General features: G+C 42.4%; 6 protein-coding genes and 2 non-coding genes across 11 annotated transcripts; 7 read left to right on the top strand and 1 right to left on the bottom strand.

Moving 5' to 3' along the window:
• On the top strand, positions 25,547 to 175,718 carry C16H1orf101 (chromosome 16 C1orf101 homolog). The gene is made up of 23 exons (XM_005690605.2): positions 25,547 to 25,631; positions 25,846 to 25,972; positions 34,447 to 34,495; positions 49,343 to 49,416; positions 49,695 to 49,764; positions 52,674 to 52,744; positions 66,059 to 66,083; positions 72,176 to 72,253; positions 74,827 to 74,933; positions 97,709 to 98,201; positions 109,468 to 109,945; positions 115,401 to 115,843; positions 124,859 to 124,917; positions 129,287 to 129,362; positions 133,773 to 133,825; positions 136,353 to 136,403; positions 137,020 to 137,053; positions 137,123 to 137,202; positions 146,843 to 146,942; positions 151,582 to 151,668; positions 158,100 to 158,257; positions 166,492 to 166,545; positions 175,565 to 175,718. Exons 1-23 carry the CDS (start codon positions 25,547 to 25,549, stop codon positions 175,716 to 175,718), a joined length of 3,006 nt encoding a protein of 1,001 aa, XP_005690662.2.
• Positions 54,150 to 54,221, top strand: TRNAC-GCA. The gene has a single exon. It is a non-coding gene; the product is annotated as a tRNA-Cys (tRNA).
• Positions 149,746 to 149,817, top strand: TRNAC-GCA. The gene has a single exon. It is a non-coding gene; the product is annotated as a tRNA-Cys (tRNA).
• On the top strand, positions 183,800 to 226,684 carry DESI2 (desumoylating isopeptidase 2). Its single transcript, XM_018060253.1, has 5 exons — positions 183,800 to 184,095; positions 212,131 to 212,203; positions 214,797 to 214,890; positions 216,394 to 216,535; positions 224,933 to 226,684. Exons 1-5 carry the CDS (start codon positions 184,054 to 184,056, stop codon positions 225,164 to 225,166), a joined length of 585 nt encoding a protein of 194 aa, XP_017915742.1. The 5' UTR covers positions 183,800 to 184,053; the 3' UTR covers positions 225,167 to 226,684.
• On the top strand, positions 323,026 to 330,057 carry LOC102187069 (cytochrome c oxidase protein 20 homolog). Of its 2 annotated transcripts, none has more exons than XM_018060252.1 (4): positions 323,026 to 323,213; positions 328,353 to 328,467; positions 328,576 to 328,639; positions 329,033 to 330,057. In XM_018060252.1, exons 1-4 carry the CDS (start codon positions 323,196 to 323,198, stop codon positions 329,172 to 329,174), a joined length of 339 nt encoding a protein of 112 aa, XP_017915741.1. In that variant the 5' UTR covers positions 323,026 to 323,195; the 3' UTR covers positions 329,175 to 330,057. The 2 variants fall into 2 exon arrangements, with proteins under 2 accessions (XP_017915741.1, XP_017915740.1); XM_018060251.1 differs by lacking the exon at positions 323,026 to 323,213 and adding an exon at positions 323,337 to 323,418.
• On the bottom strand, positions 337,898 to 347,622 carry HNRNPU (heterogeneous nuclear ribonucleoprotein U). 2 transcript variants are annotated; one of them, XM_018060249.1, is made up of 14 exons: positions 346,690 to 347,622; positions 345,741 to 345,852; positions 345,586 to 345,659; positions 343,532 to 343,671; positions 342,870 to 342,969; positions 342,408 to 342,520; positions 341,829 to 342,092; positions 341,575 to 341,694; positions 341,125 to 341,253; positions 340,866 to 341,034; positions 340,358 to 340,612; positions 339,913 to 340,097; positions 339,483 to 339,554; positions 337,898 to 339,012 (listed from the first exon to the last, which is right to left on the bottom strand). In XM_018060249.1, the coding sequence occupies exons 1-14, from the start codon at positions 347,378 to 347,380 to the stop codon at positions 338,959 to 338,961; spliced, it is 2,478 nt and encodes an 825-aa protein (XP_017915738.1). In that variant the 5' UTR covers positions 347,381 to 347,622; the 3' UTR covers positions 337,898 to 338,958. The 2 variants fall into 2 exon arrangements, with proteins under 2 accessions (XP_017915738.1, XP_017915739.1); XM_018060250.1 differs by having other exon boundaries at positions 346,747 to 347,594.
• Positions 435,951 to 555,373, top strand: EFCAB2 (EF-hand calcium binding domain 2). 2 transcript variants are annotated; one of them, XM_005690554.3, is made up of 7 exons: positions 435,951 to 436,033; positions 486,428 to 486,512; positions 525,787 to 525,859; positions 549,056 to 549,135; positions 549,723 to 549,765; positions 549,870 to 549,936; positions 555,010 to 555,373. In XM_005690554.3, exons 1-7 carry the CDS (start codon positions 436,003 to 436,005, stop codon positions 555,123 to 555,125), a joined length of 495 nt encoding a protein of 164 aa, XP_005690611.2. In that variant the 5' UTR covers positions 435,951 to 436,002; the 3' UTR covers positions 555,126 to 555,373. The 2 variants fall into 2 exon arrangements, with proteins under 2 accessions (XP_005690611.2, XP_017915737.1); XM_018060248.1 differs by lacking the exons at positions 486,428 to 486,512; positions 525,787 to 525,859; positions 549,056 to 549,135; ... (1 more) ...; positions 549,870 to 549,936; positions 555,010 to 555,373 and adding an exon at positions 436,393 to 436,937 and having other exon boundaries at positions 435,957 to 436,033.
• On the top strand, positions 604,356 to 1,122,827 carry KIF26B (kinesin family member 26B). Its single transcript, XM_018060247.1, has 15 exons — positions 604,356 to 605,182; positions 605,994 to 606,395; positions 800,877 to 801,413; positions 850,436 to 850,605; positions 967,084 to 967,267; positions 1,023,521 to 1,023,727; positions 1,028,621 to 1,028,714; positions 1,029,916 to 1,030,178; positions 1,033,905 to 1,034,088; positions 1,046,317 to 1,046,476; positions 1,092,069 to 1,092,231; positions 1,093,240 to 1,096,648; positions 1,109,827 to 1,110,029; positions 1,110,483 to 1,110,633; positions 1,115,802 to 1,122,827. The coding sequence occupies exons 1-15, from the start codon at positions 605,120 to 605,122 to the stop codon at positions 1,115,948 to 1,115,950; spliced, it is 6,339 nt and encodes a 2,112-aa protein (XP_017915736.1). The 5' UTR covers positions 604,356 to 605,119; the 3' UTR covers positions 1,115,951 to 1,122,827.

The following is a 1,123,164-nucleotide window of genomic DNA, read 5'->3' as shown; positions in this document are numbered from 1 at the left end:
GTCTCCTAATTTTTGCTTTTCCACATCTAAGGAAATTTTTCTCTTAAGCATCTGTCACTTATAGTAGTTGTAAACAAAGATGAAATACTCATCTTTTCCTACCTGATCCCTTCAGAATTTGGGAACTCTTAAATATTCTTTTCCTGACAGTATTGTTAGTTATTTACATGAATTCAGTGAGAACCTGTTCTAATAGTATACAACAGGAAATATTAACTACATTGCCAAGGCTTTGACTGGAATGTCATATGTGAGAGAGAGATACATAGACTCAGATATGACCAATTTTAGGGAATTGCTTGGAAAAACTAAGCCTAGCACCTTGCTTGTAAGGTTCCAGCACAGTAATCTTAAAAAGAACTATGGTCAATCACTATTCTTGCTACATTTATGTAAGTAATCAGGCCAAATATAATACAAACAAATTAGTTTTACTATGATTTTTTTGATAAAAGGGAGAAAATTATGGGGAGAGAAATTATGTTTGCACCTTTGTAGATATTAGATCCTTGTCCTGTTTTCTTTAAAGTTTTGTTATATACCTATAAGCTGGACTAGATCCTAAAGTCTTCTTTTTTCCTCAAATATCTGATTACAAATCTCCAAATTAATATTTCCAACTTTTTCCAACCCTTCTGGTTTGGAATCAATAAGAATAAAATTTGTGAATTTCCTTGGACACAGAGGTCCTTCTCACTACCCAGATGTGCCAGAACACCAGAAACTTGAACCTTGGGTAAACATCTCACAAGGAAATGACGACTAATTTCCAGTATTTCTGCCTGGGAAATCCCATGGACAGAGGAGCCTGGCAGGCTACAGTCCTTGGGGTTGCCAGAGTCCAACACGACTTAGCAACTAAACGACAGTAACCATCTCACAGCTAAAGAAGACCCCACCTGGCATCCCATCCTATAACAAGCTCTGAAGACCACTGAATCAAACTGACCAGGAACTGAAGTAGATAACAGCTGAAGGACACATCTTTTTTCCCAAGATGACTGGACCAGACTTATGTAACTTTTTCCTCTATTATTATTGCCTTATCCTCTCCCTCTTCTTGGAAAGACAATGCTCTTGTACACATTTTCAATCTACTACAAAAGGGGGAAACTTACCTAATTGTTGGGTTTGCGCCTAGAGACATCAGTCTAGTCACAACAGTGGTGACCCTTTCGTCCATCCTGTAACACATTTTTTCACTTGTCTCAAGCACTATTGCTAATTTCACTCATCAATCACTTGACATCAGCTGCAGAGTAAAACATTTGAAGCTTCCCATTCATTCACCTCTTAAAAGAAGCCTACTTGACTCTGAGTCTGCCTCCATAGGGAGAGACTTTCTCCTCTAGGTCAGAATAAGTTCCAATGAAAGCATGATTCAAACTCCCTAACATTAGGAGAGCTAGTCAATTCCACAGCCAAAGCATAGCAGCCCAGCAACGATCACCTGACTCATTAGCTAAAGTAGTTTTGGAAAATTGCATATCCCTTCATTACCTACTTGCTGAACAAGAAGGCATTTTTTTCAGTAGCAAATACTACCTGTTACACATAGTTAAATGCCTCTGGAGAGATTAAAAACTCAATCATAAAGATCAGGAAACTAGGCCATTGGTTACAATAAATTTCACCTGATGATCCCTAGGTTTTTTTGTTTTGTTTTTGTTTGTTTTAAACCTATTTAGTGTTACCTTTACATTTGAGCTCATGGTTTAGAACCATAATACAAACTGAACTTATATTACTCTTAACTCTGCTTTGCATAATCATTTTTGTGCTTTTTAAATCTTTGTAAGAATGACATATACCCAGTGTAACTGAGCAGGACCCTATGAGGCCTTCTGGGGTAGATCTCACCCTTGCATATCCTCCACTTGCCTTCCCTAAGTTTCAAAGAATAAATTTAATCATAGAAGTGAGAAAATGCACAAAGAAAGAAAAACAATCAAGTAAGACAAAATAATAACAGTTTAGCCATAAAGTCAAGAATCTTTAGCTCCTCAAGGGCTATAGCTAATATTCTGAGCTATATCCCTTTGAGTTGTTCTGCAGCTAATGAAAGCCCCTCCAAGTGGATGAAGTTAGTTATATGTTGCTCATAAGCACATAGAAACCAAGCCAGGTGGGAACCAAAAGACTGATGATGTTGACTCCCAATTAGCTTACCACCAACCAATCAGAAGAATTTCCATGAGCTGAGCATGCACCCCACAACTCCCCTCCCTCAGCTTATCTTTGAAGACCTTTCCCTGAAAGCCATCAGGAAGTTCGGATCTTTTAAGCAGCAGCCAAATGGCAACCCACTCCAGTGTTCTTGCCTGGAGAATCCCAGGGACGGGGGAGCCTGGTGGGCTGCCGTCTATGGGGTCGCACAGAGTCGGACATGACTGAAGTGACTTAGCTGCCTGGACTCCTTGTTTGGTGCCCTGCAATAAGCATTACACTTTCCTCCACCACAATCGGGTGTCAGTAGATGAGCTTTATTGTGCATGGGTGAGTAGACCCAAGTTTGCTAGGGTGGTAATAGCCTACCAGTTCAAGATGATCTCCAGTGTTTACGGCCTTGATAAGACGTAGACTTTAGATGGGAAATGCCTGATAGTTATCCCTCCTACTTTTCTCTGTTCCTCAAATGTGGCCTCAATGATTTTCAACCTGCACTTTCCCTCCGACACGGGGCACAGCCACCAATAAAGCTCCTCCCTGGCACCAAGGACCAAAACCTCTAGATCTGGAAAACCTGACTCTTGGTCAATCATGCTCTCAAAGGAAGATGGTGACCAAAGGGGGAAATATGAAAAGAAAGGAACCGTCATCTTCAATGGAGTCAGAAAGCCCTAAAGAGGGAGCTCTCACCCACCTGCCACTTGTTGCAATCTGCATAACCAGCAGCAAAGAGGAAGAAAAGAATGTTAATTTTTTTCTGGTATAGGGGAGGACATTGTTCACAGAGCAATTTTATCTCCTGCTTTTTTTTTTTTTTAGATTTGTTTATTTTGGGGGGTGTGTCAATTCTTAATTGCAGCACGCAAGATCTTCATTGTGTCAAGTGGATTTTTTGTTGTGGTGTGTGTGCTCTTTAGTTGTGGTGATTAAGCTTAGTTGCTCCAAGACATGTGGGATCTTAGTTCCCCTACCAGGGATCAAAACCACATCCCCTGCATTGCAAGGCAGTTCTTAATCCCTATCTCCTGCTCTTAAAAAAAGGAAAGAAAATCCTTCCCTCACTCAGAAAAAATGCATTAACTCCCACTTGCATCCAATGAGAAACTGCCACAGCCTCCGACTCTGGCTCTTCTCCAATGAATGTTTGTTCAAAACAACTCTAGCAATTTCCTTCTAAAACCTAACAAAAGCAAAACCTTCTTTGTTCTCTAGACTTACCCACGATTCACCATAAACTTGCCTGTCCTGAATTGTAATTCTCTGCTATTCCCAAATAAACTCATTTTGCTGGTAAAATAACTGACTTTTATTTTTGAGGTTGACAGGTGATATAAAGAAAAGGAGAAGGAAAAGTTAGAAACAAAAGTATAGGGACTTTCCTGGTGGTCCAGTGGCTAAGATTCCATGCTGCCAATGCAGGGGGCCTGAGGTGGATCCCTGGGCAGGGAACTAGATTCATATGCCACAACTAAAGAACTTGTGTGCCACAGAGAAGATCAAAGATCCCACATGCCACAGCTAAAGACCTGGCATGGCCAAATCAATAAATTTTTTAAATTACTATGGCAAAAAAAAAAAATTACTGTAGGACTTTCCTGGTGGTCTAGTAGTTAAGAATCCACCTGCCAATTCAGGGCCCAGGGGTTTACTCCCTGGTCTGGGAAAATTCCACATGCCCTGGGGCAACTAAGCTGTGTGCCACAACAACAGAAGCCCATGCACCTAAGTCCTGTGCTCCACAACGAGAGAAGACACTACGATGAGAAGCCCACACACCACGATGAAGAGTAGCCCCTGCTCACTGCAACTAGAGGAAGCTCATGGCCGCAACAAAGACCCAGCACAGTCAAATAGAAAAAGTAATAAATAATTTTCTGAATTACTATTAGAAAATCTTATCAGGCATTAAAAAAAAAAAAATCTATGGAATTCCCTGGTGGTCTAGTGGTTGGGACTTGGTGCTTCCACTGCCAGGAGCCCTGGTTCAATCCCTAGTCAGGGCACTAAGATCCTGCAAACTGCAGGGTGCAGCCAAAATAAAGGGTTTCCCTGATAGCTCAGTTGGTAAAAAATCTGCCTACAATGCAGGAGACTCCAGCCCAATTCCTGGGTTGGGAAGATCCGCTGGAGAAGGGATAGGCTACCCACTCCAGTATTCTTGGGCTTCCCTGGTGGTTCAACTGGTAAAGAATCTGCCTGCAATGCAGGAGATCTGGGCTCAATCCCTGGGTTGGGAAGATCTCCTGGAGAAGGGAAAGACTACCCACTCCAGTGTTCTTGCCTGGAGAATTTCGTGGACTGTATATCCATGGGGTTGCAAAGAGTCACCAAAACAAACAAAAGAAAGACAAGTCTAAACTTGGAAGCAATTTAGATAAAAGAAATAAATATAAACACCTTGTAAAAGGACTAATTTTAATAGGTGTGATGTAAAGAAAAACATATTTACATCAAGAAAGGAGGTTTTGTGATGTATGACAGAAATCAAGCCAGTATTGTAAAACAATCATCAATCAATTAAAAATAGATAACTATTACATAACAAATAAATAAATCTAACAAGAAAAAACAGAAAGAAGGGTTTGTGTAATTTCCACAGAATAACCCTGAGGATGTCACTGTTTCAGATATATTTATAATCCCTTGGTTAGAGTACAGTCTCTTCAATGGAGGGGTGGAAGGACATTTGTAACTGGCTGACTCTGCTAGCAGGTGGAGTGTATGCCCAATGAGGGAAGGCAAGGAAGAGAAAATGGTCTTGAGTTCAGCTTTTTTAGTTTATGGCCAAGTAGCTTCATTTTCATCATTGGTATGCCCACCTTCAATAGGACACAACGTTTGAGTTGTTTCGTTTGGGGCAGTGACAGGCAATGAATAACATGACTTAGCTTTGTACATACAAGGGTTTTCAAAGTACTTTCTTGAATATTCACTTTCATCTTATCCCTTCACCAGAGGCATCCAGTTTAGAGCTGGCAACCTCATAAAACCCAAGGGTTGAGACCAAAGAACAGTTTTCAGAGTTCCAAAGTTAACCTTTGCACCTTGGACTTAAACCTCTTTTGCCACCTGAGCATTAAGTTTAAAAATATTTCAGGATACAGTTAGTTCCTTACATATGAACCTTAGGTTGTGAACTTTCCAAGTTATGAACACACATTCCCATGTCTGATCACGTAAGTCAGTTCACGTGTCTGGCATACATTGTCATGTACGTACAAATCCTCTGCGAGTGGTTGTGCTCTTGTGTCCTTACAGTACTGTACAGAGTACAGTAGACAGTATCAAGTCCAGGTTGTCCGGAACCAAGAGTGAAAGCAGCGGTGATTTAGCTAGAACTGCTAGTGAACAGCTGTTGCATTCCCAGGTGGCGCTAGTGGTAAAGAGCACTCCTAGCGACCCCACGGACTGCAGCCCACCAGGCTCCTCCATTCATGGGATTTGCCAGGCAAGAGTACTGGAGTGGGTTGCCATTGCCTTCTCCAGCGGTAAAGAACCTGCCTGCTAATGCAGGAGACATAAGATATGTCTGGGTCATCTTCCTGTCTTCCTGGGTCAGGAAGATCTCCTGGAGGAGGGCGTGGCAACCCACTTCAGTTGCCACTCTTGCCTGGAGAATCCCCATGGACAAAGGAGCCTGGTGGGCTACAGTCCACGGGGTCACAAAGAGTCAGACACGACTGAAGCGATTTAACATGCACTGTACTTCTCAAGGTACCTTACTGTAATATTAAAAATGCTTTCTTTATTTTTAATGTTTGCTTATTTTTTATGTATTCTTTTGTGTGAAAAGTATTATAAACCTATTACATTACAGCATGGCCTTTGTCATAGGGGAATAAGCCCCTACTCTGGACACTGGTCCTGGCCCACTGACCACGGATTTGTTAATTCAGATAACTGCTCCAAGGGTCACAAAAGCAGCAGAAAATTCACCCTACCTGTCAACTGTCCTCACTGAGGTAGCTCCTATGATGGACAGACTCCCCAGACTTCTGTTCCTCCACCCCAATCCACCCTAGACTTTCCTAGATGCAGAGGGGAGTCTTCTGGAATATTGGCAACAGTTTCACAGTTCAGTTTAGTTAGGAACAGCCCTCCAAGACAGCCCCAGAGCCTCCACAGGGGTTCAGGCCAGAGGTGGGGATCCTGAGGTTCTGGGAGGCACTGGGGCCTACGTCCACACACAGCCCTTGGTGCAGATGAGCCTGTAAAGTGTTCTAACTCCAGAATCTCTGCCTCCATGAACCCACAGACCTGAGCTCCATCTTCTGCCTCCTCAGGGTGTGGAGGACGCAGAGTCCCGGCCCTGGAGACTCGTTCTCCTAGGGCTCCAGGGCTCCAGGGTGCCCCAACTTTGCATGTGGGGCTCTGCACCTTCCCAAATCACCCCAGCCAGCAAGGCAGGGCACTGGGCAGTGGGGTTTGGCTGCTTGGTGTTGACTTTCTCTAGAAGATCTAGGCTTTAGCCACCTTTGTTCTTTTTTTAAAATATATACATATATATTTACAAATGCTTTTTCCTCTTCTTTAATAAAAACAAAACAAAAAAAACAAACCCACACCAGTATTCTAAAAGCAGAAATGGCTCTGGAGCCAAGTAGTCCTGTCTGAGCATCTCCTACACCAGCCTCCCATCACACAGGCGGGGGACACATTCTGACTTCACTCCCTTGTGATTGGCAGCCAAACAGCAGACTCTTGGAAGTTTCCACATTTGTTGAGTGCCAGCCATGCCAGAAGTGTTGCCTTGCCAGGTGCCCCAAGGAGTAGACTCTCCTCGCTCTACCGATTTTGCAACTCCTTCCCCCCAACCCACACCTGCCAACAGCCCAGCTAACCAGAAGTCAAAGAAGATGCTCCTGAATCTTTGGGGGAGTCAGTTTCTTGCACCCTTCTCCACTCTCCCCTTCCCAAAAATTCGATCAGCTTTGTGGATCCCATTCCCACGTGGAAAAGCGTCCAGTCTTCAGTGGGGGTATGCTCAGGGACCTCCAACCAACCCCCATCTCCCCCCACGTTCCAGAATGAGCCAGGAGCAACTTTCCTTGAACCCTGGAGGTGAGGACTGTGGTGTGGGGAGCCCAGAGCTGGGTCCCAAACTGGCACGGAGATTTTTACATTATGTGGATAGCAAGCGGGTTTTTATAGCATGCGAGTGGATGTGGGATCTTCCGGTCCTGCTGTGACTTGTCTCCAGTGGGCCAGAGAAGATGTCGTGTGACTCCCAAAGCCATCAGACCTGTGATGCGCCAGGTTCTGGGTACTGGAGATCCAACAGTGAGCCACTGCCCTCCTAGAGGTGATTGCATTCTGGCTGGGCAGGCCTCGTTGATGCTGTAAGATTTGGGGGAAGCGTGGTCCGGGAGGGCACAGACTAAAGGGGAGAGAAGTGGTGTGTCTGGGGTTCTTTTCACCAGGAGGCTGCCACCTTTGTTCTCAAAGCCCTGAGTAAATGAAGAGAAAATGAGGGCCTTGTGAAGTGTAAGAAGGCCTGAAAGGGCAGCCAGTAAAGGGAACTGGGTAATGCACTACTAGGTTGCAGCCTCAGGGAAGCAAAGATAAAGGGGTGTTCCCAGGAAAGGCTTTTGAAACCCCCCTCCCTTCTCAGATCATACCACTGCTCTGCTTCCCCAATAGCATGAGTGTGACTCTACCCCTGTGGGCCAGGCTGGGGTGCAGATGGGCAGTGCCCGCTGGGAACTCGACTGCCAGGAGCACAGATGGCACTATGCCCAGCAACTAGGGAGCTAGTAGTGACTCTTTTGACACCATCAGTGAGACAGGGCTGGCAAGCACTGGGGAATTCCCCACTCCCAGCCCATATTTTTCACGATCCCCAAAATCTGCTGGGGGCGCTGCTTAGGGGAAAAACCTCTTGTACTGCAGGCAGTCACCCAGCAAGAACAGCAATGAGGTCTGTTGCTTTCATCTAGACTGTCTTCCAGGAGGGGTCCTGGGGGCTTCCTGTGCTGAGGGGGAGATTAGTCAAAGAGCTCTGCCTGGGAAACTGCTAAATATTTGAGTCAGGGGTCAGACTTAGAAAGAGGATTGCAGAAGAGAGTGAATATTAAAGCAGAAACTTTAAACCACCCTTTCCCTACCCTCAGGCTCTCAGAGATAACAATTAAGTTTAACTGAAAAGTGAAAGTCGCTCAGTTGGTTCCAGCTCTTTGCAACCCCATGGTCTATTCAGTCCATGGAATTCTCCAGGCCAGAATACTGGAGTGGGTGGCCTTTCCCTTCTCCAGGGGATCTTCCCAACCCAAGCATCGAACTGAGTTCTACTCACATTACAGGCAGATTCTTTACCAGCTGAGCCACAAGGGAAGCCCGAGAATATTGGAGTGGGTAGCCTATCCCTTCTCCAGCGGATCTTCCCGACCCAGGAATTGAACCGGGGTCTCCTGCATTGCAGGCGAATTCTTTACCAACTGAGATATCAGGAAAGCCCTTAACTGAAATGGGTTCCTTAATAGGATGCGGACCTGTGTGAACTTGGCTGTTGTTGGCTCCCAGGGATTCTCTGCGTCTGGATTTCCTATTTCTTGTTCTTGACAACATTGCCCCTCCCCCGTCTTCCTAAAGACATGGTGTAGATATTAAACTGTGGAAGGGGTTTTCTTCATTAGTCTGTGTTCTTATCTGAATCAAAAGTCAAACGAGATTCCCCTAAACACACCTCTGATTCCTCACTAAGCAGAATGAAATGGCTATGATGGGACAGGACTGGAAAAGGGACCCCCTAACTTTCCCCCTCACAGTTCAGGTGTGTGCATGCTACATTGCTTCAGTCATATCCGACTCTGGGAGACCCCATGGACTGCAGCCCACCAGACTCCTCTGTCCATGGGATTCTCCAGGCAAGGATACGGGAGTGGGTAGCCATGCCTTCCTCCAGGAGATCTTTCCCACCCAGGGACTGAACCTGTGTCTTTAATCTCCTGAATTGGCAGGTGGGTTCTTTACCAATAGGGCCACCTGGGACGCCTCACAGCTCAGGTTAAGACCGGGCTTTAGAAGCGGTTCTCGGGAGTGCCGTGTGCCTCTCACGCCCTGCTCTCCAGCTCTACCGGGGGGAACTCAGCAGAAAGGGTCCTAGGGCCCGTGTCCCCATGGGAGAGGAGACCTTTCCTCCCCACGGGGTGGGGTGAAACTGGCAGGTATTGGCGGCTCTTCCTGAGCAGCTGATATCTGACAAGGAAGATGCTGTCAGCCGTGCTGCCAAAGGGCACTACACTGTGTGGAAGGAGATCCCTATCCCGCGCTGGACTGGATCCAAACGCTGGTGAGCAGACCACGTGCCCTTGGCACCTGCATTCTTGGAGTATATCCTGGATGATTCCATGGAGAGAGGAGCTTGGCAGGCTACAGTTCATGGGGTCACAAAGAGTCGGACACGACTGCGTGACTGACACACACACAACCTCTTCTCTAGGCTGGAGTATGAATTTTTGCGGAAGAAAGGGGAACCACAGGCCTGAGGCTGGTGCTGGTTTCTCTGGCCTGTCTGTCCACTTGGCTTCCCCTAGGGGGAGCTGCATGTCCTGAGTGTGGATCTAGAGTTAGAAGCCTGAGAAGCCTGCTCTGCCTTGAGTCTGTGGGCTTGGGCTTCCGCCTTGCAGGTTCCTTGCTTTGCCAAGCCTGACAGTCTGATCCAAACCTGTTTTGATCTTTTATGCATCTCTAGCCCCAGCAGATGGAAGGAAGCTTCCTCGGCAGTTCGGTTTGTTGTTCTTAGACTCCTAAGCAGGGCTTTCCTGCTGGGAGAGGCTCCTGTTTAGCTTTAGCCACTCTTTCAGCTTACTCTAATCTTTGCCTGAGGCCAAGAATGCCAGGACTGAGGACGGCTAGGAGCCAGTACATTGTCACTGGCCTTCTAGACTAGAGGGACTGTCCAGATATGCTTTCTGCTGCTCAGAGACAGAGAATTTGCTGGAGATCTGAAGAATGGGGTTCTGTGTGAAAGTAAAACAAAGTATTCACTAAGCTTAGAGCCTTCTTAAAAGGAGAATTTTTAAGTTGTCAATTTACATAAAGCCTAATTCTTTTATCTTTAGCTTTTAAATAATTTATTATATATTTGTTGTTGTTGTTCAGTTGCTCGGTCATGTCCAACTCTTTGTGACCCCATGGACTTCAGCACCACCAACCTCAGTCCTATTCTCCTGCAACTAGGTGGCAAAGCTACAAAGCTGAGAGGGCTCAGCTCTCTGACTACAAATCCTGTGTCCACCTGACCCTCATCTCCCCTCTCCATACCCCCACCACTTCATACACACAGTACTGCCCTTCTAGGTCATCTGTCTCCCCAGAACTCCAAGCCCCTTCTACGTTTTCGCTTCCCACATCTCTAGAGGTGAAGCAACAGAGCATGAGAGAACTTTCTGGAGTGATGGAAACTTCTATATTTTGATTAGTTTCATACTTCTATAGGTATATACATTTGTCAAATCATTCTTTGTATATACAATAGTATGTATATACTTAAGTATAAATTATGCTTGAAAGTTTGTGTTTTGTGAAATTATGCTTGAAAGTTTTGTGTTTAAGTACAAAAGTGAATACAGTTTTGTAGACAGGAAATCATTCTGTCAAGAGAAGAGGGCTGCAGAGAGATGATAATGCCACCCGCATCCTTAATACTGTTATTTCCTGATCTTCTGTAGCTTTGAGGGGGACACTGGCTCTGTATCCTGCTGATGGCTCTGTATCCTTTCTGTTGCTATGACAAGAAATGCATGTTGGAGTTTGCTATCTACACAGCCTCTCAAGTGTCCAAAGCAGTGGGTAACTCCATCCTTACCACCATTCCACTCTGAAGCACTTGGACGGTGTCTTCATGTGGACAATGAAGCCATCTATGGTATCTCTCACTGTAACCGGAACATCAAATACCCGACCTACAGCCGCCTCAACTGGCTCATTAGCCAGATTGTCCTTTGATTGCCTCCCTACATTTGGATAGTGCCCTCAATGTGAACTTCACAGAGTCCAAGACCAATCTGGCGCCTACCCCCACATCCACTTTCCCTTGGTGACCCACTCACACGTTGCCTCAGCCAAGAAAGACCATCATGAGCGTCTCTTGGTGTCAGGGGTTACTAATGTCTGCTCCAAAGCCCCCAGTCAGATGGTCAAGTGTGACCCTCACCGTGGCAAATGATGGCCTGTTCTACCATGGAGATGTGGTACCCAAGCACATGAATGCTGCCATTGCCACTCTGAAGACCAGGTGCATCATCTGGTTTCTGGGCTGATGTCCCATGTGTTTCAAGGCAAGCTGGGGGGAAAGGGAGGGATTAGCATGCTTTCTGTGTACCCACTCAGAGGTGTGATTCCTGTAGAACTTCAGGCACTAGGGATGGGAGAATCAGGCAAATAACAGCCTTAGACGCTGTCTTTAACTTAATAGATCTCAACTTGTCTAGAACATCTGAAATAATTTTTGAATTGCCAAAGAGCCTTTTAGACAAGAAGATCAATAAATTCTACTCTTAAAGGGGTCTCTAATAAGAAAGGAACTATTCTTCCAGGGTCTAACCATATATAGTTTTAGAGATCAGTGCATTAGTCAGCCAAAGTGCATAGCAGTAACTAAGGGCTAAACTGGATGGCCCTTTCCAGCTCAGCTCAGATTCAAGGAGACTTCTCTGCAATGTGTTTGAAAAGCCCTCAGTCAGGTAGGAGGGCATACTTGTGCTCTTGAAGAGGAGGGAATCTCATGGGGCCAGGCTCTGCCTTTGGCAAGCCTGAGCAGAACCCAGCCCAGCCCCCACCAGAGGAGGAAGGCTCATTCTCTTGACCTGGTTTTACCCACTTTGATGTTCAGATATTCAGCTCTAGCATACATAACTCAGAAATGTGCGTCTGCTTTTTTTAGGCTCCAGTGAGCCTTGGGGCTGCCTGGAAATGTTACTCATGGCCTAGCTTTGAGTTCAGGGAACGAGTTATTAGCATTAATCTAGGAGCTGATCCCCAACATCTGTGAGCCCTGCTTGATTGACCCCAAGGAGGGGTTTGCTGAGAGAATGGTGTCCTAGAGCCCACTAGTGTGGTGCCTGGACCCATGGGTTTGACCCCTACCATGGAGCTGCACGCATTTAATAGAGGCTATGGGCCTATGCGACTGTCAGTGTCCTGGTGATGGGTCTCTTTCTCTGGCTTCCCATTTTCCTCTATCATTGCAATTCCGAGTGTAGAGGTCTGACAGTCTCCTACTTGGTTTTCCCTCACTGTTACTCAGTCCTTAGAGTTCCAAGAATACGAGGCCCTCAACCTACTTTATTGGGTTGTCTTAATTCCTTCAAAGCTCTAACATTGGTGTATGTCTTTCCTATTGTACCTCCTTCCTTCCATTTCAAGCAGCACAGGTCTCCCTAGTAGTAACTGTTCCTGGCAGACTCTTAACCTCCTGGCTCCTCTAGGACTCAAAGGGCTTGGGTTAGAGATGGAGTTAAGGGAGGCATTACAAAAATCTACCTGGTGCCTCATGGATCTGGACCTGTATGTATTTGGCAAGTAAGTCTAGCTTGCTCTTTCTGTTCTTTTATTTTTTTTTATTTATTTTTTTAACTTAAAAAAAAAGCTATTTTCTTTCTTTTTTAAGTTTTTTTTTTCCCCCTTTCTTAGCCGATTTTTCTGGAATTATACACTCCTCTCCCTTTTCTTTGTGTTTTTTAAAAGATCTGAAAGAATCTTTGTTAAATCTATGCCTGGGCTCAGCTCCCTCCCTTACTCCCATCTCCAAGCCCCCACAGAGTCATCTCGAAAGCTTTCTCACTTACTTGTCTGCCTGTGGACTGGGAAGATTTTAACACAGTCTCCGCATGGTAGCCTTAGAGTAGCCAGAGTTCTTACATAGTAGCTCAGGGCTCCCAGAGAAAGTGTTTCAAGAGAAACTGCCAAGAATGGCCTGGCCTTTTCTGACTTGGCCTGTCACTCCCACCACATTGTGTTTTATCAAGGGAGTCACAGTGGCTGCCTGGGCTCAAGGGGAAAGGCATGGACTCTACCTCTTGGTGGAAGGACAGTCAAAGACTTTGTGGACATTTTAAAACCACCACAGGTACTTACGGGCAGTGGCAGGGGGGGATTATGAATAAGCTAACAGAAGTTTTCTCTCTATTGTAATAGTTTTTATTCTCATCTGTAGTATAGCATGCTTGTAAAGTTTTCTATGATTATAATGTATTTTTACAAAGAGAAAAATATTTCATTTTTAAAAGGGTACTGTTAACTGTTCTTGAAAAACCAAAGAGGTTTCCACTAAGACATCCATAGCATGTCACTGCGTTGTGGTTTTTTACACAGTTCTGAGGAGCCAGTTCAGGATTAGGTTGGGGTCCTAAAAACCAAGATAATCAGACAGTCAGTCAGTTCAGTCCCTGAGTTGTGTCTGACTCTTTGAGACCTCATGAACTGCAGCACACCAGGCTTCGCTGTCCATCACCAACTCCCAGAGCTTGCTCAAACTCTGTACATCCAACCATCTCATCCTCCGTCCTCCCCTTCTCCTCCCACCTTCAATCTTTCCCAGCATCAGGGCCTTTTCAAATGAATCAGTTCTTCACATCAGGTGGCCAAAGTATTGGAGTTTCAGCTTCAGCATCAGTCCTTCCAATGAATATTTAGGACTGATTTCCTTTAGGATTGACTGGTTGGATCTCCTTGAAGTCCAAGTGACTCTCAAGAGTCTTCTCCAACACCACAGTTCAAAAGCATCAATTCTTTGGTGCTCAGCTTTCTTTACAGTCCAACTCTCACATCCATACATGACTACTGGAAAAACCATAGCTTTGACTAGACGGACTTTTGTTGGCAAAGTAATATCTGCTTTTTAATATGCTGTCTAGATTGGTCATAGCTTTTCTTCCAAGGAGCAAGCGTCTTTTAATTTTGTGGCTGCAGTCACCATCTGCAGTGATTCTGGAGCCCAAGAAAATAAAGTCACTAGTCAGGTGAGACTGCAAAAGTGGTGTTTTGCACTGTACATGGGAACAGGGCAAGGGGAGCTGGTGTTCCTTTGTTGGATGCTTCTGGAGGGCAAATGCTTAAGTAATTTTTGAGTTTTTATCCTTATATTTTACTCTGCTTACATTTAGTTTAGATATGACTTCACACCTACCATATAGGGGATAGGCCAAAAATATTTTTAGGGAAACATGTCCACGGAAAGCTACAGTTGATACCGAAATTCAGGTTTCCTGGTTCCTGAGTTTTGATTTTTGTTTTTGCCTCTGCCTACTCCCATTTTCAATTAGGGTAAAACAAATCATTAGAGACTCATTTAACCATCAGTTGAGGCAAAAAAAAAAAAGAGTGACTGAAATGACAATATAACAGGAAGAGAGACTATCATATTTTTTTATGTCCTCAGATGACATTTCAGGGGACACAGCAAAAGATAGTGTTCAGATATATGGTTTATTAAGCCAAGTGCTGGTAGGATGGGCAGTGGATATGTTCTGGATTAGTGCTCTCTCCCTGTCAGCAATACCCACCTCTGTCAGGGACACCCTATAGACTACAGTATGCCCAAGAGTTCAGAAGCGCAAACTCCAAGGAATTTAATACATGCTAGCAGTTGGTGGTGCTAGTGGTGGCTATCTAGTGGCGCTGGGTAAACCTCCCTGCCAATGGAGAAGACATAAGAGACGCTGGTTCAATCCATGGTTTGGGAAGATCCCCTGGAGAAAAGCATAGCAACCCACTCCAGTATTCCTACCTGGAGAATCCCATGGACAGAGGAGCCTGGAGGGTTACAGTCCATGGGTCACAAAGAGTTGGACACAACTGAAGCAACATGCGTGCACAGCAGTTCTCATGGATATGCCTGCTAACATTTGGAGAGAGGCTTACTCATCCTGACTGAAGCATTTACCTTTTTTGGACCAATGTCAATCCAATTTTTTTAAATTAAAAAATAATTTCTTTTATTCTGACTGCCAATGCCAGACTAGCACATTGAGGCCATCCTATTAGAGTCTGAGGATGCATTGGCAGTGCATCAGGAAGTGGGAAATGGCAAGTATATTGGCAACAGCCCCGATGATGAAGAGTAGAGTGATACCAGAACTTGCTGCCATTGTATTTTGTAGTATTCTGGCGGCAGTTAAATGTGTATGAGCCAACCATGTGGAAGAAATTAAAGGTATCGTGTGTGTGTGTGTGATTAGTGGGTGCAAGGATCCTAGGATAACAGTCCAAATTCTAGAACAACATTTTCCTTTTTAATGCTCCTTTTATAAGACAAATCCAGCATATTCACAATAGTGATGGAATGGAGCAGAGCCAGATATCTTGTATTTATTCTTTTAACAAATACTTGAGTTCTCATTTTGTGTCAGTTGCTGTTCCAGGCACTGGGACTATAGTAATGAACAGGAAAGGTAAGTTCCAGGGCTTTACTTTTTAGTGGAGGAAATGGTAAAGAACTAAGCCAATAAACAAGATCATTTCCAAGAATATTGAGTAAAATAAGGGAGTATCATAAGGAAACTTATAGGATGAAGAATATGCTTATAATCTTGATTATAGTAATGCTTTATCGGTATACATAGATGCCAAAACAAAATGTATAAAATTGTACACTGTAAGTATATGCAGCATATGTATCCATTAGGCCTCAGTAAAGCCATTTTAAAAAATAAAAATACAACGGGCAGTGTGGGAAGCTAATTCAGATTGTTTGTTGGGGAAACCCTCCTGAGGAGGTTACATTTACACTGAATATCATGAAGGAGCTGACCTCACCAAGAACTGAGGGCCGAGCAGATTTACCTTGCTTGAAGAAGCCAAGAAGGCCAGTGTGGCTGGGGCAGAATGAGCCGGGGGGAGATTAGGAACAGTTAGGGCCTTATGGACCACATTAAGGATAACTATGAAGCCCACGTTACCAGAGCAAGCAGTCAAAGCTCCTCTTTCATCTCTTAAGAATCAGGGCATGGACCAGAGGCAACACAGGAGCCTCTCAGCATCCTTGTCTTTAATTTAATGATAGGGTTCCTTGATTTATTCTTATTCCAAGAAACTGCTAGGGAACTGTGGAAAGTATAAGTAGAATGAGGATGATCATATGACTGGGCCAGGTCAGTTTTTATATTCTTGATATTCTCTTCACCGCAGCTTTTCCTGCCTTCCATGAGAAAGAAGTCAGCTCCGGCTAATGGCAGCAGTCCTGATGGCGACCTCCCCAGGAATACTGGCTGTTTGATGACATGTTCATCTTTCAGAATATGGATTTCACTAAGGTTGTGGGCAACAGGTTTCTGGTCTGTGTAGACTGTGAAATTGGACCAATTGGCTGCCATTGCCTCGATGACAAGAACAGTTTCTATGTATCCCTGGAATGGGTTTCCCATGACTAACCAAGGAGAAGAGAATCAGCTCTACACTCATCTGTAAAAGCTGCTCCCTGCAAGAACTGGCATTTAACTGGTATAACTCTTCAGCCACTGCCTTTTCTGTGTTACTATAAATTATGAGTATCAGGATGTCCGGTTGAACACACAGAGGGCTGATTCTGCTTCTTTAAAGCCTCAAGTGCAAGCCTCTTGCTTAGTTTGCTTTGCATCACAACATTTCCCAATTTCCCTCCCACCTCCTCAGTTTTGGGACCTATTCTCCTGCCTAAGATTCTGCCTGGGCTCTCTTTTACCCAGGAGCTCCTTTGTTTCTTGCTCTAGAACAGCAGCAGTCAACCTTTTAGCCACAGTGACATATGAAAAATAATGCTCATGCTAATAGTTGAAAGTCCACCTTTTTCTCTCTCATTTAAGAAAGCATCTGAGTGTCTGAGAATGACTCTTTCATGTGGCTGACTTTATCTACAGTAATTTATTCTTTTTAAAAGTAAAGCATTAACAAACTTCAGTATGTAACTGCTAATCAGAAACATATTACCTTGGACACACCCCTAATATCATGTTCAAGCGCCTCTACTCCAGGTTGACTGTAACTTTTTATTGTGAAGATGAGCATGTGAAGATGTGAAGATTTTCTTCCCATCAAATCTTTTTTTTTAATTTTATTTTTTTAAAAGAAGTTTTGGCTGTGCTGGGTCTTTGTTGTGGCAAGCAGGCTTTCTCTTGTGGCGAGTGGGGGCTACTCTCTGTTGAAGTGTTTGGGCTGCTCACTGGGGTGGCCTCCCTTACTGTGGAGTGGGCTCTAGGGGGAATGGGCTTCAGTAGTTGCAACGCCCGGGCTCTAGAGCACAGGGTCAGTAGTTGTGGTGCATGGGCTTAGCTGCCACATGGCATGTGGGATCTTTCTGGCCCAGGGATCAAACCTGTGTCTTCTGTATTGGCAAGTGGAGTCTTTACCACCGAGCCACCAGTGAAGTCCTCAAATCTTGATATGGTTTTTTCTTTAGGTTAGCTCCTTACTACCATATCCTATAAGTTGAGAATCAAAATTTCAACCCTATCTGGCAGCAACCCCAAGGAAAATTCAGCCCTGGTCGCTTTCCCAGGATTTCTTGTAATCAGAGTAGAGGGTGTGGGATATAGAAGGGATAGGTGTTTGCCATATTATATATATAAGTTAGTCTTATCCGGACAAGTAACTCTTCATTTGCTCTTAGGAAAGACTCCTTTAATGGATAGTGTCGTCATGTACTGAGCCTACCAACAATGGTCCTCTCTGAGTTTTGGTTCAGTTGGAATCTCTGTATCAATTCAGAGTACAAACTTTCTGTCAAATGCCTCTCTTTATAGCTGTGGGGTTGCTCTAACCGTTTGATGTTAGCATCAGTTTGATGTTCAATATCATTTTCAGTTGTTCTGTCTTTTCTTTTCTGAAATGACTCACCATCTTAGAGGGAATCTACATAATCAGGTTTCAGGTATCCTTCCATCATCCCTACCTCTAAGATTCAAGAAACCTAGAGAAAGGAGGACTAACTAGTGACCTTACGATCTGTGGTCCATTCCTTGCATCTGTTTTCTGGTTGATTTCTCCTCCTCTCCACAGAACTTACACTTCAGACTCCCCAGTTAAAATATGGGCCTTTTGCAACAAAACCATTCCCCTGGAAAGGTGACTTCCTTCCCCCAATCAGGCACAAATATCTCTAGAGAAAATGAGAGAGCTGTTGTCCTTAATTATGATATTTGCAGGAAAACAAACAAACAGATTTATCCAGGTCAGAAGCAGCAAGACCAAGTAGATGCCTGTAGGGGCATATGGTTTCTCATATCACAAGCCAAAACCTAAGCAAAGCATTTTTTAAAATTAGGATTTGACTTTTCCTTCCTTTTTAAAAAACACAGAGGTAAATACACATTCATTTAAATGAGTATAAATATAAAATGGGTAAAGATATGTTTTTAATCACTCATTTCCACCATCCAGAGACTGCCAATGGCAACATGATATATATCCTCAATGTTTTTCTATATGTACTATATATAAACCTGTATGATCTTTTAAAACAAATATAAGATCACACTCTTTTATAACTTGCATTTTCCATTTAACAAAATCCTGACTTCCCATGTCTGTAGATGGATGGACTTCCCTGGTGGTTCAGATGGTAAAGAATCTGCCTGCAGTGCAGAAGACCCCGGTTTGATCCCTGGGTCAGGAAGATCCCCTGGAGAAGGGAATGGCAACCCACTCCAGTATTCTTGGCTGAAGAATTCTATGGACAGAGGAGCCCTGTAGGCTACAGTCCATAGGTGGTGAAGAATTGGACACGACTGATTGACTAACACTTTTCATGTCTGTAGATATCCATTTGTTTTCAATATTTCATTGTATTTCTGTACTATAATTTATTTAAACAATCCACTATTAGATTGTCTCCAGTTTCTAATAAACAATGTGATATCACATGCGATGTTAGAGCTAAATCAGTTTAAAGTGAAGTCACTCAGTTGCGTCCGACTCTTTGGGACCCCATGGACTGCCTATCAGGTTCCTCCATCCGTGGGATTTTCCAAGCAAAGATACTGGAGTGGGTTGTCATTTCACTCTTAATTATTTCCTAAGCTACATCATTAAAAGTGAGTTGCAGGGTATGTACATTTTCAAGGCTTTGCTGTATTGACACATATTCCTCAAAAACCACTGTGCTAATTTATTCTCCTCCAGCAGTATAAGACAGCATTTCTCTGAACCTTTCCTAACACTGTGCATTATTATTATGACTAAATGAATATTTTGTCACTTTGATTTTAAAAAATAGCATCTCACTGTTTAATTGGATTTATTTTATTTCTAATGAAAAGTTGCATACTTGTTGGTCATTATTTTTTTGAAAATTACTAAACATTATTATCCAGTAGCCAAAAATACAAAGTTGTTATTCTGCTTTTTCAGTTTTATATGAGAGAAATAAAGGCATTTAAACAGTGGAAATTAGATTCTTGCAAGTCCCTAGGAAGAGTATATAATCTGGAAAAGCAGAAGAGAGCTGAAAGCTGAAACTTAGGGTTTATCTTGAGATTTGTCAAGTAATTAATTAGTCACTTAGTTCTGCTATAAAGTGAGACTGTCATCTCTTCATTCCCCTCACATACAATAGCCTCTCAATAAAGATGTGTGAATCAGTTAACTGCTATTTGCTGTAGGTAGATAGAGGTAACCCATGCTTGCTGCTGTAAGTATAAAAGCCTGCAGTTCCTATTGAGGACAGCAACTGATTTTTCCAAGGCCTGATTGCTTCTACAAAAATTTTTTTTTAACAGGGAATCAAAGATGAACAATGGTGTACTGACGTTTTACATATTGTTACTATGCTGTGTATGAATGAGGCTATTCAGGTAAATCTAACATATAACTAATGAGGACTTCTGCTCTTGTAATAATGGATAGGAAAATTGGGCTGACCATCCCACTTAAGGCAACTAGAAAGGGTGGAAAATATTTTAAAAATCCAAAGGCATCAGCGAGCACATGAGTATTTTTTTTTAAGAATAAATAGACCAGGATCACTGAGAAGATGGAGGCCCTAGGAGGTGGACTTAATGTTTTGGGCCACTGCACTCATCAAACTTAATGAGTTTCCTGCACTCATCAAACTTGAAGGAAGCACTTCAGAGGCTGATGGGTATTTTGACAGCCTTCCAGAAGTAGGGGACAGAGCCTGTCTAAGGGGAGTAGACCTGGTGAATGCCCCTCACTTTGGTTTGAAGCCCTTTACACCCCAGGAATAGGGGTGAACAAGAAGTAGGAAAGAGAAAGACTTTCCTAGGGGATTGCAGCTCAGCTTCCAATTATCAGAATCACTGCAAATGGTGACTGCAGCCATGAAATTAAAAGACACTTGCTCCTTGGAAGAAAAGCTATGACCAACCTAGACAGCATATTAAAAAGCAGAGACATTACTTTGCCAACAAAGGTCCATCTAGTCAAACCTATGGTTTTTCCAGTAGTCATGTATGGATGACTGAGTTGGACTGTAAAGAAAGCTAACTGATGCTTTTGAACTGTGGTGCTGGAGAAGACTCTTGAGAGTCCCTTGGACTGCAAGAAGATTCAACCAGTCCATCCTAAAAGAAATCAGTCCTGAATATTCATTGGAAGGACTGATGCTGAAGCTGAAACTCCAATACTTTGGCCACCTGATGCAAAGAACTGACTCATTTGAAAAGGCCTTGATGCTGAGAAAGATTGAAGGTGGGAGGAGCAGGGGACAACAGAGGATGAGATGGTTGGATGGCATCACCAACTCAATGGACATGACTTTGAGTAAGCTCTGGGAGTTGATGATGGACAGGGAAGCCTGGCATGCTGCAGTCCACAGGGTTGCAAAGTGTTGGACACGACTGAGTGACTGAACTGAACTGATCCTAGATGGGGGGGCTTCCTCAAACCCTTGGCATAAGCAATCAAAAACCCTCTCTACGTGAAAATATCATCCTAAACTTGAAATTGTTTCTATAAACAATTTTGCTACTGTAATATCTTGACTACAATAAAATATAATCAAGCACACGAAACAACAAAAAACCAGAAAAAAGACAATGGAAACAGTCCCATAGAGGATGGTGACATTGAAGTTTTCAGACATAGACTATAAAGTAACTCCTTTCTCTGTTCAAGGAGATATACACGGTTTGGAAATTTCAGCAGATACCTGAACATATGAAAAAACAAGTGAATTCTAGAATTTTTTTAAAAATGCAATAACTAAAATTAAGAATTCAATGGAAAGGATAACTAACAGATATGTAAGACTGCAACCCCAAACCTTATACAACATTACTGATAAAAAGTAAAAGAAAATAAATTTATTAAATTTATTGGGCCATAAAACTGCAGTCCATAGACAAAATCCATTCAAAACAACTTCTGATTTATTGAGATTCAGGAGTCTGCAAGCCAAGAATGGTTCTCACCTTTTAAAATGGCTGTATAATTGTCTACATAATAGCCTCAGTTTTTCCTCTAAGAGACAAAGCCTGAAATATGTATTATCTGGTCTTTTAGGAAAAAAGTTTGCCTACTATTGGCTAATACTGTAAAGATGTCAACTTTTCTCCAAATTGAGATATAAATTTAATAAAATCTCAATAAAACCCCAACATTTAATTTTTTTTTTGCAAAGTTAAACAAACAGATTCTAAAAGTTATATGAAAATGCAAAGGACTAAGAATAGCCAAAGGAATCATGGAGACAAACAAGAGGGGAGAATTCTTCTATTAGACAGATATCACAGCTTGTCACACAGATAGATGAATGACTAACAGAACAAAATAGCTCAGAAATAGACCCACGTGTATGGATGCTTGATTCATGACAAAAGTGGGAGTCATGATTTTGGCATAAGGAGAGCTTATGCAATGCTGATAATGTTCCACTTTAAAAAAATTTGCATAGCGATTATGTAACAAATTATTAAGTATCATACACATCTTTTGTGCACTTTCCTGAATATATGTTTTTATAATAAAATGGATTTTAGAAAAATGTAACCAATGAATGATCTTATTTAAAAAAAAGCTTATCTTCCTAAACATTAGATTCTTAGATCCTTCAAAATTAGATTACATTTCTTGTCTATTATCTACTAAACCTATATACATTTAAAAACTAAACCCTTGATTCTGCTTGCTCACCTCCAAGGAAGGTAAGTTCTGTAAGTGTAGGGACCAAGAATATTCTGTATACTATTACAAGTTTTATGCCTGGCTCAATGTCTGCCGCATTTTAATAGTATGATAAATACTTGTTAAGGGAATTCAAACTTCATTGGATGTTATGCTATTTTAAGGAGACTAATTAAAAGTATTCATGAAAATTTTAAAAATGGCTAGAGATTAGAGTGAATTATATTTCTGATGCAGGAACAGTGGGTTAGAAATTAGGTATTACACTTTTTTCTAATGCTGTTTGACAAAGACATGAAAACAGACATGGTACAAGATCACAGACTGTAAATCAATGTGACCATGATTTTTGGCTAAGTCCTCTGAGGGTAAGAAAGTAAAGGTGTTAACATCAGTGGTGCCAATCTTTCAATTGTGATCAAGGATTCCCGAATGTGTCTAAATGTCAGAATTTAGGGTTAAGTGACAGAAGTGTCCACTAAATTCACTTCATGTCTGTTGAAATGTATTTTGCTTCATATGGAAACAATGTTATCCATGAGTAGTTTGTAGCCTATGACACAAACTATATGAACCCCAAACACGAGATTATGACAAACAATTCTAATTTGATATGCTAGGAATATGTCCTCTGCCACAATTAGTGCAGGGTCCTGAGAGAGTCATTTCCTAGGCAGGTTGATAAGAAGTCTAGGGGTCTCCAAGGAGAGAAGGGTCTGGAATTCTCAAGTAGGAAGAAAGGACAAACTTCTCTTCCTTCTCTACATTCCTTAGGATTATATAACAGCAATGTATTCTGCCTGAGGACAGTCTCTGGATTAAACCTGGCTAATTCTGTTATTTTAAAATGTAAATTATGGGAGTAGGTCTGGTGAGGTCTTTACAACCTCCAGACATTCTTTGGATTTACTGGAGAGTGTATAACTCCATTGCTAACACTAACAAGCGGGTACTCTTTCTGCCCCCTTCTGATGCCTATGTCAGAAGCTTTCTCTATCTCCTTTATACTTTAATAAAACTTTATTACACAAAAGCTCTGAGCGATCAAGCCTCGTCTCTGGCCCCAGATTGAATTCTTCTCCTCCGGGGGCCAAGAATCCCAGTGTCGTGATTCAACAACAACCTTTCAGTCCCTAGTGACCCCAGACAATCTATTTCAGATTAGGGGCCAGGATGGAACCGTGACCTGGGGAACTAGTGAGGATATGAAATGTGAGCTGGAGACGTATGCCTGTAAGGAGGTGAGGGGGGAGTGATCAGTTCCCACAGGTTTATACATTATCTTTTCCTCCCACTTTGTCCTGAACAAGCTCTGGTATGAGATGTGAAATAGGGGTTGGGTGGCTATGGGAGTTCCGTTTTAGGGAGAAGCTGCCCCAGTCAAAGGGGAGGTAAAGTTCAAGATAAAACAATAGGGCTTTCAACAGAAAGTGAGCTCACTCAACTTGGGCAACTATAATAAGGCAACCACCAATTGTAAGTAATCAGTCATTTGAAAGCAGGCCTTGGCACTGGCTCAAGAACGAATAGCTGAGGCATGGTCCTGGTGTCTCTCTACCTTGATTCTTTACTGCTGCAAGAATAGGATATTCTTGTTCCCACAAAGCCACTCCATCTTATTTTGTGTGCTCGCCCCCCCCCCCCACCTCACTCCTCTTGCCCAGCAATTCCATGTCATTTAATTGCTGTGTGGTGGGGAAAATCCTATATATATGGAAAGGATGCAGACTTACCAGATTCCTTAGATTGCTTCAAAATTAGAGTTAACCATGGACCTTTCATTCTGAACTTTGATGTGTCTACAACAGTGGTGGAGTTGAGATATGAAAATAAACGAGGGTGTGTATGAAAATAAATACAGGAAACGTCATCTTAAATGGAGTCAGGAAGTCTTGAAAAGGGAGCTCTCACCCACTTGCCACTTATTGCAGTCTGAATAACCAGCAGCAAGAAGGAAGATAAGATTACTTTTCTTCTGGTATAAGGGAAGATATTTTTCACAGAGAAATTTTATCTCTTGCTTTTAAGAAAAAGGAAGGAAGACCCCTCCCTGACCTACTGGCGATGCATTAGCACTTAACCCAAAGAGAAACTGCATAACATCCGACCCTGGCTCTTCTCCAGTGAACGTTTGTTCAAAACAACTCAAGCATTTCCTCCTAAAACCTAATAAAAGCAGGTCCCTTCTCCTTTGTTCTCCAAATTTGTCTATGATTCACCAAAGTTTGCCTGTCCCGAACTGCAATTCTCTGCTATTCCCAAACAAACCCATTTTGCTGATTAAATAATTGGCTGCTTTTATTTCGTGTTTCGTGATTGAGCTGCTGATCAAATGCTCTTTCAACTGCAATACATATTAACTATGACATCTAGTTCTGATATAAATTTGCTTCGCAAGAAACGGAATAAAATCGCATAAAATGTAATATCTCTCAAATCATTTGTATATAGACAATCCCATTCTCTAATAGTCCCTGGAACAAATTTTACAACTTTTATTCAGTGATTCATTAAGTCAGTAAACACTGAGAACCTACTAGAAAACAGGATTATGCTGGGCACGATAAAATAAAGACGACTAAAGATACAGCTGTCGTCCTCAAGGACATAAATTATTTGGGGTACAAGTAAACAGATAGATTATAGTACTATGTGATAGCTTTGTTGTTTATTTTGGCTTTACTGCAAGATTGCAAATCCCTTTGCAAATCAGAATGCTATCCTATTTCTCTGTACTCAAGTGCACGAGGTAGTGTTGGGCATAAAGCAGATGTTCAATAAGCACACGTTACTATTCATTTCTGTTCAATTTTAAAATCACTTATCGAGTGCCTGCTTCCTGGAACAGAGAGGGTACTGCTAGGTACGTAATAGCTATCGCAGTGATTATATGCTGTCTCAATGAAGATTTGGGCTAACTGATACACTAGCTTAAAAGTTTCACCTTCATCCAATCAATTCACATTTTCCTAAGTGGTTATGCTACTTCATTCCATAAAAACACAGTTTTGCTTTTCCTAAAATCTGATTTACATTTTCTCCTCCGGCAAACTGGGGAGCCTCGGCGTGCGCTTGCACGCATGCGCACACGCCAGCGCCTGGCGAAGCGCCCCCGCCCGCGAGCACCTCCAGCCACCCGCATCCGTTGCACGGCCGTTGGGTAGTGGCGAGCCGGCACCATGTCCGCCGCGGGAGTGGCGTTGTTGTTGTCCTGCCTGAGCTGTTGCGGCTCGGCCCTGTGGAGGTAGAGAGACGCCAGTCGCGGGAAGGGGCGTCCCTGGGGCTGGGCAGGCGGCGCCATATCCCTGCTCCTTAGCGTCGCATGGCCTGGGGCTCCGGTGGACCGCAGCCTCGTTCCCCAGTTCTGGCGCCAACAGCAGCTCCCCGCCGCCCGTTCAGTGTTTTCAGTGAATGAGGGCGGGAAATGAGGGCACGCAATTGGAGAAGGGAACGGCAACCTAACGGCAACCGCTTCAGTCTTCTTGCCTGGGAAATCCCATGGACAGAGGAGCCTGATGGGTTATAGTCCGTGGGGTCGCAAATAGTCGGACACGACTTAGCGACTAAACAACAAACAACAACAAATTAGGGTTTAGCTGTCTCCCCAAGTTCCCGCCGTAGTTTCGCGTTACTTCCACGTGTCGGTTTCCTGGAGAGCGGGTCCCACTCTGAACCCCTTTGCCAGAGAGAAGCACAGAGAGGACCAAAAAGTCTCCACCGGGAATGAGGGTGGGGGCACTTCGCTAGGGTAACTAGGTAGTTGATAGTTTATGTTAAGTAGTTGTGGTTGAATGATTTGTGAGAAGGTGCTTTTAAAATGTGCACAAAGTAAGAATATGTAATACCCGCAGAAAGTGGGTTGATAATGAGGAAGGAAAACTTTAAAGTTCTGAGGGATCCTCCATGTAAGGTTTTTGGTCAGCATTAGGTGGCTGCTGGATTGGAAGGTGTATCAAAATATTTTGCATTTTCATCACAGGTTAAAATACAGATAGTTAACTGGAAAAATCACATTTTGTGAATATTCTGTTTATTACCTTCTAACCCAGGTGGCGCTAGTAGTAAAGGACCCGCCTGCTAACACAGGAGACGTAAAAGACTCGGATTCTATCCCTGGGTTGGGAAGATTCCTGGAGGAGGACCTGGCAACCCACTCCAGTATTCTTGCCTGGAGAATCCCGTGGACAGAGGAGCCTGAAGGGCTACAGTCCACAGGGTCGCACAGAGTCAGACATGACTGAAGTGACTCAGTGCACATTAAAATGTTAGGATACCAACAATAAAACTTGTAGAGGTTTCAGAGCGAAGGGATCCATGGCATCTCAGTGAACAGATGGAGAAGTCAAACGGAGTAAAAGCAGTGGTTGGAAAGTCACTGAAGTACTGAGAAAAAAATTAAAACAGCATTCTGACAGAACTCTTAAAAATTAATATTCTTTCAGTTCAGTTCAGTTGAGTCGCTCAGTCGTGTCCGACTCTTTGAGACCCCATGAATCGCAGCACTCCAGGCCTCCCTGTCCATCACCAGCTCCTGGAGTTCACTGAGACACATCCATCGAGTCAGTGATACCATCCAGCCATCTCATCCTCTGTCGTCTTCTTTTCCTCCTGCCCCCAATCCCTCCCAGCGTCAGAGTCTTTTCCAATGAGTCAACTCTTCGCATGAGGTGGCCAAAGTACTGGAGTGTCAGCTTTAGCATCATTCTTTCCAAAGAAATCCCAGGGCTGATCTCCTTCAGAATGGACAGGTTGGATCTCCTTGCAGTCCAAGGGACTCTCAAGAGTCTTCTCCAACACCACAGTTCAAAAGCATCAATTCTGTGGTGCTCAGCTTTCTTCACAGTCCAACTCTCACATCCATACATGACCACAGGAAAAACCATAGCCTTGACTAGACGGACCTTTGTTAGCAAAGTAATGTCTCTGCTTTTCAATATGCTGTTTAGGTTGGTCATAACTTTTTTCCAAGGAGTAAGCGTCTTTTAATTTCATGGCTGCAGTCACCATCTGCAGTGATTTTGGAGCCCCCAAAAATAAAGTCTGACACTGTTTCCACTGTTTCCCCATCTATTTCCCATGAAGTGATGGGACCAGATGCCATGATCTTCGTTTTCTGAATGTTGAGCTTTAAGCCAACTTTTTCACTCTCCACTTTTACTTTCATCAAGAGGCTTTTTAGTTCCTCTTCACTTTCTGCCATCAGGGTGGTGTCATCTGCATATCTGAGGCTATTGATATTTCTCCCAGCAATCTTGATTCCAGCTTGTGCTTCTTCCAGCCCAGTGTTTCTCATGATGTATTCTGCATATAAGTTAAATAAGCAGGGTGACAATATACAGCCTTGATGTACCCGTTTTCCTATTTGAAACCAGTCTGTTGTTCCATGTCCAGTTCTAACTGTTGCTTCCTGACCTGCATACAGGTTTCTCAAGAGGCAGGTCAGATGGTCTGGTATTCCCATCTCTTTCAGAATTTTCCACCGTTTATTGTGATCACACAGTCAAAGGCTTTGGCATAGTCAATAAAGCAGAAATAGATGTTTTTCTGGAACTCTCTTGCTTTTCCCATGATCCAGCGGATGTTGGCAATTTGATCTCTGGTTCCTCTGCCTTTTCTAAAGCCAGCTTGAACATCTGAAAGTTCACGATTCACATATTGCTGAAGGCTTACTTGGAGAATTCTGAGCATTACTTTACTAGCGTGTGAAATGAGTGCAATTGTGCAGTAGTTTGAGCATTCTTTGGCATTGCTTTTCTTTGGGATTGGAATGAAAACTGACCTTTTCCAGTCCTGTGGCCACTGCTGAGTTTTCCAAATTTGCTGGCATATTGAGTGCAGCACTTTCACAGCATCGTCTTTCAGGATTTGAAATAGCTCAACTGGAATTCCATCACTTCCACTAGCTTTGTTCATAGTGATGCTTTCTAAGGCCCACTTGACTTCACATTCCAGGATGTCTGGCTCTAGGTGAATGATCACACCATCATTATTATCTGTGTCCTGAAGACTTTTTTGGACAATTCTGTGTATTCTTGCCACCTCTTCTTAATATCTTCTGCTTTTGTTAGGTCCATACCATTTCTGTCCTTTATCGAGCCCATCTTTGCAGAAAATGTTCCCTTGGTATCTCTAATCTTCTTGAAGAGATCTCTAGTCTTTCCCATTCTGTTGTTTTCCTCTATTTCTTTGCATTGATCCCTGAAGAAGGCTTTCTTATCTCTTCTTGCTATTCTTTGGAACTCTGCATTCAGATGCTTATATGTTTCCTTTTCTCCTTTGCTTTTCACTTCTTTTCACAGCTATTAGTAAGTCCTCCCCAGACAGCCATTTTGCTTTTTTGCATTTCTTTTCCATGGGGATGGTCTTGATCCCTGTCTCCTATACAATGTCACGAACCTCAGTCCGTAGTTCATCAGGCACTCTATCTATCAGATCTAGGCCCTTAAATCTATTTCTCACTTCCACTGTATAATCATAAGGGATTTGATTGAGGTCATACCTGAATGGTCTAGCGGTTTTCCCTAGTTTCTTCAATTTAAGTCTGAATTTGGCAATAAGGAGCTCATGATCTGAGCCACAGTCAGCTCCTGGTCTTGTTTTTACTGACTGTATAGAGCTTCTCCATCTTTGGCTGCAAAGAATATAATCAATCTGATTTTGATGTTGACCATCTGGTGATGTACATGTGTAGAGTCTTCTCCTGTGTTGTTGGAAGAGGGTGTTTGCTATGACCAGTGCATTTTCTTGGCAAAACTCTTTATAATATTCTTTATAAAATGAAATAATAAAACCTATCATGGTTTTGTGAGGCATGAAAACCATGATATATTTCAAACTTTTAACACATGTATCAATAAATTATGGTAGTTGATATTATTTAGGTTCACCTGTGAGCTACGGGAGTATATAATGTTTGCTATGTTGTACACCAGCGATCACCAAGCTTTAGTGTAAAGAATTAGATATTAAATATTTTAGGCTTTTTAAGCAATGCTATATGTTTTAGCTACTCTGCCATAGTAGTGGACAACAGTAATAAACAGTAGTAAGCCAACAGTGGTAAACAAATAGTGTGGCTCTGTACAAATAAAAGTCGACTTACAGAACACAAATGAAATTTGGCCCAAAGAACATAGTTTTCCAATTCCTGGTGTACATTCATAATTGAAGGAAATGCTCAGTTTAAATTAGAGGTTAGAGAAGACAAAAAAGGTGGTTTTTTTTTTGTGTGTGTGTGGTGGTCAGACTCCCTGAATTTTAGTTCTTAATAAGGTGTGCTTTTAAAGGAGGAGCTTTCTTGAACTTAATGGATTTTTATTTTATTGTTAGCCTTTTGGAAGGGGAAGTTGAGAAATCCAGGGTAAATGTTTTTATTTAAGAATCTTTTCCTGCCCCTAGGTCTAAGAGGTATTTATCTAAACTTTCTACTGCTGTTACCAAACTTGGGTCTGCTTGCTGTTGCTCAGTAAAGTCGATTTGCTGACGCTGGGTTTTTATGAAGGAAAGTTAGGGTTTATTCTAAGTGCAAGGAGTATGGGTGGCTAATGCTCAAAAGACCTGAGCTCCCCGATGGATTTCAGGGAAGAGTTTCATAAAACAGTTTGAGGGGAAGGGTCTCAGGATATAAGATTAGCTTGGACATAGTTCTCTCATTGGTTGACGGTGAAGTAACAGGGTGGTATTTTGGGAATCTCAATAATCAACCGTCTGGCTCCAACCAGTGGTCAGCATACAGCTCACTTCTGCTTCTGGTTGGGGTTTTACTATCTGCATAACAACTCGGGAATGTGCATTAGACTCTTATCTATGGTTTTCAGGGAGGAACTGAAGATTCTGTGACTGCTATGTGGCTGATCTGTTATTTAAATTGTTACTTGCTCTCAGGGCCCAGCTGCTGTTTTTTGTTACTACATGTTCACATTCTTTCATTCTTATTATTTTTTAAAATTTATTTATTTTAAATGAAACAAAGATGAATATTTTTAATGATAAAAGGTACTATTCACAAAGAAGATAGACATCATAAGCCATTAGACAACTTAACAAAGAAATAAAGATACATAAAGAAAAAACCAGAAGAAATATAAGGGAGAAGAAAAAATATATAATCATAGTAAGACATATTAACATTTCTCTGAGAATATTTTATCAAGTGCTGAAAAATAAGAATAGGAGCATCTTGAATGATGGCATTAATAACTGAAATATAATAGGTTTACATTTATATTAATCATATTATACACAAATATATTTAAAATTTTGTATCTCATGTTGTTATTAGATGTCCATAGGATATTTAGAAAAACTGGCAAAAAGATAAACATTACTAAATTTCACACACTACAATTCTTTTACGTGTGTGCATGATTCAGTTATACATATGCACATATGTTAGTTTTGAAATTATTTTCCATTATAGGTTATTATAAGATATTGATTATAGTTCCCTGTGCTATACAGTAAACCTTTGTTGCATATCTGTTTTTTTAAATTAGAAATCTAGCATTCTGTTCATACTAAGTTAAACAAGTGGAATCAATATGTCAAAAATTTTTTTGTTAGGCAAGAATTCATGAGTTTTCTACAATGTTATATTATTATATATATGTATACAAAAGCTTTTATATTACACTTGATAAAGGCTTGAGAAAGAACATCCATTAAAAAAGAATAGATGGTGAAATTGGAAAACATAAGCTAAATGAAATGGGAACACTGAATATAGAATAATAAAAGTGAAACAAATTAGATAAAAGATCTTCATATAGTCCCGTTGTTTTTAAACATGGCTGCTCGTTAGAAACTTTTTGGAGCACTGGCCAAAAAAAAAAGCAATACCTGGGCATTTATAGTTTTCAAAAATTCCAAGATAATTCTGATATGCATATGGACTTTTAAAAAGTGATTACAGGTTTTTCTATTAAATGATAGCTTTGGTGATAGAGTTCTATAACTTTTCTGTTGACCAATCATGATACAGTGTTATTGAGTAATAGTTACATAATCACAGTAGTAAAATATGTTTATCAGTTTTCACAATCAATAGCCTGACAAAAAATAAAAGATAATTACAATTGTAAGCCATGATGGGAACATGATTAACCTAACAATATGAAATAATTACACACAATTTGGGGGGGTCAAGCAGAATGATGTGGTAAGTGGAAGTACATACAGGCACATGTTTTCACCTGCCCAGCGGACTGTCTTTTTGGTTGGTGCATTTAATCCACTTACATTTAAGGTAATTATCGATATGTGTGATCCTGTTACTGTTTTCTTTATTGTTTTGGGTTTTATTTTCTGTAGGTCTTTTCCTTCTCTTGTGTTTCCTGTCTAGAGAAGTTCCTGTAGCATTTGTTGTAAAGCTGGTTTGGTGGTGCTGAATTCTTTTATCTTTTGTTTGTCTGGAAACCTTTTGATTTCTCCATCAAATCTGGATAGTCTTGCTGGGTCGAGTATTCTTGTTTGTAGTTTCTTGCTTTTCATCACTTTAAATATATCATGCCATTCCCTTCTGGCTTGTAGTTTCTGTTGAGAAATCAGCTGATAGTCTGATGGGAGTTCCCTTGTATGTTATTTGTTATTTTTTCCTTGTTGCTTTTAATATTTTATCTCTGTCTTTAATCTTTGTCAGTTTGATTACAGTGTTACTCTCTGTGCTTCTGGATTTGGTTGATTATTTCCTTTCCCGTGTTAGGGAAGTTTTTAGCTATAACCTCTTCAAATATTTTCTCAGGTCCTTTCTCTCTTTTCTCCTTCTGGGACCCCTATAATGTGAATGCTCCTGCATTTAATGTTGTTTCAGAGGTCTCTCAGGCTGTCTTCATTTCTTTTCATTCTTTTTTTCTGTATTCTGTTCTGTGGCAGTGATTTCCACCATTCTGTCCTCCAGGTCATTTATCTGTGCTTCTGTCTCAGTTATTCTGCTATGGATTCCTTCTAGAGTATTATTCATCTCTCTTTGTTTGTTCTTTAGTTCTTGTAGGTCTTTGGTAACACTTCTTAGATCTTCTTAATCTTTGCTGCCATTCTTTTTCCGAGATCCTGAATCATATTCACTATCATTATTCTGAACTCTTTTTCTGGACAGTTACCTATCTCCATCTTAGTTCTTTTTCCTGAGGTTTTTATCTTGTCCCTTCATCTGGGATGTAGCTTTCTGCTGTTTCATGCTGACTAACTCTCTGTAATGTGGTTTTAGCTCCTGTGGGATTGTGGTTCTTCTTGCCTGTTCTGTCTGCCCTCTAATGGATGAGGCTAAGAGGCTTATATAAACTTCCTGACGGGAGGGATTGATGGTGGGAACAACTGGGTCTTGCTCTGTTGGACAGGGCCTTGCTCAGTAAAGCTTTAGTACAGTTATCTGCTGATGGGTGGGGTTATACTCCCTCCCTGGTAGTTTTTTGGCCTGAGATGACCCAGCTCTGGGGTCTTGGGGCACTATGGTTGGGTTAATGGCAACCTCCAAGAGAATTTACATCAAAGGGGACCTTCCCAGGCAACTGCTTCCAGTCCCATCCCTGTGGTGAGTCCTTGCTGACCCATGACTCTGCAGGAGACCCTTCAACAGTAGCAGGTAGTTTGGGGTTAGTTTCCTGTGGAGTCAACTGCTCTTTTCCTTTGAATCTTGGTGCACACAAGGTTTTTTTTATGCCCTCCAAGCCTGGAGACTCTTGTATCCTCCAGTCCTGTGGAAGTCTTGTAATCAAATCCTGGGGCCTTCAAGGTCAGATTCCCTGCGGATTCCCAGTCCCTTTGTCAGGTTCCCAGGCTGGGAAGCCTAACGCGGGGTTCCAAACCTTCATAGCAATGGGAGAACTTCTTTGGTATTATTGTTCTCCAGTTTGTGGGTTCCCAGTGGGTATGAGATTTGATTTTATTGTGATTGTGGCCCTCCTACCATCTTGCTGTGGCTTCTTTGTCTTTGGACGTGGGATATCTTTTTTTGGTAGGTTCCAGCATCCTCCTGTTGATGGTTGTTCAACAACTAGTTGTGATTTTGGTTCTCTCGCAGAAGGAGATGAGCGCGTGTCCTTCTACTCCACCATCTTGAACTGGAAGTTCTCTTTCATTAATTATTAAGCTAGCCTTTTGAGACAGAGGGGAGACATGGGAGACTAAACCTTTACGATAAGTGAGGCAAAGCAGAGGACATAGGGGACAGAGATCTGTTCCAGGAGGGTCCTGCTTGGTTGTTGTTCAGTTGTTCAATCATGTCCAACTCTTTGTGACCCCAGGAACTGCAGCATGCCAGGCTTCCCTGTCATTCATAGTCTCCCAGAACTTGCTCAGTCTCATTCAGTACCTAGTGATGCCATCCAACAGTCCATCCTCTGTCATCCCCTTCTCCTCTTGCCTTCAATCTTTTCCAGCCTCAGGGTCTTTTCCAGTGAGTTGGCTCTGTACAAATGAGGTTGCTTTTGAATAAAATATATTATTAGAAGCAATTTTACTTGTTTTTTTATTTTTTAGTGTGGCCACCAGGAAAATTTCAATTATATAGGTGACTCACATTGTATTTTTATTGTCTATATTTCATAGAAATGAAATGAAAGTACCCTGAGTAATAGAAATGATAATCACTAGAACTCAAAAAAATTTGCTCTTTACTTCAGTGTTTCAAATAAGAAATACTGGTTTGTTTGTTTTTTTTTCAATCTGTCTTCATTTTATTTGAACTCAGTTTATAGGTGAAGGAGCTAGAGCCAATATTCTTCAACAGTTTTTATTCTAAAACAAAGACAAGATGCAAAAGTATTTACTCCTCACTATTGTGTCTTCAGATATTAAGTAACCTTGAACACACCTTGCGTTGGGGGTTGATGTCACTGATGTCCCCAGTTTTAGCTCTGACTACACTTTCTAAGAAGGAACATGAGCAGAAATGTAAAGCTCATGGCAGCCCGCAAGGGTTAGGCTTGCTCTAACCATGTATTGTTGTTTAGTCATTCGATTGTGTCTGACTCTTTACAACCCCAGGGATTGTAGCCCACCAGTCTGCCCTGTTCCTGGGATTTCCTAGGCAAGAATACTGGAGTGAGTTGCCATTTCCTTCTCCAGGGGATCTTCCCAGTCCAGGGATCAAATGCTTGTCTCCTCCACTGGCAGACAAATTCTTTACTGATGAGCCACCAGGGGCACTCTTGACCATGTATTAAAATCCCTTTTATTTGGAGGAGACGTCGTTTTAATATTCACGTTTGACATTTTCCTCTGCAGGTATTACAGTAACAGCCCAAACTACGACGTTTTTAGTACCAGAAGTACTGTAAGTGTTTAATTTTTTTTTAACTATAGTTAAGTATTAATATTTTTTGCTTCACAGCAGAGAGCAAAGTTCATCATACTCAGGTGCATGGTGCAGTGTCATTCTTTTCTTTCCTCATTCTGTTTATTTTCCTAATATATTTCCCTCCTCCAATAAATACCTTGAAATATGTATGTAGCAAAAAATAGATAGTGTTGTTTCAAGTGTTTTTGTAAGTCAACATGCACAAAATGGTGTTATGATACAGATAGGATGACCATATAATGTATTGTCTCAACTACTGAGAATGAAAGATAGTGCTATTAATAGTTATGCTGGGACAACAGGTATAAATTGGGAGTGTCTAGACAAACCAGGATGCACGATCATCCAGCTATATATTTCATTCTCTACATTACTTTTTAAACTCAATACTATGTCTAGTTCATTTCTTAAGGCTGCCCGATTACTAGTGTATGTATTTTATCTACCTATCCCCTCAAGCAATGATGGATGAATGGCTTCTTACCACCACAAACAGCATTGTGATGAATGCCCTTCTACATGTAATTTTATGAATCTGTGCAATAATTTTTTAGCTGTGATTGCTAGGACATAGGGAAACAGACACCTAATTTAACTAAATTCTGTAAGACTTTTTCCAAACTGGCAATTACAATTTATATTCTTACTCAGTGAGCATCTCCACCAATGTTTGGTACTATAGATTTTCCCTTTTTTCACCAATCTCGTTACCACATACAAGTAGTTTATGCTGTTATTATTTTCAATTCTCTGATGAGTAGTGATTTTTGAACCTTTTTTTCCATATTTATGCAGGGCTCTCCTTCTCTGAACAGCGTGCTCACTTTGCTCATTTTCCATTTAATTTTCTGCTCCTTTTTTAGCATACAGAGTGTTATCTACATTGTACTCTATATATTAGTCAAATGTTGATTTTAAATATTTTGGTTATCATTTCGTAGCCTCTTATCTACTCATCTAACAATTGACTTTGTCCACGGATACATAATTTTGTTTAAAAAGGATGACTTTTGTCAAGTCATCTGCTCCTTTGTTTAACCTTAAAATTTATACTTTTTTGGGGACTTCCCTTTCAGTCCAGTGATTGGGACTTTGCCTTCTAATGCAGAGGGGGTGTGGGGGCAGTACGGTTTCATTCCCTGGTTGGGGAGCTGTGATCCCACATGCCTTGTGATCAAAACACCAGAACAGAAACAGTACTGTAACAAGTTCAGTGAAGACTTTAAAGATGATCCACATCAAAGAACAAATCTTAAAAGAAAAAAAGTTTATACTCTTTTAGAATTTTAAGAAAAAATTTTGTCTACCTAGAGTTGCAAAGATTCTTATCCTACATTTTCTATTATATGCCTTATATTATTACCTTTCAGATAAAGATCATAAATAATATCTGGAGTCCAACTTGTATATAATATAAGATAGGTCTTTACATTACTTTCTCCATAGAATGAACCAGCAGGTATTAAAACAATTTATTGTTTCTGTATTATTTTTTGGTATCATCTTTGCTCTATATATTTTGTTGTTGTTAAGTTGCTCTGCTGCTGCTGCTGCTAAGTCGCTTCAGTTGTGTCCGACTCTGTGCGACCCCATAGACGGCAGCCCACCAGGCTCTGCCATCCCTGGAATTCTCCAGGCAAGAACACTGGAGTGGGTTGCCATTTCCTTCTCCAATGCATGTCATGTCCAATTCTTTGCAACCCCATGGACTGCAGCATACCAGGCTTCCCTGAGCTTTACTATCTCTCCTGGAGCTTGCTCAAACTCAAGTCCATCAAGTCAGTGATGCCATCCAACCATCTTGTCCTCTGTCTTCCCCTTTACCTCTTGCTCTCAATCTTCCTTGAATCAGGGTCTCTTCTAATGAGTTAGTTCTTTGCATCAGGTGGCCAAAATATTGGAGCTTCAGCTTCAGCATCAGTCTTTCCAATGAATGCTCAGGGTTGATTTCCTTAAGGATTGACTGATTTGATCTCCTTGCAGTCCAATGGACTCTCAAGAATCTTCTCTAGCACCGCAGTTCGAAAGAATTTTTCTGCGCTCAGCCTTCTTTAGGGTCCAACGCTCATGTCCCTACATGACTACTGGAAAAACCATAGCTTGGACTATATGGACCTAGCTTGGACTATATGGGCTTTTGCTGGCAAAGTGATGTCTCCACTTTTTAATACACTGTCCAGCTTTGTCACAGCTTTTCTTCGAAGGAGCAGGCATCTTTTAATTTCATGGCTACAGTCACTGTCCACAGTGATTTTGGCGCCCAAGAAAATAAAGTCTGTCACTGTTTCCAATTTTCCCCCACCTATTTGGCATGAAGTGATGGGACCATGATCTTCGTTTTTTTGAATGTTGAGTTTTAAGCCAGCTTTTCACTCTCTCCTTTCACTTTCATCAAGAGGCTCTTTAGTTCCTCTTCACTTTCTGCCATAAGGGTGGTGTCATCTGCATATCTGAGGTTATTGATATTTCTCCCTGCAATTTTGTTTCCAGCTTGTGCTTCATCCAGCCCAGGGTTTCTCATGATGTACTCTGCATATAAGTTAAATAAGCAGGGTGACAATATACAGCCTTGATGTACTCCATTCCCAATTTTGAACCAGTCTGTTGTCCCATGTCTGGTTCTAACTGTTGCTTCTTGACCTGCATACAGATTTCTCAGGAGGTAGATAAGTTGATCTGGTATTCCTCTCTCTCTTTAAGAATATTCCACAGTTTATTGTGATCCACACAAAAGCTTCAGCGTAGTCAGTGAAGCAGAAATAGATTTTTTTTTTTTAAATTCCTTTGCTTTTTCTATGATCCAGCAGATATTGGCAATTTGATCTCTGGTTCTTCTCCCTTTTCTAAATCCAACTTCTACATCTGGAAGTTCTCAGTTCATGTACTGTTGAAGCCTAGCTTGAAGGATTTTGAGCGTTACTTTGCTAGCATGTGAAATTGTATCATGGTTTGAACATTCTTTGGCATTGCCTTTCTTTGGGATTGGAATGAAAAGTGACCTTTTCCAGTCCTGTGGCCACTGCTGAGTTTTCCCAATTTGCTGGCATATTGAGTGCAACACTTTCACAGCATCATTTTTTAAGATTTGAACTAGCTCACCTTGAATTCCATCACCTCCATTAGCTTTGTTCCTAGTAGTACTTCCTAAGGCCCATTGACTTCACACTTCAGGATCTCTGGCTCTAGGTGAGTGATCATACCATCATGCTTATCCGGGTCATTAAGACCTTTTTGGTACAGTTCTTCTGTGTTTTCTTGCCACCTCTTCTTAATCCCTTATGCTTCTGTTAGGTCCCTACTGTTTCTGTCCTTTATTGTGCCCATCTTTGCATGAAATATTCCTTGGTATCTATCATTTTCTTGAAGCAATCTCTAGTCTTTGCCATTCTATTGTTTTCCTCAATGTCTTTGCATTGTTCACTTAAGAAGGCTTTCTTCTCTCTCCTTGCTGTTCTTTGGAACACTGCATTCAGATGGTTATGTCTTTCCTTTCCTCCTTTGCCTTTTGTTTCTCTTCTTTTCTCAGCTATTTGTTCTACATATGGATACGTTAATTTCTGAACTTTCTTATTTCCTATTGATATATTTGATGTATCCTGTCTGCCACATATTTCATGTAGTTGGAGTTTCAATTCTCTATAGTCTTCCCTTGAATTCACACAAGACAGTATGTGTGTATCATTCTACTCTAGATAAACAATTCAGTAGTGTCCATCTTTGGTCTGCTGTGATTAGGGCTGCTCTGAACATTCTTTTACCGATCTTCTGGTTAACATATGCATGTATTTCTGCTGGGTATATACCTAAGAGTGGAATAAATCATAGGGCAAGTGCGTATGTTCAGCTTTAGTAGATGGTGCCAAGAGATTTTACAAAGTAATTTCTCAGTTAACATTTGTATTATATTTACATATATTGTTGTATTTATATTATTCAAAATCAGGCAAAAGGAATCTATGAAAACTATATCTTCTTTTCTAAAAATACTTATTTTATATTGAAGTAGAATTGATTAACACTGTTGCATTAATTTCAGGTGTACAGCAAAGTGATTCAGTTACACATATACATGTATCTATCCTTTTTCAAATTCTTTTCCCATTTAAATTATTAAAACTTTATTTCCTTATAAAACATGCAGTTATCCTCAAATTTATCTATTTCTTTATAATCTTTACATGCCATTTGACTTATTTGTAATTATTTTATTTCTCTAATATTATTTGTTTATGTACTTCATCTTTTTTTCTTGAACAGCTTTGTTATATGATTGACCATTTTATTAGTCTTTTAAACAAAATTATCCCTTTTTCTCTCTACTGTTCCTTTATCACTTTTATGTAGGTGACAGAAATGTTTCATTTTTAATCGATGACTCGTCACCAAAACAATGCAGTTATGTCATTTCAGAAATGCAGATTAGGAGCCAGAGTTCGATTATCAGAGAAGAAGGCTGATAAAAGTCAAGAGAGTAAATGATAAAACCAGTGGTGTTATGCTTGCTTAAAATCCATATTTACAGAAAGAAAGAAAATAAAGCGTATATAAGATACTTTGGGGATTAAATATTCCATGAGTCTTCTTGATGGAAAACATTTTGAAAAGTCCATTTCTATCTGCTCTTCCTGGAGGTTCAACTTGCAGAAGTCCCTCAAGACAATATATATTTGCACATTTTAAAATCTACTGCCTGAGGATCTGGATGCTAATCAACATGAATCTCAGTGCTGATAGATTCTCCCCCTTGGGGTCACTGATAAATCTTGGCACATCCTTAACTACTAGGGACTGTTAAAGTACAATAGGTTGCTTCGACATTCACAGAGGGAGATAACCAAGGGTTCAGAGGACAGACCCAGGGAGAGGTACTGGTGTTGGCTTCCTGGAGACAGCCTGAGGGGCTGGAGTGTGCTGTAGCTGCAACTGGGCCGTTTACAGAAGAATCCAGGGCCACCACAGAAGCAAAACTCCATTGTTAGATTGTGCAGGAAGGGAGGAGCAGATCTCCGTAGCAGTTTTTTTCTCTGAGCGTCCAGCCTTCACCTCCACGCAACAGCCCCTCCTCACCCCTCCCTCCACCTCCCCTCCCTCCACCTCCCCTCCCTCCACCTCCCTGGGTTCCCGGAGTGGAGTGCATGCTCCATCCACCACCCTAAAAGCTCCTGCCTGGCAGAATCCCACTCCCTGGCCGCTGCCAGGGTGGGCTTGCAAGCGCCAGCCACCCATCTATTTGCCATGAAGTGATGGGACCAGATGCCATGATCTTAGTTTTCTGAATGTTGAGTTTTAACTTTTTCACTCTCCTAATTCCTGGAATTAATATTATTAATTCCTAGAATATATATTTGGAGAAGGCAATGGCACCTCACTCCAGTACTCTTGCCTGGAAAATCCCATGGATGGAGGAGCCTGGAAGGCTGCAGTCCATGGGGTCGCTGAGGGTCGGACAAGACTGAGCGACTTCACTTTCACTTTTCACTTTCATGCATTGGAGAAGGAAATGGCAACCCACTCCAGTGTTCTTGCCCAGAGAATCCCAGGGGTGGGGGAGCCTGGTGGGCAGCCATCTATGGGGTCGCACAGAGTTGGACATGACTGAAGTGACTTAGCAGCAGCAGAATATATATTATTAATTTCTGGAATATATTAATTCCTGGAATATAATTAATTCCTGGGAGAATTAATGTTATTCAAATGTCCAAACTGCCCAAAGCAATCTACATTTAAATGATATTCCTATCAAAATTCCACTGATATTTTTCACATAAATAAACAATTGTAAAATTTGTATGAAACCAAAAAAGATTCCAAACAGCCAAAAAAACCTTAAGAAAGAATAAAGCTAGAGGGGATCACATTTCCTGATTAATATTACAAAGCCATAGTAATAAAAACTGTGTGGTATTGGCATAAAAACAGATATAGATCAGTCGAACAGAACAGACTCCAGAAATAAACCCATGAATGTATAGCCAAATAATTTACAATAAAATATCCAAGAGTATAAAAAAGGGAAAGAACAGTCTCTTTTAAAAAATGGTGCTGGGAAAACTGGACAGCCACATGCAAAGAATGAAACCAGACTATTATGTTATACCATACACAAAAGTTAGCTTAAAATGGATTAAAGACTTGAAGGCAAGACCTGAAATAATAAAAAAAATAGGCAAGTAAACTCCTTGATATATGTCTTGGTGATGATTTTTTTTTTTGATTTGACACCAAAAGTAAAAGCAACAAAAATAAACAAATGAGACAATATCAAACCAAAAAGCTTCTGCACAAAAAGGAAACCATGAACAAAATGAGAAGGCAGCCTACTGAATGGCAAATCATATATATAATAAGGGGTTAATATAGAAAATAAGCTCATACCAATCAATACCAAAAAATAAACAATTTCATTTAAAAATGGGCAGAGTATCTGAATTTACAGTTTTCCAAAGACATACAGATGACCAATAGGTACATGAAAAGGTGCTCAACATCTCTAATACTCAGGGAAATGCAAGTCAAAACCATAATGAGATATCACGTTGCACTTGTTAGAATGGCTTTTATCAGAAAGCCAAGAAATAACAAGTGTTGCAAGGATGTGGAGAAAAGGAAAATTGTGTTCACTGTTACTGAGAATGCAAATTAGTATAGCTACTATGAAAAAACATTACAGAGGTCTCTCAAAAAATTAAAATTGAACTACTGTATGATCCAGTGATTTTATTCCTAGATATTTATCCAAATAAATGAAAACACTAACTTGGAAGAGATATATCCCCATGTCCATTGTAGTATTATTTACAATAACCAAGATATGGAAACAACCTAAGTCCCTCATCACTGGATGAACTGATAAAGAAAATGTGTATATACACAGTGAAATACTATTAAGTCATAATATAATGAAATGTTGGCATTTATGACCTTGAGGGAATTATGAAAAGTGAAATAAGTCAAAGACAAATACTATATGATTTCACTTACATGTAGAATCAGTTTTGAAACAGCTCATATACACAAAGAACAAAGTGATGGTTTCCAGGGGTGGGGCTTGGAGGAGTGTGAAATTGGTGAAGCAGGGGTCAAATGGTACAAACTTCCAGTTATAAGATAGGCCACGGGAATGTAATGTACAGAATAGTGATTATAGTTAGCGATACTATATTGCATATTTTAAGTAAAATCTGATGCTGTAAAGAGCAGTATTGCATAGGAACCTGGAAGATTAGGTCCATGAGTCAAGGCAAATTGGAAATGGTCAAACAGGAGATGGCAAGCCTGAACATCAACATTTGAGGAATAAGTGAACTAAAATGGGCTGGAATGGGTGAATTTAACTCAGATAACCATTATATCTACTACTGTGGGCAAGAATCCCTTAGAAGAAATGGAGTAGCCATCATAGTCAACAAAAGAGTCTGAAATGCAGTTCATGGATGCAATCTCAAAAATGACAGAATGATCTCTGTTCATTTCCAAGGCAAACCATTCAATATCACAGTAATCCAAGTCTACACCCCTACCAGTAATACTGAAGAAGCTGAAGTTGAACAGTTACATGAAGACCTACAAGACTTTTTAGAACTAAACCCCAAAATATGTCCTTTTCATTATAGGGGACTGGAATGCAAAAGTAGGACATCAAGAGATACCTGGAATAACAGGAAAATTTGGCCTTGGAGTACAAAACGAAGCAGGTCAAAGGCTAACAGAATTTTGCCAAGAGAACGCAATGGTCATAGCAAACACTCTCTTCCAACAGCACAAGACTACACATGGACATCACCATATGGTCAGTACTGAAATCAGATTGATTATATTCTTTGCTGCAAAGATGGAGAAGCTCATACAGTCAGCAAAACAAGACTGGGAGCTGACTGTGGCTCAGATCATGAAACAATGGAAACAGTAAGAGACTTTATTTGGGGGGGGCTCCAAAGTCACTGCAGATGGTGACTGCAGCCATGAAATTAAAAGATGCTTGCTCCTTTGAAGAAAAGCTATGACCAATATAGACGGTATATTAATAAGCAGAGACATTACCTTGCCAACAAAGATCCGTCTAGTGAAATCTGTGGTTTTTCCAGCAGTCATGTATGAATGTGAGAGGTTGCTATAAAGAAAGCAGAGGGCTGAAGAATTGATGCTTTTGAGCTATGGTGTTGGAGAAGACTCCTGAGAGTCTCTTGGACTGCAAGGAGATGCAACCAGTCCATCCTAAAGGAAATCAGTCCTGAATACTCATTGGAAGGACTGATGCTGAAGCTGAAACTCCAATACTTTGGCCACCTGATGCAAAGAACTGACCTATTGGAAAAGACCTTGATGCTGGGAAGAATTGAAGGCAGGGGAAGGCATCACTGACTCTAAGGACATGAGTTTGAGCAAGCTCCGTGAGTTGGTGATGGATAGGGAAGCCTGGAGTGCTGCAGTCCATGGGGTCACAAAAGGTTGGTCACGACTGAGTGACTGAACTGACTGATCTCTATTTGTATATGACAGGACCTTCTAAATAGAAAGCTCTAAGAAATCCATTTAAAAAACTATTAAAACTACCAACTGAGTGTTATTTTATGTGAAATATCACAGGGAAATTCAAGAGAACCAGAATAGGCAAAACAATCTTGGAAAAGAATAAGAAGTCTTATTGGAAGACTCACAATTCCTGACTTCAAAGGTTACTACAAAACTTCTGCAATTGAGACCGTGTTGGATAGATTTGTGGGATAGAAGAGTCCAAAAGTTAAAACCTCATTGATTTTTTACAACTACTTCAAGAAAATTCCATGGAAAAATAATGGAAAATTCCATTTATTTTCAACAAATAGTTCTGGGACAGTGAGGTATCTACATGAAAAGAATGAAGATGGCCTCCTACCTCAGACTCCACTGAAAGTGGAGATAAGACCTTATTATAAGAGTTAAAACTATAAAAACCATTGAAAAAATCATATGGAGAAATCCTCATGATCTTGGGTTAGATAATAGTTTAGATATGACACCAAAAGCACAAGGAACAAAAGGAAAAACTTAAATTGGACGTCATCAAAATTAAAACCTGTAGTGCTGCTAAAGACACCACGAAGAAAGTGAAGACAGGAGGAAATTTTTGCAAGTTAAATATCTGATAAGGGACCTGTACCAAGAATATTTGAATATGTGAAGAACTCTTAAAATTCGATAATAAAAAGATAAACCAAATATGACTATTCTTTTCCCATTGTTTTGCTTTTCAACTTCACAGATTCCAATTATACAAGTGTTGGATTTTTTATTTTTTTGTTTGCCTTCCATATCAATTTCCATGTCAATCATTTTCTCTCTGATTCCTTACCTCTTTCATTTATATTCTCTGGTTGCTTTTCTGTTTTCCTTCAATGCCTTTTATTCAGTTTTTGTTCAAACATAATCTCCCGTTATTTTAATTTAGTCCTCATTTCCTTTATAGTTATCTATTTCATTTCCTAGTCCAGTCAACTCATTTCTGTTTGTGGTTCATTTCTGTCCCTAGTTTGTGAATTTGTAGTTCATAATTTTTCATTCTCACCATTAAATACTTGTTTGAGAATATTTAGTTCAGAATGTTAGTTTGCAGTTTTCTTCTGCTTTATGTGTGTGTGTTTTCTTAAGGCAGTTTTATTAACCGAAATGTTTTTATTTTCATTTTCTGTCCTCATATAGACAGCTTATATCTATGAATTACATGGACAGGTTAGCAGCTTGGTTTGTTTTAAGAGACTTCTAATTAGTTTGCTTTCTTAGCTCATTGTAGCAGAGTGCAGTTTCTTTAATTGATGGCTTCTTATTGAGGGTGCTGTGTTTACTTTGAGGTTTGTTTGTTTGTTTTAGCTTTTAATATCGTACATTTCTCTTTCTTGCTTCTCTTTCCCTTCACCACTCACTTTCCACAGAGTGTCTCTCCTTTATCTTCTCTCCAAAACTGATGCCTTTCTGAGGCTCCTGCCTCAACTCTCACACACTTTTAATTGTTTTCCTCATAATCAGTACTCTGATCTTCCAGGAGTCTTTTTGCAGTGTTTTTCTTTCCTTTCTTTCTTTCTTTTTTTTTTTACAGTGTACTTTCTTTGAAAGTGAAGTCGCTCAGCCATGTCCGACTCTTTGCGACCCCATGGACTGTAGCCTACCAGGCTCCTCCCTCCATGGGATTCTCCAGGCAAGAGTACTAGAGTGGGTTGCCATTTCCTTCTCCAGGGGATCTTCCCGACCCAGGGATCGAACCCTGGTCTCCTGCATTCCAGGCAGACACTTTGACCTCTGAGCCGCCAGGGAAGTCCTTTTGTTCCTCTTTTCTGCAGTTTTTCAGAAGCTCTTTTACTGTATACAAAGGATTATGACAGGGACTTGAATGAGAGCTCTGCTAAAAGTTTTTGTTTATTTTTTTACCTAGAGGTTTCTTGAAGTATGTATTGTGCTTTGTCTTCTAGTTATACTGTAATATAGAATTTTCTTGGTTTTATTTTTTGATCTGTGTTTTTTTTCTCTTTTTAAAAAAATTTCTGTTTTGACCTGTGTATTTTGAGGGGAAATGTATGGAGAGAATTGAACTTATTGGACCACTATTACCTAAGCTAACGATAATTCAACTACCACTCATATGCTGATACATTGTCAGAGTATTGTCATTAACTGCTATATTGCTTTTTTAATAGCCACCATGTAGACATATTTCTGCAGAATAATTCCTATTTAATACCTAACACCAGTCCTTATGTCGATGTCTCTGCAGTCATTTTGGGGATCTGAATCTCTTTTTCTGGTGGTTTCCTCAGGAAGGGCTCATAAGAGCAATATTTCTTGAGTTGTTTTATGGTCATAAGACCTTATCTGTGAACTTTTATCTAAAAGTTTGTGTATCTGGATACAAAAATTATGGCGAATTTTTATGTCCTTTTATATATCTTACTTTGTTGTCTTTGACATAAAGTGTTGCTTCTGAAAAGTCTACTGGAAATCTAATTTTCTTTCCCTTGTGAATAAATTGTTCTTTTTGTCAGGATCCCCAAAAGGTTTCTTATCAACTTCAATGCTTTTATTAATATAGGTCCTAGGTTGGTGTTTTTTTAAAAAAATCTTTCTTAATTGCTTTTCATAGGTATGAGTTTTGCCCTTTCATTACATTGTTTCGAGTTATTTTTCTTCATATATTATTCTTGAGTTATTGTTAATGCTATTTTTCTGTCTCAATCGCTTAGGTGTTCTTCTTCCCAAGTATGTATATATTGGATTTTCTTTGCCTGTCTCTAATATTTGTCACTTATTCTTGAGTCACTTTTTATCTCTTTATTTTTTAAAAGGCTTCTATTTTCTCAAAACCTTGTTTATTAGGTTTATTCTGCTGCTGCTAAGTCACTTCAGTCGTGTCCGACTCTGTGTGATCCCATAGACGGCAGCCCACCAGGCTCCCCCATCCCTGGGATTCTCCAGGCAAGAATACTGGAGTGGGTTGCCATTTCCTTCTCCAATGCATGAAAGTGAAAAGTGAAAGGGAAGTCACTTAGTCGTGTCCGACTCTTAGCGACCCCATGGACCGTAGCCTACCAGGCTCCTCTGTCCATGGGATTTTCCAGGCAAGAGTACTGGAGTGGGGTGCCATCACCTTCTCTGAGGTTTATTCACAGTTGTGCTAATTTAGTTTTTTTCTGAATTGATTTTTTATTTGTACTTTTTCCTGAGTTTAGCTTATGAGTTTTAAATTCTGATTTATATTTTTCTTTCATAATTTCTATCATCTTTTATTTATTTGCCTCGTTTTGAAATGGGCATATCAGTCATAACTCTCCAGAGGAACAGAACCAATTGAATTTATACATATTTAGATTAGATTTATGTTAAGAAATTGGCTGATATGATTGTGGGAACTGACAAATCTGAAATCTTTAGGCCAGGCCAGAGAGTGGAAATTCAGGCAAGAGATTGATGTTGTAGTTTTGTAGCAGAATTTCTTCTCTAGGAAACCTTCGTTTTTGCTCTGAAGGCTTCCAACTGATCAAAAGAGACCTCACTCACATCATCAAAGTATTCTCTTTTATTTGAAGTCAACCGATTGTAGATGTAAACCACATCTATAAAATACCTTCATATAAAAACCTATAATAGCATTTGATTAAATAACTAGTTACTACAATCTAGCCAAATTGACACATAAAACTAACCCTTATATTAAGTTATGAAAGGGAAAGTGAAATTGCTCAGTCATGTCCGACTCTTTGTGACCCCGTGGACTGTAGCCTACCAGGCTCCTCTGTCCATGGGATTTTCTAGGCAAGAGTACTGGAGTGGGTTGCCATTTCCTTCTCCAGAGGATCTTCCTGACCAGGGATCAAACCCAGGTCTCCCGCATTGCAGGCAGACGCTTTACCATCTGAGCCACCAGGGACCTGTGGTAGTTTTAATTTATTTATTGAGGGGAATTTCCTGGAGATCCCAGTGGTTAGGACATCACACTTCCACTACAGGGGGTACAAGTTTGATCCCTGGTTAGGGAACTAAGATCCTGCAAGCCACATGGTGTGACCAAACCAAAAAAAAGTATTTACTGAGTGTGATCTTATAGAGGTGTTTTTATGCTTTTTACTCTCTTCTTTTTCTTATTATAATTGTGTGTGATTTGAGCATGATCCTCTTTCTGTTGCTCAGTTTTCTAAAGCATGAAATTAGTTTTCCTGCTCTTTAAGGAAGAAGTGGTGGGTCAAAATAACTTTTCTAACCTCATGGCTTTAGAGTTACCGCTTATGTTGTTCCATAGAGTGTCCAGAAATAAAACTAATACTTTCTGAGCTTCCCAGATTCTGTTTCCCCCACTCATTTATCTGTTGTTTCCCTTTCCTTTGTTCTTATTCTCCCTTTCCAGCTCAGTTGGTATTTTTTTCCTTGTATTTTGATTATGGATCTTTATTCTAGAAGAGGTCTTTGGCTCATTGATTTTGGAGTTCATGGGTCCCGCCTCCTCTTTCCCTTTCAGACATTATCAGAGACTTACGTAGAAACTGAAAAATATAAAAATCCCTCTGGTTATATCCTCAAATTGTCCCCTGCAGTGTCTACTGAATACCTATAATGATTTAGGTGTTTTCTTCTAAGGTCTACTGTAGTTGCTTTCTTATGCTAATATCACACGAATCTGCTAGTTTTAGCTGGTTTGTTCCATCCCAATTTTATTTTGGGGTTTTGAGGGATACCTTGTCACTGAATTCTATTGTTGATGCTGTCCAGTTGTTTTGTTTTGGTTTTTTTTTGCTGCTATACTAATTGTTCTTTCTGTGTTTATAAGAAATTTGAGTAGATGGAAACATTACCTCACCAGTAACCCATCCTAATTTATTTTCTTTTGTAAATTCCCATTTTTCTTCTCTCTTATATCTTTCTTTTTACTTTTGGGGGTTCTCTCATAGGTTATTGTATTAGCATCTTATACTGAAAACTGAGTTTATTCACTTTCAAACTATCTTATTTCTTTTAAGGGTATTCATTTTCATTAGGACCTATTTACACGCTTCAAGTTTTGATAACATCAATGCTTTTATTTTTTCATAAATATTGTGTAATTTTCATTGTGATTTCTACTTATTCCACGAATAATTCAGAATACAGTTATTTTTAAAGATTACAAATATCCTAAGATATTTTTCTGATTCACTTTATAAGAAATTATAATTTTATTTCACTAGTATCAAAGGTATAGTATGTAGGATAATAATACTTTGAGACTGGCTAGCACTTCCCTTGTAAATGTGGTCAGTTTTGGTAAATGATCTATGTGAGAAAAGAATGTATTTTTTATTGGTCAATTTTAGAAATACCCACACATGCACACACACACACACAGATTGACCCTTGAACAATATAGGTTTGAGCTCTACTGGCCCACTTACACAAAGATTTTTTTCAATAGTAAGTACACAATCCAAAGTTGATTAAACCTGTGGATGTAGAATCATAGGTACTGAAGAACTGCATATATACAAGCCTAACTATAAATTATAGGCAGATTTCCCTGTGTGGAGTATCAGTGCCCCTAACTCCCGAATTGTTCAAGGGTCAACTATAATTATCTTTTTTTTCAAGTTTAATCTATGGCTTTAATCTATGTGTGTTAAAAGTCCTCTATATATATGACTTAAAATATCTTCTAGTAACTCTATCTAATTTTGCTTTATATACTTCAGGGTTGTGTCCAATTTTCTGGTGAACCTCATTTTTCTTATATACTGTCATTAATCCTATAACATCAAATCTATGAGATAGCTGGTATTATAATTCCCATTTTACAAGTAAAAACAATGAAGCAGTATTTATGTATGTATATATCTACATAATGATGTATACATATGTACATAATTTTTCTGTAACAATATTAGAAGGTGAAATTGGGCTTCAGATCTGGCTGAAGAGGAGGACCAGTGTTGAGACTAAGACTGATGATGTTAGGAAGTGTGTAATATACTTCCAGGAAGAAAGAACTTATAAATGAAAGAATGTAGAAGCAGGAAAAAAAGCAGAAGTAAGGAAATAAAGAAACTGCAATTGAAGAAAATTATGATACTAAACACCTTCTAGACACTTAACAGATTATTTTTGAAGTAAAATAAAATAAAAATATTACAGTTTGGGGGAGACTATTGAAGTGGCATAAAGAAGTTACTTTTCCCTTGTCATAATACTTGTACAATTTAAAAGGAATTTAATTTTAGTTATTCTTTCTTTAAACAATAAGAGACTCAGAAAAATTGAACTCTACATCTAAAATTTGAGATACAAAATTTTGGAGCAGATTTTTTGTTTGAGCTATTTTACCTTCTTTTTCAGATTAAGTTAGAGTATGAAGGAACATTATTTTCTGAGTGGAGTGCTCCAGCAGCTTGTTCTATAAAAAATAAAAGGTAAGATTTTTTGCTGTGAAAATCAATGTATGTATAAAAAAGCATTCATATAGTATGGACATTTAGATTTAAGGCTGTGATTTAATGTAAATTTCTTTTCATTAAATAGATGTGAAAGAAAGACAAAAATCACTTTGAAAATAGAAGTAAAATGTTGCTATATTTTTTATTTTTCTTATTAGCATACAATGGAAGTTTTTAGGCTTAAGAAGTTGTAGGGGAATCTCATATGCATCTATACTTATTTCTCCTTTCTCGTTTTTTTTTTTAAATGCTAGATTACCCAAGACAGAACTACGATGTTCTTCTCCTGGTATTTATGCTATAAAACCAATTGTTTCAGGCCCGGTAAGTTGATTTAAATGATAAATTAGTAAATCTTGAATAACCATCCCTGTTACATTTTATTTTGCCTTTTTTTGAGGTTTTTGACTTAATTTAACCCATTTTAAATGGTAAAGTTGTAATTATAAATGAAGTATTTAAAAATTATTATCAGTATATCATTAATTTTTAGAAATATCTCATAGCAAATTGTTAAGTTATGCACTAATACAGTGGTCCCCTGCTTATCTGTGATTATACCTTCTGTGCTCTCAGTTAGCCATGGTCACCTATAGTCTGAAATATTTATATGAGAAATTCCAGAAATAGACAATTCACAAGCTTTAAAATGCAGTTATTCTGAGTGGCATGATGAATTATCTTGTGGTCCCACTCCATCTCTCTGAGATATGGATCATTCCTTTGTCCAGCATGTCCTACCCATTAGTTACTTAATAGCTTTCCCAGTTATCACACCTATTAATTGCAATATTGTACTCCTTGTGTTTAAGTAACCCTAATTTTACTTAATAATGACCCCAAAGTACAAGAACAGTTATGCTGGCAATTCAGATATGCCGAAGAGAAGCCATAAAGTACTTCCTTTAAGTGAAAAGGTGAAAGTTTTGGACTTAATGAGAAAAGAAGAAAGATCATATTGAAGTAGTTATTTTATTATTAATTATAATCAATATTTTGCTGGGCTTACTTTACAAATCAAACTTTATATTAGGTACATATGTACAGAAAAAGCAGTATATATAGGGTTGGATTGGTACTATCTACAATTTCAGTCATCCTCTGGGGGTCTTAGAATACATATCCCACAGATAAGAGGGGACTATCATATGTGATTTTTACATTAGCTTCTTTATTAGTAAATATATTAAAGCCCCAGTTAACCATCATAATGATAATAGTATTCCCAGCTAAGTGGGACTAATATCATATACTCCTATGACAATACTCAGAAGTAAGAGCCATTTCTAGCAGGTTTATTTGTATTCCACTACATTTTCTTCAATTCAAGAAAGCTGTGTGGATGCAAATAAATGAGTGTTGTTGAATCCTCTCTAGTTTACAATAATAATAATGATGAATTTTAAGCATTGACACTGTACTAATTAGTAACAAAAGTACTAATAGCTGAAGTTCGCACACAAGTGTATCTAAAGTCATTGCTGTGTGGAGACTTCGTGTGACAAATCTTGCCTTTACCTTGGGACTTATGCCTTCTTTTTACTTTTTTTTTTTCATAAGTTAATAATTTCCCTGAGTTCTGTTGCTTTCTTTTTACTTAATAATCTTTATTTTCAGGGAACAGGTAGACAGGGTGATGTGGGAGAGGCCAGATGAATATAGTAATTCATTTTTCAATCCCTATAGATTGAAAAATACTTGAATTTGGCTTTTTGAGTTGAGTGCTTGCCAGTTTCATGACGCAATTCCTAAAAAAGTAAAGGATTTCTTTCCCTTTTGTTATGTTTTGGAAGTCTACATAAATGTGTAATACATGTAAAAAGTATGCACACACAAATACATATATATATATAGGAATATCTTTGTCATTACTCTTTAAGGGTATACATGTGACTTAATGGGGCTTCCCTGGTGGCTCAGATGGTAAAGAATCTGCCTGCAATGCAGGAGACCAGGTTCGATTCCTGGATAGGGAAGATCTCCTGGAGAAGGGAATGGCAACCCACTCCAGTAGTCTTGGCTGGAGAATTCCATGGACAGAGCAGCCTGACAGGTTACAGTTGCAAAGAGTTGGACACAACTGAATGACTAACACACACACACACACACACACACACACACACACACACACACACACACACTGACTTAATATACTCAACAGTCCTCAGTTATAACAACCTAAAATATCTCCAGGCATTGTCAGACATCTCCTTGCAAGCAAATTCATCTCTGGTTGAGAACCATTAAACAGAAAATTAATCAAATTATATTTCATTGAGGAAGACTGCCTAGGAAAACTCACTGTTTTCCTTTGTATATTCACAGAGAACAATTCTGTGACCAGATCATAGCAGGGAGGGGTTCAACATGGACCAATTCTCCTATACCAGCTGGGTGTCTTACCATTTAAAGTTCTGGAACCATCTACCTAGAGTTAATGTCACATCCTACAAATTAACGGCCCAGTTCCACAAGACTCCCTTCACTTCAAATGCTAATTGCAAGTCACTGGTTGTCACCTACACTTCTGACTGCCTGATGATGGTGGGTGGTAAATTCAGGTTCCCATAACCTTTTCCTTAGTTTTGATAATTTGCTAAACAGCTTGCAGAATTCAGGGAAACACATTTACAGTTAAAATGAAGGATATTGTAAAAAGATCCAGATGAACAGCCAGGTCAAGAAGTATACAAGGCAAGGTTCAGAAGGATTCTGAGTGCAGGAACTTTTGTCACTGTGGAGTTGGGTACATCACCTACTGGCATCAACCTAGAAGCTCTCTGACTCTCATATTTTAGGGATTTTTGTGGAGATTTCATCAAGTAGGCATGATTGATTATTAGCTCATTTTCTACCCCTTCTTCCCTCTCCATAGAATGGGAGGCTGAACTGAAAGTTCCAAGCTGTTGATCGTGGATTGGTCTTTCTAGTGATCAGTTCGCAACCAGGAGCCCACCAAGAGTTTACATCATTAGAACAAAAGGAATTTAGGAGCTCTGTGTGAGACATTCCTATTACTCAGAATTACAAAAGTGTTAGGAGCAAGTGTCAGGAACAAGGGTTAAAGACCAAATATTAGCAGGTACTAGGGCAAATATATATATTTGCACACACACACATATATATATGTGTGTGCGTGTGTGTGTGTATACACAATATATATATAATTTCACAAAAACAAATATAATAGAACCAGTCATCTAAATTTATCATAGTTTCTTTTTTTTTTTTAGGATTTAGAGGAAGAACGCTATTTATATTTGGACAGATCTCATATTTGCTTTCTATGGTATTATAAGGCTATGTAAGTAATGCAAAAGAAAGGTAATTAATGCATTTTAAGAGTATTTAGCTTTCAGTTCAGTCGTTCAGTCATGTCCGACTCTTTGTGACCCCATGAGCTGCAGCATGTCAGGCTTCCCTGTCCATCACCAACTCCCAGAGCTTTCTCAAAGTCAGGTCCATTGAGTTGGTGATACCATCCAACCAGCTCATCCTCTGTCATCCCCTTCTCCTCCTGCCTTCAGTCTTTCTCAGCATCAGAGTCTTTTCAAATGAATCAGTTGTTTGCATCAGGTGGCTAAAGTATTGGAGCTTCAGCTTCAGCGTCAGTCCTTCCAATGAATATTTAGGACCGATTTCCTTTAGGATGGACTGGTTGGATCTCCTTGCTGTCCAAGGGACTCTCAAGAGTCTTCTCCAACACCACGGTTCAAAAACATAAATTCTTTGGTGCTCAGCTTTATAGTCCAACTCTCACATCCATAGGAAGCTTGTCACTCAGATGGTAGAGCATTTGCCTACAATGCGGGAGACCTGGGTTCAGTCCCTGGGTTGGGAAGATTCCCTGCAGAAGGAAATAGCAATCCACTCCAGTACCCTTGCCTGGAAAATCCCATGGATGGAAGAGCCTGGTAGGCTACAGTGCATGGGGTCACAAAGAGTTGGACACGACTGAACAACTTCACTCTCACATCCATACATGACTACTGGAAAAACCATAGCTTTGACTAGACAGACCTTTGTCAGTAAAGTAATGTCTCTGCTTTATAATATGCTCTCTAGGTTGGTCATAGCTTTTCTTCCAAGGAGCAAGCATCTTTAATTTCATGGAGGCAGTTACCATCTGAAGTGATTTTGGAGCCCCCCAAAATGAAGTCTCTCACTGTTTCCATTGTTTCCCCATCTATTTGCCATGAAGTGATGGGACTGGATGCCATGATCTTCGTTTTCTGAATGTTGAGCTTTAAGCCAACTTTTTCACTCTCCTCTTTCACTTTCATCAAGAGGCTCTTTAGTTATTCTTCGTTTTCTGCCATAAGGTTGGTGTCATCTGCATATCTGAGGTTATTGATATATCTCCCGGCAATATTGATTCTAGCCTTCATCCAGACCAGAGTTTCTCATGATGTACCCTGCATGTAAGTTAAATAAGCAGCCTTGACAATATACAGCCTTGACGTACTCCTTTCCCGATTTGAAACCAGTCTGTTGTTCCATGTCTGATTCTAACTATTGTTTCTTGACCTATATACAGATTTCTCAGGAGGCAGGCCAGGTGGTCTGATATGTCCATCTCTGTAAGAATTTTGCACAGTTTGTTGTGATCCACACAGTCAAAGGCTTAGCTTTAATTAACCACAAATGAATTATCTACATTATAGTTTCCATATAAGTTTTTATTTACCGATTAAGTTATCCTCTGGACTTCCCTGGTGGCTCAGATGGTAAAGCATCTGCCTGCAATGCAGGAGACCCAGGTTCGATACCTGGGTTGGGAAGATACCTTGGTGAAGGAAATGGCAACCCACTCTAGCACTCTTCCCTGGAAAATCCCATGGACAGAGGAGCCTGGTGGGCTACAGTCCGTGGGGTCGCAAAGAGTCAGACACGACTGAGTGACATCACTTTCACTTTGAGTTATCCTCAAATGTACTGCTGCTGCTGCTAAGTTGCTCCAGTCATGTCCAACTCTGTGTGACCCCATAGACGGCAGCCCATCAGGCTCCACTGTCCCTGGGATTCTCTAGGCAAGAACACTGGAGTGGGTCGCCATTTCCTTCTCCAACGCATGAAAGTGAAAAGTGAAAGTGAAGTTGCTCAGTTGTGTCCGACTCTTAGTGACCCCATGGACTGCAGCCTACTAGGCTCCTCCGTCCATGGGATTTTCCAGGCAAGAGTACTGGAGTGGGGTGCCATTGCCTTCTCCTCAAATGTACTACCCAACTAATATTGAAGAACAAACAGTAAAAATAACAATGTGTGTATGTGTAAGCTGTCATGTCTGACTCTTTGAGACCCCATGGACTGTAGCCCACCAGGCTCCTCTGTTTATGGAATTTTCTAGGCAAGAATACTGGAGTGGATTGCCACTTCCTTCTCCAAAAAATATCAATAGCAACCACTATCTGAACATATACTGCTTCTACTTGGTCATACTTCATGTAAATCAGCTTTGTCAATTTTCATAATAACCAGTTAAATGTCAGCATTACAATCTTTATTATAAATGGGGAAATGTAAGCCTGGGTAGGTTAAATAATTTGGAAAAATATGTGTAGCTACTAAAAGAAAGCATTGGAAATTGGCTCTGGTTTTTCAGATTACAGGCCTCTTTTGTTTCCACTATACATATTATATTCCAAAAGGAGTCTCTTAGTTTCTCAGATAGCTCTTCAAACCCTTTTTAACATGATGATGAAGGATATAACTAAGAAAGAAAAACTGGTACAAGAAAAAATAATTAATTGCATTATAAAATCATTCAATAACTAAAATGTATCAATGAATCAGAGGTGTTTTGTTTTTTTTTTAAGTATCATAGTTAAAGCATATCCTAAGTACTGGATAGGGTATGAGGAACTGTCTTACATGGTCCCTGCTTTCCAGATGACTGTAATGTACTAAATTCTTCTTATCTGCTTAATATCGCTTTCTTTGAGGGAAATATCCCTCCTCTATTTTGTAGTGATGGAGAAGGCAATGACAACCCACTCCAGTACTCTTGCCTGGAAAATCCCATGGGCGGAGGAGCCTGGTAGGCTGCAGTCCATGGGGTCACGAAGAGTTGGACATGACTGGGCAACTTCACTTCCACTTTTCACTTTCATGCATTGGAGAAGGAAATGGCGACCCACTCCAGTGTTCTTGCCTGGAGAATGCCAGAGACGGGGGAGCCTGGTGGGCTGCTATCGATGGGGTCGCACAGGGTCAGACACGATTGAAGTGACTTAGCAGCAGCAGCAGCATTTTGTGGTGAAATTATTAATTTCATTTTATTTATGTGATACTACCTTTACAACCAGGCTTTCCTGTAGCTCAGCTGATGAAGAATCCACCTGCAATGTAGGAGACCCTAGTTTGATTCCTGGGTCGGGAAGATCCCCTGGAGAAGGGAGAGGCTCCCACTTCATTTTCTTGGGGTTCCCTGGTGGCTTAGTCGGTAAAGAATCCACCTGCAATGTGGGAGACATGGGTTGGGAAGGTCCCCTGGAGGAGCCTGGTAGGCTGCAGTCCATGGGGTCACAAAGAGTTGGACACGACTGGGCAACTTCACTTTCACTTTTCACTTTCATGCATTGGAGAAGGAAATGGCAACCCATTCCAGTGTTCTTGCCTGGAGAATCCCCATGGACAGAAGAGCCTGGCGGACTACAGTCCATGGGGTCTCAAAGATTCAGACATGACTGAGTGACTAAGCACAGCACAGCACCTTTACAACCCCATATTTCATTGACCACAGAGAATATTGAGTATTGGCATATGACCTAAACCTAACCTATCAGAATATTTATGTCTTTGGCAAAGCATGGTTTTGGCTGATAGTTTGATTACTCTGGTTCACATGTCCCTTAATGTCAGATGGCCCTGCAGTTTATGCATAATCTTTGAACTGAACGATCTGATCACTAGATTTCAGCAAGCCCCACCAACAGGACACATTTACCCATTCTTCTCTAATGTATGGCCACTCTCCCGGAGTCTTCCAAGAAACAAGGATTAAGTCTCTGCTACTAATGAAACTGGCAGGCTTCTGTCCCTGTTGGGAATTTCAGACATGCCAATCACCAGCTTTCCCTCTGTCGGTTTTGAACCAACTTAGAAACAGAAAAGGGAAAATTCGGAAATAAAAATCCATGGTAACACTTCATTGGAGAATAGATCCTGCCTCTGTAACCAAAAGGCTACTTTCTCTTTCCCCTAGGAGGAGATCATAAGTAACTAATACCCATGTATCTATCACGCAAGTGAACAAATAGAACATTACCAGCATGTTAGAATCTGCTTAGGCTTCCCTGGTGGCTCAGAGAGTAAAGAGTTGGCCTGCAATTCAAGAGACACAGGTTCAGTCCCTGGGACTGGAAGATCCCCTGGAGAAGAGAATGGCAACCCACTCCAGTATTCTTGCCTGGAAAATTCCATGGACAGAGGAGCCTGGTGGGCTACATACAGTCCATTGGGTTGCAAAGAGTCAGACACGACTCAGTGACTTTCACTTTCTTTCTTATGATCACATCCTATCCCTCAAGAGTTAACTGCTATCCTGAAAACTGTATAATAGATTCTTCACTTTTCATAGTTTACCAACAATATATAATGGTAATAAATTGTTTAGTTTTGTTTTTGAATGTTATTTAAATTGACCATATTATAAGCATTCATCTGTGACTTGCTTCTTTCTCTAAACATCACAGATTTTGACACTCATCCATCTTTAAACAAGAATCTTTAGTTCTTACATTGTTCCTGCCTAATGGTACTTCATTACATAACTATTTTTGCTTATTCTCCTGCTGATGCATTTATTTGCAAGATAGTGCCTTGTTCCTCAAAAGGTGGTCCAAGGACTAGCAGCACTAGTGTCATCTGGGAACTTGTTAGAAATAAAGAATCTCAGCTTCGTTTCAAACCTTATGGATCATAATCTGCATTTTGACAAGATCCTGCAGTCATTTGAATGTGCATTATTTGGAAATAATAATTTGGAAAGTACCAATCTAATGTACATAAATAACGTTTTTCTAGGGAATAGACCTAAAAGTAAAATTACCTAAATGTAGGATGTACATTTGTTCCACTTTACTAGGCCATGCCTGTGTGTGTGTTCAGTTGCTCAGTCGTGTCTGAATCTTTGTGACTCCATAGACTGTAGCCTGCTAGGCTCCTCTGTCCATGGGATTTTTCAGGCAAGAATACCGGAGTGAATTGCTATTTCCCACTCTAGGGAATCTTCCTGATTCAGGGATCGAACCCACATCTCTTGTGTCTCCTGCATTAGCAGGCCGATACTTTACCACTGTGCCACCTGGGAAGCCTCTAAATGATTTTTAAACGATTGTCCAAATGTACATCTATACTGGCAGTGGATGAAGTTCCCACTGGGTTATATCTTACAACACTCAATATCTGACTTTTAAATTATTTTCAATCTAGTAGGTGTGGAATCACATCATTGTTCTTTTATCTGCATTTCCTTGATTACTATGGAGCATGTTTTCATTTATTCATGAGGAATTTTTCTTCTGTATTAAATTAGCATTTTAGCCCATTTTATTTCTTGATTTCATAATAATCTGTAAGGTTTCACTAAATTCTGTATAGTTTTGCTTTCTACAATTAAATCTTTAATCCACTTGGAATTAGGTTTTGTATATGCTTCAAGATAGAACTACAACTTTATTTTTTGTATATGAATAATTAATTTTTTAGATTCATTTATTGAATGATCTGGGGCTTCCCTTCTGACTCAGCTGGTAAAGAATCCGCCTACAATGCAGGAGACCTGGGCTCGATCCCTGGGTTAGGAAGATTCCCTGGAGAAAGGAAAGACCCACTCCAGTGTTCTGCCTGGAGAATTCCATGGACTGTATAGTCCATGGGGTCCCAAAGAGTCGGACTTTCATTTCACTTCACTCCATTGAATGATATTTCCACAAAACCAGTTCTGCCATAGATCAAGTTTCCGTGTATGCATGGGTTTCATCCTGGATTAGCCATTCTGTTTAGCTGATCTATTTGTATATACTTGAACAAATTATATTATCTGTATTATTATAAGTTTATTTTTTAAATCTTGAGAAGTGATAGCACAAATACCTGCCTCACACTGACCCCAATTCTTGTCCTCTTCTAGGAACTTCTTAGCTTTATCTTGGGCCTGTTTCTCTTTCCTATAAATTTTTGGAATTGGTTTGTCAATTCTACAAAAAATCTTAGTTGGGTTTTTTATAGTATGTCTATATATTTTAATCAATTTGAGAAGCCTTTCTACTCCGGACTAATATATAACCCTCCATTTGCTTAAGTTTTTTTTACATGTCTGCCAATAAGGTTTTATAATTTTTAATAATAAAAGTATCAGGACATTTTCATTAGGATCAAAACCACCCCCAAGAAAAAGAAATGCAAAAAGGCAAAATGGTTCTCTGAGGAGGCCTTACCAATAGCTGAGAAAAGAAGAGAAGTGAAAGATGAAGGAGAAAAGGAAAAATATGCCTATTTGAATGCAGAGCTCCAAAGAATAGCAAGGAGAGATAAGAAAGCCTTCCTCAGTGATCAATACAAAGAAAGATGAAAACAATAGGATGGGAAAGACTGGAGATCTCTTCAAGAAAATGAGAGATACCAAGGGAACATTTCATGCAAAGATGGGCATAATAAAGGACAGAAATGGTATGGACCTAACAGAAGCAGAAGATATTAAGAAGAGGTGTGAAGAATGCACAGAAGAACTATACAAAAAAGATCTTCAGGACCCAGACAATCACGATGGTATCATCACTCACCTAGAGCCAGACATCCTGGAATGCAAAGTCAAGAGGGCCTTAGGAAGCATCACTATGAACAAAGCTAGTGGAGGTGATGGAATTCCAATTGAACTACTTCAAATCCTAAAAGATGATGCTCTGAAAGTGCTGCACTCATTATGTCAGCAAATTTGGAAAACTCAGCAGTGGCCACAGGACTGGAAAGGGTCAGTTTTCATTCCAATCCCTAAGAAAGGCAATGTCAAAGAATGCTCAAACTGCTGCACAATTGCACTCATCTCACACGCTAGTAAAGTAATGCTCAGAATTCTCAAGCCAGGCTTCAGCAGTACAAGAACCATGAACTTCCAGATGTTCAAACTGGTTTTAGAAAAGGCAGAGGAACCAGAGATCAAATTGCCAACATCCACTGGATCACTGAAAAAGCAAAAGTTCCAGAAAAACATCTATTTCTGCATTATTGACTATGCCAAAGCCTTTGACTGTGTGGATCACAGCAAACTGTGATCTGTAAGAGTTGGACATACCAGACCACCTGACCTGGCTCTTGAGAAATCTGTATGCAGGTCAAGAAGGAACAGTTAGAACTGGACATGGAATAACAGACTGGTTCCAAATAGGAAAAAGAGTATGTCAAGGCTATATATTGTCACCCTGCTTGTTTAACTTATATGCAGAACACATCATGAGAAATGCTGGGCTGGATGAAGCACAAGCTGGAATCAAGTTTGCTGGGAGAAATATCAATAACCTCAGATATGCAGATGATACCACCCTTATGGCAGAAAACGAAGAAGAACTAAAGAGCCTCTTGATGAAAGTGAAAGAGGAGAGTGAAAAAATTGGCTTAAAACTCAACATTCATAAAATTAAGATCATGGTATCTGGTCCCATCACTTTATGGTAAATAGATGGGGAAACAGCTAAAAGAGAGATTTCACTTAGGGGGGCTCCAAAATCACTGCGGATGGTGACTACAGCCATGAAATTAAAAGACGCTTGCTCCTTGAAAGAAAAGTTATGACCAACCTAGACAGAATATTGAAAAGTAGAGACATTACTTTGCCAACAAAGGTCTGTCTAGTTAAAGCTATGGTTTTTCCAGTAATCATGTATGGATGTGAGAGTTGGACTATAAAGAAAGCTGAGCACCAAAGAACTGATGCTTTTGAACTGTGTTGGAGAACTCTTGAGAGTCCCTTGGACTGCAAGGAGATCCAACCAGTCCATCCTAAAGGAAATCAGTCCTGAATATTCATTGGAAGGACTGATGCTGAAGCTGAAACTCCGATACTTTGGCCACCTGATGCGAAGAACTGATTCATTTGAAAAGCCCCTGGTGCTGAGAAAGATTGAAGGCAGGAGAAGGGGACAACAGAGTATGAGATGGCTGGATGGCATGACCGACACAATGGACATGAGTTTGAGTAAACTCTGGGAGTTGGTGATGGACAAGTAGCCTGGTGTGCTGCAGCTCATGGGGTCACAAAGAGTCGGACATGGCTAAGCAACTGAACTGAACTGAACTGAATTCTTAGGTAGTTTATATTTTTGTTTCTCTTATAAATAATCAAACTTTTAAAATTATAATTTCTAACCAGCTCTTCCTGTTGTATAGAATACACTTTACTTTTGACTGTTTATTTTTGCATTCAGCAATATTGCTAAATTCTGTTGGATGGAATTTAATAAAATCAGATTACCCGCAAATAATGATGATTTTGTTTTTCTTTCTTATAAGTATGCCTTCTATTCCTTTTATTCTTACATGTCTAGAATATCAAATACAATCCTTTTTAGAAGGGTGATAGCAGGGCTTCTTATTTTATTCGTCATCTCAAAAGGAAGACTCTCATCATTTCACTATTTTGCATAATATTTGTTACAGGTTATGAGTTAAACTTTACCTGATTAAGGAAGGTCCTTTTTATTCCAAGCTGGCTGTGAATTCTTTTTATGACTTGTTAAATATTCAAAATGTTTTTCTGCTTCCACATAAATGTTTGTATAGTTTTTCTCTTTTTACTATGTAAATCTGATAGATAATAGTTATTAATATTTCCATATTAATAAACTTGTATTTCTAGAATAAGCTAACTTGGTCTTGATGAATTATCTTTCATATACATTTATAGATTACATTTGCTAATGTTGTTTAGGTTTTTATGTGTATGAATATACATGAGTGGGAGCGGCCTGTGGTTTTACTCCCTTTGTATATCCTTTAATACATTTGATACCAAGACTATGCTAGACTCATCATGTAAGTTAGGATTAGTCTTTCTTTTCTATTCTCTTCGCTTGTGGCTCAACTGGTAAAGAATCTGCCTGCAATGCGGAGACCTGGGTTTGATCCCTGGGGAAGGGAAAGGCTACTCACTCCAGTTATTCTGGCCTGGAGAATTCCACGCACAGAGTTGGACACGACTGAACAACTTTCACTTTACTTCTATTCTCTGAGAGATTTTATTTAAGATTGGAAATATATGTTCCTTGAGTATTTGATGGTAACTTGCATAGAAATCTACCTGGATCTGGACTTTTTGAGTGTGTGGGGGAAGATTTTATAACTATTATTTCAATTTCTTTAATGGTTAAAATGCTACTTTGGAGTTCTAATTCTTGTAAAATTCATTTCTGTAGTATTTTTCCAGAAATTCTTCCATGTCTTCAGTTAGCAATGTTAGTATCAATTTTTATGTCATAAAATTTCCCATAATATCCTCTTATATTTTTGTTTAATCTCTGCAGCAGTTGTAGGTATGCCACTCTTTTATCATTTCTAATATTTTTATTTGTGCCTTCCTTTTGTTTTCTTATTTTTTTTTCCTAGAGATATTTTTATTTTGTTAGTCTTTTCAAAGAACTATATTTCGGCTTTATTGAGTTTTTCTACTGTTGTCTACTTTGTCTCAATTTGTTTTTTATATTATTTCTTTTTTTGAGTTTGTTTTTCTGAAACTTACTAATCTAGTTATTTAGTCTATTACATAGATCTAAGACTTCCTTTTTATCAAGTGTATGTTTAAGGAAGTAAAATTTTTTCTAAATACCTCTATATTGGAATATATCATAGTCGTAATATTTCATTACTGCTCAGAAATAATAGTCTAAGAGCCACTATAATTTGTTTGGCAAATGTGCTGTATAGGAATGCATTTTTAATTTACAGACATGAGTCTTTTCAATTATTATTTTGTTACTGAATTCTAACCTAATTTTATTATTATCACAGAAGTATTAGAATCAAATCTTTGGCCTAGCATGTAGTCAGAGTTTATAAACGTCTCACGAGTACCTAAAGAAAATATATTTTCCTATTGTTGGATAGCATATGCTATTTATGTCCAGTAGGTCAGTTGTGTTAAGTGTACTGTTCAAATCTTTTGTACTTATTTGACTCATGAGTTGATAATTGGCTAAAATTTCCCACTGTGGTGGTAGACATGTCACTTTTGCATGTAGGTGCCTAATTTTTTGCTTTATGCTTTGAGGGCATCTTTTAGGTGCACATAACTTTGAATTATTAAGATTTTTTTGAAGAATTGAAACTTTGTAGTGACCGTGTTTATCACTTGTAATGCTTTTCTCCTTTTGTTTGGTTTTGTGTTATATTAATACACAATCTCTTGTGGTGCCATGTAAGTTCTAGGATTATTTGTTCTAGTTCTGTGAAAAAAAATCATGTGTATTTTGATAGGGATTGCACTAAATCTGTAGATTGCTTTGAGTAGTATAGCCATTTTAACAATTTAAGAATTAACAATTAAGTTAAAAATTTAAAACTAAGTTAACAATTAACTCTTCCCCTGCAAGAAGATGAGATCTTTCCATTCCTTTAAATTATCTTCAATTTACTTTATCAAGGTTTTACAGTTTTCCAGTGTACAGATCTTTCACCTCCTTGGTTAAGTTTAATTCCTTTTTTTTCTGGATGAGATTTTCAACAGGATTTTTAAAATTTTCTCTTTCTGATATTTCATTGTTAGTCTAAAAATTCAATGATTTCTGTGTATTAATCTTTTTATTCTGCTAGCTTATTGAGTTCCTTTATTCTAATAGTTTTTGTGTGGAGACTTCAGGGTTCTTTACATAGAGTATCATGTCATCTGCAAATAGTTTTACCTCTTCCCTTCCAATTTGAATAACTCTTATTTATTTCTCTTGTCTAATTGCTGTGAAGCTCTCTTATAAATTCTTCCCTTCCAAAATCTTCCTTATATTTTCAGTCTCTTTTTTGAATTTCTCATTTTGTTCTTATACTGTTTTTCTAATTTCTTTAAATTGTTTTGTTGTTGTTGTTGTTGTTGTTCTCTCATAGCTCTCTGAGCATCTTTAGAACCATATTTTGAATTCTTTGTCAGGCTATTCATGTAATCCATTTCCTTAGGATTCGTTGCTTGAGTTTCCTGTGTTCCCTAAGTGGTGTCACGTTTCCCTGATTCTTCACTGTCCTTGTAGCCTGTGTAGGTGTCTGCACATTTGAAGAAGCAGTCACCACTTCCAGACGTCATAGACTGACCTCACTAAGAGAAGACCTCCGCCTGTGGTTGTGCATGCTGGAACGTGCTGTGACCACCAGTCTAGTGGTATGGGGTGTCATGTGCAGGGCATGTGCTGGCTCTGGATCCGGTGTGGTCCAATGTCTCATCAGTTTAGCCCACTAAGATCTAGAACATTGACAGTTGCGTGGTGTTTACCAAATGCTGCAGGGTGTCCACAGTGACTGCAAGGGCTATCGTAGTCCTCAGCAGTGCCTCCAGGTACAGTAGATAGGGACCAGGGCAGGCAGTAGTGGTGGCCCAAGCCAGGACTCTCTGCATCCTCAGCTTCAAGGGTTAGTTTTAGGTGCCTGTGTGCTGACAGGGGATGTTTTTGACAAACTTCATATTTTTTGAACTTTGGACATATCGCCTATCAAGATTTTTAGTACTTAGTTTCAGTAGCTTTCTCATATATTAGATTGGACATATGAAATATTATATTCATCATATGGTCTTAGGAACTTACTGCATGTACATTTACTGATTCCCAAGACATCTTCATTTTATTTTGTACTTAATGATGTACTAAGCGCTATGAAAAATTGATGCTTTTGAACTGTGGTGTTGGAGAAGACTCTTAAGAGTCCCTTTGACTGCAAGGAGATCCATCCAGTCCATTCTAAAGGAGATCAGTCCTGGGTATTCTTTGGAAGGACTGAGGCTAAAGCTGAAACTCCAATACTTTGGCCACCTCATGCGAAGAGTTGACTCATTGGAAAAGACCCTGATGCTGGGAGGGACTGGGGGCAGGAGGAGAAGGGGACGACAGAGGATGAGATGGCTGGATGGCATCACTGACTCAATGGACATGAGTTTGAGTGAACTCCGGGAGTTGGTGATGGACAGGGAGGCCTGGCGTGCTGCAATTCATGGGGTCGCAAAAAGTCGGAGCTACTGAGCGACTGAACTGAACTGAAGTACTACGCACAAAAGAAATCACAATCCTGAGTCATTGATTTTTAGAGGTTATGTGATTTTAAAAATAACAGCTATCTTTACAGTGAAAAATTACTTTCTAAACAACATATAAATAAATATACAAGTAAATTTTCTTCTTTCAGAAAATTTACACTGAAAGGCTATAAATGAAACATTTGCAGTGCTAACTGATAAATTTTATCTTGACATAAATTAAAACATGTAAACTCTATAGGTTGTGTTTTTTTTTTTTTTGGCCTTGCCATGTGGCATGCAGAATCTTAGTTCCTGGAGCACGGATTGAACCTGTGCCCCCTGTAGTGGAAACAGGGAGTCTTAACCATTGGGCCATCAGGGAAGTCCCTAAACTATGGACTTTTTAATGTGCATTGATCATGTCAAATTAGTTTACAGTATTATTCAGGAAGAAGTATATATATTCATGCCCCTCAGCAAAAATTATATTTAATTATGGACATGAGCTTTTTTTTTTTAACATTTAGTATTTAATCATTTATATGTCCATAATGGAATATAAGGGCTTCCCAAGTGGCTTAGTGGGTAAAGAACCCACCTGTCATTGCAGGAGATGTAAGAGACACAGGTTAGATCCCTGGGTTGGGAAGAGCCCCTGGAGGAGGGCATGGCAACCCACTCCAGTATTCTTACCTGGAGAATCCCCACAGAGAGAGGAGCCTGGCAGACTACAGTCCACAGGGTCACAAAGAGTTGCAAACAACTGAAGTGACTTACACACAGCGAACTATAAACAGAATATTCTTACTCTTTGGGAGAAAAGTTATGACCAACCTAGACAACATATTAAAAAGTAGAGACGTTACTTTGCCAACAAAGGTCCATCTAGTCAAGGCTATGGTTTTTCCAGTAATCATATATGGGTGTGAGAGTTGGACTATAAAGAAAGCTGAGCACCTAAAAATTGATGCTTTTGAACTGTGGTGCTGGAGAAGACTCTTGAGAGTCTTGGACTGCAAGGAGATCCAACCAGTCCATCCTAAAGGAAATCAGTCCTGAATATTCATTGGAAGGACTGATGTTGAAGCTGAAACTCCAATACTTTGGCCACCTGTTGCGAAAAGCTGACTCATTTGAAAAGCCCCTGATGCTGGGAAAGATTGAAGGAGGGAGGAGAAGGGGATGACAGAGGATGAGATGGCTGGAGATGGCATCACCAACACAATGGACATGAGTGTGAGTAAATTCCAGGAGTTGATGATGGACAGGGAGGCCTGGCATGCCACAGTCCATAGGGTCACAAAGAGTCAGACATGACTGAGCAACTGAACTGAACTGATGTTGAAAGTAGATTATTTAACTGAATATTTAGGATTCTGTTTACTAAAATATGATTTTTCTTTTTCTCAACAGAAATTTTGTTCACAATTTAACCCAGGTAAAACTTTTTTTTAAAGTTTCTGTATACTTCTTCACATATTACCACTATATTATTTCTCTCTTCATATTTACCAGACAAGGAATTTTCAAAACTAATTCTCAACATAATTTACTTAGAGCAGAGGTTACTCAAGGTATGGACTAAGATCCCCTAGGTCTTCACAAGCCTTTTGAGGAGGTCCGCGAGATCTACACTTTTCCAACTATATATCTGTCTGAATAGATTTCCCCCCATATACTTCCACCAGAATACCATATACCAACAGCTCGAACGTAGAAGAACTGATGATAATCCAGCTGTCTCTTATTAAGCCAAATATTAAAGAGATTTCACAATGTAAAACAGCCATTCTTCTTACTATTCTTTATCTTGGAAAATAATTATTTTTTCCATAAACATGTTGCCATTTCCTACTCCAGGGGATCTTCCTGATTCAGGGATCAAACCCATATCTGCTGTGTCTTCTGCACTGGCAGGTGGGTTCTTAACCACTAAGCCACAGAGGAAGTCCCCATAAACATGTTAATTAATATTAATATATAATGGGTTTGTTGTAGATGTTAAAATAAATTAATAAATATCTTTAAATAGTCTCAATTTTTATTTGTTATATGGTAATAAATATTGATAGGGCTAACTGACATTAAACAAAAGCTCTGTGGAAGTCTCAATAATTTTCAAGCCTATGAAAGAGTCTTTGAGATCTAAAAATTTTGACATGTGGGTTAAAGGCTGATTTTAAGTATGACAGAGAGATGTATTCCAAAATTTGAAAACTGAAATAAGGTGGTAATATTTGGACATTAAATCTCCATAAATATTTTCATATTTTCAAAGCAATGATAAAATGGAAAGAAGAGGCAGAAAGAAAATAATAATAAATAAAACTTCCTATATTCGATCAAGATAGTTGAATGAGCTCATGTGTCCGTATGTATCCCTATCCAAACCCAACTGACATTATAGGATTATTTACTAAAGCTATAACAATGCAAAAAGAAGAAAGTATTATCAGTAGATAACGAATTTTAAGCTAGAAAATAGAAACTTCTAAAAGTAAAATTTTTATTATAGACCCAAATAATGCAGAATAGCCTCCATCTTACTCAAAACATGTAGAAATGCCATTACAAAATATGTGTGTGTATAATATCAGTGCAGACTTTTACATTAATATTGGTATATGTGCATGTATAGAATGTAAAAGCAATTAAAGGAATTTCCTGGTTGTCACAAGTCACTAAAGAACTAAAATCCAGAGTTAGATAAGGTTGAATTCTGAAGTAAGTTTATTATACAAAATATAAGCCCTGGTAGACAAAGGGTGATGTTTTAACATGTGTATGAGAATAGAAAATGAAGTTTCCGACATATGGGAGAAAGAGATGCTGAAATTAACCTCCCTATATGAAGCTAGGATTTATTAAAGATTTGTGAAATGAAAACTAGTAAAGCTCCACTCTCTGGCTAATTGCAAATAAATGATGATACACCCTTTTGGGGACTGTAAACAGACAAGGAGTTACCGTCACAGAGTTTCAGATGAATGTCCAAGTTAAACTGCTCTCAAGAGGTTGGAGAACCTAGAGCCAACTAGTAAACTCAAAAATGCAAGTAGTGAAACACATAGGGCCTAGGCAGAGGTGATTATAAAACTCATTTAATAACCAAGAGTGTATAAGACTCTCTTAGCAAACAAACGCTCTGAAAATAACCTCAAAATAAAAGGCATAAACCACAGGAAAAGACATACTGCCTGGAATATATACATATAAACTGCAGAAAGTTTATACTTTTCAAAACAAAAGATGAGGACCATTTGAAAGGTTATTAAATCCATATTTCGTTTGCTCAAAAGATGAAGGGAAAGAAACAAGAACAAGGGTTATTCATAATTATACAACATTGAAGAGCATCCTACATAAATGTCTTATGATGAAGAAATAGGCATCTAAAAATAAAAATTCAGATTAAATAGAAGACTAGATACAGTTGAAAAAACTGCAGAATTAGTGATGCAGAATGGGAATCAGGCAGAATGGAGAACATAAAAATTAAAAGATGGAAAAGAGTTAATAGACATAGAGGACAGACCAAGACACTTTATCATAAATATGATAGGTGTTCCAAAAGGGAAGAAAAAGAATTGGAGAATTCTTTTTCTCCAATAATTATGGAGAATTCTCCAGGGCTTCCTTGATAGCTCAGTTGGTAAAGAATCTGTCTGCAATGCAGGGGACCCCAATTCGATCCCTGGGTCAAGAAGATCTGCTGGGGAAGGGATAGGCTACCCACTCCAGTATTCTTGGGCTTCCCTTGTGGCTCAGCTGGTAAAGAATCTGCCTGCAATATGAGAGACCTGGGTTTGATCCCAGGGTTGGGAGTATCCTCTGGAGAAGGGAAAGGCTACCCATTCCAGTATTCTGGCCTGGAAAATTCCATGGACTGTATAGTCCATGGGTCGCAAAGAGTGGGACATGACTGAATGACTTTCATTTTCACTTATGGTGTTTTCTCCACAGTTCAAGACATGAGTTCTCAGACTGAAAAACTGAAGTACCAGATGCAGTAAATAATGAACAAATGAACTATTTAATATGCTGATACATCTAAATAAGTATTGACAGTCAAATATTTAAATAATGACTAATTTTTTAACAAAATGAAATTAATAGCTAACAAAAATAGAAAATGAAGGAGAATTTAGATTTGCAGCATCATATCCTTCCAGATGTTCAAGCTGGTTTTAGAAAAGGCAGAGGAACCAGAGATCAAATTGCCAACATCCACTGGATCATGGAAAAAGCAGGAGAGTTCCAGAAAAACATCTATTTCTGCTTTATTGACTATGCCAAAGACTTTGACTGTGTGGATCACAATCAACTGGGGAAAATTCTGAAAGAGATGGGAATACCAGACCACCTGACATGCCTCTTGAGAAATCTGTATGCAGGTCAGGAAGCAACACTTAGAACTGGACATGGAACAACAGACTGGTTCCAAATAGGAAAAAGAGTATGTCAAGGCTGTATATTGTCACCCTGCTTATTTAGCTTCTATGCAGAGTACATCATGAGAAATGCTGGAATGGGAGAAACAGAAGCTGGAATCAAGATTGCCGGGAGAAATATCAATAACCTCAGATATGCAGATGACACCACCCTTATGGTAGAAAGTGAAGAGGAACTAAAAAGCCTCTTGATGAAAGTGAAAGAGGAGAGTGAAAAAGTTGGCTTAAAGCTCACCATTCAGAAAACGAAGATCATGGCATCTGGTCCCATCACTTCATGGGAAATAGATGGAGAAACAGTGGAAACAGTGTCAGACTTTATTTTTCTGGGCTCCAAATTCACTGCAGATGGTGACTGCAGCCATGAAATTAAAAGATGCTTACTCCTTGGAAGAAAAGATATAACCAACCTAGATAGTATATTCAAAAGCAGAGACATTACTTTGCCGACTAAGTTCCGTCTAGTCAAGGCTATGGTTTTTCCTGTGGTCATGTATGGATGTGAGAGTTGGACTGTGAAGAAGGCTGAGCGCCAAAGAATTGATGCTTCTGAACTGTGGTGTTGGAGAAGACTCTTGAGAGTCCCTTGGACTGCAAGGAGATCCAACCAGTCCATTCTGAAGGAGATCAGCCCTGGGATTTCTTTGGAAGGAATGATGCTAAAGCTGAAACTCCAGTACTTTGGCCACCTCATGTGAAGAGTTGACTCATTGGAAAAGACTTTGATGCTGGGAGGGATTGAGGGCAGGAGGAGAAGGGGACAACAGAGGATGAGATGGCTGGATGGCATCACGGATTCGATGGTCATGAGTCTGAGTGAACTCCGGGAGTTGATGATGGACAGGGAGGCCTGGCATGCTGCGATTCATGGGGTCGCAAAGAGTCGGACGTGACTGAGTGACTGAACTGAACGGATATATATATATGTATATATACCCTTTGGGTCAATAATCCTACTCCTGGGAATCTACTGAACAGAAATATTAATAAAACCTCTAGTATATAGTGCTATATGGAAAATGATCCATATTTTGTAGCATTGTAATGTGGTAAAGCAAACCAAACCTGGAGCCACAGTAAATCTTCATTATTTTAGAAATTGATCTGTAAATTACGGTATAACTATATCATAAAATATTGTCCAGTCACTATGAGTTGACACTGGAGAAATTCAATGATGTATATTTGAGTGAATAAAAAGAATGTGGAAAGTATGTATAATGTGATCCAATTTTTTTTTAAAGAACATGTTAAGATGCTTCTTTTTAAAAATACATGTACACATGTGTGTATATATATCTCTGCAAATTCATAGCATGGAGAAGAATAGGGAAAAATAAAAACTAGTTGTTAAATTATGTAGGTTGAGAGAAGGTAAAGGGAAGATAAAAGGGAGGTGGGGAGGGAGGGAAGGAAAAGGGGAAGGAGAAAGAGAAAAGAAGGAAGGGCAGCAATATATGGGGATAATAAAGAATCTAAGGCAAACAAATGTTTTCATGTGTACACACATATGTCTATGCAACTACCACACAGATCAAGATGTAGAACACAGAATATTCCTTAGGTTAAAAACTTCTACAAATTAGTAAATAAAAGACTAATAACCCAATGGGGCTTTCCTGGTGGCTCAGCAGTTTAGGAATCCACCTGCCAATGCAGGAGATTCGGATTCAGTCCCTGGGTTATAAGATCCCCTGGAAAAGGAAATGGCAAGCTACTCCAGTATTCTTGCCTTGGAAATCCCATGGACAGAGAAGCCTGGCAGGATACAGTCATGCGGTCACGAAGAGTCAGACATGACTTAGTGTCTAAACGACCACCACCACAACAACCCAATAGAAACTGAGCAAAGGAAATGGATAGATGGTTCACCAGACAGGAAACAGAAATAGAATACAAATATATGGAAAGATACAGATTAAAACTGCATCAAAAACCATTTTTCATCCATCAGGCTGACAATATTCAAATGTATGACAATACATCACATTGGGAAAGCTGTGAAGAAAAGAAGAAATCTCATACATTGCTGGTGAGAAGGTATATTGTTAAAACTTCAATGGAGAATAATTTAGCAGAATCCTTAAAAACTACAAATGCGTATTCTCTGTGACTCATCAATTCTCCTTTTAGGAATACTCCAAGGTACAAAGTAATATACGTTCAGAGCTGCTCATTCCAACTTTGATTGTAATGGAAAATGATGTAAACAAATATTTATTAGTACATTAGTTGTTAAATTATGGTTCCTCCATAATTTGTAATAATATGTAAAATAGTATGAAATATTCATGAGAGCATTTAAAGATCGAAGATATAACTTTAAGTGAATATAATGTTCAAAAAAGCATTTAATATACTAGTATTTACATAAAATGGAGAAAAGTAACATTGGGTATGGACAAAAATTTTATGGAAATATAGAAGAAACCTTATCAATAGTAGTCACTTGCAGGGTGTGGGAAGTAAGTGACAAAGCATAAGGTGGGAGAGAAAATTTTTGCCGTACTTGTATATAATTTACTTTTATAATAGAATAAAATGTCTATTCAAGAAGAAAATAATAAAATGATTAGATCTACATCTATTGAAATGACTGTGGTATATCAAGTGACAAAAGCAAACTATGCATGTATGTGTGCTTAGTTGCTCAGTCACGTCTGACTCTTTGCGACCCCGTGGACTGTAGCCCCCCAGGCTCCTCTGTCCATGGGGATTCTCCAGGCAAGAATACTGGAGTGGGTTGCCATGCCCTCCGCCATGACCAGTGTAATTTCATTTTTGTAAAAAGTGTGTGAGTGTGTGGGGAGGCTGCTGTGTCTATTTGTGGGTGCAGAAAATGACATATAGGCATTCATATAAAGCTTTAATATTACTTACCTCAGGAGTGTAGAGGATGTTATTAATTCTTTGGATTGTTTCTCTTGTTAAAAACAACACACACTAATTTTGATTTTTTAAATTGAGGTGTTTGAAAATTTAAAAACAAATTAAAACATTTTTATAGTGATATTTTGCCACAGCTAAAAATGAAATTTGTCCAAAATGTAAAGAAATGCGAACACATTTTATTTTGTAGATTGTCATTTTGTGGATATATGATCCGGAAAACGCGGACCCCAGTGAGTTGCTATGGAATGCCAGTGAACCTTCCCTAGTAGGTGAAAACATTATTATTTTCATAGATAAAATAATATGCTACATTTCTTTTTTAAGAGCTGTGAATAATTTATTCTAAGTAGCCTAAAACTAAATACATTTTAATTATCCACTAAATTTAGTTTACTCATTATAGTGATTTTGAACTTGTGCTCAATCACTACAATTATAAATCTTTCTTTAGAATTCTTATTGAGCATTCTCCATATTTTCTGTGAACCTCATTATCCACAAAGGGGCTGACCATTAAAATGCTTTAAAGGTGTTTCTTGAGCATCTACTTTGAAGTCATCCTTCAGAAATCTGTCTAGTTCTTTATTGAATGCTTTACCACTGGAGATGAATAAAGTACAAAACAGTGCATAAATAAGTCCTTCCTTTTATCTCTTACAAATTTACCTCTTTCAAGATTCAAGTTTTTTCTTCTGTTACAATTAAAATGTACAGAAGAGAAACATAAAATGAAAAGTTTTCGTAGAGGATTCTCTATGTCTTAATTAGTCTAGATCTGAGTTTTTCATAGCATGTTGTTATGACTCATGGTAATTAAATTCATAAGAGATAGACTGACAAATCAGAATGACAACCAGTCAGTTGTTTTATTTGACAATGACTTCAGAGGGAATAAAATAAATTAATGGTAATGAAACACCTGGAGTAACAGGCAGATTTGGCCTTGGAGTATGGAATGAAGCAGGGCAAAGGCTAATAAAGTTTTGCCAAGAGAACGCACTGGTCATAGCAAACACCCTCTTCCGACAACACAAGAGAAGACTCTACACATGGACATCACCAGATGGTCAACACCGAAATCAGATTGATTATATTTTTTGCAGCCAAAGATGGAGAAGCTCTATACAGTCAGCAAAAACAAGACCGGGGGCTGCCTGTGGCCCAAATCATGAACTCCTTGTTGCCAAATTCAGACTGAAATTGAAGAAAGTAGGGAAAACCACTAGACCATTCAGTTCAGTTCAGTTCAGTTCAGTTGCTCAGTCATGTCCGACTCTTTGCCACCCCATGAATCGCAGCACGCCAGGCCTCCCTGTTCATCACCATCTCCCGGAGTTCACTCAGACTCACGTCCATTGAGTCCGTGATGCCATCCAGCCATCTCATCCTCTGTCGTCCCCTTCTCCTCCTGCCCCCAATCCCTCCCAGCATCAGAGTCTTTTCCAATGAGTCAACTCTTCTCATGAGGTGGCCAAAGTACTGGAGTTTCAGCTTTAGCATCATTCCTTCCAAAGAAATCCCAGTGTTGATCTCCTTCAGAATGGACTGGTTGGATCTCCTTTCAGTCCAAGGAACTCTCAAAAGTCTTCTCCAACACCATTCAGGTATGACCTTAATCAAATCCCTTATGATTATACAGTGGAAGTGAGAAATAGATTTAAGGGACTAGGTCTCATAGCCTGATGAACTATTGATGGAGGTTTGTGACATTGTACAGGAGACAGGGATCAAGACCATCCCCAAGAAAAAGAAATGTAAAAAAGCAAAATGGCTGTCTGGGGAGGCCTTACAAATAATGGTGAAAAGAAGAGAAGTGAAAAGCAAAGGAGAAAAGGAAAGATATAAGCATCTGAATGCAGAGTTCCAAAGAATAGCAAGGAGAGATAAGAAAGCCTTCCTCAGCGATCAATGCAAAGAAATAGAGGAAAACAATAGAATAGGAAAGACTAGAGATCTCTTTAAGAAAATTAGAGATACAAAGGGAACATTTCATGCAAAGATGGGCTCAATAAAGGACAGAAATGGTCTGGACCTAACAGAAGCAGAAGATATTAAGAAGAGGTGGCGAGAATACACAGAAGAATTATACAAAAAAGATCTTCACGACCCAGATAATCATGATGGTGTGATCACTCACCTAGAGCCAGACATCCTGGAATGTGAAGTCAAGTGGGCTTTAGGAAGCATCACTACGAACAAAGCTAGTGGAGGTGATGGAATTCTAGTTGAGCTATTTAAAATCCTAAAAGATGATGCTGTGAAAGTGCTGCACTCAATCTCTTTCTGATTTACTTCACTTAGCATGATAATCTCTAGGTCCATTCATGTTGCTGCAGATGGCCTTATTACATTTTTATGACTTAATAATATTTCACTATGTATATGTACCATACCTTCTTTATAGAATTTTTCTTAGAGCTTCCAGGTATATTTGAAATATGCTTTCTAAAGGATGTGTTGTTTTGAAGTTAGGCTTATATAGAAATAATTCTAAAGATTAGTTTTGGAAACTCCATTATATATTTCATTGATATTAAAACTAAGAGTATTTATTTAAGAGCCTCCATAATCTCAGTTTATTCAGGACTCTGTACATAGTATTTTCAACATGTTATAAATTATATTATGATATTTATAATTCATAAAGTTCTACTGGGGAGGAGACCATATACTAGGGAAAAAGTAAAGCTGAATCTTGAGAATGCGGTAAATTTATAAATGTAAGCAATGTCTTAACTAAAATAATAAATTTAATATATCACAGTGTAATTTCAGGATAACTTTGGCTATGAAAAGAGTAAAGAGAGAAACCTTTTTTTTTTTTTTTTTTTTTTGCAGTATTCCTTAGTACTTAGCAAGCAGTTTGCGGCTTTGGGACAGAAGCCTTTCATATATACAATTCTGAAGAGAAAAGTTTATTTTCCACAAGAAACAATGGAGGATGGGTATTTAATTTTTAAATTTAAGATGTGAAATTTATCTTTAAAATTAAGTAAAATTATTATCAGAACTTCAAGATATTTAAAAACCCCAGTGGAATTTCATGGAGTGTCTTCTATGTAATTTCTAAGTAGCTTCTTTTAACACATAAAAATTGTGATAATCAGAACTGGTTACCAACTCAGAAAATACCAGTCACAGTCCTGGATTAGGTTCACAATTTGTTTAAATAGCTAAAGGTCAATGAAAAAGTCTCATTCAGGATAGTAGCAAATCTTGACAATACTGCAAAATGTTTTCTGCTGGTTCTTTAAAATGAGCCACGGTGGTATGACTGATAGCACAGTTATTACCATTATTTCAGTGCAGGGGCCTACACACAAACACACATCTGAAAAGTAAAACTGGTCATTATTAAAGTTAGCAGGTGATCATGGGGTTTAAACAAACTTTTTTGAAATTTTATTTTATTGAAGTATAGTTGGTTTACAATGTTGTGTTAATTTCTACTGTATAGCAAAGTGATTCAGTTATACACACACACACACACACACACACACACATTCTTTTCATGCTCTTTTCCATTATGGTTTGTCAAAAGATACTGAATATAATTCCCTGTGCTACGCAATAGGACCTTGTTGTTTATCCATCCTATACATACTGGTTTGCATCTGTTAATCTCAGTCTCCCAATCTATCCCTCCTCATTCCTCCCTTCCTTGGCAACTACAAGTCTGTTCTTTATGTCTGTAAGTCTGCTTCTATTTTGTAGATAAGTTCATTTGTGTCATATTTTAGATTGCACATATACGTGATAGCATATGGTATTTATCTTTCTCTTTCTGACTTACTTCGCTTAGTATGATAATCTCTAGGTCCATTCATGTTGCTGCAGATGGCCTTATTGCATTCTTTTTATGACTTAATAATATTCCATTGTGTATATGTACCATACCACTTTATCCATTCATCTGTTGATGGACACTTATGTTCTTTCCATGTCTTGGCTATTATAAATAGTGCTTCAGTGAACACTGGGATGCGTGTATCTTTTCAAACTGTAGTTTTGTCCAGATATATGCCCAGGAATGGGATTGCAGGGTCATACTGTAACTCTGTTTTTCATTTCTTGAGGAACCTCCATACTGTTTTTCATAGTGGCTGCACCAATTTACATTCCTACCAACAGTGTAGGAGGGTTCCCTTTTCTCCATACCCTCTCCAGCATTTATTATTTATAAACATTTTTAATGATGGCCATTCTGATTGGTTTGAGGTGATACCTCATTGTAGTTTTGATTTGCATTTCTATAATAATTAGCAATAAGAACATCTAATCATGTGTTTATTAGCCATCTGTATGTTTTCTTTGGAGAAATGTTTGTTTAGATCTTCTGCCCATCTTTTCATTGGGTTGTTCAGGGTTTCTTGCTATTGTATGAGCTATATATAGATTTTGGAACTTAATCCCTTGTGGATCACATAATCTGAAAATATTTTCCCCCAGTCTGTAAGTTGTCTTTTCATTTTGTTTATGGTTTCCTTTGCTATACAAAAGCTTTTAAGTTTGGTTAGGTCCCATTTGTTTATTTTTGCTTTTATTTCTACTGCCTTGGAAGACTGACCTAAAATAACACTGGTACAATTTATGTCAGAGAATGTTTTGCCTATGTTCTCATCTAAGAGTTTTATGGTGTCATGTTTTAAAGTCTTTAAGCCACTTTGAGTTTGTTTTTGTAAAACTTTTGAGGATTTGTTCTGACTTCATTGATTTATATACAGATAGCCAGCCTTCCGTAATCAATCAAGCACCTAGGCTTGATTGATAATCCAAGGCTGTATATTTTCACCCTGCCTATTTAACTTATATGCAGAGTATATCATGAGAAATACCAGACTGGATAAAGCACAAGCTGGAATCAAGATTGCCAGGAGAAATAGCAATAACCTCAGATATGCAGATGATACCACCATTATGGCAGAAAGCAAAGAAGAACTAAAGAGCCTCTTGATAAAAGTGAAAGAGGAGAGTGGAAAAGTTGGCTTAAAACTCAACATTCAGAAAACTAAGATCATAGCATCTGGTCCCATCACTTCATGGCAAATAGATGGGGAAACAGTGACAGACTTTATTTTGGGGGGCTCCAAAATCACTGCAGATGGTGACTGCACCCATGAAATTAAAAGACAATTTCTTCTTGGAAGAAAAGTTATGACCAACCTAGACAGCAGATTAAAAAGCAGAGACGTTACTTTGCCAACAAAGGTCCATCTAGTCAAGGCTATGGTTTTTCCATTAGTCATGTATGGATGTGAGAGTTGGACTATAAAGAAAGGTGAGCACCAAAGAACCGATGCTTTTGAACTGTGGTGTTGGAGAAGACTCTTGAGAGTCCCTTGGACTGCAAGGAGATCCAAGCAGTCCATCCTAAAGGAAATCAGTCCTGAATATCCATTGGAAGGACTGATGCTGAAGCTGAAACTCCAATACTTTGTCCACCTGATGCCAAGAACTGACTCACTGGAAAAGACCCTGATGCTGGGAAAGATCAAAGGTAGGAGGAGAAGAGGGTGACAGTGGATGAGATGGTTGGAATGCATCACTGACTCAATGGACATGAGTTTGAGCAAGCTCCAGGAGTTGGTGATAGACAGGGAAGCCTGGTGTGCACATTCCGTGGGGTCACAAAGAGTCAGACACGACTGAGTTACTGAACTGAATTGAACTGAGGCAAAGAGCAAGGTGCTTATAACTAAAATATTTAGTACTTCCAGACAACCTTATAGTTTAGTGGGCAAGACAAGTAAACAAATAGATGCTGTGATAGAAGTGAACCCAAGGTGAAGTGGAATATATAGAAGGTGTACCAACTGAGTCTTGGAAGGTGCACTAAGGCTCAGAGAGGACTTTCCTAAAGAGGTGACATCTGCATTATTGAAAGAAAATAAAAGTCAGCCAACTGAAGGAGCCTTTCAAACAGTGGGGCAACATATAGGAGGGCCTTCAAACAGAGACCTGAGAGAGCAGATTCATTCTAGGAGATCAAAATTCAATTTATGGTTAAAGTGAAGGGTGATTTTAGAACATGCTCAAACAATTTAGAACATGCATCCACTTAAAATAAGCTGCTGTATACATAGATTGTTATATAAGAACCTCATGGTAACCGCAAACCAAAAGCCAATAGAGTCACCAAAAATAAAGAGAAAGGAATGCAGGTATTGCACTAAAGTCATCGAAATAGAAGCAGAGATAGTAAGAGAAGAAGAAGGTAACAGAGAACAACAACAGCAACATAAGTAACCAGAAGACAATTAACAAAATGTCATATATATCAATGCCATTTTGTTTGTTTTTAAGTACATATATATCAATAATTACTTCAAATGTAAATGAACTAAATGCTCCCATCAAAAGATACAGGGTGATGAATGGATTGAAAAACAAGACCCATATACATGCTGCCTATAACAGACTCACTTCAGATCCAAAGACATACACACAGACTGCAAGTGAAAGGGTGGAAAAAGATACAGGCATACCTTATTTTATTGTGCTTTACTTTATAATCGAAGGCTTTTGGCAGCTCTGCATCTGTCAATACTCTCAGTACCATTGTTATAACAGCAGTTGTTCATTTTGTGTCTCTATGCCACATTTTGTAATTCTTGCAATATTTCAAACTTTTTGTTATTGTTTATGTTATTATATTATATTTTATGTAATAATAATATTAATGACTATAGCCATGAAATGAGAAGATGCTTGCTTCTTGTATGGAAAGCTATGACAAGCCTAGACAGCAGACAGAATATTAAAAAGCAGAGACATCACTTTGCTGACAAAGGTCCATATAGTCAATGCTATGGTCTTTCCAGTAGTCAGGTATGAATGTGAGAGTTGGACCATAAGGAAGACAAAGTGCCAAAGAATTGATGCTTTCGAATTGTGGTGCTGGAGAAGACTCTTGGGAGTCCTTTGTACACTGAGGAGATCAAACCAATCAATCCTGAAGGAAATCAATTCTGAATATTCATTGGAAGGACTGATGCTGAAGCTGAAGCTCCAACAGTTTGGCCACCTGATGCAAGGTGCCTGATGCTAAGAAAGATTGAGGGCAAGAGGAGAAGGGGGCAACAGAAGATGACATGGTTGGATGGCATCACAGACTCAATGGGCATGAGTTTGAGCAAACTCTAGGAGATAGTGAGGGAGAGGGAAGGAAGCCTGGTGTGCTGCAGTCCATGGGGTCACAAAGAGTCAGACATGACTTTGTGACTGAAGAACAACAAGTATTAATGGTGGTCTATGATCAGTGATCTTTGATACTGCTATTGCAAGATGATCACAATTGGCTGAAGACTCAAATTTTGGTTAGTATTTTTTACCAATAAAGTCTTTTTGATAAAGGTATATATGTTTTTCTTTTAGACAGTTGGACACTCAATAGACTACAGCATGTACACATAATATTTCTATGCACTGGGAAACAAAAACAATCATGTGACTTGCTTTACCTCAATATGTGCTTTATGCGATGGTCTGGAACTGAACCCATAATATCGCCAAAGAATGCCTGTATTCCATGAAAATGAAAGCAAAAATACAACTGGGGTAGCAATATTTATATTGGACAAAACAGACTTTAAGATGAACTGTAATGAAGACAAATTGGAACATAAATAATGATAAAGAGATCAATCCAAGAAGAATATATAACACTTGTAAATATATAAGTACCCAACTTAGGAATAGCTAAATACATAAAGGAAATATTAACAGACTTAACAGGAGAAGTTGACAGTAATACAATAACAACAGGGTCCTTTAAACCCCACTTATATTAATGGGCAGATTATCTATACAGAAAACCAATAAGGAAACACTGGCATTAAATGACATATTAAAACAGATGACCTTATGAGATACATACAGAGCATTTCACTCCAAAACTTCAGAATACACATTCTTTTAGGTACACATGGAGTATTCTTCAGGATAGGTTACATGTAAGAACACAAATGAGTCTCAATGAATTTAAAAAGATTGAAATCATATTGAGCATTTTTTCCAGTCATGATGGTTCAGTTCAGTTCAGTCACTCAGTCGTGTCTGACTCTTTACAACCCCATGAATTGTAGCACGCCAGACCTCCCTGTCCCTCACCAACTCCCGGAGTTCACTCAAACTCACGTCCATCAAGTCAGTGATGCCATCCAGCCATCTCATCCTCTGTCGTCCCCTTCTCCTCCTGCCCTCAATCCCTCCCAGCATCAGAGTCTTTTCCAGTGAGTCAACTCTTCGCATGAGGTGGCCAAGGTACTGGAGTTTCAGCTTTAGCATCATTCCTTCCAAAGAAATCCCAGGGCTGATCTCCTTCAGAATGGACTGGTTGGATCTCCTTGCAGTCCAAGGGACTCTCAAGAGTCTTCTCCAACACCACAGTTCAAAAACATCATTTCTTCGGTGCTCAGCTTTCTTCACAGTACAACTCTCATATCCAAACATGACCACTGGAAAAACCACAGTCTTGACTAGACAGACCTTTGTTAGTAAAGTAATGTCTCTGCTTTTTAATATGCTATCTAGGTTGGTCATAACTTTCCTTCCAAGGAGTAAGCATCTTTTAATTTCATGGGTGCAGTCACCATCTGCAGTGACTTTGGAGCCACCAAAAATAAAGTCTGACACTGTTTCCTCAGCAATACATGAACCGTGAACTTCCAGTTGTTCAAGCTGGTTTTAGAAAAGGCAGAGGATCCAGAGATCAAATTGCCGACATCCGCTGGATCATGGAAAAAGCAAGAGAGTTCCAGAAAAACATCTATTTCTGCTTTATTGACTATGCCAAAGCCTTTGACTGTGTGGATCACATAAACTGGAAAATTCTGAAAGAGATGGGAATACCAGACCACCTGACATGCCTCTTGAGAAACCTATATGCAGGTCAGGAAGCAACAGTTAGAACTGGACATGGAACAACAGACTGGTTCCAAACAGGGAAAGGGGTACATCAAGGCTGTATATTGTCACCCTGCTTATTGAACTTATATGCAGAATACATCATGAGAAACGCTGGGCTGGAAGAACCACAAGCTGGAATCAAGATTGCCGGGAGAAATATCAATAACCTCAGATATGCAGAAGACACCACCCTTATGGCAGAAAGTGAAGAGGAACTAAAAAGCCTCTTGATGAAGGGGAAAGAGGAGAGTGAAAAAGTTGGCTTAAAGCTCAACATTCAGAAAATGAAGATCATGGCATCCAATCCCATCACTTCATGGCAAATAGATGGGGAAACAGTGGAATCAGTGTCGTAATGGTATGAGACTAGAAATCAGCTACAAGAAGAAACTAGGTAAAAGCACAAGCGCATGGAATCTATACAACCATTGGTGGTCACTGTAAATATCAAAAAGAAAATAAACTAACACCTGAGACAAATGAAAGTGGAAATATAACATTCTAAAGTCTATGGGATGCAAGAAAGGCAATTCTAAGAGAGAAGTTTATAGCAATACAGATTACATCAGGAAAGAAGAAAATTACAAATAATCTAAACTTATACCTAAAGGAACTAGAAAAAGAATAAACAAAGTCCAAGCTAGTAGAAGGAAAGAAATAATGAAATCATAGTGAAAACAAATGAAACAAAGAGGGAAAGAGGGAAGGAAGGGTGAATGAAGAGTTTGTTCTTTGAAAAGATAAATAAAGTTGATAAAACATTAGCCAGACACATCAAGAAAAAAGAGATTTGGCCCAGATAAATAAACTCAGAAGTGAAAGAGAAGTTAAAATGGACACCATAGAAATACAAATATAAGAAAATTACTTATGAAAAATTATACACCAACAAATAGGACAAACCAGAGAAATGGAAGGATTCCTAGAAACATACAATCTTCTAAGGCTGAATCCGGAAGAAACAGAAAATCTGCACAGACCAATTATTAGTGAGTAAATTGAATCAGTCATCAAAAAATTCTAACCAAAGTCCAGGACTAGATGCCTTTACATGTGAATTCTACTGAACATTTAATGAAGACTTAATAATTATTCTTCTTAAACTATCCCCCAAAAAACTGAACAGAAACTCATTCTATGAGGCTGGCATCACCTTGGTACTAAAACCAGACATAGACACTATGAAGAAGAAAATTACAAGCCAATATCACTAATGAACACAGAGGCAAAATTACTCAACAAAATATTAACAAACCAAATTCAATAATTCATTAAAAAAATAATATACCATAATCAAGTGAGATTTATCCCAGGGAAAGAAGGGTGAATGAATATCCACAAATCAATCACTGTGATACACCACATTAACTAAATAAAAGATAAAAATCATGGGATTATCTCAATAGATGCACAAAAAGACTTTTCACAAATTCAACATCCATTATGGTGGATGCCCTCAACAAAGTGCATACAAAGGAAATGTGTGTGCGCTCAGTCTTAGTTGTTTCGGACTCTTTATGACCCCATGGACTGTAGCCCGCCAGGCTCCTCTGTCCCTGGGATTCTCCAGCCAAGAATACTGGAGTGGGTTGCCATTTCCTCCTACAGGGGATATTCTAACCCAAGGATCAAACGTATGTTTCCTGCATTGGCAGGCAGATTCTTTACCACTGAGCCACCTAGGAAGCCCAAATGAACATATCTGAACATAAAAAGGCCACATATGATAAACCCACAGCTAATATTATACTTAATGGTGAAAGGCTGAAAGCATTTCCCTATGATCACAAACAAGACAAGGATGTCCACTCTCTCCACTTTCATTAACATAGTGCCGGAAGCCAGTGTGAGGGATCCCGCCCGTGACAAGGTCATGAGGAAGGAAGCTGACATATGCAAGGCGTGTTCAGACTTCAGGGGTCCCTCTGGAAATTCCTAAGCATGTACCCCAACAAAAAATCTGCCGGCTTTTGTGCTCTGCTTTTCCACTTTTCTGATATTCTCTGGAAAAAAGTCAATTCAGGGCTTTAGGCTTCTGCATTTGAAAGGGATATTTCAGTTAAACCCCTCTGATAGCTCTCTAGCAGACCTCTTACAGCTTGTGAATTGCTTACAGCCCCCCAACCGTGGGAAGCACAAAGCTTAAAAGCATCTTAAAGATACAGAGCCTTTTCTAAGAGTTAAAAATCATACTGGTGATTGGTTTTCACTGTTGACTCAATGATTGCCGCCAGGCCTCCATATTCTTTTATCTTTTAGGCACCTGGGAGGATGTTAATCAATGTATACGGGATATGGAAAAGGATATATAGTAGTTTTGATGTTAGCGACACTAGACTTTTGAGTTAATTGCTTTTCTCTTTGTTATATATCACTGCACTCCTCTTGTATCCTTGCTATGTAAGAATGTAACTTTATTTAGTGCTTTCTGAGAGTGGCACCAGACCTTGGTAAGATCAAATAAGTCTTCTGGTTGACAAACCCTTATCAGAAAAAAGGCTGTAAAATGTTAATTGGCCCTTTTGGCTGGAAGATGATGTAAATTACCTAAGACTTGTGTATACAATTAGGTATGCAGAGAGAAAAGCCTGGTTTTGATAAGAGTCTGGACTGCTAATGCTGCATAACTTTGTGTTACCCATTGATCTCCATGTTTTATCAAAAGTATAAAAGGCCTTCTGAACAATAAAGGATTGGACCAGTTTCTCGGACTAGTCTCTTGGCCTGGTTTCTTGGGAATCTGGCTCCCCCCGTGTCTCTCTCTCTCTTCTTCTCTCCCTTTCCCTCCCTCTGCTCTTTACTTTAATTTCAGGCTGAATTTCCATCTGGGGCGCGGCGGCTCGCCAAGTCTACTTACTTGCCCTGGCTGTTAAGTCCCGCGCAAAAGGGAGCCTAAGGCGAGGCACCCTTAGATATTCAAGCGAGCGCTGGTGGCCCAACGTAGATGGTGCAAATTCCTTGTCTGGAATTTCATTGGTCTTCCGCGTAATCCAAGCTATTCAGCCCTCTTCTTCCACTTAATTTTCCTACTACACTGATGTTTCTTAATCTAATCTTATGTCAATAAATAAATAAGTCTCTCTCACGCCAACGCCATCCATACTTTGAATTCCCTGGATCCACCAGGGCTGGACCCCGGCAACATAGTATAAAAATTTTCATCCACAGCAATCAAACATTAAAAAATAAATAAATGAATCCATATTGGAAAGGAAAAAGTAAAACTGTTTTCAGATGACATGGTATTATATATTAAAAATCCTATTGATCCTACCAAAATACTATTAGAACTTAAAAAAAAAAAAGTAAAGTTGCAGAAAATAAAATTAGCATATAGAAATCTGTTGCATTTCTATATGCTAGTAACAAAACTATGACAGAGAGAAATTAAGAAAATAATCCCACTTACAATTGCATCAAAAAGAATAAAATACATAGGAATAAATTTAACCAAGGAGGTTAAAAACCTGTATTCTGAAAAGTATAAGACACTAATAAAGGAAACTGAAGAAGACACAAATAAATGGAACATATTACTTGCTCATAAACTGGAAAAACTAATATTGTTATATGCCCATACTACCCAAATCAATCTACAGATTCAGTGCAATTCCTATCAAAATACTAATGGCATTTTTTACAGAGCTAAAATAATCCTACAACATGTATGAAAATACAAAAGATCCTGAATATTAAAGCAACCTTGAAAAAGAAGAACATAGCTGGAAGAATCACAATCTAATTGAAACTATACAACAGCATTATAGTAACTAATTTCATAGTTATAGTCATTTAAAAGTATGATACTGGTGCAAAAATAGACACATAGGTCAATGGAACAGAATAGAGAACCCAGGAATATACCCACATTTATATGGTCAATTAATCTACAGTGAAGGAGACAAGAATATACAATGGAGAAAAGAATAAAACTGGGCCAATTTCTTACACCCTATATAAAAATAAACTCAGAATGGATTAAAGACTGAAGTATAACCTCTGGAGTGATGAAACTCCTAGAAGAAAACGCAATCTCTGTGCTCTTTGATGTTGGTATTGATAGTGTTTTTCTGGTTTGGTCTCAGGCAAGGACAACAAAAGCAAATATAAACAAATGGACTGCATCAAAAGCTTTTTTTTTTTTTTTTTTTTTGGCCAGAGAGGGAAGAGGCATGCCACCCAATTTATAGGATCTTAGTTTCCCCAACCAGGGATTGAATCTGGGCCTATAACAGTGAAAGCACCAAGTCCTAACCACTTAACCACTTGACCAGTAGGTAATTGCCAAACTAAAACACTATCGCACAGAGAAGGACACCATCAGTAAAATGGAAAAGCAAACTCCTGATTGGAGAGAATATTAGCAAATGTTTTGTCTAATAAGCTAATATCTAGATGGGATAACCCTTTGCACAGAAAAGCAAATAATCAATAATATCTAGATTGTATAAAGAAGTCATACAAATCAATGTCAAGTAAAATCCAATTTAAAGATGGGAAGATGATGTGAAAAGACATTTCTCCAAAGAATGCATATAAATGACCAATAGACATATAAAAAGATGCTCAATATGACTAATACTCAGGGAAATACAAATCAAAACCACAGTGAGATACCATCTTTTTGATGATCAAAAAGATAACAAAATAACAAATGTTGGCAAGGATATGGAGAAAAGGGAACCCTGACACACTGCATATAATAAATATATGTAGTACACTCCATGTAGTACATGACCCCAGTAGTTATTTATGGGTATGAGAGTTGAAGTTTGGGCGGAGAATTGGTGCTTTGGAACTGTGGTGCTGGAGAAGACACTTGAGACTCTTGAGAGTCCCTTGGACAGGAAGGAGATCAGACCAGTCAATTCTAAGGGAAATCAACACTGAATATTCATTGGAAGGACTGATACTGAAGTTGAAGCTCCAATACTTTGGCCACCCGATGTGAAGAACCGACTCACTGGAGAACACTGTGATGCTGGGAATGATAGAGGAGAGGGGGGCAACAGAGGATGAGATGGTTGGATGGCATCATGGACTTAATGGACATGAGTCTGAGCAAACTCCAGGAAAGAGTAAAAGACAGGGAAGCCTGGTGTGCTGCAGTCCATGGCGTCACAAAGAGTCGGATACTACCGAGCAACTAAACAACACGCACTCTTGGTGGGAATGTTAATTGGCATAGCCACTATGGAAGAACTGCCTCAAGAAATTAAAAATAGAACTACCATGCTGCTGCTGCTGCTGCTAAGGCACTTCAGTCGTGTCCGACTCTGTGCGACCCCATAGACGGCAGCCCACCAGGCTCCCCCGTCCCTGGGATTCTCCAGGCAAGAACGCTGGAGTGGGTTGCCATTTCCTTCTCCAAAGAACTACCATATGATCTAGCAATTCCACTTCTGGATATTTGCCCTAAGAAAATAAAAACACTAAATTGAAAAGATAGATGTGTTCACTGCAGCATTATTTACAATAGCCAAGATACGGAAGCAACCTAAATATCCATCAGTAGATGAACCAATAAAGATGGGATACACACACAGACACAGTGAACTATTACTCAGGCATAAAAAATAATGAAATCCTGCTATTTACAACATGAATGGACCTAGAGAGTATTATGGTAAATGAAGTAGGTCAGACAAAGAAAGAAAAATACTGTATGACCTCACTTGTATGTAAAATCTAAAAGTCAAACAAAGTAAAATAGAAACAGATGTAGTTACAGAGAACAAACTGGTGGCTGAAATAAGTGAAGGGAATTAAGAGGTACAAACCTGTAATTACACAAGGATAATAATAATTCACAGGGATATAATATACAGTATAGGAATATAGCAATAATACTGTAATAATTTTGTGTGGTAACAAATGATTACTAAATTTATCATGATGATCACTGTGTTATTACTTTGATTGTCAAATCACTATGTTGTACACCTGAAATAAACATAATATTGTATGTCAACTGTACTTTAATAAAATAAAATAAGTTATATGGCAAGCTAATTAAAAAAGAAATTCAACTTTATGGTAACTAATACAGAACAAGTATAGATTTAACTTAGTTTTTTGGCGACATGTATATTGGTTGTTTTTCACAATTAATTCAGCAAATGTTTGTTGTACATCTACTAATCAAGCTACTGTTAGAGACTAGGGGTACAGTCAAGGTCCCTACCTTCTATATTCAAATTTTAATTGGGAATTCAAGAATTCAAATTATTCTAACTTAGGAAATGGATAATTAACAAGTAAATATGTAAATAACATATTGTATCAAGAACTATGAAAAACTATACTAAATTATAATACAGAGAGAAATATATTTAGATACCATCTTAGAGGTGGCATTGAGTTGAGATAAAAGGGTTTATATGAACCAGAAATGTGAAAAAATGTGGAAAGACTAATCTACATTCTTAAAAAGGAAAAAAGATTAGTGATGGAACAGATACATAAACAATTATAGACCAATACGTCTGAAAACTTAAAGAAAAAACATTCTAGAAAATAGTTTTTCAAACATGACTCTAAAGGAAATACAGGAGTTGAGCAATATTTTAACTATGAAGAAACTTAATCAGTATTTAACAATCTTTAAGGAGGGTGAGAGAGCACTAGCACAGAAAATTTCCATCCTAATTTGCAAAATGAAGTTATCAAGTTTGCATATACCAATTCGGGCAAGGTATATATGAGAAAGAAGACTTACATGCTGATGTCATTTATGAACCTAGATGCAAAATTCTGAATAAAATACTAGCAAAATAAATCCAATAATATACGAAAAGAGAAATGACATATAATCAAGTTGGTTTATACCAGAAGTGCAAGCTTGCTATGATATTTTAAATGTTTTAACATAATTTATTACATTAATAGATTAAAGGAGAAAACTGCATGTAATCTCAATAGGGACAGAATGAAGCTTTATTTTTACCTCATATCATATATTACTTACCTAATGAAAGTGAAAGTGAAAGTCACTTACCCGTGTCTGACTCTTTGAGACCCCATGGACTTAGTCCATGGAATTCTCCTGGCCAGAATACTGGAGTAGGTAGCCTTTCCCTTCTCCAGGGGATCTTCCCAACCCAGGGATTGAACCCAAGTCTCCCACATTGCAGGTGGATTCTTTACCAACTGAGCCACAAGGGAAGCCCAAGACCACTGGAGTGGGTAGCCTATCCCTTCTCCAGAGGATCTTCCTGACCCAGGACTTGAACCAGGGTCTCTTCATTGCAAGTGGATTCTTTTCCAACTGAGCTATCAGGGCAGCTTAGTACTTACCTCATATCATACATTAAAATAATCTCAGATTAATAATAATTATGATAATAATAAAACAACTTCAGAAGACATACATATGAAAGGGTAAGCTGAGAACTTTTAGAAAGAGATGGGATAATACTTTTATTGCCTCAGCATAGAAAATAATTTCTATAATTAATAAAAGTATCTCATTATAAAATCAAAGATTTGATAAACACTCATTAATAGGTACATGAAATGATGTTTGACTTTATTGATAATTAGAGAAAAATATTAATAGCCCAAAGAGGATCATTTTATACACAGAGACTGATAAATATGTTAACATTTTATAATGTTATTAATGAAAACATGTCAGTCTATTCAGGCTTCTGTAACAAAATACCACAAGCTGGGTGACTTTATAACAACAGAAGCTTATTTTTCACTGTTCTGGAGGCTGGAAATCTGAAATCAGGGTGCCAATATGGTTGATTGAAGGCCCTCTTTTGGGTGTCAGAATTCGCACTGTATCCTCACATGGCAGAACAGGCTGGGGAGCTCTCTTGGGGTTCTTTTACAAGGGCATTAATCCCACTTATGAGAGCTCTACCCTCATGAATTACCTCTCTAAGGCCTCACTGCTGCTGCTGCTGCTAAGTCACTTCAGTCATGTCCGACTCTGCGACCCCATAGACGGCAGCCCACCAGGCTTTGGGATTCTCTAGGCAAGAACACCGGAGTGGGTTGCCATTTCCTTCTCCAATGCACGAAAGTGAAAAGTGAAAGGGAAGTCGCTCAGTCGCGTCCGACGCTTTGCGACCCCATAGACTGCAGCCTACCAGGCTCCTCTGTCCATGGGATTTTCCAGGCAAGAGTACTGGAGTGGGGTGCCATCACCTTCTCCGAAGGCCTCACTATTACCATCATATTGGGCATTAAGATTTCAATATATGAATACTGAGCAAACGCAAACATTCACACCATAGCAATGTGCAACAATGGGAACACTTACATATATTGCTAGCAGAAGTATAAATTGGCACAAGCAATTTGAAAGATATTTTTACATTGTCAGACAAAGTTGAAGATGCATATATCTTGAGCAATTCAACAACCTGTGGTTACCTTAGAGAAACCCATGCACAGGTGAATCAAGAGATATGTGAAGGTATATCTGTAGCAGCATTTTTCTGAAAGGAAAAAATTTGAAACTCTAATTTCCTTTCATAGAGGAATGGATAAACATTCTCTTGCATAATTACACTATAGAAATAATACATTATACAGCTGTGAGAGAAATAAACACAGCAACACAAATCAACATGAATGTATTTCACAAGCATAATATTGAAGGAAAAAGGAATGGCAAACGACTTCTACATTCTTGCCTTAAGAACCCCATGCACAGTATAAAAATGCAGAAAGATGTGACACTGAGAGATGAACTCCCCAGGTCGGAAGCTGTCCAAAATGCTTGTGGAGAAGAGTGGAGAAATAGCTCCAGAATGAATGAAAAGTCTGAGTCAAAGTGGAAAAAATGTCCAGTTGTGGATGTGTCTGGTGGTAAAAGTAAAGTCCAATCCTGTAAAGAACAGTATTGCATAGATCCCTGGAATGTTAGGTCCATGAATCAAGGTAAATTGGAAGTGGTCAAACAGGAAATGGCAAGAATGAACATTATTTTAGAAATCGGTGAACTAAAATGGACTGGAATGGGCAACAATCCCTTAGAAGAAACGGAGTAGCCCCCATGTCAACAAAGTCTCAAAAACGACAGAATGATCTCGGTTCATTTCCAAGGCAAACCATTCAGTATCACAGTAATCCAAGTCTATGCCCCAACCACTAATGCCAAAGAAGCTGAACAGTTCTATGAAGACCTACAGGACCTTCTAGAACTAACAGCAAAAAAAGATGTATTTTTCATCACAGGGGATTGGAATGCAAAAGTAAGAAGTCAAGAGATACCTGGAGTAACAGGCTAGTTTGGCCATGGAGTACAAAATGAATCAGGGAAAAGGCTAACAGAGTTTTGCCAAGAGAACACACTAGTCAGAGCAAACACCCTCTTCCAACAACATGAGAGCTGACTCTGCACGTGAACATCACCAGATGGTCAACACTGAAATCAGATTGATTACATTCCTTGCAGCCAGAGAGGAAGAAGCTCTATACAGTCAGCAAAAACAAGACCAGGAGCTGACTGTGGCTCAGATTATGAACTCCTAATTGCCAAATTCAGACTTAAACTGAAGAAAGTAGGGAAAACCACTAGACCATTTAGATATGACCTAAATCAAATCCCTTATGATTATAGAGTGGAAATGACAAATAGATTCCAGGGATTAGATTTGATAGAGTACCTGAAGAACTATGGATGGAAGTTCATAATATTGTACCAGAGGTGGTGATCAAGACCATCCCCAAGAAAAAGGAATGCAAAAAGGCAAAATGGTAGTCTGAGGAGGCCTTACAGATAGCTGAGAAAAGAAGAGAAATGAAAAGCAAAGGAGAAAAGGAAAGATAAACCCATCTGAATACAGAGTTCACAGAATAGCAAGGAGAGACAAAAAGCCTTCCTAAGTGAACAGTGCAAAGAAACAGAGCGGGGGCGGGGGTGGGGGATAAAAAAAACAGAATGGGGAAAGACTAGAGATCTCGTCAAGAAAATCAGAGATACAAAGGGAATATTTCATGGAAAGATGGGCACAGTAAAGGATAAAAATGGTATGGACCTAACACAAGCAGAAGAGGTGGAAAGAATACACAGAACTATACAAAAAAGATCTTAATGATGCAGATAGCCATGGTGGTGTGATTGCTCACCTAGAGCCAGACATTTTGTAGTAAGAGGTCAAGGGGGCCTTAGCATCACTACAAACAAGCTAATGGAGGTGATGGAATTCCAGTTGAGCTATTTCAAATCCTAAAAGATGATGCTGTGATAGTGCTGCGCTCAATATGCCAGCAAATTTGGAAAATTCAGCAATGGCCACAGAACTGGAAAAGGTCTGTTTTCATTCCAATCCAAAGAGAGGCAACACCAAAGGATGCTCAAACTACCACACAATTGCACTCATTTCACACACTAACGAAGTGATGCTCAAAATTCTCCAAGACAGGCTTCAACAGTATGTGAACCGAGAACTTCCAGATGTTCCAGCCGGCTTTAGAAAAGGCAGAGGAACCAACATCAAGTTGCCAACATCCACAACAAGAGAATTTTAGAAAAACACCTGCTTCTGCTTTATTGACTATGCCAGAGCCTTTCACTGTGTGGATCACAATAAACTGGAAAATTCTTCAAGAGATAGGAATACCAGACCACCTGATCTGCCTCTTGAGAAACCTGTATGCAGGTCTGGAAGCAACAGTTAGAACTGGACATGGAACAACGGACTGGTTCCAAATTGAGAAAGAAGTACGTCAAGGCTATATATTGTCACCCTGTTTATTTAATATATGCAGAGCACATCATGTGAAATGCCATGCTGGATGAAGCACAAGTGGGAATCAAGATTGCCAGGAGAAATAGCAATAACCTCAGATATGCAGATGACACCACCCTTATGACAGAAAGCAAAGAAAAAGAATCTCGTGATGAAAGTAAAAGAGGAGAGTGAAAAAGTTGGCTTAAAACTCAGCATTAAAAAAACAAAGATCATGGCATCTGGTCTCATCACTTCATGGCAAACAGACGGGGAAACAATGAAACAATGACAGACTTTATTTTCTTGGATTCAAAAATCACTGCAGATTGTGACTGCAGCCATGAAATTAAAAGACGCTTTCTCCTAGGAAGAAAACCTATGATAAACTCACATAATGTCTTAAAAAGCAGAGACATTATTTTGCCAACAAAGGTCCATCTAGGCAAAGTTATGGTTTTTCCAGTAGTCATGCATGGATGTGAGAATTGGACCATAAAGAAGGCTGAGAACCAAAGAATTGATGCTTTTGAACTGTGGTGTTGGAGAAGACTCTTGAGAGTCCCTTGGACTGCAAGGAGGTCAATCCAATCCATTCTAAAGGGAATCAACCCTGAATATTTATTGGAAGCACTGATACTGAAGCTGAAGCTCCAATACTTTGGCCACCCGATATGAAGAGCTGACTCATTGGAACAGACCCTGATGCTGGGAAAGATTGAAGGCAGGAAGAGAAGGGGATGACAAAGGACGAGCTGGTTGGATGGCATCACCAACTCGATGGACATGAGTTTGAGAAAACTCCAAGAGATGGTGAAAGACAGGGAAGCCTGCCATGCTGCAGTCAACGGAGTAGCAAAAAGTTGGGCACAACTGAGACTGAATAAGAACACCTGAAATATAATATGGCATGTGAAACTGAATAGGGGGAAAAGTTAAGATTCCATTAAAGTACTGGAATAGTTTGAACTTTTTCCTGAAGATAATGTATGGGCCACCGAATTTTCTAAGTAGTTTTTAAGCAAGCACAGGAAATACAAAGCAGAGAGAGAAACTGGTAACTGAATTCATAGAGCACAGAAATTCTGCTAATTGAGAGCTTGCAGAAGGGAATTCTGAATAGAAATTCCCTAGGGGCAGGAGGAGAGGGGGACGACAGAGGATGAGATGGCTGGATGGCATCACTGACTCGATGGACTTGAGTCTGAGTGAACTCCAGGAGTTGGAGATGGACAGGGAGGCCTGGCGTGCTGTGATTCATGGGGTCGCAAAGAGTTGGACACGACTGAGCAACTGAACTGAACTGAACTGAGGGTACCTGCAATCATGCTTCCTGAATATGGAAACCTAGCATATCTCCTCCTGAAAGCATTTGAATTAACAAATTATAGCTACTTAAGAGTTTTGCTAAGAAAATGCACTGGTCATAGCAAACACCTTCTTCCAACAACACAAGAGAAGACTCTACACATGGACATCACCAGATGGTCAACACCGAAATCAGATTGATTATATTCTATGCAGCCAAAGATGGAGAAGCTCTATACAGTCAACAAAAACAAGACCAGGAGCTGACTGTGGCTCAGATCATGAACTCTTCATTACCAAATTCAGACTTAAATTGAAGAAAGGGGAAATTGCTAGACCATTCAGGTATGACCTAAATCAAATCCCTTACGATTATACAGTGGAAGTGAGAAATAGATTTAAGGGCCTAGATCTGATAGATAGAGAGCCTGATGAACTATGGACTGAGGTTCGTGACATTGTACAGGAGACAGGGATCAAGACCATCCCCATGGAAAAGAAATGCAAAAAAGCAAAATGGCTGTCTGGGGAGGCCTTACAAATAGCTGTGAAAAGAAGAGAGGCGAAAAGCCAAGGAGAAAAGGAAAGATATAAGCATCTGAATGCAGAGTTCCAAAGAATAGCAAGAAGAGATAAGAAAGCCTTCTTCAGGGATCAATGCAAAGAAATAGAGGAAAACAACAGAATGGGAAAGACTGGAGATCTCTTCAAGAAAATTAGAGATACCAAGGGAACATTTCATGCAAAGATGGGCTCGATAAAGGACAGAAATGGTCTGGACCTAACAAAAGCAGAATATATTAAGAAGAGGTGGCAAGAATACACAGAAGAACTGTACAAAAAAGATCTTCACGACCCAGATAATCATGATGATGTGATCACTAATCTAGAGCCAGACATCTTGGAAAGTGAAGTCAAGTGGGCCTTAGAAAGCATCACTACGAACAAAGCTAGTGGAGTGGAGATGATGGAATTCCAGTTGAGCTATTTCAAATCCTGAAAGACGATGCTGTGAAAGTGCTGCACTCAATATGCCAGCATATTGGAAAACTCAGCAGTGGCCACAGGACTGGAAAAGGTCAGTTTTCATTCCAATTCCAAAGAAAGGCAATGCCAAAGAATGCTCAAACTACCGCACAGTTGCACTCATCTCACATGCTAATAAAGTAATGCTCAAAATTCTCCAAGCCAGGCTTCAGCAATATGTGAATTGTGAACTCCCTGATGTTCAAGCTGGTTTTAGAAAAGGCAGAGGAACCAGAGATCAAATTGCCAACATCCGCTGGATCATGGAAAAAGCAAGAGAGTTCCAGAAAAACATCTATTTCTGCTTTATTGACTATGCCAAAGCCTTTGACTGTGTGGATCACAATAAACTGTGGAAAATTCTGAAAGATGGGAATACCAGACCACCTGACATGCCTCTTGAGAAATCTATATGCAGGTCAGGAAGCAACAGTTAGAACTGGACATGGAACAACAGACTGGTTCCAAATAGGAAAAGGAGTACGTCAAGGCTGTATATTGTCACCCTGCTTATTTAACTTCTATGCAGAGTACATCATGAGACATGCTGGACTGGGAGAAACAGAAGCTGGAATCAAGATTGCTGGGAGAAATATCAATAACCTCAGATATGCAGATGACACCACCCTTATGGCAGAAAGTGAAGAGGAGCTAAAAAGCCTCTTGATGAAAGTGAAAGAGGAGAGTGAAAAAGTTGGCTTAAAGCTCACCATTCAGAAAACGAAGATCATGGCATCCAGTCCCATCACTTCATGGGAAATAGATGGGGAAACAGTGGAAACAGGGTCAGACTTTATTTTTTGGGGCTCCAAAATCACTGCAGATGGTGATTGCAGCCATGAAATTAAAAGATGCTTACTCCTTGGAAGAAAAGATATAACCAACCTAGATAGTATATTCAAAAGCAGAGACATTACTTTGCTGACTAAGGTCCGTCTAGTCAAGGCTATGGTTTTTCCTGTGGTCATGTATGGATGTGAGAGTTGGACTGTGAAGAAGGCTGAGTGCTGAAGAATTGATGCTTTTGAACTGTGGTGTTGGAGAAGACTCTTGAGAGTCCCTTGGACTGCAAGGAGATCCAACCTGTCCATTCTGAAAGAGATCAGCCCTGGGATTTCTTTGGAAGGAATGATGCTAAAGCTGAAACTCCAGTACTTTGGCCACCTCATGCAAAGAGTTGACTCATTGGAAAAGACTCTGATGCTGGGAGGGATTGAGGGCAGGAGGAGAAGGGGACGACAGAGGATGAGATGGCTGGATGGCATCACGGACTCGATGGACGTGAGTCTGAGTGAACTCTGGGAGATGGTGATGAACAGGGAGGCCTGGCGTGCTGCAATTCATGGGACCGCAAAGAGTCGGACATGACTGAGCGACTGAACTGAACTGAACTAAACTGAACTACTTAAGATAACTTAAATTTGGAATCAGGAGGGGAGAAGCAGAGTGAGGCACAATAGGAAAAAGAGGTATACCTCAGAGGTATCTCACAACTTGTTTCTGCTTCTCCCTTAAATATTAAAGGACCACCAGTTACAGAAAGCTTTGAACAGATTCAGAGACTTAAATCAATAAACAGAACAACTCAATTCAGAGGACATAGCACACAGCAGGAAGCAAAAGAAAGTTCACAAAAAAATATACTGTGTACACAGAAATAAGAGACGATATTATACACATAAAAGGTGACTAAGATGCTATAAAATGAGAAAGAAGAAAGGAATTTGAAACGTGTATAAATGTAGTCACAATTTTTTTTAAAAAATCAAAGGTTTGAAAGCAAAATGATAGACATGGAAAACTGAAAAGCTCAGTATGCTTGGCCAAGCCTTCAGTCCTGGGTCCTTCCTAGATCTTGTAGATAACCAACTATCCAATCAAACAAAATAGTCACCAATACATAATTGTTCTGTGGCTGCTTATATGAGATTATTATATAGTCAGTGGACAATAACAAAATGATACTGATGATTTGAAAAGACCAACTGGTGCTTGAAACCAATGTTAGAGTCAGTGGTGTGGCTTGCCCAAAGCAATAATTGGATCAAGTTTGATGGTGCCATGGTTTAGGGCATAGAAGTTTGATGACATCCCTTCAATTGCCCCAGCATGGGGTTTCCTTCACCTGGCAGGATCTCATTCTGAGTGGGCAGAATGCCATCACCACCAACCAAGTGTATATTCATTGAGGAAATAGGAAACTCAAGAAGCGTTTACTGAACATCCTATAAACTGATCTCTCCTGAATTGCCCTGCTAAGAAATTCTTAGAATTTCTCCTGAGTTTTAAGATACATATCAGAGTGCTTGTTTTCACAAATACATTTGTGTGTCCACTTCAAAAGATAGACCCAGCCCTGTCAAATTTTATAATATGAAGAAAAAAGGTGATGATTTTAAAAACCTATAGAAAGGCACCTCATTTAAATAATAAGAGTCAATGTGTCATCTGACTTCCCATTAGTAAAACTGAATACACAAGGCTGGAGAAAATGCCTTCAAAATTTTGAAGTCTCTATCTAGCCAAATTATCTAGCTGGTTAATGTAAAATAAAGATATTTTGGGGTATTCAGAATCTCAAAAATGTTATGTTCACACACCCTTCAACAAAGAGGTACTAAAAAATGTGTTTTTAACAAAACAAGAAAGATCAAAGCATTGGACCCAGTAAATGGTGACTTCAACCCAGGGAATAAAGAAAGAAAATTTCAGGAAACAAGTACTAGGTTACCTCTGCATTTACCACAAGGAAAATATTATGGAGCACCATTTTAATTACCTACTGGAAAACTTAGAAAACTGAACACATTTTTAAAGTGAAATTATTAACTTTATGGGAAATATTGTAAATATACATATAGGAAAACTTGATTATAACTTTCTCAGTAGTTAACAATATGTATATATTAAATAACAATGTAAATACTATAAATTTAGCTAAACACTATGATATTAACTTGAAAAAAGAGATGTACAGGTAGGTATACTATGTGGCAGAAATAGTTTCATGTGTCATATAAGAAGCCAATAATGAACAAAATTACATATTAAGAGAGCAGTATAAGAATATTTATTTGAGATAATGGAGACATTTCAGAACAAAGAGCTGCAAAAATCAAAACTGTTTTCTTTTGGTAACTAAAGTGAGGAATGAGGAGAAATGGGGCCATGGTGGCGTTTTAATATTATTTGTTTTGTTTTACCCGACTTATGTTGATAAAAATAAAAATTTTTATAAAAGATGATAAATGATATGGACGAACCTAGAGCCTGTTATACAGAGTGAAGTAAGTCAGAAAGAAATATTAATGCATATATATGGAATCTAGAAAAATAGTACTGATGAAACTATTTACAGAGAAGAATTGGAGATGCAATTGTAGATAATGGTCTGGTGGACACAGCTGGGGACTGAGAGGGTAGGACAAATTGAGAAAGCAGCACTAACGTATATACACTATCATATATAAAATATGTAAAATGTAAAATAGAAAACTAGTGGGAAGCTCCTGTATAACACAGGGAGCTCAACCTGGTGCTCTGTGATGACCTAGAGGGGTGGAATGGGGGAGGGGGGTGGAGGGAGGCTCAAGAAGGAAGGGATAATATATATAATTATGACTGATTTGCACTGATGTATGGCAGAGGCCACCACAACATTGTAAAGCAATTATTCTCCAATAAAAGAATAAGAAATTTTTTTAAAAAGATAATGTCAGCACCATGCAAGATGGATGAGAAGAAGGAGGAGGTGCATTTTACTTTTATATTTTCTATTTTTCTCTTCTTAGGAAATGGTATATCTCGGTACCAATGACAGAAAATGACGCGCTGAAAGAGGTTAGAGGAAATCGAGCGGCTTTTCTAGACTGCTTTGTTGCAAATAGTCTTTTCCTGCTGACTTTTCCTTTGTTGACAATACCTGAGATTCCTGGGTTTTTACCAATATCTTCACCGCGGGGTAGTCAGTTAATAGCAAATTGGGCTGCTTGTGTTCCTTCATTTGTTGTGGTGGTAGCTGACATGGAGACCTTTCAGACAAATGATTCATTCCTTACTTGGACCAGAATCAGAGTGCCTCCAAATATTCTGACTGAAGATGAAAGACACAATGTGTCTGATGTGATCCTATCACAGGATGGAATATTTTTTTTAATAAATGGTATTCTCTACTTAAAAAATTATGATACATTTACAAGACTGGGAAGCAATGCAAATCTTCCTGATGGTGGAATTATTGGCATTACATCAAGAAAGTGGTGTTGGATCAACTATTTTTTAAAGGTTAGTAAAAGATTACATATATATGTATATTACACCTGCACATTTAGATGTATTTACTGAACTGTTTAATCTTCCCAGGTGGCCTAGAGGTAAAGAATTTGCCTGCCAATGCAGGAGATGCGGGTTCAATCCCTGGGTCGGGAAGATCCCCTGGAGAAGGAAATGGCAACCCACTCTAGTATTCTTGTCTGAGAAATCCCATGGACAGAGGAACCTGGTGGGCTACAGTCTGTGGGGTTGCAAAAGAGTTGGACGTGACTTAGCGACTAAATAACAGCAGCAGCTATTTTTGGTTGTAGGTTTTTTTCTTTTATCTCTTTATTTACATTGTGCCACTCCTTCTGGCCTGTAGAGTTTATCCTGAAAAGTCAGATAATTCTCTTATGGTAGTTCCCCTATATATAACTGGTTGCTTTTCTCTTGTTGCTCTTAAGATTCTCTCTTTATCTTTAAATTTTTTTTTTTGTCACTTTAATTATATTTTGTCTCTGTGTTCATCTTGTTTGGCAACCCTCTGTGCTTCCTGGACCTGGATATCTGTTTGTTTTCTCAGGTTAGTGAAGTTTTCAGCTCTTATTTCTTCAAATAAATTCTCTGTCCCTTTCTTTCTCTCTTCTCCTTTCTTTTATCTTCTCCCTAATAATGCAAATGTTAGTATAATGTTGCATTGATATGGTCCCAAAGGGAGATGGTTTTCACTACTCTGTCTTCCTGACCACTGATTAATTTCTCTGTATCATCTAATCTTATTGTCAATACCTTCTACGATGTTTTTCATTTTAGCTTTTATATTCCTTTGCTCTAGCTCTTTTTATATATTTTCTAACTCTGTTGAAATTCTTACTATATTCATTCATTCTCCCAAATTCATTGAGCATTTTGTGTTCATTATCTTGATCTTTTTATCAGATATATTGCTTATCTCCACTTTGCTAAATTCTTTTTCTGGGATTTTGTCTTGTTTCTTCATTTGGAACATAATCATCTGCCTCATTTTCCCAGTTCTTTACTGTTTACTTCTATGTGTTAGATAGGTCAGCTGTGTCTCCTGAACTTTTAAAAGTAGCTTTACATAGGAGGCAGTCTGTGAGGCCCAGCAGCACACCCCTTCAGTTATGAGAACTATATTCTTTAGTGGTACCCCTCATGTGGATGGTGGGGCTGACTAATGGGCATGCTGATCAGTGAGGCTGGCACCTGGCCTAGCTGGCTGTGAGGCTGCCCTTTGGGTGGTGGCTGTGTGCCCGCTGGAGAGCAGGGTAGGCTTTCTGCTTGGTTGGTTGTGTGGCCCAGCAGATATGGGGCTTCTGCAACCCCTTGGAGGACAGGGCTGAGTTTCTGTGTAGCTGTCTGCATGGATCAGGTGGCCTCTTGGCTGGTGTGAACCTGTTGCAGAATGGGGCCAAGTCAAACAACTCTGAATACAAAGTTAAAACAAATTTATGCAAGCTACCAGAGCTTCCCTAAGATGATGTATGTAACAGCTACACCCCCATATCAATTAAATAAATTGAATTTGTTATTTAAAAACCTTACCACAGAGAAAACTTCACGCCAAGAGTATTTCACCAGTGAATTCTATGATATATTTTTAAAATAAATGCCACAATTTCTAAAATCTTTCAGAAAACTGAACAAGGAGGATACTTCCTGATTTATTCAGCAAGGCCAGCATTATGTGATACCACAACCAAGAATAACACATGACAAGCATATAAAACTGAAAACCAATATCTCTTACTAACAAATATTTAAAACCTATGAACAAAGTGTTAGTAAACCAGATCTAAAAATATATAAAAAGGAAAATACATCATGACCAAGTGGGTTTATATTAGGAATAAAAGAGTGACTTGCAATAGAAAATCAATCAACATAATTCACCTTATTAGGAAATAATTTTTAAAACCCATATGATCATCTCAATAGGTACATATAAAAGCATTTGACAAAATGTAGTATACACAATTGATTTTAAAAAATCAGCAGATTAAGAATAAAAGAAAACTTCCTCAACCTAACACAGAACATTTATGAGAAACTTTAAGCTAACATTGTCCAATGGTAAGAGACTGTTATTTACTCTGCTCAGATTTGATGTAAAAATGCTGTTGTTGGTTAAACTTACCATTTGGAGTTCATTTTTTATTAACACCATTTGCTCCTTTGTTCCTTTCTTCCATTTCTTGCTTAAAATAAGGAAAAAGGTGAGAATGTTTGCCGACACCACATCTATTCAACATTGTATTGACAGTTCTAGCAGGTGCAATGAATTAAGAAGTGAATAAAAAGAATCTGTATTGAAAAGGAGACTGTCTTTATTCAAACACCTTTAAATATAGAAAAGATTATGAAATCTATTTTTTTTAAGTTACAGGGCTAATAAGTGTGTTTACCAGGTTGCAGTATGTTAATATCAATATAAAAAAATCAACTGCATATTTATATAGCAATTTAATTTTGTATATGAAAGATATAAACATATAAATGAGCAATCAGAAATAAAAGGAATCCAAATTGGAAAAGAAGAAGTAAAACTCTCACTGTTTGCAGATGACATGATCCTCTACATCGAAAACCCTAAAGACTCCACCAGAAAATTACTAGAGCTAATCAATGAATATAGTAAAGTTGCAGGATATAAAATCAACACACAGAAATCCCTTGCATTCCTATACACTAACAATAAGAAAGTAGAAAAAGAAATTAAGGAAACAAATCCATTCACCATTGCAACGAAAAGAATAAAGTACTTAGGAATATATCTACCTAAAGAAACTAAAGACCTATATATAGAAAACTATAAAACACTGGTGAAAGAAATCAAAGGGGACACTAGTAGATGGAGAAATATACCATGTTCATGGATCAGAAGAATCAATATAGTGAAAATGAGTATACTTCCCAAAGCAATCTACAGATTCAATGTAATCCCTATCAAGCTACCAGCGGTATTTTTCACAGAGCTAATGGAAAAAGCAAGAGAGTTCCAGAAAGACATCTATTTCTGCTTTATTGACTATGCCAAGTCCTTTGACTGTGTGGATCGCAATAAACTGTGGAAAATTCTGAAAGAGATGGGAATACCAGACCACCTGACATGCCTCTTGAGAAATCTGTATGCAGGTCAGGAAGCAACACTTAGAACTGGATATAGAACAACAGACTGCATCCAAATAGGGAAAGGAGTACGTCAAGGCTGTATATTGTCACCCTGCTTATTCAACTTATAGGCAGAGTACATCATGAGAAATGCTGGACTGGGAGAAACAGAAGCTGGAATCAAGATTGCCGGGAGAAATATCAATAACCTCAGATATGCAGATGCCACCACCCTTCTGGCAGAAAGTGAAGAGGAGCTAAAAAGCCTCTTGATGAAAGTGAAAGAGGAGAGTGAAAAAGTTGGCCTAAAGCTCAGCATTCAGAAAGCTAAGATCATGGCATCCGGTCCCATCACTTCATGGGAAATAGATGGGGAAACAGTGGAAACAGTGTGAGACTTTATTTTTTTGGGCTCCAAAATCACTGCAGATGGTGATTGCAGCCATGAAATTAAAAGATGCTTACTCCTTGGAAGAAAAGTTATGACCAACCTAGATAGTATATTCAAAAGCAGAGACATTACTTTGCCGACTAAGATCCGTCTAGTCAAGGCGATGGTTTTTCCTGTGGTCATGTATGGATGTGAGAGTTGTACTGTGAAGAAGGCTGAGCGCTGAAGAATTGATGCTTTTGAACTGTGGTGTTGGAGAAGACTCTTGAGAGTCCCTTGGACTGCAAGGAGATCCAACCAGTCCATTCTGAAGGAGATCAACCCTGGGATTTCTTTGGAAGGAATGATGCTAAAGCTGAAATTCCAGTACTTTGGCCACCTCATGCGAAGAGTTGACTCATTGGAAAAGACTCTGATGCTGGGAGGGATTGGGGGCAGGAGCATAAGGGGACGACAGAGGATGAGATGGCTGGATGGCATCACTGACTCAATGGACGTGAGTCTGAGTGAACTCTGGGAGATGGTGATGGACAGGGAGGCCTGGCGTGCTGCAATTCATGGGGTCACAGAGAGTCGGACATGACTGAGTGACTGAACTGAACTCAGAACAAATAATTTCACAATTTGTATGGAAATACAAGAAACCTCAAATAGTCAAAGCAATCTTGAGAAAGAAGAATGGAACTGGAGGAATCAACCTGCCTGACTTCAGGCTCTACTACAAAACCACAGTCATCAAAACAGTATGGTACCGGCACAAAGACAGAAATATAGATCCATGGAACAAAATAGAAAGCCCAGAGATAAATCCATGCACCTATGGACACCTTATCTTCAACAAAGTAGGCAAGAATATGCAATGGATTAAAGACAATCTCTTTAACAAGTGGTGCTGGGAAAACTGGTCAACCACTTGTAAAAGAATGAAACTAGAACACTTTCTAACACCATACACAAAAATAAACTCAAAATGGATTAAAGATCTAAACTTAAGACCAGAAACTATAAAACTCCTAGAGGAGAACATAGGCAAAACACTCTCCGACATAAATCACAGCACGATCCTCTATGATCCACCTCCCAGAATACTGGAAATAAAAGCAAAAATAAACAAATGGGACCTAATTAAAATTAAAAGCTTCTGCACAACAAAGGAAACTATAGGCAAGGTGAAAAGACAGCCTTCAGAATGGGAGAAAATAATAGCAAATGAAACAACTGACAAACAACTAATCTCAAAAATATACAAGCAACTTATGCAGCTCAATTCCAGAAAAATAAACTACCCAATCAAAAAATGGGCCAAAAAACTAACTAGACATTTCTCCAAAGAAGACATACAGATGGCTAACAAACACATGAAAAGATGCTCAGCATCACTCATTATCAGAGAAATGCAAATCAAATCCACAATGAGGTACCATTTCACACCAGTCAGAATGGTTGTGATCCAAAAGTCCTCAAGCAATAAATGCTGGAGAGGGTGTGGAGAAAAGGGAACCCTCTTACACTGTTGGTGGGAATGCAAACTAGTACAGCCACTATGGAGAACAGTGTGGCAATTCCCTAGAAAACTGGAAATAGAACTGCCATATGACCCAGCAATCCCACTGCTGGGCATACACACCGAGGAAACCAGAATTGAAAGAGACACGTGTACCCCAATGTTCATCACAGCACTGTTTATAATAGCCAGGTCATGGAAGCAACCTAGATGTCCATCAGCAGACGAATGGATAAGAAAACTGTGGTACATATACACAGTGGAGTATTACTCAGCCATTAAAAGGAATATATTTGAATCCGTTCTAATGAAGTGGATGAAACTGGAGCCGATTATACAGAGTGAAGTAAGCCAGAAAGAAAAATACCAATACAGTATACTAACACATATAATTTAGAAAAATGGTAATGATAACCCTGTATACAAGACAGCAAAAGAGACACAGATGTATAGAACAGACTTTTGGACTCTGTGGGAGAAGGAGAGGGTGGGATGATTTGGGAGAATGGCATTGAAATATGTATACTATCATGTAAGAAATCGCCAGTCTAGGTTCGATACAGGATACAGGATACAGGGTGCTTGGGGTCGGTGCACTGGGATGACCCAGAGAGATGATATGGAGAGAGAGGTGGGAGGGAGGTTCAGGATTGGGAACTCATGTACACCCGTGGCAGATTCATGTCAATGTATGGCAACACCAATATAGTATTGTAAAGTAAAATAAAAATAATGAATTAAAAAAAAAAGAAATAAAGAAATTAAAAAATACTGTTTAAATAGAATTTAAAATATTAAATACTCAGGAATAAACCTGATAAAAGACATGCAAATATATACACTTTAAAACTACAAATATCATTGAGTAAAGTAAAGACATGTAAAATGTATCATAGGTTGAAATGTATGAAAATGTAGTTTGTTCATAGGTGGAAAAAATGTAATATTGTTACAATGAGAATTCTTGAGAAAAGCAGCACTTCAATTAGAATCCTATTGGCTTTCATAGAAATTAAGAAGCTGATTCTATCAGTATTGAACAAAAAAAAATCTAGAAATAAATGCCACTAAAAATGTAGATCTTGGTTGGAATGCAGAATATTTTAAAAGTTTTGAATTCTTCCTAAACTTATCAACATGGACAGTATGAAAAGGCAAAAAGATAGGACACTGAAAGATGAACTCCCCAGTTCAGTAGATGCCTAATATGCTACTGGAGATCAGTGGAGAAATAACTCCAAAAAGAATGAAGAGATGGAGCCAAAGCGAAAACAACACCCAGTTGTTGATATGACTGGTGATGGAAGTAAAGTTCAATGCTATAAAGAGCAATATTGCAAAGGAACCCGGAATGTTAGGTCCATGAATCAAGGCAAACTGGAAGTGGTCAAACAGGAGATGGCAAGAATGAATGTTGACATTTTAGGGATCAGCGAACTAAAATGGACTGGAATGGGTGAATTTAACTCAGATGACCATTATATCTACTACTGTTGGCAAGAATACCTTAGAAGAAATGGAGTAGCCATCATAGTCAACAAAAGAGCCCAAATGCAGTACTTGAATGCAATCTCCAAAACGACAGAATGATCTCTGTTCGTTTCCAAGTCAAACCATTTGCTATCACAGTAATCCAAGTCTATGCCCTGACCAGTAATGCTGAAGAAGCTGAAGTTGAATGGTTCTATGAAGACCTACAAGACCTTCTAGAACTAACACCAAAAAAAGATATCCTTTTCCTTACGAGGGACTGGAATGCAAAAGTACGCGTCAAGAAATACCTGGAGTAACAGGCACATTTGGCCTTGGAGTACAGAATGAAGTAGGGCAAAGGCTAATAGAGTTTTGCCAAAAGAATGCACTGATCATCGCAAACAGCCTCTTCCAACAACATAAGAGAAGACTCTACACATGGACATCACCAGATGGTCAACAATGAAATCAGATTGATTATATTCTTTGCAGCCAAAGATGGAGAAGCTCTATACAGTCAGCAAAAACAAGACCAGGAGCTGACTGTGGCTCAGATCATGAACTCCTTATTGCCAAATTCAGACTTAAATTGAAGAAAGTAAGGAAAACCACTAGACCATTCAGGTATGACCTAAATCAAATCCCTTATGATCATACAGTGGAAGTGACAAATAGATTCAAAGGACTAGATCTGATAGACAGAGTGCCTGAAGAACTATGGATGGAGGTTCATGACATTCTACAGGAGCCAGCAATCAAGACCATCCTCAAGAAAAATAAATGCAAAAACGCAAAATGGCTGTCTGAGGAGGCCTTACAAACACCTGTGGAAAGAAGCAGAGTGAAAGGCAAAGGAGAAAAGGAAAGATATACCCATCTAAATTCAGAGTTCCAAAGAACAGCAAGGAGAGATAAGAAAGCCTGCCTCAGTGATAAATGCAAAGAAATGGAGGAAAATAATGGAATGGCAAAGACTAGACATCTCTTCAAGAAAGTTAGAGACATGAAGGAAATATTTCATGCAAAGATGGGCACAATAAAGGACAGAAATGGTCTGGACCTAACAGAAGCAGAAGATATTAAGAAGAGGTGGCAAGAATACACAGAAGAATTATACAAAAAAGATCTTCAGGACCCAGATAATCATGATGGTGTGATCATTCACCTAGAACCAGACATCCTAAAATGTGACATCAAGTGGGCCTTAGGAAGCATCACTACAAACAAAGCTAGTGGAGGTGATGGAATTTCAGTTGAGCTATTTCAAATCCTAAAAGATGATGCTGTGAAAGTGCTGCACTCAATATGCCAACAAATTGGGGAAACTCGGCAGTGGCCATAGGACTGTAAAAGGTCAGTTTTCATTCCAATCCCAAAGAAAGGCAATGCCAAAGAATGCTCAAACTACCTCACAATTGCACTCATCTCACACGCTAGTAAAGTAATGCTCAAAATTCTCCAAGCCAGGCTTCAACAATATGTGAACTGTGAACTTTCAGATGTTCAAGCTGGTTTTAGAAAAGGCAGAGGGACCAGAGATCAAATTGCCAATATCTGTTGGATCATCAAAAAAGAAAGAGAGTTCCAGAAAAACATCTATTTCTGCTTTGTTGACTATGCCAAAGCCTTTACAAACTGGAAAATTCTTCAAGAGATGGGAATACCAGACCACCTGACATGCCTCTTGAGAAATCTGTGTGCAGGTCAGGAAGCAACAGTTAGAACTGGACATGGAACAACAGACTGCATCCAAATAGGGAAAGCAGTATGTCAAGGCTGTATATTGTCACTCTGCTTATTTAACTTATATGCAGAGTACATCATGTGAAATGCTGGACTGGAAGAAGCACAAGCGGGAATCAAGATTGCCAGGAGAAATAGCAATAACCTCAGATATGCAGATGACACCACCCTTATGGCAGAAAGTGAAGAAGAACTAAAAAGCCTCTTGATAAAAGGGAAAGAGGAGAGTGGAAAAGTTGGCTTAAAGCTCAACATTCAGAAAATGAAGATCATGGCATCCGGTCCCATCACTTCATGGCAAACAATGGAAACAGTGAGAGACTTTATTTTCTTGGGCTCCAAAATCACTACAGATTGTGACTACAGCCATGAAATTAAAAGACGCTTACTCCTTGGAAGAAAAGTTATGACCAACCTAGACAGCATATTAAAAAGCAGAGACATTACTATGCCAACAAAGGTCTATATAATCAAGGCTATGGTTTTTCCAGTAGTTGTGTATGGATGTGAGAATTGGGCTATAAAGAAAGTTGAGCTCCAAAGAATTGATGCTTTTGAACTATGGTGTTGGAGAAGACTCTTGAGAGCCCCTCGGACTGCAAGGAGATCCAGCCAGTCCATCCTAAAGGAAATCAGTCCTGAATATTCATTGAAAGGACTGATACCGAAGCTGAAACTCCAATACTTTGGCCACCTGATGCGAAGAGCTGACTCATTGGAAAAGACCCTGATGCTGAGAAAGATTGAAATCAGGAGGAGAAGGGGACAACAGAGGATGAGATGGTTGGATGGCATTGCCGACTCAATGGACATGAATTGGAGTAAACTCCAAGAGATGGTGAAGGACAGGGAAGCCTGGCATGCTGCCGCCCAGGGGGTCACAAAGAGTCAGACACGACTTAGCGACTGAACAGAACAGAACAGAACAGAAAGTGTCTTTATTTTTTGCCTTCATTTCCACCAAATACAGAATTATATAATGATAGGTAGGTTTTGTTGTTTTTCAGTTGTTTTTAAAGCAATTTACAAAGACATTTGGTTATCTTATGGCTTTCATCATTTTTGTTAAGAAGTGAGCCATTATTCCAGTCGTTCTCAAGTACATAATGTGTCTTTTTTACTTGTTTAAATCCTTCATTTTATCTTTGGTTTTCAGCATTTTTATTATGAGCTTATGTGTAATTTCCTTTGTATTTATCCTGTTTGAGGTTCAGTTGAGCTTCTTGGATTTCTGGGATTATGTCTTTCATTAGAATTTTTGGATGTTCTTAAGCATTATTTCTTCAAACACTTCTTCTGCACCAGTCTCTTTTTCCTCTTCTAGGATTCCAGAAACATATATATGAGACTGTTTAATATGGGCAGATGTCCTGATTTTTTTTCTTTGTATTTCAGTTAGGATTTCTGTTTTTTTTTTTTTTTTTTAATCATCTACATATCTTAGCTGTAATTCCCCATCTCTGCATTCTTGCCTGTCTTTCCACTAGATTTTCGGTGTTTCATCATAGCAGTTTTCTCTTTTGCTGTGCCTGGAGTCTTAGCACCGACGAGATTCCAGAGATCTCTTCATACTTTGTAACTGAGTCACCAGCTTTCCAAATCCTAAGAGAGCTGTCTCTGCTGCCAACCTTTGTTTGTTTGTTTTTTTAATCACTGAGGATTTCTCTTTCCTTTCTCATCAGCCCCAGGATTTTCTTGCCTTAGGAGATTTCTCTCTCTTCTGCTTCCCTGCCCCCTAATCCTTGCGTGAAGACTGCTTTTTACTCTCAGTGAAGACCATGTGTATCTCAGAAGGAGAGCTTGTCTTAGCTCTCTTATCCACTTCCTGTATATGGTAACGGAGCATCCAGAATGCTGACAGATGTCTCTCAACTTTGTTGCCCTGGTGCCTGTCCCCTCCCTGTCCTTAGAAGGTTACTGCTTTATATTTGGGAGAGGCCATGAATGCATCAGAGGGATTGCTCCACTTTCCTGCCTTGCCCCAAGACCTTGGCTTACTATACCCAAGTGAAGATCTATAGGAAAGAGTTTTGGGTAGGTATAATCTCATTACATGGCTGGGGCTCACTGGAGTTCCCATCTATTATGTTTATGACCAATTCCCGTTCCCCTCCCTCTGCCAAGAATAGTGAGAATAACTGAGTCTTTTCTATAAAGGGCTCATCATTTTGCTTCTAATCTATTTCCTTCTTGAGAATTGTTTCGCACTCATTTTCAGCAACAGAAGTTCTAGGTTTTAAATTGAATCTTCATTTGGTAAAATGTCTTTTTACCCCAAATGGTCTCTCTCTCTCTTTTTTTTTTTTTAATTATCAGTTCGATTTCTTTCTACATACTGTTTGAGTATAGACTAAATATTTGTACATTAAATAAATGTACAAATTTCTTTATTTGGGGAGACAAGATATGCACAAAAGACTCTGTTGATTGTCATGGACATAGAACTTCCATTTTAAGTAAAAATCTTTAAGAATTAGAACCAGTTGGGGGAGGGGAGACAGGGGAAAGGGGGTACTTGGCTCCCTAAATGAAATTACACCCACTGAATCTCAGACATAGCAACTCTGGGTGGTTTTCCCCTCTTACAGTGTCCATCAAAGGGTAGTACTGATTTGTCTCAGGTTTTAAGTTCTCTCTTCTCTTTAGCAAAGGAAGTTGGAATTCCAAAAATAACGTTTGAAATATCCTTATTTCTTGACCTTAGTAAACATCAAAGTCTAAGGGACACTCTTGGTCAGAGTAGATAAATACATAAGAAAAGAGAAGGCTAATGCTCTTTAAGGATTTAAAAGGGAATTTAAATTAATTATTTCTATTGATAAAAAAAGTATACAAAAGAATAAAATTATTGGAATAATTTATTTTTATACCTATGTGTAATAGATTTCAGTGTAACTTCTATGTCTGAAATATTGTTCAGAAATACAGTACAAATTAAACCTTAGTAGGTAGTTACTGTGTTTTATTTTTAAATGTTGCAAAATAGAAGACAGGAATTGTTAGCACCCTCTCTAAAATCAAAGGTATTCTAATTGTTTTCTATTTTGTCACAGGATAAAGAAAGAAGAAGCTACATGGCAATCTGGACAGAAAATGAAGTTTATCTTGGATATGCTCTTCTTAAATTTGTTAAAATATTAACTACTGAAAAACTAAAAGGACGTCTAAAGACGTCACCAACTGCTACTCTGACTATACACAATGTTGAGTATACAGGACACCCTTTGGAACTTGCCTTGTTATTAAATTACTGCATTATATGTAACACCTCCAAAACAATTTACCTAGTGATATACAATGAAGATACAATACAATGGGTATTCCAAGACTTTGCATTTGATGTCACTATAGACACTTTTTTAATTCCCTATTTCTTACATTCAGCAATGCCAGAATTATTACTATGGGACAAACATAGGATCTACTATTATTATCATAATTTCAGAGATACTGGAGTTATACAAACAACTACAGAATTTGGAAATCTATCAAGGTTATCACAAAACAGCATTATTCATAATGTTCTTATGGGTAAGTTATCTTCAATCTGCAAAAATTATTCTAGAATTCATAGATATCTTCCTTATGAAGATGTACAATTTTAATGCATTAATATATGGTGTTTTTGGTAAAGATGTTTAGATGTTTTACCATCTAAAAATGGTTATCTTTAAAATTATCTTAATGCTAACTAGGATCTCATAAGGGACTTCCCTGGTGGCTCAGACGGTGAAGAATCTGCCTGCAATGCAGGCTGCCCACTGTGATATTCTTGCCTGGAGAATTCCATATACAGAAGAGTCTCGTGGGCTACAGTCCATGGGGTCGAAAAGAGTCGGACATGACTGAGAGACTAACACTTTGACTTTTTTTTCAGGATCTCATAAAGCAAAATGGCAAACTCAGGTTCTTTTTTCAGAGGTTCATTCTGATCAATCAGCAGATACACATGCAACTTATATATGTGTTTTCAGTGTAGGAGGTGATGTGTGGTTATATTCACTTCCTAGGACTTAGGGTGCCCATAACAAAAGTACCACAAACTGGTACAAACTTAAAGCCTCAGAAATTTATTTTCTCAGTTCGAGAGGCTAGAATTCCACATTTAAAGTGTTGGCAGGGCCATACTGCCTCTGAAATCTGAAGGAATCTTTCTTAGCTTCTGTGACTTGCTGGCAAACCTTGCCATTCCTTCCCTGCAGCTGCAACATTCCAGTCACTGCCTGTGGCATCACATAGCATTCTTCCTGTCTCCATACACTATCTTGTTATAAGGACACCAGGGCCAACCGTAGCCCAGAATGATCTCATCTTAACTAATTACATCTGTAATGACTCTGTTTCCAAATATAGTCATGTTCTGAAGCAGCATTTGGAGTTAGAAGTTCAACATAACTTTTTTGAGGGAACACAATTCAATGAAACTGAATTCTGTAACAGGTGTTGTAGAGTTAATCCCATCTGTTTTCAAGTCTATAAAAATGTCATTTAACGTTTCCAAACCTCACTTTTCTAATCTAAAATATATTAATAGGACTGTCACATTGACTAGATAAGGGATTGTATATAAAATGCTTAGAATAATACTTAGCAAGTGGTAAGCCTTTAACTAATAGTAGTTATTCTTGGGCTTCCCTAGTGGTTCAGGGGTAAAGAATCCACCGGCCAATGCAGGAGACACGGGTTCTATCCCTAATCAGGAAGGATCCCACATGCCTCGGAGCAACTAAGCCTGTATGCACAACTATTGCACCTGTTCTCTAGAGCCTGGGAGCCGTAATTACTGAAACCTGCATGCCTTAGAACCCGTGCTCCACAAGAGGATCCACATCATGAGAAACGCGCACACCACAACTAGAGTAGCTCCTGCGCTCCACAGCTAAAGAAAAGTCAGCACAGCCACGAGGACCCAGCACAGCCAAAAATAAATAAATTTGTTAATCCAATGGCCAATTTCCAGTCATCTTTTGTGATCTGGCAGCAGCATTTGAAACAACTCAACATGGCCTTTTTCCTGAAACACCTTTTCCCAAAGACTTTTGAGGGTATTTTTTATTTTCTTCCTACTTCACCAGCTGCAGCCTCTTCCATTCTCATCTTCTTAATACCTAAATGGAGAAGTCTGAACTCTGTTTACACTGATTCTTTGCCCTCCAGCCATGATCCCTAGCCTGAACTCCAAACTGCTATTTCTTACTACCTCTTGATACTTTCACTCAGATGACTAGTGGGCATCTCAGACTAACATATCCAAAACTGAATCCTTGAGTCCCTCACCCACACTGCAGCCTGCTTCTTCCCTTGTCATCCCTTATCAAGTAAACAGCTCTTCTTTTCTTCCAACCACAAACCTTGACCTCATCCTTGAATTCTCCCCTTTTACATCTCATAGCAAGCCATTATCAAATCCTGCTGGCTGTGTGTAAAAAGTATATCTAAAACCTAGCCTTTTTGCACCATTCCCGCTCCAGTCCAAGACCCTATCCTCTCTAGCCCATAAGTATAAGAGTTTTTTAAGTGGTCTCTCATCTTTTATCCATGTGTCCCCATCATCAACCAGGTTACGGTACACCTAGCAGCCAGAGTGAGCCTTTGAAAATATATGCAAAATCATATTCCTCTGCTTAAAACCCTCACTTGGCTTCTTATATCACTCAGAATACAATGTAAAACCTTTAGCATAACCTGAAACACAGTATGAGATCTGGCCCTAGACTCTGACGTGGTCTCCTATCACTTGACTCTTTGTTCACTGTTACCTAACCAGACTGGCCTCTTTGCTATTTCTTGGATACCTACTGCCAAGAATATTCTTCACTTTGATATCAATATAACTCTTCTACTTAATTCAGGCTAAAGTCCAAGTATTTTTTTATGTGTGACTTCTCTGATAATGTCATAATATGAAAGGACTTTCCAATTATTAGAAATATTGTCATATATTTTCTGTTAATAATTTAACTTTGGGAGTTCCCTGGTGATCCAGTGGTTAAGAATCTGCCTTACAATGCAAGGACACGGGTTCGATCCCTGGTTGGGAAACTGGGATCCCACATGCACCACAACTAGAGGGTCCATGCACTGCAAATGGAGAGTCCGTGCACTGCAACAGAAGATCCTCTGTGATTCAGTGAAAATCCCATGTGCAACTAAGACCCGAGGCAGTCAAATAAATCCTAAAATAAAATTTTTAAATATTTTAAAAACTAGTTTAACATTATAATTCTTATGTTTCAATCTTTAATTCATCTATAGTATTTGGTATAAGTTAGAAACCTAATTTTATTTATTTTTCCTCTGAAACCTGGTATTGCCTTCAGATCAGTCTTCTGTTAAGCAAACCTTGCCCCACAGATCTGAAATGCCAATTTTAGCATGTATTTATTCCTCATGTTAAGCGAGTTCAGTTTTAGGCTATTCCCTCCCACTCTTCTGTCTTCACAAGATCTATATTGTTTTGATCACTGCAGCTTTAATCACCTAACACACTAAGTGTGTGTGTTTAGTCACCAAGTGTGTGTGTCCAACTCTTTGCGACACTATGAACTGTAGCCCACCAGGCTCCTCTGTTTATGAGATTCCTCAAGCAAGAATACTGGAGTGGGTTGCCATTTCCTTCTCCAGGGGACCTTCCCTACCCAGGGGTTGAATTCACATCCTTTGCATTGGCAGATGGATTCTTTACCACTAAGTCACCAGGAATGCCCCTAACACACTATATAATTTACTTATTTTATGTTTATTGGTTGCCTTCCCTAAAGGAATGTAAGCTACAAAGGAAAAAAATCTTTTATTTTCTTACTAATGTGTCCTCCCAACTATCTAGAGTGGTGTGTAGCTATAGTTGAGCATTCAGTAAATATGTAATGAATAGACGATTGCATATTTGCCATATATTCCCAATCAGGAATGTTATATGTCTTCATTATTTTTATTTTCTTTAATTGGTCTATTAAATTCTTTCATCTCTTCTTCAGTCAGTTTTAGATGTTTGTATTTATTGGCAAAGACTTCACATTTTAATGTTCAAGTTTGTTACATATCTATATTTGTATTCTCTTGTTCATATATAATATTGTTTATATCCCTACTTGCTTGTTTGCAAGATATTTATTATTTTTAGAGGTTTTTTGGGTTTTGTTTTCCTTTCCTTTGAAAAGAACTGCTTTATTTATCAACTCTACATCCTTTTTTATTTAATTCCTTAATTTCTGCTTTTATCATTAATGATTCTTTTATATAGAGTGTTATATGAAAATTATGCATACTTTTATATACAGTGTTCTTATTCTCATTATTTTAAAAAATAATTTCTAATTTTCATCTTAACTTCATGTTTAATCCAAAATTCACTTAATAGTGTTTTAATGAGCAGTGTGATAGGAAAATAGGAATATGTTGACACTTACTATAATATTCTGATCCTAAAAAACAGCATTTCTGATTTGAGTTTGATTAGAATATAATTTATGGCATTTTGTGAAAATGTTATTTAATTATTTAGATTCCAAACATAAGGTGCAAAAGCACAAAACACTCTGAATCTCCCTAACTCTTTTATTTACCTTTCTCCTTTCAACTAGTCCTTTCTAAGTATTGTTTTTGAAAATTAAAGAAAGTATAATCCTGGGAGCTGTACACAGAGTGTCGTATCTGAAAAGAAGCTATGAAACCAACTAGTCCATCTGTTCATTTTATAGATATGGTTATAGGATCAAAGAGGTTAAGAAATGTACTCTTTATGAACGTCTATAACTTAGTTATAATACTCTATTAAGGGGAGAAAGTTGATTATTATTTATAGAGCGAACCTGAAAAGGTGCCAGTTCCTTCACTACCACCTTTTCTTCATCCCAACTGCATTAGCCTACTATTGCTGCTGGGCTTCCTAAGGTGGCTCAGTGGTAAAAAGAACCTGCCTGCCAATGCAGGAGATGCTGGAGACACAGGTTCGCTCCCTGGGCCAGGAAGATCCCCTGAAGGAGGACATGGCAACCCACTTCAGTATTCTTGCCTGGAAAACTCCGTGGACAGAGGAGCCTGGCAAGCTAAAGTCCATGGGGTCACAAGGAGGTGGACACAACTGAGCGACTGAGCATGCACACTATGGCTGCCATAAAAAAATATCACAGACCAGGTGGCTTAAAGAATAGAAACTTATTTTTTCACAATTCTGGAGGCTAGAAGTTCAAGATCAAGATGCCATCAAGGTTGGTTTCTGACCGGCTTAGAGACAGTGACCACCTTCTCACTGTGCCCTCACATAGCCTTTTTTCTTTGTGCCAGCAGAGAGAGAAAGAGATCTCTGGTGTATCTTCCTCCCCTGATAAAGACATCAGTCATATTGGATTAGGGCCCCATCCTTCTGACCCCATTTAACCTTAATTACCTCGTTAGAGCCTCTACATTCAAATACAGTCACAATGAGAGTTAGGGCTTCAACACAGGCATTTTGAGGGGACATAATTTGGTCCATATCACAGTACTTCCTAATAAATTCATTCCTGTCATACTCATCCTCATTATTATTTAATGCACTAATTCAAGCTCTTTCTTGTATGTTAATGTGATTATAAAAGTCATACAGTGAATGCAAGAAGAAAGGTATGCAGAAAAAACAAAATGCTCTGCTATGAAGTGGGAGAGCAGCTCTCAAACATCATGTAAAGTTATGCGTTTGTGTCTGCACACCTTGATTTTCTCAAAGTATATAAATATCATTATGAAAGAAATTATTTTGGTTAATAGTGCACTTAAGTAGGGGCTTCCCTGGTGGCTCAGGTGGTAAAGAATCTACCTGCAATGTGGGAGACCCAGGTTCGATCCCTGGGCTGTGAAGATCCCCTGGAGAAGGGAATGGCTACCCATTCCAACATTCTTGCCTGGAGAATCCCATGGACAGAGTAGCCTGGCCGGCTACAGTCCATGTCAGCATGGATTTATGTTAACTTAGAGTAACAAAAACCTTTCTCCTTTTTTTTTCCAGATTATTATGGAAATATTGTGGTAAAAATGGAAAACAATGTAATGTTTTATTTCAAGATTAAAATCAAAGATGCAATAAAGCTACATCTATGGACAAATAGCACAGTAAAATCATTAATTTCTTTTAAACCATCTGGTCATATATATCTCGTATATGTTTTTGAAAATGGCAAAATATATGCAGAAGAATATCCCTTAAAACTGGAAGCACAAAGTATAACTTTCAAGACAAAAGAAAAGTGCCCCTACGTGGCATTTCATAATGATATTTTTAATTTTTTTTACTTTTTGGACAAGGGACAAAACCTGTCCCTCTGGGCTCAAATAGTCTATTCAGAAAATATTGGTCTATATATTGTTGTGGAATCATATGGCCCCAAAATATTAGAAATAAAAGATCAGGTTCAGTATGAAGTTACCTCAAGATATTACAGTAAAACCACGGTAAGTTAATATTTTGAAATTCTTTGATTTTAATAAATGCAAAATTATAATATTAACATTTAAAAAAACAAATTTTAAATTTAGCTTTGAAATATTGAGAAATATGTATGTTTTTAATGAGTAATGATATGATAACTCATTAACTTCTGAGTGACAGTTTTTACTTTCAATATCCAGGGCCTCTTTGCCACGTAAAAGCACATTCCTATAGAACTCTTCTACTGTCAATTACATTGTTCACTTCCCTTTAAAAAAAAATAGTATGTGACTGTTTTGTGGAGTTCTGTCTGCTATCTATTGCACTGTAACACCACCATAAACATAACACCTTCGAACAACAAGTTCTGTGAGGCAACAATTTGGGTTATGAGTAGGTGGGCAGGACAGCTAGTTGCATCTTGGTTTTACTCATGAGGCTGTAGTCATCTGGCGGTTTGCCTGGGACAGGATAATGTAAGATGGCTTCATCTGTATGTCAAATATTTGGCGCAAGCACTGGCATGTTAGTATAGGAGGCCTCAGGTGGAGCACTTGTCTCTGTCCCATGTGTCCTCTATCCTCCAGGCTGGACCTGGCTTCTTCTCATGGCAGTCTGAGGACAGTGTTCCACAGTGGTGAAAATGGAAGCCACAAGGCCTTTCAAGTCCAACATTTGGCTACAGTTGTATTTGTCAAATCAGTTCACAAGGTCTGCTCAGATGGGTGCCCCTCCAAATGCCCATACAGGCAAGGGGCTGGTGGGTGGAAAAGGGCCTTGCAATGGGGGCTCTGCCCTTTGTGCGCCACTCAACAATGGCACTTGCTCCTATGGTGACCCAGGCTTCTTCCCTCAAACTTTCCAGTTTGTGGAGCTCCTTACTCCAGGAGATGTTGCTTCACAGCCAACAGCTGTCCCCTCCCTGGGTCTGCTCTCCAAACCCCACTTTCCAGCACCCAGCCCTGCTCTGTACCAGGAGACACACAACTCAGGCTGGGGTGTGCAGAGGGGCAGCATGGACCATGAGCACAGTTCTTACTTTGTTCTGCCTTCCACAGATCAGCTGTTGTGTTCCCCTCTGATCATGAAAGGTCCCTTTCTGTCCCAGTGGGTTTCCCTACTGGGAGGGCGCTTCTTTGAGTTGCAGGACCCTCTCCTCAGCCTCAGCTCCCCTCCAGGGGTGCTGGTCCCTTCCCATTTCCTCTTTTCTTTCTTTCTTTTCTTTCTTTTGTCCTACCCAATTGCATTGGAACCTTTCTTGTCCTTTTAGGTGTCCAGGATCTTCCACTGGTTTTCAGCAGGTGCTTTGTGAGAACTGTTCCATTGTAGATGTAGTCTTGATGCGCTTGTGAGGAGACATGAATTCTGCCTTCCCCTAGTCTGCCGTCTTGACTCCCCCTCCCTTTGGGTTAAATTTATTCCTGTGTCCTTTATTCTTTCTGGTACAACTATGAATGGAATCGTTTTCTTTTTTGAAGACTTATTTTTCAGTTTCATTTCACTTCTTTGGCTGTGGTGAGTCTTCACAGCTGCATGTGGGCATTCTCCAGCTGTGAGGAGTGGGGGTTACTCTTGTCCTCTCTGGTTGCTGTGAGTGGGCTCCTCGTTGCCGTGGCTTCTCTTGTTGCAGAGCACAGGCTCTAGCAAGTGGGCTTCAGTAGTTGCAGTGCATGGGCTCAGTAGTTGTGGCTCGTAGGCTCTAGAATGCAAGTTCAGTAGCTGTGGCTCATGGGCTTTAGTTGTTCCATAGCATGTGGGATCTTCCTGGACCAGGGATCAGACTTGTGTCCATGGCACTGCAAGTTCGATTCTTAACCACTGAACCACCAGGGAAGCCCTGGAATTATTTTCTTGATTTGTCTTTCTGACAGACCCTTATTAGTGTATAAAAATGCACCAGATTTTTATATATTGATCATGAATTCTGTACCTATATTGATTTGTCTTTTTGGTGAAGTCTTTAGGACTTCTTTACATATTGATATAATATCAAGTCATCTTCAAGTAGTGACAGTTTTATTTTTTCCTCTTTAATTTGGATGCCTTTTATTTGTTTGCTTGCCTAATTACTCTAGCTAGAACTTGAATAAAAGTGGTGAGTCTTGGTCCAATCTTAGAGGAAAAGCTTTCAGCTTTTTGCCATTGAGTATGATGTTAGCTATGGGGTTATTGTGTATCGGCTTTATAACGTTGAGGTTTGTTCCTCTATAAACACTTTGTTGAGAGTTTTTATCATAAATGGGTGGTGAATATTGTCAAATGCTTTTTCTGCATCTATTGAGATAATCATATGATTTTTATCCTTCATTTTTTAATGTGCTGTATCACATTGACTGATTTGTACATGTTGAACCATCTGTGCATTCCTGGAGTAAATTCTACTTGATCATGATGTATAATCCTTTTAGTGTATTGATGAATTTATTTTCCTAAATTTTGGTGAGAATTTTTGCATCTGTGTTCATCAGGGATATTGACCCATGATATCCTTTTCTGGTGGTGTATTTATTTGGCTTTGGTATCAGAGTAATCCTGGCATTGTAAAATTAGTTCTGAAATGGTTCCTTCTCTATATTTGTGGAAGATTTTGAAAAGGATTGGAATTGATTCTTCTATAAATATTGGTAGAATTTACTAGTGAAGCCATTTTGGTCATGGAGTTTTTTGGGAGGTTTTCGGTTACTGATTCAATCTTCTCACTAGTAATTTGTCTATTTGGATTTTCTACTTCTTAGTGATTCAGTCTTGTAGGTTACAGGTTTCTAGGAATTTATGCATTTCTTCTAGGTTTCCCAATTTGTTGACATATAATTGTTCATAGTAATCTGTTATGATCTTTTTTATGTCTATAGTATCAGTTGTAATGTCTTCTCTTTCATATCTGTTTTTATGTGTTTGAGTCCTATCTCTTTTTTCTCAGTGAGTCTAACTAAAGGTTTGTCAATATTGTTTATACTTTTAAAAAATCAACTCTTATTTTCATTGATCTTTTCTATTGTCATTTTGGTTTCCACTTATTTCTGCTCTGACCTTCATTATTTCTTTCCTTCTACTGACCTTAGGCTTCTTTAGGCTTTGTTTTTTCTTGTTTTTCTAATTCTTTGAGGTATTAAATTAGATTTTTTGCCAACAATTCTTATTTCTTGATGTAGGCCATTTATAACTATGAGCTATCCTCTTAGAACTGCTCTGGTGCATCTCATAAATTTTGATATGTTGATATATCAAACATATTCCATGATATGTTGGCTTTCCATTTTCATTTGTCTCAGAAATTTTTATTTCTCCTTTGACCCATTGTTTGTTCAGCAAAATCTGTGAATTTTCCAGTTTTCTTCTTATAATTGATTTCTAGCTTCATATCATGTGGTCAGAAAAGATTCTGATTTAAATCTTCTTACATTTAGTAGGACTTGTTTTGTGGCCTAATATATAATCTATCCTGGAGAATATTCCATGTGCTTTGGAGAAGAATTCTTTTGCTTTTGGATGGAATGTTCTTGATATGTCTGTTAAGTCATTCTGGTATAAGATGTTGTTTAAGGCCAATGTTTCCTTGTTGGTTTTCCATCTGGATGATCTATCTATTGATTCAAGTTGGGAACTGAAGTTACCTGCTATTATTGTATTGCTATTTCTCATTTTAACTCTGTTTATATTTGCTCTATATATTTAGGTGCTCCTATGTTAGGTGCATAAGTATTATATCATTTTGGATTGATTTTTTGTCATTATATAATGACTTCCTTTGTCTATATTATAGTCTTTCTTTTAAAGTATGTTTTGTCTGATAATTATGGCTATCCCATTTTTCTTTTGATTTCCATTTGCATAAAGTATCTTTTTCTATCTCTTCAATTTCAGTCTGTGTGTATTTTTACATCTGAAGTGAGTCTCTTATAAGCAGAATACAGAGTTTTTTTTTTATTCTAAGTTGCTTCGCTCATGTCCGATTCTTTGCATCCCTGTGGACCATAGTCCTCCAGGTTCCTCTGTCCATGGGATTCTTCAGGCAAGAATACTGGAGCGGGTTGCAACACCCTCCTCCAGAGGACCTTCCCCACCCCAGGGTCAAACCCATGTCTCTTATGTCTCCTGCAGTGGCAGGCGGGTACTTTACCACATGCCACCTGGGAAGCCCTCTGCATACACATGGGTTGTTTCACCCATTTAGCCATGCTATATCTTTTAATTAGTTATTGATACATATGTACTGCCATTTTGTTAACTGTTCCTAACTTTTTTGTAGTTCTTCTGTGTTCCTTTTATCTTTTCTGATCTCTTCCTTTCTGGTTTAACAACTTTTTTAGTGGTTTGCTTTAATTCATGTCTCTTTATCTTTTGTGTATCTCATTTAAGTTTTTACTTTGTGGTTACTATGTGGCTTACATACAAAAACTTATAATTATAATAGTCTATTTTAAGTTGATAACAACTTACATTTCATTGTAGTCTAAAGCTCTACATTTTTACACCCCATCCTGCGTTTTACATTTTGATGTCACAAGTTACATCTTTTTCTCTTGTGTATCTATGAACAATTATAGCTATTTTTACTAATTTTGTCTTTAACTTTCATACAGCTTTATACCTGATTAATTACCACATTCATATATTAGACTGTTCTGAATTTTACTATATATTTACCTTTGCCAGTTGGGTTTATACTTTCATATTTCCTGTTACTAATAGCACCCTTTCATTTCAACTTAAGAAGTCTCTTTAATATTTCTTTTAAGTAAAGTTTAGTGATGATAAACTCCTTTTGATTTTGCTTGTCTGAAAAACGATATCTCCTTCAGTTCTGAAAAGCAGTTTTTTACTTTAAGCATTTTGAGTATATCATACCACTATCTTCAATCCTGCAAAGTTATTACTGAAAAATCTACTGGTAGTCTTATGGGGGTTCCCTTGTACACAACAAGATGCTTTTTAAACTTTCTCCTTATCTTTAACTTTTGATATTTAATTATGATGTGTCTTGGTATGGTCTTTTGGAATTTATCTTATTTGGAATTCTCTGAACTTTTTGGATCTGGATGTCTGTTTCCTCTCCCAAGTTAAGAAAGTTTTTTTCAGTCATTATTTCTTCAAACAGTTTTTAAGCCTCTTTCTCCCTCGCTTCTCCTTCTGGGACCCCTGTAATGCAAATGTTGGTCCCCCTAATGTTCCATAAGTCCTTGAAGCTGTCTTCACTTTGCTTTTTCCTGCTCTGATTTGGTGAATTCTACTGCCATCTTTGAGTTCACTCATCCTTTCTTCCACTTCATCTGTTCTGCTGTTGAACTCTCCTATTGTATGTGTCAGTTTAGTTAATGTATTCTTCAGCTCTGTGACTTCTATTTGACACATTCTTATATTTTCAGTCTCTGTTGAAATTCTCACTTTGTTCATCCATTCTTCTTCTGAGCTCAGTGGCCACTATTATAACTGTTATTTTGAACTCTATCAGATAAATTACTTACTACTATTTTACTAAGGCTTTTTTTATATGATGTTATCTTTTTCTTTCATTTAGAAATATTTCTGCTTCTTCATTTTCCTATACTCTCTGTGTTAGTTTCTAAGCAGTAAATAAAACAGCTGCTTCTTCCAGTCTAGAAGGAGGTGAAACTTACTATTCAACTCTGCCCGAGCTCTTGGTTGCCTCTCAAGCATTTGTGATTGTCCAAGCCACTTACTTTATTCTTAGTGGCTCTCAGTATTTTAGGGTGTGCTAAGACCTGTCAGTCTTTCAAGGGGGTTGGGGAGAGTATCTCAGTACCCAAATGCAAGTTGATTCAAAGCCAAACACTCAGGGGACAGATTTTAAGCTGTGCAAATATACTGCTTTCAGGGAGTTGGCATTTCCATCTGCTACTTAAGTGCTGAGTCTCGGGCTGATACCTAGTTGACAAATGTTTGTTTGCTGCCATCCCATCAAACCTGTAAGAACAAGCTCTGCAGGCCAACGGAGCCAGACTATTGAGGGATGTGTTCTCTGTTCTCTGAGTGGCCAGCGCAAAAGCTGTGTTATTAGCTACTGCACCAGATGTGTTAATAGCTACTTTCTCTGAGATACTGACAACCTGGAGTGGGCAAAAGGAGAGTGCAATACTGTTGCACCTGTCAGTCTCACCATTCTCGGGAGAGAATTGTAGTCAGTACCTAGATGTTTAATTAGAAGCCTGCCCCATAAGCCACACTATGGAAATAAGCTAATAAGCCTCTTTCACAGAAGGACTTGGGATGCATTTTAGTCTACTGTCTCTGCGCTGTTCCCTGGAAGGAACAGTCAGTTAAGAACTGTAATGTTTCCGCATACTGTGAAATAATAGAATCCCTTTCCCATTTAGCAAAGAACTTAATACCATGTTCAAGGCCAAGGACACAATGAAATCAATCCCAGAGATTCCCATCTTTGTGGGTTGGTTTCTTGACACTACTCCTGTATCCGTAAGCCTCTAGCCAGGAAAACAGAAACAAACCAATTGGCTTAGTAAAAGTGATTTAATATAAAGAATTAGTAGAACTGGATGTATGAGAGAAATGAAAAGAAAAAAAGGAACTGAGATTTTACTGAGCTAGTAACTACAAAAAGTGAGTTGCCACACCAGGTTAGCAATACCTCTCTTTCAAGGTGTGGGTTCGAGGTCTGTGGAACCCCTAACCTAACTTACTAGTTTGTAACAAGCCAAATTTCTTCCCTCTGTTCCCTCCATTCCAGTCCTAGAGGTGAATAGCCATTTCTTGTAGTTACTAGCTTTTAAGATTTTATTCTCTGCTTTCTGCCCTTTTACCATGATGTGTCTAAATGTATGTTTCTTTATTTTTATCTAGTTGGGATTTACTGGGCCTCTTGAATCTCTCAGTCATTGTCTTCAGTAGGTATTTTGTCAAACACTATCTGTGCCTCTTTATCTTTTCTTTTTCTGATTAAAAATAGGTTAAATTTTCTCAGTCTATCCCTTATGAGTTTTTAACTGTCTTCCTTATTTTCATTCATTTCTGTCTCTGGCATACATTCTTATAATTTTTCTGATCTATCTTCCACCTCACTATTCCCGTTTTTGTCATGTCTAACCTGACGTCAAAATTATATACTATGTGTTTGATTGTTGTATTTTTAATTTCTAGAAGTTTTAGTTGTTCTTTTTTAAAGCACACTTACAAATTTTATAGTTTCTTTCATACTGTAGATATTTTCCAGCTCTGGTCACTTATTTCCATAAAACTAGTAAACATATCTTTTATAATATGCATCTATTAGTTTCATATCTGAAGTATGAGCATGTGTATTTCATCTGTTTCTTCTCTCCATCATTGTTTATTCTGGTTATTACTCACACATGCCTTATTTTGGGGCGGGGGTTAGTTATTGTTGACTGTGTGCTATTGATTATACTTGAAAAAGTATTTATAAGAATTCTCTGAAGTCTAGGAAGAATAATGCTTCAATCTTGAGATGATCTGTGTTTGCCAGTGTCAGATATCTAAGGTACCACTGCTCTGAGACTTCTTCAAGTCCCCTGGATCATCAAGAAAACAATTCTAGGATATAAAGCCATGCAAGTACCTGCTCACAGCCACAAATTGTTAGGACAATTATTTTTTCTTGCTTTTTCTGATCACTCAGTGACTGAAGTCACTGGATGGTTAAAGAGAAGGCAAATTTAATCTTAATTTACCCTTACCCAGAAAGCATAGTCTTCTGATAACACAGGTTAATACAGAGAGAGTATCCAGTTTGATTCTCTATCTCTGTTCTAAGTTGCTTCCATGTCTTGAATATTGTAAATAGTGCTGCAATGAACATTAGAATGCATGTATTCTTTCAGACGAAGGGTCATCTGGGAGCTCTATTTTTAATTTTTTAAGGAACCTTCACACTGTTCTCCATAGTGGCTATACCAATTTACATTACTACCAACAATGAGGGTTCTCTTCTCTCTACACCTTCTCCAGCATTTATTGTGGATTTTTTGATGATAGCCATTTTGACTGGTGTGAGGCAATATCTCGTTGAAGTGAAGCTAGATTTATTTTTAGTGTGATTACTTTCATAGCCTCAATGTTATCATAAAAAATGCATATTTTATGTCATTCAACTTAGTATCCAGCATACAAGTAAATAAACTTTGTTTAAGAAATAAGATTTTTCACTAAGGTTTTTTAAATATTTATTTGGCTGCACAAGGTCTTAGTTGCAGCATGTGGGATCTACTAGCTGCAGGGATCATACCCAGGCCCCCTGCATTAGGAGTGCGAAGTCTTAGCCCCTGGACCACCAGAGAAGTCCCTCACTAAGACTATATTACAGACACAAAGTCTGTTATCACAACAGATCAACCAGAACCAAACTGACCTCTCTGAGGAGATCAGTATATATATGACAAAGAACTATCAGAACGTAATTTAAGGATGTAGAAATTATAGCTTCCATACTTCAAAAATGTGAAATTTATAATTTTCTGCCTTTGTTATCATATATGTTCTGTAAATGGCTTTACCCTGAGATGATAGCAACCAGATAGGATACTGAAAACTGAGATGAAACATGGTTCAGAGAGGAGAAAATATGCAAAAGGCAAACGGACATTTTTAAAAATTACTCAAAAACAACAGAGGAAAGATCAAGCAAATAACTCCCCATAGTCTCAAAAACTATAGAGCATATGATATCTGTAATCATTTAAAAACCTCAAAGAAGAATTTAGAAGGTCCCAGAGACAGGTTATTAGAAAACAGAAGAAAATGAAAGCTTGCTATGCTGATATAAATGAAAAATAAAAATAAGAACATTCCAACAACAAAAGTTAAATGAGAGAAAAACAATGTAAATAAAGGAGCTATGATAATATAAAAAGTAAAATAAGGTAATATAACAAGGAAAGTCAAATATCTACATAATTGGAGTTTCTGAGATAGACAACAAATTAGAAAAATGCTAAATATTATTTTTCTTACCTAGAGAAAGATTTAAATGTGTCTTGAAAGTATCGATTGTGCCCATTCCCAATTTTCCTGCTTTACATAAGCTTTTTTATTTTCTTTTTCAGACATTGACATTTTCTCAGAATATAAATTATGAAACAGTAGATGATTATTTCAAGTTGCAGTAAGTATGACTTTTAAAAGAGTCTACTCAATATTAAATATGCTATTCAGGTTATTGATTTGCACATATTGTTTTATTTAAATGGCCTCATATCCTTTTAAATATCCAGATTTCAAACTCATTCGGTGATGAGTTCATCGATTCGATGATGCCATCCAACCGTCTCAACCTCTGTAGCCCCCTTCATTTCCTGCCTTCAGTCTTTCCCAACATCAGGGTCTTTTCCAGTTAGTCAGTTCTTTGCATCAGGTGGCCAAAGTATTGGAGCTTCAGCTTCAGATGATCTATTGTATAGTGTTTTAAAAATTAAAAAATGTGCTATTTGTATCTTCACTTATTTAGCATATTTTATATATATGAGAAATAGGAAAATACAATGAATACTGAAAGGAAAAGAACATTTGTTTGTGGTTAGTTTGTGTTTGTTTTATCCCAGTTTTTTCAATAAGTAAAAACCTTAGCAGGGGCAAGAAATGAATAATACTTTCAAAACTTTTCTCCTGTAATTTTTGAGACCTCCTATTTTGCCTGAGCAGAAATGATCCATGTGCTTTTCCTAATCTACAAAGGCATGATGTCTGGTCTGCCTTTTGCTTCCAGTCAGATCATATTGTGCAGCATAATGAGGTTCAGAAAACTAATTTCATAACTTAGTATCTATTTTTCCAAAGGCATTATCTGTAGAGGCTAGAGAAGGAATCTATGCCATGGCTTGTGGTAATTGTTGTTTAGCCACTCAGTTGTGTCTGATTCTTACAACCCCATGGACTGTAGCCCACCAGGCTCCTCTGTCTATGGGATTTCCCAGGCAAGAATACTGGAGATAGATCGTCATACCCAGGAAACGAACCCACGTCTCCTGAGTCTCCTGCATTGGCAGGCAGATTCTTTACCACTGAGCCACCAGGGAAGCTATGGCTGTGAAATACCATCAGGAAGCAGGCAACAATGTTAGCAGCTAAGCCCCATCCTCAGGAGACTAAGGGTGTTAATGAAACAGAAGGGCTGAAATTCTGATAGAAGTTCATTTTATTTCCCATTGTGCTGACCTATCCTGGCCAAAATATGGGATACCATTTCATGACTTTAGGATATGACCACAGTGCACCTTAGCAGAAGCAGCAAGCAGTCACCACCACCACTAGGCCTCTAGGATTCCTCAGTTCAGTTCAGTTCAGTCGCTCAGTCATGTCTGACTCTTTGCGACCCCATGAATCGCAGCACGCCAGGCCTCCCTGTCCATCACCAACTCCCGGAGTTCACTCAGACTCGCATCCATCGAGTCAGTGATGCCATCCAGCCATCTCATCCTCTGTCGTCCCCTTCTCCTCCTGCCCTCAATCCCTCCCAGCATCAGAGTCTTTTCCAATGAGTCAGCTCTTCACATGAGGTGGCCAAAGTGTTGGAGTTTCAGCTTTAGCATCCTTCCTTCCAAAGAAATCCCAGTGTTGATCTCCTTCAGAATGGACAGGTTGGATCTCCTTGCAGTCCAAGGGACTCTCAAGAGTCTTCTCCAACACCACAGTTCAAAAGCATCAATTCTTCAGCACTCAGCCTTCTTCACAGTCCAACTCTCACATCCATACATGACCACAGGAAAAACCAATAGCCTTGACTAGACGGACCTTAGTCGGCAAAGTAATGTCTCTGCTTTTGAATATACTATCTAGGTTGGTCATAACTTTTCTTCCAAGGAGTAAGCATCTTTTAATTTCATGGCTGCAGTCACCATCTGTAGTGATTTTGGAGCCCAAAAAATAAAGTCTGACACTGTTTCCACTGTTCCCATAGAGTGATAGGACCGGATGCCATGATCTTCGTTTTCTGAATGTTGAGCTTTAAGCCAACTTTTTCACTCTCCTCTTTCCCTTTCACCAAGAGGCTTTTTAGTTCCTCTTCACTTTCTGCCATAAGGGTGGTGTCATCTGCATATCTGAGGTTATTGATATTTCTCCCAGCAATCTTGATTCCAGCTTATGTTTCTTCCAGTCCAGCATGTCTCATGATGTACTCTGCCTGTAAGTTGAATAAGCAGGGTGACAATATACAGCCTTGACGTACTCCTTTTCCTATTTGGAACCAGTGTGTTGTTCCATGTCCAGTTCTAACTGTTGCTTCCTGACCTGCATACAGATTTCTCAAGAGGCAGGTCAGGTGGTCTGGTATTCCCATCTCTTTCAGAATTTTCCACAGTTTATTGTGATCCACACAGTCAAAGGCTTTGGCATAGTCAATAAAGCAGAAATAGATGTTTTTCTGGAACTCTCTTGCTTTTTCCATGATCCAGCGGATGTCAGCAATTTGATCTCTGGTTCCTCTGCCTTTTCTAAAACCAGCTTGAACATCAGGAAGTTCACAGTTCACATATTGCTGAAGCCTGGCTTGGAGAATTTTGAGCATTACTTTACTAGCGTGTGAGATGAGTGCAATTGTGTGGTAATTTGAGCATTCCTTGGCATTGCCTTTCTTTAGGATTGGAATGAAAACTGACCTTTTCCAGTCCTGTGGCCACTGCTGAGTTTTCCAAATTTGCTGGCATATTGAGTGCAAGACTTTCACAGCATCATCTTTCAGGATTTGAAATAGCTCCACTGGAATTCCATCACCTCCACTAGCTTTGTTCATAGTGATGCTTTCTAAGGCCCACTTGACTTCACATTCCAGGATGTCTGGCTCTAGATGAGTGGTCACACCGTCGTGATTATCCAGGTTGTGAAGATCCTTTTTGCACAGTTCTTCTGTGTATTCTTGCCACCTCTTCTTAATAGCTTCTGCTTCCAGACCATTCTGTCTGGTCCAGACCATTTCTGTCCTTTATTGAGCCCATCTTTGCATGAAATGTTCCCTTGATATCTCTAACTTTCTTGAAGAGATCTCTGGTCTTTCCCATTCTGTTCTTTTCCTCTATTTCTTTGCATTGATCGCTGAAGAAGGCTTTCTTATCTCTTCTTGCTATTCTTTGGAACTCTGCATTCAGATGCTTATATCTTTCCTTTTCTCCTTGGCTTTTCGCTTCTCTTCTTTTCACAGCTATTTGTAAGGCCTCCCCAGACAGCCATTTTGCTTTTTTGTATTTCTTTTCCATGGGGATGGTCTTGATCCCTGTCTCCTGTACAATGTCACGAACCTCATTCCATAGTTCATCAGGCACTCTATCTATCAGATCTAAGCCCTTAAATCTATTTCTCACTTCCACTGTATAATCATAAGGGATTTGATTGAGGTCATACCTGAATGGTCTAGCAGTTTTCCCTGTTTTCTTCAATTTCAGTCTGAATTTGGGAATAAGGAGTTCATGATCTGAGCCAAACCACTTCAGTATTCTTGCCTTGAGAACCCCATGAACAGTATGAAAAGGCAAAATGATAGGATACTGAAAGAGGTACTCCCCAGGTCAGTAGGTGCCCATTATGCTACTGGAGGTCAGTGGAGAAATAACTCCTGAAAGAATGAAGGGTTGGAGCCAAAGAAAAAACAATACCCAGCTGTGGATGTGACTGGTGATAGAAGCAAGATCCGATGCTGTAAAGAGCAATATTGCATAGGAACCTGGAATGTCAGGTCCATGAATCAAGGCAAATTGGAAGTGGTCAAACAGGAGATGGCAAGTGTGAACGTTGACATTCTAGGAATCAGTGAACTAAAATGGACTGGAATGGGTGAATTTAACTCAGATGACCATTATATCTACTACTGCGGGCAGGAATCCCTCAGAAGAAATGGAGTAGCCATCATGGTCAACAGAAGAGTCCGAAATGCAGTACTTGGATGCAGTCTCAAAAATGACAGAATGATCTCTGTTTGTTTCCAAGGCAAACCATTCAATATCACAGTAATCCAAGTCTATGCCCCAACCAGTAACACTGAAGAAGCTGAAGTTGAACGGTTCTATGAAGACCTACAGGACCTTTTAGAACTAACACCCAAAAAAGATGTCCTTTGCATTATAGGGGACTGGAATGCAAAAGTAGGAAGTCAAGAAACATCTGGAGTAACAGGCAAATTTGGCCTTGGAATGTGGAATGAAGCAGGGCAAAGACTAATAGAGTTTTGCCAAGAAAATTCACTGGTCATAGCAAACACCCTCTTCCAACAACACAAGAGAAGACTCTACACATGGACGTCACCAGATGGTCAACACCAAAATCAGATTGATTATATTCTCTGCAGCAAAAGATGGAGAAGCTCGATACAGTCAACAAAAACAAGACCAGGAGCTGACTGTGGCTCAGATCATGAACTCCTTATTACTAAGGATTCCTCAGTAGGGGGTTCAATCACATCTTGAAAATGGGACTTTCATCTGTTCTACACAAAGCAGAATCATGATTCTGATTCTACAGTCATTTGTATGTGTTGTTTCTCCTAGATATGAGAACACAGGTATTCTGCTTGTCCAAGTGAGACCCAGTGAACTTGCAAAAACATGTCTAGTATCCCACAAGGTAAGTAACAGAGTAGAAGATCAAAAATTTTTCTTCAATAAGACACAGGTGGTAAACTAAATAATACATATTAACTCCATTCAATACCACTCCCCCTAACATGTAGCAACATTCTGTAATATTTCACTGTAGAGACAGCATTATTTTACTTTGGAAAGAGAAGATTATATTACTTACTGCCTTCCATGAATTTACATCAGAATATAAACATGCGTAAAGATGTAAAATTAATTTTAAAATGTATTTATATATTTATATAAATAAAACTGTGTAGAGGAAAACTGAAATTAATGAGAACATCCAAATTTGGATACGGTTTGCCAGAGAAGATTGCTAGTCATGTCCATATCAATGCTGCATTTATTTATTTTAAAAAGTGGACCATTTCTTCGTTTAAAAAATTGTATTGCATGCCTGCCATGTTTCTGTGTTTCAGCCTGTGTGCTAAGTAATGGGAATTACCAAAATGGAAAGAGTCCTTTCTGAAGGGGAAAACAAACTAGTGTAAGAGAATGTGAAATATACAATTTTCAAATAGCCCAGAGGAAAGAGTGAGGAATTTTGTTTGGGAGGGGAAAAGTGGAAAGAAGATACATGAAATGACTGTTGAAGGGCAAGTAGAAGCTGAGCAGGAAGATGCAAAGGGAATTCAAGGAAGAGGCAGACACAAAAGCACAGCAATGTTGTGTAGCAGTGGGGTGTCAGATAACTACCCACTACCACCTCCTTTGAGTGTTTGTTCCCCACTGAGGGATGGCTCCTCTCTTTATTCTTTCTCATTCCAACTAATAATCAATAAATATATATTGAGCACCCACTACATACCAGGCAGAACACAGTGGGGCATACCCACATGAAGAATTCAAAGTTAAATGAGACATAGGCTCTGCTCGTCAGGACCTCGGCACCAAGAGCGTGTTCCTATCAGGGCAGGATTCCATGAATTTAGAGGGAGCCTTGAACTAAGGCAGACGTGATCCACCCTTGAGCACAGCTGAAACACATTGCTTTCCCAGGAAATGCATACTGACCATTCCCCCTGTTTACCCACCATGCTGCCCACCCAGCTTAATCTGCTGAAGAAGTAAAAACATGCCACCTAGCGAGATCCTGCCCCACCCTCCGTCTGCCTTCTCTATCTTTAGCTCCACTTTATTCCATATAAGTTGCCTCCCTGAAGCACCATGATTTCCTCCATCTCTTTCCCTGTCTAATTTAGAGATATGCCCCCTCTCCTGCCCAGCCCAGGCATTACAAAACATATTAATCTAGAGTGAAAGTGTTAGTCACTAAGCCATGTCTGACTCTTTGCAACCCCATGGACTGTAGCCCACCAGGCTCCTCTGTCCATGGAATTCTCCAGGCAAGAATACTGGAGTAGGTAGCTATTCCTTTCTCCAGGGGATCTTCCTGACCCAAAGATCGAACCTGGGTCTCCTGCATTGCAGGTGGATTCTTTACTGCCTGAGCCACCAGGGAAGCCCAATGTTAATGTAAGTGAAAGTGAAAGTTTAGTCGCTCAGTCATGTCCAACTCTTTACGACCCCATGGACTGTAGCCTACCAGGCTCCTCCTTCCATTGGATTTTCCAGGCAAGAGTACTGGAGTGGGTTGCCATTTCCTTCTCCAGAGGATCTTCCTGACCCATGGATCAAACCCAGGTCTGCCACATTGTAGGCAGATGCTTTACTGTCTAACCAGAGTTCAAATGCAAGCTCTGCCACCTATTGACTTCAAGAAGCTCCTAAGCACTCTGAGTCTTGGCTGCCTCGTTCATAAAAGGGGAAATATAATATCCATCTCACAGTATTTACCTACTTTGTCAAGAGTATTAAATGAGATAATTTATGTAAAATGCCCAGAATAGTACTTGTCACAGAATAATTACCTAGTATTACTGGTTTCTTCCTTGGCACACCCCAAGACATGGACTATTCAAATCTAACCACCATCTGTGCCCATTTCAGGTAGTTTGTATTAACTTACCCACTGAAATAGAATGGAGAATAGGCCATATAGTAGATGATGGAATATGCCAGAGTCCTTTGGGCAATAGGAAAATGTGGCAAGAAAACATATACCAGGCAGAGCACAATGGGGCATACCCACATGAAGAATTCAAAGTTAATTGAATTAACTAGCTAGCCAAGAAAATAAAAACTAGTACACAACTGCAAGGTATGCTCTAAACCACAGGGACCCCTTTTTGTGCTCCCATCCCCACTGGTAAGCAAGTCATCAGCCTGCCAGATAAGTATTATAGATAGAGGGCCCACAGACTTCTTCTCTGGTTGGATGAAGTTCAGTTCAGTTCAGTCGCTCAGTCGTGTCTGACTCTTTGCAACCCCATGAATCGCAGCACGCCAGGCCTCCCTGTCCATCACCAACTCCTGGAGTTCACTCAGACTCGCGTCCATCGAGTCAGTGATGCCATCCAGCCATCTCATCCTCTGTCGTCCCCTTATCCTCCTGCCCTCAATCCCTCCCAGCATCAGAGTCTTTTCCAATGAGTCCACTCTTCGCATGAGGTGGCCAAAGTACTGGAGTTTCAGCCTCAGCATCATTCCTTCCAACGTAATCCCAGGGCTGATCTCCTTCAGAATGGACTGGTTGGATATCCCTGCAGTCCAAGGGACTCCCAAGAGTCTTCTCCAACACCACAGTTCAAAAGCATCAATTCTTCTGCACTCAGCCTTCTTCACAGTCCAACTCTCACATCCATACATGACCACAGGAAAAACCATCGCCTTGACTAGACGGACCTTAGTCGGCAAAGTAAGATAAACCTACTGGGGCAAATGGCTCATGGGGTGAGCAATTTGAAAACGAGCCTGCCATCTTTGCCACTGAGTCTTCATAGCCTCCAGCAGAGCAGCAAATAGAACTGGCAGCCCCAACAAGGCTTCATCTCAGTGTTTTAACCATACACCAAGAACCAGAATGCAGTGAGGCCACCCTAGTAAGCCAGGCTGCAGAAGGACAAAATAATTCCTTCCAAAGTGAAATTTCCCAGGGAGAGATGACTACACTGACTGATATGTTGTCTTCCAACATTTCTATGTTGAAAGCCTTTAGAATTCCTGTCTCAGTTCCTGTCTCAGTTCAGTTGTTCTGTCCAGTTAGAGGGGAATATGCTGTGTCTGATCTGAGCTAAGGGAGGAGGAGTTCTGCCCTGTACTTGAGAGAATGATAAAGAAATAGTTCTTAATAAAGAAACCCAATACACTCATCATTCTCATTTGGGCTATACGTCAGAATTTCTCTATTGGATGACCAGTCCCAGGAAGGATGTGTCAGTCCTCCAGCAGTGGGTACCCTACACAACAGGCTTATTCACACTTCCCACATTCTGCACCCATGCTCTTGTTGAAGAGCCACCTCCAGGTCAACTCATATTTTTAATCTTAGTCATGATTGTTAATTCTGACGTTAGGGATGACTTTAGTGAACTAAGACCCTGAAAAGAAGAGATGTTACAAATAATATCATCAAGTGATAGTGTGTTGTAACTATGAAAAACTTGAGGACCTCTGCCAACCATGTACCTTATATGGGTAACTTAGTAAAGATAAAGGGCAGACCCATGTTTCTAAATACATTTGATGGGAAAAGATTTAGTGATGATAGATAGCAAGGACTGTGGGTAGAGTTGTTGAGAGAACAAATCAGGTCCTATGGGTGAGATCAGGTGGTTCAAGGAATAAAATCCATAAACTCCTGCTGTGAAGTATGCCTTTCTAATGAAGCTAGAAAGGGCTTAGTAGGTACAACTCTCTAAATCCATCAAGCTTGACTGGACATCATTCTCTAACCCTTCCCTCTTGATTCCTAAAGGTTTTCTTTTTTAGATTTGCCTTGTGACAATATGCAACATATAAGGCGTGTTTATAATAGATGGCAAGTGTCTAGATCCCACTTAGAAAGCCTGCGGTGGAGGATGGGAAGATGGGCAGGGTATACAGCAATGAGCAAGGTGTCCTGGAGTCAAGTAGAAATAGAAGTTGCTTATCCCAGTTGAGGAAGAACGAGGACTCTAGTTCTAAAATGAAGTCAAATTCATAGTTAAATGTATTACAGAAACCTTCCAGGTGAGTCAGGTGCAAGCTGGAACCACAGAGTTGATAGTCATGATTGTAGAGGTGCTAGTGAAAAATGACATCAAATTGGTTCTCTGATATAGAAGTAAGAAAGCAGAGACCTGACCTTTGAGCTTGTGAGCCCCAAGGGTGAAAGAAAGCAAAGAAAGAAAAAAAAACTATCAAAGAAGGAAACAGCACAGAGCAGAATAACCAAACTCTACATTTAAAGGGTTATTTCAGATCTAAAATGCAGTTGTTTTTAGCTGTAGTAATATTTTAGACTATGTGATTTAGAACCACTAAACTCATCACCTAAATTACTTTACTTTAGATGTTCCAAATATCTGTTGGCTGTGATGCTAGTAAATTCATTGCTGTTAAAGGGCAAGTATGTTTGCACTTGATTTGTCTTACTCTTTATGTTTTAAAACAAATGTTAAATTAAATGTAATTACTAGTTATATTAGCCTAATGACTGACATGTCCATATGAAATCCATAATAAATTGACAATTTGTTCAAACCAGACTTTTTTTTAACTTTTTGCCAAGTCAAATATTACATTTGGGTTCCCTGGTGGCTCAGAGGTTAAAGCGTCTGCCTGGAATGTGGGAGATCTGGGTTCGATCCCTGGGTCGGGAAGATCCCCTGGAGAAGGAAATGGCAACCCACTCCAGTACCCTTGCCTGGAAAATCCCATGGAGGGAGGAGCCTGGTAGGCTACGGTCCATGGGGTCGCAAAAAGTCGGACACGACTGAGCGACTTAACAAAACCAAAGGAGAAAAAGATTTAAACTCTTTCTTTGTTATTAGCATTTTTCTCTGTCTTCCCTTTTCTTTTTTTTTTTTTTCTGTCTTCCCTTTTCATAAGCCAGTTTCCATCTTTTGCATTACCTCTGTCAGCTCTTCAGTGTAAATTCATTTCCAGAGAAATGAGAGGGAGAAACACTTAACTTCTGTTGTCCATCCTACTCAAACCAGTTATAATTGCATTTCTGTCAGAGGACGGCTTATAACCACATGAGAGAAGCCTGTTTCCTTCTCCTTTTTCCATGGATGAGAGCAAGTCACTTCATACATAGATTCAAATATTTTTCCATGAGAAAGTTTTTTAAAGCAAACCTAACAGAACCGCCAGGGTTTCCTCCAGAGAATTCCAAGATGTGACTGTTATTGACTTTATTGCGGTTCACAGTGAAGCACTCTGGAACTTGTGTCACCCACAGTTCTTTCTTCTACATGGGAGAGAATAAAGTCGGTGTACACAAAAATTAAGCAGCTGAGTTGGAATGTGAAATGGAGACAGAAGCGTATTGGAGTTCCTTTCCTGTGGTTATGGTGAGGGTGGAGTGATATTGACACCTATCTAAATCTATTTATAAAGTGGTATGTGCTTATCCAAAACAAAAGTCTATTCATCCGTCATTCTAATAATCTTTTGAGTACTGAATTGTCATGGGTAGTTGCCATATAGATAATTAAATATTCCCATCTTATTTAGCAAGGAATTGCATCTCCCATACACCCTTTTCCAGAAAACACAAAAGCTAACTGATTATAAAGCCTAAAACACCTTGTTTCTGGAATGGTCTACATCCTTCTCCTCAGAGTATAATCTATGGAGCAGCACTGGCATCACCTGGGAACTTACTAGAAAAGCAGAACCTCAGGTTTCGCTGCTGAACCAGAATCTCTATTGTAACTAAATTTCCAGATTAGTAGGGGCATTAAAATTTGAGAATAACTGCTCTAGGCAATATATATATAAAAAGTCACTCAGCCGTGTCCAACTCTCTGCAACCCAATGGACTATGGCATACCAGGCTTCTGTGTCCATTGGATTTTCCAGGCAAGGGTACTGGAGTGGGTTGCCATTTTCTTCTCCAGGGGATTTCCTGACCCAGGGATCAAAACCCAGGTCTCCCGCGTTGTAGGCAGACGCTTTACCACCTGAGCTACCAGGGAAGCCCACTCTAAGCAACAGGTTACGAAAAATCAGTTGCCAGTATCCCTGCATGCAGTATCACTACATGCAGATTTCCTTCTTCAGTGAGATGCGAAGCAACTTGAATCCATCTATTTCTGGGAAGGTTTAGTGAGCTTTCGTCAGACTAGATTGCTCGTCAGAATCACCTGGAGAGCATGTCAGGAAACACAGATTTCAGGTCCTTTTCCAGATCTCTTAGTCAATGACCCACTGTTCTGGACCTCTAAAAATGACCTTAATTTCTTGAATTCAGGTTGTGGTGGGCCTCAGTTTTCGCAGTCCACAAAGGAGAGCTATGAGGCCCATGATTCTTCTGGCAGGAGAGATGTTAAAAAAGAGGGCATCTCTTGGGATCAAATTTGAGTTCAGGGTGGGAAGTGGTCCCAGGCTTTAATTTTCTATATAAAATAAACACAATGGTATCCAGGGTTCCTTCTGAGTTACACTGGAAGCAGTCAGCAAAAATGATCAAATGAATATAACTTACCAAAAACTCTTATCATTTCATAGACCATGATAGCCTTATGTCTGCATAAACCCTAACTAGAAATTATGTGAATCATTAAAATGGGTCCTTACCTGCACAGCTGAGGCTCTAGTAATAGTTAGAACTGTGTTTTTAAAAATTATGAAAAATAAAACAGTCCAAAGAAATTTGTCTTTACTTTGATAGATTTTCCACAAATTTTTCACATGTATCAAATATGAGAGGTAAATCAGTATATTTCTAATTCTGGCACCTTCAGAAATGTTTGTGAAAATAGAAATGCTAGGCCCATACACCAATCCCAGAAATTCTAATTCAATAAGTGATGATTTTGTGATACTTCTGAGTTTAAAAATCACTGAGTTAAACAATTAAATGTTTGTGCTAATAAATAAGGAATGATGATATTACAACTTCATTATATTTTATTTCTTATAGATTTACTAAAAAAGAATGTCTTCAGCATGATTTTTTTTACAGCATTGAACAGTAAGCAATATTTTCTAACATAAGCATTGACTTGTATATTAATGTACTATCAGTAATTTATGATTAGTTTGTATTTATTCCTATTAGCACCAGTCTTTTCTGATATGTGCATTTATTGCTATAAATTTACCTCTAGGCACTGATGTTGCTGACTTCCCCGGTGGCTCAGAGGTTAAAGCATCTACCCACAATGCGGGAGATCTGGGTTCGATCCCTGGGTTGGGAAGATCCCCTGGAGAAGGAAATAGCAACCCACTCCAGTATTCCTGCCTGGAGAATCCCATAGACAGAGGAGCCTGGTGGGCTACAACAGGGTCGCAAAGAGCCGGACATGACTGAGCGACTTCACTCACTCACTCACAAATTTTGATAAGCTGTGTTTTCATTTTCATTTAGTTGAGTGTATTTTTTAAACTTCTCTTGAGAGTTCATCTTTGATCCATGTGTTATTTAGAAATGTGTTTATTAACCTCCACATATTTTAGGAGTTTTTGTAATTATGGTCATCTGTTTGACTTTTTTGTGATACCTCTTTACCTAAGCAAAGTAATGGTTTAAATTTTTTAAGCTTTTGGAAGAGGAAAGATTCTAAGTAACAAAAAAATTATTTTTACAGGTCATATCTGAGGGATCGACCATCTAAACCATTGGTAAGAAAACTATAATTCTGTCAATCAGCCAAATATAGAAAATAACTAAAGCATTTTTTCCTCTTCTAGAGAGTAAAATATAATTGGGACAAATATGGCTGCCCATTGAAAGTTAATATCAGAGAAAAATTTCACCCTTTGGTTCAACTGTAAGTATATTCTCACTAAAAAGTTTAACTTACTTTTGACAGTCTCAAAATTATGAAAAGCCTAATTAATCAGGTATTTAATAATAAATAGTTTTGAGCACCCAACATATGCATCACTGAGTTTTCAGTGCCAGTTATACAAAACTGGATGATCTGTGGTCCATGCATGAGGGAGGTTACAGTTTAGAAGCTGAGGCATAAGTGGGTAAGAGGGTTGAAACTCTTCTCAGGGATGCAGACAGAAACTAACGCTTGCTTTATCCTCTCTAAACCTCTCCTCAACCTACAACACCCCTCCCCATTAGGAACTACCTCCCCCTTAATGTTCTCTCCCAGAGACATGCACTCTTCAGCTCAGTTCAGTTCAGTTGCTCATTTGTGTCTGACTCTTTGCGACACCATGGACTGCAGCACGCCAGGCCTCCCTGTCCATCACCAATTCCCGGAGTTTACCCAAACTCATGTCCATTGAGTTGGTGATGCCATCCAACCATCTCATCCTCTGTCATCCCCTTCTCCTCCTGGCTTCAATCTTTTCCCAGCATCAGGGCTGTTTCCAATTAGTCAGCTCTTTGTATCAGGTGGCCAAAGTATTGGAGTTTCAGCTTGAACATCAGTCCTTCCAAAGAAAACTTCAGGACTGATCTCCTTTAGAATGGACTGGTTGAACCTCCTTATAACCGGTCCCTCCAAGGGACTCTCAAGAGTCTTCTCCAACACCATAGTTCAAAAGCATCAATTCTACGGCACTCAGCTGTTTTTATAGTCCAACTCTCACATCCATACATGACTACTGGAAAAATCATAGCCTTGACTAGACTGACCTTTGTTAGCAAAGTAATGTCTCTGCTTTTTAATATGCTGTCTAGGTTGATCATAACTTTCCTTCCAAGGAGTAAGCATCTTTTAATTTTATGGCTGCAGTCACCACCTGCAGTGATTTTGGAGCCCCCAAAAATAAAGTCAGTCACTGTTTCCACTGTTTCCCCATCTATTTGCCATGAAGTGATGGGACCAGATGCCATGATCTTAGTTTTCTGAATGTTGAGCTTTAAGCCAACTTTTTCACTCTCCTCTTTCACTTTCATCAAGAGGCTTTTTAGTTCCTCCTCACTTTCTGCCGTAAGGGTGGTGTCAACTGTATATCAGAAGTTACTGATATTTCTCCCAGCAATCTTGATTCCAGCTTGTGCTTTATCCAGCCCAGCGTTTCTCATGATGTACTCTGCATATAAGTTGAATAAGCAGGGTGACAATATACAGCCTTGATGTACTCCTTTTCCTGTTTGGAACCAGTCTCAAATCATCTCAAATCATCAATATTAAACACCTGTTGTTGTTCAGTCACTTAGTCATGTCCAGTTCTTTGTGACCCCATGGACATATGTCATGGAAGCATGCCCCATGGAAGTATGCCAGGCTTCCCTCTCCCTCCCCATCTCCCAGAGTTTGCCAAAGTTCATGTCCAAAGTTCATGTTTAATCGGTGATTAGACCAATTACAATTTACACCAATTACTGTGCTAGGCACTGGGAATTCAAAGAAGAGTAAGACAGGATTTCTGCTTTCAAGAATCTGATAAATTAGATATGAACTGATATGCTAAATGGAAAAATAGAAAGGAATAGTATGGGTTGTTGGTACTGAAAAGAAAAGAATCCAATTTAGCTATGGAAAGGAGAGGGGCTCTGGGAAGTGTTCCCAGAGCATTAGAGCTGAGTCACTGAGGCTTAAAGGATAATATTTAGCTGAAGGCAAGGGAGGAAAGGAGAAGTGGGAAAGGTAACAGGGAATTCCACTGAGTAAGCCTTTCAAACAGAAGTGATAGAGGAAGAAATTTCATAGTTCAAGTGATATAATGTTATTGGAGCACAAAATGAGTCATGATATGTCAGGAGAAAAGGCTGAGAAACTAGCTAGGTAGTCCAGACCATGGAAGGCTTTCTAGCCATTCTTTTTTTTTTTTCCCCCAAAACTTATTTAACCGAAGGAAAATTGCTTCACAATATTGTATTTACCTTTGCCATTCATTAACCTGAATCAGCCATAGGTATACATGTGTGTCCCCTCCCTCTTTAACTTCCCTCCTTAACTTCCCCTTCCCATACCTCTAGGTTGTTACAGAGCCCCAGTTTGAGTTTCCTGAGTCATACAGCAAATTTTCATTGGTTGTGTGTTTTACACATGGTAGCATACATGCTTCCATGTTACTCTCTCCATTCGTCCCACCCTCTCCTTCCTCCCTCCCTGTTGCCCATGTCAATAAACACCTGTTCTCTATGTCTGCGTCTCCATTGTTGCCCTGTAAATAGGTTCATCAGTACCATCTTTCTAGATTCCATATACATGTGTTAATAAATGATACTTGTTTTTCTCTTTCTGACTTCGTTCACTCTGTATAATAGGCTCTAGGTTCATCCATCTCATTAGAACTGACTCAAATGCATTCCCTTTTATGGTTTCTAGCCATTCTTATTGTAGAGTGGCACGATTAAATATTTGCTGTCTCTGAGAGATGTGTAGAAGATTTCAGGGAACCAAGTCTAAGGAAGGAGACCAGGCAGCAAACTGTTTTAGTAGTACAGGGAGGAAAAAAAGAAAAATGAGACAGCCACAAAGACAAAGAAGAGGGATCACTTATGAGAAAATCAGTGATAATAACAGGCAGGGCTTGATAGCTGATAGATGAAAGTGATGAGGGAAAGAATAGGAAGGTGAATAAGTCGAACCTGGTATCAGTCAGAAGAGATTGTCCACAAACTTCTACGGCTATTATCTATCCGTCTTCAAGCATCTGTACCCGTTAGCTCTGGCTGTCTTCCTATCACCATAGATAAAAGCATGCTTGGAGCTGGTGCATGGGGATGACCCAGAGAGATGTTATGGGGAGGGTGGTGGGAGGGGGGTTCATGTTTGGGAACGCATGTAAGAATTAAAGATTTTAAAATTTTAAAAAAAGAAAAAGTATATGGGTATCTAAGGCCTCCATTTGTGAACTGGATCCCTGCCCCCTTTCCTAATTAAGATCACTGTTTCTGAAATTTGCCCTTTTCTCTTGCATCATCAACTTTACCCTACTAGATCATCACACAAATATGCAGTTCTTCCCCTCATTGAAACCAAAACAAAACCCGAAACCTTCTCTTTGTCTCTACCCCTCCTCTAGCTACTATACTCGTTGCCATCAACTCTTCTCCTATCCTCTCCCAAATCTTTCTCAGTCAGGCTTTTACCCGCCACCCCTCCACTGACACTGCCAGCCAGTGTGGCCAGCGGGCTCCGTGTTGCCAACTCAGTGGTCAGTTCTCAGGTCTCATCCTACTGTATCTCATTAACGAGAACTGATACGGTTGATCCTTTCCTCCTACTTAAAATATCTTCCTTATTGGGATTCAGGATGTCGTATTTTCCTACTCTTCCTGTTACCTCACTGGTAGCTCTTCCTCAATTTCTTAGTTTATTATGTCCTCCATGACTGGTTTTTTTAACTTTTTACTTTGCATTGGGGTATAGCCAATTAACAAACAACGTTGTGATAGTTTCAGGTGAACAGCAAAGGGACTCAGCCATACATATACATGTACCCATTCTCCCCCAAACTCCCCTCCCATCCAGGCTGTCACGTAACACTGAGCAGAGTTCCATGTGCTATACAGTAGGTCCTCGTTGGTTATCCATTTTAAAATATAGCAGTGTGTACATGTCCATCTCAAACTCCCTAACTACCCTTTTCCCCTATCTTTATATGGTCCCCAGCAACCGTAAGTTCATTCTCTAAGTCTGTGAGTCTCTTTGCTTTGTAAGTTCATTTGTATCACTTCTTTTTAGATTCCTGTATAAGGGATGTCATACAATATTTCTCCTTCTCTGTCTGACTTACTTCACGCAGCAGGACAATCTCTAGGTCCATCCATGTTGCTGCAAATGGCATTATTTCATTCTTTTTAACGGCTGAGTAATATCCCACTGCATATATGAACCACATCTTTTTTTGTCTATTACTCTATCGAAGGGCATTTAGGTTGCTTCTATGTCCTGGCTATTGCAAACAGTGCTGCAATGAATATTGGGTTGCAGGTGTCCTTTCAGAACATGATTTTCTCCAGATATATGCTCAGGAGTGGGATTGCAGGGTCATTTGGTAGCTCTATTTTTAGTTTTTTAGGGACTCTCCATACTGTTCTCCATAGTGACTGGACCAATTTACATTCCCACCAACAGTGTAGGAAGGTTCCCTTCTCTCCACAGTCTCTCCAGCATTTATTGTTTGCAGATATTTTGAGGACTGCCATTCTGAACTCTGTGAGGGAATACCTCATTGTAGTTTTTATTTGTATTTCTCTAATAATTAGCAATGTTGAGCATCTTTTCATGTGCCTCTTGTCCATTTGCATGTCTGTCTTCTTTGAAGAAATGTCTTAAGATCTTTGCATGTCTGTCTTCTTTGGAGAAATGTCTTAAGATCTTCCACCCATTTTTTAATTGTTTTTTTTTTTCTCATGGACTGTGCATATTTTGGAGATCAATCCCTCTTTGGTCACTTCATTTGCAAATTTCATTTTCTTCTTTTCTATGGATTATCTTTTCATTTTGTCTGTGGTTTCTTTTGCTGTGCAAAAAAGCTTTTAAGTTTCATTAGGCCCCATTTGTTTATTTTTATTTCCATTACTCTAGGAAGTGGACCAAAACAAGAGATCTTTGATGTGATTTATGGAGAAGGCAATGGCACCCCACTCCAGTACTCTTGCCTGGAAAATCCCATGGATGGAGAAGCCTGGTAGGCTGCAGTCCATGGGGTCTCGAAGAGTCAGACACGACTGAGTGACTTCTCTTTCACTTTTCACTTTCATGCACTGGAGAAGGAAATGGCAACCCACTCCAGTGTTCTTGCCTGGAGAATCCCAGGGATGGGGGAGCCTGGTGGGCTGCCATCTATGGGGTCACACAGAGTCGGACACAACTGAAGCAACTTAGCAGCAGCAGCAGCAGCTGTGATTTATGTCAGAGAATATTCTCCTTATGTTTTCCTTTAACAGTGTTCTAGTATCTGGTCTTATGTTTAGGTCTATAATATATCCTGAGTTTATTTTTGTGTAGGGTGTTAGAGAATGTTCTGATTTCATTATTTTACATGTAGCTGTCTAGTTTTCTCAGCACTACTTATTGAAGAGATGGTCTCTTCTCTCTTTTTGTCATAGATTAATTAACCATAGGGTAAATTGGTTTATTTCTGGGATTTCTATCCTGTTCCATTGATCTATATTTCTGTTTTTGTGTCAGTATCATACTGTCTTGATTACTGTAGCTTTGTAGTATAGTCTGAAGTCAGGGAGTCTGATTCCTCCAGCTGTGTTCTTCTTTCTCAAGATTGCTTTGGCTATTCAGGGGCTTTTGTATTTCCATACAAATTGTAAAAATTTTGTTCTGATTCTGTAAAAAATGCAATCAGTAACTTGATAGATATTATATTGAATCTGCAGATTGCCTTGGGTAGTATAGTCATTTTGACAACATCAATTATTCCAATATTGAGCGTGATATTGCTCTCCATCTGTTTGTGTCATCTTTGATTTCTTTCACGAGTATCTTATAGTTTTCAGAGGTCTTTTGCCTCCTTAGGTGGGTTTATTCCTTGGTACTTTATTTTTTGATGCAATGGCAATTTTTAAAAATCTGCACTAAATGACATCTTAAACAAAGTAAAAAATACAAGTGGTTTAAATGTTTGTTTTTTTATGTCTTTCAGTACAGATTTTTAAGAATTGTGGTAAAATATGGCAAACATTTGGATGAATACCTTATGTAGACAACAGAATGCCAAATAGCAGTTAAAATGAATGAGCTATGATGCTTGTAAGAGGGAATCAAATGATCGGCCATGAATTCCAGGTTGGGTAGGGAAGGAAGAGAGATCAGGAGGGACCCACTAATGAGGAAAACAGATCAAGAGACTGGAAATTTCTGTGGGTTTATCTCAAAATCTAATATCGAGTGGAAAAAAAAGTCACCAAAAGATACTTACAGTATAATATCATGTATGTACATTTTCAAAGCCATAAATCAATAATATACGTGACTTATGGACACATTCATATATAAGTAAAGTACACAACCTGGATGGAAATGATAAATAATGATTTTCACATTATTCTCCGTATATTTGAAACATCACATTAAAATAAAATAAGCGCCTAAGCTGTAGGAGCAAGGTCCATGGAGAAAGCTGGGGAAGCAGACTCAAAGGCCCAGGTGGCAAGGCTCAGAGGATAATCCATTCCTTGAGACTGGGGTGCATGTGTGCTCAGTGGGTCAGTCGTGTCCAGCTCTTTGCGACCCTATGGACTGTAGCCCACCAGTTTCCTCTGTCCATGGGATTTTCCAGGCAAGAATGCTGGAGCAAGTTGCCATTCCCTCCGCCAGTGGATCTTTCCAACCCAGGGATTGAAACTGAGTCTTGCGTCTCCTGCATTGGCAGGCACAGTCTTCACTGTTATGCCATCTGGGAAGCCCCTGAGATTCGGAGGGAAGAAGTAAAAATGACTAGTTTGGAGACCGGAATGTAGAAGTTGAGAGAGGTCATGTCTGATAGCCCCGATTTACTTACACAAAGTAGAAAGGAGGATCGTCTGTAAACTGAGAGAAGGGAGGGGTTGAGGAGGGGACTTCAGGAGAATGTCAAAGGTCACTGAGGGTAAAATGGAAAGGAGCAGGCTAAGGGCCTGTGAAAAGATTGCTGCACAACAGCAAAGGCACAACTGAGGTAAGAAACCATGAGTAGGTCCAATCCTCACACACACTGAACTTCCCAAGTATCACATACACAGCTGAAGAAGACACAGGTAACATCCAAGGCTTAGGTTACACGTTAGATGCGAGGGGAAGAGTAACTGAGTGTATCCAGGGTACTGGTGGGAGACAGCAGATCAGATGATCAACCATGAGATTGGGCTGAGTGGGAGAGGAAGAGCAGCTAGAAAGGAACTTCCATGCAGCAGAGAAGCAGAGGGGAATAAGGGGAATGGAGGTGCATAAGAGGTCAAGGGGCAGGTGAGAGGATGTGAAAGATGGAAGAGGCTGGGGTCAGAAAGTGGCCTTTTAGAGCAGCACTACTTTGGACTATTGCGGCAGTACTTTTCTCTAGGGGTAACCTTTTGTATCTCTGTGACAAGAAATCACTTGATAAAGCTTGTTGACTCCAATTCGCCTAAGATAATTAACCAAATAGTTGAGGGTAAGTACAGTGGGATGGGCTTCCCACGTGGCTCAGTGGTAAAGAATGCATCTGCCAATTCAGGAGACCTGAGTTCAATCCCTGGGTGGGGAAGATCCCCTGGAGCAGGAAATGGCAACCCACTCCAGTGTTCTTGCCTGGGAAATCCCATGGACAGAGGAGCCTGGCGGGCTACAGTCCAGGGGGCAGCAAAAGAGTCACACAACTTAGTGACTGAACAACTACAGAGGGACAGTCAGATCAATACGCCTCAGTGTCCAGTTCAACTGGATTATAGCAATACATAGTTAATAACCCAGTATTCATATGGTATTTACCAGAAGCAAATTTGGGTGCCTTGAGATAGGGGTGGTCACTAGGAAACTGGCATGTAGTCTAGGTCCCTAGATTATAATAAATGCCTTACCTTTGTAGAAAGCGGCTTAGGAACAAGGTTGGGCAGAATTTTATAGGTAAAATAACAGATTCACTATCAAATATTAACAAGAATAAAGCAAGTCTTAGAAGTATGATTCAGCTGGGATTATGTCATCCCAGCTGCTTCTTTGCTATCAATTCTCATGCCAACCCATCCCAAACTAGAATTTGGTGCTACAGAAGCAAGCCAGAAGGAGAGGGACATAATTGCTCTACTGTGATGCAGGAAGTTCAATAGCAGATATTAGGGGTGTTTTAGGGCTACTCAAGATTTATTTAATCAGATATGGTAAGACACACAGACATGGAAATGACTGTCATGAAGGAAGAAGTTTATTATAAATAACAATCCCAAGAAATAGGAGGCACAGCACATCATGTAGGACCTCATGCGGAAGCACCAGGACCTGTCAGGAGAGAGGGAGTGAGGGGAAAACAGAGGTAAGAGTCTTTACTGTGTTTTCTGTAGGATGGAATGGAAGAGACAGGGTAAGCAGGTTAGAATTGGCTATTTTGAGTAATTTCAGTGGGCTCTGGGCATAAGTGCTGCCTAGTTGTCTAGTACCTCGTCTTGGGGTGATTAAAGCAGGTGGATGGAGAGTGGGCCAGTGTGACGACTCATAAAGGAGGTGGGTTCTGGGTGGGCTACAGACTATGGGGCTGCCAGAGTTGGACATCTGTGGAAGGACCATCCGAGCTGAGATCAGTAAGCCTCAGTGTCCAGGGTTCTGGGTTGGTTGGTTTGTGTATGAAAGGCATTCCTGGTTTACCATCTCTAGGAATTAACCCTGGGAAGGGCAGTCCCTCCAAGGTAAGCAAGGCCCCAGATATTAAGCACCACTTTTCAAAAAGTAAAAGACATGATTAATATAATGAGCTATCTGGAGTAACCACACAGGATTGTAAACATATGTCTAATGGATCAATAGAGAGCTCTCTCCTTCCCAGTTCCAAAAGTGGAACTGCCATAGTGGAGAAGTTACAAATTGTAAGGAAGAGTTACAAAATGTAGTAACATTCATGAGTCTCTCGGGCTTAATTAGTATTACATCTCACATTAACAAACTTTAATGAAAATAAGCCATGCTTACATGGGCAAGTATTTTTGCCTGGTATTCTCAATGAAATGAATAGAACATCAAAGATCATTATAAACCCAGAAAGCATGGGTTATGCAATTCATTGTTATTGCCACTAGATGACACTGTAGCTTCTTGCTTTTCATGAGTGTCAACCGATGCCTGCTCAAGAGTTAAGATCTTTTTTATTTAAATCATATATATATATATAGGTAGAAATGTAACCATTTTTAATTGTACAAAGGCAAACATTAAAAAAGATAATATTTGTGATTAAAATTGAATAGCAAAAGGATGGTGGGGGTGGAGGAACAAGAAATATGATTTTATGATTTTTGATTGTTCTTGGGCTTCCCTGATAGCTCAGTAGATAAAGAATCCACCTGCAATGCAGGAGACCCCGATTCGATGCCTGGGTCGGGAATATCCACTGGAGAAGGGATAGACTACCCACTCCAGTATTCTTGGGCTTCCCTTGTGACTCAGCTGGTAAAGAATCTGCCCGCAATGTGGGAGACCTGGGTTCAGTCCCTGGGTTGGGAAGATCCCCTGGCGAAGGGAAAGGCTACCCACTTCAGTATTCTGGCCTGCAGACAAAGAGTCAGATACGACTGAGCGACTTTCACTTTCACTCACCTCATCAATACATGGTTGCAACTGTTTTAAAAAATAAAAAATTTCTGCTTCATTACTGCTAGTTTTATTTTGAGAGCTGAAGGAAGCCTACACAGTAGGTACTTTATAGATAAGAAAATTGAGGCTTCAAGAGTTTTTTTCTGCAGTAATCTGCAGTAAGTAATTTCTGCAGGATCACAAAGCCTAGTGATAAAGACAGGATTTAACCCTAAGCGCATCTATCTTGAAATCCTGAGCTCTTAACTCTTCTACACTAAACTGGTATTTTGTGTTTCAGATACAATGACAACGGTTATGTTGAAGATGTTGAAGTAAATTTCATAGTGTGGGAAATACATGGCAGGGATGACTATAGCTTTAATAATACTATGAAGAAGGTATGACATTTTTGGATTTAAATAGAATTTAGCATGCAAAATTAGATAAGTATTTCTATTTTAAATCGATGTACAAGTTAGCTAAGGCAAACAGAACCAGTCAGCTGTAGGCAGGGGGAGAAAAATACTATCGCTGTGTTAAATTCTATGACTACTATAATTCATTTATGAAAAAAGAAATCACTGTCACATAGAACAAAAGGGGTTAGAAAAGGTAATGCTTATAGTAGGATGATGCAATTATTACTATTTTATTTTCTCTCCACATTGTATTTAATGTTTGATTATTTATGGGTCTGCCTTTGGCTTTTGGCCAATCATCATATCCATGCTAAATCAAATGGATACACTGTAGGCTTCATCTCGCTTGTTTTTTTAGCAGCATTTGACCCATTGGCCTTGGCTTCTCTGTCCCCACACTCTCCTCTCCTGGCTTTCCTTCATCCTCAGTGACTGGTCAGTCTCATCCTCCACAGTGAATCCCTCTTATTCTGCCTGTTCACTTTGCAGGTCACGGCAGAAAAGCCTTACTACTAAGACCAGCACACTTCACTCCCATCCCCGCTGTGTGGGGCTTTCTGTCCCGGAGAGCCTCCCATCACGACGGAGCCTCTCTAGAAGTGAACAGCCTTGATTCCTGAGATTTGTCAGAGATGTCAAACAAAACCAGGATGACTCCTTCCAAATTAACTTTCTCATCTATCAGAGACCTTCATTCTCCAAGAAATAGAACCTGCCCAGGTGGCAACCAAAAGACGAGTTCCACCAACTACCCCCTCCACATTGCTATAATTATTTGAGCAAAGAACTCCATCCCATCATACATTCCTCCCATACTTGTTCAGGGTCCAATATGTAAGGTTTGGGGGCCTACTTCCTCCCCAGTCTCACCCCTGTACTATTCTATCCTTCTTAAACCTTGGCTAAGTTTTCCATTACTCTTCACCACCTCAAACCTTTCTAACATACCTTAAGATTAAAAACCCTAGATCCATCTTCAACAAACATTCCTCAGAGAATATAATTATCCTCATGTTTCTATCAAACCAAGGGTACTCTTTCTCTTACCCTATATACTTAAGGAATGTAGAATTTACATTCTTCCTAATTCACATTATCATTTCCAGATCATTCTCTCCTCCCCTAAGTGAAACACAATTCAATGCTTCTGTCATCCAGTTGTTATCTACCCCATCCCTACTTGCTGGCATATACTCAGTTACTTGATTATTTCTCCCTTGTCCTGAAAACAATTACAATTCTGCCAGCCACCATGTAGCATTATTGCTGGAAAGAACCTAGCTTTCTAAACAGAGACTACATTTCCCAGCCTCATTTGCCACTAAATGGGGCCATGCTTCTTATCACTGGAATATGAGCAGAAGTTATATGTGTCCAGGATGAAGTGCTCAAGAATTTCACATGAACCTCCATGCTTCCCATCTTCCTTCACATGTCAATATAGCACAGCGACAATCAAAGATGAGAACTGGATGAAAGAGACAGGGAACTTTAAGAAGCCCCTAGATTTTAAAAGTCTGAGTTTTTAATTCACTGCTTTGAGGAGAATCACCCAGGAGTCACTGCCAGGAACATCTGCATTGGACTATGTGTGATCAAGAATTAAACATTTCATGTATAAAACCCCTGAGAACTGGGGTTACTATTGAAACAAAGCAGACTAATATAGCTCCCTCTATTAAAATTACATTTCAATGCAAACATTTCAGTCTCTGACCTCGACCTCAACCCTCAACCCTGTAGCTCTCATTCCCACTACTCCTTTGCCTCTCACTTTTTCTTACACACTCTAGATATCCATTATATCGAACCTTCTGCTTTCTTCCTCTCGACTTCTCCCATTTTTCTTCTCTCTGTTTCCTATCTAACTTGAATTCCATGGTTCAGTCCTTCAGCTACTGTCTTGCCAATCTATATGTCACTTTCCTCAGTATTATTCTCGTTCAGTGTTATAGCAAATTTAAACATCTATCTTTCTGCCTTATCAATGCCTGATTCTGAGCTGCTGATCAGTTCTACAAAAAAGAAATTAAAACTGCAATAACTGAAATTAGGAACTCAACTGTTGGGAGTGATGACTGAAAATAGAATTAGTCATCTAGAGGAGAGATCAGAGGGAAATAGCCAGAATTACACACAGAGAGATAAACTGATTTCAAATATAGGAAAAAACATAAAGGAGATCTTCAATGCAAATCTCTAAGAACTGGAATCCTAAAAAAAAAAGTGTTGCTGAGAAGCAACATTTTCCAAAACTGATGAAAGACATCAAAGCATAGAAAAAGTAATCTGCGTCTAGAAACACCACAGTAAAATTTCTAAAATCAAAAGCAAAGGGAAAAATCTTTAAAGCAGAGCAAAAAAGAAAAGTTACCTTCAAAAAAGAAACTGTAAGGTTTAAAGCTATTGTTTCTCAATAGAAACAATAAAAGCCAGAAGTCTTTGAACAAAATATTTTAAGCTACTGAAAGAAAATAATTTCAAACCTAAAATTCTGAATACAATGGAAATAGCATTTAAAACATGAAACTGAACAACAGATAAGTCTTTAAAAATACATGAAATTAAAAGAGGAAAGAAATTTAAGTACGAAAGAAATGAAGAATGAAATAAAAATGATTTGAGAGAAAGTGACAAATATTGAGGATAGGCAAAGAAGATTCGATCGATGGGTAAATGGAATTCCTGAAAAAGAGAACCAAAGCAAAGGAGCAAAACCAATACTAATAATTCAACAAAACATCTCCCCACCCAAGAAAAAATATGTGAAGCTTCTTAGACTTCCCTGGTAGCTCAGTGGTAAAAGCGTCTGCCTGCAATGCAGGAGACCCAGGTTCGATCCCTGGGTTGGGAAGATCTCCTGGAGAAGGAAATGGCAACCCACTCCAGTATTCCTGCTTGGAGAATCCCAGGGACGGAGGAGCCTGGTAGGCTACAGTCCATGGGGTCACAAAGAGTCGGACACGACTGAGCCACTTCACTTGACTTCATTGAAAGATCATACCGTATAACTGAGAATAGCAAATCAGAATAGCCAACCTATGTGTGCTTTATAAACACTCGTCCAGAGTACTGAGGTGGGAGGAAGCACTTTCAATTCATTTTGTAAATCCAGAGGGACTTGATGAGGGCCTTAAAAGAAGAGAATTATGAGCTAATCTCATTCATGACCATAGATACAAATCACCTGAACAAAATACTAGCATATCAAATACAGCAACTTATTAAAAAAATAATGCCAAGCTTTCTTTATTTCATAAATTAAGACTTGAGGATATCACTTGGCAGTCAAAGTATTCCAGTATATTAACAGGATGAAGAAAAAAACACAATTATTACAACAGTTGATGGAAAGTCATTTGATTAAAAATGTATTGACTTCCATGGTGGCAAGGAGTCCACCTGCCAATGCAGGAGACATGGGTTTTTGATCCCTGATCTGGGAGAATCCCACGTACCACAGAGCAACTAAGCCCGTGAGCCACAACTATTGAGCCTGTACTCTAGAGCCCAGGAGTCGCAACTACTGAGGCCACGTGCCACCACTGCTGAAGCCCATGCCGCCTAGAGCCCACGCTCTGCAGCAAGAGAAGCCACTGCAAGAGAAGCCTGTGCACTGCAACCAGCGAGCAGTTGCCACACTTGCCACACTCGCCACACTCGCCACGACTGGAGACAAGACCATGCAGCAACAAAGACCCAGCACGGCCAAATGAATGTTTAACAAAATTTATTAAACGTGTATCATCCATATATGACACTACTTAAAAATAAATCTTATAAAATTATAAATGAATGGTACTTCTTTCACCTAATAAAATGTGGATACAAAAAAACCCATATAAAACATCATGCTGCTGTGCTTAGTTGCTCAGTCGTGTCCAACTCTTTGCAACCCCATGGACTGTAGCCCACCAGGTTCCTCCATCCATGCAGACTCTCCAGGCAAGAATACTTGAGTGGGTTGCTATGCCCTCCTCCAGGGGATCTTCCCAACCCAGTGATTGAACCCAGGTCTCCTGCATTGCAGGTGGATTCTTTACTCTGTGAGCCACCAGGGAAGTCCAAGAAACTGGAGTGGGTACCGTATCCCTTCTCTAGGGGGACTTCCTGACCCAGGAATTGAACCAGGGTCTCCTGCATTGTAGTCAGATTCTTGACCAGCTGAGCTACCTGGGAAGCCCATAAAACATCATACTTAATGGTAAAAATGTGAAAGTCTTCCTTCTGAAATCAGGAATGACACAAGGAGGCCTGTTTTAACCATTTCTATACAACATTGTTCTAGGTGTTTATCATAAGGTAAAATATAAGCAATAAAAATAAAAGGTTTGGAAAGGAAGAAATAAAACTGTCATATTTGCAGATAATATGATTGTTCATCTGAACTAATTAAAATTAACAACTGAGTTTAAGAAGTTGTCTCTGTACAAGATCAATATACAAAAGTCCATTTTTTCTACATATCAGCAAACATTTAAATAATTAAAAATTAGATGTATAATTTCCAATGGCACTAATTAAATACTTAGAAATAAATTGACATGCAAAACATATATATATATATAATCTTTCTGTATATATATAATCTTTCTGTGTATATAAAATCTTTTGACAGAGCGGTTGTTTGAATGAAGCTCAAACATGGAATTCAATGATTGAGCTTAACAAGCACCTCCCGTTAGAAGAAGTCTGGGGACCTGAGGTAAGAAAAACATTATCTTGTAAATTATTTATTTACAATAACTAACTTGGCAGTTTAGTATTAATAAGTGCTTAAAGAAAATACTTTGGGTTTAAGTTTGATTTTATAAATCAAATCCAGTTTTTCTGTTCTATTCTAAAATGTTTCATCCTAATTCTGTTTGATCTTCTGTTGCTCTGCATTACTAACAATTTTGTTTTAATTTTCTCTTCTGAAAATCTATCTGCAGACTATTAAATATCTGAAACACATGTTAAAGCCCTGAGACTGAATCTTTCCAAAGAATGCCTGACGTTTCAATTCTTATATAACTAAAAGATCTTTTCTGAATACCAATTGCCATACTGTTTTCAATTTTTTTCAATTGAATCTTCTTAAATTGCAATTATTTTATTTGGCAAATCAAATCATATCTCATGAATAACATGTGACATAGAAGATACTTCAGCCTTTAAAATGTAAACGCTACAATAAGAATATTATTTTTGCTTCTCCAGCAGAATCTACACATGTCCAGACAGAGATGAACAATGTGTATTTTCCTCTGTATTCCCAAGTCCACACCATCCATTTTCCACCCATTACTCCCTGTCTTCCCAGTAACATGATTCTAGGAGCTTTACTCCAACAATCCTTTGAACAGTTATTCCAACTCAATATAACCTTCAACTCACTGGTCCTACCACCCTCTCCGCACCCCCAGTTCTCTTTTCCTTTTTATTTTAAATTCCACAGTCAATAATCATATCACTCTATTTATATATACCCTCAATTCCTTTGCTCCTCTCACTTCTTTATATTTCTATAGCTAATCACATCCCTGGTTAAATTCAACTATCCACCTTAGCACCTGACTGTGGTCAGAGAAAAACAAACCCTCGCTGACTTGTTTCACTTTCACTTCATGATTAAAATGGTCCCACAATACTGCCCAGCAAATATTACTGTATTTCTTCAGCTTGTTCCTTCTCCCCCTCTCACAAATAGCTATCGCAGGCTTTCTCCTCTCTCTTTAAATCTCCAGCAACTCTTTCCCCATCCTCATTCTTGCATAATGAACTTGCTTCCTACTTCACCAAGAAAATTATTATAGTTATTAAATCTGGTGCAAGACCCTTTTATCTAATTTTATATAGAGAAGCACATATTTTAAAACATGAAATATGTTGCCCTATTGTTTTTAATATTTTTGTTTTTAATATTTTGACAGCTATAATTCCTTATAACTAGTTTCCTTTGTAATGCAACCTGTGTTACATTATGCTTTTAAAAACATTATTGTGAGAGGGGCCTCACACAATAGTAGTTGTAGGCTTCACTAGAAGCCAAAGGGGTCCATATAAACATAAAATAAGATACAATTTTTATTTATTTGTACTTCCCTGGTGGCTCAGATGGTAAAGCGGCTGCCTACAATGTGGGAGACCTGGGTTCAATTCCGGAGTCAGGAAGATCTGCTGGAGAAGGAAATGGCAACCCACTCCAGTATTCTTGCCTGGAAAATCCCTTGACGGAGAAGCCTGGTAGGCTACAGTCCATGGGGTCGCAAAGAGTTGGACACAACTGAGCGACTTCACTTTCACAACTTTATTTATATTTTAAAATCTATGTTTACATATTTATACACACTCACTATGAGGTTAGGCACCCCTGATATAGATAAAAAAAGAAAAGGACTAAATCTTGGATCATTTCGATATTTAGAGATGGAGTACACAAGGAGTGGTAAAGAAGGTAAAGAGCTTCCCAGGTGGCGCGAGTGGCGAAGAACCCACCCGCCGGTGCAGGAGACATACGAGACGTGGGTTCCATCTTTGGGTCGGGTTCCCAGGTGGCGCGAGTGGTGAAGAACCCACCCGCCAGTGCAGGAGACATAAGAGACATGGGTTCCATCTTTGGGTCGGGAAGATCCCCTGGAGAAGGGCATGGCAACCTACTCCAGCATTCTTGCCCGGAGAATCCCATGGACAGAGGAGCCTGGTGGGCTACAGTGCATAGGGTTGCACAGGGTCAGACACAACAGAAGCAACTTAGCACACATGCACAAAAAGGAGGTAAAAAAGGAATAATCCAAGAAGCAAGAGAAAGTCCAGGCAAATATGATGTTCTGGACTTCCTATTAATCAAGTCTCCTCAGATGGAGGGAGGGATCAACTGTGCTAAATTCACTACTAAAATAGGTCAACTCTGATGAGGACTGAAAAAAATGATTATTTACTTCAGTAACATAGAGATAACCTTGACAGGATGAGTTTTGGTAGGATAGTGAGAGATAAAACCTTACTGAAGTAGGTTTAATTAGCAAGGAAAAAAAAGTTCACAGCAGCAAGAACAGATATCTCTGCAAAGGAGTTTTGTAGTAAAGAAGAGAAACAGTGTAGTAGCTGGAGAGCAATGGGTGAAGAAAAAAAATCTTCTTTTAATAGTTGAGAGACATAACCACATATTACTGCTGGGAATATTCCAGCAAAAGAGAAAACTGATAGTGCTTCAAATTTAACATGTCAGAAACTGAGCTTCTGATATCCACCCTCCAAACGAGCCCCTCCAGTATTCTTTTCTACCTCAGTTAATAGAAATTCCATCCTCCCAGTTTGGTCAGGATAAAAGCCTCTGCGTGTCGTCCTGTGGTCCACATTTGGTCCTTCAGTAAATCTTGTTGGCTCTTTCTCCAAAATGTATTCAGATTTGGTCACCACCCTATTTCAAGCCACCATCACCAACCATCTGGGATATAATCACAGCATCCTAACTGGTCTCTGTGCTTCAGCCTTGCCCACCATGAATCTGTTCACAACATAGCACCAAGCATGATGCTGCTAAAACATAAATCAGAACATGCCACTCTTCTGCTCGAAAACCAAGCAGTGGTTCTGATATCACTTAGAGTTATGACAAAGCCAACAGGACTTCCTGCATTGCATCCCCTGCCGACCCCCATCATGACTAGCTAATACCTTTCTTCAGGTCTTTACTTAAAAGTCAACTAGTCAATGAAGATTTCCCTGGCCACTCCACTGAAAAATTTAAACATCACCCCATGACAGTTCCTATCTCCCTCCCCTATTTTCTTAAATGTCATTAGCATTTATAACTCCCTGATATATTACGTAGTCTACTTATTTATCACATACATTATCTGACTCCCCAGCTAAGATATAGGCTCCATAAGGAAGGGAATTTTGCTTGTTTTCACTAGCATCTGACCCATTACAGGTGCTCAGTATATATTTGTGAAGCCAATTAATTAATTATAAGTCATCTACTTATTATAAGGAGTATTATTCAGCTATTTAAAAATCATAAGGAATTAAACTAGTAATGGAATCAGTTAAAAACAAAACTTACCCTTCTAACTTCTTACTGAAGGGCATCCAAGAATCTGGGGTTGAGGATAGATGTAGGTAACACTCTGGCTCAAAATCTCACAAAGGGCACCCAAATGTTATAAGATATGATAAAATAACATAGTCCTAGGAAGCAATGAGCTACCTGATAACTAGCATTCAAGTAGCTCACCTCAATCAGTACGATACAGTATTGTTGTTATTTAGTTGCTAAGTTGTGTCTGACTCTTTTGCAATCCCATGGACTGTAGCCCACCAGGCTCCTCTGTCCATGGGACTTCCCAGTGGCTTGCCATTTCCTTCTCCAAGGGATCTTCCCAACCCAGGGACTGAACTGGTGTTTCCTGCATTGGCAGGCAGATTCTTTACCACTGAGCCACCAGGGAAGCCCCAGTACAGTGCGGTACTTCTCAAATTTTAGAATTATGTAGAGGTGACGTCAGAATCACCTAGAGGACTTGCTAAAACAGATCTCCAGGTCCTACCTCCAAAGTTTCTGATTCATCAGATCTGGGGCTAAGCCCCCAAATTTGTATTTCTAACAAGTTCCCAAGTGATGCTGATCTGGGGACCACATTCTAGAAACATTGAAATAGTGGCTTACATTCTATAAAGAATTCTGAAGTGCCCACACCAGGCCTTAAGTGTTCAGTTCTACCATATGAGAAATAAAAATCTCACCACTGAAAGGATGGATTCAGTCTGGAGTTTGAATATAATAGAAGGCTGCTGCTGCTGCTGCTAAGTCGCTTCAGTCGTGTCCCACTCTGTGCGACCCCACAGACGGCAGCCCACCAGGCTCCCCCATCCCTGGGATTCTCTAGGCAAGAACACGAGTGGGTTGTCATTTCCTTCTCCAATGCATGAAAGTGAAAAGTCAAAGTGAAGTCGCTTGGTCGTGTCCGACTCTTAGCGACCCCATGGACTGCAGCCTACCAGGCTCCTCCGTCCATGGGATTTTCCAGGCAAGAGTACTGGAGTGGGGTGCCATTGCCTTCTCCGTTCTCCAAGGCAGGTACCTGCAAAGACTAGTTATGTCCTAGTGAGTAAGGCTATGCTTACTAAAGAGTATCACTATGTATTTATTCAACATGGCAATCAGAGGTACTGTCTTCCTGAAACATATACCTGATATGAAATAACCTTCCAGTTCTTAGAGCTGTGCTGGTTACTGCATAGCCCTGATTCTGTAAGGATGAAAGACATTTGTATAAAGACCTGGGAAGTAGCTTACAGACTGTAATTTCTCAAGAGAAAATCTGAAGGGCTCACAGACAAAGGTGGCATTTTCACAGGTTCTTCCAAGTTAACGTTAGAGTTTGAGAAGGAAAGGGAGAATGTGGATTATGAATGGCTAGCTACATACTTAATAACTCAGGATATGAGCTGAGTTTCTGGACATGACTCTATAGTAATCCAAGCAGTCCTTGGCTACAAATGAATAGTAATTCATGAGGCCAAGGACTATATGAACTGTTACTGATTATCGTCAAAACCAAGTAGAGTTAAGAAAGTACACAATATCTGCATATTGAAAATTGTCAAAATGTAGGAATAATGTGAAGAAAAGCCCAAGAAATAATTACCACTTGAATAAATCAAATGGGAGTTACTCATTCAAAAGCTATAGAAAGAATTCAGCCACAGTGAGAATGCATGACGAAGAGATGAGCAACACTTTAAGTAGGGTGTAAAAGCATACAGGATCTACAAGTATCCAGAAGAAATGCCATGTATTATTTTAGGGTTTTATTTTCTAAGCATAGCTTTAATAAAGTGACTTAAAAAAAATATAGTGTCTGTGCTTTTAAAAAGGGGAACAAGAGATAAACAAATATCCTTTCCCGTTTGTATCTTGAGACCCACGGAGAGACAGTAGTGGTAAATGGGAATAAGTAAAACTCCTAGGGGAAGATTTTGAGAGAGCTGATTCTTAAGTAGGTCATAAGAAGTACAGGGCCCTCGAGGAAGGAGTCCAGGGCTCTCCAGGAGGAGAAAAGGGACAAACTTTTTTTTTCCTATATTCCTTAGTCTTAGTCACTTATTTTTTTAAGCCCACAGCTAATAATAACACTACAAAACTCATCTTGCTCAAGGGTATGTTTTTCCTTAAGCTCTGTATTAATGATTATATAATAACAATGTATCCTGTTCGAGGACATATTTCTCCTTCTTAGCAAGAACCTTCTGACTAATCTTGTTATATTAATATGTATGTTGGGGGAGTCAGTCTGGTAAGACCTTTCTATTGTTCTAATCTTGTTAATTTAAGATGTATTGTTATGGGAGTGGGTCTGGTTAAAGTATATAAGGCCTTCATAAGACTAGCTAGTGGGGCATTTTCTCTCCCCCTTCTAATGTTTATGTCAGCAGCTTTCTCTGTCCTTTTTTTTACTTTAGTGAAAAAAGTAAAATCCCTCAGTCGTGTCCGACTCTTTGTGACCCCATAGACTGTAGCCTACCAGGCTCCTCTGTCCATGGGATTTTCCATTTATAATACTGGGTGGATTGCCAGGCAATAATACTGGGGTGGATTGCCATTTCCTTCTCCAGGGGATCTTCCCAACCCAGGGCTCAAACCCGGGTCTCCCACATTCTAGACAGATGCTTTACCTTTTACTTTAGTAAAACTCTGCTACACAAAAGCTCTTGAGTGACCAAGCCTGGTCCCTGGTCCCAAAGCTAAATCTTCTTTGGTGATCACAAATCTGACATCATTCATGGAAAGCTATCAATTTAACTACTGTTGTATCCATACCTTATAATCAAAATTGTATCTGTCCCTACATTAAGTATCCATGAAGAACTTTGTACTTTTTAGATTTAGGGAAATAAAATACTTACAGATTCTCAACAACCTAATTTATTATTGTTTGCAAATAAAGTACTTGCTTTCACTAAGCTTCACTTTTAATCAGACTTTAACCCAAGATAGCCTCTAAAAATACTATTAATATACAGCACTAAAATGATAGAGATGGGAATAATTATATCTTTAAATAATTTTCCAAAATAAACATATGGGAATATAATTTTGTTTATGAAATTCAGATAATGACCTTAAGTTTTTTGTTTTCTATTCAGAACTATAAGCATTGTTTTTCTTATGCTATTGGAAAACCAGGAGATTTAACTCAACCATATGAGATCATCAACAAGTCTAACTATAACCATTTGGTTTGGCCCTTGGACCATTCTGGAATATATGTGTTTCGTGTGAAGATCCTGGATCCAAACTATAGGTGAATATACATGTTCCATGATAATAGTTTTAGCATTCAGTTCAGTTCAGTCCCTCAGTTGTGTCTGACCCTTTGCGACCCCATGAACCACAGTATGCCAGGCCTCCCTGTCCATCACCAGCTCCTGGAGTTCACCCAAACCCATGTCCATTGAGTTGGTGATGCCATCCAACCATCTCATCCTCTGTCGTCCCCTTCTTCTCCCTCCCTCAATCTTTCCCAGCATCAGGGTCTTTTCCAATGAGTCAGCTTTCCGCATCAGGTGGCCAAAGTATTGGAGTTTCATCTTCAACATCAATCCCTCCAATGAACACCCAGGACTGATCTCCTTCAGAATGGACTGGTTGGATCTCCTTGCAGTCCAAGGGACTCTCAAGAGTCTTCTCCAACACCACAGTTCAAAAGCATCAATTCTTCTGTGCTCAGCTTTCTTTATAGTCCAACTCTCACATCCATACATGACCACTGGAAAAACCATAGCCTTGACTAGACAGATCTTTGTCAGCAAAGTAATGTCTCTGATTTTTAATATGCTGTCTAGGTTGGTTATGACTTTCCTTCCAAGGAGCAAGCGTCTTTTAATTTCATGGCTGCAATCACCGTCCACAGTGATTTTGGAGCCCAGAAAAATAGTCAGCCACTCTTTCCATTGTTAGTTTCTAAAAATTACATTTTTATTTTCTTGATGTAATTTGATATCACCCAGCTATCCAATTACAGGCATACCTCATTTTATTACGCTTTGCTTTATTGTACTTCAAAGATACTGCATTGAAGGTTTGTAGCAACCCTTGGTCAGTGAGGTTTATCAGTGCCATTTGTCCAAGAGTATTTGCTCACTTCATGTCTCTGGGTCACATGTTAGTAATGCCTGCAATATTTTAAACCCCCACCAACAAAAAGATTATGATTTATTGAAGGCTCTGATGATGATTAGCATTTTTGAGAAATAAAGTATTTTTAATTAAGATAAGTACATTCTTTTTTTAGACATAATGCTATTGCACACTTGATAGACTACGGTATAGTGTAAACGTAACTTTTGTATGCACCGGGAAACCAAAAACTTGGTGTGACTCGCTTTATTGCAGTGTTCACTTTATTCTGGTGGTTTGAAACTGAACCCACAATATCACTGAAGTATTCATGTCATATTTGCTTTTTCACTTTGGAGCAATCATGTTAAACATTCTGTGGCAGTAAGAGATAGGATTTCATGTTCAACGTAATCTATTCACAGTTAACATTCTGAGTACTTTACCATGTTTCATTGCTATGATAGATGCAAAATAGAGCATAAGGATCATCTCAGCCTTCAAGATACTTGTAATTAAACTGGTTGGGGAAGGAAGAGAGGAGGGTGCACATAAGACCAAAGGAGGTTAAGTCAGAGCAAACACATATTTTTCAAATATAACCATTTATATTATTGATAAGCACAATAATAATTCAGAGATGGGAAAAATCAATATTGAGCATCAGGAGAAAATTTCCCAGAGGACCGGAAATATTAAGAATTTATGTTGTCAGAGAACTAAGACAGACCCTTCAAATGAAAGAAATCGCACTAATGATGGAATTGAGCTGGACATTAACATACTGTATACGGCTCATGAAAGAAGGTGGAAAATTTTGGGTTGGCCAAAAACTTCATTCATACGGCCAACGCAATACTTTGCATGAGGAAGGTAAAAAACAAAGGATGGAAATTAATCCAAGGCAATTCATAAAGTTGAAGTCAATTTCAAACCATGTCTTAGAGAGCCTCTTAAGTATCTTTACCAGAGGAGTATTGTGATTAGAGAGTAGTTCTAGGAAAATTAGCCCGAGAAGAAAGAATCCTATGAACAGAAAATAAATTATAGATAAATGAGAGAAATGGAATTAACAAGACAAGGATCAAAGGAAGCTGTGTTGCCAGTAAGAATGGAAAGGAAAAAGTCTAATAAATAGTTATCAGGGAAAGAGATATTATATTGATCTAATGTGCCAAATGAAGGAAAAGAAGGAAATTATATGGTTGCAAGTTTTCTAGTCTAGGTGATTAAAAATTATGGTATTTTCTTTGGCCACAGTAGATAATGAGGTGGCTTTGCTTTGCAGGAAATAATGAGATAAGAGTTCTGACTTTGCATGTGAGAGGACAATGAAATCTCTGAGTGAAGATGTCCTGAAATGAAGTGAAGTGAAATTGCTCAGTCGTGTCCGATTCTTTGGAACCCCATGGACAGTAGCCTGCACCAGGCTCCTCCGTCCATGGGATTTCCTAGGCAAGAGTACTGGAGTGGGTTGCCATTTCCTTCTCCAGGGAAACTTCCCGACCCAGGGATCAAACCTAGGTCTCCCACATTGATAGACAGATGCTTTAGGACTAGAGTTGGAGAGAATAGCTGATGGTAAAGAGTTTTGAAAATACAAATGTGGGAATCTTCCACAGTGAATAAGTTAACTGACATACTAGAAGAAAAGAGCTTTTAAGACATACCCACAGCAAAGGAACTGAGGGTTATGAGAAAAGGAGCTGAGTGGAAAGCTCTTCAAAAAAAAAGAAAAAATGAAGAGGAAGAAAAAGTTCCATATTACCCAACCAATCTACAGATTCAAAGCAACCTCTATCAAAATTCCAATGATGTTTTTCACAGAAATAGAACAAACTATCCTAAAATTTGTATGCAACCGCAAAAGATCCCCCAAAGCCAAAGCAGTCTTGAGAAAAAACAACAAAGCTGGAAGCATCATACTCCCTGATTTCGAACTATATTGCAAAGCAATAATCAAAACAGTATGATATACGTATAAAAAGACACATGGATCAATGGGATAAAACAGAAGTCTCCAGAAATAAACTCACACATATTCAGGCACTTAATTTATGACAAAGTAGCCAAGAATATACAGTGGGGGAAAGGACAATCTCTTCAAAAACAATGTTGGGAACATTAGACCTGTGAAAGAATGATATTAGACCACTATCTAACACCACACACAAAAATTAACTGCAAATGGAACACTGACAGCCCTAAAACCATAAAACTCCTAGAAATAAATATAGATGGTAAGCTCCTACGTGTGAGTCTTTGCAGTATTTTTTTATTTGACACCAACAAAATAAAAAATAAGTGAAACTACCTCAAACTAAAAAGCTTCTGCCCAGCAAAGGAAACCCACAATAAAATGAAAAGGCAACCTACAGTATGAGAGAAAATATTTGCAAATTATATATCTGATAAGGGGTTAATATCAAAATATATAAAGAACTCATATAACTCAATATCAAAAAGGAAAAACAATCCAATTTTAAAATGGAACTAACTATACATTTTTGCCAAGAAGATATACAGATGGCCAACAAGTACATGAAAGGGTCTACAATATGATTAATTATCAGAGAAATACAAATCAAAACCACAGTGATATATCACCTCACACCTGTTGGAATGACTGTTACAAAAAGATAAGAGGTAAATGTCGATGAGCATGTAAAGAAAAGGAAACCCTTGTGCACTGTAGGTGGGAATGTAAATTTATGTAGCCATTATGGAAAACAGTTATGGAGGTTTCTGAAAATATTAAATAGAATCTACCATATGATTCAACTATTCCATTCCTCTGTACTATCTAAAGTAAACAAAAACACCAACTTGAAAAGATATATGCACCCCCATGTTCACTGTGAACAAAGCTAGTGGAGGTGATGAAATTTCAGCTGAGCTATTTCAAATCCTAAAAACTGATGCTGTGAAAGTGCCGCACTCAATATGCCAGCAAATTTGGAAAACTCAGCAGTGGCCAGGACTGGAAAATGTCACTTTTCATTTCAATCCCAAAGAAGAGTAATGCCAAAGAATGTTCAAACTACCACACAATTTCACTCATTCACATACTATCAAGGTAACACTCAAAATTCTCCAAGCTAGGCTGCAACGGTACGTGAACCGTGAACTTCCAGATGTTCAAGCTGGACTTAGAAAAGGCAGAGGAACCAGAGATCAAATTGTTAACATCCATTGGATCACAGAAAAAGCAAGAGAGTTCCAGAAAAATATTTACTTCTGCTTCATTGACTATGCCAAAGCATTTTCCTATTTAGATCACAACAAACTGTGGAAAATTCTGAAAGAGATGGGAATACCAGACTACCTGACCTGCCTCCTGAGAAAACTGTATGCAGGTCAAGAAGCAACAGTTAGAACTGGACATGGAACAACAGACTGGTTCTAAATTGTGAAAGGAGTACCTGAAGGCTGTATATTGTCACCCTGCTTATTTAACTGATATGCAGAGTACATCATGAGAAATGCTGCGCTGGAGGAAGCACAAGCTGGAATGAGGATTGCCAGGAGAAATAGCAATATGCTTGGATATGAATATGATACCACCCTTATGGCAGAAAGCAAAGAGTAACTAAAGAGCCTCTTGATGAAAATGAAAGAGGAGAGTGAAAAAGTTGGCTTAAAACTCAACATTCAGAAAACGAAGATCATGGCATTTGGTCCCATCACTTCATGGCAAATAGATGGGGAAATAATGGAAAGAGTGAGAGACTGTTTTGGGGAGCTACCAAATCACTGCAGATGGTGACTGCAGCCATAAAATTAAAAGATGCTTGTTCCTTGGAGCAAAAGCTATGACCAAGCTAGATAGCATATTAAAAAGCAGAGACATTACTTTACTGACAAAGATCTGTCTAGTTAAAGGTATGGTTTTTTCCAGTAGTCATGTATGGATGTGAGAGTTGGATCATAAAGAACTGTGGTGTTGGAGAAGACTCTTGAAAGTCCCTTGGACTACAAGGATATCTAACCAGTCCATCCTAAAGGAAATCAGTCCTGAATATTCATCGGAAGGACTGATGCTGAAGCTGAAGCTCCAATAATTTGGCCACCTGATGTGAAAAACTGACTCATTGGAAAAGACCCTAATGCTTGGAAAGGTTGAAGGCAGGAGAAAGGGACAACAGGGGATGAAATGGTTGGATGGCATCACTGACTTGATGGACATGAGTTTGAGCAAGCTCCAGGAGTTGATGATGGCCAGGGAAGCCTGGCGTGCTGCAGTCCATGGGGTTGCAAAGAGCTGGACATGACTGAGCAACTGAACTTAACTGAACTAAATGTTCACTGCAGCATTATTTACAATTGCCAAGATATGGAACAAATATAAGTGTCCAAGGGTGGATGAATTGTTATAGAGAATGTGGTATATGGAAGGGAAAGTCGCTCAGTCGTGTCTGACTCTTTGCGACCCCATTGACTGTAGCCTACCAGGCTTCTCAGTCCATGGGATTTTCCAGGCAAGAGTACTGGAGTGGGTTGCCATTTCCTTCTCCAGGGGATCTTCCCGACCCAGGGATCGAACCCAGGTCTCCCGCAATGTAGGCAGATGCTTTACCCACTGAGCCACCAGGGAAGCCCCAGAATGGAATATTATCTAGCCATAAAAAGAAGGATATCTTGTCACTGGAAACAATATCAATGGACCTTGAGGACATTATGCTAGAGTGTCTACTTTGGTTTGAGTCCAAATTTTGCCACTAGTAACTATCTAGTCTTAAGCAAATAGCAGTCTTTTCAAGTTTATTTATCTGTAAAGTAAGTCAGTAAAACCTATCTTTATTCTGAGGATTAAATGATGTATCTGGGTAAAAATCTCTAATTTTGCTGGGCACATAGCAAGGACTCAATAAAATTAAGTTCTTTTCCTCTCTCTTCTCCCACATGAAGATAGATGAAATCATATATTATTAATGTTTAGTTAGTTATATACTATCTCATTCCAAGAAATATGCTAAATTATGAGAGATAAAATACCTAGGGATAAACCTAAGGAGACAAAAGACTTGTACTCAGAAAACTATAAGATGCTGATTAAAGAAGCTGAAGATGATACAACTAGAAAGATATACCATGTTCTTGGATTGAAGGATCAATACTGCCAAAATGATTATAGTACCCGAAGCAATCTACAGATTCAAAACAATCATTTTCAAATTACTAATTGTATTTTTCACAGAACTAGAACCAAAAAAATCTTAAAATTTCTATGAAAACACAAAAGACCTCAAGTAATCAAAGTAATCCTAAGAAAGAAAAATGGAGCTGGAGGAATCAGGATCCTTGACTTCAGACTACACTATGAAGCTTCAGTTATCAAAACAGTTTGGCATAAAAATAGAAATATAGGTCAATGGGACAGGATAGAAAGACAGAGGTAAACCCACACATCTATGGTCAGTTACTCTATGACAAAGGTGGCAAAAATATACATTGGAAAAAAGTACCACTCTTCAATAAGTGGTACTGGGAAAATTGAACTGCTCCATGTAGAAGAATAAAATTAGGACATTGTTTAACACCACATATAAAATTAAATTCAAAATGGATTAAAAGCCTAAATGTAAGACTGGATACTATAAAACTCACAGATGAAGACACAGGCAGAACACTCTGACACAAATCGCAGCAATATCTTTTTGGATCATCCCCTAGAGTAATAAAAATAAAAACAAAAATAAGCAAATGGGGCCTAGTTAAACTTAAAAGCTTTTGCACAGCAAAACGAACCATAGACAAAATGAAAAGACAACCTATGGGCTGGGAGAAAATATCTGCAAACAATTCTGCTGACAAGTGATTAATTTCACAAATTTACAAACAGCTCATATAGCTCAATATAAAAAAAGAAAACAAATAACCCAATCAAAAAAATGGGCCAAAGATCTAAACAGACATTTCTCCACACAGAGATGACCAAAAGGTACATGAAAAAAATATCCAACATTGATAATTATTATAGAAATGCAAATCAAAACTACAATGAAGTAACCTTACATCCATCAGAATGGCCATTACCAAAAAGTCTACAGATAATAAATGCTACTAGGGCTTCCCTGGTGGCTCAGCCGGTAAAGAATCCATCTGCAATGTGGGAGACCTGGGTTTGATTCCTGGGTTGGGAAGATCCCTTGGAAAAGGGAATGGCTACCCACTCCAGTATTCTGGCCTGGAGAATTTCATGGACTATATATAGTCCATGGGCTCACAGAGAGTCGGACACAGCTGAGCGACTTTCACTTTCACAGAAAGGATGTGGAGAAAAGGGAACCCTCCTACACTGTTGTAGATATGTAAATTGGTACAGCCACTATGGAGAACAGTATGGAGGTTTCTTAAAACACTAAATATAGAGCTACCATATGATCAAGGGATCCCACTCCTGGGCATATTTCTGGAGGAAACTATAATCTGAAAAGTTACATGCACTTCAGTGTTCACTGCATCACTATTTACAATAGCCAGGACATAGAAGCCACCTAAATGTCTATCAACAGGTGAATGGATAAAGAAGATGTTTTCTACACACACACACAAACACACAGAGGAATATTACTCAGCCACAAACATGAAGGAAATAATGCCATTTGCAGCAACATGGATGGACCTAGAGATTACCATACTAAGTGAAATAAGCAAGACAGAGACAAATATCATATAATATCACTTATATGTGGATATTATATGTCCCAAAAAAGGACAAAAATGAATTTATTCACAAAACAGAAATAGACTCACAGACATGAAAAGCAAATTTATGGTTTCCAAAGGAAAAAAAGATGGGAGGGATAAATTAGAAGGTTGGGTTAGCATATAGAGACTACTGTATATAATATAAACAACAAGGATCTATCATTTAGCAGAGGGAACTATACTCAATATTTTATAATAACTTATAAGGGAAAAGAATCTGAAAAAGAATAGATAAATGTATAACTGAATCACCTTGCTTTACACTTGAAATTAACACAACTTTGTAAATCAACTATACTGTACTTCAATTTTTAAAAAATGCAAAAAAAAATAAAATAAAACTAATGAAATTAGTGAAGTTGTCCACTGAAGGGAACAAAATGCTTATCAATTCTTCCACATGAGTCTACCCACTGTGATTTTGCAGTGAAATTATCAACAGAACAAAGAAAGGAGTATACATTAAAATATATTTCATTCATAATTCCCATTCATTACAGTAGAGATTTTTCTCTGTAAAATGGAAGGCAATACTCAGTTTGACTAAAATTTCTTTTAGTAGTAATAAAATTACTATCTTGAAACAAAAAATAAAATAGAAAATGACACCTTAACTAAGATTATACCTGATTTGGTTATCATAGAGATGGGCCAGAGTCTTTTATATATTGTATTTAATCTAATCTTCAATATTTTTCTTTATTGCAGTTTCTGTAACCTAACCACTATATTTGCAATAGAGACCTTTGGAGTGATTCCCAGGTAATGACAGGTGCCTAAATAGGCTTTAATTTGGGAAGTTGTAAAAGATACAGAAAAGGAAACACAGCTCTCGCCTCTTTTCCTGGGACCTTTATACTTCTGTCCTATATGTGACATCCTAAAGGTTGTATGTATCTGTTATACCAAGGATAAAGCAGGAATGAATTCCTGAGAATTGTTACTGCACCTCAGGTCTCCTTATGCTCATCCTCCTCAACAGCCATTGTCTTCCCAATCAAAAGTGACTTTCAACTCCACCTAAGGGTACACGGTAGACTGCAGCAGTAGGGACAGGAAGGAGGCAGTGGCTGTGCCCCTGCTGACTCTGGGTCAGCCCTTGACCACCAGTCATCATTCCCATGCACACAGGAAACCAGTAGGAAAAGCATTTCCCTGGACTCAGCTTTAGTCTCCTTCGAGAGCAGAATAAAATGTCTTAACACAAAAGTTGGGAGTGCAGATGATTCTGTTTCTCTGTCCTATGTTTTTGTTTTTTGTTTTGGAAAACATTAAACAAGAGTGGACCAGAAACAAACTACTTATGACCCTATTTTAAATATTACTGACTCCTTAACCTCCTTAATGGGAGGTTAATGGTATGAATAATCTGCAAATGAGATAAGTCATGCCTGTTTCTAATAATAAGTAACTTTGGGAAACATGTATAGCCTTTTGGCAGCAACTTCTCTTTCTCATTAGATCGTTTGTTTTAGATGAGTATTAAGAACATATGTCCATGCAAGTATCCACCAACAGAACGGGGAGGGATTTGATGAGTTAGGGAGGAGAGGAAAGAGTAAATGGAGATCTCACCTACTAAGGGATTTCACCTATTTGCCCAGCTCACCTCTCAGGAGCTGGATTTCAGCAACCAGAGAATATGGGCAACACAGGGATAGTCCTTTAGTTTAGTGACTGCAGTTCAGTCTGTCACGCCTGAGCCCTGAAGGGTCCAGAGGCAGAGCAGAGGTTAGCTGGTGGTAAGAGAGCCCTTTTCATGAGCAAACCAGCAACTGATGATCAGTTTGTAGGAGGCAAAGATCTTACTGTTTCTTTGCTTTCTGGCCCAATTCTCAACCACCTCAAGTTTTCCACTGTGTCCTTTGGAGTTGCCACCGTTTAACCAGCAAATTCACCTAAGTCCTGTCCTCTGAGCTCTGTCTGTGCCACAGAGCACCATCACTACTCGCAGATCATGATTCTTTTGAAAAACAGAAAACAAAAGTTTAAAACACTTATCCTTTGAGGTTCCTGGCACCTGCTGTACCCCTGTCCTTTCTCTGTTCTCACCACTGCACCCTCTCCAAACTCCCCTTCATTCAATGCCATCCTGTTTTCACCTCTGTGGCAAGCACCCCCCATTGTGGCCTTTCCTAATCCTCGATATCCCCCTCCTGCACTGTACTTTGGCCATCCTCTCCCAATGTTATGTCTTAGGCATGATCAATACTATCGTAACTTCTCTGCTTACTAAAGCATCAATTCAGACATCTTATTCTCAAACATGCCCAGTTTGCTAACTCAGCTACACCCACTACAACTCTTCTTCATCTTCATTGGGACCTTAACCTCTAAATTTTTTTTTTCTTTCAATGAAGGCATGCAGTATCTTTTTTTTTTTTTTTTTTTGGTTGCAGGATGCAAAATCTTTACTTGCAGCCTGCAAACTCTTAGTTGTGGCACATGGGATCTAGTTCCCTGACCAGAGATAGAACCCAGACCCCCTGCATTGGGAGCATGGAGTCTTAGCTACTGGACCACCAGGGAAGTCCCTTCACCTCTACTTCTAACCTCTTCCTTTTTATTTCCTATTTTCTTACATTTCAAACAAGGCCTACTATTTTAATAACTACTTTCTAGAAGGCAATGGCACCCCACTCCAGTATTCTTGCCTGGAAAATCCCATGGACGGAGGAGCCTGGTGGGCTGCAGTCCATGGGGTCTCGAAGAGTCGGACACGACTGAGCAACTTCACTTTCACTTTTCACTTTCCTGCATTGGAGAAGGAAATGGCAACCCACTCCAGTGTTCTTGCCTGGAAAATCCCAGGGACGGGGGAGCCTGGTGGGCTGTCATCTATGGGGTCGCGCAGAGTTGGACACGAGTGAAGTGACTTAGCAGCAGCAGCAGCAGCAGCAGAACTCTCTTACCTTTCTAGAATGTGGCACCCCCTCTTGACAAGCCCCAGACTACCTGCTTTCTTTGCAGTGACATCTGATGAGCCAAGTAAAGAAAGATACACAACAGGGCAAATTGATCACCAACTTTATATAAATCGCCAACACTACCTGGAAACCTTTCTTTCTCTGGTCAACCAAAGTTTACACTCTCCACTCTCTGTAACAACTACTTCGACACTGAAGTAACACTGATGTGCTCAGTCTTGTCCAGCTTGTTGCCCTCCAGGTTCCTCTGTCCATGGGATTCTCCAGGCAAGAATACTGGGTTGCCATTTCCTACTCCAGGTGATCTTCCGGACTCGGGGGTTGAACCCGAAGTCCCTTATGTCTCCTGCACTGGCGTGTGGGTTCTTTACCACTAGCACCACCTGGGAAGCCCCATTTCCCTATTTCATCCCTATTTTGCTAACCCATCCAGCCTGCTTTCTATCTTATCACTCCACCCATTACTTCTCATTAAAATAGCTTTGACCTGCACTAAATCTGTCGGGCACTTTTTTACATATTCTATCTCTATTGAAATTCTCGCTTGCTCATGCATTGTTCTCCTGACCTCAGTGAGCACCTTCATGACCATTATTTTAAACTCTTTATCAGGTAAATTACCTATCTCCATTTCATGAAGGTCTGCTTCTTAAGTTTTTATCTTGTACTTTTGTTTGGAAATTATTTCTCTGTTTCTTCATTTCCCTTGATTTTTCTGTGTTAGTTTCTATACAATAGATAAAACAGCCACTTCTCCCAGGCAAGAAGGAGTGGTCTTATGTAGATGGAACTTAGTGTTTGCCCCAGCCCTAGTTATTGTCCTTTAAACCCTTGTGATTGCCCAAGCTGCCTTCTTAGTTCTTAGCATTCCCCAGTAGTTGAGGGTGTACCAAGACCTGTCACTGTCCCAGAGAGAGGATCTCAGTCAGAACCTAGATGCAGACTGGCTGGAAGCTGGACCCACAAGCAGCAGCTTTCAAAGTATGCAAGTGGATTACTTTTAGAAAAAGATTGGGAGATGGGCCTTGCTTTCTCTTCCCTCTGTGCTGAACCCTGAGAGAATAACCAGTTAAGAATAGTTTCTCTGACACAGTCCTGTGGGACTAGTGAACTTAAGCTCTGCTGCCTACCAGAGCCAGGCGATCAAGTGGTGTGTCCCCCTGAGGAATAGCCATGGAAGCTGGGGCATCAGAAGAATGCATAGCACCATTGCAGAGATATCATCATTTCAGGTGACCTGGGGAGAGGCAGCAAGAGGGCACCTGCTAGCTTCCCCAGTCTCTGGGGAGGCCCCTAGATTAATGTTATATTAGGAGCCTAGCCCTCAGATGGCAGCTTCTAGGATAAGCAACTAGCCCATTGAAAAAGATCCTGATGCTGGGAAGGATTGAAGGCAAAAGGAGAAGAGGGCAGCAGAGGCTGAAATGATTGGATAGCATCACTAATTCAACGGCTATAAACTTGGGTGAACTCTAGGAGATGGTGAGGGACAGGGAGGCCTGGCCTGCTGCAGTCCATGGAGTCTCAAAGAGTTGGACACAACTTAGCAACTGAACAACAACTCTTTCGTGGCAAGATTGGGAAATGAGCATTTCAGTCTGCTGGTTCTGTGCTGGGGTGGAGAGGGAGTGATGGATAATGAGAAAGGGGGCTAGCTACCTAGAGTTCTCAGGAGTGCATTTGTTTGCTCTATCCTCGTGGGTTTCATGGGTGAAGCCCAGCTGGCTTTCAAAGCTAGGTGTTTGGGGTCCCGTCCCTCAGGTGGAAGTTTTAAAAGTTGAGGTACTGGATATTAGATCCAAACCTCTTAGGGAGAAGTTAAGAGTTGTGAGCTCCCTCTCCATTGTATATTGCTTTTCTAGGATGAGGTTTTGGGTGAGATGGTGCCTCCGTCTCTCCCTACCTGTTTTTATGTGCGTGGGTTTTTCTTATTCACCCAATGTGTAGGCATTGCTCGGTGAATTTCTGTTTTTCTATTGGAGAGAATTGTTCTACACATAGCTGTAGGACAGGTATATCTGTGGGAGGATATAAGTTCAGGGGCTTCCTTAGTCACCAGCTTGAACTGGAACTGGCCTACACTAAATCTGACAGACACTGCTCAGTCCACATTATATTTGAGCATTCATTAGAGTTGACTTTGCCTTTGGCTGCCATATAGCTCTATAGGTTTTCCTAGCCTCCTGTAGCCATTCTCTTTCTTTCTCGTAAAGAGCCTTAACCCACAACCTGTATCACCAGCCATTAAATGCTGACCTTCCTTAGGGAGGGCTCAGTCCTGGTTTCCTCAGCTGCTCACTCTGGCAAGCTCATCCATACCCATGATTTCTATTAGCATCTATAAATACACAACTCCCAAACCATATCTCTAACCCCACCCAGGGCCATATATCCCACTGTCTAATTAACCTCTTGGATATCTCAAAGACTGGTCAGACTGCACATGTCCAAAAATGAACTCATGATCTTATCACCCATTCCCTTACCCCAATTATTTGTCTTACTCTAAAACTAACTCATCAAGGTAATTGCATTCAGTTCTATGGGTCATCATGGCACAGTTCCCAGAGAATTCATTCACAGAGGCTATAATGTGAACACTGCACTCTGGAATTGAACAATATGGCATCCCTATTTTTCCAGTGTCCCCTCTCTCAGGAAATAGCAGAACCAACTGCACAAGCCAGACACCTAACAGTCAGAACTGAAAAACACAAAACCTAGGTTCACACTCATATCTCTCTCTCTCCTCCAGCTCATCTAGTCACTGACTCTCATTCATTTAACCTCTTAAATTGCCCTTAAATGAATCCACTTCTTACCAAACCCATCACCACTACTCCTCTCTAATTCAAGTTACTATTATCTCTGATCTGAATTATTGCAGTAGATTCCTAATGCTAATTTTAGTAGCTTAAAACTTTTTAAATATAAATTTGTTTATTTTAATTGGAGGCTAATTACTTTACAATATTCTAGTGGTTTTGCCATACATTGACATGAATCTGCTACGGGTGTACATGTGTTCCCTATCCAGAACCCTCCTCTCACCCCCCTCCCCATCCAATCCCTCTGGGTCATCCCAGTGCACCAGCCCAGAGCACCCTGTCTCATGCATCGAACCTGGACTGGCAATTCGTTTCACATATGATAATATACATGTTTCAATGCCATTCTCCCAAATCATCCCACCCTCGCCCTCTCCCACAGAGTCCAAAAGACTGTTGTATACATCTGTGTCTCTTTTGCTGTCTCACATATAGGGTTATTGTTACCATCTTTCTAAATTCCATATATATGCATTAGTATACTATATTGATGTTTTTCTTTCTGGCTTACTTCACTCTGTATAATAGGCTCCAGTTTCATCCACCTCATTAGAACTGATTCGAATGTATTCTTTTTAATGGCTGAATAATATTCCATTGTGTATATGTACCACAGCTTTCTTATCCATTCATCTGCTGATGGACATCTAGGTTGCTTCCATGTCCTGCCTATTATAAACAGTGCTGCGATGAACATTAAGGTACACGTGTCTCTTTCAATTCTGGTTTCCTCAGTGTGTATGCCCAGCAGTGGGATTGCTGGGTCATAAGGCAGTTCTATTTCCAGTTTTTTAAGGAATCTCCAAGCTGTTCTCCATAGTGGCTGTACTAGTTTGCATTCCCACCAACAGTGTAAGAGGGTTCCCTTTTCTCCACACCCTCTCCTCTCATTTATTGCTTGTAGACTTTCGGATAGCAGCCATTCTGACTGGTGTGAAATGGCACCTCATTGTGGATTTGATTTGCATTTCTCTGATAATGAGTAATGTTGAGCATCTTTTCATGTGTTTGTTAGCCATCTGTATGTCTTCTTTGGAGAAATGTCTATTTAGTTCTTTGGCCCATTTTTTGATTGGGTAGTTTATTTTTCTGCAATTGAGCTGCATAAGTTGCTTGTATATTTTTGAGATTAATTCTTTGTCAGTTGCTTCATTTGCTATTATTTTCTCCCATTCTGAAGGCTGTCTTTTCACCTTGCTTATAGTTTCCTTTGTTGTGCAAAAGCTTTTAAGTTTAATTAGGTCCCATTTGTTTATTTTTGCTTTTATTTCCAATATTCTGGGAGGTGGGTCATAGAGGATCTTGCTGTGATTTATGTCAGAGAGCGTTTTTCTCCTCTAGGAATTTTATAGTTTCTGGTCTTACATTTAGATCTTTAATCCATTTTGAATTTATTTTTGTGTATGGTGTTAGAAAGTGTTCTGCTGCTGCTGCTGCTGCTAAGTCGCTTCAGTCGTGTCCGACTCTGTGCGACCCCATAGACGGCAGCCCACCAGGCTCCCCCATCCCTGGGATTCTCCAGGCAAGAACACTGGAGTGGGTAGAAAGTGTTCTAGTTTCATTCTTTTGCAAGTGGTTGACCAGTTTTCCCAGCACCACTTGTTAAAGAGATTGTCTTTAATCCATTGCATATTCTTGCCTCCTTTGTCGAAGATAAGGTGTCCATAGGTGCATGGATTTATCTCTGGGCTTTCTATTTTGTTCCATTGATCTATATTTCTGTTTTGGGGCCAGTACCATACTGTCTTAATGACTGTGGCTTTGTAGTAGAGCCTGAAGTCAGGCAGGTTGATTCCTCTAGTTCCACTCTTCTTTCTCAAGATGGCTTTGGCTGTTCGAGGTTTTTTTTTATTTCCACACAAATTGTGAAATTATTTGTTCTAGCTCTGTGAAAAATACTGTTGGTAGCATGATAAGGATTGCACTGAATCTATAGATTGCTTTGGGCAGTATACTCATGTTCACTGATTCTTCCAACCCATGAACATGGTATATTTCTCCATCTATTTGTGTCCTCTTTGATTTCTTTCACTAGTGTTTTATAGTTTTCTATATATAGGTCATTTGTTTCTTTAGGTAGATATATGCCTAAGTATTTTATTCTTTTCGTTGTAATGGTGATAGCTTAAAACTTTCAAGTTTCTTTCCTTAAAATGGGGACTTCTTAACATGACCTACAAAACCTTTTCTGACCTAGCTGCTACCTACTGCTCCAATCTCATCTTGCATCATATTCCCTTCATTTGCTCAGCTCCAGACTTACCAACCTTCTTTCAATCCCCAGCCTTCTCCATACTCTGTTCTACAGCAGGAGCTCTGCACATGCTATTTTCTCTATCTCGGATCTCTTCCTTCCCCTCCTTACCTACTTAACTTTACCAAATCCACTTCCATTTAATTCTTCAAAGTTTAGAATAATTATCTTTTCCTCTTGGGGGCATTTCTTGACCAATTCACCAGGTTTAAATCCTACTATAGTAAGCTTTCATTGCATTACCTCTCCTACTTTGTTTTTATTAGAAATTCAATTTTATATTTATTTTCTCATTATCTGATTAAATGTTATGTCCCCACTAAAATGTAAGCTCTCTAAGGGTGAAGACTAGGTCTGTTTTTACCCATTATTGTTTTACCAGAACCCAGCACAGTACGTGGCATATATCAGATCATTTATTAAATTAGCTAATTAATTTCTAAGAAGGAAATGATTCACTGGAGCTAGATTAAGCTCGTATCCACAGAGGAGGAAGGTCAGGCTAACGAGGCTGGGGACCTGGGAAAAGTGTAAAATGGCAAACAAATAATTATGATTTAAAAGGGAACTAAAAACTAAAATCAGGCGCCAGGACACAAAGTAGAAAACAGCACAGTGTTTGGCTTAAGAAATAAATCTACTCTGATGGGAGACTCATGAGGTGAAAAGGTAAGAGGTCTGGATCCCAGCTGAAAGTAGCATCTATTAAGTGTACAACACACACACACACACACACACACACACACACACACACACACCTGGCTGACCCTCTTGTACTTCAAATTCAATATGCCCCAAAGTAAGCCAACCATATTCACAAATACCCTCTAAAGTGTTCTTACCTGTGAATTTCCTATGTCAATAAATAGTGCTACCATCCTCAGAGATACCTCATCCCCAAATTTAGGAGATATCCTTTATTCTAACACATTTCTCAAACCTCACATCTTAATCACCAAGATCACTCAGTCTAACTTCTAAATATACCTTAAATCTATCCATTTCTCCCCATTTTTACAGCTAATAATCAATTAAAACTCTCACCATAATTGGTTATTATAAAAACCTCATAAATGGTTTTCTCCCTCCGTATTCATGCATCCCACTCATCTATTCTTCACACTACAATCAGAATCATCCTTCGAAAATGAGAATGCTGTATCACATGTCTGAAACTCCCTCTTGCCTTTATACCAAAATCCACCCTCTGTAACTTGATAAAAGCTGTCTTTTGCACCTTGAACAACCTATGGTTCCTCATCCCTAATCACTGAGCATTAGCACCTAAATTCCAGTCACACTGAGCTAGCTTTAGCTGCAGAATGTCTGGGGCTGATCTTAAGGTCTTCTGATGCTTCCACGCCTTTGTAATGCATCTCGCCTAGCCTAAAATATTACGTCCACCCTTAGTCTCCTTCTCCACTCTCTAACGTTTTTATCTAACTCATATTAATACTCCTAATCCTTGTCGTATCTAGCTAACTCTCACCTATCTCAGTTCAAAAGGCACCTCCATTGGAAGGCCTTCCTGACACCTGGCTCCCATAGCCTCCTTCTCTCATCATGTCCATCAATCACATGGCCTATCTTCCTCTCTGGTCAGCCTCAAACACTAAGAGGAAAACACCGTGAGAGAGACAAGATGTCCTATAAATCTTATTCATCACTGACAGAGAACAATGGCATAGCAGCTAGCCATTCAAAGAATATTTGACTAAATTAACAACCAAAATGAGCAACAACTTCTAATGACTTTTCTTTTCTTATTTCAGGCCAAATGGTTACATGGTTGCAGCTTTCGTCTTTCTCCTGATGCTACTGTTCCTCAGTATTCTCATTTTGAGCTACTTCCATTATATGAGGATTTATAGAAAATATATTTATGAGCCCCTGCACGAATCTGAAAGAAAAAAAAAGAAAAATTGAGAGAAGTGAAAATCTATTTACTATGAATGTAGAAGAAGTATGTATATATACTTACATTGAGAGTGTATTTTGACCAAGAAATATTAAGTATAAACTCATAGTATTATCAAATTCAAAATCTGAAAATTGTTCTCAAATTATCCCAAACAGGAATATTTTAATATATAATGTTATTAAATTAATCCTTAGTGTGTTCACTTTTATCTTAAGATAGTCTATATAGTTTTGAATAGCTTAAAAAACATTTTTTTATAGCTGTGTTCTCTAGCTCTCTCTTGCCTAGCTTCCTTGATTCAGCATTGTGATTTTGAAATTAATTCATGTTTTTGCATGAATCTATAATTCTTTTTATTGCTAAGTGTTCTGTTCTACTGTTGGTTAACTTATTAACATTTGAGTTTTTTTCTAGGTTTAGACTCTTAGAAATAAAACTGCTATGAATAGTTTTTTATAGGTCGTTGTGTGAACATAGATTTTAATTTTTCTTGGGGAAACACTTAGGCAATGGTTCATTCATATGGTAGATATGTCCTTTTTGGAAACTGACAAACTGTATTCTAAATTTTGTTTTTTGTCAGAGTAAATGAGAGTTTAGTTTTTAAAAATTTTTAAACTTTAAAAACTACCTAAATTTGGCTATTACACTCCTTCCTAAGAATGAAAGTAAATTTTTGAAAGTATATAAATGTGTCAAATATTATTTTGCATAAAACTTTTCATATGAACCTTATAAAGCTGTAGTTAATTTATGCATAAAAGACTTAATAAGTATGTGAATTTAAATAGTCTGTCAAAGATATACATGAAATATAACTTATAATATTGAAAATAGGAAGCTAATGCTCTAATTCTTAATTTTAAGTTTTCAAATTTTATTCTGATGCTCAAAATAAGCTTCTTAAGTTGTCCAAACATGACCACAGCTTTCTAAGCAATTAATATTTGAAGAATGAATATCCACCTAGAGGAGAATGAGCAAGAGATTGTGTGTGTGTGTGTGTGCTTAAAAGAACTGACTTATGGAGGAAAAGCAGAAGACACATGGTGTGCTGAGCTTTAGCTGTGTAGGACCCACCCAGGGGGAGGTCCATGTTCTTCATTCCCTCCTTGGACTTTAATTTCATAAACTGGTTCCTTTCCCCTCATCAAATAGTGGGGTAAAGTATTGCTTTGTGTGATTGTGGAGGCTAGCTAGACAAGTCTGAAAGCCACAGCACAGACATCAGGAATGGAAGATGAGGAGCAAGATGGGACTTGCTATTTGATTTGATGGGACAAATCAAAGCTATTTCCACATACAGAATTCCTCATTTTACTAAGATCAGGAACAAGACAGGGATACCTGCTGTTCATCACTGTTTTGAAGGTTCTTATATTACAAGAGGAAAATAACCATTACAAATAAGAGGAAAAAGGAGATAATTAATTTAAATAATTAATTATATGCCTAGGAAAGCCAAAATTAAGAACAAGAATTCCTAGAATAAGACCATTGGATGGCTCAATATGAGATAAATATTTAAAATTCAATACCTTTTCTCTACAATATTTATATAACAGTTTGTTAGCAATAGAAATAATAAAAATTATTCATTGTAGTGACAAGTTACACAGAATTAAAGTTAACATGAAAGGTATATGCCATATATGAAAAACATCTTTAAAAGCTTTATTGAAAGGGTTTTTTTGTCAGCATAATTTTTTACCTTTTTAAAAAAAATTTTTATTTTTACTTTATTTTCTTTACAATACTGTATTGGTTTTGCCATACATTGACATGAATCCGCCATGGGTGTACATGACTTCCCAATCATGAACCTCCCTCCCACCTCCCACCCCATATCAGCTCTCTGAAAGGGGTTTTGAAATGAGATCTGATAGAAATGTTTAATGGAAAAAAGAAAGAAAATGAGCCAATTTAAAATGAGCAAAAGATATAGTCATTTCACAGAAGAGCATATTCAAATAGCCAGTAAACATATTAAAAACTAATGTATGGCAAAACCAATACAGAATTGTAAAGTAAAATAAAGTAAAAATAAAAATAAATAAATAAATAAAAACATGGGGGAAAAAACATATTAAAAACTTTTTTTTACTGTGTACTATGTGCCAGAAACTGTCCCAATGATTTATCTAATACTCTTCAACCATACTATGCAATGGGAACTATTATTATCCCATTATAGAGACAAGGAAACTGGCACAGAGAGGGTAAATAATTTTTCTAAGGTCACACAGCTGGTAAGTGAAGTCTCGGGCAGACTGGCTCCAAATCAGGTGCTTATCCACCAAGGATGTTCAATCACACCAGCAGTCAGAAAGATATAAACCAAAGTTACAATGAGGTTACTTTTCTTGCCTCATGGCAAAAACTCAGAAGGGTAACACTCTTGGGAAGGAATGAGAATCGGGGATGAGAAAAAAAAAATTCTGAATTTCTGAAGGAAAAGTGAATTTTTAAAGTTTTTTTCGAAAACAATCTAGCAAGATCAATTAAAAATATTAATCCTCTTGGACCCACTCTTAGAAGTTTATCCATGAGCTAGGAGGACCAACATATACATACAATCAAATAGTTTCATAAACACGCTGTGCTAGCTGCTCAGTCATGTCCGAGTCTTTGCGACCCCGTGGACTGTAGTCTGCCAGGCTCCTCTGTCCACGGGGATTCTCCAGGCAAGAATACTGGAGTAGGTAGCCATGCCCTCCTCAGTTTCATATACATCTATGTGTGTATATATGTATATACACACACACAGAGACACATATATATACACAGAATTATATGTATATATACATACACATATATATATACACAGATTTTTATATATCTATATACACATACACATACATATACAGAATGCTAGAAGGAGAATTAATGTCTATCAGCAGGTGAACGGTTGAATAAATGATTGTTCATTGCCCATATTGATCAGTGTGTTGATTTAGAAGATTTTCTGCAAGATTTCGTTAAATGAGAAAAGCAAGATGTAGGGAAGTCTTTACAGTATGATCCAATTATACAAATGAAACAAAAGTTCTGATATGAGAACACAGGAAAAGGTATGGAAAGATATACAGCATTTTGTGTATATCGTGTGCATGTGTATGTCTGTACACTGTGGGATGGGGAGAAGGGATGTATCAAGAGATGTAGAGAGGGAAGAGATAAAAACTCCCAAAACTGGGGAAGAAGGAAAACAATAGAAAAATAGCATGGAAATTTTTCTCTTTATGTAAAATGATGTGTCTGCATAAAGACAAATGAAAGAGTGACTGTCAACAAACTAAGACCTGGTGCAGCCAAATAAATAAATAGTAAAAAAAGAGAGAGATGGAGATTGGCGATGGGGGCGTGCTGAGAGAGTAGCTCAGCTCACAAAGGGCGAAGGGAGCGTTTCGAGTAAGAGGTGAAATGAACCAGTAGTTTGAGCCCTTAGTAGGAGGTGTTGCTGCTCCTGCTGCTGAGTCACTTCAGTCGTGTCCAACTCTGTGCGACCCTGTAGATGGCAGCCCACCAGGCTCTCCCATCCCTGGGATTCTCCAGGCAAGAACACTGGAGTCGGTTGCCATTTCCTTCTCCAATGCATGAAAGTGAAAAGTGAAAGTGAAGCCGCTCAGTCGTGTCCGACACTTAGTGACCCCATGGACTGCAGCCTACCAGGCTCCTCCGTCCATGGGATATTCCAGGCAAGAGTACTGGATTGGGGTGCCATTGCCTTCTCTGAGGAGGTGTTATGATGTCCTTAATGAAGAACGCCTGCCTCTCCCCACACCTGTAGTTTGTTCAACTGGGTTAGAGGAGAGGAAGGCCACAGGGAAGAAGAGAAAGCAGCTGGGCACACCAAAAAAGAATTTTGGAACTTTGTCCACAACCTGAGGACAGTCATGCACACAGCATTTACTGTCACTCAACACTGCCTGGCAATTCAACACTATTTCCCTAGTGTATTTGTATTCCCTATTTAATACCTTCTCTCTCTTCAAATGAAATGGCAACCCACTCCAGTATTCTTGTCTTGAGAATCCCAGGGACGGGGGAGCCTGGTGGGCTGCCATCTATGGGGTCGCACAGAGTCGGACACGACTGAAGTGACTTAGCAGCAGCAGCAGCTCTCTTCAAATTCCCTATATCCCAACCCTCCCCAACTCTCCAGTGATCATCTTGCCATGTATTCATCGAGAAAATCAAAACAAATCAGAAAAGAACTGCCCTCATTTGTCTTCTATACCTTCCATACCATCATATGCACCTTATATGCTGTTAGTACAGATAAAGCATCGCTCCGACTAAAGGCCAACCCCTCCTTTATGCATTGGATCTCTTCCCCTTCTTACCTCACCCATGGAAATCCCCCCTCTCCTACATTATCAATTTCTCTTTTTACATACAAATGTACTTTGGTACTTGACGTCATGGATGTCTAAAAGGCATCTCCAACTTAAAATGACCAAACCTTAAGTCTTAATTTTCCTCTTCCTCACCTGCTCTTCCCAATTATCATATCTTATAAATGGCACCATCATCCGCACAATTTTTGAAGTCAAAAACCTAGAAATTATCCTAGAGTAGTCTCTCTCTAACAAACTTAATATCCAATCCATTAGCAAGTCCTGTAGACTCTACTTCCAAAATATTCAAAATTAATTTCTTAGATGTTCCTCACTATGCCAATATCCAAGCCACCTTTTGGCATGCACTTGTGGAATAGCTTCCTAATCGGTTGAAACAATTAGCTTTGCTGTTCCCTTTGTCTCCTGATATTTGTAAGGTTGATTTTTTGTCATTCAGATCTGAGCTTAATCAATCTGATTTCGGTATTGACCATGGTGATGTCCAGATGGTCAATAACGAAATCAGATTGATTATATTCTTTGCAGCCAAAGATGGAGAATTTCTATACAGTCAGCAAAAACAAGACTGGGAGTTGACTGTGGCTGAGATCATGAACTCCTTATTGCCGAAATTGGAGAAGGAAATGGCAACCCACTCCAGTGTTCATGCCTGGAGAATCCCAGGGATGGCAGAACCTGGTGCTCTGCCGTCTATGGGGTCACACAGAGTCAGACACGACTGAAGCAACTTAGCAGCAGCAGCAGGGAAAACCACCAGACCATTCAGGTATGACCTAAATCAAATCTCTTATGATTACACAGTAGAAGCGACAAATAGATTCAAGGGATTAGATCTGATAGAGTGCCTAAAAAACTGTGGACGGAGGTTCATGATATTGTACAGGAGGCAGAGATCAAGACCATCCCCAAGAAAAAGAAATGCAAAAAGGCAATATGGTTGTCTGAGGAGGCCTTTCAAATAGCTGAGAAAAAAAGAGAAGTAAAAGGCAAAGGAGAAAAGGAAAAATATACCCATTTGAATGCAGAGTTCCAAAGAATAGCAAGAAGAGATATGAAAGCCTTCCTCAGTGATCAATGCAAAGAAATAGAGGAAAACAATAGAATGGGAAAGACAAGAGATCTCTTCAAGAAAATGAGAGATACCAAGGGAACATTTCATGCAAAGATGGGCATAATAAAGGACAGAAATGGTATGGACCTAACAGAAACAGAAGGCATTAAGAAGAGGTGGCAAGAATACACAGAAGAACTATACAAAAAAGATCTTCATGTCCCAGATAACCACAATGGTGTGCTCATCCACCTAGAGCCAGACATCCTGGAATGTGAAGTCAAGTGGGCTTTAGGAAGCATCACTACAAACAAAGGTAATGGATGTGATGGAATTCCAGTTGAGCTATTTCAAACCCTAAAAGATGATGCTGTTCAAGTGCTGCACTCAATATGCCAGCAAATCTGGAAAACTCAGCAGTGGCCACAGGACTGGAAAAGGTCAGTTTTCATTCCAATCCCAAAGAAAGGCAATGCCAAAGAATGTTCAAACTACCACACAATTTCATTCATCTCACACGCTTGCAAAGTAATGCTCAAAATTCTCCAAGCCAAGCTTCAACAGTATGTGAACCATGAACTTCCAGATGTTCAAGATGGATTTAGAAAAGGCAGAAGAACCAGAAATCAAATTACCAACATCTGTTGGATCATTGAGAAAGCACGAGAGTTCCAGAAAAACATCTGCTTCATTGACTATGCCAAAGCCTTTGACTGTGTGGATCACAACAAACTGTAGAAAAATTCTGAAAGAGATGGGAATACCAGACCACCTGACCTGCCTCCTGAGAAATCTGTATGCAGGTCAAGAAGCAACAATTAGAACTGGACATGGAACAACAGACTGATTCCAAATAGGGAAAGGAGTACATCAAGGCTGCATATTGTCACCCTGTTTATTCAATTTATATGCAGAGTACATCATGTGAAATGCCGGGCTGGATGAAGCACAAGCTGGAATGAACATTGCCAGGAGAAATATTAATAACCTCAGATATGGAGATGACACCACCCTTATGGCAGAAAGTGAAGAACAACTAAAGAGCCTCTTGATGAAAGTGAAAGTGGAGAGTGAAAAAGTTGGCTTAAAGCTCAACATTCAGAAAACGAAGATCATGGCATCTGGTCCCATCACTTCATGGGAAATAGATGGAGAAATAATTGAAACAGTGAGAGACTCTTTTTGCGGGGGGGGGGGGGGGGGTGGCTCCAGAATTACTGCAGGTGGTGACTGCAGCCATGAAATTTTAAAATGCTTGCTCCTTGGAAGAAAAACTATGACCAACCCAGGCAGCACATTAAAAAGGAGAGACATTACTTTGTCGATAAAGGTCAGTCCGGTCAAAGCTATGGTTTTTTCCAGTAGCCATGTATGGATGTGAGAGTTGGACTATAAAGAAAGCTGAGAGCCCAAGAATTGGTGTTTTTGAACTGTGGTGTTGGAGAAGACGCTTGAGAGTTCCTTGGACTGCAAGGAGATCCAGTCAATCCTAAAGGAAATCAGTCCTGAATATTGACTGGAAGGACTGATACTGAGCTAAAGCTCCAATACTTTGGCTAGCTGATGTGAAGAACTGACTCATTGGAAAAGCCCCTGATGCTGGGAAAGATTAAAGGTGGGAGGAAAACCGGACAGATGAAGAGCTAGTTGGATGGCATCACCGACTGGATGGACAGGAGTTTGAGTAAGCTCCAGGAGTTGGTGATGGACAGGAAGGGAAGCCTGGCTTGCTGCAGTCCACAAGGTCACAGAGTTGGACAGGACTGAGCAACTGAACTGAACTCAACTCTGAGCTTAAACCTCCGGAGCTTACGGAGACCTTCCCACTGCAGCCAGTATGAGGTTACTCTCAATCACTTCATCCTGTTTTAAGTCTCTACAAAGCATATTTTTCTCGTCCTCCCTATTGTTTACACCATAGTCCCCAGGGCCTATGTCACTGCCTGGTAAAGGGCAGGTACACAACAAATATTTTTTGAATTGAATGTAAAAGCACCTACTGTTTCCCAGGGTTGTGCTAATCTATGAGCACTGTGCTGTCTTCCCATTTCAGCAGGATAGTTTTATTAAATGTAAAATTCCACACTGAGAATTAACTGGATGCATGTTATACCCCTTCTCCTGCCAGTAACCCACCTTCATCTATTTTTCTCCCCTTGCAAAATAAAAAATAATAGTGAGGAGGGACTTGGAAAACAGGGTCATCAATGTGGTCTTTTGCCACATTCGTAAGGCTTCATCGAGCTCAACGAGACAGAAACCAATTGCAACCGTAATGGATATAAGCAGCAGCAGAACAACCTCACGGCCCACACGGACGGACGACAAGGCTAGAGCGCACACTGCAAGCACTGCATGCTGGGAGCTGTAGTCGGGCTAGGCCTGGCCAGCAGGACCCGGCCCCCGCAGCATGCTGGGAACTGTAGTCGACAGCTGGAAACGCACCGCAAGGAAGGACCGCAGTTGAGACTCCGCCTCTGCGCTTCCTCATTGCATGCTGGGAATTGTAGTCTTTCTGGGAACACGCTCCTCCCGGGCGGAAAAGCACCAAGGTTGCGCCATCTTAAGTGCGAGTGCGGCAGTGGAGGCTAGAGCTCAGGCGGGCCCAGCCCCGGCCGGCCCCGCCCCCCAGGAGCCCGGCGCCCGCCCCTTGCTCGGGCCCCGCCTTCCCCCACGTGTCTGCCGCCGGGGGAGGCGCTTGAGCCGGAGCGGGCCGCCAGCGGTCCGGCCCGGTAGGCGCAGAGGGTCCTGTCGGCGGCGCCCGGGAGCGACTAGCTTCCCGATGCTTCCGCCCTGGCTCCCGCCGGCCGGGCTGTGCGCTTAGGGCCCGGCTCCGGACCCCTGAGGCGTCCGCGTGGGTGACAACGGCTTCGGCCCCGCGGAACGGAGCGGCTGGAGCGCGAGGCGGCGGCCGCCGGGAGGAGGATGGGGGCTAACCAGTTAGTGGTGCTCAACGTGTACGACATGGTGAGTACGGCGCCGGCGCCCGACCCCGGCCCCGGCCGGCATTCTCTCGCCGGTGGGTTCGGACCCGGCCCCTCGCGTTTCCAGCCTGGCGTCGCCGCCTCCCGCTTGGTTCACCGGGGTTGGGGGAGGGGACGATTATTTTTTTTAATCCCTGCAAACGTCTACGCGCTTGTTAGCTTTTCCCGGTCTGCCCCGGGGCTTTGGCCAAGACTCGGTTCGCCTCGAACCTCCCTCGTGCCCCGACTTGGCCCGGACCCTGGGCTGGGCCCGACCTTCTGGCCGACGAGCAGTGTCCTTTCCGCGAAGCTTGGGTCGAGGGTCGGACTTCCCACTCCATCACCGGAACTCCGGGGCAACCCCGCTTCTCCCACCCCAGTTGCCCGCTCTGCCGAAGCAGCCCGTCTTCAAAAACTCCCAGGCCCCTCCAAGTCGAGAAAGTCACCGCTTGTCGACGCCAGTGCTAGAGTCTCTTTAAGGGTGAACAGGAGCCGACACAGCCTAGCCTCCAAGGCAACCGCATTAAAATGAATGAGGCTAACATTTATCCAGAAAATAGCCCAGCTGAATTATTTAGGGGTTCACGGCGGTGCTCCTTTCCTAGATTCTGGAGACCTCTTACCAGGTGATGCAACAGGTATCTGACGTGGCCGCAGGAGAGGCAGAGAAGAACGGGTTTGTTGTGTCATCTAACTTTTGGAGTACTGCGAGCACTCAGAAATGAGTCAAAACGTTGGTTTGCGTTATTATCGCCATTGGAATAACTGGTACACAGTTGCCGTTGCAGTTAGATGGATGCTTGGGTTTGTTTCCTTTCGATTGATTAGTTTTTGCTTTATAAGAGGTCACCTCCACTTGAGATGTTTAAAATTTCGTAAGTGGATTGACAAGTGAAAAAGTCCCCAGCGTTGTTTTTGTTGCCTTAAAGATGAAGAAGAGCCAGAATACGGGAGGTTAGGAGTCTTGGTTCTCACTCACCGATCTAAACTTTGTGTTCCCCTGTATTGTTTTTAAGTTTCTACATTTACACTGTAACCTCTTGGGTAGGAAGGAATTCCTATGCCTCAATCTGGGAATTAATGTGAGAAGGCCATAGAGACTGCTTGGGACCTGAGGAGGGTACTCCGCTGAGTTTGCATATAAACTTGGAGGTGAAAGGAGATAGATTAGCATGCTGAGAAAAATGGAGTATGATGGGAAAAAGTTCCAGAGAGGAATAATCAGAACCAGAGATTTTAAAAGAGCGGGGTACTTTGTAAAGTCTTTGGCCTGTGTCACTGGTTAAGAAATAATTCTCTAGATGTAAACTTTTTGTGGCTAGCTGTGGAAGCCTTGATTTTTCAAGAATTTTATTGCCCTCTTACTCTTTCTACCCAGTCCCCCTTGAGTGATCTGAATTTGGTTTTTTATTTATTCGTGCAGATTGTTACACACCATCCCTCAAGATACATTCTGTTCTTGAGAGTACAGTATACATTTTCTTCTAGGTTGTTAAACCCCTTTATAAATTAGGATTATGCAGTGGCCAGAGGGCCAGTTTCATTGCCTAAAAGAAATCTGTGAAAGTAGAGGAAGAGAACATTTTGCTTTTTTAAATAAAACTGGAGATACATTGCTTGGCTTATAATGGGCTTCTTTACACTTTGGGTAGTCTGTGAATAACAGAAATCATTGCTATGTGGTAAACGTAGGAAAAGCTAGAGATGATTCTCAAACCAGTATGTTTTGAAGGGAGGAGTGTTCTGAAAGATCTTTAAAATGTTAACTAGGTAACAGAGCTATTATTCTTCATATAGCTTTTGTGAAGTAGGTAGTTGCAAAGTAAATAGAGAAAATGGTACCTGCCCAGAAAAGTAAGTAAAAAAAGTAAAGTCGCTCAGTCGTGTCCAACTCTTTGCGACCCCATGGACACCAGGCTCCTCCGTCCATGGGATTTTCCAGGCAAGAGTACTGGAGTGGGTTGCCGTTTCCTTCTCCAGGGAACTTCCTGACCCAGGGATCGAACCCAGGTCTCCCACATTGTAGACAGACGCTTTCCATCTGAGCTACCACTTGATCTTAGCCAAAAGGCCAAGGACCTGCCCAGAGAGCTACAAATAGGATCTAGAATTTCTAGACCACAGTCTGTTTCATTATTTTTTCTACTGAATAGTTCTGTGTTTATTTCTTATATATTGCTTTTTCCTGTGAACAGGAGGAGCATGTGAATGTTTATCGGAAATGGCAAATAGCTGAGTTACTAGACTTCTAATAAACAGAGTTTGTTTGCTCTCCTGAGGGCTTTTGGTCTGTAAGTAAGTGTCTTATGTCACTAACTCAGCAACCTACAGTTATTTAGTTAGGACCCTGTAAAAGTCACAAAAATGAATGGATTATGCTTTCTTCTGTAAGGAATTTAGAGTTTCATAGGGGAGGTACACCAGTGGTAACAATTCAGAACAATGCCATGGTTTTGATAAGAGCAGAACAAGATGCCAAGGAGACAGTGCTCTTGTAGGATCATGGAATGCTGAAAAGTAAAGGGGGAAAACCCTGAAGAATGGAGGGTTTCTGCAGGCAAGGAATAGTCAGCACGAACAGACTGGCCGGAGGAGGACAGCACAGGTTGGATTTGGAAAATCCAGTGTAGCTAGAGTGTAGGAGGCATGAAAGGGGACAAAACTTCCAATTTGGCTAGAATTTTTATTAGTTTGGGGCTGAGAGGATGGTCTGTGAGCCAGGGGGATCCATTTAAAGTTTTCAAGGTGAGGAGCAGTGTGGTCGGAGTTATGTTTTAGAATCAAGACCAGTGGATTGAGGTATAAATTTGTAGCTATTATACTCATTTTTTCTCAAGTCAGTTTTGGTTTTTGAAGCATCTTTGCTTGATGTCAAGGGCAAATTCTTTTTTTCTTTGGTAGTACTTCCTAGTCATCATAAATGCCTTTGATGAGGATTGCTGTGGTCTGTCGGTACAGGCCTGGTATATCAGCTGTCTATCTAGTCTAGACTTTGTAAGCATGAAAATCAGCCTTTGGTTTGTGCTTACAGCCACTGTTCATAGGAACCTCTTGCGGTGTATCCTTGTTCCTCTTTCTCTGTGAGACTGTTGCCTGCTCTAGTTGACTGTGTTTTTCCTGTTCAGTAGATTGGGAGCTGCTGATCATTTCTTTTCTTCCGTAACTCTGTCACATGTATTTTGGGAGTGAGGTTATTCACATATTGCTAATTTACTGGTATACATAGTAAAGCAAGTGATTCAAGTTAGTTTCAATTGCTGGGCCAGTCTCTGGCATAGTCACTTGTGCACAAGGTCTTCCTTTGTTATAGATTGAGATTTTGTGCTGCTAAATGAATTTTTAGAAACCAAAAATATGCAGTAATATAATGATGTTTGTAGATTTCATTCTATAAACAATTTTCTTCCCGATTTTTAAATAGTATCTGTACATCTTCAGAGTCATAGACACTTTCTAGGAGTCTTCAGATGAAGTTTTTGTCTGGACTCCATTCTTTTGATCCTCCTCACCCCATTGTACTTCTCCAAGAGTGTGAGGCCATTCAGGTATGACAGGATCTGACTTCCTGCACATCTGTAAATCTAATTCCGTCTTCTTGAAAGAGTTTCAGACTCACCTGAATATACTTTTAACCCAAGTGATTCCATAGTATCTTTAAATCAACATATGCAGGAACAAACATTTTCCCCTTTCTCCTTTCCTGGCCTCAGGGCCCTCCCCTCTTCTCTACCCAGCCCTCCCTGCTATATGCTCTGGTGGGCGGGTGCACACACATTTCCTGTGTTGTAATTTTATCTAGATAACTAGCACCTTCTGCTCAGTTTCCCAAGCGAACACCTTGGGAGTAAAACTTAAATTCCTTTTTATTACAAACCCTTCCTGTCTCTTAATTTGGTTAATTTTATCTGGAAGTCAGAGAGAGCTTGATGATCAGTGGCTTAAACTGGAAGGATCCTTAATCCAGAGATTAAACAGTCCCTGTATTAGTTGAGCAGCTCAGCCAAGTCAGCAAGGACCAAGACTTTTTCATCTTTTCGCTCAGCTGTCCTCAGCATGTTTGCTTTTGTTCCTGCGTTACCCCCTCGTCATTGAAACATGACTGTCATGCGCCATACTGTCCTCATTCACTGAGCTGTGAAGACAGGTAGGTAGGACCTTTCTCCACATGCACCTCTGCTTTTAATAATAGAAAGGAAAGACTTTGCCAGACCCACCTTCCTTTCCTGAGAGATTGTCCAGAGTTGGCTCACAATGACTGTGATGAAGCTGAGAAGGAAGGAGGGTGTGTGGCTTTTGCAGCCTTTGTGGTGAGTTGTGAGTAGGCGGGTAGCTGGGATTCCCAATGATGTCTATCACATATTTCACTTTCTGAATATTCTTTAAATTAGTTGTCTTATATCCCCATTCCCACTGTTGCTTCTCAAGTTCTGGCCCTCATTATCTCTGCTTCTGTAATAGACTTCTTATGAGTTTCAATCTCAAATATTACTTCATTTTAATCCATCTTTCCTTCTGTGATCAAAGTAATCTTCCTGAAACATAAATGATTGGTGCCATTCCTCTGCTTAAAATTCACCTGTAAGATAAAGTCTGATAACTAAGGCCTTTATTGGTGCACCTATTTAAAAAAACCTTTCCTACCAGTCCCCTGCTACCGCCCCTCCACCTAATATTCACTCTTTATGCTCACACAATGAAATTTTTAAGTTATCCAAATAGGCTATACTGTAACTGGTATCTTTTACACATGCTGATCCTTCTGTGTGGAGTGTCCAATTCCAATGTTGCTCAGCTATTAATACAACCCCTGTTCCTTCCAGCTGTAGCTTAGCCTTTACTCATCAGACTTGCCTTAACTTCTGGGCCCTGGTTGTACTTTCTACCTGTCTCAATAACTGCATGTATTATCATTCTGCCCACCCCACTAGCCTGCAAGTTACTTGATTGTTGTTCGGTCGCCCAGTCGTGTCTGACTCTTTGCAACCCCATGGACTGTAGCATGCCAGGCCTCTCTGTCCCTCACCATATCCTGAAGTTTGCCCAAGTTCAAGTCCATTGCATCAGTGATGCCATCCAGCTATCTCATCCTCTGACGCCCTCTTCTCCTGCCCTCAAGCTTTCCCAGCACCATAGACTTTTCCAGTGTGTCAGCTTTTTGCATCAGATGACCAAAATAATGGAGTTTCAGCTTCAGCATGAGTCCTTCCAGTGAGTATTCAGGGTTGGTTTCCCTTAAGATTGACTGGTTTGATCTCCTTCTCTCAGGCGTGTTCTCCAGCACCACAGTTCAAAGGCATCAATTCTTCAGCCCTCAGCCTTCTTTACGGTCCAGTCTTACAACCTTACCTGACCACTGGGAAGGCCATTGCCTTGACGTACTGACCTTTGTCGACAGAGTAATGTCCCTGCTTTTTAACACACTGTCTAGCTTTGTCATAGCTTTCCTGCCAGGAAGAAAATGTCTTCTGATTTCAGGGTTGCAGTCACCATCCACAGTGATTTTAGAGCCCCACAAGAGGAAATCTGTGATTACTTCCACCTTTTCCCCTTCTATTTGCCATGCAGTAATGGGGCCGGATGCCATGATCTTAGTTTTCTTAATATTTAGTTTTAAGCCGACTCTTTCACTCTCCTCCTTCATCCTCATCAAGAGGCTCTTTAGTTCTCTTCGTTTTCTGCCTTTTGGGTGGTATCCTCTTCATATCGAGGTTGTTGATGTTTCTCCCGCCTGTTTTGATTCCAGCTTGTAACTCATCTAGCCTGGCATTTCTCAGCGTATAGATTAAACAAGCACGGTCTCTACCGTTTATGTCCTTTATTGTGCCCATCTTTGGGCACAGTGTTCCCTTGATATATCCAGTTTTCCTGAAGAGCTCTCTAGTCTTTCCCCTTCTGTTGTTTTCTTCTAGTTCTGTGCACTGTTCATGGAAGAAGGCCTTCTTGTCTCTGTGCTGCTCTTAGGAACTCTGCGTTTAGTTGGGTGTACCTTTCTCTTTCTCCCTTGCTTTTCACTTCTCTTATTTCTTTGGCTGTAAAGCCTTTTCAGATGACCACTGTGCCTTCTTGCTTTTCTTTTTCTTTAGGATGGTTTGGTTTGCTGCCTCCTGTACGGTATTACGGACCTCCATCCAGAGTTCTTCAGGCACTCTGTCTACAAGATCTAATCCCTTGACTCTATTCATTAACCATCACTGCATATTCATAGACGATGTGATCTAAGTCATACCTGGCTGACCTAGTGGTTTTCCCTGCTTTCTTTAGGCCTGAATTTTGCTATGAGAAGCTGATGACTGGTGATCTGAGCCACAGTCAACTCCAGGTCTTGTTTTTGCTGACTGTATACAGTTTCTCCATCTTTGTCTACAAAGAATATAATCAAATTGATGTCAGTATTGGCCGTTTGGTGATGTCCATATGTAAAGTCGTCTCCTCTGTTGTTGAAAAAGGGTATTTTCTATGACCAATACATTTTCTTGGCAAAATTCAGTTAGCCTTTGCTAAGTCGCTTCAGTCGTGTCCGACTCTGTGCGACCCCATAGACGGCAGCCCACCAGGCTCTCCCGTCCCTGGGATTCTCCAGGCAAGAACACTGGAGTGGGTTGCCATTTCCTTCTCCAATGCATGAAAGTGAAAAGTGAAGTCGCTCAGTCATGTCCAACTCTCAGCGACCCCACGGACTGCAGCCCACTAGGCTCCTCCGTCCATGGGACCTTCCAGGCAAGAGTCCTGGAGTAGGGTGCCATCGCCTTCTCCGCTGCTTCATTTTGTTCTCCAAGGCCAAATTTGCCTGTTATTTCAGATATCTTTTGACTTCCCACTTTTGCATTCCAATCCCCATTGAATAGAACATCTTTTTTGGTGTTAGTTTTAGGAGGTCTTCTGAGTCTTCACAGAACTGATCGGCTTCTTTGGCATCAGAGGCAGGGGCATAGACTTGGATTGCTGTAATGTTGAATGGCTTGTCTTGAAAATGAACCAAGATCATTCTGTCGTTTTTGAGGTGGCACCCAAGTTCTGCATTTCGGACCCTCTTGTTGATTATAAGGGCTATTCCATTTCTTCTATGGGGTTCTTGCCCCAGTAGTAGATACAATAATCATCTGAATTAAATTTGCCCATTCCCATCCATTTTAGTTCACTGATGTGAACTAAAGATGTCGATGTTTTTTCTTACCATCTCTGCTTGACCACGTCCAATTTATCTTGATTCATGAACCTAACATTCCAGGTTCCTATGCAATACCATTCTTTGCACCATAGGCCTTTATTTTCATCACCAGACACATCCATAACTGAGCGTCGTTTCCACTTTGGCCCAGCCGCTTCCTTCTCTCTGGGCTGTTAGTAGCCCAGTAGCATATTGGACACCTTCAGACCTGGGGGACTCATGCTTCGGTGTCATATCTTTCTGTCCTTTTACACAGTTCATGAGGTTCTAATGGAGTGGTTTGCCACTCCCTCCTCCAGTGGATTACGTTTTGTCTGAATTCTTCATTAGGACCCGTCCGCCTTGGGTGGCCCTGCTCGGCACGGCCCATAGCTTCATCGAGCAACGCAGGTCCCTTTGCCACAGCAAGGCAGTGATCCGTGAAGGGGAAACTACTTGGTAGCACTGTACTGTCACCAGCGTTTAGAACAGGGCCTGTCACTAGAAGCTGTTCTGTAAGTAAGACTTACTAAATGAGTGGGATTTTAACTAGGCAGTTTTATTAGGAATGGAGCCAGTACTTAAATGGTATGAAAAAGTCATCTGATCCCTCTTCTCCTGTGTCAAATGCCTGTTTCTGGGTTGGTTTTTTTTTTTTTTTTTCCTGTACTTTTACTTAGTTTATTGTAGGATTTTAGCTTTATTGTTGGAATTGGGTGACCAAGAAGGGGAATAGAATAGGAAAAAATATCAATTATTGTTCTATGGCATAGCTTTTTTCGGGGGGAGGGAGGTTGTTTTAAACACTGTGGAACTACACTGAAGAAATGTTCTTAACTGGTTTATTCTTTGAACTTGGGTGTTAGTCACTCCTTGGAAGATAATCCCTCCAAAAATGTTGTCAGTATCTGATTAATAGGAACTAATTCCTGATTAATAGGGACTGGTTAATAGAAACTAGTCTTAATTTTCTTGTACCAAGTATGCTTCTTGGACCAGTGACTTTCCTACCACTTGTTCTAAAAACAGTGACCCACAGATCTAGCTTTAAAAAAAAGGACAGTCATAAGTCTGCCCTCTTATGTTATCCCTAACAGTATCTGCTTTTTTTTTTTTCCTTCCTTTTTTTGGCGGGGGGCAGTGAGGGGGGGTTGTTTAGAATGTAAAAGAATCCAGTGCCTCTATATGTTTGTTTTATATCCCCACAATAACAAATTGCCCCAAACTTAGTGGTTTATGACAGTGCAGATTTATTCTCTCACACTTGCTTAGGTCAGATGTCCAGGTAGACTAGGCTGGTTCCTCTCTTCTGGGTCTCACAAGGTTTGAAAGCAGGTTGTCAGTTGGCCTAGGCTGCAGGGACAAATCTGCTGCCAAGCCTGTTAGAGTGTTAGGAAAATTCAGTTGCCAGCAGTTGTAGGGCTGAGGTCCCATTCCTTCCTGTTGTGTCAGCCAGGCCCCTCTCAGATGCTTAAAGCCTCTTGCATTCCTCACCTGCATCCTTCATCTTCAAATCAGCAATAACGCATTGAGTCCTTGTCACACTTTAGATAGCTCTGGCCTCCCCTTCTGCCACATCGATTCCACATCCACCCAGAGGAAGTTCTCTGCTTTTGTGGGGTTTTATAAGTAGATGAGACCCACAAGGATATTCCAGGGGAATATCTATCTTAAGGGCTTCCCTGTTGGGTCAGATGATGAAGAATCTGCCTGCAGTGCAGGAGACCCAGCTAGATGAGACCCACGAGGGTATTCCAGGGGAATATCTATCTTGAAGTCTATAACTTTACTTCTGAAAGTCCCTTTGCCATGTAGTATAGCATATTCACAGGTTCAGTAGACCAGGATCTAGACATCTTAAGAAGTCATTCTGCCTACCACACCATCTGTGAAAGATATTTTGTAAACCCCAAAATGTTCAGGGTTCCCTTTCAGCAGTCCTTTGACTTGCCATGGAATAAATGCTAACCTAGTAACTTAAAATGGAAAATCTGATGTTCAGTCATCCCCCAGTATCCTTGGGGGAATTGGTTCCAGGCCCCACCCCAGATACCAAAATCTGCAGATGCTCAGATCCCATAGTTGTCCCTCCCTGTGCACAGATGCAGAAACTGGATTCAAAGGCTGACTATATTTATTGGGAAAAATAAAGTCTACATTTCAGGTGTTCCTATGTTGTTAAAGAGTCAAACATATTCAAAAAGTAAAGTATGGAAGCTTTTTATGATTGACAAGTACTCAGATATTAAGGGTCCAAGCGTGTTAATGACTGCAGATCCTTCAAACTACAGTGGTGCAATGTATATCAATCCCAAGGTCATGTGATGAGGGATAAAGTTAACAAAATAGAATTTAGTGAAACTTAATAAATTACTTTTAAATACCAGGGAGAGCCTACTATTTTAGGTGAATTCTTTTGTTAAACAGATTTTTCTTAAGACAAGTTATACTTTGCATTTGTTGACTGTCAAGATTTTCTATAAGATATTTAAATTCCAAAGCACTATTATTCATATATCACCCAGTTGGTTATTAGAATATAAAGAGAAGACTGCCAAAATAATATTATTATTAGTGTTCAGTCACTAAGTGGTTTGACTGCCACCCCATGGACTGCAGCACACCAGGCTTCGCTGTCCTTCACTGTCTCCCAGAGTTTGCTCAAATTCATGTACGTTGGATTGAGGATGCTATCTAACCATCTCATCCTCTGCCTCCCTCTTCTCCTTTTGCCTTCAGTCTTTCCCAGCATCACCATCTTTTCCACTGAGTCTGCTCTTCACATCAGGTGGCCAAAGTATTGGAGCTTCAACTTCAGCGTCAGCCCAGTGAATATTCAGAGTATTAAACTATGAGAAAGGCAGGGCAATAATAAAGGGAAACCAGATATGTGTAAAACAGTTTCATTTCTATTTATCTGAAATGTATTTTAGTATTTGACTGTGATAGTCCCTTACCCATGAAATGAAAACTGAAAAATTAACTAATTGACCCCACATTATTTGAAATAAAAGTCTCGCCTCGCCAAATTGTGATGTCATCCTTATCATAATATTGAATTCTTGCCCGTACAGAATTGATTAGTCTCATTACTACACTATTTTAATTATTATAATTTTACAATATATTTAGTAAATGGCTGGGCCAGTTTCCGTTTATAGACATTCCAAAGTTTTTGTGGCTACTACTCATTTTCTTTTTTAGGACTACTTTATGAGGCTCTGAAAAAATTCCATACTTTTTTTGTCTCTCTCTTTTTAATTTTATTGAAGTATACATGAAATTTATTGTCGTGATCATTTTTAGCTATGTAGTTCAGTGTACATTCACACTGTTGTGCAGCCAGTCTCCAGAGCTTTTTGTCATCTTTCAAAAGTGAAATTATACCCATTAAACAGCCATTTCCCACTTCCCCTTCCCCTCAGTCCCTGGTTATCACCGTTCTACTTTCTTTGTCTGAACAGATGCCTCCTACAAGTAGAATCATGCACTATTTGTCTTTTTGTAACTGACGTGTTTCTGTCTGCATAGTGTTCTCGGGGTTCATCCCTGCTGTAGCACGTGTCAGTTTTTTTTCTTCTCGAGGCTGAATAACAGTCCACATTTTGTTTATGCGTTTATCTGTTGATTGACATTGTTTGCTTTCACTTTTTAGCTATTGTAAATAATGCTGCTGTGACCGTGGGTATATCAGTTCCAGGTCTCTGCTTTCAGTTCCTTTAGCTATATACCCCGTAGCCCATAAAATTTTTTAAAGTTTCATGATATTTCAGCCTCATGTCATCCCTAGAAAGGCTTCCACTAGCCTAAAATTACAGAAAGAGTTTATACTTCTATTCCCAAGTGAAAAGCCAGTGCTAATTAATGAATGATCCGTGAGTCCCCACATTCATCAGAGGTACATGGTACATTTATCCTGTCTTAAATTATCATTCTATATAAGTCTATTTCTTGACCTTCTATTCATTTATTTAGTTACCTCTTCCTGCACCATTACAGGTGTTTAACTGTAGTATTCTACTGTGTTTTGATGACTGGTGATGAGTTTCTCATATTCTCCTTCAGACATCTCTTTTTTCCTCCACATACCTATTTTTCAAACAGGATTTAAAATCAGTTTATCAAAAAATTCATTGAAAATTGAAGTATAATGACACTAAATTTGTGTATAATTTTTGGGGAGAATAGATTACAGTAGAGTCTTTTCCCGTAATAGTAAGAGCTAACAGTTTTGTGTATTTTCTGTGTGCCAACCATTGTAATAAGCCATTCTCTTGTATCCCTTTTGGTGAAACAGACTTAGTTGAAGAGCCTGCTCAGACTCATGCCTTAAGTGGTAGAGCAGGTTTTTTTTAATTAATTTATTTTAATTGGAGGCTAATTACAATAGTGTGGTGGGTTTTGCCATGCATTGACATGAATCAGCCATGGGGGTGCATGTGTCCCCCCATCCTGAACCCCTGTCCCATCCCTCAGGCTTGTCCCGGTGCACCGGCTTTGAGTGCCCTTTTTCATGCATTGAACTTGGACTGGTCATCTGTTTCATATATGGTAATATACATGTTTCAGTGCTGTTCTCTCAAATTGTCCCACCCTCACCTTCTCCCACAGAGTCCAAAAGTCTGTTCTTTATATACGTGTCTCTTTTGCTGTCTTGCATATAGGGTCGTTGTTATATAGGCCGTCTTGCATATATAGGCCGTCTTTCTAAATTCCATATATATGCGTTAATATACTGTGTTGGTGTTTTTCTTTCTGACTGACTTCACTCTGTATAATAGGCTCCAGTTTCATCCATCTCATTAGAACTGACTCAAATGTGTACTTTTTAATAGCTGAGTAATATTCCACTGTGTATGTATACCACAACTTTCTTACCCATTCGTCCACCAGTGGACATCTAGGTTGCTTCCATGCCGTAGCTATTGTAAACAGTGCTGCGATGAATGCTGGGGCACATGTGGGTAGAGCAGTTTTGAACTAAGAGCTCTAACACTAAAATCTGTGCCATTAACCACCATATAGCACCCCTCATCCATGAAAAGTGCTATATCTCTCTTTTTATTTGTCCTAGTCTTACACATATCAATAAACTTAGTTTCGTTGTGCTCTTCAGAACCCGTGAATGGGTAGTGATTTTTAAACATCCCCTACAGCCTCATCCTTTTCTGTAAATGATTTTGTAAATGGTTGGTTTTATGTGTCAACTGGATATAGAGAGCCCAGTTTTCAGTCAAGCAACAGTCTAGGTGTTGCTGTGAAAATATTTTCTAGATTTGGTAAACATTTAAATCCGTAGACTTGGAGTAAAACAGATTATCTTCCATACTGTGGGTGGGCCTCATCCCATCAGTTGAAGACCTTAAGAAAAAAGACCAAGATCCTTTAAAGAAAGAGGAATTCTGCATCAGACAGCTGTAACATCCCTTCTCCCCAGCCTCTCTAGCCTGCTGTCCTGTCCTGCAAGCTTCACACTTGCCGTCCCCCACAATTACATGAGTCAGTTCCTTAATAGTCACTTCCTTACTCCCACCGCCCCATCCGAGTTAGGTTCTGCAGCCTACCATTTTAATCACTCCCTCTGTCATACTTGTCTAGCAGCTGCAGTTAAATTGAACTCTACATCTACTCAACACCTCAGCAGCCAGATGCAGCTAGAGAAAAATATACAGCCATACAGACTAATCTCACTTTAAAATCATGACCGCAAACCCCAGGAGGACCCTAAATGCCATTTGGCAACATTTCCTTATTTCTCTGGTCAACTGACTTACCCACTCTCCAAGGCGATTGCAGTATTTCATGCTCTCCTTCCACCTTCTTTACTCTCAGCTGATGACGTCACTGCTTATTTCATTTAAATTAAAAAAAAATTAAAGAGAATGTTCTCATCCTTCCACTACCACTGTTCATCTCCCTCCTATTATGTGGAATGGGACTGAATTGCCCATGTGCCTGTCTGAGGTCAAGCCTTCCACTCTGTGCTGAAACCCTTACTCTTACTATGCAAGGACTTTGCTGTCAGAATTGTCTTCATCTGTTCTCTCCAGTTTTTGGTTTTGTTTTTTTTTTACCCTACTTTCATTCCAGTCAGCATACAAATATGCTGTAATATTTTCCAGCTCTTAGCCATTTGAATCAAGGAGAACTAGTGGGATACTTCAATATTACCCCTGTTAACTGTCCACCATATTGTACCGTGATGTTCCCATCATGCTCTCAGCCTGGGGGTTTATGTCATTTTAAATCAGCTTCCAAAGTTATTTATTACTTTTAAGAGGCTAACAAATAGCAAAGCAAGCAAGAGCTGTGATGTCTCAGTTCACATCCATTCTGACCTGCTCTTTTGTCTGTGGGTATCAAAACAATAATGCAGTAGGACTTCGCTGGCAGTCCAGTGGTTGGTAGCTCTCGCTTCCATTGCAGGGGGCATGGGTGCAATCCCTGGTCTGGGACCTAAGATCCTATATGCTACGTGACATGGTCAACCAAAAAAAAGCAGTTTTTTGCATTTCCTAAGTTATTCTGTCTGCAGTGAACTTGAGGGTCGAGACAGTGTGTTATTCTTCTTTTTATTCCCAGAGCTTGGTACATAGTAATTACAGTACTTTAGAAAGGTTTCTTGGACTTAACCTGAGGTTCCCCTAGGACTTGTCATTCTGAAACAGTTTCTTCCTCCACTGTGTCATCTTGTTCGTGGCGGCTGCTTGCAGGATGGAGAAGCGTGCATGCAGGGTTCTGCATTGCTCAGGTGTCTGACAGGTCTCCCTGGCCAGTCGGGTGGCGAGTGAGAGTCACAGAACATCCACACTGGCTCAGAACAAGAGTATCAATATGAGAAAGAAGGCTGAGGCGGCCTGCCTTCGCCTTGGTCATGCCTACAGTCTGTTACTGAAAGTAGTGAAATGTGTTAATAGTTCTTTGTCTTTGTGGTTTAGCCTTGGCATTAGGTTGCATGGATTTGTATTTTACCTCCTGCTTTTCAGCTGTGTGACTTTGGGAAAATTACTTAACTTCTCTGTGCTAGTGTTTCTTTCTAAAATGGGAATAGGATTTCCCTGGCCATTCAGTGGTTAAGACTCCCTGATTCCAATGCAGGGGATGCGGGTTCCATCCCTTGTAAAGGCACTAAGATTCCACATGCCAAATGGTCAAAAAATAAATAAAATGGGAGTAGTACTGTACTTGGCTCATAGGGTTTTTATAAGGATCATATGAGTCAATTTATATAAGATGCGTAGAATGATACCTGGCACATGAGCAGCACTAGAAAGTGTTAGCTATTGTTATTGCTTGTGTTGTTATTTGCAGGATTGTAAAAGCTTAAGTGAGCTTTGTTCGTATACTTTCAGTAGTTGCAACACCTAACAGCTTGATTTTGGGGATTTCTTCACTTTATCTGAAGGAGAGTTAGTACACAGAGCAAAGCACTACCCCAGTTGAGGCATTAAAAGCAGGTTGTGGTAGATGCAGAGAACAAACTAGTGGTTACCAGTTAGGAAGGGGTCGAGCAATAGAGAGGTAGGGGAGTGGGTACGAACTGTTGGGTGTAAGACAGGCTCAAGGATATAATCATATAACATGGAGAATATAGTCAATATTCTACAACTGTAAATGGAAAACCAACTTGTAAAATCGTATAAAAAATTAATAATCTAGATTTTATTCAAGTGGGCTATTGTACATTTGACACTATCTCCAAGATCTCTGTCATCCTAAATATATAAAATTGGGATTAATTGTGCACCCTTTTTTATCCCCTTAGGTGTTAGAGTTGACAGCTAGTCTTCAGCCTTTCTGCCGCATGAACTTAATGGAAGTAATTTATAAGTCTTGAAGTATTTATGGAAATTAAAACAGTTTAGCTTGAGATTGGTTTGTATACCATAGCGTGATTGTACTTTCTAACTCACTGTCCAACAGTGAGTTAAATGAGCCACCAGATAAGGTTAACATGGTCATTGTCTCCAGCAGGCCTCAGGGTAATCTGTTGTGTGTGTTGTAATCTGCTGAACAGTATTAAAAGCGTTGTCTGGCTGCAGTACCGTGGAAGTTTCTAGTTTCTGAAAGGAGCACATCTTGTAGATTTTCCCTCTCCTTCACATTTGAAGGTTAGTTATAGTTCCCAGGCTAGGAGGTCTCTACATTACTAAACTAGGTAAGGTGGGCATATCATACGGCATTTAGGCAAAGAGTAATGATGGCTGTTTTTATTTGTGATGGTACGTGATAGGTCACCAAAATTTCACACTTTAGAAAAACGATGAACTAATAGTAATGATTTCCATCTTATTCTGAAGTTGTTCAGGACACTTCAAGACTATGTAAAGAAAACCAAAGCCACGTGAGACTATCTAGGAAGTAGTCATGTGATTTAAAAAAGCAGTAGATGAAAGCAAAGAAACCTGGGCTCTATGTACGACTTAGCCACTTATTATGTGGCCTTGGGCGCAAGTTACTTGCTTGAATATCACAAAAGTGATTTACATATTTTGTGTGGACTATTATTATGAAAGACAGAGTAAGTGAAAGCACGTGTTAGAGTGACATCCAAAAAATGAGTTACTTATGATATATACATATATTTAACACTTACCGAATTGGGATTGTTTACATTCTTAATGAGTTCCTTATGGACAGGGACTGTGAGTTGATCATCCTTAGATCTCCGGTGTCTAGCAGAGTCCCCGCCCATACATTTTATTAATCAAAGTTGTCTAACTTTATTTATAGCTTTGCAGGTAAGTAAAAATTTTAAATAAGATTTAAACTGAGATGCAATTTAGGGGAACCATCTAGAACCATTTCTCAATTTTATCCTGGGCTTCCCTTCTGCCTCAGCTGGTAAACAATCCACCTGCAATGCGGGAGACCTGGGTTCAATCCCTGGGTTGGGAAGATCCCTTGGAGAAGAGAATGGCTACCCAATCCAGTAATCTAACCTGGAGAATTCCATGGACTATATAGTCCATGGTGTCACAAAGAGACACAACTGAGCAACCTTCACTTTCAACTAAGATAAACATTTTATATAATACTTATTAAACACACATGTAACTGAAACCAGATATTTAGGAAACACTTCGGTGTGTATGTGATGTCCTCTGATAAGTTCTAATCCACTATGTTCCGTGCGTTAAGTCACTTCAGTCATGTCTGACTCTCTGCAACCCTGTGGACTGTAGCTCACCAGGCTCCTCTGTCCATGGGATTCTCCAGGCAAGAATAATGAAATGGGTTGCCATGCCCTCCTCCAGGGGATCTTCCCAACCCAGGGATCGAACCCAAGTCTCTTGTGTCTCCTGAGTTGGTAGGTGGGTTCTTTACAACTGGCACCACCTGAGAAGCCCACATTGTTTCATTCAGTAAAAATAATACTGGCACAGCCCACTGAAGTGATTTCAGGATTTTTAAATGAGTTTTACACCTGCAGTTTAAAAGATAACTTTTCAAGAATGCAATCTCCAAGAGAGCAGAAACTTGGTTATGTTTGAGTCTGTATTGCTAGTTCTAGGGTGTCGTAGGTGTTCAATACATATTTCTTGAATGAGTAAAAGAGTGGACATCCTCTTTTCCCATGTTGTTGTTCAGTCGGTAAGTAGTGTCCAACTCTTTGCAATCCCACAAACTGCAGCACGCCAAGCTTCCCTGTCTTTCACTATCTCCTCAGTTTGCTCAAACCCATGTCCATTGAGTCAGTGAGGCCATCCAGCCATCTCATTCTCTGTTGTCCCCTTCTCCTCTTCCCCTCAATCTTTCCCAGCATCGGTCTTTTCTAATGAGTTGGCTCTTTGCATCAGGTGGCTGAAGTATTGGAGCTTCAGCTTCAACATCTATCCTTCCAATGAATATTCAGGACTGATTTCCTTTAGGATTGACTGGTTTGATCTCCTTGCTAAGGAACTCTCAAGAGTCTTCTCCAACACCACAATTCAAAAGCATCAGTTCTTTGGCACTAAGCATTCTTTATGGTCCACCTCTCACATCCATACATGACTACTGGAAAAATCATAGCTTTGGCTATATGGACCTTTCTCAGCAAAGTGATGCCTCTGCTTTTTAATATGCTGTCTAGGCTTGTCCTAGCTTTTCTTCCAAGGAACGTGCATCTTTTAATTTCATGACTGCAGTCACCATCTGCAGTGATTTTGGAGCCCAAGAAAATAAAGTCTGTCACTATTTCCATTTTCTCCACATCTATTTGCCATGAAGTGATAGAACTGGATGACATGATCTTCTTTTCATGAATTTTGAGTTTTGAATTTTAAGCCACTTTTTCACTCTCCTCTTTCACTTTTATCACAAGGCTGTTTAGTCCTTTGCTTTCTGCCATAAGGGTGGTGTCATCTGTGTATCTGAGGTTATTGATGTTTCTCCCGGCAATCTTGATTCCAGTTTGTGCTTCATCCAACCTGGCGTTTCACATGATGTACTCTGCATATAAAGTAAATAAGAAGGGTGACAATAAACAGTCTTGACGTCCTCCTTCCCAATTTGGAATGAGTCTCTTTCATGTCCGGTTCTAACTTGACCTGTCCAGTTGCTTCTTGACCTGCATACAGGTTTCTCAGGAGGCAGGTAAGGTGGTCTGGTATTCCTGTTTCTTTAAGAATTTTCCATAGTTTGTTGTGATCCACACAGTCAAAGGCTTTAACGTAGTCAGTGAAGCAGAAATAGATGGGGTTTTTTGGAATTCCGTTGCTTTTTCGCATGCTCTTTCCCATGAGTCACATTTAAGGATAGGACAAAGGAAAAAGGATTACATATTCCTTGCTACATTTCAGCTGATCAAGAATTTGAATGATCTCAGTGTAATACAATACACTGAGCAACATGGAGGGTACAGATTAAAGTAAGACTTGGTCTCAGATCTCATGCAGTTTTAGAACCCAGTCCAGGAGGATAGTCAGATACAAATAGGCTCCTTAGAAGGAGTTTCAATGTTTTACCAAAATATTTCACACAACTAAATTAAGTTCTTGCTAGGAGAGATTTGCCAAGAACTTGGTTTTCTGGTATAGTTGTGGTTCAGGACCAAGAACTGGTAGTACCCTCTTCCCATCTACTAGTAGAGTCAAACTGTGGATCATATAAAATTAGGTTTAGTCTTGAAAATATTCATGGCGCATTTGGTTCACTGTTGATTTGACTTTTAAAAATCTATTCTCCTTTAAATAACTTACTTCAGAGTCATCTTGTATCTAGCTGGTTGTGGGTTTTAGAAATTGGATCTTTTGGTAAACATAGTAATTTGTTTTTGAGAATTAGTTTGCCTAATCAATAAAGAGGAGGAAACTTCAGCCCTGTACAAAATACATGTCACCGCATTTTCTTTGCTTTTTAGATTATCATGTCAGTATATATATATATTATCATGCCAGTATATCATGTTAGGCATATTCACACTCATGAGATCAGGACAGTACTTAGGAGCTTTTAAGACTCAGTACAGTCCCTAAGAAGGCCAGTCTTAGGCTAACTTTGAAGATGCAGTCTAAATAGTTATGTTGAAGCAAATGTAAACTTTAGATTGTCCCAGCAAACAAGGAAGTTTGGCCATAGCTTTTGTGCATATGTTTATTTTGGCTATATTGTCAGTCTTAGGCTAACTTTAAATTTTATCATCAGAACTGAGACTTGAGAGTAAAACCCTAGTAACTAAAAGACTACTGACAAATCTTTCATAATCAGGAGATATTACATACTCCGAAAGATTAAGGCTTAATACTGTAATTACTGTTATCAACAATTTGTAAATAATTTTGAAATGAAAATGTTTTTGATATGTAGATAATTTTCTTTTCCCTAAGACAGAGAAAGTCAGCCATGTGCTTATCAGATAATATTTTCTGGTAGTGAAGAGATGGGACATTTTCTTACAAATAGTAATAAAATAGCATCTATACTATATAATTCTTATACAGACATAGATGGGTATTCATTATTTCATCTAAAAAAATACTGGAAAATCTCAGTTCATTTGGTGCAATTTTATTGTCTCTGGTTTATGACCAGCCTGTTGTTAAAGCACCATAGAAAGCATTTAATATGATTTACTGTTAAGTAGCATTTGTGGTAAGATTATCTTGGAATATATCCATTGGTACCAAAAAGACTTCATAAGGTAGCTTAACAGTGTGAACATCAAGGACAGTTTTATATGAGAAGGCACTATAATAATTACCCACAGTCTCTACTTGTCACAGTTTATTTTGGATTTTTAACTCAGTAATTGAAATATCTTGTCCTAAACACCTTTTGGGGGGAATAAAGTAAATTACTTTTAATGCCATGAACACTGATTCTAGTTTTTAGGGGAAACAGTCATACTTTATACTTATATCACTTAATATGCCTTGTAAGGAAATCAGACCCAGACTCTAAGTGATTATATTAAATGTTTTAAGTTCCAGACTAGGGAGATAGCATTTATCATAGTTGCTGCTTTCAAGCAGGAAGCATAACATTTTATTAAGTTGATAAAATAAATCACTGACTAAAATGAAGTTTAATGAAAGTTCTCTATCAGAAGAACTTAACATTTAAACATATGACTGTAATATAGTACAGTCAGTTCAGTTGTGTAAACAATGCTTTAGAAATAATAAATGGAAATATTTAGGCCAGTTTTTTGCATTGAAGCAAGATTGAGTTCAAAAGTAGCTGCAGTTATTTATGTATTTATTGCTTTCCCATATATTTCAAGATGATGATTTTTCTGTGAATTGTTTCCTCTTTTTATGTTAATACTCTGGAATATTCTGATAAGCCTTCTAACCCTCAGTGACACTGCAGGTATCAGGGGGGGTTAGACATGTTCTAGCGGTCCTCCCTTGGCCCTCTTCTCTTCGTTGACTTGCCGTCTCTGTGGATTTAAGCCGTTCAAGGCTGGAAGGTCCTAACACCAAAGTGAGATTAGTTCTCCAGTCCTCTGCTCATGTCCTTCTTGAATATATAAGAACCCCATAAAACCACTGCCTTACAGAGACCTTTTACTTAGATCTGTACTTCTCAAGAAGATAAATAATTGCTTATAGGTATCATAAAGCAGAGTCGAATTAACTCTGCCATGGTTTTCCATTCAGTTTAGTGAGTCACTGCTCTTGGTAATGTGACATAACTCCCGAATCTTGAAAGTTCTGAGAACTAACAGATCGCCAGAACCAGTCTGCTATTTACATGTGCATCCAGCCCTTTATCAGTGTGTAGAGCAGAGTATGAGGGAAAAATCCTACCAACGTGTGTTTGCTGCCACTAACACTTGATGTCTGTTGTAGGTCAAGCGCTCTTCTAAGTACTTTATACGTGCTAATGTGTTTAATTCTCATAGTAGTCCTCTGTGGAAGACTCTGTTTATTATCCCCATTTTGTAAATAAGGACAAAGAGGATAGGGATCTTTCCGCAGATCACACAAGTAGTAAGATAGTGAAGTGAGAATTTGAACCAAGGGTGTGAATTGGAATCAGTGTCTCTTTTTGAGACATTGGGAACCTTTAAAAGTTACCAGATGTCAGAGTCAGGGAGGGATAGATTGGGAGTTTGGGATTGACATATACACTCTATTTAAAATAGATAGCCAACACAGACCTACTGTATACCATAGGGAACTCAATATTGTGTAAAATAACCTAAATGGGAAAATAATTTGAAAAAGAATAGATACTTACATGGGTATAACTGAATCACTTTGCAGTATACCTGTAACTAACCCATCATTGTTAATCAACAATACTCCCAATATAAAATAAAACTTAAATTGAAAAAAAGTTACCAAATATCTGTGAAGAAACCAAGGCAAAGAACCCCCATCTCCTGACACTCAGCCTAGTGTCTTTCCACTATAGTTCAAATGCTCCAGCATTGTTCGTTGTGATGCTTGGATCAGCCTTTTTCTATCCAAGCAGTAAACTCAAGTAAATTCTAAGATGAGAGAAACAATGTTCTTGTGATCCAGACTGGAACACAGAGATGTTGTGAGCTTTCCTGTTGGATCCTAAGGGAATGATGGTGTTAGATGAAGCTGACCAAATAGCTTAATAGATGGTTGACATGGACGTGTTTATGGTATCTCTGCTGTTATTTCATGGTTTGAGAGAGACTGTTTTGTGGTAGCAGCTGGCTTATTTACTGTTTTCCTTTGGTATATTGGGAAGAGTTTGAGAAGAATCACATTGTAAACCAACTTTCAGATGAAAGCGTCTGATCTTCATATAATCCCTCAGGGATTATACGGTTGTCAGCCTTGGGTAAACTTGAACATAAAGCTTCCTTTAGTGGATCACCCCCAGTGTTCCGTGTCACTCTGCCCTCACACAGCCCTGTGTGGTAAACTTTCTCTGCAGGCTGGCCCCAGTGTCCCTATGTATATACCTCTTCACCCCAGCTTCTGCAGTTGTCTCAGAGCAGTGTATTCAACTAGTCTGTGAATACTGGTTATACTCTTAGACTTGGACCCAACTCTAGAAATAAAAGTGGTCTTTTCCCAATTCAAATAAAAAGCTAAGCCTTTAAATAAAATTGTCCTTTTTCCCCAAGTATGTAAGTTTAAAACTTTTGGCATCTGCTGCTACTTAGACAACAAAATCAATGAAGACATATCCAACAGAAATTAACAAAAATCTTGCTAACATCCAGTCATGTCTAATTCAGCAGCTTGGTTTGTTTGTTTGTTTTTCATGGATACATATTCCTGGCTGTGATTTCATGTTGCATATTTATAATACATCTTCTGTTGGAAAATATCAATGTTTTATGGTTCTACAAAAGCATAAATTTCCACATAGTGAGTTTGAGAAGCTCTGTTGAGCTTTGTGAGAAGACGTTTATTCTACAGATACCGTGTGAAATGTTTCAGCAGTGGTAGGTAAATAATTTTTTAAAGACAAAGGATGGAAATCAAATTAGAGGAGCATTGAGAAACACTGCTATAAATCTTAAACTGTGAGATGATAATATTACTCAACATGAGTAAATCCCCACAGCAAGTCATTTTAGGGGGAGTTTCACAGCTAAAATCATTCAGTAAAAGACTAAGTCCTCATATGCAGTCAGCTCTCTCCATATCCACAGATGCAGGGGGCTGCCTTTACCATGCCGTTTCAAATGAGGGTCTAGAGCATCTCTGCCTGGGAAGTCTGGGGGGCTTCTGGAACCAGTCCCTTGCAGATACCGAGAGACTGCTGTGTTTGTTTGTTTGTTTACAGTTATATCATGCATCTCCACTTAAAATAGGCATCCTCCATATTGTCTGCATAGCCTTGGCAGGACTTTGAGGCAGAAGGACTCGATAAGGCTTGCTGACCTTGAATTAAACGCTCGTCTCCCGCAGGCAGCCTGCCCAGTTTTTAAAGAGTAATAAGCCTTCCAGGCTTGTTCTCTAATAATAGCGCAAGGAAGCCCTAACAGAAACAGGAACATTTGGAGAGCATTTCTCACTCTGACGGACTTTATGTGGAAGTTTTACTCCCTTTTTCTTTGGAGTCCATTCAGAAAAAAATTTTTTAATCACACCAAGGAGAAACATTGAATTTACTTACTTAATTTCTTCAGTAATGTGCTGCTGTTATAGATGAGAGGTGACTGACCAGAATACATATATATATATTTAGAGTTTGGGGTTTTATTTTTTGTTTTCTGTCTTTGGGGGGCATGCCATGCAGCTTGTGGGATATCAGTTCCCTGACGAGGGATTGAACCTGTGCCCTCAGCAGTGAAAGCAAAAAGTCCTAACCACCAGACTGCCAGGGACTTGCCAGTTTTTTCCTGTTCTTGTTGTTATTTGTTTACAGTCTGTTTTTCACATGGTTTTGAAGGCAGCTGTCTGAAATTAGGAAGGCAATCTGTAATTTGAGGAATAACCTAGTTAAAGGTTTTTGACTAGGAGAGGGGCCTGGCAGGCTATAGTCCATGGGATTGCAAAGAGTCGGACATGACTTAATGGCCAAACAACAAGAGTTCAAGAACTGATTGGACCATCTTTTGAGTTTTTCATTAGAAATGCTTTAAGGTAGCTAATAGTCTTTTCACTTTGGGGGGGTGGGGGTGGGCATCAAGTCCCATACTCATAATATGTATATTTTATTTCTCTTTCACTAAAGTTTATATTTTGGATTATTTCGTAGAAGAAGGACAAGAAAATGGAAACTTTTTTGTTCAAGAATTTCTTGGTTCTCACTTTGCTAACAGAGAGGAAACTTTGTTATAATGCCAAATTACACTTTTTTAAAAGAACAAAGTATGTATTCTGTCTGAACGAAATTTTGTCCTTGGAGGATTCATGATATTTATAGAAGAGTTTTTGTTTAGGTTTGCCAGCTGTGGAAATTATATGCTCTTTACCATTTGGTACAAGTTAGTAGATCTTTTACTTCTGTTCCTAGCAACCCACTCCAGTGTTCTTGCCTGGAGAATCCAGGGACAGGGGAGCCTGGTGGGCTGCCGTCTATGGGGTCACACAGAGTCAGACACGACTGAAGTGACTTAGCAGTAGCAGCAGCCTTTTTTAGACAGTTTTGTTGAGACATAGTTCACTTATCACACAGTTCGCCCTTTGTGTACAATTCAGTGGATTTTAGGGCATTCACAGAATTGTACAGCTATCATCCCATTCAATATTAGTCATTTTTCATCACCTCAGAAAGAAATCCCATACCCATTAGTGATCACTCCTGATTTCTCTGCAAACCTCCCAGTCATAAGTAGCCACTAATCTATTTTCTGTCTGTATAAATTTACCTATTTTAGGCATTTCGTATAAATGGAATCATACACTGTGATTGACTTATTTCACCTGGCATAATTTTTCAAGAGTTTCAAGAGTCATTCAATTGCTGCATGCATCAGGAACTTCTTTCCTTTTTGTTGAGAAATAATGTAATAAAGGTATGCCACACTGTTTACCACTCACTAGCTGAGGAACGTTTGGGTTGTTTCTGCTTTGGGCCTGTAGTAAATAATACTGCTGTGAACGTTGATGGCAGCTTTTTATATGTGTTTTCATGTGTTTGAGCATAAACCCAGGAGTGAAACCCTTTCCATTATTCTTGCCTGGAGAATCCCCGTGGACAGCGAAGCCTGGTGGGCTAGAGTCCATGGGGTCACAGAGTTGGACACAACTGAGCAACTAAGAGGCAGCAGCATAGTAACCCTAGGCTTAATATATTTGAGGAAGCACCAGACTTTTCCAAAACTGCTGTAACATTTTACGTATGTACAGTGCAGTATTACTCAGTGATTAAAAAAGAATGAAATGCCATTTGCAGCAACATGATGGACCTGGAGATTATCATACTGAGTGAAGTCAGACAAAGACCAATATCACTTGTATTATATTACAGAGTATTATATATATGTGTGTGTGTACATGTATTATATACAGAATCTAAAAATATATATATGAAATAAACATATTTGCAAAACAGAAACAGAGAATGAACTTACGGTTACCAGGGGGCAAGGGTGGAGGAATAGGTTGGGTGTTTAGGATTGACATGTCACACTGCTATGTTTAAAACAGATAACCAACAAGCAGGTGGCTCAGTAGCAAAGAATCTGCCTGCCAGTGTAGGAGACAAAGGTTTGACCCCTGATCCTGGATCCTTACATTCCTAGTTTGTTGAGTGTTTTGATCATGAAAGCAGTGGATTCTTTGTCCTTTCTTCTAGAGATGTGGTATATTACATTGATTGATCTGGGGAGATACTAAATTCACTTTCTGTTCCTAGAATAAATGTCACTTGGTCATGATGTATGTTCCTTTTTACATGTTGCCAAATTCCGTTTGCTAGTATTTTGTTGAGGATTTTTGAATCTGTATTCATAAGAGATTGACCTGTAGTTTTCTTATGATGTCTTTGTCTGGTTTTGGTGTCCCAATTCATGCTGGCCTCATAGAGTGACTTGGGGAATGGTCCCTTTTCTTCTGTCCTTTGAGAGTTTGTGAAGAATTAGTGTTCTTGTTTAAATACTTGGTGTGTGGATGCTCAGTAGCTTCAGTTGTGTTGGATTCTTTGCAACCCTATGGGCTGTAGCCTACCAGGTTCTTCTGGCATTCTCCAGACAAGAATACTGGAGTGGGTTGCCATGCCCTCCTCCAGGGGGTCTTCCCAACCCAGGGATCAAACCCGCATCTCTTGCGTTTCCTGCATTGGCAGGCGGGCTCTTTACCACTAGCACCAAATCCCCTGGTTGTAGGATAGCTTTAAAATGACCAGTTCATTCTCTTTTCTTCATTCTCATTAATTATAGATCTATTCAAATTTTCTATCTCGATTCAGCCTCAATAGCCTGTCTTCCCAGCAATTTATTCTCTTCATTTCAGTTATCCAATTTGGTAGTGCACAATTATTCATAGTATTCTTTATAATTGGTTTTTTAAGGTCAGTAGAAATATCTAGTCATAGATCTATTAACTAGTAAATAGTTACTTTAATCCAGAAAATAATTCTTACCTTTGGGGCCCTTTCTAGGGATAGAAGATACTTAAAATGCAAAGAACTGTTGAGTCCCTCATTGTTAAACATCAGCGTTAATTCCTGCCTGGCTCAGAATATTGAGACAGAGCGTTTGGGAAACCATGTTAAGAGTGGTTAACGTCTGCTTTTTAATACTGTTCAAAGAAATATCTCTGGGTTAAGAAATCCTTTTCCTAGCAACTTGCAGGCCTCCTTAACCTTGAGCCGAAACCCTTGGCCTGAGGGCCCCGCTTTGTGTGTGGAGGTGGCGCTGCGCTTGCAGAGCTGCAGGCTCGTTTCTCGTGACAGTGTCTCAGCAGTTCTTCAGAGCCTTACGTAGGTCACATCTCTCATGGTAAACTTTAAAGGACTGACCGGATTTTTAGGTGATGGATTTCTCTCTCATTTTATTGATTTTCCAATTTATAGAATGCATCGAAACATACTCTTTTGTATTTAGAACGTAAAGTCTTGAGTGCAGGGAAATTTCAGACCAAAGCAGTATATATAGTATATATACCCAGGCAACATGCAGAAGTGCTATAGAGGAGATTATTTTCAACTGTGGAAGAGCAGAGAGTAAAAGGTTTCTGAGTCTAGGATTCCCCACCCTGGCAAGTACCTTCCCATCCTAAACCTGTATTAACTCTTCTGGCCAAAAGTCACTGTGCAGCGTTTTTGTTTTTGTTCTTTCATGGAAACCTTTCTCTCTCCTAATAAAACGTTTAGATTTCCATTATAGAAATCTATTATAAAAGCACTTTGAGGAGGCTATTTACTGGTCAACAAAAGATAAATTGTTAAAATTAATAGTGATGTTAAATGTTAAATACAAATAAATGTTCAATTTACTAAAAGTTTTAAAATCTTTTGATTATTGCAGACAACTATTATGTATCTCTCTCTTTTTCGAAAATATTCTATTTTGAAAGAGAGGTGCTCACACCATAAAAAGAGAAAACGTAACTTTACATAGGAGCTGTCTGCATCTAGAACAAAAACCTGTAGGTGCCATTGTTAAGGAAGTTAGATAGTAGATCAAATTATTCATTGTAAACAGTGTAAGCAATGAGGTTTCTCAATTGGAAAAGACAATTTAAGTCCTAGAAGTTGGCTGTCAGAAAACCACTGAACAAATAGATTTGGGTAAACATTTTTCTATGTCCGATGCAGGATACAGCATGCTTGGGGCTGGTGCACGGGGATGACCCGGAGGGTTGTTGTGGGGAGGGAGGAGGGAGGGGGATTCATGTCTTTACACCCTTGTGTTCACACCCCCATGCTATATTTCTCTGTTCCCCCAAACTGTTAACAGTTTGATCTGTAATGCTTCAAACTTTCTTTTGTTGTAATTGGTGGTAGTTTTGTTTGTTTTGTTTTATATTTAGCCTGTAAACATACACACAGGACCTATTTATTTAACTTACAAAAATGTGATCTTGTTACAGGTAATGTATTATGACCTGGTGTCTTTACTTTATGTGTCTTAGGTATATTTTTAGTGCCCTTTTATAGTAACTCATTCTTTTTAGTAGCTGTATGATAGTTCATCATATGGATTTACCATCACTTCTGTAACCATTCTCCTACTGGTATTTAGATTGTTTCCAGTTTTTAGTGCTATAGATAACTGAAGTTAATATCCTAGGACATGTCTCTGCATATGTTCAAGCATTTCTGTAGACTGCCTTCCAGGAAGTGGAATGGAAAATTAATTGTCATTGATTCACATTTGTGCAGTATCTTCTGACATCCTTACCAACACTAAGTATTAGCAATGTTTTGTATCTTTGCCAGTCTGATAGATTTAAAAAAAAAACAAAAACCTGGTAGGGAGTTCCCTAGCCTTCCACTGGTTAGACTCCATGTTCTCACTGATGAGGGCCTGGGTTCAATCCCTGGTTGGAGAACTAAGGCCCCACAGCCAAGCAGACCAAAAAAAAAAAGAATGGTAGCTTATTGTTTTAACTAGCATTTTTCTGATTGCTAATGAGATTGTTGAGCTTCCCTGGTAAAGGGAAGTAAAGAATCTTCCTACAATGCGGCAGACCCAGGTTTGATCCTGGGTCAAGAAGATCCCCTGGAGAAGAAGTATCAACCCACTCCAGTATTCTTGCCTGGGAAATCCCATGGACAGAGGAGCCTGGTAGGCAGTCCATGGGTTTGCAAAGAGTCAGACATGACTGAGCATCTGTCACTTTGAGCTCACTTTGATTTTGACGCAGGAAGGCATTCCATATGTCCTATGGAACAATCAAAGGCACAGTGATAGGACTGAATGTGCCGTTATCATGGGAATTTCAGAGCTGTAAGGAAAATACCAAGAAATAGGGTTAGAAAGGCCTGAATATTCAGTAAAAGATTCAGGAAATAGTAGCCTCCTATAACTGGATTTGAATTATAAATGAAAAATATACTGAATCTTTTCTTCCCCTCTAGTACTGGATGAACGAATACACCTCTTCCATCGGAATTGGAGTTTTTCATTCAGGAATTGAAGTATATGGCAGAGGTATGTGTGCACACAGTCTAAACATACTTCCTGAAGATTTTTCTCATTTAAAGGGGTTGTAAAATCATGACTGTAACTCTTCCCTTTTTTTTTTTTAAAGTACCATACTATATTATAGAAAGTAGGGGAAAATCTCCCCATATTTGTTTATACTGTATATGAGAAAAATGCCCAAAATTGAATGTATTTGAGGAGAAAGTACTCAAAGTACACACGTGTACATTGATTTGGTTATCTTTTATTCTAAATCCTGTGTCTTAAAAAATATTTTCCTTTTGAGATTGTTACACCATCACAGTTTTGCCTTAATCTATATTGACCTTCCTAAGAAACCTTGCACTTTAAAAAGATAGCATGATATAAATAATCATTTTGGTTGGAAAAGGATTGGTGCTGAAACGTCAATTTTGAAATACCAATTTCCTGAGGGAATTTCTGTAACTTGTTTTTGTAGACCTACAAATGTATAGTTATAAAGTTTAAAAATATTACTAAGCAAATCCTGCCTTTGAATACATGTTGCTTTTTGCTTAAGAGTGATGGCCTTTGTCATTAATTGAGCCCTTTTTATTCTTTATTACCATTCATTACGATAAACGTAGCTGGAACCACTCAAACCAAGCAGCTCTGTTTCAACAGCTTTTTCCTTTGTTCTAATTCTCTCTCTTGGTACAAGATAATCTCCTGACCATGTTGTAAGTAGAATGTTGTTCATAAGACAGATCACGCTGCTGATTTCACCAAGGCTGTCATAATGTACTAGTTCGAATCATAAGCTCACCCTGTAGCGAAATGCTCTTATTGGCTTCAGCTAGGCAGTCTCTGTGACTTCTTAGATTATGCCACTGCAGTTTCCTCCCAGCTACCCCTGAAGACTACATTTGTCGTTGTTCAGTCGCTAAGTCCTGTCTGGCTCTTTGCGACCCCATGGTACCAGCTTAGCTAATACAAGGAAAAGGCTCATTGATTACATGTGTCAGTGTGTTGTTTCACTGTCCCCTTTTTATATGCTAAATTAGCTTCTTCTAGGTTCAGCGTACCCTATTAAATATTGGCTATAAAAATCTGCCATATAAGCTCCATTTTACTTGGAAGATTGCCATCTACCAGAAAGCAGAGGGGTTTGTGTTGGAGGTTCCAGTGGTTGGTGTATTGATACAGGTGCAATTGTAGCCTGTGGGCTTGCTCCCTGTTTGATGTGGCTTTTGCCAAAGTTGCCTGAATGTTTGTTTTTAACTGAATTTGAGTGGTATGTTACAGTTTTTAAAGTGCCACAGATTTTGGAACCACATGACCACACTACTCTGAGGTAGATTGTAGCATGGGCATCCATTTTTCAGATGAAGAAACTAGAGCTCAAACCTGCAGAAAGTCATACTGCTAATTAACAAAACTAAGACTTGAACCCAAGTATTCTCATATACTAGTCCCTTCTCCTTTTATCTGCCTAATCATTGTTCCCATTCATAAAATGACTTATGAATAATTAGAAACATGATTCAAAAGAGTAAAACCTGAACCAACTACATTCCTAAAAGTGAATTATTGCTTCTTGAATAGATGAATAAGTGGGCCTGCAATTTTACTATAATTGAGAACGTTAAAAATCAAAATATTTTTCCATATCTAACCTTATCTACGTTTTATAAAGTTCTGTTATTAAAAAGTTATATGTTTCAGAATTAAATGCTTTCTTATTCTACATTATTGTTGTTTCTTATGAAAGATCTGAATCAAAAGTAAACTTAGAATTGCCTTGTTCTTTCCCATGCCTTGTTCTAAAACCTTTAAGGTTATATTTAATAAATTTAAGTGACTAGTAATTTAAGCATTTGTTTAGAATTCTTTAAGTCTACTACGATTTTCCACTTAAATACCAAAGTATCTCATACCATAATTGTCACCAGAAATTTTATTTCCTTCCTGATTTGAAACCATTGTTCATTTTTATTCTGGATGAGTTTATATCTGATCAATCTGGATGTACATTCACTATAATACAAGTTGCTGTCTCCTCACTTACAGATGTGCTGTGGAGTGTGTGTGTCTGTGTTTCAGTGGCTGTGTATGTTAATTTTTCAGCTGATTTTTTCTTGAATGAGAGGGATTGAATTCCATTTTTCTGGTTTCCTAACGTTTCATTCTTAATCAAAGATAAACCAAGAGTCTTAATCCCAAGAACCTTGAAAACTCATTGTTATTAGACAGTTTTTCCAGTAAAATAACAAGTTTGAAATTTGACCACTTTAATTTTTAAATGGCACAACACTGAACTGACCACCTACATACTTTGGCATGGTAGGGAAACACAGGAACTTTTTTCTCTTTTGAGTGTTAGGCACTCTCCTCTAGCCATTATAAAGTAAACATAGAAGTCAGAATTACCTTTGAGCATCTTTTATTAGAGTTTCAAGTCTTGGCGTCAACTGTTCTATACAAGTCATAGCTAAATGAGATGTTTGTGAAAGCATTACTAAATTGAAAACTATTTAGATGGTATCAGTATTATCTTCATTATTTATTAAATCTAATTCAGCATACTGGTTAAATTTTATGTGATAAATACTAAGAATCATGAGTTTTCTCTTTTCAGAATTTGCTTATGGTGGCCATCCTTATCCCTTTTCTGGAATATTTGAAATTTCCCCAGGAAATGCTTCTGAACTAGGAGAAACATTTAAATTTAAGTAAGTAGGGAGGATAATTTTTATTACACTGTCTTAGGTGCCAAAACTTGTATTCAGGCATACAGAATTCATTCTGTAGATTAAAAAATATAGGAAGTTAAAGTGGTTCTTCAATGTTGTTTTAGTTGCTAATGCTTTAAAATCAAATCTAAGTTGTTGTGTAAAAATAGTAATCAGCCAGATAATGTGCCTGAAAGAAGCTAGTCTGTTGCTCTTATTGAGGACCCACGGAAGTTATTTTGTCTGCTTTACAAATGTTTTTACCTTAATGTAAGATTTTGCTTTAACAGACTTTCCTATCTAATGATTGCTTCCCTCAGTCTCCTATTTGGAGGGAGATGGAGGAAAGATTGTGACCTACCTAACACTCTTTAAAATCTCTTCATTTTCCCAGTGAAAGAGACACTATTTATAAACTTGAACTAACTAAAATAATCTAGATTAGCTGAGAAAGTAGTGTTATTATATGCACTGATAGACCTAAAATGTATAGATATGAGTGTGCTCTGGAGCCTTGGGGAGTAATCAACAGCACCGAAAACCTACTTCTAATGCTGGTAATCAAATTGTCATTCCTTAATTAACTTTTATACTTAAAGTGATATTTAGAATCTTAGTTTCAAGGAGCTTTAAGAAACTTCTAGGCCTATAATAGTTTCCAAGTGAAAAATAATGAAATGAGGTCATAACACTGAAATTCAGTATAGGGCTGTACCCTTTTATCACTATTAAGTTAATGGTTCTCTTTGCCTATAACCAATTTGAAATATTTACGCACATAAGTGCAATAATGCCAGCCTGAATCCATCTGTTAGGTCTCCCTTTTGTCAAAACTCCTAGATAAAAAGATTTTCTGAGTGTTGTCAGTTTTCTTGGATTCTAACTTGAATCTGAGTAAAATTGTACTCTCTGTTGAATAATGTCTATTGCATTTCCAGAGTAGTAGTTTAGAAGTGGTGGGGGGGTTGGTTTGTTTTTTAGTTTGGTGTATTGTTTAGAATGGGTTTGTTTTTATGCCTTTTTTAAAAATTAGTCATTTGACAGTTGATCTCACTGCAGCCCAGTGGCAGATAACTTAAAAGATTATTTTTAAGTGAGACTATGACCAGCCATTTGATGGCAGCTGTAATTAAAAAAGAATATTTGCAGCATGGATCTAGTCCTCTAGTAATATAAATTCTAATGCAATAGTAATAAAAATAACGGTGATATTACATTTTTAATATAATACTGTTTAATAAGGGAAATGACTTATTTTGCATTTGTATTATTTACAAGTGGTGTACTTAAGAGTTCATTGCTTTTAAAAAGTAGAAACTAAAATAATCAGCTTATTAAAATACCTCATTTACTTTTTAGTCCTATTACATTAACCCTGCTTTGTTAAACATCCATCATAATGTTCCTGGAAATAAGCATTTCTGGAAATAAGTCTTTAAGCATGCCTATAATATAACTCACATAGCTATATTCTTTTTTTCTTTTTTCTTTTTTTCCTTTAAGAGAAGCTGTTGTTTTAGGGAGCACTGACTTCCTAGAAGATGATATAGAAAAAATTGTGGAAGAATTGGGAAAAGAATACAAAGGCAATGCCTATCATTTGATGCATAAAAATTGCAATCACTTTTCTTCGGCTTTATCAGAGGTAAATTTTATTCTAAAAGTTCTTCAAATAAATAACGTTTACTCATCTACTTACTGCCCCACTATATTTAGCAAGTTATTTTTTTCCTGTTTATTTACATTATGTAATATATGGTATTTTATTTCTTTTCTGTAACTGTTTCTTATATATAAGTGACCTTTCCAAAGTTGGTAACTTTAGAGTCAGCATAGTTTAGGGGTTTTTTTACTTTATGCATTCAATTCTTTTTAATTATATTTTTATTTTGTATTGGAGTATAGCCGATTAACAGTGTTGTGATAGTTTCAGGTGAACAGCGAAGGGATTCAGCCATCCATGTACATGTATCCGTTCTCCTCCAAACTCTCCCTCCCATGCAGGTTGCCACATAACATTGAGCAGAGTTCCCTGGGCTGTATAGGAGGACCTTGTTGATTATCCATTTTAAATACAGCAGTGTGTACATGTCTATCCCAAACTCCTTTACTATCCTCCCCGCCTCCGACTCTCAACCATAAGTTCATTTAGAGTCAGCACAGTTTTAAATTGTAATTCTAGTCATGACCTAGCAAGTGTGTAGAGTGAGTACAATAATGATTCGCTTCTTATGCTAATTTATTTTATTATAGCCTTATATTTTCACTTAAATTAATGCCAAGGGGATTGGGGAAAAAAATCATAAAAAATTAATGCCTAAGTGACTTCCGCTTCTTAGCCAATAAGATTTCTCTTTTCCTAACTTTTAGTTGCTAACTTCAACTTTTTTCTGGCTCTTGCTTATTAATAAGTGATTCATTTCTCTTATCTAGAAATTTTACTCTGCCAGTAATCACACAGGCACTTATTTGCCTTCCCAGTTCTTGGGTGCCGAGCAGAAAACCAAAAGTAGATCCAAATTAAAGGACCTTAAAAAAGAAAATGGAGGAAAGAAAGTTAAAAGATTATAAAATAAGGTCTGGAGAATTAAATCGCACTTGAAACCGCTTCCTAGCTTTCTGACACTTAGCAGATGGTCGCAGTGGCCACATCGAGTACCGCAGGAATTGTGAAATATGTAAAGGAGAAAATGAGCTGCAGTTTCACTGACCTTCTCTGCAGAGCTGCTTAGCTAGCTGGCCCTTTTCACTGCCCTCCTGGCTTCCCCAGCATAGCTTCCAAACAGGACTACAGCACACTGTTGATGTGCCTTGCCAGTCGTTTTCTGAGGACCAGTGGCATTTTTGTAAGATACACGCCATGGATGTTGACTGAACCGTGTTGCAGGGGTCCACAGAAAGGGGATTCTCCTCCATGGGGACCATCTGAAATTGAGCTGCTGAGCAGCTCTGTATTTCTCAGACAGAGACGAATTGCATTCCTGACTTGGTGATTGTTGCCAAAAGCTGCCAGTTAGGGGAGAGCACATCACCAGGCCTGTGACCCCTCCGCCCTGTGACCACTCCTAACAGAACTTACTCTCAACCCCATCTCAGGAATGTTTCAGTGCAGGCCCCTTCATGAGTACCAGAATTGAGTATCAGAATTCATTGCAGTTTGCAGCAACGGAGTGCTCACCTAACTCTGCTGTTCTCCCACCTGTCTCCTGGAGCACCCACCTGAATAAGGTAGCTTGATTATCCCATGCAGCCATCCCCAGAATCAGAGGGATCTTTTCTAGACCATTCACTAGATAAATGACCAGGAGGAAAGGAGGTGTTGGCTATATAAACCCATTTTGAAATTTTCTGGAAATTCAGGATTTAATCCTGACTGATTTCTAACATAATGCATCTAGCTGGTTAAATTATATAAAAATGTTTCCTCTGAAAACTCTTCTGTTCCTTGTATATACTTCCCTTCCAGATCCAGACAAAAGGTCTGGGGGAGAGTAGGGGATTCTTTTTTTAATACGGAGTTACCATTGCTGAATGTGGCGTACTGATTTTGTAACAATAACAACAACAAAAGAAAACCCTGGCCCCTGAGGAGACCAGGATGGGTGAAGGCATTAGTAATCTCTTCCCTCTCCCTGCAGAAGAACTTTTCATTCTGCCTGCCTCAGCTGCTGCAGGCACTTTGAATTCACACAGGCCACTGAGCTTGTAGTCACAGTGACGGCCCTGGCTCAGGGACAGCGGAAGGGGGCCCTCTCTCCTGCACTCCCCACGCCGACATGAGCAGATGTCTCCACACTCACGAGGCTGATCACCTCGCGTCATGTACAGGCAGAACTGTTTGGAACTGAGTGCCTTCAGGCAGTCCCTCTGAACCAAGATGCAGCTCATTTTTCAGACTAATTAGAAACCTGGAGCAGAGGGCCCTGTCCATTTGGGCTGCTGCAACAAAACATTGTAGCCTGCTGCTGCTGCTGAGTCGCTGCAGGCGTGTCCGACTCTGTGCGACCCCACAGACGGCAGCCCACCAGGCTCCCCAGTCCCTGGGATTCTCCAGGCAAGAATACTGGGGTGGGTTGCCATTTCCTTCTCCAATGCATGAAAGTGAAAAGTGAAAGTGAAGACGCTCAGTCTTATCTGACTCTTAGCGACCCCATGGACTGCAGCCTACCAGGCTCCTCCATCCATAGGATTTTCCAGGCAAGAGTACTGGAGTGGGTTGCCATTGCCTTCTCCGGCTGGTGGCTTGTAAACAGTAAGAATTTATTCCTCCTGGTTCTGGAGGTTTGGAAGTCCCAGGTCAAGGAGCTGGCCGACCTCAGGGCCTGGCAAGAGGCCTGCTTCCTGGTCCACAGGCCGTCTTCTCGCTGTGTCCTCACCTGGTGGAAGCAGGGCAGAAGCTCCCACATCTCTTCTATAAGGCTGCTTACACAACTCCTGACCTAATTACCTCCCAGAGGCCCCACCTCCAAATACCAGCACAGTGAGGGTTACAATTTCCACAGGACTTTTGAGGGGATACAGATATTCTGTCTGTAGCCAGCCCACAGTGCTCAGCACAGTGAGAAGGCACCCTGGGGCCTTGTTAACCCTGTGCTGCCTGACTCATGTTTGCCCTGCTAAGAGTGCCCTGACACCGTAAGCTTAGCTTCTGGTGGCACCCTGTGGTGTTTTCCTTCTTCTGTGCACACCCTGACTCTCATGACATTGCTTCGGCCCTGAAAAATCTTTCAGGTCAACTTTCGCTTACTGGCCAGCATTGTGCTGTGCCTAAATTGATACCTCAGACCAGATGAAGAAAGCTCATACTGAAACTTAAACTTTGATGGTTTAATGGAGTTTGTTTCAGCTGGCTAAGTGTGGCACCTCTCAAGAGTGCAACTGAGCTCAGTACTTCAAGTTGGTCTCCGTGCCACAGGGGGTCCTCTGATCATTTCTGCTGTGACAGCTTGGCTGAGGGGTGAACTGTGCGAAAAAAGTTAGCAAAGCGGCCCAGAGACTGCTGTCCTGAGAAACGCCTGCATACAGAGTTATCCTTGGCTGCCTCTAAGAACTTGGTTTTCAGGAGGGTCCCACCTGCCCCAGACTCCCGCAGGTTAAGGTCTCATGTACCTGAACTGTCTGTGTGACAGTGCGACTTATGCTAAAGCCCTGCTTTGGTTCTGGGGGTCTAAGTACATGCTAGGAAAGGGTGCCTATATGACCAGGCCTACATAAAAGCCTTAGACTCTAGGTCTCTCATGTCCCCTAGTGTAAACATTCCGTGTGTGCTGTCACCGCTTCTTATCCTGTGTGACCCCACTATGAAGAGGACCTTTGAAAGCTTGCGCCTGATTTCCTCTGGACTTCGCCCTGTGCCTTTTTTCTTGCTAATTTTGTATTCCTTTTACTGTAATAAATCATAGCTGTGAATACAACTATGTGCCAAGTCCTGTGAGTCCCCTCAGCAAATCATCTAACCTGGAGATGGTCTTGGGGACTCCTGATACAGTTCCCTAGCATTCTCCAAAGGTTACAGATTTTTTTCAGAATGTAGTATAACTATAGATTCCCCTCCCCCATCCCCAGATTCAAAAATAATTGATATATTTCAGTTCAGTGCAGTTACTGTCCTTGTCCTATTTTTTATCAATGGGATTCTCTTTAAGTCAGCTTCTGAGTCTTTTGATATGATGCTAATTTTTAAAAAAATTTTTATTGGAGTTTAGTTGCTTTGCAACGTATGTTAGTGTCTGCCGTACAATAAAGTGAACCAGCTATACGTATACATATCTCCCCCCTTGCGGTTTCGCTCCCGTTGGGTCACCAGAGAGCGTTGAGTAGTGTGCCCTGTGCTATACAGTAGGTCCTTGTTAGCTGTCTGCTGGATACATAGTAGTGTATAGATGTCAGTCCCAGTTCATCCCACCCTGACCTCAGTCATCTTTAACAGCCTTCTTGGGTTTTGGTATAATGAAATATTCCAGGCTCATCTATATATTTCCTACCTCAGAACTGTTTCCTTCTAGTAAATATTTAGAAATCTTAATCTGGGTATTAGGGTTGCTCCTTGCTAGTGCGTTGGTGATAGTTTCTAGGTTTTTTTTTCTTTTCTGCAGAAGACAGAGCTAGGACTCTTTTACAGATTCATAGTGATGTTTCTTGGAGAAGGCAGTGGCACCCCACTCCAGTACTCCTGCCTGGAAAATCCCATGGACGGAGGAGCCTGGTAGGCTGCAGTCCATGGGGTTACTGAGGGTTGGACATGACTGAGCAACTTCACTTTCACTTTCATGCGTTGGAGAAGGAAATGGCAACCCACTCCAGTGTTCTTGCCTGGAAAATCCCAGGGACGGGGGAGCCTGGTGGGCTGCCGTCTTTGGGGTCACACAGAGTCGGACACGACTGAAGTGACTTAGCAGCAGCAGTAGCAGTGATGTTTCTACTTAAAATTCAGGCTATAGGATTTTTACTTAACCTTATCAGTAGTATGTACATCTGTACTTTGCTATGCCAGGCATAAAATCCCATTTCTCAACAACATAATTACCCATTCATTTTAATCCCTCTATACCTAAAACAACCTTGAAAGTGAAAGTGAAGTCACTCAGTTGTATCTGACTCTTTGCAACCCCATGGACTGTAGCCTACCAGGCTCCTCTGTCCATGGGATTTTCCAGGCAAGAGTACTGGAGTGGCTTACCATTTCCTTCTCCAGGGGATCTTCCCAACCCAGGGATCGAACCTGGGTCTCCTGCATCGTAGACAGATGCTTTACCGTCTGAGCCACAACCTTAGAGTAATAGTATAGCCACTGCCACCAACAATATGACTGCTGAAAAGTAGAACTGTTTTGCAGTTCTATTTTTAGAGTATGGCTCAATAAAAGTAACAGTGTTTTATAGTTGAAATAATTTTTTTCTTGTGTGGTTATGCCACCAGTTTACTACACAGGGTCCTTGTTCCACTGATCCTCTTTTTGGTTGGGAGATGCTTTTTTGTTTAATTTTGTGTTTATAAAGTCTTTTCATGGTTCCACAGTCAAATGGGGGAGAAAGAAAAAACAAAATGTGTTCATAGCTTTCTGACTTCTCAGTATCCACTCCCCTCCACCCTTCTTCCTTGGCCTCTAGAACTGTAAGAGAAAATATTGAATTGTTTTAGCCACTGAGTTTCTGATAATTTGTTAAAGTTGCCACAGGGAACCAGTACAGATGCTGGTACCTAGAGATGGGCCGCTACTATAACAATACCTTTACCAGTGTGCAGGTGGTTTTAGAATTGGGTGATTGGTAAAGGCTGGAGCAATAATGCGGAGTTTGATAGAAAAAACCTGGACTACCTTGAACAGACTTAGCAGAAATACTGAATATATACATATTAAAGGTACTGCTGGTGAGGGCTCAGAAGGAAATAAGGAACATGTTATTGGAAATTAGAGGAAAGGAAATCTTTGTTATATAGTGACAGGAAGCTTAGCTGAATTTTGTCGAGCAGTTTTGTGGAAAGCAGAACTGTAAACATTAAACTTGAATATTTAGCTGATGAGATTTCCAAGCAAAGTGTTCAAGGTATTCTTTCTGCTTATGCACAGAAGGAAAAAAGAAATGAACAAAGAAAGATAAAAAAAGGAAAGAAAAGTTAACTGACAAAGGAGTCAGAACTTAATGATTTGGAATTGTTCAGCCTGTCCAGGTGGAAAAGATGGTAAAAGTAGGGGCTTTTCTGTTATGAAAGCATGTTGTAGAGAGAAGGCCCAAGGGTGTGACTGGGTAACTGCTGCTGAAGAGATTAAAGATTCGACTCCTGGATCCTTGGGAAATCAGGAATAGAAATGGAATCTTCCAGGAGAGATCTATAGAGGAACCTCATATCTCGTAGAGTGAATCCCATGATGTACACAGGAGACTCAACATTTTTGAGGTTGTTATGTTAGTAGAAACACTGCCAGCTTGGAATAAAAGGGATGGAGAAAGGACAAAATGAAAGATGACTCTTGGATTCTCAAATTCTATAGGCAGGAAACAGGCTGGTGAGAAAGGATGGTTTCATGGGCCCAGACAACAGAACTGAGGACCACAGAGGATTAGTCCCAAGCCTTGAAACCTAATGGAGGTTGCCCAGTCAGATTTTGAAATTGCTTAGGGCTAATAATTCCTTCCTTCCTCCCATGTTCTCCCTTTTAGAATGGGAATGTGGATAATTTACTCTGTGCTTATCCACCATTATATTTGGGGAGCATCCTATACAGACTTTTCTCTACTTTTTTTTTTTCCACTTAACATTGTAGCATGGAGTTTATTCTCTAACAGCTGAATGATACTCCTTGTTTGGATGTGCCAAAATGTCAGTTTCCTATTAATGATGTTTGGGTTATTTTTAGTCTTTGGCTATTACAAACAGTGCTGTAATTAGTAACCCTGTTCCTACCTCTTTTCAGTAAATTCCTAGAAAGAGAGATTACCAAATTGATGCTTAAATGCAAAAGTAATTTTGTTATATGAATCAAATATTTTTGATCACTTTCCACAGTAAGAAATATATTTTACATCATGATCTAGATGTGTACACATAATTAAAACAAGTATCACAGATACCCTATTATCTACAGATTATTTCATTTTAAGAATTCAAGTTACAGTGCTCAGTGACTTATGAATCTTGACTCAAAGGTTAATAAAAGACATTGGCTTGATCAAGGATCTGCACACATATTCTGAAAGAGCCATATAGTAAGTATTTTAGGCCTGTGGACTACTACTCCTGGATTCCATTCTGTCTCTGCCATGGTAGCCCAGGACGCATAGGCCATAAAAAATGAAGGGGCATGGCTGTGTTACAGTAAAATTTTTATTTATAGAAACAGGTGGCTTTAGTTTACAGAACTCTGTTTTAGGTTAATCTAGCCAGCTCTGGGTTTTGAGATGAAGTACATTCATACATGGAGAAATAAAATTAGGATTTAGGAAAGAGAATGAAGAAAACCACTTGGATAGTCAACAATTGCTTATTACATTAACCTGACTATTCCTAGTCTCCACTTCTGTGGTAACCTTCAAATATACAAATGCCCCTAATTATGTCTTGGGTGTAAAATATAATGGAATACTTGTTTGCCTGTGTTTTTTAGAATAAACAGATAGGAATGGAATAATATCAGGTCATTGCTCAGCTTTCCCCCAGATCTACTTCATGCACATTCTTCAAGTATGTTTAAGTACTGTCTGCCTCTCAGGGCTTCGAGGCAGTGTAATCAAAAATGATCAAAACTTTCTACTTTCCCCCCAGAGAGACCACCCTCTAGGGTTGTAGTTAAGACAGAGACATAGTGTTTAAATGAAGCCATTAAGGCATAGGGCTAAAATGTCACATTGCTTGATTACAGGTGCCAGCTTATTTACATTTTAGCTAACTTTTGGACATAAGATACTTTGAAACCAGCGAAGCTAAACTAGCTGATACTTCACTTCTGGATCATAATTATCATTATTACAAAGATTATAATCTTTGACGTGGTTGGAGGCAACACCACCACAGGGACAATAAAGCATGGCCTAGTTAAGCCCAGTTTCGACTGTGGAAGGAAAGGAGGGTAATAAAGTTAGTATTATAAAAGACCTAGTTGATACTTTATAAAAGACCTAGTTGATACTATTTGCAGTTGGAAAAAGATGAGGCTTACAAGTTCTAAGGATAAGGATGAGAACTGCCTGGAGCTCCTGTTACTTGAATAATATCTTCTTTCACACGTCTTTTCTTCTGTGTTCAAAATACTTCTACAGGCATCTCCAAGCAGTTGCAAAGAGCAAAGAAAGAAAGGAACCAAATGGAATTAGCTTGATTTTATAGATGTAAAAAATAAGCAGCTTAGCAAAGTTCTTCAGAAAGGAAGGGACAGAGCTGACAGTAGGGAGACCCCAGGCTTCTGAGTTAGGGAGCGGCTTGTCATCAAAGGATGTGGAACAGTGGCTTTTCTACATATCCGCCTCCTCCCTGACCCTCCACTCCTTGGCAGCGGACCAGATAACCTCAGTCTCTCACCTAATGCTATGCTTCTCCTCTGTAGATTCTCTGTGGGAAAGAGATTCCTCGCTGGATCAATCGGCTTGCCTACTTCAGCTCCTGTATACCTTTTCTACAGAGTTGCCTCCCAAAGGAGTGGCTCACGCCCGCAGCCCTGCAGTCCAGTGTCAGCCAGGAGCTCCAGGACGAACTGGAGGAAGCAGAGGACGCTGCAGCCTCGGCCTCCATGGCCAGCACCCCCGCAGGCTCCAGACCTGGGCGCCACACCAAACTATAAACGTCTCCAAAGTCACACATTCAGAACTGTCTGTGGCAGATGACTATCACTAGAGAAAAGTAAAAGAATAAACGTCCTTTGGATATTTTGTATGCAAAGATGGCTCTCCCCCAAATCCCAGTTTTTCAGCTCAGGATTATATTTGTAATCAAAAACAAAACAAAAAAAATAAATCACTTGGCGCAGGAGGGAGAACTTTGTATGAAGCTGCCCTCTGTTTTTTTTACCCACTTGTAAATTTGGATTTACTTCTTCTGTTTTATACAAGCTCTGTTAAGTTATGTTTACAGTATTTTGTATCACTGTTTACAAATCTTGCATGGACTTCTGCCACCATGAAAGAAGAAAATCATGTCTTCAGAACTTAGGCAGGCAATCTTTGTACACTTCTGACCCTTGCCCGAGCTACGGCATACGTCATAGGCACAGAGGAAGGTACCTACACAGTGAGAGTCGCCGTGACCTGCTTAAGAATTGTCTTTTAGGTTCGTCTTTGTTCTTGTTACCCTTTGGGCACCAGGATGCACAGAGGTAAGGAGCACACACAGCCCTAAGGGCTCAGGACCTTGGTCTGCGTGAGAGGTGCCCGAGCCCAGGTGCTCTTAGCGCGCCTTCCACTCCGAGTAGCACATCTCCCAAGGTTCCCGCTGAGCGGTTGCTTTCATCCCAAATATCCGTCCACCTCCACGGGGGGTGCACTCTCATGTCAGTCTGGCCTCGATGCCTCTGATTCTGTAAGTAAGATGTTTTTCGTTAAAGATATTCTTGCTGGTAACAAGTGTTTTTGCACATGCATTGGGGAAGGGGGGGGCTTCATTTTTATTTTAGTATATATCGGTATCCTCCCTGCACAGGATTTTGTACGTGGGGCAGGAGTATCCTAAGTGGTAGCCTTCTGAGTAGCAGTGTGAGTTGACATTCAACTGCTTTTAACTATTCAGGCTACCTTTTATACTACATCTTGAAAACTAGAGTCTAAACGAACACTTTCCCAAAAAGTGAATACTTGGATATTTTAAGCATTTTTGTGTTCCCTACCAGAAAGACTATGTTGAAGTTTGTTAGTTTGTTATGGGAGTAGTTTCACCTCATAATAGAAAGCCTAGTCTCACTGACCTCATGTGGGCAACACATATTTATGTGTCTTAGACTTCATCTTTTTCTGTTCTCCCAAATGTATGTGTCTTACATAACCTACTCTAAGAATGAAGTTGTCACCACAGGTATGTCCTTATTAGCAAGGAATCTGTCTGCTCACGTCTACTCCCAGTTTGACCCTTGGATGTAAGAGCCAAGTCATTACATGTCAGATTCAATTTTTCTGCCTTAAGAATGAATGTCCTATATAAAATATTGGATGCAGTGTATAAATTATCCAAGGCAGTGACTTCAGCTTTATATATATTGTTAGTTTTAAAATCATCTACATTTATTTAAACTTCTAGATGGGATTGTTTGCTATTACTCTTTGTAAAGATACATATCTTTCAGTAAACTACATTTTTAACTTTTCCATAAGCTGATTTTGAGTCGTTTTATCAAATAAAGCACACCCTGTTCATAGGGAAAGTAAACCTTAGGTTTGACCTGAGGAAAATGAAGCCACTTCACCTAATCACGCTTTTGACTGTTCTGCTTCTGGAGAGGAAAGCCTTTATGAGTTATTCACAGTTCTTTGGGAGGGGCAGAGCACTTGTTTTAAGAGATGGGCCAGAAAGGAATATATGATCTTTATGAGACGTCTCAGTTCAGGTCTGAAAGTGAGATTGAGAATAAAATGCAAAGACTCTGATAGTGAATCAGTTCACTCAAAGAAGAGTCCTATCCTAACCTAAAACTCAGGTTAGCGATAAATGTTTAGTGCAGTTTGCTTGGGATATTTTTAAAGAATAATTTGGTGGATTCCAGTTTTCTTGCTATCCATTCAGATATGCACGATTTTAAGTCTGTGCTGCCGACACCCGTGAAGGAGTGGCCGTTGTTGAGGCACTTCTTGGTGAGTAGCCAGGAACCTTCTACCTTTGCTCGTCCAGATTCCAGCACCTCAGCACACAAACGATTTTATTGTGATTTTGTTGTATTTGTTTTCATCTGCAGCAACTGGGGTTTAAAAATAGTGTAAAGGGTCTTAGTAAAAGTAAATAACGGCCTAAAAGGCCAATTATTGTAGAATCAGCAGATAAAATTCTGAACATGAGATTGTTGGCAGTCTTATTGTACTTGAGGTTGAGAAAATGAGTATCTTTAGAAAATCTCATTTAAGTCCGTTTGTTCACTACAGTTCAAAATTGAGGATGAATTTAATTAACTAGCGTTTAGCCACCTTCCCTTGCCCTTGAAGGAAAAGCCTCTTGTTCTCAACCTGATCTCTGTTAAGAAAAATCCTATATAAAAAACCAGGTCATTAAGATACACGTGATACGATGGCATCAGATGTTCTCTTTGTAGCTGTAACCAAGTGAAACACATTTCTCATGGTGGGTTGGACAGTAATAGCGTTAAAGAGGGTCAGGAGCTGCTGGTTTCTACTGTTTGTTCTCAGTGCCCTTTGGTTTCGTGTTTTCCTTTTTTTCAACCCTAAGAAGGGGGCATCAGTTTTGGAAAGCGCAGCCTGTGGAGTGGCAGAAGGCAGTGATGGCAGCAGTGAAGAGAGCCTCCACTTGATGCCTGAAATCCAGCCCACTGTTGCTCTGACCCACAGCAATAGTGCATGTTACCTTCACCAGCATTTGTACAGAGCAGGGAATTCTGGTTTTCGCCGATTGATAGCATTGTGTGTATGAGGAGATTCAACCCTACAGACGGCTGCGGGACTCTGTATCCATGGCTTCTTTCCATCACAAAACGGGTAGAAACATTTTCACTGCTTCAGGGTTCTCATCTGTGTGTCGTCTTATGGCTCCATCTCTTTAAGATACTCTGTAATTTTGATGCGTGCTGTATTTTCTTCCAGTGACTAAGTTTAAAAGGCTTGGGTTCTGTTCAGCAAATCGGCCATACTGCCACTGTACCCCTTTCCCTTCAGTGCGGTTTAGCGAGCAGCTCGGTCATTAGACTTTCATTGTCTGCCCAGTCAATACCCATCTTCACTGTTTGAAAGGTGTTCCAGCAGTGGGAGAATCTTCATGAACCTGAAGATTATTTCTTGTGAATTTGAATGCAAATGTACTGTCATTCATAGTGTTTATATGAAAAACTACCAGGAATCTTCACTTTTGCTACCTTGATATAGCATTGGGCTATTGTGTTAACAACATTGAAATACATCAATTTATTAAAAAATACTTTTATAAGAAATGTTTTATAGTGCTTTCTGACCTCCAGAAGACTGCAAATGTTACATATTTGGGGGGGGGGGAGTGTACTATTTTTATTTAAATTTTTTTGTTTGTTTATACACTTTTAAAAGCTATACTTCATTTACAGATTACAGGTACTTGTAGACCGGTGGGGATAAGGATAGAGCCCACCCTGAACACACACTCCCCATCTAGAAGCACCTGGCTCTGTTCCCCACGTTGGAACAGTGCATTCTGTAGTCTCTCTTACACCCAATAGGGACGTTATTTGTTAAACCCAAGAATCCCGTCTGCTCTGCAGAGAGATCGTGCACCCTTCTCCATTGTATGTTCCTCTTGAATTTGCATGTACTTTTACTCTCATGTATTCCTGATGAACTTCAGGTCCATGGACCAGCTCTTCAACAGTCAAAGCATAACCACACATGCTCCCAGGCAGCAGTGCCAGCCCCAGCTTCTAGGGTATGGCGGCAAAGCTGGGAAGGGAGAATTTGCCCTCTTGTCTCTGCCAGGAGTGCAGGGGAGACACCTGTGGGGGAATGGCCCCCACTATCCCTGAACACACACTGCCCGTCTAGAAGCACCAAGCGAGCAGGAGCCTGGGTGACTGTGCTCCTAGTTTCTTGTAAACCTATTCTGCTCTGCACCTCTAACCTAACCCCCCATCATTTTGTACCTAGTCCCTCCACAAACTCAAAAACTTCACAAGTGGTGGCTAGGGCTCCCTGGTGGCCCAGTGGTTAAGACAGCTTCCACTGCAGCGGGTGCAGGATCAGTCCCTGGTTGGGGAGCTAAGATCCTCATGCTGCGTGATGCAGCCAAAAAAAATAATGATGATGGCCGTTTATGATCTGTCAATGCCTGTTCACTCTCTGCTAACTAGGAATGATCTACAACTCATTTGTTCTCAAGGACAGAAACCAAAGGGGAGCTTTCCCCCAAGTCTAAATAGGTTTTTAATAGACTACCAACTGCAATCTGGTAAAGCAACAAGTCTTACCTGTAGAAAGGATGCCAAATACACTGAGGGACAATGGTCTTTACTCTCCCATTATCTGTTCCCGAAGTTCTCATCACCCAGATCTCAGTGTGCAGAAGTCTGTGCTAATAAAGATGAATGCTCCATGCTATGCATTGCAAGAAGTAGATTAGAGGCAGGCAGCTACTTCCTTACGGATTCTGAACCCAGAGAACTGTTGAGCCCTCTCAAGCTTGTCTCTGATAGTTTCCCTGAAAGAAAGATCCTGCCAAAGAGGATTATACTTTGTTCCTACAGTGGAAAGTGTGAATAGTTTCTGTCTTGTCAAGGCCAAGGGAAAAGCTAAGGTTAAACAAGTGTGTGTGTAATCACTCAGTCATGTCCAACTCTGCGACCCCATGGACTACAGCCAGCTAGGCTCCTCTGTCAGTGGGGATTCTCCAGGAAAGCATACTGGAGTGGGTTGCCATGCCCTCTTCCAGGGGATCTTCCCAACCCAGGGATCGAACCCAGGTCTCCTGCATTGCAAGCGGACTTTACCAGCTGAGCAACCAGGGAAGCCCAAGGTTAAGCAAGGCCTGCTCTCAGTTCCAGCTCAGGAATGCATTCATTTCCACTTTGCTGTACAGTAGAAACTAACACAACGTTGGAAAGCAACTCTACTCCAGGAAAAAAAAAATTTTTAATAAAAATAGGCCCCAAAATATCTGGCCTCAGCTAAAATATGGATTTGAATTTGCTTTTTGAAAAAATAGAAATATTTGTAATTCTACCACACTGTTTATGTCAATAAATAATAACTGTGATAAAATATTTCCTTCAAGGAGTAAAACTAATAGGTCAACAGCAGAGAAAAATTGTTAAATACTGAAGAATAATGACCTAAAATACATTAAAGCTTGAGCTGAACATGCTTCTTAAGTAATGTCCAATATCAAATGTTTTATTTAATTGCCCATTGTTTGATAAATATTAAGTTAATATAAAATATTAAAACCAGTGACCAGTAAGATAAAACAACATGTATTATTTTAAAATGTATTATAAATATTATAACCCAGGTTGTATGTATATGCTTTAAAAGGTTTGAGAAAAAACAAAAAACATGACCTTTAAAATTATGTAAATACATTATGAATATTTATTATTTTAAAATTTGAACACAGCAATAAAATTTATGATCCTACAAGATCATTCAAGAAAAAATCGGGAAAAAAAAAAATCGGGCAGTTGACCTCAGTCAACTGGGGGAGGTTCTTCTTCCCCTGTGTTTCTCCTTTCCTGTCACACAGAGCATCCTACTGGTGACACTTCTGTCACCAAATGAGTGGGGGTTTTCTCCAAACCAAGCAGTTCTCCACAACACAGGCTGGTGGGTCTACAACTCAGTTCTGACACTGTCTGCCTGGAGATGGCATAAATCCCACAGGTTAAGGGCTCAGTGCCACTAAACTGCCCCCCACTTCAGATGCCAGTCACTAGTAGTAGGGCCCCAGGTTACCCACAATCTCTGTCTGACTTGGCTACAAATTAGAGGTTCCCACAACTCCCTCCTTGAGTTTGATTTGCTACAGTGACACACAGAGAAACACTTCATTTACCAGTTTATTAAAGGATATGATTTAGAAAGTACAAATGAACAACCACATGAAGGGAAATGCAAGGTGAGGTCTGAGAGTATCCAGGGCACGGGGGAGCTTCTGCCCCTCTGGAGCCGGGGTGCGTCACCCTCTTGGTATGTGGATGTGTTCAGCCACCTGGAAGATCTCCAAACCCCATACCATTGGGATTTTATGGAGGCTTCTTCACTTGGGGATGAGTAAGTATTAACTCCATTTCCAGCCCCTCTTACCTCTCAAGTAGGGATGATGGGAAAAGATTCCAACCTTCTAATCATGGTTTGGGGCTTCCCAGGTGGCTCAGTGGTAAAGAATCTACCTGCCAACGCAGGACACACAGGAGACGGGTTTGATCCCTGGGTCAGGAAGATCCCCTGGAGAAGGAAATGGCCACCCACTCCAGCATCCTTGCCTGGGATATCCTATGGACAGAGGAGCCTGACGGGCTACAATCCATAAGGGTCACCAAGAGTCAGACCCAACTGAGCAACTAAGCGTGCAAGCAGTCATGGCTTGGTCTTTCTGGAGACCAGGAGCCATAAGGTGCCCACCCAGAGTGGCCTCAACAGAACAAAAGCTGCTCCTGGTGCTCTTATCACTCAGGAGTTTACAAGGGTTCTAGGAGCTCTGTTCTTAGAATCAGGGCCAGGGACCAACACATATTATTTCGTATTATCTCACAACTTCCAATTTTTTGACCTACATACTCATCACAGCTTGAAGCCAGAGTCACTCTCCATGTTACAACGGGAAACCGTCCTTACTGTTTCCAAAAGCCAATCCTCCTGTATCACTAGGTCCCACCCTCTCATCTCTCAAGGCCTTGTCCCAACTTTATTCCTTGTCCCCTTTGAAACATTAGTTTCCTTTTCTCCACTGGATCATTCCTATCAGCATAAAACATGTTCTACGCTTTCTCAACTAAAACCAGCAATCCAAGATAAAGTCTTCCTTCCCTCCCTCATCCCTAGCAGGGCAACTTTTCCTGATTTCTCTCTACAGCAAAAGTTCATGCACCTTCAAGTCCCATTCACTCGTAAATAATATTTTGGTTTACATACATATATATTTCAGCCTGAAAAATAATGAGATGAACACCTCCCTGTACCCACCACCCAGCTTAAAAAAATAGAACATGAGCAGGAAGCTGCATCTCCCTCCACAGTCACTTCCTGGTCCCTCCACTGAGGGGATGAATTCTATCCTGAATTGTGTGTTAAACATTCCTGTTTTTAACAGTTTTTCATACCCACTTATGCATCCCTAGACAGTATATTGTTTGGTATTACCTATTTCAAGACTTTTTATAAATGGAATCACTTTGTATATGTTCTCCCGTGATTTTAAAAAATTTTGTATATTTCTTGAATTAGTGCATATTTATGTGTGCAGTTACAGTTCACTTTCACTTCTGTGTACCTAGAGCACAGTTTTATATATATTTATTATATTTATTATATATTCTACTTTTAATGGACATTTGGGCTGTTTACCGAAACAGCCCTAATGCTCTTGTGAATGTTGTTTAGGACATATCTTCTGCTCGGATAGAAAGGTCCCTCTAGGGGTGGAACTTTGAGGCTGGAGGGAACATGGGGGAGGGTTTCCACTTATCTGGGAGAGGAACTGCAGAGTTGGAGGGAATGTGCACATTCAACTTTATTAATTTTTAGGCGAAAAAAAATATACTCTTCTTACTGCACTTTCATTAAATAAAATCTTATTCGGCCCTCTCTTCATCTACTAGTCAAACAGAGCTCCACAGGCTAGTTATTGTCTTGTAATATCATATAATGAAATTTCAGAGCCTGGGCTTGGAAAGTATTTTTTTCATTATTCAAAGGTAAGAGCTATGCTCAGCTCCCACACAATCCCTAGGAAGACAGCACTCAGCATCACAAAAGTCATTCAAAGGATCTGCTTGATTGGTTGAGAACCTTCAACAGAATGTGTCTTGCAGCTCAAAGCAGCAGAGTCCAGATAGACTTCTACAACTAGAAACTGTTGCCACATCCTGTGACAATAACCACTATGTGAAAATAACCTCCAAAGAAACCTATATTTGGTTGCTTGTCTTACTTAATTCACTGACAGTTATAATGTTGTAAGTGAGATCCCAGTATTCCTAAAAGTTACAGATACTTGAAAAAAAAAATTCTCTTACAGATAGGAAGAGGATCATGGCACCTTTTTCCTATGAGCATGAGGGAAAAATGGAAACCCCTGCTAGATGTATTATTTAACAAATCATCTGAAAGTCCTTGTATCATCTTGTCAACACTGGGCACCAAAATTGTTTTTCAACGCTCTGCACTCCCACAAGCAGAAGACTTTCATTCATTCCACTTACTCCACACCCTTGCCAAGATTTCATGTTGACTAACTCTTCAATGTTTGCCAGTCTGGTAGGCATAAAGTGGCATCTAGCTATGCTTTTAATTTGCATTTTCCTGACTATTAATAAGATAAGAATCTATGTCTCTGGGACTTTTTTTTTTTTTTCCTGTGACGGTTCTGTCCTATCTTTAGCCTATTTTAAAAAAATATTTATTTTGGCTGTGCTGGGTCTTCGTTGCTGCTCGAGCTTTGCCCTAGTTGCAGCAAGTGAAGGCCACTCTCTAGTTGGAGCACACAACCTCCTCCTTGCGGTGGCTTTCTTGTTGCGGAGCACAGGCTTCATGATGTCTGGGCTCAGCAGCTGCAGCTCCTGGGCTCTCGAGCACAGGCTCAGTAGTTGTGGTGTGTGGCTTCAGCTGCTCCACAGCATGGGGGATCTTCCCAGCCCAGGGATCGAACCTGTGTTACCTGCATTGGCAGGCGGATTCTTTACCACTGAGCCACCGTGGAAGCCCCTAGCCTATTTTTCTATTAGGTTATGTGTCTTTTTCTTACTGATTTGTAGCAAATATTTACATATTCTAATTACTAGTCTTTGACAATTCTATGTGCTACAAATATTTTCTACCAGTTTGAGATTTGTCTTTTCACTATCTTCAGGGTAAAACAAGTTTGTTTTAAAGTATATTATTGACTACACAATAATATTCTCTGTGGTAAATATTTTTTGAATCCTAACAAATCCATCTCTCTACCTAAATTGGAAAGATATTCTCGTACATTTTCTTCAAAATATTTTAATGTTTCCTTTTTTAAGACTTTAATCCAACCAGAACTGATTTGGGTGTGTGTGAGTTATCTTTTTTTTTCTGTAAAGATAACTATTTGCCCTAACACAATATGCTGAATAGGCTATCCTTTACCCACAGAGCTAAAAGTTCCATCTCCATTAATCAGGTTTCCATTAGTCAGGTTTCTGGGCTCTCTAGTTCCACTGGTTTATTTACTAGCTGCACTAATGATACACTGTCTTAATTACTAACGCTCTATAATAAGCCTCAATATGTGGTAAAGCAAGTTTTCCCATATTCTTCTGGAAGTTATTGGTTATTCTTGGCCCTTTACTCTTCTGTGTATAATTTGGAATCAACTTCTCAAGTTACATACCCATGTACAAATCCTATTGGAATGCATTGAATTTATTTATCAATTTGTAAAGAATCAATATCTTTATGATATTGAGTCTTTACCAAAGAACATGATCTATCACTCCATGGATACTGATCTTTAGTGTCTCTCGATAAAGTTTCATAATTTTCTCCATAAAGGGGTTTCTTGTATTAAATATTTTGTTAGCTATATCCCTAGGTTCCTTGTATTTTTCCCTGCCAGTGTGATATCTTTTATTTCCTAATTATATTTTCTGACTCATTTTTCACCATATGTAAAAAATACAGTTCACTCTTTTCCATTTAAAAAAAAAATGGTAGATTTTATTTTTTAAACAGATTCGAATTTACTGAAAAACTGATCAGAATAAAGAGTTCCCATATATTCTTCCTCTCACATGCTCACTTTCCCCTACTATTAATATATTAGTGCGGCACATTTGTGAACTGACAAACTGATCAATACATTATTATTAACTAAAGTCCATTACATTAGGGTTCACTCTTGTACTGTTATACAGCACTGTTGCTGTTTAGTTGCCAGTCACGTCCGACTCTTTGCAACCTCATGGACTGCAGCACCCCAGGCCTCCCTATCCCTCACCTCTCCCGGAGTTTGCCCAAGTTCATGTCCGTTGCATCGGTAATGCTGTCCTGCCATCTCATCTGACACGCTCTTCTTCTACCCTCCATCTTTCCCAGCATAAGGGACTTTTCCAATGAGCTGTCTGTTCGCATCAGATGACCAAAATACTGGAGTTTCAGCTTCAGCATCAGTCCTTCCAGTGAATACTCAGGGTTGATTTCCTTTAGGATTGCCTGGTTTGATCTCCTTGCTGTACACATAGATGACAAAAATCTCTTTCTTTATCCCTGTTATAATCCTTGTTCTGAAGTCTACTTTGGTATTAATATAACCACACTTTCTTATGATGAGTGTTTTTTATCTTTTCCATCCTTTTATTTTCAATCTGTGTGTCATTACGTTTAAAGTGTTTTTTTTTTCTTTTTTACATACAGCATATAATCAAATCTTACATTTTTTATCTCAATGTGACAATTTCTTAGACTGGAGTTTTTAGACATTCACAGGGAATGCAAATATTAATATAATTTCGTCTAAATCTACCACTTAGCTATTTTTTAACCACTTGTCCTGTGGTATTTTTGTTTGTTTGGTTGGTTTATTTATTCCTTTTTCCTGACTTTTTTGAAGATTTATATAGAATATTTTAGAGTTTATATAGAATATTTATATATTTATATAGGCTCTTGCCTGCATAACCCCATGAACAGAGGAGCCTGGATGGCTGCAGTCCACGGGGTCACTAAGAGTTGAACACGACTGAGCGACTCTCATTTTTCACTTTCATGCATTGGAGAAGGAAATGGCAACCCACTCCAGTGTTCTTGCCTGGAAAATCCCAGTGACGGGGGAGCCTGGTGGGCTTCCGTCTATGAGGTTGCACAGAGTCAGACACGACTAAAGCGACTTAGCATGATAGAATATTTATATAGAATATTTTATTATTAATCTACTTTGTCTGCTTTATTAGCAGTCTGTCTTTGGATTTTTTTAAGATTATTTCCCTAGGGTAGTTTTAGGCTCATATGTCTTTGAGTTTGTTTTGCTTCTAGTGATTGCTCATGGTTTACAACTCACATCATTAATTATATCTACATTCAAATAACATACCACTTCGCATATATTGTTAGAAACTTAAAAGAGGATACTCCAATTACTTCTCTCCCATTCTCTCTGTTAGTTTTTATACCTTTTAGATTCGTATCTGTTTTAAACCACGCAGTACTTTGCTTTTGCTTTAAAATGGTTATCTTTTAAAGAAACTGTTAAATGACATGGGGTCTTCGTAACCCCATGGACTATAGCCCATCAGGCTCCTCTGTTCATGGAATTTTCCAGGCAAGAATACTGGAGTGGGTAGCCATTCTCTTCTAGTGGATTTTCCTAACCCACGGATCAAGCCCAGGTCTCCTGCATTGCAGGGGAATTCGTCACCATCTGAGCGGCTCAGGGAGACATTAAATGACAAAAAATGTTTTTAAACGTATCCACATAGTTACCATTTCCAGGGTTATCTGTGTAGACCCAAGTTTTCATCTGGCATCATTTTCCTTTCACATGAAGAATTCCTTTCATGTTTCTTGTGATACAGTGGTTTTCTTTAATTTTCAAAATCTTGAAAAATTTTAGCCATTATGTCTTCAACTACTTTTTCCTGCAGTCATTCCCTTTGACTCCCCATCCTTTCTTCTCTCCTCTGAAACTCCAGTTATACATATGTTAATGGTTTGGTGTTGTCACTGGGTCAGATGCTCTGATCAGTTTCCTGGTCTTTTTCTCTGTGTGCTTGTATGCGAATAGTTCTATTACTATTTGTTGATGTTGATTGATATTTTCTTCTGCCATGCTTAATCTGGTATAAATCCCAATAAGTTCATTTAGTATATTATATTTTTAAATCTCTGGAGATATTCCACCTCTCCTCATTCTGTTCATGTTTTCCTTAAAAATCCTTGAACATATTTATTTAATTATATTAAAGTCCTTATTTGCTAATTCTATAATATCTTTCATTTATGGTTGGTTTGTTTTTTAAATTCTGTCTGTTTTTATTGACTGGTTTTTCTTCTGGTTATGGGTCACATTTTCCTGCTTCTGGCAAACAATATTTTTTGATTGAATGCTGTATATTTCAATGTTATACTCCTGAGGGTCTGTATTTTAAAGGATGTTGAGCGCTTTTTTTTTTTTTTTCTGGCTGCCAATTAAATAGTTTGCATATCAGTTTGATATTTTCAAGGCTTGTTTGTAAGCATTTATGGCAGGTGCACAATAGCCCATGCTTTTGGGGTGATTCAGCCATCCTATTAAGTGTGACCCTTCAGGTCTCACTGTGGAATACCCCGGATGATTAACAAAACCTTTCTAGTCTGACTGGGCATTCTTGTGTTTTTCCTGATCTTAGACAAAATGCTTTCAGCTTTTTACCATTAAATACGATTTTTTTGTTCAGTCCCCTCAGTCATGTCCGATTCTTTGTGACCCCATAAAATGTAGTATGCCAGGCTTCCCTGTCCTTCACCATCTCCCAGAGTTTGCTCAAACTTGTGTCCATTGAGTCGATGATGCTATCCAATTATCTCATCATCTGTCGCCCCTTTCTGCTTCTGCCCTCAACCTTTCCCAGCATCAGGGTCTTTTATGCCCTTTATTATACTTTGTTTGATATGTTCTCTCTCTACCCACTTCGTGGAAAGTTTTTATAATGAATGGATGTTAAATTTTATCACAAGGTTTTTCTGCTTATATTGTGGTAATCATACAATTTTTGTTCTTAAATTTATTAATGTGATGTATCACACTAATTGATTTGCAGATACCAAACCATCTTTGCAGCCCTGGGATAAATCCCACTTGATCATGGTATATGATCTTTTTCATGTACTGTTGAATTTGATTTGCTAATATTTTCTTGATGATTTTTGCCTCTATGTTCATCAGTGATATTGGCCTGTAATTTTCTTTTTCTGTGATATCTTTGTCTATTTTTGGTATCAGGGTGATGCTGGCCTCATAGAATGAGCTCAGAAACATTCTTTTCTCTACAGGTTTTTTTTTTTTTAATAGCTAGAAGGAATGGGTGTTAATGTTTCTCTAAATGGTGGTAAATATTTGGTTCTAGTCTTTTTTATTTAGGGGGAATTTTTTTTCAATCAATTTTATTACCAGTAATTGGTTTGTTCATATTATCTATTTCTTCCTCTAGTAGTCTGCTGTTTCACTATAACTTGTCTGGGTATAGATGACTTTTTATTTACTCTGTTGAGAGTCTTCTGGCTTCCAGCATCTGAAAAGCAATGCTTTCAACAGCTTTGGAAAATTCTCGGCCATAATCCTTTTGAATATTTCTTCTCATCTATTCTAATATTGCTTTCTAGAATTCCAACTGGACTTTTATTACACCGTCCCCATGCTCCGTATCTCCTAACTTCTCTTTCATGTATTCCCACTTCCTAGTGTTTCTGTTCTGCATCCTGAGCGGCATATGTAGTACTAGTATACGTGTGTCTGCCGCTGCTGCTGCTGCTGCTGCTAAGTCGCTTCAGTCGTGTCCGACTCTGTGCGACCCCATAGACGGCAGGCCATCAGGCTCCCCCATTCCTGGGATTCTCGAGGCAAGAACACTGGAGTGGGCTGCCATTTCCTTCTCCAATAGGTGTATCTACTTTCTAGTTTTTCTGTCTCTATCCTTAGCTTTGTCAGTCTGTTACTCTATCTAACCACTGAGTTTATTTCAGTTATATGTTCGTAGCATGGATTTCTATTTAAATCTTTTCCAAATCCTCTTAGTCATTAAATAATCTTTTGCTCCCTGCTTATACTTTCAAGCTTAATTTTCTTTAAACATACTTTTTAAATTCCCTGTCTAATAAATCCAGTGTCTAAATCTTTATGTGCTTACTGCTGCTAACTTCTCTTTTTCATGCTCATGCATAGAGTGCCTTGCTTCTTTGTGTGCTTCATAATTCTATTTTAAGGTGAGTTCATGTCCCCTGGAACTTTAGCGATAGACATTCCCTCAGGCCCGTGCTGAAGCTGTGTTGCTCCCAAGAGGATTTACATGAGCCTCTGCCAGCTGCATATGGGAGCCATCCATTCAGGATCACTGTAACTGAATTCTTCTCTTGATTTTTTGTATCACACTGCTTGCTGCATTCGACACACATATATCTAGAAATATTAAGGCTCAGGAAGCAGAGGTAGGGGCTGGAAAGGAAGAAGTAGACAAAAATTAAGGGCTGCTGTTTTAAAATATTTTATTACAATTGGAAAAAATTTAGATCTTTATATATAGTTGATAAAGGACCTAAGAGATGAGAGGATTCACAGATCATGGTCCAGCCTCTTTTTCCCCAGAGTATATAGTGATCCTGCAGTCACGAAGTTCTTCTGTAAAATTATCTATCTCTGCAGATCATTTTATTCTGCCACACTGGGATAGACAATACCACTCTCAGCAGCAAATGGAAGATCCAGTTCTCACCTTCGAGTACAGTTGCTTTCTCAGGAGAAAGAAATAAGGCGAGCGTCTGCTTTTCCTTTGTTTCCAGCTGCTGTTTAACCCACATATGTTGCCATTTCTGTCCTCCTGTAACACAGAACTGACAGCACATCTCACTCAAGAGGCAACAGTGAGAATCACTGAGGTTAATGCAGAACTGTTGGAACAGAGCCTGGCATGTAGTAAATGTCAGGGAATGCCAGCCATTGCTGTAAGTGCTATTTAACCTGGAGTAAATCTTCTGAAGACTCTTCAGAGTTCCTTGGACTGCAGGAGATCCAACCAATGCATCCTGAAGGAAATCAGTCCTGAATATTCATTGGAAGGACTGATGCTGAAGCTGAAGCTCCAATACTTTGGCCACCTGATGCAAAAAACTGACTCATTCGAAAAGACCCTGACGCTGGGAAAGATTGAAGGCAGGAGGAGAAGGGGATGACAGAGGATGAGATGGTTGGATGGCATCACCAACTCGATGGACATGAGTTTGAGCAAGCTCCAAGAGTTGGTGATGGACAGGTAAGCCTGGAATGCTGTAGTCCATGGGGTCACAAAGAGTCGGATACGACTGAGCAACTGAACTGAACTGAAATCTCCTGAAATTAGAGTATCCAAGGATTTCAAAGTAGTAATGATGGTGCCATGTATTAATTTTCAGTATAATTGCATTGCATTACATTGCATTTTGCTTTGTGTGTGATTCAGATTGCATCAAGTGAGTGTGATATACTGGTTACCTTGTGCTACTTGAAAGTCTTTGATTATAAATGTCTTTGATTAATAAAGTGGGGAGAAGACTTCTCTGGTGGTACAGTGGATAAGAATTCGCCTGCTAATGCAGGGGACAGGGGTTCAATCCCCGGTCTGGGAAGATCCCACATGCCACAAAGCAACTAAACCTGTGGGCCACAACTACTGAACCCACGTGTTTCAGCTACTGAAACTGACACGTCTAGAGCCTGTGCTCCACATCAAGAGAAACTACCGCAATGAGAAGTCCACCCATCACAACGAAAAGTAGCCCTCTCTTGCTGCAACTAGAGGAAGCCCATATGGAGCAATGAAGACCCAGCACCACCAAAAATAAAAAGTAATAAAATGAAATGAAAAAAAAAATTAAGTTGGGAGAATAAACTTGAGTAAAATACAATTTTTAAACATGAAAGAACAAACTAACAGAAGTAGCCAGGCAGATTAAACGTTTCAAAACAGGGTCCAAGGACTTCCCAGGTGGTCCCCTCCTAGTAAGGGAGCAGGCATCACCTGTGTGATTCAGCTCCTGTCTCTCTCCAGGTGTGCCAGGGTCCAGCCCCTGCAGGATCCAGGGAAACCCGAAAGAGAAACGGCGTAGGCGATTGCAATTGATTTAGAGAAAGAGAGATAGTTAAGAATGTTGTAGATAAGAAAATAGAGGGGAGAAGAAAAGAGGCTGATGTTCCTTGGTTTATACAGAAAATCAATAAAGTCTCAAGACAAGAGACTTGCACTGTCTACATGAGGCCACAGGTGCCTTCCCGGTCTCCTGAGGGAGTGAAGGCGCAGGGCACCTTCCCTTTCAGGTCTTAGAAACCCAAGCAAATAAGTAGACACGGCGGATCTCTGTACTCCAGATGGGAACTAGCCTGAAAGAGAGAGTAAGAGGAAAATGATTGACATGAGATCAAGCTGCTTTGATGAGCGAGATCCATAGCTTAATTTTTAAACGGTACTTATATACTTTTTTGTACATAGAGGGAAATGAAAGATGCAAGGTCATACAGAGTCAGCCCGACATTCCAGCAGTTTTGCCCTTATCGAAACCATGATTTTTTCTGCATACCTTTTCCACAAAAGATGTTGTGTACAGTATCTTCTGGCCTTGGAGGCCTGTGAACATTTCATGACCCTCTTTTGATAAAGGCTGCTCAACCAGAAAACTTTTTTCCCTCAAAGTGTTTTTTCTTTATATTTCTAATCTATGTTAGCCTCAGAAAATGCCAAACAGAGTTAACGTTTTTCACAGAGCAAAGGTGCAGTGAGTTACAAAAATGAACCAATTAGCTCACAAGTCTGATATGGTTAAATTCAAGGCTACACTTGTTTTTCTTGCATTCTCACTATGTTAACTAATGCACTCCCAGGTGCACAGTGGATAAGAGATATGGGAACTTAGCAACAAGCATTGGCCCAATAATGAAATCCTACATCAGCACTAGCACTACTCTAATAACTTTTAACTCTTTCAAAGGCTCTACGTTTTAGGCTTTCTGTGCCTCTCACAGTTGGGAAGCTGTAAATAATCACATGCGTAGCTGTAAGAGTCCGGATATACCTGCTGAGCAAGCTAGAATGTTAACAGAGGGGGTTTGATTTGAAATATTTCTCTCATGTCCAGGAGACTTATTAGCTATACCCCTAAGTTGATTTTCTCCAGAGAAAGGTGGTCAGGGTTAGCCCCCTGTTAATGTCAGAGTAGTTGGGGAAAGTCATGAAACAGTAAAACAGACAGATTCTGGTTTTGGGGTAGATGCTTGAGAAAGCCTAGGGAGCCCCTTGAGTTCTGAAGCCTTGCTTAACAGTTCTCTTCCACATGACCCTGTCATGGGGGGGATTTCCCGTGGCGGCTCCCAGCACGGGTGTGCACCTCGGCTCAGTGAGTGCTTCCCCCCGAGTCCCCAGCGGCCCTCGAGGCAGACATTTGTGTGGGTCAGTGACTATTCTGCATGGTCCTCTGTGACCCTGCGCCAGCTACGGGGCCAGGTGACCCCGTAAAAAGTCAGGCCTCAGCCATCAAGGGGCCTACTTGCTCGTTTCAGTCTCAGCACAGCAGCTCAGGGCGAGAGGCTGTGAGGAAACAAGGCCCTTCTGGCAGGACAAAGCCAGCACCAGGTGGGGAGAGACTCCAGATCCACAGCCTTTCAAAGCGTGTGGAACCGTGTCACCGAGAATGCACACGCCTGCTGGAGAGGACCAGGCCAACACCAGGGAAAGACAAGCTCACATGCTAAGCAGACATGCCGAAGCCGCAAATAGCTTGCGAGACATACTCAAAACTCAGAAGATGAGTTAAGTATAGTTAATTAGTTAGTTCTTAGTGAGACATGTTCAATATACAGATCAGTAGAACACGTGTGCTAAACAGCAAGGATGGATAGGAAGACCACAGACGCACATGAAGTCCCAAATACTCATTATTCACTGTGTGATGCACTGGAACTCCAAATACCACATGATAAAACACATTTTTTTTTTAAATCAAAAACTACAATATGGTCAAATGCAATCTAGGCACCAAAACTCACTAGATATTCATGATGTACGTGAGGTACTCAGTAGTCATGAGTCTTAAATTGGTCATTCCTTTTAAAATATGCCAGGTATGGTAAGACACATGGTGTTTAGGTCGCTAAGTTGTGTCTGACTCTTACTCTATGGACTGTAGCCCAACAGGTTCCTCCATCCATGGGATTTCCCAGACGAGAATACTGGAGTGGGTTGCCATTCCCTTCTCCAGGGGATCTTCCCGACCCAGGAATCAAACCTGCATGTCCTTCGTCTCCTGCATTGTAGATGATCTCCTGCATTTGCAGGCAGATGGGCTTTACCACTTAAGCCCCAGGGAAGGCCAAACATGGTGAGACATGCAGACACAGAGATGACTGTCATGAAGGAAGGCATTTTTATACTCACAAATCCCTAGAAACGGGCATGCCCGTCCACATGGGGAAGCACCAAGGGGAGTTAGGAGGCAGAACAAGCAAGAGGAAAGCGTGGGCAAGAGGCTTTATTGCAGTTTTCCTAGAAAGAAACAGGCAAGGAAGGGTAGGCAAACTGAGCAGGCAGAGGATTGGATAGTTTGAATAATTTCTGCAGGCTCTGGGCTATAGACACAGTACCTACTTTTTAACTGCCTGGCCCTGGGGTAATTGGGGGCAAAGGGATAGGGTCCCAGACTTTGGGAGCCTAGAGTCTCTGAATTGATTGTTTGCATATCAAAGACAAGATCATAGACAAGTTGTGGGTCATCTGGAGGAATTAGCTAACCCTGGAGCAGCAGTCCCTCCCCAGGTCTGCAAAGCCCAAAAATGTCAAAGCATCATAAAATACAGAAAAGAAAAAAACCATGACTGACACAATCACCCCTTGGTGACATCCCTCTGGCTCCAGCCTACCAGGCAAACTCTCCAGCAATTCCATAGGCAATGGATGAGCGCAGCTGTGGCCAGGCAAGCTCGTCCTGCGTCTCTCCTCAACAGAAGGAGCGCTGACCTCAAACATCCTCAGGCTGTCAAGCCACCTTGCCATCCTCGCTCTGGTCCTTACAACCCCTCCATCAGCGCAATGAGCTGATGCAGCAGAGAGACACATTGGGATTATCCCTGAAGCTAATGTGGCTTAAGCTTCAGGGCCCCTCACTCCCCAGACTCTTAGTGTTCCAGGTGGGAGGGAATCCAGGCTGCTGGCTTGATGACTGCATAACCATGTGGTCTTTCCACCCCATCTGTGTGTTAACCATCTCATCTTCGTTGCTTCAGACAGTGTGTTTTCTTTTCTTTCTTTTTTTAAATAATTTTATTTATAACTTTATTTTTGGCTGTGCTAAGTCTTTGTCACCGTGCAGACTTTTCTCTAGTTGCGGTGAGCAGGGTCTACTCTCTAGCTGTGATGCCAGCTTCTCATTGCGGTGGCTTCTATTGTTGCAGAACACGGGCTCCAGGATGTTCGGGCTTCAGTGGCTGCAGTTCCTGGGCTCCAGAGCACAGGCTCAATAGTTGTGGCACACGGGCTTAGCTGCTCTACAGCATGTGGAATCTTCCTGGATCATAGATCTAACCTGTGTCTCCTGCATTGGCAGGTGGATTCTTTACCACTGAGCCACCTGGGCAGCCCCAGGCTATGTGTTTTCAAATGATTTGATACACCATGTCTCAGCTTGATCTCTGAGCTCTGTTTCTTGGGCTGGGAAAGCTGGCTTAGAGGCAATCATGGGTTGAGGCTGCCTTCCCTCCCTTGGCTGCTTCACAAAAGGAAGTTTTGGGGCAAGAGATAGCCTTTAATCTGCAATCAGCCTCGACCATCAGTGTGCAGGTTGCAGCGCCTGAGGTTTACATAATAGGAAAGTCAGCATGTGTCTAGAATGAGAAAAAGAAGTTAAAGCATGTTACCGGAGTCTTGGAGATTCTGGCTGTTTAGTTTTTGCTCTGTTTCTCAGAACTCTTTAGTCAGTTTACCAGAAACACTTGCCTGGGAAAGGTCCCCGATCACCACCCACCTCCTTCCCCACCAGGACACTGGGGGCCTGACCAATGAGGGCTGTATGTTCATGTTCCTTGCTCACAGTGGGAAAAGATAGGGAGTGTTCATTCTAGTCCCAGCCCTGACGTGTGGGACAAATTCACTTCCTTCCTCCGAGGCTGAGTCCCCTCCTCTGTGAATGAAGGAGATTGCTGGCCCCACAGTCACTGTCTTCTGGTTCAGGGCAACATGCGTAGGCAGCCTCAGCGCTGTTGCTCAGCCATTAAGTCGTGCCCGACTCTTCGTGACCCCATGCACTGCAGCACGCCAGGCTTCCCTGTCCTTCACTGTCTCCCAGAGTTTGCTCAGACTCGCATCCATTGATTTGGTGATGCAATCCAACCATCCCATCCTCTCCCATTCCCTTCTCCTCCTGCCCTCAATCTGTCCCAGCATCAGGGTCTTTTCCAATAAGCTGGATCTTCGTAGGCCAAACTACTGGAGCTTCAACATCAGTCCTTCCAATGAATATTCAGGGTTGATTCCCTTCAGGATTGACTAGTTTGATCTCCTTGTTGTCCAAGGGACTCTTAAGAGTCTTCTCCAGCACCACAGTTCAAAAGCATCAATTCTTCATCTCTCAGCCTTCTTTATGGTCCAACTCTCACAACCATACATGACTCCTGGAAAAACCACAGCTTTGACCATATGGACTTCTGTCAGCAAAGTGATGTCTCTGCTTTTTAATATGCTGTCTAGGTTTTGTCACAGTTTTTCTTCCAAGGAGCAAAGCATCTTTTAATTTCATGGCTGCAGTCACCATCTGCAGTGATTTTGGAGCCCAAGAAAATAAAGTCTGTCACTGTTTCCAATTTTTCCCCGTCTATTTGCCGTGAAATGATTGGACCAGACACACAATCTTAGTTTTTTTAATGTTGAGCTTTAAGCCAACTTTTTCATTCTCCTCAGAAGACTCTACCATTAGAGTGTATCATCTAAATATCTGAGGTTGCTGATATTTTTCCTGGAAATCTAAATTCCAGCCTGGCATTTCACATGGTGTACTCTGGATGGCAGTTAAATAAGCAAGGTAACAATATACAGCCTTGAGAACCCCTTTTCCAATTTTGAACCAGTCTGTTGTTCCATGTCTGGTTCTAACTGTTGCTTCTTGTCCTGCATACAGGTTTCTCAGGAGACAGGTAAGGTGGTCTGATACTCCACCTCTTTAAGAATTTTCCATAGTTTGTTAAGCTTCAACATAGGCTCAGGAAAAGGCCAGCCTGACCCAGGAGGTGGGCCTGGAGAGAAAAGAGGTGAGCCAATGACCCACTGAGGCCTCCCCCACAACTCCCATGCCTCCAAGGTGCTCCCCAAGTTGCAGGCCAAAGAATCTCCTGGGAAGCTTAAAACACAGATTCCCTAGGTGATTACCTGGGCATCACCTCCCAGTTGTCTAAGTCAACAGACTGATGGAGCCCATTATAATATCTTTCAGAGTAGTTTCACTGCCCTGAAAACCCTCTGTGGTTTGCCTAGTCATCCCTTCCTCCCTCTTCCCAACCAAGCTCCTGACAACCATTGATCTTTTTACTGTGTCTATAGTTTCGTCTTTTCCATGATGTCATATAATTGTCAAAATCCATAGGATGAACACAAGAGTAAACCCTAACGTGAGCCATGGCAAGTGGTAAACTTTCAATTAATAATGTATTCTTGGGCTTCCCTGGTGGCTCAGTGGTAAAGAATTTGCCTGTTAGTGCAGGAGAAACCAGTTTGATCCCTGGACCAAGAAGTTCCCACAGGCCAAGGAGCAACTAAGCCTGTGTGCCACAACTACTGAGCCCGAGCTCTAGAGCCCTGGGGCCACAACTTCCGGGCACACGGGCCACAACCACTGAAGCCCACCGGCTAGAGCCTGTGCTCCACAAGAGAAACCCCTGCAATGATCAGCCCACACGTCACAGCTAGAGAGCAGCCCCCGCTCACCACAGCTAGAGAAAAGCCTGCATGGTAACAAGACCCAGAATAACCAAAAAGTTAAAATAATTTTTTAAATTTAATTAATTTAAAACAGACCAGAGACCTACACATATGAGCTAAAATTATAAAGTTCATAGAAGAAAACACTTGCTTTGGCAATGATTTCTTGGGTATGACAACAAAAGCACAAGCAAGAAAAGAAAGAAATAAATTGGACTACACCAAAATTTTAGACTTCTGTGCATCAAAGAACACAAATCAATAGAGTGGAAAGGCGACCTGCAGAATGGGAGAAAATAGTCTCAAATTTTATATATATAGATGTAAGATATAGTAAAAGCATATAGTAATATATATGTGTATGTATGCATATATATATAGTAAAAGAACTCCTATAATTGAAGGAAAAAAAACTTAATTAAAAAATGGGCAAAGAGCTAGAATAGACTTTTTTCCAAAAAAAGATTAAAAGATATGCAAATAAACAATAAACACATGAAAAGATGTGCAACATCACCAATCATGAGGGAAATGGAAACCAAAAGCATACTAAAATTCTCCCTTACACCCATTAGGATAGCTACAGTCAAAGAAAACAAACAGGAAAACAGAAAATATTACCGAACAAGGGCTTGCTGCCCCTCGTACACTGAAGCCAACACTACAATACCAACTTTTGAGAAAAGAACAAGTTTTGTTGCAAGACTGACTGGCAAGGAAGCAAGAAGCAAGGCTCAAATCTGTCTCTCTAATCCAAGGTTGGGGCAGAAGATAAGGGGTTGGGGCAGAAGCTGATTGATCAGTCTCTAACCAGTCTGTATATATGTTAAGCAGAATACTCGGGCTGCTCAGAGGCTGGGTTTTCCTTATTGAAGGAATTCTAGTCTGTGGCTCTGGTTAGACAACAGTTCTAAATAGAACAGTTCTATTCTCTGAATTCCATAGATTGAAGATTCTTGCTTCTGGGGTCATCCTAGAAACATGGGTCCCCTCTTGCTTATGGACAGTGCTGTATCTGTAAGATAACTACAGGTTTGATTAGTCAACAATGTGCCTGAAGGAATCAGAACCAGTTTAACCTAATCCACGCTTTACGTACTCTTTCACTAACGAGTGGTGAGGAATTCAAGAAACTGGAACACTGATGCTCCAATTCTTGGTGGGAAGGTAAAACAATTCAGCCACTATAGAAAACAGTATGGTTATTCCTCAAAAACTTAAACATGGAATATGATTCAGCAATTCCACTCCCAGATATGTACCCAATAAATTGAAAGCAGGGTCTTAAAGAGGTATTTGTACACCCATGTTCATAGCAGCATTATTCACCATAGCCAAAGGTGGAAGAAACCCAAGTGTCCTTGACAGATAAGCAAAATGTGGTATGTATATATCATTGTAATATTATTCAGTTTTAGAAAAGAAGGAAATTCTGATATATGCTACAACATGGAACCTAAAGGACTTTATGCTAAGTGAAATAAGGCAAGCACAAAAAGACAAATACTGTGTGATTCCTTTTTTAGAACATACCTAGAATATTCTAAATATGATACCTGGTCAAATGCATAGACACAGAAAGTAGAACCATAGTTGCAAGAGTTTGGGAGGGAGTGTGTAACTGAACTGAACTTTGATCTGCTCGCTTACCATGCAGCAGTCAATTTACTGACACCAGGTTGTGGTGAAGGACAGTATAGTGTATATTGCAGGTACCAAGCAAGAAGGAACAGTTTATGCCCCAAAGATCTGAACCTCCCGATGGCTTTCAGGGAAGAGTATTTAAGGCAGCGCTTGTGGTGAGGGCTGCAGGGTGCATGACTTTCTTTGATTGATTGGTGTTGAGGTAACAGGATGATGTTTCAGGAATCTTAATCATCAGCCTTCTGGTTCCAACCAGTCTGAGATCTAGCACTAATGCTCAGCATGCTCCTGCTGGGTAGGGTCTTAGTTAACACAGAACAACCCTGCAGGTACGTCAGATTGTTATGTAGCAAACAGGACTCTCTTTTATCATTAAAATATTGTCATTACTCTTTTTAAAAAAATTATTTATTTATTCGGCTGTGCCAGGTCTTAGTTGCATCATTCGGGATCTCGATCTTCGTTGCAGCATGCCGGATCTTTAGCTGTGGCATGGGGGATCTAGTTCCATGACCAGGGGTCAAACCAAGGTCCCTTACTTTAGGAGTGTGGAATCTTAGCCACTGGACTACCAGGGAAGTCCCTGTCATTACTCTTCTTGTTTAATTGTTTTTCCTTAGTTTCTGCTTTCCCTCACTTCCCCAATTAGTAACTGCTGGTGCCTGCTCTTTGGAACTCAGGGAAAGCCTAGGAGATGAATGCCTTCTTTCTGCAAACAAGAAACAAGGGACATGGAGAAGCTTTTGTACCTGGGAAGGCCCAGCAGGATCCTGCCAGCTTTCAAGGGGAGAATGGAAAGTTGTTTTTTAAGGGAGGCAGAGTTTCAGTTTCGCAAAATGAAAAGGGTTCTAGAGATGGATGGTGTTGATGGTTACACAGTGATGTGAATGTGCTTAACACCACATGGTTCAGATTGATCTCGGGCAGCCTCAACCTGCAGCCACTTGAAGCTGGACTTTGGTTCCCAGGCCAGAGGCTGAAGTCAGGCCACGGCAGTGAGAACACTGAATCCCAGCCACTGGACCACGAGGGCCAGTGACAAGGTCCTGGCCTGTTAGCTTTGTAGAAACGCATTTCTTTCCACAAAGAGACAGAATGTTGTGAAACAAGTGTTTCTAGGAGGGAAAAGAGTACATTGACATGGGCAGTCTCAGAGTTGCACCCTTGTGGTCGTTTGAATCACTTATATGGGGCATTTCTTCCAGGTTTCCTCTGGCCAGTCATCTTGCACTGAGTCCATATTTGGTTTATCTCAGAGTCCTCCCCTGTGTGCGCGAGCATCTCTTAGCCAAGATGGATTCTAGTGAAAGGCCCTATGGCGTCCCTGGTGGCTCAGATGGTAAAGAATCTGCCTGCAATATGGGAGACCTAGGTTCAATCCCTAGGCCAGGAAGACGCCACTGGAGCAGGAAATGGTAACCTACTCCAGTATTCTTGGGCCTGCAGTGCAGGAAATCCAGGTTGAATCCCTGGGTTGGGAAAAGGTCTATGGGTAGGTTGACATCACCTGTGGGGTGGCACTCCCTTCCTTTTTGACCCCTGAGGAGCCTTTCTGCACACGTGTCATCAGGAAGGTCTCCTCAACCTCAAGAATGAGAAATACGTGGTCTCTTTATCTGGGAAGGGATCAGTTCTTCCTTCATCTTGAAGTATCTGTCCACAGAGGACAAACTGCAGTTGTTCAACCTGGGGCCCATCTAGCTCTGCCTCAAGATAATAAACTTCATGTCTATTTTACCACAACTAGAAGTATTTTTTAAATGATTCAAGTCACATAGCAGTTGTCGGGAGCATAGTATTGTGACGTGGGTTCAATCCCTGAGTTGGGAAAGTCCACTGGGGAAGGGTATGGCAACCCACTCCAGTAGGAGCCTGGCAGGCTACAGTCCATAATGTTGCAAAGAGTCAAACACAACAGAAGCAACCTAGCGTGTGCGCGCACACACACACAAATGTAAATAAAGCAATTCTACCTGTTCCCATATAAATCAGATGGGGGGTGCGGAGAGGCGTCTTAAATCTTACTTTTCTCCCTTGGCTTCCCAGGTGGCTCAGTGATAAAGAATCCACCTGCCAAGCAGGAAACGCGGGTTAGATCCCTGGGCTGGGAAGATCCCTTGGAGAAGAGCATGGCAACCCACTTCAGTATTCTTGCCTGTAGAATCCCATGGACAGAGGTGCCTGGTAGGCTACAGTCCATGGGGTTGCAAAGAGTCGGACTCAACTTGGCAACTAAGCAACAACAAACAACTCTCTTGGTGGGAGAAGTCTACCTCACATGCCTAAACCTGGGCCTCTATATATCCTTTGGAGACCCCTGGCAGAGCAAAGCCTGGCACGCTGAGCAGGCTGTCCTATTCGTGAGCTGAGGCTCCTCCTCTTGAGCTCCTCACTGGTAACCCAAATCGACAGCCTCCCTCCCTTCTCTTTCAGAGGGTAAAGCATTTTAAGCTCTCTCTTGAACACTCTCTAAAACCAAGTAGGACTCTGTGAGGCCCTCCCGATACAAAAGCCTTACAATATACCCCCATTTCTCATTTGTAAAAACTTTGAAAAAGACTTCAGTCTCATAGACCTTCCCGTAATTCCAAAGGGCAGATTCAAACAGTTACTAATTAAGGAAGTGAAGGAATGCAAAAACAAAGGAAAGGCAGTCAGAAAACAATTGTGTGGCAATAAAGCCCAGTCCTAGTTCCTCAAGAGATATATTGATATGTCATGGTTATATGACAATATATCTTTGAGTTCTACAGGAACGAAGGCCCTCACCCTGGTGGAGGATGGTAACTTTGGGGTGAGTACCAGATTCCTGGAACACCATTACCTCTCCATCAACCAATCAGAAGAAAGTCACATACCCTGCAGCCCTCACCCCAAATTCTGCCTATAAAAACTCTTCCCCAAGAGGGGGCTCAAGAGATGCAGGGGGACAAGCCTGTCCCAGAACTACCTCAAGGTCTGTGGTCTCCTGGGTCCTTACAGCAAACATGTTTCCCCTTGAAGTGACCTGAGGCAGAGCTACCTCACAGAAATCTGGGGTTAGAGAAACCTTGGCAAGAGGCAATGAAAAGAGCTTAACTTAAGTGAAGACCCAACCTGACCTACCTCCTGTGGCCAAGAGACATGCTTCTGGAATATCTGCACCAGAAAACACTCAACCAAAAGTGGCTGAATAATGAGGGGCTGCATTTCTTTGTGTTGGTTTTCGATTCAAAGGAAAATGGATATAGGAGGAAGAACAAATCATAAGCTGATACTTCTCCAGCCCCAGAGGATCAGAAGTTAACACTGTCACCAGGAAATACTCTAAAATTCCAGGGGAAGGAGGGTTTAGTGGGAGAAGAAACTGGCAGCAGGCATTCTGCCCCAGCACCCTGATGTAGCATCCACACCCAAAGGCCATGTTTCTGCTGAAGATGGGCTTTGGCAGGAGATACCCACTGGTATGGGGCTTCCCAAGTGGCACTAGTGGTAAAGAATCCTCCTGCCAATGCAGGAGATGCTGGAGACAAGGGTTCAATCCCTGGGTGGGGAAGATCTTGTAGAGGAGGGCATGGCAACCAACTCCAGTATTCTTGCCTGGAGAATCCCATGGACAGAGGAGCCTGGTGGACCACAGTTTGTGGAGTCACAAAGAGTTGGACAGAACTGAAGTGACTTAGCAAGCGAGTACATACTGGCTGGTATAGTAGCCCAGAGTGGTAGAAACTACCACTCTCTTGGCCTAGGAGGAATTCATTATAATCAATTGTCAGGAGGAACCAACCACAGGCAGACAGCACTACCAAAAATGTGAGGTTTTGTGTGGACAGAACGAGAAGATTGAACAAATTCTGTAAGATAAACATTTACATTATGCCATGTGCTTATACACAGAGTTGAGATGAGTGTGTGTATGCACACATGTGTGAGTTAGTGGAAATATGTCCACACAGACCCAGGCACAGCCTAGACTAATTTCCTTAGATGTATTGTAGAGGCCATGGCCTGTCAGTCAAAACAAAAAGGCACAACTACATTCAAATTAAGGATCAGAGAAAATTAACTCTGCTTTAGTTTGACTCTTTCCTCTCTGAAATAAACAAACCCAGGAAACATTAAACAGTTGGAATTTCTTTCACATTATTCAACAGCACCTCTGTTTTGGTATTTGAGGATTCAATAGTTTGATATTCTTTAAATAGCTTCTCCTTTTATGGTCTCTTAGTTTCAACCTCTCCAAGCAACGAAGATTCCACTGGGCTGCTCCCTACAGAACAGTTTGTAATTCAGGCATCTTGAGATCCCTGGTTCAATCAGCTATAAGGTAAGATAGCCAGACTGTTTTCCTTATAAGGATGGATGTTGACTATGAAGCTTAATGGCTTTTCTGTTGAAAATGCATTCCCCTATCCCAACCCTATAGAATAATCGAAGCTGTCTGGATGATGTTAGGAATTAAAAAAAAAAAAAAATAGGAGAAGTACAAAATACACCTAACCTCAATCACAGAGAACTGTGTCCTGTAGGACCTCCCTTCCTGGTCCCAGCTTTCTGGCCTTCGCCTTGCTTTTTTCTGCTGTTCTCAGTTTCCTAGGTTCCCAACTCCCGAGTCCTTATTCCTTCCTTACCACAGAAATGAACTGAACAAGGGATGGTCCTCCACGCCCACTTCCCCGAAGATGACTTTCTAGGTCAAGGGCACGGGGAGACCCTTGGAAGGCCTCAGGAGCTCCCCAACAACATTAGGAACGTCAAGTGAAGAACCTGAAGGCCCACGGCTCAGTGTGTCTAGTTTGTCTGAAGTTGCTTTGGCCAGGTGGGGCAGGAAGGGAGGGCAGCAGGGTCAGTAGTGGTCTGGGAGTAGCCTAGGGAGAGACAACTATACCAGTTTAATGAAGACCTTGCCTGCATACAGCTCTTTTAGGGTACTTCGTGCACTTCCACTTCTAATCTTTTACTATCATCCTCGCAGGCCTGGAGATACAGAGTATAATCATTAGCAAGTTTTTATTGACGAGGAAGAGGAAGAAGTTAAAGACGCATTCAGGAATCTCCCGAACTCCTATCCCTTTGCAATTTGATCTCCAGCACAAGTTTTCAAACTCCCGCATTAGCCCTCAGGCCTTGGCCCTAATGTTGGTTTACACGGGTTCATAAACGCCTGTAAACGAAAAATCAAAGCAGGATTTGCTCTTGGTAGTGTAAGGTGAAGACTTCGAACATCCCTCTTTAAAAAAAAAACAAAAATGTTTTAATCCCAGAGGGCCTGCCTCCAGTTGAAGACCACTGCCCCTCCCACCTTCTTCGGGGGTGTTCAGGGAAAGATGAGCCCCCGCTTCCTTTCCCAGCTCTTCTTTGCCTGGTAGCAACCGCCAGAAAATATGCTGGGACCAGAGGGATCCCGGGGCCTCCGCGGCGACCACCTCCTGATCCGTTACTTTATCAAGGCCCCAGTCCCCAGAGAAGGAGAATAAAGCCGGTTCACATCACTAAAACCTTGGTTTCAAATGCATGGCCTCCCACCATCCCCGCCAAAAAAAAAAAAAAAAAAGCCACCCGTCTTTCATTCAAATGGAACAGGGTTTATCTTCATATCTTGCCTTTACTAAACAAAATGAAAGCTCTGGATGCAGGAGGCGGGGCAGGGTTCCAGGCGGCCGCGGCCTAGTCGCGGGCCTGCGCGCGGTCCAGCCCCAGCAGCGGGATCTCCAGCCTCTAGCACCACTACCTTCGCCCGCAGGTAGTGCCGCCTCCACGCCACCAGCCTCTGCAGCAGCTTCCGCAGGCTCTCGGGGCCCCAGCGGCCGCGCTCCTGGGCCGCTGGCCCGGGCTTCGCTTCGTACCGCGCCTTCTTCCTGCGCGGGCCGCTGGCCGCATCCCGCCGGAAGAGCCGCCGCCAGCACCAGCAGCCAGCGCAGGAGCCGCCGTCGCCGGCCGCGCGCCGCCCCGCCGCCTCGGGCTCGGTGCGCCGCGGGCCGTCCCGCTTGAGGGGCGCCACCCTCTTCAGCAGCCCGTGCCGCACACCGCCGTGCCGGGTGCAGCTGGGCCGCGCGTCCGCCATGCCGGGCCCGGGCCTCTCCTGCGAGCGCGTCGGACTGCGGCCACGGTCTGAGATGGAGCCGGGCGGCTAGACAGCAGCCTTAGGACGCGACAGGGCCGCTCGAGTCCTTTCTGCCCCTTCCCGGGTGCGCCCAATGGCCTTCTCCAGTAGACGTTACCAAGGGGACCCGAACGCTGACCGCACAATGCCCCGCTGAGGCATGCTCTCAGGGTACCCAGCACGAACCCTATCCCAGGATCCAGAATCCCACATGGTTTCTGCGCCCACCAATAAGCCGGCCGAGTTTGCTGTGGAGTGATCTTCAGGCAGGGCCTCAAACAGGCCAGAAGGGCCCTAGGAGGTTCCTGAGGTCCAGAGCCACATTTGCCGCTGCACAGCCTTCACTGATCTCTTAGAAATCAGTCCCACGCACCTATTGCCCTGGAGGCTTCTAATAGTTTGTGGACGGGTTTCAAGTGTGCTATATTTTTCAGCCAGCAGAGAACCAGAGTTTCTGGAAAACTCTCAAAACCTGATTTTCTTCATCTGGCCTTACCTAAACATCTCTTTCCTTGTAGGATTATCACTGATTTTTTTTTTCTTTTTCCCCAGTAATTTTTTCTGATGGCACGTGTAAGATTTTTAAGGAATTTTTGAAAAACACGAATACAAAAAGAAAACATTTTTTTCCTGCTTCTTTGTATACATTTTTGCACTTGTTAATTTCGTTAAATTCAAGTAAGGAAAAGCTAAAATAATGGCTACCATATATCATGCTTATATGTGCTAAGCACTCTAATAATATTTTGCATAATTTTCCCGGTTTGTTTTGTAGCCCACTGACAAATGAGCAGGCTTAGGAGTGAGTCTGCTTGAGTTTGAATTCTGGCTCTCACAGTTACTAGCTTTAACTTTGGGCATGTTACTTAACCTCTTAGTGCCACAGTTTATTCATTTGTAAAACTGACATAATAACAATCCTACCTCTCTGGGAGTTGTTGTGAGAATTAAATGAGATAAAATACATAAAGCACTAGGCACATGTTAAGTGTTCAATAAGTCAATTATTTATACAATCCTCACAACAATTCAAAGTGGTTCCCAAATGAAGAATTCCCACTTTGCTGATTGAGAAAACTAAAGCTTGGAGAGGTAAAATCATTTACCTGAGATAACATAACTTGTAAACTAAGGAGCTATGATTTGAACCCCAGATTCTTTGAACCCAGGACAGTAAATGACTGCTGCTCTTGAGCTTTCAACTATTCACCCTACCAGTATAGCATTCCTTCTTCTGGTACATTTATCATCAAAAATGTCCACAGTTAATAATTAAGGGTCAACATTTAATACTTGTGTGGCCTTTAGATAAAAAAAGAAAACGCAAAACAGGAGGAGGGAAAAAAAAAAAAACCAACAACCTCAGCTATTCAGCCTTTTCTTCTAGCAACTTTAAAATCTAATCATCTCGACAGGAGCCTTTCCATTCCCATTATCCCTGAGCACACCCTAACAGTAAATGTCCTTCTCACCTTGGCCTGACTACACAGAACCAAACCCCACAAGCCATTTCCCTTTAAGAACGGCTTTATGTTTTGGTTGCTCTTCCCCAACTCTCCATGGATGCCTCTTTCTTGTATTCAGGCCGTCTGTGCTTCCTGCCACCAGAACCAAAGAGTGAGCACAAGGTAAGTCCTAGATGATACAAGTGGTAGTGAAACAACAAGCCCCAATTCAGATTGTTTGCATGTACAGTGCAAGGAAGAGCAGCCAAGGACACCAGCTCCCCACAGCCGTACACAGGGCAGCATTGGAACAGAAGGGCCAGGTGACTGCAAAGCACACCCTGTTGCTGAGAAGCCGATGCCATGCAGCAGCTAGTTTACAGGCTGCAACTGGGCCCAAGAGCCGGAGGACAAGGCAGAAAGTCTCATGCATCATGGGAACCTGAGAGGGGATAAGAAACTGTCTCACAGCAGCCTCCTAGGAAGAAAGGAGGCAAGTAGAAAATGGCCTTGCTGCTCCTTACAAGCCTTGCATGCCCTCACGCTCCAGGAAGATTATAGAGTGTTCTGCCAAGATTTAGATTCAGCAACAAGTCAAGCCTGGCCTGTGTCCTATGTGGATGTGTACAAGGTCCCCAGGGCACCGTGACAGAGCCATTTCCCTTCACAAGCCAACTCACATGCTTCTGGAATCTTTTTCTGGCTGTTATGAACTGAATTGTGTACCCCACCACCACCAAAGTTCATATATTGAAGTCTGAATCCCTAGAACCTCAGAATGTGATTATATTTGAAGACAGAGTCCAAATAGGTAATTAAGTTACAATGAGGTGGTGATGATGAGCAGTAATCCAATATGACTGATGTCCTCATATGATGCTTAGGACAGACACTCACGGAAGACCATGTGAAGACACAGGAAGAAAGTGGCCTCCTACTAGCCAAGGAGAGAGGCTGCATAAGAAACCAAACCTGCCAACACCTTGATTTTGGACTTCCAGCCTCCAGAACTGTGAGAAAATCAATTTCTATTGTTTAGCCACCTGATCTATGATATTTCGTTATGGCAACACTAGCAAACTAACATGCTAGCTGACTGGGTTTGCCTCCTATTTTATTCTGTCTCAAATCCCCTTCTTGTTCCTTGGTCATTCTATTCTGCCAGGAAGGATCACCTTGGCACAGGCTTGGCACCTTGGCACACCTCTGTGCACAGGCTCCTCCTTGTAAGGTTCACTGTATGGATGCCCATCCATCTGCCACTGCCCTGAGGCCCCTGTGTGCCCAGGCCACATGGAAAGTCTGGGCAGCCTCAAACAGAGCCTCAGGCCTGGCTTAGAATTTGGAATTTTTAGATACCTGTCATCTACACAGCTACTCAGTCCTAGAGGACACTGAGCCTAGAGTTGCCAGATAAAATATAGGATGCTTAGTTAAATTTGAATTTCAGGACTTCCCTGGTGGTGCAGTGGATAAGAATCTGCTGCCAATGCAGGGGACATGGGTTCAATTCCTGGTCTGGGAAGATTTCACATGCCATGGGGCAGCTAAAGCCCACGCAGCGCAACTACTGAGCCTTCGTGCTGCAACTACTGAGGCCCACATGCCTAGAGCCTAGAACCCATGCTCTGCAATAAGAGAAGCCACCAGGATGAGAAGCCCCTGCACAGCAGCTAGAGAGTAGCCCCTGCTCATTGCAACTAGAGAAAGCCCGCATGCAGCAACAAAGACCCAGCACAGCCAAAAATAAATTAATTGGTTAAAATAAAATAAAATTATTTTTTTAAATTTGAATTTCAGATCAACAGTGTTTTAGAATAAGTGTATCCTAAATGTTGCATAGGCTGTACATCTATTAAAGAATTATTTACCTGAAATGCAAATTTAACAGGGTTTCTGTATTTTCACTTGCTACCCTACTAGGGTCCTGTGGAGAGTCCAGGGCATGCTCCGTTAAGGCACTTTGAGGGGGTTTCCTCCAGGTCCCTCAGCAGATCTCCTGGACCCAACGCTGGCTGGAGGCTTCAGCACTCCCCATGGCCTGGAGCCCAGCAGAAGCAGGCTTCTCAGGCCCACCTTGTCCTAATCCACATACTCAGAATAGCACCAGAGATCTGGAGTCCCCAAAGTTAGGAAGAGCAAGAAGGGACAACAGATCTAAAAGAGACAGAATTAGCATGGTTAAGAGCATTAGCTTTGGGGTCATTCAGACCTGATTCAGAGTTAGCAACGTGGCTTGAGTAAGGCATGGAAACTCTCTCAACCTCAGCTGTCTCATCAGAGCATGGAGCTGCTCTTCCCACCTAAGTCACGCTATCATCCATTGTGAGGAGCAAAGAGACAGGGCATGTCGGACCCTAGAGCCGTGGCTGACACAAAGCAGGTACTCGAGAGGTGCTGGCACCACCGCTGTGGAATCCTTTCCATCTTCATGCTCCCATCTCCCTGCTCCCATCTCCTGCCCCAACACTTCTAGCACACACAGGTTCTCCCAACATGAGTCCCAGCAGAGTCTTCTTTTCTGAAGGCCTATAGCTTATGACAAGCTCTGGGAGCTCCAACTCCTGGAAACTTTCCCAGGAATATTTGGGACGCAGAGACATGAGATAGAAAACAGATGGCTTTGGTTTTTTGTGGTGTGGACAGTGAAAGGTCAGTGAGCTCTGTGGGAGCGAGCACTGTGCCAAGGGGACCCGGACCATGAGATAACCGTCCTCACCTCTCTAGCCTAACACTCCCCTGTCTCAGACACCTGCTGACTACTCCACCAGGTCCAGGCAGAGCAGCATCAGCTGAGCCCCAGGAGCAGATTATGTCAGCACTCAGATCCAGCAAGGTGAGCTCAGGGACATCATTCCCTGTGACACGTGACATGTGAAAAGTGACATGTTTGTTAGCAGAGACATGAAGTGGGAGAGTGATACCACCAAGGGTGACCCCTGCCATTCCCCAGATAACTGGGCCAGCAGTGGGGTATTTACTGAACAAAATAGAACAGATTTTGCCTCTTCTCTGTGGATGTTGACCTCATTCTAGTATATAGACTTCCCAAGGTGACTATTTCAAAATCGCTCTTTATTATAAGAACCAGTGTTTTATCCAGATATGTTGAGATAAAATTGTGATGAAATAAATTCACCCTAGGAAAGGCCTGGTTTCCATATTAGGAAAGTAAATTCTGCATCCAAGGACATTGGGTAATTACACCCTCGAATGTTTGTACCCTACTGAATGTTATGATGACTATGAGGGAACCAGATTCTCTTCCTTTTACCTTGTGTGGGTAGATCTCATCATCAGGATGTCAAGGCTACTGCAATGTTAGTACAGCCTTGATGTCAAACAGAGCCAACCCTTGGAAGCCCCCCAAACCAGAGCCTGTGGAAATTCAAAGAATTCTTCCCAGGATTACTGCAATTCCTTTGTCTCCCAATGTACTCCTCTCTCTGACTTTCATAAACTTCTTCCCACATAAAGCATGAAATATTCCAAAGTTCATAGACTTTCATGGAAATGTTGGAGCAGGAACTCAATAACAGGATCACAAATCACAAACACAGAAATACAAATGACTTCCGGGAGAACGCTAAATGTCAAGGTGTTCCCCTCTGCGGAGGATCCATGGCCTTCTCCGACTTTATCACTCTTCCTAGCTCTTTCCAACCCTGCCACTGTCTTCTCTGCTCTCCGCTTCCCTTTCCTCTTCCTCATAAGAAGAAAAAGAATATTCCTCTCTCTTGTTCATGGCAAAGTAGTCCCCTTTCCACTGATTCTTCACCATCTGTAGATACCCGACTCCAGGATCTTGCCCACCTTAGTCATCTTGGAATTTTCCTGTAGAGAGATGTCTCCACCTCAGAGAAAACCTTTTCACCTCCCTACACTGGGTTCATTTCTATTGTTATAGTCTAGACCTTTGAAGGATGACTTTTCTGCAAGATCAGGTGGTGGGTGGGTGAATGAGGAAGGAGGAGACACAGTCCTGAATCAGCATCAACAAAATCAGGGCCTTCATCGCCACCATCATTACATCATCATTGCCATCATCCATTTCTTGCCATTTTATACCACACTGTACCATAACGGGTATTACAGGCATGATATCATTTCAGCCCCACAACAGACCTATGAGGTAGAAAGAGTATCCCATTTCACTGATGAGGACACTGGTGTATACTTGGCTGTGGAAGGATCCATGGCTAGCGGAGAGAGCAGGCTATACTAGGAAAGGCTTGTGAACATAACCCTGCCTTGTGAGTCAACTGAGAATTCGACTTGCCCTCCCAGGAAGAAAGCTAGGTACTACCAGATTGGGGCAGAGGGGGCAGAAACGCTTGAACCAGGCAAAGATATGGGTTTGCCTGGGGGTTTTGGGGTGGAGGAAGGTTAGGATTTTTTTTTTAATGAGAGAAGAAGCTTTCACAGTGTTCTTGGGGGAAGGACAAGATACACAATTAGATGCTATAATGGGAAACAGGAAGGCTCTGGCCCCATGGAAATAGGGAACTGGTAGGAAAGGGACCAAGGCAAAGCTATGCTGGGTTTCTGGGAATAGAATCCAATTATTTTAAACCAGAGTGTTCAAAGGAACCAGGTCTGTGTGCTTGGCAATCACATTAGTTAGAGTACGGTCAGTGACCTATAGTTTGTAAACATAATTTTTTATAATCTTTGAGTGATTTTTGTGGTTTTCCTCATTTCAGTTTTTCTTTTGCTGTCTTTGTTATTCTTTTAGATGATGCCAGCCTACTGTATTTGTTATAAGGAAGATATAAAAAGGGGACTTCTAAAATTTATTTTTAAAAATTTTGATGCAATTTTAAAGGCTATTTCCATTTACAACTATTACAAAATATTGGCTCTATTCCTCGTTTTGTGCAGTACATCCATGAGCCTGTCTTACCCTCAATAGTCTGTGCCTCGAACCTCCTCACCCTGGATTGCCCCTGCCCCCTCCACTGGTAAGTACTAGTTTGGTCTCTGTGAGTCTGTGTCTTTTTTGTGGTAATCACTAGATTGCTGTATTTTTTAGACTCCACCTATAAGTGATATCACACAGTATTTGTCTTTCTGACTTACTTCATTTAGTATCCAAGTACATCCATGTCGCTTCAAATGGCAAAATGTTTGCTCTTTTCTATGGCTGAGTAGCACATATTTGTACCATATCTTCTTTATCCATTCATCTGGTGATGGACAATTAGGTTGCTTCCATATCTTGGCTATGGTAAAGAATGCTGCCATTGCGGGGCTGGTGGTGGTTTAGGCGCTCAGTCTTACCTGTTGTCTGCCAGGCTCCTCTGTCCATAGGATTCTCAAGGCACGAATACTGGAGTGGGTAGCCATTCCCTTCTCCAGAGGATCTTCCCAACCCAGGGATCGAACTGGGGTCTCCTGCGTTGGCAGGCAGTTTCTTTACCACTTGAGCCACCTGGGAAACCTGTAAATTAAGAAGGGGACAACCAAATCTGCTTTATTTCAAGGACAGCTGTGAGGCTCTCAGAGATACCCATTATCATGAAGAAATCAGCTGGACAATAATTTCCAGCCTCTCAACTCCTTGTTAGCCTTTGGCACCAAAAACTTTACTGTCAACATCACGTGGACAATTGCGGCAGTTTGCTGCGTGATTGTCAGAAGCCCCTGAGGCAGCGGGGCAGAAAATCCAGGCGATTCACCTAAACGCGCCGAACCCTAGATGGTTAGAAGCAGCTTCGTTTCAATCTCCACTTTGTAGGAAGAGACTTGGCCAAGGGCTGCTTTTGCTTTGGCAAATGTCTTGTTTCAGGAAACCCAAAACATTTGTTTCAGTCAACAAATTCCTTTTTAAACATTCAATAGCCTGGCAGTTTCAAGAGAAAATATTTGGGTGGGTGGTTAATATTGTTTCTGAAAAGAAACAAAGGCTGAGATGTCTGTGGTTCAGACACTAACCAGTGAAATATCAGGGCCAGGCATATTTTGGAAACTTTTCCAGCCTGTGGAGGTGAGGAGAGGGGAGGGGACATCGGAAGGCGTCGTTGCAGTATGGCTTTCTTCTGCACACAGGAGCCGGTTCTCCCAGCTCCCAGGAGCAGCCCCAGCTCTGCATGTTGCTGTGTTTCCTGCAGGTCATCCACAGACCAGACCTCCCACCACGAGGAAGGCTCAGGGGGGTAGAGATGGATTCTTGCCCCCCAACCCCCACTTCCCTAAGAACTGCCCCAGCTCCCACTCCCCATATTAAATGACCTCACTCCTCCCAGGACAGAGTCTAGAACTCAGATTACATCAGAGAAGTTGTCTCCCTCAGAAACTGGAATTGGGTCAGAGGTTCTGGTCAGGTACATGTGGGTGGACCCAAAAAGTCATGTCAATCCAGGGTGAGGGCCTGTCATTCCTGAGCTTCACATACATAGAAATGTGGAAATACCTCTCTCTTCAATACACTCAAACCCCTGTCAGGTGTGGGTCCCATCCATTCTCAGGGATAGAACAGACTAAGGTTTTTCAGCAGCCACGTGAAGCTATTTCTCAAGGTCATACAATAATTCTCTAGAAAATCAAACCAGAATTTGGATTTCTTAAATCCAAAGTCAACTTGTACTGGATGAATGAGAACTGCTGCCTCCCCTGGAAGGCCACACACACACACACATTCGATTACCAAGATAATGCGAATTAAGCTCTGACAGTGCTGTGTGCTAAGCAGCATGGTAACCAGAAAAATTTAGGGCTATCATCAAAACAGCTAGTATTCAGCAGAAAATTACCAGGCCCTGAAATCACTGTAGCTGGAAGATCTTCCAAATTATGTATATTTTAGGTTATGAATGTTACCTTCAGCCCTATTTTTAGCTTTCCACTCCTACAAAAGCATTTGTAAGAACAGAGAAAAATCTCTGTGACAGAATCTATTAAGTGTGAACTGCTCACCCGCTTATCTCTGAGGGCAGAAACACTACAGTTTCTCTGATTGCACTTCTTTTATTTTTGGAAAGTAATACAAATAGATTTTTAAATTTTCACTTCTTCATAGTAGAACACTTAACACTTTGTAACATTCCTCAAGGTCTGCAAATGAAATCATTAACACTTCGTCTTTTTCAGGCATGAAGTTGTTGAAAAGTCTGAAGAAACAGGATTTGCTTTTTCCTTGACATCCAAATTCTAAAACCACAGCCAGAATGGTGTTCACAACAAAGTACCAAGCTGGTGGCTTAGATTTTTCTGAGGCAGGGGTCCCCAACCTCCCAGATCTAATGCTTGATGATCTGACGATCTGAGGTGGAGCTGATGTAATAATAATAAAAACAGAAAAGTGAAAGTGAAGTCGCTCAGTCAGGTCTGATTCTTTGCGAAATAGAGTGTGCAATAAATGTAATAAGGCGTTTGTATCATGCCTAAACCATTCCCCACCCCTCACCCTACCCCAGTTCGTGAAAGACTTGTCTTCCATGAAACTGGTCCCTGGTGCCCAAAAGGCTGGGGACCACTGCTCTAAGGAGTGTGTAGCATTCGTATTTCCCAGAAGTGGACAAATCACCCTGGTCTTCCTAAACCCCGCATGACCCAGGCTGAATGCATCACCTTCTCTCCAGCAACATCAGCACAGAATGAGTGGTCATCTACCTGAGGAGTTAAGATTCAGGGAGATGAAAAGCTGCAAGTAGAAGGTTAACTGAGGAACAGAAGAAGGTGGGAGGGGGGTCCCATGGGATATGGGCCCCGCATGAGATGGGGCCTGAGAACTGAGGCTCCTCCACCACAGTGCACCTTTCTGGAGGCCAAAACTGCTCCCTCAGGCGCTCAGGGAGGATCAGAACTTTACGCTGCATCTCGAGGGCTTCTTTCCTTGGAGGTTATGAAGAGAACCCCGCTCGGAGCACAGGGGAGAAGGCGCTCTGTGAATTTCTCCAAGCTGCCAGGTGGCAACTGTCACCATCCTTTCTAACCCCTGGGTCACTCACCAGGGTCTAACTAGAGAAGCTAGGGCCTTGATGAAGCCATGATTCACACCCACCCCTGCCATCGGTCACAAGGGGCATCAGAGAATCTGACCCCTAGCAGTGGGTCAAAGGAGCTCTCTTGACACCAGGGCACAGCATGGGACCCCAGGCCTGCAGTCGCAGCAGACGTGCAAAGGGTTTTTTCCAAGTCTTAGCTCAGCTATTGTGGGGCCAACTTTCCTCACTTTTCTGAGACTTCAGTTTCTTCATTTGTGAGACAAACTATTATAGTATCATCTTCAAAAGTGTGGGGATTAAATGGGAAGCAAGCGGCAGATGTGGGTTCAATACTTGGGTCAGGAAGACCCCCTGGAGAAGGAAATAGCAACCCACTTCAGTATTCTTGCCTGGAAAATCCCATGGACAGAGGAGGCTGGCAGGGTCCATGGGGTCGCAAAGAGTTGAACATGACTTAGCAACTAAACCCCACCACCTTGAAAGTACTTTGTTAGGGGCAATAAGATGTGAGACATTATCATGAATTCATGGGGAAACAGAGGTTCATTGTAATTCATTCACACCGAACACACGGTCCTGTCTGTTGTTTAGTCACCCAGTCTGTGACCTCATGGACTGTAGCCTGCCAGGCTCCTCTGTCCTTGTGATTTTCCAGGCAAGCATACTGGAGTGGGTTGCCATTTCCTTCTCCAGGGCATCTTCCTGACCCAGGGATCGAACCCGTGTCCCTTGCATTGTCAGGCAGCTTCTTTACCTTAAGCCACCAAGGAAGCCCCAAAGTCCTGTCCGTAGGAAGTACTTAATGAATATTTGAGAACAAGGAGGATTATTTTAATTATTTCAAAGTATACTGATCCCCACCCTCACCACCCACGCAAACCACAGACCAGGGGTGAAAGAGAACACAAGTCAGAAAGTGAGGGGAGGAGGGCGCACCCTCTGACCTCTGGTGGGAGCTGGAGATTCTAGGGGAGGTTTTTGGAGGTACCTGGGAGCAAGAAGACCAAGCATCAGCCTACTATAGGCATGGATTCTTTCTTTCCTTAAAAAAAAGAAAAAAGTAACAATCTTATCAGGCTTTAGTTTCCAGGCAACCATGTTCTATTGAGTCCCATGTTTTGGCAGTTCTTTGATGCATGAGTCATATTTATGGTGAACTCTATGCAGCAACTCCATGCAAAGGAACACAGCTTAGACCCAAACTGAGAATACGGTGGGGTTTCTTAACTTTTTCTGTGCCATGGACTCATTTGGCAGTCTGGTGAAGGCTATAGGCCTCTTATAAGAATGTTGTTTCTAGATGTGTTAAAAGTAAATTGCATAGAATTATAAATGAAACAAATCAAATGTTTTAAAAATTTTTGATAATCTACTTGCTTCATTATTAGCATAATTAATAGCAAGATCGAGCAGAAGTTCTACTGTAACTATCAAAATTGTGAAAGTGATGAGAACAGACAGTAATCCCTGGTACCCCAAGCATCGGGGTGTGACAGAGACTACCTGTGGTTTCTGCTGGCGACAGAGTCAAGGGGACGGCTGGTGCTGCTGTGGTTTGTTGCTGTATTTGTAACAGAGGGAAATGCCAGATTTCATTTGGAGGATGGTAACTTCCTAGGTCCGTGAACTTCTTGAAACCTTTTCATAGTCCCCCCTGTTAGGAATCCCTTCTAAGGAAGCAAGCAATTCCAGGTTCTACCCCAGATATAGCTTTCTCCCTGCTCCTCCATCCCCTGTTGTCTATCAAGGATGCGTTAACGTGAAATCCAAGTGGGGCTCTGTATGTAGGACCACAGTCATAAGTCTCCATTGGATAAGACTTGGAGAAGATTTCCCTCCAGGACAACAGGACCAACTTATTTATTATTTATTAGCTGGGGCATTAGGAGCCTCTTTTTAAAAAATTTTGTAATTAAAAAAAATTTTTTTAAATTGAAATCCAGTTGGTTGGCAATGTTGTATTTGTCTAGGAGCCTCTTCTAGGCAGAGCCTCAGGAAGCCACAGCGGTGGTGGAGTGTGGGGACGTCACAACAGAAGTTAACACAGAAGCCAAGAGGATTGGAAACAGAATAGATACATGTGTATGCATGGTTGAGTTCATTTGCTGTTCACCAGAAACCATTACAACATTGTTAACTGGCAATACCCCAGTACAAAATAAAAAGTTAAAAGAAAAAAAAAAGACGAGAGGATGACAGCAGGCGAGGAGGACAGACTGCTGAGGGAAAGACATACGTCTAGAACCAAGGGCATTTTTAACCCGCACCAAGCGCCGCCTTGCTCTGATTCTGAGCAGGGCGTTCTCAAGAAATGCAAAATGTTTGTTAAATTACTATCCCTAAGATCAGAAGAGTAATTTATGGAGCTTCTGAAAAAGAGGAAAAGCAAAGCAGAGGTGGGGAACGAGACAAGGGCGCTATCCATTGTATTACCATGAGCCCTCTACTCCAAAACCTGCAGTAGAATTCTATTAAAGCTCACAAAATTGTTGGTACAGATGGATTTCCATTGGAACCCAGTGAAGGGACCAAGTTTTATACCAAGGATAATGTGACGCTCTATGAATGCAGGAGGCAGATGGATAGGGAGGCCTTGACTAGCATTTGGATCATATTCCAATAAATGATTGACCAATTGACCAATGTGGACAAGGCACCCCAAACCCAGATGTAGCTTTCTCCCTGCTCCTCCAACCCCTATTGACTATCAAGGATGTATTAAAGTGAAAGCCAAGTGGGGCTCTGTATATAGGACCACAGTCATAAGTCTTCACTGGATAAAACTCAGTTTGCTACTTTGAACTGGGTCTGTTTTTTCATTCACTTCCAGATTAGGTAAGTCATCCATTCAGACAGCACAGCTCTGATGACTGGCTTGAATCCAGGTTTTCAACTCTGTGCATTAAGGGTCTAAATGGAATTTCACACCTACTGGTTCCATCATTTATAACTGTCCTCATTTGGGGAGGCATGAATTTTCAGCTAGACTGAAAACAAGATGTACAGTCCTCTGGAAACCTCCATCTCACCAAAATTATAATTAAAAAATACAATAGGAAAAATAAGCTTTTCGTTGATAAGACTTGACAGATGCTAGATAAGCACTTCACATACTCAGCTTGAGTTTGTTAATTAACACAGGCTTTGCTCATTACATTAAGTTAAAATACTGCAAAAGCAAGCAGGTTATGTATTAGAGTTTTTAGAGAATAGAACCAATTAAATATCGATATAGTGATTTGTTATAAGGAATTGATTCACATAATTGTGGAAACTAAAAAGTCTCAAGATCTGTGGTCACTGAGCTGGAGATCCAGGATTGCTGAAGGTGTAAGTTCCAGCCCAAGGCTGGTAGGTTGGAGACCTGGAAGAGCCCATGTTTGAGTTCAAGTCCAAAGACAGGAAAAACTTTTGAGTCTCAGCTCAAGACAGCCAGGTAAGGGACTTCCCTAGCAGTTCAGTGGTTGAGAATCCACCTTCTAATGCATGGGACACAGGATTGACCCTTGGTCTGGGAACTAAGATCTGCTGTCCCTTGGGGCAACTAAGGCTGTGTTCAGCAACTACTGAGCCCACATGCTGCAATCAAGGTCCTGCGTGCGACAACCCAGACCTGATACAGTCAAACATTAATTCATTGTTTTAAGACAGGCAGGAGTTCTGCTCACTCAGACTTTCGTTCTTTTCAGGCCTTCACTGGGTTGGATGGCCTCATCCACGTGCAGGAGGGCAACCTGCTTTACTCCATCTATGGACTCAAAAGTTCATCTCATCCAAAAATACCCTCACAGACACACCCAGAATAATGTTTGACCAAATGTATGGACACCACACGGGCCATCAAGTCAGCACATAAAATTAACCATCACTGAGTCTAACAATGTATTCCAATTACGTGAGGTGAAAACAGACAAAGCTGATCCATTCTGTAAACAGTCAAGAGAGGGGCTGCTGCAGAGGGCCTTCTGGTTAGCGGCAGCGTCTTACTTCCTGAGTTGATGGTGGTTACACTGGTATCTCATGTTGTGAACATATGCTGAGCTATATACTTGGGATTTATACCCTTTTCTGAATGTATGTTATACTCCAATTCCATAGATTTTAAAGAGAAGGGTGTGTGTGGGGGGGTACTTGGTCTATTGGGAACATCTGTTGAAATGTTCTAGGAGATAGTGAAAGTCGCTCAGTTGTGTCCAACTCTCTGCGACCCATGGACTATACAGTCCGTGGAATTATCCAGGCCAGAATCCTGGAGTGGGTAGCCTTTCTCTTCTCCAGGGGATCTTCCCAACCCACGGATCAAACTCAGGTCTTCTGCATTGCAGGCATATTCTTTACCAACTGAGCCACAGGGAAAGCCTAAAAATATTAGAGTGGGTAGCCTATTCCTTTTCCAGTGAATCTTCTCAACCCAGGAATCAAACCAGGGTCTCCTGCATTGCAGACAGATTCTTTACTAACTGAGATATCAGGGAAGCCCAATACTATCAGGGAAGTATTATCTCTGGGAGATAACATATTTTCTTGGCTGGTATCTTTTAGCCTCTCAGATTCCTGGATGGGGAACAGAATCCTACAGTCCCTGCTTTGATTCCCTTAAATGGAAGCCCAGTTGGGTTGAGGAGCATCTCTTTTGCCTCATGTGGAGTTCCTGACAGGAAGGACAAGGCACCCCTTGGCCAGGGGACCTTCACGCTAGCTACTGCCATAAGTACAGGACCCAGTTCATTCATACGAGGCCACAGCTGCAAACTCTAGGCAAAACTGACCACACTAAGTTAACATCATGCAGCCAAGTTTTCTTCCATTTTTGTTTCTGTCCTGCTCCCCCAGAGTCTCCTTCTGAACATTCTTGCTTTGAAATTTCTGGGCAGAAAGAAATTGATTTAAAACCCGATTCATATCTGGCTCTGCGGAAAGCCACAGCACAAATGAGTTTTGGATGATTTTTTGAAGGCATATTGTCTGAAGAAATTTTTTTTTTCCTCTTAATTCTTCCAAGTGCATATTCTTTGAGACTCAAATCCAGAGGCACCCAGGGAGATAAAAAAAAAATTGACTGGTTAGGTTAACCAAGGCAGAGAGCCAAACTAAATTGCTTGGCCTCCAAATTAAAATGCTGGCCTGAATCAAGTGCCTTGTTAAAATTCTTAAATTGAGTTTCTCTTTTCATTTGGTAGAGTATTTACTTAGGCATCATGTCAATGCTGGGAAAAGTCTAACCTGGTGTGGGACTGTACAGCCACCCACGAGCTGACTGGCCTTCGGCACATTAACTTCTCTGAGGCTGTTTCCTCAAAGTTGAGTGTTGTGGGATGGATTTTAAATATACAAAGTGCTGAAGTCATTATAGTTACTCTGATGACTGATATATATTCATCATTGTTATTGTTATTTCAACATCCTGAGAAGTCCGATGTGAGTCTGGCTTAAGAAGTCAAGGTAGTTGGAGGTAGCCATTTCTTTCTCCAGACGATCTTCCCAACCAAGGGATTGATCCCAGGTATCCAGCATTGCAGGCAGATTCAGCCCAAATAGAAGATAAACCCTTTATTCTTCAGGAAGAGTTTGTAACTTTCCATTCAACAGCATTTAAATAGAACCTAAACAAGGTCCAAGTCATCAATAGGTCTTGAATCTACCAGATTAGAGTATTCTCAATTAGGTATGCTTGTCTTCAATAAAACAGAATAAATGAAATGTATTTTAAATAGCTTTATTATGCTTGGCTTGGTACTTGTATTATATTTGATTGAATCTTTTGATGACTTGAATGAAGGTAGGAGAGTAGTGCACTTAATTGCATTTTGATGAACTTATGGGTTTTTAAATCTTGGTAATCATAATTCGCAATGACAAAAATAATTCAAAAATACATAATAAATGTATTTAAGAATTGACAGTGAATTAATTTGGGGTGGGGGGATCCAAATTTAACCTTTTTCCTACCCTTAGAAAAATAATTTCTTACATAGTAAGTTACAAAGTATAATAATAACAGTACTGAGGCTGATTTTAACAAGCATTTTAAAGATGTGCTTACTGGAGAATATAATGAGGTTCTTCTCCCAGCAGGAACTACAGAAAGTTTCTCTTCCTTAAATTATCATGTCAGATAAATCCAAGGTATGGGCTGAAAAGAAAATAATTATGTAATCCCTCTGCTTCAACGTATCTCTTTTTTTAGGGAACATAAACTATTAGGAATATACTAGAGAGAATTTTAATATGTGAGTCATAGCCTATGAATCATGGTAACACATCAAAAGGCTCTGATTGGGAAAAACTGAATTATACTCCTATTCCCACACTAAAATAATAACCCTCTTCTCTTCCCACAGGGCCAGGGAAAAACACGGTTTTTCAGCAGTGAACTTTAACTTCTTTTCTTTATTTCTTCCCAATTTGATTTTTATGGGGATCCAGTCTAGGATGGCTGGCTCCTTGAAGACTTACATCATTTAGGGCCCTTTTCCATCCAGCATGTAATTCACACTCACTCTCCCTCCGTCTCAAATTTCTTGCCCTCATTTGCTGTTATTTCTACAAAGATAAAAAACACTAGGTGATTTTTTTTTTTTTAGCTTCAAAGCATTTTTATGATTATCTCATTGGATCATCTCAGCAACTTTGTAGAAAAATAGAAGTGATTCCCTATTTCTGCAGACCAGGAAACTTAAGCATGAGAGGTTAAGTGACTTCCCAAGGTCCAAGCCCCATAGTACCAAGTTAAGTAAATCAAGTACTGCATCATCTTGCGGACGACAGGCTGCACGGTTGTCACGGCAGGCAGAAGGAGTGATGGATGGTGGGTTGCTAACAGACACAGTCAGGGCACGGACACTTTCTTTCACAGCAAAGAGCACAGAAACTTACAGAGATGGCGACATGGTGCAGGAGACAAGAAGACAAGGCAGAGAGAGGAGCTCTGGGCCCCCAGGCCCTGGACCTCCTCCCCTCCTGTCTAATTACAGCATGTCAGGCCCTCACCCTTGTCATCACCTACAACTGTATCCTGTCTGTAGCTCACTCTCAGACTGCTCTCCTCTCCGCCCCACTAACTCTATCAATATCCCAGTTCTAGCAACCCCGCGACCCCACTGAGACCTACCATCATACAACCTACAGACCTCCCTGCCCCCAGCTTCTTCATGTCGTCTCCTCTCTCCTTACTCACCGGCTTCTGTACCTATTCAGAATACTATGATCACTCGCTCATGCCTCCACTGCTTTGCTCCTCTCTTAATTTAAGGCCTTCTGATGAAATCATAACTGTGGTTAATTTAACTCTCCACCTGCTCTGGGCCTGCACCTCCCAATGGCTGGACAAAAGCACCCAATCACACTCTCTAGTCACCCTTTAAATTCATGATAATCAAGTGGGACCAGAATGTGCCCTGTTGTTCCATCGCTAAGTCATGTGCGACTCTTTGCAAACCCCATGAACTGCAGCACACCAGGCTTCCTGTCCTTCACTATCTCCCAGAGTTTGCTCAAACTCATGTCCATTAAGTCGGTGATGCCATCCAACCATCTCATCCTCTGTCTCTCTCTTCTCACCCTGCCCTCAAACTTTCCCAGCATCAGGGTCTTTTCCAGTAAGTCAGCTCTTTGCATCAGGTGGCCAAAGTATTGGAGCTTTACCATCAGTCCTTCCAATGACTAGTCAGGATTGATGATGCCCTACAAACATACTATTAATATACTGAGTTGGTAAAAAAATTTGTTTCAGGTTTTCCATAATATCTTACAGAATGAATATTTTGACCAACCCAATACTTACTAGCCTATTCTCTCTGCCACTCCCAGAATTCATACCTTCTCTTCATTCTCCAAATGTTCAATACCTCCTCCCCAAGCTCCTTCTCAGCAACCTTTCTGTGTATGTCACCAAGCAAATAGAAGCCATCAGAAAAGACCTCCTGCACACTCCCCACACCCCCACCCCCTGCACCTGTGTCTGAGCACTCAGCCTTCTCCCCTGTTACTGTGGTGAACCATCCTGCTCTGACCAAGCCCCTCAACCTATGGGTTCAAAACAACTTTCACCCACTCAAGGAAGTTGCTTCAGCCCATGTCTTTCTCCTGCACCATCACGTCTTCTCTCTCTTGAACCATTCCCATCAACATAGAAACATCTCTGGACTTCGCTGACAGTCCAGTGGTTGGGAGTCCACCTGCTAATGCAGAGGACACCATCCGATCCCCGGTCGGGAGATTTCCACATGCTGCAGAGCAACTGAAGCCGGCCCCACAACCACTGAGCCCACGTGCTGCAGCCACTGAAGCCCAAGAGCCGAGAGCCTATGCTCTGCAACAAGCAAAGCCCCCACAATGAGAAGCCCGCCAACAGCAACTACAGAAAGCCCACGTGCAGCAACAAAGACCCAGTGCAGCCATAAATAAATAAATAACACAAAAATTTTAAAAGGAAGCATCTCTATTTCTTCTATCACTACCTCTTCCAGCTACCAGCCTATTTCTCTTCTTTCCTTTACAACAAAATTCTTTCTGTCCTTCTGACACCACCAGTGTCCCTCCTCTTTCCTCCCTTGAGTCCTCCACAACCAGGCTTTCACTCCCACCACTACTGAGCAGCCCTCAAGGTCAGCAGTGGTTTCCTGTCACCTATCAGCCCTCTTCCTGCTCGACCCATCAGCAAAATGTGACACAGCTGATGGTCCTTCCCTCTTGAACCTCTGTCTTGACATCAAGCACACCACGCCACCACGCTCTCCTAGCTATCCTTCTGCTTTTTAGCCACTTTTCTCAAGTTCCTTTGCTGCTTTTTTCATGACCATCTTTAAATGGCAGTGTGCTCCAGTGCTCAGTATTGGACCTGTTCGCTCTTGTATCCATAACCAATTCTGAGAGAATCTTGTATGGTTTTAGGGCTTTAAATAATATGTGTATGCTGCTGCTGCTGCTGCTAAGTTGCTTCAGTTGTGTCCGGCTCTGTGCGACCCCGTGGACTGCAGCCTACCAGGCTCCTCCATCCATGGGATTTTCCAGGCAAGAGTACTGGAGTGGGTTGCCATAATATGTGTATAATGACTCTCAAATTTTTAATCTTCAGCAAGAACCTCTCTGCTGAACTTCATACCACTTACCCAACTGCTACTTGAAACTCACTTGGGTTTTGACCAAACCTCTTCATGGGCTCCTAACTGAGTTCCCAATTCACTCACAAGCCATTCTAGTCATCTTCCCTGTTTTGGCTCAAGGCAAATATATTCTTCTAGGTGCTTAAACCAAAGGCATTACTATGATCCCAGACTGCTTCCTTTGTCCCCCATCACATGTCAGTCTGTTAGCAAATCTCATTGACTATACCTTGGCATCTAGTCCCATCACTTCACGGCAAATAGATGGGGGAGAAATGGAAACAGTGACAGATTTTATTTTCTTGGGCTCCAAAATCACTGCAGATGGTGACTGCAGCTATGAAATTAAAAGACACTTGCTCCTTGGAAGAAAAGCTATGACAAACTAGACAGCATATTAAAAAACATTTTTTTGCCTACAGAGGTCCATCTAGTCAAAGCTATAGCTTTTCCAGTAGTCGTGTATGGATGTGAGAGTTGGACCATAAAGAAGGCTGAGCGCCAAAGAAATGATGCTTTTGAACTGTGGTGTTGGAGAAGACTCTTGAGAGTCCCTTGGACTGCAAGGAGATCAAACTAGTCAATCTTGAAGGGAATCAATCCTGAATATTCATTGAAGGGACTGATGCTGAGGCTGAAGCTCCAATATTTTGGCCACCTGATGCAAGGAGCTGACTCACTGGAAAAGACCCTGATGCTGGAAAAGATTGAAGGCAGGAGGAGAAGGAGATGACAGAGGACATGATATGGTTGGATGGCATCACCAACTCAATTGACATGAGTTTGAGTAAGCTCCAGGAGATGGTGAAGGACAGGGAAGCCTGGTGTGCTGCAGTCCATGGGGTTGCAAAGAGTCAGACATGACTTATCAACTGAACAACAACCTTCAAAGCATATCCAAAATCCAACCAGTTTTCATATCCCCACTGCTGCCACTCTTTTTCAAATTGCTATCATCCTTTGCTTGGATTACTGCAATAGCCTCCTAGCAGGTCTCCCTGCTTCTGTCCTTGATCCCCTACAGTCTATCCTTATTAGAGCTTTCAGAATGATCTGGTTAAATTCAATCACTCCACTACTTAAAACTTTCCAGTGCATTCCATTTCACAGAGGGACAGGCTTTAGCATGGACTATAGCCCCCACCTGATCTTGCCCCTCAGCTCCTGACCCTCCTCCCCTCTCCCCCACTCATTCTGTTCCAGCCATACCACCCTCCTTGGCCATAAGCCAGGTATCTGCTTCAGTCTGGCACTTTTTGCTCTGCCTGGGAAAAACACTTTTTCTCTCTAAACCTCAGTTTCTTAATCATAAAATGGGAACAATGCCATCCACTTCATAGGACAATTGAAGGATTAAATGCAATAGTTCATGTAAAGTACTTACTACAGTGCCTGACACATAGTAGGCACTTGGAGAATGGACACTAATTTTATTAGTAGTGAGAAAAGTTATAGGAGCTGCAGGTGCTTGGCATGGAAAGAATCTTACTGCTAATTGAAAAGGCGGTTATCTGTTATCAAATGGATGCAGACAGGTTGCTTACCATTTCCACGGAAGAAATATGCTTTAGCTACAACAGGGAAGAGTCTCATTCAGCCTAGGAAAGATGTGCCTCATTTTTATTTTTACTTTTTATTGATGTACAGTTGATTTATAGTGTTTCAAGTGCAAAGTGATTCAGATATATATATATATAATATATATATTCTTTTTTCAGATTCTTTTCTATTATAGGTTATTACAAGCTATTGAATATATTTCCCTGTGCTATATAGTAGGTCCTTGTTGATTATCTATTATGTATAGCAGTATGTATCTGTTCAACTCAAATTCCAAATTTATCCCTCTCCACCCCTTTCCCCTTTGGTAACCATAAGCTTGTTTTCTATGTGAGTCTCTCTTTTATAAATAAGTTCATTTGTACCATTTTTTTTTTTTAGATTCCACATATAAGTACTACCATATGCTATTTATATTTCTCTGTCTGACTTACTTTACTTGGTATGATAATCTCTAGGTCCATCAATATTGCTGCAAATGGCATTATTTTATTCTTTTTATGGCTAAGTAATATTTCATTGTATATCTATACCACATCTTCTTTATCCATGCATCTATCAATGGTCATTTAGGTTGCTTCCCTGTCTTGGCTACTGTAAATAATGCTGCTGTGAACACCACGGTGCATGTATCTTTTCCAATTAGAGTTTTCCTCTTTTCTGGGTATATACCCTGCACTGAGACTACTGGATCATATGGTAGCTCTATTTATAGTTTTTTAAGGAACTTCCATACTGTTCTCCATAGTGGCTGTACCAATTTACATTCCTACTAACAGTGGAGGATTCCCAAGTGGGTCCAATGTTAAGAGAAAGTAACTATGCTGCTGCTGCTGCTAAGTCACTTCAGTCGTGTCCGACTCTGTGCGACCCCATAGACGGCAGCCCACCAGTCTCCCCCATCTCTGGGATTCTCCAGGCAAGAATACTGGAGTGGGTTGCCATTTCCTTCTCCAATGCATAAAGTGAAAAGTCAAACTGAAGTCACTCAGTCATGTCCGACTCTTGGCGACCTCATGGACTGCAGCCTACCAGGCTCCTCTGTCCATGGGATTTTCCAGGCAAGAGTACTGGAGTGGGATGCCATTGCCTTCTCCAATGGAAGTAGGCTTTTCTAGAGAAGCTCTGACATTGCATTGATACAGACTTTTTTTTTTAATCTAGTCACAGACACCCTGGACCTTTGGGTTGAGAAGTCCAAGGTCAGAAAAGAGCCACAAACATGGCTCTTCCTCAAAAAGGCTGCAAACTCCATAGCAAAATGGGGCAGCTGATCAGACCTTTGGAAGCTAATAGGGGTACATTGCAACTCCCATAACTCCATTTGTTCAATTCCCCTCTCTGCCCTTTTTAAAATCTGTATTTTAAATTTTCATCTTCTCAGCTTGCATTTTTCCCCGTCTCCAGTCACACTGATGGAATTCAAGCACTTAGCTTTGGAAACCTCAGGTTTGTATAAAGGCTGATGAAAGACAACTCATCAAGATGAGAAGGAGAAAAGCACGCTCTCTTTTCTGGAAGCTGGAGGAAAATAGGTGCTCTTCTGCATCATAAAATATCCTTGCAAATATTGACTTCTAGCAAAAAAAATCTGGTATGATACTGGTATTTGAGAAATTGTCTTGAAAAATAATCTTTAGCCCTTAAAATACTGTTTATCTCACCACCTAATTTGTTCCTTGGTAGTAATTCTATTAAAATTGACATCTCTGTCTTCTAAACACGTGTGAGTTTTATGTGTTAGGCAGGAAGAAGATTATCATCCTTCTTCTCCCACAGCAAAGAGGTAAAAGAAAATTCAGGACGTCATTGAATTTTTATTTAAACAAGTTTGAAAGTCTGTGTCTCACTTGAATTAATAGCATTAGCAGATCAGGGTGACTGGATCCTCAGCTCATCTATAAATCAGTGGTTCTCAGCCTTGGCTGCATCTTCGAATCACCTAGTGGGGACTGGCTAGATGGGAGATTAGTGAATAGAATTACTAGGGAGTTTAGTCTGGCCCCAGCCTGGGCTAGGTAAAATTAAATCAGAATTTCTGGAGAGGGGATGCAGGCGCTAGTGTAATATTAAACAAAACGCAGGGGATTCTAATGTGCCTCCGGGGCTCGGAACCACCGGCGCTGCCAAACGAACATTTCCTTGTTAACCTAAAGGAGAGCTTTGCCCGTCATTCATCAGCACTTTCTGATTTGCCAGGACTTTCTTGACAAATAAAAGGCTCCATTAGCAGAAAGAGACTATGATTAACCCAAACTCATACCATTTACAATATAATTCCTCTTATTATTTCCAAATAATAAAAGCCCTTTTATTTTGGTGTTAAATTTCTGTTTAGTAATATCCTACTTTTAGAAAAACAAAGTCCTCAGATTTCTCTTTTAAACTCTCCAACTTTTGTCTTCACAAGGAGACTTTTGCCTGGTGGGTAAAAATTTTAAAGGCAATTAACCCTCTTCCTCCTCATAAGCAAAATAAAAGCACTTTAATTTAATCAGAGGATACCTTTGTTTACTACAACTCTGTCCCAGAAGCAAAGGTGTCTCTAATGTGGGAGTCCTTTGGTGTCTGTGTTTCTATGTATTCTTTTTTTAACTTCTTATTTTGTATTGGAGTAGAGTTGATTCACAATATTGTATTAACTTCAGGCATACAGCAAAGTGATTCAGTTACATGTATGGATGTATCTATTCTTTTTCCAAATTCTTTTCCCATTTAGGTTACTATAGAATGTTGGACAGACTTCCTTGTGATGTACAGTGGGTCTTTGTTGGATATCTTTCTTTTCTTAATTTTTTAGGTTGCACCAATGTATCTTAGTTCCCCAGCCAGGGACTGAACCCAGGCTCCCTGCATTAGGAGTGCAGCGTCTCAACCACTGGACCACCAGGGAAGTCCCTGATTATCTATATTAAATACAGCAGTGTGTACATGTCAATTCCAAATTCCCAATTGGTCCCTCCCCCTCCCCCTTTCCCCCTGGTAACCATAAATTCATCCTCTAAAGTCTGTGTGTCTTTCTGTTTTATAAACAAGTTCATTTGTATCATATTTTTTAAGATTCTGCACATAAGTGATACCACATATTTGTCCTTCTCAGTCTAAATTAGTATGATAATCTCCAGGGCCATCCACGTTACTGCAAATCTAGGTATTCTATATAGAGCTGCACTAATACTGTAGCCAATTATCACATGCGGCTCTTTAAATTTAAATTAGTTCAAATTAGAAATTCAGTTCCTCGGGGAGACTAGCCATGTTGCAAGTACTCAATAGCCACCCATGGGTGCCCAGATATTGAATATTTCCGTCACTGCAAAAAGTCGCTACTGGATAGCACTGAACTCAAGAGTGTGACTTAGTTCATCCAGCTGTTGCAGGAAGGGGCTCTAGAGTGGACTCTTGGCTAGCACTCGAAAATGAATTGTCCAAGGAGGCAACGCATTGACGAGGCAAGATTTTATTGGGAAGGGGTGGCTGGGTGGAGAGCAGAGGGTAAGGGAACCCTGTACCACAAGGCTCACAGTCTCAGATTTTACCGTGGTGGGGTTAGTTTCCAGGTTGTCTCTGGCCGATCATCTTGCTTGGCCTATATTTGGTCTGACTCAGTCCTTCTTGCTGGCATGAGCATCTCTCAGCCAAGAGAGATTCCAGCATGAAGGATTCTGGGAGGTTGGCAGGACAAATGGGCTGGCATCTCCTCCCTCCTCCTTTTGTCCCCACCCAAATCCTCCTTGTTAGTTTTCAGTGGCATCTCCCTGCTCTTTATGGGGACTGCCTATCATGAGACAACTCAGGCAAGTAATTATTATCAAGCCTGGCCATGGCAGGCAGTTTCAGTCAACATTCCCCAACACAACCGTACATGGCTTCACTCCTGGACTTTAGTGGAAAACGGAGGCCCACCACCCTCACAGTAGAAGGGTCAACTTCTCCAGGTCTGAGCTGTGAGGTGATGATGGAAGTGAGAAGTCTTTTTCTTCTGAACAGTTAACCCTTCTCAAGCGCTAGTAATATCATTCTGTGTATAAACTGGATTGAAAAGCTGAGCACTCTGTCAATCTAGAGAACAATGTGATCAGTTTAGCTGCAAAGACTTCACCAGGAAAACAAACGTAGCTGCTGACCTGCTGTTCATTTCTCCCCGCTGTCTAACTGCCAGGACCTCTACAATGAAGGCCCCAGGGAGGTGCATGTGACCTCACCCCACACCGGCACTTCAGACAGACGAATCTCAATGCCACTAGGCGAGAGAGCTGAATACACAGGAGACCGCTGCTCACCAAACATTTGTCAGAGCTGAAAAGTCACCATCTTTGGTTATTCCTTTCCTCTCTGCAGGAGGGCAGGATTCCCAAGCAGCAAGGGCCAGGTGGGCCCTGGGTGCTGCTCTGAGCTTTCCTCTGGTTGGCTGGCAGCACAGCTCTGAGCGCACACGCTGCGCTCAGGGCCCAGAGATGAGGGCTCCAGGCTGTGGCCCACTCCTTGGGGAGGCAGAGCAGGGCGCCCTGTGCAGAAGCCAAATGGGAGTAATAACACTCCCTGATCTTTGCCATCATGGCTACAGAGAGTTTCTGCCTCTGTCAGACGCAAAACCAGATGCATACGGGTGTTCACACATATTATTGAGACTTAGTCGTGTCAGCAGTTCTCTGATCACACATTTTCCCTTTGAGTTAACAGTGGAAATACACCTACATTTCCCTACTTTAAAGTTTGAAAAGTGTTCAAATGTGTAGTAAATGTTCAGAGGAAAGGAGCTTGGTCCTCGGCAAATTGTTGAACGGCAGGGGTTGGCAAAGAGTATTGATAAAGTGGACTAGGGTGACTGAAGGCAGTGACATGGATGGGGAGACCCTCACGGCAAGGCAAATGCAGGATATGTGTGACTTTGAGGCTCCGGAGGTGTGAGGTCTTTGGCTTTGACTGTGAAGGGATCTAACCTCAGATGGCTCCTTCCCTGAGTTAGTCATTAGCAGAGCTCGGGAAACAGGCTAACACTCTAAGTTAGCTTATTAAAAGAATTAGGACTCCCTGCATCCACTGCAGCGGGCGTGGGTTCCATCCTGACCAGGGGACTAAGATTCCTCATGCCCTCTGATGCAGCCAAAAAAAAGTTCTGTTCAGCCCAGAAGCCCAGAGCCTGGCTCAGGATACCAAATGTGTAAGGACTGGAATGGCAAGGACTTAACCCATCAAAGTAATAATGACAGCTCTAAAAATATAGTGAGAGGGCAATTAAGCAAATAAATAAATAGATAAATTTTTTTGAAAAAAAAGAAGAAATAAAAGGCTTCCAATTGGAAAGGAAGAAACAAAATGATCTGTTTTTGAAGATGACATCATCTTACATATAGAAAATTCTAGGGGCTTCCCAGACAGCTCCATGGTAAAGAACCCACCTATCATGCAGGAATCACTTGTTCAGTTCCTGATCTGGGAAGACCCCACAAGCAGCAAAGCAACTAAGCCCTGTGCTCAACAACTACTGAGCCTGTGCTCTAGAGCTTAGGAGCTGCAACTACTGAAGCCTAAGCGCCTAGAGCCTCTGCTCTTCAACAGGAGAATCCACTGCAATGAGAAGACTGCACACAACTAGAGACCAGCCCCCACGCACTGCAACTAGAAAAAAGCCCACGCAGCAATAAAGACCCAGCACGGCCAAAAATATACAAATAAATAAAACTATAAAAAAGGAAGCCCTACGAAACCCAGTAATAAAATATTAGAATTAATAAATGCAGCAAGGTCACAGAATACAAGATTAATGCACAAAATTCCATTTGTATGTATTCTGTATGAAATCTAATTGTTTCAATGAACAACACAAAAATGAAGTTAAGAAAATTTCATTTACAATCGCATCAAAAAGAATAAATGCAACAAAATAAATGCAAATTTTATATTCTGCAAATTACAAAACTTTCTTGAGAGATGAAGACCAAAATAAATAGAAAGATATCTCATGTCTATGGATCAGAAGACTTGACATTGTTAATTTGGCAATATGCTTCAAATTAATCTATAGATTCAATATAATCCTTGTCAAAATCCCAGCCAACTTTGTGCAGAAATTGGCAAGTTGATCCCAAAATTCAGAGTATTGCAAGCAACCTAGAATAGCCCAATCTTGAAAAAGAAAAACAACATTGGAGGACTTATATGTCCTAATATTAAAATAGGACTGAGCTACAGTAATCAAGACAGTGTGAGACTGGCATAAGGACAGACTTACAGACAAATGGAACAGAATTGTTGTTCTGTCACTGTTACGTCTGACTCTGCGACCCCATGGACTACAGCACACCAGGCCCCTCTGTCCTTCACTATCTCCCAGAGTGTGCTCAGACTCATATCCATTGGGTCGGTGATGCTGTCTAACCATCTCATCCCCTGCCACCCCCCTTCTCCTTTTGCATTCAATCTTTCCCAGCATCAGGATCTTTTCCAATGAGTCAGCTCTTCACATCAGGTCCTAGAGCTTCAGCTTGAGTCCTTCCAATGAATATCCAGGGTTGATTTCCTTTAGGATGGACTGGTTTGATCTCCTTGCAGTGCAAGGACTCTCAAGAGTCTTCTCCAGCACCACAATTCAAAAGCATCAATTCTTCAGCTCTCAGCCTTCTTTATGGTCCAGCTTTCACATCAGCACAGACTACTGGAAAAACCATAGCTCTGACTATATGGACCTTTGTCAGCAAAGTGATGTCTCTGCTTTTTAATAGCTGTCTAGGTTTGTCATAGCTTTCCTTCCAAGAAGCAAGCGTCTTTTAATTTCATGGCTACAGTCACCATCTGCAGGGATTGAACAGAATTGCAAGTCTAGAAATAAATCCTCACTTTAATGATTAATTTTTTTTGTCACTTGAGTTTTGACAAGGGTGCCCAGACAATTCTATGGGGAAAGAATAATCTTTTCAACAAGTTGCACAGGGATGACTTGATGTCCCCTTACTTATACCACACACAAAAATTAACTCAAAATGGATCATGGACTTAAATGGAAGAGCTAAAACTACAAACTCTTGGAAGAAAATATAGAAGTAAATCTTTGTGACCCTGGGTTAGGACTCATAGCATAAGCAGCAAAAGAGAAAATAGATAAAGTGGACTTCATCAAAATTGAAGACTACTGTGCTTCAACTGATACCATCAAGAAAATAAAATGCCACCCCACAGACTAGAGAAAAATGCTGGCAAATCATGTATCTGATAAGAGATTTGCATCCAGAACATATAAAGAACTCTTGCAACTTAATCATGAAAAGACAACAGAATTTTTAAGTTGGCAAAAGATCTGAATAAGCTCACTTCTCCAAGGAAGATATACAAATAATCAATACGCACATGAAAAGACATTCAAAAATGTCTGATTAGCCATTGGGGAAATCCAAATTAAAACCACAATGAGATATCACCTCTCAAAAAGTATAATAAAAGAGAAAAAAATGTTGATGAGCATGTGGAGAAATTGGGACCCTCATACATTGTTGATAAGAATGTGAAACTGGTGCAGCCACTTTGGAAAACAGTTGGCAGTTGCCCAAAATAATAAGACTAGAGTTAAGATATGACCAGGGATTCCACTCATCGATATACAGCCAAGAGACTGAAGCATGTCCGCACAAATACTTGCACGTGAATGTTCATAGCAGCATTGCTCATAATACCTTAAACCTGGAAACAACTCCAAATGCCTCTCAACTGATGAAGAGATAAACCAAATGTTTGTATATCTACTCGATGGAATATTATTGGGCAATAAAAAGGAATGAAGGGGGCTTCCCCAGCAGTCCAGTGGTTAAGAATCCACCTTACAAATCAAAGAATTCAGGTTTGATCCCTGGTTGCAAAATTAACATCGCACATGCCACACAGTGTGCCCCCCCCCGAGAAGGAATGAAATATTGTACTGATACATGCTACAGTATGAATGAGCCTTGAAAATACTGTGCTAAGTGAAAGAAGCCAGACACAAAAGGTCACCTATTATATGACTGTATTCGTTTAAAACGTCCAGAATGGGCAAATCTAGAGAGACAGAAAGCAGTTTGGTGGTGGCCTGGGCATTAAGGAGTGGAAGAGGAAAATGATGGCTAATTCACAGAAGTTCTTCAGAATGAGGAAAATGTTCTAAAACTGATGATGCTGATGGTTGCACAACTCTGAATAAACTAAAGCCATTAACTGTACATGAAATAGGCTAATCACAAAGTCTATAACTCATGTCTCAATAAACCTAGTAACCAAAACAAAATCAAAAATCTGTGATGCCCCCTTCTGAGTGTGAATGCCTATCAATCCCTACTCAGCCCTAAGATAGCAGCCCCCAACTTTTTGGTACCAGGAACCAATTCATGGAAGACAATTTTTCCATGGACAGGGCGGGGGGCGGAGGGATGGTTTCAGGATAATTCAAAAGCATTACATTTATTGTGCACATTACTTCTATTGTTATTATATCAGTTCCACCTCAGATCATTATCAGGCATTTGATTACAGAGGACTCTTGCCCTAATAGACACTTTTTTCAAGGTGGACCCGCAGGCTCTCAGGCCTATTGCGGGCCTGGTAAACCCCACTCTGCATATTCAAACATCCCTTAAGGTTTCTGCATGCTCAGTTGCTCAGTTGTGTCCAACTCTTTGAGACCCCATGGACTGTAATCCTCCATACTCCTCTGTCCATGGGATTATACCAGCAAAATATTGACGTGGGTTGCCATTTCCTCCTTAAATCTTCCCCATCCAGGGCTGGAACCTGAAAGTGAAAGTGAAGTCGCTCAGTCCTGCCGACTCTTAGCGACCCCATGGACTGCAGCCCACCAGCCTCCTCTGTCTATGGGATTTTCCAGGCAAGAGTACCGGAGTGGGTTGCCATTGCCTTCTCCAGTAAGCCTCCTACAATTCCTGCATTGGCTGGCCAGTTCTTTACCACTGAGCCACCTGGGAAGCCCACATCTTGAGATGCACTCAAAGGCTTCAGACTCAGGAAATAAAATCTAAAGTGAGAGCTAATCATTGATAGCAATCAGGAGGATGTACTTAACTTGTACCTAACTTTTCTATTTCTTAAATATTACTTAGTGTTTTCTATTTATTTCGTGAATCAAGGGCAGTGCTTTGAGATAGCTAAATGACCACTGAGGAAGTCCCAAATGTTTATACTTTTATTCAGACGTAACTGACGTGCTCCTTACTGACCTCCGTTTAGCGGGTTCATCCCATTGCTTCTGCTCTCCATGCCTGCCGCAGGCTGCCCTGCCAGGGTTGCGTTGGGAGCCCCTGGAACCTCTCCGTGGTGAGATTGCTCTTCCAGACACCATTACATGTCGGCCCCTTCAGCTAGAAGCATCCTTGGCTGAAGCAAATTGGTTGCTTGCAAACATCCAATTTTGTTACTCACAAATTTATTTATGCTAATCTCACTTATTTTAACTATGAAACCTAAAAGTATATATAGAAACCAATGACATATTAGGGTAAATGTTTCTATGGAAACTAAGTGGAAAGCTTTGGAAAGATGAGATATAGATGATCTACTATTTTTTGGTTTTTTAGTGCTACCAATGGGAGAGATAAGGGCTTCCGTGGAGGCTCAGCTGTAAGAATCTGCCTGAAATGCAGAAGTGCATGCATGCATGCTAAGTTGCTTCAGTCATGTCTAGCTCCTTGCGACCCCATGGACTGCAGCCCGCCAGTCTCCTCTGTCCGTGGGATTCTCTAGGCAAGAATACTAGAGCGGAATCGAACCTGTGTCTCCTGCGACTCCTGCATTGCAGGCAGATTCCTTACTGCTGAGCCACCAGGGAAGCCTGCAGTGGAGGATATGAGAGTTCAGTCCTTGGGTCACAAAGATCCCCTGGAGAAGGAAACCGCAACCCACTCCAGTATTCTTGCCAGGGAAATCCTATGGACAGAACAGCACGGCAGGCTGCAATTCATGGAAACACAAAAGAGCTGAAAATGACTGTGCGACTATGTAACAAGAAATGGGAAAGATATCCATCAAAAATTAAAGAAAGAAATTGTGATAATCTGGAAGAGTTGAGCACTCAGATTATTGAGCATCTGTCTATATTCTTGCTCCACATAAGTAACCAAAACTGGATACTGTTTATAATGAATTTTGAATGTGGCTTATTCAAGAAATCACACAGAACTCCAATCAACTGATCCTCAAAAAGAAGGACTCTGCACCAGATCAGCAAAGCAATGTTCATTTTGGGTTTTAGTTTAAAGTGTTCAATATAGATCTTTGTTTGTTTGTTTAAAATATAACCAGTGTAGAGCAACTTCTGTTCCTCAAATTTGCTTTTTAAATTTGTGTGCATTTATGTATTTTTGGCTGTGCTAGGTCTTTGTTGCTGAAAGCAGGCGTTCTCTAGTTGCAGCAAGTGGGGGCTACTCTCGAGTTATGTCACAGTGCTCAGGCTTCTCATTACAGTGTGAGCACAGGCTCTAGGGCGAGGACTTCCGTAGTTGCTGCTCATGGGCTTAGCTGCTCCGCAGCCTGTAGCATCTTAGTTCCCAGACCAGGGATCAAACTCATGTCCCTCTGCACTGGCAGGCAGATTCTCAACCCCTGGACCACCAGGGAAGTCCCCTTTTTCTTTAAAATTGAAATATGGGTGACTTACAATGTCATGTTGGTTTCATATGTACAGCAAAGTGATGCAAGTGCATTCAAAGGACAGAAATTATGACTGACAATACTAAGCGTTAGAGAAGATGTAGCTCAGTGGGCTGTGTCCTTCCCTGCAGAGGAAGCAGGTATTAGAAGCACTTTGGTAAACAGTTAAAGATAATAGCGTAAAGCTAAAGACTTAGGTATCCAGTAACTTAACAATTCCACCTTTATTAATACACTTAAGAACACTCTTATACTTTTATACCAAGACATATATACAAAATTGTTCTTAATAGCAGACCATGGGAACAACCCAAGGCCACAGACAAGAGAATAAATAAATAACCTGTACTATAGTCACACAGTGAAACAGTAGTCCACCCAACCACACACAACAATATTGTCCAGTTATTTATCACTGTGTAACAAAACAAGACTTATTTGGCTTAGAATAGAAAGGCTTAAAACAGTCACCTTATTATATTTCATGATTTTGTGGCTCAAGAATTTAGGCAAGGCTCAGCTCTGCTTAAATTCTACTCAGTATCCCATGCGATACTAAGGTCACCCATTCAGCTGGTGGATGGGCTAATCTGAAGGGCCCAAGGCAGCTCTGTTCACATATGTGACAGGGTGGCAGTGGTGGCTGAAGGACTGGACTCAGCTGGGAATGTCCATCAAAGAGCCTTTGTGTGGACTCTCGAGCACAGTGGTCTCAGAGTAAAGGGATGTCTTACATGGTGGTCCAGGGATCCCAATGTGTTCAAAGAGACAGGAAGGTTAAGCTACCAGTTTCTTAAAGCACGCACCCCAGAACTGGCACAGCATCACTCCATCTGACTTTACTTGTCACAGCAGGCACAGAGATCACCCAGATTCAAGTGAAGGGGCCAGCAACCTTGCTTCTCATGGGAGAAGGGTTAAAGAATTAGTGACTATCTTTTATCTTCTGTGAATATAGACAAATCTTTTCACTCCAAGTCACATCAAGAAAGTTGCCTATATTTGCACAAAGACAGACATATAGATCAATGGAACAAAATAGAAAGCCCAGAGATAAATCCACACACATATGGACACCTTATCTTTGACAAAGGAGGCAAGAATATACAATGGAATAAAGACAATCTCTTTAACAAGTGGTGCTGGGAAAACTGGTCAACCACTTGTAAAAGAATGAAACTAGATCACTTTCTAACACCATACACAAAAATAAACTCAAAATGGATTAAAGATCTAAATGTAAGACCAGAAACTATAAAACTCCTAGAGGAGAAAAACGCTCTCTGACATAAATCACAGCAGGATCCTCTACGATCCACCTCCCAGAATTCTGGAAATAAAAGTAAAAATAAACAAATGGGATCTAATTAAAATTAAAAGCTTCTGCACAACAAAGGAAAACATAAGCAAGGTTAAAAGACAGCCTTCAGAATGGGAGAAAATAATAGCAAATGAAGCAGCTGACAAACAACTAATCTCAAAAATATACAAGCAACTTATGCAGCTCAATTCCAGAAAAATAAACGACCCAATCAAAAAATGGGCCAAAGAACTAAATAGACATTTCTCCAAAGAAGACATATGGATGGCTAACAAACACATGAAAAGATGCTCAACATCACTCATTATTAGAGAAATGCAAATCAAAACCACAATGAGGTACCACTTCACACCAGTCAGAATGGCTGCAATCCAAAAATCTGCAAGCAATAAATGCTGGAGAGGGTGTGGAGAAAAGGGAACCCTCCTACACTGTTGGTGGCAATGCAAACTAGTACAGCCACTTTGGAGAACAGTGTGGAGATTCCTTTAAAAATTGCAAGTAGAACTACCTTATGACCCAGCAATCCCACTGCTGGGCATACACACCAAGGAAACCAGAATTGAAAGAGACACATGTACCCCAATGTTCATCGCAGCACTGTTTATAATAGCCAGGACATGGAAACAACCTAGATGTCCATCAGCAGATGAATGGATAAGAAAGCTGTGGTACATATACACAATGGAGTATTACTCAGCCGTTAAAAAGAATTCATTTGAATCACTTCTGATGAGATGGATGAAACTGGAGCCAATTATACAGAGTGAAATAAGCCAGAAAGAAAAACACCAATACAGTATACTAACACATATATATGGAATTTAGAAAGATGGCAATGACAACCCTGTATGCAGGACAGCAAAGGAGACACAGATGTGTATAATGGAATTTTGGACTCAGAGGGAGAGGGAGAGGGTGGGATGATTTGGGAGAATGGCATTGTAACAGATATACTATCATGTAAGAATCGAATCGCCAGTCTATGTCCGACGCAGGATACAGCATTCTTGGGGCTGGTGCACGGTGATGACCCAGAGAGATGTTATGGGGAGGGAGGTGAGAGGGGGGTTCAAGTTTGGGAATGCATGTACACCCGTGGTGGATTCATGTCAATGTAAGGCAAAGCCAATACAGTATTGTAAAGTAAAATAAAGTAAAAATAAAAAATTAAAAAAAAAAAAGAAAGTTGCCTATATTTGAAAGTGAAGTGATTTTAAATCTAAACCAAAATGACATCCTTGAGTGTTACTGACATTTCTGTGCTGATAAGACAAATACATGATCGGAGGACCACTGATCGGTTACGTTTGTGAATGCCATAAACAAAATGACAGGAAAGTAGGCTGTTTGGTCTTCTCAAGGTCAAAACCAAACCAAAGCCAGTTAGCAGACTGGGGCCAGAAGCTGAAACGAAAGCCCAATTGTCATGCGTCTTTTGACCTAGAAATCTAACTTCTAGATTAGAAGTTCTAACAGTAGTGGATAAATGTGACTCTGTTCAACATCCACCCTTGTGGGGACCAGAGTTCCTTCCCTTGGGGAATTTTTCCTCCTCCTTCTCAGCTCTGTGGCTCTGGTGAAAGCTGCCAATCACAGGGCCCATTGTCAATCCCAAAGCGGGTGTCCACTCACCCCAGGCCAGAGCGGTCAGAGCCCTTACAGGGGATTTTTTACATACAGGGGCAGAGATCAAGTATGTTCTTCCTTTTGGGGTTTATGTTTGGTGGTGGTTTATTTACTAAATTGCGTCCAACTCTTGTGACATCATGGACTATAGCCCTCCAGGCTTCTCTGTCCATGGGAGTTTCCAGGCAAGAATATTGGAGTGGGTTGCCATTTCGTTCTCCTGGGGAATCTTCCCAATCCAGGGATCGAACCTGGGTCTCCTGCATTGCAGTCAGACTGTTTACCAACTGAGCCACCAGGGAAACCCGAGTTTTGTGTTTAGATCTCTTAAAGCTGGAGCTACCTCAGGGCATATTCCTGACTCAGATAGGAAGATTATATAGAGTTGGAGAAAAGAAGACCTAGTCAGAGGACAAAGCAAGGGCCTCCTTTGAGCCCTCGGGACCAGTCAACCCTGAAGCAGCTCTTCTTCTGTCTATTACGGAAGCAAATACATTCCATTTTTGCCTCAAGCTCGTTTGAGTTGGGTTCTATGGCTTGCAACTGAAAGATTCTTAGTAACATACTGAGGACATTTTCAGAAATGCATACAAAGGATGTTCATATAGTGGTATAATTGCAGAAAAAGAAGAGAAAAGAAAAGGAAAAAAACCTAAGGACCTAGTAAGAGGGACATGAAGTGAAAAGAAAGGTTTTAGACAAATCTAAAACAATAAATAACATTATGATTCTAAACTGTATGGACACACACACAGCTGCTCTAGTCTGTGGAACTCTGCCACAGGGAGCCTCCTGGTCCAAGGTGAAAACTCCCCAAGGGGAAGGGGTGCAGTCCCCACAGGGATAGATGCAAGACAGGCAACACTCTCCACTGCAGTTAAAATAGACTCCTTGAAATGGAATCTCTAAGCCAAAAGTTGCATGCAAGTTGGACTTCCGTTTCAGTATCTGGTCCCAAACTGCTAACCGGCTTTGGTTTAGCCTTGACTTTTGGAAGGTCAAATAGCCTACTTCCATGCCATCGATGTTTGAGGCATTCAGAAACTGGCTGATCAGTGGTCCTGGGATCACTCATCTGTTTTATCAGCATGTCAGTAATGTTCAAGGCGTGCCATTTTGATGTATTAACATTTTCATATGCACTTTCAAATATTCACCCCTCTTCCGGTGTGCCCATATCCACCACTGGTACATGCAGGAGTATAAAGGTCTAGCAATCTTGGCTCAATCCAAGACAGCTCTGAAGGGGAGTTTCTAGTTCCAGAGCTCCCATGCCCCAGCCTGACTTCTTCCTCTACACAATCCAGCTCTGACCCCTTCCAGTCCATTCTCTCTGGTCCCAAGGACACTCCTAAGTAAACATTCTGCTCCCCAGAGAACCCAGCCCGCAACACAGCCCTTAGGATCTGAAAGGCCATTTTGGGACTAGATCTTAAGTTGTCTTGTGTACTTGGTTTTTGCAAGGGCATTTTTGTCTCCACGGGTAGAATGTGAGTTCCTAAAAGTGGAAACTGCCTTGCATATCTTTGGCATCCACAACACACTTTCCCACCTTTGATCTTTGTTCTGAATTAAACACAAATATTTGGCAATCTAAAAGCCACGTGTGGGCTTTCCAGGCTGCTCGGTAGTCGAAGCATCCACCTGCCAATGCAGGAGATGCAGGAGACGCAGATTTGACCCCTGGGTTGGGAAGATCCCTTGGAGGACGAAACGGAGGAGGAGGAAATAGCCACTCCCGGATTCTTGCTTGGAAAATCCCATGGACAGAGGAGCCTGGCAGTCTATAGTTTATGGAGTCTCAAAGAGTCAAATACGACTAAGCAACTGAGCACATGTAAAGGGCTTTTTGAAAAAGAAATATGTAGCTACATTGTTTGAAAATCAGAATGGGGAAAATATGGACACTTGTCTTAGTCTGCTGAGGTTGCTGTAACAAAATACCATAAACTGGGTGGCTGGAAACTTCAAGATCAAGGTGCCAGCCAATTAGATTCCTTGCCACTGCTCTCCTGCCTTCAGATGGCTGTCTTTCTTGCTGTATCCTCATGTGAGAGAGAATAAATCTCAAGTCTCTTCTCATATTATAAGGACATTAGTCCCATCCTGAGGGCCCTACTCTCATGACCCCATCTAATCTTAATCACCTCCTAAAGGTCCCACCTCCAAATGTGGGGATTGGGGCTTCAACAAATGAACTTGGGAGAGACACAAGCATTCAGTCTATAGCAATTTTGTTTCCTTAAAGGAATTATAGCAATGAAGGTCAAGCATCTGCCTTCCTGTATATGCCAAGTAAACGGTGAAGTAGGAAAAAAAAAAATCCCCTCTTACTGTGGTTCCTCTTTTACTGATCTTCTTATATCACCTTCTTCACCGTTTTAATCCTCATTATGCTCCCTGGGCTATTTCGAGTTGCATGATACACTTCCTTTTTTTTGTTTTGTTTTTGTTTGTTTTTTCTCTAATTTTATTTTATTTTTTTACTTTACAATACTGTATTGGTTTTGCCATACATCAACATAATCCGCCAAGGGTGTACATAAGTTCCCACTCCTGAACCCCGCTCCCACCTCCCTCCCCATACCATACACTTCTTTTTAAATTAGCTTGGTTAGCAATCCTTGGAGAACTCAGTAAATTCACCAATGGAAGAAACACGTGTAAGTGTACTTTGGCGACACCTCGTGGTAAGATATGTAATAACATTGTGAGCCGCCTCTAATGGCGGATTGCTGGTTTAGTCCTCATGAAAATTAAATAAAAAGGGAATTTTAAGAAACAGTCCATAGAGTTAGCAACAAAAAAGAAGTGTACTTGCAGACATGCTTGCGTGTGTGTGTATTCCTCCTTGTGCACTAAAGATAGAAAGAGTCTATCATTCTATGAAGGTGAATCTCAAGCTTGATCACAAGCTTGATCAAGAATGTGTCTTTTATTCTGCTGCTTCTATTCTGAACTCATACAAGATACTGAACCATTTGGGGGCTCACTTTCTCATCTATAAAACAGGAAATTTTAATAACCTCTACAGAGTTCACAAAACTCTGTTAAGTGAACTAAGTGCTAAGTGAAAAATATTTTGTGAATTGTATGAACGTTATGCTATACAAATGTTAGCTCTCAGCCACAAAATTTTTCCTTCAAAGAATTTTAATATTACTTAAAGACAAGACAGAATTAATCTGGACCTTGTACCTTACAACAAGTCCCTTTCACGCAGGGGTTAACTGAAATGATAATGAGTCCAATCACGAAGATGAAAACAGCAATTTCTAGGGCAGTGGTTCTCAATCAGGGGTGACCACCCTCCAGGGGACATTTGGCAATGTCTGGAACTTTCGGTGGTCCCTAGGCGGGGTTGGGGGGAGGCTTACTGGCATCCAGCCAGTAGAAACCAGGGATGATGCTAAACATCCTGCAAGGCACAGGACAGCCCCCACAGCAAAGAATCAATGGCCTGAAATGTCAACAGTGCCAAAGCTGAAAAACCCTGGCTGAGGGAACAGGAGGGAGAAAGTCCAGCCTTCTCTTTCCCTCCGACTGTCCTCATCACCATTGCCACCAGCTATGGGTCATAAATGAGAATTTATGTGCAAGAGAGTTGCATTCTGTGCAACACATATGTGCAAGAGAGTTCAGAGTTTGCAGGTTGAATTTTATTAGATAGGCATTATGAAATGTTATCTACTATTTGTAATTCATCTCAACATGGACACAGTTGGTCATATTCTTTCCTCCTCTTTTATAGGAAAATGAACCTGAGCTTTTGCTGGAGAGACATGGAGATAGACTAGTGGTAATCACTAAATGCATAGTTACTTGTGGAATTCAGTCCAAATGAGAGCTAAAAGAGATTGAGTATAATTTGTAGCGGCCATGTGCTCTGACAATGTAGATACAGTACAGCTGCTTTTCTCAGTGGTGTAAGACCAGGGTATGGAGCATACCAAAAAAGGGCTTGTCTGTATCTTTTTAACTCTCTATTTTATAAAGGAGTATAGTTAACAATGTTGTGTTAGTTTTAGGTGTTCAGTTCAGTTCAGTCACTCAGTCGTCTCCGACTCTTTGTGACCCCTTGGACTGCAGCACACCAGGCCTCCCTGCCCATCACCAACTCCTGGAGTTTACTCAAACTCATGTCCATTGAGTCAGTGATGCCATCCAACCATCTCAACCTCTGTCGTCCCCTTCTTCTCTCGCCTTCAATCTTTCCCAGCATCAGGGTCTTTTCAAATGAGTCAGCTCTTCGCATCAGGTGACCAAAGTATTGGAGTTTCAGCTTCAACATCAGTCCTTCTAATGAATATTCAGAACTGATTTCCTTTAGGATGGACTGGTTGGATCTCCTTGCAGTTCAAGGGACTCTCAAGAGTCTTCTCCAGCACCACAGTTCAAAAGTTATCAATTCTTCGGCACTCACCTTTCTTTATAGTCCAACTCTCACATCCATATATGACCACTGGAAAAACCATAGCTTGACTAGACAGACCTTTGTTGGCAAAGTAATGTCTCTGCTTTTTAATATGCTGTCTAGGTTGGTCATAACTTTCCTTCCAAGGAGTAAGCGTCTTTTAATTTCATGGCTGTAGTCACCATCTGCAGTGATTCGGGAGCCCAAAAAAATAAAGTCAGCCACTGTTTCCACTGTTTCTACGTCTATTTGCCATGAAGTGATGGGACCAGATGCCATGATCTTAGTTTTCTGAATGTTGAGCTTTAAGCCAATTTTTTCACTCTCCTCTTTCACTTTCATCAAGAGGCTTTTTAGTTCCTCTTCACTTTCTGCCATAAGGGTGGTGTCATTTCATATCTGAGGTGATTGATATTTCTCCCAGCAATCTTGATTTTAGTTTGTGTTTCATCCAGCCCAGCGTGTCTCCTGATGTACTCTGCATAGAAGTTAAATAAACAGGGTAACAATATACAGCCTTGACGTATTCCTTTCCCTATTTGGATGCAGTCTGTTGTTCCATGTCCAGTTCTAACTGTTGCTTCCTGACCTGCATACAGATTTCTCAAGAGGCAGGTCAGGTGGCCTGGTATTCCTATCTTTTTGAAGAACTTTCCACAGTTTAGTGATCCATAAGTCGAAGGCTTTGGCAGAAAAAGATATTTTTCTGGAACTCTCTTGCTTTTTCCATGATCCAGCAGATCATGGAATTTGGCCTCTGGTTGGCAATTTGGCCTCTGGTTCCTCTGCCTTTTCTAAATCCAGCTTGAACATCTGGAAGTTCACGGTTCACGTATTGTTGAAGTCTGGCTTGGAGAATTTTGAGCATTACTTTATTAGCGTGTGAGATGAGTTCAATTGTGCAGTAGTTTGAGCAGTCTTTGGCATTGCCTTTCTTATGGGACTAGAATGAAAACTGACCTTTTCCAGTTTTAGGTGTACAGCAAAGTAATTCAGTTCTTTATATACATGTTATCTATTCAAAAAGGTTTTTATTTTAAAACAACTGTTTTTGCTAATCATATCAGCAGTGGTGGTGTTGTAGCCATGTGTTCCAGAAAACAAACTCACTCAGAAGGACAATGCAGATAGTGGAGTGCAGTTTATTACACCGGCGGGCCCAAGGCAGAGTCTCCTCTTAGCCAAGGACCCTGACCGACCAGTTTTTGTGAAAACCTTATATACCCTAAGTGTACATGTCCAAACCCACCTCCCCAAATTCCCTGAAGCTAGTCTGAACAAAGGAAAAGAAAGATAACAATCAAAGTTAACCCGTGATTCATATGCCTTAAGCCTAGGTAGTTAACAGTGGACAATTATCAATAGGCCTGTGGTCATACCCCCAATAAGCATAATAGAATTTATGATTCTATTCTGTTACACAGATAATTAGGGTATTTTTTTAGGCAACAGAGAGTCTAGGTACCGAGCCCTGGGGCTCTTCCATCTAGGGGGTCTGGTTTTCCAGGTGGTATGTCATTTCCATAGATATTGGGCATACAGGTCAAAGTCCACAGTCCACCCCAACAGTCCTGCTTTCATGATGGAGCCTGTTCTGTCTGCTTCCTCCTTCAGTGGTATTAATATTATTGCTTTGAGATTGCTGTATGAGTAATACAGCATAAAACAAATGAGTGAGTGGCTGATTCCTGGCTTGGAGCAGGAGATACACACATTGACCCTTAAAGTATCATCTTGTCAGATCAGATCGCAATGAAGCTATGGAAAACCACTAGGTCTTATAAAGAGAATTTAGGAGCCAATTGGAAGGGGCATTCACTAACCAAAGATGCGGCAATCTATAATTCAAGATACAAAGGGACTGAAATTGCCTAAATCACTTTTTAAAATCATTTTATACTTTTAAAAATTGTATTACATATATATATATTTAAAAAGCTTAAGTCATATTTGGAGAATATTAGGGGACCAATCAAAAGGGACCTAATTAAATTAAAGGCTTTTGCATAGCAAATGAAACATAAACAAGACAAAAAAGATAACACACCAAATGAGAGAAAATATATGCAAACCATGCAATCGACAAGGAATTAGTCTCCAAAATTTATAACAGCTCGTGTGGTTCAGTATCAAGAAAACAAACAATATAATCAAAAAATGGGTCAAAGATCTAAATAGACATTTCTCCAAAGAAGACATACAGATGGCCAAGAGGCATCTGAAAAGATACTCAACATCGAAAATTATTAGAGAAATATAAATCAAAGCTACAATGAGTTACCATTTCACACCAATCAAAACGGCCATCATCAAAAAATCTACAAACAATAAGTGCTGGAAAGGGTGTGGAAAAAAGGGAATCCTCCTACCCCGATGGTAGAAATGTAAACTGGTATTAGGACCAAACAGGCGCCATGACAGGCTTCAGGGGCCCAAGGTAGGCCTAAGTCTCCTTTACAGAGGGGCTGAGTTATTGCCAAGGAGGAGCTGAGATCATCCTCTGCAGGCACCAGGACTCGACCAATCAGTATACTCCCTGTAGCCTGGTTCAAGCTTATCAGGACAAGGACGAAAACCCCCCGAGAAAGCCCCGCAAGCGAAACTCTAGCCAATTAGCAGATGCTAAGGAGCCCTGGCAACCAGTCCGCCCCTGCCAACGCCATGTCTTTGTCTTAACCCTATAAATACTGCTGTAACTCAGGGCTCGGGGCCCTTGTTCCACTCCACTGCATTGGATGAAACTTGGGTCCTGGCTCGAGCTAGCAATAAATTCCCTTTTTGCGTTTGCATTGCTGTGGATGTCTTGTTCTCTCAGTTCTGGGGATTGGGACCTTGGGCAAAACACTGATACAGCCACTATGGAGAACAGTATGGAGGTGCCTTAAAAAACTAAAAATAGAGCTGCCATAATGTTATGTGACAGCCTGGATGGATGGAAAGTTTGGATGAGAATGCATACATGTATATGTATGGCTGAGTCCCTTTGCTGTTCACTTTAAACTATCACAACATTGTTAATCAGCTAAACTGCAATACAAAATAAAAAGGTTTTTTAATAATTAACATTTTAAAAAATAAAAGTAAATAAAAATAGAGCTACCATGTGTGTGTGCTAAGTCGCTTCAGTTGTGTCTGACTCTTATAGTTGTTTTACTCTCTGTAGTAGTTGTTTTCAGTTCAGTTCAGTTCAGTTCAGTCGCTCAGTCGTGTCTGACTCTTTGCGACCCCATGAATCGCAGCACGCCAGGCCTCCCTGTCCATCACCAACTCCCGGAGTTCACTCAGACTCACATCCATCGAGTCCGTGATGCCATCCAGCCATCTCATCCTGGGTCTTCCCCTTCTCCTCTGCCCCCAATCCCTCCCAGCATCAAAGTCTTTTCCAATGAGTCAACTCTTCACATGAGGTGGCCAAAGTACTGGAGTTTCAGCTTTAGCATCATTCCTTCCAAAGAAATCTCAGGGCTGATCTCCTTCAGAATGGACTGGTTGGATCTCCTTGCAGTCCAAGGGACCCTCAAGAGTCTTCTCCAACACCACAGTTCAAAAGCATCAATTCTTTGGCGCTCAGCCTTCTCCATATAGTGATTTATTAATATATGCCTTACAACTAAATTAATGTTAATCACATTTAACTACATTGAATGTTAATATAATGTTAATCAATGTTAAATATTAATAAGTGTTAAATATAAGTATTTACTATAAGTATTAAATAGAATATATATGCCTTATAGTGATTCATTACATTATACATTTATTTTTGTGTGATTTTCTGTATCTAGGCTTTGTTTTCCAATAAAAAGTTTTAAAGTAATATAAAGAAATTGCAAGGCAGAAATTTGTGGAATCATCTCACATCAACACAAATACAGTGGGTTTTGGTAACTTTGTTTTCACTCTTAACTTTAGAGCTAGAATGTAATGACAATCACAGGAATTGGCCACTAGGGTGTGTTCTTTGTTGCCCAGAGCTTCTGTGTTTCCACTGAGAAAAGGAGGTTTTCAAATGTTTGTGTAATGCCAAGTGATATTAGGATAAAGGACTCATCGTCCTTTGATTACAGTCAATGCAAGTTAGTGTCAGTGCTGGCAACTTTTATTTGGAAGATTAGAGTCAACATGTAAATACAGTGTATGTATTGAAAATATTACAGCCTTCTCCTCCTTTCAAATAAGTCTTAATTTACTTAAGTTATAATAAAGCCTCATAAACCATTGTAACAAAACATTAGTACCTGACATGTGGAGAATGAAAAGTGAGAAGCTTCCATCCTTGGTCTTCTAATAAAAGACGATAGTCCACTGGTAGCAGGGACAGAAACCCTGGGAGCTATTCAGAACCTCCTCTCAGATAGGTCACCCAGCTCCAGGTGGGCAAAGAATAACAGCCCACCGGCCAGGCTTTGAGAGGCAATCAGGAAAGAAGCCTGGTCTTTGAGGGGCCAAGGGTGAGGTCACCTATGACTGCTAATCCAAGAAGCATCTGTCTTCATGTGCAGTGAGGAAAGGGCTGCTGTCCATAGGATTTTATTGATAGGAGCTCATGCTAAGCTTGAGAGTCCTGCATCTTAGGTGAGAAAAAAAGGTGGCTCTCCTATAATAGCTGCTTATCTTTCCTCAAAAGGAGGAACAGGTGATACAGCCTCCTTTTGTTAATAAATTATGGACCTCAGCTGCTTTGTCTTGCTAAGAAAATAAAAAGTTTATGAATTGCTCATACATTAAGGAAAAAAAAAGATGCTTTCAATTTTAGAATTTTTTCATAAGGCTTCGATAGCTGATACAACGATGTCTTAACCTTTAACATTAATTGTTATCACGGCATTTGCCGTGCCTCTCTAACCATTCTGAAGGTGTGATACACTGTCTGTGGGTGTATTTGTGTATACATTTGTTAGAATGGGTCAGAATTACTCATTCTGGTTCCTTTTTGAGATTTCATGTACTAGATCATTAGAAGCACCTTGGGGTCACATATCCTTCCTGCTGTGATGACAGATCTTAGCGGTGAAGACGGGGGATGCAGACGGACAGTAAAGAAAGGGAAGCAGAGAGGATGCATGGGGGCGAGATCACATTGGGAGGGTCACAGGTTTAAAATTTTCCACTTGGGTGGGCACCACGGCTTTTCCCTAATCCTCAGTGCTCTTTAGGGATCCCATGCCTCACCCCAGGGACGAAAGTCAGCCTTCTCTCATTTTAGGACCTTTCTAGGAGCCTCCAGGACACACCTTGTCACAGGCTTGCCCCTGGCTTAAGTACCCCACAGTGTCCCCCACCTCTTGGCTTCCTCGGGCCACTGCCAGCCTCACACCCCAGATGGTCGCCTCCTGCCCACAGAAATGCTTCCTCCACCCTTTCATCCTCTATCACTCATGCAGTGGCTAAGCAAATGGACTGCAGCCTCGGAGACAACAGAGTTAGAATCCCAGTCCAGCCACTTTCATGTGACCTTGGGCAAATTATTTAACCTCTCTAAGCCTCGAATTCCTTTGTCATTACATAAAAATGATGAGTATAATATTGACCTAATACTGATTCTTTTTTTTCAAAGCAAACACTCCCCTGTTACCAACACCTGAATCAAGAAAAAGCCAGCGCCCAGCACTGCTGCCCCCTCCCAATCACTGACCCCTCCTCCCTGCAACTTCTAGACCACAGATTTATCTTGATTTTTGGACTTTATATAAGTGGTCATCTACAGCATACACACTTTTACTTCTGGGTTTTTTCCACTCAAACCTCTGTTTCTGAGACTCACCCAAGTTGTCACATTAGCAGTAATTATTTCATTCTCATTCTACTGCTGATGAGTAATTGGGTTGTTTCCAGTTTGGACTATTACCAAGAAAGATGCTAGGAACATGCCAGATGTAGCCTCAAGAAGTAGAAAAGAAACAGGATGGGACAAACTTCTGGACTTAAGTTTACACATGTTGTTGAGTTATTATTGACAGATAATGAGGGTAATGGAAAAGAAGTTAGGGTTTTAGTTCAGGCACACTTGTGATAAGCTCTGGACTTTCCCCTTACTAATTGTATGACTTGGGCAATTAGTTGATCTCTTTGAGAATCAATTTATTCATCTGCAAAATAGTAATAAAAATATCTCCCTCATTTACAGAAAGAGATGGTCACACAAGAAGGTGTCTTCAGGGGCTTCCCCGGTGGCTTAGTGGTAAAGAACCCACTTGCAAAGGCAGGAGACACAGTTTCGTTCCCTGGTCTGGCAAGATCCCACATGCCACGGAGTAAGTAAGTCCGTGTGCCACAACTTCTGAGCCCGCGCTCTAGAGCCAGCAAGCCTCCACTACGGAGCACACGCACCCTAGAGCCTGGGTTCCACAAGCGAAGCCACTGCGATGAGAAGGCTGCACACTGCAGCTAGAGTCGCCACCACTTGATACAGCTAGAGAGTCGCCACCACTTGATGCAGCTAGAGAGTCGCCACCACTTGATGCCACTAGAGAAAAGTCCACACGCAACAATGAAGACCCAGCACAGCTGAAAATAAATAAATTAATTTAAAAAAAAAAAGAAGGTGTCTGTAAAGGCCCTAGCAGGGTGCCTAGCACATATGAAGGTGACTGCAGTATTTTGGGGCGGGAGAGAAACATGGGTGCAAAGGGAGGAGCCCCTTCTCTCCTAGATGCATCTACTTAGGGTATTTATTCAAACGTATCTCCTGGGAACATTTTTATTATAAAATTAACAAAGGGCAAGGAAATTTTAAAAACTTCTAATCGCTTGACCAAGTGAAACGAATGAATTCAGCTGCCCCTCAGGTTGGTTGCGTATCCACACAAAGACTATTTTTAGTATACCCTGGCACACCCTGCCCACCCTGGCAGGGTATACTCCAAGGACAAAAGGTAAATAGGTAGGTAGGTGGATAGACAGATAGATAAGGAAAATCATTATCTTAGAAACCAAGATTATCAATATAAAAGAAAAGAGACAGGAATATAAAATTCAGAAAATATGGGTAAAAATCCTTTAACTCATTAATATGTACTATTAGTTAGTATACAGTAGTTGTCTACTAAAAAGGCCAAGAAGCAACCACACCTAATGACAATGAGCCTCCCTAGAGACTTTGGTGCTGAGCTGTGTGTCCCTCCAAGGGGGAAGGACTGAGGATCCTTCTTTCTCACTCAAGCTTGTGGAGGGACTCCAAAAGGCCCTTGAGAGGGCATGGGGCTGGGGAGACATGCAGGTGGGTGTTGGAAAGGTGAGAGGCTGTGGCAGAACTGCCCCTGTCTATGGGCAGAGTGAGGGAAGAATCACTTAGAAGTGATCTGTAATTCCTCAATGGCAGGGCAAAGGGAAATGTTCCCGAGGACCACATGTGGACCCCATGCTGGGGTGTTGCCTGGAGTTATCCAAGGACTTCATCTCAGAGCACACACAGAGGCGGCATCACCTAGACAGGAGGTCAGAAAGTCATCCAGAAGCACCAAGCTAGAGGTGGGCTCAGAAGGGCCCCACCTGTGCAGACCACCTCTACAGACAGCCATGGCCCAGTTACAGCCGCCCCGGCCACGAGACAGGAGAGACAGGACTGCTCCCTCCCCATGCCACCCTCTCCTCAACCCAACCCAGAAGGGTCAGAAACGGCTGATAGTTCTCCAGCCTGAAGTAGGCCCAAGTTCAGAAAGGGGGGAAATTCAGAATTAAAGGAAATTTGGAGGGCTTCCTGGGTGGCTCAGTGGTAAAGAACCCACCTACCAGGGCAGGGGCTCAATCCCTGATCTGGGGAGATCCCACGTGCCGAGGAGCAACAAAGGCAGAGCGCCTCAGCTCCTGAACCTGAGCCCTAGAGCCCGGGAGCTGCAGCTGCTGAAGCCCAGGTGCCCCAGAGCAAGAGCAGCCACTGCAATGAGGAACCTGTGCACCGCAACTAGAGGGTAAGCCCCACTTGCTACAACCAAAGAAAAGCCCCCTCAGCAATGACCCAGCACAGCCAGATAAACAAACAAATTTAGAGTTTCAATATAACCCTTAATGGGATTATAGGCCATTTCAGTGACAGATACAGAAACCAGGAAGGCTATGGGGCATATAGTTTTACCGACAGAATGAGTCCACAGATTAACAATCCAAATTACCTAGGTCCTGTTTTTTTCAATAAACCGCCTAAAATATTTCTAAATTCTTGGCAATAACTTCAAGAGCGAGGAGGGAAATGGCACGGATGAGACTGGAAAATAAGGGGGATGGGTGCTAGGGACTTTGATTCTTTAATTCTAAAAATGATGAAGCGCCATGGAAAGCTTTTAGGTGTGGATTACAAGACAGGATTTTCTACATTGTGGCTGCAGAGTGGACAGGGTGGGGTGGGTGGGAGCTGGCCTGGAGTAGAAGCAGAAAAACCAGTTAGAACACTGGGGATCTGGGTGAATGGGTGACTCTGAAGTGAGTGGATATTAGACTTACTCTGATGATCCCTTCTACAGGTCTTATTGATGAATAGCTCCATGGTGGGGGTAGGGAGATTTAGGGGGAGCAAAGAGATTATTCCTGGGTTTCTGGATTAAGCAGCTGGGTGGTGCCTTTTAACTAAAAACAAAACAAGGGAGGATTGGTGGGAAAAGTGACAAGCTTAGTTCTAAATCTGTCAAGTTGAAGAACCTGTGAGAGATCCTGGGAAAGCTGTCAGGGAGGGAGCTAGATAGCAGGGTGGGGCCATGGGCTCCCCCGGAAGTGGGTGGCCAGTGCAGCCTGGGAGGGCTGGGCTTGCTGGGCTGGGTTTGAATGGACAGCAGGGCCCAAGCCTCAGGGAAATCAGGGGATTGTAGAAGAGGTGAAGGCAACAAGAAAATTTCCAAAGTAGAGGTCAGAAAGCAACCAAGAAGAGTGAAAAAGGACGGTGACTTCTAAGTCTAGGGAGGAATAAAACGCAGTGTTAGATGTTGTTGAACGGCTAATCAAAATAAAGACTTGGTTATTCCCTTCAGCATAATTCCTGGGCGGGGTGCATGGCGACACTTCCAGTGAGATGGGCCACGAGTTGTTGGCTGTGGAAGCTGGGTGTTGAGCACATGAAGGTTCACTGCGTTCTCTCTGTTTATTTGTATGTTTGAAGCTTCCCATAACAAAAATTTTTTTTTTCCATGATAAAAATGTAGCATTTGGATTTATTATCACAGAGACCAGTGACCTCTGCACAAATAGTTTCATGAAGGCAGAAGCCAGACTGAATGGATTAAGCAGTGGAGGCAAGAAAGAGACAGGGTGTGAACAGAGAAGGGCATGGGTTTGGAAGAGGATTTTTTTTTCTTTTTCAGAGTGGAGAGACTGGAGCTTGGTTATATCCTGATATGGCTGAGCTGGGGGCAGGGAAATGTTCTTGAAAAAGGAAGGAGCCTAAGAAGGTAGGGGGAGATGGAATGGGAGATTCTAGAGGCACAGAGCTTGTATCTTCCTCTTATCTAGACAGTGAGGGCACCTGAGCCAGGGAGGGAAGGTGAAGGGCTCAGAGATTTAAAAACAGTGGAGAAGGTTTGAAAAAGAAAGAATTCTGTAGGAAAACATTGTAGGGTAGTGTTGAGGATCCAAATGACATCGGTGAACATGAAAATTGCTTTGTAGGGTTTTGCTTGGTTGGTTGGTTGTTTTGTTTTGTTTTGTTTTTGCAGCCTGGTTCTGAGCTCACGAAAGAAGAATGTCCAGCTTCGTCAGGTTGTTGGAGGTTGGCCAAGGATGCCAAAGGAAGAAAAATTGAACGTGAGAGTTTGGGTATGTCATAGATAACTGCTGTTGCAGAACAAATTACCCCCAAATTCAGCAGTTTAAAAACACAAGCAGTACTTCCCTGGGAGTCCAGTGGTTAAGAATCCACCTGCCAATGCAGGGGACACAGATTTGATCCCTGGTTCAGGGAGATTCCATATGCCATGGGGCAACTAAGCCCGTGGGCTGCAACCACTGAAGCCCGTGGGCCCTGTGGCCTGTGCTCAGCAACAAAAGACACCACCATGAAAAGCAGGCGCACCTCAGCTAAAGAGTAGCCCTCGCTCTCTAAAGAAAGCCTGAGCAGCAGCGAAGACCCATCACAGCCAAAAATAAACAAATAAGTGAAATAAAACCCATGAGCATTTACGATCTCACACAGTAGCACACCAGCATAAAACAGTGCCATGTCAGACTTGCCCATCTCCCCTCAATAAAAGGAAGCTTCCTGAGAGGGGGCCTGGGCCTGTCTTGCTCCTTGCTGTATCCTCTTGGTATAGAGGAGTACCAAGCACGTAGCAAACAATTTAAAAAAAAAGAAATCTGAAAGCAATTGAGTGAGTAAATGAGTGAAACCCACCAGAGAAAATTTCAGTTTCAATTTAATGACAAACTTTTTATTTTCATGAATAGGGGATGGAGTTTTCAAGGGTGGATTTATTAGCTTACACAGACTTTGAATGGTTCCCTAATTGTATGCTGCTATTTTTTACCCTCTTCTTTCTCTTTTGTCAAATACAATTAGCTTATAATGCTGCTGGTGAAACAGTTCTCGGGGTTATGACTTAACATGCTGTGCTCTTGAAAAATCGCTCTCAAATACAAACACAAATATCCCATTCTAAATGCAAAAGGTAAGTTCCACAAAGGATTGCTATAAAGAAAACATTCACTTAAAATCCTCATTCCAATTCACTCTCAATAGAAAATTAGAAATGAGTCTTGGCAACAATGACCAAAAAAAAAAAAAATTGATCCCTGGATGTACACAAGCATACTTAATGATTTCAACAAACTTTTTGAAAACCGCATATCTTAAGGGAAAATCCCCTTTTGAAATATTAATATTCAAAATGTTAACCTATGAAAAAAATAGTAATAGCTTACATTTTATTAGCTCTGGGGTTTATCCCCTTATGTCACCATCCCACCCCCTCAGCACTGTTTGAGACAGCAGGAGGTGAGGGCCACCAAGGGGCTGGGGCTGTGTGTAGTTAGGACCAGTAAGGATCTTGGACTCATAGTCCTAGCTCAGTTCTCTTTAGCTGTGTGATCATAAACCACTCACTTGACCTCTCTGGGCTTCAGTTATCTCCTCTGTAAACTGAGGAGTTATCAGGGTTGTGAAGGTCAGATGAGAAGTCTTTAAAACACATGAGATGTGTGAGTTAGCCAAGACTGGCTGTTGTCTGTTTTTATAGATTAGAAAACAGTCAGGAATGTTCAGAAATTTGCTTAAGGTTACACAACCAGATGGAGAAGGCAATGGCACCCCACTCCAGTACTCTTGCCTGGAAAATCCCATGGACAGAGAAGCCTGGTAGGCTGCAGTCCATGGGGTCGCTAAGAGTCGAACACGACTGAGCGACTTCACTTTCGCTTTTCGCTTTCATGCATTGGAGAAGGAAATGGCAACCCACTCCAGTGTTCTTGCCTGGAGCATTCCAGGGACGGGGGAGCCTGGTGGGCTGCCGTCTATGGGGTCACACAGAGTCGGACACGACTGAAGCGACTTAGCAGCAGCAGCTGCGGCAGCAGCACACCACCAGAAGGCATCAGAGTTTGGCTCACCCCAGCATTTGTCTCCAAACGGAGTGCCCTTTCCGCCTTACTACAATTATCTCGCATTTTAACAATGAGAGTGTATGACTGTCTTAGAAAAGGTCGAAAAAAAATACTAATGATACAGCATAGACAATCAGAAACTGACAGTGAGAATACCTGTTTACATTTCCCTAGTGTTCCCACCCTGGAGAGAGCACTCCCTGAAGCTTTGGAGATTTAGCTAAGGTTTTAGCAGCAACAGAATACCATCAGACTTTCTCCTTAAAGCGCTTACTCATCTATTTTACTGAGCTGTGCTGGGTCTTAGTTGCAGCAGTGTGTTCTTCAGCTGTGGCATGTGGGACCTAGTTCCCTGATCAGGGATCCGATCTCAGGCCACTGACAACCAGGGAAGTCCCACTGTCATACTTTTAAATGATAGCTAAATACTAGTTCTTTTAGTGATTGGGACTTGTTTCTTTGTTTTAACATCACTCCCTCTTTCTGGCCTCTGAAACCAGATGCAACTCTGCAGTGCGTTCCCCAAACACTGGTAATTCTCATTCACCATAGCGGTGTTCTGTCAAGCCATCAAGAAGGCTGAGTGTAGTGAATTCCTAGGGGAGATAAAGCCTTGGTTCCCGTGAGCTTCCAGTGACAATATTTTTGTCAACCAATCAAAACAGAACCTTGTTTTATGTGCCTTTCTATTTAAATACACCTTATTTAATAGATATTGTTGATTCATTCACACTGAACTCACAGCCAACCGCACTGTAACTCATGCCTGAGCCAAGCTTGTCCAGCGCACGTTTTTTTCTCCTTAAGGCACATCACAACTTTCCGTGGACCCTAAACAGCAATGCAGCACTGCACTTGGGGGCCATTTAAACAGCATGTGTGTGTTAGTCACTCAGTCATCTCTGACTCTTTGTGACTCCCATGGACTGGAGCTGACTGTGTAATCACCAAGAAAAATGAAAAAAAAAAAAAAAGAAATGGCATTAAAGAGACCACGGTAAGGGGCACTTTTGACAGCATTTGTGCTAATTCAGAAAAGCTGAATGCAGCCTTGTTTAGCCTCAGCTGGGAACATGTGCGGTGGGCAACTCGAAATTTCCACCATTCTGCGTATGGCTACATGTGTGTCTATGTTCAGTGGGTCAGTCAAGTCCGACTCTTTGCGACCCCGTGGACAGCAGCCCGCCAGGCTCCTCTGTCCATGGAATTCTCCAGGCAAGAATACTGGAGTGGATTGCCATGCCCTTCTCCAGGGGATCTTTCCAACCCAGGGATTAAACCTGGGTCTTCTGCATTGCAGGTGGATTCTCTGCTTTCTGAGTCACTAGGGAAGCCTGTGTATGACTGTAAAAGTACCACAGGTATTAATTTGGGAGCTACAAATAAACTTTAGCTAGGAGGTAAATTCACAAATATGGTATCCGCAGATAGCTACAGGAAAGATTGTCTCTATTGGGTTGGCAAGAAAGTGCATTCAAACCCAAACTTTTTGGCCAACTCAATAGTTGGTGCAGAAGGAGGTCATGTGAAAGGGCCATGAACCCTGAGGCTGCTCTGCTGCTAAGAGGTGAACAGACCTGTGTTCTAGTCAACCTCAGTTCTCTTGCATGTAAAGTGAGGAGGCTGGATTAAAGGAGTCTAAATTGCCTCCCAGCAACAACATTCAGTGATGCAGATAATGACCCCTTATACAGGCATAGAACATACAACTTTACCTCAACTATAAGATGTAGATTATGGAACCAAATCTGTGACTCTAGGCAAATACTTAACCTCTCTGAACCTCATTTTCTTTATGAAATGAAAACATTTGTCTTATAGAGTTGCTGGGGGGAAAAGGGAATAAGAAACAAAATCGTAATATATGCAAAGTACCTAGAACATGCGTGTTCAGTTGCTCAGTTGTGTCTGACTTTTGAGACCTCATGGACTGTAGCCTACCAGGCTCCTCTGTCCATGGAGTTCTCCAGGCAAGAATACTGGAGCGGGTTGCCATCTCCTCCTTCAGGGGATCTTCCCGACCGAGAGATGGAGCCTACATCTCCTGTGTCTCCTGCATTGGCAGGCGGATTCTTTACCACTGAGCCACCTGGGAAGCCCCTACCTAGAACATAGTGAGCACTAAATGTTAATTCTTCTTTCCTGAAAATGTGTAAACACTGCTTATTAATATGAAGTTGTTCAACTGGATGCTGGGGAAAAAGGGCTACTTAATAACTTCATATGGTCCAAGAATGACCAATGAGCAATGTGTTTTATCAAGAATTTATTGGTTTCTAATAAAATAAGCAATATTGTTCCTGAGTTATCTGCCAATTAGTAGATTAAATGTGGCCACCCAGCCTCAGCAAGTAGTCAAAATTCTCTGCCCCACTCATTCAGTGATTCACTCATCCATGATTCCATAAATGTTTATGGACTACTTACTATATGCCAGGGGGCACTGTTCTAGGCCCTGGAGGTAAAGCCCTGCTTTCCAAGAGCTTATGAAACTGAAAATCTGTTGCCAAGTCGTGTCCAACTCTCTTGTTGATCTCATGGACTGCAGCCCATCAGGCTCCCTTGCCCATGGGATTTCCCAGGAAAGAATGCTGGAGTGGGCTGCACTCCAGCATTGCACTCCAGCAAACCCAAGAAAGGTTTCCTTCTCCAGGGGATCTTCCTGACCCAGGGATCGAACCCATGTCTCCTGCTTAGCAGGTAGATTCTTTACCACTGAGCCACCAGGGGAGTACCACTGGCCAAGTGCTTATAGTCAAATGTATGTGACATCAGGGAGTAAATCAATCTCATAAGATGTCTGATGACAGTCGGGGTTAAGAAGAAGCAGTGGGCTAAAGGTTCAGAGAGCAGAGGAAGGAAGGTGCTCCCTTGAGAAGATGATCAGAGACGGCCTCTTTAAGGAGCTGCATCTGAGCAAAGACCTGCCTGGTGGGAGGAGAGAACCAAGAGACGATCCAGGAAAGGGATGGCATTCAGGGCCTTGAAATCAAGAAAGAGCTTCTGTGTTGGGTAAACAACGTGGAGACTGGTGGGGAAGAGTGTGGGTTCAAGAGGGCAGAGGAGTGGATGAGCCCAGTGTCATAAGAGAGGCCAACTTGCGGAGGCCAAGGGCATTGTTCTAAGGACTTTAGATTTCATTCTGAACAAAATGAGCCAGTTGATGGTGGTTGGTAAATTTACACTGGATGAATTTAAACTGCTTTTTGAATGTGATTATAAAGATATTTTAAACTTTTAGAGATCATAAAATAAAATTACAGGGGACTTCCCTGGTGGTCCAGAGGTTGAGAGTCTATATGTTCACTGCAGGGGGTGCAGGTTTGATTCTTGCTCCAGGAACTAAAACCCTACATACCACATGGCCTGGCCAAAAGAAAAAAACACAATTACCTGTTTGTCATCCCACTGAAGTAATAATAAACTATAAAGATGAATAGAATCCTCTTAGTTGCCTCTCTCCAGTCACATTCTCCTCCCTCCCATTAGAGGAAAGTGAAAGTGTTAGAGTCTGTTAGGTCCAACTCTTTGCAACCCCATGGACTGTAGCCTACTAAACTCCTTTGTCCACAGAGATTCTTCAGGCAAGAATACTGGAGTGGGTTGTCATGCCCTCCTCCAGGGAATCTTCCTGAACCAAGGATCAAACCTGAGTCTCTTATGTCTTCTCCACTGGCAGGCAGGTTCCTTACCACTAGTGCCACCTGAGAAGCCCCCCACAAGAGGAAACCCTTGCCTGAATTTGAGGTCATCATTTCTAGGTGTATCTTTATGCTAAATGTATATGCATCCCTACATAGATACTATTATTTTTCATGAGTTTAAGCTTTATATAAATGGTATCATACTTTATATATTTTTGTGCTATTTACAATTTGTTTAGCAACATCATTGTAAAAATCATCCATGTTGTTACATTACTATTATTCATTTCATGTTATTTTTCATTTTACTGTTATTATTCACATATATGTATATATACACACATACATATAATACACATGTATTTTTATTGACGCTTATGCTCAGTTGAGTCCAGCACTTTGCAACCCCATGAACTGCAGCCCACCAAGCTCCTCTCTCAAAGGAATTTTCCAGGCAAGAATACTGGAATGGGTTGCCATTTCCTACTCCAGGGAATCTTCCTGACCCAGGGATCAAGCCCACGTTGCTTGCATCTCTGGCCTTGGCAGGTGGATTCTTTACCACTGTGCCCCCTGGGAAGCCTTTTATTCATGACTTTACCATAATCAATTTAACCATTCTTCTAATCAGGAACATTTAGGTTGTTCTCAGTATTTTTGCTATTACAGACATATGACTATAAGTATTCTCACATATGACCCCTTCTACACATAAATCGAAGTTAAATCTAGATAGATGCTATTTAAAGTGGAGTTCCAAAAGGAGCAGTATCAGCATTTCCTGGGAGCTAGTAATGCGGAATCTTGGGCCCCACACCAGACCTACCAAATTAGAATCTACATTTTAACTGTACTCCCAGGAACTCTGTATACACGATACAAGTTTAAGAAATATTGGTCTAGAAGAGGAGCACTTCTCAAATTATCAGTTCTGTTTTTAAATCTGTTATGAAATTTTGTAAAACACAAAAATCATCTGTTTGGATATTTTAGCAATGTGAATGCTACACAGGCTTCTCAAAAGATACTCTCAATTTCTGCACCTACCTCCATGCAGCTCAGTAACAATCATTTTGTGGACGGGCAGGGGTCAGCAAACCTAGACTCTGGACTTAGAAGTGGCATCACTCAGTTGTCTCATCCTTAGTTTTACTGGATAATCCCAAGTTGTCTTCCAAAGTGATCATACCAGTACACACTCTCACCATCAGCATATGAGAATGATGGATGTGAAACAGTATCTCACTGGTATTTTAGTTTATATTTCCTTTATTTTGGAAAAACTATTTAACAGTTTCCAATAACATGCTTTTCAAATGCATAAATCTTCTTATAGTTTTATCTTCATTACTTCAATTTATAATTATTTCCAAATTTATAATTACATAATGCTGTGATATTTAACTTATATGCAGAGTATGTGTGTGTTTCGTTGCTCAGTCGTGTCTGACTCTTTGCAACCCCATGAACTGCGACCCGCCAGGCTCCTCTGTCCACGGGATTCTCCAGGCAAGAATACTCAAGTGGATTGCCATTTCCTTCTCCGGGGGATCTTCCCTACCCAGGGACTGAGCCCAGGTCTCCTACATTGCAGGCAGATGCTTTACCATCTGAGCTACTAGGGAAGGCCTAAAGAGTACATATGCAGAGTACATCATGTGAAATGCCAGGATGGATGAAGCACAAGCTGGTATCAAGATTGCTGGGAGAAATATCAATAACCTCAGATATGCAGATGACACCACCCTTATGGCAGAAAGTGAAAGAGGAGAGTGAAAAAGTTGGCTTAAAACTCAACATTCAGAAAACTAAGATCTTTCCACGACTTTCTATCACACTTTGAACAAATCCAGACTCCCAGCCAGGGATTCAGCCCTGTGGTCCTGGCACCCCACCTCTCCAGCTACGTTCCCTGCATCCCCTGCCACCCGCCTCACTTTAGTAACACCAGCCCCTAGATTCCCCCACAGCTTATTCCCACATGGGGTCTCTGCACCAGCTCTTCCTTTCTGCTTTTTCCTCCTCAACCAATTTGCCCAGGCTGGCTCCCTGTTTTCTGCACCTTCAGAGAGAACTTCTCTTACCACACAATCAGAAGCCATCATGAGGTACTATAATTTACAACCACATTTTAATTCTGTGCAAGCCCTACTAACTTGCTTATCATCCATCTCCCCAGACCTCTAATAAACCCCAGGAAAGTAAGGACCTTGTTTGTGCTGCTCAATATTGTATCCTCATTTCTAAGACATCATCAGGCTCAAAGCTGCCACTCAGTACGTGGTGTCATATTGACAGTCGTAAATAGCAGGCATTCTGGTAACCATGAGTTACTGGCTCTTTAACTTTGAACTTCTTTAATTTCTCAAACCATAATATAAGGATGATACTAACTCCCTGCCTATAATTACTATGAGGATAAAATGATGTCAAGTGTTCAGCAGTTCGTAGTGTAAATGGTCAATAAATTATTTTCTCAACTCCCAGAGTAACTCTTGTCTGAATTTATAGATTATTTGCTGGTTTGAACTGTTAGTTTCCTCAGCCTGAATTTGTCATCTCCCAGTTGTCTCAAGGATAGAACCTCCACCTTGGCCAGGTTTTAAAAATAATGGAACAAACAAATTAGCAAATCAACAAAATATAACATACTGAAGCAAAACTTTAAGGCTCAGGTCAACATTTGAGCCCACTGAGACAAATAATCTCCTCTGCCTATTTAGGGAGTTTAGGTAGGTAACCTGGTGAAGAACAAACATCCCCTATCCACCTATAATAGTGCTCACCTTGCTACTTCAGGGCCTTTTACTGAATGCGAATAGCCCCATCCACAGGTGCTTAAAATCTAGCCTAGAAGTGTTTTGATTCATAAACACACAAAATGCACACAATCTGTTAAAAGGATAGAAATGAAAGATTTATAGGGTTAACCTTTAGCACTTTAATATTTCTTAAATTCTGTCTTGTTTATTTCATTAGGACATAAGCTTATTTGCTCCCATTTGAACCACTTTACTTCTGAAAAGTTAATTATATCCAGAGAGAAGTGCACTATATGCTGGTTTATCTTAGATCAATTTGAGGAATGTGTCTATTTACATCCGTACACATAAACCCAATGTAAATGTATGTTGACTTATGTTGTGTCTGTTTACATATCTACATATAAACTCAATGTAAATGTATGTTGACTTAGGTGAGGAAAAAATCATTTGTTGAAAAAGGAATTATGTTGAAACCTTTAAATATTTGTGTGTTAGTAAGTTAATAAGTATTTTTCTTGTCAGTGTTTAGTACATTTACAGGAAATATGAGTAATATTTGTGCACTTTGAGATAACCTCAAATTCATATGAATAGATACCAGAAAAGATTGTTAAAATATGAACTGAGGAGTTGTAAAAATATGACCAAGATTTAAAAAAAAAAAAAAAGGATATGGGAAGAGAGGGAGAGACAATGATGATGGAGGGATCAGAGTTCCCATACAACCTAGGACCCGCAGGCATAGGTAGAATTCCTAGCACATAGCAACGAGAATGAACTGAGAACTCTGCATACTCATTTTCAGAGATGTATTTTAACCTACTTTTGCAAATATGAGACCTAAAGCTATCCAAGAGTTAGTTTTGTTTTTCAAAATTTATTCATTTTTGGCTGTGCTGGGTCTTCGCTGCTGCTCACCAGCGTTCTCTAGTTGCGGCGAGTGGGGGCTGCTCTTTGTTGCCGTGCAAGGGCTTCTCATCGCTGTGACCTCTCTTGTTGCATGCAGGTCACTGGTTCTAGGGCATGCGGGCTTCAGTAGTTGCAGCTTGTGGTCTCAGAGGCTCAGTAGTTACCCCGAAGCATGCACGATCTTCCCAGACCAGATTAAACTGTGTCCCCTGCATTGGCAGGTGAATTCTTAACCAGCAGACCACCAGGAAAGCCCCAAGATTTAGTTTTAACACAAACTGAGGAAAATAATTTTTGGAGGTACAATGCTTTAGTTCTAAGTGGGGCAATGTAGGTTGATGTGTATATAAAGCATTAGAAACTACCTTGAATAAAATTCTATCAGTGTTTTTCTTATACTTAAAAAAGATTCACCTCAAGTTGCTTTAAGAAGCAATTTAATCCTCAGTAAGGAGCATGAGTTCTCTGAAACAATGGTTGATTACAAGTCAGGGGCCGGGAATGTACAAGCAAGTGCATTGAGCACCAAGGAGGATGATCTTAACTGACTGTTACACATTAAATAAATAAATAGTTTAAATCCAGAGAAGTGAGAAGCTCTTCTTCACAGACCAATGTCAGATAATAAATGGAGATGAATTGACAAAAATAAGAATGTCCGTCTTTTGGCAACCTTCAAAGTAACCATGGATTCAAAGTAAGGATCATCAAAAAATGCTAAAACCGTTAGGTGAATGGATTTTTGGTAACAGAATGTTTGCATGGATTTTTAATTGCAAAAAGGAAAGTGTATCTTCACAATGGTGAGTTCTGGCAGTCTCCGTCTTAACTGAGGGACCAAAGTTAGGATCACCAATAGTGGGACAATATGTGCTTCCTGATATGACGCAATTTGAAAAACAGAACAGGGAATTCCCTGGAGGCCTAGTGGTTAGGATTCTAGGCTTTCACTGCCATGGCTCAAGTTCAATCTCTGCTAGGGGATCTGAGATCCTGCAAAATCTGGTCAAAAGGAAAAAGGAACTATACAGCAACATCTAGAAGCATTCTTGCAAAGAAAGTTTAACCTGACCTTAATCACACTTCTAGACTAGCACATGTCATTAAAAATATAATGTGAGCCATATATGTAATATTATAATTTTTTAGTAGCCACATTTAAAAAGTAAAAACACCAAAAGCCACAGGTGAAATTAATATAGTAATGTTTTAACCCAATATAACCAAAATATTAGTATTTCAACATGTAATCAATATTAAAAAATATTTTACATTCTTTTTTGTACAGTATTCAAAATTCAGTGTGTATTTTTATACTTAATGCACATTTCAATTCAGATGCTAAATTTTCATTGGAAATACTTGATGTATATTTATTTAGGTTTCATAAAATTTACAGTTGAAGAAGTAGACCTGCATACTCAAGTTGTTCCAAACCTACTTAAAATTTAACCGAAAGTGGAGTCCAGCAGCTTGCTGTCAAAAGCCATTAAAGAGGACAAGTTGATGGAAAGTTTGCTTTATTTTGGATGCTGGTAGCTAGGGGTCAGGAGAGAGCTGAGGCCTGATCAAAGGCCAACTCCCCAATGGGCAAGAGCCTTTCTAGATTGAGGGAGGGGCTACATGAAGAAACAGCACAGTCAGCTCTGACAGTCATCTTGAAATTGGCCATCAGTGGTCTGAGCAGCATTATCTCTTGATTGTTCTCAGCACAGTTCATCTTCAGCTTTAGGCTCAGTGTGTTTCTATTTCCATGAGGCCAGTTCTCAGAACTGCGGCAGCTTACGTCATGTCTACAGTCTGACCATCGTGTAGTTAACTTCTCCACCAGGTGGAGGTTTCAGTATATAAAACACAGGTCACAGGATACGCCTCAGAATATGATCTCTAGCCCCTGAGAAGAAACTAAAGGAACTTAATTATATTTAATGACTACATTATTATTACTTGATCTCCTTTAATAGTTTTCCATTTGCTTCTGCATTTTCTCGCTTCTCTGGTTAAACATATTCTTTGGCTAAAGTTTTTCCACAGACAATAGGCAGGCAGAGGACAAGGGTTGGGGGGTTCTGCTCTCTTTCAAAATTTTTCCAATAATGAAATTAAATATGAGCTTTTAAGTTTAAATTCAAATTAATTCAAGTTAAATTTTAAAATCTAGTTCCTCAGTTGCATTAGCCACATTTTGGATGCTGAATAGCCACATGAACCATGCAGCCTTAGACTAAACTTCTATTTTATAGAAAACAAAGGGAATAGACAATTAAATGACACCAAGAGACAACCCAGAATGTGGAACAGTCTACAAAATAGCTGTAGACTCTTATATTTTCTGAAAAGTCAATGTCATAAAAGAGCTAAAACAGGAGACTATCCTAGACTAAGAGAGATTCAGTTCAGTTCAGTTCAGTCACTCAGTTGTATCTGACTCTTTGCGGCCCCGTGAACTGCAGCACACCAGGCCTCCCTGTCCATCACCAACTCCCGGAGCTCCCTCAAACTCATGTCCATTGAGTCGGTGATGCCTCCAACCATCTCATCCTCTGTCGTCCCTTTCTCCTCCTGCCTTCAATCTTTCCCAGCATCAGGGTCTTTTCAAATGAGTCAGCTCTTCGCATCAGGTAGCCAAAGTATTGGAGTTTTAGCTTCAACATCAGTCCTTCCAATGAACACCCAGGACTGATCTCCTTTAGGATGGACTGGTTGGATCTCCTTGCAGTTCAAGGGACTCTCAAGAGTCTTCTCCAACATCACAGTTCAAAAGCATCAATTCTTTGGCACTCAGCTTTCTTTATAGTCCAACTCTCACATCCATATATGACTACTGGAAAAACCATAGCCTGGACTGCTGCTGCTGCTAACTCAATTCAGTCGTGTCTGACTCCATGTGACCCCACAGACGGCAGCCCACCAGGCTCCCCCGTCCCTGGGATTCTCCAGGCAAGAACACTGGAGTGGGTTGCCATTTCCTTCTCCAACGCATGAAAGTGAAAAGTGAAAGTGAAGTCACTCAGTCGTGTCCGACTCTTCACGACCCCATGGACTGCAGCCTACCAGGCTTCTCTGTCCATGGGATTTTCCAGGCAAGAGTACTGGAGTGGGGTGCCATCGCCTTCTCTGATAGCCTTGACTAGACGGACCTTTGTTGGCAAAGTAATGTCTCTGCTTTTTAATACGCTGTCTAGGTTGGTCATAACTTTCCTTCCAAGGAGTAAGCGTCTTTTAATTTCATGGCTGTAATCACCATCTGCAGTGACTTTGGAGCCCAAAAAATAAAGTCTGACACTGTTTCCACTGTTTCCCCATCTATTTCCCATGAAGTGATGGGACCAGATGCCATGATCTTCATTTTCTGAATGTTGAGCTTTAAGCCAACTTTTTCACTCTCCTCTTTCACTTTCATCAAGAGGCTCTTCAGTTCTTCTTCACTTTCTGCCATAAGGGTAGTGTCATCTGCATATCTGAGGTTATTGATATTTCTTCTGGCAATCTTGATTCCAGCTTGTGCTTCTTCCAGTCCAGCGTTCTCATGATGTACTCTGCATATGTTAATAAGCAGGGTGATAATATACAGCCTTGATGTACTCCTTTTCCTATTTGGAACCAGTCTGATGTTCCACGTCCAGTTCTAACTGTTGCTTCCTGACCTCCATACAGGTTTCTCAAGAGGCAGGTCAGGTAGTCTGGTATTCTCATCTCCTTCAGAGCTACAATAACTAAATGTAGTGTTGGATCCTTGTTTAAAAACAATGTGCAATTAGGGAAGTTCCGTTTAGTCAAGGCTATGGTTTTTCCAGTAGTCATGTATGGATGTGAGAGTTGGACTATGAAGAAAGCTGAGCTCAGAAGAATTGATATTTTTGAACTGTGCTGTTGGAAAAGATTCTTGAGAGTCCCTTGGACTGTAAGGAGATCCAACCAGTCTAACCTAAAAGAAATCAGTCCAGAATATTCATTGGAAGGACTGATGTTGAAGGTGAAACTCCAATATTTTGGCCATCTGATGCGAAGAGCTGACTCATTTGAAAAGACCTTGATGCTGGGAAAGATTGAAGGCAGGAGGAGAAGGGGATGACAGAGGATGAGATGGTTAGATGGCATCACTGACTCAATGGACATGAGTTTGAGTAAACTCCAGAAGTTGGTGATGGACAGGGAGGGCTGGTGTGCTGCAGTCCATGGGGTCACAAAGAGTTGGACATGACTGAGCGATTGAACTGAACTGAACTGAAGGGAACTTTGAATATGTAGTACCTTCTGGATGAATTATAAAATTATCTAACTTTCTTAGGCATGACAATGACATTATGATTATATCAGCATTTGCTTTATATCTAGGAGGGGGGATAATTTTAGAAATGCCACTTTAAACAAATATCAAGGCTGTCAGGAGAAAAAAATATGCATAGGCATGATGATCTCAAAATATTTACCTCCTGGGTGTTCACTGGAAGGACTGATGCTGAGACTGAAACTCCAATACTTTGGCCACCTCGTGCGAAAAGTTGACTCATTGGAAAAGACCGTGATGCTGGGAGGGATTGGGGGCAGGAGGAGAAGGGGATGACAGAGGATGAGATGGCTGGATGGCATCACCGACTGATGCAGATGAGTTTGAGTGAACTCCGGGAGTTGGTGATGGACAGGGAGGCCTGGCATGCTGTGATTCATGGGGTCGCAAAGAGTTGGACACAACTGAGCGACTGAACTGAACTGAACTGATGCAAACTTTTTCCAGGAAGCCAGTGGAGGATATACTGCTCTGAAATGAGGGAATAAGCCAGGAAAGAGGAAGATTACAAATTGAGGAAGCAGGTGATTTCCAAGTAGGCATGAGATGATGAGAACCCCCGGGATGGTATTTGGGAACCAGCCTTAGCAAGCAACTGTTACAGACTGAACCAAGAGGAGACAGGCTCCAGGAGAGATGTCTTTTAGAATAAAATGTCATGCACATTATACAACATTTTTTACTATATTGTGGAGATTTTTACAACTGTTTAGAAAAATTTTGAGAAAATGGATTAAAGATCTAAATGTAAGACCAGAAACTATAAAACTCCTAGAGGAGAACATAGGCAAAACACTCTCAGACATAAATCACAGCAGGATCCTCTATGATCCACCTCCCAGAATTCTGGAAATAAAAGTAAAAATAAACAAATGGGATCTAATTAAAATTAAAAGCTTATGCACAACAAAGGAAAATATAAGCAAGGTGAAAAGACAGCCTTCTGAATTGGAGAAAATAATAGCAAATGAAGCAACTGACGAACAACTATTCTCAAAAATATACAAACAACTTCTGCAGCTCAATTCCAGAAAAATAAACGACCCAATCAAAAAATGGGCCAAAGAACTAAATAGACATTTCTCCAAAGAAGACATATGGATGGCTAACAAACACATGAAAAGATGCTCAACATCACTCATTATTAGAGAAATGCAAATCAAAACCACAATGAGGTACCACTTCACACCAGTCAGAATGGCTGCAATCCAAAAATCTGCAAGCAATAAATGCTGGAGAGGGTGTGGAGAAAAGGGAACCCTCCTACACTGTTGGTGGCAATGCAAACTAGTACAGCCACTATGGAGAACAGTGTGGAGATTCCTTAAACAATTGCAAATAGAACTACCTTATGACCCAGCAATCCCACTGCTGGGCATACACACCGAGGAAACCAGAATTGAAAGAGACACATGTATCCCAATGTTCATCGCAGCACTGTTTATAATAGCTAGGACATGGAAACAACCTAGATGTCCATCAGCAGATGAATGGATAAGAAAGCTGTGGTACATATACACAATGGAGTATTACTCAGCCGTTAAAAAGAATTCATTTGAATCAGTTCTGATGAGATGGATGAAACTGGAGCCGATTATACAGAGTGAAGTAAGCCAGAAAGAAAAACACCAATACGGTATACTAACACATATATATGGAATTTAGGAAGATGGCAATGACGACCCTGTATGCAAGACAGGGAAAGAGACACAGATGTGTATAATGGACTTTTGGACTCAGAGGGAGAGGGAGAGGGTGGGATGATTTGGGAGAATGACATTCTAACATGTATACTATCATGTAAGAATTGAATCGCCAGTCTATGTCTGATGCAGGATACAGCATGCTTGGAGCTGGTGCATGGGGATGACCCAGAGAGATGTTATGGGGAGGGAGGTGGGAGGGGGGTTCATGTTTGGGAACGCATGTAAGAATTAAAGATTTTAAAATTTAAAAAAATAAAAAATAAAAAAAAAGAAAAATTTTGAGAGAAAAATTAATGAGAGGTACATTCAGTGGCATTTTGATAAACTACCTGTTTGAGAAGGGGGAAGGTAGAAAAAAATGGAAGAAAGAAGGTCTGATGTGTAGCACTTGTTGACTTCTGTGGCATAAATACTCCACTATAGCAAAATTCAAGTCACCAGGATGAAGTCACTGAACAAAGAGTTGGCAAGAGATGTGTATAACTGACTCTTAACAACCAGTAAAGGGAGCTGTAGGGAAGAGCATGTAATACACAACTGTCCCAAGAGCCAAATGTCCCATCAGCCAAATGCGTATCATATGCTGAATTTTAGATAATCTCTTATGAAAAAGAAAAGGAAGGAAGGATCAACAAGAGCTAGCTTCAACAAAATTAACCAAACAAACTCAACAATTATTAACTCCAGGAAAAATTAAAAATTTTATAAGAAAAGAAATGAAATCATAGTATCCCACATGATTCAGCTATGACCACTTGCATTGCCATAATAATGTACATACTGAATGTTTATTTAGCTTTTGGAAATGAGACACAACTGTATTGAAAGGATGAGGAAAGGGGAAAGGAGTAGAAAATAATAAATTTTTATTATCAATAGATAATGCCTAAAATTGAAAAATTAAGAAATAGAATGAGTATTTTTACTTAGAAATACAAAAGTAAACTACCAGAAGAAAGAGCCAAAAAAGATAAAAGTCATTGCCTGTGGGGTACAGAACTCCAGAACAGAGAGAAATGTGGTGGAAAACAACTGGTTTTCCTATCAGTTGCTATAGTACCATTACGTTGAAGCACACGCTCACGTACACACATGCACAGACACACAGAAATAGGGAAGAGCGGGAAAATTCAGACCGCTGGTTACATAGGGTTGACTGAGCCCATTTTTCTTTTTACCACTCCTTTCTTCAAAACCCACTGAAATGAAAAAAGCAATGTAAAAATAAAAATAAATTGACACTTCCTTTGGAAAGACAGAAGGGTGTACCATCAGTCGACCAGGACAGTTAGGAACTTACCAATGATACAGAAAGTGGGGATCAAACTCACTATTAAACACAATATTCCTGATCACAAAATGACACTACACAGCTTAAGAGAGAACCTCAAAAAGCGAGTTTGCCAGCACAACCCAACCAGATTCCTAAAATGATGTAACCATTTCAGCCCTCCCCCTCCCGCTGCCTACAGATAACTATATATCTAGCATGGGATTCAGAGAAGGCAATGGCACCCCACTCCAGTACTCTTGCCTGGAAAATCCCATGGACAGAGGAGCTGGTAGGCTGCCGTCCATAGGGTCGCGAAGAGTCAGACACGACTGAGCGACTTCACTTTCACATTTCACTTTCATGCATTGGAGAAGGAAATGGCAACCCACTCCAGTGTTCTTGCCTGGAGAATCCCAAGGGTGGCAGAGCCTGGTGGGTTGCCGTCTATGGGGTCGCACAGAGTTGGACATGACTGAAGTGACTCAGCAGCAGCAGCAGCAGCAGCAGCAGCATGGGATTACTGACTCCAAACACTCTCTCCTAGATGAGAGAATGAAAGCAGGCACTCTGGGCAGTGTGCCAGGGGATTGCAGCCACCATGTGAGGGAAGGAACCCTTAAAGGAGAATTTTTCTGGCCCCACTATGCTAAACCACCACCGCATTCAGGACATCTGCATCCATGACCAGACAAACGAGAGAGTCTTACAGACAGCACGGTTGCAAAGCAAAGCCCAGTAGTAGAAGCAGGACTGAACAGGCTTTCACTGTCATCCTAGAGAGTCAATCCTTTAGTTCCTGCTATCACAACCCCCGGAATCATCCTGGATGTTGTCCTTTAAGACCAGACTCCAACTTTTCATCCATTCAGTGAGCTTCTCCACATCTTCCCAGTAAATTTCTTTCTTGTTTTAAGCTAACTACAGTCAGTCTGTTGCCTGCAATGAAATAACTCTTACCATACAAATAGATGGCTGAATGGCAAATAAGAAGTTTAATGCTATTATCATATAGTTTACACATTTTATATATGCTATAGGGTATACATTTTACTATTATCATAAGTAAGCTTAACAAGGCTAAGGTAGAGGATGCATATTCTTTTCAAAAGCCTATGGAACATGCACAAAATGATCTCTTAGGTAATACACACACATACACAAAAATTGAAAAATTCCCCCAAAGTTCTCCCAAAGTAGAACTACATGGGCCACCTAAAATTTAATACCAAAAGCATATCCAAATATATGCACTTGGAAAGAAAGAAAAACTGAAAGTATAGAAAATTTAGAAAAGAATGGTCATAGAAACATTACCTGTCAAAACTCTGTTGACAACATATGATAAAATGATTCTCAGAGGAAATTCTATAGCATGGAATACATTTGTCAGAAACCAAGAAAGATGGAGAATACATGAATTTAAGCAGTCAGTGCAAAAAGCTAGACAAAAGACCTCAAAATAGATACTTAATTAGTAGGGAAAAAAAGTATAAAATAGAAAATGAAATTTACAAACTTGCCTTGGTTAATAATACCAAAAGTTGGTCTGTTGAGAAATAAGATATAATCAAAATTATTAATGAGAGAGTATATGATGATTTTCAAAATTATGAGAATTTTTTTTTTTAAATGGGAGTCAAGAAGGCCTTAAGCAAGGCCTCAGTAAAACCCAAGATCATAAAAGAACACATTGGCATATTGGACACCATAATAATAATAAATTAAAAGTTAAAATGAAAAAATCCATAAAAAATTGACAAATAGATTTTTGGGAAAAGAATCACCAATAAACATTTGAAAGAATACTTAACCATACTAGTCATCAGGAAAGTTTAAAGCAATTAAGACACCATTTTTCCAGCTTCTTTGGTGGTCCAGTGGTTAAGAATCTGACTTGCAATGCAAGCTATTGTGATACCAGTGTGATTCCTGGTCTGGGAAGACCCCACATGCCTTGGAGCAACCAAGGCTTGGGGTTGGGGGGGCGACCACACTGCTGAGCTTCGGTTCCACAAGAAAAGCCAGTGCAATGAGAAGCTGGAGAACCACAATGAGGAGTAGCCTCTGCTTGAGGAAACCAGAGAAAGCCCACTTGCAGCAAAGACCCACCACAGACAAAAATAAATAAATATCAAAAACAAAACATATTTCACTCATCAGATGGACAAAAAATTTCAAATATGATAATATGCAGTGTTAGAAACGTGAGGAGTAGCTTCCCCAGTGGTCCAGTGGTTAAAAAACGACCTTCCAATGCAGGGTACTGGGGTTTGACTCCTGGCTGGGAAAATTCGATCCTACACACCCCAGGGTAACTAAGCCTGCAGTTTGCAACTAGAGGAGCCAAAGCCATGAGGAAGATCCAGGCCAGCCAAAATTTTTAAAATATGAATAAATAAATGTTGTAAGGAAACAAGAACTCACATATAGTTAATGGGGAATGTAAACTGGCAACAGTACCGGAAGGCTAGGTCAATCAGAAGGAAACTAATTAAAGGATTGCTGAGCAGCCTTTAAAATGAGAGTCCATAGATCCTTACATGAAAAATTTTCAATGCATAGTATTAAATGCTAAAATTATGTAAAGCACATAGCATAGACATTTACATAAGTGTGTGTGCACCATATACAAACACACAAGTATGAGGGTAGGTCTGATATAGAGAGACTTTTACTTTTTACCCTATATTCCAGGGTTGTTTTAACAAGAAAAAAGAAAATACTTTGGAAACATGTATTAAACTGTTACTTGTGTTTACCTTAAATAGGGAAGAAAAAAGAGGTGAAAGTGAAAAAGACTTTTACTTTCCACTTTATATGAAAATTTTAAAAACTTATTATGTCATTTGTGAAATTTAAAATTTTAATGTAAAGAAATGATATGTGAAAATACTGCAAAGATAAATGAAATGGACCCTAATTTTACCCTAGCAATTTTTCGAAGTCACAATAAAAAATAAAATAGGATGGCTCTAGTACTTTTCCAGGTCTCCTTCCTTTAGGACACAACTACGAATTAGTTCAAAAGAATTCCTCACTCCTTTATGGACTGTATGTTAGTCGCTCAGTAGTGTCCTACTCTTTGCGACCCCATGGAATATAGCCCTCCAGGCTCCTCCGTCTATGGAGTTCTCCAGGCAAGAATACTGGAGTGATTTGCCACTTCTCCACTTTTGATGGCCCATTACTGCTTTAAATACTACCTTTCAGACCAAGATTTCAAAGCATAGCTAGCAAGGATTTTCAGCTAAGAACCCCAAACTGGCAGGATATCATGGGCAGGGTGAGATTTATTCTATTTCCTAATATTAGAGCAGTATGTTAAACCAGCTTAATCTCCCCCGAAGTTACTTATTTAAAACACACACATACACACGAGTCATAAACTAAGTGTTTTACTGGGATTGTAGAAAGATATTAAACGATCACTAAAGTGTAAAGAGTAAGAAAACGCTCAACTAATGACAGATGGTAGCAAACAATCATCGCGAATCTTACGCAGCAATTACTCTGTGCACTGCAGCATGACTATACACAATAATAATATACACGCGAAAGCTTCAACATCTTCCCAGGAATATATTTTGAAATAGATAGATAGATAAAAGAGGCATGAGGTTTTGATAAGGACATTTTCCTTACGGTGCACAGGAAAAAATACGGGGAAAGGATTTGCATTGTGCTTATTTAGAGTGCTGAGTAAGCGGGCAAGCCCTATTTCGCATCAGACGACTGCTGCTGCTAAAATGCAGATTTCAGGTTTAGTCGCAGTCGTAGGGAATGGTACACATTGAACACTACCTTACATTCAAAAATGCGTGTCGCAGGCCTTTTTCCCCTTCACCCCGCCCGCCTTTCCCCGCCTGCACGCCGGGCACAAACGTCTTGACGCATCCTTACTGAAGAGGTACTCCCTCCATTTTGTCCCCAGTCTCCTTCAACCGAAAGGAGCGGCGCTATTTTAAAGCAACTCCCTGATTAAACCAAAGCAAGAGAGGAGGCGATGTGGGCGCGAGACCACACTTTGCTGGAGGCCAGGGCTGAGTGGAGCTGCCAGGGCCGCCCCGGGCTCGTCCCGGGGCGGGAGGACAAAGGACATCAAGGGGACGCGGGCCGCACGCCAGGACGGGCCGACTTCCGGGCCGTCGGCTGGGGGGGTGGGGGTTCCCGTTCGCAGGACAAAGCGGCGGCGGCGCGCACGGCTCCTCCGCGCGGCCCCGCCCGCCCCCGCCGCACGCGCCCGGCGTCCAAGCACGCGAGCGAGAGCACGCGCGCGGACGACGGTTAGAAATGGCGGTTGGAGACGGAGGAGGAGCAAGGGCGGGAAAAGGCGCAGCCTCGAGTGCCAAGAGCGTGGGTGCATGGTTGCTTCCCTGGCCTTCCTTCGCCTCTTCTCCAGGCCTTCGACCTGGGGAAAGCCCCGGTGAAGACGTGATCCGTTCAACTGAACAAAGGAAATGGCGGCCGCACCCGAGGTAACCGGCAAAGCCGGTGTTGCCGCCTAGGAGACTGGGAAACGTTCCCTAAAATGGCGGACAGCGAGGACGCAGGCGCGGGGCGGGGCGGGGCGGGGCGGGGCGGGCGTCCGCCCACGGCGGCCGTCGGCGGCGGGGCGGGGCAGCGGCGCTGATAGTCCCCATGGCGGCTGCGCCGGAGCCCGGGGAACCCGGGAAGGGGAAGGTAATTCGGGGAAGACGGGCGAGGGGCGGCGGGGTACGCGGGCGGGCGGCGGGTAAGGACACAGTTTCTGAAGCTGGGAGACCCTGGATAGGAGCACGTGTCATTAGCTTCTCTGCAGTCGTACAGCCCATTTTTATCGTGACACGATTCAAGTGACCCAAACTAGGAGGATGAGAGGACCGATACCGATAACTTACTGCAGGCCCCAAGACTCGTCCCTGTGGAAAGAAAATTTTGCTGAGAGGCGCCTCATATTGTAATTGGCTAATAGTGATTTTAAAGTACCCTGAGGACAGGTGCTAAGGCTGTATACTTTAACATGGAGGAATCGGCAAATGCTGATAAATGAACTCTTTGCTATATTCGAGTGAATTTATATCCAGAGCAGGAGGATCATATGAAAAGATTTGCGATTTTTTCCCGTTAACTAGTTTTCAGTCAGCCACGTGGAGCTGGCATAATTATATGCAACCAGCAGCTTCGCTGGCTTGCATTCGTGTCCTGCTTTGCCTTCGCAGCCCATCATCGACAGTTGTCTTTGTGGGCTACCCTGTAAAATGGATCATTTTACATTTGCTTAAAACTCAGCTGTAGCAGCCCATTGCTTTAAGGGTAAATCGAATTTCTCGATCTGTGATGTAATGGAGTGGGTTGCCATGCCCTCCCAGGGATGGAACCCGAGTCTCAGGTCCCCTGCATTGGCAGGCAGGTTCTTTACCACCAGTGCCACCTGGGAAGCGTATAAAGCTCCTCACCCAACTCTTAACTGTTCAGTCTCTGTGACTGTTGTCATGCTTTCCTCTCCAAGTGTATTAAAGCTCAACAGGGCTGTCTCTGGCAAGGGCTTCCTGACTCCCCAAAGGTAGCTGAGGTGCTTCTGTCCTCATCTCCCTGACACCTTGTACATAGCTGTTATCATTACAGCATTATACTGGAAGTTAATTTATGTCTTGTCTTCCTTATGAGTAGGAATCCAATTTTTATATCCTCAATGCAGATTAAGTGCTCGTAAAAAATACACAGAAAGAAAAAAATTTATACATCGTAAACCAGAGATTAACGTTGGATCAGTTAGTCACAAATATTTATGTTAGACCCACTCTGCCACACTGCACCAAATCTGTAGATCTGGATCTGCTCAGCTTGAAAATTTTGATTGCTTCTTCAGTGTTCTTGCTGCTCTGGGGAATTTTCCATCTAAATTTGCCCTAGGTGGGACACTTCCCTCCAGCTTCCAGTGCGGGGGGTGTGGAGGGTGGGGTGCAGTTCCTGATTGGGGAACTAAGATCCCACATGTGACGTGGCTCAACCAAAAAATAAAATTTTAACAATAAATTTGGCCTAGATCATCAGTGGTTATGAACAAACGTTGGATAAATTGCTTCCACAAGTTATTATCAGTTTGCCAGTCTGTCTTGGTGCCTTTTGTTTTTCGTGTCTCACATGCCATTTGGAATACGCTTTAGTAGAACAAAAGGTACCCTTGTTTGACACTTGAGTATTTCAAGAGGCATCTAACTTCAAACACAAAATTCTAGACGGCTTTGTGAAGACACTGGGATCTTCAGTGGGCCTCTTTATCCCTTGTATATATGATTGTTTACCTTTGATAGGAGGTAACTGCTGTCATTTTAGGGTCATGATGGTGGTTTAACCCATTGAAAAACAAAATTCAATGAAAGAAAATTTTAATATTGTATTTCAAGCGAAACAAAGAACATGTTCCAAAGTCAAATGATTATCTGTGCTACATGTGCAGAGATGTAAAGTATGATGGATTTAGGAAAATGGCTCTTTAGGAAAAGACCTCAGTGGTGCCCTTTCAGTGGAGGGTAGGGGATGTCTTGTTGAACTGCGTTAAAAGCAGGGTAGGTTTGTAAGTGGACAGAAGCAGATATTGGTAACTCTGTCTTGCAGTAAAGAGCAAAAAAATGGGATGGTGGCTTGGGGGAACACGGTGCTGAGAGGGTAATTTGTCTATTTCTAGACTGGAGATTATTAAATAGAGGAAAAACAAATAATGCAATTAAAGTAAGGGATAACCATTAGAAGCAAAGTCCTTAAGAGTAATCAGCTGCACAGGGAGGACTAGTTTTAAATAGTAGGGCCAGCTCCTCCTTGGAAATAAAAGGCAAATGAGCACTGATGGAGCAGATACATGTTAACGGTGGAAAATGAAGCAGCTTTAATTTGACTTATTCTCTATAAATCATGAAATTGGCATTCTGGTTTAGAAATTTCTTTTTGAGCTTTCCTAATTCCATCAAGGTGTGCTGGTAAAGTCGCCCTTTTAAATTTAAGCTTAAAATATTTGTTTACCCTAACATATAATCTCTTTATGTTTAAAGGCTTTAATTTGTTAATAGCAGGTGAGCCTTAAGTTTGCAGACTACTTAGGACTTCCCTGGTGGCTCAGATGGTAAAGCAGCTGCCAACAATGTGGGAGACCCAGGCTCGATCCCTGGGTTGGGAAAATCCTCTGGAGAAGGAAATGGCAACCCACTCCAGTACTCTTGCCTGGAAAATCCCATGGACAGAGGAGCGTTGTAGGCTATGGTCCATGGGGTTGCAAAGAGTCAGACATGACTGAGCGACTTCACTAGGGGAATAAAAGGAATGCAAAATCCCTTGAACATTACAAGTAGAACTACTTAAAGTAGATCTACTTAAAGAGGACTTAGGCTTAGATTCTTTCCATTTCTGAGACTCACAGTTCAGATACTATCATATATTGTAGAAACTCAAGACTTTTATTACAGTATTCTATATTTGCTTTTAAGCCATCACTGTTCTAACTTTCAAATTTATCAGGAGGCTGTGACAATTCTCTTACTAGGAAAGGGGGAAAAAATCTTAGTATATCCTTACCCAGTTTTGAGTCAGGGTGGCACCAGTAAAGAACCCGCCTGCAGGTAGACCTAAGAAAATTCCCTGGAGGAGAGCACAGCACCCCACCCAACTCTGGTATTCTTGCCTGGAGAATTCCATGGAGAAGTCTGGCATCAGTTGGGGCTTAAGCACACAGGCAGATCTACAGTTATATCCTTAGTTCTGTTACTCCTTATATGTGAACCTTGAAAGGGTTAAATGCTCCAATGAAAATGACAGGCTTTCAGGGTCAAACTAGCTCCCACTCTGCCACCACTTACTTACACACCTGGCAAAGAAATGCACTTGATCGCTTTATCCAAGTGCCGCCCCCACCAAAAGCTGGCACATTCTAGTGTATCCTGGGGTTTCATTAGGACTCAATTATGGAGGAGAATCCAAATGAAAAGGTCCAGATGCCTTGAAAGAGCTTGTGCTGTCTTGGTAGGGATATGCAGTGTCTGGCATGCTGTGGCTAACACTTAATGGTTCCTTTCATTCTCTGCTTAAATGGGAAAGCCATCTTAACATTCTCCCTTGATAGAAGCTGCTGGTCTCGCTTCTAAGACCTGACATTAAACACCACCACCCCCAATCTCAGTCTTTCTAGCACCCTCTCCTCACCCAGGGCAACGGCCTACCTGCAGAACAGTTCACACCCTCCCCTCTGGGCCCATAAATGCCACTGGGCTCTTGACCTGAAGGTAAGGAACAATCTTTTTTTTTTTTTTTTTTTTGGCTAAATAAATGAAAAGCCCAGAAGTTAAATCCCAACCTCTTGTATACGAAGATTTGTACCGAACAGCCTTCCACTGGAGTCTGCCAACTTTAAGAAGCACCTGCTGCATTCAAACGTGTTGCGGCGGGGGACAGGCAGAAAGAAAAAAACAGTGATCTGAGTATATAACTTTTGCTTTATTAGGAACCAAGTCACATTATCTTTTCTGCAGAAGCTTTAGCCAAAGCAAACAGTCAAGAATACCTTTTATGTTTCAACCTTGAATCTAACTTGCCCTTCACTGTCCTTTCCCTATCTCTTCAATCCAGTCTTCTTTTTCCCTTATAGTATATTACCATCTAGGTATCATCTCATTCCTAAGAATGGGCAAGTGACTTCCTTTTTAAGTTACATTACTGAAAAAAAATTTTCCCCCCAAATGAACAGGAGAGTGCTGCAGGAAAACATTTAGTGTGACTTTAAAAAATGTCTGCCCCGCCCCAACCCCAAAGCACAGTGAGAGCAACAAGACTTCAGGTTGGAAATGTCACACTTAAAGTGGCAGTATTTTTCAAAGAGGGAGAACAAATCCATAAATCCAATGCAGACTGTATAAAGAACTTAAAAACCATTTTAGCACTTGAAAGAACTTAAATTATCACCTAGCTGAACCCCTTCATTACAGACTGCAGGCCAAATAAAAAATAATACCCTACAGGTTACAGAAGTTAGTGGCAGAGCTGAGACTAAAATCCAACCCTCTTAGATTTCCACTTTTTTTCATCACATCTAGATGTGGTTACTATGTACTTCAACAAAGAAATAAAATCAAGTGCAACTTCGTATCACAGGCAAGGAAACAGACAAAGGACTTGTCAAAGTATTTATTATTATAAACAAAACTGAAGTGCTGTTACTAGTTAACACAGGTAAAATCTGCAGTCATCCTTAAAGGAATTTAAAACAGTATACTAAATATTATAAGTAACATGCTTAGAACAATTTCACTTTCCCATCTGTTTCTCAAATTGTAATTATGCTGCTTTTTTACCTTCAGTGATAGCCAAATCCCCAAGAGATTCCATAGATATTTTAAAAACTCATGAAATAATGTAATGCCCCTATCTCCAAACCAGCTGATTAACAAATTATGGCATAAGCATGATACCATAATCTATTCAGGTGTAATTTACTCTACTACTTAGTACTTTCTGGTCAAATTCTCAAGGTTTACATTTTAGATTCATTCATATTAGATACCAAAGCAGGACGGTTTGTTTTTAATCTTTGCCAAACCACCCTGAAGTAAAATATTCTTTTACTCAATGTAATCTTTTATTTTTCCTAGCCCTTTAAACTCCTAGGAATTTTAGATGTTGAAAACACTCCCTGTGCACGGGATTCGGTATTATATGGCTCATTAGGATCTGTTGTGGCTGGCCTTGGACATTTTTTGTTAACTAGTGAGTATATCTGTTTTTCTTCATGTATAAAACACTTAAGTGTTTACAGTTTTGTTCTAGATGAAGTATCACAATCCCGATTACAGTGTTTATGATTCCTTTCAACAGGCAGAATTAGAAGATCATGTGACGTTGGGGTAGGAGGATTTATCCTGGTGACTTTAGGATGCTGGTATGAGTGTTAAGTATTCAAGAAGATTTTAACAGGTTAATCTAATTCCAAAGCACATGCTATACTCAGCAATCTCCCACTGGGAGATTCCCACCCTTACTGAAGATTATCTTACAAAATGATATTGCTGGAATGCCTTTAATCTTTTAAATATGTATATATACACATGTGTTTTGTGTCATTTGTCAAATGAACAGATGAATGTGACATCAGACACTGCATTAATGCCATGTCAGGGTTTATACTTCATTTAGGAAGGCCTCAACCTTTTATCCTAATGCTCACTTCATCCCTGCCTATGGTACCACTGACAGTCATCTGTAAGCTTTTAAAAATTTCAAATTAGTTCCCATAGGTATGGTATTGGTAATTTATTCACGTTCTCCTTACTAGGTTCCACTGTAGGTATAATTATGCAAAGCTAAGAATCCAGGAAAGACTTGCCAGAGAAGGAATTAAAAACAAGATTTTATACGAAAGTACCCACCTTGATCCTGCAAGAAAACAGACCAATGGCGGCAGCAGCGGCAATTGAGCAGTCTTGAGCATAGAAAACCCAGATACAATTCACTTCATTGTGAACAAAGCTGAGATGAACTACAGAGAACGTTTTATGTACCATAAGACAGCTTTCAATCAAGTAAATAAAGTATGTGTAAGCTGCAGTCTTTTTTACACGTGTCAGTATTTACAAACTTATTCTGGCTCTGTATCTACTGTCCGTATAGCATGATGGACTCACTTCAAATAATCTTTGTGTTTAACTTGCTTAGAAAAGTGTTTCCTTATAGTAAGCAGTGAGTACACCTGTCTCAAGAAATCTCAGTTGGATGTTAAAACTTGCCTTAAAAACAAGTCACAACTGCATTACTGTACCCTGTTAAAAATGAAGGGATACTTTTCTGATCTCTATCAGAGACTTTCAGACTTGAAACTAATAGATCATCGCTTTCCAATTATTACTTTTAAAATGTACCCATTGCTTGACTGTATTCTCCCATTTTAACAGGTGAGTTATCTCTCAGAAAGTAAATGTGATTTTTTCAGCTGCTCTAAATATTTCTTGGAAGTATGCAGGGTTTTTATTTTTAAGTAGAATTTAAACTTGCACATGGCATGCATAAAAATATCTTCTGAAACTTGTGTGGTGCAAAGGAAGAAGAACTGCAAAATTACACACGTTGTTCCATTATGTAAAGACATTTATAAATAATAAATTGACTGCCATTAAAAAAAAAAAAGCACCCAACTAAGCCCAGAGCATTCACTCATTCATTCATCCATTTTTGGTTTTAGTAAATATCAATACTTAAAACACAAGCTTAGAGGCCTTCCTGGTTAAGGAATGAACACTGGTGGATAGAATTACGGCATTATTCCTGGGCCTACTGATCATCATGGTTAACTAAATAGAGGAAGAAAGATGTCTTGAAGACTTAGTTGTTCTTATTTTGTGCCTCTTTTTATCAGAGGTAGAGCTTGCTCCAGTTCACTTCATGAGAAAAGTACCATTTTCCCTCCTGTGCCCACCTTCTTATGGCTTAGGGTACACAAGTGTTTATGGTTTATCAAATACCATCCGTATCATGAGTAACACTGTCAAGCATGTAGACAAAATCTGGGATCCCCAATCCCAGGATCAATACTGGTTCATGGCCTATTAGGAACTGGGCCGCACAGCAGGAGGTGAACAGTTGACTTCCACGAAACCAGTCCCTGGTGCCAAAAAAGTTGGGGACCACTGTTCTGATCTTTATTGATCTTAATTATCTGGCCACCACCACAGGGAGAACCTTGGACACTGACTGGGGAACCAAGTTTCGCAAGATCACCTGCCTCCTGTTACTGGCATAAATCAAAGCTCAGTGCAGTCTACATTATTCAAATTGACCTGAGTAACTATGTGAACAGTTCCATGATGTGACAGCCATTTGTTCTAAAGGGTAGGATAGGTGGGAAACTGATGACAGCTGATCATATTTTAATAACATATAAAATCAGGGCAATTGATTAACTAAATCCCTTCCAGCTCTAGCACACTATTATTAAATCTTACCCCAAGTTAAGAGAAAAATCTCTCGGCTGGCAAAAATTTCCAAGGCCTTCACCAGTAACAAGGTTAATTCATTTTCACAGAAGACAGACTGCACAAACTGGAGACCTGGATAAAAACAGAGGTTTAAATACTTATTTGGATTACTTTTCAAATGTCATTTCATAAATTTACAGTATTAGCACATTTTCTTGAACTACTAGGATGATACAAAATGAACTACTGGACCACATAACACGCTCTAGGTCTGTGCCATACATTGCTGTTAGATACTTTCAATAGGGCCTCCAAGTTGATCCTGACACTTCCACTTCCGGTTCCTCCAGTCCAATCTTCCACTCTGCCATCCAACTTCTAGCTGCTAAATGCTGCCAGTCCTGCTGCCAGTGTACCTCCGGCTCATCATGAACTGAGCTCACTTTTCCGTTTCACTTGAGTGCCCTTCTCCTATTTCCTATTGCTCACTGACTTCTAGAATTAGGTTCATCTCATTTAGGTTCTCATATTAGTTTGTTTCATCTGTTACACCAACAGTGGTAGACACTTTCATTGGTCACTGACTATAGCTAAGAACCCTGTCAATTTTTATCTTTACATTCCCAATAAAGTGTCTGGCATAAAGCAGTTAACAATCAGTTGAATTATTAAACTTTCACTAATCCCTCTCGTCCAGAAGCTTACATGCTTTTCACACTTAAGCTGAAAGAGTAACCTACCTTCCAGGCCCACATGAAGGCTTCAGCTGCACTGCTTCATTATTCCATTAAATCCGATTTTTCACACTACGTGATATAGCAGTAGGTACCAGCTAAATAGCTGATTAAAATAGAATTGTCGTCATTAGTAGGTTTAAAATTTTTTGTGGCTCATCTATCATACCTACTATCTTCAAGTGCTTTATGCAGTCCCCCTCATCCCCCCACCCCTCCTTTTTCCTTGTTTTCCCTTTCAATAAAAGAACCTCAGGGTTTTTAAAATTAACTATTCTCTGGACTTGATTTATATTGAGCAAGTTTGCCAACAAATTTGACTATCCCTAGTACCATGAGTTGCAAGCATCTCTCCAGTCTACGTACCTCTACTCCATCGCTGGTTTCCCTTTGCTTCACTTTTATAATGCGAGGAGGTCTATATAATAAATTCAGGATTCCTGTTTATGCACACTTTTCAGCAAAATGCTAGGTATCAAATAGGGTTTGAATCCTTCTATTCCTAGGTAAAAATCTGGTGGATGGGGATTAAGGCACCCCTTAAGTCATGTAAGGTACATGACTTTGGGAAAGCAGAATACCTTAATGAGGAAAGTAGAAAAAGTACAATGATTGTTTTAATGTAGTTTTTAATGGTCCTCTAGAATAAAATATCTTTTGGAAGCATCTTAAAAATATGGTCCATTGGTCATCAAGTCAGGTCAGTGTTATCTTCTACCACCCAAATACTGGTATCTCACACAGGGTATTTTTGTGTGTGTGCATTAAGTTCAATACGTAAATTTTCTCTGAAAAGAGACGCTTCAGGGACAAATTAACTTACACAGTATTTTTCAAAGTATTACATTTCAAAGTTTATAATGTAGGCTCTACTCATCAGTGTTGCAAACATTTTATGAGTCTTTTCGACCACTGCATTCGCCTTTCATTTTCTAGAGATTATACGCTTCCCAAGTATTTGTATTTTTGTCTTGAGAAAACTACCACTGACTATGTTATAAAGTCAAAGGTTTCTCTTGTTCACTAATATTCATGGGCAGTTACCTGTTCCACCTTTTTTCTAAGAATAACTTCCAGAGTTCTTTAAGTTAGGAAACACCTATTTTATGGCCCACCCTTAGGATACTCAAATCAACACAAACTGGTTTCTTACAGGGTGAATTTTCATTAACATGTTCCTCCTTAGGCCCAGAGGACAAGTCATGTGAAATGAAACGTTTTACTATCTAAATTCTAAGCCTGCTTTAAAAACATTTTCCTAGTTTATGGTTTTCTCTAATAAAAGGAAGGATTGTGAATTACACCTTTTACTCCAAGCTGTCTGCTCTTCAAAAGCCATGAAGAGACTGTTTTGACAGAATAAAACTATTTCACTGAGGAAATCCTAATCTTTTTATTTCCCGTCAGTGTAGCACCCAAGTCCTCTCATTTCACCAAAACACATTATTCTGAAGTATGTAGCGAGGAAAATTTCTTCTAAGTTTCATACATGCTTCTGAACTAGCATAATCAAAGTCCTTATCTTAGATTTCAATTCCTGATTTAATGGACTTTTGATATAAATGTACATCACTTCATTATCCAAAAGATGGTTTTCCAAGTTTTTATAAACTGCTTATTTGTGCATTTACCACAGTTGCAGGATTGTGGGAACCCAAGGACATAAGCATTCTAGATCTCTTTGCATTAGAATACTGTGAAGTATTTAAACTACAAGTAGGGTGTTGAAACATACAGAACACTAAACAGAAGGATTTTGAACCATTAGAATGAGATAATCTTAAAAGGACTTGGCTCTATTTGCACTCTACAAGAGGACCACCAACTAACATTCTACTAAATATGCTTCACATTTCAGGTATACAAAGGAGCTATTATAACTTTTTTTCCCTTCTAATTAGATAGATCTACCCACCTAGTTACTAATTTCTCCCTTTCCCCTGTCTTTTTTAAAGAGTTCTAGTTAAGGTGAGACCCTGGAAGCCCAATATAACAATTGTTAAACGTACAAGCAGCAATTAATTTGGAATACCTATTGGAATCACTGGAACACATTTACTTGGACCCTTTTACTCTTCCACACAGCACATTCACATGGACAGACTAAGGAAAAGGAGATGAAACTTAAATCAGCACATTATCTTTTGCTTTATTTAAAAAACAAAAAAACCCCAAAAAAACAGTAAGTTGGAATCTTCTGTTTTTCTTGACCATGACTCTCCCATCTCCCTTAACTACAACTAAAAGGGTACCTTAATAATAGCTAAGGTAAATGATTATCCTGTCATTCAAGTAAGCTTCAACTGTTCCTATTCTATGTATGCCTGAATACTTTTGAAGATTTCATGCTGTGCAAGCTGTCTACAGTGCCTGTCTCAAAGTTCTTGATTACTTTTATTTTTAAAATATTTTTCGGCTGATGCGAATTTGTGGCAATGCTTCTCAAGTGCTTGGCAAGTGTGAAATATTTTACTAGCCAAAACTAATTTTACTTCCTGTAAGCTCATGTAATGGGATTATTAGAGGACTGGCAGGAAGAACACGCAACAAGCAGTTGGGTGTTCACAGGTTCCAAACTTGACGCTGGTTTTCCAAGCCTGTCGTCCCTACAGAATGTCCTCTTGGGCAGACACCCAAGGTGAACTGAACATTCGCAGTAGTAACTGCTGTGCCACTGGTGTAGCACTGATTTTAACTGAAGTATTTAAGGAACTGAACCTTTCCATATCCATCTACCTGGACTGTTATTATGCTATCACTTTCAACTGTTTCTCATACCAACAAATCCCGTTTTATTTAAAAGCAAAACCCCTGTTCCTTGTCAAGATCCAAGTTTATGTTGATTCCTAGTATAAGGAGAAAAATATTACAATATTCCTAAGTAATTAGAATTGACTACATTAAGTTCTTGTCCCAATAACTCATCTAAACCAGAGATTTTACCTGCAACATTTACTCCCATAATATTGGATCCACAATCACAAGGGAAACTACCAACTGTCTACATGTCAAACAGTACTTATTCAGCTTCTCACATGAACAGCACATTCTCAACCTGATCACACCATGTACAGGTGTTACCTTTTTGAGTATTCTGGGTTAACCTTTTGAGTAATATTTCAGTTTAGTTTACTATTATTTATACTATTTATATTTAAATAATATTTACTATTATTACTATTATGTTCAGTTTACTATTCCTCATGGACTAAATTCCTTGGGCAAACTAAACAGTAACCTATCACCTGAATCTCTGATTGGCTAGGATGTCAAAGTATACATATGTATGTATGTATATACTCTCACTTCAGTGTTATCTTTGTTAGCCATTACCCTCTGAGGTCCAGCTATTTCCATGGTTGAAAGTCACTACTGTGACCACCAAATAGAATGGCACACCTGATTGGCAGAATTTAAAAATTAGGTTATTACCTGTTCAAATGTATAAGCTTATAAATTTTAAATTAATGTTAAGGTCATGGTTTTAAATTTTTCTATTGCAACACACTTGAGGATACACACTACAACCAAGCGGTCCAGTAGGTCATTTCCAAATTAATTAAGGATTTATTTTTTATTATCAAGGTTAATAAGGACTAGTTAAATGTTTCAACAGTAGTTAGGGGAACAATGTATATTGTCTTGTAATCATGTACATGTAGTACGATTAATAGTACTAAGTTAGAAATTGGTCATTAGAACAACCCAAATAAAACTCTAGGCACTAAACTGGCTACATCTATTACCTGCATGTATGTTTGAGTATAGGAGTTGGGGACTGACGGCCAAAAAGTCACATCTCAAGATCATGCAAGGAAAAGGCTCTGCACTATCACAAAAATACTGCACTCTCAACCATTTTTAGTTCAGTTTAAGGCAACTAATGATTTTAAGAGACTGAAGTTTACATGAGTAATAAATCCCAATCTTTAAGGGATCTGAAGCAGCTACTAAGCTTCTTACTTAAAGCACTAATGGTTCCTTAAAACTCACGTGTAAGAAAAGAGTTCCAAAACATAAACTAAGCATTGCAACTTACTGCCAGGTCATTATCATACATCCTTACTTTCATTAAGTTATTACTAAAATATTAAAATCTAAACCCATTTTTGAGCTCGAGAGCCCCAGAAATATGAGCAAGTTTAGATTCAAACATCTGAAGAATTTTAGAAAAATGGCTTTAGGAGAATCAAGTTCCTTCCAAAATGAGTCTTCTGGGGGGTTGAAAAGTGGATGACTTTTCTGTCCTACAGGCTCTACTTTTTAAAAAAAGAGACATTTTAAGTTATATGTTAATTATGAAAACTGTTTTGTGTGTCTAATACCAAAATCTTCAACTTAGACTATCAAGATACAAGTTTATACCTTCCTTAATTTCTCCTTAATATATTTATCCTGGTTTTGGCTTTCAAAACACATCAGAAACACACTTCCAGATCTACAATCAATTCTTCCTATCTAAAAGGTGTTTGCACCACTGCCTTAAACACTATCAAAACATTGTTTGTGCAATGGAACCTGTTAAAAAACAATCAATCCTAGGATAAAAAGCCTGTTCATATATTAAGTTCATAGGAAATCATGTCAACTCCCACACCTGAGGCATACACAGCACACAATCTTTCCATGAATGTAAATTCCCCAAGAGTTGAAAAATACTGAGTCATCTTTCCTTGAAAAAAAAACTGTTTTTAAGAAGCTTAATACCTGTTGCTAGAGTTTAAAACTAATTTCATATTTATTATTTTCAGACAGGATCCTAAGGCAAACGAGAGCTTGTTTTCTACATTTAACGTAGCTTGTCACTTCAGTGTCAGACTGGTTGGAGTCAGCCTTCATCCTTCATCCTAAGGTCTCACCTTGCTGTTTGTGTATTAGGGCTAGTCAGTCTCAGGCTCTTCAGTCAGAGCTGGAGCTTTCCACCCAAGGCCAGGTATGAGCAACAAGATGTAACTGACCATCAGAGTTCACTTTTGCAGTTTCAGTTTTAACTTTTATCATTTCTATCTTTATGCTGTTTTTGTACAAGTAACCAATCTAATCCAATTCTTGCCTCAGGATGATAGGTATAATCAACTATATGCAAAAGTTTCTAGTGAAAGCATCTCTTAAACAACAGTCTCACAGGTAAGTTTTCTAAGGTGTAGTTGGGACATCTGTTCAGAAATTCATCCAGTTTTGCTTGCCATAGAGGGGATGTAGGCAAGGGGAGAGGTGAACAGTAAACCAAGTTTTTTGTTTATAGATCTTGTTCTGCCAAACTTGGCATCAACTTTTTCTCTTGCTTGCTATATGGTACACTCCCTCTTCTTAATTTCTTATATATTCTCTAGATTTGTTTCATTTCATACAAATGAAGACAGTAATAGTTAACAGTAATTTTGACCCTGAAACTGCTTCTTAAAACCTAACATTTTCTGTCAACATTTTTATCTCTCTTCCCCAAATTTTCTGTGCTACACAGGCACAACAAGCCTACAGAATTGTCCCCTGGCCATCACTTTCCCATGGCAATGATCCGAGTAGCAAAATACGCAATTCTGAACTAGAAAGTATATCCAAGGTTTTTCAATAGTAGTTAAAAACATTTAGGACACCTAAACACTGATTAGCAACAAAGCTTACTCTTTCCCCCTGGACAAGTCTATGCAATCCTAGTAATACTGATGCATCCTGAAAAGTAGGCTCATGCAGATAGTTTCAATTGCTAAAAAAGACAAAAGCCCTTGAGACACTATCTTATACTGTTAAGTATTCCTATGGTAAGTGTGTTAATGACCAAAACATTCTCAACGGAACCTACACCATCATCTGAAACTCAACTCCAGCTCATCTTTCAACAAGAAAATTTCTGAAGTTAAAAATCTGACTTAAAATGGCTAAAACAAAAATCTAGGCAGTCAGAAAAATAAACAAACCTATACTTACCAGAAGAGACCTGTAACACCAATGAAACACTAAACTGATGTCAAGTTTTAGTTCTACAGTTTGACTCCTGATTCCTCACCTTAAGTGAGGGTCCTTTAGAAGATTAAGTGTTCTGTGCAAACCCAATAAAATTACAATTAGGGGATCTAATGTTATCACATAACTACAGTTAAGTTAGCAGTGTTGTGTAGTATTGACTGGCTTGCATGATGGCTTCTAAAAGCATCTGTTCCCAGAGTTTCATGTATTATATAGATGTATATATAATTATCAGTTGAGGACAGCCATTAGCATTTTGTAAAGATGGTAAACTGAGTGTTAACTTCTCCCAGCCAGTACCTTTTCCCCTCATTAAATGTTTAAAGTCATCAGGGGGGAGGGGAAGGGAAGAGTTCAACTTCATAATTTTAAGTCAATTGTCAATATACATTTAAGTTTTTAAAACCTAAATGTTCCAAGTGCAGAGTAAAGAATAAGCTGTCCAGAAAGCACACACTTAAATTTTCTCCTCTTGGGAGTTTCATAAAGGGATTTTGAACCTTGATGGCGAGAATCCCAAAACAAGAGTAAAATGAATTCTTTTTATTGCAAACAAACGTCTAAATTAATTTCTCCACCCACTTTCTTTAGAAAGAAAAAGAAATCAGCAGGCTAAGGAGATACCCATTCAAGAACTGACATGATTAAAAATTAAGATATAAATGGGTGACTCACAATTTCATTAGCTTACAAAGATGGTGGAGTTAACTACTACAAGCACACTAGTTATACAGTATTTTGTGGGAGAAGGGCATACAGACATAGCTAACTTCATATAGATCCCATTAGACAACTGGATTTACAACAAGTTTTTTTAATAAGAAATGGGCAAAGCCAGCTTTCTTTTCAGAATCAAAATGCAGAACAAATGGAAAAATTATGGTACTTAAACCTTCACAAGTTTGAGCCTCCACAAATAATGCAACCAAGTTTTACATTTTTTAACAGCCCTTCTACATACACTCCATCTTCTCTATCTTCGTTCCAAATTTTATCTTCATTCCCAAATATGCCAATTCCATCGTTACTTAAAAAGAAAGAGCCTTCCCAGTTACCGTCAAAAACTACTATTTAGCTTACCCCTCCACTACTCAGCAAACTACAGAGAGGATGGAGTGTAATATGAGCAGTACAGAGTCTTATGCAATTCATGAGGACCACTAAGTCCTTACATGAATCTGGTTGCTAACATTTCTATTATATTGTGACAATGACTCCCGACTGTTATCTCTGTGAGAAATGGGGGGGAGTAAATTCTTAATAAAAGACACCAGGTACAAAGCAACATTTTACTTTTGTTGTGATAAAAAAAAAAGTCACATTTTACAGATAAAATGTAGAACCCTGAAATACTGACACATTCTCTTATCGTGCACAATGCTGAGGTTCTCTTACGATTCACTTTAAAACTGCAATTAAAAATGTACAAAAAAGAAAAGAAAAAAAAATCAACCCACAAAGCTTCTAAAAAAGGAACCCGCAGGCACTTCCTCTTGTGGAATGTTTAAAAAGTTAGCCTACTAAAGAAAACAGTCGACTTCTTGTGAAGGTTTTGGAGAAATATGTATCAGTTCGTTTTATTTGGGTATTCAATAATATCCTTGGTGATAATGCTGACTCCATGGCTTCTGACCCCAGAATTGCTGTAAGAGAAAATTTTTTTTTTAAAGAAAAAACATCAATAAGCCACTCAAATTGCTTTTAGGAAATGACAATCTAATTCAGAGTAATTGCTGGAAACAAATTTATACCTGTCATTCCTCTGATTTATCAAGCCAGATTTAGTTAGTATTAACATCCCATTATCAATACACATTACAAAAGGAAACACATTACGACTTCGGTTAGTTTATACAATTAAAGCTATCAGTAAAAAAAAGAACCGTATGAATTAAATATTACTTTATTAAAAAATATTAAGTTACAGCAAACTCCAACCTATCTCGCCTTCAAAAGATAGTATACAGCTACAACTGCAATACAGCTCACAGCTTGCCCTGTAATACTTATTTATTAACACTTCGATCCCTGGACAAGATCTTTTTTTAAGATTGATTCTTATGAATTCAAAATACAATTAAATGTACATAAAAGCACATAAGGAATTACTTACACCCTGCTGCCACTGGTTGTAGCCCTGAGATTGATTTTTGTAGCCACGATTGTTTCCTCGTCCTCTGAAGTTCTACAAAAAAGAAAAAAATCTTTAAAGACTCAGAACACAAGTCGCTAGGTTTATCTAAAGGGCAGAGGGAAAAGAGGGGACACAGCTGCAGAAACGGATGGATGGGCAGTCAACCATGAACCTCTGAGCACTCTGCTGGGTTTCCTTTCAGGTGATTAACTTATTCACTAAGAGACATCACACTTGACTTGCTCCTACTAGCAGTTAACGCACCTAAAAATTAACAGTAATGACTTTTACGCATTTTATCCTAATTATGCATATACACTGTATTCTTAACTGAGGCTGCCCATCATATTTAACCTTTCACACTAAATTATACAGAGAACCAGCGTCTGCAGAGATCTTAAATGGTTACCTGGTTGTAGTTCCCTCTGTTAGGCATTCCCCCTCTGTTGTAGTTCCCTCTGTTTGAGTAGCCGCCGCGGCTGGGAAAGACAGGGCCGCGAGGGTACGGATAGCCAATGCCACCGCTGCCACCACCGCCACCTCCTCTCTGTGGCATACTGCCCCTCCTGTTATATCCACCACGATTCCCAGGAGCTAGAAAACAAGAAACATCTCATTTAGTAGTGTGTTGCTGCCGTCTTTACATGAGACTTAGGGTTCTTTTGGACCATTCCTTCATTTCAGGAGAAAAATGTTTAACCATTCAACATAACCTAGACATGCTTACTAAGACAGCTCAGATAATGCAGATCAAAAGCTTCCTATGTTAAATTCAGCTAAGTAACATATAGACCCAAACTAGAAGTGTACCATTTGTTTCAACCTTGGACCAAATAATACTCAACATAACTTGCCTCCTCCTCTGAAATTTCCACCGCGCATATTGAATCCACCACGTCCTCTATGGCCACCGCCTCTGTTAAACTGGTTCTTGCCGCTCTTATTTTTATTGCTCTTCTTTGAGCCTGTGTTCTGTTTCTTTTCCGGTGGGAGAGCCTTTTTGCTTTCTTCTTTATATTGCTCCAAAAGTTTCTGGGCTTCTTCCTTCTGAAGTTCAACATAGGTTATTTCATCAAAGCACTCAGCTACTTCTGGCAGAGTAAAGTTTCCTGCAAAACATAAAATCATATTAACCTACAAACCCACTACATACACATTCACAACCCTAAAGCCTAATACTCTCAATCAGCTGTTAATTCTTACAGAACACACAACACCTAGTCATATTGTAATTACATTTTCTTACAAACACAAGTTAAATATATATGTTCATTTACAGTTAATTTAACTCTTGAAAGTTATTACTGACATTAAGTTAACAGATACAAATCACAGGATATTTAACGTAATAGAACTTCATGCCTTTCATTTTGAGAACTGCATGTTCTGGTAGGTCTTTTCCCTCTACTTCTGCTTTCTTCTGTGTTCTTTGCTTATAGTCTTCATCTTTTGGGCAAACTACAACAGCTTTTCGTTGGAAGCCTGCAAAGAGGCACATTTTTCTCCTCTGGGCAGCAGCAGACACATTTGTCTTTCAGAAAAAGAGAAGAAAAAAAAGTTTTTAACCTCAAACATTAATTCTACAATTATCAGTTTTTTCAACTTCAAAGTTACAGCTTACCTGATCCAAAATGAAATTTCGCTTCTTACGGGCAGCAATCTCAATAAACTTTCCAAGACACTGTGGAGCTCTCTGCAACAGCGTGTTCAGTTTTCCAGTATCTGCCATTTGCTTCTTAAAACCTGCCACCTTTTTTTAAAATTGAAAATAAATTTAAACATTGCCTTTCCTCAATGCTACAAGTAAGGACATTTTATCCTGTAACACCACCCAATGCCAATCAAATCATCTTTATCTACTGGATAATTGAGTTAAAAAAACTTCTACAGAAAATGGAGTCTAGTCACTGGAAAGAAGTTTACCTTAGAAGTGAAGCACCTACTTACATAAACATTTAACTGTCCAAACTCATCTCTCTAAAATACTAAACAAAATGGATAAAAACAAAAGTATTACCTAGAATACCTTCTAGTCTTTTAAAAATGCTGAAATCAAGCTCATTTTACTTACCATCATTTTATCCATTATGGTGTTTGTTCCAAGAATGTTGTATTTACCAGGATTTTCTGCTGCATGTTTAGTAACCCAGGTAGTTTTTCCAGCTCCTGGCAAGCCAATCATCATAACCACCTACAATGGAAAGAACTGTTTAAATATTTTTTTTAAATACACAAAAGCCCAGTTTACACATTTGAACTTCCACAGCCTTTTAATTAAACAGAACTTTAGCCAAGCTTCAAAAAAATTTTTTTCTAGTGACTTACTTCACAATCTTTCTTCTCTTCAGGCCCCTTTGGTCCTCTAACTCGATCCTCCAAGGGGACATTCTGGATAAAAGTATAGTCTTCAGGTATTGGAAAATATGGCTTTTCCTTCTGACCAAAATTAAATTCAACTGCACAGTTGTGGCACAGAACATGTGGGAAGAGTGGTCGTCCAGCAAGAACTTCCTTACTGATTTTGAAGGCAATGCCAAGATCTTGTCCATTCTTTGCATAAGAGAGTTCTACTTCATCACTTTCAAAGTTCTGTTAATTGGAGAGAAAAATTAATGGGTTTTAATATGCTTCTTGTAACACTTCTTAAAAAAAAAACCAACCTAGGAGTAAAGCTTATCTTGTGGATATTTAGGTTATATGTTTAAATAGCTTGGTGTGAACAATTAAAACACCTATGTCCACAAACAGAAATTAATACTATCCAAAAAGACTAGATTTGGGGATCAACTTCATATTAAGTTTTCAGTCAAAATGAATCAGTAATTGAAAGTTGATATTGATATAACTTTAAAATAATCTTGTCTAATAACTTGCCATTTACATACAAATTTAACTGTGACTTACAGCAAAACATGTAATCACATCATTTTCATCAAACTTCTCTCCATAATCTTCAGTCTCACAGTTGCATGTTTTTATTCCTTTTAGAGAATACCCATAAGAAAATTCTTCTTCGCCTAAGAAAATAATTAACTTTCATTAAATCAACTCTCCAAAATAAACCGACCCATTATTTTTTCAAGATGTAGGGTTTAAGAGTATACTATACTGACTTTATAATAGATATAAAAAAAAGCTAGGTGGTTATTTAACTAGTTGACAAATTGCATGACATGATAACATTCTATTTGAACCATCAGCCACAAACCAATTAACTATAAAGAAAGAAAAGCCAAAATTTAGCCTATGCTCATGTTACTATTATTCATCTCTAAAAAACAGGCAAAAAGTTTAGAATGCCTGCTAACTACTGAAATCAAACACTAAGCACTCATGAGTACCAAGATACTCAAATGGAAACTTTACCGAGCAACATTCCACTTGTGGTTAGTGACCACCCAATCCGAACTTCATGTATATCAATATCTTTCGTATATAAATGCCTCACTGGGATCTTCTCTGTAACCTGAAAGTCAAAGATAAACAAACTGTGAACCAAGGAAAATAAACCATTTAATCAACCCTAGTTTATTTCATTTGGGCAATGGGCTAATTCTTCTTCAGCTACTAAGTACAGAGACACACCAACTTTACACTCCCCCCAACATTTTTAAGAAATTCAAAAATTAAGGGCTTATAACTTGAAGCTGAAAATTTACTTGGTTGAGTCACATTTAAAAGAAAATGTTGAAATTACATATTCTCAATACTTCAAAACCAACTAAACTTTATTCTTTAACATGTTTTCCTCAGAACAAAAACTGGAGCCTAACCAAATTTTCTCAAACCTTTGGTGGGCATTTCAAGTGCCTGATAAAAAAAATGAACACCCTAAATAAAAATTATGCTGGCTCTATCTACATGGCAACTTCTAATATAACAAACATCTTCAACTACTATAAAACACAGGGTTAGTCCCTCTTGTAACCCACAGAACTTGAAAAAAATAGAAGTTCCACTGATATCTAATAACAGGCAAAAACCTCACGAAGCCTAAGAAAAAAAGAACATCACAAAACTACTTTTACCTTCATCTCAAAACAGACTTTGCCTTTTGACACACCATAAGATGCCCTTCCTCCAGCCCAAAGAAAAGCGAAACTCTCCATGGTAAGGGAAGAAGCACTGAGGCGATCTCTTGATATTTTAAAATGTAGATCACAATTATCTGCAATTATATCAAATGCCATATTATTTCTTTTGATATCCACTATAAACATCTGCCATGTAGACAAAGCTGTTATTAAATTTTCACATATTTCTGAATGCTGCATACTACATTTTTACAGATGCTGTTCTAATTTTCAGTTTAAACCCCACTCCCACCAAGTCATTCTTGCCAAATCATGAACTGAAGCGTACACTACCTATACAGCTAACAAATATTAAGGTTTAGCATATGTGTACTTTAAGTATATAAAATAATCAAGACAATGTGACATTTATACATACCTGCTCTGCTCTTTACCTTGATTTAGAGGCAAGCAGTAGAGGATAGCAGGAAATCAAAGTGAAGCATGCCAGACCAGGTAGAATTTACCAGTGCCACAATAAAACTGAAGGGAGGCCATGACCAAGTATTTTAAAGTCAAGAGTATGAGCTGTTGATCCTCACTTTACAGGGGTTCTAGATCTTAAACTCTTTGCTAAAACTTGTTAAGAAGGCAATCTCAGTCTATACAATACAAACCTGGTCATCAGTGCTGTTACTACTACAGCATTTTAGGTCCCCTTTCCCCAGATATGCCTGTTAATAAGAATGGGGGATTACACACTTTGGAGTAATCCAAATCCAAAACGACTTTAACCTAGCTACCTTTGGGTCACTGGCTCATTAGCATGCACCTTCTGAGTTCTCAGTGGAAGCAAAACTAAATTAAGAAAGCTAGTTTCCTAAGTTTTACTGGAGAGATGAAATTAAACCTACAGTCTGGAATTCCTTACATAAGCTTTGCTCTTTACATTTCTGATACAATGTTCAACAAATTATACTTGAACCCAATAATGCACTTAAACTGGTATCCCTTGATGAGCTAAAAAGCCTTTTATAACAGTATTATCTTCCTAAACCATTGCTTCATAGCTCGCCAATTATAAGCAACTAAACATAAAACATTCAACTACTCTTCCATATACAGTTCAAAATAAAAGACTCCACTACATTGACTATATGTAAACAGTATGTAATAAAGTGACTTACATTTACACTACCATACACATCTAAATAAAATATGTATTCCAAAACAGGAGAATCTAAGATTCAACTTCTTAGATCTACAGGACAAGATGACACCTTACCTCTAGGCAATTATTTCTACCCTTTTTTCTGTTTATCACAAAATTGTACTTTCTGATCAAAATACTAAATCAATGATTTTGTATGTGAGAAAAATGAGGAATCTGACTGCCAAGGCCCATTTAGAGGTTTGCAATACTTCCTCATACTCAATTGCAACCCAACTGGGTAAAGTAGCAGTATTTACAGCGCTGCCATTGATACCATTCGCTGCTGAAGAAAGCTAGTGGCCCAGTGATAGCCCACTGCTGCTGCCCCAGGTCTTTGGAAGAAACCAACTTAGGTTAAAGCAGCAGCTACTGAACTGGAATTGAGAACAAAAGAGCAGTTATTGAGAAAGTAATATTACAATCTTTTAGAATAGGGAATATAGTGATGTGCTAATGGGAAAGTCATTAATAAATACTTAACTAGCCCAAGTAGCTCACTTAACATAATTCCACAAAAAAAAAAACACACACATTACTTTTACTGTAGACCCTACAGGGAGAAATTATAGGTAGTCTTACAAGTTTCCATTAGCTAGACAGTAAAATATTGGCATTCATTTCACATTCCTACAAATGAGAATTTTAATATCATACCAAAAAATTTTCAAATTGCTGGAGCCTCTAAAACTATCAATACAACTGCTGGACTAAATTAAGTGACCAGAATCTGAATAAAAGCCACCATCTTTTCAATTTTAAAAGAACCCTTTATACGCATTAAGTTTTCTAACATTTTGTAACCAAAATCCATATTTGATAACTGAGGGAGGAACGGGGAAGAAACAGCTTCACTTACAAGTATCAAGACAAACCACTGTGTCGTCGAAGTGTTCATCTTCTTCTTCAACAGGTGGCTGAGGAGATTTGGCTCTGAAAAGACAGAATTGTCTCCTGATACAACCTTCCCCAAAGAAGAATGAACAGGTGCCAAAACTAGGTTAGCATCTCTACCTGCTATACTTGTTCTCTTCAATGTACTCAAAATAGCCACGGCCATGATCTTCTCGAGGTCTTTTAACACCTCTCTTTTTATCTCCGCCTTTCTGTTCTGTTTTGCCGTCTCCTACAACACATGACACCGCTGTATAAGACACCACGGCACGCCGCCACAACAAGCAGAAAATCCCTTTCTTGTTGGAGGTTCCCTAAAACTCGACTTGTACATTGTGATTTCAATCAACGACTCAATTGCGAATTCAAACAACAATCTCCTTGGAATCGGTTTGGATTCAGTGACGCAGTCTAAGGACATTGCTAATTTTGCCAGTTCACTAGAATATTCCAGAAAGCACATGAAAATTTAACGCGGCCCAGGCCCGGAGCCCACGTGTACCCCAGAGAGTGTTCAGGAAAGGGGGAGGGGCCGAAGCGCCCCGCTCGCCCTCCCCTCCCCCCAGCCGGGCCCGCGCTCCCCGCGGCCGCATTGTACTGCTCGCCGCGGGCCCCGCCCGACCCCGCCCCGCCCGCCGGAAGTGACGTCACCCGAGCCCGGCGCGCCTTGCACAATACCGCGGCCCGGAGCCGCCACGGCGCGCCGCCGGGGCCCCGGGCCTCCCCTCCCCCCGAGACATGTGCCCGCACCGCGCGCACGCAGCGCGACGGCGCCTCCGCGGCTCCTCCCCCTCCAGCGGCAGCTGCAGCCTCCCCCCTCCCCACCCCGGCTCTCCAGGCACATAATGGAGGCGCCGCCACCGCCGTCACACACCGAGCCGAGGCCTCACGCCTAACCCGGGATTCCCCGCGCCCCGCCCGCCCCACTCCAGCAGTCCCCAGCCCCCGGGGATACTCCCTCCCGCGGCGGGTTTCCTCCCTCCCCCCCTGCGGGGCTCCGGCAGGCCTGGGCACGGTCCCCACCCCGCGCGGGCCTCCCGCCGCGCTCAACCAACCACGCAGCACTCACCCGCCGCCGGAGCCCCGGGGCGACCGCCGCCTCCGCCGCCTTCCGCCTTCTTCTTACCTCCCGCCTGCTGCTGGCCCTGCCTCGCCCCGGGCGGCGCCACCGTCACCGCGAACAGCGACGTGGGGCCGCTGCTCTTCCCCGCGGCCTCCTTGGCGGCCCCGCGCTGCTGCTGGGGTTGTTGCTGCGGCGCCGCCGGCGGTTGAGGCTGCTGCTCCCCGTGCCCGTTCTCGTCGCCCGCGCCTTCCTCCTCTTCGCCGAGCTCATCCTCCCCTTCCTGGAAGCCCTGGTCGTCGCCGTTCTCGTCCTCCGAGGCGGCCTCTTCCTCCTCCATCGGGCCCGAGTCGGCCGCCCCCGCGGCGCCGTTCTCCTCCCCGAGCTCCATCTGGTCGCCATCCAAGGCGGCGATCCCTTCCTCCTCCTCCTCCTCTTCCTCCTCGTCGTCGTCGCCGCCGGCCGCGGCCTCCTGCTCGAGGCCTGCTCCCGAGCGCCCGGCGGAATCCCCGCCCAGGTCTAGGCTGCCGTTCCCGGGCTCCATGGCGGGGCGGCCCCCGGCCTCCTCGTCGTCCAGCGCGGCCTGGAGACGCTCCATGAGCTCGGCCTTGAGGCCCTTGTCGGACAGGCGCCGCTTCTTGAGCTCCTCCTTCAGCTCCGACACCTTCAGCTTTTTCACATTAACAGGCGAGGAACTCATGGTGAGGCCCCGATTCACCGCTAGGCGCTGGCTCAAACTCGGCTCCGCTCACTCGGCCACTGGCGGCGGCTGCGGCTGCTCCTCGGCCCGGGCGGCGGCTGCGGCTGCGGCTGGAGGTGGGTTCGTGCTGCAGAGCGGATCCGCCTGGTGTCGAACGGCGCCAATTCCTTTCACCGAGTTCGCGAGGGAGACGCGGAGACTCGCCTGGCGCGAGCGAGCACGCAACGTCCTCTCGCAGGGGCGGCACCGCGCACGTAATATAGCCGCCCCGCCTCTGCGCCGGCAGAGCGCCCGCGCTCGCCCCACCCCGCCCCGCCCGAGCGGCGGGCCGGGAGCGCGGCGCCGCGCACTGCGCTTCCAATTGGGGCCCAGCTAATGGAGGAGGTGGAAACCGCCTTCAGTTAAACCGACCCGCTGCAGCCTCTATTGGCCTTTCCAGCCCTTTGGTGGCAATATTCGTTTATGTTCTTTGCCTTCCGGCCAGGAGGCTGCTTCTACCCAAATGCTTTCATCTTAAACTTGGTAATTTCAGCTGGAATCCGCCACCTCTTCTTCCATTTGAGATTTATCTTATCTGTTTCTCCAGCTATTTGCTTAGAACCCTTAAAATTTTGATTTGATTTGTACAAGCTGACAGTCATTATACGATTTTCTTCTGCTTAATAATTGGTTTTATTTTCCTGAATCCTAACTTGGGAGTTGAATTTTAGACTCAGGAAGGGCCTTTCTTTTGTCTCTCCCATGACCTCTGATGCAGGGTTTGGGAGATCATGCTTATTTTTGAAGAGTGGCCTCCACTGCATACTGCAAAGCGGACTTTACAGGCCTTGTTATGGTACTAATAGCCAAAGAAGTTAGCCTCAGAATTGCATTTCTGTGTTTTCTTTACATCTGCCAAGAAGACAGACCTCCTGTAAGGTTTATTCTGTCCAATTTAGGACCTGGTCATGCAGTTATGAAGTCCCCTTAACTAACAATGAGGATGAGACCCCAGCTAGGTCACACACTTTGATTCTATTCCTGTGGATATACTTTTGACAAAATTATGCCAAAGCTCTAATAAAAGCTAATGAAAAAATAAAAGGCTGTGATTTTGTGAAAGGAAAAATATCACTCTCAAAGAGAAATGTGATTTTGGTGTGTCTTAGAAGTTTAATTTTTCCTTTTACTAAATTAAGAGGTGTGTTAATGTTCTTCCAGTTTTCCAGAATTTAGATATGTGATAGACATGAATGTCTCAAACCCCAGAGAATCTGCACAGTGGCTAGCCAGTGGTCAAGTCTAGTCTAAGCTCAACTATATTGCTTCGTGCTTTAGCTGGCACAAGGCTATCCCAATTTTAATTCAAAATTTAGAAAAATACACATTTAACTTTCTCCCATAGTACAGTTTAATAAATTTTATTTTTTAAGTTCTCTTCAATGGCTTTTAAGAATCTTGTATTTTACAGTGCTGTCATAGATTAAGATGAAATATTAACATTTGTGAAATGATTTGAGTTGAAATTAATGGATTATGTATAGTACCAGTAATTCTCAGTTCAAGCTGATGGAGGCAGAGGGATAGCACCCAAAATAGGAACTTCCAAACCCTGCCAAAAACTCATTTTAGCCTTTGGTTATAATATCCTTAGAGCTTACAAACAAGTAGCAAACTGAAATTTGAACTTTTCAGGTTCTTTGCCCTTGTTCAAAATGGGAAAAGAATTGCAGGGGGTCTTCCATGTTCACAAAATAAGTAATTAGTCCCCTAATGAATCAGAATTAAATATAGTAATTATGGTGATCATTTAAGTTTATGTGTCCTTAGCTATGACTTCATATTTAAATGTTAGAGACATGAAAGCAATTTCTGTTTACCAGGGAAAAACTAAATTGTGAAAATAAAGTTTATATACCTAAATATCAATTTATAACAATTATTCTTGGTATGTTAAATCAATTGTAAAAATAAACATGAAATATAACTTTAGATACTCCTTGGAAGAAGAGTTATGACCAACTTAGACAGCTTATTAAAAAGCAGAGACATTACTTTGCCAACAAAGGTCCGTCTAGTCAAGGCTATGGTTTTTCCAGTAGTCATGTATGGATGTGAGAGTTGGATTATAAAGAAAGCTGACCACAGAAGAATTGATGCGTTTGAACTGTGATGTTGGAGAAGACTCTTGAGAGTCCCTTGGACTGCAAGGAGATCCAACCAGTCCATCCTAAAGGAGATCAGTCCTGAATATTCATTGGAAGGAGTAATGTTGAAGCTGAAACTCCAATACTTTGGCCACCTGATGTGAAGAGCTGACTCATTTGAAAAGACCCTGATGCTGGGAAGGATTGAGGGCAGGAGGAGAAGGGGATGATAGAGGATGAGATGGCTGGATGGCATCACTGACTCAATCGACTTGAGTTTGGGTAAACTCTGGGAATTGGTGATGGACAGGGAGGCCTGGGGTGTGCAGTCCATGGGGTCACAAAGAGTCGGACACGACTGAATGACTAAACCGAACTGAATAACTTTAGATGGGCATGAGAAAATGTCATGGCTTTGTTATGGCTTTATCAAGAGCTTTGTATCACAAAGATCATCCTCAGTCTGCTCATTACATGGCCCAAGAACCCAGGTCCTCCTCCCACCCCAGGCTTCTTTCATTACCCTGGGCTTTCCGAGACAACATTCAACAGAAAAACCTTTTATAAATGCTCAAAAAGAACCAGCCAGCCAATGCAGCAGACAGGGGTTCAGTTCCTGGGTTGGGAAGATCCCCTGGAGAAGGAAATGGCAACCCACTCCAGTGTTCTTGCCTGGGAAATCCCATAGACAGAGGGGCTTGGGAGCTACAGTAGACGGGGTCGCAAAGAATCAGACACGAGTTATCAACTAGACAACAACAACAAATGCTCAAAGAGCCATCATCTTGCTGTTTGTCCTTTTTACAAGCAATATTTTATTTTACCACTTGAAAATACAAATAGTGACTTCACTTTCCTAATAGTTTTTCTTCTTATATTTTTAATGCTGTCATGATAGTTCTGTTCTACAGAGACCAGTTAAAGTACAGATCACTTTCTCTAAATTGCTGAGGGATCTATCAAAAATTTGATATTCCCCCTTTTTGAAATCCTGGAGACCACCAAGAATACAGAGTGGAAGAGCGGGAAAATTAATTTCAACAGTAAAAAAACAAAATGATTAGGGAATTGCCCATAGGTAATAGATCTATGACAGGGCATTACAGAGTTAGGGTGCTCAGAATATGTAGCTTACATTTTGAAGTTGAAACAAAGGCACATACCTGGATATAGTTTGTCATTAAGTTCACTCAGCAAATATTTGTTAGCACCTTCTCTTAAGACAAGCACTAGGAATACAGCAGTGAACTATGTAATTATGCCTTCATTCTCTTAGGGATGATTAGCCAATAAGTTAAAACAGAGAAAGAAACAAGTATGGCAGGGAAATGTAAAACAGGACAGGGGCAAGGTATGCTGGGGTTGGAGGAGTTTTCCAGTTATAAATGGGGTAGTCTGGGGAGCCTAAGAAGTAAGGTAACATTTGAGTAAATATCTCAAAGAGGTGGAGGGAACAGTAAGTAGTCCTGAGGGGAAAGATAGGCAGGGAGTTGAGGGGAGGTGCAGATTGCCAGCAGCCTTGTCAGTGGTTTTGTAAGGACTTTGGCTTCTGCCTCCAGTGAGAAGGAAGATACTGAAGGGTTGTTACTAGTGAAGAGATAAGAACTGGCAGGAATGCTAGATTCAGTGGACTCAAGATGCTATTTCATGTACGTCTTTTTTTTTTATAGAAAATCAATGCCAATTTAATAAAAGAAGCAAGAAACACACTGCAATACATTTTTCAGTCTTCTTACAAAAATGTGAGAAGTTACAAGTACCTACAAATTACTAAGAATTAGTACACTTTCATATAGACTAACAGAAATGCACAGTAGGAAGGGAGGATGTTTCAAATTCTGGTTAAAAATACAAACAAATATCAGACAGACATGGGCTGCGGTCCCAGTTAGATAGCATGTTGGCTGAAAAAACTCTGATGCTGGGAGGGATTGGGGGCAGGAGGAGAAGGGGACGACCGAGGATGAGATGGCTGGATGGCATCGTGGACTCGATGGACGTGAGTCTGAGTGAACTCCGGGAGTTGGTGATGGACAGGGAGGCCTGGCATGCTGTGATTCATGGGGTCGCAAAGAGTCGGACACGACTGAGCGACTGGACTGAACTGAACTGATCTTGCACAAGCTATGTATCTCTCTGTGCCTGAGAGTATTTACATCTAAAATGATACCTGCCTTATGAGGTTGTTGGGAAAATGCATTGAGATAGTCTAAACTCTGAGGACAGGACTGGAAGCACAGGAAGAGCTCAGTATAGGTTAGTCTTCATTAGCTACTTTGAGCAATTTAATGAGCTTAAGAAAATCTAGAGTTGAATTTGCTAAATCTTATTTAGGAAATTATACATATTGTGTAAATTGTCAATGAATTGTTCATAGTGAAATGAAGTCTGAATAGGAGGGTGCAGGCTTCGCTTCTGGGCATGGTACTGTCACTGTAACCAGCTGGGGGACCTTTGGCAAATTGCACCGTCTCTCTGGATGTTTGTTTCCTCATCTATAAATGAAGCAGAGCAGACTGGAAGATTCGTAGAGTCCCTCTAGGGAGAAACTTCTGTGAGTCTCCTGTTTGCTGACTCCACACTGTCCATGGAGGAGCACTATTAAACTTTGAAATATTGATTATTCATATTCAAGTTTTACTTGTTACATTCAAAACTTCGCATTAGAGTCTTGAAGCATTTCATAATTAATTAGCAGACATGAAATTTAAACTAGTGTATCACAGCCTTTAAATTTTAAATGATGCAAAATATTCCCATTTATATGGAAAAACTCAAACGAGCTTTTTGGCCAACCCAATACTTTAAACTTGGATACCACAATAGGCTAAGAGGTTTAAAGTAAAGGGTTTCTCCAAAAGCAAACCAGATTCCCACCGCCATGGCTTTCTGTGCCTCCCATTGCTGCTGCAGTGTCCCCCGCTGACACCGTCACCACCATCTGCTCCTCTGATAAACGCTGCCTATGTGGACTCAGCCTGCCCAGCACCTGCCCACATGCAGTTTGGTTACCGGAGCCAAGCTGCTGTGACAGCTGCCCCCCACCATGCCACATTCCTTGGCCCTGTGTGCCCACCTGCTTCCTGCTCCACTCCTCCCAGCCCACCCTAGGCCTGGAGACCCTCAACCTCATATCCTTCACTCAGCCCTGGGATGAGCCCTCCATCCCAAGCTGCTGCTGACAGATGGCTGCTTCCCTCAGTGTCTGGTGATAATATGGAAGCTATCTCTTCAGCATTCACTTGCCTCAGTATATTTATTAGACATTGAGGCAGATCAGATCGCCTAGATATGGGCAACCTACCTTTCATCTTAATGGAAAGAAAATCAAGAAATTTGTTATGGCTATTTGGCTGAGCGCCATTTGGTTCATTTGGGCAGGTAACTGTCATCTATTATCAAAGGTATTGATATCTTTCAGACCTCAGACTGTATTTTCTTGGTCATGTTGCTTCCAAGATCCCATTTCTTATACTGAGTATTTTCATAGAGGAAAAATAAATTTCTTGATGGGTTTTCCAATAAACTTTATTTCTGTGACAACAAATAAGTGGTTTCTATAGGTGGTATCTTGTCTTTAATGTTATGAATCTGTCTTCACACACATTATATAATGTTTGTAGAATAAGATGTGCCCATTAGAAACCTATAGGAAAACTGGACTCATGTAGTCCATAGTAAGATATCAGGCTTTTTCTGATAACTTAACTATTTACCAGGTGAAGAGTGATTAATATTTAGCAAAACTCTTCTAACACAGGCAGGTTGGACAATGAGGAGTTTATTGAAAGAGTACACCATTATACCTTACCAGTGACTGGCCAGTATCACAGCACCTGATTTAAAAAGAGGAAGAAAATATTTGCACCATCCTGAACCACAGTCAAGAATACGACGAAAGTCTAAAGTGATTATGACCTCATAAGTTCCCACCTTCTACCTGTGATATGATCATCTGTTTTGAAGTTAGTCTAAGTTCCTTGTTATACCCTGGTGGCTCAGACGGTAAAGCATCTGCCTGCAATTCGGGAGACCCGGGTTCGATTCCTGGGTTGGGAAGATCCCTTGGAGAAGGAAATGGCAATCCACTCCAGCACTCTTGCCTGGAAAATCCCATGGATGGAAGAGCCTGATAGGCTACAGTCCATGGGGTCGCAAAGAGTCAGACACGACTGAGCAACTTCACTTCACTTCTTCACTTAAGTTCCTTGAGGGTAGGGAGAGGAACTTGACTTTTCCAGCACCTGTGCAGTGTCTTCCCTCCACATTCACAGACAGCATGGCATTGCACTGGGGAACAAGAAAGGAACTCAGAAATAAAGAATATCCCTTAAAAATGTGTGAACTGCATTGCAACCCTGACTCAAACCGAAGGATTCTTGATTTAAAAGAGTGTTATTGGGCTTCCCTGGTGTCTCAGTGGTAAAGAATCTGCCTGCAGGAGACACGGGTTTGATCCCTGATCCAGGAAGATACCATGTGCCCAGGAGCAACTAAGCCTGTGTGCCACAACTATTGGGCCTGTGCTCTAGAACCCAGGAACCGCAACTACTGAGCCCACATGCTGCAACTACTGAAGCCTGGGTGCCCTAAAACCCATGCTCTGCAACAAGAGAAGCCACCACAATGAGAAACCTGGGCCCTGCAACTAGAGAGTAACCTCTGATCACCGCAACTAGAGAAAGCCCACATGTAGCAACGAAGACCCAGCACAACCAAAAACAAATAAATAAAAATTAAGAGAGAGTTATTTAAAAAATCAAGTAGAAGCTGTAATAATAATTTTTATTCAGCAGAGTCTTCTTGGCATAACACTAGCACTTGTTTAATAAATAACAACTAAATTTCTTCGCAAGCTCCGCTTTCCACTTGGCAGTTAATATTTTTTTGTGGAAACCATATATTAGTGAACACCATCAGAGATCCTAAACTCTTAAAACTATTAAACAGATTTTTTTATGGCCTGTAGATTTTACATGTCCAGGTTCTCTACCCTCTACATTGACAGTATACTGTGTGATTGCTTCCATGTAGTGAAGCAGGATTGTGTTAACCGATTTTAAACTCATGTTTAGCAGAGCCATACCCAAGGCTGTGTAGTCCATTTTCTGTTTTAATGCTCGATCTTTCCATTTCCATTTCCTCATAGATAGAAGCTGGAGAAGGAAATGGCAACCCACTCCAGTGTTCTTGCCTGGAGAATCCCAGGGACGGGGAAGCCTGGTGGGCTGCCATCTATGGGGTTGCACAGAGTCGGACATGACTGAAGCGACTTAGCAGCAGCAGCAGCAGCATAGATAGAAGCAACACAAAGGTAGGGACTTTGTATTCTCCATAATGCCAGCAATATTGCCAAGCACTAGATGGTCAGCAAATATTTTTACTTTATTTAGAAAGTGGTATTAAACTATTAAGAAAGTCTTACGACTCCACATACAAGCCCCATCAAAAAAGTGTAACCCAGAACATATCAGTTGAATATGATCTGGAAAAATACATAGAGATGACACATAGGAGATTATTTACCAGTGTTAACCAATACAATTGTCACAAGTAGCTAATTAAATGAAAATTAAAACTGAAAATTCGATCCCTTAATCACTTAACCACACTGCAAATGTTCTGTAGCCATTAGTCTCATACTGGACAATGAAGAATAGAATATATCCATCATCACAGAAAGTTCTTTGGGATACAGCTGTTTACAGACTGTTTTAAAAATAAAGTTTATACCCAGGGACCAACCCTAGTGTGCATATGGCTCAAGCCAGACTAAAGGGAAAGCTGACCCCAGGAATCAGAGTGAAAGTGTGTGTATATGTATATGTATAAATATATCATACATTTATAAACACACACATGGGTAGTAAACCTCCCAATTCATCCTTTGATCTACTTAATAAATATTTATTAAACACCTACTACATACCACATTCTATACTATGTTCAGGGAAAACATACATGAATAATACAGTCCTCAGCCTCCAGGAGTTTGCAACTTGGGGATAAATACAAGCTATAACCAGGCTGTTATACTAGCACAGCTGTTTCATGGGGATTCAGCCATGTTGACCAACCACCGAGCTATAGAGTTCCCATGGTATAGTTCTGTAACACTTGACCACCCACAAATATTCACACATGCAAAAACGAAACAAAACCTCACATACACCTTCAAGAAGTCAGCTGTATGACAAGTAAGCAGTAATTAGCAATAATGGGCTTTCCTGGGGGCTCAGACAGTAAAGAACCTGCTTGCAGTGCGGAAGACTTGGGTTTGTTCCCTGGGTCGAGAAGATTCCCTGGAGAAGGGAACACTACACTGTTCTTGCCTGAAGAATTTCATGGACAGAGGATCTTGGTAGGCTACAGTCCATGGGGTCACAGAGTCAGACACAACTGAGTGATTAACACTTTCACTTTTTTTTTCATCATATTCATTATTTTATATACAGAGCTGCCTATTATTTGCAGATTTCTGCCAGCTGATAAGTAAGTCTTTCACTAAAAACTGTCAGGAGAATAAATAAGCCCTGGGGATATAAAATATAGCATGGCAACTATAGTTAATAATACTGTATTATATATTGGAAAGTTGCTAAAAGAGTAGATGCTAAACATTCTCATCGCAAGAAAACAATTTTTTTTGTTAACTGCGTATGGTGATGGATGTTAGCTAGACTTATTGCGACGATCATTTTGAATACAAATATCAAACATTTACACTAATATCAAATCATGTTGTGCATCTGAAACAAATAATATCATATGTCAGCTATATCTCAATTTTTTTAAAAAGCTGTCAGGAGTTTAAGGGGAAAAAAATCAAACCAAAAGCGTTTTCCACATTGTCCTAATTGCATAGACGCTATGTTTATACTCTGTGTTTATATAACCTTTCTTCCTTTTCACTGTTTTCACTTTGGTCCACACAGCATATTTCAGATGGTTCATCTTTTAAGTCTGCAGTATTTTTCTTGATTCATTTATTTGTGATATCAACTGCCAGTTATTGAGTGCCTGGTTATGTACCAGTCACTGTACTTGGCATTTTATACAAAATATCTCTAATCCTCATAGTAATCTCATAATATGGCAATTATTTGTCTCAATTTATAGATATGGAAACTGAAAAACAAAGGGATTAAGGAACTTGACAAGTTCAGTGAGTGGTAAAGTTAAGACGTCAAATCAGGGGTGCCTGACTTCCATGCCAAGCCCTTTCCTGCATCAGTAAGTTTGAAGCATTGGAGTTTCAAGTCAGAAATGATATACTCTGATTCTAGCAAGATTTCGTAGTGTATAGTATGTATACTATGTGTACAAATAGTGTGCAATATGTACACATTATGTACATTACAGTACAGGAGAAAGAGACAGACAAACCAACAATTACATTACAGGAGTAGTATATTACAAAAGCGCTGCAATAGCGGTGTGTATTGAGTTTGGAAAATGGAGCAAAGGGCTTCTTGGGGGATAAGACACTTGAAAAGACTGTATCTTCAAAAGCAAGGAGATTGAGAGAGAAGGAAGGCCATTCCAGGCAATAGGAACAGCCCCTGCAGATGCATAAAGATGAGAATCATTCCTACAGCTGGAATACAGTAAGGCTGGAGTACGAAGTTTGGGGAAAGAGGGCAGGAGCAAGGGTAGGAGTAAAAGTTGTTGTTGCTGCTTAGTTGCTAAGTCGTGTCTGACTCTTTTGCGACCCCATGGACTGTAGCCTGCCAGGATCCTCTGCCCATGAGATTTCTCAAGCAAGAATACTGGAGTGGGCTGCCATTTTCTTCTCCAGGGTAAAGATAGGGAATGGTCATAAGGATCAAAGAGGCAGACTGAAAAGAACCCAGATCAGCTAGAAGCTGGAGCTTCATCCACTGATAAAGAGGTGGAGGGGGTGAGAGCACCAAAGAATTTTGATCTGAGAAGTGGCATGACCAGGTCCAAATTTTAGAAAGATCATATAAGTATTAAAAACTCATGTGGATCCAAGTTGTGAGCATGAAATAATAAATGAATGAAGAGGATTCAAGGTTTAAGGAAAACTGCAGTCAAGATGAGACATGTAAATGTCACTTGGTCTTATGTCAGGGACACTTTGGGAGTGACAAAAATCTCAGAGAACTGGGACAAAGGACTCACTTAAAGGACCTCACGGGGACTTCCCTGGTGGTCCAGCGGTAAAGAAGCTGCCTGCCAGTCAGGCGACAAGTGTTTAATCCCCGCTCAGGGAATATTCCACATGCAGCTAAGCCCATGTGCCCTAACTACTGAAACCTGCACGCCTAGAGCCCATGCTGGGCAAAGAAAGAAGCCACCACAATGAGGAGCTTGCACACTGCAACTAGAGAGGAGCCCACCTTGCCTCAACTAAAGAAAAGCCTGCATGCAGCACGAAGACCCAGCACAGTCAATAAATAAGTAAATAAAAATATAAAATACGTATTGTTCAGAATTGTAAAGCAATTTCCCATCAGTTAAAAGGTAAATCAAAATTTTTTTAAAAATTTAAAGTTAGATATCATCAGGAAGGTAAATTATAAAAAACAATCTTTTTCATTTGTATAGGTGAAGAACATTCTTGATGATATAGATAACCAGTGCCAAAATGACAAACTAGAAAAGAAAAAAGTGTTAGTAAAACATCAAATGGGAAGAAAAAATACGTGTGCTTATAGCAGAATCAGTGATGGGAAGAACATAAGTATGAAGTTGTAGCAATAACAGAGAGGCAGATGCTGAAGATACTTTTAGAACATAAAAAGATGCAGATGTTTCTTTGGGAAATAATTCAGGTTTTATCTGAATTATGGGTAGATGATTGATATGATCTGGCCAAAATTTCAAAGGTCTCTGGTTACTTTCAATACATATGTATCAAAATAACTCTTCTGCTTAAGAGATCTAATGTGGTTTCTAGTTACTTGACTAGATCTTATCGATCATGGTGAATTAAGTAAAGGAAGGCTTCTAAGCACAGGAGGGATGGAATTCTCATCACCAGAGATGGGAAATTCAGTGAGTAGAGTACGATGAAAATTAACTGGGCAAAATAATTTATCTATACATAAAAGTTAAAATATTGAAATCTTCATAGGGCCATTGCTGTCGCTGTTGTTTAGTTGCTCTGGCATGTCCAGCTCTTTTGTGACCCTAGGACTGTATAGCCTGCCAGGCTCCAATGTCCATGGGATTTTCCAGGCAAGAATACTGGAGTGGGTTGCCATGTCCTTCTCCAGGGGATCTTCCCAACCCAGGTATTGGGATCAATAAAAATATTGACAGCTTGAAAAAATAAAAATATATATACAGCCAGTGCTCTGGGACAACCCAGAGGGATGGAATGGGGAGGGAGGAGGAAGGAGGGTTCAGGACTTGGGGACACATGTACACCCGTGGCTGATTGAAGTCGATGTATGGCGAAGACCACCACAATATTGTAATTAGCCTCCATTTGAAATAAAGTAATAAATTTTAAAAAATTGGGGGCCAGCACCTTGATGAAAGTATACTTTTCCTTGCAATGGAAATATGGGAAGAATTAATTCTTTGTTTTACAAATTATTTCATTTTTAAATTAATGCTCTTCTAAAGTAATAAATACATGATTTGGAAAGTAAAAATAGAGAAAGAACTAAAGGGTCATTTTGGCTTGGTCACTTAGCAGTGAAGAACTCACCTGCAATGCAGGAGATGCAGGAGGGTCAGATTCATTCCCTGGGTCAGGAAGATCCCCTGGAGGAGGAAATGCCAACCCACTCCAGCATTCTTGCCTAGGGGACCCCACGGACAGAGGAGCTTGGAGGGCTATGGTCCATGGGGTCACAAAGTGTTGAACGTGACTGAGCGACTAAACAACAAAAACAGTAATGACCCTGTGACCGTGACCCCTGTAACCATGTGGGAATAGGACTCAGGACTGCCAAGTTATTCCATCTTTTTAAGGGACATGGGAAATTTTCATTTTTCTATGACACTGCCTAAGTTTCGGAGGTGGCAGACACTAAGCAGGCGAAAAAAGGTGCATCTTTGTCCATCTGTTTGCAAGCCCTGGCTAGAGAGTCTTGAGGTGAACATGGGCGAGAAGACCAAGTACGAGGTTATACGGAGTAAAACAGGTGAGAAGTGATGATGACCACTCTGACAAGGTCAAATGGGTTTGTTTAGTCTTGAGAAGGGTAAAGGAGCGGTGAAGAAAGCTTACTTAAGATTCTGAGGGTTTTCTTAAACCCCAGTGATATTTGTTTGGACTCTGACTTGACCGCTCAGTCTAGGTAAATATAAGTATTGGATTAATTTTCTAAACAATGCTGCCGTTAGAATGCAGATGGAATATTTTGCGGGAAGGGGCACAGTCTTACTAAAAGGGAGAAGTTGAGCAATGCCTAGACTGGGGGCCTTTGGGGACAAGTATAAGATTCTCACACATACGTCCCTCCCCTCCACGCGGTCCTTAACTGGGCCACCTCTCGACGGTTCAGCTCTGCCTGCAGGCCTGCAAGTCTGCTTTCCTCCCACACATCACCTCCCGTTGGATTACAAATTTCCTGTTGTGTTCCTGTACTTTTCAGAACTCTCCTAAATATTCAGTTTAACCCTGTTTCGATGGTTTCGTGTATGAAAGTGAAAGTGAAAGTTACTCAGTCCTGTCCGACTCTTTGCGACCCCATGGACTGTAGCCTATCAGGCTCCTCCATCCATGGGATTTTCCAGGCTAGAGTGCTGGAGTGGGTTGCCATTTCCTTCTCCAGGGAATGTTCCTGACCCAGGAATCGAACCAGGGTCCCCTGCATTGCAGGCAGACGCTTTACCATCTGAGCCACCAGGGAAGCCCTGGTGGCTCAATTTCTAACCTGTTCCTTTCATCCCACTCACCCGCAAAAGGCCACAGACACATTAGGAGACACCTAAATTAAGCCATAGAATCAAAGCAAACCTTAGTGACACATCAGGCCTGAGAACTTGTTTCAGTTCCCTCTACTTATTTATATCATCGAAACAGGGTTAAACTGAATATTTAGGAGAGTTCTGAAAAGTACAGGAACACAACAGGAAATTTGTAATCCAACGGGAGGTGATGTGTGGGAGGAAAGCAGACTAGCAGGCCTGCAGGCAGAGCTGAACCGTCGAGAGGTGGCCCAGTTAAAGGACCGCACGGAGGGGAGGGACGTATGAGAATCTTACAACTTTTTGTTTCTTAGCAAGAGGTAACAATGCTATACTTCCTACAGGTCATCTGCTTGAGCCACTGCCTAGCTGTATCACTGCCTCGTTTCTTAATTACTTATTGTAAATAACACATGTGAATATCATATCATTATCTCATCCTCACGGTGATAATGAGATTGTATAAGGTTAGGACCTGCTTATTCTAATCTGTTCTAAGATTCAGTATAGGTGGCACCTCCTCCAAGAAGATGCTCCTGATTGCTCCTAGCCCAAACCCCTCGTCCTTTACTCTAAGTATGCCTCCTCCGAGCTTCCTAAATCTTCAGTGCTATTCGTGCCCCATGGACTAATAATGATCTGTTTCTGTGGCATCACCAACACGATGGACTTGAGTTTGAGCAAGCTCCAGGAGTTGGTGATGGACAGGGAGGCCTGGCGTGCTGCAGTCCATGGAGTCACAGAGTCGGACCCGACTGAGCGACTGAACTGAACTGATTGTTTCTGTGTCTGTCTCCCACTGATCGACCTTCTGAAGGGGACTCTGCTGTATGTCCAGCTTGTTTTATGTTCTTAGATCAGCCTGAGAAGTAAGCATTCAGGACACATGATATGTGGAATAAATGATGCTTTGGAGATCAGTATAACTCAGCAAATGGCTGTATTCCTTACCAGACAGTTACTTTGGGCAGAGTTTCCTTCTCTCAATTTCAGCCTCTACCTGTAAAATGATACTGTCCTGTCTACCCCCGAGAGGCAAAAGTCACATGGGCTGAAATACTAAGCTATAAAATGTCAATGGTATATATGTCATTATTAGTTTTCAAACATAGATTTTGGGAAAAAAGGAAGAGGGGGGAAAAAAAAGAAAGAAACCAGAGGGATTCTTGACTCTTGAGTGCTTATCTGTGCACACAGTTCACAAGCACCACTCTGGTTAAAAGAAAAAGATAACTAGCTGGTTTCCTTACCTTATTTCTGCAGAAGCATTATTATTTGTGAAAAGTTAAAAATCTAAAATTGACAAGGCACTAAAAAGAGTGTATTGCTTTAAAATGTGAGAACAAAGTTACTGCCTACCAGTCAAGTGGTGATAAATTCGCTCACCATCCACTCTGACTTGGGACTGATATTGAGGTGAGCAAATAGGAAAAGGAGTACGTCAAGGCTGTATATTGTCACCCTGCTTATTTAACTTATATGCAGAGTGAAAGTGAAAGTGAAGTCACTCAGTTGTCTCCGACTCTTTGCGACCCCATGGACTATAGCCTACCAGGTTCCTCCATCCGTGGGATTTTCCAGGCAAGAATACTAGAGTGGGCTGCCATTTCCTTCTCCAGAGGATCTTCCCAACCCAGGGATTAAACCCAGATCTCCCGCACTGCAGGCAGACGCTTTACCATCTGAGCCACCAGGGAAGCCCTATACGCAGAGTACACCATGAGAAACGCGGGGCTGGAAGAAGCACGAGCTGGAATCAAGATTGCTGGGAGAAATATCAATAACCTCAGATATGCAGATGACACCACCCTTATGGCAGAAAGTGAAGAGGAACTAAAAAGCCTCTTGATGAAAGTGAAAGAGGAGAGCGAAAAAGTTGGCTTAAAGCTCAACATTCAGAAAACGAAGATCATGGCACCTGGTCCCATCACTTCATGGCAAATAGATGGGGAAGCAGTGGAAACAGTGTCAGACTTTATTTTTGGGGGGCTCCAAAGTCACTGCAGATGGTGATTGCAGCCATGAAATTAAAAGATGCTTACTCCTTGGAAGGAAAGTTATGACCAACCTAGACAGCATATTCAAAAGCAGAGACATTACTTTGCCGACTAAGGTCCGTCTAGTCAAGGCTATGGTTTTTCCAGTGGTCATGTATGGATGTGAGAGTTGGACCGTGAAGAAAGCTGAGTGCTGATAAATTGATGCTTTTGAACTGTGGTGTCGGAGAAGACTCTTGAGAGTCCCTTGGACTGCAAGGAGATCCAACCAATCCATCCTAAAGGAGATCAGTCCTGGATATTCATTAGAAGGACTGATGCTGAAGCTGAAACTCCAGTACGTTGGCCACCTCATGCGAAGAGTTGACTCATTGGAAAAGACCCTGATGCTGGGAGGGATTGAGGGCAGGAGGAGAAGGGGACGACAAAGGATGAGATGGCTGGATGGCATCACCGACTTGATGGACATGAGTTTGAGTGAACTCCGGGAGTTGGTGATGGACAGGGAGGCCTGGCGTGCTGCAATTCATGGGGTCGAAAAGAGTCGGACACGACTGAGCGACTGAACTGAACTGAACTGACTGAGGGCAGCGCAGTCCAACAGTCAGAATGGAGTTTCACCTCGGAGGTACTTATCTTCTCCAGGTCTTCCCCTCCAGAAACTGAAATTCTGAACCTGGCCTTTATTCTACAAATGGTAGAGCAGCCTAGCAGTCCTAAATAGATGAGTTTGAAGCAAGATCGTTCTCAAATTACTATCAATCATTTTGCCTAGGCAAGCTAATTAAAGCACTTGGTAAACAGAAGCTTAATTTATGTTTGTCCAGAAATCAACCCTGAGTATTTTTGGAAGAGCTGTCGCTGTAGCTGAAGCTCTAGTACTTTGGCCACCTGATGTGTAGAGTGAACACATTGGAAAAGACTCTGATGCTGGGAAAGATTGAAGGCAAAAGGAGAAGAGGGCGGCAGAGGATGAGATGGTTAGATAGCATCACTGACTCACTGGACATGAATTTGAGCAGACTCCAGGAGACACTGGAGGATAGAGGAGCCTGGCGTGCTGCAGTCCATGGGGTCTCAGAAGAGTTGGACACAGCTTAGTGACTGAAGAACAGTAACAGAAGGAACTGAAGAAATTGACACAAATTCCCGAGTTGAGAGATGATGGCCAGTTATGTTTTAGGCTCACACTTGAGATCTCTCTGAAAGGTGATAAGATTTGGTTTGTTGGGATGCAAAATGAGACTAGTTTCTAGTTTTTTCCTTCATTAGATCTTGAGTCAGGTTATATCATTAAATTCACATTTTTCCCAGATGAGGAACCTTCAAACACAAGTACACAGAGATTTTACAGTGTAAATACCAATTGCTTTTCTATGATGGGTGGTTCAAGGTTAGCTGTACTTACTTGCCATCAGCATGATAATAAAGAGCTGGAGGGAAGTGAATCATTCATTAGCATTTCACTAGAGTGATAGATCTTTTCAAGGCCCGGCTTAAAGCTCTGGCTCAGACCGTAAAGCATCTGCTTACCAAGTTGGAGTTCAGTTCAGTTCAATTAAGTTCAGTCGCTCAGTCGTGTCCTACTCTTTGCAACCCCATGAATCGCAGCATGCCAGGTCTCCCTGTCCATTACCAACTCCCGGAGTTCACTCAGACTCATGTCCACCGAGTCGGAGATGCGGGTTCCATCCCTGGATTGGGAAGATCTCCTGGAGAAGGAAATGGCAACCCACTCCAGTATTCTTGCCTGGAAAATCCCATGGACAGGGGAGCCTGGGAGGCTACAGCCCATGAGGTCGCAAAGAGTCGGACACGACTGAGCGACTTCACTTCACTTCAAGCTCTGGAGCGGCTTCCCCCTGCTATGGAGATAGAACAGGAAACCATCCGGGGCTTCCAGGAAGTGGCTCCTGCTCCCTCTGCCGTCTTCTCTCTGTTTCTCTGTGCTGTGCTTCCTCGGCCTGGCGGAACCCATCTGATCCCAGGGCTGGCCTTGTTGTCCTTTCCTGCTCTGGGAAAAATCTTAGCCTGGCCAGCCTCCACTCAAGCTTCCGGTCTCAATGTAATTCCGATGTCCTGACCAAGCCCTGTCGTCCAGATTGAGCTTGATCCCACATGGAGCCCACACCTCCCTTTTCCTAACACGCGGTGGTGGTGATACAGACTTACCTCGAAGAAGCACTGCAAATTCAAACGGACTGTTGAGTAGGGAGCAGTCAGCAATGTTAGCTCCCCCGCCCTATCCCCCCCCCCCCCCCCCCCGTTGTTGCGGTCCTGCTAGTCTCCTTCCCTAGACTGTATCTGTGAGATGGCAGAGCGCATCTGTTCTGTTCTTCGGTTACCCAGACCTTCCACAGTGAGAACTGGGCTAAATTACAGGTGCTCAGTAAATACTTTTTGAATGAAGGAACGCCAAAATTTGTTGAATGAGAGGATGGGGAGTTTTTGTTTAATGGGTACAGGGTTTATGTCTGAGATGATGAGAAACTTCTGGAGATATGGATGTGAGTGATGGTTGCCACGTGAATTGTTTTCAATGCCACCAAACACTCAACAGTGGTCAACTGGTAAATTTTATGCTATCGTATTTTACCACAGTAAAAATTTTTGTTGAAAGAATGCATAGATAGTTAAGTGTTTTGAACCAGGTCCTATCTATCTCTAATACTTCAATTCATTAAATATTCTTAGAGTGCCTACTATATGGGTAACATAAAGATGCAGTCTGGGACATATTTAATAGTCTGAAATATACTAAAAATTAAAACCAAGTCACCCTTTGCATGCAAAGCACATTTTAACTAGATAGACTGGTCGTATTTATCTTTGCATTCCAAGCATCTAGCAGCACTTAACTCCTGCTCAATAAATGTTTCCTTTGGGGCTTCCCTGGTGGCTCAGCGGTAAAGAATCTGCCTGCCGGTACCGGAGATGCGGGTTCGATTCCTGGGTCAGGAAGAGTCCCTGGATGAGGAAATGGCAACCCACTCCAGTAATCTTGCCCAGAAAATCCCATGGACAAAAGAGCTTGGTGAGCTACAGTCCACGCGGTTGCAAAAGAGTCAGACACAACTGAGCAACTAAACAAGTTAAAAAATAGGACATGACCGTAACATGGTATTTGCTTAGGGCTTTCCTCATGACAAAACGCTTCCACAGCCAGAGTTTCAGATTATCATGGAGGTTCCTTCACTCCTACCCTTTTTACTCTTTTTCCACTCCTTCACATACTTCGGTTAACAGCAATCCCTTTCTGGCTTTCTGTTGTCAGAATCAACACAACTTTCTCAGTTTCTTTATCAACTGTTCTCAGTTGTTCATTTCTAGTTCTCACTCCATCATTTCTAAGCAAATTTTGCAATTTTTTTACTTTCAACAAAATCCAAGTCCCAGGAAAGAATCCCACTTGGCACTGGGGCAGAAGACACATTACTGGGATAAGGCCTGCTTAGAAGAAGGTGGATTGGGCTCCACACCCTAGAATCCTGAGAACGCCCCACCTGTTAAAAAATATTCTGAGCTTCTTTGAGGGTAAGTATTACATGCTTGCATCCTCAGTTGCTTCAGTCGTGCCTGACTCTCTGTGACCCCATGGACTGTAGCCCACCAGGCTCCTCTGTCCCTGGGATTCTCCAGGCAAGAATACTGGAGTGGGTTGTCATGCCCTCCTCCAGCAGATCTTTCCCACCTGAGGATCAAACCTGCATCTTGTCTATGAAATGAGAATAATAAGAGACACTCATAGAGCTGGGGCTTTTTTCCCTTTCTGTTTTTGGCTGTGCCATGTGCAGTGAGGGGATCTGGGGATCCTAATTCCTTGACCAGGGATCAAAACTGTGCTCCCTGAAATGGAAGCATGGAGCCCTAACCACTAGACCACCAGGGAGGTCCCTCAGTTTTTAATGAGCATTAAATAAACTAAGGTTTGCAAAGCAACTAAAACAATGCTAGACTTGTATTAGGTATGACATCTAATGTATTGCATGTCTAAAAACATTATCTATTGGTAAGTTCCTTTGTTGCTAAGGTAACAATATTAATTGCATACATATTAGTCTTAACAATGTGTATTACACTTATGCTCCTAGGTTGAGTTCAGGCTTTCAGCCTGAAAAGAGAAGGTCACTGTCCTTGGGATTGAGAGACTCTTGCCCTTCTTTTCCCACTATAGAACCATACCTGAGTTATGTAAGAAGCTTACTTTCTGCTCTGCTGTTATTATTAGCATTTCCTATTTTAAATAAGATACTATACATGGGCAAAGGTTCCCAGGGTAGCAGGATGAACAGGAGAAGCAAGATCGCCTTTCTTCTCACACTCTGGGTGTCCCTAGACACAGCAGGATGGTGTTAACTATACGGACTTGGAAGCTAGGAACTGGCCTGTCTGATTTTAAATTTCAGTAATACCATTTTCTAGCTGTGTGACTTTATGCAAGACATTCAGTCTCTTACTATTTCCTCATTCGCAACATGGAGAAAATGAAAGGATCTAGTGTATGATAGTTGGAAAGATGGCATGAGCTAATGAATATTAAGACTTCGAACAATAAATGCTAGCGGTTAGCATTACGTTCTATTTTGCTTAATCCTCTCATTCTCCTCTCATCAAAGTCAACGGCTTTTAAACACTTTTCCCCGTGACCTTCAGTAGGAAATATATTTTATATCACAATCCAGTATATTTACAAATGAAAAAACTAAATTGAAGCTTCACAAAACACCAATACTCTTGGCATACATATTGTGCTGTGAGTGTTACTTGCTCCTTTGTGTCCGTGTCTTTGCGACCCCGTGGACTATAGCCTGCCAGGCTCCTCTGTCCATGGAATTCTCCAGGCAAGAATACTGGAGTGAGTTGCCATTCCCTTCTCCAGGTGATAAAACCCAGGTCTCCTGTACTGCAGGCAGATTCTTTACCATCTGAGCCACCAGGGTAGCCCCAGCAAACACATTGTACTCCATTAATTTATATTCCTTTAAAAAAAAAAAGTACTGGTAGTGCCCTATGAAATTCATTTCACTATCCACTTATGGATCCATTTGAAAAGCTTGAAACGCTCTGCTCTTTGATACCTGTGATGGGCAGAATGGGACTTCCCTGGTGACTCAGATGGTAAAGAATCTTCCTGCAATGTGGAAGACCTAGGTTCAATCCTTGAGTCAGGAAGATCCCCTAGAGAAGGAAATGGCAACCCTCTCCAGTATTCTTGCTCGGAAAATCCCATGGATGGAGAAGCCTGGAGGGTAGTCCATGGGGGTCCCAAAGAGTCAGACTCGACTGAGCGGCTAACAGTTGCACTTTTCACAGGCAGGATAATGTCTCCCTCATGTGTCTACAATCCTGGGAACTTGTGAATTCCTGTGAAAGGAACATTCCTTTAGGTTGCAAAAGGAATTCTGCAGATGTGATTAAGGTTACAGACTTTGAGATGGGAAGATTATATTGGACTATCCAGATGGGCCTCGTTTAATCACATGAGTCCTTTAAAAGTGGAGAATCTTTCCTGACTATGGTCAAAGAGAGATGTGAAGGGTCAGATGTGCAAAGAGATAAGGACTCAGTGTGCCAGTGCCAGCTTTGACCATGGAAAAAGGTGGCCACGAGCCAAGGGATGCAGGCATCCTCTAGAAACTGGGAAGAGCAAGCAAATAAACTCTGCCTTAGAGTTCCAGAAAGGAACGCAGCCCTATGTGTGAGTGCCCTACAGACTCTAGCCTGCCAGGCTCCTCTGTCCATGGGATTCTCCAGACAAGAATACTGGAGTGGGTTGCTGTGCCCTCCTCCAGGGGATCTTCCAGACCCAGGGATGGAACCCATACCTCCTACGTCTCCCGCATTGGCAGGCAGGTTCTTTACCACTAGCGCCACCTGGGAAGTCCATGAAGCCCTTGATTTTAGGCCAGTGAGGCCCATGTCAGGCTTCTGAACTCCAGAACTGTAAGACAGTAACTCTGTCTTGTTTAAGACACTAGATTTACGATGATTTGTTAGAATAGCTGGAGAAACTAAAACACTACCCAATTTAGAAGCCTTGACAACTAGATCTAATTAATCCAGAAGCCTTTCACAACTCTCTCCCCTTGCTGCTGCTGCTACTAAGTTGCTAATGCTACTCATTTCAACAAATCACTTATTCCTTCTGCTTTTACCTTTGAGTGTCTCTGTAATAATCCATTTGCTTTCCTGATTTTCATTCAGGGCCAATTCATCTCTCTTTGGACTATAAAACCTCTTCACTGCTTTCCCTACTTCTGGGCCCCATCTTGTCGCCCCACCCCCTCCTTCTGGCTCTTATAGTTCTTTTTCTAAACTGCTGATGTGATTACCTCTTTGCATTTTAGATGCCTTATCATGCTTACAAAATAAAATCTGAGGTCTTTAGCGTGCTGTGTGCTAAGTTGCTTCAGTCGTGTCTGACTCTTTTTGAGACCCTATGGACTGTAGCCTGCCAGGCTTCTCTGTCCATGGGGTTCTCCAGGCAAGCATACTGGAGTGGGTTTCCATGCCTTCCTCCAGGGGATCTTTCTGACCCAGGGATTGAGAGCGATAGTCAAAGCTCTTCAGATGATAAATCTAAAAGGACATGTTTCACTGTTTCATCTTTCCCTGTTCCGCTCCTCAGAATATCCTATTTAAAAAGTTATTTTACCATTTCACTTTATTATAGTTGGTTGTTTAAATTTTTTTCTTTTTGTCTTAAAAAATTCCTTCTTGGGAACCAAGGAAGGGACGAAGAAAGAACTCTGCCTACCAGTCAGCCAGTTCCTCTTGCATTCCATCTAAGTCCTCAGAGTTTGTCATTTATATTATGGCTCTCTAACCACAATATGCTTAATTTTTTTTAATTAGGGCATTAGTGGCATAGAGAATTGTCTTCTCTATGCTTGGGAAAAATAAATTCACCAGGCTGTATAGTCTTTTTCTTATAAGGACATATGTGAGACTGGATTAGGGTCCATCCTAATGGTCTTATTTTAACCTAATCCCCTCTTTAATGCCCTATCTCTAAATACAGTCATGTTCTGAGATACTGGAGGTCAGGACCTCAACATAGGAATTTGGGTGGAATGTACACAAGTCAGCTCAAAACAAACAGTGAGAATATTACTTCTTGACACTCAGCCTTGCATAGACTCAGAGTTCTAGGTGCACCTCAAAGCCCCTGTCATGGCCTTCTATTTGGGTAGTATATTTCTATTTTCTAGTCTCAAGGCTGGGCTCTGCCTTGCAATCTTCACTGATCTCTCGAGGAATCACATCCATTTGTAATGGGCACACCCACCCCAAATGCTTTGATTATAAACTCTTCACATGTGACAGCTACCCTATCACGAACTCAGCTTGCCTAGCAGGGCCCTAGAACATTTTTCTCTCTCCCTTCTTTCTATCATTTTGACCTGGATTCTCCTGAAGACTATCCTAAGCCCTTTTATTTGCAATGGAGTTCTTGTAACTTGTGTTCCACTCTTGCCTACCTTTTTCTTCTACGCCTTTGTTTTCTTTAAAGCAGCTTTTAGAATTATTTAATTCTCTGCTATGCAGTCACTTAAATCCCACTCACCTCCACACAGCTTGAATCCAGATTCCCCGAAACATTTTCTTTCCATTCAGAAATTCGTAAATATCATTTTCAATGAAGCAAGCAGCACTGACTTTCATTAAACATCTCAAGAATGTAATTTGGGGGCCCTCACTCTTTTCCCTTTTGCTCCAATTTACAGCTTATGTTGTTTAGCTTTGCATGTGGCATTCTTGCTTCATAGACCAGGTTCAAAGTTGACCAATGTACCTGGCTATCCAGGAGTGATGTCCTAGTCCTTGGCTGCGGTCTGGGAATAGCAGCAGATCCTCAGACACAGTGACTCAGTGGCAGAGCAGTGTAACATCCTGGCAACGGGAATTAATTTGGGCACTCACAGGCCTGAGTTCAATGTTCTTTTGTGGGAAATTTGTCATTGGTGCAGGTAGTTGTTTAGAGGATGGACAAGGGTAGCGATACTAATCTAGGCAGAGCCTTATTTAAAAGACTTTTGTTTTTTGTGGTAGTCTGACAAATGTGTGTGTGTTAGGTGGGCACTGAAAAGTCCTAGCCTAAGGCAGAGTCACTCTAAAGGGCATTAAGTGTAATTCCAATTCCAGGGTCTGTCCCTTGAAAAACCAGATTCAATTTTCAGGTGCCTGATGTATCTTATTAAACATCATCAGTGTCTTCCCTGATCTTGCTTAGTTGAGATCTGATAAACTGCATTCAGAGTCATACTAATGATCAGGTAAAGCTAAAAATGTTGAGGTTGGAGAGCCAGTTCATTTGTTAACTGTTGTAATTGAACTAGACTGTGGTCATTAATATCAATGACAGTGGCTGTCCTTGGTCATCCAGGTAGCAACAAAGAGCTCTAAACAAGAGCGAGGGACCACTCACTTCTGGAATCCTGAACTGCTGCACTCGGCATCTAAGTGCCTTGAGATCACCATGGTATGAAAAGCCCAAGTCAGCCAACCTACAGAAATCCTGCAGTGAAGCCCTGAGATGATGGGAAGGCAGAGAGAGATACCCAGCCAGGCACCACTGCCCCAGCTGCTCCAGGCCCTCACTGTCCCAGCTCCAGCTCCATTTCCTGCCTCTGATCGCACAGCTCAAGCTTTATCCACAGCTGCCCAACGGAGCCCTGCCTGAAACCCTGACCCACAGAAACCAGGAGGGAGAACGCAGAAAACGGTTGTTAATGTTTAAAGCCACCTAATCTGAGGATAATCTGTTAGGCACAATAGTAACTGGAAGACTTCCCAACCTTTCTCATCTTTCAGTCTCCTCCTCCTGAGAGCAAACTCTTTCCATTCTTGTACCTGACTCTTCTCACTATTTATAATTTCATAAGAGTTAATATGCTTATTCCACTACATGTCAGATGTATTATGGTTGAACTTCTGATTTTGGAAGATGAAGGTACCGTACTCGTCTACTATCCTACCCTCCCCTTCTGCTTGCTCAATCACCCAGACACAACTATATCAGTGTTTGTTAAGCCAACATTTATTTTTTGCCTTATTATTACTACTGTGCAAGTCTTATTTATATTGAGCTGATTTATGCATAACCATTATATTCCCTTTCTTATACAACTTAATTTCTCATTTGCTCAGTTTCCCATATCATTATCACTATTTATTTCTGCATTCTCCAACTGAATTGAAAAGCCTCAGAACAAGATTTTCTATGTGGTCAAACACATCGTTAAGTCTCTCTATTGGGAACTCTCTTCCCCTGGATGTCACGCTTCTGGTGACTCTGTCCCTGGGCTGCATGGGTTGGTGCTCCCCTGGGGCAACTTCTGTCCTGAGACTTCCTTCCTCCTCTCTTCTGTGATGGATTCTTTTTTCCTGACTCTGTATCCTACTCTTGGGTTATACCTTCATCTCAGTGGATCTTATTCTCTTGCAGCTTCCTAAAGATGGATGTGCAGGAAGTGAAATTGCTGCTATCTTGCAGAGCTGAAGATGTCTCTCTCTTTTTTTTAATGTCTTATTTTATATTAGAATATAATTGATTCAGTGTACAGCAAGTGAAGTGAAGTGAAGTGAAGTTACTCAGTCGTGTCCAACTCTTTGTGACCCTGTGGACTGTAGCTCACCAGGCTCCTCCGTCCATGGGGTTCTCCAGGCAAGAATACTGGAGTGGGTTGCCATTTCCTTCTCCAGGATATCTTCCCGACCCAGGGATCGAACCCAGGTCTCCAGTATTGCAGGCAGACGCTTTAACCTCTGAGCCACCAGGGAAGCCCAAAGTGATTGTTATATGTATGGTGCTGGTGGTGGTGATTTAGTTGCTAAGTTGTGTTCAACTCTTGCAATCCCATGAACTATAACCATCCAGGTTTCTCCGTTCATGGCATTTCCCAGGCAAGAATATAAGAATACTGGAGTGGGTTGCCATTTCCTACTTCAGGGGATCTTCATGACCCAGGGATTGTATCTCCTGCAACGGCAGGTGGATTCTTTATCACTGAGCCACCAGGGAAGCCCCAGTTATACATATTCATATGTCTATTCTTTTTCAGACTCTTTTCCCATGTGGATTTTTACTGATTATTGAATATAGTTCCCTGTGTTATACAGTAGATACTTATTAGTTATCTATTTTAAATACAGTAGAATGCATATGCCAATCCCAACCTCCCAATTCATCTCCCACCCTGGGATCGAACCCTATCTCCTGGGCAGCCAGCCCTCTTGGCAGGCAGATTCTTTACTGCTTTGCCACTTGGGAAGCCCCTTTGACCCTGTAGTCTTGTGCTGTCTTCATTTCCCTTCTGTCATTAGGTAGAGCTTCAGGAGCAGCAGATGCAGAAGGCAATGGCACCCACTCCAGTACTCTTGCCTGGAAAATCCCATGGATGGAAGAGCCTGGTAGGCTACAGTCCATGAAGAGTCAGACACGACTGAGTGACTTCACTTTCACTTTTCACTTTCATGCGTTGGAGAAGGAAATGGCAACCCACTCCAGTATCTTGCCTGGAGAATCCCAGGGACAGAGGAGCCTGTGTGCTGCCGTCTATGGGGTTGCACAGAGTCAGATACGACTGAAGCGACTTAGCAGCAGCAGCAGCAGGAGCAACAGAGATGAACCCTTGTGTTAACTGGGCTGTGTTTAATCAGCAATATCCCTACCTACTTTGTAAGATTATTGTTGGTACCAAACAGGACAATACATGCAAAAATGCGTTGCAAGCTCTTAAAATAATATGCAAATGTGATTTACTACCATTTGACTCCTAAGATGCCTTGATAGATTTTTCTGTTGTGACTTTCTTCCCACTACCTTTGACAAAATGAGCACTTTGGTAATGGTAGCCACTCTCTTGGCAATAATCCTTGAAACCTTAATCAACATGAAAATAAATAAAATGCTCTCAACCTTATGTGTTATACAAAACAAGTTGAATGTACAACACTCATTTGTAACCCGAAGGAAATACATCGTGCTGGGAGTTTCAGCAGAAGTCCCATAGACCCAGTTCACGGCATCTGCTCCCAGGCGCCCACCTGAAGCTCTCCCTATATCTCACGGGCCCCCTGGGTACAGATTCCCTCAAAGCACTTCCTGCCCTACTGAACTTGCTTGTTTTCTTGTTTGTGTCAGCCTCTGGGTACGGAATCTGTCTCATTCATCCCTTTATCCCCAGCACCCAGCACGAGGCCTGACATACAGAGGTTCCTAAGTGTCTGGTGAAGTGGAACACTGCAGACAACCTCAGTCAAATATTATGCAGTCTTTGCGACAACAGTTCCAAGGGTTTGACTAGATATTCTACTCTAATTATTAAGAAAGCAAAGAGCAGACATTCTTCTTCCTCTATAAAGACAAAGAGAAAATTATGGATCTGTCTAACAGATTGCTTCGTCTTTTCATGCAATGGGAAAGAAGGCCAGGGGAGTAAAGCTACAGTCCTGGCAGCACCAGGCAGCCCAGACACAAGTGTTGAGCACAAAGGGGGAGGCAGCGTGGATCCTGGCAGCTCTCGTGTTCCATGAGAAACACCTGCTCTGCTGGCAGCCGGGAAAGAAAGACCCAGAATAGCACAGACGCACCCACTCACAAAAACACAGAAACTCCCCTGTACTATAGGCAAGGTGGGATGTCAGGAGAGAGGCCTTGTGAAGCTGACTTGAAAATTGTATCCAACCCTATTAAAAGGACTTGAATTTCCTCTGCAATGGAGAGAGAATGAAATTCAGTACTTCTCAGAGACAGTGAGGCATTCCTGGGGTTCAAAACCTGGGTATGTGAACATGCAGGAAGTGTATAAACATGAAAGTTACTCAGCGAGGCCCCGCCACACGTGAAGCACAGGGCCAGGAGGCCCGAGGGAGGCTCTCAAGGCGGTGAAGCTGCCGACCCTCTCTTGGGGACAGCCCACTGTACTCTCAGTTCTAGGGGAATGGGTCAAAGCTTGGAGACGATAGTGTTGGAGGCAATGACAGCAACAAGCCAAACAAGCAAGCAAGGAGGCACAAATAAGGAAACAAGGGGACACAGCAAAATCTCCGCCTGAGACCAGGGCGTTACCGACCTGAATGACTCTCCCGAGTCTACTAATTAGTGTCCCAGATGGTCCCTTCAGATATTCCTGAAGCGTTTTGTGGTCACCAAAGTTTGGGAAACCCCTTAAGACTTCACAGTGAATACAGGCATCTGCAAGGCCCCAAGTGGTTCTTCATGAAAGGAAAAATAACAAGAACAAAAACCCCCAAAATGTTTTACTTTCTTTAACTCATGGTTTCTCAAACACTTTCATTCCCGTGAGACCTATTACAGACTGCAGACCTGACGCTGCATCGGCCACAAAAGGAGAACACTGTTGCACGCAGGTGTCTGGCACTGAATCCTGTATTTGGGATTGTCCTTGGAAGGAAAGTTATGGCCAACCTAGATAGCATATTCAAAAGCCGAGACATTACTTTGCTGACTAAGGTCCGTCTAGTCAAGGCTGTGGTTTTTCCTGTGGTCATGTATGGATGTGAGAGTTGGACTGTGAAGGCTGAGCGCCGAAGAATTGATGCTTTTGAACTGTGGTGTTGGAGGAGACTCTTGAGAGTCCCTTGGACTGCAAGGAGATCCAACCAGTCCATTCTGAAGGGGATCAGCCCTGGGATTTCTTTGGAAGGACTGATGCTAAAGCTGAAACTCCAGTACTTTGGCCATTTCATGTGAAGAGTTGACTCATTGGAAAAGACTCTGATGCTGGGAGGGACTGGGAGCAGGAGGAGAAGGGAACGACAGAGGATGAGATGGCTGGATGGCATCACTGACTCGATGGATGTGAGTCTGAGTGAACTCCAGGAGTTGGTGATAGACAGGGAGGCCTGGCGTGCTGCGATTCATGGGGTTGCAAAGAGTCGGACACGACTGAGCGACTGAACTGAACTGAACTGAACTGAACATCTTTTAGAATTTTATACTGAAAGATGGATTTAGTTATAAAATTCATATTATGAAATTTTAGGTCTCCTTTTCTCAAATAGTGTCAGAGTGGGAAATTCACCAAGCTTCTTAAAAGTTGTTTTATTTTTCCAACTAATTTTCTCTTCGAAAAATAAATGTTATTTTTAAGGGCAGTTCACAACAAAATTAAGCAGAAAGGACAAGGACAGAGAGTTCCTATATACTCCCTGTCTCACCGCCCCCACACACAGCCTGCCCCACCATCAACATCCCTCACTGCAGGGGTACATTCGTTACAATGAATAACTGCCACATCATTAGCACCAGAAGTCCATAGTTTGTTCCCATTAGGGCTCACTTTTGGTGTATATACTATGGCTTTGGACCAAGGTAAAATGACATGTACCTACCATTACTTTCACTGCTCTGAAAACCCTTTGTTTTCTTCCTCTTGGTCCCTCCCTCCTCCCAACCCCTGGCAACCTCTGATCTTTTGATTGTCATCGTAGTTTGAACTTTCCATAATGCCATACACTTGGAATCCTTGGAACATTTTTTTCTTGTTAACTCTTATCATATTTATAGGTAAAATAATTTTTTTTTAAAGGAGGAAATAACACCTCTTTTATGGCTGGAAGATCACTGGCTTATTCTTTACCTTATAACAGTATTGACACAATTGATATTTGGGGCAGATAATTCTTTGTTTTGAGGGAGTTGTCCTGTGTATGTTTATGTGTACATGTTTAGTAGCATACCTGGCCTCTACCCACTCACTGTATGCCAGTAGGATCACCCTCTCCAAGCTGTGACAATCAAAACTGTCTCAGACATTGCTTAATGTCTCCTGGTGGGCAAAGACATACTAACTGAGAACTACTGGTTTAAAGAGAACACCTACACGTCATGAGAAAAATCTCAAAAATATTTTATATCTGATTATCTACCTCTGGTAAGCATTTGGTCACCTAAAACATTTGGTAAGGAGAAGCAAGACTAGGTATAAATACCAGAAGAATTCTGATGGCTCCTCAAAAAATTAAAAATAGGACTACTGTAAGGTCCGTCTAGTCAAGGCTATGGTTTTTCCTGTGGTCATGTATGGATGTGAGAGTTGGACTGTGAAGAAGGCTGAGAGCTGAAGAACTGATGCTTTTGAACTGTGGTGTTGGAGAAGACTCTTGAGAGTCCCTTGGACTGCAAGGAGATCCAACCAGTCCATTCTGAAGGAAATCAGCCCTGGGATTTCTTTGGAAGGAATGATGCTAAAGCTGAAACTCCAGTACTTTGGCCTCCTCACGCGAAGTTGGCTCATTGGAAAAGACTTTGATGCTGGGAGGGATTGGGGGCAGTAGGAGAAGGGGACGACAGAGGATGAGATGGCTGGATGGCATCACTGACTCAATGGACGTGAGTCTGAGTGAACTCTGGGAGTTGGTGATGGACAGGGAGGCCTGGCGTGCTGCGATTCATGGGATCACAAAGAGTCGGACACGACTCAGCGACTGAACTGAACTGATGATCTATCAATTCCACTTCTAGATATTTTTCCAAAGAAAATGAGAATACTAACTCAAAAAGATATATGCTTCCCAGTGTTCATTGAAGCATTATTTACAATAGCCAAGATATGGAAACATCCTGTGTCCACTGATTTACAAATGGATAAGGAAGATGTGATATATACACACACAATGGAATTTTATTCATCTGCATTAAAGAGTGAAATCTTGTCATTTGCAACAACATGGATAGAACTTCAAGATATTATACTAAGTAAAATAAGTCAAAAACAAATACAATATGATCTCACATGTGAAACTAATCTGATCTTGGGTGGCCTCAGCCTGTAATGGCTTAGAGCAAGTCTTGGATTCCCAACCAGAGACTGAGGCTAGGTCATGGCAGTAAAAGCACCAGATCCCAGCCACTGGACCAGTGGTCAGTGACATGGGCCCTGGCCCTTAGGCTTTGTAGAAAAGAATTTCCACAAAGACAGAAAGTACTGAAGCAAGCAAAATATATATTAGGAGGAAAATGTACAGTACTTGTGGATAGATACATGGGCAGACTCAAAGGGAGAGTCTCTGAGTTGCTGAGTTGCACCCTCATGGTAGTTTGAATTACTTTTATGGAACACTTCTCTTGGGTTTCCTTTGGCTAATTATTATGACTTCCCTGGTTCACAGTCCATATTTGGTGTATCTCAGGATCCTCGCATATGTACACATGCATCTTTTAACCAAGATGGATTCTACTGCAAAGGCTTATGGGTAGAACATCCCTTGATATGACTCCTCTTTGGCCTCTGAGGAGCCTTTTCAGCACACATGTGGTCAGGGAGGTCTCTTGGCTTTGGGAACAAGAAATAAGTGGTCTGTGCAAGGTCTAACCTCCCTTAATTGTTCTGTTTTTCTTGTCTTGGAGCTTCGGTCAATAGAGAACGAATCTCCAGTCGCTTTTCTCTGGGGGTCCCATCTGCCTCCTCCCTTAAAATCTAAAAAGAAAAACCAAAACAGAACAAATATAGAATAACATTATGTTTGTCACATTATCACATTATGGTGATCATTTTGCAATATATGGAGATATTGAATCATTATATCATATGCTATGTGATGTTACATGCCAATTATATTCTATTAAAAGAAAGATCAAAGAATTGCTGCAGAAACCTACAGTCTTGACCAAGAACATGGCATTTTTAACTCACATAGCAAACTGTAAGAGTCTTTGCCTGGGATAGTAGTTTAGTAAGTCAGATTATAAGGTCAAAGGAAAGAGAAGAGATTGTTTTCTCCCTGGAGCAGCTAAATACTTGAACTCTCATTTTGGGGTTGTTTACATGTCTCTTAGTTTGAAATCAGTTTGGTTCAAGTGTTGTTTTAAATGTTCATAGAAGGGAAATATTTGCTTTCTTTAAGAACTAAACACCAATACTTGGCATAGCCATGTTAGAGTATAAACTCAATCTGATAAAAGTACAACAACAAAAAAAAGAAGAAACCTATTGGAAAATTTGGGTTAGATACCTCTAGTCTAATAAACTATAGTCAAGGGAGTGAGGCTATACACTAAAAGGTGGATGGACATCGAAGGGGACTCTCACTATGCCACTCATCAAAAAAAAAAGCTTTGTTTTTGGCCACACCATGTGGCATGCAAGATGGCATGCAGGATCCTAGTTCCTGACTAGGAATCAATGCTGGGACTCTTGCAGTGGAAGGACCGAGTCCTAACCACTGAACTGCCAGGGAATTCCCTGGAATCCTTAATCCTTAGCATGGCCCCTCAGGCCTTGGATGGCCGACCCGGCCCATCTTGCCAGCCTCTTTTCACATCCCTCCTTCCCCTCCCCCACCCCCATTTCTCAGGTTGGACTTCACGCCACCTCAGGGCTTTTGCAAACGCCATTCCCTGTGCCTAGAGTACACTTTCCTCCTCTTGTACCTTTCCTGTTGCCTTGAGAATTCCTGAAGCTCCTTTACCTCTCAGTTTAAATGTTACTTCCTTACCCCCTTATATTCTGGTAACACCTGTGCTTCCTCATCACAACAGTTTGTGCACCTGTAATTAACTGATCATTTAGTGATAATTTGTTTAATTTTATTGCCTTCCTAACCCAACTTTCCACAGTTTATTGTGATCCACATAGTCAAAGAGTCAGGAAGCAACAGTTAGAACTGGACATGGAACAACAGACTGGTTCCAAATAGGAAAAGGAGTACGGCAAGGCTGTGTATTGTCACCCTGCTTATTTAACTTCTATGCAGAGTACATCATGAGAAACGCTGGGCTGGAAGAAGCGCAAGCTGGAATCAAAATTGCTGGGAGAAATATCAATAGCCTCAGATATGCAGATGACACCACCCTTATGGCAGAAAGTGGAGAGGAACTAAAAAGCCACTTGATGAATGTGAAAGTGGAGAGTGAAAAAGTTGGCTTAAAGCTCAACATTCAGAAAACGAAGATCATGGCATCCAGTCCCATCACTTCATGGGAAATAGATGGGGAAACAGTGGAAATAGTGTCAGACTTTATTTTTGGGGGCTGCAAAGTCACTGCAGATGGTGACTACAGCCATGAAATTAAAAGACGCTTACTCCTTGGGAGGAAAGTTATGACCAACCTAGATAGCATATTCAAAAGCAGAGACATTACTTTGCCGACTAAGGTCCGTCTAGGCTACGGTTTTTCCTGTGGTCATGTATGGATGTGAGAGTTGGACTGTGAAGAAGGCTGAGCGCCGAAGAATTGATGCTTTTGAACTGTGGTGTTGGAGAAGACTCTTGAGAGTCCCTTGGACTGCAAGGAGATCCAACCAGTCCATTCTGAAGGAGATCAGCCCTGGGATTTCTTTGGAAGGACTGATGCTAAAGCTGAAACTCCAGTATTTTGGCCACCTCATGCGAAGAGTTGACTCATTGGAAAAGACTCTGATGCTGGGAGGGATTGGGGGCAGGAAGAGAAGGGGACGACAGAGGATGAGATGGCTGGATGGCATCACTGACTCAATGGACATGAGTCTGAGTGAACTCTGGGATTTGGTGATGGACAGGGAGGCCTGGCGTGCTGCGATTCATGGGGTCGCAAAGAGTCGGACACGACTGAGTGACGGAACTGAACTGAACTGAACTGGACCCAACTTTAACCTCTGTGTATTAGTTGTCCTGTGTTCCCAGTGCCTAACAGTACCTGGCATATAGTAGATGCTCATGAAACATCTGACTGGTGACTTAGGTCATTCTTCCTTGGGCTTCTGGTTTTGATTTTGGCTAAAAAGTGATATAAAGGTATTAGATTTTTCCCTTATTAACTCAATGTGTGTCTATCTAGCTTCTGATTCCAGATTTCTAATTTTCCCCTATTTCTTCTCCTTCAATTTTTGCCAAGAAACTTCCTGTGTCAAGAAATTTTTGGCCAAGAAACTTCCTGGGTCCCTGGCCTCAGCCCTGAAATTTTTTTTGATCAGTACCCCTGAATTTTTCCTATCTGGTTTTTGTATTCTCATTGGCAACGTTCAGTTCAGTCACTCAGTCGTGTCTGACTCTTTACAACCCCATGAACTGCAGCATGCCAGGCCTCCCTATCCATTACCAGCTGCTGGGGTCTACCGAACCCATGTCAACTGAGTCGGTGATGCAATCCAACCATCTCATCCTCTGTCGTCCCCTTCTCCTCCTGCCCTCAATCTTTCCCAGCATCAGGGTCTTTTCCAATGAGTCAGCTCTTCAAATCAGGTGGCCAAAGTATTGGAGTTTGAGCTTCAACATCAGTCCTTCCAATGAACGCCTAGGACTGATCTCCTTTAGGATGGACTGGTTGGATTTCTTTGCGGCCCAAGGGACTCTCAAGAGTCTTCTCCAACACCACAGTTCAAAAGCATCAATTCTTTGGCGCTCAGCTTTCTTTATAGTCCAACTCTCACATCCATACATGACCACAGGAAAAACCATAGCCTTGACTAGACGGACCTTTGTTGACAAAGTAATGTCTCTGCTTTTGAATATGCTGTCTAGGTTGGTCATAACTTTTCTTCCAAGGAGCAAGCGTCTTTTAATTTCATGGCTGCAGTCACCATCTGCAGTGATTTTGGAACCCAGAAAACTAAAGTCTCTTTCCACTGTTGCCCCATCTATTTGCCAGGAAGTGATGGGACCGGATGCCATGATCTTAGTTTTCAATGGTAAGCCATTGGCAATGGCAGCATAGTGTTTCACCATGTGGATGGTTTATGCAACCATTCCCTACTGAGGAACAATGGTGGTGTTTCCAACTTCCTGATCCTGCAGTAGATGCCACAGTTAAGATCCTCAAGGATAAATCGTTCTACATCACTGACCGTTAAGGGTATGGACACTTTTCTAAGACTCAAGGTATATTTTTCCAGTTTTATTCCATTATATTAAGCTTGCTTTTCATGCATGACTCAGTGTCCATGCCAGTTACCCCACTGACTCTCTTGCCTGTGCTTCACTTTTTCTGTATCAGCTCCTTCATCTGCCTGATTTCCTGGAATTTTGTTGTTGTTGTTGCCATTTTCTAGTTGGCAACCAAGCTGCTTATTTCCATGTCTTCTTAGTCTTCTGATTGATTTGTTCATTGAATTAATATTTATTGAGCCCCTACTATGTGCCAGAAACTGTCCTTGTCAAAGTGAAGTAAACAGCTAACCAAATAATAAAAGAATATTGTAAGTGCTCTGAAGAATTTTAGGATGCTAGAACAATAAGAGAGAGAATAAACTCTCTCTCTTTAGATAGCTGTTAGCTAAAACCTGAAGAATAACAAGCAACTAACTAGTCAACAAGTACATGAAAAGATGATCAACATCATTAGTCATTAGGGAAGTGCAAATCAAAACCACAATGAGAAATCACTCCATAGCCTCCACGATAGCTACAGTGGAGGAAAGGGGGATGGATAAAAAGTGTTGCAAGGATTTGGAGAAATTGAAAACCTCATATACTGGTCGTGGAAATGCAAAAATGTTACAGCTGCGGTGGAAAACAGCTTGGCATTTCCTCAAAAAGTTAAACCTAGAGTTACCATGCATGCATATGACCCATGCATACGACCCAGTTATTCAACTCCTAGGTATATACCAAAGAGAATTAAAAATATATATTCAGACAAAACTTGTACATGGGTGTTCTTAGTAGCATTATTCATAGTTGCCAAAAAGTAGAAACAAGTCAAGTGTCCATCAACTGATGAACAGGAAAACACATTATGATTTATCCATACGATGGAATACTCAGTTCAGTTCAGTCACTCAGTTGTGTCTGACTCCTACTCAGCCATAAAAAAATGAAGCACTGATACATGCTACAACATGGATAAACCTTGAAAACATTATGCAAAGTGAAAGAAGGCAGACTTAAAGGGCCACATAATGTGATTTCATTTATGTGAAATGTTCAGAAGAGGCAGATTTGTAAAGACAAAGTAGATGAGTGGTTGCTGCAGGCTGGGGGAGGTGAAAATGGAGAGTGACTACTTTCCATGGGCAAGAGGTTTTTCAGGAGATGATGAAATTGTTCTGGAAAGAGATAGTGGTGAGGGTTATACAACATTGTGAATACGCTTCAAAAAACCACCAACTGTACACTTTGTGATGATTTAAATGGTAAATTTTACATTACAGATTTTTTTTTTTTAATTTTCATAAGGAGTATAGTTGACTTACAATGTTGTGTTAATTTCAGGTGTAAAACAAAGTGAATCAGTATATGTATACATATATCCACTCTTTTTTTTGGAAATTATTTTTTATTGAGGTAAAATTCACATGACATGAAATTCACCATTTTAAAGTATACAATACAAATTGTTTTGAATTGTACAAAAAAGAAGCATGTAAATCATCCACAAGCAATGTGAGGGAAGATTACACTAAAATGTAATATGTGGGGAAAATGTCAGTCTTCCTGATGCCATTTTACTCACCTTTTAAGAGAAACTTTGATTTCTTTTATGAAAGATACTACAAAAGATTATACCAGGATCTTAATTTTGCTTACACGTGGTAAAAACTGTGAAGCCGTAATACCTTGTCCGTTTGTAATTGCTTTATGCTGTTATGAAAGAAATATTCTTTTAGAAACAATAAGTGCAGAGAGGGTTACCATCAATTAGAAATGGCACGATAAGTCCAGAGAGAAAAGAGCTTTTCACCACAGCTGAGCTGAGCACAGGTAATGTGGGAGAGTGAGGCAAATGGAAGAACAGGAGTCAGTTGAATATCAGCATTCACAGGTGAGAACACTGGGACTGATACTGCCTTGGACTTTCTCCTCTTTAATATGCTTAACATTCCCAATGCTACACTTTCCATTATGGTCTCCTAATTAAGTCAGTTTCTTAGCACCCAAAGACCCTTCCTCTGGTATGTTCTGATGATTGACCCTATCCTTCTACCCATCCCTCAAACTGTCCAAGCAGGAAAGTACCATTGAGCAACAACTATAGATAAGGCACATATCATTTAATAAATGGAGAAACAGAAAATGGAAAAATGGCTATGTTGGTGTCTAGGATGAAAAGTTGTATCAGCAGCATCTGTGTGGAAATTCAATCACATGGCCAGGCAGAAAGACTTCAAAAAGCAAACCTGACGAGGTTGAAATAGAGGCCTCCACTTAGGTCTCTAATTGCAAAGCTCATTCTCTAGGAGAGAAAAGATACCTGACAAGACTTTTATATTGTGTCAAGCTCTTCTAATATTTAAAGGAAATTAGGGAGAATTTGCACACTTCTAGGCAGGTGACCTCTGTCCTACATAATACATAGGTATATTTTCCAAACTGAATAGGGCCATAATTTCCAATTATGGGTTTCTAAAGTGTAAAATTAATGCAGTACTTTAAGTGAATAATAGGACTACAGAGCCAATGCAATCTGCAATTTCCTGCCTTAAATGTTCACTCTGTAGTTACTAGTAATTGCTCGGTTATAACCTGCATAGAAGAAAAAAAATATATGCCAGTTCATTCAGCAATTGTTTTGATATGGCTCATGTTATTTGTTTGCTTTTTACTCTATGAAAGTTGTTTTTATCTCTCTGTTCCTCAATTTCTGCATCTGTAATATGGGGATGATAAGTATAACTGAGTAATATGGTTGTTAAGATTACACAAGTTTCTAAGGCATGTAAAAGGCTTAGAGAGCAATGGCTGGTACATAGAAAACGCTTAATAAAAGTTAACAATTATTATTAATATTATTATTCTTAAAATACATACAAATTAACAGTTTATATCGAACAAGAATATTTAATGCTTTTGGTAATACAATGTTATTTTTTAAATTGTCATGTAGGGAATTCCATGGTGATCCAGTGGTTAGGAATCCATGCTTCCACTGCAGGGGGCAGAGGTTCAATCCCTGGTTGGGGAACTAAGATCTTGCATATCATGTGGCCAAAAACAAACAAACAAACAAAATTATCATGTAAAGATATATTCTTTTTCTTGGTCATTATCAAACTCTTTAGGGATAAAGAAAAATGTAGATATTCCAATTAATCAGATTTTTATGGTGAAAACTAAAACTAAGAGAATTGAGGTGACTAAATATGAGTAAAGCACACAAAATTCTTGTGAGACTAACTTCTGATGAGAAATCTGTGTTTTCCTCTAGGTCACAGACAACTTGGAAGAAGATGAAAATAGAGGTAGATTTGCAGAGGACTATAAAAATACATTGTACATTGAGCCACGTAGAAATAACAGTGACTGAGAGATATGCAACTCCTACCAAAGAAACAAAGGTGTGTGTCGATGCATAATCATAACAGAGGCAAGTGGTGAGGTTTGGGTGGGCTTTATTATTTTCACAGGGAAGCAGCTGCTGAATCATAAATTTGGTGAAATAGAAAAATTGAAAATGACAAAGAAAAGAAATCTAATATCTTTGGAGACAGTCTTACTCTAGTACAGACAGCATGGTGAAAACAGCAGGATGATTTCAGGGGCGATGGTCTTTAAAAGTCATCCTTACTGGAAAAGATACTAAACATCACTACTCATTAGAGAAATGCAAATCAAAACCACAGTGACATATTACCTCACAGCTGTTAGAATGGCCATTATCCAAAAGTCTGGAAATAACAAGTGTTGGCAAGGATGTGGAGAAAAGGGGATCCTTGTGCACTGGTGGAGGGGATATAAATTGTGGTACAGCCACCATGGGCTTCCCTCATAGCTCAGTCAGTAAAGAATCTGCCTGCAATGCAGGAGATCTGGGTTCGATTCCTGGGTCAGGAAGATCCCCTGGAGAAGGAAATGGCAACTCACTCCAGTATTCTCACCTGAAAAATCCCATGGACAGAGGAGCCTGGCAGGCTACAGACCATGGGATCACAAGAGTCGGATACGACTTAGCGACTAAACCACAGCCACCATGGAGAACAGTATGGAGTGTCCTCAAAAAACTAAAAATAGAACTACCAAATGATCTGACAATCTTCTCTTGGGTATTTACCCAAAGAAAATGAAAATGCTAACTTGAAAAAATATATCAGCCTTATGTTCATTGCAGGAATCTAAGTGTTCATTGATGGATAAATGGGTAAAGATGACTCTCTCTCTCTCTCTCACACACACACACACACACAGAGGAATCCTACTCAGACATGAAAAAGAATGAAATCTTGCAATTTGCAGCAGCACAGAAGAACCGAAGGCATTATGCTAAAAGAGGGTATTATGCTAAGTGAAATAAGTCAGACAGAGAAAAACAAATATCATATGGTCTCACTTATATATGGAATATAAAAAACAAAACAAGTGAACAAAACTCCAAAAACTCATGCATCCAGAGAAATGAGTGCTGCTTGTAGGGGGTAGGGTGTTGGGAGTGGGCAAAATGAGGGAAGGGGGTTGGGAGGTACATTCTTGCACTTGTGAAATGAATAAATCATGGGTGCAGCGCGCAGTATAGTGATGATAGTCGATGGCTTTGTTGGGCATGTTTGAAAGTTGCCAGTGGAGTGGATCTTGAAAGTTCTCATCACGAGGAAACAAAATACTTTTGTGTAATTTTTATGGTGACAAACGCTAAGCTAAGTCGCTTCAGTCGTGTCCGACTCTGTGCAACCCCATAACGGCAGCTCACCAGGCTCCGCCGTCCCTGGGATTCTCCAGGCAAGAACATTGGAGTGGGTTGCCATTTCCTTCTCCAGCGCATGAAAGTGAAAAGTGAAAGTGAAGTCGCTCAGTTGTGTCCGACTCTTAGCGACCCCATGGACTGCAGCCTACCAGCCTCCTCCGCCCATGGGATTTTCCAGGCAAGAGTACTGGAGTGGGGTGCCATTGCCCAGAAAAAATAGAAACCATATCATTTTTCAGTGAATACAGTGTCAACTCATTACATTGTACACTGTGTGTCAATTATACCTTCATTTTTTAAAAAGTTAGCCTTCCTGTGCTTCAGCTTCCCACCTAAAAATGAAAATTCTGTGTATCTAGGGTTCTATGCAATGGCAACATACTAGAGTACATGCTGCTGGTGCTCAGTCGCGCAGTCATGTCCTACTCTCTGTGGCCCATGGGCTGCAGCCCACCAGGTCCTCTGCCCATGGAGTTTTCCAGGACAGAGTACTGCAGTGGGGTGCCTTTTCCTACTCCCAGGGATCTTTCCGACCCAGGGATCGAACCAGTGTCTACTGCACTGGCAGATGGATTCTTTACCACTAGTGCCACCTGGGAAGGCCTATAAAATGAAAGTTAAACGGAAGCAATTTTACTCTACCTTATTAAGTTAGAAAAATAGAAGGAGTAAATGCTAAGTTCCTTAAAAGATATATTTTGTAAATTTAATTATCAAATTTCCATACTGTCATGTATTTGATATTGTCAAGTACTTACACTTCCAGTTCCATTTTGGAATCATTTTGTTTATTTTCAATGAAATTGTTTTTGGATTCATTGGTTGAAACTGAGTAAAATATGTACGTTAATTTGGGGAGAATTGACAGAGTTGTTTTTTTTTTAAGTTTTTCTTATTTTTTGGTCATGCTGGGTCTTTGCTGCTCAGGCTTTTCTCTAGTCGCAGTGTGCATATTGAGAAAGTTCTCATCAGTTCTCATTGTGGCATGTGGAATCTTCCCAGACCAGGGATCAAACCTGTGTCCCCCGAATTGGCAGGCAGATTCGTAATCACTGGATCACCACGGAAGTCTGGAAAGCTATTTTTTAATGTTGATTTTATAACCATCAGTTTACTGAATTCTCTCATTCTTTCCAACAGTATTTCAGTTGCCTCTCTTGGAGTTTCTCGCTACAAATACATAGCAACTGCAAAAAAGAGGGAGAAAAGAAGAATATGTCTTCTTTTCAAATAATAAAACTCATTTTTTCATTTATGTCTTTCATTGGCTATAACTAGCAGAACAACAGATAGGGTACACAACTTACACACTTGTCTCAAATTTTTAAATGAATGTTAGTTGTTGATTTCAAATAGAAAAGATTGTATCACATGAGAGAAGATTCCTTTAATTTTTTTCTTTACTAATGGTATTCTAGTTTTGTACTTATCAGAATTCCTTTTACCAAAAATTGTTTCCATAAAGCCCCACATAACTCATTTTGAATTAATATACATTATATTTAACATGTTGTTAAATGTTAGTCACTAAGTCATGTCTGACTCTTTTGTAGTCCCATGGACTTTAGCCCTCCAGGGTCCTTGGTCCATGAGATTGCCCAGACAAGAATACTGGAGTGAATTGCCATTTCCTTCTCCAGGGATCTTCCCAACCCAGGGATAGAACTTACTTTTCCTTCATTGGCAGGTGGATTCTTTAACCACTGAACCACCAAGGAAGCCCCATATTTAATATATATTACTGAAGAAGCAACAGTTAGAACTAGACATGGAACAATGGACTGGTTCAAAATTGGGAAGGCAATATGTCAAGGTTGTATATTGTTGCCCTGCTTATTTAACTTATATGCAGAGTACATCATGCAAAATGCTGTGCTGGATGAAGCACAAGCTGGAATCAAGATTGCCAGGAGAAATATCAATAACCTCAGATATGCAGATGACACCACCTTTATGGCAGAAAGTGAAGAAGAACTAAAGAGCTTCTTGATGAAAATGAAAGAGGAGAGTGAACAATCTGGCTTAAAACTCAACATTCGGAAAACTAAGATCATGGCATCTGGTCCCATCACTTCATGGCAAATAGATGGGGAAACAATGGAAACAGTGAGAGACTTTGTTTTCTTGGGCTCCAAAATCACTGCTGATGGTGATTGTAGCCATGAAATTAAAAGATGCTTGTTCCTTGGAAGAAAAGCTATGACATACCTAGACAGCATATTAAAAAGCAAAGACATTACTTAGCCTGCTGCTGCTGCTAAGTTGCTTCAGTCGTGTCCGACTCTGTGTGACCCCATAGACGGCAACCCACCAGGCTCCTCCGTCCCTGGGATTCTCCAGGCAAGAACACTGGAGTGGGTTGCCATTTCCTTCTCCAATGCATGAAAGTGAAAAGTGAAAGTGAAGTCGCTCATTCGTGTCTAACTCTTAGGGACCCCTTGGACTGCAGCCTACCAGGCTCCTCCGTCCATGGGATTTTCCAGGCAAGAGTACTGGAGTGGGGTGCCATTGTCTTCTGCGTCACTTAGCCTACAAATGTCCACTTAGACAAAGCTATGGTTTTTCCAGTAGTCACGTACAGATGTGAGAATTGGGCCATAAAGAAGGCTGAGTGCCAAAGAATTGATGCTTTTGAACAGTAATGTTGGAGAGGACTCTTGAGAGTCCGTTGGACTGCAAGGAGATCAAACCAGTCAATCGTAAAGGAAATCAGTCCTGAATATCCACTGAAGGGACTGATGATGGGGCTGAAGCTCCAATACTTTGGCCATTTGATGTGAAGAACTGACTCACTGGAAAAGACCCTGATGCTGGGAAAGATTGAAGGCGGGAGGAGAAGGGGATGACAGAGGATGAGATGGTTGGATGGCATCACTGATTCAATGGATATGAGTTTGAGCAAACTTCGGGAGACAGTGAAGGACAGGGAAGCCTGGTGTGCTGCAGTTCCTGGGGTCGCAAAGAGTCAGACACAACAGAGCGACTGAACAAAATCATAATTTGCATAATTATTAGGATCTGAAAATACAAATCCCCCTTTTAATACATATGGTGAAGATTAAATTCAGGAAAAAAAGCATTATACATAAGTGTCACATATGAGGCATTTTATTATTAATAGATGCTTCAGAGTAGTGTTTCTCAAAGAGGGGTTCAAAATTCACTTGCGGTACTCATTTGAAGGACAAATTAAAGAACTGTACCCTAGATCCATTAAAAGGGAATTTATGGAGCTGAAGGCTAGGAAGTTGAATTTTCAATAAGATCACCAGGTGGCTCTTACATACCTTCCAGTTTAAAACCCTGCCACGGAGAATAAAAGAACAAGCAAAACATATAGGAAAAAATAGAGAGGGGGAGTGTATTTGAGCTTATCATCACAGAGTGGCAAAGCTCAATTCATCATGCTGTAGTGAGTCAACTGGCTGTGAGCCTGATGAGACCGTTCAGCCTCTGCCTACTCCAGACACTGTCTAGGCTTAATTCTGACCGTTTCCTTTAAATCATTGACTTTTCCAACAGTGCTATAGAGGCTCCAATACGGAAACACAGAGGAGGATAAACTGCTGGAACTCTCTTTTTCAACCTCAAGCAGAGAAGCTCCACTTTTATCTGTTACATGTTTTAGAGTTCTGAACAATAGTTTAAAAGTTTGCAAATGACTGATTTATACCCTTCAGCAACATCTTAATTTTACTATAAAGTTAGATCATTTACTGCTGCTGCATATGATTAAAACAAAAAGGCTCCATTTGAGCAAGTTTGAGACAGTCCATTTTCTGTTTTTCTTTATGTATTTGTCTCAAAAAATTAAATATCTTCTTTATCAGTGAAGTCACTCAGTCGTATCCGACTCTTTGCGACCCCATGGACTATCGCCTACCAGGCTCCTCTGTCCATGGGATTTCCCAGGCAATAGTACTGGAGTGGATTGCCATTTCCGTCTCCAGCGGATCTTCCCGACCCAGGGATCAACAGGGGCTGTGATTTTTGCATATAATGTGTTAAATGCTTCTATAAATCTGAGGACATGCTATAGCTGTTTATTATTACTGGGTTTCCCTGGTGGCTCAAATGGTAAAGAATCCGCCTGCAATACAGGAGACCTGGGTCCAATCCCTGGGTCAGGAAGATCCCCTGGAGAAGGGAATGGGTACCCACTCCAGTATTCTTGGCTAGAGAATTCCATGGACAGAGGAGCCTGGCAGGCTAGAGTCCTTGGGGTTACAAAGAGTCAGATACAACTGAGCAACTAACATACTTTACTATTATTACTATTATTAATCAGAAACTTCTAAGTTTTGAAAAGGGAGAGAAAACAATAAAATAAATAAGGGATAATTCATGTAGGCCCAAGATTAAGACAGGAGATATGGTTTCTGGCCAGAGCACTCATCACTTTCTGTTGGTTTGGGTGAATGTCCTCACATACCTCTGAGTCTCAATTCCTTCTTCAATAAATGAAAGCTGTTGGAATGAGATTGCCAAGCTTCTTTTCAGCCCTAAAAATTGATGACTTCTTTGTATGTCAAAGAATTCAACATACTTAGATTAGTGCACACTGCTGTATTTCAGGCTCTCTGCTATACACAAGAAGAAAATTCTGGTTAAATTATTAGGCATAGAAACTCCAATACTTTGGCCGCCTGATGGGAAGAGCTGACTCACTTGAAAAGACCCTGATGCTGGGAAAGATCGAGGGCAGGAGGAAAAGGGGACGACAGAGGATGAGATGGTTGGATGGCATCACCGACTCAATGGACATAGGTTTGGGTGGACTCTGGGAGTTGGTGATGGACAGGGAGGCCTGGCGTGCTGTGGTTCATGGGGTCGCAAAGAGTCGGACACGAATGAGCTGAACTGAACTGAATGTCTGCTATACATTGAGACTAATTTATTCTAAAATTGATTGCATGCATGCTAAGTCACTTCAGTTGTGTCCAACTGTGTACAACCCTATGGACACTAGCCTGCCAGGCTCCTCTGTCCATGGGATTCTCCAGGCAGGGGATCTTCCCGACCCATGGATCGAACCCACATCTCTTATGTTTCCTGCATGGTCAGGTGGGTTCTTTACCACTAGCACCACCTGGGAAGCCCCCTAATTCACCACAATAAATACTTCTGTGTAATTATAAGCAAGGACCCTAAGATAATTGTTATGCTCGCTCTTCTTTTTAAACATAAGCATGTAAATTAACTTCCTATTGTTAATTAAGGTAACCAGTTCATCAAGACAAGGATGCCACATTAAGTCAAGGCTAGTACGTCAGTTCTCCACTTTAGGCTTTGCTTCTCTTTATGTTAGTTTTTCAAGGCAAGGTGTTTTCCCAGGTAGTACTTTGCTTTCCTCCTATGGTCTCTGAAGAGCTGAATTCTTTACCTGGTTTCTTTTCAGTTGTGTTCCATGATATTTCACTAGATCTCACTGCTGAGAAATGAATTAAGTAAAATCTTGAGCCTTTCCTCTATTTAGCAAATACTCGCCGAACACACCCTGCAATCTTAGCAGTGCAGAGGACGTTGAGGCAAGGAAGAAGAGGAGATAGCCATGACCTGGACAAGCTCACAGCCTTTTTTTTTTTTTTTTTTTTGGGCTGTGGCATGTGGGATCTTAGTTCCCTGGCCAGGAATTGAACCTGGGTTCCTTAAGTGCAGACTCTTAACCACTGGACCACTAGGGAATTCCCAGCTCACAGCTTTCTTGAGTCAATGTAGAAAGTAGAAACCATAGCCAGTATACTGACCCCATGATAAAGAAGATTCTTAACAAATGATCATTTTGACTTTTCAAACAAAAATTCCTTACCAACAATTGTATGTGAAATACACATTTGAAAATTTAACAACATGGTATTGGTCTGAAAGGGAGCCCTAGTAATATTTCTTTGTGGATGCTGAAATAAATTCAAACATAAGATAATGAATAGATTGAAGAATCACTATTTTGGTATAAGCATCACTGCAAAGCTAGAAGGGCGAGAGCATGGAAATGACAACTGCTACACCTAATAGCCGTATTTTCCCTCCCCCTCCATCCTAGTGTTCAGTTTTGCAAAAGAGAACTATTGGGGTTAGGCAACTATTGGGGTTAGGCAACTATTGGGGTTAGGCATCTCAGAGAAAGGGGAGAAAAGGCAGACACAGCACACAGGGAGAATTCTTATCTTACTTTGCCTTTCGTCCCAGTTTACTTGCTGCCTAGTGATTGTAGCATAGATGCTGTTCCCAGGAGCCTGGGTCCCGCAGGGTTGGGTAAAGCATCAATAACATACTTTAACCAATCCTTCACAGTCAGACTTTCACATTGCATTTGGATGCGCCATGCTCTTTGTAAGCCCATACTCATTTTATGTATACACACAGTTCTCTTCATTTTGCTGTTCTTTCCCTGTGTTAATGAGATATTGATACTGTGTTTTGCAGAGTTTATCCCCACCTCAGAGCTCCCTCACTTCTCTGAATTGAAGTTAGACACTGCTGCAACGGTCTTTGGTTCCTGCTTTGTTGGGAAAGCTTTCAGTGGCAATATCTATGATCATGGGTGTATTAAATGTCAGGCTTGAAATAATCATTCTGGCCTGGGCTGATGGTAAATGAGGGGACTTCTCCTTTGCTTTTCATCCTGTGCAAGGAAAATTCCTTTCAGATTCAACACACAAGTCAAATGAGCTCAGACTCAGCTTGAATGTGTATCCCACTCTGCCTCCCTCGCCACCTCAGAAAAACAGAATCCACAGAACCTAAGCTGAGTACTACCATTAAGAGGAAATTGCATTCACCACATTTCCAGGGGAACAGCAAAGAAAACCAAGATAAATGCCAGGATACATCTTGGATCTTTTCTAACTGATGTGCCAGGGTGTGGCAGAACTTAGAAGAGCGGGAAAAGATGACATTTCTGCTCTTTGGGATGAAATTAACTTCTTTTCAAAGTTATTTTCAAGTATCATTTAATTATTTCTTGTGTGCATCTGAAAATGAAAGTAAATTAAAGAATCCACTGGGCTTTGAAACTTTCCTATATATTAAAAAATTTTATAGTGACTCTAAGTAAGCATCTAGCAATCTTTTTTGTATTGTAATTTAATTCCTTGTGACTCATTCTTTTCATGTGATCTCTGAAATAAAATATCAGCGTTCTTGAGCACAAAGTGGAGTACTAAATAACTCTAAATATACATGATGGTAGGCACTGCCGGCCAGCTGGTCACCTTTAATAGTTGCAGTTTTCCCAGTATATGTAACTAAGTTATCTGTGAAAATGATAGCCGAATCTGCAGGTTCTTATTCAGGAATACGGAATTTGATACTGGAAAATAAGAAGCCTACGGCGGTTGGGTTTTTGCCGTCCGGATCAAAAACATGAACAGGCTCAAAGAAATAATGAGGCAGGCAGCGCGCGCGATGGGCCCTGCGTTCCCCCGGGAACTGCGCCGCGCGACCCAGGGGACTGGCACGCACCCTCCTGACCGCATCTCTGCCCGCACGCCGCTCCCGCAGCTCCCAGTGCGCACCCACGTCTGCCCTGCCCCGGAGTCCCTGGGCTGCAGAACTCGCCCCAGGCCTGTGGCTTTTCAGAAACACAATTTCGTTTCTCCCTGCACACGGACGGGGATTCTTGACAGATAATTTGGCTGTCAGATGCCAGCTTGCCTGTGTAGTAACATCATCTTCTTAAACACGATAACAATATATTTTAAAGGCATGGCACGTGTGAACAAAAGCTCATCTTACAGATCCGGGCAAAAAGATAGTGCATGGACATCCCGAAGTCTAAAAGTCTCCTCTGCTCTGCAATGTTCATTTGTTATAGGAGGAGCCGCATCTCAGGAATGTAATCGTTCTGAAACTGTGGGGGCTGTATTTCTTTACTGGAGCAGTATTGTGCTGTATGATTTTGGGTGGGTTTCATTTAATATTTGCTTATTTGGGGAAAAATAAATATTAAGAGTACAAACTACCTTTAAGGTAGTAGTCACCAACAGAGGCTTGATCAGATTCGAATTTTTGGACATCATTACTTCACAGACACTGTATCATATCAAGGGCACATAATCCCCAGTGGCTTTTCTTTCTGTGATGACAGTATTCGTTGACAGAAACTATCAACCTGGTATGTTCATTATAAATTTCCCCACCAGCTCTCCACCTATGGTTTCAGCAGCACTTGATAACGGTTTCTTAGATACTTTATTCATTAGCGGCTGCAAAATGGCAATATTTTAATTATGTCATTCCTTCTTCATTTATTGGCAGGATCTCTTCTCAGTAATTGAGTACCCCGAGATACAGTTCATACAGAAAAGGCAAAATAAGTGCTTGACTCTTGTATCTATCCATTTTGTTGGAAATAAAGAGTTGCTTCCTTCACATCCTTCAAAGGTGACCAGTGAGTCTATTTTTGGAGAGTTACTGTGAAGCTGTGGATATTATTGTACTTGATGCATTTCAATGTGCTGCAGTTATTTATTTACTTATTTATTTGATGCTCAAAATATCCCATTTCCTGCCAGTGCTCTTGTGTCTGTCTGGCACCACTCTAGACATCTTTGACAGCTTTCTCGCTTCCGGTACAACAGGATGTTCCAAGGGTCAGAGGAAGATATTAAATGACATCATAGGGAAGCAGTCAACAACATTTAGAATGAGAAACTCTTCAGGACAAACTATTTGGTTTCTTCAACAATAAATTGCAAGAGGGAAAGGAAGGAGGGTGTGAAACCCATAGATGGGAAGAGACTGGAAAAACCAGATAAATGCAATTTCTGGACCTTGTTTACATCCTAATTAAAAAAAGCTGTGAAAGAGATAATCAGCAAGAACCTACTGTATGGCAAAGGGAACTCTCCTCAGTATTCTATAATACCTACATGGGAAAAAATATGAAAAAGAATAGATGTGTGCCTGGGCTTCCCTGGTGGCTCAGATGGTAAAGAATCTACCTTCAGTAAAGGAGATCTGGGTTTGATCCCTTGGCCGGGAAGATCCCCTGGAGAAGGGGATGGCTACCTACTCCAGTATTCTTTCCTGGAAAATTCCATGGACAGAGGGGCCTGGCGGGCTACAGTCCATGGGATCACAAAGAGTCAGACACGACTGAGCAATTTTCCTACACAGATCTACTTCTAATAAAATCACTTTGCTGTACACCTGAAACTAACAAAACATTGTAAATCAACTATGCTCCAATACATTTAAAAAATAGCTGTAAAAGATAATGAGAAAAAATCAAGGAAAAATCAATGCTGGTTGTTGGTGTTTTGGTGGTAATAAGGAATTGGCATTAAAATGTTAAGATGTGGTAGTACAATTGTATGTTAAGAAATACTGTTTTAGAGATATATACAAAAGTATTTATGGGTAAAATTTTACAATATCTGAAATTTATTTCAAAAGGATCTAGTTGGAGAGGAAAGTAGATACGATGTAGGGAACATAGACGTAATATAGATGGAGTATGTTTGGCCGTGTGTTGATAACCGTTGAAGCTGGGTGATGGGTATATGGTGAGGCCCTGCATTATTCTCTCTGGTTTTATATGTTTGAAAATTGCATAATAAAAAATTTAAAATGTATTTTAAAATAGAAACCACCCTAGAAGGAAGCTGAAGAGGAACTGGCATTGGTAGAACAACACCAACTCCATAAATAAAGTCTTGCCTAATTCGGAAATGTGCTAACCACCTGCCAGCTGCAGTATCAGAGTAAGAGGAGAGACCTGGTGACTAAGCAAGCCGACTGATGCTCTCTTGTGTTACTGAGGTGTGCCCTGGGACTATGCTCAGTGCTTTGTGTGTGTTTAGCTCACCTCGTCCTCACAATAGCTTCGTGAGACTGATGGTGCTATTAAAATACCTATTTTACAAATGGAAAACCTGAGGTTCAAAAGGACTACTCCCATGATAAGCAGAGACAGGCTTCAAACCGTTTGGTCTGGCTCTAGAGCCCGTATTACTAACAGCGACATAAATAGCTCTTAATAGAAACCAGGCCTGTGCAAAGTGCTCACAACAGTAACCCTCTGAGGAAGACCCTTCCAGTAGACCCTTTTCACAGGTGAGAAGATTGTGCTATAACAGGTGAAGTAACTGCAAAGTCGCACAGCAGACCTGGAGCCTCTGCTGCCTCTCACACCCTTAGCTGCCTGTCTACATTGTGCAGGGGTCCTTCCTTCCTGGTTTGAGAAGCGTCTGTTGAGTACAGGCAAGAGCTGTCACTGCCAAAAGTGCTGGGTTATGGGGATGAACTTTTCTCTTTTTTTTGCCTTCCAGTAGCTTCCTGTCTTTTCGTCCCTGAGTCTCTGGGGAGCTACTTAGAAGATGATGGGGCTACAACTGAGAAGCTCATGCTATCTGTGGATACTTCATTGTCTGAAGTTGAGTTAGGAAGAGAACTGAACCGTCTCCCCAAGAAGGCTTCTCCTGAACCCGAGAGTTTCTGAGGCGAGGCTCTGAAGGAAGTTGCTTGTGAATCCTATCGCTTCACACAGAGCCTCCACTGCTGGGGGCACCTGGTCGCTGGTCCCCAGGGACACCGTGCTCATTCCCACCTTGCAACCTTCCCTTGCTGGGCTCTGTTCCCAGCTTATTCATCTCTGCTTTGGCTCTCAGTAACCTCCCTACTCTGAAATCTCAATGCCCTTATTGGTTGTGCTAATCAATTTTGTATTTAATTATATACACCCCTCAATTGTTACCTAAGAGTTTCACTGTGTGTATCTTGCCTCTTTGGTTCAGTTGTAAATATTTGGAAGCCAAAGAATGGGTTTTATGCTGCACTGATACTCCCTCAACAAGCCCCAAACCATGGAGTGGTGCTCACTAAACGTGATTATAGGAAAGTCTTTACCGCTGTACAGTGTATGTTAGATGGCAGCACACATAAAATGGTCAAGAACACAAGCTCGCCCTCTTACTAGTGGTGTGCCTCAAGGCAGATTATTCACATCTTTTATGTCTTTGTTCTCCTCTCTGTAAAATGGATGTAGATAACAGTTTCTACTTCATGCGTGTAGAGTACTTAGCAAAGGGCCTAGTAACAAATATTTAATACAATAGCAGCTAGTAATTTTACTGCTAACTGCCTAGCAAAGTAAGGTTTTGTTTATTTATTTACTTATATTTTGCCTGTGCTGGGTCTTTGTTGTGGTGTAGGCGCTTCATTGCCATGTGCAAGCTCTCTAATTGCAGCACACAGATTTAGTTGCCCCTCGGTATGTAGGATCTCAGTTTCCTGACCAGGGATCAAACCCATATCCCCTGCATGGGAAGGCGAATTCTTAACCACTGGACCACCAGGGAAGCCCCAGTAACGTTTTATTGACGAACCAGAGCATTTTTTCCCTACATATGGAATCAGATTAAATCAGAGATTGCACAATATGCATGATTTAGTTGACTCAGGAGGCTATGGGGTATAGTGGAAAATCAATGATCGCTAAATTCTTCTTGGAATTGGACCAGAAACCAATTTTCTCCTCCGATCCTGGCCATAAAATCTTGGCTTTTATGAGCCTTGGTTTGTTCCTATGAAAAATGGAATTAATAATAGGTAGTTCACTAGGTTGGGCTTCCCAGGTAGCTCAGATGGTAAAGAATCTGCCTGCAGTGCAGAAGACCTGGGTTCAAACTCTGGGTCAGGAAGATACCCTGGAGGAGGAAATGGCAACCCACTCCAGTATTCTTCTTGCCTGGAGAATCCCATGGACAGCGGAGCCTGGTGGGCTACAGTCTATGTGGTCGCGAAGAGTCAGACATGACTGAGTAACTTTCACTTCACTTCACTTCAGTCTATTAGGTTGCTGTATGGTTCAGAAAAATGGATATAAAGCATCTAGCCCAGAATTTTTTACAAAATGGATCTTAAAGGAACCATTCCGTTTAACATCATCAAGCCTGTAGTGTTTCTCTCTGCAGAGATTATGTCTGCTTAGTAGATGAGGCCTTTGTGGTTGTTTTCTTTTCTTTTTCCCTTTTGCCATGCGTGATCTTAGTTCCCCGACCAGGGACTGAACCTGTGCCTCCTGCAGTGGAAGCATGGAGTCTTAACCACTGGACTACCAGGGAAGTCCCCCGATTGTAATTATTTATGGTTGATTTATTGACCTCTCTTTTCTAGGAAGTTCTAGCCCTCTAGACCAACTGCAATACTTCAGTGCCTCTGAATCCTTGCTATTCAACTATACTCCTTTCTGTTATATGTTCCCAGGAGTATATACTTGGTACATACTAGGAACTTAATGAGTTTATATTGAATGACTCAAGAACCTACTTTTTACAGATGCATATAGACCATCCCGGGGCTTCCCTGGTAGGTGAGCTGGTAAAAAATCCTCCTACAATGCGGGAGACCAGGGTTTGATCCCTAGGTCGGAAAGATCCCTTAGAAGAGGGCATAGCAACCCTCTCCAGTATTCTTGTCTGGGGAACCCCATGGACAGAGGAGCCTGGCAGGCTTTAGTCCATGGGGTTGCAAAGAGTTGGATGTGACTGAATAACAAAGTACAGCATAGACCATCCCTCTTCTGTTAACACACTCTTCCCAGTTTATCAACCTCTCGATCTACTGTTGACTGATCTCATCTATCACATTTTGGTGCTTCTTCATGTTGTCCCAAGGACGACCTTCACTCTAGTGCTTCTTTTTTCCATCCACTAGTAAGATTTTGGTCGCTAAGAGTTGGACACGACTGAGAGACTTCACTTTCACTTTTCACTTTCATGCATTGGAGAAGGAAATGGCAACCCACTCCAGTGTTCTTGCCTGGAGAATCCCAGGGACGGGGGAGCCTGGTGGGCTGCATAGGCCAGTCTATGGGGTCGCACAGAGTCGGACACGACTGAAGCGACTTAGCAGCAGCAGCAGCAGTAAGATCTTTAGATCAGACAGGAAAGAGGCCATCTCAGGCTGGGTAAGTGATGTCTTTGAAGAGATTCAGGAATGCCAAATGAACAATGCTTGAGGGGAACCAGAATACAAGGTGGGAAAAAATGCAGAGAAAAGATAAATAGGGCGGGTGGAGAGAGGTTGTGGAGAGACTTAATGGTCAGGCCAAAGAATCTAGCTTGACATATCTGGAAGTTGGAAAAGCCAAAAGGTTGTTTATATAACTTATGATAATCTTTTTTTTTTTTGGCTGTGCCTGTCTTAGTTCCCTGACCAGGGAGTGTACCCACGCCCCCTTGCACTAGGAGCTCAGAGCCTTAACCACTGGACTGCGAGGGAAGTCCCTACAGTGATATTTAAATGTAGTTTTATACATTAAAGAGTCAAAACTGCTATTATAATTAAAACAGCAGTTTCTTGTTTCCCCTTTCCTAATCCCCTGTTCCCACTCCGTAGAGGTAAACATGTTAAATTCCTTTAAACTGTTTCCTCTGGTTATTTGAATCTACTTGTTTTCTTTTTGCAGGATGACCCCCAGCTCTTGCTCCATTACCTTCTCTCCATCTTCCCAATACAGTCCCATCATAATTTTTTGTTAAATCAGTATTTGTGATTTATATTGTTACAGTCATTTATATTGTATAAATAGTTCACAACTAATTAAATTTTCTTTGCTACACAGTTTTTTGCTAGTGTTAGTTATTGCCTCATTGTTTTATTTACTTAATTGCTGTGTACTGACCACTAATTGAGCCCCAGATGCTTCAATAAAGATGTAAGCTAATCGAGTATATAAATAACCTATTGGATTTTTCTCAACTTGCTGACTTAGCAACTAAACAACAACAATGGATATGGAGCTCTTAGCAATATCTCTGACAAAAAATAACTAGTGAAAATTATCTTTGTTTATGTGTCACAGGCATCATCCACTTAGAAATTTTGTTTTCATTCTAATTTTCTAGTGACCTTTGCTATGCAAGGAATTTGTATACAATTGCTGAGTGCCCTCTAAGTTGCTTGAGTCGGGTCCAACTCTTCAGGACCCTGTGGACTGTAGCCCATCAGGCTCCTCTGTCCATGGGATTCTCCAGGCAAGAATACTGGAGTGAGTTGCCATGCCTTCCTCCAGGGGATCTTCCCAACCCAGGGATTGAACCTCCATCTCATATCTCTTGCATTGGCAGGTGGGTTCTTTACCAGTAGCACCACCCAGGAAGCCCATGCTATTGCTAAGTTACCAAAATATTTTCAAATTCTTTATTTTCACTTGATCCTCAAAATGACCATAGAATTAGACTGATTTTGAAACCTGGCTGTAGCGCTTACTGGTTGTGTGCAGATTGAGTGAGTGCTTGATCAGTTGCTCAACCTGTCCACTCTTTGCGACCCCATGGACTGTAGCCCGGCAGGTTCCTCTGTCCATGGGATTTCCCAGCCGAGAATACTGGAGTGGGTTGCCATTTCCTTCTCCAGGGGATCCTCCCAAGCCGGGGATCAAACCCGCATCTCCTGCATTGGCAGGTGGGTTCTTTACCACTGCACCACCTATGTGCAAGTTATCGAATTTCTTTTCTCATTTTTTTTCCAAAGAAGTTGGGGCTAGTTTTAAGGATTAAATGAGATAATGTCCAAATATCAATATATATATGTTAACTATTGTTATTGAGGTAAAGTGTTATTAATCTATTTGCTGATTAGACGAAACAAAACAGAGAAATTAAATTGCATGTACTGTTGGCACAGTGTGTAAGGGCAGAGAGTAAAAGTGAATTCAGTCGTGTCCGACTCTTTGTGACTCCATGGACTATACAGTCCTTGGAATTCTCCAGGCCAGAATACTGGAGTGGGTAGCCCTTCCCTTTTCCAGGGGATCTTTCCAACCCAGGGATCAAACCCAGGTCTCCCACATGACAGGCAGATTCTTTACCAACTGAGCCACAAGGGAAGCCTGGGCTTAAAGCTCATCACGGACTGAATCATAGTGTGAATATCAGAGGAGAGTTGGACTTATACTCATGTTCACTGCTACACCGTAGTGCCTAAAGTAATATCTGGTAAATAATAGGCACTCATACATGTGATGAGTAAATCAATATAAACACAAAGTTTCAGGCATGGAAATGGTCTCCAAAATTTGGTTAAATAAATTGATTTTTCAAATAGGGAAACCGAGGCCCAGACACTTTTAAGTGAACCTTGGACATGTTTTTTGTTTTGTTTCTTTGTGTCTGCATAACGCTTTTTGAAACAAACATTAAAGTAGTTGCCAACATAGGCCTGGCCATCTATGAATAGAAAATTCAATTTAGTGGCTTAAAGACGATAGAGTTTTATTTCTTGCCCATGTAAGAGAAAAACTAGTGGTGAGCAACTCAAGGTGGTAACTCCAGAGTCAGGAAGATCGTAGACACATATTCTTCCTCTCTACCATTCTTAACACATGGCTTCCATCATGTGTTACACACATACACACACACACACACACACACAGGCTTACACACATATTTGGCTGCGCCAAGTGGCTTGTGCCCTAGTTCCCCCACAAAGGGTCAAACCTGGGCCCCAGAAGTGAAAGTGCCAAGTCCTAACCACTGGACCACCAGGGAATTCCCTTCACCTTCTATGTAGTGTTATGGTTTTAAAAAAAACAAAAAAAAATTGGCTGCTGAGGATCCAGCCATTGCATTCTGTCAGGAAGGGGGAAGATGAGGAAAAGGGGCCGCTTTCCAGCCGGGCTGGCCCAGGAGATTACCTGAACTTTCCACACAACTTCCCTTTTTATCTCATCCACCCAAGGTGCAAAAGAAGTTGGAGAATGTATTTTTTTTTTAATCTGATGGACTTGCTGTCTGGGTTAAAGCAGGGTTCTTTTTATAAGGAAAATAGAGGGCAGTCAATATTGGGTAAAAATTTTCTATCAGTTGTCAATACTTCTAAAAATCAGAAAATTTTACATAGAATTTTGGATTTCTCTTGTAAAATCAGAAGATGGAGCTGAGTTATAGGTCAGAGAGAAAAGCAGATTTGGCTGGACTGGAAGAGACTGGATGACGTGGAGGAGGCTCATGAAGGCTAGATTGAAGAGAGAGGAGGGAGTTGAAATTCCAGAACATGAGGCGTGATTTGGAGTTTGGCGTTCTGGTCTGATAAAATTGGTGTTTTGAGAGGATTCATCTAGTCATAGTGTAGAGAATGGGATAAATGGGAATGGTAGAAAGAACTGGTAGAGAGCTATTGCAGAGATCCAGGCATACCAGCAATACCAACAGAACTATGCTGCAAGCTACACACATAATTTAAAATGTCCTATTGGCCATATTTTAAAAAGAAAAAAAGAATTCACGTGACACTGACTTTCATAATAGATTTCACTTATCCAGTGTCTCTAAAATGTTGTCATTTGGAGATGTAATCCATATAAGTTGTCAATGAGCTGTTTTACATCTTTTGTTTGTGTATTGTCGTTAAATACAGTGTATATTTTGCACTTACAGCACATCTCAATTCAGATGTTAATTTTTCATCAGAAATATTTGGTCTGTATTTAGAGTGCATACAATTTATAGCTGAAAAAGTACAGTCACATACCCAAGTGATCCCAAATACACTTAATTTTTCCAATAACTGGAGTATTTATTTTCAAATTTATGCTAATTAAAATATAAATGAAGTGAAAAGTTCAGTTCCTTGACCACACTCACTTCAAGAGCTCAGTAGCCACAGGTGGGCAATGGCTTCCATATAGGATAGCCACATCCAAGATGGAGAATGAAGACAGAGACAAAGGCCCCAGTTGGAGACACACAGTTCATAAAAGCTACGCATCAGATGAAGCACTTCTGATAAGACCCATATGAGCACTGTCCTACAAAAGCACTAAACTTAGCATTTTGCATATTCCCTAGACCTGCCAGATCATTTTACATCTCCTGTCCCTTCACCCAGAAATGCTTTCCCCTTCTTTTTTGATCTGAAAAAAATGCCTATTTATCTTTCAAGTCTCCATTCAGAGGTCATCTCTGTGAAATCTGCCCGAGGCCTCTCAGACCTGGTTAGTTGCCCCATCTTTTTTGTTGCTGTTTGTTTTGCTTTTAAATTTACTGAGCATAGCAAAAGATGTATTCCCTTTTTTATCATTTAATGAGCAATTATCAGTATGTACATGATCATAACTCATTACAGCATAAATCTCTGCATTAATATTAAAAGAACTCATCTTGTTAGCATTAAATTTTTTTTCTTTAAATTTTGTATTGAGATATAGCCAGTTAACAATGCTGTGATAGTTTCAGCTGAATAGTGAAGGGATTCAGCCATATATACATATATCCAATTCTCTCCCAAACTGCTCTCCCATCCAGGCTTGGCAGGTAGAGTCTTATCTACTGCACCACTAGGAAAGCAGTATTTTTTCACATTTTCATAGATCTGTAATTTTCTTGAGATAGAGAACCATCCTAGTTGTCTCTGAATCCCTAGTACACAGCACAGGACCGTATAGGTTCTTAATAAAAGGTTATTGAATGAAGATGACCTTCAGTTTAGCCTAGAACTTGCTTCTCTATTGGCACTTTAGTCTGCTACATTTTAAAAAGGTATGTTCAGCTATCTTAATTCAATTTTTGCTTTGTCTATTTGAATTTCATTGGACATGTGCTTTACAAATAGCATAGTTCAAGAATGGCTTCTACCTTTATGCCTCCATACATAAAATTGGCCTGATGCAGGCTTGTATAAAATTTTCCTCTTTTTTAGACTTAACCTCAGTTCATGCTGCTGCACTAAATAATGCATTTGAAATTAATGTGTGTCTTTTTGACTGTTACCTTTTAGGTGGACAAATCCCAGCATACAACAGTTCTTGAATGACAATCACAAGAACTTCTCAAAATGTGCAAGGTACTCATTTCGGTATAACCTACTTGAGCAAGGGGCTGTAAAACAGACTGACAGCATGACAAGGCACATCTCCACCTCCCAGGTAAGAAAGGATAGATTCCATTAGGCGCTTTTAACTCAGGCACAGTCAACTTCACCATGATGGAGTGACTGACCTTCAGTGCAGCCAAATCCACATAGCCATGCTTTAGACGGTGAGAAACAGAGGGAGCCTTAGATGATCTCAACTGGTAGGGAGGCAGTTTGGCCACATCTATTAAAATTGTAAGTGTGCATTCCTTTGACCCTCCAAATTCTACTTCTGAGAATTTGTTATACAGAAATACTTACATCAATAGGTATAATCTTCATGAGTGGAATTAGTGCCCTCAATTAGTGCCCTTATAAAAGAGGGTCCTTCCATCATGTTAGGACACAGTGAGAAGACAGCGGTTGATGAACCAGTAAGTGGACCCTCAGCAGTCACTGACTCTACTGGTATCTTGACCTTGGACTTCCCAGCCTCTCAAACTGTAAGAAATAAATGTTTGCTGTTTATAAGCCAAAATATATATCTATATTTGCATAAATACATAAATATGTGTGGGAAAGGGTGACTTTTATATTTGTATTGTAAGTTGTTATTTTGAATATTCAAAACAGCTTCCACAGCAATTGGTATCAGATTGCTGTGGTTAATAAAACAAATCGAGTAAAGTATGCTATACCCATACGATGGAATCGGAGAAGGCAATGGCACCCCACTCCAGTACTCTTGCCTGGAAAATCCCATGGATGGAGGAGCCTGGAAGGCTGCAGTCCATGGGGTCGCAATGAGTCGGACACTTACTGAGCAACTTCACTTTCACTTTTCACTTTCATGCATTGGAGAAGGAAATGGCAACCCACTCCAGTGTTCTTGCCTGGAGAATCCCAGGGGCGGAGGAGCCTGGTGGGTTGCCGTCTATGGGGTCACACAGAGTTGGACACGACTGAAGCGACTCAGCAGCAGCAGCAGGACCTAGATATTTACTTACTTACTTACTTTTTGGCCTTGCCACTTGGCATGTGGTATCTTAGTTCCCCTGTCAGAGATCAAACCCTTACCCTGGCCACTGTAAGCTCAGAGTCCTAACCAGTGGACAACCAGTGAGGTCCCACAACATAGTCATCCTATTCTCTCTTCTGAAGTAGAAGCTTTTGTACCCTGCTTTAGTCGCATGTCCATACTCATTTTTTCAGATTCAGTTTCTAATACCTTCTCTCTGGTTCATAATCAAAGTTCCTCGAGATAAATGATCTGATCAGATTGACCAATCAATAAGCAACCTGGATTAGTCCTCTTGGGTAGGGTTCTTATGCCAGGCCACTTCATGGGCTTATATTCTCCCTTTATGGCTCACTGGCTTTGGCTAAAGCAGTCTCATGGTCAGTGAGCCCAAGGTTAGAGGGTTATATGACACAAAGCAAGGTCACATGCCCAAAGAACACCCATGTCTTTGAAGAAGAATACAAACAACCACACACATGTAGTGTTACATGGACCATCCACTGTGTGCTCCCTTTGGTTTTATACAGCTAATGAGAGAGAGACTAAACAGAATCAATGATCATGGTAGTTGCTCTGTCATTAAGAAAGCCAGCCAAGAACCCCTTTAAAGACATCCTTCTAGGTGGAGAGGAAGTTCGTCTTCACTGTGTTTCCAGGTGGGTCAGTTTGTTTCCCTGGACTGCTAGTTTGCACTGTACATGCATGCTTAAGATCAAAAGATTCAATTTCAAAAGCAACTTTCTTTCACCATTTGAAGCTTTCTTTTCTTTGAAAGATTAATGGAATGATATAGAAAAGGAAAAAAACACTACTGCTAATGTTTTTGAAGGTATGACATAAGTCACAGTGTTTGTAGGGATGACAGTGTAGCTAAAATCTTTATAGAATCTGGGATTCATGTAATTCTGTACTCTTGAAGTATTTCAAAGCCAAGTCTGGGCACTTATTTTTAAACCTTAAAAGGCAGGTCATTCAAACCCTCCAGAAAAAGGGAAAGAAAGCCAAAGAATAGGTATATCCTCAAAGAATGTAGAGATGAACATTTTCTTTATCCTCTTTAATTTAAAAATAGACATCTTCAGACCATTAGGAATATTGTTAGTCTTTTCTTGATGGCAAAAGGGCCATCTTGTCTTTGAGAACCCATAAAAGATGCATATGTGTTTACAATACTTCCCAGCAGGTAACATCCCTATTTCTTGTGGAAGGTAGTGGCAATACAGGAAGAATGCTATGGTGTCATTCATTTTTCTGCACCTTAAAACAGGAAGACAAATTTGCCAAGGTATATCTGGTTAAACTGTTGGGTCAATGAAGTTTTATTATTATGCAAAGTCGTCACTTACCTTTTAGTCTCAGTGTACTCCTCATAGTGTCTAATATGATCTTATATGAGGATTTCAATGCATATTAAGCAAATGGCTATTGAATATCTATCTTGTGCCAAGCACAGAGTTAGGCACTGGGACGCCAAAGTAAGTAAGATTCATTTCCTACCCTAAAGTTACTCATATCTAGCAGGGAAAGCAGCCTTGTTAACAACTAATTATAATGCAGTGTATATGTGCTCATTAGGGACTTGTGCAGCTGTCCACCTAAACCCGGTTGAGAAGGGTTACCTTGGGCTTCCCTGGTGGCTCAGACGGTAAAAAGAAAAAATCTGCCTGCAATGCAGGAGACTGGGTTTTGACTTCTGGGTTGGGAAGATCCGCTGGAGAAGGGAATAGCTACCCTCTCCAGTATTCTTGCCTGAGAATTCCAGGGACAGAGGAGCCCAGCATGCTACAGTCCATGGGGTTGTAAAGAGTCAGACATGACTGGATGACATAAACACACACCTGTACCTTGTTTCATTGCTGCTAAGTCACTTCAGTCGTGTCCGACTCTGTGCGACCCCATAGACGGCAGCCCACCAGGCTCCCCGTCCCTGGGATTCTCCAGGCAAGAACACTGGAGTGGGTTGCCATTTCCTTCTCCAATGCATGAAAGTGAAAAGTGAAAGTGAAGTCGCTCAGTCGTGTCCGACCCTCAGTGACCCCATGGACTGCAGCCTACCAGGCTCCTCCGTCCATGGGATTTTCCAGGCAGGAGTACTGGAGTGGGGTGCCATTGCCTTCTACATCTTACAAATGATAGTGTCTCACAATTATTATTGGTAGGTTTCTTTTTCTTCTTAATCACACACAAAACAATGGTGCATCTTACAATCAGTGGCATCTTCAGTAAAATACATTGGGTGTGTCCTTGGGTCACATAGATGAGAGAAGGTGATTCTTGAGCTGGGTCTGTGAAGAATGAGTGAGGTTTTCACTAGGGGGAAAAGCAATATGCTAGGCAAAATCCACTGACTAAGCTTTAGAGTGGGAAGATCTAAGTCTTAACTCCTGAGACTTTGGGCTAGTTGTTGTTTAACAGTGGGAGTGTTGTGAAGACAACAAATAACAGCTAACCCCCACTCAGTGTGTGCTGTGTGTCTGGCAACGTTCTAAAGGCTTTAAGTGTATCAACTCATTTAGTCCTCAAAACAAGCCTAGGAGATAAGACACTATTATTAACTTCTTTTTAAAGAGCAGAAACTTTTAGAGGTTAAATAAATTGCACATGTTTACACAGCAAATAAGTGATGCATTAAAACCCAATCACTGACCTGAAGCTCTCAAATGAGTGTTTATCAGGAAGCCTCTCTCCAGGAAAGATAATGTGTTATACAAATGTTAGTTGTTATTTACTGCAAGGAAGAGGATTTTTCAGGTCAACGGGACAATCTGAGCACAAATGTCACAGTAGTTTAAAGCATTCAGACTTTAAATGGGGAGAGAAAATGTTGGTATGAGCTGGGGTGTCACTAGACAGGAAGTGAAAGTGAAAGTGAAGTCGCTCAGTCGTGTCCGACTCTTTGCGACCCCATGGACTGTAGCCTACGATGCTCCTCTGTCCATTAGATTTTCCAGGCAAGAGTACTGGAGTGGGTTGCCATTTCCTTCTCCACAGAATCTTCCCGACCCAGGGATCGAACCCAGGTCTCCCTCATTGCGGGCAGACACTCTACCGTCTGAGCCACCTGGGAAGAAAGAAAGTTATATTGATGTCAGATGATAAAGTGCATTGTAGAGTATTTTGGCTTTTGGAGTTTATCTATAGGCTACAGAGAAGTGTTTAATATTTTTGAGCTGGAATGTGATTCAATTATATCTGTCAATTAGATAGATGATGTGGGGAACACGATGTGTTATTTAGAAAGCAGTGGGGAAGGTGGATTTCAGTGGAGCAGGACTGAAGGCAGGACTTCCCTGGTGGCTCAGACAGCAAAGAATCTGCCTGCAATGCAGGAGACACAGGTTCAATCCCAGGTTGGGAAGATCCCCTGGAGGAGGAAATGACAACCCACTGAAGTATTCTTGCCTGGAAAATCCTATGGACAGAGAAACCTGCTGAGCTACAGTCCATGGGGTCACAAAGAGTTGGACATTACTTAGCAACTAATCAACAACAACAAGGACTAAAGGCAGGGAGACCACTTAGCAGGCAGGCCAGACAATTAAGGCCCGAACTTGGGCTGCAGTAGTTCAGATGAAAAGTAGAGAGGGTGAGAAACATTTAGATAGAGATCCTAGTCAACTCGGATGAAGACAAGATTACCTGTCCTCAAATAGGTCATGGGAGGGATGAATACATGTAATCAGACGGCAGGCAGGAGAACAGAGGAGGGCTTTGCCATCCAAGGTACTGCCAGGTAAACCTGGCGGATTCACCAAGTTGTCCCACAGAGATTGCTTATTTTTGTCTTGTTTTGGTTTGGTTCTTGATTTGATATGCAGAGTGTGTGTTAAGTTGCTTCAGTCATGTCTGACTCTTTGCAACCCTATGGACTGTAGCCCGTTAGGCTCCTCTGTCCATGGGATTCTCCAGGCTTGAATACTAGAGTGGGTTGCTGTGCCCTTCTCCAGGGGATCTTCCTGACCCAGGAATTAAACCCGCATCTCTTATGTCTCCTGCATTGGTAGGTGGGCTCTTTACCACTAGCACCACCTGAGAAGCCCTCTGAAACCACAGAGCTATCTACAAAAGCAGGCTTCTGCTCAGGATACTCTTGGCTGCAGAAGCAGACACACACCTGGGCACACCACCTCTGCACATAGCTCCAAGGCCACGCATGTGTGGGTACTTGATCCCTGCTCCACGGGGGACCAGCCTGATCAGCTTCCATGGGCAGACCTGGAGAACATTGCGGGAGGGGAGTCTCCTGGGGAGAGGACGTGCATCCTGACCAAGCAGGCCAAAGTTCAAGGCTTCCTGGCCTAGAGCCATCTCTCCAAAACTGTGGGTCCCTCTGAGTCACCACTTGGCACCTCCACCTGTTGCCTTCCTCAGCAGACACAGGAGCCAGCTTTCTAGGAAGTTTTGATGCAAACAGCCACTCGGGGTGATGAGAAGGGAAGCCCCCGAGCAGTGGGAGGCAGTGTGGACTGGAAATGGGTGGGCCTAGGATTTCTGAATTGAGTGTGGGGGCCACATGGCTGCCACCCAGACTCAGAAACCCAAGACCATATGGCAGCAGCCCTGTGGGCACAGAGTGTACTCTGCTCCTCAACATGCTCCCCTCCTTCTAGCCTACACAGGTGCTGGGGGGCTCTGGAGCAGACCCTTGCCCCATGGGGAGACCAGGTGAGCCCAGTCCTGGTCAATGCTCTAATCATGACCATGCGTTACTTTATGTCTTTCAGAAGCCAGCTAGAGTGGTCATGGTGACCTTGTGGCTATTAGGTGACCTGGAAGTAGTGGCCTATGTTGGTGGCAAAGACTTCAATTTCCAGAGGAGTCTGGAAAGGCGAGATTCCTCTGATAATCAATAGTAATTGAGATTTTGTGGTGCCTAGAACACTAGGGTAGAGACTAAACAACTAAGAAGATAGATAAGCTCCTTTGGTCAGCTCAGAGGTCAGAAAGTGAACACCTGAAAAAGTACTTTGAAGCATATCAAAAAACCGAATGAACAACACAGCACAAACTGAAGGAAGAGAAGCAGCTGCCTCTGCCACGTGTGGCCATGGCATGCACTTTGGTTGGCTTAAGCTGAATGGAAGCTTAAGTGACCTTAGTGGAAGCACTGGGTACCCCAGGTTGGTTGCTGCAAAAGTAGTTTGAGGCTGAATCAGATACCAGACATCTGCCTCAACTACCTCTATTTCAATTAAAAAAAAAAATCTATCCTCCTAATCCTTTAAAAAATGTTTTTTAAATTTTATTTATCTATTTAGTTTTGATTGTGCTGGGTCTTCATCGCTGCGTGTGGGCTTTCTCTAGTTGCAGCGAGTGGGGGCCACTCTCTAGTTGCGATGCATGGGCTTCTCATTCCGGTGGCTTCCCTTGTTGCACGGCACAGGCTGCAGGTTGCATGGGCTCACTTACAGCACACGGGCTTAGTATATTTCAATTTTTATAATACAAAGATTCTGTGGCAAAATAAAAGGTGGCGGGAAATGATCTCACCAAGAATCTCTGAATTTGGGAGAATAATATTTACAGCTCTATGATCCTATCCAGTACATTCTGGGCCACCACCCCATGAGCCAATGCTGGTTCCTCATTAAACTAGAGAGCCCTTCCTCCACCATCTCACTCCCTCTTCCTTGCATTAAATAATAACTAACATTTGTGTAATCAACCTTCATATATATGGTCAAGTGATCTCTAACAAGGGTGCCAAGCCCACTCATGGAAAAAGGATAGTTTCATCAACAAATGATGCTGGGAAACTGGACATCCATTTGCAAAAGAATGTAATTGGACCATTATCTTATATATATACAAAATTTAGCTCAAAATGGATTAAAGACCCAAAATTAAACTCCTCGAAGGAAACACTGGAGACTATGACACTGGATTTGGCAATGATTTCTTCGTTCTGACATAAGCCCAGGAAACAAAGGCAAAAACAGACAAATTGAATTACATCAAACTTAAAGACTTTTGTGCATTAAAGAACATAGTCAGGGGCTGGTCACAGTGATTAAGAATCTGCCTTGCAATGCAAGGAACATGGGTTTGATCCCTGGTCCTGGAAGATCCCACATGCCAGGGAGCAACCAAGCCCGTGTGCTACAAATACTGAGCCAGTGCTCTAAGGCCTGGGAGCCACAATTACTGAGTCCACATGCCTAGAGCCTGCACTCTGCAACAAGAAAAGTTCTAATTCACTGCAACAAGAGAAAGAGCGCGCAGAGCAATGAAGACTCAGCTCAGACAAAAATATATAAACAGATAAATAAATAAATCGTAAAAAAAAAGAGAACACAATCAGTAGAGTGAAAAGGCAACTACCAAAATGGGAGAGAAAATTTGTAAATCATACATCAGATAAGGGGTTAATATCCAGAAAATATAAAGAACTACAACTTCACAAAAAAATCATATCAATTTAAAAATGGGCAAAGGGCTTGAATGAACATTTCCCCAAAGACAATATACAAATGGCCACCAGGTGTATGAAAGATGGTTAAAATCACTAATCATCAGAGAATGCAACTCAAAACCACAGTGAGATATCATCTTACACCCACTATGTTGGCTACTGTTTAAAAAAAAAAACAGAAAATTATAAGTTTTGGCAAGGATGTGGAAAAGTCGGATCTTCGTGCAATGTTGAAACTGTAAAATGGTACAACTGCCTTGGAAAAGAGTATGACAGTTTCTCAAAAAATTACAAATAGAGCTACTTATATGATCCAGCAAACTAATTTCTGGGTATATACCCAGAAAAATTGAAATGGGGATCTCAAGGAGATATTGCACAGTCATGTAGATACCAATGTTATTCACAATAACCAGGAGGCAGAAGCAGCCCAAATGTCCATTGATGAATGAATGGATAAAACAGTATGTGGTATGAATATACATAGCATATTATCCAGTCTTAGAAAAGGAAGGAAATCTTGTCATGAGTTTTAACATGGACGAATCTTGAGGACATGACACTAAGCAAAATATACCAGTCTCAGCATATAACTCCATTTATATGAGGTATCTAAAGTAGTAAAATTCATAGAAGCCAAAAGGACAATGGCAGTTACCAGGGGCTGGAGGGAGGGGAAAATGGGGAATTGTTGTTTAATGGGAATAGAGTTTGTTTTGCAAGGTGAAAAAGTTCTGGAGAGCTATACCCTTAAAGTGATTAAGATGGTAAATTTCTTTAAAAAGACATGTAGTCTGGCTTTTTCCCTTTCTTAATGCCCCTGTGCTTCTTTAAGATTACCTCCTTACAGGCGCAATGTCACTTTCTTTGCACACAGTCGAGATGTACATGAGTCTCAACGCGCAGGCACAATCCGAGATACTTTAAGGTAAAATCTGTTTCGAGCTAGAAAGATAGGCTGCTGCCTTTTCTTTTTCTTTTCATTCATTTATTACACATCTGACATCTTTTTTTATAACCTAATCTTTAAATAACATCACACTCAAAAGGGAGGGAATACACAAGGTATGAACACCTGGAGGAGGAGGAGAAGGAGACCATTCAGGGTCACCTTAGAGGCCATGTAACATTCTAGTGGACTATTGTTATAAAGGCACAGCTCTACAGCACTTACACTTACCATGTTCTTTACTATAGCTTTTATTAGGTGTTTAAAATTACTGTTCTATTTGATACTTCTCATTCTACAGCTTGTGTCATGTAATTTGTTCAGGGTCACACAGGAATAACTATGATCAGATCTCACAGGTCTGAAACTGTTAGGCACTCTATCCTATGGAGTATCTTTTTTTTTTTTTAACTATTGAATGCAAATCATCTTCTTATTTAACAGTTGTGGAAAATCAAAGGTGTGCTTTATGGCACTACATCAATAACAGGCTTTGGAGAAATTGGTTTTTTTTTTTAATTTTTTATTTGTAAATTTACTCTTCTTATGTCACAATTAGTTTATTTGAATTAGAATCCAAATAAGACGTACACATTACATGTGGTTGTTATAGCTCCTAATTTTCTTTTCTTCTAGAGTGATCTTCCCTTGTTTCTACTGATTTTTTTAATGTCATTGACTTACGGAAGATACTGGTTTAGTTGTCCTATACAATGTCCCATGTGTTGGATTTGCCTGTTTGCTTGGGCTTCCCTGGTGGCTCAAATGGTAAAGAATTCACCTGCAATGCAGGAGACCTTGGTTCAATCCCTAGGTTGGGAAGATCCTCTGGAGAAGAAAATGGCAACATACTCCACTATTCTTTCCTGGAGAATTCCATGGACAGAGGAGCCTGGGCTATGGTCCATGGGGTTGCAAACAGTCAGACACAAATGAACAACTAACACACTTCCTACTGGTGTCATTTAACTCATTCTTTCATTATCTGCCCCATTTCCTGTAAATGAAAGCTAGCTCAACAAACTTGATCAGATTCAGTTTCAATTTCTTGGGTAAGACTATTTCAGAGGTGGCACAGCCATTAGTGATTTAATATGTTTCTACAAAATCAAGCGATGCTGGACTATTTCAGGAAGGATTTGGAATCTTTCCTAAAGATAAGAGTCCCCAAATCCATCCACTAGCTTCAGACTGTTTTTCTGCTCCTTGCTAACTCTTGCCAGCACTGATTACCTATTTTTGTCTTGGTCTAAAGCAGAGATATGAATCTGAATGCCTAGCTGAATATGGGACATTTGCTAAGAAAGAGTAGGTATGTATCCTTCTGGTTCTGATAAGCAACAGAAATTAACTCTGCCTAACTTATTTAAAGTACCATATTAGAAGGATATAGGATGGATCATAGAATTTGTAGGAAGGCTGGAGAACCAGGCTCAGAAAAGGGACAGGAATGCTAGGAAGCTAGGCAGAAGTACCCCAAAATCAAAGTCACCCCACAGAAATCTGCTTCCACCACCAGCATCAGACACTCTTGCCAACTGCTGCCCCTAGACCCTGCTCAATGAATGAACTCTAAATCATCCCTTTGTCTTTGTGTTACTTGTTCAAGGTTAAGAGTTCCAGGCAGGAGAAAGTAATGTGTTACTTGGCTCACCTTGCTCCCAGAGGGTTGGAAGAGGGACTATCTAGACCCTTTGGGATCCACAGTGGGACACCTTTTCTACTCTTAAGACTCATAAAATGCAATATCAATCCTAACAGAGAGGGGATTTGGAAGCTGTGTAGCCAATACGTGACAAATATTCCTTGCATAAGATTAATTAGATTAATGGTCGGAGCAGTTTAAAGGATAGATGAATAAGAATCACTGAGGGGAGGGGAGGTTTTCAGACAAAATTGCAATCAAGGTTTTAGGCTAAACACCTACATCTGATGATCTCTCATGGTTCTCAAATATTATCATGCACTAGAATCACCTGGAGAGCTTGTTAAACCACTGAATACTGGACCCCACCTCCAGAGTTTCTGATTCTGTAGATCTGGGGTAGTTTTATATTTCTGATGAGGCCCCAGGTAACACTGGTGGTGTTAGTTTTGGGTCTATACTCTGAGAATCACTAATTTAGGCTCCAGGTCAACAACTCTTCTATACTCTTGCTGAGAAATGTCAAAATATTACAGCTGCAGCTGTATAGGTGGATGAGATAACCTCTGAGGATTCTCCAAACATGTGAGTCTATGGTCCAATGAAGGTGAAGGTGAAGTCGCTCAGTCGTGTCCGACTCTTTGCGACCCCATGGACTGTAGCCCTACCAGGCTTCTCCATCCATGGGATTCTCCAGGCAAGAATACTGGAGTGGGTTACCATTTCCTTCTCCAGGGGATCTCCCCGACCCAGGGATCGAACCAGGGTCTACTCGCATTGGAGGCAGCCGCTTTAACCTCTGAGCCACCAGGGAAGTAATATCCTGTAAATACAATTTATTTTTCAGGTTCTCAAAGATAGCTATCATGCTTCCCCAACTTATTTTTCTCTGAAAGTCCCTAATACCATCACTATTCTTTTTGTATCACAGATTTAATTCTGTTCATCACCCTAGTCACTTTCCTATGGATTCTTTTCAGATCTCTATTGTTCCATTTAACAAGAGAGACCCAGAGCTTGAAACATCTTCTAGATGGGATCTGACTATTGTAGAGCAACCACAAGAAATACCCACCTTGTTCCCCAATTGTCTATTAATTTCATTCAGTAGCTGTATCATATTATTAGCCTTATTATGAAGTTATTATTTATTAAAAGTACAAACATTCCTCCCTCCTTCTTTCTTTCCTTCCTGCCTTTTCTACTCTTCTTTTCTTTCACACTTCAAGTCTTAATGCCCATACCGTCTCATCGTAAAATTGATTATAGAAGTCTAAGTTTAGGAACTTCCCGGTGGTCCAATGGCTAAAATTCCATGTTACCAATGCAGGGGGCCCAGGTTCAATCCCTGTTTGGAGAACCAGATCCCACATGCCGCAACCAAGGGCATGCATGCTGTACCCAAGAGTTTGAATGCTGCAGCTAAAGATCCTCATGGCACAACTAAGACTTGGCACAGCCAAATAAATAAATAAATATTTTTTTAAAAGCCTAAGTTTAGGATTTAACATTTATCCTTATTAAATTTAATTATTTTAGCCTTAACCTATCAAATTTACCTGTTATGGTGCTCTAATTTTAAATGTCCTGTTTGATATAATTATTGTGATTTGTAATTTTGTGAGAGCTAAAGATATGATTAGCATAATCTTCTTTCACTCATACATTTATTCAATAGGCATTTATATACCCTACAATACTACAGTCACTGCTCTAGTCCTAAACATGAATAAAACATTGATCAGAACAGTGCCAAGGATTGAGCCCTACTGCACCTACTCCCAGAAATACTTAGGCTGCTAATCAACAGTCTGAAGGATATAGTTATTTTATTCATTATCACCTCACCTAAATTTAATTTAGGGGCTTCCCAGGTAGCTCAGTGGTAAAGAATCCACCTGCAGGAGACGTGATTTGGTCCCTGGGTCAGGAAGATCCTCTGGAGGAGGAGAGGCAACCCACTCCAATATTCTTGCCTGGGAAATTTTATGGACAGAGAAGCCTGGCAGGCTACAGTTCATGGGGTTGCAAAGAGTCGGACACGACTGAAACAACAACAAAATATATTTTCACCTAGTTTCCCTGACTCTATTAATATTTTGCTTGCAAATGTGTCTTCAGGCTTCTGGCACTTGCCTTGATGAAATGAGACCCATACTGTCATTCCTTTTCTAGGCTGAGAGAGTCTGTGTTTCAAACAACATCGTGGGTCATGTCTTGGGTCCTTAGAGCTAGAGGGGCACCTACGTTTGCACTTCCTACTTGAGCCTACGCCAAGTCACCTCAGTTCTCAGAGTCTCAGTTTCTTCATTTCCAAGAGGACAGAAAATACAATCTTACAAGGTTGTTATGAGGATTTTGTTGTTGTTTGGTTCCTAAGCTGTGTCTGACTCTTCGCAACCCCATGGACTGCAGCACGCCAGGCTTCTCTGTGCTTCACTGTCTCCTAGAGCTTGCTCAAACTCATGTCCACTGAGTCAGTGATGTCATCCCACCATCTTATCCTCTATCGCCCTCTTCTTGCTCTCGGTCTTTCCCAGTATCAGGGTCTTTTCCAATGAATCGGCTTTTCACATCAGTGGCCAAAGTATGGGAGCTTCAGCTTTAGCATCAGTCCTTCCAATGAATATCCAGGGTTTATTTCCATTAGGACTGACTGGTTTGATCTCCTTATAGTCCAAGGGACTCTCAAGAGTCTTCGCCAACACCACAGGTCAAAAGCATCAATTCTTCGAGGCTCAGCTTTCTTTATGGTTCAACACACATATGTACATGATTATTGGAAAAACCATAGCTTTGATTAGATGGACCTTTGTCGGCAAAGTGATATTTCTGCTTTTTAATACACTGTCCAGGTTTGTCATAGCTATTCTTTCCAAGGAGCAAATGTCTTTTAATTTTCGTGGCTGCAGTCACTGACTGCGGTGATTTTGGAGCCCAGGAAAACAAAATCTGACACTGTTTCCACATTTTCCCCATCTATTTGCCATGAAGTGATAGGACCGGATGCCATGATCTTAGTTTTTTGAATGTTGAGTTTTAAGCCAGCTTTCTCACTCTCCTCTTTTACCTTCTTCACCTTCTGCCTTTGAAGTGGTATCATCTGCATATATGAGGCTGTTGATATTTCTCCTGGCAACCTTGATTCCAGCTTGTGCTTCATCCAGCCCCTTATTTCGCACAGTGTGCTCTGCATCCAACATCAGTTCCAGCCTTCCCCGGACCCCTTTCCCAGCCACGCCTGCACGGCCTTTGCCTCAACCCCTGGCTGCATGTTGACCAACACCCGATAGCCAGTGAAGGTTTAAATACTCAACGAGGACCAGCAGTGGGACAGTCAGGGCACCAGGCATGTCATCCAGCTATGCTGAGTAGCTAAAGGGCATGTCCCTGTTAGTTAGGGCCTGACAAAATGTGGTCCACTGGAAAGGGGAATGACAAACCACTTCAGGATTCTTGCCTTGAGAACCACATAAACAATTATGAGGATTAGATATATTTAATATGTCCAGTACATTCTACTTTTTAAACTTGCCACATGAAAAAAATAGTAAGAAGACCAGGATTCCCAGTGAGGAGAAACTAGACTTTTTTCAAATCCTGTATAAACTGATGGAAAGCTTTGACTCAGGAATTTGAAAATCAGAGTTAAACAATATACAAAAATGATCATCAAAAATCTTAAAATATTTTATTATAAACTTTAATAAACTAGTTTTCTATTTAGTTAAAATATAAATATTGCCATTTTTGGTTATTTCCTTCATAATCCGTAGCAGAGTTTACTTTATTATCATTATTGTATTAATATTTAATAAAAAAGTTTCCCACAGAAAATAAAAATTGGTTATTTTCTCTGTGCTTCCTAGGTAGAATAAGGATTTTGTATAGACTTCCAGAAGGATTATATGCTGGGACTCTTTGGGGGTTACTCAAAAAGGAAGGTAAAAAGACATAAATAAAAAATATATATTTGCATCTGCTTTTTAAAAAATAGAAACAAAAAACTGGTAACTGTATTTAGGGAAGGACATTAGGTGAGTGGAGGACAGGGAGGGAGGGAGACTGCTTTTTCACTATTTAAGCCTTTGTACCTTTTGAATTTTGTACCATGTGCCTATATTAGTGATTCAAAAAATACTTTCCTTTTTAAGCAGTGGAAAAAGAATTTTAAATTACACTGTCCTTTTCACTGAAAGCTTCTTTTTATAAAGTTTCAAAGCTTTGATAACAAAAAAGCCAAAATAAATTCTCTGAAAAGTGTCATTCAAGTCTGATAAGGTGTGTGTGTATCCTTAGTCACTTCAGTTGTGTCCGACCCTGCAACCCTATGGACTGTAGCCCACCAGGCTTCTCTGTCCATGAGACTCTCCAGGCAAGAATACTGGAGTGGGTTGCCATGCCCTCCTCCAGGGTATCTCCCTGACCCAGGGATCAAACCTGGGTCTTCTGTGTCTCCTGCATTGCCAGAAGATTTTTTTACGCTGAGCCACCAGGAAAGCCCAAATCTGTTAATATATATAAGTTAAACAAGTTAAATGAATCATGTTAAAACCTATTTATAACAACTTCTAAACTCTGCCTGCTGGGCATAAAAGTGAAAAATACTTTATTTCTGCAAAGACGCTTGATCCATTGCTAAAATTCTAATGAGAACATAGAATTTTTAAATGAGGACATTTTTTAACATATAATGAGCAGGATAGTAAGCTTGTTTTAGATGTTAAAGTATCAAAATCTATTTTTTCAAAATTTTGAGTAACTATTACATTTACATATAAAACTTTTTTGTGGTTATATACTTGCTTTTTGTTAACAAAATTGTATCATGTGTAGAATCAACCATTTACATAAATCCTGATTGCCTGTTTTATTTAAGGCAAATAAAACAAGAGTTTTCCAAATAAGTCTGTACACAGGAGAGAGATATGTAAAATATCAAGCATCTCCAAGGACTGCTTAGATCATTTAGTTTTATGAAACAAAGTGAGAGCCCTTCAGTGTGTAAAATTTCAAGCAAAAACGCTTGTTTAGAAAAATGTTTATCTTGAGGTATTAAACAGCATCATTGAAATTTTCATTGCCCCAGCTACAGCTGTGAAGCAGACACTACAACAGAGACCTGTTTTAGGTGATTTGGGAAATACCAGAAAAATGAAAGCCAAATTTCTTGCACTTGAGGAGTAAATAAATACCTGAGCATATAATAATCACTTCAGAAAGTCCATTGGAACCTGTGAAGTATTGGAACCGCTGATTTACCTCTTGCAATGCTACCTCCACTGTGAAGTTCTTTGCACAACTCTTTAAGACTTCTTATCTCCTTCCTCACCAATCGCAGCAGCCCAGGTCCCACTACTCCTGTCCCCCAGGTAAAGGAATTATATCAAGTTCTCCCAAGGGTACAGTAGAGAAGACCACCCAAAGGGCCTGCTAGAGCAGGAGAAGGGGAAGCAAACCTGCTGTCTCTGTTGGCAGTCGGGGAAAACCTGAAGTCACAACAGGCAACCTCAGATCACTCAGAAAAGCTCCAGGGGCCCTTGATCCAGAAAACACCTAGTAGACTTCCCAGAGAACATTTCAGGGGTTCTGGAATCTTTACCAGGTGGTGTCAACCCAGACCCAATTGGATGCGGATGTGGACATGAGAGCCAACAGTCTCCCTGAAGGTGTGTGTAACGCATTGCTGCTCTTCAGCACACCACATCAAGACCAAGCAGACAGAGGCACACCCGTCAAAGCTAATATTCTGTTAAACAGTTACCAGGACTCACTCATGAGGTTCCAGCAGATGTCTGAGGACGCCCAGGGGCAAAAGGCCCCAACTGAAAGGCCTGGCAGTTGTTCAAATGCCACATCAGGTTACTGCACCACCTTGCAACCATGTGAATGGAAACTGCCCAGGTCAAACAGTTTGAGGAGCAGTGTAGTGATTCTTTAACTAGCACGTGTCTTCCAAGTTCTTTGATCTTTTCTTTTTTAAGACAGGAAGAAACTCAGAATAATGAGATAGCAATAACCGCCTTTTACTGTATTGCTTTGTGTCAGACGAGAAGTGCCTAGTTGTTTAGCTGCTCAATCGTGTCTGACTCTTTTGTGACTCCGTAGACTGCAGTCCACCAGGCTCCTCTGTCCTGGGATTTCCCAGGCAAGAATACTGGAGTGGGTTGCCAATTCCTTTGCCAGGGGATCTTTTCAACCCAGGGATCAAACCCACATCTCCTGAATTACAGGTAGATTCTTTACTGCTGAGCCACCAGGAAAGTCCAAGAGGCCTAGTATCCTACACCAACCCAATATTTCTTCATAACAACTCAGCAAGGAAGTATTATTCTCATTTTTCAAATTAAAAAGTTTTGACTCAAAGAAATTAGGTAATTTGTCCAAGTTCATGTAGATAATAAGTGGCAAAAAATAAGATGTGAACTCAGGACTAACTGGCATTAATACCCATGCTCATTTCATTCAACACAACCTTATAATGACATGGAAAAGTACCATATGCTTGTAAGGCAAGAAATCTTTAGCAATACAGGATTTTGTGTTGTTAGAAAATGAAAAAAAAAAAAATACATGAAAGCACAGAGCCTGTTATCTGGTATACAGTAGGAACTCAGTAAATGTTTATTTTTAAAAAATCCTTTATCTTACGTCCTGGAACATGTGCTGTGGAGTGGGACAGGCATACAGCGGTCTTCTAAGGGCTTTAAATGGGTTCTAGGGATGACTATTATATATTTAAAAATAACAACACTCACATGGCTCCATGGTAAGTCAGTTGGCCAAGATAAAAATAGTTTCTAAACATAGAAAGAGCAGAAATTCAATCTAAGATACCAAGTCATGAAAAGCAGTGACAGTGGTTGCAACAAAAAAAAGAACACAAACTGATTATGCATTTGTACAAAAGTATCTATCCTCCATTTAAATTCAGTACATCCTTTCTCTACAGCAGAAAGTATATACAGACATGCACATATCTACATATGCAAATAAATAAATGAAGATGATACATTCTTAAAAAGAGAATTCTTCTATGTTTTGGTTGCACTGTGCTGCTTACGGGATCTTAGTTTCCTGACTAGGGATTGAACCCATGCCACCCCCAGGGGAAGCGTGGAGTCCTAACCACTGTAGGCAAGGGAAACCCCAAAGGTAATATATTCTGATTTCACTAGTCTGCAATAACATTATTTACAAACCTATTCATTTTGAGGCTTCCGTACTTATTCACACATAACAAATATACTACAGGGCTTCCCAGGTGGTAAAGAGTCTGCCTGTCAGTGAAGGAGACGTTGTTTGATCCCTGGGTCGGGAAGATCAGCTGGAGCGGGAAATGGAAGCCTACTCCAGTATTCTTATCTGGAAGAGCCATGGACAGAGGAGCCTAATGGGCTACAGTCCATGGGGTGGCAAAGAGTCAGAGTGCGACTGGCCTACTATTAGATACGCTACCGTAAGAGGCATTTTCTTAAAATCTTTAGGTGAAGGAAAGAGGACAGTTGATGTTTAAATTGTTAGAGGTGCTGATGCACACATGGCTAGACTGGTGTATAACCAGCTAGACTGGGGACAGAAGCTGCATTCATAACTGTTCCCTCTGTGCCAGTAGATTTACAGTGGCAGACTTAGAAAGTTGGGTTAACATTCTGTCATCTGAAACCGTGAGAGCTGGTATGCCAGATAAAAACTCTTGTCACTGTGCCCAGGACTCATTCCCCAGGACCACAGTGGCTTTCAGGAGATGGGATGAAGCTTAGGGCCTCCTTTAGTGCCCTACTTTTAAAATGTTGTCTGGAGCACACAGTTAGTTGCTAGGGTGCCCCAGTTGCAGGCATGATTATTTAGGGAAGAAGCCCTGAAATGTGTGTCTTTAAATCATATAATTTTATTCCATAAACATCAAGAAGAGAATGACAGATGGGTATTATGTATTATAGCATAAGTTATATATTAGATGAAAGCTATGTATTATAACTATAACTTGAAGTAATGGCACATCACATCAAGCAAATCTTTCTGTAAGAATACAAACACTGAAATAGGTACATCTGGGGAATGCATTTTTGGAGTAACAATATAAAGGATTAAAAAAAAACTCGCAGAAGGACTCACTATAAAATTGATTTACAAATTTAGGAACATTAACCTTTCTCCTTTGGAAAAAAGTCTAAAAGAGGTTTATTTGTAGAACATGATGCAAAATAGGAGATTTAGGGACAAAAACAGAGAGAGTAGGTAACAGCACAGGTTTGGGGGTCAGGCTACCTGAGTTCATGTCTCTGTTTGGTCAAAAGACACAGAATCTCACTTCTCTGGGCCACAGTTTTCTAAAACATCAAATAGGAAAAATCATAGTCATAACTCATAGGATCATTGTGAGTGTTAAAGTCCTATATGCTAGCTATGGGCCTAGCACCCAGCAATTCTAAATATAGTAACAGAGGTGATAGATATTACTAAATACCTGAGCAAAGTGGATTACTATAATCAAGGACTCCCTGGTGGCTCAGTGGGAAAGACTCCACCTACAGTGCAAGAGACACAGGAGATGTGGGTTCGATCCCTGGTTGGGAAGATCCCCTTGAGGAGGAAATGACAACCCACTCCAGTATTCTTGCTGCGAGAATCCCATGGAGAGAGGAGCCTGATGGGCTATGGTCCATGGAGTCTCAAAGAATCAGACACAACTGAAGCGACAATGCATAGCACAAGGGGAAAAAAGACAGATTTTGCTTTCTGGGAAAGAAACAATAAACATTCATCAACGAAAATTATCCCGATTTAAATAGAAGGTTATTAAATGAACGTTTAACTAACAGGACATTGCCTGGAATAGCAGATATTTTCAACGGCAGCTTTGTACACACAGACTTAATTATTAAAGTGATGCACCTTTTGTCCACTCTCCAAAAGAGCGCTATATTCTAACTTATGGTTGGGAACTGAGACATCATCCAAGTTCTTTTCCTTCTAACCTATGTGAGTAGGGCATGGAAAAGCCAGAAAAAATGGATGGATGAAAGAATTTCAAATGATTGATACTTTAAGTGTATCTTTACCAGAATGGGATCATGGTTTATTTGTAATTAGCTTTTTTCAATTTTTGCTTAACAGGTTTTTATTTCAGGCTTTGGGCAAAGATGGCTTCCCTAGTGGCTCAGACAGTAAAGAATCTGCCTGCAATGCTGGAAACCCAGGTTCGATCCCTGGGTCGGGAAGATCCCCTAGAGAAGGGAATGGCAACCCACTCCAGTATTCTTGCCTGGAGAATTCCGTGGGTAAAGGAGCCTGGTGGGCTACAGTCCATGAGGTTGCAAAGTGTAGGACACAAATGAATAACACATTCACTTTTGCTTTGGGAAAAATACATGGCTTATGGAGAAGAATAAGGGGCATTACTCGTTTTGGCCTTATATGTTCCACACGTGTATTAAAGTAAGAGTCACATGCCTTGGATACTTGAGGCGACAGAGGAAGCCTTATGTGAAAATGAGAGTCACATGTCTCCTTCCCAGTTAAAAGCCAGTTCAGTCGGTGCCATGCAGAATGGGGTTGCCTCATGATTGAGTCATGACAGCATTTTCCCTGAGAAAGAGCTATGAATTCACTTAAACACTAGGATAAGTTCGGGATAATTTGTCAAGTTACAAGCCGTATAATATAAGGAAACTGTTAGAGTCTGAAAAACTTTAAGACAGGTTTAATCAGCCCTTTCTTTTATTCACAAATTGGCCCAGCAGATTTTGTCTAATTTCCAGAAATAGTGAAGTTATTTTGGAATTAGATTTAATCGCTCTGCTCTGTGCTCCCTAACCTCTTGGCATTTCTCTAATACAATACTTTTCTTATTGTATTGTCTTCCTCCTGTAAATTCTAAGGTTCTTTAATTGAGCCAAATTATAGAGTACAGATTACAAAAAAGAATTGTGGGACACAGCCCCACTTGAAACAATTTCTCAAGTGAATTAGTACATTAATTAATCCAGTGTTTCCCAAAACTTATTCAGTTATTTGTATATTTTGGCTGCACTGTATGGCTTGTGGAATCTTAGTTCCTTGGGTCCTTGGCAGTGAAAACACAGATTCCTAACCACTGGGCCACTGAGAAGTCCACGCCCTTTACTTCTGATTTTTGTCATATGCCTGTTACTTGTATGCTGCTGCTGTTGCTAAGTCGCTTCAGTCGTGTCTGACTCTGTGCGACCCCAAAGACGGCAGCCCACCAGGCTCCCCCGTCCCTGGGATTCTCCAGGCAAGAACACTGGAGTGAGTTGCCATTTCCTTCTCCAATGCATGAAAATGAAAAGTGAAAGTGAGGTCGTTCAGTCGTGTCCAACTCTTCGCAACCCCATGGACTACAGCCTTCCAGGCTCCTCCGTCCGTGGGATTTTCCAGGCAAGAGTACTGGAGTGGGCTGTATAATTAGATACTTAACATTTTCCTTAATTTCACATAAATCGACCAATTTTAAAACCAATTTGTCTTAAACAATGATATTTGTGAAATCATGGATCTGAGGTACTAGGCTTTTAATACACATTAAACTAGAAACAGAACTTAGTAAAAAAAAAAAAATACACACATATATTTGAGCCCTTGGGAACAAGGGATTGAAAAATTAATTCACACAGGTAAAGAGACCTAGCCAAAGCCACTAGCCAAGGGAAGTTAGGGGCAGAACCTCAGCATATAGTTTCATGTTATAAGTTTAGTGTTTCCTTTATCATGTTTGGTGGCAAATTGTGCCCCCAACTAGCTGAATAGCTATTTAAATATGGGAATTACCAAATAAAATAACTTTAGTCTGTGTGTACATGGTGCCAAAGAAATTCTGTTAGTAGCCAGTATGTCCAATTGCTCAAGCTCACTAGAGTACTTATTTTCTTAATCACCAAGCAATAGTTGTCTTCAATTATTTAAATGTAGTAAAATGTATTAATACAGGATTTTAATAATAGGGGAAAGTGTGTATAGAGTGAGCTTAAAAAGAAGTATATGGGAATTCAACTTTTTGCTTAATATTCCTGTAAACCTAAAACTGCTCTAAAAAGTAAAGCCTATTGATAAAAACAAAGAATGATATTGAGGCCAGCTGTTTAAAACTGCTTTTATTTCTAGCTGATATCTTTCTCATTCATTTTATTTTAACAGTAGTGGTTTCCTATGGGGTATGTTAAAGCATTCATTGCCAGGATAGCTCAATACCAGACAGAGATGTGAGTACAATAGATCTGGGTGGCACATAGGTGTAGGCACCCTGGATTGGTTATGAAATTTGCCTTTCATATTGTCAAGATAAGATAGTAATCCTATTTAACATGTTTGATCCTCAAATTCTATTGTGCTTTTATTAGGTAAGTGATACTTAATGGAAGAGATCATAATTCTCATCCTAAAATTTCAAAGCCTAAGAGGTAAAAATGCTATACCCATTTTAGAGAAATGGAGGCATAGAAGTCTAATAAATATTCCACAGAAATTCCAGCGGTAGATATTCCTAAATAACACTAGAGCAAAAATAGAAATAAAATTCAAAATTCTTCAGCTTGGCCATCACATTATGCTGTTCCTTCTTAAAGAGATTATTTTTAAAAAAATACCCAGCGTAAAGAAAGAACAGAATTTGTTGGGCACTTGTATCACTCACATTTTAAAAAGAAGGCCATGGAAGAGAGGTTCAAAAGGGAGGGGATATATGTATACCTATAGCTGATTCATGTTGAGGTTTGACAGAAAACAACAAAATTCTGTAAAGCAATTATCCTTCGGTAAAAAAATAAATTAACTTAAAAAAGAGAAGGCCATTAAAAAGAAGATATACTTGAACCCTTATTTCTGTAGAGTAGTGGCACTGTTAGCCTCTCAGTCATGTCCCACTCTTTGCGATCGTATGGACCGTAGCCCACCAGGCTCCTCTGTCCAAGGGATTCTCCAGGTAAGAATACTGGAGTGGATTGCCATTCCCTTGTCCAGAGGATCGTCCCGACCCAGGGATCAAACCCTGGTTCTCTACTGTTTGAGCTACAGGGAAGACTTCCATTTTTGTATAGGCATAGCTTTTTTTAAGACCATCTAGGAAAGGCTTTGTGTTTGTGGACATCAGTTTTTAAAATATTTATTATATTCTTGGTTGCATATTTTTTTCCATGAAAAACATGGTTTTTTGATTACAATATACACTCCTCTATGAGATATAAGCCATGTGTGTGCATGCATGCTAAGTCACTTCAGTTGTATCTGACTCAGCGACACCATGGACGGTAGCCCACCAGGCTCCTCTGTCCATGGGATTCCCCAGGCAAGAATACTGATTGTTGTTCAGTCACTCACTCATGTCCAGCTCTTTGTGACCCCATGGACTGCCAGTCCTTCCCTGTCCCTTACCAGCTCCCGGAGTTTGCTCAAAGTCATGTCCACCGGGTCGGTGATGCCATCCAACCATCCTGTCCTCTGTCGTCCCCTTCTCCTCCTGCCTTCAATCTTTCACAGCATCAGGGTCTTTTCTAATGAGTCAGCTCTTCCCATCAGGTGGCCAGAAATACTGGAGTGGGTTGCCATGCCCTCCCTCCAGGGGATCTTCCCAACCCAGGGACTTTGTCAGATGAGTTCTTTACCACTAGCCCACCTGGGAAGCCCAGTATAAGCCATAGTTAGTAAATTTCTATTTAATATTCTACTTAAAGGTCTACAAAGTCAAAGGCCTTGGGATCCACTCCAGGCACTGAAATCAAACAGTCTAACGAACGACTTCCCTGGTGCTCCAGTGATTAAGACTCCAAGGTTCCAAGGTAGGGAGCACAGGCTCAATCCCCGGTTGGGGAACTAAAATTCTGCATGCTCTGTGGCACAGCCTTAAAAAAAAAAAAATCCAATGAATGTGCACGTGTGTTCAGTTGCTCAGTCGAGTCCAACTCTTTGGACCCCGGGGACTGTGGCCCACCAGGCTCTTCTGTCCTCTGGAACTTTCCAGGCAAGAATACTGGAGTGGGTTGCCATTTCCTACTCCAGGGGATCTTCACAGTGCAGGGATTGAACTCTTGCCTCTTGTAATCTTGTGCACTGGCAGGCAAATTCTTTACCACTGAGCCACCTGGGAAACCCAACCTAGTGAACAGACTTAGTCAAAGTAGTTAAATTTGCAACCACTTATCTTCTGGAGGAAAGACTATTAATTCAACCCAATGACACATTTCTGTGGTGTTCTGGTAACTAATAATTGATCACTATTGCAGATACAAACTGTCGTTGGGGACACAGACTATGGGAAGGGTCTGGTATGCACTATCCATCATAAGAAGGAGAAAGTAGTTTTGGTGGGTGGGTATTTCAGTTTTGTGGACCAGTAATTTAGCAAACTTCAGGACAAAAGATTAGATGACAAAAAACCCGAACCCCCAAAATTGCTAGTTTATTTATTTAGTATTTTGGTCAGGCCACACAGCTTGTGGGATCTTAGATCCCTGATCAGGGATTGAACCCAGACCCCACCAGTGAAAGCATTAAGTCCTAACCACTGGGCCGCCCGGGAAGTCTCAAAAGACTGCCAGTTTAAAACTGCCAGCTCTAAGGGCTTCCCCTGCAGTCCAGCAGTTTAGACTCTGCTCTTCCACAGCAGAGGGCACAGGTTCAGTCCCTGTTGGGGGCAATAAGATCCTGCATGCTGTGTGGCTCAGCCAGAAAATAACTACACAAATGGTAAAACTACCAGCTTTAAAAGTATTTCAGCAAATGGAAAGCAGCTATCAGCTATCATGTTTGTGTACTCCCTGTTGAGCCTAACAGGCTGTCTTGCACCCAGGACATAAAATATTCATAAATATTTTCTGATAACTGAGGGAAACTTCCTTCTCCAAGAAAGGAGAGGGAGGCTAAAATGAACAAGATCACCCTTCCTACCCAGGAGTTTGCAGCTGCTGTTCTTATACTATTTGGCGAGGAAGAATTGTGAACGTGCAGGAAGAAACAAGAGGGACTGGAGAACTAGGTAAACCCTTCCCCAGTTAACCAGCTTTCCCTTGGCTTAGTCACCCTGCCCCCACTCCCGGTGTATAATTGACTTTCCCTTCCCCTCCAAGCCTTCCTAAAAATAACTTCTTGACCTCTCTTTCCTGTCACCACTATTCACTCCCACTCTCACACCTTCCCTTACCTTCTTGAAAATATAGTTAACTTCAAAAAGAAAAAAAAAAAGGATAAAGCAAACCGCAGCAAAATCTGTGACGATTTAAAAATCTGTTTATGTTAGTATCATTTTGTTTAGTGATGTTCCCTCTTGGGGTTGCAGTTGCAGTTCTAGGGCTGCTGCTGCTGCTGCTAAGTCGCTTCAGTCGTGTCCGACTCTGTGCGACCCCATAAACGGCAGCCCACAAGGCTCCCCCGTCCCTGGGATTCTCCAGGCAAGAACACTGGAGTGGGTTGCCACTTCCTTCTCCAATGCATGAAAGTGAAAAGTGAAAGTGAAGTCGCTCAGTCACGTCTGACTCTTAGCGACCGCATGGACTGCAGCCTACCAGGCTCCTCCATCCATGGGATTTTCCAGGCAAGAGTACTGGAGTGGGGTGCCATTGCCTTCTCCGAGTTCTAGGGCAGTTACTAGGTAATGTGGAACTTTATCAAGGAGTTAGCTTCCAATGCATAAGAGTGTGTAGTCTCAACTGCTTGCTACTCACAGGCATTTTATTAAATGTAAACAACCATAATCACAGGCCAGGCTTACAAAGTCAAGATGAGGCATAGTGTTGAGTCATTTTCTGCTCAGTTCTAAAGATGCAAACAGTACTGGAATTATCTATAATACAAAATGATAGCACAAATTTACTTTTCAGTATCTGAAACTGAAAAATCCATATGTCTCTCAAAGACAAATATCAGGACTTCCCTGGTGATGCAATATAAGAGTCTGCCTGCCAATGCAGGGGGACATGGGTTCGACCCCTGGTTTGGGAAGATCCCACAGGCCGAGGAGCAGCTAAGCCAGTGGACCTCAGCTACTGAGCCCATGTGCTTCAACTACTGAAGTACGTGGTTTGCCTAGAGCCTGTGCTCTGCACCAGGAGAAGCTCACGCACAACCACTGGACAGCGCTCCCACTCTCCACAGCTAAAGAAAGCTCTAGTGCCGCAGCGAAGACCCAGTGCAACCAAAGGGGAAAAAGCGACAAATATCTTATGATATTCATATGTGGAATCTATTTTGTTAAAAAAATGGTTCAAATGAACTTATTACAAAATAGAAAAAAAAAAATGGTTCAAATGAACTTACTTACAAAATAGAAACAGACTTACAGACATCGAAAACAAACTTATGGTTACCAAAGGGGAAACATGCTGGGGAGAGATAAATGAGGAACTTGGGATTAACATACACACAATACTACATATTGGAGAAGGAAATGGCAACCCACTCCAGTGTCCTTGCCTGGAGAATCTCAGGGATTGGGGAGCCTGGTGGGCTGCCGTCTATGGGGTCGCACAGAGTCGGACACGACTGAAGCGACTTAGCAGAATACTACATATAAGATAGATATAATCAGGGGAAAAAAAAGATAACAAGGACCTACTGTATAGCACAGGGAACACCACTCAATATTCTGTGATTATCTACATAAGAATCTGAAAAAAGAATGACTGTATGTATAACTGAACCACTTTGCTATATACCCCAAACTAACACAATATTGTAAATCTATAATCCAAAAAAAAAAAATTCTGTGTCAATATAAAACTATCACCTAGAGTTTTGAAATTTTACATATTTGTTTATGTCCTGTAAGAGCTACAGGGACTATCATTAATCTGTATAAGCTCGAGGAAGTAAAATTAACTATAGTAGTGGCACGAATGGAGTGGTATAGTGAAGGGAAGAGCCGGGTGTGCCAGGCACACACTCTAATCATCTCAGAGAGCATCAAGAGCTTTATGAATCAGGAACTAGGTCTGCAAAAGTTTTCTAAGTTTCCAGGACATTAATAACATCCCCATTTGCCAACTTTACTATCCTATCTCTTTCTCCATATGTCAGTAATGAAACTCTTAGCCTGCATGTTCATATCCAGGGTGGCAGGGAAGGTGGAGATCGGGATGCGCCAGCCCCCTTCACAGTCCCTCTCCAGTGCATTGGCTGGACAGGAGAGCAGTCATGTCCCAGGGGACTGATAAAGGTAGGAAATGGAAAATTCAGAATAAGATTCTGAGGGAGCATCTCAGGAAAGGCTTTGGGGCTCAGCAACAGACAAGACACTTTTCCTCTCAGAGAAGCAATTTTGGGATCTTAACTCTTTTTTTTTTTTCCCCCATCTTTAAAAGGGAGCTATATCAGTATCCTTATAGGGTTACTGCGATGGTATAAAATATTGGTCATAGTTCCTAAAACATAGTAAGTGCTCCAAATACTATCACTATTGGCCCTAGTTTCGGAAGAGATACGCATGGCCATAGTCTAAAGAAATTACATCAGGCCAGAAGTCAAGGGAGAAGCAGAGGTGGCCTCCATGTCCCAACTGGTCAATCATCTCCTTATCCCATGAACTGTAGTGCTGGAGAAGACTCCTGAGAGTCCCTTGGACAGCAAGGAGGTCAAACAAGTTAATCCTAAAGTAAATCCACTCTGAATGAATATTCATTGGAAGGACTGATGCTGAAGTTGAAGCTCCAATACTTTGGCCATCTGATGCGAAGAGCTGACTCATTGGAAAAAGATCCTAATACTGGGAAAGATTGAAGGCAGGAGAAGGGGATGACAGAGGATGAGATGGTTGGATGGCATCACCGACTCGATGGACATGAGTTTGAGCAAGCTGCAGGAGATGGTAAAGGACAGGGAAGCCTGGTGTACTGCAGTCCGTGGGGTCGCAAAGAACTGGACATGACTTAGTGACTGAATAACAACAAAAACCTTAGATGTGGAAGCCAAGGTTACAGAGGAGAAATAATGTCTAAACTCATATAGCTAATGAGCAGTGGACTGAGGTTCAATCCTGGGTCCACTTACCTCCTAAGGCTTAACTCTTCTGCACAGTTCTGTCTCCTAATGTAAATATAACAAGAAATGAAAGTTAAGTTCAAAGATCTATTTTTGAAGCTGGAACTAAAAACCATTATTCCAAAGTTAACCACCTATATAATTCTACACTTTCCCTCTATTTTCACACTTAAGAGGAAAGAGGTTATATCAGAGATCATGAACATTTTTTGAGTCTCTGGGTCAGTTACCACCCTGCCCCTTTCAGGTCTGATTTTCAATGAATAAAGAACCAGAGACTCATCAAAAGTTGCTTAGCAATGAGTGTCCCTGAAAAGTGCTGCTTAGAACAGGGAATGCTTAAGCAATGAATTAAACAGTAACTTGTTGTGTCAATATGCGTTCTTAAGGAAAACAGAAAGAAACATGTACTTTTGAGAGAAGTAATGCCAGGAACGGTTATTTTTCCAAACGCTTTGAGAGTTGTGGTTTCATGTAAGATTTACTTTCAAGTTGCCCACAAGCGCTGCAGTTCCAGCTTCCTGCCCTGGGTCTCCTTGAAAAGCCTGAAGGAACTCTGGCACTGAAAATGCGCTTGTCCAGAGCCAAGGATTTAACACAATTCTCCCTCATTACCAAGGGGCCTTGAAACCTCAATCTTCTGGAAGACGGGAAGGAAAGAAAAGAAGGTGAGCAGACCACTGGGGCGTGGTTTCACCTCCTCTCCTGCCACCCCAAAGCTAGGCCTTACATTTAATTTTTTGTCTGGACAAGAGCACCACGCATGCCATTATCTAGTTCCTTTCAAGTCCCTAAGGGTCTCTGCCAGTTGCTTTGGTTGATGTTTTGAAGCAGTGAAAAAAAAGAAAAAAGGGTGAGGAAGGTGACTAATTCTATCCAGGATTTTTGCCCTTAACATTCTCCTCTAAATATTCAGGTTACTAAATAGAATATAACAATGGAATCTTACATTTATAGAGAAGCACAGTGGCTTTGGAATCAGAACTAGACTCCTTGCCAGCTCTCTTACCAACTAGCTGTGAGACCTTAAACAGGCCATTAATGTGAAGACGTAGTTTTTTCATCTGTGAAATGGAGGTACTATCAGCCTGAGAAAGATTAAAAGAGATAATATATACAAAGTATTTAGAGTTGTTTTTATTATTTTAACTGTAAGAAAACTGTACCCTTATTCTATCATATTCTGATGTTTCCTTTTGAGATCACAGAGTAAGGCTACTCCCCTTATGGGTAAGGCTAGGTTAGGAGCAGTGTCTTTCTTGAAGGTCTGGGGATTCTTGATGTTAATCATCCAGAGAAGGATGAAAGATTTATCTTCCATTAGAAAACTGGAATTAGATCTGAGAAGTAACAACCTCCCTCTCATTTTCCTGACTCTAGAGCCCAAAGAATCTAGATATCCGTAAAGCCACTCATGCTTGATAAGGATTAAAAATCCAAGGTGGGAAATCAGGAAGGGGCCACAAACTTAACATGAAGCTCTGTCATCTGTGTAAGACCTGGAGTTAACCTCCTGTTGAAGACCTGGAAAAGCAAACTCTCCAAGTGGAAGCTGAATCTTGGGAGAGAAGTTGGGGTTTGACCTACCTGAAAGTGGGGATTCTCCACAAGTTCTCTAAAATTTTCAAAGCTTTCAGTTACATCTATTGAGTCTTATGAAAACTTTAAGACAAGGAGCTTGGATGTTGCTATCTCCATTTCTCTAAGTTAACTAGGTTTTAAAGAGATTACATGCCTTGCCTAGAATCATGAGGTCAGTACAGGGCAATGGCTAAGGAAAATCTGGTTTAAAAAAAATTATTCTTAGTCCAAGGGGATGTCAATGATCCCCATCCTAGGAAAGTAACAGTGCTGTAAAGGTTTTACTAACATTTTGCATTATTCACACCACTTACCCTTTCACTTTACCCACATCTTAGGTAACTGAGCCAATTGCATTCACAAGAAACATTTTCTGAGTCCCTCATGGGCACAGAACTCATGCCTGTGTGAACAAATTTATCACACTATAAATTCAATCACACAAAAAGACATAACCTATACATATCCCTCTGGCCCCACTCCTTGGCATAGTGGGCTTTTGTCACTTGGATAACCTTTTTTTCACTTTGTGGAAAGTTTTCCAGAATAATAACAGACTTTTATGTCTAACTAGTCAACTGAAAAGTACTTTTAAGCTCCTAGTACGTGTCCCAAATTGGGATAGGTACTATGGGGATACAAAAGATGTGTATATATTAGGATCCATCTTCAAATCTATATTGGGTGGAGGGGTTAATTAACATAAATTTTTTTTACTCATCCAAATTTAGAGTGTTATCTTAAGTATGCTGTAGGAGTTGAGAATGAGAGGTTAATGTGGCTTGAAATAATCTAAAAAATAAAAAGCTTTTCCTATCAGTGTCATTGAGAAGACTAAATTCTGTCCTAATTTCAAAAATGCACATTAGTTTTTCAAGTTTGACAGAGTTCACACATTTTAATTTGCTAAATAGCTTTATTTATTTTCAGCTGTGCTAGGTCTTCGTTGTTGCATGCGGATTTTCTCTCGTTGGAGTGAGCGGGACCTACTCTCTAGTTGTGGAGCACTGGCTCTACAGTTGTGGCATACGCGACTAGTTGCCCCAAGTCAGGTAAAACCTTCCTGGACCAGGGATCGAATCCATGTCCCCTGCATTGGGAGGTGGACGCTCAACCACTGGACCACCAGGAAAGCCCTAGAAATGCACATTATTTTAGACATAAACATTGAAAAGTTTGGACAAATGAAACACTTCCCATCCTCAAGAGCTTACAGTTTGGTGGGGGGAAACAAGTAGAATCACTGTAAATCAACGTGAGGGTCTGTGTGTGTCTTAGTTGCTCAGTCGTCTCTGACTCTCTGCGACCTCACGCTGTAGCCACCAGGCTTCTCTGTCCATGGAATTCTCCAATTCCAGGAGAATTCTCCAAGCAATAATACTGGAGTGGATTGCCATTCCCTTCTCCAGAGGAACCTCCCAACCCAGGGATGGAACACAGGTCTCCTGCATTGCAGGCAGGTTCTTTACTGTTTGAGCTACAAGGGAAGTCCTTGTGAGGGTCTACAGATAACAGCTCAGAAGGGGTTGACACGGAAAGATTCAGGGAGCACATGACCTTCACGGAGGTCACTGACAACAGGGAGGGGACAAATGTGTGTCTGTGGGAGGGTGAATGTTAGAGAGAGGAGAGAAAGGCATTCCAGAAAAAGGAAACTGGGAGCAGCACGGGAAAAGGTACAGTGAGTAGTGAGCATGAAGACTAAAGCTGGGATCTCCCACATTTATTTCAAAGGCCTTCATCACCTATATGAAGAGGGTCCTGAAAAAACAAATAACTAGACCATAACAATCATGAAATTTAAATATACATGAGTGCTAATCATTTGTTGTTGTTCAGTCATTAAGTCGCAACTAACTCTTGTGAATCTACTGAACTGTAGCCCACCAAGTTCCTCTGTCCAAGGGATTTTCCAGGCAAGAATACTGGAGTGAGTTGCCATTTCCTTCTCCAGGGGATCGCCCCAACCCAGGGATTGAATCCACATCTCCTGCACTGGCAGGTGGATTCTTTACCACTGAGCCACCAGGGAAGTCTGTGCTAATGATTACTCTACTTTTTGGCATTAAGAAATTATTATTCACGGTTATACTCATTTTATATAAATATCTATCTTCTGAGCCATTTTGTGAGGATTCAATTGTTCGTAGTCAATTTCAAAGAGAATGCTGATTGGAGCACCACAGGATTATTTTCTACAGAAAAAATACTTATTTTAATAAAGAATATTAGTTTTCTTTATGGTTTACTGAGGGATTATAGAACCAGAATAAAAAATATAAAAACTCAGCTAATCAAACCATTAAATACCTTATATTTTGAAGGCCTCTTAATAGTTGTTTATAAATGATTTTTACATAAAATTAAGTCATTTAAATTAATATACACATGCATTAAAGGGGCTTCCCTCCTGGCTCAGACAGTAAAAGATCTGCCTTGTATGTGGGACCCAGGGTTGGATCCCTAAGTCGGGAAGATCTGCTGGAGAAGGAAATGGCAACCCACTCCACTATTCTTGCCTGTGAATCTCATGGGCAGAGGAACCTGGAGGGTTATAGTCCATGGGGGTCGCAAACGGTCAAACGACTGAAGCGGCTTAGCACGCACATGGACTAAAAAAACCATCTAAAACTAGTTTCAAAAATATATATATTCGCTCGAACCACACCATTAGGCATATTATTCAAAAATCATTTTTAAAAGAAAATATTCTAGTGAACTTTTCCTTAAAATGAGACAAACATTTAACATGTTACAGCTTCCAAATTTCAGAAAAGCGAGATGTAAAACTTTCCCTCGGTTATTTTAGCTGGACATCTGGTCAAATTTCACACGTAGGAACATCTTCATGTACCTAACAGTGGGCACAATACAGGCACGTCTTTGTTGCTATGAGAACCTCTATTTTGTAGGAGAAATCGCAGCCTTGACGACGCAGTGTTTGCGCCGATTTTACAGCATGTTTTTCTACAGCGGTTCAGCTCCACCAGTAACACTCTAATGGCTCTCTGGTTTCCTGCCCGGCAGCCCAGTTTTCCGTCCCAGCTCCAGCGCTCGCCCGCCGTGCACTCCCGGTCTCTGGGAGCCGGCGGCGAGCACTGGACTGGCGAAAACGTGGGCCGGAGGTGGGGCAGATGGGAAGGGGAGGCGGCGGCACTGCGGGTTGCTTCTGTTACCCTCCGGACTCGAGCTCTGCACCAGCTCTCCAGCTGCGTTTTAAAATCTGCAGTTAAAAAAAAAGTCGAGCAACGCCACATCCTACAAACTGGAGGGGACGAGGAGAGCAGTGTGTCCCCAAATGGATCACAAAAATGGGAAAGGAGGGGTTCTGAACTTTATTATTAAATACTTCCTCCATGCCAGAAAAATCAGGGTTCAGGGCTCGGTACTGGGCAGAATAGGTTGAAGCCACCGACGCGGCTAAAAAGGGTCGCGGGCGCGGATCCGGGCTTCCGAGCGCCACGGGGTCCTAGCGGGAGCGGGGGTCGCGCGCGCTCGGAGCGTTCCTTCCCCCCACCCCCGCCCCAGGGTCTCCTTCCCTCGGGATTCGGAGCCTCCCATCCTCCAGGGCCGACTCGCCGCGGGGCTGAAGGGTGTCAGGACGCCGTGACCTAGCTTAGCGACAGGCCTCTCCCCGGCGACGGCGCCGCAACAAGATGGCGGACGACAGAGACAGGGACGGCACAGGTAAGAGGCACCGCGAAGCGCAGCCCTCGCCGCCCGCCGCGACCTCGGCCGCACCGGGGAGCTCCCGACAGAGTGGGACCCCCTACCTCTGGGGCCCCACCCTCAGGAGAAGGCCGGCCCAGCCAGGCCGCGCCGCCCGCCCCGCAGCGGAGGCCCCCTCCCCCGTTCCTGCCCCCCTCGCCCCGCCTCCCGGGCCCTCATCCCGCCCCCGCCCCCATCGTCCCGCCTGCGGAGCCCCGAGCCTCGCTTCCAGCGCGGGTTGCGGCCGAGGCGCCGGCTCGGAGCCCCATAATGGCGTCCTTGTTCACGGTGTCGAGGACACCGCCTCCAAGCCCTAGCTTGGGTTCTCGTTGCCGCAGGCGCCACGCCGGCAGCTACTCAGGCTCTGGGCCCGCGCGGCGGCCTGGGTGAGGACGGCTCAGGCTGCGGGCGTCTGCCGTGCTCCTCCCCGGCTGCGCTGAAACCCCGCCCGGCCCAGACGGCTGGCGTTTGCGGCCACCATTTTGCCTTCGTAGCGGGGACGTGGGAGGACGGCTTGGAGGTCACCGCGACTGCGTCCGCGCCTCTAGGATCCGAAGCGCGCGCGCCACCCGCCTGGTGTCTTGTCTTATGCGAAAAACAAGACAAAATACAAAAAACTTTAATAAAGATGAAAAAGCAAACTCCAGAGGCGACGCGTAGAGCTCGGTGCGCAGGCCTGTCTCTGCGGCGCCACCAGACGGCCCAGCGCGATCGCGGCGGCAGAGGCGGGACTGGGCCTCCGGTCGCCGAGTGGGGGGCATTGATATGTTTTCATTATTAGGGGAAAGAAAACCTGCTTATCCATGTTTATTTGTTAAGACTATTAACGTTGTTTTAATTCAGCAGTTTGATTAAAAAGTTGATGCTTTTTTTTTTTACCATCCTCCTTTAGTTACTCAAAAATAAGTCTGTATTTCAGTAATTGATGAACTCCTCGCTAAAACGTCAAGCCATTGAAACGATAGAGGTAAACATCATAGAAATGAAAATAATACCCCACCTTTATTATTTTTTTGAGTGCTTGAGACATATCAGCGTACCATTTTTCTCAGCATGGAACAAAGAGGTAATGATATTAAGTAATATTTACAAGTGTAGGAGCCAGCGCTGAGGTCGTCAGTCACTTGTGGTGATCACAGAAAAAAGGCGGAGAAACACACGGCACTGTGCCAAAGAGCTACGTAGTGATAGCAATAATACTATTTGATTTGTTTTTTTTTATGATTACGTTAGTCTGAAAAGCCAGACATTTTATAGATGTTACCTTCCTAAGATGTCCTTACAATTTTATTGTGCTGTTTTAAAAGTATAAGGTACGTCCTAAGATAATGATTACTTTTTTAATATCAGTTTTAAAACTCTCCCCGGAGGGACTTCCCTGGTGGTCCAGCGGTTAAGAATATGCCTGCCAGTGCAAGGGACACAAGTTCCATCCCTCTTGGGGAAAGATTGCACATGCTAGGGAGCAGCTAAGGCCCTGCGCCACAACTGCTGAGCCTGGGCTCTCCAACAAAAAAGGGCCCGGGGCATGAGAAGCTCCTGTGCCCCAGTGAAAAGTAGCCCCCGCTGGCAGCAGCTGGAGAAGACCCAGTGCAGCTAAAAAAAAAAAAAGCAACAAACAAAACTTCCCCAGAAAGACTTACCTTTGTTTATTAAAATTATTACTTAAAAAAAAAAAGGAAGACTTTCAGGAGATAATCATGGATTTTTAAAAAGATTTGATTAGGTCAGCCTGAGGAAAAGACACACTGGATTATGCTTCAAATACACTTTGTTTTTCTTCATTAAAAAAAATAGATTGAAAAGCTTTTTTGATTTTCAAGGATACTTTCCTATTTATAATAAACTATTTCAGAGAAGAAACAATTCTGTCTATAGCCATAGAAGTAATGACTGTTAAAATCAGACTGGGTGTCATTCATTCAGTTGACATGTGTTTAATGCCTACCATATGGAAGGCATTCTGAGTCAGGTTAGAACTTTGGAGGGTATTTTTTTCTCCCAAAGAAGGTGAGCTATATAAGGAAGATAAGACATTCACAAAAGGGAGAGAGCAGTCAGCTGGACTGGTATGTGCAGCCCATGTGCCAGCTGCTTGCCAGGTGTGCTGTATCCCCTGATGAGGGCAGCAGCCTGGTATCGCTGGGAGCTGGTAAGAAAGGCAGGAGCGCAGTCCGTGCCCCTGGCTTACTGAATTAGACTCTGCATCTCCTGGCTTACTGAATTAGACTCTGCATTTATGCAGTCCTGCCCATGATCCACACGCACATTAATGTTTGAGAAGCACTGTTCCACCGTTTATCTCAGTTACTCTTTACAATGGTCCTATGAGCTAATTGTAATTGCAGCTTGACGGGCATGATGAAATAGAAGTATGTTGTCTCGAGAATGAAATAAAGGTATGTTGTCTTAAGGATAAATTAGAGACTCATATGCTGATAACCATCTTTGAATACACATATTTCACTCATATATTTGATTCTCTGCTCTGAAGTTTCAGAAATTACGCCTGACCAGTTAATCTGAATAGGCTAAGCTTTTGAGGATTCACTCAAGCTAACCAAACTCATAAAGAGTGATGTACAAACCTGAATAATGATTTATTGATTTAAATTGGGGTATGATTTAAATTGATACATCGGTCAGGAAGCTGACCTCTGCAATGTCGTATACTGTTTTATGTGTATTAAGCTTTTGTAGAGGGTAGATTTATATGTCTAAAGTTGGTTGATGAACATGGAATCAAGCAAAAGAAAAGGATAGTTTTGAAGGCTATATCCATTAAACTCAAAGAGGATGGGGATCATTTCTTTATACTCAGTGTCTTACAGAGTATACAGCACATGGTAGAAATTCAATAAATATTGTCACATTCAGATAATTTAATTAAAAGTGTTTGTTTTAATCAAAGCATTATTTACTGTTTCCCCAAAGATCTATAGCTAAAAGCCTATACAATTATTGTTAGAGATTTTTTTCCCTCTTCCTTTCAAGTAAGCTATATGCTTTTATTCCATCTGGCTCAACAAACATTTTTTTTGAGAGCCAAAAAAATTCATTGGCATGTCTTTAAAAAATAACAACACATATATATTTTAAGTTGTTCATATTTAATCTTGAATTTGTTTTGAGTTCTAAAGGATTAAGTTTCTGGGTAGTCATCATGTCCAGCTCTTCAACATTTAGGGATTAATCTTGATACAAATAGTGAGAATATTGGTAAGAAATAGTAACTAAATCTATGATGGGCTATTTTGCTCTATTTATAAAAATTTTCTGTAAGATTATATACATTGAAATCATGCTTAATTTGTAACATTTTTGTACCTTATACATAGTATAATTTATCTTTTTTCCTAGATTAGAAAATATGACATAAAGAATTTGAAATTCTAGAATCAAGTTGATTTTTTTTAAAGTACTTAATTTTATTTGTTTTACTAAAAGAAGAATGTTTGCAGCAGGATAGGAAAGATTATTTTTGAAGTTCTGTTATTTCCATGTAAGTTTCCTCAACCAGAGCGTCATTTATTAATTTTTTTCTTTTCCTCTGTTTTGTTTAAAATGAGGAATCAATGTAGTTGTTGATTCTTTGGATCTTTAAGTCTTATTTTAATGTTTCTATCTCTTAAAGACTTTTATATAGGACTGGAAGAATCTTCTATTTGTGATTAAAATCATGTCTAGGAAACAGACTGTTTAGGAATAACATTCTAATTTTTGGCAGGCCATTGAGCTTTGGAGAAGGCAATGGCACCCCACTCCAGTACTCCTGCCTGGAAAATCCATGGATGGAGGAGCCTGGTAGGCTGTAGTCCATGGGGTCGCTAAGAGTCCAACACAACTGAGCGACTTCACTTTCACTTTTTACTTTTATGCATTGGAGAAGGAAATGGCAACCCACTCCAGTGTTCTTGCCTGGAGAATCTTCGGGACGGGGGAGCCTGATGGGCTGGCGTCTATGGGGTCGCACAGAGTCAGACACGACTGAAGCGACTTAGCAGCATTGAGCTTTGGAAGGCTTGTCAGTTGTGTGTGTGTGTTTTTTTTTAATAAGACTCAGGTATTCAAAGTTCTTTCTAGGATTTATGATTTTTGTTTGTTTTAAAATATTCTTTTTATTTTGCATGCTTTGATAATATTGCTTGTTAAAGTATTTCCAATTCAGGAATCAGCTCCTAGATGGGAGAAGTTTTATAATTTTGTTTTGTTTTTGTTTCCCTGTATTGTGCCATCCAACCATCTCATCCTCTGTCATCCTGTTCTCCTGCCCTCAATCTTTCCCAGCATCAAGGTCTTTTCCAATGAGTCAGTTCTTCGTAGCAGGTGGCCAAAGTATTGGAGTTTCAGCTTCGGCATCAGTCCTTCCTATGAATATTCAATATGATATCCTTTAGGATTGACTGGTTTGATCTCCTTTCAGTCCAAGGGACTCTCAAGAGTCTTCCCCAACACCACAGTTCAAAAGCATCAATTCTTCAGGGCTCAGCTTTCTTTATAGTCCAACTTTCACATCCCATATCCATTCATGACTACTGGAGAAACCATTGCTTTGACTAGATGGACCTTTGTTGGCAAAGTAATATCTCTGCTTTTTAATATGCTGTCTAGGTTAGTCATAGCTTTTCTGAAGAGCAAGCATCTTTTAATTTCATGGCTGCAGTCACCGTCTGAAGTGATTTTGGAGCCCCCCAAAATAATAAAGACTATCACTGTTTCCATTGTTTCTCCATCTATTTGCCGTGATGTGATGGGACCAGATGCCACGATCTTAGTTTTTTGAATGTTGAGTTTGAAGCCAGCTTTTTCACTGTCCTCTTTCCCTTTCATCAAGAGGCTCTTTAGTTCTTTGCTTTCTGCCATAAGGTTATTGATATTTTTCCCAGCAGTCTTCATTACAGCTTGTGCTTCATCCAGCCTAGCATTTTGCATAATCGTACTCTGCATATAAGTTAAGTAAGCACAGTGATAATACACAGCCTTAATGTACTCTTTTTCCTATTTGGAACCAGTCTGTTGTTCCATGTCCAGTTCTAACTGTTGCTTCCTGATCTGCATAAAGATTTCTCAAGAGTCAGGTCAGGTGGTCTGGTATTCCCTTCTCTTTCAGAATTTTCCACAGTTTATTATGATCCACACAGTCAAAGGCTTTGGCATAGTCAATAAAACAGAAATAGATGCTTTTCTGGAACTCTCTTGCCTTTTCAATGATCCAGCGGATGTTGGCAATTTGATCTCTGGTTCCTCTGCCTTTTCTAAAACCAGCTTGAACATTTGGAAGTTCACGGTTCACGTATTGTTGAAGCCTGGCTTGGAGAATTTTGAGCATTACTTTGCTAGTGTGTGAGCTGAGTGCAATTGTGCAGTAGTTTGAGCATTCTTTGGCATTGCTTTTCTTAGGGATTGGAATGAAAACTGACCTTTTCCAGTCCTGTGGCCACTGCTGAGTTTTCCAAATTTGCTGGCATATTGAGTGCAGCACTTTCATAGCATCATCTCCCAGGATTTGAAATAGCTCAACTGGAATTCCATCACCTCCACTAGCTTTGTTCGTAGTGATGCTTCCTAAGGCCCACTTTCCAGGATGTCTGGTTCTAGGTGAATGATCACACCATCATGATTATCTGGGTCGTGATGATCTTTTTTATACAGTTCTTCTGTGTATTCTTGCCACCTCTTCTTAATATCTTCTGCTTCTGTTAGGTCCCTACCATTTCTGTCCTTTATTGAGCCCATCTTTGCATGAAACGTTCCCTTGGTATCTCTAATTTTCTTGAAGAGATCTCTAGTCTTTCCCATTCTATTGTTTTCCTCTATTTCTTTGCATTGATCACTGAGGAAGGCTTTCTTATCTCTCCTTGTTATTCTTTGGAACTCTGCATTCAAATGGGTGTATCTTTCCCTTTCTCCTTTGCTTTTGACTAGTCTTATCAAGCCCTTATTTATTTTTTTCAGACCCACTCCCACAACATACATCTTAAATTAACAAGATTGGAAGAACAATAGAAAGATTTTACCAGACCCACTCCCATAATATAATTTTAAGATGACAGGGTTAGTCAAAAGGTTCTTGTTAAGGAGAAACGTGTCCTCAAGCAAGATGCATTGTTATATTGACTAAGACAAAGCAACATAGAAAAGAACGTTTGTCCTTTTCTCCTTGAGAGCCCCAGACCCCTTTCTCCTTCTCGAGGGCTCCGGACCCCTTTCTCCTTGGGAATCCTGGACTTCTTATCAACCTACCTAGGAACTGACTCTCTCAATAAGAGTTATATCACTTACTGTTAATTCCATGGGATTTAGAACAGTTGTAGGATGTATTGCAGTCACTCTGTAAATACTTGTTGAAGGAATGAATGAGTGTAAAGAAATAACTTATTTTTAAAATGTAGCAATAAATTTGGAGCTTGAGACCTAGGCTTGAACTTGAACACTGCTTTTTTATTTTTTTCCAGATTTCATTGGCATGTCATTCAATTTCCTTAGACTTCAGTTCAGAGAGTTCTTGATTGCATCAGCACTTTGAAATAGGCACTGGGCTAAATATTTAACATGAATTATGTTATTTAATTCTTTGAACAAACCTATGTGAGAGAGATCCCTTTTATCCCCTTTCTACAAATGAATAACGGGCTTGGATAGTAAAGCAGAATTCTAGTTTCAGCTCCAACACTAAGTCTTGGAAGTCATCACCCCTGTTGCCGTAAACTGGAAGAAATACTTGGTAATTCTGACAAAAAGTTGAAGGCTATGTGGAAGCTGTGCTAGTGAGAAACTGCTGGCAACCTACAGCCTTAGGAAGTCTCTCATATTTTTTTGGGTTTTACTTCCAGGAACCCCACCAGGCTATCTGGTAAAGGGACAGGAAAGACCTCCTTATTGCTCTAGCAGGCAGAGGGGGAAAGTAACCGTTTTGAAATCTCCAGAACATTCTTCATAAAAAGATGTGCTTTCCAGGGGGAAAAGACATTACCAGAGCCTTGTCCTACCTATCTGTGTTTAGCCAGCCACAGTGCCCCATAGCCTTCTTATCTCATCTAAGAGGATGGGGAGTAGCTAAAAAACAGTTATAAGGGTCACATTCCAGAAACCAAAAACAAATTTAACCACGGGATTATAGATTGCTTTTCTTCACTCACACCTTATCACCGCATAAATAGGACCCAGTGTAATACCAGTGTTTTACAGCTGAAAAGTATAACTGCACGCTGTGTCTAAGGAGGAATTCTGTCAGGAACCTGGCACCAGAGCTACAGGAAGCAGGAAGAGGTAAACACACCCTCCTGTGCGCTCAGTTGCTTCAGTCATGCCGACTCTCTGTGGCTCCATGGGCTGCAGCCAGCCAGGCTCCTCTGCCCATGGGGATTCTCCCAAGGATACTGGAATGGGTCGCCATGTCCTCCTCCAAGGGATCTTCCTGACCCAGGGATCGAACCTGCGTCTCTGGTCTCTTCCACTGGCAGGTGGGTTCTTTACCACTAATACCATCTGGGAAGCTCATACATACCCTATTGCTAGTCAAACAGGCATAAAGCCTCAGACTAATGACCTTCTATCTCAGTTCTTACTACCTGATGCATCAGGTGTGTTTTTTAACAAGAAGTTTCAAGGCATGCTAAAAGAGAAGAGAAACAACCTGAAGAGAAAGGAAGCATCAGAACCAGACTCAGGCACATTGTACAAATTTTGGAATTATCAGATAAAGAATTTAATTACTATGACTAATATGTTAAGGGCTGCAATGGAAAAAGTAGACAACATGCAGGAACAGATGAGTATTTCAAGTGGAGAGATGAAAGCTCCAAGAAAGAAAAAGGAATATTAGAGACCAAATGCACTGTAATGGAAATGAAAGAATGCCTTTGATGTGCCCATCAGTAGACTTAACGTGACTGGGGAAAGAATCATTGAGCTTGAAGATGATGCCACTGGACACTTCCCAAACTGAAATGCAGAGAGAAAAAGTGAAAAACCAAAGAAAAACCAGAACATCCAAGAACTGGGACAATTTTAAAAGGTCTAAAATACACATAATTGGAACCACCAGAAGAAAAGGAATCAAAGAATGAAGCACAAGAAATATTTGAAATAATAACAGCCAAGAGGAGAGATGTCCCTGGCAGTCCCATGACTAAAACTCCACACTCCCAATACAAGGGGGCCCAGATTCGATCCCTGGTCAGGGAACTAGATCCCACATGCTACAACTAAGACTTAGTGTGACTAAATAAAATAAATAAATAAATGTAAATATTAAAAAATAATGGCCAAGAATTTTCCAAAATTAATGACTGACACCAAACCAGATCCAGGAAGCTAACTGAACACCATCAGGATAAATACCAAAAAGCTATGCCTCAGTTCAGTTCAGTTCAGTTGCTCAGTCGTGTCTGACTTTTTGCGACCCTGTGAATCACAGCACGCCAGGCCTCCCTGTCCATCACCAACTCCCAGAGTTCACTCAGACTCACGGCCATCGAGTCAGTGATGCCATCCAGCCATCTCATCCTCTGTCATCCCCTTCTCCTCCTGCCCCCAATCCCTCCCAGCATCAGAGTCTTTTCCAATGAGTCAACTCTTTGCATGAGGTGGCCAGAGTACTGGAGTTTCAGCTTTAGCATCATTCCTTCCAAAGAACACCCAGGGCTGATCTCCTTCAGAATGGACTGGTTGGATCTCTTTGCAGTCCAAGGGACTCTCAAGAGTCTTCTCCACAGTTCAAAAGCATCAATTCTTTGGCACTCAGCTTTCTTCACAGTCCAACTCTCACATCCATACATGACCACAGGAAAAACCATAGCCTTGACTAGATGGACCTTTGTTGGCAAAGTAACGTCTCTGCTATTGAATATACTATCTAGGTTGGTCATAACTTTTCTTCCAAGGAGTAAGCGTCTTTTAATTTTATGGCTGCAGTCACCATCTGCAGTGATTTTGGAGCCCCCAAAAATATAGTCTGGCATTGTTTCCACTGTTTCCCCATCTATTTCCCATGAAGTGATGGGACCAGATGCCATGATCTTCATTTTCTGAATGTTGAGCTTTAAGCTAACTTTTTTGCTCTCCTCTTTTACTTTCATCAAGAGGCTTTTTAGCTCCTCTTCACTTTCTGCCATAAGGGTGGTGTCATCTGCATATCTGAGGTTATTGATATTTCTCCCGGCAATCTTGATTCCAGCTTGTGTTTCTTCCATTCCAGCGTTTCTCATGATGTACTCTGCATAGAAGTTAAATAAGCAGAGTGACAATATACAGCCTTGATGTACTCCTTTTCCTATTTGGAACCAGTCTGTTGTTCCATGTCCAGTTCTAACTGTTGCTTCCTGACCTGCATACAGGTTTCTCAAGAGGCAAGTTAGGTGGTCTGGTATTCCCATCTCTTTCAGAATTTTCCACAGTTTATTGTGATCCACACAGTCAAAGGCTTTGGCATAATCAATAAAGCAGAAATAGATGCTTTTCTGGAACTCTTCTTGCTTTTTTGATGATCCAGCGGATGTTGGCAATTTGATCTCTGGTTCCTCTGCCTTTTCTAAAACCAGCTTGAACATCTGGAAGTTCACGGTTCACGTATTGCTGAAGCCTGGCTTCGAGAATTTTGAGCATTACTTTACTAGCATGTGAGATGAGTGGGATTGTGCGGTAGTTTGAGCATTCTTTTGCTTTGCCTTTCTTTGGGATTGGAATGCAAACTGACCTTTTCCAGTCCTGTGGCCACTGCTGAGTTTTCCAAATTTGCTGGCATATTGAGTGCAGCACTTTCACAGCACATCTTTCAGGATTTGAAATAGCTCAACTGGAATTCCATCACCTCCACTAGCTTTGTTCGTAGTGATGCTTTCTAAGGTCCACTTGACTTCACTTTCCAAGATGTCTGGCTCTAGATTAGTGATCACATCATCATGATTATGTGGGTCGTGACGATCTTTTTTGTATAGTTCTTCCGTGTATTCTTGCCACCTCTTCTTAATATCTTCTGCTTCTGTTAGGTCCATACCATTTCTGTCCTTTATTGAGCCCATCTTTGCATGAAATATTCCCTTGGTATCTCTGATATTCTTGAAGAGATCTCTAGTCTTTCCCATTCTGTTTTTTTCCTCTAATTCTTTGCATTGATTGCTGAAGAAGGCTTTCTTATCTCTTCTTGCTATTCTTTGGAACTCTGCATTCGGATGCTTATATCTTTCCTTTTCTCCTTTGCTTTTTGCCTCTCTTCTTTTCACAGCTATTTGTAAGGCCTCCTCAGACAGCCATTTTGCTTTTTTGCATTTCTTTTCCATGGAGATGGTCTTGATCCCTGTCTCCTGTACAATGTCATGAACCTCATTCCATAGTTCATCAGGCACTGTATCTATCAGACGTAGGCCCTTAAATCTATTTCTCACTTCCACTGTATAATCATAAGGGATTTGATTTAGGTCATACCTGAATGCTATGCCTAGGTATATTATATTTCAAACTGCAGGAAACCAAAGATAACAAGAAAATCCCGAAAGAAGTCAGAAAAAAAGAAAGAAGCCTTACCTAGGCTTCTTGTCAGAAACAATGTAAAGCAGGAGAGCGTGGATTAGAGTAGTGTTGATAGACAGGTAAAGCAGTATGACCAAGGCCAGCCACTTAGCTAACTGCTGAAAGAAGGACTCACGTTCAAGTCTGTCTGACTCCAAAGCCAATGCTCTTAGCCTCTATACCCCACATAGAGAAGTCAAGGGGAATTTTATTATAAAAGGAAGGAAAACTTGGCCCATGATCTCCTTATCTGGAGCAGTAGTTCCCAAACTTTAATGAACTTCAGCCTCACCTGAAGGGCTAGTTAAACCACAGATTGCTAAGCACCATTCCCAGAGTTTCTTCACCTGTAAGTCTGGGGCTGGTGGGCTGAGGGTGGGCTCTTGAGAATCTGCATTTCTAACAAAGTTACTGGAGTATGAGGATGCTATTAAAAACCATTGATCTAGATTCTAGGGTAAAGTTTCAGTGTATTTGCTTCTAGGTTTTTTCTAGACAGATTTGTATTTTGTTTTGTTTTACAGATTTGAGATTACATTGTATATAGTTTTATATCCAGCTTTTGTACTTACTATTATAAACACTTTTTCAGTGAATCAGTATTTCTCAGCATTATTTTTAATAGCTGCATTTATTATATTTATGAATTACATTTAACTAATGGCACCCCACTCCAGTACTCTTGCCTGGAAAATCCCATGGGCAGAGGAGCCTGGTAGGCTGCGGTCCATGGGGTCGCGAAGAGTCGGACATGCCTGAGCGACTTCACTTTCACTTTTCACTTTTCACTTTCATGCATTGGAGAAGGAAATGGCAACCCACTCCAATGTTCTTGCCTGGAGAATCCCAGGGATGGGGGAGCCTGGTGGGCTGCCGTCTATGGTGTTGCACAGAGTCGGACACGACTGAAGTGAGTTAGCAGACTTAGCAGAAGCTTTCCCTGACTATTGGATGTCTACACTGTTTCCAGATTTTCTGTGCTATAAATAATGCTGCAGAATAATGCCACCACAGTAAATGGTCAATGAATGTCTTGTATCAAGAATGTTTTGACACAGCTTTGATCCCCACTGTCTATCCCCTTTGGAAAAATGATTTCATTCCTTCTCCTCTTTGTTGGTTCATACTAGTTATTTATGAGTTACAGAAGATAATCTCATTTCTAAATTCTGTGAGTACTTATTGTGATCCTTTTTACTAATTACATTATTTTCTTTTAAAAATGGTTAATTAATCGAAGATACACAATTGCCAGTCAGAGCTTATGATTAGAATAAGATACATATTTGCTTATTGTTTGTCTGTCCTGCTACAGTGAAAACTTCATGAAGTTAGAGACTTTATTTCACTTTCTATCAATTCCTTGGGATTTAGACCAATTATAGGATTTATTGTAATCAATCTGTACATCTTTGTTGAAGGAATAAATGAACCAAGGGTAACATATTGAGTAAAGCAGTTTACTGTCATCTTGCATGGTCTTTTCATGGGTAAATGTGTTTTTTTTTTAACCTTCTAAAAATATTGAAAATAGTGCAGAGCTACCCTCGTTACATTTGCAGAAGCACTTAGATTGGAAATTATATTTTAAATCCAACTTCATTGTTTAAAATGCTAGAATGGCATTTCTGCTTCAACATGATGATTGAGTACCCATGTTTACTTTTGCCCTTACTGAAATCCCACAGAATGACAGTACAAGAATTAAAAAAAAAAAAAAAAAAAAGGCATAGGCTTACAAAGATAAAGAGAATAGGAGAGGAGATAATAGGGGTTTATAAAAAGACATTACTAGAGGAGATGATAATTTATTTAATGGATGAATGAGTGGCCACTAACTTAGCAGAACCAAAGAAAATAAACATAAGCCTGTGGAGGAGGGAGCCAAAAAGAAACAAACCAAGGGGAGCTGTGAAATCCTGGTAATTTTTAGAACTGGAGGCAGCAGCCACCTCTGATGGCCTGTGTGTGGAGTGAGACTAAATATGGGGGGTTTGGATGAAAGTCATAAGGCAAGTGGTTGGATCTCTCATCCTTTGGCGTAACCAGGTGATAACTTCTGGAAATTTAAGTCAGAGAAATTCAGGATGCAGGGATGCCTGGCACAGTAGGGGGCGATGTGCTATTATTATCACCAACTTTGATATAGTAGCTGTCGGTAACATTTGTATTCAGTTTAATAGTATCACACAGGTTAAATACTTCTGTTGTTGTTGTTCAGTTGCTAAGTTTTGTCTGACTCTTTGCAACTCCATGGACTGCAGCACACCAGGCTTCCCTGTCCTTCACTATCTCCCAGAGTTTGCTCAGATTCATGTCCATTGAGTCAGTGATGCTATCTAACCTTCTCATCCTCTGCCGCCTGGATCTCCTTTTGCCTTCAATCTTTCCCAGCATCAGGATCTTTTCCAATGACTCAGCTCTTCTCATCAGATGGCCAAAGTATTGTAGCTTCAGCATCAGCCCTTCCAATGAATATTCAGGGTTGATTTCCTTTAGGATTGACCGATTTGATCTCTGCAGTCCACGGGACTCTCAAATACTTCTGAGTAGGACCCAAGATAATAAACCTGAAAAGTGGTAGTCTGTTTAATAGGATGTCAAAGAGATAGAGATTTGAAATTCTAATAATTAAGATCTTCATTAGTTATAAGGAAAGGGTACTATGCAACTTTTTAATTGGTTAGTAGATTTGCATTGGCAACTACATTATAAAATAGCATAAGCACTAAAGGCTTCAAAAGAAGAGTGAAAGGTGAAATCAGTAAGTGAAGTTTCATAGAAACTGTGCAATATAATGAAATGAGAGGGAAAGTGTTTCAAATGTGACCAGTTTCAATGACTTTGTCTGCATTATACTTCAACTGCTCACTTTCATGGCTGAACTTGTATCTTATAATATCTAGAACTGTGCGACCTCTGACATCCTCAATTCAGATATTTCATTCTTGAACTGCCTTTTTATTCATCACTGATTATTTTTAAGAATAATTTTGAATAATAATTTTGTAAAGTAATTTCAAATTTACAGAAAAATTGCAATAGTACAGAGAATTCCCACATTCCCTTTACCCAGATTAATTTCAATATTTTGTCACATTTTATCACTCTCTCATATATCTACATATAACTTGCTGTATGCATCTGTTATATATGTATATTCTTTACTTGAAACATTTAAGAGTAGTATGTTGCAGTTGTACCGCTTTCTTCCTTAATACTTTGGTATATATTTCCTAGGAACAAAGATAATCTCTTATGTAGAATCTCTATGGAGTTTAATTTGGATACACTTAAAAAAATTGAAGTATGGTTGATTTGTTAGTTTCAGGTATACAGCAGTAGTTTAGAGATATATATATATATATATATTTCTTTTTTTCAGATTATTTTCCATTGTAGGTTATTATAAGATATTGAATATAGTGCCTTGTACTATATACAGTAAATCCTTATTGCTTATCTATTTTATGTGTAGTATTTTGTGTTACTCCTAGTTTATTCCTCCTCCCTACTCTTTCCTCTTTAGTAACCATTAGCTTGTTTTCTGTATCTGTGAATCTGTTTCTGTTTTGTATATAGATTCATTTGTATTATTTTTCAGATTCTACACATAAATGATATCATATAATACTAGTCTTTTTCTGACTGACTTCAGTTAGTATAATATTCTCTAGGCCCATGCATGTTGTTGCAAATAACATTCTTTTTAATAACTGAGTAATATTCCTCTGTGTGTGTGTGTGTGTGTGTAACTCTATTTTTAGTTTTTAAAGGAAACTCCATACTGTTTGCAAAAGTGTCTGTACCAATTTACATTCGCATCAACAGTGTAGGAGGGTTCCCTTTCCTTCACACTCCCTCTAGCATTTATTATCTGTAGACTTTTTTTGATGATAGCCATTCTAACCAGTATGAGGTGATACCTCATTCTAGTTTTGATTCACATTAATAATTAGTCATGTTGAGTGTATTTTCTTGTGCCTGTTTGGCACCTGTATGTCTTTTTGGAGAAATGTCTACTTAGGTCTTTGATTAGGTTGTTTGTTTTTTGGTAGTTAATTGTATGGGGTGTTTATATTCTTGGCTATTACTCTTATCAATCACATTGTTTGCAAATATTTTTTCCCAGTTCATAGGTTATCTTTTCATTTTGTTGACAGTTTACTTTGCTGTGCAAAACTTTTAATTTTGATTAGGTTATATTTGTTTACTTTTGCTTTCATTTCTTTTGCCTTGGGAGACTAAGAAAATATTCCTACAATTTATGTCTGAGAATGTTTTGCCTATGTTCTCTTCTAGGAGTCTCTTCATGGTGTCATGTCTTATATTTAGGTCTTTAAAACATTTTGAGCTGATTTTTGTATATGGTGTGAGGGAATGTCCTAATTTCATTAAGTTACAAGTAGCAGCCCAGTATTCCCAACACCACTTACTGGAGAGATATCTTTTCTCTGTTGTATTTGATTGCTGTCTTGCTGTATATTAATTGACTGTAAGTATGTGGGTTTATTTCTGGGCTCCCTATTCTGTTTCATTGGTCCACATATCTTTTTTATGCCAACATTAGGCTGTTTTGATTATTATAGCTTTGTAGTAGTCTCTGACAGAGAAGGCAATGGCACCCCACTCCAGTACTCTTGCCTGGAAAATCCCATGGACGGAGGAGTCTGGAAGGCTGCCGTCCATGGGGTCGCTGAGGGTCAGATACGACTGAGTGGCTTAACTATCACTTTTCACTTTCATGCATTGGAGAAGGAAATGGCAACCCACTCCAGTGTTCTTGCCTGGAAAATCCCAGGGACGGGGGAGCCTGGTGGGCTGCCGTCTATGGGGTCGCACAGAGTCGGACACGACTGAAGTGACTTAGCAGCAGCAGCAGCAGTAATCTCTGAAGTGTAGAAGGATTATGCCTCCAGCTTTGTTCTTTTTCATCAAGATTCCTTTGGCAATTCTGGGTCTTTTGTGGGTCCATGTAAATTTTAGTATTATTTGTTCTAGTTCTGTGAAAAATGTCATGGGTAGTTTGATAGTGATTGTATGAGACCTGTAGATTGCTTTGTGTGGGATAAGCCATTTTAACAATATGAGTTCTCCCAATCCAAGAGCATGGGAGATCTTTCCATTCTTTTAATAATATTCAATTTCCTTTATCAATGTTTTATAATTTTCAGCATATAGGTCTTTCACCTCCTTGTTTAAGTCTATTCCTAGGTATTTCTTTTTGACCTAATTTTAAGCAGGATTATATTTTTGTATTCTATTTCTGATATTTCGTTAGTATAAAGTAATGCAACAAATTTCTTTATATTAATCTTGTATCCTGCTACCTTGCTGAATTCATTTATTGGTTCTAATGGTTTTTGTGTGGAGAATTTAATGCCTTTGCGTAGAGTATCTTGTCATTTGCAAATAGTGACAGTTTTACCTCTTCCCTTCCAATTTGGATATGTTTTATTTTTTTTGTCTGATTTCTGTGGCTAGGATTTCCAATACTATGTTCAATAGAAGTGATAAGAGTGGGCATCCTCCCTATTCATTTTTTCACTTCTTATATGACAGAGAAAATACAAGTCATAAAAATAGGAGCTTCTTCAATTTATTCATACGTACATGTGCATCTACTGAATTATTGCAAAAGCCTCTTGTTTTACTTATTTTCGTTCACCATGTTGAAAATCTGCTTATCTGATGATGAATTCTCTGTCAGAAACCTTTCATGTTTCCCATTGCCTTCAGTTCAGTTCAGTTCAGTTCAGTCACTCAGTCGTGTCCGACTCTTTGCGGCCCCCTGAATCACAGTACAGCAGGCCTCCCTGTCCATCACCATTGCCTTAGTATGGTCTAATTCTCTAATAGAGCAGACTATGATGTTTTAGTTCTCCAGGTTCTTCTCTAATCACAAGTCTGGTAGGTGCCACCCTTCACGCCTTCTATATTGTACCATAATGGACAGTTTATTTGTTTTTCCAATAATGAAAGTTCTAAGCCTCTGTATATATTGTTTTCTCATCCTGGGCTTTCTTGAATAAATCGTATTGTTTAGTGGTTCAGAACATGAAATTGATAGTAAGTCTTTATGGATTTGAATTCCAGCTCCACCTCTTAATAGCTGGATCTCAAAAGAGTTGGACATGACTTAGTGACTGAACAACAGCAACAATTTTAGGCTAGGTACATAACTATTCTAACTTCTTTGCATGTTAAATGAGGAGTAAAGTAGAAGCTACCTCATACAGTGGTAAAGTATGTAGTAAGAGTTCTATATATTATATCACTAATTACTTAGTGTGTCAGGCACTGTGATGGACATTGGAGAATAGAACATATTTGGGTCTTAGCGTCTTAAGAGATTATATACTGTAGAGAAGAGAACCATAATTCAGTGATATTTGGGATAAATTCAAAAAGTTCTAGAAGAGGGACCCCTGAGTTAATTTTTTCTTACTTCAGGGGCTTTGAGTGTGGCATTCCCTATTCTGAAAAACCTACTGTTGTTGTGTAGTTGCTAAATTATGTCCGACTTGTTTGCGACCCTATGGACTGTAGCCTGCCAGACTCCTCTATCCAGGGGATTTACTAGGCAGGAATACTGGAGTGGGTTGTCATTTCCTTCTGCAGGGGTTATTCCTGACACAGGAATAGAACCCATGTCTCCTGTACTGGCAGGCAGATTCTTTACCACTGAGTCACCGAGGAAGCCCCCCAAACCTACTAGTTTTCAGCTAAAAGGACTGCAGATTCAAAAGCCTGAATAAATAAAGGAGCATGGCTTACTAGAAATATTGAATAAGGGTCAGTGTAGCTGGTGTAAAGAAGTGAGGGTGGGTGAGACTGTAAGACGGTAGGCCGAAACCACACCCATTAGATGACCAGGTCAGGGGTACTGACCTCTATCCAAGAGCAAGAGGAAGTCATTGAAGCCTTTTAACTAGGGAGATAATACAATTCAGTTTATGTTTTTAAGAGGTCCAAGGTCCTTTGCCTACACTGTAGCAGATTGGACCAGGGCAAGAGCAGGTGATGATGGTGTTATCTTGGACTAGGTGGTAGCAGAGGAAATAGGTAAGAAGGTTCTAGAGCCTAGAGATTCTGAATTTCTTTGTGACTGGATGTTGAGATTTGAAGAGGGTTAGGGATGAATTAATGCCTCTCCATTTCCATTTCTGACTATTTCTTCATCTTCACCTAAGTCTCACTCTAAAAACTGAGATGGGTGTCACTCTTGTGCTTCTATAACACTCTCTACATACTTTGCTGAGTTTTAGCGCATCTGCTATTATAGTTCACTGTAGCTGGTTTGGTTTCCTTTTAAATTAAAATGTATTTCTGGTACATGATCAATAAATATTTGATAAATGAAAGCACATAGTAACATAAAGCTAGATCATGAGCGAATACCATACAGTATTTTAAGCCAGGTGTTTTGGTGATAAATTGTTTTTGGATCAAGCCATTTATAAAATAAGAATTCATTAAGAATGCCTCCTCCCCCCAAAACACCTTAATGGTATTTAACATTTTCTTTTTTAACAGCGTATCTCTGGAATAGGTATTGGCATTATTTGGGTCAAATAGAACAATAACATAATTTATACTTCTAGTTAATTAACTTGGAATGCATTTCTTTACCTTCTTTGCTGTGTGTTTTAAACAGGTCTCATGATAAGGATTTCTCTTGGGGCTTACTATTTTCTCTTAATTTATGTAGGTGGGGTTTTGAGTACCTAGTATTTAAATATATATACAGACATCTTAGCTTTAAAAAAAAAACCCAGCTGTGATATTTAAAAACTTCTCTATTCTTCCTGGGTAGTGGGGCCAGTATTTGGTAGCTGGTGCTGAAATTGAAAACCCTTGATTTCGTCCTTGCCCTGGGACTGTGTCAGTGGCAGCTATCACTCAATGGGACAGAGGGAAAGGAAACAAAACAAAAGCCTCTCTGTTTTCTTAAGCAGTTTGACATATATTTTGGTTAATATAGCTCCTTCTGTATTTATTATCATTAATTTCCTCTTTTGAAATTAAATGGTTTGGGGCTTTCCTAGTGACTCAGATGGTAAAGAATCCACCTGCAATGCTGGAGACCTGAGTTCAGTCCCTGAGTTGGGAAGATCCCCTGGAGGAGGACATGGCAACCCACTCCAGTATTCTTGCCTGGAGAATCCCCATGGACAGAGGAACCTGGTGGGTTATAGTCCATGGGGTCACAAAGAATCGGACGTGACTGAGCAACTAAGAATAGCACAGTTTTGGTTTTGTCTTGGTATGGTTTGATTTTAACTTAGTATAATAGATAATTTTTAGCCCTAGTATTTCTATTGCTGAAAAACAAATATGTCAAATTGTTGGCTTTGGTAATGTGTAATATGGGACTGTGCAGTAATATAACTTGCCTCTGAGATTTCACCAATTAAAAGGTATTTTATTATTGTATTGTATTAATTTAGTTATATTTATTTTATAAAAAAGAAGTTTGCTGTATGGTTTTGTGACCTAGAAGGGTAGGAACAACTATGAATAATGTAAATAATATAAAATATATACATTTTATTTGTATTTTTTAATCTTTTTTTTTTAACATTAATTTATTTGGCTGCACTGGATCTTAGTTGCAGCATGTGGGATCTAGTTCCCTAACCAGGGAATGAACCAGGACCTCCTGCTTTGGGAACATGGAGTCTTAACCACTGGACCACTAGGGAAGTCCCTATTTAGTCCCTATTTTTAAAAAGATGATTTGCATATCTAACCCAATAGTTAAAGTAATTACTAGTTCAAAAAATATTATTAGTGAGATACCAACAGATTCTGGTAAGGCTTACGACTTCATGGAAACCAGTGTAGGAAGCTCAGGCTTCCCTGGTGGCTCAGATGGTATAGAAGCTGCCTGCAATGCAAGAGATCCAGGTTTGATCCCTGGGTCAGGAAGATCCCCTGGAGAAGGGAATGGGTGCCAACTACAGTTTCTTGCCTGGAGAATTCCATGGACAGCGGAGCCTGGTGGGCCATAGTCCATGGGGTCGCAGAGTCAGACACAACTGAGTGGCTAACACACGCATGCAAACCAATGCTAATAATCCTGGGTGAAATTATTTAATAGAGTTTTTCCTTTTTTTCTCTTTCATTACATTTCATGTAAATGAGTACAGTTGACTCTTGAACAATGTGGGGTTGGGGGGATGCCACCCACAGCATAGTTGCATATCTGCATATAATTTATACTGGTCCTCCTTATATAGGTGATTCTTCCTTGTCCATGGTCTGTATCTCAAATTCAATCAACTCTGGACTCTTGTAGTACTGTAGTATTTACAGTTGTTCAAGGGTCAACTGTAACAGAAAACTTAATTTCTCTCAGTCAAATTTATATAACTTACTTTCTTCAGATACCAAGTAACTTTGCTCAAATTAAAAAAAAATTCTGATAATGGGTAACTTTTATTGAATATTACTGTAGTTCTGGTAGTAGCTTTCAAAACAACCTTGTGACATTAAGACAGTCTTGATACCTTTTTGCAGATGAGAGAAACTGAGTATTGAGCAATTAAGTTACCTGTCCAAAAGGTTCAGTTCAGTTCAGTTCAGTCGCTCAGTCGTGTCTGACTCTTTGCGACCCCATGAATCGCAGCACACCAGGCCTCCCTGTCCATCACCAACTCCCGGAGTTCACTCAGACTCACGGCCATCGAGTCAGTGATGCCATCCAGCCATCTCATCCTCTGTCGTCCCCTTCTTCTCCTGCCCCCAATCCCTTCCAGCATCAAAGTCTTTTCCAATGAGTCAACTCTTTGCATGAGGTAGCCAAAGTACTGGAGTTTCAGCTTTAGCATCATTCCTTCCAAAGAACACCCAGGGCTGATCTCCTTTAGAATGTCCTGGTTGGATCTCCCTGCAGTCCAAGGGACTCTCAAGAGTCTTCTCCAACACCACAGTTCAAAAGCATCAATTCTTTGGCGCTCAGCTTTCCTCACAGTCCAACTCTCACATCCATACATGACCACTGGAAAAACCATAGCCTTGACTAGAGGGACCTTTGTTGGCAAAGTAATGTCTCTGCTTTTCAATATGCTGTCTTGGTTGGTCACAACTTTCCTCCCAAGGAGTAAGCATCTTTTAATTTCGTGGCTGCAGTCACCATCTGCAATGATTTTGGAGCCCCCCCAAATAAAGTCTGACACTGTTTCCACTGTTTCTCCATCTATTTCCCACGAAGTGATGGGACCAGATGCCATGATCTTCATTTTCTGAATGTTGAGCTTTAAGCCAACTTTTTCACTCTCCACTTTCACTTTCATCAAGAGGCTTTTTAGCTCCTCTTCACTTTCTGCCATAAGGGTGGTGTCATCTGCATATCTGAGGTTATTGATATTTCTCCCGGCAATCTTGATTCCAGCTTGTGCTTCTTCCAGACCACCGTTTCTCATGATATACTCTGCATATAAAGAAGCAGGGTGACAATGTACAGCCTTGATGTACTGCTTTTCCTATTTGGAGCCAGTCTGTTGTTCCATGTCCAGTTCTAACTGTTGCTTCCCGACCTGCATATAGGTTTCTCAAGAGGCAGGTCAGGTGGTTTGGTCTTCCCATCTCTTTCAGAATTTTCCACAGTTTATTATGATCCACACAGTGAAAGGCTTTGGCATAGTCTGATGGATCTGATCTTTAAACCCAGGTAGTCAGATACTATGCTGCAACCTAGAAATGGTGGCAAAACTTTTTCAAAGTAAGAGGTTAGTAACTTTTGTATTTCTTTTGTTTTGTTTTGTTTTTAATTTTTAGTTTTACTTTATTTTACTTTACAATACTGTATTGGTTTTGCCATACATTGACATGAATCCTCCACGGGTGTACATGAGTTCCCAATCCTGAACCCCCCTCCCACCTCCCACCCCATATCATGTCTCTGGATCATCCCCGTGCACCACCCCCAAGCGTCCTGTATCCATTCTTTATTCAGTTTTCCTTAATTTTTTACCCAATGCCCTTTTCTGTTCCAGGATCCCACCTCTGATACTACATTGCATTTAGCTGTCGTGTCTCTTTACATTACTCTTGGCTGTGACAGTCTCAGACTCTCCTTATTTTTCATGATCACTTTGATAGCTTTGAAGATTAATGGTCAGCTCTTTTGTAGAATGTCCCTCTGTTGGGATCCTGGAATACATACTACCTAGAAGTGATGAGAACCGATGAAGCCTATGACTTACTGAATTTGCAGTCTGATGAGGGTTGGGGAAGGACAACTTGGGCACCCCCATCAAGTGATTACAGCATGGGAGAGAATAGGACACACTGAGGATACACTTTCTGCAGATCACTAGCCATTTCTTTGTTTCCAATTGAGATTTCCTCCTAGCAACAAGAGTGATCTTTCTTGATAATAAATCTAGTCAGATACTCCCTACTTGATAAACCCTACTTTGATACCTATTGCCCTTAGAATAAAATCAATATTCCTTTAATGTGTGTTACTGAAAAAGACCCTTAATAATATCAAGTGTCCTCCCACACTTTTTCTAGTTACATCCAATTATAAGGAAGTAAAGGAGCAAAAACTCGAATTTTTTCTCATGCTTTTTAGTTTCTTTTCTAAAACTGTTATACAATTTTATTATTTTGAATTGTTTTTTAAGGAGGAGAAAAAAATTGAACAAAGTTAACACACAGGATATGATTTTTAAAAGCACATTTAAGAATTAGTTTTTTAAGATATAAATGACTCCATAAGAGAATGGCCATTGGAAAAATGGGAGGGGTACACAATAACTGAAAAGTGTTCCTGTTTGTTGACACACTTAAAAATACTTCTAAGATTCTTATTTTATAAAAATAAATCTTCGTCAGCATACAGTATGTTTAAAAAATATACAAGGTACTCTGACATATATTACAGTCATTCTGTTATAAAAATGTGGTTGTTTACAGAAATCAAAGGTGTAATCAAAAGTCTTTTGACAAACAAAAGCCCAGGACCAGATGGTTTCACAGGTGAATTCTACCAAAAATTTAGAGAAGAGCTAAAACCTGTCCTACTCACTCTTCCAGAAAATTTCAGAGGAAGGTAAACTCCTGAATTCATTCTGAGGTAAACATCACCCTAATACCAAAACCAGACAAAGATGCCACAAAAAAAGAAAACTACAGGCCAGTATCACTGATGAACATAGATGCAAAAATCCTCAACAAAATTCTAGCAAACAGAATCCAACAACATATTAAAAAGATCATACATCATGACCAAGTGAGCTTTATCCTAGGGATGCAAGGATTCTTCAGTATTCACAAATCAATAAATATGATATACCATATTAACAAATGGAAGATAAAAACCATATGATTATCTCCATAGATGCAGAGAAAGTCTTCGACAAAATTCAACACCCATTTATGATAAAAACTCACCAGAAAGCAGGCATGGAAGGAACATACCTCAGCATAATAAAAGCCATATATGACAAACCCACAGCAAACATTATCCTCAATGGTGAAAAACTGAAAACATTTCCTCTAAAATCAGGAATGAGACAAGGGTGCCCACTCCCACCACTGCTATTCAACATAGTTTTGGAAGTCCTAGCCACAGCAATCAGAGCAGAAAAAGAAATAAAAGGAATCCAGATTGGAAAAGAAGGAGGAAAACTCTCACTGTTTGCAGATGACATGATCCACTACATAGAAAACTCTAAGGACACCACCAGAAAATTACTAGAGCTAATCAATGAATATAGTAAAGTTGCAGGATATAAAATCAATACACAAGTCCCTTGCATTCCTATACACTAACAATGAGAAAACAGAGAAATTAAGGAAACAATCCCATTCACCATTGCAATGAAAAGAATAGAATACTTAGGAATAAATTTACCCAAAGAAACAAAAGACCTATATATAGGAAACTTTATAGTTTTATAACACTGATGAAAGAAATCAAAGATGACACAAATAGATGGAAAAGTATGCCATGTTCATGGATTGGAAGAATGAGTATATTACCCAAAGCAATCTATAGTTCAGCACAATCCCTATCAAACTACCAGTAGTATTTTTCACAGAGCTAGAGCAAATAATTTCACAATACTTATGGAAACACAATGGCAATGGCACCCCACTCCAGTACTCTTGCCTGGAAAATCCCATGGATGGAGGGGCCTGGTAGGCTGCAGTCCATGGGATCGCAAAGAGTCAAACATGACTGAGTGAATTCACTTCCACTTTTCACTTTCATACATTGGAGAAGGAAATGGCAACCCACTCCACTGTTCTTGCCTGGAGAATCCCAGGGACGGAGGAGCCTGGTGGGCTGCCCTCTATGGGGTCACACAGAGTCAGACACGATTGAAGCTACTTAGCAGCAGTATGGAAACACAAAAAAACCCTGAATAGCCAAAGCAATCTTGAGAAAGAATGGAACTGGAGGAATCAACCTGCCTTACTTCAGACTATACTACAAAGCTACATACTGTCATCAAGACAGTATGGTACTGGCACAAGGACAGAAATATAGATCAATGGAACAAAATAGAAAGCCCAGAGATAAATCCATACACCTGTGGACACCTTATCTTTGATAAAGGAGGCAAAAATATACAATGGAGAAAAGACAATCTCTTTAATAAGTGGTGCTGGGGAAATGGTCAACCACCTGTAAAGAATGAAACTTTCTAACACCATACACAAAAATAAACTTAAAATGGATTAAAGATCTAAACATAAGATGAGAAACTATAAAACTCTTAGAGGAAAACATAAGTAGAACACTCTCTGACATAAATCATAGCAATATCCTCTATGACCCACTTCCCAGAGTAATGGAATTAAAAACAAAAATAAACAAATGGGACCTAATTAAACTTAAAAGCTTTTGCACAATGAAGGAAACTATAAGCAAGGTGAAAAGGCAGTCTTTAGAATGGGAGAAAATAATAGCAAACTAAACAACTGACAAATAATCTCCAAAATATGCAAGTAGCTCATGCAGCTCAATACCAGAAAAATGAACAACCCAATCCAAAAATGGGCCAAAGGGTGAGGTGGTCCTAAGATGGCGGATGAATAGGATGGGGAGACCACTTTCTCCCCCACAAATTCATCAAAAGAACATTTGAACGCTGAATGAATTCCACAAAACAACTTCTGAATGCTGGCAGAGGACATCAGGCACCCAGAAAAGCAGCCCATTGTCTTTGAAAGGAGGTAGGAAAAAATATAAAAGATAAAAAGAGAGACAAAAGAGGTAGGGATGGAGGTCAGTCCCGGGAAGGGAGTCTTAAAAAAGATGGAAGTTTCCAAATACCAGGAAACACTCTCACTGGCGAGTCTGTGGTGAGCCTTGGAACCCCAGAGGGCAACATAACCGGGAGAAAAAAAAAAAAAAAAATTAAAACCCACAGATTACGTGCTCAAGGGTAACTCCCAGCAGAGAAGCAGTGCAGACGCCCGCATCCGCCACTAGCAAGCGGGGGCTGGACAGAGAGGCACGGGCATTGCTTAGAGTAAAGACTGGGCCTGTATGCCCTGAGGGCAATCTGAGGGAACTAACTTGAGATAGCAAACCAGACTGTGGGATAGCTATCCCACGAAAAGCCCCAACCTAAGACACCTACAGGCCTGCTCACAGAACAAAGGACTGAGCAGAGCTACTGGCTGTGGACCAGCCCATCCCCCTCCAGAGATAGGCAGACAAGGGCAGCCAGAGCTGAAAGGGGGCAATCGCGGCCCCAGAGAGGCATCATCTACCAAACTGCAAGCAGGCTTCGTTGCTAACCAAGACTTCTTGGGAATCTGGACGGTCGACATCTGCCGGGAGGGTCACAGCCAGAGATTAGCTCCCCAGAAGAGATACACGGCACACCTGAGAAGGTGCACCAGATGTACACCCAGAAGACTGAGCGGCAGGGATGGGGAAGGCGATAAGTCACAGTGACTGTGCTCGCCAAGCAACTGGTCACCTGAGCTGCTCGGACCTGGGAAGGGCATAAAACGCAGGCCCAACCGAGTCTGCGCCTTTGTGGAGTACCCAAGTACCTGAACCTGAGCAGCTTAGACCTGGGAAGTGCATACAACCCAGGGCCGGCCTCAGACATTTCCTGGCAGAGCAACATAGAGCCTGAGCAGTGTAGACAGGGAGAGCACACATGCTGTGAGCAGGGTTAAACCCAGTGTGGCTGAGACACTGCGAGGACATGCCAGTGTTATTTGTTTGCAGTGTTCCTCCCTCCCCACAGCACGACTGAACAAATGAGCCTAAAAAAGTGTCCACCACTGCCCCCTTGTGTCAGGGCGGAAATGAAGAGACCAGCAAACAGAAGAAGCTGAAACAAACAGAGGGAACCGCTTGGAAGTGACAGGTGCAATAGATTAAAACCCTGTAGTTAGCACCGACTACATAGGAAGGGGCCTATAGATCGAATCACCCTGGATCCACCGGGGCTGGACCCCGGCAGAGAACTATAAGCCGGATCAAGGAACTATCTGAAAATGAACTGAGCCCACACTGTCCGCAACATCAGAGAAAGTCCTAGATATAGTTTTACTATTATCATTCTTTAAATTAAAAAAGAGATTTATTTTTAAGTCCTCTATTACTCCTTTAATTTTCATTTTTGTAACCTACTATTACTTTGTAAAAAAAAAAAGACCCTATTTTTTAAAGCAAACTTCATATATATATATTTTATAATTTTTGTGACTTTTTTTTCTTTAATATTGTATTTCTGAGAATCCAACCTCTACTCTAGATTTTTAAACTTTGCTTTTTTATATTTGTTATCAATTTTGTACCTTTAAGAACCCAATCTTCAGTACCCATTTTTACTTGGAAGCGAGATTACTGGCTTGACTGCTCTCTTCCCCTTTGGACTCTCCTTTTTCTCCACCAGGTCACCTCTATCTCCTCCTTCCCCCTTCTCTTCTCTACCCAACTCTGTGAATCTCTTTGTGTGTTCCAGACTGTGGAGAGCACTTAGGGAACTGATTACTGGCTGGATCTATCTCTCTCTTTTTGATTCCCCTCTTTATCCTCCTGGCCACCTCTGTCTCTTCCTCCCTCTTCTCTTCTCTGTATAACTCTGTGAACATCTCTGAGTGGTCCAGACTGTGGAGAGCACATAGGGAAGTAATTACAGGCTAGCTTCCTCTCTCCTCTTTTGATTCCCCCTCTTCTCCTCCTGGTCACCTCTATCTCCCTCCTCCCTCTTCTCTTCTCCATGTAACTCTGTGAACATCTCTGGGTGTCCCTCACTGTGGAGAAACTTTTCATCTTTAACCTAGATGTTTTATCATTGGTGTGCTGTATAGATGGAGAAGTCTTGAGGCTACTGTAAGAATAAGACTGAAAACCAGAGGCAGGAGGCTTACGTCCAAATCCTGAGAACGCCAGAGAACTCCTGACTCCAGGGAACATTAATCGATAGGAGCTCATCAAACGCCTCCATACCTACACTGAAACCAAGCACCACCCAAGGGCCAACAAGTTCCAGAGCAAGACATACCACGCAAATTCTCCAGCAACACAGGGACATAGCCCTGAGCTTCAATATACAGGCTGCCCAAAGTCACACCAAACCCATTGACATCTCATAACTCATTACTGGATACTTCATTGCACTCCAGAGAGAAGAAATCCAGCTCCACCCACCAGAACACCTTGACAAGCCACCCGTCCAACCCCACCCACAGCGAGGAAAATCCACAATAAAGAGAACTCCACAAACTGCCAGAATATGGAAAGGCCACCCTAAACACAGCAATATAAACAAGATGAAGAGGCAGAGAAATACCTAGCAGGTAAAAGAACAGGATAAATGCCCACCAGACCAAACAAAAGAGGAAGAAATAGGGAATCTACCTGATAAAGAATTTCAAATAATGATAGTGAAAATGATCCAAAATCTTGAAAACAAATTGGAGTTACAGATAAATAGCCTGGAGACAAGGATTGAGAAGATGCAAGAAAGGTTTAACAAAGACCTAGAAGAAATAAAAAAGAGTCAATATATAATGAGTAATGCAATAAATGAGATCAAAAACACTCTGGAGGGAACCAACAGTAGAATAACAGAGGCAGAAGATAGGATAAGTGAGGTAGAAGATAGAGTGGTAGAAATAAATGAAACAGGGAGGAAAAAAGAAAAATGACTTAAAAGACATGAGGACAATCTCAGAGATCTCCAGGACAATGTTAAATGCCCCAACATTCGAATCACAGGAGTCCCAGAAGAAGAAGACAGAAAGACCATGTGAAAATACTCAAGGAGATAATAGTTGAAAAATTCCCTAAAATGGGGAAGGGAATAATCACCCAAGTCCAAGAAACCCAGAGAGTCCCAAACAGGATAAACCCAAGGCAAAACACCCCAATTTCATATTAATGAAATTAATAAAGATCAAACACAAAGAACAAATATTAAAAGCAGCAAGGGAAAAACAACAAATAACACACAAGGGGATTCCCAGCTTTCAATAGAAACTCTTTAGGCCAGGAGGGAGTGGCAGGACATACTTAAAGTGATGAAAGAAAATAACCTACATCCCAGATTATTGTACCTAGCAAAGTTCTCATTCAAATATGAAGGAGAAATCAAAAGCTTTACAGACAAGCAAAAGCTGAGAGAATTCAGCACCACCAAACCAGCTCTCCAACAAATGCTAAAGGATCTTCTCTAGACAGGAAACACAGAAAGAGGTATAAACTTGAACCCAAAAACAATAAAGTTAATAGTAATGGGATCATACTTATCAATAATTACCTTAAATGTAAATGGGTTGAATGCCCCAACCAAAAGACAAAGACTGGCTGAATGGATACAAAAACAAGACCCGTATATATGTTGTCTACAAGAGACCCACCTCGAAACAAGGGACACATACAGACTGAAAGTGAAGGGCTGGAAAAAGATATTCCACACAAATAGAGACCAAAAGAAAGCAGGAGTAGCAATACTCATATCAGATAAAACAGACTTTAAAACAAAGGCTGTGAAAAGAGACAAAGAAGGCCACTACATCATGATCAAAGGATCAATCCAAGAAGAAGATATAACAATTATAAATATATATGCACCCAACATAGGAGCACCGCAATATGTAAGACAAATGCTAACAAGTATGAAAGGGGAAATTAACAATAAATAATAGTGGGAGACTTTAATACCCCACTCACACCTATGGATAGATCAACTCAACAGAAAATTAACAAGGAAACACAAATTTTAAATGATACAATAGACCAGTTAGACCTAATTGATATCTATAGGACATTTCACCCCAAAACAATGAATTTCACCTTTTTCTCAAGCACACATGGAACCTTCTCCAGGATAGATCACACCATGGGCCATAAATCTAGCCTTGGTAAATTCAAAAAAATTGAAATCATTCCAAGCATCTTTTCTGACCCAATGCAGTAAGATTAGATCTCGATTATAGGAGAAAAACTATTAAGAATTCCAACAGATGGAGGCTGAACAACATGCTGCTGAATAACCAACAAATCACAGAAGAAATTAAAAAAAATCAAAATATGCATAGAAATGAATGAAAATGAAAACACAACAACCCAAAACCTATGGGACACTGTAAAAGCAGTGCTAAGGGGAGGGTCCATAGCAATACAGGCATACCTCAAGAAACAAGAAAAAAGTCAAATAAATAACCTAGCTCTACACCTAAAGCAACTAGGAAAGGAAGAAATGAAGAACCCCAGAGTTAGTAAAGGAAAGAAATCTTAAAAATTAGAGCAGAAATAAATGCAAAAGAAACAAAAGAGACCATATCAAAAATCAACAAAGCCAAAAGCTGATTCTTTGAGAAGATAAATAAAATTGACAAACCATTAGCCAGACTCATCAAGAAACAAAGGGAGAAAAATTAAATCAACAAAATTAGAAATGAAAATGGAGAGATTACAACAGACAACACAGAAATACAAAGGATCATAAGAGACTACTATCAGCAACTATATGCCAAATTGGAAGAAATGCACAAATTCTTAGAAAAGTACAACCTTCCAAAACTGAACCAGGAAGAAATAGAAAATCTTAACAGACCCATTGCAAGGATGGAAATTGAAACTGTAATCAGAAATCTCCCAGCAAACAAAAGCCCAGGACCAGCTGTGATGGTTTCACAGCTGAATTCTACCAAAAATTTAGAGAAGAACTAACACCTATCCTACTCAAACTCATCCAGAAAATTGCAGAGGAAGGTAAACTTCCAAACTCATTCTATGAGGGCACCATCACCCTAATACCAAAACCTGACAAAGATGCCACAAAAATAGAAAACTATAGGCCAATATCACTGATGAACATAGATGCAAAAATCCTTAACAAAATTCTAGCAAACAGAATCCAACAACACATTAAAAAGATCATCCATCATGACCAAGTGGGCTTTATCCCAGGGATGCAAGGATTCTTCAGTATCCCCAAATCAATCAGTGTAATACACCACATTAACAAATTGAAAAATAAAAGCCATATGATTATCTCAATAGATGCAGAGAAAGCCTTTGACAAAATTCAACATCCATTTATGATAAAAAAAAAAAAACCCTCCAGAAAGCAAGAATAGAAGGAACATACCACAACATACTAAAAGGTATATCTGACCAACCCACTGCAAACATTATCCTCAATGGTGAAAAATTGAAAGCATTTCCCCTAAAGTCAGGAACAAGACAAGGGTGCCCACTCTAACCTCTGCTGTTCAACATAGTTTTGGAAGTTTTGGCCACAGCAATCAGAGCAGAAAAAGAAATAAAAAGAATCCAAATTGAAAAAGAAGAAGTAAAACTCTTCCTATTTGCAGATGACATGATCCTCTACATAGAAAACCCTAAAGACTCCACCAGAAAATTACGAGCTAATCAACGAATATAGTAAAGTTGCAGGATATAAAATCAACACACAGAAATCCCTTGCATTCCTATACACTAATAATGAGAAAGTAGGAAAAGAAATTAAGGAAACAATTCCATTCACCATTGCAACGAAAAGAATAAAATACTTAGGAATATATCTACCTAAAGAAATGAAAGACCTATATATAGAAAACTATAAAACACTGGTGAAAGAAATCAAAGAAAACACTAATAGAGGGATAAATATACCATGTTCATGGATCGGAAGAATCAATATAATGAAAATGAGTATACTACCCAAAGCAATCTACAGATTCAATACAATCCCCATCAAGCTACCAGCGGTATTTTTCACAGAGCTAGAACAAATAATTTCACAATTTGTATGGAAATACAAAAACCCTCGAATAGCCGAAGCAATCTTGAGAAAGAAGAATGGAACTGGAGGAATCAACCTGCCTGACTTCAGGCTGTACTACAAAGCCACAGTCATCAAAACAGTATGGTACTGGCACAAAGACAGAAATATAGATCAATGGAACAAAATAGAAAGCCCAGAGATAAACCCACACACCTATGGACACCTTATCTTCAACAAAGGAGGCAAGAATATACAATGGATTAAAGACAATCTCTTTAACAAGTGGTGCTGGGAAAACTGGTCAACCACTTGTAAAAGAATGAAACTAGAACACTTTCTAACACCATACACAAAAATAAACTCAAAATGGATTAAAGATCTAAACGTAAGACCAGAAACTATAAAACTCCTAGAGGAGAATATAGGCAAAACACTCTCTGACATAAATCACAGCAGGATCCTCTATGATCCACCTCCCAGAATGTTGGAAATAAAAGCAGAAATAAACAAATGGGACCTAACTAAAATTAAAAGTTTCTGCACAACAAAGAAAACTATAGGCAAGGTGAAAAGACAGCCTTCAGAATGGGAGAAAATAATAGCAAGTGAAGCAACTGACAAAGAATTGATCTCAAAAATATACAAGCAACTCCTGCAGCTCAATTCCAGAAAAATAAACGACCCAATCAAAAAATGAGCCAAAGAACTAAACAGACATTTCTCCAAAGAAGACATACGGATGGCTAACAAACACATGAAAAGATGCTCAACATCACTCATTATCAGAGAAACACAAATCAAAACCACAATGAGGTACCATTTCATGCCAGTCAGAATGGCTGCTATCCAAAAGTCTACAAGCAATAAATGCTGGAGAGGGTGTGGAGAAAACGGAACCCTCTTACACTGTTGGTGGGAATGCAAACTAGTACAGCCACTATGGAGAACAGTGTGGAGATTCCTTAAGAAACTGGAAATAGAACTGCCATATGACCCAGCAATCCCACTGCTGGACATACACACTAATGAAACCAGAATCGAAAGAGACATGTGTACCCCAATGTTCATCGCAGCACTGTTTATAATAGCCAGGACATGGAAGCAACTTAGATCTCCATCAGTAGATGAATGGATAAGAAAGCTGTGGTATGTATACACAATGGAGTATTACTCAGCCATTAAAAAGGATACATTTGAATCAATTCCAATGAGGTGGATGAAACTGGAGCCTATTATACAGAGAAAGTAAGCCAGAAAGAAAAATAGCAATACGGTATAATAAAGTATATATATGGAATTTAGGAAGATGGTAATGATAACCCTGTATGTGAGACAGCAAAAGAGACACAGATGTATAGAACAGTCTTTTGGATTCTGTGGGAGAGGGCGAGGGTGGGATGATTTGGGAGAATGGCATTGAAACATGTATATTATCATATGTGAAATGAATTGCCAGTCTAGGTTTGATGCATGATACAGGATGCTTGGGGCTAGTTCACTGGGATGACCCAGACAAATGGGATGGGGAGGGAGGTGGGAGGGGAATTCAGGATGGGGAACACATGTACACTCATGATGGATTCATGTTGATGTATGGCAAAACCAATACAATATTGTAAAGTAATTAGCCTCCAATTAAAATAAGTAAATTTATATTAAAAAAAAACCCAAAACAATAATGGGCCAAAGAACTAAACACACATTTCTCCGAAGAAGACATACAGATGGCTAACAAACATGAAAAGGTGCTCAACATCACTCATTATCAGAAAAATGCAAATCAAAACCACAATGAGGTACCATCTCACACTGGCCAGAATGGTTGCCATCCAAAAGTCTACAAACAATAAATGCTGGAGAGGGTGTGAAGGAAAGGGAATCTTCTTAGACTGTTGGTGGGAATGCAAACTGGTACAGTCACTATGGAGAACAGTGTGGAGATTCCTTAAAGAACTGGAACTAGAACTGCCACACAACCCAGCAAGCCCACTACTGGGCATACACACTGAGGAAACCAGAGTTGAAAGAGACACATGTATCCCAGTGTTCACTGCAGCACTGTTTACAATAGCTAGGACATGGAAGTAACCCAGATGTCTGTCGGTATGAATAAGGAAGTTGTGGTACATAGACACAATAAAATGTTACTCAGCTATAAAAAAGAACACATTTGAGTCAGTTCTAATGAGGTGAATGAAACTGGAGCCTATTATACAGAGTGAAGTAAGTCAGAAAGAGAAACACCAATACAGTATATTAACACATATATATGAAATTTAGAAAGATGGTAATGATGACCCTATATTCAAGACAGCAAAAAAGACACAGATGCAAAGAACAGACTTTTGGACTGTGGGAGAAGGCGAGGGTGGGACGATATGAGAGAATAGCATTGAAACATGTATATTTATTACCATATGTAAAATAGATGACCAGTGCAAGTTCAATGCATGAAGCAGGGCACTCAAAGTTGGTGCTCTGGGACAACCCAGAGGGATAGGGTGGGGGATTCAGTATGGGGGGACACCTATACACCCGTGGCTGATTCATGTCAATGTATGGCAAAAACCACCACAATATTGTAAAGTAATTAGCCTCCAATTAAAATAAATTAATTAATTACATTTTTAAAATGTGCTTGTTAACTAGTATTTCTGATATTATTTCACCATCTGACCATTTTATGAAAGTGCTCATTTGCTAAGTGAGCATGCTATAAAAAGTAACATTTTTTAGAACACCTGCTGAATGTGACATTTCTGTGAAATTAAATGTTATTGCTAATATTTTTCCCAAGCTTCACAAAACTGCATCTACCTTGCTGAACACTTGCATATTATATTTTAGCTTTACTTAATTTTTGAGGTAACATTTTTGATGTTGAATTAGATGTAACCATGAATTAAATAAGTGGAATTACTTGGATTATCAACCAAGCATTTTTTTTAAAACTGCACCGTGCAGCTTGAGGGATCTTAGTTCTTACCAGGGATCAAATCCAGGCTACTGCAGTGAAAGTGCCCAGTCCTCGCCATTGAACTGTCAAGGAATTCCCAAGCATTTATTCATATATGTTAAAGTTGTAGTTTAAACATATTCTGTAGCAAGAGATTTATTATTTCCAGAGCACATTTGTCACATTTATGAATTATGACTTTACTTTTCTATTGATATGACTAATAAAGAGTTAAATTTAATTGAGACTTTATGCCTTGTGAATGAGGACTGAGTATGGATTCCTTTTTTTTAAGAGCTATGTGAACATATTTTTCACCATTCTTAATGGTGGTCTTGGTCACCTTTTTAAGTGCAATGCTTCTTAAAAACAAAAACAAAAATGAGTGATTAGTCACACAGTGGAGGACAATAAACCAAACCTTGATCCACAACCACATAAGCACATTTCAGAGGGGATTTTCTCATTAGTTGAGAGGGCTAAATGACTTCTAAATTTTGTTTCAGTTCTTGATTCTCAGGTTTTCAATTGTCTTTTTTCTTCTCTACTGGCCTAAATATGTCATCAGCCAAACATTTTGGAAATTTCTCAATGCATGTATGTTAATAACTAATGAAAATATACTGGACCAACTTAAACTTGTACCAACTTAAATAATGTTATATACACACAAATTCATAGAGAGAAGTACTTTGATTACCAAAATCATTTTAAAAATTAGTGATAGCACATTTGATCACATTACATTCTGTTTTAATATACTTTTAGGTTAAAAAAGGTCTGTTTCTTAAGACATAATTATTTCAAGTATCTCATTTGTTATATTCTAATCCTCAAGATTTTTTCCTGATAAAAGTTGTTTTTCCATCAGGCATTATTTTAATTGTTGTTTTGAAATACTGACTTAGTCAGTATAAGTTGCCAAATATTAATATTTTTGGCATATATTCACATCCATTGTTGCAAAGACATATTCTTGTACTTTCATTTTAATTTAAATAGTTTATTTTTTTTCTGGCAGCAGTAAAAACTTTTTAAAGCTTCCATTAGGCTGTTAACATGTAAATAGGTTAATATAGCTTTCTGACTTGTTACCACGGTATTTTAGCCAAATATTATGAGACTGAGTCTTATATTTTGGCAATGATATACACAATCTGGCTTTTTGTATTTTGAAGATGAAGAATCTAAATAAAAAAAAAGAAGTCAGGGATACTAAAGGGTAAGAGGGGAACATGATGCTTTAGTTTGGTTTTAGCTTCTTGATTGGCTTAACTGCTTGGAATCTTTGATAGTAGTATTCAGAAAGAGTGTTAGAATTGTTAAACTTGATTTATTGTCTAAAATATGTATGCCCTTTATTATTTCATAACATTTTATCTATTTTATTTTTGGCTATGCTGGACCCATTGTTGCTGTGCACGGGCTTTCTCAAGTTGCTCTGAGCAGGGGATACTCTTTAGTTGCAGTCTCAGGCTTCTCTTTGTGGTGGCGTTCTCTAGGTGCTCGGGCTTCAGTAGTTACAGCTAGCAGGCTCCAGAGCACCAGCTCAGTAGTTGTAGTGCTCGGGCTTAGTTGCGTGATGTGCGTTTTAATTTTATAACCAACAAGACATTTGAATTAGGATGAAGTGTATTTATTACTGTTGTGTCTATTCTATCCAGGGCTTTGCAGGTGCCACAGTGGAAAGGAATCCTCCTGACAATGCAGGAGACCCAAGAGACATAGGTTAGGTCCCTGGCTCAGGAAGAGTCCCCTGGAGAAGGAAATGGCAACCTACTCCAGTATTCTTGCCTCGAAAATTCCATGAACAGAGGAATCTAGCAGGCTACAGTCCATGGAGTTGCAGAGTCGGACAGGACTGAGCTACTGAGCATGCACACATGCTACTCTATTAAAGATTTGTTTTTCTTACTAGTTTTAAAATACAGTAGGCAGCCTGTACAATAGATGCTATTTTCATCTTGAGCTCTGGGTTTACTCTTTCAGGTAGCATTCTCAGCTACCAGTTATGACTGTTGGAGTCTGCCAGAGTAATTGCATTAAAAAAAATCAACCTTGCCTTATTTTAATCTATTTAAATAATAGACTCGTCAAAGGTTTTAAATTGTTTTTCTCCATAAGACTTCATGTTAGTCTCATCAATTCGAATAGTCTTGATCCCATGATACAATATTTTGAAACAGAAACTTATTTAAGTTCATATTTAACCATAGTAATTAGTATCTAATACTCAGATCATGAGCTCTTTATTGCCAAATTCAGACTTAAATTGAAGAAAGTAGGGAAAACCACTACACCATTCAGGTATGACCTAAATCAAATCCCTTATGATTATACAGTGGAAGTGAGAAATAGATTTAAGGGACTAAATCTGATAGATAAGAGTGCCTGATGAACTATGGAATGAGGTTTGTGACACTGTACAGGAGACAGGGATCAAGACCATCCCCATGGAAAAGAAATGCAAAAAAGCAAAATGGCTGTCTGGGGAGGCCTTACAAATAGCTGTGAAAAGAAGAGAAGCGAAAAGTAAAGGAGAAAAGGAAAGGTATAAGCATCCGAATGCAGAGTTCCAAAGAACAGCAAGAAGAGATAAGAAAGCTGTCCTCAGTGATCAATGCAAAGAAATAGAGGAAAACAACAGAATGGGAAAGACTAGAGATCTCTTCAAGAAAATTGGAGTTACCAAGGGAACATTTCATGCAAAGATGGGCTCAATAAAGGACAAATGGTATGGACCTAACAGAAGCAGAAGATATTAAGAAGAGGTGGCAAGAATACACAGAAGAACTGTACAAAAAAGATCTTCATGACCCAGATAATCCCGATGGTGTGATCACTCACCTAGAGCCAGACATCCTGGAATGTGAAGTCAAGTGGGCCTTAGAAAGCATCACTACGAACAAAGTTAGTGGAGGTAATGGAATTCCAGCTGAGCTATTTCAAATCCTGGAAGATGATGCTGTGAAAGTGCTGCACTCAATATGCCAGCAAATTTGGAAAACTCAGCAGTGGCCACAGGACTGGAAAAGGTCAGTTTGCATTCCAATCCCAAAGAAAGGCAATGCCAAAGAAAGCTCAAACTACCGCACAGTTGCACTCATCTCACACGTTAGTAAAGTAATGCTCAAAATTCTCCAAGCCAGGCTTCAGCAATATGTGAACCGTGAACTTCCAGATGTTCAAGCTGGTTTTAGAAAAGGCAGAGGAACCAGAGATCAAATTGCCAACATCTGCTGGATCATGCATGGAAAAAGCAAGAGAGTTCCAGAAAAGCATCTATTTCTGCTTTATTGACTATGCCAAAGCCTTTGTGTGGATCATAATAAACTGTGGAAAATTCTGAAAGAGATGGGAATACCAGACCACCTGACCTGCCTCTTGAGAAACCTATATGCAGGTCAGGAAGCAACAGTTAGAACTGGACATGGAACAACAGACTGTTTCCAAATAGGAAAAGGAGTAAGTCAAGGCTGTATATTGTCACCCTGCTTATTTAACTTATAGACAGAGCACATCATGAGAAACGGTGGTCTGGAAGAAGCACAAGCTGGAATCAAGATTGCTGGGAGAAATATCAATAACCTCAGATATGCAGATGACACCACCCTTATGGCAGAAAGTGAAGAGGAACTAAAAAGCCTCTTGATGAAAGTGAAAGTGGAGAGTGGAAAAGTTGGCTTAAAGCTCAACATTCAGAAAAAGAATATCATGGCATCTGGTCCGATCACTTCATGGGAAATAGATGGGGAAACAGTGGAAACAGTGTCAGACTTTATTTTTTGGGCTCCAAAATCACTGCAGATGGTGATTGCAGCCATGAAATTAAAAGACGCTTACTCCTCCTTGGAAGAAAAGTTATGACCAACCTAGATAGCATATTCAAAAGCAGAGACATTACTTTGCTTACAAAGGTCTGTCTAGTCAAGCCTATGATTTTTCCCGTGGTCATGTATGGATGTGAGAGTTGGACTGTGAGGAAAGCTGAGCGCCGAAGAACTGATGCTTTTGAACTGTGGTGTTGGAGAAGACTCTTGAGAGTCCCTTGGACTGCAAGGAGATACAACCAGTCCATTTTAGAGGCGATCAGCCCTGGGTTTTCTTCGGAAGGAATGATGTTAAAGCTGAAACTCCAGTACTTTGGCTACCTCATGCAAAGAGTTGACTCATTGGAAAAGACTTTGATGCTGGGAGGGATTGGGGGCAGGAGGAGAATGGGATGACAGAGGATGAGATGGCTGGATGGCATCACCGACTTGATGGACGTGAGTCTGAGTGAACTCCGGGAGTTGGTGATGGACAGGGAGGCCTGGCATGCTGTGATTCATGGGGTCACAAAGAGTTGGACACAACTGAGCGACTGAACTGAACTGAACTGACATGTGCACACATTCTCAGCCGCTAAGTTGTATCTGACTCTTTTCAATCCCATGGACTATAGCCCACCAGGCTTCTCTGTCTATGGGTCTTCCCAGGCAAGAATACTGGAGCAGGTTGCCATTTCCTTCTCGAGGAGATCTTTCAGACCCAGGGATTGAATCCACTTCTGCAGTTCCTGCATTGGGAGGCAGATTCTTTACCACTGAGCCACTTGGGAAGCCCATCTAATGCATGTATAGCACAAAGTTCTGGAGATAGACAATGATGATAGCTGCATAGTAATATAAATGTAGTTAATATCACTAAACTGTATGTATACTTAAAAATGGCTGTGGAAATTTTCATGTTATGTATATTTTGTTACAATAAAAATATAATGGCATCATCCTGATAAGTTTGGTTCCTGGAGAAGGGCATGGCAACCCACTCCAGCATTCTTGCCTGGAGCATCCCCATGGACAGAAGAGCCTGGTGGGCTATAGTCCATGGAGTTGCAAAGAGTCAGACATGACTGAAGTGACTTAGCAAGTACGCATGTGTAAGTCTGGTTAATGATTTGTTGTTGTTGAGTCACTAAACTGTGTTTGACTCTTTGTGACCCCATGGACTGCAGCACCCCAGGCCTTGCTATCCCTCACCATCTCCCGGAGTTTGCTCAAGTTCATGTCCATTGAATCAGTGATGCTATCCAACCATCTCATCCTCTGTCGCCCTCTTCTTTTGCTTTCAGTCTTTCTCAACACCAGGGTCTTTTCTAATGAGTTGACTCTTCGCATCAGGTGGCAAAGTATTGAAGCTTCAGCTTCAACATCAGTCCTTCTAATGAGTATTCAGTGTTGATTTCCTTTAGGATTGCTTGGTTTGATCTCCTTGCTGTCCAAGGGACTCTCAAGAGTCTTCTCCAGTACCATAGTTTGAAAACATTAGTTCTTTGGCACTCAGCCTTTTTTATGGTCCAGCTCTTAGATCCGTACATGACTACTGGAAAATCCATAGCTTTGATCATATGGACCTTTGCTGACAAAGTGATGTCTCTACTTTTTAATGTACTGTGTAGGTTTGTCCAGCTTTTCTTCCAAGGAGCCAAGTGTCTTTTAATTTCGTGGCTGCAGTTATCATCCGCAGTGATTTGGAGCCAAAGAAGATGAAATCTGTCACTGTTTCCACTGTTTCCCTGTCTATTTGCCATGAAGTGATGGGACCAAATGCCATGATCTTAGTTTTTTGAATGTTGAATTTTAAGCCACTTTTTCACTCTCCTCTTTCACCCTCATCAAGAGCCTCTTTAGTTCCTCTTCATTTTCTGCCTTTAGAGTGGTATAATCTGCATATCTGAAGTTGTTGATATTTCTCCCAGCAATCTTGATTCCAGCTTGATTACATTTGTTAAAATGCGTAAAGAGTTTAGATTATTGCCTGATCCATATTAAGTGCTTCTAATACATATATATCCAATAATATATAAAAACAATTATACGCTGTAAACAAGTAGGATTTATCCCAGGTATGCAAGACTGCTTCAACATTCAAAAGTCATTTAATGTAACTCATCTCATCAACAGAGTAAAAAAGAAAAATTACTAGTTCCTAGTAATGGCACCCCACTCCAGTACTCTTGCCTGGAAAATCCCATGGGCAGAGGAGCCTGGAAGGCTGCAGTCCATGGGGTCACAAAGAGCGACTTCACTTTCACTTTTCGCTTTCATGCATTGGAGAAGGAAATGGCAACCCACTCCAGTGTTCTTGCCTGGAGAATCCCAGGGATGGGGGAGACTTGTGGGCTGCCATCTATGAGGTCGCACAGAGTCGGACACGACTGAAGCAACTTAGCAGTAGACTAGGAATAGAGGGAACTTCCTCCACTTGAGATAGAGCATCTACAAAAACCTAAAGTTAACATCAGACTTAATGGTGAGAAATTTGAGACTTTCCCACTAAGATCAGGAACAAGGCAAGAGTGTTCTATCTAGCCACACCCGTTCACAAGATACAAGATATTACTTAGTAATAGAGCTGTGATCTGAATTTTTGAGCACCAGACCATATGTTGAAATCCTAACTCCCAAAAGTCATGTTATTAGTAGGTGGAATCTTTGGCAAATGATTAGGTCACGAGGATGTAGCCTTCATGAATGGGATTACTGCCCTAATAAAAAAGATCGTGCAGAGGTCCCTACCATCTTCCACTATGTGAAAATACAATGAGAAGTCTGTAACTTGAAAGAGAGCCCTCACTGAACCATACTGACATCCTGGTCTCAGAATTTCAGCCTCCAGAACTGTGAAAAAAAAGTTTCTGTTGTTTATAAACTACCTGGTCTGTGATACTTCGTTACAGCAGCCCAATATCTTAGCCCAATAGACTAAGACAGCTAATGCAAGATACAAGAAGAGGAAATAAGAGTTCAGATTGAGAAGGACTGCCTTCACAAACATGTTAAAAATTACATTAATTGGCATTTTGAAAATATTTTAGTAACTTCAAAAAAAATTGTCATTAGAATAAGAGGAATGTTTACTTATATAATTATCTTACCTATGAGTGTAAGAATTACAATATCCCTTCCATTTTTTTAAATAGCAGCTTTATTGAGATATAATTCACATACCATCTAGTTCACTCTTTCAAGATATACAGTTCAGTTTTTAATATATTCGTAGACACGTGCACCCATTACTAGTCAGTTTTAGAACAATGTCATTAGAATGGTTGATTCTTTCTTTTTGAACTTCGATTTTTAGGATTTTTAAAAAACCATTCTAACCTTTTACAAATGCCCAATTCAGTGACATTGCTGCTGGAGGAGACTCTTGAGCGTCCCTTGGACAGCAAGGAGATCAAACCTAAAGGAAATCCTAAAGGAAATCAACCCTGAATATTCACTGGAAGGACTGATGCTGAAGCTGCAATACTTTGGCCACCTGATGTGAAGAGCTGACTCACTGGAAAAGACCCTGATGCTGGGAAAGATTGAGGGCAGGAGGAGAAGGGGCGAAAGAGGATGAGATGGTTGGATGGCATCATTGACTCAGTGGACGTGAGTTTGAGCAAACTCCAGGAGACAGTGAAGGACACAGAAGCCTGGGCATGCCGCAGTCCAGGGGGTCACAAAAGTCACATGTGACTGAGTGAACAACAACAAAAAACATTCACAGTGCTCTGCAGCTATCACCCTCTCCATTATCAGAACTTTTAATCATTCCAAACAAAAACTTTGTACCCACTAGACATTAGCTTCGTATTCCTCTTATCTCCTGACAAGTTCTTCCCAGCTCCTGGCAACCACCATTCTACTTTCTGTTTTTATGAGTTTGACTATTCTGCCTCCCTCATATATTTGAAATCATGCAATATTTGTCCTTCTGTATCTGGCTTATTTCACTTAGCACATAACATCTTCAGAGTTCATCCATGTTGTAGCACGTGTCATAGTTTCATAGTTTTGTTCCTTTTTAAGACTGAATGATATTCCACTGTCTGCATACGCCACTTTCATTTATGTATCCACCTGTCAGTGGATATTCGGGTTGATTCCACCTTTTGGCTACTGTGAATAATGCTGCTGTGAACACTGGTGTGCAAGTGCTTGAGACCCTGTTTTCAATTATTTTGAGCGTATACCCAAAAGTGGAACTGCTGGGTTTTATGGTAATTAGGTTTTAATTTTCTGAAGAACTTCCATACTGTTTTCCACAAAGCTGTACCATTTTATATTTCCATCAGTAAGGTACAACTGTTCCAATTTTTCCATATCTTCACCAAGACTTGTTATTTCCTATTTTTATAACAGATATCCTAATGACTAGTGATGTTGAACATCTTTTCAGGTACTAATTAGCCATTTGTATAACTTCTTTTGAGAAATGTCTATTCAAATTTTTTCATCTTTTTAAATTGGGTTGGTTTTTCTGTTGTTGTTTAGTTGTAGGAGTTCTTTATATATTCTGAATATTAATCCCTATCAGATATATGCTTTGCAAATTTTTCTCCCATTCTGTGGGTTGTTTTTTCACTCTCTTAGTAGTGTCCTTTGATTTCACAAAAGTTTTAATTTTGATGACATCCAACTTATGTATTTTTGTTTGGTTGATATTTTAGTGATATTACAAATGGAATTTTAAAAATTCCTTTTCAGATTGTTTGTTTTTATTATATTGAATGCGACTGATTTCTGTGTGTTGATTGCGCATCCTGCAACTTTGCTGAATGTATTTATTTGCTCTGTCAGGTTTCTTTTTTTTCTTAGACTGAGGGTTTTCTACATAATAAGATTGTCATCTATGAACAGAAATGATTATACTTCTTTCTTTTCAACTTGGATGCCTTTTATTTCTCTTTCTTGCCCAGATTAACTGACTAGAACATCCAATACTATATTGGAAAGTGGTAAAGGAGGCCTTTTTTATCTTATTCCTGATCTTATAGGAAAGGCTTTGTCTTTCAGCCCTGAAAATGGTATTAGCTGTGGGTTTTTCATATAGGCCCTTATCATGTTGAGGAAGTTTGCTTCTGTTCCTAGTTTTCAGAATATTATTATCATGAAAGGATGTTGAGTTTTGTCAAATGCTTTTTCTATATCAATTATCCTAATCATGTGGCTTTTCTGCCTTCATTCTATGAATGTAGTATGTAACTCTGATTGACAGTCTTGTGTCTCTGGAATAAATTCCATTGGCCTTGATGTTTAATCCTTTTAATATATTGCTGAATTTGTTAACCACTATATTTTACTGTCATTTTTTTTATAGTAACTTCCTTCTTTGCCAATTTCTTACCCAAAAGATAGTTCTCTTGCTACACAAATTGTTCTGTGACATAGAAAAACAATTAGGCATTCTCCAGTTTCATTATATGAAGGAAATAAATATAATTCTGTTAAAAATACCCAACAAAACATCAAAAAGGGAAATTGTGAGTTGTCATATCCAAATGGGACATGGATTGTCTCATATATAATTATTAACTATTTAGTAAGCATTTATTGAGAATTTAGTATGTTCCAGGCAGTGTCAAAGTTGTTCTCAAGGTGTTTACAAATGTGGAAGGGGAGACTAGTTAACTGCTGATTACAATACAGTTTGATATAATATTATAATAGAGATATCCATGGGTGCTATATGATTACACAGGAGGGTACCTAATTCAAAAAGAAGATGAAAGGAAAGTGTGTTACTGTCTCAAATGATAAGTAGGAATTATCCAGAAAAAGGAGAGGACTGTTTCATACAGAGGACTATCAATCATAATAACAATGAAAAAGCATAATAATTGAAAAACTACTAAGATTTCCAAGGTGGAGAATCTGTATGAAAAAGTATTGAGAAATGACATTTTTGAGATAAGGAAGGGCCAGTTTGTAGACGCGATTTAGGAGACTGAATGCTTTTTTATTTTTTTGAAAGAACTTGGGAATCATTGAAAGATTTTAAACCAGGAAGTCGTATGAACAAATTTTTGTTTTAAACAGATAATCCTAGCAAAATGTGGACTATGGTTTGAAGGATGGAATGGAAATGGAGGGAAACGAGACTAAAGGCAAAAAGACAGGGAATGATTGCATAAATCCAGACAGGAAGTGACTGCATTAATCCAGGCCAGAAGCAATGAAGGTCTAGACTTAAACTGTGGCAGTGGAAATGGAAGAGGGAGACTGATTTTGAAAGTATTTAATAATTAGAATCGAAAGGTGTTGATGTTCAAATAGAAGTGTGAGGATGGGTTGTTGGAAGTTAAATTGGTTGGCTTGATAAATTTGGAGGAAAGTGATCAGAGAATCAGTAGAGGACAGTAGTGAGAAGGAGTAGCAGGTGATATGAAGGAATGAAACTTAACGGAGTAGTAGTTTTTTTAACATGAGGGTGAAATAACGCTATCAGACAAGTCCAGAAAGTAAGCCATTTTATAAGACATTGCATAGCCTGGTCTCTTCCACAAGCCAATTTCACTGAGGGACAGGAGACCAGGAGAGAATGAAAGACTGTTTTAGTTTAAAAGAGACCAAAAAATTTTAAAACCAAATGTATGACATAAACTTTAATTAGAGTGTAGATTGAAAAAGTAACTGTAAAACAGACCTTATGGTACAATTTAGAAATTTGCATATTGAATAGATATTATATGTTCTTAGTGAATTTTTATGAATTTTAACAATATCATAATTATATTGGGATTATGTAGGAGAATGTCCTTATTTTTAGGAGATGCATGTTGAAGTATTTAGGGATGAATAATTGTAATGTCTGTAATTAAAGACAGGGATTTAGGAAAGAAGAAAAAAATGGCAAAACATTAATAATAGTTTGATACAGGTGGTGGGTATAGAGTTGTTTACTAAGCTTTCAGTTTCAGATTCAAACTTCAGCTTGCCATGCCAGCAGCTGTTTATGTAGCATTTACATTGTATTAGATATTATAAGTAATCTAAAGATGATTTAGCCTATATGGGTGGATATGTGTAGGTTATATGCAAATATTACGGTATTTTATATAAAGGACTTGAGTGTCCTCAGATTTTGGTATCTGCAGGTCCTGGAATCACTCTCCCCATGGATTCCGAGGGATGACATTTTCAATTCCTGATTAAATTTTGAAGTGTAAGATCCTCAATTTTTGATAGTTTATTACCAGTGAGAAACTTTGTTTATGTAAAAATGTGAAAGCATTTTTCTCAGCCATTAAAAAACTTAAAACAATTGAAATTATAATTTCAAAAACTCATCCTTTTTAAATTGAACTGTAGTTGATTTACAATGTTATATTCATTTCAGGTGTACAACATAGTGATTCAATATTTATAGATTATATTCTATTTAATGTTATTGCAAAATAATGACATATTTCCCTGTGCTGTATAATATATCCTGTTTATTTGTTTATAATTTTTATTGGTGTATAGTTGATTTACAATACTGTAAATTAGTTTCTTCTGTACAGCAAAGTGAATCAGTTATCCATCTACCCACTCTTTTTCAGATCATTTTCCCATATAGGCCATTACACAGTATTGAGTAGAGTTTCCTGTGCTGTACTTAGTTATCTATTTTACATAGAGTACTGTGTATATGTCAATCCCAATTTCCCAACTTGCCCTTCCCCCTCTTACCCGATGGTGACCATAGTTTTTCTTTCTGAAATTTTTTATTTATGTATTTTTGGCTGTGCTGGGTCGTTGCTGCTGCTCAGACTTCTCTCTAGCTGTGGCCAGCAGGGGCTGCTCTTCGTTGCAGTGCTCAGGCTTCTTACTGCGGTGGCTTCTCTTGTAGAGAAAAGGCTCTGGGGCTCTTGGGCTTTGGCAGCTGTACATGTTGGCTCGGTAGTTGTGGTCCCCAGGCTCTAGAGCACAGGCTTGTGGTGCACAGTCTTAGTTGCTCTGCGGCACACGGGATCTCCCCAGACCAAGGATCGAACCCGTGTCTCCTGCGTTGGCAGGCGGCGTCTTTACCACTGAGCCACAGGGAAGCCTAAATCTGTTTTCTACATCTGTAACACCATTTCTGTTTTGTAGATAAGTTCATTTGTACCCTTTAAATTTTTTATTTTTATTTTCTAAGATTATTTATTTATTTTGGCTGTGCTAGGTCTTCATTGCTGCACGTGGGCTCAGGCTTTCTCCAGTTGTGGCGAGCGTGGGCTACTCCTTCTCAAGGTGTGCTGGCTTCTCACGGTGGTGGCCTCTCTTGTTGTGGACCACAGGCTCTAGGCATGCGGGCTTCAGTAGTTGCAGCACACGGGTTCCGTAGTTGTGACACATGGGCTTAGTTGTTCCACAGCCTGTGAGATCTTCCTGGGTTAGGGATTGAACCCATGTTCCCTGAATTGGCAGGTGTATTCTTAACCACTAGACCCCCAGGGAAGCCCTGTACCCATTTTTTTAGATTCCACATATAAGCAATATCATATGGTATTTGTCTTTCTCTGTCTGACTTACTTCACTCCATATGACAATCTCTAGGTCCATCCATGCGGCAAATAGCATTTTTTTTTTTATGGCTGAGCAATATTCCATTGTGTATATATATATATATCACATCTCCTTAAACCAATTGTCTGTTGATGGGCACTTGGATTGTTTCCATGCCTTGGCTATTGTAAATGGTTCTGCCATGAATGTTGGGGTGCACGTATCTGTTCAAATTGTGATTTTTCTCTGGATATATGCCCAGAGGTGAGATTGCTGGGTCATGTGATACCTCTGCTTTTAGTTTTCTAGGAAACCCCTGTATTGTTTTCCACAGTGGCGGTACCGATTTACATTCCCGCCAACAATGTAAAAGGGTTCCTTTTTCTCCACACCCTCTCCAGCATTTATTGTTTGTAGACTTTTTCATGGTGGCCATTCTGACTGGTGCTTATTTATTCTATATATAGTAGTTTGTGTCTCTCAATCTCATTCTCCTATTTCACCCCTCACTCCTTCCCCCACTGATAACCACTAGTTAGTAGTTTGCTTTCTGTATCTGTGAGTCTGTTTTTGTCAAACACATACCCTTTAATTGAAAAATATAACTGAAAATTTTGTGATGTAACACAAATGTTTTTTTTTTAATATTTATTATTATTTATTTATTTGGCTACTCCTGGTCTTAGTTGCAGCATGTGGAATCTAGTTCCCTACCCCAGCCCCCTGCACTGGGAGCTCAGAGTCTTAACAGCTGACCACCAGGGAAGTCCCTGCAAATGGTTTTTTAATCTAGTTGAACTTTCTCATATCATTATTTAAAAATTACGGTGTAAATTTAATTTATATAACATGTTACGTGTTGTTAGAGCCAGGCGGCAAGCTTGGCTGCTACTGAAAAGTGGTATCATCGGTGGAAGGGTAGAATTAGCTAGTGTGTGTGAAGATAAGGATTACGGGCTGCTGCTTAGAGCCACAAGCTCCCTGGGTCCCGACATTACGTTCCTTGGGCATGTGGAAACGAGCGGCTCTGCTCGCTCCGTGGGATCTTTGTCCATTTGCCCATGGTGAGCAGTGGTGCGTTGGAGTTCTGCTTCTGAAATAGGAGTGTGTGAGGTGGATCGCTTTCATGGCGAGCACGGAGCACTGGCTGCTTGGTGTTTGTTGCGCTTGCTACCTGTGTAGACCAAGGGGCTTGCCGTCAGAGCCTGTTCTGCCTTGAGCCTCCTGCTAGGAATCCCTGGAATAGATTCTTTCAGCTGCCTCGCTTTGCCAGATCTAACTGTGATCTGGCCACACTGAGAGATGAGAGGATCAGTGTTTTCGGACGCTCTTGAAATCCTTTCACATCATACCTGTGTCGAGTGGATGAGGATTCCTGAGTTACGGAAGTTCCAAATGTCGATTAAAGCATTATTTATTCCTGACGATTGGAAAAAGAAGATTTCATGATCAAGTAAATTTGGAAAATGGTGCATTAATTTCGTTAGAACATCTCAAAGACTTTAATATGCTAATATGCATGATAAATCCCCAAGAGGAGAATGTAATATTGTGAGTCTGTTTTTGTCAAAAACACATCCTTTAAATGCCTTTCTCAGGCATTTTTGATCATTGCAGCCTTTTACTGAGAAACACGTTGAGGAATGAGTATGAAACAGAACCCGTTTTAGAAAACTTCAGTTCAGTTCAGTTGCTCAGTCGTCCGACTCTGCGACCCCATGGCCTGCAGCACGCCAGGCTTCCCTGTCCATCACCAACTGCCGGAACTTGCTCAAACCCAGGTCCAATGAGTCGGTGATGCCATCCAACCATCTCATCCTCTGTTGTCCCCTTCTCTTCCTGCCTTCAGTCTTTCCCAGCATCAGGGTCTTTTCCAATGAGTGAGTTCTTCACATCAGTATTAATTAGAGGTTGTTAAAAGTAATTGTTGTTAATATAAAGTTGGGCGTAGGAATGGAAGAATAATGCTTTAGACTTGTTAGTAATACCTATTTCAGAACACAAGTCAGCATTGCATTTACTGGTAAAGGACTAGTATTCTAATCTATCAAATAATAATGTTTTTAAAGAGCAAAGATTATCATTATCATTTTATGAATTCAACTTGTTTTGGTAGTTCTGGCCAGTGTCCTAAATCATGAAGGAGAAATAAGAAAGTATGCATTTTGGAAAGAAGAGACCAAATGAATCATCAGAAAATACAAAGTAACCAATTGAAAAGGGATTATAAAAGTTTGGGGAAATAGATGGATATAAGATCAATAGCAAATTTTTAAAAAATTAATATTTACCTCTACTTCTAGAAATTTCAAGGTTTCCAAAAATATTCCTTCACAATATCCACAAAATCCATAAAATACTGAGGTGTAATCTTCTTGGAGAATTTGTGTGTGGCTTGTATGAGGAAAGCCATAATGTATAACCTTCAATTTGGAGATATAAAAAGGGCTATATAGCTAATATAGATCTCTTAGATGTGAAAACTATTTTAAAATGTTCATTCTTTCTCAGTGTATAGCTTCATTGCAGTAGCAATGCCGATGGTGTTTTATTTGGAATTTCTAAATTTTATTTGAATTTGTAAATTTCATTTGGAAGACTTACACTGGTGAGTATATTAATGAATATTCCTAAGAAGAAGACCAGCAACAGTGATAATATTAATAAGTGAAATGGGATGGTAATGACATAATGGTAGAAATACAATTCAGAATGGAATTAGTAGCATAGACAATGGAAGCAGTCTCCATCACATAAAGGACTATAACACATTGTAAAGTAGGAGGAAAGAATTCAAGTGCTTAGTAAATTAAAAATTATTAAAATCAGATTAGAAATTAATCTTTCACTTTGAATCATGCCAAAATAACTTTCAGATGGATTAAAAAGTATATTTTTAAATTGTAGAAGAAAATAGAATTGAGTTTACCAAACCTGTAGAAAAAAGATAATTTTCTCCCTCTTTTGGTGGTCCTTTCAAAGGCTATGTTTCTCAACTGTAAAGGATAAGAAATCTCAACAAGTGTGACTAAAATAAAAATAAAAAATAACATACTTTTAAAAGGTAATCTTAAATTTAAAAAGCAAATATCAGCTTTGTGAAATGACAGTATTATAACCAGTGAGATTTTTCCCAAGTTACTATGAGAACTAGTAAGAACGTTCCCACTATCTAACACGAATTCAGCTGCATTCAACTTACCGTATTTCAGTGAGACAATAAGACAAATGCACAAAGATGAATTGGGCAGAATGGTTCACTCAAGAATGAATATACTTAACAACAAAACATTTAGAAACTACCTAAATGTCTACAGTTAGGGAGCTGGTTTAATAAACTATGATAAAGTTCTATAATGGATAATCAGCCACTAAAAATGATAATATAATAAACACTTTTTTGAGAATGAAAAGATGCTCACAATTTACTGTTGAGTGAAACATTAGGTTAGACGGCAACAGTAAGAGTAGTTAACTCTGCATGTTAGGATTTGAAGTAATTTTTACTTGGTCTCAACTTCTTTTTTTTTTTTTTGGTCTTCAGTAATCATGTGTGATTTTGATATTCATAAGGGAGATGGAACTGTTTTCATTTTAGGAAAACAAATGCAAACAACTGACCCGGAAAATTGTTTTCAGTAATTCTTTAAATTGTTTTCAGTAATTCTTTCAGTAAGAATTAAGTAAGAATTTCAGTAAGTCTTTATTATTTAAAGAGCTCATTACAAATTGTTAAGAAAAAAATGGAAGATCCCAGTAGGGATGAGCAGAGAACCTGAACAGACAATTCAAAACATAGAAAACAGAGGTGATAAACAAGCATTAAGGATCACTATTCAGATTTACTTGTAAGCAAGGAACTGTACATTTAAATAATGAGCTAACATTTATTTGCTTATCAAAGTAGAAGTTTGCCACCATGTTATTATAATAAATTAATAATTAATAAATATCAGTAAATTGTTACATCCCTTTGATAGTTTTCACAATTGAAGGTTATGTTGCAACCTGGAAAAATAGAGCATCTGAGTGAAATAGTAGAATGAATGGTAGTTCATATGCCACAACTAAGTCCAAATGCAGGCAAATAAATAAAGTAATTAAAGAAATAAATTTAAAAATAAATCTAGGAATTAAAGAAACAAACAAACAAAAAGAATATTGGGAAGGGGACGGGGGAGGTAAATTGCAAATATTATAACATTTCACTCTTAAAGACTTCAGCATGCCTCTCCTAAGAAAAAAGGTGTTCCCCTACATAACTCCCCTCCCCGCCGAAAAAGAATACTAGGGAAGTGTTCTGCATGTTCTTCCATATTAATAATTTCTAGTTGTTGAATTTCTTTGTTTTGAATTTAAAATTAGAGTAAAATAATTTTATTTACTTTTTATTTTGCAGAGATAGCTGTAGCAGAATTTCACAAAAAAATCAAAGAAGCTTTTGAAGTGTTTGACCATGAGTCAAATAATACAGTGGATGTGAGGTTTGGAGATGTTTCCTTCTAATTCTAAATTGCTGATACAACTGGTGAAATAGAAGATGGTTCATTTCTCTTTCTACATTCTTTGAATTTACTGTGCTGAAGTATTTATGTTTCTGTGCTCGCCAAAAAGTCTTTTCTAGCTGCTGTTTTGTATCAGTACTGTTTCTTAGTCTTCATAATCTAGTGGAAAGAATGTATGTCCACATTGCCTATTCTAATCTATAGACTAAATTCTGTGAATGAGACAAACTTGTATACTATAGCTTTAGTGCTGGACACACAGTTGGCACTCAGTAAATATTTGTTTACTTTTAGAATACATAGAATGTGTTTACTTTTAGAATACATAGATATGTGGCATTCACTGGTGGCCTAGTGGTTAGAACTCTGAACTTTCACTCCCATGGTCTGGGTTCATTTCCTGGACGGGGAATTGAAATCCCACAAACAGTGCAGTGTGGCAAAAAACAAAACAAAACCAAACACCATAGCTATGTATTATCAAGCATAAATGGGATATTATAGAGAAGGATTAATAATTCTCAAACATGATGCACTCCTCAAGTAAAATAACAAAAAGAACCAAAACAAAAGAACATAAAAAGATGAGAAAAAAACACGAATACTGGTAGATTTAGAATAGAGGACAGGAGACAAAGAATAGTTTGAAAAAAAGAGGCAAAAGATAGAGGAGATTATGCATGTTGTAGAATCTGTGCCACACATGTACATCAAAGAAAGATAATAAAATCATCCTTCCAGGAAGCCAAACCGATTGAGAAATATTTGATGTGATCACAATCTCAAGAGTTAGAACTCAGTATGGAGGCCAACAAAGCAGTGGGAAATGATTTTTAAATGGTTTTGGCAAGAACCGTTTGATGCTTGTAAACCAGCCCCATCACTTCCAGACTGGTCAGAGGACTAAATGCTTTAAATTTGAGCTAGACTGAATGAACAATATGAGTATGACTGATTGTAACTACAGTCATCCCTCAGTATCCACAAGGTATTGGTTCCAAGATACCCACCTCCACCCTCCTCCCCTCCACCCCACCCTTCACGGACTTCACAGGATAGTCTCCTGCTTTGAGGGGAGGCTTCCAAAAAGTAGCAGTAAAGAGAAAATCTCCCAAATCCCTTAGGGCAGTGATGCCTGCCATTTTTTGGTGAAAGGGTCAATTCAGGGGACATAAACATGCTTATGAGCAGGGCATGACAGCCCACTCCAGTATTCGTGCCTGGAGAATCCCTTGGACAGAGGATCCTGGTGGGCCACAGTCCATGGGGTCGCAGAGTGTCAGACACGACTAAAGCGACAGAGCATACATGCAAACACGCTCATGGGCTTCCCTGGTGGCTCCGCTAGTAAAGAACCAGCGCACCCATGCAGGAGATGCAAGAGACTTGGGTTCTATCCCTGGGTTGGGAAGATCCCCTGGGAAAGGAAATGGCAACACACTCCAGTATTCTTGCCTGGGAAATCCCATGGACAGAGGAGCCTGGCAGGCTACAGTCCATGGGGTCACAAAGAGTCGGACACAACTGAGCGCACACGCACACACACAAACATGCTTATGGGACGCATCTTTCTTCCCACTCAGAATTAAAATAATTGTCCTGAGACCCAGCGGGAAAGTGTATGTTCTCACTTTAATTGTCTACTTTATAAAAGAAAGAAAGTTACCAGGAAAATTGGCGTAGTTTTTAGCACTGAAATATCCAAGTGGTAGCAACATGGAATGATGCAGTTTCTAGTCTTTATTCCTTCTGCTAATTTGTATAGCACTTTAAAGTTTACAGTGAGCATTCTCATGCTGCCAGTATCATTACTATCTGCTTTTTATAAATCAGCCAGGAAGCAAAGTGACTTGCCAAAGATGGAATAACAGGGTAACGACACAGTCGAAACTCAGATTAGTTTCTTCTGTTTGGGGCAGCTGTGCCTCAGCCCTGGAAGAGGCTCAGGGGACGTAGTGCTGAAGTAGTCTGGTCCTGCTTTTCTTAGCTTTAGCAGGCTCTTCTATTTGTAAAAACAGTTAATCTTGCTCAAATTTATTTTGGCTTATGGTTAAAAGTGAAGGTCTAAATAGACTCTCCTTTTCCAAATTACTAAGCCATTCCATTTATTTATCTCTTGAATTATTAGATTCATTTTATAATATACTACATTTTCTATAATTGCATCTGATTTGGGTTACGTATTCTGACCTATTGCCTTACCTCATGACCATACACTAGGACAAGTAGTGAAAGTGAAAGTGTTAGTCGCTCAGTCACGTCCAACTCTGCGACCCCATGGACCCCACCAGGATCCTCTGTCCATGGAATTCTGGAGTGGTTGCCATTCCCTTCTCCAGGGGATCTTCCAACCTGGGGATCGAACCCCAGTCTCCTGCATTGCAGGCAGATTCTTTACCGTCTCAACCACCAAGGAAGCCATGCTAGGACAATCCTACATTAATTGCTCTCAATTTATATAGTATGCTTTACTATCTGATAGAACTAGTCTCTTCATTACTCTTCTTTTTGAGCGTTTTAATTAAGAATTGAAGGCAGGGGACTTCCCTGGTGGTCCAGTGGTTAAGACTTCACCTTCCAGTGTGGTTCGATTCATGGTTGGGGAGTTAAAATCCCACCTGCCTCGCAGCCCAAAAACAATAAAAAGAAACAGAAGCAATATTGTAACAAATTCAATAAAGACTTTAAACATTAAAAAAAAAAAAAAAGAATTGAAGGCAGTATTCTGGGTAGATTGAGTAAAGAGGTGTCTGAATGGGGTATGAGTTCCAGAGACAGAAATAGCTTGGTTTGGAAGAGAGTTGTTCCTTGAGAGACTTACTGGGCTTTTGACTGTTTCTGCCCCATCGTGTGCTTGATCCCTCAGTGACGCTGTTTCTCTTGAAGGGCAGACCAGCACCCCTTATCTCGGCTTTGCATGAATTGGAAACTTTAATTTGAAATGTTATTACTTTAGGTGGAGTGGAGGTGTGGTACTGTGACTGCCAGGCAGCGGTGGGTTTTGTTTTGTTTTCGTTTTTTTTTATCATTGTGTAAAACGTTATTAAATGAGCTGCTTTCCTCCTGGCTCTGAGGGACAACCTGGGGACTGGAATCAGACTTTCTGAGTTCATTCCTAGCATTGTCACTCTAACTTATTTACTTATTTACTCACTCTAACTTATTTGAAAGTGGAAGTGAAGTCACTCAGTCGTGTCCCACTCTTTGCGACCCTATGGACTGTAGCCTAAAAGGCTCCTCCGTTTATAGGATTTTCCAGGCAAGAATGCTGGAGTGGGTTGCCATTTCCTTCTCCAGGGGATCTTCCCAACCCAGGGATCGAAGAGTAACTTATTTACTCTTATTTAAATAAGAGTAACTTATTTACTCTTTCTGTGCCTCAGTTTTTACATTTGCCACATGGGACTGATGTAAGTTAGTAGGTCTCAAAATGGTTTGGAGAATCCTGTGTATCCCTAGGATTCTTTCAGGAGTCTGTGAAATCAAAGCTATTCTTGTAATAAATCGGAGACAGTATTTGCTATTTTCATTCTCATTTTTCACAAGTGTATATTGGAGTTTTTTCAAAAGCTGCATGTGTGATATTGCAACAGATTGAAGGCAGAGCCAGGAAGGAGAATCCAGCTGTCTTCTGTTAAGCCAGACGTTAAAGCAGACATGTACAACACTACCATTCTTCTAATTAAATTTATTTTTTGTTTTGGAAAATATAGTTATTTTTCACACACAAGAAATATTTATGTAAGCAAATATGGGACTTCCCCAGTGGCTCAGCAATGAAGAATCCACCTGCAATGCAGGGAAAGCGGGTTCAATCCCTGGGTCGGGAAGATCCTCTGGAGGAGGAAATGGCAACCCGCTTAGTATTCTTGCTGGGGGAATCTCAAGGACAGAGGAATCTGGTGGGCTACAGTCCATGGGGTCATAAAAAGTCAGACACAACTGAAGCCACTAAGCACATATAATGAGTTTATTGTTATTTCTATGAATTTGACAGCAAGGAGATCAAACTAGTCAATCCTAAAGGAAATCAGTCCTGAATATTCATTGGAAGGACTGATGCTGAAGCTGAAACTCTAATACTTTGGCCACCTGATTCGAAGAACTGACTCATTGGAGAAGACCCTGATGCTGGGAAAGATTGCAGGCAGGAGGAGAAGGGGACGACAGAGGATGAGATGGTTGGATGGTATCACTGACTCGATGGACATGAGTTTGAGCAAGTTCAGGGAGTTGGTGACAGATAGGGAAGCCTGATGTGCTGTAGTCCATGGGGTTGCAAAGAACTGAATGTGACTGAGTAACTGAACTGAGCTGGATGAATAATAAACATTTTTAAACTTTGAGGTTTAATTTTTAATATTAAATGTAATTCACATAAACAAAAGCTCTTTGTGAGTCTGAATAAGTTTTAAGAATGTAAAAGCGGTTCTGAGACCAAAAAGTTTGAGAACCACTGTTGTCAGTGGATATTTCTAAAGCTCTTAGAACAATATTAACTTAGGACAAATTAATTTGGGATTTAAAGCTTAGAACAATAGAACAATATTAGCTCATATTATTATTCTACTTTATATTCTTAAAGTAAATAATTTAGACTTGTTTTTCCTCTATTTAATCTGGATATGCAATGTTATATTGTATTCTCCCAAGAACATTTTACTTAAAGCTGTGTGTTCTGTTTTGATCTTTTCAGTTCTGAAGCAGTTTGTTTTATTTTCCATTTTCCTTGTAAAATAATTTTTGAAAGTTGCATCTTGAAAAACGTCATGGCAGGTTTTTAATAGTATTTTGCCTCATACAAGCATAGACCATTATACATTTTGACTTGCATACATTTTCCTGCTCTGTGTTCAGATTTCAATCAAAAGCATGACTGAAAATTAAATTTTTGACTAGATAATATATAAGGTAAAATTCTAAAGGTACAAAGAATATATAGTGATAGGTAGACTTTCACTTGGCTCTCTGGTTCCCCTTCCTAAAGGCAAGATTCATTATAATTTTCTCTAATACTTCCAGAGATAGTCCATGCAAGTACAGATGTGTATATATGTGTGTGTATTTTTTATTTTGATAAATATGCGTAACAAAATTTACCATTTTAACCATTTTTAAGTGTGTGTGGCTGTGTGTTAAGTAGCTCAGTCATGTCTGACTTGTTGTGACCCTGTGGACTGTAGCCCATCAGGCTCCTCTGTCCATGGAATTCTCTAGGCAAGAATACTGGAGTGGGGAGTGGGGAGTGGGTTGCCATTCACTTCTCCAGGGGATCTTCCCGACCCAGGGATCGAACTCAGGTCTCCCTCATTGTAGGCAGATTCTTTACTGCCTGAGCCACTAGGAAAGCTCTTTTAGGTGTATAGTTTAATGGTATTGAGTATATTTACATTATTTCCATCCATCTTCAGGACTTTTTTATTTTCCCAAACTGAAACTCCATACCCTTTAAACAGCACCTCCCCATTCTCCCTTCTCCTTAGCTCCTGGCAGCTACCATTCTACTTTGTGTCTCTATGAGTTTGACTATACTAGGTACCTCACTGTGTCTGGTTTATTTGACTTAGCATAATGTCTTCAGGGTTCTTCCTTGTTGTAACTCGTATCATAATTCCATTCCTTAAGACTGAATAATATTCCACTGTGTGTATATAACACACTTTGCTTATTCAGCTCTCTGTCCATGGACATTTGGGTTGTTTCCACCTTTTGGCTGTTTGAATAATGCAAATTTTATGCAGTCCAGCAACCCCAGGTAGCCTTTTGCTAATGCAGAGAATCTCTTTTTCACTGCTATTATCTCAACTTAGCATGAGTCTCTGGGGCTCACAACACCCGGTATTCATCTATTTCACTGATAAGGAGACTTAAGTTTCTTAAGCAACTGGCAAGAACCTTGAGTGTATTAGATCTTGTCTAAAATTCAATAAGAAATATATGATAAGAACTTTTTGGTAATGATTTAGAAATAACTCTTAAGAGGATTGGAGATGCCATAAATATTACTTCACTTTTAATACTATTTTTGAAGAGAAGTTAATACAGCATTTCACAGTTCATCTTTATCAGGTTGTAAAAGTGTGGGGAATATAGAGAAATTGCATAGACAGTTTCCCCAAGCAATTATTGTCAGAGAAAGCTTGGGGTCACTCAAAGAGCTTTTGAAAAACTGCATAGGTAAATGGATCTGCATTTGTGGCTTGGAAAAGTATATTATAAAAAAAGGAATGGGGTTGTTAGACCCACAGACCTGTTGATAGGGAGTGAATTTTTATAATTTTCTTCATGCAGTGATAATTCACATGCATGAATAAAATGAATGATGAAATAAAACTACATGAGTAACTTGGATAAATTTGAAAAATATTAAGTTTAAAATATTACAAAAGAAAGTGAAAATTATGATGAAGGAGGAAAGAGACAGAACAGGCTCCATCTTGAAAGCAGGACTCTATCTTGGGCCAGACTGTGGACTTTGATCTATATGCCCAGTATCTATGGGAACGACATACTAACTGGAAAACCAGACCCCCAGATGGAAGAGCCCCAGGGCTCATACCTACACTCTCCTGTGCCTAAAACAATATCCCAATTATCTGTGTAACCGAATAGAATCATAAATTCTATTATGCTTACTGGGGTATGACCACAGGCCTATTGATAATTGTTCCCTGTTAACTACCTAGGCGTAAGGCATATGAATCACGGGTTAACTTTGATTGTATCTTTCTTTTCCTTTGCTCAGACTAGTTTCAGGGAATTTGGGGAGGTGGGTTTGAGCACGTACACTTAGGGTATATAAGGTTTTCACAAAAACTGGCCGGGGTCCTTGGCTAAGAGGAGACTCTGCCTCGGGCCCGCCGGTGTAATAAACTGCACCCCACTGTCTGCATTGTCCTTCTGAGTGAGCTTGTTTCCTGGAACGCGTGGCTACAACAGTGAAAACCACATAATATAAATTTTAAATATACAAAGTGATAGTCTATTGTTTATGAAGACAACATTCATGAGTGTGATAAACAGTATCCTTAGAGTAGTGGTTGCATCTGAAGATAGAGGGACAAGAATGATGAGCAGAACTTTAGCTGTTTCTGCAATGTTTTATTGTTAGGGAACAAATGTGGCAAAATGTTAACTTCTATTTAATCTTGGTATTGGATATATGAAATTTATAATTTTTTTTTTTTGGCCACATTTCAAAGCTTGTAGGATCTTAATTCCATGACCATGGATTGAACCGTGGCCCTTGGCAGTGAGACCCCAGAGTCCTAACCACTGGACCTCCAGGGAATTCCATGTAATCCTTTTTTCTTTACTTTTCTCTGAAATATTTCACAATTACACATAAAAATAAATAGTTTTAAAGGGTGATTTATATCTTGTTATTTTACCATCTCACTTTCAAGTTGATTTGTAAAAACTTGGTTTGTTTGTAATAGCCCTTTTAATAAACTGTGATTAAACAATCAGTTTTAAAAATTAGTTAAAGAAAGTTTAAAAAACTATCCCAAATTCTACTTCCTGAAGCTATTTATGTGTCTTTATAGATGAAAGTTTAGTAATACGATGGCACTAACAGAAAAATAACACTTGGGTTCAGGCTGTCCTGTTCAGAGTACTTAATTGACTGTTTTTAGGAGACCCTTTTTGTATTTTATATCTTTGGTGATCAACTTCACTTGATTCTGGCTGGTAGGTATCTGTCTTGTACTTATTGTGTTATATAGATCAGGTTCAGAGTTTGCTGTGTGTCTACAAAAATTGGGAGCCAGAGGCTCTCAGATTTTGGTGGTCTCAGGAAGTGCTTTATTGACTATGTCAAAACCTTTGACTGTGTGGATCACAATAAACTGTGGAAAATTCTGAAAGAGATGAGAATACTAGACCACCTGACCTGCCTCTTGAGAAACCTATATGCAGGTCAGGAAACAACAGTTAGAACTGGACATGGAACAACAGACTGGTTCCAAATAGGAAAAGGAGTACATCAAGGCTGTATATTGTCACCCTGCTTCTTTAACTTCTATGCAGAGTACATCATGAGAAATGGTGGTCTGGAAGAAGCACAAGCTGAAATCAAGATTGCCAGGAGAAATATCAATCACCTCAGATATACAGATGACACCACCCTTATGGCAGAAAGTGAAGAGGAACTCAAAAGCCTCTTGATGGAAGTGAAAGTGGAGTGGAAAAGTTGGCTTAAAGCTCAACATTCAGAAAATGAAGATCATGGCATCTGGTCCCATCACTTCATGGGAAATAGATGGGGAAACAGTGGAAACAGTGTCAGACTTTATTTTTGGGGGCTGCAAAATCACTGCAGATGGTGACTGCAGCCATAAAATTAAAAGACACTTACTCCTAGGAAGAAAAGTTATGACCAACTTAGATAGCATATTCAAAAGCAGAGACATTACTTTGCCAACAAAGGTCTGTCTAGTCAAGGCTATGGTTTTTCCAGTGGTCATATATGGAAAAGAGTTGGACTGTGAAGAAAGCTGAGTGCCAAAGAATTGATGCTTTTGAACTGTGGTGTTGTAGACGACTCTTGAGAGTCCTTGGACTGCAAGGAGATACAACCAGTCCATTCTAGAGGAGATCAGCCCTGGGTGTTCTTTGGAAGGAATGATGTTAGAGCTGAAACTCCAATACTTTGGCCACCTCATGCGAAGAGTTGACTCATTAGAAAAGACTCTGATGCTGGGAGGGATTGGGGGCAGGAGGAAAAAGGGACGACAGAGGATGAGATGGCTGGATGGCGTCACCGACTCGATGGACGTGAGTTTGAGTGAACTCTGGGAGTTGGTGATGGACAGGGAGGCCTGGCGTGCCGCGATTCATGGGGTCGCAAAGAGTTGGACATGACTGAGTGACTGAACTGAACTGAACAGGGAATGTACTACCTGGGGCCTCTGGGCATATAATTCCTGTGACCTCTGGGTGTGTACCCTCTGTGGTTTCCAAGTTTGGACAGCTTCAGCCTCAATGTGTTCTCCTTAGCTTAGGAAATAACATATTGGATTCATTTGAAAACTGTCCACGTTATTAAGTGTGGAAGACTTAATACAAATACATAACAAAGAACAGTTCATGGCAGTATCTTCATTAGCTTTGAAAGTTAGAGGGAACACGAACCCAAGAAGCATTAATTACCATGTACTCAGATAGCTACAGGCATATTTGGAAATCTGGCTCCCTCTTATCATTCTGTTGCTTACACTCTTTCAGGCTGCATGGGACCAAAATAATCCTTATGCTTTTTCAGTTAGTCCAAGTGTATTGTAAGGATATACTTGGAAATGAATGGTATAAGAAGTAATAATTTCTTAAATTCATGAGGAATAAGTAAACAACTGCAGTGGTATTCAGTCCTCTTAGCCCACTGGAATGACATTTGTTGCAAAGGGACCATAGGGCTCCAGTGTTTTGGCAGTCCACTTCAACTCTAGTAGTCCAACATGCTGGGGGTTTTATCATATGCTTCTTTTAAAAATTTTTTTATTTTATACTGAAATATAGTTGATTTGATATGTATCATTGGAAGGACTGATGCTGAAGCTGAAGCCCCAGTACTTCGATCACATGATGCAAAGAGCTGACTGATTAGAAAAGACCGTGATGCTGGCAAAGATTGAGGACAGGAGGAGAAGGGGATGACAGAGGAAGAGATGGTTGGATGGCATCACCAACTCAATGGGCATGAATTTGAGCAAACTCTGGGAGATAGTGAACGACAGGGAAGCCTGGTGTGCTGCAGTTCATGGGGCTGAAAAGAGTGAGACACGACTTAGCGACTGAACAACAGTAGTTGATTCACAATGTTGTATTAGTTTCAGCAAACTGATTCAGTTATACCTATACATACATCTATTCTTTTTCAGATTCTTTTCCCTTATAAGTTATTATAGAATATTGAGTAGAGTTCCCTACAGGTCCTTGTTGGTGATATATTTTATATAAGTAGTGTGTATATGTTAATCCCAAACTCCTAATTTATCCCTCCCCACCACCTTTCCCCTTTGTTTATTCATATGCTTCCGTGCCTTCTCTTCCAGATTCTTCTTACTACTTTGCTGCTAATTTAACCTCCACTGTGTGTCTCCTGTTCCTTTGCTTCTATTTGCTTATGGCTTTTGATTCCTTCTGATTCTGCTTATTGCTTCCTATATGTTTTTCCTCTTCCATCTCTCTGTTATCTGTGTCCCTCTCTGTCTTCCTTTAAAACTCACAACGAAGGAGAGAGAAAAATTTGCTTTTGCTGTTTGTCAATACTGAGTGGAGATTACTTTTGTTGAGCAGAGCTCTTACAGTAAGCAACTTCATAGGCCTTGCTTTTGTAGGCCTATAGAGAGAGATCATTTTTGGGTGAAGTAGCCATCTCCGGTTAAAGCAGCTGTGCCTAGGGAGGCAGTCCGAGTGGTACAAAGCATAACAACCTGTCCATTAAGAAACTCAGGAGGACTGTGGATTTGCCAGGTCCTTCAAATCCTGATGAGGTTGTACAAGCCTATTATTAGTCTATTCCAACCCAATTTCTAGGCCACTTGGAGCTCTGTGTTAAACTCACTGGTTTCTTAACACTCCCCTTCCTTGATACTGCTAATGATTCATGTCAGGGTGATCCACTATCGTGGAGACTGAGGGGTCTAATTCTGTTTCCTTGCTTCCTGAGCACATAGCTACACTGTGCTTCCTAGACTCTCTCAAAGATAGAGGGAGGCTTGGAATGTGACTGAGCTTTGGGCAGGGGGATGTAGGTGGAGTTGATGTGCGCCGCTTCTAGGTCTGATCCATGAAAGCTTCCATATGTGACCCTTTAGGCTTTTTCCCCTTCTAGCTTGAGACAGACAAGTGGAGTGACTGGAAGCCATGCATTGGGAGGGGTAGATCCACACGATGGAATGAGCTGCACTTCTCAGTGATTTTTCTTTGAGGAAGGCCTCCTATTTTGAGAAAAACTCATTTTGAATTTAACATAAGCCACTTCCGTGACAGTAGCATTATGTCACTGGGTGTTGGAGTTTGTTACGCCAGTGACCATTTCCCTCACAGATTGTTGTTATTGAATATTCTTCATAGGAACTCAAGGAAGGGTTTGGGTCTCCTAGATATCTTACTAAGCTGTGTCCTAGGCTGAATGAAGTTGTTTGGTAGGGCACCACCTTCAGAGGGGGCTGCTGGGGTAGAGAAGAAGAGCCATCATTGTTTTGCTACTCCATCAAACATGGCATGAAGAATATCTCCCTCTAAGACTTCTTCTACAAATTGCAAGCTACGTATACCAGATTCAGTGTTTGAAATTGCCGTCAATTTAACTGGAGGACAAAGCAGTAGCTCATGGTTCTACCTTGTTACACAGAGCAAGTAACTTTGAACAGTAGTCAGTTGCAGCAGTGGGATTCAGCGTTCTATATATTCTAGATAGGGTGAGTGCCAGAAAGCTCATTCATCTTATCTACAGAGATAATAAGGCAAGATGTCTAAACTGTTCTTTCCCTGGGGGGAGGTGAGAAAAACTGTACCCATGTGGGTTCTATTCAGGTGGCTATGAAAGGGAAAAGATTCGGTTACAATAGCAGGGTCCCAAGGAACATGGGAATTCATTATTTTTGTCTTCAAAAGGTTCAGAAACAAGTGTTTAGAGATGCCAGTGTATAATGCAGTACTGAAGCCAGGCCGGAAGCCAGGGTGTAAGCACTGTAATTTAAGTCAACTCTTGGTTAATTTAAGTGCATGTTAGTCATACCAGCTCCTAACCCTTTGCCTTCTTTTATTTTAGTTTTTGAATTGCTGAGAAGTGACGAGCAAATGTCTACTTTATTTCTGAAAACTACTGATGTATTTTATAATAGTTTCTGACCTTCCTCTGAGAGCTCATTTTAGGCTTTTCTTTGCTAACTTTAAGTTAAATGTTTATATTTTTACCTAAAAGTTTGTATTTCTTGTCTCTCTTGTTATAAATTTATTGAAGACAAATGTATCTAATATTTGGGCTGTGTAATATGTACAACACTGTCTTTGTGTATATACAGCATTGATGATGTTAGCAGAAGGTATGTAACTAGCTGTGAGGAGTAATTAGGAAATGAAAGTGTTAAGGTGTGTTAGGGGCCAGACAGTGAGTGATTGCTTGGTGCCCTAAAGAGACTGGATTTGGTTATACAGGAAAAATAAATCCATAAATGTTGAAAAGTGATAAGACCAGACTTGAGTTTTTAGAAAGGAAACTAGCTGCAGGATGGGGGAGAGGTTGGCACATGGACTGGAGCAGTGGTTCTTAGTGCTGGGTGCTAGGGAGTTAAAAACCACAGAAAAAAATGGCAGAGATTTGACCCAGGGACTTGAAGAACAAACTTCAGCTACAAAGTCTCACAGTGTCAGGTGTAGACAAGGGTATAATGGAGCAAGAGGGATTCTCATACTCTGCGAAAAGGAAGCTTAATTAGAGCTTGGGAAAAATGTTGGATGACCCTATCTATGTGGTGGTCTTACAGCGCTGCCCACAAGCCCCATTTGTTAGGACTGAAAACAGAAGAGCAGCGGAGAGCTCTCCAAGCTAACAAAGCCTGGTGGCTTTCTGAGCACTGGCCTAAAGCCAGGCAGAAATAAGGATGTCTCTAGGGGCCTGTGTGGATAGTGGAAGTGCCTTAGCCACACCCACACAGGTAATGATCTCTTTTGATAACTAAGCTTTCTTTGGCATTCATGCTGATCTCTATATTCTGCTAAGTTATCTTCTTCCCTGAGGCTGCTGCTCCTGCTGCTGCTAAGTCGCTTCAGTCGTGTCCAACTCTGTGCGACCCCATAGACGGCAGCCCACCAGGCTCCCCCATCTCTGGGATTCTCCAGGCAAGAACACTGGAGTGGGTTGCCATTTCCTTCTCCAATGCATGAAAGTGAAAAGTGAAAGTGAAGTCGCTCAGTCGTGTCTGACTCTTCACGACCCCATGGACTGCAGCCTACCAGGCTCCTCCGTCCATGGGATTTTCCAGGCAGGAGTACTGGAGTAGGGTGCCATTGCCTTCTCCGTCTCCCCTGAGGCAGTGACCTGGAATGCCCTAGCTGCCTAGGTTGGGAGAAGGGTAAAAAGAATTAAGAATGGAAGAACCTCCATTATTGTTCTAAACTATCCCACTGCGTAAGTGTCTTCCATGTAAAACATAAAACAACAACTTCTACCCAGTAACACCCAGGCTATGTTCTGTGTCTTTCTCTTCATAGCCAAGAATTTTAATAAGAAAAGGAGTTTACTTTGATGATAACCATCACTCTGTTAATTCTTCAACATGCAATTTATTATTTAACTTCTATCTCTCAACCCTATTCCCATTCTAACTGTGTTGCCTGAGGTCACTTACTGTCTTATGCCTTGTTTTCCATGACATCACCTTTTGTTTTCATCCAATGTCTCTGACTGTTCCTTCCTAGTTTCTTTTGTGGTCAACTATCCCTCTGTTTTCGCAAAGAAAGGCAGTGCCAAAGAATGTTCAAACTACTGCACAAGTGCACTCATTTCACATGCTAGGAAAGTAATGCTCAAAAATTCTCCAAGCCAGGCTTCAACAGTACATGAACCATGTGCATCCAGATGTTCAAACTGGATTTAGAAAAGGCAAAGAAGCCAGAGATCAAATTGCCAACATCTGTTGGATCATCAAAAAAGAAGAGAGTTCCAAAAAAACATCTACTTCTGCTTTATTGACTACACCAAAGCCTTTGTCTGTGTGGGTCACAACAAACTATAGAAAATTCTTAAAGAGTTGGGAATACCAGACCACCTTCCTGCTTCCTAAGAGATCTGTATGCAGGTCAAGAAGCAATGATTAGAACTGGATACGGAGCAACAGACTGGTTCTAAATAGGAAAAGGAGTACGTCAAGGCTGTATATTGTCACCCTGCTTACTTAACTTATATGCAGAGTACGTCATGCGAAATGCCAGGCTGGATGAAGCACAAGCTGAAATCAGGATTGCTGGGAGAAATATCAATAACCTCAGATATGTAGATGACACCACCCTTATGGCAGAAAACGAAGAAGAACTAAAGGGCCCCTTGATGAAAGTGAAAGAGAAGAGTGAAAAAGCTGGCTTAAAGCTCAACATTCAGAAAACTAAGATCATGGCATCTGGTCCCATCACTTCATGACAAATAGAAGGGGAAACAAAGGAAACAGTGAGAGACTTTATTTTTTTGGCCTCCAAAATCACTGCAGATTGTGACTGAAGCCATAAAATTAAAAGATGCTTACTCCTTGGAAGAAAAGCTATGACCAACTCAGACAGCATATTAAAAAGCAGACGTTACTTCGCCTACAAAAGTCTGTCTAGTTAAAGCTATAGTTTTTCCAGTAGTCATGTTTGGATGTGAGAGTTGGACTATAAAGAAAGCTGAGCCCCGAAGAACTAATACTTTTGAACTGTGGTGCTGGAGAAGACTCTTGAGAGTCCCTTGGACTGCAAGGAGATCAAACCAGTCAATCCTAAAGGAAATCATTTCCTGAATATTCTTTGGAAGGACTGATGCTGAAGCCGAAGCGCCAGTACTTTGACCACCTGATGTGAGGAACTGACTCAATGGAAAAGACCCTGATGCTGGGAAAGATTGAAGGCAGGAGGAGAAGGGGATGACAGAGGATGAAATGGTTGGATGGCATCACCGACTAGATGGACATGAATTTGAGTAAGCTCCAGGAGTTGGTCATGGACAGGGAACCCTGGTGTGCTGCAGTCCATGGGGTCACAAAGAGTCAGACACGACTGAGAGACTGAACTGAACTGAATTGATCCCTCCATTTGACTTATTAATGTCCACCAGAGATTCATCTCCTTCCGTCTTTTTACTTTCCACCCTTTTCTGGGAAACCTCATTTACACCCAAATTTCAAGCTCAACCTAGAAAAAATTTAAAGTCTATACATGAGGAGGGCATGGCAGCCTACTCCAGTATTCTTGCCTGGAGAATCCCATGGACAGAGGAGCCTGGCAGGCTGCTGTCCATAGGGTTACACAGAGTTGAACATGACTAAAGTGACTTAGCACACACAGATGCACACAGGCACAATTCTTAGGTCAAAGGGGAGATTTTAGGACAATGAAATTGAAAACATCAAGAAAATAGCTGTAATGGAGATGAGATATGAAAATGGAAACGACAGCAGAATCTATGTGCTGTAACCAACTTCAAATGCCTATGTAAAGAAAAACAAAAGACATAAAAAAATGAATAGAACTTTCAACTCAAAAAGCTAAGGGAAAAGGGTAAGCTGAGAGAAAGCAAAAGGGAGGAATTAGAGAAGATAAAAACAGAATTAATCGGACTGGAAAACAGGGAAATAGTCGAAACTAGTGAATAAAATGAAAAGCCAGATTTTTATAAAAGGCTTAAAAAAAAACAACAATAAACCACTGGCTATTTTTTTTTTTAAGGAAGCACAAATGCACTGGTGACTTGGGAGGAATAACCATCAAAACAAAGGAAAATTTAAAATATCATAAGAGAATGGTATGTTCAATTTTACAAGCAAATTTGAGACTCCAAATGAAAAAAGCAACTTTCTAGTTAAAAATTATTTGTCAAAGCTTGTTCTAGTCTTGTGTACCTGAGTTGGAACACTTAATACTGTTAAGATGGTAGTACTCCCCAAATTAATCACCAGATTCAACACAATCCCTATCAAAATCCAAGCTGCATCTTTTTTTCCTTCAGTAATTGACAGCCTTTTTCTAGAATTCATATGGAGGGACTTCCCTAGTGGTCCAGTCGTTAAGAATCCACCTGCCAATGCAGGGTATGTGGGTTCAATCCCTGGGCTGGGAACTAAGATCCCACATATGTGGGAAAACTAAGCTCCTGTGCCACAGCTATTGAAGCCTGCGCATCCTAGAGCTCATGCTCACAACAAGAGAAGAGAGGCCACCGCAGTGAGAAGCCTGCACATCACAACTCGAGAATAGCCCTGGCTCGCCGCAACTAGAGAAAACCTGTGCACAGCAGCAGAGTGCCCGTGCGCCACAATGAAGACCCAGTGCAGCCACAAATAAATAAATAAATAGCTTTTAAACACTCCTGTGGAACTGCAAGGGTCCTAGAATAGTCAAAAACAATCTTGAAAAAGAACAAAGTTGAACTCACACTTCTTGATTTCAAAATTTACTACGACACTACAGTAATCAAGATTCTATGATCCTGGCATATGGTATAAGGCTAGATATGTAGATCAGTGGAATAGAGTTGAGAATCTAGAAACCCTTGCATTTATGGTCAGTTGATCTCCAATGAAGTTGGCAAGTCAATTCAATGGAGAAAGTATAGGCTTTCAACAAATAATGCTGGTACAACTTGATATCCACAGGCAAATGAATGAAGTTGGACTCCTATAGCATACCATATATAAAAATTAACTAAAAATAGAGGAAAAAACATACATGTAAGAAATAAAACTATAGGACTGTTGAAAGAAAACACAGGCATAAGTCTTTATGACCAAGGATTAAGCAGTAGTTTCTTAGATATGACAAGTAAAGCATAAGCAACCAAGGGAGGAAAAACAGGTAAGTGGGACTTCATCAAATGTGAAAACTTACGTGCTTCAGTGGACATAATAAAATAAAAAGACAGCCACAGAATGGGGGAAAATATTTGCAAATTACATATCTGATAAGGGTCCGGCATCCAGAATATATAAGAACTCTTATATCTCAATAATAAAAATACAAATAACCCACTTATAAAGTGGGCAAAAGATTTGAATAGCTATCTCTCCAAAGAACACATTTGATGGTTAATACACACCTGAATTCCCTTGTAGCTCAGTCGGTAAAGAATCTGCCTGCAGTGCAGTAGACCCAGGTTCCATCCCTGGCTTGGAAAGATCCCCTGGAGAAGGAAATGGTAACCCACTCCAATATCCTTGCCTGAAAAATCTCATGGACAGAGGAGCCTGGTGGGCTGCAGTCCTTGGGGTCGCAAAGAGTCGGGCACGATTGAGTAACTAACACTTACTTACTTATTTACTTACACACCTGAAAATATGCAAAACATCATTAGTTGTTAGGGAAATGGAAGTCAAAACTACAGAAATACTGCTTCAAATCTACTAAGGTAATTTTAAAAAGTAAAATAACAAAAGATGGCGAAGATGTGGAGAAATGAAAAACCCTCATACTCTGCTGCTGCTGCTGCTAAGTAACTTCAGTCGTGTCCGACTGTGTGACCCCATAGACGGCAGCCCACCCTCCCCTGTCCCTGGGATTCTCCAGGCAAGAACACTGGAGTGGGTTGCCATTTCCTTCTCCAACACATGAAAGTGAAAAGTGAAAGTGAAGTCACTCAGTCGTGTCCGACCCTCAGCGACCCCATGGACTGCAGCCTTCCAGGCTCCTCCGTCCATGGGATTTTCCAGGCAAGAGTACTGGAGTGGGGTGCCATTGCCTTCATACTCTGCTAGTGGATATCTAAAATGGTACAGTCACTTTAGAAAACAGTTTTGTAGTTCTTCAAAATTGTAAACATGGTTACCACATGACCCAAGAATTTCATTCCTAAGCATATGCCCAAGAGATATGAAAAAATACATTCACACAAAAACTTGTGTATAAATGTTCATAGCAACATTATTCATAATATTCCAAAAGCAGAAACAACTCAAATGTCCATCAACTGATGAATGGATAAAGAAATGTGATATATCCATATAATGGATATTGAAGTGAAGTCACTCAGTCGTGTCCGACTCTTTGCGACCCCATGGATGGTAACCTACCAGGCTCCACGGTCCATGGGATTTTCCAGGCAAGAATACTGGAGTGGGCTGCCATTTCCTTCTCCAGGGGATCTTCCCAACCCAGGGATCGAACCTGGGTCTCCTGCATTGCAGACAGACGATTTACCATCTGAGCCACTAGCAAATGAAGTACTGACCTGTGCTGCAGCATGGTGGAACCTGGAAAGCATTATGCTAAGTGAAAGAAGCCAAACAGGAAAGGCCATATATTGTGTGATGCTTATATGAAATGTCCATAACAGACAAATATATAGAGACAGACCACAGACTAATGATTACGAGGAGGCAGGGAGAGTGGGGAATGAGAAGTGATTGCTGGCAGGTATGGGGATACTTTTGGGGGTGATGAAATGTTCTAGGATCAGTAATGGTGATGGCTGCTCACCATTATGATTATACTAAAAACCACTGAATTATACACTGAAGAAAAGAGTCAATTACCAAAAATAAAAAGCAAAACAAAACAAATTGATCCCAGTAAACATAGAAAATCTAAACATACTAAATTGCATAGCATCAGAAGGCAAGTTTTCAAAGAATTCTTTCATAAAAAGCCTTCAATACCAATGGTTTCATAGGAGAATTCTATCAGACTTAAAAAATTTTAGTCACAATGGTACTTACTCTTTTCTGGGAAATAAGAAAAGAAGAAAAACTTCCAAATTATTTTTCTGAAATGAGTATAACAGTGATACTCAAAACTTAATAAAGAATGCATTAAAAAAAACTCTAGGGAACAGTCTTACTTATGAGAACTTCTATACAAAAATTACAAATAAATTACTTGCACAATGCAATCCCTATCAAGCTACCAGCGATATTTTTCACAGAACTAGAACAAATAATTTCAAGATTTGTATGGAAATACAAAAAACCTCGAATAGCCAAAGCAATCTTGAGAAAGAAGAATGGAACTAGAGGAGTCAACTTGCTTGACTTCAGGCTCTACTACAAAGCCACAGTCATCAAGACAGTATGGTACTGGCACAAAGACAGAAATATAGATCAATGGAACAAAATAGAAAGCCTGGAGATAAATCCACACACATATGGACACCTTATCTTTAACAAAGGAGGCAAGAATATACAATGGAGTAAAGACAATCTCTTTAACAAGTGGTGCTGGGAAAACTGGTCAACCACTCGTAAAGAATGAAACTAGATCACTTTCTAACACCATACACAAAAGTAAACTCAAAATGGATTAAAGATCTAAATGTAAGGCCAGAAACTATAAAACTCCTAGAGGAGAACATAGGCAAAACACTCTCCGACATAAATCACAGCAGGATCCTCTATGATCCACCTCCCAGAATTCTGGAAATTAAAGCAAAAATAAACAAATGGGATCTAATTAAAATTAAAAGCTTATGCACAACAAAGGAAAATATAAGCAAGGTGAAAAGACAGCCTTCTGAATGGGAGAAAATAATAGCAAATGAAGCAACTGACAAACAACTAATCTCAAAAATATACAAGCAACTTATGCAGCTCAATTCCAGAAAAATAAACGACCCAATCAAAAAATGGGCCAAAGAACTAAATAGACATTTCTCCAAAGAAGACATACGGATGGCTAACAAACACATGAAAAGATGCTCAACATCACTCATTATTAGAGAAATGCAAATCAAAACCACAATGAAGTACCACTTCACACCAGTCAATGGCTGCGATCCAAAAATCTGCAAGCAATAAATGCTGGAGAGGGTGTGGAGAAAAGGGAACCCTCCTACACTGTTGGTGGGAATGCAAACTAGTACAGCCACTATGGAGAACAGTGTGGAGATTCCTTAAAAAATTGCAAATAGAACTGCCTTATGACCCAGCAATCCCACTGCTGGGCATACACACCGAGGAAATCAGAATTGAAAGAGACACATGTACCCCAATGTTCATCACAGCACTGTTTATAATAGCCAGGACATGGAAACAACCTAGATGTCCATCAGCAGATGAATGGATAAGAAAGCTGTGGTACATATACACAATGGAGTATTACTCAGCTGTTAAAAAGAATACATTTGAATCAGTTCTGATGAGATGGATCAAACTGGAGCCGATTATACAGAGTGAAGTAAGCCAGAAAGAAAAACACCAATACAGTATACTAACACATATATATATAATTTAGAAAGATGGCAATGATGACCCTGTATGCAAGACAGCAAAAAAGACACAGATGTGTAGAGCGGACTTTTGGACTCAGAGGGAGAGGGAGAGGGTGGGATAATTTGGGAGAATGGCATTGAAACATGTATATTATCATGTAAGAATCGAATCGCCAGTCTATGTCCGATGCAGGATACAGCATGCTTGGGGCTGGTGCACGGTGATGACCCAGAGAGATGTTGTGGGGAGGGAGGTGGGAGGGGGGTTCATGTTTGGGAACGCATGTATACCCGTGGTGGATTCAAGTCAATGTATGGCAAAACCAATACAGTATTGTAAAGTAAAATAAAATAATAAATAAATAAGTAAATAAACACACACAAAAAATAAATAAATAAAAGGTATCATCGACTGAAAAAGATACACAACCTAAAAAAAATAGAATAAAAAAATAAATTACTTGCAACAAAATGCAATAGCACATTAAAGCAAAAAGGAGTTTATATCAAGAATAAAAGAACAGTTCTATGTTGGGAAGTATATAAGTATTTCATCATACTGGTAGATCTGAGAAGAAATAGCATAGATCATTTTTATAAATACTTAGGCATCTGGTAGAATTCAGCATACATTCCTAATTTTGATGATATGTGTATCTTTAAAATACACACACAAAGAGAGAAAAGGGAATTTAAGAATTGGCTCACGTAACTATGTAGGCCAAGAAATCCCATGATCTGACATTTGCAAGCTGGAGAATAAAAAACCAGTGGTGTAAACCATTCTGAGCCTTAAAGCTTGAGAGCCAGGAGCATGGTTGCTCAAGAATGGGAGAACATACATGTCTCAGCTCAAGCAAAGAGAAAAAATGTGCCCTTCTGCTTTTTTGTTCTACTTAGCATACCAACAGATTGAATGAAGCCCACTCAAGTTGGTGGGGGCGATCTTCTCTACTAGGTGAAAGTGAAGTCGCTCAGTCGTGTCCAACTCTTTGCGACCCCATGGACTGTAGCCTACCAGGCTCCTCCATCCATGGGATTTTCCGGGCAAGAGTACTGGAGTGGGCTGCCATTTCCTTCTCCAGGAGATCTTCCTGACCCAGGGATTGAACCCAGGTCTCCCGCACTGTAGGCAGACGCTTTACCGTCTGTCACCAGGGAAGTCCCACTCTCTACTAGGTCTACGCATTCAAATGCTGGATTCTGGAGGTATCCTCACAGATATACTTAGAAATAATGTCTTGTCAGCCAACTGAGCATCCCTTAAGCCCAATCAAGTTGACACATAAAATTAGCCATCACACTCAGTGAAATACATCTTGAGGAAATAGTTCCATAACATGAAATACGTGTATCTCAGCCTAAAATCCAGTCTCTTACTTAATGAAGAAGCACAATCAGCATTTCCACTAAAGTCAGGAACAAAATAAGAATATCCATATTCATCATTATTATTTAGTATCAACTAGAGACTTTAGCAATGGCACCCCACTCCAGTACTCTTGCCTGGAAAATCCCATGGATGGAGGAGCCTGGTAGCCTGCAGTCCATAGAATCGCGAAGAGTCGGACATGACTGAGGACTTCACTTTCACTTTCCACTTTCATGCATTGGAGAAGGAAATGGCAACCCACTCCAGTGCTCTTGCCTGGAGAATCCCAGGGACAGGGGAGCCTGGTGGGCTGCCGTCTATGGGGTCGCACAGAGTCGGGCACGACTGAAGCGACTTAGCAGCAGCAGCAGCAGCAGCAGCAGCAGCAGCAGCAGCAGTGACTTTAGCCAGCAATTAGACAAGTAATAACAGAGGCATAAATATGGGACACGAAAAGGTAGAAGAAAAAGAACTGTCTCTATTTACATATAGGAAATCAGGAAATATCTAGAAAACCCCCCCAAAAAATCAATGAAAAATCACCGCAAAGAACGTTTAATAAAGTTGTAGGAAATTAAATTAATATACAGAAATCAAGCCTTCAATTATACAAATAATGACCTGTTAGGTGATATATAATGAAAGGTACACGCGTATTAAGTTGCTTCAGTCGTGTCCAACTCTTTGCAACCCTATGGATTGAAGCCCGTCAGGCTGTTCTGTCCATGGAGTTTTCCAAGCAAGCATACTGGCGTGGGTTGCCTTTTCCTTCCCAACCTCGGGATTGGACTCATGTCTCCTGTGTCTCTTGCATTGGCAGGCGGGTTCTTTACCACTAGCGCCATCTGGGAAGCCCATAATCAGAGGTAAGACCCATTTACAATAGCAACAAAAAAGTTTAAATTTTATAGACATAACGAAAAAATACAATTCTACATTAGGAAAACCTGAAAAAAATATACAAATAGAACTGAACAAATGGACAGACATACCGTGTTTATGGATAGGAAGACTTGAAATCATAAAGGTGTCAAGTAATCCTAAATCACCTTATAAACACAGTTAAAATACCAACAAGTCTTTTCTGGAGTTAGACAAGTGAATTTAATGTTCATGTTAAAAAAAATAAATAAGCAAAATGGCCAATAAAAAGCTGACAAAGGAGAGCAAGGAGGTAAGTTTAGCTGTGTTGTTGCTGTTGTTCAGTTCCTAAGTTGTGTCCGACTCTGCGATCCCATGGACTGTAGCCTGCCAGACTCCTCTGTCCGTTGGATTTCCCATGCAAGAATATTGGAGTGGGTTGCCATTTCCTTCTCCAAGGAATCTTCCTGACCCAGGGACTGAACTCAAGTCTCCTGCGTTGGCAGGCAAGTTCTTTACCGCTGGGCCACCTGCGAAGCTCCAGTTTAGCTTTATTCGATATTAAAATATATTACAAATCCTTTACAAAATTAAAAGAGTGTGGCATGACAGACCAATGAAATAGAACAGAAAATTCAGAAATAATTGCCAAGTGCCAATGGAAAGATAATACATGATATAGATGACATCTCTAGTAAGTGGGGAAAAGATAGACTTAATAGCTAGATAGCCATTTGAAAAGTGTAAAATTAGATCTGTACTTCAGGTTATGTACCAAGATAAGATTGTATGCAACAAAAAATCTAACCATAAAACATAAAATTTTGTATAAGTATTAAAAAACATGTGGGTGAATTCCTTTATGAACTTGGAATAGAGAAAAATGTCTCAAAATAACATCCAAAAGTAAAAAGACTGTAACATTCAGCCACATAGAAGTTTTTTTTTTAGCTAAAAGCAAAACAAAACTTTAAATCCAGAGATAAATGACAACTGGAGAAAATGTTATATAACAAATGACTGATACCCCTAACATGTAAAAGTGGTAACTCTAAAAGTATCTGATTAACCAGAAATCTCCACTCTTTGCCCATAGAGCAAAAAGGACCTTATAATGCCAGTATTTTTAAATTTAATCTTTTCAATGTTTTTGAAACCATTTTGTTTTGAAATTACTTTTGTAGTTATAGAAATACAAAAATAGTACAGAGTGTTCCTTCAACCAGTTTCTCCTAATGGCTATGTCTTTAACTGTAGTACAATTACTGAAATCAAAGAAAAATTAACATTTTTCAGAACCGTGAACAAAAATTCTAGATCTTACTGATCTGTATGAGCTTTCCCACTAATCTCCCTTCTCTCTTCCAGGATCCAATTCAAAATCCTATTTGCATTTGGTTATTATATGTCTTTAGGTCCTCTTGTTGTGACAGTTCCTCAGTCTTTGTTTCACGACCTTGATACTTGTAGTAGTAGAATGTTCCTTAGTTTGGGTATATTAGATGTTTTCTCATGCAGCGACTTCACTTTCACTTTTCACTTTCATGCATTGGAGAAGGAAATGGCAACCCACTCCAGTGTTCTTGCCTGGAGAATCCCAGGGACGGGGAAGCCTAGTGGGCTGCCGTCCATGGGGTCGCAGAGAGTCAGACATGACTGACATGACTTAGCAGCAGCAGCAGCAGCAGCAGCATGCATAGGTTGAGCTAATGCGTTTTTGCCAAGAATAATGCAGAAGTGATTTTGTATTTTTCTCAGCGCACCACGGCAAGTTTATGCTGTGCTCAATGTTAACCTTGCTCTCTTGGTTAAGATAGTGTTTTCCCACTATGAGGTTGTTATTTTTCACTTTGTTAATTAGTAAATATCTTGGGGAGATACGTCAAGACAATGCAAACATCCTATTTCTCCTCCAAATTTGCCCACTAATTTTAGCATTTATTGGTTGATTTTTTCCCCCCATTACTGTAGTGTCTGCCAAAAGGCATTTCGGTGTTGCTTCTTAAACAGGAAGCTCCATGAGAGTGGACATTTTATTTGTTTGCTTTGTTTGGGCAGTAAACAGCCATTTGGCAATGTTGAATTTGAAATTATTTAGACCTTTTGCAACAATGAAAAATGTTTTAGTCAATTTAGTTAGCCTTTATAAAACTCTTGTTATAACCAAAACATCCATGAGAAATATGCAAAAGGCATAGTGATTCTGATCTGCATCTGAGTCTTTTTCTCTATCACTACTTTTCCTCCCAAATTACACTCACCACCATGATGTGTTCTAAGATGTTATTGCAGAGAGCTGAGAGAGAGAATCGCAGGAGTCAGAGGATTGGAACCAGCCTCCGGCTCTGCTCCATACTAGTTATGTTCCTAGAGAGTGCATCAGTATGACTTCTCCAAGTCCCAGTTTCCTTATTTTTAAAGTGGAGATTATGATATGGATTGATGTGAGAATTAAATGAGTGTAGAGAAATAGAAAAGTATTCATTTATTATTTAACAAATATTTAGAGTTCCTATTAGGTGTGAGCTCCTTCTGAGGGTCGGAATATAACATTGAAAGGCTTCTGTCCTTATGGAACTTGTATTTTAGAAAGAAGAGACAAACAGTATAAAAGCAAACAGATAAACAGATACAATTTCACATAGTAATAAGTGCTATAAAGTAAATAAAATAGGATAAGGTAATAAAATATGGTATCAAGAACATAGCATTGATGTATTAGAGAAGGAGGGGTGGTTAGGTGGGATTCAGTTCAGTTCAGTCTCTCAGTCGTGTCTGACTCTTTGCGACCCCATGGACTGCAGCATGCCAGGCTTCCCTGTCCATCACCAACTCCCGGAGCTTGCTCAAACTCACGTTCATCGAGTCGGTGATGCCAGCCAACCATTTCATCCTCTCGCATCCCCTTCTCCTCCTGCCTTCAATCTTTCCAAGCATTAGGGTCTTTTCCATTGAGCCAGTTCTTTGCATCTTGTGGCCAAAGTATTGGAGTTTCAGCTTCAGCATCAGTCCTTCCAATATATTCAGGACTGATTTCCTTTAGGATGAACTGGTTGGATCGCCTTGCAGTCCAAGGGACTCTCAAGAGTCTTCTCCAACACCACAGTTCAAAAGCATAAATTCTTTGGTGCTCAGCTTTGTTTATAGTCCAGCTCTCACATTCATACATGACTACTACGGGGACAGTTTAAACATTCTGGTCAAGGAAAGTTTCTCCGGAGGTAATTTTTGAGTTAAGATCTTTAAGACTAGGAGCCTGCCATGTGGTGAACTAGGGGAGACCAAGTATGAAGGCCCTATGAAGGGAAGGGGTTCATGTGTTGGAGAGAAGCATAAAGGACAGTGTAGCTTTGAGGAGAGTGGTATAAGATCGAGTTGCAAAGGCCAGCAGAGGCCAAATTATGTACAGCCTTATAGGCCATGAAAAAGGAGTTTAGATTCTCAGTGCAGTGAGGAGTGCTGGGGGCTCTTAGGCAGAGGAATTAATGCTTTGATTCTCCTTTTTAAAAAATTTATTTATTTTTAATTGAAGGATAATTGCTTTACAATATTGGCTTGAGTTTCTGCCGTACATCAACATGTATTAGCCATAGGTGTTATGAGCCATGATTTTAAGCTTCATTCCATGGCTTTGCCAGGAATGAGTCGGTGAAAAAGTGACTTCCACAAGGGCAAAGTCTTCATTTTGTTTTCTGTTGTACCTGGCACAGCAGTGTTCAATAAATATTTATTACATCAATAAAAATCATTTTCAAACCCTTTGTTCCTTCTTAGACATTTTGGAATTGCTTTAAACATTTTCTTGTACTCAGCCTAGTGTCAGCTATTTCATAGAGAAGGTGCAATATTCTGCCTAATCTTTTCTTGCCTAGAATTCTTTTCTCCCCCTAGACCTGCAGAATAGGGTCTTCGCTTTGCGATCTTTTTGACCTTAGACTGCCCTCAAACTGAAGACTCACAACCTAACTCAATGCCACTGGCTCCACCTTGTGTCAGGAGCATGGTACTGCACTCACCAAAAGTCAGCCTACCAAGAGCCCACCTGCCCCTGGCCAAACGTTTTAAGTGGTCCAGTTGCTGTGTGTAAACTAAATGATGATGCCACTATTGGACAACCTTATTGTGACTCATTTGTTGTGAAATGATTTCACCTCCATGTCTACTATTCTTTATATAATGCAGGAGTGGAAACAAATTCTTAGTATTTAGCCAAAAAGGCTTTTGGACTTAAGATTATAGCTCTTGAAATACTTTGGCCACCTAATGCAAAGAACTGACTCATTGGAAAAGACCCTAATTCTGGGAAGGATTGAAGGTAGGAGGAGAAGGGGACGACAGAGGATGAAATGGTTGGATGGCATCACCGACTCTATGGACATGAGTTCGAGCAAGCTCCAGGAGTTGGTGACGGACAGGGAAGCCTGGCGAGCCGCAGTCCATGGGGTCGCAAAGAGTCAGACACAACTGAGCGACTGAACTGACTGACTGACTTGTAGCTCTTATCAATATTAAGACCTCTGACAAAAAAATGTCTCTGCAAATTTTAAGGACTTTAGATGAGACAGTTGATTTTCATTTTCTCTGAAAGGCCTATCAAAATTGAGGTGTTGGTAATTTTTAAAAAATCCCATGAAATTTATCTAAAAGAAAAAAATTTTTTTTTCCGAAGGAAAAAGTTGCTTTTTTTTTGTTTTAAACATAGATTGTATTTACTTTCTGTTTTGCGTACATGTGTGTAGAACACTTAGTGAGTTGGACCTAACTGCTGGCTGTGCAGGTGGTGCTCCTGTGTTGAGATGGCAGGGCAGAAGTCACATGAGGTGGTTGGGACTCGCAGGATCAGTGGTGTGCTGGAGTGAAGTCATGTTGACTTGTACCAGGTCAGCAGAGCTGATGAGTAAGTTTTCAGGAATTCTGTAAGCCCTTGTTAAACCTAGTGATGTAAAAAATAAGCTCTATAAACTTACAAGTTAATTATATTAAAAACAAATGTGCTCCATTGGGCAGCCCTTATGCTAAAATTGGAATGGTGCGGAGAAACTTATTAAATTTTTATTTGTTTGTTTAGCTTGGACTCTGCTGTGTGGGCTTCCTCTAGTTGCAGAGTGAGGGCTACTCTCTAGTTGTGGTGCGTGGGCTCCTCATTGCAGCTGTTTCTCTTGCGGAGCACGGGCTCTAGAACGCACGGGCTTCAGTAGCCGCGGCCCTCAGACTCTAGAGTGCAGCCTCAGTGGTTGTGGCGCGCGGGCTTAGTTGCTCCGCGGCATGTGGGATCTTCCCGATCAGGGATGGAGCCTGTGTCTCCTGCATTGGCAGGTGGATTCTTTACCATTGAGCCACCAGGGAAGCCAGGTGCAGAGAAATCAGTGTGGCTCCTGCACAAGGGTAACACCCAAACTCAAGAAGGGTTCTATGCTTTTTCCAGTTGTCGTTTGATTACCAGTGAAAAAATAACCAAGGTGACAAACACTCAGCTTACCACTTCCTAATTACTGTGTTATGTTTCTATCTTATCTCGGCTCCAGAGATGATATATGTCTCCTGTGTGGGAGGGTACCAAGTGATAGGGCTATTGTCACTAACTCCATCGTGAGTGACGTCAGATTGGTAGCTTGAAACTGGCCACGGTGGGTAGATTTGCGCGATGAAGATGCAAACGCTCCTGATCAGGGCTTTTTCTCCTGAGGAAACCACTTGATCACCCGCACACTATGTAAACAAATAAGCTTGTTTATGCCTTCTCTCTCTCCTCTTCCAAAAGCCTGACAGAAAGACTTTAGAAGAAACTATTAGAATTCAAGAACTATTTTAATTTTATTGCATTGACATCAATATGTTTTTAATAGTTCTTTTAAATGGTGACTTTAATAATTTTGAGGACTTTAATAGTTTTAATAATAGTAGGGCTTCCTTGGTGGCTCAGATGGTAAAGAATCTGCCTGCAATGCAGGAGACCCAGGTTTGATCCCTGGGTCAGGAAGATCCCCTGGAGAAGGGAATGACAACCCACTCCAGTATTCTTTTTTTTTTTCTTAATTTATTTATTTTTTATTGAAGGATAATTGCTTTATAGAATTTTGCTGTTTTCTATCAAACCTCAACATGAATCAGCCATAGGTATACATATATCCCCTCCCTTCTGAACCTCCCTACCATCTCCCTCCCCATCCCACCGCTTTAGGTTGATACAGAGCCCCTGTTTGAGTTTCCTGAGCCGTATAGCAAATTCCCGTTGGCTATCTATTTTACATATGGTAGTGTAAGTTTCCATGTTACTCGTTCCATACATCTCACTCTCTCCTCCACTCTCCCATGTCCACAAGTCTATTCTCCATGTCTGTTTCTCCATTGCTGCCCTGTAAATAAATTCTGCAGTACCATTTTTCTAGATTCTGTGTATATGCATTAGAATATGATATTTATCTTTCTCTTTCTAAGTTCACTCTGTATAATAGGTTCTAGGTTCATCCGCCTCATTAGAACTGACTCAAGTGTGGTCCTTTCTATGGCTGAGTAATATTCCATTGTGTATATGTACCACAACTTCTTTATCCATTCATCTGTCGATGGACGTCTAGGCTGCTTCCATGTTCTAGCTGTTGTAAATAGTGCTGCAATGAACATGGGGTACATGTGTATCTTTCAGTTTTGGATTCCTTAGAGTGTCTGCCTGGGCCACTCCAGTATTCTTGCCTGGAGAAGTCCACATACAGAGGAGCCTGGTGGGCTACAGTCCACGGGGTCACAGAGAGTGAGACATGACTGAGCAACTAAACACTTTCACAGTAATTTTAAAAGGTTATTTTGAAATATTTTTCAATCAATTAGCTTGATTCAAAATCTCATTTAGTTGAAGTTAAATAGGCCAATCTGCCTTAATATTATATATAATTATACTAGTTATTTTCTTATTTCAAATTTTTATTTCATTTTCTAGTTCCTATCTAGTATATACTTCCTCTTAATTCTGAGCTTATGTATTTTCATCATTAAGCTTTGACATTTCTATTCCTTATCTCTTGAAACTATATTCTCATCTCTTTCAATGTTTCCTTACATTTTGCTTTTCAGATCTTTTTCTTTCCAGACCTCTGTCTCTTTCTAAAAAATTAATGGCCCCGGGTTTTTCTATCTTCTGTTCTTTCTTGCATTTTTTTTTTTTTTTCCTTAGCTCACTCTCAGGAGCCTTACAACACTGAAGGCTGGATGTTTGCAGTGTGGTTTCCTTCAGAACGGCCAGAGTCTCAGATCCATCTGGAGTTCTTCAGAGCACCTTAACCCTCCTGTTATGTCCCTTGTTCTGGCACTAGAATTAAGACATGAGAGCAGCTCAGGGGATCACGTGGTCTTCAGTGCTCTGGCCTCATATTTCAGGACATTGGAGACAAAAGCTCCACATCACGTTTGTTTCTGCTGTCATTTCCCTTTACTCTCCTCTCGGGGACTCTGTTTAGGAACTCGAGAGCCTAGTCAAATATGTTCACCTCATCCGGTGTCATTTGAAGAAAGAGCACAGTGCAATCAATGGACTGCCACAGAAGGGCACCTCCCAGTAAGCTGCCTTCTGGGCCAGAGGGTGACCTGGCCATTGCTTGTCTTTGGAGAGCTTGAGCCCAGTGCTTGTTAGAGTCACTCACGAAAACCAGCTGTTTCCCTGCCACAGCAGGAGCAGTTCTGGTGCCGCCTTCTTGGTATTTGGTGAAGGGATGAGAGGGCTCCATCCTTTCCATACACTTTTCTTCTGCCTACAAGCACGGTAGACTGGTATCCAGCCTCATCTCTACCTGTACTTCTGGAAACAGACTACTTTAGATCTATCATCTTGCTAAGTTTTCAATATTAAATTCTAAAATACTGAGGGAAAAGGTTGTAACTAGTACATTTTATTGTGAAACTGAGGGCTGCTGCTGCTGCTAAGTCACTTCAGTTGTGTCCGACTCTGTGTGACCCCGTAGACGGCAGCCCACCAGACTCCCCTGTCCCTGGGATTCTCCAGGCAAGAACACTGGAGTGGGTTGCCATTTCCTTCTCCAATGCATGACAGTGAAAAGTGAAAGTGAAGTCGCGCAGCTGTGTCTGACTCTTTGCGACCCCATGGACTGCAGCCTACCAGGCTCCTCCGTCCATGGGATTTTCCAGGCAGGAGTACTGGAGTGGGGTGCCATTGCCTTCTCCGAAACTGAGGGCTAAGACATCCTTAATAATCAACTTTTCAAGTCAAAATGATAAAAAAACTGTATAACATGAAAGGAGCAAATTGTTTCATGAATAGTTTATACAAGGCAGAATTTCAGTTATTGTTTCTTACTACTTTGATTTTGACTTCAAGAATGAAATGAAGTTTAAAAAACTTCAGGCTTATAGACAAATAATAAATGGTACACTGAACTCGTGTGTACTTTCACTTAGATTCACCAGTTCCCAACATTTTTGCCATGCTTGCTTTTGATGTGTGTGCTCTCTCCCTGTATATTTATTATGTTTATATTTATGTTTGTATTTTACTATTATTTTCATTTTACTAGACTCTTTTTTAAATTTTGTTTTTAATGGAAGGATAATTGCTTCACACTGTTGTGTTGGTTTCCACCAAACATCAACATGAATCAGCCGTAGGTTTACCCATGTCCCCTCCCACTTGAACATCGCTCCCGCCTTCCTCCCCATCCCACCCCTCTAGGTTGCTGCCAAGCCCCAGTTTCAGTTCCTTGAGTCATATAGCAAATTCTCATTGGCTGTCTCTTTTACTTATGGTAATGTATGTTTCCATGTTATTCTCTCCATACCTCCCGCCCTCTCCTTCCTCCCCCACCAGCTGTGTCCATAAGTCTATTCTCAGTGTCTGTATCTCCATTGCTGCTCTGCAGACAGTTCCTCAGTACCATCTTTCTAGATTTCATATTTATGTGTTAGTATATGGCATTTGCTTTTCTCTTTCTGACTTACTTCCCTCTAGGTTCATCCACCTCATTAGGACTGACTCAAATGTGTTTCCTTTTTATGGCTGAGTAATATTCCATTTTATATATGTACCACAGCTTCTTTATCCATTCATCTGTTGATGGACATCTAGGTTGCTTCCATGTCCTCGCTATTGTAAATAGAGCTGCAGTGAACACTGGGGTACATGTGTCTTTTTAAATTTTGATTTCCTCAGGGTGTATGCCTAGTAGCAGTATTGCTGGATCATATGGTGTTTTTATTCCTAGTTTTTAAAGGATTCTTCCTATTATTCTCCATACTGGCTGTATAAATTTGCATTCCCACCAATAGTGCAGAGGGTTCCCTTTTCTTCACAACCTCTCTGGTGTTTATTGTTTGTAGATTTCTTGATGATGGCCATTCTGACCAGTGTGAGGTGATATCTCATTGTAGCTTTGATTTGCATTTCTCTAATAATGAGCAATGTTGAGCATCTTTTCATGTGTTTATTAGCCATCTTTATATCTTCTTTGGAGAAATGTCTGTTTAGGTCTTTTTCCCACTTTTTGATTGGGTTGTTTGTTTTTCTGGTATTGATTTGTATCATTTTACTAGACTTTGAGAGTAAGTTGTAGACACTGAGACCTTTTCCCTTAAATACTTGAATGTATATATTCTGAGAACAAGAACATTCTCTTTTATAAGCCATAGGTTGTGTGTGGTGTGTGTGTGTGTTTAAAAATAACCTTAGAGTCAAGCACTTGAGGAGAACTTTAAGAAGCCATTTGGCTCCTTCCCCTGCTTCTTGCAAGTAAATTCCTAAACAGTACAAAGTTGGTATTTTTCAGGAGTGATGTATACAGACTTCTACATGGAACATGCCTGTGGTATGTGAATCAGAAGTGCAGGACCATTCTCATGATGTTTACATATGTCCCTGTAAACAAAGAAGCAAATGAATGCTATCTATAAACAAAGAAGCAAACAAAACCTTATCTGAGGGCCACATCTGTTCGTTTGGTTATCAACTTGTGATCCCTGGATCTATCTTCAAGGCTCTCATGGGGTGGCATACCCACAGCTTTCTGTAGAAGCACCTTGTTACGGTCAAGTTCTTTTTTAAGTCTGACTAAATGTGCAGTTGGGATTTATGAGAGATAGTGGCATGCAGTGGTTAAGAGTGTGGAGTCCAGCCTGTGTGTGCGTCTGAATCCCAATTCCGCTACTTACTAGGATCTTGGGAAAATTACCAGACGTTTCTGTGGTTCAGTTTCCCCCATATATAAAATAACAGTGCCTACCGCACAGAGCTATTGTGAGGAGATATTTTTTCTCATATCCATACAGATCATGATCATGTTATAAGGGAGGTGAATGAGATGTAAAGTCTGTTCTTTCTAGAAGTCTTAGAGGAGATGTCCATTCCTAAGGCAGAAGGCTAGTTAATCTTCTTTTCTCACATCGTGAGAGCTTTTGTTTCTGTTCTCATCCCTGTTCTCTGCGTAGCCCCCTTGTCAGACTTCTCCCCAGCTCCCGAGATTTCCCTAGTCCCAAGGAAGTCACTGCTTTAACATATTGGCTATATGTGGCCTCGGGCCAATTCCTTAATGCCTTTGGGATTTAATTTCTTCCTCTGCAAATGGAGGTCATAGTAGTGCCCGCTTCCTGAGGATTAAGGGAGTTGATAGAGTGTGCCGGACAGAGCTGTCAGGTGTGCTCTGCGTCTCCTTCAGTGGGCATCCCCCACAGCTGTGTACTCTGTACTTCCGGTCTAGACTTTCTTACCACTGGCACTCTTGCTGGTGGTGGTGGCGGGTTCTCCCTCTTTCTTCTAAGTGCTGTTACTAGGATACTGCACATGCGCGCTCTGCCGCTCAGTCGTGTCCAGCTCTTCGTGACACCGTGGACTGTAGCCCACCACGTTCCTCTGTTCATGGGATTCTCTAGGCAAGAAGACCAGCGTGGGTTGCCATTTCCTACTCCATATTGAGATACCAGTGGTCTTCTTTGGTCCAAATCTAAGATAGTTCTTGTTCTTTTGGCCACCTTTAATATTTTTAACAGCAGAGATCATCCTGCAACAGAGGTACTGAGCAGGGGGCACTTAAAGGGGCTGCAGGAAGAAGAGAGGGTCAGCTGAAGGGAAGGGAAGGGAAGGGAAGAGGGAGTGAGAGAGGCCTGGCCTGACTGATGAGTAGAGAGCCAGGGATGAAAGTGTTTTTGCAGAGGGGTTAGACATGGAGAGGATGAGTGGGGAATGGAGTCGACAGTTACAAGAGGAATAATTTCTAAGTATTGTAATGGCAAAAGGAAGCTGAGAAATAGAATAGTTGGAGGTGGTCGGGCACCCATTGAAATTTTTTCAAGAAAAGGAAGATTGTGAATGTTTTATAGCCAGAGAGGTAGCAAATAACAAAGGAAAGAATGAAGATGCTGAAAGAGAGGCACATGTGGCAAGAACAAGAGCCAAGACTGGAACTAAGAAAAACGGAGTGGGGTTAGCTTTGTTAGGAAGGGTGCTTTTTTTTCCTCCACGGTTGAGAGCGTAAGGAAGGAGGTTTGCTTCCCTGGTGGCCCAGATGGTAAAGAGTCCCGTAATTCATGAGACCCAGGTTCGATCCCTGTGTTGGGAAATCCCCTGGAGAAGGGAATGGCAACCCACTCCAGTATTCTTGCCTGGAGAACTCCATGAACAGAGGAGCCTGGTGGGCTACAGTCCATGGGGTCACAAAGAGTCGGACACAGTGGAGTGACTAACACTTTCCCTTTCATGTGCACACTTGTAGTGGTGTGAGAGAAGTGCACGGAAAGGTGGTGGTGTGGACTGAAGGTTTGAGTCCTCAAATTCATATATTGAGGCCCTTACCCTCAACAGGATGGTATTTGGAGGTGGGACCTTTGAGAGGTGATTAGGTCTAGATGAGGTCATGAGAGTGGAGCCCCCCAAAGAAGAGGGAGACCCAAGCCTGTTCTCTTCTCACTTTGTGAGGACACAGCAGGAAGAAGGTCATCTGCAAGCTGGGATGTGGACTGCCACCAGACCCCAAATCAGTTAGTGCTTTGATCTCAGACTTCAAGCCTCTAGAACTGGGAGAAATGAATATCTGTGGTTTAGGTTCCCTGCTGCTGCTGCTGCTGCTGCTGCTGCTAAGTCGCTTCAGTCGTGTCCGACTCTATGCGGTTCCTTAGATGACAGCCCACCAGGCTCCGCTGTCCCTGGGATTCTCCAGGCAAGAACACTGGAGTGGGCTGCCATTTCCTTCTCCAATGCGTGAAAGTGAAAACTGAAAGTGAAGTCGCTCAGTTGTGTCCAACTCTTAGTGACCCCATGGACTGCAGCCCACCAGGCTCCTCCATCCATGGGATTTTCCAGGCAAGAGTACTGGGGTGGGGTGCCATTGCCTTCTCCTAGTCTGTGGTATATCGTTAGAGCAACCGGAGCTGAGTGAGGAAGGTCGGTGATGGTGCCGACTTCAGCAGTTTTCATTTCTTCGGTGAAGTAGGTGATAGGGTTTTCTGCTGAGATTAAGGGAGGCCATGCTTTGGAGCTTGAGGCCAGAGAGAATTCAGGATAGCTCTTTGAGAGATTTGCTAGGGCATCAACAGGAGATGAGAGAAAGGATTGTCAGGCAACGTGCAGGACACTTGATGTAGATGGCATGAATCTGTAGTGGGCCACACGTTTTTTGTTGTTTTCTTCCAGCAGTGCTTTGCAGAAACAGGAAATTAAAATTAGAGATGTAGAGATGCTCAGGGTTATGGATCAGTAGAGCAGGCAGGATGGAAGGTTAAGGGACCCAAAATCCAGGGCGGTGATAATGGAAATTTTGAATAGTTGACTGTGGAATATTGAGCAACCTGATGTGTAGATAGATTAATTAAGTGCTAAACACTGCATGAGTGAACCCCAGGGGAAACCAGTGGAGGAACCATCGAGCCAGCCTACAGAATTATAAAAAATAAGACCTCGTTGTTGTTTAAGCCCCCACATTTTGGGCAGTGTGTGATCCAGCAATGGAAACCTGCAATGCTCTGCCTTGTGTTGGGCAACTGGGACCGGGAGCATGGGGGCAAGGGAGCTGGTGCAGTAGGTCAGGCCCTGGGGAAGCGGAGCAGAAAAGAATGGAGACAGAAAGAGAAGACTTCGCATCTCATTCCCAAACCACGAACTGGGGTTATAGATATGAACTGTGTCTAGAGTAGTCTAGTAGACTAGAGGTAAAAGATGTGTCACGTTCCTGTGTCTTTCTAAAGCTAATCCAATTCCACTTCACCATGTGCAAGACCAGAAAAGTTCAACATTAGCAATTTGGTGGCTCCTTCTTTTCTTCTCTCATATTGTCCTCAGTTAGTTAGTGTTAGTCGCTCAGTCCTGTTCAACTCTTTATGACCCTGTGGGCTGTAGCCCACCAGGATCCTCTGTCCATGGAATTCTCCAGGTAAGAATACTGGAGTGGGTTGCTATTCCCTTCTCCACGGGATCTTCCCAAACCAGGGATTGAACCCAGGTCTCTCGCACTGTAGGCCAATTTTTTACTGTCTGAGTCACCAGGGCCCTCATTGTACTAGGAGGCTAATGCGGTCTTTAGGGAAAATAAGGGCAAGGAAACCGCTGTGCTGCTGAGATGTCTAGGCCTGAAGGCACGGGCATCACTCCCTTCCTCTGTGCCCAGGTCGGCTGCAGGGATCTGGACCACAGCTCCCAGAGCCCAGAGCACAGAGGAGGAATTAGCTTTCCGCTGAAAGGGAGGGTGGGCGAGCTGGAGACCCTGTTGTTTGTGTACAGGAGAGCTCTTGAGGTTTTGTATTGTTCTCTAGGCCACTGTGGACTCCTCAGCCTAAGGGTCTTTGCCCTTTTCTCTTACATCATCAGGACGAGACAGAAGGAAGCTCCTTGATACTCAGAGGACATCAGGCTTTGTTTTCTGTGGTCTGCCTGCCCAGTGCCCTCAGAAAGCAGATGGTGATGGGTTCTTCAGAGCAAAGTGGAAAGAGGGACAGAGTAAAATTTCCTAAGACTGCAAGGAGGAATCTGCCACCTTCTCATAGGAAGCAGCTTGCTGGTGGCAGGTCTTCAGATGAGATGGCCATGTGGATATAGTACTAAGCCCCTGACCCAGCCCTTCCTGCCTCCTCAGGAAGCCCACCTGTTCAGCTGATGGTGCCCTAATCAGTCTTCTGCTTCACCCTGGCTCATGCCCATTGGTATTTAAACATGCTCACGTCTTTCTGGTCTTAAAAAACAAAAAATCTTCCTTGACACTGTGTCCCCCTCCAGACATCAGTTCTTCCCCTTCATTGCACAGATCCATCCACCTCAACCCTGATTCCTCCTCAGCCTTCAAGTGAAATATCCTTGGTCAAAAGTCAGAACTGATCTCCTTCTTTACTAATTCCAGTGGACGTTTTTCAGATTATCTTCCTTGACCTTTCAGCAGCATTTAACACCAAAGATGACTCAATTTTTTCCATCTCTTTCCTTAGTTTCCATGACATCACCCTGTCCTGAATTTCAGCTTATTTCCTGGCTCCTCTTCTCTGAGTCTAGTGCAGATTCCTCATCCCTAGACCATTGTGTCAGTGGAGGTACTCCTGTGAGCTCTTCCTGGGTCATCATCTCTTCCAGCCAAGGCACTCTTCTTAGAGGAGTGCTTCTGCTCCTGTGGCTTTGTTACCAGATCTGGGTTTCCAGCCCAGATCTTCTCCTATGCATCTTTATACATGTCAAGTCTACCCTTTGATTTTAACCCCTTCGAAAGCTAGTAAGTTAGCCTGTTACTGTTTCTCGGATATAGGCAGAAGATGTGAGACCTGGGTCAGCGACCCAGGACTTCATTTAAATATGGTTGAGGGAATTCCCTGGAGGTCCAGTGGTTAAGACTCTGTGCTTCCACTGCAGGGGGAAAACTGGTCAGAAAACCAAGATTCTGCATGCTTTGACATGTGGCCAGTAAATTAGTAAATAAATAAATACGGTTGAAAGTTTCTCATAGTGGCACAGGGGGTTCAATTACATTGCTGACACAGCACAATGCAATTCTAATTTTCTGTTTATGTACTGTACCTGTCTTCACAAAGTGCATCATGACGGCAGCTACTCCCTAGAAAAGAACCATCAAAAGGAGGATTGCATATATAATTCAAACATTTCTAGTAGTTGTATTTTTATTTATTTTTAAATATGAATTTATTTATTTTAATTGGAAGCTAATTGCTTTACAATAGTGTATTGGTTTAGTTGTATTTTTAAAAAGTAAAAGAGAAACAGGTAAAACGATGTGTTTTATTTGACCAATATATCTAAAATATGATTTCAACATGTTACCAATTAAAAATTATTAATGGATGTTTTACATTTTTTATACTAGTTTTTGAAATCCATATGGATTTTTCACTTACAGCCCTTTTCAATCTGGACTGGTCACATTTCAGTGCTCTGTAGCCAGTGGAGGTAGCAGCTCCTGTACTGCATGGTGCAGGCCTGAAATTTCTCTTCCTTCCCCCCCGCCCACCTCCTCAGGATTTCTAACCTGCAGGGGCATACAGATGCTACCCTCCTCACGTCCCTGTCTTCCCTTTGTTTCTATGAGTTAGGCAGCCATTATTCTTATCCTGCTGAGTCTGGAGTTGAAGCAGTTCTCCGATTCACAGAACAGAAGATCTAGAAGGTTATGGAGGAGATAAATCCATGACTGTTTATCAAATTACATTTTTTGGTCCCTGCCTCATTAACTATTTGTTCTAATGTATGCAACAGCCAGTCTAATGTTACAGAATGTTACTATGTTTGTCTTGGCCAGTTTCATGGGTCATCTTTAACTGCTTCTTGAGTGAAGGTATAATCTTGTAAAATACTTTTAGTCTCTAGTAACAGCATCGTGTTCAGATCCTGCCTCAGTGAGGCATGTGGGCATGAAAAGCAGTGAGACTAAGGAGCTCAGGGAGGTATGAAATAGAGTTGACGTGAAAACATTACATGTTTAGTAGGCTCTCAAATTTCAGTCAGTGAACACCAAGAATCCTGTATTCCACAGTTATTGACTTCAGGTTTTTCTCTTGATACTCATCCTTCAGCCTCCTGAAGAACTTAAAAATTCTTATTTAAAATGTTTTCTCTGTAAAATAGAGAGTAAATATAATACTACAGATATTAGCCAGAGTGGTAAAGAAGTTAAATATTTTAGTTAAGTGAACATTAGTTAAGTTGTTAACATTAGTTAACATTAACATCTAGTTAAGTTGAACAAGTTAACTTTCACAATATCACAACTTGTTAACCATTTTAAATGAAAATATTTAATAATCTATTATAAACAACCTGTCTGAGCATCCAGGGAGTACTGAATATAGCTTATACTTTTCTCAGGTTATTGTTAAATTGAATTACATTCCTTTGGGGCAGGGGGTGAGGAATAACTAACATTTGTTGAGTGGCTACTCTGTCAAGAGCTGTGCTTTATGTTATGGTGGTGACCGTTAGGGTGTTCTCAGCCCAGTTCTGGGTATTTCAAGGAAGAGTCTGTGCCGCCTACGAGATAGGCTTATGCATGCAGACTCACCTGCCCAGCCTAGCAAATTAGAGGGCTGGAGGTGGACCCCCAGCAGTCTGCCAGCGGCCTCCCCAGCGGCTCAGCCGTAAAGAATCTGCCTGCGGAGGAAGAGGTGCAAGAGGCGAGGGTTTGACCACTGGGTCGGGAAGATCCCCGGGAGAAGGAAATGGCAGCCTGCTCCAGTATTCTTGCCTGGGAAATCCCAGGATATAGGAGACTGGTGTGCCCGTGGTGGGCCCACGGGGTCTCAAAACAGCTGGACATGACTTAGCGACTAAACAGCAGCAGCAGTCTGCCACTAGAGGTCCTGCTCTTAGGTACCCTGCCTCTAGACTTCACCCCATTAGGCATCATCATCCTCATTTTACAGATGTGGACACTGTGGCTCAGAAGAATTAAGTAACACCTAAAACCAGTTAGGAAGTGGCAGGGTTTGCGCTTGCCAGTCAGCACAAACACTTCTTTCTTCTCTCTTGGGTTCACTTGTCTGCCTTTTCCTTTCCTCAGAAAGTATCTTCCATCCTCCTGAGGCAATGTTTATTACATGAGTTTGTTTGCTGTGCTACACCTGCTCTGAAATAATTTAGAGAAACATAGTGCTTGTTTTTTCAGAGTTTATATTCTAAAACAATTGGCTACTTTTTTTTCCCCCAGAGAGGTCGGAACAATTATCCGGTCATTAGGATGCTGCCCTAGTGAAGGAGAGCTGCATGATCTGATTGCAGAGGTAAGTAGGCTAAGAAACTTTCATTCATGGCTGACTGAAATGAAATGACTCTTTGCGTGGCTCTATCTTCTTGTAATAAAGAAAAACAAGCAACAATACATACCTGAAGTGAAAATGCCATAGATTCCCAAATGTACTCCGTGAGGACGTTAGGCAGCTGTGAACGTGCGTGCACGCTAAGTCGCTTTAGTCACGTCTGACGCTTTGCGACCCCATGGGCTGTAGCCCGCCAGGCTCCTCTGTCCATGGGATTCTCCAGGCAAGAATACTGGAGTGGGTTGCCATGCCCTCCTCCAGGGGATCTTCCTGACCCAGGAATCAGAACCAGGACTCCTGCATTGCAGGCGGATTCTTTACCGCTGAGCCACCAGGGAAGCCCTAGGACAGCTATGTGAATTAGCAACTCAACAGAATCTGCAAGAATTGATATCAGATCCTAAAGAAATGTGTATGACCAAGTAATGCGATGGATCAAGCAAGGACCTCACTTTAGATATTACACTCTTTGCAATTAGTTGAAGAAAGGCCAGTAGACACAGGGGACTGACTGTATGCAGAATGAATATTGACAGACGAAAAGAATATAGTAAATAATGTCAGTTTACAGGGAATAGAAAGAGTAGAGACTGTATAGAATATATTTGAGGAAATAAAACTAACTTCCAGAAAAAGTAGTAAATAAAATAATAACTCACTTGACATTGAATTTTGAAAATGCTTATTTGTAATAGTGTCGATAAGTTGCTGGAGGAACTTATCTTATAAATGGTGATGAGAAGCCCAAAACCAGAGAGCTTCACACCTTGTTTGGTTTTCCGGAAAAGTATCTGATCAAATTTCAAGTACACCTTTCAGTTCAACGAGGCAGAGGCCTGGAGGGAAAAAAAACTACCTGGGTAGTCACTAGAAAACTCTTATCAAACTTGCTTCTGAGGTATGTGGATTTTGGTGGAGGCCAAGGAACAAAGACAAGCATGTATGATTTTATTTATCTCCTTATTCCTTGCACGCAGCACAGTACTTGTTTGTTTAGTTTTACCCAGAAGAGAAGGAAGTGACTCTGGGTGAGTCGCTTAACTTCTGCATCAGTTTCTCCATAATAATACTTACTTCACAATTTGCTTCAAAGATAAATGAAGTAATGTATAAGAAGACAAGTTTTGAATCCTAAAGTACATAGATTGGAAAGATGACTGTTGCTCCACATTAACAATTTTAAAATTTAATTATTTAGTATTGGAGTATAGTTTATTTACAGTGTTGTTAATTTCAGGTGTACAGCAAATGATTGTTATACACACACATATATACATTCTTTTTCAGGTTCTTTTCCTAATAGGTTGTTACAGAATCTTGAGTAGAGTTTCCTGTGCAATATAGTAGGTCCTTGTTTATTATCTGTTTTATACATAGTAGTGTGGATATGTTCATCATAAACTCCTAATTTATCCTTCCCCCACATTTCCTCTTTAGTAACGATGTTTGTTTTCTGTGAGTCTGTTTCTGTTTTGTCCATAAGTTCATTTACATTACCATTTTGATAACTAAAACCAAGTACCCATTTTTTATTAGCATTTAAAAATATTCAATAAAGCAGGAAACTGTTTTTCATTTTGGGGTCCAGTAAAGTCATCTATTTCTGCTTTATTGCTATGCCAAAGCCTTTGACTATGTAGATCACAATAAACTGTGGAAAATTCTGAAAGAGATGGGAATACCAGACCACCTAACCTGCCTCTTGAGAAATCTGTATGCAGGTCAGGAAGCAACAGTTAGAACTGGCCATGGAACAACAGACTGGTTCCAAATAGGAAAAGGAGTATGTCAAGGCTGTATATTGTCACCCTGCTTATTTAACTTATATGCAGAGTACATCATGAGAAACGCTGGACTGGAAGAAGCACAAGCTGGAATCAAGATTGCTGGGAGAAATATCAATCACCTCAGATATGCAGATGACACCACCCTTCTGGCAGAAAGTGAAGAGGAACTAAAAAGCCTCTTGATGAAAGTGAAAGAGGAGAGTGGAAAAGTTGGCTTAAAGCTCAACATTCAGAAAACGAAGATCATGGCATCCGGTCCCATCACTTCATGGGAAATAGATGAGGAAACAGTGGAAACAGTGTCCGACTTTATTTTTTTGGGCTGCAAAATCACTGCAGATGGTGACTGCAGCCATGATATTAAAAGACGCTTACTCCTAGGAAGAAAAGTTATGACCAACCTAGATAGTATGTTCAAAAGCGGAGACATTACTTTGCCGACTAAGGTCTGCCTAGTCAAGGCTATGATTTTTCCTGTGGTCATGTATGGATGTGAGAGTTGGACTGTGAAGAAGGCTGAGCACTGAAGAATTGATGCTTTTGAACTGTGGTGTTGGAGAAGACTCTTGAGAGTCCCTTGGACTGCAAGGAGATCCAATCAGTCCATTCTAAGGGAGATCAGCCCTGGGTGTTCTTTGGAAGGAATGATGCTAAAGCTGAAACTGCAGTACTTTGGCCACCTCATGCGAAGAGTTGACTCATTGGAAAAGATTCTGATGCTGGGAGAGATTGGGGGCAGGAGGAGAAGGGGACGACCAAGGATGAGATGGCTGGATGGCATCACGGACTCGATGGACGTGAATCTGAGTGAACTCTGGGAGTTGGTGATGGACAGGGAGGCCTGGTGTGCTGCGATTCATGTGGTCGCAAAGAGTCGGACACAACTGAGCGACTGAACTGAACTGAACTGAAAGTCATTTTTCCTGAATAGTGGGAAAAAACATCTCCTGCACTGGTCCTCACTAACAAAAAGTGTTGATCACTCCCTTACAGTGACTATCATGAAAGCTGGAATTTGTACTGGGGAGAGGAAAGTTCGCACTGTGAAAGAGCTAGAAACTGGAAGATGAATTTATAGTGAAATCACAATTATTGTTTGTAATCAAGTAGACTAAGTGGAGCAGTAATGAAAAATACCTCTGAAACTTTAGAACCTAATTCTTTTATGGTTTGCTTGTATGTTTTAATCTATAGCAGGGATCAGCAAACCACAACTCCTAGGCCAAATCCAGTCCGCAACCTACTCTTGTAAAGTTTTATTGGAACACAACTAGACTCATTTTGTTGTTGTTGTTCTGTTGCTAAGTTATATCTGACTCTTTGCAACCCCATGGACTGTAACACGCCAGGCTCCTCTGTCCTCCCCTAGCTCCTGGAGTTTGCTCAGATTCATGTCCATTAAGTCATTGATACTATCTAACCATCTTATCCTCCACTGCCCCTTTTTCCTTTTGCCTTCAATCTTTCCTATCATCAGGGTAAGACTCATTTACTTACATATTATCTATAGCTATTTACTTATTACAAGAGTGGAGTTAAGAGACCATATGATTTGCAAAGCTTAAAGGTTCTGGCCTTTTACAGAAAAGGTTTGCCAACTCCTGATCTATATATAGGTTTCTCTGGCAAAGTAGAACCAATACTATGTCTAGTGTTCGGAGATTGGGGCTCAGATCCCATAACTACTGCTTACAGCTGTGTGGCCTTTGGTGAGCCACTTAATCTTTCAAAGTCTGGTTTCACATGCAAAAGGAATGCAACAATAGCATGGTGTTTTAAGAGTATTAAATTTAATAACCGTAAGGAATCAGCTGTTACTTAGTGGGCACTCTGCATATTTGGATTTGCTTGCTCTGTAGATGACTTGCTACCAAAACACCCCCACAGGTTTGGGCAGTTACCAACAGTAGGTGTTCAGGTCACAATGTTTTATTTTGTCTTTACCGTTTTCTTAGGTACATTGACACAACTTTTGAAAATTACAGATATTTAGAACAGTTATGGTCTCATAAAGATCACTGAGCTATCTAAGCTCTATATAAATGTTTTTCTGTACTTACTCACAATGCAGTTTATTCACATTGCATTCTAGCAATATGCTTGAAAAGGTTTGCATGTGACTGTCCTTTTTGAAGTTTCCCAAATAACTGAGAGGAAAAAAAGCGCTCAGATATCTGATACATACATACATACAAAGCTACATACATACAAAGCTACATACATACAAAGCTACATAATAGTAAATGTCTAGAGGTAGATGTCATATTGCTAAATGCTCTGTAGTAGTTTCAGAACTGAAACTGTTTCCACCTCATTTGTTCTGAAGTGAAATAGTGACTATAGTTTAAAATTCTTCTATAAAAAATTGAAGTTTGTGTTCCGTTCTCTAATTGTCATTTAATTGAATTTTATTGCAGATTCATACTAACTTTCAGTTGTCCACTTCTTGGAGATCAATTTGAAATCCAGTGTCTCTCTTGAAATAGATCATTTTTAAAAAATCACTCTGCATTGATCCCTCTGCTTAATATTCTGTGGTTAACCACTGGTCCCACATAATCTCTGTCTGTTTGGAATGTCACAAACCCAGCAAAAATGAGAAAGGTTAATGAAAATCTTATCAACATACAGGTTACTAAACATTTTTTCCTTTGCTATTAAGTTAGAGCCACCTGGGATCTTCAGTGTGCAAGAGCTGGGAGGAGATAATGACATTTCAGTACAAGTGGAAAGGATATTTAGTGGTCTACATCCTTTGAAGTTCAAACCTAAGTGTGCTTATGGAGAATTTAAAGTGATTACAAAAGAGAACTAAAAGATGTTTGGAAAATAACATCAATGCTGGTGAGATTATTACATTGCACAGTGATTTTTTAAAAGGTCAAGTCATCAGGAAAGTCTAAAAATCAAAAATGTGTGTGCAGCTAATAACAGAGCTTTAGTATACATAAAGCAACACAGACAGATTAGAGGGAAAAACTGACAATTCCAGAATCACAGATGATGATTACAGTAAACTCTAAGTAACTGATAGAATAGCTATATAAGATATTAGCAAAGATATAGAAGATATGAACTGTACCCTCAACCACTCCAAGCTAACTAGTATTTATAGAACACTTCCCTGAACAACTGCAATATACGTGTTCTTTCCATATGTACATGGAGTGGTCATTAAGATAGTTTAAGTACTAGGCCACAAAAGAAGTCTTAGTAGATTTTTAATACCCCCCAAAATGAATTAAATAGAGAGCAGTTGAGAATAAAATCATTAGGAAATCCTCAAGTACTTGGAATTATACTTCTTTTTAAAAAATTTTTTATTTATTTTTTTATTGAGGGATAATTGCTTTACAGAATTTTGTTGCTTTCTGTCAAACCTCAGCATGAATAAGTTATAGGTATGCATATATCCCATCCCTTTTGAAACTCCCTCCCATCTCCCTCTCCATCTCACCCCTCTAGGTTGATACAGAGCCCCTCTTTGAGTTTCCTGAGCCATAGAGCAAATTCCCCTTGGCTATGTACATTTCCTTGTTACTCTTTCCATACATCTCACCTCTCCTCCCTTCTCCCCATAAGCAACATACTTCTGAATAATTCATGAATCAAAGAAGAAATCACAAGGAAAATTAGAAAACATTTTGTCCTGAGTGATAGTGAAGATACAACATGTCAAACTTTGTGGGATGCAGGTAAAACATCACTTTACCACTAAGTATTTATATTAGAAAAGACAAAAAAATCTGCAAGTAATTAACTAAATTCTCATCATAAGAAACTAGAAAAACAAGACCAACATACACACAATATAAATAGAGGGAAGAAAATTATAAAGAGCAGAAATCAGTGGAATAGAAAATGCACAGAGAAAAATCACTGAAATAAAATATGAATCTGTTCAAATACAGTTGATAAACTCATAGCTAAGTACATTGAGATACAAATTACCAATATCAAGATTAAAGGAAACTGTATTCAATATCTTGTGATAGCCTATAATGGAGAAGAATCTGAAGAAGAATATATATAAACATATATATGTATATATAAATACAAAACTGAATCACTTTGCTGTATACCTGAAACTAACACAACATTGTAAATCAACTATATACTTCAATAAAAAGTGTTTTAAATTATCTTTTATTTAATTGTGAAATTTCCCTTCTACCAATTCTTAATAGTACTAGAGCTGTAGTCACTTCTTGAAACAGAAATTAAAGAGTAGCTTCTGTATAAAAAATTAAGATGAAGAATGGGTTTTCATTATCCTTCAAATAATAACAAAACATTATCAAAAACTGTATGCCAGTGAGTCTGACAACTTAGATAAATGGGTAAATCCCCTGAGAGACACAGATGACCAAAACTGACTCAACAAAAACTGGAGAATTTGAATAGTCTCATATCGATTACCAAAATTAAATTTATAATTAAAAATTTTCCCACAAAGAAAACTAGAGATTCAGATGAATTCACTGGTGAATTTGCTCTAACATTTATGGAAGAAGGAGTACCAATTCTATACAAAAATCTTTCTGAAAATATTACAGGAAAGAATACTTTTCCAGCTCATTTTTTGAGGCTAGTATTACTCTGATACCAAAACCAAACAATCATATTACAAGAAATAAAACTATGGACCTTATTAACATAGATGCAAAAAAATCTTTAATAAAATTTTATCAAATTAATTTCAACAGTATGTTAAAAAGGATAATACATCATGAGCAAGTGCCATTTATACCAGAAATTTAAGGTTAGCTTAATATTAATCGATGTAATTTACTACATTAATAGAACAAAGTAGATAATGATATGATCATTTGAATAAAGAGAAAACATTGAAAAAATTCTACACTCATTGAAGATAAAAATACCCAGCAATATAAGAAGAAAAGAAACTTCTTTACCTGGCTAAGGACATCTACAAAAATCCCTAAGGCTAACATCTTGCTCATTGGTGAAAACTCAGTGCTTTCTGCCTAAAATCAGGAATGTCTATGTTCATCACTCCTGGTCATCACTGTACTTGAAATCTTAGCTAGAGCAACAAGGCAAGAAACAATAACAACAGATACACGGTTTGGATAATAAAAAGTAAAACTATGTTTCAAGCAACATGATTGTGCATGTAGAAGATCCTAAGAAATTTACCAAAAAGCCATTAGAACTAATATATGAAGTTAGCCAAGTTACAGGCTACAAAGTCAACATACAAAATTAATTACATTTCTATAAACTATAAGTTAACAATTAGAAAAATTAAGTAATCAGTTCCATTTATAATAGCCTAAAAAGTGAAATAATAAAGTTAACAAAAGATAGATGAGACTCATACACTGAAAACAGCAAACATTGTAGAGGGAAGTTAAGATCTAAATAAATGAATAGATATACATGTTTGTGAATTAGAAAGCTCAATATTTTTAAGATGTTCTTCTCAGCCTGATCTCTAGATTCAACACATTTTCAACTAATCATAGCAAAATTTTCTGAAAGAATGTACAAACTGATTCTAAAGTTTGAATGGAAACGTGAAAGACCTTGAACAACCAAAATAATTTTGACAAAAAAGACAAAGATGGATTTATACCACCTCATATGCAGATGACACCACCCTTATGGCAGAAAGTGAGGAAGAACTAAAGAGCCTCTTCATGAAAGTGAAAGAGGAGAGTGAAAAAGTTGACTTAAAGCTCAACATTCAGAAAATTAAGATCATGGCATCTGGTCCCGTCACTTCATGGCAAATAGATGGGGAAACAATGTCAGACTTTATTTTGGGGGGCTCCAAAATCACTGCAGATGGTGATTGCAGCCATGAAATTAAAAGACGCTTACTCCTTGGAAGGAAAGTTATGACCAACCTAGACAGCATATTAAGAAGCAGAGACATTACTTTGCCACAAAGGTCCATCTAGTCAAGGCTATGGTTTTTCCAGTGGTCATGTATGGATGTGAGAGTTGAACTATAAAGAAAGCTGAGTGCTGAAGAATTGATGCTTTTGAACTGTGGTGTTGGAGAAGACTCTTGAGAGTCCCTTGGACTACAAGGAAATCCAACCAGTCCATCCTAAAGGAGATCAGTCCTGGGTGTTCATTGGAAGGACTGATGTTGAAGCTGAAACGCCAATACTTTGACCACCTGATGCAAATAACTGACTCATTTGAAAAGACCCTGATGCTGAGAAAGATTGAGGGCAGGAGGAGAAGGGGATGACAGAAGATGAGATGGTTGGATGGCATCACTTACTCAATGGACATAAGTCTGTGTAGGTTCCGAGAGTTGGTGATGGACAGAGAGGCCTGGCGTGCTTCAGTTCATGGGGTTGCAAAGAGTCAGACACGGCTGAGCGACTGAACTGATTGCAGATTTACTATGAAGCTTCAGTAATCTTGAGCACTATATTTGTACACATATTGTGTGGTATCATGCACAGTGTGATATTTTGTACACTGGTACACATATAGATCAGTGGAACTGACTAGAGAATTGAGAAATAGAGCCATACATATCTTTGACATAGGTGCTAACATCATTCAATGAGAAAAGGATAATCATTTCAATAAATAGCGTTTAAGCAAATGGTTATCTGAATAGAAGGAAACAACACTCTTTTCAATTTTCTTTTACTCCGTATACAAAAATTAACTTGAAATGGATCATAGAACTGAACATGAGAGCTAAATCTATAAAACTTCTAGAAGAAAACATAGGGAAAACTTTGTGACGTTGGGTTGGCCAAAGATTTCTTAGATAAAGAGACAAGGAAGCATGAACCATAAAGAAACAACAGTGATTAATTTCATCAATATTAAAAACTTTTGCCCATCAAAGGGCAGAGCTAAAAACATACAGGGCTTCACTGGTGGTCCCGTGGTTAAGAGTCCGCCTTGTAATACAGGGGACACTGTTCAATCCCTCATCTGAAAAAGATCCCACATGCTGTGGAGCAACTAAGCCCGTGTGCCACAACTCCTGAGCCCAAGCTCTAGACCCCTCGAGCCTCAGCCATTGAAACCCATGCTCCCTAGAGCCCATGCTCTGCAGCAAGAGAAACCACTGCAGTGAGAAGCCTGCACACCACAACAAAGAGTAGCCCTTGCTCGCCGCAACTAGAGAAAGCCCACAGGCAGCACTGAAGACCCAGCACAGCCCAAAATAAAAATAAATGCGAGTCATGGATTGGGGGGAAATATTTGAAAGATAATTTATTTGATATTGTATAATTCATTTGATAATATATGAGTGTCCTGTGCTGTGCTTAGTTGCTCAGTCGTGTCTGACTCTTTGCCACCCTGTGGACTGTAACCCGCCAGGCTCCCTCTGTTCATGGGATTCTCCAGGAAAGAATATTGGAGTGGTTGCCCATGCCCTCCTCCAGGGGCTCTTCTCAACCCAGGAATCGAACTGGGGTCTTCTGCATTGCAGGCAGATTCTTTACCAGCTGAGCCTCGAGGGAAGCCCATATGAATGTCTGCTGCTGCTGCTGCTAAGTTGCTTCAGTCGTGTTCGACTCTGTGTGACCCCATAGACAGCAGCCCACCAGGCTCCCCCGTCCCTGGGATTCTCCAGGCAAGAACGCTGGAGTGGGTTGCCATTTCCTTCTCCAGTGCATGAAAGAGAAAAGTGAAAGTGAAGTCGCGCAGCCGTGTCCGACTCTTAGCGACCCCATGGACTTCAGCCCACCGGGCTCCTCAGTCCATGGGATTTTCCAGGCAAGAGTACTGGAGTGGGGTGCCATTGCCTCCTCCAATATGAATGTCTATTTCAACCTAATTTTTAAAATAGCCAAAGATTTGTATGGCCATTTTGTGAAAGAAAAAGTATCAGTGGCCAATAAGCACATAAAAAGATGATGAATATCTCTAGTTCGTGGGATAATGAGGTGCCACTACACATCCACTAGGATGTCTAAGATTTGAGTCTGAAAATGTTACATGCTGGCAAGCCCACTGACGCAAGTGGAGTGTTAATGTTCCCTACTATTATTATTGTATTACTATTGATTTCTGTTTATGTCTGTTAATATTTGCTTTATGTATTTAGGTGCTCCTGGGTTCGGTGCACATATATTTACAATTGTTATATCTTCTTGTCGGGTTGATCCCTTTACCACTATGTAATGTCCTTCTGTCTCTTGTTACACTCTCTTCATTTTGCCTAATTTTCTTTATTTCTATGTGTTACGTAGGTCAGTTTTGTTTCCCAATCTTGGAGTAGTGGCCTTATGCAGATGTCCTAGGGGGCTTAGCAGCATGCTCCCCTCTGATCACCAGAGCTATATGCCCCCTGTGTGGGCTGCATGTGCCCTTCTATTGTGGCAGGGCTGGCTACTGTGGGCATGCTGGTGAGGGGGCTGGCCCCTGATTCATTGGTTGCAAGGCACTGCCTCTTACTGAAGGGTGGGATAGGCTTCCTGTGTGGTTTGGCTGAGCAGCCCGGTGAGGGGGTGCAACTGCTGCTGGACCACTGGAGGGCAGGGCTGAGTCCATCCGCAGCTCTCTGTGTGGCCTGGGTCGTGAGGGAGGGGCTGCTGCCAACCCACTGGTGGGTGAATAAGCCCCCAGCAGAGGTTTGCTAGTGGAAGGATTCTGAAATGGAGCTTGGCAGTGCTGGTGTCATTGTGGTAGAAGAAGCTCGCGGAAAAGGCTGCTACCAGCGTCTTCATCCCTTGGAGGTCCAGCTGCTTCCTGCCTCTCTGGGAGGCTCTCCAAGATTAGCAAGTAGGTCTGACCTAGGCTCCTTCTGACTACTGCCTCTGAGCTAGCATTCAGAGTGTGAGATTTTATGTGCACCTTTTAAGAGAGGAGTCTCTGTTTCCTATAGCCCTCCAGCTCTCCTGTTCACAAAGGCAGACGTGCTGGGGGCTCATCTTCTGGTGCAGGACCCTGAATTGGGAAGCCCAAGTGGGGCTTGAACCTCTTACTTCTTGGTGGGAACCTCTGCAATTGTGACTATCCTCCTGTTTGTGGGCGACCTACCTAGGAGTGTTGTTGTTCAGTCTCTGTCATGTCCGACTCTGTGACACTGTGGACTGCAGCATGCCAGGCTTCCCAGTCCTTCAACATCTCCCAGAGTTTACCCATACTCATGTCCACTGAGCTGGTGATACCATCCAACAATCTTATCCTGTCTTGTCCCCTTCTCATCCTGCCTTCAATTTTTCCCAGCATCAGGATCCTTTCTACTGAGTCAGCTCTTCGAATCAGGTGGCCATAGTATTGGAGCTTCAGCTTCAGCATCAGTCCTTCCAATGAATATTCAGGGTTGATTTCCTTTAAGGATTGACTGATTTGCTCTCCTTGCTGTCCAAGGAACTCTCAAGAGTCTTCTCCAACACCACAGTTCAAAAGCATCTGTTCTTCGGTGCTCAGCCTTCTTTATGGTCCAACTCTCACATATGAATATGACTACTGGAAAAACCATAGCTTTGACTAGATGGGCCTTTGTTGGCAAAGTAATGTCTCTGCTTTTTAATACTCTGTCTCAGTTCAGTTCGGTTCAGTTCAGTTCGGTTCAGTTCAGTCGCTTAGTCATGTCTGACTCTTTGTGACTCCATGGACTGCAGCACATCAGGCCTCCCTGTCCATCACCAGCTCCCGGAGTTTACATAAAATCATGTCCATTGAGTCGGTGATGCCATCCAACCATTTCATCCTCTCTTGTCCCCTTTTCCTCCTGCCCTCAATCTTTCCCAGCATCAGGGTCTTTTCAAATGAGTCAGTTCTTCTCATCAGGTGGCCAAAGTATTGGAATTTCAGTTTCAACACCAGTCCTTCCAATGAACACCCAGGACTGATTTCCTTTAGGATGGACTGGTTTGATCTCCTTGCAGTCCAAGGGATTCTCAAGAGTCTTCTCCAACACCACAGTTCAAAAGCATCAATTCTTTGGCACTCAGCTTTCTTTATAGTCCAACTCTCACGTCCATACATGACCACTGGAAAAACCATAGCTTTGACTAGATGGACCTTTGTTGGCAAAGTAATATCTCTGCTTTTTAATATGCTGTCTAGATTTTTTTTTTGCTTTATTTTACTTTACAACACTGTATTGGTTTTGCCATACATTGACTTGAATCCACCACGGGTGTACATGCGTTCCCAAACATGAACCCCCCTTCCACCTCCCTCCCCATAACATCTCTCTGGGTCATCACCGTGCACCAGCCCCAAGCATGCTGTATCCTGTGTTGGACATAGACTGGCAATTTGATTCTTACATGATAGTATACATGTTTCAATGCCATTCTCCCAAATCATCCCACCCTCTCCCTCTCCCTCTGAGTCCAAAAGTTCGTTATACACATCTGTGTCTTTTTTGCTGTCTTTATGCTTTCTAGATTGGCCATAACTTTTCTTCCAAGGAGCAAGTGTCTTTTAATTTCATGGCTGCAGTTACCATCTACAGTGATTTTGGAGCCCCCCAAAATAAAGTTTGACACTGTTTCCACTGTTTCCCCATCTATTTGCCATGAAGTGATGGGACCAGATGCCATTGTCTTAGTTTTCTGAATGTTGAGTTTTAAGCCAACTTTTTCACTCTCTTTCACTTTCATCAAGAGGCTCTTTAGTTCTCTTTGCTTTCTGCCATAAGGGTGGTATCATCTGCATATCTGAGGGTTATTGATATTTCTCCTGGCAATCTTGATTCCAGCTTATGCTTCATCCAGCCCAAGGTTTCTCATGATATACTCTGCATATAAGTTAAATAAGCAGAGTGACAATATATAGCCTTGACGTACTCCATTCCTGATTTGGAACCAGTCTGTTGTTCCATGTCCAGTTCTACCTGTTGCTTCCTGACCTGCAAACAGGTTTCTCAAGAGGCAGGTCAGGTGGTCTGGTATTCCCATCTCTTTCAGAATTTTCCACAGTTTATTGTGGTCCACACAGTCAAAGGCTTTGACATAGTCAATAAAACAGAAGTAGATGTTTTTCTGGAACTCTCTTGCTTTTTCGATGATCCAGTGGATATTGGAAATTTGATATCTGGTTTCTCTCCCTTTTCTAAAGCTTGAACATCTGGAATTTCATAGTTCATGTACTGCTGAAGCCTGGCTTGGAGAATTTTGAGCACTACTTTGCTAGCGTGTGAGATTACTGCCATTTTGCAGTAGTTTTAGCATTCTTTGGCATTGCCTTTCTTAGGGATTGGAATGAAAACTGACCTTTTCCAGTCCAGTGGCCACTGCTGAGTTTTCCAAATTTGCTGGTATGTTGAGTGCAGCACTTTCACAGCATCATCTTTTAGGATTTGAAATAGCTCAGCTGGAATTCCATCACCTCCACTAGCTTTGTTCGTAGTGATGCTTCCTAAAGCTCACTTGACTTTGCATTTCAGGATGTCTGGCTCTAGGTGAGTGATCATACCATCGTGATTATCTGGATCATGAGGATCTTTTTTGTATAGTTCGTCTGTGTATTCTTGCCACCACTTCTTAATATCTTCTGCTTCTGTTAGTTCCATACCATTTCTGTCCTTTATTGAGACCATCTTTGCATGAAATGTTCCCTTGGTGTCTCTAATTCTATTGAAGAGATCTCTAGTCTTTCCCATTCTATTGTTTTCCTCTATTTCTTTGCGTTGATCACTGAGGAAGGCTTTCATTTCTCTCCTTGCCATTCTTTGGAACTCTGCATTCAAATGGATATATCTTTCCTTTTCTCCTTTGCTTTTCACTTCTTTTCTTTTCACAGCTTTTTGTAAGGCCTCCTCAGACAGCCATTTTGCCTTTTTGCATTTCTTTTCCATGGGGATGGTCTTGATCCCTGTCTCTTGTACAATGTCATAAACCTCCATCCATAGTTCTTCAGGTACCTATCAGCTCTAATCCCTTGAATCTATTTCTCACTTCCACTGTATAATCTTAAGGGATTTGATGTAGGTCATACGTGAATGGTCTAGTGGTTTTCCCTACTTTCTTCAATCTAAGTTTGAATTTGGCAATAAGGAGGTCATGATCTGAGCCACAGTCAGCTCCTGGTCTTATTTTTGCTGACTGTATAGAGTTTCTCCATCTTTGGCTGCAAAGAATATAATCAATCTGATTTCGGTGTTGACCATCTGGTGATGTCCATGTGTAGAGTCTTCTCTTGTGTTGTTGGAAGAGGGTGTTTGCTATGACCAGTGCATTCCCTTGGCAAAACTCTATTAGCCTTTGCCCTGCTTCATTCCGCATTCCAAGGCCAAATTTGCCTGTTACTCCAGGTATTTCTTGACTTCCTACTTTTGCATTCCAGTCCCCTATAATGCAAAGGACATCTTTTTTAGGTGTTAGTTCTAGAAGGTCTTGTAGGTCTTTATAGAACCATTCAACTTCAGCTTCTTCAGCGTTACTGGTCGAGGCATAGACTTGGATTACTGTGATATTGAATGGTTTGCCTTGGAAATGAATAGAGATCATTCTGTTGTTTTTGAGATTGCATCCAAGTATTGCATTTCACTCTTTTGTTGACTATGATGGCTACTCCATTTCTTCTAAGGGATTCTTGCCCACAGTAGTAGATATAATGGTCATCTGAGTTAAATTCACCCATTGCAGTCCATTTTAGTTCGCCTAAAATGTAGACGTTCACTCTTGCCATCTCCTGTGTGACCCTTCCAATTTGCCTCTGTCTAGCTTTGTCATATATATACCTAGGAGTGTGTCATACCCCTGGGAGTGTGGGTCCTGGCAATACAGTGTCTCCAGTCCTCCCACCTGTCTTGTTATGGCAGATTCTTTATCACCAGCACCACCTTGGAAGCCCCCTTGTTATGGTTACTTCTTTATCTTTGGTTGTGAAAAATCTTTCCTGATAGTCTTCAAATTATTATCATAGAGAGTTGCTTTACAAGTAGTTGGGATTTTGGTGTGCCTATGGGAAGATGGGAGCATGGGGTCTTCCTACTCTGCCATCTTGGTGACATCCCCAATCCATCACCTTAATATAATCAGTATTAGTAATTTAGTGCACTTCCTCCCATACTATTTTCCTGTACATGTTTTTAGCATAATAGTAATCTTATAGTACAATTTAGTATGTACAATTTCAACCTTGCTTTTTTTTGCTGGTTGTATATCACAGTCATTTCCAATGTTATTATAAAAATTTCATTCTTTAAAAAATGCATGCTGATTAAAATTGGATGCTCAAAAAACAGAGGAGTGATTTCTCTTTTTTCCGTCACTCAAACACAACCAGAACATTTTACCTTTTTACTCAATATTACATCAAAGTGATTCTTTCATACTGTTATTTAATTTATTGAACTGTGGTGTTGGAGAAGACTCTTGAGAGTCCCTTGGACTGCAGGGAGATCCAACCAGTCCATTCTGAAGGAGATCAGCCCTGGGATTTCGTTGGAAGGAATGATGCTAAAGCTGAAACTCCAGTACTTTGGCCACCTCATGCAAAGAGTTGACTCATTGGAAAAGACTCTGATGCTGGGAGGGATTGGCGGCAGGAAGAGAAGGGGACGACCGAGGATGAGATAGCTGGATGGCATCACGGACTCGATGGACGTGAGTCTGAGTGAACTCCGAGAGTTGGTGATGGACAGGGAGGCCTGGCGTGCTGCGATTCATGGGGTCGAAAAGAATCGGACACGACTGAGCGACTGAACTGAACTGAACATTTTAAGAAGAAAATCCTGTCATATACTGTAAAATGGATGAAACTTGATATTATGTGAAAATTCTAGTCACAAAATAGACCAGTACTTCATGACTCCAGTTACTTGAGGTATCTAAAGTAGTTGAACTCTTAGTCTGTTAAAGATATTTGAGAGTTTGAATTGCTTCATGAAATGTAAGAATAAGTAATACTTTAAACTAACATGTTGTTATAAATGTGATTTTAGAACTGTCTCTGGACCTAATAAAGCTTATGTGATATTGGATATTTATTATGCTAACCAAGTCTCAACGGAGGATAGAGCTTTTTCTCGAATCTTATTGCAACACAATTTTAAACAGTTACTTTTGATACAAATAGTAGATTATCTTGGGGGAACAATTGCTTCAACACTTACTGCCTCTGTCTACTAGAGGTGGTGAGGAACTGAAACTGAAGGGGGTGAAACAAATTAGTGTAAGTGGAGCCCCTTCCTCTCTTGCCCCTACTGCGGCCTGCAGGTAGATTGGGGGGATTCATAGCTTGACAGAAACCGACTCCCATTGCTTCAAATTATGGAAACTTCAAATCAAAAAAGGACCTTTTTGATTACATGGCCTAGCCACCTATTGATTCTTCGACTCTCTGATAGTCCACCCAAAAGATGAGTCAGTCTTTTTTGATACCTCTTATAATAAGAAAGGGACTTATAACCCCAAAGAAGTACTTATCCCAATTTTTACACAACAGCATCTGGGATGTTTGAAGTAAATAATTTTTCTAAAGCAAGTAACTTTAGGAATTTTCATTTGTAAGACTAATTGGTAAATGCCGGTGAATTTTTGTTATCATTTTATTCTATCCAAGGCAGAGAAGTATTTTCTAAATTATATTAGTGTTTTGGTTCTGAGACACAATTTATGTCAAAATTTGCATATGTGATATTCAAGTCTAACTTGAAATATCTCATTGTTTTTATATTTTTACTACAAATAGTTTAAAAATTCATATGTATGTCTTATTTGGTGACCTGGAACTAGATGAAATGTAGGTGCTTTATAAACCATCTAAACTACTGGTATTATCTTGCTTTTGTGAAGCGTGAAATAGTTCAGTTTATTGATGGATTGTATGTCTCTGGGGAGAAATGAATTTTCAGTATGTTTTATTGTGCCTATTCAGAGAACTCAGTATTAAAATAAATAATGCTTTAATGAGAAAAGAGATGGCCTGATGACTTCACTGTGGGAATGGGAGAAAGAACTCTGGGCTGTGGTCTCATCACAGCACCTGACTGCCCTTGAGGACCACGAGGGGCGCTTTACCTGTCTGTGCTAGAATGGCCTCAAGTGCAAAACAGGTGAAAACAATTGTGTTTTGCCAAGGTAGAGTGAGAAAGAGTATTTGCCACCTGCTTTGAAACTTAGATAAATGTTGATTTAAAAGTAATCCCACAGTATTTACATATTTATTGAGATGGCTCCTTATTGGGCCGGAGGATGCAAAGAGGCTGTGGGAATGGCTGGAGGCCCTGTGCTAGCCCGTGGAGGCGGGCCCCTTCGTGTGTCAGGGAAGCAGGGTATTTTCTTCAGATTGCCTCTGCCACCGTAGTTCTTTGGAGGAGGAGAAGCCAGGTGTATTGGGGCCTCAGTCTTCTTCCAGGTAGACACCTGCTGGCTATTAAGATGAGCTCCTCCTATAAATGGTGCTTGAAGGCTAAGCTGGAGGTCTTCCTACAAAGAGGTTTTATTTCCTCTGCATTCATAAATGCTCCTGAGCTTACTTTCTAATTATTACCTCCTTTCTAGCACATTAGCCTTTCTCTTAGATGAAACAGACCAGATTAGAACTTACTTTGCCTCATTCACGTGCACAATAACAAGATATATTTGTTTTGTTTTTGTCTTTTGAAGAGGAGGAAGATGTGACAGATGGCTGGCTGTTACTCTCCTCTCCTTTCACCTCAGGAAGCAAGTAGGGGAACAGCAGAGTGGAGACATCACAGCTGCTGATCTGCAAACCCTCTCCTCTAGGCCAGGGTTCAGGGGCGAGGGACAAGGCATTAGACATGCCTCGCAGCTTAATACATTCGTGCCACATTCCACGTGGCATTTTACAGAGAGGAGTCAGGATCAGACTTCTGTAAAAAGCAGTTCCCTATGGTGGGTCAAGGAGGCTGTGTCTAAAATTTTACCACCAGAGATCGATTCTTTTAGGAGGAGGTGTCATTGCAGAATATAGAACCAGAAGTGTGTACACTACTGATTAAAATAATAATAATCATAATAATTCAAGGTTTACAAAGCACCTTTATGTCATATTTCTCACAACATTTGTGTGCAAGTGTATGAAGTTTGGTAGAACTGCTGTAACAAAGTACCGCAGACAGTGTCTTAAACAACAAATTTATTGTTTCACAGTTCTGGAAGCTGGAAGGACAGAATCAGGCAGAGTTGGTTGCTTCTGTTGGCTAGGAGAGAAGAATCTGTCTTAGGCCTGCCTTCTTGGCTTGTAGAGCTTGTCTTCATGTTCACGTGACATTCTCCCTGTGTGCCTTTCTCTGTCCAGATTTCTTCTTTTTATTAGGACATCAGTTATTTTGGAGTAGGGCCCACCCTAATGCCCTCATTTTAACTTGATTACCTCACTGAGGATAAACTTGATTACCCTGTCTCCAAAGAAGTCACATTCTGAGGTGTACCAGAGATCAGGACTCCAACATATGAACTTGGGCAAGATATAACTCAACCTGTAACTATCTATATATGTTTATATACAATACATGATAAATTGTGGTTCAATATTTGATATATTTCTATTCAATTTTAAAGGCATTTAAATAATCATTGAGCCATTGTTGCATAACATTTATAGAAACTAGTGTTTTTGTGCTGTCTTACGCATGGCCTCATAAAGTCAGCTAGTTTGTCCTGCACCAGAAGTAATAGAAGCACTTATTATCCTCCCCTCTATCCAGCCATTTCCAGATTGTCAGGCAGGTTGTCCTATCCTGCTTTTCTTGCTTCTCTTCTATGACAGAGAAATGTACCGTATTTTTAAAATGCCTTTTAAAAAACCGGTGGAATCAAAATAAAACGTGGAGTTTAGTAAATAATAATAGGTCAGTATTGGTTCAATGGATGTTACAATGAACCAAGTATCAGTTCAGTTCAGTTCAGTCACTCAGTCGTGTCCAACTCTTTGCGACTCCATGAATCGCAGCATGCCAGGCCTCCCTGTCCATCACCAACTCCCAGAGTTCACTCAGACTCACGTCCATTGAGTCGGTGATGCCATCCAGCCATCTCATCCTCTGTCGTCCCCTTCTCCTCCTGCCCCTAATCCCTCTCAGGATCAGAGTTTTTTTCAATGAGTCAACTCTTCGCATGAGGTGGCCAAAGTACTGGAGTTTCAGCCTTAGCATCATTCCTTCCAAAGAACAGCCAGGGCTAATCTCCTTTAGAATGGACTGGTTGGACCTCCGTGCAGTCCAAGGGACTCTCAAGAGTCCTCCAACACCACAGTTCAAAAGCATCAATTCTTCGGCACTCAGCTTTCTTCACAGTCCAACTCTCACATCCATACATGACCACAGGAAAAACCATAGCCTTGACTAGATGGACCTTTGTTGGCAAAGTAATGTCTCTGCTTTTCAATATGCTGTCTAGGTTGGTCATAACTTCTCTTCCAAGAACCAAGTATAATTGTACCATAATCAAGGATAAACAACAGAGGAAACTGGGAGGTATATGAGAACTCTCTGCTACCTGTAAATCTAAATCTATTCTAAAATACGTATATATAATAAAAGCTTTTAATAATATAAGGTAGTGTCTAGTATATGTTATACAGTTCATTAATATTTATTTAGAAATATTATATAATTGTACTATTTTTATGCCATTGCTTATATGTCTCTTAATACAAAAAGAGCAGATTAGATGTGGCCTCTAGAGGACAGTGTTGAGTCATAGAAAGATTTTCACACTGTCCAAGTTGAAGATGGACTTACATATTTTTCTTCTTACTTTTTTAACCCCAAGGCCTGTATTTGTTCATTATCTCTCTTTAAAAAAATCAGGGAAAATATATGCCTCATCTGCTATCCTGATTCATCGGAGTTTTGCTTTAACTTATTATTTTTGTGAAGTTTTAGGCCTGTACAGATCCATCAGGCCATTTGGCTGTACACAGAATAGCGTTTCACCTGTGTTCAGAGCACCAAGGGCTTCTGGAAGTTGTCCAGGAGCATGACCATGGTGGGATAGGCGTTATGAGGGATATAGGATGTGTCTGTGACTTCTCACATGATGGAGAGCGTGCTGTAGAGTTGAACTCCCTTTGGAAAAACTATGAACCATTTGTGGATTGATGAGGGTGCTCATAACATAGGATTTTTGCTCTTCCATGGTCAAGACTGTTGGCTCCGCAGTTTGTTGAGGGTACAGGGAAAGGGAAACAAACTATAGCTCCAGCTTCTGGAACAGATTTCTGGATTAATCAGAATAGAAACACAACCTTTTAATTTAAAAATGATCCCTCTGGAGGCAGTCTCATTAGATTAGCATTTTAGTTTTAAGCAGTTTGTGGGGCTGGGAGTTAGAGTGCTACTTAAGCACGTCTGAACCACAGCCACAAATCACAGTCACATGAACACATTTGCAAATTGCTTGCCTTGGATCTAGAGGCAGCTGAAAACAATTGCTCATGTATCAATGGCCTCAGAAATTCTGAAACACATCATTCTGTCACTAGATGGATGACATTTCTTACTGATAGTGGAGTTCAAGGGCTTGCCTCATACTAGGTGAGAATCTAGTATAAACATTAAAAAATAGTTGTCATTTGATGACAGTGCGTTCCACTTAGCAGCACCTATAGATTTCTTATCTTTTGCTCAAAGAATAAATCTTTTAAAATCGCCACTGTTGAATCAGAATGTGTGAGCTTTTTAATAGGACTTTTGAAAGGGAGTGGAACATTTACAACGTCTCATAAATAGCCTGACATGAAATTTAAAATTAATAGAGTACTGTTCAGCCACACCATCAAAGCTGAACCTTTTGTGCTTGAGTCTTCATCATTCTCTTCTAATAGTTCTGGGTACCAAAATTGTTAGGTGTTGTCTTCTCTTAGTTAGCAGTGGTATAACAGTGTTCCACAGAGCATCTAGTGATTTAATGAATAGTACAGTCCTTGAGATTCACTGGTTCCCTAATCTGGTCTCTTAGCCAGTGTTCCTTATGTCAGGGGAAGCATTAGTCCATCTCATTTGTGCAAGTCAGAATCCTGGGAGTTGTCCTTGGCCCTCTTTTTTTCCCTCATCCTTGCCTGTAATAGATACAGTACCAGGTTTTCTTGGTTTTATATCTTAAGTGTTTCTTGAAAACACCTACTTCTCTCTCCGTGGCCACAGCTCTCTAATCCAAGCCCTTGGCATATCCGCTTAGACTACTGCAGAAGCTGCCTTACCCACAACCAGTGTGATTTTTTAGACACACATCTGTGAGACCTTCAGTGATCTAGGGTAACAGTGTCTTGGGGTAACAACCAAAGTCATGTACGTGGTGGATGGTAATACCTTGCATGGTCTAGTCCCCATTTCTCTCTCCAGCCTCATCTGAAAACATTCTCCGCCTTGCTCCGTATGCTTCAGCCTCCTGGGCTCCGGTGCATCCCACAGGGTCTTAGTGCCTGTAATTTCATCTACCTGGGAGTGTCTTTCCCTGCTGTTTTTGATTACCTTTTACTCATCCTTTATAATAATCAACTCAAGTGTGATTTCTTTATGAATGCATTTCCTGATAATTTGGCCAAGAAAAGTTTTCTTTTTTCTGTACTCTAATAGACCTTTGCTCCTTTACTTCATTGTTTCTTACATAAACTTATAATTAGACACTCAGCTTTGTTGATTTTTTGATGGATTTATGTCTCCACTTTCAGAGTATGAACCCTGTGAGTGGGGACCACGTCCAAGTATCAGTCAGTCAGTCAGTCAGTTCAGTGGCTCAGTCGTGTCCAACTCTTTGCGACCCCATGAATCACAGCACGCCAGGCCTCCCTGTCCATCACCAACTCCCAGAGTTCACTCAGACTCATGTTCATTGAGTCGGTGATGGCATCCAGTCATCTCATCCTCTGTCGTCCCCTTCTCCTTCTGCCCCCAATCCCTCCCAGTATCGGGGTCTTTTCCAGTGAGTCAACTCTTCGCATGAGGTGGCCAAAGTATTGGAGTTTCAGCTTTAGCATCAGTCCTTCCAATGAACAGGACTGATCTTCTTTAGAATGGACTGGTTGGACCTCCTTGCAGTCCAAGGGACTCTCAAAGTCTTCTCCAACACCACAGTTTAAAAGCATCAGTTCTTTGGCACTCAGCTTTCTTCACAGTCAAACTCTCACATCCATACATGACTACTGGAAAAACTATAGCCTTGACTAGATGGACCATTGTTGGCAAAGTAATGTCTCTGCTTTTGAATATGCTCTCTAGGTTGGTCGTAACTTTTCTCCCAAGGAATAAGCGTCTTTTAATTTCATGACTGCAGTCACCATCTGCAGTGATTCTGGAGCCCAAAAAAATAAAGTCAGCCACTGTTTCCATTGTTTCCCCATCTATTTCCCATGAAGTGATGGGCCAGATGCCATGATCTTCGTTTTCTGAATGCTGAGCTTTAAGCCAACTTTTTCACTCTCCACTTTCACTTTCATCAAGAGGCTTTTTAGCTCCTCTTCACTTTCTGCCAGAAGGGTGGTGTCATCTGCATATCTGAGGTGATTGATATTTCTCCCAGCAATCTTGATTCCAGCTTGTGCTTCTTCCAGACCACCGTTTCTAATGAGGTATTCTGCATATAAGTTAAATAAGCAGGGTGACAGTATACAGCCTTGACGTACTCCTTTTCCTATTTGGAACTAGTCTGTTGTTCCATGTCCAGTTCTAACTGTTACTTCCTGACCTGCATATAGATTTCTCAAGAGGCAGGTTAGGTGGTCTGGTATTCACATCTCTTTCAGAATTTTCCCCAGTTTATTGTGGTCCACACAGTCAAAGCCTTTGGCATAGTCAATAAAACAGAAATAGATGTTTTTCTGAAACTCTCTTGGTTTTTTGATGATTCAGCAGATGTTGTTAATTTGATCTCTGGTTCCTCTGCCTTTTCTAAAACCAGCTTGAACATCTGGAAGTTCATGGTTCACATATTGCTGAAGCCTGGCTTGGAAAATTTTGAGCATTACTTTACTAGCATGTGAGATGAGTGCAATTGTGCGGTAGTTTGAGCATTCTTTGGCATTGCCTTTCTTAGGGATTGGAATGAAAACTGACCTTTCCCAGTCCTGTGGCCACTGCTGAGTTTTCCAAATTTGCTGGCATATTGAGTGCAGCACTTTTGCAGCATCATCTTCCAGGATTTGAAATAGCTCAACTGGAATTCCATCACCTCCACTAGCTTTGTTTGTAGTGATGCTTTCTAAGGCCCACTCGACTTCACATTCCAGGATATCTGGCTCTAGGTGAGTGATCACACCATCATGATTATCTGGGTCGTGAAGATCTGTTTTGTACAGTTCTGTGTATTCTTGCCACCTCTTCTTAATATCTTCTGCTTCTGTTAGGTCCATACCATTTCTGTGCTTTATTGAGCCCATCTTTGCATGAAATGTTCCCCATTATCAAATCCCCAGTACTTGGCACAGTGCTTGGAAAAAGTAGCTGGTCATTACATTTGCTGAATGAATAAGAGGCTGTTTTTTACTGATTGTCCAGGTAGAGGAAGAAGAACCCACTGGATACATTCGATTTGAAAAATTTCTACCAGTGATGACTGAAGTGCTACTGGAAAGAAGGTAAGAAAGTAAATACAGTTGTTGAGGTAATGATTAGAATTGCATTAATTTCAAAACACTTGGCCTTTTCATTTTGTATGTTATACTCAGCCTACGTTTATCACAGAATAGCTTCCTCCTAGTTTTTCTCTACACTTCTGAATGGCCAGTTGGTATGTTCTCAGAAATGTCCACCACTTTGGTATTAATCTAATAATCAAAGTGTAATTAAAGGGCAAAGAAGCTGCAAAAAGCATAAATCAACAACATTCTTATTAGCTTCTGTTTGAATTATCAATGATAAATAAGAATCAACCCTAATTATTTTTCTAAAGAAAGTGTAGCATTAGCTTACCATAGTTTGTTTACTGTAGGAATTTTGTTCCCATAATGATGAAAAAAGCTAACAGATAACATTTAACTAAGTATTCCTTGTAGGTATGGAGTACTTTCAACTTTATTATCTAGAAATCCAAAAATATTTCAGTGAGGGATGAATTATTATCCTAGTATGCTAGCAGCTTTATTTATCTTTTTAAATGCAATCATTTGTTATTTGGAGACTGAGCTAAATACTGTGGTGTTTACTCCTTTTATTGCATAATTAGATATAGACCAATTCCAGAAGATATCCTTCTTCGAGCTTTTGAGGTATGTAAGCCACAAATTTTACATGTATTTATATTTATATGAAAAAAATCATCATGTGGAATTTTCATAAAAAAATAGAACACCTATCTTTTCCTTCCCCCTAGGTATTAGATCCAGCTAAACGTGGATTTCTTTCTAAGGACGAACTGATAAAGTATATGACTGAAGAAGGTGAGAGTGATTCATTACTTATAAATGAAAGTCGCTCTGTTGTGTCTCACTCTTTGCGACCCCATGGACTGTAGCCCACCAGGCTTCTCTGTCCTTGGAATTCTCCCGGCAAGAGCACTGGAGTGGGTTGGCATTCCCTTCTCCAGGGGATCTTCCCCACCCAAGGCAGATTCTTACTGTGTGAGCCACTAGGGAAGTCTTGTTACTTGTTAACAATGACTTATTTAAGTGATTAATAATTTTAAAACAATTATGCAAAAGTTCTAGAGGATACTTTGATCATTCCAGTTAAAAGAAGTTACTTAGTATTCTTATCATTTTGGTTTTGGAGTTTTGTGGTGGATAAGAGGACAAAGGGTAAGTTAAGAGGGGATGGATTATTGCCTTATAGGATTTTGTAAAGTATAATGATACTTCTATAAATTGAAGTCATTTCATTCACTTAGAGTATTTCCAGAATAAAACATGGAAAACAGGAAAACAGGAAATCATGAACTATCAATCATTCTTGTTACTAGATTGAAGATTTCAGCTGGAGTCTGTAAAAATTCCCTTTTTTTTTTTTAAGAAAAAAAAGGTTTGTTCATGTTTTTTTTTTTGGCTGTGGTGAGTCTTCACTGCTGCGTGCAGGCTGTCTGCAGCCGCAGTGGGTGAGTAGGGTCTGCATCTCTAGCTGCGGTGCACAGGCTTCTCGCTGCGGTGGCTTCTCTTGTTGCAGAGCATGGGCTCTAAGGAGCTGCAGCGTGTGGGCTCAGCAGCTGTGGGACAGGCGCTTACCACATGCTCTGCAGCATGTGGAATCTTCCTGGACCAGGGATCGAACTGGTGTCCCTTGAATTACAAGGCAGATTCTTAACCAGTGGACCACCAGGGAAGCCCCAAAATTCCTTTTTTAAAGAACTTTTCAGTTGGTAAAGTTAGGGGCAATACAGCCTCAAATGTATATATGAATTCCATTAAATTTTTCATTTTTATGCTGACAGTGAATATATTTGCTTTGCACTTAAACTGTACACACACACACACACACACACACACACACACACACTTATACATAATACCTGCACACCTCTGTAAGGCCAACATATTTTCTTTAGGAATTCTCTCTACTTAGTCTGATGTGTAAACTTGTTTTCCCTGAGTGTCAGTAGCCTAATGGACATGCTCTTGAAACCATTCTCATGGTTTCATATGTGTATGGTTTCATATGTATGGTTTCATGGTCTCACCTGCCCTCTTCCCATATAAAGTTAGAACTCTTTCTCTGTCTAGTTCACTAGTTCACAGATGAGTAATTCAGAGTTGCTAGTCAGTTGAGATAATCAGAAGTGCATGAAATTTTGAGTACAGGAGACTAAGACTGTGTCTCCATGTGCCACTGGTTTGACCATTTTGACTTGATCCACCATTAGGTGAGAGTACAGAGGGTGAGAGTGAGTGTGACGTGATTGTTAAAGCTGCCACCCAAGAACTTATGACCCTCTTAAAATTATCTTAGGGATGAACTTTGATGGAAATGTGATGTTTCAAAGCATCAGCTTAAGGATTAAGCTAAGGGAAATAAATACTAGGTTATATCAGGCAATATGAATTTAGTCAAAAGGGCCAAATCATTAGTAGGATGTGCCTACTGTGTGTAGGTAAGGGATACAAGAGCATTGAGAGGTAATAATACTAAAATCTGCTCCCTTTCTCAAGGAAATTTAGTCTTACAGGAGGGAATAAAACAATTAAAAATGTAAGATAGTAGAAAAAAGTGAGTATCAGAAGATCAGTGTGGTCTGGGCCAGCCTGGAAAGCTTGTTCTGGGAAGACTTTAAGAGACAATAGGTTTGTAAAGATAGTAGAATAATATGGGTGAGTTATCAGGAGAAGGGCTAAAATATTATGCATTATAGCACTCCCTTACATCATACGTCTCAGCAAGTACTCGTTAAATTAATGAGTGAGTGAGGTAGAATGGATGAAGGAGCTGATGAGAGGAAGACATCCATTGATAGCTGATGAGAGGAAGACATCGATTGATAAAAAGCATGAACAAAGATGGGGAAGTAGGAATGAGCATGATATTTTTGGAGACTGAGAAAACTCAGAGAGTCTTGTTGGCAAACAGTAGGAAATGAATCTAGATAGATTAACCAGGACTAGATTGTGGAGGCTGAGGCTCAGGAGACTTTATCCTATGGGCAGTGGAGAAGCACTGTAGGGTTTTGAGCAGGTGAGCTGTGCAGTGCAAGAGGGATTGTGGAAAGGTTGACCTGGGGCTGGTAGGCTTGTGAGAAGAGCAAGAAAGAGGTTAGACTGGGGAGACCAGTTAGGAGGCTGGTTCAGCATTTTGAAGGTATCCCAATAAGGGCTATATCTAGCAGTGGCAATGGGAATGGAAAGAAGGGTTTGATACAAAAGTACTATCTGCAGCAAGATCCACAGGTTATGTATGATGAGCAACTGAGTGCAGGGCACAAAGAGGGGAGCTGAGTCAAAATAACAAGGCTTTGGCCTGGGTGGTGGGTATTAGGGTAATGGTACTCACTGAAATAGAGGAATCAGACCGCGGTGCATCCAGAGACAATGCAGCTTTTCACAATATCCACAGAATATTAATCAGTTTGAGAATATGCATTCTAAATGCCCAGGATGTTATATGATGAACATCATAAGTCACACTGAATCAAGCTCCTACAGGATAGAAGTCCACATGTGTCTAGGTATGTATATGGTGTCAAGTAGTATTTATTGGCAGGAAAGATCTCAAAAGAACTTTTTTGAACTAACACATATTGCTGCCTGTGTGCCAGGCGACGTTCTAAGTGTTATTCAAATAAGAACAATTTTAATACTCATAACAAACCTATGAACTGTGGTGTTGGAGAAGACTCTTGAGAGTCCCTTGGACTGCAAGGAGATCAAACCAGTTAATCCTAAAGAAAATCAATCCTGAACATCATTGAAAGAACTGATGATGAAGCTGAAGCGCCAATACTCTGGCCACCTGATGCGAAGAGCTGGCTCGTTAGAAAAGACCTAATTCTGGGAAAGATTGAAGGCAGGAGGAGAAGGGGATGACAGAGGATGAGATGATGATGGCATCACTGACTCAATGGACATGAGTTTGAGCAAGCTCTGGGAGATGGTGAAGGACAGGGAAGCCCAGCATGCTGCAGCCTATGGGGTCGCAAAGAGTCGGACATGACTGAGTGACGGAACCACAACAGCAAACCCATGAGATAGTATTTTACAGACAGGAAAGCAGACACAGAAGTCAGGGACTTGCCCGGGATCTTAAAGCTAACAAAACAGTGGAGCATTTGGACCCAGGCAGTCCGGCCCCCAAGCTGTGCTTTTTAATGATTAAGCTATTTTCCTCCCATCCTTAATCAAATACTACTTTTCTTTCCTTGCTTGAGGAAGCAGTGACTACCTTCTGAATTTCACTGTGAACACGGCCTCGTTCCAAGTGACCGAGTGCGGTTCCTGCACCTCGACTTGTTCTGCTGGCGTGCAGATCCAGCTCCTCCAGGCACTGGCTGGGGCTGCCTCCTCTTCTCCTCGTGTGCTGGTGTCCTGAGCTCTAAGTGGGGATTCACAGTTCTTACCTCTCAGGAGGTGGTTCGGAGATTAACTTAATATCTGTGAAGCACTTAGATCAGTGCTTGGCAAACAGTGGGTCTTGATAAATATTTGTTGTCTGTGTTCTCATAAGGACTCCCATATCCATCAAAGTTCATTGGCAGTGGACTAAGTGTTTACCAATTAGGTTATAAGAAAGATTCAGAATTTGTCTTTTTTAGACATTTTAGGCATTCTTTCTTTCCTTAGGATGTAAACATGATTTCAAAAAAACACGAGCATGTTCCATTGTTTGGTGATACTATCATCATCATCATAGAAACCCCCACTTGAATAATTTCTGTGTTAGTAACTGAATTCCACCTTAGAAGGCAGCATAGTTTGTAGTAGCAGGTGACTTAAGTGCGTAAGGTAGGTAACTCTCAGGCCTTGGTAATTTATCTACTTGTATTAATGCTCTTTAGGAATAAGGTGACAATTTGGATGTTTCTGTATTTTGGTTTAATATCAGAACAAAATTCTGTCTTAAATAGATGACAGCCTTTCCAATGTTCTTCCTAAATTTGTTTTTCATCTTGGTGAAACCAGTATCCAAGATGGCCTTCAGTTGTTATCTGAACCCAACTAAAGCTCACAGATTTTCTGTCCAACTTTTGGTTTCATTTGACAGCAACACTGGGCCAAACTATAGCAAAGAGGACTGGTTTGAAATGACTGGTGAACGGCATGTGTGGTCACTGGGTGCAGCTGAGACACTAAATTGATCTACCCTCATTAGAGGATATTCATAGACATTCTTACACTTTGGACTTCCCTGGTGGCTGAGACAGTAAAGCGTCTGCCTACAATGTAGGAGACCCGGGTTCAGTCCCTGGGTCAGGAAGATCTCCTGGAGAAGGAAATGGCAACCCACTCCAGTTTTCTTGCCTGGAAAATCTCATGGACGGAGAAGCCTGGTGGGCTACAGTCCATGGGGTTGCAAAGAGTTGGACACGACTGAGCGACTTCACTTCCACTTTCACTTATAGTTTTAAACCATGTTATCTGTTGTTCAGCCTTTCTGCATAGCAACCGTTTAATCCTTTCTTCATATGCTTACTAAATATAATGATTAGACTTCCTATAAAACTGTGATTTCAGGTTAATCGTTTTAATTGCCTTTTTGGCAATTTTAGTGATTTTAATTTAAATAAATAGAAAACCTTATTTATTTATGTTTTCATGTCCTCCTACTGTTTTGGCTGAAATGATTGATGCTAAAGGTTGCTTGAACTATGCTATCTGCAAGGTAAAATAACTCCAAGATTTGCCAGGAGCACGACAGCATACTCTTTGAATCTCTGATTGTCAGGATGTGCTGGCTTTATGGCCCCAGGGAGAGTAACTGGCAACATAACGTGGGATGGTGGGGCTCCATGGCAATTTAGTGGATTAGTGGAAAGAGAAAGAAAAAAATAAATCAGATGATTGTAAACGATGAGTGTCCTTTCTTGTTCCTCCCAGGTGAGCCTTTTTCTCAGGAGGAAATGGAAGAAATGTTGTCTGCTGCAATTGATCCAGAATCGAATTCAATTCTTTATAAGGACTACATAACAATGATGGTGATAGATGAGAATTAAACTCTCCAAAGACTTCATTTCTAATTGAAAGTATAATTTCAAAGACTGCTTGTCCCTGTTAATTTCACATTTTATCTTATAACTCCTACATATTGCTAATTAATGCCTTGTGACAACTATTTCAAGATATTTTGTTCTTTAAAGGTGATCATACAATTTAAAATATAGATCTATTTAGCATGTCTAGCCTAATGGAATGACACATTACATTGCTAATTAAACACATTGCTTTTAAGCTATTCATAAAATATTTAACATTATCCATGGGTTATTGTTAATGTTCTACAATAAAACCCAGGTTGCTTTCAAATTAATTAAGCTGACAAAAGTGAAGACTGATTAGAAAGACCTAAGGTTTAGCATAGGAAGATCTTGGGATGAGGCAGGATGACCACAAATTGAAAATGAGTAGTAATGTGATGACAGCTTCTTTTTAAAACAACAAACCCTTCGTCAATCAGAGTGGGGAAGGAGGCTCATTGAAATGGATATTAATAATTAATTTCTTGTGGGTGCCAACTTCAAATCTCATCTGAGATGATAGTCACTTAGTGTATGTAAAAATTTAAATTGGCTGATCTAGCATGTTACCTACCATTTATGGCATAGCTAAAGGAGTTGAGATGGCTGACCCTTGAGAAAAGAAGACTGATTAGAAACTGATAATGTGTGGAAGTGGCAGTTCTCTTGTGGTTTTTAGAATCTTACCTATTCAGAATACCTATCATGAGAATATTGTTCTGAATACCGAGTAAGAATATTGAGAAATTTTGTGGTGTATAAGAGGTACAAGTGTTGAAAGAGCAGAATAATGTTATCTGAGTACAAAGAATCACAATGGAAAGGCAAAGAGGAAAGTCAGGTAAAGGAAAACGAGTCCTGTTCCGTAACCTGTATCACTCTTTCACACACATACACACTGATCTTTATTTAAAGGTGCTTCACCACTACACGTGCATCTGTATATAAGCGTATAAACACTTAATGTTGCTTGTGATTGTTCCTCCTAGATGTGCAGGGCTGCTACTCAAGAGACTATTACTGTTTATTCATTCGTGAAACCTTTACTGAGAATTACTAGATAAAGTCAGACTTCCCTGCTGGCTCAGGGGTAAAGAATCCATCTGCCAGAGTAGGAGATGCAGGTTCAATCCCTGGGTTGGGAAGATCGCTTTGAGAAGGAAATGGCAACCCACTCCAGCATTCTTGCCTGGGAAATCCCGTGGACAGAGGAGCCTGGCAGGCTACAGTCCACGGAGTTGCAAAAGAGTCAGACACTAATTAGTGACTAAACCACAACATCAGATAATGTACCAGGAATTGGAGTTGCACGTGAATCAGTCCCTAACTAGTCAAGATTACAGTTTGGTGAGGGAGACCTGCAGGGCAGTCAGCAATCACATTTCAGACAGGGCATGTTCAGGGGACCGTGGAAGTGCCGAAGAGGGCAGCTGACTCAGGGTGGAGTGGGGAACTTTCTCTGAGACAAAAGGTTACTTTGAGTAGAGAAGGCTTTCTGGAAACAAGGAACATCTCACTTCAAGATGAGTGGTTTACTAAGTGGGCAGCAGGACATGGGGTATTTCAGAAGAGCAGCAAGAACAAGAACAAAAAAAATCCAGAGGTGTCATGAAACACGGAACAGTCTGGAAATTTAAAGTGTTAATAGTTCAGGAGGCTGGAATGGAGGAGATTTAGGGACATGAGAGATGAAAGAGGGGTGGCAGTCAGGAGCTGTATCATTAAGGATATTGGGTTAAGTGTACAGTTAAGGTTTTAGTGTAAGAGTTTGAACTTTCTTCTGAAGATCACAGAGAAAGATCATTTGTAAGTAAGGAAAATAGACTTGAAGGTGAACACTAGAAGTAGGGAGACCAGATGGTAGCCCTTTGGTTGGTGGGAGGAGCGAGATTAGGAAAAGTCAAGCCTGAGTGCCAGGTCTCTGGTTTGGACAGTGAGTGAATTGTGATGTCATTCATTCAGAAATCCAAGAAGCTAGTCGGGGTTGGTAGGCAAAATGATGAGTTTGGCTCTGGACACCAGGGGACTGAGGAGCTAGTGAGATACCCAGGTGGGGACATTCAATAATCAATTGGATCATTAGGAGGAAGAGCTGGGCAGAGACGTGATTCTCTGAGTTCTCGGCTTTTAAATAGTAGTTAATGCCTTGGCAAGAAAAGAGAAGAGGGCCACAGGGAAGAATGGGGAACACCAGCATTTAAGAGAGGGCAGAGGAAGAGGAGCCACAAGACACTGGGAACGAGAAGTCGGAGAGGAGGGCCAGCAGCGGAGAGGCGTCATGAAGCCAAGGCAGGAGAGAAGCACTTGGAGGCAGTAACCAACCCCGTCAAATGTCACGGGAGGCAAGGTCAATTAAAGACAGAGAAAATGTCCATCACAACAGAGTTCATTGATAACCTCTGCTGGGGAAGCCTGGGAAGCGGCAGGGTGCAGAGTCCAGTGGGTGGAGGAGCAGGGGGTGTGAGGAAGTGGAGCGCGGAGGACAGTTCCTGGCCGTGCCGAGAAGGGGAGACGCAGGGCTGGATAGAGCAGGCTGAGGGAGTTATTTTTGGAGGATGGACACAAGCAGGCACATTTATATTCAAAGGGCTGAGAGCTCAAGGAGAATGGTGAAATTTGGAAATATCTCTTGTGGGAAATGGGAGAAAGAATTGAGAAAGAGCCCATATAAAGACATCAGGAAATGCGGGAGGATTTTGTTCAGTAACATGGGCCCAGGAGCAAAAATGTTGGATCATTGTATTGATTCAGGATTAAGGTTTGTCATTTGGGTGAGATGGAAGCAACCCAAGGTCAAGGAGTGGAGGAATTCACAAGAGAGCTGTTGTAATGATGGTCTCTAGTCCACGGGTCAGGAGAGATACAGGTGGGAGTGGGCTACTGGATTGAGAGAAGGAGGCAGGGCCTCCGATGGCCAAAGGAGCAAACAGCTTGTGGGGCGGATGTTAGACGTGATTGGCCTTCCTGCCATTCCTGAGTAAGTGCATGCATGCTTGGTTTGAAATTTGACTTCCCTGTGTTCTTAGAGTGCTCTTTCATTCTCTTGTGTTATTATTATAATTAATAACACTGGCTAACATCTGGTGGACTGATGACCATGTGCCAGGCACCGAGCTAAGTGCTTTTCTATATTAGCTCCTTTAATCCTCACAAACACCCAGTGACGTGGATCGTGTTACGTTACCTCCATTTCTCCCAGGTGGTAACAAAGAAGTTACACAGCAATAAGGCTGTATTCATCAGTCTGTGCTGGGTGATGCCATGGTAACAAATAACCTGAAACCTCAGTGACTTACTACACGAAGAGTTCTTTTGTGTTCGTGTTTTGTGTGACCTGGGGTCAGCTGGGACTCAGCCTCACGTGCCGTCTTTGGGCAGCTCATCTCCTTCCTAAGCAGGGTGACCATGTGTCCCAGGCTACTTGGGGTGGTCTCAGCATTCACTTGTCCCAGTGTAGTTGTTAACAGATCTACCTCTTAGAAGTGTCCCTGAATATGTGGTCTTCCTATTTGAAAAACAGTGCATCAAAATGGCGGCAAGGAATCATCTTAACAGAAGGTTTTATGAAAAAGTGACCACAGACTGTATTTCTTCTCAGGAAGGAGTACGGTGAAGTGCTTCCCAGGAAGCGTTTCCTCCTTCACTAGTGTCCTGAGACTGTGCCGAGGTGAGAGCCTAGTGAAGGCGTAGGGTGCCTCTCACCCCGCCGGGCGTGTTAGAATCACCACCCAGAGGGAGCATGAGCCGTGTGCCCTGAGGCCAGGGTGGAGAAGTGGGAGGCAGGGGTGTGGCGACCCCCAGAGCCTTAGCAGACACGCTGTTTCTGATAGGCGACACACTGCAGCTGGGAAGGAGGGTGCCAGAGACACACAACGCCCTTGAAGGTGGAAGCACACCCAGGGGCATATCCCTCGGCAGCAGCAGCCGGCACAACACGCACCGTGAAAGTGGGCGCTGGTGCCCCATGCGGAAGCCCAGGTACAGACTTGTTTGGAGCCCACAAGGCAGCTCTGAGTGGTCTTCTCTAAGCCCATTACCCTGCATGACCCTGGTCACGACAGAGAAATACAGGCTGGTGAATCAGCCTCAGTCTCTCTATAAATTGGCTTCCCAGGTGGCTCAGTGGTAAAGAATCCACCTGCCAATACAGGAGACCCCAGGGACGTGGGTTCGATCCCTGAGTCGGGAAGATGCCCTGGAGGTGGAGGCAACCCACTCCCACATTATTGCCTGGAAAGTTCCATAGACAGAGGAACCTGGTGGGCTGCAGTTTATGGGATCGCAGAGTCGGACATGACTGGGCATACAACCCACATGCATTCTTCATAAGTGGTAATGTCATATTCTGTTTTGGGGAAGGATACTTCAGGATTGGGCACCCCCCAAGTCTCACCTTCTAGAATACTTTCAAAAGTTCTGACTGATGTCAAACTTCACACCGCATCTCAAGGAAATTTTATCTCTTTAGTAATTAAAAGAGTTCTATGTATGATTCATTTTTCTATCTTTAGCATTAATTTGTTTTTTAAAAGGCCATGAAAAAGTACAACAGGCTTCCCACAAAAATCTTATTTTATCTCCTAGTTGCAGAATAATTGTAGCATATTTGCAAAAGGAAAATTTTTCTTTATGTTCTAACCATTTAGATTCATATTTTACCTCTTTCACTGATCTTAGCCCTCAACATCCAGTTTAAGTCACAATGGCATTTTCCTGGCAAGAAGAGAGCTCGGTCTCTTGTGTAGAAAATTTGCTTGTCCATATGACTCCAGGCTTGTGCAGGGCCCGCTGTCTCGGGCCCTGTGGAAACCCAAGTCTGCTCTCAACCCCTCGGGGCTGGGGAAGCTCCATCACTCAGGGCTGGGGTGCAAGCTGGCATCGGGAGATCCTCTCGCCCTGACCTCTGCTTCGCCTGAGACCCACTCTGGGTCAGGCACTTCCCTCCTGTGTTTCTGTGTCTGGAAAATAAAGAGTCCCACTATAGTTCTCCTTCCACCTTCCAAAAGCAGCGCAGATGGAGTCCCCTTTGCATGTACCCAATGTCCAAGTGTCAAATGGTAAGAGATGAGGAAGAATGTCCAAGATGGCAGGCTGGTTGGGATTTTCGCTGGTGGGACAGTTTTTTGTGGAATGGAGTGGATCTAGGGCTTTGTCTCCTTCCTTCCTTCCCCTTTTCTAACCGCTTCCAGTTAAGAAAGTTACCTTATTTATATAGCCAATTCCCTGTAGAAGATCAGTGTTACTACATTGTCTCTCCTGGGCAGGTTAAGTAGGCAGAGAACTTCCTGGACACATGTGCCTGCCTCGTGCCATGTGTGACGGTCTCCTGGGCCTGCATCTACTGAAGTATAGATTACCAATCACCTGCTGAGAAGCACCTGGGAGGGGGTGCTTGTTAGAAATTTAAACTCCCAGGTCCCATTCCAGACCTCTAGAACAGACCCTCCAGAGGTCCAGGAACCCACATTTTCACAGACATCCTCAGGGAAGCCTTATGCATGCTAAAGGGTAAGAGCCACTGTCTGAGATAATGAAAGTGAAAATTCTTTAAAGGTTAGAGTGTGACAGAAATTATTATTATTTTTAAAAATATTTATTTGTTTGGCTGCATCAGATGTTTTTAAGAAACGATCTATCTATTTTTGGCTGTGCTGAGTCTTCCTTGCTGTGAGTGGGCTTTTCTCTAGTAGCGGTGCCCAGGCTCCTCATTGTGATGGCTTCTCTTGTTGCAGATCACCGGCTGTAGGGCAGGAGGGCTCAGTAGCTGTGGCCTGCTTCATTGCCCTATGGCATGTGGAATCTTCCTGGACCAGGGGTCAAACCTGTGTCCCCTGCATTGGCAGGCATATTCTTAACCACTGGACCATGAGGGAAGTCCGGAAATACAAATTTTAATCACTGAATGGCATCTAGTTGTTGGGATGTACCTTAACTGATTTAACTAATTTCCTTTTTTAAAATCTGTTTCTTCTGATTGGAGGCTAATTTACTTTACAGTATTGTGGTGGTTTTTGCCATACATTGACATGAATTAGCCATGGGTGTACAGGTGTCCCACCATCCTGAACTCCCCTCCCACCTCCCTCCCCACCACATCCCTCTGGGTTGGCCCCAAGCACCAACTCTGAGTGCCCAGCTTCATGCATCAAACATGTGCTGGTCATCTGTTTTACATATGGTAATATACATGTTTCAATGCTATTCTCTCATATCTTCCCACCCTTGCCTTCTCCCAAATAGTCCAAAAGTCTGTTTTTTACATGTGTGTGTCTTTTGCTATCTTGCATATAGGGTTGTCATTACCGTATTTCTAAATTCCATATATATGGGTTAATATACTGTACTGGTCATTTCTCTTTCTGGCTTACTTCACTCTAAGCTCCAGTTTCATCCACCTCATTAGAACTGACTCAAGTGTGTTCTTTTTTTAATAGCTGAGTAATATTCCACTGTGCATTTCTTATTCCTGGTTATTTAAATAATTTTCGAATTTTCTCTGTTATAATAAATTACTCTATACCTCCTGGTAGCTAAATCTTTATTATTTGCTTAGAACATATTCCTAGAATGGGAACTGTTGGATCAACTTTAAAGAGCTGGAGACCTTTTTAAAAGTCTACTGTTAATGTGTTTTCAAGGTATCTCAGAGGAAGATTGTTCTCATATCCCAAACCTTATCAGCATTTTTTTTTGTTTTTAATTTTTGCCAAACTGATAGGCAAAAAATAATCTGATTGATTTCTTGAAATTTGCATTCTGTTGATTACTTGAACTTTCTAAAGGTTCATGACCATGTATACTGAAGAATTCAATTGGATTAGCTCAAGGAGGCACCAAATTTGAACCTCACAGATTGTTTCCCATCAGATATAAGAACCCCTCTGGTTGCTATGAAATGGATCCCACAAAACACAGCTCTATGGGCAGATTCTGAATTTAAGAGGTACACATTCATTCTGAAGGATTAACACTTGGAGAAGGTGATTCGTGAGAATGAGCCGCTGTCGCACAGAACTGTAAGCAGGAGACGTCACAGATATTCAAGCAAAGAAACAGGACCTTGGGAAACAAACATGCAAATGAGAAGTGAGGAATGGTCACCAAGGCCAGAAGAAGCAGCCAACTGGCCGTCTGCTCCACTACTAGCTTCTTGGGATGGGAACATAAGTTTCCCAATGCAGTTCATTTGCTCATTCAGTCAACATTTATTGAATTCCCACTACAGGCCAGACACTGTTCTCAGCACCAGAGGTGCCGAAATAAGTAGGAGACATAGTCCTCGTCCTTGAGAGATTTCATTCTTGTGGAGACAAGTAGTTAGAAGCAAGTAACAGTTGTTCAGCAATGCTAGCAAAGTGCTTTGGTATCAGAGCAGAGAGCTGCCAGGTCTGCTGGTGGGACTCACAGAGAGCTTCCTAGAGGAACTGATAGGATGAATCCGCAATGGTTTTTGTGTTCCTGTTGGCAGTACTGCTGCAGTCCTGGGTGGGAAAGAATGTTCCGGAATGGGGTGGCTTGAGGCTCATGCTAAAACAGAGTGATAGCATGGCTTAGGGAGGATAATAGGCCTGCTTTTGGATTACAGCTGTGCCAGGTACAGAATATGTGAGTGGGAAAAGTCACTTGATGTGTCTGTACCTCTTGCCCAGGTATAAAATGGTGATAATCATATCTACCTTGTAGATACCCTAATCAGGTTACCCTGAGCATTAAGGGCTACCTGCCCAGGACTTGATATGTGGTATCTACCATTACAAAGCACTCAGGAAATATCCTTTGAATGATTAATATAAATATTTCCCCAATGTTTTCAATCTTTTAAAATTATAAACAAGTTTGGGTCCAGATACTTACAGGATTTCTGGGAATAAGAAAGGCTATTGAGACTTCCCTGGAAGACCAGTGGTTAAGACTGTTTGCTTCTACTGGGGGCTTGGAAAACTCCCTGGTATCAGGAGTGAGACCCATTGAAGGAAAGACGGAGAGAAGAATGGTTATGTGTAGCGTGGGCTGCTGGAGGCTGGCAAGAGGGTAACTGCAAAAGAAGGCGCATTCTTCATCTAAGATCCATAAAAATAGACCTAAGGAGGGAGGGTAGGTTTGGGGATAACACAGTAAAAAGAGGCATGGGGCAGTAGACTCAACATACAGAGTCAGAAGACAGTGATGAATTGGTTTCAAGTGCCTTTATGGGGACATTAGAATTAAAAGGGTGCTTGCTTTGGTGGAGAAGGTGGGGACATGAGAGAAGGGTCTATGAATGGAGCGCAGCCGAGTTCAAGTGGCTTTGGAACTATCTTTGCAAGGGACTGATCATCAGTTTGTGAAAGTTGCTCAGTGGTGTCTGACTCTTTGTGACCTCATGGACTATACAGTCCATGGAATTCTCCAGGCCAGAATACTGGAGTGGGAAGCCTTTCCCTTCTCCAAGGCATCTTCCCAACCTAGGGATCGAACCCAGGTCCCCCGCATTGCAGGCAGATTTTTTTTTTACCAGCTAAGCCACAAGGGAAGCCCAAGAATACTGGAGTGGGTAGCCTATCCCTTCTCCAGCAGATCTTCCCAACCTAGGAATTGAACCGGGGTCTCCTGCATTGCAGGCAGGTTCTTTACCAATTGAGCTATCGGAGAAGCCCGAACACCAGTTTAGGTGATTAAAAAAAGGACTTCCCGTTAAGAAATTTCAACACAGAAAGAATGGAGTAAACAGACCCCCATGTAGCCATTACCCATTAACATATGGCCAATCATGCTTTATCTACGCCCTGCACAGTTTCCCTGACCTCAACCCTCACCCTTGCTGAATTATTTCAAAACAAATTCCGGGACATCACGTCTATAAGGGCTCTGATAATATCTTTAATAGATAAGGATCTCCTCCTCTTTTTCCCACACAATCTTGAAACCGTTTTCGTAACAAAAAATTTAACAATGATTCTTTAATAACATCTGATACACAAACATTATTCAAATTTCCACAGTTGTTTCATAAATGCCATTTTACTAGTGGTTTATTCCAATCAGGATCCAAACAAGGCCTATACACTGAGTTTGGTTGATGTGTCTTTTGGTCTCCAACACTCCTGTCCACTTTGGCTCTTGCCATTTATCTGTTGAGAACCTTGGCCATTGGTTCTGAATCAGTTCTGTTCCCCACGTTTTGGGTTTGTCTGATTGCACTTCTGTGGTGGTAAGTGACACGTCCCTTTCTTCCCGGTATTCTCTATAGACCCATTGTTTTATCTAGAGGCTTGATCGAGTTCAAGGTCAGTTTTGTTTTTTCTTTCTTGTACATCAACTTCATTGAAGTAAGGCTTCCTTGTAGGAAGTAGGGCTTCCCTCATAGCTCAGTTGGTAAAGAATCTGCCTACATCCAGGATACCCAGGTGCAATCCCTGGGTCGGGAAGATCCCCTCGAGAAGGAGATGGCAACCCACTCCAGTATTCTTGCCTGGAGAATCCCATGGACAGAGGAGCCTGGCAGGCCACACAGTCCATGCGGTTGCAAGAGCTGAACGCGACTTCGCAACTAGACCACCACAAATCAACTTCATTGCAGGTGGTGTATTTTTATTGCCTTCCCTCGGGTGAAGGCACGTGATGTCTGTCGTCTCTCTTTTCGTCACTTGCTCAGGTTCAATTGCTGTCAGTGTAATCCAGCCAAAGCAATGTTCCTCATCGACCTTTCCCTAACGCTTGCCTATAAACATGGGTTAGCAGGAGCTGGGAAATGTGATTTTAAAAAAATCCTATCATTCTTTTTTGCATATATATGCTGCAATTCCTTTATTTAGGATAATTTTCCTTCAAGGACCATTTGCCTTCTTTGAAATGCGGTTTATACTAGCAAGGATACAGCAGTTCTCTTCATTGTTTTAATTTTTCGAAAGTATTTCATTTCTTTTAAAAACACACACTTTATTTTTCTACCTGTGTGTATGACAGGTGGGGCTTGAAATTGCTTGTGTCCTTATCAGAAGTGTAAGCCCCCATTTGGCACCTATGCCAGCCAAGGCTGCACTGGGTAACATTCTTGCCTTCTTACTTCCTGGCATTTACAGTGTTTGTATTAGCAGTTACGCTGCTATTTCTGTCACCGTGAGTCTATCTTTTCTTCAGTGTAGGTGGAAGTGAAGTGTTTGGGTTTGACTTGATTTAATAAAGCTGTTGCAGGTTGATGAAACAGGTTTCAAACATCATAAGGTTACAGGGGAAACGGTGATTTAGAATAACGACATATAAATTATAATAGCACAGCAAGGATTCTTAATAATTCTGAATACAATTCTTCCCTAACAAAACACATTAATCAACTAATACATACAATATATTTGGATATTTATCAATAGTATATCTAGGTTGTATGTGAAAATAATATATGCTAAAAAAGAAGAAAATCACTCACACAACTCATACTTGCAAATTATCATTACTGTCACTCTTCCATTTTAAATTTGGTCTTTTGACAACATATATTGGTTACCATTGAGTTTGGACTTGTAAACCAGGTAGAGATTAATTTCTGTAATAATCAGGATTAACCAGATAATTTAAAATTTCTGTTTAGTGATTAAAAATTCATACACTATAGGAAACAGAACTACTTCCAAACAGCGGTAACCTAACTCCGAAGAAAGACTGCATTTCTAATTCCTTGATGGACGTTGTCCTAATACATGGCTAAGATCCAGGGCACTAGTCCCGAGAGCAATGAAGCACTAGTGAAGGTGAGTGGGCGGGGTCAGTTCTACCTACAGAGAGAAGTGGGCCCCGTGGGCCTCAAAGGCACAGTCAGTAACTGGAAACCGTTCTGGGAGGAAGGTGATCGGGGAGTCATTCCACCGTGTCCGTAAGTGGGTATGGACACTGAGACCTACAGGGTGCCATGCAGGGAAGGTCAGCACAGGGAGTTTTATTGGCTTGAGGTGCTTGCAAGTTGCAGAAGTGGAGGTGGAGCCAAGAGTCAAGATGTGGAAAAAGAAATGTGTGTGCATTCAGGTGACAGACTTTATGGAGCCAAGTGGCCATCAAGCTGTTCTCTGGGCCAGGCACTCGGAGACTGTACACTGCATCCCATCACTAACCTGTGAGCCACCAGGGAAGTCAACCCCCTGATGAATCAACATGAAATCAAAGGTTGCTCCAGATCTATACAACTCTTCTTCAAGTTCCCACCCCACCCCTGGGCCTTCTGTTCTGATTGGAGGACCTGGTCTCTTATTTTACGGAAAACATACACCCTTAGGTTTGCATGCTCTTCAGTCTCCCTCATCAAAGACCAAATGGCACCTTTAAGATCCAGGGCCAGAAGGTGCAGCTGCCAGGCAAAGGAGTGTCCTCGAGTGTCTGCTCTGTGGGTTTTTTCCCAGCTCCTGCCTCCACACTGCCCTCTCCTGGTTCCCAGGCCTTCCAGTTCTCTCTGCCCCTACTCGCACTCCACAAGCTCCCCAAAGTGAAAAGTGAAAGTGTTAGTTGCTCAGTCCTGTCTGACTCTTTGTGACCCTATGGACTGTAGCCCTCCACGGTCCGCTGTCCATGGGATTCTCCAGGAAAGAATACTGGAATGGGTAACCATTCTCTTCTCTGATCTTCCTGACTCAGAGTTCGAACCTGTCTCTCCCCATTGCAGGCAGATTCTTTACCATCTGAGCCACCAGGGAAGCCTTCAGGCTCCCAGAGTAGCCCTTAATTCAAGACACTCTCCATTACCACCCCGTGGCAGCCCAAATTTCCTGTACATGCAATTGTTCAGTGTGCAGTCCTCTTCATATCTAAATTTACCTTTGTTTTCACTCATCCCAGCCTCCTAATCTCTGCTCTCAGACATCCCCACCCTCTTCAAAGCCAGCCTCCTTCTGTGCCCTTGTCCCCACCCCCAGCTGCCTCAGTGCTGACCTTTCGCTGTCAAATATTCTCTTTATTCTTCTGTCTTTACCTTTCTCCGTGAGTTTATTTCTCTCAGACCATAATCTTATTCAGGTCTACCCCATCTTTTAAAAGACGCTTTCCCTCATGTACACACAGCTATATGTAAGATGGATAACCAAGGACCTACTGTATGGCACAGGGAACCCTGCTCAATGTTGTGTGGCAGCCTGGATGGGAGGGGAGTTGGGGGAGAATGGACCTATGGATATGTATGGCTGAGTCCCTTCGCTGTTCACCTGAAACTACCACAACATTGTTAATCAACTATACCCCAATATAAAATAAAAAGTTTACAGTTTGGGAAAAAAACCCCAAATGACGCTTTCCCTTCTCTTAGATGTGTTCTCCTTCCTGTGCCCCACCCCCACTCCTCTGGGTCCATGGTCTCTCTCTCTCTCCATCCCATCACGCCCACCAACTGGAAAGAGGGTTCCATCCTCTCTGAGCTCACATCCACACCTCCCTCTGTCTCAAAGGCTCCCGCAGTTTGCCTTTCGCATTCATCACTTTGCTCAAGCTGCTGCCACCAACACAGCAGCTGCCAAGGCTGGTAACCTTGTTCCAGGCCTTAACCAATTTGAATTCACTGCAGTGTTTCATGCTTGTTGGATTCAAAGATGTACTTTTCACCGATTCTCTCCTTTTTTGTTGATGACTGACTGTCTCTTACCTTTGACTGGTGCCTCGTTTTATTCCTATCCTTAAATATTAGCATCCCCAGGATGCTAGTCTTACCTTTTCTTCCTTAATCCTCTCTCCACGTGGCCTCATTCATCCCAGTGATCTCATCTACCACTTCCAAGCTGAAAACTTGCAATTGTAAACCTCGAGATCCAACCTGTCACTGAGGCTTTCACCAGTGAATGTCCTGCAGGTCCCTCGTATGCAGTGAAACCTGCAAGAGGAGGCTCTTCCTCAACTCTTGTTGGCCCAACCTAGTGACATGCATCAGTCATTGAGGACCTGCCTCACTGTCTTCAGCGGAGAAGGCAATGGCACCCCACTCCACTACTCTTGCCTGGGAAATCCCATGGACTGAGGAGCCTGGTGGGCTGCAGTCCATGGGGTCGCTAAGAGTCGGACACGACTGAGCGACTTCACTTTCACTTTTCACTTCCATGCATTGGAGAAGGAAATGGCACCCCACTCCAGTGTTCTTGCCTGGAGAATCCCAGGGACAGAGGAGCCTGGTGGGTTTCCGTCTATGGGGTCGCACAGAGTCGGACACGACTGACGAGACCGCAGCAGCAGCAGCAGCACTGTCTCCGGAGTGTCGCTTCCACTCTACTATAATACTCACAACCTCCTGCCTAGCTTACTGCAGGGATCTCCTGACTCTCTGCCTCTAGCTCCACTCAGTCCAATCCATTCTTCACTTGCTTCAAGAAGCATCTTTTTAAACAGATAAGGTCATGGCACACGTCTTAGTGTAGCTTTTATTAAAAAGTGGCCCTGAGATAAAGATTCTGGTTCTTGGTTCATTGGGGAGGTAATCTCAGGAAATGGTACCATGGGAGTAGGGAGGTGAGATGGGGAAGGGAAGCCAGCCAGTGAGGGATGTGTTATCAAGCTGGGTACCAATGTGAGTAACTGGAACTGAGTCCTGCTGGGGAACCGGTGGAGTCACTGTGGAATGCGTGCTTCAGATTTATCCTACCTGAGGGTGAGAGAGCAGGGCCATTTATGTCCCAGCTCTCATCAGGCTTGGTTGGGATCAGGGAGAGGAGCCAGTTCTGTAGCAGTGGATGACCCTCCTGCAGTACTTGGGGGAAGGGAGCCTGTGAAGCCCTCAGACATGGAAGTCAGACCAGTTATTGAAATGGTAAGGCTTTTCCAATAGTCATGTATGGATGTGAGAGCTGGACCATAAAGAAGGCTGAGTGCCAAAGAATTGATGCTTTCACACTGCGGTACGAGAAAAGACTCTTGAGAGTCCCTTGGACAGCAAGGAGGTCAAATCAGTCAATCGTAAAGGAAATCAACCCTGACTGTTCATTGGAGGGACTAATGCTGAAGCTGAAGCTCCAATGCTTTGGCCACCTGATGTTGGGAAAGATCGAAGGCAGGAGGAGAAGGGGACGACAGAGGACGAGATGGTTAGATGGCATCACTGACTCAATGAACATGAGTCTGAGCAAATTCTGAGAAATCGTGAAGGACAGGGAAGCCTAGCGTGCTGCAGTCCATGGGGTTGCAAAGAGTCGGACATGACTAAGCAACTGAACAACAAGATGGGACAATGTGAGGGGCACAGGTAATGTCTCCTCATCACCCGCCTGATTTAAACCCTCCACAGGTCCCCACTGCCCACAGACAGCCTTTCCAGCCTCCTGTCCTGCTCCCTCCTGCAAGACCTTCCATGCACACTGGCGGGAACACAAGACCTCTTGTGCCTCCGTGCCTTACACGTGTTGTTCTTGCCTCCACGTGAGCCTTCTCTTTTAGGCTAACTGATAACACTGAACATGTATTGAGCATGGGTCATTTATTTATGTTAGTTTATTTAATGTAACCCTTATAATAACTTTACATATTTTTAAAAAATTACTATCTCCTTTCTGTAGGTAAGGAAATTGGGGCTCAGAGAGGTTAACTAATAAGCTTATTGGCACACAGCTAGCAGTGGCAGGGCTGTGTTCTGACATCCAGGTTCCTCTGCTCCAAACTCTGTGTTGTGGGTTAACCACTACGATGAGCTGCCTCATGCTTGCGGACTCTGCTCACAGCAGTGACCTGTCCTTACTCCTTCTCACCCACTGGATGTTCTCTTCTCAGCTTCCCATGGTGTGCTGTACCTGTTTATGTATATGCCTTTTTATAGCAGGTGTTATTTTGTAGCACAGTTACTTGTTCATTCATCTGACTTGCCTTTTAGTCTGTGAATCCCTTGTGTTTCATCTTGAATGCCTGGCCCATTGCATAACTTGGACTAAAGGCCTTCATTAACTTTTAAAATTACAATTAAGCTAAATTAATATTAAAATTGGACTTTCATTTTAATATCATGCACACAAACACTGAGGAAGATGTATGGCAAAACCAATACAGTATTGTAAAGTAAAAAAAAGAAAAAGAAAACTTCTTTAAAGAAAAATAGAGGCCTGTTTTGACTCTTCTGGACACATTTTGCTGGGCAGGAAAGAAAGAGGCACAATAACCCTACTGGTGCAAGGTTTGGGTCCTCTGAAAAGCCCCTGAAATATTAGGTGGTTTTCGATCTAGATGGGGTTTCCCCTGGGGACAGAGGCAAAACCCTTGCTCACATCAAGGGACAGTCTGTTTTCTTCTTAGTTTATGTATAGAAGACCAAAACATTAAATAAAAAATTCCTTAAAGCTCTTAAGCTCTGTGATTCAGAATGTGTTTTTAAAAATCGTGGTAAAAAATCACATAACATAAAATTCACCATTTTAGCCATTTTAAGTGTACAGTTAAGTATATTTACAATGTTATAAAACAGATCTCCAAACTGTTTTCATCTTGTATGTCTGAAATGGTATAAAAAGTGAAAGTGTTAGTTGCTCCATCATGTCCAACTCTTTGCAGTCCTTTAGATAACAGCTCGCCTTTCTCCCTGCCCTAGCCCCTGGTAACCACCAGTCTTCTTTTGTTTCTGTAAATTTGTCTACTCTAAATAACCAATGTAAGTGAAAGCGTACGTTATTTGTCTTTTTGTGACTGGATTATTTCACTTAGCATGGTATCCTTGAGGTTTATCTGTGTCACAGCGTATGTCAGAATTTTCTTCCTTTTCCAGGCCGAATAATACTCCATTGCACGTACATATCATACTTTTTTTTTTAATCTGTTCATCTTGGTTGGGCTTCCCTGGTGTCTCAGTGATAAAGAAGCTGCCTGCCAAGCAGGAGACAGAGATTCAATCCCTGGGTCAGGAAGATCCCTTGGAGGGACAAATGGCAACCCTCTCTAGTATTCTTGCCTGGAGAATCCCATGAGAGAGGAGCCTGGCGGGTTACAGTCTGTGGGGTCACAAAGAGTCACAGTTTAGCAACAAAACAGCAACAACTTGGTTGCTTCCAGCTTTGGTCTATTGAGAATCATTCTGCTAACAAGGTGAAAATGCAAATATTTCTTCCAGAGCCTTTTTTCAGTCCTTTCAGACATAACCCAGAAATGGACTGCTGGGTCATGTGGTACTTCTGTCTGTGATGTTTTGAGGAACCGCCATACTGTTTTCCATGGTGATTGCACCATCTTACATCCCACCAATAATGCACAGGGCTTCCGATTTTTTACATCCTTGTCAACATTTGTTTTGTGGTTTTTTGATAGTAGCCATCTAACGAGTGTTTATATTTGCCTTTCCCTAATGATTAGTGATGCTGACCATCTTTCTACATGCTTCTTGACCACTTGTATATTGTCTTTTGGAGAAATATCTATTCAAGTCCTTTGGTCATTTTAAAATTGGATTATTTGATTTTTTTGAGTTGTAGGAGTTCTTTGTATAGTCTGAATATTAGCCTCTTATCAAATACTCAAGTTGTGAATATTATCTCCCATTTTGTAGGCTGTCTTCCCCTCCACTGATTTTGATGCACAGAAGTTTTAAAGCTTGATACAGTTGTACTTGTGTGTCTTTGCCTTTGTTGCCTGTCCTGGGAATGTTGACAGGACATGTTTGAGTCAGGCTGGCCAGTGGCTTGTGGTCATAGAGAGGCAAGACGAGGAGGTGTCAGTGGACTACTCACCCTCCAGAGCTCTGCCGTCTTAAAGGTTTTTTGAATTCACATGGCCAAAGGGGTTTAAAGTTTTAGTGTGGACCTTCCATCCATCCTAAAGTGGGAGGAAGACAGCTTCTCACTGGAAGAAACTTCCACCCAGGTCCACTGTAATAGACTAGCCCATGGAGAGTTGAGAAAATGATACTTTTCTCTTTAATAAAAACAAAAGAAAAGAACTGCATGTGCAAATTTATAAAACCCTGACTACACAGTCAAATACTGAACCTACTAATAAGTATATCCTAGGAAAACAAAGACCAAAATACGCAAACTTTGCTGCTAAAAATTAACTTTATAATTGACTCTCTGGCAACAGGGGATAGAGAGAGAACAGCAAAGACATAAGAAAGGCAGAGGGGAGACAGCCCTCCCCCTCTTTCTTCACCCTTTTCTGGGTGGGTGTCTGGCACTTGTGTGCACTGCGCTGAGACCACCAAGTGCACGTGGTTGGGTTGGTGCTGAGAACTGAGGGAGACCTGCAGAGGACGGAAGTGCCCGAGCCTCTGTCCACCTGCTGACTGCAGGACAGAGTGTTTGTAAAGGAAAAGCTTGGGCCTCTCACACCCTTGGTCTCCCATGAGTCATTCATGGTAAAGGATGGAGCTACGAACAATTTCTCTGCAGTGCACTTGGACTTTTCTAGGGCTGCGAAAAGCAAGACTAATGAAGGTTACAGGAATCATTTAGTTTCATGACTTCTATTTTGGCTTCCTTACCTCTTGAAAATATTTCCAGTGCCTACTTTCTTTGTCCCTTTTCTCTCCACTTTGATAAAAGATAGCTTTTCCCTCCTGACTTTGAAATTTCCTGAAAAAAGAACATGCTACCTCTTGTACCTTAGCTCATTTAAGGGAACACAGACAGGGGACTTCCTGAAAGCCCTGCGGCCCACCTGCTGACCTGAAGGATTTGACTATCATTGTTTTAAATGGATTATCTTTATTACTTTAATTATTTCCTTTAAGGTCATCTTTAAGACTATTGGAGTTTTTAAAAGAGATATCCGTAGCTGGGTGAGAGAAGCTTACTGAAATTTGTATGTGTGTGTTCATACGTTTAGAGAGATGTGTGAAAACATGTGATTGTTAAACTTCTTTTTCCTTTTTTTTTTTTTACTGTGGTAAAATATGTGTAACACAAAATTCACCATTTTAACCAGTTTATGCATACAGTTCAGTGGCACTAAGTACATTCACATTGTTGTGTAACTGTCTCTAGAAGTTTATTATTCTAAACTGAAGTTCTTTACTTATGAAACAATAACTTCTGGTCCTCACTGTACCCTTTTTTGAATGTGAATTTTATAACAAAGGCTTAGATTTTGAAAAATGGGATACAGTTTACTTGATCCTTAAATAATGTCTGCTCATCATGCTGTGTTTTTAAGACTATTTTTTCCCATGCAGTCTCCCCCGACCCTTGAAAAGCGCCTCACAGTGTCTTATAAGTCAGCCAAATGAGACACAGTTGAAATGCTAGTTTTATGAGGTTTCCAGGTACTTCTCCATAAAGATTCTGAGAAAGCTATTAAGAATGTACCTAGGGACCTCTTTTGTGGTCCAGTGGTTAAGATTCTGTACTTCCAATGCAGGGAACACTGGTTCAATCCCTGGTTGAGGAACTAAGAGCCCACAGGCCATGTGGCATGGCCAAGAAAAGAATGTACCTAGAATTCTGGAGCAGTAATGCAGCTCCTTGAGGAAAAATGCAATAGAAAGAAGACATTTCACTTAGAGATGGCCACTGAGAACATAGTGGTTTCCAGTCTAAAATTAACATGCCATTTATGAACATGCAATATGAACATTAATACATTCTGATTAATGTTCTGGAATATTAGCATATTAATCAACCCTGAATATTCACTGGAAGGACTGATATTGAAGCTGAAGCTCCAGTACTTTGGCCACCTGATGCAAAGAGCCAACTCATTGGAAAAGACCCTGATGCTGTGAAAGATTGAGGGCAGGAGGAGAAGGGGCCACAGAGAATGAAATGGCTGGATGGCATCATTGACTCAATGGACATGAGTTTGAGCAAGCTCCAGGAGATAGTGAAGGACAGGGAAGCCTGGCATGCTGCAGTCCATGGGGTCACAAAGAGTCGGACACAACTGAGCGACTGAACAACAGCAGCAACAATAACGGTATTAAGATCCAACAGTCTGAGCATTAACCACATGCTAGACACCATGCTAGGCACTTTACTCACAAGACTCTACACTTGGTTAGTGTTCTCTGCATCTTACAGTGGGAAAGGCTGACACACAGAGATGAAGGGCACGGTACTAAGAAGTGATGAAATGGAGATTCCAACCCAAATCTATCTGATTTCAGGGTCCAAGCTTATAGTCATCATCATTGTTAGGCCAACCATTGGTACACCATTTTAATCATTCAGGATGTCTAGTTTGGAAAGAAAAGAGAGTTGATTTTGTACTTTTTTTAATTGAAGTGAAAATGAAACGAGCAATTTATTAGAAGAACATCTGAAAAGATGACATAAGGTTTTGCATAATACAGTCCCTGGTCTCACCTGCCAAGTGCCCTACTGGTCTGCATGCCGGAGTTCTTTTTTATTTTATTTTATTTTTTTGTTTTTAAAAATTTTTTAAAAAATTTTTTAATAATTTTAAAATCTTTAATTCTTACATGCATTCCCAAACATGAACCCCCCTCCCACCTTCCTCCCCATAACATCTCCCTGGGTCATCCCCATGCACCAGCCCCAAGCATGCTGTATCCTGCGTCAGACATAGACTGGCGATTCGATTCTTACATGATAGTATACATGTAAGAATGCCATTCTCCCAAATCATCCCACCCTCTCCCTCTCCCTCTGAGTCCAAAAGTCCGTTATACACATCTGTGTCTTTTTTGCTGTCTTGCATACAGGGTCGTCATTGCCATCTTCCTAAATTCCATATATATGTGTTAGTATACTGTATTGGTGTTTTTCTTTCTGGCTTACTTCACTCTGTATAATCGGCTCCAGTTTCATCCATCTCATCAGAACTGATTCAAATGAATTCTTTTTAACGGCTGAGTAATACTCCATTGTGTATATGTACCACAGCTTTCTTATCCATTCATCTGCTGATGGACATCTAGGTTGTTTCCATGTCCTGGCTATTATAAACAGTGCTGCGATGAACATTGGGGTACATGTGTCTCTTTCAATTCTGGTTTCCTCGGTGTGTATGCCCAGCAGTGGGATTGCTGGGTCATAAGGTAGTTCTATTTGCAATTGTTTAAGGAATCTCCACACTGTTCTCCATAGTGGCTGTACTAGTTTGCATTCCCACCAACAGTGTAAGAGGGTTCCCTTTTCTCCACACCCTCTCCAGCATTTATTGCTTGCAGATTTTTGGATCGCAGCCATTCTGACTGGTGTGAAGTGGTACCTCATTGTGGTTTTGATTTGCATTTCTCTGATAATGAGTGATGTTGAGCATCTTTTCATGTGTTTGTTAGCCATCCGTATGTCTTCTTTGGAGAAATGTCTATTTAGTTCTTTGGCCCATTTTTTGATTGGTTCGTTTATTTTTCTGGAATTGAGCTGCATAAGTTGCTGGTATATTTTTGAGATTAGTTGTTTGTCAGTTGCTTCATTTGCTACTATTTTCTCCCATTCAGAAGGCTGTCTTTTCACCTTGCTTATATTTTCCTTTGTTGTGCATAAGCTTTTAATTTTAATTAGATCCCATTTGTTTATTTTTGCTTTAATTTCCAGAATTCTGGGAGGTGGATCATAGAGGATCCTGCTGTGATTTATGTCAGAGAGTGTTTTGCCTATGTTCTCCTCTAGGAGTTTTATAGTTTCTGGTCTTACATTTAGATCTTTAATCCATTTTGAGTTTATTTTTGTGTGCGGTGTTAGAAAGTGATCTAGTTTCATTCTTTTACAAGTGGTTAACCAGTTTTCCCAGCACCACTTGTTAAAGAGAAAAAATATGGAACGCTTCACGAATTTTAAAAAGTGTCTTCTGAGGCTGTCTCTAGGTCCTTTCCTGTACACCTTTCCTGTGGAAGTCACCATGCAAAGCCCAGTGGTTGGCCAGAGGCCCATTTTCACCATTCTTATTCAAGAGGGAATTCAGTGATGCTTGAAGAGCATGCCTGATTGGAAGGCAATCTATGGCAGAACTTTTGTTTCTTAGAAATCCATTAAAGGGAAATGCTATCAATCAACTAATTTCAATTAGTATTTTAAAAAATTGTTCCCCACTCTTTAGAAGGAGAGTTACTTCCTGGATCCTCAGGAGTGGCTGTTACATCTGGGAAGGCAGTTCTCACAAGTGATATGAGGGGTGTGCTCTTAAGTGGAGCAGTGTGGTGGGCAGGACCTGGTGACAACTGATGTATCATTCTCAGCCAGCTGTTTGCCACCTTGGATGTGTGTATCTAAGTCAATCTTTCAGTCACTCATTCATTCATGTTTTTTGTTCATCAGTAAGCGCCTTCCTTGAGTGAGGCACACCAAATTATGTAGTAGGCCTTAAAGATTAATCTGCAGAGCCTGCCCACACAGGGCTTGCTGTGCAGTGAAGGGGACAGACATGCAGACAGGTGCATCACAACACTCATGGCCAATGCCACGGTCAGGCGATGGTCAAAGTGCTGCTGGAGCACAGAAGACAGCAGCAACCCCGGCTTGGGGAGTCTAGAAATTAGGAGGTGCCATCTGAGCTGGGTCTTAAAGGACAAGTAGGGGGTTTCCAGCCAAGTTGTAGGAAGGGGATGTTGCTTCAGGTGGGGATGGCTCATGCTAAGGCCAGCTGGGCCCAGAACTGGGGCCAGCCCCCTTGCCTGCTTGCTACTTTGCTTCAGTCGGGTCTGACTCTGTGTGACCCTATGGGTTATAGTTTTCCAGGCTCCTCTGTCCTTGGCATTCTCTGGGCAAGAATACTGGAGTGGGTAGCCATGCCCTCCTCCAGGGGATCTTCCTGACCCGGAGATCGAACCCACGTCTCTTAAGTCTACCTGCATTGGCAGGTGGATTCTTTACCACTAGTGCCACCTGGGAAGCCCCAAACAGGTGCGAGCCTCAAACAAGGATATCCACCAAGGGCAGAAGAGAGTGCCTGGGTTTCTTGTTTCTATTTTGTACCATAAATACAAAATCTTCATTTAAATTTTTCTAAAGTTTTCAGTCACCTTAAATATCTGGCTAAAATCTTTCTTTGTCTTAATCTATAGACACAAAGATTCATGTTGTCAAAATAGCATGAATGCTGGTCTTGTAGAAATATTTTATCAACTAAATATCAATACATGGATGAACTGTATAATATCCTGGCTCTTTAGCTCTTCATTGTGTGCAGGGCGGTATAAAGTATTTGTTTTTATCTCTTTTCTTGTGGCTAATACTTACAAAGGCAGCGATGATCTTATCTGACATTCAGAAATATCCATGGAAAAGCCTCTAAGCACTGTAAAGAAAATTGCAGTTTTTCTTCATTCTTTTTTTAAAAATCAGTTTTGAGAAGCTCCCAAAGATATCCAGTGTGAAGCAATTTGCAGAGAGCTTGTTGTCACTCAATCTGGCTTCCTTTTATTGGCAAATCATAACAGCAAGACTAAAGCACATCTGCATAGTTTTAAGTATGCCTCAAATGAGAAATAATGACTACCAGGCAGGGAGTGGCTACTCAAGCAGAAGCCGCAGTTACAGCACGCAGGAATGAGCAAAATTTGAATAATTTTGAAACAATGAGGCAGGCTGCACTGCTCCATATTTACATTATATAGGCAAATTAAGGATCCTAAAAGTAAAAAAATATCCACCATTTGCCATGAGAAATAGATGAGAAGGGAATTAGGACAAATTATGAATCTGCCCGCCAATACAGGAGATGTAAGTTCGATCCCTGGGTTGGGAAGATCCCCTGGAGGAGGGCAGGGCAGCCCACTCCAGTATTCTTGCCTGGAGAACCCGATGGACAGAGGAGCCTGGCGGGATACAGTCCACGAGGTTGCAAAGAGTTGGGCATGACTGAGCGGCAGAGCAACAGCAGCCCTTCCAGGAGGATCAGTAAATCTTGGTAGGAAAGAAGAGAGGCTGAGAACAATGCGTGCAGGTGGACTGGGCCGGACTGCTGAGGCAGTGAGCCTTCCTGCTCCCCTCCGCCTGCCTCTGGAGAACTGGGAACATCCTACTTACCACCTTCAGGGCCATTTAGGAAACTGATTTATAGCAGATATTGTACAAAGAGAAAATTGTGCCTGCCTAGGGCCAGCTGCGGAGAAGGCAATGGCACCCCACTCCAGTACTCTTGCCTGGAAACTCCCTTGGACAGAGGAGCCTGGTAGGCTGCAGTCCATGGGGTCACTAAGGGTCAGACATGACTGAGCGACTTCACTTTCACTTTCACTTTTCACTTTCATGCACTGGAGAAGGAAATAGCAACCCACTCCAGTGTTCTTGCCTGGAGAATCCCAAGGATGGGGGAGCCTGGTGGGCTGCCATCTATGGGGTCACACAGAGTCAGACACGACTGAAGTGACTTAGCAGTAGCAGCAGCAGCAGCAGGGCCAGCTGACCAGCTCCTCAGCTGGGAGAGGGGCCCGATTCACTAACTCAGTGAGGAGTTGGGCCCAGGTGGTAGAGAACTCAGTGCTCTCAGGTTACTGATGGCTGTGAGGTGCTGGCTGAGCCTGACGCATGCTTTCGGTCAGTGTGTCGGGGTGGGAAAATTCCATGTTGCTAAAACCATTAATATTCCATTTTTTCCTCATTTCATTTGCCTGGTAGGTTTTTGCTCATACTCTATTTTCAATGTTGCTTAAGCATTTTGCTTTGGGTGCATCTCTTGCATACTCAGGCAGTGATGGTGACATTTCCAGCGATTGCTATAATTTTCGATTTTACATACAGAGACATCTGTCACTTAGAGCATTACATGAAAAGCGGCCAAGCTAGTTTCTGGGATCGGACGGCCCCTAGAGGCTGATACATGAACTGTGTGGAGTAATGAGTGTCGGTGGATTTACAGGCTAAGGGCAAGTTTGACTTGCAGTCCACTGTACTTCAATGGGCTTCCCAGCAGAAGAGAACCCGTCTGTTAGTGCAGGAGACTCAGGTTCAATTCTGGGGCAGGAAGGTCCACTGGAATAGGAAATGGCAACCTGCTCCAGTATTCTTGCCTTGAAAATTCCATGGACAGAAGAGCCTGGTGGTCTACAGTCCACGGGGTCTCAAAGAGTTGGACACAACTGAGCACACACCCACACACACACACACACACACACACACACACACACTCCAAAACAACACGGCACCTGACCTTCTACAGAAACCAAATGGTGGATGTGTTGACAGGAATAATATTAATGTGGCTTGAACTTGGGTTTGTCAAGTATAGACTTATATTTTCAAAATATTTAAGGCTAACACAAATCAAAATTAATTTTGTCAGTTACATTTTTATTCAGTCTTGAAAGCTTTATCGATTTGTATTAGTTATCATGAAACCCATGCAAGTATTTCATAAGCAGAATTTTCAGGAGGTTTTATGTCCCTTTTTATAAACCTCTGATGAAAAAAACAAGCAACATAATAGGGAAATAGAAAGGTGTAGTTTGCACACTTCGCGTGCTCTCATACATCATCACCTGACTATAGATGTGATCTTTGCTGCTCCGAGTAACAGAAAGCTCACCCCATAAAAAGGAATTAATTGGCTTGTGTAACTGAACAGTCTAATAGTAGACAAAGGTGTAGATGCAGCCTGGCCCGCGGCTCGTATGTCAGAGTTAGTGTCTAAGTCTTGGTTCTCTTTCTTTGTGTTAGCTCCAGTTTCAAACCACCTCCTCTCAGGATGGCTGAAGGCAGTTCCTGGACTTTCCCTTGCAGAGATACAGCATCAGGAAACCCTATTTCCATCCCCTGTTTTGACTTTATTCTGACTTGACACACTAAGTTCGTCTTGGGACCAGCACTGAGTAGCTTAGTTCTGGGCCAATACCCTGCCCCTAAAACCAAAGGCTTTCCATGCAGTATATGGACTGATAGGGAGAGGTACATATCTGAACAAAACTAGAGACTTTGGAGGCTGGGAGGAAATCAGCAAATATCTCTGGAGTCCCCATACCTCTAACAGGAGGAAAACCAGCAGGTTCTGTCTTTGGTACCACTTACCACAGGTCCCTGGTGGCTCAGACAGTAAAGCATCTGCCTACAATGTGGGAGACCCGGGTTCGATCCCTGGTCAGGAAGATCCTCTGGAGAAGGCAATGGCAACCCACTCCAGTACTCTTGCCTGGGAAATCCCATGCACGGAGGAGCGTGGTAGGCTACAGTCCATGGGGTCACAAAGAATCGGGCACGACTGAGCGCCTTCATTTTCACTGTCTTTCACCACAGATCCTTGTAGGAGCATCACAGTTCTTAGGTTTCTTCTAGTCATTTCTTGATCTGATTTTTGCTTCCTTAATCCTTAATCTCCTCTCTACAGTCCTTGTGTGACTGTCTGCTTTTCTCCATATTCACCCAAACACAGAACATCATTCTTTTCTCCTAATTTGCTTCAATGTGTTCTAAGAGAGGCAGTGTATATGGCAGTCCTTAACTGAAGACTGGAGTAATGAGAATGAGTTACTTAGTAACACATTACAGCACACTATTTAAATTTGAATGTTAGCTCATAAAAAAGTTTTCTAGATGTAGTTCATACACCATAAAATTCACTCTTATAAAGTACAGTTCAGTGGTTTTTAGTTGTTCAATCATCACCACTGTTTAATCGCATATCATTTTCATCATCCCAGAAAGAAACCCTGTATCCATCAGTGTTCCTCTTCGCTTCCCCCCTCTCTCCATACCCTGGCAACCAATAATCTGCCCTTTGTCTATTCTGGGCATTTCATATAAATGGAATCATGTAATATGTGACCTTTCGTGTCTGGTTGCTTTCACTTAGCATAAGGTTTTCAAGGTTCATTCATGTTGGAGCATTTATCAACTTCATTCCTTTTATGGTAGAATAATATTCCATTGTATGGGTATATATCATCTTGTTTATCCATTCATCTATTGATGGATGCGTGTGCATTTCCACATTTTAGCTACTATGAATAATCCTGCTATGAATGTTGAGGATATTAGCTTGTTTTAAAAATATCTGTACCGCATCTGCTGTGGGGAATTTCTCACTGACTCTCTGCTCTTTGTACCCCTGCCTCCCTGCAGGTTTTGTACCTGTGCAACCACTGAAGTCAGCAGGGGGAGCAGCTTTTGGAATGACCAGCCAGAGTGGGTGTGGGTTGTGTTAAGTGTGGGGTGTCTATTGGCCATCTAAGTGGAGAGGTCAAGAAGAGAGGTGGGCATAGGGGTCTGGAGTCAGGGAAGGGGTCAGGGCTAGAGACATGAATCCCCGGGAGTCATCAAGAAATGGACGTACTTAGAGCTGTGAGCTTAGATGAGACCACCAAGCGGGGAGAGTGGATGGAGGAGAAGAGAGGACCAGGGATTGAACGCTGCCTGCTCCATCCCTAAGAGGGCAGGGAAGAGAGAGAGAACTTGCAGAGGTGCCCCAGGGAGTGACCAGTGAGGCGGGAGGAACAGGAGGGAGTGTGGGACCCAGGAGGAAAGGGTGACCAGCTGTGCAAGGCCCCACAGTTAGGAGCCTGCTCTGGTTTTTATCAATACCATCGTTGGGAGGAGGGAGAGAGCAGAGAACTCAAACTTCAAGCGTCACAATGCAGAGTGAAGGGTCAGTGTCTGCAATGGATAAACCAAGAGGCGGCAGAAAGAAGAGCACAAGCACATTTTAAAAAATGAAGCTTAATACTCCAAGAAGTTCAGAAGTTGCTCCAGAGAAGAGGGGCGCAGGTGGGGGACAGGGGAGTGGGACAGAGGATTTGTAAAAATACTTTGGCCTATTTGACCTTAAACTAATGTACATGTACTTCGTTGATGAAGAAAATTTAAAGGATGCCAAAAAAAGAGGACTTTTGCACATGTGCACACACACACACACACGGGGACTTCTGAGTGGTGTTTCACCAGGTGAACACAGAGTCTTGCTGTGGCTGGGGGGCCTCCTGCCCTGGTTTGATGACTTCCTTCATGCGCCCTACAAGGCTTGGACATTTTACTCTTCATTCACTAAACTCTTTTCTGGCCCAGGATGGGCAGGAATAACAGAGGCTCCGGGGAAGAACCCGGGAAGGAAGTAACTGGAAATCTCCCTTTTCTCCCAGGTGCTGTTTCCTCTGCTGTCTCCCTTCTGCTGAGGGTGGGTGGAAAGTGGGGTGATGCCATCTCACCCGCTTCGCTGTCACACTATAATCTCCCCCAGCACAGCAACCCCCTGTACCACCCAGGCTCACCAAAGACGATGTGGCCTTTCTACTTTGGGAAATGAGAATTCTCAGAAGACCAACAGAAACGCATGTAGAAAATGACTGAAATTACTGGTTATCAGGAGAAATGATGGCCTGAAGCTGTGGGAAGGGAGTGGATAGGTTGGAAGTGGGTTAAGATTCTCTAATGACGTGATGAGTAGCTTTTTGCTTATTTCCTGTGGCTTTTGCTCCAAATGAGAGGTTTCAACTCTCACATGGTGAAGTGTGCAGTATAAATCCAACATTCATCATGCAGGGACTTCCAGGGAGGCAATTCAGAGGTCCCACCTGCATGATGAAGCGAGGTTAGGAATAGTGGCACCCAAACCAGAAAGAAGCAGAGAGTAGAGAAAGAAAACCGAAAGGCGGAAAGGGGACTGTTATGGACCAAATATTGATGTAGCCCACCCTCCCCTGTGTGATGGTGTTTGGAGGTGGGGCCTTGGAAGAAGATCAGCCACAAAGATGGAGCCTTCTGGAACGGATCACTGCCCTTAGAAGAGGCAGAGGGATAGATGGGCCTCTTTCTACCAAGCAAGGACACAGGGAGGGAGAAGTCGGCAGTCTGCAACAGGGAAGAAGTCACCAGAACCAGATTTGCTGGCATGCTCATCTCAGACTCAGCTTCTAGGATGTGAGAAATAAATGTTTATTGTTTAAGCCACCCAGTCCATAGAGGTTTTTTTTTTTTTTTTTTTTTTTTTTATGACAGCCCACACTGAGACAGGGACTGACAAGTACAAGGTGGGAGAGAGGAAAGCCAAGTAAGATGAGATGATTTTTTTTTTTTTAAAGAGTAATAGGAAGAGAGGAAACTGTCTGAAGAGTTGGGTTTGGGTGTTATTTGGGGACTGATACAATGGGTTAATGTATTAATTTCCTGTGGCTGCCATAATGAATTATCACAGACCTGATGGCTCCAAACAGCAGAAATGTATTCTCTCACAGTTCTGCCATTAGCCCCATATCAAGGTGTTGACAGGGCCATCCTCCCGCCAAAGGCTCCAGGAGGGACCATTCCTTGCCTTGTCCACCTTCTGGAGGCTCCAGAAGTTCCTAGGCTTGCAGCAGCGTCACGCCCATCTCTGTCTCCACCTTCTCAGAGGCTGCCCTTGCCCCTACTTCTCCTCTGTGTCTATGCCTCAGATCTTCTACCAATCACTGGATTTAGGGCCCACTCCAAGTCTAGGATGATCTCATCTTGAGATCCTTAATTACACCTGCAGAAGCTCTATTTCCAAATTAGGTTACATTTACAGGGGAGAGGGGAGCATTAGGATTTGACTGTATCTCCTGGGGTACCTCTAATTCAACCCACTACAGTTAACTTACCCTTGTTTTGACCTAAGTGTAAAGGAGAATTTCTCAGGAGTATTGGGCAAAATTTAAAGTTCTTTTTCGGTTTTGTTTTGTAAAAAAAAAAAAAAAGTAAAATGAATGGATAAACAGTAAGATATTAAAAATCTGGGGTAGTACTGAGGGAAAAAACAGGCAATTGAGAACCTGAGTGTTAGTAGAAACCTATGATAAGAGTTCAGACATGTTTTTCTGTTATCTCATTGGATTTTGTATGAATCATAAAGGTGACATGCAGCAGGCATAGAGCAGGGAAACAAATACGATCCTGACGTTTCCAGGAGTCCCTGTGCTGAGTGATTTTCTAGTTATATATTTGACTCACATAAATGATTGTCATATCTGTTCACTGACTTAACAAACTCTGAATCCTGATGACATGTGTCAGGCCCCAGGAGAGGAACCAATAGGGATGCGACTGACCAGTGCCCTTGGTGAGTTCATGGTCCGATAGGAGAGGAGGACCTTCTCACAGGAAAGGAGCCCACATGAGACAGATGTGGGGATTCAGGCAAGACAGTGCAGCTGGGCAGAGGGCTCAGAGAAGGGCTTCCAGGAGGAGCTGGCATTGAGGAGGGTTTTTGTAGAAGGGAGGACTGAGTGTGCGGAGGAATGATAGGAGGAAGGCCATTCTAGGCAAAGGCAAAAACAGATGCATGAAAGGTTGCCAGTGAGTGCGGGAAAAAATGAGGGTCTCAGCTCTGTTGGATGTTAGGGTCTGTGGAAGAAAGTAGCAGAGATTAAGTGTGGAGAGGCTGGGTTGGCGCCCGACCATGAAGGGCCCTGAAGGTCGTGCAAAGGAGTTTGTTGTGCGGATGCACTGTTCTCAGGTTGGGAGGGAGCGCACAGCCCCGGGAGGGCAGTTTGAGAGTCTCCAGTAGAGGGTGTAGCTGGAAAGAGCCCCTCCAAAGGGTGTAAAGTGTCTGCTGGGGCATCCTCCTCCCAGGGTCCTATGCCCTAGATAAAGGGGACCCTTAAAGCTTTGAGCAGGGGGTGGCTTGTCTGTACCTCCTTGGAAGACTTACTGGGCTGGGGTGAGACCTGAGGGAGCATCCTGTGTGGACACCACCCCCATTACCCTTGTCATGAGGAGGTGAGTGCTGGCTAGGGAAGGAGTCATGGGAAGACGAAAGAGGAAAGCAGTTGGCTCTAAGATCGTCTCTGTGATCAGGGACTGAACTGTTCAGCTTCTGGGCTAGATCTGGCGGAAAACTCTCCTTGCCAATCAACGTTCACTCCTTATTCAGGTTAAGTAAGGTGTACAAGATTCTCTCAGCATCTCATCCCGTAGCATGTTAGCTGGTGAATTGCTGACTCTGAGGGTGTGTACATCAGTGACTGAGATGCTTGTTTATTCTCTGATAGTATTCTTAGACTCTTGAGTTGTTTTCTGTTTCTCTGACATTGGGGGAGGGCAAGATGAATGTCCAAATCCTCCTTGCATCTTTCATTTGGATGATGGAAAGATTTAAAGGTGTCACCAGTGCCTTGGTTTTTTCTTTTGTAATATTTCTTTATTTGGTTATGTCAGGTCTTAGTTGCAGCATGTAGGAGTCCGGCAGGACCTTTTCTTGCTGTCCTAAACTCTCTAGCTGTGACTCACGGGCTTAGCATGCAGGCTTAGTTGATCCTTGGCATGTGGGATCTTAATTCCCCAACCAGATAGAATCCTTGTCCTCTGCATTGTGAGGCAGATTCTTAACCACCTGATCACCAGGGAAATCCCACTGGTCCCTTGTTGCTATGGCACCTCTAGTGAGGTCCATGAGGTGCTAGAGCAGGGGTGAAGGGGATGTGAGAACATACTGGAATGTAGAAATGGCTGTGGGCTGATGTATTAGCTCCGCTTTCCATGGAGACTCCATCCATCCAGCTCAGGTTAAAAAGCTAGCTAATCATTCTCACCTCCTCTCACTCTCTGTCTTCTCATTCAGTCTGCCAGTTTCGACCTTCAAAATAAGGCAGCCCAAAAGGAGAACCATGAGGACCTTATGCTAAGTGAAAGTCAAAAAAGACAAATTCTGTATGATTCCATGTAAGATGAGGCATCTAGACTAGTCAAAGTCAGAGACAGTGTAGAATGGTGGTTGCCAGAGGCCGGGAGGAATGGGGAGCTAGTGTCTGATGGTACATTTCAGTTTGGAAGATAAAAAATTCCACAGGTAGATGGTGGTGATGGCTTACAACATTGTGAATGTACTTAATGTCACTGAACTGTACATTCAGAAGTGGCTCAGATGGTAAATTTTATGTTACGCATGTGTGCGTGCTCAGTTGTTTTGGCTTGTCCGATGCTTTGCGATCCCAAAGCCTGCCAGGCTCCTCTGACCATGGGGGTCCTCAAGGCAAGAATTCTGGAGCGGGTTGCCATGTCCTTCTCCAGTTTTCAGTCATTTGATCACTCCCCGCCCCCACCCTAAGGAGTGTGAACACTGGTTCCAGGGCTCTCAGCTGTGTGCGGTTCGGGTGTATTTGTCAGTAACATAAAAATAAAGACTATTTGAATGCAATGCCTGCGAGTTTGAAGCACGAGCTAGGAGCAGGTCTCAGGAAACATGTCCTCAAGGAATCCTGAACAGAAACATCGCTTGCTCACTGTAGCAAATAGAGAGTAAGTAAAGAAGGACGGTTTGAGGTCTGGAATTCAAATTCCTCTTTGCCATTTTAACTGCTTTTGTGATGTTGGGCATATCATTTAGCTTTCTTGTGTTTTGGGGCATCTCACCAGTATAAGTAAAATAACTCTGCCAGCTGTCTTCATAGAAGAACGGGTAAGGAAATGCTAATCACTTGGTGTAAAGTATTCTGAAAAGCCAACTGCTGAAGAACAATATTCTGTGCTGGCATGAAACTGGATATTGGACTAGAGGATCAACCAGGTGTCCTTGAAAATTCAACACTGGTAAGCTTGCCTCCAGTAGCTTAGGGAGACGATGACAAGTCCTCTGTGTCAGAGTGACTCTGTGACAGAGTTTTCAGTCATTATTTTTATCATGAAAGCCTGCACTATCTTAGCTCTAATCTAAACTCGTCTCCTAACTTTTAATCTCCTAGAATGAGATATTGACTATGCCAAAGCCTTTGACTGTGTGGATCACAATAAACTGTGGAAAATTCTAAAAGAGATGGGAATACCAGACCACCTAACCTGCCTCCTGAGTAATCTATATGCAGGTCAGGAAGCAACAGTTAGAACTGGACATGGAACAACAGACTGGTTCCAAATAGGAAAAGGAGTACGTCAAGGCTGTATATTGTCACCCTGCTTCTTTAATTTATATGCAGAGTACATCATGAGAAACACTGGACTGGAAGAAGCACAAGCTGGAATCAAGATTGCCGGGAGAAATATCAATAACCTCAAATATGCAGATGACACCACCCTTCTGGCAGAAAGTGAAGAGGAGCTAAAAAGCCTCTTGATGAAAGTGAAAGAGGAGAGCGAGAAAGTTGGCTTAAAGCTCAACATTCAGAACATGAAGATCATGGCATCCTGTCCCATCACTTCATGGGAAATAGATGAGGAAACAGTGGAAACAGTGTCAGACTTTATTTTTTTGAGCTCCAAAATCACTGCAGATGGTGACTGCAGCCATGAAATTAAAAGATGCTTACTCCTTGGAAGAAAAGTTATGACCAACCTAGATAGTATATTCAATAGCAGAGACGTTACTTTGCTGACTAACGTCCGTCTAGTCAAGGCTAAGGTTTTTCCAGTGGTCATGTATGGATGTGAGAGTTGGACTGTGAAGAAGGCTGAGAGCCGAAGAACTGATGCTTTTGAAATGTGGTGTTGGAGAAGACTCTTGAGAGTCCCTTGGACTGCAAGGAGATCCAACCAGTCCATTCTGAAGGAGATCAGCCCTGGGATTTCTTTGGAAGGAATGATGCTAAAGCTGAAGTTCCAGTACTTTGGCCACCTGATGTGACGAGTTGACTCATTGGAAAAGACTCTGATGCTGGGAGAGATTGGGGGCAGGAGGAGAAGGGGACGACAGAGGATGAGATGGCTGGATGGCATCACCGACTCGACGGACGTGAGTCTGAGTGAACTCTGGGAGATGGTGATGGACAGGGAGGCCTGGCATGCTGCGATTCATGGGGTCGCAAAGAGTCAGACACGACTGAGCAACTGAACTGAACTGAAACTGAACTGAGAATGAGGTCTGTTCCTGTCTTTGTTCTCACCCCTGGAAATGGATCAATATAAACTTTGGCTGTATTAAAGCAGACCCACCTCCTGCAGGAAGTTTTTCCCAATTAGTCCTACTTACATACCCTACAGCCCTTCTGGGACAGCAAGCTTATCTTCCCAATATCCCTAATAACCAAGCATTAAGCAGATACCTATATAACAACATAGCCATGCATGAGCTGTCCATATATCTGTTTTCAGTTGCCCTCTTTTCTCTATTAAGTGGATTATTCCTCAAGAGTTCTAAATCCATGGTGCAAAGGTGCAACCTGATTGTTAATTACAGAGCTCCAACTTAAGATATGAGGCATCCATGTAGGATTCCAAAACTGTGTGCATGACATTTTTTTTTTTCAGACTCTGTATTCTAGTCATTTTTGTCTTCTCTGTCGAGCAGTCTCTCCTAGGCTTTTTAATTGCTTGTGATTGGTCACTTCGTTTGTTTTTTTGGCTGTAAGACTTTTGGAACAGAATGCAGTGTTCAAGGTAAGTTTCAAGTCACCTATTTCATATGAAAAGCAAAGCACTAATATAATGGTACACATTTATTTCTCCCATAAACATGTATTAAGAGTCACAGCCAGCACTGTGCTGAGTGTTAGGGACATAAAGATTAAGGATGTGGCCACTGGCTCATAATCTAACATGTCATGCACACAGTTTTGGAATCCTACATGGATGCCTCATATCTTAAGTTGGAGCTCTGTAATTAACAATCAGGTTGCACCTTTGCACCATGGATTTAGAACTCTTGAGGAATAATCCACTTAATAGAGAAAAGAGGGCAACTGAAAACAGATATATGGACAGCTCATGCATGGCTATGTTGTTATATAGGTATCTGCTTAATGCTTGGTTATTAGGGATATTGGGAAGATAAGCTTGCTGTCCCAGAAGGGCTGTAGGGTATGTAAGTAGGACTAATTGGGAAAAACTTCCTGCAGGAGGTGGGTCTGCTTTAATACAGCCAAAGTTTATATTGATCTTGAACCTATTATCTGTTTGTCTTTTAGGAAAAACTTCCTAATTGTCTACCATTCAGAATCTGGGATTCCAAACCTATCTCTTTGATGCAGGAAGTGTGATGTTTGGGGCTTGCCTCTGTGCTTTTTGTTCTCAAACCAAAAGTGTGCATTTTCATGCACTAGGTTGTGTTGTTCAGGTATGTGTTGGCAACACCTCCCGATTTAGCTCAGCCCTGTATTTCATGAGCCACCATTCACTTCTCCTTAAAGATCACTCATTAAGATGACAGCTAAGTCCTCAGCCGGCCCGCCTTGGGACCGTGGGCCCCACGTCACATTTTGTGGCTCAGGGCCCTGGGTTGTATTGATACCTTTAATCCACGTGCCCGTGTGCATCTGCTAGGTGAGATTTGCTAGAATTTGTTGCCATAAGAGCTTTGCCACAGTGAACATCTGCCACCTCTTGTGGGGCCTGTTCGTCTGTCAGACAAGTGGAGCTTCCACAGGCAATCTTGTGCGCTGGGCTTGGTTTCTGTTCTGTGAGGCCTAGGAGTTCGTTGCCCCTCATTCTTCTGAACCACTGCAGGAACATTTTCCTTCCTTTAGTATATGTTCAGAGTCCTGGGCAGGCAGTGACGCTGGCCACATGAGAGGCCAACTGAACCCAGGTTACGCAGTATTTCTTCGCATCCCCTCCACTTGGAATGTTGAGGCCTCTGCCTTTTCTTATCGCTTCATTACTTGCCTATGGCTCCGTCTTCGTTACTGGGGGCTTGAGAAAGCTCACCAGCAGGACCTAGCACGCAGAGGCATTAACTAGTGACTGCCCTTCCTTGTGCACTCCGGGCAGCCCTGCGACTGTCATTCCACCCTGTCGCTTGCTGTTCCGTGAGATTCACCACTTAGTCAGACGGCCAGGGTTCCTCTGGATACGTTATTATTACTCCCCTGGGACTTGGTTTCATCATTCTTAATGTGGGCGTGCAAAGGCTCCCTCTTGCACAGGTGGCTGCAAGGAATTATAAACCAATAAATAGATTGCTTAGCATATGGCTGAATGTCAAGGGCAATAGAAACGCTTAATTTCATTTATTTAGTAGTAGTTGGATGGCCATGTGGATGTTGCTGTGGAAACCGTAACGCCTGAATTCTCTGACACTTATCTGTATTTTGCTTTTAAGTGAGGCTTTACATTTAAATACTGGTGTTTTGTTTTTTTTTTTTTGTCTTTGTTTTTTTTCGTATTAGAAAAGTATCAGGAAAGATCAGCGTTTGATCTCAATCACAACATTTCCATAAGAAGCTGTGTGAGCTGTCCCTTCTTCCCCACCAAGGAACATCTGTTGTCCAGTTTCTCTCATCTGATCCCTCTTTTTTTCCCCCAAGGTCTTGTCTCTGTTCACCCACCCACCCACCCATCTATTCACCCATCCAACACACTGCATTTCCAGCTCATGAGCCGACTAGGGCAAATGCGGGTGGACCAGAGCTATTGATTTTCTAGCAGGAATAGAACTGAGAGGATGTCTTTGGTGACAGAGATGTGTGTTGGCAGATCTTGTAGAGTGGTGAGATGGAGGGGGAGGCGACAGAGGGTGTGGTTGCAGGGAAAGGGGAGGTTTTAGCAATTCAGAGGACCAGAGGCCCCACAGGCTGGTGCCCTGGGCTCAGGCAACATGTAGCTGGGGGATCTAGGGTGTGGCAACAGCAGCATCTGGTTAGAAAAATCGATCTTGACTCTAAGCTCTCACTGGAGGAACTTGTGCAGTTCCCCAGCTCCCGCAAGCTCCTCTCTCCCTCAGGAAGGGTCTCCATGTGGCCACCTATCCTCCACCATAGGCTTCGAAGCCCTTCCCTGGGCTGCATGGACCTCTCTGCCCATCACCTCCTGGGCTTGACTGTGGTGCTCGTTCCCAGCACCTGCTCCCAACCACTCCTGCTCCTGCCAATGTTTGCGCACTCCCTTGCCTCCGCCACCGCGATCTTGTTCTGGCAGTTCTTTGCGTGCCTGCATGCTCAATCGCTTCAGTCGTGTCCAACTCTGTGAGACCCAGTGGACTGTAGCCCATCAGGCTCCTCTGTCCATGGGATTCTCCAGGCAAGAATACTGGAGTGGGTTGCCATGCCCCCCTCTAGGGGATCTTTCCTGCCCAGGGATTGAACCCTCATCTCTTGCAGTGCAGGCAGATTCTTGACTGCTGAGCCATCTGGGAAGCCCCTGGCAGTTCCTTACAGAGATGCTAATAGCACAACTCTTTCTCAAGCACGTATTCTCAGCTTTTTCATGACTCTTCTGTTCCCGCCAGGAATTAACGAGTGTCTCCTAGTGTTCCTCCCCGTGTTGCGTTCATTCTGATCGATGTGAAGAGAGACTCCGGGGTTCCAGCTGTAGCTGCTGGAATTCCTGAAGTGCACACGCAGGTCAACCTTCTCTCTGGGAATTTTGCTTCAGAGGGAAAGGCAATTGGATTATTGTGGCTACATCTTTTCTAAATGAAACACATCGTCTTCTCCTTTTCCGTTGTTGTCAAAAAGGCTATTTCAGCTCACATCCTGAAAACCACCCCTTGCACCTCAAGCTTCCTCCTCCTATTTGTTTGGTCTCTGAGCCCAGCTGATCAAGTGCTGATAGTTCTGAAATCAATCTTCATTTCCACTTGCTGTTTTATCTCTCCCATTACTTTTTAGAAACGACTTTAGTGAGGTTTATTTTACATATAATCAGGTTCACTCTACACAAGTGCACTTCTTTTTTGGGGGGGGAGGTAAATGTAGCAAGTAGTGCAGCTATTATCATAAATCAGTTTCAGAACATTTGCATCACCCCAGTAAGATCCCTCAGGCCTACAGTTAATCCCTGTTTTTACCCCCAGCCCCAGGTAACTGCTAATCTACTTTCTGTCCCTACAGATTTGTCTATTCTGAAAATTTCACATAAATGAAATCATACGATATATGGTTTCTCATGTCTGGTTTCTTTCACTTAGCCTAATGTTTTTGCAGGCCATCCATGTTGAGGCAGGTATCAACTCTTCCTTCCTTTTTATTGCTAAATAATGTTCCATTGTATGGATATGCCACGTTTTGTCTAACCCCTTACCAACTGGTGAACATTTAGGTTCTTTCTACATTTTGGCTATGATGAATAATGCCACTATGAACTTTCTGTGTGCCAGTCTTTGTGTGGTATTGTTTTTATTTCTCTCAGGTAGATACTTAGTTTATACTTAACTTTTTGAGAAACTGCCAAACTGTTTTCCCAAGTGGCTACATCATTTTACATTCCCGCCAGCAATGTATGAGGGTTCCTGTTTCCCCATAACTTCAACAAGAGTTGCTATTGTCTGCCTTTGTGATTATATTCATTCCAGTGAGTATGAAGTAGTATCTCACTGTGGTTTTTAATGTTCATTTCCATAATGACTAACGATGTTAAGCATTGTTTCATGTGCTTTATTAGCCATTTATATAACTTCTTTGATGAAACACTGTCCACATTTTTTGTCTTTATATGAGGATTCTTGGTTCCTAATGATTGAATTCTATGACCTCCCCTTACCTTTTTCCTCCTGACTGATTGGCTGCTTCCATGTAGCACTTCTCCAACCTATTTTTACAAAGTGCTACCAGATTAATGTTATGTGTGGCCTTGGCCATGTTCCTCACCTTTAGTGTTCTCCACTGTCTGAAATTCAAAACCCTAATCCTTGACATTCAAACTATTACATGACATGGTTCCATCCCTCCATACTCCCACAGGCGCCTGGGTTCTGGAAAAAGAGTTCACTCGGGGCATCCCTGCCCTTTTCTCCTGGGTGTCTGTCTCTTGTCTGATGTCTTTCCCACCCTTTCCTAACCTCTGATCCATCCTGCAAGGCCCAGTCACTCTCCATTCCTCCTCACTGACTTCTCCAGTGAGAATATCCCACCTTTCTCTGACTTCCTTGACTCTGTTTCCTTTGTTCTGCTGACCTGCTTACCTGACCTACCTCTAAACCAAGTGCTGTTTTTGAAATTTTATATAAGAATGTTTCCCGGCACCCAACAATACAATGATATTCTGCTCCAGCTATAAGTTCATCAGAGCAGTCATCAACTAGACATGAAGTGGGTTTGTTTTGTGTCCTGGACTCTCGCAGCCTTTTAAAGTCTCATCTATCACCAGCACGTGCCGTACTTCTGATTCTGTGTGTGGCTCCTGGTTGGGGACCGAAGAAAGGTCTGTGCTTCTTGCCTTGCACCCCGCCCCACCTCCTACTGGATCTGTGTCTTGGGCAAGTCACCTCCCCTCTAGAGGGTTCTAGGATCCCCTTCTTATATTCCTAACTATAAATTTAGTGAGTTGTGAAGGTAAATGATGTAAAATTAGTTTTTTTCTTTTTTTTTGTAAAGTGCTTTGAAATATTATTTTGTTGTAAAATATTTTTAATCACCAGTATTCTCTTTCCATCTGTCTTGCCAGCATATTGTATTTTTTGCCCTTTTGGTTGTTGTTACTGTTTCTTTTGTTTTCGTATCCTGGCTTCCACTACGCATAGGTAGGAAACCCACATCCTTTACCCTTCTAGCTCCTTGTGATTCATTTTCTAAAAATTAAAACTTGCTTTAATTTCCTTTTTTTTTAATTTAGTAACTTTTCTTAGCAAGCTTTGGGGGTTGGTGATGGACAAGGAAGCCTGGTGGGCTGCAGTCCATGGGGTCGCAGAGTCAGACACGACTGAGTGACTGAACTGAACTAAAATTTTCTTATAGTAAAATGGTGATTATAATGTTACATTTTTCTCAGAAAACATAGAGGAAACTCTCAGAGAGCTGTTGTACTCTTAATACCTTGATGTTACTTCTCTTTTTTTTTTTCTGTTGCATAATTTTGTTTCCACTGAATTATCGTTATATTGTACATACTTACATTTTAAAAAATACTTAACACTGGCTCCCCTGATGGGAAAGACATTGGTCAAGACTCTGAACTTCCAATGCAGGGTACATGGGTTTGATCCTGGGTCAGGGGTTTAAGATCCCACATGTACCACAGTTTGGCCAATAAAACAAACAAAAAACTTAACACTAATATATCATCAACATCTTTCCACTTTTCCCATAAAATTATTCTTTTATGAGAACATTTTTAATGGCTGCATGGTACTCTACAGTCTGACTACTGTAAGTTTTTAAACCCATCCCCTACTGATGCACACATAAGTTGTTTCTCTGACTTCACTATCATAAACAATGGTACATAGAGTGCTGTAATCCCTTTTCAGAGCAGGAGGCTTCTTGTGATAAGTGGCAGCATCTTCCATGGTCATCACATCTGGTGCCCAGTGTCAATGGGAGGGCACTCATCAGATCTTCCTCTGTTTTTAAATATATCTTTCTTTTTGAATTTTATTTATTTTGGGCTATGCTAGGTCTTTGTTGCTGTGCAGGCTTTTTTCTAGTAGTGGCAGGCAGGAGCTCCCCTCTAGTTGTGTGTGCAGTCTTCCCACTCGGGTGGCTTCTCTTGTTGCTGGGCATGGACGCTAGGGCACATGGGCTCAGTAGCTGTAGTGCTTGGGCTTAGTTGCTGTGCAGCCTGGGGGATCTTCCCGGCCCAGGGACCAAACCCATGTCTCCTGCATTGGCAGGTGAATTCTTTACCACTAAGCCACCAGGGAAGCCCCCACATCTCTATTTTTAATCATTGGTCTTTTCTTCACAATCTGAAAGCCAAAAAAAAAAAAAAAAAAATCACTCTAACCACATAAATTTGGTTCACACCCTTTCCTCTTTATCTTCTGAACTATCTGAACTTTGGACTGAAATCAAACTTGGAATTGAGCATGAAAGGAATTTGTGAGCATAAAATGATTAATGATTGAAATGATCATCCAAGAGTGGAAAACCTTCCTTAGGTTGCAGGATAACAACCTTCTCCAGCACTACAGTAGTGCTCCAAGTACACAAATTAAAGTTATCAGCTTGCGGATGATTCTTTGGCAGCCCATACATGATCATATGGTCCCCAGAACACCAGTAGATCACATGCAAATATTGTTTGCATATTCATCACGATACCACATGGACAGTGTAAGCTGCTTTGATTCTCTTTCAAGGAGAAACGCAGGCGCCTCTGGCACATGCGCTCCACTGACTCTGCTGGCATGTTGGTGCCTGAACCAATGTGGAAATTATTCAAAAGAAAAATACTAAAGAGGAGTGGAAGCTATTATAGTCTGCTCTCTGCTTAGCAATTAGAAGTTGCCAGCCTGATTTTGGTTATTCCTGATTTATACTTTGGGGCTTTCAAAAGCACAGCGGCATAATATATTTTAGCTATAAAATTTATGAGCTACTCACCCCTGAGGTATAAATAATGAAAAAGCTAAATTTCATTTTCTGAAAATATAAAAGTCCCACAAAACACTCCCAAAGAAGCTACATCTGCTTAATAAATAAGCAACAAGGAATATGGAATAAGAATTTCATTCTAAGTCAGGTAATGGACCTTAACATTTTTTTTTTTTGCACTTTGTACTTATGAATATAGCAGGGAGATACTGTTTTTCACCCAGGGATATCAATGGAATAAATAAATTGATGTTAATAGGAACTCTAGGTTTTGGGAAGTCAGTATGTAATTTATCCATAATAATAGGTTTTTTTTTTCTTAACCTAAATCTTGAAGTAATTCCATTAACACTCTCAAATAGGAAGATGTGAGAAGTATACAAGCACACCAAATTTTATTGCATCTCACCTATAATGCTGCTTTTTTTTTTTTTTTTTTACAAATTGAAGGTTTATAACTCTGTATTAGGAGAAGGCAATGGCACCCCACTCCAGTACTCTTGCCTGGAAAATCCCATGGACGGAGGAGCCTGGTAGGCTGCAGTCCATGGGGTCGCTAAGAGTTCGGCACTACTGAGCAACTTCACTTTCACTTTTCACTTTCATGCATTGGAGAAGGAAATGGCAACCCACTCCAGTATTCTTGCCTGGAGAATCCCAGGGACCGGGGAGCCTGGTGGGCTGCCGTCTATGGGGTCACACAGAGTCAGACACGACTGAAGCGACTTAGTAGCAGCAGCAGCAGCAGCAACTCTGTATTGTCAGATGATGCATTTTTAGCAGTAAAGTATTTTAAAGTTAAGGTACATACATTTTTTGGGCTTCCCTGATAGCTCAGTTGGGAAAGAATCTGCCTGTAATGCAGGAGACTCTGGTTCGATTCCTGGGTCAGGAAAATCCACCGGAGAAGGGATAGGCTGCCCACTCCAGTATTCTTGCTCTTCCCTTGTGGCTCAGCTGGTAAAGAGTCCCCCTGCAATGTGAGAGACCTGGGTTCAATCCCTGGGTTGGGAAGATCCCCTGGAGAAGGGAAAGGCTACCCACTCCAGTATTCTGGCCTGGGTCCCAAAGAGTTGGATACAAACGAGCAACTTTTACTATGTACATTGTTTAGACATATTGCTGTTGCACACTTAATAGATGACAGTATAGTATGAAAGTAACTTTTATATGTACTGAGGCACCAAACATTCACGAGACTCTCTTTATTATGATATTTGCTTTATTGTGGTAGTCTGGAACTGAACATGCCTGTATAGATATAGAAATTTCTACCTATCTGTGAGGAGTTGGGTTGCATCATGAAAAAAACTTCAGTTAGACAGAAAATAAAATTATAGCTAGTTTCTTTAAAAACTAACTCTTTAGGCTGCTAACTCAGAAAACAGAAACCCTTGAAACTACAAGAATTACAAAAACCTAGGTCAACTTGAAAAAAACACTTTTAAGCTAAAATGAAGGTGTGCTTTACATACAACTGAATTTCCAAAAGAAAACAATTACAATCTGGGTAACAACAGCAACAAGGACCTATTTAAAGGTACTGGAGAGTAGCCAAAAGCAGGGCAGAGACTGAAGGGGATTCAAGGATTCAATCCTTGAAAGAAGGGTTACAGGGGTTTTTCCAGTCTGCTGGGCACAGTGGCTATAACTCAACGTGAAAGCCAGTCTTATTGGTTAGAGACATTACACAGTGGAGTTCAGGGGTGTAGCTGGAAAGGGAGGAAAAAAATCCCAGGGAGGAGAGAGTCAAAGTGAGGCAGGCCTGAAATTCACATTGTATTTCTCTCAAATCCTTGGCTGATATGTTTTAATTTTGCATACATGGAAGAGTTACAAGAAGTCCAAGGGAAAAGGCATCTCGAAGCTGAAAGAGCTGAAGAGATTTCAGCTGCTATCACTACAGGGGAGCAGAGCTTGGAGTTTAATGCCCAAGTTGGCAGGACCTGATAAACACTTTAGATTTTTGTTTTTTAAAAAATAATTTTATTTATTTATTTTTGGCTGTGCTGGGTCTTTGCTGCTGCGCTGGGCTTTTCTCTAGCTGCAGCGGGAGGGGGCTTCTCATTGAGGTGGTTTCCTTTGCTGCAGAGCCAGGTTCCAGGGCACGCAGGCTTCAGGAGTTGCGACTCCTGGGCTCTAGAGCACAGGCTCAGTAGTTGTGGTGCTCGGACTTGGTTACTCTGTGGCATGTGGGATCCTTCTGGGCCAGGGATCAAACCTGTGTCTCCCATATTAGCAGGCAGATTCTTTACCACTGAGCCAGCAGGGAAGCCCCCACTTTAGTCCTTCCATCAAAACCCCAGAAGGGCCATACTTTAGGGGTAAAGAACAAGTCCCAGGACTAAGGGATTTTCCTCAGATCTAAGAGCCAAACTCAACAGAACTGTCTGCTCTAACAAAGCACAAAGCCAAGCCTTCATAAGTTTACGTGACCCACTGGTAAAGAATCTGCCTGCCAATGCCGAAGACACAAGAGACTCAGGTTCAATCCCTGGGTTGGGACAATCTTTTGGAGGAGGAAATGGCAACCCACTCTAGTATTCTTGCCTGGATAATCCCGGACAGAGGAGCCTGGCAGGCTACAGTCCATGGGGTTGCAAAGAGCTGGAGACAACTGGGCGATTGAGCATGTATGCACGCACATACCACTAACTTAACTGCCTGCTAGAACAAAATCATTACTTTTCAAAGGAAGGTAATAGCATCTAGCATCTCTGTGATGTAATATCCACAATATCCAGCTTGCAGTTCAAATTTACTGGTTATGAAAATACACAGAAAGATGTGATTCAGAGTCAAGAGAACAAACAATTAATAGAAAGTAACCCCCAAATGAGCCAGATGTTGGAATTAGCAGGCAAGAAAATTAAAGCTGTCATTATAACTATATCCACAGATTTAAAGGAAAACTATATACTTATATATTGAAAAGTACAATATCTGAAATGAAGAATTCACTGAATAGGTTTGACAGAGATTGGAGACAGCAGAGGTAAATGTCAGTGAACTTAATAAAGGATCAATAGAAATTATCCAATCTGAAGAATAAAAGGGTAAAGACTGAAATAATTACAGAGCCTCAGTAACTCATGGGACAATTCAAATAGTGTCCTAATATACATGTAATTGGAGTCCCAGAAGGATAGAAAAGAGAGAATGGGTCTAGAAAAATTCAATAAATAATGACTGAAATTTCCCCAAACTTGCTGAAAAACGTACAGATCAAATTATAGGTCTAAGAAATTCAGCAAACCCTAAGCAGGATAAATACAGCGAGAACCACATCCTGGAGCATGATAGCCAAACTGCTGAAAACCAATTGTAAAGAGAAAAATCTTCAAAACATCCAGAGAAAAAAGACATATTACACACACACACACACACACACACACACACACACACACACACACACACACACACACGAATTCCCATGAGAGTTAATGTTAGCTTCTAATCAGAAGCAAGCAAGGACAGAAGGCAATGAATGACATTTTTAAAGGGTGGGAAGAAAAATAACTGTCAACCAAAAATTCAAAATACGTTAAATTGTTCTTCAGACTCAAAAGTGAAAAAAAGATAGATAAGCAAAAGCTGAGGGAATCTGTCACCACTAGACCCTTGGTACAAGAAATGTTAAAGGAAGTTCTTCAGTCTGAAGGGAAATGACCTAGTTGAAAAGCTGGCTCTATAGGAAAAAATTTTTTATCAGTCTCCCCAATATAAAACTGGGTAAATACAAAAAGAAAAAAAACCAACACCCCCACCCCCCCACCCCACCACCGCCAGGGACTTCCCTGATGGTCCAGTGGTTAAGAATCCACCTTGTAATGCAGGGGACTCTGGTCCAATATCTGATCTGGAAATTAAGATTCCACAAGCTCCACGGGAACTGGGGAAGCACAATAAAATATCCCTCATGAAGCACTTGTGCTCCAATTGTGATCCCACTTGTGATCCCACCTGTGCTTCAATTAAGAACCAACAGCAGCCAAATAAAGAAACAGTTTGTGTGTGTATGTGTTAGTGACTCAGTCGTGTCTGACTCTTTGTGACCCCATGGACTGTAGCCCACCCTCCAGGCTCCTCTGTCCATGGGGTTCTCCAGGCAAGAATACTGGAGTGGGTTGCCATGCCTCTCTCCAGGGGATCCTCCCGACCGAGGGGTCAAACCTGGGTCTCCTGCATGGCAGGCAGATTCTTTACCCTCTAAGCCACCAGAATTACCCAATTAGTTTTTTTAAAAAAACCCACATATTTAAAATGTTCTAGCTTTACCAAAAGACAAGTTGTTTAAAGTAAAATGGAGACTATGGTATTATGGATTTTACAATGTATGTGGATATAAAATACAACAAATAGTAGCATACAGTGAAGTGAAGTGAAGTCACTCAGTCGTGTCCGACTCTTTGCGACCCGATGGACTGTAGCCTACCAGGCTCCTCCCTCCATGGGATTCTCCAGGCAAGAGTACTGGAGTGGGTTGCCATTTCCTTCTCCAGGGGATCTTCCCGACCCAGGGAGGTAGCATAAAGGAGGGAGGTAAAATGGAATTATACTGTTGCAAATTTCTTACATTTTAGGTGAAGTGGCACAAAATTAAGTAGCCCAAGTTGAAGATGCATATTATAATCTTTACAGAAGAGCCTCTTGATGAAAGCGAGAGAGGAGAGTGAAAAAGTTGGCTTACAACTCAACATTCAGGAAACTAAGATCATGGCATCTGGTCCCATCACTGCATGGGAAATAGATGGGGAAACACTGGAAACAGTGTCAGACTTTATTTTCTTGGGTTTCAAAATTACTGTAGATGGTGACTGCAGCCATGAAATTAAAAGATGCTTGTTCCTTGGAAGAAAAGCTATGACCAACCTAGACAGCATACTAAAAAGCAAAGACATTACTTTACCAACAATGGTTCATCTAGTCAAAGCTATAGTTTTTCCAGTAGTCATGTATGGATGTGAGAGTTGGACTATAAAGAAAGCTGAGCACCAAAGAATTGATGCTTTTGAACTGTGGTGTTGGAGAAGACTCTTGAGAGTCCCTTGGACTGCAAGGAGATCAAATCAGTCCATCCTAAAGGAGATCAGTCCTGAGTGTTTATTGGAAGGACTGGTGTTGAAGCTGAAACTCCAATACTTTGACCACCTGATGGGAAGAACTGACTCATTGGAAAAGACCCTGATGCTGGGAAAATGGAGAAAAACACTAGACCATTCAGGTATGACCTAAATGAAATCCCTTATGACTATACAGTGGAAGTGAGAAATAGATTTAAGGGACTAGATCTGATAGAGTGGCTGATGAACTATGCATGGAGGTGACAGGAATCAAGACCATCCCCAAGAAAAAGAAATGCAAAAAAGCAAAATGGCTGTCTGAGGAGGCCTTAAAATAGTTGTGAAAAGAAGGGAAGTGAAAAGCAAAGGAGAAAAGGAAAGATAAACCCATTTGAATGCAGAGTTCCAAAGAATAGCAAGGAGACATAAGAAAGCCTACCTCAGCGATCAATGCAAAGAAATAGAGGAAAACAACAGAATGGGAAAGACTAGAGATCTCTTCAAGAAAATTAGAGATACCAAGGGAACACTTCATGCAAAGATGGGCTCAATAAAGGACAAAAATGGTAGGGACCTAACAGAAGCAGAAGCTATTAAGAAAAGGGGGCAAGAATATACAGAAGAACTCTACAAAAAAGATCTTCATGACCCAGATAATCACGATGATGTGATCACTCACTTAGAGCCAGATATCCTGGAATGTGAAGTCAAGTGGGCCTTAGGAAGCATCACTACAAACAAAGCTAGTGGAGGTGATAGAATTCCAATGGAGCTATTTCAAATCCTGAAAGATGACGCTTTGAAAGTGTTACATTCAATATGCCAGGAAATTTGGAAAACTCAGCAGTGGCCACAGGACTGGAAAAGGTCAGTTTTCATTCCAATCCCAAAGAAAGGCAATGCCAAAGAATGCTCAAACTACCGCACAGTTGCACTCATCTCATACACTAGTAAAGTCATGTTCAAAATTTTCCAAGCCAGGCTTCAGCAATATGTGAACCGTGAACTTCCAGATGTTCAAGCTGGTTTTAGAAAAGGCAGAGGAACCAGAAATCAAATTGCCAACATGCGCTGGATCATGGAAAAAGCAAGAGAGTTCCAGAAAAACATCTATTTCTGCTTTGTTGACTATGCCAAAGCCTTTGACTGTGTGGATCACAATAAACTGGAAAATTCTGAAAGAGATGGGAATACCAGACCACCTGACCTGCCTCTTGAGAAACCTGTATGCAGGTCAGGAAGCAACAGTTAGAACTGGACATGGAACAGCAGACCGGTTTCAAATAGGAAAAGGAGTACGTCAAGGCTGTATATTGTCACCCTGCTTCTTTAACTTATATTCAGAGTACATCATGAGAAACGCTGGGCTGGGAGAAGCACAAGCTGGAATCAAGATTGCCAGGAGAAATACCAATAACCTCAGATACGCAGATGACACCACCCTTATGGCAGAAAGTGAAGAGGAACTAAAAAGCCTCTTGATGAAAGTCAAAGAGGAGAGTGAAAAAGTTGGCTTAAAGCTCAACATTCAGAAAACGAAGACCATGGCATCCCATCACTTCGTGGGAAATAGACGGGGAACAGTAGCTGACTTTATTTTTCTGGGCTCCAAAATCACTGCAGATGGTGATTGCAGCCATGTAATTTAAAGACATTTACTCCTTGGAATGAAAGTTATGACCAACCTAGACAGCATATTAAAAAGCAAAGACATTACTTTGCCAACAAAGGTCCGTCTAGTCCAGGCTATGGTTTTTCCAGTGGTCATGTATGGATGTGAGAGTTGGACTATTAAGAAATCTGAGCCCCAAAGAACTGATGCTTTTAAACTGTGGCGTTGGAGAAGACTCTTGAGAGTCCCTTGGACTGCAAGGAGGTCCAACCAGTCCATCTTAAAGGAGATCAGTCCTGGGTGTTCATTGGAAGGACTGATATTGAAGCTGAAACTCCAATACTTTGGCCACCTGATGCAAAGAGCTGACTCATCTGAAAAGACCATGATGCTGGGAAAGATTGAGGGCAGGAGGAGAAGGGGACGACAGAGGATGAGATGGTTGGTTGGCATCACCGACTCGATGGACATGGGTTTGGGAGTTGGGAGTTGGTGATGGACAGGGAGGCCTGGCCTGCTGTGGTTCATGGGGTCACAAAGAGTCGGACACGACTGAACGACTTAACTGAACTGGGAAAGATTGAAGATAGGAGGAGAAGGGAACAACAGAGAATAAGATGGTTGGATGGCATCACCAACTTGATGGATATGAGTTTGAGCAAGCTCTGGGAGTTGTTGATGGACACGGAGGCCTGGTGTGCTGCCGTCCATGGGGTCGCAGAATCTCATACGATTGAGTTAACTGAATGAACAGTTAAAAGGCTAATAGAGGGGTGAAAGGGAAATACTAAACAATTCAATCAACAAAATGAAGGCCGGAGAGACAGGAATGAAAAACAGAGTTCACACAGAAAACAGACCCATACTATCAACAACATAACGCTCAAAAACTTCGCAGTCAGGTAAAACTAATCTATGGTGATACAACATAAATCAGAACCGTGATTTTATATGACGGATTGGGATCACCTGGGAAGACACAGGAAGAACTTTCTGGAGTGATGGAGATATATAACTTGATTGAGGTGGTGCCTTACCTTGGAGTGTACATTTATCAGAATTAATAGACTGTACACATAAAAAGTGTGCATTTCACGGCATGTAAATTTTACATCCATTTTTTAAAAGCCTCATATCAAACTCTCTTGCTGGGCTTCATGTTGCAAACTTTGATCAACAGAGGGCGCTCCGAGTTCACCAAACAGGCTTCAGAGCCACAGCTACTTTGGGACGCAAATCAGACTACCTCCGGTGTCCGTCTCCAAGGTGAATCTCCCAGCTCCTCAGTACTCTCCCTCGACACCTCACCTTCCCCACCCGCGGCTCACGGGCTAGTGCGTTTCACCTGGCCACGTGCTGCTTTTCGGCAGATGAGCAGGGCGTAGCTAATGGCGATGCTATTTCCCGCAGCACCTGCGCGGAATACAGATATGGACGGAAGCAGGCACTTGCCCGGAGGTGTACTTGCCCCATAAGGACCCCTCTTGATAAGACCACTTTTAAATGGAAGTAGGAACGTAATGGAAACTTCCACACTGTTTTCGACATCTACATTTTTACCTTCTTACCTCGCTGTGGTGGCTGTGAAACATTCCCACGCAAGGGCTGCGGCGGGAAGGGCGGGGGGCGGGGAGTGTGGTGGATGGCAGCTTGAGGGATGCACGAAGGAATTTCCCCCCAAGGAAAGCAGGTGTGGGGGGCGTTGCCACTTCCACAGGGTTCCAGCACCCTAGGATATTGTCTTCCTGCCCCCTCCGTATCTCAGAGGGAAACCAGAGACTGGAAAGCCCCAGGCGTCCTTTGCACCCTCGCCTGCCCCCACGCCGGGTACCCCCCGGGCGCGGAGATGCCATTACACCTCACGTGATACCCGCACGGGGCCGGTCCTTCAAGAGGCATCTCGCGGGGTGTTAATTAAAGGTCACCACAAAACAGACCTGCGGGCTCACTAGAAGATTTGTCCTCTCCGGAGATGAAAAATGACACCCTGGAGCAGCTACGTGTGGAGTCCGGCAAATGCCGGCTTCCTGGGCTCTGGGCTCTGCGCCGGGGGCCAGAGGGGAACTGGAGAGGGCGATGACCGGGTGCTCCGGGGACGCGGTGGACTCTGCCTGCTGGAAGAGCCGGGATCGGGTGCCGAAGGGACCCCCGACCGAGACGAGGCCAAGGCCGGCTCGCACACACCCCCCTTCCAGGCCCGCGCCGTCCCTCAGTTTCCCTGCCGGGTGGCTGCCCACTTGCTACCCGGGCTCGTGCGTCCCAGCCCTGGGCGGCGAGGCACAGCGTACACTGGGTCACAGGCGGGCTGGGGCTAAGGCCCTGTTCTCCCGCTGCGCTTGGGAGGGTGGCCCCCCGGCCGGCCAGGCTTAGGAGGGCAATTCCAGAAAAGGTTTGCAGGGCAGGTCTAGGAGAACAAAGGGCGGGGGGAGGACTCCGCATATTTGTGGACTTGTTTGTGACTCAATCCCTCTTACACGGCGTTTCAAAGGCAGACCTGCAAGCCTTGCCAGGAAGAGAAAGAACTTGGGGGCGGGGAAGCTCGGGCGCATTTCTGTCCGGCTGCGCTCGCTCGGCTCTGCCCCCAGCTCCAGTCTCGCGCAGTGCTGTTTCATTAGAGCCCTGGACCCGGGCGGCTCACCAGCAACTTCCCCGCACCGCGCGAGATTTACGACCCCATCCCCCGGCTCTCGGCCTCGGAATGTCAGGCAGGAGAGCCGCAACATAAAATGGATCCCGGCAGGCTCGGCGGCGGCGGCAGCCAGGCGGCGGGCTCCCTGGCGGGGCCGCGGTTCGCAAGGATCCGCGCTGCGCCTGGGCGCACACGCGCGCCCTGACCGCGGACGCCGGCAGGGCCACACCGCCGCCCCTCTCTGCCCTCGCGCAACTGTCAGGCAAAGCGGGACGGCGGATATTGGCTCCCCCACACGCCGAGGCTCCTCCCCGATCTGGATCTTTATATTTTGGGAGAATTTCTTTGAACTCAATTACCAAGCTCCGCGAAAGGAGACAAGTTCCCACAGCCGGTTCGCTGGCGGTAGGCGAGGCGGGGGTCTCGCCCACCTCCTCGGCAGCTGCCGTGTGCCCTGATTGTACTCGTCTTTTCCCTCGTGGAGGAAAACGGACTCACTAGGCTAAGGAAAATGCCAATTATCTGGATGTGACCGTGAAAAGAGAACGTGTGACTGGAGGAGGCAGAAGAGGAGGAAAAGCATTATTTGAAGAGAAGAATAAACCGGGCACTCCAACCCTTCTGCAAATTAGTGCTGTTACTTCTGGGGTCCATCTGCTTTTATCCCCCCAACCCCTCCATTAAGAAACCTTTACGTGAGGGCCAAGAGACAGCCCCCTACCACTGGGCATCCTTCTGGGTTGGAAGACCTTTTGGATGTAGCGTTGGTGGAACATTTAGATACTCTTCTCTGGAAAAGCCACCATGAATTCGATAGCTGGGAATAAAGAGAGGCTTGCAGTCTCCACCAGGGGCAAGAAATACGGGGTAAGTTGTGACGGGTCTAATGCGGAGACGTGTTACCAGACTCTTTTCCGACCGGGGTCTCTCTTTCTGGGTAACGTGCGGCCGGGGCAGGGCGGCTCCGAGCTCTCCTCCGGCTGCAGCGGCGCCTTGGCCGGGCCAGCTAGGCGTGCGCGCGCGGAGGCGGGTCTGCCAGTGAGGACGCCCTCACACTCGCCTTGCCCTCGGTTGAGACCCTCTCGTTCCTCCTCTTCCCCACATCCCTAACTTTTGCAGCATTCCTGACTTCCAAGCAGAGTTAAGTCGAATGGGAGGGTTTCCCACGAAATCTCCGCAGCTCTTAGGGATTCCCTGGAATCAGAAAAACCTTTCATTTACCTTCAGGATCCAGAGGGCTGTACCCCGAATTAATACAAATCCAAAAATCAGTCCCCCAACCCCCTCCTGGCATAGTCTTCCAGAATCTTAAGCGTGGGCTCCTTCTGGGATGGGTGCCGGGTTCAAAAGCGCGGGGAGCTGAATCGGTGGGTTCCTCTGCAGAAACCATTGAAATTCCCTGAGCGAGCGAGCCCCTAACCTCCAGATCGGAGGAGTCCGCCGGCGCCCGGGAACCGGCGCAGCGGACACCTGGGCAACGAGGATTCACTTAAAGACAATTAACTAGACAGATGCAGGCAGATTTGGCCGCCGGGCCCGGAGAGGTCCCCAACGCGCCCCTATTGGCGCTGGGCCGGGGCCTTTGGTGGCACGCAGATCCACGGGCAGGCGGGAGGGTGGCCCTGGGCCGGGGCTCGGGAGCCCGGCGGCCCCTGACACCCGCGTGTCTCCCCTGCAGGTGAATGAAGTCTGTTCGCCCACCAAGCCTGCGGCGCCCTTCTCCCCTGAGAGCTGGTACCGGAAAGCATACGAAGAGTCCCGCGCCGGGAGCCGGCCCACCCCCGAGGGCGCGGGCTCGGCGCTCGGCTCGTCGGGGACCCCGTCCCCGGGCTCAGGTACTTCGTCCCCGAGCTCCTTCACGGGCTCCCCGGGCCCCGCCTCCCCGGGCATTGGCACCAGCTCGCCGGGCTCCCTTGGCGGCTCGCCAGGCTTCGGCACGGGCTCCCCGGGCTCGGGCAGCGGCGGCGGCTCCTCCCCCGGATCAGACCGCGGCGTCTGGTGCGAGAATTGCAACGCCCGCCTGGTGGAGCTGAAGAGGCAGGCTCTGAAGCTGCTCCTCCCGGGGCCCTTCCCGGGCAAGGTGAGCGCGGCCGGGGACGGCACGGGGCTGGCGGGCCACAGCTGCGCGCGCCTCGCCGCGGCCGGGGGTGGGGGTGGGGGGACCTGCAGCGCCACGAGATGCTCAGTTGCAGACGGGTCTTTGGCTCAGCCCGGGCAGCTCCGGGCCTCGGGGGGCGATCTCGCGCGTCTCTGCCGCCAGACCTTCCTCCGGCGCATTGCTTGGATGGTGCGTGCGCAGTTCCAGGCCTCGCTGTCCACCTGGGTTGCCCATGTTATCCTTCCTGCCTCCCTCCACTTCCCAGAGTGCCCTTTCTGTGCCCCCAGCACCCGCCCAGCTATCCGGATGAACCCGCGCAGTGCTACCTTTCCCCGAGACCCTCTTCCCCCGCGTGTCCACAGACCTTAGCCGCGTGTTAGGCCGGGGACATTGTGACACCAGCTGCGGGGATTCGGCGCCCAGCCGCCTGCCTCCTTACTACGCCCCCCAATACTCCCCTCCCCCCGCTCCCCAGCTCTCCGCAGGGGCGACTCGTTAGATTTTTCTTCCCACCTCCATCCATGCTCCTTTACAAAAGTGTCGGTGGGAGCGGTAAAAGCAGGCTGATATTTAGGACTTGGCATTTCCCATTGCCTATTTGTGGTCCTCTCTTTCCAGGGTTACCAAACAGACACACACACTGGAAAGCCAGCATTCCCCCTAACCTCTGTGTGTCTGTCAAAGGAAGACTAAGGGTTGAGGAGCTTCTCTGAGCGCGGCTCACCCGTCTGCTCGAGCACTGAGCACGTTGGCTCCTCCATGGCAACCTTGCCAGCGTTGTGTGTGTCCAGAGCCCCCAGAGTGTAACACAATGCAATTGTATTTGCACTGTTGGGCCCAAGTACTATCAAATGAAAATATTTACTCTTTCACTTCAAAGAGTTTTTATCAGCGGGTTAGAGAGAAATATCAAGAAAACAGCGTGAATTGCTGTAGAGAATTCTGACACTGTTCAGTGGTATTTTCTGATTTATAGTTCTGTGACTTTTGAAGTAAAGTGTTGTGATTCTGAGTCGTGGAGTTTAGGAATAAATGCATCTGCTGGCCATTTCTGCTTATCCAAACACACACATTGATGTTTTCATATGCAAGGGTTAAATTAAACAAATACCCACAGAAGTTGTAAAATTTTAAACGTGGAAAATTGCCACCAAGAGAATTGGTTTTATGAATCCCGAATTTATCTCTAGAATAATTAACTTGTAGATTGTTGTCAGTATGCCATTTTTGTAGTTTGATAATAAATCTGTCAGGAATAAATCTCAGGGACTCTAAAAGCTTATTTCACTCTTGTAAGCCCTATCCTCTGATTTAACACCAGCTCTTCACTAACAGATTTATTTACTCTTGTGATCATTTATCAGAATTCTTTGATTTTTTTTTTTTTACTGCATTCAAGGAACTGTGTTAGGCACAGCAATAAAATAACAGGTACCTGCAGTCCTTGTCCACATGGAGCTTGTATTCTCACAGAGGATAGAGATGTTGACCACAAAATGCACAACTCATAATTTATTTCCATTTGTGGTGAGTACAACAGAGGATGAGTGTGGGGTGCTGTAAGATGGTATAACCAGACTAGACCAGCTGGTAAATTACTAATAACTTTCATTCTTAAAGATATATAGTATCTGATTTTTGGCAATCCTAGTAAGTTGCAGTCTACCAATTTATTCTAGAACATTCTTGCAGACCTGTTCTTACAGTAGCTTCTTTGTGTTGTTGCATGCTCCTTGTGTGCAAAGGTAAATTACAATATACTCTTTTCATAAAAGTGGTGGGAGGAAAGGAAATCTATAGAAAGAAGAAACAAATGTTGAAATTTAAATGCATCCATCACGTTTTGTGGAGTCATGTGACAATGTAGATTTTTGGTTTTGTTGAAGCAGCCTGGAAAAATCATTCTCAGTGCAATAAGAGGCAGCTTGATATATATGCCAGTTTTACTTACATGATGAAATAAAACTGATGCTGGGAAACTGATGACATTGTCAGTGAGGGCTAGAGAAGAAACGTTGGATCTGGGGAACCTCAATGCTCTACACCAGCTTACAGTAATCCAGGTGCATCAAGAAGAGCGCTATCAGTCTTGGGGAGAGTCACATTGGGTCACTTTAAGTGCACGCATGAGTTTGCCTGGAGTTTTAGATGTGATATGGCACAGTGAGATATGACATTTAGTGCAAAGGAGAGCACACGACTCAGCCAGAAGCAAGTGTCACTCAGATGACCTCACTGTTAGTAAAGAGGTTTGGGGCCAGGATTTTAAATACAAATCGTCTGGCTATCTCTGGGAATAGTCATTTTAGTGTTTTTTTTTTTTTTTTCCTTTTTAAAATATTGGTACCCTCAGACTAGGTAATATTTCCATTACACCTTTGAAATTTGCAGTATTTTAACCAAACAAATATTGTGTTCTCTCAAGCACCATGGATGGAGGCCCAAGTAACTCTGACATAAGGCCTTTCTTCTTCCCAGAGCCAGATTTATGAGCGAACTCTGGAACTCCATTGCCCTCCGGCACAGAAGGAGTTAATTTTTATAAGAACAAGAGACGTCATTGTGACTCCAACATGTAGTTTGCCCTGAAGAGTAAGGGTCTGAAAGATAAAGGCATGTTCTTGAGGGGTAATTAGCAAACATCATGTTTGCAATTCACTTAAGATTTTTAGCTGTACGTGGGGACTCTTTTCTTACATAGAGTACTACATTCTACGAGGAGGTATGAAAAGTCTCCTAGGTAAGCATTTAAAGTCAAAGGCAGAATAGCACATCCAGGAACCTTATTATTTTAGAGTAGAGTTGGCTTTGGTTCTTTCTCTACCACTGATTTATTTTGTGACAATGAGTAAATCAGTTTTCCTCTGTATTTTTAACTTTACTATTTTTTCCTTAGTGTAAAGGAAAAAAAATGATTCAGACTCTAGGTGACCTTTCAAATGATTAGAATGTCAAAAAATGATTTTCGATAAGGTTTGCAAAGTGCTTACATTCTTCAGAGAAAGACAGGAATGTTTATGATTATCAATTAGACAAGATTCTGTGGGATTTATGTTTTGCCCAATTTAGGGCTCTTCTTACAAAATATTCACTTTCAATATCTGCCTCCGTCAGTACATTTCCCAAATATCATACTGCCATCTAAATTGTCACACTGTGCCTATTGGTAGAGAGCAAGCGCTATTGAAGTCCTCCAGTTTTGTCTCTGGAACAGGTGGTTAAGAAGGGGAGGTGAAGCGCCGGTGAGCCCATGCAGGGGTGTCAGGCTGGTCCCAGGAGTTAGACACTGGCTCTGGTGGCCTGAAGTGTGGACACCCTGTTCTGAGCACACTCAGTACTAATCATGTGACCACTGGAGAATGAGGCTTCTTGGCAGAAGACAACAGGACTTGGAGGTTTCTAGCTTAGGTAACTGGGGGTGGGGTGGGTAGTGTTAACTGAGGCAGGAAATGGGAGGAGAGACAGATTTGAAAGGAACTCAGAAGAAAAATCCTACAGATAGAGGAGCCTGGCAGGTTGCAGCCCAGAGAGTCCACAAAACACTGAGCGTGCAGGCAATGCAATAGAATTCATTGAGCACCTGCTGTGTGGCATACTCTTTACAAATAGTGTCTCACTGGAATAACTGTAGGCACAAGTAATATCATCTGGATGCTGTAAATGAGCCAATTGATTTCCAAAGAAGTTGAGTAACTTTCCCAACCTTTCTCAGCTTAGTCATCGCTGCACTGAGATTTGATGGAATATGAAGCCTGTGGTCTTTCTTGTATGCCACTGAGTCTTGCTTTTACAGAGTAGCAGGAAGTCTGGAAGCAGCATTTGGACTTCCTTCTTTCTTTAGAAGCTCTGCTGCTGCTACTGCTAAGTCGCTTCAGTTGTGTCCGACTCTGCGCGACCCCATAGATCGGCAGCCCACTGGGCTCCCCCGTTCCTGGGATTCTCTAGGCAAGAACACTGGAATGGGTTGCCATTTCCTTCTCCAATTCGTGAAAGTGAAAAGTGAAAGTGAAGTCGCTCAGTCGTGTCCGACTCTTAGCGACCCCATGGACTGCAGCCTACCAGGCTTCTCCATCCCATGGGATTTTTCAGGCAAGAGTACTGGAGTGGGGTGCTTTAAACAGTATTAAAATATTAACAAGAATGACCTAAGAGTATATCCTGGATTTGGAGGGCATTGAAGAAGCTGGAAATCAAATTCATGACCTCAAGGACTTGCAATACAAATTAGAATACAAAACACAAACAATCAAGCAGCGTGCCCTGAAGGCAGTTATGAAAGTGTCCTTCCTCAATAAACTCTTGACGTTTTCTTCTTTTCAGAAGAAAGAAGCTAGTGGATTTGGTTTTCCATGAACTGAGTTTGTGGTTTCTGCAAAGAGACAAAAGAGTAGAGGCAGATTTAGGAATGAAACAGACCTGGGAATGTAGAAGGGGCAACCTTGAGCTTCAGTTCAGTTCAGTGGCTCAGTCATGTCCGACTCTTTGCGACCCTGTGAATCGCAGCACGCCAGGCCTCCCTGTCCATCACCAACTCCCGGAGTTCACTCAAACTCACGTCCATAGAGTTGGTGATGCCATCCAGCCATCTCATCCTCTGTCGTCCCCTTCTCCTCCTGCCCCCAATCCCTGCCACCATCAGAGTCTTTTCCAATGAGTCAACTCTTCCCATGAGGTGGCCAAAGTATTGGAGTTTCAGCTTCAGCATCATTCCCTCCAAAGAAATCCCAGGGCTGATCTTCAGAATGGACTGGTTGGCTCTCCTTGCAGTCCAAGGGACTCTCAAGAGTCTTCTCCAACACCACAGTTCAAAAGCATCAATTCTGTGGTGCTCAGCTTTCTTCACAGTCCAACTCTCATATCCCTACATGACCACTGGAAAAACCTTAGCCTTGACTAGACGGACCTTTGTTGGCAAAGTAATGTCTTTGCTTTTTAATATGCTGTCTAGGTTGGTCATAACTTTCTTCCAAGGAGTAAGCGTCTTTTAATTTCATGGCTGCAGTCACCATCTGCAGTGATTTCAGAGCCCCCCAAAATAAAGTCTGACACTGTTTCCACTGTTTCTCCATCTATTTCCCATGAAGTGATGGGACCAGATGCCATGGTCTTCGTTTTCTAAATGTTGAGCTTTAGGCCAACTTTTTCACTCTCTTCTTTCACTTTCATCAAGAGGCTTTTTAGTTCCTCTTCACTTTCTGCCATAAGGGTGGTATCATCTGCATATCTGAGGTTATTGATATTTCTCCTGGCAATCTTGATTCCAGCTTGTGCTTCTTCCAGCCCAGCATTTCTCATGATATACTTTGCATAGAAGTTAAATAAGCAGGGTGACAATATACAGCCTTGACGTACTCCTTTTCCTATTTGGAACCAGTCTGTTGTTCCATGTCCAGTTCTAACTGTTGCTTCCTGACCTGCATACAGGTTTCTCAAGAGGCAGGTCAGGTGGTCTGGTATTCCCATCTCTTTCAGAATTTTCCACAGTTGATTGTGATCCACACAGTCAACGGCTTTGGCATAATCAATAAAGCAGAAATAGATGTTTTTCTGGAACTCTCTTGCTTTTTCGATGATCCAGCGGATGTTGGCAATTTGATCTCTGGTTCCTCTGCCTTTTCTAAAACCAGCTTGAACATCTGGAAGTTCATGGTTCACCTATTGCTGAAGCCTGGCTTAGAGAATTTTAAGCATGACTTTACTAGTGTGTGAGATGAATGCAATTGTGCGGTAGTTTGAGCATTCTTTGGCATTGCCTTTCTTTGGGATTGGAATGAAAACTGACCTTTTCCAGTCCTGTGGCCACTGCTGAGTTTTCCAAATTTGCTGGCGTATTGAGTGCAGCACTTTCACAGCATCATCTTTCAGAATTTGAAATAGCTTAATTGCAATTCCATCACCTCCACTAGCTTTGTTCATAGTGATGCTTTCTAAGGCCCATTTGACTTCACATTCCAGGATATCTGGCTCTAGATGAGTGATCACACCATCAGGATTATCTGGGTCATGAAGATCTTTTTTGTAGAGTTCTTCTGTGTCTTCTTGCCACCTCTTCTTAATAGCTTCTGCTTCTGTTAGGTCCATACCATTTCTCTCCTTTATCAAGCCCATCTTTGCATGAAGTGTTCCCTTGGTATCTCTAATTTTCTTGAAGAGATCTCTAGTCTTTCCCATTCTGTTGTTTGCCTCTATTTCTTTGCATTGATTGCTGATGAAGGCTTTCTTATCTCTTCTTGCTATTCTTTGGAACTCTGCATTCAGATGCTTATATCTTTCCTTTTCTCCTTTACTTTTTGTTTCTATTCTTTTCACAGCTATTTGTAAGGCCTCCTCAGATAGCCATGTTGCTTTTTTGCATTTCTTTTCCATGGGGATGGTCTTGATCCCTGTCTCCTGTACAATGTCACGAACCTCCATCCATAGTTCATCAGGCACTCTATCTATCAGATCTAGTCCCTCAAATCTATTTCTCACTTCCACTGTATAATCATAAGGGATTTGATGTAGGTCATACCTGAATGGTCTAGTGGTTTTCCCTACTTTCTTCAATTTAAGTCTGAATTTGGCAATAAGGAGTTCATGATCTGAGCCACAGTCAGGTCCCGGTCTTGTTTTTGCTGACTGTATAGAGCTTCTCCATCTTTGGCTGCAAAGAATATAATCAATCTGATTTTGGTGTTGATCATCTGGTGATGTCCATGTATAGAGTCTTCTCTTGTGTTGTTGGAAGAGGGTGTTTGCTATGACCAGTGCGTTCTCTTGGGAAACTCTATTAGCCTTTGCCCTGCTTCATTCCATATTCCAAGGCCAAGTTTGCCTGTTACTCCAGGTGTTTCTTGACTTCCTACTTTTGCATTCCAGTCCCCTATAATGAAAAGGACATCTCTTAATGATGCTCTGCAGGTGCTGTGCTTAGTCACTCAGCCGTGTCCAACTCTTTGCAGCCCCATGGACAGAAGAGCTACAGTCCATGGGATTCTCCAGGCAAGAATACTGGAGTGGATTACCAAGTCCTCTCGATGTATTGCATCAGCCCTTCAAATAGCAACACCTGAGTGAGTTAAGTTTTTTGCCTGGTACAGACTGTAAATCATTTGGATTGACTTGTCTCACTTCATGGAGAAGGCAATGGCACTCCACTCCAGTACTCTTTCCTGGAAAATCCCATGGACTGGTAGGCTACAGTCCATGGGGTCGCTAAGAGTCAGACACGACTGAGCGACTTCACTTTCACTTTTCACTTTTATGCATTGGAGAAGGAAATGGCAACCCACTCCAGTGTTCTTGCCTGGAGAATCCCAGGGACGGGGGAGCCTGGTGGGCTGCCGTCTATGGGGTCATGCAGACTCGGACTCAACTGAAGTGACTTAGCAGCAGCAGCAGCAGTATCACTTCAGTCAGTTTTTTTTTTAAAAAAGGAGTAACTTACTGGGTTTTTTTTGTTTCTTTCTAGGGCAGGTAAGTGAAAGTGGTCAGATAAAATTTGTTTTTTTAAAGTCTTGGGATTTTAAGTGAAATCAGTCCTTTTACCCATTGTAGCGTCCCCATGTATAAATGTAAAATCATTTCATATCCACTGGCAAGAGCATCTTTCCTGTTCTATTCACAGTTGAGGTACCAAGCCAGAAATAGGTACCAAAGAACAAATCTCCCAGTTGGGGGCATTCCTAGATCCTTTTGAGGTTTGTGACAGAATTTTTGAATGGACAGTGCAAACCCTATGAAACATCAGCCCCTAAGAACTCCCTGGAGTAAGCAAAAAATTCCAGGTTGGCAGAAGGTTATCAGACATCTGCTCATTTCCATATCAATACAAGAAAATCTTTTATGTAAAAAACAGTGCAGAACTACATTCCTAGCTGAATTTTCCCTGGTCATATATTCTGGGTTCATTGATGTCTCAGAAATATCAGGAGGATTAGCCAGACATACTGAGAAGAGTGGCCAGGAATCACAGAGATTAAAGAAAGGAATGCGTCAGCGGTTTTAAGAACACCAAACAAGGCTCTAAATAGCCAGGCCGAAAGTAAGTCTAGACTTGGGAATATATATATATATATATATGTATATACACACAGAACATGTATTTTTTTCTGTAGTTTTTCAGTTCCAAAACAGGGGTATGAAAAAATAACTCCATTTAAAAGATCCTCTAGAAGCCAATGTAAGACTGTTTATAAATAGATGTTGAATTTTAAATACTTACTAGTTATGAGAAAATTCTATCTGAAATCTTCTAAGAACACATGGTTATGCGTCATTTGAAACTTGCATTTTGGAAATGTTTTAGATAAGGGATCAGCTAATAGATAATATGAGTAGTGAAAAAGTCCTGTAGCATTTGTCATTAAAGCCTTTCTGAAACATTTTAGGGATTATAAAAACATTCCCAGTAGAGACGTGTGAGCAGTAATATCTTCTTTAAGGCTTATTAGTAAGCTATGGAATAATGGCATTTCATTCTACCAGACTTTTAATTGTGAACCAGCATGGTCAGTTTTTATAGTGATTTAATTCACATTGTAAAAATCCCTGGCCTGTAGTAATCTCTTCCACACTCATTGCAGATAGGATTATTGCATTAGAAATGTGATTTTTTAAATGGCTGAGGCTGGTAATTTGTCAGCATTTGGCAGGATTAAGTCAATAAAATAGGCAACATTAGTTGCTTTTTTGGTATTATATCACAGATCAAACTGAACCATTCATCAGCTGATAATAATGGTGATGGTAATAATGATGACTAATATTATCATTTAGTAATAATGATGACTAATATTATCATTTAGTAATAATGATGACTAAAAATGGCTGGCAGTTATCATCTAGTATATGCTAGGCACTGTACTAAGATACATAAACATATACATACATAAAATCTCATAGCAAAATGAAGATGAATCTGATTTCTTTTCTTTACCCTGGAATTCCAGGTGATTGATGTGGTCTAGGTCACAAAAGGAAGCATGAGTAAAGATACAGGGACCAGTGAAATCCAAGAATGTTTCCCCTCCAAAGCCATTGAGGGGATATTAGTATTGCTAAACAATTCATTAATATTAATACACTGTTGATACAACTGCCTGAGTGGGAGACCCTTGCTTGAGGGAGAAGGTTGGGATTATTTTTCCTGGTGACGTCACTTTCAGGGTGGGGAAAATATGTGAGGTTGTCAGGATCCTGAGCTGAGTAATTTTCTTCCATGTACTGGAGAGGGTCAAAGGAACTTCCTTTTACTTACATTCACGTGGCTGAGACTCTTGCCAGCCCTTCTCAAAAGCCCTGCCTGAGGGGCCCTTGGGGACCACCAGAGAGCTCGAATTCTTCAGCTGGACCTTCAGTGCTGAGACAGCAGGATTGCCAGACTCTGCTCTGCTTTGTCCCGGTAGAGAGCTGTCTGTGACAGTTCCCAGTCTGTTTTCAGGAATACAAAGCTAATTTCCTTTTTATCACTGTCTTGAGTCACGGGCTAATCATAAGAATCTTTCCTTCATTAAAAAATATCTTCTGTGTGGTCTTATTGTGGTGAAGAAGCACTGTTTAGAATGGGCTCCCATTGATCTTTCAGGCTCACATGTACCAATCAGAAATAATACTGTATTTGTGTAGGTACAAAAGGACAGAGAATACGTCTCTATTCCTGAATTGCTTTTGAAATATTTATCAAAATAATAAATCATCCTCCTGCTTACTATTGCCTTTGGGATGTTCTAGGACCCATCTAAGAAAACTGGATTTTGAATAATGGTTAGAAAGGTTGTCTGTCTACCTTTTCCAGGTTATCAAGGAATTCACCTATATTTTCTTTGAATATTTGTAGGGTTTCCTTTTTATATCTCTGATCCATTGAGAGATTATTTTGGTGTATATTGAGAGGTGTAGATCAATTTTGCCCTTTTCTAAATGTCTATCCAGTTGTCTAATAAAATATATGTCTTTCCCTCATTTTATTTGAAATATCTGTGTTCATAAACCAGATCTTCAATAGTTGGGTCTACTTCTGCCCCTTCTGTTTTGTCCCATTTATCTGTCTTCTCATGTACTAATTCCACACTATTTAATTATAGATGCTTTGTACCATGTTTTAGTATTTGGTAACACTGGCTTTCTCTCTCCCAAATAATGCCTTTCCTTCCTAGTAGCTTTCTGGTTATTCTTCCTGACTATTTTCCCATATGAACTTTAGAATCAACTTGCGTGAGTCCATACAATTTTTAAAAATCAGGACCAAGTTAAGTTTATATATTAACCCTGGGCGATTTTTGGCATCTTTTTGATGTTGACTCCTTCCTGAGAACATGGAATGTCTTTCTGTTTGAACACATCTACTTTTCAGTAATTTTAAAGGTTTTTCTCATAGAGGCTTTGTCCGTTTCTTGTTAAATTTATTTTTAGGTATTAATACCTTTTGTTGCTTTTATAAATGAGCTTTTCACTTCCATTATCTCTTCTAATTGATGTTAATGTGTAAGAAGGACAGTATATTAACTGTATATCCTGTTGTTAGATTCTATTACTCTGTTCATTAGTTTTTAAATTAGTATTCTTGGATTTTCTTTCATGAATACAGATATCATAACTCTTCTCCTTTGCTATTTTTATTCTTCTAGTAGTTCTCTCGTTTGTTATATTGATTTATGCTTCCAGTTCAGTTCAGTTCAGTCACTCAGTCGTGTCCCACTCTTTGCGACCCCGTGAATCACAGCACACCAGGCCTCCCTGTCCATCACCAACTCCCGGAGTTCACTCAAACTCACGTCCATCGAGTCGGTGATGCCATCCATCCATCTCATCCTCTGTCGTCCCCTTCTCCTCCTGCCCCCAATCCCTCCCAGCATCAGAGTCTTTTCCAATGAGCCAACTCTTCGCATGAGGTGGCCAAAGTACTGGAGTTTCAGCTTCAGCATCATTCCCTCCAAAGAAATCCCAGGGCTGATCTTCAGAATGGACTGGTTGGCTCTCCTTGCAGTCCAAGGGACTCTCAAGAGTCTTCTCCAACACCACAGTTCAAAAGCATCAATTCAGGTGCTCAGCTTTCTTCACAGTCCAACTCTCACATCCCTACATGACCACTAGAAAAACCATAGCCTTGACTAGATGGACCTTTGTTGACAAAGTAATGTCTCTGCTTTTGAATATGCTATCTAGGTTGGTCATAACTTTTCTTTCAAGGAGTAAGCGTCTTTTAATTTCATGGCTGCAATCACCATCTGCAGTGATTTTGGAGCCCCCCAAAATAAAGTCTGACACTGTTTCCATTGTTTCCCCATCTACAGTGTTAAATGGTAATGTATGCTTGGCATATGTATAGCTTTTTCTACTAAGTAAGATGTTGACCTTTGGACTGAGGTCTCTCTATATATTTTTAACAGTTAAGGAAGTATCCATCAATTCCTATTTTATTTAGTATTTTTAGTCAGAAATAGGTGTTATATTTTGTCAGATGTCTCTTCAGTATCTATGGAGATGATCATATGATTTTTCTCCCTAGATCTATTAATATTGTGAAATATTATCATTGCTTTCCTGATAATGAACCATCCTTGCATTCTCATAATAAACACCACTTGGTCACAACATATTTTTTGAATATGTTGCTGGGTTCAGTTTGCTGATATTTTATTTATGGTTTTTTCCTGTCATATTCATATTCCATAAGCACTTTTGATTCCCACTCATGTACCAGCTACAGTAGTATGCCACCTTATAACCAAGATATGAAAAAGACTAAAATTTCCTGCCCTCGAGTAACTCCCAGCCTAGTATTAGAGATAGACAAGAAACCAAAGAGGGTGCAGCATATTAAATGCTGGACCATGGGCTATGGAGGCTGCTGGAGGGGGTGAACAGAGAGGTGAGGCTTGAGCTGGCTTTGACAGAGTGAGTAGGAGCATTGTGGTGAAGCATCAGCATTCCAGGAAAGGGGAATGGTGAGCATAAGGCACACCCAGTATCCTGGGGGAATCACAGTGGTGCATTTCTGACATTGCGCAGTGTGTGCATGGGGTGAGTGACAGGCTGGGAAGGTGACAGGGAGAGAATGAAGGCCTTGTGGCCAAAGAATCTGAATGTTATTCTATAGGCAGCCATTGAAGGGCTTTCAGGAAGGGAGTGAAATGATCAGATACTCATTTAAGAAAGATTGCTCTGATAGGGAGAGAGGAGCTGGATTGGAAAGGTGGTGCATGGAGTTCAGTGGAGAGGCCCCTCCCTGTGGCCTGAGTGAAAGCTGGTGCACACTTGACTGAGCAGTGGGAACGAGGAGGAAGCCTGGACCCAGAGCGGACAAGATCTTGTCCATAGAAAACCCATGGCAATGGCAGCTGAGAAATGGGGTGGAGAGGAGAGGAGAAGTTCTTTCAGATTTCTGGCAAGGCAAGTGTGTGGGTTGTGGTACTTTTAATTGAGATGGGGAATACAGGCCAAGAGTGGGTTTTGTTATTGTAGGTCTGATTTTCAGGGATGGGTGTGGATACTAAGATTGGTTTGGGCTCTCTAGAGCTTAAGGTGGAATGTTCCAGTGGGGTCCAGGGGGGCTCTAGAGTGGACTCAGGGCTAGAGCCATGGATCTGGGAAGTGTCAGGGTGAGGATGGCGGTGGAGTCCACAGATGGGGTGAACTCTTCAAGGAGGATGTGTATGGTGACAGACGGTGAAGCATAGAGTTGTGGGATCCATTGCTGTTGAAGGGACAGGCAGCTTGAGGAGGCAGGGAGACAAATCAAGGAGAGGACAGAAAAGAGGGAAGAAAATAGGAGAAGGTGGTGCCAAGGAAACTGAGGGAGGGCTGAGCTTCAGAAGGTAGAGTGATGAAAGGTCAGATACCTTGGAGAGATTGAGGAGGTAAGGGCTGAGGTTTCCACTGAATCAGGAATCAGGAGGAGGTTGGGGATTTTTGTTAGAAGTTTCTGGCACTCTGGAGAAAGGCGGGCAATTGTCGTTGTGTATCCAGGAGTGATGAGGACGTCTGAGGCAGCTCAGAGTTGTTGAGGACACTGAGAGGTTAAGAGAGATGCATTTTCTGAGGCTCTTACGACCTTAAAAAAAATGAAGCGCTGGGGTCAACAAACGTGGGTGCAAAACTAGGCTGCTGTCACTGAGTGTGTGACCTAGAGCAAGTCACTTAGCATTTCTAAACCTGTTTATTCTCATCTTTACAAGGAGGGCAGTGTTGGGGCCCCATCAGGGTTGTTGTGAGGAGACAGTGACATGGTGAGATGATATCCAATCATCACTTTCTGTTTTATTCCAAGGACTCCCCACAGGAAGTTGAATTTTATGAAAATTACTTCCTTTCCTCTTTCTCTTCCCTTCCTTTCTTCTTCTCTCTTTCTTTTTTCCTTGCCAGTGATCTGACACCAAAATGGGAAAGCAGTTATCAGAGAAGATGGAACTATTCAGCTCACCTCCTTTGTATTTCTTCAACTGCAAGTGAATCAAGCATCTCATACTGACTTATTCATTTATAGGGTGTCTCCACAGAACCAGAGCTTGTTTGAAGAAAATCGTTTCTTCTTTTAGTTGGGATGCCATGAATATGGATTGAGATTCTTTGTCACAGATGGAAATCCTCCCCTTTAAGCGCTGCCCCTCTCGGAGGCCCCCCTAGGGAGCACCGCAGACACCGAACTTGGCATTTCCGCTCGGCTGAGTGAGGGAGACCAGACTTCCCCCAGTGACTGCGCATGCGATGTGCAAATCTGAGCGGCACCAGGAATTTGGGTTTATCTGCCTCCCAATCCAGTTTTATCTTTCTCAGACAGTTTTCTTTGCAGTTATACTTTGCTGATCCTATCGCATGGATTCCGCCCAGACCCTGTGGAGAAGTCTGGAAATAAAGACACCCTCCCCCGCCAAGTAGGATTTCCTGCCCATAATCTCAGCTCTCAGCGCTGTAGCTGCCCTGGGTAGAGAACCTTGTTGTAAACTCTTACGTAAAGAGAATCGGTGTTCTTATGCTGCTCTGTAGGTAAACATTTCAGAAGGCTCTGGGGTAGAGTAAGTTCTTTTGATAAGCAGAACTATATCTAAATGTGTTGTAAGTATTATAGACTAACTTACAGACGAAGGACTACTTACGTACATCTTTTCTACTTAATGGAGTTTAAGCTCACTGTTGTCGTTGACTGCAAAAAGTTCTTGTTAAAAGTTTCAGTTCTCCACACAGCATGTTTTTAAAAGCTTTGCTAGTCCTTACACAAAATATCTTTATTTTTAAAGCATGAATTGCAAATAACCATTTTAAATCTACTTTGCCACCACAGGGGTGGAAAATGTAAACGTTGAATAATTCTTTATCTAATCTGAGTGCTGTCTGGGATTTGTAGTTGCTAACTCAGGATTTCTTCAAAGATAACATAGGAATTTATAGGGCTTGAGGTTTTCCTGTGAAGTTATTCCATCTTTTAATTAGCGGTGATGAGCAGCTACACTTTCCCATGAAACGCGATCATCTTATTTATAGCGGTTGCTTTCTTTAAAGTTGTAATCACTATTTCTCTACTCCCTCCTCCATCTACCTGGTGGTTTCATGCAGAAGGAGGAGACTTACTAATTAACTGATAAGAAACCACCACCACCAACAGCAATAACAACCAAAAGCTACTGAGCTATCTAACCAAAGAGTTATACATTGCTCAGTTGTGTCCAACTCTCTGTGACCCCATGGACTGTAGCCGGTCAGGCTCTTCCGTTCATGAAATTCTCCAGGCAAGAATACTGGAATGGGTAGCCATTCCCTTCTCCAGGAGATCTTCCCAACCCAGGGATCGAACCCAGGTCTCCTGCATTGCAGGCAGATTCTTTATCATCTGAACCACCGGGGAAGCCTCTACAGAAAATACGTAGTTGAATTCAGGCAAATGACTAGTAACTGCCATTATTTAATGACAGATAATCACCTGCTTGGTTCAGGTGTGTGTCTTTTCATAGAAGGATGTCTCAATCCTGAGCACAGCAGCTGAAGAGGTGGCCTTGAATGTCTTCCCTGTGGACCCACAGCTGTGAACATCCCTTGTTTCTGCCCAGCCAGGCAGTGTGGTGATGGGAACTGAGGGAAGGGTAGAAGGGAGAGGAATTAGATAGAAGGAGAAGGAGGAAGGACAAGAGAGTGGGTGAGAGAAACAGAAATAAAAGTGTGAGCGGCTGTAGGCATTGGAGGCTGTCTACAGTCCCAGATGTTGAGGTGCAGTTGGGCCTCTGATGGTAATAAGCACTGTGGCCTTGGGCGAGTCACCCAGCAAGCTGTGCTATATTCCTCTTTTGTAAACCAAGGGGGTGGAATTAGTGGTCTCTAACTGCCTGGAAAATCCCATGGACAGAGGAGCCTGGTGGGCTGCAGTCCATGGGGTCGCAAAGTGTCGGACACGACTTCACTTTTCACTTTCACGCATTGGAGAAGGAAATGGTAACCCACTCCAGTGTTCTTGTCTGGAGAATCCCAGGGATGGGGGAGCCTGGTGGGCTGCCGTCTATGGGGTCGCACAGAGTCGGACACAACTGAAGCGACTTAGCAGCAGCAGCAACTGCTTCCAGGTCTGTGAGTCTCTGAAGCTGGAGGGAAACCCCGAGACTTCATGGAGCCTAATCTTTGTCCCCAGATTCTAGAGGGATGTGCTTGACAAAGTCCTAGATGGATTACTGGCTGAATCTGGAGCCTGAAGCTGTTCCATGGGTTGGCACATCTGTGGGAATCCCACCCTTAGTCAGCCAAGGTGTGTCCCCCTTTTTCCCATTCAGAGGAAGCTACTTGTTGGCATCACCGTGGCTGATATTTCTGCCTTTGGAATTTTGATTGTATTAATAAATTGACTGACAGGATTCTTCCGATTTCTTTTTTCCCCCTAAGTTTATTTGCATATAATTTTTAAATTTCTTTTTAAAATTTTCATTTTTAATTGGAGGATAATTACTTCACAATATTGTGTTGGTTTCTGCCGTACATCAACATGAATCAGACATAGGTATACATATGTTTTCTCCTTCTTGAACCTCCCTTCCATCTCCTACCCCATCCCACCCATGTCAGTTGTTACAGAGCACCAGATTTGTGTTTCCTGTGTCATATAGCTGTTTCTTTTTTTAATATATATATTTTATTGAAGTATAGTTGACTTACAATGTTTCAGGTGCACAGGAAGGTGATTCAGTTATATAATATATATATAATGTACATTATATATACATATATTATTTTTGGAATTATTTTCATCATAGATTATTATAAGATATTGACTATGGTTCCCAGTGCTATACAGTAAACCTCTGTTGCTTGTTGCCTATCTATTTCTTAATTAGAAATCTAGCATTCTATTCATACTAAGTCAAACAAGTGGAATCAAAATATCATAATATTTTTTAGTTAGGCAAAAATTCATGTTTTCTAAAATATATATATTATCAGTTCAGTCGCTCAGTTGTGTCTGACTCTTTGCGACCCCATGAATTGCAGCACGCCAGGCCTCCCTGTCCATCACCAACTCCTGGAGTTCACCCAAACCCATGTCCATCGAGTCAGTAATGCCATCCAGCCATCTCATCCTCTGTCATCCCCTTCTCCTCCTGGCCCCAATCCCTCCCAGCATCAGAGTCTTTTCCAGTGAGTCAACTCTTCCCATGAGGTGGCCAAAGTACTGGAGTTTCAGCTTTAGCATCAGTCCTTCCAGTGAACACCCAGGGTTGATCTCCTTCAGAATGGACTGGTTGGCTCTCCTTGCAGTCCAAGGGACTCTCAAGAGTCTTCTCCAACACCACAGTTCAAAAGCATCAATTCTTTGGCGCTCAGCTTTCTTCACAGTCCAAGTTATACATGTATACATATGTATACAAAAGCTTTTCTACTATGCTTGATAAAATCTTCAGAAAAAACCTTGAAAAAAAAAGGAAGAGATGGAGAAATTGGAGAACATAAGTGGGAGCACTGAATGTGACAGGAAAAGTGAAGCAAACTAGGAAAAAGTAAAAGATCATATAGTCCAGTTGCTTTTAAACATGACTGGTCATTAGAAACATATCTGCAGCTCTGGAGAAAAAAGACAATACCTGAGCATTTGTATTTTTCAAAAAATTTCAAGATAATTCTGATATGCATCTGAATTTTAAAAAGTGATTACAGGTTTTCCTGTTAGATTCTAGTTTTGGTGATATAGAATTCTATTATTTTTCTGTTGATCAATCATGATACAGTGGTATTAAGTAAGTAATAGTTACATAATCACAATGGTAAAAGATGCTTATCAATTTTCACAATCAATAGCCAAACAAAAAATTAAAGGTAATTATACTTGCAAGCCACAATGGGGACGAGATTAACTTAACAATATAAAATACATGCAATTTGTGGGAGAGCAGGGGATCAAGCAGAGTCATGTGGCAAGTAGAAGTGCATACATGCACAGGTTTTCATGCACCCAGTCAGCCTGTGTCTTTTGGTTGGTGCATTTAATCCATTTACATTTAAGATAATTATTGATATGTATGGCCCTACTACCATTTTCTGAATTGTTTTGGCTTTATTTTCTGTAGGTCTTTTCCCTCTCTTGTGTTTCCTGCCTAGAGAAGTTCCTTTAGCATTTGTTGTAAAACTGGTTTGGTGGTGCTGAATTCTCTTAACTTTTGCTTGTCTGGAAAGCTTTTGATTTCTCCATCAAATCTGAAGGAGAGTCATGCTGGGTAGAGTAGCCTTGGTTGTAGTTTCTTCCCTTTCGTCACTTTGAATATATCATGCCATTCCCTTCTGGCTTGTAAAGTTTCTGTTGAGAAATCAGCTGATAGCCTGATGGACATTCGCTTGTATGTTATTTGTCATTTTTCCCTTGTTGCTTTTACTATTTTACCCGTCTTTAATTTTTGTCAGTTTGATTACTATGTGTCTCAGTGTGTTCCTCCTTGGGCTTATACTTCTTGGGACTCTCTGTGCTTCCTGGACTTGGTTGACTATTTCCTTTCCCACATTAGGAAAGTTTTCAGCTATTATCTCTTCAAATATTTTCTCAGGGCCGTTCTCTCTCTCTTTTCCTTTTGGGACCCTTATAATGAGAATGTTGGTGTGTTTAATGTTATCCCAGAGGTCTCTTAGTCTTCATTTGTTTTCATTCTTTTTTCTATATTCTGTTCTGTGGCAGTGATTTCCACCATTCTGTCCTCCAGGTCATTTATCTGTGTTTCTGCCTGAGTTATTCTGCTATGGATTCCTTCTAGTGTATTATTTGTCTCTGTTTGTTTTTTAATTCTTGTAGGTCTTTGGTAAACATTTCTTGCATATTCTCAATCTTTGCCTCCATTCTTTTCCCGCGATCCTGGATCATCTTCACTATCATTATTCTGAATTCTTTTTTCTGGAAGGTTGCCTATCTCCACTTCATTTAATTGTTTTCCTGGGATTTTATCTTGTCCCTTCATCTGGGAGATAACTTTCTGCTTTTTCATCATGATTAACCTTCTGTAATACGGTTTTTGTTTTAGCCACTGTGAGGCTGTGCTGCTTCTTGCCTCTTCTACCTGCCCTCTGATGGTTGAGGCTAAGAGGCTTGTGTAAGCTGCTTGATGGGAGGGACTGGTGATGGCAAAAACTGGGTCTTGCTTTGATGGGCAGGGCCTTACTCAGTAAAGCTTTAATGCAGTTTGCTGCTGATGGGTGGGGTTGTACTCCCTCCCTGGTAGTTGTTTGGCCTGAGATGACCCAGTCCTGGGGTCTATAGTAGGGTTAATGGTGAGTTCTAATGGCTAACTCAAGAGGGTTTATGCCAAGGGGGACCTTCCAGGGCCCCTGTCCCTGGTGAGCCCCTGCTGACCCACGCCTCCACAGGAGGCCCTCCAACACAAGCAGGTAGTTTTGGTTCAGTCTCCTGTGGGGTCAGTGCTCCTTTCCTCTGGGTCTTGGTGTGTGCAAAGTTTTGTTTGTGCCCTCCCAGACTGGAGTCTCTGTTTCCCTCAGCCCTCTAGAAAGCCTATGATCAAATCCTGCTGGCCCTCAAGGCCAGATTCCCTGGGAATTCCCAGTCCCTTCGTCAGATCCCCAGGCTGGGAAGCCTGACATGGGGTTCAGAACCTTCACAACAGCACGAGAACGTCTTTGGTATTATTGTTTTCCAGTCTGTGGGTCACCCACCCAGTGGGTATGGGATTTGATTTTATCATGATTGCACCCCTCCTACTGTCTCGCTGAGGCTTTCTTTGTTTTTGGACACGGGGTATCTTTTCTTGGTGGGTTCCAGTGTCCTCCTGTCAATGGTTTTCAACAGCTAGTTGCAATTTGGTGCTCTCTCAAGAGGAGATGAGTGCACCCCTTCTATTCCACCATCTTAAACAGGAAGCCATATAGCTGTTTCTTAATGAAGCTATTTACTGTCTTCTGTATTTGTGAGTGGAAATCAACTTGGCAAACAAAAGGACATTTGATTTTATGAGAGCAATTTGATAAGGAATTTTGAGAAAAAGGATTGCCTTAGATACAAGGATTGCTTATAGTTGTCTTCCATTAGGAAATCTGCCATACTTACTAGGTTTTAGGAGTGATTTGTGAGGAATCTCACTAGATAGCACCAGAATTCCAATCATTTCATTCATTATTCTTAAAAAAAATCTACATCTTAATGTTTTTGAAAATCTTTTTCCCCCTTTGCTTTATTCTTGTCTTTTCTGCTCCTTCAAATCTCTAGACAAGGTCATAATTACTTAGACCAGTATTTACACAGCCCACGCCCATGACTTGGGTCTCATAATCCTGTTGTTTGGATGCTGTGGTCTGCAAAGGAGATGGCAGGTAGCAGATGCTGAGTGAACAAGGCCCACTTAGTTATTAACAATTTCATTTTTCATCTTTAGCACTAGCCTAGGTTGCCTGTTTAAACTGTCCACTTCCTGGGAAATGTTTTCCTAATTCTTCTTTCAACTACAATAATTTGTATTTTTGTTATAGTCTAAACACAGCTCAGGGAGGACAGATATTAAAAGCAGGCCTTCATTTGGTCTTTCCCAGACCAAAGCACGTTAGGACTCGGGGGCAGACACAGCAGGAGCAGGCGCAGGACAGGGGAGCGGCAGGCATGCCCCTTGTTGCCCTAGTTCTCCAGCTCAGTTCCCTGGTGCCCTATTGTTGTTGCTGTGTAGTTGCTTAGTTGTGTCTGACTCTTTGCAACCCTATGGACTGTAGCCCACCAGGCTCCTCTGTCCATGGGATCCTCCAGGCAAGAATACTGGAGTGGGTTGCCATGCCTTCCTCCAGGGGATTTTCCCACCCCAGGGATCGAACCTGGGTCTTCTGCATTTTGGCAGGCTGATTCTTTACCAATGAGCCACCAGGGAAGCCCCTTGGGGGGCACTCACGTGTATCCTGCAGCCCAGCAAACCCTACGTGTGTCTCCCTTGATTCTGTTCTCAGATACCTTATCCTTTATTTTTCCTCTTGCTCTTTCTTCTGAAGTTCGCACTTAGTTGTGAAGTTAATTAGTTGTGAAGTTTCTAGGAAGAAGTCTTTCTAACAGGCGGTGCATGTGCCTGTGTGTGTGCATGTACACACTTGGCAGGAGCCCTCCAGGAAGCCTACACGTTGATGACACGGTAGACGTCCTGTCTCAGGTTTTCAGACATTGTTAGGCCGAAGCTTTTTATTGGAGGTCAAGGCAGCTAATAAAGTGGGGTGTGCAATTAAAAGGGCATTCAGCACAGAAGGATGGCTAACTGTCTCAAGGGCTGGGAGTGCAGGAAGGGTTGACAGCTGCGAGGCTGCTAATGATGGCTTCACGAGCATTTTTTTTTTTTTTTTGCAGCCAGGGTGGTAAATGTAATACAAAGGCACTGTTTTAACGTGCCTAATCAGCTCTCGGCTTCCTGTGAGAGGCATCCACTTGGGGGAGGAAGTTGCTGGTTGTGGGCATTTTTGTGGGGGCAGTTTGTGCTAATTTACTATTTTAAATAGAGTACTCATGGTTATTAGCGAATCTCCGTAATACCCATCCTTGTTGGTCAGGAAGAGTGTGACAGGATGATGGCAAGGTTCAGGAGGTTTGCCCAGGGTCACCCAGAGAACCTCATGCTCCTGCCTCTCCATCAGTTTCTAATAGGATTTATTTACGCAGTTGTTTTGCCCATGTGGCTCTCCTTGACTCTGAACCCTGAGGGCACAGTAATCAAATCTTATTAATTTTACCGTGCAGACAGTGATGGTTTCTCCACTACATGAATTCTCCAAAAATGTCTGGCCTTTGGAATAAAAAAAAAATCTCCTTTCCACTGCTGTGTGATGAAAACCTCACTGAGGATAAGGCAAGGTGAGAGAGGAGGGGGATGTTGGCAGTGTGTAGAGGGCGGGAGGTGATGCCTGGGTTACTCCTGGGAAGAGTCAGGATACTGTCCCACTGTCAGGGCCTCCTGTTCTTAGAAGAGTCAGATCCACTCTGATCTTCCCAGGGATCAGAGTGTGAACAGCTCCTTCATCCAAGTGGATCTTGGTCTAGGATTTATATGGGCTGGCTAGCTTGGGGGATCTTGAATTTCTTGTTAGTGGATAAGTCCTTGTTTTCGCTTAGTTTAATGTTGTTCCGTTCACTTCTCATCTGGCAGAATAAGAGAGGACGAGAACGCTCACTGGATGCTTAAAATGATGTCCCAGGTAATCAGGGAGGAAACTTGTTAGCACCATCAGGAACTAAACTGAGAGGGCAGCTTGAGGCTACTTCCCCAGACACGGGCTCCTCCAATTTAATCTCTCCCTTTATCTGATAGTTGATACTGTTGGTGCTGCTCTGCCTCCGCTACTTGGTGAGATGGTGACATGTGATCACACCCAGGATGGAGTGGGGTCCGGAAGTATAAAGGACTCCCTCCCTTTAAAGGCTTGGAATCGCTTCAGTTTGGGGTGAGAGGAGGAATGCAGCAGGTGAGAGGCTAGTGTCCAGTCATTCACTGCAGAGTAACAAGGATTCAGGGTGGTTTTTCCCCCATAGACAGTAATGAGGTCCTGATAATTCTGGAAAGAAATGGAGTTTGTGTTCATCACTCCATTTAAGAGCACCCATTAGTATCTTTTTAGTAGGATCCTGGGCTTTCCAAACCCTCTTTATAATTCTCACATTGGGCAAAAGTCAACATAATATGTCAGTGTAAATGGATGCCATTATTTTTAACACTGTACATCACCTTTCCTCCTGGAGACTTCAGAATATGCTTTTTAATCATTAGCATTTTATAGTCATAGAATGAGAGCATAGAAGGAACCTTAGAGGTTATGTAGTGTTGCTTTACTTTTGTAATTAAAAGCCTGGGGCCAGAGCATCTGGCTTAAGCCTTTGCTCTGTCGTTTATCAGCTCTGGAACTTGAAGGACATTGCTCTCTGCCTCAGTTTCCTCACTTATATAATGGTGTTAGTAATAATTGCTTCATAGAGAACTGAATAGATGTTTTTCCAAAGAGGATACTCAAATGTCCAACAGGCAAATGGAAAAGATGCTAATCACCACTAATCATCAGGGAAATGCAAGTCAAAACCACAATGAGATATCACCTCATATGTCAAAATGGCTATTATCAAAAAGAACATAAATAACAGATGTTGGGGAGGATGTGGAGAAAAAGGAACCCTCCTACACTGTTGGTGGGAATATAAATTGGTGCAGTCACTGTGGAAAAAAGTATGGAGGTTTCTCAAAAAAACTAGAAATAGAACTGCTGTGTGACTCAGCATTTCCACTCCTAGTATATCCGAAAAAACCAAAATCAGTAATTTGAAAAGATACACACATACCAGTGTTCATTGTAGCATTATTTACAATAGCCAAGGTAAGGAAGCAACCTCAGTGTCCATCAGCAGATAAATGGATAAAGATGTTTAAGACCTTCAATTTCATTCCACACAATGGAATACAACTCAGCCATAAAATAGAATAAAATTTTGCCATTTGCAGCAACATGGATGGATTTGGAGAGCATCGCAAAGAGTTGGACACGACTGAGCGACTGAACTGAACTGGACTGATGCTAAGTGCAGTAAGTCAGCCAGAGAAAGACAAATACTGTATAATATCACCTAGATGTGGAATCTAAGAAATACAACAAATTAGTGAATATATCAAAAAAGAACACACTCACAGATTAAGAGAACAAACTAGAGATTACCAGAGGGGAAAGGAATAGGAATAGTAGATTAAGAGGTACAAATTTTTAGCTACAAAACAAACTACCAATACAAGGATATATTGTATAGCCATATATAGCCAATATTTTATAATAACTATAAATGGAGTATAACCTTTAAAAATTGTGTATCACTGTATTGTATGCCTGTAAAATATACTATTACATGGCAACTGCACGTCAATAAAAATGCACTTAAAAATTAAAAAATAAGATTAACATCTAAAAAATTGCTTTGTAGGCATGTTTTATCTGGCGCATAGTAGGTAAGCACTCATTAAACGTTAGTATCCAAACTACCATCTTATAGAAGAGAAAAGTAAAACTTATGTATCTAAAGGGTGACCTCCTTTTCCCAGACTGATTCTACAAAATGAACATTTGGTTTTCATTCTCTCATCATCCATCTCTGTGTCTATCTATCTGTTCATCTGCCTGCCAACATTTCTTTGGCCTTTACCATGTAGGTATATGGGGCTTCTCAGGTGGCGCTAGTGGTAAAGAATCTGCCTGCCAGTGGAGGAGATGGAAGAGACATGGGTTCAGTCCCTGGGTTGGGAAGATTCCCTGGAGTAGGAAATGGTAACCTGCTCTGGTATTCTTGCCTGGAACATCCCTTGGACAGAGGAGCCAGGCAGGCTATAGTCCGTGGGGCCACAGAGAGTCAAACACAACTGAGTGACTAAGCATACATGCACACATATAGATATATGGTCCTGGACTCCGTGCTGAGGATAGAAAGCTGGTTAAGACAAGTGTTGCCCTTGGGTCCCTCGCAGGGACCACAAGATGGGTGGAGTTGGTCGAGAATCAATGGGCCAAGGGTGGAGTTAGGGGCACACAGGGAGCAGCTTCCACTGCTCCAGGCCACTGTGCTGGACTGTTGGCACCTGCTTTTCACAGCACCCTTCAAGATGTGTCAAGACATGATATAGAGTGGGATGAGATGGTTTCCTAGAACAGGTGACAGCTGAATTGAGGCCAATAAGATGAGTAGGAACTGGTAAGTGAAGGCTGAAGAAGGTGAGACATTCCAGGGAATCTTATGAAGAAAGAATAAGCCTTGAGGGTCTTCCTAACCCCCGAGAAATGCAGGGTAACCAGCCAACCACATTGCCCTCAAAAGAGGTTAGATGACAACATTAGATTTATAAATCAGTGTTAACAAGTGATGAGACTGCCGTGGTGGTCCAGTGGATAAGATTCCACCTGTCAATGCAGAGGACACAAGTTCGATCTCTGGACTGGGAAGATTTCACGTGCTGCCATGACTAAACCTGTGTGCCACAACTACTGCAGCCTGCACGCCTAGAGCCTGTGATCTGCAACAAGAGAAGCCACCCAATAAGAAGCCTGAGCCCACAACAAAGAGCCACCAAAACCAGAGAATGCCCAAACGTGTAGCATTGAAGACCCAGCTCAGCAAAAATAAAGGAAGAAAAAAACAAGTGATGATACAACGTAATACATCAGGATAGCAGTATAATACCCATGTTCATGACAGCATTATTCACAGTGGCAACCCAGGTATCCATCAGTGGATGAGTGGATGCACAAAATATGGTATATACACAGTGGAATATTATTCAGCCTTAAAAAGGAAGGAAATTCTGACTCCTGCTACAGTGGAGATGAACCTTGAGGACATTATGCTAAGTGAAATAAGCTGATCACAAAAGGACAAATTCCACTTATATGAGATACCTAGAGTCACCACATTCATAGAGACAGAACAGTGGTTGCCAGAGCCTGGGGGAAGGGAGTTGCTTAGTGAGGGAGGGGTTTCAGTTTGGGAAGAAGAAAAAGTTATAGAGGTGGATGGTGGTAGTAATTGCATAACCATAAGAATGTACTTAATGCTACTGAACCGCATACTTAAAAAGATCAGTTTTCTGCATTGTATATTTCAACACACAAGCACACATAAATAGCAGTACAAACTGTGTCACAAAACAGTGTTCTGAGGGACTAGATATCCCTGTGGACTGCCTGATCAGGGAAGACTGCATCCAGGAAGGGCTCCTGAACACTATGCGTGATGACATTGGTCGATCTAACCACTGAATCTTCCTAAGCATGTAATGTGTAATATCACAGTGAATCCTCACAGTCATCCTAGGAGTGAGGTATGGTTACTGTCCCCATTTTACAGATGAGAAAACTCAGTGAGGTTAGGTGTCTGGACCAGCATCCTCACCCCTCCTCACCCCCTTCACTGTGCTGCGTCTCTGTGAGCCCTATTATAGCCCCTTAGGAGGAAGGTGGAAGATTCTGCAGATGTGGGCCAGGTGAGTGGCCTGTGAAGGGACGCTGGAATACTCCTTGCCCTTGCTGTCTCTTCTCTTAGTTCCGCTTGCCTTCTGAGAAGAGGACTGTCCATGGCCAGCCAGAAGCCCGGCAGCTCCTCCCTCTGCATGTGCCATGGGAGAGTGTGTGTCACGGGCAGGACCCACGTTACTCTTTTCTGCAGGCACCAGTGTAAAGCAATTGTTTTACTTGTGCCTGGAATCGTCTGAAAGTTTTACACTGGCAGTTATCATCACTGGGTAAACACATTAAGCTAGCAAATGAATCTTTGTGAGGGCAGCACATTAAATGGTTCCCTGCATAATAGTTATTAATACGTTACTATAATTGCTTTGCACATTTTGCAGTGAATTTAAAAAAATGACTTATTAGTGATTGGGTACTTGACAGCAGTATGTTCAATAGCAGCATCGCTTTTCTGAATTTGCCAACACATTTTGTGGGTATTGCTATTTTGGAGTTAGACCAAATGGACCTTTTTAAAGATCAGATAGGTTCATAAAACCTTCTTTGTATATAGTTGCTTTCTTCGGGTTAGTATACTGGGCCTTGGCCACTTTCCCCCTTCTTTCTCACAGCCTCCCTTTAAGGAATGTCATGGCTGGATGTAGGGTGTTAAGTGTGTTTTGTTTAGTCGTGTCTGACTCTCTGTGATGCCATGGACCGTATCCTGCCAGGCTTCTCTGTGTATGGGATTCTCCAGGCAAGAATACTGGAGTGGGTTGCCATTTCCTTCTCCAAGGGATCTTCCTGACCCAGACAGGGACTGAACACGGGACTCCCGCACCGCAGGCAAATTCTTTACCATCTGAGCCTCCAGGGAAGGATATAAGATAGTCTGTCTTAAATTCATTTAATAGGTGAAAGAAAGAGAGACCAAGACGTTCCCCCGCCCCCCACCCCGCTTCCCATTCATTCAGCAACTGTTAATACTGCGTCTCCTCTTTGCTGGTCACTATTCTAGCCCTGGACTCTTGATCAGTGTCATCCATGAGTTTAGGTCAGGCCTAAGACTCCTTTTCTGAAGCACTGCTGCTCTGAGCTTATGGAATTTCAGAGGTTATTGAAATTTCTGCCTTTTTACAGGTGTCTGACACCTTGCAGGTTGAGGAAAGGGAATTTTACCAAAGTATAACATTCCCGGTGACTGTACCCACAGATGGCGTGACACAGCCGTCAGACCATAAAGCACCAAAGCGTTTCTTGCAGAGGGTTCCTTCAAACCATTCTCATGGACTCTGGCTAACTGGGAGTTTCTTTCAGGAGCCCGTTTCTCATTCCTTTCTGCCTTTCCTAGTTGAGGCTTTCCACAAGAATGAACAGCTGTTAACAGTGGCTTTTGTCTTAAGCAAGGCCATAGACAGTACAGTAACTGCTTTCAGATGCTGCTGTTGTGACCCAGATTCGGTCCTATGACCCAGAGGTGAAAGGCTACATATTCCATTACATCTTGGAGCCAATCAGACTCCAGACTCCAGTGTATTTCAGCAGAGAAAGGAAGCAGGATAGGGTGATGTATACACCAGATAGCAGCTCGAAATAGGTATGGGAAAATCCAGGAATGGAGCTTCCATTTCTGCACATGTTTTTGTAAAAGGCACCACCTATGTTAATACAAAAATACCAATGATGTAATCCTGCATTCCTGGAATATAGGCTGCATATGGCTACAGTCTCTGTGCATATTACATGTGAACAAATAGAGTGGGCATATATATGAATTATAGAGTAAGGTTCAGATTCATTTTTTTTCCCCTTTCCCTGATGCAGTTTTGAGAAAGAATGAAATCTGGGTTAATATTGTTTAGCTCCACCAAAGAATGAGTTTATAGGGCTGGGATAAGAATCTCAGAAGGCTGAAACCCATTTCCTTTCCAAGTCTTAGGGCCCTGTATTCAGGCTCACTCACTGTGGGTGGCTGGTAGGTCACCTGTGCAGTTATGTTCCATGACTCAGCTGAGGTGGTGACATGATCACAGGGCAGGGAACTTGAAAGAGGGAAAGTGGACAGGAGGCAGGACAACCTTTTTATTTTGAGGTACTAGGTGGTTCTTTGTACAGTTGCCAGCCAAGGGCAAGTTTCCTTTGGCTGAGATCATTTGAGACTCTGTTGAGACTTGAAAAAAAACTGTACAGGAATTAGAAGACGTAATTTTGTGGCAAAGTGTAGAAAGTCACTGAATCCAGCCATGATTTGAAAATAACAAAGAAGCCATGATCCAAGTTCGAAGATCTATTTTATTGTATTAATGTTTCATCAGAAGCCTCTTTTTACTTGCTCCATTTCTGAAAGTTTTCTCTTCCAGCCTAGAGTTAAAGGGGAGAGCTGAAAGCATGGAAGCATGACTTTATTTAAAAGTTTAAATTTTATCCTGAGAACTTTTATCTCAATATTTATTCTGTGAGATACTGGCATTCTTTTTTTGTTTGTTTGTTTGGAAAGAAGTAGTTTCAGATCCATGAAGGTCATATGAGGATTAATGAGTAAGTGGAGTGTCATATACTATGGAAGGGGACCAGAGAGTTAAGGAAAGATACATCCTTTGGGTGTGTGTGTATGTGTATATATATGTATATATATGTGTGTGTGTATATATATATATTCTTTTTCATATTCTTTTCCATTATGGTATATTACAAGATATTTAATATAGTTTCCTGTGCTATACAGTAGAACCTTGTTATTTATCCATTTTATATAGAGTAGTTTGTATCTTAAGCTGCCCACTCCTTTCTAAACATTTTTGGCTGCACCACGAGGCATGTGGGATTTTGGTTCCCCAACCAGGGATTGAACCCATACCTCCTGCATTGCCAGTGCAGACTCTCAAGCATTGGACCACCATGGAAGTCCCTCCCTTAAACTGCACGCATTTGATGCGAGGCTGGCGGTTGAAGGCCTAGAAGGTGGGGAAGGTTCTGAAAGGTGTTGTAGGATGAGTCATATGTTAGCTACCCCCACAGAGACATCAGATAGGCAGGGGGAGTCTAGCTCAGCTCTTCCATGCTCAGTATAAGGGCTCTGGGCCTCCCAGATGGCGCTAGTGGTAAAGAACCTGCCTGCCAATGCAGGAGATATAGGAGATGTGGGTTTGATCCCTGGGTAGGGAAGATGCCCTGGAGAAGGGAATGGCAACCCTCTCCAGTATTCTTGCCTGGAGAATCCCAAAGACAGAGGAGCCTGGCAGGCTACAGTCCATGGGGTCACAAAGAGTTGCACACGACTGAAGTGACTCAGCGTGGATGCACGCATAAGGGCTTCAGGCACACCTGGTGTGTCCATTCTTCCTTTAATGGTACCTTCGGCTGCAGTGAAAGAAGTATGGCTGACTGGATGGGTCAGCAGGTCCTCGGGGCCCCGTGAATTTCCGATGATTCTTCCTGTGACTTTTGCAGGTGATGTCTACTTCTGAACAGAGCCAGGTCTGAATCTCGCCGGTGCTCTTGTGACTAGGTGGCTTGCAGAGAGCTCTGCGGTGGCTTCTGCAGGTCATCTGCTATAACTTTTTGCAGGGACACAGGGGTGTGGGCACTCCCTCTGTTTTTTGAAGATAACCCTGTGTGTATTGATCCCTAAGTCCCTCTAAGATAAAACTATCTCTTAATAAAGAAACAGTGCTAAGTAATCCTATTTAGGGCTTCTTTTGGGGGAGAAGACTGTGGGATGAAATGCTTGTGAAGATCCTGGGCTGTTGTGGGTATGTTTTAACATGACAATGCAGATGGCTGACACTGATGAACGTCCTGTGAGTAGCTGGGGGAGCCAGGCCAGCCTCCTCCTCAGCCCTCTGTGTGAATGCCATCTCACTCCCTGTGACATGAAGGGGTAGGACCCACGGCCTTTTGGTTTTGATTTGCTTGCCTTGGCGTGTGTGTGTGTGTGTGTGCATGTGTGCGTGCGTGCTTCTTGCTGTCTGGTGAGGGCTATGGCGGTGGCTGGACCTGTTTCTATTAGCACAGCCACCCTTCAGTGAGACAGGGAGAAAATCGCTCTCCGGAACTGAGGAACCCACAAGCTTGATGGCCTCGGGTCCCGTAGGAGTCCTTAGAGGTGAGGCTCAGGCAGCAAGGAGAGCTGTCTCTCGCGGGGGACCAAGGAGCCAGGCCCTCGCTGGAGTGTCTGGGCGGAGACTGTTTCTTCTCTGAAGGGAGTCCCGCATGGAAGTCAAATCTCCCCACCCCTGCGCTGCCCCAGGAAGGAGGCCTCTGCCCTAGAAACATTTCTTGAGCCGCTTATTCAAATGGTTCTAAGAACATTCAGGAAGTATTTAGAGCAACTACTATGTGCTGGGCATTTCAGTAGGAGCGTGGAACTTCCAGGTACTGACTTTGACCTGGGACATGTTATCATGGATATCGGGCTGAATTGTAAATTAAGGGGACCTGTCCTTACAGCTTTGGTGTCTGTCCAAGGGCTTTCTTACTCCTTTCAGTGAGCAGATCTCAGGCTGTCCCTTTAGTCAACAGTCTCCTGCTGCAATTTATTCCGAGTTGTTTCTTTTCTTTCTCTTTTCTCTCTTTTGGCCATGCCTGTTCGGAATCTAGTTACCTGACCAGGGATTGAACCAGGGCTCCCTGTGTTGGGGGTGTGGAGTCTTATCCACTGGACCTCCAGGGAAGTCCCTATGTTGCTCCTTTTTTAATTGTGGTAAAAGGCACATGACATAGAATTTGCCATCTCAACCACTTTTAAGTATACAATTCAGTAGTATTAAGTGTGTTCACTTATGCAACCATCACCATCATCCACATCCAGATCTTTCTCATCTTCACAGACTGAAACCCCAAACCCATCAAACAACTACTTCCCATCCCCCACTCCCTGCTCTAAGTTATTTTGGAACAAAATAGTGTTTGGTACACTCCAAAGAATGTTCTAAGACAGAGGTCCCCAACCTCCAGGATCTGAGGTTGATCAGAAGTAGAGTTGATGTCGGGCTTCCCTTGTGGCTTAGCTGGTAAAGAATCCTCCTGCAATGAGGGAAACCTGGGTTTGATCCCTGGGTTGGGAAGATTCCCTGGGTTGGGAAGATTCCCTGGGTTGGGAAGATCCCCTGGAGAAGGGAAAGGCTACCCACTCCAGAGTTGATGTAATAATAATAGAAAAAGAGTACAGAGTAAATGTAATACCTATAAGTCATCCCCAAACCCTCGCCCCACCCCAGTCCATGGAGAAATTTGTCTTCCATTAAATCAATCCCTGGTGTGAAAAAGCCTGGGGACCGCTGCTCCAAGGAGAGAGACCCAAATGACATCATTAAAACTCATATTCACCTAATCACTCCTCAAACATCTATTAAACTCCTCATGTGTGCCCCGTACCATGTGTTACATGCTACAGATGCAGAAACAAATGAGATTCAGACTTTGGTCCCAAGAGGTTTACCAACTGGTAGGGGAGACAAGCATGTAAATAAACAAGCCCCCAGCTTCTTATGATGGCTGCAGGGCAGGTGTGGAGGGGAGAGGGGAACAGCTGAGGCAGTGTCAGGAGGATCAGGGTGGACCCTCCTCTGAGCCTTGATGGACCAGCAAGTGTTGGCCTTGACAGCAGAGGGGGAGGAGGGCATTCCGGAGAGCGGCAGCTGTGAGAGCCAAGGCCTAGAAGCACCTGGAGCTTTGTGTGTGCGGGTGTGGTGGGGTGGGAGGTGAGCACTAGGTGCAGGGTCTTGTGGGCCTGGCCAAGGACCAGACTGCGTTGTAAACAGGGGATCAGATCTGTGCTCTAGGATAATTGCTGGTAGCCACAAAGAGAAGAATTAGAGGGATGCCAGACACACCTGGCAAGAGACTGTTGCGAGAGCTTCCCTGCTGGCTCAGTGGTAAAGAATCTGCCTGCTGGTGCAGGAGACACGGACTGGATCCCTGGTCCGGGAAGATCCCACTTGCCACAGAGCAGCTCAGCCCGTGTGCCACAACTACTGAACCTATGCTCTAGAGCCCGGGGATCACAACTACTGAAGCCCGAATGCCCTAGAGCCCTTGCTCTGCAACAAGAGAAGCCACGGGAGTGAGCAGCCTGTGAACTGTGACTAGGGAGTAGCCCCCTCTCATCCCAGCTAGAGAAAAGAGCCTGCACAGCAATGAAGACCCAGAACAGCCAAAACGAATAAAATCCATATAAAAAATTAGATTTATGTATAAAAAAAGACTACTGTGAGATTTTAAAGGAATTTGCTTTCACTGGAACTTTTGTTTCCCTGCGAAGTATTTTGAGGATGTCAGAGCCTCCTCATGTCTAAATTGGGAGGGACTCGTGTCTCTCCTGGGTTTGAACATTCAGCCTCAGAAGCTGGAGGTTGTCGAGGAACGGCTAAGAGGGTGTAGTCACTTTTAAAACATACTGATCTGCTCGTGCAGTCCTGAGGACTGTGTTCGTTTTTCTGCCTGAGGTGGGTGTACAGTTCCTGGGCCAGTGTTCACCATGGACATGGTGAGAGACGGGAAGCAGAGAGAACCACAGCTCAGAAAGTCACCCCCTTGCTGCTGGCCAGAGCAGCATTTGGGGTCCCCTGGAGTCAGTGAGCAGAGCCTTTCCTCTACTGTGGGGAAGACCATGGTGGGGGGGCGTGGAGGGAGGGGTGCTCTTCCCTCCCCGAGCCCGCCGGTCTGAGAGAGGCCTGAGAGCTGCAACAATGATTGTGCCAGAGAGGAATTTGCCAGAGCTCTCAGCCATCTTTCCACATGAAAGTTTCTTTATCTCTTTCACACACAAATTCAAACCCTTTCTTTCCTTTAAATCACTTTTGTGCTGTTTAACCTCTTTACCCTGATTTTCTCCCCCTCCTGTCTTGCTCCTTTTATAGTAGTTTCCTGCTAATGGATCACCTGGATAAGATTGCCCCTGGCTTTGTGAGAGTGGCAATTAGCGCTCACCCAGAGAAGGCTGCTGGTTGCTCGGCGGCCTTGGTGTGGAGGATGGATTGGGCCTGGCTCCTTTCATCTGAAAGTGGGTTATCGATTAGCACGGATGCCAATTTACTGCACAGGCTCTTGCCAGCCCCTCTTGATCTCATTATGGTGTAAATTTTCAAGATTGTATCACATTAGCTCAGGAGAATTCAGGAGAGAATAGCAGTAAAGTAAGAAATAAAAAGGCCATAAGAAGACGAATATTTCTTTCGTTACAATCCGGATAAAAATAAACATGGCTTCACTCAGTGATGTTCTGAGACTGGTGTGTGCGTATGTGTGTGTTTATGGAGGTGGGTTGTTTATAAGGCATGGTTACACCCAGCAACAGGTTTTAAAGTACTTTACGTCTTTAACTGATGGGACCATGCTGTATAGGACAGGGAATTCTACTTAGTGCTCTGTGGTGTCCTAAATGGGAAGGAAATCTAAAAAAGAGATATATAAATATGTGTGACTGACTCATTTTGCTGTGCAGTAGATGCAAACACAACATTGTAAAGCAATTTTCCTGCACTGAAAATTAATTAAGAAGAAAATACTTGACGTCTTTAATCTCTTCTTTTGATTCCCTTTGGGATTGATTTTCTTGGGAAAATTATGATTTTAGGGAAGAGATGAGACCATTAGGTGTATTTGCCATGGCAAGATTCCCCTAGTCTCAGCTGAAGACCCTTGGATGGCAGAGGAGGGAGTGCTGGCCACCGTGGGCTGCCTGATGCTTTTGTAGGCTGTGATGATTTTGCAGGCCAGACAGTCTGTGTGTAGGCCAGACTGTTGGACAAGTAGAAATGTGAGATTATTCTTTTCTGCTTCTAAACAGTTTTATTAAGGTACCATTTACTTGCCATGCAACTCACCAGTTTTAGATATATAGATCAGTGGATTTTAATGCTAGTTCCAAAATTTTGCTGCCATCAAATTTTAGAATATTTCTGTCGTTCCAACAAGAAACGTGTCCATTGTCAGTCACTCTCTGTTGTCTTCATCCCCCACTGCCATAGGACACCACTAGCCTACCTTCTGGACATGCTCTATACACGGAACCATGTAATACATGGTCTTTCATGACTGAGTTCTTTCACCTAGCACGGTGTCTTCAAGGTTCACCAGGTTGTAACAACTTCATACCTTTATTATCAGATAGTTTTCCGTTGTGTGGATATGCACATGTTATATGTCCTTTCATCAACTGATGAATATGTGGGTCATTTTCAGTTTTTTGCTATTATGGAAAATGCTATTATAAACATTTGTGAGGGTAGATACCTAGGAGTGGAATGGCTGGTCCTTATGGCAACTCTGTGTTTAACATTTTGAGAAACTTCCAAACTGTTTTCCAAAGTGACTGCACCATTTACATTCCCACCAATGATAGATAAGGATTCCTTTCTCCGCATCCTCACCAATAATTGTTATTGTCTGTCTTTTTTTACCCTGGTATATATGAAGAGGTATTTGCATTGTGGCTTTGGTTTGCATCTCACTGATGACTAATGTGGTTGAGCATCTTTACATGTGCTTATTGACCATTCATATGTTTTCTTTGGAGAAATGTCTAGTCATACCTTTTGTCCATTTAAAACAATTTTTATTTTTTATTTTATTTTTGACGATGCTGGGTCTTTGTTGAGCACAGGTTCTTCACTGTGGACCGTAGGGGCTGCTCTCTAGTTTCGGCTCATGGGCTTCTCATTGCAGTGGCTTCTCTTGTTGCAGAGCATGAGCTCTAGGGTGCATGTACTTTAGTAGCTGTGCCACATGAGCTCAGATGCCTCCAGACATGCGGGATCTTCCTGGACTAGGTACTGAACCCGTGTCCCCTGTGTTAGCAGGTGGATTCTTAACCACTGGACTACCAGGGAAGTCCTCTTTTGTCTATTTTTTAATTGGGCTTTTTGTTGTTGTTACTGAATTGTAAGAGACCTTTATATACTCTGGCTACGTCCATTATCAGATATATAATTAGTCAATATTTTCTCCTGATCTTTTCACTGTCTTGATGATGTATTTGAGGCACAGTTTTATTTTTGATAAAGTTCAGCTTACCAGGTTTTGTGCTTTTAGTGTCATATCTAAAGAAATCGTTGCCTAACCCAAGATCATGAAGGTTTATTTTTATATGTTCTTTGAAGAGTTTTGTAGTTTTAGCTCCAACTTAGGTCTCTGATCCATTTTGAATTAAGATCATTCACTTTACCTGCAATAAAAATTTCTCACAAACTCATTGAAGTTTCAACAAGTTAGATTTTGAACACCACTGTGCATTTTCTTTTCTGTACCTTATTTTTTAGCAAAACTGAACATGGTGGCCATTACGTGCTGGGTAGAGTTAAGATTGCAGGGACGGCGGTGAGAGTTGGCACATGAGCCCGCAGGGAGTGGAGATTGTGCCAGAATCTCTAACACCTCTTCGGAGGGGTGGGAGAACTGCCACATGAGCGATTCAGAGGTGGGAGACGGACTGCAGGACCTTGGCACTCAGCGGAAGAAAGCTTGCCCTCTTGACCATCATCAGAGGTGACAAAGCAAATGAATCATCAGAGAGAGGCTGGTGGCATGACACAATTAAATCATTGTGGCACCAGGGCAGCCTGCCAAGTGAGCTGTCAGAGGGGCAGACAGTGATCGGAATTTTTGCTGAGGTGCTGTCATGTAGTTATTTGATAAAGCTGTCTCTCTGTTCTTGCTTTCGGTGTTTTTTTTTTTTTCCACCCTACCCCTCACCCTCCTGCAAAAGGCACAGGAGCTATATCTTATGTACAGGTCTGGTTTTCCTCCCAAGTCCCTCCAAGGATCAGATATGACTTTGGGGGGAGGGCAGGAGGGAGGGTGAGATGCTGGCCATATTTTTAACCAAACACCAAGACTAGTGACACAAGATGGAAATCACTAGACTTAGTGATCTCATAGGATATTCCCTCTTGAGGCATAAATCGAAAAGGCAAATTGAGTGGTAGGTTGTCAAGAGGAAGTTTAATACTCTGTAATTTGAGCTCCAGGCCAGGTCTCAGAACACTTTGGGCACATTGCCAGGAATAGCTTAGTCCTCCAGTGAACCAAATGATCATGGAGAATGGTTGTGGGTTGGCCTTAGGGTCTGATCCTATACATACACACACAAGTACACCCTGTGTGCACTCTCCCAGGAGGCTGATTCATGTTTAATGTTCTTCCAGTCATCATTTGATTTTAAAATCTTGGGGGAAAGTATTGAAAATCAAATACATTCATCTTTCCTGCATAAAAATAAGAAAAAGGCCACTATTTAAAATTCTGAGTTTAAATATAGAGCATCAGTTCTCATCACAACATGATTTATCCGTGGTTTACCTTTAGAGAGCAGTTTCTCTTTGGTACAGTTGAGATGGGCTTCTCAGGAACTCTTTTATTAGGGTTGGAAGTCGGCCTGCACCTGAAGTCCTTGGGAAGAGAGGTAAGTACATGATGGACCGTTTTTAGCAAACATGGTTGTTTGGTTTCTTCGTCCTAAACCTGAGAGGATTGATGGAAGTTTATTACTGCTGCAGCAGATAGAGATGTATTATTGAACATGTCTCTTGTCTTCACTGAAAAAAATCTGTCTGGAGCAGTAAAACACTCCTCTGGGTATTTAGATCCCTGTACAATGGGAAACCATATGAATCTAGATTGGAATCCAGGGCACTCAAACCCACAGTTAAATTTCAGAGCCAGATTTCTTTTTTTTGTTGTTCTCTGGGATTATGCAAATTATCCAATTCAAATTCAAGTCAGCTCACATTTTTGAGACCCTGCTGTGTGCTAAGGTGGTGGAGATACTAAGACTTGTGGTTCCAGCCTTTTAGAATGGTATAAAGAGGGGAGAGCCTGGACAGTATCCAGAGACACAAGTTGTGTTGGGACTTAGCGACTCCGCACATCCTTTCTTAGGTGGTCTTGTCACTCTGAACGTGAGCTTTATTCTCAGTCAGCAGCACTCTGATCACTTTTTTCTCTCTGCAAAGCCTGAGGGTGGCACATTCCTTCTGTCACAGTCATGTGGTAGTTCCATGACCAATGTCAAGAATTCCTGCCACCAGTTTACTTGCATTTCTAGTATTTATATTTTCTAAAAATGGGTCTTCTTCTCCCAGATGTGCTAGTTTTCTAAATGACAGCAACAGGGACAAGATTCCCCCCTCAAAGAGTCATGGACTGAGTTGGGATCTGGAGATGTTGCAGGAACCCCTGAGCTCTGGGTGAAAGCTCCTTGATTAAAGAATGAGTCCTGCTTCCCTAACCTTGGGCTTCCCTGGTATCTCAGCTGGTAACGAATCTGCCTACAATGCAGGAGACCCCGATTTGATTCCTAGGTTGGGAAGATCTCCTGAAGAAGGGATAGGTTACCCAGTCTGATATCCTTGGGCTCCCTGGTGGCTCAGATGGTAAAGAATCCTCCTGCAATCCAGGAGACCTGGTTTTAATCCCCGGGTTGGGAAGATCCCCTGGGGAAGGGAACAGCTATCCACTCCAGTATTCTGGCGTAAAGAATTCCGTGGACAGAGGAGCCTGACAGGCTACAGTCCGTGGGGTCGCAAAGAGCTGAACAAGACTGAGTGACTTTCACTTCACTTCCCTAACCTTGGGCTAAGTGTCGCCTTTCTAGCTCTTTACTGAGTTTCTTCATTTTCTGCTTTATTTGGGTGCAAATGAAATCAGCTAAACAGCTCTTGTAAGTTATCCTCTGGGACAAAGTGACTTCCCTGTGTCTCTGAGGTGGAAGGAATTTCATTAACTCTATGGTTGACAAGAGGTTTTTTTTTAATAATTACTTATGTATTTATTTTATATTGGCTGCTCTCGGTCTTCATTGTGCTGAGGATTCTTCGCTGAGGGGCAGGGGCTTCTCTAGCTGTGGTGTGCGGCCTTAATTGCCTCTGTCATGTTGGATCTTTGTTCCCCGACCAGGAAACAAACCTGTGTCCCCTGCATTGGAAGGGGGATTCTTAACTGCTGGACCACCAGGGAAAATCCCCAGGAGCTGTTTTCAGAGAGTGGCCCTGAAAGTCATTGGGAGCTGAGAGTGGAAGGTCACACGGTCAGCAATCAGGACACTTAGCAGTGAGGTTCTACCCCACCCTCTCCTCTGAGAGCTGTATGGAAAGTGACTTACCTCCAGTCTGGAGTCTTAAATGTCCTGGTTACCTTTCAGACAAAAGCCAAATGGGACAGTGGAAGTGTCAACTCAATAAAGTGACTTCATTGTTACCATCATCCCCGAAAGAACTATGATATCATTGGACAAAAGGTCCAGCACTTTTCTAACAATTTACTTCTCCAGAATAAAAGATGATAAGACCTTTGGATAACTCTTTCTTTGGCTAATGAAGTAGAGTATTTCTGTGGTCACTTGCTTTTGACCAGCCTGACAAACAGAAAAATTGATGATTCAGGTTCCTGTCTTGACCAAATACTGAACACATTTGTTTGTATTGATACTTAGGAGAATGTGGATTGGAAGGTTCTTGTGTTTGAGTTTTGTGAGTGGGAATGGGTAGTTATGTTGGGAGGTGATGAAATGTTGATTCAGCTTCCATGGTTTACTGTGCTGTGCTGTGCTTAGTCATTCAGTCCTGCCCTTCTCCAGGGAATCTTCCCAACTCAGGGATCAAACCCGGGTCTCCCACTTTGCAGGTGGACTCTTTACCATCGGAGCCACCAGAGAGGTCCAAGAATACTAGAGTGGGTGCCTATCCCTTCTCCAGTGGATCTTCCTGACCCAGGAATCTCCTGGGGTCTCCTCCATTGCAGGCACATTCTTTACCAGTTGAGCTACCAGGGAAGCCATGGTTTACTAGATAACATTCAACAATTATTAGAGCATTTATTAGTCACCTGTTAGCATAAATTGGTTAATGGCCATCTTTCCTTATAAGCAAAGGGCATGGAATTATATTCTTGAACTTATGACTGAGATAAGGAAAATTGTGGTTGAGGATTACTTTTCTGACCTTCGAGACATTCAAGTGTGAATGATGAGCCTCTGAATCAGGAAGGCAAACATTGCAGTAGGAACCAAGGGGCAGACTGAAGATACTGTGGAGCATAGATGTGGCTAGTGAGCTGGACAAGTGGGCAGGAGGTGAGGCCACTCCTAGCAGAACCCACCTCCCTCTCTGAGGGCCTCTGTTTGTTCCAGGATCACATTTTCATACTGTCATGTTTGAGTTCGATTTAATAGCTCAATCTAGGAGAGATTTCAACTTTGCCATTACACCTTGTAAACTAGCAATGTGATGGGTTTTAAGAAACTAGCTGCCAAGTAAATTCTACTTACAAAAATGTGTAACCTTTAAAATCGTGAACTATTGTGCTTTGTTGGTGGGAACATCATATGATACAACCGCTATGGAAAATGGTATGGTGGCTCCTCGAGAATGAAACATAGAATTACCATGTAATCCAGCAGTTCCACTTCTGGGTATGTGCCCCAGAGAATGGAAAGCAGGGACTCAAGCATATATTTGCACATCCACTGTCATAGCAACTTTATACACAATAGTCAGAACATGAAAGCAACTTACGCATCCTCTAATGGGTGAATTATCTATCACAATAACCTACCTTGTGGCAGTGATAGCACAATGGTGTGAATATAGTTAACACCACTGAACTGTCCACTCTAAAATGGTTAATATGGTAAAGCTCATGTATATTTTTACCATAGTAAAAAAATAGTCAGTTGTTATCTTGCGTTGGTGATTTTTTTTCTTGAAAAAAAAAAAATCTGGAAAATATAGATTATAAAAGGCTCCGCCTATGTTATTCCAGTTTTGGAAAGTTAACTCTGGTTGTTCTGTTCTTTTCAATGTCATTTACTCTAACAAAAGGGAGGCTCCCCTGCTGACTCAGTGGTAAAGAATCTGCTTGTCAATGCAGGAGACTTGGGTTCGATCCCTGGGTCAGGAAGATCCCCCGGAGAAGGAAATGGCAACCCACTCCAGTATTCTTGCCTGGGAAATCCCATGGACAGAGGAGCCTGGCGGGCTACAGCCCATCGGGTCATAAAGAGTTGGACTTGACTAAGCGACTAAGCAACAACAACAATTCTAACAAAAGATAATGGTGTTTTCTGGGCCAAGCACACCTTAACACTTTGATAAAAAAACAGCTAAGTGTGATTTAAAGTTTGTCTCACTCTGTTATATTGTGAAGCTGCAAGGAAGCCACGTCTACATCAGATTTGACGCTAACAATTGGACTGTCTTTTAAAAGTGTGTTTGCCGTGTACTCAGGGCTTTGTGGGCCTAAGACTGTGGCAGTGTTTGGGGTCTAGACATCTGCTGAGGATTTTCTTTCTGAAGGAGTCCCTAAGTGAAAGGTTATAAACCTCATCCCTCCTGTGTGATGCTTGAGAAGTTTCAGCTCTGGAGCCAGGAAGAGCAGCATCCTCCCTAGACTTGCCAGTGTATTGAGGAAAAGTGAGAAGCAGGGTGAGCGTAGAAGGGGCTGGAGGGCAGCTGCTCTGGTCACTAGGGCTCACTTGCCACCAACCCTCCCTCCTCCTTTTGTGCATCCTCAGAATCAGGCCATTTGGTTGGTAACTTTCCATTTAAGACCGTCTTCTGGATCTTTTGCCCAGAATTACTTGGCATGTGGTCTGGACTGTATAAGGGAGGATGTAGGGTGGTAGCTTTACAGCTGCCATTAGCATAGTCTGGAATCAGTCATGGGCTCTGTGGCTACACTGAGAACAGTCTCTCGTTTCCCTGGGAGCAACTGCTGCTGATTCTGAAAACACCGAGTCCTAATTCCTGTGCTGGCCTCCATTTTCCTCTTGTACATAAGATGTCTTTTCCTGTAAGTTTCCCAAAATGATTTTCTTAAATTTCTTCCACACCTTTGGGATTTCTTTTGGTAGTCCAGAGGTAAAGACTCCACACTTCCAATACAGAAGGTGTGGGCTCCATGCCTGGTTGGGGAACTAAGAGTCCACATGCTGTGTGGCACTGCAAAAGAAAAATGTTAACATTGTGTTTGATGGAAAAAACTTAAAAAACCCTAAAACTTCAGCACCTTTGTAAGGCGTTCTTTGATCTGAAGGAAGTGGCCGTTTTTCCTCAGTTTCATGATGCCTCAGTCTCCCTTTAAAAAATAAGTGCCGAAAGTGAAAGTGGAAGTCGCTCAGTCGTGTCCGACTCTTTGCGACCCCATGGACTGTAGAGTCCATGGGATTCTCCAGGCCAGAATACTGGAGTGGGTAGCCTTTCCCTTCTCCAGGGGATCTTCCCAACCCAGGAGTTGAAGCTAGGTCTCCCACATTGCAGGTGGATTCTTTACCAGCTGAGCCACAAGGGAAGCCCAAGTACCAAATTTATATAAAGATAAACATTTGCTTGTTTGTGACCCTAGTTTTTCCTGTAAGATGACACCAAAGCTTAGAAAGAAGTTTCCTCCCAACATGGAAAGCTGTAAAATCAACACCTGATAGATAATGTTACCCACATGCAGGAAACCTTCAAACAAACCCAACTGAAGAAATGACTGATCTTGGATGCACTTGTATGGCCAGGTCATGCTCTCTGGAAGATATAACTGTATCATTATTATGAAGAGGATTTTATAATCATCTCAGTTGCATTGTAATGTGTGACCATTAGTTGATGGTTCCATGACTGACCAAAGAAAAGGAGAATTGGATGGCATTTGTCAGTATACCTTATAAACTTCCAGGGGTGAATGTACTTGACAATTGGTTACATGAATAAAATTAGCCCTGGAAGTAGGGCAGCTATTCACCTGTTGCGGATCAGTAAGGCTTACCTGGTTGTTTACGGCCATTGTCCTTCTTGATGTACTGGGCATCTTTTTTGATGGGTTGAGCATCTCGTCTAATTATGATCATTTGGGGACTAGGTCGTGCCAGGTGTTAAGTATTTTAACTATCACCCCTGCAATCTGCTTAGTGCGCAATTCACTAACCGCAACTTCTAACTCTGTAAACCATGATTAAATAAAACACTGTTGATTAATTTTATTGTGGTAAACTGTACCTGTCATCAAACTTGCTATTTTAATTTTTAAGTGTACAATTCAGTAGCATTAAGTACATTCATGGTGGTGTGCAGCCGTCACGACTATCCACCTCCAGAACTTTCTCATCTTCCCACACTGAAACTCTGTACCCATTAGTGACTCCTGGGCTTCCCTGGTGGTTCAGTGGATAAGAATTTGCCTGTCAATGCAGGAGACATGGATTAGATCCCTGGTCTGGGAAGATCCTGCATGCTGTGAAGCAACTAAGCTTGTGCACCACAGCTATAGAGCCTGTGCTCTAGAGCCTGGGAGCCACAACTCCTGAACCCCATGCTCCCTAGAGTCTGTGCTCCGCAGCAAGAGCCACCGCAATGAGAAGCCACACACTGAAACTAGAGAGTAGAGAAAAGCGGGAGGAGCAATGAACACCCAGCGCAGCCCCAATAAATACCTAAGTACAATTTCAAAAAAAAAAAAAAAAAAAAAAACCAACCTCTTAAAGCATCTCCCCACTGCCTCTTCCCCCTCGGCCACTGATAACTTTCTGTTTCTGGAATTTGCCTGTTCTAGGTGAATACAATATTTGTGTTTTTGAAAAGTTAATTAATTTTACAAAAAGCTATTAATCACCTTAATAATTATCTTACCATTAAATTACTGTTACTGTTGTCCTCAAAATATAATTAAAATGCTATATACTAAAATAAATTCTAAGTAAGAGAACTAAATTTAAGAAAAAATAAAAAAATATAGAAAAAAGTATAGGTGACTATCTAATCAGTGGATGGAGAAGTTTCTAAGCTTAAAAGATTGAAAAGCTTTGAACATATACAGTGTTATATGTCAAATATATTTTGATTTAAAAAAGAAAGACCAAAGAAAGAAAAGAAAGTATCACAAGAGAAAATCAGGGACAAGTTTGACTACATAAAAATTAAACTCTATACATCAGGAAAGAACTGGACACTTGATCAATAAAGTCAATCCATAGAGGACGTAAAAAATTACAAAAGGGTTAGTATACTTGATGTATAAATTTTTTTACGAGTTGTTAAAGTAGTATGTGATACAATAGTCTCTCAGTCATGTCCTACTCTTTGTGACCCCATGGACTGTAGCCCACCAGGCTCCTCTGTTCATGGAATTCTGCAGGCAAGAATACTGGAGTGAGTATCCATTTCCTTCTCCTGGGGATCTTCCTGACCCAGGGATCAAACCCAGGTCTGCTGTGTCTCCTGCATTGCAGGCAGATTCTTTACCACTGAGCCACCAGGGAAGTGCCTGTAAAAATCCCAATTAACAAAGGGACAAAGTTAATGAACAGACTTTGCAAAAGGGGAAACTCAGTGGCTGACAAATATAACCAAAATTGTTCAGCCTTATTAGTAATAAAATAAGCGCCAATTAAAACAACTTTGAGAGTAGTCTTGTATGGATGTGAGAGTTGGAGTGTAAAGAAAGCTGAGTGCTGAAGAATTGATGCTTTTGAACTGTGGTGCTGGAGAAGACTCTTGAGAGTCCCTAGGACTGCAAGGAGATCCAACCAGTCAATCCTAAAGGAAATCATATTGAGTATTCATTGGAAAGACTGATGCTGAAGCTGAAACTCCAGTACTTTGGCCACCTGCTACAAAGAACTGACTCATTGGAAAAGACCCTGATGCTGGGAAAGATTGAAGGCATGAGGAGAAGGGGATGACAGAGGATGAGATGGTTGGATGGCATCACCACCTCGATGGACATGAGTTTGAGTAGGCTCTGGGAGTTGGTGATGGACAGGGAAGCGTGGTGTGGTGCAGTCCATGGGGTCTCAAAGAGTCAGACACGACTGAGTGAGTGAACTGAATTGAGTTACCAAAAATTGACCCAGCTTAGTGAATATTTTTAAAAATGTGATGTTTTTTCATATAGTACAGAGTAAATTAATGCAACTATTTTAGAAAGCAGTTTGATGAGCCTTAGAATTGTTCTTAGCCTATGACCTAATAGTTTCACCTCTCAGAATCTATCTTAAGAAAGTAACCGTAACTGCAAGGAAAATGCACAAAGATATTTCCTCAGACACTATTATTATAAAACATTGAAAAGAAGTTGCATGTTCAGTATTATGGAAATGATTAAATAAATTCTGATCAACTTGATCAAATACTATGTGGTTGTTCAAAATGACATTTATAAAATGTTTCCAGTGTTTCAGGGAAAATGTTCTTTATAATTACGCTAAGTGAACAAAAAGCCAGATGTGACATTGCATATGGAGTACGTTCTAGTCTAGATAATGAAAACCTTGTCAAGATAAAAAAGTGATCATTGGCTAAAATATTAATAAAGAGCAATATGGATGGTGACTTGTTGTTGTTTTAGCCACATAGTGGTGTCCAACTCTTTTTGATCCCATGGACTGTAGCCCACCAGGCTCCTCTGTTTATGGTATTCTCCAGGCAAGATATTGGAGTGAGTAGCCACTGTCTCCTCCAGGGGATCTTCCCGACCCAGGGACGAAACTTGTTTTCCTGCATGGTAGGCAGCTTCTTTACCACTGAGCCACCAGGGAAGGGCAATGGATGACTGCTGTTGCTGCTGCTGCTAAGTCGCGTCAGTCGTGTCCGACTCCGTGCAACCCCATAGACGGCAGCCCACCAGGCTCCCCGACCCTGGGATTCTCCGGGCAAGAACACTGGAGTGGGTTGCCATTTCCTTCTCCAGTGCATGAAAGTGAAAAGTGAAAGTGAAGTTGCTCAGTCGTGTCCGACTCTTGGCGACCCCATGGACTGTGGCCCATCAGGCTGCTCTGTCCATGGGATTTTCCAGGCAAGAGTGCTGGAGTAGGGTGCCATTGCCTTCTCTGGATGGCTGCTAATCTCCTGTAAACTGTTCTCTAAATCTTTCACCAAAAGCAGATACTACTTTACAAAGTATTTAAAATTTTGGTTCACTTTGTAAAAATTTGATTCTCACATATCCTTTTCTGGGAATTCTTCTTTCTATTGTATAAACCATCCTATGAGAAGTTACTTAGTTTTCAAACTGTATCCTGCTGAATGAGCATCTATACTGATGACTTTTTAAAATAGTGTAATCTTCCAGAAGAGAGGGAAGGATTATGTTTATTTTAGGGGCGTGCACAGCCCACAGTAACTCTTTCCTTCTGTGAAAATGAGGTCAAAGATAAGTCACCAGGCATGAGTTTGTGAACTGTCATCTCTGATGTATTTGAATTCCTTCATAAAAAAACTTTTATTTTATATTGGAGTTAACAATGTTGTGATATTTCAGGTGGATCTAAGGGACTCAGCCATACATATACATGCATCCATTCTCTCCCAAACTCCCCTCCCATTCAGGCTGCCACATGACTTTGAGCAAAGTTCCCTGTGCTGTGCAGTAGGTCCTTGCTGGTTATCCATTTTAAATATAGCAGTGTTGATGTATTTGAATTCTTAGTGCCACTATATTCAATGCCCTCACAGTCAGATATGATGAAGTCTCTTTCAACTGACTTTGGAAAAAGAAAGCCCATGCTTTAATTTTAAAACAACTTTTCCTAAATTCCATATTTCTTCCCTCATTTTAGGGAAGCAATAGATAGACCTTATTAAGGGTTTATTAAGAGCCAGGGGCCTGTGCTGAACACTCCATTGGTGTTATATCACTTACTCTTCACAGCAGTCCTGTGAAGATGGTACAGTAATTATTCCTGTGGTATAGAGGAGGAAATAGGCACGAGGGGTGAAGTGAGTAGAGAAACCCGTGTTCAAACCAAGGTAATCTGACCCCAGAGTCTTTCCACCACTGTGCCAAGTCTATTGGTGATTTACATGCACTTTATGGAGAAATAAACTCTGGCACAGAGTGGCATCTGATGAAGCATCTGATGCTTGCATCTAGCTGGCATCTGATGAAGCATCTAGCAATCGATGGCAGAGAGAAATTTTGGGCAGAGATATGCCTGTGTCCTTCCCGGTGGCTCAGCGGTCAAGAATCTTGCAATGCAGGAGCTGCAGGCGATGTAGGTTCGATTCCTGGGTTGGGAAGATCCCCTGGAGGAGGGCATGGCAACCCACTCTGGTATTCTTGCCTGGAGAATCCTGTGGACAGAGGAGCCTGGCGGGCTATACAGTCCAGAGGGTCACGAAGAGTTGGACCCGACTAAGCGACTTAGCACACACACATGCACATGGCTGTGGCTATTTATTATTCAAGGAACTGAGCTTTCTGAAGATAGAGAATTACATCTGCACTTGAAAGTTTCTTCTTGCTTTAAAATGAGCTTTTATGAATTTTGCATGGACTTTTGAGAATACCCAGCCAATGCTAACCTAATTGTTAAAGCAGTCCATGCAGGATGCCAGGTAATTTGAGTTTTGTAGGAGGAGAAATAAGATAGTTCCTTCTATGTAAAGTTTTGGTCGCCTCTTCTAGCCTCATTTCTGCCCTAGTTGATCTCTGGAGGAGACCGTATTTCTCATCTTTGTGCTAAATGCATTTTGAAAATCCCCACCTTGTTTTGGAATTGATTCAGAGTTTCATTTTTCATAGATGGCTTGATGCAGGAGATGGCTATGTCTGGGAAAGCTGCACAGGATTAGAGTTGTGTAGACCTGGCTCAGACGATAAAGCGTCTGTCTACCATGCGGGAGACCCGGGTTTGATCCCTGGGTCGGGAAGATCCCCTGGAGAAGGAAATGGCAATCCACTCCAGGACTATTGCCTGGAAAATCCCATGGACAGAGGAGCCTGGTAGGCTACAGTCCATGGGGTCGCAAAGAGTCGGACACGACTGAGCGACTTCACTCACTCCGGTAAAATTGTGACACTGCAAACTCAGTGTATGGAAATCACAGATTATTTCATTTTTCACTTTAGAAACTGACATTTTAGCCTGAGAGTGTTAACAAGGCTTAACTCACTCAGATGAAAAACGGCCTGGGTGCCTGTATACCGAGAAAAATAGAGATGCTTGTAATCAAGTAATAGTGTTTTCTTGAAGAGCAAAAAGCTGCTCGTAGTAGAAATGTCAGTAATTTCCTCACTCTGTGTGTGTGTGTGTTGTGTTTGGAGAGGGCTGTAGATTTTTACAATTGACCATTGTAAATATGGTTATTATCTTCTTCAAACATGTCAGGCTCCAAAGCACTTAGCATGCGGAGAAAAGTGAAGGAGAGACTGGTATTAAAGACAGCTGCTCAGGAGGCCTCAAGGATTGTTATTTTGTATGGGCTCCTCGAGGATTTTATGTAGGAAGCAAAGCGATCTGGGAGTGGGTGGGATTTCTAAACAGACTGCCTCTAAAAAGCCACCATTTTGTTCCTGCTTAGCTAGTTGCTGTTGACGTGTAGACCCGTAAGTCTCCTTCGTCCGCTGACAATCTAGGCAGAATCCACTGTCACATATTGCTTTTACTCAAGTGGACAAAACTTGGTCCAGCAGCATCTCCAGATTATGCCTGTATTTTCCTGCTATTTATTTGGCTCCCAGTCAGGGGGGTCTTCCTCTTTCTAAGCTGGGAATGGCATTCTTCTTTGGCTCTGCGTCCTTGCACCATCCTTTGGTAGGGGGTGTGTAGCAGCTGTTGGGGGCAGCCTTGATCCCACCTGAGGGAGTGAGATGTGCTGGGTGGTTACAGTCTTTGAGCTGCACACTTCTTGAATTCCTTAGGAGAAATAGGTCACATAACCATGAACCTGTGATTTTTTTTTTTTAAGGATTGGGTATCTGCATTTCTACTTTTCCATCCTTGCCTTTCATCTTCCCAGGTGGATCTTCTGTGCCTCCTGAGCGCCTCCTCAGTGCAGAGGGGAGGAGGCAGACCTGTGTAGGGTGCCTTGGGGAAGAGTCATTGGCTTATTACCCTCCCTTAGGGAACACGGATGGACTGGAACCCTTGCTTGGAACCTGAGCTTGTCTTCCAGGTCCTTTGAGGAGGTCTTACTATGGGAAGAGATTCTGAGAAGCATTTGCTTCTAGTGTCCTTTCGTCACATTTTACAACCTTATGTATTAGGTCTACAGATAAGGCAACAGTGATTGGATGCTGTCCCCATGGCAAGACCATGGTAGATGGGCCAACAGTGATTTACCCAAACCACTATTCTCCCAGTCAGTAAGATTTCAAACATAATATTTGTGGCTTCCTTTTTTTTTTTTTTTTGTCTCCTCCCTAGCAGTTACTCTGTGGCCAAATCCAAATGCCATTGATTTCCACTTTGCAACAATCAGTATGTCAGTACCTGTCTCTTAGCTTGGTGGCACCCCAGCCTCCTGCCTGGTCTCCCGAATTCCATTGTGTTTCTGTTCCTAATGGCTTTAAATACAACTCTCACTATGCTTTTCAAGTATAGCTCTTAAAATATCATTTATCTTCCTAAAAACCTGCATTGGCTTTCCGTTGAATGGTAATCTTCATATAAATTCCTTAGACTCCTTAATCTTCATATAAATTCCAGGTCTCCTACCTACCTTTCCAAGATTTAGTCCCTCGTGTGTATTATACTCTAAACCAGTCGTTTTTCAACCTTAGCTTGCTCTAGGATCACGTGGAAGACTTGTTAAAATGTAGATTGCTGAAGGGACTTTCCTGGCTGTCCAGTGGTTAAGCCCCTGCTCCCAACGCAGGGGGCATGGGTTCAATCCCTGGTTGGGGAACTAAGATCCTGCATGCCACACACTGAGGTCATATTAACAAATCAATTAATTAAATAAAAAAAACCATAGACTGCAGGACCCCAGACCCAGAGTAGGTCTAGGATGAGCCTGAGAACTTGCTTCTAACAGGCCACCAGCTGATGCTGAGAACTACTGCACCAGCCAAACTAGAGATGTGGTTTAACAGACCTCAGAATTCTCCTTTGAATCTCATTTCAGTGCTTCTTTCTTCACTTTGAATACTGTCCTTGGCCCATTCTACCAGCCCAGATCCTCCACTTCCCTCGGAACTTTTCCTAATGCCACTGTCTTAAGGAAATGATTGCCAAGCCCTCCAAGTGGCACTGAGCGCATCCTCCTTTGACTGACCATGATCCTATCACTCTGCCATCGGAACCTACCACGCACCCAGTTACTTTTGTTCCGCCTTATTTTCCCTGCCTGCATGGTAAACTCTATGAGAGAAAGAAAATATAATTCCTTCAGTGTTTGGTGGAAAAACAATTTTTGAAATAAGAAATGTTACTGTGAGTTGATTCTTTTCTATGTTTAAAGATTCTGGCAAGTGCTTTGAGACTCCTAAAGGGCAGGGATTATATCTTACTCATATTTGAATCCCCTGCAGCACCCAATTCCTTGCCCCGTAGTAGGCCCATAACAAATACTTGTTGAGTGAATAACAAGCTTAAATACTCAAGATGATGCAGGCCTGAGAAACCAGGAGGAAGTTCTCCATAGCCGTCTTGCTTTTATGCCTGTAATCCTCTTAGGAACTATGGGTCTTCTTGGAGAACATTTATTATTTTTAATGAACTGGTGTGTGGCATAGTTTAAACCTATTTATTATCCTTCATCCCTTAGCCTTGAATAGTATCCATCAGCCAGGAAGATCTGAGGAGGGGTGGGGCAGGCTTTATCCTCAGGTTATTACTTTTCCAGAGGAGAGCACTTTGAAGAGGGCAGTGAAGACTGATCTTTTATTTCAGCACAGTATAATTATAATAACCTCATTCTTTAAAACATACACACTTCAGAAGCTGCTTACAGCCAGTGATGGTAGCTGTGTACCTACCCATTGAGAAGACCGGAGAATCAGGGACACACAAGTGAGAAGAGGTCTATATATTTTTAAAGATTAAAAAAAATTTTTGACTTTAAAATTTGTAAAATGTTCCTTGTAATTCTTTACATTACAAATGTTCATTGTCAACAATGAAAACAGTACAAAAATAGATAGAGCCAAAAGTTAAAGTACCTGTGAGGAAGTATATATTTATAATTTAAACTGATATATAGGCATTCTAATGCCTCAAAAGTAAAATAAATGATGTTTATAATATAGACAACAACCAGCTACAGTTTTGTTATCCAGGATAATCACTATGTTTTTCTGATGTCCTCAAAATTATTAGTACTCCTGTACATAGCTGAATTTCACAAGTATGTTTGAGTTTCACATTTGATTATTTCCCAGTGGTTTCCAGCCTCAGCCAGCATTCTCTCACACAGATGCCCTTAATCAAATTGTGGGAAAGAAAACGCTAAAGGAATGAAATCCTGTTTTGCGACTCCCCCCTCCCCCGCCTTACTCTTCTTCCTACAGACTATCACTGAGTACTTACTCCATGCTGCCTTGGACTCAGGCACTGTGCTCAGCATCAGGAATACATTGGTGAGCAAGAGACCCGATGTCTGCTTTTTGGGAAGGTTTAGATCGTAATAGCAGGCTCAGGGCAGTCTTTGGAGTCAGATGGCCTGAGTTCAAGTCTCAGATCAGGCACTTATTAAGCTGAGTGCACCCAGACAGGTTACCTGTGTCTCAGGCCCTCAATTTCCCAATCTGTAAAATGGGAATGGTAAAAACACCTGTCTCAAAGCTTATTGTAGGAAAAGGAAAGTGAAGTCACTCAGTCATGTCAGACTCTTTGCGACCCCATGGGCTGTAGCCTACCAGGCTCCTCTGTCCATGGGATTTTTCAGGTAAGAGTACTGGAGTGGGTTGCCATTTCCTTCTCCAGGGGATCTTCCCAACCCAGGGATTGAACCTGGGTCTCCTGCATTGCAGGCAGATGCTTTACCCTCTAAACCACCAGGGAAGCCCCTTGAGTAAGATAAATATTTCTTGTAAGGGCTTCCCAGGTGGCTCAGTGGTAAAGAATCTGCCTACAAATGCAGGACATTCAAGTTTGATCCCTGGGTCAGGAAGATCTCCTGGAGCAGGAAATGGCAACCCACTCCAGTATTCTTGCCTAGGAAAAATCCCATGGACAGAGAGCTTGGGGGGCTATAGGCCGTCGGGTCACAAAGACACAACTGAGTGAGCACAACACTTGTAAAACAATTAGAGCAGAGCCTAATTTTTGGTTAATGTTCAATAAACACAAGTTATTATTTGTAATCAGGGTGGGGCAGACATTAAAAAATAATAAATATGAAGTTATAAACTGAGATACGTTCTGTAATGGAGAGATGAAGGATGCTGTGAGAGAGACTAATGGGGCTCCAAGTTAGACTGGGAGGTCAAGGAAGCATAATGGAGCATCTAGGGGTAGGAAGGAGGCCTGAGGAGGGGTGAGGAGGGAGAGTGTGTGAGCTAAGGCTGGAATCTCAGGCAGGACAGACCATGCAGGGCCCAAAGGCAGCCAGTTCACTTCATGTTGTTCAGTTGCTAAGTAAAGTCGACTGTTTGCAACCCCATGGACTGCACGCCAGGCCTCCCAGTCCTTCACTATCTCCAAGAGTTTGCCCAAACTCATGTCCATTGAGTCGGTGATGCCATCCAACCATCTCATCCTCTGTCATCCCCTTCTTCTGCCCTCAATCTTTCCCAACATCAGGGTGTTTTATAATGTGTCAGCTCTTGCATCAGGTAGCCAAAGTATTGGAGCTTAAGCATCAGTCCTTCCAATGAATATTCAGGACTGATTTCCTTTAGGATTAACGGTTTGATCTCCTTACTGTCCAAGGGACTCTCAAGAGTCTTCTCTAGCACGACAATTCGAAAGCATCAATTCTTTGGCACTTAGCCTTCTTTATGGTCCAACTCTCACATCTGTACATGACTACTGGAAAAACCATAGCTTTGACTATATAGACCTTTGCCAGCAAAGTGATATCTCTGTTTTTTAATATGCTGTCTAGGTTGGTCATAGCTTTTCTTCCAAGGAGCAAGAATCTTTTAATTTCATGGCTGCAGTCACCATCTGCAGTGATTTTGGAGCCCAAGAAAATAGAGTCTGTCACTGTTTCCACTTTTCCCCCATCTATTTGCTATTAAGTGATGGGACCAGATGCGATGATCTTTGTTTTTTGAATGTTGAGTTTTAAGCCAGCTTTTTCACTCTCCTCTTTCAGTTTCATCAAGAGCCTCTTTAGTTCCTCTTCACTTTCTGCCATAAGGGTGGTGTCATCTGCATATCCATGGTTATTGATATTTCTCCCAGCAATCTTGATTCCAGCTGTGCTTCATCCAGCCCAGCATTACACATGATGTACTCTGCATATAAGTTAAATAAACAGGGTGACAATATATTGCCTTGACATATTCCTTTCCCAATTTTGAATCAGACTGTTCCATATCCGTTTCTAACTGTTGCTTCTTGTCATGCATACAGGTTTCCCTGGAGGCAGGTCAGGTGGTCTGGTATTCCCATCTCTTGAAGAATTTTCCAGTTTGTTGTGCTCCACACAGACCCACAAGATCACAGTCTTGTTGATCCCACTGGGCTGTTTTTTCACTGGCTTATTTTTAATTTCTAGGGTAGGGGCAGTGATGGTCCCAAATCTCATTTCTTTCCTAAACCTCATTTTCACAGATGCTCAGTGAAGGATTGGGAGACTATTATAGCAGCACATGGCATTCAATGAGGAACAGAATTTCGTGAACCATTTTTTTATTTCCCTTCTGGTCTCTTGAGTCTGGTTGATCTTGTCTAGAGCCCTGATAATCTCTGAGACAAAATATTTAAATCTTCTGTAGCTCTAGGGACTTTGAGGAAGGAATATCATGGCTGAAATCCTAAATTTTTTCAATATAATTAATGCAAGTGTTACACAGCAGATGCTGTTCAGCACAATCTTTATCCCAAGAGAATGTGTCAGTATCTTTGTAAATGGAAATGTACATGTATACTCATAAATTTCTCCAGCCTCTCAAATATGTCTTCTTTCCCTCTTTGGGGCTACCTATGTTTCTCCTGCAGCCCCTGGTTACCTTAATATACATTAAAAAATTTTTATTTTAATTGGAGGCTAATTACTTCACAATATTGTGGTGGTTCCTGCCATACATTGACATGAATCAGCCATGAGCGCACATGTGTTCCCCACTCTGACCCTCCCTCCCACCTCCCTCCTCATCCCATCCCTCAGGGTCATCCCAGTGCACCAGCCCTGAGCACTCTGTCTCATGCATCGAACCTGGACTGGCGATTAATATACATTTTAATGTTCATTTTCAGAAAAGCATAAAAAATTGTCACTGTAAATGACTGATGGAGACTTGAATTATTATTGTTTTTTCTTCTAGGGGAGCTTGCTCTTTCATAGAAATCAAATCTAATCCAAAGGAATGACGCCCTAATTGTTAAATTTAGATATGTTCAGGTCTGATTTGGGGGTAGTAGGATTTTCTAAGCAGTCTTGAAAGCACAGTGCATGTGTACAGGTGTCAGTGCTGGGAATTTTTCAAATAGAGTTAAGACCACTGTGCTGTTGCCTCTTTATTTAAGAGGTGTATTTATATGATGCGTTCTGTTGATGCTTCTTTTACTTATTTGTGGAAAAGGTAACAGTGTTTTAGTAAAAGGTGAATTAATCCCATACTGTGTGCCCAGTATCAAACCTGAGAAGGAGGCTTATCTTCATTTTTATGTGTGAGGCAACTAAGGATTATAGCAATTAAGGGCCATGCTCAAACCCGTACGGGTAAGAATTGGAGTTGGGCTTGAGATTGGAGCTCTTGGGTTGGATTATCTACATGAGTAACATACAATCTCAAAATCACCACTGCTTCACCTCCTGATTTTCAAGTTATTACAAGTTATATATACAAGCAGGCCAGGTCAGTTCCATTTTGAAATAACAGATGTTAGAATGTAGATAATATTTTGCTTGAGATGAAACAATTCTGGCCACAGAAGCAGCACAGTTACCTGCCTTAAGATGTGTTAGGAGAGAGGGTGCAGAAATCTTCGGGTGCCGGCCAGGGGTTGTTTTGTTCCTGGGTTCTGAATTCTTGGCATTTTCAGATTGGTCCCATTTGCCTTCTAACATTCAGCTCTGCCTGTGGTTTCTTCCATGACCATGGGAATTCTGAATTCAGAAAGGTTATTAGCCATCTGGATAATTGCACCTTTATAACTTTTAAGACAACCACCTAGAGGCAGAGGATAGCTACAATAAATGACTTGTAATTCTAGGTCTTAGATCTTTGCTTTCACATAAAACCAGCTTTCCACTTCCTTAGATTCACAACCTGAAGAAATCAAAGCTAAACATTACCAGAAGTCATTATCTACTATTTAAAGCAAGTTCTAAAATGAAAACAAGCCTCCTTTTTAGGGGGGGAGTGGGGTAACGGGATCCATTTCTAATTTTGCCAGGCTTCTGTAGGGATTTTTTTAATAGGGAGAATTTTTACCCCCAGCTATTTTTCATGACAGGGGTATGATTGTATCTGAGAAGGCAGCTTGACTTTCTGCTTCGGGGAGAAGCCTTTTATTTCCTGTCGGGGTTTTAAAGTTGCTCTTGTTTAGGTGGTTGCTGCTTTATAAGTCTGCCTAAATATTGAAAGGCAGGAGGCCTGCTGGTCTATGTTATGTTGGCCTTGGGGCATTAGAATTACAGAGCAGCTTTATTTAGGATTGCTGGGCAGGCCATATGTACTCAATTATGCCATTTTGAACGACTTGGTCCTTTGTACCATGTCTCCCCCCAAGCCCTTCCTTGCAGGCTGCCACTCACTGTTATTATACACCTTCAGTAAGACTTGGGAACTGCTGTCGGCAGGGAGAGCTCAAATTTATGTCACTGGTCCCTTGCAACACTCTAGCATACTCACTGCAGAAGGCAAGCTCTTGTGCACCTCTGTCTGTACTAAATGTACTCCAAGAAAATAAAAAATTCACTTACGCTGGAGGACACGGACTAATAGGGTTTGCTGGAAAGAACATGGGCTTTGAAGTCTAACAGATCAAGCTCCAGATCTTGACCTAGCTGTCTGAGCCTGGGAAAAGTTTTGTAACTCTTTTGAACATCAGTTTCTCCGTTTGAAAGTGGGTTGAAGTGACAAGGAAACTGACTGTGGTGCCCTTAAGAAGATAGTTGCTTCTTGCATGAATTGTAGTCAGGATGGTTTCTGCCACATTCATGCATGTTAAATCACTTTAGTCGTGTCCAACGCCTTGTGACCCGGTAGACCATAGTACCCCAGGCTTCTCTGTCCATAGGATTCTCTAGGTAAGAATACTGGAGTGGGTTGCCATGGCCTCCTCCAGGGAATCTTCACAACCCAGGGATCCAACCCACGTCTCTTACGTCTCCTGCATTGGCAGGCATGTTCTTTACGGCCACCCGGGAAGCCCCCGATGTTGAATGAAAGTAAAAGTGAATACATATACATTATTTCCCTGATGACTTTCCTGGTGGCTCAGACAGTAAATATTGGAGGAGGAAATGGCAACCCACTCCAGTGTTCTCGCCTGGAGAATCCCAGAGACGGGGGAGCCTGGTAGGCTGCCGTTGATGGGGTCACACAGAGTTGGACATGACTGAAGTGACTTAGCAGAAGCAGCAGCAGACAGTAAAGAATCTGCCTGCAATGCGGGAGACCTGGGTTGGATGCCTGGGTTGGGAAGATCCCCTGGAGAAGGAAACAGCTACCCGCTCCAGTACTGTGGCCTGGAGAATCCCCATGGACAGAGAAGTCTGATGGGCTATAGTCCATGGGGTTGCAAAGAATTGGACCTGACTGAGCAACTTTTAAGTTCACTTTCATTTCCCCTCCCCCTCCTTTTTTCATAGATTTTTACCCAACAAACATTTGCTGGTCATCCTATGGTGGTTCAAGATGGGTGCCTTTGAGTTTTAACTGGGAGAATGCCCTAAGAGCAAGGATTCCAAGTTGTTGCAATAGACCAGGAGGCAGATGTTTATGGTTGTGTGTGGCATGAGTCATGGGATCCTCAGTTACCACACAACTAGCGTTCGTTCACGTTTAAAGATTGGAAAGATTTTCTTACCTTCGTTTTATCTTGAATCGGGAAGTGGATTTCTTCTTGCCAGGGGCGCTGTTTTCCACGATGCATTTCCTCCTGCCTCCCCCTGGAGGTGCAGCCTGAGGGCCCCTTTCCCTGAGGGTCTGGCCTCCCTGTCCATACCCTGACTGCTGGCAGCCAGTGTCTTGGCATCTCCACTGGTGTATTTATTCCTATGAATCTGAGAATGTTCTGAATGCTCTGTGGCCACATTCATATGCCAGTGGCTGGAGCCCAAAAGAGGCAGAAGAGGGTTGGTGCTCCCACGTGAACTTAAGTGGTTCAAGAGCTTATGGATAAAGTTTTCATGGGAACTGATGTCAACCAGAGCTTCTTGACTGTAGCTAAGAACTGGGTCCAGTTCCTGGGAGAAGTGTAAATCTCCCTGCCGATCGTTCCAGTGCACGAGTAGCTCGCAGGGAGTCAGCAATTAGCCTACATCATTACGCAGAGATATTTCAGGTTTAATTCGTGTATCCTCCTGCAATTGTTGTCATGCCGGGCTTGGATTTCTGGGAAGCTGGGAAAACTGATGGGTGGGGGCTTGAAGAGGAGTCTCGTGAGGGGCCTGGAAGATACTTAAGGTCTAGGAAGGAGAGACAAACAAGGGCCGCCCTGGAGCTTCATGGGTGATAATAATTCACACATGGAATATTCCAACTAGAGTCCTAAGTATACATGCTACTTGGAGCATCACCTTGGAAACCATTCATTTGAAATTGTAGTGAAATGCCATCTTATGTGTTGTCAGGATCTCTTAAATTCCTCTTATGTTCTGTCTAAACCTCAAAACAACTGGTTCCCTTTAAAGTTTCAAGTTTTTATCTTTTTTTTTTTCTACAGGACGTTATTTGGTGAGGTGTTTCTTAATTGTTTAAGATGGGGTAATAAAAGGAGTCGATGTGTTTGTGCAGCATCTGCTGGAAATTCAGGCCACTGGCATACCTTCTAGCTTCCAGCCTCCCTGCCTCACCAGATAGTGTGTCTGCCAGAGTTACTGGAGTCTGTTAAAAAGAACATTACTATAGTTAATTGTTTTATAATGCAGTTTATTCTTAGAGTACGCCAGAATTATTTCTATAATTCATAGTGATTATCGTTGTTAAGGTATGTGGAAAGCATGCTAATTCCTGTTTATCCTATAGAATGAAATAACTAAGGCCCAGAACTCATGGCTGCTTTATTGAATCTTCTCGTAAGAATCTAGGGGAGATAGTGCTTGAAGTATGCAAGAATAATAACAATAATATGCACCACCAGCAACACCAAATACCACAAGAATGATGTGGTTGCAAGCTACATTTCCGCAATAATCAGACAACTGCTACATTCCACTGGGAAAGTAAAATAGTCCTGTGATGTTGCTGGTAGACTAGCCAGCAAGTCTTCCCATGTAAAACTCCTTCTAAGATGGCCCTAGCACCATATCTCGTCTGGGCTCACGGGGCAGCCTTCCCATGGAAATGCTTCTGAATATAGACTTGGCCGCACTTGGGGAACCAGGCGAGGTGGCCTGAGTCTGTCCCTGTCGACTGCTACTGTGGGCACCCCCCTTTTTACTCCAGCTCAGTGTCCCGGTGCATCTGAAGCCCCTGCTCACTCTCCAGCTCCCTGGACAGACTGAAGGCATAACTCTGTAGAAATCTTTCACTCAAGTGGGAAGAAATGGGGTCACTGGGTAGAGAAATGGGATGTGGAGCCTGGAACCTTTGCTGTACCCACACCCAGTGTAGTCCCCACTTCTTCCTCTGTTGCCTCTGTCCCTGGAACTGCCCACCCCGCCTCCCCCCGCCATCGTTGCACACATTTCATGTGATAGGTCTTTTTAATTAAAAATATTGATTACTGTATTTTTGGCTGCTGGGTCTTCATTGCTGCGCCCAGGCTTTCTCTAGTTGCAGAGAGCAGGGGCTATTCTTAATTGTGGTGCCCAGGTTCCTCATTGCGGTGGCTTCTCTTGTTGCGGAGCACGGGCTCTAGAGCGCATGGGCTTCAGTAGTTGTAACACAAGGGCTCATTAGTTGTGGCTCACAGGCCCTGGAGCTCACAGACTCCAGTAGTTGTGGGGCACAGGCTTTAGTTGCCCACAGCATGTGGACTGGGGATTGAACCCCTGTCCCCTGCATTGGCAGGCGGATTCCTGTCCACTGTACCACCAGGGAAATCCCATGTGATACGTCTTAAATCGAAATTCCTGGTGAGCAGGGAAGGGGTGTGGAAATAGAAGACATTTGTTGAATCAAATCATGTGTGTTCTTCATGCAATGATATATTCTTGACATTAAAAGACCAACTTCAGGCTGGGGAGTAGCCTAAGGCACTGTTGCACATAGCAATATAGGCAGTTATTGATCTGAAGAATTAACCTCAACGGCTGTTTCAAGGAATAAGATGCATCTCTATTGAAGGAGGCCGGGAGAATCCTGGAGACTGTCCGGACACATTGGCTCTGACCCTGGATCGGGGTGGTGCTGTCCACTGCGGCTGTGTCAGTCGGTGGTCCCTCTGGTAAGACCATCACGAGATAGGACTGGCCAATTCCCATGCTTCTGCTCCCTCATGCTTTGCTCTTTAAAAAGTCAATTTCATAATTTATAAAAAATTATATTTAAGTAGGAAATTAAAATCTCTCTGTTTATAAAAGTGATGGGGTGCTGTGTGCCATGCTTAGTTGCTTAGTCCTGTCTGACTCTTTGCAACCCCATGGACTGCAGCCCACCAGGCTCCTCTGTCCATGGGGATTCTCCAGGCAAGAATACTGGAGTGGGTTGCCATGCCCTCCTTCAGGAGATCTTCCCAACCCAAGGACTGAACCCTGATCTCCTGCATTGCAGGCAGATTCTTTACCATCTGAGCCACCAGGGAAGCCCATGAATACTGGAGTGGGTAACCTATCCCTTCTCCAGGGGATTTTCATGACCTGGGAATCAAACCGGGGTCTCCTGCATTGCTGGTGGATTCTGTACCAGCTGAGCTACCAGGGAAGCCCATAAAAGTGATATATTTCCATAACAGAGAACATGCAAAATGTAGAAAAGATACCAAGTACATAAAATCATCTATAATAACACCAGACAGAGACCACAGAATTAAGAGTCCGGGTGATTTCGACCGGATAGAATGATCAAGTCTAAGTCAGCATGATGACATTTAAATGGGATCTCAGGGGACTTCCTTGGTGGTCCAGTGGTTAAGAATCCGCCCTCCAATGCAGGGGACATAAGTTCGATCCCTGGTCCAGAGAGATCCCACATGCCACGGAGCTACTAAGCATGTGTGCCATAGCAACTGAGCCCACATGCTCTAGAGCCTGTGCTTTGCAAAGAGAGAAGCCACCACAGTGAGACACCCACCACTAGAGAGTAGCCCCTGCTCTCCACAACTAGAGAAAGCCTGAGCATGCAACAAAGACCCAGCCCAGCTAGAAGTAAATAAAATGGATCTCAGCTCAGTTCCTCAGAGGGAGGACCCCGTGAAGGCAAGATCAGTGCTGGCATGGAGAAGCGGAGGCGTGGATAGAGCAGGCTGAGCGAATGAATGAAGCCAATGAATGCATGGAATTAAGGCGGGATTCACCAGAAGAAATGTGATAGAATTTCTGGGGGATTCATGTGGAATGAAACCATAGAATGGGCTGTATTCTAACAGGTGTTTTCTTTTCCAGGTTTACACATATTTCTGTACTTGTTTTCTTTCTGTCGTTAGATTAATCCACTTGGGAGCTTGTCTCTCCTCTCTGCTAAGTTAGTAGTTTTCACTTCTCACTGCCCACCTCCCCACAATTCCTTCAGAGTGTGCACTCGCACACACACACGCACCCCCGCCCCGAGGTTTTTCACAGATCACATTTTTTATCATCCTTTTGTCAAGAAAAGTGTACATTTCTGTCCTGTATTAATCAGTCCCTCACCAGATATACAAACAGCATCAGATCTGCTGGAAAATGTAAAGCAAGAAGGGGCTGCAGTGGGAGGGAGCAGCCCCTTCTCTCCACTTTCTGGCTGCAAAACCATTTGGGAAGCTGATGGAGCAATCGTGGGAGGTGGGCTCTGTAGCTGGAACACTGCCTTGGAGACCCCTTGCTGGTTTCCTTTTTCAGCTGTTTCCTTTTCTCAACAGATAATTCTCTGTTAGCTAATCCAGGGCTCCTGGGATAGAACTCCCTCTTCTAGTCTCACCTCCGTGCCAGGGACATTTTCTTGGCACTTGAAACTGAAGCGATAGATTGGCAGTGGGAGTCTGCTTGGCTAGGGGTAAAATAACCAATGATTGCACATAATTGCAGAAAACAATTTTGAATTTTATTAATGAGGTGCTCCAAACAACATCTTTTAGCCCTTTGTCCCACTTAACAGCCAATTCACTGGAGTTCAGCGAGCTGTAATTTACATTTATCTTCCCCCATTGACAGCACCAGGCCCTTGTATTCTGTAATTGACACAAGTTGGTCATTTTCAGGGTTGGTTCTCTCTCTAAGGATATAAAACAAACAGACTTGTTGGAGAGCTGCATTGATTTAGCCTCCTCCAGAGGGCCAGTTGGCTGCTTTTGCTGGAGCTTATTTTCTTTGCTGGGGAGAGGTGACGTGGGTGCAGAAAGCACCTCGGCTTAGTGTAATTGAGGAAGGGGCTAGAGAGGGAGGCAAGGGAAAATCTCTGTCTACAAAAGATACTACTTCCCTTTGCTTCCTCTTCCCCAGGGTCCAACATCTGCAGATGGAGTTGATTTTTACGGTACACGGTAAGGTTTCTGGGTTAGGAGTAGAGGTAAGGGGAGGGGAGGCTTTGCTGGAGTGGCTATAGACTACAGTTCCCCTCAGTGTCAAATAGAAAAATACGACATGTGTGGGTCACCGCCATAGGTCACCATGAGCTCAGCTGAGCCAACTCCTTCCTTTCAATATCTTACAGCTGAAATCTGTGACTACTTTCGTGTGCTTCGTTGTGGCCGTCTGCTCCGTGCTGGGGACACAAGGAGTTTGAAGAAAAGACCAGTTGTTGCTGTTCATTTCACAGCCAGAATGTGAGCCCCTTGAGGTCAAGGATGTTGTCTTTCCTGTCCTGTCTTTGGATCTTCTCCAGAACCTAGAACACAGTAGACACTTCGAGGATGTTATTAGCAAGTGGATTAATAGAGGAGAGAAGACAAGTACAGATGTATATGCAAAACTGGAAAAGCAAAAGTACATGGTAAGGCCTCCAGAGGGTATAGAAAGGGCATTAGGACTCAGACAATGAAGGTGCCCCTTTTGTCTGGGGTGAGCCAGGAAGGCTTCGTGAAAATGCCACCTGTAGGATGGACAAGGTGTTGACTGGAGAGTGGAGGCTGGTCACTGCAGGAACAGATTCAGAGAACATGTGTATGTGTCAGAAGCAATGCAAGGTGTGCCCTGGCTTTGAATGAGTGTTAGATGTGTGCAGGGAGAGAGTTGGGGGGCTTCCCCGGTGGCTCAGTGGTAAAGAATCCACCTGTCATGCAGAAGGCCTGGGTTCGATCCCGGAGTTGGGAAGATCCCCTGGAGAAGGAAATGGCAACTCACTCCTGTATTCTTGCCTGGAGAATCCCATGGACAGAGGAGCCTGGTGGGCTATGGTTCATGGGGTCACAAAGAATCGGACACAACTCAGTGACTAAATAGCAGCAGGGAGATAGTTGCAGGTCACAGGGGGAAATGCAGGCTGTAGGCAGGTCATGGGGGTCTTGAATGTCAGGCTAAAGATGGACTTGATTCATTGCCCGTGAGGTTTTTAAAAGAGTTCCTAATGTCAGGTCATGCGGTCCTTCATATAGCGTGGTAGAGCTTGGGAGCTTTGTGGACGATGGGAGGAGGTTAGAGGTCTGGCCCTTGAAGGATTTCAGGATATGCTGGAGCCACAGGAAGGAGGATAACCGTTAGGCAGAGCACAGGAAAAGGATCCTTAGAGAAATATCTGGAATGAGGAGCCAACATTCTCTGGTTCGGAGCATTTTGTTTTCTTCCTCAGCAGAGTTCAGCGTGATCTCCCTTCAGTTCCGAGGGCCAGGGTCAGGTCAGAACTGAAGCTGGAGGGAGTTATCACGAGGGAGGAGCAGCTGGGCGCCTGGAGCCTGGGAGTCTCTCAGGACACATCCACTCTTACCTCCGTCCTGGTGCAGGTGGGGAACTCGGCAGGCTGCAGAGCGGGGCCCTGGGGCGGTCTCCACAGCCCTTCTCAGGTGCTTCTGTTCACTGCAGGAACGAGGCTCATCCTGAAGAAGAAGTGTTTGAAGCAGCCTGGTCTGTAGCTTTTTTCTTTCCCAGAGAAACCTCCCAGACCGAGGACATCCTTTCGTCAGACACATCTTCCTCCCACAGCTGCCCCTTCTATTCTTCACCACTGGGATGCTCGGTTCTTCTCCGGATACCACAGCCCTATTTGTTTTTCGAGACCAAAAATATATCCCGGGGAAGCATGGCAGTTTTAAAAGCTCACACCAAGGGAATGTTTGTAGGGGCTTTGTATTTTCTTGTGGTGATGTTTCCCAGCGATGGGCCTGAAGGAAAAAGGCTAGCCAACTGTTGCTAAACGCAGTATTCCCTTGTGACTGAAAAGGCCGAGCTTCCAGCCAGACCGGGGGCGCTCAGCTGGGCGTGGGGTGGGAGCAGTCACCACAGGATCCCCAGATGGTGGTCTGGGCTCTTGTGTGGCCTGAGGCTGTCCCATCAGTGATGCAATGGAAAGCCTCTCCCTGCTAAGGGCCACCATCCAAAGGCACGGAGCTGTCTCCCTTCCCCACAGCCGTCTAGCTTTCTGCCTCCTGTTGTTCAGTCACTCAGTTGTGTCCAGCTCCTTGTGACCCCGTGGGCTGCAGCACGCCAGGCCTCCCTGTCTTTCACCATCTCCTGGAGTTTGCTCAAACTCATGTCCATTGAGTCGGTGATGCCATCCAACCATTTCATCCTCTGTCATCCCCTTCTCCTGCCCTCAATCTTTCCCAGCATCAAGGTCTTTTCCAATGAGTCAGCTTTTTGCATCAGGTGGCCGAAGTATTGGAGTTTCAGCTTCAGCATCAGTCCTTCCAATGAATATTCAGGGTTGATTTCCTTTAGGATTGACTGGTTTGATTTCCTTGCAATCCAAGGGACTCTCAAGAGTCTTCTCCAACACCACAGTTCAAAAGCAGCAATTCTTTGGCACTCTTTCTTTTTTATGGTCCAACTCTCACATCCATACATGACTGCTGGGAAAACCATAGCTTTGACTATACAGACCTTTGTTGGCAAAGTGATGTCTCTGCTTTTTAATATGCTAAAATGATCTGGTTCTGGAGGCTAGCAGTCTTAAACCCAGGGCAGCTGAAAGACATGGTAACCTGGGGAGGAGGACTGTGGAATCCCATTTCCAGTCTGAGCTGGGGCTCTTCCACGCACACCTGAATGGGGCCTGCCCAGGGATGCGTCCTCTGGCAAAGGCCTTCTTATGTGACGGTCATGTTTTATTCCGGTTATGGATACATGTTGTTCATCATATTCTTTTATGCTCCTTTGTATTTCTGGTGCAGTTCACGATAACTTTTCATAAAGAAAAATTTCTCTTTTCTTTCTCTTCTCCTCTTCCTTGCCCTGTACTAGTCCTAAGTCGCTTCAGTTGTGTCCGACTCTTTGCAACTCTGGATCGTAGCCCACTAGGCTCGTCTGTCCATGGAATTCTCCAGGCAAGAATACTGGAGTGGGTTGCCATTCCCTCTTCTAGGGGATCTTTCTGACCCAGCGATTGAACCCGTATCTCTTACGTCTCCTGTGTTGGCAGGCGAGTTCTTTACCACTAGAGCTACCTGGGAAGGCGTTCCCTTTCTTTCCTCACAAACAGAGAAAGAATTCTCTATCAGGAACTAACTGTTAAGTTCTCTCTTGGGAGCAATCTTTTCTCCTCTATTCCTTAGAAAATGTGGTCTGCCTTGTTGGCACCAAGCCACATCACTTTTGCTTTCCCTTCAGTGTGCACCCTGGAGATGGGGTACCTAGGAGAGAGCCCAACATTGCCCCTCCCCCCACAACACCCCCCCAGAGAAGATTGTCTGCCTGGGAGTTTTGAGTCAAAGCGGGAGGTGATGCATCCTCTGGGTCAGTGCCTGGTGATGGTGTATGTGGAGCCTTCCATCATGGAAGCCCTCCCCAGCATCCCACTTGGGAGAGAGGTGTCCTGTTTGTCTCCATTGTAAGGGTGGGAATTGGGGCCTAGAGAGGTTAAGTGGCTTGCTCATGGTAACATAGGAAGTGGCAGAGCTGGGACTGGACATGCTGAGTTCTTGCGCGGCACCCTGCCTCTTCTCCAGTCCTGTTCTCTCCTCTGTGATGGATACACATCCTTCAGGTCCTTTCTATCTTCTGCTTCATCCCCCACAATTCTAGGGGCCCCTCCTGTTCTCCCCGCTCTTGACAAAGAGATTGTGATGCCCGGAGTGAGTTTAGAGGGCAAAACGAGTCCTGGTTTTCTCTCCCTTCCTCCCCCTAGGACTCAGCATTGCCCCAGATCCTACTTGGCGGCCTGGCTTTGCCTTTCTTCTCTGGTGCGTTGAAGAGCAGCAGCCCGGTAGGCTGTATTTGACTGTCCTGCCAGTGTGAATTCAGAATTTGCCCTGGTTTTGGAACTGAGGTCTGCACGCTTGGTGTAACTTTGCGTGAAGTCACCAGAGAGGTGTCCCTGTGGCGGGACCCCGCTGCCAGGCTTGCATCATCCTCCTTTAACCCCTGATACTGCTCCTCATGGGTTGCTCTTCAGTGGAGTACCGGCCACTTAACGAGTACTTAACACCCACGAATTGAATACAGTTATTCTACAGCTGGCATTTTCCATGACTATAATTACAAAAGGGTTCCAGCCATCATTTACGGGTGTTCTCCCTGGAGCTAACAACTGAGTGATAAGTTGGCCCAGTTTGTTTAAAACTCAAGTTAATAAACAACATTAATGCATTTTTAGGTCTATTGGCCAATTTTAACTTAGTGTGGATTTCCAAGGCGGGGAGAACCCCTGATGTAGCCAGGCATTAGTTTTTTCAATTAACCTACTTCTGTTTGGATTTTTTTTTTTTTTGGTTCAGAACAATTTGGGTCAATCTCAGATTTTTACGAATGAACCTCTGGAGCAAAAGAAATTAAGTAAGCCTGACGGGGGCTCTGTTACCACAATTAACCCCAAAAGACAGGCTGATGAGGGGCTTGGAGAGGGGCCATCCGACCACTTCAGGCCATCTCCTCTGTGGAGACCCTGGTGGGGCGTCCTCTTTTCATGCTGACTGCCTGGTTAAGTAAACACTGCATGTTATAACGCCTCCGAGGGGTTCACATTTCTCATGCTTTTTCTGCTTTTAGAGTAAACTGTGTTCTCTCGTCTCCTGAGTAGAGGGCTCAGCAAACTTCTTCTTCCCAGGGACCACTGATGGGGTTCAGGGATGAAAGAGACTTCCTGGGGCAGTCCTAAAGTGGTGCCAAGGAGAAGGGATGGAGAAGTGGGTGGAAAGAAAGGGACCAGGAGTGGATGACGGAGCCAGGCTGCCTTCCTTGTTCGGAGGAGGATCGCTGGGTCCTGGGCTGATGATCACGTGCCAGGTTGGCATAACTTCTTCCTGATTCAGATGCATTTACTACAGTGTGGATGTGCGTGCAGCCCCACACTGGACCTTCAGTTTCATTCCTTGTTTAGATGATGGAAGACGCCTCAACCTTAGTTCCACTGGACCTCAGGGCTTCCTGACTGGGGATGGAGCTTGGGGCCACCTTGAGGTAATTGTGGCATAGTCACTATGTCAGAATGTGAATTTTTCTAAAATTTGAAATCTACAGTGCAGTTTCCTCCTGTTCATACAGTACGACTCCTACAGTACTTCCGTATCCCTTCCTACGACCTTGATTTTTCTTCAGAGGGACCAGAAGCTAAAAGTTTGTTAGCAGGGAAATCTGTTTCAGGGGAATGAAGGATGTGTAGATGGTACCTACACTTCTGAGTTTATAATTGGGTGGATACTTGATAGATGGGAGAGGCCTTTAAGACAGATCCTCAGTAGCTGAGAGTCCCCAGGCCACCTGGGTTTCACACTGCCCGCTGAACACCCCGGTCTCCCCACTAGTAAACAGATCCTTGTGTTCTCATGTGTGGTATCTGGACCACAGGCATCACAGAAATGCCCACACCCAGGAAACTACTCTCTCTGAATTTGATTTGTAGTCTCCCCCAAGGTCTGGACATGTTCCTTCTGGAGACTGGTGCCTCCTCTGCTTACCTGCCGACAGGTCTGCACAGCTTGGGCCTGAGTTAGAAGCACAGTTTGTTTTAGGAGCACAGTTTCTGTTTCCCAGGCTCTGTCTCCAGGGGATTGGCCTAGCATTGCCCATGCCTCGAATGGTGGCTAATGTCCTGTATTAAGGAAAGAGAACACCCAGCAAAGGCAACTCTTTAACCTTCTCTTAGTAAAGTGAAAACTCAAAGAAGATGGTCACAAACACTTTTTGTATTCACACCAATATATATGTCATTTTGTTCTAGGCAAAGTATATTATGTTTTTCCTACCTGGTAGAACTCCATAAACAAATTGCATTTGAACAGAATTGACTAGAAACTTAAAAGAAATTTTAAGAGAAAAGCCTTTTCCTTCCATAAATGCATGTTGCTCTTAGGTGACCAGAATAATCTCATTTCTGCTGAAATGGCTGATGCTGTTCTGCTTCTTTGAATGTCAGATGTTAATTTAGATCTCTCTTCTCTAGCCTCTGAGGTCATGTGGAATAGACGTCTTTGGTATTCGTGTATATGGAATGCTATACTTTTCTGACCTGAAAATTTATGAGAAAATTAGCATTTTTTCTTTCCTCCACTCTCTGGTTTGATTGTTCTCGTCTTCTTTGGGTGAATCTTGCATTGATGTTTTGTTTTTGTTGTTCCATCTCCCCCTTTTTCTTTTCTTAAATGGTCGACATATGGCTTTAGTTCTATTTTCCTGGAATTTTTCAGACTCCCGTAGTTTCCAATTTATTTCTGATTTTTACTCTCAATTTCAGCTTAATCTAAACCAATAAATATTTTCTAACTGCCCATCATGTTTCTGCATGACCTAAAAAAATAAAAAGATGAGTAAGATGTAGTTCTGTCCTTGTGAAGCTTGTGGTTTATGGTGATATGGAAGAAGAAAGCAAGTACATAAATAACAGGAAGACAAAATTTGATATGTGCTAAGTGAGAAATGGCATCTGGTCCCATCACTTCATGGGAAATAGATGGGGAAACAGTGGAAACAGTGTCACACTTTATTTTTTTGGGCTCTAAAATCACTACAGATGGTGATTGCAGCCATGAAATTAAAAGACGCTTACTCTTTGGAAGGAAAGTTACGACCAACCTAGATAGCATATTAAAAAGCAGAGACACTACTTTGCCAACAAAGGTCCGTCTAGTCAAGGCTATGGTTTTTCCAGTAGTCATGTATGGATATGAGAGTTGGACTGTGAAGAAAGCTGAGCGCCGAAGAATTGATGCTTTTGAACTGTGGTGTTGGAGAAGACTCTTGAGAGTCCCTTGGACTGCAAGGAGATCCAACCAGTCCATTCTAAAGGAGATCAGCCCTGAAGGTTCTTTGGAAGGAATGATGCTAAAGCTGAAACTCCAATACTTTGGCCACCTCATGCTGAGTTGACTCATTGGAAAAGACTCTGATGCTGGGAGGGATTGGGGGCAGGAGGAGAAGGGGACGACAGTGGATGAGCTGGCGGGATGGCATCACCGACTCGATGGATGTGAGTTTGAGTGAACTCCAGGGAGGCCTGGCATGCTGCAATTCATGGGGTCACAAAGAGTCGGACACGACTGAGCGACTGAACTGAACTGAACTGAAGTGAGAAATAGGGTTTCCCAGGTTTCACCAGTGGTAAGGAACCTACCTGCCAACGCAGGACACCTAAGAGATGTGGGTTCAATCCTGGGTCAGGAAGATCCCCTGGAGAAGGGTGTAGCAACCCACTCCAGTATTCTTGCCTGGAGAATCTCATGGACAGAGCCTTGCAGGCTTCAGTCCGTAGGGTCACACAGAGTCAGACACAACTGAAGCGACTTAGTATGCATGACTAATGAGAAAGTCTGAAGAACAAAATTCTGTTAAGAAGAGGGAGGCAGGATGCCTCCTGTCTGCTGGGTTTGAATTTGGAAGGGCTTCATTGAGAGGGCGATTTCGTATTGGACCACAGTGAGGCTGCTAGGATTGCCTGTGTTTTTCTGCTTAAATCTTTTCCCTTTCATTTCTCCTCCTTTTCCCAGACCAAAACTCTCCACCTGCTGTGTGTACTTTACTGGTGTCAGGTGGTGATATACTCAGGTTTGACTTATGCTGGTGCTGGTTGTTGGCACCGGTGGAAGGCTTCTCGCTGAGCCACCAGATACCCCACTGTGACATGGTCTGAGGAACCTTATTTCACTGGAATGTTGTGTGGATGTTTGGAAAAAGTGCTGTGAAGAGGATTCAGTTCCTGAGGCAAACAGGGCTCCCTGATTATTGAACAGCCCTCTTTGAGACTAGAGAGGCGATGGTGCTAGTCACAAAGGAGGTACCTCTCTTTAGGACGTGTGGAGACAGAACTTTGCTCCGAAAGCCGTGGAGCTTTTCCTTCTCTGAAGATTCATTTCATTGGTTAGTTCACTCACTGACACTCCCTCACTCACCTACTCACTTGCTGTTCATTTCTTCAAAACATACTCATTCAGTGTCTGCTTCCTCCCAGGCGTTAAGCTAGCTGGGCTCCAGGATGCAAGAGGTAATTGGGCCTGGTTTCTACTCCTTACAGTCTTACAGTCCTTTGAGGATGTATTTTGGACCTGGGAAGCTGGGATCGTAGAAATTGGTTCTCTGTGTATCATCTCTGTATTTTTGTGTTTCTTTAGAGACTGAACATAATCAGTGTCTTTTTGGACTAATAATGTTAGTTCCTTAGGTAATTTGAAAATGTGCCCTAACCTTCTTCAGCATTTAGAATGGCATAATTTTGGCATGCCCTAATCTTCTTTTCAAGATAATCATAATGAAAGGAATCAGACCCCCCTCATCATAGTTACACTGCTCATTATGTTTTTTCTTTCTTTTTTTGCTCATTATGTTTTAAAAGAGATATCCCTTCTCCCCGAGTTCTAATTTTATTGTCATTACCTGCTTAAAAGTACTAATGAGGAATAAAACCACCCCACATCGCACTGATGGCTTAGAAAGATCAACCATCATTTCCTTTTCTTTTCATGAAGTTCCTTGCAAGAGTGGCTGTATCTGTGACAAAAACGAGGAACAGGAAAAAGATCTGACCCTTATGCTCACCAGTGGGGTGGACTCAGAAAGTGACAACCCTTTACCCCACCCTGCCCCCACCCTGTCCTCAAGAGCTCCTGAAGAACAAAAGGCAATTCATGTCGCAGAATATTACTTCTGTCACCATAGCACCGAACCATTAAAAATAAAACTGTCCCTGAAGGCAAAACATTTCATTTATTTTCCTTTGAATGAGTAACTTGTTTATTAAGATGAACTAAGTGGCTAAATCTAGATTGTATGCAGGCAGGAAAAATTGATTTATTGTAGCCTTTCAGAGATCGTGCTTTATGTTCTCAGGAATTATCTTTGGATTTTAAATGAAGAAGAGCTCGTCGAGTCGAATGGGGAGTCTGGCCCCGGAATACACACACAAGCCAGCTCTGCAGCGGGCGATGCAGTGGTTGACCTTTGTTCTTTGGCGGATTGGTTCTTTTGGACCAAGTCAGGATGTTGAAAGATTTAGAGGCTCAGTGATCTTCAAGGGAGGCTATGTTCCTGCCTCCGTTGCGACTACAGTTTTCTTAAACTGTTTAATATGAAAATGTTCACTTTTGCCTTATTTCATATCTGAGGCCATTATATCACTGTGTCCTTGGTGGTTCTGGAAGGGGCTGAGGTTTTGTGGTTCCAGCCCAGAGGCATCCCTGCCGTGAGGAAGCATGTCTGTCTCTGCAGGGAGGTCGGCCGCTGCTGTCTGCTCACCTGGGATATGATGGCCATTTCCCTTCTGACTGAGGACCCATTTGCTCTAAACTGGTGGAATTCAAAAGCAGACAAAGGTGTAAGTGGTTAAAAGGACCAAAAATGTCTGACAATTTAGCAGTGAAACAGGGGACTTTTTTTTTTAACCATAGCAATCTTTTATTTTAAAATAAATTTATTTATTTTAATTGGAGGCTAATTACTTTACAGTATTGTGGTGGTTTTTGCCATACATCGACATGAATCAGCCACAGGTGTACATGTGTCCCCCACTCCTGAACACCCCCCAACTCCCTCCCCACATCATCCCTCTGGGTTGTCCCAGAGTACCAGCTTTGATAATGTAGCAATGAAACAGAGGACATTTTGTTTTGAGTAAAGAGATTTTTAGTTCTGAAAATTTTCTTACCTTCTGTTTAGTTGTTATTTTTCCTTATAACATTGCAGCACACATATTATTTCTGTGTATAATCTCATGACACCCCCTGGCCTCCCAAGAATCCTAAGTGGTTGCCTGGTAAAGGTTATGACCTCCATTTTCAGATGAGGAAACTGAAGCTTTGTGACTTGCTCAAGATCTTAATGGTAATGATGGTAATGGCTCTCTGTCATTGCACACCTGCACACACACTTCCAGCACCTCACTGTGAGTAGTAATGGCTGCCTACCGTTGCACACCTGCACACACACTTCCCAGCACCTCACTGTGAGTAGTAATGGCTGCCTACCATTGCACACCTGCAGACACACTTCCCAGCACCTCACTGTGAGTAGTAATGGCTGGCGAGCATTGCACACCTGCACACACACTTCCCAGCACCTCACTGTGAGTAGTAATGGCTGCCTACCATGGCATGCCTGCACACACACTTCCCGGCACCTCACTGTGAGTAGTAATGGCTGGCGAGCATTGCACACCTGCACACACACTTCCCAGCACCTCACTGTGAGTAGTAATGGCTGCCTACCATTGCACACCTGCACACACACTTCCCAGCACCTCACTGTGAATAGTAATGGCTGTCGTCATTTCCCTTTTTCCTACCTCTCTTGGTTATCACCATCTTGCCAGTTAGGTTTTAATATCGCTCCAGGTTTGCAATGAAGACCAGAAGGCACTGGAAGAATAAGTGAATTGCTAGAGATTACCTGACTGGTGGCAGAACTCAGACTTAGTCCTGCATTCTCTCCCCAGTCCCAGTTTGGTGACACAGTGTTTGGGCTCCCTTATTTGTCCCTAAAAGGGACATTGCTTCTGAAGAGAGCCCCTCTGTAGTTGAGTACACGTGTATCTGGTGCAGGGGACAGAGGGCAGAGGCCATGGCTGGGACCCCCAGGACTCTGAGGGCGAGTCCAGCTTCCCATCTGTGTGTTTGTGTCTTCTGAGTCGTGAAATCAGGCCCTAGGGGCAGAGCGAGCCTGTGGCTTCTCAGTGGGGTGCATGCTGGCCACCCCAGGGCCCTTGGTCTGGTTTGCGTAAGGTGAGCAGGTGCAGGTTAGGCAGCTGCCTCCCCCCAGGGAGCTCAGGTGAAAACAGAAGATGCTCCAAGGCTTTCTTTCTCCTCCCTGCTTACCTTTTAGCCCATCTGAAAGAAGAACAGAAGAGGGCGAGTGAGAAAAAGCAGGATGGAGTGGGGCCTGATGGTTTCTATGTAGCCAGTGGGCGATCTGCGTGTTACCTGTCTAAGGGAGAACAAGAACCAGGTTCCCCCTCGGCCCCATTTTTGGTCTGGGTGAGCCCAGGAGCACCATGGTGCTCCATGGGTTCCTGGAGATGGGGCTGCCCAGGAGGGGACAGTCTCACTGTGTACTTCATGTGCGGGCTTTAGCTAAGAATTAATGAGCAAATAGGCTTTGTGCTTTGCCATAGGGAGAGGGTTTATATTCCCCAACTGATGAATTAATAAATAAACGAGTCTTTTTCAAAAGAAAGCTTGGGGCAGAATGAACCACCAAAAAGTTGGCTCTTAACTCCTGCTTTTTGCACATCTGACCAGCTCCTCTCAGCCAGGCCTGAGACCCTTTCTCAGCTCCTGCTGACGTTTCTGCCTTTTGTTGGAACCCTCCCAAGACTGCATGTGCTGGGAGGGAGCATCCTGCATCCACCCCTGTTTTCTGGGAAGGTGCCCTTTCCTGAGAGTGGCGAATGTCTGACCTTGGGTTTCTTTATGTCTGTGTAAGACGGGAAAGTGCTGTCACCACAGGAGACACCGTACATATACTTGCATTAGAAACTCGAGCACCAGCTGTGTCTTTGCAGTTTTCACCCTGATCGTTGCCATTTCCTGTCACTCTCCTTTTTCCAAGGTGGTTGTGATGAAAGAGGGCGGCAACCCCCACCCAGGCCGCTGGGATGGCCCTGTCTAGGTCTCAGAAGGCTTCTGAGGTTGGAGCAGATTCCACTTTCTTTAACTCCTCTGGACAGCTCTGATCAGCCCAGACTCTGGCATGCTCCTTCACCTGCTTGTGCGAGAGGCCCAGTGAGAGTGGCCTTTCAGAGACCGGGTTTCTCCCGTGGAGCTTCTGTCATCTCAGCAGCACGTTGTCTATTCTGCACTGAAGGCCAGCGAGCAGTTTAGAAGGTGGGACCAGAATATAAGAACAGGGCAGTGTTTTCCTCCTTAAGAATTCTTTGTCTCCTACTATACAGCACAGGGAGCTCTGCTCAATGTTATGTGGCAGCCTGGATGGGAGCAGAGTTCGGGGGAGAGCGAATGCATGTATATGTATGGCTGAGTCCTTTTGCTGTGCACTGGAAACTATCATAACATTGTTAATCGGCCGAGTCGCTTCAGTCATGTTCGACTCTTTGTGACCCTATGGACTGTAGCCTACCAGGCTCCTCTGTCCGTGGGATTTCCCAGGCAAGAATACTGGAATGGGTTGCCATGCCCTCCTCCAAGGGATCTTCCTGACCCAGGGATCAAACCTGAGTCTCCTGCATTGGCAGATGGGTTCTTTACCACTACTGCCACCTGGAAATTTGCTACACTCCAATATAAAATAAAAAGTTAAAAGAAAAATCTTTGTTTTTCCTTCGACAGTTTATACAAACAGTACTAATAACCACCGGTATTAAGGTATACTGATCCATTTAAGTCTTTCATGTATGTTCACCTTTCTCCCAATAACCCGGTGGGGTTTTAAGATGAGAATTTTTGTTCCTGGCTCCATTTTTCACAGATGCAGGAACTGAGGCTCAGAGAGGTTAAGTGACCAAAGGATGGGAATGCAGGGTCCACTGTCTTCACATCCTCTTCTCTTTTCTTTTCTCCTCTACCTTTGGGTTTAGGAAGCCTCGTATCCCATGCTTGATAGGTAGTCCCATTGTTTTAGAGTGGAGAGTAGGGGGTGGTCAGGAGGCTGGTATAAATCTCATTATAGTTTGGTCATCTGTGTTGGTGGCTGGAGAATGAGGATTCCTCACTGACCCGCAGGCCAAGATAGAGCATCTCTCTCATTAGTGAGGCATCTCGAAGGGGTGAGATGCCTGACTGTGTGCTGTTCCAATAAAGTGTGTGTGTGCTTGTGGTGGGGGCTGTGGGCAGGGTTGAGATATGTTCTTTGAGGCGTAATTACTGTCTCTTGCTGAAAAACAAAAAGGGGATTGAGATTTTACAGCTGGTTTTCTTTAACTACCAGCAACACCAGCATTGTTTCAGGGAGCCGCAGAATTTCCAAACACAATGAAAATTCCAGGAGTGTAGGGTGGGGGTTTGGGGCCTGGGGTGGGTGTGGACACACATGGGGAGGAAAGACCACAGCCTGAGCTGTTTTGTCCTTCCTTGGTAATGAATTTCACACAGCTTCACCATCCTTGAGTTTGTCTGCAGGATGCTCAAATTTAAGCCTGGGAAAGAAGGGAATGAGGAAGGAATAGGCTCCAGGGAATAGGGGAGGCTGTAAAAACCAAACATCAGCCAGGACAGGACCATTTGGCCTGCCTTCCCATTAACTGGTGTCCATGGAGGCTCCAAAGGGACATTTGTATGTGTAAGTTTGTTCATGGGAAATTAATTTTCCTCTCCCCAATTTTAAAAAGTATGCAGTCTGTATCCAAATAGCACCAATATTAATGGTAAGCAAGGGAGCTAATGTCACCAGCAAGTCTTGTGGGGTCAAACCCAAGAAAGAAAAGGAATAAACAAGCAGTATCAAACAGTAGCATCTTGGGAAACCATTTCCACGTTCCTGAGAGCTCTCAGCAATATTGATAACAAGTCCACTGGCCCTCGGGTCAGAGGTGGCCCTACTTTCTCTGAAGGCTGAAGGGAAGTGAAACAAGCTTTTCTTGATCCGCCTGTACTCTTGATGACTCCTGCTTTACGTGCGGCATTTGCGTGCGGCTTTTCAGTTGGCTAGCTCAGGCAGCCTGACCAAACAGCTCAACAGTTGTGAGAGTCAGTGTTGGGCTTTCAAGTAAAATCTTAATAATGCCTTTATTATTCTTTGAAGCACAAGAAAAGTCAGGAGCCCTCAGTTCTAGGTCTGGCTGTTTGATGAATTAACGGAAATTTACGGCCTGTCAGTGTAGTCAGACATGTAGACACGAAGAGCACATACAAGGCAGAATGTGGCGAAGGCTGTGGGGGGCGCAGAGAAGGTGAATAGTAATTCTTCCAAGTTGTGAGGAGAATTTTCTCTGTTCTTTTATTTGCAGGAAGAGGTATGTTGTAATGGTTAAGAGCTATTACATGCCAGCTTAGTAAGGGGAGATAGAATCTCTCAACAAATGGTTCTGGAATGAATAATGCTAAATACCAGCATAGACGTCAGAGGAATTAAATGGTTGATCATAGAAAATGAAACTCTGAAAGGATGAGGAGAAAATATAGGTGAATTTCTATCTGATCTCAGAGTGGGGAAGCCTTATCTAACTATGACAGCAAAGGAAGAAAAATCAATGAGCAAGCAAAACTGATAGATTGAGTTATAAATTATATACACAAGTGTATTCACAGGAGCACAGCAGCAGGACCTTGAAACAACCCACATGTCTATTGAGAGGATGATGGATAAGCTATAGAATTTTTCACCCAGTGGAATTTTTGTGAACAGCCAAAATTAATAACTACAATGACATGCAATAATATGTGTACATTTTAACAATATAATATTAAGTGCAAAAAAGGTTGCTCACAACACAATAGCATTTGAAAATTTATTTTTAAGTTGAGGTATATGGGCTTCCCAGGTGGTGCTAGTGGTAAAGAACCCACCTGTCAATGCAGGAGACATAAGAGATGCGGGTTTGATCCCTGGGTGGGGAAGATCCCTTGGAGGAGGACATGGCAATCCACTACAGGATTTTTGCCTGGAGAATCCCATGGACGGAGGAGCCTGGTGGGCTGCAGTCCATAGGGTCGCAAAGAATCAGACATGACTGAGGTGACTTAGCACATACACACAACATAATAATACTATTTTAGTTTCAGGTATACAACAAAAATGATGGCATGTGTGCTCCAAGTTTTAATATGAAACATTTCACACAGTAAAGTTGAAAGAATTTCACTCACAGTGAACACCTGTACACTCACTGTCTAGTTTCCACCATTAACACTCTACTGTACTTGCTTTACATACATAGTATCCACCCATCCTTCCTGTTGACGCAGTGGTTCCCAGTCGGGGCTGACTGCCCTCAGGGAACATCTGACTGCATCTGAGGAAGAGTGCTATTTGCCTCTAGAGGGGAGAGACCAAATGCTGCCCAGCATCTAATGTTGCACAGGACAGGTGCCACCACAAAGAATTATCCAGCTCCAATGTTCCTTAGTGCTGAGGTTGAGAAGCCCTGAGTCAGTCTATCTTATTTCTTGATGCATTTCGTAGATCATTGCCTTAGAAGGCTCTCTCATGGTCCCTCCTTGGCCAAGCTTCTCAGACCGCCCCGTCTGTCAAGGCCACCACTGTTCAGATTGTTTCCACCGCATACTTTTATCTGCCCTAGAATTGCATATAAATGAAGTCATAAAATAAATATCCTTCTTTGTGAGACTTCTTTCAGGTACATAGCACAGCAGACCTTAAAGTGTTTAATGGATCTCTGGGAGCATCTAAAACCCTTTCAGGGGGTCTGGATGGCACAGTAGTTTCATAATAACACGGAAACTTTTTTCACTCTTTATCCTGTGGTGGATGTTCACGTTGATGAGGCAAAGGAGATGGGCGGAAAGCTGCTGGTTTCTGAGAATGGAAGCAGTGACATCAAACTGTTCATAGTTATTGTTCTTCACCTCCACTTGTAGAAGAAGAAACCTGAATGACCTAAGAATGCCCCTGCTGAAGTTGTAAAAGCAGTGAATTTTATTCGATCTTGGCCCCAGAGTATGTGTCCTCTAAGGATTTAGCGACAGAATGGGAAGCCTGCACACAGTGCTGCTGCTGTGTCTCCAGAAACAGCCGGTGCCCCATTATTTGATTTGCAGCTGAACTAGCTTTCTTCTTTTGATAGGACATCATTTGCACCTGGAGGAACAAATGGCAGACAGACTCTGGTTTGGACTTGAGTATGTGGCAGAGTGAGCCTGTCACTTGAAATAACTAACGGCCTTTATTACTATTGATAGAACTTGAACTTTCATATAAAAATTAAGAATTTGGAAACTTGTATCCTGATGAACTCGAGAGCTTCGCAACAACTACAGGCTCTTCTGATGAGATTGGTGGTGATTTTAATAAATGCGGTTTTTGAAATAGTGTGTCAGGATGTGTGTCAACATTTGGGAATTCTGCATAACTCAGTGAATTCTTCTTTTCCAGATGTCCTGTGTATGATGTTACATCAGACACGGGTAAAAGTTCCACTCCAAGTATCAATAGACCAATGAGTTCTCATGTAGTTAATAACAGAGCAAAACGCTTTTTGATATGGTTTCAGGTTCCACATTACAACTAACCTTTACGATAGAACCCCTTGTGAGGTTTTGGTTTGTATCAAAGATGATACCCATAATTATCTGAAAAGACTATTAAAATACTCCTTCATTTTCCAACCGTGTCTCTGTGTGAGGCTGAATTTCCTTTAGATATTCAACCACAAAAACTTACCACAACAGATTGAGTACAGACTTGCGACCTGAGCTATATCCCATTAAGTCCAACATTAAAGAGATTTGCAAAAATGTAAAAGGAAAAAGAGGAAGGGGGCATTCTTGTTTTTTTGCTTAGGAAAATATAATTATTTTTCTTAAAAGTATAATTTATGATAGGCTTATTTTATTATATTTAAACAAATTGATACAGATATTAGAATTTTCTCATTTTAATTTTTGTTGCTATAAAATATAACCCCCATAAACAAAGGCTTTGGAAAGTCCTCAGTACTTTAGAGTGTAAAGTGATCCTGAGACCAAAACCTCTGAACACAGCTGACTTTGCATTTAAGATATACCGTGTTGCTATATAGGTTGCTTATTCCTTTTTATAGTGAGTTGTATCTCATTGTGTGAATATACCACAGGTTGTTTATTCTACTGATGGACATCTGGCTTTTTTCAGATTTTGGCTCTTATGAGTAAAGCTGTTGTGTACATTCTTGTATAAATTGTAACCGAGGAAGACTTGTTACCCTGTGCTCAACTGTCTTTTGAGCACAAGTTGACTGTCTTTTGCAGAAGGGTTTTATTGCAAATACCAAGACGACTGTCTTTTGCAGAGAGAAAGGTTTCATTGCAAGTTGGCCAAGCAGGAGGACAGGAGGCAATGCTCAGATCTGTGTTCCCATGACTTTTGAGGCGGGTATTTATAGTGAAAGTAGGGAGTAAGAGGGAGAGGGGCTTGGAAGTGATTGGTGGGAAGTAAGGGGAAGTTTCAAGAGTTCTTTGCACAGGCATGACTGTCCTTCACATCTATGCATGGATCACATGTGCAATTTTGGAGGTGGGCAGGTTCTATATATTACATGCAGTGGATTTTCATCCTGTGATATCCAGAGTTCACTAGTGGTCACTGTAGTCCCTCAATGTGCCTGTGTGATGCTCAAGCAAAGGGGCTGTCAGTGGTTATCTCTGTATCTGCGGTTTCCCTGGTCCTCTGCAAAATGAGATTCTGGCTCTTGAGTAATCATTTTTGTTTTTACCGTATGGGCCTTGAGTGTATAAGTCATAGGGTATGGTTTCCAGATCTTTTTGTGAGCATGTTTTTATTTCTCTGGGGTAAATTCCTAGGCATTGAATTGGGCTAGTCATAGTGTGGGTGTATATGTTTAGTGTGTAAGAAACTTCCAGATGGTTTGCCAAAGTAGTTTATTATTTAAATCCCCAACACAATGTATGGAAGTATTTTAGCCTTTTTATAAGGTCAAAACAGCTATCTCTCTCTCACACACACTCAATTTCAGAATTCATATAGAGGAAATAATACTATATGAATAGGCAAAGAAGCGAGTAATGAGTGCAAGGTTCAAATGACAGCAATGCTGGTGGGGGTGGCAGGGAACTGGAATGAGGAGAACTGCACGGCTAGATATAAGGTGCGGAGAGCTCTATTAAAGCTCTGATTTTGGGGGGCTTCCTTGGTGGCCCAGTGGTTAAGAGTCTGCCCTGTAGTGCAGGGGATACAGGTTTGATCCCAGATCAGGGAATTAAGACCCCACATGTTGCAGGGCAATTAAGCCTGTGCAGTGCAACTGCTGAGCCTGCATGCATCAGCAAAGATCCTGCATGACACAACAAAAATTAATTAATTAATTAGTTTTAGAAAGCACTGTTTCGTAAAACCAGGAGAGCAGTACCACACAGGGTGTTCTTTCTTATAGTAAAACACTTCCTAGAATTTCACCATTTGTGGCAGCAACATTTTACCGTCCAGTCTCTTTGCATCTAAGTCTTCTGAGGCTCCAGTTGTCTGTGGAGAATATCTCTGACCTTATGCAGGAGGGTAATGGAGAAAACAGACTTCTGCTGCTTATACTGGCTGCATCAGGAAAGAGGAATGGAGGTGCCTGCGGCTCCCGCCATTCATCAGTTCCTTTTAGGAATCAGCAGCTACTTTTCTGTTGGGCTTCCCTCACCTATCTAAGTCCTGGAGTCCTTTGCTGTGGATTCTTCCCCTGGCTTCCAAGTCCTATAAAGCGAGGCCTCATTTAGCTATGCTCAGAGGCACCCCTCACCCCTAGTCCATAGGGGACAGAAAGGTTTAAGCCAGAGTTTATTTGCCCTTAGCAAAACAGAACGAGCTTTTATTATTATTATTTTAGGACTTGGGATAAAAAGGCCCATAAAAATGAGAGCATAAAACAGCTTTTACTGAACAAACATTATGCTGATTTATTTGTGAGTGAAATCTGAACCATATGGTCTAGTTTCCCTTAAAATGCACAAGGAGTTCGGGATTAAGGGAACAGGCACTTGGCAAATTTGTTTTGTGTTTCACTGAACATGTTGTGTTAAAAAAAATAGAACAAGGGTGCTGTTGGTGCTCAACTACTGTTCTCGCAATTGTTGAGTGCTCACTGTGTGCAGGAAGTGGTGCCTGGTGATTCACACCCGTTATCTCACTTAATCTTCACCACAATCCAGGCAGTCTGAGTAGTGGGGAGGGGGTGGGGAGTGGAGCCCATTCCCTACCAGGTCAACAGTTCTGAGCCCAGGGTCCTTATTGCCTGTAGGAGTTTTGGACAAAATGGGAAAGATCTGGAATCCAGGCTTTGTTCAACAGTGATGGCTTTTCCTCCTAAAATCCCCCGGCAGTGAAATGAAAAAAATGAGGATCTGCAGATCAGCTGGGCTCCTCAGACCCCACAGCCAACACACATTCTCTTTATTTAATGAGCTCCTCCCAGCCTAGGGCTTTTCCCGGGGGCTCAGATGGTAAAGAATCTGCCTTTGATGCGGGAGACCCAGGTTCGATCCCTAGGTTGGGAAGATCGCCTGGAGAAGGAAATGGCTACCAACTGCAGTTTTCTTGCCTGAAGAATTCCATGGACAGAGGAGCCTGGCCGGCTACAGCCCACGGGGTCACAAAGAGTCCGACACGACTGAGTGACTTTGACTTTCCCAGCTGAGACTAGAAGTAGGGTCTTCCCAACCATCTGGGGGCTCATTTTCTGTCTTGGCTACACTTGCCTGGGTATCCCAGCCTTCAGTGTGTAATCCAGGGGAGCATGCATCTTTTGGAGTTCTGGAGAGAAAAAGGTGTTGTTGCCGAGTCACAGGCTGCCCTGTAGTTACTGTGATGATGTCATGTATTTAAGCTTCTAATTTGCCCTAAGAAAGCGGAGACTCACCTTCTGTCTGTAAAGGTGGTCTAAGGAAAGAAGTTTGTTTTTGTTCTCCATTAAGCTGTTCCACAGACCTCTGGTTCCATATCACTGGTTTGTCAGGTGGTATATTTCAGATTCTTGGAATTCAGGCAGTTTTCTCTGAATGAACTGTAGAGAATGGCAAGCTGTGAACTCAATACCGCTAGATTTAGGTCCGCCTCATGTCACCTTTAACATGTTCTAGGGCAACTTCTTTTTCAGTACCAGGTGACATTATTACCAAGAGCCAGTTGCTGAGGGGCTTGCATTTCCGGTTGAACTGAGCCATGGATACAAGTCTGAAAGGAAGGGTGGATGTCCCCGTGATGAGATAAGTCCCTGTTTACTTCCCTGTATGGTAAAGAAAAGAAGAAGCGCTTTTATTCCACAGCCAGAGGATTTCAAGTCTGCTAAAATCAACAGCATGACAAAGCCTTGCCTATGCCATTGGCACAAGGCGACGGGTACACCAACATGGTAGGGAAGCCCAGCTGTGTCTCTGTACCCAGGCCTAAGGCTGTGGCCTGCCTTCTCCTCCTTTGTTTCTCTCTTTTTCTTTCCTTTTTAACCCACTCATGTGGCCCTTTGATGATGCTTGTGCATCTTGGATTCCTCGTGTGCAGAGCCACTGCTGTCTCACCCTGCTCCTTGCTTTGTTCCAGCGTGTGGAATTTAAAATCAATAACAACAGGAGAATGGGATGAACATGTTAGAATTTTAGACGCATTGTTTCCTTGAGCCACTAACTATTGCAGGCTTTGATGTATGTGGGTTATTTCCCAAAAATCCCTTTGTAGTTTTTTCTTTTAAAATGCTGACTGTATTTATTTATGATGTAAAATTTGTAGACCTTCCTTCAAAAGCCATTTGTACTAGCAGGGTCATATAAATTATATAGATTCTTTTTTTAAGGAAATATTTATTTGTTTACGTGGCTGCTCTGGGTCTTAGCTGTAGCACGCAGGATCTTCAGTCTTTATTGGATGTATGGAATCTTCAGCTGTGGCACTTGAACTCTTAGTTGTGGCTTATGGGATCTAGTTCCCTGACCAGGGATTGAACCTGGGCCCCCTGAATTGGGAGCTCAGTGTCTTAGCCACTGGACCAACAGTGAAGTCCCTACAACATGGATTCTGCAGAAAACGGGGAGACTGGGAAGGCATCTCTCTCCACTTTCCACTGCTTCTTTTGCTGTCTTAGCAGCTCCTTAGTGACCCTCTTTATTTTCTACACTTAACTATTTCCATAACTGAAATGACCTCTGTGTCTAGATATTTATAAGAGCTATCTCTAGGTCCTTATCTTCCCATGTATTCTTATTTAAGAAACAAAGGTCAATTTCTCCTTTTTAATTATAAAGTTTCCTTCATATTAGGACTAGAGGAAAGAGTAATAGTATTAATAATGGCAACAAAACCCACGCAGTTGTTGAATTGCTTACTATGTGCAGGATATACTGCTCAAGATTTGCATCTGTTATCTCACTTAACACTCGCAATAGTCCTAGGAGATAATGTCATCCTCATTTTACAGCTGGGACTTAGCACTGGAGGTCACACACCTAGCAGTGGTGGAAGGGAGACAGAGCCCTGTTTTGCCGGGCTCCAGAACTTATCCTCCAACCATGACTTGATACCATCTGCTAAAAGTAGCCTGAGGGCTTTGACAAAAGTAAATAAGGTTACATTCCAACTACAGGGATTTTTTTTTTTTTTTTTTTTACCCATACCTCTCTGAATGAATATATTGTCAAATTCCCAAATTGTATTTTTAGGGGAAGTTTCAAATGTTTCTTCCAAATGATCTTTTAACGGCAGTATACTCTCTCTGCCTAGAATGATATAGATACAGTTCCCAATCCCTGATGGTCAGGAGCTAGGTACTTACTAGCTTTCAACTTGTGGATTTTCATAGGTAAGAATAGAGCTATGTGTGTGTGTAGTCGGTTGTTTTAGTCCTGTCTGACTCTTTGCAACCCTATGGACTATAGCCTGCCAGGCTCCTCTATCAATAGGATTCTTCAGGCAAGAATACTGGAGTGCATTGCTATTTTCTCCACTGGGGAATCTTCCTAACCCAGGGATCGAACCTGAGTCTCCCGTGTCTCCTCTATTGCAGGTGGATTCTTAACTCCTCAGCCACCTGGGAAACCCAAGAATAAAGCTATACTCTAGAGCAAAATTTAGTCTGTTCACTGACGGTGCCCAAGAACTTTGTTTGGTCTTGGCCATTCTGTTTTTTTCATTAATTTGTTGTATACTTTTTGTGTTCATGTATACTTTACCAACATTATCAGCCTCATCATAGTCTATAAGTGATGGGCACAGTGATTGTTGAAAGTGCTGTTGAAGGAAGTGTTTGATTATTGTTTAATGGAAGTGTTACTCTAGACTTAAAGGACCTGCCATCTGTATCTCAGTTTCTATTGTTTTCCAGATTTCTCTATTCATTTTCCTGTTGGTCTGTATAAAGATCAACAAGAAGAGAGAATAAAAGCACTCATAATCTACTTCTAAAGTAGGAGACAAAGAATACGATAAACCAGACATGTGTAAGTGGGGAAATAAACATCCAAAACCAGCAGAGCCAACTTCTCAGTCCCCTCCTCCACTCACTCTCCAGTGTGCCTTTGTTAAGATATGCACTTTCGCAACAGAAGAGGCATTCTTGAATTAAGTAATTAACAAGCTACCCAAATGATGACCATCCGGGTTATTTAAGAATGACTAGAAAATGACAAGTAACATGCATAAAAGTTGACTATAAGAAGGAAACAGAAATTGAGAATAAAACCTTTTCAGTGGAAGGAATAAAATGCTCCTTCTAAAAACAATCACAACTCAAATGAAAACTGTAACACTACTTCCAACGCAAACTGATTATCATTGAACAAGCGTTTGAAGAAATAGGAAAAAAACCTCAAATCAGGAAATTGAAAATCTCAGAATAGAAACGAAGTGGAAAATGGAAAACTAGAGATTGTGACCTGCAAGAGAGAAATTGAAGAAAAAGACAAAATCATCTCAGAATTGAAGACAGAGTTATAAGAGGACAATTCAGATTCTACTGAAAATATTGAGAAGAGGAGAAAAATCAGTCAAGACAACAAAAATAAGCTAAAGAGCTGAAATGAATCAGAGACAAAGTGATATACAGAAGATAGGCAAAGAACATCCAACACACAAATATTTGAAGAAAAAGCAGATCAATGGAATAAAACGAGCTTTAAAAACTGCAATCCAAGAATACTTTCCAGGAAAAAGAAGATTAGAATCTGTATACTGAAAAATTTTACATGTATTGGGGAAAGTTTACTGAGAATGCTGAAATATGTAGAGGTTGCAAACGATAAGGAGGTGATAATACGGAGGAGGAAGAGAAGGGGAAGGAGGAGTAGAAAGGGGAGGAGGTTGATGCAAACAGCTCTCTGGCCTCCAGTGTTCATTGCACCACTATTTACCGTAGGTAGGGCACGGAAGCAACCTAGATGTTCATCAACAGATGAATGAATAAGGAAATTGTGGTACAGACACAAAACGGACTATTACTCAGCTATAAAAAGAAATGCATTTGAGTCAGTTCTAATGAGGTGGATGAAGCTAGAGCCTATTATACAGAGTGAAGTAAGCCAGAAAGAGAAAGACAAGTATTATATATTAACACACAAATATGGAATCTAGAAAGCTAATACTGATGATCTGATGTGCAGGGTGGCAAAGGAGACACAGACATAAGGAACAGACTTTTGGATACAGCGGGGGAAAGAGAGGGTGGGATGATTTGAGAGGGTAGTGTCGAAATATAAACATTGCCATAAAAACCATTTCCCTGGTGGCTCAGATGGTAAAGCGCCTGTCTACAATGCGGGAAACCCAGGTTCGATCCCTGGGTTGGGAAGATCCTTTGGAGAAGGAAATGGCAATCCTCTCCAGTACTATTGCCTGGAAAATCCCATGGACAGAGGAGCCTGGTAGACTACAGTCCATGGGGTCGCAAAGAGTCAGACACGACTGAGCGACTTCACTATATGTAGAATAGACAGCCAGTGGGAGTGTGATGTATGTTGCAGGGAACCCAAAGCTGGTGCTCTGTGACAACCTAGAGGTATGGGACGTGGAGGGTGGTGGTGGTGGGGTTCAAAATGGAGGAGACACATGTATACCCATGGCCGATTCATGTTGATATATGGCAAAAACCATCACAATATTTTAATTCTCCAATTAAAATAAAACAAAAACTTTCCCCTGATCCAACAAAGCAAAACACCAGGGCTTCCCTGGTGACTCAGTAATAAAGAAGCTGCCTGCCAATATAGGAGACACAGATTTGATCCCTGATGCAGCAAGATCTGACATTCCTCAGAGCAGCTAAGCCTGTGCGTCACAACTATTGAACCTGTGCCCTAGAGCCCAGGAACTGCGACTCCTGAGCTCACGCACCGATTGCCTCTGCTCTGCAACAAGAGAAGGCACAGTAGTGAGAAGCCTGAACACGGCGGCTAGAGAAAAGACTGAACAGCAACGAAGACCCAGCACAGCCACAAATAAATAATGAAAATAAAAAACAAGCACACCCGGTCGCTTAACAAAGGGAGAAAGTTAGGTTGGTATCAGGATTGTTGCAATCAGGCAGAACATGACATCAGTGAGACAATATTGTCCAGAAACTTAGGGAAAATGTGAGCCATGGATTTTATTTCCAGTTAATCTGTCCTTAAAGTAGCAACAAGATAAGACATTTTAATCATACAAAACTCAGGGAGTATTGTACTAGCAAATTCTTCCTGAAGAAGGTACTAGAGGATTGGTATCAACCAACTAAGAGATAACTAGAGAAATTTAACAAAATACCCGGGGATTTAATAAAACAAGCGGCAAAGCTACTTGAAAAAGGACCTCGGATTTCTGAGATTAACTGGATGTAATCATCCATAAGATCCTTGCTAAGAAAGTTTAAAAAATTCACGGAGCCAAGTTGCGGTGTTTTCACCAAGACCAGAATCTCTGAGGAGAGTTTCCAACAAGGCTTTGGAGGTCCTGGATTCCAAATATGAAAAGCAGGGAAAGAGAGAACTTGGAGGTGATTAATGGAGCTTTGGGAAGACCAGAAGCACTATGGTGGGAAGAGATGAAAGAGTTTTCTAGGAAAAGAAGCAGAAAATTTGAATTTGGTAAATTGTTCTGAGAGAAGGCACCAAGGACATTTGAGAGTGTAGTTCTTAACAAAAATATTTTATGGTATTAAGGAGACAATACTCTTTAGTTGTAATTTGTGTATATTACAGAGCAAATCCATGTATACTACCACCTTCCTTTGTTATCTAGACTTGGGAAGATCCTGATCTAGAAATGGTGGCAAATTTATGATACATGTGCTTTCACTGTGTTCCTCCCAAGTTATAAGCATTAATAATTGATCTTGGCCGTGGTTCTCTTTTTCACTGAACCCTAGTGATGCCTCAGAAGTCTTCTCTCCATAGCCCACCAGGCAACCATCATCATCCTATCGGCATCTGTTGGAAGTGGAGAAACACTTGCTGCCCTATTTGTAGGGTTTGTAGTTTCCTGAGTTAGCATCTTCATCTCGTCTGTGGACGCTAATGGGATTAAAGACATTTCCTCAGCCAGCATTTGTTAGTCACTTTGTAAATGTCAAGCACTATTTTAGGTGCTGGGCATAACACAAATGATCAAGACACATCTGCACGAGGTTTCCAGAGCCCAGAAGGAATGAATGACTCTGTAGAGCTTGCTTGGTACATATATTACTCTTAAGTTATAGCCAGCATTGTAATGATGATAGAATACTTTGTAGAAAAATCATGGAGTCAGACAGATCTCAAGTTTGGGGCATGGCGAAATATTATGCACAACTTATTAAAGCGGAAGCCCTTGTTCTCATTCTATTGTACCTTGTTACTCAAAGTGTGGTCCAAGGACTAGCATGACATCACCTGGTGGCTTAAAAAATGCAGGATGCAGAATCCCAAGCCTTACACCAAACCTACTGAGGCAGAAAGTTGCATTTTATTAAGATACCAAGGTGAGTCAAATGATTCAAGGTGATTCAGACATTAAAGTTTGAGAAGCACTGCGGAGTGTGTTTAAATAGAGCCAAGATTTATCATTTGCTACCATCAACGACAAATTCATATAAAAAAAAATCTTGTAACCAACCATAGGCATGTACTCCAAATATCAGCTTCTTTCTTCGCTATAGTTTTCTTATTTGTCCAGTGGAGATACCATTATAAAATCTCATTTCTGTTAGGATCTGTTCTGTAGGTGGTGAAGATTTACTGAGGTGTAATACATGTGTGCATTCAATATACTGCCTGGCTTAGTAGAAGTTTGTGAATGACATAATTAATATTAGTTTAATGGAAAATTGGAGATTTAAAAAAAGCCTTTCAGTACCCTAATATTTTTCCCAGTGCAGGAACTTCAGAACCAAGCTCTTGGCCCCTTGTTTGATACTTTTAAGTAAATAGCCAATAGTATGGTACCAAAAGCACCCCTGCAGGGCTGGGAGGTACCCACATTTGCATGCAGACTCCCAATCTCACACACTCACACACACACACACACACACACACACGTGTGCCAGGGGAGACCATCCCTGGCTCCGGAACTTGAGTGGGGACTGTCTTGCCTTTTATGGAGGTCTCCCAGGTCCCACTGCTACCTGGCCACCCCTACTTTTTCCTGGGAGCTAGAGAACCAGGCGGGAGTTTTCCTGCACTGCTGGTGAGAAGCAGTGTTTCCTGGGCCACGTGTGAGAACTCCTGGGTGGAGGACAGCCCAGAGCTTTGGTGCTTCCTGGGGGATTCCAATGAAAAGAGGAAACCTGGGGGCAAAGGGCTGATTTATTCAGCTGTGAATGCCTGGGTCTGCGGGTTTGATGGTAAGCTTTGAACTTGTATGAACTCAATAGGGGGCTCCCTTCCAGGCCTCTGCAACATTAGCCTTCTCTGGAGTGTCTCTGAGAGAGTGAAAGCCTGTTGTGTTAAAATGCGGTGCCCTGCACCAGCCTGGCGGCCAGTCTGTCCGGCGCCTGGTGGCCCTCAGGCCCACTTGGCGGGGAGGCCATAGCCTTCCTGCTTTTCAGAAGGCAGAGTCTTCCGAAAAGGTGAATGGGCTTCCATAGGCACCTGTGTGGTGAGGTAGCCGCAAGGGGCTTTTCCGTCTCCCTCCTCGGCTCGCTGCACGGCATTTAGTCGTCCGTGGAGGGGCAACTGCTGTACTTAGTTTTGCTGAGCTGAGGTGTTCAAGGAAAATAAGTATACATTGCAATTCAGTAAATTAGATCATTACTGTCTTATTTTAAGGTTGTATTGTGAAGGCCATGTTTATTAGAGGTTGATGTCCTTTGCCATTCAAAGTGAAAGTTTGTTATCAGTTAAATCAGATTTGCTTTTTAATTCCCATTAAGTAGGGGATAGAAAGGAAGAGTCCACAGAGCATTGAAAGACTTAGTATTGTAATGCTGGAGGACTGTATAAAGATCCTGCAGTGTCCCTGTGTGAGCTGGGAGCTGTGTGTGCAATTTTAAGACATGTAAATGGCATACAGGGCTTGTCATTTGGTTTCTCAGCAGCTTTCTGAGTAGTTAAGAAAATGCCAATTGCCTTCCCCAAACACCACCACCACCACAAGTTGCCCGCACACAGGATATAATTTATGTTTTGATGGGCAGATTGTGAACAGGTAAGAAAGTTAAGCATGGAAGTGCTACCTTCTTATCTTGGTTCCATCATTTACCCACTGTGGCTCTCTGGGCACTTTAGTCTTAAGCATATTGAACCTCATCTTTTTCCATCCTTTTCATCCCTGTAAGACAGGAATGAGTTGTTACCTGCATCGCAAGCTTATAAAGGATATTGCATATGACATAGCTTGGCACAGTGCCTGGGGCATAACTGATGCTCAATATACTATAATCGTTAATATGGGAACTATACGGTTTGTTATTTGGGAGAACGTTGTAATGAATTCCTTTATAAATTTATAATGATATTAATCAGTTCTGAATTATATTTGTTTTATAAATTAGAGTTTGATATGGTGAGTTTTCTTCGAGAATATCTGTCTTCTTTGTGTAATGCACGATACTTGGTTTTTCCTTGTACTTTCTTACTTTTGGTAAAAAAATCTGAATAGAAAGTGAAAGTTGCTCAGTTCTGTCTGACTCTTTGCGATCTTATTGACTATATGGTCTGTGGAATTATCCAGGCCAGAATACTGGAGTGGATAGCCTTTCCCTTCTCCAGGGGATCTTCCCAACCCAGGGATCGAACCCAGGTCTCTCGCACTGCAGGAGGATTCTTTACCAGCTGAGCCACCAGGGAAGACCCTGAAAACACTAGAGGGTAGAAATGCAAGTACATGATACAGAGTCCTCTAATGCTAGAGGTAAGGGGAGGGACTAGCGAGTTTCCCTGGCTGTGAGCTGGCCAGGGAGCCTTCCCGTTTGGCTCAGAGCACATGATAGATACCTAATAACTGTGTGTTGCTCGATTAAACTCTTGAGATCACATAGCTCAAAGCTCTCATTTTGCAGATGGAAAAATGGGGTACAGAGGTGTGAAGTGACTACTCGATATTATGTAAGACGGAGCTGGGACTGGCACCTCTGGTTGGTGGTGATGATCATAAATGTATCTATGACTCACAGAGCAGCTGAATTCCTTGGGAATGAAGATTGTGATGCCTTAAGCAGCACCATGCCTGGATGCCCAGCTTCCTCCCTTCTGCCCTCCCTCCTTCCCAACTTCCTTCTTCCTCCCATGCCATCACCCCGGGTGATGTATCCTTTGCCAACACCAGGACTTAAACAAAGACAACTGTGACCTACAGATTGGATCCCCTACCACACGCCTCTGAAGTCCATCCTTGGACTAAGACTGTGGCAGATGTGGGTGTGTTCCCTCCCTTCTTTACGGACAGAGGGCACATTCCTATTTCTCTGATAGCAAGTCTGCTCTCCTGCTACCGATTTCAAGGTGCCGTTGGTTCCTGGAGGCCATCTGGATGGAGGTTTCATGATGGGGAATGTGCTTCTCCAGCACCCAGAAGCCTGGAGCATGTAATGGTGCCAGCGATCACGCAGCTGTGGTGCAGCCTTTGTCCCTGGCTTCGGGAAACTTGTCCTGGTGAGCTGTGATGCTGAAACTGGGGCCCAGGGGCCCATGAAGGAGTGACGTTGCTCAGCCATGTCTGACTTGTTGCGACCCTGTGGACTGTAGCCTACCAGTCTTCTCCGTCCATGGGATTTTCCAAGCAAGGGTACTGGAGTGGGTTGCCATTTCCTTCTCCAGGGGATCTTCCTGACCCAGGGATCGAACCCAGGTCTCCCGCATTGTAGGCAGATGCTTTACCGTCTGAGCCACTAGAGAAGGGGCCCGTGAACATCATGGCAAAAACCAGGATGGGACTCCCCAGTTTTACAGCTTTCAACTTTTTTGGAAACAAACACATTTCCCCTGCTTCTTTGCTGCTGGAGTCTTTTGCTGGCTATCTTTGGAACAGAGTGCTTTTCTTTGGATTATTTGAGGGAATCTGCAACTTTCTGTACGAATAGGAAAATCATTACTTGCAAGTTGCAAAACACCAGTCTTTTTAAATGTTCATCAGTCATAGAGGACAGAACTTCCTAAACTCTCTGTGGTCAAGGATCAGTTTCAGTAATTTCCAGTACGCTGCATATTGATAGGTTTCTAAAATACAGTACAAATGAATTACTACAAAAATTAAGCAAGAAACCTAAATTCATAGAAAATATAAACCCTCATTTTTATGATTGGAAACAAGATATATCTTATATTCAAATTGCTACAGACGATTCTAAATACTTCCTTTTAATGGCTGTACTTTTCTCTGGGAATCAGTAGGCTGTCTGCAGTCATAACTTTGAGTAGCCCTTAATGAGAGATACGGCTTCTTATCTCAATGTTTTTTTTCCCACATATGCTAAAAGTTGTATTTTCTGCCTCACTTCCCCCACGCCCTCCGAATCCACTGATTTTACTTCCCTGATCTTAGAATGGCCTGTGTGACCTGGAAGCCTATGGCGCTTAGTGGAAGATGGAAGTGGGGAGGGAGGAAATGCCGCTGCTTCCTGCGGCAGTTGGCTCGTTCCCCCTGAGAATGAATTCCTGTTCTTCTTGCATCTATGCAGATATTTAGCTGAAATCCCACAGAAAATAATGATACTGCATATAGCAAAAAAGGGAGCTATTGCTCTGAAGCCGAAAAAAAAGGTCATCTGATTCATTTTCCAGAAGAGCGACATTTTAGTGCTATACTGGGATATGAATTCTGTATTTGCATTGACTTCTATTAAAAACTTATCAGAGGAAACGTCCCTGGCAGTCCAGTGTTTAAAAACTTTGCCTTCCAGTGTAGGGGGTTGTGGGTTTGATCCCTGGTCGGGGAGGTAGGATCCCACATGCTTCAGGGCCAAACCAAGAAATGTAAAACAGAATTAATACTGTGACAAATTCAATAAAGACTTTTAAAATGGCCCACATTAAAAAAAAAAAAAGTATCAGAAATGCCATAATAGGTGAGTGGGACCGATTTTGGATCCATGTGTTAGGATTATGGTGAGTATGATGATCTTCTGAACTTTTTGTGTTTTTCCATCCAAAAGTTATCTTTCATGACAGTGTACTTTTCTTTGTCACATCAAGAGTCCCTTCCTGTGAAAGTCACCATCCTCCGTGAAACCTAGGAAGTTTTCTGAGGCCTGGTGTCCTCCTGAGTCCACCTTTGCAGTGTTCATTGCCACCTTTGCTTTGTTTTTATTTTCTTGGGGGGAGGGGGGTGAGGGTAACCAGGTCATGGTAACTAGGAGAGTGGAGTTGCAACATCACCTTACTACTAGGTGCTGTAATGTCGAAATTCCTGAAACTGTATTTTGGGGTTGGTAGAATCAATGTTCTATGCCATAAAATTCTGGAATTTAAAATCTGAATTACTCTGTGTTCAGAATAATGTGCATAAATGCACATATAACACGCACGTACGCATAAGATTGTGCTGCGCGTGCTCAGCTGCATCAGCCATGTCCTGCTCTGTGTGACCCGATTGACTGCAGCCTGCCAGGCTCTCCGTCCATGGGATTCTCCAGGCAAGAATACTGGAGTGGGTTGCCATGCCCTCCTCCAAGGGAACTTCCTGACCCAGGGATGGAACCCGCATCTCCTGCATTGCAGGCAGATTCTTTACCACTGAGCCACCGGGGAAGCCTGTGCTTGGGGTTACTGTGGAGAAACACCATTCTGCTCAGGCTCCGGTGTTTCTGTTTAGTCTTTTCCCTTCTAGGGGAAGCTTTCAGAAGCAAAAGGGACTCACAGTATATTAATGCTTCTACGAAGAGCTTCATTAGGGCTGGAGGTGAATGAGCAGCCAGCAGGGAAGAGGAGCAGCAGAGCAGTTTGGCTGAGACTGTCCCGTCAGCTCGGCGGTCCCTGGTTGCAGGGATGTGCTCAGAGGAGCCAGGAGAAGAGGATGCCACGGGGAGGATGCCAGAAAGTCCCGGGGAGCTGCTGGGGCGGGGGGGGGGGTGGAGGATGTGGCCTTCCCGGGGAGCTGCTGGGGGCGGGTGGAGGATGTGGCCTAGTGGCGCAGGGAGGACGGAGGCCAGTCGGAGCTTTGTGGGAAAGAGCCCCAGGGAACTCACAGAACTGAGAAGAGGACTTTGCCTGGATGGAGCTGGAGGACTCCATCCCCACCTTGGGGACCTGCCCCAATTTACCTCCCCTGAACCCTGGATCTTCACTGCTTCCTGTTCTTGGGTCCCTCAGGGCATTCAGAATATCCCCAAATCTTACCAAGCAGCTCTTCCTGGTCTCAGAACTTTCCTGTTGGAGGAATAATAATCAGGAGTAAGGAATGTCTTCCCTTGACCCCAATTAGTGTCAGTATTTCCTGAGTGGCTCCAAAGCACTTAGGGGATGTCTTTGCCACCGAGAGAAGCAAGGAGCCAGAGGTGAAAAGATGATGGTAGCCAGAGCCGGGAAGGGGCAGCTGGGGATGAAGACAAAGCCTGAGAACGCCCAGGCGGAGGGGAGGCAGTCGGCAGGCAGGTTTGAGATGCTTGTTTGGCCAAAGGGAGCCAGCAGACCAGCTGTTGTGCAGAGATCCAGAGTCCCAGGCCCCTTGGGCGGGAGCAGGGCTCCCGGGTCCCTCGAGGTCACAGTCCAGGGCCGGGATCAATGCTGGCCCCCACGTTCATTTTTCCCTATCTTGCAGGGTGAGGGCCTCAGGAGATGGTAACCCACCTGCGTCCTCCTGTTTGGTGCAGGGGACTGCCACAGGGCTGTGGGGTCAGCGGCCATGGCAGACTCTGGGGCCCAGGGCAGGCTCTCACAGCAGCAGCGGCAACAGGAGTCGAGTCCAGTCAGTATTTGCTTTGGGGGTTGGCGCTAGTGGCTCCCCTTAGCCCGTGGCATGAGCGCTGCCCACATGCCTCACATGGCCTTCAGGGCTCATTCCTGACCTGGCAGCCTCATCTGTGGCCACTGGAGATACAGGGGCTTAATTGCTGTTCCTTGGATTTCCCAGGTTTTCCAGAACCTCTGTGCTTTTCAACTTGCCTTTCCCTCTGCCTGTAATGTCTTTCCTTGCTAGGGAATCAAAAGAGAGAAAAATGCCTCTGAGAGTTAAAATAGCATCATGACGTTCATGGTTATTTTTAAATAATGCAAACTATAGATAAGAATAGAGAATCACATGTTGACTGTCCATCAGCAACTTTATCAGATCTCAGCTTGCGGCCACATTTGCTTCAGTTCATTTGAGTTTAGTCGCTCCGTTGTGTCCGACTCTTTGTGACCCTATGGACTGCAGCATGCCAGTTGTTCATCAACAACTCCCGGAGTTTACTCAAACTCATGTCCATTGAGTCAGTGATGCTATCCAACCATCTCATCCACTGTCGTCCCCTTCTCCTCCCGCCTTCAATCTTCCCCAGCATCAGGGTCTTTTCAAATGAGTCAGCTCTTCGCATCAGGTGGCCAAAGTATTGGAGTTTCAGCTTAAACATCAGTTCTTCCAATGAATATTCAGGACTGATTTCCTATAGGATAGACTGGTTGGATCTTCTTGCAGTCCAAGGGACTCTCAAGAGTCTTCTCCAACACCAGTTCTTCTGTGCTCAGCTTTCTTCACAGTCCAACTCTCACATCCATACATGACTACTAGAAAAACCATAGCCTTGGCTAGATGGACCTTTGTTGACAAAGTAATGTCTCTGCTTTTTAATATTCTGTTTAGGTTTGTTGTAGCTTTTCTTCCAAGGAGCAAGCGTCTTTTAATTTCGTGGTTGCAGTCACCATCTGCAGTGATTTTGGAGCCCCTAAAAATAAAGTCTGCCACTGTTTCCATTGTTTCCCCATCTATTTGCCGTGAGGTGATGGAACGGGATGCCATGATTTTAGGTTTCTGAGTGTTGAGCTTTAAGGCAACTTTTTCACTCTCCTCTTTCACTTTCATCAAGAGGTTGTTTAGTTCTTCACTTTCTGCCATAAGGGTGGTATCATCTGCATATCTGAGGTTACTGATATTTCTCCCAGCAAGCTTGTGTCCAGCTTGTGCTTCTTCCAGCCCAGCATTTTTCATGATGTACTCTGCATATCAGTTAAATAAGCAGGGTAACAATATACAGCTTTGAGCACTCCTTTTCCTATTTGGAACCAGTCTGTTGTTCCATGTCCAGTTCTAATTGTTGCTTCTTGACCTGCATACAGATTTCTCAAGAGGCAGGTCAAGTAGTCTGGTATTCCCATCTCTTGAAGAATTTTCCACAGTTTATTGTGATCCACACAGTCAAAGGCTTTGACATAGTCAATAAAACAGAAATAGATGTTTTCTGGAACTCTCTTGCTTTTTCCATGATCCAGCGGATGTTGGCAATTTGATTTCTGGTTCCTCTGCCTTTTCTAAAACCAGCTTGAACATCTGGAAGTTCATAGTTCATGTATTGTTGAAGCCTGGCTTGGAGAATTTTGAGCATGACTTTACTAGCGTGTGAGATGAGTGCAATTGTGCAGTAGTTTGAACATTTTTTGGCATTGCCCTTCTTTGGGATTGGAAAGAAAACTGACCTTTTCCAGTCCTGTGGCCACTGCTGCGTTTTCCCAATTTGCTGACATATTGAGTGCAGCACTTTCACGGCATCTATCTTTTAGGATTTGAAATAGCTCAACTGGAATTCCATCACCTCCACTACCTTTGTTCGTAGTGATGCTTTCAAGGGCCCACTTGACTTCACATTTCAGGATGTCTGGCTCTAGGTGAGTGATCACACCATCGTGATTATCTGGGTCGTGAAGATCTTTTTTGTACAGCCCTTCTGTGTATTCTCGCCACCTCTTCTTAATATCTTCTGCTTCTGTTAGGTCCATACCATTTCTGTCTTTTATTGAGCTCATCTTTGCATGAAATGTTCTCTTGGTATCTCTAATTTTCTTGAAGAGATCCCTAGTCTTTCCCATTCTGTTGTTTTCCTCTATTTCTTTGCACTGATCACTGAGGAAGGCTTTCTTATCTCTTCTTGCTATTCTTTGGAACTCTGCATTCAAATGGGTTTATCTTTCCTTTTCTCCTTTGCTTTTTGTTTCTCTTCTTTTCACAGCTATTTCAAGGCCTCCTCAGATAGCCATTTTGCTTTTTTGCATTTCTTTTTCTTGGGGATGGTGGTCTTGATCCCTGTCTCCTGTACGATGTCACAAACCTCCATCCAAGTTCGTCAGGCACTCTGTCTATCAGATCTAGTCCCTTAAGTCTATAGAGTTGAGATGATAAAGACAGAGCTAAGGCTGTTTGTGTTTTTTCCTACTCCTGATTGTCTTCCTTAGAAGTGGTAGCTTTGCAAGTAACTTGTGATTGCCCTTCCCATGTTTGGTGTTCATATTCTAGATACACATTTATATAACAAGTATTAGGACAGAGTACCTTGACCTATTAAAAAGTTGCATATTAAATGGTATGTTGTGTGTGGCATTCTACATTTGCTTCTTCATTCAATATTGTTATTTTTGATATGTGCATGGTATTAGCTGCTGTGTAATATTCTGGTATGTAATCTGATGTATTCACAAGTCTCTGATTTAGGGGTTTTGCCCTCTGTTACCTCCATTGTTGCTGTGTGCATTCTTGTATATGTCTTTTTTGGCACCTGGTTGGAAGTTTCTGTTTGTATACTGAGAAAGAGAGAGACAGAGAGAGAGAAAGATAGGGAAAGCGAAGAGGGGAGAGGCAAGGAGGAAGAGAGAGAGAAAGAGAAAGGCGGGAGGAATTTTCAGGTCGTAGGTTATACATATCTTCAGTTTTACTCATTATTGCCAAATTACTCTCCAAAGTGATTGCACCAGTGACACTCCCATCCTGTTCTCCCTTGCCAATGCTTTTTTTAAAAAGTAAAACTTTAAATTCTTGCCAATCATATGAGTGAGAAGTGATATGTCATTGTTGTTTTAATTAGCCTTTCCCTAATTCCTGGTAAGATTATCATCTTGGTGAATACTTATTAGCTCTTTGGAATTTCCCCTTCTATAAACTGCCTGTTATCTCCTTTGCCTGTTTTTTTTTTTTTTTTTTAACGTGATGCTTGTTTTGTCCGTGTTGATCTAGGAGTTTATATATATTCTAAATAATAGTCTTTTGTTGTCTATGGCATGTTTTTACTTCCAGTCTGTGGTCTGTTCACCATGTTCCATCTTCTGTTCTACAGAAGTTTTAAACTTCAGTATAGTCACATTTACCCATATTCTTCTGTATTGTTTTTGCTTTTTGAATGTCTTATCTAAGAAAATTCTTCCTTAAAAATTTTTCTATATTTTCTCCTAAAAGCCTATTTGTTTCATTTGTCTGTGAAAAATAATCCAAGATATTTCCATACTGTTTTTCATAGTGGCTACACAAATTTACATTCCCACCAGCAGTGCACAAAAGTTCACTTCTTTCCACATCCTTGTGCACATTTATTATTTGTATGCTTTTTGATGATGGCTGTTCTGATAGGTGTGACGTGATATCTCATTGTGGTTTTGATAACATAATTCTCTGATGCTTAATAATGTTGAGTATATTTTCATGTGTCTGTCGGCCATCTGTATGTCTTCTTTGGAAAAAATGTCTATTCAGCTCTTCTGGATATTTTTTAATTCCATTATTTGTTAAAAGGAAGTTCCACCTAATCCAGGTCACCCGATGCCACCTGAATCAAGGCTCTGCTCTTTGGAATCATTGATTCTTCTGGGCTGGCGATTCTGTTATTTCCTCATTACTCTCATCTTCAGTAGCATCAACAGCAGGACTACTGTTTAGCTGGTAGGCATACGTATGACCACACTGGTTGTTAAAATACTGAAACGCCATCACACAGTATCTGAGTCCAAGTCCACCCCACCACCCAAGCTACTCCTCTAGGATGTCTAGGACCTCCTCACAGTCAGCAACTAAATGGTTAACACCTGATACAGCAGGCAGTCTCTAGAACCCTGCCATGACTCTGGCTGGTTTATATCCTAGGAGGAAGACAGGCAGACAGACACAATCTCACCTCCCCACACATGCTCACACAGAGTCATTGAGAAATCTCTTTTGATTGACAGGTGTCCATGCCACAATAGTTGTTAAATACTGTGAATATCAAAATATCATGAAACAAAACGTAGGCCTTTTCTGTGGTTAGAAGACAAAAGAATTCTGCTGTATGCAGAGCTATGTGCTGGGGTTTTTAGAGACACTATAATAATAGATGGTGCATGAAAAGCTTGCAAGTCAGGGCGGAACACACACACATGCAGCAACACACACACACACACAACTTAAAGAAGCAGTGCATCACCATATGACACTCATGTAGAGCACAAAGTGCTGAGGAGTCTGAGAGTAAGACGGAGCCAGACTGCTCTAGGGTGTAAACGATTTTCTTTCTGTGATCCTTACAGTGCCTGCCACTGTGGCTACATAGGATTTTAGTGTGACGTGCATGCTCAGTTGTGTCCGACTCTTTGTATCCCCATGGACTATAGCTCGCCAGGCTCCTCTGTCCTTGGGATTCTCCAAGCAAGAATGCTGGAGTGGGTTGCCATTTCCTACTGCAGGGGATCTTCCTGACTCAGGGCTCGAACCCACATCTCTTGTATCTCTTGCACCACCTGGGAAGCCCCAGGATTTTAGTAACTATTTTAAAATGTAATTGATTGGAGGAATATCAAGTCAGTGATTTTTTAAGGCAGAGTGTGTTGATGGGAAGAGAAGAGAGGCAAACATTGTAAATGAGAAGGGCCTGGGCAGGGGATGCTGCTGTGCGCCATCACAGTGGTGAGCTTGAGTCGTGGTCAGTGGGCCTGGGGGGGGCAGAACTCTGAAGGCTGGACATGGAATTTTGCATTTAATATGAAAAACAGTAAGAATTCCATGGTGAAGAAATACTAGCCATGGCTTAAATTAGCAGGTGGGCTCTGCTCCAGAACAGTTACAACTCACCTTTTTGGAGGCGTGAGGACGCAGAAGGAGGAGCCCCCACCTCAACCACATACATTCACAGCCCGCAGAGAGCTTTGCCCTCTTTTCTCTTGCTCTGTGTACTTTTCTGACCCCTCTGTACCGAGATGTCACGGCAGATGTCCGCAGCTCAGCAGAGCCCACATTAGCCCTGGTTCCAGTGCTCAGTCTCACTGCGGGACCAGAAGATAAGGCAAAGCGTCTTCTAATAGTCACACCGCCAGCGGTGCACACACTGCTGTGAACATTCAAATGGTTTCATTATCCTCTTAACATCCTGGGTGAGTCTGAGGCTTACAGCTAAGATACATTGCTTTTTTGGTCCCTGGGATAAACATGCTGACAGTACACTTTTATACCCCAAATACCTGAGTGCCTTGATGAAGATGGTGAGACCTACTTAGGACTGTCAGCAATATAACTTGGAGCACTGGCTGGCTTGATAATGGAAAGGGCCTCTGCAGGGACTGCCTTCAGAGATCTGAGAGCCAGTGTTCATCACTACCTTCTGCCCATCTGCAGGAGGGAAGAAGGATCTCTTATGTTACTCAGATTGCTCCAGATTCTCACTGTGTTTCCATGACTGTTTTAGAGTAGCTTTTACATAAGAAGATGCATGTTATTTGGCCAAAGACTAAACTAAGGTTACTTCCTGAACTCGGGCATAATACTTAACCCAAATCACTCATGTTTAATGATTGCCAAAGTAGTAGACTTGCTTTTGAATGCTCCACCATCGTGAAAGTTGTAAGTGCCAAGAACTAAATGCTAATGAGCTTGAAATGTTCATGAGTGCTTCACAGCAGGGATCTAGGCTTAGACAACACTTTGTGGGTTTTATGGTTAAATTCTCTCATAAAATCTCTCTTTAAGCTAACACGTGATTATCCCCCACAGTAGTTTAAACTGAACTTGATTTGTGGATTTGCTTTTTTTTTTCCCCCCTCTCTTTTCTGTTTGAGATATTTGTCAACATCTGACATAGCTTCTCCTGTGGAAATAAACACTAAATGACATGTCAAAGAAATAAGTGTAAATCAGTTTATACCCCAAGCAGAAATCAGATGTTGGGATGTGAATAAAAATAATCTTCTATTCTTTTTTTTTTTTTTCATTGAAGGCTTTGTGGAGATTTAGTATCTCTGGAACAACTTCTGTAGGATACTGTGGAGAAAGATGCTTGAATTTAGGACGAAGAAAGTGATTTTGCTTTAGCTGAGTAAGCTAGGAGGGCAGGGAGAGCAGTGAAGGAAGAAGCACAGGGACATCTGTAACACAGGGTGGGTTCCAGTGGCCAATGGAAGTCCTGTGGTGTAAATAATGCATGTCAGCTTCCTGCTTTGTGGGTCTAGGTTAACATGATTTAATTTAGACAGTCAGTCCACAGAACTGATCTGGGAAGGCTCACTTTGTTTGGGGGTTTGTACAGGACAGGTTAGAACAATACTAACATTTGATCTGACGGTAATGTTAACTAGCGTATCTGTAAATTGATATACTGAGCAACTGAAGAAATTCTGTTTTCCCACCTAGTAGAAGGTCCTAACTCAGTTGGTAAAGAATCCCCCTGTAATGCAGAAGACCCCGGTTCTATTCCTGGGTTGGAAAGATCCCCTGGAGAAGGGATAGGCTACCCACTCCAGTATCCTTAGGCTTTCCTGGTGGCTCAGATGGTAAAGCGTCTGCCTGCAATGTGAGAGACGGGTTCGATCCCTGGGTTGGGAAGATCCCCTGGAGAAGGAAATGGCAACCAAAATCCCATGGACAGAGGAGCCTGGTAGGCTACAGTCCATGCGGTCGCAAAGAGTCAGACACGACTGAGAAACTTCACTTTCAGAAGGTCTATACTATCTGCTTTGAATGTGACCCTCCAAATGTTTACTTTTTTTTTTTTTTTGCTTCAAAAAACTTATTTGGCTGCTTCGAATCTTCATTGCAGAATGTGGGGTCTTTCCTCGCAGCTTGTGAGCTCTTTGTTGTGATGTGAAGACTTCTCTCTAGTTGTGGCGTTAGGGCTCAGCAGTTGCAGTGCACAGGCTTAGTTGCCCCAAGGCACGTGGGATTTTAGTTCCCCCACTAGGGATCCAAACTATGTCCTCCACATTGCAAGGCGGATTCTTAACCACTGGACCACCAGGGAAGTCCCTATGTACCTTTTTTTTAAAGGTTGAGAAATGTTCAAATATTTAATTCTACTGTTGTTGTTCAGTTGATAATTCATGTCTGACTCTTTGCAACCCCATGGACTGCAGCACGCCAGGCCTCCCTGTCCTTCACTATCTCCTGGAGTTTGCTCAGACTCATGTCCATTGAGTCGATGATGCCATCCAACTATCTCATCCTCTGTCATCCCCTTCTCCTCCTGCCTTCAGTCTTTCCCAGCATCAGGGTCTTTTCTAATGAATTGGCTCTTCACATCAGGTGGCCAAGTATTGGAGCTTCAGCTTTAGCATCACTCCTTCCAGTGAATATTCAGAGTTGATTTCCTTTAGGATTGACTGGCTTGAGTCTATAGGAAATGATATTATATGATCCATGTAGCTTTCATCCATATTTAGCATTGCCATATTTGCCTCAGAAGCATTTTTTAATATTACCGTTACATGTTGCTATATTCTCTCTTTTTTTATTTATTTGTTTAGGTGCGTTGGGTCTTAGTGGCAGCAGGTGGGATCTTTGTTGCATCATATGGGAACTTTTGTTGCAGTGCCTGGACTCTCTAGTTGTGGCACGCAGACTCTGGAGCCCACGGGTTCAGTAGTTGCAGCTCCTGGCCCCCGCTGCCCAAAGGCATGTGGGATCCCAGTTCCCTGACCCTGCGTTGCAAGGCGAATTCTTAACCACTAGACCACCAGGGAAGTCACTCAGATGCATTTTTCGTGTAATAAAACATTGTCAATGGCTCCCCCTTTTATTGCCCTGTTTTCTTCCCTGGAGATAATGGAAATTAGCCTCATCTGTGCTTTCATGGATAATTGCTTAGCTTTCTCTGTAGAGTACTATATAGTAACAGAGTTTGCTGTATGTTTTGTGTATTTTAAAGTCATTCATAATGGTAACATACTCTACATATCCTTTGAGAACTTACTATTTCAATCCATGATAGCTTCAGGATTTATCTACTGATTTAGTTTCTTTGACTGTTTAACTTTCTAATGAATGACTACACCATAGTTTACTTAGCCATTCCTCTTTTGATGGACACTGAGGTTGCTTCCAGCTTTTCACTATTACAAGCAAAGCTTAATACACATTCATGTGCGTTAGTATTCCACATATATCTTGCTCACATAATTTGCAGGCTCACAGGGTACACACAACTTCAGCTTTACCAGATGTCACTAGACTGTTCTCCAAAGACATTTGTCTACAATAAATGAGCGTGAAAGGGTGTTTCATGATTTTAACTTGCATTTCCCTGATTCCTGGTGAGGTTGCTATCTTTTCTAGTTTTATTAGCCATGGGACTTCTCTCTTCTAAAAATAGTCTGTTCATTTCCTTTGTCCATTTTTCTCATAGTATTGCTCACCTTTTTCACATCCATTGGTACAGCTGAATTTTAGGAGGTTTCAATGTATGTCTTTGATGGTTATTGTGTCCAGGATCCCTTGTGACACAATAACCAGGAACTCGGAGAGCTCAGGACAAAGTCTTAACAGCAAAGATTTATTACAGCTAAAGGATACAAAGCAACATTATCAAAGCGAGAAGGAGCGTAAGGTGAAGTTCAGAGGAAACTAAGCACAAGCTTCCAGGACTTCCATTCCTGTGGAGTCACAGGGATGCACTTACTTCCTCTAGTAACAAATTGTGGCAATTAATATGAACTGTACAGGGAAGCTTATTAGAGACTCCGTGCCCAAGGTTTTCCGGAGGTGCTGTTTGTAGAGGCACCCTCCGGCGAGCCCATGCAGAATTCCAGGTTCCCAGAGGGAAAGCTGATTCAGCCTAGACCACAGTGTGTGAACAAACAGGTTAGGCAGGGAGCCACTCATAACAGTTCTGGGAATGATGGGAAACTTCCTGAAATCCAAGTTTCCAGAGGCCAACCAAGGGCCAGTTTTACAAAGAGTCCTTTCTAAGGACACTAGTCTCAGGTCTGCTATACTAATTATATTCATTTCAAATATCTTCCCCTAACTTATGTTTATATTGTCTTTTGTCATAAAGCAGTCGTATCTATTTCTTCTTCAACACTTTATAATTTTAATGTTGTACCTAAAAATATATCCTTGCCTCCCTCTTTCATAAAGTTCCTTACCTGTTTCTCTAATATATTTTACGTATTAATGAAATATGCAGCAAATTGGCTAAACTCTTATTCAGCCTAAAACTTTGTGGATTCTCTCGAATTCTCTGTGTAGATAATCATATTGCCTGTAGTTTTGACCATCTTTTCTTTGCGGCTCTTATTGATTTTTCTTGTCATATCTTCTAGTTATTAGGTTCTGTAGTACCATGTTAAATGGGGGTAGTGATAGTGGGCATCCTTGTTCTAAAGTTTTTAAAGAACTGCCTCTCACATTCAACCCTTAACCATGATATTTGCGGTGTGAAGTGGGTCGATATCCTTTTTCAAGGTAAGGAAGCTTTTGTTCCTGTTTGCTAATATTTTTAAACTTTTGTGAATGAGAATTGAATTTATAAAGTGGCTTTCTACATCTGTTGAGGTGATTATAATTTTTATCCTCAATATTTAATGGGAGAGCAACTTTAAGATATTCTCTAATGTTCAGCTATTCTTATAGTATTTGTGCTAAAGATGCTTTGGTTACCATCATTATTATTTTAAAAAATATTTTGCTGGATTTGATGTGCTAAAATTTTGTTTAAGGGTTTCACATCTGTGTTCATTAGTGAATGCAGCCTATAATTTTCTTTCCTTGTCCTGTCCTTATATGGTTTGACTTCAGAGTTATAGTGGCTTTGTTGAATGAGTTGTGGGAATGGTTCCTTTTTTTCTCTTCTCTGGAAGAGGTTGCTATAAGATTGGATTGATAAAATTTGGTAGAATTTGCCTATAAAACTGTTTTGACATTGGGATTCTGTCAATTTAAACTACTCATTTAATTTTTAAAAATGATTTTAAGACTGTTCAGTTTTTCTGCTTATTCTTAAATTGTATACAGATTAAAATTTTTTTGATTAGATTGTATATGGAATTTTAAGTCCTACTTTTTTCCTTTAATATTATGGGCATTTCCTGTGTCACTAAATATTCATCAAGGTGACTTTTAAAGCATTTACTTTAGCAGTTGTTTCTTTATGGTTAACTTTATTTCTAGAATTTCTTAAGATTATATAGGTAGCATGCATAAAGTAGCATAACTACAATGCTTGGCATATAGCAGACACCCAATAATTTCTGTTAGACATTGCACCCAGAATTAACCAGGTATTGGAACTTTCCAGAGCAAAAAGCTAGAACTTCTTCATGCTTTACAGAGAGAGGGTAAAGGTAATCCTACGAAAATTAACAAAGGGAGGGGGTCAGTTTCCTTTTTGTGAAAGGAAAAATAGCACATTCTTTTTAAATGATGACTTATCTTTAAAACACATCCTGCCTGAACTGATGAGCTCAGATTTCTAGGCCTGGGCAATTTCTGTTGAAAGACGCTTCATAGAGATTTCCAAAAGTACATATACAGGTGGTGGGTTCTTAGTTCTGGGAGAAGAGTAACCTGGGGAGGACATTTTCCCCCCTTTTTATTGATTTCAGTTTATTAATTTCTCATAGAACTGTTCTTTAAAAAAAATATTTATTTATTTATTTTTGGGTGTGCTGGGTCTTTGTGGCTGCGTGGGCATTCTCTCATGGCTAGTAGGGGCCACTGTGGGCGTTCTCTCGTTGCGGCTAGTAGGGGCCACTGTGGGCGTTCTCTCGTTGTGGCTACTAGGGACTACTGTGTCGTCGTGGTGTGTGGGCTTCTCATTGCCGTGGCTCCTCTTGTTGTGGGGCACAGGCTCTGGGGTGCATGGGCTTCGGCAGCTGCGATGTATGGGCTCAGTGGTTACGGCTCACGGAGCTATCCTTGAGGCCACACGTGGGGCCAGCACCGTTGCTGCGAGTGCATTCTCAGAGAGGCTGCACACGGAGCTGCGAGACAGCTGCCCTCCCCTGGGTTTATGCGCTGTCTCTGTCGGATTGCAACTGTTGGACCCTTTCAGTGCATGGCTTTTACAATATAGCAGTTACGTTTCTTAAAAAAAAGGAAACACTCCTCCCTTTTCTAGATGTCTAAGAACACTTCTTCCATACCTTCAAAATCAGTAAAGTGTCCAGAACCGCTGAAACCAGTCTTTCAGAGAAGAAGTCTCTGAAAACTCACACCAGGGTTCCTGATTGGAGCTGTGTGTAACCCATTTAGATTGAAATCAGAAATATGGTCAGGCTTGTAAGTCCTCCTTTTAAAGAGCCCTGGCTGATACTCATGTATTCCCTCTGAAAAGCGCTTTATAAGCCGTGTCTTGTGTGTGTTTTCTGCCTGATGCACTTTTTGCAGCACGCTGCCCACAGGTGAGCTGAGTGGCCCTTCATGCTGTACCGAGAGCACCTAAGATGGTACTGCCACGCCTTCTTATGAAGAGCAATTTGGCTTCTTTTGAAACATTCTTGTCCTGATTAGTTTACAACATAATTTTTTAAGGCTATGTAGAATGATCTGTGTATGTTAAAATCAAACCTTTTTCTTTTAAATTAACATTTTTTAAAAAATCTGGGGACATGGAAAAATTCCTTTTTCCTTTTTTATAAGATGGTACCTCTAATATTTTCTCTCTTTTTTTTCTCCAGAGTAGCAGTTTCCAAATTGTTAGTCATGGTGCTTCTTTGGTGTTGTATAATCCATTTCTTTATGGTGCTAAGAGGTAGCCAATGGTTGAAATGTTTCTTTGTGAAGTAGAAACGGAGAGGCATAAAGCATTACATGAGTCACTTAAAGTCATCCTAAGACAGTTTTCTCCACATATTTTATTTTGTTTGGTTTCATTTACTCTTGATCCCCTGTTGCTTAAGCCCTTTCCTCCTCCTCTTGCCTGTGCTGGAAAGTCCACTGGACCTGGGTGTATGACCCAGTTGTATGACCTTGAACAAGCTGTTTGACCTCTCAAAGTCTCAGTTTTCTCATCTGTAAAATCTAAGATCCCTTCTCCTCTGATGGCCAACTAATTTATGACAAAATTCGAACCCTTAAATCACCAGTGCTATAGGCCAGGAATATTACTGCCATTTGGGGATTTGACATAAAACCCGTATTTGCTTTTATGTAATCTGGCTCCATGAATATGCTGTGTGACATCTGTTAACCACAAACGTGAAACGGACACATGCATTGTCATGACCTACGAGGCAGGTGTCAGCCTTAAATTCAGAAGACGCTGTCAGCTTCGTCCAGCCCAGCAGTCTCACTGTCCAGGCCCAGGCCATCTCTGGGCAGCTGTAGTAGTCACTCCTCACCAGCACTTCTCAGCCTCTTGCACCCGAGGAGTCTTTGGTGATGCTGCTGGTTTTTAGGTCATGTGTGGCTTCACAGGTTATATCCCCCACATCCAGCCAGTACATGGGCGAGACTCTGAAACACTATTTTCTGCTCACCTCTCAACTAGCATGAAGAGATTGGTGAACTTTCTTTTCTTTGCCCCCAAATTCTTGTCCTGGTTGAGTGGCTCGTCAGGGGCCCATCGTCTGAAAGGCCTGGCCCAGGGCTGGAAGCATCACCGTGGCGGGGTCTCGGGTGGCGCAGGACCGAGTCCAGGTCTGTGATCCAGGCTGTTGGCCGGAGGGTTGTCGTGCTGACTCTCTGGAGGGGAGCTGGGAGCCGCCCAGACTTGGAGCCCTTGGGGCCCTTGGTGTGGCTGCACTTCTGTGCTGTTTTCACTGCCATTTCCTCAGCACTGTCATCACCCCATCTTTTAAAAATTTTTATTGGACTGTGGTTGCCTTACAATGTTGTGCTAGTTTCTACTGTACAGCAAAGTGACTCAGCTAGACGTATACATGTATCCCGTCTTTTTTTGGATTTCCTTTCCATTTAGGTCACACCAAGCACTGAGTTCCCTGTGCTGTATAGTAGGTGCTAGCATCCCCTCTTCTAGGAGGCTGGAGTCCTAGAAGGCAGGACCAACACATAGAGATAAAAACACACTAGGCCACGTGGGCCAAGGGAAACTCAAGCTTCAGGTGCCAAAGTGCACGAGGAGGAGGAGTCTCGGGATCCCCCTGGGACTGAAGCGGGGGCGCACTCCTGACCCACCTTGCTCGCCACATTTCCTTTGCTCACTGCCATGGGCAAACAGTGATGCTGGGCTTGGAGCAGGATCAAAGCTCATTCCTGGCTAACCTGCAGATGTGAGCAGGCAAACAAACGGGAGCCGTAAAGCAGGGGGAGACTGAAGTGAAAGCTGGTCTCACTGTGATTAGCAGCTGGCTCCTTTCCAGATTCCACCTGCTCTGTGTGGCGCTGCGGTGTCTCATTCCAAGTGTCTTCTCACAGAGTCTGACCCGGGGCCGTGGGTAACAATACCCTGGTGTTTGCCAAGGATAATAGTGTAGAGCGGCTCCAGCAGCAAGGTGGGGTGGGGTGGTGGGGGGGGGCAGCATGACATCAGAGCCAGTGGCCCCGTCGGGGGGACCTGGGAGGACAGGGGCCAAGGCAGAGGCCGCCATGGTGCTTGCTGACTCACTATACTTCTGGGAGGTTCCCAAACCCTCTCTGCTACATTCTTCTGCAATGCGTGAACCCACTTTGGTGCTTGGCATGTTGATGTGCCTGCTGGCATAAAAGGTAAAAGTGAGGCTGTGTTGAAATCACAGGTGCCCCTCATTTTATGCCACAGATTCATGTGAATCAGACTTTTGCACGAGTCCTTCAATTGCCAAACCCAAGCTGCCCCCTTGGGGCTTCCCTGGTGGCTCAGTGGTACAGAATCTGCCTGCCAGTGCAGGAGACACAGGTTCAGTCCCTGGGTCGGGAAGATCCCCTGTATGAGGAAATGGTGACTCACTCCAGCATTCTTGCCTGGAAAATCCCCTAGACATAGGGGCCTCGCAGGCTATAGTCCATGAGGTTGCAAAAAGTCAGAAATGACTTAGTGACCAAACAATAAGCCACCTCCTCTGTGGGGGCAGCAGGTAGGCTAGAGAGTGTGTTAGGTGATAGAAACAGTAATGGATCAGGAGATATTTAAACTTTAAGCTCTGTCCTGAGTCTCAGTCTGCTTATCACTAGAAAGAAGAGGCACTGTTGGACTGGATGATTTCTTAAAATCTTTCCCAGCTTAGGTCTGTTTTGGCGTCCAGTTTGGAGCATAGCGCTGATCGCTGCTACCCAGTGTTGGGCCTGGAGGCTTAGAAAAGACCACACACACCCACCCTGCCTTCCCTCCCCAGCCCCACTGGGCTCTGTTGTGTCTCTCCTAGCTGGAAAAAGACTGGGGCTTGGCCAATGAAATGTACAGGTGTTGCTGGGCAGGAATGTTAGGGTCAGTTCCCTTAAGTGTCAACACCCTCATCAGATTAGGTGTCTGGATTCTGGAGAATAAGGTCCAGGAAGTGAACACATGGAGACTGCAGGACGGGGTAAGAATGCCCTGGGCCTTGAAAGTGTTGGTCACTCAGTTGTGTCCAACTCTTTGTGACCCAATGGACTGTAGCCCACCAGGCTTCTCTGTCCATGGAATTCTCCAGGCAAGAATACTGGAGTGGGTTGCCATTCCTTTCTCCAGGGGATCTTCCTGACCCAGGGATTGAATCCGGGTCTCCCAAATTGCAGGCAGATTCTTTCCAACGTACCTGACCACCAAATGCAAATGTCACTTCCTAGAAACCTGGAAACTAACCTTTCATAATGTTAAGAAACCATCTGCAGTATTGATAATAACTGAAAAAAAGATCTGCTTAAGAAGGATGAATCTTCTCTATAGAGTTTATTGAAGAGGGTACTGCTGGGGTATGGCATGGCGTGATGGGATGCTGTTTATTTTCTTCTCCAGAGGTGAAGAGACAGACTTCCTTTTTCAGTAGAGTGGAGGCAGGGGAGGCAGGAAGGTTGAATAGAGTATTGATGGAGTTGGACTCCCCCGGTGGACTTTTTGCCTGCCCCTTGCTGAGTTTCCGTGGAATTCAGGAGATGGGCCTCCAGAATCAGGAAGCCATGCTCGCTGCTCTGTAAGTGTGAGCAACCTTGGTCCTTTTTGTCATGAAGAAATGTCATTCAGGTCTGTATGGTAAAGCAATGTGGACTCTGGGTAGGGGCCGTTTAGGGGGCTTGGAAGTTACCTCATTATTTCTCCCAACTTGCTGTGTGGTTCAAGGCAGTTGCTTAACTTCTCTGGGGTTTGGGTACCTGTAAGAAAGGAAATAAGAATGTTGGAGTCTCCCTAGAGGCCTGGAAAGAATGTCAAATAAGAATGTTTTGATGCTTTATAAATATAATACTCTTAATATAAGACTTCCAGTGAGGACTATAGGATTAACGGGGGCTTCCCTGGTGGGCCATCGGTAAAGAATCCACCCGCAGTGCAAGAGACTCGGGTTTGATCCTTGGGTCGGGAAGCTTCCCTGGAGGAGGAAATGCAACCCACTCCAATATTCTTGTCTGGAGAATCCTATGGACAGAGGAGCTTGGGGGGCTATAATCCACAGGGTCGCAAAAGAGTTTTACACGACTCAGCGACTAAACAATAGAGGATTAACAGCGCTTGAAGCTCATGTCTTGGGTGCCTGTCACACGCCTGGTGCAGTGTCCTTCCCTTGAATGGCAGGAAGACGGAAGCGCTTCTCACCCGTCTGTTACCTTCTGCCGAGTGTGAATGTCATGCTGGTATTTGTGCTGGGCCCGGATGGGGTAAGTGCTCACCTCAGCAAACACAGACCCAGGCTCCTGACTAGGGGTGTACATCACTTAATCAATGGCCTTCAGGTGCAGCATTTTTGCTGTTAGCTTTCTGGCTCAGCAGCCATCTTGCCTGCTACGCTCCTGTCTTGTATTCTCCATGGCACCTCACCCAGGGCCGTGAACAGCTACAGATGCTTAGTGATGGCTGATTGACTAACGGCGCAGTCTGAGCAGTTAACCCTTGAATTTCCTGATGGTTCTTAATGTGCAGAATCTGAAACTGGGGGGCTACCAGTCATCCCTGGACCTAAGATTAGAACCATCTCTCTCCGCAGCACCTTGCCTTGTGTTGTTTTGGTTACTGATAAGTGTGGCCGGCATTTTTCAAATATCCTGTCTGAAGTGGGGCATGAAATACTCAAGGTGGAGCACGTTATTACTGCTGCTTCCACGCTGGCAGACAGCTTGGTCCCGTCTGTGTGTTTATCCTTGGAGAGCCTTTCCTTCCTCCTTGTAATGTACACACCTAAATGCACTGGGATCAATATTGTAAGGTGTCCAGGAGACTACCACCTCCCAAAGTAACCAACTGAAGAAAAGACCGATGGCTGCTGACTTTGATTACTTGTTATAATTTTGCTCTGAATACATCTTACCTCCCTGTTGACTTTTTTTTTTTTTTTTTTTCTGTCCACACTGCAAGGCTTATGAGATCTTAGTTCTCCAACCAGGGTTCGAACCCATATCCTCTGTACTGGAAGGCAGAGTCTTAACCTCTGGACCCGTAGGGAAGTCCCTCTTCTTGTTGACTAAGAGACGTCTGTCTGTGCTTCACTTTTTCATTTCTTTTCCAGGTAGAGTCTCCAGTAAGGGGATGGTTTCCTAAAGGGGCAGAGGGGAGTTTTTAGAAGGATGGAGGGCAGATGTTCATTTCATGTGCACATGTACCACCCGCAACAAATATCTCAGCTAGTGTTTAGGATTTAGTCAGAGAGCTTCATCCCCATGAGTTCATGTATACGTGTGTGACAGCTTTCAGAACCATACCTGGCACAAAATAAAAACTCTTTAAGTATTCATTGTCCTTCTTATTAATATTATTGTCATCTTTTACTTCTGGTCAGCATTTCATGGTGGGCAGCAAAGGGGAGTGTCACGATAAAGTGAAAACGGAAGTTAGTCACTCAGTCACGTCCAACTCTTTGGGACCCCATGGACTGCAGCCCACCAGGCTCCTCTGTCCATGGAATTCTTCGGGCAATAAGGGGACTTCAACAGTCTGTCTCAGGGACCTCCCTGGTGGTCCAGTGATTAAGGCTCCACGTTCCCAATGCAGGGGGACCCAGGTTTGATCCCTGATCAGGGAATTAGATCCCAATGTCGCAGCTAGAGATCCTGCATGCTGCAATGAATATTGAAGATCCCTCATGCTGAAACCAAGACCTGGCACGGCCAAATAAATAAATAAATAATAATAAAGAAGTCCTGCCTCAGACTAACTAGTGTCTACTTCTGTAGCCCGAGGATGAGAGGAGAGTTGTGACGGCAGGGGGATCCCACCTTAGTAGTGATGCGTGGATTTAGCCTGTGCCCTCTGGTGTGTGCTCACACTTCTGACCTGTGCATTTCCCCGATCCACTGCATTTCTTTATGACGGGGCCATGCCTCCAGCTGCTTCTCTGAGAGAAGGTGCAGACGCCTGTATCTGCGGTTCCGCCTCCGTCACACTCGCTGCCTCAGCTCTGGCTGGGTTCTGGCATTTTAGCGCTCCCTTCGTGCTCTCCAGGCACGTCAGAGGCATGAGTGATGAACTGACACGCTGTAGTGAGTGAGCGGTTCTCAGAGTATACATGGGGGCCTTTGCAGAGAGGCTTGCCGATACACCTCGTGAACGCTGCTTGAGTACTTAGCACACACTGGGCACTGGGATAGGACTGGGGACAGGAAGCTGAGAGGCAGACCCTGCTGTTGATTTCATCCCCACCCTGCCCTCAGGAGCTCGGGCTGTTTGGTCCGGTAGCCGGCAGATTTCCCAGACCCGTTGGGAGAGATGTGACTTGTAAGACCCATTTCCTTAAAGAATTATAATTGTTGTGGAGGACTGTCTTTCTAGAGTCAAGCATCAGTCATTTGATGTCTGGGTGATACCAAAAAACTCATCTGGAAGAAAGAGAAGCCCAGTTAGTTAACAGAAGAAAGAGAAGCCCAGTTAGTTAACAGATGTCACGACGCTGAATAACTGGTTGGCCGGCTGGAATGAGCTGACTAGCTCTTTTGTCATCTTGGAGCCACAGTCTGCGTGCGTCTGCCCAGCTTTCTTACGCTGAGGCTCCTTCCCTCGGGATCATCATCAGTTTTCTTCCAGTATTTAGATGATTAAACTCACAGATGGCAGCTTCTACGTTATTGTGCCACTGATTAAAGAATTGTTAAGGCAGATTTATTTCTCTAAATACAAACACATGCAATACTGAGATTGGCCCAAACTTTGCCAGACACAATAGTGCATTGTTTCTCCCCTCAAGATGTATTTCATTATGTCCTGTGTTATAAAGCAGCAGTGCCTGGTGTTTATATTATGGTGTCTATCTCCAGAGAGCTCTCAGCTCTTGCTGTGCTTATTCTCTCAGTCGTTTCTGACTCTGCATCCCTATGGGCTGTAGCCCGGCAGGCTCCTCTGTCCATGGGGATTCTCCAGGCAAGTAGACAGGAGTGGGTTGCCACGCCCTCCTCCAGGGGATCTTCCCATCCCAGGGATCGAACCCAGGTCTCCTGCATTGCAGGTGGATTCTTTACTGTCTGAGCCACCAGGAAAGCCCAAGGATGCTGGAGTAGGTAGCCTATCCCTTCAACAGGGGATCTTCCTGACCCAGGAATCAAACTGGGGTCTCCTGCACTGCAGGCAGATTCTATACCAGCTGAGTTTCCAGGGAAGCCCTCTCAGCTCTTGACCACAGCTTTAAACAGATACTAGGTTCCAGTTTTGTTTTTTGTTTTCTTTTCCTTTCTTCCTTGGTCACCAACATTCTTAGATGTGTGAATGTAGGCAAAGCGCTGCATTGCATACAGCGGATGCTCACTAATTCTGATTATTGTCTTTATTAATAACCTAACAAATGTGTTAGTGTTCAATATGCATGCTGCTTGCCCCACATGACTGCATCTTTTTAAATTTGGGGGCAGGTAGAGAACTGGGTTCATTGTAATCTCTTCCCTGTGTCCTGATGGAAATTGCTGGTGTTGGGTCTCATGCCATCTGCTTTCAAAATATTATTCTTTAAAAAATCAAAAGCACTGTCATTATTAGCAGATATGATTTTGTATGAAAAAAATCACTGCCACAGAAAGTTCATTCTCTGGGAGCATGTGTTGCTTCTTTATCACTGGGTGCCTTTAATGCTTCTTGGAAGTTACAGCCTGGGCATTGGAAAGAGCACTGGGGAGTAGAGGGCTGGTGTATGGATGGGGTCAAGGTACACCCTTGTGACCTTCTCTCTATGCAGCGGTCTCTGAGATAAATTCACTCTTTTTTGGAATCTCCTTTCTTAGATTGGCTTGTTCAAGAAAACTCAACTGTAGTTACCTGTAAACTTGTGCATATGTGATTGGTGTGCTCAGCTACCATGATGGTTCAGGGGGTTAAGAATCTGCCTGCCAATGCAGGAGACGAGAATTCAATTCCTGGGTTGGAAAGATCCCCTGGGGAAGGAAATAGCAACCCCCTTCAGCATTCTTGCCTGGGAAATCCTATGGACAGAGGAGCCTGGTGGGGTCACAAAAGAGTTTGACACAACTTAGTGACTAAACAACAGCAAAGAACAGATACTGCTGGTGACTTTTAAGTATCATGGAAATGGGAAAAAAATTGATAAAGAGGCAATAATTCCAAGTGAGTTTCAAATTCCAAGAACTTGACAAATTCCGAGGAATTCTTAAATTGAGGCTTTCAGGTAAGAGTACATGGTTTGACCACTTAAGTGTTTCAGAGTGAGAAGGATTCGTGAATTGGAAATTTTTAGGGAACTTCAAGAATGAATTCAGGAGAGTTGGGGATTTATGCTGGTTGTCTCTGTATTGGAGGGCCTTTCTTGTAGCTAAGCTTTTTGTTGCTTAACAAAGGTTTGAAAGCTCATCCTTGTCATTGTGAAGATTAGGCAGAACTTCAGACCAGTGGGAGGGGATGAGAGCGTGGTCCTTTGCGTGCGCCTCCTATTTCATAAGTTGGCCATCCATGAAGCCATGTTTCCAGTGCCCTGCTGCGACCACTGTTTGCGCTGAGGTGTACAAGTCAGCACACAGAAGTCAGAGCCCAGAAGGATTTGATCTGACCCCTGAACTGGTCTGGGCTGTCTATCCAGGTATTTTCTAGTCCTCCAGCCTCTGAATTTTAACTCTTTTGTAAACACCATGTTTGTAAGTCCATTTGTGTCTGAGTTAACTCTAGAGTGACCAAGCATTCGGTTTGCCTGGAACTGAGAGTTTGCCTGGGACACAGGTCTTTCAGTGCTAAAACTGGGAGCACTCAGTCACTTTAGTTGTGTCTGACTCTGTGCGACCCCTTGGACTATAGCCCACCAGGCTCCTCCACACATGGCGTTCTCCAAGCAAGAATACTGGAGTGGGTTGCCATTTCTTCTCCAGGAAATCTTCCCAACCCAGGGGTCAAACCCACGTCTCTTATGCATCCTGTGTTGGCAGGTGGGTTCTTTACCACTAGCGCCGCCTGGGAAGCTCTAAAACTGGGAGAGTTCTGAGCAAACCAAGACTGTTAGTCGCCCAGCAACACCTGCCTTGCACACCTGGCACACGTGAGCCATAGCTGTGTGTCCATCTGCAGGGCTGAACAGTGACCTGCCAACAAACATCTTTCCCCTGGAGCCTCAGGTGACTTTATTGGGAATAAGGGTCTTTGCAGATGTAATTAAGGGAAGAATCTTAAGATCATCGTGTATCAGTGTGGGCCTTAAATGCAGTCAGTGATGAGTGTTCTTCACAAGAGGCAGAAAAGGAAATGCATAGAGACAGGGAGAAGGCCGTGTGGAGATAGAGGCAGAGACTGGAGTGATGTGTCTGGAAGTTGCGGAACACCCAGGATTGTCAACAGCCACCAGCAGTAGAAGAGAGGCACGGGACCGTCTTTGGAGTCCTCAGAGGGAACCAACACCTTGCTTTCAGACCTCTGGACACCACCACTGTGAAAGAATGCACATGTTTTAAGCCAACAAGTTTGTGGTGATTTGTTATGGTCACCCTGGCAATCTAATACAATGTGGGAAGTGAGTTTGGGTCTTTTACTGCGGAAAGCAAAGCTTGCGGCGGGGAGGATGGTTTCAGAAGTCAGCAGTCTAGCCTCATCGCTCCACGTGGGGCAGCCTGTCTGTGGCTGTTGTTTGCATGGCTGTTTGGTGGGGACTCCTGTTCAGTGGTGTCTGACTGCACTCCTTAGTGCCTTGGGGATCCCAGGGGGTGCCGTAGGGGCTGCGTTGTAGGGAGTGTGCCAGCAAAGGTGGACCCTGTGGGCTCCAGATTCCTGGCCCCTTGAGCCAAAGCAACTCTGTCTTAGAGGAGCTGTTTTTAGGAGATTTTGTTTGGTGTGGGGAGGTACTCTCTACCACTTAAGAAAATAGAAGAAAAAGAATGAAATCTCTCCAGCTTGCACCCTCTCTCTCCTTTCTCTTCAAATGCCTTTCTCGACCTTTTTCCAGGCAAGACCCTTTAAGGTGCTGTATCTCCTACAGCCCCAGGGAGCCCATGATCCAGAAGTGGAGGGGGTGCTTGATGCAGAGTCTCCTGATGAGCCACCCGTGCTTCAGATAAAATCCTGTGAAGTGACTGTCCCCCCACCCCGCTGTCATGACCAATATCCTGCAGGTGTTCCCATGCAAGGCTGATGTCTCATGTTTACTGATGGCCTGTGGCAAAGCTCAGAGGGTAGAAAGCTGGAAGGAGGTGGGGTTGTTGTTCAGACACTCAGTCGTGTTCGATTCTTTGAGACCCCATGGACTGCAGCACGCTAGACTTTTTCTTGTCCTTTACCATCTCCTGGAACTTGCTCAAACTCATGTCCATTGAGGGGGTGGGGAGAAATCATTAAATACTGGGGGTGGGGAAAAGCAGGCAGGCAGGAAAATGGTTTTAAAAGGGTTAGGGGAAAAGGAAGGCGGAGTGATAACAAAAGGGAAAAGCGTACCTACATTAGAGTGCCGTAATTTTACCCAAGTACTGCCATAGAAATCACACTTCAGACTCTCTGCTATGCATACATTTGAGAACAATTTACCTGTATTGTTCACGCTGTGTCCTCAGCATCCTCTTCCTTGTGGATCAGTCAGCAGGACTCATTTCATACATTATCATCTGGTCCTGTTGAGTGTTCATTTCTTTGCACTGATTTTGCTGCCAAAGTGTCCTCTTTTCAAGTCATGGACATCATTAAGTATACTTTTTATTTTACATCACTTATCATTTTCAGAGCTCCTTTATTTCATTACTTTGTATTCAGAATTTCAGGCCTCCATCAATAGCCCTGACATAAAGGCGGGTCCCTGCTCTCTCTGTTTGGTATTAGCAATTCCTTTCCTGAATCAGAGATTTCTTTTTGTCTCCAGAAGTTCACCGTGGAAAATAGCATGCTTAATATGACTTAATCTGTTCGTGGGGAAGATGGAGATGAAAATGGGTGATGAGAGCTCCCTGTAGGAGAACTCCACTGGCTTCTGTCTCCAGCTGCGACACTCTGCTTGCACTGCCTTCTTAAACTCTGTTTCTTTCTCCAGGGAACAGGGGTTTGTGCAGGGCACCTGAGTACCTGGGCTGGGAGGTCCAGCTCCAACGGTGCCACATACCTGAGCTATGAGTTAACTTGTCTTGCTGTATTTTTCCATGTAAAATGGAGACACACTGTCTCTTTGGGGCTTCCCCAGTGGCTCAGCAGTAAAAAAAAAAAAAAAAAATCTGCCTGCAATGCAGGAGACACAGAAGACTCAGGTTTGATCCCTGGGTTGGGAAGATCCCCTGGAGGAGGAAATGGCAGCCCACTCCAATATTCTTGCCTGAAAAATCCCATGGACAGAGAAGCCTGGCAGGCTCCTCAGTCCCAAGGGTCTCAGAGTTAAACATGACTGAGGGACTGAGCATGGAGCACAGGCGCTCAGCAGCATACGCATAGCAGTGGAGCAGGAAAACAGATACTGGCTGCCTGTTGTTGGAATGCTACCATGCTGACAAGCTACCACAGAACTTAGTGGCTTAAAATAATGGCCATTTGTTCTTGCTCCTGTGCTGGGGAAGTTGGCTAGGGTCTCTACGGGTCCAGCTGGGCTCGGCTCAGCCTGGTACCCAGGGCAGCCGTGGGTACAGTCGGCTCCCTGTGGCTCTCGTCCCTCATGGAGCAGGAGCGCATTTGCTTCTCATGGCAGGGGCAGAAGGGCACGACTGCTGGGCGAAAGATGTCATGCCTCTTAATGTTGCACGCTCTGGTCACATTCCACTGGCCAGAGCAATTCATATGGCCCCCAGTGGAGTAGGAAATAGATTCTGCCTTCAGTAGAAGCAACTGCAGAATCACACAGTAGATACACGTAAAGAATGTGGGATACTAATTCAGTTCACCAGGGACAGCACCCTTCTTCATGTTAGTGTGTGTGGATCCATACTCATTTTTATTCTTCGAAGTTTACATCTTTTGAGGGTTGAATTTATCACTTGGGTGTGTTCATTTTTGTCCCTGAGCTCCCTCAGGTGGGATATTCCAGACTGAATATTTCCTAAAATTAGAAAAAAAAGAGAATTGGCAGAAGGAAACTCAAACAGACCACTGCTTCCTCCACCTTCACTGCTTCCGGAGGCCAGGGCACCTGAGAGGAGAAATCAAGTGGCAGTCTTGGGAGTTAAAACTCAACTATTGTAATAGCCAGGACATGGAAGCAACCTAGATGTCCATCAGCAGATGAATGCATAAGAAAGCTGTATACTCCATATACAGAATGGAGTATTACTCAGCCATTAAAAAGAATACCTTTGAATCAGTTCTAATGAGGTGAATGAAACTGGAGCCTGTTATACAGAGTGAAGTAAGCCAGAAAGAAAAACACCAATACAGTATACTAACGCATATATATGGAATTTAGAAAGATGGTAACGATAACCCTGTATGTAAGAGAGCAAAAGAGACACAGATGTATAGAACAGTCTTTTGGAGTCTGTGGGAGAGGGTGAGGGTGGGATGATTTGGGAGAATGGCATTGAAACATGTATAATATCATATATGAAACGAATCGCCAGTCCAGGTTCGATGCATGATACTGGATGCTTGGGGCTGGTCCACTGAGACGACCCAGAGGGATGGTACAGGGAGGGAGGAGGGAGTACCTGGGGATTCTTAGGCTGGAATGGGCAGGAAACAAAGCCCAGACTCATATATTTTGGATTTTGCCCCTTAAGCCCCTGGTGAACCATATCATAATTCTGCAGAAAATTACTGGGATATATATTTGTCCCATTTTTAACATATCTAGATATTTGGCATATTTATAAAAAAGATAAATTAGATGGTATTCATAAATTAAAGATTCTTTACTTTATTAAAGAAGTCAGTACAAAGTAAACTTAAGTAGCAAATTTTTTCAAAACATTTAACATTTGTTGGTATTTTCTCTGAGTCTCTAGCTTATCTTTTTACTCATTGTTTATATCACCTTGCTTATATTAAGGTTTAAATGCTGAAAAAATAAAATATGTCAAATTAAAACAAAATAAAATTTCAATTAAAAAATTTTTTTATTTTCTTACAGCTTTTCAGAAGTTTTTTTTTTTTTAATCACATATATCAGGAAAATCTTTACCAATCTGGAAATAGTTTTCCTCTATGGTGATTGCTATATATTTTTAACTATTACATTTAATCTTTATTTTTAAAAAATGTTTGAGGAATCATATGTGGATCATTTTACACACTTATTAATTTCTATCACTTACAGTCATTCGATTTTCATGTTAAGAAGAATGGGCGTGCGTGCTCACTCACTCAGTTGGGTCCAGCTCTTTGTGACCCCATGGACTGTAGACCTCTAAGCTCCTCTGCCTGTGAGATTATCCAGGCAAGAATAATGGAGTGGGTAGTGGGTAGCCATTTCCCTCTCCAGGGGATCTTCCTGACCCAGGGATTGAACTCCAGTCTTCTGTCTTCTGCATCTGTTTTAAAATTGAACGGTGTTTGCATATTTCTCTAGTTTTTCAAAATCTATACAAATGTTCCACCCCCACCCCCACCCCCCGTTATTGAGATTTGGCTCTGTTTTTAGGGCTGATTAAGGGGTTATTGGTGGATTGGTACTTTTCCACATTTCAGAGATCACATTCTTAGTTAGAGCCTGTAATCTGAGGCTCTCCGAGTGCCTTGTCTCTTTACCGATGCGTGCCCATCAAAGAGGAATGAATTCCTGATTTTGATCGTAATTTAGGATTTTGTTGAAAAGTAGCTGTTCCTTTTCATGTCCCCATCTTTATTTTTTCCACCACCTTCTGGATTTTGATAATTATCTTGTGAGGGTTCCAATCATACAATTATAGATTTTTTAAAAGATAAAAAGAATGGTAAGGGAAGGAAACAGAAAATCCACTGACAGAGTCAATTTCTGTGTCCCCCAGTTCTTTGTTTCCCTGCATCATCCCTTCCTCCCACTCATTTTTAGTACTGAGCGTTATTCCTGGGAAGAACTTTTGTATTTTCTAGGAGTCCATCTGCTCTTACTACTTATCTCCCACCTGAAGCTATAATGTTCCATTCCAAGCATCGTAATCATTTTCACAGCAACTAAATGTGATTTCACACACAGCAGATTATGACTTCTGCAGAGAGTGAGCAGTATAAAATCATTAACCCCTTAGGACAGGGACCCCATTTCACACTAATCTCCTTAGCAACCAACATAAGACAGGAAAATGGACAGCATAAATGGATTGTGGATAATACAGCATCCAATTTAATAATCTGTTCTAAATGCCTCCAGAACATAATCTCAGGGGAAAATTATAGCTGGCATGAAAGAGTATTGAGCAAATTTACTCAGAAAAGGTGGCACTCATGTGGAGAAAGAACATAGGAATGTGTACCATAAAGATGAGGATTGTGTCCATTGGAGATGAAGTCTTGGCTGACAGTGGTGGACCACTTGGCCAGTAGGACTCCTAGAGAGAGAGCATCACAGGATGAATGACAGTGTTCTGAATCGACTAAATCTGAATGAGTCGATTCTAATATATGTCTGGTTTCCTGTGTTTCAATGAGGAAGAGCTGTACAGCACATAGTACTAGATCTGTGCAGTAACACTTGTAACCTTTCTGTAATTAACAGCAATAAAAATAACCAAAAGGTCTTGATTTCTTGCCCAAAGACTTGTAACATCCCTGACAGTTGAATAATTGTTTAGTTTACTGTTGCTACTTCAGAGGAGGAGGTTTTATCAACAAGGGGAAAGTCAGTCCAAATAACACAACTGTTTGTTTTTTTTTTTTTTTTCTACCTGCCTTGTATAAGATGCAAGCAGCTGATGCAGTGGGCTCCATCTTATTTGATGATGTCTGAGATTTGTGCTACTTTTTAATATGTGATTTACATAAAAAAGAAAGTTGTTGGAATTGGTGGTTAAAAGTTGCTCAGAAATAAAATATTTCTCTCTGAAGCAACACTAATTTTGGAATCCTCACCATAACCGATTGATCAAGTCAGACAACTTTCTTCGTAAAGTGCAATGAAATTGAATTTTGGTTTAATCATAGATATGCTTATAGGGTGGAATATGAACACATTTTCCATCCGTTGAATAGAAGACTATCACTGAAAAAAAATTACCAACAAGTTATAGGAATCCAGACATTGTAGTACCCTATTACTCCTTTCAATTATTATTGTGATTTTCTACTCTGCAAGTATATGGACTTGAAAAAATCATCTAATAAACATTTATTAGTAGCTGCTGTATGCCTGATAGCAGAAAATTAGAAGGAACCAGATGCACCCACTTTAATTAATTGGTGTAATCAGGAGTGGTATGCAACATCAAGAGTGAAAATTGCTAACTTAAATTGTGGCTTTGTGGCTCAAATGAGTTTTTGCAGTCTCAAAGTGTTTTTTTTTTTTTTTTTTCTTCTTCCGCTTGAATATTTAGAGCTTCTATGTTTTAATTTTCCATCTACTGGAAAAATTTTCCTTCTTTTTGGAGGGTGGGAGGGTGTTCAATTAAAACTCTTTTCATGGAGTAGTAGGTTCCAAATTGCCAATTATTTGCAGGAGAGTTGGGAGTTTAATCCCTGAGTTTTCTCAGTTCTTTCAAAAGACCAATAAAGAGTGGAACAGCATCAGGAGATGTAATGGGAATAACACAATACATGTTATCCTCCTTTCAACAATAAGTAGTATGGATTGGAACTATAAGTATCAGTCTTCTTTTCCTGGCTAAATTTGCTCATTCCTTAGGGTTCTACTTAGATACCCTTTTCTCTAGGAAGTCTCCCCAAACTGCTCTCCTCTACCCGCAATCCTACTTCCAACTCGGTTAGGTTTCCTTTGTTGTTGTTTAGTCACTAAGTTGGGTTGGACTCTCTTGCCACCCCATGGACTGTAGCCCGCCAGACTCCTCTGTCCGTGGGGGATTTCCCAGGCAAGACTACAGCAGCAGGTTGCCATTTCCTTCTCCAGGGGATCCTCCCCGCCCGGGGATAGAACCTGAGTCTCCTGCATTGCAAGTGGATTCTTCACTACTTGAGCCACCCGTGGTGGCGGGTGGGGAGCAGAGGAGGGAAGCCCTAGGTTTCCTTACCCCTGTGCTAATACACTCTATTTTGGAATTGTCTATCTATATTCTCATTTAGTTTGGAGTATGGGATTGTGTCTTGTTACCTTTATATATCCCGCTTTAATACAGAGCCTGGCATTCATTTAGGTGCTCAATAAAACCTGCGTTGAGTAAATGAGTGAATGGAAGTGGTGTCTGTCTCACCGAGGTGCTGGACTTTTCTGTGCCGTGTTCATTTTGGCATCCCCAGTGCTCTTTGGTGTGTCAGTTACCTACTGCTGCACAACCAACTGCTCCAGAACTTAGGGACTTAAAGTGACCGTCGTTTATTTAGCTGTGATTCTGGGCTCGGCTGAGGAGTTCTGCTTTTAGCTGGACTCCCTCATATGTCTGTGATCAGCTTTCAGGTCAGCTGGGGGTTGTGATCTTTTATCTTCCAAAAGGCCAACCTGGGCTCATTCAGGAGGCAACTGGGCAGGGTTCTAAGAGAGTGAGCAGGAGTGTGTATGGTCCCTAGAAGCCTGAGCTTAGAATTGGCATGGTGCCACCTCTGCTGTATTTCGTTGGCTAAAGAAACTACAAGGCCAGTCTAGATTTAAAGGGAAGGGAAATAGACTTCACATTTTAATGGGGGTTGGGGGGGAGCTACAAAGTCTTACTGTGGATGGCAGGGGTACAGGGAAGAGACTAGTTGAGGACATTTTTGCAAGCAATGTACCACACTTGGCAGAGAATAGGTGTACAAATAAAATGTTTGAATTACATCTGAGAAGTACTAGATTTAGCCAAAATCTGGGAGGGTCTTTCAAAGAAGAAAACTTTTCTCTTTGGTTCTGTTCCATGTGGCTTTTGTCATCATTTTCCCACTCCCGTGGCTCCACTCCAGTCCTTTTACAAGGACTCAGGCCTGTGTGCTGCCCCATCAGTGCCCAAGTCCTCCTAGGCAGTTGACAGACTATGTGTTGGGCCCCACTGAGTGCCTAATATAAGCCAGACTCTATATTGCGAATACAGAAGTGTGTTCAGTTCAGTTCAGTCGCTCAGTCGTGTCCAACTCTTTGACCCCATGGATTGCGGCACGCTGGGCTTCCCTGTCCATCACCAACTCCCAGAGCTTGCTCAAACTCACATCCATTAAGTTGGTGATGCCATCCAACCATCTCATCCTCTGTCGTCCCCTTCTTTTCCTGCCTTCAGTCTTTCCCAGCATCAAGGTCTTTTCCAATGAGTCAGTTCTACACATGAGGTGGCCAAAGTGTTGGAGTTTCAGCTTTAGCATCAGTCCTTCCAATGAATATTCAAGACTGATTTCCTGTAGGATGGACTGGTTGGAGCTCCTTGCACCAAGGGACTCTCAGGAGTCTTCTCCAACACCACATTTCAAAAGTATCAATTCTTGGGCACTCAGCTTTCTTTATAGTCCAACTCTACACACAGCAGTGTGCAGATGAAACATAATTCTTGTCCTGTGGTGGTGAAGATATTTGAGTAGAAGTTACAAGTGTAGTTAGTTACAAAGACATGTGGCGTTGAAGAGAACAGATAACAACTGGCCTGTTGGAGAAGTGATGTTTGAGATGAGACTGAAAGGGACAGTTGGAGATGGCTGACCCAGAGGCTGTTACAGACAGAGAAGGCGATGTGAGAGAGGGCAGGGGAGGATCCAGGAAGGGTAGGGGGACTGGATGACTGGGGTCCTAGAGCCGGGGAGGAGCGTGCAAGAGCAGGTCTCCCAGGCTCCCAGGCCCAGAAGGCTCTTTCCCAAGAGATAGGAGAAGCTGTTGAAGGGTTTTAAGCAGGGGAGAGATTAAACAAACAAACAAACTTTTCCTAGGCTGCATAGAAAATTAGATTAAAGAGTGCCAGACTGGTTATGAAACCCACTCCTTTCCCCACCATCATGGGCTTGGGAAGAAAGCAGAAGGACTAACCTTAATCCACACTGGTTATGATAACTTTGCCCTTAAGTGGTTGTTCAAAGACATCTTTAACATGCATTTTTTACTTCCCTGGTGGCTCAGACAGTAAAGCGTCTGCCTACAATGTGGGAGACCCGGGTTCAATCCCTGGATCGGGAAGATCTCTTGGAGAAGGAAATGGCAACCCACTCCAGTATTCTTGCCTGGAAAATCCCATGGACGGAGAAGCCTGGTGGGCTACAGTCCATGGGGTCACAAAGAGTTGGACACGACTGAGCGACTTCACTTTCACTTCCTCCCTTTCCTGAACAGTGACTTCTTAGCCTGTGGGTATTGGAAGGGAGGAGACTGGGAAGGGCCAGTAGGGGGCTGTTCCCCTGCCTGCCCTGCCTGGAGGGGCTGGGTGGCTGTATAAGGCCTTAAATGGGTGCCAGAGGCTGCTCCTTTTTTTCCCTACCCTTTTTATTGGGGGTCATTTTAAAAACTTTGCTACCTTAAGGTACCTGGTTTTCAGGGTAAAGCAGGCATGGCTTGTCACAGGAGAGTCTCTAAGCCCCGTGTTATCAGCTTTGCTACTCTGGGAGTAGCTGATGGACCTTTGTCAATGGGTGGAGTAAACCAAGTGTGTGTCTTCCAGCTCCATTCAATCCTGGGGTGGGGGGCAGGCAGTGGAGAGAGGTCACAGAAGCAGCGTGTAAACCAGCCAGTTTCCGCCTAATAAAACACTGATGGTCCCCCTCTGGCCAGCAGTTCATTCACCAGGAGGCCCAAATGCCACTCCCGTCTTGTCTGTGCTCGTGAATTTTCAACATTTGGAGTTTTCTTCAAAGCCCATGATTTCTGCTTATCAATCACGTTCAATATCAGGTTACTTGGAGAATGGAGTTATTCCCTTTAATGTTTAATAACTGTGCCACAAAGATAATATAATAAAATCCAAGAAATGTAATTTAGACAGGCTTTGGACTCAAACCTTACCTGTGTGTGTCTGTTTAATCTTTCTTAATCCCGTCCCCAGGGCTAAGAAAAACCTTGTTTTCTCGATGCCTTTCTGCTTGGGCTTTTTTTTTTTGTTGTTCCTGATGGTCTGGGTGATGCTTCCTGAGTGTGGGCAGCTGGAGGGAGAGGTGATGCTGAGGAGGACCGTGTTCTGAGCCAGCTCTGCGCTGCGTGAGTAGGGGTTGGCGGCAGAAGTAGAGTCGGGGCCGGTCTTTGCTCTGGCTGCAGATGAACCACGTGCCTGTGTTGTCTGGATGATCTTACTGATTCCTCCAAGCCTGAGTGTCTCTGGGGGGCTTTCCCGAACAGAACTCAGCTTCACAGCAGACGGATGGCTCTTTGTGGTGAAGGGATTCTTGGGATAACAAAGTGTGACTATAAAGAAGGAAGATTTCTTTCTTTATATTTTTCTGCTTAGGAATATGCTTAAAATTGAACTTAGTCATTCCGACCTGTCTTTTTGGAAGGAGCATCACTATAAATTTGAGTTTGCAAGTTACATCTGATTTCCCACAGGCAGGTTCCCCTGGAGAAGGAAGGCAGACTGTTTTTAGTTCTTCCTGTAAGGAATATAGACCATAATGGTAGCCCTGTTTTGTATCCTGAGGGGCTGTGAATGGGAAGTCTATGGTAAGGTTCCTAGAATGTTTAGTTTTCTTAGAGAAAGGAGCCATAGAAGTGTGAGGCAGTACAGTTGTGCTGGGAACCCCCAGTCTCCAGACTTTCATTTCAGTCTCGGTCATAGAGAGAGAGGATCCGTAAGCTTTCCTTCCCCTCCCCATCCCTCTCACTCTGTTCTCAAGGAATGAACCAAAGGATCAGAGACTAACTGTACATGAGGATCCTTCCAACAATTAATCCTCATCTTACATCTTTGAAGGAGCAGGGTAACTCCCATCTCAGATTTTACAGTTTTCCTTTTTTTGAACTTCTTCATACATCATGAACTGACTTGTCTTCTAAAGGAGTCAGAGTTAACAAGGCTGCCCTTGAATAGCATAACCCTGAATCAGGTATAATGCAGGCTTTTGCTTTTTCATCTAAATGATTGAATTTCTCTTTCTGCTCTACTTTTGTTGGGAATAGAGAGAGGAGACAAGGAAAAGGGCTGAAACCAGTTCCTAAAGGAAATGTTCTTAAGGAAGCCAAGTTTGAGTTCTGTGGATACTCCAGTTTTGACTGCTCTGATATTTTCTTAAATATATCCAGGTCTGCTTCAACTCATGGGGAAAGATGGCAGAGATTTGAGCCCAGAGTCATATGTCATACCAATCAAGACAAAAATAATGGAGCATAGGCATTAAAAACCTTTGTGGTGAATGCAGTGATATTATCCCTTTTCAAACATTAGATACAACTCTGTATATACCAGGGAAATGTCTCTACACACCATTGATTTAACAGTTTAACTGAATTAATTGGACACTTCAGTTCAACAAATGGTCAATTCAGCCAACTTCCTAATTGATTCTTAGTAAAACCGAACCATCAGCTGCCTGAACCAACTGGTCATTGTGGGATTTAGACACAGGCCTAGGGTACCAAGCTTAAACTAATAAGTGAAAAAGAGTGAAAGTCTGTTACTAAGTCGTGTCCGACCCTTTTGTGACCCCATAGACTGTAGCCCTCCCAGGTGGTGCCAGTGGTTAAGAACCTGCCTGCCAACACAGGAGATGTAAAAGACGTGGATTTGATCCCTGGGTCAGGAAGATCCCCTGGAGAGGAAAATTCTCCAGTATTCTTGCCTGGAGAATTCCATGGACAGTGAAGCCCGACAGTCAGAGAGTCGGACACTACTGAAGCAACTTAGCATACACCCTGACTGCAGCTCGCTGGGCTCCTTTGTCTGTGGGATTTCCCAGGCAAGGATAGTGGAGTGGGTTGCCATTTCCTTCTCCAGGGGACCTTCCTGACCCAGGGATTGGATCCATGTCTCCTGCGTTGTAGGCGGATGCTTCACTGCCGAGCCGCCAGGGAAGCCCAAACTGATGACTATGATCGAACTTAAGGAAGAGTCAGCGAACTCTAACTGCGCAGCTAGAACAACATCTTTTGAAATAATACAGTGAAATCATAATCCACACTCCTCCAGGTCTCATCTGACTTCACATTAAGTGGTGTTTTCAATCCATTTTGGAAAGCACATGAAAAGATGTTGACACGGTTGGATGAGTGGCAGGCCATAAAGGAGATACTGAGAGTGAACTTTCCCGAGGCAATTTGAACATTAGAGATAATGATGCTATTTAGTATTTTCTTAAGTCCTTTCTGGAAACATTACTTTTCAAGGACTTGAAGTAACTGAAAGAGAGATATCCATTAAATATGTTTAGAAAAAAATTTTCTGTCTAGTTTCGAGTATACTGGATTTGCCTGAGAGATTTTTTTGGACTTCATTCAGAGAATGGCTTGGGCAGATTTGCTTTGACTTGATGGCTTTGGGGTATAAGGAGGCGTGAATGAGTGTGAAGATGTTTGGGGAATTTACATTTGCTTAAGATAACTCTGGTTCAGACTTGAACGTGAGCTTGCCTCTCCATTACTCATCTTTGTACCCCTTGCATCTCACCTAATGTTGATCACAAAGAGTCCAATAAATCTTCAGGTTTGGTTGTTTGCCCATCTCTAGCTCTTGAGTATATTCATTGAATTGGACCCCATTTGCTGTTAAGACCTTTGGCTTTAGGGAAGGAACTGTAGGGTCCTGGAAGTTTTGATGTGTTGTTTTTTTTTTTTTTTTTTCTTTATGGGCTAAGAAATTTACCCAAGTTCAGGGAACAAGGAGGGTGATGTTTTACATGATATTCCCTATTTAGGAGCAAGTGAGGAGTATTCGTGCTGCTGGTTTAAATCTCTCCTCTCTGCTCTGTGCTGAAGAACTGTGTTTGCAGTTGACATCCCTTATTAAAAAAGTCTTGAGTCTCCATGGATACAGGATTTGTTGTCGTTGTTCAGTTTCTAAGTCATGTCCGATTCTTTGTGACCCCATGGACTGCAGCAAGCCAGACTCCTCTGTCCTTCACTATCTCCTGGCGTTTGCTCAGATTCATGTCCATTGAATTGGTGATGCTATCTAACCATCTCATTCTCTGCTGCCCTCTTCTCTTCCTGCCTTCAATCTTTCCCAGCATCAGGGTCTTTTCCAGTGAGTTGGCTCTTCACATCAGGTGGTCAAAGTATTGGAGCTTCAGCTTCAGCATTAGTCTTGCCAATGAATATTTAGGGTTGATTTCCTTTAGGATTGACTGGTTTGATCTCCTTGCAGTCCAAGGGACTCTCAAGAGTCTTCTCCAGCTCCATTATTCGAAAGCATCTGTTCTTCAGCACTCAGCCTTCTTTATGGCCTGAACTTTATGGCTACAGGATAGAGCCATTTAACACCAGAAGCAAGCAGAGCAATCAGAGGTGTGGGCAATAATTCGAGTGGGAATGATAAGGGCCCAAAAGGAGATGCGGTCAGGAAGTGTATCTGGATCTGCACAAGGTGCACCAGGGTTGGCCCTGTGGACTTCTCACTGAGGGACCTTCGTGTAGTCTCTAGATTCAGGAGCCTCTGCTGGCTCAAGTCTTAATGAGATGCCTAGAATGTTAGGTCAGGAACAGATCCCTTCTTTAGCAAAGTCCAGCTTACATGTTCCCTTCCAACTACCGGTTTTCACTTCTCCACCTTTATTATCTTTATGTCACTTGCCTAGAATTTCATCCCCTCTTCTAGAAGATCACGCCTGTCGCTTTCCTCAAGGGCCCAGTCAAAACTCAGCTTTTCTTTTTATAGCCTCACCACAGTACTGTGTAATTTTGAACTTATTCTGCATGTAACTTGTAAGTGTTCCTTAGTGATTTCGTTGATGTTTTGACTTCTGATATAGCACACTTGAGTGTTTGTATGTCCAAGTAAGTAGAACTGGTCTGTGCACACTGAATTGTGTGAACCACCTCCTATTTTTTTGAAACTTACTTTTATTGGAGGATAATTGCTTTACAGTGCTGTGTTGGTTTCTTCCACACATCGACGTGAATCAGCCATAGGTGTACACATGTCTCCTCCCTCTTGCATCTCCTACCTCCCTGCCCATCCCACCCCTCTAGGTTGTCAAAGAGCACCTGAACCACCTCATATTAATGTTCAGTTGGGAGAGGGGGACAGTTATTATTATTTCCATTTTACAGATGATGACATTGAAGTTCAGAGAGGTCTAGTGACTTAACCAAAGTCACATAGTCAAGGGCAGAGTGGGATTTAAAGCTGTATCTTCCAACCTCATGTCCAGTATTCTTTCCATGACCACGTACTACCTCTGAGCTTGATGGGCCAAATAAATTCTGCCTTCAAAAAAATTAGAGCCATAATTTTTTAAAAACATGAAATCCTTCCTTAGAAGTATCTTTCTTTCTTTCTTTTTTTTTTTTTGTGGTTATAGCTAGAAAGTCCAACATATTTATTTATTTATTTATTTATTTATTTTTTAATTTTAATTTTTTTATTTTTTAAATTTTAAAATCTTTAATTCTTACATGGGTTCCCAAACATGAACCCCCCTCCCACCTCCCTCCTAGAAGTATCTTTCTTAACAGTATGTCTTTTTCTAGAAAATAGCTTGACTTGGAGGAAAAGAGTAGGTGCAACCTTTGGGAAAAGGTGTTCTCAAGGTTTACGTATTCCTTTGTGAAGTATTTATCGAGTGCCCGTCCTGTGTCAGGCATGCTGCTGATTGACAGGAATGGGAACAGGGTCAAATGAAGGCATGATTCCTATGCTTCCTAATCTCACAGTCCAGTGCCTGGGAGATGGGCACCATGGTGGTGGGTTTCCTGTGTGCTTGTGATGCCTGCTATGGGCAAATTTGACCTTCATTCACTACAAATGAGATTATATTATACAAAAAGTAGTGTTCAGAGTGGGTGGCTGAATGGATAAACAGATTCACACAATGGAATGTTATTCAGTGTTAGAAATCATGAAAATTTGACATTTGCTACAGCATGTAGCATGAACCTTGAAGACATTATGCGAAATAAAATGTCAGACACAAAAGGAGAAATATTATATGGTTCACCTTATATGACAGGCAAATTCATGGAGACAGAAAGTAGAGGTTGCCGGGGGCCAGGAGGAGGGCAATGGGAAGTTACTGTTTACTGGGTGCAGAGGTTCCATTTGGGATGATGAAACTGTTCTGGAGATGGATAGTGGTGATGGTTGCAGAACATTATGGACCTACAATCAATGCTGTTGATTTGTATACCTAAAAGTGGTTAAATTGGTAAAGTTCATGTTATGCATATTTTTGCTTGTTGTTTGGGCTTCCCTGGTGGCTCAGATGGTAAAGAACCTGCCTGCAATGTGGGAGACCTGGGTTCGATTACTGGGTTTGGAAGATCCTCTGGAGGAGGGCATGGCAACCCACTCCAGAATTCTTGGGTGGAGAATTCCCATGGACAGAGGAGCCTGGTGGGCTACAGTCCATGGGGTCACAGAGTTGGACACGACTGAGCCCTAGCACAGCACACAGCTTGTTGTTTTGTCCCTCAGTCGTGTCCAACTCTTTCATGACCCCATGAACTGTAGCCCACCAGCCTCCTCTTTCCATGGGATTCCCCAGGCAAGATACCGGAGTGAGTTGCCATTCCCTCCTGCAGGGGATCTTCCCGACCCAGGGATGGAGTCCACGTCTCCTGCACTGGCAGGTGGATTCTTTACTGCTGAGCCACGTGGGAAGCCACAAAAATTAATTCTCCGGAACATTGTCAGCTATGTGCATGACCATGTTTAAGACAAGAGGAAGAGGGACATGGTCATAGCAAACAGTCTCAGGAAAGCAGAGGAGACCTCAGCCCCCGGCTGGTTTCCAGAGAGCAGAAAACATCGGATGGACAGCCTTCTGCGAATGTGAACTGCTTTGCTAGTGTTCAGAGTTGCTCTGGCGAGGGTGGCAGCCCTGGACCAGGATCTGGGTGACTCTTGCACAGTTGATGGGGTAATGAGAAGAGCTGGTCTCAGAGAAACGAGAACATGTGTATTGGAAGGCTGCCTTTGCTTAATGTTCCACACGATCCAGGAGGCCAGATGGCATTTTATGTGGTTTTCACAACTGTGATTTTGGATTGATTACTAAACCTGTTTGTGTTCCTAACCCAGCTCCCTGCCTCCCGCCTGGCTTTTAGCTTAACCCGAATTCTCAGAGCTGAGTTTGAACAGTTACATTATAATTTTTTTTCTTTTCCTTATTACTGTTGCCTTGGTGCCAGCCTCTACTACCTGATCCAGACCTATTTGCCTGCCCAGAGTCTAACATGGTAAATAGAATCCTTTTTCCAACAGGTCTGATCAAATGAATGGCTTTCACTTTGCATTTGTGTTCAATTCCAGATTGATTTTTTCTTAGTTTGGATCACCCGCTTGATGTGTTATGCGAGGAAAACACATGATCCTATGTTGACTTTTCCTCACCCGGTTGGCTTCCATCATCAGACAATGTTTTCATAGGAAAGGCAAATTTATTTTATGTTTAATGTAAGAAAAACAGAATATAGTCATAAAAGTAATAAAAGTTAATATTTGAATTTTCAAAATACTTTTCACATAAATAATCTCTTTCAATCCTGACAACAGTCCCAAGGAGCTAAGCAGATATTTGCCCACTTCATCGGAGGAACTGAGACACAGAGATGTTACCTAGTATGCCCAAGCTGGCCCAGCTAACACTGGCTAGAGCTGGATCTGGAGATGATAGCTTCTGGGTCTACATCCAGAATTCTTTCCACCAGCCCACTCTACCTACTGGAAGAGAAAATCCAATGTAGTGTAAATAATTTTGGCATCAGCTACCATTTCAAGCTACTTACCAGATCTTTGTTGTCCTTTATTTAAAAAGTCATAGACTTTATTTAATATTAATTAATATTTGCTCAGTCGCTTGCTGCTGCTGCTAAGTCGCCTCAGTCGTGTCCAAGTCTTTGTGATCCCATGGACTGGAGCCCACCAACCTCCTCTGTCTATGGGATTTTTCAGGCAAGAATACTGGAGTGAGTTGCCATTTCTTCCTCCAGGGGATCTTCCTGACCCAGGGATTGAACTTGCATCTCTTGCGTCTTCTGCATTGGCAGGTGGGTTATTTACCACCTGGGAAAAATCCTCTCTCATGTTCTTTGTTCTTTAGGAACGCCTGGAACAATGGTCTGCACTGGACCCACTTTAACAGACTGGCAAAGTGAGTCAAAGAACAAGCAGTGTTGGGGGAGAGAGCCTGAGAGAGGAGACTGTTCTCGGGATAGAGGACCTGCCTTGCCCCTTAAACTGTGGATTCAGAAGGGAGTATCTTCTTCATCTTTCCTCTTTGGGCACTTTGCCAATGCTTGATGCAGTAGGAACTCAGTAACTATGTGTTGAGTGGAGGCTCTGAAGATATCAATTCCTTCTTCTGAGGAATTAGATTGATTTGCTCTGTGAAAGTGTATTTTATTCAGATTTTGAACATAACTCACTCATAATTTCTTCTCCCCTTACTTTTAAAGGAGGTTTTTCATGTCTTTAGTTCAAGTTCCTCTTAAAACACAACTATCATTCTTGCACTTGTCGAGGCACGGATGCCTTAAAATCTGGGTGAGATGACAGTAAGCTGTGATGGCTGTACTGTGGGCCCCTTTGCCTGGTTTCCTTGGGCTCTCCCGCTTCCCAAACTATGCAGGAGGTGAGGTGGGGGCTCCGGGTTATTACAGTGATATATCTTGGAACTGAGCTTGAGCAGGGATCATCCTGTTTCCTGTTGGAATTGATTTTCTGTCCAACTTTCATTTCCTATTGTGCATTCCTTTGGGGTCAGAGCAGCTTTGTCAGACAAAAGCAGGGCTTTCTCCTCTGGAGATATTCCTGGATTCTCTGTGTGTTTATATAAGTGGACAGCCAGGCAGTGCAATAAAGTGGCTGCCTGGCCAAATTCTGGCTGTACTTGCCTGGTTGGACTCTGGGGGTTGGACTCACAGAGCTTTAGGACTTGGGCTGGAGTCTCAGGTCATCCTGTCCCTTGCCCTGTATCTTTACGTTGTGGGCTTTTATTCTCTGACACCTGTATCAGAGAGCTCTTCAGAAGAGAGGAAATGTTATATTGCTGTTATCATTTCAAATGCTTACTGCTTAAATGAACCTGGTTCGAAGCTTAAACAGACTGTTGGTGAGCCATAAGGCTGAATCATTTCTCAGAGAAATCTCTGACCCCTGCTTCTGCCTTCCACTGCCTGATTACTTCCTAATCAGTGTTAAGATGACAATCTCCAGGTTGCCAAGATGTGTGAAAACTAAATCCGTAGCATCCTAAGATGCTGAGTGGAACCAACTCAGCTGTTCCACTTTCTACATCCTCAGTATCTTCTCCTATTTTTATTGCTCTGTCGTACCCCCGTGGGCTCTGCAAGTGTTCCAGGATGTGTTAATCGGCTAGAAGAGCGGTGCCAATAAAGTGCCATTTTATTAAGTTTACCAAAGATGAGGAATTCTGTCTGATCTCTTATTGTGACTTAGTACCTCTTTAAGCAGTCATTTTCTATCATATTTCTTGGATTTAGTAGACTACGTTAGTCCATTTGCCGCTTCACAATCAAGGCCCTGTTTGTTGATGTGTAATCATATCAACAGGATTATATCTGTCAGCATGTTATTATCAGTAGTAGTCAGAAAAATCTAATATAAATTTACTGTAATGCCATAAAGGGTGCCAGTCTTGTGGGCCTAAATAATCTCTTGTTGGGAAAGAAAGCCAGTGATGTGGTAAAGGATTTGAAGGACTTGTTTTGGAATTATTTCTAAAACATGAGGGCTGATAGTGTACAAACATGTCCAAATGAATAGAGTCATGTGAACACATCCAGTTTTATTCAGCCATAAATTAGATGTTGTATTCTCTGGATATAGGATTGAAGGAAGGTGGTTTTCCATAAATTCAGCAACAAGGAAGGAAATAGCTTATCACCCTAATCCACCCCCACCCCCTTTATGTGTCATGGACACAGCAAGAAACACTGAGGATTTACCCAGTATATCAGAGAATCATGGTTATTTCTTCCAGGTTATGAAGAACTGTGTCATTGTAGAGAATGGAATGGTCGTCTATGTAGCATGTTCATGGACCCTGAGCAAATCTCTGTTGTGCCGGACCTAAATTTCCGTATCTGTGAAAAGATATTTTCAGACTGAATGTCCCCGAGGATCCTTTTCAATTCTGACATTGAACTCAATACATCAACTCCCTTCGTTTATTTACTCAATCTTAGCAAAATTAATTTGGATGTGTTAATGGTTTGCATCTGGGTAATTACAGCTCACACACCTGAAGAATATCTGGCATGCTGGTGGTTTCTGATACTAAAGTGAGGTGAAGGAAATGTGAAATTCCTCCCCAGAACTAAAACTAGAAGCAACTTCTCTTTTAGAGCAAGTTGCCAGTGGAATAAACATAAAGGCACTATAGCCAGGCCAGGCCCTTCTGTCCCTCATCAGGTCCTGAGGTTTCAGAGTCAGTCGTTGCCGGCTCTCGTGCCATGAAATGACATCCTGTCCAGCTTTTTGACAACATGTGTAGGAGGATGAAGTGTGAGGTCGTGAAGATGCACCCTCTCATCTGTAGCTTCACTGAAGAGCAAGTGTGATGCTTCTCAAGCTAAGCATTGGTTGGAAAGTTGTCCAGCTCTGCAGTCTCCCCCAGGTCAGATGAGGGTCCCTGGGGAAATTCACAGAGGAGCAGGTCCCAGGAAAGTTAAAAACATTCCAGTTCCAGCAGCATAATCCAGCCACATACACAGGGGGCAAAATTGGCACTGTCTTTTGGAGAAAGGGAAAACACTAATAACAAATGAGTCTGATGGGATTTTGGAAGAATTTCAGTCTCATTCTTTTGTGATTCCCTGGTGGCTCAGATGGTAAAGAATCTGCCTGCAATGCAGGAGACTTGGGTTCAATCCCTGGTTTGGGAAGATCCCTTGGAGAAGGAAATGACAGCCTGCCCCAGTATTCTTGCCTGGAGAATTCCATGGACAGAAGAGCCTGGTGGGCTGCAGTGCATGGGGTTGCAAAGATTCACACGCTGACTAACACTTTCATTTTCTTTTGTGATACTGGAGAGCTAAATTTTAATCTAGTCACTCTGGGTGTGATGGAGGCTGATAAATAGCATGGTATTCCACTCTCTTCCCTGATCAATCTGGGTACTAATCAAGACCAGAAAAAGGCTCAAGAATTGATGGCAAAAATGATGAGGAGGATATTTTTACTCAGGAAGATATGTCTGACCAATGGTACAGAATGGATTTGGCATCGTTTTAGATCCTTCCCTTGAATCCTCAGAAATATTTGGTTTCACTGATGGAGGAAGAACAATCCCGTCTCTTCTTTGCCCTTCTCCTCTTTGGGTGTCCTTTTCTCTCCTACTTGCTCTGGGTGTCTGCTCCATCTGAATCTTCATTCATTTACAGATAAGCCTAAGCTGAAATAAAAGTCAAATATCCCCTCATTCTGCAAGCCTCTCTTATTGGTGTCCTAATTTTCCACCCACTGTCCAACTTTCTGAAAGAAAAGTTGGTACTTGCAGTATCCGCTGCCTCACAACTCACTGACTTCTTAATGCTCTGCAGTTGGTTGTAAATTCTTACATTGTCCTGAAGCCACTTTATCAAATGTGGCCAACAAGTTACTGATGACCAAACTTAGTCACCAATTCCTAAGCTGTTTTGTGGACCTTCATTGTCTTTGACATGTTTTTTTATAACAGCGTCTGACACTGTTGATTTTCCATTCTGGAAAATCTTTTCCTTCTCTGGCTTTCTCTAATAGGGTTATGATGAGTCTTGTCAAGCGATATCTAGAAAGCACTTAAAAACCACTCACAGAAACTCACTCAATAAATCTTAACGGAAATTATCATTATTCTGGACCACTGTGCTTTCTAGTTTTTATGTTGCCTCTTTCTTTTTTGTTGATTCTATTTATTCTTTTTTAAAAAATTATTTATTTTTTAATTGAAGGATAATTGCTTTACAGAGTTTTGTTGTTTTCTGCCAAACATCAACATGAATCAGTCATAGGTATGCGTATGTCTCCTCCCTCTTGATGCTCCCTCTCTTCTGCCTCCCCACCCCACCCCTCTAAGTTGTTACAGAGCCCCTGTTTGTGTTCCCTGTGTCCTACAGCAAATTCCCATTGGCTATCTGTTTTACATATGGTAATGTAAATTTCCTTGATTCTATTTATTCTTTCTGCTCTTTAAATAGAGACATCTCCCTTTCTGTCCTTAGCCATCTTCCCTCTTAAAAGGTGCACAGAGTGAACTTACTATTAAATTAATTTTAAGCTTCAGAGCCTCCCATTAGCGTGGGTCACTTCCAAGATATTTTTGTTTTTTAAGCGTTTCTTTTTTTAAAAAATTAATTTAATTTAACTTTATCTTATTTTTGGCTATACCAGGTCTTCATTGCTTCGAGCAGGCTTTCTCAGGTTGTGGTGCACGGCCTTCTCGTCGTGGTGACTTCTCTTGTGGAGCGTGGCTTTAGAGCACAGGCTCAGTATTTGTGGTGCGCGGGTTTAGCTGCTCCATGGCATCTGGGATCTTCCCAGACCGGGGATCAAGTCCATGTCCCCTGCATTAGCATGTGGATTCTTCACCACTGGGCCACTGGAGAAGTCCTGTGTAGGACCTTTACCATAAGTGTTTTTCAGATTTTCAGTTGAGTTATTTAACTACTGTTGGTTGAGACTACTCCTCTTTATACCCAACTTTGCCCTTCCTCACACTCTCCTGTCAGCTGGCGACGGAGTAGCTGTGGACATTTTGACTTGAATGAAAAAGACAGGTGGTATGAAATGTTGGCAAGGATATGGAGAAACTGATGGGAATGTATAATGCTGCAGTTACTATGAAAAATAGCTTCGGAGATCCTTGAAAAGTTAAACATAGAATTACCATATGCCCCTAAAATTCCACACCTTGGTGTATACCCAAGAGAAACGTGCAAGAAAATCCACGCAAAAATCTGTGCGCAAATGTTTATGGCAGCATGACTCACAACAGTCAAAAAGTGGCCCATCGACTGACGAATGACTAACCAAAATGTGGTTTGTCCATAGAGCAGAATATTATTTGGCAATAAAAAGGAATGAGGTAGCGATACACACCACAACATGGATGCACTTTGGAAGCATTATGGTATGCCCCAAAGACCCCGAATTGTATGGTCCCACTGTAATGAAATTTCCAGAACAGGCAAATCTGAAGAGAAATTTAGTAGATCAGGGGTTACCAGGGGCTGAGGTGGGGAGTGACAGCTAAAGGTATGGAGTTTCTTTTAGGAAGTTGAAAGTGTTCTCAACTTGGTAATGTGTGCACAACCCTGTAAACATTTCAAACCCCGGAACTGTATTTTTTAAATGGGTGAAGTGTGTAGTATTTGAATTGTATCAATTAAAGCTGTTTGAAAAATGTAGGAAAAAAAGTTTATCCATTGCCTTCTAAATCAAGTTCAAACTCCAAGGCTTGGCTTTCAGAGTCTTTCATTTATATGGTACATTTCTCTTCATCTGTACATTTGTAAACCTTGCATATTATTCAAATGCCGTCCTTCGTCAAACTGGACGTGACTTCCTCTAGACAGATATTCCATTCACCGCTCTCCTGCAGCCCTCAGCACAGTCTGCCTCATGTTGTGTTTATATCTGTATTTGTCTTATTATCTGCATCTGATGGAGAGCTCCTTAAGACCAGAGAGGGTGCCTGTTCATGTTAGTGACTGGCCCCTAGTCTTGTCTGGCTGGTACGTAATAAATGTTTACCACTTGATAGAATGAATGGATTATGGAATTATTAGAAGTGACCCTGGATATGACACTCTCTTTACCTACCTCTTTCACAAGGGTCTTTCAAGAACAAGGAGAGATCAAGCGTGTGAAGACATTTTTGGAAACTCTTAAAACTCTTAACTGTGCAGGGAATTATTATTATCTGTAACCCTGGTAACTATTCAAATTAGTGTCAATTAACTTTTGGCGGCACTCTGAAGCTGCTTTATCGTCTGTGTTAGTTTGTCAGATGAGGTAATGCACTCTTTCTGGGTACAGTTGTCACTGGAGAGACTGGCAGCATTTCATAGTTGTAAACAAAACTGTCTCATGTGCGCGATCATGACAAAGAGGGAATAGGATGCCAGCAGCTCTGTGAAAACACTTCAATCCATTTCAGCAAGAAGGCATTGTGATCTGGTAAGTAAATTAGTGTTCTCTGTCCTCAGCTCTTGCTAATGAGGGGGCCCCAGAGACTTCTGGCCCCGGGGGATAAGCCCCTGAGATCCATTCAGGTTTGGTTGAAAGCTCCTTTTCTTTAGGGATCTTTATTTTAAAAACAGAATTCTTTAAGCAAATATATTGATCAGCTTAGAAATATTTCAAATATACAGAAATACGCAGGGAGTGATGCAACAAACCAACCTACCACTCATGTTTAACAAATGCCAGCTTTTTGCCATATTGGCTTTGGATTTTTTTCTTTTTGATGAAAGACATTTTGAAGACAGCTCATTGAATCTTTTCTTCCCCTCCCCAATCCCACTTTCCTTCTCCCTCTTCAGAAGTAATTAGTATCTTCTCCCAGGGATCTTTAACTGGTTAATCTTTCAGCCCAACTTTGATGTGAATTGTTAACGTTTTGAGGCCAAAACTCTTATCTGCAATATTCAAAGTCCACCTTTGAGCCCATTAAATGAAAGTTTTCCCTGAGTCAGTTTAAATCAGCCCCTGGGTAAGGGGAGGACACTCTGTAACTGTGACTCTTATCACCACATTCCTAGAATTCTGGGAAGAGTAAAGAAAAGGCAATGTGGTCTTGTCTTTGAAATGTGGAAGTTAGGTGACAGCTGGGGCATTTTGGATATGGCAGGTATGGCGCATTTAACAGACTACGAAAATGCAGAGCAGTCTGCTTTAGTGGTTGTTTTGGAGAAGATGGCAAGGCGTTAGGTCCTGGAGAGAAGGAAATAAAATAACCTAGATGGGGATGGATCCCTTTGCATGCCTGCCTCATTCAAAAATAAACTTGGGAACCTGAGATGTCCTTTTCTTTTTAATGTGGATTTATTCGTTTGTGTTTGGCTGTGCTGGGTCTTCGTTGCTGTGTGGGCTTTGTCTCTAGCTGTGGCTGGTGGGGGCTACTCTCTAGGTGTGGTGCGCAGGCTTCTCTTGTTGCAGAGCACAGGCTCTAGAGCACCGCAGGCTTGCGTAGTTGCAGCACGTGAGCTCAGTGGTTGCGGCTCCTGGGCTCCAGAGCACAAGCTCACTAGTTGTGATACACAGGCTTAGTTGGCCTTCCCAGGTGGTGGTCGTGGTAAAGAACCCACCTACCATGAGATGTCAGGAAGATCCCCTGGTGGAGGGCATGGCTGTGCTGTGCTCCTTAGTCACTCAGCTGTGTGCGACCCCATGGACTGTAGTTGGAATTCTCCAGGCAAGAATACTGGAGTGGGTTGCCATGCCCTCCTCCAGGAGATCTTCCCAACCCGGGGATCAAACCAGGTCTTTGCTTTGCAGGTGGATTCTTTACTGCCTGAGCCACCAGGGAAGCCCATTAATACTGGAGTGGGCTGCCTATCCCTTCTCCAGGGGATCTTCCTGACCCAGGAATCGAACTGGGGTCTCCTGCACTGCAGGCAGATTCTTTACCACTGAGTCACCAGGAGAGCCCTGGAGATGTCCTTTTAAACTACGTGCAATAGAACAAAAATAGGGATGAGGTGGGGAAATGGAGATGAAGGGAAGATGAGGGTGGGAATAATAAGTTCAACCCTAAGGTGAGATCAGCACATGGGTGAATTTTTGTCTAGAAGTGATCCACACACCTGGTCACAAGCTTCACCATAGACAGTGAAGGCAGGTAAGTGATCAGTAACCCGATTTGGGGCCATGAAGATAAAGGCAAACCAGTGGCCTAAAGAAGAATACCTGTTTGTAGCACAGATGCCTGAGAGCCATTTCCTTAAGGATGTGGTGCTCACTCTTGATGGAGCGGTGAGGGGGACTGACTAAAACATTGTAGAAAAGTACTGCAGTGCTCTGGAGTGGTGTATACCACGCGTGGGGAGCACAGCTGAGGGTCAGAATGCATCAGAAATGCCTGGAACCAAGGGTTGTCCGTGCTGATAATACTGCCAGTGGCATGGAGATGGTTCATTTCATATGTCAACTTCTTGAGCCACGGGCACCCAGATATTTGGTCAAACATTATTCTAATGTGTCTATGAGGGTGGTTTTGGGTGAGATTAGTATTTGTATCCATAGACCTAGTAAAGCAGATGCTCTCCCCAGTGTAGGCGGGCCTTGTTCAATCAGTTGAAAGCCTGAACAGAACAAAAGGGCTGACCATCCTGTGAGGGTCTTTGCTCAACTGTCTTTACTCTCAGACCTCTTTTTTTTTTTCTTTTCTGCCTTCAGACTGGAAGTGAAACATTGGGTCTGCCTGGATCCACCAACCTTCAGACCAGCTTCTCCCTATATGGGAGTTGTTCTCACCACCTGCTCTTTCCTTTTTGATTGTCAATTTCCCATGATCCTAACTTCAGCTCAGAAGGAGTGGAGCTCTGTGCAGGGCCAGAGAACCCCAGCAAGGTGGCTGGAGCCGCTCACATACAGTCTGTGCTCCTTAAAGCTGCTGCTGCTGCCTGGGCTGTTCACCCTTTTGTCATTTCCCGAACAGACTGAAAACCATTTCAGGGGGGTTAGCCTTACCTGCTCCATCTGCATCAGCCCTGGTAGGATCAGCCAGGCTGGGTTGGGCTAAGGTTATAAGTGTGGCAGATTGAGGGTCTCCTGGGATGGTGGATTGGGCTGGGTGGGTGGGTGAGTGGGGAAACAACTTTTTCAAGCTGTGAGGAGCCCAGCCTCTGTACAGCTAGGTCTCCCTCCAGTGTGGAGATGGCCGTCTGCAGATATAACGGGTGCTGGGATGGGAGGACCCAGCTGATTAACCACTTCCTGGCTTATCCCTTCTGCATCCTTCCTTCCCACCAGGTAAATATTGCTTAGACACCAGGTTCTGATTAAAACTATAGGATGAAACTTGTACCAAGGATACAACTGATGGTCTGTGTCAGCTTGTTGGAGTTAAAAAATATATTTTAATTTGTTTAGCTCTCTGGGGAAATTATCTGAGGCTGCATGTGATAATCAACTTTCACATGAGCTTTCAAAATCCTGAAATTATTCGAGCCACAAAATGAGATTTTTTTAATCTGCATGAATATAGGAGTCTTTTGCCCCCACCCCACTTTTTTTTTGAGTGGGGGAGGAGGGGAGATTAAAACATTTCTAATTCATTCCTCTCCTTTTCCCCTAGGACACTATCGTTAGCAGTTGTAAGAAAATGAGCACACTAAGGTGTATCTTAGATGGCATTTTCACATATATTTTCCCTTTTAATTTTAAACTCTACACCAACTCTTCAAGTTGTAGCAAGTATGGCTCCCCCTTTTATGGAAGAAAGTGGTCTCTGAGCACTTATGAGATTTGCCCAAGTTCTTAAGACTGATGGGTTGCAGTGTCCATACTAGAACCCAGTTCTTCTGGCAACAATCTTGATGCCCTTTCACCCCACCAGGCTGTCTCAGATAGTAACAGTGATAAAGTATTTATAGAAGAATGGAGTACAGGATTAAGATGGGTTTATATTGTACTCCACCTGCATTAGGTAGGATAAGCTAAGTTAAGCTGTGGTAAGACAAAATTCCAGTGGTTTAACTTGTTTATACAAGGTCCCCTGTGGGTCCAGGTGACTCTCTGGGACAGTTGCCCTCCACTTCTCCAAACTGCTTTAATTTCATGACTCCCTTCAGGGGTGCACCGAGGCAGAAAAAGGGGGACGGAAGAATTGCAAGTTGACTTTTAGATGCTTCAGCCCCAAAGTAACAAAATTTAATGCCAGTTGCATGACCCTGCTCAACAGCACAGAGGTTGGGAAACTTTGTCTTCTGTGTGTCCTGGAAGGTGAGGAAAGCCACCAATACTGGTGACCACCAGCAATAACCACCACTCCATCCACAGGCCAAAAGGCCTGTCCTGTAGAGCAGGACCTCTTTGGACAAACACCCAGGTCACAGATCACAAGGAAAGTGTTCATAGTACTGGAAATTACTTTGAAGGGACATCCAAATATTTGACAGCTATTTAGCAGATATAAACCATGTGACCTATCCTAAACATCTGTGATATGGTTCAAGGATGGTGATTTCTATTTTATAAACACCATTTTCCTAATTAATCCTTCAGTGATTCTCTCCCCTCCCCCGACCCTTGTCCTGAGGAAACAGTTAAAACTCCTAACACAACTAAGTCCCATCCTGATTTGGCCCCTGACACCTTCTCCAGTCTCCTTTTTCACTGCTTCTCATACCATATCTAGGCTTCCCCAGTGGCTCAGTGGTAAAAAATTTGCCTGGGATGCAGGAGACATGGGAGACTCAGTTTCGATCCCTGGGTCAAGAAGATACTTTGGAGTAGGAAATGACAACCTACTCCAGTATTCTTGCCAAGAAAATATCATGGACAGTGGAGTCTGATAGGCTACCGTCCATAGGGTCGCAGAGAGTCGGACACGACTGAGCTCCTGCACTCACACACTTGTACCAGATCCAGGATTATGGAACTCCCTTCAGCTCTGCCCAGTGAGCTTCCTCTTTTCCTCCTGGTCTGGACACAAGCTGTTCCCACAAGCTGTAGTATTTCCTCCCAGCCCCTCCTACTCTTAGTCATGTTTTCAGGCCAGTCCTCTCCTGCCTGGGTTAAACCCCTTCCTATATACTCTGTCAGCCCCTCTGTTCATCCAGTGGACCTTTGTAATGTAGAATCCTACTCACTTATCCAAGTCCTCAACTAGATGGCAAACCCCTTGGGGTCAGACAGTGAGACAGATGGCAGCACTTGCCCTTTAGGGTTTATCCTCCGCACTGAGCTTACCTATTGCATGGAAGCAATTGACTGTATTTGTTAAATAAACAAATGAATGGACATGTGAGTGAATGAATGAGACTTCACTAAAGTCTCTGGATCCCATGCTCTTCTCCATTGGCTGTATGGTAAGCTGTAGTCGAGATGGTCACTTTTGAGCTCTGGTCACTATTTTGCCCACTCTTGGGGTCAGTGCACATTTGTATGGTAGCCTTGGTTTGCCTAATATTCTACCATTCTTTCTTAAAAGTGGTGGTGGTTGTTCAGTCGCTAAGTCATGTCTGACTCTTTGTGACCCCATGGACTGTAACACACCAGGCTTGACTGTCCTTCACCATCTCCCTGACTCATGTCCATTGAGTCGATGATGCCATCCAACCATCTCATCCTCTGTCCTCCCCTTATCCTCCTGCCTTCAATTTTCCCAACATCAGGGTCTTTTCCGATGAGTTGGCTCTTCGCATCAGGTGGCCAAAATATTGGAGCTTCAGCTTCAGCATCAGTCCTTCCAATGAATATTCAGGGTTGATTTTAAAAGTGGTAGAAATAGCTTATCTTTCTAATATTAAATAATCTTCTATTTTCCCTACAAGGTTTAAATTTGTAGGGTAATACATGAGTATTGGTAAAGTGTCATTAGGTATCTGAATTACTTGACTATAGTTACCATTAGAGTTATTGTTTAAAGGGCAATTGTTGTATGATGATACTTATAATGAGGTCCCTAGTAAGTAGTCAGGTCCATATGACAGAAAGCAGAATAGAGATGGCCAGGGATTGGGAGGAGGGGGAGAGTGAGTGAGTTATTATTTAATGGGTATGGAGTTTCATTTTGGAATGATGAAAACATTTTCGATATGGATGGGGTGTCAGTTGCACAGCAATGTGAATGTACTTAATCCACTGAACTATACGCTTAAAAAGAGTTGAAATGGTAAATTTTTATCGATCACAATAAAAATTTGATTCCCGTTATAATGTATATCACTGATTCTGAAAGTTCAAATCGAATACCAATCTATGGTAAATGAGTACTCTCAACATGACTATAGACTGCAATATAATGTCACCTAATGAGACCACAGCCCATTGCATGTTACCAGGCTAGTGTGTGATTACGCTGCAAGAAAGTTTGCTGAAGCTGAGTACATTGTGGTTCCCTGGCTGCTTCTTACTTAGGAAAATTATTCCCGAAACGAGATTCATTTTGATTCAGTAGAAACATTCTCCACCTTTTCTCCCAAGATGAAAACCCAGCTTGGTGGTTTCCAAATTTTTTTTTGAACCATGATTAATCTCTTTTTTTTTTTTCTCTAATAGAATTTGCTTAAAAAAAATGTTAAACTATTTCCTACCCCTGCATTTACAAAGGAACAATTTGTTTGTCTCCACTCATCCCCTTACAAATATCTAGACGCATATAACCCCATCCGGCAGTGTTTGCACTGGCCAGCATGGCCAATTTCCTGACCTTGATTTGATATAATCACTGCATTTGATATAAAATGCTTAAGTATGAATAAAAGTGTGATTTCCATGGGGCTTTGGACAGACACGTACTAGCTCAAGGACCCCTGTTATCATGGTCAAGCAAACCAGGTAATCTGCCTTTCACATGCTTCCAGCACGTTTCCTTTAAGATAGTTCAGCCATGGTGGAGGGGCTCCCGGGGGCCGGGTGATGGATGCCCCCAGTCAGGAGTGCATATTGGATCTGCTATGCGGAGGTGATGTATGGTTTCAGCAGTCCAGGGGTAATTTGGAGTTGCTGTACTCCCAGACTGGGATTTTGCTGCCATATTGTTTTGTGCTCTCCTGTGTTTAACGAGAGGGAAATAAATCTAGAAACCTGCTTTAAAAAGGGCATACTGCATCCAGTTTTATATAATGAAACAATCTTAAATGCTAAGCTTAATTTTCTTGTCTGTGGAAGGAAGAAATTGAACTAAGATCCCTTCCAGCTCTAGAAATTCTAAAATTCTACCTAACCCATAGCAACACTAAGGGGGCCTAACAGCCCTTACATTTTCCTTGTCTGGCAGGCCAGGGGGCTCATTGTCTGTGGATTTTCAGGGGTTGTTGTTTTCCCTCAGGGCTGATTCATCTGTTTATGCTAAGCTTGAGGCTGGAGCTAGAAGGGAGGTCGTTTGTTTTGGGCACTGCTGAGAAAAACAGCCTAATCACCTAAACATCACCTTGGGGAACGAAGTAACTCCAAGAGGAAGGGGATGGGCCTGTGCTTGGGTTTTGATTGAGGACCATGAAGGGGTGCTGGTAAGGGTACCTGGAGAGCTGTATCCCACGGGGCTGTGATGATGACCAGCAGAAAGTGGTTTGGTTTCCTTAAGTGCCCAGGGGTGGGGTCCTCTCTGCAGGTTTCTGAGCATCTCCCTGGAGCTCCCCCAGACCATGGTGCTGGGCCAAGGGACTGCCCCATGCTGGGAGGGCACGGGGCTCAGACACTGAGAACGAAAGGCTGGGAAGTTTTCAGATGAATAGAAAAAAAGTAAAACCGGGAAGCTTTGCTAAAGTAGAATGGCCATGAGATTTTATCTTTCTGTCTTCAATGACCTTGAACAGTATGGGGATAGTGGGGATTTAATATGTTTAAGCACATTAGTGTCTCTAAGATAAAACTTCCACTCCACCTGATTTCTGGGTTAGATCCTCGCCAGGCCTCTCTCAGAGATAGACTGATTGAGAAGTACTTGTTGTTCGGCCACTGAGTCATGTCCGACTCTTTGCGACCCCATGGACTGCAGCACGCCAGGCTTTCCTTGTCCTTCACCATCTCCCAGAGTTTGCTCAGACTCATGTCCATTGAGTCGATGATACCATCCAACCATCTCATCCTCTGTCATCCCCTTCTCCTCCTGCCTTCAGTCTTCCGCAGCATCAGGGTCTTTTCTAAATCTATTGTTTTCCTTCTTCGTTTATATTGCCTCTGTCCCAAGGGCTAAGAATTCTGAGACAAGAATGAGGACACCCTCAAGCATATTAAGATTTAACTCTGGGTCAGATCAGCAAATATTTATTAGGTACACGCAAAAGACAGGGCCTTGAAAGACAAGACAAATCAATTAACTAAATCAACACTTGTCACTGATCGGGCAAAAAAGGCAATACAATGAATGGCTGGCAAATACAGGTGTGAATTCCACTTAGTTTCAGCAAGATGAAGGGAGAGGAAGCTTCTGGAAGGAGAGAATTTTGTGAGCACCAGTCTGAGTATCTCTCTGGGGGCTTGACTACCCCCATTGCTTCTCCTAGGGGCCCTCTTTACCCCTGGGGCCGTCAGCGGCGGGTGGGAGGATGTACAGTCTGACAGGTGGGCTTGCCCACTAGGGTCTGCCTGATTCCTGAGCTGTAGGTAACAGAACAGTGCTGGAATTGCCCCAGAGCTGAGCAGTGTCAGCTTCTGGTTGCTGACCTTTCCCAGCAGAGACTTTGCTGTGACTGGCTAAGATCACAGGGCTAAGGCAGAAAGCAGCAAACAGAGTTTGGGGGACTGGTATACACATTACATCTCCAGGGAGAAAGGCGGTTCTGAAAACTCCATCAGCTGTGTGTAACTTATTTCCTCTGCCTGCTGGTAAATCTTATCCCTGAGATTCAACATGGCCAGATTAGATCAACATAGGCAAATCAACAAAACAAGGTGAAGAGAAAAAGGGTTTGTCAGTAATAAAGACAGCTTTTACTATTGGAAACCAGTTCTCCCCAAATCAAACCAAACAAAAACAAAAAATCCCAAACAAAACTATTCCATTTTATTCCTAGAAAAGAAGGACACTTGTCTAAATAGGAAGAACATGGGGATATGTGGATCATGATTCTTCTGGAGATTTATAGCGACTTTTATATATCTTTATCCTCTGGTTAAGAAGCATCTTTAGCCTCGAGGAAAAATCTTGAAGTATACACTGGAAGAAAAAGCTGGGGGATTTTGGCAGTGGTGAAGAGAGAGAGAGAGAGAGAACACAAAACTGAGTCTGCAGTAATTCTTTTATAGAAAAATGCATTCTGAGGTGCCAGGAGATTCAAGGAGAAGATGAAGCTCTCCTTCTAAGGTTAAAAGATCTGGCAGGATCATACTCTTCTCTGCAAGGAATAAGAGCTCTGTGAAGATCTATGAATAGGCATTGAGAGAGGGGAGTGGGCTGGGAGGGCGGCAACAAGGAGGAAATAAAGCTGGTGGGAAGTATCTGGAGATCATGAGGGCTCTTAGTTAAGACGGGGCAAACTGGCAAGATGCCTATGGTTTTGATTTTGATGTAATCACTACATAGACCCAAAGGGATTAATTCAGTATAGCTAAGGATATTCTTTTCCTTGAAGTTGTAGCTGTCTGGCTGTAAACAACAGAGAGCCAGACACAAGCTGAGTGAAGGTCACAGGGCTATATAATAACATGTCCGGATCCAGGTCACTCATGTGCTCAGACTTCTGAGACCTCTGTCCTTGGGCTGGACTTTCTGACTTCTGGGGCTTTTCTCAGCTGTCACCACTTAGTATAAATAACAGCCTGCTGAAGAGCGAGTGACAGTGTGGCATTTTGCGGGGCCACCTCTTGCTCAGCATTCTTCAGGAAGTCTCCTGTCGCTGGCCGTGTGCCAGGCCTGACAAACAGCCGTGAAAACGACTTGGCATAAAGTGATTTTTAAAAATTATTGTTGAGGTTACTTCATTATTACATCTTCCGTGCTTGGCAAAATAATTGCTCTGCTTTTTCTTAAATCAAAAGGAAACACTGATAGAATGGTTTCCCATATTGGTATTATGGAACATTTCATGATGTGTGAGCTTTGTCTTCTTGTATGCATCTCTCCCAATCTCTGTCCTTCCTAAAAACGTGTGTCCACCAATTCCTGGGGATAAACTCTGGTTAGAGTTGCTGGTATTTTCCAGGATTTTTGTGAATAACTTTATTACCATGATTCACTACTGATGGCGTCTCTGGCCCATCGCTGAAGACGGGTTGGAGAAGAAGAGATTGTGCATGAAGTAGAGCCAGTGACTTGGAGAAATATGTACATGGAAACATTTTGCAGTTTAGACTCATATAAGTCCATGATATTTTTCTATTGCTCCTTAGGTGTGGATCCGTCAAGTGGGAATGATTTAAGAGCAAGAAAAGACAGGCCAGTGTTATCATTCTGTCTATGAACACTTCAGAGAATATATCTGTTCCTACCAGTCTAAGAACTTTCCTTGGTAACAAAGTGACATTTATTCAGGATTTTACTGTTCACAAAGGCTTTTACTTATATTACTGTATTTGCCTATAATATGATGGTCAGCTCTGTGAGGTAGATCAGCCCTAGTTATTCTTCTTTGTCCCCAGAGGAGAAACTGGAGGCTCAGAGTGGTAATGTGACGTACACACTGCCGCGTATTAGTGCTTAGGGCCAGAGATAGGCAGGCTGGAACCCTGAATCCCTCTGCTGCTGCTGCTAACTTACTTCGATCGTGTCCCACTCTGTGCGACCCCAGAGATGGCAGCCCATGAGGCTCCCCTGTCCCTGGGATTCTCCAGGCAAGAACACTGGAGTGGGTTGCCATTTCCTTCTCCAATGCATGAAAGTGAAAAGTGAAAGTGCAGTCGCTCAGTCGTGTCCGACTCTTAGTGACCCCATGGGCTGCAGCCTTCCAGGCTCCTCCATGAATCGCTCTATTACCTTTTAAAAAAATTAATAGACTTTTTTTCTTTTAAGCAGTTTTGGGTTTATAAAAAAAAAGTGAGCAAGAAGTACAGAGGGTTCCCATATGCCTGCCTCCCCCACCCCCAGTTTACCTTATTATTAACATCTTGCGTTAGTATTGTGCACTTGTTATAACTGATGAGCCAGTATTGATACATCATTTTTTCTTCACGTCTCTTACTTCTATTTCCAGAATATAGGCAAACATTTTATACCACCTTAAAATGAGACAAAAGAATGTTGTATAACATTTAGAAGGGATAAACAACAAGGTTTTAATGTATAGCATAGGGAACTATTTTCAATATCCTGTGACAGAGGATCATGGAAAAAATATTTTAAAAGATTGATACATTGTTTATTAACTAAACTCCATAGATTATATTAGGGTTCACCCTTTGTGTTGTACATTCTATGAGTTCTGACAAATGTGTAATAACAGGTATCCACCATTCTGAACCATAGAGATTAAGGGTTCCACTGCCCTAAAAATTCCCTGTGCTGTTTATTCAGCCCTCCTCCTCGCTCACTCCAAGCAACCAGCAGATCTTTTAACTATCTCCAAGGTTTGTCTTTTCCAGAATGTTACATAGTTGGAATCATATAATATGTGCCTCCTCTTTCTTTATATCAACAATAATTGTTGTTCAATCACCAAGTCGTGTCCAACTCTGCAACCCCATGGACTGCAGCACGCCAGGCTTCCCTCTCCTTCACCATCTCCTGGAGCTTGCTCAAACTCACGTCCATCGAGTCAGTGATGCCATCTGACCAGCTCATACTCTGTCATCCCCTTCTCCTCCTGCCTCAGTCTTTCCTAGCATCAGGGTCTTTTCAGATGAGTCAGTTCTTTGCATCAGGTGGCCAAAGTATTGGAGCTTCAGCATCAGTCCTTCCAATGAACATTCAGGACTGATTTCCTTTAGGATGGACTGGTTGGATCTCCTTGCAGTCCAAGGGACTCTCAAGAGTCTTCTCCAACACCACAGTTTAAAAGCATCAGTTCTTCGGCGCTCAGCCGTCTTTATGGTCCAACTCTCACATCTATTCATGACTACTGGAAAAACCATAGTTTTGACTTTATGGACCTTTGTCGGCAAAGTAATGTCTCTGCTTTTTAATATGCTATCTAGGTTTGTCATAGCTTTTCTTCCAAGGAGCAAGCAAGCGTCTTTTTTTTTTTTTTTTTTTTGCAAGCGTCTTTTAATTTCATGGCTGCAGTCACCATCTGCAGTGATTTTGGAGCCCAAGAAAATAAAGTCTGTCACTGTTTCCATTCTTTCCCCATCTATTTGCCATGAAGTGATGGGACTGGATGCCATGATCTTAGTCTTTTGAGTGTTGAGTTTCAAGCCAGCTTCTTCACTGTCTTGTTCCACCTTCATCAAGAGGCTCTTTAGTTCCTCTTCGCTTTCTTCCATAAGGGTGGTGTCATCTGCATATTTGAGGTTATTGAGATTTCTCCCAGAAATCTTGATTCCAGCTTGTGCTTTATCCAGCCCAGCATTTTATATGCTGTTCTCTGCCTATAAGTTAAATAAGCAGGGTGACAATATACAGCCTTGATGTACTCTTTCCCAATTTGGAACCAGTCTGTTGTTCCATGTCCAGTTCTAACTGTTGCTTCTTGGTCTGCATACAGGTTTCTCAGGAGGCAGGTAAGGTAGTCTGGTATTTCCATCTCTTTCAGAATTTTCCACAGTTTGTTGTGATCCACACAATCAAAGGCTTTAGCATAGTCAAGAAGAATACGAAGAGTTTACTGTTTCTTTCTATTTGAGTTAAATTGTTTTCATGAAAATGTATATATCCTTTTCCCCCCACCACCATCTCATCTGCTGTTTCTTACCACCGGTTGGAATATGGTCAATAGATTTATGTCTTGGTCGAGATGTCCTTGCTTAACATGACAAACCTAACTGTGCTTGTGAATTTGAGTAAACTCCAGGAGATGTTGAAGAACAGAGGAGCTTGGTGTGCATGGGGTTGCAGAGTTGGACACGGACTTTGTGACTAAACAATAACAGCAACAAAGCTGTTTGTGTATATCAAGAATTTTGCTCCTCTGGGGAAAATCAGCAAAATATAGTACATCCTACCTGTGATCTACTCTCTTGTAAACCTGTTTTACGAGAGAATTTTACTATAGCCATTGAGAAAACTGGGGCATTGAAAGAGGAAGAGGCTGAAGTGAAGACAGTGGGAGAACAGAAAGTGAAAGCCCCGTCTGTTTCCACCTGAGATGCTGATGACTGTTGCTGTGAGTGGCCAGTGCCGCGGAAAGAGAGCTCTACAGGAGCAAGCATGCCGTTAGTTCAGCCTTTTAGCACAGGAGCTCTGACTGTTGGGGCTTCCTCAACCGAGTTTGAGGAAGCCACAAATTTGATCTGATCCTCACAGAAATCAGTGACTTACACTGGGACTCATTTATAATTCCTGGAAACCTTTGGGGCCCACAGGGAACCACTGGGTTGTGAGGAGAACCAAGACAGTAAGTTTAGATTTCATTTCCCTCTCACCCCCAAACCCAGGAAAAATCAGGGTCAACTGGAGGCCGATCAAACTCATGTTTTTGTCTGCTGGTTTGTTTGATGGGACTGAATACGCGCACTGGTTGGTGGAAGAGACTACACTGTGAAGCCGTCTTATAGTGGAGAGAGGAACTAGGAATGCACTAAGTAACCTACTATGCGTTTGCTTGGCATTCTTAATTATTGTGGGTTCTCTGTTGCTTGGGTGGTCGTTGTTGACAATTTTTAGAGCGACAAAATGGTGAAGGTCTCTAAATATTTAAAAAGCCTTTTTGTTTTTTTAACAATGATAGAGTTCCTTATTAAAAAGATAACCAAAGATAAGATAGCTAAGGATCAGATAGCCATGGATACATTGATGGCTAATTTATTCTTCTAAGTGCTGGTGTAATAAATATGGGTGTTTTTAACCTTGTCAGTTAGGTGGCAGCATAGTCTAGTAGAAAACAGTTCTAGCTTGTGGGTCAAAATTTCTCCAATTTGCTCCTAAATCCCTTATTGACATCATATTTGGGTGAGCCCGGGCAAGTCGCTTGAATTCTCTTGATCTCCCTTGCCAGGTCTTTAAAAGGAGAATAATCATAGCAATACTTGGCCCTGATTTGGGACAAATGAGGAAACACATACTGAGAGTTTTATTCTGGCAGTATACAACTTTGAGCTGTTATATAGGTATCCTGATTAAAAGCATCTTACCATTAATATTTATTTTATATGGCATACATAAGTCTTGCTGTATATGTACACATACACTATTAATGTTCAAAACATGTATGTGTGTTCAATACATATATGTGTGTGTGTATCAATATGTGTGTGTATTTGTAGCTTACACTATATATGTGTCCCATAGTTTGTAGTTTTTCAAAGTTCTTTTACAAGCATTACCCCATTTGATTCTCCCAACAATCTCTCTGAAGGGGGGTTTTTTGCCTTCGTTGTATACCTGTGATTGAGAGAGGTTATGCTTCCTGAAACTTGATACAATTACCATGATTTTAAAATCAAGGGAAAAGATCTTCAGTGGAGACAGAAGTCACAATTTTAAGTGCTTTTGTAACAAATTGTGAACAAGTGTGGAAAACTTTCAAGAAAATCAGTAACCAAAATCAAGATCAGCCTTTTGAAAAAGGTCTTTGTTGATGCAGAGACCGATCGGTGTCTTTCACTGAGCCATAAAATTTGCATGTTGAATGAGATTCCCTATTTCCTGGGAAGGTTCTGTTTGGGATGGTGTCCTTCAATCAACCTGAAAGAACTGCTTAAATCTGTTATTTAAGAAAGGCTCTAAAGGCTCCTGCTCTCTAAGGTACCACTTTTTCGTGTAGTTGTGTATTTGTTCATCAATCCATGTAGCCATTTACTCATTCGTTCACTCAAAAAGCCTTTACTAAGCTCCTACTGCATGCCCTCAAGGACCAAGCTAAGGTGGGAAGCGGACAGTGTAGATGGAATTGGTCTCAATGCCACGCAGTTTGGGCTGACAGAAAGCACATTTTCAGACTTGAGGTAAGTCCCATATGGTGGATGGAGTTGCTGAAAAGAATTCAAGATACATTGTTTAGGAATCTGACCTTCAAGAAGCACAGTCCTGTTCTTATAGAACTTTGAGGTGTACTAACTGGGTGAAAAAGAATTCTTTTAGTGGAAGCAATAAGCAGTGATAGTGTTTCACGTGAGGTTCACAAAGGTCACAGAAAAATCCCCTAGACCTGGAGAGAGACGTTCTCCGCTTGGTGAGATGGCAGAGGCTGTGGGAGGCAGAATGGAGGTGGGTGCTCTTGGTTGGGGTTTATTCCTTTCTGTCTTCACATTTCTCCTTAGCTCAGTGCCCAGGTCACTTGTCTATCTCCCTTGACTTGAGATGTCTCCTGTCTGGAGCGCTGCACAGTGTTTGGAGCGTGTGATCTCTTGAGATACCTACCATGGGCCAGCTGTGCCTCAGACACATCATCGCTGTGATCTAGCAGGCTTGTTAACACAAGAGAAGGATCCAAGACACCGTGTTCCTAAAGGAAGGTGCTATCTATTGCCCACCTCCTCACACAATACCCAGCGTAATCACTTCCTCATCAGTAAACCCATAGCAGTTTTTACATATATTAAGTTGAACCATATGAAATTGCCATTGTTTACCGTTTTGACCACAAAAATGGCAATTTCATATAGTTCAACCCACCATGTATGTTATTTAGATATATATGTATGTTTTTGTAGACAATGGTATGGGACCACTTCATGGTTTATCTTTGAATCTGCATCACTTAGCCAAGTACCTGACATATAATAGATGTTTAATAAGATGGACTGCAAGGAGATCAAATCCTTCCTGAATATTCACTGGAGGGACTGATGCTGAAGCTGAAGCTCCAATACTTTGTCCACCTGATGCAAAGAGCTGACTCATTAGAAATAAGACCATGATGCTGGGAAAGATTGAAGGCAGGAGGGAAAGGAGATGACAGAGGATGAGATGGTTGGATGACATCACTGACTTGATGGACATGAATTTGAGCAATCTCCAGGAGATGGTGAAGGACAGGGAAGCCTGGCATGCTGCAGTCCATGGGATAGCAAAGAGTCAGATATGACTGAGCAACTGAAATGAACTGAACTGAATAAAAAACATATTAAAAGCTGGAAAGAGCTGAAAGTTCTCCTATATGGTGACTAAATGACAAATTGGTTGACTTTATTATCCAGCTAAGGAAAAGGACATTTAAAAAGAATCAGAATTATATAAGTTAATCACACCCATCTCCTGATTTATACATCTCTGCACTTCAGGTATCACCATGATATATATAGATTCCTGAAGTATTTATGTTTTTAAAATGAAAGAATCAAGAATCTTATTGGAAGGCATTCCAATTTAGGGGGAAGACTGTGCAGTCCAGTGGAGGGGAAAAGTATCATTTTAACTATGAGCTGGCTCATTTGTTGATGTGAGCTTAAATAGAGGCTTTTCCATGCAATGCCACTTTGCCTTCAGCCCAGGAAATTGTACAGACAAGCTTAAGAGTCCATTTCATCCAGACTTCAGATTCTAGAAATAGGTGCTTCAGTTGAACCCAGGGCTTGCTGTTGGCTACAGGTTGTGATGGAGATTTTCCAACCAGAGCTGCCACGGCAGGCTTGATCATGACCTCTTACTCCTCTGAGGGCTACTTGGAAACCCCTGTCTCAGTTGCTGCTCCCTTGCTTTATTATTAAGTGGAGAGAAAAGCAGGGGAGGTGGTGAAAATGAAATCAAAGTGCATGGTTGGAACGCAGACTCCTTCTCCCCCACCACCACCCCGAAGAGTGTGTCTCCATAAAGATGAGAAATGCCTAACAAGACCTGAGGATAAATTCTCAGGTGTATATTCTCCCAGAGTAAGGTGGGTTCTTTGCAGGGTACAAATTTTGAACAGTCACCGTGAACCTAACGGATATATTTCAAGTGTAAATAAAAGTCATCAAGCAGTAACAGTTCATCTGCTGACTTTATTTTTTGTTGTCACAGAGGTGTTCTGTTTAGAGAGAAAATAAGCTGTTATAATATTCCAACTGAAATATCAAGAACATGATTTAGTAGGTGAGTTATTTAGGGCTACTCAGCAAATAGCATTTCTGGACGGTGGTAAATGTGTTCCGCTCCTTCACATGTTCAATGAAACAGCCTTTTCTTCTTCTCACCAAGGTAGTTATCCTGTCCTCAGCCCAGAGACTCGATTTCTAACGGCTGTTGGATTTATTCCAGGGCAGCCGAGCACAGGTTCTGAACCATTTTCGTTTTTTCAATTCCTGTAGCCTCAGAATGCTCAGAAATGTTGACTTTTGCAAAGAGGCCAAGGAGGTCTGCACGTGTGCCAAGGCTTCTGCTGTGGGCTTGGCACAGGAGAGGCAGCTGGGAGGAAGGAGCGTGTGGGCCTTCCGTGGTGCACGTTTCTCCAGAAACTAATTCAGGACAATCTTGTGGGTTGCATACATCTAGCAGGCATTTCTCTGTCCCTAAGAATTATATCCATTATTGGAAAAATCCATCTATATTAATATCAATAAATCCATCTATTTATTATATTGATACTAATATTAATATCAACACCCCCTTTACAGGTACATGATCAGGCCCCAAAAGGCCAAGTGATCAGTAGGAATCCTTCTCCCCTTCACATCCATCTCTCAACTTCTTTCTCTCATAGTTTTCTTTAAATACTTAATTTCTTTGCTTTCTCTTCTCACTCTTCATAGTCTGAAGAAGTTAAGATTGTGATGGTCACAGCAATGTTGGGACCAGGGGCAGAACTAAGTTTTGTGAGACCTGTCTTCCCAAGTTGCTTAGCAGTGAAGAATCCACCTGTCAAGCAGGAGACATGGGTTCGATCTGTGGGTCGGAAAGATCCCCTGGAGAAGGAAACGGCAACTCACTGAAGTATTCTTGCCTAAAAATATCCCATGGATAGAAGAGCCTGGGAGGCCACAGTCCAGGGGGCCTCAAGAGTCGGACACGACTTGGAGACTAAGCAACAACAACAACAACAACAACAACAACGACAATGAGCCTTAAATGATTTAGGCGATCTTCTTTAAGAACAAGAATGCAGGGCTCGCTAACCTAATAGTGGAAAATATTTTGCAGTGTATGCATGTATCCAATCATCATGTTTCTATACCTTCAATTTGCATAATAATATACATCAGTTATTGTTTAATTAAACTGGAAAAAAAAAAAACAAAGAGAGAATACAGTTGACCTTGGGCAGACATTGCTAGACCCACCATCCCCAAGACCCAGAAGGGACCCTGCAACTGAGGACTCCAAAGCTGAAGCTTCCTTTATCTTGATGGTGATTCCATTTCTGGTTAAGGTTTCCTATTTTATTTCCCGCCCCCCCCCCACCTCACCCCATGCCTTATGTCAGTGGAACAGGTTTAGAGGGTTTGAATCAAAGAGCCTTCCTTTATAGGGTAGTATCATTTCAGATGATCAAGGCATGTGGAATAAATGTAAGTGAGCCCAAATTACTCTTTTTATCTAAAGTGTTAGTTTATTCCAAGACATACTTAAAGTATTAAAAACAGAATGAACATTAAATAGATTTATTTATTTATTTCTATCTTATACTGAAGTATCATTGATTAACACTGTTGTGTTAATTTCAGGTGTACAGCAAAGTGGTTCAGTTATACATATACATGGATCTAATCTATTCTTTTCTTTTTCAAGTTCTCTTCCCAGAGCCCGAATTCCTCTGAGTGGTTATCACGCGCATTGTTTTAGCTCCTTTTCCTTTCTGCTTTGTTTTCTTCCCTGTGTTCTGGGCTCTTCCTCCTCCCAACTTTTAGCTATATCTCTTTAAGTCTACACTGGCTGGAAGACACGGCAGGAACTCTTGACCTGGATCTAAGAGGGCTCTGGGACCCTGGTGGAGTTGAAAGCAACTGCTTCATAGCATTGATCCTGGAGGAGTCTAGTCTCTCATATCTTTTCTTCTAAGATGATGGCAAAATTTCAATTAAGTGTGCATTCCAGTGCCTTAAGATACTAGACCGATGGGAGAAAAAATGAGTGCTTTATACTTTTATAAAGATAATATTTTTGGTGGTAAGTGGGGTTTATCAGACCTCAAGAACTCGTGACTTCCAGATAATGATAGTGGGCTAACCTGGGTTTGGAAGAATGTCCTTATCCTAGACACAACAAGAAACCCTTAGCCAGCATGCAGGGGAGAGTGGCAGAGAGCAGGACTGTCTGGTCCTGTCACAGCTGTCGAGGGAGTGACAGGTGAGGAGGGACAGGGACCCCCGAGTGTGTGGCTCTGTTGACAGGGCTATCATTACCTAGGAGGGCATGCGGGGGAGCCACCTGGGCGTGCGGCAGGAGACGCGGGCTTACCCCTGTGCCACTCGGAGCATGTCAAGATAGGGGAGTCATTTATTCCTTTTTGGGTCTTAGTCCTATTTACAGAAACAAGGGATTCCGCCTGAATTAAGGGTCCCTGGCAACCCTCTGACTTGTTATCCTTTAATTTATTTATTCTTATTCAAAAATATCCCTGTTAAGTAGGCCAAGATAGTGAGTTAATAGCTGTCATTTTACTCTGTTAGACTTTGTCTTCTGGGTACCTTAGATTCATTTTTATCTGTTAATTACCTGGATGTGCTACGCATACCCCGACACTGAATGCCTTTGTATAAGCTGTAAGCATCTGGCCTTAATTCACGCTGTGTCTGTGATATAGTTCCTACAGTTCTGAGAGTGGCCGGCTGCGCTGTGACCACCACATGACACTAAGCTCCTTCTAGCCAAGATCAGGATGTGGTGATATGCTTAGTCAGTTTAGAAAGGCTCAGCTTCCACGAGACTGGAAGGGCATGACTCTAGTGATTCTGTGATCAACCTCCCCCTGATGCCCACTCTGGCAGGGCCTTTCTCATCACAGGTATGATGGGCGCCAGGTATCAGACCATTCGAGCCATCTCCCGTGGGGAGATTGTGGAGACAGGTGGGCGAGCGATAGCTGGGAATTAGCCAGGATATTTCATTCACTCTGCAGTGAGAATGGCCTCCCCGTCACAGTCCTTTCTGTCCACGCATCTTCTGTGATGCATTGTGTGTTATTATTAATATAATCTATTAGAGGGCAATTTTCTCTAATTTTCTGTCATTTTGCCATTCTATGCAAAAGGCATTAAATTGTGAATTAAAATGTGGGCATCTGGTTATCACTGGAAAAAAACCAGCTGAATTCACAGGCTCTCAAAGTGGCAGTATGTTTGAAAAGTTTTAACCATTTCTGTGATTTTCCTTTTTGTGAAGGTAGGGGCAGGAGAGGAGGTAGCCACTGGTCCCTAGAGAATATTTCAGCAGTGTGCGACTCAGAGAAGACTGAATTGTTTTCACTGACTTAGTCTCAGGGTTGGGCTTCCTTCTCACTCCAGCATCCCCAGGCCTTGGAGAAGCATCTGATTTTCAGGGCTGTCAGCCTGCCACCTGTCATTAACACAAGTCTGAGAGAGAAACACTCATCACCAGTGCAACGAATTACAAGTGCAGAGACAATATATCCAAGTACTCGGTTATTCTTGTCCGTGGTTGTGAGGCTCCATTCGTTCACCCGTACTGGTTCTCTCAGGATTTGAACCACAAACAGAGGAGGTACCCAGAAAGCTGGGAGCAGCACCTGGGAGACTCTGGAAGTCCAGAATGCCAGCCTTGGGTGTTTCCAGGGTGTTTCCTCCCTGCCATGTTTCCAGGGGCCCAGGTGGTTAGAGGCCATGATGACGCCCCTCATATATGCTCATTCACCATTCACTTCAGTTCTCCATTAACCTCCTTCCCCTGCCACTCTCTCTCCCATGTATGACCTGCGTGTGTGTGTACTCAGTCACTAAGTCGTGTCCAACTCTTTGTGACCCCATGGACTCCACCAGGCTCCCCTGTCTATGAGATTTCACAGGCAAGAATACTGGAGTGGGTTGCCATTTCCTTCTCTAGGGGATCTTTCCCAGGGATCGAACCCACATTTTACCACTGAGCCACCTGGGAATCCCTATGTGTGCCTAGGGGTTCATCAAATGCTATCACAGTAGATACTAATTAAATAGTTGTCCGATAAACAATGGAGTGATATGTGTACAAAATAGAAAAAATAAAATTCGAAAGGGATTTCAATATTATTAGCCTGCCTTATCTAGTCCACTGTGGCTCAGGCTTTGTGTGGTGAGCTGTCCACTCTTAGCACACAGAGCCCCGCTGGGCTGACCTGAGGAGGGGAGTCAGGAGTGGGGATGTTGTGCTGTCCGAGCAGAGAGGTGCTGTGCTGGGACCCCTCAGGTAGGGCAGGTGATGAGCAGCAGCATAGCTCCTGGGGAATCACAGACAGACGGCTCTGGACAGGCAAGGCGGCAGGATGCCAGTGGCCGGCTGCCACGTGTGAAGATGAGCAGGGGGTGACGTGGCACTGGGGGAGGGGGAGCACGGGTGTCAGATGAGGGCTGATCTATTCACTCATTCTCTTAGTGATTCAAATTACATGATTAAGAAAACACATTCATGAGTGAGGTGGGGGGAACCCCAGCAAAGACCAGACACTGAGAAGGGAACAGGAGGGATTAGCGATTCCGGAGAAGCAGGCTGGAAAAATGCAGCCTGAGGTGATGTGAATCTGCAGTCTGGAAATATGGCCATCCAGGCGGGAAATGCCTCGGAGCAGGAATACAGAAGCGCATCAGGGCTGGTGGGAATTCGCGATATGCTGCGGTGGTGGAAAGGGCCTGCGCACTTTGGGGTGACAGAAACACAGCTTCTCAACCTGCTGTGAGAGACAGCAAGCCTGGAGTCCCGTCCTTGCCGGAGAAGTCCAGGCCCTGGAAGATGTGGAGACATGCCAAAGTTTTCTGAGAAGCAATGAGCCTGGTTGCGGGGGCTCCAGAAGACAAATTTTAGATGTTTTTTTTTAATGTGAACCATTTTTAAAGTCTTTATTGAATTAGTTACAATATGGCTTCTGTTGTTCATGTTCTGATTTTTTTGACCATGAGGCATGTGGGGGTCTTTGCTCTCCAAGCAGGGATTGAACCCTCACCCCTTGCACTGGAAAGTGAAGTCTTAACTATTGGACTGCCAGGGAAGTCCCAGATTAATTTCAGAAGAGTTGTATAGGTCAACTTTGAGGAGCGACAGGCCCATTTTGGGAAAAATTATAGCCCTTAACATTCTGTATATTTAAGATAAAAGAATAAGTAACTCAAGGAGCTTTTAAGGAAAGCCTTCTGCCTTCCAAGATTTCAGGTGAAAATACAGATCTGGACATAGATGAAGGAAATTTGGGGTAACCAAATTTGCAGGAAACATTGCATCCATCCCCAAATACGGTACTGTGTGGGGCGCGCACCTGAATTACTCTGCCTGGGAGACAGGGTTTCCGAGGAGCCCAAGCCTGGTCTTAGGGACTGTCCCTTGATTGGTGGCTGTAGAGGAAAGGCTTGATTTTTCCACTGAGGTCTGGTTGACTGTGAGATTTTAGGTTGATAACTGGATATCGATGATAAATGGATAGGTGTCTACAAAGTAATATTCATCATATATAATTATGTAATGTAGGGGAATGCAATAATGCACAGAATGTGATATTGTGTACTTCTTCCATAGGGAGGAAATGAAGGGATTTTTGTTTTAAACTCAGATTTTGCGTTTAGACTAAATGAACATTAGGAAATAAAGTATATGATTATAAACTGGACTGAGCTGCTGGGGAATCTTCTGTGGATACTTGTTTAGGGGTGGTTGGAAGTGTGTGTGCAAACCTTTCTCTGAACTGTTGTGAATTCATTCAGGCAGATGACTGAAAATGACGTGACCCCTGCAAGTCTCGCGAGGGCCAGGTAAGAGGTGGGCATAACATTTCAGGACAGAACAGGGGTTCTCGCTATTAATGAGCATTCACTCCCTAGGTCTGGATTTATGTTTTGAAATGTGTTCTCTCTTTAGCTTCTGAATGTCTGAAGTAAGCACTTCTTTTTAAATTTTATTTTTCCCCAGAAGATTCGCTACTGAAAGAGCTTTTGTTTGGTTAACCTTCATTCCCCAGTTAGTTTCAGCCCCTCCACCGTTCTCTGCCCTACCCTGCACAGCCACTCTTCCCCTGTGGCTGACCCCCCACTAGTGTCCCTGGCAGCTGTAGCTTCCTTTAGGTTTCACAGAGGTGACGGGGCCCTCACATCGGTCTGCGATGATTGTCCGTGCTTTGCACAAGACAGTGAGGAGTCCTGGCTGCTTTGCCAGCTTCCAGCAGTGCAACTGGCTTCTGCTTATGGCTCAACAGTTTGCTGTTCTTTGGGAGGGGTGGCTGTGGCTTAGACGCCACCACACTCCCTCTCCTCTGCATCAGTGTCGGGGGAGGGGTGGGTGCCGGGCTGTGTTGGTTAATGGCAGGGGTAAGAGGCAAGCTCAGAAGTGGGAGTGAAGGGCTCAGGAACATCTGGAGAGGCCATGTGCTTTCAGGGTGGGTCTCTCCAGATCAAATCCACAGAATGAGGGCATGTTGTAGGCTGGGGGCGCCAACAGGAAGCCATCACAGCGGTCCAGAAGGGTGTGTTGGGCAGCAATGGTCAGAAGACTGGGGAAAAATAAGAAAGAGTCAACATTCAAAAGAAAAGTAGGACAAAGACGCTCTGGATGATTTAACGTAAGATTGGAGTCCCTACAGATGTTTGTACATCCATGTTCAGAGCAGAATTTTTCACGAGAGCCCAAAGGCAGAAACAACCCAAATGTTCACTGATAGATTAATAGATAAACAAAATGTGGCCTGCCATACAATGGAATATTATTCAGCTTTAAGGGGGAAGGAAATTTTGACAGATGTAACAACATGGATGTAACCTATACTTTATGAAGTAAGTCAGACACAAAAGAACAAATATTGATGATGCCACTTATATGAGGTCCCGAGAGCAGTCCAGTCCATAGAGATAGCAAGTAGAATGGTGGTTGTCAGGGGCTGGGAGGAGGTGGGGAGGATGAGACAGTTACTGTTTGATGGGTACAAGTTTTATTTTGGGACGATGAGAATGTTCTGGAGATGGACGGTGGTGATAGCTGCCCAGCAATGTGAGTATGCCTGATGCCACTCAACTGTACATTTAAAGATGGTTGAAACAGTAAATGCTGTGTTATGTCTATTCTACTACATTTTAAAAAACACTGCAACTCTCTATTTTATATTTTTATGTACTTAATTTTTAACCTCTCCAGATCTTTAACTTAAACATCTCCCCTATTGAGTGTGTATGGAGGTGGTATGGGGAATTTATTTGGGACTCGGAAGGAAGCAGGAAAGGACAGTTTGGTGGTCTGTTGTTCCCTGTACACTGAGGTACAGGAAATGACATGTGTGGGAGTTGGCGATGGCCTCTCTTGTTTTTATTTTTCAGAGGAAGTGGTAGCAGTTCCCTGTTAATTCACCTTGAGTTCTGCCAGGCAGCTTTAAAATCTACATTGATATATATCAAGCAGTCGCATAGATGCCTACTAACTTAATTTGTGTTTTGCTCAGTCTTTATCCCCAGGAATGTTATTAAAATGTTCTTTCCTGGTCTTAAGTAACACTGTTCAGTTCTTGTAACCTCGCTGATTAATGGCAGGGTAATTGCCCTTCATTTCTTTGCCTTCAAAACAGTGCCACCTGGGTCTTTACTGCCCTCAAAACAGATGTCTTCTGCAGAGAGTGAAATTCCTACCAGTTCAGCCCCTCCTCCTCCAGCACATAGGTGAGAAGCCCCTGGGGTGCATAGGAAGGACGCTAAAGCAAGCAATCATGCTGGAGCCTTCAGAAGAGTGACCCCAGCCCTTCCCCAGCTGAATTATCACTGCCTGGGCTGGGGCCAGTGCTCCCTCAAGGATCGGCAAAGAAGGATCATCTTCTAGAGAGGAATATGGATGCTGGCCAGGCAAAGAAACAGAGACAGCCCCCGAGAACGGGGGATGAGTGTGCAGTCCAGTGTGTGGCTCTTTGTCTGTTTTCTGCTGATGGTGAGATTTTTACACAGTCACCGTGTCTGCCTCCACCAAGCACCTTCTGCAGTCCCCATCCTGTCATCCTTCTGCTGCCCTACGAACTGGGTGTTCCTTTCCTTCCGTCTCTGTAGATGCAGAAACCGAAGTGCAAGGAGGGAAGTCACTGGGCCAAGGCCACACGTGTATTTGGTGTCAGAACTGGGATCTGAACCCAGATCTGTTTGATTCCATAGCTTATAACCCTAAACAGAATAAGCACTAGGTCTAGTCTGGAGTCCCCCGCAGGTCCCAGTAGGCCTGTGGTTTCTGTTAACCTTGAGAAAGTAGGAGACAGGTAGAGACATTGTTGGACCAAGGAGTGCCTGCCCTCTCCTGCCCTGCTCACTTACGGCTTCTTCTGACCATCAACCCAGTCTCTGGCCTCTGGGGCCCAGCTGGCCCTTCTGTGCTCAACGTGAAGGCATAGTTCATCCAGCCCAGCTCACAGATGGGCCGTGCTGCTCAGCACACTGTTGTTTTACCTCCTAAGTACTCTGTCAATCGAATTCTAGATCTGGCGTGTCCTTTCCTTTTAGGCCCTTACTGTGGCCTCTCTGGGCCTGGCATCTGGTTTACCAGTGAGTGGTTGTCACTGAATGAGTTAGTTACTCCTCTGGTTAGCCATGAAAGAGAGTCTTGGGAAGTGAGCCAGAGCTGGAATTCCCAAAGGAAGAAAGAAATCCTCCACAGTGATTTCTGCCCCATTCTGTGTAGCTCTTGCCTTTATGCTGCAAAGTGAAAATATTAGTCATGCAATTGTGTCTGACTCTTTTTGACCTCGTGGACTGTAGCCTGCCAGGCTCCTCCGTCTAGGGGACTCTCGAGGCAAAAATACTGGAGTGGGTTGCCATTTCCTTCTCCAGGGGATCTTCCAGACCCAGGGATCAAATCTGGGACTCCTGCATTGCAGGCAGATTCTTTACTGCCTGAGCCACCAAGGAAGCCCTTAGGCCCCAAGGGTCGTCTCTAAAGATTTTTTAAATTAATAAACTAATTAATTTTATTTTTATTTATTTGGCAGGCGAGATCTTTTGTTGCAGCACTCACTCGGACTCTCTAGCTGTGGCACGAGGTCTCAGTAGTTGCAACTCACAGGCTTAGCTGCCTCGTGGCAAATGGGATCTTCCTGGACCAGGTGTCCTCTGCATTGCAAGGCAGATTGTTAACCACCAGGGAAGTCCCAAGGGTGCTCTCTAAAAGAAGCTCCATCCTCTGTTCCCAGGAAAAAGACAAGGAAATGAGGCAGGTGGCCATACAAAGAAGAAGGACTGTACAGGGGCCTGTGGATTGATGTGGAGGTAGGGGCAGTTTTGCAAGACTGCGGGTCACAGCCATTCGTGTGTGTGCTTCGTCCTGGCTGCTGAACGGTTGATCTGGCCCTCGGTGATCTGTTCCAGGGAGGGATGCAGTTTTCCCTTTTGCCATGTGGAAATCCTCCGTGGCAGGACATCTTCTGTCTCTCTAGGCTTCTCTGTAGGCGTGGGCTGTGATGGATCTGTGGCACCAGGGTTGGGGACAGCTCCTGAAGGGCCCTTGGGGTTTAGCCATTTCCTAGTTTTTCCTGTTCACCTACTGGATCAACAGCATGCTTTTTGGCCTTGCTCACCGGAATGTTGCTAATTCTCTGTGAATCCTTATCCTTTCCCTTCCCAGAGTGCTCAAGGACCACAAAGCCAGCTTCATTAAACTGGAAAGACTGGCCCTTTGCTAAGCAGTCAATTTTACATGAAACTGAAACCCGAGCTAGGATTTTTGGTTCACCTCTCAGATCACAGGAATGTACTGCCTCATTACTAGTCAAATAAGCAATTTTAAACAATCCAAAAACAGACTGACCACTTGCAATCCCAGGTAGTCTGTTAGGTCTTTTTGCTGGTTTGTGACCTACCTTTGCTTCTAAGGAGGTCTAGCATGGAAGGAAAGAGGCAGGAAACGAGATGAAGAATGAAAATGGGAGTGAGTGGACATTCTGGTTTATCAAACAGAAGTAGCTTTAACTGTGTGTGTGTGGGGGGGGCGGTGGAGGGAGGCACTTAGACGTTCTGTAACTAAAGATTGTTAGTCATTTAACCTGGTGACCTACGAGTACTTAGGAAGTGTGTGTGTGTATGTTAAGGCCCATGTGTTTTTAGTACATTCAGACCTACTCCAGGACAAAGATGACTTATCTATTTCCCACTGCTGTAATGTGAGCTCCTTGATGGCTGTTGTTTGTTTGTGTGCATGTTTATTTTGGTTTTCTAATCTTTTGTTCACTAATGTATTCCATGTGCTTAGAACAGTGACTAGCGCAGAGGGATGCAATAAATATTTCGGGAACGAATAAATAAATGACCATGAATGTGTGTGTAGATAGGTGTCCATACACGTACAGGCAAGAGTAACATCTTACCCACAAGTCAGTTATCTAACAACCTTGATTATGTAAAATAAGTGCAGAATTAGAACGTAGTCCAAAGGTCTATAGAATAGCCATGCCTGGGGGTGATAAACCTTGTGCTCTTGTTTCTTTTTATTCTGTTTTTGTGTATATATATATATATATATATATATATATCTTTTATTTTTAATTGGAGGATAATTCCTCTGAAAATTTGAGTTGGTTTCTGCCGTGCAGCAGTGTGAACCAGTCATAAATACACATATAAATATGTAGATGTATGTGTGTATAAGCCTCCCTTCTGCCCACCGCCATCCCGCCCCTCTAGGTCATCGCAGAGCACAGATCTGGGCTCTCTGTGCTACACAGCAGCTAGCTGTTTTACACATGGTAGTGTATATATATGTCAGTGCTACTCTGCTAGTTTGTCTCACCCTCTGCTCATGTTGCTTTACGCATAAGAGAGACATATGGTCCTTCAAAGCCAGGCCTACTTTAGATACTGTTTTTGGCCTGGAGCAGATCAGCAATGGCAAATTGAAGATAGAGACAATTACAGAGACAAAACCAACAAAGTGATGGCTAACAGCTTGACAGGAGGAGAGGAGACAAAAAACAGACCCCGGTAATCTATGTAGCACCTCCTGGAACCAGTTGGTTTAGGAGCACACAGCTTTTACACTTTACAATCCATTGGATTATTATGTGATATAGTATGGTATGACATGAATTAATGTTTATAAGTAGACACTGAATCACTGGATGCTTAAATGATGTCTCATAACTATAAGAAGACAAGATTGTCTCTAATTCTTTAGAAAGAGTCCTTTGGAATAGTTTAAGTAACTGTTTCTCAACAAGTTTGTGCTTCCATTTGCTGTACCAGGAGGCGAAAAATTGTGGCCTGCAAGCCACATTCAGTTTGCTGCTTGCTTTTATAAATAAAGTTTTATCAGAAATGGCCATGCTCATTCATTTACATATTATTTATGGCAACTTTTGCACCATAGTAGCAGATTGAGTCATTGCAACAGAGACCATATGGCCTGCAAACCCCAAAATATTTATTGTCTAGTGCTTTATAGAAGTTGGCTGCTTCCTGATTTACATGTTGGGTTCTTCCAGGATGTTAGTTTCTGCTCTTGTGTACATCTGATACATTTACATGCATTACTGAGTGATCTGTATTCATAAATGTGTCTAAATACTCGTTTCTGTGTGATAGTAAACACAACTAAATACTAAGCACCACATTTTCTTTACTGCTAAAACATAGCTCCATAGCTCTATAACAGACTTTGGATCCAATTAGTCATTCCTCTTCCTGCTTTGCTCAACTGAGGGTATGTTGTGACCTCTGAGACATTCTGGAGAACTATAGCATCCTCAGAAACCTCACTGCACGTCCATGGTCCTCTCAATGGCTCCTGGGGTGTAGGCATTTTGATTGCACTCAGCTTATATAAGACAGATGTCCTTGTGAAGGATTCAATGATTATGTATCCCAGATTACAGAGGGTCTTATGGGATTTTTAAATGGTACTGGAATCCAAGTGTAATAGCATGAAATATCATATACTTCCTAGATTATAGAATCTTTTCTAGGTAGAATTTGCTTTCAGGTTATTCTTGTGGCCTTTGCCACTGATTTCATGGAGAAAGCTTCTCCCTTGAAGGCAATCACACTGATTTATTATTCTGTGCCAATGTGGCTTTACCACACTAATGCTAGCTTTGACTAGTCCTGACTTCAGTGTACTTCTTGCTCAGCCTTTTGTTAATATACTTCACTTTGTTTTGTTAATTTTCGAGTACCAGGGGCCAATGTTCATTATGGAAGGTAAGCGTCTAAGATTGTAGATTCCCTCTGGGTAAAGTGTGCATAAGTGTCATTCAAATGAGCATAGTTTGGGGTGGCAGAGGGAATGCCTTTTTTATTGAAATGTAATAAAAGTGACATTTTAAAAGTGTACATTTCAATAGCTTTTAGTATATTTACAAAGTTACACAGTCATCTCTTTTTTTATATATCAATATAAGAAATCTGGTTTATTTTTGAGGAACTGTAGGTAATCATATAGTCAGTCAGTTCAGTCGCTCAGTCGTGTCTGACTCTTTGCTACCCCATGAATCGCAGCACGCCAGGCCTCCCTGTCCATCACCATCTCCCGGAATTCACTCAGACTCACATCCATCGAGTCCGTGATGCCATCCAGCCACCTCATCCTCTGTCGTCCCCTCTCCTCCTGCCCCCAATCCCTCCCAGCATCAGAGTCTTTTCCAATGAGTCAACTCTTTGCATCAGGTGGCCAAAGTACTGGAGCTTCAGCTTCAGCATCATTCCGTCCAAAGAAATCCCAGGGCTGATCTCCTTCAGAATGGACTGGTTGGATCTCCTTGCAGTCCAAGGGACTCTCAAGAGTCTTCTCCAACACCACAGTTCAAAAGCATCAATTCTTCGGTGCTCAGCCTTCTTCACAGTCCAACTCTCACATCCATACATGACCACAGGAAAAACCATAGCCTTGCAAGTTGCACTGAAATCCACATATTTATGCTCTGCTGAGATTTACCAAATAGCCTGTATGCCATGGGGTTTGCTGAGTGTGGATTCTGACAGTCCTAGGTCCCAGGAGTTATTTTATATATCAGATTGTTCATCTCAGTTGAGCAGTGTCAGAGAGAACACCAGGACCTTGTGTCCCATCGCTTTGTCCTAACCTCAGACCTCAGTGGTTTGATCAGGCTTCCTAGCTCTGAAATTCTCTTCCTCTCCATGAAAGTGAACCCAGGAGAGCCTACCAAAAATGACAACTGCTCTGGCCGAGCTAGAGTTCTTGGTAGAGTTTGTATTGGGATGTCAATGGACTTTCTCTTCTTTTGTCCAACCCCTCCCCAAACTCTGTCCAGAAGGGCCCTGTGCAAGGAGGCTGGTCACTTGTTTATTCATTCCTTCATAAGTATGTGTGTCTGCAGTGACCCTACACCACATGCTAGACCCTGAGAACACACAGGGAAGACAGACAGGATCCTACGGCTCGTGAAATTGATATTTTAATGAAGAGCAGAGACATCAAATGACTAATTACTCAATTAATTCTGCAGTCACAGTTGTGATAAGTGCACCAAGAGAAATGTACAGCGTCTTGTGATAGAAGGGTGCAATGTGGGGCCAGACTTAGTCTGCAGGCAGGGAAGTGTCTCTGAGGGTGTGATATTTTTTTAGCCAAGATCTGAAGGATAAATATGGCATGGGAAGGAGGAAAGGCAGAAGGTAGGAGCTACATCACAGACAGCCTTGCAGGCAAAGGGAGGATTTTGGATTAAGCTGTGGAAATTCCTGAAGCTCAAAACAAAACCCACACTAATTGCTGTGTGTTAAGGAGGAAGTTACTCCAGGTGTTTCTTGACTTTCTACTTTTGCATTCCAGTTGCCTATAATGAAAAGGATATCTTTTTGGGTGTTAGTTCTAAAAGGTTTTGCAGGTCTTCATAGAACCGTTCACCTTCAGCTTCTTCAGCGTTACTGGTTGGGGCACAGACTTGGATTACTGTGATATTGAATGGTTTGCCTTGGAAACGAACAGAGATCATTCTGTCATTTTTGAGATTGCATCCAAGTACTGCATTTTGGACTCTCTTGTTGACCATGATGGCTACTCCATTTCTTCTAAGGGATTCCTGCCTGCAGTAGTAGATATAATGGTCATCTGAGGTAAATTCACCCATTCCAGTCCATTTTAGTTTGCTGATTCCTAGAATGTCGACGTTCACGCTTGCCGTCTCCTGTTTGACCACTTCCAATTTGCCTTGATTCATGGACCTGACATTCCAGGTTTCTATGCAATATTGCTCTTTACAGCATCGGACCTTGCTTCTATCACCAGTCACATCCACAGCTGGGTATTGTTTTTGCTTTGGCTCCATCCCTTCATTCATTTTGGAGTTATTTTTCCACTGATCTCCAGTAGCATATTGGGCACCTACCGACCTGGGGAGTTCCTCTTTCAGTATCCTATCATTTTGCCTTTTCATACTGTTCATGGGGTTCTCAAGGCAAGAATACTGAAGTGGTTTGCTTCTCCAGTGGACCACATTCTGTCAGACCTCTCCACCATGACCTGCCCATCTTGGGTGGCCCCATGGACGTGGCTTAGTTTCATTGAGTTAGACAAGGCTGTGGTCCTAGTGTGATTAGATTGACTAGTTTTCTGTGAGTATGGTTTCAGTGTGTCTGCCCTCTGATGCCCTCTTGCACCTTCCGTCTTACTTGGGTTTCTCTTACCTTGGGCGTGGAGTATCTCTTCACGGCTGCTCCAGCAAAGCGCAGCCACTGCTCCTTACCTTGGATGAGCGGTATCTCCTCACTGCTTCCCCTCCAGACCTTGAACATGGAATAGCTCCTCTAGGCCCTCCTGCGCCCCCACACCCACCACTCCTTGGACGTGGGGTAGCTCCTCCCGGACACCACCCCGACCTCGGATGTCGGGTAGCTCCTCTCGGCCGACGCCCCAGTCCTCAGATGTGGGGTAATTCCTCTTGGCCGCTGCCCCTCAGGCATGGGGTCCTTCTGGCTTCTGCCCCTGACCTTGGACGTGGGGTAGCTCCTCTCGGCCACGCTCTGTACACCATCGCAGCCGCCCTGGAATGCAAAAGTAGGAAGTCAAGAAACACCTGGAGTAACAGGAAAATTTAGCCTTGGAATATGGAATGAAGCAGGGCAAAGACTAATAGAGTTTTGCCAAGAGAACACACTGGTCATAGCAAACATCCTCTTCCAACAACACAAGAAAAGACTCTACACATGGAAATCACCAGATGGTCAACACCGAAATCAGATTGATTATGTTCTTTGCAGCCAAAGATGGAGAAGCTCTATACAGTCAACAAAAACAAGACCAGGAGCTGACTGTGGCTCAGATCATGAACTCCTTATTGCCAAATACAGACTGAAATTGAAGAAAGTAGGGAAAACCACTAGACCATTCAGGTATGACCTAAATCAAATCCCTTAGGATTATACAGTGGAAGTGAGAAATAGATTTAAGGGACTAGATCTGATAGATAGGGTGCCTGACGAGTTATGGACGGAGGTTCGTGACATTGTACAGGAGACAGGGATCAAGACCATCCCCATGGAAAAGAAATGCAAAAAAGCAAAATGGCTGTCTGAGGAGGCCTTACAAACAGCTGTGAAAAGAAGAGAAGCAAAAAGCAAAGGAGAAAAGGAAAGATATAAGCATCTGAATGCAGAGTTTCAAAGAATAGCAAGAAGAGATAAGAAAGCCTTCTTCAGCAATCAACGCAAAGAAATAGAGGAAAACAACAGAATGAGAGGGACTAGAGATCTCTTCAAGAAAATTAGAGATACCAAGGGAACATTTCATGCAAGGATGGGCTCGATAAAGGACAGAAATGGTATGGACCTAACAGAAGCAGAAGCTATTAAGAAGAGGTGGCAAGAAGACACAGAAGAACTCTACAAAAAAGATCTTCATGACCAAGATAATCGCAATGGTGTGATCACTCACCTAGAGCCAGACATCCTGGAATGTGAAGTCAAGTGGGCCTTAGAAAGCATCACTATGAACAAAGCTAGTGGAGGTGATGGAATTCCAGTTGAGCTATTTCAAATCCTGAAAGATATGCTGTGAAAGTGCTGCACTCAATATGCCAGCAAATTTGGAAAACTCAGCAGTGGCCACAGGACTGGAAAAGGTCAGTTTTCATTCCAATCCCAAAGAAAGGCAATGCCAAAGAAAGCTTAAACTACTGCACACTTGCACTCATCTCATACGCCAGTAAAGTCATGCTCAAAATTCTCCAAGCCAGGCTACAGCATTACCTGAACCATGAACTTCCTGATGTTCAAGCTGGTTTTAGAAAAGGCAGAGGAACCAGAGATCAAATTGCCAACATCCGCTGGATCATGGAAAAAGCAAGAGAGTTCCAGAAAAACATCTATTTCTGTTTTATTGACTATGTCAAAGCCTTTGACTGTGTGGATCACAATAAACTGTGGAAAATTTTGAAAGAGATGGGAATATCAGAGCACCTGACCTGCCTCTTGAGAAACCTATATGCAGGTCAGGAAGCAACAGTTAGAACTGGACATGGAACAGCAGACTGATTCCAAATAGGAAAAGGAGTGTATATTGTCACCCTGCTTCTTTAATTTATAAGCAGAGTACATCATGAGAAATGCTGGACTGGAAGAAACACAAGCTGGAATTAAGATTGCCAGGAGAAATATCAATAACCTGAGATATGCAGATGACACCACCCTTATGGCAGAAAGTGAAGAGGAACTAAAAAGCCTCTTGACAAAAGTGAAAGTGGAGAGTGAAAAAGTTGGCTTAAAGCTCAACATTCAAAAACGAAGATCATGGCATCTGGTCCCATCACTTCATGGGAAATAGATGGGAAAACAGTGGAAACAGTGTCACACTTTATTTTTGGGGGCTCCAAAATCACTGCAGATGGTGACTGCAGCCATGAAATTAAAAGACGCTTACTCCTTGGAAGGAAAGTTATGAGCAAACTAGATAGCATATTGAAAAGCAGAGACATTACTTTGCCAACAAAGGTCCGTCTAGTCAAGGCTATGGTTTTTCCAGTGGTTGTGTATGGATGTGAGAGTTGGACTGTGAAGAAAGCTGAGAGCCGAAGAATTGATGCTTTTGAACTGTGGTGTTGGAGAAGACTCTCGAGAGTCCCTTGGACTGCAAGGAGATCCAACCTGTCCATTTTAAAGGAGATCAGCCCTGGGATTTCTTTGGAAGGAATGATGCTTAAGCTGAAGCTCCAGTACTTTGGCCACCTGATGCGAAGAGTTGACTCATTGGAAAAGACTCTGATGCTGGGAGGGATTGGGGACAGGAGGAGAAGTGGACGACAGAGAATGAGATGGCTGGATGGCATCACTGACTCGATGGATGTGAGTCTGAGTGAACTCCGGGAGATGGTGATGGACAGGGAGGCCTGGCATGCTGTGATTCATGGGGTTGCAGAGTCGGACATGACTGAGCGACTGAACTGAACTGAAGGAGGAAGTTAGTGTGCAGTGGGGGGATTTATTGCAGTCACCCAAGTAGATGATAGCGGCCTTCATGACTAGGATGGGGACAATTATGAATATGGAATGTGAATTTGAGATATATCGAGGAGATGGAGTTGACAGGATCTATTGCATCTCTGCAATTAGGATCCCTCCTCCTTTTCCAGCTCTGGCTCCTGAGATGTCCTCATTGTTCTTTGGGCTCAGAGTACACTGTGTGCACTGAGAGTCATTCAGTGTCCCAGAGTCAACTGGTAATCCTCTTAGGGGAGTTTCGGTGTTTGTTGTTCTGTTGCTAAGTCATGTCCGACAATTTGTGACCCCATGGACTGGAGCATGCCAGGCTCCCCTGTCCTTCACTGTCTTCTGGAGTTTACTCAAACTATCCAACCATCTCATCCTCTATTGCCCCTACCTCCTCCTGCCCAATCTTTCCCAGCATCAGGGTCTTTTGCAGTGAGTGAACTGTTCATATCTGATGGCCAAAGTATTGGAGCTTCAGCTTCAGCATCAGTCCTTCCAATGAATATTCAGAGCTGACTTCCTTTAGGATTGACTGGTTTGATCTCCTTGCAGTCCAAGGGACTCTCAAGAGTCTTCTCCAGCAGCAGAGTTCGGAGAAGGCTAAGTGCTAAAGCCTTCTTTCTGGTCCAATTCTCACATCTGTACATGACTACTGGAAAAACCACAGGGGAGCTTTAGAACTGTGTCTATAATGTCAAGGTCCCAGAAATACAAAGGGTAGGTTTTCCAGATTGTCCCTGGGGGATTTCACTGGAAAAGCCGAAGGTTCCAGAGAAGGCAGACCCTACAGGGACCTGGAGAAAATCATGGAGACTCAGACCAGTTCACAAGCTTCTTCCCCACAGCAAATTACATTCTCCACAATGAAAAGTTCCTCCCTCTTTTTAAAAGCATCCAAATTACCTTGGTCTCACTGGCTGGCTGGTTGCCTGGCCACTGGCTGGGGGACACAGCACAGCTGTGTGGGGCCTGGGCTCCCAGGCATCCATCCTCTCCCTCCAGGGTTCACATGATGCTTTATTACCCAGATGTAGATTTTTTTTTTCACTTTCTCTCTGGATTTTCAAATTCTCAGACTATAGAATGAGTTTTGGGAAGTAATCCTTTGCTTTAGAGACCACCCCAGGTACTAGAAAACATCCTCAAATCTCATTGCACCTCAAGGAAATGCATTTGATTGCCCCTGAGCCTTTGGTGGATGGCGTACTGATTGTGTGCACCTTAAAAGTCCTGGTTGCTTGAGATTTGTCACACACTTGACCCAGTAAACAGTTTCTTGCCTTCAGTGCGTTTTTATTTCACCAACCAGAAAACTACTGCAAGATAAAGAAGTTGAAGAATTGAAGGCCTTTGAGTCATTCAGATTAGTCATGTATGAATATGAGAGCTGGACTGTGAAGAAAGCTGAGCTCTGAAGAATTGATGCTTTTGAACTGTGATGTTGGAGAAGACTCTTCAGAGTCCCTGGACTGCAAGGAGATCCAACCAGTCCATCCCAAAGATCAGTCCTGGGTGTTCATTGGAAGGACTGATGTTGAAGCTGAAACTCCAATACTTTGGCCACCTGATGTGAAGAGCTGACTCATTTGAAAAGACTCTGATGCCAGGAAAGATTGAGGGCAGGAGCAGAAGGGGGCGACAGAGGATAGATGGTTGGATGGCATCAACGACTCAATGGATATGAGTTTGGGTGGACTCTGGAAGTTGGTGATGGACAGGGAGGCCTGGCATGCTGTGATTCATGGGGTCGCAAAGAGTTGGACATGACTGAATGACTGAACTGTACTGAACTGAGTCATTCAGATAGTGTTCTGTGTCCAGGAGCCCAGGATAGAAAAGTGCAGAGACAATTGTCTTCAATGTTTTTATATAAAATTGCTTTTTCAAAAAATAAGTTTTTTAATTGAGGATATTGATGATGTGGATTCAAGCGGGGGAAAATTGGTCTCCCACCCCAAGGCGGCTCCTCGGTATAGGGTCTTCAGTCATTTTGCCTCTGTATTTCTGCTGAAGTTGATACTCTTTTATCTTTTTTCCCCGTTTTTCCCAAGTGGTTGGAGGACCGCTGCACAATTTCTTAGTAATCCAGACTAGTTTACTAGGATTAGAACCCATTGCTTCAGTGCCCAAGGAGGCAGCAATCCAGCTGGATAAGACCTTTGTATGAGGAGTTGGGGAGAGAAACAGGGGACAGACAGAGAGAAAGCACTGACTTAAATAGGATTTGGAGAACAAGAATCAGATATTATTCATGTTTATTTTGGAAAGAAACAACCATAAATATATTTATATATTCCAACTATCTGCTTTCACTATTACTTTGCTTCTGGCTGAATTAGGAAGATAAATTCCTTTGGTATCTTTAGTGTATTAGTTGCTTGGGTGTGAATTGTTGGAAGAAATAGTACATTTCACACAGGGATCGTTTGAGATTTATGACTCAGGCTGGCCAATGACTTTATTGTATAAAAACTGTTAAAAATATTTAGAAAGTCCCATAAAATCTGTGTGGTTTTTTTTTGTACTATGATATATATATTTTTGAGAATCTCCATTTGCCTGCCAGGATAATGAATACCCTCCACACCTTAAGGTCATTGTCCAAATCAGCATGATGAAAGCACCTGTGAATATGAATGCATGGTTTGCCAAAAGTTGTTGCTAAACTTTTAAAACGTTAGTTGCTTGTTTGTTTTGCTTTTAGCAGTAGATTAGAGGTAGGAAAGAAGTCATCTTGGAATTGGAAGAAAGCACAAATTCTTTGCTCCTGATTGATAAGACCTCATCCATGGCTGCTCAAGGTTCAGTTCATTGTTCTTGTCAATGCTTGATGGCTTTGACAGGCCACAAAGTCTCAAGTGAAATAGATGTATTTGGTCAGGAGCTGCTGACTTATAAATCATTAACTACAATGCTCCACCTGTAAAGGAGAGGAATTGGCCGAGGTGTGGTTTTGATTTACAAGGTGAAAGCAAGAAGACCTTTGCTGTGCTGTCACAGCCCGTGAAGGTAAGCATTCAACAGAAATCCAGGATGCTTCCTACACATCCCGAGAAGGCCGAGGGCTTCCTTGGTGGAATGGCCAGGCTGTCTTGGGGTGCAGGTGGGTCTCTGGCCCTATGCTGCTCTAACCAGAACGACTGTGCTCTCCTTCCCTCTCTGTTTCCCTCTCTCCCTCCCTCCTTCTTTCCTTCTTTTCTCCCTTCTTTCCTTCCTCTCCCCATCTCTCTCTTCATCCCACTCTCATTACAAAGCTGCAGCCTTGGTAAAATCCTGTTGTCCACCCACTTGGCCCATGAATTTGCCCAATGGAACCTGGGTAAAGTAAAGTACAAGACCATGATGACTGTTCAGTTTCTTATTATAAATTTTTTTTTCGTTGGAGGATAATTGCTTTGCAACGTTATGTTGGTTTCTACCATACAGCAGCGTGAATCAGCTATGTGTATACATATATATGCTTCCTTTTGAGCCTCCCTCCGCACTCCCGTCCACGCCTGTAGGTCGTCACAGGGTGTCAGGCTGGGCTCCCTGTGTTACAGAGCAGCTTCCCACTGGCTGCCTGTTTCACGTGTGACAGTGTGTATGTGTCAATGCTGCTTTCTCAGTTCTTTCTCAGCTTGCCCTGCCCTTTCCTTTCCCTGCTGTGCCGACGAGTCTGTCCTCTACATCTGCATCTTTATTGCTTCCCTGCATATAGGTTCATCAGCTACTTTTCTAGATGCCATACAGATATGCATTAATATATGATACTTTTGTCTCCTTCTGACTTACTTCATTCTGTCTAACAGGCTCTAGGTTCATCCACCTTACTCAGTCTGACTCAAATGCGTTCCTTTTTTTGGCTGAGTGATAGTCCATTGAATATATGTACCATATCTTTACGCATTCATCTGTCAATGGGTGTCTAGATTGCTTCTGTATCCTGGCTATTGTAGATAATGCTGCAATGACTATCAGGATACGTGTGTCTTTTTGAATCGTGATTTTCTCAGGGAATAAGCCCAGTAGTGGGGTTTCTGGGTCATATGGTGGTTTTATTCCTAGTTTCTTAAGGACTGTTTTCCACAGTGGTTTTATCAGTTTATATTCCCACTTATAGTGCATGAAGAGTCCCTTTTCTCCACACCCTTTCCAGCATTTATTATCTGTAGATTTTTTGTTGATGGCCATTCTGACCACTGTGAGGTGATATCTCATTGTAGTTTTGATTTACATTTCTCTAATTATGAGCAATGTTGAGCACCTTTTCATGTGTTTATTGGTCTGTGGTATATGCTCTTTGGAGATATGTCTGTTTAGGTCTCCTGCCCATTTTTGATTGGGCTGTTTGTTTTTCTGACATTAAGCTGTATGAGCTGCTTATATATTTCAGAGATTAATCCCTTTGCCAGTTGCTTTGTGTTCATTTACTGACCATTTACCTTGAGCAGGCTCTTGGTCCCAGCTGGCAACTGTGCGATTCACTATCCTCTCTCCTGGTTGACTGCTTTACACCTTCCTCTTCTTCCCAGCCTCTGACACTACCCTTTCCGTCTTCATTCTCAGTTGAATTTCCCAGGCTCCCACCATCTGCCCACCTGTTCTCCCTTTTGGCTGATACAGTGGGTGGGTCTGTACTCCTTGAGGCTGGGTGTCCTCTAAATGCCACCTCACCAACTGGCTCGGTGACATCCTCCAGTGGCCTCCTCTTCTTTCTGTATCATTTTTTCCTTCTCTTTGGATCATTCCTTTTAGAATATTAAAATGCTGTTATAGCTCACGACTTAAAAAAAATTAAGAACTCTCTTGACCTCATATCCCCCATTAACTACTGCCCCATTTCTTTGATTCCCTTTGCAGCAAATCTATCTTTTTAGAAAAGACTTATTTGACCTCTATCTTCAGACTCTCATCTTCACTTTTTCTTGGGCTTTCTCCATTCAGCCTTTAGTTGACATCTCTCAGTCAAAAACTCTTGCAAAGGTCATAGAAGATAGTAATGATAGATGGATGATATGTGAGATGTAACAGACATTCACTGTGCTATGATCATCTTGCTACATTCGTTCAAGGATTTGTTGACCACCTGCTATTACAGACACCATTGTGTTTTATGAATATTAACTCACTTATGCTTGTAAGGTAGGTACTATTTTTATCCTCGTTACATGGATGAGGAAACTGAGAAACAGAGAGATGAAAGAATTTATCTTCTCCACCATATATAGTGTGCATGCTGACTTTTCAGCCCTCATTTTATTGATACTTGACTACCTGTTGTGTTTACCATTGACCATTCCCTCCTTCCTGAACCACTGTTCCACTTTGTTTCCTTAGGTTCTCCTTCTACCTCGCTTATCTGTTCCTTTAAGTATCTTTTGCAGGTTCCTTCTTATCTCCCCTAAATAGATCCTGGGAGCTCAGTCATCACACCTCTTCTCTGTCTACACTCACTCCCTGGGTAGATTCCGCAGTCCCACGATTGTAAATGCCATCTACACACTGTTGGCCTCTGAAGTGTTGTCTCTAGCTTGGGTCTCACTTCTCGACTTGACATTCTCCCCAGCTTCATTTTCAACAGTTCCCCTTCTCACTCACCTGCTGCAGCCATGCTGTCCTTTCTGTTCCTAGCTATGCTGATCGTGCTCCCACCTGGGCTTTCTGGACCTGGCCTGGCTTAGGATGCTTTCCCTAGATGTCTCCTGGGCCCACAAACTTGCTACATTCAAGTCTCTGTTTAAGAGAGGCCATCTCTGCTTGTCGTGTGGAAAAGAGCAGCCCCTTACTCCAACTCCCAAGTCTCCTCTGACCTGCCTTGCTTCATTGATCTCTGTGTGTCACCACAGGGCAGCTCATGTACTTGCTCATTATTCATTTTTCTGCAGAAGATAGCTCCAGGCAGCTGAGCTCTGCAGAGCTTGGTCTCCGCTCTGTTACCAGTGTAGGGTGTGTAATAGGTGCTTAATAAATAGCTATTGAGTGAGTAAATGAAGTCATCACAGGAAGCGCATGGACAATGCCTTTTAGAACTCCATGTCTTTAATTTTTTTTAAGTCAATAGATTCACATTTACAAGATGAGTAAAATAACAACGTATAAATGAGTTTTCCTTCCTCTTCCCTTAAGTTTTATGACACTTATAAATTCACCTGAAATTGTAATAAAAGATTCCAGAAGCTTTTACAGCATGTTTTCAGTTGATGATAACGTCCAGAAATAGTTTAAATAACAACATTAACAGGTTATGGTTTTCCTAAAGGACCACAGTATTTTTAAAAGAGAAACTTCAATAATTCCATTTTACTACTTCCCTAAGCCTTTGAAATACATGGTACTCATTAATGTTGAATTATTTACTAGAAATAATCCCTCCCCCACACAAAATACCCATCCTGATATTAACTGCCTCGAGTTTAAAGGTTTTTGTCTCAATACTATTGGCTTAATGAATTAAGTTCTAAGGAAATGTGGCCAGGCTTAGTTAACAATAAATCAGGTAATACTATTTGTAGAAAAAGTAACCAAAACTCTGCTTGTAAATAATAATGTGGAAAAATCTGGTCTCAATCAAACCACTGTCCACAGCTGGGCTCTATTTTCAGCTCGCAAACATAGTGGAGTTAATATTGAATGTACCTGTATTTGAAACTTAAATAACACAAGCATGTACTCCCTTGAGAACAAGCTTTTGCAAAAAATCAGCAGAGAACTGCACCTGAAACACGTTTATAACATCTTAGTTCCAGAGGATTGTCTTGGAGCAATTTAAAAAAAAAAAAAAAAGTGTGGATAGCCTCTTGACCATGTAGCTGGTATTAGAAAAAAAAAAAAAAGAGTATTTTTTTGCATAAATAATTGCCCTTCACATTCCACCAAAGGCATTAGTCTGATCAGCCAGTGGCTGTGTGACAGTCAGCTGTGGTACTGTCTGGCTTGGTGGACCCCTACGTCGGGTGCCAGGCGCAGGTGTCCAGAGGTGTGCGCAGTTAGCCTGCAACATTCGAGGCTTGGGAGAAATGATCTGAGCTGTGGCTAGGGGGGAACACAGATCTTGCTGCGTCAGAATCCCCTTCTTTCTGAAGGCTATTTCTTGAGAGTTTTGTACCTGTTTCAGCATAGCCCCCTCTAGATAACCAGGGGCTCACTGAGAAGTAGGTTCTAGTGTCACTTCACAGGCCACTGTGAAACTCGTGACCTTCTCTGAAGCTTGCCATGTGCCACGGGCCACAGAAGTTTCTGCCAACCCCTCAAAACATGGTTGGTTAAAATTGTAGCTGGGTTCCAAGTGTCCTTCTAGTCCCTGGGCTGGTGTCTCCTGAACAGGACTGCCTGCCCTGTTGCTGACCTTTTGACCCCGAGTAGACGATGGGATGCAATCTGTGGCCATCCAAACCCGCATAAGGCTGTCCCCCTGAGCCGTCTTCTGGCCGTGACCCCGAGTAGATGGTGGGATGCAATCTGGCCATCCGAACCCACATAAGGCTGTCCCCCTGAGCCCTCTTCTGGCCGTGACCCCGAGTAGACGTTGGGATACAATCTGTGGCCATCCGAACCCACATAAGGCTGTTCCCCTGAGCCCTCTTCTGGCCGTGTGCGTTCTGGGTGTGTCCTCTGCATCTTGTGGGCCATGGTGCATGTGGACCCGACTCCTGGATCCCAGATCGCTAGGATGAACATCAGTCGTGCAGAGAGACCCACCAGGCCTGTCTGATGGGGCCATTGCTCATGGCTGGCCCACTGCACTGAGGGGGTTATATGATTCCAGGCGACATTGTGTAAGGTCTTCCTGGCTCTTGGTAACTATTCCACAGTGTTGAATTGTTCCCTTTGCCTGGCTTGTAAGTGGGCTCACAACAGAAGTCTAGATAGTGAGGAACTCTATGGCTCTGTCCTTCTGGAAAATTCCATCACAGCAGAGAGGAGAGGAGGCCAGGGAACTGACTTCTCGCAGGTGTCCTAAGGCACCTGGACAGAGCATACCAGGGTCAGTCTCACTGCACAGGGAGGAGGCGGAGCCACCCCGGCTTTATCTTTTCTGACCTATTCCTTGTGACACACTTAGCTGAGAGTGTTTCCCTGTCTGGAAACAGGGAGCTGGACTTGATGCTTGACCTTGGCCTCTCTGGCCTCCCTGTGTAGGCTGTCTTTGGTCCTGTTATTCTGTTATCCTTTTTGACACGTGGACCTTGTGCCTCCTGGCTGTGAATAGATAGGTGTACAATTAGGACATGGCTTCCCCCTGACTGTTCTTCACATAGTTAACATAGGAAAGACTTATTGTTTATAATAATAACACGTTGCATTTGTAGAGTTCTTCACAAAGTGCTTTTATGTCTATGCTCTTGTTTCATACTTACATCAATATTTATCCCATCTTATGATGAGAAGGCTAAGGTTCAGGAAGGCTGAATGATTTGATCAAGGCTCTGAAACTAAAAAATAGAAAAGCCTGTACCAAAACCCAGATGCTGGTAATTCAGGTCCAGAGCTCTGCTCAGCTCCGCTAGCTCTTCATCATTCCCCCCAGATGAGAAGGATGTACTATTTTGTTATGAATCATTATAAAATATTTTGTAATAGTCCATAAAAGTTGGGGCTATGCTTGTTTTCCAATACCTATCAAAGAACCTGACACAATTATAAGTGTTTGATAAATGAATGACAGTGAATGAAGAAATGAATGAGTGAATGTACTAAATGAATAGGAAAACAGGGCAAAATATGTCAGTCTGCATTCGTATTGGGAATTACTGCATGTTAAGGAGTTTTAAAATGTGGTCACATATGTGTGGGGATATGCTCTAAGTCTGTCACTCCTCCTGACTCCCTGTCAGGATGGAAGGCTGAATCCAGTTTATACCGTGTTTCTTAAAATTTTCTTGGAATCTGTAACCAAAATTGAAATCTATTTTTGAATGTGTGCTATGCTCTTATTCTCCCATTTCTACTTCTTTAAGATTTACTTCGGGGCAGGTAACTTTGCTTGGGTCCAAGTTTTGCCATCTTATCTCTTATTAGACACATAAATCACTGGAAAACATATCCTGAGGAGATCTCATTGAGGCAGGGAGTGGGAGGTGGGGGAGACGACTTTTCTTCCCGGGCTTGGAAATTTCAATTCCTGAGCCTGTCTTACCTGTTTTCCCTGAGCCCCACCAGAGTCATCTTACTAGTTTCCTGGAAAGATGTGTGTTTCTGTGTGTATGTGCACACGCGTGAGTGCGTGTGTTGTTCACTCACCAAGTCGTGTCCAACTCTTTGAGACCCAATGGACTGCAGCACGCCAGGCTCCCCTGTCCCTCACCACCTCCCAGAGTTTGCCCAAGTTCATGTCCATTGAATTGGTGATGCCATCCAGCCATCTCATCCTCTGTTGCCCTCTCCTCCTGGAATGTGTGTAGAGTGTGCCCGCCCACCCCCTCAGTCTGAACGCATTCCTTTTCTATTGATGCTGTTATCTTCCTAAGATTGACATGTCAGAGAGTTCTCCCTGGTTGTCTAGTGGTTAAGACCCCACACTTCCAATGCAGGGGGTCCTAGTTCCATCGCTGTATGGGGAATTAGATCCGCTATGCTGCAACTAAGACGCTGCTGCTGCTGCTAAGTCGCTTCAGTCGTGTATGACTCTGTGTGACCCCATAGACGGCAGCCCACCAGGCTCCGCTGTCCCTGGGATTCTCCAGGCAAGAACACTGGATTGGGTTGCTATTGCCTTCTCCAATGCATGAAAGTGAAAAGTGAAAGTGAAGTCGCTCAGTCGTGTCAGACTCTTCGCAACCCCATGGACTGCAGCCTACCAGGCTCCTCCATCCATGGGATTTTCCAGGCAAGAGTACTGGAGTGGGGTGCCATTGCCTTCTCCAACTAAGATGCAGTGCAGCTGAATATTAACACATCAGAGATCTTGGTGAGATAGTTGCTGTTGCCTTAAGTTTCTTACACAATTAGTTTATATACGTAGACAATGTATACGAATCAACCAGTTCAAACCTGTCTTCTGTAGGCTCTGTTAGTCAGAAGGCCCCTTTAGAAAATATGGAGATAGGTGAATAATGTAACAGGGTAGCAGATAAGTACAACTGGCACTCTGTCAAATGCAGTGCCATCTCCCATGTGCTAGAGTGACTGGAGGCAGCAGAGAGGGCTGTCCTGGTCTGCTCACCCTCTCTCTTTCTGATACTAACCTGGGCTTCTTGTGGTTGAGCCTGTATAGGAGCATCTAGAAGGCATCACTCAAAACAGCTCCAGCTCTTCCTCACATCCCCAGGATGCTGTGGCAGCCCTGCTGCCACAAGACTCCTCTGAGAAGCCAGGAATCATTGTGGCCCTGAGAGAGGTTAAAATTGTGTTGGTGGGGGGTTGGCAGGGGTGGTAGTCTCTCAGGAGGATGCCAGTCATGGTACAGGCCAAGGGGCATGTCTAGAAACCATTGCTGCCTTGCGGTAACTCCTGGTCAGGATTGAGAGGGTGGGGCCCTGAATCAAGGCTGGCTGGATGGCTGGTTCTCTGACTTGTGGGTTTGTAAACAGTTCACAGCAACTGGCTTCTTAGGAATGACTGTTACTAACCAAAGCTGGCAGAGGAGCTGGATAAAGCCTTCCTGCCTGTCCCGAGCCTCCAGCCCTCCCAGCCCCCCATATTCAGAGCTTTTTGAGTGGTCTTGTTCATCTCAGTGACTTTTCACTTGAGATCATTATGGAAGAAAGAAGGGTAAGAAGGATTGCTGGCTCTGTTGTAATTAATCCATCCCACCCCAAACGAGCAGACAAATGTCCGAGGACGCGGATGGTTAGGTTCCGGGCTGCCCAGCTCAGATCTTATAACTAGGTTGTGGAAGTGTGATCCGTCCGATGTGTCTAGGACTTCCCTTGCCAAGGGTGTGTTATGACATCGCTAACGTATCAAGAGTGGAAACAGAAATGTCTGGTCAGGTCCTCGTCCTCTCAGTCTCCTCAGCTGGGGCACTTACGGAGGAAGCCTTTAGGACTTCGCTCACCAAACCCACCCAGCATGGAACCTGGCATGTAGCCTGTGCTACATTATGTGGTTTTTGCATGAACAAAGACTCTCTGGTCTTCTCTATAATTGCACCAAATTACATCTCAGAGATGACTTTTTCTTGCCATGGCACTGGTTTTCTTTCTCCAAGAGGGAAATTGCAAAGTTACCATGACATGAAATCTGGCCAGAGGCTTGAAGGATTTCGTAGTTATAGCAACCTCAGTGGTGCCCTCTCAGCCCCGGGGCAGGCGGCAGAGCTGAGCGTGACAGACTCACTGCCGCCCCCTGAGCCGCCGGCCAGATCCGCGGTTCCGTGTGGTTGGGACTCGAGTCTCCTCTCAGCCTCTCCCACCACACTCTAGAAGATATCGCCTGGCCTGCCAGCAGTGCCTGTCTCACCAGCAAGGGCAGTGGCTTGTGATCCAGATGCAAGGGCAGCCCCAGGCTGGGGGCCACGGTGTGGGGGGTTTGTTAGCCTGGGGCCAGTGCCTACCCCCCAGCTCACTCACCCACACCCTCTGTGCCTGGCCCACTAGTCAGCCAATACCCAGTACCCAGAGGTCAATGCAGAATTTTTTTTTAAAATTTTATGTATTTTTAATTGGAGGATAAATTAAGAGATGCTTACTCCTTGGAAGGAAAGTTATGACCAACCTAGATAGCATATTCAAAAGCAGAGACATTACTTTGCTAACAAAGGTCCATCTAGTCAAGGTTATGGTTTTTCCAGTGGTCATATGTGGATGTGAGAGTTGGACTGTGAAGAAAGCTGAGAGCCGAAGAATTGATGCTTTTGAACTGTGGTGTTGGAGAAGACTCTTGAGAGTCCCTTGGACTGCAAGGAGATCCAACCAGTCCATTCTGAAGGAGATCAGTCCTGGGTGTTCATTGCAAGGCCTGATGCTGAAGCTGAAACTCCACTACTTTGGCCACCTCATGCAAAGAGTTGCCTCATTAGAAAAGACCCTGATGCTGGGAGGGATTGGGGGCAGGAGGAGAAGGGGACAACAGAGGATGAGTTGGCTAAATGGCATCACGGACTCGATGGACATGAGTCTGAGTGAACTCTGGGAGTTGATGATGGGACAGGGAGGCCTGGCTTGCTGCAATTCGTGGGGTTGCAATGAGTCGGACACGACTGAGCGACTGAACTGAAATGGACTGAAATGAACTGAACTGAACTGATAAGACATTTAGCATCATCCTTAGCCTTTACCCACCAGATGACAGTAGCCCTGTCTCAGCTGTGACAACAAAAACGTCCCCAGGTATTTCCAAATGTCTCCTAGGGATCAAAATCAACAGCTGTTGAAACTATGGGAGTAAGGAGAGAAGCAAGAGCCATTTATCACTGTCTTGAATTATTGTCTAGAAAAAGTTGAGGTTTTCAGAATAGTTGCAGTCCATTGGGTGGCATGGTGAGCCCTGCAGGAAATGGCCAACTTCTCTCCAAAGGCCATGGCTAGGCTTAGAAACTTAAAAGGGAGAGGCACCTCTTCCTTCTCCCTGACCCATCTCTGTCTCCCTTCCCATCCCTTCCTCTGTAACCCCAAACCACTGAATCACCAGGGATATTTATTAAAATGCACCTGGAGCCTTACTCCCCGGAGCATTACTCATGTCTATTGAGGCAGTGATGTCATCCAGCCATCTCATCCTCTGTCGTCCTCTTCTCCTCCTACCGTCAATCTTTCCCGGCATCAGGGTCTTTTCCAATGAGTTGGCTCTCTGCATCAGGTGGCCAAAATAATCAAGCCTCAGCTTCAGCATCAGTCCTTACAATGAATATTCAGGGTTGATTTCCTTTAGGATTGATTGGTTTGATCTCCTTGCAGTCCAAGGGTCTTTTAAGAGTCTTATTCAGCACCATAGTTTGAAGGCATCAGTTCTTCAGTGCTCAGCTTTTTTTATTGTCCAGCCCTGACATCAGTGCATGACTACTGAAAAAAACCATAGCTTTGATGACACGGACCTTTGTTGGCAAAGTAATGTCTCTGCTTTAATATAGCTTTCCTTCCAAGGAGCAAGAGTCTTTTAATTTCATGGCTGCAGTTACCAACCCCAGTGATTTTGGAGCCCCCCCAAAATAAAGTCTGTCACTGTTTCCATTGTTTCCTTCCCCATCTGTTTGCCATGAAGTGATGGGACCAGATGTCATGAAGTGATGGGACCAGGTGCCATGATCTTCATTTTTTGAATGTTGAGTTTTAAGCTAGCTTTTTCACTCTCCTCTTTCACCTTCATCAAGAGGCTCTTTAATTTCTCTTCTCTTTCTGCCATTAGGATGGTGTCATCTGCATATCTGAGGTTACTGGTATTTCTCCCTGAAATTTTGATTCTAGCTTGTGCTTCATCCAGCCTGGCATTTCACATGATGTACTCTGCATATAAGTTAAATAAGCAAGGTGGCAATATACAGCCTTGACATACTCCTTTCTGAATTTTGTTGTTCCATGTCTGATCCTGTCACTTCCTGACCTGCATACAGGTTTCTCAGGAGGCAGGTCAGGTGGTCTGGTATTCCCATCTCTTTCAGAATTTTCCACAGTTTGTTGTGATCCACACAGTCAAAGGCTTTAGTATAGTCAATGAAGCAGAAGTAGATGTTTTTCTGGAATCCTCTTGCTGTGTTAGACAATGACAGAAGGCAGAGCAGAGGGTTAGGGAGTGCTTGGGGTGACTTACATCTGTAATGAGGTGGTCAGGGAGGCCTCATTATAAGGGGATATTTGACCAGCTTGCAGGTGGTAAAAGATAGTCAGGCCTGTATATATGGGCACAAGTCTTCCATGAAGAAGGAGGAGGGAGTACAGAGCCACTGAGGTGGCAGTGAGCATTCCTGGTGTGATGGAGGAAGAGCTCAGGCCCTTGTGATTGGAGAGACTGTCAGGGAGCAGTGGTTGGAGCTGAAGTTCGAGAGGGAGCAGGAGGCCAGGTCCTATAGAGCCCAGTGCAAACACTTTGATTTTTTTTGTTTGTTTGTTTTTGGGTTTTTGTTTAGTTTTATTTTTTGAGTCTTCAAATTACTTTTTAATTTTAATTTTTATCCTGCAAATGCTACTTGAAATAAGTAATCCAAGTGAATCCACAGACTTCAGTCAATTTAGGGTCAGAGATTTAATGACTAGATGACTGGTATCTAAAATGAGTTTTGTAAACACAGACTCTAATACTTTGATTTGACTCTGAGGGAAGCAGGGTGGGGGCCATGGGAGGATTTTTAGTCAAGGACCACTAGGATCAGATTTAAGACTTATGAGGATCTCCCTGGGTGCTGTCGGGAGTGGATACCAGGGGGGCAAGCGTAGAAGTTATCATTACTGTTGAAATTATGGCATGGTTTCTGCCCCCTAGGAATTTACCACGATTGTGGAGATAGAGCATGTACGGCTCTAACCAACGAGGAAGTGTTTGCTAAGTAATGTGAGTCACTCAGACCAGAAAAGTGCAATGGAAGTGCCTCCTGGGAGTCAGACTTTGTGGACGAGCTGGGCCTTACTATGGATAAACAAGATTTTTTTTTTAGTGTAATGGGTATATGATTGACATTCACTAAACGGTACACATCTGAAGTATACAATTTGATATATTTGGTCACACATAGATACCCAGGAAACGATCACACTGGTGAACATATCCATTACCCTCCCACTCCCAGCCCTCTAAATTTTCTTGTGGTTTATAAGGCAAGATGGGAATTGTCATCAGGGCAGGAATGTAAGCAAAGGCACAGAGAGGGGAAATGAAGACGCTTCTAAGGGGCAGAGGGAAACCAGCCTGCCTGTCCTGCAGGGTCACATGAGGAACCCAGAGAAAGATGTCTGACAGGACAGCTTGAAGTAAATTACACGGGGCCCTTGACACTGGGTTGTAAGGTTTAGCTCACAGGGGGACCAGCAGAAGTCTTTAAGTTTGTTGTGGTTTATGGTCAAAACTGGAGAAGGAAATGGCAACCCAATCCAGTATTCTTGCCTGGAAAATTCCATGGACCTGGAGGGCTACAGTTCATGGGGTCACAGAGAGTCGGCCACAACTGAGCACATCAGCACATGGTCAAAACAGAGTTTATCTGCTAAAATTCCTTCTTTTAAAAACAACAGCAGCAACACCAGATTTTAGGTACTTTATCTTTTTGTAGTAAGTCCAAGAAAACATAGCGAAGTACATTTCTGCAGTGTTTCATACACATACAATCAATTAAAGAAATAAAAAGAAACATTAGGAAATTCCATAAGTAGATAATTAAGAGCTTCCTTAATACAACTTGGGCTTCACTGGTAGTTCAGCTGGTAAAGAATCCACCTACAATGCAGGAGACCGGTTTGATTTCTGGGACCGGAAGATCTGCTGGAGATGGCATAGGCTACCCACTCCAGTATTCTTAGGCTTCCCTGGTAACTCAGACGGTAAAGAATCCACCTGCAATGCAGGAGATTTGGGTTCAGTCCCTGGGTTGGGAAGATCCTCTGGAGAATGGAACGGCTACCCACTCCAGTATTCTTGCCTGGAGAATTCCATGGACAGAGGAGCCTGGCAGGCTATATAGTCCATGGGGTCGCAAAGGGTTGGACATGATTGAGCGACTTTTCACTTTAATACAACTACTTACAGATGGATAAGAAATCCATTTGCCACCTGATGGTTCATCATAGACCACATGTAAAAAGTACGTCTAATCTGTTCAGTTGCTGAGTTGTGTCCATCTCTTTGCAATCCCATGGACTGCAGCATGACAGGGTCCCTTGTCCTTCACTGTCTCCCCAAGTTTGCTCCAACTTATAGGCATTGAATTAGTGATGCTATCTAACCAACTCATCCTCCGCCGTCTTCTTCTCCTTTTGTTTCAATCTTTCCCAGCATCACGGTCTTTTCAAATGAGTCAGTTCTTCGCATCAGGTGGCCAAAGTATTGGAGCTTTAGCTTCAGCATCAGTCCTTCAGTGAATATTCAGGGCTGATTTCCTTTGGGATGGACTGGTTAGATCTCCTTGCAGAGCAAGGGACTCTCAAGAGTCTTCTCCAACACCACAGTTCAGAAGCATCAATGCTTCAGTGCTCAGCCTTTTTTATGGTCCAACTCACATCCATTCATGACTACTGGAAAAATCATAGCTTTGACTATACAGATCTTTGTCAGCAAAGTAATGTCTCTGCTTTTGAATATACTGTCTAGGTTTATCATAGCTTTTCTTCCAAGGAGTAAGTGTCTTTTAATTTCATGACTGCAGTCACCATCTGCGGTGATTTTGGAGCCCAAGAAAATAAAGTCTGTCACTGTTTCCATTGTTTCCCCATCTATTTGCCATGAAGTGATGGGACCAGATGCCATGATCTTCGGTTTTTTAGCATTGAGTTTCAAGCCAGCTTTTTCACTCTTCTCTTTCACTGTCATCAAGAGGCTCTTTAGATACTCTTCACTTTCTGCATAGGGGTATCATCTGCATATCTGACACCTTCCAACGTGGGAGGCTCATCATTTTTGCCTTTTCATGGGGTTCTTTCAGCAAGAATACTGGAGAGGGTTGCCATTTCCTATCCCTGAGGATCTTCCTGAGCCAGGCATCAGGACTGTGCTAAACATGTTGTACATATAATACTTACATAACTCATTAATATAGGGACTATTATCATTTTCCATTTTTACATTTAAGGAGACTGAGGCTTGGATAGGTTTTTAAAAATGGCTTCCTGTCCCACAGCTACTGAGTTATGGAGACAGGTCTTGATCCTCCCATGAGAGTGGAAGTGTTAGTCACTCAGTCCTATCTGATTGTTTGTGACCCCATGGACTGTAGCCCACCAGGCTCCTCTGTCCATGGAATCCTCCAGGCAAGAATACTGGAGTGCCATGTCCTTCTCCGGGGGAATCTTCCCCACCCAGGGATCAAACCCAGGTCTCCTACATTGCAGGTAGATTCTTTACCATCTGAGCCACCAGGGGAGCATCTGAACCTCCTATACTCACTAACAAGCTTTTTCAAAAGCATCAAGACACTGTCCATGCCATCCAGTTGGAAAAGATGAGAGACATAGACAGAAAAATAATTTCTGTGGTCGTGATGAGAAATACCTCAACTATTCTTTTCCTCAAAAGAATCCGTGAAGTTTTCTTAATCATATGAAGTTCCAATTAAAAATCTCCTTTTTCCTTTGAAGCAGATAAGTCTTATCATATGCAACACTTTTTCACATGTTGCAGCAAGCAGCCCTGTTAATTGCATCCTGCCTGCCTCTGGTGCTCCCAGCAGCCTCGCGTCCTGAATATAATCATTCAAACTGAAGCACATGTGCATCTCTAATGGGCCAGCATCTCTCGTCTGTAACACTAGGCGGGGTGGCTTAGGCCGTGTGCAAAGTCACTACAGTCCAGGTTAATTTGGTTTCTTATATAGAACAACTTTGGTCTGACATTTAACATTTCTTCCTTTGACTTTTTTTTTTTTTTTCCTTTTTGGTCTTTCTGAGCTCATTACCCAGCATCTTTTATATTCATTCTTTTTTCCATGCAAGATCAGTGCTGGAGTCCAATAATGATAAAAAGCCTGGGGTCTGGATGAGGCCTGGAAGGCTAGGAAATTTCAGGTGTGCAGAGCAGGTCTGTGGGCCAGCTGTGATTCCAGGGCCTGGCTGAGCTGCCGTCACTGTGGTGCTGGTTCTTTGGATTGTCTCAGACCTCACCTGGAACAGACTCTGCCGTGCACCCAGTTCCCTCTTTCATGCCCCTCTTTCTCCCTGTCACTAACTTTGGAGAATGAACCCTGCTGTGTCCCCTTTGCCCAGCTGAGTGAGACACTCAGGGACTTTCTTGAGTTCCCACAGTGCGTCAGCGAGAATGGCAGCTTGTGAGGGTGGTCACTCTTCTCGACAAAGAGCACTGGGATGTCACTGCTTGTCACACTTTCTAATTGGTTCTCTGCCTTGTTTGTGCATTTGGGAACTCTGAACAACAGGAGTAAAGGATATTAATGTTTATTTGTCCATTCTTGCTGGGTAGATTCAGCATGACAGATGGTGAGTAGAGTCTCATGTGAGAGACATTCTGGATTCCCCAATCCTTTGCATCCCCTCGATCTTGCATGTCCCATCAAACACATATGGGCAGTGAGATGCTAGATCAGGGCTGAGGAGCATGGAGGAACCAGATCTTCCTGAGGAAGCAATCACACCCACTGGTTGGCATTCTGGGGTATCCTTAGATGTCAGGTTTTAGAGTCTTATTCCTAGTAATACCAATGGCTAAGTGAAATTTTGTTTTTTCTCCTTCTGAAATTACCAAGTTGGAAAAGTCCAAGTTCTTCTGAGACATTTAAATTCAAATATTTGACTGTTCAGGCATGAATGAGAATGTTTATGTGGCAGCCTAGATGGGAGAAGGGTCTGGGGGAGAATGGATACATGTATATGTATGGCTGAGTCCCTCTGCTGTTCATCTGAAACTATCACAGCATTGTTCATCAGCAATACCCCAATACAAAATAAAAAGTTAAGAAAAAAAAATTTGTTTTCTTGGGTCAGATTCACCTGAAGTTTGCTATCTGTTGTTTTGCAAACTGCCAATTTTGCTATTTCCAGTCAAAACAGAGACTCATTAATATGGACAACTTGCCTTTGGGAATAGGACTGCTGGGAAGAATGCTGAGATTCTTGAGATGGAAAGGACATGGATGGGGAATGTGGCAGGGGGCGGGGAGGGGGCTGGAGGCAGACCCTCGGATAGAAAGATTACAAGGTGTGTGAGGGTAAAGTCCCTTGATCTTCTGGAAAACTGCCTGCCTTGGGGAACAAAACATTGCATTCTTGGAGTTCTAGCCACCATTCTGGGCCTCATGGGATAGCATTTATGGAAGAAGAAAGTTTAGGGACAAAGTAGAAAAAAACTGCCTTTGAAGAACAGTTTAAATCATGTTGAGCTTGTCACTAGAGGCCTCTAGAATAATAAACCAGGAGCAAACATCAGCAGGCGTTTGCACAACTCACGCTGGACTCTGACTCCAGCTGTTGTCTTCCTCACAGACCCAGAGGCTTTGCGGGAATGCACTCTAAGTACTCTTGGCCAAAATAAAGCTGGGGAAAAAAAATCCTGTCCTCAAAACTGGCTTGAGTGTTCATTACCGAGGAGATCATCCCTTAGAAGATGAACTGGGACAGAAAGCAGTGAAGACGCTAGTAAACAGCTTGGTTTGCCGGGGCGGTAGCTCTTGCTTTCCGGCTCGGGTTCCACAGACTTCCCACGCTCATTAGCAGCCCTGCCCCATGTGTGGAAACCTGGCTGCTGGCTCTTGGAGAATAAGCACATTGCCCGCTTGCCGGGGCCTAGCCCTACTGGACCAGGTGTGTGGTATTGATGTGGAGTTTTCCCTTCAGTAGATTTCTCTTGGTGGCCTGCTGATGAGCTGGCCTGATGGTTAGAAAAGTTCCTTTGCATATCAACATCATTTTCTTGGGAACTTAGAGAAAAGAGTAATAGATCGTGTATCGAGGAGAGCATAGAGGATCTGTTCTGGTAGTTTAAGAAAGCTTCAGGTAACAGGAAGCTATCTAGATTACGGCTGACTCACTTTAGGCTCTTTAGTCAGGCAGAACAAGTGCTATTGGAAAACTATATTAGCTTTAGATTTGAAGGAATGTATTTCATGGTCATTTTTATAAGAGGCAACTAGCTCACGTAGACAAAATAAATGACAGATGGACCAAGACCAACTTCATTATTGATCGTTTTAGCTTTGGTTGAGTTCTTTCAATTTGTTTATTTGACAAATGTTTGTTGGGCCCTGCAGTGAAATAGACACTATTCTAGACTTGGAGGAATTAAAGATGGAAAGGCTATTTCCTCTTAAGGGGCTGACAGTCTAACAGACAAACAGTTCTGCAAATAAAAACTACAGATAATAAGATAGTTTCCAGAGTGGAGTTGTAGGAAAGCAGGATGGTGACTGATTTCTGTTTTATCTTTTTGTTGTTGTTGTTGTGGGGAGGGTTTTGCGGTCCAGGCTATAATCTGGGAGACCATGATGATGTGAGAAATGCTGAAAGCTTTCTCATGGCATTGAACAAGGAGAGGAGGGACCATTCAAGAGCTTTAGGAAAGACCATTTCCTACACTGTGTGATTGGATTGAAGGGAACAGAAGGAGGCAAGAAGGTTCTAGATTTCTAGCCTGGGTCCCTGAGTGGATAATAGCACTGTTTAGTTTGATAGTGACTATTGAAATAAGAATAGGATTAGGGGGAAATAAAATGAATTTTGAATGGTCAGTTTGAAGAGTGTTTATCTGGATGATGTTTTCCATGGGCCTGTAAGGCTTAGTGTTCAGGAGAAAGGCCAGGTAGGGGTGGAGATGGAGAGTTCCCAGTCACTGGGATGCAGATGGCTGTGGAAGCCATGGTTTGGGATGCCCTTGCCCGAGGCAGAGAGACTTATGGTGTCTTAGATCAGTCTGCTGGAATACACATGTGGCAATCTTACAGAGCCATTAGATTGTGAGAGACCTCCAGGGGACGAAGCAGGACACCGGTTTTCCTGAAGCAATCCCTAGAAGAGCTAGGGATTGGAAAACCATTTTCTGGCGTTCTCTCTGTAGCAGTCACTAAATGGGCAGACATAGGTGTCTGCATGAGCAACTGAGCACGCACACACTCATGTTAACTTCATTTATCCCTAACTTTCCTTCTAAGGACCTTCTGTTGTTTAGTCACTAGCTAAGTCATGTCCAGGCTCCTCTGTTCATGGAATTCTCCAGGCAAGAATACTGGAGTGGGTTGCCATTTCCTCCTCCAGGAGATCTTCCTGACCCAGGGATCAAACCCACGACTCCTATGTCTCCTGTATTGGCAGGGGAGTTCTTTACCTCTGAGCTACCAGGGAAGCCCCCTGAAGACCTTTATCAGTTTCCTAAGTGTTTTCTTGAATTCCTCTCCATGATGCATGTGGAATAATAATAATTTTGTATTATTTTTGAAAGATGAGAATGTTTTGAGCACAGAATCCTTAAGTTGAAAACTTAGGATGAAAACATTACCCAAATGCCATTAGCCCATTTTCCAAGGTGCTGAAATAAAAATCAGGACTCCAAAAATAGAGGTTTGGCTGTGCACACTTTCCTGTTATTCCCACCTGACTTTCAGAGATCACAAGATGAGTCAGGACAAGACAGTATGAAAGTGTTTGAGTCCACACGCTAGGTAGCATGCCAGACTGCATACTAAGCCCATTCTCTCTCTGGGTCCAGGTTTCTTCTGGTGCGAGCTGAATCAGAGGGCACTCCCCTAGTCCATCTCCTGGGGCCACAACAGTCCTTTCCTGTCCATGTCAGGAGAACTCAACATGTGTGAGCCTTCCATGATCCTGAAGGCTTCTTTTCTCCCTGTTTATTCCTACTCTCCCAGGAAGCAGTATTCCCTTTATGCCATCACTTACAGAAGACTCTGTCTGTTGATCTTTCCTCTTTGAAGTTTTGAGGTGCACTAAAATATTTACAGTATGTAGACCAGCACTTGAAAGGGATTTTCGTTTCCCTAAGACGTACCTTTTGACTTGCTGAGGCCTTTTGATGCTAAGAACTCACTTAAGGTTTCAGATCAAGGGTGGCTTAATTTTGGGAACACCTCTTGATATCCACCAGCAATGGCAGACTCATTAAACCACCCATCTCGCTTTCCTCTGGATGAGGCAGCGGTGGGCTCTGGGCTTTGCCACTTCCTGGATGTCAGGGGCCATCCTAGTTGTGGGCTCAGCTGCAGTGCTCCTGATGGATTTGTCAGTACCTTGGGAACTGGGCGGGGAGTGCTGGGCTCCATGTGCCTGAGTGTGTGCTGGTTGTTCCCAGACTAGAGGGGGCAGCAAGGGGACCTGGCACTGGGTAGTCCAGGAGCCAAGAGGCTTCCTTGGAGTCTGAACTCAGAACAGAAACCAAGATCCTCAGCCTGCTGCACAGACAACATGTATTGTTTGTTCCATGTGGGAAGTCAAGCAGCAAACAGTAGCAGGCTAAGTGAGGAAGGTACTTCAAGGGAGAGTGTGAAAACCAAGAAAGAAGAGAGAAAATGAGTCCTCAGCATTAGGCAGTTTTTGTGGAGGGGATGTATCTTTTCTACTCCAGCTGCAGATGTCAGAGTCAAATCCAGATTCTACAGGAATCTGAAATCAACTGTGATGTGTGGATGGGGCTGGTCTTATATCTCCCTTTTCCCTATGATGCTACTTCAGGTGATGGGTTAACAAAAATATTCTAAGTAAGCAATTAATTTGAGCTTTCTTGAAACCAAATAGTTTGGCGCCTTGAAAGCATAAGCCATGGGGAGCAGATTGCTTTTGAATGCCTGTCTCTGATTTCTCACCCTGCCTCTAATTAGGGAGTAGACGTGGGAATTAAAAAATGGCTTATAAAACAACCACAGGATAAAATACAATGTGGTCATTTAAAAAAAATCACATTTTCAAATGACATATATTGACAAGGAAAAACGCTCAGTATGTAATATTATGTGAAAAGCAAGAAACTGTATTTTGACACATACGGGGCCCCAAATATTTCCTTTTGATTAAATGAACATTTCATAGGTGAAGGTGGTGAAAACCTTATGTCTGTGCAAAATTCTGAGTCCATTGATGAAGATGGCTGTTTGGCTCTTGCAGTGGAAAATCATGGACTAGAGGTCAACTAGTCTGGGTATAGTCCAAGCTTTTAACCCTTTTGGGGGCTCAGTTTTCTTATTTGGAAACTGGGGTGATGGTCTGCTCTAGAATGGTCCCTAGGGATCCTTTTGGGTCCCACATGTGCTGAATTTTGATCAGGGACTCTGGACAGAGCAGCTGAGAAGGGGCACCACAAACAGGCCTCATATGGTTTGCCTCACTTCATCAGTCAGACTTGGTCAACCTTGACCTCCTATTGTTTCTCATCATTTTCTATGACTGTCTTGAGTTTCTACCCCTCTGAGCCACTCCTCGCTGCTGCTGTGTAAAGAGGCCTCTTGATTTATTAATCAATTAATCAGTGCATGCTGAGGAGCTGTTCAGGGTAGTTAAACAGGGAAAACAAAATGCTGGAGCCCGTAATCAAGATGGATCATAATGAAGAGTGACCCTCCCATTGCTGATCTCCCTGCCCACCCTGGCTGCCCCACGCTGCCCCCCTCACCCCCAGCTCATCAAATCCCGCTCAGCCCTGATGGCATTTCCACTCCATGATAGATACCACAGATTTCAGAAGGGAAGATTTTCTTGTAATGTCCTCAGGGAAATACACATTGAGATAAGCCTCATGAGTTACTTGCAGCAGTTGTGGAATCTCAAAAGTTCAACCAGGCCCCCAAACAGCACAGGAGCTCTGTCCATTTCTGCAGACATTGTATCCTACAGTGTACCTACGGTATCCCCATTTCCCTACACAGAGTTATGGAGCAGGAAGAACCCTAGAGTAAAGATAGGCCATGGCCTTGAGTAACAGATGAGAGGTTCAGAGAGGCTCCGTAAGTTGTCCAAGGTCACACAGCTAATGAGTAGCAGAACTGGAACTTATATCCAAGTATTTTGATAACCGGTTAACACACCTGGTACTTGTTTCTCTGTGCAGTCCTGCTTTCCCACAAAAATTAAAGCAAAGTAAATGAAGAAAGGAGCTTCCCAAGTGGTGCTAGGGTAATGAACCTGCCTGCCAATGTAGGAGCTGTAAGAGAGACTCGGGTTTGATCCCTGGGTTGGAAGATCTCTTGGAGGAAGGTATGGCAACCCACTCCAGTTTTCTTGCCTGGAGAAGCTCATGGACAGAGGAGCCTGGTGGGCTATAGTCCATAGGGTTGCAAAGAGTTGGACATGACTGAAGTGACTTAGCATACACGCACACACACAAATGAAAGAAATTATCTTCGTTAAACTCATTTTCTGGTTTCTTTTACATATATGCTTCTGAGCAAAAGAGTTTTTAATAGTTTTAGATGAAGTTTCTGGGGAAAAGTATCTTGGACTGTTTATGAAGGAGATATTTTTCTTCTGATGGTTCAGAATGTCAGCTACATGGGTGTGGGCATGGTCAGCCTGCTGGGGGCCAACAGTAAACATGGGGGCTCTGGAGAGGTTTGTTGGACTGCTGGAGAGGCTGTATCTCTGGGCCAGAATCTATTTAGTTGGTTTTTCTTCCAGTGGAACTTAGCAAACGATGCTAATGAGGCCAGGGTTTTCTTGGAATAGAATCTCTGTTCTGGGTCACAAGTAGTGCCTCCATCTGCTACCAAGTTTTCATAGTTCATGGGTTGGGGCACAGAGCATCAGTCCAGAGTGGCTGCACTCACCCCCACCAGGCCCGGACACCCATTCGTGTCTACTTCACCCATTTGTGAACACCTTGAGAGCAACCAGGTATGCCTATATAGCTACCGTGGACACAAGGGGAAAAGTCTGGAATGTTCTTACTTGACTAGCCTGGTAAGGAGGATGCTTAGAAATATATATATATATATATATATATATATATATATATATATAAAATTCCTTAACGTCTCCATTGTAAAATATTACATTTGTCAGATGTGTTTGTCAACCAGAGGCTCGTCTGCCAATCTGGCTGCTCATTTCTGCTGGATGTCAATCAAACAATCCAACTTCTTGGATATATGAAGGGCTTAACTCATAAACTAGACATCTGAATTGCACTTACCAGCCTTAATTTATAGGCTCTCCGTTTTGTTTGTTTGTTTGTTTGTTTATGTGTTCTCCAGGATCCTGCTTTCTCCGCTGTGATTCACGACAAGCTCCAGGTCCCCAACACCATCCGGAAGGCATGGAATGACAGGGACAACCGCTGTGACATTTGTGCCACCCACTTGAACCAGCTGAAGCAGGAGGCAGTTCAGATGGTGCTGACCCTGGAACAGGCGGCTGGCAGCGAGCGCTTTGATGGTTCCCCCGGCTCCCCCCCACCCCTCTCCAACGTCCCCACTCTGGTGGGGTCCCGGCATGTGGGGGGGCTCCAGCAGCCCAGGGATTGGGCTTTTGTGCCCGCCTCCTATGCCCCCTCCAGCTACACAGCCTTCGTCACCAATAAGCATAGCAGCAAACCCAACAGCCTCGGGGTCAGCAATGGGGCAGAGAAGAAGAGTGGGTCTCCAACCCACCAGGCCAAGGTCAGCCTCCAGATGGCCACCAGTCCCAGCAATGGGAACACCCTCAGCTCAGTGGCCATCCAGGCTCACCAGTACCTGGACGGCACCTGGTCCCTGTCGAGAACCAACGGGGTCACCCTGTATCCCTACCAGGTAAGCAGCCTGTGAGTAAAAAAGGACAGGGTTGGCTACAGTCAAAGCAAAGAAGTGGGTAGCACTTTCTTTCTCTACTTTGCCCCTCTGGGAACTCCCCAATGCAGAGCCTAGTGTTTCCATGTAGCCCTGCTGAATGATGCTAAATAGAGATAAAATGTCTCTATTTAATCCAGGGACCAGTGATTCAAGATGGCGCTCTGTTTCCATAGTCTATACCATTCTCAAAAGAGAGGGAGATTCTCTGCTTAATTTCTCCCACCTTGACCGACCATAACCCTTTTCTATTTGCATCTCACTTTAAATACTGTGGGATGAGGTTACCAAACATGTGTTCCCCTTTTCTTATTTTCTCTTTTCTGTTATTTAAATTAGCACACACTCTCAAGTTTCCCGATAGAAACAACAGAGCAGGTCTTAAGTCTGCCAGGGAATCTAAAAAAGTTTTCTTAATCTTTCTTGGGTGAGTTTTCTGCTGGAGGAGGGTTGGGTTTACCCCATGTGCTCTCTGTGTCTGCTGCGTCGCTCATGGTGGGAAGCAGCAGAAAGTGTTGATGTTGAATGTACTAGTCAGGGTGGATAATTGGTGCAACAGTTGGTCTCAAGTTATTTCTCACTTGCGTTGGGGTTGTATGGGGTGTTTGGTGGGTAGTCTTCCACTACGACATAGGGTCCTAGGCTCCTCCATCTATCGATAGCATGCCAGCATTTTCCAGCGGTCTCAGAGTCTTCCACGAGATCTTGTACAACCAGCCAGGAACTGGAGACAGAGAGAGAGGGTGGAGGATCTCCCAGGAAGAGGTGGGGGGCCCAGCCTGGAGGGGGTGAGATTTCAGTCTCCTGGTCCCATCTGAGAAAGCCAGTCTACCCCTGTGTCCAGGAGAAAAAAGAAACGAGTTGAAAGCATAGCGTAGTTTTTCTTTCATGGGATAGAGGTGCAGGGAAACATGAAATGAGTTGAATGCAGCTGATAAAATTCCTGGTGACTTTTCTAGAGTGTAAAAGGGAGTAGAGATTGTTTCTCTTGATATCTTGAAAGAAAGTGGGGAGCGTGGATCTTTATCTTGAGAAGTTAGTAACCTTGGACGGCTAAGCTTTTCGTTTACCTGATGCTGCTGTATACTTTACAAAATATAGAGCACACATCATTTTATTTAATCCCCACCCCCCCGCCCCGCAACTGGCCCCATACACCTGTGAGGTCAGCAAGACAGATGTTGGATCTTCCCCTTACAGATGGGGAAACAGGATGCTTAAAGAAATGGAATAATTGCCTGTGGCCGAACAGCTGGGCCAGAGTAGCACCAGGTCTTCCCTGCCCAGGAGAATGGCTTTCCCTGCCCTGGCTGCTTCCAACTTTCTGAGCTTACCCCAGAACACTTATCTCAACATCTTTTCCAGCTATGGTTTCTTTTAAGACATGGTACACCAAAAAAAAAGGCCTCCTATTTTGACCTGTGGGGGCCTGCCTGCCACTTCACTTTTGGATAGAATTTTCTGGGTTGTGGATAAAAATATAATGAGAAACCAGTGGCACCCTGGGTGGGACTTCATAGTCTAATGCTTGACTATAACCATCTAGGGCAGGAACAGAATAATTTCTTTCCATTATTGAATAATATGCTTGGGGTTTTTTTTGGTTTGTAATTTAAAAATAGTTTTAGAAATTATAAAAAGTGATACATGTCTGTTGTAAAATAAAATTTTAAAAACATGAAAAAGTTCAAGACAGACTTTAAAAAGCAGCAACACCCAGAAATAGAAATTCACAGCTTTTGGGTATATTTCCTCCCAGGATTTTATACGCATGCAGTTTCTAAAATTGTGATAATGTTCAGTTCTGTGATTTGCTTTTTGCTTAATATACTTCATGGTATTTCCCCACCATTATATATTTTTCTAAAATAGGATCTTTAATGGTAGCCTAATATTCCATTATATAAATACTACCCATATACGAATATGTCCTGATTTATATAACCGAGCATCAATTATTTGAGTTTAGGTTTTTACTACTATAAATAAAATGCTCTGGTGCACATCCTTCTACCCAGGTCATATTTTCAACACATTCTGGGTTGTGCTACCCACACACTCACTCATGTTACACAGACAACTCACATTTCACCTTCCAGGGCCCCAGAGCACTTGTAACATGTATCAGGCGCTAGTTAGAAGATTCAGCTGCTGCACAGTGCTGGTGAGTGAGGACAGAAGAACTTGGAACTGGAGCTTTCATATGAAAAATCCAGAGTGTGGGGAAAGCCTGTGTAGGGGGTGGGGGACTGAATAGGGTGCTTAAAAGGAAGATTGAGGATTACTGGTACATTTAAAATAAAATATGCAACAGTTCTTTCTGCTCTTCCTTCCCCATGCTCCACCTCAGAGGAAAAAGAATTTCCGGTACAATAACAAGTGTCTATAAGCTCTCCCAAGTGCCAGACACTATGCTGTGTGTTGGTTGGGGCTCCTGCCATGGGCTGGAAACCCAGGCTCCTGTCCTGTGGTCCTTAGTGGAGAAGGCAGGGGAACTATGTGTTATAATCCAGGGAGGTGCTGGCAAGTATAGACAGATGCCCAGTGTGCTCTGAGAGCCTGCAGAAGGGCTTGAAGTCCAGCCCATGGGGCAAGAGTGTGTTGATGTGGCCAAAAGCAGGCACAAAGGTGATTCACGCAGCTACCAACTTGAGATCATCCTGGATACATTCAATTGCTTCTTTCCAACTCAGAACAGACTAATTTCTGCATTTCCCCCGAGCAGTAGTTAAAGGGATCAGAGGAAATCTCTCTGGGATAAAGAGATTTGGTGCCTGGTGAACCAATGTCCCCGTGTTGTGACTATGTTATCCTCATGCCCCGGGGTGGGGCCTCTGGGTCTGGCTAGACTGCATGGCTCCTCTTATGGACATCTCCCTGCAGTAAATATTCTGCAGTTCACAGTCTGGCCAGCTTGCCAGAGATGGTTGACTGCTCTGAAAGCTGACCTCACTTTTCCTGCTCACCCTTACTCCCACTTCCCTTTCCACAGAGCAGATGGTCCTCTGGCTTAGTGCCAAAGCCGTTCTCTGGGCAGAGAAGTATCTATCTGGACTTTGTTGCTGCCGAGTGCGCTGCTCCACACCAGCAAACCTGGAGCCTGTAGAAGCAAGGGAGAAGAGGAGGCTGTTCTGCCATTTAAGTACAGGGGGATGACAAGAATGAGGATGGGCTTTGCAGCAGTGAGCAGAGTAAAACCTCTGTATGGGAGAGAGAAGTGTCCCTCAAGCCCCTCAAGTTCCCTGTTCCCCACAGCACTGTGTGTGTGTGAAAGTGAAGAAGTGAAACTGTGAGTTGCTCAGTTGTGTCCAACTGCATGGGCTGTAGCCCGCCAAGCTCCTCTGTCCATGGGATTCTCCAGGCCAGAATACTGGAGTGGGTTGCCATTCCCTTCTCCAGGGGATCTTCCTGACCATTTGCAGGTGGATTGTTTAATCCTATGAGTCCCCAGGGACGCAGTCTTCAAAGGCTGCAGTAGGAAGATTTCTTGATTCTCTTTTGCTAGATCCTTCATGTTTCTCGATTACCTCCAGAGAGTGGGAACCTATAAGCACTGCAGATAAATAAGAATCTATCCAGACAAGTAAGAGAAATAGTAATTTAGGAAGCATTGAGATTATATTTAAAAATGGCGAACAAACTGCAGATAATTTTTTTCATTAAATATCATAGCAAGTCGATTTCACAGAAGTTGATAAGGTGGACTGTTTAAAAGAAAGATGTTCTCTTATTAACTTACATTTAACACAGTCAGTGCAATGCTCTAGAACTTTCATTTTATCACATGAGTTTTAGCTTTGAGAAAACCCATGTCTGGATTAATTTCTTGTAGTTCACCACAGATTAATTATATACCTCTTTTGAATGGCAACTGCTTTTCCCCAATTTACATTTATTACAGGAAATACAGGAAAGAATTGATGCATAATACTCTAATCACAGAATGTTCGTGTTAGAATCCACTTCTGTAGGATAGTAATTGCCTTTTGCACCGTGGTGGGAGATTTAGAGATGGTTCTGCCTAGTTCAAGAGCATGGCTCCACCAACTGTTGAATCTTGTTTTAGTAGCTTAATATTTTGGTCTCTTTCCTTATGAATGAAATCCCTACCTTGCAAGAGAACAATTTTTTTTATAAGTATGAACATATTTTATAAACTGTAACACAGGGATCCCAATATCAGCTGTCTAGAAACCAAGGCTGAGAGATTTGAAGTTTCGTTTGGGTAGAGTTTCCTGATTCTGTTTGATATCTTTTGTTTCTTGAGAACATAGATTTATTTATTCTTGTGTCTCTGACAGCAACTAACATATACAAAAAAAGGGCTACTCATTAGGGAAAGTTCCAGTCTCAAGGATACACTAAAGTTGTTTCTCCTGACTGGCCTTAAATTTAGGAAAAAATTCCAGGGTAGAAGGCCTATCCAGACCTCAAGGTTTTGGGTGGAAACCACCAGTTAATCGGCTCCAAGCTAATCTTTAACATGAAGTATCTTAATGATAGTCAGTAAATCCTTGGGTGCAATGAAAGTAGTCCAGGTGGTTTTTTGATGTCACACTCAAAATAGGGACATTTGAAAGGGTTGAAGAGTTTTATTTTATGGGACTTTGATAAATTGAAGTTGTCGAGAAAATTCAGGAATATGTTAAATTAATACATAGGTGATAAATCCATGATGAATTCGGTGTGCGTTCCTTGATTTGAGGATATGTGTTTGATAAAAGTTATCCTGCTTTCTCAAAAAAAACATCCATTAGAGTCAATGTTAGGAATAATTCCAGACTAAACTCTGGCTGAAGTCATGTGGGATTGTCTCATATCTCTAGGAGTTAACTGTATATAGTAAGCAGAGGCCTGGGCTTCCCTGGTGTCTCAGATGGTAAAGAATCTGCCAGCAATGCAGGAAACCCAGGTTTGATACCTGGGTCTGGAAGATCCCCTGGAGAAGGAAATGGCAACCCTTTCCAGTATTCTTGCAGAGGCACTATTGGACTTTGTAATTGAGGATACAGGTAAGAGCGAGGCAATAGTAGCACCAACCTGAAAGCAGCTCCAAGCTTGCTCAACTGTGAGATCTTGGCAGTATCCAGGCCTTGGTCTTCTGAAGTCAGAAGCTCTGGAAAGACTTGGTGCTGATCCTTTTATTGAGGACTTCCAGGTGCCCTTGGAAGAGGAGGGTGGACTCTGAGGCTCGCTCGTGTTCCAGTGCTCAGAGGCTTTGACTGTGATGAATCCATGGAACCCAGAAGCACGCGGAGAGTAGAGCTGTTGCCTTGGGGGATGAGGTGCACTCATGTTCTTTCCTCACTGAGCCACTTTTCACAAAGGAGTAGGGCAGATGTTTGCTGTGTGTCAGTAGTGGAGGATGTCCAGTCCTGTTGTTTGCAGCCCTGCAGAGTCAGACGCCTGTTCCTGAAATACACAAAATGCCTTTCTTGGGCCAGCCCTAGTGCCACTTTGCTGCTGCTCTGTCCCGGCAGGCCAATAACATAAAGTGTTGCAATTTGATAAATTATGACATCAGCAAGATCATTCGACATCATGAGTTTTTGTTTTCTCCTGTTTATAGATGGTCAAAAGAGTGTTATTTATCTTTATGCATTTTGACAAACCTGGGCGCAGGAAACAGGATCAGTTTGTATCTTCTGTCATGGACAGAGCATTTCTCAAGAATATGGTGCTCAGGGCGAAATTCTGAAAGAGTCAGCACTTCTTATAAGTATGGGCAGGGCCATGGGCTGAAGGGAACACTTACACTTCATCAATAAATTTCAAAAATATTTTTTACCTAGTCATTTACTTCAGAGGAGGCAATGGCACCCCACTCCAGTACTCTTGCCTGGAAAATCCCGTGGATGGAGGAGCCTGGTAGGCTGTGGTCCATGGGGTCTTGAAGAGTCAGACATGACTGAGCGACTTCACTTTCACTTTTCATTTTTATGCATTGGAGAAGGAAATGGCAACCCACTCCAGTGTTCTTGCCTGGAGATTCCCAGGGACAGGGGAGCCTGGTGGGCTGCCATCTATGGGGTCGCGCAGAGTCGGACACGACTGAAGTGACTTAGCAGCAGCAGCAGTCATTTACTTGGGTGGTAGGCTGAATTAGTGTGTGTGTGCTAAGTCACTTTGGTCATGTCCGACCCTTTGCAGTCCTATGGACCGTACCCTGCCAGGCTTCTCTGTTCATGGGATACTGCAGGAAAGAAAACTGGAATGGGTTGCCATGCCCTCCTCCAGGGGATCTTCCCGGCCCAGGGATTGAACCCTTGTCTCTTATATCTCCTGCATTGCCTCACAGGTTCTTTACCACCAGTGTTATCAGGGAAGCCCAGGAGGCTAGAAGAGGACCTTCAAAGATGTTCATGTCCTTATCCCTGAAACCTATGGATATGCTACCTTACAAAATAAAAGAGGTTCTGCAGATACAATAAAGTTAAGGATCTTAAGATGGGGAGATCATCCTGGATTATCTGGGTGATTCCAATGTAATCATAAGGGTCCTTGTAAAAGGGAGACAAGAGGAACAGAGTCAGAAAGAGAAGATGTAAGGATGGAAGCAGAGGTCAGAAGAGTGAAGGTACAACTTCGCTGGCTTTGAAGATGGAGGAAGGGGTCACAAGCCAAGCAGTGAAAGCAACTTCTAAAAAGCTGGAAAAAATCAAGGAATCAGATTCTCCCTAGAGTCTGCAGAAAGAAGCAGCTCGTCTAGCCTGTTGTAGATGTCTGACACCCTGGACTTGATGGAATAAAGAATGGATATGCGTGCTGCTTTATGCTGCTAAATGTTCAGTAATTTGCTTCAGGAATAGGAAATTAATACACCTGGTAAGCACTGGGTAGCTGTGAAGCTTGGTAGGAGAAGTTAATGAGGTATACGGACCAAGGAGTTGCTGTGGAAACCTGCAGGATGGCCAAGAACATGGGCTTTTCATCCCACACAACAAACTACATTACCCGGTGGATCAGACAGTGCATTAGCAAGTCAGATTATTTCATTTGGGTGCCTCCACAGAATGAGAGGTTACTCATACTGCGCGGTTGGTTTTCAATTGTCTCAGATTTCCCTATTGTTACAGCATCATAATAACAAGCACGCCACAGCCCTCTCCATCAGCAGCTAGTAATTACCATTATGTAAGTATCTCATACTGTTGAAACTGCAGAAAACATTGTAAGCTGGGGAGTGGGAGGGTGAGGAGAGACTTGGCAGGAATCTCTGTAGCAGGAAGCCCATCTTCTCTGTCGTGTCTGCTGTCCTGATTGGAGGGGTTTCGCAGAACTGCCCCAGGATTCAGTCCTTTGTCATCTGCTGTTTTGAGGGTTCACATGAATGTGGAAGCATCTTGCCAGCTGGAGAGCAGAAGTTGTTAGTTGCTATCCTTTTCTTTTAATTCGGTAGACAGAAGACAACCACCGGAGATTTTGGAGCAGGAAAATGGAAAGATTTCCTTGTTGACAGCAGGAGTTCTCAACTAGAATCACTTGGGGGCTTTAAAGAAAAATACCAGTGCCTAAGCCACAGTCCAGACCAATGAAATCAGAATGTCTCAGGTGGGACCCAGGCTTTGGTTTGAACTGCCAGGGCAAAAAACCCCAGCTTTAAAGAACCGTTTATCTGGCAGTAGTGTAATAAGTCAGAGAAGGCGATGGCACCCCACTCCAGTACTCTTGCCTGGAGAATCCCATGGACTGAGGAGCCTGGTAGGCTGTGGTCCATGGGGTCGCTAAGAGTCAGACATGACTGAGCGTCTTCACTTTCACTTTCATGCATTGGAGAAGGAAATGGCAACCCACTCCAGTGTTCTTGCCTGGAGAATCCCAGGGACGGGGGAGGCTGGTGGGCTGTCGTCTCTGGGGTTGCACAGAGTCGGACACGACTGAAGCGACTTAGCAGCAGCAGCAGTGTAGTAAGTATAGGGAAGAGAACAATGCAGATAGAAAGACAGACAGATAGATGATGGTATATTCTGTTTCCTAGGGCTTCCATAGTAAAATGACTACAAACTAAGTGGCTTAAAAGAACAAAAATTCATTGTCTCATGGTTCTGTCTGGAGACTTGAAGTCCACAATCAAGGTGTGTTGGCAGGGCCGAGCTTCCTCTGAAAAGCCTGTGGCAGAATCCTTCCTTGTCTCTTCCAGCAAGCATTCTTTGGCTTCTGACCGTGTCACTCCAGTCTCCCCGTCCGTCTTCGCATGGCTTTCTCCTTCATCTGTCACTTTCCTCTTATTATAAGGACACTGGCCATTGGATTTAGGACCTGCTTTAATCCAGTATGGTGTCATCTCAACCCTTAACTAATTACATCTGCAAAGATGCTATGTCCAGGTAAGGTCGCATGCTGAGGCTCAGGGTGGACATGAATTTGGGGTCACTGTTCCTCTGACTACAGATAGATAGATGCCAGCCAGACGGGTGAAAGATGACGGTAGCGTTGAGGAGGGGAGCAACCCATGCTTGTTCCTGCTGATCCCGCTTCTGAGGAACGGGGAGGTGCAGATGTTCACAGCTGGTCAGCACTGGCACATTCTTGTTCTGTCCTGTGGATAGAGAAGACTGAAGGGAAGGGGAAAAGATACAAAGGGCGAAATAAAGAAAGCAGGGGAGAAGGTCATATCCATACACCCTTGTACAGCTGGAGAATACTTCAAGTCAGATGAAATGAAAAATATTCACGTGTGTTTCTTTGTAGAATAACAACCTCCTCTTCTGAACTTACGCATATAATACTGTTATATGCTTTTATACACACATACCATTATATGTGCTTTTACAGCCATTGGTATACATGTAAACAGTACTTCCTGGAGTGCTCCCTGGGGTATGTCAGCTTATGCTGAGGACCTACCTAATTGACCAGTGCAGGAAGCTTCTGTTCCTTTCCTGCTGACCAAGCTGATCGCTGGGGTTAGGTTGGTGGAATGGTTCTTGTTTTTTTTTTTTTCTTCAGCAATAGTTCTAGGGTCCAGAAAGAGGCTAAAAATAGTGTGTAGGTGCTGTGCTACTTAAAAGCGTTTCTTATTCTCCCCCCTGGGTCCTTTGGGTGGGCGGGAGGTGAGAAGCAGTGGGAATGTGGCCCACCCTCTTGTCCAGCTCCCCCGGGCCAGGCCGGGGTGGAGGGCAGAGCTGGGGATGGCTGCTCAAGGGAGTGAAGTCCTAACAGAGAGAGGGTTCCCTGGATGGGGACCCCTTTTCGCAGTTATCTTTGTTTTAGAGAGCATCTCATCTCCTCTCCCATTTGGGCCATCCTCCCAGCCCTGGTTTACTTGGGCAAAAGACTGGCTTTCTTTGTAGAGCTGAGGAAAGGAACTCAGGAACACCGACCGTCCACAGGTCCACAGTGAACAATGGCTGCTGCTTTTTTAAAATGACAAAGGAAACAGATTCTGGGGAGGGGGGCGTCTGAGACTGCTACTCATCAGTGATTTTATCCAAGTCTCGAACAATGAGGGACTAGATGTTGGGTCACGCTAGATTTGCTTTTCATGCGCCGGAAATAAAAGTCCAGCTTCCTTGCTTACAGTGTGACCTCGAGCAGGCTTCTTACTGTTACATGTCTGTATTTTTTCCTCTGCAAAGTGGCCAGTTGCAGCGCTGTTGTGGTGACTATACAAAATGATGTATGTGAAACACTCATCATGTCTGACCCAGAGTGAGACCTCAGTGAAGGGACTGGAAATTTGAGGGCCTTCTTACCCTCAGTCAACTCTGGTTCCCCAGACTCAAGACTACATGGAATCAGGGTCCTCTTTTCCGATGGAAAAGCCAGTAGTGAATGAAAAAACAAGACCCAAACTGTAAAATGATATCAAGCTCATGAAATAAATGTCACCCAGCTCAGACAATGTCCGCCACCTCCACGTATGACCAGAAACCAGCTTTCTGTATGTGCGCCACATCTTACAAGAGAAGGTCACATTCTAAACAGGTCGATCTCATCCCACCATTAGTGAGTAAATTGATAGAATATTGGAAGGCTCATAGACCCATCTTTCTCCATTTTTGAAGACCTTTTTTAAAAAAGGAGGAGGGGTGACAGTGTATAAACATGAATAATTTAAAATTCTACAGAATAGTAGAGCGGTGGCATTTGAAATAATCTGAAAGTGAAATCTCATTCTTCTGAAGTTAATTTGAAACATGAGGTTATTCAGTCGTGACTCATGACTCCTGTTGCACGAGCGTTTTGAAATAGTCCTCAGGTCGCTCATTCTTGCTCTCCTTAGTTTACGCATCTAATAAAATGTAATATTCTCGCTTTCGTATTATCTGCTTGTATCTTTATTTGTCAAATATATCTTTCTTTTGAAATTATTACATAATTTGGAATCTTCAATAACTTGGAGATTTCAGGTCTGCTCCTTGCCTACCCCACCCCAGGCACACACCTAATTAATTTTAAATTGAGATTTTACTATGCTAACAGTCTTTAGCGTGACAAATTAGCATGCCTCTATCTTATAGAGGTATTCGTGAACATTAGTTAATGAGTCATATATTTCATATGCCTAAGTCACTCCCAGGGAGTAATTTAGGTGTTTGGGAAGCTTATTAGGCACCATTTTTAGGACTCTGAAGATCACTTAGTGCCCTGCTGCTGCATCAGTGGCCACAAAGAGTTAACATACTCCTTCAGTAGCTTATCTGAGTGCCCCGGAAGGACTGAGATTCTGGGGAGAAAAAAGGTACCACGTGAAAAGCAAGCATAGCAGCAGCCCTGTCTTATACTCAAGGCTGTGACCAGGAGTTTTCTAATTCCATGACACATCTGAGCCAGTCTAACTTGCTAAATCACTTTAGCAGGCCTGGTTTCCCTTGGTCCCTGTGGCTCAGGCTGTGAGGATCTGTATCAGTGGAAAGATTAAACCCATTAGCCTGTTCTTGACAGGCTGCCTTTTTGTTAAAGCAAACAGTCCCTAGAGACCCCAGTGGAAGCAAGATGGGAAGGCTGCCCTTGTGAGTTACAGATGATACACCAAGGCCCAGAAATGTCAAGTGACTCACCCAAGGTCACACAGCAGCTTGAACATGCCAGAGCTGAGATTCAAAGAGCTTCCTGTGTACTGGCCTTTTCCATGCCCTCTGTCCCTCAGGGGAAGGGACCAACTCCTCAGATTGGTCCAACATTCCCCATCTTGGGGAGGGCCACCCACAGCAGCACACTCTGTTAACATATCTTTGTGGGCAGTTCTGGGTCACTTGGACTTGCAAGTCCACGTTCAAATTGTATTCCTCTGTGATTTGTGTAAAAACGAATGCCCTACATCACATCTTCTCACTGGGAGGTGGGGAGACCAGTGGGGACAAAGCTTGAGACAAAGCTGGGCCAAAAATCAACAGAAAAGGCTGTGGAGGCAATGCTGCCATCTAGTGAGACATGTTTTAGCTCCTCTGAGAGACAGACTGAACAGGCCTAATACTGGGACTCTCATCATGAATTATACTGATTTCCTAAGATTAATAAATGGCAACAGGGCCCTTTCCTTGTTAATAGTGTGGTCTTTATTGAACAGAGTAAGTAGATGTTTAAATTCTCTGTCCTAACACATATGCTTTCTTACTTTTTTATTACTTATTCCTTTATTTTTGGCTGTGCTGGGTCTTAGTGCTTTGTGTGGGCTTTCTCTAGTTGTGGTGAAAGGAGGCTACTCTTCATTGCAGTGCTTGGGTTTGTCATTGCAGCGTCTTCTCTTTGTTTTCGGATCACATGCCCTAGGCACGTGGCCTCAGTAGTTGCAGCTGGTGCGCTCTAGAGCACGGGCTTAGTAGCTGTGGCACATAGGTTTAATTGCTTTGTGGCATGTGGGATCTTCCCAGACCAGGGATCAAACCTGTGTCCCCTGCATTGGCCGGCAGATTCTTAACCATTGGACCATCAGGAAAGTCCCCTAACACGTATGCTTTAGAAAGGAACTCGGTTTGGGGTAGTGGATGGGGCATCCAGGTCTGCCTGTAAAGTCTGACTCACCTGCTTATAAGCTGAGTGACATTTTGCCACACAAAGTATCAATATTTGCTTTTATATCTTTCCTAAGATTGTTTTAAGGATTAGGTTCACTTATTCTGAATTTGTCTTTAATTCTAAGCACTAGATTAATGAAATTTTACACACACACACACACACACACACACACACACACACACTCTTGCAAAATGAGATCCCATACTGAGAGATTAAGGCGAGGTAGATATACCTGGGGGCTTCTCTGTTGACTCAAATGGTAAAGAATCTGCCTGTAACATAGGTGACCCAGGTTCAGTCCCTGGGTTGGGAAGATCCCCTGGAGAAGGGCATGGCTGCCCACTCCAGTATTCTTGCCTGGAGAATTCCATGGACAGAAGAGCCTGTCAGGTTGCAGTCCATGGGCTTGCAAAGTGTTGGACATGACTGAGCGACTAAAACACACACACACACTCACGCACGCACACACACACAGACATACCTGGAACAACACACATAAGCCTGGAAAAAAGTGGTGGAATTGGTGAATTCAGAAGTCTGGAGGACAGTCTCAGAGACAGGAGGCAGTCCTGTATCTGAGGTCAGTTTCCAGCTGTCACAGCATGCCAATTATCTTGAACATGGCTATTTCCCAGGGCTCACTCTGTAGCTTCAGGATGCATCAGAACCTATTTCAGCTAAGATTGTGTATTGGAGTTTTTGTTGACGACAACAGTTGTTTGGTTTTCCTCTAAGGACAGATTATATTTTCCATCTAAATAGCTTTTTTGATAGAATGCTTCAGTGGTGTAGGTGCTTTGAGGGATTAATCGCTGCTGTTCATTAGGTGGCTCATTCCCTCCAGACACTTCAAAATCCAGTGCTGAGTCACAGTTTATGAAACTGGCCATTTAGCAGCAGTAACCATGCTGTTGAGCCCTTAGGAGGTAAGAGAGGGACAGAGAGCAGAGGAATGAAAATTCTTGTTCACACATAATGAGTAGAAAAGATGAGGGTAGCTGGTGCTTTGTGGAGAAAATGAGGAGCAGGAGGTTTTGGCCTCTAACAAGGGTAGTTTGGAAGCTTTACTATTTTAGAAAAAGGGCTCCAGATCCATTTATTATTGAGGAAGAGATACACTGATTTGTTGTTGAGCGTGTGGCTGGATGGCTAAAATGGGCCACGTGTTTCAGCCATCGAAATGGCTTTTCCTTTGGGAACGGTGGAGATCGTAGAGTGCAAAGAAACACAAATCTTAATTCCATCCCCGCTTCTACCACTTACTTCATTTAAAAAAAAAATCTTTTGGCTGTGACACATAGCCTGTGGGATCTTAGTTCCCCAGCCAGGAATTGAACCTGAGCTCCCTGCAGTTGGACTTCCCTGATGGCTCAGATGGTAAAGAATCTGCCTGCAATGTAGGAGACCCAGGCTTGATCCCTGAGTCTGGAAAATCCCCTGGAGAAGGGAATGGCAACCCACTCCAGTATTCTTGCCTGGAGAATTCCATGGACAGAGGAGCCTGGTGGGTTACAGTCCATGGGGTCATGGGCTCTCGAAGAGTCGGGCACAGCTGATCGATTAACATTTTCACTTTCCCCTGCTATTAGTAGTGAGGAGTTTTAACCACTGGATCACCCAGGAAGTCTTCCCACTACTTCATGACTGTGGGCAGTTTCTCTATTTGCAAAGAGGAAACTGGAGCTCCCCTTGCCCCCATTCTGCTCTCAGCTTTCTCAGCCTATGAACAGACAGCTGAGCTTTTAACATTTTGTATTCTCCTACTGGGATGCTCAGCCATTTCTAGTATGATTTCTCTCCAAAGTTACCAAGTTCATTGTCTCTCAACTTGACAGCTGTGTGTGCATATCAATGATCTAGAGTCTCATAGTAGTGAGAATAATTATTACAGCTAACACGTGCTGAGTTCTCACCACATGCCAGGTACTGTGCTTGCTGCTTTGTGGGTTTTCACACAAGCTTTGCCAACAATCCTCTGAAGTAAGGAGATCATTATGCCCATTTTAAAGATGAGGAAACTGAGGTACAAATTAATGTGAATAGACACCACCTGTATGGAGGAAGCCCACATTTCTGAACGCTGAAAAATTTAGTCAACAAGTATTTTATTCAGTGTGTAGTTATTTGTTGAAATAAGTTTGGTAAATTGCATTTCTATAAGTTCATAGTAACAAGTTTTATATTAATAATAAACAAGGGAATTCTGGGTTTTTTTTTTCTGACTTTAATATTAAGCAAGTTCTATTCTGATGATTCTCCTTATTTAGTTACTAATCCGCAGTCTTCATCCTCCTTACCTTGCCCACGTGTCCCTTCTCTCTTTTTCCTTCTTCCATTTTTATTTTAAATCACACAATCATCCTCTTGAGGGTTCTAAGACTTAATTATATAGGTTATAAATTATTCGTACGTTTCCCCTCATTCTACCCCATAATCCCATTTTATTATGGTTTATTTGCATCTCTGAGAATGGTGGGCAAAGGAAATAAAAGGACTTGCAATGAAAATTGGTCAATTCTATATCACTTGTTAGCAATTCACAGAAAATATTTGTCAGAAAACGTAATGGAAACTAAAACACAGTAATTAAAAAGGAAGTCACAAATTTAAAAATCACAAACATTTCAACCTCTGGAGAGTAGTTGCTAACTTCTAACTATATAATAGGCTCAGTGGTAAATGGCATAAGGCAGCATTTGAGGTTAATGGGTATAAATGTATTAATTATAGTACCTATTCATTAAATGTTTTATAAGGTATGTATTTTCCTGGGTGGATGAGGAGCGGGAGGAACTAATTCTTGCAAAGCCCAAGTCTTCTGGCTCTGGTTCCATGTCTTCTCCACGGTACCATTCTGTCTTGTCAGTACATAGACATGAAAAGCAGCGTCACTATGTTATAATCACATACATTTATTCATCCGTTCGGCAAACATTTTTAGAAATAATATTTATTTATTTCTATTTTTATTTTGGGGTGTGCTGGGTCCTCACTGTTGTGTGGGCGTTTCTCTGGTTGCAGTGAACAGGGGCTCTTCTCTAGTTGCGGTGGGCAGGGGCTGTTCTCTAGTTGCAATGAGCAGGGGCTATTCTCTGGTTGCAATGAACAGGGGCTGTTCTCTATTGCGGTGTTCAGGCTTGTCATCGTGGCGGCTTCTCTTGTTGTGGGGCACAGGCTCTGGGGCACGCCAGCTTCAGTCGTTGTAACATGTGGACTCTGTAGCTGTGGTGCCCAGGCTCGATAGTTGTGGCTCATGGGCTTACTTGCTCCAAGGCATGTGGGATCTTCCCAGATCAGGGATCGAACCCGTGTCTCCTGCATTGGTAGGCAGATTCTCCACCACTGATCTACCATGGAGGCACCCCAGGAAACAGTTTTTGAGGCGGACATCTTACCATACTAGTTCCTGGGGGTACAAAGCACAGTATTTTAGACAGCTAAATTACGGCTTTGCCTGTTAGCAGTATTACTTGGTGTAGAAGGTCGGTGAGGTGTGATGGGCTGTTCTAAGTGGGTCTCCTTGACCTGCATGTGTGTGTGTGTGTGTTGCAGGGGGCAGGCAGTTGTGTTCTTACATTGGCACTGAATGACTCCTGTGTCCCTGATGATAGGCAGGCTCTATGACCCTGACAACGGGTGGTGGGCTCAGGGGGGCTCCTGACGCCCAGCTGGGGTTGCAACTATGAGGAAACTAGACCCTGACCACCCACAATGCAGAAGAATCTTGCCCACCACCCCCATCACTGACCCTGATCTCAGTGTCCATAAACACTACAAGGGTCACAAGGATCCCACTAACTAGATTTGCAACCGGTGTTGGCATTGCTTCCTCCTTTAAACAACCTCCTTTTTAACACCATCCATTGATAAGATAAGTGATGAGTAACTTCATCAGCTTAACCTATGACAGAGATCACTAATCATCTTGTCACTCCCTGATCCTAGGAGAAAGACAGTTCTGTCGAAGAATAGATTTAAGTCAGTATTTCCTTTCATTCAGTGTTTTGAGACACTCACAACATGCCAGGTGTCAGGGGCTGAAAAGTACAGATGAGTGAGGTGTAGCTCCCTGTACTTCCCAGTGAGGCATAGTCTGATGTAGGTCAGACGGGTCAGTGCCAGGGCAGAAGCACAGACGCCATGCCGTGGGAAAGCAGGGGGAGCCAGACAGGAGTCCGTCCGGGTATCTGGAAAAATGCATCTTCATATTGGTTACTTACATAGCTATGAATTAGATGAGCTGTTTATTTAACTGAACAGTAATCCAGAAATAAAGAGTAAATGTTGTATTATTGGAGGAAGTAGAGGTATATTATCCTGACTAGCTCTTGATTCGACTTTAAAAAATATCTCTCTGCTTCCCTTGTGTGCACGTATTAGTAGCAGGCGGGGCTGCCCTGACAGCTCCCCGGAGTGTAACTGGGTGTTGCTGTGGCCCTGGGCAGGGGGGGTAGGAGCGGAAAGCACCTGAGACCAAGTGCAAGTCTCACTTTCCCCCCTCATCCATTTCACCCAGCCTCTGGTCATTCACCCAGGAGACGCTGAGTCCTGGGCTCCTGTTACCAACTTTGGTCTAATATGTATTTATATTTTTGAGGCTCGAATAGGTTTTTGGATCCTTGGGTTTAAAGATCCTCTGGTTCCATGCCTCCCACTTCAGACACTGAGCAGCAGAGCTGTTTCCTGTCTTCCTGGTGAGTCTTTCATGGCTCGTCTGTATGAGAACAAAGATGTGACGTGGAAACTCGAGACTGAGATGGTTAATCTTGCAGGACAAAGGCCCATGATATGAACATTTTAGTATGTTTATCGAAGTATTGAAAAAACACTTTCTGAGAAGATCTACATGGTAACTTTCTGTGTGTGTGCACATGTGTTCAGTCCGTCCAGCTCTTTGCCACCTATGGATTGTACCCCGCCAGGCTCCTCGGTCCATGGGATTTCCCAGGCAAGGATACTGGAGTGGGTTGCCATTTCCTACTCCAGGGGCTCTTCCTGACCCAGGGGTTGAACCCAAGTTTCCTGTGTTTCCTGTATTGTAAGGGAATTCTTTATAGTGAGCCACCAGGAAAGCCCTGATAACTTTCTGAATCGATACTATTGGAAGAAGTAAAAAAATAGTTCTCATTGAAAATGTTTTTCCTTGAAAAATAATACTAAAGTGACTATTAGAATCATGTACTTTTATTTACTGAAGAAGAAATGGCTCCTTTAAATGCCTAGTCACATAAATGTCACAGTCGTGATTTGCCCAGATTTGTTCTTTTTTTCCTCTTGCCTTGCACATATGATGCTGTTAGCATTTATCGCCATGTTTGGAAACTGCCAAGATAATGACTGTGTTAATTAATCTGGTCCCATGTATTTTCACCATCAACAGGAGCATGACTGAGTGGGTCCCTCATCCCTTTCACATCTGTCTCCCGCCTTCCCTGGGGAGGAGCAAGTCTGAGTCATTAGGGGAAGATGGCTCCTGGGTTGTTCTTCATGGGGACAGGCATACCAGCCCTCCTCACAAGTACCTTTTGTCACTGTTAGGCATCTAGCCTTTCAGGTCCATCTGTCCATAATTATATTTCTGTTAAGAATGCTGCTCTTAGTCTGTGTTTATTCTAGGAGGGCAGATAGCCAGTCAGTGGGTTGATTCTGAATCTTGGACCTGCCCGCAGAAAAGCCACTGTGGGGTGTGAAGTGTGCTCCTGTCTCTATAAGTGTGTCTCTGTAAGGTGACTTGGAACAGTGAGCTTTGGACCCTCCTGAGTGAGACTTCCAGTCAGCAAGAAAGCTTATTTCAAGCGATGTCATTCCCTCTCAGATGGGGGAGGATTTCAGTTACATCTAGTGCTTAATAATTCAAGAGTTCATACTGTCCTCTCTTAAAAAGCTCATCTTCATGTATGCATACTCACGCGTCCACACAAGCACACAACTCTCCTGGCAGAACTGAAATAAGGTATAATTTATCTCCCTTCACTACTTGAATTGACAGACAAAGAACTGTAGCTTATATTACGTCAACATTAAAAATGAAATATTTCAAGCTCCTTGTACAAAACCATGTTTATCTGTGGAAGTGATATTTGAATTACCTAAGTATCTGAAGCAGTACATTGTGTTTTGGAAGAATGCTTAAATTACTTACGATGTTTACAGGATCTTGGTTTCCCAACCCATGCCCTCTGCAGTGGAAGCCTGGTGTCTCAACCACTGGACCACCAGGGAAGTCCCTCTACTAGGTTTTTAAATCAAAGCTATACATGCTCGTAAGTGAAAGAGTTAAATCATTTGACAAGCTTGATATGAAAGACCTGTCCATGTAGTGGGCATTTCCTGCTTCTAGCTCTTAATATTTCTTTCCATAGCATATCATTTCTTTGTTCCTATTAGCTTGATTGAGTTAATTTTAGATGACCTATTACAGCAACTCTCAACATGTCCTCTGTGGACCATTTGAGTCCCAGGATCCTTTTGTTGGGTCTGTGAGTTCAAAACGACTCTTATGTACTGTTCAGACATCCTTTGCCTTTGTTTGCTGCGTGGACATTTGCTCTGATGGTGCAAAGGCAGTGACGGGCGAAACCGCTGGCGTGTCCACGTGAGTCAAGACAGTGGTGCCTAACTGTACGCCTAGTCACTGTATTCTTCATCATCATGCATGTGGAGTTTTTTAAAAAACTGCATTTTCACTCAAGAGTGTCCGTGGTGAAGCAATAAAAATGATGAATGTTCTTAAACCTAGAAATGTGTGTTGAAATGTGAGGTATTTCAGAGATGGTCAATGGTTGTCTTGGGGAAAAGCACTTATGGGGTTGTCTGAGTTGCAAGCTACTGGCCTTCTCCTCCCTGCCACTCTGGTGGAATGTATTTTTAGATAGTTGAAAGAATAACTTGAGTATTTGGCAGACATCTTCTCAAACATGAATGCAAAAGCTTGCTATTTAAGGGGAAAACAGCTGATGGGATTGATTTACCAATGGTAAAATTTGAGCTTTCAGTTGAAGTCTCAGCTTTTGGGAAACTTGATTTTGCCACCATGGCAAAGTTTCTCAACACTTAAAGACTTTTCTGATAAGATTAGTGGGGATATTAACAAAGGTGACTTTTAAAATATTGTATAATGCAATGTGTCAACATCTGGAAGATATATATAATTCAGTAAACTAATAGTTTCCAAATGACCAATGCATTATGTTATAAAATCTTGTAACATAGTATCCATTCAAAGTGCAAGATAGCCTAATGGATATTAGTACAATAGAGTACTGAATATTTATTAATGTGAATTCAGATTGCTCATTTCAGTGAACCTTAAAGAAACCACCGTTTGTCAATTTTTAGTGTAGTATCAAAGAAGAATGTCCAAAATTATCTGAAAAGTTTATTAAAATAGTCCTCCATTTACTAACCATATATCTGTATGAGGTAGGATTTTTTTCCTGTGTTTAACTGAAACAACATACCCACACATAATCCACATAACCAAAACAACATAAACCAGGTATTAGGTTTATGAAAATGTAAAACAATATCAATATTCTCATTACATTTTTTAACTTGGGAAAATAAATGTATTTCATAAAATATATTATTTATGACAACATATAATGACCTTATTTTTATTTAATATATATATATTTAAAGTTTTAGTTTAATTTCTAAAATAGTGAATATTGATAGATTTAAGAGAGAGTAATCTGTTCAGACTGTGCAGGTCATGAATTTGGAAGAGAATTCTTGAGGAATATGTAATAATCATTTTAGCTAATACATTTGATTTAAGGACAGAGTTATAGAATACAGAGGATAGCTTGGGGTTGAATTAATGATAAATACATGGAAAACTAAGCAAGTTGAAAAACAGAAATATTATACAATAAAGCTCTTCTTAAGAAGGATCTTTTTACAATCCTCAATAATTTTAAGATTGTGAAGTTTTCCTGAAACTGACAAGTTTGAGAATCACTGACCAATTGCTTAACCACTGAGGAACATGAGGATTTAATTTTCTTTCACCACTACCCACCCCATTCCTACACCACAGGTAAGCTTATTTCTTGCCTTCCCATTGCTCCAACAATTTTGATTCGATTATTATGATAATGTAAAGGCTATATAAAGGTATTGCTATGACATATAAAGGGTATTTGCAGTTGATCCATTTAACTGTGGTTACTTTTCCTCTAAGTATACAAGAGGAGTAAATTTTGATACTTTGGATCTGAACTATCTGTATTCTTTCTTGACACTTAATCATTTTTGGCTAGAAGAGACCAAGTGGCTCAGTGGTAAAGAAACCACCTGCCAATTCAGGAGACCTGGGTTTGATCCTTAAGTGAGGAAGATTCCCTAAAGAAGGAAATGGCAACCCACTCTAGGATTCTTGCCTGGGAAATCTCATTGACAGAGGAGCCTGGTGGGCTACAGTCCACAAGGTCACAAAAGAGTCATGTGACTAAACAACAGAGTTCTAGATTGCAAGTCAATTTCCCTCGGAATCGTAAAGGTATTTCTCTAGTGACTTTTTAGCATCCAGTGTTTATGCTGAAAATCTGAATCTTGATCATTTGTATACATTTCTAATCTCTGTCTCTGCCTTTCTCTTAAGGAGTCTTTTATCCCTAATGTGAAATTTCAGAGATGTGTTTTGGTGTGGATCTATTGTTATCCATTGTTCTTACACATCATGGGCCCTTCTATCTACAATCTCATGTTAGCCTATTCTAGGAAACTTTATTTCTTTGAAAATTTTCTTCCCTTCCATTTCCCTTGTTTATTCTTCCTGGAGCTCCTATTATTAGGTCTTATGGTCTGGTTTAAAAAAATTATCTTTGCTTTTCTATCTGCCAAACACTTTTTTTCATTTTCCCATATTTTCTGGAAGATTTCTTCAATTTTATCTGTTAACCATTTTATTAAGATTTTCATTTTTGCTATCATATTTTTAATTTCCAAGAGCTTCTTTTTGTTGTTATTGTTGTTCTCCAAATTTTCCTTTTTTAAACGGCATTCCATTCTTGCTTTATGGATATAGTATTTTCATTCATCTTTCTGAGAATATTATTGAAAGTGGGTTTTACTTTGTTCTCTTTTAGTTTTATTTCCTCTGTAGTCTCTCTTTCCTCAAGATTGGTCTCCTTTTTCTCTTTTGTCAGATGCTTTCTTCAAATATTTGGTGCTCCTTGGCTGACTGATCATGTTTATGAAGGAGGCACAAAATAGGTGAATGGAGGGGCATGAAAGGCGACTGAGTCTGGTCTTACCTGTGCAATGACCTAAAGGAAACATTAAATTTTTTTTCTTTAGTTCTTTTCTTTGGAGTTGTTCTAACTCCTTTAGAAAAGACTCTTCTTCTAACCTGGTGGGTACTAGTTTTCTGGGACCCAAGAGGAAGAAGACAAGAGAGATCTCAAATTCGATATGTAAACTTTGAGTTAATTCCTCCTTAATTACTTCCCTACATATAACTGTGCTTAAAGTGAAAGTGAAGTCGCTCAGTCATGTCCAACTCTTTGCAACCCCATGGACTGTAGCCTACAAGGTTCCTCCGTCCAAGGGATTTTCCAGGCAATAGTCCTGGAGTGGGTTGCCATTTCCTTCTCCAGGGGATCTTCCCAACCCTGGGATCGAACCCGGGTCTCCCGCATTGTAGACAGACTCTTTACCATCTGAGCCACCAGGGAAGCTCATAACTGTGCTTAGTGGGTTACAATCTAGAGATCCTGGGTTTTATCATCTCAGAGAATAAACCTTTAGACTCTGCCAGGGTGGGAAGATGCAACCACCCAGAGCAGAGAAAGGGATCTGGAGTTCTAACTACTTCTATTTTTTTCCTTTTTATTCTTAAATTTTATTTAAATTTATTTATTTATTTATTTTTAATTGGAGGAGAATTGCCTTACAGTATTGTATTGGTTTCTGCCATATATCAGCATGAATCTGCCATAAGTATATATATGCCTCTCCCTCTTGAACCTTCCTCCCACACCATACCACCCTTCTAGGTTATCACAGAGAGCCTGATTTGAGCTCCGTGCCTCATACAGTAAATTACTCCTGGCTGTCTAATTTTGCGTATGGTAAGGTGTATGTTTCAATGGTACTCTCTCAATTTGCCCCACTCTCTCCTTCCTGATCTGAGTCCACAAGTCTGTTTTCTATGTCTGTGTCTCATTGCTACCCTGCAAATATGTTCATCAGCACCATCTTCCTAGATTCCATATATATGCATTAATATATGATATTTGTCTTTCTCTTTCTGACTTCACTCTGTATGATAGTCTCTGGGTTCATCCACCTTATTAGAACTGAGTCAAATGTGTTCCTTTTTATGGCTGAGTAATATGCCATTGTGTATATGTACCACAACTTCTTTATCCATTCATCTCTAGCTACTTCTTAAACAGAGTTTAAAAATCAATCCCTTTGGCTTAGTTCAATCACATTTACTTCCAGTGATGCTGTCAATTTTTGAACCTTTTAAGGGTTTCAAGGTGTAAACTGGGTTGTTTGCACTGGCTTGGGGCTCATCTTTCTTGGGTCTGCTGGCTTATTACTACTCATCTATCTGGGTTCCAGCTTACAACATTATATTGCAGTTGCTTCCTTTCTCATTTCCTTCAGCCTTGTAAGTTTCTACCCTCTTAAGTACTCTCTATTGTCATTTTATTAGGGTTTTAGGAAAGAACAGTCCTAAGTGCATGTATTGAACCCACCTGGTTTAACCAGAAGGGTTTTTTTTTTAATATTTAAAAAGCATAAAAATAACTTTCATACTCAGCATTAAAATAAAAGTACCTTTTGTATTAGATTAGTAGATGAATTTGCTAAGCCAAAGAAGCATTTATTCAGCTCCTATTTCTTGAATAAAGTTAGTTATTTATTTTAAGAAATATACCAGTATCTGCAATATATAGGCATAACAGAAAAGTAAGCAATTTGATTTTGGTTCCAACCTTGAACAATCATAATGTAATATCAGGTTCAAACTCAAGTAGATGTGGGCAGATAAATGTGTTAAAGATAGAGAGACTTTTGGGGCATTTCAAGGATGTTCTGGTTTTTCAGGATAGAATTTTTTATGATCTTGATTCAGTTGACTGGTTCATTCTCTTCTTTCCCTTTTATTTTCCAGAAACAGGTCATGTTATGCCATTAAAGTGAAAGATAAGTTTGGTGGTGTGGTGGCAACACAAGGTCAGGAAACTGTGGACCTTCCTTGTTTGCTAAGAAGCAATCCAGGGGCAGGTAGACACTTCCATGGACTCTGCTGCCTGGAAATAAGCCCTACAGACCCAGAGGTGTGCTAGAGCCCATGACTGGGCCATGGAGGGGGGAACTTACACCTTTAGAAATGCACAGTGCTGCAAATCAAGATATTTTTCCTGGTCTTAAAATCCTTGCGAGCACATCATGCCTAGACCTGATGTTTCTCTCAGGGCAGCCTGGTGAACTCCTAAAGCTTCATGATTATGTCATTGTTGTTCAGTCGCTACGTCATGTCTGACTCTTTGAGACCCCATGGACTGTAGACCGCCTGGCTCCTCTCTCCATGGGATTCTCCAGGCAAGAATACTGGAGTGGGTTGCCATTTCCTCCTCCAGAGGAACTTCCCAACCCAGAGATCAAACCCACATCTCCTGTATTGCAGGCAGATTCTTTATCACTGAGCCACCTGAGAAGCCCCAATTGTGTCAGTATATCAACATTATAGGTATTGTATTTACTTGTCCTACTGTGGCCCAGGGAGGCCAGATGAAACAGTGGGGAAAATACAAAATTTGGAGCCAGACAGCTTGACATTTAGATCCTTTCGGACATTTAGATCTGGCTACTTCTAGCTCTGTGACCTTTGGCAAACTCCTCTCAGCCTCATCTTCACTTTCTGAATCTGTAAAACAGAAACTCTATTTTTACCTAGCAGGATTGTTATAAAAGTAAACGACAGTGAGTCTACCCTCCTCAGCTACGTCCTGCAGGAAACCTTGGCTCTGTGGGCAGGTACCTCTGGCCTGTTTCTGTTTCCCAGCAGGGTTGTGACATCATTAGTAAGGACCCTCATTTTTATAACAAAATAATGAACTTTACCTTTTGTTTATTTGGTGTCTAAAATGTATGAAGCCCCTAATTCAAGAATATAGGATGAGTATTCTATACTCACACAAGAGTATGATCTGAAGCTTTTGTCTCTCCAGTACTCAGAATCCCTGAGGATGAGAAGTTTGGTTAAGGGTCAACAATTTAAAACGGGCTTCCCAGGTGGTACTAGGGATAAAGAACCTGCCTGTTAATGCAGGGACGCAAGAGACACGGTTCAACCCCTGAGTTGGAAAGATCCCCTGGAGGAAGGCATAGTAACCCACTCCTGTATCCTTGCCTAGAGAGCCCCATGGACAGAGGAGCCTGGCGGGCTACAGTCCATAGGGTTACAAAGAGTCGGACATGACTGAAGCAACTTAGCACAATTTAAAATAGGACTTACAGGTTATCCAACTATTCTAAATTACATCTTGGAATAAGGTTAAAATACTGAAGAAGATATTTGTGTACTTGTACCAAATCAACTTAACCCTTTTTATAATCAAGAATTGTGTCTTGATCTACCTTCAAGCTTTCATCAGAAATTACTACAAAAAAAAATACTGTAATTTTGCTCAGCATTTGCTGTGAATTTTGAGGAGGAACACTGATTATCCATTGCATGGCTCAGTGTCCCTGGTTTCCAATGCCTTACACAAGACCTCTGTCCTTTACACAGGGAGTCACCTTTTCTCTCCCAAGGAACTGGCCTGTTTCAGCCTCGTAATACAGAGTTGTGAGACTCCGAGTGTTTCTCTCTTTGCTTTTGCACCAGGAACATTAGCGTCAAGTTTTAAAATCAGTCATAAAAAATGAGCAAACTTTTTGGTTGGCATGTTAGATCTCTCTAGACCCTGTTTTTGCATAACCATTTTATTAATTTTGTTGTATTTGCCTCTTTTTAAAAGTAACGTGACAAATTCCTTTGGGAAACCGATGAATACATGAATGAATGAGTTGTGGAGGAGTGCAGGGAGGTGAGTAACAGTAACTGGCCATGTTTCATAAACTGTAGTGTGAGGCACAGTTGTGGGAAGTGGAGGATTTTAGACTGGACAGGGGAAGACAGGCAGACATGACACTATTTTCAAGTGCTTGAAACGCTGCATCTTAGAGGATATAGTGGATGCTTTTCAAAGAGCCACTGTGCACACTGTCCATTAACTGATTAATTCATTTCCAAGGTATTTTTTTCTGGTGCCTGCTGTCAAGGCACGGGTGAGGAAAGTTCTCTGCTCTCACATTGCTTTCATTTTTCAGCAGTTGTTGTTCAGCCACTCAGTCGTGTCCAATTCTTTGTGACCCCATGGACTGCAGCATGCCAGGCTTCCTTGTCCTTCAGAATCTCCCGAAATTTGCTTAAACTCATGTCCATTCAGTCAGTGATGCCATTGTCCATTTTAGGGAAACAGGTTTTGGCCGACTACAAGGGAGAATTTTCCAACAATCAGAGTTATCCAGTCGTGGGGTGTATTTCCTTTCTACGTGAGGAGTGTCCCAGCTGGTTACTGGGGAATCCCAAAAGTGGCTGAGTGACCCAGTAGCCTGAAAGCTACCCCTGCATCAGGGGAGAGGGTGGACTTATTGACCATTAAGGTTTGGCCCTGCTCTGCTTCCATGATTCTCTTTGACTTGACTTGGAGGTTTTAGCGCAAAACTGAAGGATTCGTTTGTTTCAAAGTAAGTAGGTTTTCAGGAGGTGGGGCGAGGGAAGGCAGTACAAATGCTTTCACAAGCCACTTCCTTTCCTCTGTGGCCCTGGGGGTTCCCACACGTGCCTTGACCCTCCATAATCCTGGCTATCATCCCGGCGGCAGGGTCGCAGCCAGGGTTCCTAGGAGCCTGTGGTTATCTCCTTACAGGGAGTCTTATCAGCTTTCAGAGCCACTGTGAAGATTGCATTAACCATTGACAGATACATCCCATATCTCTCCCCATGGAAATGACAGTGTGGCAAGGACATCTGGGCCCATGTGAGACCCAGCGCCCAGAGCCCACGTTCTTTCTACGGAGGAGATGAGACAAGGGCCTCGAGCTCAGAGCTGGAGCCAGGGTAACCCAGGAGAGAGGTGGGCCCTTTACCAGGTGGGAGCCTGGTCATCACTTTCCATCTTCTTCAGTCAAGTCCAGAGGCTTGCTGTGGGAATTAGGAAGAGAGGACAAGGGACTGGCCAGTGTAAACTCCTAAAAGAAAAATACAGTTCGGAAGAATTTTTTTCCCCACCATGTATATTCACTCTTAAAATAATTAGAATTTTTTGGAAATAATTTTTACCTTACAGAAATTTTGCAAAAATAAAAATAGTACAAAGGATACCTGTATTTCCTGTACTTAGGTTAGCTATGGTTCATTTCTTTTCTGAACCTTTGAGAGTCAGGGGCATACACCACAGTCCTTTATGCCTAAATACTTGAATGTGTATTTCCTAAGGAATGGGATATTCTTTTGTGTAGCCAGAGTGCAGATTTTTAAAAATCAATTAATTAATTAAGTTCTGGGTCTCCCTGGCTGCAAGGGCTGCTCGTTAGGCGCGGTGCTGGGCTTCTTGTTGCAGTGGCTTCTCTGGTGTGGCGCACAGGCTCTAGGGCGTGTGGGCTTCAGTAGCTGTGACTCCCAGGCTCTAGGGCTCAAGCTCAATAGTTGTAGCATACAGGCTTGCTTGCTCCACAGCATGTGGGATCTTCTCGGATCACAGATTTAACCTGTGTTTCCTGCACCGTCAGATGGATTCTTTACCACTGAGCCACCAGGGAAGCCCCAGCGTGCAGTTTTCAACTTCAGTATAAAATTAACTGTGGTGAATAACTTTACCATCCATATTCCAGTATTTTCGAATTGACCCAATAATGTCCTATATAGCCCTGTCTTCCTCCAGTACAGGGTTTGGTGTAGGATTAGTTTGGATTTAGTTGTTATGTCTCTTTTAGAAGATCTTTTAACAGTGACATTATTAAAGTTCATTGGTCATCTCAGTGCCTTATTCTAAATCTGTAGATAAAAATACTTCTAATCTTAGGGTATATTTCACTTACTTTTATCCTTTGGTTCAGTTGAAAACTGAGGCAGGATTCTCTGGAATCCAAACCCACTCCCGTTCTAAAGAAATATGGTGTGGAAGGGAGAAGGGCAAGGAACTTTGAATGTGCATTTTATACATGGTTGACTTTTCTGTATTTGATTTGAAACACATAAGGGATTTCCCTGGTGGTCCACTGGCTAAGACTCTGCCCTCCCAATGCAGTGGGACTGGGCTCGAGCTCTGTCTGGTCAGGGAACTAGATCCAACATGCTACAACTAGGAGTTCGAATGCTGCCACTGAAAATCCCACGTGCCGCAACTAATACCCAGTGTAGCCAAATAAATAAAAACAAATAAATACATATTTTTACAAAACACACAAAAGCAGATCAAAGACTTTGAGATCATCCTCAAATTCTCCTGTTGTCAGTCTGACTTATTGCCAGAAGGTCTTGCCTTTGTCTCCAAGGAGGAAAAAAGTCATCATTTTGAAGTTCTTTAACTCGAGACAACACACTCTTATGAATCTAGAAACAGAAAAAAATACTTTTACATTTACTCAGAGCCCTTATTTCAGTGCATGCATGCATTTTATGAGCCAACAGCAGCAACACATGGGATAATTAAGGATTTCTATGCACGCGTTGCTTTGGATAGCTTAGCAAAGAGTACATTCAACAACTCTGGTCTCTGCCGTCCAGAACAACTTGTTTAACATGCATCAATGTGCAGCTGAGTGACTTCACTTTCACTTTTCACTTTCATGCACTGGAGAAGGAAATGGCAACTCACTCCAGTATTCTTGCCTAGAGAATCCCAGGGACAGAGGAGCCTAGTGGGCTGCTGTCTATGGGGTCTCACAGAGTCGGACTTGACTGAAGCGACTTAGCAGCAGCAGCAGCAGCAGCAGCAGCAGCAGCATGCATTATTAAATAGAATACCACATCAAGAAAAAAATATGCCTCACTCTTTCAAGACATAACACAGACTTAGAATTACTGGGGTGATTTTATTTTTAGATGACAACATTTAACCACAGAGAAGTTTGTAATTTGCCAAAACTTACTTGAAAAATCAGAGATACAGAGATACTTCCCCAATGGTTCAGATGGTAAAGAATCTGCCTGCACTGCAGGAGACCGGCGTTCAATTCCTGTGTTGGGAAGATCCCCTGGAGAAGGGAATGGCTACCCACTCCAGTATTCCTGCCTGGGCAGAGGAGCCTGGCAGGCCGCAGTTCTTGAGGTCGAAAAGAGTTGGACACGACTGAGTGACTTTCATTCACTCACTCAGTTAAAAAATCAGAGATACGGTAATGATGTTGGTTTAATCCTTCACTTTTAAAATGCCCTGTATGAATGTCTTTTTTTTAGTATCTACGCTAAGAGACTGAGGGATGGTGGAAAAGTAATAGGAGATAGCATTTTTTGAAAGGTTACAGACACCTAGTACATAGCTTCTTTATATGGGAAAAAAGTTAAATGGGAAAATTTTAACTTCTCATTTTCCCAAAGTGCAATTTCAAATGGAAGAAACTTCACAGTGGTCTGTATTTAATTAAGAAGCTGCGGGGGCTCCTTGGTGGTTCAGTGGTAAAGAACCTGCCTGCAATGCAGGAGACACGGGTTCCATCCCTGTCTGGAAGATAACCTGGAGGAAGAAATAGCAACCCACTCCAGTATTCCTGCCTGGGAAATCCCATGGACAGAGAAGCCTGGTGGGCTATAGTCCATGGGGTCACAAAAGAGTTGGACATGAACTGAGCGGCTGAACAATAACACCAGGGGTTCTGAAGGCTGGTAGAGGGTCTGATCAGTAACGCTTTTTAACTTGGCTCTTCTAACTGTTGACATAGACTTTCTTTTTGGCTGTTTTAAGTATTTCTCCTTTTCACTTGTCTTACTTTGCCTATGTTACTGTCAGTTATAGACAGAAAAAAAATGGACTTTTAAAATAACATGTAATTTAATTATTTTCTGAGTTTATAATAGGTTAGATTCACAGTTATCATCTTGGGAGACGCGTGCCCACAGGGTATAAAAGCAATCACATAAATCATGAAGTTTCTTGAAAATTGTCTTTCCTAGGCTAGTCAAGGATTCTCTAAACCCTTGCTGTCCAACAGGGTAGTTGTCAGTCAATATGTGGCTATTAAGCATTTGAGATGAGACTAGTCTGAATTCAGTTGTACTGTAAGTAAAATACATATTGGCTTTCCAAAACTTACGACAGTTAAAAAACAGTAAAATATTTCATTAGTAAGATTTTTTTTTAGATTGATTGCACATTAAAATGACAGTAATTTGGATACATTGGATTAAATAAAATACATTCTTTAAATTAATTTCACCTATTCCTTTTTACTCTTTTAAGTGACTATAGCAAAATTTGAACTACATACTCAGCTTTCATTTGTGGCTCCCATTATATTTCTATTGAACAGTGTAAATCTGGAAGGAAAGAAAATAGAGAAAACAACAACAACAAAAAACCCCACAGACAAAATTCAACTCATTGAGTGTATTTTTAGAGTGCATTACTGATGGAAAAGCTGAATTACCCAGTGATCCAGTTTGGGAGAAAGAGCAGTTAGGTTTGGATTTCATTAAACTTCTTTAATTAAACCTATTGTAAATCTGCTGTAAGGTCCGAGTCAAGAGGAGAATTGAACCTTTTTGTTTGCTTAAATTTTTTTTCTAACGAAATCCTGAACTTGTTTCAAAAGCAGTTTATTTTGTTAAAGCTTTTTAAAAAGCTTTCCATTCACTGAGTTTGGAGGGTTAATTAATACTGAGCTCTTAGGAGGCTAAAAAATTATGAAAATTATCCAGAAACTTATGAAAGGAACTGTCTGCTCTCCTGGAGAGACATCTGGGGGGACTTAGGGCCCTCAGAAGCTGCAGGTAGTCATTCACTTCTGTGTTCACACCTTTGATAAATGAAAACACTGGGAAAGATAAAATATTTATTCCTATGTGTCTATAACTGAATTTATGGGTAGAACTTGCTGGATATTATTGCCTGTATAAACCCATGTAACTGTGCACGTAAAGCATGTTTTTATTAGTTCCTACATAAAATTTTTATGATAATGGCAAACAAAAGGCCAATTTAGTTTAGCTGAGTTTGTTCTTATTACTCCAGCTTCGAATAGATAAGCAACAGTGCAAATAGTATCAGTCAGTTGGGAAGAAGGTCGGGTCTCCTAAGGGTGGGTCTCCTGTCCAGGAAGCCTGAAGCAAGGCTGCCTGTGGGGAAGCCCCCAGAAGGCCTGGCTGGCAACCTGGTGAAGTGAGGCCAGTGGGGGCTCTATTGGCTTTCAGGCCTGTCATTGAGCAGTTATATTCCCAGTTGGTAACTGCAGAGTATTCAAATTTAGGTTTTGAAAAGGCCTGCATAACTGCTATTGAAAGAACTCCCACATACTGTATTTCAACTGGGGACTTAAAGAGAAAAAAGTTCAAGTGGCTTATTGTGGGTCATCTCCCACTCTGGGATTTAAACAAAGCACATACAGAACAAAGTTCCTTTAAATGGGGTGCCTTCATCTGAGTGCCTCCTGTCTGTGCTTTGGCAGGCTTGCTAGATAGAGAGGGGGGGCCCACGCCTCTTATTCCCACTACTGCCTTTTTATGTTTGACCCTTGTATGTGGCAAATACTCCCCGTGCTGACCTGGATTGGAGGGAAGTTTTTCTAGAATGTGAAGGTAAAGCATCTTTCATAAATACTGCTTTTTTGCTCCTGATGACTAGTTAAAAATTGATAGTAAGTCTGCAATCTGGAGCGAACATAATTCCTGGAGCAAAATTCAGGAGAACAGATTTGACACATGTAAATGTACTTAGGAGGCCAATAACAAAAAGTTTCAAGTGAATGAGTCTGAAAAATGAAAGATATATGAGTGTCATAGATAAGTAACACTAAAGCCGATGTAAGAAATCTACTGAGAAAGTGGGCATGCGTGGTATATATTAGGTTTACTCGGAGCTGTGGTCTGTCTGGGATATTAATGAAATTACAATTTGGTAATTAGAAAGCTGCAAAGGTTTAGATTCTATACTATCCTACACATCAAAAACTCATGCTTGGGAAAAGCTTTCCTCTAGACATGTGGTACATCTCTCCCTCTGGGTAGATCAACACTGGAACTCTTCTAGACAGTTGGTTACTATGATTGTTCTTAAGGTCTCCGTGGAAAGAAGGAGCTTCTGTAACTTCTTACAGCCTTGCTTCTGTGATGTCTTCCTTTTAGAACCCATCTAATTCGAGGTTCTTTATTCTGTTATTTCCTCAGTAGGTATGTTTACTAATTCTCAAATGTGTCTTTGTATATTTCATACATTTTTTTCCCTAGCATTCTCAGTCCCAGACAGCCTATAGCTCTGAGTTAAACCTAATGTGCACCATGCTTGCCCACGTTCTCAGTGTATTTCTTAGTCTTTAGTGTTACATATCTATGAAAATCATATATCTTCCATTTTTCAGCCCCACTCAATTAAAAATAGCCCCAGAGGAGTAGTTTTCATTTTTTGCAAAGACCCTGCTTGGCAGAATTGCTCTTCCAACAGGAGCAATTCTAGGGTTTGTGTATGTGTGCCTGTTTATTTTGGCCTCATCTTGGGCTCTGGGGAAAAAACAGTCTACTAAATCTTAACCTACTATAAAATGTCTATGTGTTGTTTTGCTCTTGCCAGGTTTGTATGAATGTGCTGGTGATAGGCCATGTAGAAAGTCAAAGAGCAGTTTTCAGTACTTACTGTAAGAAGGTTGCTCAGGGTGAGAAAGGTACTCCAAAGGCAAGATTTATTTCCTGCCTTCATGGACCGGACCTTCTGAAATGGCTGTGTTGCTGTCCATGCTGATAAGGGGTTACTACCACCTCAATGTATTCTCAGTTTGTGTTGAAAATCGTAATTTGGGGCCATCAGCTTCTCTCTGCGATGGCTTTGCTATTGCACACTTTGGATCCGAGAATCTAGATCTGTTTGAATGGTTGCCCCATATATGGGAGCCCTGCAGACTTCAGTGTTACTCTGTGTTAAGGGTGGAATCAAGGTTTGGAGAATTGAGGAAGGATGATCAACAGACTCAGCTGAGATGCTGATGCTTTGTTGCTTTCTCTCAAGAGGTTGTCAGGAGAATAATTTAATTTTGGGAGAATTGCAACCGCCTGATTTGTTAATACAGTTTAGAGTCTTTTAACTCAAGATTGGATGAATAGCTTTTCAAGTGTGAATGAAAGACAAGAATCCCCAAAGATCTGCTCTATTTTAAATAGCAGACTCCAGGGACTCAAGGTTTGTAACAAAAGGGCAGATGTGGAAGAGATGAACTCACGGGTCCCACTCTGTGAGAGAATAAATCACAGCATTGGCTGCAATCCCTGAGGTGTCGGGGTCTGCCAATCTTGCTGGCTCTAGGTTGCTCGCTGGGGGAATCTAGTTAGATAGGCTCACAATCAGTTAGTTGGTATTGACTTTGCTAGGCCTGACCCATATTATAAAGTTCTGACAAGTGGAAAGTATAGCTGAGCTTTGGGAAAAGCCGTAGCATGTAAAATAGACGAGAAAACCAACATCTTAAATGAACAGAGAAGAAATTTGAGCAGAACCATGAGATGAAGAAATTAGGACACTTGATGGAATGTTGCAGCCCAAACAGATTAAAAATAGGTTTTTGTTGAGTAAAGACATACAAGAATTTACAAGTTTGGCTTCAACTCACTCAGAAACTCTTTGTCTCGTTGTTAATGATGTTAAAAGAGTCTTCTGTTTAAAGATGCTTGAAGAGGTACTGAGAAAATAATATGGACTTGAAGAAATCTAACAACAGCAAAGTTAATTTCTGAATTTCATTTTACAACTCATGGGATCCAAGATTTTGAAATATCCTTGAATTTGAGAATTCAGGGTTAAGGATATAAGGGATAACCAAATATTATTAAGGGCTTCCCTTGGCTCAGTGGTAAAGAATCTGCCTGCCAATGCAGGAGGCTCGGGTTCGATCCCTGACCTAGGAAGATCCCCTAGAGAAGGAAATGGCAACCCACTCCAGTGTTCTTGCCTGGAGAATCCCATGGACAGAGGAGTCTGGCAGGCTACAGTCCATGGGGTCGCAAAAGAGTTGGACACGACTTAGCGACTGAACAACAAAATGTTATTAAACTTCTAAAGCATTCTCAGTATTATTTTTACTAGTGAAATACACAATGGAAACATGCCTGTGTAAATAAATGTATTTTATTAAGCATCCAGATCCCCTGGGTGAACCAATTCAGAAATCCATCAAATGCAGTTTGGGCCTGGTGACAAAATTAGTATCTGTCCTGATTGAGATTAATGATCAAGAGTTTCCCAGGAAGCAACCCTGCTGAGCCATTTCCAGAATTCTGGGTGTGTAGGAAGTGATCTGATTCTAAACTCAGAAGGGACTAGACCAAGGTACAGTTCCAGACCTCTTCACAGGATTATTTTAGGTCAGCCCACAAATATTTGCCTACTCTTGTGCCGCTTTTCAATGGGAGACTTTGAAACATCAGTTTAGAGTCTTAAGCCATTGTTATTTGAGGAAAAGGATATTTGAAAGTGTTTTTATTTGATATTCCTTATGGCAGATCCCTGATTTTGGAAGCTAAGTGGCAGAGAGGTTGATGGACTTTGTGAAGGTCCTGCAGCCAGCTCTTCAGCTAGAACCAGGCCCCTGGCTTATTGCTGGACTCAGACCCTGACTCTCTCTGTCTGTGTGTGTTTCCAGGAATTCTCAGTCATGTTAGAGTTCTGCTGCCCTAGTGTTAGTTGTCTGGTCCGCTTTTAAATAAGTGCTGCAATTGACTGGCTGGGCCACAGACCAGGTGCGTGAGTTTGGACAACTCAGGTCACCAATATGGACCACAATCCCTCCATGTTTGCACATGAGAGTTGGCCAAGACTCTATCTAAGGACTTTTCAGCTCCATTAAAACATTTTTGTGAAAACTGCTTTTTGGCTGGTGCAGGATTTGGCAATTCTGTGGCTGGCAAACAGAAGATGTGAGGTCAGTTCAAAGCTGGAACCTTGAAAGTCTGTGATCACTTGGACAGAATCAGCCCCCTTTTCACCATCAATGGTTTGGTACTGCTCTGGGGAACCCTTTCTGTTTTGTTGTTGTTGTTGAATTGATGTATATGTATGTTTTTGCATAAAGGCCACACAAATGTTAAATTAGGGACATACTTTAAGATGAACCAGGAATATGTCTAAACCTCCCTGCTTTATAAGTGATAATAACTTTAGGAGCCCCAGAACTGCATTATCTCATTTTATCCCAGACACAGACTCATGAGTTCCCCTCCCTGGGGAAATTTGGGCTAAGAGAGGGGAAATGACTTGCCCTGAGTCCCTCACATTGTCATCAACCAAGTCAGACCCAGAATTGGATCCTCTCATTCAGTACAACCCTTCAAGGGCCTGGTGCATGGGACACTGTTTTCTTGGCATTGGGATTCCACTGGCAATTCCATTTGGCCCAGCCTGTCTCCAGTCTGGGCATCTCTTCTTGGTCACTGTAGTTTGAGCTGGCCAAGGAAGAGCAGGATGAATCCTCTGGTCTAGAGCCAACCCCCATGCTGTCAGCTTCCTCCAAGGACTCCAGATAAGGACAGGCCCCTTCCCGGGTGCTGGGAAGCCTGCAGACCTGTGCTTTTACATCTCTGGGACCAAGGCTCCAGCAGCTGCAAACCTCACCCATTCTTTTATGTGGACTCTCCGTTTACCATCCCAGCATCCTGAGGTGTGTGTGTGTGTGTGTGTGTGTGTGTGTGTGTGTGTGTGTGAGAGTGAGTGCATGCACACATGAGTGTACACATAGTGTACACATATGTATGTGTTTGTGTGTGTGTACATGCCTTTGTTTGTCAAGTTCCCAACATTATCCCCTTGGTTTTGCCCAGAATGCAAGCATGCTTTGGCATTTAGTGAAGTGGCCATTCTGCAGACCTTGGTAGGTCACTTACAGAAAAGTATTGTCTCAGGTCCCTCTTTTTCTCACGAGAGCTCAAGGAAAATATGAGGAAGTGAGGTGCCTACAAGGAATGCACATTATAAATTCCAGGCCATAATGCGCTGCTGGTTTCTTGAAAGTTTTCCAAGCATTAGCCAAGACTTAGGTGAAGAACAGTGGTATGTTCTGGGAAGGGACTGCTTCCTAAAGCTGCATGATGTTGTATAAACACAGCAGGTCAGGCTTGGATGGAAAGGCCACAGTCTGTATTAGAATTAAATACTACATCAGTTCTGTAATCTAATGTTCAGTTTCTTAATCTTATTGTGTTTTCTCTTGGAACCGTAACTAATAAACAATGCCATCTGTAAAAGTTACTTGAGCAATTTCAAGCCCCCGCTTTTGCCCCAGAAGTTAGAACTATGTTTTTTAATTAGAAAAGGGTGAAAGAGTGGCTCAATTTTGTGACATGGGTCTTTTAAAACATATTTATTTATTTGGTTGTGCCAGGTCTTAGTTGCAGCATGTGAAATCTACTTCCCTGAACAGGGATGGAACCCAGGCCCCCTGTATTGGGAGCACAGAGTCTTAGCCACAGGATTACCAGGGCAGTTCCTATGAGTCTTTTAACGTCTTCCTTCACACCTTTTATCTTCACGTACCTCAGGGTTCTGGGTGTAGCTAAAACTCTTGCCTGGTACCAGGAAGAGCCAAGGACAGGCAGAGGGACTTCAACCTGCGAGCCTGACTTTGTCTCTCTTGGAAACTGTGTTCCTAGGATCGATTGCCCAATAGTCCAGAGAATTCCAGCTCCCTACCTGTGGCTGTCACATGCTCAGCTCAAGCTGGCTGAGAGGAACTGATCTCCTCTGCTTTTTAAAAGTCTTTTTCTGTAATGTCCTTTTCTTCTTCTCTTTCTTCCCCTTCTCCTGTTTATCTCTTTTTTCCTTTTTCTCTGTCCCTTGGCCTCTGTTTTGTTTGCCTTTTCTTCCCCACTCTAGTCATCTGTGTCACCACTGTATTGAATGAAGTTATATGCTGAAATATCTTATTTTTATTGAACAGAGTTTATATAGCCCATTCACAGTTTTAAAAACCAGGTGAAAATAACATTTATCCTTCAAAAGCAAGGACTTCCCAGGTGTTTTGGTGGTAAATAATGCAACTGCCAATAAAGTAGATGATGAAGACATGGGTTTGACCCCTGGGTTGGAAAGATCCCCTGGAGGAGGGCATGATGACTCACTCCAGTATTCTTGCTTGGAGAATCATGAACAGAGGAGCATGGTGGCCTAAAGTCCATGGGGTTGCAGAGTCAGATACAACTTAGGGACTGAGCTCACAACTGTGCTCAAAAGCAAACAAAACTCCAGCAGTCCTTTCCCAGTTATAACAAGTTCATTTTTATTTGTGTTTGTTCATTAATGTATTAATTGGTGTATTTATTAGATATATTCCATATCCAAACACTGTGCCATTCTCGTAGAATCAGTACGTATCCTCACTGGGCTCACCGTCTAGTCAGGAAGAGAGACCTGTTTGTGACAGGCAGTTACAAAATGAAATAAAACAAATGCTCTGATGTAAGGGCAGGTGTGGGGACCATATGGAGGGGTGGCCCTGATCATTCAGGGTGGGGAAGCATGCTCAGGGCGTGCTTCCTGGGGCACTGGCTCTTGGAAGTGTTTAGGGTAGGGGGCAATGGTAGGTGGTGGTGATTTAGTCACTAAGTCATGTCTGACTCTTGTGACTCCATGTACTGTAGCCACCAGGCTCCTCTGTCCTTGGGATTCTCCAGGCAAGAATACTGGAGTGGGTTGCCATGTTCTCCTCCAGGGGATCTTCCTGACCCAGGGATTGAACCCACATCTCCTGCATTGGCAGGTGGATTCTTTATCACTGAGCCACTGGGGCTTCCCTGAGCAATGGTAACCTTCCCCCAATAAGAGTAGCCCACATGATTCAGTACATGGAAAAATCAGTAGTCCTTCCACGTCTTGGGAGCCGAGCTAAGAGTCACCTCTGGCCTAACCCTTGATGAGGGTTGTGCTTTTCCCCTTTGACTGCTCTACTCAGTCTGAATTTGCTTAGTTGCAAATTGAAAGTGAACTCAATTACATCAAGATTCAGACCATTTGATTTTACTTTCCTTTGATCATAAAAATCACCAAGCATTGGATAGAGCAAGTCTGTGTGCATATTGAGAAATTATTCAAATGATCCTTTCCTCTGCTCTTCATCAACTCATTGACTGTTAACACGTTTTCTGAATGGGGCAGCCATAGCTGAAGAGCTGTGAATTCTCTGGATGTGATCAGTGCAAGATAGAAAACTCAAGGATAGAAAGGGAAGCTGGCGACATTACCTCCTCCGGACTTCTTCCATGTGGCAGGCAGAGTTTAAACTATTATTTGGTGACAGTTGTGCCTCCTTCATAAGGTTGTGGTCAGGATTAAATATGGCAACACATATACAAAGCTCTTAGAATAGAACCTGACTCAAAAACAGTAAGGAATATGACGATGCTCCATTAGGATGTCTTGATGTCATTTTTCAGCGTTCTCTCAGGCTGAAACTAACCTCATCATGTCAGCTCGACTCCAAGTATCATTATTTGGCTTTGAATGTGTTATCAAACCACCCCACAAAGCATACTTGAGGAGTAAGTATTAAAAGTATTTTCAGTCAACGTATTTACATGTATCTGTATGTAGGAATAGGTTTCCCTGGTGGCTCAGTGGTAAAGAATCCACCTGCCAATGCAGGAGACACGGGTTGGATTCCTGGGCTGGGAAGATTCCCCTGGAGAAGAAAATGGCACCCCACGCACCTGAGTATTCTTTCCTGGGAAATCCTATGGACAGAGGAGCCTGGGGAGCTAGCCATCTAAGCAGTCGCAAAATAGTCAGACGTGACTTAACAATGAAACAACAACAAGCATATGTAGAAATACTATCAGGTTAATGGTAAGACTTTATCATTTATTATCAGATATTCTTTAAAGGAATATTTGAGCTCTGCCTTGAGCTGCACATCTCAGAACTAAGAAATCTAAGGGTACCTCAGTCTTTTCTAAAGCTTTTGGGTGGCCCTGCCCCTTTGCCTTCTAGTAGCGCAAAGAATAAAAGAAGACAGTCACCCTGTGCTGAGGGGCCAGATTTAAGCCCCGATAACGGGTATCATGGAACACAAGCAGCCTGCTCTGTTTGCTGAGTCTCATCACACAGGGCAGAACCCTGGATGAAGGCGAGGCTGTAAATTACGGGTGAGGAAAAGGTGGCTTCTCTCAGGCCCCGGTAGCACTGGTGTGTGCAATTCTCTTTTGCAAGAGGTCACTGAGTCAAACGCTGTGGATGGATAATTTTATGGCCACTAATAAAATTTATAGCCAAAGCAAGCTAAGATAATAAGGGTAATCAAACATCCAGCCCTGGAACATAGGAATCCCATCATGGCCTCTTGGTGCTGATGGGGGAGGGGGTGACTGGACAGCATGGGGAGTTTATCAGACTTAAGGCAGCCGAAGGGTCTGAGAGGTGATCTGTGTGCCTGGGAGCCGTGAGGACGGGGCCAGATCTGGGACCAGACTCAGGTTATGTGGCACTGCCTCTGTTCTGTGGACAGCATGCCTAGGGCTATAGGAAGATTAACCAAAGCATTAATGCCTAAAAGTCAACAGTGGCATAGGAGAGGATCTGAACCAACCCAGTTCTAGAATACTCCATCATGGAAAGAAGGTTAACCCACAGTTCAGGTGTGACTTGACGTGAGTGAAGTCACTTGAGTGAAGGTGAGGAACGATAGCATTTGACTTGGCAAGTGTGCAGAATTCAAATGGGGTTTCACCCAGGGGTCCAGTTCTGCTGGGGGCTTTCTTCAGCCCCTTCTGGCTCTCCTGGTTTCCGCCCTCCGACTGCCTCTGTGGCTGAGGGCTCTGGCTGACCCTGTCTCCTGTAGGCTGCGGGCATATGCTGGTGGGGTCCTGTCACCGAGGCTACCCTGCAAACTCGCCCTCAGAGTCTCTGGACCCTGCAAACTCACCCTCAGAGTCCCTGGAGGACTCGGCCCCCTTCTCTGACTTGGCCTAGACCCTCAGAGTCCTCTGAAATGATAAAGCAGGTACAGGCCACCTGGGGCAAACTGAAGAGGATTAACTCTTTGATGCTGTGGTGTTTTTGTTTTGTTCCTTTGTTTTTATTATTGTGGTAAAATAGACATAACCTAAACTTCCCCCTTTGGTGTTTCTGGATAGAGAATCTTTTGTCCCTTAGGTGAGTCTCACACGGAGAAAATCTCAGCACCTCTGCTGTGTTCCAGGAAAGGCCTGTGTTCCAGCACAGTCTCTAATACTACAGGACAATCTCTTCTTGAACTACTTCTTCAAGTGATTCTACAATATTCGGGAAATATTTAGAGCACCTGCTATGTGCCAGGCATTGCTTTAAGAGCTCTGAAGTTTCAGGTACAACCAAATGATTGAGTTGAACCCTGGAGATGTTATCGTGGTTGTGGGGCCGTGTTGTGAATTAAGGGGAGCACTGTCCTTCCAGCTTTGGTTTCTGTCCACGGGCTTTTTTTCTTAGTCCTTTCAGTGAGTAGATTCTCGGGCTGTCCCTTTAGTCAGCAGTCTCCTGGCGGCCTGCTTGTTTGTTTTTTAATTGTGGTAAAATGTACACAATAAAATTTGCCATTTTAACAATTTGTAACTTGCCGTTAGTTCTGTGGCATTGCGTGTGTTCATGTGTTGTGCGGTCATTGCTGCCATCCATCTCTAGACCTTGCCCATCTTCCCAGACTGAAACTCTTTCCTCCTCCAACTCCCTCGTCCTCCTCCCCAGGCGTCTGGCAACCACCGTTCTACCTTCTGTCTTTATAAACGTAACTACTCCAGGTGTCTGATACAATTGGAATCATACAATATTTGTCCTTTTGTTGTTGTTGTTAAAACATCTTTAGACAAGATTAGTGGGAAACCCATTTTACTACCATAGTTTTCAGTAGATTTTCTTCAGGCAAAAAGAGCCAACAGTAGTTAACTTGCTGCAGTGTCTGCTGAGACTTCTTAGCAAGAACCTGTGCTGTGACATCAGCTCTGCCCCCTTTACAAATCCTGCTCAGGAAGGATGCTCTCCACTGCGCATGGGACCGGAGCGCCTTTGCGGCATGCATCCCTTCCGTTCCGGGCAGGTCTGCTTTCCAGGGGGAGAACAGGCGGGCAGAGGGAGATTAGGGTTGAAATGAGACCAAGTTTGCCCAATCACTCAGGGCAGAAAGCACGACAAGGAAAGAGCGCAGAGGAACAGCTCAGTGAGGGCCGAGGGCAGCCAGCCCAGGCCACACTAACCTGCACAGACACTGCAGAAGAAGAGATCATTCAGGCTTTGGAGACATCCCAGTGCTTCCCTAGTGGGTTGGTAATTCCTCTTGTTTCTCTGCCTGCCAGGATCAAATGAACATAACTCATAGAAGGAAGCACTTTGGTCCCCAGAAGGAGTGGTTGCAAAGTAAGAGACACACATCCATGGCCGTTGGCAAGAATCCTCTGTGCTACTGTCCTTGCCTCACCAAGTGCAGCTGCTTCCCTAAGGGGAGCCTGCTTTGGAGGGGAGGGGTGCGGGGGAGGGGGCCTCTGCCAGAGGCTGTTACAGCCAGCCGCAGAAGTGACTCAGTGAGGACTGACACATTCCTCCAGTGAAAGCAAAGACTCATATACAGAAAGGGGAGAAAAATTCTGTCTCCCCCCACTCTCTGATATGAGCAAAAACTAAGTAAGTTAATGCAGTCTATCTCACTGCAATGTGATTCCTGGAGGAGGACACTGTTCTCTATTACCCTATTATCACAGCTTCCTATTACCCTATGACTGAAATGCAGGGTCTATGTGGTCAGCTGTAACTGTTTCCCTTTGGGTTGGAGGTCCTTTGTAGGTTTGTTTATCTCATCTATATTTTACATATGCTTTTTGAAAGTGTATTCTGCTGGCCTCAATCCCTAAGAGTGCAGCGGCTGACAGCATAGGCAAGGCCAAGGGCTGGCGTTAGCTGGGTCCAGTCACTTTCAGGATAACTGAATTAGTTTGTACATACATCAAAAATATTTATTGAGCATCACTATTTTTGCAGGTGGCTCAATGGTAAAAAAAAATACGCCTCCCATGCAGGAGATGCAAGTTCGATCTCTGCGTCAGAAAGATTCCCCTGGAAAAAGAAATGGCAACCCACTCCAGTATTTTTGCCTAGGAAATCCCATGGACAGAGGAGCCTGGTGGGCTACAGTCCATGGGGTCGAGAAAGAGTCGGACACGACTTTGTGCCTAAAATAATAACTGTTTTCAAAATCATAAAAAATATTAAGTAACAGTGTAAGTAGTAAATAACAATAAAGGAGCTACCCCAATATTAATCGCCTAAGAGAAAATGCTTTACACGTTATATCCTGGGATTTAGGGTCATAATGTCATTAAATACAATGACTGAGTGGGATGCGTTTGCTGTCCATAAATGTCTCTACACAGGAAATGGATACTGTGGTGTTTTCTGCTGCCTCAGCAGAGTCAAAGGGAGATGGCTTTCTGGGTCAATAATGCCATTTAAGATGAACCCCCAACCTGTCACACTCTAGAAGCTCTCAGATGCCTTCCTGTCGGTGGGGAAGTTAAAGGTCAATGGCTTATAGATTGCGCTTTGCAATGTGAAAGCCGCTTTGGTTGATAATAGCCAAACATCTTTTGTCTTGATTTCTGTGGTCACGGTCATAACCGAATGTAAGATTTGAGACTTCGTTGTTGACCAGTATGTGGCTGCTCGTCCTGAGGTGTCAGTGCAAAAATGTAAATATGATTGTAAGACATGACTCTTGCCTAAGATGAAAGGTAAGGGAGGAGCTTTATCTGTGAGGTCTGTGAACACTTCCCTGTGCACAGGAATGTTAGTGAGGACTCCCACACACACCAAAGACCCCATGTGGACAAAGACGCACGTGTGCAGATACAAAGGCCTCCTCCTCCCTGTGCCTGCTTCCTCTACTGCCTGTCTCCTGTTTAATTGACCACCACTCGAGGGATGTGATGTGGTGTTTTGAAAGTCAGATACTGTTGTGTTAGTGAAACCATCCAGTGTAACTGAGATGGGGAGCTAACTGCAGGTTTTAATCAGAGCTAAACCAAACAAAATCCTGACGTAAAAATCTAGTCCCCCTAAAGTTAGTGACTAGAACCCCCTGGCAAGTTTTCAGTTGCTGCTCCTAGGCTGTAATGTACCCACATAATCAAGATAGCGAATCCTTTCCCCTGGAACTTCACATTTTTTAGAATGTTAACATGGAGAGAATGAGGTTTGGGGATTCGAATTTTCCCAGGAAGAGTCTGGTAGCTTTCACAGTGTCGTGAGAGAAGAAATTAATTCAGGACAGTCTGAAAAGGGAGGTAAACGGTAGTCCTTTACTGAAAAGAAGGCTTTTGATTGCAGACTGTTTCTGTCCACTGCTGCTGTCTGGACATTTCCCCACACAGTGGGCTGTGGGGAGGGGGCCACCAGAGCCACCGTGAGGGGTCAGTTAAAGCCAGGGTGGTGCTTGGACAAAGTGTGGAGAACAGGATGACAATGTCTCAGAATCAAACAAATCGGGGTCCAGTCTTGGCTCCTCCTCACTCGCCGCTCTCCCCTGAGGAGGCACCCTGGCTTTCTGACCATCAGCCTCTTGGAATCCAGTTTCCACAGGCCTGCAGTGGGGCTCCATGGGACCGACCGCTGCAGTCCACTCCTCAGCTCCACCCCGCATGCCGCCCACCTACCTGGCCCCACCAAAGGTGGGATTGCTGCACAGCTGGTGAAGGGGTTGGGGTTCTCCTCGCCCTGTAGAGGAGCAGAGTCTTCCGGGCAGATCTGTCCAGAACAGAGCCTTCATTATGGCTGGCAGCGAAAGAGCGGGCCCTTCTCAGAGAGACTTGCTTTTGAAGTGCAGGGGGCCTCTGGTTGGGGGGAAAGGCCACTGCCCTGAAATAAAATTCAGAACCCAAGGAAGAGTAAGTGATGTTAGGTCAGTGGTCTGCCGCCCAGGAGGGTCGGCTCGGGAATGCGGGGTGGGGCGGTGTTAGTTCTGTCACAGGGATGATCAAGGAAGGAAATCGGAATCCCTCAGGGGCTGTAGGGTCTGCCTCGCATGGCTCCTGAGACCCAGCTCTGGCTCAGGAAGCGGTGGGGTGGAGGGAGTTCACAGTGAGGTCTCTCAGTCATTCCTGTTGTATGACTGGGGCTGCAGCCTGTGAGCCCACCCGGGGCCTCTTCCCTTCAGAAGGAGGTTGGGAGGGACCCAGGTCTAGCACCTGCTCATCCAGGAAGGCCAGCAGGTGAGCACAGACACCTGCCTCCCTTCCGGTTCCCTGAGGACCTCTTTGACCTAAAGATTTGGCTAGAAACACATTTCGGAAGCTCCCCATTGCCAAATCACAGACAACATTCCTACATCCCTTCCTCCTTATTTTGGAGAGGGGGAGGAAACATTGTCTTTCTTTGGCTGACTGCAAGTTTTTTGGTCTAGCTTTCTTTCAAATCTCTTGAGGTCAGTGACTGTGGTAGTTTAATTGCTAAGTCATGTCCAACTCTTGTGACCCCCTGGACTATAGCCCACCAGGCTCCTCTGTCTATGGGATTTCCCAGGCAAGAATACTGGAGTGGGTTGCCATTTCCTTCTCCGGAGGTCAGTGACTAAGTAAAGCTTATTCCACGTAATCTGCCAAGTCTGATTCCCAGGTTATTCAGTAAACTTTAGTCACCGAGATGAGATCTTACAATAATTTTTAAAAAGAATAAAGAATATAGTCAGAAATCTGCATTTCCATCTGAACTTCCCTACTTAATGGCTGAACAGCCCTGGACAAATTACTGACTCCCCTGAACCTCTCTTTTCTCATCTGTGAGATGGGAATAATAGCCAATTTGTCTGTCTAACCTAATATTGATAGTTTCAAATGAGGTTTGTAAGAGGAAGAAGAGGTTCATTATCACCAAAGAGGTCAACAGGTATTAGGGCCACCTTTTTTTCTGTTAGTGGCGCTGTAACCATCATAGATATGGAGCTTTAGCCTTCTCTGCTTAATGTATGACCAGTACAATGACAAGCTATCACAATTTCAGAGAGCCGCAGGAAGAATTTGGATGGGAATAGTTGTTTCATAGCCAAATTTCAGCCAATTACCTGTTTCTGCTATAGTGGAACAGTTCAGTTACAACTTATGTGTAGTTTGAGGAGTTGAAGAAAAGGGACATTTTCATAGCAAGCATGACAGTACCATGGTAAGAAGAGCTCCATCAAAACCCAGCATTTCAAAGCCTATGCTCCAGTGTGTATATGAAAAATCATTGCTCATCTGACAAGGGGGCTCCCTCTCTTTCAGAATAGTCTAGAATATGATTTTATTTGTTCAGTTAAAGCAGCTATCATTGCCTCTGTTGAGAGCAAACCTAGTTGGGCTATTTTTCAGAATCACAAAGATTTGACTAAAGGAGAGAGAACAGATAGGAGTTATGCTTTAGGCCAGCTATTTTGTGGATTATCTTTGTATATGAAACTGATGGCCAGTGAGCCAGTGAGTTGTACACAGCTTTCAAGGGAAAAAAGGTAAATATGGAAGATACAGGAGACTCTAAGAAATGTTAGCATATGTGCCTGCCACAGTACCTGGCATGTACTGAGTACCCAGTATGTGGCTGTTCATGTGAAGAAATGAACAAATGAATTACAGGTCTGAAAAAGAGGCACCTCTTGATCCCTGAACTAGCACAGAGTGGAGCCAGGACGCTACACTTCAGTGGTGATAGGGAGAGGGAAAATACTAGTATATCCCAATAGGCAAACGAAATAGAAATACAGTGATATTTTAAAAAGAACTAAGACTTCCTTCCTATGTAAAGGACTTAAGGAAAAATATTTAATTAGATAAATATGAGAAGTAGAAAATAATAATAGCTCAGATTTATTCCAAAAATATGTTTTGGACATCCCAGCATTGTGCTGCTCTCTGGGACTATAGTGGTAACCCTTGATCCACTATCCCGGGGCTTTTGTGTAGTGAGAGTCCATGCTGTTTGTTGTTGTTTAGTGGCCAAGTTGTGTCTGACTCCTTGCAGCCCCATGGACTATAGACCACCAGGCTCCTCTGTCCAGTATTCTGAGGAATACTGAAGTGGGTTGCCATTTCCTTCTCTGGGGGATCTTCCCAACCCAGGGATCCAACCTATGTTTCCTGCACTAGCGGGAGGATTCTTTACCACTGAGCTGTCAGGGAAGCCCCAGTGACCTGCTCTTGAATGCATACTAGAAACCAAGGTAAAGATATTGAAGGAAGGACTGCAGTTCTGTAAAAGTTCCACAGAGGCTGGAGGGAGATTGGAAGAAGGCTTCTCTGAGAAGTGATGCTTGAGCTCGAATCTGAAGGAAAAGTAGAAGCATTCCAGATGGAGAGTGAAGGCACTTGCAAAGACCCTGTTGCAAGAGGAGCCTGATTGAGAAACTTGAGGGAGGCTGGAATCCTGGAGTGCAGGGATTGAGTGGGAGGTCAGTTAGCATTGCTGTAGCTGTTTGTATATTATTTCTAAAAGTTTGTAATCCCTGAAGAAGACACTGGGTGTTCATTATAAATAACATGAACTCTTAGGTGGGGAGATCATGCAGCAGTTGGCATTTGGGAGGGTGCCCCTTCCCATTTTGCAACAAGCAGAACAAGACATAGAGAATGCTCCAAAGGAACCACAGGGCGAGCTCAGCCAAGCTCTTGGGGGCTGTGATGTGATGGAAGGCACGTGGTGATGGAAGAGCATGGACTCAGTTCAGCTCAGTCGCTCAGTCGTGTCTGACTCTTTGCGACCCCATGGACTGCAGCACATCAGGCTTCCCTGTCCATCACCCCCAGAGCCTGCTCAAACTCATGTCCATAGAGTCAGTGATGCCACCCAACTATCTCGTCCTTTGTCATCCTGCCTTCGTCTTCTCCTCTTGCCTTCAGTTTTTCCCAGCATCAGGGTCTTTTCCAATGAGTCAGTTCTTTGCATGGGGTGGCCAAAGTATTGGCCCCCACCAAAATCACAACACTGACCATGTCTGGAAAGGGGGAACCAGGAGGAAGGGCAATGAACCAGGGACATGGGCAATTTAATTCTCTATATGATTTGATTTCTTTTAAAGTATATTTTCTAAAATATAAAATGTTAAATTTTGTTTTTTGTAATCCCTGTCATATGTTTGACCATTATTTGATTTTTTTCCTATATGTGTAAAATTTTTCTTTTGATTAGGAGAAAGAAGGGAGGAGGGAGAAGAGGGCTAGTGCTGGCCTTGGGGTCAGAATCCTGGTCTCAACCAACATTTGTTTGGGCAAATCACTTCTCTGCTCCTCAGTTTCCTTAATTAAGAAAAACAGGGTGACCTTGATATCACTTCTAGCTCTAAAACATTTTCTAATTCTAATTTCCACGAGCAACTGAGGGGACTTCCCTGGTGGTGCAGTGGCTACAAGTCTGTGCTCCCAATGCAGGGGGCCCAGGTTCTATCCCCAGTCAGGGAACTAGACTGCACGTGCCTCAGCTGGGAATTTACATGCTGCATGTAGGAGTTTGCACGCCACCAACAAAAGGTCCTGATTGCTGCAATGAAGATCGAAGACCCCTTGTGCCACAGCTAAGACCCAAGGCAGGCGAATAAATAAATAAAAACAAAAGCAACTGATTATTGAGTAATTGTATTTAGAGGCCTAAGAACTGAGCATCCCATGTCCATTAAGAGTCCTCTAAGAGTTAGGGTTAAAGTTCTCTCTAAGAGTTAGAGTTTCTTGCTTGGCACAAGGTAGCCAATAGCTCTCTTTTAAGGAGGCCAGTGCATGGAAATTCATTTGCTGGGTGACTCTTTGAAAAGCCGTGGGCCCACAGGACCCTCGCACTCCTCCTGGGCCAGACTCAGGAGCCTGGAACTGCCTGGAAGCCCGTGCCTCTGGGGTAGGCCGTCATGTTATTTGCCACACATCCTACTGTCTTCTCTGTGGATCCACAGGGGGTCTGCAAGGACTGTTCATACATAGAGAGGCAGAGGGATGCCATTCCCTGCCCTCCAAACGTCAGATTACAGTGACATTAATGAAAAGGAAACAACACACGCAGAAGATCAGACGGTAGCTACAGCCAGTGAATGCATTTTATAAGTGGTAACAAATCGCGCAACTCACGCAACTGGTTTCCTGCCTTTTTTTCGGTTGTCTTTGTGTATTAAAACCAGTGTCTCTTGGATTGTAGCTGGTTGATGAAAAGAAAACGGTGCTACAGATTTTGGAGTTTTATGGGGGGACATTGTCCAGGATGGCATCGTGTACCACCAGTGTTTCATCAACACCCACTTTGTGCTGACAAGAGAGTGCATGGTGGTGGCCAGGTCCCTGATCGTTTCAGCTGCCCCCGCTCCAGCCTGCCTCGTTCCTCTGGCAGAGTGGCAGTTGGCTGCGGGGAGCCCACACCCCGTGGGCAGCATAGGAAGCCCCAGGGCAGCAGTCCCTGTCTCTGCAGGGGATGCCCTCCAGGCCGTTGGCTGTCTTTCCTGCCTGCTCATTGCTTTTGCTGATGTAGGCTGAGTTTCCTTACCGTGCGTTTAATGAATGAGAATAAGAAAGTGTGTGTTGGCAGAGCTACAACTGAATAATGCCAAGGCTTTCCAAGTCAGAGCATGAATTGAAGCAGAGCAAAGTTTCAAGTCTATGGGGCTCAAGAGTAATCGCTCTTCTTCTAATAATGGAAAGTACAAATGTTTTATGTTCAAAGGTTAACAAATGGACTCTTTCACTGGCCTTCTGGCCTGCTCAGTTACAAAGTAGAAACTGTTCCTGATCTTTGCCTTATTGCTCTTGTATTTTCTAGGTAATTAGAAACATTTTCCACTCAACATTTAAGAGGTTTGAACTGCCTGGAGACCAGTTTTTTTTTTTTTTTAAAGAAACTAAAAAGTTTCCTTAAAAAAAAAAAAACAAAAAAAAAAAACCAACAGTTTTTCCTTTTGTAAGTAGACTGAAGTTGTAAAGTACCAGGCTTTCAAAACAGCACACTTAGACTTGCCTGCATAATTGTTGCATTTGTCATGGGATTAGCACTTTTCAAAAGTACGTTTCTATACAGGTATCTAACTTTGCCCAGAAGTATGGTTCTTCATGGTCTATTATGTGCATTTAGGCAAAATGGACCCATCCCCATCCACTAGCATTTGCATCATGAAGTCAATTATTGCCAATAAAATGGAAACCATTTATCTTAATGAACCAGTAGGAAAATTAAGTCTGTTGAAATGGTCTAAACCCTCCAAGAAAAAAAAATTTAGTAATTCGTGGTAGACTATATCTATTTTTATGAGCTCCTCCAAGTCATCTCTTTTCTGACTGCCTATAGCAGCAACAACAGTAACAAATAGTGTTTTGTTTAATTTCTTAGGTTCTTCATTAGCAGGTTCACTTCTGCCTTAATAAAAATGATATCTTTGTCCCACTTGTCTATTTGAGAGCACTGAGGGCCATTCCGGGTAAGAAACCAGCACTGGTTGGTCTTTTTGGTCTGGTCTTGGGCTGCAAACAGTGTTGATTAATGGCTCCCGCTTTCACCTCCAAATGGAAGGGAGACACAGACGTAATTGAAACTTACAATGTCAGAGGATCATTTTATTCCATTACATTTAATGAAAATGAGGTATACTAGCTGAAATGCAGGAAAATGGCCTCAGAGAAGCCCTAGACACGACATGTAGTGTGTACGTGTCACGTGTCACTGAGTGGATGTGGGGAATGTGTTCCTCCCAGTCCCCCCAAACCCTCCATCCCCATCTCGCCTGCACTATGGCATCGACCCCAAAACAGAGAGGCTGCCAGTGGTGGTCAGGAAATGCCATGAACCACAGGTAATGAGCTCGATATCCGTTTTCCTTGTCAGATCTCCCAGCTGATGACAGAGCCTGGCCGGGAAGGCCTAACAGAGGCGGCGCTGAATCGCTACAATGCAGACAAGCCTTCGGCCTGCAGCGGCGTCCCCGCCCCGCAGGGCTCCTGCGTGGCCAGCGAGACCTCCTCGGGCACCTCGGTGGCTGCGTCCTTCTTCGCCAGGTAAGAGAGGTGTCCAGAGCCTCAGTTCTTTCAGGTGAGCCCACCTGGTTAGCCTCTCAAGCTGACCAGTTTAGCTAAAACACCAGCAAGAGTTTGGGGCTGTCGTTTGACTTCGCTCCTTAAGTCACAGCTTCTTAACCTCAGCTCTTTGACATCTTGGGCCGGATAATTCTTTGTTGTGAGGACTGTCCTGTGCTTACAGAATGTTCAGCAGCGTCTTTGGACTCTACTTGCCGGATCCCCGTGGTACCTTCGCTGGTTGTGGTGGTTGTTCAGTCACTCAGTTGTGTCTGACTCTTTGTGACCCCATGGACTGCAGCATGCCTGGCTTCCCTGTCCTTCACCATCTCCCAGAGTTTGCACAAACTCATGTCTATTGAGTTGTTGTGACAACCTAAACTGTCCCCAGACGTTGCCAAACTTTGCCTGTGTTGAGAACCTGTGTTGAGAATATGTGGCTCTAAAGATGGTCTCCACGGGATGTGGACTTTTATGGGTGCAGCCCCATGGCTGGTGTTTCCAGATATGTATTCTTATTACAGAAAATGAACTGCTTAAAATTTAACTATTAAATGCATGTCAGTTTTCTTCCTTCTTGACAGACTAGCTGCATAGTTGTCAAACTATCCAGCTAATTCCAGAAACTTAAAAAAAGAATGCTGAGAAATAAAAAAGAAAGGTATTTCAACAATGTTTTCTGCCTAATTTTAGCAACACGGCAGAGACAGGGCAGGAGACAAAGGACAGCTGGGCAGGAAAGCACTTCAGAGACGGTCTAATTTGATCCCTTATTTTATGAAAGAGGAAACTGAGGACCAAAGTTAAACTGTGAGGTAGTTTATAGCAAAGCCAGAAATGGAAACCAGATTCCTCTGCTTTTTCCTCTGTGACTCATTCTCTGATACTTGGAGCTGAACCATAGAAGGCTTTCTGTACCTAAGATTCATAAGCTCCTCTTCCCTGGGGGCTTAGTTGGTAAAGAATCTGCCTGCAATGCAGGAGACCCAGGTTCAATCCCTGCGTCAGGAAGATCTCCTGGAAAAGGGAATGGCCACTCACTCCAGTATTCTTGCCTGGAGAATTCCATGGACAAAGGAGCCTGGCAGGTTACAGTCAGTCCATGGGGTCGCCAAGAGTTGGACAAGACAGAGAGACTAACACTTTCTTTCACTTTCACTTACGTGTAGAAAACTTTCTGTACTTAAGATTCGTGGGGCCCTGAGTCAGTAGAGTGTATACTAAATAGCATCAACCTGGGTTTGAGTTCCTGAACTGCCTCAGTGTACTCATCTATAAAATGAGGGTAATACCTATTCCTCAGGGTTGCTCTGAAGAGTAAGATGATTGTAAATTATAAAGTATATGCTATACAAATGATAATCCACTATGGGCTTCCCTGGTGGCTCAGCTGGTAAAGAATCCGCCTGCAATGCAGGACACCTGGGTTTGATCCCTGGGTTGGGAAGATCCCCTGGAGAAGGGAACGGCTACCCACTCCAGTATTCTGGCCTGGAGAATGCCATGGACCGTATAGTCCATGGGGTTGCAAAGAGTCAGACACGCAACTTTCACTTTCACGGATGTCACTGCTGCTGCTGCTGCTAAGTCGCCTCAGTCGTGTCCAACTCTGTGCGACCCCATAGACGGCAGCCCACCAGGCTCTGCCGTCCCTGGGATTCTCCAGGCAAGAACACTGGAGTGGGGTGCCATTGCTTCTCCAACGCATGAAAATGAAAAGTGAGTGAGGTCGCTCAGTTGTGTCGACTCTTGTTATCTTTAGGAATGGTAACATCCAAAGCACAAATCTGATGAAAGGACTCTGATTAGGAAAGGAGTGAGTTAGAGGAGGAACAGAGACTGACATCTAGGATTAAGACACAATAAAGCGAGCACACGGGGCTTGTTGGAAGACTAGTTTTGAGGTCCCAATTGTTCCTTGGTGCCATGTGTATTGTCCTAGGAATAATTGGGCCAACGTGAATGTATAGGACATAATGGGAAACATGTATGTAGTGGCTGCCTGTCCATCATGTTAGCTCTTTCTGTACGTAAATTTCTGTGTTGTCTGGGACCACTGTGCAAGGTTACTGGGAGGTCATATTCAAGGAAAGGAGAAAGAGATGGAACAGAATATAAGGAAATGCCACAAGCACAGAAGAGCCCAGATCCTAGGTAGGCTATTAGAACATGTCCGGAGGAGGGTGACCAAATGGTGAGGAACAAGGAAGCCACATCCTGGCAGGTTTATTCTGGAGATGGGAGCCCTCGGCTATCTCATGGGCCATCACATAAAAGAGGAATTTGGATGGTTGTATAAAACACCCTATTATGTGGGCAGAGGCCGAATGAAAGCTAAAGATGAAAGGGAGGGCTCTCTCAGCTCAGAATGAACAAGAACTAGCTCACAATTCACACTGCCCCGGGAGAGAGCAAGGTCCCCGTTGCTGAGGGAGACCAAGCTTGTATTGGGTGACTACCCAACCTTGTTTCTGGCAAGAACATTCAGTGCCCAGATGGGAGTTGATCTCCTGAAACACTGAAATGCCTTCAGTTCAGAATCCATCTGGAAATTTTTATAGATTGACTAACTCACAAAAAAAAAAAAAAAAAAAAAACCCACCCAGAAAAAGGCTTTGACGTAGGAAGAAATAAGAGGCTATGGGCCCTGATGAACACTGTTTAGGGAGAACAGTGTTCTCTGTTGGGAGGAAACCAACAGTGTTGTCAGAGTCAGGGAGAGGATGTCAAGATATGATGGACCTGGAAGGCCTGGGTGCAGGGAGAGGATGTTAAGATGTGATGGACCTGGAAGGCCAGGGTGCTGGACAGAAGGTGCGTGGAGGCCAGCTTTCATGTGGATCAGAGGAGGATTGGAAGAATGGTGAATGCCTGGCACAGATGGCCTTCCTAAGACCTTTACTTGTACACCAAGGAGTAGAATGGAAACACCAAGATGGACCCAAATGAATGGGCCAGTGATGTCAGCTGGGGCTCACCCTGCAGATGATGTTAGTGATAAACAAGAACTCTTGATTTCCGAATTGCAGGGACTTCTGATATGAGCTTTCAAAGAGCTGGAGAGAATTCAGAGGGCTGCCTAAATCCTTGTTATTGCTTTCTTTGTGATGAATTTTGATAGCACTTGAAGCATAATGGTTTAAGGCATTAAAAGTACATGGCATGTTTTTACTGCCATGTGTGAAATAGATGGCTAGTGGGAAGCTGCTGTATAGCGCAGAGAGCTCAGCCCAGTGCTCTACGATGATAGAGCGGGGGGATGCGGTGAGGCGGGGAGGAGGCTCAGGAGGGAGGGGCTATATATATATACTTACAGCTGATTCAGTTTGTTGTATAGCAGAAACTAATATGACATTGTAAAGCAATCTTATATGTATTATATATAATGAAAAGGGATCAGGACTAATAATGGAGATGTAACCTTGCATGCCATAGCTGGGTAATCAACGTTCATATAAGAAATACTTACATATAGATATAGGAAATATAATTGGTTTATTACATAAATTAGCAAAATAAATCTTTTAAAATAATTTTTACTGGCGTATAGTTGATTCACCGTGTTGTGTTAGTTTCAGGTATACAGCAAAGTGAATCAGCTAAATATAAATCATCTTATATTGAAGAGGGAATTTAGCATAAAATATCATCAGCTAAAGAGACAATGGCAATGTCACCTGACTCCAGTCCTCTTGCCTGGACAATCCCATGGAGGGAGGAGCCTTGTGGGCTGCAGTCCATGGGGTCGCGAAGAGTTGGACACGACTGAGCGACTTCACTTTCACTTTTCACTCTCATGCATTGGAGAAGGAAATGGCAACCCATTCCAGTGTTCTTGCCTGGAGAATCCCAGGGACGGGGGAGCCTGGTGGGCTGCCATCTCTGGGGTTGCACAGAGTCGGACACGACTGAAGCGACTTAGCAGCAGTAGCAGCAGCAAAGAGACTAAGTATTTCTTTTTTAAAATGCACATGGCCTGAGTTTAAAGGGTTTGCAGTATATAGTGAAGGGGAAGTACCGTGTGAAAAAGAATAATTCTTTAAATATATATATATTTGTATACTTTAAATATATGTCTCAAGAATGAACATATATATATATATATATTACCCCCCCCCCCTCATTACCCTGTTTGCTCTGCTGTTCTCGTCAGTAAGTGTTGGGCCTCATATCTCTAGGAAGGGAGGCAGCATACTGACAGCCTCTCTGTCACTGATGGAGACTGAAAGCAGAGGGCTGAGTGATCTGCCCAAGGTCCACACTGTCAAGAGAGAACCAGGGAGGTGCCTCACATCGTTAGGTTCCCAAAGGCCCACGTGAGAAGTCAAAACCAGCTGGGCTTATGCTGTCAAACAGTAAACTGAGCTCGCAATCAGATGAGCTTTTTGTTTCTGCTGCGGTGCAGCTGTGTGAGGTGATGGCAGAGGTGGCTTTCAGTGAGGGTAAAATCTGGATCTGCCACTGGTGCCAGAACTGGAGACAGGTTAGTGTTTACGTGGAACCAGTAAAGTTAGGCTTTATGTGGAAGAACAGGAGTATGGAGACTGGGGGCAGAGCCAGCTCCTCGCAGCTGTGCTCACCGCTCCTCAACTCATTTGTCTTGAGCGTGTGAGGGACACACCTCCTCTAGTCTGCAGGGCTCTGGACTCCGCGCAGCTCCTCCTGAGCACAGGGGGGCCGGCCTTCAGGGATGGTGCTGGCCTCATTCTTGCACCTAGGAGTGGCGCCATTTGCCAAGTGTGTGGCCAACCCTGGCTGACGTTTACTGAGCCTCAGTATGTATCATTCACTGTACTGAGCGCTTCGTGGGCAAAATCTCCCTTAATCCTCAGAGTAACTTTGTGACGTGGATCCTGCCACTTCCTCTGTTTGATGAGCAGAGAAAGAGGTGTCCTGAAGTGTCCGGCCCAAAGCTGCTCAGCTGGAAGTGGCAGGGCGGGGAGTCATCGCGTGCCTTCTCACTGTGAGCCTTGATGCTGTTCTCTATGCTAATGAGTAGGCCCAGGAAATACTTTACTGCAAGGCTTTCCCACCATAATCATGAACTGATGATCATTGCTGATAAAACCCTAGAAGTAAGTGGGCCCTGCAATCAGTTTGAAAAGATAAGCAGAACAGCGACAAAACCTCAATTTGTTGAGGGCTGCAGATGTCCACATATTTTTTTTTTTTTCCGTGATACAAACCTTTCTTTTAAAGTGTTTACTTTCTGGAGCTATGGGTAGAGTTCTGAGTGGACCTTGTTGCATTTCAGATTTAACAGCTATAAAGTAAGAATTCCAGTTCTGAATAATACTTTTGACCAGGGCTGCCCCTCGGGTGGTCTCTCAATAGCACATACTTACTGGTCTGTGGGAAGTGTGGAAATTCAGAGGAACAATTTAGCAACCTCTGTAGCAAGTTAACAGGAGTTTTATGCCTGTTGAATCTAAGAATGAAAAAGTAGGGCTTGAATGTAATTAGAAATAAAAAGAAAAAAAGATTCTTTCACCAGATAGTTTCAGAAATGTGGCTTCAGAAAATGCATCTGTGTGTGCTCAGCTGTGTCTGACTCTTTTGCGACCTCATGGACTGTAGCCCGCCAGGCTCCTCTGTCCATGGGATTTTCCAGGCAAGAATACTGGAGTGGGTTGTCATTTCCTCCTCCAGGGGATCTTCCCCTTTCAGGGATTGAGCCTTTGTTTTCTGCATTGGCAGGTGGATTCTTTACCACTGAGGCACCTGGGAATCCCCTGCTTTAGAAAATATTGAAGCCCCAGTAGCTTGTCCTATATCTCCCTTGCCAGACTTCCTTATTTCTTTAAATATGAACATTTTGCGACCCCATGAACTATACAGTCCATGGAATTCTCCAGGCCAGAATACTGGAATGGGTAGCTGTTCCCTTCTCCAGGGGATCTCCCCAACCCAGGGATCGAATCCTGGTGTCCCGCTTTGCAGGCGGATTCTTTACCAGCTGAGCCACAAGGGAAGCCCAAGAATACTGGAGTGGGTAGCCTAACCCTTCTCCAATTGATCTTCCTGACCCAGGAATCGAACCAGGGCCTCCTGAATTGCAGGCAGATTCTTTACCAACTGAGTTATCAGGGAAGCCCCAAGTTTAAGGTATACATGGATTACCTTACACATTTGTCTTACATGTATTGTGAAATAGTTACTGCATAGGTTTACCTAACACCTATCACCTGATACAGATACAGATACAAAAAAAGAAAAGAGAAAAAATATTTTTTCCCCTTGTGATGAGAACTCTTATGATCTCCTCTCTTAACAAGTTTCAAACATGCCATACAACAGTGTTAACTATAAGGGGAATCAGATGAAGTTCGTCAAAAGTACAAACTTCCAGTTATGAGATAAATACCAAGTACCAAGGCTGTAATGTACAATATGATGACTATAGGTGAGAGTTACTTAATTATGTACTTTGTGTTTTAAAAGTATGAAGTGCATGCATGAAACCCTATAAAAACTCTTGGGTGAATCCTCAGCATTGCAGGTTGAGGTAGTGGAATCCTAATTTTAATTTGAAGAGCAGTGAACAATTTCTGGATGATGCCTAGAACTGCCAGGAACTCTGGTAAATTAAATGAATCTTTCAAGTGATCTCATATCTTTGCATTGATGTTCTTTCCCAAATAACCTGACCGATAATCATATTGTTGTTGTTTTAAAGCTTCTGGAGGATTTTAATCTACATTCAGATCAAGTATTGGAAAAAACAGTGAAAATTGCCAGAGATCACATGAGCTTTGTTAAGACAAGTTCAAGTTTGGCAGAACTAGTACTGCCATCTCTGTGGGGTTGGTGAGCACATGGGTTTTCAGACGCCGCTTGTTATTGTAATACTTTTTTATTTGCAGCTTTTGCCTCTACTGTACAACCTTTGTAAGACTGTATGTAACTTTTTACCAAATTCAAATGAAAATTTCAAGTTAAATTATATAAAGGGCATTTCTGGTTATTAATATTTTTTCATTTCTCTGTTTGCTTAATGTCAGTAAGTCCTGTACATCTGTTTTTGTAGGTTTTGTTTGTTTCATTGCTGAATGCCTTCTCTAGTATTCTGGCCTGGAGAATTCCATGGACTGTATAGTCCACGGGGTCGCAAAGAGTCGGACATGATTGAACAACCTTCACTTTCATGTTCACTTTCAAATCCTTACTGTCTGTCTGCCTGCTCATTGTTGGGTCCACCGTATTAGTTAGAGCTTCTCCTTCTCTTTTCCTCTGTTTTTCCGGTAACAGGGTTCTTTTGTGATTATTGACTCTCTTCTGGAAGATTCTAATCTTTACACAGTTTTTTTATTTTTTATTTTTTTTACTGTTGATTAAAAAGACATAGCTCCTGGAATTTTCTTCATACATTTTTATGTTCACCTCAATATCAGATTGTCCTCAAAGTTGTTTCGTAGGGTCCACTTGCTCTGTTTTCTCTCTCTGGCTTGCCAAACTTTCTCATTTCCTTTTGCTGACTTTTTGCCTTTTGCCAGAACTCACTCTTTTCTTAGGGATGTTATTATATTTCTGTCCATCTCCGCCTCTTGTGCAGTTTCTTCCATCTTTGTTCTTAGACCATTCCTCATATCACCTAATGGCTTTTTCCGAGGCCCCTTGTCATGCAGCTGACTCTTATGACTGACTTAACCAGCATCCCTTTGAGGCCAGAGATTGCTGTGGCATTAAAACCTAGACCAACTCGGATCCTGAATCGGGGCTAAGCTGAGCTGAGTGGGCTGACACCCAGCTCCAAGGCCTTACCCTCATATGCGTCTCTGTGTTCATCTCCCCACCCACCCCACCCCCCCATCACAAGATCTGCTCCTGGTACTCTGAGAAAATGTGCTGCTTCACACAGCCTACTGCTACAGAGGAGGTCCTTCCTAAAAGCCATTTTCCACATTCTCGCTGACAGGCAGCTCAAATAGTGCCTTGTTTAAACCAGGTACAGCAGATGCTTTTCATATATAATCTTGCACAGTGAAGGCTTTCTTTAGTCCCTGGGCATGCTGACACAGAGCAGTAGTAGTTGGTTATTTGCAAGGAGCTTATTAAGTCAAAGAAGGATGAGGAGTGTGAAACTGCTCACGGTTCTTCTGTTCTTCCCTCAGGTACAATTCCCTTAGGGATGCTCGCATCTTCCATTATAAATGCATCAACACTTATTACCAGAGAAGAACTATCCTAAACACGCCACAGTTGGTCTCAGGCGATCCAGGAGGAGAAAAATGGAGCAGGGTGCACAGATCCGACTCTTCTCCTGCTGATTCTTTGTGGAGATGGGGCAGACTTTCTGCCCCCCGTTTTGCAGATTAGAAGTTCATTTCCAGCACCATGTCTATTACAATAGAATAACTTTACAAAAAAACCCCAAAACAAACAAACAAACGAAAAACCAAAACAAAACGAGAGGGGCTTTGGGGAGCTCATTTTGTGGACTTTCTCTTGATGATTATTGTATTTTTCCGTTTTGTCTGCATTGATGTGTACACCTTGGTCTCCTCGCTTGTTCTGGGGTCTCATGCTAACTCACTGTCTATCCCTTTCCCCTTTGCTTCCATGAACTCTCCTCCTCCCCGACTCCATCTCCCTGTCTGCCTCTTTCACAGCTCCCATGGAAGTGGGGCTGCTATTGACCCTTGTATGGAACACCTGTGGTCAGGTCTGACATACATAATTGTGCCCTTTACCCTCTGGCTCAGACTCGACTGGCCGAGCTGTGGTGCCTCTCGCTGAGGTGCTCCATCCATCCAAAGGGACATCTACTTCTCAACTGCTCAAAGATAAGGTCTGGGCTTGTATGGCACCAGCCGCTCCTGCTCCTTCCTTGGGGGCTAAACCGTGGCAGGGCAGAGATCTTTGAAGTCTTGAAGTGGGAACCAAACACCTACCCTGTTTTCTTGTTTATTTATTTCTGTCAAGTCACAGCTTTACTTAGGAAAGACTCCATGGACTTCTCAGAAAAGAAGGGACTCGTGCCCTTGTATATTGATGCCGTGCATGTTTAGGAATCAGAGCTATATGAATACAGTTTCACTTGAACACACAGCAGTCGCAATGTGAAAGGAGAACACGAAGAAGTCAAACGTGTATTTAGCGCCGTCAGATTTCAGTGGCCCCAGGAAGTAGTTTAAGGTATTTGCTGCGTGAAGAAGTAAATCCTTGATTGTTTATGAGAGACAGAGACAGCGCTGAAGAAAAAGTGGCCACGATTCTACACTATTATCCTTTGTGTTCAAAAAAAAAAATCCTAAAACACTTTAAATATATGACCCTAACACCCAGTACCCCACCCCAGCGAGCTTCAGGACTGTTCTGTTTTGAGGTGTGCAGACCGTAACAGAAATGGCACTCATGGCTTGGTCCATGCCATTCTGAACTGATGGTCTCTGCTAAAGGAAAAAGTGTTTGCCACACTTCTCATCTCCTGTCACAGAGGATGTGTGAGATACGGCATTTCTGACTTAAACGAGTCCTTTGTTTGATGGGTGGCCAGTTGGGGTGCTGGCAATCAGCTAACAACATCTGGGAATCATTTGTAGAGCTTTCCCTCAGCTGAAAATCCAATTCATGCCTCGAGGTGGATGTTAGAAGGCAAAGCAGTTCAGTGAGATGGAAGGATCCCGGTGATTCTTGTCAAATATTCTCAGGGTTAGGCATCCTGGTTCTTATTGTACAATTTGAATGTCTTTTCTACTCATGCAAGAGTAGGGGAGAGGAAGAAGAGTATTGGATAAAGAAAGATGGAGTGGGCCGTGGTTGAATCCACAGTCTGCCACTGACATTCTGACTTTAGGCAAGTGACTTAATCTCTCTAAGCCTCAGTTTCTCCTGCTAAACAGAGATCATCATATCTAGTTCATAAGATTATGGGGAGGATTAAATGAGAATGTGATCCACCTTTTAAGTGTCACCTAAATCCTAGAGATGATGTTAAGATGGCATTTGCTATGTGCTGTGCTTAATCACTCAGTCGTGTCCAGCTCTTTGCAATCCCATGGACAGTAGCCTGCCAGGCTCCTCTGTCCATGGGATTCTCCAGGCAAGAATACTGGAGTGGGTTGCCATTCCCTTCTCTAAGATTTGCTATGAAAAGGATGAAATTCTACCCTCGTGGGAAATCCAATGAATTCTCAACATTCCCTTTGGAGCAGGCGACTTGTGTCATTCCTACCTTTATATTGTGCTTACATGGCACCTTGTAATCCAGCCTAATGACTACCTAGGGACCTCCATGGTGACTGTAAGGATCCAGCATCATACCTCCGAGCAAAACTGCCATCACAGGGGACGGAGGACCACGACTGGCTCGTAAAGCGTCACCTGGAAAGAATGAAGCGCCGCTGGTGGTTGAAAACATCAGTGATGCACAGAGAGAGAAATTCTGTCCTCCCTGATGGGGCTCTAGCTAGCTGACTACACACTTCTAAATCCTTCTTTTTGTGGTTTTATAGTCCTAGCAAAACTCTCAAATAAGAAAGAAAAACAAAAGGAAGAGAGGATGAAAGGAGCAATGAAGAATTCTATGACCATATACCTTGGTAGTGATTCACGGGTGGGGAGCTGGAATTCTGCCGTAACATTGACAATGAAAATTAACCAAACAGGAAATAAACTAGAAGTGAAAGAGGGAACTAGTCACTCTCTTTTTTAATACCCTCGAGATTAGAATTGGGAGCAGAAGAAGGAGGATTTGGTGGCATGGAGTCGATTAAAAAGAATAGTAGAATGACCTGTGTCCTGAAGGAGAAGATGGATGGGGAGAGGACACAATTTTATCTACTACTTATTTCAAAAATGTGTTTCCTATTCTGCACTTTTGCACCCACCCTGTTGGCAATACCTCTGTAGCTTGTTTTTTCCTTCAGTTCTTTTCTCATTTAAAACTAATAATAGCCAATGTTTATTGAGGGTTTCTTGTACACCACACACTATTTTGAGTTCTTTACATGAATTTAAACTTCAAAAGTCCCCACACCTTGGCCCTCTTATCATCCCATTGTTTAGCTGTTGAAACTGAAGCACAGAATGAAGTAACTTGATTGCAGTCAGACAGCTAGAAGCACTTCAGTAGGTTATCTGATTCCAGAGACCATGAGCCAGAATGTCAGCTCCATACAGGTGGGGATATTTGCCACTTTGTTCTTGGTTGAAGCCCTAGTGCCTAAAAGAATCTCTAAGAAATGTTTGTTGGACGAAGGAACAAATGCTCTTAGCTACTGTGCTGTCCTGCCTCCAAACTCAAGATGGGCTGTGATGGGTGGGCATTCATGCGGTCTCGACACAAGGATGGTCAGTGAGACCAAAGCAGAGACGTGAATGCAGGGCACATCACTGAAGCCATGGGGAGAAATATTTCGAGCAACTACTCTATCCTTCTAATTTTGTTGCTTACTAAAATATTGCTTCCGGTCTCATTCGGAGTAAAAGTTAAGGGTTATACAGTGACTTGTCAGGCTCCTCTACCACCCTCCTTCTTGCCTGCTCTGATCAAGGCTCCCGACTTCTTTGCTTTTCCTCAAGAAGTGCCAAGGCCATTCCCTCCTCATAGACTTTGCTCTTCCTCTCTCCTCTGTTCTTTCTCCAGATATCTTCTTGCCTCAGCCCTTCTTTCCTTCAGATCTTTGCTCAAATGCCACTTAATGACAAGGCCCTCCCAGGCTTGCCTACTTAGGATCACAGATATTCAGGATCTGCATCTCTTTTCCCACATAATACTCTCTTATGAATATTTACTGAATGAGTGCATTTCAGAACGAAAGGGAGATGTGCTGCTAAGTCTCCAGAAGGTCTTCCACTGAATTCCTTTGAGAAGTTTACATTTTTTCCTGCTAAATTCAAAACTACCTGCTTAGGAATTAAATCATTCTTTTAAATTTGAGATGCTTGGGGGAGATAATATTGTGACAAAGCAGGGGAAAAGGCATGGTTGGAAAAGTGAGATTCTTATGAAGTTTTAAGTCCCTGGTTGTCTTTTTGAAAGGAGGCTTTGTAGATATGGGATAAGAGGTGCTGCCTGGAACAAGAAACCAAAGAAAGAGTTAAAGCAGAGGAAAGAGCTGTGAGCTGTAACTCTGGCACAAATGAAGCAGGGCTCTCCATCTTTCCTCCTGGCTCGTTGAAAACCTGTCTTTTCCTCCCTTGAATAAACCTCTTTGCTTTCTGTCCCGGGCTTTGATTTATTATTTTAATTCTATAGCTGTCCTAGTGAAGTATGTAAAGCATTTGGGGATAAAATCACGTGGAAGACATTATAGAAACTAAAGATGTATTATCTTACGTCGTATTAGGTAGAGGCTCAGTGTGCTGAGGAATTGTATCCTTGCTGAAAACACCAATCGGTCTGTGGCATTAATTCACTTTAAGAATTGGCTCCTCATTTAGGGTATAGGAAGCGGAATTTAGGGAATACTGTTATAATCAGTTAGTGAGAAATAGGTAAAACTGAAGGCTAAAAGAGATCTCACTGAAGTCTCTGCTTTTCATAACTGAGAGATGTCCCTGAAGGTGAGTCTAAAGTGAAAATAGTGAATTTTTCTTTTCTTTCTGTCTGATTCCTAATGGGTAGATTTCATGAGAACAGGAACTGTATCTAATTCCCCCTCTGCATTGAGCATAGCCTAGTACAGAGGAGGAGCTCAGTACATCAATGTTGAAAGAATGAGTCAACCATGCTTGAAAACTTATGTCTGTCTTGCTTTTCAAAGGAATGAAATATTTAAAAAGAAACTGTAGGATTGTGTAACCACAGAGTTATCGTCATTCCAAGTACTGGTATTAATGATAAATAATTCTGATGGATAAAAAATAAGTGGAATATTTTTCATGATTGATTTCGACACAGGTTCAGCAGGACACTATTTCTGATAATCATCTTTTTATTTAGTTGATGCAAAAATGATTTTAGCATCACATGGTAATTAGATGCCTTTTTTGGCACCTGGTGTGCTTGTTCGTGAAGTACCCTGGAATTCGGGAAATATAATTTCACAAGCCTAGAAATAATGGACTGTGTCATTTTCTTGGCATCCACTGATACCAAAGCCTTACGAGTCCATAGTTTGTCCTTTTAAACCCCTGCAAAGGAAAGAAAAGGGCCTTGGCAGTAACAAAGAAAGAGGAAATTCTCTCGGGGTCTGTAGTGAAAAGGTTGTAATCAGCACCAGGCAAGCCACTTGGAATAAAAATATGAGAAAATAGAAACCATCACTCAAAATTTATTCTCAGTCTTTTAGGTACTTCAAAAAATAAATGTGGTTCATTCTTCTGAAATAAATTTTCATCTATTATTATATCTGTCTCTTTAGTACTCAAAGTGGCAAGGCGGCAGAATATTCCTGAACCTGGCTGTACAGGATTTTAAGGGCACTTTATAGGGATGATAAAAAAAAAACCTAAACAGTCTTAAGTCCCTGTGAATGCTCCCACCTACAAGTGTTTTAAAGTCAAAATAAGACCTTGTTACCACTCTCGAGGACTCAAAGCATCAGGTTACAACTGAGAGAGGTAGAGAGAAAGAGCCAAGGATGACCAAGCCTTGTTGTCAGCAGGTCTGACCCCCACTGCCTCCACAGACCCTTCACACACCACGGGCTCCAGTCCTCCAGGAATTTACCCGATGCATATAGCTGGCTATAGCAGGTACTGTTGGGCCCCACACCCATCTGCTCATCATTTTCTGAACCAAACCTCTCAGCTCCCAAGGTCCAAGACTTGTGACTACCTGAGGGTTTTCTCTGGCTGCTGGCATCCACTGCCCTCAAGCCTGGACAGGCCTGATAGCCGTGGAAGTAATCCTGTTGGGAGCAGCTCTCAAATGAGGCTGACAGGAGCTGGCGGATAAATTCCTGAGCTCCCTTCCCCCTTGGCTGCCATAACACCGAGGCAGGGTCTTCCTTGTCTCCCTGATTTCCTAAGTTGGACTGAGCCCCAGTTGCCCACATCAGCAATCTGCTTGATTACTTCTTCCCACCCTGTCTCATTTCCCCACTTCCCTGCACTGCTTCCTAGAATCGCCCTCCAATTAAACCTATCAGCACTGTCATCCTTATCCAGGGGTGTTTCTAGGGAAAGCCGGCATAAGATGTTGGCAGTATGTTCCCATTCATTCATGCACCCATTCAGTGTCAGTGGCTTCATTCATTCATTAGGCATTTGGTAAACCCATACTCGATGCCAGGCATTCTATTAGACACTGAGGAGGACAGAAAGGCAGCCACTCCCATCAGGGAGCTCCCTGTCCAGAGGGGCAGCCGGTTCCATTGCTGAACAGTTATAAACAACACAGGGCTTCCCAGATGGCTCAGTGGCAAAGAATCCACCTGCCAAAGCAGGAGACATGGGTTCAATCCCTGGGTCAGGAAGATCCCCTGGAGGAGGAAATGGCAACCCACTCCAGTGTCCTTGCTGTGATAATACCATGGACAGAGGAGCCTGGCGGGCTGCAGTCTATGGGGGTCTCAAGGAGTTGGACCTTTCTGAGCATGCACACAGCATCTATAAGCAACATGGAAGTCCAGGACAGAGCAGTGCTTCAGAACTCTCAGTATCACTCTCCACAAGCCTTCAGGTTATTTGGAAGTTAACAGTGACTTTACAGCGCGTATTATTATCAGAAATTGTCTTCTCCATCCATTTCCTGTCTCTTCTAGAGCGTGAGATCCACAGAGAGAGGCACTTGTCTGTCTTGTTGCATCGTTACAGCCTTCACTCTTAGTACAGTGCTGGGGCCTGGTCAATATCCGGTGTCTCAGGAGCATTAGGAGTCTGCGGTGGAGAGTTCCTGCCAGTCTCCTCCTTTCTCTCCTGGGGAGACCACTCGAATCCCAGGTCACCCAGTTCCACCATGAAAGTCATGTCTCCAATGCAGAGGGAGAGCCTGCGCTCAGGGCAGGAGAGAAAGGAGTGCTCCCCGCCATGCCCAGTGCCGTGCCTTGAGGGTGGGACCTTCTTTCCGGTCACTTGGAACTGAGCCCTTGGCCAAACCATGCCCCTGAGTTGAGTGTTTTCCTTTAACATAACAGAGGGGAATCTGCTTCATTCAGAGTCTGTTGACTGAGATGTGAATCACATCTTCACAGATCTAGGCATCTTCAACATCTAGGCTGGTGTTTGACCAAACAACTGGGCGCCATGGCCTAGCCACGTGGACCATCACACCTAGAATCAGCGCTCGGTTTAACTTGAAAATGCTTTCCAACCTGTGCAGTTTGCCCATCATCTTCTGAGACCCCTGGGGTTTCTTCTGGCTCTGGTTTCTTAGCCCTGGGGCTGTGAGGATGAGCCTGCTGCTTTTCAGGAGGTCTACCTCCTTCCCTCCCTCTGCCCATGCCCCATTGTCTTTCTTTGCTCCTCAGTGTCCCCATCTGTGGACAGGTGTAATTTAATCCTTGTCTCCTTTAGATCAGTTGGAGAGCTCCCATTTCACTTATTGCTTAAGAAGCTGAGCATTTTGTTTTAGCTTTCACACTAAAGATAGAGAAAATAAAAATTGATGTCATGAATCTTTAGGCTTTGCCTGTGGTCCTAATCACCAACCACAGCCTCAAAGTCCTGTGGTGGTGGATTTACTACTTTGCATGTTCTTTATTTCCTTTAAAGCTAGGCACACGAGGAAGATTGATTTATGGAGCTTAGATCCTGCTTAGTTGGTGGGGGGGGGAGGGAAGCTGCAGTAAATTTCAAAATCACTAGTATTTCTTTGCACGTTCAGGGGAAAAAAATCCTAGCTTATATCTATTGCTACAGGAGCTCATAAATTAAAAATACCAAGTGTATTTCCTATACACCTGGAACTTCAATATTACAATCTGTTCATTCTGTGATCGCCCCCTTCATAAAAGAGGCATGGGGGTGATGGCTCAAACAGCATTTCCCAACATAGCTTTGATATGCAGGCAATGACTCACCCATATCTTTTGACCTTTGCTTGAAAAACATTTCAGGATAAGGGAATTATTTACCTGAAGCACAGACTCTAAGAATTTGGTCCCATTATCTTTTTCCTCTAACCTTCATCTTTTCATACTCTCTCTTCTTTCTCTCCCTTTCTGTCTTGGGTTTTGGTTTGGATCTGTTATTTTACATAAATTTCAAAACAAGTCTAACAGCATCAGAAACAAAACACAGGAAAGTCTTCATTTCCCATTCTGTTCTGAGCCATAAATTCCTACATATACTCAAATAATACACCCACGAGGGCTGGCAGAATGAATTTGATTAGCCTCGTAAATGCTTTGGCACCTGCATACCACAGCACTTCCAAGAGTGGGGAAATGATGTTTCCTCCTCTCCCGAAGGGATTGCTTGTTACCTGGGCCATGTAGCTGCGGTATGCCACTTTATTGAGGTTAAGATTGAGGAGCCCTGGTGGAGAAAAAAAGTCCTGAATAAGTATAGGTACAGCATCAAGGCCCCATTTTTTTTAAAGTTTTTATTGAAAAATAGTTGATTTACAATGTTGTGTGAGGCCCCCATATACTTTTCCTTCTCAATTTTGTTCTTTGGGAACCATGTTTACTTTTTTTTTTTTTTTTGAGAAAATACATAAAGAGGAAAGAAAGGCTATACTTTATTTAGATTTTTCAGAAAGCCTTTAAAACTATGTCATACTTGCAACCTACAGGGGTGGGATGGGGTGGGAAGGTGGGAGGGAGACACAAGAGGGAAGGGGCATATGTATACTAATGGCTGACTCACATTGTTGTATGGTGGAAAACAACACAACTTTGTAAAGCAATTATCCTCCAATTAAAAATAAATTTTAACAAATGTCATACTGGAAGCAGTAGACATGAACTGCTGTGTTGGAGAAGACTCTTGAGAATCCCTTGGACTGCAAGGAGATCCAACCAGTCCATCCTAAAGGAGATAAGTCCTGGGTGTTCATTGGAAGGACTGATGTTGAAGCTGAAACTCCAATATTTTGGCCACCTGATGTGAAGAGCTGATTCATTTGAAAAGACCCTGATGCTGGGAAAGATGGAGGGCAGGAGGAGAAGGGGACGACAGAGGATGAGATTCTTGAATGACATCAGCGACTCAACGGACATGAGTTTGGGTAAACTCCAGGAGTTGGTGATGGACAGGGAGCCCTGGCGTGCTGCCGTCCATGGGGTCGCAAAGAGTCAGACACAACTGAACGACTGAACTGAACTGAACTGACTGAGACATGATTTTATACTACCCTACCCCCAGTCTTTCACTCTTAGGTATTTACTGAAGAGAAGTTAAGGCATATGTTCACACACAGACTTGCCCATGAACATTCACCGCAATATTATCATAACCCCAAACTGGAAACAACCCAAGTATCCAATGAATAAATAAAATGTGGCATATTCATATAATGTAATACTACTCAGACTTTTCAAACTGTTGATATATGCAACATGGGTGAGTGTCAGTTATAGTGAGTGAAAGAAGCCAGACTCCCCCACCAAAACCAGAAGACTACTATGGTATGATTTCATTTATATTTGATTATAGACAATACAAACTAATCTACAATGACAGAAAGCATGTCAGTGGTAGACTGGGAATGGGAGGAGGGAGAGAAAGATAACAAATGGGCAGGAGGAGGCTTTTAGGGGTAATGGATGTCCATTATCCCATGATGGTTTCCCAGGCGTATACATATGATGTGTGTGCTCACTCAGTCGTGTCTGACTCTTGAAACCCTATGGACTGTAACTCACCAGGCTCCTCTGTCTATGGGACTCCCCAGGCAAGAATACTGGAGCAGGTTGCCATTTCCTTCTCTAAGGGATTGTCCCCATCCAGGGATTGAACTCAAGTCTCCTGCATTGCAAGTGGATTCTTTACCATCTAAGCCAATGGAGAAGTGCATACATACGACAAAAAACTCACCAAATGATATACTTTAAATGTGTATCACTTATTATATATGACTTATACCTCACTAACGCTAAGTAATTGAGTTCTTTTGGGATTAGGGAAAATGTTTTGAGATGGAGAGAGAATTGTCTTCGTAAATGAAGAGGTGGGATAAATGATCATTTTCTCTGGGAGAAAAGGGGATAATAATAGCACACCCTCTGCCCCTTAGGAAGGCATGTTGAACTAAACTTGTTTAACATTTTTTTCAAGGTATGGAGATAAGAAGTACCATGGGAAACTTCCAAATTTGTGCATAGGGCTAAGTTTTTCCATGTAATAAAATATCGTCAAGGTAGAATGAACAGGGGAATGAGCAGAGGTGATCTAATGAGGGCAGGAAGAAACAGTTCAGGTGAAATAATTCAAAATCTTCTATGAGTTGGAGGACTCAGAGAAACTGATGATAACTGCAGCAGGAAACCTAAGAACCTCGTTGCCTGAAGGTTCAGTCTAAGATTACAACCAGGAAACCAACAGTAACAAAATTTGTTGGATGGAAAATATTGGAAACAAAGTGAAAGGTGTTGTCTTACCCTTGGACAAAATAGAAATTTGTTTGAACATAGAAGTTCTTGGGACATTTTGATAAATACACCTTAAAATATAAGAGGGACGCAGAAACCAAGGAGGGAGTAGAGGAACTTCTGGTTGAGGACAGGCGGTTGGAAGGACCCCTCACTCTGGAAGATGCTGTGAGGGAGGGAATCGGAGTGTCTCATGTGACACGTGTATACATTTTACATTAAATCTTGAGTTAGGTCTTAAGATGGAGAAGAAACAGCGTTAGGGAAAAATAAGGGGAACTGTCTCACATCCTCAGACATGGTACCGACTGAGACTATAAATCCGCAGGTCCAGATCCATTCACAGATGGTAGGCTGGTGGGGAGCTGTTAGCCAGAGCTGGGAGCTGGGGAGTGAAGTCCCAGCTTCAGATGCTGCGGGAGGTACCTGCCTCTCCTGTGCAGAGGAGATAGAATTCTCAGTTTAATGCCTCTTAATCCAGGCCAGTATCATGGCTCTTCTAATCTGTTTCTGAAGTAGTCTTTCCTACAGCATTTTAGGAAGTGGCTACATTATCCTAAGCATTTTTATCAAGTAACAAATCGGCTGATGTAAATGCATAAACTTGGCTGAATGCAAGCCAGGATTTTGAAGCCCCTTCGGCATGTCTAGGTTAGGCACACGTCACGGGCTTATCCTTTGGAGGCGAATTCAGGGGCAGGTTGGTGTAGAGTGACTTCTGGTATCCGATGTTTTGGGCGTGAATGTCAGCATAGCAGATGCTAGACAGTCCTCCCTTGCACCTGGATTGTTTCATGCCCAAGAGGAGGCAAGACAGGAAAGAATAAAAATCCCAATCAGCGCAATGACTCAGAAAGAGGACAGGTGATGGTCTGGCGTCCTCTCCTTGGCTTCATGTGGAATTGCAAAGCACTGCTTTGGGACGGTGAACTCCAGCCATCTGCTTGCTTAGATCCCGGGGAGCAATCCAGCTGGTATCTGCTGCCCTAATGAAGAAGGGTGCGGAGCATTGCCGCCCTGCTGTCCGGTTCCTCACCGGGATGGAGCTGGGCTTCGGAAATGGTGAGGATTCACATTTGAAAGTGAAGACGCAGGAAGTCTGACAGCTCCCTGAGGACACAGCTGCCGGGTTTCCTTAAAGAAACAGAATGCGGTCCAGTTCAGAAAAAAAGTCGACTTTTTTCAAGATGTCTACACCTCAGCCAAAGGTGATTGGGAGAGACTTTCTCTGTTGCTGGCTTCTTGTTTGTTGTAATCATATAATTTTCTGGTGCTCATGACCATCCGTGCTTCTCCGGCTTCCTCCTTGTCCTCCCCGCCACCGCCTATCTGTCAGCTCCAGGGAGCGGGGGTTCCAGTCCACATGGCTAACCAGTGTGTGATTCCAACAGTAATGAGCCACATGGGGAGACCCCAGGAGAGGAACAGGAATAGGTCGTCCCTATATTTTTATGTGGAGATTGATAATCAGGGCTAACAGTCTCGGCAGAAGGTGAGCAACACATTAAACAGAGGGGAAAAGATAATAAAATATCTCCTGCTGCTTAACAGTCGCTGGGCGGATACGTTTCCTGGAACTATCCAGCTGTTGCGCTTGATGGCTCATAAAGCCTTGGTAACGTCCGTCAAGGGCCTTTTTTCTTGGTGAGGGACCATTTTTTTTACGCAGTTATGATAGCATCTGGTTGCTATCCCTGGAAATGTGAAGAATCCGCAGGCATAGGCAAACAGCTGCCGGGGAAGAGCCCGGACCGCAGAGGCAGCTGGCTCCTTTGATAGGTTTTGGGTCACTTCTGACCTAATGGGCACCATCAGAATGCAGATGCAGACTCAGCAGGCGGTCTGAGCACCTGCTCTGTGCCAGGTTATCGCATTTAATCCTCCTACTATGAGGTAGGGACTGTTGTTGTTTAGTCACTCAGTTGTGTCTGACTCTTTGTGACCCTGTGAACTGTAGCCCACCAGGCTCCTCTGTCCATGGGATTTCCCAGGCAAGAGTACTGGAGTGTGTTGCCATTTCCTTCTCCAGGAGATCTTTCCAAGCCAGGGACCAAACCCACATCTCCTCCACTGGCATTCAGGTTCTTTACCACTAAGCCACCAGGGAAGTCCATAAGGTAGGGATTATTACCATTCGAAAAAGAATACCATTGAAACAAGAGCCCTGGACTCTTTGAGGAACATACCCAGGTCACTGCTGCAGGTGACAAGCTGATATGCCCATGCCTGGTGGGCCTTTGCTCTGTACCACCTTGCTGCAAAGATGGAATAAAAGAGGAGTTGCTTGCCAGGTGTGCTCTGGGTACATGTGAAATAGCTCTGCACCTGTCTGTCCTATGTGACGCTCATGCATGTGTGTGCTAAGAAGGGGTGACACTTTCCAGATTGCTCAGAGTAAACAGTGGGTGTGGTAGGTGATTTGCTGTGTTAGGTCATCTCTGCAGAAGCAAATCCCAAAGCAAGTGACTTATTAAGAATGTGATCCCCAGGGGACTGGTAAGGAATTGAGAGAGGCAGGGAAGGGAAGAGATAAGAGAAAGCCAAAGCAGGGGATGTCACCACACCCTTCCTCTGGCAGAGGTTGGCTTTCTGTGTCAACTTGGTCCTGCTGGGGTTACACCTCAGAGCTGTCCTGAGCTGGGCAGCAGAGCTGAGGCTATCATGCTTCCTGGCCACCTATTAGGGTTGCAGGAGAGCAGTGAATCCCGGAGACTTCTGGCCAGCTCTCCGTGCATGCAGGCAGAGCAGGCTCCAGCAGTCCAAGGATAAGCCTTTGGGAAAGAGTAGAGGTGCTGACTGTTAGGAGCAGATGTGCACTGAAGAGGGGCACGCAAAATGCTGCAAGAGCACGGAGGGGCCCTGGGCTCTGCACCAGCCTTGTCGTCAGCACCTGCCCCGCTTGCAAAAGAGGAGACTAGGGGGATAGGAAGGCAGCAGGGAGGGGCACCAGGAACCCCTAGTGTTTTCAAGCAACACTGTCCTCTGTATCACCGCAAGAAAGAGTGTCGATTTTCCTGCATTCTGGGAATGGTATTTTTTCTTCACTAAATTCACATGTCTGATCGGTGAGCCACGTTCCATCTGAGTCAGCATGGAGCAGAACATTGGGTTATTTCATGTTGGATGATATAATTCATGTTGACAAGGCAGACCTCTGGGGAGTGAAGGGAAGTTGTTCCTAAGTAAACTTCCATGTTCTCTTACGAGGTGGGAAAATGGAAAGGGAAAATAAGAAGTGGGGATTGCTCAGGACAGAGAGCCTCCCCCTCTGAAACCCTGCTGTGACTCGAAGTGCTGCACAGATTCTAGCCCCATGTGTGTCTTTGAAACCAATAGCTGCATGTTAAGAAATTAAAATATATATATATATATATATATATATATATATATATATATATGTATATACTATGTGAACCCATAGCAGTAATAGTCTAAGTGAAAACAGATTTCTTCCATTTAAAAGAAATGTCAACTCTTTGTTTGGGGGTATGGGGGTTCCCCACATGTGTTCCAGCTGAACACAAACACCAAAGGCCGATGTAATTTATAGCAGATTCTGGTTCTGTCCTTAGCTTGCTTTGTATCTGTCACAGTCATCAGCATCAAGGACTCTGGATGCCAAGAACATTACGGTTTTAACTGAACCGGGATAGGAACAAATCTTCTTCCTTTTGGGGCTGTTTGAGGGCTCAGAGGGTGAAATGCGAGCATGGCAATCAGGGATTATAGTGGAACCATGCTTCTCTTGTTATGTAAGCCTGGTCTCCCAGGTAACCTTAGCCTGGGAGAACCGTCAAAGGGGCATGGGCAAATACTTAAACCGGTAATGAATTAAAATGTTTTATGCTGATAGTGGAACTATAGTTTTTTATGTGTATTTATCCTTTAGAGATACATACTGAAATATTTACAGATGAAAAGTTACAGTGATGCAGAAGAGGAAAGTGCTGGGAGAGAAAAGCAATGGAAAAAGATTGGCAATGAGTTGAGAATTGTTCAAACTGGGTGATAGTTGCAAAGATTGTTCTGTTTGCGTGTGGGTTTGAAATCTTCCATAATAAGAAGGGAGAAAAGGTCATGAAACTAGTTTATGCTTAAGGATCCCTACAGAAGGCTCTTTGGAAGCACAATCTGGCTGGTCCCAGAGTGTCCATTGCATTCTCTTTGGGTAGATTTTTACCCCCAAGGCTACCTCCTTTTGGTAAGTCTGGAGGTTCCAGAATTTAATTAGAGGAACCTAAACACCCTCTTCCAACAACACAAGAGAAGACTCTACACATGGACATCACCAGATGGTCAACACCGAAATCAGATTGATTATATTCTCTGCAGCAAAAGATGGAGAAGCTTGATACAGTCAACAAAAACAAGACCAGGAGCTGACTGTGGCTCAGATCATGAACTCCTTATTACCAAATTCAGACTGAAATTGAAGAAAGCAGGGAAAACCACTACACCATTCAGGTATGACCTAAATCAAATCCCTTATGAATGTACAGTGGAAGTGAGAAATAGATTTAAGGGCCTAGATCTGATAGATAGTGTGCCTGATGAACTATGGAATGAGGTTCGTGACATTGTACAGGAGACAGGGATCAAGGCTGGACTGGAAGAAACACAAGCTGAAATCAAGATTGCCGGGAGAAATATCAATAACCTCAGATATGCAGATGACACCACCCTTATGGCAGAAAGTGAAGAGAAACTCAAAAGCCTCTTGATGGAAGTAAAAAAGGAAAGTGAAAAAGTTGGCTTAAAGCTCAACATTCAGAAAACGAAGATCATGGCATCTGGTCCCATCACTTCATAGGAAATAGATGGGGAAACAGTGGAAACAGTGTCAGACTTTATTTTTTGGGCTCCAAAATCACTGCAGATGGTGCTTGCAGCCATGAAATTAAAAGATGCTTACTCCTTGAAAGAAAAGTTATGAATAACCTAGATAGCATATTCAAAAGCAGAGACACGACTTTGCCAACTAAGGTCCGTCTAGTCAAGGCTATGGTTTTTCCTGTGGTCATGTATGGATGTGAGAGTTGGACTGTGAAGAAGGCTGAGCACCGAAGAATTGATGCTTTTGAACTGTGGTGTTGGAGAAGACTCTTGAGAGTCCCGTGGACTGAAAGGAGATCCAACCAGTCCATTCTGAAGGAGATCAGCCCTGGGATTTCTTTGGAAAGAATGATGCTAAAGCTGAAACTCCAGTACTTTGGCCACCTCGTGCGAAGAGTTGGCTCATTGGAAAAGACTTTGATGCTGGGAGGGATTGGGGGCAGGAGGAGAAGGGGACGACAGAGGATGAGATGGCTGGATGGCATCACTGACTCGATGGACGTGAGTCTGGGTGAACTCCAGGAGTTGGTGATGGACTGGGAGGCCTGGCGTGCTGCTATTCATGGGGTCGCAAAGAGTCGGACACGACTGAGTGATTGAACTGAACTGAACTGAACTAAGCCTCTAGGTTTAAGAGTAATTTAAAGAATAACCCAAAACCTATGATAAAACAGTTAACTCTTAAGTGAATGATTTATCTCATGGAGGTAGTATGCTCTAATTTACAAAACATTCATATGAAACTCAAGCCTCTCCCATTTTATAGAAAGACAGATCATTACTGCTATTGCAAGGGAGTTACCATAGACATTGACCAGATTCTGAAGGACCCTGAATAATAATTCCATTATTGCGGAAGTAAATTTCATTTTCTTTTCATATTTGGAGGTACAGTTTCTGACCACATCACTGGTCTCTTTCATAAAGATACGTGTGCTGTGAACACTAGTAGATTCTAGGATATGATCTGATTGACTGATGGATTGGGTGGTAATATACACTGCAGTTGCAACTCTCAGCTCTGTTTTATTTGCTGCTTCACCGTATAGCATGTGGGATGGATCAGGCTTGTGGAGCTGGTCCCTTGCGTGGAGTAAACTCCACGCTGCAGCTGTGCTTTCATCTTCTCTCGAAGGTCACTTGATACTGATTGTGACAAGGAGCTCATGCCTAATGTTCTAGCCCTGATATTTTAATTCATTCTGCCCAACTTATCTTTTGTTGTATCTACTAAAGTGAGTAAGAATATGCTTAGTACTGGGGAGATAGATCATAACTCTTAACAAGAACTAATCTTAGAAAGAAGGAATCAGTGTAGATTTTCTGAAGGTCTGGCTGATGCTCCAAAGCCTGGAGGAGACTGGGAGTTCTCTCAGTTACAGAAACAGCCCAGAGCTCTTCTCAGCTTGGTGTGCAGAAAGATAGCAGTCTTTAGGATTCAGAATTGACATGACAACCTACAAAGTGTTGAATCCTCTCTTGCATACACAGAGCTACGTTGAATTTTAATAATTTCATGCTCTCCATTCACTGAAAAATATATTTATTGAACATCCATGGATTCCAGATAGTGAAGTCTGCTAGACTTTGGTTAGCCTTGTGGTTTTTAAAACCAGAAGCACCCAGTAGCTTTTAAATCCGTAAAGTAATACAAAATATGCATATTCTCAGAGTAAAGAACCTCCAGTGTCTGGAAGGAGGAGACTGTTCAATTTAGCACACCTGTACTTGAGGACTGATCTCCTGTTGCTGCTTTGAGTCTGCAGTTCAGGGTAACATCATGTGGATTTTTGAACCAAAATGAATACAACAACAGATCGTCCTTCATGATAATAGAAAGAGGCTGGAGCTTGCAGATGCCATCCACATTGAGGATTTTGCCTTCATTGAGCTCTGCATCCCCGTGGATTGTTGTCATATGGAAATGATTGGGGTGAAAAGAGCCAAGATGTTTCTAAAAATCAATGAGAGCAGTTAGCAAGCCTGAGTCAAGAAACAAGCTGGATATACCACAAAGGAAATGCATTTTCTCAATAACATTTTCTTTGGAGGAGGCTTTGGATAACTTGCCTTTGAGTAACGCTTGTTTATGGAGTGTCTAGAAATCACTTCCATTGTGGCTGGACCAGGAGGGGCTGTGTTTCCATCGCTGACCTAATTCCCGTGATCAGTGTGCCGTGAGAGCTGCATTTTTATCACCCTTCTACGACTGACATGTATTTCCACTTGGTACTGTTTATCAGATAACTTACTACAAGCTGGGAAGTGCATTCGCTAAACACCTGGCTAGCCTCAAGCTCTTTACATTTGACAAAACAGGAGGCAGAAATTATAAAGACTTTTCCATTTTAGACTGAATTATGGAATTTTGTAATTAAGATTTGCTTGAAAACCCATGGTTGAATAAAGAGGTGAAAATACCCTTGATACTTTACTGGTAGGGGAGAGGTTTATCCAGCAAAAGAAAAAAACATAAATTTCAAATGACAAGTTGTCTCAAGGATATGCCTCTACCATAAGATGCTTTTTAATCTTTTTATAGTCGACTTGATATCTCATGCAGTTACTGTCAGTTCTGTCTGCTAATGGATTAATTGCAAGTAGGTCTACCATATATGGAATCTATAATAACTTTTCTTGTGTAAGCATTTTTCAGCCTTATACATGGGAGGTGTATTCATACATGTTGGATATGCTATTTATTGATAGGAGAGGAAAATGTATCAATGGGGATTGCTCATGCATTTTGCTTTGGAGAGCACCAGAATTCCAACATAAAACTGGTGTGTGTCTAGGCAGAACGTGGAGGATTCCCATGCTCTCATTCCACTGAGCCCCTTGCAGCAATCACTTGTTTCCCCCAGTTGGCATATTGTGTGTGTGTGTGTGTGTGTGTGTGTGTGCGCTTTAGTACTATTTTTTTCATCTTTTGTTCTTTTTCAAATTTATTTATTTTTAATTGAAAGATAATTGCTTTACAATAATGTGTTGGTTTCTGCCATAAATCTACATGAATCAGCCATAGGTAGGTCTGTCTAGTCAAGGCTATGGTTTTTCCAGTGGTCATGGATGGATGTGAGAGTTGGACTGTGAAGAAGGCTGAGTGCCGAAGAATTGATGCTTTTGAACTGTGGTGTTGGAGAAGACTCTTGAGAGTCCCGTGGACTGAAAGGAGATCCAACCAGTCCATTCTGAAGGAGATCAACCCTGGGATTTCTTTGGAAAGAATGATGCTAAAGCTGAAACTCCAGTACTTTGGCCACCTCATGCGAAGAGTTGGCTCATTGGAAAAGACTTTGATGCTGGGAGGGATTGGGGGCAGGAAAAGAAGGGGATGACAGAGGATGAGATGGCTGGATGGCATCACTAACTCGATGGAGGTGAATCAGAGTGAACTCCGGGAGTTGGTGATGGACAGGGAGGCTTGGTGTGCTGCGATTCATGGGGTCGCAAAGAGTCGGACACGACTGAGCGACTGAACTGAAATGAACTGAACTGAAACATATGTCCCCTCCCTGTTAACCTCCCTTCCACCTCCCACCCCCAGTTGGTGTTTTTGGTGGCCATTTCCTCTCACTCTTCTCTATTGACTTTGTTTTTCCATCCACAAGTTGCTTTCTCTGTCTAGCTTGAAAGCAACAGAGTGGCTTGTCCCAAATCTCTGGGTTTACAGGGCTGAAAATCACAATTTACAATAGCTTGCTTGCTATTCACAATTAGTTGCCTGGGATTCGAATTTGAACGTGAAGATTGGAAGAGAAGGTCTTCCACCACACTCTCTGAAAAGATTTTCACGGTTGCTCCAGGTGTTCTGAAAGGGGAAGTGAGTGGCCTTCTCTCACGTTTAATGCTAGAGGGAGAAAGAAATCATCTTAATTATATGGGAAAATAGTGTAATCCTTTTCTGTAAGGCCCTTTCAGTAAAGTGTAGGGTGCTGTTCAGTGCCTCTGAGAACAGGAATTGCTGGTGAATTATGTATTGTTCCATCCCTGGTACTATTTGATTTTGATGCTTTTGGTTAAAAAAATTCACTTCATTGTGACTTAATCTTTTGAGAAAATGAGGTCAGTGGTGTTATTTATATCTCTTGCATAGATTATTCTGTGGTAAGATTTGAAATGAAAATGTGTGAATCCTGAAGGGATCTTCTCAAACCTAGGTATCTGAACCCCCAGTGATGTGCCGGGACCTCTAAGCAGCTGTTGAGTATATGGCACGTCTTCCTGGGGCATCGGTTTTTCTTGAAGCCTTAGGGGTAGGATGAGACCGATTTTTTAAGAGTAAAACACAAAGGGATGTACTATGGAATACTGTATGAAACTTGGATGAATTTTTAAGATGGAAAGTGAACTTCTAAGTAATTTCTTGCTAGATTTAGATTGAAGTTATGTCCCCACATGGGCGCTAATTCATCTTGTCCATTGCCGTTAGATGTACTACAGAGAAAAGTTTCTTTCTTTTCTGCCCCACAAAGAGCAGGCAGCTTAATGTGTTTGTTTATTTTTTAATTGGTTTTAGTGTTTTTCTATTGGGTTGGCCAATAAGTTCATTCGGAGTTGTCCACGTGCTCATCTGGAAAACTCTGAATGAACTTTATGGTCAACCTGATATTTGCTGCTTCACTGCTTTCTGCTTTTAATATTATTATTTCCATCGCTGCTTTCTTTCGGTTTACTTTGTTGTTGAAGTTTGGAATTTAATGCATTTATTTTCATTAAATGTAAAATTCAGGCTATGAATTTTCCACTCATGACTGCATTAATTGTATTTTATAGATTCGGATATAGAGTGTTTTATTAACATTTTGTTTTAGAAATTCTACAGCTTTGGTTTATATTTCCCCTTTTACCTGAGAATTATTTAATATAGATTTTTAAAGTTTCCAATGGAAGAGCCTTTTGGTTTTATTATTTTGTTATTTATTTCTGGTTATATTGCATTATGATCAGATAATATTTTTATTACTTCTATCTTATGAAACTTATTGAACTTTTCTTTGTGGTTTAAGGTACAGTCAACTTTCATGAATTGCATGTGAGGAGGTGTGTTCCCTGTTTTTTGGATGCAAAGTATGATATGTATCCAGAAGGTTTATGTTTCTGTAATATTATTTTGGTAAAAAATATAAAACATAAAATCTTCCATTTTAACTATTTTTAAATGTCTAATTCACTGGCATTAATTATATTTACAATATTGTACAACTATCACTACTATTATTTTCCAAAACTTTATCATCACCTCAAACAGAAACTCTGTACCCATTAAGTAATAACTCTCCATCCCCTGGCCCTTAAAAACATCTGCTTTATCTCCGTGAATTTGCCTAATCTAGATATTTCATATAAATGAAATCATTCAATATTTGTCCTTTAGTGTCTGGTTTCTTTCACTTAGTATAATGTTTTCAGGGTCTATCAAGTTGTAGCATATATCAGAATTTCATTCCTTTTTATGGCTGAAAAATTTTCTTTTATGTGTATATACCACAATTTTTTTATCCATTCATCTGTTCATGGACACTTAGCTATTTCCACATTTTGGCTACTGGAAATAATGCTACAGTGAACATCACTGCGCAAGTATCTGAGTCCCTGTTTTCTCTTTTGGATATATACCTAGGAGTGGAATTGCTGAGTCATATCGTAACTCCATTTAGCTTCTTGATGAGTTGTCCAACTGTTTGCTACAGAGGCTGCATCATTTCAAATTCCCACTAGCAAAGAAGGAGTATACCAATTTCTCTACATCTTCGCCAGCATATTATTTTTCATTTTTTGTTTATTTGTTTAAAGTTTTAACATTACAGTTAGTGTAAAGTGATATATCACTGCGGCATTTCTCTAACTACCAATGATGGTGAACATCTCTTCATATGCTTACTGTCCATTTTTTGGGAAAAATGTCTATTCAGATCTTTTGCTCAATTTTAATTGTCTTTTTGTTGTTGAGTTGTAGGAATTCTTTGCGTTATCTGAGTGTTACCAGACACATGATTTACAAGTATTTTCTTTCAGTGTGTGTATTATCTTTTCCCTTTTTTGATAGTGTTTATGATGCAAAAGCTTTTAATTTTGAGGAAGTACAGTGTATTTTTCTCTTGTTGCTCCTGCCTTTTGTGTTATAGTTCAGAATCTATTGCCAAATCCTAGGTCATGAAGATGTATGCTTATGTTTTCTAAGTTTTGTGGTTTTAGCTCTTATATTTAGGTTGTTTATCCATTTTGAGTTAGTTTTTGTCCACAGTGTGAAGTAGAGGTCTAAATATGCTATTTGCATGTGGATATCCAGTTTTTCCAGCATACCAGAGATTTATCTTATCGATTAATTTATCATATTGTTTAGGTTTCCTGTAACCTTACTTAATTTTTTGTCTTGTTGAATTGCTGAATTGTCTTGGACCAGGAGTGGTAGGTTCAAGCAGTGCCAGTGTTATGCTAAGCTATGTTGGAGCCCGAGGCAAATGAAAAAAAAATCAGTAATACTGCTCCTGTCTTTATTTTTAAATTTCACATTTTATTTATTAAGATTATATGCATTAATTTATATTTTTTAAAACATTGCATTCAAATATTATTAATTTTGGCTCTGAGTTTGGGGCACTCCTTTAAATTGTACATCCAAGGAAAGTGCCTCACTCACTTCACCCTAGTCCCAACCTTGAGTTAAAGGCTCCTGTTTTTAGTGTGTTTCTATTTCTCTTCGCAGCTCATGCAGCTTTGTTTTTCAGAAGTGGTTGCCATGTATTTGGTGCAAAACAATTCATAAATGTTATACTTTTGTTATGAATTGTGGCTTTTAATATTCTAGTGTCATTTGTCTTCTTTCATGGTTCTTGACCAGCATTCTACCTTGTCTGATATCAGAATCACAAATTGTAAGAGGAAATGAGATTCTAACAAGCCCTCAGTTTACCAGTGATGAAACAGAGGCTCAAAGACTTTGAAAGAAGTTGCAATAATTGTGCCTATTAAATTAAAAATGTTGATTGCTTTACTTCTAAGCACGGACACAGTAACAGCCTCAGTATACTTCCATATGGAAATGGTGTCATTTCTGAACTTGTATAAATCAAAATTGCAGTAAAGTGTCTCCTATGCATGAGCACCACATGGGTCACAAACTCAGCCAAGGTTTTAGGATGGGCAGTGGTACCCTGTTAGGGAGCTGAAACTCACACTAGTGTGAAGGATGTGAACTGGAAGAAGACCAATCAGTTGATTTGAATGATTCACCCTTCTCAAATAGTTAGAAGTTTTGGTTGTAGCAGCGGAGCCCTGGGCTTCCTTTTTGAGCTACTACAAGTTGTATGAGAGAAGAAGGGAGTCGTCTTGCTGCCCATTACAGAGCAGAGTCTCTTGTCTTTCCCTTTTGTACTTCTTGCCATAACCTTACAGCTTCTACATTAATTAGCCTGGCTTCATTCAAGCAGTTCTGCAGCATTCGAGACTGCCTTCTTACTTTTCTTCTAAGTGGTTCTTGTGTCTGTTTCTTGGAGCATTCAGGGAGGTAAATCTGAAAACTAGGGGAAATAAAATATGGCTCCGTTTTGGCCTCACCAGCCCCTTCCAAATGCATTCATGTTTCTCTCTGCATGTCTTGTTATGTGAATGGAAAAAGAAAAAAAAAAAGCATGCTTTGGTCCATCAGGGTTTTTTTTTCCCCTTTGTCTCCTTCTGAGGTGCTCAAAGGCATCAGTAACAGAGCAGGAAAGCCCTGGCTGAACAAAACTTGGTATTTTCCTTTGATACCTTCCATTGGGAGGCTTCATACAATGCACTTTGTCAGCAAGCCCCTGCTTCAGGCAAACATTGAGAAAACTATTGAGGAGGCTTCAATGGAAAGGATCTGATCTGCCCTAGAAACTGCCCTAGTTCTCTATCAGGGGAGCCACCAGCTCTGGAAGAGAAGATTGCCCCACCCCGCAACAGTCTTTTTTCTTTCTCCTTTTTAGTCTCCTTTCTATTGTAAGAATTGTGGGAACTCTCTTTAAATGAAAATAACTCTCAAGCTGGGCTTTGTTTTCCAACATGGATAAATGCCTAGATATCGCCTATCTACTCTGTAAATCTGGAGTCTCAACTTCAGATTATAACAAACTTATCTGGGACAAATGTTTGAGTTAAGGTGAAATAAGCACTAGATGTTGTGAGTGTGGTTTTCTAAAGCACCTGAATATTAAAAAACTTGTTCATCAACTTCCTGCTAGGGAACCTCTATTCCCTCCTCATGGTCTGTCTGTGCGTCTGCTTGAAGCTGGCTCCATTACTGTGTTAATGGCTACCTGCTCCAGTATTCTTGCCTGGAATATCCCATGGACAGAGGAGGCTGGCAGGCTATAGTCCACGGGGTCCCGAGGAGTCGAGCACAAGTGAGCACACACACACATCCCGTCTCTTGCCACCCTAGCTGCTGTTTGATTTTAGTTGATTTTAGGTGTTTCTAAACCCCCGAAACATCAATTACTTTTTAAAAAACTATGCTATGTCACTTTCTATTTTCAATTGCAGCTTAAAGTATAAAGCAAATACTTGAGGTAGTGATGTCAAGCGAAATAAAATATCTTTTTAACGCCTTTCCCCAGTTATTGTGATTAACCCAATTGCATACAAATGGAAGAATATTCCAGAAGTGAGAGAGCATGAACACAGCCCAGAGTACTTGTTCATGGTGTCTGCAGTTCTATCCTGGCTGGACCCCCGGGGCTCACTAGAGGTCTTGCAGCTCTTCCTTGGGGGCCTTGGAAAACATGGCTGCCCAGGCCAGGAAGGAGTATGATCACTCAGGAGTGTGACCGTCACTTAATCTCTTCCTGACTCTAAAAATGAAGGTCCTTTCTAGGTCTCAGATTCTATAATTATCTGATAATTTGTGTTTTCTTCTAATTATAAAACAGGGCTATTGAAAAATACATCAGGTTATAAAGAAATAAGACACCCATGATCACAGGAGCAGAGATAATCACTAGTGACTTTTTAGAGTATTTCTTTCAGTCTTTCTCCAGTGCGTAAGTTATTTTGCTGAATTGGATTCATGCATGTGTGCAGTCTCCTGCTTGCTCTACTAACATTACCTCCTGAACATTTGTCCATTTAATATAATTTGAAAAAAATGAAAATATATATGAAGACTGAAGATTATTATATTATGTTGATAATATTTATTTAATGAATATGCTATTGTTACATGTTCAGGGGTTTGTTATGATAGATGATGCCATAGTGAATATCTTTGCACACAAATCTTTATGCATGTCTTCTGTTATTTCCTTAGTATATCCTAGCAGGAAAATCACTGGGTCAAAGTGTGTCCAGATTTTTAAGGCCCTTGATATATAATGCCAGATTAACCACCAGCGGTGTATAAGTGCCCAATTTCCTGAAACTACACCAGTATTGAATAGTACTTTTGCCAATTTGGTAGCTTAAAGTGATATCTCATTTTAAATTCTGTTCATTTCATTGTTTATTTAGTTGAATGTTTTTCATGTTTTCATCAGCTATTTAAATTCTGCTAGAATTTTTGTATCTTTCATATTCATCCTTCCATTAGAGTATCTGAATTTTTCTTAGGGATTTTTTAATTTTTAATGAAGCTGCAATAGCTTTTTCCAACCTTTGTACTTTGAATAGAGCTGTCCATACAAGAGGTTACATAAATGTTTTTTAATGAGAGAATGATTCATTATCTAAATATATTGTTGATGTACAATGTTGGTTAGTAAAGCTAAAATGAGAATTTTTAGTCTATTAGGAGTTGTCATGAGAACTTATTATTTTATTATAAATTATCCCAGAAAAGAAAGATGGAAAAGAAAAAGTAAACTGTATTCATATACATGATCTCATGCTAGCAGAACATCAGAGAGAACAAATGCTGCAAATCAAAACAAAAGAACAGGCAGCATTTGTTTCAACAATATTTTATGCATGCAGAATGTTAATAGAATGATATAAGAAAGACTTTTATCAAATAGGATTTTATCATTTTTTCTTGATTATTTTTTAAAGAAATAAAACATCACAGAATAAATAGTTGAAGCCCCCTGTATTTCCTCCTTCGATTGCATTCCTTTTCTTCTCTGGAGGCAGCTGTTATTCTGAATATGGTGCTTTTAATTTGAGTACATGCTTTATACTTTTATGGCACAGGCATATGTCTGTAAGCAATATGGAATATTGCTTTACATTTTAACCTTTTTATAAGTGGATCATACTGTAAGTTTCATACTGCAACCTTTATTTCCTCATTATTATGTTTTGGGGATTCAAACATTTTAATACTGTTCCATTATATGGAAATTTCACGCATATTTATCCGCTCTCCCTCTGATGGTCACTCCAGCGTTTTGCTCTTGCAGATGTTGCTGCAGTGGATGTTGTTGATTGTGCTATTTGCGAGTTTCTCTAGGGCAGCATTGGAATTGCTGAGTCATAAATAGGTCCATCTCCTTCTTTTCTAGAAACTGCCAAATTATTTTTCATGTTTTAAAGGTATCACATAAATACCAGAGTCTCCCCACCATGGACACTTATATAAATAACATTCAGTTCAGTCAGTTCAGTTCAGTCGCTCAGTCGTGTCTGACTCTTTGCGACTCCGTGAATCGCAGCACGCGGGCCTCCCTGTCCATCACCATCTCCCGGAGTTCACTCAGACTCACGTCCACTGAGTCCGTGATGCCATCCAGCCATCTCATCCTCTGTCGCCCCCTTCTCCTCCTGCCCCCAATCCCTCCCAGCATCAGAGTCTTTTCCAATGAGTCAACTCTTCGCATGAGATGGCCAAAGCACTGGAGTTTCAGCTTTAGCATCATTCCTTCCAAAGAAATCCCAGGGCTGATCTCCTTCAGAATGGACTGGTTGGATCTCCTTGCAGTCCAAGGGACTCTCAAGAGTCTTCTCCAACACCACAGTTCAAAAGCATCAATTCTTCAGTGCTCAGCCTTCTTCACAGTCCAACTCTCACATCCATACATGACCACAGGAAAAACCATAGCCTTGACTAGACGGACCTTAGTCGGCAAAGTAATGTTTCTGCTTTCGAATATACTATCTAGGTTGGTCATAACTTTCCTTCCAAGGAGTAAGCGTCTTTTAATTTCATGGCTGCAGTCACCATCTGCAGTAATTTTGGAGCCCCCCAAAATAAAGTCTGACATTGTTTCCACTGTTTCCCCATCTATTTCCCATGAAGTGATGGGACCGGATGCCATGATCTTCATTTTCTGAATGTTGAGCTTTAAGCCAACTTTTCACTCTCCTGTTTCACGTTCATCAAGAGGCTCTTTAGTTCCTCTTCACTTTCTGCCATAAGGGTGGTGTCATCTACATATCTGAGGTTATTGATATTTCCCCTGGCAATCTTGATTCCAGCTTGTGCTTCTTCCAGTCCAGCGTTTCTCATGATGTACTCTGCATGTAAGTTAAATAAGCAGGGTGACAATATATAGCCTTGACGTACTCCTTTTCCTATTTGGAACCAGTCTGTTGTTCCATGTCCAGTTCTAACTGTTGCTTCCTGACCTGCATACAGATTTCTCAAGAGGCAGGTCAGGTGCTCTGGTATTCCCATCTCTTTCAGAATTTTCCACAGTTTATTGTGATCCACACAGTCAAAGGCTTTGGCATAGTCAATAAAGCAGAAATAGATGTTTTTCTGGAACTCTCTTGCTTTTTCCATGATCCAGCGGATGTTGGCAATTTGATCTCTGGTTCCTCAGTTAGTAAATATTTTTTGAGTGCTTACCGTGGGCTAGCAAATGTTCTAGGGGGTTTTACATGATTCAGTACATTTAGTCCTTACCTCATTTCACACGTGAGGAAATTGAGATACAAAGATCTTGACTAAGGTCATGCAGGGAGTGCCAGAGCCCCTTCAAACCACAAAAGTCTACTTTACAAGACCTATCTCTTAACACTAGGCTATACTCCAAGTTATAGAAAGACACTGCTAAGGCCACATTAATAGTGGTACAAAGACACCAGCCGTTTAGCTGATGGGAAACCTCTGAAGAAGGGAGCAGCCTTACTAGAGTATTACTGTCTACCGATTAGGAGGAAGAAGCAGAAAGTTGCTTAATTTGTGCAAGGTCCAGGGATCGGTGACTAAACCTTAGGCTCTGGTGCAGCGTGCCGCCATGTTGCCTGTTTAGGGTCTCTCTCTCCACCTGTGTGTCCCTAAAGGCATAAAGCTACATCTCCATGTGCTTTCAATTTCTTTCAGTCTAGGGTAGATTGCTTGTAATAGGTCAAATAATTTTTTTAGGAGTAGTAATGGATATAATCTCATACATGGAAATGTTAATTGCAGTGCTTTAATCCCATTCTAAGTGCCAAACTTTTAGGATTAATTTGTGGAATCTCTTGGTAACATGGTGCTCAGTCTTCTGACCAGATTCTTTGCCTGAGGGCTCTCATTTACTAATGAGTAATCGCTGCAATTTTCAGAGAAAAAGCTACCGGTACAATCACGTTTGAACATTCATCAAATATGACGCAAGCCCAGTTAGAAGAGATGTTAGTGTCCTTAGCCTGCAAATAAGGGCATGGAATTAAATCCCCCTACACTGTAATTTTCCTAGGGTTATTACTCCCATCAGTGTTTGGAATGGCTGATGATGAAACTATTCGTGGCCTTCGAGCTCAGTTGATAGGAACATGTCATGAGTCAGGCTTCCAAGGCGGCTGGCTGAAGCCTGCCTTCCATTTGCCTGTTATTATTGAAGCCCATTTTGGAAAGAGAAGGCAGAGGTGGAAGAGGAGGTGCTCCAGGAGGAGTGCGTTTCTCTTTGTACACACATCATAGACTCACAGCGCTGACAAACTAATTATAGCTTTAGGTTGAATGCTTCCTTGCTCTGCATTCTGTTTGCAAACAGCCCATTATTTCCATTCTGTGTGCTGGAAAAACGCAAGACAAAGTGGGTTCATCGGTTATGTTTCTGGTGAAGTCCAGCTCTCTGCTTATCACCCCTCTTTTTTTTTTTGACTAAGAAAAACAGAATCTTTATTACTTGAAAAAATAAGCTTTTGCTCAATTTCAATGCATATGCTTATTTTGATTACTTTTTAAAATTAATTATATTAATTGGAGGCTAATTACTTTACAATATTGTGGTGGTCTTTTCCATACATTGATATGAATCAGCCACGGGTGTTCATGTATCTCCCATGCCGAATCCCCCTCTCACTTCCATCCTCATTCCATCCCTCTGGGTTGTCCCAGTGTACCGGCTTTGAGTGCCCTGTTTCATGCCTCGAACTTGGACTGGTCGTCTATTTCATGTATGGTAATATACATGTTTCAATGCTGTCCTCTCAAATCATCCCACCCTCACCTTCTCCCAGAGTCCAAAAGTCTGTTCTTTATATCTGTGTTTCTTTTGCTGTCTTGTATATAGGGTCGTCATTACCATCTTTCTGAATTCCATATATATGCGTTAATATACTTTCCTTTCTGACTTCACTCTGTATAATAGGCTCCAGTTTCATCCACCTCATTAGAACTGATTCAAATCTGTTCTTTTTAATAGCTGAGTAATATTCCATTATGTATATGTACCATAACTTTCTTATCCATTTATCTAGCTTGCTTCCATGTTCTAGCTATTGTAAACAGTGCTGTGATGAACACTGGGGTACATGTGTCTCTTTCAATTCTGGTTTCCTCAGTATCATCCCTCTTTTTCCTTTCAGATTGACTTTCTAACCCCTCTTCCATCCCTACCTAGCTTTTTTTTTTTTTTTTAATCTTTCTAAGCTGCTTTTAGAGCAGTGGTTGGAATTCCAGGTTTATGTCATCTTACTTGTGTTCGGCCTTATCTGCTTTGGAATATCCTGAGAGCCAACAAAGCCACATGTCTTATACCTTCCTTAAGATGGCAGTGACACCTCCTTCACTGACGAAATCGCCCATCCTCTGTATGTGAGGTGCTGCCAGTCCCTAGGAGGATGGGGTGAAATACAGAAGAGAATATGACCTTGCTATGAAGGGCCTTCGGATTGACTGAGTCAGTAAAAGAGTGACTGGGTACTTTGGGGTCACCTGAACTGTAAAAGAACTAAAGAAAACAGCAAAGCCAGAAAGAGATGTGAGAGTGGGATAAAAACCAAGCGCTACAGATCTGGGGCTGGGTTCCCATGCTCCGCTACAGCACATAAAAGGATGAAGCCTTCTGAAATGTGGATCTGTGATCAAATTTGCAGCCTACCGTAAAGTCTAGGGTTCAAGCTCTCTGTTCCTCCACTCATTCTTTTTTCTGCATGTGACCTATGGTAGAATGAAAAAGTTAAGAAATGCCCTGGAGTTAATTTTCTCCAGCGTTGTCTTCAAAGTTTCCTTAAAGCAGAATGAGTTTATCATGTTCTCTCTGGATGATTTTTCTCTTAGGTCAGGGGTTAGCAAAGTATGGTCCAAGGGCCAAATCCAGCCTAAAGACTTCCCTGGTGGCTCAGACGGTAAAGCGTCTGTCTACAATGCGGGAGACCCAGGTTCAATCCCTGGGTTGGGAAGATCCCCTGGAGAAGGAAATGGCAATCCACTCCAGTACTATTGCCTGGAAAATCCCATGGACAGAGGAGCCTGGCAGGCTACAGTCCATGGCATCGCAAAGAGTCAGACACGACTGAGCGACTTCACTTTCACTTTTGAAAATAAAGATGCCTTGTAACACAGCTGCCCCATTTGTTTGTGGGTTGTCTGTGGCTGATTTGGCACTAATACACTGAAACTGAATCTCCTGGAGAAGAAAATGGCAACCTGCTCTAGTATTCTTGCCTGAAAATGCCATGGACAGAGGAGCCTGGTGGGCTGTAGCCCATGGGGTCACAAAGAGTCAGACACGACTGAGCAATTGAGTACGCGTGCACGCACATGCACATTGAAATTTTGTACCTGAACAGAAACCATTTAACTTAAAATATTTACCACTTAGCTCTTTGCCGAAGGAGTAGAAAGAAGCAGCCTTCAGAGAATTCCAGTGTAGGAAGGTTCTTGAAAAGTCATTTTGTAAAGGAAGGTTGTGAGAAAAAGATGTATATTTTGTAGAAGAGAGGCAGACAGTGTGGACAGCCCGCCTTGTCTTCCAGCGGCAGGACCAGGGGCCGTGGTGTCCGTGTAGGAGCATGTGCACGGCCCCCAAGTGATGCCACCCATCCGAGAGTTATTTAGCCATCATGGCTCCTATCTGTTCAACAGACTTTTCGTGAAAACTTCCGCATTCACAACAGAAGATACAAAGACAGAGAGGGCAGAAGCGGTCCCCTGCTTCTGGGCAGTGGAGGAGGCAGAGAGGCAAACAAATCTGGAAAACAAAGTTATCAGAATCAAAGATCCCAGAAGAGCCCTTATAGAGACAGGAGGAGCAAGGTTGACGGGAAGCCAAGGAAAGAGCTCTCTCTGCCAGGAAGATGTGGAGAAGACGCAAACCCACAGTTCAAAGGTCTAGTCCCTTTCATTCTCATGAAAGATCCTAAATGGAAACTAAGAACCTGTCCATTCACTGAGGACATGAAGCGTCCTATAGCCATCTTCCCTGCCATGGCTAAGCTGACATTCAGGAAAATGGTTTCTCATCTCACTTGTCCAACAACATTTGGGGACCCATTGGAAGCCTGTATTGCTTAGGGGTGATGTGCTAAAACCTGGGTTGACTCTTCGGTTCTGTTTTTTCAAAGTCAGCTCAGTTTTCACAATCTTTTAACCAACAGATTGGCTGATAATATGTTCAGTAAGGTCACACTCTGGCTGATAGTGGTCAATGGCAATACACTGAGAGAAACTCACTGAGGAGGAAAGAAATTAATATCCATCCAGTTACCACGAGTTGCTTGGTCCTTGACTAGAGCTGATGGGAGCCTCCTGGAACACTGCCCCATGGCTTTCAGGAAGCAGAGGGCTCTGGGTTCCATCTTCCACTTATAACTGTGGTCTCAGAAGTATTGTACTCCAAGAGATATACTCTCTCCAGACCAGGAAGGAAGTATTAGGAGAGATAGAATGCAGAAATTCATATCATTTTATTCTGACCTCAGGAATTTGATTTTAGGTGTCTTGCAGACAGGAGATCTTTACTGGTAATGGTGGTGGAAGAATTTTGCAAAACTGCATGCAATCTACCTTGTTTCTCAGGAGAACCATTGAGATTGGAGTGAGTTACATCAAAATCTGAGCAAATGGAATGGCTTCAAGACACACTGAAAGAATGCTATGACACAGGCCTGCTTATGCTTTTATTTTTTTTAAGTTAATCTCCCAAATATCTTCAAGTCAAGTTTTGTGGTATCTTCATAAAACTTGTCGGCTAGGCATATTTCACACTGTGGAGTATTTCAGGCAACAAATCAAAGCCAGGAATGGACTCCTGCTTTGAAGAAGGAGGAGACAGTGATGGTCATGGCAGTGGATCTCCGGTAGCATCTCCACTGTGTACGCACCATGCACCCGCAGTGTGAGTGATAAGACCCGATATTTACTGAGTGGCTTTCACATGTCATTCTCTTTCCTAATAAGTGCTTTACAGACACCATCTTCCTTTGTGCTCACAGCAGCCATACGAGGAAGCTGAGGCTCAGAAAGTGAAGTTAGTGACACCAAGTCCTTTAGGGCTGGGATGTGAACTCCACTGGGCCTAAGTTAGAGACTGCCCTCTCAGTCCTTACGCTGCTGCCTCCTGTGAAAGAATCGATGTGAATAAACTAATGAGTCACACAGACTGAGATGAGCAGGTTCTAGGGTACACAGAGAGACAGCTCCTGCCAAAGCTTATGACCAGGTTGGGGAGATAAGGCTGGATACAAAGCACACATAAATGAAATAGGATGGATAACTGGATAGCATGTGGTATAATTGGGGTCACATAATACTGAGGACACGCCCTCTGTACTGCACCCATGTTCCCCAATGGTGCCTTTCTCACAAGGACCCACAGCTTCTGGATGCCAGTGTAAGTCAACAGGAGTGACATCTTGCTACAACTAAAGATCCCTCATGCCACAGCCAAGACTCAGTGCAGCCAAATAAATAAATAATGAATGAATGTTGTTGTGTTTTTTTTTAAAGAGAGTGACATCAGCTCATATTTATTCCTTTTACTCACCCTATTGGTAAAGAATCCACCTGCAATGCGAGAGACCAGGGTTTGATCCCTGGGTTGGGAAGATCCCCTGGAGAAGGGAAAGGCTACCTACTCCAATATTGTGGCCTGGAGATTTCCATGGACTGTATATTCCATGGGGTAACAAAGAGTCAGAAACGACTGAGCAACTTTCACAGCAACACAGGACTAAGTTTAAAATATATTTAGTTAAGTTTACTTTAAATGAATTTAAAAGTAAGCTGGTGCAAAAACTTGAATTTGGCTTTTCTTTCTGTTAAAAGGACACACTTTCTTCAGATGTTGAACTGCCTTTGATAATAAATTTGCCTCTTGAATGATCCATTCCGTATTTGCCTCAATCTGTCTGCAATGCAGGGGACCCTCGTTTGATTACTGGGCCGGGAAGAACCCCTGGAGAAGGAATAGGCTACCCACTCCAGTATTATTGGACTTCCCTGTGGCTCAGCTGGTAAAGAAACCACCTGCCGTGTGGGAGACCTGGATTCAGTCCCTGGGTTGGGAAGATCCCCTGGAGAAGGGAAAGGCTACCCACTCCAGTATTGTGGCCTGGAGAATTCCATGGACTGTATAGTCCATGAGGTTGCAAAGAGTTGGACACGACTGAGTGACTTTCATTTACTTACACTGACCCTTAGCCACAACTGAGTGACTTCACTTTCCCTTTTCACTTTCATGCATTGGAGAAGGAAATGGCAACCCACTCCAGTGTTCTTGCCTGGAGAATCCCAGGGATGGGGGAGCCTGGCGGGCTGCCGTCTATGGGGTCGCACAGAGTCAGACACGCCTGAAGCGACGCAGCAACAGCATCCCATTACATACATGACAGTATCTAGTCCTCACACCAATCCCGTGAGGTAGGGATTATCATTCCCATTTTATAGAGTAGACAAACGAGGCTTAGAGAGGTTAAGCAACTTGCCAGATCTCCCAGTTGAGTAGCAGTGAAGTCGGGATCCAAGCAGTGGTGTGGCAGACCACAAAAGCCTGAAGACTCCCATGATATTGTGTGTATCTCATGTATATATCTTTCCAGTACTGGGGTGGGTTTTATTTCTTCCCAGCTGGAATGGGCAGATGAGGGCTAGAGGGCTCAGGAGGGTAACAGTAGCCAAGTCATAGACCTGAAGGTATTTTCATTATCAGGAAGTTCATGGACTTCCTAGGACTGTGCAATCAAGTGGTTACAGAAATTTCTCTAGATTGGCTTGTTGCAGGACCTGGGAGTCCAGCATATTCCCTGCTTGTGTGATGCAGCTACCACTGGACCAGTTCTGGGGAGCAACAGTCTGGGTTGTGATTAAAGGGATAAGAGGAGGTATATAGAGGACTGTGTTCTATGTTTTGAGTGTGAAGTGAAAGTGTTAGTTGCTTAGTCATGTCTGACCCTTTGTGACCCCCTGGACTGTAACCTGCCAGACTCCTCTGTACATGGAATTCTCCAGGCAAGAATACTTGAGTGGGTTGCCATGCCCTTCTCCAGGGGATCTTCCTGACCCAAGGATCAAACCTGGGTCTCCTCCGTTGCAGGCAGGTTCTTTACTGCCTGAGCCACCAGGGGCTTCCTAAGAATACTGGAGTGGGTTGCCATGCCCTCTTCCAGGGGATCTTCCCGACCCAGGGTCTGAACCCACATCTCTTACCTCGCTTGCATTGGCAGCTGGGTTCTTTACCACTGGCGCCATGTGACTCTATTACAGGAAATTGGTGGTGGCTGAGTACGATTCCATGTACACTCACCTCAGAGACGAATCCCTCTTGCTCATTTTCTACTTGGGAATATTGTGCCGTGAGGTCTGTTGCCTAAGGCTTCCCTGTAATGATTTTTGTAAATGATTCATTCCTCAATTAGTGATGTTTTATTGCTGTACCACAGAGCTTTCTAAACTATTACCTCCTCCTCCTCTGGAAAACATGCACAGACTCACACTTAATCACACCATCCCCACCCTTTCTAGTCTTACCTCAAACTTCCGCCAGTGCCTGTCTCTCTGGCGCAAGTCGGATGAAGGGAGCATGTCAGAGTAGGAAATAAACACGAAAAGCTAAATGCATATTCAAAATAGGGTGCTGGTTTCTGGTTCCAAACATGCTATGGTTGATCCATTGTCCACAACACTGGGTTGTTTTCAAAGCACTGGGAAGGGAGGGATCACTGCCTCAGGAGATGGTGGGCCAGGCAGAGCCATGTGGGACCATTTCTCCCACCTGTGAGTGCACGTGTGTGCAGGTATGTACACGTGCATGCTCAGGACAGGGTGTTTCTTTTGTGGTGCCAATATTCATAAGACAAGAACCCAAAGCTGTATGCTAGAGAGGGCATGAGTATCAAATCTAGAAAGTGAAATCCGCAGCAGTTCACTGATCAAGGGGGGTGGTAGGTGAACAGAGGGCAGCACTGGGGTGCAGAGCAATAGGGTGGGACTGGCTAACTGACGGAGCCCAGCACGTGCACGGGTCTGTCAGCTGCCCAGGCACAAGCCCACACGTTACCCGCAGGACCATCTCTCTCCCTGCAGCATGCAATGGGCTGTGGACTGTTGCAGTTTCACAGGAGACCCAAGGGAACTACCTGTGAGCAGCTGTTACCCCTTAGCCTAAGCTCATACTCGGATGAGAAGGGGAAGCAGCATTGATGCTCTGGCAGGAGCTCCCACACCTAGTGCTTGGGGCTCGTATGAAGGCACTGGGGGCAGAGAGATGGCATCAAAGGATGAGGAGGAGCCACGGAGCAAATGTCTTTTGGGTTTTCTGTCCAGTTACCTGGAGATGCACTTTCTAGTTTTTTCCTAATTTCAGTTTCCATCAAATTTATACAGATCCCTCTAGCATATAAATATTCATAACCCTTTAGGATCATCAGCCTCTTTAATATTCTTTGGGTCCTGGCAGAGAAGAGATGGCACAGTCTGTTGGGGCTTCCCAGGTGGCGCCTGTGGTAAAGAACCTGCCTGCTAGTGCAGGACACATGAGACAAGAGTTTGATCCCTGGGTCAGGAAGATCCCCTGGAGGAGGGCATGGCAACCCACTCCAATAATCTTGCCAGGAGAATCCTATGGACAGAGGAGCCTGGCAGGCTATACAGTCCATGGGATCGTAAAGAGTCAGACACGACTGAAGCCACTTAGCACACACACATGCACGTGTACTAAGCAGTTTTAAAGGGGGCTGTTTACAAAGCTATGGCTGGGGTAGAGAAACCACGAGGGATGCTCCGTAGGCTGGGTAGCCAGCGCTCCTACCACAGGCAGCCCTGAAGGCAAAGAGAGGCTGCTGCTGTCACCACTTAGAGAGGGAGGACCCCTGATAAGAGCTGGGGCCATCAGCGGCCCTAAGTGCTGTCCTCTTCCATCTCCTTCTGAGTGTTCCATCGTCCTGAAACCAGAGGAGGTCATCTGTCTGTTCACGCAGCGAGCATCAGTCCACCCCTGGCATTGAAGGAGTGGATGCTGGAGAGGGACCTAGAGGGCAAAATGGAAGACCCCCAGCATGAGCATCTACTGAGAACAGCAGGTCTGCTCCTCAGAAAAGTGCCCAAACATGCAAAATGTTGCATATGTTTTTGGGGAGTTTCAGCACTCCTTTCAGCTCATCTCTGGACCTCAGGGTCAGAGTTCTTGACTGAGATTGACAGGAATAGCTTTTTTTTCTCGATAAAAAACCTTGTGTTCTTCCTAAAGCCTGTAAAGGCCGAAGGAACAAAATGGCCTGCACTTGGTACACAGGTCAAATGAACACTAAGCAGATGCTTCTTCTCTTGTTTCTACATAACAAAAGAATAAATAAGCCCTTTAGAAGGAAGGGGTGTACTATTCACTATCAGGTGAATAGTATGACCCTACATTATTTCAAGGGAGTGTTTAAAGTGATGACAGTTTAAAGGAAAATTTGTGGCTGGGATTTACAAGTAAATAAAATCAGCCATAGGAAGGCAGGGTAAGATATAAAGCAAAGTCATTTTCCTCCACTTGGTTTACTGGATGAAAACCAAATGTGTAGGCAGACAGTTGCGAGGATCTTGATTTAACGCTTGGTTGCCTTTTCTCATAAATGCTTTAAAAATCCTCTGGCTCCTTAAATTATTGGCATTTACTTGAAGAAGAAGGCTTACCTAACCCTCAGTTTTAGTTCTGCATTCATTTAGATAATAAAGTGACTTGGGGGTCTTGGCGCCAATAGCATAGTATTCTGCTTAAAATGGTAAAAATGAATGGTTTTACAATTATTTTTATTTATTTTATTATTTTACAATTATTATTTTTTTAATTGATTTGTCTTTTTATTTTTGGCTGCACTGGGTCTTTATTGTGGAGCACGGGCTCTTCGTTGCTGCAGGCGGGCTTTCTCTAGCTGCGGCAAGCGGTCTCCTCTCTGCGGTGGCTTCTCTTGTTCTGGCTCAGTAGTTGTGGCGCATGGGCCTAGATGCTCTGTGGCCTGTGGGCGCTAACTTCGTGGATCAGGGACTGAGCCTGTGTCCCCTGCATTGGCAGGAGGATTCTTAACCACTGGACCACCAGGGAAGTCCTTAAATTTTTATTTTATATTGTAGTACTGTTGATTAATGATGTTAATGCTATGTTTTGTTAGTTTCAGGTGAACAGCAAAGTGATTCGGTTATACACGTACGTGTATCTATTCTTTTTCAAATTCTTTTCCCATTTAGGTTATTACAGAATGTTTTAATCTTTCTTTTTGGAATATAATTGCTTTACAATGTTGTGTTAGTTTCTCCTGCACAACAAGTGAATCAGCTGTATGAAAACATATATCCCCTCACTCTTGAACCGCCTTCCCACTGCTCCCCCATTACAGAATATTGAGAAGAGTTCCCTGTACTTTACAGTGGGCCCTTGTTGGTTATCTATTTTAAATATAGCAGTGTGTACATATGCATCCCAGACTCCCTAACTATCCCTTCCCCCCTTCCCCTCATAAGTTTGTTCTCTAAGTTTGTGGGTCTGTTTCTATTTTAAAATGACTGGTTTCATTCAAAAGATGTAAGACTGGAAGTTATTAAGCTTCGGACCTAGGACAGTTGCAGGTATTTGAGAATTCACCTAGATACCAATATTTTGGACATTGCGTAATAAAATAAATTCTTCTAGATACAAAATATTTGCACTACCTGATGGGTGGTATGAAAGAATGAGGGAAAAAGGAGTGATCAAGCTACAGAACAAAACAAACCTTTTGACTAAATGAAAAGGCAACTTACCGAATGGGAAAAAATATTTGCAAATTATATATCTGATAAGAGGTTAATACCAAAGTATATCAGGAGCTCATACAACTGAAAAGGAAAAGAAAAAACTGAACAATCTACTGAAAAATGGGCAGAAGATCTGAATAAACATTTTTCCAAAGAAGACATGCAGATGACCAACAGGTAAATGAAGAGATGCTCAATATCACCAAATCTTTAGGGAAATGGAAATTAAAACTACAATGAGATATCACCTCATACCTGCTAGAAAGGCTATTACTAAAAAGGCAAAAAATACCAAGTGCGGGCAAGGATGTGGAGAAAAAGTATCCCTTGTGCACGGTTGGTGGAAATGTAAAGTGGCGTGGCCAATATGAAAAACAATATGGAGTGTCCTCAAGAAATTAAAACTAGAACTACCATATCATCTAGCAGTTTCACTCAATGAAAACACTAACTCAGATATGTGTGCCCCCATGTTCAGTGCAGCGTTTGTACAATAGGCAAAATATGGAAACAGTCTAAGTGTTCATGAATGGATTAATGGACAAAGAAGATGTGTGTGTGTGTGTGTGTGTGTGTGTGTGTGTAGTGTATATATACAATGGAATATTATTGAGTCATAAAATAGAAGGGAATCTTGCCATTTTGCAACCTGGTTGGACCTTAAGGGCATTATGCTAAGTGAAGTAAGTCAGATAAGTGAGACAAATACTATATGATCTCACTTACCTGTGGAATCTATTAATAAAAAAAAATAAAACCTCAGAGATAACAGAGGACAGATTGGTGGTTGCTAAAGACAAGGAAGGGGGATTAGCTAAAATGGGTAAAGGGGGTAAAAAGGTCAAATAAGTCACAGGAATGTAATTCACCACATGATGACTATGGTTAATAATTGCATATTTAAAAGTTACTGAGAGAATAAACTGTAAAAGTTCTCATCACAGGAGAAAAATCATGTATGGTGATGGATGTTAACTAGACTTATTGGAGTGATGATTTTGCAATATGTACAAATATTGAATCGCTGTTTATACTGAAACTTATATGAATTATACCTCAATTTAAAAATGTAAAAGGATGATGCAAGCTATTTATTCTGTGTTTTCAGTTTAATCATTAGGATGATGCTTCATGGAGTTTTGTGTAGGTGGTCATGCTTGCTGTGCATCATTTCTTAAAATACTGCTTTTGGTTGCTGTGAGAGTTTGAGATAAAAATCTGGTTTTCCATTATTGCTGGAGCACCTCAGTGTTTGGTACTTGAGTGTTTGCAAAGGAAAGGAGGCATTGGACCTTCCCTGGTGGTCCAGGGGTAAAGAATCCACCTTCCAGTGTAGAGGAGGTGGGTTCAATCCCTGGTCAGGGAGCTAAGATCTCACATGCCACAGGGCAACTAAGCCCATGAGAGGCAACAAGGAGCCCACGTACTGCACTGAAGACCGGTACAGCCTAAACAAACAGAGGCCGCTATTCCCCAGTCCTTTCTCCCTCTTCTGGGTCCAAGATGCAAACCACTGGATCTGAATTCCTAAGAGGTCCTGTGCATGTTGTGTGCGTTAGGTTGCTTCAGTCGTGTCCAATCTTTGCCACCCCATGGACTGTAGCCCACCAGACGCCTCTGTCCATGGGATTTCCCAGGTAAGAATACTGGAGTGGGTTGCCATGCCCTCTTCCAGGGCATCTACCCAACCCACAGAGATTGAACTTGAGTTTCTTGCATCTCCTGCATTGGCAGGCAAATTCTTTACCACTACGCCACCTGGGAAAGCCCTAATAATGACTTAAATCATGTGTTAGATGGTTTATAAGTGAGAACCAGGTCGAATACTCCTGAATTGTTTGCCCTTTGACCTATAGAGTCACCTGTACCTTTGACCTTTCCTAGGAGGAGGGGTGGAGGGGTAGGGATGAGCAGCACCAACCTAGAATTCTTTAAATTCCTTTCTAAGGATTTGGAACTACCAGAAACACCAACTTTATTTATGCCTTTCACCCTCCCTAACCCACCATCATGAGGATATTTTCATCCTCCATAGAGAATCAGCCCTGGGGAGTTAACATAAACCACCTTCCCTGGGTTACTGATGGAGGACCCAGCAGACATGGTCCTTGATCTGAGAAGGTGAAGGAGGGAGAGCATCTCTCTGTGCCTTACCCAGACCTCACTGCTTCTGCAGATCACCTTCTCTGAACTCTCATCACAAAAGAAGGTAATTATGTTCATCCAGGCTCCTTTTATAGAGCAGGTGGCAGCCCATCAGGGTGGCAGTATTTCATTCTCCTGAGAGTGGAACTTCAATGCAAAATGTCCCAGGAGTCATATGCCATTTGTATGAAAACCCAAAGAGGTTAGAGAAAAGAATGAAAAAAATAAGAAGGCTATTGCTGGAAAGAAGAGAGCTGTTTGCCAAAGAGGGAACTCAGGCTTAGAAAGTTACTGTTTCAAATTCTTGTATCTTAAAGAGATAGAGAGAGAAAGGGGGAACCCTTGTTAATGAGTTGAGTGACATTTCTCTTTATTAAAAAGTTATAAAGTCTGGGAGTAGAACTGTGATAGAAAGCTCAGTTATACACAATGGCTTGGTTTTGGCTTTTTGCTAACTATGCTTTTTCTTTAGCAGTTTTCATTGAACTGTTAAGGGTTCTTGCAGGGGAAATACTTTTCATTGCTTTAATAAGTAAAACTACTTGCTAAACTAGTTACTTTTAAATATGAATATATACTTAAAATATGTGTATTTTAATATATACATACACCATATATATGTGTGTGGGCTTCCCAGGCGGTGCTAGCGGTAAAGAACCCAAGAGATGTGGGTTCGATCCCTGGGTCAGGAAGATCCCCTGGAGGAGGAAATGGTACCCAGGCCAGTACTCTTGCCTGGAGAATCCCATGGACAGAGGCGCCTACAGTCCATAGGTTGCAAAGAGTCGGATACAACCTAAGTGACTCAGCACACACACACATCATATATACGTAGTGTGTGTGTGTGATTGATTGGCATTGTCACCATTCATGTTTAATGAAATAGACAATCTATAGCCCTATTGCAACACGTCCCAAACACAGTTGACTTAAGCAATTGATTAAAACTTATTTTACTATCTGCCTGCAATGTGTATAGTACTTCACCCTGTGGGGAGAGAGAATCTACTCACTGCTTTTTAGGAGTTCAAGATGTGTGTGTGTGTGTGTGTGTGTGTGTGTGTGTGTGTGTGTGTGTGTGTATGGTTTTGCCTTTTAAGATCAGCTAGGGTAGAAAGAGAAGTGTGTCTATGCTGTATGCCTTTCCCCAGCTGGATCATAAAGAAGAGACTCTGGCTCCCTCCCGCTCCCACCAGCATGGCCCCCCAGTTTAACACCAACACCAGGTTCCAGTGTAGGAAGATCACACACACACACACACACACACACACACACGCACACACACACGTACATTATGGCACACAGAGAAACACGGTCCTCAGGGGAGAGTGTCTGAAAGGGATGGCCTACCTAGACTTGAAAATGCCTTTCCTCTCATCTCGGTTGTAATCAAGCCATTAACTTGGCTTTAATGTGAAGGTTTTGTGGTTCAATTTCCTTTGGTCGTATCCATTAAAAAGGGGGGGTAGGTGGGTAACAGAACTGATTGGCATAGTCTTCGGGCATTTAGCATATATTATTAATACTTAGTATGTATTATTAATATTCCCTACCTGTAGCAAGAACTCTCATGACTTAATCAGTGTTATCCTTTCCTCCAGAATTAGACCATGTGTTTTGTGGTTCCCTGACTTCCAGGTGGGGCTAGGCACACCAAAGAGTATCTGTTAGCACCTTCAAGTGACTTTTGTATTAGCCAAGACCTTTAAAAATCTGTAAAAACTTATACTTGTCTTTATCCTTGTTTGATTGCTGTTGCCACCATTCTGCTTAATGAAATAGACAATTTACAGCCATATTGCAACACATCTCAAACACAGTTGCCGTAAACAATTGATTAAAACTTTTTTTTTTTTTTACTGTCTGCCTGAAGTGTACTGTGCTTCACCCTGTGATGGGGAGATGATCTACTCCCTGTTTTTTAGGAATTTAAGATCTCATTGAAAAGAATAAAATGTGCATTTAAAGCTTCCCAGGTGGCTCAGTGGTAAAGAATCCATCTACCAGTGCAAGAGATGCAGATGTGGGTTCAGTCTCTGGGTCGGGAAGGTCCCCTGGAGGAGGAATGGCAATCCACTCCAATATTCTTGCCTGGAAAATCTCATGGACAGATGACCCTGGTAGGCTACAGTCCAGAGGGTTGCAAAGAGTCGGACACAACTGAGCACGCGCGTGTACATGCAAAAGGTAGTCTATGAATATATGCCGAATAAATAATACCAGGAGGAAATTCTATAGATGTGCAAAGAAAGTGGGGGTCATGGTGGATTAGAGTCGGGGGAATCTTCGAGAGTTTAACTTAGGCCTGTAAAGAGGATTCAGATGAATGAGACGAGCTAGAGGGTATTTCCCACCGTACATGTTGATAATTGAGAGTTTGGGTTGCTCAGCCCAGGGACTGTGTTGAGAAGGTGGGTCTCATTGGAAGGGTCCTCGACACCCAGGCTTATATCTTATCGGCAGGGGGAATGTACTGATGATCTTGCAGTCCTAATGGATTAGGCAGAAGGCAGATGAACTGGGCTATTGCAGTAGTCAGGACTGGGGTTACTGAGAATCGGAATCAGGCAGACATGAAAAGAAAGCAATGGGTTCAAATTATGGAGGAAGAATTGGCAAGGGTTGGCCAAAGAGTTCATGCTTAGAAGAGCACTGTGGTCTGAAGCATAGTTCCGCTGTAACTCCAGCCTCCATCCCCGACCTCCTGATGGGCAGGATGGCCTTCTGTGTTGGATAATTTCCTGCCTATTGGTGCATAATTTGAAATCTTGTCTGTGTAACTTTCAGATGCCCATTTCCTCCTGAATTTCACAGTACAATTTCACATCTGATCTCCCTCTGTTTCCTTCTCTCTTCCTCTCTCTCACACATGAATAAATATATAAGATATATTTGATTTGATAACTGGCTCAAGAATTTCAAGATACATTCCATTCCTGGTTAACTGGAAGCATTTTCAAGAGAACTGAAGCCCATTCTTTTGTTGGCTTTTAATATGGTTTCTATTCTCAAGTAAGACAATGTAAAAGTGATTACTACAGTTGAGTCTGTTGTTCAGCTTTCGATAGTTGTTTTTTAACTCTTGCCAGCCAAAAGACACCTATGTAGTACAGAAGTGAGACAAAAGTCAATAGTCTGTTGACAAACACCTTTACAGTGCTTTTACCATCTATTTATATGACAAAAGTGTATTTTCCTGCATTGAAATATGTTATCTTTATTAATAAAAGTTTACACTCTTTAGTGAATTCTTGTCATGTAAGGCTTTGTATCTCTTTGGGCTATGTGTAGACATTTTCTATCTAGATATATGATACTTATATTCATGAATTAATTAGCTATATCAGCAAACATTTATTGAGCCCATGCCTGATAGTTCTAGGTGATTGAGTACAATGGGACCACAAATATAAGCTTCCTGCTCTCATAAATCTTCCATTCTGATCAGAGGAGACAGACAATAAATAATCCAGAAAATATTGGACAGTCAAAAAGCTATGATGAAATCAACCAGGCAGAATTCTCGGGGGAAGCATTGTAGCCCCACCTCTACTCATGTAAGATATACATACAAGCACATGTGCCTTGCACATGGGAAGTATTATTGGTGCACTTATTGAGTGAGTAAAGGAATGAATGGATGCATTTATTTTCCTGCTTATAAAACTTCCACCAGTAGACTGTTGGCTCTTAGAAGTTTAGTGTGCTAATAAAAGTAATCTTGTATAGTATTTTCTTTCCAAAGAGACTTAAGAGAGAAGTGAGCAGCTGCCTTAGTTGGCCCTCTATCGCTGGGCTCACTATGCGCTCTTGCCCTCAGATAATGGAAAAGAATAACTCATCTTTACCTTTCAAGGCTATAGTTCCTTCAGGGAACCTTCCTGAGCCCTACATTGAAATTACAGTTTTTGTGCTTGTCTCACTCTCTAAACTAGATTCCTCCAATGTGGACACAGAAAGTTACTTTCCTAGTGCAACCAAGAAGTGGATGCAGAGGGACCATTTCTGTTGAGATGAAAGGTACCGAGCCTGGCCATTTGCCTGTGTGTATATAGCACTGTGAGCTTGGTGGCTCCGTGGTAAAGAACCCACCTGCCAGTGCAGGAGACATGGGTTTGATCCCAGGGTCAGGAAGTCCCCTGGAGAAAGAAATGGCATCCTCCTCCAGTATTCTTGCCTGAGAAATCCCATGAACAGAAGAGCCTGGCGGGCTACGGTCCATGCGGTCCCAAAAGAGTCGGAATACAACTTAGTGACTAAACAACAGCAACAACATAGCACTGTGTTGTTCCTTTAAATCTCTTCTTCCTGCCCTTATGCAACCTAACCTTTTATTTAGGAAAAGTGAATAAATCATACACAATAAGAGAACACTTGCAAACCAAAATAGTAGACTTATGGAGAAATGCAAGAGAATCTATTGGATGAGTGGGTGGGCATCACCATGGCCTCCTTGATTTGCTTAGTAAGGATCATTGGACCAAAGAAGCTTCTTTGGTTCAGTGGTCCTCATGGAGCAAGTCTTTACTATTAGATGAAAAGCAATTGTTTTGGAGGGCTAGTGTGCAATGGTTTTACGGTGTATCTTTTATATGATAGTTCTTATTGTTTTCAGTATTTTAATTGATGTCTTTGATTTCCCCGAAAGCCTTAGATATCTTATGATCTTGAAATGGCACGAATCAGGATTTATAACTGATGCGTATCATTGTCATTTGAGTGAGGTGGTGCTGCTACTGGGGCAGTGGTCATCTGGGTCTGTGTGCCCTGTCAATCAAGGAGAGGGAAGAGCTTTTTAAAATCTGCACTGTATAAGCACTTTCTCTTGCACTCACCTGCTTGTTTTAAATTACAAAATTAATCCATCCTTAATGAGAGGGATGGCAAGAAAGGTGGAAGAAAAGTAAGGCAAGATGAAAAAAGTTAAACATTCATAATCCCAGCAATTACTGTTGCTATCTCAGTACAACGCTCTAAATACTTTCAGAATATATTTCTTTTAAAAATATAACAACAGACAAAATTACAATGCCAATTTTCTCACTAACAGGGAACTTACAGGTGAATACATGGTTTTCAGACTATGTTCCAAGAGGTGATAGGGACTGCCCAGCTCAAGAGAACAGGTACCCTGCAGAGAGCCAGGGGCCCATCTAGTCTCTCCTCCTCAGTGCAGCTCTACTCTTATTGGAACATGTTGTATAAGAAACAGTTCTTTTTGGTAAAAGGGTTTCATTGCTCATATAAACAACACTTTGTAAATGAGTATTCTTAGCCACATTAGCATTGATTGACTGGGGTATTGTGTGCCTACTCAAAGTTAAAAACATCTCTGTTCACATGTCCTCCTTCCCTGGATGGTGAGCTTTTGGTTGGCCCTGGAGCAGCCAGCTGCTGTGCCCTGCAGAGACTATGGCCACCTCAGTCTCTTGGACTGAGCTGCACAGACAGTTGGCCTGATGGATGGCAATCAGATCATACTTGTCCATGTTTGTCAAGGGTGCCATTGCTGGCCCCAGTTCTGCTGAGGACATGTTCGTTGACCAACAGTTGAGAAGGAGGAACTGCCTGGTGCCAGTTGCTGAGAAGGCCGCAAGGGCAACCTGAGATATCCTGGATTGGGTCCAGGCTGGGAGTCAGAAGGTCATTGGGTGGATGGGAATAAAAATCAGCAAGAAGAATGGGACATATATTTACAAATCACATATCCTAGAAGGGTGTAGTATCTGGACTATAAAAAGAACTCTTACCACCCAAAGACAAAAATGCAACAACTCAATTTTTCAAAGGGTAAAAGGTTTGAATAGACATTTTCCCAAAGATATATAAATAGCTAAAAGCATATGAAAAGATGCTTGAACTCTTTAGTCATTAGGCAAATGCAAACCAAAACCACAGTGAGCTACTGTTTCACACCTAGGAGAGCTATAAGGAAAAAGACACGGGGCTTTTGTGGTGTTTTGAGTGTTGGCAAGGATGTGGAGAAATCGGAGCTTCAGACATTACCATAATGTTTTCAAGGCTCATGCACTTGCAGCATGTATCAACATTTCACCCTTTGTACAGCCAAACAAGTTTCCATTACAAGGATATGTCGCATTTTGTTTATCTGTTCATCAGTTGATGGACATTTGAGTTGGTTCTACTTTTTGGCTTTTATGAATAATGCTGCCATGAATATGTTGTACGAGGTTTGCTGTGGGTATATGTTTTTTTAATTTTATTTATTTGTTTGTGTATTTTATTTTTGGTTTCACTAGGTCTTTGTTGCTGCGTAAGGGCTTTCTCTAGTTGTGGCGAGCAGGGCTGCTCTCTAGTTGTGGTCTGAGGGCTTCTCATTGTGGTGGCTTCTCTTGTTGCAGAGCACAGGCTTCAGGTCTGTGGGCTCAGTCGTTGTGGGGTGCCAGCTTAGTTGCCCCACAATATGTAGAATCTTCCTGGACCAAGGATTGAACTCCTGTTCCCTGCATTGGCAGGCAGATTCTTAACCACTGGACCATCAGGGAAGTCCCTGCATATGTATTTTTATTTCAGTATATGCCTACAAGTGGGGGGGCTTCCCAGGTGGCTCAGTGGGTAAAGAATCCGCCTGCAACGCAAGAGACTCAAGTTCAATCCCTGGGTCAGGAATATCTTCTGGAGGAAGGCATGGCAACTGACTTTAGAATTCTTGCCTGGAGAATCTCATGGACAAAGGAGTCTGGTGGGCAACAGTCCATGGGGTCACAAAGAGTCAGACATAACTGAAGCAGCTGAGCATGCATGCCTACAAGTGGAAGGACTTTGTTTTGGTTTGTCCTGGGTAAATGGGGAGCCACAGCAAGGTTTTTAACATATCTGAAGATCACTGTGGCTGCCTTGTTGAGAAAAGACTGTAGGGTGCACACAAGGGAGCCTAGTCAGAAGGCTATTTTATTGACTTAGATGAGAAATAATGATGGCTCAGATCAGGGCAGAAACAGTGATGGTGGAGAAGTGATCAGATTCTGGATATATTTTGAAGATAGCCAGTAGAATTTCTCTTAAGATTGAGACAAAGTGAGGATATAAAGATTAATCCAAAGATTTTTGGTTTGATCAACCATTAAGGATGGAATTGCCATTAAGTGAGATAAAAAGGTTTGTGAAGGAAGATGAGGAGTTTAGTTTGGATGTATGCTGAGGTCGAGATGTCCATTAGACATTTAAGAGGAGCTGTCAAGCAGGCAGTTGGATAAATGAGTCTGGGGTTCAGGAAATAGTCTGGTCTGAAGATATAAATTTGGGAGTCATTGGCATATAGATGGTATTTAGAATCATGAAATTGAGCAAGATCACTAAGGTTCCCATTTATTTTAAGGACAAAATAACATGAATGTGGATAGAATGTGGTAATATTTTTTGTTTATTGAGTTTCAACAATGAGCTCATGTTATAACTGAAAACACACATTATAGAGAAACTTCTCTAGAAACATATATTTAATGTGGTGACAGTACAGGCACCCAGGGTATTATGTCATTCATTAACAACCTCAGGGGCCCATGCATCAACATTGTGTGAAATCTCTTTTGTTCTAATCATTCTGTCCGGTTTTTGGTTGTTTTCCTGTTCTTGCACATGTATCTCAGCTTCTGATCGGTGTGAGGGGGTAAGCATGGTGGTGTTGTTGAGATGTTACCACCCCAAAAGTGAGTGGTAACCTTACCTAACTTGACTAATTTGCTTCATTCCCTTGTAGAGAAAGCAGTTTGAGAGCAGAAGGCAGAGGATGGTAAAAAGCACCAACACATTGTTAGATCACTGACCAAATATTGTGTCCATCTGTCAAAGGCAAGTGGGTTGCTGACTAGTCTGGAAGTCACCTCGGGGAGGAATAATTTTAGATCTGAGGCGGTGGGGCCTAGAGGAAACGAAGAGGAGGAGGGAAGGAGTCACACTGAAACTTTTGAAAGGACACCGACTTGCTGTCTTTGCTCTAGGTAGAACTAGGATTGGAGATTAAGGCTTGCAAATTGACACCTTTCATTTAAATACAATTTGACTTTCAAATCATTAAAGCTGCAGTATTATATGCAGGGTAGGTTCGGGTGTAGCAGCCTTCTCCTAGCCTGCTTTGTAGAAGCTCTGTGATCGTTTGTCGGGGTGTGACCAGAGGGACACCGCACTGGGTGCAGACCTCTGAGAGCTCTGCCAGCTTATAAATCCTATGATTCTCAGATAGCAGGATTTAAAAAAGAGGGAATGGACTTGGAGAGGGCCTCTGAGAGTGTCCACATTTCTGTGATACAAATAGGCCCTGGTCCTTCAGAGGATTATAGTCCAACCTGGTATTATTTAACCAGTGAATCCCAGGTTGAAGTGAACGTTTGGGTTGCGACCATACATTCCAAGAGTTAGAGCTGCTGAGTGGTTGGGTGGACAGACCTTGTTTGGGCTGATTTTTTAGAACTATGCTGCACTTGGGTACATGGACTGTCCTGCTTTCTATAGAGACCTTGGGATTCTTTGTTCTGTTTAACTTATGTGTTCCAAGTGCTAATGTAGTTTAATCCTAACACTTTTAGAAGATTGAGAATAGAAATGTTTAAAGTTTGGATACAAACCGTTGGAGTCATTAAATGTTCCCAGTGAAAGAGACCCTACGATCATGTGGGCCCGTCTCCTTATTTTATAGAAGACCTAAGGGCCTGTTGGCAGTTTATCCCAGAGCAATTAGTTGATTCATATCTCTTCTTATCCCCACTATAGTTATTTAACCACAGTTACTTCATATTTAAGATTTGGCAACAACTACCATGTGAGAAGTACTTATACTGTGTTGTGCAGGCCATGCACCGCACATGCATTTTCTTATTTAAAATATCACCTGTAAGTGCTGTCTTGGAATATTTATGCTCCAGGAAGACACATCTGCTTAGAATCAATGGTGGACCAAATGGCTTTTCCCTTGTCTTTCCCTCTGTGTGGGTTGCTCCATAAATGATAATTGGCAAAGCCTCTCTTCACAGCTCCGTGGCCCTCCCTTTGCTTAGAGAATGCCCACTGCCACCAGCTCAGCTGGCATGAGAACTGTGTCGGGTCCCATTCCCATGTTTCAGTCAATCTGTCTAGAGGACAATGGAACTCCTGAAACATTCTAATGCTCAAATGTAGTATAAAAAGGACAAGAGAAAATGTCAGGTTTCCGTGTTTGAACTCCCCCACTGGTGACTGGGGACTCATCATTCAACGGGAAAACTCAGTGCATACCCCAGCATCTCTCAGCATTCTGGTCTCTGGTTGAGAGATGTAACTCTCCTTCCTAGTCCCAGATCTTTGATCTTTTCACATAAGGCTAATATTTGAATACTCTTTTCTTTCCCTGGAGTGTCAGACCTCCTGTCAACTCACCATAAAAACAAGGAATAGATTTTCTTTTTCAACAAGTCAGGACAGCTGTGGGCAAGTGTTGATGATTACTGTAAGAGGGGAGTACAAATGTTACCATTACTGAGCGCTAAGCTTTGCTTATTTCTCCAGAAGTCCCCCAGAGTCTCTAGGCTGGGAGTCTCGCCCACAGACCTGATAAATCTTCTCTGCCTCCTTGAGGAGCCTCTCATTTGACGTGACAGGGTGCTCTAGTGTCCTCTCCTAGCGGTGGCGTAGTGGCATCGAACCAAATTGCTCTCCTCTCAGAGCTGTGTGTGTTTTCACTCTCCTCACTAATGAGGCCCATATCAAAGGAGGAGAGAAATAGCAAGTGGGCAGCGAATTTGATTCTAGAATTGCAGACCATGAGTGGAGATTGTCAAGAAGGCAGTTCAACAGGGAGAGATACTTCTTGTTAATAAGAACTTCCAATGAGTAATCCTTTATAACCAACATTAGAACTAGGTGTCTCACTAGATGGATGTACATTCAGAGATGCATATTGTCTTATATGAAAACCCAGAAGGCTGAATATAAACATCATTAACCAGGTTTTTCTCGGGGCTTGGGAAGAAACTGCCCGAGGGCAGCCTGCTTTCAGTGTACGTGATATATTCCATCTGCCTGAAGTCTTCCTTTGCAACGAGAAGAGAAGACACTGGTGGGAGTGAGATGGGAACAGGTCCAGTAGAAAACCTGCCTTATTAATGGGCTGTGGAGCCTTAATTAATACATTCCTCTTGTGCTTCCTACCAGGGGTGGTTGATAATTACTACTGGTGTTCCCACCAATGAATGGTTTACCCAGGGGAACATGTGGATTTCAGAGGAAAGTGTGTGCCATGAAATCCAGTTCTAAGAGATGAATGAACCTGCATGTCGTCTCCAGTGTTGGAAGCTTGGAGTCTGGAAAGTGTGGTGTGATGACGTGGGGTACCAGGGGCATAGTTTCTGGGAATATGAAACACTGAGTCCAAGTTGTTGAAGAAAGCCTCCCCTTCAGGTCTGAGAAGGTGCAAGAGGCAAGTGCTAGGTTACACTCTGGGGCATTGTTTCCTTTGGAAGATGCGGTGCTAGGTGCTGGCCAGAGCTCTGGCTCATCTTCCTTTGTGTCCCTTCCAGTCAGTTCTCAGGGGGTTTCATAAGTGCCTGGGGTCTACAGGCACACTGATGTTTCATGTAGAATCCAAGAGCCTGGTGGAGAAAGGCTGTCTCAGAATCAATTGTAATAAAAATAATATTTAATAGTTGACATTATACAACATTATAGAACACCTGGGAGCTTCCCAGGTGGTGCAGTGGTAAAGAATCTCCTGCCAGTGCAGGAATTACCTGGAGACGAGGGTTTGATCCCTGGGTTGGGGGGATCCCCTGGAGTAGAAAATGGCAACCCACTCCAGTATTCTTGCCTAGAGAATCCCGTGGACAGAGGAGCCAGGCAGGCTGCAGTCCATGGAGCACAAAGAGTTGGACAGGAGTGAGCAACTGAGCCTATTACAGAGCGATTGCTGCTGCCGCTGCTTAGTCACTTCAGTCGTGGCCGACTCTGTGCAGTCCTGGCTGCAGCCTGCCAGGCTCTTCTGTCCATGGGGTTCTCTAGGCAAGAGGACTAGACTGGGTTGTTGTGCCTTCTTCCAGGGGATCTTCCTGACCCTGGGATCGAACTCAGGTCTCCTGCATGGCAGGCAGGTTCTTTACCCCTGAGCCACCTGGCAGGCTCTATGGAACATTTACTTTGTCTCAAACTGTGTGCTCAAGGCATCATTTCTTTTAGTCCTCACAGGTTCTATTAGTGTTCCCTTTCAGAGGTGAGAAAATGAAGCTTAGAGAGATCAAGAGAGTTATCCAAGGCCACCCAGCTGGCATGGAAATCCAGACCCCTAGAGCTCAAACCCTGAACGGCTCTGCCTTGTTCCAGAACTGGCTGAAGAGCCTGGACTGTCACGGTCTCTTCCTTTCATATTGAAATACAGGTGATTTACAGTGCTGTGTGTCACAGTCTCTTTACCGCAGATACTTACACCTGTCTTGCAGAGAGCCGGGCAGGTGTAGGAGGAAAGTTTAAATCATTGGGAAGAAATTTCACTGATTAATTTTGGGAGGATGTGCTGAGCAAGTCCCAGCACATTGCTGCAGGTGCTGTCGCTGGCAGGCACAGACGAATCACCTGGAGTGGTTGCAACAGTGGAGCGACCAGAAGGTTAAAAAGGAGAAGGTAACTTGCAGAGCTGGAACATTAATTTTGCAAATTTTGTCAGGTTTGGTGTGGGAACCCCAAATTCTCATTACAAAAAAAATAACTACTTGGAGCTGAATCAGAAAGATTCAGTTTCAGGGGCTTCTTCTGTGGTCCAGTCGTTAAGACTCTGCACTCCACATGCAGGGGTCATGGGTTTGATGCTGGGTCGGGAAAGATCCCACATGCTATGTGGCAAGGCCAAAAAAAAAAGAATGTATCTTTTAAAAAAAAATTTATTTATTTTTGGCTGCGCTGGGTCTTTGTTGCTGCGCAGGCTTTTCTCTAGCTGCAGCCAGTCGGGGCTACTCTTCATTGCATTGCACAGGCTTCTTATTGCAGTGGCTTCTTTTGTTGCAGAGCACAGGCTCAAGGGCACCCAGCTTCAGTAGTTGCAGTATGTGGGCTCAATAGTTGCTCCTAGCTCTAACCACAGGCTCACTAGTTGTGGCCAATGGGCTGAGTTGCTCCATTGCATATGGGGTCTTCCTGCATCAGGGATCGAACTCGAGTTTTCTGCATTGGTGGGTGGATTCTTTACCACTGAGCCACCAGGGAAGCCCCAAGAATGTATCTTTTAATATTAGTTTGTAAAATCTTTTCCTCTTCTTTTTCAACTTTTCATAATATATTAGCAAAATATTAATATTAAAATCCATAAGTTAGTTTCCTCACTTCCTCATTATATTTTTTCCTTCATTCTAATACATTCTCCAATAAACTGTGGAAAATTCTGAAAGAGATGGGAATACCGGACCACCTGACCTGCCTCTTGAGAAATCTGTATGCAGGTCAGGAAGCAACAGTTAGAACTGGACATGGAACCACAGACTGGTTCCAAATAGGAAAAGGAGTACGTCAAGGCTGTATATTGTCACCCCGCTTATTTAACTGATATGCAGAGTACATCATGAGAAATGCTGGGCTGGAAGAAGAACAAACTGGAATCAAGATTGCCGGGGGAAATATCAATAACCTCAGATATGCAGATGACACCACCTTTATGGCAGAAAGTGAAGAGGAACTAAAAAGCCTCTTGATGAAAGTGAAAGAGGAGAGTGAAAAAGTTGGCTTAAAGCTCAGCATTCAGAAAACAAAGATCATGGCATCTGGTCCCATCACTTCATGGGAAATAGATGGGGAAACAGTGGAAACAGTGTCAGACTTTATTTTCCTGGGCTCCAGAATCACTGCAGATGGTGATTGCAGCCATGAAATTAAAAGATGCTTACTCCTTGGAAGGAAAGTTATGACCAACCTAGATAGCATATTGAAAAGCAGAGACGTTACTTTGCCAACAAAGGTCCATCTAGTCAAGGCTGTGGTTTTTCCTGTGGTCATGTATGGATGTGAGAGTTGGACTGTGAAGAAAGCTGAGCGTCAAAGAATTGATGCTTTTGAACTGTGGTGTTGGAGAAGACTCTTGAGAGTCCCTTGGACTGCAAGGAGATCCAACCAGTCCATTTTAAAGGAGACCAGTCCTGGGTGTTCATTGGAAGGACTGATGCTGAAGCTGAAACGCCAATACTTTGGCCACCTCATGCAAAGAGTTGACTCATTGGAAAAGACCCTGACGCTGGGAGGGATTGGGGGCAGGAGGAGAAGGGAACGACAGAGGATGAGATGGCTGGATAGCATCACTGACTCGATGCACATGAGTTTGGGTGAACTCTGGGAGTTGGTGATGGACAGGGAGGCCTGGCGTGCTGTGATTCATGGAGTCGGAAAGAGTCAAACACGACTGAGCGACTGAACTGAACTGAACACATTCTCCTGAACTGCAGCTCTTCACTGTAATGGTGCTTTGTCAAGAGGGACAGTCAGTAGTCTGCTTTTTATAATATTTCTCCGTGTTTTATTTCTACTTCCACTCCAAAGATTTCTATTTCCATAGTTTTTCTCTCTTTCCCTTCACTTCTGACTCCTCTGTGCTTGCTTATTAAGTGTTCATCATTCTGGGTTGTAATTTTGCTTATTCTGGGCAGTATTCTGAATCTTACCTCACCAAAGAAAGTGCTAGTGAGGTATTGCCCTTTATATACCTGTTCCATCCTACAGGTGCTGATCAGCACCTGATGGAGCCATGTTATTGCATTCACCCAAAGTCCAGAAACAGTGGATGAATGTTTCTGACCTTGGTCATCTGTTATATGTACCTCATAATGCTAAAACCAGATACCATGTAGTTTCTCTGATACAGCTTTATGTAGACCAGCCCCTCTACTATTCCATGTAGTTTCTGGGATGGATTCCTCTCTGGAGTATTTGGTTTACAAATTGGACTGATGAAAAAGAAATTTTGTTGCACAATGAAACATTTTGAAGCAGTGTTCAAAGATTGGAGATTATTCTAGCTATTTAGAACTTTTTTTTTTCCTTTTTACTATGAGCCATTAACTCTCTTACTTCTTCCCTCCTCCCTCCCTTCCTTCCTTTCTCTTTTCTCCAAAAAAAAAGCTTACAACAGAGTAGATTTGTGTGACAGAGGGCCCTGAGACTTACTTTTCCTCTCTGGATTAAGTGGGATGACAAAAAAGCAATGCTTTTTTGCTTGGTGTTTTAAGTCTATTTTTACAACAGAAGCCAAGAAGTTAAAACAATGCTGACCAAGTATCCATCAATAGAGGCATGAATGGATAAGCAAAAATGTGGTGTATCCATACAATGGAACAGTATTTGTCTGTAAAAAGTAATGAAATTCTGACAAGTGCCCCACCATGGATGAACCTTGAAAACATATGCTAAGTGAAATATGCCAGGCACAAAGGAAAAAGATTGTACGATTCCACTTATACGAGGTACCTAATGAAAGTGAAAATGAAGTCGCTCAATCATGTCCAACTCCTTGGGACCCCATGGACTATAGCCCACCAGGCTCTGCTGTCCATGGGATTCTTCAGGCAAGAATACTGGAGTGGGTTGCCATTTCCCTTTCCAGGGGAATCTTCCCTACCCAGAGATGGAACCTGGGTCTCCTGCACTGTGGCAGACTTTTTACCCTCTGAGCCACTAGGGAAGCCTAATAGGCAAATTCAGAAAGACTGAGAGTAGAACAGTGATTGCCAGGAGTTGGGGGAGGAATGATGGGGACTTACTGCTTAATGAGTTTTAGTCTGGGAAGATGAAAGGTTTGAAAGTAAATGCTGGTAATGGTTGTTCAATATGAATGTGTTTAATGCTACTAAAATGCACACTTAAAATGGTAAAGATGACAAATTTTATATTAATACATGCTTTACCACAGTGAAAAATTTTATTAAAAAAAAAAACAACTCTGTATGTGAAGGTGGCCTTAGGAGAAATTTCTGCAGCTTCTTATAAATTGGTGACCCTGTGTAGCCTTTCTCTGGGATCACAGACCCTGTGAAACAAGATTCTAAGGTGACAATGCTTTGTAGCCCTTCCACATGAGTGGTGGTGACATTTTTTTTCTATTGTTGTGATGAATAAATGAATGAAGGAAGGAGGGAAGATTCCATACTGCTTTGCATCCTGATCAATACTCATCCTACCTTCTAGTTAAATATGAACATTTTTCTTTGCAGCAACCTCCTCCTAGCTGTTCTTCTCAAATATACTGGCATTTACTTAGACATGACCTTTGCTAAGGGAGCTTTAAAGAAATCCATATACCTTGATTAAAAATAGAGGACGGTATGCGTTCTCAAGGGTTAATGTAGGCAAAGTGAAGAAATGTTGGTTCTAATTTAAGTGCCTATTTGCCAGTCTCTTTTTGTAACACATTCTTATTTTATCCTGTCCGTCTATTTGGTCTAACACTGTTTCACTGAGCAATTTGTAAAATTATTGAGAAAGTCCAGAATAAAACTCCTGCCTTTTTTAAAATGAGGGTCATATTTGAAGCAAAAGAAGCATCTGTCGATTTGATGAATCTTTTCTAAGAAAAAAGTTGTCCCAGTGTATACAATTGAGCAGATAATTCAAGGGGAAAAAAGAAAGAACATTACATAGAGTACACAGAAATGGTTTTATACAGAACTTTAAAATACATAAAAATAATTTAATTCTGTATGTGTGTGTTCAGTCATTTTAGTCGTGTCTGACTCTTTGCAACTTCCATGGACTGTAGCCCTCCAGGCTCCTCTGTCCATGGGGATTCTCCAGGCAAAAATACTGGAGTGGGTTGCCATGCCCTTCTCCAGGGGATCTTCCTGGAATTGAATCTGCATCTCATGTTTTGTAGGCAGGGTCTTTAGCACTGAGCCACTGAGGAAGCCCAATTTAATTCTCAGTATCTCATTAATGCTCACAACAACACAGCAAAGTAGTTATTATTTCGTTCTGAAGTTTTAGCTTTCACAAACAGCTCACTAAGGTCATACCAGAGCCTGAATTCATATCTCAAAGTCTACAGTCCCGGGCCTGAGGACTGGGTTAGTTGCAGAGGGTTGGAACCCCATGGTCTCCATCCATGTACACGCAGCCTGAACCTTTGTCTGTAAAAACTGAACCAGGGGAGTGTTTTGAGTCTCTTGAAATGTTTCACCAGTGCAACTCGTATTATATCACCTCATTGTTTGTGAACTTTGTAAATATGATCCACCATGTATTTCCTAAATGGTCTTTAGCATATGAATTTGAGATTTTAAATTTGACAGATTTAAATCTGTCAGATTTAAATATGTGCCTTAAACATGGGCTTCCCTGGTGGCTCAGACGGTAAAGAATCTGCCTGCAGTGCAGCAGACCTGGGTTTGATCCCTGAGTCAAGAAGATCCCCTGGGGAAGGGAATGGCAACCCACTCCAGTATTCTTGCCTGGAGAATTCCATGGACAGAGGAGCCTGGTGGGCTACAGTCCATGGGGTAGCAAAGAGTTGGACACGACTAAGCAACTAGCACTTTCACCTTCAAAAGAGAAAAGTGCCACTGCTAGGACCCACTGTATAATTTGTGGGGCCCAGTGGAAAAGGAAATATGAAGTTCCTCATTCAAAATTGATTAAAAATTTCAAGGCGGTGAGAACACAATATTAAACCCAGCACAGGGCTCGGAGTATCTGTGGCCAGTCTTGCAGGTCTGTCGGCTCCTTTACGTGGACCTCGGGGGCTGCTTTGGCCTCTCCTCACCCTTTTAGGAGCAGCCTGGTTGCCTGCCTTTCTCCTTGACATCCCAAAGTGAAACCTCAAAGGAACAGTAGTAAGTAGTCCTCAGGCCTGAACACTCCTCTAATCCATATTGTAAAATTGGATGTTTGTGTGTTTTGTCTCCTTTGAGCATGCAAACCTTCCCGTGGTGGAGTGCTTTCTTCTTTCATTGCTTTGGTGGCAACTCTCAGACTCACCTGAAAGAAAGTGAAAGTGTTAGTCACTCAGTTGTGTCTGATTCTTTGCAACCCCGTGGATGGTAGCCCACCAGGTTCCTCTGTCCTTGAAATTCTCCAGACAAGAATACTGGAGTGGGTTGCCCTGCCCTTCTCCAGGGGATCTTCCCCACCTAGGGACTGAACCCGGGTCTCCTGCATTGCAGGCAAATTCCTTACTGTCTGAGCCACCAGGGAAGCCAACTTAGGCTCACTTAAGCTTTAAAAAAATCCTCAAAAAAGAGCAGAAGGCTTCTCACCCACCTGACATTTGGCCACAATTTTGGCAACAGACCCCAACAGTAGGTACACTTTTTGAAAACACTACCAAATAAACACTCCTCCTCATGGGGTGGGATGGTATCAGGAGTGAGAGGAGACAGGGTCTGGTTGTGGCATCTCTCACAGCTTCGTCTGAGCAGTGCCACACAGCCCGGTTCCTGAAGGAACAGCCTCTACAGAATGAATCACGCTTGCAGCCTGAGAGGCTGGCGCCTCCTGGTCTGTCCATTCTTGGGATTAGATCTGAACCACAGATCATGTCACTCCTCTGCTGTGGCCTCATCTGTCCCCCGTCTGGATTTTGATGAATGGAAGACTCAGGTCTGGGCTGTAATGGAGACTTAGAGGAGAGTGAAGCATTTTAGCTTTAAGAAGATTATTATAATTATCTCAAGGCACTGACGTGGTGCTCTATTTGCATTTCAGACACTAAAATCAGAGGGCAGATCTACAAGAGGTTAATTTTGTGAGTGAGTCCTTAATAACAGAGGCACCAAGACTTGATTCTTTATGCCTTAGCCTGGGTTTACAGTTGGAAGATGCAAAATATACTGATAAGATTAAAGCTCCTCTGGTGACTCTTGAGCATCCCCAGTGTCTCTGTGGGTAAAGAATTCACTTGCAATGCAGGGGACACAGGAGACGCAGATTCGATCCCTGGGTTGGGAAGATCCCCTGGAGGAGGAAATGGAAACCCACTCCAGTATTCTTGCCTGAAAAATCCCCTGGATAGAGGAGTCCAGTGGGCTATGATCCAAAGGGTCTCAAAGAGTCAGACACGACTGAGCAGCAGCAGTGACTCTTAAGGGAGCTGCACACACTTTTATTTGCAAATGACCTGGACCCTCCATCTCAGAGGACTCCCTGGACTTCAGCACCCCAGAATCCCTCACAGGGGGTCCTATGGATTTGTATGGGCAGGAAAGCAGAGTCTTACCTCCTACAAATCACTGTCAGACATGGAACAGCTAGTCTAGCTTCCACACTCTGGAAGCTAAACCTCATCGCTGATCATCTAGGTAAAAACCACTTACTGATCGTTATAAATACACCCACCATATAGCAGTCCTTTGGCATTGTAGGCATTTTCTTGAACACACTCCTTGAAACAACAGCCTCAGAAGGACTAATACATCTTTTTCAACCCTCCAGAGCAGATATGAGAATGCAGCATCATTTGTTAAATTGCAATTGTGTGTTACTTATGAATAAACATGGACTGGATTCATGATGCAAATATAGAAAAGATATTTATATCTCATGGAAGTAAACCTGATGGCTCATTTCATTTAAAAATTATCCAATCTATGATCAAGTCCTGAGGTAGAAATCTAAGAGATGTCAGGCCCCAGTATGGACAGAAGTGATTTGGGGATAGCCCCCAAGTGTTAGCCTGTCATTTTCCAAGACAGTCAGATCCAGTACATTTTAAACATAGCACTCCTCCCTCCTGAAAGAGTTCATTTTAATGTTTGCTAAGTTTGAAGTTTTTTAAAGCAGATCTATTTTCCATTTCTGATTCTTCTTTGGGGTGTGAGTATGTAATGTCAAAGGTTATTAAGGGAAGAGGCAAACTTGCTGCTCAGAAGGTATCATATGATATAACATAGTGTGACTTAGTTTAATATAGACCAGGACTCTGTTTTTTTAGATACTGATAATGCTATTTATATTATTCTTTTACTACTAATAATAGCTAACATTCACTTGATGCTTATAATGTGCCTGGCCCTTTGCTAAGAACTTTACACAAATTACCTTACTCAGTTTTTACAGAAACATTTTGAGGCAGATGCTGTTAATATCCTAACTTAAAGGAAGAGACAGAGGGTCAGAGAGGTTAAGGAACATACCTAGGAACAGCTTGCTAACCAATGACTGACGTGTGTGTAAAGCCCATGTGTGTGCATGCTCGGTCGCTTCAGTTGTGTCCGACTCTTTGCAAACCTATGGACTATAGCTCACCCGGCTCCTCTGTTCTTGGGATTCTCCAGGCAAGAACTCTGGAATGGGTTGTTGTGCCCTCCTCCATGGGATCTTCCAGACCCAGGGATCAAACCCATGTCTCTTACGTCTCCTGCAATGGCAGATGGGTTCTTTACCCCTCGTGCCACCTGGGAAGCCCATAAGGCCACATTTATGACAGTTGCACTACTGTCTGTAGAATTGTTTGACCACCTGGAATAACTAGTTTCGGCTTACTTGCCCACAATAATCAAATGTTGGCCTGCACCTTGAGTATTGAACTTGGCAGAACACAGTGCTGTCTGTGATTGATTTGTGATATCTGTAATGGGTAGATCCAGGGAGAGCAAAGATGAAACTCAAGTAGCCATTCCCATGTTGGTGGTGGTGGTTTGGTCCCTAAGTCGTGTCCAACTCTTGCAACCTCATGGACTGTAGCCTTCCAGGCTCCTCTGTCCATGGGATTTCCCAGGCAAGAATAATGGAGTGGGTTGCCACTTCCTTCTCCAGGGGATCTTATTATTCACAAACGCTAGGGACTTCTGTGTGGACCACAGAGCATCTGGATTTCTGTAGAACACGTTATTATTACACAGTCTGTATTTGTATTTCTAGCCTGTTAGTGGCTACTTGCTAATAAAAAGTAGACATTTCAAATGAGTGTCTTATCAAAAGCAATGCTCATTTTCCATTAATCCTACTTTTGGATTTGTTTTCGTCCTCAGTATTGAATCCTTGGAAAATGGTATGTACGATGAAAAATATTCGAGTGGTTTATTGCTATATGTGAACCTTTCTATCAAGAATCCCAGGTGCTTGTGGTTTCCCTGTTTGTGAAGTACATTGCTAGCTCCAATTGTAGGTGGGGAAATAAAAACAGAACAAGTAAATGCTGTTTCAAAATATCTGTAATATTGGCAAATAAATCGGATCCTCATCATTCTTCATTTTTACGGGAAATTCAAACACATATTCACCTCTTCAGTGATGAAGAATTTTTCCTCTTTCATTTTGTTGCTTAGATTGGCATTTGTCCCATGAGAAATCACTGAACAGATTTAATTTTGTTTATTCTTTCTTTTGAGACAGCATATTTATGCTCTGCCAGAATTATCCAAAGAATGAAATGAATTTCAACCAGAGATGTAAAGACCTAAAAAATTTAGGTCAAAGCTAACATATAAGTCTCTTTGTCTTGCTGACATCAGTCTTTCCACAGTTCTCCTCTGAAAAGAAAGAACTATATATTGGTATTTCAAAATTAAAAGTAGCCCACATTACTGACTGCGGTTGTTTCCTGTTACTCTGATAGAAAAAAAACATCCATTTTCTTTGCCTAGGGCATTTTGCTCATATCCAAGACAGCTGAATAGACACAGGTCACCTAAAGTTCCGTACTGGAATCAGCGTATGGTGACCTAACCTGGGATAGATTGGAAGAGTTGGCCTGGGGAAAATGTTACTATAACCTGAGGAGGAGCCACTGGCCTCCAGAAGTTCTTTATGGAGGACAGAAGACCTTTATGGAGGACAGAAGACAGGGAACCCTAAGCAGGACAATGGATTTAAAATCTAGTTAACTGAATTCTGGATCAGGCCTTTGCCTCCTGAGTAATGTTGGCTAAATTATGAAATTTCTCTTGACCTGTTTCCTTAATTATAAACTGGAAATAATAGACCAGAAAATCTCAAAGTTCCTGCCAAGTCTAGGAGTGTGAGGATCCTGTGATCCTCTGTACCCAGGACCCTCCTGGTGTCTGCGCTCCCAGGAGGGCAATGAAACAGAATCTGGTTTCACTCTCTGCATATTTTTGAGGGAGGGGGGTCATTCCCACTAAGCTCCATGAAGACAAGGGCTGAGCACTGTCAGCTGTTTTCCAGAAAGCAGTTTTTAAGCCGTTCACAAATGTCAGAAATGCCACTTCAGTGGTTTCTCTAGAGTCTTGAGGTGTTTCATTGAAGCAGCATTCAGGCTTTGTAATATTTCCTTTGCTTAAGGTGATATTATAAGCTTTGTATACTTTCTTCTGATGCAGAGGGGGAGGAGTTCAGTTCTCTTGGATACGGTTCACCTGTCAACTTAGGCCTTTCAGAACCTCAGTTCTTGTGTGCAGCTAATAAGAGAACGTGGTTAAATGGGGCCATGAAAAAGCCAAGATTACCATATTTCACATGATATTTTTAAAGAAAAACAAAGATGAAAAGCCAGAGCAAAGGATAAAGCCATCATGGCCACTAAAGTCCTGCACTGACTTGTGAAGCAAAGGATGTTTTCCAAACTGACCTAGGCCGATTTGGTTAACTGTAGTTATTTTTGGTAGATATGATAGCCTCCCATAGTTCAAGGTAAGTGGGTCCATAGGTTTCCTTCCACAAACCATTTCCAGGTGATGTTATGAAGAAAATAAATCTTAAACTAGATTCTGCCATAGTTATAAACATGTGTTAGCAAGCCAGCAAAAAGTTATTCAGTCTATTTTGTAAACGTAATAAAGAGCTAAATCTTTGTCCTTTTAGGTACATACTCCTACAGCACCCTGCATAAAAGATACGCTAGAGGCAGGTGTATTTCTTGGCTGACAGTGTGATACATCTAGTTAAAGTTGGGCAAAAAAAATACACGTGTAAGGATCTGAACAGTAGACCAATCGGAGTTCTAATCTATAGGCTCTTTTGGCTTGCTGTATTCCTACATACTGTTTGTGTAAGAGTACCTACGTAGTATTTCTAGCCAATCCACATATTTTGAATACAATCATTTTCACCAAAGATAAACCGCTTCTAACTTGCATTGCTTTAATTATCAGTGTCTCTGCTGTTGACCAGTAATAAAGATAGCCAAACCAATTTTAGTAACTGCTTCAGGACTGCTACCTGCCAATTAGAGCCTCTCAGATAATAACTTGGACTGTCATAGGCACTGGCCAATCCGGACAGATTCTGGTCTCAGTCTATGCTAAGTTGAGGAAGGCCCCTGCTGAGCCAGAGTTATGTCAGAGAGCTGCCAAGGCAGTAGGGCTTGAGTAGCTAAGATCTGAGAGAGAAGGGAACTATAGCGAGTTGAGAAGATGCTTTTTTCTCTCAGGTCATCTGCTGAGAATGTAGCAGACCTTTTGAGAATATCATGGAAATTTGAGTTCAGAGTTTTCAAGGTAGACAGGACTTGAAAGGTCAAAAGCCTGAGAGAAGGAAATTACAGAAAAGTTAGCTAGATACTCCAGTATATTTCCTTTATATATATTTGAGAAATATTACTGTACAGAAAGGGGAGACTAAGGAGCTAGGTAAAAAAAGGAAAACAATAAGAAGTGAATAGAAGAGTTTTCAGCACACAATGCTGACTAAAAAATATTGCCATGCAAAGCCCTTCAAGGAGAAGAGGCCCCAGGAGATACCATTTTGGGATTTTAGAGAGCTACACCCTAGGAGTAAAGGTAAACTCAAATTAGACCCAGCCATACAAAAACTAACGTGAGTCTTTGATTGGGTTGTGGTGTTCACCCCCCATTCTGCCTACTAGATGATAGGGTCACTGAAAGAAGGGAGTATATTTAAGAGTCTCTAAAGTTCTCATAAATTTTTTCAATAAAGAATGACCAGGCATACCAGGAAACAAGTAAAAGAAAAAAATGCTTCGGAAAAAACTCCTAACCATAAATGACTCATTTATTGGTGTTATCATTCATAGACTTTAAAATGACTCTGATTGGTGTATTTAGAAAATAGAAACAATTCCATTCACCATTGCAACGAAAAGAATAAAATACTTAGGAATATATCTACCTAAAGAAACTAAGGACCTATATATAGAAAACTATAAAACACTGATGAAAGAAATCAAAGAGGACACTAATAGATGGAGAAATATACCATGTTCATGGATCGGAAGAATCAATATAGTGAAAATGAGTATACTACCCAAAGCAATTTACAAATTCAATGCAATCCCTATCAAGCTACCAGCCACATTTTTCACAGAACTAGAACAAATAATTTCAAGATTTGTATGGAAATACAAAAAACCTCGAATAGCCAAAGCAATCTTGAGAAAGAAGAATGGAACTGGAGGAATCAACTTGCCTGACTTCAGGCTCTACTACAAAGCCACAGTCATCAAGACAGTATGGTACTGGCACAAAGACAGACATATAGATCAATGGAACAAAATAGAAAGCCCAGAGATAAATCCACACACATATGGACACCTTATCTTTGACAAAGGAGGCAAGAATATACAATGGAGTAAAGACAATCTCTTTAACAAGTGGTGCTGGGAAAACTGGTCAACCACTTGTAAAAGAATGAAACTAGATCACTTTCTATCACCGTACACAAAAATAAACTCAAAATGGATTAAAGATCTAAATGTAAGATCAGAAACTATAAAACTCCTAGAGGAGAACATAGGCAAAACACTCTCAGACATAAATCACAGCAGGATCCTCTATGATCCACCTCCCAGAATTCTGGAAATAAAAGCAAAAATAAACAAATGGGATCTAATTAAAATTAAAAGCTTCTGTACAACAAAGGAAAATATAAGCAAGGTGAAAAGACAGCCTTCTGAATGGGAGAAAATAATAGCAAATGAAGCAACTGACAAACAACTAATCTCAAAAATATACAAGCAACTTCTGCAGCTCAATTCCAGAAAAATAAACGACCCAATCAAAAAATGGGCCAAAGAACTAAATAGACATTTCTCCAAAGAAGACATACGGATGGCTAACAAACACATGAAAAGATGCTCAACATCACTCATTATTAGAGAAATGCAAATCAAAACCACAATGAGGTACCACTTCACACCAGTCAGAATGGCTGCGATCCAAAAATCTGCAAGCAATAAATGCTGGAGAGGGTGTGGAGAAAAGGGAACCCTCCTACACTGTTGGTGGGAATGCAAACTAGTACAGCCACTATGGAGAACAGTGTGGAGATTCCTTAAAAAATTGCAAATAGAACTACCTTATGACCCAGCAATCCCACTTCTGGGCATACACACCGAGGAAACCAGAATTGAAAGAGACACATGTACCCCAATGTTCATCGCAGCACTGTTTATAATAGCCAGGACATGGAAACAACCTAGATGTCCATCAGCAGATGAATGGATAAGAAAGCTGTGGTACATATACACAATGGAGTATTACTCAGCCATTAAAAAGAATTCATTTGAATCAGTTCTGATGAGATGGGTGAAACTGGAGCCAATTATACAGAGTGAAGTAAGCCAGAAAGAAAAACACCAATACAGTATACTAACACATATATATGGAATTTAGGAAGATGGCAATGACGACCCTGTATGCAAGACAGGAAAAAAGACACAGATGTGTATACCAGACTTTTGGACTCAGAGGGAGAGGGAGAGGGTGGGATGATTTGGGAGAATGGGAATTCTAACATGTATACTGTCATGTAAGAATTGAATCGCCAGTCCATGTCTGACGTAGGGTGCAGCTTGCTTGGGGCTGGTGCATGGGGATGACCCAGAGAGATGCTGTGGGGAGGGAGGTGGGAGGGGGGTTCATGTTTGGGAACGCATGTAAGAATTAAAGATTTTAAAATTAAAAAAAAAAAAAAAAAAAGAAAGAAAATAGATGACATGATGAATTTCATTAGAAAACTGGAATTTTTAAAATTGCATTAGAAAACTGGAATTGTTAAATAACAAACTGAAAATTCTGAAGCTTAAAAAATGAAATAATGGCTATTAAGAGCTCAACAGATGTGTTTAACTGCAGATTAGATGCATGACAAGAAAGATTTAGTGAAAATGGAAGACAGATCGGTAGAAAATATTCAAGTGGATGCATGATGTACAGAGAGCAAAAGGCTGAAAATACAAAAAAAAAGGCACAAGAGACACATATAACATGTGTGTACGTGTTATGTACATACATGTTACATATGTACACACATATGTGTCATGTGTACATGTTATTCTACATCACATGTGATAGGCGACCCAGAAGAGAAGGAATAGGGCAGGAATGGTATTTTCTGAAAATGATCAAAAACATGGATTCAAGAAGCCTGCAGGTCCCAACTACAATAAAATGTAGTAAAACTGCTGAAAACAAAATCAAAGGGAAAAATTGTGAAAACAGCTAGGAAAAAAAAAAATCATTAATTTCAAAGGAGCAACAGTAAGACCAATAGCTCACTTCTTAGAAGAAACAATGGATGCCAGAACACAGTGGAATTCATATTAACAGGTTGGAAGAATATAACTGCCAAGCTAAAATTTCATAAATCCAACCGAAATAGTCATGAGAAGTTGATGTGAAATGACATTTTAAGACAAACAGAACTTGAAAGAATCAATCACTAGTACTCTAACATTAAAAGAAATACTAAAATATTTCTACAGGTAGAAAGAAAATGATCCCAGAAATGCAGGAGGAAATAGAGAGTGACAGAAAGGGTGAATATGTGCTTAAGTTGAACTGTATTAAAAATATAAAATGAATTGATGACTGGATAGAGAGGTGAATAGATAAGTGGTAAAGCAAATATAGAAAAATGTTGATTAGAAAATCTGAATGAGGTTGTTCACTATATAATTCTTCCATTTTTATTTTTGAAAAATATCATTTTAGAATAAAATGTTGAGAAAAATATATGGACAAATATAAATGAACATTTACCACACAAAACAGCAAAAATGGAATCTTATGGAGTCTGAAATATATGTAGAATTAAATGTATGGCCAAAAAATGCAAAAAGTGGAAGAGGGCTAAATGGAGTTCATGTGTTATAAGGTGACAGCAACATCTGGAAGTATTAAAAGTCATAATTTTACTATACTATAATAAGTCAAGGGTGTGTACTGTAATCTCTAGAGTAACTAGTAAAATAATACATAGAAGGGGGAATAGAATGAAAGATTCTTGATTAATCTAAGAAACGGGAGAGAAAGGGGACCTTAATAACAGCAGGTGGACCAATAGAAAACAATTCTAAGATACTAGCTAAAGAAACAAACATATCAGTAAATGAAAACTGACTAACTACTCCAACTAAATGATATTGTCACACCACATTAAAAAAGAACAAAAACATCTAACTATATGCTGCTTGTGAAAGCCACTTCTTAAATATAAGGACACAGAGAAGTTGAAAATAAAAGAAACGGTAGAGAAGGCAATGGGAACCCACTCCAGTACTCTTGCCTGGAAAATCCCATGGACAGAGGAGTCTGGTAGGCTGCAGTCCATGGGGTTGCGAAGAGTCAGACACGACTAAGCGACTTCACTTTCATGCATTGGAGAAGGAAATGGCAACCCACTCCAGTATTCTTGCCTGGAGAATCCCAGGGACAGCCTGGTGGGCTGCTGTCTATGGCGTCGCACAGGGTCAGGCATGACTGAAGCGACTTAGCAGCAGCAGCAGCAGCAGCAGAGATACATCTTATAAATACTGACCAAAATAAGCTCGTATCGAGAAAATAGACTTTAAGGGAAGAATCGTCATTAAAGATAAATAAAAATATTTTATAACAATTAAAGGATGAAGCTGCAGGAAAGTTACAATTCTAAATTTGTACGTATCTAACAACATGTCTCCAAATGTAAAAAGCAAACATATGGCAGAATAAAGAAGATAAATACATCAATCCATAATCATAGTGGGAGACATAATCACTGCTGTCTCAAGAAATAACAGAACACACAGACAAAAATTCAGTAAGAATAAAGATCTGAACAATTATTATTAATTTATTTTACCTTATTGATATATATTGACCATTGCACTCAGTATTGACACAGTACAGTTTTTTCCCAAATTACCAAAATTGACCCATTCGTTGGCTTATAAGGCAGATCTTGACAAATTTCAAAGACGAAATTCATTCAGAGTATGTTTTTTTGAACACAGAGAAGCTAAGCTAGAAATCAATAACAAACAAAACAGAAAAATTCCCCAATGTTTGGCAGTTAAGCAATCCACCTATAAATAACCCATGGGTTGAAGAAGAAATTTCAATGAAAATTAGATGATATTTTGAAATTCAATGATAATGAAAATTCAACATATGAAGTGCTAACCAATCATCCTTGAAGTGTGTATTCCTGATTAAGACAGTTTTAATGTTAACTGACTTTCCCTATGGTGTAAATTAATGTTAACTCACATGTATATCACACCATGTATGCTGAAAGACTGTATTTTAAAGCAAATTGCCGACAGGGACAAGAATGGAGATGATTATAGTAATGCCAGTGCTTTATGTGAAATTTCCAATTATTAAATAAAAATCAATTATTATTTGATGCTATTTTAAAACACACTTGTTCTATCATATTATATTCATCCATCTAAAAAAATACAAAAATACAAAATATGAAAACAATGCACATATAATTTCCAAAGTGACTTCTCAACATTCAGACATCATTTATTATCCATCAAATTGCCACATTCTTTCATTTCCCTGTATATCTCTTTTACCATGTGGAAGTCTTCCTAGAAGCTGAGTGAGGTAGGAGGGATGAGAATCCGGGCTGCCCTGCTATATACTCTAATATTTTCAACCCGATGGCTTTAGCGTGATCGGAGAAGCTGGAAATTGAATCAGAAACCTCAGGGGCAACCCAAGTGATGAGTCAGCCTGGCTGTGAAGGTTATCACTGTTGGCTCCCTGTGCTTAATTAGAAGCTAGTGGAATACCATCATGTACTCTACCAACAAAAACCTTCACTCGAGAAGCAACTGGGTTGAGGAAGAACATGCCCAAAACAGAGTTTGTAAACCATAACTGAAAACTGTTTATCCACAGCAGCCACCAGCAAAAGCTAGGGTGGGAGAAAGCGCAGCCGTTGGCAGTCTTCTCACGGAGCCGGTGTGTGGGCAGGGGGCAGCTTCTTTGAAGCTCTATCTGACGGCATTCAGTTTTGTTCGCTAGGCTTTCTTCCTGAAGAGATATTAATAGTTTAAATCTGCGTGGATTGTCAAGTTTTCTTCCTCTCAATAACATACTCATTAATATTTGACTTCCTTTCAGCCTGGAATTTTCAATAATTTAATAGCTGCCCTCGCCAGCTGCCTGTGAGGAAGACCCGTCTTGCCCGTTGCCTAGAGGTTCTGTGTGTCCACTGGGCAGCTCTGAGAGCAGCGGGCAGAAAAAGCAGGAGCAAGTCTGGTCTCTCCTCACTCCTCTCTCTTGCCTACCAATGTTTCCTTTTCTGCCTCACATTCTTCTTTGCCTCCATTTTTCTGGGTCCCTGGGGATGTAATATCACTAAGTCCTAGGCTGACTATGAAGATTCATCTTTGATGGTCATAGGATGGAGGTGGCATTTTAGCTCCAGAAAGAAAGGAGACAGAGCTGGTTGAAGGAAATGAATTTCACGTTTATCTTCCCTCTGGCTCTTGTGTAAGTTGCAAATCAGTGAATTCATCCTCTTCTTGTTCAGCATCTTGCCACCCTGAAGCCCCTTCCCGAGTCTTCAGAATTCCTTCTGTAATCAAGTGCGGTGGTGGAAAAGTCAAAGTTTTGTGTGTTTGTGGGAAGAGGGCAGAGGAGGCTAAGCAGGTGCTTTAGGGAAGCAGACTCAGTCACATGCACAAGACGGCAGGTTGCCCAACTTGTATGACTACTTCAAAAAGAACTCTCACTGCATTTTTGTACCAGGTTTTATCGATGTCGAGTATCTCGTATCAGTGCTAGCAGTGGCTCTTGTTACCTGTGCTCAGAGAGAGAGGTGTATGGAAGCTCTAAACTGCAGACAATTCTCAGTGTCCTAAGAAAGCACCAAATAATCGTAGCATGTGTGTGAGTAAAGGTGGGGAGTGTATCCTTTCTGGGAGAGGGTTCTAACACTTTACAAAAATAATCTAGATTAATCCAACATCATCCAAGTATCATGAGGTTAAATAAATCAGCCTAGATAGACTAAGTGATAGAGCCAAGGCTGTGCAATGAATTGAGAAGAAAAGTCAGATGAAGATACAGTCCCTTCTTCATACTGACTTTTTCTTCCCATATTCCATGGGAACTAAGCATAATAGATGATTATTATTTATTTTTTTATTTTTATAATAAAATAATATTATTATCAGAAAAATATTATTTTCTGATTTTATTTTCATTGGACAGGTTAAGCTGGCTAAATTAGCTGGGGGTACATGCCTGACTCATAGATAAATAGGTAACTGTCAGTGGTATAATTTTTGTAATCCAAAAACTTTCCACTCACAGATTTTCTATAATTTACTGACAAATAAATCCACGACCCCAGGAGGCAGAGACGACAGCATTGCTTCAGAAAGCACATGTTTCTTGGAAATAGCTTATTAGTGCATATGGCTTTCAGATTAACCAGTTAATGTCCTGGGCCTGCAGGAATGGAAGACTGGGCAGAAGCCTTGTTTTGTTGGGGTTTTGCTCTTGGTGTTCAGGCTGGTTGGTCTGATGCCCGGTAAAGCGTGGAGTCCATAACGGACACCAGGTAAGCAGTGTGGAATGTGTGATGAGGCCATTTTCCTTGAAAGAATTCTCCCTCCCTCAAGATTCTGCCGAGGCTTAGCCATGGCGGGAGCATCATTTTCTCCCCTGTTCTTTGATTTTTCAGTGCTAACTGTTTCCGCCTAGGTGGCTGCATGCCCTTAAGTAGACTGCAGATAGATGGCCCCCACTCTTGCTAAGAATATGGCAGTTTGGGGGACTACATGTCTTAGACATCCATTCTCTAAGCCCCAGAGCAGAGGATTCAGAAACATTCCTTCCAGTTCTGAAATTCCTTAGGATGAAGTTGTCGGTTTACTTTGGGGAACTAAAAAAGTAGGGCATTTCACCAAGATGCTGACCTTACACCTGTGAGCTTGACCAGCTCAGCCCCGAGAGTGACATTTGTCCCAGGCTTCAGCTTTCTAAAGTGATTATTTGACTTGAAGAAAGAGTATTGACCATTTGGCCCACATCCTGATTCCTAACTAAGACTCACTTGCCATAAATATATCTCACATTTGAAAATTGAGTTCTTCACACATTCTAAGCTTTCTGAGTTGGAAAAAATACATTACTTTGTAAGTACAAAAACTGTAACACTATATAACCCCAACAATAGGTTGAACACTGGGTTTCTTGTAAATAACATATTAATAACACCTGGTATGATACCTGTGAACATGCTCGGTGCCTGAAGCAAATTGGCACGAGCGTCTTCTTCTTTTGCCAGTAACTTGTCAAAAACTCCCAAACTCTCAGAAGAACATCCAGGACAAGGTAGCTTACGTAGCATTCAGACTTCACACAGGCAAGGGCTGGCTCCTGGCCAACTTGAAAAGCCAAGTTGAATTAGAGAGGGAATTCTGAAGAGTTGGGAAGGGACCTCAGGATGGCAAGATGCTGAATAAGAATAGGATGAATTAATTGATTTGTATCTTAAGGAGATCAAAGCAGTCAATCCTAGAGGAAATCAACCCTGAATATTCATTGGAAGGGCTGATGCTGAAACTCCAATACTTTGGCCACCTGATGTCGGAAAAGACCCTGATGCTGTGAAAGATTGAAGGCAGGAGGAGAAGGGGACAACAGAGGATGAGACGGTTGGTTGGCATCACCGACTCGATGGACGTGAGTCTGAGCAAACTCCAGGAGAAGGTGAAGGACAGGAAGCCTGGCATGCTATAGTCCTTGAGGTCTAAAAGAGTTGGACATGACTGAGTAACTGAATAACAACAGTCTTACACAAGAGTCAGGGTGAGGATAGAGGTGAAATTCATTTCCTTTAACAGCTTGGGCTTCTTTCTTTCTGGAGCTAAAATGCCACCCCCTCCCCTTGATGACTGAAGAGGAATCTTTATATCCAGCCTAGGACTTTGTGATTTCATATCTCCAGAGCCCAGAAAGGACGGCAGGCAATGTCAGGTCACTTATAGATATTCCTAGAGGAAGAATGAACCACTTAGCCCACTGCAGGCAAGGTGTTGAGGAGGGATTGAACACTGCCTAACAATTAAAATAGAGACTGAGCATATGTGATGTGCCTGCCAGGCACTTTTAGTTGCTTTATCTTAGACGTCCTGGCAATCCTTGAGGTCAGTACCATTATTCACAGGTAAAACAGTAGCTTAGAGGACTTCAATAATTTACACAAAGCAATCTAGGGCGATGTTTGATGGAGGGGACTCTAAAACCACATCGAGTGTGTCTGAGTCTTGGCTTTGCCACTTAGCTGTGTGACCTGGAGAAAAGCTTTTAGCTTATTTGTTTCCATTTCCACATTTGTGGAATACAGATAATAATGTTATGTACTACACAGAGTTGTGCATGTGTGCACACTCAGTCACTCAGTTGCATCTGACTCTTTGTGACCCCATAGACTGCAGCCCGCCAGGCTCCTCAGTCCATGGAATTTTCCAGGCAAGAATCCTGGAGTGGGTTGCATTTCCTCCTCCAGAGGATCTTTCCAACCCAGAGATGGAACCTGAGTCTCCTGTGTCTCCTGCATTGGCAGTCAGATTCTCTACCACTGAGCCACCTGCTTGGTAGATACATAGCTATTGTGATGTGGATTAAATAAATGGACACACGTAAAGCCCTTGGACAGGGCGTGGCACATGGCAAGTGCTGTTCAGTATCTGTTGTGGTGGTTGCTTGTTTTCAGCTGTGCTGAGAGATTTGAACCTAGATTAGTTTGATGCTAGAGTTCTTTGTCACTTGTTTTATGATTTTATAAATGCAGGTGGAGTAAATTTCTTCTTTCTCTGGCATCTAAAATGAGGTGATAATCCTGCTTTAGCATACAAAGCTATCGTGGCAATTCATATTTGTCTATAGAGAACTTTTTAAAGAGAGGGAAATTGCCATACTGCGCTGTGTTAGAATTCATATCAGAATTAGATTTTGTGAACTGAAGTATCAACGATTGTCTTTTTTTCCTAAGACTAGCCAGATATTTAGAGGCATCTAGCAGTCCACAATAATGCTGTTCCTTTACCAACACACAAATGGAGGATTGTTGAGCCTTTTGCTAAATTTGGCCTGGCTACAATTCTTTCTTTAGAACTAGCAATTGCTTAATCACACACACATTGTGTTTCCCCGATATGTTGGTAACTGCTGCCCTGCACGTGCATAGGATGCCAGCTGTACCTCAATACAGTTCTCTGAGCATCTGACCATCGAGGATCCGACTAAGGTAGCGTGCCCTTCAGAGGAGAAGAACTCCAGACCCAGGACAGATAACTGCATTTTGCTTTCCTTATAAGAAGGTCATTTTGTCTATTGTTTTATAACTACTTGATATGAAAGGTCATTATAGCATGATTTCTTCCAACAAGAGATTTTAAAGTTAATAAAAAACTAGATAAAACAGGTACTTTCTTACATTTTTTCAAGAACAAGGTGTATCAGGCTGTTATGTTTAAAAATAAGCAGCAAAAATTATTCTAGAAACCATGAGCTTAGTTTATGTTGGACTGCAGAAGATCAAAACTAGGTCGGTCTTGTTCCAGGCCCTTTGTGCATATTTATTTAGTTGAATGAGTGAATGAATGAAAATAGTAGTTATGATTATAGACATTTGGGTTTCCCAGGTGGTGCTAGTGGTAAAGAAACTGTCTGCCAGTGAAGATGTGAGTTCGATCCCTGGGTCAGGAAGATTCCCTGTAGTAAGGCTTGGCAACCCACTCTAGTATTCTTGACTATTGAATCCCATGGACAGAGGACCCTGGCAAGCTACAGTCCATAGGGTTGCAAAGAGTCAGGCACGACTGAAGTGAGTTAGCACACACATAATCTGAGCATGCAGAAATGCCTCTGGATATGGAAACAGAAGTAAAATGACCGAGGGATGAAAGAACACAGGACATTAGCAGGTACCAAATCCTTCCTTGTCATCAGGGAGGTCTTCCTGAAAACCTATCTGTATTAATTGGAAAAGAACTTTATGCTAAGCTCTTTTCAAACTACACATGCATTGTCCTAATTTGTCTTTTAAACATTAGATCTAGATTTTCATGTATCATTTTCCTTCATGCATATATCTAATTAACACACAGCTTTCATGTCTATTTGGCTGTGTATGGTATGAATTAGATTTTAATTTTCCTAAGGTGCCAAGATATTCATGCTCTCTTTGGGTGGTGCTGACCACCCCGTATATACCATATGTCGAGTGAATTTTTAAGATACTGGCTTTTCCCAAATTCAGCACCTACATTCTTGAAAGCACTTCCTTTTCCCCCACACAGATCTAACTAAATATCAGAGGTATTTGACCTTTCATTTTAAAAAATGTTTGATGTTCTGACTATTTTCAACAAAAGATCTCTGTTCTCAAATCCATTCTATGGAGAGAATTCCTCAGTTCTTTTGAGAGGGATGAAAATCCTCTCTTAAGTCCACCAAACTGAAGATCAAGGCCTCAGAGCCCCACTTATCTGCAGAGCAATCGTTGTCCAGGAGAGAAGGCTCCCTGGTGATAGGGCTGCTTCCACCCCTGGATGGATGGGTGGATTCGGAGTGAGGACTGGGGAGCTTTGCTCTTGGGTTTGCTGCAGGGTGGCTGTCTTGCCTTGTGAAAGTTTGAACATCGATCTCTTCTCCTATGGCTTTCTAGCTGGCTCAGTAGTAAAAGAATCTGCCTGCCAATGCAGGAGACACAAGAGATGAGAATTTGATCTCTGGGTCAGGAAGATCCCCTAGAGGAGGAAATGGCAACCTGCAAAATTCTTGCCCAAAAAATCCCGTGGACAGAGGAGCCTGGCAGGCTATAGACCATGAGGTTGCAAAAGAGTTGGATGTGACTGAGCACAGCACAGCTCTTCTGTATAGCTCTTGTAGTTTTCCTAGGCCAATTCAGCTGTTATACTGTGGGATCTGACATCGTGTGACTCTACCTGGGCCCACCCCAGGCATTCGCCAGAGGTGTGTGCAAAGGTTTTCTAGAGAGGATTGCCAGTGGTCCTCTCCTGAGTGGCCAAGTGCGGCCGGTGCAAGAGCTTCCCAGGGAAAGGAACCTGGCCCTGCTCTGGCCATTTTATTCTATCCCGGCTGCTGCTGCTAAGTCGCTTCAGTCATGTCCGACTCTGTGCGACCCCATAGACGGCAGCCCACCAGGCTCCCCCGTCCCTGGGATTCTCCAGGCAAGAACACTGGAGTGGGTTGCCATTTTCTTCTCCAATGCAGGAAAGTGAAAAGTGAAAGTGAAGTCGTGTCTGATCCTCAGCGACCCCATGGACTGCAGCCCACCAGGCTCCTCCGTCCATGGGATTTTCCAGGCAAGAGTACTGGAGTGGGGTGCCATTGCCTTCTATCCCTAGAGGCTCCTTAATAAAATAGCAATCTTCAAGCTTTCAGAGCTGTCCTGTCCCATCTGCACACTGTCTGAGCATGGCTGGTGAGGACAGGCCAAGAAGGCAGGGCTTCAGCCATGGGAGACAAGAGGCCTTGAGCCTGATCCATTGGGGAGCTTCTGCCTGCCATGGCTTCTCTGCTCTTCTGGGAGCAGACGGCCGGTGCTAGGGCTTCCGCTCCAGCTCCCCCACCTGCCTCCCTGTGCACTGTCATCTCCCTTCCTTTCTCTCTGCTCTTCCCTTCCCTCCTCTTCTCAGTTGAAATTATATTTGTGGTCTGGGCTGTCCCCGTCTCATGATGAGGGGGCTTGGAAAACATGGAGCACAAAAGACTACAGGAGGCTACAAAAGAAATTGTAAAATTTGAATATCTTAAATGAGCCAATCCTTAACTTCCTACTGAAGGGTGAACTGCATGTTTTAACCTTGGGGAATTAAGCAATAACTCATAGTATTGTTTTACAAAGAAAAAGCTATACCAGCTCCTGCATGCCTGACTGCTCCACATGGTGAGATGTGCACGCGTGCTCTGTTGTTTCGGCCATGTCTGACTCTTTGTGACCCTATGGACTGTAGCCCATCAGGCTCCTCTGTCCATGAGATTCTCCAAGCAAGAATCCTAGAGCGGGTTGCCAGGCCCTCCTCCAGGGGATCCACCCGACCCAGGGATCGGAGGAACGTCTCCTGTGACCCCTGCATTGTATGCAGATTCTTTACTGCTGGGTCACCAGGGAAGCCCAAACAGTGAGGTAGAGTTTTCTCATTAGCAGACTCAGGATCCACACTTGTGGGCAATTGAAGTTTTGAAGGTGGAGAGGACTGTGCACAAGGCGCTACGTACAACTCTCATCAGATGTTATAATGTCCCTTGATTTGTATGTCATAGTTTCTTTTCCAAATATGAATAACAGAGCTTGAAAATAATGACCAAATAAAAACATTCAGAAAAGGTGTAGATTTGGGGGCACAGCATGTCAAGGAACATAACTTACTTTTTAACCATCAATTCATTGCATTTCCAGAATGCATATGCTTCATATTACCATGAGTGTCTTTGAATGATTAAGGATTTTCATATGTTTGGTATTTCCCATAGGGAAATTCACAGGTAATTTAGGTATAATTCTTTTTTTTGACTTGTTTCTGCCCCCCCCCCCATAGTTTATAATGATTTGATAACCATTAAACCCTCTTCCTTGCATGTGAATATATACATTTTTATACAGAATATGCCACTACAGTTTTAACAGCTTAGATTTCTTTTCCTTTTCAGTTATTTTCATTGGAATGGTATTTCCTTATAAGAGGGAATAAGGAAATCACTCTCTCAGGCCTACTGAAGAAACAGTGGAGCCTAATTTCTTGAGTCCTCCAAGATGGCCTTTGTCACACACTTGACTTATTGTGTTTGGGGCTCAGAAAGAGGAAATGCCTGCACGTCACAGGCAGGGAATCTGGTGCACTTAAATGAAAGCTGTTTCCCTTACTTTGCTGTCTTAAATCCTTCTGATAGCCCCATAAACTAATACATTGTCCAAATCCTTGGGGAAACTCTTTATTCCATCACCACTTTATAGTTTCCTATCTGTCCAGTAAACCAGAATTCAGCCTTATTTGGCGTCTGTCTCTTAATCTATATTTTGGCTTTATATGTGAGTTGATTTGTTTTTCCAAATCACTGGAGCATCTTAGGTACCATGTTGTTGGGATTCCCTGGTGGCTCATATAGTAAGGAATCTACCTGCAATGAGGGACACTTGGGTTTGATTCCTGGGTCAGGAAGATCCCCTCGAGAAAGTGAATATCTACCCACTCCAGTTTCTTTTCTGGAGGACTCTGTGGACAGAAGAGCCTGGCAGGCTACAGTCCATGGGGTTGCAAAGAGTCAGACACAACTGAACGAATAGGCTACCCATCCCTTCTCCAGCAGATCTTCCCAACCCATGAATCAAACCAGGGTCTCCTTCATTGCAGGCAGATTATTTACTTGCTGAGCTACTAGGGAAGCCCTAACACTAACACACACACACACACACACACACACACACACACACACACACACTCCCCAAGTTATTATCCTACTTCTTTGGTGGTCTCAGAGGATAATCAGAGCATCATAGAATATTACAGATGGGAGGTATCTGTGGGATCAGCTGAACCAGTGTTTCAAAAATATGTGTAACTGTAAAGCTCCAATTTTAAATGAAATCCTCAACATATAAAACATAAAAGCAGAGTTACTCTGGTTAAAGTCTTCCCAGGTGGCTCAGTGGCAAAGAATCTGCCTGCCAGTCCAGGAGATGTGGGTTTGATCCTTGGGTCAGAAAGATCCCCTGGAGAGGAACATAGCAACCCACTCCAGTATTCTTGCCTGGGGAATCCCATGAACAAAGGGGCCTGGTGGGCTACAGTCCATGGGGTACCGAAGAGTTGGACACAACTTAGGAAGTGAGCACCACCACCACCAACTTTGGGTGAAGGGGCTCTGACTTGCCTCATGTCACTCAGGTGGCTCCAGGGTCCACAACTTCTGATTTCCTCTAGATAAGGGAACTGAGACCTGGAGATAAAAATCAGTTGCTTGACATTTTAGTGAGGGCAGAAGAATCACCTGTCATTACCTTGAAGCTTTGGCATCACAAAAAGAGAGTATGTGAAGACCACTGGTAGCAAAGCCCAAACAGGGCACAAGGACAGCACTGCTTTACCCCATGGCTTTGCAGGTTGGGGTCTCTGGCAGGCCAACATGGAGATGGACTTGCCCATGCAGGATGTTTATTAGAGATTAAAGGCTGTAGAAATGAGGAGGAGGATGCAGGACTATATGGAGGAAAATGTCAAGCTGCCAAACAAAGCCTCAGTCAACACCACAGGGGAGCTCTGGAGCATAAATGGCCATCATGATGACCTGTACTGGACTTAACGGCTGGGTCCTTGAACCCCCATCAACCATGGAATGTGGGTGACCCAGAGAAGGCCATGCATTTGGGTAAAGTGGCGTTCTGCAGCTAGGCAAATCCTAACAGAGCTGACAGCTAGAGGCTAACTGCCCACAGCTAGGGCAACAAGCCCTCCCTTGAAGAAAGATCTAGAGAACACCTCTCCATGTCCAGTACCCATGGTCGCTAGCCTTCTGGTAAACTAAGAGATAGTGAAGAGGCAAGTGGTGACAACAGCTTTCCCAACCATCTGCCAGGCCGTCTCAAACTTCTGGTTAGAGAGTCCCAACTCTGTAATGCTGAATATGATGCTTGCTGAACAGATGTTTTGACAGATAGACCAGGCCTCAAGATAGCTTCTCCACTGTGCTTCAAGATGGAATCCTGGGAGTGATTTTCATTTCCATTTCTGTTTACCAAGTTTAATGGCCACGTTCACCTGTTGGGGCTTCATTGGGTACAGTGGGAAATGCAGCAGATTACCTGTGAAAAGGTTTGGATTCTAGATCTCCTTCTAGAAGTTATTAGTTGTGTACGAAGAGCAAGTCATTTAACTTTTCTGATCTATGATTCCTCAGCTATACATGGAATCTTGTTACCAAATGAAACACTTTAAAAACTATTAAACAGCATTTAAAATGCCCCTAAGATAGTGATGTTACCCAGAGTTGTTGTGGGCCCTTTTGCCTTAGCACCCCATCCATCCATCCATCCATCCATCCATCCATCCATCCATCCATCCATCCATTCATCCAACCATGTATTCATTCATACCTCCGTTCATTCATTAATTATTATTGGAATTCCTAACTTTCAATTTATAATTCCTCCAAACTTTTTAAGTCAAGTAAATGAGAGATTTTGTTCTTTGTTAATTTACATGGTCCTTCTCGAGGACACTTAGTGCAAGCTCTGTTCCCACTTCCTGTAACCCATCTCTGTAAGAACATCCCTTTGCCACCACTGCTTACAAGTGTGACCCCTTTCTGAGCCCCAAACCCATCAGTTTATCAAAACCCACCTCCACTCTATTGCTTATTCCACTGGGTTCACTTACTCTGGTGCTTTCTTTGGGGTTTGTTTGTTTGTTTTTTTCCCCTCCCATTAACTTTCTTTTTAGGTTCGGTTCAGTTCAGTCACTCAGTCGTGTCCGACTCTTTGCAACTCCATGAACTGCAGCACGCCAGGCCTCCCTGTCCATCACCAACTCCCGGAGTTCACTCAGACTCACATCCATCGAGTCGGTGATGCCATCCAGCCATCTCATCCTCTGTCGTCCCCTTCTCCTCCTGCCCCCAATCCCTCCCAGCATCAGAGTCTTTTCCAATGAGTCAACTCTTCCCATGAGGTGGCCAAAGTACTGGAGTTTCAGCTTTAGCATCATTCCTTCCAAAGAAATCCCAGGGTTGATCTCCTTTAAAATGGACTGGTTGGATCTCCTTGCAGTCCAAGGGACTCTCAAGAGTCTTCTCCAACACCACAGTTCAAAAGCATCAATTCTTCGGTGCTCAGCCTTCTTCACAGTCCAACTCTCACATCCATACATGACCACTGGGAAAACCATAGCCTTGACTAGACGGACCTATGTTAGCATAGTAACGTCTCTGCTTTTCAATATGCTATCTAGGTTGGTCATCAGTTTCCTTCCAAGGAGTAAGCGTCTTTTAATGTCATGGCTGCAGTCACCATCTGCAGTGATTTTGGAGCCCCCCAAAATAAAGTCTGACACTGTTTCCACTGTTTCGCCATCTATTTCCCATGAAGTGATGGGACCGGATGCCGTGATCTTCGTTTTCTGAATGTTGAGCTTTAAGCCAGCTTTTTCACTCTCCTCTTTCACTTTCATCAAGAGGCTTTTTAGTTCCTCTTCACTTTCTGCCATAAGGGTGGTGTCATCTGAAATCTGATTATTGATATTTTTCCTGGCAATCTTGATTCCAGCTTATGCTTCTTCCAGCCCAGTGTTTCTCATGATGTATTCTTTTTACGTTAGCTCTTTGCAGTTTTTTCTCTTTATTATTCATTAAGACCTAACTTTTGGACCAAGTCCCAGCTGTTACGACTCATTTAAAAATGTTCTTTATCGTTAAGTATATCTTGCATACAAAATAATATGTGAAATGTGGATAGATGCTCAGTTTAAAGACCAATAGAGCAAACATCTATGTAACAACCACCCAGGTTAAGAAATACTCTTATGACATATTTAGCCATTTAATGAATGCACATTTATTGGGTACCAACTTTGTATCCAAAAGTTAGGGATGTATATAATGATTGAGAGATCACTGGTTTCCATAAAACAACTCACCATCATCTGCTAAGAAAGAAAGAAGCTGATGCATAATGTCAAGGTATGAAGCTACTTGGAGTAAGAAGTACAAACAAAATGTGGTGGGATCATTACCTACCTCTGGGTGAGAGAGGCTTCTAAGAGGATGAGATGCAGACTGGGTTTGAAGGGATGGTTTGTCTGGGGATGAAGCGAATTCTTGGCAAAGGCCACAGTGTGTGTCATTGCAGAGCTGTGAAAATCATGGGGCATCTGGAAAAGAGGCAAGTCGCTCCTTCTCCCGGCTCACACTTTGTTTCCTTGGCCCCGCTCTCTCCTGGGCCCCTCTCGCCACTCCCACTGCACACTGTTTCCTTTGTCCCCCACTCCCCATCAATGTTCGAGTCCTCACAGGTCTCCCATTCGGACCTCTTCTCGTTTCGTTCACTTTCCCGTTCACTCATCTACTCACTCCACACTGATGGAGAAACGAATCTTCAATAAGTCTGGTCCACATCAGGATCAACTGTGGGCTCGTTAGGATGCAGATTCTGCAGGTATGCGTAAATACATGATATTTGTTTTGAGGACGTACTGTATAGCACGGAACTCTACTTATACACTGGGGTGTTGCTTTATAATGTTGTGTTACTGTCTACTGAACAGCAAAGTGAATCAGCTATGCATATATATAGACTACACTTTGCCGTGCAGAAAGTAATACAACATTGTAAAGCAACTACGTTGTTGTTGTTGTTCAGTGGCCAAGTCGTGTCCAACTCTTCACAACCCCATGGCCTGCAGCATGCCAGGCTTCCCTGTCTCTCATCATCTCCCAGAGTTTGCCCAAGTTCATGTCCATCGAATCAGTGATGCCATCCGACCATCTCCTCCTCTGTTGCCCCCTTCTCTTTCTGCCTTCAGTCTTTGCCAGCATCAGGGTCTTTCCCAATGAGTCAGCTGTTTGCATCAGATGGCCAAAGTATACTATACGCCAACAAAAATTAATTTTACAACAGGTAGATTCTGGTCCCCAGCTGCACAATCAAAATCAGGATAGAGTCCCAGGATCTGCATTTTAACATTGTCACCAGGTATTTCTAATGCAGATGATTGGGCCTCTTGGAGAAACGTGGTGAAGGGATTTCTTGAGTGGAGAGGGGAGGTGTAGAGGAATTCAGGAAGTGGTTGGAGATGGTCTTGTGCTGCCCACCTCCATGCTGCCCCTTCCTCACGTCTACCGCCTGCTTCAGCTCCCCTCTTGCTACTGCTTCTTCCTCCTCATACGTCTCCTCCTGTCCCTGGCCATCTGCAGAGCCCCACGTGTGTGTCACGTCCCTGCTCCATGTCACCCCCTGCCTGAGGCACAGTGTGTCTGGACTCTGTCTGCAGAGTGCCCCCAAACAAAGGAACCACCACACGAAGTTGACGGTCAAGCTGAAAACCCCTGCCTCGCCTCTTATCCTCTTCCTTTTGGGGGCTTCTTTCCTGAAGCAGGAAAAAAGAAACTGAAATGCCCCTCTAAAAATCTGGGGAAGGCGTGCTCAGGGATGACATCAGAGGCAAAGAGTGCTGTTGGTCTGATTTGCACTTCTATCACTGAGAATATTTGAATAGTTTTAAGACATGTAAACTGAGAGACTAGACATTTTCACTGAAATATATGCATGGAAATATGATTCTCATGGGGACACATGCTTGCATCTGTTTGTCTACAAGTGTTTACTTGCACAGTCACACTTGCAGACCCAGAACCTTGGTTCTCCTGGCTTTGTCTGCATCAAATGTGTATGTGGATGTATAATTAAAGATTTTAAACACTTGATTTTGAGGATCTGTTTTGCAGCTGCTGTGCTCAGAAAATTCCTCAGCTACTGCGGGTTAATGGGAGTTCTAGCAAGTGTTTCTCTCTGTGCTGCTCTCTTTTTGTAAAGCTCCTGTCTTTCCTCTCTCTCTCTCTCTCTCTCTCTCTCTCTCTCTCTCTCTCTCTCTCTCTCTCTCTCTCTCTCCCCCTCCCTCTCCCTCTCTCTCTCCCCTCCCTCCCTGCCTGCCTCTGCTCTTCCCTCCCTCCCTCTCTCTGAGATAGCAGACAAGAGAGAAACTGGAGCGGCTTGCCCTGAGAAGCGTGCTTGTGTGTGTGGACTGGCAGGATCCTGTGGGTTCCTCGTCCATCAATGCAGTGTTCTTGGAGGGAAATGCAATGTTGGAGCAGGGGTTAAGCTGGACCAGGAAGGTGGCTGGACACTCAGAGAGGCTGGGATCCTGGTTTAGCCAAAGGCTGGAATCACAGGAATGTTTCACCGGGGTCTGCTCTGAGAATTCCCAGACCCCCATGGATTTTAGAATTTCCCAGCCTTTCCTCCTTCACCTTCGCACTCTCTTACTTCCTCCTGAGATGGCCCCCGATCTGCGAGAGACATATGAGAGAAGCTATTTATTAACAGATGTGAAGAAATGGATTCTGCACTTGATTATTTAGCCATGATTTATCAATGATGATGGATTGGAAAGCGGTGTAAGTAACAGTTATATTCCTGTAGTTAGATGGTCTGTCTTAGTTGCTCTTTTCTTTTTTGCTTTAGCTTTTCTAGTGAATTTCCTTTTGAGAAAAGTGAAGAATAAAATGTATGAAGTATAGAGAAGTTAGAAGTTAGGAGGGTCCAGCTGATATGAGCGTTCTCCTTGTTCAGTCGACTTGCAGAATACGTCAGCTGTATCAAGTGAGACACACAAACTGCCCACAGAGAATCTGCAAACATCCCCCAGAGGGTGAGGCTAAAATGGGAAATAAATGAACCAGGGATTTGAACTGACAATCATTGCTATAATCAGACTTGTTCAGAGGCGCTAAAAAAATTGACATTAGCTCATTTTAGAATCAAAGACAGAATTGACATGTGCTGTCTTCACAGGATCATAAAAATGAAGTTAGCCTGTGGCTCTCAGAATAGCTTCTTTGTGGCTACATAAATGTGAGATGGATTTTTTTCCCCCTAATATTAATTGTTGACTATATTTACCTTCCATTTCAGCTTGAGACAGAACCCCTCCCGTTCTAGAACGTAATGTCTGGTCACCCCACGGCTGTATGACATTGGCAATTTGAAAGGCACTCACTGCCAGTCAATGCCAGTCAGAAGATATTCCATTTTTCTATGCCAGGGCTTGATTTAAGCACTTAATTTCCAGTATTTGGTTGGGGTGGGAAGGTGGGAACAACAAGTAAGTTTAAGACCAAAACCCATTTATTTCACAGGAGAGAGTAACAGCTCTCTAGAAGATTAGAAATGGAAATTAAAGAAGATGATTTGCTTTTTCTTCAGAATTTGAAATGAGGCTAATTTTGTATAGAAAGAGTAACTTAAGCTTTCTTGATTTAAGAAAACAACATTTTAAAGGGAACTTTTAAGATCGTAAACCGCTTAGGTAAGAACATCAAAACAGATTGCTAACATTTTTATGACCAGTTGAAACTTTTTCTCTTGGAGTCTATCCGGTAGTGTTATTACAAACATGTCTGGCTTCAAACTTGCTTAGTTATTTGGAAGAGGGATTTCTACCGGGGACACTGTAAAGAGCTTTTCTGAGTGATCTTTTGCCTTTCTCATCCATCACATCCATACTGTAGCCCCTGCCCCTGCCCCTTCCCAGCTCCCGTCCTGCCTCTGAGTCTTGGAACCTCATGAAAGACCTTTCTAAAGATTCCCTTTAGCATGCCCTGCCCAGCTCTGGACAGAGGAAGTACTGTAATGCAACACACAAGGCTGCCAAATTTGGAATTGAATGAGCTCAGTTGATTCCTGAATATTAAATCAGTTCTGTGAGCCACTGAATGAGATCATATCTTGTAAACCTGACCCAGAGTGTTGCTAACTTTACTGATGGGCATTTTGCAGCTTCAAGGGCTGCAGCACTGGGCACCTGAGGTGATCAGCCTAAAACCAAAGGAAATCCTCCCACTCTTCTCAGATTCCAGCTGGCCACATATACGTAGGGCCACGCCTTTTAAAATATGTCCTTTGTTATCAAGGGAAATCTGAGACAGAAAACACATGTTGGCAGCGTCACGTGAGTGCCTCTGCACATGAAGTGGTAGCATCACAGGGGAAATGCTTTCGACCTTGTGCTGTTTTGTTTGGGTTTCTTGTTTATCAGGATTCTGGCAGGCTTGTGCATCTGGAAGAGGTTTGGGGTAGGGGGGTACTGAAAAACCTAAAGCAAAACCTGAAGGGGAAAGGAAAATCACTTAAAAGCAAGGTCAGACTAGAAATGGAATAACTCTCTTACCCAAATTCCAGTTCTCATCCTTAGTTTTAGTTTCCTGTTAAAGCAGACACTGATCATTGCCTTCCTGGGCTTGTAGAGATCGATTCTTTCCCACTGCGTTTAGGTTTTGAGCAAAGGAGGGGCAATTCTCCAGAAACAGAAAAGCCAATAAGAAACCATCTTCTGCGTTTCTGTTCCCTTAGGGCCAGCAGCTCTCTTCCATCCCCATGTGCCCCTCCTGCCTTTCTCCTCTCTGCCAGTCCAGGCTCTCTGTGCCTCAGAAGCGTCCCCCTTGAATCTCACCTGTGTCCTGTTAAAAAGATCCGCTGCCAAGGGCAGGGTTTTCGGAGAGGGTGGAGAGAGCTTTATAGTGGTGCGTGAGCAAGGGGGCTAGTAACGCTGACACCTGCAAACAGTCTCTGAGAGAGGCGGCTGATTGGCATCAGTAAAACTGCTGAGCAATTAAAACCAAAACAAAACAAAAAACCTGAAAGTCAAGGTGAAAGAAGAGAAAGGGAAGGAGCTGTTGTCTCTGAGAAGTGTCAGGCAAAGTTCTGTTAAGTGCCCAGAAGGTCTAAATTGATAACGCCAGATGGTTAAGACCGTCTTGAACTGATCACTACCTTGCAGATGGAGCCCAGCTTTCACTGTGGCCCTGGGATCTTGCTGCAAAGCTTTGCTGGGGACGCACTGTCCGTCCTCTCGCTCTGCTCGGCTCCCCACTTCTCTAACTCTAGGTCCCCATCTTCCATGGCGACGGCTTCTGCTTTACAAGTGGAAGCTAAGGAAGGTTCTAAAACCACCTCCTCAGATCTGTCACTGCGGGAAAAAAACTTGTTAGGGTCCTCATCGCTCTTCTCCCAGGTCTAGTTTGTGCTCTTGCACTGATTAAGACTTAGCTTTATACCTGATGCTTCTCTCCGGGAACTTGCTCTTCTCTGGTCTCGCCTGTACTGCAGGGGGTGTTCACCTTCCTGGTGCATTCGCTGCAGAACCATGACCTCTTCATATACTGTGCCCATCCTTAACTTCCCCTGCCCACCCAAGGCCTGGGAGAGACTGCAGGGGAGAAATGTGTCTGCAAAAAAATGTGGTAAAGAAAGCTGTTTGGTGAAAGGTGTCTATGCAAGTTTTCCTGGTGACTGGAAGGACCTGCCTTCTCTCGCTGCCTCCTGAGTCGTCGGAAGACCCACACTTAGTTTACATCTGCCTTCAGTAGAACCCAGAGTTACTCTGCCCGTGTGAGCCCTTGGCCAGTAAATTGCTCAGCTTCTCTGAACTTCTGTTCTTTGCACCAGTAAAATGCATGCACAACTTATCTCATCAGGTTTTGTGAGAATTAATTGAAGACACGTGGTGCTTAGCGTGGCGCCTGGTCGTGTCCTTGAGAGGATGCTGTCCTCACGTTTTGCTCTCAGCAGTGGGCCTGTTGGTCAGACATTTTCAATAGAGTTCCCACGACCTAAGTGATGGGGATCTTGAGGAAGACAGTATGATAGAACATAAAGAGAAGTGGGTAAGAGTCAAGACCTGGGTGTTTTCATTCCAGCTCTGTTAGTAATCACTGTGTAACCTCGAGGAGGTTATCATCCCTTCCCATCACTCTGGCCCCACTGACACTCTTCCCTGTCCCTAAACAGGTTGCTCCATTGCTCACCGCACCTCAATTCATGCTGCTTCAGTCAGCTGCCGTCCTCTCCTCCTGCTCTTGGCTAATTCCTTTCTTCTCTTCTTCTATGAGATCTGCCCTGATCCCTTGTGCCAGGTCAGGACTCCCCACTCTGTGCAATTCCCAGGCACCCCAATGGATGAGGCTTCACCTCCCTGCCCACTTTGTGGCCCTGTCATTGCCTGGAGAGGGACGCTGCTGCCTGAAGCTCCTCGTTTGGTGTCAAGACCAGGACGCTGCTTGATAAACACTTGCAGAGTGGATGCACAAGGGAAAGGATGAGTGAAGAGTCCCTGCTGCCTCCATGGTTGGTCTTGAGGGAAGAAAGAAATGAAAGAATGTTTGTGGAAGGCTTTGATGAGTAGAGATGGCACTTGGTTTTAAGTTTGTAGGAGGCACAGTGTACCTTGAGTACCAGTGTTTCAAGTTGGCCTCTCAGATCCTAGGATTCATAAGTTTCAGTGACACAAACAATGTTCTTTTTTGTACTGTCCTCGTAGTACAGGACCCCTTCTTTGTCTAGAAATAGGACGGGCTTTATGTGGGCCAGAGGCTCTGATGTTTGAGACTATAAGCAACCGAGCTTCTCATTCCACAGGGAGAGATAAGGCTCTGAAAGCCCTGGCCCCTGGGGGCAGCCCAGTGTGGCTTCACCCTCCTGGGCCTGAGTAGCGGGTGGTGGCAGGTCCCTGCCAGAGAGGATGCAGGAGGGGTTCTCAGAGCAGAGGCGGGGAGAGAGAGGAAGAAAAGGGCCCTCGGCATGAAAAATCCACATCACTTATTTCGTCAGCTTCATCACTGAGGCAGCTCAGGCAAGTGAGGAGTAGGGACTTTGGAGCCTGACAAACTTGAGTTTGCATTCCAGCCTTATCAGCGGGACTTTGCTATATTTCTTGAGCCCTCTCGCCGAAGGTTGTGGTTTCCCATAGCAGTGCTTGAACTCTGGCCCAACATGAAACAGCTCTGCCTTAGTGTTAGGTCTGTTTCTTCTTCAGATTTTTTTTTTTTTCCTGCAGGAAGAAAAGAAAGCATGTTTAACAGAAATAGTTATTCTTAATGACCAGTCCTGATGCAGAGCCACAAGATGGCTAGAGGTGACAAGATCATGTCCATGAGTGTGCTTTGTTAACAGACAACTCTACAGAGGTGTATATATTCATGCTATGTGTGTATACACACACACACACACACACACACACACACACTCATATGTACATATATCTGTGGAAAAGCCCCACTGCAGCTGCCTTTGCCATTAGCCTGAGTGCACTGTGGCTCTATTACTCACCTTCACCTCTTCAGGTCCAGCCCAGGAGTTGTGCAAGCTCATTTTTCACTTTCCTCTGACCCTCGATGTCTCCACAAATGAGCCACCTGCTGAATCGTGGTGCTGGGGTGGAGATGTAGGGTAAAGTAATGAGCCTGCAAGGCCTTCCTACATCTATTGGCTGTTCTAGAGGGAAATTGAGGAATACTGCAAAGCCACAAATCTGAGCTGTCAGCTCATAAATATGTAAGCTCCTCGCTTAGGTAATAAGCTCCTTGACAGCCAAAACTGTCATTTGCACATGCTCGTCAGCTGAACACAAAGTTCCAGTTGCCAGACTGTCCCTGGATACTGAGGACTAAAAGCTGGCGAGTGGAGAGTGGGGAGGGGGAGCTGGGCTGATGGGTCTTTAAAGGTCTCCGGCTGCTCTCCATGGCTGCTGGCTTTGCTCCCCATCCCACCATGGATGGGGGGTAGGGAGCTTTCTCTCTTGGTATTTTGATTACTAAATGTGGGCAAGAATATTGCAGTGTGGCACTTGAGATAGGAAGAGGGTTAAATATATAAATGGTGACAGGAAAAAATAGTGCCCAGCATTTAGCTTTTGGCAACAATGACTAAATCTGTCCAAATTTCAATCTCTTGTATTTGTGTTTAAAACTCTACTAGGAGTTTTGATGGAGAAGGCAATGGCACCCCACTCTAGTACTCTTGCCTGGAAAATCCCATGGACGGAGGAGCCTGGTGGGCTACAGTCCATGGGGTCGCTAAGAATCAGACACGACTGAGTGACTTCACTTTCACTTTTCAGTTTCATGCATTGGAGAAGGAAATGGCAACCCACTCCAGTGTTCTTGCCTGGAGAATCCCAGGGATGGAGGGGCCTGGTGGGCTGCCGTCTATGTGGTCACACAGAGTCAGACACGACTGAAGCAACTTAGCAGCAGCAGCAGCAGCAGCAGCAGCAGCAGGAGTTCTGATAAAAATCAAATCAGCAGTTTATGATATGTATATCTAATTTTAAAATATAGGCCTGCAGGTCAGATTCAGGGCAGGAAGCAGATATTTGGTGCACAAACATTTGTTAAGCACCTAATATGTTACAAGCAGTTTGTAAGTTTGGGGGATTCAAAAGTGTATTAAGGAGAGATGTTCTTAAAACACAAATTAATTCTAGTGTAATACGCTATGATAAACCACAAAATAGCTCTACTGACAAAATATTATCGGAACATATGGAAGAAAAGGATAAATTCTCCTTTGGGTGGTAGGAGAGGAGTGCCAGGCATTAGAGCTGGGTCTAGAAGGATGAGTAGGGAGGTGGCAGGGAGGGGAGGGCATTTTAGATAGGAATTGGCTTCAGTCCCTATTTATACACAGAAGCATGAAAGTGTGTGGGTGTTATGAATTTATCTTCATATTGCACAATTAAAACAAAATCGTTTTTGGATTCTCAAAATAGGCAGTGATTACTAATGTGTGTGTGTGTGTGCTTAGTCGCTCAGTCATGTCCAACTCTTTGCAACCCTCTGGACTGTAGCCCACCAGGCTCCTCTGTCCATGGAGATTCTCCAGGCAAGAACACTGGAGTGGGTTGCCATTCCCTCCTCCTGGGGATCTTCCTGACCCAGGAATCGGACCTGTGTCTCTTATGTCTCCTGCATTGGCAGGCGGGTTCTTTATTACTAGTTCCACCTGGTAAGCCCACTTTTACTAAAGGTATAATGTCCCAAATTCATGATAGTGGAAAAGGTACTAATGAGCCTGCTAAGGGTAGAGTAAGGTTTTAGATGCTTTTAATAGTAAGTCAAAATGTCAGGGTGGTTACAGAAGCATTTTTGCGTAGGGAGAGCCCTTAGGGATCAGATATTTTGTTGGCTTTTGACTCTTTGAAGAATGGCGTTTTGGATAAGGAAGCTGTGCCAGGTGTCTGGGAGCAGAGTTAGTGAGAAGCACCACACTCTCACATACTCACGGTTGGGCCCAATTCATTCTTTCATCTACAAATGTTCCTAACGCTCTTGCCACATGGAGGCTAAGTACCGGGATAAGATACTGGCTGTACCCTCCAGGAGCTTACAGCTTTGTAAGGCATAAGACATGGACATAAAGAATACATAATGGGAAATTATTTTTAAAATAAAATGAAAGGGAGTTATTAAAATTCAGAAGTTGGAAAACTATTTGCTAGTAAAATGGACGACTGTGTCCTGATAGAGAATTCGCTGTATTAACGCAGACTTTTATAGTCACAGTTGCTTTATTTAAGAAGTTTTGACCATCCAATAAGTGGGGAAAGTTAGGTAAAGTTGTTTGACTTAGCCATATTTTTATTCTGGGGAAATGCAGAGCAGGATTAAAATTGAATTGTTGAATTGTCGTTCATTGACAGCTTAATAAGAACATATTGTTCAAGTACAAGAACATTATTGATTTCATTACCTTGAAAATATGATTGTGACAAATATCTATTTTTCTTAAAAAAAATCAAAGATTCATCAGTTAATTAACGATAAATGTGAGCAGTATCTAAAGGCGTCTCTCATCAGAACTACCCCAAGGGTAAGTCAAGGAAGTGTGGACTTTGAGCCCCCTCTGGAGGAAAGAGGAAGAGCCCTCCCTGGCTGGTCTGGGAGCAAATGGTTTCTTTTCTAAAAGTCAGAAATGGAAAAAAGAATCATCAAATGACTTTTGGAATGAACCTTCTGAAACAGAAGTCTACGACTTTTAACTCATGGAGAACCCAGTGAGGATATTTGCTTCAACAGGCAACTTCAAAACCATCCCTCCTCCAAAGGCTTGCTACAGCAAATGCTGGGCACAGACTAATAATGAGTACAATAATTATATTAGTTTTATGAACATAATAGCCAACAAAATCCCATAACAAAGTATTTTATGGATTACCATCATTTAAGGAGCAAGCAAAATGCAAAAACAACCCCTCCCAAAGTGTTTTTATTCATTTATGCATTCTACTAGTGTTTATTGAGTACTTGAGTACCTGTGGGTGTACCAGGCACCATTCTTGGCGAGAAATGAAGTAAACAAAAGCCTTGCCTGAAACTTACATGGGAGCAGGAAATAGTAAGCACCAGCTCTGACCATATGCCTTTCCTTAGGGAACACAGCAGAATGAGTGAGGCTGTGGGTATGGAGTCAGACTGACAAAGATACTGGTGGATCTGGGAATCCTTGGGTTAGATTGTGCCAAACTCTTTAAAAAGAATTAGATGGAATCTTATTTTAGTTCTCCTAAAAATAAAAATAACCACCTTTCCCACAGATGATGAAGAACCTGTTAATATAAATGGACAGGCTTGGTTTGGAAGATATTTAGAAATTTAAATACATCAGAATATGCCCTCAAAACATAGCTGTGCAGAACCTCTGGGCTATAGGAACCCTTAAATGTAAATTGCCTCCAGCTCGACAGATGTTTCCAAACTCTTCTATTGGGAAGCATGTGAGGACCATAGGGTCATTCCTATTAGAAAGACAGGCAGCCAGACTTTCTTCTTCAGTGTCATTAATAAGTGAAAGTTGCTCAGTTATGTCTGACTCTTTGCAATCCCATGGAGTATACAGTCCTTGGAATTCTCCAGGCCAGAATACTGGAGTGGGCAGCCATTCCCTTCTCCAGGGAACCTTCCCAACCCAGAGATCGAATACAGGAGTCCTGCATAGAAGTTGAATTCTTACCAACTGAGCCACCAGGGAAGCCCAAGAATACTGGAGTGGGTAGCCTATCCCTTCTCCAGCGGATCTTCCCGACCCAGGAATTGATGGGGTCTTCTGCGGTTTTTTTTTTTTTTTTTTCAATTACCAGCTGAGCTACCAGGGAAACCCATGTCCTTGATCAGGGGCCAACTCCATCTATTCATCCATCTATCCATCCATGTTTATGAATTGCTCACTATGTTGAGGCAATGCTGAGAACGTACTTGCAGGAAAGACAGATACGGCTCCTGACATTATGGAACGTTTAATATTGTAAGGAAGTCACAGTCACAGTCAGTTTTAAGAAGCAGTACTGGCAAGTCACACTTTTGGTCCATTCCTCATCGTGGCCAGGGACCACACTGGCAGGTGCCTGACTGGCGTGAAAGACGTAGCAGTCAGATTCTATCAGTCTCTGTACAGCAGAGACCACTTATTTCCTGTACATGAAGGAAAATGACACTGTCTATACCCAATTTAACTCGTGGGCCAGTTTAAACAACCGTGTTAGTTTGCTTAAGAGCATTTTGATTTTGCATATGTATTGATTTTTCTAAGTGCTCCGGGACACTGCCTGACGAGTGAGGATGAAAACTGGTTATCCTACACAGTCATTCTGGAATGAGGACTCTTAGTCAGAGAAGCAACTAACAAATAATTGCCTCCAGCACATAAAAGCTGCAGACACACGGTTGATGTAAGAATCTAGTTTCTACTGGTGGTTTCCAGGCCAAAGCAACTGCATCAACAGAGACTTCCCTGACATCTGATTTAAGGTTGTAGAAGACCTCAATGTATTTACTGACATTGTCCTCTTTTCTGACCTTTCTTTGCTATAAATACCACCTCTACTACCCACCCACCCCCACCAACAGCACAACCAGAATTCTTTCATGATGCCCGGGACTGGAACACATCAGATTCAGTATCATAGAGTCAGTTGCAATAAGCCCTGGTGAGCCATGTTGAGCGTTGACCCAGAATGGCTTAACAGGGCTTAAAGGAAAGGCATCTCTTTTACCTTTCTTCTTACGATTATATTTTAAGAATCTCTGAAAAGAAACATTTAGGATATAGCTTTCACATTAATATTTTATTATAGCAGTAACTGTAGCACACAGACATTTACTAGGTGTGTACTATGCACCAGGAGCTGTTCTAAGACATCTGTTTGTTTAAATCTCACGACAACCCCACACAGTGGCCATCCGGTTTTGCAGCTGAGGAAACTGTGGCATGGAAAGGGTAAGGAACTCAACAAAGGTCACAGAGCTGTGAGTGTCAGACAGAAGATCCAAACTCAGAGCACTTGGCTCCACAATCTGTAAACTCCGGGCTGTTTCTCCTTTCTGCCTCTTGAGGGAACTCTGAAATACTGAAGTACTTAATGCTAAATCATTGTTTGCTGGAGCATGTACTGAATCACATGTCTTCATTTACAGAGCTCTTCTCTCCACCCAGAGAATCCTTGAGCCCTGTTGAAATCATAGGCATGGAAGAGGCTGGAATGTTCTATTCTAGATCCCAACCCAGGGATCAAATGTGGGTCTCCTGCTTTGCAGGCAGATTCTTTACCTACTGAGATACCAGGGAAGTCCCAGATTTAACAGATCATTTATTATCTAATAATCTAAAATCACAGATAGCACCTTACCAGTTTTGGCCCACCTAACTAACTTTAAAAGAACTACAAGTATTGATCAATACAATATTGTTACATAGTACATTAGGTAGGAGCTCCTTTTAGCAGCCTTGATAAAAATGTGTGAAAAATCACGTAGAAGATCAATAAATAGCAGAATAGTCATATATAACATTAAGAATTTATACCCTAAGTGATTTTAAGTGGCTTATAAAATTATGTATTTATAAAATAAATTAGATCCATACATATGTATACATATTTCCCTATATATATATAGGGAGAGAGAGAGAAGTGTGTGAGAGAAAGATATCAGTTCCTGGACCAATTTGATTATTGCTATTGGACATTAACTAGACTTTGGCTAAGTTGGTAACGAGTTTGCTGGCAATGCGGGAGACCCAGGTTCAATCTCTGGGTGGGGAAGATCCTCTGGAGAAGGAAATGGCAACATACTCCAGTATTCTTACCTGGAAAATCCCATGAACAGAGGCGGCTGTTGGGCTACAGTCCGTGGGGTCACAGAGTCAGACACAACTGAGTGACTAACTTTCACTTTCAAGGTAAATGAATCAGAAGGAGAGTGAAAAAATGCAGAAGGGAACAAAACACGTATTGAGCTCACTGGCTGCAGACCATCCTAATGGCCACTGTTCATCCATCCTGCCCTTTATCTTCACACAGACCCTCTCGGTGGGAGTTATTGTCTTTCTACAGATCCAAGAGTGGCAAAGCCAGGATTTGACCAGGACTCTCTGACCGCGGGGCTTCCCAGGTGGCTCACTGGTAAAGAATCTGCCTACCGTTGCAGGAGACGCAGGAGACTTGGGTTTGATCCCGGGGTTGGGAATCCCCTGGCAGACGAAGTGGCAAGCCACTCCAGTATTCTTGTCAGGAATATCCCATGGACAGAGGAGCCTGGTGGGCTATAACCTGTGGGGTCACAAACAGTCAGACTGAGCAACTGAGCGCACACACACTCTGACTCCAAAGCCTGTTTTTCATATTGAGTTATTATTTTTACCCAATAAAGTTATACAGAGTTTGTCTGGAGACTGTTAGTCTTCCTTGGAGATTTTTTTAGGGAATTTTAATATAGAGAACAGTGGGTAATAGCATAGTTACCTGTAAATAGCAAGTATTCAATAAGTATTTTTAGAATAAAATGAATAATAAATGCATAGATAACAAGATGAAAAACATTTACTTTTTACAAGCTATAGAAATGCTTAAGGATGCTTTTATGTTAGCCTCTATAAAAACAAAACTATACATAGCATCGTAATTCAGCTCAAGGCATTTAGGTGAAGCCTAAAAATATAATTTTTTATATTTTTCCTTCTATAGTTTCTTAAAACAATGGTGTAGACCTCCTTATCTTTATTTCTTTATAGCTCCCATTTATTTCTCAATCTGTTGGAATGAACTCCACCTCTCCTCTGATTCTGGTCAAAGTTGATGAATTTATTCATTCTAATCCAGTGGACACTTTTCACTCTCTGTCTTTTTTGGTCTCTTAGTAACATTAACATTATCGACGTCTTGTTCCATCTTTTCGCTCGTCTCTCTGGCTGCTCTTTTTCAGACTCCTTTGATACCTCCTATTGCATCTACTCATTAAATGCTGAGGTTTCCGATGGTTCTGTTATGAGCTACTTTGAGTTCTCATTCTTCTCTGCACCTCCCTGGACCATCTCACATGCATTCACACAACTTCAGTTGCCAACTTCATGCTGAAGATTCTCCAATCTGAAAAACTAAGCCAAGTAGTTTTTGAATCCAAATACCATAAATGAAGCTCTAGACATAGACTATGTATCTTGAAAATAAGTGGTTTCTGTCTATGGAGTCAAAGGCAAGTGTAAAAAATAAGAGACTCAAATATTTCTTAGCCATTTCTTGGTAATTAGTCATGCATTAAGAGTCACTTCTGTGCGCCTTTGAATACAGCACTGAATGGCTCTTTGCATTGGTTGCTAGTGATTTGTTTGGCAGAGTAGAGGGAAAACATAGAAATTTAAAGAGTTTCCAGCCACTTTCAATTGAATATCATTTGTAAAGATAAAGTAGCTCTGAAATTTTAATGGAAATCAATGTGAAATAAGATTCAATTTGTAAAAACTTAAATTACAAGCAATTTGTAGAAGTATATTGTGTAAATGCAAGAATTCACAGGAGGAGAAGGTGATTGATTGGTTATATAATATGCATTACATTCTGTCCAATGGCATGTGACTTTGTTCACAGACATAGCTGGATGGCATCTGGGGCTAGAGAACAGGATCACATCACCCGTTCCTAGGTGCTCTATCAGTATATAAATATTGTGCTCAGTCGCGTCTGACTCTGCTACCCCATGGACTGTAGCCCGCCAGGCTCCTCTGTCCATGGGATTTCCCAGGCAAGAATACTGGAGTGTGTTGCTATTTCGTCTTCCAGGGGATCTTCCCGACCCAGGGATCGAACCTGGGTCTCCTGCATTACAGGCAAATTCTTTACTGCTGAGCCATCTGTGAAGCCCAATGTAATTATTATCTTTATAATAATATCAGAACTAGGAATTTTATTCTTAGCCAAGGATTGAATGTCAGGAAACTATAGTTATAATTAATGTGTAAGTAAGTTGAGATAGTACTTGAAACCTATATGGGTGCTTAAGGTAATCATGTTCCAAATTCTGCAAAAATGGTGATCATTGAACTTTGGATTCTAATACCTAAGAGTAACTACAGCATATAAAATTTAATTTACCCATTTTAGATTTCACCTGCCTAAAAATAATAGGCCCACTAAAGTAAACAATAGTAAAATATGCAGTTTAACATGGCTCAGGTTTCTTTGTGGAGTTAACCAGGAAATTTGAACTAAATCCTCGTTGTATTTTGACAAATTTCTCCATTGCCTGTAATTTATTTCAAAATAGTTTTTTCTTTATACCGGTTTAATTATTAATTGTGTGATCATTGTTCTCAAAAATACTTTTTAACTATAAGACAAAAAAGTAGCAAGACTGTAATAAAGACTTTACTTTTTTAATTAATTGACTTTGGGGGCTGCTGTGGGTCTTTGTTGCTGCATGCAGGTTTTTTCTAGTTACGGTGAGTGGGGGCTACGCTCTAGTTTCAGTGCGGGCTTCTCATTGTGGTGGCTTCTCTCGTTGTGGAGCACAGGCTCTAGGGCTTGCAGGCTTTAGTAACTGTGGCTCCTGGGCTCAGTTGCCCTGTGGCATGTAGGATCTTGCTGAACCAGGGATCAAACTCGTGTTCGCTGCACTGGTAGGCAGATTCTTAACCACTGGACCACCAGGGAGTCCCAATAAAGACTTTAGCTGACAGAGATGTGAATTACTTGGGAGGAATCCACTGCATTATCTTTTTATTATTCTATATTCTTTGATTTCTTTACTATTCTCCCTGCCTCCTCCCTCCATACCCATGCTACACACACACACACACACACACACACACACACACACACACACACACACACACACGTACATGTCCAGATTTCAACAACCCCAGATGCAGTGTGCAAAGGGACGGGTTTGAGAGCATCCATCCTGGGTGGTCAAATCCATGTCCTGGCAGTGGAGACAGGCACCCAGACCTACCTCCTGTTTCCTGCCCAGGCTGTTTCCTAGCATAACTGCCTCGCTCATGTAGAATCATCAAATAAGCAAGAACATGCAACAAAAAATAAAGCACAGATCTTTGTTAGCAGTCTTGATGCACAGTCACCAAAAGAATTGCCCCCATAGTTTGCTGTTGTTTTCTGATGCTGAAACTTGGAAACAAACCATAAACTAAAATTTTATTGTGGTAAAATATACATAACTTTACCCATCCTTGAAGAAGAGAATGGCAACCCACTCCAGTGTTCTTGCCTGGAGAAGTCTATGGACAGAGGACCTTGTGGGCTAGAGTCCATGGGGTTGCAAAGAGTCAGACACGACTGAGCAACTAACACTTACCCATCCTATTTTTAAATATACAGTTCAGTAGTATTAAGTCCACTCATGTTGTTGTCGGAGAAGGCGATGGCACCCCACTCCAGTGCTCTTGCCTGGCAAATCCCATGGACGGAGGGAGGAGCCTGGTGGGCTGCAGTCCATGGGTTCGCTAGGAGTCGGACACGACTGAGCGACTTCACTTTCACTTTTCACTTTCATGCACTGGAGAAGGAAATGGCATCCCACTCCAGTGTTCTTGCCTGGAGAATCCCAGGGACAGGGGAGCCTGGTGGGCTGCCGTCTATGGGGTTGCACAGAGTCAGACACGACTAAAGCGACTTAGCAGCAGCAGCAGCGTGTTGTTGTGCGGCATCTCCACCATCCATCCCCAGACCTCTTCATCTTAGCAAACTGAAACTCCATCCCCTTGAAACAGTAGCTCCTCATCCCCTGCCTCCCTCAGTCCCTGGGAACTACAATGCTGCTTTTTGTCTCTCTGGTTTTGACTACTCGAGGTACCACACTCAAGAAGAATCATACAGTATTTGTCTTTTTGTGCCTGACTTATTTGACTAAGCATAATGTCCTTAAGGTTCACCCATGTTGTATCTTGTGTGAGAATTTCCTTCCTTTCTGCCAACCTCTGCAGTCCTAAGTGGCCATGATCATTATAGACGCTTCCTCCTTTCACAAGTTAGTTTGCTTTGGAGTAATCTCTCATCTATGCTGTCTGCTGCATGGAGATGGCTTCTAACTTCATTGAAAACAAAAGCTGCCTCCTTTCCTCTGCTTTGGAGCCTTTGAACATGCTTATGATGAGTTCACCTATATATTTTTTAATTGGAGTATAATTGCTTTACAATGTTGTATTAGTTTCTGCTGTACAACATCATGAATCAGTCACGTGTATACGTGTATCTCTTCCCTCTTGGACCTTCCTCCCACCCCTCCAGGTCATCACAGAGTACCAAGCTGAGTTCCCTGTGCTATATAGCAGCTTCCCGCTAACTGGCTATTTTACACATGATAGTGTATATCTGCAATGTGATTATGCCATGTTTTTCAACAATCTGCATAGACTCCCTTCCAAGTGACCTGGCAGTAGAATAAATACGAGAGGATGGGGTGTGAGTTTCTTTCTACCTCTCTCCCTCAAGTGGGGCTGCTGAGGTATCAGCAGTCTAAAAGATTGCCCCGAATCTGGGGTTGCCTGACGTTGCAACAGAGGTGGAGGGCAGGCATTCTGAACCGCTGCTGTGTCTGGTTCCTACTCTTTTTTAATGCAGAGACCCCTAGCAGATTGTTTTTCTTTGAAATAACTTATTTAATGATTTCTTCAGATTTCAGCTATACCAAATAATTTGTTAAATAAAAAGAAACATTGATATTAAAGGGGAAAAAAGAAATTACTTCCATTAGCAAACAAAACTAACATATATTCACATTTAATTAACCAAGAAGCCCCCAGACCAGAGTATGTCACCCAGCATTGACAATTAATTATCTTTGCTGTGAGAGAGCTACAGGTATTGAGCAAAGAGTTACAGATTAAAGGCTTTGTTTTCTCTGCAATTGCTGTCCATTTCTAGCTATCACACCTTGATAGCAGCTCGCTGCTTCAGGCAGCAAATTATATCTGAAGTATGTAATTTCACGTCAGTTTTTAATTTCACATGATCAAAATATGGGGAAAGTGAGGATAAAGCACTGTTCCTTTTAAAATAAAGACATTAAATGAACAACTGCTTTTCAGTTTCTTATGCTTTTTAAGATAATTTTCTACCAAACAGCTAAGGAAGATAAATATGAGAGGAAACTAGGGAATTAGTGGTCACCCTTGGCTTTTAAATGGGTTCTCTGTTTATGGTAGATCATGTGGTTTCTTCCTTTGAACATTACATTAGCATATATATAAATGATTTAACTAGAAACTACTGGAGTTAGCATCTAAAAGGCTGCATGATGTAATGAAAAGAACATTAGATTCATTAGATTCTTGAAATCAAATTATCTGGAATATGCTTATTCCTTGAAGGAATCTTAATTTTAGTTAGCTATTTCTTGCAATGTAGTCAATATCCATACATATATTATGGACAATTGTTTCTCTGCAGAAAAATCGAACACAAGCATCCCTAAGGAATAGGCTTTAATTAGCCTATGATTGTCTTTTTGTCTGTCTATATTTATAAGCAGCTAAAATAGCTAGTTGTAGATACATGAGTTTATCAGTTCCAATCAGGAAGACCAGCTAGTTCTCAATTATTCATGTTTGTGAAAGATAGCAGTACTGGCAATTAACTACAATCATATATACCTAGTTTGGGATGGATTTTTCAACTACAGTTGTACTGACTAGGGTCCGATGGCCTCAGTGTTTACAGTTCTTTCATTTGCTGAGCCCGGTTTGCAAAGGCCTGACTCTGGAGGAGGTTAGAAACTAGCTGGTTTCCCAGGTACTAATGTGGAGGCTTCGTTGGGCAGATCAGGCCGGGGACCTACAGATCTGCCAAAGCAGAGGGTTTCTAAGCTGAAGCCAAGTTGGCAAGCAGAAGGCAAGATGCAGGAGATCAGGAAGCCAGGTTAGGAGTCTGGGAAGACCAAGACCTAGGCTCGGCACAGGCCATAGAGTCTCCAAGGAGCAGGGAGACTTGGAGTGCAGCTGGGGCCGTGTCCTCAAATCCAGGCATGTGGGTACTGTCACCGGCCAGAGAGCGGGCAAGGCTGTGTCCCACCTGGATGGGGCAGCGGGCTTGCCTTGTGCTGTCCCGTCACATGGCCTCGTTCCAGACATCTGTAGTGAACACCTTTGGAGCAGAGGATCCTGGAGGCACACCTCCAGACTTCTGTGCCCGTTAGACTTTTTCCATCCCTGGTAAAGTTCTTAGGTATGTGCCCTGGCTAGTTGGAGTCTACTGAGTCAGGTCAGCAGGCGAGAAGAAAGTGTAGCTTTGTGCATCTGCGTGGAGTGAAGCAGTGAAATAAAGAAGCTAACAGCTGTGGAATCACAGACAAATATGTACGTCATACATGACATACATGTTGCTAAGTTGTGTCCGCCTCTTTGCAACCCCATGGACTATAGCCCGCCAGGCTCCTCTGTCCGTGGAAAATTCCCAAGGCAAGTATACTGAAATGGGTGGCCATTTCCTCTTCCACATGGCGTCAAAGGCAGGTTACAAATTGGCAGTATGTTCTTTAGACCTCCAGGATCTAATGCCTGAAGATCTGACTGAAGATCTGAGGTTGAGCTGATGTAGTAATAATAGAAACGAAGAGCACAGTAAGTGTAATGCACTTGAATCATTCTGAAACCATCCCCCGGCTCCCCGATCTGTGGAAAAATTGTCGTCCATGAAACTGGTCCCTGGTGCCAAAAAGGCTGGGGACCACTGCTGTAGATCTTTATATTACACACCAGTCTAGAACCATTTTTGGTTTATTCAGTCTTCCAGTGTCCTTGAAAGAGTGGAGAGCCCTCTCAAAATAGGAAAGATTGATGAGGCCTGAAGGGAGTTGCATCTTTCTGAGGTCACTGAGTCTCGGACACAGAAATTCCCTCTTTCTAATGTGTTTTCCTCTAGGTTTGACCTGGAGCTGGTTGTCTCAGCAGTGTTCTGGTCTAACCTACTGGGTTTGCTGGACACTCAGAAATAGAAAAGTGTAATAAGAAAGCCCACATGTCCCTAAGCTGCCAAAAGAGTATGGCACCAACTGTCAAGTTCCAGACGAGATTAAGTTCATTAGAGCAGAGGTTCCCAGCCTTCTTTCGGGCCCTGGAACCTAGCCTCCCAAAGATGGCATCTCGGCCATTAGTGAAGGCGCTCCCTCAAAGCCCCGTCACATGAAATATTCAGGAAGCTGCCAAGATCGGCCGCCATGTCTGGTATCCCGCTGCCAGGCGCCTGAGGTGAGCGGAGCTTGGGGGCCTACACAGTGCAAGCAGCAGCTGCTGTATAATGAGCTGAAAGGGCTTAACTCCCAGCAAGACGAGTGGAAGAGTCTTTCTTAAAATGCTCCAAATCCCTGTAGACACCAAGGAAGCTTACCTGAGCCCTGAGAAAACGGAGCAGCAGAGAGAGGGAGGCAAAGGGCCTCAGCAGGACGTAAATTCTGCCACTGACACAGTGTGTGTCTGTGTTCCTACAGTCCACATTGCCTCAGCCAGGAAATAACAGATTCATGCTTTGTACTCCTGTTTAGCCTTCCATGTGTGCGTGCTTCGTTGTTCAGCCATGTCCGACTCATTGCAACCTCATGGACTGTAGCCCATCAGGCTCCTCTGTTCATGGATTTCTCCAGGCAAAAATACTGCAGTGGGTTGCCATTCCCTTCTCCAGAGGATCTTCCCAACCCAGGGATCTAACCCAAGTCTTCTGCGTTGTAGGTGGATTATTTTACCATCTGAGCCACCAGGGAAGCCCTTAGCCTTCCATGTCAATGGCTAATTCTTTTATTATTAAACATCTCCTGCTTTATTTGAGCATATGAAAACATTTCTATTTTCACATAAGGATCTTGGCTCAGCAAACACTTTCTTAGGTACCTGGCTTTCAGCAAAGGAGAAGATTTTTACTTTGAATAGCTTTCGTAAAAGAAAAGTTAGTTTATGAAAGGGCTTCTCTTCATCCCATTGTTTTTGCCTGTAGTCGTATTTTCATTCACCTCTATTATTCTCACTTTGACCATAAAAAATCCAGACACAGATGGATTAGCAGTATTCACTAACAGCATGGTTTTTAAATTTTGTTTTTTCCCCATTTTGCACCTTTAGGCATGAGTGAATGATGTGCAGTTCAGGTAAAGCTTCTACCTTCTCCGAGCTTCTAGGGAGCCAGTGGCAGTTCTCAATAACATTGGGTGGTGTGGATTCCTCTCACAGCCGCAACTTAGGAGTAGACTCTTGGACACAGAGCACCTGTGGGGTGACTCAGAGGTGACTGACATGCATAGCCTATTAATTGCATAGTTCTTTGAAAGTGGAAGTGTTAGTCACTCAGTCGTGCCTGACTCTTTGTGACCCTGTGGACTGCAGCCCACCAGGCTCCTCTGTCCGTGGGATTTTCCAGGCAAGGATAATGGAGTGGGTTGCCTTCTCCAGGGGATCTTCCTGACCCAGGGATCGAACTCGGGTCTCCTGCCCTGCAGGCAGATTCTTTATTGACTGAGCTACCAGGGAAGCATAGTTCTTTAGTATATAGTTGTCACTGATTGATTGATTCGGTTTCCAGAGCGCTGAGCTGCATTCTAAGCAGCTTCCAGCGTCCTTTTTGTGTCTGTAGGAGAGGTATGAGGCAGTGGAGAATGGCACGGAAGAATGGTGCGTGGTGGTGGTTGTGGTGGTGTTACTGTCATGCAAAGACTCGCTCTGGGTTGGGATTGTAGGAGTCGAGAAACCATTTTCATATAATTTGCCTTTCATATCCTAATTCTGGGCATGACCTGACTCACTCAGCTGAGGCATTTTCCCCCCCTGTGATGAGAAGGTATGTTGCTAAGCAACTAGATCAGTAATTGGTAAATGCTTATATATGATTTGATTTGAGTTACATACAAAACTATGTAACTGCTTTTTTTCTGTCTTCGTTATTAGGCACATGATTATCATTTGGTTTTATATTGCCCAAATGAAATAAAATAAGTGCTTCTATTTATCACATTGAATAACAGCATGAAGTGGTAGACTGACCCTAAGTCTAAAGCAGAAAATGCAAATCCTCATCTCGGTTATGAGAATCACGAGTCCTGTGACTAGAGATAAAATCAGGTAACTTCTGTGCCTCCCTGGCTTTTTACGTCTGTACTTTGTGGTACAAACACCTTCTCTGCTTGTCTCAGAGGACTGAGTGTGATGGATGTGACAGTGTGTAAAAAAGGCTTTAGAAAGAGTGAAACATTCCAAGGTCTGAGCATTTCTAGAACTTCAGATACATAGTCTTGGGACTTTGCATATGTTCCTGTAACTCCAAAGGCTGAATCAATTAAGAAGCCCCGAGTGGGTACACACCAGTGGCCCCCAACCCTTTTGGCATCAGGAACTGGTTTTGCGGCAGACAATTTTTCCATGGACCGGGGGTCGTGGAGATTGTTTCGGGATGATTCAAGTGTATTACATTTATTGTATACTTTATTTCTGCTATTATCACATCACTAATAATGCAGTGATAGAGTCAACACTAATAGCATCCAGAAGGAAAGACCACAGTGTGCAGCAGCGTCTCGTTAAGTGTTAAGACATAAGACATAGGCTCTCAATTGCCTCTCAATTGCTGAAGCCTCAACGAGTTGATAAGGGCAACTTGCAGAAGCCTTGACTGGGTAAAGTTTTAAGAGAAGAATAGGGGTAAATTCATAGAGATTCTCACTCTAGGTTAATGCTGTGCAGCAAGTTGCAAAAATCAATCTATTTTCAAATTATAATAGTGTCTGGCTGCCGTGTCTTAATGCAATATTGTTTGAGGTTAACCGTCAGCCATGTTTTGCCTCCTAGCAGTAAACATTTTATTTGAAGTCATGTCATGAATTATCTTCCTACACTAATGAAATGGATCATTTACATAAAAATCTGAAAAACCCCAAGACCCATATGCTTTTTGGTCTCCGGAGGCATGGAAATGACCTCAGTGACAGCCAATTAGAAAATGGAAAGGTGAAGGAGGACGCTTTTTATTCCCTGTTTGGAGGAGAATTTCCAGAATGAGTAACATGCTTCATGGCAGTGCCAGAATACTTTTAAATAGGCATTATTTCAAAATGAAGCATAACTGATTTTTTTTTAACACGTAGATGGATATCTTAACTATTTCCAGAGGGCTTTGCCTCAGACCACTGGTTCTTGTCACACATCCTCCCTATTTATAATCTGTTTTATTTTCTTCTTCCCCTGTGTCACTGACCCCATGGATTTCCTGGGAGCTGCTGTGATCTGTCACGTCATTGCTCATTTACCAGACAGTCTTAATCCTCAGAGCATTGAAATATTTTATAATGGCACATAAGCCATCGGAGCCTATGACAACCCTGGCCATTTTGCATTAAATTGCCATGTGGATTGTCTTTTTACCTGCTGACGCTGGCGATTTTACCACTCTCATCTCCCTCCTGGGTCAGGACCCTCTCTGGGCCACAGATGGGGCAGTTCTAAGGGCCTCACCCTGCCCTCCTCTTGAGCAGTTTTTCAGATGATGTCTCACCAGTCAATTTCTTGGATTCAATTTATTTGAACCCAATTTGAATGACCTCTTAATTTTCATGAAGCTTTCACCCACCTATATGATCATCTCACAGTTGAACACCCCCTTCAGACAGGATGAAATGCTCTGAGTGTTGTTAGCAAACATGGTACTAGAATTTTTTAAAGGATGAAGAATCCTTAAGAAAACAACTGTACTACCTGATATTCCTGCTTGATATTCTCTAAGGAGAGTTCTATTCTTCATGAAGCTAACAATTCTTACAATATTGTTAGGGCAATATTTTAGTAAACTCTAGACACTAAGCAGGGTAGACCCCAACTAAATTCTCATGGGATGCATTTAGAATGAAGGGCTTGCCGTTTAAACACTCCGTAATTCTGAAAATCCAAGGTCAAATTGTCTATCACACAAATGCAAAAAAAGAAAAAGATACCCCATAAGTTCCCCCCTCTGATCTGTATAACTGAGAATCCAAAGCTCTCCCCCACCTAAACCAATTAAATTCACTAGATAATTATTTACCTCTTTCTTTTTGATCTGGGTAGATCTGGCCAGGGGGAACAAGGAACCATCCCCTTTGAAGGTCATCTCAATTCTAAACTGATTCCTGAATTCAGATGGCATCACACTGATGTGTTAGGGTAATTGTCTCCTGTGTGAGACGAGTAAGGATGGAGAGAAAGGGTAGAGCCCAGAGGGAAGAACTGAGCTCGCTAGGTTTAAATTCTTGCCAAGTTCACATTATGGCTCCTCTCCTCACAGACTGATATTGCTTAGTGTGGCGTCACTTTCTTTATAGCTGTTCAGTGAATATTAATTTCATCCTCCTAGAGAGGCTACCTTTTTTTTTTTTTAATTGAAATAAGGTTCAGAGAATTAAGTGAAGCCCAGAGATAGTTACAGATGTCTGCAGGGCTGAATAGCTGTAGGAAATATGTGATACAGTCCATGCCAAGAATGAGTCAAGTAAATATTACTTCTCACAGTTTTTAGGTTAACTTTTTGTTGTTTAAAATCTTATCAAACGACATACTCATCTGTTCCTCTCCCTACAAAAAAAAAAAAAGAACTTGTGAGGCATTAATTACACAAAATAATTGCTAGCCAAAATGTCTTTACCTTTTCAATTATTTCAATTATGATTTCTGCTCCTTTATGTCACTGAATAATACAAGTATATGTGAACGATTTCTGTCCCTCAAACTTGATCCATCTGTGTATCATTGAAGTGCTCTGTAAAAAGAGCAGAAGCTGCTGGCTTCCAAGAAATTGAAACATATAAAATAGAGATCAAATAGCTGGTTAGGATGATGTCAAAATGAAAATAAAATGTTCTTATGTAATATATGGCTCTAAACTGTGATTTCTAAGTCCTAGAATACTCTTTATTTCATATATATGTTTTAGGGTTTGTATTTTTTTTTTTTTTGTAACTGTGATGTGAGTAAAGTTTCCCCCTTGAAGTTTCATATATGTATATGTTTTAGGAAGAAAGTAGTTTTTACGTATTCTCAAATAATTTCCTGCATTACTGTTTTTCTGCATTGAAGCCAACAGAAGCTTCCCTGAATGGAATAGAGATTTCAGGGATCATTTCAGTGTTTTTGCATCGGAAGAAATTTTGGAAATCATACCATGTTCCCAGTGCCTGCTTTCATCTCCCTGGTATTCCCTGTAAATGGCTTTCTAGCCACTACTTGGACACTTTCGATGATAAAAGCTATTTCAAGAAGCAGACCCATCACTAATGGGTTACTCTGATTTTTAGAAAGACGCCCCCTTTACTTACACCCCACAAATGTCCTTACATTTCACCTGCCTGTTTTTCTACCTGTTCAGAGATGATCTGATGCAATATGGGGAACAGAGACCTAGATTCAGTCTCAGTTCCACTGTTTATTATTATATTCCTTCAAAGTACCATCTATTAAGTACCTCCTGTATACTAAACCCTTTACCTGCGCTCTTATTTAAATTTCACAAATGTCTATAAAGGTAGATAATTTTTTTGTTCTGTCTTACTCTGCAGAACTGAGGCTCAATAATAATATGTGTAATAATGATGATGATGATGATAATATTACTAAGTACCAACTATATGCTCAGGTGCTATGCTGGACCCTTTATATAAACATTTTCAGAATTTAAGTAACTTACCCATCATCTACCTAGTAGCTGAAGAAGCTAGATGTTCAAATAGAGTCAGATACTCAAAGGACTTTGGATTTAACTCTTGAAGACTCGTTTATTTGTCTGTTAGATGGGAATACTATTAGTATCTTCTTCACAAAGTTTGCTGAGATTCAAAATATTGGCCTGAGTAGGGTATCAGAAGGACCTCTGATAGGTCAAGTAAAGTGGGCTGAGGACCATGACATTTAGCAATCATGAGGTCATTTGTGGCCTTGACAAGAGCTGTGTCAGATTAGATATGGGCTGGATGCCTGGTTGGGATGAGTTTATAGGCAATGGGAGGAGGTGAACTGGAGAAAACAAGTGTAGGCAACAGTTTCCATGAATTTGGCTGCAAAGATGAGCAAGAAAACAGAACAGTAGCTGGCTGGGTAAGAAGAATGAAGAGAAAGACCTTTGTTTTATTTCTGAAGACAGGAGAAATAACAGATGTTTGTATGCTGTTGGGATTGATCTGGTAATAGAGCAAAATTTTGATATTATATTAATATCAAGGAGAAGGCAATGGCACCCCACTCCAGTACTCTTGCCTGGAAAATCCCATGGATGGAGGAGCCTGGTGGGCTGCAGTCCATGGGGTCGCTAAGAGTTGGATGCGACTGAGCGACTTCACTTTCACTTTCCACTTTCATTTTTCACTTTCATGCACTGGAGAAGGAAATGGCAACCCACTCCAGTGTTCTTGCCTGGAGAATCCCAGGGGCAGGGGAGCTTGGTGGGCTGCTGTCTATGGGGTCGCACAGAGTCGGACACGACTGAAGTGACTTAGCAGTAGCAGTAATATCCAATATTACATGTTATGTTAATATCAGGAGGAATGAAACCTTGGCTCCTTGGGAATGCCCTTTATACACTTTAATTTCAAGGACCCTCTCTTTCCTCCTCTGCAGGGTCTGTGTGTAAATGGGCATGGGTAGTACAGATAAGAGAAATGAGAAAAAAACAGCGTCTCTTCCGAGCTGCCTTTCAAAGTGTCACTGCCTTCTCCTCTCTGTCTCCACTTTTGGACTGGGAACCCCCAACTGGTGGGGAAGTGTGAAGCACAGCAACTCCTTGGTCCTTTTACCACCATCTGAAAGAATTCTAATGTGAATGGATAAGCACGTGATCCATTCAGTTCCTAGCAGACCATCATCTTCACCCTTCTTCCTAACGCTCCTATGTCTGTGGACACCCTGACTTGAAAGCAGTAAGAGGTTGCTATCAGTAGAATGTGATGTCCACACACACACCTCTGGATGAGTCACTGTTTGTTCAAGGAGAAAATCTCACAGAGTAATGAAAACTACCAAGAGATACAGCAGACCGGTCACCGAACAATCCCACTTCACCTTTAATTTTAGAGGGGCAGTATCAGAAACAGTGGCAATGAAAGCATGAGAAAAAATTAGTCCTAGGTGAGTTTTTTTTTTTTTTTTTTTCTGATTGGGGAAAGAAAGTACTGAGGAAATCTCCTTCTAGTGCCCTTCATTTTCCATCATCTTACATAGATTCACTATAGAGACCCCTAAGTCTGGCATTGGGACTGTTAGGGCATCATTCCATCAAAATCTGCCATTCCTCACACACCATTCCTCTGAAAATCACTCTTGTGAAAAAAGATGTTCAATTTCACAGCTAAGAAAAAAAATTAAGCTTTGAAGTGGTAATTCTATTTGCTGTATTTGTGTAGTGGCCATTTTGTAGCTCAAGGGGATGTGTCAAAAGCATGACAGTTACTGATACAAAATTAAAATTAACCAGTCCACAGCTTTAAGATTCATACATGAAGAGGGAAGGTGGTGGGAAGTGGGGAGGGGTAGAAACAATGCTGATTTAATCTTTCTGAGCTACTTTGCTTGTGACCTGTTATGCAGTTGGTAAAAACACGGGATGGATTATAAGGTTTTGATGTGTAGAATACATCAAAACAAAATAGCATTTGATTTAAGCAGCAGCTAAAACGTTTCTTCACCTTTGGTAAGGAAACTGGAATTCTTAGAACAAGAATATAGGGTGAAAACACCAAGAATGAATCCAGAAGTGAGTATGTTATAGTCTGTGCCTTTGCCTTACTCCCCACTCTCCTCTATGATACGACTGTCCTATTTCAGGTGTTATAGGACATTCTAACGAGGGAAGATGTGATGAGAACAACAAATGTTGTTAACCACGGCAGCGCCCTCCCGCCCACCTTTTCGTTTGCGTCCTCTACCACCTTTGTGAGTTCTGACTCCGTCACCCCTTGCTCTTGCCCATGAATTGCATTTTGTAGCGAAAGAGCACCCTGCAAAAAGCTTGCTTTCCTCACGAGCTGCCCCTTGTCTCAGGACCCGACACCTTGGCTGCAGTTTATTCTGATTAGGTGTTATGTTTCTTTAACAGCTTGATTTATATTTCCCTACTGCACTGGGGTCTGTGTTTTTCTTCCACAATCACATCCACAGCATACCTTGAACGGTCACCACGTGGTTCTTCCTCAGACCAGTCTGGATTTTACAACGTGTGAGAGTTTCTAAGAAATTCATAAGGTCTCTCACACTTGAGTTTATACCAGAAGTTATGAAATAATTAACCTAATTGGTACTGTTTATCCCCAAAGATGGCCAGCTTTATTCATGCTTAAGCTGAGTGTTTGTGGATAATAAGCAGTTCTTTGTGGATGGAGGCTGTGGAACCATGTGAGGTCATGACGTTGTTCTGCCATGTGAAGGATCGGGCAGCTCCCTGGGTTCACTCACGGCGCTAGTGGTAAAGAACCTGCCTTTCAGTGCAGGAAACATAAGAGACGTGGGTTTGATCCTTGGGTCAGGAAGATTTCCCCCTGGAGGAGGAAATGGCAGCCCATTCCAGTATTGTTGCCTGGAGAATTCCATGGACAGAGGGCCCTGGCAGGCTGCAGTCCATAGGGTCGCACCGAGTCGGACATGACTGAAGCGGTTTAGCATGGCGTGCACAACACTGGATTCACTTGGTCACAATTAGGGGCTACCACCTGGCCCTTGGAGGAAGAGAGAGAACTGTTTACTGTAGTAAGAACTAGGGGCTTCTTTAAGGGAAAGGACAAAAAGTGACCCTAGCATATCTGATTGTGCCATACCTTTTCCTTTATGGTCTTTTTTTCTTTTTCCCTCCAGAGCTGCCCAGAAGTTAAATCTCTCATCTAAGAAGAAGAAACATCGGCCTTCCACTTCTTCTGTTGCCGAGCCACCTCTCTTTGCCACCAGCTTCAGCATGATTCTCCAGACGTCCCCACCCCCGGCCCCACCCTGCCTGCTGAGAGCCGTCAGCAAGGTGAAGGACACCCCAGGCCTAGGCAAGGTAGGCACCTGGGCCATATCCACTCAGGTTTCAACTGTGGGGTTCTGTGTCAAAGGCAAGGAAGAGAATGGGGGCTCAGTTGGATAATTAAAACAAGAAGGTGACAGGGAGAGGAGACAAAATGAAATTCATTGGGAAGTACTGTAAAATTTTCCTTTGGTTACATATACTAAGTGGTAAATTAAGACATTCCATCTATTGGAGATGTGGTTTGATTTTGGCAGGAGGGGGGAAAAAAAAAACTCAGCCTTGTATTGATTGACGGAACTGTAACCAATTAAAGAAGGGACCCCAAAGCACAAAAGATGGAAGGCAGAAGCAGGAGAGACCAAGAGACCGTACAGAAATAAGACATAAAGATGCTAGGTCATTTCCCTGCAACACTTTCATTGTTCCTCCCCTTTAGAGAAATCACAAGTTCTTCTTTTGAACCAGACCACTGATGGGATTTCTGGGGAGCATTTGCTGTGTGCCATTCTAGCCAAGAAATGCAATTTTGAATTGTTACAGTTACTTAGAAATGAGGTACCTAATGAGATGTAGGGACACCATCTCAAGACCTGGCTCAGCTGTGTTTAGGATAACTTTGTTTTTAGATGTCATCTCTTAATTCTCTCTTCTGAGATGAATGTCTGGGTGAAGTGACATATAGTTTACTCTTCAATGGGTAAATAACCTGGGACTTATAAAAACATTTAGCTGAAGAAAGGGGTGGTTGTTTCCTTTCCTTTGCTGTCATCACAAGTAGGCTGGACCATGCCACCTTGCCAGTCTCTCACCGCTGACTCAACAGTGCTCGTTTTGGAAGCTCAGGTCTTGCTGAGGCGAGTGGCTGCTCAACTATGTGGACTAAGATTTTCCTTATTTGTTGTTGCTGTTGTTCAGTCACTTGGTCTTGTCTGACTCTTTGTGACCGCATGGACTGCAGCATGCCAGGCTTTCCTGTCCTTCATTACCTCCAAGAGTTTGCTTAAACTCTTGAGTTGATGATGCCATCCAACCATCTCATCCCCTGTCACCCTCTTCTCCTCCTGCCCTCAGTCTTTCTCAGCATCAGGTTCTTTTCCAGTAAGTGGGCTCTTTGCATCAGGTGGCCAAAGTATTGGATCTTCAGCTTCAGCGTCAGTCCTTTAATGAATATTCAGGGTTGATATCCTTTAGGATTGACAGGTTTGATCTCCTTGCAGTCCAAGGGACTCTCAAGAGTCTTCTCCAGCACCATAGTTTGAAAACATCAATTCTTCAGCACTCGGCATTCTTTATGGTCCAACTCGCACATCCATACATAACTCCTGGAAGACTGTCCTCATTTAGGTCACTGATTCCCTTTCCCCTTGACCCTCAGTGTGGTTATTCCCAGGTTCACGGCCTTCAGTGGCCTCAGCCTGACTAGTGGTCCTTCTGGAGTCTACCCCACACCCTCTGCCCTTCTTCCTTCCTGCTTTTCTCTCTTCTCCTGCTTCCTCCCATACCTTCCCACCCCCAATTTCACCACCCACTGAAAGTACTAACTTGCTAATCTACTCTGCTACTCTTTCCAACAGAGTTTACATTTTAAGATTATGTTGAATAGAGCAATATTCCTTTTTTTTTTAAATCACTCTATTTCCAACTAACCAACTACACCAAACTGCTCTCCAGGTATCAAGCATGCCATGCTTTTTCTGGTCTTTGCACACAGTAATTTTTACTATAGGTCTTCCCTCCATCTCTGTCAGACACATGGTCCAACTTTTAAAAATCAGTTTGAAAATGAAAGTGAAAGTCACTCAGTCATGTCCAGCTCTTTGTGACCCCATGGACTATACAGTCCATGGAATTCTTCAGGTCAGAATACTGGAGTGGGCTGCCTTTCCCTTCTTCAGGGGATCTTCCCAATCCAGGGATTGAACCCAGGTCTCCCACATAGCAGGCAGATTCTTTACCAACTGAGCTGTCAGGGAAAGCCCCAAAATCAGTTTAGTACCTTCTTTAAGAAAGTGAAATCAGTCAATGAATGAATTTCTACTGTGCCTTCTTCCTTCTTTAGTCCCAAGCAATGCTTATTTTGGGCTTCCCAGGTGACTCAGCGGTAAAAGAATTTGCCTGCCAATGCAGGAGACTCAGGAGATGGAGGTTCGATCCCTGAGTCGGGAAGATCCCTGGAGAAGGACATAGCAGCTCACTCCAGTATTCTTACCTGGAAAGTCACATGGAGGAACCTGGTGTGTTACAGTCCATAGGGTCACAAAGACACAACTTTGTGGCTGAGCATAATGCTTATTCTAATGGAAGGCATTCAACCCTGGAATGCTCCATGGCATTGGATAGGACTTTCCCAGGTCCAGTGGTGAAGCAGAAAGCCAGGCAGCAGGGCAGTGGCCTGGGCTCAGCCTGCAAGGGCTGCTGAGCATCACCAGCCATGGAAGGAACTGGAGGAAACCCCATGAGCAGGACTCACGTGGGTGGTAGTGGCACCCCTTTGGGGGCATACTGAGGTCATACTGGATGGCTGATAGACTGCCTTCTAAAAAGGGTGGGTACAAGTAATTGCAAGGCTTAAAAAAATTTTTTTTTAATTTATTTGTGGTAAGGTACACATAACAGAAAATTTACCTTCTGAATTATTTTTAAGTGTGCGTGGACTTTGCTTTAGCTAAGAGGAGTTTGGAACTTTAGTGCCAAAGCTGAACCACCCTGGACAAAGTGACATCAACTTCCCACTGCAGTCTCCTTTTCCCCTGCTGCTCTAAAAGACATCCTACTTCTCTTCTGAGTATATGTGAACCAGTATTTAAATGCTGTCACTCTAAAGAGGTACCCGACTATTAGCCAACCTGGGGCACCCATGTACCCCTACTATGACCCTGACCAGGATGCCTCAAAATGAACCACATAAGAAACCATCCTCCTCCATCTGTGGCAGTGGCCCAGTCTGTGGTTTCTAAAATGGTTGTTGCAGATATACGTTCAGGTGGACCTGGGCCCCGAGCAGAGGACCTTCTGTCCCCGCTTCCCCCATCCCGGCACCCCTTCCTGGAATTCTGAGACAAAGCGATCAGGGCATCAGGAGGGACCTTAACCAGCAGAAGGACTGTTTCCATCCATGATGAGCCGAGCCTTGAATGAAAATAATCTGGGGGGCGCTGATTTGATCTTGATTCCAAGATGTACTATATGTAGTGATCAGATAGACATATAAGTAAGATAAGCAGCATAAGACCAGGTATGACGACAATTAATGTTAAAGTCATTCATAAACTAAAGCTCACAAATGATACCCTTTTTTTGAAAGCAAAATACTGTCCCTCTCACTCATTTGCAGTCCAATGTGCTCTTTTAAATGGGAGAGAAAGGGTGACATTACCAGCCAGGAATGCAGGAAGCCGGCGTTTGTCCATGGAAGTAACGGGAGAGAAAGGGTGACATTGCCAGCTGGGACTGCAGGAAGCCCAGAGTTTGTCCATGGAAGTGGGGTCATCAGGCTGAGTGTCTCAGAAGATGACAGAAGGTGTGACTTCTGTCTGACGATCGACCTCGCAGCAGCTTTCCAGCTGAGCATGGAGATGTAGGCACTGGTGGAGAGGAAGTGACTGCGGGAGGGGGTATGCTTTCTGGAAGGCAGTGTCATCATATACTTTAACTTGAAAACACGTGTGATTGAAACCAGAGGTAGAGAAGTACACCTCCTCCTGCCTCCTCCCTCGGAGGCATGTGCTTCTCCAAGTGCGAGACGCCCATGACTCTGCCACGGTGGCACCAGTGGCCTGAACTTAGCGGAGGTCCATTTACCAGGCTCATGCTTTTCTCACCCTCTGCTAGTCCACTGCCATGAGGAACTGCATTCTTGTGCTGAGTCGCTCAGTTGTGTCCAACTCTTCGAGACCCCAGGGACTGTAGCCCATCTGTCCGTGGGATTTTGCAGGCATATTCCCAGGCAAAAATACCGGAGTGCGTTGCCACTTCCTTCCCCAGCATTCTTCTTGTTTTTGTTCAGTTGCTCAGTCATGTCCAACTCTTTGCAACCCCATGGACTGCAGCATGCCAGGCTGCCCTGTCCTTCACCATCTCCCAGAGCTTACTCAAGTTCATGTCCATCGAGTCAGTGATGCCATCCACCCATCTCGTCCTCTGTGATCCCCTTCTTGTCCTGCCTTCTATCTTTGCCAGCATCAGCATTCTTCTTACCTGTATGGAAAAATCCCTGTCAGTTTATCTCTGTTGCATAATTTACATAGTAACATTTCAAAGAAATACAGTGGAGTTTCATATAGAACATAAAGAATTGGCGCTATGACATTTGAAGTATAAAAGTTTCATAGAATTGCCTAATTCTCAATTTGGCAATTTGGTAACTCAATTATTTAACCTGTGGGTGGGGCGGGGCTGGGGTTTTTGAGGCCCAGTGAGGAGCAAGCCCAGCCCAGCCCCAGTTCTCATCTTCAACCACCAAGGACTTCCTCAGGAGACCGAAGACACCTTTTGTGGGTTCGTTTACAGTTACCCCCAAGAAAACTGAGGCCCTGAGGGAGCAGGAGATTTCCCAGTGCCTCCTGAGTCAAACCCAGGGGTCAGGACCCATGAGACATTTTATTCCCTTCTGTTTCACGTGACCTTTAAAAACTCGAGTGGAGACAAGAAAGTAATGGGACCATAAGGGCAGCAGAATGAACTGGGAACCAGTCACCTTCATCCTGTAGAGGACAGGCTTCCCTTTTCAGAGTCGTGGTTGAGAGGGAAAGGGCGGTGACGAGCCAGGGTAGACACATAGCAAGTCAGGAGTGCCCCACCTTCCCATCCTCTCATCCCACTGCCAGCTGTCTCCAGCAGCGACTTTCCTCCCTCACCCCAACCAGGCCCTCCACCCAGAGTTATCGCTGGCCGCCAAGTGCTTCTTGAAGCAGAAGCTTTTCTGGAGACCACAGTGATGGGCAGACTTGGGATAACTTCAGTGTACCTGGAGCTGAAGCACAGTTTTACGCACACACACAGGAACTATCTCAGAATCCCCAGCACCTAGAGTAGTACTTGGCACACAGCAAATGTTTATTGAGCGTCTTCTATGGCTCAGATGGTAAAGAATCTGCCTGCAATGTGGAAGACCAGAGTTCCATCCCTGGGTCGGAAGAGCCCCTGGAGAAAGAAATGGCTACCTGCTCTAGTATTCTTGCCTGGAGAATTCCATGGACAGAGGAGCCTGGTGGGCTACAGTCCACGGGGTCACAGAGTCGGACGCGACTGAGCTGGTAATGTTTTCACTTTCCTATGTGTCAGGCCCTGTGCTGAGCACTAGGCTTGCCGCGATGGACATACAGGCAGAATCTCTGCCCTGACAGCACTTACAATCTCATCATTTTAATAGTCAGCCTTAGACATCTCACTGACTTGGACCAAGATGAAGGGTGATTTGACTTAAGGAAAACTTGGAATCACAGACTTCAAGTAATTCTGTCTAACTTTCAAGTTATATAAAGAAGCTATAGTACTAAGTGGTCGCGTAGAGACATTCTTAATGAACAGATAAAGATGATTAGTGGATCAAAGCAGCTTAGTCCCTGTTTATATTTCATGGGTTTGACTTTATGTAAATGATATTTCTAATCTGTTTGAAAATGGTTCCTTCTCCTAAGTCAGTAAAAGCTCTTCATGAAATTTGTTTGCACAATTAATTAACATCCATGTTTAAGGTTCATTTGTTAGTGTGTCACAGATTAATGTCAGAGCTCTTAGTGTTGGATTACAAGCTTCTAGAGCAAAGCGTATATTATCTGTTTAACTCACTCAGTATTTGACTCTGCAGCCCCACCAAGGGGGCATGTATGCTTTTAAGGGTGAGAACGGTGATAGTGACAGTTACATTAGGGATGGTTAATTCTCCTCTTCCTAGAAGAATTCCTGAAGGGAATACATGAAGCATGAAGGGAAAAGAGAACTTCTCTTCCTTCATAACCTCCAAAAATGCCTTGACAGAATGGAATCGTCAACTCTCTGCCTTTGTTCCCTCAAATATGCTTTGAGAATACAAGAAAACTCCTATAGGTGGGTGCTAGCAACAGGGAGGACTTCCCAGGTGGCTCAGTGGTAAAGAGCCCATCTGCCAGTGTAGGAGATGTTAAGAGATGCGGGTTCAATCCCTGAGTTGGGAGGATCCCCTGGAGGAGGGCATGGCTATGCACTCCAGTATTCTTGTCTGGAGAATTTCATGAACGGAGGAGCCTGGTGAGCTACAGTCCATGGGGTCGCAAAAGAGCCAGACACGACTGAGCGACTATGCAATAGCAGCAAGAGAACAGACTCTTTAGAATTTGAAAAGATCATAAAAATTGGATGAAACAAACATGAAGAATTATGGAAAATTGAACTGGAACCAGGTTGAGGTGGGCTTGTCATACTCAGTTTACTCAGTGGATATCTGTAGACATACTGTGCTCCAGGTACTGCAGGAGGCGCCTCTGCTGGGGACAGTACACAGAAGCTGGTGGGCTGCTCTGGGCCACATGCCTGCAAAGAGGGGAGGGTGTGTATATCACCTGTATATACACCCCTGGTCTCCTGGGACTCCACCCTTCTGTGAAAATGCTTGCCTGGCATTCAGCCTCAGCCACCTCTCCTGAGATACAAATGCTGTTTTCCTCTCCTGGGGATCCCCCTTTGCCTAGTCTCTGGGTAGAAGAAGGGTTGTGGTTCCCATCATGCTGGATCCTGACCACTACTCATGCCCATCTATCTGTACATTTCTGGAGCACTTCACTAAGGTTTCTCTGTAGACAGTGCAGCCCCAAGGCAGGCAACTCCAAGGAGTCCTCAGAGTTGTGGTTTAGAAACAGACTTGTCTGGCTAGATTATTTTTCTTAGGCAATAGAGGTGGGAGCCACTATTCTTCACATGCTAAGTTGCTTCAGTCGTGCCATCTGCGACCCTATGGACTGTAGTCTGCCAGGCTGCTCTGTCCATGAGTTTCTCCTTTCAAGAATACTGGAGTGGGTTGCCATTTCCTTCTCCAGAAAATCTCCCCAACACAGGGATCAACCCTGCATCTCTTATGTTTCCTGCCCTGGCATGCGGGGGTTTTTTTGTTTGTTTTTTTTACGGCTAGTGCCACCTGGGAAGCCCTTCTCCACAGTGCTTGATTTTCAGTCATCTGCTTCTTATTTAGCACTACTTTTCAAACTCTGTCGCAGCATATTTTGACCTCTATTTTTTAAAAAAATCTATGACAAACCTAGACAGTGTATTAAAAGCAGAGATATCACTTTACTAACAAAGGTCCATACAGTCAAAGCTGTGGTCTTTCCAGTAGTCATATACGGATGTGAGAGCTGGACCATAAGGAAGGCTGAGTGCTGAAGAATTGATGCTTTCGAATCGTGGTGCTGGAGAAGACTCTGGAGTGTCTCTTGGACTACAAGGAGATCAAACCAGATCAATCCTAAAGTAAATCAACCCTGGATATTCATTGGAAGAACTGATACTGAAGCTCTAATAATTTGGCCACTTGATACGAAGAACTGATTTATTGGAAAAGACCCTGATGCTGGGAAAGATTAAAGACAAAAGGAAAAGGGGGGTGGGGCATGGCAGAGGATGAGATAGTTTAGCATCACTGACTCAAAGAACATAAATTTACACAAACTCTGAGAGACAGTGGAGAACAGAGGAGCCTGGCGTGCTACAGTCCATGGGATCACAAGGAGTTGGACGTGACTTAGCAACTGAACAACAACAAAAACATAAAACGTACTCTCTAAATAACATCTTCCCCTCCACACACAAACACGCACTCCCTCCCACTCACTGCTTGGCTCATGTTACCAGGTTCTATATTGTCTAGACTTAGTTTAATTCTAAACTTCTCCTTATTTGGTGTGTAGACTATAGGATAGGAAAAAATAAATGAGCCATATGTGGTTTTCAGTAGAGATTCTTTCCCTTTACAGATTTATTAACATGTTTAGAGCAGAAGTCATTCAATTACTAAGCCCTTGTGACACTGTAAGGAAGAAGAAGCCAAGATTCCTGTTCAGTTTATGTTCTGATTGCAACAATAAAATTGAAAATTAGATAAAAATTTAAAATAAGATCTTTTTCAAAGTACTAACGAAGCTCTTATTCACTTGTTCAGCAAGTAGAAGTAGCCAGTGTAGCTCTTGCTTGTTCAGGAAGTGATGCCAGGCAATACCAAGGAGAAAATCTCATGCCTTCTAACTCACCAAGGTCTGAGTTATTGAAATAGTATGCAAATGACCCAATTCATCATTTCTCCCTTTCCTCATCCTAAAACTTTACCAAAGCAAAGAGAAAAGATTTGAATCAGCCTTTAACATTTATTTCCAATGTCCTAATGTGATGGGAAATTCTGGATCTCACTGCTCACTCACCAGGGATTACTCTCCCCACTCCCTTAAACATGCCAGACAGTAGAAAGGAATCTGAGCTTTCTATTTTGGTGTGCTTTTGTGGGTTGGGGAGAAATAGACTGCCTAAATAAAACATGCTCATTCATCAGGATAGCTGGCTTGATAGCTTTGAAAATTGAATTGTTAGCTCTTCTGGGAAATAAACTCATGTGAACTTCCACTCCCTAATTACAGTTGTTTTCTATGCTCCGTTGGTTTTGGTTGAGTCGGCTAAGCTCCTGTAGTTAGTTTGGGTTTTTTTCTCCTTTCTTTCTGTCTTATTTTGACCCCTTCTCCAACCTGTATGTCCAGAGAAAGGAGACTTGAAGAAAATGTCCCGACTCATTAATCTTCATGGTTCCTTCACCATCACCACTCTGCCTCTGCCCCCAGCAGACACAGAGTGGTCCGTGTCCCTCCTAGAGCCTGCCCTCCCTTGAGCATGCACAGAATGCTGCTGCAACACTGGACCTCCAAGCTCAGGAAATGTAGGTGCCCTGCTGGGAGGGCTGCACTGGTCCTGGGGCCAACCTGAACGGCTAAGTGATGAGGTGGGACTTTACAGCTGCTGCCATGTCATTCTTGAGTTTAGCAGGCTCATTCTTGCAAAGACGGAAAGTGTTGGGAAGATGTTCTCCATTAAAGGCTACTGGACAGAAAAGTCATAGTAAACCACGTGTAAAAGAAAGCATGAGGGCCATTTTTGTTCTTCATTATTGATATGACTGCCTTTAGGACGGCTGATCAAGTTGTATGGATATATTTTTCTGTTGACTTCATTATTAGGTGCAGACGGAGAAGGGTAAGCAGCACATTTCAGTTTAATTACATCAGATTTCTGATAGGATGGCACATTAACATTATATATAGAACACGAATTTTCTGGTTTTCTTTGCCTGAAATATCCACACAGAGCAAACTGCATGAAATGATTCATGGGTAAGCAGGGAGGAAGTTTGTACTCTTTCAGTGCCAGCTTACATAAAGAACACTCAAAAACTGTTGAGTGTTTTATGGTAATTCTGTTTAGTACTAGGCATCCTAACTGGGCATTCAGCACAGCGTAGGAACCATCGTGCATGATAGAGCTGTCATAAGAAAGCAAAAGCACCAACGACATCTGAAGGACAAGACCCTAGTGGGGCTTCCCTGGTGGCTTGGTGATAAAGAATCCACCTGCCAGTGCGGGAAACACAGGTTCGATCCCTGTTCCAGGAAGATCCTGCATGCCGAAGAGCAGCGAAGCCTATGGGCCACGGCTATTGAGCCTGTGCTCTAGAGCCCAGGAACCATGACTGCTGAGCCCGCAGTGCCACAACTCCTGAAGTCCACATGATCCAGAGCCCGTGATCTGCAACAAGGGAAACCACCACAATGAGAAGCCCAAGCACCTCAACTAGAGAGTAGCCCCAGTTCACCACAAGCCCAAGCAGCAGTGAAAACCCAGCACAGCCAAAAAAGACCCTAGTGGTCTTTGGCCCTGCTTACTTCTCAGCACTGAGTTGCCCTGGGAGGGTGACACCGGGGAGAAGATGCTGCCTAGTGCTGGCACTCTGGCAGTGTGCAAGTGCCAGCAGCATCCCTCCCTGAGACATTTTCCCAAAGACCATCTTGTCCAATCCTCTCATTTTGCATATGAAAAAACTAAGGCCCAACAAGATGAAGTAACTTGTCCAACCCATTTTTGTGGGAGAAGCCAAAAGTTTAAGCTTTGGAGTGTAAACGATTGTGAGTCATGAAGACTTTAAGGCAGAATTTGAGTGAGTAATTCATTTTTTTTTTTACATGTTTTTATTTATTTGACTGTACTGGGCCTTAGTTGTGGCATGCAAACTCTTGGTTGCAGCATGTGGGATCTAGTTCCCTGACCAGGGATCAAACCCAGGCCCCCTTCATTGAGAGCTCAGAGTGTCAGCCCCTGGATCACCAGGAAAGTCCCTGAGTGAGTGATTCTTAAACTTTCCCCCAGTTTTGTGACTTCAGCTTCAAGTCTATGACTTTTTAAAGGAATTGAGATGATGGGAGAGGGGTGTGTGTGTATGCACACATATGCACACACTTGTGTGGTATGAGGTGGAAGGTGATTTTTCTAAGGTTGTTTTTTTTAAAGGCTATAAACCTTTAGCATAATTGGAGGATAGGTTTGGGGCTTCTCGGAATACCTGTAATCCCTAATTAGCACCCTGACTTATGAAATGGAAACACAAGATAAAATAAGGGAATTCTCTCTGGAATAAATGCCACTTTCTCAATTAAACAAAGGGCAATAAGATGGATTGTAATGCCAGAATAAGGCTTTTGATCATTCTTTGTCCAAAAACCACATTTTAGTCAGGCTCAGCTCAATTTAACAGTTACTGATATCAAGAGTGTGGGAAGCGTAGGTATATTTTAAACTAACATTTCTAACATCTTATCTTTCTATGTCTTTCTCTTGCTAATGGCTGAAAGAAAAGTTAATCATGATTTGCTATAATTATCCCATTAAAATAGGATTGATAGTAATGTTTTATGAAAAAAAGAAATGGTGAGTCCAAACTGCTGAGTTAATTAGAAAGATGTCCTTTGTGCCTCAGAGTAGGAAATGCTATTCTTGCCTACTCAGTGACTAGCATAACAAAACATTTGAATTCTTTTATAATGCTTCATTGAGCTGAAATGTATCATTATGGAGGGGGGAAATCATTCTGATACATTCTTAAAAGCAAAACATATTTTGCTTAGATTGTTAAACAGTTTCTGAAATAAAAATTGTCTAGCTTCTGAGAGGCACAACACTCCCTGTGTTCTTTCATGATCCTTTACAAGTTCAGTTTAGCTCTGTTCTGTAATGCTGTCTTAGTCTGTTCCAGCCACTATAACAAAAATACCATAGACTGGGCGGCTGAAACAACAAAAACGTATTTCTCTCAGTTCTGACGGCTGAGCAGTCCAAGGTCAAGGTTCTGGCAAAGTCCGTATCTGATGAGAGCTCTCTTCCTGATTTGCCCGCAGTCATCTACTTGTTCTTCACTTGATAGAAGGCAGAGAAAGAGCACAAACAAGCTCTCTTGTCTCTTCTTATAAAGACACTAATCTCATTCATGAGGGCTCCACCCTAATGACCTAACCACCTCCCAAAGTCCCCACCTCGAAATTCCATCACCTTGGGGGATAGGATTTCATTACATGATACTGGGGGGGACACAAACATGATACACAAACCAATCTCCAAATTCCAGTCTTGAATTTGAGTATATATAACTTTCTAGATGAAACAAAAGTATAACCATGGCAGGGAAAAAATTCCTTCCAAGTTTCTTTTCCTGTTCCCTTGGTCTTGCCTGTGTGTTCCACACTACAGCCAACTATTCATATAAAAATTTTGTCCATGTGCAGCTTAGTTGAGATCTCTTTACCACCAACAATGAATATCTGGTGGATTCATTAGTGGAGCAGTGTCCCAGCTGTAGCTAATCAGAGGTTTTGTTCTTACTGAAACCACCAATGATAAAATCATTTTGTTTCCAGTGCTAGCTTCTTAGGTTTGTAGGTTCAGTTCTGCATGTTCATGAGTGTGAACTCACAATAGTATGCCTGCCAAGGGAAAGAGCGCTCTTGCCTGCTCCATCGCTGTTCCCAGATAGCCCAGCTTAATCCCTCGTCCCCTGCCCACCCCCAGAGCAGCACCACGTACACTGTGTTTATGACCCTTGTCTGTGTCTGACAACTTACAGCATCGCTGTTGGGCTGGAGCAGCTCAGGCCAGCTTGGGCAAAAGGCAGAGGATTGAGACCATGTAGTGAGTTTGGTTTAGTGGGTACTGGTGGAGGAGCTGCTAGGGGCCATGCGTGGCTCTCTGGAAGCTCATGTGTGCTGTGGCATGTGGGGGGAGCATGGGACCAGGCAGTGTGGAACCAGTTTGCAAATTCCTAACCTACAACAATCATCATTAAATTATCTGCTTCTGGCTCTTTCTGACCCTCAAACAGTAAGTCCAGAAAGGTTGCAAGTGAAAGTGGTAGCCGCTCAGTCATTTCCTACTCTTTGTGACGCCATGGACTGTAGCCCACCTGGCTCCTCTGTCCATGGGATTCTCCAGGCAAGATTACTGGAGCGGGTGGCCATTCTCTTTCTGGAATCTTTTGGGGGTTTTTCCTTCAGCAGCTTGGCCACTGCCCTACCCCATACCTACCCCTTGAGTTTGGGAAGAAGAACAAAGGTCCTTTGGGAATGTCTTACCCCATGAACGAGCTAAGGGACAGTTAACCCTGTCATTGTGAACTTGATCTATTCCGTGATTCAACTATTTTGAGAAAAACATTTCACCATATTTGTATCAGAAGGTTTTCAGTGAAGGGTACAGTTTTAGAAACCCGATTGGTAAAATACTGCCTGCACTGTGTTGTCATGTAAAGCAGCTGTTTTTGTTTGTCAGTAAGTCCTGTCTGACTCTCAATCCCATGGACTGTAGCCCGACAGGCTGCTCTGTCCATGGAATTCTCCAGGAAAGAATACTGGAGTGCGTTGCCGTCCTTCTCCAGGGGATCTTCCTGACCCAGGGGTCGAACCCGAGTGTCCTTCATTGGCTGGCAGGTTATTTACCACTGAGCCACCAGGGAAGTCCCATATAAAGCAGTGGAAAGCTAAAAATCATAGGAAATGGGGAAGCCAGAGAACAGGGATTGTTGATCTGCCTTCAGCTACTCCATCCCCCATTCTATAGAATGTGGTAAAAATTAGCACCCTGCAGGGGCCCCAGAGGACTCCAGGACTAAGAAAACACCATTCAGGCCACCACCAGCTACACTGTGCTGAAATCAGGCTATCCACTCTGGTTCCCAGTACAAGTGGCCAAAGCGTGGGCAAGAATGGCATCCAGCCTGGAACACTTGCTCTTGTCTGGAGGTCCTGCTGTTTCTCTGCTCAACTTCTGCTTGGCTGGTTCCTTCCAAGCAGGAATGCCATTTCCTTGAGGAAGATTTCCCTGCTTAGGTGCCCCATTAGGGTGCTTTCATAGCACCCCAAGTTTCTTTTCATTGCATTCGTTACCCTATAGATAGCTGATCTCCTTAATTCCATGTTGAATGGTTCTCACTATTGGCTGTGAGCTTCTTGAGGGCAGGGCCTTGTCTCTCTTGCCGCCCTTTGAATCCTACACATGTGCTCAGTAAATCGTAAGTGTATCAGTCCGGGTTCTCTAGAGAAGAAGAGCTAACAGGAAGTGTGTGTGAGTGTTTGTGTGTGTGTGCACAAAAAGGGGTAGGGGAATACACACAATCATGGAGGCTGGCAAGTCCAAAATGTATGGGAAGGCCGGCAGGTTGGAAACCCAGGGGGGAGTCTGTTAGCAGAATTCTGTTTTCTTCCATGGAGGTCAGTTTTTTTCTATTAAGACCTTTAGCTGTTTTGATGAGGCCCATTCATGTTATGGAGGGTAATCTGCTTTACTCCAAGCCTGCTGACTTAAATGTCTATCTCATCTAAAACTACCTTCTGAGAAACATCTAAGACACCACTTGACTACAAAAATATCTGGGTATTGTGGTTCAGCCAAATTGACATACAGAATTAGCTATCACAGGAGGTGAATGAAAGGATGGTGGGACTCATGACCTGGGTCGCAGTTATGCATTGATAATATGCGTGAGACTTATGGCTCACACCTCCTTTCATCCATCTCCCTTGATCTTTCATACAGCTCTGGGGAGTGGGCAGTGTCGGGGAGGGGGCAGCGTCAGGCCTTGCTGATAGATGAGGTTCAGAGAAGGTAAGAGACGTCCCAGAGGTGTCACAGCTTTTCAGATTGAATGGGAACACTCTCCAGCTTTGTTTTCAGTATTCATTTCTTGATCTTGCGACATATATTGGCCATTTCTTCGTGCCACTGGAACACTGCTCTGAGAGTTTCACATGTATTAACTTGTTAAATCCTCATTACAAGTCTGTTGGAAGAACCTGATATAATCACCCCCATTTTACATCCAGAGAAGCTGAAACAGGTATGAGAAGGCTGCTCAAGGTCATGTTGCCTAGTCGCGGTGGAGCTGGGATATACAGGAACCCCAGTTCTGGGACTTGTCATGATGCCGTCTCTCTGCACCCTTCACATGCAAGCATTTGGCTTCTGGAAGGGCTCAGGAAGCCAATGTCCCTGGCTCTCGTGTTGCAACTGCATTTGCGGGGTGATGAACACAGGTGAGGCCGGGGCCAGGCCTCCCTCCTCTGCTGCCAGCATCCCACTGCTCTCCTCTCCCCTCATCATCTTGAAGAGCTCTGTTACTGTCCCTGCGGTGTTTCATCACCTGTATTAAAAACTCTAATGATATGAGTTGCCTGTGTGGCTCCTGTTTCCATGTAGGAGTAAGTGTAAATTAATCTCCAGGGACGTCCCTGGTGGTCCAGTGGTTAAGTGAAATGCAAGGGATACAGGTTCGATCCCTGGTTAGGGAACTAAGATCCCATGTGCAACTGGGCCTGCGCATCGCAATTAAGACCTCATGCAGCCGCACAAATATTTTTTAAAATACTGTGCTTAAAAAAAGAAAGTAAACGAATATTCAAAATGATTTGTTAAAGGCCAAAACAAACCCCCCAGATGTCCTAAATTCCATGAGAGAAAAAGCCCTTGTACTCTAGCCCAGAATAGTGGCAACCCTGAATCAGAGCTGGGTGGGACCTGGAGCTGACCCAACAGTGGATCCCATCCTAGACTATATTCACCCACGTGGGCAATTCAGTCCCATTAAAATTCTCTGTCTGGAACACCAGCTCAGTGACACTAGGGATGTTTGAATGTCAACTCTTGTTTCAGGAGGTATGTTGTGAGGATCTATTGAGCTGTGGTCTATGGAGACAGTGCTAGGAGAAGCAGCGCTCCCCGAACCCCTTTTGCCTGCCCTCCATGCTGGATTCTGCTCTTAATTTTCTCTCTTGATGGATCACTCTATCCCCCTGTCCACACCTACCCCCTCTTCCTCATCTGGCTAAGTGCCTCCTTTTGTCAACATCTCATATCCATTCCCCACATCTGGTGTTTTGCACCTTGTCCTACCCCTAAGTAAAGACTCTGCACATCAACCATTTACTGCTTTATATTTTTCTCATTGTTTTATGGGTATAATTTATCTCCTCCACTGAGTGTTTAGTCTGTGAGTGTGGGGGTCTTGGTTTATACTGCTTTCATATCCCCACAAATGTTTAGCCATATGCCAGGCAGATAGAACTCCCTGAATTGAATGACATTGAAGTAAAGAGTCTAATAGTCACTTTGTGTTTATTTTTCCTGCTTTTGCCTACCCCATCCCTCATTCGTTTATCCGTCATCCATCCATGCATGTGTCTGTCCATTGATTGGTTCAGAAGACATGTGTGATGTACTTGCTATGTGCTAGTAACTTTGGGAATACACAGATGAGTTCAGAATGCTCTCTGTCCATAAGAGTTCGAAAAATTGCTATTCAAAAGAGTTAAAAGTCATTCTTGAGGTAGACAACTCAAACTAAAAATACCTATTCTTGTTGTCATCACTCTGGTTTATCACGGCAGATAAAGCTGAAATTTGTGCAAGATAATTGGCCTCCTGGTGAGTTTTCTCCCTCTTTCCTTTTTTACTGAGCACACCATCATATTCCTAAAGTATTCAGATTGCATTGTGATGACAGCTGATAGTGCAGCAGGCAAAAGACGATGTATCAATACTTCTGTTTCGTTTCTAACACTTTGATATACGACCCGCGATTCCCCTGCAATTAGTTCGTGTGAATGAATCACAGTGGCCTCCAGAGCATCTGTGTTCCTGCAGACTCTCTTAACAGAACTCCCATGTCCTGTACTGAGAGATAGAATTCCCCTGAACATGTGTGATAAGGAAGTTGTACTTGTCCTCTTTGAGGTGGGCTGAAGCAAGGGGTTTTTTTAAGGTTGTATAGAAAGCCGCCTACCCTTGAGTTATGCTCCCCCACCCCCTCTACATTCTCCTTCTGCTTTTATCACCGAGGCAGACACTTCCTACCTTTCAAACTTCCCGTGTCACCTGGTTTCCTGTGAGATGCTCCTGTTAAGATAAGAGACTGGTATCAGTGGTCAGTGTGATTCTGAAGTTATCTTGAAAAATAAGTGTACTCGAAGGTGGTACAGTCTGGAGTGGGGATGAGTGGAGGGGCCTAAAGGTGAAATGAGAGGGATTTGTCTTAATTAGAAGTCTTTTTAGTTTCAAGCAACTGTCAGAAACTTTTAGTTTCTGACTAAAAACTGAAACTTTTTAGTTTCAAATGGTCAGAAGAGGGAAATGATTGGAGGGATGTTGGTGTCGGTGGACCCAGAGCAGGGAAAGTCAGGGAGGCCTGGGGCAGGGTTCACTGAGGCTCCAGGACTCTCTTTCTCTCTCTGCCTCTTAGCTGTGCTTTCTCCACATTTTGGCTTCAGTCTTCAGTTCAGACCAGCCTTTGCCCTCACATACCTGCTGACAGCTCTGAAGTCTATCTTACAGCTTCCACCAGCAGACCCCACAGACTCCTCTCTTGCCCTGAAAATTCCAGAGAAGGGCTGGGGTTGGCCCCGATTGGGTGTGGGATGTAAATAAGTGTCTGTTCCCATCGGAACATCATTGTTAGAGTGAGGAGGAACATGTCCAAGTAGGAGAAGATGCTGCCCCCAGAAAGGCTGAACAAAGGAAAGCTGTCCTCAGGATTCGCAGGAAGGTTTAGTGAGCCTTTAGGAAAAAAGACTAATACAGGGGATGATGTGCCTCAAATTCAAATGCAACCTAATCAGTATTTACTGAGCTATTGAAACAAGGGTTTCTTTGGGAATTCATTTTGTGGATCACTCATTTAGCAGTTTCTAAGGAAGAGTAGCATGCCTATGCAAGAGAGCTTAGAGAAAAGGTGGATGACCAACCACCTAGATGCAGGGCCAGCAGGTGACCACCTGCAACTTGTTAGACTCCTCTTGTGAAGAACAAAAGTGGTTCCCAGACCAGCAGGGGGACTGAGCCTGGACTGTGCCAGCAGCTGTCCAAATTCTTTACCCCACTCCTGTCCAGCTGATCACGTGGCTTCCCTTTCGAGTTGACCCTTGCCCTCAACTGAAAATCCAAAATATTCAGCTGGGGGCTGCCAGAGACTACTCCTGCTCTCTGGCTCCGCCTTCCCCCCACTGGCCCCTTGAACCCAAGAGAACAGTTTTCAGCGCTATGAGGAGGAACCTTCCTCTTGCTTCCAGGGCTTCAGCCATGCTCCTGTGTCTTCCTCCTTGACTCTTCATCTTTCTTGTTTGGGATTGATTTTGGGTGCTATTCTCTCCTAGAAGTTTCCCTTGGGCCCCCAAGCCTCACGCTGTCCTCACAGCAGCCCTGCGGGCCCCCAATTCAGTGTTTATTTCGCTGTGTTGGGTTTGGCCCACTTCCCCTCTTCGGAATCTCTGAAGGCAGGAACTTCATCTGACCGTGCCCATGCCTGGCGCTCCCTGCACATATAGGTGCTGGATAAACATTCACTTGCTGAGGATCAGAGGGCAGAGAGCTGCGGGGACAGGGTGCCCACCATGTCACTGTCCTGCCTGCCCTCTCAGAACATTCAGGTTGAATGATTTCAGTCACCATTTACATGCACAGCAACGTAACAACTTGTGAAGGGCGCATTTATTTGCAAGGCAAAATGCCTGACATCGTCACTCAAAAGACCTCAGTTCCAGGGTCTCACTTACCCAGGCTCAGGAAGAGGTGATAAGGGGAGAGGGTTAGTTGATGCATTTTGTGTCTAGGCGATGATGCCGTGTTACATAGGATGCTCTCAAATCTTTGACAGGAGTCGAGGCAGAATTCTTGTCAGATTGTATAAGAGAAACAACTCATCACTCTGCTTCACATACTGGGATCTACTACGCATCTGTGTTTTCTTAAAGCCTTTGTGTATGCTGGCTCATAGTACTTAAATTGAAATTTAAGGAAATCTGCTTTTAATACCAAGTGGACGGCAAGTAATGAGGGTTTTTGATTTGCTCTTGAGTAAGTCTGTTCTTTTCAATTAATATTTTCAACATTTTGGCTGCATGTTTCATGCCACATTATATTAATATGTTACCGACATGCCAGGCCCCTTTGCAGTGCCTCCCTGTCTATTCACCTGCCCTCTTCTCTGCCAGGGATGCCTGTCTCCCCATCATTTGTTGGCCTGGAAAAAGCCGTTCTTCCCTCCAGGCCCAGCTGCCTCCTGCGTTACCTGCCAACTGCAGCCCCTCCCCCTTGTCGCATCTCCATGCACTGTTCATGTGGCCCCACACATACCGTGAATGTGGAAGAAATGGGTTGTATGTTATTCATCCTTTTCCCTTTTTTTTTTTTTTTTTTGGTGTTTTTTCATTTCAAGACACAGACACCCATTACTTCAATTCATTGAGCATCTCCCCTCTTGGAAGGAGACTCAGATACCCCCAAGATGCAGATCTTGCCTTTGAAGAGCTTTCCTTCTGCTAAGGGAGGAGAGACTTGTTGCACTACATATGTGATGCTGGGCCTGGCGACTCACTGTTTTATTTCTTTCCTATGAAATAAAAATGTAGCTTATGCTATTACTTCATTTTAATTCTGCCATGATATTTGTTTTAAAACAAATCACTGGATATTAATCCTCTTATTATATTCTGTCCCTAATTCTATTAGAAGAACAAAGAGGGAATTTGGATTTTGGATTGCTTTCGCAAAGCACAGAGGTTTTAAGCATCTCACTTGACTTCATGGAGGTTCTCAGGGACCTGATAAGTTTCTGGGAACAGAGAAGCGCAGACCTGATGAGCTGTCAGCCCCGCCCCTCCCGAGGAGGTCTGCCTGGGAATGTCAGGTGTTATGCCCGCTGTCAGGTGTGTCTGCCCTGGAGCCATCCTTCCCTCCAGCTGCCAGCTCCCTCTCACCACCACACACTCCCCATCCCTTCAGAGTTTTCTTTAGACGGTGGTGACAGATAGGCCAGGTCTCCACCCAGGCGACCTCCCCCAGACTCCTCTGCTCTGAAGAGGACAGATTCCGGACTTCAGGGTCTCACCTTCAGAATCACAGCCCCCAAGGGAAGCCTAGTTCAGGAATGATCTGGCTGTACCTTCTGGTCCCATGGGAAGTCTGGTTTCATAGCAGCCTGCACAGATGTGATGTATGGTGGCCCCAGTCCCTTTAGGGGAAACCAAAGCACCTTGGTCGGGGAGGGGGGGGCAAGTGTTGCCCCCAGAGGCTGGTACCCAGTGCCCAGTGCTAGGAATTGTTCTAGCTCATGGCAGCTGTTTATCGTGAGGGGCATCAGGAAGACAGGAGGCAGTGCTGAAACCCAAAAGCACAGAGCTATTTCCAGCCTGATCTTGGCCTGTTAATAATGAACCAGCAATGATGTAGGCACAGGCTGACAGTGCGGGGGTGGTAGAGGAGGAGGTTGGACATGTGGGGAGCAGCCTGAGCGGCTGCAGATACAGAAAGAAGCCATGTGGCGTGTGGAACGCTCCCCTTCGGGGGAGAAGAGCAGACCCGGAATGAGGAAGGCAGGGTCATGTGCACAGGCAAACCAAGTGAAATGCCTTCATACCGATAACTAAGGGGCAGATATGCGCACTGTGGGGAGAACTGCTTGAACCATTCTCTGGGATTCTGACTCAGCATCAGTTTTTGAATCCCAGCTAAAAAGGGAGTAGCATTCTCCTCTCCAATGTAATAGTAATTTAGCTAATCCTTACTTAGTGCTAACTGTTGAGTACTGTTCTCAGTGTTTTGCATACATTAGCCCATTTACATACATGATACATACAGTATATTTACATGTACTAACTCATTTACGTGCATTGTACATACACTAACTCATTTGTATACATGGTACGTTTACATGTTGTCTTAGTCCATTGGGGCTGCCATAACTGAATGCCATAGCCTGGATGGCTTAAATAACATTGCTTCTCACAGTTCGCTGATGAAGATGCTGGCAGATCTGGTGTCTGGTGAGAGCCTGCTTCCAGGTGCGTAGATGACCATCTCCTCGCTGTGTCCCCACATGCTGGAAAGCGTGAGGGAGCTCTCTGGAGCCTCTTTTGTAAGGGCACTAATCCCATATATGAGGCTGCCACCCTCATGACCTAAACACCTCACAAAGGCTGCACCTCCAAACACCATCACACTGGGGATTAGGTTTCAACGTATGAATTCTGGGGGACTCAAAGTTTCAGTACCTAACACGCATGTTAGCTCATTTACATACATCATACACTTACATGCATTAGCTAATTTAAAGAATCTAGTTTACTGATGAGCAACAGGCACAGAGAGTCACATGCCTGGGGTCAAGCGGGTCAATTCTGGCTCCAGTCTTAGCTGCCTCTTGGCAGCTCTTGCTGCCTGTGATGGTGTAGTTAGGATCAGCAGCATATCAGTGTGTGTCTTACCAACTATTGCACGCGCGCATTTCGTCAGCCCACCAGACCCTCTCAATAGACCTACAGAGCATTTTACAAATGAGGCAGAAACCAAGGTTTCCTAGTCATGGAGGGACTCAGTGGGGACGTGAAGACTTGTCCCGCTCTGCAGCCTCATCCTGTGTGTGGCCCGAGCTACACAGCACCCCTCCGCTGTTTCCCCTGGGGCCACTGTGGTCTCTGCTGCACACCTGGAGGCTCATGGGGCAACTTGAGGGACCGCCTCATATGGACAACTTAGTCTTCCCGTCCTCTCTTCCACCCTTAGCCATGAATCCACCTTCCAGCCGCGTGAGTGGCCACCTTCAAGAACAAAGCCCAGAGGTGACGCAGGGCGGAGTTGAGGAGGCAAGGGTTGGGGGTGGGGTGTCAGGGATCCTACAGAAAGGATGAGATGTGAGAGGGTAACTTGGTTTGTGACTTTAACCTCTTGCACTTAGTATGACAGACTTTTCGAAAAACATAACCTGGTGACAAAAAAATGGCAGTTTTTAGGTGTTACCCTTACAATAGGAATGAGCTGGGGTGGCCTTGGCCTGCAGTGGCTTGAAGTAGAGCTTTGTTCCTGGCCAGAGATTGAGGCCAGGTCATGGTACGAGAGCGCAGAGTCCTGACCACTAGACCAGTGGTCAGTGACAGGGCCCCAGCCCATCAGTTTTGCAGGAAAAGAATTCCCACAAACGTGGAAAGTAGTGAAACAAGAGAAGCATTTTCTCCTGTCTTTGCTCCTTGTGTATACACCTATCCAGTTAGTTGTGTTGCCATCATCGGTCCAACTTCCCTGTCCAACAGCAAATTCCTTGTGAGAATTTGAGAAGATCATCGCCTTGGCCATCTTGGCAGCTGCTGCCTTCCCTCTTCCCAGCACAGGAGCTGGTACTTAGTTCTTGTGTGTTCAGGGAATGAATGTGGGCTTATAAGTGATGGATTCTGAAAAGAGCCTATTAAAAGTGGAAATCAACAAAATTCAAATGCTTTGAGTCAAATGCCACTTTTTCCAAAGATCCCACCACTTCCACTCCAATGTGCAAAGTTGACCCCGTTCTTACTCCTTCTCACCCTCCCAGCCCCCAGCGTTCTTCCCAGGACTTTCCCACAGGTTCCTGCTTTCTCTCCTGGTCAGTGCATCCTTCTGTTTCTGCCCCTTCTTTAATGTGTCCTCCAACAGCAGAATTATATTCCTAAACTCCAAGTGTGTTCGTTAAACTTAATTACACTTTGTTGTTGTTGTATTGGAGTTTCAGCATCAGTTCTTCCAGTTAATATTCAGGCTTTATTTCCTTAAGGATTGACCGGTTTGATCTCTTTGCTGTCCAAGGGACTCTCAAGGAAGAGTCTTCTCCCGCATCATAGTTACACTGGACTATGTTAAACGTTTGAGCAAGTCACGCTAGGCTCTGCACAATCCAATCCCAATATATCGGTCAGACTCCTGCCTTCGCTCCTATCCCCAAATGCTACCACGTGCGCTGCAGCCACACTGAAGCCTCAGTGTTCACTAAGGGATGTTTTTGTGTCCTGGAGCCTTTGTACCTCTTCCCTCTACTGTAGAGTTTCCGCCCATCCTCGGTCACACGAGCTGCTCATCCCCTCCACCCCTCATCCCCAGGCAGTGTGCTTGCCCTTCCCTCCTGTCTCTGCCAGGACTGCTTTCTGCCTCTCTTTCTTCTTCTATGCTGAGACCTCCTCCAGGGCAGAGGCTGGTCACCATGGCATTTCCTCCTCCCAGCACAGAGCTGGAGTTGCTTCCCTTTTCCTTTTTCTCCTTACATGTATTGATTGATTGATTGGCTGTGCTGGGTCTTTGCTGTTGCACTGGCTTTTCTCCAGTTGCGGTGAGCAGGGGCTATGCTCTGGTTGTGGTGCCCGGGCTTCTCAGTGAGGTGGCTTCTCTTGGTGCAGAACACCAGTTCTAGGGTGTGCGAGCTTCAGGAGTTTCAGCTCCTGGGCTCTGGAACACAGGCTCAACAGTTGTGGTTCTCAGGCTTAGTTGCTCCTCGGCACGTGGGATCTTCCTGGACCAGGGATTGACCCATGTCTCCTGCATTGGCAGGCGGATTCTTTACCACTGAGCCACCAGGGACGACCCCCCCGCCCCCACCACCTTGCCCTTTTAAATGTGAGCAGCAGACAGTATTTTGAAAGCTTGGGATTAAGTCCTGTCTGCAGGACTCAGAAAGATAGGAAAAGGCCCACCTCAACTGTACGTCTTTAGATGAGGCATCCACAAGGCTCTTTCAACAAAACCCAGACCTCAAGATACACATAGGTCGCCTCCCATGGGGGCACAGGTCACAGACTCCAGGGAATGGTCTTCTTTCCAAAAGGACGTTATAAAGAACAAAATTTGAGTGCCAGCAGTTTTTGGAGTTCACTGTGGTGAAACACTGTACTAATTCAGACCTCACTGTGAAGACTGTGGAGAATGGCAGACCTTGGCAAGCCATTTGCACGGTGTTCCTTCTTTAAAATTTTTTTTTTAGTTTATTTATGGCTGCTCTAGGTCTTTGTTGTTGCTCATGGGTTTTCTCCAGCTGTGGGAGTGGGGGCTATTCTTCACTGTAGTGTGCAGGCTCCTCATTGTGGTGGCTTCTCTGGTTCTGGAGCACAGACTCTAGGGCACGTGGACTCAGTAGCTGCAGCTCACAGGCCCCAGAGCACAGACTCAGTAGCCGTGGTGCATGGGTTTAGCTACCCCACAACATGTGGAATCTTCCCTGACCAGGGATCAAACCCATCTCCCTTGTATTGGCCAGCGGATTCTTTACCACCAGACCACCAGGGAAGTCCCACAGTGTTCCTTATACATTAGGGTTTTTGCTCAGGTGAAACGTTAAGGGCATGACGTCAGTACTGCCAACAGTACTGCACCTCTGAAACAGACCCACGTAGACAAAGGAGGTAATTTCCTTTGCCTCTGTGGCCCTGCTGTAAAGATGCTCAGTGTTAGTTCTTGCAGGTTATTTTTGCAGTGCCCACAGGAAGTTATCGAGCCCTTTTCACATGACGCATGAAACATGTAAGTTGGCTGTGGAGCCTCTTTTCAGTTCAGCTTTACCCCACTTGCCCCACCCCCACTGCTTCCAGGTAGCTCCTCCACCCTAAGGGCCCACGTTCTGCCCATCAACTTGCATTCCTTCAGGGTCCTGGAGGTTAAAGGCACGTTAGATGACAATTGTGCACCCTGTACAAAATCTTTTCTGAAATAAGATAGAATATGAGTGAGTGAATGAATGAATGAATACCAAACAAATAAATACAATTGCTTGTGCTAAGATGTAAACAAAGAAAAAAAAAAAGGAAAAAATAAATTAAGGGCAAGAGTAATGATTCTTTCTCTTCCCCGCAAAGCGGAAGCTTTCAAGTGCAACATACAGCTGTCTAAAACTTGCTTCTCTAGCCACGCTTGAGCCAAGAGCACAAGGTCAAAGTTAACGTGGCTGTGCTGGGCCCGCCCCACGCCCCCCATATTCCTTGTCCTCAGAGCGCATAGCCCTGCACCGCCCCCCCCCCGCCCCCAGCCAGAGCACAGGGTCAGAAATAGCAAATGATGATTGATCAGGTGCCTCCTGTCTTCAGACACAGTCAGCGTTTACTGTCTCTGCGGACCAGACTGTAGAAATAAGCAGACCCGTAAAGACCTGCAATTACTATTTCCCCGGAGATATCCCAGATGCTGCTGGGTAGACTGCAACATGGCAGCGCGCTTCCTGCTCCTGATTTATTCCATCCTGGAAGAGCTTTCCTTGCATGGGCTTCTCTTTAGAAGTGACTGCTCGTGGCTTTTCAGGAGCTGTTTCAGGTGTTCTTATTTGGCCACCCTTTCAGTGTCCAGCGGTGCACAGGGCTGTGTCCTGGGGTCTTGCCTTCTCCAGTTCCATTCCCACCCAGAGCTCGCTTCTTCCTTGCCCTCCTCAGGATCTGCTGAGTAGGTTTGGTGGGAGAGAGATGCTGGCTCAAAGGGACTCTCCCACCCTCAACCAGATGTTGCATTTTATTGTGACTTCCAGGGTGTACAGGGATGACTGGGGGCAAGAATACAAGTTTGGGATGGGAGGGCTCTCTTACATTCTTCAGACCAAACCACACTGATCATTCAGTGGTCCACCATGACAAACTCTGAAAAAAAAATGGCCGATTTGCTGAATGGTTCTTACTAGCTGAGCTCTGCAGAATTGGGGGCTGTTAGGTATCTGGATCTCAGGACCAAACTCTCCTTTAAATACTAATAGTGCAAGCAGGATGAGGTTGTGTGGGAGCACAATGCTGTCTCTGTTCTCTGTCATCATTCCCTGTTCGAGTTTTTGTCTAAATTAACAGTCTCAGGTTAAGAATTCAAAGGGGAAAAGGGCTCTCAAAGTCTTGTTTGAAAGGCTTGAAGGCATGTGGAACATCACATAGTTGTAGGCATTTCCCTTGCTGTGTGCAGCGGCATGAAAGGGAACAGGGAGCTAGAGGGAGCATTTATTGACTCGCTGTAGGTGTGGCCCAGCATCATCACACTCTGGCCGTGGGGTCACACAGTCTCCTGGGGGTTCCTAAAAAAAAGTTCTTAAAAGAAACTGAAGGCATGGAGAACCCATTCATTTTGTGATTTCACTTGTAGGTTCTGACTCGTCACTCAGTGTCACAGCACGGATGTGGGAAATAGAGTTTCATGGTCTCTGAGGCTTTAAGTGGAGAAGGCAATGGCACCCCACTCCAGTACTCTTGCCTGGAAAATCCCATGGACAGAGGAGCCTGGTGGGCTGCAGTCCATGGGGTCACTGAGAGTTGGACACGACTCAATGACTTCACTTTCACTTTTCACTTTCATGCATTGGAGAAGGAAATGGCAACCCACTCCAGTGTTCTTGCCTGGAGAATCCCAGGGACGGGGGAGCCTGGTGGGCTGCCGTCTATGGGGTCGCACAGAGTCGGACACGACTGAAGTGACTTAGCAGCAGCAGCAGCAGAGTCTTTAAGATTCGCTGTGCTTTATCAAGCTGTGCTTTTCGACTGAGCCAGTATATGAGGAATGATTTTTTTTGTTTATTGGAATATAATTACAGTATTGTGTTAGTTTCTGCTGTACAATGAAGTGAATCAGCTCTATGTATACCTATATCCCCTTCTTCTTGAGCCTCCCACACCACATCCCACCCCACTAGGTCATCACAGATCACAGAGCCGAGCTCCGTCTGCTATACAGCAGCTTCCCACTTGCTATCTATTTTACACACGGTGGTGTATATATGTTAGTCATACTCTCAATTCGGCCTGCCCTCTCCTTCCTCCTCTGTGTCCACAAGCCAGTTCTAAGGACTTTAAAACTGAAGATAAAGTTCTGTGATTTTCCAACTCTGATCCAGAGGAAGTTAGATGTTATTACCAGGTTTAAAATGTGGAAGGTGCTTGGTTTTGCTCCATGCTCACTGGGCTAAGATGAGAAATAGGTTTAAGGGGCATTATGAGAGTTTGGTTGGATGTGAAGAATATTCCTTATAATCAGTGAATAAATGTTGTGTTAGGCCATCGGGGAAGGTGTGGAGCTTTATCACTGGGAATTGAGTCTGGTTTGTGGTGCTGGAGGATTAAAGAAATGACCACTTAAGTTCTTGTTCTTTTTCTGTGTATTATTCACTCCACTTTATATTGACTGTCTTCCCAAAGTATCCTATGTGTTCACTCTCAGTCATTTCAGTTGTGTCCGAGTCTTTGCAACCCTATGGACTGTAGCCCTCCAGGCTCTTCTGTGGGTGGGTTTCTCCAGGCAGGAATACTGGAATGGGTTGCCATTCTCTCTCCTCCAAGGGGTCTTCCAGAGCCAGGAGTCGAATCCGTGTCTCCTGTGGCTCCTGCATTGCAGGCAGATTCTTTATCGCTGAGCCACTGGAGGTGAAGGTGAAGTCGCTCAGTCGTGTCCGACTCTTTGCGACCCCGTGGACTGTAACCTACTAGGCTTCTCCGTCCATGGGATTCTCCAGGTAAGAATACCGGAGTGGATTGCCATTTCCTTCTCCAGAGGATCTTCCCGACCCAGGGATCAAACCCGGGTCTCCCGCATTGCAGGCAGACGCTTTAACCTCCGAGCCACCAGGGAAGCAAGGGAAGCCCTCAAAAGTATCCCACGGGGCCTTAGGGAAACTTCGCCTCACACAAAATGAAGAATCCAGCTAGGGGCTTCTTGCATGGTCAAGAGTTCTTTTTGTCTTTTCCTGAGCACTTTTTCAGTTCAGTTCAGTTGCTCAGTCATGTTCAACTCTTTGCAGCCCTGTGGACCACAGCACACCAGGTTTCCCTGTCCATCACCAACTCCTGGAGCTTGCTCAAACTCATGCCCATCGAGTCGGTGATACCATCCAACCATCTCATCCTCTGTCGTCCCCTTCTCCTGCCTTCAATCTTTCCCAGCATCAGGGTCTTTTCCATGAGTCAGTTCTAACAATCAACTATCTTTCCCTTGAGGCAAAGTTAGGAGGTAAATAGGGATAGGTGTGTGTGCTTGTTTTTTAAATCACTTCTTTTTTTCTCTTAAATACTATAATTTTTTATTGTTTGTTTCTTGGCTGTTCTGGGTCTTGGTACGGTGTACGGATATTTGCGGGCTGCTCTGCATTTCAGCAAGTGGGCTTCTCATTGCAGTAGTTTCTCTTGTAGAGCACAGGCTCCAGGGCATGAGAGCTTCAGTAGTTGCTGCTTGCAGACTCTAAAGAGCACAGACTCAGTAGTTGTGGTGCACAGGCTTAGTGGCTCTGCGGCATATGGGACTTCTCTGGACCTGGGATTGAACCTGTATCTCCTGCATTGGCAGGTGGACTCCTAACCCCTGGACTACCAGAGAAGTCCCCAGACAGAGGGTTTTAATTTCCACTTTATAGATGAGAAAATTAAAATTCAAGGATGTCAAGTGATAATTCCACACAGGTTTGAAACTTCGGCATCATTTTTGTGTTTCTTCTACATACGACCCATCACCAAATTCTGCTAAATTTCCCCTTGTACTGTTATCTGCACCTGATGCTTTCTCTCCACATCGACTGTCCCCCTTTAAGGCTATCATCATGCCATGCCTGGACCATTATATTGGTTTCTTGCATTCCCTTTCAGAGGCCAGTTTTGCCTCCTCCTCGATGCCTTCCCTGAGTTTTGGAATCCTGGGAATATGAATCCACCTTTGTTCACTTGACGGTTGCCAGGTGTTGCAGGCAGAGAGCCGAGGAGGCACTGGGATGCTTGTGGTAGGGAATTGTTCTCAGAGATTTGCTAACATGCTGTACCCCTTGTACCTTGATACTAACTCACAACAGTGCTCAGTATTGGCTTCTGGTCTATGGACCTCTGTTTATGTTAGACACACAGTTGCATGAATCTATATTTCTCCCCCAGGGTTACACAGTCACTAAATATCAGGTCACAGAAGTCAGGGAAAGCTCAAACTGAAATGTTTTGTTTTCCCAGAATGAGGATTCACTGATTTTGCTGCGGGCTGGGGATTGAGGCAACCTGTTCATACTTGTGATTTCATGGTCACGTTTCACAAAAATTACAAGTCATTTTTAGCCTCTTAGTTACATCTAAAATTTTAAAACCTGTCATGTTAATATATATCAGTTAGAATGATAATACTGCCTGCTTTATTACTTACATTTTCATGGTTTGGAGTAATTGCATTACACCCTATTTGGTTTCCCTCGTGCCCCCTTCTCCAGTTGGGTTGTACGTCTCTCAGTGACAAAGAATTGTGCTTGTTTATGTGTTCAGGTACTAACAAGACATTAGTAAGTGCCCATCATGTGGAAAGCCCTGTACATACCTGTGGTCCTAGAGGAGTTGTGTTGCTTGATATTAGCAATGCACCAGGCCAGGGAGGTGATGGCATTGGGACTGGGGCTTCTGCTCCCAGCTCCCACCTGTGTCTATGCCATGATACTGCACTGCTTCCAAGTAAACATGTTGACTGAGAGATCAGCGTGTATGCAGTTATTTGATCTGTAGATCGAGGTGCAGGTAAGTCCGATTTCCAGTGGGTAGAGCCTCTCTGCCCTCCCATCTCTGTTCTTCCTTCCCACACGAGAAAGTGGTCAGAGGCTTTGCAGTGTGCACTGCTCTGTGATTCTGTACTCATTGGCTTTTCTTGAGAGATGCTTGTCCATTAGCTTTGACTTCCTTTTGTCAGGCTCTCTAACCCCTTCCAGTAACGGAATTAACGAAGCCTTTCTCTTGATTTTAGAAAAATAAGCAGAGGCTTGGGAGAGGCATCACTCTGACATGCTCTCTGTGTACACAATGGAGTCTCTAGTATGGCCTCTGCCTCTCAAAGACTTGTGTTCTGTTTGGTCAGAGGTTACCAGGGTGTCTCCTGTGTATTTACACGGATTCCATTGTGAGCCTCCAGATCCCACGCTGTAAGGACATCCACCCTTACTGCCCTTGATAGACGCAGGAAAATTATTTCCTGGTGACAATCAGGTGCTTGTAAGAGCCAGCTTTCAGAGAGGAATCTACCATCAAAAGGGCTAATCGTCCAAATGACAGATACGCATGGCTGGCTTCCCTCTTTACGCCACCTTGATTGAGATGAGAGGAGTGTGCTTCTGGCCTTGGCAATGGAGGAATCTGTGGGAACAACATCCTCAGGGAATAGCTTTTCTCCACTAAGCATGACAAGTATGGCAAATGCACGCAGAGCTGAGATCTCTTGGCTGCAAGGCCAAGGGCCTGCATCCCTGCTCCAGAGGACAGGCCCTCTTCTTGTAGGAGTGCTTCACCCTGGGGCAGGCAGGATTTATTTACTTCTTGTCATTTGGCCTGGAATGTTGCATATCGCCCTTTCACAGACACCTGGCTGTGGCTCCCACGTCAGGAGTCACTCTTGGAAACAGAAGGAGGTAGACGACATTTTCATGTTTGGACACCGAGTGCCGAGGTTCTGGGGTTTCATCACTTGCTTGCCTCCTGCCTTGTCATGGGAACAGAGGGGCTGCCTGACCAGGGAGTCAGTTTTGAGGGTGAGGTCCTGAAAAGGAGACTGGGCACACTTCTGTTCTCAGGGATGAGCTCCTATACGCTGAGACCTCAGCCATCTCTAAGTGCACAGAGGACCCTCCCACTGGCCCAGAGCTCAGAAACAGTTCACCATCCTGCCTCCTCTGCACCTGTCACCATCCCTGGGACAAATGGGGATGTTGTTGGGAATTCTCTCTGAAGAGTCATTCTCAGACAGAACCACAGAAACAGGAAGCGGGTTAGTGGCTGCCAGGGAGTTAGAGGAGGAGAAATCAGGAGTCACTGTCTTCCCCGATGGCTCAGCAGGTAAAGAATCAGACTGCAATGAAGGAGACACAGAAGACATAGGCTCCATCCCCGGGTTGGGAAGATCCCCTGAAGGAGGGCATGGCAACCCACTCCAGTATTCTTGCCTGGAGAATCTCACAGAGCAGCCTGGTGGACAACAGTCCAAAGGGTAACGAAAAGTCGGACACGACTGAGTGACTACTCAGTGTACACACACACGCGCAGTAAACAGATTTGGGGTTTCTTTGGGGACGGAAGATGTATTCTGGGATTAGATAGCGATGATGGTTGTGCAACATTGTAAATATACATATTTTTTAAAAATCCACTGATTTGTCCTGGATAAGATGGAAAATTGTATGTTATATGAATTTTATCTCAAAAAAAATAGAAATAAATATTTAAAACTAAAATATTCAATGTATTCAATAAATATTCAATATTATCCTCAGAAGGAATCATCCTAGTAACACCCTCCCTTACTTCTCACATTCATCCCAATTCTCACGTTCTATTGCTCATGTTTATTTCAAGACATGTCACATACCTGGGCTTCCCTGGTGGCTCAGACAGTAAAGAATCTGCCTGTAATGCTGGTGATCCAGGTTTGATCCCTGGGTCAGGAAAATACCCTGGAGGAGGGACTGAACACTCCAGTATTCTTGCCTGGAGAATTTCATGGACAGAGGAGCCTGGCAGGCTATAGTCCAAAAAGTCCCTGGGGTCACAAAGAGTCGGATTCAACTGAGCGACTAACACACATGTCACATACCTATATTACCTGTTTGTTTTTATTTGGTGTGATCCTATGGAATGCCTGTCTGACGAAAAGTAATCAAGTTATAAGGCCTTTTAGTGGCTCAGATGTGTTTGTTGTTGCCCCGTCTGTTGGAAAGTGTGCCAGCTTAATAGGGAAACAGAGAAACATACCCTCATTCTTCCTGCTTCTGCTCTGAGCACTTGATTCTGTATATAAAATTCTTATAAATACACACATCAACAGAGTTCTTGATATTTTGCCCAGTATATGAGAAGGAATAAAACCTTTCTTGAAATGCACACAGAATAAAATGCAAAAACAGAAGAAATCCCAGGAACACAGATGACAAACACGAGGATATTTACCTTTTGCTCTGCCGCATCCTGAGATGACTATAAGTGGGACTTATAGGTGCAAATTTTATCTAAATTAAATTTTTTTTTCACATTAAAGCTCCAGTATTTTCCTAGGCCATGGTGCTTTGTAAATGAATGAAGTTTACTTTTCCCCTAAAATCAGTTCTTTCGGTATCATCCTTTAGCCTCATTTTCCTTTCAAGTTATTTGATATCTCCCTGACCCCTCCGCATGCAGAGGTTTGTTCTTGCTTATTGAAAAGTGGCTTAAAAAAAAAATCAATTGACATGCTTTGGTTTGGGATCAATTTTACGTCAAACCTCCATAGTTCTTAGAGATCATTTAATTTGAGTAAGTATGCAAACAAGCAGGGGCTGAGGCTGGGGAGATGCCACTGAAGCATCAGAGCAGGGGCCTGGGTGGACAATGTGGGTGGCGGGCAGGCTGGGCGCCTCACTCCCAGCTGTTCTGCTTTAGGGTTAGGGTCTTCCAGCTGAGGTTTTGAGGGTCAGGCTGCTTTGTGGCCCACTTTTTACCTCTCTTTGTTTGGTGGTAGGGCCATCAACTTCTCTAGGCTTAGTTTCTCTGGTGCCAAAGGCCTGGGGAGGAACTGTCTACGCCAGCACCATGGGCTTGGGAAGGCTGGGGGAGGGTAAGGGAGGCTGCTGTTGTTCCAAACATGCCTTTCCCTAGTTCTTGCGCATCACCATCCTCCTTTTCAAAAAAGAGTAATGATGGGACTTCCTTGATGGTCCAGTGGCTAAGACTCCATGCTCCCAATTCAGGGGACCCAAGTTGGATCCCTGGTTAGGAAACTAGATTCCATATGCCACAACTAAGACCCAGCACAACCAAATACATACAATTTTAAAAGGGTGATGGGCTTCCCAGGTGGCTCTGATAGTAAAAAATCTGCCTGAGACTCAGGTTCGATCCCTGGCTTGGGAAGATCCCCTGGAGGAGGGCATGGCAACCTACCCCAGTATTCTTGCCTGAAGAATCCCATGGACAGAGGAGCCTGGCACTCTGTAGTCCATGGGGTCGCAAACAGTTAGACAAAACTGAGAGAGTAACACACATAGTTGGGAAGATTATCTTTCCTGTATCTTTTTGAAAGTATAAAGTAAACATAAAGCAAGTGTCCTCACTGACACGCCTTTGCTCCAGACATGTCAGGTTCCTGGAGTGGGTGACTGTGCTACCCGCCCCCCAAAACTGCTGCCTTCTCTAACTCCCTCCTTAGAGGGTGACTTTGTTCATATCACAGGGCTTCCGTCATGTGGGTAAGGATGTCGGGGAAATGAAGATTTAAAATCCGTAACGTTATTAGCTCTGTCAATACAATAATTTAATAAATGTTCCCGGGAGGAAAACAGGCGTTGACAGAGACTACCTCTTCTCTCAGCTTTCTTTCTGTGTGACACTTTCCCTGAATTATGGGAAGGAGGCCTTTGTGGAGGAGAGTCTAGGGCCTGAACTCTTTCTTGCCACCCCTCACGCCCCTTCCTTAGTCTTGCTTGGGGCCTTTCATGACCTGGAGCTGAGGGAGCATCCTCCACGCACATCTGGTCACCTCCACGCAGTGGGGAGGGTCAGGATTGTGCTCACCTTCTCAGAGTCAGTCTTTTCAGGCTCAGATATTTGAAGAGTCCAGTTGGCTATGAGTTGCCTCATTTTCTTCAGTCTGAAGATTAGAAAATAAAATATAAAAATTCACCCTCAAGAATCTGGTGAAGAATTCCCTGGTGAAGAACCTCCTGCCTATACAGGAGACATGGGTTTGATCTCTGGTCGGGGAGGATCTCACATGCCACAAAGCAACTAAAACCAGGCGCTGCAACAATTGAACCCGTGCTCCAGAGCCTGGGAGCTGCAGCCGCCAAAGCCCGCGTGCCCCAGAACCCATGCTCTACAACAGGAGAGGCCAGTGGGACAAGAAGCCTGTGCACCACAACTAGAGAGGAGCCCCAGCTTGCTGCAACTCGAGAAAAAGCCCACACCAGCAATGAAGACCCAGCACAGACAACGATAAATAATACAATTTTTGAAAAATAATTCACCCTCAGAAGCACCTGTGATCTTAAATATCTCTTACTTGTGTCCAACTCTGGGCGACCCCATGGACTATAGCCCACTGGACTCCTCTGTCCATGGGATTCTCCAGGCAAGAGTACTGGAGTGGGTTGCCATTCCCTTTTCCAGGGGATCTTCCTAACTCAGAGATCAAACCCTGGTCTCCTGCACTGCAGATTCTTTCCCGTTTGAGCCACCATGGATGTCCTAGAATAGTCATATTCATAGAGTCAGAAAGTACATTGGTAGATGCCAGGGTTCAGGGATGGGAGGGGGTTTTGGTTTCATAAAGTGAAAAACTCAAGAGATGAATAAGGGCGAGAATTTCACAACAGTGTAAATGTACTTAGTGCTACTGAACTGTACAATTAAATATAGCGAAAATAGTATGTTTTATACTATCGTGACTTTTACCACAATAAAAACACATTAAAAAAAATTCAGCCTCAGAAGCTCATAAGCACAGGTTATCACTGAGGAGACCAGACAGATGTTTCTAGGTAACCCAGACCTTCCTTGAAAACAAGCCTGGAGCTTCCAGGCGCCCATCTCTACGTGGAGTGTCAACTGCTGTCATTGCTGGAGTTTTTTCTCCATCCTAAGACTTTTCCTTGTTCCTTGGCTCTCCCATCCTCCCAATAATTATATTTACTGTCAGCTATCTTTGTGGGGATTTAGTGACATTTTTCTGAATCCCTGCAAAAGCACCTGTGACGTTGGCCTTTGTGCGTGTGACAGCCGGACGGGAGAAGTGCCCTGAGCTACCAGCATGAGCTGAGTGTCGCTGTGTTGTGGCCAGCGCTGAGCCTGCACCTCGAATGTCTGGGCATCAGGTAGCTTTCCCTGGGGCCTTCTCAGGTGTTTTCTGCTGTGTTTCATTGATTTTATGGCTAACATTTCTTCAGGGCTTGGGAAAGGGGGTACTTTACTGCAGCTCCTCTGAAAAACCATTTCCACATGAATCACCTCTGGCCTTTTCTGTTTGGCACATTGTTTAGACAAAGAGGAGTTTGTACGTATCACTTCCCACCAGACTCTCCTAAGTGGAAGCCTGGGATTTGGAACCTGGGTTGTTTTTTTTTTTTTTTCCTGCCCTCTAAATGATTGCCTTGTTGGCTAGGTTGTTGACACAACGCAGTTTCTTACAATTTTATAGCCTAAGGGACTGCCTTAGCTACAGGCCACATTCACTTATTATATTATTGATATGAGCTACCATATTTCTACCTATTTATTTCAGGGGATTAATTTTACTTCTCAGCATCATTTATGAGGTGATTCACATCTAAATTTAATGTAAGATTATTTACTTCCCCAAATCATCTATACTGCAGAATTTTGTCTCCAAAAGTGTTTTTGTTTTGTTTTGTTTTGTTGATGATCTAATCAAAACCTCTCATTTTACACATGAGAAAACAGACCTCTAAAGCAAGGTTTCTTCCGAGCAACCCTATGGTATTTATTGCACTGGTGTGCTCTGTCATGTCTGACTCTTTGCAGACCCCATGGACTGTAGCCTACAGACCCCTCTGTCCATGGACTTCTCCAGGCAAGAATACTGGAATGGGTTGCCATGGGTCTTCCCGACCCAGGGGTCGAACCTGAATCTCCAATATTGCAGGTAGATTCTTTACCCTCTGAGCTACCAGGGAAGGCCTCTTGGGGGCTGGCTAATTCTGGATTGTAGGAGACTGCCTCGGAGAAGGCAATGGCACCCCACTCCAGTACTCTTGCCTGGAAAATCCCATGGACAGAGGAGCCTGGTGGGCTGCAGTCCATGGGGTCGCTGAGGATCAGACATGACTTCACTTTCACTTTTCACTTTCATGCATTGGAGAAGGAAATGGCAACCCACTCCAGTGTTCTTGCCTGGAGAATCCCAGGGACGGGGGAGCCTGGTGGGCTGCCGTCTATGGGGTCGCACAGAGTCGGACACGACTGAAGCGACTTAGCAGCAGCAGCAGCAGCAGAAGGCTGCCTGGTGCACTGTGAGGTGTTTAGAGCATCCCTGACAGCTCCTTCAGATGCTGAATGTGTGTGTGCTCAGTTGCTCAGCTGTGTCCACCTGTTTGCAACCCCATGGACTATAACCCTTCGGGCTTCTCTGTCCATGGGATTTCCCAAGCAATAATACTGGAGTGGGTAGCCATTCCCTTCTCCCGGGCATCTTCCCAACCCAGGGATCGAACCTGAATCTCCTGCATCTACTGCGCTGGCAGCTGGATTCTTTACCACTGAGCTGCCAGGGAAGCCCACTCAGATGCTGAGAGCACTCCCCAAATGAATACGTCCCCAGACGTTGCCAAATGTTCCCTGGTCAAGAACCACTGTTCTGGAGGTAAATGCACAGTTGGGTTGTGACAGAGTCAAGAGTGAGAACCAGGTGTCCTGACTGCAGGTCCACCCTATCCAGAGTGGACAACAGAATTAAGTTCTGTGTGGAGCTCAAGGTCATGGTCAGAAGAGCTTCCCCAGTTCTCCAGGGAGAGAGGAGGGCTCAGGAGGCTAAGGAAGCAGGAGCAAAGAAGAGTTTCACGAATTCTGGGCAGATGTGTTCTCTTTACTCAGTGTCCCAGCTGCTAATAGAACTGGACCCAGTGGCTCATTGACTCAACTCTTGTGGATGAACTGCTACTGGACAATATGTCTTAGAAAATCATAAGATGGGTGTCCAGCGAGAACAGAATTAGGGGAGAGAATACTAGAGGCAGAGGAATGTCTCTCCTGCCCATACACACATCCAGAGCCTGGGGCCAGCCCGGGGGAAGAGGCCCCCTGAGCCTCACGCAGTAGACCCCCTTGCATTCCCAGCCAGGTGGGTGGCATCTGGGCCCTGGCCTCCATCCTCTGGTGGAAGTCCTGACTCACACAGTTTCTTTGGCATTTTTCCCTAAGCTCTAACAAGCATCCAGTTTCTACGGATCTCCATTTTTTCTCCTTTAAATCTGTGTCACTTTTCTCTCCTGGCCATGAACTTAGAGAACATAGATAGCACTGTGAGGCTTGTGGCAGCTAATGCCCACCCTGGAGTATTTCTGATGGAGGCAGACAGTGTGATCACCAGGGAGGGAATTCATAGGTGAGAGATCAGAAGTTTTCTTGCTGCCCAATTCTGGGACCTATTAGGAACCTGGGTTCCACTGTGAAAAGATAAGAAAACTCTATTCTCAGGGCTCTGGATCCTAAGCCTCTAGCTTTCCTGTTCCGGGCTCTGTCCTTGGCTCACTGGGCTCCTTGCAGCTGGTCTGAGATGACTTTCCTCTAAAAACAAGACTTCTTTAGGTGGCTGTGCCTACAGGCAAACTGAAAATCCACTCAACTCACTGAGACTTTTGTTTAGATGATGCTAGAAATGCCAACATAGAAACAGAACTTTTGCATGAAATTACTTTTGGGGTAGTTAAATAGGCTCAAAGAGCAGAGTTTATGAACTGAGGGGAAATAGGTTCTGTTACACTACCAGAGATTGTGGTTTTCTTCTCATAAATCATTGCTTTCTAAACTTTTCCTGTCCTAGTTCTTTTTTTTTTTTTCATTCTTTGAATGAACAGTAGGGCATTCTCTGTGTTTCTGAATTATTCCCTTCCCAGCCACCTGGTCATAATCCAAAGGAAAAAAACAAGCCAGACTGATTCTGTGAGCTGTATTTCACTGCCCTTGGCATGTGGACCACAGTGCTCCATTTTCCACCAAATAAAGGAGGAACATTCTGGAACCTTAGCACAAAGAAAAAAAAAATCCATGTTTATCTCTACAGTTGAAGTTTCCTAAGGGGAAAATAGCAGCAACTCAAATAAAAAGGAGCCTCAGTTTTCACTAATACCAGTCTGTGTTTGTGTCTCGTCCTGCTCAGTGAGCACACTGTGTGATTAAGGGAAGCGTTTGCTCTCTCCACCGTGTTTCTCCATCTGTAGAATGGGGATGAGAGCTGTGGCAGCTGTCATGACAGTGATGCTCTGGGCACAAGTGTGCACCAGTGGGGAAGAATGTCATAGCATAGAAAGCCCCCAACACACCCAGTATTTAACATTAAGTGGCCTCTTCCGGGGCTTCCCAGGTAGTTCAGTGGTAAGGAATCACCTGCCCTGTACGAGATGAAGGTTTAATCCCTGGGTCAGGAAGTTCCCCTAGAAAAGGAAATGGCAACCCACTGCAGTATTCTTACCTGACAAATCCGATGGACAGAGGAGCCTGGTGGGCTACAATCCGTGGGGTGGCACAGAGTCAGATACGACTTAGCGATGGAGCACACACATACAGCCTCTTCCCACTCTATGACTTATAAATGTCAAAACTAGAATCTTCTCTCTCCTCCCCTTTCTCAAAGAGCAGCCATTGCCTGCAAACTGAGGGAAAAAAAGATACCACCTGAGCAATCAAGTATATCAGCAGGATCCTGCCAGGAAAGCAGTGTCATACTCAAATAGGTTATTTTGAGAAGGCTGTAAAGAGGGATTGTTTACAGAGATATAGATCATTTGCAGAAAACTAGAAAAGCTAATACAGTAGCCCAGCGATAGTAACAGCAGAGTGCCCACATCCCTGGTCTGAAATAACGAAGAGAGAGAGCAGCTTTCAGAGTCAGAGAATAGGAAGAGTAAAGGGGTTTCCCGACATGCCCTCCTCCCTTTGGAATGTGCGAGCATCTATGGATGTGGTCCAGGAGGGCTGCCTCCCTGCCACAGAGCAGGATGGGGAGGGTGAAGAGAGCATCTGGAGGGCAGAGAGGAAAATTGGCCCATCATGGATCGGAATAACTCCTTCAAAATAGCCCTCCTCACTCCTGGAGACTGAAAGGCTTCTACTTGCGCCACCCCTCCTTGTCCCTGGCTGGATGTGGCTCACACCTCTCACCCCCTGTCTCACTTGTCATTTTCTATCCTGTGTGTTGCCCTCATTTCTTCTTCTGTCAATATTGTGATAACGGTCAGGAAAACTAAAGGCTATTTCAGATCATCTCTTTTGCTGTTAACAGTGTGAGGTTTGTTCTGCCAGTAGAGTGATACAGACCTAGGATGGAAGGTGAGGAGTTACTCTGCGCTTCTTGCATTCATTTCACTCAATACAGACCATCTTTCTCAACTGCCACCGCTTGACCAGTTTCTGAGTATGTGGTACACAGGGGCATAGCAACAGCTTTGGCCCACTCACCAGCCACGTGGCTACAATGTGGATTCCACACTGCACGCCCTTTGGATGTCAACCCTTTCGGACGTCTTGTGTGCATTTAGAAGATTATTTCTTTAGATATATTGTCAGTACCCAAGAAACGTACAAGAGTTGATGCTACCTGGAAGGGTGTTCACGAGGTTCTCAACCTCTAGTTTTATCCCAAGTTCAAACCCAGAACTATTGATGAGAGCTTTGCCCTTGGTCAGAATAGCATTGAGTTTTATTGCAAATACATTAGTGAGCATTATAATGAGAGAGGCAGATGTGTGTGTTTTGAAGACTGGGGTCAATTTCCTTCTGTGAGCCATCCATTTTTGTGCCTTGACCTAAATTCAGAGAGCTGACTGGGGTTTCAGTCCTAGGGGTCTTCACTTCCTCTACAGTCCACAACCACTGACTTGTTAACACATTTCCAGGTAGAAAGCTATTAAATGAGAGGCAAGAAGCATGGACTCTGTACTGAGTTTACTGCATCTAACTGTTGAGCTTGTGTGCGTCACTGTACCTCTTTGCTTTTAACAAATTCTTGTGTATTTACTTATGGCTGAGCTGAGCCTGCACTGCTCTTTGCGGGCTTTCACTAGTTGCAGTGAGCAGGGCCTCCTCTCTAGTTGTGATGCCCAGGCCTCTCATTGCAGTGGCCTCTCTTGTTGCAGAGCACAGGCTCTAGGGGACGTGGGCCTCAGTCGTTGCAGCATGCAGGCTCAGTAGTTGTAGCACACAGACTTGGTTGCCCCGCAGCATGTGGAATCTTCCCGAACTAGGCATCAAACCTGTGTCCCCTGCATTGGCAGGCAGGTTCCTCACCAGTGGACCACAAGGGAAGTCCCACTTTTCGTCTTCGGATCTCAGCTATTTTACCTGTAAATACAGTAAGCATGAAGTGACAGGTACTCTCTGGGTGAGCAATGTGGAATAACTTAGCCATTTTACTAGCGCTGGATGTTAACTGTTGCCCCCAGGCAACCACTGAGACTTGAGCAAAGGTCTTTATGGCCTTTGGAAGTCAGATCTATTGGAAGGAAGAAGGGTACTAAGCTTAACTTCACCATTGAACCATCTCTAGTCCTGCCGCTGTGTCTGCAGAGTGGCCAGCAGATTCTCCTAATGCAGAACTGTAGAGGCCGAGAGTTTCCAGGGAGTCCACCAAGGGGGTCTTTGTGTTCCTCAACCTGTCCATAAACTACAGAGTACAGATTTGAGTAATAAAGCAGAACAGGTTCAAAGGACTTGTTACAATCCATCGAGTCAATAACTAACAATTTTAGAAAATCCCGGAATACAAATTTATACAGTTTTGAGCTATTTTACAACTTATCAGACCATTAATCTAAGTCTTAAAAGTCCCTTAATATATTTAATCATAGCTTGTGCTTTTTTAAAGTTCTGAAATACGTTTCAGCATGCTGAACCACGGCAGCACAAGGGGAAAAAAAATGACTTTAGGGAGTTCCACAAAACCTGCCCAAAAAAGCGAATATAAATATACTCAGTGTGAGGTCTGTTTTGTGTGCAGTTTACGTATTCTAGGTTGGACTTGATCTGAAGGGCTTGTATTAGTTCTCTCACCATATCTGCCCAGTGAGACTGTTGTGGTGGAGAGAGGACAGTGTACCTGACCTCCACCCAGAGCTGGGTTTGAATCCCGTTTCTGTTTCTTACTTTCTGTGAGAGCTCAGGGAAGCCATTCTGTGCTCTTGAACCTATTTCTTCTATGACAGTAAAAGGCCTACCTTAATAGGGTAGCTGGGAAGTTTAGCAAAGAGAATGGCAAAGTGAAGTCCTCAAGAGTCCACCATCCCTTGAGATGTTTGTGAGACTTCTCTGGCTGTCCAACAGTTGAGAATCTGCCTTGTAATGCAGGGGGTGGGGGTTTGATCCCTGGTCTGGGAACTAAGATCCCACATGCTGCAGGCCAACTAAGCCTACACCACAGCTAAAGAGTCCATGTCCTGCAACAAAAATCCTGTATGACTCAATGAAGATTCTCAAGTGCCACAACTGAGACCTGATGCAAATAAATTTTAAAAAGAGAGAGAGATGCTTGTTAAATTGAAACCATGTGCAAGAGCTGACACTGAGCAAAAGGGTCAGCAGCATTCTCCACCACCACCTGCCAAAAAACCCTACACGCCCCTGCTGTCCTTCAGAGAAGCTAGCATTTGGAATGCACTAATCTCCATGCGTGCCTGCATACTAAGTCGCTTCAGTCCTGCCCAACTCTTTGCAACCCTATGAAATGTAGCCCACTGGGCTCCTCTGTCCATGAGATTCTCCAGACAAGAATACTGGAGTGGGTTGCCATGCCTTCCTTCAGGGAATCTTCCCAACCCAGGGGTGGAACCCTTGTCTCTTAGATCTCTTTTTTTGGCAGGCAAATTCTTTACCACTAGCACCACCTGGGAAGCCCCACTTACCTCCATATCTTCTGTAAATTCAGACACAACCCTTACCTCACCTTCAGTTTAACTACCACCACCTACCTACCCTCTACAAATATAAGAAGAAAAAGTTTAGAATCTGGGTGGGTTGCTTTAAAAATATTTCCAAACCCTGATGATCTAGTTTGTCATTATTATTAATAGAATGATCTTCCTCCTCCTTCCTATCTCTTCCATTTCCCTCTGTGCCTGCATCCAGAACCTTCCTAGGAGACAGTCCATTTGCAAATTACTTCAATCTCTATGTTCTAAATCTCAGATTAAGACTTTATTGATTCTGTAGAACTGAGCTCCAAATGGGTGAAAGACACCATCAGTGATATTGGGAATGTGAAGATAAACAAGATGCAGGCTCTCCTTCAAGGCATCCATAGTCTTACAAATGTGAAAATGAATTTTTTTTTTTTTGCGTGGAGCATAACTACCATGTGTAACTGCCAGATCTGGGTACTAGCCCCTGGACTCGGCCAGCCCGGCTGCAGGTCTCTCCTTAGCTGCCACTATCATGACCCCACCCAGACACCTCTATCCCAGACTCAATCTTCTGGGGGAAATTCATCATAGTCTTGTTTACTCCGTTTTTATAGATGAATGTTTTTTGTCATGCACGAGAGTTTATTAAATCAGTTCATTCTGAGTAGAGTTCACCAGAGCTTTCTCTCATGTTGCTCGAGGGCCCTTTACCATCTGGCCTGTGTTGCAGGTAGACAGCATCATAATATGATTTTCTGGTACCTAAATGGGATTCAAGTTGGATCTGGGTTATATCATCCTCACTTTTGGTGTGTCAAAGCTGGACAAACTGGCCGGAAAGTTCCCAGCTTTCAACTGCCCAACGCAGCAGCGTTTGCATTTCCTCTGCCTACCCAGTGAGTGTTACATGTTTCTAGTGACTGGTTTATTCTGAAACGTTTCCATTAAATTCAAGCATCGTTCTGGAATGATGGCTGAGAGCAAAGGATCCTTCCCTGGTGAAATGATCCCAACTCTCCTGATTTTAATAACCATTTCCCACGTGAAATAAATATTGGCCATTCTACCCAACCACGCATGCTTATTGATGCTGGAAATTGTTCAGTGAAAGTGTTAAAGATTAATCTCAAATATGCCCACTTGTCCACACTTGTGCCCCTGGAGTCACACACCTTGCAGAGCCAGGACCACGTTCTCCAGGAGGAAAAATGGTCTCAGGACAATTGCTGACTTCCTTTACTGTTGATTTCCTAATGAGTGTACTTTTTTAACACTTATTTTTGGCTGTGGCATGTCTTCATTGATGCATGTGGGCGTTCTCTAGTTGCGGTGAGCAGGGGCTACTCTTGAGTGGCTCTGAGGGGCTCCTCATTGTGGCGGCTTCTCTTGTTGCAGAGCACAGACTCGAGGGCGTGTGGCCTTCAGTAGTTACGGCTCCCGGGCTCTAGAGCACAGGCTCAGTCGTCCTGAGGCATGTGGGATCTTCATCTTCTTGACCAAGGAAAAGACACTGACGCTGGGAGAGACTGAGGGCAAGAGGATGAGAGTGTTGGATGGCATCACTGACTCGATGGGCATGAGTTTGCGCAAACTCTGGGAGACAGTGAATGACAGGGAAGCCTAGCGTGCTGCACTTGATAGGGTCACCAAGAGTCAGACACAACTTAGTGACTGAATAACAAAATATACATGATCCCCAGCAGAGGAGCCAAGACTGCGAATTCTCCTCCACTGGGGAGAAAAGAGATGTTCCTCTGTCAGGTAGCACCCCAACTACCACCAGCATAGCTTGTTCCACGGTTACGAGCAGTCTGGGTCCTGGGGATTTACGTATAGCTACCGTACAACAAGTGTTCTGTTCTTGAGAGTTCTGAAACAGATCTGTCTTGCTCTTTCCTTGAATGAAAATGTTTTGGCATACTTTGCTTTCCTAGGTAAAGAGTGTGCCTTGCTCACTGGCGTTTTAATAAATATTTATTTGTTGGTTGACTGGCTCATTATTCTCCTTGTCAAGTCATGTAGCTGCTTTTAGTACCAAGTTCACTCGCATACAGCAGACTTCTAACTGCAGAGCTGTCAGCTACGCAAGCCCCCAGTAGACTCATTGACTCAGCATGTCTAAAATGCTATGCTTTGAAAGTGCTGGTTGCACACACACTCTCATCTTTAACTTTGTAACAGCCCAAGTTGAAAGAAAGTTAGCGGTATTGTTAGCACTGATTTATGGATGGAGAAATCGTGACCCCGAAGCTGATCTATTGCAGAACAATGGGAACCTCCCGTTACTTTCCTTCTTTGCCCTTTAATTCAGGGGTCCTCAGCCTCTGGGGTCTAATGCCTGATGATCTGAGGTGTTGTTGTCGTTGAGTCTCTAAGTTGTGTCTCACTCTTTTGCAACCCCATGGACTGTATGCTGCCGGGCTCTTCTGTCCATGGGATTTCCCAGGCAAGAATACTGGAGTGGGTTGTCATTTCCCTTCTTCAGGGGATCTTCCCGGCCCAAGAATCAAACCCACATCTCCTGCTTTGGCTGGCAGATTCTTTATCAGTGAGCCACCTGGGAAGCAACTGATGTAATAATAATAGAAGTCAAGTGCACAGAAAACGTAATTTGCTTGAATCATCCCCCAACCATCTGCCCTACCAGCCCATGAAGAAAATTATCTTCCATGAAACTAGTCCCTGGTGCCAAAAAGGTTGGGGACCACTGGTTTAATGTCTCCCCATTTTCCAAGTTAAGTACAGAGTTTTTAATTTGGAAGGCAAGTCTCTACACAATCTGACATCCAATTACTTTTCCAGTCTAATTTCTTATCCCTCCTCCACCCTAAGGAAGATCAGAGTAAAGTCATGAAGCAATACTCATTGAGCCCTTGCCCTGTGCCAGGCTCTTTGCTGAGAGTTTCACGTGCATCAGCTCATGTAATCCTCTTAACAACTTCCATGAGGGGTAGGCATTATTTCCACCTCCACTTTATAGTTGAGGAAACTGAGGTGCAGGGAGGCTGAGAAACTCAACTCAAGGCCCCATGGCTACTTGCAGGTTCGCAGACCCCAGTTGGCCTCTGCCTACCTGCTCACTCTGCCCAGGCACCCGTGCCCTGCCTTAGGTGCCTGGCTGACCCTGACTCCTCTCACTCATCATCCTCTTCCTGAACCCTTTCCTAGCCCCACTCCCCTAGTGGAAATGTCCCCTCCCACCGGGACCCTCACTGTACCCCAGTATGGAGCTCTTCTGTACTATGTGTTACACTTTTTATCTCACCTGATGCTCTAAGTTCCTTGAAGACAACATCATCTGCTCTTTAAGTTCTCTGTAAACACAGAGCCTGGCATGGTACCCTGGCTCAGATTGAGAGATGCCCCACAGACGCTGAAGGAATGAATGGATGAAGGTTTCTCGATTCCTGCTCTGGGTGTTTACCCACTCAACTAGTTGGGGGAGTGGCCAGGAGTCTGGGAGAGTCACTGGCCATTGTTTGTTAATCCACATCCCTTGGGCAAGTTTCTTCTAGCCTGAGGTTTCTAAGTCTAAGCAAGATGAACTGGGTACCATGGTCTGATGAGAGGACAGCCGCTCAGGCTCTTTGAAAAGACAAGGAGGGAAATTCATGTGTTCACCTGGAAGGCAAGAAAAAACACTCGTTTATAAGCTGGAGCCCAGGAACAAAGTTCCATGATGGGGACGCTTTCCAGTAACGGAGCCAAGTGGCAGTCTCCATTCTGCAGAGCCATGATCAAGCCTCCTCATGCATTCTGATCTTTGAGGAAAGCTGATTCCATGTGATATAAAAGGGCCTGTCAAGGGTATTTGTGTGGGACCTAAGCAAAGTTCGCTCTCACAGTTTGGCAAGCTGGGGCTGCATGCCATCCATCCCAACACATGATAAATGGTTCTGACATTTGCTTCAGACACGGCATGCTAGGAGGGCTTTTAAATTCTCAAATGCAGTAGTACACCTTATTGATCAAGCGCCTTGCATTAAAGGTTTCCAAAGCCTCTCAGCTGCTGGGAGAATTGCCCCCTCCCAGGTCCTCTCCCTAGCCCCAGCCTTCCAGGCAAAGAGGATTGTCATTGTTGGATTATGGGTGCATGCGTGCATGCTCAGCCACTTCAGTCCCGTCCTACCCGATGGACTGCAGCCCATCGGGCTCCTCGGGCCATGGGATTCTCCAGGAAGAATACTGGACTGGATTGCCACTCCCTTCTCCAGGGGACATTCCCTACCCAGGGATTGAAACTTTGTCTCCTGCATTGCAGTCAGGTTCTTTACTGCTAAGCCAATGGGGAAGCTGGCAATTCACTCCAGGACTATTGCCTGGAAAATCCCACGGACAGAGTAGCCTGGTAGGCTACAGCCCATGGGGTTGCAAAGAGTCGGACACGACTGAGCAACTTCACTTCACTTCACCTTAATTTGACAGTTTTTCTTTTTCAGTTCTTACCATAAGCACACAGAAGACTGCAGTTAGGTAAATCTCACGTTTATTTGGTAATTCCCTCCCTCAACTCAATCTGATTCTTCACACAGACATTTTAAGAAAGTAAAGAGAATACATGTCTTCCAAATAATCCTCCGTATTAGAATTCACCCTTCTGCTTTGAACTTGTGTCTTGCTGCCAGCGAGGGCCTCCCTGCCAAGATCCAGTCAGTGAAGGAAATTGGAGGTGGTCAGCGGTTTGCCTCTGACCAGAGGTGGCCGGAGCTTTTCATTAGCATTTGCTCCTTTACTCCCCGCTGGACTTCACTCATCCCTGCCTCTTATCAGCATGCCCTTCACCGCAGGGGCTGCCCAGGTTTATCAGATCCCATCTAGTTCTTCCAACCAGCAGGCAGCTTTGAACTTCAGGCTCTCTGGAGCTAAGCGGAGAATTCAGTTGCTTTGGTTCTAAGCCTAAAACTTGAAAATAAAGTGATCTGAAATGGAAATGCCACCTTCTCCCTTTTCTGTCATCGTAGGTCTGACTTTCTTTACCACCACCCCCCCAACCTCCTCCCGCGCCTCCCTTGCCCAGCCCTGGCCGGGGCTCTATGAACATTGTGTTTTTCATGCGTGTTTAGTGGAATTGGAGACAGGCACTCTCAAATAGGTAGGAAAATGAAAGTGAAAGTCACTCAGTCATGTCTGACTCTTTGCGACCCATGGACTACTGTACTCCGTGGAATTCTCCAGACCAGAGTACTAGAGTGGGTAGCTCTTCCTTCTCCAAGGATATTCCCAACCCAGAGATCGAACCCTCGTCTCCCACATTGCAGGCGGATTCTTTACCAGCTGAGCTGCAAGGGAAGCCCGAGAATACTGGAATGGGTAGCCTATCCCTTCTCCAGCGGATCTTCCCAACCCAGGAGTCGAACCAGGGTCTCCGGCATTGCAGGCGGATTCTTTACCAGCTGAGCCACCAGGGCTCTGTGCATACTGTGTGTTTCATGCGTGTTTAGTGGAGTTAGAGGGAGGCACTCTCAAATAGGGAGGCCTTTTGGAGGAACTGACAGTGAAAGCATTGGAGTAATTGTGGTTAGAGTTGCAGGGGTTGAACTTTCCTCATCTTTTTTCATTGAATGAGAATGAAAGTCTCTAAGACTTATGAAGGGGCCAAGGATTTGAGATTTGGGATGATGTCTCCCTCCCCCTTCCTTCCTCCCTCTCCCCACCTCTTTTAGTCTGAGGAGGTCCCAAGAATGTGGAGTTGGGCATGGCGATCCATCGGGTGCATCAGTTTTTGATGAAATGTTTATTTACCCTAAGTGTTAGCCAAGACTGTTCCAGATTTCAGCCTCTTGGCCCTAAAGATCTCTCAGGTGCTTTTTGTCACTAGGACAAGAATCTCCTTCTTCTCTTTCCTGGAACTAAAGCTGCAGAGTTGCAGCTGGAGAAACAGCCTCATCCTGGAGTGTGCACCCCCATGGCTTGTCCAGGAGGGGACTCCCCAACCTTGCATCAGATCCCACCTCTTCAGGATTTCTCTCCCAACAGCAAGCATGTTGGCCTAGAAAAACCTCAGTGCTGAGCATGAGGGGGTTCTACACTGGCTTACCTAACGTCTGGCCCCAGGAAGCACTGAGAACTCGGGCTAATGCTGCCCAGGCCTCATTCATATGAGGTGTTGCCAGGAACAAAATGATCAATCCATGAGAGATGCACATATTTAATAGAACTTGGGAGCAGCTGGACAGGGTTCCTAGCTGACAGTTTTATAAAGAAAATGGATGGAAGTGATGAATACCAGAGAAATACACAGCTTATTATTAGATGATCGTGGCTGTTGCCTTTTTGATTTAGAGAACTACACTGTTTATTGTGGTGCTCTGCTAAATTCCATGGTGGGCCTGGCAGCTAGTATTTCTGGACAGTCCCCTGACAGGGTCACTTGACTTATTTTCAGAGTTCGGGTGTTTATTTATCTAGGTCAAAGGCCAGAAACAGTGGAATATTGAAATTCCTGGGACCAAGGAGAATCCAGCAGTGAGGTACAGAAGACACTAAATCAAGTGTCAGGTTAGCAAGCTGAAGTCTTCATATTTATGATAAACTGGGCTGCAGAAAAGAAAAACAGCTTTCCCTTGGCCCTGTTGGTGGCCAAGCTGAACAGCATCTTTGATGACAGCCAGCACCAGCAGACACAGCATTTCTTGAATGTTCACTATTTAAAGACAGATCTGTTAGTTACCTCTCCAGTCAGAACCCATGAGTGAGCTTGAGCGGTAAATGGGCCTTTTACAAATAGTGAGAGTCACTCAGTCATGTCTGACTTCTTTGCGACCCTATGGACTATTGCCTGCCAGGCTCCTCTGTCCATGGAGTTCTCCAGGCAAGAATGTTGGAGTGGGTTGCCATTCCCTTCTCCAGGGGATCTTCCTGACCCAGGGATTGAACCTGGGTCTCCTGCACTGCAGGCGGATTCTTTACCATCTGAGCCACCAGGGAACCCCAATAAGTTCCCAAATCCAAAAGAGTCCCTTTGAAAGAATTCTAATTTAAGGAGTTCCCACTACTGCTTTAGCTCAGTTGGTAAAGAATCCGCCTGCAATGCAGGCAACCCTGGTTCTATTCCTGGGTTGGGAAAATCCACTGGAGAAGGGATAGGCCACCCACTCCAGTATACTTGGGCTTCCCTTGTGGCTCAGTCGGTAAAGAATCTGCCTGCAATGTGGGAGACCTGGATTCTATCCCTGGGTTGGGAAGACCCCCTGGAGAAGGGAAAGGCTACCCACTCCAGTATTCTGGCCTGGAGAATTCCATGCGCTAAGTCCATGGGGTCTCAAAGAGTCAGACATGACTGAGAGACTTTCACTTTCACTACTGCTTTTCTCGCAAATGTCTTCCAAGCTGTGTTTTATCTGTTGAATGGGTATTGCCAAAGATAAAATAACCACAGTCACCTTCTGGTGACTAACTACGATGGTTTTCCTACTCAGTATTCAGAAAAATCTCCAACTGTCACGCAGGATTTATAAAAAATCAGGCAACAGAGAGAGTGGGTGGCAGTTGGAAGGCATGAGCTAACCTGGCATCTGTGCAGATTGGGCAGCCTTGGATAAGCATGGAGTTCTGTACTGTATGTTGATGTAACATTGTCTCTCTTTAGATCTCTCCTACAGGTAAAAACTATTAAGAATCTAGTGACTAGATCTCCTGAATTCGTGGTTTAAGGTGTTTACATACAGGGAGAGCAGAAATCATTTGCTTCTTGAACACCAGCTCGTACAGCAGTGTCATGAGGAGGGTTCAGTGGGATGGTCACTATTATTTATTGAAGACCTACTTTGTGCTCAGTACTTAGCATGTGCGTGCGTGCTAAGTCACTTCAGTCGTGTCCAACTCTTTGCAACCCTATGGACTGTAGCTTGCCAGACTCCTCTGTACTGGGATTCTCCTGGCAAGAATACTGGACTGGGTTGCCATGCCCTCCTCCAGGGGACCTTCCCATCCCAGGGATGGAACCCACACCTCTTACATCTTCTGCATTGGCAGGCAGGTCTTTTATTACTAGTGCCATCTGGGAATCCCACTTAGCATGATTTTTTGCTTCATAATCTTGTAAAGCCCTCTAGACTGGGATTATTATCTCCATTTTATTCATGAGGAAACTATTAAAATATGTTGATAGTCACACAGCTTGTAGAAGCCAGGACATTCTGACTTCAGAGTTCATGATCTTTCTAGATGTGGCTTGCAGAAGGTGAAGCCTCGTCCACGGATATGCATTAGTAAAAGGTACAACTAGAACTCAAACCCAGGCACCGGGTCTCCAGAGCTTCTGCTGCCAAGTGCCGGGCTCTGCTCCACGTGGTCAGAGAGAGGACCTGCAGACAGTGAGCATTCTGAACACTGGAGAGAACATTCCACATTCCTCTTTCCTTAGACCCGAGAATACCTGTGTCTTAGGATGTATGTCTAAACAGCTCATCCATTTCAAATAAGTATCCTACCACTGAGCTAAGAGATGGAGCCTTTGCTAACAGGCGGCTGTCAGAGTCACTATCCTTGCAACAGACCAGCCCCTGAAACATGCCCGTCTCCTTCCTTGAAGCCTGGCCAAGCTTTTCCCAGCCTGCTAGTTGGTGTGAGGGACCCTGATCCCAGGGACTGCCTGGTCATGAGCTTCAATGTGACTCTGTGATTCTGTAAACAGGAACTATGTGCAGATGGAATAATGACTTGGTAACCTAATGTTTGAAAGCCCCGTCTGTAAATGCAGGGAACCCGTTTGGTTCTCCCTGGACATCCTAGCATCAGAGTTATTTGAGACCTCCAAGGTTATTACTATTTGGCATATGATTCCATGGTCTCCTTAGAAACTCCTGGAGGGACTTCTGTGATGGTCCAGTGGTTAAGAATCTGCCTGCCAACGCAGGAGACATGGGTTCGATCCCTGGTCTGAGAAGATCCCACATGCCACAGGGCAGCTAAGCCTGTGCAGCACCGCTGCTGAAGCCTGCTGGCCCTGGAGCCTGTGCCCCACAACAGGAGAAGCCCACGAAATGAGGCGCCTGTGCGCTGCAAAAACGAGTAGCCCCCACTCACCGCACACAGCAGCAAGGACCCAGAGCAGCCCAAAATAATTAACTAATTATTTGTTTTGAAAAGGTAATTTCAGATATTTCTAGAAATTTTATCAGAAAAATGTCTAAACCTTCTTCTGTTCTAAAACCCAATTTTAATTTGCTTCTTTACAAAACATCTTTGCCCCTCTCTCCTATCAGGCACATTTGGTAACTCAAAAGCGGAAAGGAAAGTCATCCTTGTGGGTTTCACTGTGCCAGTGGTGGATTAGCAAGAGAATCTTACATTAGGCTCTAAGTAGGAAATGGGTGTTAGTCGCTCAGTCGTGTCCAACTTTTTGCGACCCCATGGACTGTAGCCCACCAGGCCCCTCTGTTCATGGGATTCTCTAGGCAAAAATACTGGAGTGGGTTGCCATTTCCTTCTCCATCTAAGTAGGAAAGCACTCTTTAAATAATGGCTGGAAAATCACACCCTTAATACCTTACAGTGTGTTTTAGAAATTGGTGCTTCATCAAAATCTTTTATAATAGATTTGACAGAATGTCCAAAGCATAGAAGAATATGGAAGATTGCTCAATTTCTTGCTGGATCAGAAAAGTGAGTGTGTTGAGAAGAATACACTTTGAGAAATATATACTGTTTAAGGTGCCTGTCTCTTCAATCATCTTACTTAGAATGGCTGGAGAATTTCCCTGAAGTGGCTAATGTACCATAAGTAGACATTGTGAGCGTATTATCTTGTGTGATCAAGACAGAGAAGAAAGGATAAAATAAGAGAAATAGCTCATTTAGCTTTTAGAGCCTCAGATCCAATTTTACACGGATTACTCACCTTTACAGAAGACATAAGCAGACTGTATATGCCTTAATTTAATTTGAGGCAGAAGAAGAAGGAGGATATTTTATTCTTGTCTCTCTTGTCATTGTGTGTGTTCATTAAATAAGTTTTTGCTTTAATTTTTAAAATTAAGCCTAGGAGAAGGGCTTCTAATGCCATTAATTTGATGCAGAAAGTCTATTTTGTACTAATTAGTTTGAAGAATGCAAATCCATTCCTTTTTTCCTTCAAAGAGTGATATTTCACATTTGTATGTCATTCTAGAGTATGTCTTTTTTTTTTTTTAATCTCTTCATGCTTGTTCTGCAAGGGAGGTGACGCAACAAGCCCACATTAGGGGTAAGGAAGCCAAGCCCCCCTCCCACACCCACCCCCATCGCACCTTAGATGAACAGCTGCACCTGGTGGTGATGTTTGCCTAAGAACCCAGTCCCCTGGCTCCTGGTTCACTGCAGTCAGTGCCCATCACACCTAGAACCTGTGAGAATGGAGAAGTACTTCAGGTATGATAGAGCCTGTCGTTATTCTCCCGTGTTTTTTCCTCAAGAGCCAAATCCCATCCAGACATACACAGAAAGCAGGCAAGGCTTCCTGGTGTGCTGCGGGCAGCCCAGCAGTGCTTCCTGCCTGCCCATTGGCTCGATCAGGTGGGGCTGGATGTCAGCTCACTCTCTGGTCCAGGCCTCTCTCTGTCTCATCTGAGCTGAGAAAGTCGCCCATGAGCGATGGCAAGGTGGATATTTCCATGGCTTACATTCATCAGAGTCCTCCCTAGTGTCACCACGTGCCTCAGTGGGATGGAAACCAACCCTGGGCTGGAGTTGTCAGTGCTCCCGGCTCTGCAGTTTGGAGGTTCTGTCTCAGGAGATGGCTCCTTGGGGTCTAGAATCCCCTCTGATGGTCTCACCAGCTCTTCTCGCCCCACCATGCTTCTGGTTGGTGGGTTCTGATGCACCCGTCTTATGTGACTCTGCATGCCTCGGAGAACCATTTCCAGATGTGTTTTAGAAACTTAAGAATATATGTGGAAGGTGAAGATCATTCTGATACTGCCGGAATTGAGACAGAAATGATGCCACCCGGTGTTCATGGTTAGGGTGATCTGATGTCACCATGACCAGCTTCTATTGAGCTGATTCTTAAAACTCTATGAACTTAGACACCAGGATAAAGAACCAAAATACAGAAATAGAACGTGACTGAAAGATAGTGGTGGTGAATTTACTCTTCCGTTTCTAACCTTGTAGGGAAAACTATTTATCCTTGCCAGCACACTCTCATTGCACCAGCCAGGGACTGATCCCTGTTACACGTGTGTTGCTCCAGAGGCTTCATTGTGAGGCTCCACAAAGGACCTGAGACAAAGACACACCTGTGAAGGACTGCTGGGTCCTCTCCACATCCCACCACCTCACCATTGCCTGCAGTGTTTCTCTGACCGATGAGGGACCCTTTGAATGGTCAAATTGGCCCCCAGCCCTCCTAAGCCATATAGTCTGAAGAGAACCTGTGACCAGACAGCTTGTGGGCGGAGACACAGGCGGTGAGGAACCTTCCTGGTCCTCAGCCTCAGTACAGGCGGGGGTCTGGGTGATCACATGGGTGGAGCAGTGAGCACCGTGGGGCTGCCTGTCATGGGCTCCCCAGAAGGCTGAGGCAGTCAGCGCTGCTTCACATTGACGGAGAGTCTGTCCAGCTCAGGGTCGAGGCTCTGTGAGTCTCACAAACCCGCCTCTTCATTCGTCCCGCCAGGCCATCCAGGAGGAGGCCCTGGAATGATTAATGAGCAGGACAGCAAGATACCTGCTGTTGGGAGCAACACCTGTCCTGCACCAGCCACTGAAAACTCCAATGAATGAGGCAAAGTGGAGTCTCTACCAGGGAGCGCTTTGGTAGGTGAGGTGCTCAGCTCCTCTCAGGGAGTCAGGGCACAGGCTGGCATTTCCCTACTCTGGGCCTTTCTAGATCCTCAGTTGCTGAGCCCAAAATAGTCCCCTCGACCCCGAGAGCTGGGGAGAAGGCTATGCATGGTGACAGCTGTGGGGACCCTCTTCCCAAGGCAGTGGCGAGGAGGGTTGTCAGAGATGTTGCCAAGAACCTACCGGTATTTGCCACAAAAGCACAAACTCCTGGCAAGAAGTTAGGGGACTTTCTCGATCACAAGTGGTATTTCCTTAGCGCTTTAATTACAGAGGATTAGTAGGAAGTGGAGTGCTGGGCTCAAGGAATAATGACACAAAGAAATGAAGCAGAGAAACCCAATTTCCTTCCTTTAAGGGTGAAAAAAATATATATCCATTTTAAATGAATTGCAAAGAAGAGAATGGAAGGTGGCATTTACTTCATCCCAGAATTCGGTGGGTTTTTAAAGAGCTGTGGATCTCCTTGGTCAGACCAGTGGCTGAGATCTGCAGCTTGTCTGGGAAAATTGAACCACAGGCCTGGAACTTCATTAAGATTCAGAAGCCTTCCCCCTGAACAAATGACTCGCCGATCCAGTCCCTTCTCTCCTGCTTCTCCTTGTGGGCCCTTGCCTGGCTTAGCTCATATTTTACATTCAGCACCTCTAGTTACCCAGAAATTGCATGTGAAATTGTGAAATAGAAAAGCAGTGGGCCATGTGACTCCATCAGTTCTGCCTGGGCTTGCATCATCCCTGACTCGTAGCGTTCAGGGGCTGGGCTAGGAGGTTGTCTGACAGAAAGCCCAGAGGCCCCAGGCACCTACCCAAAGTTGCAATTTGAATACATGCTCTTAGCACACCTGCTGTGTATAGACATGAGTGGAACTGAAAGAATATTGGAGACATTCACGGTGAACAAGAAAATTGCCAGAATGAAAGGTAGACAGATGTGATGGTTATTGTCATATAAGCAGCGACTATGTATGAGACTAGACGGTGTTTTGCTGATGGGAGCCTTGTAAGTCCCAGCACTTCATACCCAGCTCCATCTGCAGTGATTCCCCCATGGCATCCTGTCTGAGTCCAGGGCAAAGTGTTCTAAAACCTTATCAGTCACACGCGATTGGAAAACGCTAGAATATCGTGATTCTGAGAGAGGCAAGTACAGGCCGGAGGGGGAAGGGAGGCAGCAGATGGGGGAGGAGGAGGGGGAGAAGAGGAAGCAGGAGGAGAAACAGGAATCAGGCCCCTACTCTGTGCTCAGTACTTCACATGTCAGTTCATTCTCACAACGATCCCATGAGATAGGCATTGTTGTTCCTAATATACAGATGAGAAAACTGAGGCTCTGAGAAGTTTGACTGTGTATGGGAGGCAGTAGTTGGCATAATGGAAAAAGTATGGATTGGATACTTTTCAGGGTTTTGGAGTCAGACAGAGGTGGGATCAGAGCCCAGCTGTACCACCCGCAAGTTCTATAACATCTGTTTCCTCATCTATAAAATCTGGACAAGTCCGCCTGTGCACAGGCCTATTGAGAGGGTAAAGTACAATACCATTAGTAATAGCACAGCCTTAGCATACCATAGACCCTCAGCAAAAGGCAGGTACCATTACTTGACCTCCCAGTGAGTTGGCTCTTCCCATCACGTAGCAAAGCATTGGAGCTTCAGCATCAGTCCTTCCAATGAATATTCAGGGTTGATTACCTTTAGGATTGACTGGTTTGATCTCCTTGCTGTCCAAGGGATGCTCAAGAGTCTTCTCCAGCACCACAATTTGAAAGTGCTCAATCTTCAGTGCTCGGGTGACTCATTGGAAAAGACCCTGATGCTGGGAAAGACTGAAGGCAAAAGGAGAAGAGGGTGGCAGATGATGAGAGGGTTAGGTAGCATCACTGACTCAATGGACATGAATCTGAGCAAACTCTGGGACATCGTGGAGAACAGAGGAGCCTGGCTTGCTGCAGTCCATGGGGTTGCAAAGAGTCAGCTTCGTGACTGAACAACAAGAGCAGCAAAATTATATGACCTCAGTGGGAGAACAGAGACCTGACTGTGAGAGGTCAGCTTCATCCCAACCTTGCCCTCTTCCACTATGACCACAGCCTCTGGATCTGCACTAGAGAACTATTCTTAAGTGATAAGAACAAGCCAGCCAGGACATCCGATGAGTCCAGTGCCCTAGGAGTTCTTGACATTTCAGCTTTGCCCCCTGCAGATGAGTCCCTATGCCTCAGCAGACAGGCTGAGATAAGCAGGAGGGTGACCTCACTCGCTAGGCACAGTGGAGAGTATTCTCTGAGCATTTCCGTATGCTTGAAATCTTTGATGTAAAATTTTACAGTCCTTTTCCCCAAAATTGATGATTGACATTTCATCAGGCCTGAACGTTGATTAGATGAAGAGGGCATGATGTAGAGAGGAGTTCAAAAATACCCCTATGTGTGACTTCCCTGGTGATCCAGTGGTTAAGACTCTCAGCTTCCAACGGCAACAAAGCCAATGTGGGGGGCGTGGGTTTGATCCCTGGTCGGGGAATGAAGATCCCACATTCCACACAGCATGGCCAATTAAATAAACATATAAATTTAAATAATAAAAGTAACCCTATTCATAACATCAGAATTTGCCTCCTTGTATTAAAAAAATCCCCTCCCTTTTCGTCTGTCTGCCCTGCTAGTCTTTGCAAAGAAGACTGTATTATGGTCTTTGCAGCCCCAGTGCCTGGCTCCTAGGTTAGTTGCTCACACGTTTGGACTGAACTAGCTCCACGGTAACAAAGAGCTGGTAGGGGAGCAAATGCTGCCATTTTCTCAGGACTCGAGCCTCCAGAACTGTGCGTGAGGCTTCAGCTCGACTTCTACTCAACTCAAAGAGTCCAGGGCAAGCAGTCCATTCCCACAAGTGCCCTGCTCAGCACTGGGATGGGGCTGGGCTGCATTGAGCACTAGAAATGTCCACGTTCAATGACTTAAGGGGTAGGTTAAAGGGGGTGCTGCCTCCTGTTTCCCGGAGAGATGTGCTTTCATCCCCTGAAATGACCATTTCTATGCACTCACTTAATGGGATCTCAAATAACATGTTTCAAACAAATCTTTTATCACTTTTGCCCCTTAGAACACATTTCAAATGCTGGTCATTAAAAACAAGCCATTTTCACAGTCCTCTAATGATGACACTAATAACTGTGGGTTTTTGTCTCTAAGAGTCCTGATGTGCAAGAGGCAAGGAGTAAATTACGGAGCTAACTTTCATGTCCAGGGTTTATTGATCTGTGAGCTTCGAGAGAACTACACTAGCCCCCAAAGCATGGCAGTCCAGATTACCTTTTCATCTAAGTAATTGGGCCACCTGGGTACAGTTAACTTTCTATTTATATTAATAGGAAGATAAAGAGCATGATGTGCCAGTTCTGTAATAAAGTAACGGACGTATCAAAATATTCTACCTGGTAATTATAAATAAGTCAGTTTTCCCATGACCTGCTGAGGATTATGTTGCTAATTCATTGTGCATTTTTTCATAATTTGACATGAGATGATTCCACACTGCCATATACACTTGTGTCTCCAACGGACGTAAAAATACTCCGTCATAAAGTATCCAAGTGTCTTAATGCCTGTCATTTCCTGCCTTTGTTTCTTTACAGGTGAAAGTCATGCTTCGCATCTGTTCCACGCTGGCTCGCGATACCTCAGAATCCAGCTCTTTCTTAAAGGTGGACCCACGGAAGAAGCAAATCACCTTGTATGACCCCCTGACGTGTGGAGGTCTAAATGCCTTCCAAAAGAGAGGGAACCAAGTTCCTCCTAAGATGTTTGCCTTTGATGCGGTTTTCCCACAAGATGCTTCTCAGGTGGGTATAACCCCTCCTCAGGTTCAGGCCATATTGATTAGTTTCAAGAATCTGTAATTCTTCACTAGGACCCAAGAGCTGCCTTCCAGAGCAGTCTGCTGGGTCAGTTCCAGCGTCCACACAGCAACGTTTGCAAGTCAGTTTGAGTGCCATTGACTAGTTCAGTCCTTTTGAATGGTTGGTGTCACACCTTGGGCAGGCTGTGCCAGGATTTCAGCAGAACATACTCTTGGAGAGAAGGAAGAGTGAGCCAATCAGTGGATGGCAAACAGGAGCAGGAAGGGAGCAGGCCAAATTGGAAGCTTCAGGAACAGCTGCATCAAGGTGCTGGCGACTGGTCCATTGGGACCCCACTTCTGCCTGGGCATCTGCAGTGGCCCACCAGGGACGTGTCTCTGCCTGGGCTTCTGGGTGTGAACCTATAAGAAGAGAAAAGCTGTTTCCAAGAGCTGGGTTAGAATTAGGCAGGGTTCTCCAGCTCCATAGAGGGTAGTCCTAGTGAGGACCTGGAGTGTTAGGCAGAGAAATTGAGGCTGCCTTGCAGTCCTGTGGCCTGGGTCAGGCTAGGGATAGCTCTTGCTGCATTACAAACTGCTCTAAACCTAGTGGATTAAAACAGGAATAACTTATTATCACTCATGAATCTGTGGGTCAGCTGAGCATTCCTCTACACCCAGCTTGGCACACCTGTGCATCAGTGATCAACCCTGGTTTGGGTCAAGAACTCCATTGATCTTGGCTGGATGTTATCGCATGTTTGAGGATTGGCCACCTTTAGGCTGGTCCAGAGTGGCATTGGGCAGCTCATTTGGTCTGTCTTCCATGTTGTCTCTTATCAACCTGCAGGCTATCCTGGGCTTGCTGTCATGGCAGTGACAGGATCCAAGCTTGCAGGCCTCTTGTGGTCTTAAGCTCAGAACTGACACATCGTCCCTTTTGCTGAATTTGATTGGTCAAAACTTGAGGGGTGGGAAGAGGCTCTGCCTCTTGATTGGAGGAGCTGCAGAGTCACATTGCAAGGGGGAAACACAGAGAGCGATGGAGAATTGTTGCCATTTTTGTTGTTCAGTTATGAGTATAATTTGGAGGCTTCTTGGGGGCCTAGGATGCCAAGATTCCTTAACCAAAGCTCCTGGAACCCATCCCAGTAAGAACAGGTGTCTACTAGAAGATCCACTTACACCATCTGGTGCAATTCATCTGCCATGAATTGGTGCCATGGATCTTGTAGCAGACATCTGTAACCCAGGTTATAGGTGTACAGTGGCCTACTTTGCCTGCATTCTGGCATCAGACACCTGCACCTTCCTGATAAATTTCTAGCACTTCCCAAGATTTATTCAAAACAATGTACAATCAGGTAACTAATAGCCTAGAGCAGAACCTGAAGACAAGGTGCTGATGGCTGCCTTTTGCAGCTCCTGTTAATTTCCTCCATGTGGCATCTGAATGTAGGAAGTAGTGATATTCACATGGGCACGTATATTACAGCATTGGCACTTAGCACATATTATAGGCTCCATTCATTAACAAGCCGAGCATGTGGTTTCCCCAAAGAGTTTTACTATGAAAAGATGAAGTACTTTATGAATAAGTTCTATAGTTTCTCTCTTCGTTACATTTTTTCTCTGTATTCTACCACCCAATGGGCTCACTAATCTAAACCTGACATTGGGTCTAATAAATGACCCACAAATAATTTAATTAAGCTAAAACTTTTCAAAAGCAAATCTCCCTAAGTCATAAGAATTCCAAAGCAAACCCTAAATTAAGTGTGGCCTATTAATGAGTTTTAGATTTATTCCGGAAAAGGGAGCCATCTTTATTGCTAGTCTTTGCTTACATTTCGCACTTGGTTCCAGGGCTCGTGTGCTCACTCTGACAGTTGCAGCCACTTCAAAATGCTTTGATTTTGCTACGGTTCTAATATAGTCAATGACAGTTCTATAAATTAATAAATTTGCAGTTTTCAAGAAGTTTCATGTACATTAACCCACTTGGACTCTTCTTGGAATCCAGTGGTATTGGAAAGGGAGTTATTGCTGTTTTCACATTACAGATAAGGAAACTGAGACTCAAAAACTCAGTCTCTCCTTCATAGACCCTTTCCTGGGTGGACATCCATCCTGGATTCTTCCTAAGAAACAATCTGTGTCCTGCTCAGTATGGTGTTGTATCTTTGTCCTCTCGTCAGTTTATCCACTGTTTACTAGCAGTGTGTCCTTGGGCAAGTTACTTCACCTCTCTGGGCTTCGGTGTGCTCAACCATAAAATGAAAACAAGATCAAAATATGCCTCATGCGGTTGCTGTGATTCACTGCGTGGATACACATGAGGTGCTTAGAGCAGAGCCTGGACGTAGTGAGTGTCCGATCAATGCTATTTCTACTATTCTGTTGTCCTTGTTAGCAGTGATATCAGGCTGCTGGCATGGCCAGCCTCAGCCCCTTGGAGGGAACGCCCTTTGAGCCTCTCAAACGGGGAAGCAGGAAAGTGTGCCAAAGGGGCCTCTGCCCTCAGGCCCTTGTGGTTGTCCTGTGAAGCAGCAGCCACCACAGTGGCTCGAAGCAGTCATGAGCTTTGCTTTCACTGGGTCTCTAAGGACATCAGATTCCTGAAGCTCAGCAGTGCTTAGAGTAGCCCTTGCTCCTCCTTATAAGCTACCCTCAGTACCCTCAAGTGGGCTTGGCAGTCATCAGCTGCCCATTGCTGGGGCAGAGCTCTGCTGGGTCCAGCTTTTGGGAGGTGTCTTAGTCCATTTGCACCCTCTTAGTGAAACAGCACAAACTGGGTTTCTTATAAGCAACAGAAATTTATTTCTTACAGTTCTGAAGGTTGGAAGTCCACAATCAAGGAGCTGGCAGTTTCAGTGTGTGGTGAGGGGTGCTTCTTGATTCATAGACAGCTGTCTTCTCCATACATCCTTACATTGTGGGATGAGCAGGAGAGTTCTCTGGGGCCTCTTTTGTAAGAGCACTAATCCCATCCATGAGGGCTTTACCCTCATGACTTATCACCTCCCAAAGTCTCCACTTTCAAATACCATCACACTGAACATTCAGCATATGAACTTGGATGGAAGAAGGGGAACGCAAACATTCTGTCATCACCAGGAAGGGTGGGTGGGAGAACTGAGGCCTGCCTGTGGGGAGCCCAGCCCTGCCCACAGAGTCTGCTCGGGAAGGCTCCTGCCTCTCTTGGTTCAAGGGGAAAGACAGCAAAGGGCCTCCAGGGACCACGGTCAGCTCCTCACAAACACCAGACGGACATGTTGCTGAGCATTCTCTTCTCGGTGAACACTGGGCAGGAATCCTGCATGGGGACGCCTGCCCGCCCACCCTGTGCCCTGTGAGGCCGCTCCTGTATCTCTCTGACCTCGGGCCTTTGGACAGGGGAGTCAGGGATGTGTGTGGATTTGGCTCACATTCAAGCGTCTTTCTCTTTGCTGACCTTGAACCTAATATGGTTTATTTTATGTATGGCTCTAGATGGGCTCTCAACCTCCTAGATCCCATCTCACTTCATATCCAAGGAAGGCAAGATTCATTTGTTGATAACTTCTCCCAGTCCTGCAGAGGCACGTTAGCAAATTCCATCAAGTTTCCACTGCCTCCATCTCAGGGTTTGGCACTGGGCTCTCATTGCTTAGGCTCTGGGGGTGAGACAGAGCCTGTGGTCCCCACCGCAGCCTTGTCCAGCTACCACCTTCGTTGAGTGGGAGCCCCCAGCAGGGCTGCCGAGGTGACCACCAGAACAGTTAACAGCTGTTGGGAGTGTGGTTTTTCCGTTTCAGTTCAGGGGAGAAAATTGATTTTTGAACACTTAGGTTCATTGTGTTGCTGCAACCCTGAGTTGAATAACTGCATTCATTGCCGAGGCTGCAGTTCTCAGATTCCCACTAGGAGGCACATTGCTCTGATGCCCGTGGAGCTATCAGTTTGCACGTCCTCCGACTGCTTCCAGATCCGCCACGATACTGAGGCAGAAAAGAAGGTGCAGCACATGGCGAGTGATTGGCCCTCTCGCTGCTGTGGGAGCCTCGGATGCTAACCAGAGGGATTTCCCACATCCCCAAATCAGTTCATGAAATGTACTTTCCTTTCATTTGCAGAGCGCTGTATTATTGGGTGTTAATGGGGAAATACCAAATGTCACCAAGAGCCTGGCCTCTGTCTAAAGATTTAATAGTCACATTGGAGATGAGACATATAACAGGCTGAAGAAAACCCACTGTAATATACTGACCGGTGGTGATTAATAGTGTATATGTTGAGTGTATCTATAGAGAAAGAAAGAAAACCTGGTTTTGAAAAGGGAAGGATGGAGACGGAGAAAGAGGAGGGAGTTAGGAAGACAAAGCAGACATCCATCATTAACCCCCTGCTTGTATTAGAACTATAATGTGTCTCAAGGTCACTTTTTCCTGAAATGGCACATCAGCTTTTACTCTCTAATAAAGCCTAATCTATTTCATAAACGCGTGCGCACACACACACGCACATGTGTGTGTGAAAGGAAGGAAGGATCTAGTTAGCAGAGGGTGAATGGAAAATTTAAATATTTGTACAAGGATGCCAGAATGGCAAATCAGAGAAGGGTGTAAGGTCCGTGAAGGCACCCTGGATTCCCATTCCAGCCTGTTCCTGCTTCGTCTGCAGAGACAGCGACTGAAATGTATGATTAGCAGAAGGGTGGTTTGCATGTAATGAGTGTAACTTTCAGGCATGCAAGGGACTGGGAAGTATGAAGGGTTCTGAGAACCTCCAGGACTCCATTAGAGCTGACCCATCTGAAAATGCCAAGGCTTTGTGACCCTGAGCCCGAGGAAAGCAGGCACAAATTTCCATTGTTAATGGTCCACTCACAGCTTGTGTCTCCTCTTGTGTCTGCCAGGCGGAAGTGTGTGCTGGAACCGTGGCAGAAGTGATCCAGTCTGTGGTCAACGGGGCAGATGGCTGTGTGTTCTGTTTCGGCCACGCCAAGCTGGGTCAGTGAGAACTTTGCTTCTTCATGCTGCTTGCTGGATTCCCTATTACTTCATCCTTTTTTCAGTATTGTCCTTAGATGAAGGGGAAGGTGTTTTCCTGCAGTGCTGAACCGAATAATCATGAATAACTGTTTCTGCTTCTGAAATGTAGATGTTTATCCTAAGTGGATTCCCAGTCATCTAGTAAAGCCTTAAAGTCCGGAAGATGAACAAAGAGTAATGGGGTTGTTCCCAGTTGGTCTGGGTCAGGGTCATGCCCAGAAAGCCAGCAGGAAAATTACGTTTCCTGAGCAGGGGTTGTTGGGGAGCAGAGAGGGTCCCCCTTTCCTCTTGGATTCTACATAAAGCCAGAGGAGCAGCCACCAAGCAAAGCCTAGATCCCATTAGACCCTATCTGGGGGGATCAGTCTGGAAGCACCCCTACTTCCCACCACCCAGCGGTCGAGAACCCACCTGTGCTGAAGCACCTGGGAAAGGAGGCCTCCCCACAGCTCTGTGAGGGCCTAATGACTGAATCCTCCTGAAGTGCCTTCTTAATCCTGACCTATGGCCCTCTGCTCACCAGGTCTTACCTGGCGTGCTTGATAAGTTAGTAATTTGGGGCGTTCCGAAACATGGCCCTGGGCAGAGCTCCCAGCAGCAACTTTGCTATAATGGAGCCAGTTCTAGGCCAGGATGGAAAGCCCATTTCATCTCACTACCACTTCTTGATCTCTGATCAAAGCAGTGGTCCACATTTTAAAGGGAATTTGCTCATGCTATAAAAGTATACCCAGCATTTAACTTGAGAAAGGATGCAAAGTGTAAGCATGTGGAGTGAATCTGTGGGGTGTGATAAAAAGACCTATAACAGTGATGAAACACCTCTAGCCGTTGCACCATGAGGAAAACAGTGCGGAAACTGGACAGCCTGTAATGTTGTGGGATCTTCCTCGAGGTCAGTTGTGATTTAACCTTGACATCAGTCTGGGTTCTCACATTCTTTATTATAGCCCTTCCATCAATAGTACTTGGAAATGTCTTCTTTGTTGTTGCTGTCACATTTTTGTTGTTGTTGTTGAATAGTTTTCACCTTTTCGTTTCCTTTCTTCCCATTCCCCACTCCCCAGGCCTTTCTCCTGCATCCTTGCATCTATTCCAGGGACTGCAGAATGATGTCCAGACACTCAAGCTGCTGTTCTTTCTTCCCTTGCCCTCCCAGGAAAGTCCTACACCATGATTGGCAAAGACGACTCCATGCAAAATCTGGGCATCATCCCCTGTGCCATCTCTTGGCTCTTCAAGCTGATCAACGAACGGAAAGAAAAGACGGGAGCACGTTTCTCGGTGCGGATCTCAGCCGTGGAGGTGTGGGGTAAAGAAGAGAACCTTCGGGACCTGCTGTCTGAGGTGGCCACGGGCAGCCTGCAGGATGGCCAGTCCCCAGGCGTGTACCTGTGCGAGGATCCCATCTGTGGCACGCAGGTGATTGCTTCCGGGGGCTTGGTCGGCTCCGGGTGGCTCATCCCTACCTCAGCGGCTGGGGCACTTCACCTCGTGACTCACTCAACATGTAAACTGGGAAGGCTTGCAAGTGTTTACTTTAAAGTGGACTGGAACTTTATGGCCTGCAGCTGCAGGACCAGCTGCTTGCCCAACCTAAATATTTGTACCTTGAATCTAATTGACAATGAGCAGGAACCACAATTGTTGTAGCAATCGGGGGAAATTGAATTCACTTTTCTTTACGCCCCTTTCCCCCCCCCCCAAAAAAAAAAGTACAATCTTTCTTTTGTTTAACAACAAGCCGAAATATTTACTGCTTTGCACAAATAGCTCCAGCCATTACTGGGACTGTTTATGGCTCTATAAACTGTGTTTCTGGCACTGGTTTACAGCCGGATTAGTGGTGCTGTAGGAAAAACTAATAACCACTTTCTAATTAGAACCATGATATAATTGCTAAGCCAAGAGAAGTTCCAGTTGGCCTCTTCAGGATGTCTTGCCTGTTGAAAGTGTTTCTACCTCGCTGTTTGATGATAGATGCAGGAATGACCTGGGAGGCCTCTGGTTTACACCCAGAAGAATCACTTCCTTCAGTCTCTAGCAGTAGGCTTTAGTTTCTAGTTTTATCAGATGCCTGCATTTAGATGTGTTCATTTTGATAAGTATAATACCTATCTCGTCTCAAGTGGGATTATTTTCTCAGGTGAAGGTACCCTCTAGTACCCCCATCTACTCATACCTGTCCATGTTCTTGCCCTGCTTACAGCATCTCAGATCCTCCTACTTCCATTATGCATCCTCGTGATTCACACAGCCTTACGTGACCTTCCAGGATCACATATTCCCACTTCCCTCCTTGCCACTCATCTTAAATTACATTTAGATCACCTCAGAAAGCAGTGACTCTCAAACTTTAATGTGCATAAGAATCCCTGAGGATCTCGTTAAAATGCAGATTCTGGTTCTGAAGGCCTGGGATTGGGCCCCTGATCATGCATTTCTAACAAGCTTCCCAGTGACTGACCGCACTCTCAGGAGCAAGACTCTAAGACATCCACCATCCTCCCTCTTACCCTAGGCCTTTGCAAATTCTATTCCCTGTGCATGGAACAGTGCATGCTCCTCTCCTCTTGCTCTTCATCTGGCTTACTCCTTATTTGGGTGTATTAGCTAGATGTCACTCCTTCCAGGAAGCCCTCTTGGATGTTTCTGCTGACTGTCACTTGTGATTGCTTGGTTAGTTCTCAGCAATGCCCAAAGGTCTGTACCATGTCTGACTAAAATTGGCTCTTCATAGTTTTAATGATTCATCAGATATTATTTGGATATGAAACCTAAATAGAATGCAAGCTAAGTGGTCATACAGACCTTAATGCAGTGGTTCTCAAACTTCAGTCTTCATCAGAGTTGCCTGGAAGACTTGTTAAAACACAGACTGCTGGGCTCCACCTCTAGAATTTCTGATTCAGTAGGCCTGGGATAGAGTCCTGAAATACGCATTTGTAACAAGTTTCTATGTTATACTGATGTTGTTGGTCTGGGGACTACACTTTGAGAACTACCAGTTGGAAGCATAAGACGTGCTCGGACCTCATCTACACAGCACCTGTGACAGAGTTGGTGTGACCCTACCCACTGTTCCCACTATAAGCATCACCTAGACATTCAACTATGCTATAACCTCTATTCACTTTTATAACATCAATAATGGAGTTCCACAGAGGTGAAAGCTCTGATTAAATGAAGCTGGGAGGGACTGGGGGCAGGAGAAGAAGGGGACGACAGAGGATGAGCTGGCTGGATGGCATCACTGACTCGATGGACGTGAGTCTGAGTGAACTCTGGGAGTTGGTGATGGACAGGGAGGCCTGGCATGCTGTGATTCATGGGGTCGCAAAGAGTCAGACACGACTGAGTGACTGAACTGACCTGAACTGAAGAAGAAGAGGACAAGACGCACGTCCTCTTTACCTTCTTGCTGAAGAATATTAAACATTCTTTGAGCTATTTTTCTGCCATAGTAAGTATAAAACAATGAGCACAAGAGAACCTGTCTTTGAAGTTTGAGGATTTTGGTGGCCTCAGGTTCTAAACATCAACTCTCCCAGTTCAGAATTATGGGTGCAGTTAGAGTCAGAATCAGTTCAGTTCAGTTCAGTCACTCAGTCGTGTCCAACTCTTTTGACCCCATGAACTATAGCATGCCGGGCTTCCCTGTTCTTCACTATCTCCTGGAGCTTGCTCCAACTCATTCCATTGAGTCAGTGATGCTATCCAGCCGTCTCATCCTCTATTGTCCCCTTCTCCTCCTGCCTTCAATCTTTCCCAGCATCAAGGACTTTTCTAATGAGTCAGTTCTTCACATCAGTTGGCCAAAGTATTGGGCTTCAGCTTTAGCATCAGTCCTTCCAATGAATATTCAGGACTGATTTCTTTAGGATTGACTGGTTTGATCTCCTTGCAGTCCAAGGGACTCTCAAGAGTCTTCTCCAACACCACAGTTGAAAAGCATCAATTCTTCAACATTCAGCTTTCTTTGTGGTCCAACTCTCACAACCATACATGACTACTGGAAAAAACATAGCTTTGACTCTGTGGACCTTTGTCAGCAAAACTGTCAAAATGTCTACTGACCCTAAGGCTCATACTACAAATCATTTCTTTGAACAAATCAGAAATATTCGTTTCCTTTTCTTCCCCTCCCTTGATAAAGAAATGCAGGTCAAATGCTGATAATATTGCTCTGAGTCAGGTTTACTGTCAAAATAATTGCCAAGGCATCTCATAGGATTTAGATACATTCCCCCGATGCTTCTTTAATCAATTAATGAGTATGCTTTGAACATAATTTAGAAATTAAAGATAAAGTAGATATCCCTTTAGATGAGACAAATGATATAGATGAGACATTCAAGTAGATTGGGGTGGTTTTTTTTTTTTTCATGTCTTTTACATTTACTTCTTTAGAACTATTCTAGTAAATGTGGCCTAAAATTGACTTTAATTAAATAGCTGGAAAAATAGAGAGTTGAGTTAAAGCCAAGTAAGGTTTCTCACTTCTTTGAGATACAGTACCCTGGATTACCTGCTTCTGTACAGTCTAATCTTTGAACTTAAGATGCAGTCACATCCCACATGTTCCCTTAGGTACATGGATTGCCCAGGATGTTGGGTTTTCTGGGCTCTGCAGAGGTCAGGGCAGGACACCTGCTCCCACTGAACACTGAGATAAAACCATTTGCTTTTCACGTCTGCTACTTAGAGATTCTGGGCTTCCCTGGTGGCTCAGCAGTAAAGAATCCACTGCCAATACAGGAGATTCAGGTTCAATCCTTGGGTCAGGAAGATCCCCTGGAGGAGGAAATGGCAACCCACTCCAGTATTCTTGCCTGGAAAACCCCACGGACAGAAGAGCCTGGTGGGCTGCAGTCCATGGGGTCACAAAAGGGCAGACACGACTTAGCAACCAAACAACAAGAGCAGCTTACAGATGCTACTTCCATTGTAAAATGGGTAAAAATATTCTTCTCCAATAAGCATGCTTAGGGTTAATTTTCAGATATGAATAAACTAAGCTGAGAATTGCACATGGGCATGGTCCCTGGTTCCAGAAGGACATCAGCCTTGGAGAGTCGGGGACAGCCAGCCTGAGAGGCAGGTGAGCCCTCTCGCCCGCAGCATCAGCCCTTTCCTTGTGTCTTGCAGCTGCAGAACCAGAGCGAGCTGCGGGCACCCACCGCGGAGAAGGCTGCCTTCTTCCTGGACGCGGCCATCGCCTCCCGGCGGGGCAACCAGCAAGACTGCGACGAGGATGACCTGCGCAACTCGCACATGCTCTTCACGCTGCATATCTACCAGTACCGCATGGAGAAGAGCGGCAAGGGGGGAAGTGAGTGCGCCTCGACCCCGCTCCTCCTTGCCCTCCCTGGGGAGAAGGCTCTCCTCCAGGGCAGCCCGGGGCCTCTTAAAGCACAACACGAGCTAAGCCCTTCCCTGGTGGTCCAGTGGTTAAGACTCTGCACTTCCAGTGCAGGGAGCATGGAGTTTGATCCCTGGTGGGGGAACCAAGATTTCACATGCCTTGGGGCTCGGCCAAAAAGAAGGTATCTAGTAAATGAATTTTTAAAAAGAAATGTAGGACAATCTCACCAGTCTGGGCTGACCTTTGCTTTCGAACATCCAAGAGAAAAGGGCTCCCTTGGTAAAGATAATTTACACGTGTGATTGCTATGGGAACGTAAGAAAACAAACTTTCGTAAAGAAAAACAACCGCTTCATAGTACATTTTTGTTCATAAACCATAAAAGTGCTCATCATGAAAGACCAATGTGTCTACCAAAGCACCCTGGCCATGTTACTAATCATTAGTTTGAATCCACTCTATGAACCCAGAAGAAACAAAATCATGTTTTTAAAATAGACTGTGAATCAGACTTTTGAATAGCTAACCAGATCCTGGCTGCCTCCCTCCCTCAGGTAATGCCCAGCAGTGACATTTCTCTGTAAACACCTATGCCTGGGATGTGCTCTGTGAGCAAGCTGCCCTGCCAGGAACCCAACTCAGTACTTAGAGGGTCCACTCTTGGCTGTTTTCAAAACCAGCACTGCATCACTCCAGTCTTTGTCTGCCGAATAGTATATACTCCATGCTCAGAAGTTGAGTGCCAGCATTCAGTTGAGTGTCTCAGGTGGGACCCTGCGCTGTGGGCAAAGTAGTCCATTGACCTCACTGGGCTTTTCTAAGGCAAGTGTGGCCCCCAACACTTGGCTGGCCAAGTAGCAGCAGCTCTCTGTCCCCTTCTACACGGCTTTTCAAAACCCAGGCAGTTGCCCCCAGCACTCTCCAACTGGATGCCAGAAAGACAGAAAAAAGCCCTGAGTTAGGTGTCTAGCCTGGTGTCTAGAAGTTGTGGAGCTAATTGACTATAATGGGAGGCAACCAACCAACCAAATTCCATAGAACCTAGAATTAAGACATGCAGCCTTGACCTGCGGATGGGCCCCCCCCCCCCCGGTTTGGGCTCCTTGTTGCCCAAAGAGTTGGAAACTGGTTCTCCTGGAGGCAGCTGTGGGGGGCTTCTATTCCCCCTTTCTGCTTAAGGGAAGTGGAAGCTCCCTCCTCCCCCCATCTCAATGCCTTTGTTGGTCCAGTCTTCTGTTATTGTTCCTCTTCCTTAATTGTTGTTTAGTTCAGGTTAATGAGATATAATTTAAATTCAGTAAAAATTACCCACTTTCTATATTGTTAAGTAAATGTTGGCAAATCTATTCAGTTGTGTAGCCACCTCCACCATTATCAAGATAGAGAAAAAAGCCACGGGTACAGAAAAGTCCCTCTAGCCCTAGCCATCAGGCCCCTCTCCAGCCCATGACAACCACTGATCAGATTCTTGTCCTTATAGTCTTGCCTTCATCCAGAATATCACCTAAATGGAATCATGTGGTCCACGTGTGGCCCTTTTGTGTCTGGCTTCTTTTATTTAATATAATGCATTGGAGGGGCTTACCAGATAGCTCAGCAGTAAGGAATCCACCTGCTAATGCAGGAGACGCAAGAGATGGGGGTCGATCCCTGGGTTTGGAAGATCCCCTGGAGAAGGAAATGGCTACCCACTCCAGTATTCGTGCCTGGAGAATTTCATGGACAGAGGAGCCTGGCGGGCCATAGCCCATGGGGCTGCAAAAGAGTCGGAAAAGACTGAGTGACTGAGCATGCTGCGGGGAATTTGAGATGCATCCTTGTAGCCGCATGGATCAGTCATTCACTTTTCTTGCAGAGATGTGCCCTGCCCTTCTCCCCTGTTATGGGATTGTGTAGTCCCAGGACTAAAATCTTGCTAGATATCATTGCTGGGGCCAGAATTCCACTAACCCAGGCTTGGACCCACAGCCTTGGCTACTTACACTGGCTGCTGCCCAGGAATCCAGTACTGGCCCTCACTTGCACCCGAGGAGATATGTCGTCCATCAGCTGATCAGATCACTCTTGACAGCCAGTGATGGTGATACAGGTCTGGCTGGGGATGAGCAAAATCTTTCGAATGCAAGCCTTTCAGGGGAGATTGATTTTCAGTGGAGGGCTCACATTATGTATAGCATTTCCATTTAGAATAACTTGCTAGAAGAGAAGGAGACAAGGAATTAGGATAGGGATGAAATGATCCAGACCTTTAAATTCTCTAACAGAGCTTTATCCACAGTTCTCCTGACAGTCTGGGAGCTGGCTTTAGATCCTGACCTCACTGATTTTTCTGGGTTCTATCTTAGCAGCATGAATGTGGGGAGTCTGAAAAAAAATTTATTTTATTCTTTTAAGCAGCCAGTAATCATCGTAATCAAAGCTTACAGTGGATTCTTGTACTGTCAGCAAAGGGTGACTTACTGAAGATCTGAATCTGGAGCCAAATAGCTTCCACATGTTTCTGAGCCAAAAAGCTCTGGAGGAAGGATAATCTCCTCCTTCTAGGTTTCAAACCAAGTTAAAGCAACTTTGTTGTCAGTTTTTCACTTCCTTTCATGGGTCTGCTCTCAATCTGGAATCTGAAAGTAGGGAGGAATCTTGAAAACAAACAAACAGTTGATTAAATTATTTCAACTCTAAGAACTTAGCATTCAACTTCCAAAAAGTGTAGGCTAGGAGAAGGAACGGAGAAGGCAATGGCAACCCGCCCCAGTACTCTTGCCTGGAAAATCCCATGGATAGAGGAGCCTGGTAGGCTGCAGTCCATGGGGTCGCTAAGAGTCGGACACGACCGAAGCGACTTAGCAGCAGCAGGAGAAGGAAATGGCAACCCACTCCTGTATTCTTGCCTGAAGAATCCCAGGGACAAAGGAGCCTGGTGGGCTGCTGTCTGTGGGGTCACACACAGTCGCACATGACTAAAGCGACTTAGCAGCAGCAACAGCAGGACACTCCTTAAACCCAACCATCCACCCAAGTCAGCCCTTAACCAATCCTGGGCACTTATTAAATATTTAACATCAAATTCATTTTCTTCCTATTTATAAATTGTGGAAGTGAATGGCTTTTAAATAATAAATTCAGGTTTAAAGAAAAGGCAGATACCATTAATGGCTTCCAGAATCTCGATAGTTACTTTCTAACATGGCTGTAGATGGGAACAAAGAAAGTGCAGGCATCGAGGCTGATGATGGGGTAAGCCCTGAAGGATCTGGGGGCATCACCTGCCTGCCACAGCACCTGGCTTCCTGTGAGGAAGAGAATTTAGGCCAGAATGCACACAGCCTCCTAGCCTGCGGCTTGCTTGACCTCAGTGAATTTATATCTGTTTAAAATATAATGAGGAGATTTGGAGTGTTGTTTAAAATGGAAATTTTGTTTACTTATATATAAGTAATAATCCCCTTGGACCTGGGAGCCAGAACTCAATTAAGGAAAAGTTTATTAATTAGTCACCCTGCAGGGAAGCAGAGCAGAGCAAACTGCTGGTAACTGGCCATTAGAAGTGAAGATGATGGATCCGAAGAGTTCAAATTAGTTGTCTGCTGTAAGAACTAAACACACCATGTGTGCATAGGCACCTGGATCTTATACACATATATGCATTTTATAAACACACACATACATACACATATGCGCATGAGTGGACAGACGAAAATGTTTTCAACATGTCCAATCAAGATAAGAAAGAAAATTCTGTGTTGATATATCACTGCTTTGCAGATAGCACAAGGTTAAGCTTAAAATGTTTCCTGGTTTAAACATTGTTGGAGAATTAGTGAGGCTGATTCTTCACCCACCACAGAGCCTTCCCCCGCTTTGCTAAGCTACCTCTGTAAAGGCTTGAGATTCCCCTTGGAAACTGCACTATTGAGGAAGAGACCCTAAAACTGTAACAGTTAGGAGTTGCTCCCCATAAAGATGAGTGAATTAGAAGTTCAGAGCCAAATGGTACTAGTGATACTTCAGTGGAATAAGTTCACCATATAGATTTTTACAAGTTCTGTTGATTAAGATGGTCTTTAAAAGCACCATTTTGATGAGTAATCTCAGTTTGCAAGCAACTACTACCCACGGTTAAGAATGACACTAGGTCTCTGATTTGTTCATGCACTTTATCACCTCCAGGGGAAGAAGTGTGGAGACTGAGTGGAGGCTGGGCTGGCTGTGTGTGTAATTGTGTACAGCACACAGGCCTCCATCTGTGTGTGTGTGCGCGCATGAACCAGTGGACGAGGACACGGACACTCTCTGCCTGCACTCATCTGCTTACAAGTCTTATCAGACTATTCCCTTAATCTTGGCTCCCTTTTGACCACCAGCCACTCTTTCCTGTGCATCTTGGAATGGCTTGAATCAGTTGATGTTCTATCCAGGGCTATGCGGTCCATAGGACTCTAGAGATCTGTTATTTGGGTGGCGAGTGTGGGAAAAAGGGATCTGGGAAATGTTGCTTTTAAAAGAGGCAGACCTGGGCCTCTGCTGTCCATCACTGCAAAGCCCTGTGGAGCAAAGATGGTCGCACATGAGGGCCACTGCAGGCTCTCATGGTCTCCTTGGTCAACAGCGAAATGACAGTTCCATGGTTTGAGATTTTTATAATATGATTTTTAAAATCTTGGGCCAGGAGACAATTTTCCAGACTCTGCAGTCTGGGATTCCTACAGTGATGCCTCTTGGCCTCCCACCGCCTCCACCAGGGCAGCTGTTTCCAATCTTCTTTTGGAGCCTGAGGCCCCTGCTCTATCTCTTTCAGTGGATAACCAGCCTCCTATTTAAGGAGAAGAACAAGTCAGTCTGGCTATGGCCTCAGCTTCTGTCCTCTTAGCATCCAAACCTCCTTGTCCGTGTGCCTCACTTTCCCCCACTCCTTTCCCATAGATCTGCTCCCTCCCATCTCTTTGTTCTTCATCCTGCCCCCTTCTGCCTCTTCTGGGACCTCACCAACTGGGACTCCCATCAATCATCTTTTTGTGCTTTTATTTTCAATCTCTTCTACCACTAGAGTCAAGGCTGCCTCCTCTTGGAAGGAAAGGAAGGGGAGGAACAATAACATCGATTAAAAAAAAAAAAAAACCTTGTCTGGGGACTTCCTTCATGGTCCAGTGGCAATCTGCCTTGCAATTCAGGGAACTCGGGTTCAAACTCTGGTTGGGGAACTAAGATTCCAGGGTTAAGAACGCAGCAACTAAGCCCATGAGCCTCAACTGCTGAGTCTGTGTGCCACACCTAGAGAGTCCATAAACTACAACAAAAGATCTCGCATGGCCCAGTGAAGATCCATGTGCCTCACCTAAGACCCAATGTAGCCAAATAAATAAATATTTTATAAAAGCCGTGTCTGAACCCCACTTCTCCCTTGAGCTGCCTCCCCGTAAGCCTTTCAGATTCCCCCCTCTGGAATATCTTTCTCCTCTAAGTCCCATAGCATTTCAGGGGATGTTAAGCCACTGCCTTATGTCTCAGTCATTCTGGGCTTGTCTCAGCCCTCTCAACAGACTACAGGCTCCCTGGGGACAGAGCCTCCTGTCACCTGGCACAGTGTCCTCCGCAGCCCAGTGAGGTGCCTGCACATCAGTTCTTACGTGGCACACCAAACGGCATGTGTGCTATGTATTAAACAGTGAGTGAATTTCTTCCTTACCTCATTCAGCTGATTCATAAAGAGGTGATGGTAGCGGTGGTTTAGTTGTTGAGTTGTGTCTGACTGTGATCCCTTGGACTGCAGCCCGCCAGGCTCCTCTGTCCATGGGATTCTCCAGGCAAGAATATTGGATTGGGTTGCCATGCCCTCCTCCAGGGAATCTTCCCAACCTAGGGACTGAATTCGGGTCTCCTGCATTGCAGGCAGTCTCCTGCATTGCAGACAGATTCTTTACCCACTGAGCCACCAGGGAAATTCTCAGAAAGGCCACCCTCTTACCCTTTGTGGAAGCAGGTGGTGTGAGTTCAGAGAAGCCGTCTCATGCAACACAGTCAGAAGGAATTGATCAGTTAACTGAGAAAGTTAAGTTAAAAAGGAAAAATCATATTAAAGGATACATTCATGTCATAAACATTTTCAACTTAAAACATACAATTGTGTGTTTATTCATTGGTCTTCTGATACAGGGCCATGGTTTTCTCTTTGAGATGAGTTTTCAACTTCAGATTCTGACTTTTATAAACCACACTCAATAATAGTCTGGCTTTTCCTTTCAATTTCTTCTGAATAATTCAAGGACTTAAGAGACACTTGTACAGCTAACTGGGTATAGACTTTTTCTAGATTCTTGAAATTTTTTCCACACTGTAATTTCTCATTCATACCAAAGTCAGTATCTTTTTTAAAAAACTAACTCATTTTAATCACACCTTTCCAAAGCATTGATTTCAGTGTTTTAGAAATATTAACTCTTTACATAAATGTATTTTATTGATTTACATAATATTTTATTATTTTTATTTATAATATTAAGTACAAGTGGCATAGTTAGGTTTAGGAGGAAACCCAGCTGACCTGTTGATAAGTGTACAGTTCATGTTTTTGGAGCAGAAGTGCAAAGACAAGCTGAGGAACAGTCAACACACATCACAAGCCTGCAATGTGCTGTGGGCATCAGACATTGTGCCTGACACAGCTGATGGAGGGCCTGGGTTAACCTGGTCAGGTGGCAAGGCCATTGTTCCAAAACTTTGCTGCACAAGAGAATCACCTGTGTCGCCTTCCGGTGAATCCCAATGCCCATGCCATACTCCAGACTGGTTAAATTAGAAAGCCTGGGAGTAGGAGCCAGGCATCCATATTTTGTAAATACCCCAGGGTGATTCTGATGTGCAGCCAAGTTTGGGAGCCACTAAGTCATGGGAAAGTGAGTTAAAAGAGTAAACTATAACTGTAAAAGTTAGCTCTGGATTTTCATCTTAGATTGAGTTTTAATTTTCTATGAGATCTTGAGTGATTTGTTTAACATCTGTGAACCTCAGTTTCCTCATCTATAAGACAGAGCCAATTCTTGCCTTCTAGGATTATTGTAGGAATTAAATGATTTAGGGAGAATTTAGCATATCCTGGCTCCATAAACATGAGTTGGAAGAATCACTTGAGAGTGGGGTTAATTAGTAGATTGCTTCCTGTGGGAGAGTAAGGCACATGGGTAATTTCAATTGGTCAAAGTCTAGACTTGAAATATACATATTCAAATATAAACAGTCTCAAGGCAGACTGGGTTATGTTCCTAAACCTTGCAGCTCTGACCTCAAAAATCTGAAAAGTCCATGAGGAACCTGCTTCTTACCTGCTGTTAATTATCACCTATTGTTCATTGATTCTAGAACTACTTTCTCTCCAACCATGGGAATTCTTGGTAATAGCCGATGGCCTGTGCCCACTCACTGTGTACCATTCCGGATTCAGCACTGTGTGTGAAGTTCAGAATTCTGTGACTACTGAAACTCTGGTGGTTATAAAGCAAAGTTGATTTTACATTGTTTAAAATATGACTCTCATTTTGAGTCATGCAGGTATAATTACAGGTATTTTATAATATTATTCTTTAGCACAGTCTAAACTATGCTTTTGTTCTCTGTGTTCCATTTTACTACATGCACATTACGAATTTTATTCCATTACATCAAATGGACTATTAGAGTCTGAAAGTCCAAATTGGTCCCTGTCTTTGCCCTTTAATCTGCAGAGCGCGTGAAATATCTGAGCTTCTTCTGTCTGTATAATTAGGTTGCAAAACAGATGATATTTTGCTTTAAAAATAACTAATTTCCCTTGCACGCTGCCAGTGGCTTGATCCTGCATAATACAAAATAGGATTAAAGAAAAGTAATGTATTATATCTTTCCTATTAAGGATTTTTATTGGAGATAGTTGGAGATAAACAAAATGTAACAAATATAAACAAAATATAACTCTGGCCACAAGTGTACCAGAGTCACTGGAGAACCTGAATTGAAATTTTATGTTTTCTGTAAACCTTCATCACCTTTTATGTTAGTGCTAGATGTAAAGTTGAGCTGGGATGAGCAGAGACAAGGCTGGGGTCAGGACAGTGGTTCCTGGGTGTTTTCCTTGCTCTCCTGCATCAGACTTCTCTCTATTTTTTCAAGTCTTTGTTAATTTTTCTCAGGTATGTTTTGTAGTTTTCAGTGCATGTATCTTTTGTCAGATTTATCTGTAAGTATTTAATATTTTGATGTTACTGTAAAAGGTATTTTTAAATTTCAATTTCCAGTTGTTTGGCACTACAGTTTAGAAATACAATTATCTCGATCCAGGAACCTAGTATTCCACAACTTACTAAACTCAATTATTAGTTCTAGTTGGCTTTTTTTGTGTGTGGCGTCTGTTAGATTTTCTATATATATAATCATGTAATCTGTCAAGAAAGACAGTTTAACTCATTTCTTTCCAATCAGGATACATTTTATTTCTTTTTCTTGCCTGTTGCTCTGGCTAGAACCTCCCATATAATGTTGAATAGAAAGGGTGAACATCCTTGTCTTGTTTTTGATCTTGGAAAGTTTTAGTCTCTTTCTATTAAGAATGCTATTATCTGCAGGTTTTTCTTAGACACTTTTTATCAAACTGAGAATATTACCTTTGATTTATATTTTGCCAACCATTTTTATCAGTAATGGATTTTGGAGTTTGTTAAATGCTTTGTCTGCATCTACTGAGAGAATCTTTTTCTTTTTAGTCTTCTAATATGGTGAATTATAATGATAGATGAATTTTTTGTTAACCAGCCCTGCATTCTTTGGATTAATTCATTTATTTAGTCATTAATTAGGTTATTCATGGTATAAAAATCCTTTTAATATGTTCCTAGCTATAATTTTCCAGTATGACTCACTAGTATTTTGTTTAGAACTTTTGTCTGTTTGTTCATGAGGGATAATTGGTCTTCAACTTTTTTCTTGGAATAGCTTTGTTTTTGCTATCAGGGTAATCCTGGTCTCAAAGAATTAACTGGGATGTAGTCTCTGCTATCTGGGGCTTCCCAGGTGGCATTAGTGGTAGAGAACGCTCCTGCCAATGCAGGAGGTGTAAGAGACCTGGGTTCGGTCCGTGGGTCAGGAAGATCCCCTGGAGGAGGAAACGATAACCTACTCCAGTATCCTTGCCTGGAGAAAACCAAGGACAGAGGAGCTTGGCGGGCTACATCCATGAGGTCGCAAAGTGTTGGACACGACTGAAGTGACTTAGCACGCATGCACTCCCCTATTTGATTTTCAGGAAGAATTTGTGTAAAATTGATATTATTTCTTCCTTTAAAGTTTGGTAGAATTCACCAGTGTGGTTAAGTACACTGCTTTCTCTGTAGAAAGGTTGTTAACTACAGATTCTATTTCTTTAATGGATGTAGGGTTAGTCACATTATCTGTTACTTCTTGAGGGAGCTCTGGTACTTTGTATCTGTCGAGAAATGTGTTCATTCTTCCAAGTTGTGCTAACCTCCTGGCATCATGTTTCTTTATTATCCCTTTTTTATTTGTAGAAACTGTAGTGAGGTTGGAGAAGGCAATGGCATCCCACTCCAGTACTCTTGCCTGGAAAATCCCATGGATGGAGGAGCCTGGTAGGCTGCAGTCCATGGGGTCGCTGAGAGTTGGACACGACTCAGTGGCTTCACTTTCACTTTGCACTTTCATGCACTGGAGAAGGAAATGGAAACCCACTCCAGTGTTCCTGCCTGGAGAATCCCAGGGATGGGGGAGCCTGGTGGCCTGCCGTCTATGGGGTCACACAGAGTCGGACATGACTGAAGTGACTTAGCAGCAGTAGTGAGGTTACTACCTCTTTTGTTCCTGACACGGGAAATTTGTGTCTTCGCTCTTTGCTGATCAGTCATGCTAGAGAAATATGAATTTTATTGATCTTAAAGAATCCACTTTAGATGGTATTGATTTTTCTCTATTGTTCTTTAAATTTTATATTTCCTTGATTTCTGATTTTATATTCATTATTTCCTTTCTGCTAGTTAGTCTTTAATTTGCTCATCTTTTTCTAGTTTGTTAAAGTGGAAGCCGAGGTAACTGATTGGAGACCCTCTGTTGTTTTCTGATACAGGCATTTAATGGGGTAAATTCCTTCTAACAATAGAAGTGTCTTCCTAATTTGGATATGTTGTTTTTCATTTTCATTCACTTAAAAACACTTTCTAATTTCCATTTTGGTTTCTTCTTTGACCCTAAGTTATTTGGAGCTGTGTTGTTGAGTTTCAAAATATTTAGGGATTTTCGAGATATCTTTCTGGATTGACTTCAAATTTAACTCTAGTGTGTCAGAGCATAGTTGGAATGATGTGAGGCCTTTAAAATTTACTTAGACTTCCTTCATGTACCAGAATATGGTCTATCTTGGTAAATATTTTGTGTGCAATTCAAGAGAAAGTGTATTCTGCTGTTGTTGGGTTGAATGTTCTGTAAATGTCAGGTAGAATGAATTGATAATTGTTCAAATCTTCTATATCTTTACTGGTTTTCTGTCTACTTGTTATATCAGTTATTGATACAACTTTTCTGTTATATCAGTTATTGAGAAAGGGGTATTTGAAATCTCCAGCTATAAGCCTGGAGTTTTCTGTTCATTATTGTAGTTCTATCAGATTTTACTTCATATGTTTCAACTTCCATTATTATTAAAGCATAACAATTTTTGATTGTTCTGACCTCCTGATGACTTTTATCCTTTCTCATTATAAAATCTCTCTCTTTTCCTCTAGGAATATTTTTGTCTTAAGTCTCTTTTGTTTGATATTGTTGTAACTGCCTCAGCTTTCTTATGGCAACTATTTGCATGGTATAGCCTTTTCCATACTTATATTTGCAACCTATTGTTTGTTTATATTTGAAGTGCACTTCCCATAGGCAGCATGTAGAAGAGTCTTGCTTTTTATCAAATCCAACAATATCGACTTTTAATAAGGATATTCAGACTACTTCATTTAATAGGAAAATTCATATGCTGTGGCCCAAAGTATTATGTTTCTGTATGTTTTCTATTCAACCAGTCTGTCCTTTGTTCTTTTTATTTTATTTGCTTTCTTTTGAACTTATTGAACGTTTTATATGACTCCACTTAATATTCTTTTTTGGCTTTTTAGCTCTAAATCTTTATTATTTAGTGATTGCTATAGGATTTATTGTATACATCTTTAAGTAATCACAGTCTACTTTTAAGTGATATTATACCACTTCATGTCTAGAATAAGAACCTTACAGTATTTTCATTTTTCCACTCCTAAACTTTGTGCTATTGTTGCCAAACATTTTAATTTTGTGTGTGTTATACCCACATATTACATTTTTGTTATTTTTGCTTTAGCAGTCAATTAACTTTTAAGGAGATTTAAATAAGAGAAAAACATAAAGTTATCCACATGGTTGTCATTTCCAAAACTATTCATTCTTTTGTGTATATCCTTTGTAATGAATTCTTTCAGCTTTTTTAAGTCTGAAAAAGTCTTTATTTTCCTTTTATCTGAGGATGATACTCTGGTTGGGTGTATAACTGGAGGTTGGAAGTTTTCAGTACTTTAAGAATGTTGCTCCATTGTCTTCTCACCTGTATTATTTCTGAGAAGCATCATTTTATCATTGTTCCTTTACTTGTAACATAATTTTCCCCCTCTGGCTATTTTCAAGATTTTTTCTCATCATTACTGGTTTTAAACCCATTTGATTATTATTTGAGTTATTAACCTGATTCCTGGCTGAGTTTTAGGTCACTGGTCTCTATAACACTCAACCAAAGCAGATAATCACTTATGGGCTATTCATGTTTTAATATGATCAATTTCAGAATTCTGTTACACAAAGGCAGAAATTTCTGTAGGCACAAATCTTATTCTCTTTTAATAGAAGTTTACCTTCTCTGTTAAATCTCATCTAATTCAACCAAAAGGAATTATTCCTTTATTTATAGTAGGAATGTCCGTAGGTTTCAGAAGGCCAGTGGTGTGTGATGGACAGAATCTAAGAGGACCGTGTTATTTGTTACCCCTGCATGATTTGGTTGGGGTCTCGTCCTACGTCATGAACTTCAACCTTTTACTTCCTCTTTGTTTCCCTTCAGATTTCCCAAGGAGCCACCTGAAGGACAGATGAGGGTTTACCAGACTTAACCAGTCCTTTCTTCTCTTGTCTTCTCTCCTGTGGCAGTGTCTGGAGGCCGCAGCCGCCTGCACCTCATCGATCTTGGCAGCTGTGTGAAAGCTCTCAGCAAAAATCGGGAAGGAGGCTCAGGGCTGTGCCTCTCACTGTCTGCCCTGGGCAATGTCATCCTGGCTCTCGTCAATGGCAGCAAGCACATCCCATACAAGTAAGTGACTCTTCTGCTCGAAGAATGGGATGAAGTGAGCATAGTACCAGGGCTAGGTGGGGGTTTCTCAGTCTAGTGGCATCTGGGGAGAGTTGTACTGCAGAGGTATGGACCACACTGTCAGTTCAGTGCCGGAAACTGGCCTTCGCTAGCAGTTATGTAATGCACGATCTGCCAAATTCAAAAGCTGTGGAAATACATAAATTTGCCCCAATCCTAACATTAGGCTGCTCGAGTCAGAAATAATAGGAAGTTACCTCAGTTGAGGGCTTCAATAACAATTGCCATTGGTAGATTATTGTTGAGCCTTCCCTAGTGGCGCTAGTGATAAAGAATTTGCCTGCCATGCAGGGGCTGCAGGAGATGTGGGTTCGATCCCTGGGTCAGGAAGATCCACTGGAGGAGGGCATGGCAACCCACTCCAGTGTTCTTGCCTGGAGAATCCCATAGACAGAGGAGCCTGGGGCTAAGGTCCATAGGATCTCAGAGCTGGACACAACTGAAATGACTTAGCATGCATGCACTCAAACTTTTGCCACCATTGTACAAATGCTTTATAGAGATAAGAGCAAGGGTCCTAAGATTGAATTACCATTCCCTTAGGAGTAGAGCTGCCTTATCTAGCCAATAAAAATATGGGATGCCCAGTTAAATTTTAATTTCAGATAAAAACCAAATATTTTCAGTGTTAAGTATGTCCCTAATATTGCATAAGCCATAGGGGCACCCTGTATTTTATCTGGCAATCCTATTTAAGAGAACTGAAATGCTTGGGGAATTACCACCCACTATCCCAAGCAAATGTTTGTTTCACTTCCAAGAACCTTTTCCTCTTTTCGGTTATGCTCCAGAAAGATGAAATTAGAACTGCTCCTATGTCTGGAATAGCCAAAAACTTGCCATATCATCTTTGGCCATGAATGACCCAGCCCTGGAGCCACCCCTCACCACCAACGCTCCAGTTCAGCTTTTCCATTGGACAATATGGTGATGGGATGAGGGGAACTCTCTAATTTTTCAGGCTCTGCCAAGGTCCAGCTGCACCTTTCACTATCTGAACCTTCACGTCTCATGAACTGAGAGCTATAGCTATATATCTTATTTACACAACAAGGATAAAAGCCTTGTAATGGTATATGTGTGAAAGTTTTTTGTAAAGTGTGTAACACTGTAGTCAATAACCAATAACAATAATGTGGTTGAGCCTATACCCACCTATTGAAATGGAAATAGCACATACCTTACAGAGTTGCCATGAGGATTAAGCAAATATACGGTATATGGAATAATTTTTTAATCTGTAGGATTCGACAAAATAAATGTTTCTGTTGTGTTGGGAAGTCAGGCAGTTTTTTCTACAGTAGCTGAGATTCAGTATGAGTTCTGGAGCTGTGCTTTGCCTCTGCCATAAGTTGATGCCAACACAGTGATTTTGTTCTCCACCAGGAAGCCCATTACTAGCCTACTTTGGAGTTTAAATAGAGATTATAAGCCGGTCTGTCTTAGTTCTTGAAATCTGGAATTCTAGAATACACCCAGCCCTTGTGTGATTCTTTTCTATGAGGAAAAAAAAAATTCAATTTGAAGGTTTATGAAGTTTCATTCAGTATCATTTCTACAGCTGAATAAAGTCAACTTGTGATTACAAGAAAGAGAGGACAGAAGGAAGGGAGGGAGGAAGGAAACAGAGAAGAGAAGGAGGGAAAAAAATAAAGGTCTGGAAAGGTCCTGTCAAGATTGAGATGTCAGAAAGAAAAGAAAGCGTTATCAGCCCTTGTTGGCTTCCTTGTCCATAAAAAGGGAAACGTGTATTAGTAAGATAACTCGACAGATCATGATGTAGACAAAATTCAAAATACCACCTTATGAGGTCACTGATTATGTATTTTGCTTGTATATTTATATCTCATATATATATTATATATATATATCACATTGTTTCTGTGGAGCAACATGCTTTTATGGATTTCAATAAATATTTGTTGAATTGATGGTGGGGGGATGGATAAAAGTAAGCATATGAAACTACTTTTACTTTAGATGAAGTAACTTCCTTTTGGTTCAAGCTGGGTTTTACTATCAACATTAAAAATTGTTTTTGTTCATAGTTCAAGGTCTCTTGTTAAATTAAACATACCATACACCAGTTAGTCACAATGACCAGCTACCTGCTCACTTGCGAGGGCTGACAAAATGTGGAAACTCCACTCACCTTTCTCTGCAGACATCTGTCTGCTTCAGCTCCCTTCTTTCCCTTCTGGCTCTGAGGGAGTGATGATTAAAGATGCTCCATGTCTGAAGTAGACTTTGTTGTTCAGTCGCTAAGTTGTGTCTGACTCTTTGCGACACCATGGACTGCAGCATGCCAAGTCTCCCCTGTCCTTCACCGTCTCCTGTAGTTTGCTCAAACATATCCATTGAGTCAGTGATGCCATCCAACCATCTCATTCTCTGTTGAAGTAGGCTTACAGTTAATATAAATACGGTGTCGACATAAGACCCAGGCGTAGAGTTGCCCCTCACCATCAGGATCCTCCTGGGGACCTTGCAGAGCTCCCCGCTGCTTGGTGTCAGAAAACGTGGGGGCCTGGCCACCCAGCCAGCTCTGTCCTCCCCAAACCTTCACTGGCAGTGCACGTGTATAGCCAGCTGTATCATCCCTCAGTCCTGAATGCCCATCGTTAGGTGTGAGCTTTCGAAGATCGTTGCTGTAATATTGTTTCAGATTCTCAGCCACAGCAGATAGTCAATATTTGGTTCTGAGAATGCATTTGCAAAGTGATTAATCAACGACAAACTATCCTCTTTCAAAGTGCAGGAAGATAAGGCCAAGATTTACTGAAGTCACCCAGCCAGTTGGTGGCAGGATCAAACCGCATCACATTTTACAGCCTCAGAGACCTTGGCAGTTCCTTACCGATCCACTCGCCCAGCCTCATCAAGCTCTGTAATATATTAGCTGCCTTTGCTCTGCACAGCATGAGGTCTTCAGCACAGCAGGATGGCCCAGATTTCTTTTATCAATTCAGTACGTGCTCCAAACCCCCATCACACGGCATTTTGTTAGCATACTAAACACTTTTCCCATGTCAAACCCTGTCTCTGCAGTAAGTTCCTGAGATAGGTTTTGTACCCTTGCAGTTTTCCTCTTATTCTTGTTCACTTAAAGGAAAAAAAAAAAAAAAAGGAAAACCAGACTCCACTCTCATGACCCTCCCCCCACGCCCTCCAAAACACACAAAAAACCCACTTCATTTGTCACCCTGGACACTTCTGTGCTTGGAACTCACATCACTTGTGTTTGCTTTTGGGAAATTAACTGGAATGTGCACAGAAGGGATAGAGCCTGTCCTCGTTTCTCTTCATCATCGTTCCAGACAGACTCTCTGTCATGTAATCAAGCCCGAAAGCGAGTTTGGATTCATTACCCATCCCAGGCACTCCCATGGGCACCCTAGGTGTGCCCTGAATGGTTTTTGACTTTGCAAATGATATTGCCTTAATAAGTGATAAATGCAAGCGCAGAATAGTTTCCCAGACACAGCCGTGACATAGCTCAGGCTCGCTGGGCAATCCAAGTTCCATCAATCAATCCCAAGTGGTGACACCATTCAGAAAAGCACCGGGGACAGGAAGGAGACCACCAAAGGCTCCAACCCCCTTGTCAGACAGGCTACACAGAACTCCCTAAGTTTGGGGAACCTCTTGTTTCAGGGAAGCTGTCATAGTCCTAAGCTTTTTCACAGTGCATTTTGCCTGTTTCCTTCCATTGCTCAGCCATTTGCTGTTCCTCATCATAGCCTTCCCCTTGGATAGATGAGAAAAAATATATAGTGGCATCAAAACAAATTCCTATGCCAGAAACCAGCATGGCAGGCATACATCACTAGAACTGCTACCCAGAAGGGCCACCACAAGGCTCTGTCAGTGTGTACTTGGCTTTGGCTAAAAAGTCCTGTTATGTCCCAGCTGATCTGCAGGACCTGTCTCTCCAAAGACTTGGAAATTATAACCACCACCCAGTTCTCTCAAAATAGAATTTTTGGTACCTTCTAGATGTCTGGTAAGGGGAAGCATACCCTTCACACAGTGATACTTGAAGCCTGAAACATTTTTCCTTCATTTATAGCTGTGACTCCATTTGAAGAAATAATGACCTAAGTAGGTCAAATGGTCTATTTTATTATTTGCCAACAATATGCTGTCCTCTATTTCTAAACAACAGAGATGTTATAATGTCCTGGCTTCCACAGAACAAAAGGTCATAGAAAGTCATTCTGTGACCCTCTAGTGTTGTATCTGTCTGAGATCCTCTTCCCAAGTTAACTTGAAGCATGGTTCTGCATGAACAGCCCCATAATGGAACTGGTGCTCTATGCTCTTCTTGTATGGATTTGGTCTGTAGTGGAGGTGATGGCATTCCAGTTGAGCTATGTCAAATCCTGAAAGATGATGCTGTGAAAGTGCTGCACTCAATATGCCAGCAAATTTGGAAAACTCAGCAGTGGCCACAGGACTGGAAAAGGTCAGTTTTCATTCCAATCCCAAAGAAAGGCAATGCCAAAGAATGCTCAAACTACCGCACAATTGCACTCACCTCACATGCTAGTAAAGTAATGCTCAAAATTCTCCAAGTCAGGCTTCAGCAATATGTGAACCGTGACCTTCCAGATGTTCAAGCTGGTTTTAGAAAAGGCAGAGGAACAAGAGATCAAATTGCCAACATCCGCTGGATCATGGAAAAAGCAAGAGAGTTCCAGAAAAACATTTATTTCTGCTTTATTGACTATGCCAAAGCCTTTGACTGTGTGGATCACAATAAACTGTGGAAAATTCTGAGAGAGATGGGAATACCAGAGCACCTGACCTGCCTCTTGAGAAATCTGTATGCAGGTCAGGAAGCAACAGTTAGAACTGGACAAGGAACAACAGACTGGTTCCAAATAGGAAAAGGAATACGTTAAGGCTGTATATTGTCACCCTGCTTATTTAACTTATATGCAGAGTACATCATGAGAAACGCTGGACTGGAAGAAACACAAGCTGGAATCAAGATTGCCAGGAGAAATATCAATAACCTGAGATATGCAGATGACACCACCCTTATGGCAGAAAGTGAAGAGGAGCTAAAAAGCCTCTTGATGAAAGTGAAAGAGGAGAGTGAAAAAGTTGGCTTCAAGCTCAACATTCAGAAAACTAAGATCATGGCATCACTTCATGGGAAATAGAAGGGGAAACAGTGGAAACAGTGGAAACAGTGTCAGACTTTATTTTTCGGGGCTTCAAAATCACTGCAGATGGTGACTGCAGCCATGAAATTAAAAGACGCTTACTCCTTGGAAGAAAAGTTATGAGCAACCTAGATAGCATATTCAAAAGCAGAGACATTACTTTGCCGACTAAGGTCCGTCTAGTCCAGGCTATGGTTTTTCCTGTGGTCATGTATGGATGTGAGAGTTGGACTGTGAAGAAGGCTGAACGCTGAAGAATTGATGCTTTTGAGCTGTGGTGTTGGAGAAGACTCTTGAGAGTCCCTTGGACTGAAAGGAGATCCAACCAGTCCATTCTGAAGGAGATCAACCCTGGGATTTCTTTGGAAGGAATGATGCTAAAGCTGAAACTCCAGTACTTCAGCCACCTCATGTGAAGAGTTGACTCACTGGAAAAGACTCTGATGCTGGGAGGGATTGGGGGCAGGAGGAGAAGGGGACAACAGAGGATGAGATGGCTGGATGGCATCACTGACTCGATGGACATGAGTTTGAGTGAACTCTGGGAGTTGGTGATGGACAGGGAGGGCTGGCATGCTGCGATTCATGGGGTCGCAAAGAGTCGGACACGACTGAGTGACTGAATTGAACTGAACTGTGGTTCAGACCAAGACCTAATCCTTGTATGTAAGAATCCATCACAGACACTCTGTGGGGCTCAGGCATCTGACTCTCAGGTGCCCTTCTTCTCTCTGGAGACGAAAGGTGGAGCCCAAGGCAGTCTGCTGTCATGAGCTTCAGTGGCAAGCAAATACCGCTGCAGGGGCCACTTTGTGTGCACGCATGCTGAGTTGCTTCAGGCATGTCTGATTCTTTGTGACTCCATGGACTGTAGCCCATCAGGCTGCTCTGTCCATGGAGATTCTCCAGGCAAGAAGACTGGAGTGGGTTGTCAGGCCCTCCTCCAGGGGATCTTCCTGACCCAGGGGCTGAACCTGCATCTCTTATGTCTGCTCATTGGCAGGTGGGTTCTTTACCACTAGCTCCATCTGGGAAGCCCCAGGGGCCACTTTAGAAAAGATTATTCTGCAGAAATTAGGGATGCTCATCCTCAGTGTCTGGAATGGGAGTCTTTCTCCTCCTGAGGACCTACTGAGGAGTCAGGAACCAAGGTCACATTCAAGAGAATGTGGAGAAATTGTGGAGAAATGACATTTTATAAATACAGGCAACTTTTTCAAAATGTGAATACCTCATCCATGCTGGAACCCGTAGGCAGGATCTCTGGGAGCACCCTAAGATTTGTCAGGTCTTCATAAGAGTCACATCTCTGAAGAAGGTGGACATTCCTTTTTCTTGTCTTGAGAACTAATTTTCTCCCAGTAGCCAGTTCGATGTTGGGTTTGTCTTTGCTTTCTCAGAACTGGAAACCCACGCAGTGTCTGGGAAGCTAGAGAAAGGAGCTCATGACTGATATGAGCCACAATACTCAGTTTCCCTGATTCACACAGGAGGTAAAAGATTCGTTCCTTGGGACTCAAATGCATGTTATTGACAAAGGGAAATTACATAGATATTTTCCAGGAAAAATGCAAAGGGATATTAATTCTCCAGATTTACTGAAGATAGCATATAATGGAGAGAAACTCTGAGGGAGAATCTTTGTGTGCATGTGGTATGAGACACACACATCTGCATATTTAGCAACCTTTAAATGTACGTTAACGCTGTATTATCTCTTCCTGATTTACAGAGAGAACATCAATTTAAAACTCTTTTCACAAACTCCAGATACCAGTTTATAGCATTCCCTGTTTAGAAATAAAATAACCAAAGTCTCAGGTTGCCAAGCAACTGCAGCAATGATAATTCTTAGTGTTGCTGCCTCAGAATATCCATTTTTATACATTTTAATGACTGTTAGGATGCAGAGAAAGTGAGTTCAGAAAATCAGTGGTACTTGGGTCTCTTTTGTATGAAATTCTAGCATCTTACTTCCTTTCATTCTTCCCTCCTACCTCCGTTTGCTTCCCTGGCCAGTAGTATCTTCACATTTAATTTTGAAAGTTCTCAGAGATCTATATTATTTTGTTAAGAGTTGGGGCATCACCTACCAGTAAATGAATTCTACCAGGATTATCACAGAACCATACAGGTCACTCAGGGAGAAATGAGGCTGCCTGGGACTCAGCTGGGATCACAAGCCATGGGTTCAAACATTGGGTCTTTCTGTCACTGTCTAACACATAAGCTATAAACACATAAAGCTATAGGGACTTCCCTATAGCTCAGATGGTAAAGAATCTGTCTGCAATGCAGGAGACCCGGATTCGATCCCTGGGTCAGGAAGATCCCCTGGAGAAGGAAGTGATAACCACTCCAGTATTCTTGCCTGGAGAATCTCCATGGACAGAGGAGCCTGGTGGGCTATAGCCCATGGGGGTCACAAAGTGTCAGACATGACTAAGTGACTGACACACACAGAGCACATAAACTCTGTGTCATCCTTTCAGTTCCCAGGAGGACCCCTTTCTGTCCCCTCACAGAACCTCACTGAATTGGGAGCAGACTGTTAGGCCCCCAACTCAATCATGTCCTTGGCAGCAAAGCCATAGTATATAGTTTTCTTTGTCCCTCTCAGATAATGAGCCTATGGTTTGAGGACTGAGCACAAGTCAGGAGGTGTCTTCATTTCTCTTTTGGTTTTTCGAGAGGTTCTCTTTAATGTTCAATTTCTGAGGCGACTAATCAGACCCTTTTCTCTGTATTCCAAACCAGTAGGCGAATAGACACAAGAGTATGATTAGGGGCTACCCTGGTGGCTCAGTGGTAAAGAATCGACCTGCCGATGCAGGAGGCTCGGGCTCAATCCCTAGTCCGGGAAGATCCAATATGCCTCAGGGGAGCTAGGCCCACACACCACAGCTATGGAGCCTGTGCTCTAGAGCCCGGGAGCCACAACTACTGAGCCCACGCTCCCTAGAGCCTGAGCTCCAGAACAAGAGAAGCCACCACAGTGAGAAGCCTGCACGCTACAGCTGGAGGGTGAAGTGAAGTGAAGTCGCTCAGCCGTGTCCGACTCTTTGCAACCCCATGGACTGTAGCCTACCAAGCTCCTCTGTCCATGGGATTTTCCAGGCAATAGTACTGGAGTGGACTGCCATTTCCTTCTCCAGAGGCTCTTCCTGACCCAGGGATCGAACCTGGGTTTCCCGCATTGTAGACAGAAGCTTTATAACTAGAGAGTAGCTCCCACTAACCAAAACTAGAGAAAAGTCTACACAGCGACAAAGACCCAGTGCAGTCAAAGATAAGTAAATCAATAAAATTATGTAAAAAATCGTATGATTGGGAATTGAATTCTCCATCTGCTGAATCCTAGCAGAGTGGAAGGAGATCTCCTGTCGCTCCCCAGACTTAGACCCCAGGACTCAGGAATGGGCAGAAACAAGGTCAGCAGAGCAGTCCCTTACCCAGACAGCCACATGGCTTAAGTGGAGGGATGTGTGAGCTGCAGAGGGGCGGGCAGACAGACAGACAGACAGATAGCATTGGGCTGCACGTGCCCATGACCATATTTACCAGCCTCACCAGTCAGGCCTTTTTCCTCCTGTTGTTCATTTGGGAAGTCATGTCCCACTCTCTGCAACCCCCTGAATGGCAGCACACCGGGCTTCCCTGTCCTTCACTGTCTCCTGGAGTTTGCTCAAACTCATGCTCACTGATTCAGTGATGCCATCCAACCATCTCATCCTCTGTTGCCCCCTTCTCCTCCTGCCGCCAATCTTTCCTAGCACCGCAGACTTTTCCAATGAGTCGACCCTTCCTATCAGGTGGCCTGTGAATATTCCTCCCAGGGAATATTCAGGACTGGTTTCTTTTAGGATTGACTGGTTGGATCTCCTTGCAGTCCAAGAGACTCTGAAGAGTCTTCTCCAACACCACAGTTCAAAAGCAGCAGTTCTTCAGCTTTCTCTTTTTATGATCTAACTCTCACATCCATACACGACTCTGGAAAAACCATAGCTTTGACTATATGGCCGTTTGTCAGCAAAGTGATGTCTCTGCTTCTTAATACGTTGTCTAGATTTGCCATAGCTTTTATTCCAAGGAGCAAGCACTTTTAATTTCGGGGCTGCACTCACCATCCACAGTGATTTGGGGGCCCAAGGAAAGAAAGTCTGTCACTGTTTCCATTATTTCCCCATCTATTTGCCATGAAGTGATGGGACCAGATGCCATGATGTTAGTTTTTTGAATGTTGAGTTTTAAGCCAGCTCTCTCACTCTTCTCTTTCACCTTCATCAGGAGGCTTTTAGTTTCTCTTCACTTTTTGCCATTAGGGTGATGTACTCTGCATATCTGAAATTATTGATATTTCTGCCAAAATCTTGATTCCAGCTTTTGCTCATCCAGCTCAGCATTTCACATGAAACAGAAGTTAAATAAGCAGAGTGACAATATACAGCCTTGATATTCTCCTTTCGCAGTTTTGAATCAGTCCATTGTTCCATATCCATTTCTAACTGTTGCTTCTTGACCTGCATACAGGTTTCTCAAGAGGCAAGTATGGTGGTCTGGTATTCCCACCTCTTCCAGAATTTTCCATTTTGTTGTGATCCACACAGTCAAAGGCTTTAGTGTAGTTGATGAAGCAGAGTAGATGTTTTTCTGGAGTTCCCTTGCTTTTTCTATGATCCAGTGGATGTTGGCAATATGATTCCTGATTCCTCTGCCCTTTCTAAATGTAGCTTGTACATCTGGAAGTTCTCAGTTCATGTACTGTTGAAGCCTAGCTTGAAGAATTTTGAGCATTACCTTGCTAGCGTTTGAAATAAGCGCAATTTTATGGTACTTTGAACATTCTTTGGCATTGCCTTTTTTGTGTTGGAATGAAAACTGATCTTTTCCTCCTGTGGCAATTTCTGAGTTTTCCAAATTTGCTGGCGTATTGAGTGCAGCACTTTCACAGCAACATCTTTTAGGATTTGAAATAGCTCAGCTGAAATCCCATCACCTCCACTAGCTTTGTTTTTAGTAATGCTTCCTAAGGCCCACTTGACTTAACACTCCAATATGTCTGGCTCTAGGTGAGAGATCATACCTTTGTAGTTATCCAGGTCATTAAGACCTTTTTTGTACAGTTCTTTGTATTCTTGCAATCTCTTCTTAGTCTCTTCTGCTTCTGTTAGGTCCTTGCTGTTTCTATATTTTATCATGCCCATCTTTGCATGACGAAGTAAATAAAAGGACAAAAAGTAGAATGGGAACTTTGTTTTCATTTTTTCCAAGGGCCTAGAGATTCCTAGGGGCTTCCCTGGTACGTCAGCTGGTAAAGAACCCGCCTGCAGTGCAGGAGACTCCTGTTGGATTCCTGGGTCAGGAAGATCTCCTGTTGAAGGTATAGGCTACCCACTCCAGTATTCTTGAGCTTCCCTGGTGGCTCAGATAGTAAAGAATCCACCTGCAATGCAGGAGACCTGGGTTCGATCCCTGAGTTGGGAAGATCCCCTGGAGGAGGGCATGCTTGGAGTATTCTTGCTTGGAGAATCCCATGGACAGAGCAGCTTGGTGGGCTGTAGACCATGGGGTCCCAAAGAGTCATACACAACTGAGCAACTAAGCACAGCATGCACAGCTGTGAGATTCCTAATTTATGGACTTGCTGAGTCCTAGGGAGAAGGAGGAAATTGCTTCTAGTACTTGTTTTCTGGGTTTCTGCTCCAATCCAGGTGGTTGGCATGTGCAAGCGTGAGCCGTGGCTGAGGGGTGTTCCACGGTGTGAGTGTCATGACAACAGCTCATAGTCATCATTCCCTTGCTGTGCATCAGGAGCTTCACTGAAGACTTGCTGGGGATTTAATTCTCCCAACAGCCTCCTAGCATAGGTACTACTGTGGTCATACTGGTATTACAGATGGGGAAGCTGTGACCAGAGGATTAAGTGACTTGTTCTTGTCTACAGGACTGGTAGGTGACAGAGATACTTCACTGCCTCCGATTATCACCTCTTCCTGACACAGTGTCCAGAATGACATGGTGCTCAATCAGTACTTGTTGAAATAAGGCCAGACAATGGATCAACTGTATCTACAAAGCTTGAATACATGCAGGTGGTTGTAAGTGAAAATGTGAGTCCCAGGCAGGGGACCAGCTGTGGCTAACTGTCCATTCAGGGTCATCTCCTGGCCTCACTTTTTCCATGATGTGGCAGCGAAGAAAGTAAAATAAGAAAGATGAGGATGGGAAACAGTTCCCCCTCCCCAATCTCAATCCAGTGGCAGGGCTGAATCAGAAATGCCACGTGAGAATGTTTGAGTTAGCAAGTGAGAGAACCTTGTGCAGGGTTGATGAGCACAACTCGGCTGGCCTTGTTAAATGGCTCTCAGAGGAGCTCACCCATCCTGATGCCATATTCTGGGCACCACCAGCAGATGAACTCAGCAAATCTCAGCTATTTCACAGTCTTCTGCTCTTTCTTAATCTCTGTAATCTTTCTCGTGTGAGAGCCTGGAAGTTCATATAGCCATTTCTTGTACCCTGAAGAGCTTCAGGATACTCTAATGTTTTCTGAGGACACAGGACTCCCAGACAGCCCTCCTGCCTGGCTGGATGGCCTCCTGCATGAGAAGTGTTTACCCACCCCCATTCTGGAGACTGCAAAGCGGCACAGCCTCCCGATAAGACAGTTTCCAGCCCTCTTCCCCCTTGGCAGCAGCTTCTGCAGGTGCATTAAGACACTCCTGAGTGAATAGATTCCTGTCAGAAGAGAGAGGTCACCATCCAGTCTGGGTCTAGAAGTTGTGCTGAACACAAGAAAGGTAAGGTGGAGAGAGGCAAGAGGTGAGAATGATGGCAGGGCCGAGGATGACGGGGCGTGCGGTGATGAGCTTCCTCCAACAGCTGGCCAATAATCGCAGTTTGGGGCATTTCTACAGTTGGTAGATGAGACTGTCCTCTATCGATGGGAATTTGTGAAGTTTCTTCAGCTTCCACTCCCAGAGAAGTACGTGAAACCAAATACCTGTGGCTTCCAAAAGAGAAGGATTATGTGACATGGGCTCAGGAGGTGGTGCTGAGCTGAGACCAGGGAGGCGCGGGTCCTCATGCCAGGCCCACTGCCCATTTCCAGGCACTCAGGCTCTCTTCCTGCAGTTTCTTTTTTCCTTTTAATGTTATTTATTTTGAGGGGTGCACCCCATAGCATGCAGGATCTTAGTTCCCTGACCAGAGATTAAACCCTTGCTCCCTGCTTTGGAAGCACAAAGTCTTAGCCACTGGACTGCCTGGGAAGTCCCTCTTCCTGTGCTTTTTTCCACCAGCTGACTCAGAATTACCATTCACCTCTATCTCAGAAATGGGATAGAGTCCTTTGAGACAATGTCCCTGATAGCCCTTTAAAGGAACACATTTCAAAGGTAAAAATGAGAGTTTGCATATATTTCAAAACGTTATAACCCAGACTGATCTGACAGTATTGTATCTTTATGTCTGTTTCTTGATTTTAAAAGTATGCATCCCTTTTGGCCAAGTGAATTATAATTACCTTTTGTTAAAATGGAAGCTTCATACATTTTTCAGCAGGAGTTTGTGTGCCTGATGTATCGGGTTGCTGCCAGATACAGACATTTAATTTAAGAGACTCCAACCTGGAGTACTCTGCACAAAGAGAGAAATAACAGATTCTCTAAGGAGTGAATGACTCCACCTGCCGCCTATCTCAGAGGGACCACCACAGAGAGGGGGCAGTAGGTGAGCAGAGGATGCTGCACCCCCACTGTATCTGTCTGGCCATTCAAATTGTTAAAGACAAATTTTTCCCATAATATGGCCTTTGAATACAAGCCACAGCCTTCTGGGGCTCAGCCAGAGACATGTTCCAACCCTGAAGCAAAACCTGAATGTGTTAGATTTCATGAGACGAGGATTTTTCTTTCAAAGAGATTTTTAAGGCTGACCTTGATGATACAAATTTCACCTTACGTTTTATATCCCAAGTGATACACCAAGTTTAACTCCATTATTCATGGAGCATGGTGCTATTCTGATCGGGAAGGTGAACTCTGGCCCAAAGCCCCCTACTGAAGGAGGAGTTCAAGTGCCTGATTTTGTTACAATTCTGATGGAGGCTACCAAACATGTTGCCATTGTTGTTTAGTAACTAAGACGTGTCTGACTGCTTTGTACCCCCAGACCATAGCCTGCCAGGCTCCTCCATCTGGGATTTTTCCAGACAAGAATACTAGAGTGGGTAGGTAGCCATTTCCTCTTCCAGGAGATCTCCCCGACCCAGGGATCACACCCAAGTCTCCCGCATTGTCAGGCAGGTTCTTTGTCACTGAGCCACAAGGGAAACCCATAACAAACATACACAAGAAATAATGTGAGCAATATGTGGCAGAATATCTGTAAGTTCTTTTATGCATGAGTCATTATCTTTTAGTCAACTGTTCACTATTAATTAAAAAATACTTACTGGACCCCTACAATACTCAAGACACTGGAAATATGACAGAGAAACATAGATGATTTCCACTCCTTGGACAATTTACAGTGTAGGAGAGAGAGAGACATAAACGGCAAGTCTCACACTTGGTAACGTGTGAACACCAGTGCTTAACCGCCGGTGAGGAAAGTTACTCAAGCAAGGCCGAGGGAATCAGAAAATCTGCAGTAAGGGCTGTCTGGGCAGATCTTTCCTCATGTGCGCCCACTCGCTCTCCATTCTCACTCATCTGTTTTGCAAAGTTTCCCGCTGTCCATCCATAAATGCCTGACATTCACAGCTGTTCTGTCTTTTGCTAGAATGATGTCAACATAGCCTGACACAAATCATGATAAACTAGTGGGCCAAAGGCAAGACTCCAAGTCCACAGCTAATTGTTCTCTTTAATGATAACTAATCATCATATCACAAGTTATGTTGCTGCTAGAAGAAAACAGCCAAAGGGGGAGGGCTTTAGGTTAGCTTGGGGCCAATGTACGCAGAGCGCAAGGTGTCCTCAAGTATGTGCAGGGCTCTGTGGCTGTTCAAGGATGGCTCGATTTAGGCACAATTAGACGTGAGGAGGGATGGAGCATACAAATGAGTTGGGGCTTAATTCATTTAAAAAGTGTCTTGAACATTAATAGAGCTTCAATCAGAGTATCCAACCATAAATTCTCACCTGTTTCACAACTGGTTCAGGCTCAATTGAGCATTAATAGATTTTTTTTTGTCCATGCAAATGAGGTGATAATTCATTTCATGTGTAATTGAACAAATTTCAGTTATATTCATGGAGCAGTTAAGTTGTACCAAATTGTCTAATGTCCCTAGTAATTTTTTAACTAAAATACAGCTGAAGTTTTATTTTGATATAATAAAGAAAGAACTCAAGAAATAGAGGTTATGGTACATTTGTTACTGCTTTGAAGAATAGTGGACTTGAAGAGACTTTACGATACTCCTTTGGGGCAGCAACCACAATTGCTTTTTATTTCTGTTTTTCCTTACCGTTCTTTAGGTACTGTAAGGAGTACCTTAGCAGTGAAATCAGTAAAAACTTTGGGAGTTTCTAGATTTGGCTAAAAGGAAGTATTATCAGGGCCCAGTTTATAAGCATGCATTTCCCAATTCCGTGTCCCAACGTGCCAATAGAGAGTGTTAAACATGTCTGTCCTAAAAGTTCTGTGTGAGCTCTTTCCTTCAAACCATTTATCTTGTGTCTCCCATTAACCTTGCCTTCCGGAAGCATAAAATCCTACACTGAGGACTAATTGTAATTGCTTGTATTGAGAAGATGTTTATGTATGTAGTTTCTCGAACAGAGGAGTCCAGGGGAGGCCCTAAGGGCATGTGATACATCCACTGTTTTCTTCTGAGGATTCTTTTTGGTGAAGGGAGACAGGTTTTAGTTTCATCTACGTCCACACAGGGCTTCTCAGGTGATTCATTGGTAAAGAATCCACCTGCCAAAGGAGGAGATGCAAGTTTAATCCCTGTGTCGGGAAAGATCGGCTGGGGTAGGAAATGGTAACCCACTCCAGTATTCTTGCCTGGGAAGCCCCAGGACAGAGGAGCCTAGTGGGCTACAGTCTGTGGGGTCGCAAAAGAGTCGGACACGACTTAACAACTAAACAACAACAACCCTCCACACAGCTGCCAGAATGTGCTTTTAAAATGTAATCCTGATGTCACCCACCTCTTTAAATCCTTCAGTGGCTTCTTGTTGGCTGCAGGTTCAAACCCTTGTATGGCCTATGAAGCTCTTGATCATTTGGGGCAGGCTCACCTTTCTGATCATAGAAACTATGCACAGTCTCTTGAAGCCCCCATGCCCTCTCATACCCACATGCTTTGTAGATGCTGTTTCTTCTGTTTACAATAACCTGTCCATTCATTCCTTCCTTCAGTGACTAGTTCCCAGGAGCACGCTATAGTCCAGGATTGAGCTGGATCTCCTTCTACCTATTTCTTTTTTTCTTTTTTCTTTTTTTTTACTCTACAATATTGTATTGGTTTTGCCATACATCAACATGTATCTGCCACGAGTGTACACCTGTTCCCCATCCTGAACACCCCTCCCACCTCCCTCCCTGTACCATCCCTCTGGGTCACCCCAGTGCCTATTTCTTGTATGGTTTAATTGTGAACTGTGTCATATATACAGATGTAGAGACACATCTGCTCAGTCTATAAAAAAACAAGTCAAATACCTGTGTGCCCACCGGCCAGATGAGGAAATAGATTTCAATGCCTCAAGAGGCCCCCATGTACTCTTCTCTGATTGTACTGACCTCCCGCCTTTTCCAGAGGGGGCCACTGTGCTGAAAAAAGTCTTATATCTAAAATCCCCTTGCTTGCTTTACAATGTTACTGCCTAAATTGTGTCCCTAAAAACTACATGTTTAGTTTCCTGTGTTTTTGAACTTTACACAGCATAGAATCATGCTCTCCCTGGTCCTTCTGTAACTTAACTTATTTCAATCAGTATTTCATTTTTGATACCCATATTGATGGGTGTAGCTATAGTCTATTCATTTTCATTAATATATGATTTTTCATTGTGGGAGGATATCAAGAGTTTTTGATCTCCTGTTGATGGGTTTATAAGCAGTTTAACAAAATAGCCAAATTTTGTCTAATTCATTTCTGCCTCTGAAGAGATGCTCTCCTCCTTTAATTCTTTAATGTGGTAAATTACATAAATCAACCTCCTAATATTAAAAAATGTTGCATTCCTTCCTGTGTACCCTTCAAGGCTTATCTCAAATACTGTATTGTCTTTGAATCCTTCTCTGATCTTCTTTCCTCCCTCCCAATTCTTTGCTCCAGAAAAGTGCTTTCCCTCTCCTAACCCTCTGTGGCATTCTGTAGGTATTTCATTGTGGGCACTGATATTACATTTTAATTATTTCTTTATAAACATATCTCTCCTATCACATAAGCTCATCAAGATGACAAACTTTTTCTCCAGATTCCTTATTATTTTTGCACTAATTTAAATTCAACCAACCTGCTCTAAACCCTACTTCTTAGTAACAGACATGAATCAGACATCTGCCTTCAACTTTGGACTGCCTGCCTCATTACCTGGAGGATCCTTTGAGCCCCCAGACTTGCACTGTGGCCATCAGAGCCCCATTCTCACCTAGGATAGAGTAGTGATTTAGAGTAGTGATTTAGCCGGCCATTTAGAATGTGGGGAAGCAATGAAGCTATGGCCCTAGTTTCTGAATCAGATATATGGCAAATATATATTCATTCTGTGCTTAGTCACTCAGTCGTGTCTGACTCTTTGTGACCCCATGGACTGTAGCTCTCCAGGCTCCTCTGTCCATGGGGATTCTCCAGGCAAGGATACTGAAGTGGGTTGCCATGCCTTCCTCCAGGGGATCTTCCCAACCCAGGGATGGAACCAGGGTCTCCTGCATTGCAGGTGGAGTCTTTACCAGCTGAGCTACCAGGGAAGTCAGTATTTATTCTACTAGGTTATTTTGACAATTCATCAAGCATCTACAGTGTATTAAGTGACATTCCATGCATTGAGGCTGTACACTATTTATGATAGTACATCAGTTAAAGTGTGCATGCTAAGTAGCTTCAGTCATGCCTGACTCTGCAATTCTATGGACTGTAGCCTGCCAGGCTGCTCTATCCATGGGATTCTCCAGGTAAGAATGCTGGAGTGGGTTGCCATGCCCTCCTCTAGGGGATCTTCTTGAACCAGGGATTGAACCCATGTCTCTTACATCTTCTGCGTTGGCATGTGGGTTCTTTACCACTGGTGCCACTAAAAGCCATATTATAAAATGCATTTAAGAAAGAGGTAAGAAGTTCCAGTAAGTTGTCTGAATATGCCTTCTCTTTCATAGATTCTTATTTACTGCCACAACTCTCCAAATGTCTAGAATTTGGCAGAAACAAATATATCATATAGTTCATCTAATTGGTTTAGTTACCCAAACTACATCTTTATAATAGTCATTTATTGAATGGCTTTGAAGTTGGTCCCCTAAGGATTTAGTATAGAGAAGTTCCAGGAATGTATTAGAAACCTAAGGAAAAACTCCCATGGCGACTAGTTAATATTCTCAGTTTGGGGAATAGCAGCCCATCTTTTGACCATAATATAAAATTTGAGCTGCATGTTGAAAACCATGTACCATGAAGTACCATTAGGCTCCGTGTGGATGAGGCTTCATCAGCTCTTGTGATTAACTGTTTGCAGTAAAGGGGATGATAGTCTCTTGCCCGGGAAATGCCTGCACGCCTTCCAACTTCTGGCTAATTCAACCTCTACCCACTCTAGGGAAATGGACAAATCCACAGCCTACATCTCTTCCCACTGTGGTCTCCTTGACAATCAAATTCTGAAAAAAGCAAACCTCCCTGCATGATTTCTTGCTGGAATAATGAAATCCATCTCGGCCCCTGCTTGACAATTTTCTTCAGAAAAGGAGAATAGCCATGTTCAAAAACCTGTACAGTTTGACCTTTCCAAAAGTGAGAGGTTTTTCCTCACCAAAGTGATTCATTTGAGCCTATAATTTGTAAATGAAAAGCCCCAATGAAAAGAACCAAGTGACTGTTCCTCTGAAAGCTTTTTGGATGAGCTGGAATTGCCCTTTGGCATTAAATCCCCTCTTCCAGACCCATTTAAAGACCCATCTCGCATGGTCTTGGAACCATGGGTAGTGTGCAAAAGCAATAAACTTAGCAAAGCTACCAGTTTTGGAGTATTTGCTAGGTATAAGCCTAGTCTGTACAAGCATTCTCTTTTCATCTTCACACCAGCCCTAGAAGGAGATGCTATTATTTTTACCATTTTATAGATGAAGACCCTGAGAACACAGAAAAATGAAGCAAATTGGTCCCTACTCCCTCCACATCCTCTTCCATTACCACCACCACCACCACCATCACCGTCATTATTATCACCACCAACATCATCTAGTGCCAACTATGTGCCTATATTCAGTTCTTTATTTTTTAAAGAGCATTTCATCTTCATGACAGTTCCATGGAGCCAGCACTACTAATTGACCAAAGGAGGTTTACTCCAGATTTCCTTTGTCATGGCAGCCAGGCACATGCAGAAGCAGATAACAGAAATCTCTGCAGCTACATTTGACTCAGCACTGTTAGTGGAGCTGCGAAGGGACAAAATTATAAAGAAGCAAAGTTTATGAGTGCCTCACTACCACTTTGCCACTCAGTGCTGGTGCCTCTTCCTCCCAGTGAATGCCTTCCTCACCCCCTCGACAGGTACCCAGGGCCTTGGTGATATCCAAGAATGCCCAGTGTCTGCCACTCCACCCCCATCCTCCTGTCTGTACCAGTGTTAACAGTCCCCAGTTCCTTGGGCCTCATTCAACTCTATACCTACATCAAAACTGATCATCAAAACCGATCTACATCAAAACCAATCATCACAACTCTATACCTACATCAAAACCGTGGGTTCTCCCTTTATACTCGCTCTGGGGTAAGGTAATGTGCTCTCTTGGGTCAAATTTGTTGTGGGTATGTGTTTGGTCACTAAGTCGTGTCCGACTCTCTGCGACCCTGTGGACGGTAGCCCACCAGGCTCCTCTGTCCATAAGATTTCCCAGGCAAGAATACTGGAGTGGGTTGCCATTTCCTTCTCCATTAGGTCAAATCAGAATAGTAGTATCTAGTAATGGTCTAACAATAGACCAGAGTTCTCTCTCCATCCAACATTTCCAATAGTTGAATTGTCTGGTTTAAAAATTTTGGCCATCTGCTGGGTACTTAATGGCATATCATTATAATTTTAATTTGCATCTTCCTGATTGCTAATAAGGTTGAATATCTTCTCATGTTTGTCAGTTATTTCTTCCTTTTTGTATAACTCTTATTCATATCTTCTGCTTATTTTTCTATAGAGTTGTTGAGCTTTTGCTTATCAATTCCTATGGATACTTTGTGAACTCTGGGTTCTTCTATTTTGCAATAATTTCTCCTTGCATCATTTATTGAATCCCCACCCATCTCCAGTGCTCCTTTGATCATATAACACATGTCAAATATGTAGGCGTCTGTCTCTGGATTCTATCCTCTGCCAAGACCAGACTGTCTTAATTATTTGGGCTTTTGTAATTTTTTATAGTGTGTTCTTCATTGTATGGATTTCTACTCTTTACTATTTCTTTCCTTCTACTTTATTTTTTAATTATTTTGCTATTCTTCATCTTCCATCTTAAGATGGCTACTTAGCTTAACATTTTTCACTCTTATTTTATGATATAAGCATTTAATTCTTTACATCATCCACTGAGTACTGCTTTGTCTCTTTTCTCAAGTTTTGATAGTGATGATTATTTTTACCGTTATTAGTTCAAAATGTTTTCTGTTTTTTTATTATCAGTACTTGTTTGACCTGTGAGTTATTTAGAATTATTTACTAATTTACACAGGAATCAGTTTGTTCCTTTTGAGGCTTGCTTTTAATCATCTCTAGGGCAGGTGCAGAGCATTTGGGCTCATTTGACCATTAGTCGAGGACCCTAGTGCTCACTGGGTGGCGTTATTGGTAAAGAACACTCCTGCCAATGCAGGGGATGTAAGAGATGCATGTTCAGTCTCTGGGTTGGGAAGATCCCCTGAAGGAGGGCACAGCAACCCACTCCAGTATTCTTGCTTGCAGAATCCCATGGACAGAGGAGCCTGGTCAGGGTTGGGGTGCTACAGTCCATAGGATCACACAGAGTCAGACGCAACTGAAGCAACGCAGCAGCACAGAGGACCCTAACATTCTTCTTCTTATTGGCCCTTTCTGAGCAGTCTGTCCAATGCTCCATGTATTAGTAAATCTTTCCACTCTGCTTGAACATAAATTATTCCCAACTTCATATGAGAAGCTCTTCTCTCTCGTTCTTTCTAACACTCCTCTTTCTTTCTTTCTGTGTTTTGCCCTGAAAATTTTAGCTGCTTTGTCCTCCCCAGATTCCAGATTTTGTCTTCTCAATTCAGCAAGGTCACTGCCTGGTTCTGTTTGAGCCCTTCTGTTCTGTGGCCTCAAAGTTCTCTCTGGAGAATGAACTGGGCAAGTTCAGGTCCTACCTTGTTTGTTTCCCTTCTCTCAAAGGTTCCTTTCTGTTGTTGCCCATTGCCTGGTATCCAAAATCAATTTTTTCCTAATATTCTGTTTGATTTTCTTATTGTTAAGAGTGGAGGATAAATCCAGGTCCTATTTTTCCAACATGGCCAACAGTGGAAATTGGTCATTCCTGATCTTTCTTTTTTTTTTGCTTAATTTATTTTATTTCATTAAACATCATAATCCATTTTTTGTTGTTTGTTTGTAACCTACGTTTGAACATCTCCTTCTGCCATATGTTGTTTCTGCTGAGTCTTTCTCAAGATGCCTTGTTTCTTTGTATGTTTATTTTTGCCCAGGGGCAACTCATTTTCTTTGGCATTTTATTTGTGAGAACTCTGAGACCTGGGATAAAGATGGTTTACTTTAGCATTTGTATTTATTTCTACTCAATGCCTGGGATTACTACCAGTTGAGGATACTCTAAATAATATTCTCAGCTTGAAATACTTTGGGCCACCCAGGTACTGAGAATTAAGACTGCAAACCTACGTTAATTCTGCTTTTGGTTCCAAATTCTGGGGATAATTTCTTTCTTCTTTTCTCAGTGCCATATTTCAAGACTTATTTCTTGTGTATGTCAGGGGGCAATTGTTGTGGATGGGGATTGTCCCATTAAAACCTTCAAGTTGGACAGGCATTGGGCTTTATATTTTTATCCATGCCCTTTGAGCCCATATAAAGCTAAGCTTGAATGTCACTTAGTTTGGTAGATATATTCAGGGTAAAAGCAAACTCCAGTTCTGCCTACTTCTCTTGAGTCCCCAAATTTGTATATTCTTTTTTGCCTAAAAATTTTTTACTCTTATACAAGCTCACCAGTGCATCTAGTAAGATTTGTGAAAATATCTTATCCATAATGTCTAATTATACTTGATAGGAAGATCTTTTCAGATTACCATATTGCTTTTGGGGAGCTACTTTTCTATGTTTTTCTGTTACACATCTCTTACTGTTCTAAAATATAAATAGTAGAACCACAAAATTTACTATCCAAACTGAGACACTTCTGAGAGTGAAAAATGGGTACTCAATGCTTTTAACAATCTGAAGTTAGATTAATGACTCCATAAAATATTTCTATTGAAAAATCACCCTCAAAAATAAAATATTTTCTGATAAAAAAATTTAATGTGCACCAAAGTAAAAACAATCTTTCTGTTGTTTGCCAAGACATTAAAATAAGCAGAATAGCTGTTCTGGATACAGCTTTTTGTATTTAGGTCACCTTCACCAAGTCTATGCCTAATGTCATATCAATGGTATTTTTCTTAAGATTCTTTTTTTTTCTCCTAGTGTTATCACAGAGCCTCAGCATTTTGCTTCTTCAGTTATCTAACTGCCTACCTATATATTTATGTATGTGTATTTCTTAACATAAAACTATCTATACATTACAGCTTCTGTTTCTCTTGATAGAATATCATAGTCAAGTGCAAAATTATTACATAACAACCAACTATAAGTTCATTTCAGTACAATGAGTTTCTCAGTTCAGTAAGAATTTCGGTGTTAAAGTTTCAGAAGATCTGTCTCAAAATCGATTTTGGAGCACAATGATAGAATTTTAAAGGTATATCTTTTATATTGCTTGTCTCTTGCTGTCAGGTATTCATTTAGTTCCTTCCTTGCTTTGGCAGGGATCTATTTCATGTCCTCCCTATTTGCGAGTGTTGTCTTATTTAATAGTTGCAACTCTACAAACTTCAGAGGCTGAGATTTCTGTATTTTGTTTGTTGAACACTTGATTATGGATTTATGACTTTGTTTTGAACAAAGTACAATCAGAATTTAGAAGATCTGTTTCTAAAACTCCTATGCTTTTTTTGTAGGACACTTAGGTAGATTTATAAAGCATGAAAAACCTGTCTGATGTCAGCAATTTCATATCATTTAAGCTAGTTCTTTAAAGTCACAAACATTTCTCAAATCCAGTCGGTTACAGGCAGCAAAAGACAAAACTACTTACTTTCCTGATGTAATCATTGGGTTTTGTTTTGTTTTTCCCCATATACGCTTTTCTTGTTGTTGTTGTTTAGCCACTAAATCGTGTTGACCTCTTTGAGACCCCATGGATTGTGGCCCGCCAGGCTTCTCTGTCCATGGGATTTCCCAGGCAAGAATACTGGAGTGGGTTGCCATTTCCTTCTCCAGGGGATCTTCCTGACCGAGGGACTGAACCCTGGACTCCTGAATTGCAGGCAGATTCTTTACCACTGAGCCACCAGGGAAACCCCATATAAAATTTATCACAACATTTTTGTAGCTCAGTTACTCTAACTCTTCATATGTAAATTTTGCTAATTTTGACATCTACAGCTTTTATTTCTCTGGGTATAAATAGAAGTCTGTTTGAGCACAGTCACAAATTATGTGTGTGCAGTAACCAATCACAGTTGCCTTTCAGCATAAGTCTCTCCATTTGCTAGGAACATTATGTCTTAAAGTGTAAACTCTGTTCACTGCCTGTATCAAACACATTGCAAGATGGAACCAAGGGAGTAGAGAGGGAAGCTCTGCCCAACTCTTCTTACCTCCTTTTTTTACAGTCTTTATAATAATGCTGTGTTTTTTTAAACATGAAAAATTGAGGACAAAATAAACCAGATAGATGCAGGATAATAGGCATAACCTGAGACATTCTGGGTAAACCAGAACCTATGTTCAGCCTAGGTCTTCCCTGGTGGCTCAGAGGTAAAAAATCTGCCTGCCAGTGCAGGAGGTGCTGGTTGGATCCCAGGGTCATAAAGATCCCTTGAAATAGGAAGAAGTAACCAATTTCAGTATTCTGGGAAATCCAATGGACAGAGGAGCCTGGCAGGCTACAGTCCATGGATTCCCAAGAAGGGGACACAATTTAGCAACTAAACAACAAAAATGTTCAGCCTAATTACAGCCCTACAGATATGTCTCATCTGTGTTTGCAATTCCAGGGCTACCTGAGGGCCTCCTTGTATCCTAGGTTCTTTTAAAAAAAATATTTTTTTTTTTTTGGTTGTTCTGAGCAGCATGTAGAATCTTAATTCCCTGACCAGGGATCAAACCTGTACCTCCTGCAGTGGAAGCGCAAAGTCTTGACCACTAGACCACCAAGGAAGTCCCTATCCTCGGTTCTTAATACATGCTTGTTGGGTAAACTACCCCAAAATAGCCTGTTTGCTTGGCTTAGACTTTTTCGGTATGAATGCAGAGGAATGAGGATGGGCAAGTTCTTTGTACCAAGACCCTCCGACCTCCTACCACACAGGAAGCTGCTTCCTCTGCTAAGACTTAACTGCAAGCAGATGACCCCTTGTTGCTATTTTGGAGCATTTTTTTTTTTTTTTTTCTACAGACCACATGTATTGAACTCTACAAGCTGGCTCTATCAGTTCTTTTAACCCATACACACTGCTGAGCCCAAACTTTTTTTTTTTTTTTCCTCTGAGACCTTCAAACTATGTGGACTCAGTCTAAGAAGAACCCTGAGGTCGTAACACAGACGTAGTTTACAGACTGACCTGGCTTAACTTGGCCACAGTCTTAAATTGAAGGCATATTGTGGTTCCAACTGTTCCTCTCTAGGTACTGTTGTTGTCCATATTTCTCAAGATGGGCCTGACAACGACTTTGGTATAAATGTCTCTCCTGTGATCTACCCCTGAAGACTATGAGCTGTGCACACCCATTTAGGTAGGCCATGGCTTGTGCTCTAGAACACTTGGAGGGGCTGGAGGAGTCTCTCTGCTGTTATGCAAGTGAGACTGTGAGCCTCATACTCAGCATTTGGCACCCATTCTAGGTCAAGGCAGTGTCTACCTTGGTTTTATTCTGACTATGGCTCCTAGGAGGATTTTTTTTTTTGTTTTTTTTTGGTTTTTTTTTAAGGTAATGCTTTGGAAGTTAGGAAGTTAAGGAGGTACGAAGCTGGGGGAGATTTCTTTTGATGGAGACGTACCCATTATATAGTTATTTAAATATTCATAAAAGGCAGATCTCTGCTGGGCACTGTATTAGAAATGATTTCTGCCCATCTTAGGCAGTTCTCCAGGAAACAGGCATCATTAGTGGCATTTGGACCCTCCATCTAGCCCACCGGGAGTGTTTCCTAGCACTTTGGGAAAACTCTGAAATGTTTTCAAAATAAAAAAGTAGAGATGGCGTGGGGGGCACAGAAGTGTCATAGGACATTGTGATTGATTCCTCATTTACAAGCCTCTTGTCACTGGCAGGACTTTGAGAAACTGCCCACTCAGATCTCTTACAGGAATGACAGTGACCAGACTCTGAACTCAGACCACATTTATGCCATTAAAAAATGAACAGCTATTTGAGATTGAACTTATCAACTTAAAAGGTGCAGAATTTGTGCTGCAATAGCCTTTTATAAGCAAAGCATTACTAGAAAACTCAAATATCTTAATTCTTTTTCAAGAAATGCATAATTCTTTCACGGCTTTCATGTTGTCTCCCAGTAAGATTTCATGTATGAATTGTGACCTTGTGTAACATATTCCCTCAGACTTGGACCAGTAATGGAAACCATTTTTAAACTTAATTTCCTTTTAATTCCTTCCAATTACTAGGCACTGGTCTTTGTGCCAAGAGCCCATCCAATTGGTACATTTTGTGAAGACTGTGGAATCATGTTTCTTTAAACCACACATGATACCCAGAAGGCATTCTAACAGAGCTGCCCTCATCACTGTCCTTAAAATTAGTTATTCTTGATTTCAAAAGAAGTTTATCCCAGGGCAGTCCATGGCACATGTGCGTAACAACAGTCTTTCAAGTTTTTCCCATCTGCTGGCTGGTTATTGGTCTCCAAGTAACAAGGACCATATTGGATTAAGTATTTTAAGCACAAAATAGCATAAGAAATCATTGGTAACTCTTATTGGCAGGCTTTTCACAGGAATACCAAATATGGGAAGGCTTTTTAATCACAGATGCCAAAAAAATGTAAAGTTAAAATCTAAGACTTATAAAGGGTTAGCAACTTTTATACATCAAAGGATACTCTCAAAAGGTTGAAAAACAACCTGGAAGATGGGAGATACTATTTGCAAATCATATATCTAATAAAGGATTAATTTCCAAAATATATAAAGAATTCCTAGAGTTTCCTGGAAGCTTCCCTGGTAGCTCAGTCGGTAAAGAATCTGCCTGCAATGCAGGAGACCAGGGTTTGATCCCTGGGTCGGGAAGATCCCCTCGAGAAGGAAATGGCAACCCACTCCAGTATTCTTGCCTAGAGAATTCCGTGGACAGAGGAGCCTGGTGGGCTGCCATCTGTGGGGTCACACAGAGTCGGATACGACTAACGTGACTTAGCAGCAGCAGCAGCCAGTATTCTTCTTGGAAAATCCAATGGCCAGAGGAGCCTGGCAGGCTATAGTCCATGGGGTCACAAGAGTCGGACACAACTAAGCAACTAAACCACCAGAGTTCAACAACAAAATCCAATTCAATTAAAAAATGGGCAAGAGGCTTGAATAGATATTTCTCCAAAGAAGATATACAAATGACCAATAAGGGCATAAAAAGATGCTCTATATCAGTGGTCCCCAATCTTTTTTGGCACCAGGGACTGGTTTTGTGGAAGACGATTTTTCCATGGACTAGGATGGGAGTGGGAGAAGGCAATGGCATCCCACTCCAGTACTCTTGCTTGGAAAATCCCGTGGATGGAGGAGCCTGATAGGCTGCAGTCTGTGGGGTCGCCAGGAGTCGAACACGACTGAACAACTTCACTTTCACTTTTCACTTTCATGCATTGGAGAGGAAATGGCAACCCACTCCAGTGTTCTTGCCTGGAAAATCCCAGGGACAGGGGAGCCTGGTAGGCTGCCCTCTATGGGGTCGCAGAGTTGGACACGACGGAAGCGACTTAGCAGCAGCAGCAGCAGCAGCAGCAGCAGGATGGGAGTGGGGGGAATAGTTTCAGAATGATTCAAGCACATTATAATTAGTGTGCACTTTATTCCTATTATTGTTACATCAGCTCCATCTCAGATCATCAAGCATTAGATCATGGAGGTTGGGGACCCCTGCTCTACATCATTAGTCGTTAGACAAGTGCAAATAAAACCATAATGAAATATCAGTTCACATCTGTGAGGAAGTTCAGTTCAATTCAGTTCAGTCGCTCAGTCGTGTCCGACTTTTTGCAACCCCAAAGAGTTGACTGCAGCACACCAGGCCTCCCTGTCCACCACCAATTCCCAGAGTTTACTCAAGTTCATGTCCATTGAGTCGGTGATGCCATCCAACCATCTAATCCTCCGCTGTCTCCTTCTCCTCCCGCCTTCAATTTTTCCCAGCATCAGGATCTTTTCAAATGAGTCCATTCAGGAAGGCTATTACCAAAAATTGGAATATGAGTATTGGCAGGAATGTGGAGAAATTGAAACCTCTGTGCATTGCTGGGAGAAATGTAAAATGGTTCAGCCACTGCAGAAAACAGTTTGGCAGTTCCTCAAAAAGTTAAACATAAAATTGCCATATTATCCAGCCACTTCCACTCCTAGGTATATACTCAAGAAAATTGAAAGCAGACTTGAACAGACACTTGTACACCCATGTTCCTGGCAACATTCTTCACAATAAGCAACAGAGAGCAACAATGCAAGTGTTCAGCAAGAGATGAATAGAAAACATGGTATATCCACACAATGCAATATTATTCAACTGAACCATACACTAAATTTAAAGTGTATGGTTAAAATAAAGTTAAAATAGTGACTTTTATATTAAGTATATTTCAGTTCAGTTCATTTTAGGTGCTCAGTCGTGTCCGACTCTTTGCGACCCCATGAATCGCAGCATGCCAGGCCTCCCTGTCCATCACCAACTCCCAGAGTTCACCCAGACTCACGTCCATTGAGTCAGTGATGCCATCCAGCCATCTCATCCTCTGTCGTCCCCTTCTCCTCCTGCCCCCAATCCCTCCAGCATCAGAGTCTTTTACCACAGTTAAGAAAAAAAAAAAAAGGAAAAGGAAAGGCCAGCAGTTTTCAAGGACACAAGTCATTGAGGGTTTCTACTACCATTAGACCTTCCTTTTTTTTCCCTTAATAATTAATGGGGTAATAATTAGTGGATTGAGTTGTATATGGAAGAATTTCCATTGACAGGAATAAAGTAAAGGTCTTTGCAGGCTGAAAGCTGGGATGAACACAGATGCAGGAGAGACACAAACGTCTGCCCTTGTTCCAGAAATAGCGACTGGAGTGGAACAGACAGTGTCCACAGTGCAGAAAGGCACCTTAGGATATTGTGCAGCTTCCTCCTCAGGCGGCTGCCCAACCCCAGGTTCAAAACCCCCAAGTTATCTTTATTGTAATCTTTTATATGATAAGGAGGAAGCCTTCTAGCTTTTCAGTCCGTAAAGGAACAAATGGATTAGAACTTTGGTCATGCCAGTCAGCCACTCACAGGGTAAGCACCTAAGGGCTGCTGTTTGGTGAGTGATGAACTTTGTGGCAATAGTGCTTCACTCTTCCTCCTGAAGCCACTTTCAGCATTCCCAAGACTTGGAAAGGCCATTGGCTAGGATTAGGGAGCAAGCTTGGAAGAAGAGGGCACAAATGGCTCATCCTGACCTTGACAATCAGAATCCTGTTTTAAGCTCCATGCTACTGCCTTTAAAGAAAAGCCATTGCGCAGGGAGAGAGCTGAGCTTGAGATCACAGGGAGGACACGTTTCATCAGCTAATCCATCCTCCCAAGTACTGGTGTGACTCCTTCCCAGCAGGGTGATGTTCTGTACCCCTGGCTTCACATAATGATCCAGCTTATGTCACCTCTCCTGGAAGGTTATCCTACAACACGAGGGGTGCCCTCTGGCATGCAGTCTGATGAGCAGAGAGAGATTGGACCTTCCTTTCTTTGTGTGTGCATGATCAGAACACAGTCAAATGAAGGCAAACGAAATGACAGCTAGGGCTCAAATTTGCATTTTCTCTGTTCATTTTATTTTGATAGAAAGAAAGCATGGAATCGCCTAAACTGAACACAGGAGACTGGAAATAGTCATGATTGTAATGCAGTGTAATTGTTAAGCCCAGACTATTTGTCTCATGTTATTTAACCTCTTTTTGGCCTTTCCAAGGAATGTGGCAGAAGAGGGGTTCATATGGGTTTCCAGAGCTGGAAAATAAAAGCCCCATAATTCACCTAGTACCCACATTGCTCTATCATCTTCGAGTTTTGTTAGAGAGTCAGTTAAAAAAAGTAGACAAGACCCTCCCAGATGTTTCCCTGACTTTTTAAAATTTTTTTGGTAAACACATTTCTTTTGAAAGAACTCTAAATACACTTGCAGATTTTCAAAGCCCAGATTTTGCACAGTTCTAATATCAACCCTGAAGGGCAATCACAGACTGAGCCACAGAAAGAGGCACCATCAAAATACCACATCAAACAAACATAAGCTTCATGTAAGTTTCCTACCTGAAATAAACATTAAAACCTCATGAAAATGCATAAGAATGTTCTAAAAATATAGGTTTATCACTAAGATGATATAGGAAGCTTAGGGATGGTATAGTGGGAAGACAGTAGAAAAGATTTGATAGAAGGCACTAGACAAAAATAGGATTTTATTATATCAAGAATCCCATTTGTAACTTTCATTTTCTTTCTTCTTGAGAATTCTTTGAGAATCCATGGAAAAGACCAAGGGTGAGCAGAAATCAGGGGAGAAGCTCTGGGTTACCATGACAACGTGACTCTTGACTCCATCTCTGTCATCCATCATTGCCTTTTGGATTACTGCAGAGATCTTTGACACTGGAATTAACACATCCTCCTAAATCTGATGATAATTTAAAGCTGAAGAATAGCAAAGTCTCTAAATAGTATAATGAGCTCATCTTTTGATACTCAAAAGATGTGTAATGGTCATAAGGCAACATAATTGAGATAGTTCCTTATCTCTCCCCAAGTAAAGCTGTCATAAACCACTGCAAAGGCTCTATAAAAAAATGACAGGGCTATAGAAATGTCTGTCGTAAAGTATCAATAATTAATGATAATGGTTTGGGCCAAATAAATTTGTAAAAGAAAGTAAAACTTCAGATAATGTGAAGAATGTCTAAATTTCAGTAACAGTATAAACATGATTATTACTCCTATTCTGGTCCTGCAGGTGGATTAAATAATGAGCATGCATCTATACAGACCAGTCTGCAGAGTTCAGTAACTATTTAATGAGCCATTAAGCGCTTCTTTATACTATCTTAAACTTCACTACCACACTCTATTTTTGCTAGTCTGCTAATTCAGGGGAAACCTATGGACCTGTTATTTTCTGTTTGTCTGTGCATGCCTGCATCTGTGCTCAGTCACTCGGTCGTGTCTGACTCTTTACAACCCCATGGACTGCAGCCCACCAGGCTCCTCTCTCCATGGGATTTTCCAGGCAAGAATACTAGAGTGGGTTGCCATTTCCTTCTCCAGGATCTTCCTGACCCAGGGATCAAACCTGTATATCCTGCGTCTCCTACATTGGGCAGGCAGATTGTTTACCGCTGAGCAACCTGAGAACCCTATTTGTCTGTGAGGTCTACTAATTTGCCTTCTCTAAGTTATTGCTTTTGTTTTTCAACAAAGTGATGACATTCCTAGCTCTTGGTTATGCTAAACTAAGTAAAAATAAATATAGGCTCTTTCCCTTCTGTCCTGGAGCTAATAAGTCATAAACATTGTTTGAATTACTGTGAAGAAAGGTCGAAATAAAAAGAAAGATCAAATTGAAAGCCTAACTCCTACCCTCGATGGTCTTGGGATCCTGTTGAAAAGAGCTACCTGGCATTGACCAAACTGTGAGGTTTGAGGACACAGTCCTTGAATTGCCAAGTCTGCCCAAGACTTCTGACACCAACTGTAAGGAGTTAGGGTCCAACTACAAAATTAGAGGAAGAGTCCAGAAAAGACTACTCTCACTTCTGACACCAACTGCATATTTAGAGGGTTCCCAAAATCACCTCCAGGTCTGGTAATTCACTAGAAGGACTCAAAGACTTGCTGAAAGCACTCATGGCTACATCTTGTTATAGAGGATACAGATTAAAAGCATACAAAAGAAGAGATGCAGAGGGCAGAGTCTGGAGAGAGAGAGGTTCCAAACATGAAGCCTCCATTGTCTCCCCCTGTGGAGACAGAATGTGTTACCCTCCCAGTTGTCAATGTGTGACAATATGCACTGAGTTTTGGTATGCAGTTTTTCCTGGGGCTTCATTGCAAAGACATGATGGATTAATTTCCAGCCTGGCTGAATTTGGTCTCTAAGTTGACTGATACTATGTGACCCAAGGCCCCTGAAGTAAATCACATGATTGATCTTCCAGGCATGGCCAGCTCCCACTTTAAGACTATTGGGTGTGGCCCTATGATCTGGTGTGACCAGTCCCCACTCTCCACAGAGATAGCCCCAGCAGATATAATACAGATTACTTCCCAGAAGCTGAGGTTAAAGCTAGATCTCTTTGGGTGAGGCCATATTCTTTATTGCATAGGAGTCAAGACAAGTCTGAGTGAAGAGGAAGTACTAAATTATGTGGTAAGTAGAGGAGGGCTTAGTATGAGCTTGGATGACCAACCAAATACTTGAGGAGCAATAGAAGGAACATGGACTACTCCCAAGCAAGAGAACATTTAAGGACATGATAAGTGTCTTTTAAAATGTGAAGGGCTAGTGTGCACAAAAAGATGATTCTTACCCTGGGTGCCCCTTGGAAATAGAGTTGAATGTCTGTGGGTTAGAAATATAAAAAAGATATAAGTTCAGTATAAGAGAGAACTTTCTAATAATTGAGGCTATTTAAAAATATTACCCAGGCTGCCTTGAAGTTTTCAGTCATTAAAAATATTCTGGCAGTAAGCAGGTCACCTATAATAGTGGCAGTCCTCTTATTAAGAAATAAAATGACCTTTAAGAATCTTTTCAGCTCTAATACTCTATGGTTCTAAAATTATTTTTCTATTTTTTCCTTTTATTCTCAATTAAGAATTTTTATTGAAGTGTAAGTTACATAGCATTATATTAGTTTCAGGTATCAGTCAGTTCAGTCGCTCAGTTGTGTCCAACTCTGCGACCCCATGGACTGCAGCACAACAGGCTTCCCTGTCCACCACCAACTCCCAGGGCTTGCTCAAACTCATGTCCATCAAGTCAGTGTGCCATCCAATCATCTCATCCTCTGTTGTCCCCTTCTCCTCCTGCTTTCAATCTTTCCCAGCTTCAGGGTATTTTCCAATGAGTCAGTTCTTCGTATCAAGTGGCCAGAACATTGGAGCTTCAGCATCAGTCCTTCCAATAAATATTCAGGACTGATTTCCTTTAGGATTGACTGGTTTGATCTCCTTGCAGTCCAAGGGACTCTCAAGAGTCTTCTCCAACACCACAGTTCAAATGCATCAATTCTTCAGCACTCAACCTTCTTTATGGTCCAACTCTCACATCCATACATAACTACTATAAAAACCATAACTTTGACTAGACCAACTTTTGTTGGCAAAATAATGTCTCTGCTTTTTAATATGCTGTCTAGGTTGGTCACAGCTTTTCTTACAAGGAGCAAGCGTCTTTTAGTTTCATGGCTGCAGTCACCATCTGCAGTGATACTGGAGCCCAAGAAAATAGTCTGTCACTGTTTCCATTGTTTCCCCATCTATTTGCTGTGAAGTGGCATGATCTTCATTTTTTGAATGCTGAGTTTAAAGTCAGCTTTTTCATTATTCTCTCTCATTTTCATTAGGAGGCTCCTTAGTTCCTCTTCGCTTTCTGCCTTATGGGTAGTGTCATCTGCATATCTGAGGTTATTGATATTTCTTCCCGCAATCTTGATTCCAGCTTGTGCCTCATCCAATCCAGCATTTTGCATGATGTGCTCTGCATATAAATTAAATAAGCAAGGTGACAATACAACAGGTATGCAACACGATGATTCAATATTTGTATATAATTCAAAATGATCACCATAATAAGTCCAGTTAATGTCCACCATCATAAGTTACCAAATATTTTTTTCTTGTGATAAGAACTTTTATCTTCTCTCTGGTTGTTGTTAAGTCACTAAATCATGTCTGACTCTTCTGAGACTCCATGGACTGTAGCCTGCCAGGCTTCTCTGTTCCTGGGATTTCCCAGGCAAGAATACTGGCATGGGTTGCCATTTCCTTCTCCAGGGGATCTTCCCAACTCAGGGATCGAACCCAGGTCTCCTGCATTGCAGTGGATTCTTTACTTCTGAGCCACCAGGGAAGCCTCAATCTACTGTCTTAGCAATTTTCAAATATGCAATGTAGTATTATTACTAGTTATAGTCACCATGCTGTATATTACATCCACAAAGCTTACATATTTTATAACTGGAAGTTTGTATCTATTTTTCAACCTTGTATCTAGAATTAGTGAGTTTTCTAAATTGTGTTCTTATTACATGAATTACCTTTAAAATGTCTTATGCCATACCTGAGTGCTACAGTCTTGAAATGAATGTATGTTTTCCTGAGCAGAACTTAGATTTAGAATATCTAGAGTAATTCAGATTCTACTAACTGAGTGATCAATGACTAGACCAGGATGGAAGTTTTTTTCTTGTTCTAGATAAGAAGGAATGAATTGTTAAGCAAAAGAATAAAGTAAGAAAGTTTTCATGAAACACATTTAATTTATATGTGAACCTATATTTTATAGCCACTTCAGAAATTGCAAATATATCTCATTAAGTGAGATTGAAGCAGATAAGTTAGGATTTTAACTTGAAACCTTCTGTTAACTCTAAATTCAAGTTACATTATAGACTTCTTTTGAAAGATTCTGAGCCTGTTCCCTGTTTACAGCTGGTCTTTGTCATGAAGTGGGCTGAATTAATGTGAATTTTATCTTATTCAGATAAACAGAACACTGATATCCAGGATCAAATGGATTCATGCAGCCCAAATTCCTTAGATTTCATCTTCCTATGTGTATAAGGGTAGAAGACTAAAGTCATAACTCCAATTTCCTTGACCTTAATCTATACCTACAATGTAAACCCTCCAGTGTATATAAACTGTCTTTCTACCCAGATCATTTTTGATGTACCTCAGGGAGCTCTCATGAATGCTCATCATGTAGCCCTGCTGGGGACAACTACTGCTTCACCTGGAATAGCCCTGTTTGGGCATGATCACTGCTCTCCTGCCTCTCACTGGGCACAGTCACCAAAGCTGTTGAGCCACCATGGTGCCAGCCCTGCCTAGCCAGGATGGCAATGGGAAGAACGCATCTCTCCCTGCATCACAGACATCCCCAAATGGCACTGTTTGTGCTAAGAGTTCTATGTTGATGTTGTCTTTGCTCTTGTTCAGTCACTAAGTTGTGTCTGATTCTTTGCAACCTCATGAACTGCAGCATACCAGGCTTCCCTGTCCTTCGCTATCTCCCAGAGTTTGCTCAGACTCATGGCCATTGAGTCAGTGGTGCCATCCAACCATCTCATCCTCTGTCTGCCCCTTATCCTCCCTTCCCTCAGTCTTTCCCAGCATCAGGTTCTTTTCCAGTGAGTCAGCTGTTTGCATCAGGTGGTCAAAGTATTGGAGCTTCAGCTTCAGCATCAGTCCTTCTAGAGAATATTCAGGGTTGATTTTCTTTAGGATTGACTGGTTTGATCTCCTTGCTGTCCAAGGGACTCTCAAAAGTCTTCTCCAGCAATTCAGTTCAAAAGTATCATAAAATTAGTGCAGAAATAAATGCAAAAGAAACAAAGGAGACCATAGCCAAAATCAACAAAACTAAAAGCTGGTTCTTTGAGAAGATAAACAAAATAAACAAACCATTAGCCAGACTCATCAAGAAAAAAAGGGAGAAGAATCAAATCAACAAAATTAGAAATGAAAATGGAGAGATTACAACAGACAACACAGAAATACAAAGCATCATAAGAGAGTACTATCAGCAACTATATGCCAATAAAATGGACAATGTGGAAGAAATGGACAAATTCTTAGAAAAGTACAACTTTCCAAAACTGAACCAGGAAGAAATAGAAAATCTTAATAGACCCATCACAAGCACAGAAATGGAAACTGTAATCAATAATCTTCCAACAAACAAAAGCCCAGGACCAGATGGCTTCACAGCTGAATTCTACCAAAAATTTAGAGAAGAGCTAACACCTATCCTACTCAAACTCTTCCAGAAAATTGCAGAGGAAGGTAAACTTCCAAACTCATTCTATGAGGCCACCATCACCCTAATACCAAAACATGACAAAGATGCCACAAAAAAAGAAAACTACAGGCTAATATCACTAATGACCATAGATGCAAAAATCCTTAACAAAATTCTAGCAAACGGAATCCAACAACATATTAAAAAAATCATACATCATGACCAAGTGGGCTTTATCCCAGGGATGCAAGGATTCTTCAATATTCACAAATCAATCAATGTGATATACCACATTAACAAATTGAAAGATAAAAACCATATGATTATCTCAATAGATGCAGAGAAAGCCTTTGACAAAATTCAACATCCATTTATGATAAAAAGCCTCCAGAAAGCAGGCATAGAAGGAACATACCTCAACATAATAAAAACTATATATGATAAACCCACAGCAAACATTATCCTCAATGGTGAAAAATTGAAAGCATTTCCCCTAAAGTCAGGAACAAGACAAGGATGCCCACTCTCAGCACTGCTATTCAAAAAAGTTTTGGAAGTTTTAGTCACAGCACTCAGGAGAAAAATAAATAAAAGGAATCCAGATTGGGAAAGAAGAAGTAAAACTCTCACTGTTTGCAGATGACATGATCGTCTACATAAAGGAGAGGATCTGCAACCCTAAAGACTCCACCAGAAAATTACCAGAGCTAATCAATGAATATAGTAAAGTTTCAGGATATAAAATTAACACACAGAAATCCCTTGCATTCCTATACACTAACAATGAGAAAACAGAAAGAGAAGGAAACAAATCCATTCACCATTGCAATGAGAAGAATACAATACTTAGGAATAAATCTACCTAAAGAAACAAAAGACCTATATATATAAAACTATAAAACACTGATGAAAGAAATCAAAGATGACACAAATAGATGGAGAAATATACCATGTTCATGGATCAGAAGAATCAATATAGTGAAAATGAGTATACCACCCAAATTCCCATATAGATTCAATGCAATCACTATCAAGCTACCAATGGTATTTTTCAGAAAACTAGAACAAATAATTTCATAGTCTGTATGGAAATACAAGAAACTTTGAATAGCCAAAGCACTCTTGAGAAAGAAGAATGGAACTGGAGGAATCAACCTGCCTGACTTCAGGCTCTACTACAAAGCCACAGTCATCAAGACAGTATGGTACTGGCACAAAGACAGAAACATAGATCAATGGAACAAAATAGAAAGCCCAGAGATAAATCCACACACATATGGACACCTTATCTTTGACAAAGGAGGCAAGAATATACAATGGAGAAAAGACCATCTCTTTAACAAGTAGTGCTGGAAAAACTAGTCAAACACTTGTAAAAGAATGAAACTAGAACACTTTCTAACACCGCACACAAAAATAAACCCAAAATGGATTAAAGATCTAAATGTAAGACCAGAAACTACAAAACCCCTAGAGGAAAACATAGGCCAAACACTCTCTGATGTAAATCATAGCAGGATCCTCTATGACCCACCTCCCAGAGTAGTGGAAGTAAAAGCAAAAATAAATAGGACCTAATTAAACTTAAAAGCTTTTGCACAACAAAGGAAACTGTAAGCAAGGTGAAAAGACAGCCTTCAGAATAGGAAAAAATAATAGCAAATGAAGCAACTGACAAAGAATTAATCTCAAAAATATACAAGCAACTCCTGCAGCTCAATTCCAGAAAAATAAGCGACCTAATAAAAAAAATGGACCAAAGAACTAAACAGACATTTCTCTGAAGAAGACATGCAGATGGCTAACAAACACATGAAAAGATGCACAACATCACTCATTATCAGAGAAATGCAAATCAAAACCACAATGAGGTACCATCTCACGCCAGTCAGAATGGCTGCTATCAAGAAGTCTACAAACAATAAATGCTGGAGAGAGTGTCGAGAAAAGGAACCCTCTTACACTATTGGTGGGAATGCAAACTAGTACAGCCACTATGGAGAACAGTGTGGAGATTCCTTAAAAAACTGGAAATAGAACTGCCATACAACCCAGCAACTGGGCATACACACTGAGGAAACCAGAATTGAAAGAGACACGTGTAGCCCAATGTTTATTGCAACACTGTGTGCAATAGCCAGGACATGGAAGCAACCTAGATGTCCATTGGCAGACAAATGGACAAGAAAGCTGTGGTACATATACCCAATGGAATATTACTCAGCCATTAAAAAGAATGCATTTGAATCAGTTCTAATGAGGTAGATGAAAGTGGAGCCTATTATACAGAGTGAAGTAAGTCAGAAAGAAAAACACCAATACAGTATATTAATGCATATATATGGAATTTAGAAAGATGGTAATAATGACACTTTATGTGAGACAGCAAAAGAGACACAGATGTAAAGAAGACTTTTGGACTCTGTGGGAGAAGGCAAGGGCGGGATGATTTGAGAGAATAGCATTGAAACATATATACCATCATATGTGAAATAGATCGCCAGTCCAGGTTCGATGCATGAGGCAGGGTGCTCAGGGCTGGTGCACTGGGATGACCGTGAGGGATGGGATGGGGAGAGAAGTGGGAGGGAGGGTCAGGATGGGGAACACATGTACACACATGGCTGATTCATGTGAATGTATGGCAAAACCCACCACAATTTTGTAAAGTAATTAGCCTCCAAATAAAGTAAATTAAAGAAAAAAAAAGAAAATATCACTTCTTCAGTGCTCAGCCTTCTTTATGGTCCAACTCTCACACTGGTACTTGACTACTGGAAAAACTATAGCTTTGACTAGGTGGACCTTTGTTGGCAAAGTGCTGTCTCTGCTTTTTAATATGCTCTCTAGGGTTGTCATAGCTTTTCTTCCAAGGAGCAAGCAGCTTTTAATTTCATGGCTGTCACCGTACATACATGCATAATATGCAGTCACCACACACAGTGATTTTGGAGCTCAAGAAAATAAAATCTGGCACTGATCTATAGTATTTAATATAGAATTCTATAGTATTTAATAAAGAGCTCTATGAGAGATCAGTTAGGCTAACTGTGACCACTCTTAGCACCTCCACCAACAGATGGTTTCAGGTTAGGTAAGGCATGAACTCATACCAGGCAGCATATTGGTTGGATCACAAAGGCTGGTCCTTCAGTTGGCAGTGGGTGGTTCTCCACATGGTCCTCTTCTAAGCTCTCCTCTGATGAGCGGTCTCACCATCTCCCACACTGCTGCATGCCAATGCTGGCAGAAGCACCTCAAACACACACGCCGGATGCAGGCAGCTATTCTAGCCAATGGTTTATTCTGAAAGCCAAAGTCACCCTCATTGGAAGACCTGAGAACCATGTTTCTCTATCAAGGTTGCCAGGATTACGCACTCTTGTTCTTAGCATCCCACAGCACAGACCTGCTCACACCGTTTGCAGTACAAATGGAGTAATATCTGAAACTGAGTCAAAAGCCCTTTAATTTCATGAATTCCTTTTGGGTATGCCAGCAGGATAGCTTGGCCTGTACCAAGCTTTGGGCTGTTCTGTAGTACCGAAACCGGAAAATTCGTGCCCTAAAGTGTTGGCATCCTTGAGGGGAACATTGCCGAGAAATGGCCGTTCCTGCGGAGGAGACAGCTTCCCGGGCAAAAAGGCGTGTGAAGTCTTCTCCCAAACATGTAAATGTCTGTGAAGCAACCCTGAACAGGGGACCACCCATCCCTTACAGGGAAATAAACTCAAGTGAAATGGTTTTTCCCTTGTGGACATATGTGTTTCAGCATCACAGCCCAGTAGTCTCACAAGTAAAGACAAGCAGAGGCATGAGAGTTGCCTTCACCTGGGGGCCTGGTGACTCAGTCTACCCTCTGCACAATGAACGCTCTTTCTAGTGAGAGAGAAAGAACCACTCAGATGTGGACCACCTGGGCCAGGAGCACTGGGTTATAGGTCCTGGTGTCTTGGGACCCTTGTCCTCAATACTTGAGCTGGTCTCAGGGGGACACTGGTAACTCTTCAGACAATAGTAGAAAAGGATGTTCACAGACCAATAGGATGTGAATGGGAAGGAGGCAGGGTCAGCGGGAAAGAGGCTATAGCAAAGCCAGAAACTAGGCCAAGTTCATGACTTTAGCCTATCTCTGGTCCTTCTTTTCCTTTCTGTTCTTTCTTCTTATTTTCTTTCCTCTTCCCTGGTGGTCAGTGGGTAGCTGCAGGGGCCTGGTGTTTGGGGTCTAAGGCTGGGAGATTAGAATCTTGGAGCTGGATCCATCCTTGGGATCGCTTGCCCTCATCTTAAGCTCTGTTTGGGGCTCTGCAATACATTCTGGCAGTTTACAGGTAAAATGGGTAGAAAATGGGAGTTCAGAGTTCATATCCTTAGCAACATGAGGGATACCGGAATTTTCCTGGCATATAAACACTGGTTGTTATCTTGATCTGACATCTATAAGAATTCTGTGTGTATGGTTTCCGTTCTTCAATGCCAATGATGTATTGCTTAAAAATAAGCAAGCACTGTCTCCTTTTTCTAAAAAACACCATGCCTGTGTGTATGTCTGGGGGGTCACATGTGTGTATGTGTTTGTGATTTTTATGTCTGCTACCCACAGGAATCTTTCTATTGCACATTGTTCTGGAGATTAATTTTCAAGATTAACTAAGTTCCTTTCCTTTCATTTCATTAGGAATTAATATAAGTCACTTTGCTTTTTTCTGTGCCCTCATTGTGTTTGCATTGAAGGAGGCATATTTTTTAAAAACAGACCCATGTCTGTAAGTGGACATTTATGGTGCTCTCCCACAAGAATCAGGCCTTGAAGAAGGGCTGGCCCATCCAGGGTGCTGTATTTGAGTTGCTCAACTTGGTGATTTAGAGCTCACTACTCTTCAAAAGAACATGGTCAGTAGATGCCTTTCTTCCCATGTCCAGAGTTCTTCACCTCCTTTCTGGGGAAGAAATATATTTAACAGCTGTCATGAAAGGAACATCTATTTTGTTATGAAATTACCTGGCCAACATTGTAAATGTGTGACTCTGGAGGCCCTGTACCAACTTACCAGTTGGGACAGTTTCCCAATTCTCAGGGTCAGTGAACAATGATCTTGAGATTCCAGATTGTCCTTTCAGAAAGAAATTTAGAGTTCTGTTGGGTTCAGGGGGAACCTCAAGCAAATATATCCCTGGATGCCGTGCCATGTAGGAGAATCTCAGCCAAGGAGAGAACTGTGCTATACCCATTGAAGTCCGGGTGTTCCCAGCCATCAGGGAGTTACAGTGATGGTGGGGACGCTCCCAGTCTTGAGGGTCTTTCTTTATCATGTGCTGTTTTAGATTGCTCTTCTGTCATTGGCTGTAATGGATGGTATGATAATGAGTTGGTTTTTAAAATTTTATTTATTTTTGGCTATGCTGGGTCTTCATTGCTGCTCTCAGGCTTTCTCTAGTTGTGGGGATTACTCTAGAGAGTTGCAGTGCACAGGCTTCTCATTTCAGTGACTTCTCTTATGTGGAGCATAAACTCTAGGCTCCTGGGCTTCAGTAGCTACAGCATGCAGCCTCAGTAATTAGGGAGCACAGGCTTAGTTGCTCTGTGGCAAGTGGAATCTTCCCAGACCAGGGATCGAACCTATGTCCCCTGCATTGGCAGGTGGATCCTTAACCACTGGACCACCAGCAAAGTCAAATAACATGTGTTTACATGTGTGTCTCCCTCACTGGGTGGTAGGCTCTAGGGCCTCTGCTCTGCACATCCTCAGAGTCTGCAGGATGGCCTCCTGAGGGTCCACATTCATCAAAATGTTATTTGAGTGAGCCACTGTAGACATTCACAACTTAATGAGTTGGAGGGTGAGCAGCTTCATAGGCCCTTGAGAAGGATAGCCTCTGCTTCTGTATCACATAGGAAGTGAACGGGGCAGTCGCTGATGACTGTGTCCTGGTGCTTGAGTGATTTCTAAAACCAGCCCTTGTTCCTCTGCCTGTTTCCATGCTGCTGATTTTATAAGCTCTCCCTTCAGGAAACATCTGAAAGAAAGATAGATGAACTGACAGAAAGACAACATGGGCAACTGTCAATTCAGAAAGAGATTGTTGAATAGGAAGGAAATGGCAGCCCACTCCTGTATTCTTGCCTGGAGAATCCCATCTACAGAAGAGCCTGATGGACTATAGTCCACAGGGTCACAAAGAGTTGGACATGACTGAAGCGATGGAGCATGTACACAAGGAAATTAAGACATAACTCTGTGTTCTTGTTGATAACTTTTTGGCACTCTGTCTAAAATGAAACCACCCTTTGTCAATACTTTAGAGCACGGGTCGATGGACTTTTTCTGTAAAAGACCAGATAGCAAATATATGGACTCTGTCATGACTATTCACCTCTGCTGTTGTCGTGTGAAAACAGCCAGAGACAATCTGTTAACAAATTGGTGTGGCCATGTCTCAATAAAACTTTATTTACAAAAACAGGCAGGGGCTTGGATTGGGCTGGCGGGCCTCAGTTTGTCAGCTCATGTCCTAGAGTACTACGTGCTCTGTCATGTTCTTATAAAATTAATGAAAATTTACTCATTATGCTATTTTTTTTTTAGTGTTCTCTTGCTATGGCTAATAAAAGGTTGACTTATTTTGAAAAGCAAGACATTTTAAAAAAATTGTTTTAAAAAATATGGGGAGGGAGGTGGGAGGGGGGTTCATGTTTGGGAATGCATGTAAGAATTAAAGATTTTAAAATTTAAAAAATAAATAAATAAATAAAAATTAAAAATTAAAAAAAAAATAAAAAATAAAAAATATGTGCAGTGGGGTGGGAGGGAAGTGGAATACGTGTGCATAGAACATGCCTGTCTAAAAGAAGAGCAGCATGGTCCTTCCCAGACCCCAGTCAAGCCTACTCTGTCACCCGTCCCCTCCCATCCTGCTGAACCCGTCCTTCTTGCACGGGTCCCCAAGGCTGAGTTCTCACCCACCCTGGCCCTGGGGCTCGGCGGCCAGCAGTTCTGCACCTGTGCTCTCCTGTCCCTCTTGCCTCGGTGTCTGTGCAGAGGTACAGACTGAGTTTGAACTGATCACTGCCCTAGAAACTTTCCACTCTTTTTATTTTCCTGCCAAAGACAGTGAGTTAAACCTACAGTTTGTCCCTTCTTTCACCTTCTCTCCCCGACTTAATTGTCTTTGTTCCAAGTGAAAGGATCATGATGAGGTAGAAAAAAATGAAAACTTTATAGACACCATCTTTCACTCCCATCAGGTATGTTTTAGAGTCTAGAGAGGCCCACGTGAAACAGTCTTGCCGGCAGTTTTACTGGCTTTCCAAAGGAGAGCTAAAATGCTCGTTGCCAAGCAACACACAGGCCCTGGCTTCCTCCAACAATGTGGACTTAAAAATAAAAATTGTCCTATGATTGACTTATGAATGGGGGAATCATGTGGAAACACACAGGGCAAACAGTTAGACACAACAATGCTATATCTGTTTATTTTGTCTTTGGTATCTTTTCCTGGGGCCTTTACAGAGCCATGTGGATAAATAACTGGGGTGTGCCTTCAGCAGAGCAACTGATGAACAAGACTCATCCGTAAGAACTTCATAGTACAGTTGATCCTCAGAATCATTTGCAGATTCTATGTTGTGAATTATGTTCAAAATCCATAGTTTTATTGTAATTTGCAGACATGCTTAGTAATAAAAAGTTTGAGCCACCCAATGCACATGTTCCCAGCTGAGACTGGACAAGCCAACAGCTTTGTCTTCTTGTTTCACCTCTCATCATGTAAACAAGGGTCTTTTTTGCAGTCTATTTAGTGACACTTTTTTGTCTTTCTGTGCTTTTTGTTGGTGATTTCACTGTGTAAAGTAGCCCCCAGGTATAGTGCTGCAGTTGTCTAGTGCAAAAAGGCTGTGATTTACAGAAAAAATACATGGGTGAGAGAAGCTTCATTCAGGTGTGATATAGTGCTGTTGGTGTGAGTTCAGTGTTAATGAATCAACAATATGGTACATCCAGGAAGAGGAAATTCACTGATGTATATGCATCAGAGTTCTGGAAAGTACTTAAGTAACATCGAAGTGCATAATGATACTGTGGAAACGGGCTGTATTGGTGGATTCGTAATATGCCCAGTGTTTTTTTTTTCTTTTAAAGCATAGTGGAAAATATTGTAAGGCTGAAAGCCAAAGAAATTTATGGTCATGTTACCCAGAGTCAAGGAAATGTTAAATCCTTCTCAGCTAGTGTTTTATTATATAGAAGGTACATATAATTCATTATCTATAAGAAATAGAAATTAGGATGTCTTTAAATAGATATGCACATAAAACAAGGTTATATGTTGATCAATTGATGAAATATTGTGACCCAGGGGTCTCAGGAACATAAACCCACATATTTCCCCTAGGGGCATGGCTCAGCATTCACTAGCTCAGTGTTCCTGGAGATGTAATAAAAATAACTGTCATGACTAATAAGAATTAACCATATATGATCACAACTTAACTCTGATGGGATGTATCACCCACTTCCCATATGGAAGACAAAGGCTTAGACTTGTCCATGTACAATGTCTGTACTGAGAATGTGTGCCAGGAATGAGACTTGACTTCCCCATCTGGTTGTCAACTCTGGAGGTTTCCATGATGTTCCTGATAGACATTTTGAAGGAAGATAAATGTTTAGAGCTAGGACCTAGGGCTGGAGGGCTCCTCCTCGATACCCACTTACTTTCCTGTCCAAGTCAGTTCAAGCTGCTATAACAGAATCCCATAGACTGAGGAACTTAAGTGAATTCCTCACAGTTCTAAAGGCTGGAAATCTGAGATCAAGGTGTTGGAAGATTTGTGCCTGGTGGGGCCCTGCCTCCTGGCTCATAGGTAGCTATCTTTTCACTGTTCCCTCACATGGCAGAAGGGACAAGGAAGTTCTCTAGGGTCTTTTGTATAAGGGTACAAATTTCACTCATGTGGGCTCCACCCTTATGACCTAATCACCTCCCAAAGGTTCAACCTTCAGATACTATCACATGGGACGTTAAGTTGCAACACATGAATTTGGGGGAGATGTAAACAGTCAGTCCATAGCATTGTCGTTCCACCACTTTTATCACTGAGTGTTTTCCTTGAAGGGAAACTATGATATATTTTAAATTGCACTGGCACTGAGCCAAAGTGAGCCTAGTATCTCTGAACTGACACCTTAATTGGTCCCAGATGGAAAGGGAAAACTATTGCTCTTACACGTCTTTTCTCCCCGAAGGTCCGATGCAGGTCACGTGTGAAGTGGTTTTCTGTCTCTGAGGTCTAATCTCTGCTGACAGGGGCCTGCATGTCAAACCAGGTCTCCTGAGCTGGACAGTCTCTCTCCAGAGAGCTGACTGGGGTGCAGGGGGCTGGGGGAGGAGCCAATGGCTGACTGCTGAAAGTAGTGAAAGTGTTAGTTACTCAGTCATGTCTGACTCTCTGTGACTCCGTGGACTGTACCATGTCAGACTCCTCTGTCCATGGAACTCTCCAGGCAAGAATACTGAAGTGGGTAGCCAGTCTCTTCTCCAGGGAATCTTCCTGACCCAGGGATCAAACCTGAGTCTCCTGCACTGCAGGCAGATTCTTTACCATCTGAGCCACGAGGGAGGCCCTGACAACCTGATTAAAACCTGAGGACAAACCTGTCTCCTCTGGCAAAACAAACTCAACACAAGGCATGGGACGCAAAGAGGCTCCGTCAGACTTCTGGATCAGGGACGGCTCCAGAGACAAAATGACATTTGGCAGCAGTTAAGAGGCAAGAGTTGATGATGACGTAAGCAGAAGCCTCTTAAAAGCAAGGCAGGAAGAATGTCAAGACTAGTTCAGGAATGAAAAATAAAAACATGAGTTGTTCCTTCATATCACTTTTTAAAGAGCCTAGAAATACCATCTGTAAACTCCTGGGCCTCATTACTCAGGACACTGGCCCCACACAGCACCTGCAAAATCCCTAGAGGAGTCCCTTCTAGAAAGTTCTGCCTTCTGTTGCTGATTAAGTGCTTGGGTCTATGTCTGTGTGCCCCCGGTTTTAATCAGGAATATGAATACCTTTTCCTTTGTCACTACCCTGTGCAAATATATGTTAAGAGACAATGGCAATAAAGTAGGTGCAACTCCTTGGCAAAAGAAACCTTGCCCTGTATTATAAACACATAGCTCTTCAATACAAGTTCATAGCTGGGAAAGTGCTTTTTTTTATGGCAGGGATTGCCTGGTGTGGAAATTTGCAGAGAAAGGCCCGATGTGCAGACAGCATGCCTGATCACGGGCCACAGGGTTGCTCTCTCCCCATCCCTGCCTCTCATTTCTATTCCCAGGCCTCATTTCGGGCAGTGTCATATGCACAGACACACAGGAATATCCCATCACAGCCAGGACAGTGGTGCCCAGGGAGGCGTTCTGCATGCTTTCCATCCTTGGGGTTAGAAGCACTGGCTCAGCTGCCAACTACAAATCGCTTCATGTAGAAGATGATGTTAATTAGTACGCATCAAAAGAAAAAAAGAGGGGGATGAAAAACCACTGCCCACAGCAAGCCATGTAGGGGCCCAAAGTCCTACCCTGACAGCCAGAGTGAGGCATGGCCCACTAATGCAGCCTTAATTCACTTTGTTGGCAGAGAAAGCAAGCTCACCATGCTGCTGCGGGAGTCCCTGGGGAACGTGAACTGCCGCACCACCATGATCGCTCATATCTCTGCCGCCGCTGGGAACTACGCCGAAACCCTGTCCACCATCCAGATCGCCTCGCGAGTCTTAAGGATGAAGAAAAAGAAAACGAAGGTAAGGGGTTTGCTGGGGGTGCGGAGGAGGAAACAGCTTTCGGAGACCTGCCCTGGAACTGAGTCAGAAAGAGTGGAATCAATATTTCTAATCCCCCAGCACCAGGGGCCTGGTGAGCTTGGCTGCGGAAGGCCTGGCTCAGCATCCACCTCGAGGTATACAGAAGTCCCGTCCCCCCTGACTGCTGGTGATTTCCTCAGTCATCCAGCCTGGACTCCTAATGGGGAGTGCTTGGTTCACTTTAGAGAGTTTAAACGATTGCGACTTGGAGGTGAAACTTTTTAAGAGCGATGGGAAATATCCATAGTCTGTATCTTGCCTACCTTGGTCCTTCAACTGATTGATCCCAAAGGGGACTGTTAGTTTACTCCTTGTTCAGGTGACCCTACTTCCTGTGCATTCCCAGGAGGCACTTTTTCCGGTCAAGGGGTGTTGTCCTGTTAATTCAGTGGTTGATTCTGGTTGATGAAACCACTGGGCTCATTTTCTCAGGCAGAGGCAAAGCCAGGACAGTGGCGGTATGACAAGAATGTCTGAGAAAATCATTATGATTGTGGTCAGTCTGGTCTGTGGACAGCTGGTGATTTGTGGGGCTTTTCCCCCTCCTTTATATATATATATATATATATATATATATATATATATATAGAGAGAGAGAGAGAGAGAGAGAGACACACACATATATTTGGTCAAAAGCACATCTTTCCAACCAGTGTCCCCTGGCACAAACTGTCATACATGGCTTGGGGGTGCAAACTAGTGACCCCTCAAGTCCTTAGGAGGTCACATGGGACCTGGGCCGGTCACCTCCTTTCATGAGCAGCCTCTGCTTCCCCAGTGTGCTTCACAGTAGTATGAGGGCATGACATGCAGAGCTGGGGCACCTGGCCTGGCACACCCGGGTAATGGCCCGAGGTCCGGATGGCCTGCGTGGAGCCAATGGCCTCCGCCAGTCACCTGGCCAGTTGCCCCATGACGCCACACTAACTGTTTCCCTCTCACTCACAGTACACATCGAGCTCCTCTGGGGGAGAGAGCTCCTGTGAGGAAGGCAGAATGCGCAGACCCACCCAGCTAAGACCCTTCCACGCCAGGGCCGCCGTTGAGTCAGACTTCCCCATCCCTCACCTGTCCAGCGACCCTGACTACTCCTCCAGCAGCGAGCAGTCCTGCGACACGGTCATCTATATCGGGCCAAATGGCACAGCCCTCTCTGACAAGGAGCTCACCGACAACGAGGGGCCCCCAGATTTTGTCCCTATCGTGCCAGCCCTGCAGAAGGCCAGGGGTGACAGCCGGTCCACGGAGGCCGGAGACGCTGGTGCCGGCAAATCGGAAAGGGACTGCTTGAAGTGCAACACTTTCGCCGAGCTACAGGAGAGGTTGGATTGCATCGATGGCAGCGAGGAGCCCAGCAAGTTTCCCTTTGAAGAGCTGCCAGCCCAGTATGGGGCAGAGCAGGCAAGCAAGAGTGTCCCGTTGAGCCAGGCAGCCAGGGCAAGCCCGCTCTGTGAGTCTGATAAGGAAGATGATGGCTCAGACGGCCAGCTGACAGACAGAGAAAGTGCGGAGCCCCCGGCCTCCAAGGTGCAGAGGAATCACTCCCCGGTCCCTGCCACATTACTCACCAACAGCCCCACCCCTGCCTCACCCCGGAGCATCCCCGGCAGCAGCAGCCAGCACAGTTCTTCCCAGCTCGCGCAGAGCCCCAGCCTCCGGAGCAGCCGGGAAAGCCTGAACTCCTGCGGCTTTGTGGAAGGCAAGCCCAGGCCCATGGGCTCCCCCAGGCTGGGCATCGCCAGCCTGTCCAAGACCTCAGAGTACAAGCCGGCCAGCTCTCCTTCCCAGAGATGCAAAGTCTACACCCAGAAGGGGGTCCTGCCTTCTCCAGCCCCACTGCCCACCTTGAGCAAGGACTCAGGCATGGTGTCTAGTGAGTCCCTGCTGCAGCCCGAGGTACGCACCCCCCCGGTCGGAATGAGCCCCCAGGTTTTGAAGAAATCCATGTCTACTGGGAGCGAAGGGTTCCCAGAAACCCCTGTAGATGACGATCATCAGGCAGCAACTTCCCCAGATTCCAAGAAGGAGATTCTGAGCACCACAATGGTGACGGTACAGCAGCCTCTGGAGCTGAATGGTGAGGATGAGCTGGTGTTCACGCTGGTGGAGGAGCTGACCATCAGCGGGGTGCTAGACAGTGGCCGCCCCACCAGTATCATCAGCTTCAACAGCGACTGCTCGGTGCAGGCCTTGGCCTCAGGCTCCCGGCCCGTCAGCATCATCGGCAGCATCAGCGAGGACCTGGAGTGCTACTCAAATGTGGCTCCGGTGTCCGAGGTCAGTATCACTCAGTTCCTGCCCCTCCCAAAGCTGAACCTGGACGAGAAGGCCCGGGAGGTGGGGAGCAGACGTTCCTCCATCAGCTCCTGGCTGAGTGAGATGAGCACAGGCAGTGACGGCGAGCAGCCGTGCCACAGTTTCATAGCACAGGCGTGTTTTGGGCACGGGGAAGCAATGGCAGAGCCTCCGGCCTCAGAGTTCGTCGGCAGCATCCAGAACACTGCTGTGGTATGCCGGGAGAAGCCCAAGGCAGGCCCCGACAATCTGCTCATCTTGTCTGAAATGGGGGAAGACTCCTTCAACAAGGCAGCCCCCATCAAAGGCTGCAAGATATCCACCCTGGGCAAGGCCATGGTTACCATCTCTAATACGGCCAGTCTGAGCAACTGCGAAGGGTACATCCCCATGAAGACAAACATTACGGTATACCCCTGCATTGCCATGAGCCCCCGCAACATCCAGGAGCCTGAGGCGTCCCTGGCCACCGTCAGCTCAGTCCCCAAAGCAGCCCAGTCCCAGGAGAGCAAGGAAAGTGGTGCAAAGAAAGAGATGAAATTTGAGGACCCCTGGCTGAAACGAGAAGAGGAGGTGAAAAAAGAGAATGCTTATCCCAATGAAGAAGGGAGTAGGTTTGAGACAGCCACGGGACCCCCAAAGCCTGAAGCCAGAGCAGAACAGGACAAGAAGCCCAGCCCCAGTGACAGGCTGAGCAACAGTAGCGGTGAGGTGTCTGCCTCCCCAGGTGCCGACAACTTCAAGAGAGTGGTGGATGGCTGTGAGATGGCCCTGCCCAGTGTGGCTGCCCAGAGCCCCGTGCATCTCAACAAAAGCCTGAAGTCCAGCAGCCTTCCCAGGGCTTTTCAGAAAGCCAGCAGGCAGGAGGAGCTAGACAGCCTCTTCTACCATTGCACCTCGGAAACCAATGGCATTGGCTCGGCTTCCAGCACCCAGCCCTCCAAGGCCAACCTGGAGAGGAAGGTGGCATCCCCCAAGCACTGTGTCCTGGCTCGGCCCAAAGGGACTCCCCCGCTGCCCCCTGTCCGGAAGTCCAGCCTGGACCAGAAGAATCGGGCTAGCCCACAGCATAGCGCCTGCAGCAGCAGCTCCAGCAGCCCCTTGAACCAACCTGCACCCTTCTTGGCCAGCTTCACCGACGAGCCCAGCGGCAAGATGAAGGATGCCTGCAGCAGCAGCAAGCTCTTCAGCGCTAAGCTGGAGCAGCTGGCCAGCCGGACCAACTCTCTGGGTAGGACCACAGTCAGCCACTACGAATGCCTCTCGCTAGAGAGGGCGGAGAGCCTGTCCTCCATGAGCTCCCGGCTGCACGCGAGCAAGGACAGCACAATGCCCCGCACGGGGAGGAGCCCGGGCCGCAGCGCCGGGGCCTCACCCACCAACCCAGGCCCCACGCAGTCGGCCGGGGCCTCGCCCAAGGCCAGCCAGTCCAAGATCTCCGCCGTGAGCAAGCTACTCCTGGCCAGCCCGAAGGCCCGCAGCCTGTCCACATCCACCACCAAGACCCTGAGCTTCTCCACCAAGTCCCTGCCGCAGGCGGTGGGCCAGAGCTCCGGGCCGCCCCCCGGCGGGAAGCACATGTCCTGGTCCACCCAGTCGCTGAGCCGGAGCCGCGGCTCAGGCCTGGCGTCCAAGCTGCCGCTGCGGGCAGTAAACGGGCGCATCTCGGAGCTGCTGCAGGGCGGCGCGGGCGGGCGAGGGCCGCCCGGGCGCGCGGGGCCCGAGGCGGAGGAGCGCGCTGTACCCACCGACGAGCGCCCGCCGCCGGCCGCCCCGCTGCCCTCGCCCTACAGCAAGATCACACCGCCGCGCCGGCCCCACCGCTGCAGCAGCGGCCACGGCAGCGACAATAGCAGCGTGCTAAGTGGGGAGCTGCCGCCCGCCATGGGCAAGACGGCGCTCTTCTACCACAGTGGCGGCAGCAGTGGCTATGAGAGCATGATGCGCGACAGCGAGGCCACTGGCAGTGCTTCGTCCACCCAGGACTCCATGAGCGAGAACAGCAGCTCCGTGGGCGGGCGCTGCCGCAGCCTCAAAGCCCCAAAGAAGCGCGCCAACTCAGGTAGACGTGGGCACCTGGTGGGCGCGGGGTGGGCCCTGGGATGCAGGGATGGGAGCCCAGGCACCCCTGTTCCTGCCACCTGTCACCTGCTGGGGACAGAGCCATCACTGACAAAACCGACCTTCTGTCAGGGCATCGCTCAGGCTTGAGGCTGTGATGCTCGTCAGTCTCAGCCCAGAGAGAAGGCAGGCCCCCAGGGCATCGCTCCTCACTCACCAGCCCTGGGTTGTCGGGGGTGGGGGTGCGGCAGGGGGGTGGTGGGGGGAGGGAACGGGAAGAGGCCTCTTCCTGCATGAGATCTCCCCATTCTGGGCCCAGACACTCAAGGACCAAGAATACTGCAGCTTAGAACCACTCAAGGAATCAGGTCATTGTAGCTACACTTATGTGGAGAAGGAAATGGCAACCCACTCTAGTATTCTTACCTAGGGAATCCTGTGGACAGAGGAGCTTGGTGGGCTGCTGTCCATAGGGTCGCACAGAGTCGCACACAACTGAAGTGACTTAGCATGCATGCTATGCATTGGAGAAGGAATGGCAGCCCACTCCAGTGTTCTTGCCTGGAGAATCCCAGGGACAGAGGAGCCTGGCAGGCTGCCATCTATGGGTTCGCACAGAGTTGGACACGACTGAAGTGACTTAGCAGCAGCAGCAGCAGCTACCCTTATGACCCAGTGGCCCCCAGAGCCTAGCAGCGGTTCTCTGGGGTTGAATGAAGCCCACTGTCTCATGGAAGGTGCAGTGGGGGCAGCCCCTCTTCCACACCACTGCCCCCTCCACACACACTGGTGGATCAGTCAGGCTCCCACCACAGGCTTGAAATATCCAACATTCATACACACACACACACACACACACACACACACACACACACGCACAGCACACCACCCCCTCACTATGGAACCAAAATGCATGCTTTTGGAGGAAGTCTTTGCTGTGTCCAGGAATCTCCTATCAAAAGACAAATAAGTCCTCTGGAGGAACTGCCATGTATAAAGCCCACTGATTTGTCTCTTTGGAGTTTGGGGGAACATGTGACAGTAAGCTGCGATGGGCAAGGAGAAGAGGACCTAGGTCAGAGCTGATGACCCAGGTGGCCATAGGGTAGGTGAGGTGAAAGGTCAGTAAAAAGAGAAAGGGACAAAGAGAGAAGACAGAAGGAACCAAGGACAACTTTAGCTCCCTGAGAATTTTGCTGACTCATCTTTGCTCTTAAACCACCTTCAGAGAACTTGCCCCCACTCATCTTTAGCGCGGGACTCGTTTGTAATGAAGCCGTCTCCTGCAGAGCCTCACATGCAGTTCTGCACCTTGGTCGATGTGTGAGTGGCCTGTTGTCCAGCTCTCCTAGCCTGTCCTTAGCTACACTGTGGTCCTTCTGTAGAACCTGGAGTGCTCAGAAACCATTGCCCAATGGAATATTGATGCCACCAGCACATTTGGAATTAAAAGATGAGATGAGACCCAAAGGAAAGGTCTCCTTTTTCCTGCAGCTGCTCCAGCCAGCAACTGCTTCTCAGGTTTTTTTCTCTCAACCCCAGGGTTGCTTTTTTCTAGTCTCACACTACAGACAGGTACAAACTCTGGAATATTTCAATTCAGATGTAAGGACTGTGGTCAGTGCACATGATAAACCATTTGTCTGCCTAAAAAAAAAAACAAAACAAAACAAAAAAATAAAACTTCAAGGGATACCAGAGTCATGTTGTAATTCTAGATGTTATGAGGTATTAATAGACTGCCCCATCCACCCATCCCATCGCAGATCATGAAATGCCATGAGGATGTTAGCCTCCCTGCATGTTTGGGAGTCATTGTGACTGTCAGAATCTCAACATTTTTATTTCCCAGGTGTTGTGTGCATCAGGCCTTGATTCACTTTGATGGTGCTCCACATCAGGCCCTTGGCCCTGAATCTCACCACCAGACCTGGGAGCAGAATCCCATATAATACAAGTGGAGAACAGAAATCTATTCAGTATGACATGACAACTGCTGGGTCCTATTTTCAGAGTCAAGGGCACTAAAATGTACTGATAATGGTTACTAAAAATAGCAAGAAAGTTTAAGCCAGAGCCTTTGCCAAAAAAAAAAAAAGTCTGGCCTTCCCAATACTTGTTTGATAAACCTTATTTATTAGAATCTACCCAATTTTGGTCTTCAAAATCCAGATTATTGTGAGACATTTGCTATGCGCCCACGTACATTTGAATGTTACAGAGTGCTTTCACATACTCTAATTTAGCATCTTGACTCTACCTATCCAGTTTATTCTTTCAATAGCTTTACTCTCTCTCTCTCTCTTTTTTTTTTACTTGAATTGTTTGTTTTGGCTGTTGCACTGGAGTAGAGGGGAAGAAAAACTAAGGTAACCTACTTGGAAAGTGGACCACAGGCCCTGCACATGTCCTTGCTTGGTGCTGCCTCTGTTTGTAAATATGTTCTCTGAAGGTCCCTCGTTAGGTTTGGCTGTTGGTGTACAATCAAAGCACCAGGCTAGGTGCCAGAGATGGGATTTCATAGAGAGTGCTGAGGGCATCAAACCTCTGTGAGCAGCTGCTGTAGATCCTGGGCTCCCTAATGGATATGGCAGTGGAGATACGCTCCCTGCATGTGAGGTGACCTTGTCTCACTTATTTATGATTATTATTAAGAGAAATGCTGGCTGTCAGACATGATCAGCATAAATCAAAGGCAACTTCTTTAAGAGAGGCCATAAAGCTCCTCAAAGGAAATTCCTAGCTCGATGGCTGGATTTTACAGTTACTGGAGATGTTGGGAACTGCAGGGGAGGCAAGCAGTCACCTGTTAGTGGAGGTTGCTTTCGAATTTGGAAAACTTCAATTCTTTTGTTATCTCCTTAGTGAAAACAAACTAGAAATATATTACTAGGAAGATAACCTTGAGCTCTTTGAGTGCTTTGTAGTGCAGGTAGAGAAACCAAACATCCCGATGGTTCACCTTTCCAGTCCCATTCCTGGAGATCTGTGCTGGTGGAGAGTGAGCAGAATTGGGCTTTTCCTATGGGCATGGTGCAGTGGGAAGTCTGAGCTAGAAAGGCAGGAGACCTGGGGTCTTGGGTTGTGTGACATTTAGGGAATAGCTATACTCTCTGGGCTTCAGTTTTCTCACAAAGGAGTGAAATGAAGGGGTTGGTAGAGAACCACCACGGTCTCTCTATGCTCATGCTGTATAAGATGATGCAAATAACATAAAGAATATTGATGATAATATGCCTTCCTTTCCATAAGATGATGCATAGTCAATGGGATTTATTTTTAAGTTGTTAAACATTGATCAGACCTCTTCTGTGCTGTTAGAGCTCGGTGATATGAAAGTTGCAAGTGTGTTTGGGAAGGGGTAGGTAGCGTAGAAAACCAAGCCACTGTGAGAAGTATGTAATCTCATTGGAGAGCAAGGACAAAGAACATGAAACAGAGAACAGTGAACCAGGAACCAAGATGCATTGCCAAGTGCTGAGTGAGGAAGTGAGGGCTACGTGGAGGAAATATTTAGACAAAGATGGCCCAGAGCAGCTGAAGAAGGCTATAGGGAAACACTGGGATTGAGCCAGGCCTTGAAGGATGCTGGGACAAAGGGCGTTGTCAGCTGAGGCAGCTTGGGGCAGTAAGAGCATGGTTTATGGACAACAGAGTGGGATTAACTCAATAAAGGTAATAGTCTTAATGGATGTGATGATAAACAGAAAACATAAGCCCAGATCAAGTTATTCCTTGAGCATCTGGCAACTAGGATAAGAATTATTGCAGTTGGCAACAGGGAGTCATTTATAGGTTCTTGGTTGAGAGTGTCATAAGGTGACAGGAGCTGTGGGTTGCTTTTTGTTGATGGATTTTTATCTGTCCCTCCACCGTTCCTTGCCAGCCCCCCTATGATTGGTGCATGGACATGTAGGTGTAACTGTTAGGCATGAAGTAGAGTTATGACAGCCAGTCCAGGTAGGGAGCAAATGTTCAACCTGTCCATAGGTTAGCAACTGAAAATCAGTTGCTAAAAGTATATGAATCAGTGATGGGCAGTGTATTGTGCGGCTGCATCAGCTGGGCCCCGCCTGAGGCCCCAGCTTTCCACTGATAGCTCATTTATATCACCCATCGCATGGGCCCTCCCTGACTCTCTCTCTCTCTCTCTCTCTCTCTCTCTCTCTCTCTCTCTCTCTCTCTCTCTCTCTCTCTCGTCTTCCTCATGTTCCTGACACTTGACCCCACACCTGGTGCATTACCCCCTTGGCTCCTTTCTTTCTCCCCACTTGTCTCTCAGGCTGGCTAGGGAAATATGAAAATTAGATTAGGTTTAAGTGAAGTTCATTTCCACTGCAGCAAGCCCCAGTGTGGTGTGACCCCACATCCAGAAAGCCCAGGAGAGAAGCCAGCCAGGGAGCATGTCAGTTCCAAGACTCACCCAGGGCTTGACCTGCCTGGCAGGAGCTTCTCTGAGGCCTGTTCAGCACTTCACTCAGCCTGTCAAGTCCCTAGAGCTGGGCTGGGGCAGATTACCATGAATCAGGTGGACACCGTTGATTGATTCACTGGTTGGTTGGCTGGCTGGTAGTGTGGTCCTACAGGTTAGCTGAGTTCTTTTCTATGTACTTCTGATTGCATGCCCTGCTGGTGACCCGTGTTTTAAACACTGAACCCAACCTCTTATTTTCTTTCCCACTCTAAGCACCAGACACTGTGCCTTCCCTTCTCTGGGAGATGAGTAAACATTACTGACTGATGGGTTCAGTTTACAGATCTTCTGCCCTGGAATCTGTGACTGGTCACTCCTCCAAGTGCCTAGAGCACCATGCTTCACTCTGTCCCCTCCCCATGGTCCATTCGGTTCTCAGGTGCAATCTTATTTTGTTGTAATGAATTTCAGGAAACACAGTGGTCTCTAGCTTAATGGAAACAGGGCTAAGGTGAGTGGTTTGCTGGCTGATTTAAGATTACTAGAGTGTTTCTAAGAGACTTCATCTAGAAACATGAGAAAGGGTTCCAAATAAAACAGCTTTTTGACAATAAGTTGGAAAAAATAGAAAAGTCTGGCTCCCTAAGACACTGAGGAAGCTCCTTAGAGTGCAGTGTGGGTGGAGGTGGGTGCAGGGCTGAGAGGCACCAAGTGAGCATGTGAGGGGCCTGGGCTCTGCCCAGAGGACAGGTCCATTACTGGGCAACTCCCCATCTCCTCTGCAGCCTGGGACAAGCTCACTTATCAGTTCGAGCCCTACAGCTGCCCATGCAGCCACATCTGCATCCATCTGGGAGGCCTGGGGCTGGCTGGCCCTCGCTGGTCAGTAAATCCATGCTCACTGATCTTTCCCCTCCCCCTCCTCATCGCTGATGCCTGGGCAGCCTTTCAGCATCGGTGCTTTCTGCTTTTTGACTCACTGTCTTCCTAGTGACGCTTCCCTGGGTCAGAGTGAAGATGGAGGGTGATGGCCGGAAAGCTGATATGGCGGGCTCTCCATGGGTGGCCGGGGTGGGCATCTGTATGTCCCTCAAGGCATGCTGTGGGCCTCGCCACTTGGAATGCCTGTGTTTTCTGACACTTGACCTAAGAAGCAGCATCTTCAGATTCAGTGTGGACACTGTTATCTGCACTCAGTGATGGTAAAAATGGAAGGCCTGACATCAGACTCCTTGCTGGAGTCATCAGCACTGTGGAGAATAGGGTGGGATGGGCCATGACAGGTTGGGGGCCCCTCCAAACATATGCAGCTGGCAGCCAAGCCTGGAGCAGCTGGGAAAGCAAGGGATTCAGGTCAAACTGGGGCCATTTCATGCAGCAAAACTGTTGGCACTTATCAACTTTAGGTTTTTTGTTTAACACTTGACGTCTCCATGTCCATACAGAGTGCTGGGCTGATAAGCAGGGAGTGATAGAGAAGAAGGAATCCTTCTGATGACCCACTGGCATCAGTGGGGAGGCTGGTTCAGGTCGAGTGGTCCCAAACCAGACAGCTGCATCTGACAGGTCCCACACCACTATAGCCTGACTAAGGCGCTTCCCCAACCTTCCAGGAGCCTGGAATAGAGTGGTCACTGGCAGGGACTGGGCTCAGCGGAGAGCAGGAAGCATCTTCTTGAGAGCATGCTGGAAATCCAAGAACTCGTATTTCTATGGGGACCCAGACCAAAGCCCTGTGGTCAGTTCTCTCCAAGTGATGATATGGCATTTTGGCGCCGTTGTTTCCTATGCTGTTTCCAGCAGAGCGAGGGCACCATCTCTCCCTCTGAAATTCCCTTCATAGCATTAAACTCCATTTCCTCTGGTCTTACCACATTCCCCTGGCCCCTGTCCTCTATTTTCCCCATCACACCCCAAGTAAGATTACCAGTGTCCTTCTGGAGGAGACATGAGGGGCGGGGAGGCCCCTCAATAGTGGATGCAAGTTCTGGGTGATATCAGTTCATTTGTGGACCTGATTTTCCAGTGACCAAGTTCAGAATGAACCTCTATCCATAGTTCTTCAGGCAGTCTGTCTATCAGATCTAATCCCTTGAATCTATTTCTCACTTCCACTGTATAATTGTAAGGGATTTGATCTAGGTCACACGTGAATGGTCTAGTGGTTTTCCCTACTTTCTTCAATTTAAGTCTGAATTTGGCAATAAGGAGTTCATGATCTGAGCCACAGTCAGCTCCCGGTCTTGTTTTTGCTGACTGTATAGAGCTTCTCCATCTTCGGCTGCAAAGAATATGATCAATCTGATTTCAGTATTGACCATCTGGTGATGTCCATGTGTAGAGTCTTCTCTTGTGTTGTTGGAAGAGGGTGTTTGCTATGACCAGTGCTTTCTCTTGGCAAAACTCTATTAGCCTTTGCCCTGCTTCATTCTGTACTCCAAGGCCAAATTTGCCTTGATTTAGTTTTCTGGGTGTGACTCAGAAAACTAAGATCATGGCATCTGGTCCCATCACTTTATGGCAAATAGATGGGAAAATAGTGGAAACAGTGACTTTATTTTGGGGGGCTCCAAAATCACTGCAGATGGTGACTGCAGCCATGAAATTAAAAGACACATGAAAGAAAAGTTATGACCAACCTAGACAACATATTAAAGAACAGAGACATTACTTTGTCAATAAAGGTCCATCTAGTCAAAGCTATGGTTTTTCCAGTGGTCATGTATGGATGTGAGAGTTGGCCTATAAAGAAAGCTGAGTGCTGAAGAATTGATGTTTTTGAACTGTGGTGTTGGAGAAGACTCTTGAGAGTCCCTTGGACTGCAAGGAGATCCAACCAGTCCGTTCTAAAGGAGATCAGTTCTGAATATGCATTGGAAGGACTGATGCTGAAGCTGAAACTCCAATACTTTGGCCACCTGATGCGAAGAACTGATTGATATGAAAAGACCCTGATGCTGGGAAAGATTGAAGGCAGGAGGAGAAGGGGACGACAGAGGATGAGATGGTTGGATGCCATCACCGACTCTGAGTTTGAGTAAACTCCGTGAGTTGGTGATGGACAGGGAGGCCTGGAGTGCTGCCGTCCATGGGGTAGCGAAGAATCAGACATGACTGAGCGAGTGAACTGAACTGAAATTCAGAACTCTGAGAAAATCCAAGATAGCCAGTCACTACACACAGGAGAAGCCCTTAGACTGCAATTCACTTGACATTGGGCCCTCACTTCTCACCCTGGCAGGGCTTGATTGACATGGTGAGGAAGTTGAGAAGATTGCAAAAAAGCATGGAAAAAAGAAAACAGAAATTAGCCTTCAGAATATCTCTATCAGGATACTGTAGCCCTGTAAAATGTCATTCTCCTTTCAGGCTTCTTTACTTTTCTCTCACCAGTCAGGGTGATCTCTGCTCTCATCTCACAGGGTGCCCTGGAGAGATGAGGAGGCTAATAGAGAGTGACCCTAATTCCTGATATTTTCCCATCTGTGGTAACGAGACTCCTTGGTATTCCCCAATGGGCCCTGCCTCCTGGCATCACCCTTGATTCATCCCCTCCCATACTCTACTAGGGTTGGTCTCTGTGTCCAATTGAATAAGGTAGATGAAAGTGATGGTTATGTCACTTTCAAGATTAGGTTGTGAAAGACACTGGAGCTGCTCTTTCTTGCTCTGGGTAGATTGGCTGCCATGCCATAAATAGCCCTGTGCCGAGGCCCACCAGGCAGTGCACTGAAACTCCTGCCAACAGCCACAACATTGAGCTTAGAAGTGGATGCTCCAGCCACAGTCAAGCCTTTAGATGATGGCAGCCCCATCTCGTGAGCTGAAAGCTTGACTGCAGATCACAAGAGCCGCTCAGCCAAAACTGCCTTCTCCATCAGCCTCTCCCAGATCCCTGTCTCATAGGAATGTGTGAGAGAGCCAACATTTGTGATTTTTAGCTGCTGGGTTTAGGGTTAATTGGTCACACAGTGATAGACAAGTGATACACCACCCATCCCATGAGCCTCCTCAGTTCTTCCCCTTTTTCTCACATAAACAGATTCTTAGAGTCATCCCAGAAATGTCTGGACCCATGCACCCAGTGAGATGGGTGCACTGAGATAGATGCCCATATAGCTTCCCAGATGGTGCTAGTGGTAAAGAATTCACCTGCAGGACAGGAGCCACAGGAACCATGGGTTCAAACCCTGGGTCAGGAAGATCCCCTGGAGGAGAGCATGGCAACCTACTCCAGTATTCTTATCTGGAGAATCCCCATGGACAGAGGAGCTTGGCAGACTACAGTTCATAGGGTCGCAAAGAGCCGACTGAAGCGACAGCACTTGCAGCAGGCACAATGCCCATACATATACCTCCCTAGGGGCAGAGTATATATTATCCAACTGAGAAAATAGGGCTTACCAGGAGTCCCATGACAAGTGTTTGCAGCCTGAGGAACGAGGGCCAAGGCTCCACCTGAAGGCCGCTCAGACTCTCCTTGTCCCTGAGAGCTGGACATCTTCCCACTGATGCTCAGTGCTCTTTAGCCTCCATGCATGTTCTGCAGCAGCCATGTCTCACTGGAGCTGAGCCCCAAAGGCACAAGCACTGGCTCAGAGTCAGCTGGCATGCTCGGGCCAATTGAAAAAAAAAAAACCCAAACTACCGGATGGTTCATTTCCATTGTAAGGGACACAGATATTTACGTCAGTGGTTGGCATCTTCAGTGGTTGACACTTCCATGTTTCATAAGTTAGTGTGTGTGTGTGTGTGTATGCGTGTGTGTTTGCACACACACGCATACACACACAAGATAAAGATCTGGCCCCCCACAATGAGATTTGACATGAAACCAAGCGAGCCTAGAGGACAGAGTATGTTCTGTAGGGAGAGTTGACTCTGTGTTTAGAGTCCCTCGTTGTCTGCTGAAGGAAAGACTGCTCTGAACAGGCGTGTACTGCCCTGAACACTGCTCCACCACCACTGCCACCACCTGGAGCTGCAGGGAGTGGCTTTTCATATTCCTAGCTCCCTAGGTTGGTGAGAAGGTTGTCCTGTGCCTTGGCCCCCTGGTTCTTTTTCAATGAGTTCTGGCTCTTTTTCTCTCTGAGCTTATGGTATTTTAAGCTTTTCTTAGCAGTCACTGGATCTCTTGAAGTTGGAGAAAAGTACAGTGTCTTCTCTTTGGAAGGGTCATCACATCACACAGGCCACACTGGCCCAGCATGCAACAACTGGAATCGGGGAGGAAGATGGAGGGAGAGTGGGGGAGAGAGGGCACTCACTCCTCCAGAGTTCCCCAAACAGTGCAGGGGTGTAAGGACCGGCTGTAAGGACCGGCGCTTCCCCTTACAGCAGCCCACTGACCGATACAGCCCATCTCGCAGGGCCTCCAGAAAAGTCTCAGTGCTTTGTATCCTTCGTATTCTCAGGGCTGCCGTATCATGGTGTGTATGTTCTCTTGCCCTCCTTCACTCTCACTCAAATCTGACTTTAATGAGGTCCATTCTGGTAGCTCAGGTGGTAAAGAATCTGCCTATAATGCAGGAGAGCTGGGTTCGATCCCTGGGTTGGGAAGATCCGCTGGAGAAGGGACTGGCAACCCAATCCAGTATTCTTGCTTGAAAAATTCCATGGACAGAGGAGCCTGGTGGGCTACAGTTCATGGGGTCGCAAAGAGTCGGTCACTATGAATGACTGGTCAAAGACACACATTCTATCTCAAAGCAGAATCAGCTCAGCCTCTATATGCAGCTAGCCAAGGCTTCCCGCAGACTCCATTATCCTCCCTCAGATGCAGGAGGGACCACATATCCATTCTGAGTTAAATTAGATCTGGCTTCCTTCAGCTTCAAGATAAAACCTGTTGGGATGGTGTCATGTTTCCCAACCATCCTCCTTCTAGGAGGAAGCAAGCTTCCTAATGTCTGGTCCTGGTGAAAGAAGGTACCAGGTGGGTGTGTGCCTCATGAGATGCAGCTGTTTGAGGCAGCACCAGGCTTCCCTACCAGGAGGCCAGGCCTGCAGCCTTCCACCGGGATAGGGGCCAGAGCCAGGGGGACAAACCTGGTAGTCACCCAAAGCAGGAGGCTAGATCCACTTCAGATGTGGGTGAAAAGATTAGACACCATCCTCAGAAGCCAGGCCATGGTTTCACTCACTCATGTCACCAGTTACCAAAAAAAGTGGTGCTTGGTGCACTGGGGACCCCCGTCCTGACAGTCCTTTAGTGATTGCTTCTTGTAATCCTCTAGAGACCTGCCTCTTAGGGCTCAAATCTGCATGGTATGTGTTGGGCTGCACCCCACAGGCCTGCAAACCTTATAGTTGGCCCAGACTGAAGAAAGAGCTGGGAGACAGCAACAGAGACATCAATGGTTTAGGGACAGGGGATCTTACACAAAGGGTCCTGGAGTGACACCCCACCTTGTGCAGCAGGCAGGACACGGCAGCAGTTTTCGCTACTTGGGGGAGAAAGAGGCTACCATTTACACGCGCAGTTGATGTCAGGTAGTCTCATTGGTTACCAGGGATTGATTAAGCCCTAGAATTAAGAGGATTGGATAGTCATGTGAATGAAGCCGGGACTGGTTAAGCAGGGGAATGCATAGAAAGCAAGAGAACAGCCATCTTAAATGGCATAACAGTACACTTCACCCCTACATATTCTGCTCGACCCTTACAATGTTGGCCCACCCCTCTTCCCAGATATCTCTGTGGTCCCAGATGTCGAGGGGCACTGCAACCAAATACCACAAACGCAATACAGACACCAGCAGCTAAAGAGTATCAAGAATCCATGAGGTGGGCAAACTTTGGAGCCAGATGCTTACCGGGTCAATTTTTCAAGGAAGTCCCAAGGACGACAGAGGCATCTCGTTGCAGACCCAGCAATCAAATTCATTTCACAGGGAGGCTACCGTTGTTTTCCCAGTTCACAGATTCCCTCCACTCAGACTAGGGGTAAAATAGAAGATGTTTAACAAACACGATACAGGTAAGATCATGACCCTGAAGCAGAATATAGGCAGTGACAACATCCTGGGATATCACCATCCCCGCCTGTGGTCTTCATCCTGGTCTGCAGTACCACCCGCCTGTCCATCCTCAGTCACTGCAGCCTACTATGTGCCACGTTCTGTAGTGTTTAATCATAACCCATCCTTTGGGAAGATCATTTATTATCTGATATTTCTTATTTTGGTGGAGAATGTGGGCAATGGATTTTTTTAAACAAGGTAATACTAAGACTTTGGGCAAGTTATTGAAGTCTTTTGTACCTTACTTTCTGCTTCTGTGAGAATTACATACTAGGCTTGTCTGTGACAGAAAACCCAATAACAATATAAGATTAATTTCTCATGTAAAAGTCTGTGTAGGGGGGTTTTAGGGCAATGAGGATACTCTGTGTGATACTAACATGGCAGATACATATCGCTACGCATTTATCCAAACCATAGGCCGTAACACCAAGAGTGAACCCTGGTGTAAACTGTGGACTCTGGGTGTCCATACGTGGGACGACATGACAGTGCAGGTTCATCGGCGGTAACACACGTACCTCTGTGATGGGGTTTTGATGGTGGGGGAGGCTGTGGGTCTGTGGGGCCCGAAGGTATATGGGAACTTGCTGTACCTTCCTCTTAATTTAGCAGTCAACCTAAACCTTCTCTAGAAAAAGTAAGTCTTTTTTAAAAAGAAAAAAACTGCATAGGCGATCACGTGAAGGTCTCCTGGGTACCAGGAATCCTGGCTGCTTGTCTCGTTTATCTGTTATTTACAATCTTCACGTCATGGACTGGGCAGCAGGCGTATTCCATCTGAGACAGAGGAGAGAGGACAAGGAGGGCAGACCTCACCTTTTCAGGACACTTTCTATTACAGCTGTTGCAAAGGGCACTTCCGTTGCACTGGCGGAGCTTAAGTCACATGTACTACACAGGGTACACCTGGTACCCTGTGCATCCAGCTCCCACTCGGGGCCTCTTGCTGAGGTTGAAGAGGAGGGCAGGTACTGGGTAACAGCTAGCAGTCTCCATCACAGTGTGTAGAGCATGTCCAGTAGGGCCTGGTGTGAGCAGTGCTGATTCCAGTGTTGTTAGAAGCAAATAAACTCCTGCTGCTGCTGCTGCTGCTGCTGCTGCTGCTGCTGCTGCTGCTGCTGCTGCTGCTGCTGCTGCTGCTGCTGCGTCGCTTCAGTCGTGTCCGACTCTGCGACCCCATAGACGGAAGCCCACCAGGCTCCCCCGTCCCTGGGATTCCCAGGCAAGAACACTGGAGTGGGTTGCCATTTCCTTCTCCAATGCATGAAAGTGAAAAGTGAAAGTGAAGTCGCTCAGTCACGTCTGACTCTTCATGACCCCATGGACTGCAGGCTACCAGGCTCCTCCTTCCATGGGATTTTCCATGCATTGCTACAGTATCAAATCCTAGCATCTATTTTCCCCTAACACTGAACATCTCTAATTTCATGCTAACACGTGTCCATGCTGAGGGTACAGCCAGAGTGGCTCTCAGTTCTAGGGTCCTCCAGCCCCTGTGTTTTAAGGGGGAGACCCCTGGTGGGGGATGGGGGTTGAACTTGTGGAGATGAAGGCAAGTGCCAGTGAAAGGGAGTGGATGCTGAGGTGGTGGGATGTTGGAGCATTTCAAACCCAGCTCTGCCGCAGATCGGGGTAGGGTGGGGGTGGGGGGGAGGCTGTCACGCCCCCACCCCTTGAATTAAAAAATATGTTCAAAAGAAATTCAAAAACTATTATCTGTGGACTTAATTCCCTACCTAGGTTCCCAGAGGAGGAGGCTCATCCCGGCGCTGTCCCTTGACACCCCCTCCCCCGTGAGAAAACCCACCAATAGCGCGGGCGTTCGCTGGGTGGATGGCCCCTTGCGCAGCACCCAGAGGGGCCTCGGGGAACCTTTTGAGATTAAAGTCTATGAAATCGACGACGTGGAGCGGCTGCAGCGGCGACGAGGGGGCAGCAGCAAGGTGAGCCTCCTCCACCCTGCGCCCCCGCAGGTCCCCTTGTCGGCCCCTCAGGGACAGTGCTTGAGACCGGGCACAGGCCCCGGACACCCCCAGCGGCTTCCGCGCGGGTGGGAGGCGAGGGCTGCTCCAGCCGGCAGCCAGGCCTGTGCACCCAGCTCCTCGGGAGAGCCGCCTATTTCTCCACCTGGAGACATGGAAGGTTCAAAGACTGGGAGAGCTGGTGGGCTTTTCTGGCTCCAGCTTGGGACGCCAATCGCCTTCTAAATTTGGGATAAGCCTGTGATAGTCCTGTCTCTGTGCGTGGGCGTCAGAGCTGAACCACCTGCGCCCTCCTTGCACAGACTATAAGCAGAAGTATTCCTTTCCAGAAGAGGTTGCGTGGGCCGGATTGGAGCTGAAGGTCCCGGTTTCCTCCCCTCTTCACCTCCCGTCTCCTTCTCATCTTCGTCCTAGGAGGTCATGTGTTTTAACGCAAAACTGAAAATTCTGGAGCATCGCCAGCAGAGAATCGCGGAGGTCCGCGCCAAGTACGAATGGCTGATGAAGGAGCTGGAGACGACCAAACAGTATCTGATGCTGGACCCTAACAAGTGGCTCAGTGAATGTAAGGCCCATCACTGCGACTCCCGGGTTCACCCACTAAACAGACCAGGCTGAGGGACAGAGACGCTGTCTGAACCCCATCCCTGCCCATCTGCTGGAGGCAGCTTCCCTGAGCTTGATCCCACTCTCCTGGGAGCAGATGGGGAGGAGGGGACAGCGGGGTGGTGACCATTGCTTTTGCCGGATTATTTCTTGTGTGTCTCAGTCCAGAGCGCCTGAAAATGAGATATTTTTTTCTCCCCCCTGCATGTGGTGGACGATCACCCAGACATGAAGGCTATATTACAAATCTGCTCCCAGGCCACAAAATCACATTGCATATCTATCCTGAAATGGACAAGAATTTATAGAGCTCTTAATGGGGTAGAATGTGCAATCCTAGAAAAGCCTCACAAAGAACGAACCAGAAAGAAAAAAAAAAAAAAACACATTTTTGAGTGAAAAGAATAACATTCACAGTGTTATTTCCATTTAATAGAAAGCCCAGGATGACAGCGACCATCTAGTAACAATTCAGAACAATTTTGCTCTCTTTGAAAGATAGATTCAATTGTCTCTTATTTATTTGTTCCTAACCATTCCATTTAGCTCAGATCTGGTCCCAACTGTTTCAATGATATGGGGCTCAATGCTGGACAACTTAGCCTCTGGAATAAAATGTGTTGCTTCCGCTAGAATTCATTTCCCTCCTTTCCTGTCCTGCACTCACCAGCTCTTCCTTGTGCCTCCCTCTCTTCACGACTGACCCCTGAATGTCACAGCACCTCTTCCCAGCATTCCCAGGTCAGTGCAGCGAGCATGACAGGCAGAGTCTGGAGCTCAGGTTTAAGAAAAATACTGGGTGAAATGATCCTGAGCAAAGAGGAAAGGACAGAATTTGCCAGCCTCCTAGCTGTGCCCTGCCACTTTCACAGCATGTCTGCAGGTGGCTTCCTTTCCCTAACCATGCAGTAATAACATCACCCTTGAGTACCCCATCAGTTCATGTGAGGATCAGACAAGCCAATAGGAGGACAGGACACTGGGGCCAGTTATCACGATGCATCTTATCATGTTGAGTTATACCATGTGTGGTGTCAGCCACAGTCATGCAGAGCCGCTCTGGGTGTGGCTGTGAGACCTCGGGTAAGATGCTTAACCTCTCTGAGCCTTGATTTCCTTAACTGTCAAATGGAAAACATAATGGTTTGCCCATCTCATAGAGTTGTTGGGAGAGTGAATGAGCTACTGTCAGTCGAGTGCTCCTTACACTGCCTGCCAGTGATGAAAGCTCAGTATTTAGTAGTAATTGGTGTTTGTATTATTAGAGTTAATGAAAATAGCTGTTCTCAAAGGGCTGAGGAATTTGATTTCCTCAGTGCCTGGTTGCCTGATGCACCAACGGGGGCCCCTTGTTAGAAATCCTGACAGAGACACAAACTCCTGCTCTCCAGGGTATTTCCCTCTAAGCTGTGATGGGGCAGACAAGACATGAACAAGGACATTAGCTGAAGTCTGGCCATGGCATAAACATGGAGCCTAATGCTGGTCTCTCCCACCTGTACACACCCTTTTCCTTCTTCCATGAATCCTCTGGCACTTCAGAATCCCAGGGGCAGCCATTCAGCAGCTCCTCTTCTTCATTTTTATCCTTTCATTAACATTTTTGAGAGCTGTTTATGCCTGAGGCAGCCTTGACAATTGTCTTCATCTTACAAAGTCACACTTTTCCCAGGAAGTGAGCTGCTTAAACATCGGTACAAATGTAGATGCTTCCAGGAAACAATTGCTTCCTTCTTGCCTTTGTTCGTGTCAGGAATCAGTGATTTTTTTTTTTTTTTTTTTTTTGCTGAGAAAAGTAATGAACAGAACAGAAAGAAGGCCACATGAAAGGAAAAGCTCAGAGATTGGCCCTTCAGGATGAATTAAAATCAAGAATGAAAAAAAAAAAAATCAATGAGGCTGTATGCTGACTATTCCCTGGATAATAGGCAGGGTGTTGGCATAGACTGAGGTTCGTGAGACTGTACAGGAGACAGGGATCAAGACTATCCCCATGGAAAAGAAATGCAAACAAGCAAAATGGCTGTCTGGGGAGGCCTTACAAATAGCTGTGAAAAGAAGAGAAGTGAAAAGCAAAGGAGAAAAGGGAAGATATAAGCATCTGAATGCAGAGGTCCAAAGAATAGCAAGAAGAGATAAGAAAGCCTTCCTCAGCGATCAATGCAAAGAAATAGAGGAAAAGAACAGAATGGGAAAGACTACAGATCTCTTCAAGAAAATTAGAGATACCAAGGGAACATTTCATGCAAAGATGGGCTTGATAAAGGACAGAAATGGTATGGACCTAACAGAAACAGAAGATATTAAGAAGAGGTGGCAAGAATACACAGAAGAACTGTACAAAAAAGATCTTCACGACCGAGATAATCATGATGGTATGATCACTCACATTTCTGCTTTATTGACTATGCCAAAGCCTTTGACTGTGTGGATCACAATAAACTGTGGAAAATTCTGAAAGAAATGGGAATACCAGACCACCTGACTTCCATCTTGAGAAATCTGTATGCAGATCAGGAAGCAACAGTTAGAACTGGACATGGAACAACAGACTGGTTCCAAATTGGGAAAGGAGTATGTTGAGGCTGTATATTGTCACCCTGCTTCTTTAACTTATATGCAGAGTACATCATGAGAAACGCTAGGCTGGAAGAAGCACAAGCTGGAATCAAGATTGCCAGGAGAAATATCAATAACCTCAGATATGCGGATGACGCCACCCTTATGGCAGAAAGTGAAGAGGAACTAAAAAGCCTCTTGATGAAAGTGAAAGAGGAGAGTGAAAAAGTTGGCTTAAAGCTCAACATTCAGAAAATGAAGATCATGGCATCCGGTCCCATCACTTCATGGCAAATAGATGGGGAAACAGTGGAAACAGTATCAGACTTTATTTTTGGGGGCTCCAAAATCACTGCAGATGGTGACTGCAGCCATGAAATTAAAAGACGCTTACTCCTTGGAAGAAAAGTTATGAGCAACCTAGATAACATATTCAAAGGCAGAGACATTACTTTGCCAGCAAAGGTCCGTCTAGTCAAGGCTATCATTTTTCCAGTGGTCACGTATGGATGCGAGAGTTGGACTGTAAAGAAAGCTGAGCGCCAAAGAATTGATGCTTTTGAACTGTGGTGTTGGAGAAGACTCTTGAGAGTCCCTTGGACTGCAAGGAGATCCAACCAGTCCATTCTGAAGGAGATCAGCCCTGGGATTTCTTTGGAAGGAATGATGCTAAAGCTGAAACTCCAATACTTTGGCCACCTGATGAGAAGAGTTGACTCATTGGAAAAGACTCTGATGCTGGGAGGGATTGAGGGCAGGAGGACAAGGGGATGACAGAGGATGAGATGGCTGGATGGCATCACTGACTCAATGGACGTGAATCTGAGTGAGCTCTGGGATTTGGTGATGGACAGGGAGGCCTGGCGTGCTGCGATTCATGGGGTCACAAAGAGTCAGACACAACTGAGCAACTGACTGGAACTGAACTGGCGTAGAAATATATATGCTGGGATCCATTTTTTTTTTTTTCAAATTTCCTAATTCTGATGCCACTTTCAAGGTGATCCAATAACATAGTCTGATGTAGATATGGTATGGGGAGCGTTTTTTTTTTTTTTCTTTTAGACTGGTGTTCACGAGCCTCCACCTTATTTCGAGCTCCCGTCCTTATTAACTATATGACCCTGAACAGGACATCCCTTTTCTGAGCTCTGTTAGTTCCCCTACAAAAGAAGTCAGCCCTGATTTCCACCCCAGATTTTCTGATAGCTCGTTGCAGTTCTCAAACCACATTCACAGTCATCGTTTCTTCTTGCTTCTACTCTCCATAGCAACTCTAGTTAGGAAAGTAGGCAGGCTAGGGATGACTCTTGTGTTACTTTTAAGGACCCTGTGCCAGCAAAGGTTAGATGTGGCCTCCTTGGCAGTCAAGTGCAGGCCTCCTGCCTTGGATTCCAGGGCCACCCCACTGCCTTGGCTGCTGTCCACGCCTGTCCGCCCCACGCTGGACACTCTGCAGCAGCCCACCACCCTACCCAGTCACAACTGGACCAACTAGTAGCTAGTGGCACAGGAGAGGTGGCCACAGATAATTGCCCTTGAGGAACTGAAGGAAACCGACTTTTAACCCTGTGCAGGTCTGAACTTTAGGGACAGAATCTGGGTCCTAAATATTGCTTGTCTTCTGAGCAAAGAATTGTAATTATTTTTTATCAAAGTATAGTTGATTTACAATGTGGTGCTAATTTCTGCAATATAGCAAGATAATTCAGTTGCATGCACACATATATATATACATTTATATAACATATATATACATTTATATAACATATATATATACATTTTTATGTTTTTTCCATATGGCTTATCACAAGATATTGAATAGAATTCCCTTTGCTATACAGTAGGATCTTGCTGTTTATTCATCCTATATGTAATACTTTGCATCTGCTAATCCCTAACTCCCAGTTCGCTCCCTCACTGCCCTGCCCCTTAGCAAATACCAGTCTGTTCTCTGTGTCTGTGAGTCTGGGAATCTAGTTATTAACATGTGCGTGCATGCTAAGTTGTTCAACTCTTTGTGCCCTATGGACAGTAGCCTGTTGGGCGCCTCTGTCCATGGGGATTCTCCAGGCAAGAATGCTGGAGTGGGTTGCCATGCCCACCTCCAGGGGATCTTCCCAACCTAGGGATTGAACCCTCATCTCTAATGTCTCCTGCATTGCAGGTGGGCTCTTTACCACTGAGGAACTGCAAGGTTTAGATCCCTGGATGGGGAAGATCCCCTGGAGAAAGGAACTGGCAACCCACTTCAGTGTTCTTCCCTGGAAAATTCCATGGACAGAGAAGCCTGGTGGGGTAGCAAAGAGTTGGATAGGACTGAAGCAACTTAGCACACACACAGAGCCTCAATTAAATGTCCGGGATCTAGTGTTATCATTAGAATGGAGGGCCCTAGTACAGTTGCAAGTAGCAAAGGGTTCTGTTCCCAACTTGAGAGCTGCGGAGGGTCAAGGGCACGGCGGTGCTAAGACCTCCCGGCACAGGCGCAGCAGCCCTGGGACCGAGCCGTCTGGTCACCCTTCCTCGCGGGCAGCGCGTTCTCATCGGGCTTCTCCTTCTTTGCAGTTGACTTGGAGCAGGTTCTGGAGCTGGATTCCCTGGAGTACCTGGAAGCGCTGGAGTGCGTGACGGAGCGCCTGGAGAGCCGCGTCAACTTCTGCAAGGCGCACCTCATGATGATCACCTGCTTCGACATCACCTCCCGGCGCCGCTGACGGGAGCCTCCCGGCCCGGCCCTCGCTCCCGAGCCGCAGGCAGCCGCGCTGGGCCGGCCCTTAGTGCCGGCGCCGCTCAGAGACCACGGAAGGAGGACGAAGGTTGGTGGCAAGTCTGGAGTGGGCGTGGAGCGGAAGGCGAGTTTTTCTTTTGTTTTCTGTAGGGACGGTGCAGACGCCAGACACGCAGGAGAGGAGCGAATGATGGGAAGCCCAAGGGACGTGGAAGCCCCCGTGAGACTGAAAAAGCACTTTGAGGAACTTTGAAGAACTTGTTTGTACATAAGAACTGCTGGCAAAACAGACCTCCCTCTTCTCCTGGTTTGTGAGAAAGGGCGAGAGCGGACGTGGGATTGTTGTGGAAAGTTAAAACAAAACAACAACAGGTTTCCCCGAATGACTGATTAAGTGCCTTGCAAATCTTTGTTATTATCCAAACGTTTATGTTCATATTTTCTTGTGTACAGATGGTGCTAGTCAAGATGAAAACAACAACATGAACAAAAAAAAATCGAACACATTTTTGCAATGTATTTACAGCTCGTTTTCTCTTGGTGTTTTAGCCTATTTCTGACTTGCTATTTCTAAGTAAGTTGTGTTTGTAGAGCTCTTTCCTAATCAGTATTGCATATGAATAAATGTTAACTGTCTGCTATGGTTCTGCTGGGAAGGCCACTCAAATAGAAGCTAGAGACTTCTGGGCCCAAGCCAGTGTGTTTCCAGGGACAGTTGGAACCGCAGGTGATGCTCATTGCCACCTCCCACCAGTGGCAGGGTCAGAGGGCAGACTTGGAGGTCGATTATGGAGCAGGAGCACGTGAGCTTGAGAGAAATGGGTGTGTCTTCAGGGGGAAAGGAGCCTCTTTGACCCTGGCCCTCCTTACCCTTTGAGTGGAATGTTTGTGCTGAATAGTTTCCCCTCCAAGTTCTGAGGCACTCAGTTCAGTTCAGTTACTCAGTCATATCTGACTCTTTACATGTCCTGAGGCACGTAAGACTGGTTCCTTTTTACTCACGAAGCTGGGGTCCTCAACAACATTTTTCGTATTCATTTTTATTCCAAAGATTCTGGATCTAAAGAACACTTTAACCAGTTCAACGGAGCCATATTTTTTGTTCCTCAGTTTTAAAAATTTATTAGAGCAGAGGATTTTTCCCAGTCTGGAGACCTTCTTGGACTTGTAAATGCTCAGAGATGGAAGTAGTATTGGTCCAGAACAAGGAAGGATGGGGGGGGGGGGGCGGGGTTACACAACTTTTCTGTTGTCCAGAGTGCTATTTAATGCAAGAAGTTCCAAGAAAGGACCAGGCCTCTCTGCTCAACCTTGGCACCTGAAGGCAGAGAAAGGTTTCCTGTCATACATTACACACCTGTGGGGGCCAGGGTTTCATGCATGTGGGTGTACAAGGCTTGACTCCAGGAACTTTGGACTTTATTCTCAAATTGAGATGTCCATCTCTGCCACAATTCTCTTAGGGATTAGTATACCCATTTTAGTGATGGAAACCCAAAGCATGGAGTGGTCCAGGGATTATCTAATAACAGCTGTGCAACAGCAGGGTGTTTACCTACCTTCCAGTCAGGGCCTTCTTCCAGGCCTCTCTAGCCAGGCCATTAATAGAGGTGCCCAGGATTTTCCAGAGTATTGTTCTTTTTGACCTCAAATGCAACATAACTTCATGAATTTATTTCCAGGAGAGGCAGTCCTGGCTAACTGACTCCTCAGCCCCAGCTGCTCCCCAAGGAAAAAGAACAATTGCATTTGTCAATGCTCCTTTGTACACATGCAGCCCAGCACAGCTGGCTAAACAACTGGCAAAGCTCAGTTGAACCCAGTAAGTGGGAACCGAAGTCTTGTGAGCTTCATAGTGCAGCCCTTTACTGGTCAGAACAGAGCACAGACAACCCCCTAGACTAGGAGCCAGCTTTTGTCTGGCTTTACGTTTGATTCAAACTTGCTCCTATGGCACCGTGCACACAGAAGCTGTGCTCCATCTGATAGCTAACACGGGCTAAAATATAGTGAAATGTTACTCCAGAATGGATGGTTTCCCCCTCCTGTTTAACAAGTCACCTTGGGAGAGGCAGGCCACCCCCACCCTAACCCCATTCTGCAGGGCAGCCCCATGGTCCTTGGGCTGGGGTGTGCTCTGGTCTCTGCACTTGTGTAAATGAACTTGTTAAACAGCAGCCTTAATGGAAATAGCTGGACCCCAAGAGATGTCAACCTGTTGAATTTGTTTGGATTTTCCACTCGGCAACCCTTTGATTGAAGGACTGTCAAAGGTATCTTTCTCTTTGTTGGAAACATACACATTTGATTAGTAATCAGTGTCCTTAGCTTTTGCCCTGGCCGTATCTTCCCCACAGGTTACTTCACTGAGCTGAGTTCCTTAACAGACCAGCAAGGGGGCTCTCGTGCCTTTCCTGGAATGAGACTAAGTAGAAACATCTACAGGAATTTCAAATCTTGATCAGTGAAATCTTTCCTAGGGGTAATGGCCTTCAGTTTGCATCCTGCCTAAACCTGCTTTATATGTAACAACTTTGTGAGATAGCAAAGGGTTGAATAAAACCAAGAGCTCTCTTGCCAAGTCAGATTGGCCTCTTAAAATGCCACACTGTTGAACTTCTCGCACGCTGCTGTTGGCCATGGAGTAGCATGAATGACTTGGCATGGAGGTTGTTCATTCTGACTTTTTCCTTTTTTTTTTTTTTTTTTTTTTCTGTTCTGACCTAAGTCAGCTACAAACAACATACCAAGTATTGATGAACTCTGTGAAGAAATCATGAATTTTATGCTATCATGTGATTGCTCCTGATTCTATCAGTTGATTGTACAGCTGATCAGCTGTCGTGCAGCAGTTCTAGTAACTGAAGAACAACTTCATTCAATGACCAAATGTGAAGTGGTCCAGGTCCCCTTGTGGTTTTAATGACAGATAACCTAGGAAGGCCAAGAGAATGTCAAAGAACCCATTATTCTATTCTATTATCCACAAGTGAAAGGCTCAGAAAAATATTTACTTGAAATTAACATTTAGAAGCCTTGATTCTTTGTCTGAAATCGTCTTTCCTCTCCAAAGTTCAGCTCAGTGTGAGGTGGAAGCATTAGCACAAAACTCAGAGCCCGAAAGGGGAATAGTGACGTTGTTCCCTAGGAGTAAATCCATAGTGCATCTCACGATGGTGTTTCATGTTGCCACAGAGTGAGAGTTTGCTTTATCCTGGGCTTTCAAGCCGCACCTGAGAGCTGGAACCTTTGATCTTCTCATCCTTGAATTCCCCTCTACATCATGGGGAAGCTGTCGCTAACTTTCATCTCTTCCAGACTTGAAATTGAAACACCCCGTCTGTTGTTTTCTCTGCAGTTGCTATTCTGAAGGTGGGGAGCTTGAGATGCGGAAGCAGAAGTCGGTCCTGTGTTGACTCAGGTGGGGTTCATACAAGAGATCCCAAACTGGGGGGAGAAGGAAGCTGCGATAAAACGCTATGCAGCCCAGAGTGGGGAATTAGGCAGGCAGGAATTTGGCCATTTGTCATAAATTAGTCTTAAACTTGAAGTCTGTGTTCCTGGAAGGTGGCAGTGACTTCACTGTAGCCTCAGAAACCATCCAGGGCTGTGGTTCAAATAGTCTGACTCATACATATGTATCGTACACTGGTTCTCGGATTCCTGTTCATTTTGAGCAAAAGACCGTTTATGGGCTTCAGGTGCTGATCATGAGTTTTGGTTACTCCGTCAGCCTTTATCACAGGTGTTACTATTCAAAAGCAGCTGTCTGACCTGGGTTTCTTGGGATGGAGGTAGAGCTTGCAAGAGCCTGGGCTTTTGTTAAGCTCTCTGTCCACACAGTTGTCTCTGTCATTGGCCACTGCTGATGTGTAATCAAGGCTCCCACCACGAATAACGATGTGATGAATGATTCTAAATTCCCTATTCCATAAAGGGTTTGGGCCGTAACAGACATTACTAAAGATGAGTTAATTTCAAAATGGAAACTAGAAGAATTGATGAATTTACTCATTGTGCTTTTCCTGCTGGAATATTAGCCCCACTCTTAGAGCACATGTTAAAAGGTTTCCTGACTTTTAAAGGCAATGTATTTTAAACCCTGAAACCATGCCTGTAAGAAACATGTTGAAAGCCCCATTCTTGATGAGTTGATGCTGGATAAACCATCCATTGGCACTGGTCCTGGGGCCTGCCTGCTGCCCCCACCCAGGCAGTACTGCCCATCTTCCCTCATAGAGGACGCTCTTCAGCAGTGCCACACTGAAGCATGACTGCCTAAGGGAGGCCAGTGCAGCCCGCTTTCCTCTGTGCCCAATGAAGCAAAACTGACACTCAGTCTCACCGACAACTGCCAGCAAATGGTCTAAGTGTTTTTTGGGGGGGTGGGGGGCTAGTGGGAGGACAAGGTGATAGAATATAGTGTTCCTTTGGATTCTAACCTCTCTTTCTCTTCCTCCAGCAAAGATCTGTCAACATTTCTGGGTAAAATCTTGCAAATTGTGTCACTTAACAATCATCCTGAAAAAATACATACCTGTTCCAAACTGTTTGTCATTTCCAGATTAAAGCATCATTCCAATCCAGGAGAGGCTCATCTTCTCAAAAAATAAATAAACAAACACAAAACTTTTTTGCACAATTTTAGAGGCTACTTATCCCATCCCTAAACAAACACATTCTGCTTTTTGGTGGCCCCCCCTCAGAACCAGAGATGATGTCATAATATCAGAGACATAGTGGTGCTTGAGGTGGTATCAAGGCTTCAGTGCATATAATTAATATTCTCTAAATGCATTTCCCAGTGTCTGTATGTGTATTAGAGTGAGTCCTGAAGTGCGGGCCCAGGCACATCTATTTTATATAGATAGAGAAATTACCTTCAAAACGAAAGAGGCTCACTGTTTCATTCCGCATACTGCTCACCAGTACCCCACATTGTCATATTCACTTTATGAAGAAGTGATAATTTATTTGTAAACTTGGGCTGCGGTTTTGTAGCATTGCTTGTGTTTTATATTATTTATACATCATGGTTGGAAATGCGATCCAAGTGCTGTGCATCGAGGTGTAAGTTTGGTGGATCTGCCTATGGCTGTTTGTTCGCCTCACTCTAAGAAAGCTCCATTAACAGAGACACAGGTACCAGAAAGGAAAGAGAAATCAATCAGGAGAACAGGGACTAGGGTCCAATCCTCGAAGTACAGGACTGAGTTCAAAATGTAGTTTGTTTCTATAGTAAGTAAGTAGCTGAAAGGGAAAAGATCCTTTCCTTTTGAACTTGATGATAATGGACTTGGAAAGCAGCCTCCACAGGCCTTAGTGAGAGAGGATCCAGCCTCTTCCTGCTGGTCCCACACTAAATTTCTGACAAGTGCAGACAGTATTAGGTTCCAACATTTCCCTGAGAAACCCCAGCACCCCCGGTGTTCCTAAAGGGGGTTTGGAAAAGGAACCTGAAATTCCTTACCTTGGAGATATATATATACATATATAGAGAGAGTACATGTTCTTTTCTGGAGAAACCAAAGCACTTTAGTGAGTCTTAAAACCCATAATACTTAAGGCATCTTGTCCCCTCCCTGGATCCCCGAGAAGCTGGGAGGGGCTGGGGGGTCAGTAGTCTCATTTGAGAGGCAGCTAAACCTAGGAGAAAAAGCCTTGAGCTTGGGCTAAGGAAGCCAGTCTCCGGGTCTGGTTTCCTCACTCGCTATGCAACCTTGGGCAAGTCGCTTCACTTTGCTGGGCCTGTGGCTCACCGATGGAAGATCGGGGGTTATATTAGCTGCCCATCTGGGATAGTGTAGAGAAAGGTGTGGGAAGTGCTTTGAAGAGATGAAAGCTCTGCATTGGAGCTGGGGATAATCATCTTAGATGAAGAAACTAAAGTCAATAGCTAACGACTGGCCCAAGTTCACAGAGCAGGTTTATAGCAGAACCGGGATCTGAGTCCAGCATCTTGGACTCTGCCCACAAGGTGCTGTTGTACCAGGCGTGTGATATGTGGACACCCACCACACTGAGGGACTGACGTGTGTGTGTGCACGGGGGCGTATACGGATGCATGTGTACAGAAGGTATGTGACATGGTGGAAGAACATAGGACAGAAAACCTGGGTTCGAACTCCAGTTTTGACCATAGTCCTATGGCCTTGGATATATTACCCAACTTTTCTGGAACACAGTTTTCCAATCTGTAAAATGAAGACAGTGTGCTAAATGATCTTTGTGGTTCCTTCAGCTCTAGTCATGTATGTATGTGTATATAAATATGCTAATCTGTAGAAATGGGCCAACTTGAAAATTGGAGATAAGACCTGCCCAAGTGCATTTATTGTGTCAGAAACAGTGAATTCATAAACAAATTCATAAAACCTTTTTTTAAATTCAATGGTGGTATTTAATGTCATTGTGTTAAATTCACTATTTGGATAAAAGATTGGTGCCATTTTAAAAATGAAGTTCTTAGCTACAAGTGTTTGCTGTTAAAAACTTTTAATAAAATTTGTTAAAAGTCAGAAATTCAACTATTCTGTACTTGGGTAGGTCCCAGCAGCCTATTTGCAAACAGGCTGGTTTTGTGTATGGGCCTTCACATAGCGATAAAAGAGTTAACTGTTGGCTTGATCTTGATAAAATGTGAGCAGGCTACCTGGAGAACAGTCTGGAAATGAAAGTTATGGTTCTCAAAAACTGGTGACATGATTTCATTAAGCTGTGTGCCATTTCCAGTGTGAAGACATTGTTTGCTGGCTACAATCTCTGACTTTTTGTGGCATATGAGGTGTAAAATGTTGTCGAAAAAGAATCTGGTGTTTAAAAAGAATCAACCTATGGTGGCATTAAATGTTCACTTTTCTCCTGCTCAGAGTCATGAATTCCTCTCTCCAGTTTATCCTTCTGAACAGAGGAGGGAACAATTCAAGGTCCGGGGCAAGGGCATCTCACTAGAGCAACACCTTGGCTGAGGACTTCCTCCCAGGCCCCAGGGCCTTCCTAGGATGAAGCCTGTCTCCTCCCATTGTGGGGCTGGCCCCCAACAAGTTCAGAAGCTCAGGCAGGGGTGAGTGGATGTGGGGCTGAGTCCTGCATCCCTGAAAGTCTGCAGGTTAATGATCGCACGTGAAACATGTCAAGAAGTTAGGTGTTGATGTGGTGATGGCTTTGTTGGCCTATGGACTCCGTCTCAGTCCAGTGCCT

Source organism: Capra hircus, chromosome 16, assembly GCF_001704415.2.
Source record: "Capra hircus breed San Clemente chromosome 16, ASM170441v1, whole genome shotgun sequence".
Classification (NCBI taxonomy): domain Eukaryota; kingdom Metazoa; phylum Chordata; class Mammalia; order Artiodactyla; family Bovidae; genus Capra; species Capra hircus.
Note: the sequence above shows the minus strand (reverse complement) of the source record. Positions and strands in the feature narration are given on the sequence as shown.

Excerpts from the sequence above, each read along its gene's own strand:
- DESI2 (XM_018060253.1), top strand. The coding sequence starts at position 184,054 with ATGGGGGCTAACCAGTTAGTGGTGCTCAACGTGTACGACATG. Across the intron at positions 184,096-212,130 it reads TGCTCAACGTGTACGACATG|TACTGGATGAACGAATACAC; the intron begins GTGAGTACGGCG and ends CTTCCCCTCTAG. Across the intron at positions 216,536-224,932 it reads TTTCTTCGGCTTTATCAGAG|ATTCTCTGTGGGAAAGAGAT; the intron begins GTAAATTTTATT and ends TCTCCTCTGTAG.
- EFCAB2 (XM_005690554.3), top strand. The coding sequence starts at position 436,003 with ATGGCGGACGACAGAGACAGGGACGGCACAG. Across the intron at positions 549,136-549,722 it reads GAAGTGCTACTGGAAAGAAG|ATATAGACCAATTCCAGAAG; the intron begins GTAAGAAAGTAA and ends TTGCATAATTAG. Across the intron at positions 549,937-555,009 it reads AAAGTATATGACTGAAGAAG|GTGAGCCTTTTTCTCAGGAG; the intron begins GTGAGAGTGATT and ends TGTTCCTCCCAG.
- KIF26B (XM_018060247.1), top strand. The coding sequence starts at position 605,120 with ATGAATTCGATAGCTGGGAATAAAGAGAGGCTTGCAGTCTCCACCAGG. Across the intron at positions 801,414-850,435 it reads TCACCCTGTATCCCTACCAG|ATCTCCCAGCTGATGACAGA; the intron begins GTAAGCAGCCTG and ends TTTCCTTGTCAG. Across the intron at positions 1,096,649-1,109,826 it reads AAAGAAGCGCGCCAACTCAG|GTTCCCAGAGGAGGAGGCTC; the intron begins GTAGACGTGGGC and ends TTCCCTACCTAG.
- HNRNPU (XM_018060249.1), bottom strand. The coding sequence starts at position 347,380 with ATGAGTTCCTCGCCTGTTAATGTGAAAAAGCTGAAGGTGTCGGAGCTG. Across the intron at positions 345,853-346,689 it reads CCCCGGGGCTCCGGCGGCGG|GAGACGGCAAAACAGAACAG; the intron begins GTGAGTGCTGCG and ends CATGTGTTGTAG. Across the intron at positions 340,613-340,865 it reads TGCAGTTCTCAAAATGAAAG|GAAACTTTACTCTGCCAGAA; the intron begins GCATGAAGTTCT and ends TATGTTTTGCAG.
- LOC102187069 (XM_018060251.1), top strand. The coding sequence starts at position 323,377 with ATGGCGGCTGCGCCGGAGCCCGGGGAACCCGGGAAGGGGAAG. Across the intron at positions 323,419-328,352 it reads GGGAACCCGGGAAGGGGAAG|CCCTTTAAACTCCTAGGAAT; the intron begins GTAATTCGGGGA and ends TATTTTTCCTAG. Across the intron at positions 328,640-329,032 it reads CTGGTGACTTTAGGATGCTG|GTTCCACTGTAGGTATAATT; the intron begins GTATGAGTGTTA and ends TCTCCTTACTAG.
- C16H1orf101 (XM_005690605.2), top strand. The coding sequence starts at position 25,547 with ATGGCCTGGGGCTCCGGTGGACCGCAGCCTCGTTCCCCAGTTCTGGCG. Across the intron at positions 49,765-52,673 it reads AACCAATTGTTTCAGGCCCG|GATTTAGAGGAAGAACGCTA; the intron begins GTAAGTTGATTT and ends TTTTTTTTTTAG. Across the intron at positions 109,946-115,400 it reads TATTCATAATGTTCTTATGG|ATTATTATGGAAATATTGTG; the intron begins GTAAGTTATCTT and ends TTTTTTTTCCAG.